The sequence below is a fragment of the Camelus bactrianus genome, chromosome 3, assembly GCF_048773025.1.
Source record: "Camelus bactrianus isolate YW-2024 breed Bactrian camel chromosome 3, ASM4877302v1, whole genome shotgun sequence".
Taxonomy (NCBI): Eukaryota; Metazoa; Chordata; class Mammalia; order Artiodactyla; family Camelidae; genus Camelus; species Camelus bactrianus.
In genome coordinates this window covers 17068976-18222408 of record NC_133541.1, presented here as the reverse complement: position 1 = coordinate 18222408, position 1153433 = coordinate 17068976, and the positions used below count along the sequence as shown (strand labels likewise).

Here is a 1153433-nt window from a genome sequence, read left to right as displayed (position 1 = left end):
AACCAAGCACTCTCAGATAATAAATATTTAGAATTTGGTTTTAAACTCAAATTTTAATGATTGTAAAACACTATGTTCATATGAAACAACCCCATGCTTTTCTGAAGAAAAGATATTCACTAGACACTTTAACATATACCAAAATTTATTACAATTAGTTGAAAAGTACTGCAAAAGTCAAAATAAAAATCAATAAATACAAAAATATAATGGTGTAATTAACCTACTATTTATGCAAATAGAATATAGTGATTTAATGCAGTTTCCTAAAACTATTTAAAAACTGGAAAGATGTTTGCATATAACATTCAGTACCATGATAAACATGGCTAACTACTTCATGACTATGCTTGACCACATCTATTTTGTTTTTGAGTATTAATTCTGACTCAAGAAAATTAATTTGTATCATTCAAAGGAACTTAGATCTTATTCGGTAGCTCAGTGTTTCTCAAAGATTGGTTAGAAAACCACTGAGGCACCACCATGCTCATAGTATCAGCACTTTTGGGAGTTTGAACTAAGAATCTGCTCCTGTAACAATATCCCCAGTGATTTTAAAACAGACGGAATGTCAACTTCTGCTCAAGGTGAGATGGAGCCGTTGACTGAAAAATTAGAATTTTTGGCAGATGACTTTAGTAATGACTAGAGAAAAGAATTTAGGGAGAACAAATTGGAAAGTAGGTAGACAAATGAAGAGGTCATTTATTCATTCATACCACAAACAGAATCTGCTAGGAGATGGGTATACACAGCAGGAAAAAAGCAGGTAAACTCTTTGACCCCTTGGTGTATCTATACTTCCAAAAAATCAGATAGGTATCAAATAATTCCCTGTGTATTTTTAAAAACAGTTCCAGACACTCTAAGGGCAAATGTACACTGACCTAACTGAGACTGGTAAACCAGGGAAGGCTTGGAGGAAATGATCTTTGTACTTAGACCAAACAAGTAGAAGTCATGTGGGTGAAGCTGGAGAACAGAACAGAGCAGAGTTCAAGGTAGAGGAGCCATAATCATCACCAGCCCTGCAGCACAAAGAACACAGTCCTTTGGAGTAGTTCAGCATTTTCTTACTTTTGGTTGGAAGATTTCTTTACAATATCGTCATCTAAATCTTCTTAAGAATTTAAGAATTCTTGTCATTTTTATGAGGTACATTATAAATTATAGGGAAATTTTTTTAATTAAAGTTTGTATTGTAAATGGGTTTTAATAAAACCTTTTACAGCAATATGAGCACAATGTATTTATACATATTTTAGGTAGGCAATGTTGAGCCTTTGAGCTATTTAACTACAATAAAAACCTACAGTTTACTTTAACTTATTATCTAAGAAAAATATAAGGACAATATGGTAATAAACAATATATATGTATGGATTATTTCCAGGGGAAAGGTGTGGGAATGGGTAAACAAGAAAATTAGATTGGAATATAATTATACTGCATGGTATCTAATATAATATAGATCAGATGCTTTCATAAACTGTTGTTTGGATTTCTTGCTCCTGCTTAGCTAAAATAAATGAATGTTTCATCTTAATAAAATTTATATTTTGTTTCTAAAATGAGATAGAATGTTAGATTTAATTTACACCTCATGGGTGCATCATTTTACTCCCAAGAAATGTTTTTTAAAAATATAAATATAATAATCATTTTTTTCTTTTTAGTCACTGGTTTTGAATGTTGAGACATCTTGATGTGATGTACCTAATTTAAATAATATGAATGTAACATACAGATATAATGAAAGTCATCTTGTCTATTTGAAGAATTATTATAAACTTACTGTAATTCAGCATCATCATTGCTTGTTTTCTATCTTCAATCAAGAGTTAGATGTGAAAATATATTAAACACATTAAAAAAGAAAGCAATACAATGACCAAAATGGTAAAAAATGACACAGATTCAAGTTCAAATGAATCATTGACTGTGCCACTATCAAGTTTATCAGAAGTCAGCAAACCCTTATATAAGTTTACTCAATACTCAGTCAGATTCCATAGCACTGTATTTTAATGTGAAAATATATATTTAATTATTGAAAAAAATGCCATTGAAGTAATTGTAATTATCACCATTAGAAACATGGACCCAATGAAACATGTTTGCAAATATACGAGTGTTGGGGAGAATCAAAGATTCAGAAACTCTAGAACGTGGGGAAATGGAATGCAATGCAGTGAAGTACAGGAGACGGGGAGAGAGAGAGAGTTTTAAGAGCTATGAAGCGGGAGATGTTTAATGCGTCCAGTAGAAATTTTTAAGAATTCTAGTCTTTTCTTTTGTAAACATCATGAAAGAAAATAAGGCTATTAAACTGAAACTCACAGGATCTAATTAGCATTTTCATTAAGACAATTTAAATGAAGATTCAGGAGGAGAGGGTATAGCTCAAGTGGTAGAGCACATGCTTAGCATGCATGAGGTCCTGGGTTCAATCCCCAGTACATCCCCCAAGAATAAACAAATAAACCTAATTACCTCCCCCCCACCAAAAATATAATAATAATAATAATAGTAATAATAATAGTAATAATAATAATAATTGAAGATTCAAAATCAAATCTGGTAACTAAGAGTGAATAGAAGATGCTATTGCAAAAGGTCAGGTAAAACTTGACAGAAGATGGACTTTATGTTGGTTTGGGGATGAAGAGCATCAAATAGATTCTAGAAAGTTTAGATTAAAGAATATTTATAGTTGTTCACGTGTAAGAGAGAAAAGCCTTTCAGATTTCTGGAGTGATCAACAAACTTGATGTTAATGATTTTTTTAATTGAAATATAGTCAGTTTACAATGTTTTAATTTCTAGTGTACAGCATAATTCTTCAGTTATACATATACATATATATATATATATATATATTCTTTTTCATATTCTTTTTCACCATAGGCTATTACAAGATATTGAGTATCATTCCCTGAGCTATACAGTAGGACCTTGCTGTTTAGATGTTAGTGATATATTTTAAGAAAAACAATGTTGAATGAAAATGAGAAAAATGAGAATGATTGCTATTGTGTTAGTGTTCATGGTTGTCATTATTTTTTATAATGTGATAGATGAAAATATTTAAACGCTGATGGGAAGGGATGGGTACAGAGAGGGACACTGAAGTGATAAGGAAAGGAAATCAGTGTTACTATAAAACAGAAATTGGTTTTATATAAGAATCTAACATTGAAGTACTTCATCTACAATATTAGTAAAATGGAAAAAATAGGATGGGGACATATCAGAAAAACTATATGGAGCTGATAATTTCCTGGAGATAGTGACACATTGATACTCTTTCCAAATAGCTTCTATTTTCATGTGGACAGGAGCATAGAAGAATGTGTTGGAGATTTGAGAAGTGTGGAGAGCAGTTTTCAAAAGTCTTGGTGGTGAATGTGAGATAAGAATTGCATTGTTGAAGGCCCAGTTTAGTTGCGTGACCAAGAATTTATTTTTGTACCAAACTGCCTAATTGTGTGATTTTCTCCAGTCATGGAAAAGGTAGGAAACTTGAATGCCAACTGGAGACATTTTGTTAAAATGGTTTAACCACAGAACAAAGAGGCAAGATACTGGCACAAGTGACTCAAATGGGGAAAAAATGAAAAGGCAATGATCATTGAAAGAAATGATGAAGGTCTGTAGATTCTGCTATATGGATTAGATTTGAGAATTATCCTAAAATTGACAAAACCTGAAGCCTGAGTGGATGAGTATGTATGTGTGTGTTTCTGCACACACCTCACAGCTACATGTTACGAGAGAGTATAGCTTAAATGAGAGGGAGCGACTGAAATTAAATTCTACCCAAAGCTTCTTTCTTGAATGACTGGTAATAAAAGAAATAGGGGAGAAACTCCAACTTTCTTGGGGTTAGGTTATGTTTAATTTTAAATTAGTGAAGAAGATTTACTTGTCTGTGTATATATCACTCTGGGTCCTACTGGAAAACAGATTTCACACACACTTTGAACAGGAAAAGTGTAATATAAATGAGTACCTATACCAGAGGGTTGAAGTTTACAGGGGATTTGCTGATAAGAAGAGAGAGAACCCTGAAGGATATAGGAGTAAGAATTGTGAGGCACAATCATTAAGTCATTACACACAGGCTGAGATAGTGCACTCCTGGACGAGTCCTTCACATGCCATCCCCCAGAGCTGAGATCCAGGTCTTAGTGGAAAGGGCACGGCTGTGGCTCATTGAATGCTTGAGAAAACTAGGGCGTTGTTCGGGCAAAACTTACTAGACATGGCCCCTGAGGTTCCGGGGCAAGCAGTCCACACAGAGGGGCCGTATCTTCAGAGAGGGGCCATACCTGCAGGCAGTTTTGCTGATCAAAGCTGCTGGCTGCCCTGGCACTGCACGAACCAGGGGCTACAAAAGCCATTTATTGAAGGAGCTGAATGCTTGAGAAACTGGACCGCAGGAACCTGCCGAGAGGAACCCTGCAGGTTGAATGCCTATTTTCCTTTCACTGCTCCTCTAGTACCCTTTACTGACAAAGTTTAAAATTGTGCCAGCCAACAAAGGACAAATACTTAAAGGGCCCACCTCTATTTTCAGAGAAGGAAACAAAGGGTAAGTTTGGAGCTGGGAGGTACTAAGTTGATAAATGCCACTAGGGGATATTCATTTGAAGTAATTTATGGAAAAAAATTCATAGCTGGAAAAAAAGTTAAGAAAGGAAAAAAAGAGGTTTGGAAGTTATCAAAGTACGAGTATTCTCCAGTTATTTCCTCAAGTGACCACACAATTTGGCACATAAATACACATTTAAAGGTAAATCAATGATTTGACAGCTTGCCAAAGGAAAAAGAAAATCTGTCTTGCCATGGATGAAAGTCTACATTCCTTGTACTCTTCTGGCTCTAGTGCCAACAAATATTTTTTGATAAAAAGCCTAGATAATAAATATTTTATGTTCTGCTGGTCATGTAGTCTCTGTTACAACTTCTCATTTCTGTCACTGTAGTAGAGAAATACCCACAGGCGATATATATGCAAATGAGCAAGGCTCTGTTTCAAAAAACACTATTTATAAAAATAAGAGGTGGCCCAGATTTTGTCTACAGGCTGTAGTGTCTGATATCTGGTCTATGATATTATAATTGTCTAATTACAAAGAGGATATATGAACAGAGTATTCTAAACATAGAGTGATCAATCATCTTTTACTTTAAGTTCTTTTCCTGTGTTTCATGTGTACATTCATTGTATATATTTAATTACAATAAGAATTCCTCTATGCTCTGAAAGATTTTTTCTAATTCTACAAATTCTGCATAAATTTTATTAAATGTGTAACAATATTATGAAAGCATGATTGATTTCATGAAATCATAAAAGGCACATAAATCTATATTTGATGCACTAGAAAGAATATTCAACATACAGTAAACATATCATTAAGTAAAAATAAAGTCATGAAATTCTATTTACCTGCTTCAGATTTTTAAATAACAGCATGATGTTCAACTTAACTTAACTTAGAATTAGGCACGATTCTTGGGAGAGTAGCGGGTATCTATTACTACAGTATGCATTCATTCCTACATCAATATTCAGAAATCTGGCCATAGAGTTAAATATTGGTATTCAGATTTTATAAAAAAGAAAGATTAGAAATGTTGATTTTTATAAATTAATTTATAAGTACATTACATATATTTAGATGTTTTATAGATTCTTATCATTAAAAATAGATTGTATAATTCATTTAGAGAAACTTTCATTGAACAAAATTTACTGAAATCTTTCAAAATCTTTGTGGCACACACCATCACACAAAAAATACTGGGTTATGAAGGATATTTAGAAGTTTGTTCGGCTGAAAAGAATGAGTGATCACTCTCATCTCTGGAAGTGGTATAAATAAATCACAAAATGAGTAAGAAAGATAAGTGTGTCCTGTGCAAAAGCAGTGGGTGAATCAGTGTGTCAAGAGTAGAGGTTTTACAAGACAGTGACAGAAAATAAAGTGAGAATGAATTGGTTAGGTGGTAATGCAGTAGACTTAGAGTTGAGTTTCCCAACGAAGATGGTGGCAGAAAGAATAGTGTCAATGAAAAGTTATCAATAAATAATGATAGTTTTGATGTGATTAATTGGCTATGAGTGGTGATTAGAGAAAGAACAAATTAAATTTGCCTGCTTAGTTAATTTTATCCAATGAGTCTTTATTTCAACTTTTTAAAATTTCTTGATGGTTCTAATGTGTTTTTGATCAGAGTTGTGTGCTGTTGTAACCCTTCTAACATACATATAGTGTAACAATCAAATATCTGAAATAACAAACTGACAAGTTCTAATCTTGAGCACAGAATAGTTTTATCTCAACAGTAAAAAAACAAAACCACTGAGTTTATCTTGGAAAATTTAAATTCAGCCCATTATTTCACAATTTGGAAATCTGACTAACCCATCTTTAATCCATGTGACATGCTTTGGAGATTTTCATTTGAGGAAAACATAAAGTTTGAGAAGGGTGCATTGTCAAACTTAAGGGCTGGTTTGAGAGAGAAACACAAAAGAAACAGAACTGAGACGTGGAAGAAACAGAAGAGAAACAGGAAAATTTGGTGACTTGAAATTCAAGGGAATTTCAAAACGAGGGTGTGGTCAGTAGCACTGTATACTGAGAAATCCAGAAGAATGAGGATTGAGGATTATGGAAAATACATTTCAGTTAGAAGAAACTCTATTAGTGGACATAATGAGAAACAGCTCTGTTTTACATAAGACGCCTGGGGTTTGTCCTAAGTGAACTAACTCATGTTCACATCCCCACTCTACCATTTATCAAAGGCGTGTCTTTGAGAGGGTTTAAAAAAAAAATCTTCCTGAGCTCCAGTTTTCATCAGAGAATATAAACGTTAATAACAGCTACCTTGAAATACCCCACTAGGGTTGAATCTATTTGAAGCTCTCATTTTGCGACAATTAGTATCATTGGTCATGGTACTGAAGACTAAGAGCGGGAGTTAGAATGCTACATGGAAAGTGAGCAAATGGAGCCCATAAATGTAGAAGCATATTTCAGGAAGTTTGACATTTATAGGAAGGAAAAAAATCTATTTAAGTTAAGTGGGGCAGGTTGGAGGTTGGGGTTTCAGTAGTTCCAAGTTACTGTGCAAGGCAAGTATTTAAAGCAGTAGGAGACTTCTTTGCATAAATCTCCGAGACCAAGAAGTACTGTGTGCCATTTACATTCGTTAATCAGCAAATACTCAGAGTTTAAGCCGCCATACATAATACAGCATGCAAAATAGTTAACATACCCCTACCTAACTCCACTACTCTGAGCTTAATCATGCTATTTAATTGCCAAGCTTAATTTGAAAATAATTGTTCACAGCAATTAAGTAAATGCCCCAATTTCATTAAGAGACATTCTAATTAGAACCTACAACATAAAAGTGCTAATGTTGCTTCATTAGGTTTGATTTACTGTTTCTAATACTACCTTTTATATATTTCTTTTCTTCAAATCTGTAACTGTGTTTTAGGGTTAATTATGTTTGGTTCTTGCAAATACCAAGGGATAATTATTCCTGGATTAAAGTATAGCGATACCTTATATCAAAATTTCATTTCAACTTTTCACATTAAACACGTTTTGGGACAAATTTTAAAGCCTCCTTGTTGTAGAATAGTTTAAAGCAATTAGTGAGAATTGCATTTGGCTTGAATTGTAAGCAAACAGGTTTTTCAAAACTGAATATGCTCCTTCACATATGGTATCTGATTGTAAAAGAGAAGAGTTAAAAAAAAAAAAAAAACAGAAAAGAAAAGAAAAAAAAAGGTTTAATGGTTACATAAGCCCACTATTGCAAATTTCTTAAACTGGTAGTTGAAGGGATGGAAAGGTGACTTAGGTTATTAATAGTATTATAATCTAAGATAGTGCCATTAAAAATCTTCAAATGTAGTAACTGTTGTTTGCTAATGAAAAGACTAGGGCATTGGCCTTTTTCCCCTTCTTGTTTCTGTCTTTGCCAAATTACAAGAACTTGCTGATGTTTTCAAGCAATTATTGCTATATCTCTACCCATTAACAGAATAATTACAGCAAAGCATGAAAAATATACTGATTTCTTAACTTGGCACTAAGAGGAGGCTCTGATAATAGGGGAATCATGGACACTCTATAGTCCAACTCCATTGCTTAGGTATTTATGTATGTACACATGTATACACGTGTGTGTGTGTGTGTGTGTGTGTGTGTGTGATACGTCAGACACTAGGCTGAATTCTGAGGATGCTTCCACAAGTTGTCCCGCCCTTTTGTAGACAGACAGGAAATGAGCAACTATAGTAACTGACATTCTACGAAGAGAAGTGACAACTAATATAAAAGATATAGAATCATCTAGCTTGTTTTTTGCTTACTATTATTTCCACTCCACCTACAAGCTCTAAGCAAAACATCAAAAGGAAAACAAAAGGAAATATAACATCAAAACAAAATACTATGCTCCTTTTCTTTATTTGTGATAACAGGTAACTTGAACAAAAATACATTTTACCCCAATACATTTCATAAATATACCACAGCCCAAACATTTAATATATAGCTGAGTGAAACACATAAGGAGAACAGAGTCTACAGCTAAATATTCTTTATGTAAATTCACATACACACACACACACCCCAAAACACCATTTTCATGGAAACATATATATCTGTGAACATACTACAATGCTGCTTAAGGAGGTGGTTCAGTGGAGACTGGGATAAAGAAGGACAATATATAGTATTTCCACTGAGGAAGCTAATTCATTCTATTTTTTTTTATATACCAGGAATTGAAATGAAAAAAAAAGATTAAGTTAAAATATTACTACTAATATTTTTAATTAGTAAACTTTATTTCTTACAGTAATTTTAGAGTCACAGGAAAATTGAGTAGAACTATCCATGAACATGAACTGTTTCTTCATTTTTTAGTTCTTCCTGGTATCTTTCATCAGAGTTCTGTAGTTTTACTCATATATTTTGTACATATTTTATTTGATTTATGTCTAAGTATTTGTAATGCCTTTGGTTTCAGTTTAGGGTAATGCTAGTCTTAGAGAATAAGTTAGGAAGTATTGCCTTCGGCTCTATCTTCTGAAGAAGTCTTTGAGAACTGTTAATTTTTTTCCTTAAATGTCTCTTAGAATTCACCAGTGAACCCATCTAAGTCTGGTGCTTTCTGTATTAGAAGGTTGCTTTTTATTGATTTCAGTTTCTTTAATAAATACAGCCTCGTTCAGATTTTCTGTTTCTTCTCGTGCAAGTTTTACAACCTGTGTCTTTCAAGACCTTCTTTCATTTTCTGTAGTTTAGCAAGTCTGTGGATATAGTGTTCATAATATTCCTTTATTCTCCCTGTCATGTCCATTGGATCTCTCTCATGATGGAAACAGCCTTCTTCTGCCAGCTATATACTTCACTTATGAGGATCCTGAGAGCTTTATTTTTTTATTTTTAAAATTATTACTTATTTATAAACGACTTACAGATAAATTGATTAACCTTTGGAACCTAACACACTTAGCTATGACAGAGCTCGCTTTGCTTCATAACACCAAAATACGCAAATGCAGCACTAGAAGTGACTTGTGTGATATTCCCATGCGTCTCTTTGGTGAAGCAGTTAATCGTAATCCTTTTTTTTTTTTAGCTAGGTGGCTACCCATGGCAAAGTGTGATCTTGAAGTCAGAGTATATTACAGCAAAGCGACATTATAGTTACTAAAGCAATTATTTCATGTTTTAATGAATTGATTTTTATTAAATGAGAAGCAGTGACGTAAACTTGATTCTGAAGATAACATTCACAATACTTGATTCCATTTATATAAAAAATCTACTTCTTACCATACTCGTAATTTTCTGTAATTCTCATCTCATTCCATTTGGTTCCAGTTAGGTCTAAATTGGGAAAGAATTCAAGTGACACATTGAAAATTATCATCCTTAAAGACACACAAGCAAAATTCTTGGGGGAAGTTATAGCACAGCTCAATTGATTTCTGCTTTGAAGGGAACCCTTTCTCTTATTTCTGTTCCACTGTAGGAAGTGAGGGGTCTGTTGTGTCTTTTCCTTTCAATATGGTGGCACATGTTGCTGTTGATGATACACCCTAAGTCGTCTTGCAGGGCTGTCCTCTCCTGCATTGTAGGGTTCTGAGACCTGTGTCCAGCCCCAGAGCTGGAGCATATGGCTCCCTCCAGTTATGCAGTGCACTTCACTCTGTGTACACACACACACACACACACACACACACACACACACACACACGAGTAGTGGTTGGTTCAGGGGATCAATGTTTGAGCTAAATTTGTCCAATCAGAGGAAAGCCTGGGACTATTATTTATAACACAAAGTTTCTTTCTTTGCATGCTGGCTTTGAACACAGGAAACTATGAGCATTGAAATGTTACGCCAGCATAGAGTGAGAGAAAAGAATACACTATACGAGTTGGCGCTTAGACAATCATACACACTGTGCTCCGATGATAAAGTTTGAGCCCTAAATATAAGGGTGTCTGAAGCTAGGACTAAATATAGATATTTTCCATTTTTGAAGGGAAGTACAAAGAAGGAGTAGGTCACAGAGGCAAAGTTCTCCGACTCTCAGTGCCTCTCTCTGAAGTTTGTTCCTTTCTGAGGCTGTATTTCAGGCTAAGACCTACATTCTCCATTGAGATGGGAGTTCTTTCAGCGAACAGTGGCCCACAACTCCCCTACCTGTGGTTTCATGGCAACAGCAGCCGCTCCCTAAATGAGTGTGGATAACATCAGATGGCCTTTCTATGGACTTTAGCATGTGGTGCTGTCTTGAGCTGCCAATGGTGAGTCAGAGTACCCCAGCGTATTTATTTTAGAATTAAATAAGTCCAGAGGAGTTTCCCTCATTAAAAACTGGATTTAAGGCAGCCTTATAAAATTAGAAGGAAAGAATTAGAAGGAAATCAAACAAAAAAATTTTAGAATATTTTCAGAAATCATATATTCACTTTGCACTCATAAGACACACCTTACATGGTTTAAATTTTAAGAAATGAAAAATGCCTATTTCACATTTCAGAAATTATAGTGCATCCTGACACATAAATGACCTATATGATTTGCCTAACCACTTTGCTTTGAGTAAAACAAAAACAAAACACACAAACACAAATGTGGTTTTAGTTAGTCCTAGTGAAGTAAAAAATGTTCAACATTTAGACTTACTTTTTCCAGTTAAGAATTACCATCACCAGGATAATCTATTTCAGAGGAAGGAAACCAAGATCTATTGAGTGTCAAACTTTGTGGCAAGTGACTTACATATATTATTTCATTTAATTCTCATAATAACTCATTGCTGATCTGTATTATAAGAGATGGAATGATTGCTCTGGGCATGCAAATGAAGATATTTTTTATCTAAAATTTTAAAAGTTTATTAAAAGAAAATTTTCTTATATTAGTGTAACTTCAGTTCTGCTACATGTAATTAATTCTAGTATTCATATTTCAAATTGGACATGAATAACCATAGCAAATGTGTTCAATAGCTACATGGCTTATCCAAAATTCTTGTTCTTATTCAGTTAACAATGCAATCTATATATAAATACATTTAATAAACAGACATTTGGGACTTAAGGAAGAGATGTCAGTGTAAGACCCAGCCATATGCATGTAATATATATTATGCATTATGTACTGTATTATGGATTTAATAAAAAAACCCTGCATATAAGTGAGCCCAAGTAGCTCAGACCCGTGTTGTTCAAGGATCAACAGGATCAACTCTATAATAAAGTTATGTTTTTCAAATCACTAGGTCTGTGCATAGTGTATGATACCATTAAACGAGGTAGATTCCATCAACAGTAGAAAGAATGAATTTATAAAGAAAGCATTTAAAACAGAAATTGTAAATCAAGAAGACAGCTATGACACTGTAAGTACTATTTCTATGATTTGAGTTAAATTAACCATCAGCAGGAATCACCTATATAATGACAGAGCATAATAAATTTAATATTCTGAAATCATAAACTGATTTTATAGGAAAAAGGAAAGTTTAATTAAAACCAGTGAGAAGAAATGCTTTCTTTCTTCTTTAAATATGGGCAATTTTGTTTAAGGGTGAAATTTATTTCCTTAATTTGGGAGGATATATAGGTTCATATTAAGTATAGCATCTACTTGGGAAATGATTTTTAGAGGGAAATACACGATAAACTATTCTGTTTATGTGTATTTAACAGAAATAGTATAAACTACTAATAGAGTATAAAGCATATATGTATAAGAGAGAATGTATATAAATACAGCATAGACCATCCTATTTGTAATGTATATGACATAGACAATTTGTAATGTTTATTAAATAAACATTAAAATGCATCAAGTCGGTAATTTTCAATAAATCTTGTGCCAGTCAGAAAGCTGCTGATGGAAGCAAAGACCAGAAAAGGCTGAAGTGACCTGGCATTCTTGCTGTCTCACAAATGAGGTGAGCCCAAACTGAGCTGGATTCCAACCAACTGGGACACAAGCTAGTGACATCCCCTCTGGATACTGATCCCCTGAGTATTGCCCTGTAGTGGGGGTAGGCTGGCCTGTGGTCTGGTTAGATCTAAGTCAAGGCCAAGTTCGAGGGAGAAGTTTGTAAGGAATGTTTGGACTCCACACAGAGGAACAACTGGAAGGACTTGGGCTGTGAGTGAAAAGGAAAGGATCCTGTGTAGACAGATCCTGCTTAGCTTGCTGCCATGGTCCTAACCAGAAGAGGGAACTGGGTGTTAGGGAATATCCCTTCCCTGACTTAGCACTGCAGGCATCACCAGCTGGAAGGATGTCTTCACTGGGCAAAGAAGTCTTTCTCTTGGGGTGTTTATAAAGTGCCTTTGGGATGTAGACCTTCCCAGACTGGACCTTCCTCCTTACTATGGTTGCTAATAGGGTTCCTGAGTTTGTCTCCAAAATCAGAGGTCAGCATACACCAAAAAGCTCGTGCTGTATTTTTAAGATCTATTGGGGGCTGCCCTTATGAGTTGATTTGTTGTGAATGACAAGTGAAGTAAAAAACCTGAAGATGCAGGTGCTGACAGAAGTGAGGAGGGTGCAGATCTCAGTGTCAGGCAGATGGTGGGACAGGACACACACCAAACTTGATTGGTTGAATTCAGAGATGATCAGAGTGTGTGAGCATGTGGGGAAAAGATCAGTTTTATTTTCTTATGCATCTCTGTCCCTTTTAACTGGAAGTAACAAATGTGTATTAATTTTAGAGTTTAAAAATTCAAAGTAAAAGAGAGAGAATGACAGTTTTCATAAACAATAGAATTAAAATAAAATTAAAACTCATTAAACATGAAAAATTGGGTTATCTTTATCCTTTTTTGGCAGGATGTATACTAACTCTGGTAGACTATGCATTCAACTAATGATAAGGCATGGTTTAATATCATATATAAATTGTGTTGATTTGTGCCTGAGCAGCAAGGTGTAACCAGAGATTTTATAATTTTTAGTTCCCTTGCTGAGGTATATCTTTGCTCTAATAACATGTGAATCTTTTGTCTGTCTTTCCTATATTCAATTTATGCACAGATTTTTGGGAAAGGTATGTAAAAACTAACGGACAGCTTATAACCAGTTATATGTTCTCCATGTTGACAGCCAGAAAATCAGCAAATTATCAAGTATGTTCATATCTTTCCTTTTATACTTTTGCCTTGGAGTAAGTTTCACAAAAAGATTTATTTGTCTCCCCTGTAATAAGTATAAAGCTACTGTAGATCACTCTATAATATTCCTTATCCAATTCTTTGCTCATTATCTCTAAACATTAAGGAGTTTTATTTCATTTATGTATCTATTTTTAGCTGGAAAGACTTGCTGCCTCACTGAACAATGATCTGACAGGTTAGAGCACCACTTCCATGTTATATTATGCAAAATTTAAAAAAGAGAAAAATCTTAAATAATTCTATGATTAAATAAAAATCAGACTTTCCCATTCATGGTGGTTTTAAACTTCAAAGTGGTTCACACTATCACAGCCACATCCTTGATGTTTTTCTGTTCTTCGTTGTAAGATGTTTCATGAAGTTTTTTTTTCTTTTTTAATGCAAAGAGAAATGACAAGGCATGACAAGTTAGAATTCAACCTGTACTGTGAAAAGCTATCAACGTTGTCTCTCTCAGAGAGATACTATTTTTTTATTTTTTAATACTTCTAACCAAGATGTATTTTCATCTGTACTCATTCTCAGCCCATTTCTCTGCTTTTATATTTTTCTCCTTCACTTTGTTCAGAGGCTGGATTCTATTCATGAGTCATAGTCAGGGGTCATTAACAGGGAGGAAACATGTTGACTTTCTATGTCACAAGAACAGAAGGGACCCCTCAGTTAATTGACAGTGGTGCCTGCCTCTGTCCTGACTAAAATTACAGTTATTTGCTTTCCTACTTTATACAAGGCTTTATGCCAAACACGTCGCACGTTACATGATTGAATTTTACCAGTAGCCTGATGAGGTAGTTTGTCATCCTCATTTTATCAATAAAAAGTTGAAGCTTGTAGACTTAAATAAACGTGATGAAGTTTATAGTGAGATGTAAATCCCCAACGTGATGCTCGAAGCAGGTCTGGTCTGAAATAGTGAAAAAAAGAGTAGCGGGATACGGGGAAGCACTAGCCGACACACGTGTCCTTTGAGTGAGCCCCTCGTTCAGCCACCTTCTGCAGCGAGTGAAGGTAGGGGGTTCCGTCACAGTCCCGCATGGATCTTGTACAGGCCCAGGTCTGCGTTTTCAACACACATTTTGTTGTGTTCAATTATTAAAATATGGATGCTAAACATGATATGCTGCTAACTTACTGTCTTTCTTCTTCCTTAATTCTGCTTCACAGCTGAATGTGAGAGAAATCATAACCAAATCAAGAGTAAGGGTATAGTAGAGACCACAAAATCAATCAGAGAAATATATTTATGAACTACAGATACAATTTTTAATAATCTTACTGTTAATCTATTCATCATAATGGCTAATTCTTCCCAAACATACTTCGGTTGTCATGAAAACATAAAAATGATAGTAAAAATAGTTTGGGATGTGAATAGATGTCCTTTTTTTTTTTATAATAGTTGTTGTCTTGATAATAATTTTGATTTATGGTCAACTTTCAGAACATGTATTGTAATATGTTGTAATTAGCTTAAACTCATTTCAGGTAATTTCTCAAATTCATAATATCTTATTAGTTTTCTATAAAAATCTCTTTTGATTTTTAGAAAGTACTTTCTACAATTTACTCGACCTGCTCATATCCAACTGGTAAGGTCTCCAACCAGAAGCTATTAATTGGTATATGTAACAATATTAAAGCAATCTGGATATAAATTGAACAGAGCTTTGACACAGCTTTTGTGAATATTAATATTTAAATGTTTGGTATAAGTCTTTCTTATCATACATTTTGTCATCTAAATTTTATGTGGGAGGTATTATAAGGTGACAAAATTGAGGTAAAGAACCTAAAATTTACTCACAGCTTCATTGATGGTGAGCAAGAGATCCATTATTTAAATCCAGAGAACGAAATTAGTATCATGGAAACTATTTATAAACAACCACCACACACACACACACAAAAAAAAAAACCCATTAAGGCAACAGGATACTGCCATTGTGATGTTCCGGCACCTCCTCCAACTTGAACTAAGCTGAATTCTATGTAAACCCCTTTATTCACGCAGAAGTCAAGCCTGGGTGACCTATAATAAAACTCCACTGGACAGGCTACCTTTGGCCCATTCAGGAAGCCATATATCTTGGGGTGACAGGGGTCGTAGAGTCAAAGAAAGGTAGGAGAAGGTGGGAATCTCCCACCTCAGAATGCTCATTATGCCCTCATTACAACAAAATGAGCCTTGCAGACAGGAAGTACCCATCATGCACTGACGCCATGGCACTTCTGATCCACTAAATAAGGGCAAAAATCCCTCCTCCCTTTAGAAGGGTGGAGCTGGGATGAAAATCTGGAAATATGACCCCAAACCCCTCCCTCCTCAGTGAATATTCCGCCCATTCATTTTCACATCCCAACTTGCCAAAAAAACGCAGGGCAGCTTCTCACCTGGGTCTGCCCACTCACCACTTGAAGGCATACTATCACTGAATCAATCCTTGTTTTTCTTTCTGGACCTCTGTCTCGTCTCTGAATTCCTTCTGCAACAAGACAAGAACCTAATCTCTGGTAACAGGAAGATCAAACAAGCTAGAAAGCAAACACACAAGTGCCTTTACTTCATACGCTTATCTCTTTCATCTCATCCCCATGAGCACAGCCCTGTGAAAGGAGTGAGCACGGTTGGAAGAAGATCAGGAAGAATTACTGCTTCCTCCCAACAAAAAAATATGAAAGGAGCTATCCCGAACTTCAAATTCAACTTTAACTTCCTAATGAGAAGACTCAAGAACAGTGAAACAGCTTGCTGACTTAGGCAAGAGTGATGTTTAATGGCAAGCATACTGAGGGAGAGATAAAAAACAGACCTGAGAAAAGAAATAAAGACTTGAAATGAAAAAGCACTCACACTGTCACCAGGGAGGGAAATGAATGGCTTGGTATGAAGAAGCCAGGAAGCTGGAAGTTGAAAGGCTGCTTTCCAACTGGTGGTCAGTTAAGTAAGACCCAGCCTATTACTGCAGCAGCTCCTGGAACCGCCACAGGGGGGCAGCACACAATAGCCATTATGCAGAGGGTCTCTGGGGGGAATGTCTGATGGGGTTCAAATCCTGGCCCTGCGATTTATTAGCTCTGCATCCTTCATACTTTGACTTCATTCCTCTCTATCTCAACTTCCTTATATTAGAAATGAAAACATAAATTTTAAGGAGGAGGCTTGTGGATGTTAAATGAGGTAGAAGAGTGCCTGTCACATAAGTGTCCAATAAATATTAGCTATTACTAATATATTACTAATCTTGCCTGCGCTAAATTCTTCCTCTTTATAAGAGCAATCTATCTAAATCACACCCAAACCTCTCTCTCCTCTGCTCCCTCTACACTCTTACATGACAAGAATGATTAAAAGCCCAGCTCCCCTGAAGTGATATATTACCTATTCTTTGCCTGCTTCCTCATTTTCCACCTGAAACTTTCTTAAACACCTGATCCTGCAGCATAAACCAGTTCCAGTTCCCTCCAAGAATATCACTGCTTCTTATCTTCTTGCCTTGTTCACTATACTCTACATAGAGCGTTAGTCTTCAGTGCACAGTTACTATCATCCATCAATTCTACCCTTTATTCAGCATCTCAGTCAATACTGGTATTTGATAAAAAATCTGTTTTCGTTACCTATTGATGCGTAACAAGCTGCACCCAATTTAGTAACTTAAAAATGCACACACACATTAATATCTCACAGTTTCTGAGGGCCGAGCTTAGGTTCAGGATCTCTTCCAAGACTGTAATCAAGATGTCAGCCAGGGCTGCACTCACCTTAAAGCTCAACTAGGAAAAGATCAGTTTTCCGGTTCACACGGTTGTTGGCAGAATGGAGTTCCTTGGGGGTGTTGGACTGAAAGCCTCAGTTTCCAGCTGGCTGATGGCCCGAGCTCACCCTTACCTCCTTGTTACTAGCCGTCCTCCACATTGCACCCTGCTTCTTTAACTCCAAGAGTGAGTCTACCAGCAAGACAAAGGTTACAATCTTCTTGTATATCCTCTTTCAGGAAGGCCCTCTGCTTGTCCAAAACAGACCAAAGAATTGGAATTATCACATTATTTTATAGCTATTTGATTTTCTTTTTTAACCCCACGGCGGGCATGACATCTGAGTCTGTGTCTTTATTTTTTGTTTGCAACACAGTGGTGACCACAACAGAATTACTGACCTATGTGTTTAGTCAGTCCAGGGCTGAAATCTATAGATGTATAGCCGCTCAAGTTTTGATGGGTGAGAATTTTTTTTTCCTCTCGTATAAAATAAATTCCCTTCAGCACATAGAAAAAAGTAGTTTCACTGTTGTGCGGGCAGCAGACAGATACAAAATAGGACAGTCATGGCTCTCGTGACAAAAAGGGCTTTGAACTTACAGTAGAGAAACCTTGAAGTGTAATTTCAAGGGCATCTAAATAAATGTGTTGTGGTAGAAAAGATAGTATCAACAGAGAGACACCGTCACTCAGGAATTCACGACAGTGTAGTGTCTACCCAGGACCCCTCGCAGTTGGGCTCTTGGTATTAACAAGAACTGCGAGGGCACACATGCTTATTAAATTCTTTAAAAAACATATTGTGAAATATTGCTATTCAATGGATATTGGGAACAGGAACTCAACGTGGAAAACCACACTGTGGGCGTATCTTGAGAAGTAAGAATGTGACTTTTTCCCTCGGCACCGTATTTCTGAGTAAGTGCCAATTACTATAAATTGTCTTGTAATGGAATTACTAAGTTAAACCACTTCATATAATTTGTCATTGAATCCCTTCAGTGCAATTAGCAGCTCCTGTAGGAAGAAAAGAGTAGCAGTCACAATGTGTTAAGATTTAACGATGAGTATTTATAACAAAACTTCAGAGTTCAAGCTGAGTGTCACAAAGTTCAAAATTATTCCTATCTGAATAAGGTATGAGTTTTGTACTGTACAAAGAAATACAATGATCAAGTTGGTTCAAAGATAGTTATGAATTCTTACATAATTCAATATGAGGCTATATTTTCCTGAACTATCCTGACTTTCCATGTGCTCATAACATCTTTTCCCTGGCCCCCCATGTGGAAAACTCCTCTTGGCCCTGAGTTAAACCTGAGTGACTGGGAGGTAACATCTAGTACCTTTCCCAAGTCAGAGTGTAGGTGTCCTATTTTCTGATGCACCATGTGTGTTCCCTTTGAAAACGCACGTGCCAGTCTTCTTGAAAATTCACTGGAGTTTCCCTTCTCAGATTTTCTGCTGTTGCTCCTCAGAGAAGCTCCACGCACTTGAAGTCTTAGAAATACCCCTCCTTGCTTATTCTCATTGAAGCAGTTTCTTCAGAAGCTGCCTTCCTGTTGCATTTCAAACAAAAAGAGAAGCATTTTATTTCTTCTACACTCATTTATTATCTTAAGAAATAATTCCATTTATTTTATCTTGGATTAAAATGTAGAATTTAAGGGGTTTTTTTCCATATAAGAAAATAACTATTTACCTTCTTTTTGAGAGGTTAGTTTTAAAGTGTAAAGTAGTAAAAAGCCAAAAAAATCACATTTTATTACTAATCTGTTTATGAATCGGTTTCATCATACCATGCAATTAGAAAATGTGAATTATTTTCAAATGTGTTTGCAAAGTCTAAATTTTCCAGGGACATTTCCATAAGAGCATATTTTCCAGTGTTATGCAGAATTGTGTTTTTATTTATTTTTGGTCATGTGCTAAAAAAATGAAATCAGTTCTTTCTCATTATGCACCTGGTTTTATATAGTGAGTAACACAACCGTCATTGGTAGAGTGAAATATAATAATGCAGTTTATAGTTTCTCTAGAAATACCATGCTAGTCAATCAAACACAAGAAATGTGAAATTCTTCTTCGCTAAATAAATCACTTACAGCCAAAAGTTTCAATAATCTCTTAGGGATTAAATAAACTTTATAGATATCATCAGCATGCTAAATACTATTGCTTATTGTTCAGTTGTGCAAACTGGGTAAACATCAAGACATCACTTTGGCTAAATAATTATTTGACCTAGGTTTTAGAATTTTAACAGGATTTTTTTTTTTTAAAGAAGTAAGACTTTATATGTTGGCTTGCTGGAGGGAGAAAGAAGAGTAGCAATAAAATTTGTTTTCATTAATCAGATAAATAGAAATTCAAAAATTCAAACAATAGGTAAAAATCTGTTTTTAACTCAATTTGGATATAGAGATGTTGAGTTAAACAGTAAAATGGATTCAAAGTATATTTAGGGGGATCAATTTTATATTGTATTTAGATCTAAGAAAAAATTATAATTAATTTTCAGTAACCTAATAAACAGAAATTATTACTAAATATAGTAAGAGAGCTTATTTATTCCTTATTATATTCATTGGAGTATTTATCACATTTTGATCTATTCTAACCTTCTGGGTCTTCTCTCTCTCTCTTTTTCTCTCTTTCTCCTTCTCTCCTCAGTCACAATCTCACACACACACACATACACACACAGTCAAGCACTCATATAATCTAATCAAAGAAGTTTTCATTGTATCTGTTTAATAGATTCTTGCCCTGTTTTCTTTAGTGACTCTTTTCACTTAGATAGTACTGACTTCACAGAAAGTTTTTATAGAGTATTCTAAACAGTTTGGATGTTAATCACATGGTTTTATTAATTGTACTGTCTTCCCAAAAGAGCTGCTACCTTATATTCTAATGTATTTTGCCCTTCTTAAAGTATTTACACTTATTTTAAAAATACATCCTGTTATTCAGTTTACTTTATTGCTAATTTATCAACTTTGAAAAGCATTGCAACATAGAAGAGAACATTCTAAAACACTCAGACATACGGCTTTTTATTCCATGTGACTATTTTTTATCATCTGACTCAAATTCAAAGTTTAATAATCAAAAAATTAACAAAGTTCTTAGAAAATACAAACTATTTCATAGTATTTTAAAATATGGAGGTATGAAAAAGGGTCAGAATGCAGTAAATGTTATAGTTCTTGTTTCAGTTGCCTTATTTTTAAACTCTGGTGTTTGAAAGATATTTTGTGATTAACATTTTCATGATGTGTGTTATTTTTCAGCTGCCTGGTTTCAATTTCCACCTGAAATATGATACTGCTCAACAATGTCACTTTAAAGAAGATTAAGTATCCTGGTGTGTGACAAAGTGATCTCAATTCTTAAATTATGCACATCAAAATAATGAAAACAAAATAAAATGGAAACACTATTTGTCGGGGACTTGCTATCCAGTATGTAAATCATTTGCAGCACATGCCTAAATTTTCTCACGGCTCATTTTTCTGCACTCCCTTGAGTATTTTACTCCATTTAGCTACTTCTTAATTTCTTCGTTTAGACGTCTAGTGAAGAGGCAGAGCACAACGACATACAAAGAAAATTGTAACTCAATTGTATTCATTTACCTACCTGGTTGACTTGTCCCAGCTACAAGCTGGGAAAACAATGAGATGTCAGGAGGCAAAACTGCCAAAATTTATTTAGGTCTTTGATGCTTTATTTGAATCCATTTTGTGGCCCTTAAGTCAGATGTCATCTCCCTGAGAATGTTCTACAAGAAAGAATTGTTTTGTTGCTGCCGGTGGTGGTTGAGAGCTACACTTCACTACTAACACACTGAAAGCAATTCCTGAATATATGCTAATAATTGAGTGCTGATGCTTATGCCTCTGCCTGGGATGTTTCCCTTTCATCCTGGGTATCCTAGTGCTACCTTCACTCTTAAAAGTGTTCTGGGCTGTGTGATCAATTTTACTCACACCTTATAGTAAAACTAAAAACGAAGTCTCATATTTGTATAATCATTCAATATTTACAAAGGCCTTTTTATTTTATCATTTTATTTTATTATCTTCTTAAGAACCGACAATGCAGTGTCTCAGAAGAGGGGAAATTAACAAAGATATGACAAGGTTTTGAGGTCAGAGCTTAAGTGGTTGAAGGTATGTGTAACAAAATGGCAAATAAGCTTAGACAAGGCAAAGTTCATGACTTTTTTTTTTTTTTAGGATTAGTGGGCATAATGAGGTGAGCATCTTCAAGTGGATCTTGATAAATAAATGATCGTCTGATTAATATGATGCCTGCTCAGAAGAATAGACTGTTATCTAAGATAATTTTATCTCCAAGATTTTTTCCTGAGGCAAACAGTGAAGTTACTAATTGCCTTTCCTGACAAGTGTTCCATGGACTAAGAATTGTTGATGCAAGTGCTTACAGTTTTCAGTTCCTCTTTGTGGTCGTCCATCAGCCCAAGCTAAAGGATACACCATCACCATCTGGGAATTTACTATACTAACTTTACACTCTTTGAAGACTCATAATTGCGTATCATGTTTCTGATGGTGGTAATTTCAATCACTATATAAGCCAATTTCTTTTTCTTGTTGTTGGACAGTCCTTCATGGGATTGTTTTAATGAGAGAACAACTGTGCAACAGCATTCCAAACTACAAAAAATGACGCATTTCAACACTACAAGAAATACAGATATCAAGAAAAGGTTTTGTTTAGAGTTTGTAGTCCACTTCTCAACCAGGAGCCAAAGATCGCTTCAAAAGAACAGATCCCATTTCTTGTTTGAAGATCTAACAGAATGAGATTAGGGTATTAATCAAATTCCAAATTTAGCACTTTCTTTATTTGTTTTCCATATTGTCTTACTAATACTAAAAATCTCAAGAACTTCTGTACAAGTTTAAACATATTCTTCCCATAATATAGTACATGCACTTTCTTTAGAGACCATTTTATGTTTAGAGTTGCTCTAGTTAGAACGAATGTACATTTTTTTGAGCTACTCAAATTTCTCAGGTGAGGAGCTGAATGATCTTATCCTAATATTTAGCTCAAATCTGATTTAACTATAAATCATAAAAAGTAAGATTTTTTTTATCCTTTCTTGTTGTAAATAATAAATATTCCAGGATTAAAGATATTTATTCAGGATTCTCCTCACGTGGGTAAGCTTTCGTATCCCAAATCATGGCTCAGTTGTCCTCCTTATTTAATTAAGCTATGTAGCAATAATTCTTTCCAAGCTTCAGAAATAATGAACCAAAATGGATCCAAAGTGTTACTAAGGACTCCAGTAAAGAGAGCTGTCTGTTTACTATGAGTAAGAGTTCCTCTCCTGTTGGCTGATAGTAGCCTATAGTCTTTTATACCACAAAGTCAGGGGGTCAAAGAAAATTATGGAGACATTAAATGATACTGAACCATTTGGTACTATTAAGATGTAGTCACGTGAAAAAAATTAAAGTGAATACATCATTCATTAGAAAGAATACATGGGGAATCAGAAGACTCACCTACTTATTATTAGGGCCTATAATCATGAGACAGAAATTGAAAACCTACATCTCCTTCATGTTTCCTTTCTAAGCTTTATCTTTTCAAAAGTTTGCTTACGAAATTTTGCTCCTACAAATTGTCCTTAGCTGTTGTTTCAGTTAAAGCACAAACTTCTTTACTAAGTGGAGGGTGATAGGTGATTGCGGATTGGTTAATGGCATGTTAGTCCACCTGCCAGATAAAGTGTCTATCAGTGTTTGACACCGTTACTGATTAAACCAAATGCTTTATCATAAGGTATCTGTTCTACAAGAAACTGGCTGGCACACAGAAGAAGATGTATGCAAAGATAGTAGTTGGTTATATGTTTTAGCCAAACTATGAATAAATGCAGTTAGGTATTGGCCTCATCAAGAAGTAACTAAGGTTGCAGAAAGTAATATTAAGAACAAGTACCTTGTACATACCATGGTGGAGAAATAAAGATTTTTTAAAAATTCCGAATTATAAAGCATCAGAGAAGATATAAAATAGCTAGAAAGATTAAATATATATATATGTATGTATATATATATTTATATATATATATATATATATATAAAAACATGCAGTGCAGACTGTAGCATACCAATCTGGGGCTATCGTCATGTAGATCTCATTACAGTTTTAAGTGAAAACCACGTATGTTGTTCAATTTCTTCCTTGCTCCAAAAGTCTTTTGTGGAAACCTATTTCAAGGCTGGTCTGCTTCAGAAGTACTGCAATTAATCTTTAGTTGTAAATCTTCCCCTAGAAGGACAGTTGAAGTGTAAGAGGTTGAAACTTTGTGTCTTTTAGTAGGAAGACATGAACCCAGGAATCTACATCCTGAAGCTCAATTGTGTACCAGTAGTCAAACCTACTTGATAAGGTACTTTCTCCATCTGGATCCAAGGTATTCTTCCCTTTGAAGTCTATTTCATAAGTCAAAGTCTCCATGTCAAAGCTTTTGTGGAACCTGTTAAAGAAACAAGCAAACTTGTACTCTTGGTGATCTGCAGGACACATCACATGGCCCCTTTTCAGTAGTTTCCCATCTCTGCCTCAAGTGAGATAGAATCCAAATTAGTGGGGGAAATATATATATATGGTAACACAAACGTAGTGTCATAAAGGAGAAAAGAACGTGACTCAGCTAAAAGTCCAAATCTAACAGTTACAGACTATGGTTGGAAAAGTGTCTCTGGACTAATAGACACTGTCTAGTCTGAAGGAGAGGTTGTGCAGAGGTGGCAAGGTTTTGTTTGATATTGCAGCTCCTGTAGCAATACAAAAATTGAAAGTGTGTACATAAATATTTGGAGAAATAGTTCCCTGTAATTTGAAAATACAATAGAAAAATATAAACGAAAGTCACCCTGACAGCACCTTTAATAATCAATCATTTATACGTCTTTAAGTCCTAAGCTAGCACAAATCTGTTTTTTCCATCATGTCCTTTCTGTGTATTGCATCTGAGAGGCATCTTAATCAAGAGGCTTATTCCTCTGGGACTTAATGACTAGAAAAGAATCTGGTTATTTTATCTGTAAGATCATCAGTTTGTTCTAGGTTCTTGAGAAATGTTCTGTGATATTTGGTGGGGCCATTTCCTAATCTACTTTTTGCTTGCATGCTGAATCTCCTATTGCTGGACTAAGTCTTTTCACAAAAACTGAAGAGTGTGCTGGAGTCACATCTGCTTTAGGGTTTACTAATGAACGTGGTCTAAAGATGTTCAGCAGACTACCCCTCAGCTCTCCAGTGGGCTAGCAGGACTCGATCAGGGACTAGGATATTTTTACAAGATGTTAGAAATAGACTCCAAAAGAGTTTGTCCAAGATCTACATGTTTTCTAAATCACAGTTGCTTTCTATTCAGTATTGACTCCTTAAGTCATCCTTGAGGTCTTCTCACTCTTCCTTTTCCTTCTAACTCTTCTGTTTGAGGTTCCCACTAACAAAGAAATTGAGTGCACTAGAATCAGAAATAACAGATTATATATTCCAAGAAGTATTCTAATTCCCTCTGTTAGTTGTTTTGTCTGTCTATCTTGTTTAGGTTTTGGGAAGTCTTTGATGATGGTTCTCAGCTCAGAAGAAAACCAAGTCAAAACATCAACATTAAGCTGCTCGCCTTATTCTGAAAGGGATTTAATAAGAGGCAAATCAGCTGTGTAAGTGCTTAAACAGCCATAAAAAAGGGAATTAAGCCAGAAAGAGATATAGGGGCTAAAGGTACTGTTAAAGCATACACTGGGGTAAGAGAACAGTCATGTATTGTCCATTGGACTCAAGTTGTTCTTAAAGGATCTAAGATAAAGATGGTTGTAAGTTTTTTACATTTATTATTTGCCTCGATCAAAGAAACAATATTGGAATCTGAATTTCTGTTTGAAGCCCTTTCATAATTCCATTCCCCTAAATACAGACCATTAAATATTTGAATTTTTTCCTTTCATTTCTTATCTTCTCTCACACGAACAATTCTGTTCATAACAAAAGGACTTCAAAGTGACTACTGTCATTCTAATTCATCCTTGGTGAAACTATAAAGCTTAGAAAGATATATTCACAAATTAGAATTACAGAGTAAAAACATGAAAGTAGTAGGTGTCTGGCCCAGAATTAGATTGATATCAACACAGTATCATTAGAACTGCACAGATCAGTAAGAGCAGTGCTTGTCCAACATCATGTCTCTGGAATCTAATCAATTAACTAGACATCACCTGACAAAACCCTGACAAAACTCTTCACTCTTGACAGACATAACTGTGGAAAGCAGTTCTCAGGGACACAAAGGTAAGACAGATGAAAGTGTGTCCCAGTGGTGTATGATTAGACCTTCTTAACTAATAAATGGACAGGCAAGCTTCTTGGCCTTTTGCTTATCGTCTTCATAAGGACTGTCTCTTGTAGACTTAGAACACAGAGTAACAAGGAAACATGGGATTGAGACATGTTTTCACTAAAGATGAGGGTTCTCAAACTTGATCAAAGACCCACAAAATCAGTAGAAGCAATCCTATTTCCCAGGAGACAAAATTTGTTTAACTTTTAGAATCTTGATGAAAATAATGCAGAACTCAGATTCAGTGTGACACTTATCCCACCATCATCGTCAAAGAATTCCATGAATTGGTGGTCAAGGGGCATCAGTTGAGCCCACAGTTTCAAAACTGATGATTTTCAGCTGTGAATACAAGTAATTTTGTATTTGAATTTTGGTAAAACCTACATATTGCTGAACTTCCCAAAATATCACAAGACAATCTGTTAATGAGGCAAAACTAAATTTAACTAAACACATTCTACTGAATGAGAGAGAACATCGCTATAGTCTTAGTCATAGACTCAAGTCTTAGGAGTGGATATTTATAGATTTTGAGGAAACTGGGTTCAAATAGTTTGAGGAAAGTGTTTCAACTTAAAGAGCTGATTGGAAATGGGCAAAGCTCAAGGCATCATAACTTAGGCTGTCTGTGTATATTCAGAAAAGGGTCTTCAAGTGGAACTCAGGAAGTACACTATTGCTGGTTGTATCAGTCTGCTAGGACTGCCATTACAAAGTACCCCAGATGAATGGCTTAAACAGAAGTTTATTTTCTCAAGATTCTGAAAGCTAGAAGTCAAATATCAAGGTGTCGGCAAGGTTGTTTCTTCTAAGGTCTCTCTCCTTGGCTTGCAAATGTCTGTCTTCCCACTGTGCCTTCATGCGGTCTTGCCTCTAGGTGTGTCTGCATCCGTCTTGTCTTATACCAGCCAACCAGACGAAATGGCTCATCCTCATAACTTCATTTATCCTTAATTAATTAATTTGCTTATCCGTAACAATTGAGTCCTCCTTAAGGACCCGATATCCAAATACAGTCACATTCTAAGATCCTGGGCATCGGGATTTCAACATATGAATCGTGGGGGACACAGTTCAGGCTACAACATGGATAAATTAGCTGTTAACACAGGTGAGCAGATTGCTGTTTTAGATAAGTTAATTTGCTGAAGTTTTCTGAAGCATTTACTTCCACTTTACAGTCTTATCTTTCCTGTGAGATGTGTTCCTGTGACACAGGTAGTCACCTTTCTAATCATCTTTTTAACGTTTTTATGGTGATGTATTGGCTTTGGTGCTGCTAGTCCGGGCCTTTCACACAGTGTGAGTTTGGAGGAGTGATTTAACCCTTACAAAGCTCCTCTTTGAAGATATTAGCAATATCTACTTCGTAGAATTCTTGTGAGATACAAATAAGACAGTAATTGTAAAGCTCTCAGCAGAGTGCCCCACAGGAAATGTGCTGATGTTGGGATGATGCTAATGCTGCTACTATTGCAAGGGCTGCACAGAATTGTATATTTGAGGGTTAAGTTTGAAAGAGAAAATAACACTGGGAGTCTTAAGATTAGGGCTTCCTTTTTTTTGGTGAGAGTAATGGATAACAAATTGAGGCTTCCCTGCTTGCAGTTTGATACTGTGAAATCTGATATAGTTTAGGAACTACTAAACAAGCAATTATTAGCAAATGGAAACTTTTCTTATTTTATTTAATTTTTGAATAAGTACATAAAATCGATCGTTTCTGTTTTAACTATGAGAACAAGGAAGCTCAGAGATGCTATTTAATTTGCTCAAGCTAATTCAGGGAGAGACGAAAGAGTCTGAATTAAACCCATATGTGTCTGATTCAGAAGCCCATGTTCTGAGTTAGTATTTTGTTTAACCATCCACCCATCTAACAAAGACTAGAAGACAAGGTAGTAATAAACTCTTTTTATCCCTTGAATTTATATTTGCGTTTTCATTTAAAAATGATTTTAACTAGGTAAGTAGCCACAGGAGAATCACCCAGATAACAGTTAGACGGCCTGGTTACGCAGGTCTGTAATAGGCCAGAGCCCTGGGGATTTGGTCACCATTGCAAAGATGTGACCTGACATGGCGGAGTAGCTGAGGGAATAAAAATCCTAACACTATGGAATAAACACATTTTTTTTTTTAGGTGCCTGGGGGAGATGCATCCATAATTGATTACTCAAGTTCCAGCTGTTCTCAGAACTGTGTCCTTGAAGTCATGAATTATTTGTTGAGTCTAATATGTGGATAACAGTTACATCTGCACAGTGAGTTTATTTATGTTGCATAATCTCTTTTATAAACATGCTCTTCCAAGCAGAAGATACATATTCATTAGAGAAATTAGTCTCGAATTATTGAAAAAATACAGATAGCACAAAATAAATATGCCTACACACACACAGAGGGTGGCACTGTGGGATGGATGCTGGGACAGCTTCACAAAATTTTCAGAGACATTTGTTTGGAAGATACTTGTAAACACCTCTCATGACTCTGAAACGGGTTCACTGATTTCCTTAGCTGTCATTATCCTGAATCCATCTCCTTGAATTACAAATTAACTCTGAAAAAGTGAGGCTTTGTAGCCCAACTGACTGCAGCGGCTTTTGTCCACTTTCCTGTTGAGAAGTCCCAGAAGCCTTCCTTATACACCCTCTTTTAGAACAATCCCTCTCACCTTTAATAAGCATATGAATCACCTGACGATCTGGTTAAAATTCAGTAGGTTTGGGGTCAAGGCTGAGATTCTGCAGTTCTCTCAAGCTCCCAGCTGATGCTCCTACTGTTGGTCCAAGAACCATTCTTTAAATAACAGGGTGTGGCACTGCACCATCCAGTAATGGAGCCACTCTTCATACATGGCTGTTGAGCCCTTGAAATGTAATTAGTCAGAGTAGAGATGTGCTATAACTGTGAAACAGATGGGAGATCTTGGAAGCTTGGTATGAGGGACAAGAATCCAAATTGTATCAATAAAAATGTTTCCTATAGTGATCATATGTTGAGTACACAATGCTTTGGATATATGGGGTTAAATAAAATATGGTATTAAAATTAACATGTTTTACTTGCTTATGTGGTTCCTGTTTTTAAAGGAATGTTTGCCTTGCATTATGTTTCATTTGCCCAACACTAGAATCCGATTTAGTGGGACTAAGATGGGAGCTTGGTATTGTCACACTTCTACTCATACATGTTAGTGATACCTATGTAGCAATCTTTCCCATAGGACTGTGACTTTCCTGAATGCAGGGACTCTTCACTCTTATATCACAAGCAATTAATAGTATGACTGGCAAAGAAGAGGTTGAAATGTTGGCTAAATATTTATGACACACAGTTGTGAAACTGAAGTGGGAGGAAAGGGGACAGGGCACAACCACTGGAGGAATGACACAGCAACTGAGGACAGGACAAACTGGTTAGAACCAAGATGGTGGAAGATTTGAGTAGACCTTGAGCTTCATGGCACACCCACAGGTGCCAAGACAGTTCCTAGGCTGACCATAAAAGGTCCAAAAGTGGGCAGGGGGGGTGTATTTCCTTGAAATCCTTGCCCCTTCCCCAAAGTAGTTGGAATAATCCTCCTCCTCATTAGCATATGAAATTACCGAGCCCATAAAACCTGACAGCTCCGCACCTCGTGGTCACTCTCCGTCTTGCCTTCTGAGATGGCCTGCACTCTGTCTGTGGAGTGTGTCTCTTAAGCCGTGTTCCCTTCTGAGTGAGACAGACTGCACTCTGTCAGTGGAGCATGTATCTTTCTTAATAAAAGTGCTTTTACTTTACCATGCTTTGCTCTTCTTTCCTGCGTGAGGGAAGAACCTATTCTCCCGCAACAAAACTACATTACATTACATTAATGATTACAATAAGGGGTACAATGGAGGAAAATATGATTTCTGGAACACTAGATTTTCTAAGTTTGTTATCAGATGAGCTTAAAAGAACTTTGTAAAAACTCATAATGCTTTTTTTATTCCAGCGGTATTATGGGGGATGTGTGAAGTCACGTCACAACCATTTCTCAAATATATGATTATCTTACCTGAAACCCAAGGAATGATAAAATGTCCTGCGTAGGAGTTTCTTACAGGGAATATTGAGATGATAAAATATCTTGTAATTCTCAGTTATGAATGACTGCACTGAAATGGAAAAGTTTACTTTCAACAAAGTAATACTCAAACACATGGGAACTTTTTTTGCTACCGTAATCTGTCACAGAATAGACTGTACTATCAGGATCTATGTAGCAGCCTGCAGTGGAGTGCGTAAGTGGGGCATGTGTTTATATAAGCATTAAGTGTGTAATACATTTTAGACTGCCCTGAAATAGTATGTATTGCTCCATTATTGGATAGTAAGGGTATTTAAAACTTAATTTACAACTGTTAGAAATGTGGTTCTGTGGTTTTTCCTTTTGTGAAGCTATAGAATTTAGTGATTAAGTTCAAGGTCCCTGCATCCAAAATGCCCTGTGCAATTTATCATCATCTCTGTTTATCAGTTTTTTCCATCTCTAAAATAAGGCTGATAATAGTATTTATCACATATGGTTGTTGTGGGAATCAAATGAGTTAAAATCTCTAGACTATGTAGGACAGTTTGGCACCTAATTACATCCTGAACTAGTAACTAACACAAAAGTTTTAATGGCCAGTCACAAAATCTGCATCATAGGTGTATAAGAAATGTGCATGATTTAGTTTTTGTTATATTTCTACTGATGAGAAAACCTGAGGGTAACTGATAATATTCTACTGTCTTTAAGCAAATAGCATCACAATGTTTCCAAAATTCATTTGCACACTTTTTTTTTGAGTGAGAAAAATTTTCAGTGTTTCTCACAGTTCAAGGTAAAACAGAATATTATTTTTTCTGATAAAATTAAAGAAAAAATTATTTGGAGTGTAACAACTATTTTATCTAAATTTAGAAATACACTGCTTTGAAATTTTGAAAGTATATTATATTCTTTCTCAGTTTTAGTCTCAATATTGTTCAATGTATAGGATTTCCAATGCAATCTTGAAGATGTGAGTTATGCATTATTTATGTGCCCTGCAGTATTAGCACTTTAATAACCCATTTTCCACCTGTGTAACATGGTTATTCTGTTTCAGTATTTTAGCAGTCCCAGTATTTATTGCATTCTCTTATACTCTATACTTAAAAATTACAAAAATACGTTTTGGAAGGTGACATGATAACTAAATGTAACGTGATATTTTGGGTGGGATACAGGGACAGTAAAAGGAAATTAACAAAAAACTAAGAAAATCTTACTGAATTATGGACTTTAATTAATAATATTGAATCAATATTGGTTTATTAATTGTGACAATTATGTCATACAAATATAATGTGTTAATAATACGTAAAAACTGGGGCATGGTATACTGTTAATGTTATTAACACATTTCTGTCAATTTAAAAGTAATCTGATTATACTTCAATTTAAAAAAATCATTGCCAAGACCAAAAATAATTTTTTAAATAAAAGTAATCTGAAAGAAGTTTGTTAACATTCAAAAATACATTTGAAATTTTATGAAATTATAATAGTAAAATTCTTCTGTTTTCAGTCTCCTGCTCCTCACCCTCCCACTTCTCTTACTATTTAATTCAGTATTTTTTCTAAGAAATTAAGTCTTAATAGAAGCCTATACTGCATGTCTATTTTACTTATGAGTTAAGTCTAAAGTTTTAAAATATAAGAATTATATTTATCAATAAATATATAAGCCATCTTTTAATTAAAAATTAAATCTGCTTATTTACACTATTCTCAAATATGGATGAAACTTGCAATGTTATGAAAATGAAATTTGGTAGTCTCTCTCTGCACACGTCTACAAGTATTTCTAAATCTATGTAAATGACTGATGAATAATGAAGCTCTTCACTGGAATGGAAAACTAACATCTAGTCACCATTCTCTCCCACTTCTCTGCCTTTCTAGGACTAATATTTGTTTAAGTGAAAAATATCAATAAAGAATTTTTACCAGGAGTCTCATAAAATCTACTTCATAAAATTTGTGATTACTTTTACTTTATCTCATAAACTTAGCCAATTTTACAGTTTTTTCCTCTTTTAAAAACTTCTTTATTAAACCATATTAACTTCAGATTTGATATTACTTTGTGGGCTTTTGATACATGAACAAATTTTGGCTCAGAATGAGGTAAAAAAAATACATCTTTGCAAATGTTTTGTTAAAAAGACCTTTAGTATCTCTTGCCTTACTCCAGTATTCTAGTGCTCTAATCATTTCCAAAGTGACTCTGAGAGGAGGGGAGAGGAAGGTGCAGATTCGTGTACTTTGAGGACATTTCTGCTCCAGAAATCCTCGGGCTGCTTAGCTTCTGATCTCTCATGTTTCCACAGGATCAGCATTACCTACGTTAGAGATGCTGTATTTTATTCCCCTTGTATGGAGTTCTCACCCCTGTTGCCTGATTTCCAGGATTTTTTATTCTATTTCCCTCCCTAGACACAATGGTAACCTAATTCCATTTATCAGTTGCCCTGATTACTATGTGACAACTTGAGACTTAATGCTTCATTTTCCTGAACCTAAAGAAAATTAGGTAACAATAGAATATAGAAATTGCAGCACATCTGAATGCCTCTGTCTGAGTTCTATAATGAAATTTATTTACTTACTTTTGCATTAAAAAAAAAACAACACTCAACCCATGTTGAAGATTCCAGCATGTACTGATATTTAATAGCAAAACACTATTTCAGTTTAGAGCCCCAAAATAATTATATATTATACTTTATATATCTATAATGAAATATATATGTAGTATGTAACATATAATGAAAAATATAAAAATATATTTGTATATGTATAAAATATATATACGTATGTACTTTAAAGTTATAGAAAACTTTTATGTTGGCTAATTTTCATGCTTCATTATGAAGTTGCAATGATATATATCTTTAAAAACTGTGATTTAAAAACAATATTTATCATTGTACACTACAAAATAGTTTCTAATGGAATCAGAAAATGTTAGCCAAGTTTAGAACTGGGAGAAAAACAGATGGACTGCAGATCTAAATCAAGGAAGTTAGCAGTTACTTGTTGAAGTCAAAATTAGACCCTACAAGGGAGGGATCAGATGATTTGCAAAAGGGGAAGTGATTGACAGGAAGGACCAAGCAGGTCAGGACTTGTAGCTACGAGTAAAAGCATGAAAGATGTTACAGAAGAGACCCTGTATTTAGAGCTATCTCTGGCTTGTCTGAGAATAATTACACATATTAGCCTTCAAGCTCCAATTAAGATTGTTATCATGAAATCAAATTACTGCATCAGATCCTATTCAGAGTTCCAGTTGCTCTGCATTGATTCTGCCTCATTTTTCCATTGCTTTATTTTTAAAGAAATCTTGCTCTTTTCCTTTCAGAACTTCTGTAGGAAGGTGACCTCAGTGGTCACTCCCATCCTCAGAAAGCCAGGAAGGGTTCCTGCCATTGGAAAATCCATCCTTATTTTAAAAGCAGAGGCATAGAGCACACCTCAGGCCAAAGCTCTGAAATGAGACCATTAATACAAATGGTTATCATATTTTTAAATGGGGGAAAACAGAGCCCTTCCCTGTGGTCTCAGACAAGGAAGTTCTCCTAAGCCTGTGTTGGGCATCCAAGGACTCTTTTTGGACTCATATCATTTTCCTGCTACTTTCTCTCTGTATCCTCTGCTGTAATAAATCTTAGCAGTGAATATTACCTTCTAGCCAAAAAAAAAAAAAAAAAAAAAATCACAACTGAAATGGAAACTTTTCAATTCTTTTCAAAAAGAATTGAGACCAAAAATGAGTATCTTTCTTTCATTAATCTCCTTGCTATACTTTGAGGTAAATATGCTATAATTTAAAAGAGAGAGAATTAATTATCTCTAAAGAACTTATCTCTACTTTCTCCCCCATAAATTTAACTGGAGTTATTGACACCTGACAGTTTAACCACAGTATATATGATGCATAATTATATTGCACTAGAGCATAAAGAAAAGCAAAAGTTGTAATGCCATGCAGGTACAAACCCTAAATATATCCTCAGATCATTGATATGAGATTTTAGAGACACTCCTGGATAAAATTAACCCAACTCAAACCTGATATTTTTCATGTTCTCACTCAGAGAGAAAGCACAAAACAGGCATTTAAAGACAATCCAGGAACATGACTGTGTTTGAGAACATACCTATAGGCTTACCTCTGAGACATGCACAGATTTTAACTCTTTTAAGACATGGTACTAAATGTTAAAATAATCAGCACACTATACAGTTTGTGCTAGAAGCATTTAGACAACCAGGGAATCAGTTTATTTGCCCATGATTATCTGGAGTATAATCACAGATGAAGAAGCTAGAGTGAAGTGCAACAACGTATAAGACAAGGAGCTTCCTCACAGGCCTGTTCAGTTTCCCAGAGTGTGGACTATTGACTTTCCACAAAGACTAACAGAACAATCTGTTAATCAAAGCAAAGCTTAGCTAATCAAACCTACTGACCTAAGAAAGCATATCAATTGGACATTTTCTCAAAAGAAGGAAATTGGAAAAGGGAATGATTGGCTTTGGAGGTCTGGACTCCAGTTGTTTGAGGTGGCGCATTCATAGAGAGGGAGTAGCTGGGATTGGGCAAAGTTCATGAAATTTATGATACAAAAAGTAGCTATCAGTTGGCTAATGATCGTCTCTTTCTGAATGGTGGTTTTCTGGAGCAAACAGTTAAGTCTTGTTGTTATAGAATGTTTAAGTTCTCAATAGAGAGATATAATTAAAATAGTAAAAATTACATCTTCCGGTAGAAAGTACTGGGAGACTTCAACTCACATTGAATCATCCACAGATACTCATCATCCAGTTTATGGTATGTGCTGTGTTAGGTGCTGTCTCCTGTGTGTGGATATTAAAGAGATAGTCCCTCACTTCACACACCATATGGTCTGATATATGATGCAGGCAAAGGAAAAGGCAATTCGGTGTCGGGTGATGAGGGTTTGGTAGCATTGAGTACAGTGGTACAACAGCCGCACACAGAAGGAAGACAATCCAAATTTAGAGGGTTCTCAAAAAGCTTCTTGGGCAATGTAATGGCTTGAATGAAATTTTGTAACAGAAGCTAAGAGACTTGATGTAAGGAATGAAAAAAAAAAAAAAAATACCAGGACAGAATTTTGGAAAAGAGCATCTTTTTGAATAACAGGACTTAACCATACCTAGAACATTGCTCTGAAATCTAAGAAAAGCTAAAGCTTCCTTACCCAGAAAATGTACATAATTAAATGTACATGTTAAATTAGAAATTTACTTCTGGTGTTTCCAGATGTTACTATTTTTTCAATTTCCACTAAGGAGCACTAACTATGTCAGCTATAGAAAGATATCTGTATAGTGCACAGAAACATAAATTTAATTCTTCTTAGATTTAATTTTGAAATGAAGGCTAGTGTTGTTCAACCTTAATTTGATGTTGACATTTCAGAGAGGTCATTGGCGTGCCAATGCATATATTATCTTTTGAACCAATTAATTTATCTTTTATAGTTTGAGAATGCTAAAAATATGTAACAGTCAAGAGATTCCCCTGTAATCCAGTGGACCAGATTTAAATGAAAAAAATCTCAGGATTCTCTAAGACAGTTTGAATTAAATTGAAGTTATGTCTTTTTTTGCTTGCTTTGTTCATTCAAGTTGTGTTTAGGATGGGCTGCATTTTTTATGCTATTTGTATCAGCAAGGAAATTATTAAGAATATGCTTCCTTACTGTTAATTTTTTTCTAAGAACTCTCAGAAGGTTTTTAAAAAATTTTTTTCTGGTGATTACAGATTTATTTTTGTGGAAAACAGACAAAACTTTATTATTCTCAACCCAAATATACAGGGATGCTTCCTGTATGTTCATTCATATTTGGTTTTTTCTTGTAGTTCAGTAGCAAACTCTTATTTTTAGACAATATTCTGTATTAGTGAGCTCAGGGCCCTTAAACAAAATAATACCTTATTCAAATGTCCAAAGTATATAGACTTCTCTCCAGTCAGCCCAAAAGTAAACTTTTTTGTCTAATTATACTGAATTTGAGTTTAAATTTTCCCTAGCTCAAAGAAACTTAACTCCAAAATTAATGATGAATAATTTTACCTCAAGTCAATCAAACACTGAAAGATTTATTATTTCTAAAGTCATATTTCTGTTGTATAGAGTATGAAGTCTAACCCATTATTCAAAAAAATCTTTTTAAATTTTTTTTTTCTATTATAGATAATGATTTTCATAACAGAAGATGGGACTTCTTTGGGGACCATTGATGATTTCTTAGATGTGGGATGAATGAATTATGTTTGGAGCGTCTTTCTTCAGCAAAGGAACAAAACTAGCATCAAGAGTGTTCCATCTGTGCAGAGAATACCAAGATTTTCTTTCTTATTTTTAACCCAATTTTTTTCCCCTTGCAGAGAAATGTGCCGCCATATCAAGAGACATCTATGGTCTTTCAAGCACTTAAAAGGAACTTAAAATTGAAATGTTTCTTTGATGCTGTCAGCATGCTCACAGTGGATGACAAGCAACTGACTTCCCTGAGAAATATCTAAACTTCCACCCAAACGCATGCTGACTAGTAATGGCTGAGGTGATGATTGCTAATTCTTTCAAAATATTAGTAGAAACATGAAAGTTTCTGGAGTGGAACATGTCATCTGATGGTGGACATTGTTTTGTTTTTATTTTATGCTCCTTCTCTAGACCAAAACAACCAAGGCAATAATTTAATCACATTCCCTCACATTATGGTTATCTATTTATTTTTCAGTAATGTTAGGTAATTGTGAGTTGCTTTATGAAGAATATTTTAGCTGGGCTTACAATAAAACTTATTTTCCTAGTAAATTTATGTATTGCATAATACAGGGTAAAACGGATAGAACCTGAAGTCAAAGATGTAGGGAAAAAACTCCATCAGACCATGGTCTTAAGAAAAGGTAAAAGAAGTCTTTCCAACAGGTACTGGGCTGTCCATGAAGAGACCCCACTGGGTTGATCTGCAGGGTGAGTATTTAAGATCTTAGAATCAACCTCTGTCATCTGAAGAGGGTTAAGTGAAAGTGCCCAGGATTGAGTGTGTGTGTGAAAAACAGCAGTCATGGAAATGAGAAAATCTCCAGGAAGCTCCAGGGAGATAAAAAGAAGCTTTTTTTGATGGAGAAAACAAGGTGATAAAAAGTTTCACATTTAAGGTAAGAGAGAGTTGAACATGTTTATTACAGGAAAGATGCCAATTAAGAGGGAGATTACTAGAGAGAGAAAGTATTAGAGATTTAAGATCTCTTTGATGAGGTTGTACATTTGTTAAGTGGACATGGTTTGAAATAGCTAATTGAGAATGAGAGAGGGGAAAAAAAAAGTCTGGTAATATAAATATATAAAGATGGCCATAAAGTGTTGAAGATTCCATTGAGAGGGAAAAACAACCCCTATATCCATCATGGCACCAATTTTTGAGGCCATGTGGTTCTCTAATGATTTTTTTAAAATTTACATCCAACGGCATGGATATTGGTAAAGAATGTATAGTTATTTACCAATAGGTATATTTGAAATCTAAGGATATCCAAAGCATTATAAGGAGTAGAAAAAACAAGAAAAAAAAAGTTTCTTGCCTTAGAAGACCTAAGAAAACATTTCTCCAGTGAAAGCATACAAATGGCCAACAGGCACATGAAAAGGTGCTCAGTATCACTAATTATCAGAGAAATGCAAATCAAAACAACAATGAGGTATCACCTCACACCACTTAGAATGATCATCATTCAAAAGTCCACAACTGATAAATGCTGGAGAGGGAGGGGAGAAAAGGGAACCCTCCTACATTGTTGGTGGGAATGTAATTTGGTGTAGGCACCATGGAAAACAGTATGGAAATTCTTTAAAAAACTAAAAATAGACTTACCATATGATCCAGCAATCATACTCCTGGGCATATATCCAGAGAAAACTCCAATTGTAAAAGATACACGTACCCCAATGTTCATAGCAGCACTATATGCAATATCCAAAACATGGAAGCAATCTAAATGTCCATCAATAGATGACTGGATAAAGAAGTTGTGATGTATTTATAAAATGGAATACTACTCAGCCATAAAAAAGAATTAAATAATGTCATTTGCAGGAACATGGATGGACCTGGAAATCATTCTAAATGAAGTAAGCCAGAAAGAGAAGGGCAAATATCACATGATATCACTTATATGTGGAATCTAAAAAAGAAATGAGACAAATGAACTTATTCACAAAACAGAAACAGACTCACAAACACAAAAAACAAACTTATCATTCCCAACGGGGAAAGGGGAGGTGGAATAAATTAGGAATTTGAGATACAAACTACTACATGTGAAATAGATAAACAATAGGGTCCTATGGTATAGCACAGGGAACTATATTCAATATCTTGTAATAACCTATAATGAAAAAGAATACATGTATATTTGTATGTATGACTGAATCTCTATGCTATACATACCAAACCAACTATATATCTCAATAAAAAAGTTCTTACTTTCAACAGAATTCTAGTTAAGTTGATACAATAGCCAAGACATAGAAACAACCTAAATGTCCATCAAAAGATGACTGGACAAATAAGCTGTGGTATACATACACAATGGAATACTACTCAGCCATAGAAAAGAATAAAATAATGTCATTTGCAGCAACATAGATGGACCTGGATAATATCATTCTAAGTGAAGTAAGCCAGAAAGAAAAAGAAAAATACCATATGATAGCACTTTATATGTGAAATATATAAAAAAAAAAAGACAAAAATTTTGTCTACAAAACAGAAACAGACTCAATTAGGAAACAAACTTATGGTTACCAGGGAGCAAGGGGGTGGGAAAGGATAAATTGGGAATTTGAGATTTGCAGATATTAACTACTATATATAAAATAGGTAAATAAGTTTATACTGTATAGTACAGGGAACTATATTCAATACTTTGTAGTAACTTATGGTGAAAAAGAATATGAAAATGAATATAGGTATGTTCATGTATGGCTGAAGCATTATTCTGTACACCAGAAACTGATACAACATTGTAAACTGACTATTCAGCAATAAAAAAATATATAGAGTGAGCTTTCCATTGCTCACAGTGACAAAAACAACATGATAGTATGTGTGACGTACAGAATGACATTTAAAATTATTCAAAAATCTTAGAGCAAAATTCAATACGTTGTCGACAGGACTGCCCTACACTGAATAGGCTGCACAAAGAATTGAACACTAGTATAAATCTCTTCATTCTACATTTTGTCTTTCAATTGTATTCTATCTTGAAAAAAAAAAGAAAAAAGAATAGTTGAATATAATTAGGTAAAATTATTTTAAAAATAAGCAGTTCAAAACAACAATGAATAATAGGTATCCATATTCCATATCTGGATACAAAATGATTTAGTTTAGTTTTTTGATAACCTCCTCTCTGCCCATTAACTTTTCATAGATAATCACCCATCTTCAATAATACTTTCAAGTAAGAAAGCAATCATATCTACTTAAACACATTTCAAAAAATGCATTCTTCATGTGTATGCAACATTATTTACTGAAAAATTATTTTGCCAGGGGGGTTATCTACTTTAATTAATTGTTTATCAGTGCCTCCTTTCTGGCTGACAGCTGTGTACAACCAGGAAGAAATCTTCATAGCAAAGACTCTGAAGTGTAATTCTAGGATATAACCATAAGACAGGGGTGTTACGAAGCACAGGGCATTTAACCCCTCAAATGAAATTTAACCTGACTTAACCAAACTGATTTTTGAAAATAACTCATAAAATAATTAAGATAGGATCTATATGAAATTTATAGCAAGTTAGCCATCACCTTAAAGTATTTTTTTAAGTTTGAATTGCTAGTAGTTTTTTTTAAAGGAGCAATTAAAGTCCAGATTCTCTTATGCCTCTGCTTCTTTTCTGCTGTTCCTCTTGGTGACAATTATGGATTGGTTTAATCTGGCACCATTAGCCTGAATTCTGTCATCACCACTTGCTGTATTAGAGTTGGTCTATATCCCTAGTTGTTCTTGCCAATTCGAGATTTGCCTAAAGCCAATAAAGTGTCAATGTCTTTCTGCTAACCCAATGCCCTACTTAAACTATTTTTCCTAAATAATGATCAGACTCTGTCTATGTGACAAGAAGAACTTGTCTTTTCTAGAGCTCCAGTGAGCTAACAGACAATGGAATCTGTTAAGCACTGCTTTTGTAAAAGCAGCCAGGTAATATTCCTGACAGTTGAACCCAAATGCTTCTCACAAAAGGAGCATTTTTAAAGGCATATGCCTTTACAATTTAATAAAAACCTGTGTAATCTTATTATAATGATTTAATAAGTTATTTATATTAATAACATATTTTTATTAAATATCAGCATTCTAACGCACATATTATGCATGCATGTACTAGGTAAGCAAATACAAATATATTTTAAAAGTTGCTGTCTTATTATGTAATAATAATAGTGAGCACTTATTATATGTTTGACAATATGACAGGTTTAATTCTTTAACTGAATGTATTTGATCATTTAATATTCACAGTAAATGGATTGGAGTTGGTTTTATAAGTCCCATTTTAGAGATGATAAAATGAATGATGAGCATGATTTTGAGGATCATACAGCCAAGAATGGCCTTTGCTGTGTTTCAAACCAAGGTTAGTTTGTATAGAATGTATCGAACAATAAGCTTCTAAACATGTTTCTGTCCTAAGAAAATACAGCATTCTCATTCTCCATGCCTTCTTTTCCTTAGTGGAGATGGCAAAGCTAAATATCATTTCAACCATCATTGATTCCACCTTGTTGTCACACAACTGCAGATCTCCTTATTATAATCTCTCACTCAGCATACACTTTGTGGTCAATGTGAAAGCAATTGCTCACTGGACCACTCACTCCAAAACCTTCACACTTTGAAAACTAATTTTAAATATAATTCAAGTTTCTATATTTCAGCGGATTGATATAGCTAGAGAACATGCCTTGATATGCTTGAAAGCCATTTTGTTTGATTTTAGGTTTCAGTCTTCAAAAGAACAGACTATAATTTATGGGTATCATTTCTTATATTGAAAAATACAATAATGTTGGTGTAATAATGCCTATTAATCCTGTAGATTAATGTCGTTAAGGGGGGTATAGTTTTATTAAAATGTGCTTTGGTTTTCACTGTTTGTATGCAGTTCTTATATATTAGCTGAAAATACATTTCACAAAACTTACTGAACAAATAGTGTTATTATACATTTTTTATTGAGGTTTAATTGGCATAACATATTTTTCAGATGTATAAGTAATATTTTAATATTTATATATAAGTTTTATAGCTGAAATTTTGTACATTTTTGTTGACCTCCTTCATCCATTTCATCCACCTACACCTGCCAAAAAATATTTTATTGACTTTAACAGTTTCTGTTAATTGTCACTTATAAATATAAATGTAGACAATTGGTTTATAGGTCTATTCAGCTTTAACTCATTATTCTAAGCAGATCTCAGTTGAGTACTTAGAGTACTTTCCAAGGTTAGTATGTTGATAATATGTGTAATGTAATAAATGGAATGTGTTTATATCTGATTCTTGAGAAAAAGGTTTCCTGATGAAAGTCTAATTAAGAAAGGACTCATTGTTTAGGCCCATAAGGATACCAAAATTAAGCAATACAAATTGTGTCTCGGGAGGAGGCTTCCACAGACTTAGATTCTTGGACATTCCAGCACATCCAAAGAAATTAGGAAAACGTTTTAACCAAGGGTTGCATATTACGCTGATTACTATAAAGTTACATGAAGCCTTAGTTTAGCAGTACCTATGCTAACAGTCTAGATAAACTCTTGAGAAGCCCTTCACTTCTGATTCGAAGGACAAAGTCGTGTTCAATTTGGGCATTTTGCAGGGACAAATGTACTTCTGGATTAGGCATAATTTTTAATAGTGTCTCACAGATGAACAGCATGGCTTCACTTTAGAAATAAATTTATACAAAGAAAATTTATTGATAACATCACGGTTTTTTCTTAGTTACAAATAACACATGCTCTAATATCTAGCTAAGAGATAGATACATAGATGATAGATAGAATGATTGATAGACACATAGACATTGTTGATGTGGATAAAGATTTCTGTCTCTGGCTCCAGGTCTAGCTATAATCAGATTACTTGGTTCCCCTGTGTTTCTTTTTCCTTTAAAGAAGCACTGCTTTTGAGATCCCAGGCATCACCTCCATATTCAGAGGCTTATACCTGGATTTCACTTTTAATCCCAGTGTCTGAGTTTAATACCCATTTACATTTATTTTCTACTGGAAGTTTATATTTTCCTTTTTAATTTCAAACTGAAAGTGCTAAAAGACGTTTTTCTCTCAAGACTCCATCTTATGTTTTCTGTTTCTTTCGTTTTTTTTCTGCCAATCACTTTAGTGAGAAAGTTATTAGCTGTTTCTAACTCAACCTATTCTTTCATTATTGTATAAAGTTTCCTATTGATGGTATGTAAACTGAAACAACTTAGAGACTAAACACAACATTAATTTACTTTCTTACAAAGGTCAGAAACCCAAAATGGGTCCCTCTGGGCTAAAAGTGTAGGCAGGGCTGACTGAGCTCCTTTCCAGAGGATCTAGAGAAGAGTCTGTTCCATTGCCTTTTCCCAACGATTCTAGAGACTGGGTTGGGTCCTTGTCATGCTGGCATCTTTCTGATTCTCCTTCTTTTGCCTCTTTCTTCTATTTTAAGGACCCCTGTCATGTCACAGAGCCCACTCAGATAATCCAAGATAATCACCCTACTTTAAAGTGAACTATTTAACAGTCTTAATTCTACCTGCAATTGTAATTCTCCCTTTGCTGTGTAACATAACATATTAAGGGGTTCTTCCAAGGATTAGGACGTGGACATTTTTTTTTTTTTGAGGTGAGGAGTGTGTTATTTTGTCTACCACAATCCCAATCTGTAGGTGACAGAGAAACTTTTTTGTGTTTCACACGATTTTGTGATCCATCCTCAGGTCTCCCACCCACTACATTTTACACATTTTATGTTCAGCTTCCAAATCACCTAATCTCATTTTTTCAAATAGCAATTAAGAGGCATGTTTCCAGTAGTCCTGCACCACTAATTAACTCCATGTCTTATAAAGGTAACATAAGTTTATTGGATTTCTTACAGGTAAATCAGCATTATTGGATTGGGTGATTTATAGGACACCATCTATTTTTAAAACCAATAGTATTTTAAATAATAGTAAAACGTAATATACTGTGATATAAACAATATAATTATAACTGAATTTGATTATCAATTCTAAATGCCATATTAAAAGTCAAGTTTGAAAGCATGGTGCATATAATTAAAATGATTTAAATTCTTCTCTTCAGTCATATAAGAAATTGAATTTCTTTCCATGAGTGTTTCTTTTAAGATAAAATGATGAGGTAAGATGATGTTATTTTCACTGTGTTAAAAAACAGTCCTTGATCTTCTGCTCATAGGAGAGGAGAGATTATTTAGAATCACTTTCCCAATGTTTTGTATGATATTCTGTATTAAACTACTACTATTACATTTGGCAATATTAGCTAATACAAGAAGCCTGGATTATTACATATAGTGTTTCTTTGTAGGTTATGTTTTAAATGATAATCTGTTTTCTACAGTTAAAAATATTCAGTTATGTAAAAATGTTGCGACTGCTTGGAGACAGTACTATGACAGAAATTTAAAACTTCATTCAGCAAATTTTTGACATAATTTATATTTTTAATACCACAAACAGAATCCCCTCTGAAATAATCTCTGGAGTCTGCAATAAAACTTTTTATGGATTTATGAATATACAATACCATGCACCCACATTAATTATCATTTGTCCTTTAAATGTCTTTCACATTGAGTAATTTTGAATCAAAGAAGATAATATCAGTTGACATTTTAAAAGAAAAATGACTCCTCGATTTTAATTTTTACTTAGCAGTTACTGTTGCTGATGCTTGTTGTGTTCCCTCAAAGCAGAAAACTTTAGGATTATCTTTGTTTTCATTGTGTTGTAATATAAACATCATAAAATGTATGGAAGGATATCATTTTCTTGTTATCACTTGTGGTAGGAAAATTACCATTTGTGTTTGAGATCTCTCTCTTCAAACTGGAAACAAAATTTTACATTCTTTAAATTTGCAGGTAATGAAAGATAATTGGATGAACTTTAGTGATGAAAAGCCATGCTTTTTTGTTCTGTTTTGTTTTGCTTTTAGAATTATTCACAATCTTGCTCAAAAAGAGTAAAGCCAAAATATTTTTCAGGGTAGATTACATATATCCTTTGGTTACCAGTATTCTTTTTTTTATTCCTACCAACAAAAGTGCTGATTTTTCTCTTTTCCTCTCAACAGTTTGCCAAGGTTATCAATATTTCACTGATCTTTGTTAATTGCTTCTAATTTAACAGTATGTCTGCAGCATAAATTCTGAGTCAACTAGACTTAATTGATTGAAGTTTCTCAATGGAGATATAAATTTATGTCCTTGAGCATAAATTAGTTATTGAGGACTTGAGATAATTACTACTGTAATTGTGATATTTGGTGAGTCAAATAGGGAAACAAACATACCAACAAGCATGTAGCCCTGTGAGTCGCAGTGGAATTCCTCATTTTTACTACCTCCATACAGGATGGCCATGTTCACTGTTCATAGAGGCTCAGAAGAGCTTTGGAAAAATGTACTTCGACTGTTTATCTTCAGATGATGCCTTGCTGGGCACTAATTCATTATTTATTATTCTTTGTTAAGCAAAGCAAAAAGACAACCTACAGTATGGGAGAAAATATTTGCAAAACATGAGACTGACAAGGGCTTAATTTCCAGAATATATAAACAGCTCATACAACGTAGTAAGAAAAAAACAAACAACCCAATCCAAACATGGCAGAAGACCTAAACAAGTAATTCTTCAATGAAAACAGACAATGGCCAGTAGGCACATGAAAAATTGCTCAATATCACTAATTATCAGAGAAATACAAATCAACACTACAATGAGGTATCACCTCACACCAGTCAGAATGGCCATCATTCAAAAGCCCACAATTGATAAATGCTGGAGATGGTGTGGAGAAAAGGGAACCTTCCTACACTACTGGTGGGAAGTGAAGTTTGGTGCAGCCATTATGGAAAACAGTATGGAGATTCCTCAAAATACTAAAAAAAGACTTACCATATGATCCAGTAACCCCATTTCTGGGTATATACCCAGAGGGGACCTTAATTTGAAAAAATACATGCATCCTAATGTTCATAGCAACACTATTTACAATAACCAAGACATGGAAACAACCTAAATGTCCATGACAGATGACTGGATAAAGAAGCTGTGCTATACACTGCCCAAGGCAATCTACAGATTTGATGTAATCCCTATCAAATTACTCAGGACATATTTCACAGAACTAGAACAAATCATAATAAAATTTATATGGAACTATCAAAGACCTAGAATTGCCAAAGCATTACTGAAGAGAAAGAAAGAGGCTGGAGGAATAACTCTCCCAGACTTCAGACAATACTATAGAGCTACAGTCATCAAGACAGCATGGTATTGGTACCAAAACAGACATATAGACCAATGCAACAGAATAGAGAGCCCAGAAATGAACCCACAAACTTTTGGTCAATTAATCTTTGACAAAGGAGGCAAGAATATACAATGGAATAAAGACAGTCTCTTCAGCGAATGTGTTGGGAAAACTGGACAGCAGCATGTAAAGCAATGAAGCTAGAACACTCCCTTACACCATACACAAAAATCAACTCAAGATGGATCAAAGATTTAAACATAAGACAAGATACAATAAACCTCCTAAAAGAAAATATAGGCAAAACATTATCTGACATACATCTCAAAAATGTTCTCCTAGAAGAAATAAAAGCAAGAATAAACAAATGGGACCTAATGAAATTTACAAGCTTCTGCACAGCAAAGGAAACCATAAGTAAAACAAAAAGACAACCTACGGAATGGGAAAAAATCTTTGCAAATGAAACTGACAAAGGCTTGATCTCCAGAATATATAAACAGCTCATACAACTCAATAAGAAGGAAATAAACAACCCAATCCAAAAATGGACAGAAGACCTAAACAAGCAATTCTCCAAGGAAGACATACAAGTGATCAATAGACAGATGAAAAAATGCTCAATATCACTAATTATCAGAGAAATGCAAATCAAAACTACAATGAGGTATCACCTCATACCAGTCAGAATGTCCATCATTCAAAAATCCACAAATGACAAATGCTGTAGAGACTGTGCAGAAAAGGGAACCCTCCTTCACTGCTGGTGGGAATGCAGTTTGGTGCAGCCACTGTGGAAAGCAGTATGGAGATTCCTCAAAAGACTAGGAATACACTTACCATATGACCCAGGAATCCCGCTCCTGGGCTTATATCCAGAAGGAACCCTACTTCAGGATGACACCTGCACCCCAATGTTCATAGCAGCATTATTTACAATAGCCAAGACATGGAAACAGCCTAAATGTCCATCAACAGATGACTGGATAAAGAAGAAGTGGTATATTTATACAATGGAATACTACTCAGCCATAAAAACCGACAACATAACGCCATTTGCAGCAACATAGATGGACCTGGAGAATGTCATTCTAAGTGAAGTAAGCCAGAAAGAGAAAGAAAAATACCATATGGGATCACTCATATGTGGAATCTTAAAACAAACAAACAAACAAAGCATAAATACAAAACAGAAATAGACTCATAGACATAGAATACAAACTTGTGGTTGTCAAGGGGGTGGGGAGGTGGGAAGAGATGATAGACTGGGATTTCAAAATTGTAGATCAGATAAACAAGATTATACTGTATAGCACAGGGCAATATACACAAGATCTTATGGTAGCTCACAGTGAAGAAAAAAATGTGACAATGAATATATATATGTTCATGTATGACTGAAAAATTGGGCGCTACACTGGAATTTGACACAACATTGTAAAATGATTATAAGTCAATAAAAAATAAAAAAAAATTAAAAAAAGAAGCTGTGCTATATTTATACAATGGGATAATACTCAGGCATAAAAAAGAATAATGTCATTTGCAGCAATGTGGATGGACCTGGGGATCATTCTAAGTGATGTATGCCAGAAAAGAAAGGAAAATACTGTATATCACTTATATGTGGAAACTAAAAAAAGAAGACAAATGAACTTATTTACAAAACAGAAACAGACTTACAGACATAGAAAACAAACTTAGAGTTACCAGGTGAGGAAGTGGGTAGAAAGGAATAAATTGGGAGTTTGAGATTTGCAGATACTAAATACTATATATAAAATAGATAACAAATTTCTTCTGTATAGCACAGGGAACTACATTGTTACTTATAAATGAAAAAGAATATGATAACAAATATATGTATGTACATGTATGACTGAACTATTATGCTGTACACCAGAAATTGACACAATATTGTAAACTGACTATACTTCAATTAAAAAAAAATAGTAATTTGTTGCTAATTCTCATCTATCAAGATGGAGAATATCAAATAGTATCCCACAAATCTTTTAAGACGATATTTAGGTCACATCTTAATTTTCTTTGAGTTGATTTGTAATATTCATTTTATTTGTAAGATGTATAATGCTGGAACCTATATTCAGAAGTACAGTAAAAAATGATATGCATATGTTTGAGCAGTCACAACTGTGATATTATCCCCAACTAATTAGCATGCATATATAAAACAATTATGTTGCCTTACTTAATGTGAATTTATTCACTTCTAAATAGAAATACTGCACATTTGCCATGTTCAAATATTTTTTAATAAAAACCTCTCAAGTTGCCACACAAATATTACATGGTGGCCAAATGTCTCAGAAAAAGGAAGAAAAAGGAATTGTGGAATATGTGATTGGAATCAAAACTGTGCTAATCCATTCATCTGTCATTATTAGACATCTAAATACTCTTCTGCTTATTGTTGGTTATGGATTAATGAGAACAGAATTGTGGTTTTTCAAAAACTGAAGAGTAGACGTCTTAGGACACAGACATGAAGAGGGATGTGTTTTAATGGTGTCCCAGAGACTGTTCATGTCCTTGAATTAAAAATAACATATAAAGTCAATGAAGATGCAAACACTAAGTGGATGACATCTTTTAAGGCATAAAAATGAGAGCACTGACCTGGGGAAGAAATCAAGCAGTAGCAGCACATAATATAGGATGGGGAACACAGCAATAAACAGGAAGAAAACCAAGTAAAAAGTGAACAGCGAAATTACAGTTCTCAGAAAATAGAGATGCTGTGTAAAATGCATGTGAACTGTAATTATGATCTGACCAAAGTAGAAATATTCCCAAAATATAAAAATGAGAGACATTTATGTCACAGTTTGTCACATCATATCAATACCTCAAAAAAAAAACAAAACAATATTTTAAAACTATTTTTGGCAATTTCTCGTTGGTAAATATAATTTGGTACATTTTTAAAAAGTGTTTTGAAGCCAGCAGAGCATGCATATATAAAAAACAATTATGTTGCCTTACTTAATGTGAATTTATTCACTTCTAAATAGTTATACTGCACATTTGCCATGTTCAAATATTTTTTAATAAAAACCTCCCAAGATGCCACACAAATATTAAATATTGAAAAAATGAGTCACATTCAAAATGATTTGTAATGAAATAATACCACACCCACTGTGGAAGAAATGTGTTGCTATTTTAGAGGCCTCAGGCAGGAGTGTTGCTATTTTAGACTCCCTAAAAGGCAGAAAGGGAGGTCACAGCACAGAAAGAATTAAAGGACAAAGTGTGTGATACCTGCATTTTCATGGCGATGCAGTGGCAAGGTAGATGGCCTGCAGCTATGGCAGTGGAACTAACCAAACATGTACATCAGATTAATTTCGATTTGTTAGAGGGCACTGGACCTCCTGAAGGCAGAAGTCATGCATTCCACAATGAGACCCAGAATGGAACAAATATACCCACAGCCCTGAGAATCTTTGCTCTGAAAAATGCTTTCCTTATAGAAAAGTTATCAATTCTATCACTTTCTGGTATTTGTTTAAAATCACAGATTTGATAGACTCCACTCCATAAAGAATCTCTCTCGTAAGTTAAAAAACAGAAGGAAATTCTATCATCAAAAGTGGGACACTGATTGAAAAACGAATATATTACTTGCCCACTATATTTTACAAAAAAATAAAAAAAGATCATTATTGTATTGTCACTTCCTTTCTAGGATGATGTTAGCACTTGATGAATTGTCTGTTTAGAAATTCCTAGTCAAGTAGCAGTATTCTCCATCTATTCCCTTTTCTAATTTTAGTTACTGAGAAAAAACATTCAAATTAATCATTATGAGAATTGCTACTCTATATAAAAAGAGCATGTAATTGATAAAATCTCAGTATACTTTCCATACATAAATACAGTCCTGTACTAAATACAGAACAGAAATTTACTTGTTTAGTATAGAAATATATTTAATATATATTCTTTAATAAACAGTGACCTCAACTGAAGATAGCTGATTTTCCATTTTCCCAATCATGTAATTTTTTAAAGTTTTGAGACATGTTGATAATTTAAACTATTAGGAAAATAGATTAATAGGACAGCTGTCTATGGTAATTTTTAAAAATTAAATCTATCAATATCAATTCTGTATGTAAAACCATTTATATATACATTTAGTGGTATTATTTTTACCTATTCTTACATTTCATATAAATATTTTACATAGACACTACACGAATCTTTGGTATTGACTTCTCTTTCTCAAGTTAACTTTTACATCTTGAAATACCTTTTCAAAGAATATAATGTTACTCTCATCTTAGTTTTTAAGAAACTATATATGGCATCTCTGAAAATTTTATACATAATATTATTTGTAGGTGATTAAGACAATATTATTTTAAAATTTTACCTTGAGGTACGTATTCATGAGTGCTAAAACTTAATCACATGCAATTGTGAGGTCTTACCTCAGATATAACGTTAACTTTGGCTGAATGTCTTTACTTTCTTTGTCTGTTTGGTTTTTATTGATTCTGCTAAAGTCATCTAAATCTTTATTATCTTCAAGCAATTCAACTTATTGAAAATAAGACACTGAGAGAGTCTCATGTAAAATGAGAGATTTAATAAAATTAGAGTACAAGATGGCCTTGGTTCTGTGAGGAAATTTGTGGGAGAGGGGCAATCCACCTTTTCTAAGGATATATGGCTCAGGGAGGAGACAGTACAATCTCTAACATAGAAGAAAGAGTTTTAGGTGGTCAAATTAGTTTTTGTATTAATTTTTTTAAACTTTTACTCTTTTAAATTTTTAAATTTTTCAAACTTTTACAATAAGTATTTTATTTACCATATCCATGGCATAGATTAAATAGGATACTTTTTCTAAAAATCTGTGATTGGAATCCAGGTCTTCTTGGAAAAAAAAATTGAGATAAATTTTCCCTGAGGAGTGTTTGAATCAGTATCTGTCGAGTGAAAACTATAAAGCATTATAGAGATTAATTTTAAAAGCGTAAATAGATGGAGAGATATCCCATGCTCACAGATCAGAAGACCCAATAATGAAGACTTTCAGGTCTTCTCATATTGAACTACAGATTGAACACAACCCCATTTATACTCTTAGCTGGCTGATTTAAATAAATTAAAAAGATAGTTTTAAAATTTATATAGAAATGCAAAGTAATTAGAATAACCAAAACAATATTGAAAAGCAACAACAATGTTGGAGGGCTCATTTTATCAGATTTCATACTTACTTTACAGTTACAATAATCAAGGCGGTGTAGTATTGACGACAGATGAATAAACAGATAAATGAAACAGAATAAAAACTCCAGAAATGAACTCACACATATAGGTTCAACTGGTTTTCACTGTATGTGCCAAGGACTTCAATAAAGAAACCAAAGTGATTTCAGAGGTGGTAATGCAACAATTCGGTAACTATATACAAAAAAAAAAGCCAAACTTGAACCACTTCTGTGTATCATATACAAACATAAATTGAAAATAGTAACTGACAAAACACAAGAGCTAAAACTATGAAACCTTTTGAAGAAGAAATGAAACAGGAAAAAGAAAACCTTTCAGTACTCGAGATAAGGAAAGGTTTCTTAAACTAAACATAAAAACTAAGAGCAATAAAAGAAAAATGGTGTTACATTTAAATGTATCCAAATCATTTTTTTGCTGTTTCAATCACTGTTAAAAATACAGCAGTAATACAGAAGGAAAGACATTTATATATATTTTGCCTTAATATAAAGTATTTATATTCAGAATACAGAAATAAACATTACAATTCAATAATAATAGGACAAATAATTTTAGAGTAGGGCAATACATTTGGACGGTTAATCCAAGATGATACAGCAATGTAAATAGGTACCCAAGAAACTCATAAATCACTTGGGAAAATGCTGCATAAACAACAAAAATACATCACCATGTACCCACTAGAACAGTTCATTTAGAAAACCTGATAATACAAAGTACTGGCATTTTGGGGCACCTAAAATTCTCATTCTTTTCTTATGATTGTGCAGAAATAATACAGACACACTATTAAACACTTGAACAGTTTCTAATAAGGTTTAACCTATATTTATGCCACAGAAAATTTTACTTTTAGATGTTTATCAGAGAGAAATTAAAATATATGTCTCCATTGTGCATTTGTTTGGAAAATATGATAGTACCTAAATTATGCCTTAATAAATCTTACTTTATAAAAATCAAGAGAAACAATAAGGAATAAAAACATACCTGAGAGTGAATTAAAAAATTAATAAAATGTAAAGCATGGATCTTAAAACAGCAATACTACATATGTTGAATGAATAAAATACTAGAGATTTTTGACAAAAACTAGAAATTATGAGAAGTGACAGCAGAGAGATTTTAGTACAGAAATACACAAAAACTGATATTAAGAATTCAGTGGATGAGTTCAAAGATAGATAAGAAACAGCTGAAGAGAATTAGAAAATGAAAACATATATTAGTAGAAAAGAGTAAATAAAAAGCATGATGAAAGAACATGATGTATAATGTGTAGAAATTGAGTAGAGGCTATATTTAAAGAGCTAATTGCTAAGAATTTTCCATAACTAATGAAAAAAATCAATTTATAATTTTAAAAAATCTTATAAATCCCCATGCTATCTATGTACCTATTATCTATGTAAAAGTCTCATCATAGTACAATTTCTGAAAGCCATAAATGCCATGTAAAAAATAAATTCTTTAAAGCAGAGAAAAATAATTTTCTTTAGCTGACAGCTGATCCCTTAACGGGAACACTGGAATGAGGGACAAGAGAAGAATGTCTAAAATATTGTGAGAAAGTAACTACTGGTGTGTAATTTTATGCTCTGTGCAAGTATCCCTCAAGAATGAATGGGATATTCAAGGATTTTGGAAAAAGAAAACCTTTTTTTCTTAACATTAGACTTGCTGGTGTAACTCTATATGAAAGAAAATGACTTCAGATAAGAGCTCATCAATTTATAATATTTTGTAGTAAATCAAAAGTACAAGTGTGTAGAATCTAAGGCATTCACTAAAAGACTAGTTTTGAAAAGCAAAAATTACCAAACTAATAGAACCACAAAATAATAAAATATAATCTAAAAGAAAGGCAACAAGGAGACTATAAAAACATCATAGTAAAAGAAAACAATTAGAAAACATATGATAAGTTATTTTCAAAGAAAATTGTATCGTTAACTTTATTAAACAGAATAGGCTAACTGTTCCAAACCTAGGGGAAAAAAGTTTGTCAGATTGGATTTAAAACACGAACCTATTAGTATGTTCATTATAGTTGAAACTTATAAAATATTACAGTAAGTTTGAAAGTAAAAGTATGGAAGATATACACCATGCTAACATCAATTAAATGCAACTGATGTAGCCAGTAGATTAAAACTGATGTAGATTAAAAGATTGATATTTCTCTGAGAAAAGATCATGTTATGTTACAATAACAAACAACTCTAAACCTCAGTAGTTTGCCAAAACTTTATTTCTTGGCTCTCTACTTGAAACTCACAGGTCCATGGCAAAATACAGCTCTGGTACATCTTATATGGGCAATTTAATGGCTCAGCTCAGAAGTGATATTTTGACTTGAGACTCACTGACCAGAATTATCCCAACTACATGGATACTGGGGAGGAGGGTATCCCAAATAGCTGGGTCACTAATAAGTAATACATGGACACAAAGAATACATACTGTATAATTCCATTTATGAAAAGTCCAAAAACAGACAAAATAAAATATATAGTTAGAAAGTCAGTATGGTGGGTACATTTTGAAGAAGAAAGTGTTATTTGCGTGTTCACATTGTGATAAGTTATTGAGCTGTACTTTGATGTTTTGTTGCTTTTATGTGTGTTACATTTCAATAGAACTATTACAAAAGTAAAATAAAAGGAAACAAAGAAAAATACCAATGGATCAGATTCACTGGGAAGATAGAATGAAAAAGGAGTTTTAGCAAAAGTAAAAGATTTGGTTTTGAAGAGTAGATATTTTTCATCTCTACCACTTAATAAAATTTTCTTTGGAATGTAAATAATATTTTTAGCAGGAATCTTTTTAGTTCCGTATAACAGAAATGCCATCGCAACTAGCTGAATCACAATGTGAATTTTTTGGCTCACCGACTGAAATCTAGAGATTGTTATGCACTTCGTTTCTGCTAGATGTCAGGTGCTCCAACTGCACTGTTAACAATTTGTTGTTCATTTCTAGCTCTCAGCCCTCATTGTGCATGTGTTTCCTTTAAATCTGCAGTCTCTCCTCATATGGTGGGAAAGATGAATTTGGAAGATTTGGAGATACATGGTTCTTATAGTACTTAAGTTCAAAGAAGAAAGTTAACCTATGCCAGACCCTATGGGATTCTCTAAAATAGTAGCTATGTGACCAATGTATGTAAACCACGTGTCTTAGAGAAAAATATGCTCCCTAATTGAAGGGAGAGAGGTAGACAAATACATCCCATTACAATTCCCTTATAGCTACCATTTTAACCTGATTCTTATTTGATAGACCAAGCTTCTTTTTTAAAAACATTTTAATGTTTTTATTGACGTACAGTCAGTTTGCAATGTTGTGTTAATTTCTGGTGTACAGCATAGTGATTCAGTTATATGTATGGATATTCTTTTTATATCTGCAATTACTTGTCACTTGGCATTAATTGACATAATTCCAATCTGTTCTTAAAGTCTAGGTCTGGTGTGTTCTTCAGAATCAAGGTTAGCAAAGAACCTCTGTAGCATTTTGGTATACCCCTAACGTAACACATACCACTTTTTTGTAATTATCTTTTTGTCTCTCTCCTGGTTGCACAAAAATAACTTTAACCTAGGGTCTTTAAATGTCTGTGCCAAGACCCTGGAGAAAAGTAGGTACTCAGTAGCTATAGCAAGATGGGAAGGTGGGAAATTAAGACTGTGCTTTTGCTTGACAGACCCAATTTCATTCCTGAAATAAGAAGCTCAGTGATCCATAGGTAGAAAAGTCTACAACGCTGGGATAGTGTTTGATAAGGGTTAGGACTTTTGAAATGCTGATAAAGAACAAAATCTATTCCTAATTGATGAACTTGGCTCCTCTAAAGCTTCTAACTCCCAGGTCCTAATAAATCTCACACTGCTAAAGCATCCTTCACTGATGCTCACTACTCCAAATACAGAGAACCAGGCAGCAAGCTGGGTTGAGGAGAGAAAAAGTGCTGAGTAGAGGGTAGGGTAAGATATCAATGTAGTGAGGATGTTCCCAAGAGAGTCATTCCAATGTAGCATTTAGAGTTGGCTTGCTTAAAGGGAAAAAATGAAGCTTTAAAAGACAAGGTAAAGGAAGGTAAAGACTAGAGATAATAAAGTCAAAGATCTTGTGTAACAGACATAAGGGAGGAAGGACACTGGGTTTTTCCCTTCCATTTACCATTACATTTTTTGAAAAAAAAATATACTTGCTTCATTATTTACCATTTTCAACCTATGTTTATAACTAATACTGAATTTTCCATGTGCCACTATACTGAGTGTGTTTGCTGAAGGTTATCTACCATTGCAGGTTGAAAAATCCACATGTCCTTCAAAATTATTCATCATTCTTGCTACAGCAAATGTCAGTATTACTTATTCCTTTCTCTATCTGTTCTTCCATGCTTGGTTTCCTTACCAGAATTGGTTCCATTCATGTTTCAGAGAAGGATCACATGATCACTACTAGCCAATCAGCATAATTCTATCTTCTCAGCTATAGAAGTTACTCGAGGGAAGAGAATTTGTATCAAGTTCATGGAAGCATATGAAGCATAGGCATTGCTCAGGAGTTATGTAAAAGAATTCTTCTTTCAAGTGTTTCTGGGATAGATAAGAATTACACTAGCCTTGAGCTACACTGGTAGGGGTAACAAATTATAAACCAAAAATAAGCCAACTTTATTAAAAATATGGCAGAAGGTTGGGTTAGAAACATCATAATGATGCTATTTGAGCCCTAGTACTAAAAGCTGCTTGAATTTAGCAACAGTCATGGAGCACATAGTTATGTGAGCCAACAAATCTCATTTGTAATCGAAGAAAGTTTATGTGAGTCTTTTGTTACTAGCAGCAGAGAGTAGTAAAGAGATCGAAATTTTAATTGTAACATTAATTTGCAAAAATCTTCATTATGTTCCAGTTTTTTTACAGAATGAACAATATATTTTAGTATAGAAACTAAACTGAGTTCACCTATTTTATTTTAATTACTTAATTAATTAACTTACTTACTTATTTGTCCATTCAAATTTTCATCTTATTCTCTACAATAACCCTGCAGGATTTCTAAACAGAATGTGCTCCCTGCTTTCCTATTACAGTACTCTCTGCCTTTGTGTTAGTGCTATATCCTGGAATATAAATGTTTTTCTCTAGTTGGTGCCATCTCCTCAGTCACTTTTTCGGAATACATTTAATTCCTTTTAAGACTACCATATTTGTGTTCCATCAAAATTCTACCCAGTCCTTAAATCATCATCAAATATTTTTTCATATCAGTTTTCTAAAAATTAAAATATGAGTAATTTTGATGTTAACTGAAAACTCACTAGACTTTGTTCATTTGTTTTGAAAATTTTATCATAATATTGGATTTTTTTCTGTTTTATCTTCCCAGAATATCAATACTTCTTGAGTGCATTATTCTTTTTTTAAATTCTCTTGTTTAGTGTTCTTTATAGTTTACAAAACATTGAATAGTAAGGTGAGTCCTTAAGAGTTAAAGTGAGCTTTTAAAAACTTTTATTTGGATGAATTTATGTAATGATTTTAATTAGGACGGTTTTATCAGAACACTTTTCCTTTCCCTTATAAACATTATAGCACAGTATATTGATACTAAGTATTGGTTTATAGGCATATTTTCATTTTTAAAGAGCTTTTTGGAATGGTATTTAAATCATCAACTTTATAGGTAAAACACACATGGAATTAGGAACAAATTATTAGAAAAAGATGCAACCTAACTTGTACAATTAAGATCGCATGTTTTTATTGGTATATATTTACAAAATTACTTTTATTTTCATAAATTTAGAGAGTAATATTTTAACTTTTAAATTGTTAAGTGCACATAAGTTCTATATTACTATTTTTAAAATTTTAACATTGTATTTCATTATGAGATTTTAACAGTGGTGATCTGATAAAAGTTTATGTGAATTATAAGAAACTATTTCCTTTATTCTTGATGATAATAATTATGAGAAATAAAGAAATCGTGTTTTATTACTGTTTGTGTCTATAAAACTATTAAAACTGTAAATTTTGTTTAAATATTTAAAAATATTGATTTTCTTAAATTTTTACGCAATTTATGTCTCATTTCATTTGTCTATTAAATAAATATTCAAAAATAAATGAGAAAAAAAGCTTACTGGAATGAAAGAATTCATAGTCTATTTTCCTGAGACAGCCAAATACATAGGTAGCTCCTCAATATAGCATTTTTTTTTCCATGGAAATTCTGGAAACTTTGTTTGGTTTCTCAAATGTATAATTAGTATAGGGCCTGTTTGACAATATTAAAATATATCACAATTTAGAGAATTATTATATAGTATTTATCAAGAGGATTCAAAAATTGTCTGGAATTACTATTTATTTTACTTTCATGACCATAGTTAAATTTTTGCAATTAGTTCTTACTTTCACTGTCTATAAAACTAATGATTAGGACACTCAATTTATCCTTTTAGGAGGCCATATAATTCCTGTCTAAGAATAATTTAAGCCTAGGGTTTTAAATATATTTTCATCTCAATCAATCTATCTTAATTAGCTCGATACAACGAAAAGAAAACCACTTGTTCTCAGTCTTAACCTTAAATGAAATTGAAGCAAACAGATAAAATCAGTGAAATTGCATGTTAGAAACATCTTATTATATTTAATCAGATGTTCAAGGACCTGTTAATATTTTTTCTGTTATCAAAGAAATGAGTGCATGGTTTTACATAAAATTTTCAGAGAGAACTCTCAGAAATATAAAACATTTTTCTATGGAGTTACTAACCTTAGTTGGGGGAAAATTGGCTTAATTATCTCAGTAATTTCTCAAATTACTTACAATTTTATCTCTAAGCTGTTAGGAACCAATTTAATGAGAGAGATTTTTACTTTTCTGTAATAAGCCTGCTGTGCCTTTTTTAAAAAAAAAAAATTTAAGTGAATTTTTGGAAGATTTGTGATTTCAAACTCTTTTTAAAAGGCAAGTATGTGTTTCCCACACTTAAATAGTTGTTGGTTGGAAATAGTAAAGAAATGTATCACTTAGGTTGTCTTAGATTCCAACGATCACAAAATTACTTACCAGATGATGCCATTAGAAAAACAGTATTATCTTACTTAAAAAGAATTCTGTTTCTTTTCATTTTCCTAGTCTTTCATACCATTTGTTGTCTTATTTTCTGGACTGTTTACCCTACAATTTCAAGATGGCTTCCATTCTCCCTACCACACATAGACAAAGTAGCATTCAGTGAAAGAAACTGTCCTTTCTGGAATATCTCTGTAAAATTCTAATGTTTCAATAGTATTCTAAAATTTAGAAGACTCAATATTTAACAAAAGATACAACCTAAGTAGGTAAACTTCTGAACTTACATTGCACAGGTTTTCAACTTATTACTTTCAAAGCATATATTTAAGAATTCTCCTCATAGTCAGGAAAAAATAAATGTGTTTAAGTAATTTTGTGATGTTTCAAATAGTGAACAAAGATGGGGAAAGTAATCATCCTTGAGTGTGAGAGTTTTGAGAATTCTCTCAGTTCTCTGACTCTTTAAGCAAATGGTAAATCAGACCTTATGGGTCTAGGGTCATTGAATAGAAGGGAAGAAGTGGGGGAATCAGACCATGGAGCCTATTTCTCTGCCAGTAGAGAAAACTAGTTCTAATAGGCCCTTTAGTGTAATGTCTACTCTGCCGTTATTTGCCTCGTGGGAGGAAGTTTCTTCTGTTTCTATAAGGAATCCAGACGCTCACCCAGTAGTTCTCACCAACAAAGTGTTGGCCTTAACTGCACTCTCCTAAACTTCTTCCCATTATGCCTAATTGCGCTTCCTTGATGAACACTCAGCAACTACTTGCTGTCTTCAGAGTTTTTCTTATAAAGTTTCTCATTCTTTTATTTGAGCACTAAATACAATTACATAATACTTTACACTTATTCTGTTTTAAAATAATAATATTTTATTTGAATTCACTTGATTTAGACTTCAGCCTTTAACTTGCAAATTTATTCTAGCTTTATCAGGTACGTAGAAAAACACACTCTTTTGTAAATGTATAATGTCACTTCTTTCACTTGCATTTCTTTTAAATGATGTTTCTATTCTATAATCCTATTTCTCTTCCACTTTTTTTTCCAGTTTCATCATTCTAGAAACATTTGAAAGTGTGCGATTTAAGGCAAGAGACCTATGTAGTTGTTTTTCTCCCATTTCTTATACATTAGGATTCTTTCTTCCCATCACCCGTACAATAGCCTCTGGTCTAATACAATTTAGAAATTGCATTATAAATCTATAATTTTTCTACTTGCAGATTATTATAAAATGTCAAAAAAATTTAGAATATTATTCTGACCCTGTTGCTCAAGCTATAAAAGTCATTTCTTATATAAATATGTATATAAACTTGGAAATTACAATATCCAAGTAAACTTGGTTTAAGAATTTATTCTCAGTTTTACTTGGATTAATCTCAGTGTCTAACTAGTAAGTTAGTTTTTTCAAAGTGCACATATACATATTTATTGGATTATGTTCATGGATAAATTTCAATTCAGCCTTTTAAATATGTGGTATTGAGGGTGGGGTACGGGTAGTGTAGCCCAGCAAGTCTATGAATTTCTGGATGCAATTCCTTGAAATTGAATCCCAGCCACTCTCCCATTTACTTCTGTCTCATATATGTAGAAATCCCCCCACTCTCCATGCTGCAACTCCCTATACTGTGTTTTTAGGACTTCTTTAAAAATTGCAACTATTTGTATGTGTTTGGTTGTATTATTTACAAATTTCCTTTGAGGATAGTAAATTTGTCATTAGAATTTTTATATTACCAAAAAAGAACACTGGATCTATAATGCTGATATAACATATAACAACCATAAGACCTGATCACCGAATACAGCGTTCCAAATTTGAACAGAGTTCAGAGCTTTAAATATGTAACTGTCTACTACTATCGATCAGAACCGTGCTGTCTCTTTACCTTTAGTATATCTACCCTAATATTTTTACCTTGGAGGCTGGTTAAACTTAAGCTCAAATATTTTATTTTACCTCTGTTTCAAATGCATATTTCCAGAAGAATAGTCCTGACCAAGACTAGCACTACTTAAAGTTTTAATTTACTCAGATTTTAGCTATAGAATAAATGTCATAGTGTGCCAAAAATTTCCCTTTACAATCTGCTCTCAATTTCTCTTTCCAGATGCCTGACTACTTCCCACGCCCACCCCATATTTGGATGACACTGGATTAGTTGACAGTCTTCAAATAGTAAGCAGTTTCCAACTCCACAATGCTGCTCTGCTTCTTTCCCTTGCAACGTATTTTGCTGTTTTCTTCAACTGGAGAAAAACACTTTTTTAGACAGTATTTAATGTGTTTGGCTTACATATGAAAATGCATGTCCCTCTGTGATTTGGAATACATAATCACATGGAAAATGTTCCCCAAAATGTGGATATTTGGAGTTACTCACAAAAATATGTATATTAGAAGACCTTAAAAACTGCTCTCTTATTTGAACTTTCTAGATTCTCAGGGGTTATTATTTACTAAGAATAATTTTAAAGTGAGGAATTTGTTTAATGAGATTAAAAACTATTTTTGAATCTATTATAGGTACAGAATAATAAACTGTTGAAAATTCAGGGAAGTCAGAGTGTAGGAGGGACAATATTAAGGGAGGTAACAGGACAGTGTGTTGGAGAGGCAGGTGCATGCTTTATTCCCATCTGCCATAATGATCTCTGTGGCTTTATACGGGCCATTTTGTCCCATGACAATATGCCTTTCCTCACATGCCTGATTGCTTTCTTCAACTCTCATTCCAGAAATAAAAAGTATATGTTCTGCAAAGTTCAACTTAATGTCACCTCTTCTGGGGAAGATTTGCTGGATCATTTTCCTTGGCCGACTTAAATGTTGCTCTTTTCTGTACCTTGTTGCATCTCTTTTATAAGTTAAAAAGTATTTATTGTCTTTTCCATCCTACATTTTGAACTTCATAAGGGAAATACTTTCAATTCACTTCCACATTAATAACTTAATGTTTGGTTGGGGCTCCATGAGAGCATCAATTCTCCAAAAGCTCAAATTCTGCTGGGATGTGAACTTCACAAGTGCAGGCTCTGCATGTGCTTTGACAACTGTATTTCCCAAACAAAAAACACATCGTCCGGAACTTACTAACTGCTGTGGTTGGATACTATTTGAAAGATAGATCAATGTGATTTTGTTCACAACATCTCTCATTGCTATACAGCTATTCTCCCTTTCGCTCATGGAGGCGTCGTGCAGGTAGAATATCCTCAAGTAGGACATTGCACAGAAAAGCAATTTCAGAAAGAAAAATGTACGAACTTATTCTTAAGTGTTGTATTTCAATAGCATCAACCTCAGGAGAAGCCAAATACGTCAGGTACCAAGAAAATTGTTGTGGAAACACATGCGAAATTTAAGAAAGTGCCATATCTTTAGGCCACATCACTAAGACAAGAAACGATTCCAGAGGTCAGAGAAGAGAAATAATACAGAACATAGATGAGGTCTTTAATTTGGTAGATCTTGGGAAGAAGTTACAGGTCTTGGAGGAAACATGTGATGAACCTCTGCTTCTACTTCAGCACTGCTAAGCAAAGAGCATAGCCAAGATCTAGGAGCCCTTGGGTCACCAGGGTAGCAGCCACAGACATTCCATTTGAATATTTTAGTGGGCCTGCATTGAGGAGTTGTCCTATCAGCATATTATATAATTGACACCCACTTGTTCCCTGAAACATTAATATGCTCTCCTCCTAATTGCACATGGACAAATTCCTTTTCAACATTGGAGGAGGTACATCTCCCACATCAGGGCTATAGAACTGATTTTTTAGAAGAATGGCTATGTTATGAAAAGGAGATCTTCAAATCACAAATTTATTTTGGAGGAAATGAATGCAACCAGCCCCACATGTCCTCCAGAACTAGACTAGAGAAATAGTAAAACATATACAACCACATGGTCTACTGTGGAAGAGACAAGTCAATAAACATTTGCTTATGTGGTGTTCAGTGCTATGAAAGAGATGAAAAGTATGGAAGAAGCTGATCAAAAGGGCAAAGAAAACAGGAATAAAAAAAAGGAAGGGTCAAGCAATCAGACTTAATCTTAAATTAAAATGTACATTAATTTAGGACACAATCTAAAATGAACAGAACAGTAGGTAGTAAGTTAATCTCACACTCAAAAATATGTGTTACAGGTGGAGATAGTAATATATTATATTCAAGTATCCCAAAAGTAATACATGCAAAAATACTTGGGGTTTGCTGCCCAGAAAAGATGACCACAGCCCAAAATATTCTCCTGACAACTTAGGAGTATGATTAAAACAGATTAGCTTAATGAAGGTGGATAAATCCATAAAAAACTCCCAGAGTTCATTTTTATGTGGGTTTCTTTTGAAACAAGTTATAAATTACAGCACACAATGTAATAAGTGATATCAATTAGACTAAATATTTAAGGGGTTAAAGAAAACATGTATATAATAGCGAATTATAAGCGTTTATGTAAACATTTGGCAATAAAGACCTGTTTAGAATATTAAAAGCCAAAATACTAAGACTTGACTTCCTAAAAAAATTGGAATTTTGTATCTTAAACTCACCATAAAAATTATAATTTTACCACAATCAGAAATTATTTGCCACATATACACAAAAGGTATTCATTATCAATTCATTAAAAAAATTTATAAATCAGTGAGAAAATAAGAATTCTAATGGAAAAAAAGTCAGAAAGATCATGAAAACTCAGTTCATTTAAAGAAGAGTTTGGAAGTAGTAATATACAAACAAAACAAAACAGACAAAAACCACATTTACTGTACTAGTAGCCAAATAATTATAATTAAGAGATAGTCTGGTAACATTATTGCTTACCAAACTGTCAAGAAATCAAAATGTAACAATTAAGTTATTGATGCTTCTAAGAAACACATATTAAAAATCATAAAATCATGTGTTGAATCAGCAATGGTCAATTTCAAAATCTATTTAAAATATTTAAGCATGGTTATAAAGCAGAAAGTAATAATCTTCAGAAGATCCTCGAAGTGTTGTTAATAGTGATAAAATGTAGAAACATAAATGCAACATCAGGGTAGTAGTTAAATATATTAAAGTTTATGATATTGTATAATGAATTATGTCACTTAGTTATTCATTATCAACTTATTTGCTCAGAAATTACATATCACTGCTTATTATAAGCCAAACCCAGTAATAGGCATTGGAGACACATCATTGAACAAGACAGTCCCTGCTCGCAGCCAACTGAGGGAGCATTAGTAAACAAATAAAAAATGAATAAAGTAATCAGATGTTGATTAGTGATGTGAATTAAAGCACTTAAGTGCTGTGCTGAAGGATTAAGGAAGGATATAAATAAACATTTTCTACAAGGACAAGAGGGAGATGGCCTCTTAGACCTTAGACCATCAAAGGGGAATAATCTTGGGAGCTTTTAAACCTGCTAGAATCTTTCTGTGACCTTGTTCACATTTGAAATGAGAAATTCACAAGAGATTTGGCACACATCCAGCAGATGAACTATTACTCTCTACGTAGTCATTAAAATGATGATAAAGAAAGTTCACGAAAGATTGATGTATTTAAAATTTAATACAAACCATAATGTAAGGAAAGTTCTATTCTAGAATTGAAGCCTCCATTTAGTTTGTGTGACATTATCTGAAGTGAGGTACATAATCTCTATGCTAGCTTGAAAAATATGTGCCCAAAACTGATTTTTTTAATCTCTATCTAACAATCCAATTTCAGTTTGTTATTGAGTTTGGAGAGACCGATAAAAGAATGGGAAATTACAGGATTCTATGAGTGGGAGTGTTAAGGAAAAAGGATCTACAATTAGACAACAAAACATATTTCTCTGGGAGATTGAGGAGCGTGGACAGTACCTGATTCACAGGTGAGGAATCCAAAGGTGATACGGGTAGCTTTGATGTCACACCATCAGAGAGGTGCCTGGATTGAGGGGGACGAGGACACATGAGAATTTTTGCATGAGAAATTGGGTTAGGGGTTCCCAATGATCAAGTATGGACCATAATCAGGAGAGCAAACTGGTTTTGGGTTGTTCCAGCTTCTATTCAAGAAACCCACCTGCATGGGCAAAATGATGCCAATAGAAAGAACCCGGAAGGGTACATCAGATGGCTAAGGTTGGAGAAAGAAGATGTGTGTGTACATTTAAGAAGATATCACCCCCCCTCAAAAAGTTCACTGAGAGGTCGCCAACAATGGGGACAGATTCCAAAAGAGAAAACAAAACAAATAAAACAGTGAAAAAGCTTCATAAGTATGCCAGCCTTCTCCTTTCCAATAGTGCCCCAAAACTGCGGGAACATGTTGAGTGTGCAATTCCGTTAGTTCTCAGAAGTCCTTCCTTCTTTGGCTTGTCTTGAAGTAGAGGTTATACATCTTCCTCTAAGGAGGAGAGGGCAGTGCCCTGTAATTCTTACTGCACTTACAACCTTATGTAAGCAGAGCTTTAGTACTTGTGTTTTTTTTTTTTTTTGATCAATAAAATGCTCATTTTCCTTTATATAATCCTTAGGACAAATGGTGACCTAGGCTTTAAAAAATTATCTCTTAGCTTTCTTGCTGGATACTTAGTAATTACCATTCTCAGCTAATAAAGCTTATGTTAAAAATTTGACACAGGAAAACTGATTATATGTGTACACACACACACTTACTAAATTGTAAGTCTCAAGAGACATGGAATTTTGGTTTCTTTTCCTGTATCATCGGTGGCCAGCATATGGCATACTCAATAAATGTTTGTTGAATGAAATTAATCAAGGTTTGCCCTGAAAACACCCGCAATTAAATTAAGGATAATACACGAATACCTACAGCTTTTTTCAGCATTATTACTAATATTGTTTTGAAATTACCACAAATGTAATCGAACAAGAGAAAGGCAGAACACATCTCTATTTCTAGCTTTCTATTCTCCTTTTTTAAGATGAAGAGGCACAAATATTAAATTTTGCCCATTGTATGCTAATATACTTAGAAAATTCAAGAGAATCAACTAAAAGGTAATAGAACCAATAAGAAAATTTATCAAGGCAATAGATAAAAAATCATAGATAATTTATCTAAAAAAATTATGTCAGAAACTGTATTGACAGGATAAAATTAACTAAATAGTCCACTTAATAATAAACAGTGCAAAAAACATGTATAAAGCAACTATAGAAATAGCATTTGAAAGTCTAAGATCCTGTTCTTTTCCACTTCACCTCACGCCAATTTCTTAATTTTCCTCCAGCTTCTAAAATTAGTGAATTAATCCCCAGGATCTTTGCAGATGCATTTCCTCCTGCTGTAAATGTCTTTTATTTTGCCATCGCCCATTCTCCCACATTTCGTCTAGTTAGTGTGTTGCTTAACCATCACAATTCAAGGAGCAGGTCTTTCCAGATTTTCTTAGGATAAATAAGATGAAACTGTATGATGGTTTCTTCTCAACATAGGGATTCCTTTCATAGTAGATGGGTCTTTATATTCACTATAAATTTGCATTTGCGTGATTATTTGAAACATGTTTATCTCCACAGCTGGAGGTAAACCACAGGACAGGGACAACCTATAAGTAAACAAATGAGACTCCAGGGCTGAGCAGTGTACCGGCTGCACAGTGCAGATTTAATAAATACTTAGAGAATGAATGAACAAATGGAGCAATAGAAATAAGTAAGTGGAGCGAATGAATGAATGAATGGCAAACTGTAGTAGATAGAAGACCAGGACCACAAGTCCATGGAGACCATCAGGAACATTGACTGATGCAGACATGGGACGTTAGTGTTCACATCGTAAGATCATAAATTATGAACGTGTGGCATAGACAGTCTGAATGCTCTCCAAGGGTCAGTGACCTTTAAAATGTTAAAAATTTAAGTCATTTTTCATGTGAAATATTTGCACTGATATGAAACGAAAATTATACAAATGGTTTACAGTGAAAAGCAAAACAAAAGGAAAACAAATATAATACTTGGGTGTTTGGATATCTGCACTGCAAAAGAACTGAGTATTTTTGGCTTTCCTGGTAAGTTTATCATTCAGGTATTCCATTGCATACTATTTTGTGGTTGGATTATTTGGAATCAAATTAAAAGGTTCATGCTCTATGTCCAAATTACATATAATTTGGATGTTACAAAATATGTCATTTAATGATGACATTAAATGCAACTTTCATGAGATTTATAAGAATGATATAATTTAGAAATTGCTAAAAGAAGTAAGATTTCTTCAACTGCTTTTTTATAAGATCTTCTTTTTTTAACTTTCACAATCTTTTTCTAAGCAATTTTGAAGTTGTTTTATTTACTCCACAGGAAGCCTGAACATTTGTCAGAATGAAAGTTGACCAGTATTAATTATTAGGGATCATTCAATCACTTTAATAATTCACATTGTGCTTTACTAGAAATTTCTCAACTTAAATAATTTATTGTTCAGAGTTCCTGGGGAGCTGACATTTTCTTCATTTTAATTTATTATGGCACATCGCTTGTACTGATTGTCTTTTTATACAGATTACAGGTGAAACATAAAATAGAATTATATTTTACTTAATTTTGAATGAAGAAAAAGCATGGTTTTGTGATTAGAAAATCACTATTTTGTTAGAATTAACAGGAAAAAAATCAGTCTGTCCTTTTTCATCTTCTTACAGCAAGCAGACTCAGATAAATTGACTAAAAGTACAAAAGAATGAATAATGTGCAGCTGGAATAAGCCTATATAAGATGAATGAAAGCTGACAACTTCAATTACAATTTGAACTGTCTCTTTGTGTATGAATGTGATTTAATGGAAATCTGATATTCAATAAACCTGACTTTCTTTATGATTTATAATACTAGCCTTAGGTTACCCAGATGTATTTTATAGTGTAAAATGGCACAAGGCCCTCTTCCAGTGATATGCAAAATTTTCCATCAACCAAGAATCAAAGGATACTTTTTCTGATCAAAAAGAAGCACATGTGTGACCCTAATGAATAGGAATTTTACCTCATACTCTGACCCCCACTCCAAAACCCTCTCTTTTATTTCTTGAGGCAAGCAACACAAATATTCTGCTGACATTACATCTGATTAGTATTCCACATTCCATTTAATTTCTTCCACCTCAATTGTGTAGAAGGCAGAGTGAAGAGAAAGTTATCCCCAGAGACATTTTCCTGAGGCCTGATATCTGTGTGTATGACCCGACTTGAAGTCATAAGTATTTTTTTTAATCTTATTTTAGGAAGCTTATTACAGATCAAGTCTTCTTCAAGCACATAATTAGAACGTAATCCAGGTTAATGATTTATTTGAAGTATAGCTCTAAATGTATTCATATGCATATTTTCCTCTGGGGGGAAAAAAAGCCTATTAGAAAAGATCACAACATGTAATGACTTTATCGAGCTCCACGATTACTACCATATTCTGATCTTATATCCAAAATGCATCCTCAGATGATTTTAGAAAATAAAATAGCAGATAAATGATGAGTGTTCCAGGAGTAATATTTAGTAATTATCATGACTTGTCTCATTGACTTTTAACAGCAACAATATTAGGATTTATTATTACCATTTTAAAAATAAGAATTTTGAAATTTACAGAGGGCAAGTGGCTCCCCAGTTCACACGTTTGGTGAGTGGTAGAACCAGGAGGCAAAGTAACATCGCCATACTATAAGATGGTTACATACACATCAGAATTTGTGAAGATCTATCTGTTTGTATAAGACCCTGATTAATTGACCCTGATTACTGTGTATTTGCTACTTGAATATCCAGATGTCTATTTTTATATCTGTCTATCTATGATTATTGGAGGTTTGGGTCCCTGGAAGCTGACTCTGAGGTGTAGATTGGCATGCAAAATGATAATTAGGGTGGGCTTTTAGGACCAAAACACATGAAAGAAAAGGAAGGAAGGAGGACTGGTCAGAGGGAGAAGTTTAGAGAGGATTCAATCCCAGTGGAGGTCTAGCTAGCCTTACAGGGCTTCAGTGGTCTTCCTTATGTGCCCCAGGTTGGGCCAGGAGAAGCAGACCCTTACTGTCCTTCATCATCAGTCACTGGATGCAGGCTTCCCAGAGGGGATGTGACCTTTCTTTAACCAACATAACACAGGACAGTGTGACAGCTGAGGGCTCTCTGTCAGCAATATTCCTACCAGTCAACTGAAATACACCTTCAGAAGAAGGATCTGAGTTGTGCATCATTTAGCATCCATACTCATGTGCATAGAGATAACTCTATACATGTACGCATACATAGAGCTATACATACATAACAAAATTTATATTTTAGATGTAGATACATTAGCGACTAGCTTAGACCACATGTTATTATTAAACAAATAAGCCCAAAGCTTTACATTTTACTTAGGTCTTCCAATATAGACTATGCATTTTGTTAAGAAAATAAAAGCACAGGAAAATGAAACACAAATGCATCTCATATCTTAAAATGCAATGAAATGTGGCTTCATTAATATCTTTAAAGCAGTGGTGAGGAATTTAGACTTGTCCCTAAGTCTATCCACTAAGACCTAGCAATTTCTGTGAAGCAGATAGAAACAGTTCGGTTGAAGTTCTCCACTTAGCTTATAAAATGACACATTCAACCTGCACAAAACACCTGTAGATGTGACTTTCTTGTATGTTTTTCTCAAATGAGGGAGGCTCAGGAATAGGAGATATAAGGAGGTCACTCTCAAATTCCCAGAAAGAGGTAGTTAAAATGTAAGAGTTCATTTCAAAGATTAGAAAACTGATCATGGCAAGAAAACCTAAAGAGTTGGACTGAGATGTGTGAGACAGTACCCTGATGTATAGGAGCTGGAGTGCTATATCCTGGGAGTGAATGAGGAGAAAAGAACTCGACAGTGGTGACCAAGGCAGAGAAATTAGTGCTGCTTTGGCGCTGCCTGTCTCTAGTCACCATTAGTTTGAACCTTGTGGCAATGACAAGCCTACTCTCATATCACTGGTCATGATTGAGCACACCTTATGGAAGGGTTAAAAGTCAGAAATAGCAGAGAAGTGGCTTGGATTCTATATAAGGAAGAAAAAACATACACAAACAACTTACACAGTAACTGTACTGAATAGGCAAGAACACCAAGAAAGTAAAAAGTCCTATAAACACACACAGGCGGTCTAAAATGCACTTTTAGGTAGATAACGGTGCCTCCGTGCCTCCTCTTCCCCAGCCCTCCCCGCAAAAAAAAAAAAAAAAAAAAAAAAAAGCCATAGAGAAAGAAATCCTGGGTGAGTCTAACCTTTCTTGCCCGTTATCCCCATTTGCCTCTATTCGAGTCATCACCATCACTTCTAGTTCAGTGGTGTAATTTTTTCTTCCATTAACTTTAATAGGCTTTATACCAATGTTAAGCAATGGGATCATTTTACAGTGACTGCGTTGATGAGAAATACCTCCACTCAATTAGTTTCTCAATACTGGAATATTTTGAAATGAAGAAAAAAGAGGCAATCTGAAAACTTTAAGCTAAAATGAGGTAAAAGTTTCTTTTTTCTTATACTCCATGCCATTTGAAAAACCTGACAGTATCTCTATGGTAATAGTGGGAACATGTATTCAGCAAAGCCGTGAAGTACCGGAGACCATGTATGATCCTTCACGAATGGAGTATTTGTAAACATATACAAGTAGTTTTTAAAATGTCTCACTTTGCCTGGGGTAAAGTTTCATATATAGGGGATGGTTGTAACTCCTCATAATAATTTCCCTTATAATTTCAGGGAAAATATTTTATCCAATATAAGATTATGATCAGAATATTATTAGATATATTGGTTTACAGGAATCGTGCTCATTCTCAACAAAATGTATCTGAACCTCAAGTATTTCTCATCTGTAATAAATTAAAATATTGTTTGTTTGAACATCAGATTGCATTTTAATGTTTCTGAGGATTTGACTACACTAAAAAGAAGTGAATGGAAAAAAAAACCCTATTTTCTAGCCATATTAGTTCAAAGCTATATATTAATATAGCTTCTTAAGGAGGTAGAAGATTGTAAATTTGCAAGAAATAAGAATACCCAATAAACTTTACTGAAGAGACAAAACTACTTATTTCATATAAAGCATATTAATTTTCATCTCATTGATTAAAAACACAAATCTGACTATTTATGTACACTGCAAATGAATCTACATCATGTTCACAAACACACATATACTCACAATTGCAATTACAATTGTGGATGTATTCAGTAAATTTGCCCAAGTTTGAGTGAATAACTCTGACCGAATATCTGTATGCTCCCCTGATAGAGCATTAAGCTACTTGTTCAAGAAAATCAAAATGCCAAAGAATTCTTCTTGATTTCCAGGGAAAATGAAAGATCATTCCCTTTTACGTTTACTCCCCTGTAAAGAAGGTTAGAGTGTAATCACCTACATAGATCTTCTATAGGTTATAAAAGTGGCTTTTTTTTAAATTTCTGTTTTCCATCCTTCTGTGTATAATAAACAAATGGTGGGAAAACAGAGTAGAAAATATTAATCTTTTATCTTGGTTGTTCAAAAATGATGCAATATATTTTTATTCTTGTACCTTACCTCACACAGGTTAAGAGAAACGATACCAAACTCACAGGGTAATGGATATAACAGCTGGAGGGAGACTTCATATCAACTAATTAAAAAAGAAGAAGAAACCCTGAAAATAAAGGAAAACAACAACAAAAATTTAGGAAAAGCAATTTCAAAAGGGAATGGTGAGTTTCCAAACAAGGGAACAGTTAGATGCTGTTGTCTTGAACTACAGACAGACCACATAACCTCACAGTCCCTCACTCTCTCATTTACCACAAAAAGTTCTCCTTAGTCATTTTCAGTATCTGGTACCCTATAATCTGTCACAGCATTTGAATTGTTTCTAAAACTATATTTTTCTGCATGAGGTAAAAGGTACTGGTTGAATAAAACTTACCACTCTTCTTTGTCAAATGGTTCAGGGTGAAGTCAGAGGAGACCTGACATATTGAATTTCCTGTAGAAGTCCAGCCCTTCTCTGTTGTGCCAGAGACAGCGTGGGAGAGGCCAGTCCATAATGATCGTTTGTGATCACAAGACAACACCCACTGGAGGCACTGATCCGTAACTCTACCATGTCAGCCGGTGCTTGAAAAATTTAAAGATCACAGTTTAATTCTGAAGACACCTCCCCAGGCCTGTAACACATACACATCTTTTTCAAATAGTAGGTTCATGCACAATGAGAGGGAATAAAGCAGGAAGCAGTAATAGAGTGAAGGCGATGCAGGACACTATATCTGCTGTCTCTGCCCTGTGCACCATGGTAGCAACTTCTCCCCAAATATATGGATGTCTCTTATCCTAGAAGAATTTTAAATGGAACTAGAAATTTCTCTGAAATAAAGGAATCTCTTTACTGGTAAGTCCATACTATGAAAAAGGAAACTTCCGGTAGGGAGACCTGATTTTCACTCCGCAGGAAAGCGATGGTCAAAGCACAGATCCTTCACAGTGGATTAGCTCTCAGAGTCAGAATTTTCTAGATTTGGACAGCAATTGTTACTCGAAAGCCAAACTGAATAAATATTTTTATGTATGCTATGATTATCAAATTTATGGCTCACATTGTATAGCCTGTTAGGAGTGAAATCTAGTTGTTAGAAATAGGTATGCTATTAAAAATAATGAAACAGAAGAGGGAAAAACTAGAGGAGGCATTGTTTAAATAGTGCAAGTATAATAGCAATATGAAAAATTGTAGCAAAAAAAGTTTCTAAAATTAAATATATCCCAACAGATACAAAAATATACTATGTTCAGTTTTTCAAAAATACATTTAATAACATCAAATGCTTTTTAATTATCCCTAAATCACAAACCTAATTAAAATATAAAACTTCAAGATTATGTGTATTCACCTTTTCCTGGTGGGGAGGAATGCAGTTCCAGATTAAATTATGTAGGAAGTGTGTTTTATTGAACAAGATGCAGAGAAATGGGGCTCTAATTCACTGCTAAGGTGAATGTAATTTAATATAAACTTTCTGTGGAGTGATTTGGAAAATATATTGCAAAAGTTAGAAAAAAGTCTAAATCTAATGATTCCAATTCTAAGATTTACTCTAAGGATAAGAAGCAATTTAATTTACTATTTTTAGTGAAGTTTTATTCATAAGGGCTAAAACTGAAAAACTTATAATAGCTAAAACTGCAAAAGCCTTAAATATCCTGCCAGATATAACCAAATCATTGCATCCACTAAAACCCAAGTATTTGAATAATATTTAACATTATGGAACAGTATTCACAAAATATTAAGCTAAATGAAAATCAATAGAAATGATATGCAAAGCACATAAACACATATGTATACAGTTAAATGTTTATCCTGTTTACATTTGTATACACTTGCATGTCTGTAAGTTTATTTATAACAAATATAATTGAAAGAGAATTTATATTAAAAATACAAATTAAAATTAAGCTGCATGTCACATGATCTCTAGCTTCTTTTCACTTACCCAGCTGCAGCAAGAATCCTTTGGTTCTTTTAACTGCATCTCATGACTGTCCTTCTGCAGATAAAGCTTTTGTGTCAAATGGCAGTGGGTCTGGATGGATTTCACAATGGCTTCTTCTCCAACCAGCGCTGCCGAGGGAAGTCTCTCTGGATCTCCCTGCTCCTTCCTGTGAAACCCTGGTGGTGTTTCTAGGGGAAAGAATATGCAAATACTCCATTACTGCAGCCCCCAGGAGCTACACACCTTCAGACAAACTCACATTCAGCCTCCAACAGTTCATCACATTTTCTAGTTCCCACCGATTTTTGTGGTATCTGGCAGCTTCTGCCCAAGATAAGCAAATGTTCATTTGTCCTTTGACCTTTGTCCTTTTATGGGTTCTTGAAAAGTCAGTAACTTTCTGCCTGAACAATATTTCTCTCATTAGGATTGTTGCTTTCTCTTTTCAGTACTTTAGATGTCCAAGATGAATCCGGAAGTGGCTAATATGCTAAGGCATAAGCAAAGCATGCAGCGGTAAGTGGCTTGATCTTATTCTAGAGAAAGTCGTCTTTCATGTAATCAAATTAATCTGAGAAAATTGAAAGTACTGATTTCCAACGCTAAAAATGATAATGAAACTATTCTTAACTAATAATTACTTACATCATTTAAATACATGTGTGCACAGCTTCTAGTTAATTGACTTGATTTTATCTCTCTTATCCATTTGACCCCATGGAATAATTAAACTAAGAGAATTAAGCACATGCAAAGGAAAAAATGTAATCTAAAGCTGGAATATATTGTTCCAAATATGAGTGCTCTTTTTGAAATAAAAACTAGTAACAAGATCAACTGGAAATGGAGGTGTTTTTTTTTCCTCAGAAAAAGTGACTGATTTGCCTGTTGTAGAAAATTCCTTGCATAAGTTTATTGATTAAATCTGGCTAAAGTATAAAGTTGGAAATGAAGATAACAATGTGGAAAATGTTGAAGATGGTGATTGTGGTAATAATAATAATAGTAGCAATGATGATGACTTAGGTTTCAGATCTCTGAGAAGAAAAAATTCCATAAAGTTTACTTACTATAATATTTATTTCTCTTCACAATTTCTCAAATAAAAATCATTATCATCATCATAGAGGTTTACTGTACCATTTTACTAGGAAACTTACATGCATTCACTTATACAACATTCTCCAAATGCTGCCAGAACTCCATAATTATTCCCAATTTGGAGATAGTGAACAAGGATTTCTAAGGAGCAGGTCAAATTTTGGCCTGAAAACTACAAAATGTTGTTATTTCACCCGGTCTCCTCCAGAAAGAGTTACCACAATGGAAATAATATTTTATACTTAATATGTGCCAGACACTATTTGAAGCCTTGAAAATATTTAGTCCACATCAAATAAATTTGAATTGGATATTCCTATTATCATCTCCACTACATAAATGAGAAAACAGAACAAAAGTAGTCAGATAACTCATGAAAGATGGTACAGCTGATATGGGAGACTTTGAACATAGGGTGTCTGGCTTCAGAGGATACAGCACCTTAGAAGTGAACATCTGGCTGAGGGCTACATCTAGACTTAGATCTAGGTCTGTACCTAGATATCTATCACCTATCAGTCTGTCTATCCATCTATCTATCTATGTGTCTGTCGTCTACACAGAAGATATTAGGTATTTGCAAAATCTTAAATTTTCATGAAGGATGAGATAAAACACATTTCAATATTCCCAAATCTTATGTTTTACCATTTAAAAGCAAACATAGTTAATATTTTATGGTATTTTCTCCTTAGCATATATCATATGTTTTATATTACTAGCGTTATACTCCAAGAGTTGTCTTCTATTATCTTTTATGTTTATTATTTTTTATCATTTAATATTTTTAATTTTTTGTTTATTATTTTCTAACTCATAAATGGTATAGAGCATGCTCTTCAATTTTATTGCTTACTATTGTTTTTTTCCCTAAAAAAAGAAAGCACAAGAACAATTAAAAGTATATTCTTAAACAAAGTTTGGTGTAAATCCACTGCAGTCTATGTGGTGTGGCCGAAACGAAGTGGACATGCAGTTGCATGATCCAGATACCCCTTCAAGAAAGGCCTTGGAAAAACGGGATTAGCTGGAAATTTTGAGCAGTTAACTCCTTCAGGTCTGCCTCATCTTTTAGCCAGGATCATGCGCTTTGTGTCATGGTCCCATACAATGACCAGGAGGAGTTCAAGGGCCAAGCCATTTTTCTCCATATAGGACATTTGCTCCATAACTCCCTATTGACTGATAGAATCTTTGCCATTCCTTCCTCATGTATTGACTGCTTCCATGCTTAATCCAGATTTCTCCATTTTCATTTTCCAGGTTTTAATCCACACAATAGTTTTTACTTCTGACTTCATCACAGAGACTGTTTCACAAAGGAGCAGATTGACATAATGGTAACAGAGTGATGTCTGAATGAGCAGGTGGTAAGAAGAGGTTTTGGAATTGCTTCACTCACTGGCCAGCAGACACTGGAAACCCCATCCCAGGGCACAAATAGTTCCCTGACACAAGATGGGTGCTCCACTGCCAATGTCTTCACTAGTGTTGACTTGGGAAAACATTCTGGTAGGGGGAGCACTGTAACCAGTGTGATAATTCAGACATCTGAAAAGTGCAGGAAACAAAAAATGCAGGGAAATGATCTTGGCAGGTTTTTATCAAGTTGCATTACCACCATTTTCAGGGATAATGAACATCTATGGGCCTAGAAGACTAAGTGAGGAAGTCAGATGGGCTCTTTGTTAGCTCATCTCCTATACAAGGTGTTCTATGGCTCCATGGCAATTCTTGCCAGGCTAAAGCTGAGGGTAGGAAAGGCCATAGAACTTGGCTAACTTAGCAAAGGGGAGAATTTTTTTTTTAAGATACAGCAGTTGCCCCAAAGAGATGCAATTTCTATAATGACCGGCCAGATCAGAGTGACAGCTAAGAGGAGCTTAAGCTGCAGGGTGTAATAAAAACTGGATAATGAAACAAGGCATCTCCAAGAGCAAAAAAGATGGGTAGCCAACAAGGATACTTTGTAATGCCATCCTAATATAATGTATGATTAAATAAAGCAATAATGAGAGAACAGGAGGCTAACAGAAGTAACCCAGTACTAGTGATAATACAGTTACCATAGATTTCATCCCTGGAACATAAGACTGAAGAGATCTCCATGTCCATAGGAAGATGGCCCTGGCAACATCAGAGCAAATATATGCTTCAATAATTGTACCAGTTCTTTTCTAAGTAACTTATACCTATTTGCTTGGATGATAGTACAATGCTCATAGAAAATTACATGACATTTCAAGAACTATTAACAGATTATCCGAGTTGACACTGATTCTCAGATACATGATGTGTTTTGCCCCTCCCTCCCCATAATTCTGGTTCCGGTAAAAAATGGAAACCTTGTCAAAGTCCAACATGTATTAGGTCCACTGGATTAGAGAATCTACCTGGTGGTCATTTCATTAGTCTCTGAATCTATAACGGGGATTAGCACACTGTGTAGATAATCTTCTGATTAAGACTTTGGTCCGTGGCCCAAGAGTTATTACAGAAGGGGAGGACAAGTAGAAGTTTCTAAAGCTCCCCCTAGCCAAGAGAGTAAGTAAAAATGAAATTGCATGGGGCAGCAGGACGGTAGAGATTAGCACAATAGTAAAGGTGTAAAGAATATGGAAAAGAGAGTCTCTAAAATACCTCCATTTGATTCACCTGCAGAACCATGTGGATTTTACAGACTAATACACGGTCACAAGGAGTGGCTCTCATAGCATATGCTGCTTCAGACATGGAATCTCGCGTGTGTAGAATGTCACATTGATCCAACATATTGATGTTATCATGATGAATGGACAGAGAGATCAAAAGGTGGCTAACATCATGGAGACTCCAACAATGTATATGAATTCCAGATTGTGGGAAATAAACCCTGTAGTTAACAAAGAACCTGTCATTTCGGTAAAGTCTTCAGGGATCCGGACGGTTAGGATACCCCCTCCCAAATGAAAGGCAAATTGCTGCATCTTGTGTTTCCTACCAGGAAGCATGCATGACACCTAGCAGGCATCTTGTGGTTCTGCAGGCAACACATTCCACTCTTAAGAATGCTTCTCTGGACTATATACCAGGTGCTGTGGAAGGCGAGTTGCCTTGAGTGAGACCTTGAGCAAGGAAGGGCTCTGCAGTAAGTCGACGCAGCAGACAGGCAGCCCTTCCAGGAATCTCTAAGGTGATAGAAGGATCAGCTGTAGCAAAGATGCACTGCCAAGGTCACGGCAAGCCCTATTACAGAATCACAGCAGAAGCACAAGGGATTCTAGACCAAGGCCATGCCCTTTGAAACAGAAGGTTACATGTCTTTTAAAAACAGCTGTGGTATGTATCTGTTCCTTGATAAGTCAAATACGTTACAATGGGACACAAGTGAGCTCGCGTCTTGGACTGCTCATCAAGAGGTGAGTCCTTGTCCACTCCTGCTTGAGAAGGATATTATTATGCGGGGATCTGACCCATAAAATGGAGATTTGTATTATAGCGCTAGGCCAGTCAGAAGACCAGCAGAGGTGACAGCTGAGGGTAAGTGGAATTTGGAGTGGACAGCGCAGGAGGGATACCATGAACTGCAGTTCCAAAACCAACTGGTCTCATTAACCTCTCGCTTCTAAATTTATAAGTAAGAAGGGACAACCTCTGGACCGCTGGAGGAGCTGCAGCTTGAACATGAGTGGAGAAGGCGAACCACGTGGGGCAAAGAGTGAACTATGCAGCACCAGAGCCTCCTGTAAGAAGGCACATGCTGCACATGTGAGGACCTGACAGCTCATGGCTTTAATTCTGCAGCATTTGAACTGAGGTCATATTTCTCAAGATGGCCCCAGGCAATGGCCAAGGAGGATAGCACGACACAGGAGCTTGCCATTTCCACCCAACACACGACTCCTCTACTGGGCAGTCTTGCTGGGAGCACTTGGGTTTAGCTGGCTGAGACTCTGTCAGATCTGCACCACACCCTGTTGGCTCCTCCTGCACATTCCAACTACCTCCCTTTTTCTTTCACAGGTGCTGCTCTCCGATAAATATTTACTTCTTACTTAGTCTCAGCATGTTTTCTGGAAGACGTAACTGATGCATGTGTATTACATGTATTCTATGATGGCAGCTCAAATGGGAGCTATTGTAAATGACTAGGGGTTTCTCTCCCGGGATGAAAGATTATCCAGCTCTCAAACAATGTGAACTATCAAACAAAGTAAGGAATGCAGTTATCAAACGGTCTTCACTTGACACACTTTGGGAATCTGCAAGTGTTCCTATTGAAGCCACACCTTACAAGGGCTGCATTCAGCATCGCCTTGTCTTCCCAACACAGCTCCTCTAATGGTTCTTCTAACAGACTCCCCTGGGGCTCTCCCTCAGCAGGGGTAAGGTTTTCTGCAACCTACACTGCAATGGGAGGCTTTGCCTACTCAGTTCTCCTTCTTCACCCCTCTCTTCACGGAATCAGACCTGCATCATGGTTTGATGGCTCCTCTTCCCTACTCTTAGTCTTCACTCCCCATTATCTTTCATAAGCATTTTTCCCATTAAATCTCTTACATTCTAATTACAACTTTGTGTCTGCTTTCCAAAAGCCCAAACTAACACAGAGCCCATTCCATTACCATATTGAATACTTAAAAATTTCTATATTTATGTGGAACTGCTAGTCATATTTTCTATATATGCATCCATTTTTCCTCTGGAATTGTGGTTTATATATATGTATAATGTTTGTCATTCTAGAGTAAAGCATTCTGAATTCTTGTAAAAACTTCCTTTTCCTTATTTTATTTATTTATTCATATATTTATGATAGTAAAGCACTCTTCTGAACAGTTCATTTTCTTCTGAATTAATTCTATTTTGGATGATACTTCTTTCAAAATCTAGCATGCAAACTGTTTTTTGTTTTTTGGGGTTTTTTGCCCTAAATGCATTTTTAGTCTGAGGTTACAATGGGATCATCAAATTCCCCACTCTCTATTCTGTATTTATGTTAATAGAGTCTAAGATCAAATCTGCATTTTTCACACCATGCAACAGAATCGTATAAAAGCTGCAGTCACCTAGAACTCATATATCTTTTTCACATAGGCTGGTGCAAAAACTTATGTTCTTCATTCCATGTACTTGCAATTGTTTCTTTGAAACTAAACATAATATTTTACATTTATTCTCATTACATTTCATTTAATTCACTTTGGTCCATCTAACACATCCACACTCCTTCACATCCTGACTCTGTCGTCTAATATACTTACTAACATATTCTAAATTAGTTTTACCTTGGGATCCACTTTTTGTGCCATTTCTGTTTCAGGAACTGACACAAGTGTTGAACAGGACAGGCTCTGTTAGCATGTGTTTAAACATCTTCCTGCAGATTTGATTTCAACCTATTTATCAGCAGTTTGGGTTTTCATCATTCAACTGAGTATAGATTCACATAAATGAACATTTATTATCATTAAATCCACAGTTCACCATACTTTCTACAAGATTTTTATTAGATATTCTATTAAATGTAACTATTTCTTACTATATTAAATATGTGTTAGGTCAAGATGCATCAGAACCATTTATTTATCTGACAACTGCTGGGGAAAGTAATACATTTTAAGACATGAGGTGTTGTAAAATGATGCTAACTATATTTGAATTTGGTTATTAGCTAGATTCCTATTGCTTCAAAAGCCCCTGCCGGAAATATAAGCACAATGAATAACAGAATATACAACCAATAGTGGCTTCAGTTCTGGAAAAAAAGCGGGTCTTTTCCCCAAAACCATCAGTCAACTAGATCAAGACATCCCCTTTCCTGGACTAGAAGTAAGCCTAGAGGTAGAACAAAACCCGTATAATGTAATTCATCTGTGCCCTTTCTTGCTTGGTTTCATTCATTTCCCAATTTTCCACAATGTTTTCGATTTAGGAAAAACATGTTTTTATAAGTAAGTACAAGAATTTTCTCCCAATGGCTAGGGCAGAGTATGTTTTGATTCTCAACCCTACATTGTTCTTCCTTTAATAAGCACTGACATGCTTTAACTCATAACAGTCACTAAGATGCTTTTCTCTTTCACGGCTTCTATGGACAGCTGATTATGATTTTGTCACATTTTGAAGATTCAGTATTTGTTCTAGTAGTTAGAGAGTCCTTTTGGGGCGTATATAATGGAATAACCAGCTCACCATTTCTTAAGAAAAAGACAATACAATGCAATCACTCAGTTTTTTATTCTCTTCCTTGAGAAAAAACATATGAATTCTGATTTTAATTAGTTCAGGAAACTGCTATTTACCTAAACTTATGATTATATTTGAGATCAGTGACTATTGATCGATGCTGATCTTAAAATTTCTGTTCACATAGCTTTGCATAACAACATCAGCTAGGCACTTTTACAGGATTAACAGACAGGACATTTTTTGGAATTTATTTTTTCCCCAAAGGTCCTCAAATGAAAATATGGAAATTAACTAGAGTCTGTTTAAAGAGTTTATATGAACAGAATACATTCCTACATATTTATCAACATTTAGCTATATCTAAGAAAAAAATGCATGCTTTTCTAGAATTGACTTAGTGATTTAAACTTTTCTGTTTCATAAAAAATAATTGGGAGTATGTTATTTCTCTGTTATCAAAAAAGAAAAAAATATTAATATCTGCTAAGAAAAAGTTCATCACAATAATGTCTAAAACTAACTTAGTGTCAGAAGAACTTAGTGATATAGTGTCAGATGAAATGTGGTTACATTAACATGATTTGTAAATACGACCTTTGTTCTAAGGGAAAGAACAAAGAAGGAATCAGTTCAGGAGAAAGAAATTGATTAAAAATATGAAGAATTAGTCAAATTGAAATACAAGCATCCTGGAGCTTAAAAGGAAAGCAACTGTCACAACTCAGTGGCAATTTTCCTAGTTACTTTCAAACTAAGCCAATATCTCTATTTTCATGTGTTTTACAACTTACCAACAATCTGTTTTACTTATGGGCCCTAGGTAATACCCAATAAACTCCTGCATATCCTGTTATATCTACTGTTCTAATGGGATGATTTATTGTTTTACTTTGTTTTTAATTTTAATACTTGGCTTACTTGACTATACATACATTAGTCTGAATGTAGCATTTATCACACAAACTGAGCATTAATAATGCATTTCAATACTACTTCAAGAATGGAAAAAATACACTAGAAAATAAAACCTGAATTTTAAGCAGATAGGAATAAAAAAAAAAGTTAAATTATACAAAACAATATTTATTCTAGTGATTTTTTTAAATTAATGAGGCCTTTGAGCTTCACAAGATAATCCTGCATATTAGCTTTAAGTCAAATTGGAATTTGGTGTGGAAATGACATTTCTTGATATCATTATCAGAATGAACTCAACACTGTGAAAGCAATAGGTTTAAAAGATAAAAAACAAAAACGAAATTCAAACTATCTTATCAATGGCAACAACACTATCAAGATTTGTTTACTAGTTCTAATCAAGTTGGCATTTTCAATTAAATTTTTATTACTTTAATATGAGAATATCTAAAACAGATGCTCTCAACTTCAGCAAAGTTGCTGTCTTGGACTGGAATATTTTTCTGTGTAGAGGGGCTGTCCTGCGCATCGTAGGATGCTTGTAACATCCCTGGCATCTACCTGATAGATTCTAGCAGTACTCACTCTTATCATGGCAATTTAAAACGGCTCCATATGTCTTTTGGCAAGTGTGTGCATGCACATGTGCATGGGTAGTTGCTCTGTGTTAAGAACCACTTATCTAAGTTATTAAATTATAACACTATAAAGTATACAAGCAATTGGTTTTATAATTGTCATAGGTCATATTTCCAAATATTTAGCAAATGTATACATTACATATTCAACATCTGTAAATTAATCTACATGTGTAATTGAACCAATTTTGCTATATTTTATGAGGGGAACAGTAGCTTGTAGTGAGTGTAATGTGTAGTAAGGATCTAGTTTTAGAACAGGCAAGTAGCAGGAACAATTAAAATCTGGGAAGAGAAAATTGCAGTATTCTCTCAAACGTAGTAGAAAGAAAAAGCAATAAATGGATAGTATCTATAAAGCTATTTTTTCATAGATGCCTTCCATCATTTACTTGGAGAGCTGACAGATAAAAAAACAAATATAAAAGCTATTGTTTTTATGTCAGCATGATTACAGGAGATACAATATAAGTTACAAACAATAGATATCAATACCAAAACACCATTTTCCAAAACAGATACAAATTTTCTTCTAAAGAGATAAAAGGTCACATATAAGTGAAGACACGACAACTATCCCTTATAACATGGCTAAACAGCCACAATTATAATTAATCACTTCAAATTCAAAATTCAAAATTTTCTTGTCATTTGTTTCCCTGTTCAGTCATCAACCTGCCTAAGAAAGACATATGGCAGAATCTTTTCAAAAAAAAAGGTCAACAGAGTGGGTGGAGAACAGTTTTCCATAACAACAGACATGTTTAATTCCTGATACCACCTGGTATACACTAAAATTTTCTTTTTTAAAATTATATTTCTATCCAAAAAGAAAAAACTAGGAAGGACTGCTCTTATCAACATAATTGGTATATAGATTACTTATCAAGTCTTCAGTTTTGATCTCCCTTTCTTACTGTCTGCACATAGAAAAGTGTCAGTAATCATTCATTAATCCACATCCTCTCTTCTACCCAACAAATAGTTACCAACACCTCCATCATTTGTTTATTTGTATCTCCATTTACTGCTTTGGGATTCTAAATAGTAGCATGCATTTGTTTATTCATTTGTTAATAAATGAACTAATTAATTAATCATTTCTATTCCTTCTAAATTCTGTGTCTACATTTCAAGTTATTTCCACCACTGATGTCAGGATGCTGGCCTCATGGGTCAATCACTCTGATGGCTACGGTAAATGCATATGGTGCTCTGTACAGCCCACTTCCAGGTTTGTACATCAATCCCTCAACTTCTTGGAAGAGCTGTTGCTAATGGCTCACACTTGCAGTCCTCACAGGTAATTGCTTTTTTCCAAAGTGACACCTTCTCCCAGAGGGTGACCCATATTCATTGACAGGTCCTATGGCTATTCAAAGGTCCATCCTTTTGACTCAGTTTGGGCAGTTTCTGAGTGACCACCCCAGCTCTGGAGCTCTTTGCATTGGCTGAAGCCTCAGTTGCAATTGCATTGCAGATAAGCTTCTTTCTCTGCCCAATCCCACCTTTCAGGTCCATCGCTCAAGAAAACCCCTCATAAATCTCCTATATATGTCTCTCTGTTGGGTAGATGGGGTAGAAAAATAGGTTTATGACTTAATCAAAAGAGAAAAAAAAAATTCAAAGAACAAAGAACTCTTAGCCAAGTAGAATTCCTATGCCAATCTCAGGGCTCTATTAAGAAGTGAGGCCATGAAACTTGAGAAGGAAATATCTGGATAGGTGCAGAAAATAAATCAAACTCATCATTCTCTAAACTAAGGTTTCCTAGCCTTGACACTATTGGCATTTTGGACCAAATGATACTTAGATGTGGAGGCCTGTCCTGTGCACTGTAGGATATTTAGCAACATCCCTGGCCTACCTGGGGGTTGGCAAATTGCCTCTGGTTGAGAGCCACTGTTTTCTACCCTCTGGCTATAAATATGACCCACCTGCCCTTGGTAAATCTGGAAGGCCCTACAGAAGTCTGAAAAGAGGCAACTGCTTCACAAAACATTGCTTGTCATCAGGATCTATACCAGTTTCTTCTCTGACCAATACACTTTGACTGGGGAGTTGCTGAGTCTCTAGAAAGAGAGAAAAGATTATATGTAAAGAAGCTAAAGGACTTTGCATTAAATAACAGAGGTATTATGGGATGATTTATTGAGGGTGCTCTATAAGGCATGGGGGGAATTTAAAGTCAGGCAAGTGGGAGACAAATATTACAAATATTCAGGGACCTGCCATGTCAGTGAAGTTTTTTAGGGTCAAGTGGCCTGAGATATAAATGTGCATTCCCTCCCACAAGTCAGAATGAAGTACAACACTTGGTAGAAATTTTCAGGCTCAGGGAGCAACATGTTTCACACTTGAGATTATGGGATGACACAGAAGGCTACATCTCTGCACGTGTACAGAGAAGGTAAGGACATTGCAGGTTGCCCAGTCTCCACTGCCCTGCACCTTGGGCCATCTGGTCCAGCAGACCCCCGGGTACAAGAAATATCTTTGGGTTTAATGTGGAGTTAATATCAACCCCCAGTAAGAGAATAACAATGTAATTAGTACCTTGGGCTATGAGAGCAAAGTCATGCATGCAGACTGAAGAAAAAACTATACACATTAAGAAACTATACACCTTGGAAAGTTGGCAGACTGAATATCAATTAGTTCATGGCAAGCTACTGAGGTGGAGCTTCTAATCATGGAAACTAAGTGACCATGCAGCTAGAGCTGGGTTATATCTGTTCTATCAAAATAGGACGTGAACCAGTCCAATAGCAATCCATGGTGAGATAAAAGTTGTGCATCCAGGATTGAGCATTAGGAGGGTCAAACTGTACAATGATCCAAAAGTAGACTGGTGTCACACTGTAGTTCCCCTCTGAGGAGGCCTTCAGGAGACCAGGAAGAGAAGTTGCCAGCCTGATGGAATAGAGGACTCACTTCTTAAAGATGAAGTCGAGGCATGTAAAAGAAAATGATCTCCTGGATGGTGGGGTACCATCCTCCATGCTGTGGTATACACCCTAAAATGTATCGCTTCTACATCAAAGTAACAGAAACTCTAGTTATCATTACTCATGTGAGTTATTTGCACTTTCTATCCTTAAATTTTGGGCTCTGTCAGACAAGAAGTCTTGGTTCTTAGAAGGCTAATGCTTCAACCAGGCTATACACCAGGAGTTCCAAAGGGTCTTAAGTTATAGTTGCTGCCCTGTCACTTCAGGATCCTCATCCCAAGAGATTATCAGACAAATAAAAAGATGCTTTACTAAAGTGGGTAATTTGCCCTGGTCATAAGAAGAAGGTAACTTTGCTATTGTATAACAGGAGCAAAAAATAATAGGTTTGGGGGTAAGGTGATCTACCAATGAATCTCTTGGTGATCCTGTACTCTATTTTAAAGGGAAATGAATGTTTTAGGAAACACTTGTTCGAGAGAGGCATAATAGCAAGCAATTTGGGACCTTTAGGGAAGAATTTCTGGGTGATTTCCACCAAATAAACCCTAGACAGGAAAATGTGCTAGCAGAATTTTAGGGGCTTTGAGAAAAGGACTGAGGATCAGTTGATGAATCTCAGTTATGCCCTTGAGTTCACATGCAGCAACAGAGGTTATGGTTCCATCCCACTGAGCTGTCTCTTGTCAGTGCTCCAGGAAACAAGATTAACCAGAATTCTGGGGATGCTCTTCCCAGATGGGCCACAACTGATAGAAAAAGCACGTGGAGCTAAGTGGCACAGGCACTCACAACATTGTATACAATGATTTTCCATCTGGATCCCCTATTTGAGTTTTACATACTCATCTCCCATGCACCTGGAAGTATCAGCTGCAAATGGTACAAAGCTGCCTCTCCACTGGGAATTGTCCTCTGCCACAGGGGATTGCCTTGTGCAAATTTAAGCTCTCTCTTGTGGGGTTTTGGTGGTCCTCAGGGCCACCCCCAGGTTTGATAGTTCACTGAGAAGACTCATAGGACTCAACGTGCAGTCATGCTCATGCCTACGATTTATTACAACAAAAAGATACAAAGCAAAATCAGCAAAAGGAGTAGGCACATGTGGCAAAATCCACAGGAAAAAAAGGCACAAACACCTGAAAGTCCTCCCTCAGTGATCGCAAAGAAAGTACTTGTTTCTTCCAGCAATGAATTGCAACAACATATGTGAAATGTTGTCTACCAGGGAAGTTCATTAGAAATTAAAGGCCCAGGGTGTTTACTGGGGACTGATCACATAGGTACCCTCTGCTTGGCATGTACCCAAATTCCACGCTCTTAGAAGAAAATCAGGTGTTCAGCATAAATCATATTGTTTGCACTAATTGCATAGGCCCAGTGGACCACTCTTATGAGCTATGACGGTGGTGCTGGTCATCCTGAAATCGAGATGTCCGACAAAGACCAATCTTGTAAATATGCCCTTCATAGGAAAGCAGTCAGTCCTGCTGTGTTAACACTTTTCTGCACACGTGGGCAGCCTCTGCCAATGACTAGCCAATGCTGGTATAGGAAAGGTTGGCCTCCTTGCCTCATTTGGAGATATCTTGGAAAGGCTCTCTCAGCACCAGATGTCCCTTGTGCCTTCTCAAGTGAGCTTGTTGCTCTCCTGCCCTCACGTCACACCTTCCCCACTTCTTCGCAGGGCTACCCAGAGCTCCTCCTAATAGACCTCTGCACAGAAGCTTCCCGATCCAGGCAACCTCATCTAAGACAACAGCTTAGGAACGATGACTAAAGACAGACTGAAAGTAGGTGTGGACTAGTGGATCTCAAATGTTAAGGTATTAAAAATATACTGAGTTATTACCTTTGAAAATGCCTTGAGAGTCTGATGAAAATTAAACAGGTACAAAATTGCAATTATCATGGTACTTACAATATAGAAAATTATGGCTTTTGCTGGTGAAAAGAGCTCCAATTTGGAGCCCAAACCTTATGATTAAAATGTAAAATGAAGATAGCTGCAATCTCAATAGAGTACTGAAAGCAAATAAGAAACTTAATTTGTTCTAGACTTAGGAGTCAAAAGGAGAGAAGTAGAGAAAGACTTGGCAGACTGCAGGGAACACAAGCACCAGCACACACACACACACACACACACAATCACACACATACCAACGCACACACTCACATACCCACATAATTGTTTTGCTCCATATACTGACCTTGATTTTAAATGAATTAAATGGACATTCAAAGCACTGTTCTTTTGCACTCTGGGGCATCATAGTAGCTCTCTAAATGCTAGTTGATCCCGATTCCAAATGACTGTCTCTACTTTACGCAAAGCACTAATACTGTGTATACATAAAGATGATTTAAACTATCTTACTAGTTAGGGTCAGGGAAAAGATTGGAGACCTTCAGTTTCTGATAAAATCTTCTAAATGTTTCCTCATTTTCTAATCCTGAGAATGTCTCTTACTGAATGCAAATTGAGCTCGGGACTATGCTTGCAAGTCCTGCTGGTACAAATCAGACAGTTCATTATGGAGCAGAATATAATGAAACTAAGTTTTATTTGGCAAAAATCAGCCTCATTCTCTGCATACTGTTTGAAATCGTACTTGGTGGTAATTACCTATGACTACTTGCTTGCTTGCTCGCCTGGCACGCTCTGCACACTTTTACCTTGTCATCCATTAGGCTGCTTTTTGTAACACTTGTTTTACTTCCCCATCTCTACTACCTATCTGGAGCTTCTGAAGTCAGTGTACCCTAATGTTTGTGATATGTCCTGCAATTACCGCAGGTTTTACTCAGAACTCATGAAATAACTAATTACATTGGAAACAGATTTGACTTATCAGCATCGTTAGACAGTTTCTTAAACGCCAATTAAATATGCGATTCACCTAAATCTGGGAAAATCTAAAGTTGCATTTCATTGCTTTGGAAATATTAGAGAAGAGGTTTTTTATATCTCAACTTCTGCAAACACAGAAGTTTCTTCTCATAGAAGGATGGTAAATGACCTTTCTCAGCTCTGCATTTTCAACATTCATCCCTGCATCTTAGCAGAGAAGCCTGGATATGAATTTGAATAAGTGCCTGACTCACAGGGTTCTAGTTTTGGTTCTCCTAATGAGAGATACTCATGCAAGATTTGGAAGTTAGAAGGCGATCCTAAGCAATTATTCACCAGTGGAAGCTGTGAACAGGCCCGCGGAGGTTGTCAGCAGCCAACTTTGGGCTTTACCGAAAGTTCCCTGCTGTCCGCAGCGAAATCACCCGTTTCAATGAGTCAAGTAACTAAAATCTTCGAGAAGAGCTTGCCTGCACCTCCTGTACTTCTGTACTTCCTCAGAACCTCCTTGACATTTACTACTTCAGGCCTTCCAATGGTTGTATAAGCCACGAAACACCTGCATTCAATGCCTTAAAGCCTGAAATACCTGGAGCGGTTTATGTTTCTCTGACTAAATCCGCCTCACATAGGAGACAATGTGGGAAGGTGTGCACATTCATGATGAGAGGCTTTGCACTTTGGAGAGTTACTTTTAAATCTCAACTGTAAAAAATGCAATTATTTGACTAAGTCTTAACTCACTTGTTGAGACAAGATGAGGAGAAATTTGTCAAGTAAAGGAGCAAAGCATTCTGGGGAAATAGTTTTCAATTCTCTGAATTATTGTCAACTGGTCAGAGGCTCTGACAGCTCTTTCTTCTCAGTTTTTCTAGGCAGCATTTACACTTTGCATTTAAAAAAAAAAGCTTTGTGTAAGATTTCTGAAAAATGAGAAAGGAGCTACTCATTATGATTATTGTTTGTGAAAACCATATTTTGTTATGTAGAAATACATTTACTTTTAGAGAAATTAGATATATTGAAATTTCTAAAGTGAAATTCAAATATATGTGTTGTATTTTACAGGTTGAAAATACAAAGATTATACTGTAGAAGAAAGTCAAACAAGAAGGATCAAGAGGATTTATTTTTAAAACTTAGAATGTTAGATCAGACATAAAAAGTTATCAAGTTATATACTGAATATATATTACATATATATATATACACCAATTTAAGTCTAAAAACTGGCAATTTGTAATTCTTATTTCATCAATAATAACCAAAGATTCAGAAAACTTTGAAATGACATACACTGATTTTTATTTTAAAATGTTATACGTGTCTTGGCAGTAATTCACTTTGAAGTAGAAACCATCTGCAGAAAGAATGAGTCATGTTGTACATTTTGCTTGAAATTTTTGAATTGCTTTTTTCTAAAATTAATATTTATATGTGAAATCTAAATTGTAAGGTGTTGTGTTATTTCTGATTATGTCTGCATAATCACTGCTTTCACAGTGGTGAAATAATATTTCCAAAAAGAGACATGTCTGCTTCCAGCTATTTCATCATTATAATGGCAGAACTAGCTAGAATTGCTTGTCAAAACTATTAAAGCTTAAACTGTGAGTGACCACTATTAACATTTTTAAATCTTTCTCTCCTCTCCTTGACTCACAAAAAAGGTCAAGTAGGTCAATAAGATTTTATATTTATTCATATTTCAAACTATCAGGTCAAGTTTTAGAGATGGATAGTAGTGATGGTTGCACAACAATGTGAAAGTACTTAATACAGAAACATATACTTAAAATGATAAAAATGGTAAATTTTATGTGTATTTTCTTACAATAAAAATATGGAAAATTATTCTATCATTTTCTGTAAATTAGAATTCAGCTTCATCTTTCTTTTGGATCAAATTTCTTTGATCAGATTATAACAGACTTTAGGTAGGCAGGGTTGAGACATAACAATAAATGTTTTTTTTTAGTGAGTAAGACTCTAAACATTGCAGAGAGAAATTATACAATATTTTATGTAGGAAAAAAGTTAACTGATTCATGATAGGCCACTTTATATTTACATCTAGGTAATGAATGAATTTAGACATAATGTATAAGAAAAAATGGATTGATCTAATCATTTAAATAGGAAGAAAGGGAATTACAGGAATTTATATCTAATTAACATGGGGTCAGTGCTGTCCAGATGAGTAGAAGGAGAAAACAGAGCACTTAGTAGTGACAATCCTATTTTGTTCTACTGCCAGAGAAAATCTTCTCTTGGTTTCATAGTTGTGAGGTGTCCAAACCTGATTTGTCTCTTGCCAGCCTGTGTTGTTTAAGGGAATGTATTTTTATACCATCACCTCTCAGTTTTCAGAGGTTACAGTCAGTGGCCCAACAGAGCTAAGGGAAGACCTCTGAAGCCTCTGACACACCCAGGTGCAGGGAAACCCCATGGCAGTTCCCCGCAGTCCACCCAGTCCATTAATGCACTCAGTCAGCATTTGAAGAGGGCCCAAAACACAAAATGTTAAGAGTATGTCAACTTCTTTAAAAGGGAGGTTGGTGTGAAAAAGAGTGGAAGCTTTTCTTCCTGTTTCTGTTTGGAAACATTTAAATTACACCAGAAATATTTATATCTTGAAAATCTGATAGAACCACTTGTGAAAAATCAGTCTTGTTTTATTTTAGAGAGGAGCTGTTTGACAGCTTTCTCAAGTCCTACCCCATGATAATTGGTTTGTTTATATTTTATGTTCTCCTGGTAGTTTATATTTTCTGAGAATTTGAAGTCAATTTTCAAATTTATTTGAATAGAGTTGAGTAAAATATTGTCCTGTAATTAGTTTCCTCAATATGGTTGTGTGATTATTCCCTTATTTGATTAGATTAGCTAGTGGTTTATCTATTTAATTGGTTTCTTTCAAAGTACCGACTATTGAATTTATTTATTAATGCTAGTGTTTGCATATTCTAATTGTTAATATACATTTATACTTATTAATTATGTCTTTTTGTTTCCCATAGGCTTATTTTGCTCTTTTCCCAAATTCTTTATTCTTTAAGTTACATGAGTACTTGAGAATGAAAACTTTGAATTTTCAACCTTAACTGTTTCTTTAGGTTTAAAAAAATTTTTTTAAACAACTTCATTGACCAATAATTTATGTACAATAAGCTGCAAACATTTAAGATACTATTGAGTGAATGACACCAAAATGTAAGCTGTGAAACTAATGTTACAAATAATGTGCTGACCATTTTGTTCACCCAGAAACATTTCATCTATCTCTTTTCAGTGTATCATTCTTTTGTCCCAAGCCCCAGTCATCCAATAATCTGCCTTCTGGCATTATAATTTAATTCACTCCTCCCCAAATGTTATATAAATTAAATCATGGACTTTACATTCTTTTTCACTGACACCTCTCACTTGACATAATGATTCTGAGTTCGATCCATGTTGCTGAATGTATCAGTGTTTTTTTAATGCTGAATATTATGCCATTATATTTGTATTCATTCACCTGTTTATGAATATTAAGGTTGTTTCCAATTTGAGCTTTTACAAATAAGGCTACTATGACTTACCTGCACATGTCTTTTCTGAATATACGCTTTTATTTTTCTTAGGTGGATGCTGAGAAGTGAAACGGCTGGGTATTATGATAGCTATGTTAAACTTTTTAAGAAGGTGCTAATTGCTTTTCAAAGTGGTGTATTTTTTTTTACATTCCTGCTAGTTTGTGTGATATCCAGTTTAGTGAGATATTCTCACCAAATTCGGTATTCTAAGTTCAAAAGTTATCTACTTTTATGGATACATAGAACTGTCTCATTATGGTTTTAATTTATATTTCCTTAATAACTACATCAAATTTTTTCCATGTGATTATTTGCCATCTGAATATCTTTTATGGTAAAGTATCTTTTCAATTTTGTGTCCTTTTTCTTATGTGGGTTAATTTTATCTTGTTGAGCTATAAGAGTTCTTTACACATTCTAAAACAAAAGTTCTTTGTCAAATGCAACATTATAACTATTTTTCTGTATTATATTCTAATTTTACTCATATACCCCTTGAAGAACAAAGTTTTAATTTTGATGAAATTTAGTTCATCTTTTTAAATGATCCATGTTTTTTATATCCTGTCTTTGAAATGTTCACTTACATCAAGACCCAAATATTCTCTCATATGCTTCCTACCAGAAATTTTATGATTTTAGTATTTATACTTAAGCCTATGAATCAATTTGAGTTAATTTTTGTCTATTATGTGAGGGACTTTTTTTTCCATACAGATATTCAGTTGATCCTTCCCAATTTCATAAGAAAAACTTTTCTTTCTCACTGAATTGCCTTGGCATTTTTGTTGTAAATCAACTTACCATAAATATAGAGTAATTCTGTACTTTCAATTCTGTTCCTTTGAACCGTGTGTCTCTCCTTATTCTTACTTTTCATTCATCTGAGTATATCTTCATTTGCTTTTCATGCTTAAATTATATTTTTGCTCTGTATAGAATTCTAAGTTCATTATTTTTTCTTTCAGCTATTAAAATTTTTGATTCATTGTCTTCTTTCCTTTCAAAATTCTGATGAGAAATCTGTGGTCATTCAAACTGTTACTTATCTCTATATTTTTTCCTACATACTCTCAGTTTCTCTTTATCTTTGTTTTTCAGCTATTTGATTCTGATATGCTCATATATTTCCCTAAATTTGAGATTTCAGCCATTCTATTTTTTCATTTATTGCCTCTTTCTCTTTCTTCTTCTGAAATTCTAATTCTCTGTATGTTAGACTTATCTTAGACAGTATTGCCCCACATGTGTCTGAAGGTTTGGATTTTTTTCTCCCAAGTTATCACTTTCTTCTTCAGATTGCATAATCTGTCTTCAACTTCACTGACTCATTCCTCTTCTACCCTCATTTTTCCTTTACACTACCCAGAATTTTTGTTATTAAGACAGTATTTTTCCAACAACTTTAGAATTGTTTCTTTTCTATATTTTCTGCTTTTCTACTGGAGAAATTTTTTTTTCTTTTATCATAAATATGTGTTCCTCATTGGGCACAATTATAATGGCTTCTTTAAAATCCTTGTTTCAGAATTCTAGCATCTGAGTCATTGTGGAGCGAGTACTCATCTGCTGAGTGTCTGTTCCATTGAGAATGAGTTACACTGCCCTAGCTTTTCTTATTTTTAAGAAACTGGATTGCATTTTGGACATTGTTATTATGTATGGAAACAGTAGATTCTGTCATATCTCTTTGAAGAGCACTGATGTTTTTGTATAACTTCCTTATACTTATATTTCAAACTATGGCACAACTGTGTTGGGCCAAAGCTTAGATCTCAGCTCATACAGCTTTCAGTCTACTTTGCCACTATGCGGTTAATGGGTCAGCCCATCTTAGGCATGGTTTTCAGGCAGTCTTTGGGTTCTCTTTCCCTGTGTCTCTCCTGTTTGATTTACCCTCATTCTTCAGTGGTTTTTGAAATCACCTCCTTAACTTTCTTCAGCAGAAAAGTTGGAGGCTTTCTATCAGAGTTTTAGAAACATTACACCACCACATATGTGGTTTCCCTTAAAATATATGTGCAAAAAAACAGGAAACTAACTTTGTGCTGGTCACCTTCCTCAAAATTTCAAAACCTGTTCAAAAATCTGCCTGCATTTCTTCACTTTCTACAGCTCTCAGGCAGTTGTTTCTTGTCATCGGAGCTTTTAGTTGATATGTGTGATGCAGTTAGTCTGCTGGGAGCCTGCTCCTTTATACAAGTAGTGGAATTTCTGTATAGGCAAAATGTTGACTATTTTTTCAAGATTGTTTACTGCATAGATTGTAATTTTTGTTTTGATTTTCTTTTTGGTACTGGGGGAGAAAGCACCAAGTATCAGGTTATGTAATGGGAATCACAAATATTAGAGATCTGACCCAGTATTAAGTTTTACTAATAATTTTAAGGTACCACCAAAGCAGGAAGAGACCAGAACCATCAGTACATTTCCCCAGGCTCTTTCTTACCCAGATTAACATATGAGGTTTCTAAAGGATGAATGAGTTCACATCACTTATAACGAAGATGCCATCTCAATCATGAAACAGTCCTATCATATAACCAGTCAGTTATGTACTGTATGGGACACCTTCCGAGGAGTCCCGGCACCAAGTTTATTTACTATAAGCAATCCTAGACTAGATATATTGCTGAAAACAATACATAAATACTCTTCAAGATATTTTTACTTGGTCCCCTAGGATTTATTCCATTAGCATGCTTTTTCTAAAAATAAGATTTAAAGATTCTTTTGATGGTAAGACACAACACATTGATACTAATAGTGTCAGCTTACAGCTCCAAGGAGAGAAGGTTGTCAAATGTGGCCATGTTTGTATCCAGTAAAAGGGTAACAACCAGCTGGAGCTGTAGGAGGCAGCTTATCTCTGGCAAGTGGAGTGGATTTAGCTAAGGGCTTCTGATGGCTTGGCTAATTTAAATAATTTCATGAGATCAAGGATATAGGGGTTGTCAGATTGTCTAGCAACCGGCCCCAAGGCAATTGGGAATTGCAAGCTGCTGTATAAAGATTAAATTTCCACAAGGCATTAAAAATGGTTGAAGGGAATTCCAAAGGCAGACAGGGGGTCCAATTCACCAGCACATTCATCATATTTGGAGGGTGCCACCTTCTGGCTGTCGTGTACCAGTCTGATGCCGCTATGGCAGGTGGCAGTAACTCTTCGCTGGAGAAAGTAAGCGAAAAATCACTCTCCGTGATTCCATCCCTTTTGCCTACCCCTGGCGTGGAGGAGACCTGGAATACTTTCCGTGAACCACTACACGTGAAATTCAGAGAGCTGAACACAGTTCGGACATCTCTGATGTTACAGGGTTGTATTTTAGAGCAACAAACACGATCAAAAGAAAATTCTACATCATGTTAAAATACGAAAAATGCTTCAGTGAAAAACGAAAGGGGTAATGTAAAAGAAAAGATAAATTTCTAAGCAGACTTGTATATTTACTTTCAGGACATTTTAAGTACAACGCTGGTTATTGAAAAAGAAATTATAGCTGCTTTGCCTAATAGAGAAAAATATTTACAAATATGGCCACTTATTTGTGCATGAATTGTATTTCCTTTAGCTCAATTACTGTTATATATCTCTAAGTGTCTGACTTGATGTGCAGAGATAAAATTATAAATATTTAGTTAAATTTAAATTAAGAAATCTAGTTACTACATATTAAATTGGATTCTTTATTATATAATTTTCAAGGCAGTGTGATGTAGTAGAAGATAGGGACAAATATAATTATCACAGCATAGAATTTTGCTCTAACTAAAATATTTTGCACCCAAAATAAAAATATGTGTATCTCCACATTAAAAAAAAAACTACCTAAAACTAAGTATTTTCTTTGTTCCTCTTCTTATACTAGGATGCAAATAAAACCAGGCCACAGAATACAAAAAATAAAATGAATGGTTCTACATGTACACGTCCATGCATTTTAAGTACTCTGTAATCTTAAAAACAATATTAAGGGAAGGTAGCATTTGGTGTCTGAAAATGTACGTACCATTCATCTGTGTACTGTTTGACAGGATGCTATTCCACTGTTCTCAGAAATCATTTCTATAAAAAGCCAGTGTCTTAGTCACCTTGGGCTGCTGCTATAGCCAAATACCAAAGACTGGGTTGCTTAAAAACGGTTGTTTAGTTCTCACAGTTCTGGAGGCGGGTAAGTCCCAGATCAAGGTGTGGGCCCGTTTCCTGTCTTGTAGACAGCCTCTGTCTCACTGTGTGCTCACGTGATCATCGTTCCACACATGTGTATGGAAAAAGAGAGAGGTCTCCTGTCTCTTCCTTCCAGGGCCACTAATCCCATCAGGAAAACTCCATCCTCATGACCTCGTTTAACCCAAATTACTTTCCAAAGGCCCATCTCCATATGCCATCACACTGAAGCTCAGGTTTCAATATATGAATTTGGGGGGGACACAATCAGTCTGTAATGGTCTGTTATCATTTTAAATATGACACGTTTCTTCTTCCTAAAGTTTACACTTCTATCTATGGATAACATTAAATTAGCAATCCTGGGCCTCACTTACCTTAGCATTTCTGGACCTGCTAGGAAGTGTTGGAACTTTTTTTTTTTTTTTTTTTTTTTTTCCCCATGAGACATTTTGCCTTTGGTTCATTCACAGTAAAGTCAAATATTTGCCTGTAACAAATAAAAATAAATAGGTAAAACCTCTCACTGAATACTAAATGTGATATTTCATTTATTTTATGTAGTCAGAATAGTGGTAGCTTAAGGAACTAAAAATGCAAATAAATAAATTACACATCAGTTTTCATTCTACAAGTAGTCTAATAATTTTCTTAAACATAAAAAAGGAAGTAAAATTGCAATTATTCTGTATGCCTGTGTGTCACAGATTTTCACTGACAGAAGAGAAATCTAAAACTTTAGGGACGTTAAGTTCTAGCCTAAAGGCACATAGCAAATGTCTATTTGTAGGGTAACAAATAGAACCAAATTTCTCAGTGGCTTAACATAGCAAATTTAATGTCACTTATGCAAAGTCTGCTGCAGATCTGGAAGAAACCCTTTGACAGTTCTCCATCTAGCATTTGTTCATCTTATCCTTGCTCCTCCTCCACCATCTTGGCACCAGAGAGAGACAGGAGACTCAGGAGCTACTGAGTGGTTTATTCTCAAGTGACATGCATTCTTTTCCTAGCTCATTCTCACATGGCCCTGCTCAACAGCAAGTCAACTGGGAATTTGAGCTCGCCATGCACTTAAAAGAAAGAAGTATCAAAAAGAATATGAGCAAGCACTGGCTTATACACATCAGAGTATATAAAGTTCTACTTAAATACACGAGTAGGGTGAGCTAAAACCTAATTTGAATCCAACTCTGCTAACTCTAGAGCTTACTAAATTAAAATGCCATGCCTCAGAGTATAAAAGAAGTTTTAGAAGCCAAAATTCTCATTCACACTCAACTCAATTTGTCAAAATAGATCACAGACTCAACTCTAAAGCACAAGTGTATTTATATTGAAGACTAGCCTTGGAACTTTTAATTATTTACAAATTATTTCTAATTAATTCTGACAAAGAAGTCTGTTAAACTGAATTATCATCCATCTCTGCTATTCTCTTCTTTCCTATCCAGGTTATCACTCTTGATGTGTTCCTGACATTTAATGAACATCTTCCAAAAGAATGTTCCATATTTTGTTTTCTTAGAAGAATTTAAGTTTAGTTGAGAATATGTCAATTGCATATTCATATTATAATGTTGCATTTAATTTTTCCCTAAGACTGTAGATAGCAAGTTGAAATAGTATCTTCTCATGACATATTATTTCAAGAGAAAAGCAGTCATCATTGTAGGAAAAGTTTTTATTATAGCACTTATCCTCCTGAAAACAGCAACAGTGATGCCAAATGACAGTAACAGTAATCTGCGTACCTAGGGAACAAACAGTCCTCGTGTTGTGTGTGAGAGTTGAAATCCTAACTAAACTGATAAAATGCAAATTATGTCGTGTTTTATTATTTAGATTTTCCTACAAAAATAGAAACTCAATATATTAACTTGGAAGTTAATTTTTCAATTCGTGTATTATCACATTTATTTTATCATCACACATTTATTCCTACACATGTCAGATCATTTTTAATGAAGATTTTAAATGCAGAAAAGAAAGTATAACCAACTCAATGACTGAAGGTTTAAAAATAATACACTTCCCTTTTTAAATTCTGTCAAAATCAAACATCCAATTCATTTATTTTTCAAGTGAAGAATTAAATATTTAATCTCGTTGTAAACCGACACCATTCACTTTTGCCTTACATCTGAAACTGATAGTTTTAAACGACTACACAGTTACACTTTAGCTTTCATTGCCAAAAGCCATCAGTAATGTGGTGCTTAAATGCATTCTAGTTGAATGTTTTTCATTGTCTGAATTCTCTTACTCTCCACTACCAGATCTTTTCCTTCATGAATTACTGTGTCTGTTGCTATCACTGTTAGATATTTACTTGAAAGGACATCTGAGAGGCTCAGTGAAAAGGAGAATATAATTCCTTTGTCAGCAGCCAGTTCTGTTCCAGGGGCTTCGAATCAAACTGGCTGCCACCTCATTATTTGGAAGACATGGTATTTCACAGACTAAAGTCAGAGGGGCTGGACTGAAATAAATTATATGGCTGTTTTTGTTCTCCAAAAGTTAAAGAATCAATAAAATTATGGCATGATTTATTTTAAGTCCTAGTTTATCTAACTTGATCCATCTATCGATCGATCTATCTATCTATCATCTATCTCAGATTCTCTCACTACCTACTTCCCAACATTTTTCTTTATTTAAAAATCCATTTTATTGTATCATAAAACTCTATTTTTCTTCTGTCTAGACTAACTGAAAAAGGCCAACCTCAAAAAAAAAAAAAATTCTGGCAAAGACTGACAAGACTCTTTAATTCTCACCACTTATCTTTATTAATTCTTTGCCACCAGAGGGGACCACGATCCATTGGTCTTATGGCATCTTTACTGTGCCTCTCTCCCTACCCCTACTCACTTCTCTCCATTCTAAACTTAACCTCCATGGTCGACAATCATAATCTCCCCTTTCTCTCAACTTTTTTGCTCTTATCTTGCTTCCCTGTTGTTGTTGTTTCCTAATCTTTGCCCTGACTATATCCAACTCTCCACCTACTAAAAGCCTGCCCTACACAGATACACCTGGCCTGCGCATGACCTTTGCATCACACTGATGATCCTCTCTTATCACTCATTGCGAGAAAGCCCTTACACTGGTCCACAATGGTGTGATAACTGCTTAATCTGGTCAATGTACCTTTTCATTCTCTTACACCAACAGCTCATACATTATCCTTTGTCCTCAAGCCTCCTCATTTTCAGATTTGATCTTGCCCCTTATTTCCTTAAAAAAAAAAAAAAAATGAAACAGCCAGATTTTTCACAAACTTTATCCACCATATGAAACTTGTTAATTAGGATTCCTGCATCTGTGTCTGTATATGTTTCCTCTTCTCTGATTATTTTGAATGAATCAGTCATATTTAAATTTAAAAAGTCCCTTGAAATACATGTGAACATAATAGTTAAATACAATTATATATGGAGTGGTTTGAATAATACTACTAAATATGTACATATCTAAATATACACTTGCTCCCATATCTTTCTGCTGCAGAGATTCTCCGCAGCTCTCCTCATCATGGTACCCTCTCTACTTGAACTTTTCCTTTGGAATATTATTTTTTTAATCTAAACAAAATAAAACAAAACAAAAAAGCCACTCTCCTAACACCTCTTTTTCACCTTTCTGTTATCACTTTCAACACTATTTTTCACTTTATAGCTTTGCTTAATGAAGGCATTACAGTCATTTCAATAACATTGCTAAGATGCATAAAATTTTCAATCTGTTAACAGTAGATTCACTTACTTTAATTCAACATCACCCAGCAAATACAATTTTTGGTAGATACTTTTTATAATACAATTTTAATATTTTAACCAATACATTCAATATAATAAATATTACATTCTTCAAATATGTGTAATTTTAAGTCATTCTATATGTGGAGTGTGTCCACTCAGTATTTTTATGAAGTAAGAAAATTAAACCTTATAACATTTTTCAAGTTGGGTAATGCAGCACTCAAAATACCTTACCTGATTTTATTTTATTTAGACTTATTGATTAAAAACATTGATTAAATGTAATTTACCTAAAATGATTTTATTTAAAATAATGACTGTGTTGGCCTTAGAGCTGAGAAAGAAACTAATGCACAGGAATCCAATTAAGTCCTGTGCACCATGGCAGTAATTTTTCTACATTCTACAAATATGCCTTTGTGGTATATCTGAACAGTAGCTGTGGCTATGCATTGTTCTTAGAGTCCTGAGATCTGCATCCATATTCAGTATATGTTTCATTGTAGGGAGAACAGTGAAGGACAGTAGGTGGCCATGAGTACTCAATAGGAAGTACTGAGAAACACATGTTGCCGACCAACTTCTACACAAAAAAGCTTGTGAAACATACCCCAACAGAAAGCCAATAAAAGAATAAAATTTTTGTCTGTGTGGTTTTGCTTTACTTTTAAAGATTTGAATATATTTCTTTAAAAGTTAACACAGTTTGTGAAAACATTAAAATAGCAGGTATTTTTGAATATTTCCCTACTATTTTAATTAATAATACATGGAACATAGGGCATATTTTAAACTTACCAATTAGTTTAGAACTATGAGACATATTATTACTGGGAAATATTTTTTGGTTTCATTAAATTAAAAAGGCTTACTTTAATATACCATATGGTCTAACAAAGAAAATTGCCAAAAGACATATCCTTTTGAGAAGTTATTCTTTTACTATATACTAAAAATATCCTGAAAATAAATAGCAACTCCCTAAATATCTATAGAATGATTTGCAAACTACGTATTTTTCTCAATCATTACACTACAAAGAGTTGCATAGAAAGTGATTTGTCTTGTGGTTTAGGACTTCACTTTATCAGTCATGTTAAAGTAATCTATGTCTAAAGTTAGTCAAACAGTATACTTATGTTAAAAAAAAATCCAAAGTAGTGAGATGTTAAAAATGCTTTATTATGCTTCATGATTTAAAATAGTATTTATGCTTACTATATCAAAGCATTAATTTCCAAGATACAGGCTAGAAAGTTTATTCAAATATATTGGCTTCTCAATAGGACTGATTAATCCTGGGTTCTAAACCCATATTTGATGTCCATTAGATTGGCAACATTTAGCAAATTTTAAAAGTTATATTGCTAGTTGTGGAATAACAATCTCACTTTCTTCATATATTAAATAAATATATTAGACAAGATCAGGGCTTTATAAACAACAGCCTATGGGGCAAATCCAGCCACCTCTAGTTTTGAGAAAAAAAGTTTTATTGGAACCAGCCTCATTCATTCTTTAACATATTGTTTATGGGTGTGTTCACATTACAACTGCAGAGTTGGATGCTTGTGATAGAAATCACTAGGCTCACAAAAATTTAAATATTTAGCATCTTGATCTTTACAGAAAAAGTTTGCCGATATCTTGACTAACTGATCTTTTAAGTCTCTCCCAGCTATAAATGCCATATAATGATAAATGCTATATAACCTGATCAGATACACAAGTTGGAAAAGAAAACATGTTACATTTCCTAATAATTCATTCATTAATTCTGTTCATCACACAGATCATAGAAACATATTTTTCCAAATACTTAAAACCACTACTTAAAATATTGTAATTGTGTTTGTGAATGCACATAGTATTTTCCAATTTTATTTAATAACAAAAAGATAAGTAACCAAATAAATTCAAAATAATTATAGAGGGTGATTCATAAGACGGCTGCCATAATTAGAGACTTAGAGGGAAGAAAGTACATTTTCTTGGAGAGCATCAATGTAGTTTAATAAGATTGTGCATAGTATTTCTATTTGTATTTATCTGGATCTAACTCAAGATTGGGTGTTCACATATTAAACTATATATAAGCAGCAGACTTTTCCATGATAATACTGCATATTAGCCAATGAAATCTATTTACAAGTTTAACATTGTTTATACCAATACAAAAGATGCATTATTGGGCAGTTATAAAAGTGAGATGTGCTCTATAAATAATTTGCTGTAGAAAAATAGTAATTGTAAAAAATTGAAGTTATGGACAATAGTAAGTCTATAATTAGAATTTCAGTTTTTAAAAACAATAGGATAGTATTAAAAAACAAGATAGTAATACCATAAGACCAAAATGGAGAACAGACATAATCTTATACATATACCTGACAGCAAAATTTTTACTACTGTCTTTAGCTAACTTAGCAAACAGTAGTAAAATATCTAACATGTGTCAGGTGTTTGTACATTCAAGTTAGTCTTTCAGTTCTAACTTGCTTTAATCAATCGTATTATTTTTCAGCAAATAATCACTCTGCCAACCACCACACCTGCCCCACTGATGTTGGGCTTGATCAAGTGTCAGGCTTGCTTTGGCTAACAGACTATGAACAGATGTGATGTATCTTCTGTTTGAACAGAGGCTTTACATGTGTGAATGTTTGACTTAACCTCTTACATTTCTCTCCTTTCAACAATAGAAGAATGATGATGTCTTACACCCTCTGCTTACTTACCTGTGCTCCAGGAATGAAAGATGTATGGAGCACAAGTGAATCTAACCTTCAGGCTAGAGTGAAGTCACCAAAGATAGCGCTCAGATTTGTAGACAAAAATATAAGTTGCTGTAAGTCACTGAGATTTAGGAATTGCTTGTTACACAGTATATTAATTCAAAAGCTGACTAATAGAACAGCCATAGAAAAACTCTGACTCTATTCCTATTTCTACAGGAAAAGTTCCAGTAACATCTACAGTGTTTGGAAGGTTTCACAGTATGTAGAAATGGTAAAGTAATCATTATATTATAAAGCAACATTTTATTATATTCCTGGAGGTTTAAACTGTTTCATTGATTCATACAGTGAGTAATAATTCAAGGTATGAAAATGCATCATTCAGTTTTTATACTACAAGCTAAAATTTTTAATTCCATGCTTGGATATCCATTCATTTTCAAAATAAATGTGTAGGTACCAACTTCAGTTCTAGTTCAGACTATAAGTTTTACAACACTCTTATGCTCTAGAAATCTATTTATCTATTTTTATATGCTTACCATGTTTTCAAAGGCAATATTCTAAAACCAAAATAATAATATCTTTCTTCAACTTGATAATGCCTTATCACTATTCATATAATTATTACTTTCAAAGTAACTACTTGGAATATATATTAATAATATATTTTCTTATACAATATGCTATGCAACTTACTTGGTTATAAAATATTTTTATATTATTATGTTATTCTTCATACCCACTAAGAGTGCTTAGTCCTATGTGACTGAATGAATAACAACATAAGACCTAATTATTGCTGCCTATAAGAGATTCACTCCAGCTTTAAGGGTACACATAGGCTCAAAGTGAATGGATCAAAAAATATTCTACACAAATAGACTTCAAAAGGGAGCAAGGGTAGCTGTACTTATATCAGACAAAATAGATTTTAAGCTAGAAAATGTAACAAGACACAAAGAAGGTCATTATACAATGATAAGTGTGTTAATTCATCAAGAGGAAATAACAATTGTAAGTAAATATACATCCAACATTGGAGAACAAAATATATTAAGCTAATACTAAAAGATCTGAAGAGAGAAATAGACAACAATACAATAATAGTAAGGTGCATAAATACTTCACTTTTAATGAGATAGATTATCTAGACAGAAATTAATTTTTAAAATTGGTCTTGAACAGTACTTTAGACCAAACGGACCTAACAGATATATGCAGAAAACGCCATCAGATAGCAGCAAAATACATATTCTTATCAAATGCACATGGAACATTCTGTAAGATAGGTTGTATGTTAGATCACAAAACAAGTCTTAGCAAATTTTAAAAATAAAGAAATCATACAAGGTATCTTTTCTGACCACAGGATATGAAACTAGAAATCAATAACAGGAGGAAAACTAGAAAACTCACAAATACATGGAAATTAAGCAACACACTCCTGAACAACCAATGGGTCAAAGAAAAAAAAAGGAATATCAAAAAAGATCTTGAACCAAATGAAAATGGAAACACAACATACAAAAATTAATGGGAAGCAGCAAAAGCAGTTATAAGAGGAAAGTTTATAGCAATAAATGCCTACATTAAGAAGATAGAAAAATCACAAATAAACTACCTAACTTTATATATCAAGTTACTAGAAAAAAAGAACAAAGTCTGAGGTTAGCAGAACAAAGGAAATAATAAAGTTCAGAGTGGAAAAAAATGAAATAGAAGCTAAAAAGACAATAGAAAAAAATTAGTAAAACCAAAAACTGTGTTTTTTTGAAAAGATAAATAAAATAGATAAGCCTTTAGCTAGACTTACCAAGAAAAAAAAAAGACTTAAATAATAACAAGAAATTATGATTGAAAGAGGATACATTCCAACTGTTATCACAGAAAAACAAAGAATGAAGAGACTACTATGAATAATTATACACCAAAAAACTGGACAACCTAGAAGAAATGGACAAATTACCAGAAATCATACAACCAATCAAGACTGAATCATGAAGAAATAGAAAAATCTGAACTGACCAATTACTAGTTAGGAGATTGAATCAATAATCAAAAACTTCCCAACACATAAAACCCCAGGACCAGACAACTTTATGGGTGAATTCTACCAAACATTTAAGAAGAATTAATGTGAATCTTTTTCAAACTCTTCCAAAAATTTGAAAAGAAGGAAACACTCCCAAATTGAGACCAGCATTACCCTCATAACATAAGCCAGAAAAGGACACTACAAGAAAAGAAAATTACAGCCCCAAATCCCTGATGAATACAGATGTAAAAATTCTCTACAAAATACCAGCAAACTATATTTAACAGCACATTAAAAGGATCATAGATCGTAATCAAGTAGGCTTTATCCCTGGGTTAAAAGGAAATTTCACCATCAGTAATCAATAAATGTGACACCACTTTAACACAATGAAGCACAAAAACCATGTGACCATCTCAATAGATGTTTAAAAATCGTTTGATAAAATTCAACATCCTCAAATAATAAAAACTCACAACAAAGTGGGTATAGAAGGAATGTACCTAAACATAAGAAAGGCCATTTAAGACAAATCCATAGCTAACATCAGACTCAATTGGTGAAAGCCTGAAAGATTTTCCTCTAAGACCCAGGATAAGACAAGGGTACTTTTGATCATCAGTTCTTTTCAACATAGTACTGTAGGTACCTGTAGGAGTAATTAGGCAAGGAAAATAAATGAAGGATATCCAAATCAGAAAGGAACAAGTGAAACTGTCTCTGCAGATGACATGATCTTACATGTATAGAAAAGCCTAACGATTCCACCAACAAAGCCTGTTAGAACTAATAAATGAATTTAGTAAAGTTTCAGGATACAAAATCAACGTGCAAAAATCTGCTGTATTTCTATATGCTAACAATGAAGTATTTGGAAAACAAATAAAAAAAGCAAATCCCATTTACAATAACACCAAAAACAATAAACTTCTTAGCAATAAAATTAATGAAGGAAGTGAAAGATCTCTACACTGAAAACTATTAATACACTCATAAAAGAAATAGGACAAGAGGCAAATAAATGGAAAGATATTCCATGTTGGTAGAGCAGAAGAGTTAACTTGTTACAGTATTCACACCACCCAAAGTCTTGTATAGATTCAATGCCAACCCTATCAAAATTCCAATGGTATTTTTATTTTTCATGGAAAAAAATCTTAAAGTTCATATGAAATCACAAAAGAGCCTGAATAACCAAAGCAATCTTGAGAAAGAACAAAGATGGAGGCATAATACTTCTGATTTCAAACTATATTACTAATCTGTTACAATAAAACAGTATGGATTGGCATAAAAACAGACACATAGATCAATGGAACAGAATAGAGAACCCAGAAATGAACCCATACACATATGGTCAACTAATATCTTACAAAGGAGCCAAGAATACTCAAAAGGGAAAGTAAATGGTGTTGGGAAAACTGTATTTCACATGCAAAAGAATGAATTTAGACCCCTATCTTACACACTCACAAAAGTTGACTCAAAATGGATTAAGGACTTAATTGTAAGGCCTGAAACTGTAAAACTCCTAGAAGAAAACATAGGGAAAAAGATCCTAGACATTTGTCTTGGCAATGATTTTCTGAATATGACATCAATGCCCAGGCAACAAAAGCAAAAATCAACAAGTGAGACAACATCAAACTGATAAATTTCTACACAACAACAAAAATCAACAAACTGAAGAAGCAATCTATGAAATGAGATAAAATATTAGCAAACCATATTATCTGATAAGAGGTTAGCAGATATGAGTCTCATACAACTAAAGTCAGATTTTTAAAAAGGGCACAGGGCTTGAATAGACACTTTTCCAAAGAAGACATGCAAATGGCCATAAAAAAGTGCTCAACATCACCATTATCAGGGAAATGCAAATCAAACCACAATGAGGTTATCACCTCACACCTGTTAAATTGGCAGTTATCTAAAAGGCTAGAGCTAACAACTGCTAGTGAGGATGTGGAGGAAAGGGACCTTTGCACCTTGTGGGAATGTGAATTGGTAGAACCATTATGAAAACAATGTGGGGGTTTCTCAAAAATTAAAAATAGAGCTACCATATGATCCAGCAATCCCACTTCTTCACATATATCCAAAGGAAATGAAATCATTATCTAGAAGAGACATCTGAATGCTCATGTTCATTGCAGCATTTTTCAAACAGTTAAAACATGGAAACAACTGAAGTGCCAATGAATAGATGAGTGCATGAGGAAAATGTGGTATATACATATGATGGAATATTATTCAGCCTTAAAAAGGAAGGGAGTTCTGCAATATGTTGCACTCTGGATGAACCTTGAAGAAATAATGCCAAGTGAAATAAGTCAATTACAAAAGGACAAATACTGTATGATTCAACTTACTGAAGAACTAAGACTAGTCAAAATCATGAAATAAGAAAGTGGTGTGGTGGTTGCCAGAGGAGTTATTGTTTAGAGTTTCAGCTTACAAAATGAAAAGAATTATGGAGATGGATGATAGTGATGATTGCACAACAATGTGAATGTATTTAGTACCATGAAAATGTATGTTTAAAAATGGCTAAAATGGTCAATTTTATGTTATGTGTATTTTACTACAGTAAAAAGAAACATAAGGCAAATTAATTTCTCTATAACTTTTAAGACCGTGAAAATGGAAACACAATAAAAAAAACTATGCTCATATTGAAGAGCTGATATGAGAATGAAAAAAATTATATTTGTAAAGTAAAGCAAAGGCCTGATGCATAAGGAATAAAACATAATTACCATCATGTTTATTGACAATTAGATTTGAGTCTGTTCACCCTATGATAACAGGAAAAATTCTGCTTTGCACAACGCTGAAGAAATGATAAACTATATGCTGACATTCTTTTACTAAATGTCTGGAACTGTATTATATCTCACATTTATAAATTAGTTCCTGAAAAGAGTTCACATTTATTTTCTGACTGATTCTCATTAGTAGTTTAAGGCACAGAAAGAACAGTATTACTTAAATTTCAGGAACATAAACTCAAACATCAAGAGATTAAAAAAAAGGGAGAAAGTATAACATTCACTTTTGGATTCCCAGTTTCATTCCATTACTTTATGAAGTTCTAATGATTATAGTATATAAATTATCAATCTTTCCTATTACATTAAATTTTCCCATCTAATGTGTATAGCCATCAATACCAAATTTTAGCCAGGAGGAAAATCATAGAAATGTAAGCCAAATGCTATGAGTATTTTCTTTTCAATTATATATTTAGAGAAATGTAAAAGTGATGGTATTTAACGCCTGAAATAAAAGCTGTCAGGAAATATGTCAAGGTTTTACTTTTGTTTTTTTATTTTACTTTGTGTATTCCAGATTTTTAAATCATAAATTTGAATTTGTCAAAACAAATACACACTGGTAAGACTTCTAACTATAAGATAATTTCAAACCAAAATGTAGTCTGTGTTTTATGGGTTGAAAATATAGTTTCATTTGCTATTTCTAAATCTTAAAGATCACTCATCTAAAGCTATTTTCTAAGCTGCCATGATACCTGTGTATGTGAATTGATCATGATTACTAAATAGATAGTTATAAATATGAGATATGGCATTGGGTTCTGGCTTTAATGAAGTGAAGACTGAAGACATACAGCTTCATAACTTATTAATAAGGATATATCAGGAAATATAAATTCAGGGAGCTGGTCATAATTTTAAATTAACTTAACTCATAAGACTTTTCTAACAAATGTAGGCTATATCAAAAGACTAAGAACAGATAATACACACACACACACACATACACACAAAGACACACACAAACATTTTTAACAATTTTGACTAAAGTCCTGGGAATAAACGTTTGCAAAAAGGTTACTGTATTTTGTAAGTACACATTATTTTCTCCTTTTTATTTACATAGGTTAATAATAGATTAGACAGATAGACAGATGATAGAAGTTCTGTATAAACTGAATGCCAAAAACTTCACAAAATTAAATGTCCAAAGCATCTCAGTAATAATTATGGTCAAAGTTGGAATGACATGTATGTTATGTAAACAAATAAAAAAGATTTTGGAAAAACACAGATCATGTTTTGCTCATTCTACCCTAAATGTACAACTTATAATATTAAAAATGTTAAAAACTAAGGCTAAAAATATATTAATGAAATATGTATTACAGTACTTAGAAAAATATCTAAAATTCCTTATTTAATTAAGGACATACAACCTACTCGGTCAAAATATATCTGATATTCTTAGAAACATTGTAAAAACAAAAGCAGTTGATTATATTTTATCATATTGCAGGTTATTTAAATGAAGTCTATTTTCATTGTCAATGACAAGAGTCTACCATTACCTTTGAGGTAATGCATATATGTTAATGTATTATAAATATGAAAATAAATATTGCTAATGGTAGATATTTTTTGTTGAGTTTTTTTCATATTCCTACTTGTACATGTTTAGAAATTGTATTTCTATTATTCTCTGAAGATTAAATTTTAAAAATATACATTATTTTAACTTGATAAATTCTTATATAGCACTTAGAATCATATAGTAATTGGATTCATATTTTAGCTGTTTATAAAAATAATTCTTTGATTTTCTACATTTATATGTGTTTGTAAGATACAGTCATGAAAATAAATGCTGTAAGTATACTCTCACTGGCTCATAATAGAATATAAAATATTTTTGCTTTACATTATATTATACAAACATTTTTAAGAGTCTCTAACTGTAATTTCTCTTCTTGTAACATATGCAGAACACATCATTAAAATTTTGGATTTAATTGGAGGTAAACAAACTGGATTCAACCCCCACGCCCATATAATATCTTATCTAATTGTGAATGTTTTATGATGTGATGTGATGCAGTCTTCCCTTCATCAAACTGAACAATAATTGTGGTTTTTATCAGATAAGTCAACATATCTATTGGTTTTCGTAATTGCACCATAAATATATTTTAGCTGGGTAGGCAGAAAAGGATTTATTAATAGGTACAGAGAATGCCTAGGGTCTGAGTTTCCAGGAAAAAACTCCCCAAATGTTAAGGTGGTAATGGGCTGCCAAGGGAAGGAGCGCCCTGTGCCCCAGCTGTTGCAAGGATGCATCAGTTCTGAGAGAGAAGGCTAGGATGCTGCAGATTGAAGTTGCCCATATCGTGTCTGTAAAGTACTGGACTCATGCTTGGTACATAGTAAGCCCACAGTAAATGCTAGTTCTTAATTCTTTTATGATCAAATAATTATATCCTTATGTGCTTCACTTGTCAATTTTGGCAGCTTACATATTTCAGAAGTGGACTCTAAAATCTCTTCTTTCTTTATTTTTTTTTATTGAAGTATAGTCATTAATCTCTTCTTTTTCTTCACATTCCCCTTGTTCAACCTGAGCTCCTGAGTCCCGTGTTTTCCTCTTTTATAATACATGCTTGGATTGATATTTTTAAATTTTATTGAGGAATAAGTAAAATAAACTACAAATATTTCAATTGTACAATTTGATCAGTTTTGACATATTGGTACATCTCTGAACCTGTCACCATAAACAAGATAAAAAAACATTTCTATCAAAAAAAAAAAAAAAAAAAAGAAAAAATAAGAACATTTCCATCGCCCACAAAACAGATTCCTCCTTATTCTTACAAATTCTCATTTCCTACCTGCTCCCTTACAATCACTGAGTTGAATTTGTCAATGTGATTCATTTGCATGATTTAGATTTGTATTTAAAAGGAATTATATAGAATCAACTATTTGCCTGACTCCTTTCACTCAAGATAATGATTTTTCAAGTAACCTACAAAGTCTATGATTTTGCAAGTAATCTGTTGTACATATCAACAGTTTGCTTCTTTTTATTGTTGTAAAGCCCCCTATTTCATGAATACATCATAATTTGCTTTTTCATTTAACTGTTGATAGACACTTGGGTTCTTTATCATTTTTAGCTATTACAGATAATGTTAATATGAACATTCCTGTACAATTCTTTTTTGTGAATTATGTTTTCATTTCTTTTCGATAACTAAGAGTGCACTGACTTGATTGTGGGGCTAAGTCTATTGTTTTAAAAGACTGCCAAACTGATTTCAAAACTGGTTATGCCATTTTGCATTCTCACCAGCAGTAAATGTAAATTCTAGCTTATCTACATCCTTTACAATACTTGATATGATCAGACTTTCCAACTTTAGCTAACCTATTGGGTGTATAGAAGTATATTCTAATGATATTAATTTTCTTTTCCCTGATGACTAATGAAGTTTAGCATTTTTTCCATGTGTTGTTTGTTGTCTGTTTGCATATGATTTTTGAGTGATGTCTTTAAAATTTTCTGCCCATATATCATTTATTTATTTGTCTTTATTCCTGAGTTCTAATAGGTCATTATTTTTCTCGGACACAGGTGATTTGTCCAAGATGTCTTGGACAGAAAATCTTTCCCTAGCCTATCATCTGCATTTTGGATTTCTTAACAATGTCTTTGGAATGGAAAATACTCAATGAATTCTAATTTATTAAAAGGTTGATGAATTCTAACTTACTAGTGAATTCTAATTTTTGATGCATTTATCATTTTCTATGCTGCAAGCTGTTGGAATCTTTCAAAGAAAAACTTTTTGTCCTCAGTTGGCAAATATTTTCTCATACATTTTACTGCAGTTTTATTTCTTTTCATTTAACACTTCCATCCATCATACACTTTGAGTCAATTTTATGCACAGTGTGAATATTTCTTTTTTGCCTGTAATTATTGGTTTTCTCTATCTGTTGTTCATTTTGACTGTTTCCTTTTGTGTAGCTAATGATATTCAAGTGTTTTCTACTTACATATAAAAGAATAAATAGAATGGTTAACTTTAGTAACTGGTAAGGCTTTTCTCTGTAGTTTGAAAATTCTTTAAACAAAGAAACCCCCCTCTCCAGAATGTGTAGCTTTGCAGAGTAAACTGGTTAAGTTGTCAGCATATTTAGACTGGCATGATTTGCTTTTGTGTTAGTTGGTATAGTATAAGGCAGGCAATTGGTCTCAAACCAGATGTCGATATAAGACATTTGCATTGTGTGTGAAGTATTTGCTTCCTAGAAATATTTATATTTTCTTAATTCTATTTTAGAGTTATACACCCAGCATGAATGTTTAGATCTTCTCCCTCTCCACTCTCCTCTCTCGGATTCCAATGGATCAGGAATCTCCTTTCTTTTCAGATTGGCCAAACAATTTATTTGTAGAGAAGATTGATAACTTTATTCTGACATAAATCTTCCCATAGGGAAGATGGTTCTGAACAAATTTGGGTCTAATCATCAATTTCCATCAGAAAGGAAATGGTGGGGCATTTCAGGTAGGGGATATATTGATGCGAAGACCTATTTCTCTCTCTCTCTTTGTCCCTGACTGTCACCACTGCTGTTTATTTGGGTGATAGTACAGAAGACCCTTTGTGTAAGGTGACCAGACAGACATTTACAACAGGAGCAGAGCATACTTATCTAGGTGTAACTCTTTATTTACCCCAGGTTTCCTACCGGACGTGAGGCTATGATGCCAGTAGATGTAACTGATGCCCAGGTTCTTGTCCTGTCCCAGAAAGAGTTCAGAGACAAGATGCAGAAGCTAAGAAAGTAAAGTGAGGATTTATTAAGAGATGGATAGTACACTTTCAAGAGGAGAGCCAGCAGACTCAGGTGAGCTGCCCTGAGTTTCTTTGGCAAGTTGGTTACATAGGGTGTAAAAATGAATGGGCGGAATATTCATTGAGGAGGGAAGGGTTTGGGGTCGTATGCCCTGATTTTCATCCCTACTCCACCTTCCCAAAGGGAGGAGGGATTTCTGTCCTTATTTAGTCTGGTTGAGAAGTGTCATGGCGTCGGTGCATGATGGGTACTTCTAATCTGCAAGGCTAATAGTATTGAAATGAGGGCATAATGAGCAAAAGGTTACCTTCAGACACTGGAAATTCCTGCCTTTTCCCACCTTACTTTGTTGGCCTGGGCTGCTCATCACCCCAAAATGTGTGACCACTTATTGGCCCAGAGGTTCCTGCTTTTCCTTCTCTGCCGAGGGACCCCTGGTGTTTACATGATGTATGGTTTTCTGCCTTTGGCCTGTGCCCCTCCTTTCTGCCCAGTTCCCACCATTTGGCCTGTGAGCCCCTTTCTCTGCTCATTTCTAGCTACCTGCCTGCTCTAACAGCTGCACGTTTTAGTCCACACACCTCTGGTCCTGCCAAATTTGAGAGAGGAGACCCATTCTTGATAATTCAGTGTTATTCTATCCAAGAGGCTTCTATCTGTCCTGAGGAAGAACGTCTACTAATAATCTTTGTGTTTCTAAACAGGAAAAACATTTCAAACCATGGGCATGACAGGCCCTTGAACTAAAATCAGCTTGGTAAAGTCACATGGCCCTCAGCTTCCCATCTTGTTTTGGAATGTCCTCGCCTTTCAGCACTCAGAGTTCAGACACTGCCTGTACCCTCTCTCTTCCTGCAGCCTCCCAGTGCCCCTGACAGCAGCTCTCTTCCAGGGGGGAGTTAAATTTGGATATTAAGATCTCTAAATAATATTTAACTGACTAAAATTAATTTTTATTTGGGAAAGAGAAACTCGAACCAATGGGAAAAAGCTAGATTTAGCATCAGTCTGTCACATAAACCAAGTCACATACCTAAGATATCTGTGCAGTTAAGCCATCATTTTTACTTGTGCTGATGTGACTTGATGCAGGTGTACAGAGCTACTGTAAACAGTTTGCCTTTATATTTTCTTTTTTAATTAAAAGCAAACATGAAAGCAATTATATCTATGTTTTAAATATTTACTTGAACATCTTGTCATGTTTGCAATACACATCCAACTTCTTAATTTACTTCTTCATTAAATTCATTTGTTCTCTCAGTGAATAGAAAGTCTACCATCAAAGATTTATGCACCCAACATGTATAAAAGTCATTTAAAAATTCTTACCTTCTAATTTTTCCCCAAAGATCTATGTCTGTTGTTAGTTCCTGGATTGTATACCGTTATGCATGAAAAACACTCCCATCAGGGCACATCAGATTCCAATTTACTGATAGAAAATGCTGTGGTTTACTTGCACTCAACTTACCTCCTTTAATATCAAGTAGCTATAACTTTGGGACAATCTTCAATGAATAGAGGTAATATTTATCAAGGAATACTTGAGAAAACGTAATAATATAATTCATCAGACTTCACAACTTTGGCTAGCATGCTTTTAATTTTCTGGGGTGACGATAACTTTTCCACACACAGGACGCATGGATTTCTGTGCACACGGAGAAGCAGGCAGCAAGTTACTCCATCAAACGCGCCTTGTAATTGAGCAATGAGGACACAGTGTACCTCATGTTGACACAGTTAGTCATTTTGCTTTTCATGTGGCACCTGGATCTTCATCTGTTTTGTTCCATTTTTATTTTAGGGAACAAACTATAACCATGTGTACATTTTCAGTACGAGCTGCCACACAGTTGCAGAATTTTAAGGCTGGAAGAAAGCTCAGAGATTAACGCATTTAGCACATGAGGAATTTCTAGCTGAGATTTTTTGGCAGGCATAAAGCAGCTCCACGGAAGAATAATATGCGAGATACAAAGACTTGTGTTTTTCCCGAAAGTGTGTTAGAACAGAACTTATATCCCTAAAATGTGTACTCCTACCGAGAACACCGATGGTCCCCGAGGCAGCCCTTTGATTCCCGAGGTTCAGCGATCACTCGTAATAGATTCACATCCATTACCATCACGGCTATTCCTGAGCTCCCCCACGACTCTTCTGGTAACAATTCACTGAAACTGAATGTTGGGTCCCTTCCTGCGCGAGCATAAATTTGGAGCTAATACCATGTTGCCACAGAGGCGCTCTCCGCATCAGCAGCGGTAACCGCAGCTCATACTCCGAAAATGGCAGCTCCGGTGCTCGATTTAGGTGGATATTTGCAGAGAAGTAATTTGGAATAATACATTTTTCAATGCTTTCGTTCTCAGAAATGATATCAATCAAACCATTGCAGCTGTGCCTCCACAGTGCTGAGTAGACATTAAGATTTAACAGTTAGTTATAAGAAGAGTTAATGGGGTAGATCACAGAAGCCGTTTTATAAGGGGTCTGGAAAGAGTAGAGTCATTTTCCTTTTCACTTATTTAATCTGCACTTGACAGCTGAGGGCAGCTTCTTTGCATCGAGCCAATTGAATTTAACAGCTATTTTTTTTTCCCCCAAAAGCATATGATTTTCTCTCATTCAAAAATTAGAGCCTAGATGACATTTTTTGGAGGGACAGATCATCGCCAGTCTGGAATGGGGTATTTCCCAATATTTAAGGGTAATAATCAAGGACTAAAATTAAGAACTGGAAATCAATTATATACTGTTTGCTAAATATAAATTATATACTGTATGCTAATTGCAAGTGAGGATCTGAAGTGTTATCAGACAACAAGGGGTAAGTGGATCATAGGTGCTGATTGGGTTTAGTGATTTTCAAAGACAGAGTAAGAGGGAGCGAATGAGAAAGAGGAGGGATTGGCAATGGGCGTTTGACCCTAGAGTGTGATGCTTAAAGCAGATTGTAGGGGGAAACCGCAGTTTTGGGGGTTCAAGGTGAGCATATAGGAATAAATAGCTGAGGTAGTACAGCAAAGGGCATCGGAGGAGAAAAAATTAAAGAATTAAGAAAATGAGCTGCGGGAAGCTGATTTCTACAAATAACAAAATCAAACAGAGCTGAGACAGGAGGAGGACAGAAAGAATGGTGATGGATCAGGGCTAAAATCTACAAGAACTGAGGGGTTGACCAGCAACATGGAAAAATCCAATACAGCACAGACTGATGACAGGAGATTCAGAAATGCAGGCTTTTAAGTATGAGGGAGACGTGGCATTGACGAAGAGATAGGCATCTGCATTATAAGTATAAATTTGTGATCATGGGTGCCAAGATGTACAGGACACTCTTAAAATCCAGGAAGCAAATGGTGTTTAGCAGAATGTAAGAGTGCTTGCTTTTCCTAAATTTCTTTTTCTAATCTTTTCGTCTCTTAGACCTCATTCCACCTGCGGTGTGAAAATGACTGGGACTAGTGTAAGCTCTGCCACTGCATTCGTGATAGCTTGACCTTGGCCTCAGGCTACTTGGTGAACTGCCTGTGTTGTTTCTCCGTCAGCCTGCTACCCCCCGTGCAGAAGTTAAAGGCACATTTGATCGGTCTCAACATGTATGTCTTTTGTGCAGCTTCATGGTGGGAAAGTCCATTGCTCTTAATAGTTTTACTTCCCAGGGTAGTTCTACTTTTTCTCCTTCAAATACATTGCTCCCTAATCTCTTGAGCAGAGAGAGCAAAAAGATAATATACCAGCTATAAATACATTCAGACAAACCAGGCTGCTATCTTCAGGCTGAGCATGCTGTTCTATTCCTACTACCTCCTATTAGAAAAAAAAAAAAAAAAAAAGTGATGTGGGTCACTCTTCATTCACAACTAAATTGGAAGGATTAGATAGTTTTCAAAGTAAACCTTAGGGGGGTTGTTGCACAAGTCCAAACTCAAAACTCTTCTAATGAATTTGGGATCTTTTCCATGTTTGAGCTTGCTTATTAAAAAGAAACCGAGTGATACGATTAATCTCAGGTTTGATCCTCTGAGGAATATACTTAATTTGGTTAAGATGCATATGTTATAACAGCTATGGTGTAGGTGATTTAGAATGGGAGGAAATAAAACATTAGATTCCAGGGAAAAACCTTAACTATTCTATACAATTCAGTGTTCCATTTCCAAGGAATTCAGCTTCTGTAATTCAACTGGCTACTGCACTGTTGCTGACCCTCTTAGCATCCCCTGTCCCAGCTTCAGAGTAACCACCTTCTCATGTGCTCTGCCCAGCCTCCTCTGTACTGACTAGATTTGCACTAGCAGAAAGCAACAGCCCCTTGTCTCAGGCTCACACCACACTCGCGTTGCTCTGTTGCTGCTCAATTGTGCTTCAACATCCTCAGTTCCTCCAGATACTCATATCCTGTGTTGCAGGGTATGGGGTTCTCCCAACCAGAACCCACACAAGTCCAGCCCAAAAGTGTAGGGTGTTGACACCCACAGAGAGAATCTGTCTATTAGATGGGAGTTTGCAAATTATTTCCCTTCTTCTTTCTACTAGACAGCCCCATCCTGAGATGTAATACTTTATATGGCTCGTAGAAGACAGGCCATGGAAATATGCCACTCAACTCTCCTGCTGTAGGAAGCATGATTGACATGGCCCCAGCTGCTATGCGGGGATTCCACCACCACATTCATGCGCAGGCCACACTTTCCACAGAAACTTTTCAGGCAAAAGCAGAAAACAGCAAGGATACTAAAGCAGGCTTGAGGTGGGACTCCTCTGGTAGGTGACATCGGCTGGAGGATCACTCATCTGCCTGGACAAATGTTCCTTTGAAATGGGTTGTAATCTGACACTCTGCCTATCCTCCTTTGGCTCATTCAGGACCAGCATCCTACTCTGAAGGCCCCACCACCCCACTCAGGTCCCTCCCCTTTTTCTCCCACAGTCCTTTCCCCCAGTAAATCTCTTGTACATCTTGGTGCCTGCCTAACAGAGAACCAGAACTAACCCAAGCAGTACTAGGAAGAGTCCAAGGATACAGACAGAAAGAGAACTCAGGACTGGCTTACTCCTCACCTAGAGGGCTGCGACAACACTACCCTGAATAGTACCGGGACACAGGTGATCCCTGGCACAAGGCGGTGACCCGATTGCTAAAGGTTTCGCTACTGATGACCTACTGAAATGCCCACCTGGAGAGAACTATCTCAGGTGCAATGATCCAGGTATTTGAAATATACAGAAAGAATCATGCCTCTGGAAACACAGGAGTTAGCTGGTTACTAAAGAATAGTTTTGACACCTTGCAGAGAGATAATGAGAGAATAAAGTGGTTAAAAACCTGCTCATGGCTAAGCATGAGAGCCAGAAGGCCTCTGGTAGCTGACAAAGAGGCTTTCATCTCCTACAGTGGAAATGTCTTCTCATAGCTGAAAAGAGGCTGGGAATTGCTATTTAGAGGCACAGATCAGTAAACCATTTACTCAGGTGATGCTACACAGGCTCTAAGTTGGTGTTGATATCTGGAGACCTAAAACGTCACCATGGCCCCGTTTTCATGAGAAAGAGAGAAAGAGTTTTCATGGATTGGGTAATAAATAGAGTCCTGGCTAATGTCCAGATCACGGTTCACCCAGTGGGTGAGAAAGAGAACCCAGAGGTCATTTCCCATGTCCCTGAAAGTAGACTGGAATTGCTATCCTTGGCAGTTGGGAAAAACACGTACATTGGGTCCTTGTCCTTGGTGCTGGCGTAGTGAACAAAGCCAAATGCAAACCTCTAAAACTGCCCCTCTCCCCATTCTGGCCAAGATAATAAACCAAAGACAATCCCAGAGAAATGGCAGAGATGAACACTGCCGTTAAAGACCTGCATTCAGCCCTCGTGCTGGCTCCTAGCATGTCTCCTTTTGGTTCACAAGACTGGCCACACAGAAACCAGATCAGCTGTGGAGAAGGACTGTCGTTTACTGCAGACTTAACAAGTAGCATGCCTGATTACAGCCGTTGTGCCTAAGGTGGTCCTTACTGCAGAAGCGTGTTAGCAAACCTGTTACACAGCATGCAGCATTGATGTAGTGACTGCATCACTTTCTATTCTCAACAGAAAATTGGATTGGAAACAGATCACATTCACAGAAATATTCACTTACAGTTGTCTTAAGGGTAGGCAATATCTCCTGCCATCTGTCACAATATAATCCAAATATGTCTGGACTGCTTGCATATCTCCCAGAATATCACCCTGTTCCATGGTCAGTGAACTAAAGGTTGGTCATGAACTAGTTCACTGGTGTGAACTAAAGACTGCAAGCATATTGAAGGGCCTGGCAACACAGCCGGGCTTCAGAGGATGGGAGATAAACCCTCTGGAAATTCAGCAAACTACCTCTTTGGTGAAATTTCTAAGGACCAAGCGCATGCTGGAAATCTGTTGGAAGACTTATTTCCACAGATCTCTCAGATTTCTACATTTCCTGCATGCAGAAGCAATGACAGCCCTCGTTCTAAACGAGTTTTTAAGTATGTTTGTAAAGGAAATAGCCTTGGAATACGGAAACAAAAGTGCGTCCTTCCAGAGAAAAGGGCAGTTTTGTTTACTGCCCACTATAAGAAAGAGAACGCCTCCACTTGGGACTAAGTTCAGTTCTATTATAAAATATTTGGGTTCCTAAGCTCATGATTCCTCAGCTGTGGTGAAAACGCTACATGTACAGCACCCACCTGGGTTTTCCTGAATTGTCCCTGGGGCACTTGGACTGTTCTCTGTGCCAAAGAAACAATATCCTATATATATGACCCAGGAATCTCACGTCTTCTGCCAACATCCATGCAGTAGTGGCAGGCTAGTTTTTAGCTTGCAAGTAGGATAAAATCTCAAACCCTTCACAGATTCTCAATAGTTTTTTGGTGGGGTGAATGCAGTGATGTCAGGAACAGATCTGGAAGAGAAAGGATGAGGACCTTGTAGATCAAGATATGAAATCTGATGTCGTGGGATATAGGAAGATTCCCCGAATCTGGTCACACATGCTTTCATCCAAGTGGTGGGTAAGGGAGAGAAGCTAGTGTCTCCCACTACTCTGATAGGTAGTGCATGTCTGCAGGCTAAGTGGCTACAAGAGGGGTTAAAAACAAACAAGCAAGCAAACAAAAATGCCCTCCTAGTGAATCTCCTTTAGACGAGAAGAAGGAGTGTTATCTCATGGCAATGGGACAGGAAATTCTATAGCTCCAGTCAACAGTCATGGGGCTGAAGCTGATGAAATCAATGGTATCAGCAATGAAAACAGAGTCACCCTTTTTTTTCTATACTATTGTAGCTTCAAGAAATTTTTGTAGGAATGCCCCCCTTAATTGGTTACTCTGATTATTCTGGCTAATGGGCGGGGAACAAATGCATCCAAGTTGTCACATAACACATGCAATTAAGGCTACTATCACCTGGACTTCAAGAAGTAGGACAATGTCAGTCTTCAGTATTGACTTCCTCCACCCTCCCTGTGGTTCCTAGACTCAACCAACTAAGCAACCTTTAAACCATTAAGATCTACCTAAGAATGCCAAGTGACTTTCTACTCAAGTATCTGTATTGATTTTCCATTTGACTCAAGGTGTTAATTCAGGTTCAGAAGGATATGCTAGTGATTACAGACATCTCACTGACCTGCAAAAAAGCAGGCACTGGCCAATTTTGTCACTCATAACAAACCTGGACAATGAGTTGAGACTGGACTGACAAACTTCCATAACCAAGATTGTGTCACTGATAACTTTTAGTTGAAATAAAGAACAGTAATCATATCACTTTTTCTACTGAAATGATTCCCAGTGTAGAGAAAACTGGTCAGGGGGTGAGCAGAAACTACAAGTTTTTTATTCCTTCAGGAACCTTTGCCTAGTTGCTAAGTGTAGCATCATTTGGAAAAGACCTCTACAGCCCACTAATTCCACATGCAAAATATACTTACCCTAATCCCAAATCTCCCCAAATCTTGATCCATTCCAACATTAGCTCTCGGTTCAAAATCTCATGTATCATCAACTCAAAACATTGCAAATTTCATCATCCAAAGCCTGTAAATCAGGTATGGGTGAGACTCTGGTTCTAATCCATCCAGAAGCAAATTCCTCCCTGTCTGTCAGCCCCAAAACTAGAAAAGATGTTATCTGCTTTTCAAACACAATGGTGAGGCAGGCATAAGATAGGTATGTCCATTCTAATAGGGATAAAATGGAATGAATAAAGGGGTTACTGGTCCCAAATCCAGTGGAACAAATTTTATTAGGTTTCAAGGCCTGAAAGTAACATGTGACTTGATGTTCTACCCTCTGAGCTCCTGAAAGCAGCCCCAAACTCTGGCTTGTGGGTGCAGCTCATGGTGCCGGTGATAACCCACCAGCCTCTTAGCCAACTTTGGAGGCACACTTCCTACTCTCACAGGATAACGCGTTCGCAGCTGAGTACCACTCTCAGCTCATTTCCTATCTGTCGAGTTTTGGCAAAAATACTTTAAAATAGGTACTGTGTATTCCATTAATAGACACACAAGCATCCAGGTGTCTCTCTTTGACATTAGCAGCCTGGGGTGCTCACTATCTAAATCTATTAATTAACTAGTAATTTCAAAATGGTGCCTGACTCTGTCATTTTTTAAATTTATTGACTACGATACTTGCCCTCGTCAACTATTTTTGTAGTCACACCTGTTTAAAAAAATAATGGAATAACTAACTTCCCTGAGAATGGATTTACACATTCTTGGCTTTAATTACACATGAGTAGGTCTCTTGTTTGTTTGGGTTTTAAATAGCTGCTAAGCAATGACAACGAATTCATCGCAACAGACTGTCTCTGTCCGTATAATTGGAAATGGTCCTACCACAATGTCAGAGGCACAGCTCAGGAAGCCTTAGAAATAGAGAACTGCAGATACTCAGTGGCAGAAAGTGGGAAATAAGACTTCAAATAAATTGCTTGGGTCATTCATTCATTGTGGAATTATCCTACCACATTTTTTTTTAAATTAAAGTATACTCTTTTTTACCCTTTAGACAAAAATGCTAAATACCTTCATTGTGAAATGTCTTCTCCTTATTTAATATTTTTAATTTATGTTCTACAGTATGTTCTGTTTTTATTCATGATAAAAGTGCTGAGAAAATTGATACAAAATATATACAATTAGGGAAAGCACGTAGACTTTATAAGTAAAGGAAATAATGAAAGCTAATACAAAACAAGGAAGCAGGCTGCTCTCAGTTTGACCAGAGCTTTTCACGTAACAGTGTAACATTACTACTATTAAATAGTCAGTGGGCTACATGGTGTAGAGAACAGAAAAAAGTTTCTATGAACGACATAAAAGCTACTTTTGTGTTATATGTATCTGAGATGCTTATAAAAACAACAATAGAGTAGACTATGTTTTCTTTTCCATCTAAAATAGCAGGGTAAAGAGATAAATGTGAGAAACATTTTATGGATGGTATTTACTTCAGATTACCTTCAAAGAGAAAAGAATAAAATTTATTACTCTGTGTCCTGCCCCATGTGGGGAGTGAGATAGACACATCATCCTGTAAACTGGAATAGTTTGATGGTGAAGAAGACAATGAGAACACGTCTGGAGAAGAAAGGAAGTAGTTCAGCTGCATATAAATGGTATCGTCACATCCACATTTCTACTCAATGGGGGACTTTTCCCCCTGCTAAGACATTTGGGGAACAGATTTGGGGGGATATACTGTCCCAGGCCAAAAAAAGCAGAGGGACAACGGAATTATTAACATGATGCAGCGGAGGACAGGAGAGCTGTACAGAAAAAAGAAATAAACAAAGAATGAGCAGATTGAGTGAAACTGCTGTGGGGCCTGAGAGAAACACAAGTAAGAATTGGCCGATTCCAGTGTGAAGAGAAATAGAGCAACAGGCATCTTCCCCAGGAACACGTGGCTTCTGAAACAGATCGATGAGCATGGTTTTAAACATGATTTGTGAGTAAACTTAATACCAGCGATGAAGCTAGAGAAAGAGAAATCTCTGAGCAGACTGGCACCAGTCCAAACAGTGTGAGTCACACAGAAAAGGAGAAATCTAGATCAGATGACAAGAGAGCCTATCTTTATGACATTCACAGTTATTTTCAGTATTTCCTTATGAGACTTAATTGTGAAAGAGTTGAAGTCCTCTGAACTAGTTCCTCGCATAATTTGTGATTTATTGTTACCCATATGTGGATTTTATTATAAAAGCTTCATTTCTCTGTGTATACTTGTACCCAAATTGTTTTAATATGTTGTTCATAAGGGAAGTGAGTTACAGGGACCCTCCAGGTACCATGTGTCTTGTTTTAAGTTGATTTGCTTTCCTGGACTGAATGAATCTCAATCAGTGAAATGCAGTCAAGATCCTGGAAACCAGAACTGGTAAAACCAGGGAAGCTACACTCTTTAAAGACTATTGCCTCAACCATGCTGGTTTCATTTATAATAGTAAAAAACCAGATATTTAAATCACATTCACAGATACTGTGTTAAAACCATAACGTTTATAAAGAAAAAAGCAATAGTTAATGTTTGTTGAGTGTCATTTCAAGTATTTTATCTTATTTAATCACAAAGATAGTCTTATAAGAGAAATACTGTAATAGTCCATTTTAATGATGGGTAAATTGAGGCACAGTGAGTTTGAGGGAATTGGCCAATGTCATTAACCTAAGAGGAAGAGTTGGATTTAAAATTTAGTAAATCCGGTTCTAATGCTGTGCTTTCTATACTGCATTATAATAAGTATTAACAGTAGAATAGCTAACAACAGCAGAATATTTTTGAGAAAAAAACATAATTTCTTATTTTACCTTTAAAAATAAGTAAGAATCTTAAATGGAACATATTCTGTCTATAATTAGGTATATGTATATGCATGCATGTATTTGTTTTTACTTATACCAATCCTGGGAGTCAAGTATTATCTTTTATTGATAACTAAACTGAAAGTTGGATACCTTATACAAGGTCACAGCACTGGGAAATTCTGACTATAGAACGCTGTTATCAAAATTTTGGCTTTCTGTGCCTGTCCCTAAAAAGAAGGCTATTAAAAAAGAAGTTCAATTCAAATAAGACACAATCAGCAAACATAATAGAAAATGTTATTCTTTCTCTCTCTCTGCTTGTTTTATTGTAAGAAATTTGCATCTGTTTAGAAATCTTGAATATATATGTAAATACAAATACCTGGAGTTTTAAACTAGAAAAATGAACATAAAATAGCATTTATTCATTCATCTATCCTTTATTGACACCCTCCTTTTATTAATAACAAAACTTTATTAAGTGATAGGAATTCTTAAATGAGAAAGAATTCTCTGGCCTAATGAAAGAAATGGGGAAGAATGCAGTTGGACTTAGTAAATATGCATTGTGTGAGGCAGCTTGCCATAAACTGACAGAAAGGACAGCTGACTCTGGGTGTGCTACGAGAATCTGATGGAGACTGCATTTTTAGAAATAATTTAATGAGGTGAAATTCACAAAGCATAAAATTAACCATGCCAAAGTAAACAATTCAGTGGCATTTAGTACATTCCCAATGTTGCGCAACCAACACCTCTGCTTAGTTTCAAAGTTTTTGCATCACTCCAAAAGCAAAATGCCTCAGCCATGAAGCAGTTTCTCCTCGCACCTTCCTCCTTACTATCCCCTGGAAACCAGCAATCAGTATTCTGCCTTTCGGTAATGATACTGCATTTTGACTCTACAGATGTGTTACAGTCTTTGTGTTTCCTGAGACGATTTGATTAGGTCCATTTTAACACATCTATTAGAGCATCAGAATTGTCTACTTTGTGGGCCAATGAGTAGATTGCTTAAGTTAAAACTGAATTTTTTAAACTTTATAAAAGATTATAAATTGGATACTTAATATATGGGAGGGGTTGATCAATTGTTTTCATTGCATATGTTATTTTATGAAATAGTCTTCAAATTATTGAGTGATCTGCAATTTGAAATTAAATCTGAAGTTTATATTAGACACTGCTGAGCTTCTAACACTACCTTTATGTGCCTGAAAAATAAATTGCTAAACTATCGCTACGTATTGCTACTCTGGGAGTGCTGAAATTTCTAGCGTATATGTTGTGTTTTCTCTTGTATCTAATGAGTATCAGACAATTTCCATCATACTCATTAGTCAAAGGATTCTAGCCTAAACTGGCAAACCCAGGTACTCAACACAGAGTAGCTTTTTTGACATTTAATAATCATCTACCTTGTAGCATAATTGACGATAAAGCTTTGTGTTTACTAATTATCCAAATGTCCTTAAACCCTATTAAGAATGAAATAAGTTTAGCTGTACTATGCATGTGCTATTTCTTTTATTTGTTATTATGTGAGTGTGCAAGAGTGATGTTTTCCCTTAAAATAATTTATAAAATACCTTCTGTGTGAGTGGAACATAGCATCCTTCAAATTTTATTTTTAGGTTTGTGAATCCTTGATATTTTAGTCCTTATAATCATTAAAAAAAACATTTTTATGTGCCACTTGTCAAAATTATGCAACAAATTAATCACAGATATCAGTGTCCAATCTTTTTGATAAATAATATAACGCATAAATGAAGTCACATAAAGAGGAAAGATATACTCACCAGAAACGTAATAATTTCATAAGATAATTGTATAATAATTTAATTACAGACACAAAGGACAAACTACAGTTTAAATCCCGGAAAGTTATTTTCCCAAGATTCTTCTATACAGTTTCTTCATATTGAACAAGTAGTTTGAATGTATATTGCATCTGTCAAAGCTTTATACTTCTGCTTTATAACTTCTTGGAATTGAGAGCCTGTTTCAGAATTGGAGACCAACTTCATTTAATTCTAGGTTTTACTTGATAAAAGCTCTCACTATAGACCATTGTTCTTCTCTAGGCACAAACAATTACAGAAAACATCCTACCATAGAAGACATTTAATTAACCTACCAACATGAAGAAACTGTAAACTCTGGAATGCACAAGGATGGATGATTACATCCACAGTATCAGAAACGTGTCTCCTAGACCTGGTACTAGGATATGACATATACGACTGCCCTAGGTCAATTCCTTTTGGAAAGTATCAGTGAATTCTTGAGATTTTTAGGCAGATTTTTAGGTTTATTGGAAATAATTTATTTATGACCCATTTTAATATGGGCATTTTATTTAGTGGACAAAAAAATCCAACACCTAAGAAAGACACAGCAAGATGAGTGTCACTGGAAAGTCTAACTCAAACAGGCAAGGGTTAGTAAAGGGTCACGCTTTGAGGCTAACAAGAATCCACATGCCTCAATTAGCTGTCCCCTGGAAACCTCTCAGGAGGTAAAACCCTTAAATGTAATTTGGGATGGAGTTACTGATAAGATCAAGGTCTTCTTTCTTCACACAGCATCCATACTACAAGATTAAATAAGCCCTAAACTTGATCACTGTACCATGTTATGAATGTGCTGAATGAGGAAGCATGATAATTAAACAGCAAGGAAAAATAGAAGGTGATAGTTATTGTGGAAACTAGAAAAGAGAGCTGAGTGACATGCTGCCCTTGTGCCTCCCGTCGGCTTGTTAAAGGAAACAAGATACTGTACTTGGGTGGATAGGATCATTCTAGCTGCTAGAGAAAATGGCTAATCTATAATGGAAAAAAAAGAGCTATTTAGATAGAATTAACAAAGTAGTATTTAGACTTTCCAAATATATTTCTCTCTCTCTTCTGTTTACTAAATTTCCCTGCAACTTCAATGATATTAAAAAATGGGGGGGGGGTATTCCTAATATATTGGAATAATTGTGTACCTATAAAAATCTTTAAGGATTTTTATCTCTGGGTATGAGTGCTATAAAAGTATTGCCTATGCATTTATATTATACATGAAAATAGTAAGAAAGAATGTCATTTGCCATAATACAAATATTGCATATAACATTAGACAGTTATATGTACATAAAATTATATTTTAATATCTATGTCTATTCATTGTTTTATAACAATTGCTCAAGATGATAACAGAGGCAATAAAGGTGAAGCAAAACCAATACTGAAACATGGCCAAGAGTTAAAAAATGTATTTGGAGCATAACATCTCCTGCGCAGACAAGAAAAAGATGGGTGAGAAGACGTCTAAACTGACAGGAGAAATCTCTTTAAGTTGAGGTAAGTTCTAATAGTTGCCAAGAATGGATCCAGGTTTTATGGGACTTATAATTTTTTATATCCATTTTAAGAAAAAGATCACAAAATTGAAAGTACAAAATTCAGATACAAAGGTAAACATTTATCCAGAGTAAAGAAAATAAATCTTTATAAACTGTGTGTTTTAAAAGCTGGCAAATACCAAAATTATCATACAATCCAAAATAATGACATGATGTTTTCTATTTAGCAACTATTTAATACAACTTTGTATTATAATTGCCCTGTATTTTGGCTGCATTATTCTCACGTCTTCAAATAAAAATGTTTTGCAAAATAACGTGCTATAAAGAAAATGAAGATACTTTAATTTTTACTTTAGAATTATTAATTATTTGATCATACAAAAATTTATTGCAGCTTCCTAACTAGTTATTGGTAATGTTGTGTTAAGGTGTAATCAATATCATAGCATGCTTAATACCTTCAACTCACACGTAGATACGCTTGCTGCTTAGAAGATTGCTTACAATTTTGTGCCCTACAAACACAAGGATTCTGGCCAATCTATTTTTCATGGCTCTCATTGGAAAAATAAAAGAGAAAAATGTATGGTGCATTTATAATTACAAAAATTGCATAATTGAGAGTATTTAAAGAGAGAGAGAGATTCTTTTTTTAGTGGCATGCATGAGAATATAATTCTACGTTTACAACTCTATACAGCTAGTGATTGGAAGAATTTTCTACAGACTAGTTGCCGGTGTAGAACATTTAAAACCTTATTTCTTCTCTATTACCCAGATACTTTCAATATGTTTATATTACAGTCAATTTTCTTGGTTTCTCGTCTTCACGACATGAAGTCAGGTGAGTTGGCACTGTGTGGCCAGAAGTATTCCTAGGTTGAAATGGCTAACAATAATTTAAGTACACCTGAAAATGACTGTGAGCCACATAACCATAGCCAACAAAACCCAAACCAAATTAAAAACAATGTTCTAAATGTAACTTTTTTAACTGAATCCCCAAAAGCAGTGTGGCCATTCTGACATCAATCAAACTGAGGACTCATGAGACAGAAGAGAAGCCAGGTGGAAAGGGACATTGTAGACAGAAAGTGTTACATTAACAGATGTTATTTTTAAAATGTGATCATGTAAATACATAACAAGGCCCATTCCAGGGCCTTGGAGACTCATAGAATGCTACGTGGAACACTTCTGCCCCCCAGTTCCATGAACAACTCCACTCTCCTTTTGCTTATCCATCCATGAGCTCAGGTTTGTCATGATATGTACAGACATCACAGCACTTTGAGATAAGAACCATGGCAAACACTCAGACTGCTTTCCTTTCTCCATATTCTCATCCATCTCTCTCTCTCTCTTTCCTTCTCTCTCCCTCTCTTTCCTTCTCTCTCCCTCTCCTTCTCCCTTTCTTTCTTCCTCTCCTTCCCTGAACAGAAGCAGAGACGGGGTGATTAACAAAAACATTTTTAATGGAGAATCCTATCTTTTCAAATTATTTCCTAAATTACACCAATTTATTACATGGAAGAAGGGAACCCTTTATAGATGATCTGGTTACACAATTAAAAGGAATCATACATAGGACCTACACACTCTTCTGTTTCTTAAATAAAGAGAAGCTCCTGAGTGTGACAGTGGGAATTTTCTAAAACCAGGTAAGAATGGGTAAAAAATGCTGGGTAACATACGTACAAAGTTCATACTAATGTAATTACAGCATCAGATTTAGGAAATGATTCAGGGTAATATTGGAAAACTCTAATCCAACATTGGTATAAGAACACATTTGAATGGAAGCATTTTTGCAAATAAATATGACTATGCTAAACAGACTGCTTAAGATCCTTCTACGGGCTATTGTTCCAAAAAGTACAGTTGGATGGTTCATTTCGTATTGTAGCAAGAATACAAGAGAATGGGAATGCATCCTTCTGTCTAAATTTTCACAAGGTTTAAAAAAGAAAAGTTAAATTTGTACTTTCCCAAGAACCAGCCTTCCAACTCCGTTGATTAGTAGGGTGATAGATCTACCTTCTAGCCTACAAAATAAATAAAATAAGAAATGCTCTCTGACTATTGCAGTGATTCAGCTCCCATCTCCTGTTTTATGTGCACCGAGCAGATGACAGTTCTACCTACAATTGTAGGCACATGTGGAATGAGTATGTGTGTGTAACTGTTGATACACATACTATTTGCTGTATCTAATGATATAAGCATACTGACAGTCTAAAAATGTCTACATTGATTAATAGGGCCTTATATGTGAAGTTACATTCACTTATTTTCAAGTCAAAGATTCAACAAGAAATTTGCCTCTCTTCCACTGAAAAGGCCAGTGATGGCATATCATTCTCTAAAGTGTAAATCTTCTTAGTTTTCAAAAATGAAACAGGAAATAAAATATATTTTGATAAATCAGATAATTTAATGGATTTAATGTAAACATAAATCACTGCAGTAGTCACTGTGATTTGATTTTCTGTAATTATTAAGTTAAAGTCTGATATAATAGATAAATACATTTTATAATGTCATTTGTCATATAAATGGCAGAACTGATGTCCAGAGTCAGATATAAGCTGTTTAATTTATATGCTACCACATAATGATCCCTCCATGGACCTTATGCTTACATGTGAGTCTTGGGAAGCCCTTCCCTTTGGAAGAATAAATATATCAGTAATGCTGATTGGCATCAGGCTTACATTGTGATTTGTTTTGGCCAATTTAATGTGGGCAAAGTAACTCGTACCAATTCCCAATAGAAGTTTTGGGAATCAGCTTTAGATCATCTGGGTATCTTCTTTCTCTCTGCTAGAAGACTATGTTCTGGATAGGGCCACTTTTCAGTCTGTGTCCTTGAGTAAAGTTGACATGTAGCAAAGCCACAGCTGACCCACCACGGACAGATAATTAATAGAAAAAAGAACCTCCATTATTTTAAGCCCATTTTTTTTTTGCATTGTCTGTTGATGTACCATATCTTGGCATAAACTTACATGATATGGGATTTTTAAACTATTAGAATACATTATCATAATTTTAGGAATAATTTAAGTAGAAAAGAATGGATGGAATTGATAATATGTTTCTTTACTCTCATGGGATTTAAAACTCAAACTCCTCTTTGATTTAACTGTGCAACTACCTTATAAATTGTCTAAAAAAGTGTGCATGTTCACCATAATAAATTCTGCATGCTTTTCAAAGACTGAGACTCAAATAATCACTGTTTCATAGCCTAAGATGCCCTTGCCATATGGTAAGTGCAAATGTTTCCAAAGCAGCAAATGTTCTGTCAGGGAGTCTCACTGATGTTTTGATTGGATTGCTCTATTATCTGAACACGTCTGCCAAAAGAATGCACCTGCACAATAAAGAGGAGCTTTAGGAGGAGCTGCCAGGCTGCAACAGCGGAAGAGAAGTAAAGCGTGTGCTGACAAGTTAGCTGTCATCCTCAAATCTACCGACGTGGTTATGATAGACGCCTCTGTGTACTCGATGTCTCACGGTAACTTCTGTACACCAGGAAGAACCTTATGTCTTGGGAATCCATTAGAAAATTGGACTCCAGATAGAGAACAAAGAGAACATTTGGGGTTTCTGCTACAAAGTCTCTTTTTAAGAGTTGTTAAAACATAACTGGCAAAAAAGCAATGTATGTTCTTTCTTTCACTGTTTCTCTTTAAGCTTCCAAGATTCCTCAGATGCATTAAAGGATTTTAGTGTAATTTATTTTAAGAAAATAAGTGGTTTTATGTTTTTCTACATGCAACAAAAATATGAAGTTGAATTTGGAGAAAAACATTCCTCAAGATCTACGTGATCAGTATCATCTGGCCTTCTTAAATTAGCAAGTGTTTTTTGTTTATTTTCATATTCTTTTTCATTAAAGGTTATTACAAGATATTGAATATATTTGCCTGTGCTACACAGAAGAAATTTGTATTTTTATCTATTTTCATATATAGTAGTTAACATTTACAAATCTCAAACTCCCAAATTTATCCCTTCCCACCCCCTTGTTTCTGAACAGAACTATAGAAAGTACAAATGCTACGACAAATCATGAGTAAAATGATTGTCAGTATGCAGTCATCTTATTCGTACTATTCCAGTTGTTCCCTGTCAAGAATGAAAGTGAAAGTAGGCACCCTTTAAACACCCCCCCAAACACAATCTCTGTATTTGATTAATACATTTGCTGCAAGTAGTTAATTTTTTAATTTAATTTTTTGTTCTCCATCTTTACACAGCAGAAGCTGGAGAACAGATTGAAGGTGTACTTCTATTTTTTCATGAAAAATGCAAGTCGCTTTACTATTTAATATATAAATATAATAAGAAATTTAAATTCTACCATAACATCAACTAAAACTTTGTCCAATGCCAGACAAGCTGTTTGCCTCAGAAACATCACAGTAGCAGCTTTATAATTTACCATCTTTACATTGTCTCAGAATTAAGCCAAAGAGAACATTTTTTTAAATTATATGCTTTATGTTGATTTAAGTGAATAGCCTATGTATTATAAAAATAATTCCACAAATAGTCCAGTACTTTTTACTAGGTGACTATAAAATAACAGGGGAAAGATGGTCCCTCTGACTCTCTAATTCAATTATGTCATAAAACTCATTGTGTACTTCAAAAATAAATTAACTCAAGATGTTACTCAACACCCCATCTGCTATATTGCCTTAAATGCATTCCATGGAACCTGGATAACTTTAAGTGGTTTTCCATCAAAAGCCAAGGGCTGTTTTTTAATGTTCAACTTTGTTTCGGAAACGACCTCATAAACTTTTTGATGATTTTCTTTTCTTTTCCTTCTCTCTTTCTCTTCCTGTATGAAGGAAAAATACACTGCAAAATGTTCTTACCTGCTGTCTTTTATGTAAATTACTTTCGATTGCAGTTTGAAACTTTTAAAGAAAAATAAAGCTCACACCACATTCTTGCAATGCAAGAAGGCATTTTTAGAAGAAAGAGTGGAAATACCCCCAAATTGATTCCCTCTTTTATTTCTTGTTCTTTCTAGTATTCATTGCTTTATGGTAAAAAGTATTGTTCAAAACAATTTAAATGTAATTTTTGAAATGCTATCCTTTAAATAAAGAATAAGAGAACAATTATGGCAACTTTCTTACCTGAGATTATTTGTTCACTGAATTCAACTTTATTCCTAGAAGAATTTGTCTCTCTATCATTGTAGATAAAGCCGTGTAAAACCATCCCTCCAGTTACTCAGTTGAAGTCACTACTTGAATGGCCATGTGACTGTTAAAGTGGAATATGGGTTTTCTTCTCTACCAGAAGTACAATGCATGGGTGCAGTACAGGCACAATATAAACTGATGAAGAGAATGTGGGAAGGAAGGAAGAAGGAAGGGAGGAAAGGAAAGGAAGGAAGGAAGAAAGATCACAAGATGGAAAGTTAATAAAAGAAAAAAAACAATGACTCTAGCAACAATTGGAAAAGAAATGCTTGAAATTATGTTTTAAAAATATCAAAACCTAGGGGGATGGGTATAGATCAATAGTAGAGCACATGCTTAGCATGCACGAGGTCCTCAGTTCAATCTACAATACACCCATAACATTTTTTAAAAACATAAAATACTTAGAAATAAATCTGACAAGAGACAGTGAAGATTTGTTCAATGAAAACTGCCTAACTCTGATAAACAAAATTTACAAAGACTTAAATAAATGGAGAGATATCCCTTGTTGTTGAATTGAAAGATTCAATTCCATTAAGCTATCAATTATTAACAAATTGTCTAAAGATTACACAAAAATTCTAATCAAAATTCTTGGTCTTCTTTTTTTCCTGAAAATTGACTAGATTAGTTGAAATAATTTTTAAAACCAAGAATAAATTGGAGGACTGACAGTCCTTGATTTTAATATTTATTATGAAACTGCACAAATCAAGCCAGTGTTTTACTGGTGGAAGAATGAACATATAATCAATGGGAGAAAATAAGAGTTCAGAAATAGACCCTCAACTGTATGGCCCACTGATTTTTTAGCAGAGGTACCAAGAGACTATGATGATGCAAGAAAAGCCATTTCAGCATATAGTGCCAAAACATTGATATGCCTATGAAGGAAAACAAACATTGATCTTTACTTCACACCATACCTCCAAATTAAACAGGATAATAGACCTAAATTTAAATATTAAACACATAACACTCATGGAAAGGAAATGGGAGAAAAGCTTTGCAAACTTATTATGATAAATTAAAAAAATGCTTTTTGTAGCAAATACGTACATTAAGCACAATGCCTTTGCTCTGAAAGAGAGGACTGCTGGGACACACGGACTGTAGCAGGGGCTGTGTTCTAACAGCACCCAAAATTAATGCTACTTTCTATAGTTCCCACGTTCCTTTCTCTTTTGTGCAACATGACTTCATTGATGTCAATTCCAGGCCATGACAAATTGCTGTATGATGTTAATAGTTAAATTATGTAAAATACATAAATCTCAGTCTTCCTCAGTAGACCGTGTCTTCTTACAAACAGACTGAAGAGTCAAATGCTTCTTGAAATTATACGTGTAAACCAGTTAGAACAGAATCCCAAGGAGAATAATCTCATACGTAGGATTTGGAAAACGCAGGTGTTTTCAAAAATTAGTCTCACTTTGCCTGATAGTAAATACTACACCACATTCTTGAAGGATACAAGGACTGAGTTAAATTTCTAAGCTTAAATGATTATGGATAAGAGAACAAACTTGCTCAAATTCATGTGGTACCCAGATTCACATCACCGATGAGTAGAATATTCAGTTCATATCCAAGCTAAATAACTCATATCTAAGCTAAAACAGGAAGGTAACTTGGCTCCCTAAGAGAGATTTAGCCAGGCTTCAAGGCCTCTCTTTTTCATCCAACCTGGGAAATCTTGAAGCAAGAAACTAGAGACCACAAATAATATAATAGTAATAAATAATAATAATAATGGAATGAAATCATGCTTTTCAGCACTCAAACTGAGACTCAGTTACCCTCAAGTGAGACGAGCCAACAACAGTTATGAAAACCCATCCCTGATGCTTGAAGGAAAAATAGGGGTTGATGAGGAAAAAATGTTTCTACACTTCATTTCAAGAATTGAAATGACTGACTATTCATTACTCATAGTAACAACTAACCACTAGATCTGGCAATAAACCCATCCTGATCAGTCAGTGAGCGCTCTCCACACACACCTCTGAAAGCCAGCTGATAAATGACAGACACACACTCCAGAAAAATCACACACTCCATCAGCAAGAGCCTCACTCCAGCAAACATCCTTTCGCTAAGGTCAGCCAGCCCAAACTCTGCTTCTGAAAGGTTACTTGTTGCTACACTCAGCATTTCTAAAAATTCTATGTGGAAACAGAGTTTTGCTTTGTTTAGGGAGATTGGCTCATGTGCACAGGTCCTTCTTGTTTATTAGAAATTATTTCAGGGTATTTTTTTTCCAGATCCTGATTGATGATCTCTTCCTTCCATAGCCTTTACTTGCCATTAAGTATGTATGAAGTCTGCCATCTGCCTCTGTTACTTTCCAAGTAGCTTTCTACCGTCTTCAAAGAAAATACTCTTGGTGACAAAGTGACTGTAAAGGCCAAATGCAATCACAAACTGGCAATTCTGGGTCGGTGCACTTTCTCATTCCAGAGCATGTTAATTTCAGGTAATTATTAAAATATAAATATGTGCATTCCAAAGTCATATCGAAAAGTTATAAACTCTAGATTATATGCCTGGATCTTCAGGGTTCTGCAGTCCTCAGACATTAACACTGTGGACAAATACCTAAATCTTGTAGTCTTACAGCTAGAAAATACACGTCTCCATCTTCAGCTGGTCCTCTGACCTTTGAGCCAATGGAAAGAGCGGTTGAACCAACAGCTGGGCTGAGATAGTGTTTTCTGCGAGTCAATCAGGTTAGGAACACTGCTTTGTTCAGGCAGGACTAAGAAAATCGGAGGGACCGACCCTCCAGGCTACAAATGGAAGTTTAAGGCAGGCATGTACTGTTTTGTCAATTTCTTCATTCAATACATATTCATCAAATCCTTATCTTGAGATTCTGTGATAGGTGCTTATACAGATCACGTAACACTCAGCACACTGGATTTAGGGATGGTTTTCACAAAAGCGTGTGAGAGATCAGAGACTGGATGATCAAGTTTACTCTAAATGTGATGGAACAACTCTCCAGAACTAAACACAGGGCCACTGGACAAACGGACTAAGGTACTTGAGGTGAAATTCTTCTGGACAACTTTACATGAGCATTCACTGAATATTTTTAAGTCTCTACTTAAGTGCTGCCACAGTGATAAGATTATAAAAAAAACATGGATGCCAGTGTCTCCTCGAAGGAATCTCAGTTTACTAGGAAATGCAGATATAAAAAATGTACTTGCACTGAAACTTAGAGATGCCATCAAAGGGAATTACAGGTGGCTCTGAGAGCACATGGAAGGAGGACCTTGCAAGTCAAAGAAGTGATCCCAAAGAGGTGAAATCTTGGTTGAGACTGACAAGGGGAGAAGCAATTCTTGAAAGGGTGGGAGAAAGTTGCTTCCCATATAATGGGTCCAAGTAGAAAGTCCCAGTTGTCCCTCCTGAAACCTGTTTTTCACCTGACTGGCAGCACAGCACACAATTTTGGACACTGTCTTTGATTCCTCTTACTGTACATCTTTGACAGCAAAAAACTTAACGTCTTATTTTTATTTCCTAAAATAGCATTGCTGTTTTTTCATTCTTTGACTCCTTTTCCACTGCTACTGAAGTTTAGAGAGAAATCTGCGCCATTCTTGTATTTGAAAAAGTATCAACAGTATGTTTGAGGTGTGGCATCTAGGAGTGAGTACCATATCAGATTCATTTTTGTGCCTCAATATCTAACACAGTGCCTGGCATACACAGGTGCTCAATGAAAGTCTGGCAAATAAATATACAACTTTTGATTGTATTAGTCAGGCTTATTAGTCAAGCCCAGTGATGAAAATGGTAGGAACAAGGTTTTTGTGAAAAGAGGCCGAGCCTTTCATATCATACTCCGAATGCTTTATGCTCGCGGATCCAGTAGGTGAATCTCCAATGAAGACGTTGGGAAAAGTTAAGGTATGTTAAGGGAACAAGCTTTTCTGATTTATAGATCTGGGGACTATAGGCTATTTTATCCCAGGTTCCCCCCAAAACAGACCCTGAGATGAGGAATCAGCTACGATGCTAAATCAGTAAAGAATAACCCCAGCACAGTAGAAGTAAGGGAGAAGAACATAAGACAGGCTGGACTGGCAGGAGACCACACGGTGATGTGTTCCTGCTCCAGCCACTGCTTCGCGCTGAATCTTGAAGAGACACAGATGATTGGTTGGTACTTTCACCTGCTTGGCCCCAGAATATCACAAGCCAGACTGTATGGAGAAATGACACCTGAAATAGCCCTGTGTGGGGAGGGAAAAAGGGAGCTGTCATTTGCCTGTTTTGTCTGATCGCCAATGCCTCAGTATTCAAATTGTCCCATGAGAGAATTAACACTGCATTCACCAGCACATTGGGCAGCAGCCAGGAAGCCAAATCCTATGCCCTGCTACATACCCTTTCAGTTACATCTGGAGGGGGCTAGAGGATTTGGGTTCTTTAAGAGAAGTTTGCAGGACACGGACTGGAGAAAGAGGCTGAGGTCATAAAGTTAGGCGAAGCTGAAAGAATCTGGGGAACTCTGTGAAAGATTTTCAATACATATGCTGAGAAGGATCTCTAGCAAGGAAATGACAACTTCACATTCCAATTTGCCTGAAATATAGAATTTAATGGAAACATTATTTTCATAGGACTAGCGGATGAGCAATAATTTCCATGTGACTAGTCAGCAATTTCTTCATTTTTCTAATCTCCAACCTTCAACAAGAAGAAAACAATGACAACATGTATTTGAATGAATGATTCCCCAACATATAATTTTGTCTTCTGATATGTAAATCAGTACAGCGGTGGCACTATGTTCATATTTTACCTGCCTCTGCATTACTTCTTATAAATACATCCCTCTTCGTAGGTATTGATAACTTGTACCTTATTTTCTATTCTTAATTATAACAATATTGATGTAGATTTATGTTTCTTATATTAGCAGAAATTTTATTGGTGTATTATTTATTAGTTTAATTAATGGATTTCTTTTTACAGAATATGAAGTGGTTAAAAATGAGAACAGTTGAAATTCTTTGCTAAAGAAATAAGTGTATGTTAAAAGTGTGAGCTCGTTACCAAAAAGGAATGATGTAAAACACTTTCCTTAAAGTTTAGTTTTAGTTGTAGATGCGTTGTATGACTCAGGGTTCTCCAGAAAAACAGAAGCAATAGGATAGATAGATAAATAGATGACAGATAGACGCATTATGAGGAATGGGTTTATGTGATTATGGAAGCTGAGAAGCCCCACAACCTGCCATCTGCAAGCTGGAGACCCAGGAAACCCTGTGGCATAATTCAGTTTGAGTCCGAAGATCGGGAACTAAAAGAGTCGATGGTGTAAACCCCAGTCCAAGGGCAGGAGAAGACTGGATGAAACATCTAATCACAAACAGTAAGGCAGGGAAAAAAGAGAGAATTCCTCCTTCTTCTGCTTTTGGTCTAATCAATGGATTTGGTCTATTCAATCCCTCAATGGATTGAATGATGTCCACCCACATTGGGGAAGACTAACTACTTTACTGAGTCTACTGATTCCAGTGCTAATCTCATCCAGCAACACCCTCACAGACACATTCAGAAATAATGTTTAATCTGGGCGCCCACGGCAGGTCAAGTTGACACGTAAAATTGACAATCACATATATTAAAGGAATTCAGTACTTGAAAGAGTCGGTTCTGTATTTTATCACACATATAAAGCCTTTAGTGCAAGTTATTAATAATTACATAAACCATTTTGACAATGATTTATTATAAAATACTGGAATTAATTGGGTTTTAATTGTGAATGAGCTTGATCTTAAAATAGGATTTTTGAGATTTCTTGTTAGGATAGGGTAGAAGAGCTAGAAATAGAATACGTTTTGTTTTGTTTTGTTTTCCAGTGGGAGAGAGTTAGACGTTCTTGTCTATATCAAGTGAACTAGAGGGAATAATTTACCATTTTATGCTTTAGTTGCCCAACTGATAAAGAAAAAAATATTGCTTCCTCCCGACCTACATGGTGTATATCACCTGGAGGTCTGTCCATAAAATAAACCCAGGCCAAACTCACCTTTTTAATAACATTTCTGACACTGTCTTGCATCCTATTATTTAAATTTTGAATCATAGCTAAAATGCACAGATGTCTTTCATATTCTTTAGCTTCAGATAATCAGTCAAAACTTTCATTCTGCATCCAGTGAGTCAAAAGAAAAGGTTGGTTTTCTGGTCTCTTTATTTCTAAGTAGTTAAATAGAAAATTGGCATCTTGCAAACAAGTACCTATCAAGGCTCCACTGGCTAATACTGAATGTAAAGTTGACTATTATCTTGGCAAGATAAAATAAGTCAGATTCCTATGATGCTGGGTTTTCTTTTTTCAGGATATGTTTTCTAGGATCTCTGATGAAACGGGGAATTAGGAACTCCTGTTGTACTGGTCACAGTGGCTGAACATGTGATGGGAGTGAAAACAAAGAAGTTTTTGTTTTATTTCTTGCTCTCTCAGGTTATTTAATTAGGTTCTTTTTCAACACACATTTTAGCATTTTATTAAAAAACCTATTTCAGCTTCTGGTTTTGTTTTTAAAATATGATAATCAAGTGTAGTCATGTGCTAAATAATGTTCTGAATATGGTATGTTTTATGTAAAGGTGCCATTAGAGAGATGATTCAAAGCAACGAGGAACTTGCCAAAATGTACAAAATTTATACTTACACTCCTGGATAACTTGGGTAACTGCAAATGAATAGAATCATTACTAGAGGCATTTTCAGTGTTTTATCTCTGGTCTCTCTGTTATGGGCTAAATGCCTTGGTCTAAATTAAGTGTACTGAACGCAATTTGAAAATGTGCCTTTCTAACTCAGAAATGTCCTATCTTTCTTCCCTATATTTTTCATTAAATTTCAGACACTAGTAGTTTGTAGCAATGCTGTGCATGTATTAACATTAAGTTCTTTACTTCACACTGTTTTGGGTGTTTGCTTTTCCTACATTTCATAAATTTGATGCTACCCAAACATAGTTTACTTTCTTATCAATCAATTTTATACATTTTCCTTTTGGCATTTCCAACCTGACATCTAAGATGTAGAAATGTATGACTTGGTAAAGTGACCAAGCAAAATGTAAAAGATAAAAAAGTAAATAAGTCTTTTATGTAGCTACAAAAATGAACACCTGTCAAAGGTCTTATTCAACTCATTTATTAATGAGAGAATAAATAAGATGCTGTAACAAATTCAAGGAGCTTTTGAAAAACTCTACTCTTTCCTTTGAAGAGGACGTTTTCTGTGAAGAGACAAACCGTATTTACCATCATTCTGACTAAAATGGCCAAAGTGCAGATGAATGGAAATAATCTGTACAAATTCTTACGTTAAGTATCCGATATGTGGAATGATTCTTCAAAACACTTTGTTTACATGTGCCTTACTTATTTTTACATCATCTTCTCCTGACATATGTAAAGACTCTGAGGGGACAGGGTGATTGAATTCAAAAATGCTATTTCTCAAAATAACATTTCATTATTGTCTATGACGTGTCAGGTACTTTGCAATCAAGAAAGAGCAGCCAGCAAGACTGAACAGTGTCTATTTCAGGAACTTAAGCTCATATTTACGTCCTGATATCATAACAAATAGCATGCCATTTAATAAAAATAACTCCTTTAATAGAATATCTATCTATCTATGCAGAAAAATGAGTTCAGATTCCAAGCACTTACTACAATTTAAAATTAGATTCTAGTCTTTATAATCAAGCAAACCAAGATCAAAATATCTCAACCCCAGAAATATTCTGTTTTCATAGTGATAAAACTTTAAAAATGCTTTTGGGCATTCAGAGAGTTTAACAAAATTGTGCTTATTTGGAAATAGTGAAATAAAGTTTTGCCACATAGGATGGGTTACACAAGCAAGCCAAGATTGAAACGTGGGCCTGGGAACTGTTATATTGCAAACACTTGATATAAAACTCATGGCATTTCACTAGTACATGCATTTTTATTTCTATCTTGATTTAATGAAAAAATGTCTTTTATATAATTTGAGAAAAGTATTCTATCTTTTTGATGAGGACATTTCCCCTGCCACATCATACGACATACAAATATTAATGTTTCAAAATCCCGAAGTGTAGAATCCTGTGCAATGTATGTTTGAAACTTCTTACACATATACACATACACAAACACATGCACAAACATACAAAGTCAAATTTTGAGATCAAACTAAACCAATGTGGATATATTAACTAATTTGAAAGGATTTTTTCCTTCAGGAAGAATTCATATATCCTCTCTTTATAAAAATCTTTAAGGAGTCTGAATTTAGAGCCAGTTTTCTGACATTCCCACAAAAAATGTGACTAATACTTTATATCTCTTGACTGACTTCCAATTTATTCATTTAATTTAATATAGAGGACATGGATGAGTTAGTGTTCATGGTATAGGAATTTAATCCAGAATTTTGGATGCCTGGTGAAATATGTAGAACCGGGCCCTTGAAAGAGTTATCATCATGCCTTTGGTAAATAAACTTTTAAAATATTCTTTAGCTTCAAAACTATAATTTTTTTGTAGCATTATTAATGCTAGGCTATCAATAGATATTGAAACTAATTAACACAAAGTTTGGAGCTCATCAGTGACAATCACTCACTTCTGCTGGGTGATACAGTAAAGTAGGCCAAGAGTTGCAGTAGACTGTGATAATAAAATGGTACAAACAGAAAGCTATGAGCATCTATAAATACTCTAAGCAAAGGATCACATTTTTTCAGAAAATTATTTGTGAACCTTCAAATTTATGTAGCTCTTTTCTACCAAAATTGTATATAATTATAGATAATGCACCTATGGAAGTCTTAAATTTTGATTCAACCATTCACTTTTTTTTTTAATTGAAGTATAGTCAGTTACAAAGTGTCAGTTTCTGGTGTACAGCATAATGGCCTAGTCGTGCATGTACATACATATATTCATTTTCATATTCATTTTCATTAAAGGCTATTATAAAATATTGAATATAATTCCCTGTGCTATACAGAAGAAATTTTCTAAATCAATTTTTATATAAAAGTATCTAATATTTGCAAATCTCAAACTCCCAAATTTGTCCCTTCCTACTCCCTTCCCCTGGTCATGTATTCAATTTATGTTATATTCTGATTCATTAAAGTTGTTGTAGATTCATACGAATTTGAAGACTTCCTATAGTTTTACTCTGCATTTCAACCTCTGAAAAATAAAATAATTAAAAAATATATATATAGCATGCAAAATGTTATCTTCTGAGAAAGTAAGCTGACCATTAGCTATAGTTTGAAATACTGGGCTCATGTTTTCCAAAGGATTCCTACTTATAACCAAAGAAAATATATTATGCATTTAAAATTTAACAAGTATATTTGCAAGGAGGCAAGAAAAAGGGCCTAAAAGCTTGCCTTTATCACTAAAAATTGTATTTTAAGAAAAACATTCATATTTACTTTAATTAATACACATTTTCTTCTTTAAATTTGATAGACATATTTATAATGGTATTATCAGGTGGTTAAGTAACATTAAAGAATACTTAAAAGCAGTGATATAGTATTTTATTATGACATTTATAAAGTGGTTAGCATAGCTATAAAAGTAAAATTATTACAACTATCCAAAGAAATAATACATATAAAAAAGTCCCTAATTCTTAATAGATTTTGTGCTCAATTAATTCCAAAATTTACCAATAAAATTTCTCTTTGTGAAATTGGCTACAAATATGGGAAAATAAATCAGATTGTATTTACTAGACCAGTAAGACTTAAGGAAATGATAATTGTGATCTTAAAATTAAGATCTATGCTATAGACATAACATTAATTACAAATTTGCTAAAGAAATTTAAAAAATAAAAACACAAATCATCAGGCTGGACAGAGGTTTCTAATTTCTTTCTCCAAGTTGTTCTATAAAATGTGATGTGAAAACTTGAATAGCCATGAATTATCACCATTTGTTTGCATCTTGGCTGAGAAACACCTTTGAATGCTTGATCATTTTGTGTGAGCTCTCTGTTTATTAATAAGAGAGCCAGCTCCCTTGGAAATTCCCCAACCCTCTTAATTATTTGGCCCAATTTATAAAAATGGCGTGCTGTGATAGTATCAAAGGCATTGAAGACATTCAACTTCAGAAGAATCTAGTAGGAATAGTAAATATATAAACACCAAAGTCCTGTAATTTTATTAAATATATATAGATAGATAAAATATGTTACGTGAAACTTAAATATCTGAATGACATACGCATTCAAGATTCCCTAGGAAAGGTAAAATCATTGTCATTTCCTCAAACTCAATTCTTTATGAATGACCATTGTTATTTATAAAAGAGACATCTGAAATGTTGCTAGGAAGAATTAAATTATCCTAACTGCCTAGCCAATATTCATTCTCTTCATCCTCCTTATAAAACGAAATCTAATTTACTTGTGTTGGTTACAGGCTTATTTATTAGTAATTATGTTTGCAAGCTCTCTTACAGGAGAGGGGAGAATGGCATGAGATTCAATTGTTCAAATAAGGTGAAGTTACCAGTCTATGACATTTGCTCTCTTCCACATTCTGTCTGCACTGCTGACACAGTGCGCAGAAGTGGACCTGTTCTCATGAGTTTAAAAGGACAAAAGCCCAAGCCAAGGTTGATGGAATAGGGAGCTAAAAAAATATGTGGGATTCTAATGAGTCATCAGCAGAATAATGCAAATAAACAAATGTAATGTTATGCCGCCCAGTTCTATCCTATCCCAAGTAGCTGAGGTGCTTCTTCCCCTAGCTACTGGAAGCAATGGCCTGGAGAACTCTTAGTTGAATCTCACCCTAGGCTTTCCCTCAGCTGAAGTGAGCTGCATTGTCCAAAAGTTTTCAGAGCAGTTGAGTTCCAGCAACCAAATGGAGACCTGGTAAAAAGCCCCATCCCCTTACTCCAGGTTGAAAGAAAATTTACCTGCCCTCCTCGCTCTGCTGCTCCCATAGAATGGACTGTGGCCTTGGATGCAACTGCATCATACTACAATTTTAACTTCTTTCTGATCCTCGTCCCTTCATACCACCTCCAAGTGTTGATCATGAGAGCATTCTGAAACAACTTTCCTGTCTGCAAATCTCTTGCAAGTCTCAAAGTCTGAAACTACTTAAGGTTTAGGAATATGATTGTGATGGTGAAAGGAAAACACACATTTAATAAGCATCTGCTATGCTTCCGTTTTTCTAGCTAAACAAAACAAGCTTTTACAGTGTAAGTTTTCTAACCTACGGCAAAGTCACTGCTATGCATAAATATTTTGATTAGTGTTCTTAAAGGGATGGTTTAATTGCAATTATTTAAAGATTATAACTCATAGGATGTATTGTCATGTTTTGAAAATGAATTATATAGTACAAAGAATAATAAATGCAAAATAATTTTGGCAATTCTAAATATCTTTAAAGTGATATTAATGTTGCTACTAGTTTATATTAGGAACATTTTAGTGTAACGAAGTAAGTCTTGTTCAAGCTATTATATGTTGCCTAAAAATTCTCACGAGTTCTCCCAAATTCCTGAAAGTCATGTTTTTAATGTAAAAAATTAAAGATATCTCTAAAATTTTTTAAAAATATATTTTATAAAGCAATCTACACATATATAGTTAAAGAGAGCATGCACCAAAGGGCAGAAGAGTGGGAGGTAAATAAAATTAGAAAAGAAAAACTATTTGAACATTAACATAAAATGTGTATGGATTCAGCCAAAATTAAAGAAGGCTAGGAGGTTAATTGGAAACACGTACAGTGCTTCTAAGCTTTCTTTGAAAGTAAGCAAAACTCCCTTCTAATATAAAGTCATCCTTTATTTTGTAGACAAACATCTATTCTGGATAGTATTTATATTAACCCTATATAATTACAGAGTTCAAATAGATTTTATAATTTTTTTGTTTTTGACTAAGAAAATTTTAATCCTTAACAATATGCTTTTCTATTAATGCTATCAGAATGAATACATCACTTGATATGTATTTCTTAAAAACAAACAAAAGAAAAAAAACAAAACAAACAATAAACTTTGACAAACAGACACTTTTCCCCCCACCACACAAGCTCTAACAAAAGCATTAAGGGCTTCTGCAAATGATAGTGAGCCTTCTCATTTCAATGCAATAAAAATCTAAATTCAAATAAAAAGTTAGGAAGAACTATTTCTTTTATCATATTTCTAGAAAACTGATTAGTAGCAGTGGTCTCTTTTGTTTTTTGTTCACCTCAGAAAGATGACCGAGCATTTACTGACAATGAAAATAAATGGGTGATAAAGCAGACAATCACAGTTTCTAAGAAGCTGATGAATAGAAAAGTGCATTGTTAAGAGGAAAAATAACCTCTTTTCTTACCAAAAGATTATGTGGAAGGGCATTGAAGCAAATGCTGTCTTCATTGCAATAAAAGAGGACAGCAATAATGGTCAAGTAAATATTTGTATTGGAATTTATTGTACCAATGGCTATTTATTAAATGATACCAAGGGATAATTTATCTCACAGTCAATTTTAATTAAAACATCTGTTCGCACTCCAAAGTAGGCTGTGAGTGATTAACTTGCTTGCATGGCTTTTGTTTCTGTGTATTTTTCTTTCAAAGAAAATCAAAGAAATTCATTAGGTATGAGGGCATTTAACTTGTTCAAATTAATCGATCTTAATCAAATAATCAAAAGAACAGCTAAATAGGAGCAATAATGTATAAAGAACAAATAACCTTGGAATCCTGAAAAAACACCTTTGTAAGGATAATCAGAAAAGCCAGCTCATCACATAAGCATCGACTGCAGGAAACAGGCCTATGCATCCTTGTTTATTTCTCGTGAGGGAGTGTGGTGGTTTTATTCCAGCAGGAAAAGAGTCAACACAAGATTAAAACGTTCTGAAATGTTGTTTGGGAGATGTAAATATATGGCTAAGTGCATGTACAAGGGTATTTTTATTTCAACTACTCTTAATTATTTCAACTTTTTACATAGTTAAATTAGAATTTTCTTTGCAACTGGGTTATATCGGCTTGAAGACTCCTAACCTATTCTAAAAATAATGTACTTTGACTTGTACTGACAACGAATAATAACGATTACACACACACACACACACACACACGTATATATATATATATATATGCTCTAACTTAGGAAAATAAACTGAAAATAATCAAGGAATTTGGTGATCGATGATTCAAGTATGTTATTAATTATTATATTTGATATGTTTTCTGATGTATCAATGAATCAGGCTCATTGAAATAAATACATATTTTGAAATAAATCAAATAATAAAATAACATTTATTCTGTGAACTAAAACGTGTGCCTAGACTTACACAGAAAACGAACAATAATGAGATTATAAATTTTAACAAAGGCCTACACGTAAACCATACTATGCAATTTGAAACATTTGCCTGTAATGAAGTCCAATAATTTTTCCAAGTTGCTCTAACCATTTCTTTATTTACCGAAATTTCTCTCCTTACTTTTGAACGTCAGTACTTAATATTTGTTCCTTGGAGTAGACATTGTACTTCAAAATTCGTGTGATCAGTTAAGTAGAAAATAAAACCTCAACTACCAGATGTAATTATTTTACTTCTAAACTATTTGAACCACTTAAATAATCACCTGGGTCTGACAAAACAAGTTGTATCAAAATGCTAGTGTAAATCAATTATTTTATTATATTTGGTAATACTGGTTCACATGTGCACAGCTATAGATAATTCTAGCAACACTCATGATGATTTCAATGCCAGTTTTGAAGTAATGACTTTCTCCCCCCACACTTGCTAAATGTATGTGGTTTTATTTTTTTCCACACCACAGGATTTTTCCCCTATTACCATTTATAATTAGGGTTGTAAGCAGCAGCCTGAATAAAAAAGGCAATGATCTTCATTAAGTGCTCGCCTGAATCTGTGAACCTGACTACATTAAATGAGAGCCCACAAAATCAGAATGAGTACATTAAGTATTTTGAACTTTGAATTAATATTAGTATTAAAAAGTAATTGGCATATATTTCTCATTTTCTAGGCATAGTTTTCAAATGGAGGCTGGATATAAGCTCGTGCCCCTCTGCATAGTAAAAAGGGAACTCTGCCATCAGTTTGCGACCTAATTAGTTCATCTATATACTTATTATGTGGGAGACAGTTTGCCTGACAGTAGAGAAGTCAAAAGGTAAAAACAGTTTGCAGAGTCACTGTCATTTCCTGTCCTTTATCTGCTCCAGGCAACATGGAGCTGGGAGGTGAGAAGAAAAGTGCAAACTGACCCCCAGGAGGAAAGAAAATCACCTTAGACATCTGATGGAATCCACAGTGTTCATCTGCATTAACTGACTTCATTTTATTCTATAGTGGTTCAACAGAACCTGAGTTTATATTTCTTTATTCTCTATATTTCTGAGTTGTTTTCATTACTCTTCTATTATTTAAATTACCAGGTGATATTCCGAATTAAAAATCCTCCTGGACAGAACAGCTTTTACAAAAACAGGGAGATTTCAAGGGAAACAATAAAAATCTAACCCTAACTACTCATGAAACAAGGGGGTCATCTCCAGGTTGGGATCTATCTAAAGGAGACTTAAGAATGTGCTAATGTTGCTGGATTATCTTTGCTAAACTTCAAGCAACTTTTACAGCCTGAAGCAGATGGCCATGTTATTTAAGTATATGGCTATAGCCCAGATACAGAATTAGTCCTAGGACTCAGCTTTGTTTTTATTGTGGGATTTGTAAGTTATGTGAGCAAAAAGGGCTTCACTGCAGGAAGTTTTAATTTATTACACGAGGCATTCCACTTCATTGCATTTTTTTTGAAAAAATGGGATATTTCAATTCAATTAAATGAATGTTAGAAGTCTTAGTAGCATAAAGAGCTCGAAGTTACAAAGCTAGGTTGGGGAAACACCAAGCTGAATTGTTTTGTTGTGGTGTTTCCTTTCTTTTGGTAACTCATCGCCATGCGTTCTGATGATTTGGGTCAGGGTTGGAGAGTTCCTGTTTCCCCAAATACTCATTCCCATGTAATCTAGTGGGTCTTCCTCTCTGAATTCAGCCATGATTATTGAACATTTATTTTTAAAATAAGCACTTAAATATACTTTGAAGAGTTATCTGATGACTACTTGAGCCTTAAGATGCAGAGGTTAAATCCCTACTTAAAAAAATAAAATAAAATTCAGGCCATGAAAAAAAAAAAAGGACTCTATGACAGTTTGTGGTTGCTTGCAGGAATTAAAGACAAAATTAGGTCATTTGGAACTTTCTCCACCTAGGAAGAAGAATTAGAGGGCATTTAAGGTAGATTTTGTAACATTGAACATTGTTGAGATTTAACTTTTCCTCTTTATATTTCAGAAGCATTATTAGTGTGTCAACATTAACACTCCAGGTATTTCTTCCTGGACCAGATATTGTGCCATTATCAAGTTTGGGGCATTCCACAAGTGCCTCTCCACAGCATGACTGAAATAAAATATCAGCTCTGACAAAGATTCAACTCATTTATTCATGTGTTTCATTATTAGACATATAGTTTTGATTCTGAGAATGTAATCTATATAGCACTCAAACATATATATAGTAAACTGGTCTCAGATATGAGGGTTTTCATATTATATTCATTCTGGCCAAAATAAATGACAGTTTTCAGCAGTGAGTAAACAATATAATTCCAAATCTAGAAGTGCTATCTCATTTCTATTGCACGTGTGTGTGTGTGTATGTGTTCTATTGAAACTGTTTCTGTAAAGGATCCCAGTAGCTGGATAGCATAGAGAAGAAATGAAGTAAAAACTGTAGAACTTCTTATAAATCTGCTGTAGATTGAATACAAATCTCTAGCACATTCTAGCATTACGTTCTACAGTGTCCATTAAGATACATAATTTTAACACAGATTGCTTCAGCCCATGGCTTTGGAAAATAAATGACAGCTGTGGTTTAGAGCATTCAGATTTTCATATACCAAATATTTTGGAGAAAATGTTATTTTTCATTTTTAAGACATTGTCTCCCACGCTTCAAAGAAATAAGCTCAAGTTTTGCCTCAGTACATGAATCTAACATAAAGAGTTTCTGCGAGTGAGTTTGTTCATCTCAGCAAAATTCATATAGTGCAATAATAAGTATCTGAGAAAGTGCAGCAGGTCATTTAACACGACTCAATGTCTCGGACTAGCTTGAAATGGAAGATGCAAAACCTTTTATTGCTAGATCAGTATCCCCGTTAGGGTTTAAGGTCAATAAAATACGGATACACATCATGACATACATCCTTACTATTAAATTTGTATTTAAAACATTTCAAATAAAGACATTTAAAAATAAAATAACCAAACACATGCTGCTAAATATATATATATTTATATACAGCGAAATATATATATATATTTATATATATGGTTTTAACTTCAGTGAAGACTGAAATAGTATCAGAAATGATACTAGAGTTTAAGATACTGCTTTAAAATATGATAATGCTGATTAGTTAATCCAGTAATGATGGGATCTGCACCATAGCTGTTTCTGATCTTTAGTTTTTAATGTTTACATGAAAGAGGAATCCAACATACTGTGTCCTACTTCTAAAATCATCATTGAGTTTCCACTCATAATATGTGGCCTGGGATTGAAAAAACAGGACAATAGCTACAGATTCAGAAAGAAAAAACATACATTATTGTCAGCATCAGAAATCAAATGGCAATTCTAAGATTTTCATTGTAGTATCTTTTGCTTTTCATCATTTTATAACCTTGTCTTTATGAAAAAAAATTAATTAATTAAACTTCTTTAATATACTTGAGTCTCATTTGCACACTTTCATTTTCACGAGCAGAAAATCTTACCAATCTTACTTTAAAACCTATCTTAAAAGCCAAATTTTACCAATATTTTGAAAGGCAAATATTACTAAGTACTTACTAATTCATATTAATCTAATTAACTGAAGCACTCTCTATATTATGAAGACTAAGTTTAATGACATCATCAAATATAATCTACCTACTTAGTAACAATTTTTATAAATGAAAACCACAAGTCCAAATCCTCTAAGTTGGAGGCTCTATATTGCTCTTTGACTTAACACAAAAATACTACTACTGTGCATTTAATGAATCTCAAAATGTTTATACATACTAACTTGTTAAACGTTAATGACATCTATCAAATAAGGGAAAAAGTCATATTATACCAAGCAATTTGGGGTTATCTTTGTAAGACAGCCAAGTTTAGTTTTATTAAAGAATTTCTGAAAAAATTCTCAGACATCTAATAATTTGCAGTGAGATGGAGACATAGAATTGCAGATGTCCTAGAGTGATCTCAACATAGAGCACCACGCGGATGCCCTTCCATAGGCTTGTGTAAAAATACGACTTGAGACACCTTATTCTTACAGTTAGGCAATGCACATATTCTAGGGGACGTTCTTTTTTGGAAATGTATGAAAATGCTTACTAAAATACATAAAACATATTTAAAGGCATTGTTGAGCAAATGAAAGGAATGAAGGCAGATCATTCTCAGAGGCCAATATGAAGTGTGTCTCCAGAGATACAAGCTATTACCTAAGCCAAGACTGCCCTAGGGAGGATGAAGATTTCTGCTAATTTAGAGAATTATTTTGAATAGATTCATGGAGCCAACAGCTAGAGTCTGGTGCCTGCACAAGGGGAGGAAGCTGACTGGAAGCCCCTCACTAATCTCTATTACTACAGGGCTATGAAATTGTGAAGCTGAAAAAGGGGGAAATAACTCTCAGGACACAGAGACAGAAAGAAAGAAGCCTGTTTCAACCCCGCTCAGGATGGTGGGGGAAGTGGTCCTTTTAATATTTATAATACAAGTTTGAGTACTATGTAGATTTAAAAGCTGAATTCACCCCACATCTCTAGTGTCTTTGACAGGGATAGAGAGAGAGAGAGAGAGAGGAGGGAACAGCAAGCAACTCTCAAAACTAATTTTACTTGCTTTTGAATGATTGACAGTTGTAATATTCTCTAGATCCTGACAAAAGCAACATGTACAAATTTGTTAAAGAAGAAAATATGCAACCAAGGATTTTAAGGATTCTGACAAATAGAATTTACAAAGCTATTATCTTGAAGTTTACTCAACGTTTCATTTACGTGCTTTGAATCAATAATATCAAATGAATATAAGATTTGAGTTGTATGTATTTTGTATGTTCTTATGATAAAATAATACCCCTTGGGTGGGATTATTCAACTCATGTAGATGAAGGCATACAGGCTTCATTTGAGCATTAAGATGCATCTGAAAAAGTCATTACTTACTGATGCTCTTTCTCCCTAGGAGAACTTATAAGACAAAATACAGATCTTGTTAAAAAAAAAATGTATATATATATGCCTAGGGCTAAAATGGTTGAAAAAAAGACTGACCTTTCCTAAAAACGACAGAAGAACAGAAAAGAAAAACGACAGAAGAACAGAAAAGAAAAATGACAAAATAAAGATAAAGCAGATGGGAACATTACTCAAGCCTAATGCCCTCATAAGCAATGCAGAGGTATGGTTTGTAGATGAAGCAAAGAGCAGAATTATTGGTTGTCAATAGGCTCCTAGGATGTGAAGCTGCATAATATTCAGAGAATCATCAAATCAGGAAATGTGCTGCCTTGTCCAGAGTCTCAGTTCCTTTAAACACTATTTAGTCCACCGTTTGATTCATTTTGTATATCTCAAGCTTCCCAGGTCACACTCCAAAGTGTTGAAATTTTAGAAGAACAACCTGACAGTCTTCCTTCTTCACCCAGTTCAAAAATATTGAAGCTTTAGACGTTATTTTAAAAATCAAGACCAAATTATCAGTTTTTATTATGATAAAAGCTCACTGGCAAACATTTCATATCTGGAGGAATTAGTGATCCCTCACTAGTAGCTTAAACAGATTCTTCCACACAGTTACAGGTATAGTTGGAAAACCAGGCTTCTCCTGACTTGTCAGGCCCATTTTACCACTTTCTAGGGATCAGGCCCAAAAAGCTGGCTTCTGTATGAGGCATATTCCAAAAAGAGAAAAGAGAGCTAAAAAGTCCAGGTTAAGCATGGAACTATTCTTTTAAATACTATGAACAAATAATTCATTCCTTTTCCCAGGGAAAGAATTGAGCCAGGATATTACAAAAATAAACTACATCATTATCTTTCTTTCCACTGAGCCACTCAGGGAAAAAAATCTTCTATGCCAGTCTCTGGTACTAGTGCAGAAAACATACCATAAACAAACAAACAAACAATAAAAAACAAACAAGAACTTACTGATGGACATTGATTTCATAAAGTATGAGTATCTGTTGGGAAATCATTGCTCTGATAATATGAATGAATCAGTCGTGGACCAAGGAACATAAAGGACAAATCCATATGCCTGCAGAGGAAGCAGATTAGCAGGAATTAGCAGCAATAGAGCTGGAGTAATGTACATTAGAAGGACAACCATGGTCTTGGTCAGAGGGAGGACTGAAGGATCAAAGTTCAACTCTCATTAGTATCAAAATTATTTGAAGAATTACAATAATAAAGATGACATGAAGTAGCTGGAAATATGGCTAGTCAGGTATAACCCAGCACTTTTGGAGTTATGGGATTGATTGCTGAGGAACAGACCATTGTATTTTCCCTAGAAATTAAGGCAAGTAGGACTTCTATTCTCATAAGGGCTACTCCATAAGTCAGAGTAAACCTCCCACTGAGGGAACGGCGATAGCTTTGCAATATTTTTCACCCATTGGAAGTTATGAAAGCGAAGCAGCAAAGAATTATGGAGCTAAAAGAAAGAAGACAAAAACTAAGGGACAGAAATCTTGAATTTGGACTTCTTTTCCCATAAATGCCTCTGCCTAATGGGGATAACAGTGGAAAAGCTAGTCCAAGGCCACGAACAAAGGGCCTGGTAAATAAATACCCCTTGCTTTCAGTTGGGATCACAAATAGTTATTTTTTAAGAGTAACAGATGACTGGGAGCCATCTGGCTTTCAAAGTGACTGATGAGTAGGTTTAAATTTCAGTCCCTCAAATATAAGTAGGAGGGTACTGGTACCCTAGCAGCCTTCTAGAAAGAAATCTTCCATGAATTAATACAATATTATTGTAAACTTCAGATTATTTAAAAATTTTTTCATTTACAAAGGTTTGACTTCAATCAAAATTACGCAGGCACATGAAGAAAAAACAGGACATGAGTGCAACCCAAATGAAACAATGTGAAATCAAAAGCAGCTATCAGAAACCGACTTTCAACTGCTTTCTCTTAATATATAAGATTGAGAATCTGAGCAGAGAATAGGAGACTGTAAAAAATGTTTAAATATACATGTAATCATAGAAGAAAAGCTTCCGGTTTTTCACCATTGAGTATTATGTTAGCTATGGTTTTTCATACAGGGCCGTTATTATGTTGAGGTACTTTACTTTTATTCCTAATTTGTTGAGGATTTTTATCATGAGTATCCACTCTCTCCACTTCTTTTCAACATAGTAATGAACTCCAGCCAGAGCAATTTGGCAAGAAAAATAAATAAGAGCTATCCAAGTGGGACAGAAAGAGGTAAAATTGTCATCGTTTGCAGACAACATGGTTTTATATATAGAAAATTTGACCCTATTGAAAAACCTGAATAAAAACAAATTTACTAAAGTTGCAGGATACAAAATCAACATATGAAAATTAGACATGTTTCTGTATATTAGCAGTGAACTCTCTGAAAAGAAAATTAGGAAAACCATCCCATTAAAAAAAAAGTACCAAAAAGAATAAAATACCTGGGAATAAACATATCTAAGGATTGAAAGACTAATATATTGAAAACTACTAACCACTGATGAAAGAAATCACGGCACAAACAAATGGAAAGGCATTCTGTATTTGCAGCTTAGAAGACTTAATATTGTTAAAATGCCCATACAACCCAAAGCAACCTACATATTCTGTGCAATCTCTTTCAAAATCCCAGTGGTGTTTTCATAGATTTTTTTTTAATTCTAAGATTTATATGGGAACACAAACAACCACAAATAGTCAAATTAATCTTTAGAAAAAAAAAACACTACCTGATTTCAACATATATTAAACAATACAGTAATAAAAATAGTATAATACTGGCATAAAGACAGATACAAAGACCAGAAGAATAGAACAGGTGTCCAGAAAGAAATCCATGCATATACAGTCAACTGATCTTCAACAAAGGAACCTAGAACACACGGTGAGGAAAGGATAGTCTCCTCAACAGTCAGTGAAGGGAAAATTGAATCTCCACTTCCAAAAGAATGAAACTAGATCCTTTTATTAGACCATACACAAAAATCAACTCAAAATGAATTAAACAGTTAAACATAATACCTGAAACTGTATGATTTCTAGAAGAACACATAGGGGAAATGCTTCATTGTACTGGTTTTGGAAATAATTCCTTGGATATGACACCAAAGGCACATGCAACAAAAACAACAACAACAAAAAATGATCAAGTGAGAATATTTTAAACAAGAAATATTCTGCACAGAAAAGGAAACAATTAATTGGGTGAAGAGTCAACCTACAGAATGAGAGAAAATATTTGCAAACCTTATATCTGAAAAGGAATTAAACTCAAAGTATATATAAGGAACTCCGACAACTCAATAGCAGAAAGAATATACTACTACTAAAAACCTGATTAAAAGAGTAGGTGAAGGGCTTAAATAGACATCTCTACAAAGAAAACATACAAATGGCCAACAACTATATACAAAAAAAAAATTCAACATCACTAATCATCAAAGGAATGCAAATTAAAACCACAAAAAACTATCACCTCCCTCCTGTTAGCATATCTATAAATCAAAAAGACGAGATATAAATGAAAAATGGTGCAGCATCTATGTAAAACAGTATGGAAATTCCATGAAAAATTAAAGGTAGAATTACTATGTGATCTAGCAATCTTACTTCTGAGTTTTTATCCAAAAGAATTGAAATCAGGATCTTGAGACAATATTAGCTCCTCCATGTTCACTGCAGCATTAATCACAATGCCCATGATGTGGAAACAACCTAAATGTCCATTGACTGATGAATGTATAAAGAAATAACGGCATATACGTATTATCCAGCCTTAAAAAGGAAGGGTATTTTGCAATAGGTGACAACATGGATGACCTTTGAGGACATTGTGCTAAAGGGACTAAGTCCATTTAGTCCACAGAAAGAAAAATACTGTGTGATTCCAATTACGTGAGCTATCAAAAATAGCCTAATTCACAAAAACAGAGTAGCATGGTGGTTGTCTGAGGTTGAGACAGGGAAATGAGACATTACTAACCAATAGGTATAAAATTTTAAGTAATTCAAGTAGGTAAGTCCTGAAGATCTGTTGTACGACATCATACCTATAGACGACAATACTGTATTGTACACTTAATAATCTGTTAAAAGGGTGGCTCTCATGTTATGTGCCCTTACTGTAATAAGTAAATTTTTAAAAAGCAAAAACTAAGAAAAATAGAATGAAAGGCATTTGTGAATGGAAGTGTTCAGAATTTAATATGTAGTCCCTATCTGAGGAATCTAAAGGGCAAAAGAGCAAAACAGTGGGCTGTAGCTTAGAGAGAGAGATCCCGTTGTGTCAGAGGGTTGTGATGCATGCATCATCGGTCTTAAAATTGGGTATGGAAATATTCTAATAGTAGCATAGACACAAATATTTTTAAAGGAATCAATATTCACACCTTGTCATTCACATATACACTTTTTTTTGCATTCTTTTTTATTATAGTAGTAGAAGTGTAGTCAGTTAACAATGTTATGTCAGTTTCTGGTGTATAGCATAATGTTTCAGTCATACATATGCATACATATATTCGTTTTCATATTCTTTTTCATTATAGATTGCTACATGATATTGAATATAGTTCTCTGTGCTATGCAGAATAAACTTATTGTTTATCTATTTTATATATAGTAGTTTATAGTAGTTAGTATCTGCAAATCTTGAACTCCCAATTTATCCCTTCCCACTCCCTTTGGCCCCTGGTAGCCGTAAGTTTGTTCTCTATGTCTGGGAGTCTGTAAATAAGTGCATTTGTGTCCTTTTTTTTAGATTCCACATATAAATGATATCATATGGCATTTTTCTTTCTCTTTCTGGCTTACTTTACTTAGACTGATGATCTCCAAGACATCCAGATGGCCAACAGGCACATGAAAAGATGCTGAATATTGCTAATTATTAGAGAAATGCAAATCAAAACTACAATGAGGTTTCACCTCACACCAGTCAGAAAGGCCATCATTAAGAGGCCATAGTGGTTGCCCTCCATAGTGGCTGCACCAACTTACATTTCCACCAACAGTGTAGGACGGTTCTTTTTCTCCACACCTCTCCAGCATTCATTATTTGTAGACTTTTTAATAAGTTTTTACCTTACTTGAATCATGCTTACCCAGAACATGCAACTCCTAAATATAGTAAGATAAGGTATCATGGTCTTATTGTTTTAATATAAAAGTTATCTACTGGGGTAATGGATAATTCAAGCAACATTCATTCTATTGGGAAAATAACTGGGAAGTGACAAAGAAGGAACATGTCTGGAATCATACAGGGAAAAATCAAGCATGAATACGGTGGCTGTTTGCAGCTCAGTTGTTCTGTCTATATTGATGAGACTGAAATTTCATCTCTTATGGATTCAACTGTGTCACCAAATTCATAAATTGAAACTCGAACCCCTGCTTAATGTGATTGACTGTATTTGGAGATAGGGCCTTTAAAGAGGTAATTCAAGTTAACTAAGTGATGTAATAGGGTAGGACCCTAATCCCATAATACCGGTTTCCTTATAAGAGGAGGAAGAGACACTAGAGATCTTTCTGTCTCTAGGATCACAGATGGAGGTCACATCAGGACACAGAGAGAGCAGACATCTTTCTCAGAAAGAGTGGTCTCACCAGAACTTAACCTCAACTACACCTTTATCTTGGACTAGCTTCCAAAATTGTGAGAAAATAAATTTCTGCTGTTTAAGCCACCCAATCTGTGGTATTTTGTTATGGCAATTGTGATACTGTGACATAATTAAAAACATATATGTATATATATATATATATTTGGTCTTTGTCCCCAGTACCAGACACAGAGCTCCTAAAACCCTTGCAGTAAGGGTAATAGGAGCATCTTTTATTATAATATTTGTGTGTGTTTATTTATTTATTTTTTGCCATTTCCTGACACAGGGTTTCTAAAATTTTTGGAATTTCTTCAATGATAGAGGTGATAGGAGTGTCTTTTGTTTTTCTTAACAAGCCCCTTTAATCACACCCAAATTTATGCTAATTAGATGCCGGACGTGAAGGCAGGTGAGGCCCTGAGATAATCTAGATGTATTACATTTAAGTTTTTAAAACTGTGTCCTTATTTAGAATGTCCATGCATTTCTTACATGTATATTGTCTACTTTCTTGCATAGTGAATATGTCACTTGACAAACTTAAAATTTGCATATGAATCACATTGATTTAACATTTTAGATGTGACCTTGATATTTACTAACTCATTGCCATTCTTTTTATCTGATTTTGCTTTGTGACAACCAGTATCCCAAATTCCTTAGGTCATTTATAGTCCAACAGTACCAACATCAGAATTCTCAGGGTTGTATCTTAAAACAAATTCCAACTTCTGGTTCTCCTTCTTCCTCAGATCTACTGAATCAAATCTTTTGGGGAGATAGTACAATTTACTATATTTTAAATAACAAACTTTATTCAACAAACTTTGAGAACCACTGATATGAACATTTGCTTGGTGCAACAGGAACAATTTACTTAATTGAACAAGTGTCTTATTCCATTCAAGCTACCATAACAACAGAAAGTTATTCCTCACAGTTCTGGAAGCTGGAAATACAAGATTGATGTGCCGACATGGTTGCATTCTGGTGAAGGTCCTCCTCCTAGTCCATAGTGGCACCTTCTGTCTGTGTCCTCACATGGTGGAAGGGGGAGGGGAGCTTCTTTTATAAAGGCACTAATTCCATTCCTGAAGTCTTTGCTCTCATGACCTAATCATATTCCCAAGACCCTCATCTCCCAATACATCAACTTTGAGGGTTAGGCCTTCAACATATGAACTTAAGGAGAAAAAAAACACTTAGACCATACCACAGAGTAACCTTTTCAAAATAGTTTTGGATTCATAATTTTTTGTACTACTTATTGCTTTTCTGGAAATTTTAAAACTGGGTAATCACTAGTACTAAGGTTACCATTAATGACATATTTTTAGACTTTTTTAAATTTGAGAGATGTCAAATTCAATGGGTTTGATTAAGGAAAATGTTAAATTGCAAATAAATGTAGCTTTATTTTATATATAATACTCACATATTGAGCATGTTGAATTCTCCCCCCAGATTTCAATGAGCATCAAATATCTCAGCATTTTTAATCAAGGTTCAATTGTGCTTGGGAAATGCATACCACTGAGATTGTATTGTTTTACCCAAAGAAGATTTAATACTTTAAACTAAAGAGTATTATGAGAATTAAAGTCATGGGCAGGAAACCCAGAGGCTAAGCAGAAACTAGAAGCTTAAACAGTATTTATCACAGCTCTGTGGCACTGGGGAAGCAAATACATGGTCCAATTCTACCAAAGAGAAGGGACCCTGACAAACTAAATAGAGTTTGAAATAAATGATACTTGCATGATTATACATTCTGATGGAAAACAACAAATAAATAATTAATAACTAAATTTTGGTCTGTTCTTAAAGCAAATAAACAAAAAATCCAGGCAGGTTTTAGGCCTAAATGCAAAAGCTAAAGCAGTAAATCCTTCAGAACACAGCATACACTATCTTTGTAAACTGAGGTGGGGGGAGGTTTATTTTTAAAAGGGCACAAAAACATAAATAAAAGATAAAGGAACATTTGGACAAATTATACTTTCTTATATCCAGAATGTATAAAGATCTCCTACAAATATATAAGAAAAAGACAGATGATAAAATTAGGCATAAGACAGAAAAACTGAGCACACCCTTTACCATATAAAAAAATCCAAATGGTCAATTAGAAAATGAAAGGTGCTCAAAATAATTAGGCACCAGGGAAAGGCAAACACAAATGCAAGTGAAATATGATGGCACAATCACCAGAATGACAAAAATTGAAAAAAAAAAAAAAACTAACAAATAAGAAATCTGAACTCTCATACACTCCTGGCCAAAGTAAATACTGGTACCACCATTTTGTAAAATATGTTCACAGTGTTTTGTTCACTTCTTAATATAAGTTTCATGTCTTGATAATAAATAATATATTTTGAGAAAAGGAAGAAATAACATTTCCAAACTTACAGAGCAATCTTGCCACAAGCAACCACTTCTTAAATCACTGAGGACTTTCATTTTCCTCTTAATGATACCTGTTCCAGATTTTTGAGGTTGAAATGAACAATGTTTTTCAGCCTTCAATTCTGCTTGACCTTTTTGAGACTTTTTTTTGTTGCTGTTATTTCTGATTCTTATCTCAGATATCTACTAAGTATGCTCCTCTGGCTGAACAAAATTGGACTCTACACATCATTAATCTTTCAGTTCTATCTTGTTAATTTACATTATGCATCATGTATTATGCTCTGGACTTTTCTACATTGTCTACATCCAAAGCTTGTGGCCAGTCAAAGACAATCTTCTTTCTTTTGTCATGGTGAGGAGACTCTGGGGTCTTCTATTAAAAATTCCCCAAAGTGATAACATGGTATATTGGATGGACTATCAACAGATTGGGATATAAGGGTATAAAGTTACTGTGACACAAACGACAGGATACAGTTCCAAAGTCAAATGTAACTGGTCTAATCAAATGATCAGGCAAAAACATTTCCTGCCTGTAAACAAACTGTAATGTGTGTTAATCCAAAGATGTCTGAAATAGCCTACATAATTGTATACAATATGAGAGAAGCTGACTGCAATTATAATTCAAGAAATTTGAGATTTGCAGATACTAACTAATATATAAAAAGAGATCAATAACAAATTTAACCTGTATAGCACAGGGAACTATGTTCAGTATCTTGTAGTAACTTATGGTAAAAAAGAATGTGAAAACTAATATATGTATGTTCCTATATGACAAGCATTGTGCTGTACACCAGAAATTGATACAACATTGTAAAATGACTATACTTCAATAAAAATATTTACATATATATAAAAAAAACTTAAGAGGGGGAGGATATAGCTCAGTGGTAGAGCACATGCCTAGCATGCACAAGGTCCTGGGTTCAATCCCCAGCACCTCCTCTAAAAATAAATAAACAAATGAACCTAATTACTCCCCTTCCAAAAAAAAAAAAAAAAAAAGCTTAGAAGCTACGTTTAAAAAAACACAATGGGGATCATACCAATTATATACCTTTATACCTGCTTCTTCTAATAACAATGTATTATGAACATTTACTTGTGTTATTAAAAATTCTTTACAAATTAAAAAAAAAGTCAACTCCATAAAAAAAGAGAAATTAATCAGTATTAGCTGTCCTTAACATCAAATACTCTACTACTGCTGCTAATGATAAAAATGACAGGGGTGATCAGCAGGTTGAAGTGTGTGTGTTAACACTCAATGCTTCAGAGACAGTCATCTTAATCTATTTTTCACTCAAGTGGAAAGAAATTTTCCAAGGGAAAATAACTTACTATTTCTCTCTGCCTTGAGTATGTTCATATTCATGGAGAGCAGACTGTCTTTCAATGTCATTATTATCCTAATAATTAGTTTAGTATTTGTAGGTAAGTTTTTTCTATTAGAGAGAGAGAGAAGCCATTGTGTCATGGTGGAAATGAAGGGCCTTTATCATAAAGGATGGAAATTTTATGAAGAGTAACTTGGCTTAGGTTTAGGGAAGTTCTTCTAAATAAAATCCAGAATCTCACAATGGTTTCATTCGTCCCTTCCAGATCATTCTGATCTCAGTATGTTGATCTCTAACCTGAAGAATGGTTTAGAATCTTCACCTTAAAATTTAAAAATTTGGGGGAAATTCTAATGTTGTGAAACAATTTTTGTTGTAGCCTCAGATTCATATATAGCCCTGCTTATGTATTTATCATTGTAACACACTTGACCGAGTCTGAAATCTTCCTGTGTAAAATGAAGTGCTTTCCAAAATGTTACTTAAAGCTTTAGAAGTAAATTGAGAGGTAGTAAAACAAGCCGACAGAATACTCAAGAATTGTTCAGAGGTAAATGATACACAAAAAAGCAGCCTAACCCTCACACTTCTCTTAGGCAGGCCTGAGTATTGACCAGACTGGCCTAACAATGCTTCTGAATTTGGCTAATGAACAGAATTTCCAAAAGCAAAATCAACAGGAAATAAGCTAAGGTGTTCAAGGGGATGAATGACTATTGAACAAACAAACAAACAAAAAAACCTTATCAAGATGAATCAAGGTAAAAAAGGAATCTATGTTTGCTCAGTCTAGTAAATAAACCTGGGGCAGCCAGATTGACCAAACCAAACCAAACCATTCAAAATAAGAACAAAAGTATTTATCTATGATGAAACAAAATAAGTAAGTAGAGGTAGGTAAAGTTCCTTGATCTCAGAACATACTCTTCCACCTCTAGCCAGCAGGACATGGTGCACATTCTGGAACAGTGACTAGTTTATGATGCTTCCCCTTTCCTTCTTTTCCAAATGAGAAATGCAATCACCATTTCTGCATCACGACAAGGCCAGTATGCCTTCCCCAGTGTCTCTTCTCTTTCTGTAGCAGCAATGGTAGATTTATTTAGCTAGTCTTATTTTCAGCTTCCAAGAATTATTTTTCAGTCTCTTATTGCTCCTTTTAATAGAGGGTTTTTCCTTTTCTTGGATGGATGCAATATGGTCTTGAATCTCTCTGTAGCTACAAGTAGAATTCTTTAAAATTCTCTTCTGTTTCTTGAATTATCTTTGCATCATGTACTTGTCCTCTCCTATGAATTATTAACATTATTTTCTTACAAGTCCGTTTACTTTCACTTCCATGCTATAGTGTGTTGCTCATAAAGCAACTGCAGTGAACTTTGAAAGCACACCGTATACATGACGATGCTTTCTAGTCCAAGCTCTGTAATAATTCCTTCCTTATATACCAAATGAAATGCAAATCCTTGATCTTGGCCTACAAATCCCTCCCTGAAGTTACTCCTGGCCACAGCACCGGCAACATCACTACTGCTCTCTGTCTATTTTGAACCCTCTGTCTCCCTTCCTTTTTTTTTCCTAACATCTAAGCTCATCCTTCCCCTAGTTTTCACACTTACGGCTTCTTCCATGTGGAATACTATGGTCCTCATATCTTCATCCATCTCACTTCAACCAAACCTCCACTCAAATCTCCCCTCATCATAGAGGGTTTTAATTAGGATTCCACAGGAAATGCTTGCCACACATTTGCCCCATCTCATTCCATGTTTTATTTTGCTTCATCAAACTGAATTGTGTTCCCCTCAGACTCTTATGTTGAAGCCCTAACCCCTAAATGTGACTATATTTGAAGGGAGAGTCTTTAAGAGGTAATTAAGGTTAAATAAGATTGTAAGGGGGGGGGGCCTAATCCAATAGAACTAATACCCTTACGAGCAGAGGAAGACACACGAGGAGTCTGCACTCAGAGGAGAGGCCATATGAGGACACAAGGAGAAGACGGCCACCTACAAGTCAGGAGGAGAGCCCTCACCAGACAGCAAGAGTGCCAGCACCTGGATCTGGATCTTGATATTCCAGCCTCCAGAACTGTGAGATAAGATATTCCTGTTGTTTAAGCCCAATGGTATTCTGTTATGACAGTCTTAGCAGACTAATATAAGGATGTACATTTTTGTTCACATGCGTTTTCCTGCTTTCAAAATAGAGCATAATCTTCAATATGCAGTGGCTTTTCCTCTTTTATCCACCATGTACGGTCAGTGTATGCCACTCATTAATGATAGATGAACAAATGAATGAATAAGTGACATATACAAATGCTTAGAATATTTTCTGTAATTCTGAAAATTTTCCAGGCTTCTTCAAGGTACACTATTTTGTTTTCCTTTGTATGTATTTGTCTGATCTATTCTGCTAGGCATTAGGTGAGCTCTTATACCTTGAGGTCGAGCCATCTGTCTTACCTTTGGGAAATTTTCTTTTATTGTTTTGTTGATAAATGTCTCCTTTCTTTTCCTCCTATTCTCCCTTTCTGTAACTCCTTTTAGATAAATGTTAAACCTTCTATTAATGGTTCATGTTTCTCAGTGTTTCCTTCTTACTACTGATCTTTCTTTCTTTTTTTTTTTGTTCTACATTTGGGAGATATCTTTGATTTTTTTTCCTTCTAGCCTTTCTACTACATATTTTATTTAAGCAATCACACTTTCAGTATCTAAGGACTTGTTCATAGTTTCTCATTTCTCCATTTTATAACAACATATTCCATTTTTATGTATCCAGTATCTTGAATCTTTCTGAAGCTACTAATTTGAATTCCTTTATTTTTCTATTTCCTGATTTTTTTCTGTGCATCATGAGAATTATTCTGTATATGTCATTTGAGTTGTTTTCTTTAAATTTGTGCTTTTATTTCCCTTAATTATCTGGTAATTCTTGTTCATCCATTCACATCTATCAATCAAAACTTCACAGGTTTAACATGGGGAGTGATGTTAATTTCTTCAGCAGTTGTATTGATATATTTATGTAGCAGGTCTCTGCCCACCCTGGGAGTTGGACAAAGGTTTCTATTGTTTGCAAACATGCTGTGGTGATTGGTAGGTTTTATTTGTGATACAGGCACAGGGCAAAAAGGCTGACCATATCAGCTCAAATATTTTATTTTCCTATTATTTCTGTATGTTTTACAAACATCTCTTATGAATATTCTGGGCTCCGGCTTCTTTGACTGTCTCTGCTTTAAACATCAGTCAATCACTTCCACTCTTCACCTTCTCAACATGAGTCAAAATATCTGGCCTGATCTCACCATCATGTACTGAAATGATTGGAAATAGACATACTTAATGAAATTTGGGTGAGTAGGGGAGCTATGCTCCATTTGCTCCTATATGTTAAATGCCCCATTTTTGAACAATTAACTTCATGAAAGATGTCTGAACATTTTGAAACTAACAGTACATTCTTTGGTGAGAGAAAAACTAGTCTTCACCCTGCTCTCCTACATATGGGTAAATCTAATCAGATAAATGTTATTGTCCTCTTGTGATATTGAGAAATAATAACATCATCTAGTTCAAAAAACTGACGTGAGGATTAAATGAATGCTTGTTTGAAAGTGCTTTACCCAGTGACTAGGACAAATAAATAATGAATAAATATTATCTATCACTTTTGCATGTCATTAGAAATAAGACTGTGCTAGAAACAGAGCAGTTATTTCATGAATGTCTATTGAATGGGGAAAACAAAACCAACACCCGACTGTTACATTCTTTGTATCTAATTAGGCAGTGGCTCAAAATCACTGATGAGTGAAGGAAAGAAATGTAATGCCATGTTAAATTGATAGCAATGCCAATATGGCAGCCGTACTGAACAATTAAACCGTTAAGCAGTAACAAGCTCAGTATCTCACTGAGGGCTGAGGGATCGCATTGACTTACAATTCTATACAGCCAACACACATAATGTTTTTATTTTCTCTTCCTTCTGAACTTCTATTTAAGTTAAAAAATAGCAGGACTAATATCATAAGGATGAAAGAATATGAGGGTAGACAAAAGATAAAAACACATCTGAAAGGTAGCTTGGGGGTGGAAAGTTGCCTACCATGGAGGCAGAGTAAATGAACTCAGAATCCAGAAAAAAAAAAAAAAAGAGACCAAGAGGAGGAAACTGATTTGTCAAACAGAACCATAGGGAAAATGTGAGCATAATGTGAGTTAGTGTGAAGACAAGAAGTAAAAGGGAGACTAGAAATAGGGGGTTGCTAAATCACTATCTATGCAACAACTAAACAAACTCTATCCCTAGCTTGATTTTATAACTGGAAACGATACCTGAGCATAATTCTCATAAGAATGAGGTATGGATTATGGTAGCCCTAGGTAAACTCTATCCACAGGTTTCTTTCTTCTGCCCATAAACCCTGTAGTGCAATGTGCTAAATGCAGTATCAATATCCAACAAAGAGATTCTAATTATTTTATTTTCTTACTTGAGGATGACAACTAGTGGGAAAATAGATACATATTTAAAATAGCAAAAAACCCAAAAAACCCCCAAAAAACAAGAAAACAAATCATCTGCTCAGGAAAATTTAAGCAAGTCTTTTATCTAAAAAATTCATGGGCAATTAAGGATCACATATGTTGGGGAACTAAAAGATAATTTCGTGTAAAATATCAAGAAATATTTAACAGAAAAATTCAGAGAGTAGAACATAATAGTGTCTTTAAAATACACTGTAGTGTCCTCAAATTTAGTAGTATTTTACCTACAAAGCAGAACAGGATCCTAAGAAAAATGAACAATTGGAAAGAAACAACAGAAAGAGGTATTAATAATTAGAAAAATACAGCAGTTCAGCAGTTGGAAAAAAGAAATATCAGCAATACTGTCTGGGATAGGATAAAAAGACAAATAATTTAAAATATTGAGAGAACATGCTATAGAGGCCAAAACTGAGGAGGTGAAATATTGGATGAAGAGGGGGAATTGTAGAATAATATTATTATTTTGAAAAGAAAAATATCAAGAATATCAATGTGGATGCTGAAACAAATGAATGGACTAGTTTTTTGTTTGTTTGTTTTTTTGTGCTTTTTTTAAAGACAAGATTTTCTTAACTGAAACCTGTATTTAATGCATCTTGGAGATATTTGAAAATTCCAAGTTTCAGAAAATGACCTAAAATTTTTAAGAGTGAAAAATCATTTCATCTACACAGGGAAAAGAACAATGATGTCATTACACTTATCAGGAACTTGCAAATTGAAAGAAAATGGAAAAATCACTTTGAATTCTAAGGAAAAATTATTTACAAAGTAAAATCGTATATAAATCTAAGTTATCAAATAAGGATGAAAATAAAATGAAGCTGCACTCATAATTTTAAGACTACTCTGGGTTTCATCTAAAAAGTGACACTGAAAAGCAAGACAGATGGATAGGCAAGATACAGAACATACTGAGATCAGGCCATGATTTCATTCATGACAACACACCTAAAAAGTAATGAGTCCAAATTACATGAAATATTGGTGGACTTGGAAGCTAGTGTTATCAAGAAGAACGTAGTGGATGAGTGATAGATTGCAATCATGACAACAATTCTTCATCCCTTCTGGCATTCATTTGTTTTTGCAGTACAACATTGGTGTGTCCCTTTTCCACAGAAAAACTATCCTGCCCACAATTTGACTCTGGGCTCAGCCATGAAAATTGTTTTGGCCAAAGGGATATAGGTAGATGGTATAAAAGCAGAGACTGTGAGAAAATCCACATAGGGTTTATTCTGTCCAAAAACTGAAGATAAATTTCAAAACCTATTATGTATGTGTAATTGGTGTTCCATGAGGAAAAAAAAAAGTAGAGAGGCAATATAGCAGAAAAAAATCAGAAGAAATATTTGAAGTAGTAATGTCCCAAAACTTCCCCACATTAATGATATTCACTAGACTACAGACTAAGAAAATTCAGATGAAGCCCAAACAAATAACAACACAAAACAGAAACAAAAACACTTAAGCATATCTGCAGAAAACCAAAAAACTGAAAGCCTTTAATAGAAAAAATAAATGTCTTACTATAAAGGCGCAGGATGAGAACTGCAGGGGAATTCTCATCAGAAACCACACAAATAAGAAGATAGTAAAATATTTAAAGTGTTGGAAAAAACCTAGAATTCTATATCCAGCAAAACTGTCCCTCAAAAGAGGAGGAGAAATAATGACTCCTCAGAGACTCTAAAACAGAGAATTTGTTGCCCTCAGATTTGTCCTGCAAGAAATGCTAAAAGAACTTCTTCAGGTGAAGAAAAATAACAAAGATGAAAACCTCAGATTTATATGAAGAAAGGTAGACCACTGAAGAAGGAATAAATGAAGGTAAAACAAAATATTTTCTTTGTCTCGTTTTTAAGTGATCTAAAAGGTAACTTGCTTAAAGTAATAATAACAATACACTAAGTGATTATGTCATATGAATAAATGAAAAGAATGACAATGTTATAAGAGATGGGAGGTAGGAAATATTGAGAGTTCAGTTTAAGAAAGGAACATAGTTTTAATAACAAGACCCCATAAGGGTCTTATGTCCATGAGGGCCACTGAAGGGAATGTTTCATTAGTGAGTTAAGTCATTCCTATTTTAAAATTCTTGAAGTCCAGGATATTATACCTGAAAATGGAAATTTAATGAGAGAATTGGACTCGACTTGAAAAATTAACACCAAATTGTGAATGTCTTTCTATCATCTATGTACAAAGTTAAATTCATGTGTACAGGCTAAATTTAGTCAGTTGGCAATGTTCCATATTTGAACCATGTCATTTGAGTTGCCAGACTTTTCTCAAGAGTCTTCCATTTGTTCAGTATCTACTAAGTTTCCCATTTTCAAAATTTAGTAGAGAATTTTTTTTATTTTAATCAGAAAATCATGATCCTTGAAATGTCTTAAATGAACACTTTTACACATACATTCAATAAATGGATTTTTTAAAAGTTAATTGATGTACACTAGGAAAAATGCAATTATGAAGCCATTTATTATTATAGTGCAATTTTAGTAATCAAGTCATAGTATTGTTAAGAATTAACTAATTTAGATAAACAAGATTATACTGTATAGCACAGGGAAATATATACAAGATCTTGTGGTAGCTCACAGTGAAAAAGAATGCGACAATGAATATATGCATGTTCATGTATAACTGAAAAACTGTGCTCTACGCTGGAAATTGACACAACATTGCAAACTGACTATAACACACTAAAAAAAAAATTAACTAATTTCATATCACTTTGTAAAACATATTGGGATGCTCTGAGCTTTGTTTTGTATAGGGAAAGCAAGTAGATAGGGGAGATAGTAAGAAATAATACGTACTTTCACCTAGTTACATTATACGTTTTAAAGGCAAATTAGTATTTGTTATTTTAACATTGAAGTAAATTTATTACTATTTTATCAAACATCAATTCCTACGAACTACGATAAACCATTTCTACTTTTGTACTAGTAAATAGCTTTCTCATCCTCTCTCAAGTTACTAGAAAATTGTAATTGCTTTATGTTAGTAAATATAATATAAATGCATTTCCATTGACAGTACATCAGAATATTTTCTCTAAAAATGTGATTCATTTTGGCATAATAATGCATGCTAAAGAATTTCTTGATTACTGATTTTTCAGTAAGTGAATTGTGGTTTTTTTTTTGATGAGTAGATTTTAAAAATAGTATACCATTATATTAGTGAAAATCTAACAGACTAGCATCCTTTCAACAAGGACCAAGAAATAAATGTTAAAATTCTTTTTATAAACCCGAGACCTAATTAGACAGAAATAGAATCAGTTTTCTTTTTAAAATCATGGAAAAACACTAACAATCTGACACTATGTTCACAGTTCAGTTAAAGAAATAGATTGTTTTCTGAATTTTAACATTCCAAAAAGCAAGTGAATCAAAAGTATACTTTTGAACACATAATACATAAAAAAATATTGAAATTGCAGTTTTACATGATAGTTAGATGATCTTTTTCAATTGTTGGTGTATATCCCTTACTCTAAATCTTTCATTTCAAGTCAACTGTCTTCTGACTTTAAGCAACAATACATGCACTCATTGTTATCACCTAACTGTAAGTATAGAAGATTTTGATTTTCCAATTTGCACTGTGAAGAACCTACTTTAGGTGAAAGGAAATACTTTAAACAATTTGTAAAAGAAAGTCATGTTTCTCCAGAAATAGTTGTCAAATGTTTGTGTGATGACTTTTAATCAGAGAACTAAAATGATTTTTTAAAAAAACTTATCCTGAAGCAACTTTATACTAGTAATTGGAAATTTTAGTTTAAAATTTAAATTTCTATCCTGACATAGAATGAGGACAAATTTAGCAACCGTGGTTCATTCTCATTTTCCAAACAAAATCCCATACGGAATCATAATTTGTTCATTACTTCATTGATTTGATCTGTCATTGTCATTCTACTCCTATTCATTGGGTGCCTTACTGTATATTGACATTGGAGATACAAAGAAGAAACTCTTCATGGGGATTGCAGTGGGGAGAAACAGAAATGTGATGTCAGAGAAAGACAAATGCTGTGCACCTATATGCAGAATCGAAAAAACAAAACAAAACAAAGCAAATAAATTCATTGAAACAGCGTTCAGATTTGTGGTTGCCAGACGTGGCAGACAGGGGATGGGTGAATAAGATGAGGGTGGTCAAAAGATACGAACTTCCAATTATAAGATAAGTAAGTCTGAGGTCGTGATATTCAACATGATAAGTAGTTAATGACAGTGTATGATTGTGTATTTGAAAGTTGCTAGAGAACAGATCTTAAAAGTTATCATCACAAAGAAAAAAATTGTAACTGTAAGGGGATGAATGTTAACTAATGTTATTGTGCTAATCATTTTGCAATATATTCATATATCAACTCATTATGTTGTACACCTTATGTGTATATAATGTTATATGTCAATTATGTCTCAAAAACTGGGGAAAAAACTAAAAAAAATCCAACTGTACTATGTTCTATGAAGTAGGAAACAATCAGGTTTCAGTCAGGAAAGCAGAAGCATCTTGATTATTATGAGGTATATCAATTCTCTGTGGCCGTGTAACAAATTACCATAGAATCACCAGCTTATACCAACACAGATTCCTTATCTCACAGTTTCTCTGAGTCAAGAATCCAGGTAGAGCTTAGCTGGTTTCTCTGTTCCAGGTCTCACACTGCTGTTGTCTAGGTGTCCGGCCAGGCTGTCTTTCTTTCTGGAGCTTGTGTTTTCTTCCAGGCTCCTGTGGTTGTTGGCAGAATTCAACCTGTGGCAGCTGTATAAAGGAGGTCCTCAGCTCCTAGAGGCTGTCCACAGTTTCCTTCCAAGTTGTTCCCTCCTTAGACAGTTCATGCCATAACATCTTGCCTCAAGACAAGCGAGAGTGGATCTCTCTGCAGTCTGCTAAGATACAGTCTTATATAAGGTAACATAACCAAGGGAGCAATACCACATTGACTTCATCACAGTCTTTCAATTAGAAGGAAATCAATGTTTCCACCCACAGTCAGCGGCAGTGAATTGCACTCAGGCATAAAGATCAGGAGGCAAGTTATTGGGAATCAACTGAGGATCTGTCTGCCACCCGGGCTAAAGGTATTTTTAGAGGAGTTACAACTTCTGTAGTTTCAGAAGAACCGTGGGAAGTGAAGGTCTCAAAAGAGGCATAGAAAGTGCAGAGAAAGCATTCCTAATAAATTCTTCTGAAGCCCTGGAGCAGAGGGAGAAGTCGGGGCATGCGGGAAAATCTGAAAAAAACTAAGTATGTCCGCTGTTGTACTAGACATTTCTCTATTGACCAACTCTATTTCTCATACTTTTAGGGAATACATTTTGAAAACGATAATACCCAGCTTAACCAAGATGACAGCAGCACATTTTGGCATCCATAGCACATCCTGTAACTATATTCATTTGCAAGTAAAGAAAATAGCAATTATCTGCTTCCTTACAACATGAGACAACCATGCCTTACATAACTGAAAATTCGCTAACCCTCATTCTAAAAGAAGACACATAAAGACTCTTTCTCCATAATTTGGGTAAGGTTTATTCATTTCCTAGCTAAGTGCCATTACTTTTTCAATAGTCCGTAAATTAAATACTAAGATGAAAGGTTGACTATGGTTATATCTTATATGAAATACTAGGAATATGACAGTGGGAAAGAGAAATAATTCCTTCTTAAATATAAGAGTATAGTCATGCTAAAGCAAGGAAGATATGTCCCTAATTAGTAAAGTCTCCATTCTACCACAGGCCACATGGCCGTAAGTGGTATTTATAACTTTCTTCAATTTCCAATTCCATAGTCCCTTTGACCTTGGAAAACATCTCAGTTAGCCATGGTTTCTCGCTTAGTGGAGTGATCCAAATCCTCATTCTTACAGCATCTGAGCAATCAGCAGTCATACCTGTATTGGGTTGTTAAAGTTTTCCTTTTGCTTTTATTTTAGGACATAAGATTTCAAAGAGGTTGCCCTGGAGGATCTCCTGAATTCCAGACATTTCTCTGCACGTTTTCTGTTGTAAACCCACATCCCTCCTGAAAGTCAGAATAAGCCATTCCAACCAGTATGCTAACCTCTGCCTGTTAGTTACCTAGCCTGAGCATCCCATTACGGCCAAGTGATAGTCTCAACTGCCAGTTTAAGGAAAACTTTATTTTTCCATTAATCTTTCCTCCATTGGGAAATAATATCTCTAAAACACAGCCAACATTGCAAAATAGGAAACAAACCTTTTGTTAATGGATTGCTAGGGGTAATAGTAAGAGGGTTCACTCCCATGTCCCCCCTTGGTTCTCACATGCATGAACATGGGCTATGGAAGAAAGAGCATCATATACTGGTCACTGACTCAAAGTATTTACTGCATCCTAGAGGACATTACCCCAACCCCATGAGGTATTTTCTAGTACCTTCCACTGTTTCTTCAGGCTAGTGATAGTTAAAACCAAGTGGTTAAGACAAGAGATTAAGAACGGGAAATTTCATGCGCATGAGCCCATTTATGTCTTTCCTCTACTATAAGTTCCTTAGTCAGTAGCAATGCTGTCGAGAACACCATGGTTTTGAGCAAGCATAGTGTACATCCAGAGATGATGGATCTGACAGATTTGCTAGAGAATTCGGAGAAAGGTGAGTGTTTAGAAAAATCATGAGCAAAATTTTCTTAAAGGGAAGTGTCCATGCTTCTAGACTATGAGCAAACCAACTCATAGCAGGCTTGCTTACTTACACAACATGATCCATAAGGAGCTGGTATACACACTAAGCAAATTGCAGTGCTTGCCAGTTTACAATGAAAGAAACTAACCAGATAAAATTATGTGTCCCTCTGTTGTCCATAATTATCTGAATTTAGTCAGAGATAAAGAACCATGATGAGTATTATGAAAGTCCTGGACATTACTAAGAGTTAGGTCTTACATAATTGAGATGCTGAGAAGTAAGATCGGTTGAATGAGCAGACACAAAGAGAGACTAGCAACCCTTCATGAAGCATAACACAGATGGGCAAACTGCAGCTTTTGCAGCGGAAGCTGAGAATCCAAGCATGTCCCTGCCTGTTCTGGAGAAGTCTACAGAGTCTTTTGCAAAAATCAAACTTCTGAGGCCACAATTACTCATGCAAGGTTAACAGTCAAGATGCAAAGTCCTGGGCTAAGCTGAGATGAGTAAGATTCAGCGGAAGCCTAATAGACAGCTCTCTGTCCATTATCATATCTGACCTCAAACACCTACAGAGTAATAGCAGCCACTTCATTTCCATCATTTAAGTTAAATGCAGTTTCCTCTTTGGCCAACTCTGTACACAGTGAGAAAGACTCTGGAAAACACAATTTCAAGCTTAACCAAATTAGCAATGGTTAAGGGTGCTGGATTTAGTAAATAAAAGTATAGGACATCTAGTTAAATTTGAATTCTTGATAAGCAATTCTTTTTTTTTTTTAATTTAGTATAACTATTGGATGGGACTGATACCTTACTCCATTCTACTCCACTGCCACTATTCTACCGCAATTACTATTTTTAGTATTGATAGTTTACTAAGTCTTATTGAACTATGCAATATTTGACACAAACTAATACTAAAAGGAGTATTCATTCTTTATTTGAAATTCAGATATAACTGAATTTCCGGCATTTGATCTGACCACTCTGGCAACAGCACATTTAGAACAAATTACCTACAGACAATGGTAGCTGTAGCTGCAGGGATGGATAGGTTGAGGTCAGATTATAAAGAGTCTCAAAAGTCATGTTGTTGCCAGTCTTCAAGATTTTTCCATTTATGGGCTCTCATTTGACCTTCACAAGAGCCTCACAACTTTTTGATCAAGTAATTAGAAGATATTTAGAGATAATGAAATAGATGATAAAGAATTTAGTTGTTTACATTAAGTCCCTATGACAAATTATTTCCTTTACATTAGATTGGTTATGGAATACTTAATACCACTTACAACAAGCATTCACAGGAATCCTTCAACATTTTGATATAAACCATGTATCTACCACAGAAACAAAATTTCAAAAATTAGTGCTAGCATTTACATTGAGGAGTTATAGACAATAAGGATTTGTACAAAATAAGTAGGTAACATTTTTATTTAATTAGCTCGTAACTGGATATATATTTACTATAAACATACTGTAAAAAACATAATGATGAAAATTTTAAAAATCCATCGTTCCAAAGGAAACCACAACTAAGAGTTGGTAATATTTTCCTTCATACTTGATAATGCATTGAATAATCTATCTTAATGCCACATTTTTATTTTTAGATTATAAGTATATTATAACAGGTCTGACACTTCAAATAATTTTTCAACTCCTGAAAGTGTACCGATTATTCTTATTGTCTCCATTTTGCATATCTAATATTTGCGTCAAAAGAACATGATGTATCACACTATTTGTAAGAATTTAATAGGTTTAGAATATCTGTTCTTTCTACTGTGTAGATGTATTAGTTCAAGATATATAGATTTTTATGTAATTATGGATCATAGTTAAGCTGTGTTTTACATGAAAAATTATGAAATAGCATAGAATAAAGCATTCATATACTTTTTATTTTTATGGCAAATCTTACTAAAAAAATATAGACTATGTGCAAGTAAATTTATTCTTTAAAACAACAGATTTTGTAATCTGTCTGTCTGTAGTTCTACTATACTCGCGTATATAATTCCAAACAATCAAATTTGCACACTAGAACCAATTGCGTCAGTCTCTTAATCTGTGTGGCTGGTGTCTTACAATTTAGTCATAGTCAGCAAGAACTTTCTTCAACCTTCTAACTGCTGAAAGCAGTCCACTGACATCTTTTTGCTCTGTTGAAACTGGATGGGCAATGCACGCATTATTTGAAACTGATAGCTCAAACCTGCCATCACAGAAGAAGTTGTAGATGCCCTCTGAATATTTGGCCCTAGATGTCCATCACAGTAGGCAATTAATTTAGTTGCATTGTTACTCTATTCAATTCTTGGTCTTTCTGCAGAGACTGCCAGACAAGGATTCTAATTAATGCCAGTCAAAATGGTGATTGTGTGGTACGAACATTTTGAGGACTAAAATATTTTTAATTACAAATTTATACAACATCAGTTTCAAATATATCTAGCAGATGGCAATTTGAATTGAATATCCATTTGACCCAGACTTGGGCCTCATGCCAAAGATTTAAAATTTTTCATAATTTGTGAACAGTTTAGACATATTCATTCCTTTTTATGTTTAAGATTTTTTTTATCATGCTGTATGATTCCAGGTTATATTGATGTTACATTGAAGGAATTTGCCCTGCAAACTTGTTATCTTTCTTTTTATAAATAGTATCAGTTTATTGAGATTTTGTTTCTACATAAGGATCATTGAGACTAACTGGGGCACTTGAAATATTGATGCTACATCCAGTGGAGTTTAACTGAACAGTGTATCTGAACTTATGTCAGTTTGCATACCTAGAAGCATGGGAGTACTGAGCATTTATTTTAATACCTGTTGTTTATTCTCATTTCTATAATGTTCATAATAATAGTCTGTAGGTCTCCTATATTATATGACTTTATTTTTAATTTCATAGAGGGAGGTGACCTCATGGGCTAAATCAATTTGGAACATATTAAGCACAGCCTGGAGGTAACGGTGCACCATATGAATGTTGATGTTAACTGCTACGTATAAATTCAGGGCACTTTTTATCAAGAATCATCTTAGGCAGAGAGACTAAAGTCCAAACTGAAACCACATTTGTAGAGTTTTAGTAGAAACAGTGTCATACTCAAAGGAAAATGTGATCCACATCAGAAAATGCTTGCAAAGCTGATGTTTTGAACAGGGAGAGAAGGGATGGAGAAGAAGAGAAAGAGAGAGAGAGAACATTTTAAATAAATTTAAAAGGTGCTTAAAGAAATGGCCCAGGATGAAGGGAACCTATGTCATAATCCAATTTCTTTGACCTATGAACTTGGGACCTGTGGTAGACACAATAATGGCCTCCCTTAAGATGTTCATAAATCCCAGAGAAAGACTCAATCGTCCATGGCTAGCTTTGAAGATGGAAAGGGGTCTGTACTTCCAGTTTCTGGCCTTGCATGTAAAAATCATGGGAGTTCTCATCCCCTCCTCAAAACAAAGAAAAAGCTGAAGAAACTGAAAATCGACAACATTTCTTAGATCTGTAAGAAAAATGAGATCAAGGATAAAGTACAGCCCTGAATACTGGAGAGAGAGAGGTGGATACCAGAAATCACAATGTTCCAACACCACAACCAGGAGCAAAAACCCAGTGGTAGAGTCACGACCTACCAGGACACTTAAACTGTTACTGACAAATTGCTGAAGGCTCCATGTAGACGAGCTTGAGGTAAAAACACCAGGGCTCAAGTTTTGGAGAGCAGAGCTTACACTTAGGAGTTTTATCTCCAGAAACCCTACCAGCTTCTCAAAGTGCAAATCAGAGAAAGATCCCTCATACTTCTTGCAGAAGGGGAGGGAAAACTACCATTTTGAAATACTCTGGAACATTCTGTTCTCTTTATATTCTCAAAAGAAACTTTTACCAGAGGCTTCCAACTTAGGGAAAGGGAAATTACACCCTTCTAGCCTTCCTGTTTCACCTACAGGGGAAAAAAAAAAATAACATTGAGATGCACTTGTGAAGTCAGTCTCAGAGCGCAGACTCATTACAAAACAGATGTAGTCACAGGATTATAGGATGCTCCCCCAGCCCCTACATCTTACTACCGCACAGAGCAGGCTCCTGGATCAGAATGGATTAGCACTAAGAGGACTGCAAGGCTCAGACTCTATTTAATAAGACAGGGAGGAGACAAAATCAAAGGCTCTCGAGTAAATATTAGCCTCTAATACAAACAGCTATAGCAAACATTAAACACAGTTTAACCTCTTGCTGCATAAACATAAAACCTCCCATTAAAGGCCTGTTTACTTCAGTACCTTTTACCCAAGACTTTATGTTTGCTTTCAACAAAATATTATAAGCCATGCTAAAAGGCAAAAACAACAACAACAACAACAACAACAACAAACAACAACAACCAAACAGATGAAAAACAAAAACAAAAAAACAGGAAAAAAAAAAAACAGTTGAACAGACAAAGCAAGCATCAGAGCCGAGACTCAGATATTTCAGAGATTTGGGGATTATCAGACTGAGAATTTAAAATAACTATGATTAGTATGCTAAGGGCCCTCATGGAAAAGTGGAAAACATGCAAGAACTGCTGGTTTAATGTAAGCAGAGAAATGGAAACACTAAGAAAAAAATTTTAAATGCTAGAAATCAAAAACATAACAGAAATGAAGAATGCCCTATGGACTCATTAATAGACTGGAAATTACTGAGTAAAGAGTCAGGGAGCTAACAGATACATCAAAAGAAACTCCCCAAACTAAAAAGAGAAAAAAAGCATGAAGAAAATCAGACAGTGTATCCAAGAACTGTGGCACAATTATAAACAGTGTGATATATGTATAATGGGAATACCAGAAGAAGAGAGAGGGAATGGAAAGAATATCTGAATGATGAATGGCTGAAGACTTTCCAAAGTTAATGAGATACAAGAAACTACAGATGCAGGAAGCGCAGAGAGCACCAAGAGAATAAATAACAACAAATCTATACCAAGGTATGTCATAGTCAAACTGAAAAAAAAAAAACCACAAAAAAATAAAGCTAAGACAAAGAGAAAGCTTTGAAAGGGCTCAGAAGAGAAAAATACACATCTTATCTACAAATGAACAAGGATAAGAATTACATTAGACCTTTGTTCAGAAACCATGCAAGCAAGATATTTAAAATGTTGAAAGAAAAATAAAAACCACCAGTCTAAATTTCTGTGTGCAATGAAATTATCCTGTAAATTCAAGAAGAAATAAAGACTTTTTCTGTGAAAAAATTGAGGGAAAATGTTGCCAGTAGACCCACGTTGCAAAAAACATTAAAAAAAAATTGTTAGGAGAGAAAAAATAGTAGGTTAAAACTTGAATCTACATTTAAAAAAGGAAAAGTGGTGAAGAAAGAATTCATAAAGCATTTGAGTTTTCTTATGTTACTTGATCTAACATAAAAATTTGTTCAAATAATAATAGCAACAATGTATTTGGAAATCATAGGTTATAGATGAGTAAAATGAATGACAGCAGTGATATAAGAAACCAGTGGAAGAAATTGGGGCTGCTCTGTTACAGAGTACACGTACAACCTGTGAAGTGGTGTGGTGTGATTAGAAAGTGGACTTAAATTTGTTATAAATGTATGATGCAGACTCCAGGGCAACCACCAAATTAAAACCAAACAAACAAAAAAAGATGAGGAGAGCCTTAGTCTACAACCTGTAGAGGCTAGAAAAGTCAAAGAAATAGATTCTCCTATAAGACACAAAAAAGAACTGCCAGAAGCTTCATTTTAGCCCATTTGGGCCCATGTTGGACTTCTGACCTAAAGAACTCTAAGGTAATAAATTTGTGTTGTTTTAAGCCACTAAGAATGAGGTGATTTGTTGCAGCAGTAACAGGAAACCAATACTTGGCCTTTGGCAAAATACTTAGCATCTTTGATACAATTTTCCTCTGTTGCATGAGTGGGTTAGTTTCTTTAATATGTAAATCCCTATAATATCTGTAGATGATTGTTAAATCCAAAAGAGTTTTTCTTTAAAAAATTCTCATTTCTTTCTTATTTCCTTCTTTTTGTCTTTCTTTTACTTTCCTGTTCTCCTTCATGCATTTCCTTCAAGACTAAGTTAGCATTCCTAATTAAGGCCCTGTGCTTGAGATCTAAAATCAAATAAACCTGAGAATATTACCATATAATGAGTTAGACAAAAGGAACGATAGCTAGCATTATAACTACATTATAAAAATACGGTAAAAAATACAGTAGGAACAAAATAAAAAACAAATTTAAATCAGCCCTCCAAAATTATATCATACTCCAAAAGTGGCATTTTTGAATATTTAAAAAAAAACCTTAGCATATCTTCAGGGTTATAATATCAGAGACTGGAAGGACTAGACCATATTTCCAATCTGTTCTTTGCTTTCACTGAACAGAATTGAGAACAAAGATTTCTTTATTTTGCAACCCATAACGGCAAATGAAAAAAGTTAGTAGAGAAAGAGATTTCATAATTATTAGACAACTCAGAAGATGAATATAAAGAGACAACAACACTGTATAAGTCTTGCCCAATAGGACTTTCTGCAGTGATGGAAATATTTTATACTTGTGCTGTTGAAGATGGTATCTACCAGTCATGCGGCTACAGAGGCCTTGAAATGTGGCTTGTATAACTGAGGAACTAAATTCTTAATTATAGTTACTTTACTTAAAAATTTAAATCTCTCTACACAGTGAGTGGCAACTGGAGTAAACAGTCGAACTCAAAAATAGTAACGATGATTAACTAGATCATGAAACTGAAATCTCAAACTCAGACTCTTTAAATGATTATATCCCAGACGAATTTCCTCAGAAAGAAATACTGAGTTAAGTTGTATATTTCTAAGAAAAAAAAAAAAAAAAAAGAAATGCGGTGTTCTTAGTTAGTCATTCAACAGGGACGTTTTATCAGGCATCATAATTTGAAAACGATCAGGAACACTCAGTGCTGCCAAAGGGCCACCGTGAGCACTCTTCCATCTCTTGCGGTGTTTGAATGCCAGGATTTACGTGGTACAAAGAAGTGTCCCCTATTTTCCTATGAAAAAATCTTAACTGTTTTTTATTCCCCTTTACATTCACTTTTAAAAATGTATTCATAATGTAACTTAGATATAAAACAAGTTATAAGGGTTCCCTAGATCAAGAAAGAAGACGGTAATGGCTATTTTTCTTGGCACATTAACACTCTCTTTACTCAGGTATTTTCTTTGTATTCAATGATGAGGTAGCAGTTCACACTTCTGTTGTAGTATTTATTTTCATATAAGGCTTAACCACTAAAATATATAGTGATATATTTTCTCTATAATAAATATTTTAAATTCATCATATTGCTTTCATAAGTATGCTTTCTCACGTAGTATCAGTTTCTCTCATTACAACATGGAAAGAATATTACTTGGGATACTGGCTGTAAATACCTAATTAGAAATGATGATGTAAATTTATGCTAAAGGCAGAAAAAAGTCAGATTTCCCCACAATTCTATTAATTTATGATTGTCAATCAAACAAGTGAAAGTAATTTCAAATGATCAGCTGAAAACCCAGCTGAGCGATGGAAAAATGGAATCCATTATTGAGAGCCTGTGCTAGATTTTTAGAGGCCTGATGCAATTATAACAAAGGAGAATAGATTTAACCTAGCAATTCCCAAACTTTTTGACCTTGAAGTTTATTCTACAGATAAAGTAAAATTAGTATTTAATGAACTAAATTTAAGGAAGTGTGGTTCTAGCTTCTCTTTGTTTACAAGAACCAATACTTAAAGCAGCACTCAGGATATGTCTGCTCCATGCCAAAACAACTGGCCTAGTCACACTGAGGTGACGGAGTAAGAAGATTTTTACAATTATCAATTTTTTGATTTACATGCTTATTTCTTGTGCAAACCCAGTATGTGTGAGAAATTAGTAGTGGTACACAGATAAAGCTGGGAGAGTGAGTGATCTTGACACACGTTGAGCATTGAAGACAATTTTCTTTTTGTAAAATTAACTTGGCATAACATAATTATGAGATAAATTAAAAATTATTCTTTGGACTTCTCTTGAAATGCTTCAGTATCATGTGCCTAGCATTCTGCACAAATGCTGCAATCATATGCAGATTTACCATATATGGAAAGATAATCATTTTCCTTCTCTTTAAAACATGACGTAGGCAGATGAATATGTTTCTGCCAATCTGGCTTTCTGTGCACTTTCTAGGTATGGCTCACTAAACTCCCTGGGTAGAATATTTTGGCTAACAGTAATGGTATGAAAGTTGGTGTACAGGCAATCTATGGGCAAATTCCTTGTGACAGTCATCATTGTGCATGCTACTAAATTCACAAATTCTTTAGCTTTTTCTTTGAAAAGAGTGCTAAAATAGAGAAAAAATAAAAATAAATAAATAGAAATGGAGATGAACTTTCTTCAATTAAATTAGCAGAAGCTACACCTCCATAACATTAGCAGTCTTCAAAACGCATTAGCATGTCAGAGAGCAAAGGATCAGGGATGTGATGATCCACAAGAGTAGAAAGAATAGTTCCCAGTATCCAAGGTCCAGAGCACAGAGAAGCACTAGGAGCTGAGGAGCAGGAGAGAAAAGGAGAAGCATAAGGATGCATCTTTATTGTCTATAATCCTAAAAGCACTATAGATAGATAGATAGATAGATAAGATAAGATAAGATATAGGTATAGGTATAGATATAGATATAGATATAGATATAGATATAGATGATATAGATATAGATATATCTTCCCTTGGGACTAATCTCCAGGACAGGACAAAGAGGGCAGAGAAGAAAGAAGTAGCATGCATTTCAGCAGGTGCACACAGAGGCAACTCAGGAGAGACAAATATATACTAAATCACCGTAACAAATTTGAGAGAATAGGGCATTACTGCAAGCTAGTCTGACCTCCTGCTCACCTTACATGGACAAAAGAGGAAAGCTAAGAAGGAATGTGCACCCAAGGCAAGAACTTCACACGTGTAGGGAGAACTTCATTCATAGTTATTGTATTACTATTTAGTCAATTCACAGTTACTGAGAGAACAAGTATATATTATTGCACCTTTTCAGCATGCCTTGAGAATTTTAAATTATATTTTATTTCTTGATTGAGAGTCACAGTTTTCTTATTTCCCACTGTGTACACATACAGATATATATTTTTATCTTATAAGTTGGAAGTCTTAAAGCAGTTTTTAAAATATTATCATAACTAAATATCCCATACATATGCATATCCTATAAATATATTCTCAATCTACCAGTTTTGTTATATATAATCCTATAAAATCTTGACCTTTCAATTTTGGAAAGTTATCAAAGATAAATTTAGAGCAATAAATAAATAAAAGTTGGAAGTTCAGTGATAAACAATGGCAAAGTAGGCAAACTTGAAGATAATAAGGTACTTTTGAAATGAATAGCTAATAAACTTAACCAGAGGTTGAAAGCATTAAATGATGCAAAGAAATTACATTATAATGCTGAAAAGAAAATGATCTGCAGTTCACCATTACACCATCAGTAAAATTTTGCCAAACTACATAAAGCAAAGTCTCACAAAATATAATGCATTGAAATAAACACAATACAGTAGTAGACATAAATGTACATATCTTAACCCTTGAAAGATTTAGTATAAAAAAGAAAGTATAGGATAATGACACAAGCTCGATGCACACACATACACACATTCACATACATACTCACACAGTCATGCTCTCTCATACACACACACACAATAATCAGGTGTTATCTTCAAATGGAAAAATCTCACTAAATCCCCAAATTAGGAATAGTACAAACTAAATTCCTAGAACACTAAGCAATAAAATAAGGAATATTAAAATTGTCTTACAGTCTAAAAGAAAGAAGAAATAATGAAATAAAGAACAAATGAAAGAAAAAGTGAAACAAAGAATGAACAAAAGTATAGGAAAGGAAGGAGAGAAAGGGAGACAGAAGAAGGAAGAAAGGAAAACTGAATGATGTTATCATTGAAGCAATTATAAAAAAACAGAATAAAATAAAAAAGCATTTAATAGATAAAATTTTGTAATTAAAATAAACAATAACACAAAATCTTTATTTTCTGTTAAAAAGGAACACTAATGAATAGATATGAGCTGATTCTTTGAAAAAAATTAGAATCCAATATATTCACAAAAGTAAAGCAAGATAAAAAACACAAATATAAAAAATCATAGATGAAAAAGCACCCAATGTTTAGAGAAAATGTAAATAATTGTAAATTGTTTTACTGCATCACAAGCAATATTTTTGAGGCTATTTAAACAATGGGTAAATGCTCCCTACACAAGTGAAAATGACTCCACATTGTTGGTGACGTCTCTCTTACTAATTTACACGAGAGATTCTATGAACCACAACCACCAAGCCAACACTAAGATACTCGGAATTTCTCCCCAACTTCCTGTGATTATGTTACAAATTCTAAAATACGGAAAACAAAATTATTATTTCTTCAGGATGACAAAAACTAAAAGGTATCCATTGTTACTCTGATTTTACAGAAATAAAGTGACTTAGGCTATTAATTTGCCCAAGTCTGACGGCTGAAAATAGGCAGAGTCAGGATTCAAACCTTGGTTACTTTTATGATGATGTAACAGAGAACAAACCTGACTCCACCTTGACCTATTCTTTTAGCTCTAACCTTTGTCCTCTGTTGTCTGTGCTTAGTCATGAAGCTCTGCATCTTTGTAAAAGAATGTTGCCTACATCCGGAATTACCCATGACAGCCCATTCTCAAGTCTCTGGACTTTAAAGGTATATTTTTCTATTCATACATAGACAAAAAGTTGCAGAACAGAGAATAACCTTTGCCTTTTTGGAGGTTTTCGGGGTCATTGTGACTAGACCAACATGGACAGCTACACAAACAAAGGATTCCGGCACCAATAAGTTTGTGACAATCAGCCACAACCCTCCCCGCCTTTTAGTATAAAAGAAGCCTGAATTCTAGGAAGATGGTTCTTTGGTCCACCATCTTCTTGGCCTTCTTGGTCTGTTGGCTTTTCGAACAAAGTCACTATCCCTTGACCCAGCACTTTGTCTCTCGATTGATTTACTGGCCTGTCTTGGGGAAAGCAATATGAGCTTGAACTTGGTAACAATGATGGGAGTCTATGATTACAGATATCAAATGGCACATGGTCTAATATTTTTAAAAAATATGAAATTGGAGGAAGATATTTTTCATTTAACCTTCAATATAAGTGATTATAACATCAGCAATTTCATAACAATTACAATTTTTCCCTTTACTTTGTGCTGAAACTTCTAAAAGAAATGGAATACACTCCCAATATTTTTACATTAGAAAAATCTAAAAAGTGTTAGAATTTTGCTTGTCCGTGGTTTTCCCCTATTTACTCCTTGTCCTCTTTATGTCCCACTTATTGACTGTGGAATATGAAAGCTTTTTCCACCAAAATTATTACTATTAGTCCCGGGGATATGTTGTTTCTTTCCTCCACTGAGACACACAGTTCAATCTAGACACTCCAATAATTATTGTGCTTTAACTTCATATTTACTGAATTGTTCAAGGCTTTTTTTTTTTTCATGCTCTGTTTGTGTTTATAGAGAGTTTGTTCCAAAAGTGAAGGCATTCCTCATATTTTCAATTTGCTGCATTCCATGAAGCAGTATCATTTAAATGCCATTTCCTTTTGTTGTTGATGATATTTCCTTTTAAATGACTTTTCTATGATGAGGTTCACATACTAAAGTGATTTTGTTCTGTCTTGTTGATAATTTGCATGAAAAAACCTATGAAATATTGATGTTAATTGGGTAACTCTAGTGACTATCGCCAGCTCACTCTCATCCCTGTAGTTTTATTATACTGCAAGTACTACATCCTTTTATGGAGATGCATGGCAATATTTGTCTTAAAATGAAAAATGCAAACCTATAAACAGGTTTATACAGTCATGTGATCACATTTGAATCAATGTTATCTATACGTGATGCTTCTAATTTCATAGAATGTTCCGAAATATCTCACATGGACAACGAACCCAGCCAGAGCTGATAACATGCATTTGGCAATGAAAAATGAGTTACTCTTTGGGTGCTTCTAAAACTGCTGAGTTTATAATTTTTTAACTTCATGACTTAGTTTATGTACATCATTACATTTTAACCTCAGTCCATGCAGTCAAATTTTTTTCTTTTGGTAACTGTTACTATCTCAGTCTGCCCAATTGTTTCCACATTGGAATTAATGTGTTTAGATCAGAGTTGCTACATTTGTTAACTGTGTGCATTAGTCAGCTTGGATTAAAATCCATTTAAGGAAATTGTTTTACTATAGAGTGGACCTTGTAAGGACTCAGATCTGGATAGATATGTATGGAACATTTCAGGTCCTTCAATTGAGTCTATGAAATTTGTCGTGTAAATTTTGTGGTTTCAATTTACTTTAAATAAAATTTTCTGCCAAATGTCCTATGTTTTAGATTTCTAACATCAGCATATTAATTCTACTTACTGCTGCCCCTGAAATATAAAATGTAAGAACTAAAAAAAAAAAAAAAAAAGGCAAAAATTTTGAAAGAATGTTCCTTGAAGGCTCACAAGAAATTGCTAACAGTAACCTTCTAAAGACTTTTCTGGGGGAAATATGATAGCAATCTGTCACAGATTTATACTCAAAATGTTTCCTAATTAAGTTTAATCAATAATCTCTTAGTCTTCCTGGAACAAAATGCAGTGTTAAACAATCATTGATTCCAGAAAGTCTATTATTTTTATATTACAGTCTTGCATGGCTGAATAATGTTACTTTACTTCAAATTCATGACTTGTTTCCTGACCATGTGTGATTATTGTTGGTCATAGTGTTATACATTGATAAGAGGATGGTGATTGGAGTCAGATCAATCTAGGATAAAATTCTAGCTCCACTAATGTCTAGTTGAGTAAACCTCAATCAAGTTCTGTAATCTTTGACTAACTTAATATGCATGGATTATTTCAAGGATTTAATAATAAAGTTTCTAAGGTCCATAAAACCAGTCTGGTAGATATTTGGAACTCAATAAATGTTTCTTTATCTCATCTCTTTATTCTCCTCTAACTGGTATTACTCCACTTCCTCTAAAATTATTTTATATTGTCCAGTTCTTGAATTATATTCTTTCCAATGTCCACTTTTTCTCAGACCTTGCTGCCCTTCCTGTCACTGCATAGATCAGTCTTTATAATTGAGTTACCAAGTGATTATCATAAGCAACTTGGCCTAAAATGGCTCAGTACGAACAGTAAAGATTTTATGAAGTCCTCGGGGAGGCGAGGGGAAGGGAGCATTAAAATAAACAGATACATTCCATAGAGGATATGAGATGGAATGATGCTTTAAGAAATCTCAAGTATAGTTCTCTCTCCGGAGACTAGTTTTATGTTCCACAAAATAGCAGCCATACATTTCCATTGTCACTTCAACAATCATTGTCTCACTTGACCATCATCCCTATGTCCGCAATTCTGATTCCTGAGGGGAGGGGCTGGGTGTTGTTTTCTCTTAAGAGACTCCTTTTCCAATAATGTCAAAAAGCTTGAACTAACTTTAAGGCTCAAGGTGGACTCACAATTTGTCTACCCATCCAAAAGTTAGCTCTTCTTTGCATCTGTGAACAGCCTCTCTACAGGTATTTTCAACATAAGTTCATATCCCACAAAAGAAGCTGTGGATATCTTTAATATTAACTATTAATATAGTTCAACTCTTGATGTTCTGTAGCAAAACAGAAAGTGTACACTAACTCTCTGAAGACATCTGAGATATCAAGACACAAATATGTATAATAAAAAGCCAAAATTAGACTTCCTGGATGCCCAGTTTTCTAGTTATACTGCAATGGCATGTGATGATAATTTGAGATATGAAAATCTGAACTTGTGTGGTATGAGACTATAAATCAAGTGTCAAAATATAAGGGAAATATAAAATAACTGAAACCTCAAATTAGAAAGGCAATCAGTAATTGCACAATTTCAAAGCAAGGGATTAAAAATTGTAAAATATGTTTATAACAACATTGTTGAATAAGTAAATCAAAATCTTGCCTCCATCCCTTAGACTAGTCTAGAACTGTGGGAATGCTCAATTTTATAAATTTGTTGGAAATTTACTTCGTAACAATCTTGTGAACTACACTGGGTGGAAATCAGGCTCTAAAAACTGCCATTTTTTTTTTTTTTTCCTGTGAATCCAAATTAGTTTCAGAGCAGGTGATGAACAGACATAAAGAAGAAAGTCCTTCTCCATCAGCAAACGTCTCTAGACAGTCAAACATAATGAGAAATCATGTAAGAACAGCAATTAAGCCAAGTGAATGGTTTTAATGCTTAATGACTGGTTTTATTTCTAATCGAAACCAAGGCAGAGTTATTGCCGTAGTATATGCTCTTGGATGACTTTTGACAGAAAGATTGTACTGTACACTTTTTCTGACAAAATCTGTAGAACATATATAATATTTGTTAGATACAAAGACAAGAGACACATTTTGCTGGCATTTTATATAAGGTAAAGAATTTACTTTCCATGACAGTTTCCATGAAATCATCATCATCATCATCATTCCACTATTCCATTAAGAAATTTTAATCCAGAAAGTCACATAGCTACTTGGGATCTTTTTTTTTTAAGGAATTTGCCTAATATATTTTCAATTTAAATTTTACCAAAGCCTGATTTACATCCAATTATATTCCCATAAAACTAAGTCTAATCAATTCCATATTTAACAATTAAAAAACAAAATTAATCAAATCTGAAATGCAATCATGTAAAAGAGATTCATATATTAAATCATAAAAAGTAGAACAGATGATTAAACAGGGCGTCATGTGCCCAGCCGTCTCCTTATCTGGCAACATAGTTCATGTGTCATGTGGTCTTCAGTCTATTTCTTCTAACAAAATCCTTTACACAAACTCAAAATGACACAAAGTTGCTAAAATTTATGTCCCCATTTCCCCTGATTAATTTATAGTGGGGTCAAATATTTTAATTTTCCTTTCATTATGACAAATCCTCATCTCTGTCTTTCTTTCTTTGTGTGTTTAAGGGAAAGTTCATGTTACTTCACTGAAAGTGGCAAAGGGGCCTAAAATTAGAGCTTCAGTCTTTGTGCTGTCCTTAGAGTTCTCCCCGGCTTCCTTGATGTCCTCTATTTGTCCCAAAGCCACAGCTCATGTTGTCTATTTTATGATTTCTGTTAAAGGATCACTCTGATCCTTACATTAGAAGCCATTTGGTGATCTCCAGCAACTCTCAACATTCAGCTGCCATCTACATTTGCTCTCTGAGAACACTGGGGAATATCTTGAATTTTACTACACCACATAGTTGCTGTGTGTGATCTATTATCTCCAGATCACTTTTTTTTTTCTCTAATATAGGCTATTCAACTCCTCCACAAGTACAAAAGGCCTTCTACATGCTAGGTAATTGTTATAGACATTTGTCCAATACAAATGAACACTATGCTATAATTAATTTCTTTCTTACAAGCACATGACCCATGTTTGCCTGGGATGGCACTGATGTTGAGGTTACTCCAAAAAATGCATCTGTCATTCTACAAATATTTTTGTGGTTCTTTGGTGCTGGTGATACTGCATTAAAATAATAAAGACAGACATGATTTTTGTGGACATAGGGTTAACATTTCAGTTTTTTTTTTAATGGAGGGTCATGGCAGACAATTAAAAAATAAACATATAGTAAAAAAGATAATTTAAGCTAATTGTAAATAACATGTTGAAGATCAACAAGGGGGTAGATGATTAGTAAAATAGAGAATAACTTTGTAAGACAAAATAATTGGCAGGGCAGTTTATTAAGGCCTTACTCCGGAAGAAATCCTCAAACAAATACTTCATTCATGAGAAAGAATTGTTCAGAAAAATGCCTTGGGTGAAGTATTAGAGCCAAGGAATAGCCTGAAGGATGGTGTGGCTTGAGCATTATGAACAGGAGAAAATGCTACGTACATTTTAAAAAACTACAACACATTTTTAAAAGATCCCTTTGCCCATGGCATGAAGAATGGATTAAGAAGCCAAGAGTGAGAGCAGTAAGGTCAGTCAAGAGGATCCTCCACTGCTCTGGGAAATAGGGTTGTTACTGAGACAAGTGTAATAGGAGTGGGAACAGAGTAGAGAAGAGATTATGATGGTTTCAGAGGTGAAATTAGGACCTGTTGGTAGACTGAAAAGTATATAAGGTATTGGAGAAGGACTAAGTTAAGACAGTTTCTTTGATTTTTTTAGCTTGAGAAACCATATGTGTGTGTGCATGTGTGTGTGATGGTGGTGGTAGCTTCCTGAAATGGGGAATATCAGTAATAAAACATTTTAGGAATAAAATCAGTGGGTCAGTTCTGAACATCTTTATTCTGAGGTTCCTCTCAGACTTCTGTGAGAAGATAGTATGTAGATATAAATGGTGTTTGTCTTTCAAGAAGGAATAGTACAGTGAAAATTTAAATTTCACAGCATCCACACATAGATAGTCACTGTGCGCCTAGAAGAGATGACGTCAAGAGACAGTTTAGATGAGAAAAGGAACGAAAGAAGTGTCTTCTTGAAAACTCCTTGAGAAATCCCAAAGTGAGGTGTTAAATAAAGGAGATGCCTACCTATGATCTTCAAATGGCTTCTTCATGAACTACACGGTGAATTTCAAGGATGTAAGTATAAAATACAATCTCCATGGCAATAAGACACAGTCTTTCTAGGTTTTCACACCATTTTCTACCAAATGCAATGATGTCTTAATTATGGAATTCTCTCTTACTCTGGTACATCTTCTATTCATGATACCGTTACTACTTGAAATTCCTTCCTCAAAAACGTCCACTTGGAACTGCCTTCTTATTTTTTAAGATCCAGCTCAAATACAGTCTTTCCATGAAATGCTCATGATCATCACCAGTTATACATTTTTATGTTTTCCTTTTAATAAATATAATAGAGATGTTATAAAATGTGCTTGTACTTATTTGTATCTCTAAAATCTTGAGACCCTAAAATGAAATTATTTATCTTCTTCGACTTCGATTCAAAGCCTCTGATTAGAATTGGTGCAGCACCTTTGAGTTAAAGGCAGTGCAAACCCCTTAATAATCTAACATGTGGCTCCTCTTTGTCTGGACATTGTGAAAGAGATTATTAAATACACAGCAGTAACATTTTAAATGATTCATAATCTTTATGTTTAATCTTTAATATTGAATATATGTTTTTATTATACAGCAAAAATTTGTATTATATGTCAAAACTTACTGTAAAGCTTTTCTTATGATGTGGTTTCATTTTTTCATTCTAATATATTGTATCTCATATATAATACAATTCAATTAAAATTATTAAGCCTTGATGATCTAAAGTTATGGTTCAGCTTCTTGCAGACAATTCCTCTTATTAGACAGCATTAAATTTAAATATAACTTAGATTGATAATGTGTTTTAAAGCAATGAGGATAAAAATGAAGGTCACTATATGCTGAGCAGGTGAAATACAGTATTCCTAGGAAAGAATGACTTGAGTTAATAAATATTTCAAGTTATATAATACTTCATAGCCGATAATTTTATTATCTTCCAGTATATAAAACTGTTCATTGATCTCAACTACTTATGTATTTGATGAGTAGATGAAAATTATCAGACTGACTGTTTTTTATAAAAATGTGGGCTCTCAATGTGCTTTAGTGTTTTGAAAAAGTACTCTGCCTATTTCTGTACTTTTAAAAATACTTTTTATAGAAATCATTTGCTATTATTTATCATTATAGTAAGTTTAAATTAAGGAAAAAAATAAATATAGAGAAGTTAACCAAGTCATTACAAAATCTGTGCAATGCAAATTCTGATTAATGTTATTCAACTAAATAGCACCATAAGTGACTGCAAAGGGACATCTTTTACAACTGTCTTATATTCTTATTTTGTATTCTAATGTGTCAAATAAATATATCAATCACTGAAATCTCTACCTATTCTGAGGAATTAAAGTTTTTCTATAGTCATCTGGGAAACACAGAAATAAACACCAAATGATTATGATGACAATGATAATGATGATGATAATGGTCATGGCAATGAAGTGGATGGCAACCATGAAGATAAGAAACAACTCTCTATGGGACTCCACCAGAACCTGGGACAAGTGCTGGATACAGGTAGATCATTTGAGAAAAAAAAGACTATGGAAGTGGAGATGGGGTGAAAGGAGAGGAGATGAGACAAGGGAAAAGAAAAGACAATGCAGGTGTATTACTGAACTGTGGGAAACTGGGACTTAATCCCACCGTGGGCCCCGTAAGGAACCATGAAGACCATGTCACAGAATTGCACCTCCAAATTAGGGGAGGTGGAGTTGCATCAGGGGCTAATCTCTACCCCTAAGCCCACCCCATCCCCACTCCTCGGGTCTTCCCTGGGAATAGCACATCCGAGCAAGCTCCTTTTTAAAGGAAAAGCACAGAGACAGAGAAGATGAGAGTTTCAACAGACCCATAAGGTAAGGCACCAGTAGAAAGCCTGGGAACTCTCTACCACAAATAGAGCTGAAATATGTGATGGATCAAAGACCTGTGGTTCAGGGCACAAATACTGTTTGTCACACCAGTCTGTTAGGGATGCTGCTGCTGCTGCTGCTGCTGCTGCTGCTGCTGCTGCTGCTGCTGGGATAGAAGAGCTGTGGAATTTCATAAATTGAATTTATGAAAGTCTGATAATTTGCTTAAGGTTACAAGCTGGAAAATAGTGGAACAGGGCTTCAAACTACGGTCTAAATTTCCAAAGCCAGTATTTCTATTACCATGTTTGTTGTTTTGTGTTGTTTTAATGTTTAATGAGGAAAAAGAAAGATAAAAATGGCATGGCTGAGTTAGACAGCACTAACTTCTACAGTCTTAAGACTGTAATTAATCACTCTACATTAAATGAGATACATGCCAATTATTATCAGCAATGCTCTTGGCTGTGAATTTTTTGGATCCCAGTATTTCCTATAACTATGGATAATTAGGTCTGATCACCATCATTGCCCCCAGAAATCCCGCCTGCTCTGAGGTTATTTGCTGTCCTAAACTAAAGCACAAGCCATACTGAAACAATTGATAAGACAGACTTTACATAGCAGCTTATGATAACTTCTCCATTGCAATTCAGGTCTCCAGTATGTGGGCTAATGAGCCATTCAGAGGTTAAGTATGTCTTGTTTAACTTGATCAAACTTTTTCACATTAATATGCCTTGATGATGCACCATTAAATGCTGAACTTCCAGTCCTTCCTGTGTTAGATTTTGTCTTTATATAAAGATTTTGTGTTTATATGTCAAGAAAATACGATTTCAATAAAAGTACAAATCACTATAAAAGTTAAAATCAGATATGTAATTCTATCCCAATAGTGAAAAAGAGATATTTTAAGAAACTTTATTACAACTAAGCTGATTCATTTAAACCCTGAAATTTGGATTTACCTAGAAGGAAGCATGAAATTCCTACTTTGCACCTTTGAGTCAAAGGCAGTGCAAACCCCTTAACAATCTTCTAACACTTGACTCTTCTCTTCCTCTGGAGGCAAAAACTGACTCTAAGGTTGTATATATTTTCATTCCTGAACATGTATACAGGACAGGAAGAGAGTAGTGAGGAGTCTGACATTAAAAAGTAAATAAATAAAATAAATAAATAAATAAATAAATAAATAAATAAATAAATAAATAAATAAATAAAATTAGATATACTCTTCACCATCATCAAAATGCCAACTGGTTAAAACAAAAACAAATAGTTCATTCAGCTACAAACCTGTAAATTTGGATAATTTGTATTCTCTTTCCTTGTGTCACAGGCTCACAATTGCTAAACCGAGAGGATGAAGAGGAAAGGGGATGTCTGTTCCCACTTTTATTTCTGGGTAAACTCTAATATCGTGTCCTCCTAATTATGTTTCACTTTCTCTGAGTTTACAGTAGTCATCACTAAACTTAACAGATTTATTTAATAAGTTGGTTAGTTCTGTATCTTTCTCTATTATTACTACCTTATCCAGACTAAAATTGTTCATATGAATGAGTAAAAGCTGAACTTTTATGCCAAGACAGACAAATTGAATAAGTCGCCTCAGGATTTGTGATTTAGGTGGCAGCTAAAGTACATTAAACAGGATGCTATTTACCTTTTTAAAAATTTAAAAAGTGAGTTAAATTTAAACACTCTGACACATGGAAAGAATAATGTTGTGTCTAAGACACTCACACACTCAAATATCAACTTTGCCATCTAATTTTTGTTTGTTTTTTGTGTTAGACCAGCATGAAGAATGGATGACTGAGTAGAGGGAAGTATTTATTTGATCTGACTCATTAAAGGTAGTCTGTGGAGCTTCATCTAATGCAAGAAAGAGAATCCCTCAGAGTGGGTAGCATTAACCAAGGGGAACCAAGTGAATCTTTTCTTGACCTTGTGATGTCCAAAGAGGGAAGACAGTGTGTTTAAGACATAGTGAGTGCTCAGTATCTACTGGTTTTTAATTTATTTGAATTGTACCTGATTATACGATACTCATTCACTGATTATTTGTTCCATCCTTTGACATTTCAGTTTGTATGTATTTCAACAAAAAAGTCAAGAGTTTAGTAATATTCCATTACCATCAAATGGCGTGGACAGGCTAAGAATTTTCTTCTGATAATTAATTCAAAAATTGTTACCATACATTTAGATCATATTAAAAGACAAATGCAAAAACAAATTGTCTGGTAAATAACATCATGAGATATTCATCAGAAAGTGTTCTATATATATGTACATAAAGATAATTTCTATATATAGCTTATTTCCAAAAGATTTTTCCTGGGTTTTGGACAGAGTTTTCTGTTATCTTATTCATTTTCTATATGCCAGTCACAACTACAGACACAAATGATAAGATAGTTCCTAATCCAATGAGCAGTGAATCTCTTTGGGAGACAGGCACACTGTTGTGCCACAAACTTATGCAACAAACAGAACAGTATGAGGACAAAGGGGTGGGGATTATGTTATTTTCCCTCTGGCTGTTGTCACAAGAATTTCTTCAGTTTCTCAGTAAATATCTACTGAAAATCCGCAGTACTTTTCAGGCATTTTACTAGATGTCCTGAGCAAAGAAACTTGGTATGAAATCCTCTCCTTACAGAAATGTACATAACTAGTTAGGTAAACGAGCAAGCTACAGTGGTCAGTTCTATAATGCAGTGAGCTATATAAGGTTTTGCTGGCAAAAGATAGATTAATTTTATATCTGGGTAAGGTCTCAGAGAATACTGTTGAAGTCAAAAGTTGAGAGATAAATGGTAATAAATAGAGGAAGAAAAAAGTGCCTGAAATAGTAGCCAAAACCGACAAATACAGAAGCAGATACTGGTAATGGGGGTGCTGTTGTAACAAACACCTAACAATGTAAAAGCAGCTTTAGGACAGGATAATGAGCAGAGACTGAAAGAGTTTTGAATAATTTTTGAATTATTTGAATAGTTTTTCTTTGTGCATGCATGTGCATATACATGTACAATAATGGCTTTTTTTAAAATAAGCATTTTTTCAAAGACCAGAGATAATGGGTGTGTACCACACGTGTTTGAACATGAATTTCTGATATATATATGGTAGGGAAAAAATAGAACTGTGGCCTGAGAGAAAACAGCTTCAAGCCAATACTTGTTTCCAGCTGAGAAACCCTTTCCACCTCCCAAAATGGCATATTCTTGAGATTGTGTATGTGGTGGCTCTTCCTACTTATTACATTTCACTTAGAATATGCTTAAGACACTGGGCATTTTTATACATATTCATCAGGGACATGATGTGTAATCTTCCTTCTCATTGCACTTGACATTCTATTCACCTATTCCTAATGTGGGACCAAAAAATGAGATGAATGCTCCATTCCCCATTTTGGCGGATTTCTATGGTGTTCAAAGGAGAATAAAGCAGATAGCAATTGGGATAGAGTACATTAGATTCTAAAAAGGTAAAACCTTTTATTTACTTTCTAACTTTCTTAGCTTTTATGTTTTTGGAACACACCCCTGTGACTTCCTTGCCTAACTGAAATTCCTGATATACACACAGTGAGCTTGATTGAATGGTGTCGTTTACATAAGCACGCCTTTCTTACACTCTCTCTAGTAATTGATTTGAGTTTCTTAGATCTTTATATGTATCACTAGTCCTTAAAAGGGCATGAGAAATAGTGGGCCTTGTAGACCCATCTCTCTTATTAGATGTCTAATTACATTATTTGAAAAGAATTTTAATAGTCAAAATATATAACAAAATTAAGTCAAGGAGTTGGTATAAAAAGATTCTGAAATGTCATATGATACAGAAATCACATTCTTTCTAACACATTTCACCTGACTCCTGACATCCAAAATGACAAGGACACTCTTTCTTGAGTTCTCCTTTGACGACATTTAAATACTCTGCAAATTGTTTTTATAGATTTCTTACTTTGTCGCTCATAATCCTGAAGCCTGTCTCTCACTCATGGCTCAACGTGTACAATTTTATGCTTATATAAAGATATTAAACATGACCAGCTAGATTTCTCTGCATAAATGTGGTAGTTTACTGCTACCCTCATCCCAGCAATTTTAGGCTGAATTGTCTCCCCCCAAAATTCACGTGTTGAAGCCCTAACTCCAGTACCTCAGAAGGTGACCACAACTGGAGATAAAGACTTTAAAGAGTTGATTGAGTTAAAACGAGGCAAGTTGGGCCCCTATTGAAGGAGTCAAAATGGCTTCCCTGTCGCTAAGGCAGTTCAAAGAATATACTAGGATTGATTAGCTTGTTTTCTTCAAATTCCTTCTACCTGACTATCCTGTTTTCCCTCTGCTACTACTATTTGTTTGATTTGCCTGATTGACTATGTGCTTAGCAACCCCAACCCTGTGATTTATGCTTCACCCTAAATAATTTGCACCTCAAACCAGAAGCTATGTTCCAGGAAGAAGGTCACATGGTGATAACCTTAGGAAAATGACCAGATCTTCCAGAAGCCCCCAGATGCCAAATGGATTAGATTAGGATAGGAGAGGTCGAGGGCAGATGACCCTTGGGTGGACCACCTGAAGTTCTCGTGACACCTGATGAACTCTTGTAAAAGAACAATGCTGACTGATAATCACTGCTGCATCCCGTCCTGTTTGCCCATATGATCACCAAGCCCCAACCCCAAGATGGATTCGCAGTTTCTACGGAGTAGCCTTTTGCCAGGCAAAGCAATAAAGACGCTCTTTTCTTTGCTCCCAAACTCTGCCTCCGAGTTTGAATTTGCCTTTTGGGTGCAGAGGCCGATTTTTCAGTAACACTAATCCAAACTGACAGGTGTTCTTATAAGGAGAAGAATTTAATACATGAAGAGACACTAGTGAGGCTGGTGCACAGAAGAAAGAACACCTGAGGACCCAGTGAAAAGCCAGACACCTGCAGGCAAGGAAAGAGGCGTCAAGTGAAACCAAACTCGCGAATCCCTTGATGTCTGACTTCTAGTCTCCACAACTGTCAGAAAACAAAGTTCCTTTGTTTAAGCCACCCAGTCTGTGGTACTGTGTTTTGGCAGCCCTAGCAAACTAGTACATTCACCACTGAGACATTCACTGGTTTTGATTCCCTCAGGGTCCTGTGAATAAATACGTCCAGGCCAACCTGGGCAGCTCAGAGTTGCCTGGCTACCAGAGATAGTCCTAAAATAATGAGAGGGTACTTGGAAAGGAAAGGATGCCAAAAACAATCTTCCTCATTTGTCTAAGAAACAGGTGTTTCTTAAGAAAACAGAAAATGAGCTTAGTTACTTATTGTACCTTTACCTTAGTTTCTGGAATAGAAGGTTTCACTTGCATTTTTTGTAGTGGCTCTAAGTAAAGTCCCACATCTCATCAGGAGTTCATTTAGAACGTTGCAAAATGATCAAATTTTTATTTTAAGCTACATTTCACATGATTTATTTTTCTTTCCCTAGTACAGCTTTTTGCTTCAATCACAATGTAAGCTGGGTTTGTTTTTAATTTTGAACTTAAAAAAATGAAGCAATGGAAAAAAAAAAGACAATATTCATGATCACTGAGATATTTTCTTTTGCTAAAAATGTACCTTGAGGCTCCAGCCAAATCAGTTGTCCTGCAAGTGTTGAGGACTGAACAAAATTCTATTATGATGGTAACTGAATCCTATGGAAAAGCTTCCTGCATTCAGCAACAGCTCTGCAGGAGGTACAGCTAAATTATTTGACAGTTTATGAGAGCAGAAAAGAAAACTTACTACTAATAATCGGCAGGTTCTAGCACACATACACACACGTTGTAAAGAGGAGAATGCAGCCAAACATAAATTAACAAAGAATAAGTGAAAAGCACTGTTCTGCTTTCATATATTTGTTCTGCATTTCCTTGGATCCACTGTTGGCTTGTTTCTGAGCTAAAAATCACTCTTTTCCTGATAATTTTTTTGAAATGTCTCCCACTGTTTTTGAGAGTAAATTATTCCCTGTAGCCTACAGCTATTTTCAGTACCTGAAGAATTAATAATGGTGTTGGCATAGGTCAGCCTGAGTTTTACTAGTGGTGAGGCACAAAGTACCTTTGCTTTTCAAGTGTTTAGTGCTTGTACGTCTGATTCTATTTTCTTATTTTTTGCTAATAATATTGATATAAAGAATTATGTCTGTTAAAGAGACAATACAGATTATGTATCAATTTAGTTCAATTAAAAGGACATTTATTGAGTACCAATTAAATGCCTGGAATTTTACTAGGAGCTAAAATTACAAAAATAAGTAGAGATATGCTCTTGCATCTAAAGACTCAGCTAAAAAGGATACCTAAAATATATTAATGCAGTACTTAACTTTTCAGAAAAGTTTTTGAGAAGGGCAGAACTCATTTTTTCTTTGCTTACTATATATTTCTTCAGAAAGTTATAAATCCCATGTAAATCAATTTGAGCATATGAATTTTAAAATATGTAAAGATAAATCACTATTTTCAAGTTTCAAATTAGCTGCAAATATCTTTATATGTAACCTACTAATCAAAAGCATGAAAATAATCCTTTACAGTCTACTCTACACTCCCTGTATCTCTTAGAACATAGAATTCAATAAACATTTAGTTTAATTAGCTCCCTGTGGCCATTTTCAGGAAATGTATTAGCCTTCTTTGAGTCACTAAGAGTACTCAGAATAAATAGAAACAAATCTCAAAGTCCATTAGTTTAAACTCCCATTCACCATGAATCTCTTCTAAATTTTCCACCAAATTGTCATCTAGCCTACGCTTGAGAATATCTCACATCAGGAACTTTTCACTTTATGAAGCAGATAATTAAATTAATGAACAACTTTAACATTGGAAAAATTCTCCTTAATGGAGCTGAACACTGCCTCCATTTCTGACTCCTGTTCCCAGTGCTGCCTTGAAGAAAGCAATTTTTTCTTACAAATACCAGGCCTTTCGTATTTAGATCTATTTCTCCCTATTTTGCCTCCTCTAATTCAGGTTAGACATTCCATTTGTCTTTTTTTTTTTCTTTTTAATCACTCCATACTCCTTCCTTGTCCGGATGCAGTCTAGTTTGTCCATGCCTGGCACGCAGAAGGTGTGATTATATACCAGTAGCAATAAGGTTTACTGAGAATATTTTAGAAGCAGAGAAACATTAGAGAGGCCACAGTCACTCAGCTTTCAGTGACCCACGAAAAGGAGAGCTTGGGTCAAACACAATATGGACCTGGAGATGGTCATACTAAGTGAAGTAAGCCAGGAAGAGAAAGAAAAATATCATATGCTATCACTTATACATAAAATCTAAAAAAAAAAAAACCAAAACATTATTTACAAAACAGAGAAAGACAGACATAGAAAACAAACTTATGGTTTCCAGGGGAGGGATAAATTGGGAGTTTGGGATTTGTAGATACCTACTACTATATATAAGACAGATAAACAACAAGGTCCTACTGTACAGCACAGGGAACTATACTCAGTATCTTGTAGTGGCCTATAATGAAAAAGAATATGAAAAGGAATATATATATGTATAAAGGAATACTGTACACCAGAAACCAACACAACATTGTAAATTGACTATACTTCAATTAAAAAAAAAACATAATGGAAAGTACTTTAGCACAGAACATTTTTATGTGGTAATTGAGATGAGTTCAGAGAATCACCAGTCAACTCTGCCAAAAAATGGATGTCTTCTAATCAAAAGGATTCCTTTTTCAATTGGAGGCTTGGCTAAGGAGCTTAAAGTTCCAGTATTGCTGGAATCAGCTGAGAGACTCTGCCACCTTCTATGGGGCTGGCTCAGTCTTACAAACAGTCTTCCAACAAATGGCATCCAGCCTCGGGGCCATGTAAGAGGCCAGTGGCTAGCTGCCCTTGGTTCCCTAGACTTGAACAAGTGTTACAGACTGAATCCAAGTAAGGGGCTCTGTTTCCCCTGGTCTGGAGATCATTTTTGCCACTGATCTTATGTTGACTAATTTTTAGCCTCTCTGTCCTTCTGCATTCTCAAATTGAACTTTTGACCACAAAAAGAACTCTTAACTTTATAGCCCTTTCACTTCACATAAATAATTTCAGCATAATTATGATTATTTAAAGTTAAAATGTTTTGTAAGCATTTCAGAAATTCACCAATGTATCTTAGTGTCTTCCTGCTTAGTACAAATTTTGTGGAGTTTTACTCTTTCTCTATTTCCTTCTACCAGATTTTATTGGGAACCTACTATTTCCCTGGCATTGAAAGATATTGTAGCCCTTGACCTACAGAAGAGCTTACACGTGTACCTATTGTTATGAACTAAATTATGTGCCCTCCCCGATTCACATGCTGAAGACTTAACCTCCAATGTGACTACGTTTGGAGGTAGGTCCTTCTAGGAGATGACTACCATTGAATGAGGTTGTAAGGGTGGGGCCCTAATCCAATAAGACTGGTGTCCTTATAAGAAGAGACGACACATCAGAGATCCCTCTCCCTGCCTCCCCTCCACTCGCCAAGGGTGCACAGAAAAGGCCATGTGAAGACACAGTGAAAAAGAGACCATTTGTAAGCCAGGAAGAGATGGACTCCCAGCCTTCATGACTGTGACAAAATAAGTATCACTTAAGCCACCCAGTCAGGAGTATTCTGTTATATCAGCCTGAACAGACTAACGTATCTACCAACACACAAGTAGTATTTATTATGGATATTCTTGAAGAGGTTACCTTATAAGGTGCTAAAAAATCCAGATGAGGAATAAAAATTTAGGGTTAATATTGCATGCCTCTAAAACTAAGCACATTTTCCTAAGTACAAAAAAAAGAATGCATCAAGCTTAGCAAACCAATCACATTTCACTGACACTTCAAGTACACATATCAGAAAGACCTCAGAACTAGATAATACTCCTTGTGTTGCTCAGATACTACATTTGCTTCACTGAAAAGAGGATTATAGGATTTAAATAAAGCCCAGAATTAGCAATACCAGAATGATGGGCATTATTCAAAGTTGAAAATACACTTAAACAATTTCTTTTGGTATAGACAGCTGAGATATTAAATGTGAAACGCTCTCTGTCTCACCACATTCAGCTAGAGTCACTGAAGTTTCTCCTTGCAGTAAGCTTAGTCACCCAGTTCCTCCACAGGTACTGGCCTGGACTTACATCATACTTAAAGCCTTAGATTATATTAACTCCTTTAAACCAAAGATCCAGGCTTCAGTGTGCCTGAGGCCATGAAGCCTGGATGTAGTTCACCATGAACCTTTGCCCCAGGAATGAAAAAGAGAGACAGAGAGAGGTTCCCTCAAGCTTATCAGCTCCTACTTGATCTTTTTCTTTCTGAACCTGAAGCGTAGGTCTTATTCTCCAGTTCCTCAAACCCTACTACACACTTACCTCCCTCCGCCTGAGGAATAGGAACATGTCCATATGTTCTCAGGGTGTTAACTAAGAGCTTTAAGGTAACTGGCTTGATTTCCTGGAAACGTAAATACGTTGATTAGCTAACAAGTATTTAATGAACTGTCATTTTGTACTGTGCATTTGGCCCATTCTTTATTTAAAAAAGAAAACTTCTGGTTTTGATCTTATTGCTTCATATACAATGGCCCAATAGTCTTCTCAAGCATCATGGAAAATGCTCCGGTATAGGTAATAAAACAAGCCTCAGTAAAGCCATACAAAGCAAATTCTCTGACCACAATGGAATGAGTAGTCTTTTCAGTCAGTGGTCCTGGCACATCTGGATATCTACTTGTAAAAGAATACTGACAAACTCCAATCTAACACCGTACAAAAATTAAGTCAAAATGGACAAAGACCTCAAAATGAATCACAAAATTATAAAACACTTGGAAGAAAACATAGGAATAACTTTTTATGACTTGGCATTAGGCAAAGACTTATTAGCTGTGACAGCAAAATTACTTGCAAAATAAGAAAAAAAGAAAGATAAATCCTGTCAAAAATTAAAAGTTTTGTACTTAAAATAACACCATCAAGAAAGTCAAAGGACAACTCACAGAATGGGAAGAACATTTCTACAAAGTTTATATACAAACAGCCAATAAGCACGTGGAAAATTGCTCAACATCACTAACCATCAAGAAAACACAAACCAAACCCCCATGCAGTATCATTTCATACCCACTAAGATAGCTATAATCAAGAAGAAAGATAACCAGTGAGGGTGAGTGTAGAGAAATTGTAACCTTCATATACCACTAGTGGGAATGTAAAATTATGTAGCTGCTTTGTAACACAGTGTGGCAGTTCCTCAGAATATTCTTAATAAAAGTTACCTTATGACCCAGAAATACTCAAGGGAAATGAAAACATATGTCAACACAAAATTATGTACGCAAGTGTTCATAGTAGCATTCTTCATACTAATCAAAAAGTGAAAATAATTGGAATTTCCATCAACCGATGAATGGATAATTAAAATGTAGTACATTCTTACGATGGAATATTATTAAGCATTACAAGGGAAAGAAGTACTTATACATGACTGCACCTCAAAAACATTATGCCAAGTGATAGAAGCTGGTTACAGAAGGCACCATATTACATGATTCTGTTTACGTGATATGTCCAGAATAGGCAAATCTACAAAGACAAAAAAGTAGATTGGCGGTTGCTGGTTGCCAAGGTGATGAGAGGCTCAGTAAAAAGTGGGTAATGACTACTAACTGACGTGGGGATATTTTAGGGATGATGAAAATATTCCAGAATTGATTGTGGTGATGGTTGCAGAGCTCTGCAAATATATTTAAAAACATTGAATTGTACAGTTTAAACGGGTCAATTGTATATATGTAATGTGTATATATCTCAATAAAAATATTTTAAAAAATAACAGAGGTAAGTTTGGTTTATTATATAATAAATAATATTTATGCTTTTTATTGACGCAATAAAATACATGGTTCAAACACAAGTAAGAAAGTATTAATAAGCAGAGTTACCAAAAGTAATGGGCCTATTAATAATTCAATCTTCAAACTGATAGAAGCAAGTAATGACAATCATTATCAGAAGAGTAGCAGGGGAGTCATTTTGATTTCCAGCATCTGAAGATAGCTATTTACATGGTTTTGAAAATAATGACTTTGTAGGTTTTGAAAATAAAGCGTAAAACTTTCATTATATATTTTTACATGTTTGATTTTTGATATATTGCTGTAATAATGATTGACTATGTGGCACTGATAGAAGTAATTCAATTCCTAATGTTCAAAAAATACATGACTTACTGCACATATGGGTATGATATTGGCGTTATTTTAAAACCAGTAATGCTTTAGAATAGATTTCCTGAAATATTTATTTGACTACCACTACAGAGAAGATTTCCACTACAGAGAAGATTTAACATAGCTGGTGTGACTGCTTTTTTATTGATGGACTTGCTTTCAAAGTTGATCCTTGGCTGGCTTCTGGGGACTTGGATTTCTGAGGGTTCTCACCATTCCCAGAACAGATAAGAGTGGTTCACTACTGCTGAAGTATTTATACCAACATTGTGGATTATACTGAACATCCGTTTTCCTTCTGGGAATCTGGAATATCGGTACATGCTAAACAGAGGGTGCCTATGTCACCAACACCCAATCAAAACCCTAGGCCCTGAACCTTAATGCACATTCTTCATATACAACATTTTATAAGTGGTGTCACTACTCCTTGCTGAGCAAATGAAGTGTGTCCAGTGTGACTCCACTGGGAGATGATCTTTGGAAGCTTATGACCGATTTCTTTTGCACGTCTCCCCGTGGACCCTTCCCCTTTGCTCGTTTTACTTTTTATCCTTTCACTGAAATAAATCAGGGCCATGAACACAATCTGCTGAGCACTGTGAGTCCTCTTAACTAGTCATCAAACCTCCAGGTGGTCTTCCTGACCCCTCAGCACAACTATATAGCAACTATGCCACGTTGTAGGAATTCATTTAAATTTATTGTATTTGGTCCTTCTATTTGTTCCGAGTTTTAATGATATTTTTGCTTAGTCTGAATATACTGCATAGAAATACCATAAAAATCTTTTTATTGGGGACTATTTTTGAATTACCAATATTTACTGATGCACAATTTTTATATTTTCTCATACCACAAATATGGTTAGGGCTTATTTACTAGTACATAAGTCATATTTGTTGCTAGTTATATATACAGGCCATTTACTGATCTGATATTTACTTTTAGGGTTGAACTGTATATTTTTGCAGGGGTAGTAGATTATGGCTGTATATTAAGGACTTATCATTGCAGACTAGAGCCTGGCTTATGATGCATTATATTCACCTTAAAAAGTTTCCCCTAGGAAAAAAAAAACACTGAATTGTATTAATTTCTCCCCAAAATATCCTTGAAAAATAGAGAAACACCATAGTGCATTTGTTTATATTATGTACAAGATAACAGGGCACACTATTTCATTCTTCTTTTTCTTCCTTTGTATTTGCATAGTTTCTAGCACTTTAGTTTATTACATTAGTTAATTAAAACTTGGAAGAAAGGGGATATTGATGGTGTCTTCTCTGTACTCTTTCATCTCAGGTCACAACTTTTTTTCTGTTTTTTTGTTTTTTTTAATCTCACTACTTAGTATGACCAAAAGGAAAACGACTTAGCCAGACCCAAACTGAGTTAACAGATGCTGCTTCTCGTAGCAGAAGGTATGGGTGAAAATTCACCCAGGAAACATTATCAGGATTGCCTGTTAGTGATAATAAGCTCAAAAACTAGCCTAGGTATTTTGGTCTCCCAGAAAGTTTTCTCTTTATTATTAGGAAATGCTCTGTGAATAAGCACTAGAAAAAAAAAATAACTAGGGCTAAGTGTTACAATACAAATTAGATGTGGACAGTGCCTAGAGCGTTAGACTCCCCAAGGCGGTCCTCTGCTTCGACATTCTCCTCTATCCATCACTTAGTGGAAACTGAAGAGGATAGAGTTAACATTTGATTTATTAATATCTTGAGGTTCCTTGAAATTATATGATAATATTCTAATATTGGTTACCTATTTCTGATTGCCTTCTATTGTTTACCCATTTCTCTATCTGTGGAGCTTATATTTTTAAGAAAAAGAATCTTGGCACTGGAATGATTTAGAGACCAGGCATGATTACATGGGATGAAAAGATGGTATAAACATGAACTTTGTGTTCAACCCTTATCTCCAATTGATGAATCATTTAGTCATAAGTCTTCTTGTATATATGTCCACAATCACATGTTCAGTGCAACAGACCCTACATTATTCTCTAGCATAAATTAAGGAAAATTAGTTATAGCATTCTGGAACGTTCCTTGGTCAATTTGGATTGCTTTTGTTGAAAGTGAATTGTGAAAATAAAATTCATGCCAATGAATAAATGAATTTCAGTAAATAAAATTAATTTGTAAAATGCACAAAATGTACATTGACTATAAAATTAACAGCTTTATTGTATATAATAAGCACTAAAAGTTACCAACTTTAAATCCAATCTTACCTCATTTTAATTTCCTATAGTAATTATATTACTGATGCACTGTTATAATATTTTTTAAACAGAAATTATACTTTTGCATATTATGAGTAAACATTTTGACAGAGGCAACTACTAGCTAAATATTGCTTATTCTCTATTTATATAGACAGTATTGTAATTTGGAAGAAATATATATACATATTTGATCATCCAGAGAAAAGAAATATGGGAAATATATATTTCTCATTTATATTTTACCTTCTTCCATGGTTCCTGGCTTACAGTTCCTGAATTTCCTGAGTATTGAGAGGGATAAGGTATCTTTTGTTATATTAATGAGGTGATCTTTGGAAAGCACCTAAGGTTGGAGGCCGGTTGCCAGGGCAGCCAACTCTGTGATCATAGGGTTGAAACCTTCAGTCCTACACCTTGAATTCTGGAGAGGGGAGCAGAGTTTGAATCAATCACCAACAAGCAATGATTTAATCAATCATGCCTATGTAATGAAGCCTCCATAAAACCTCAAAAGGACAGAGTTTAAAGAGCTTCCAGGTTGGTGAACACGTGGAGGTTTGGGGAGAGTGGATGCCTGGCAGCTCTGCTCTTTCCCCGTACCTTGCCCTTTACTAATAATTCTTGTTTATATTATGCTTTTTTTCTCTTTTTAAAAATTCATATTTTTCCAGGTGACTAAGAACTGAGGTAACTCTTATTCCCCTCCTCTTGGTAACATTGGGAACTTCTGACTTACAGCCAGGTGGTCAGAAGCACAGGTGACAATCTGGGTTTGTGACTGGTGGCTGAAATCACGTAGGATTAAATTCTTAATCTGTGAAATCTGATGCTATTTCCAGGTAGACAATGTCAGAATTGAGTGGAATTCTGGCACACACTGCTGATGTCCAATAATTGCTTAGTGTCCAATAATTGGAAATCTACCCCCCACCCCCGCCATACACACACATTGGGATTGGATCCCAGAACCTAAAAGAATATGATATAAAATTGTCACAGTCTCACTAAAGATCACTATTGTTTTTAATCCTCAGATAACCATGTTTATATAAAGCTAATTTTGTGTCAGTGTGTAACAAAGGTCTGTAAGAGTTAGGAATGCTTAAAACAGCAAGGAAATTTTTAAAATCCATTTAACGAGTTTAAATTATTAGGGCATTATTTTTGTCACTTTTAAAAAACCTAGAGATCGTGGTTGCTGTCAATAGTGTGGCTGTTAGCAGTGTCATCAGGGCACAAAGACATTTTTTCTGTCTATTCACTATTCACTCTAGTGTTATGTTTTGAGCTAATGCATGTGACCTCATGGTGCAAACAAAAGCCCTGCAGCTCCAGGCTTCACATTCAGGTTCAAGGCAGAAAGAAGAGAAGAAGGACTGTCACCAACTGTCATCTGTCCTTTTTGACTAGAAAACGGGAAAATTTTTTTTTCTAGGATCTACCAAACAGAATTCCCCTGACATCTCATGGACCATATCTGGGTCACCCTCCACACCAAGCTACAAAGAAGTTGGGTAAATTAAAGAACTGATGAATGACAGGACTGTCATTATTGATATAGACACAACATGACAATCGCATTACACGTGGCTTGGACACAGTCAGCCCAGACAAAATGAGGAGACCGCAAGAAAGAACAACAGGAGAATAATCATCCAGTGTATGCTTTCCAAAATTATAATTAAATTAAGTTGCAACTCACACTTTAACAAATGTCAAGGTAGACATTGAACAGTAAGTAAGATGAGGCTGAATCAGTGTCTCTCCTTCCTTTATATGCCTGATAATTCATCCAACCCAATTTTTAAACAGTTTTGAAAATTTTCTGAGAAAAATTAATGATAAAAACACAATTGTTTGAGGCTATCCATCATCATAGGAAAGAGATGAGTGTTCAGGAAAGAAACATTACTCAACTTTCTTAAAATGTAAATTCTTTCCCAGGGCTCTTGGAATAAGACAAAATCTCTTGTTTTGAAACACAGTGAGAGTATAACATTAATATAACCAATTAGAAATCGGTGGTGGTTTAAACAACTTTGTAAGTGCACAGTGTTTTTTCTTTCAAACATAATAATCACTCTGGACAATTTCTGCCATGAGGTATTAAGCAAATCATCTAGTTATAACAAAAACCTGTTCATTTTAAGATCCACATTTTAATATTCCCTAACGCAATGCTTATGTTTCACTGGGAGAAAAACTGGTATCACGGATTCTTATAGATGTTTTTAAAAATCAGGACTGGGAGAGGATAGAATTGTTGCCACCAGAGCCTTGGAAAATGTATTTGATTTTAATTTATAAATGTAAGTAGAACTTTGATCATTCTTCAAGGGCAAAGATGTATCTTGGAGGCAATATTTCATTTACATCTTTGATGCCTGCTAAAATCCCAAGGTATTTAAGTTGAAAGATGTGATGGTCCACAGAAAAAAGAGAATACTGTTGCTGCCATCCATGATGAAATTTGGTATATGCATTTCAGTTACCTTGAGCAATCAGTGCACACAGAACCTAGTGCTTCTCCATGCTCTTGGCAATATTTATACGGATTTAGGGGAAAAACACATATTTTATCTGTGCTACATTCTGTCCTTATCTTCTCCACCTCCCCTCAAATATTTTATGCTGCTCCTCCACAATTGATCATATGGAATGAGACACTTCAGATGAATAGTACAACTTAATCATTTTTGAGTGATATGTGACATTCTTAATCTTCTCTTTAAGGCACAGTCAACGTCAGCAGTAGGATATTTAGAAGTGTGTACGGCTCCCCATCAATCTTTAATGCATACTTCTTATAAATACATCTCCCCTTGCCTCTGCTGGAGCTGATCATTTGTTTTATTTGACTCAGGGATTTACTTGATTTAGAAGTTGGAAATATACATCTGTACTATTGACAAAAGCCTATTCATAAAATGTGGAGATTCTGCCACACATTCCAGAGGAAAAGCAATGTGGCAAAGTGAAGTGCAAAATTATTTCTGTCATGGTGTTATTTTTGAGTAATATATCTCTGCCTTTTTATGAAGTGTAGGCACATTTGGAAGAATTATGTTGGAGTCATAAATCCCACTTTGCCTGGGACATGACTAATAGGTGTCTTTAAGATGATATTACTGTCTTATCTTGCAAAAATTTTTTAAACTCTCAATCACAAATAGGGCGGGTCAGATTTAAATGACAAACATTAATGCTTTCCTTGTCAAGAAACAAGTTACCACTGCCTTTTCTAGACTACTTTGTGCAAATGCACCACATGCACATGTAATTTTATTATTTTGTTATTTAGTAAGCAAAACTACCCTGCTTGATCTTGATACAGAGATATTTTCAGAAGGATATGCAAGAAGTAAACTTAGAAAATGAGTCAAAAGACGAAAACAGTCGGCTGATCTCTATGTCAAATGTGGAGAACTATACATTCTGTTTAATTGAATGATGGTGCAGAATAGCTCCATTTCACCACAAATTTTCAGTGATATGAAATAGTCTCTAAAATTCTTCCCTTCTCCCTGCTGGTTTTTATGGATCAGGTTATAACTAATAGTGCAGGGTTCCCACAATATACACAAAAAATCTGAAAATATACAAGAGGTGTGAGATCATAGGAGAAGGCCTATGTTAATGAGTGAAACAGACAACAGCTTAACAGCTAGTCTTTTGAGTATAAAATACAATCATCTAGTTACAGACTTGAGACTGCGATTATAAGGTCCATCAGAACCTCAAATTCCACTCATGAGAAAGTGTTTGGAATCAGAGGATGAATTCATATAATACTCTGAGTGGAGTATCTTTGACTAGAGAACATTAAAGGAAAGTAAGACTGGGAGCCGTTTAAAAAAATAATAAACTACAGAGACTTCTCTGGCTAGGTGAAAATCTGCTGAAATTGGGCACAAAAGGAGAGAAAATTTGAGACTTATTGTGGGATCTCATGCATGAGGAACAGAATTTGGACCTTTACCTTTAAATATTATTTTTTCTACCAAAAGAAGTCACCAGGTAGTTTTTGTTTTTGTTTTGTTTGTTTATTTGTTTTATTTGCTTGGAGTCAATAAAAATACATTTTCAAAGTGTGTTTCGTAAGAGCTATCTTTGAGTTTTGGGCTCTGTGAAGGAAAGAAGGCTTCGATCTTGAAGTCACTGACAGAACATCTACGGGACTGTCAGAGGGAAGAACAAATCTGACTCCATATCAGATCTGTTTCTTTTACTCTAACCTTGGTTTTCTGTTGCTTTTGCTAAGAGTTAGTCACTAAAGGGATGTTGCCTATAGCTTAAAGTGTCCATAGTGGCCAATCTCCAGGAACTCTGTCCTCCATACCTGAGCATTGAGCTAAATACCTTTGTTTAGCTCATAGGAAGTAAACTGACCAGGCTTACGTGTGAACTGCTGCAGGAAAGAAGAAATTAATATATCCCTTCCTGAGTCTGGTCAGAACCAGGAAATGTTAGTGACAATTTCTCTCTTTTTACTTTACTACCTCACCTCCCTCTCTTTGTTCTATAAAAGAAACTAGCATCCAAACCCCAGGGAAGATGGTTCTTTGGGACACTGGTCCACCATTTTCACCATCTGCTAGCTTTCTGCATAAAGTCACTATTCCTTGCCCAACAACTTGTCTCTCAATTTATCGTCCTGTTGTGTAGTGAGCAGTATAAGCTTGGACTAGGTAACAGAACAAAACTGAAGTGACAGACCTAATCTCTAGACTTTGCTACTAGAATCTGAAAAATATCTTATTCTAAGAACCATTGTTTTTAGAATTTTCTTTCAGTTTCTCCAATTAGCCCCAAACAGACACACAAACACACACACACACACACCACCACGTCTTTTAAAAACCACAATATTCATTGGAATATTTCTTGAATAAATATCACTCAAATATGTTACAAATCTGGGGTGCTGGAAAAGAAAAAACATTTTTTTTGGTCATGGAAAGAATTAGGTAATTTCTTTAGATAATTGAAACCCAAAGAACTCAGACAATAATTTTAGAAAAATCAGTAAACCATAAGCAAAGTGCTTTCTTGTGAAATAATGACAGTTAGTAAAGATCAATTTTGACATAATCCAACCAACTCTCCCTCACATGTCTCACTGTCAATTGTCCCAAATTGTTCACACAGTCCTCAGTCATTTCTGTCATTTGAAATATCTTTAGGAACTTTTCAATTCTTTCATTTGCCAATTTGGACACGAAGCCCTACTAAATCTACTCAGAATCTCCTCCATAGGAAAGAAATGGTAAAATTGCACTTATTTTGCATTTCTTGGCTTTATTTCTCATGACCTACGCAATTACAGTAATTTTTACTGGCCATGTCACATGTTAACCCTGCATTATCAATATGGATGTCACTTTTCTTCACCTTTGCCATGAAAATAGCTGTAAATGTATTACCATTGTTTCCAACTGAATATATGCAAATGAGAAATAAACAAAATGTGACTCTAAACTCCACTGAATTGATTTAAACCTGGAACATCTCTTTGGAGATTCAATAGTAATCAGTCTTTAACCTCTCATGGAAGAGTTGATTTTTGAAATTGGACAAATTCATTCTAGCCAATTTTATATAACGAGATGTGCCATTAAGCTGAGTAATAGTGTTTTCTGCCCAAAATGCAGCTTTACTACAAAGTAATGAAATGGATTTTCTCGAGTGGTTCAAAAACTGATCCTGTTTCAATTAGTAATTAGGAGTCTCAAATTTCTTCTGAGCTTTGGCTGTTGTGAAAATTGACATATATACATACAGATGTATCCTATTCAAATGACTAATGTCAAGAACACAAAAGATTTCTAAATGTTAACTGCATTTGATACCGTTATTATTTTATACCCTTGCCTTACATAGTAATGCAAATCCTTTAATACAGGGGATTGATTAATTTAATTCATTCTTCAATGCAAACCGCAATACATTATTCAGCCATCTGTTTTTGAAAATAAAGTTTTATTGGAACACAGTCATTCCCTTTCATTTACATATTGTTTACGACTGCTTTTATACTTCAACAGAGGAGCTGAGTATTTGAGACAGAGGTAGGCTGTCCTACAAAGCCTAAAATATTTACTACATAGCCCTTTATAGAAAAAAAAGTTTGCTGACCCCTGCTTTAGAAAATACTATATTGGTAATAATGTATTTTAGAATGATAAATCAAATGGCATCTTGTTGTACAGTAATAGTACCCTATACTGACAAAGGATTAAGATTCATATATATGCTAAGGCTAAACAAACAAAAGGCCCCCTCTGAGGGCCTCTCACTCTTGATTATTTATTATTTATTGTGGGCAAATTGGTAATCTGATTAAAAGGAAATACACTCATTAGTCTCTCTCATTCAAGCCAGGGACTCTTGTTTGGTGTTGATCAGCACTAGACCACAGATTTACCTTCAACTGAAACTCATTGGAATCTTTCACATGTACTTATTTGACTTATGCCTAACAACAGTGAAAAGAGTTATTCTCAATACAGTAAAAAATTTGGAGGGGAGAGGCAGTCAAAATATAGATTTTAAAAACTTGAAAAGTATGACTTACAAATGTTATACTAATCAATGGTCATTTGTATCAACTGCCTCATTTCAAGGAGCATTAAAGAAAGCTTTTATAAAAACAAAAAATTGGGGGAAAACCAAGTTAATGTAAGGATAATAACAGAAGAGTTAGACAAGTCATATGGTGAAATTAGCACACAGAAATGTATAAGTAAAGGCTCCATCCAGCACAATTGTAAGAACCAAGCGACAGATTTGGAAATGAGCTTTATCACTATCAATGCAAAGAAAAGCAGTGATTATTTATATGATTCACCTTGCCTTGACTGTGGGATGCCCTGCCCCATATTGCCTTAGTGATTAGAAACAATGTTTTGGAATTTGATATTACACTACCCAGACGGGCAAAACAAGTTGTGCGACACAATGGAAAATGAAAATTCAGAGTTCCTTGATCAAAATTATTAAATTCCAGGCAGTGACAGCAAAGCATTGTACCAGCAATGGCCCTTCTCCACGTGTGGCTCCGCGTAACTCAACACGCTGCACATCCATGAAGCAGACCCTGATGCCTACAGCCCACTCGGTGGGGAGTCACTCAGACTTGTCATATTCATTCTAAAAACATCAACATCACCATCATCATCCTCATCATCGTGGCAGATGTTCATTAAGTGCTCCCTTTGTGCAGTTACTACTTGAAAACGTGAAACTATTATTCTCCCTCCAAGCCAATAGTTAAACAGTATTGCTAGTTCAACATTAGGAGGAAAATATTCTCTAGGAAATAATTTCAAGGGAAATACTTTAGACAGTTACAGATGTTCTAGAGCTCGGGCTCAAACATGGTCTTCCCCAAACTGAAGTCCATGATCTTATCCACGGATCATCTACGATGTTCTGGCAACTATTTTCTAAGCACTATATTCTAGATACTAAATAGTGGCCAGATAGTGACCAGGAAAACAGCTCCCTGGACTTTAGAGTCTAAAGGAGGCTGGGGTAAGTGGAGCAGAAACAAAAAAATAAACAACCAAGTTACAACTGTGGTCACTGCTTTGAAGAAAATGAATAGAATGTTGTGATTGTGGTTCGTCTCAGACATGTAGACACAATAGTCAGGTGACGCATCCCTGAAGAACTGCTTTTTAAACGGAGTTCCAAAGGATGGGAAGAAGCCAATATTCATAACTTCTAGGACATGAGGTTTACAGGCTGAGGAAGGGGTGGTACAGATGCCCTGAAGTGTATAAGCTTGAAGTGTTCCAGACACTGAAAGAATCCCAATGTGGCTGGACTGATCTGACCAACCGCCTGGGAGAGAATGAGGTTAGAATTGTGTGCAGGGAGAAATCCTGTAGGATCGTACCGGTTATGTTATGAGTTTTGTCTCATTTTAAATGCAAAAACAAACCACTGAAATATTTTATTTACTAGGCTTCCATAATGAGATTTATAATTACTACATATGGTTTCAGCTACTATATCCTGCTAAGTTGAGGTGGAGGGGAAAATACAGAATTGGGTGGCTATTTCAGTCCATCAGGCAAGAGAAGACACTGGCACAGGGAGATGGAGAAAAGTGGACTGGTTTGGGGGAAGTTCATGATGTAAGTTGTGGACTTTGTGATCAGTGGATTCTGGGGGATGGAGGAGACGAAAGGAAGCCAATGTTTTCCTCTGAGGAGAGACGAGCCAAAGGATTATGGGTTTGGAATGGGAAAGGGAAGAAACTGACTCAAGGATCAATTTTTTTTTTTTTCTGGCAACATATTCATTTAGGTATTCAAATGGTACTTCCAAGCATAGATGTCAAGAAACCAGTTGGATATATGTGTCTCATGATCAGAGAAAAGATTTACCCCAGAGATGTAAACTGGCTTCTTCATAGTATCCAAGGCTTTTAAAACCATTCAGGAGGTGAACGGGCTCTCCAGAGAACGGAATCTAGACTGAAAAGAGAATCTAGCCCTTGATCTAATCCAAAAAATCTTCACTTTTTAGAGCCTGATAGGGTGGAATATTCTAGCCAACTAGATGGACCGGAGATGCGAGGGTATACCAGCAAACTAGATTAAGAACAAATGATCGATAAAGTGGGAAGAAAATTTAGGAGGGTATGAAGACACAGAATCCGACAAGAAACACAAACACTTAACTGTGTCGAGTGCTGCTGACAGGATGAGGTCTACGGCAACCAGAAAAGCTTTCTGAGGAAGGCAGCGTGTTGCATTCATTTCCAAATATTTAGGAAGAGAGATACGCTCTCGCTATCATATTTAATAGAGGCTTATGTTAGTATGCACAGAAAAGTCAGAAAGGTAGGAAATGATTCCAACAGTCAAATCATAATGCAATGTCATAATGCAATATCAAGCACCGAATTGTCCAGGGAAAAACAAATCTCTGTTTTCGGGCAGCCTGGCTGTTTGTTGCCAAATCTAGTGTTCCATTGTCACGGTGACTCAGCTGCACTCTGACCTGCCCTTCACGCAATGAGTAAGCTTTCTCCTAATCTGCTTCAGATGATCTCATGATTTATTATTTACTTATCCATTACTTCCTTAAGAACTTGACTAATTCTCCTATTTTTGTGTGCCTTTCTGTCCCCGTAATGACACTTAACCCTGACTTTCTCTGTGGATATTTCAGGTCAAATTATTTGAGTCATGTCATGTGACACTTACAGTTTGTAATGTTTGGTATAACGTAATCTCTGTTTTTCAGATTTCTCCTACCAAGCCACCTCACTTGAAATCAGAATGGTGGGATTCTAAGGTGCAAAGCTTTTTGATGTAAAAGGAAGTATTAAAAAAAAAAAAAAACAAAACTCTTTCAAAAATGCTTTAGAAAATGTAAAGCCTTGATGTGAATTATGGCTTCAGTGGGGTGATATTTGGACATGGGGAGGTAACAGGAGTGACGAGGAAGATTATTCTGAATGGAATAATAATATGAATTAGGGAACAAAACAAGAAATTTTGAGGTGTTTGTGTTGGTGGTCTTATTGAGGAGAGCCTTGACTAAGAGGAAATTGAATTTCATTTTATCAATGAGATTATTAGTATTGATGTAGTGGAAAGTACTGGGTTTCATACGACAATTTGAAGGTGTGTGTAGTTGGTTCTTTTGGTTTCTACAGTATTAAAATCTTTTTCTAAGATGCCTTCATCCGATTCAGTTCTAAATATCAGCGCCCTCTGGTGTTCATTTTCAGTATCGTTATAAAATTTGCACATTTTAAAATTGGGTCTTGGCATCCTTCGTGTATTAACTAATCCGAATACAGAGTATGAATTTATGTGTTAAATGCATATTGCTTTTGATTTTGATTTAAATTCAAGCTGAGTTGGATTTTAACAGAAAAATAATTTCAATTTTTCAGCTGAATTAAAAATGACAACAAAAATTTTAGTATTTTAGTATTACTTAGGAAACAGTCCAAATGGCCATTGATTAATTTACATGCACTTGTTCATTTTATTCAATCTCTTTAAGGTACAGAATGGCAAATATCCACTCTTTCATACACGTACATTAATGTAACAAGTATAGAAATCACCACTGTTTTCATAAAACCTTAAAATTTGAAAGCCTCTCTCTTTGGCACTAGCTTAGTTCCAAGGGTTTAGAAGAACTATCTAAGTGGAAGATTGATATAATATTTTTTGCCAAAAATATAATAAATAGTGAACTGGATTAGTCTAGTAGGGTAATCTAATTAAATCAATATTTATAGTTTATATTAGCCTATTAGATATTCATTGTGGAGACACTAGATTTCTAGATTTGGAGAGTTCTCCCAACCATGTTCTTTGACCATATATGCAAAAATGGCTCGAGTACTCCAGACAAAGAGAAGATGCAGAGAAAGACAAGAGACTTTATGCTGATAAGGCACCAACTCTACGCTAGTATCTCCCTAATTTATTTCGTCCTCACAAAAGTCCAGAGAAAAATCTTATTATCTTCATTATATTTTTAAATTGCAGAGAGTGATCAAATAGCCTGTCATAGCACATTACTAGTAAGTAAAAGAGTTGGGATTCAGTCTCCCCTCTGGCTGACTACTACACTGAAATTACAGAACAAAATACCAATTACCTGGAACCAGGTAAGAGTTAGCATTGAAGAATGCCTTTTTTTTTATAAAGACAGTAGTATACAATAAACACAATGTGCAGTATTAATGTTCTAGATGAAGGATTTACTTGAAATAATTATTTTCAGATAAAAGCACAGAGCCTAAACAAGAGAAGAGTAGGACAAACAAAAATTATCCACAGCCTAACTTGAAAAATTTTGAGATAGAAACCACAACTGTTCATCAAAGAGGGCTTTCTACGTTCTCTTATTTCCATCACCTTCCTCTCCCATATACAAGATTAAGTGTATTTGGGAGGAGTCTTAGAGATGGCTGTGAAAGAACAGGTGAGATTATTCATTGCATGGATCATATGACAATTTAGAGGGTTGAGACACTTAACATACGAGAAACTTGAAACTAGGTATCTGAAACATGGCGATTCTATTCCAGCTTCACAGAGAAATAGAAAAGGGAGTAGATTTCAATACGTATGTCTCTGGGAGATTAGTGCAGCCTGCTGAGGTGCTCAATACCATGTTTCACTATTCTACCCTTACAGTACCCCCATAGATACTGTGATTCCTCTAGGGCAAAGCATGGGTGGATTTTGAAAGATGTTTAGCATTTTTAGGAAGCATTTTAGATGAATAGATGTTAGAGCTGTTTTAAATTGTATTTTTTAAATAAACACACATTTCATTTTCTCTGTTAATGAAATGAAGCTTGATATGCACAGTGTTTTTGCAAGTGTCTCAGCAAAACAGAACAACATGCATTGTTTTTATCATTTAAAATGTTCCCCTGATTTAGGAGCCCAAGAGACATCAAAGGATGTTTTAGAAAATGAGCTTTAGGTGTATAGTTTATGGTTCACATAAAAATTCTAGTGATCTTGTTTCCTTAAACTGTTTCAAAATCATCTTCATTTTAAAGAAGAGATTATCAGCACAGTGGCTGAATAATCCTCCTGAAGAAACTTTTTTTTCATAAACATAGGAAAACTAAAATTAAACAAACAAGTAGGGCTTCTGGGTGTAAAGGCAATACTCAATAGAGAAAGAAAAATAAAAAATGATTATCTGACATTTCAGTAATTCCTTTGATGATTATATTTTTTTTTTACCAGTGGCTGGTATTACTCACTTCATAAGGAGCACTGCTGTATGACTCCTTCTGTAAATCGTAGTCTATTCCAACCATTTATTTTAGGATATTTTAGATCATGAGTTTTTTTAACATTAGAGCCAAGGAACACGGAGCTCGAGTCTCCCTCTCATTCGGAGGGACACATGTTCTGTGGGTGGAATGGAGAATTGCCTCTGATTCCACAGTGTTTCCTTAACACAGAAATGAAAAACAGTGCAATTCTCTAAAGAATCCATGCCCTGTCAGCATGCCTCCCAGTATGTTTTTTTCCCAGTGTCTAAAAAATCAGGATCCAGAATCTACAAATCGATCTGTCGGTCCTCCAGGGTGTACGCTGCTCTTATCCACCCCTTCCTGATTTTCTGCATCTCTGTTGAGTGCGCAGGATAAATGTCCTGCCACCCCTAGAGTCCTCACACACCAGCAGGACAGGCATCTCCTGGGACCATTTGAGATATTCAGCATCTCAGGCCTCAACCCATACCCAGAGAATCAGAATCTGCATTTTAACATGATCCCCAGGTAATTCATGTTTATATTAAAATTTGAGAAGCACTAGTAATGGACGCATGGAACAAGTACATATAAATGTGAACTTTAATGACAACAAGCCTGTTGGAAGAATTTCTTCATGCCCCTTCATACCCTGATCCTCTGTGCAACCTCTGATCTACATCCTCTATACACTTCCTCAAAGTAGCTCTATTTCCTTCTTCAAATTGTTTTTTTGATATATTGTTCCTTTTGGAAGATTTATCCCTTGAGCTCGGTCCATCTGTTGGATCTTAAAATTCAACTTACTGATTCTTGAGTTAATCCCGCTTTTAAATCCTGTCTTGCTGGACGCATCTTCGGTCCTTGACCCTCACCTCGAGACTTTTTTTTTGTATGTGATAATCTTTTTTCCCCAGTGAATATAATTTGTGTTATTATTCTTTTTCCCAATAATGATCCTATACAGGAATGACTCACACTAGGGACAAAACTGTCAAACTCCTGTCCTGCCAATGTTCAGCATATCATCAGCCATGTAAAGCTGACTTTCATTCGGAGTTTGACACCTGAAGGCAGCCACTGCCAACAGTAAGGCCAGAGGGATAAAGGATGCTTGATTTCGATGGACTACATCCATTATTGTGATAACAGCCTTTAACAATCCCTCTCTCAGAGTAACAGGGAAAATAATTAAGAATAAACAGTGTTTGAAAACTATGTTTAATAAGCTTGAATCAGTATGTAAGAATTTAAACATCAAACAAGGTATGGAACATTAACTTACAGACCCACCAAAAACATTCACGTAATTTGATTATGCACTAGACTGACATTAAGTCTTTAAAAAAATTCAAACAAGCATTCCCAGTCTGCATTGGCTGATCAAACTAATGAAGTAAAATATCAAGAAAAAAGTTTTATTTTGAACTATCTAGGTGTCAGGGAAAATCTACTAAAATAAATTGTCTTAAAAAAGGGGGGGGGGGATATCAAAGTAGAATCTATTTAGGATGAAAACATAATGAGTTTCTTCCTGTCACAATCCAAAGGAAAAAAACTTAAGATAATACTCGAGAAAGCATACTTCCCAATACATTAAGTGACAAGCAAGGACAAGCTGTACTAATAAACTAAGCACTCAGTTTAAGTAGGAAAAGATCAACAATAAATTTAAAAACAGAAGCAGCAAGGAATGAATTAAAAGATAAGACAGAAATGCAATAAATCAATGCAATAAACCAGCAAGGAAAGAGCATTAGAATTGTTGATTAGTGCAATCAATTTTAGCTCTTTGAAATATTAACGAATGACAAAATATTAAAGAATAAACATTCAAAAGTGTGAGAAAGGGGAAAATAAACATATTAACAATATTAGCAATGATAATAGTAATGCAGACAACAGAGTGTGGCCTAGAAATGATGCTGACAGGTTTGGAAAATAAAATTTAGTGTGACTTATAATTTGATGTCAGTACATATCCAACTAAGCAAGGAGAATAATAACTCAAAATTGCAAAGTTAAATAGGAGCAAATGTCCCAGGTTCCCAAAAGGCAGAGGTCACCAGAATTATGGGGAAATTCTTTGTAAGACTGAAAGATAATTCTGATCTGTATTGGTCAGTTCGAGCTGTCACAATGCAGTGCAACAGACTGGGTGACGTAAGCAACAGAAATTTATTTTCTCACAGTCCTGGAGGCTGAAAGTCTGATATCGGGGTATATATGTGTTGGTCAGTTTCTGGTTAGCGCTGCCTTCCTCACTTGCAGATGGACGCCTTATTACTGTGTCTTACGTGGCCTTTCTTAGGCATATGTACGCGGAGAGAAAGCAAGCAAGCAAGCTCTCTGGCGTCTCATCTTATAAAGCCACCCTGAGACCTCATTTAACCTTCATTACCTCCTTCTAGGCCCTAGCTCCAAATACAGTCTTATGTTAGGTCTTGAACATATGAATCTTGAGGACACAATCCAATTCACAGCATTCCATCCCTGTCCACCCCTCCCCAATTCACACCCTCCTCACATGCAAAACACATTCATTCCATCCCAACAGCTCCAGAAGTCTCAACTCATTCCATTGTCAACGCTAACGTCTAAAAGTCAAAGACTCATCTGAGTGTTTTCTAAATCAGATATGGGTGAGACCCTAAGGTGAAGGTCTCTCCTGAGATCTTGTGTAAACAGGCATGTGCTTCCAAAATGCAATGGAGGACAGGCATAGCATAGCCAGTCCCTTTCCACAAGGGAGAAACTGGAAGGAAGAAAGGTTTGATGGACCCAAATAAGTCCAAAACCTACCCACGCAATTTCCATTAGCCTTTAAGGCTGGAGGATAATCCTCTTGGGCTTGATGCTCTGCTTTCCAGGCACAACGAGGTGGCTCTGTGGGGCCTCTTTCCCCGTTGTCTCTGCAGGATGCTCTCTGCAAGGCACCGAGCTTGCAGAAATAGAGGAGGGGGCAGTCCAGCCCCCAGGCCTGAGGTGGGAGCGGAAGCCCTAACAATGTCTGAATTGCCTTTGTGGTCATTTTTCCCCTTTTTCGAAGGATAAACACGCTTGTGGTAAAATATGTCTGTTGGCCCATTTTGTTCCCTTTGGTCCAAACTGGCAGAGTGTCTGCTGCTAAGGTCCAAACGGGCAAGGTTTCCGCTGGTACAAACCCATCTCAATTCCTGCTTCTGCCCAAGTGGCTGATTAGATCTTTAGCTCGATTTCACACTAATGTCCTTATCAAATGAGGGTTCAGCCACATCCTTAGTACTCTCTTCAGAACAAGTTCCTCCCTTTTTTTTCTCCCCAATATGGACTGACCGAGAACTTTCCAAATCTTTAAGTTCTGGTTACTTTTGCTAAACAATTCCTTTCCAAGTCATCTCTCTCCTCTCCTATTTTACTGGAAGCAGTCAGGGCACAGGAGGGCTCTTTCAATATTTTCCTTAGAAATCTCCTCAGCTAAATACCCAATTTCGTTGTTCACAAATTCTATCTTCCTCAAAACACTAGAACACAACTAAGCCAAGTTCTTTGCTGTTTTGTAACAGAAATCACCTTTTCTCCATTTCCTATAATCTGTCCTTGTTTCTGTCTGAAACCTCACCAGAATGGCCCTTAAGGTCCATATTTCTACCAACTTTCTGTTCATGGTTACTAATATATTCACTGAGAAAAGGGAGGCTGTCTCAACAGCACTTTGTCTCTCTTGTTTCTGTATTTTTACCAAAATATAGACTCTAACATCTATATTTCTACCTACAATCTCTTCATGGTGGTCTATGCAGGTACACCAAAGCATCTCCAGCCACTACCCATTACCCAGTTCCAAGGTCACTTCCACATTTTTAAATATTTGTTACAGCAGCGCTCCAGGCCTAGGTACCAAACTGCAGCAGTCTGGGCTGCTGTAACGCAGAACCACAGACAGTGTGGTTTAAACAATGGAAATTTATTTTCTCGCAGTTCTGGAGGCTGGGAGTCTGAGATCAGAATGCCAGCTGCTGCTGAGAGCTCTCTTTCTGGCTCATAGACGGCAGCCTTCCTACTCTGTTCTACATGAGCGCTCACGCACACACACACACACACACACACACACACACACACAATCACAGAGAGAGACGGACATGGGGGAAGAGAGAAAGAGAGCTCACTCTCTGGTGTCTCTTCTTATAAAGACTAACCCTGGTGTATCAGAACCCATTCTTATGACCACATTTAACTTTAAGTAATTACAGGCCTTATCTCTAATAGTCACATTAGGGGTTAGGACTTCAACATGTGAATAGTGAGAAGACAAACTCCATCTATAGCACAATTTTACACAAACGTGTTTAGCGTATAGGAAAAAAAGAATGATCACCCACATCATCTTATAAGGATAAAATATAGTGACAAAACTGGAGAAGATGGGTAGAGATATATATTTTTTAAAAGATGACAGAATGTTGATAATTTTGACACCAAGTAATGGACACATAATGGCTCTTTAGTTTACTTTGTATGTTTCAAATTTTATGCAATAAAGCTATTGAATGTGCAGAAGAGGAAGCTAGAGCTGAACAGCAAAGGAAGATAAATGTAGATCAGTATTATGGTTGTTGATTGAATTCTTCGGGAAGCTGACTCTGAAATGGACTTTGGCAAAGAGAAGGTTTATTAGCAAATGATCTTGGGATCCGTATCAATGGGGGGAGAAGGGAAGGAATTTTGCAGAGAGAGTGAGGATACTCTATGAGGAACCCCTGAACTACAAACTTGGTGAATTGATGGGGGGCTCTGGAGCTAAACCTTCTATCTCTGCTCTCTTGTATTGGACTGAAATGCCCTGGTCTCTACTCTATATGCCTGCCTCTACCAGTCATTGCACTTGGGCTGCCTGGAAAAGGCACGACCTCGGGTAAGGTGGTTCTGCAGTGGAAATAATCCCTGAGGGGCTGACAGACAGAGGCTCTCTGCTGGCATCACCGCCAGCATTTGGGAGACATGCTTTCCTGGAGGGAGGATTGGGTGGCACATTTTCATTCCCATCACAGCCTCCCCTTGTGACCTTAAAACCCACTTTTCAAAGTACTTTGGAGGAGCAGCTCCTACTAATTCAAGTGAGCCTCCCTTTTTGGAGTAAAAGTAGCCAATGAAAGACACTCACACTGTTAAAGATGACCTTGGCATTGCAACTGATATGTATCATCTCCTCCCTCCACTACCTAATGTAGAAGCCTCTCCCTCTTCGAGAACACCGCTTCTTACCTTATGGCCTGATCCAGACCTTCAGTCCTGAGGGATTGAGATCTGAGTACCACGTCCTTCTCAGAGCAAAGTTGCTACACACGTTGTTTAGCATCACAACAGGATGTAAATGTACTAAAAGGACTTCATGTGAATGAAGTAGGTTTCAAACATACTATCCCTGCCACACTTTTTTAACAACAGGATATTATCTTCATGATAATCAGGATCAATTCCACATGTGAAGATAACATTTTCTTCTTCCCTATTTATCCTTGCACATAAGGTGTCCAAAGCACCCTTCTGGCAGTTATAAGGTTAAATGAGTCTCTTGTTATGTCTACTGATGAAAGTGTCCCCACTTTGTAGCACACAACCTCTAAACTTGTAGAGACCAGAACTGTGGGTCAGAGAGCACAGACTCTGCACGTGAACCAAGGGGAATGATCTTAAGCAGAGGCATGCCTGTTTCCATCCCTGGGTCTAGGAAACTGTGTGTTCTTCCTGTGGAAAACACCATTCTTTATAAAAGTTTTGTATTCATTATGTATTCTGAATTCTGGAAGATGGCTCCCCATTGTTGTCAAGCATCACCTCTGAGCTAGTGTCTCAAATGTGCTTTCAGTAAGTTCTTCCAACCCACTATTAGACTGGTAGCTTCTTGGCAGTTGATGTGAGATACAGCTAATGGATCTCAAGGTGTTGGGCCTTATTCTACTCTTCCTTTTCTGAAAAACTATGTCCCCTGGTGCTATGTAATGTGAGATCTCGCGCCAGTGAAATGAACACTTTGCAAACCCTCAAATAATGGTGCCAACCAGGACCCTGCAGGCAGCAAAGACAAATCCATATTTGGAAAAGTTGTCAATTCCTATAAGAATAAACCACTGGTCCTTCCAAAGTGGAAGGGGCTTGCAATACAGTCAACTCGCCAAACTATGGTCAACTACTTTTCTTAAGGTATTTTGGCATTTCAGGGCTCAATATTTGTCTCTGTTGCTGAAAATTAAGACTTTTCATGGTGTCAACTTTGATACAGACACCCCATATATCAGAGGCCCATTCTCACCCAACAGGATGCTGGCTTTGGCATAACCACTTGCTAGCCTTGGCCTGCAGTTTAAATTGAAAATATATGTGAACCTAATCCTCAATTTCTCTGCCTTCTCACTGTCGAAGGGTAGGAGATTAGAGACCACTTGTGCTAAGGAGACATTTTGACTTTCATACTTGGTGTAAAATTGTAATTGCTTCAGCCTTCCATGATATTGTTTTTGTTTTTTGTTTTTTTCCTTTCTAACGTCTGTTCACTGAATCCATGTCCACCCAATGCCATCATATTTATAGTTAATATAAAGACATACCATTTGTATTTCTGGTACATCACTCCAATTAATGTGTTTCATCCCAAGCTATATCATCCAATTACCCACTGGTAGAAGTCCACCACCATCTGTTCTCCACTTACCAGCAGGGATGGGGTTCCCAATTCCACTCTAATATTGTGGGACCCAGGTCCCAAACATTATCTCATCAACTATTTCTCAAACAACTTCTGACACTAACTCTCACAGGTTGGATTTTCTGGGAAGTAGATCCTGAGTTGGAGATTACTGTGTAGAGTGTTTACAACACCCTTGGAAGGAAGGAGATAGAAGTGAAATTTACAAAGGGAAAGGCTCAGCTGTGAAGAATGCCTGAATAACAGGCTCAGATGAACCCAACGGGGCACTTTGGAGCTAAAATGGCTTGACTGAGCCATCCGATATTGGTCCAAAATGGTCTGTCCTTCATACTCATGCCACTAGCAGTCACTGGATAATCAGCAACCTTCATGCCTAGAACGATTCTGTCCTTAACTAGCTGAGCTGATCCATGAAGGGGCTGGCAGCTGAAGACTGCTCTCACCACTCCCAGCATCAGATTAAGGAGAAGGAACTTTGAATGCTAAATATCCATAGTCATCAAAATTGAAATCAGAAATTTGATATTTCAAATGATAAATAGTGAAAAGATAAGACAGAAGTCCTGCAAAGCAATATTTCATACTAGGTTGCACCGAGGAAGTCAAGATAGTCCCATTTGACATGCTTTATCCTAACAAGCAATCAAACAAATGACTACTTAAAAAACAAACAAACAAAAAAAGCATTTTCATCAAAATTGGTAAACTGTTCATGAGAAAACTATAACACACATAGTATCTATTCATAAAATATTACAAGACTTTCAGTTAAATTTTCAACAATATTAAAATTTCAACTTGTAGTCAATGGAATAAGAATAAAAAGAATAAGTTAGAGGTAAATTATAATGCCAAAATGTTAATATTGGCAGACTATACAGTCATCTTAAAAATTTCAAGATAATTGACTGAAAAATTTTATAAACTAATACGAATTAATCTACAGGAACCGAAGTTATTCTTATATACATCACAGTAACCAATTAGAAAAGTAAATAGAAAAATTCATTTTGTTCACAATAGATAATATACTAAGTACTTAGATGAAGAACTGAAAGAAATATTTAAATCTTTAGAGATAAAATGTTACTGAAGGGCTTAAGAAATCCAAAAAGAAGGTATCATTAATAGATCTAAAAATACTCAAAAATAAATATATTAATTACCCTCTAATATTCTACCAATTCAATGCAAACCCAATAAACAGGTTGTTTTATGAAATGACTCTAAAATATATATGATATATAATAAGTGTAGAATGATTGCTATAAAATTATGTAAAATAAGCATAAATAAAAAACAGAAATAGACTCACAGACATAGAATACAAACTTGTGGTTGCCAAGAGGGCAGGGGGTGGGAAGGGACAGACTGGGATTTCAAAATTGTAGAATAGATAAACAAGATTATACTGTATAGCACAGGGAAATATATACCAGATCTTATGGTAGCTCACAGAGAAAAAAATGTGACAATGAATATACATATGTTCATGCATAACTGAAAAATTGTGCTCTACAATGGAATTTGACACAACATTGTAAAATGACTATAAATCAATAAAAATGTTAAAAAAATTAGATTGTGTAAGAATATATTTCTCTTTTGGATACTAACACATAAGAAAACAATACCGCTTTGTTACATCCATATACTTATGTGTCTGTGAAGGTCAGAAACTTTTTCAAATATGTTTAGACATCAAGGAAATGATCAAACACACCTTTACACACATCTGTATTTAAGTAGTTGTGGTCCGTATGAATAAAATCATTAAATAAATAGATGAATAAGTTTGAAAACTGCAGAAAATTTTTTAAACCCCACAAAATTCACAAAGTAATAAAGCTAGGAGAAAATAAATGCATTCTGTAAAGTAGTGTAAGATTGAGTATCTAGAATTTTTCAAAATATTTTTAAGTAAAAGAAAAATATATATACATAAATCAGTAAGAAATATAGGATAAGGACATGAGCAAGCAAATCACAAAGAAGAAATTTAAAAAAAATAAAAAAAGGAAAAGTTCTCAGGCTCTGAAAAATAGGGAAAGGAAAGCTAAAATGATACAAATGGCATTGTTCAAACATCAGATGAGAACAACTATAATGCCTGATCACATCAAACACGGAGACTGTGGTGGGAAAGTGGGAGTTCTCAAAAAGAACTTGACGCAGTGTACATTCATAACCTATTTATTTATACATAAAATGCACTTGATTAAAAGACCACTTCCTAGTTTATACCTTAGAGAAATATTTACACAGATATTCTACTCATACTGCCAAGTTAGGACTCCAAAATATAGTGCAAGGCAGAATAATACGTACATTATGACACCATTTAAGGAAAACTAATGAAGGCAGAACTGTATTTTTGTAAGACCATATTGAAAAAAAAATCCATAATAAAATTATCAGAAAAGTGATGGTACCTGATTAATGGAGTGAATGGGATTTGGAAGTTAGAACCAACAGAATTGCTTGTAAGTCTTACAGGCTATGAATTCATGTTTTATTTATATAATTAAAAAGACCATGTCCATAACAAGAAAGAAAGAGAGCAAGGAAACAGACCTCCTAGGATATGAAAGAGTGGTAAATTATAGGTTAATAATGGGAGCAATACAATCTAGAGTAAGAAATCATTCCTTAAAAAGAGTAAGATCTGCCAAAGGGATTTAGAACTTCAAGAGAGGGGTGAAGGATTATTAATAAACTACTCGAAGGCACAGGATCGGGAAAGAATGTTTGACTGTCAAGTGTTCTCATTTGGGAGTATCTCCCAAAATATACCAATAAAAATATTAATGTGGACTACCTTTAGTCTTATTGATACCACCTAATTAACATGCAGATGAAAACAATTTTGATCTAGGTGTTAAAGTCTCCTGCACACATCTGAAGCACTGAGCATGTCAGTATCTGCACTGTGTTTAAAAGTGACCTGTTCATTATTTGTAGTCTGAACCTCACACTGTGGATGAGGGATGTGATTTCTTCTAAACATTTAAGATAATTGAAAGTTTAGTTCTAAACTTCTGACATCTGGGAGAAAATACTTGGATGATGTAGTAAGATTAGAAGTGAACACTGAAACTGCATATTTAAGGAAATTTTAGCTATTAAATAAACATACAAAAATTACGGACAGAAAGTTATTTCCTCACATCTATTTTTTGGTGAACATGTATCTGTATCCTAAATTAATTTCCGAATATAGATTTTGTGCTAAGTCCTGACAGGAAAAATAGGAGCATCCTTTCCATCATATGTACTACAAGTAATGATATATTCTAAATGTTCGTCCCAATCAATGGCTTTTCAGCCTCCTTAATATCTCTTATGTTGTGAGAACAAGAACCACCATAGGAAAATGGTTCACAATTAATGATACAACACATCATAGAAAAGATTTAGATCTATTGAGCAGTATGCTATCCTAACAAGTTTTTAGAATGTAAGAATTGAATTTACTTTCCTTTTGGTCTGAGACTGCAAGAGGCAGAATTCTCAACAAAAGACATTTCATGAAACAGAAATACCAATAGTGCAGTTTGACTGTGATGTATTAAATGTCCAGGTATGATACCAACCCCAAGTGAATGTAGAGAAACATGCTTGCCAGCCAAGGGAGCACTGTTCAACCAGTAGTCATTCTTATTTTATCTTTCTAAAATGAATGCAGAGAACTTTTATAACTATGATTGCTCTTTTATTCTAGCCTACATGTATCCTTCCCTCCTTAGTATACAACAGATATATAGTCTGTTCCATTCCACACAACTGAACACGTATTTATTATCCTGTGTACAGATTTTTGTTTTTCCCAACCATACTGTAACTTTTTAGGGTCAGAGATTATATATAATTGCATCCATGTAGAAAATACTAAGAATCATGGTTTAATTGACCTGAAAAGGATTATGAACTAATACCTCCCTTTTCTTCCCAGTTCGAAGCCCGAGACCAGAAAGGTTTAAGATATTTACTCACGATTAGTTAGCTTGTAACCTGATTGATTATATCTTTATCAAAATAAAATTCAAATAAATTGTACCTTTCACTTAAGACAATTCGAAAGAAACATTTTTCATTGAATATCCACCCAACAGCATCAAAAGACCTTTATCTCATGAAATATCTATTGAAAAATCCAACATTTTTGAGAATTCAAGATTTGAGGCAAAAATCTCCTGGTGGTTCTCATTAAACATACATTCTTTAGAAACATTATTTATTTTTCTCATCCATCTATATCTCAATGGAACTGTAATGAGTATTCCTTGTCACATCATCTCATAGGGAAATTCCCACTATGATTTCTTTTTGAATTCCATTGTGATTAAGAAGCAAAATTTTTTCTTCCATATTCTTATCAATATATCAGAAGTCCATGTTTGTAAGCCACCATTGGGCAACAATCCCCCTAAAACTCAGTAGATTATAAGAAATGTTTTGTTTTCTCTTTCACACTCAGAGATCTGTGGGCAAGTTGGGGCACCTCAGCTTCAGGGTGAGGTCTGCAAGGCAACAGGGAGCTAGAGTTCTGTGGTCTGGGTGGGCTGGCTCTGCTCTATGTTCTACCTGTCATCAGTGGGCTACTGTGAAACAAAAATCACATCAGACTATTTAAACAGGCAAGGAAGACTTTCTTCAAGACCACTTCCCTAGGGGAGAGAGATTGAACTCAACTCTGAATACACAGAGACAACTGGTGATTTACAGCCAACAGCCAGAGTGAGAAGTCAATGGATGAATAGCTACTAAGAGAAACTTGGTTAAGTATAAAGGGTGAGGGAGGAGAGAAACTATTAGACATCAAGAGTGGGTGAAGAAGAGCTTGACTGGCTATCAATGGTGATGGGATTCTTGATCAGTTGCCTTAGGCTGATTCTTTAATAAAACTGGGCACAGAAGGAAAAGAAGAGGAGAGGCCAAGGCCAAGAAGGTGGACTATTGAAAGGAGGGCTTAGAGAAGGCTGAGTAAATTTGGGTCAAGGATAGAGTCCTTGTCAGAGTTTAGATTAAGTCCTTGTCACTACCAGAGTGTGTTCTTCTGAAGCCAGTGGTAGAAACACAAGAAGACAAGTTCCATTGCTCAAGCACAATGCAAGCCTCTGCCTACATCAGGTTTATTAACACTCAACTGGCCAGAGTCAGGCAAATGGCCAAGGCATCAGTGGAGTGTGGAAATAAAATACACAACCAGGGTAAAGGGGAATGGATATTTGCTAAATTACAGTTCTCACTATCACTGGGTAGAATCCCTTACTTTGTCCAGAGAAACTTCCAAGTCTAGAGTTATTTGATGGTAGGAAGAGTGGGGCACTCGCATTTTAAGAAAAACTTCATTGATCTTTTCTTTTTTCTCATATTTTCTTCTCTCTCATAGAATCCCCTCCTTCCAGACCTTGCTCTCTAGCCTGGAAATTTTCTCACTCACACCAAGTATGGAGAATAGAAAAGCTCACCCTTCTAACTGCTTCTTCATCAGTCCGTTTGGCTTTAAATCATTTCTTTTTATTTTTGAGAGCAAAGCAGAATAAGAAATAGAAAATGATATACCCACAGATTAATACAGATATAGATATTTTGGGGAAATACATTTAAACAACTAGGGGGCTGTATAAGGAAAATAATATAAAATTATGAACATAAAACTAGGAAGGAAAATTGAATGTTTATGTAGAATAAGGAAAGAAATCACGCCAAATTGAAAGTCTCAAAAAGATTACAAAACAACAGATTATCTGCCTGTCACACCCCTCTGCAATAAGATATTTTTCTAAATGTTTGTCTGCATGATTTCTGATCATCTCTTCCCAGAGCAATATTATAATTAGCCATAAAAATAATAGACATACTTGTCTGTATTTCCTCTTGGAAGCTTTATGGTTTAGAAAATTCCCTTTCAGCTTTGCAACTCATGATGCCTTTATGTAAAACTTCAGAATTTGTGTCAAAAGTGGGTTTTAGCAAATATATTTTATATATGAACTATAAGATTTGAGGGTTTTATTTAGTAATTTTCTAACAGGAGAGAGTTTCCATTTTTCATTAGGGATCTGTGAGAACTAAACCTTCCTGTAATAATTTTTTGTGACTCTTAACTGGGCAAATGTTCTGTAGACTAGTTTGGTTCTGAACATATGACCTCTGGCTCTGCTGTTTTTGTCATGGCACTGGTTGAATTAGCACAGCAATTTTCTAGAATATTCCTAAAATACATTCATATACTAGATGCGTAGCAATAACTTTAACGTACAAGATGCCAAAGAAGAAAATGTGCTCCCCATCACAAACCTCTTTCCACAAAACCTAGAAATGGAATACCTCATCGGAATTTATAAATCCTGAATTTGGATGCAGGATCATAATTCTGGGGAAGAAGAGAGTAAGACTGGAGTTGAGAAAGCACCTCACAAAATTGACTCAACTGCCTTTCAACCTATGAATGTTGGTCATACACTGGTTCTTCCACTGGGCATGCAGAGTAGCTGGACAAGGGCAAGAGTATTGGGTTGGACTAGTCTACCCATGTAAGTTAATAATGCATGAAGGGAGATATAAGTCACTGGTCCTTAGGAAACACATGGAGATTTTTTCACACAGAACAACAAGTCCAGGCTTAAGTATAAGAGATACTGAATTAATGCACAGATACATTTAGAAATTTTCTCTAGTGAGCACTGGAGCCACACCCTCCCTGAGTCAAGGTCACCAAGGGCACTGGCATGCACATGGTCAGCCCTCGAGTGTCCTATCACATCTCCAAGTGTATGTTCTTGTCTCATCCTCTGATTCCTCCTTTAGATGAGAGCCTTAGTCTAGTTAGATCAGTGAGTTTTAATTTCACCTGTGATAGTGGGCACTCCAATTTCTGATTTCTCTACAATTTTTATAGACCTCTGCCCAGTTCTCTATCTTCCTTACACATTATTATTACTTTTAAAAATTTCTGATTGTTTATTTTCTTTGTGAATAAACTCTGCCCAAAATGTCTACTCCATAAACAATTTTTTAAGTATATAGTCCAGTCACAAAAGACAAATACTGTATTATTCCACTTATATGAGGATTCTAGAGTAGTCAAATTCATTTAAGCAGAAAATAGAATGGGCGTTACCAGGGAACTGAGGATGGGAGAAATAGGAATTTGTTGTTTAATGTTATAAGCCTCAGTTCTGCAAGAAGAAAAAGTTCTGGAGATTGGCTGAATACTTAACACTACTGAACTGTACATTTTAGGAATGGTTACGATAGTAAATTTTATTTTATGTGTTTTTACCACAAAAGGGAAAAGAAAGTATATTTTGCTTCTCTGAACTCTTGAGAGCACTATTTGAAATGGTCACCTTCTTTTTAGTCTTATGATGAGATCAAGTCTCTTCTACCTTCGTAACAAATCTGCTGGATCCCTCAGCCATCCCACAATGGCAGATCAAAGCCTGTGCCCTTTTAGTCCATACATTTAAAAATCCCCACAGGAAAGTAATTCCAAGCTTCCTGAGGCTTTCTTGTACTCTTCAACAAAGACTACAGAAATGGTAATTATATCATTCAGTAGAAATGGTAATTATAATTGTAAATTGCCTGGAATTTTAAGATTGCATATTTGATTTACTGGTAAATCAAAAGAAGAGAGACAGTAATGCTTCAAGGTCCGAGTCCTTTTTTTTTTTTAAAAAAAAAAACAAAAAAAAACCTGGCTTGAAGTTATCCCTTGATAAGTGTTCATTTTGCCAGAAATCTTTGAAATGTATTAGCACATGGCTTTCCAGCAGTATGAGAACAGACAGTAAAAATGCATGGGTCATCACCATTTGATCCTGTTCCATTTTGAAATCTTTGTGTTTACTGCTTAAGGTAGTTAAACTACTAAGGTATGTTAAAACATTCATTTAAAATTCAGTGTCATCAGATAGTGTTGTGTGTTTTAGATAGGAGTTGGCCACCAAGCTCTGTTCTCTCCTTTCTCTTGGACACAGACTCAGCCTTCTTTGCAATTAAATAGGCATGCCCATGTAACTCAGTTTTACCCAATGATTTTAGCACAGGTTATCTAGTCCCAGTGCAGACCTGGTGCCTAGAAAATTCCTAGCACTTTCTGCCATGCTCTTTCATTCTTCTGACTGATTGGCAGGGCGATTGATGCCTGTAGGGTCGCTGGAAGCCACATGTTGATGACCGCAAAGAAGTAACCTTCTTTTGCACTTGAGGCATTACACGTTTGGGTTTCTTTTTCACAGTATGTTAATTTATCAAAATCCTAGTTGTCATGGATCATTAAAAAGAGGCCCATAAACTGTAGTACAAGCCCCGGCAGAATGTCTGGTGTGAGCCATTGTAAAAGGCCACAAGGTCATACTAACTGATAGGGGTTAGAAACGATATCATACAAACATCAACCTCTTCCACCTGCTCAAATCTGTCAAATCTGAGAATTACAACAGCATATCCCCCTCCCCTCATATATAAATGTACCTGCCTGAAGTTTACTGGAGAGCGATTTTAAGTTCAAAATCTCCTAAGGAGTAAAAGGTAGGACTGGGCAGAAGGAGAAGTTGATTTGCAAGCAACTTTTGCCAAAGGTCTGAGCTGAGCGTATGAAGAACTCTGGAGCTAACCCTGTTCTTCAGAAATAAACCAATGGATGCACATCAGGCTTTTCCACCCCTCTGTAACCACCGGATGTGGGTTGCCCACTGCGCTAGACAGCTCACTTCTGTTGAGGGTCTCCTAGAGAAAGAGCTCAGCTGATACCTGTTGACTGACAATACTTCCAGTCACTGGAGGAAAAAGTGCTTCTGAGCATCTCGGGGACACGTGCGGACATGAGGATCCCAGTGGTGCCCCACAGCATCCATTACCGAGAGGGTCATGGACACAGCTGAGAAACGTGTCTGAGGGTCTAACTGCTAATAACCAATGTACGTACGTTTATTCCTGCCAAATATATGCCATAACCCTTATAAGTAGCTGTACTATTTAATTGTTGTTTCAGTATTTAATGCAGAAAGGGCTTCAGCCACAAGGAAGAGAAATCATATTCACAAGCTGCACTGATAGGCTGTTGAACTATTTCCTGAGACAGAATGCAAGCAGCAAGCACAAGCCCAAGGGAGAAATGGTTGTGAGTCTGAGAATGTCCTGCAAGACAGCACCTAACACAGGTCAACTAATATCCTAGAATAGATATGCAGCACGTTCAATATGTATTTATTGACTGGAATAGAAACCAGTTTAGACTATGTGAAGGAACTGTGTTCACCTCTGTATCCCCAGGGCTTATCACAATTTCTGCCCACAGAGTGGGCAGTGAAAATAAGGTGAAGTAAATTTCATGCTTTTGGTTTGTTTATACTGAACAGTGTTATATTTACCAAAAAACCTAATTGATACATATTGACCCATAAAATCAATATCACTTAAAATATGCAAAAGAAATTTTCTAGAATTCACATCTCTGTTTTTTTTTTTTTTGACTGCTTTTCATCAGTCAGCTTTTGTTATATTTTATTGTGCTAACAAGCAGTCCCAACATTTCAGTGGCTTATATTGAGGTTTTATTGTAGCCTCTGCATTGGTTATAACTCTGTTCTCTACCTACAAACCAGAAACTAGACTGAACAAACAGTCCCTGTATGAATCTTACGGGGAGATGCGATTCTCCCGAGGAGATGGGGAGATCAAGGGCAAAACATACGATGGTCCTTAAAGCTCCAACTTGGATGCAGTACACATAATTTCTACTCATATCCCATTGGTCAAAAAGGGTCACGTGTCCAAGACTGGTATCAATGGTATGGCAAGACAGACTGCTCCCATAGGAAGCACTGCGTATCATATGGTAGTGGGTAGGGTTATATAATCATCTAAGAATGATTTCAAACAATTTGCTTACAAATAATTAAAAAGCAGACTTTCATGAATCTCCATAGAAGTCAAGTGAAAATGGCCTCACTGTAAGATATAATTTATGGAATACTTTATTTTCGATGTTCTTCAAAATCAAAAGAAACTCTTCAAGGTAATTCGTATGAAACAAAGGCCTTATGATTGACTTCATGGGAAAGCTTATTTTGAAAGCCTCTAGGTTTCCTTTAGTTCTTGAGGTCAAAAATTGAATGACCTGAGAGATATAGATTCCTTGTAGGGCTCTGGAACACTTGCAATATGGATTTTATAAACATCGAAGATGTTAGAGAAGTTCATTTTTTCACTTTTCTATTAGATCAAAAACATAGAACTCCTATGATTTTTATTCCATCAAAATCCTACTGAAAAAAACATGTTTGACTTCTATGGCACCAAAAACTATCCTTTGGATTAGATAAGCAGAAAATCTGATCTATAAGAACTCAGACATCTCTATAAAACTAATATCAAAGATAGTGACACTGGTTGCCATTTGGGAGAGAATCCTGAATATTAGGATTAAGAATTGGAAGAGAATGTCCTTTCCCTGCATACAATTTTGTGCATTTTCAATAATGCACTATACACTTATATTAGCTATTTGAAACACACAAGCAAACAAAAACAAATGAATACGTGTGCTGAATTACACACTTCCAGAAACTTTCTTCTTCATACTCCCCATCTTTCTGCTCATTTTATCTGTATTGTTTGATAGCAAAAAATGGATGTTTAGTAATCAGTTGCATTTCTTATTAAAATGCTACCAAAATAAATGCATTTTTATTTTCAGTCTCTGTTCTTTTCCTGTTCTCTTTCTCTATGTATCTTTTTCTATATTTCCCTAAAATTATTCTATTTCACAAGTATTTTCAGATAGCTAATAGCTGATTAGGACCACCTATCCTAAAATTCAAGAGATTGGAAATGATTTTCAAGGAGGTACTCCTGAGTGAATGTAAATACTGTGGGAAAATGAAAGTAAAAGGTGCATTCTAAGAAGGTGATTTATTGCCAAAGTACAAATGTAAACTGAACGTGATCAGACTTGAGAAAAATACAGCTGCTATTTCATAATGCACAAAGAGATGATTTGTTTTGATGCCATTCTGCACCTCTAAAATAACTGGTGTACCAAATGCATATTGTCATGCTTCACCGCTCCCTCTAACTTTGTAAATATACAGTTTTCCCACTCCATGTAATTCTACTAAGTGGCTGGGAGATTTATGTAATAATTTCCTCTTCCAATATGTGTATTAGTATATCATTAAAAAATGATAATGATGTATTTTCAGGATGAATATGATTAAATTGATAGTTGGAAAAAAAAACAAAAACAAAAGGAACAATGTAGTATGTAGTTACCACCATTATTGCTTTTGATCATGTATTTAAAACCTGCCAATGGGAATTTTTCTTCAAGCCAACTTTGCTTCTGCATGATATCTTATGGTTGCTTGGTTATTATTATGAAATGATCATTGGTTCTTTGTATTCAGGGGCTGAAAATGTTCTAAAATAAAAGTGCTATCTTTTGCTGTTAGCATATTGTCACTACACAATCAAGATTAAAATAACCAATCAAGTTATCAACCACATAGATAAGATTAAAAATGAGAATATCACTTATATGCAGAATCTAAAGAAAAGCCAAACAAACTTATTTACAAAACAGACTCACAGACATAGAAAACAAACTTATGGTTACAGCGGGGGAAGTGGGTGGGAAAGGATAAATTGAGAGTTCCAGATTTGCAGATACTAATATACATAAAAAAGATAAACAGCAGGTTTCTACCATATAGCACAGGGAACTATATTCAATATCTTATAGTAACCTGTAGTGAAAAAGAATCTGAAAACTATATGTCTGTATATGTATGACTGAACTACTACATTATACACCAGAAGTTGACACAATATTGTAAACTGCTTATACTTCAATAAAAATGATAATTTCTCAAAATAAAAGTTACTGAACATCTACTTTAATAATGCCTACAATATCCTATTTATCACAAATTATAAGCTCATGTTAGCATTTGCTACATAACAAATCTCTGTGGTTTAATTATTAAAGTGGCTTAAAGCAACAACTATTTATCTAGGTCATGATTCTGCTGGTAAAAACTTTGTTCTGGTGTAAGTTAGGGGTTCTTGGTTCTTCTAGCCTGGGCTGGACTCAGCTGATTGTGGTCAGGGTTGCTTGTAAGTCTGTGGTCTGCTGTGGATGGCTGGTCAAAGATGACCTAGCTGAGATGGCATGTGTCTTCCCCATGTGGTCTCTATTCATCAAAAATTATATATTTATATAATTTCACAATAAAGAATTGGCAGTGCCCCTTACCCTCCAAGAGCAGCAGGTGGGCAAGCTCCAATGTTCAAGTACTTTTTAAGCAATTACTTGTGTCATATTTGCTACTGACCATTGGCCATACCTTGTCACATGTCCAAGGCAAGAATCAGAGTGGATGGAGACCACTGACCAAGTCGCTACGGAAAGATGTGAACAATATGGAAGCCATGACTACGGCAATCTACCACAGGCTTAAAATTCATATCACTGCCAAATACTGTACACGTCTGCCTGCCTGCCTGCCTTCCTTCCTTCCTTTCTTCTTTCTGTAATTTCATTTTCTGGTTTCCATAGCTTTAACTTGGCTTCTTTACTGATTTAATCCTAGCATTCAAATTTTTATTTCCCTTGTGCTTAGAATGCTAAGGTCTCAGCCATGAATCTTATTTTTTACCTTCTCCTTTAGTTGACTTTATGTATCACATTCAATTTACTTTCTGTATCCGTGAATGGCTTATTCTGAGTAAGTTCTTTATACATGACATGGATGTAAGCATGACTTTTCCAAAATCAGCATGTAAGAAATAAATCCTGTAACTATCTCCCACTGGGAACCATTAAGCTGCTGTAACAGTAGTTCAGAGTCAGCTTTCTTGCCTGTAATATTAAAGATCACCTTCCATTCCCTAAGGAATATCTTAAGTTGGGTACTATCTCTCACTTGGTAACCATAAGCAGCAGCTCTTAGCAAAAATATTTTACAAAGCACTCTCCAATAGACCCTGTCCTCTTATTACCATATGGACTACAGCTCTTACCACACACTGGGTCAACACATAATTAACCTACTAAATGGCAAGTACAGGGATGATACGTGGTGAAATATAGTCAGAACTCAGACATTTTAATAAAAGTATGCTGTATTTCTAAACACTGAAGTAGCAAAAGAAAATGAAACAGGAGAAACTTTGAAATTTTTTCACAAGAGACATTAAAAAATCAAGACTTGTTGAAAAATTCTTTTTCAAATAATTTTCTCTGTTCTCATCACCAAACAATATCAAGTAACTGAACACTAAATTTTGATTAGGCAGGCTTTTATATTAATCCTATGAAATTCTGCCATTAGAAGAACTGTGGATATGGGAGAGAAAATATTGCTGACTCATTCATTTTTTTTCATTTGTTTCCCAGAACATATGGCTTATATGTAGTGGAAAAAATGATTCTAAGATGTTTATACTGCGTAGAATTTGTCATCTCCTTTAACTGATTTTCCATGAAGGCAAAGTCAATTTAATGAGAAAAGGATAGCTTTTTTTCAACAAATGATACTAGGAAAATTTGATATGTTTATGCAAAACAGATGAATTTAGCAATTACCTCACATCATACAAATGTTTTAATTCAAAATGGATCATATTTCAAAGTGTAATATCTAAAACAGTAAGATTTTTAGGTGAAGGGTATAGCTAGTGGTACAGTGCATGCTTAGCATTCATGTGGTACTGGGTTTAATCCCCAGTACCTCCATTAAAATAAATAAATAAATAAACCTAGTTCCTTCCTCTCCCCAACAAAGCAATAAAACCTGTAGAAGAAAATACAGGAGAAAATCTTTGTGACTTCAGCAAAAAGTTCTGAGATACAGTACCAAAAACACAACCATACTTAAAATAATAGCAACTTGGAATTCTTCAAAATTAAAAAAGCAACACATCTTTTGCACTTCAAAAGAGACAAGAAAATTAAAATTTGAGAGAAAATATTTGCAAATCATATTTTACTTAATTTTAAGAATATGTAGAGAAATTTAAGAATGATCAGAAGACAAATCTCAATTAAAAATGCGAAAAACTTTGAATACATTTCACCAAAGAAGATCTGTGAATGGTTAACAGTCACAGGAAAAGATGACAATGCTCAAAATTATTATCCACTAGAGAAATCATAATTTAAACACAGTAAGATACCACTTCTCTACACTAGAAATTGCTATAATGAAAAAAGAATATATCTCTGTGTGTGTGTGTGTGTGTATGTGTGTGTATAACCAAATCACTCTGCTGTACACCAGCTAGATAGACAATTCAAACAGTTGACAAGTATATGGGAAATTGGAACCCTCTTACATTACTGGTGGGAATGTAACCTGGCATGGTCACTTTGAAAATCAGTATGGCAGTTTATTTTTTTTAATTTATAATAAGTGTAACATCTGAAAAAATGATTCCATTCTTAGGAATGTTTTCAAAAGAAGATTCGTCCACACAAAGACTTGTACTTGACTCAGCAGCATTATTTGTAACAGCAGAAAGTGGAAAATACCCAAATGTCTATCAACTGGTAAATGGACAAACAAAATATACTATATAGAAACAATGGAATATTAGTCGACAATAAAAATAAAATGAACTGCCAATGCTACAATATGGATAAGATTTAAGAATATTATGCTCATTTAAAGATCCCCAAAACAAAAGACCATACATTGTATGACTCAGTTCTACAAAGACAGATGAGTGGTTTCTTGGGGTTGGTCTAAGACTGAGGGTTGACTGACTCCAAATTGGCACCAGGCATCGTAATGGGTGATTAGAATATTTTTAAATTGGGCTTGGTGATGGTTGCACAACTGTATAAATTTATTACAGCTCATTGAATTGTATGGATTTTATGGTCCATAAGTTATAATTCAATAAAGGTGCTAAAAGTAAAGGATATTAGGAATTGCATTTTTTTCAAAATGGAGCTGTCAAGGAAATGAGAACTGGCATTGGCATATAGGTTACTGAACCATGGGTTATACCACATATAACAGCAATAGGAGAGAATAAGATCATTATTTTTCTTTCATAATGTCAATTCTAACCTTCCCTGTCATTCTACCATCCTGCAAATATGAAATTGTTCAGCTTCATCTATCCATCGATCGATCAATAGATACAAATAGGTTGGGCCTTTCTAGCTAGGATCAGAGAATTTTTTGTATTTTCATGCAGATGACTTTATCTTTCCACTATTCCAGATGTTGGAAGATAGATTTTAAGCTATAACTCTGCCACTGAGTATCATTTTGCCCTTTGAAACCAAGTAGATCAAGTTAGATGCTTATTCCACATGAAAAGAGGTAAATTAACAGTGCTTACTGTCTCAATTGAGTTTTCTCCAAGTTCTCCATTATATTCCTGGAAATTGCTGAACAAGTATTATTTCTTTTTGCTTGGACTATATTTCTAGTCATGTCACTTAAGATTGCCTTTGCTTTTTTGGCAGTCATATATTACTTTAATCATATAGAGCTTATATGAAATAAAATTCTTGTTTATCTTCATTCATGATGCTATTTAGACAGGAGTTTATCATCCAGCACTTGTAGATTTGAGTTAAACAATAGTAAAGAATTTCGGCATCCTAGAATCTGTCATTTTGTAATGTAATAATTTCCAGTATCCCTTAAAAGATTCCTCTAATCATCTTTTTATTGCAAATGGAATAAAATTTGTTGGGCCATTTATCAGAAACCATGCCTCTCCTTGGGTGCCCTTGATAAATACGCTGACTCTGAGTGGGCTATTTATCACGTAAAGCCCCCAGGACAACTCAAAAGGAGAGCAAGTCTGTGTATCGCCTCGTTCAACTAAAAAGCCAGTATGTCCACTCTAGGACTGACTCAAATGATGGTACAACAGATGCCTTTGTATTGTGCTGATTTATTTTTATGGCTTTATTTTGTTGTTTTATGATGAAGCACACATCCAACTCTCCCTACCTCAAAATTTTATTATTTTCAAAAGTAGTTTGGGAACTTTGGTTTAGCCCTCCTGTTTCAATGCTGAGTGGAAAGGTTTACCAAAAAAGGGGAAATGACCTTTCCTTGCCCACTGCCTTCATAATCTTACGGGGTTTTGTTTGTTTTCTTGCTATTGTCTTAAATCTCAGGGCCGGCGCGAAACGGCGCGGCTGCGTGGGGGCGTCCACAGCGGCGACGGCCGATGGGAGAGGCGGCCAGCCTGCTCGCCACCCCTTAATGTTCTGTTTTATTTATGACTTTAACTGTATCCAAGATTAGCTGTGTTGGGTCGCAGCCGTGGGAGTTTCCTGAGTGACATCTGAAACCAGCCCCGCGCACGGAAGGCGGGGGGGAGACCGGAGAGGCGCAGCTCCCGGGAACCCGCAGGCGGCAGGCGGCAGGTCTCCCCGCCAGCCCCGGAACCCTGGAAGGCTATATAGACGCCGTACCTGGGCTGAGTCACCACCGCTGTCCAGATGGTGTCACCTCCACGTCGCTCTCTTGAGGCTGTGTCCTTGGCGCTGCTCCCGCCGTGGGAAAGCGGGCAGGATTCGCCTCCCTGGATGAAGGAGGAGGCGAGGAGCCTCGCGCTGCGGAATCCAGCCCGAGGGTCAACCGGAGGTCACATCCTCGTGGTGGCCTCCTCCGACCGCGGTTTGTGGGCTTCTTTAGACTGGAGCCACTTTAAAACTGTTGAATTCTATCATTCAGAGTCAGTCTGAGTTGCAGGAACAAAAAAGGGGTATGCCTGGCCAAAGACCAAATTGATGCAAGTTTCTCAGTGTGTATGTATATGACCTCGTACACCGATGGTTAAGAAGATAAATCTGTGGGTAAGCGATGGTTTTGGAAATACCACAACCTTTTCTTTTCTTTTCTTTTTTTTTTTTTTTTTTTTTTTTTTTTGCTTTTTTCCCCTCTGATCTATATACAGGTATGTAAAAACACAGGTTCCCCCTTTCTGATTGTCTATTTCAGTGGCAGACATTTGACTATAAAACTTAACATTCATTACAAGGGCTAAAATACATTATTTTTATTTAGATATCTTCATACAGAGGGAAATAATAAAAACAAATAGTAATATTACCAACCCAATTAAAAATAAAGGGACTGTGAAAATACATATAGAAAGATTAAAACTGTTAAAATGGAAAACAGGATATTGATATAAAATACAATGTTGGTATTTCCTATTCATATCTCCAGTTTTGATTATTTATACTTCTAGAGGATATGACATCAAAGATACATAATAAAAACTACTAATCAGGCAATAAGCAGATTTTGTTTTAAAATTAATATAATATTAATCTACGAGGAAACTTTTATTCTCAAGCTAAACAATTGTACAGAACCACAGACATATTTACTAAATGAAACTTTAGTGCTATATACATTTTATAGAAAAAAGTATAAAGTATATTTGAATTTAAAAATATCATTTCCTACATCAAATGTTTATACAAGATTTGGTTACAAAGTTTAAATCTTTTAAATTTATGATAGGTGTAACTTATAGGCAAGCAAATATAAAGTTGTCAAATAGAAAAAAAATCAGGTTTTTGGATTTATGATGTACTCCTAAGCTGTTAACATATGCTTGAATTTCTAGAGTGCATATTCTCTGACAGCAGTGAAATTTAATTTATTTCATGTACCTATTTTATAATTATTTTACACCATTCATGTGTTGTTGTTGTTAATGTTATTCTCACCATGGAGTTAACACTTAGGTATATAATTTTATCATGGGTTGCCAAACTATTTTCTCATTTAAATTTTCTTTGTAAAAATGAATATTGAATTAGATCCATGTTCTCCTCACAGATAACGCTAACTCCAGACTTCCCAGCATCAGTTAATTAGAGCAGTATTCCTTTAGTTATTTAAACTTGAAAATTCTGATTAACATCTAATATCATCCTGTGCATTATGACCTCTATCCAGGAACTCGTGATGTCTTATCATTTCTTATTTCAAAATTACTTCAAAATTACATTGTTATTTGTTCCTCATTTATTTTAATTTATGCCCTAGCCATCCCAGAATAATGATACTTGCTTCATAATGGTGTTCTTCCTTGATTCCCAGTAGATTAAAAAATAAACAACTCAGTTTTATAGTTCATATAATGTATGTTGACTTAGTATATTTATCAGTTTGCCACAACACTAGCCCTAGGTCCCAACTGGGCTAGTTTACATAAGCTTCAACCTGAATATATGAATTTTTCTACCTATTCAAACTGTAATCTTCTTCTAGCTCCCAGTTTAAACCCAGCTGTATTTTGTGGTCTTCTCAGAGAACCCCAGCACTTATCAGTATTGCTCATATTTCTTGCATTCCTCATTTTCATGTATTCAGCATTCCCCAGGGCTATCCCCAAAATATACCTAACCGGAGTTTTTCCTTTTGTGGGGAGTAGCAGGTGGTTGGGAAGGTGAGAGTTGGGATTCCAATGATTGACGGCAGCGCACAGGCTCAAGATAAAGTGTTATTATCAGGTGGCGCTAAGTCACATAACTCAGTTTTGGGGCAGGTATGATTTTGTGAAAATAGAAAAAGACATTAGAATGAGATCCACTGTGTATGAACCATGATCCTGATCCTGACACTGTTAGTGTGACCTTGAACAAAGGACACTTCTTATCTGAAACTTAGTTATATCATCTATAAAATGACAATAAAAAATCTTCTTACCTTATTGTAACATTTACATGAGATAATATTTATGTCAACACACAGATAGTCTTTAAAAATCAGTTACTTCCATATAAGACTGAGTCTCATGTACATTTCTAATCAAGACAGTGAGAAAATTATTGAAGTAGGTCTGATCTCTACCTGTTTGCAACTCAGCTGAGTCTGAAGTTCACTGTTTTGTGACAAAGACTTTTGCTAATTCCACCTTTTTCTTTATAAATATTGCATTTACTTCTGTTCCAAATGGAGATGCATGTATAATCTTGGGACAAAATGGCATTTTAAGAATACTTAGTTTGTATATAGTTGTTGTTGGTATATATAGTTGCTGTAAATTTTTGAGGGCCAAAAACTTTTTCAATGATCTCCAGATGTCATAGTGTTTACTATTTTGCTTTCAGCATTCACCCTTGACCCAAAACAATGTTCACTGTAGAATTCAACAATTATTTTTTTGATGGATCATGAAAATATTAGTCAATTCATAAGGGAAAAAATGCTGTTTCTTAATAATCAAGATTTGTTCCACCATTGAAATAAAATCTACAAAGCCGCTATATTCAGATTTTGTATTCATAGGACAATAAAGCAATATTAGAAAGGCAAGCATTAGAGTTTAGTGATTATGAAAATCACTCTGAGATCTGGAGTTCAGCTGTCATGATTCAAATTGTGACTCCACTGATTACTACATTTATGACCATTATATGTTATTTAACTTCTCTATGACTTTGTTTTCTCATTTGTAAACTGGAGAAAATAATATTACCACCTGTGATGAAAAATATAAGTGAATATTTATCCCTACACCAGACATCTAGTAAGTGCTCAGTAAACATTAACCCATTTATTATTAATGATATTTGTTGTAGTGTTTTATTGTTTCTGGATGACTAGCCAAATTTCTTATTTCCTGCTATGCTCTTTGGCAGTTATTCTGAATAATCAGCTCACCCAAGAGAATCCGGCTATCCTGCCTTAATATGATTCCTTAAACCTTTGATGTCACAGTTCTGCAGATTTACCTTCTCCTTCCACCCCTTGTTACCAATATAACTGTTATCCTAGGATAGCATAGGACCCTCTGATTTCATTTGCACCTAAAAGGGACAGATGCATGTGGTTGTGACTCATTTTCTTGTTCACGGTGACTCCCTCAAGTGAGAGGATGCTTAGTCTTTGCTTACTGCCCTCAGGTTCCTTTTACACTGAAAAAAAAAAAAAAAAAAAAAAAAAAAAAGAATGGAAGTTACCATGCCTACATGTGTATAGATCTCAGAAGAGGGGCAGTGTAGATCAGTTGGATAAGGGAGATTCTAGCCTTCTGACTGGCAATTCTTGGAGGTATTCTGTATACTAGTCCAAAATCCTAGTGGAATCAAGCCATGTTACAGTGGCCACTTCAGACTGGGCCCCTTTATACTGATTCTGGAGATCACCTGCTAAATAAACGATGTGCACACGGGACTTTGATTCATCCTCTGTTTTAAGCAGAACCCAAGCAAAGACGCACAATCTCCAAGATGTAAAACACTGAACTCTCCAACATTTTTTTCTTTTCTTTACTGTCTATATCCAAAGTTTAATAAAAACCTCTCAATTATTCTTATTCAATTCCTTATATTCTTTTTCTGTTTAAAATTTTTATTTGACCATAAGTACTACATATGAAATGGCAAAACAAAGATAAAGGAAATATGATCTTTACTCTAGAGAGGCAAACCACCTGGTAGGCAGCCTCAGCTTTTTGTTGTTTGGGGATCAAAGAGAGAATGTGGCAGACTGCATTGCTCTTCATAATAATCGCTGGCCCTTCCCATGCTTCTCTTCCTCGAGGAAGGTGATGCATGTCTGTCATATTGACATCATGTCACCTTGACACCACCCTTGGCAATGTGTCTGAGACTTTCTTCGGCCAAGGAAATATAAACAGAAGTGATGTTTGTCACTTCTGAGCAAAAGTTATGGTTGCTTTCGTTGTTTGAATGACAATCCCCTGGTTTCTATGTCTCCTTTCCTTTTCTGTGATATTGGAATTCTGTCGTTAGCCTGCGTGGTCCTGTATTAAAGAAGTGGTGAAACAAAGCTATAGTTGACCAGCAATAGACATGTCAAAGAGACAGAGATGCTAATTACGAGATGGCAGCAAACATCCAGGGAGGAACTCCAAAGTCTGAATCAAAACAATGATAATTGTGGATAAAATGATAAAATGATGCTTTAAGCGGTATTTAGGAAGTCTAGTTGATGGAACTCATTGATGCATTGAGTGCAAGTCTAAGGGTGACAGTGCTTGAGTTTTGGCCCATATTACATCATGTTTTAATTTTTCACAGCCTTGTGATTAATTTTCTTTGTTACTGACTTTCTATCTCTCCCTTGCCAACAGAGTAATCTTCTTATAACATAATTTTGATGATATCATTCCTTTTCTAAATGGCCTTCCATGGCTCCCTATTGCTAAAGAATTAAGTTCTATCTCCCTAGCCTTAATTATCTGTCACAATTTTTTAATATTTATTTTCTACTTTTCAGAGCATTTCTTCCTTAAAGAAACTCTACTCATATTATTGTTCCATGCCCAAAATAAATTTTGAGTTTCGAGTTAAATGCCTTGTCCCAGTCATCATTTGCTTTTGCACTTGTTTTCTTACCTCTAATAACCTTAATCCTGCTTATTTGTTTTAGTCAAGTTAAATTAGGTTCATGTTTCTCAGCATACCACCCCAAATCTCACTGGCTTACAAGTAAAATCTTTATTACTCTCTCAAGTCATGTGCTCATCTTGGGACAGTTAAGACCCCAATGTTCTTTTCATTCAACAATCCAGCCTGATAGAAAACCTTTCTATGAAGTGGGGCAAACTTATGTTTGTTCTTCAGTGTGCTGCTGAAAAGCAGTAATGTTCTCTATCAGTCATGTTTCAAAGCAAGTCATTTTTAATCTTTTCCAAATCCCATTGATTTCATTAATCTGATCTTGTCCACCCCATACTCAAATGTTACTTCCTTCTCAGTTCTTACCATCCATACTAATTATATAGCGTATCTTGTGATGCCCTAGCAAGGGCCAGCAGATTTTTTTTTTTTAAAGGGATAGATAGTAAACCTTTTAGGTTTCAAATCACAGATCCCTGTGGCAACTACTTAACTCTGACATTGTGGTGAAAAAGCAGTTATAGGAAATACGGAAATAATGGGTGTGGCTGTGCTCCAATCAAACTTTATTTTCCCAAGTAAGTGCTGGTCTTCTGCAGAAGTTTGCAGGACTCTTTCTCAGACTGGTGATTCTCAAACTTGAGAGTGCATTGGAAACATCTGAAGGGACATTAAAGCATAGATTTGGATACTACTTTTAGGGTTTCTGACTGGATAGGAATGGGGAAGTCCTTGAGAATTTGCCTTTCCAAATAAGTTCCCAGGTGATGCCTTTGCTGCTGGCCTGGGGACCACACATGGAAAACATCTGACCTGCAGAACAAGGCTGTATTCAGTGATTTGCTCTTTGTCATCAGCAAATGAATTTAAATAAATGAATGAAATTTTATTATAAAATTCAGAAATAAGCAATGTTTATGATTTTCATTCATTAGCATATTCCTTTCTTCACAAAAACCAGTGACTACACTTAGCCAGAGAATGCCCTGAATACATTTTTATTGGCTACGTGAGTGAGTTACAATAAAGTTAGCATTCGCCTTTTTATAGTGACACAGCATACAGTACTGAGGATACTAGACTTCTCCCTGCCTCCTTCACATGATGGACAGGTAACAAAATTGTTTTGTTTGTAAAGTCTCCCTGAGCTATTTCACCTTGTCATGACACACAGAGCTTGGCTACACCAAATGCATCAACCCATTTGTATTACTTCAGTGGAACAAGAAGAGTTCAGAAAGACACATTAATTGTATTCTTATTCAACAGTGACATTGAAAAGACATTCTTATTGGAGCGGTTGTTTTAGCTACCAGTCCTGTTTGTATTTATACATATTTTTAAAACTCCATAGACATTCTATCCTCTTGAGATTTTGGCATACTTAGATTAAAACATTGCTGCATTCTTGATATGGAAAATGATAATATGACTTAGATTCTCAGAAAATGATTCCCCATAAACTTGTTTAAACATATTTCTCTTCAGTAGTTAGCACTTCAATAGTGACATTGTTGGAAAAGGTCATCAAAAGGACGTGACTGCGGGTCAACACACAAGCCAATCATTTCTTGTCTTTCAGCCTCCTGAGACAAGCCCCATGTGTAAGTTTCCTTGTTATTAAAACTGGCACCTACCAATGTGGAGTGCCCGGAACTCTGTCTTCAGTCTCTCCTTGCCCTCTGTTCACGGGCCTGGTTTTGAATTTCACCCCTGGGGAATTCCCAAGGTTGTGAACCAACCGAAATATAAAAAAAAGGTCAGGCTGGATAAAGCATGAAATTTTGGGGGGGTTTTGCAAGAAGTAGTATTATTGTTTCAATAGTGCTACTCTTCAGTGTAAGATTTTCTAATCATTATAATATTAAATAAAGTTGCAATTTATCACTTAAAAAATTCCCTCAGTTAGAGAAATTAATGTTAATTTAAAAAATTACAATATTTAAATACACCAAAATTAAAGTAGACTAACTTACAGTCTAAAGACTTTTTAGTACCTTACAGAATCTGGACCAATTTCTACCAGCATCATAACAGGTAAATACATTAGTAGGAATTGCTTGAATAAGGTTGCTTTATCATCAATTGCAGCTGTTTCTTGTTCAGATAACGTTTAGAGAATGAGACAACTTCCAGGTAAAATGGACTTTATTTTCTGGTTCCACAAAAATAAAAGAATCAAGCTAGTTAGGGGAGTGAGGACTAGAACACAAGCCTTTTGCCTCGCAGCTGATAGTTCTCTGCTTTTTAACAGTCCTCCAGCAGTTAAACGCCAAAGCTTCCGCGCTAATTGACCCAGGTGCTCTCACTTTCCCAACGCCCAAGCTTCACCCTCTACTAACCTCATTTAATGAGTGTTCTGAGAGCTTGGATTCCTTCAAAGCATTATACAATGAACGCTAGGGGGGAAAAAGAACAACCAAGATAAATTTCAAATACAGGATTCAATTACTTTTCACAACTCGATGATGTGTCAAAGGCACGCTGTGTTTTGTTTTGAGGGCGGGGAGATGACTGGGAGGGAATCCTGGGCCCCCATTGGCTGCCGCTCGGCGCTGCAGCTGAGCTCCGGCCGCTCGGCGAGCATCATTGATCTGAAGGGTAAACGTGGAGGGAGCCACAGAGAGGGGTCCCAGCGTTTCTCGGAAGAGAGGCAGCCGCTTCCAGGAAGAAAGTGGTGCCTGCGGGCTGCCCGGCTTGGAGGACCTTTTGTGACTGAAAGGGGACACGATGCAAGGCAGTTTGCTGCCACAGTGAGTTAGGAGTATAAAAGAACAAGCGAGGGGGAGAGAGAGAGAAATCTCACCTTCGTAGGAAAGCCAGGCTTGTTGCATCCTGCTGCTGCTCTTTCAGGCTGCTGCTCCTGCCTCCGCCGCTTCTGCCATCAGGTAAGGCGTCCTTTTCTGATGGGGACTGCGTCGTGTGTGATTGCTTCAGGGTACACGCGCAGAAATTCATACATGATTAATAAAGTGTTGCCTAGCGCAATCAGAAGCTGAAGGAGGGAGGCTGCTCACTGGTCTGTCATCTGAATTAGGAGCTGGTGCGTGGTTTTGCTTTGGGAAACTTCGGTAAGTTCTAAACAAGTCTCTCGTCTTCGGAGCGAGAGGTTAAATTAAAAAGAGAAGGAACGAAATATTTTAGCCACTAATGTACTTCAGTTGTAATGTACTTCACTTGCCTTGGCTAAATTTTTGAATGAAAATAGTGCTAGGTGTTCCATTGGTTTTATTATAAATAGCTTTTATGTTATAAATGGTTGGTATTTTCTTTACACAAAGTAGTCAATGCTTTATTTTCAAAGGGCGTCTGTAAATACTGGTCTCAGCTGATTTTTATTAAAATACAATGATACCCCTACCCCCTTCTATACTGCTTTTTATTAAGACATATATGTTTTTAAACTTGCTTCTTCATTAAAAATAAAACAACTGTAAAGCAATTTAAATGTTTCAATGGCTAGTCTCTCAGTGTACAGCCATCTGAGTTTCCTACCACAGAACTAATTTGGGACGAGCTACAGATTACTAGGTCTGCTGTGGGTTATATAATAGCATTTCAAAATTATCTTAATGGTATTTGGTGGTCCATTTAAAAAGTAAGAAATATGTATAATACAGGCCATGCTGGTAAATCAGTTTTAAAGAGACCTTCAGCATTTTATAAATATTTTCTTCTTTTTAAGCATCATTATTTGTTTCTCCAACTGAATTACAGAACCTTTGTAGTTGACAGTGTCTCTTGTAGACATATTTCTCTGTACTCTCTGGAGAGGGAACTGACATACTTTTGGCTGCTTCTGTGACCATGGGATGGTTTTTTTTCAGTTTCTCATCAGGTATTTTGAAGCTCATTCACAAACTGCTCAGCTAGAAAATTACCGTATATCCTGAGTGGGAAAAAAGAATTAAGCAGAGCAGGTTCTGACCATGTGTTTACAGTTTTAAATTACACTATGCATGACCAAAACATGAAAATGCAACCATGCCAAGCAGGTGTTTGTTTGCTTGAGCTTTTCAGCACACCTGATCGGTTTCAAGATAATAAAATAGGATCGAGACACACAGCTGCCCAGAAATATCGAAGCTCATCATTCAGTAGCGTCACTTACTCATTAAATTATCCTAAGCAAGTTGACAATCATTTTAACTTCTGTGTCTTCATTATTATTTCTAAAATGGAATTTAAATGAATAAATTTTTTTTCTCATAAATACTTCCATGATTCCAGGAGAAGGTCTCTTCGGAATTGAAAGGCAGATGGTTACTCTTCCCAAGCCATAGCAGCTGATTGATGAATTGTTTTAGAATGCTCAGGAGCATAACCACACACAAAGTAGGAAGGAGCTGCCACTTAACTCATCTAACGAACCGGCACATCAGCTGGTTCAGTGACAAGATCTAGGGACCAATCCTCCACCTGCAGTAGAAACTACCAGAGTAAAATGTTAAAAAAAAAAAACTACCAGAGTAAAAAGATGTTTCATATTAATTTGAAAATCCAATTCCAGAATATATTTCCCCTTTATTAACAGCTCTTACTTTGAAGACTGTCTTCCAAGTATAACCCTACCCTTGTTAAGCCCCTTTCCCATTAAAAAAAAAAAAAATCCCATCTCCTTTTCTGTTGTGTTCAGCAAATCTCTGGTTGCTGGATTCTTAACTTCTGCTGCTGTGTACCATTTTCAAGCAGTAGGGGGAAGTTTTCAAGCCAAAAATGCTTTTTTTTTGCTACTGGACCTCCTTCCTTCCACTGATCTGCTTAGTGATGGGATCATTTTAGATAATTCCCACACAAAGAGCTGAATTATTATGGGAAGGAGGATGCTATTTGTTCTACATATGGGATGATGCACATTAAGTTCTTATCACAGCAAAAACAGTGCTTAGTTTATGGTAGAAATCCCTATTAATGTTTCACGTGACATACTTATACCTCAGTATAACTGCATGCTTTAGAGATGGAGCAAAACTGATCTCCTTAGACTGAGCATTTTTTGCACCTGCTATTTTGGCAGAATGTATTTTACATAATAGTTTATGATATTGTTTGAAATCAATCATTTATCATTTTGTGTTGGTTAGAATATCTCATTCCTGCCTCTTAAAATGTACTGAGATAAATGTCAAATCACTCTTACTGATGAAATAGAACTGTGAACAGTCTGCCTAAACTGTTCTTACATGAAATGTGAAACATTACTGTGTTTTCCCACCTATGTCATTTAGATGTCATGTCTACACCTAACAATTGTGATAGGAAGATGCATAGAGTGATGATTCTCCTCAGAAGTGAGCCATGTTTTCATATAAAAATAGCAAATCTAAGAACTTGTGTAATGAAATCATATACTAGTAGACACTGTTATAAACGTCTTTATACTTCCAAAAGAAGTGTGATTACAGATGTCTCATTTAAGGTAAGATTCTATTATTATAGTCTTTTGACAAATTATAGCTGTTTTTTTGAACTAATTAAGTCCTGTATTACCTTGCAGTGTCACCACATCAATAGACATTTTGCTATAATACGGTGCCAGTTCTTGATTTTCCTTACATTAAATCATAGGTGGAAATTATTTTACCCTTCCTGTTAAACAAATGCAGAGTGTCAGTTTTATGAATAGGCTCAACTTACGTGGAAAATAATAAAATAAACTTAATCATTAAATAAGGAATGAAAATGTTTGATTTTTAATGGGAATGTTCTTTTTACTTTGCTAACGTATGATAGTTGAGTGGTTTACAATCTTACAGCTTTTAAAAGCATTTTAACTTTTGGTTTTAAGGTAATTGCATTTATTTCTGGGTTAATATGCTAAAAATGTGATGTATCATCACCAAAGTTTAAAAGATATGCTTGTGTGTGTGCGCGTTTGTGTGCGCACACGTGTGAGAATGTGAATAATGCTGCCTGTGCATATCAATAGTGGTTACTCAACGTTATTTTTAAGCATCACATGATAAGATGACTAATAATAGGGAGTAACATTTTTAGAAAAGACTAAGAGAAAGTTATGACTCCTGAAAAAAATCAAATAACAGTTGAACTTTTCACAATGTTATTCTGCCTTTTGTGAGATCCCTGATAAATGTTCTAAGCCTTAATTTATTCAATGACTAATTATCATTTAATTTAACAAGCACCTGTTTATTGAAAGCAGGGTCTGAGTTTACTATTTTTATTAGTTTAGCTTCATTAAGGTTTGTATCTCTCTCCATCATACTGTAGCTTATGGTATTAAGGGATAAATTAAATTTTCAATATGTTTCAGTTATTTTTTTTTAACTGAAAAGATTATAGTTTTCTTTCATAATCCTTACTCTGTAAGTATCTAAGTAATGACTCTGTAAATGCATTTTATTATCTTGAGTATTAGGGATGTTTCATTTAAACAATGTAAACTTTTTCTTAAAATATGTACATCTCCTGCATGTGTGTGAAGATTCTAGCAAGAGCAGGTAAGACCCTAATCTGTGCAGAGATACTCATGAGAGAAATACAGGACTTAACATATCAGCTGCTAAATTTAAGTGTTCGAATGGCTGAATGATGCATACTTAGTTGCAAGTACCAAAGAAGTAGTTAGACATTGGGGCATAGGTTGTGATTATAGACTTATCCACAAAGTAGGATGCTGGTTGCAGGGGTAATTGATTGCACCTTAAGTGTGCTCTATAATCAATGGGTTCTATAACTCCTATTTGCTGGAAAATTATTATAGCATGTAAAAATGGGCTTTTTTTCATGTAAAGATGAGTCATGATTTATTGTCTGTGGAAATAAGATCCACATAGATATTTCTACTGTAGAAAGATAAAAACTTGAGAGTCAGACAATGGTTTGAATGCAAATTTTGAGAACTCTTCTATTGGCATTTAAGGGCAAATTACCTAACTTTCTGATCTGTGATTTCTTCTCTTGATTTAGTGTATTTCTTCTATAAATAACACTCACTAATGGTCAGGCCTTTCTCCTTTTAAACTTTCATGACTATAGCAAGCTAGATTTGTGGAGATTAAGTACAGCCAGAGCTGGCCTGCTGGGTTAGATGAAAATATGTGGTGGCCAGGATTTGTTATCTGCTGGAATTTACTTGTCATGTTGAGATAGAAGTGGTTTTCAGGTCATTTATCTAAAAAGAAAAAAATTATTTTTGGCAAGAATGCTTTCAATAGACAGACATGGAAGTTTCTGGTAGCTTAAAGAACCAGGGTAATTTAGATTGTGATGAAACTTTCACCATCATATTTCAAAAGGAATAGAAGTCAAGCAAAGAGGAGACTAGGAGGTAGCTAGAGAGAAAGTACAAAGTCACAGGGAGTTTGTCAGACTGTTTTTTTCTTTTTCATAGGTACTTGAGCATGTGAATAGGTGGAGAGCTTTAGAAAGAGAAAGGGAAATTAATGGATCAAGGTTTTAGAGAATTGGAGGAGTCATAAAGAGGATGCGATTGTAGGTTGACCCCTGAGCAATTGGAGGCCCCTCACTTCCTCCCCTGGAACATGGTTCCATCCTCCACTCCCATGTTAGGAGGTCTTTCAGGATGCAGCCTTGAGAGAGTAAGGTGTTGTTGAGACCATCTGGACTGAATACATGAGCAACCCCCTTAAGGCCTCTATGTAAAGTTTTACGATTCTGGCAGGTGGGTACAGAGATCTACTCTTGCTGCTACTCAAGACAAGCCTCGTGTGTATGGTCCCTTGCTTACTAATCCCGCCACCTACCAGTCTGAAGTGATCTGCCTTTTTCTTCACCCTCTCCTTGGCCTCTGCAGGGGTCCAGTTTTAGATTTCACCTGGGAAGCTCCCGAGCTGTGAACCAACATAGAGAAGATGAAAATCTGTAATATGCAGGGCATAGGTGGAAGATACAATTAGATGTCCTTAATTTTAATAATGCAAGTGAAATAGTATTCAGTAATAATGCTAGCGAAATAATTATCAAATAATTTTAGCTGACATTTCAACATTTATTAGAATACTATCTTGAATGTCAAAAAGGATTATTGGGAAATAATCAAGCAAAATGTGATGCTAATTAATTTATCCAAAGTAATATTTTAAAGTGTAATTGAAAGAGATCCAAATGCTTGGTAAATGTTGAGAACTGGAGGAAATTAATGTTAATAGGCTCCATTCTGCCCATGAAAAAAAAATGTTGGGGTGCTATCATAACCACTAAATGGTGTAAAGCATTTAAAACTATTTCTCAGGAAAGAGTATAGGAAAGCTTGAAGTAACAAGCAAATGATAATATATCCAAAATGAAGTGTCCTTCTACAACTCTGAGTCAATATTTACTTCCTTGCAGGGGAGCCATGACTCCAAGGGATGTGATTTCCAGCAGATTTAAAAGCAAGATTTTACTGAAACTCTACTTTTCTCTAATTACCAGCAAAAGGATAGTGAATGAAAGTGAAAAATAAACTCTTGGTAAGATTTTATGTTACCTGTTTACCAAGACAAGAATGGAAAGCCCAGAATAATTTTCTGAAATAGATGAGTGTCTCACAGTGAAACATCTAGTTATCTTAATCAGTACCTAGTATTTGTGCTAAACTGCCTGCTAGAAGTGCACTGCTATAAGATCCTGGCATAGAAAGAAATTCAGTAGTAGAATTTTAACTGTTGGAATCAGAATTAAGAGTTATGTCAAGCAACCTAGCACATACAGAGAATTTCTGTATATCCTAAACATAAATAAACATTTTAACAGCAGTATCAAAGATATTTATTCTATAGTACATTCAAATCTCAATATTTCACATGTTTATTTAAGGAGGAATAGTGTATGTCTATGATTATACAACACCAGTATAAGAAATAAAGGTATAAAAGAAAATTTCTGGTATGTGATCTGCCCCAGCCCAGAAGTTTACACACACACCTTCAGACAGTGATATTGTCAAACCGGTGTTACTTTTGCAAAACAAAAATTAAAATCTGGCATGTTCAAAATATACCACACCACAAAAGAACAGGCCCATCTCATTTAGTTTGAGATGGACTGTAAAATGTGAAATCTTTGTGGAGGGAAATTTGACAGTATCCATCAAAATTTAAAACCCAGCAGTTCCAATACTCAGATCATATTCGGCAGAAATATTTTCACGTGCTTTTCACTGCCTTCTGATTTGATTATTCTCTCCTTGGCTGCTGCTGCTTCTCATTCTCCTTTACTGGGTTCTCTGTCTGCAGACCTATGCATCTGACCCTTGGACAACACAGGTGGTAGTGGTACTGACCCTCCATGAAATTGAAAATGTGCCCATATTTCATAGTCAGCCCTCCATGTGTGCTGTTCTTCTGCATCTGTGGATCTAACCAACTGCAGATCTTACAGTATTTGCTGTTGAAAAAATTCTCCATAGAAATGGACTCTGGCAGTTCAAAGCCATGTTGTTCAAGGGTCAACTTCAGCAGAAATGATCAGAGGATCCTGGGCCCAGTCCACAGCCCTACTCACCTCTCTGTCTAGGAACTCACTGAAGAGGTAATCCCGTCCTATAGCACAGGTTTAAATGCCATCTGAATGCCTCTTTCCAAATTGGTATCTTTGTCTCCTATGCCTGTGCCAAGCATCAAATTCCAATCTCAAAATTCCTACTCAGGATTTCCATGTGCAGGTCTGCATTAGTCCGCTTGGGCAGCCAGAACAACATACCATACACCTAGTGGCTTAAACCACAGAAACTTATTTTCTCACAATTCCAGAGGGTAAGAAGCCCAAGATTAAAGTGCTGGCTGGTTGGATTCCTGGTGAGAGCTTTCTTAGCTTGTGGATGAATGTCTTCTTGCTGTGTATCGCGTGACTTCTTCTTGGTACTGATACCAAGAGGGTGAGTCAGCTCCCTGGTGTCTCCTCTTGTGAGGGCACTAATCCCATCATGAGGACTCCATCCTTAAGACCTCATCTAACCCTAATTACCCACCAAAGGCCCTATCTCCAAATACCCTTATGTTGGGGGTTCATATTTCAACATATGTGATCCTTGAATTTTGGGGATCACACTTCTAGTCCATAGCAACATCTAATCATTTTAAGCACAACTTGTTCCAAAAAAACAAACTCTTGATTTCTGCCCATTCTTACCACAACCTAAATAATTATATTAATTTTTAAAATCTTCATCTTAGTAAACTGTGTAATTATTCATTTAATTTTTAAGCACTTAGGGTCAACTCTGAAGCCTTGTTTCCCCGCCCCCCCCCAATCAGTGCCACTGCTGAGTCCACTGGCTTCAAAGCTTTAGTGTCTACATATAACTTTAATTCAGTCACTTTTCACTTCTACCATCCTTACCTTTGAGTCAGCCACTATTATCTTAGTCTCCAAACTGGTCTTTAAAAGACTGCTTCTACTTTTATTTCCCTCCCCCAACAATTTATTGCACAATGGCCGGATGCAAACCCTCCAATGTCACTGTCAAAGTGCTTTCCATGGCTTAAAGCCAATGTCTGGCCTTGCCCCTCCATTCTTCTTTCTCATTATTCCCAGTTCACCCCAAGTCATAGGGACTTGGCATTTACCCAGCTTCCCCTTGTACTTTATGGAGATCTTGGTTTAAATATCCTTACTTCAGAGCTACATTCTCTAACTACTCTGTGAATAGCTTTTCCCTCTCCAGGAGAATTATCTTCATCCTTTGTTCATTTAATTTTATTTAAATCAGAACTGCTTCAACATACATGATATTGTATTGTATTGTTTGTCTTCCAAAATAAAATGCAATCCCCATGAGGGAGGCCCTACAAAAGCACCTGGCACCTAGGAGCCCTCAGTAAATATTTGTTTGGTGAGTGAATAAATGAAGGGAAGAAAGAATGTATATGGGCACATAAATTCACCCAAACTAACACATGTGTATAAAGGAGTTAAAACAATTTACATGAGGATATGCTAAGAGTGATATTTAGGGAGGAAAGTGAGGTATATCTGTGATTTATTTTAGAGTAATTTATTCATGCATATAACTTGGCTCATAAATGTAATAATCATTAGCTTGTTATGCCATTTGTATTAGGATTCGGTACTGAAATAGTGTTCTCCCACTGAAATGATTAAGGGAATTAAAAAAAACACAATTTGAGTGTCAAGCTACCAAAAAATGGCTTTAAAGTTAAGACAATAATTTGGACAATACTAGTTATCTTTTCACCCCAAGATGCAATACTATCTCACTGTGGATAGTGTCCCTGATTCCCCATAGGCTCTACAATTAAAATGAACCTCCCAGGATACACTAAAAAGGGGGAGTGAAGGCTTGTAAAGATTTGTCTTAATTGGCTCTGAGATTCAGTTTTGTTATCTGAAGAGAACAGAGAAGAATCGGTGTGAACACCTGGACTCGTGTCTGTGCAGGGTCCTGAGCTCCGAACGGAACAATTAAATGGCTTAATCTTAAAACCCTCTAAGGTGTAATTCAGTAGCTCTCTTTAGAAGACCATTGCTAATTCTTCCTGAATTGCTGCTGCTGCTAACTGCACTGCCTTAATTTGAACAGTATTCAAAATTCCATTCTCTCTAATGGAGTTAATTGCATTATGAAAGTCGGCTTAGAGTGGAAACTTATTTCCTCTTGTGGAGTATCTCTCTAGAGTCCTTTTTTCCCTCCCTTTCAACTTGACACCTGTGCACATTTATACAGAATAATGTTCACAGATGCACAGTGTGCCCTATTTAAACTAAATTTTAAAGAATATTCTTTAAAATATTTATAAATACACCAAGCCAGGTTAGCTCTCCAAAGTACCTACAGTTTTGTACATGCTCAGGCCGTCTGATCTAATAGACTCTAAGTCCTTGGAACATTAACAAATCTCTGAGCTTTTAAATAGGCTGTGACCTATTCATTTAGAGGGCTACTTCAATAAAGCGAAGGCTCACTTAGGTTAATGATGGATCATGGAGCTATTTGATTTGCAGTGAGCAAAGTTGCCCATTATCCCCTAACATTCCTGTGGGTCACGTTATCACAACCAAATAATGAGTCAAGCCCCTTACCTGGTTCCTGTAGATTTCCAAGTCATTACAAGAAATCTTAGTGTGTAAGTCCATGAAGCTTTATGCCTGATAACTGCGGATGAATTATTATTTTTGCTGAGAATATGAAATTTCAGCAAAGGGTTCATTTCTCATGAGAACATCAGCAGCTTATTCAGAGTTCATGAGTATTTTGAACAGTAAGGCAGACATTCTCTCCATCCCCTCTCACCCCCTCAATTAAGCATCCTTCAAAGCATATTCTCATTTACCATCTACTCTTGCTCCCTGATGCATATTTACACAGAGATGCCCACAGACTCAGACAGGTAGACACTGAACCAATTAGTGATTTTTAAAAAGTTACCTTGATTATAAATGTCATATCAAGGAAACAAAATCTGTTTTATGATACCGACATGGTGACTGCTTCCTTTACATGTCAGTTTTCTGTTAATATGGAGACAGTCATTTTAGAGGCACATGTTCATGCTAAGAAATCTTTAAAATTAAGGAAAAGTCACTGGAAATCTATTTTAAGTGTATTTGAAGTATTTCTGGGATGTCCTCACATTCCATGCTTACCATTCCTGGTGTGTCCATGTGTGCACACACATACAAATGTTAAAAGCAACTTCTTCAGTAAGATCTCTAAAGCTAGCTGTTTCTGATGCAAGACAATAAACCCTTTTGGCATTAATCGTTCCTAAAAATGAAATACTTCCACACTATAGAGAAAGCTATATAAAACATGAATGGCAGGAAGAAAACAACTTCATTTATTCTTGCTTTGCGATTTATGGTGTGGAGATGTCAACCATTGGGGATGTGAAGAATGGCGAATTCTTCTGTGTTTGATGCTAATTTTACAGCACTGCACAAAAATAGAACATTGTGCCATACTCCGGATCGCTAAGTGAGTTTGTTTAAAGATGGTCTATTAGTTCATGTCACCATGGAGAGCTAGTACGTTATGAATGTCTTTACAAACAGACTTGGGGAAAATTCCCCACTATTGTGGATTCACAGAGGATGATGCTGAAAAATTATTAGATTTTTCTTCCCATTTACAAAGCTATGATTAATAACTTTAACACAGAGCCAAGATATTTTCATTAATGGTTACTTAACCAATGTTTCAAAATATATTTATTCTTCCATTTTTTAATGCCAAGGAAGCTTTCGAACTCCATGAGAGAAGAAGGTAATTAGGCTGAAAAGGTAGAGCCAACATTCTCTTATCAAGAACAAACAAAAAGTGTACCTATCATTCTGTGACAGAAATTAGAGTAAATACATTACAAAGTATATGAAGGCATTTCCTAACTTTCTCTTTGGCTTATTACACATTGTTTAAAATGTGTTTAACTATATCAGGATATTTTTACCACGACAGAAATCAGTTTGAATATTTTTGATGGCCAATTACAAAAATATCAAGACCTCTCATAGTCTCTATTCCCCATCCTTTCTTTGTTTCTCAGAATATTTCCAACTTCATCTGTGGCCCCATGTTAAGAAATCCAGGTGGTTTAGCATTTCTAATTTTATTATAGAATTTCATCTTTATTTCTGGGGTGATCCCTAACCTTGTAACTTACCATTCTAGAGCTGTCTTGCCTTTTCCTTGACTTACTGTGTACCCTTGACCTGTAAAGTCAATGGATCATTAGTGAACACTTGATTCCAGATAGTTTACTTGACCTTAGTCTGGTCCCTGTCTATTCTCAGCCTCCATGACGGTGAGTGGCATGTCGGCACTCCCTGTGGAAGACTTGTGGGCCCTGTCTTTCATGGACAGCCTGATGTTGGATTACACAGCCCTCCTCTTGGGCTCTACAACCTGTCTCCATCCATGTTAACAGATTCACAGAATGTTCATTTTCCCCCTTACGTTGCCTACAGCGTGTTTTTAGCTATCTACATTTAATAATTGTAGCCATCTGCCATTTAAAATACTTTTGAGATTAGTTATTTAACATTATTCATTTCAGGTGACATGTTTATATTTCAAAAGAAGCCATCTGGAGATAACGTTTAATCCAAGTCATGACTAACAGAGTTTGGGATTCCATTACTGTTCCATGGATGCTATTTTGAGGATTTTTTTTTCTTTACAAATATAACTTGTTTGATGTTTTCATCAGTTGTCATCTGATGTATTTTGTCACTTAGATGTTAATTGCTACTTTTCTTGTTTAAGTATATTTCATAATTTATTATAAATGTAGTACATACTCATGGCGAAGAAAATCAGTTATTACAGAATGTGTTAAACTGAAATCATCTCCCTTCTTACTCACTTTTATCCCACTTCCCAGACATAACTGCTCACACAAGCAGTTTCCTATGTATTCTTCCAGAAACTTTCTACCAACATACAAATGCATGAATATAAAGAACACTGTTGTCTGTCTTCAATTTACCTGATGATTGACTCAGCTAATTTCTCTTATTAACACAGTATTTTTTTTTTTTTACTTGAATTCTCAGGTAACTACAACGTTGGTCTCCCCTTTTTACCTCACTGGCAATCCCTTCTCAGTTTTATTTGCTGATTTCTTCTTTTTCCCCTTAATATTGAATCAGCTTTGGTTTTCTCCTGTCTACACCCACACATCCAAGTGATCTCATCCAAGTTCATAGTTTTAAACACCATATGTTGACAGCTCCCAAATATATATCTCCAGCTCAGATCTCCCAAAATCTTATCTCCTATACCCAACTGCTTTTTTGGCAAATAATACACTTGTGTACCTAATCAACATCTCAAATTCACGTGTCCAAAATGAACTTTGAGTCGTCAGTTACAAATATATTCTTTTTTCAGATTTTACCATGTCTGTTGATAAACTCCATCCTGTTAGTTATTCAAGCTAAAATTTCTCAACTCTCTTACACCCTCTATTTCTCTCTAATTGTATATCTAATCTGCTAGGAAATCCTGTTGGCTATACTTCCAAAATGTATGTAGAATCTTTCCAATTTTCAGCAGTTTCCCTGATCTCACCATGATGCTAGTAGTAGTAATTGCCCACATGAATGACTGCATCAGCCTCCTCACTTGATTCTTGCTAGCCCTCCAAAGATTAGCCTCAACAGCAAGGGTCATCCTTTGAAAAAAATGTCAGCTCATGTCCTCCCTCTGTTTAGAAGCCAGCTGATATCTCCCTATTTACCTCGGAGGAAATGCCAAGGGTCTGTATAATCTGTGCCCCCTCATCTTATTTCTGGTCTCTTCTCCTACATTCTTCCCCTTACTCATTCTGCTTGCACAACTCCCCTTGCTTTTCTTGGAACTTACAAGTCTTATTCCCATCTTTGCTGGTCATTCCCTCTGCTGGAATTCTGTGGACCAGATGCCTACTTGCCTAGCTGCCTGCAGGCATCTTTGTGCAAGTCCCCCCTTCTCTATGAGATCTGTTCTTAACCACTCTATTTCCTAGTGCAAATTGCACAAAACCCTTAGGCAATACAACCACCTTTATCCTGTTCTACATTTTTCTTTTTCCACATCGTGTTTGTAATTTATTTACACCTCTCCTTTCTGGAATATAGATGCTTGGAGAACAGGGATCTTTACATTTTGTGCACTGATCTATCTCAGGAAATTTAATGGCCAAATTGCTCCAGATTTCTCATATGACTTTAGTGTTTTAGAAGCATACAGGAATCTATATTAGCCTGAGCGCACATAGTCTTTTTTTAAAGGAAAAAGAAACATAAATCACTTTATATTTTCATTTATAAGCAGAGCAATGTGGCTAAAGTTTAAGACTGTGAAACAAAACGTCTGCACTCAGTTTGTTTGGATTTGTTTGTGTGTGACTGTAATTTTGTGGTTTCAATTGCATTTGGTAAATTGAAATCAGAATTTGAACTTGATTGTTTCTAAGATCCCTTCTCTGTGATGGTGGAGGATGAGCAAGGTAAAGATTCTCTCTGTCTGATGCACTTTTTACATTTAATATTCACGTACTTTACCCTTATACTCTTAGGTGTTTGGCTATTTACAGTGTGGATGTGCATGTATATGAGCACATGTATGCAAACACAGGTCTACCTATGTTTCTAAGTGTTTGCTACTATGTTGACTTACAGCAAATGAGAGTATGTAAGTTCCCAGAGGCATAAGTCATTTCAAGTGTAAATCATGCATGGAAATATGTACACATAGACAGCGATGGGGAGAGAGGGAGAAGGAGAGATGGCAAATTTAGATGATTTTTCTGAAGGATAAGAATTGTACCCATTTATCTGAATTATAAATATTTTCCACTTACAAATATTTAATACAATATTTAATCATTTATTTTTTGTTGTTGTTGTCACACAGAGAATCTGTGGTACACCAAGAAAAGAGAAAGAGTAAAGGAACTATCAAATTTATTTCACAAGCAGCATTATGTTAATGTAAAACAATATTGAAAGTAAACTTTAAGCTTAGATGGCAAACTTGCATAAAAGGCTAAAATATACATATTCTGAAATATCTATCATCTTAGGTAAATTCCCTTTTATCTGACTGTCCTAGTCCTTGGGCTACTGTAAAAAATAGCACAGACTGGGTGTTTATTTCTCACAGTTCTACAGGCTAGAAAGTTCAAGATCAGGGCAGTGGCTGATTCTGTCCATGCAAGGCTGTGCTCCTGGTTCACAGACCTCCCTCTTCTCGCCGTCCTCACCTGGTGGAAGGGGTGAACGAGCTCTCTGGGGTCTCATATGGGGGCACTAATCCCATTCATAAGGGTTCCACTCTCATGACCTAATCACCTCCTGATACCATCACACGAGAGGGCCAGGATTTCAACGTGTGCATTTTGCAAGACACAATAGCTCTGCCTTTAATGGAAGGTTTTGGTTCTGCAGTTTCAATATTGATGGAATTAACTGTTGAATCACTGTATGATTCAGGCTTCAGTCACGGAAGCAGAGCCCACTCTAAAGTTCATGAGAACAAGGGATTAATTTTCAGAATGAATTTACACAAGCGAGGGTGATCTGGTGAAGTGGAAGTCTGGGAGGAGGAGACTGAGGTCAGAGAGAAGCTGCTGACGGTTCTGCCCGAGGCTCTCGTGGAGGCGGGGGTGGGGGGTCAAAGCCGGCATGGAGATCTGGGCACGCAGGGCCACCGAGGCGGGCGGGTCCTGACAAGATCCTTAAGCAGAGGTGGGCCAGAAGCTGTTGGCTCGGCTGAGCAACTGTGTCTGTGGGTCTGCATTCAGGTGAATAAGGCTGAGTGGGTCCGAGCTGCTGTGGATCAGTGCAGCCAGCCTTCAGGAGTGAGAGCTAACAGAGGAACACAGCAGGGGCGGGACCAGCTGGACCCGCTTGTCCGCCTCTGGGTCTGTCCATCCAGTATTTGCCCATGGTGGTCTTTGGGCATAATGGTTATTCCTTTGCTTCTGTCTTTCAAACTGTGTTTCTGGTCAGTGCTCATCAACAACCATCTGGAAACATATTCCATACTTCATATTTACGAAACATATTCACAGCTTCGTCAAGCTGATGTAGGGCAGGGCAGTAGGTCTGCTCCTCATCACCCTGGCATCCAAACACGCCTCCTTAAACCATGTTTGACTTCCACATAAAGGAAATAGCAAAATCAGATTTCCACCTAACACGGTAATTCTATGATTCAACATCTAAGTGCAGTTTCTAGGTAAATTATATTTAACGTTTAATAGCTTATATTTAATCTGCCTGTTTTTCCACTCTGGTCTAGGATGGATTAAGCAATAATGAAAAGCAAGGTGCAGTAAACGTTCAGCACTACAATTTGTCCAGAATGTAAATAAAAATACATGATGTGATCTTTCACTTTTCTCTTCATAATAATGAACATATTTTTACAGGACTAAAATTCAACAACCTGTTGGTATCCTCACTTATATTCATGTATAATACAAAATGTTTATCCGATAAATGGCAGCCTTCTGGAGGGCTTTTGAAATTTCACCCCCATGTGTTTGGGGTTATTTTATATTGAATCTGATGTCCCAAGATTGTGGTTTTTTATTTCATTGTTTTATTTAGTAAATATTTGTTTAGCAATCTACTGTATGCCAGAGCCTATTTTAAGTACTGTGTATATAGCCATGAAAACTACAAAATCCTTGACTATATGGGACTTCAAATATGATTCTTTAGCTTCTAATCCATATATCCCATTAAATAACTCCATTGGAGCTAAAGACGTTCAGATAAGGAATTTAAGAAAATTAACTAGTGTGTTAGTTCTCAATTAGTCACAATCTTGTAGTTACTACAGAGTGGGAAAAGTCACAGTGTCCACGGTGGGGGTAAATAGTTACACATTTACCCTTAATTTCTAGAACATCCTACATTAGAATTGTGGCAGTTTTGTAGCAAAGAACCAAGTTTCTTTACTATGTCTGAATAGTCTTCTAAACCCCAAAATAAATGCCCATAATTGTTTTTTTTAAGTTCATATAGCTTTCTTTAAAAAAATAGATATAATTGACATATAACATTGTATTAATTTTATATGTACAACATAATTTGATATATGTATGCATATATTGTGAAATGATTGCTACACGTTTAGCTAACATCTATCACCATAAATAGTTACAGCTTTTTTTTTCTTGAGATGAGAATTGTTCAGATCTATTCTCTTAGCAATTTTCAAACATACAATACAGTGCTGTTAACTATAGTCACCAAGATGTAAATTACATCCCATGACCTAATTATTTCATAACTGGCGGTTTGTACCTTTTGACAACCTTCTGCTCTTCCCCTACCCCTCACCTCCTACCCTCTGCCTCTGGCAACTACCAATCTATTCTGTTTCTATGAGCTTTTAAATTTTTTTGGATTCCACATATGGTGAGATCATACAGTATTTGTCTCTCTCTGACTTGTTTCACTTCGCATAATGCCTTCAAGATCTATCCATGTTATTGTACATGGCAGGATTTTCTTTTTGATGGCTGAATAATATTCTATTAAATATATATCATATTTTCTTTCTTCATTCATCTGTTGCTGAGCACTTAGGTTGTTTCCATGTCTTTGCTATGGTAAATAATGCTGCAATGAACACGGGGCTACAGGTATCTTTTTTTGATAGTGATTTTGTTTCCTTTGTATACATACTCAGAAGTAGAATTTGGGGTCACATGTTCTGTTTTCAAGTTTTTGAGGAATCTCATACTGTCTTCCATAGTGGCTACACCAATTTATGTTTCCACAAACAGTACACAAGTTTCCCTTTTCTCCACATCCTTGGCAACATTTGTTTTCTTGGCTTTCCAATGACACTCATTCTAACATGTATGAAGTGATATCTCATTGTGATTTGACTTGCATTTTCCTGATGATTGCTAATGTTGAGTACCTCTTCATGAACCTCTTGTTCATCTGTATGGTCCAAGTGCAGTGGTGTTTATAATTCATTGATTACAGTCAGTCACATAGCATTCTGATACGCAAAATATTCATTTGAATCAAATTGTCTCTGTTCTATAGGGAGGGATCAGATGTTTCTGCCTAGCTCATATAGTGATGTCTCTTTAGGGTGGGCCTATTTTCCTGATCTGATTCTTATTGCTACATTTGAAGTTTTCTGTTACACAGAGCACCCTTTCTACAACTTCTTTTGAAGGAAAGAATTACATACTTCCTATACAGACATCATTACGGTTGACCAACAGCTCACTCTCTCTTTCTGGGAAAACAGGAAGCTTGTAGTTTCAACACTACTGACATCAGCTGGCCTCTGACTTAGTTTACCGAGTGGAATTCGCGCCACAGGGATAATCATTTACCTGCAGGAGGAGCTGAGCGCTGGGTCTTTCCTCCCTGAGCCTTCTACCAGCCACATCAGCTAACAGCTGTGGAATGATGAGCAGATTTGGAAATGAATGGATGAGCATCACGCTGAGACAGTTGCCCTGAAGAGCTGCTCAGATCCACAGTTAGGTTTATATGAGTGAAAAATGAATAAATCTATAGTTAAGGAAGACGGGGTCAATGGTTTGTTTGTGGAAGATGCTATAGTGAGTGCAGATGCAATCCCCTTGCCAGAAACAGGTTACTAATGAAATAAAACCATTGAAAATCATTAGATTCACAGAGAGATAATGACAGCTAATGAATGATCACTGAATAATACAACTCCTTATATTAATAAGATTATTTTCCTTGATCTAGCTCTGATTCAAAAAATAAATTAATGTGTAGTTATATTTTTACTCCTAACACCAGAATAATACTCAAATAGTATTTAACTCCCCATGTGAATGATATGATACTTTGAAATATTAACATAGTTTATAAGGCTGTATACCATCTATAATTTTTATTTTAGGATATTCCAGTTTTTAATAATTTATAATTCTTTTAATTACTAGATTGTTTTATATTTCAAGTATATTTTTTCCCATTCAAGAATTAGAAGATACAATAGGCATACAAATTTCAGTGTTGAGAAAGCAAAAAATAAGTGGTATTTGTGAATAGACTATGAACAGGAACATAGGAATGGTAAGAATATGATAATTAGACTCACATTGAGTTTTTCTCAAAGAGTTGTACATTTTTACAGAGGACTAACCAATTCTTAGAGCAGAAATCTTCAGAATCCTTTCTCATTACAGTATTTTGCTAAATAGAAATGCAAATTTTATTACAATATTGTGCAGTTCTTTATTTTATGAGCATGTTCAATGCTTTTTCATTTGCTGAAGTACCAAGCTTATGTTCCATAGTGATTTTATTTCTTCCCTCTCTTTCTCTTCCTCCCTCCATTCTTTCTTTCTTCTAGATTTTTCTGTAAAGTATAGTATCCTAGGGGCTCCATAACTGGGATTCATTTTTCAAATATATTTTCTTACTTTCTTAACACTGTCATCCCAGTTAAACTTGGTTCCTTAAGACACCTCTCTACACAGTGTACATTAATATCTTTCAAGAAGTGTGATACCTTAATCACTTATGTAAATGCCCATCTAATTTTAAAATTTTCCATGAAAGCCTTTGACCCCATGTATCCCCATTATTTCAACATACTTCTTATTCTTACTCATAGATATACTGTAGGGTTTGCCAACGTAATACACTGCTTTAATTTTTTTCTTATGTAGCCAGTAATTATTTATTGAGCACCTACTATTTTCCAGTCACTCATTCTACACTGAATAAAATGATGAACAGGATGGACGTATTCCATCTGCCATTATTCCCCTCCCTTTCTTAATATATGCTGAATGTCTCATTCTTTGTAAAAGAACTACATAAAATGTGGTCTTTTAGAATTCTCACTAGTAAAATCTGATAATATATAGTTGAAAATGATTGCAATTTTTTAAAATATCCCTAAAATGTCAGTAATAAAATAATTGGCTTCCAGGATATTTGATCTACTAAGTGTGTGATATCTATGAAATGAGTATAACCTCTTTTATTCAGGGCCATGCTGAACCTTTTCTTGGCTTTGTATTGAAAGGGAATAAGATTGGAAAAGGGAGTTTTTAAACTACACCTGTTTTTAAATCCTGGCGAAAGAGTGCACTGTTTTTACAGTAAATGTGCTCAATGCAATTAACATACTTAATTACTTCATGCCTAAGAGAGGCCTACTTGAAAACATTTTTGTTAGTGTTGAGGTCAAATTAATTAAGTACTTGAATTTTCTCTGTAAATATGTTGTCATTTTTTGTTGTCTTCTCTATAATTGTTATAAATCATTCAGTTATTTTATGTTCCCACTGTGCTCTGAAAATCGCCATGCTGGCTTTCAAAGGTGGAGGACCAGAAAAAGCCATTTATTTCTTTTTCCCTCTTCCCTAACTTGCACAGTAGAAATGGTACTAATGTTGCCCATGCATCTGTTCCAAAATATAAGGAAGTTTAACAAATGAATGAATTTTACAATGAAAAGTGCAGTGGAAACAACAAAAATATTTTGTGTTCAGTGACTGAAGGTCCCAGATTACTCACTAAAACATCTGATGGCCATGCCATCTAGCACATCTCATGGGGAAATAGTCAGGGCAGAGCTAATGGAGGGTCACGTCCTTTGGTTCAGAATAAAACTAAGAGGACAATCACATGTCTTGTATGGAGTAGTTGTGTTCAGTGAAATTTTACTTTGTGATGGCTTCACCTGATATATAAAAGTAACCATGACTTACAGCATTGACTACTTGGTCAATGTAAAAGTGATTTTGCAAATGTGACAATGGAATTTTGGAGTATCATAACGCATCTTGATTTAATCAAGTGCCAATTGAAACATTATATGTTATGACTATGAAAAAATACGTGGCAATTATATATCCAGGAAGGAATAAATTATTCCCACAGAGTATTTCAAATAAAATTTTGAATACATTAAATCAGGGTCACTGTAATCTACTGTTCCTGAGTTTTCTGAAATAATATTTCCATTTATGTACCAACTCTGACTTTGCAAGTCTCAATAATTAATAATTTGTTATGCAATTGTAATGAGGTGTTTGATGCTCAGTTGTTTAACAACAAGAGGGTGTGTCACTGTTAATTGTAGTATGACTTCCGCATTACTTATTTTGCATAGTTTGCATTTTAAACCTATTCTATGATTTCACAAAATATGTGGTGTACAGGGTATTTTTACTGAGTCTCAACTATGTGGCATGGACCATGCTCTGGTCTGAAGAGATTATGATGAATGCAGTTTTATCTTTGCTTTCTCTTCACTGCCCTCCAGTCAGTGTGCTGCCAGCCCAGTGCAATGTGACACTGTCAGGGACACAGGAAATAGTCTGGGTCTTGTTACATTGATTATATCCACTACACCCCTTAGTTTTGTGAGGCATTACATTTAGATTCTAACTAAAGTTAAAAACGCAATCCAAACCACCAGATATCTAGTTGGGAATCATTAAAAAAAATAGTTCACCCAGACTAGGAAAAAAAAACAAAACAGAGTCATGAAAAATCTAAATGAATTACCAGATGTAGAGAGAATGCATGGGAGAAGATATATTTTCAAAAGTAAACTTTGAATTTTGAAAATAAATTATGTACTGTTTTAAAGAAGTTAATGATCTTGAAAATTGAAAAAAACAAAAACAAAGACAGGGTGCTACTAAAGATGCTTATCAAATGTGAAAAGGTAATTATCATAGATTTAATTAGGGCATTATTGGCCTCTGTCGGCTCAGATCAAAAATAATATTTGTATCAAAAAATGTTTGTTGGTAGTTGAGATGTTTGCGTTTCTCATGCTCAACAATTTTCCCTGGATCTATTGCAAAACCACATACTTGTTAAGTGTTGAAATGAATGACACTAAAGGACTGAAAACGTTTTATTATTTTTAATTATCTTATAACAAATATGTGTATACTATTCTGTTATTATTATATTTTACACTACTATTTTTTTTTTTTACTATTCCTCATCCTTATGTTTGTGTTTGCATATTCCTTTGTGCGTGTTTCCCATTGAGACTCTGATAACACCTTTGATTCCCACATCTCTTTGCCTGTCTCACCCAGTATACTCTTTCTTAGAAAAATCACCAGTATAATAGTTTTAATGAACAGGTGTATGCTAAATAGTCCCAGATGGACATCTAAAGCCATGGCCACTTCCTTGAACTTCAGACTTTGCCAAGACTTAAGAAGGAACAAGTGATACTTACACTCCTGTCTTTACTCCCAACACTTATGAAAATATTGGCTAATGTTTTAAGTGTTGACATAATGTCAGGTATATTTTACATATGTTATCACAGTAAATGCTCCAGTAACCCGCTAGGCTATTGCATTTTTCATTTGCCATATGAAGACACCAAGTTTCTCAGAGAGATAAATTTAATGGCAAGGTCACAAAACTATCAGGTGGACTAGCTGAGGCTGGAAGCTAATTGCGTCTGATGCCAAACCCTATCCTTGTAAGTACGATTTATGCCTCCTCCATTTTTCCCCACAGTTGGCAATAGTATCTTCCACTCAGTTATGCAAATCTGTAACCTGGGAGTCTCCTTGACACTTGCTTCTCCTCCAGTCTCTTACCTATTCAGTTATCAAGACTAGCTAAGTTAAATTCTGAATATCTTCCAAACATATTCCCATTTACCATTGTTTTTATGTGGGCTTTAATTATTTTTCCTAGAAAGTTAGACTTACTTGCCTTTTTCTTTTCAAAACTTACCTTTGAAGACAGCTGATACAACCTCTCCAGGAGGAATTGACCATACCCCTTTTACATGAGCCCCTCAGTTTGCTTTCTATCAGCTGTAGAGTTTGAGGACCTGAACATGGTACCTAATGTGTTCTGTCCCTCATTTCTCCAGGCTTATTCAAAACACACACATACACACCCACACATGCTCATACATGTATGCACATATCTATATTCTTGTGACTATTCTATTCCATTTCTCAAAGTGGCTCCCATTTTTCCTCAGCTAACACACATTCATATTTGTATACATAACTTAATCATTTCTAAGAAAGCCTTCCTTGAGTTCAACTCACCTTCAAAAAGAGGGAAGATGTCTTCTCTTTCTTTAATGGAAATCTATGGTAGCTGTCTCCTTTCCCTTACAGCATACTATTTGATTTACTGATTTGTCTATTTCTCAACTTAAATTATAAGCACTTGGAGGAATCAGTATGTACTGACTCATCTTTGAGTCATGGAATATAGCATGTGATAGGCATTCAGTTGTGCCTGAGCTGAACTAAAATGTGCTACACAAAATATATAAAATTATTGATATAAGGAAAATTCTTTGGCTGTAGTTAATTAGTGAAATGGAACTTATGTTGATATTATTTTTGCTTTTAATATGTTTATATTCATTATTAGTTTTTTATGTATATGTATTTATTGAAATATAGTCAGTTTACAATGTTGTGTCAATTTCTGGTGCAAAACACAATATAGGAACATACATATATTCATTTTCATGTCCTTTTCCACCATAAGTTACTGCAAAATATTGAATACAGTTCCCTGTGCTATACAATATGAACTTGTTTATTTATTTTATATATAGTAGTTCATATCTGCAAATCACGAACTCCCAATTTATCCCTTCCCACCCCTTTCCCCCTCCGGTAACAATAAGTTTGTTTTCTATATCTGCATATGGTATTTTTCTTTCTCTTTCTGGCTGACTTCACTTAGAATGATGATCTCCAGGTCCATCCATGTTGCTGCAAATGGCATTATTTTATAATTTTTTATGGCTGAGTAGTATTCCATTGTACATACATACCACAACTTCTTTATCCAGTCATCTGTTGAAGGACATTTAGGTTGTTTCCATGTATAGACTATTGTAAATAGTGCTGTTATGAACACTGGGGTGCCTGTATCTTTTTGAATTAAGGTTTCATATGCCCAGGAATGGGAATGCTGATCATATGGTAAGTCTATTTTCAGTCTGTTGAGGAATCTCCATACTGTTTTCCATAATATCTACACCAAACTACATTCCCACCAATAGTGTAGGATGTAGGAGGGTTCCTTTTCCTCCACAGCCTCTTCAGCATTTATCATTTGTGGACTTTTGAATGATGGCCATTCTGACTGGTATGAGGTGATACCTCATAGTTTTGATTTGCATTTCTTTGATAATTAGTGATATTGAGCATTTTTTCCTGTGCCTATTAGCCATTTTTATGTGTTCATTAGAGAATTGCTTATTTAGGTCTTCTGCCCATTTTTGGATTGGATTTTTGTTTTTTTTCTTACTCAGTTGTATGAGTTGTTTATTTATTCTGGAAATTAAGCCCTTGTCAGTCTCATCTTTTGCAAATATTTTCTCCTATTCTGTAGATTGTCTTATTGTTCTGCTTACAGTTTCCTTTGCTATGCAAAAGCTTATAAGTTTAATTAGGTTCCATTTGTTTATTTCAAGACTATTAATATTTAACATTAATTATATACATTATGTAGCAGTATTCAGTAAAACATAGCACACACAAATTTTAGAAAGGAATGCAGAATATATAAGGGTTTTTAAAAATTCTCTCTCTAATAGAATCCATTAATACTAAATTAAGGTAAATAATTGCATTTGGATTTTAAAATAAAATTTAAATATGCTTCACATTAAATTCAATTCTAAGGACAATTTGGAAAATCACTCAATCTTTTTATTGGAATTATAGAAAATAATTAGATGAACTATATATAGAGCAGAAGTACATGAGAAGGAAGAGAGTTTAGTAGATTTTAACATGAAAGAGAACACTGAAAACAGAAACTGCCTCTTTATTCTTTGTAATTGGATATTTTGCAGTTATAGTAGGGAATTAGAAATAATCATCATATTTAAAAACATATACATCAATAACTCAAGTCAAAGTTCTAGTTAGGGTTCATTTTTACTATGGGATAACATTCATGTGCTAGGATATAACAAGTTATTGTATGTATATATGGTATATAGAACTTTAGAGTTTTTAAACTACATGAATATTAATTTTTCTATTTTCATACACCTACTTGATAGAAATACATTAAAACTTCCCTCATAGAAATTATCTAATACAATATTCAGAACAGATGAAAATTTGCTTTTTAGATTCACATGACAGCAATTTGTATTTTATATTCTTTACCATGAAATAATGGTTAAAATAAATAGCTCATGCTTATTAAGACTTTCAGGGATTAAATGAGAAGGAAATTAATTTAATTTGCAAAATAAAGCTTTGATTTAATATTAAAAGATACAGTCAGCCTCTAGTAGTGATGTAATAACTATTATACATTCTAATAATTGACCCATATATTCTATGCCAATTTAAATACAAAAAAATACCCCACTCTAATGTTATAGAATCCTTGGCTTCTCAGATTCATCCATATCAGTCATCTATTATAATATTACTAAATAAGAGACCATCCACAGCAAGTGTTCTCATGCTCATGTGTCTACCAATTGTGATTTGGCTGATCAAGTCTGGGCTTGGCTGGACAACTCTGTTTCATGTTCTCGTTAGCTAAGTCTCGGTCATTGTAAATGTATTCATCCTGGGGACCTGTAAGTGACAATGGCTACTTGGGCAGAATCTTCACATTATGAAAACATAAACTGAGGAGGGCAAGTTAAACCAAACAAGAACATTTAGCATTTCTGCTCTCTTCAATATTCCCATCGGCAGAGCAAGACACATGCGCAGCCCTAAGTCAAGGTGTGGAGAAGAGCATTCCTACTACTAGGATGCCAAAACAAGGATGTGGTTGTATAACTTACCACAAGGAAGTAAATAACTGGGACCAGTAATTCAATCTATCAAATCATTTTGTAATGATTTAGAACTCTTTACAGATAGTTTTGTGTAGGGAATTTAAGGGACAGCCACCTCAGATTTCTCATCTGTAAAATGTTACATGATTGAAGGTGATGCAAAAACTTGTGAGATATTGTGAATTATCTGGGAGAGTTTTTATAACATGTCGAACAGTTCTCAGCTTACCTAACCCTGAAAATGTTAGCTTAAGACTGCAGATAGTTAACTAACTTCCCCCAAAGTCTTTCAGCTAATAAAAAACAGAAACAGAATTTAAACCTACTTATGTCTGAATAAAACATCTGCGCTTTCCCTCACTATAGTGTGCCTCCTTTTCCAATAACTCGTCTATTATTAGAATTCCTTTTACAGCAAATGCATTATGAAATTGACCAAACTTCCTTTGATTCCTTCAGTAATGAGAACCAAATTCTTCTTGAGACTGCTGCTTTGACCTTCAGAAAAGTTGAAAATGATTTTCATCTGGCTTCTATTTGATAATCCTTACTTGAGCTCTAGGAAAATATAGAAAATTTATTTCCACAAGAATATGTAGGTAATCAATTAAAATATTTATTGAATGAATGAAAACACATATACACAACTACCAAATTCACCATTCCCACCTTTTTAAGGAATGCCTCAAATAACATATTTTTCACTTGCATCATTCTCATGTCACATTGGTCTGTCTAAATTTACCTATATTTCACCATACCTGGAAAAACCTATGATTTTTCTAGGAGAGAATATAGTGAGAATCAGGACTTTCATCCATTCAAGATATTATAATGCAAATGATTTGTCCTCAGATCATATTAGTTTATCTGGTAACCATAAACATTTATTTCTTCACCTAATGTTCTTACTGGTTTTTAAAATCTTTGTCTTTTTCACCACACCCTGTGACTGGACTTAGTCATTAAGATTAGTTATTCAATTTATTTCAGATTATTGACCACCCCTTACTACCTCATGTTAATCAGAAATGTATATATAACCTTTTATAACCCTTAACTTGGATGTATAGGTTAGCACTTTACAGGCTGATGATGGGTCCCAGTTACATTCTAAAGAAATGCCTATCAGATTTCTCTTTACTCAAAAATCAGCATTATTTTGATAAAGCCATTTATTCAGTTGGTGACTATCTAATTTTTGAAATTTGTTCACCCAGTATTTTTAAATTTTGTCCACTGATATGTAACCTAATGTATAAAGATAATATTTATAGACAATTCTTTCTTTTCAGATCCCCTGATCCACAAGCCTCAAAATATTTTTAGAACATAGGTTTACACTGACTCCCATTGTCATGAAATTGTTCTATGTTTTCTAATCAAATTATTTGCCCTTTCATATGCTACAATTTCTTTTTTGTATCTGACTCCAACAATTGAACCATATAATCCAGGACCACAATGTATGGTTTACTGGGATTTATGAATGTGGAATTTCAGAACTCATACCCATGCTATTTTATGTTTACAATGTTTTTTATTAAGTATTGAGTAGATTCAAATGACTATTTGTAAACTATATGTTAAACACAATAACTGAGGACCTGAAGAATACCAGTGCAAAGAATAAAATTAGTATTATGAACTTTGAATTACCCTGGGTACCCTGTGCAATTTTCTTTCCTCATTCTTTTTTAAAGGCAGTTACAGTCCAGAATGGTGAGCTCATCATTCCCTTGCTTTTTTTAATAGGCTTAACAAATGCCTGTTACCTTAAGCAATTAGTCTCAACTTTTGTCTAAAAACCTTTTAAAAATTTACATTAGTGATTGATGCTGCGTGTACTCTTCTGAAGAGTGTGGGTAGAGCTCAGAAAGGCAGAATGCTGTAAAGAACTTAGACTCAGTAGGAAGACTGCCTAGGTTTGAATTCTAGCTCCTTTCTTAATAGCAAGTTACTTAAAATTGTTGTGTCTCAATATCCTAATTTATAAAATATGGAGAATTAATGAACCAACTAATATTTTTGAGAGGATTTAATAAGTTATAATATTTAACAGGTATAGAATAATGGCTGGCACATTGTAAATACTATGTAAGAGATTTCCACTAGTTTCTTTTGATATTAGTTCTATGTTCTTGAGTTTCATCATTTATATATATGTGTGTGTGTGTGTGTGTGTGTATGGGATAGCATGAATCTTGATATAAATCTCAACTTTGTGCTACATCTTTTAGAGGTCTAATAGCCATTCTTCATACTTTACTATTTGTAAATTTTAGTCTCAGCTTGTCAAATTCCAAACCAAAAACAAAAAAACAGCAAAACAGAAACAAAAAGACTCAAGTCTGTTGATGTATAGATCCAATTAAGAAACACTGAAAATTTTTGTCTCAATTAAAAATAATTTGTATTTCTTTATTTATTTCCTTAATTTATTACAATAAAGTGTATTATTTGTTCTTGTACATATTCTATTAAATTTATTATTAGATATTTTACTTTTAAAAAATTGTAAATGCCATCCAAGTTTTAAACATATTTACTAATTATTACTGGTGTATAGAAACACAATTATTGAATATGAATTTAGTACCCAGTAAACTTGCAAAATTCTACTATGTCCATAATATATCTAAAATTGTAACATTTCCTAAAAGTGAATTATAGTATCTGTGAATAATGAGTTTTTTTTCTTTCCAATGCTTATTCATTTAACTTGCTGTCTAAGTTGACGAGGATCTTCAGTATAGAGGCCAACAGAAATGGTGGTCATTGGCTTCTTTGCCTCTTGCCAGAACTTACATGCTCACTGGTTATTATTCTGCCTAAATTATCTTTCAGTGGTGAGACGTGTCCTACAATGTATATACAGACTGACCAGTCATTAGCTACTACTGATCAAGTCACCACCATTCTTTTTCTTGACTTTAGCAGTGTTTTGCCACCTTCTGTTCTTTTCTTAACTACAGCCTATCTTCAACACAGCTGCTAGATTGATTCTTCTAGTTAGAGTTAGGTCATGTCACTATACTAGTCTTTTCAGAACTCTCCAGGTTTGTATCTCTTAATCTCCTTCTCCTATTTCATCCCTCCCTCACTCTCCTCTCCTCTGGCAGCCACCAATTTGTTCTCCAGATTGATGAGTCTGTTCTGTTTTGTTCATTTGCTTTTTAGATTCCACATATAAATGACATCATATGGTATTTATTTTTCTCACTCTGACTTATTTCACACAGCAGGATACTCTCTAGGTCTAGGTCCATTCGTGTTGTTGCAAATGGCAAAATACCACTCTTTTATATGACTGAGTAATATTCTATCATATATATCTACCATATCTTTATCCATTCATCTATTGATGTACACGTAGGTTGTTTCCATATGTTGGTTATTGTAAATAATGCAGCATGAATATGAGGTTTCATGTATCTTTTCAAATTAGTATTTTCTTTTCTTTTTCAGATAAATACCCAGAAGTGGAATTGTTGGATTGTATGAAAGTTCTATGTTTAATTTTTTGAGGAACTTCCATACTGATTTCCATAGTGGCTGTACCAATTTACATTCCCATCAACAATGTATAAGGGCCCCCTTTTCACCACATCCTTACCAACACTTGTTACCTGTGTTCTTTTTGATAATAGCCATTTTAACAGGTGTGAGGTGATATTTCATTGTAATTTTGATTTGCATTTCCCTGATGATTAATGATGTTGAGCATCTTCTCATGTGTCTTTTGGTTATCTTCATGTCTTCTTTGGAAAAATGTCCCCTTAGTTTTTCTGTTCATTTTGTAATTGGATTGTTTTTTCAATACTGAGTTGTATGAGTTCTTTATGTAGTTGGGATCTTAGCCCCTTATCAGACATATCATTTGCAAATATCTCCTCTCATTCAGGAGATTTCCTTCTAATTTTGTTGAGTGTTTCCTTTGCTGTGCAAAAGCTTTTTAGTTTGATGTGGTCTCATTTGTTCAGTTTTGCTTTTGTTTTCCTTGCCTGAGGAGACATATCCAAAAAAATATTGCTAAGACCAATGTCAAAGAGCATACTGTCTGCTTTCTTCTAAGAGTTTTATGATTTCAGGTCTTTCATTTATGTCTTTTAATCTGTTTTGAATTTATTTTTTATATGGTGTAAGAAAGTGGTCTAGTTTCTTTCCTTTACATGTAGCTGTCCAATTTTCCAACAGGATCTAATGAAGAGATTGTCTTTTCTCCATTTTATATTCTTGCCTCCTTTGTCATAAATTAATTGATATATGTGGGGGTTTATTTCTGTGCTCTCTATTCTATTCCATTGTTCTCCGTGTCCTTTTTTTTTTTTTTTGCCAGTATCATACTATTTTGATCACTATAGCTTTGTAATATAGTTTGAAATCAGGGAGCATGCTATCTCCAGCTTTGTCCTTCTTTCTCAAGAGTGCTTTGGCTGTTTGGGATCTTCTGTGATTCCCTATAAATTTTGGTATTATTTGTTTTAGTTCTGTGAAAAATGCCATGGGTATTTTGATAGGGATTGCATTGACTCTGTAGATTGCTTTAAGTAGTATGGACATTTTAACAAAATTATTTCTTCCATTCCATGAGCATGAAATATCTATTTATTTATGTCTTCTTCAATTTCTTTTATGGGTGCTGTTATATGTCTTTAATCTCCTTGATTGCATTTATTCCTAAGAATTTTATTCTTTTTGATTCATTTGTAAGCGTAATTTTTAAAAAATTTTCTCTTTCTGATAATTTGTAATTAGTGTATAGAAATGCAACAGATTTCTGTATATTGATTTTACATCCTGCAACATTATTGGATTAATTTATTAGTTTTAATAGTTTTTCAGTAGATTCTTTAGGGTTTTCTATATATAGAAGATCTATTGAGTTCTTTAACCTTACTGGAATTTATTATTGTTATTGTGCTATACAGTCAAATTTTGTTTCAATAACCCCTTTATTTGCAAATTTCTTTGCTCATCATTCTTTCTTGTACATTCCACCTAGATAATCTTCCTTTTTTTCCCCCTTATATATATCTTTGAGAATTATGCTTGAGGGAGTGTGAAAGTTTCACACTCAGTTCCTGTTTGCTTGAAAATGTCTTTATTTTAACATCATTATTGAAAAAATAATTTTTGCTGCATATACTGTCATGAATTGACAATTTTTGCTTAAACTTTGAAGATAGTATAGCAGTACCTTCTAGTTCTTATTAGTGCTATGATTAGTCAGTTCTAATTATAATCCCTTTGAAAAGGATTACTTTTTCCTCCTGGAGTTTTTATAATTATCTCTATCTTTTGTGTTCTGAGGTTACATCATTATCTGAATTTGTTTGCATTGATTATAATTCATTTCACTTGGATTGGATTTGGATTAAGATATTTGGATTGGTATCTTTTATCATTTCTGAAGTAATTAAGTGGCTACCTTTTAAGTATTGCTTCTGTCTATGTTTTCTCTTCAATATTTTTGAAACTTCATCTTGTTCACATTAACCACATTTTCCCATTTTTTATTTCTTGGTTTCAATATGTATCATTGCCTACAATCTATTTGGGTATTTTTTGTTTACTAAATTTCAATTTAATTATATCTGGACTGCTATTAAAGATACCTATTTTCTGTTAAATTTCATATATGTTTAATATATGTATATCTTAGACTTCCTCTGTTCTTTCTGTCTTTCATCATTTATTCTTATTTTCTTCTTTCTTTTTATATTTTTAAAACATTGGACATATATTTTGTATTGTATTTGATAATTCTCCAATTTTTATGTCTCTGATTCACTTGTTTTTGCTGGCTTATAGTCATGGTGATTTGTTTCCTATAGAGTGTATGTGTGTAGGTGTGTATGTTGTATTTTATCTGTGATATCATATATCTTCTAATATTAAGTGTAGGCATTTTCTGAGTCCTGCATGGAGTTAGCTTTCCTCCAGAGGTAATTTGCATTTCTTTCTTTTAGGTGACTAATGGATCTCTCAACCAAGACTATTTAAAAAAAAATTCTCAGTTGTAGATTTTTTGAACCACTCAGTTTATAATGGGTGCAAACATATATAAAGGGGGCCTTTGGGTACATATTTTAAAAAGAGGTTTCCTCCTTCCTTCCTTTCTTCCTTCTTCCATATCTATCTATTCCATTCAGCATCGTCCATTCAGCATCGTCTCAAGACAGGATTCCTTGCTAAGCCTGAACTGTTGGGTTGATTTCCAGTTCATTTTTATATGAAAGGTAACATTCTATTAGACTTACCATCTTAGGAAGGACCACTTTGTCACCTGTTTCTTTAGACCTATGACCATGAAAATCAGGCTCAAGTTCACCTGATGAAAACACCACCAGTGTGTGTGCCTGATTCAATTTTCTCCTTGTATACCACTTCTTCACATTTATTTTTAAATTTTTTTTTCCAAACTTACTCATTTTTGAAAGATTTTTTTAACCAAAGCTTTCCATACTTGAGCCAGTCATGATTTCTAGACTACCATACTGCTAGAAACAGATGATAAATAATTACCTTGAAACCAGTCTCTTCTCTCAGTAAACATGTATTATTTCTCTCCAGTTGACAAAATATACAAATATGGCTACTGAAATCAAATTACCAGCAATATGTTAGGTCTTTAAAGCAACGAATGAATTTTATTTTCTAGGCGTACTTCAGCAACTATGTCAAGATGAACAAGATACTTTAGCTATTGTCTATAATCAAGACTCCGATGGCAAAAGTCAATTATACTTACTTGGTTAGACCTGTGTGAGCTCTCCCTAAACATTAAAGTCATTGAAATGATTAATTTTTAAGTTAAAGTATACCATATTAGACAATAATCCTTGTTGTAAATTTATACGTATCTAAGCATCCTTTATTTCAAAAGATGTTATTTCTTGCCCATCTTCGTGCCACCATCCTAAGGAATAAACAGGCTGCTAACATGTTAGGCCCTCTTTCCCTGCAACTTCAGCACCCTCTCCATCCACCACACACACATATATTCACACATGTGTACTGGCAGACATACACATGTGCATGTACACACACACACACATATACACAGAGTTGTCAGAGACCTAGGGAAATTAAGCAGCACTGTTTCAACAAAGAATATTTCTTGGAGGTGAAAGAAAGGGATAGAAGATGAGAATGAATGGAGGGCAGGATGGTGGGTTGGAGGGAAGCTGTGATGTATTCACATCGTGTGTAATACACACTATGAAGAAATAGAACCATTTGTTAGAAAAACTAGGATAGAACAAAGTCTTCCAGTAGAATAGAGCTGAGCAGGACTGTGAGAGGAGAGAGAGATGCCAGGACTGGACTCTGCAGTGGGTGTGAATGGCTGCCTTTACAGTGTATTCTTGCAGCCTCACCAGGACAGCACGTCTAGTCTAATTGAAAATATAACTTTAATGGGAACAAACTGCTATTTGCCGAAGGTCTTTGATTCTGGTCTATTTCCTGATATTCAAAAGGCATTATTGAACGTCTCCTACTCTTTGCTGCAGTTTGAGTTTTATGTTCTATTTTTAAGCACAACCCACATACTACACAATTCTTCCATTTTTCATTCTTCAATACCTTTCACTTTCTACGGTCCACAAAATCTATTTCAGGGTTTACTTGGAACATAACTAGCTGCATGCCTGCCATGAATTTGAGATGAACAGTTCTAAAATTTAAGAATGCCAAATGTGTGCTTTCTGATTTCTTTTATACATGAATTATGATATAGGCAATACAATTTTGCATATTTTAGAATACATGGCTGATAAACTATACTTAGAAGGAAGTTGTTAAGCATAATATATGGTAGTATCGTCTCAGGAGATTGTAAGTTTATTAAGAGCATATTACTTAAAGGTATATATAAAACATTGCACAAGGACTTCCGGTTAATGTTATTAGAATTAAAATAAATTTTTACTACTTAACAGAATGCTGGAACATAAAGAATTTTCTAAAACAATGTATAAATAGTAATGTTAAAATGAATATTTTATTGGCTATTTGAAACTCATTAGATTAATTCTCAGCATTATTGGATTTTTAATATATTTTTTAGGAATAAACATATAGGCATTCCTCTAATATCAAGAAATCCTTAAAATTAAGGATTAATACATAACACAAGTTACTATGCATGTATTTGTTTAAATTCAACTACATAATTTATTAAAAGTTATGTTCATTTAGAATAGGGTTGTGATTTTTGTATTTATGTTTCTGTGTATTATATACTATGGTGTATTATTTTTATAATTACAAAACATCATAATTATGTTAAAGAAGAAGGATGTTTGCTACTTAAAAATAAAGTTTTTCAGGTTATTAGCAGGCATCACAGAACTGACAGAAGTATTTGATGAAATTTTGACCAATTCATATCTTTTATTATTCTTATTCCCTTTAGGGTTGGTGAATGTTAGCCCAGTCCTTGAAAGGTTTCTGCCAATGAATGGCTTCAACAGACTTCAATAGTTCACATGAAATTGGTGGTGCTATCCATGTCCTGTAACACAGTGGTCATGGTAACGCTTAATAAAACTATGTATCATATAGTCATACCGACACTGTAAGTAGGTCCTGAATTAATATCATCAAATGTGTGCATGAGTAAATTAACTGAAAACATTTGAAGAAAAATGAAAGGTTTGATCTAAATTCCAAGCTATTTGTTTGCTGTCTAATATGTTATTTTGCAATTTTTACAAATTAACCTTTTGATTATTATGACTTACGGATGTTACCTCACTGTAATAATGGCTTGGACTTCTTAACGACCTCAAACACTTTATGTTTTGCAGTCCCTATAGATGAGTCAAATGATTATTGGCACGATCAGAACTAAGGATTGATGTTGAAATTATGACACACAGGTTTTATACTCTTCCCAGTGAAGGATACTGAAAGTCAAGACTGAATTTAGATTTCTGACTAGAGTGAAAATAGACTAGCTAAATAATCAAATCAGTGTATCTCATTATAGAAATTCAATGATACATATAAAACTATAGTTAAAATGTCAACTGGCAAATATTTGCAATCTGTATTTTTATAATTAACAAATGTCTTAATCAATTTTTCATGTAACTGCAATATTTTGTGAGTCAAATCATTGAAATGTTTATTTTGAGAATATAGGTGAGATCATTTGAAGGAAATATTTGGTCAAACTTAGTTACACCATTTTATTTTCAAAGGTTGTAAGTAGAAAATAAGTGGCTTATTATGTCTAACAATGGTAGGTTTCTAATGTGAATAAAATACATTTGGAAACCTGAGCAGAAATCCCGTAACCAGTGGTAGCATTGTCTTTGTATAGAGCCACCACAGGGAGAGGCTATTGAGAAGTAAGGGAAGGTCAATTTAGATGTGATAGAGTTAGACAAGTTTAGTTTGAAAAGAGAATTCATCTTCTGGGTCAGAATATTGAGCAGGCAGAAGGAAATAAATTATTAAAATCTGTTTTGCAAAGTTTCTTTTCAGAGGAATCATTAATCATATCTGTTTCTTACCTATTTATGAGCAAATACTTAGAGACATACTTGACTTTTATATTAGTTTGCAGTTGCAAAAGAAAACCCTCCACCAAGATATCCATGGATTGACAGGATAGAAACTTACCGTTGACTCCAACTGTGGGTCGGGTGGCGCTGAATGAGTCTACTCAGGGACTCAGGCTGAAGAAGGCTCTGCTGTAGCTGTATTAGCTAAAACTGTGTCAGGTTATTGTCTTGAGCCACATCTAATCAATGCTTAAAATGTCTGAAAAATGAGTATGTTAATTTACCTGTTTTGCTTGGAAGCAGGGAGACGGTCTTACACCATAGTAGCTATATTGACTTAATCGTCCAAGAAACGTAGATGCTTTGCTCCTGGTTCATGTCAAAACTGACAAATTGATCTTTCTTGGACTATTTGTTAAATATTCCCATCTGCCTTTTCAGCCTCACTGACGAGGCGAGCTCTCTGCACCTAAGAAATCTAGCTGTAATAAAGATTTCAGAAAGGAATTCTGCAGTCCAGGCAGAGGTAAACCTATGAGCTGTCTGGACAAGCCCTTAGTTTGAATCCTGTCAGGATGACTTCCTCATGGTGGGCTGGTGAACCTCCCTAAGGCTTCATTTCTTCTTCTATTAATTAGAGATGGTAACACACCCACCCATCACAAAGCAGTAACATTCAATTTCATTCAAGTTTCCCAACTTGAAGGAAATTTTAATATAAGGCAGTAGCTTTCAAGTAATGTTAGCAAGGAATTAAAATTGAAATTTACCTGTGGAAGTGTGGTGCTGAAGATGAAGATGATTTTATTCCATAAGGAAGATTTCTGGTAAGATAGGTTAAAACCATTGAATTCATACTTACAGCATTGGCCTTCTTCCTACTGTATGCTCTGGCCATACAGGACTGTTCTCAAGTGCTATAACCCCTTCTGTAATCTGCATATCTTCCCCCACCCTCCCAAACCTGGAATATAGTTTGCTTCTTCCCTAACATTATAACCCAGCTAATTTCCTTTTGCTCTTTGATGGCACAGGTTATTCAGGTTCTCTCTCCAGCAGGACGTCTCCATGTATTCTGTCTCATAGATCTCCTTTTTTTCCGTCTTCTAATCTTCATCATTCTTAATTGTGATGCTTGTTGAAATTTTTATCTCCTCTCTCTATTACAATTTACAGAAAGGGAAAGACTCCATCAGTCAAATTCATTGTTGCATCGCTAGTTTCTACGCTGAAAACTCTTACATAATTGACACTCGGGTATAGGAGACTGGTGAAAGGAAGAACAATCTATTTAACTTCTGCATTACTAATTCTTCTCAAACTTCGCCACTGATTAAGAAGATGAGACTGTGCAGCCAGCTTACCTTGCGAAGAGTTCTGTGTTGGTCTCTCCGGGCTAAAGTGAAGCTGAATGTGATTCTCACCCACTTATTTCAGGATCTGATGCCAACCTTTCTCTGCTTGGTTTTCACGTTCTCCTCCCTAAGCAAAAGTCAGGCCCTCTCCTCTATGCCAAAAGTGTTAGGTGTGCAGTTAATATTTTCTGGTATGTTTGACACTTCTAATATTTTATTTCTATAATACTTTTTTTTTCTCTCCTAAAATTGTCTGGCAGAAAATCATGTATAATTTGTAGGAGATTTTTATATTATCTTTAGACTAAACTGCCATTATATCAATACCTCTTTTTATACATAAAATTTATTATATTCATGTATTTAAATGATCTGCTAATTGTTGTGAGCAGTGTGTTTTTAAATAAGACAAAACAAACACTACATCTCTGTAGGTACACCAGGTGAAAAAAAAATCTGGGGAGAGCCTCAGGCTCTAAATCACAGCAATAACCACAATAAACCAAATATTTGCTGAAAAGATTTTGCTTAGCTATGAATAAAACTAAATGAACTTTAGATTTTTTCTTTTTTGCAGCTTGTATTTTCCTGATGTTGTTATTCCTTAAGACTAGCTTGATTTTATATCTATTGAGTTAAGCAATTATTTGTTTAATAAAGTCTCAATTAATAAATGCACCTGAATTTTTCCTGTAAATGTCAAAGCAGAGATACTGATAATCCTATGAATCTTTCTGTAATTTTCTTATCTTTATCTTATTCTAAATGATTGGAATAGCAAGCACTGAATTCTTAGTAATGGTTTATCTGTTTAATATGTACTTATTATGAAAATTCAATTTAGATTTAAATTGTCTTGGTGAGATAGGCAAAACATTTCAATGTGTTGCTAAAACATATGTTTATTTTTGGCATTCCAGCTTGACTGATGGGGTGATCTCTGGGTAGATCTCCATCTGGTACTTTCTGTGGGCCAAACATTTATAATATTTAATGTACTTAGATTATATAAGGAATAAAATGTTTTCATTCCAAGGCATAACTTTATTTTTAATGGCCAAATAACAAATACTCAAGCAATACTTCAGGCCTCTGCAGACAGTTTTTTAAATGTGGAAAAAGGGCTTTTGTCGAACATATGTATAATGTGGGAGTGTGGGATTCTGACACTGAATTTATGGTCTTTTGCTCCTTAACAGTATCACCACCAGTTTAGAAGCTTAAAATAACACACATGTGTTGTCTCACAGTCTCTGTGGTTCAGGAGTTAGGGCAAGGCTTGGAGGGGTCCTCTGTTCCAGGGTCTAATAAAACTTCAATTTGGTTACTGGTTGGGGCTTCAGTCTCATCTGAGGCTCAGCTGGGGAAGGATCCAATTCTAAGCTCACGTGGTTGTTAGCAGCATTCAATTTCTAGAGGGAACTTTGTGTTTGGGCCTCAGTGTCTTGTAGTTGAGAAGTTGGCCAGAGTTTGCTCTCAGTACCTTGCCACGTGGGCCATCCCAACATGCCTTTTTGTTTCCTAAAGAGCAACAAGGGAAAGCGAATCTCCTTAGAAAGATGGGTTGCAATCTTATGTAACATTTTCAGAGAAATGAGATCCCATTGCCTTGGTTGTATTCTGTTGGTTAAAAGGAAGTCAGCTTCTTCAGAGAAGAGATCACCAAAGATGTGAACACCAGGAGGCAGAGACCGTGGTGACCACCTTAGTGTTTCTCCACCATGGAGATAGAGAGGTACATTTCCAAGGTGGTAAACATAGGAAGAAAGAGCAACTCTTTATAGTATAGGTTCTAAAAGGTAGGTGTCAGCTGTTTCAAGACAGAACAGTTACTGTTAAACTCCAGTAATTATGCAGCTCTCTCACAATACTTGCACTTCACCTTCTGGCCGTAGTGAAAAACTGGAATCTATCCATGTTACAACACTGCTAGTTGTCCTTTGTCATGAAGACCAATAACTGTCCCGGATCTCCCAGGCTGTGGAACCAACAGCTTCTTTTCCTCATATCCTACCAGCTCTGTTTACTCATTTACAATTTACAAAATTATTTTTCACTAAGATACGAGCTCTTTCTCTTGATCTTAATATTCTTGCTGGGTTTTCTTCTGACTTTATAAGAAACATTTGGCTCCTGAATCACTATCTTCCTCAGGGCACCTAAACACATTCCCAGCTCGGTGAGGTCAGGAGCCTGGTGGTAACTCCTCGCCCTGCTCCTCTGTCTCAAGTTCCCTCTCCTCACGTTTCCCTCACAGTCCCCTTTCTCGGTCTCTTCTGCCACACACGTCTATGGACTGCCAGTTGTTATCTTCGCTCTGTTTTGTTCAACTCCCTCTAGTCACAAATTATTTCTGACTTCACTTATGGCTACATTCTCTTTGAAACAGTGACATCTGAATTCTACTATTTGACCATAAATTTTAACTATTTAACTGTTCCAGTTTTTTTTCCTCCCCAAATCTCTAATCCCTCTGCGTCTGTTTCTCAACTTTAGGCAGACTTCTAGTTCTTTGACTTCTCTTTCCTGTACTTTTCTCACACTCCCAAACATGAGGTTTTACTAGGATTACAGAAACTCACTGTGGACCTCACTACTTTCCTTGCCCAAAGCAGACACTAGCACCTACTGGCTGGGCAAGCTTTAGAGTGTACAACTGGTGTGGTTACATAGGGCTGCCCTTCAAAGGCCCTGCACTTGGTTTAATGCTCTGCTGTCTCATTTCAAAATTCTTAATAATCTTGTCTTTGAATCTGATCTTTATCAGTAGTACCCAGTGGAACAGTGGCATGTGCATTCACAGAGGAGATGTGTTTGGTGTTACTGCCTGTGCATGTGGATTCAGGCTCAGTGACCAAATGTTAGGCCTTTCCTGTCACGAAAAATGAGGGTTCCATCTAAACCCTATGCTACTATCTAACAGCATCTAACAATGTACAATTTACAAAGATGTCATAGTTTTATGCCTTCATAAATATATATACCCTATTCCATAGAAAATTATCTTTTATCCTGGTGAAACCTGAGTTCACCTGAGACACTTATTTCTTAAAATTCCAGCCCAACAAAAATGGTAGCTTGAGATGGATACTCTCTGTTTGCCTCTTGAGAGCCACTTTCTACTTTTCTTTGTCTTCCTTTTCTATTCCAGAAGGCTGAGCTCTATGGATCCCTTCAACTATCTTCTCTGGCCTCTTATCTTTTCACTGAGTATGACCAGGGAGAGCCCTGACAATAGATCAGAGTTTTCCTTTCTGTGGAAGTCACTGGTCTTATCCAAGTGGCTGCTACATAATTCCCCTTGTCTGGGTTTTCTTAACTTCTCTCTCTTCTAATCGCCTCCAACTTGTGACAGTCTTACTTCTACTAACCCCAGGATCCTGTACTACCTAATGTGATAGCTCAGTACCCACACCTGGGTGAAGCAGTTCCCTTTAAAGTACACATTCCTCAATTTACATAAAAACAGTGAAAGCATTTCCCCCCTTTTCAGGCCAGGCCTGACATCCTTCATCCCCGTCAGGTAAGAGTGATCACTTCCACCTTTGTTCCAATGGAGTTCTTCACACATGCCTCTGCTTTATTACCAAGCAAATGATTGTAATATGCCATGGTAACAATAGTGGTGTAGTCAGCAATCCCCCAGCTCAAAATGAAACTCCTCTGCTGATTCTGATCTCATCTAGTCAGAATCCTGTGTTTTCCCTTTCTGCTCTCAATACCCATACTGGGTACCTTTGACCCAGGATGTAGGTTTATGGGGATTTACAAAGTGTCCAAGAACATTGGATGGCAAATTGATTGCTGTGAAATCTCAGGACCATTCCTTTCTGCTTTTCTATCCTCTGTATCTAAAGAATCTCTTCCTTCTCCTAATTTTTGTACTTTATCACCCTCCAAATTTATCTGCCACTTCTGTTTTTAATTGCTCTCGTCTTCTTTGTCCCCGTCTCTAGGTTCTAGAAGGTAAAATGCTGCTGCATAAGAATGACTCTATCTCTCAACTAGGTTGAAGGGGTCTTTGAGTTTTTGTTTCTGCTTTAGTGTTCACTGTGAGAATGTCCCTTGGAATGTGAGATAGAAAAAAAAGATTGGAGAAATACACAATGCAGAGTCATATTAATAATTGCCAATGACACTGAGAAATTTCCACATTTGTTTTTCACCTTAGCCCTAAAGTTGCTTGATGTCTAGGATTGTGTATTATTTAACTATGCATACTCAGGAATTAGTAATGTGTTAACTTTTGGGTGTGCTTAAATATTTACTCAGAAAAAGATACTAAAATGATTATCAGAAATATTTCTCATCACTAAAGTTCAGAGCTTGTCCAGAGCTTTTATATTTCCCTTTGGGTTTCAGCATTTTGTTGGCCTCCTGCTGTCACTGAGTAAATGAAAGCTCATGATTTAGGAAATACAAACCTCACTGATTCATCAGTTAAAGATACAGGAGCATGATCTATATAGTGTTTTGAAATATCCACTATAAGCAATATGGATATTCATTCGTTTTTTTTCAATGTGAGTTTTATACCAAAACAACATATAACAGTATAAAGTTTAAAGTAAGAGAATTATTCGTTGTGCTCTCAAACTGGCATGTTTACCTTGATAAATTTTTCTCAGATCATTTTAACATCTAACATCTTTATGAGTAGATATGTCATTGGTAATTTTATAGAAATATTTTTGGTCACTATTCTGTTAAAAGATGCTAAGTAATTAAAATCTCTGAAAGCATATTTTCAGCTGTTAAAAAAAAAAAAAAACTTGTATTTTCTCAAATGTCAGAATCAATCTCTCTCAAAGAACAGGGTTTACCTTCTGCAGTTTTTAAGCAAGTAATTCCCTGTAGCATTTTCTTTTGATCAGAGTAGAGCCATGGATTCTAAACTTTGGTTTGCTGAATAAATCATTTTTTTTTTTTTTTTAGTTTTTTCTTTTAAATATTAGTATTTTTATCCACATCAGTCTTCCTGTATCCAACTTTGCTTAATGTTTTATGTAGGTTTAGCACAGAATTCATGAATATGTATTTTTCTAAAATATGTATCTATATACACACATTTATTTAAATTATTTTATTCAAGGGATGTGAATATTACTCATTACATATATTTCTTTCTAGAATGTGTCCTTTGTAAGATCCCGTTATTGTACATTTTTACGTTGGAGGACATGGTTAGGCTTGACAGAGAATAAACACAGAATTATTCCATACTCAGAAGTCAAAATATCCTTGTGTCTGGGGTCACATAACTGACTCCTGTAACAGAAAAAGGTAAACTTGTAGCAGCCTCCTCAAAAAAAGTAACTGACAACTTATATGCCTTCAGGTATAAAATGTTCAAATTTCCTAAATATATTTAAATAGCTGTACTTCAAATTAAGGTTAATTCAGTCTCAAAAACTAAATGACACCACTGTATGTTCCTCAGATTTTTTTTTTTTAAAACACAGTTTTGTTGCCATCAGATGGATTGGAAGAAATTATCCTACATTATTGTTCAGACATTTTTGGTCTTTTATTTCTTAGTGCAACTACTTGCTTCAAGCAAATTGGCAAAGCTAATGCATTCCTTATTTGTCTCAACCAGGAGTTGAATATTTGTGAAGATCTGCATGTTAGTATATCTACAGAAGTTTATGATATTTATAACAAAGTAACTAAATTACAGGCTGTTCTCTTTATTCCTAGTTCCGTTACATGTAATAATAAAATATATATATTCTAACACAAGCCTCTTGCTTTTAAAGTAAGTCCATTAAAACCTCACTTAACTCTATTTTTTAATGTTCAACAAAGTGAGCCTTTTAAAACCTCTGTAGAAGAATCATAAGGATATCATTCACCTTTCTTACTCATCAAGCATGATTTGAATCCATTATAGCATGTAATAAGGTAGTTTGTAAAGCAGACAGTTTAATCTCTAAAGTATCGTTTACCTCGGCTTTAAATGGCTGTATTGTGTTTACTAAGACTGTTCAGTATTGAACAGGGAAACGCATAGAGTAGATAGCATGAACGTAATTAATTCTTATATAAGTGAACTCTTCATGTAGATAATGTGAAGCACTCCAAACAATTGTATGGAGTCTTTTATCTAATTCAGTTATTTGAAATCGTATTATGGATACACAGTGAAACAGAATTTTTCACCTATTATGATTTAAATATTTGCATCAAGGAAGAAAATTCCTCCATTATTATTTCTTACATTGGAGATTTATTTAATTGGATGTGTTATAACATAACTGCCAAAAGGATGTAATAATCTATAGTGCATATAAAATGCTCACAAATTAACCAACCATATGTGAAAAAGACATGTTAAAGATAGAAATTCAACAAAACTATTTAAACTTTTGTCATGCCATTTCTCATTGCATTCTAGCTTCTCTCCTGTAGATGTAGTTAATATTTGGATTTTTAAATAATCTCCTTTGGTGTTTATTTCATTGTTAAGTTACATTATGTAACCTTCAATACATTTTTGTGTAAATGGAATCATTCTGCAAATAATATAATTATGAGGGCAACTGCATTGGTGCATAAAGCTATAGTACATTCAATTTCATATGGTGTAGTACATTATTATATAAATATTATTTCATTTACCTGCTGTTCCATCAATTTATATTTGATATATTTCCTTTTGTTCTATTAATGTAATGCTATGGAACAGTGCAAAGATTGTCTAGGAATGGACATTGTTACTTCATGGGTTTGTACATTTTAAAATGTGTCAGATAATCTGAAATTGTATTTCCAAGTTGTTACAGCATTTTTCATCCCCCTCAGCAGTGTACAGCATACTGCTTCATATTCCTGCCCATACTTGATAGTTCTAACTGCTTCTAGGTGACCTTTTTATGTCTGTATTGTAAAAAAAAGAACAAGATAGAAAGAAACCACACTTACTTTGCCACAAGTTAAATTTCAGTGGTTTATACAATAGTCTATATGCAATTTCACGATTATGATAGTGTTTAATTTTATTATATCTGTGAGTTTCATGTGTCAACTTGGTTAGGCTATAATACCCAATTGTTTAATCAATCATAAATCTTATTTTTTCTGTGAAGGCATTTTGTGAATGTAGTTAACATCTGTAATCAGTTGATTTAAGTTAAGAAGATTACCCTTGATAATGTGTGTGGCCCTTATCCAGTTGAGTTGAAAGTCTTTAGAAAAATAGGTTTCACGAAGAAGAAATTCTATCTCAAGACTGTAACATCAAATCTAACCTAAGGTTTCAGTCTGCTATCCTGCCCTATAAATTGGATTTCTCTCTGCTTTTTTCTCTGTTCTTCTCTTCTCTCTCTTTCCTTTCTCTCTTTCTCCCTCTCTCATACACACACAGCTTTGTCTTCTATTCTACAAAAGAAAACTAGGTTTGGGGAACAAACTTTGGAGCATTATTAATATATGTGTAGAGAAAAAATATTGCACAGAGGAAAATATGTGTCCAAATTCAAATGTAGAATTTATAAAATATTTCTCAGTCTTTACTATAGTTACTTTGTTTCCCGATTACTGTCATCTGAATATCCAAAACAAAAAACTAAATCTTTCTGAAGTAGGATGAATTTAAATCAAGTCATATAAACCTCAAAATTTAGAGATACACACTTTTACTTTTCTATGCTTGAATACATTTCTTAATTGTTCAGAATATGCAAGCAATTCTTTCATTTCTATTTAAATAAAAACTTAAAAGATTGCTCGGTTATTTTTTCTGTAAACAGAAAACATAAGGACTGATAATAACTTGAATAACTCTCAAAAAATCATAAGATTTATGTCTTATCAAAAGCATTTGCCAAATAAATACTCTGCTATTGGGTAGTAACCCTACAGTAGCTATAGACTTCCACCCAAAATTTGATTTGGATGGTTAAGACCAATGACACCACACACTCACACACACCACAAGGGGGTTGGAGATTTATCACTCACATTAAAAGACTTTCTGGGGAGAGCTGGGAGACTCCCAAGCATCTCCAACCTGGTATGAGAGAGCAGAGGAATGAGACAGGCATGGATCTTTTATGGTGGTCAAGAACTGTGGCCGGAGTGTGGTTTATCTTGTGTGCTTTGAATTTCCATCTAATGCTAAGGGAGCATCTGAGCTTTCTTATCAGCTTTTCCAGGTGTGGGGCAGACAGGGATGAGGCTTAGAAGCTCTCAACAATCAAACATTAAAATTCAAATTGAAAAATTCGTACTCTTTATTACATATGTGGTGTAGGACGTAAGTATAGGGTGAAGCCAATGTCATTGATTTCAAAGGGGTCTTCATTATCAATAATGCGTTTAGTCTTAGTTACTCTGGAATAATTGCATTAGTAAAAAAGAGAAGAAAGTCCTTATCAAGTTTTTAGAAACATTACTGAACTTAAGATGCACATTTCTATCATCAGTGGGCCATTCACATTCTCAAGCCAGGTGTAAAAGAGTAAAATTTTACAAATTGATTCTTCTTTTTTTTTTCCCATTTACATATCATCTGTGCATGCTTTCTCTTTTATTTTCTTTACTGAAGTGCACTCAGTTACAGTGTGTCAGTCTCCGGAGTACAGCACACTGTCCCAGTCATGCATATACATACATATATTCGTTTTTCATGAAAGGTTATTACAAGAAGGGTCAAAAAAGAGTACTCACATTGATTCTTTAGATAAAATGGTAACTTCTGTTACTGGAAATGTAGACTAATAACTTGGCATGATGCCTGATCGAAGCATCTATAAATGCAGTCATTTAATGCAAAATGCAGAGAGGAACTTGAGAGAGGGAAAACACTTCCCCTGTTGATAGAAGCCATTTAGGGTGATGAGGGGGCAAGTTGATGATAAACTTTTCTGTAGCCCGGAGTTGGAAAGAATTGCTGATCTTTGGAACCTAGAGGCTTTGGATTTAATACCCGCTTAAGGCCAAGAGCTGGGATCTTTTTGGTAAGTCTCCATTTCAAGTTATTCATAAATTTGTAGCCTAGAAGCAGTTGACTAGTTAAATGAAACCATAGGCTAGAAATCGATTTTTAGAAGTACCCATATGAAGTTCCAAACTCTTTGCTCTCCATAGACTCTGCTTAGAGGGGGAAAAAAAAAAAGTCTGAGAACTCAGACCACAGATTTTGGTCTATCATGTGTTTGAAATCCTAATTAATTTACACTAATTACCTGGTCTGGTAACCACCAAGATGAGACGTTAACACAACACTTATCTGGAATTGATTAATGTTTCTGCAGTGCCTGGTATAAGCCAATGGAATGGCACTCTGAAAACACAAGCCTTGCCCTGTTATCTACGGATGCCTCTGGAATAAATCTGTCTAAATACTGCCTCACAATTCAAGATGACAAACACAAGAGGATAGGAGAAAATATATTATGGTGACTGAGGGTCCATGACCCAATAAACATAAATAATCTAATAACTTATGATCATAATCATAAACAATTACAAATACTTTGAAATTAGAATTTAATATTCAGTTTGACTAGTGCACATAGACATAGTTGAAGGCTATCAGTGAATTAGAAAAAAATAATTCTAGAAAATGACAGGCCACACAGTCTAGCAAGATTAAGACCTGGGAAATAAAAGGAATATTAAGGATAGATTAAATGGTATATGTATATTTACCAGAAATTTCAGAATGAAAATTTCCAAGGAAATGAGAGAAAGGTAGAACAGATAGAATAAATGAATGAAAATTTCTTCAAAATTGATTTTTAAAATGGCCAAGCAGAATGAATTAAAGTAAATCCACGTCTAAACTTTATAATGAGACTGCAGAAGAACAAAGAAGTTCCCAAAAAAGCAAGTAATAAACAATAAACAATATACCGAGAATGACCATGAGAATGACAGCAATCTTCTCAACAGCAGCAATTGTGGCAGAAATCAATGTAAACTATTTTCAGAATCTGAAAAGTACTTGTCAAAGATATTTGCATTCATAGATAAATAATTATTAAAAATAGAGAGTGAAATAATTTTCAAAAATCAAGTTCTGAGAGAAATCTTGATTGATATCCAGTTAAAAAAAAAAAAGTGTAAAAGTATGCTTCAGCATTATAAAAAATAAATTCTGAAGAAAGGATAAAAGATTCAAGATGTTTTAGTGAGCAAAGCTGCTAAACACACTGTAAATCTAAACAGATGATGGAAATTTAAAACAACAATAGAATTAAAAGTTAATGTTTCTACATCAAAGAGAACTAGAAAGCAGTCTAAAATGAGCATCAAATATTCACCAACTTAAAAAAATCTTCTTAAAAGTTGATGACTTGAATAGCTCATACAAAATCTCTTCAAAGGTTTCTCAAGCCTAACAGGTTGCTCAGAAGACTGCACTGTTAAATAATAATTTTGGGCCAAGGAGCTCCTTGTGGGACCCAGTCCTCTGATGGACTGAAGTATTGCAACTAAAAGTTTATCGAGATCAAAACCAAGAGAAACCTGACCTTGACCAGTCTAGAGACAGTAAGAAATAAAACAGATTCCTCTAATCAAAGAATCTCAAATTAGTTTTCCCAATAATACATTTGTTGTTACTGTTGGTGCTGTGATAATTTTCCCGTATCAGTAACAGCAGAAAAAACACATACATGTGAAAACTGAAATTGTGTTTACAATAGTATTTATAACAGATGACTCACAAGGAACACACACAGCTTCTCCAGCAGACTCTGAATCCTTGTGTTCTTCCAGTTGCATTAGCTACCAACTCCTCAGTGAGTACCAAACCCCCTCCCCACACCTCTCTCCTAACACGTTATTGTATAATTACCAGTGTATGTTCTGTACCCGACAATAAAATCCACTCAAATATGATCATTAATCAAAACTCAATTCTATTAAAATTTCCTAACAATAAATATTTATGTATTGTGAAGTAATCTTTTGATTCATACAATTTTTATTTGACTTCCAGGAATAAAACTTTGAGAGCAGAATTGTGCTCATTAGTATATACATGTTCTGTATTTTGTAAACATCTATAAACTCTAGTACTTCTAAATGTGTATATGTGTGTGTGTATATATCTATTTTTATATAGTGTGTGTGTATATGTGTATATAATACATATATATGCATATATCTCCTAGCCAAAAATATGTGCTCAAAGTGTTCAATAAATATTAGTTAAATGTACAGGAGTACTTTATGATTAATGTATATAATTTCCTGTTAGAGATTTCAATGAGATAGTTGTTTGCAATTTCAAAAAGTCAATTAAGGAGGAGAGGTATTTAAAAAACACGTTTCACAAAAATTTTTCTCATTGTAATAGCTCATCGTCCATAGTCGAAGATAAAAGTTGAATAGCTATTCCTGTCTGCCCACTTTGTATATTAGTTTCCAATCCATTAACTCTAACAAGTTAATATAAACACATTTATATATTAAAACAAAATATTAAAAGTGCTATATATTATGAAGAAGGAAATTACAAACTATAATACATTTACGTCAGCATCCTGTGAACTAGCCTATTCATTTTAGGGCAGAACATATTTTATTACTGTATGATTTGTAATATTGTGATAATCATTTTGTTTTAATGATATATATTATAGATGCTTTAACAAATGCTAAGAACTGTTCTCATTACAAATTCATTTTCTACAAAGAGGAGAATGCTTAAGCCACTGAATCAGTGAACTGTACATATTTAGATGGTTTATTTTAATGATCACCATATCAATTCTAGCTAAAAGGTAAAAAGAAACATTTATAAAACATACTATACATAATTTATATAATTTGAGAGTTTCCATTATTAAAAGAAAAATATTTACATAAATATTTGAAACTACCAACTTGTGAAACAATATAAAATAACTTTTTTAAACAAAATAACTTTTAAATCTTTTGTTGGACTATCTTGTGAGTAAATTTGAGAGTATTTTGCTAGTTTGGGGCTAGTATTAAGTTTTTATTTGACATTATTATTCAAATCTATTTTATTTGTTTTCCCTATTATTCAAAAATATGCTTTATGATACAAATCCAATTCAAAGTGTGTGTATATATATATATATATATACATCTGTAATAATATGTGGATATGTGTATATATATACATATATAAAAATAAATAAAAGTTTGGATTTTAGACAGTCCATCAATAAATGAGTGCCTTAAAGCTATTATAGTTTTAGGTAGCACATATTTACCAGTGATATTCTCATCAAATTCATTATCAGATCATAGACCTCAGAGGAGATGGAAGTTGTGGTAACTAGATTTAGATCAAAATTGAAGAGTAGGAAGACTGGATATAGGGGAATTATTGGATGAAGACAAGACTGGATAAAACATTATAAAGTGAAACTGAGAATAACCTGTGGGGTTTTTTTTCAGGGAGAGGATATGAATAATATGTATGTGTAGAGTTAGAACCAAAATAGATGAGAATAGGGAGATAGAAAATGTCTATTTTTCTGTTATAGGTTTGCCTAAGGCCTCCTGAAGAAGACAAAGCTGGTGAGAAAATGTTCACTATTCAACAAGAAATAACACTGAAATTACAATGTGCCTAGCACGGAACTGAGAGAATGCAGTATGTTGTTTATTCCTCAAAAGTGACCCCCGAAAAGAGGACTATGATTACCATTTTATACATGAGAGAGGAGAGACCTGCATTTAAAAATCACACAAGTAGTAAGGAACTCAAAAGTTCAGATGAGACAGGATCATGCCTAATTAGAAATGATATTCTAAAGCTTAAAAATTAAAAATTAAACAAGATAAAACAATAAAATCCTCTAAGATTTAAGGCACAAAGGGAATTTTCTTGTTTATAAGTATTGCTGAGAATCTTTTATTTCTATACAGGTGATAAATTCCTTCTCAAAATTTTCTCCATTGACTCTTATAAGTCTATTTTTCTTACTCTCACTTCTTGTTCTACTTCTAGGAGTATATTCCAAGTATAATATATCTAATTTCTTAATTTCATCTGTGCATCCTTTTGTTATTAGACCCAGAAGCCAATTAGTTGAGAACAAAGGTTTCTTGCCTGGTGACAAGTACATACCTCCTCCAACATATCACCTAGTAATAGTCTTCTGTGTCCCCAGAAGGCCTCTCCTATTCTCTGTGTCTGATGTGGACCATTCTTTATTCACTCTTTGCAATATGCTGTGTGATTAGACACAGGTCAGTTTTAAACAAATAGTACCATTTTCTAAAGCTTCTTTTTTCTTCCAAGATATGTCTCCTCACTGACTATGTACATTTTACCACATAAGAACTGAGGCAATCTAATTTAAAATAAAGAATAAAAATAAATAAATACAAGTAAGAAGTATATCCATGGAAATCTGTGAAGTGAGTTTCAGGTACAGAAAAATATATTTCCTCAGAATTAGACCCAAATTTCATGTTGGTAGGTTCAAATCCAAATTTCAAGATTGCATGCAATTCTTTTTGTATATATATATTTTTTATTGTAATAAAGTCAGTTTACAATGTTGTCAGTTTCTGGTGTACAGCACAATGCTTCAGTCATACAGGAACATACATATACTCGTTTTCATATTCTTTTTCACCATAAGTTACTATAAGATACTGAATATAGTTCCCTGTGCTATACAGTGTAAACTTGTTTATCTGTTTTATATATATTAGTTAGTATCTGTAAATCTCGAACTTCCAGTTTATCCCTTCTCACCCCTTCCCCTCCTGGTAACCATAAGTTTGTTTTCTATGTCTGTGAGTCTGTTTCTGTTTTGTAAATCAGTTCGCCTTTTTTTTTTTTTCACATATAAATGATATCATGTGGTATTTATCTTTCTCTTTTTGGCTTACTTCACTTAGAATTAAATTCTCCAGGTCCATCCATGATGCTGCAAATGGCATTATTTTATTTTTTATGGCTGAGTAGTATTCCATTGTATAAACCAACCACAGCTTCTCTGTCTAGTCATCTGCTGATGGACATTTAGGTTCTTTCCATGTCTTGGCTCTTGTAAATAGTGCTGCTATGAATGTTGGAGTGCATGTATCTTTTTGAATTAAGGCTTCCTCTGGATATATGCCGAGGAGTGAGATTGCTGGATCATATGGTAAGACTATTTTTAGTCTTTTGAGGAACCTCCATGCTGTTTTCCATAATGGCTGCACCAAACTACATTCCCACCAACAGTGTAGGAGGGTTCCCTTTAATCGACACCTTCTCCAGCATTTATCGTTTGTAGAGTTTTGAATGATGGCCATTCGGACTGCTCTGAGTAAGTAAGTTGCATCTCATTGCAATAAGATTGCATGCAATTGTTAATATGTATTTGACAAAAATCCTTGCAGAGATGCCATAATGTAAATGTATCTTCAATCTTTCAGTCAGTTAATTTTTGAGATTATGTTGGCATTGAAATTGATGAATATGACTTAAGTCTTAATACAGACTTCAAATAAAAGCCTTTGTATTAGTTTCTTCCTGCTGCTGTAACAAATTACCACAAATTCAGTGGCTTAAACAACACACATTTATGATTAATATTCTGAACGTCAGAAGTCCTAAGACCAAGATACCATTAGTCTGACAAGTCAGAGTTGTAAAATCAAAGTTCATTGCTTCTGTAGGTCTAGTAGAGAATTTGTTTCCTTGCCTTTGTCAGCTTCTACAAGCCATCAGCAACCCTTTGCTTGTGGCCCTTTCTGTCCTCAATGTTCATGAGTCCCCTCTCTCCAGTCCTCACATCTTCTCTCTTGCTTTGACTCTCTGGCCTCTCTTTTATAAAAACTCTGTGCTGACATGAGACCCAGCAGGGTAATCTCCCCATCTGGAGGTCCTTACCTTAATCACATCTGCACATGTAAGTAACATATTCACAAGCTCCAGGCATTAGGACGTGAACATATTTGCGTGTGTGTGTGTGTGTGTGTGTGGTGGTGGGGGTTGGGGTGGATCATTCTGTTTATACACCCTTAATCTGTGTGTTTTTCTGTATCTGTTGTCTTATATTCTCTGTAAATCTGTGTTCCTTTCTGTGAATCTTGCATTTAAAATCGAATTTAAAATAATAGTTTTTCTTTTTTAAGTAGATGGTGACTGGTCCTGTTCTCATTATTGAGCAGATTTCCCACACTAAGTCTCCCCATAGGTAGCAGATTATCTTACTGATGGCCTGTTTGACTCGGGACTCAGGCCCTGGTCCAGTTAAATCGTGGTCAGGACAACAGGTCCCATGATTCAAAGCATGTTAACCTGTGGGCAGAATGATGTTAACTACTTAATTCTGATGGAGCTGTGGCTATGGTAGATATTCAGGGTGCAGGGGATGCTTTCCTAATACTCCAATTTTTCTTTGTTCTTAACAGAACTGGCCATTTACCTCTATCTGCCCCTTTGCTTCTGGGTCAGATGAGAACTGATTAGAAATGAGCTTGCAGGCAGAAGGGACCACATGCAGGATAACAAGGGTGCATGAGTAGTCTGGAGCTTTCTCGAACATATGAACTGTCTGCTACAGTTGTCATTTTGAAGTGGAGGTGATTATGGAAAGCCAGATGCGGGGAGTTTGAGAGGCAGAGCGAACTTAGGCCTAGACAGACTGGGTGTTTAGTGTATTCTCTCCAGCGACACTCTGAAGGTAGTATTTAATGACCATAAGAAGCATCAAGACCAGTGAGAAAATCTGTGGTGGTACTTATAACAAATGCAAATTGCCAAAATTAGTGCATTAATAGGAATGGGAAAGAGGTTTTAGGAAGGCGGTAACACGCTGTTAAAAAGAGGTTTTGCCAGTCTACAGTGCCTGAGGAGGAAGGGAGGAATTTCTGTAATCTTTATGCTTCTTGATGGTTCCACAGTGGGAGTTGAAAAGATATAAGAAAAGCAGTTAGAGGGTGACTGCACACACCGAGTTCAGGTTTTGTTACGGTTAGGCTTCAGCAAGCATTTTTAAGACCATATCGCAGTTTACCTTCTTTTTAAACATTAGAGGAATGGATCAAAGAAATGTGGTAGATTGATTTCGATCAAAGCGTTACTCATAGGATCCTGGTGACTGACATGTAAAAGTGAACTTGATGATAAAAGGTATGGATTAATAACTAGGTGAAGGTCAGTATTCAGTGATGTCAACATAAAGAGAGGATTCTAGCATGTCCCTCAGGATCTATATTCAGTTCTGTTTATTTCAGTAGTCGTAACCTGTTCACATTGTAACTTGACAACTATAAAGTAGTTCTAACCGCCAGATTTGTGTATGACAAAACTCAGGGAGCTGTGGTACATATTTTATCTTACAGAATAAAGAATCCACAGTATTTGGACAGCGAAGAGTAAAGGACCAAAACTAATAAGCATTTTAAAGTGATAAACGTTAAGGTCCTGTCTTACGATCCAAAAAGCCAACCATACAAAGGATAGGATCACTTAGCAATAGCATGTGTAAAAGAGATTGCAGGCTTTACTTGACAGGAAGATCAATACCAGTCAATAGTGTGATGTAGCTGCAGCAGAGCTAATGGGATCTTATATTTTGTGAACAAAAATATAGTAACAGGATTGAAGGAGTGATAGGCGATGCAGAGTCTTGGCAGTTCTGGGTACACCATATTTTGAGGTGCTTCATGAAATTAGAATCAACTCAGGGAAGGACAATCAGAGAAACTATATAATTGTTGTTGAAGGCCTCTTAAGTACCTAACACTTCATAACTGCTTTGCTAAAGTTACTTCCTTTACTCAAAGGGAGAGAAAAAAAAAAAAAGAAAAGTGTGAGGCAGGTAATGATGATGAAATGTGTATGGGTGACATCAGGATAAGTTATCTTTTTGCCACCTAAAAGACCTCTGGTACAACATACATTGATGGTCTGATGTTCTGAATGCACGATGGGCCAGAGACTGGATTTGATCAGCACAACTTAAATCGATACATCTCTCAGAACTAACTCAAGTTCACTAAGCTCATAAAACCAGGTTTTACCCAATTTGGCAGTTTAATAGTTCTCAGGGGGAAAAACACTCAAACAACAACAGAAACTAAGGGCCCAGGCATTTCTGTTTTTTCTGGCCAAGATATTTTGTCATTGTCAACACGATGCAGCAATTGTAAGCAGAAGGCAGCCTGATCTATTTATTACCTTAATTCGGTGTAAAACCACATGAAAACCCCAATTCCAGACATCTTCACCTCTGAAAGTTGCTTATATAAGCACCAATATTGTTGATATTATTTAAATTTTAAAAATATTCCTAATTAACTCTGACATATGATTGACTTTGTAACTGAGCAGGACTCCATGGGGCCTTCCCAGAACAGACTCCCCACTCCATGTCCTCCACCTGCCTATTATCCATCAAAAAACTTTAGTCTCCTAGGCTTCCCCAAGTTCCAAAGAGTATATTTAATCAGAGAAGTGAGAAAATACAGAAAGAAAGGAAAACAGTCAAGCAAGACAAAATAACAGTGTAGCCATTAATCATTAAAAGTCAAGGACCTTTAATTCCTCCTCATGGGCTCTAGACAATATTCTGAGCCATATCCTTTGAGCTGTTTTGCAGATACTGAAACCCCCATCAGATGGAAAAAGTTAACTGTGTTCTGCCCACACGCATAGATCCCAGATGGTTGGAACCAGAGGTTGATGAGGTTGACTTCCAATTACCTGACCACCAACCAATCAGAAGAATATTCATCAGCTGATCACACACCCCAGCACCCCCCTCCCTCTTCAAAGACCTTTCCCTGAAAGCCTTTGGGGAATTTGGGTCTTTTAAGGACTAGCTGCCCTGGACCCCTCTCTTGGCGTCCTGCAATGAATGGTGCACTTTCCTTCACCACAACCTGGTGTCAGTAGATTGGCTTTACTGCACGCAGGCAAGTGGACCCAAGTTTGGTTTGGTAACAATTAGAAGATGCATCTCAATTGTAGTAATGGTACAAAGTGAACTGAATGGTGTGTCCTAGAATGAATGAAATATGATACACATAGTCCTTCCAGCCTGAGAAATGTTTGGTCATATTAAAGGGAATTTGCATAAATCTGCTCAAAAGCATTAAATGTAGAGTGTACTCAGGCCATAGTGTTCTTTGCCTTGTTATCCTTTTATTGGTGGTAGCTGGCTCATGGTTGTGCCACAAATAGTGCCTAATAGTGTCACTCTTTCTGTCTTACACCTGAAAAACTGAGACGCTGGTAAAACATCTTTGCCTAGATAATAGGCTTACAATCTCTTTTTCCCCTGGTGCTCGATCTTCTGCTCTTTACCGTGACGTATTGCTCTGTAAACTGGCAGGCAAGGAGGGGAGTCCGATGCGGCTTAGACTTAAGTCTTAGATTCAGCTGGTTTTAAGGAGAATGTAATTGTCATGTCATTGATGTATATTGTTTCCAAATCAAGTGTGCAAGGTAATTCACATTTCTTTAGTTTCCTTGACTAAAATTAACTTAGATATATAGCCATGATCCTGGAAGACTGAAGGGAAATTAATCTTGGGCATAGTTGGGGCTCTCTCCTTCATGGGGTCATGTAAGAATCTGGAATACTTAACATGATGCTTATTGAAGAGCGGGGTCCCTTACATTTAGTTCATTATGGTTGTCATAGCCGTCCTCTCAGGAGATGCTGGCATGATCCCTAAGTTAAGGGACTGTTTTTCCCATGCTTAGCAGGACACGCTGGGTCTGTGATTCACTTCTTGCCTGTTGCCAAAAATGCTTGTTTTGAGACAGTGGGAAATGATTTCTGACACCTCACATAATGGCTCAATTAATTTAGTTGTTCATGGAAGACAAGAGAAAATACGTTCAGGTAAATTTGCTTTGGCCTTGCAAACTTCTTTATACACAAATATCTGACTAATATTGTAAAACAATAATTTGGGTGAAGTAGGTCAGAGATACAGTGCAGAGAAACCATAAATTAATATCTCTTCAGTATTTCCTTGAGATAGCTTTCTTCAATATTTGAGATATTGCTAGAAAGAAGAGGTTTTCATTTTAATGCCACATATCTCCAAGGAGTAATACGAAACTAATGGATAGATTTTTCTTTAAAGACCAATCTTAGTTTAATTTAATAGTTTAAAATTCTCAGTGATGGGGTGATCTGACACAGGGATAAGTACTACCTTTGGATGTAATGAGAAGATTTCTTAAGACCAATTCTATAAAGAGAATTTAAGTATCAGATTCCTTCATTCAACAAATGCTTCACTGTGTATTGGCACTGTGTTAGGTATGGTAATTACAGCCCTGAAAAAGCTTTGATAGGACGGAAGCTACATGAATCATTTTGCTAGGTTATCATTCTAACTTGTAAGTACTTTTGTTGTTTGTTTTGTTCGGTTTTTATGAGTAGCCATGGGACTAATCCATTTATAGTGTGGCAAGTAGGATATACTTGGAAAACTGTAAGAATCATTGACTTGTATTGGCTTCCTGCTCAGATGATAAAAATATCTAATTCATCTTTAACCCATCACTGATTTTGTCTGTTTTGTTCACTACTTATCACTCCTCACTCCCAACCTAACTAGGCTTTTCTTCTCCCATCTTTTTTTTTTCTAATGAGAAACCTATTCTCTCCTTCATGTTACCTGCCTGACAAAACACATTTTGTCTCTCTTTTGCAATGAACTGACCAATCACTTTACAACAGTTTTAGCATCATTTGTAATATTAATTCTTTGGGAAGGTGTACCTCTCATGAGCCATGTCATTACTTGACTTCAAAACAGGCTTTTGTCTCTGGATGTTATATGTTTGGTATAAGTCCAGAAACTGCTATTGTATCCATCAACAAATATTTATGTTATGTCATTTTGTATCTACATCTGCTAGGAAAGGGTAAGGATTCCTAAATTCTTGATTACTTTGCTGCCTGAGGTTTTACTGTATTTCAAATAAATCCACTGAGGAGGAGCAAAAAAGTAAAATTGGAAAATTATTTAATATTTTATTTATATTTACTCATAATTAAATTAAAAACTATTATAGTTACTTCATCATTGGTAAAATGAACTCACTTAAAGGTTCATATACGTATTGAATCAACTAAATTTCCCTGTTATATTTAAAAAAGAAATCTATCAGTTTTAAAATTTCTGCAATTTGAGAGTTTATCATCCAGCAAAAGTAGCCTGCTGTAAATCAGAGACATAAAATCACAAAGCCTATGAAAAGTTGTGTCAAGCATGAAATTAATACTTCTGAGACGCTTTTATGAGAAATATATTAAATCCAATAAGTTGCTTTGTTCCAGAACCCTGCAGACTTTCCTGAAATAACTATAAATTTGTCTCTTTTAACTAAAAAGAAATACTCATAAAACATTTGTATGCTGATAGTAAGTTTCATTACACATTACTGTTACATTTTAAAACTCCAAATGTTGTTAATTTGGTTTACAAATCTTGTTTCCTGGTATATGTACAATTATGGCATATCTTATGTTACAAACTTTTTGTTTCTTATGATATCACTTTAATTCTTAAATTTCAAAGTGTCTTATTGTGCTGAGCTTTAACTATATACACTATGTGACATACAACTGCTGTAATATTCCATCTTGGTTCCTTAACTATAAAATCAAATTAAAGCTAAAATTCCCTAAATTTTTGTTTTTCCTCTCCCCTTTCCTTAGTCTGTTTTTCTTTCATTCCTCCCTCTCTATCTTCCTCTTATTTTGTAATGTTTTCCTTTTGTATTTTCCCCTTTTCTCACTCTCATATGCATAGCAAGGGCTTTAATTTATGATCTTTTTTAAAATTTCAGGTCCATTCCAGAAAAGTTAAACTATGATATTCATTTGTTTACCTGAAAATATTTATTGGTTACCTGTCATGTGTACTGAAGACATAGTCCATCATGTTTACTTTTTTTAATGTTTATTAGTTAAGTTTTAATATGTATGTTTGAGTCTAACTTTGGATCCATGTGAGGGGGGCATTATGGAGTTAGAAATGTAGGCTTCATAACCAGACTCTCTGGGTTGAAATTCTAGTTCTAACAGATTGAACTTATCCATCTTCAGTTTCTTTATCTGTAGCATAGGAATAATAATATTAGCTTCCTGAAAAAAATAATGTATATATGTGTATGGATACACACACCCATATTGTTTGATATGGTTTTTGCTCCATCAGGTTTATTTTCTTTCTTTGTATTGTGGTAGACAGACTCTAAGTTGGCTCTTAGAACCCTTGCCTCCATCTGTTCATGCCCTTCTGTGATTCCCGTTCCTTGGGTTTGGCCAAATTTTCTGACTTTGCCTCTAATGAATACAATATGGAAGAACTCTTGGTATGTCCTTGTCTAGATTACAAAAAGATTTTGCAGTCTGTCTTTCTTGCCCCCTTTTGCTTTCTTGCTTGTCCTGAGGGAAGCCAGCTGCCATGTTGTGAGGTGGCCTATGGAGATGTCCAGTGGTGAGCACTGACCACTCTGGACAGTAGCAAGCCAGGATCAGCCAATGGTGTGAGTGAACTTGGAAGCAGATTCCCCAGTGAGACCTTGAAATGTCTGTAGCCACAGATAATACTTCAGGTGCAGCCTAGTGAGGGACCCAGAGCACAAGGCGCCCATAGAAACTATGAAATAATACAACTTTGTTGTGTTAAGCCAGTAAGTTTTGGGACAACTTGTTGTGCAGCAATGGATTACACATATTCTATGGCTGTGAGTCTTTTTTTTTGTTTTTTTACGCTGATTAGAACTCAGATCTTTAAAGAGGGAAGATTCTATGTGCTTTTTGCAGTTGATCATGAACGTTGTAAGGTAGATAGGTTAGGATGACAGCTCAGTAGGTTACCAAGAACAGTGTCACATTAGGGCTTCAGGAAATCATACAGTAGGATACAAATGGCTTTTAATTTAAATGTAATAGAATTGCATTGCACTGAAATTAAATTCGTTAATTTAATTAAATAAATTTAATTTAATAAATTTGATTAAATAAACTTCTTTCCATAAAAGGAAATGGAAGAAAGTAAAGTAGGAGCGAACAGGATGGAAAATACCTACTTGTTTTGGAAGTAATCAGAATAAGATCATCTGTGTGTATGCGTGTGCCTATGGGAGAGGTCCTAAGAACATGTACACATTCAGTGATTTGCTGGAAGGACTATCAGTTCTCAGAAGCAGTTGAGCTCACGGCTATATTTTATTATCACAAGCAACAGGGGAACAGATGGGTTAGGCTGAGTCTGGAGGAATTCAGGCACAGATTTCCTATGTTCCCCTCCACCCCCACTCCCACTACCTGCACAGAGAGGGGCCCGACAGAATGCACTCCTTAATCCCACAGGAAAATGCAAACTCATGTGTGCAGCCCAGGAAAGCCTGCTTGACACTCAGAACCCAAGGTTTTTACTGGGGGTCAAGCAGGAGCAACATCCAGCCCCACATACTGAAATGCCAGATCACAAAGAGGAAAGCAGGCGTTCAGAGGACCAAATGGAGTAAAACTGCCAGGTTCCCAGCTGCCAGGCATGGGCCAACCCCACAGACAGGCTCTATTGAAGGTAGTGACTTCCTGCTGTGTTAACTCTTTCCTGCCCAGTGTGTGTATGAATTTGCATATTTGAAAATGGCAGCCTTCCTGGTCCTATCAAGTCTGAAATGAAATGACCCTTAATAATGATTCAGTCTTTAAGGACCATTCCATGTTTTATTTCTGAATTTTTTTCTTAATTTCTTCTGAACTGCATGATATTACTTATACCTGATAAGGGAATGCATTTGATCCTTGCGGCTATTATAATTAGGGATGTTCATTCTTACCTGCCCTGCTAACTTGGTGCTCTGTGGCAATAGGCATTAGCCTCATAGCTGCCCAACACTGTTAGAACAGTCATAGAGTTCCCTTTGAGCAGAGGTTTGCAAACTGTGGCTTGTGGCTAAATTTGGACTACTGACTGCTCTTGTAAATAAAGTTTTAATGGAACACAACCACACCACTTGCTTATGTATTGTCAATGGCTGTTTTTGCAATATAACCAGAGTGGAGTCTTTGCAAATAGTGACTTCAATGGCCGGCAAAGGCAAAAGCATTTGCTACCTAGCGCTTTACAGAAAAAGTTTGCCAAGCTCTGCATTAAGAAAGCAGAGTGGCTGCACAAATGTTGAATAAATTCTTCAACATCCTTCGAAAATAAAGAGAGTGATAAAGGAAATCTTAATGACAATGATAATAAAATTTTATTCCAGTGTTATTACTGTTTTCTTATGGATGATGCTTGTCAAGCAATTGTGATATAATAAGACTACTCATTCTCTCAAAGCTTTTCCAAAAAATATTAATGCCTGTCTTGTATAGTTTTAACTTAAGATTCCTCTAAGCTTAAAGTCCTGCTATTAGCAACCTTTACACACTTGTCATGAGAAATAGACATTAAGAGATAGTAATTATCTGCTAAGAACTGTTGTCTCAGAAATTCTGTTAATCCAAATGTCAGGAAAATATTTGGCAGACAATACCAGAAGTAGTAGAAAATAACAGATTTCATGGAATGAAATTTTAACAGAACTAGTCTAGCTTAGAATCAAGAATGTGCTCAACTTGTGAGTGTAAACTTCATATCCCTTACTATACGTAGAAGGTGTAACCTAAATGTATACACTGAAACAATACATAGCAGTTTTAATGAGGTGATGTTGCCTGCCAGTGCCTCTGGGACTGAAAACCTGTTTTTTAAGACAGCAGAACAATACACTAATAGAGGTTATCTGGAACTGAATCATACTGGGTCCAGTAAGGAGAGTAGACTGGTTTGAAGTAGGATGCAAGGGTAGATGGTGAGTTTTACATCCAGGTAAGATGTGATGATAATCTTTATTAGAACTGTTTTAGTAGGAATCTGAGGGATATTTAGGAAGGAAAAATTAGCAGCATTTAAGTGGTGATTGATTTAATGTGGGTGGGTTGGTGAGCAAAAGAGGAAAGTAGCTGCGTAGAGAGGACCCTGGGTCCTTGTCCAGGGAAGGGAACATACAAGGTGGAGAATATTAAGAGGAAAGAGAAAGTATAAATAAATATGAATTTAAAATGACAACATATAGTAAGAAACTGGAAATACAAGTCTTGGAGTCAGGACAGATCCTTGTTGAATCAAGAAAATCACTAGACTATATTCAGATACAGGTAAGATATAGTTAAATCATAGCCATAAATCTGCTGGTAATGTAACACTACTTGTACAGGAAGATGAATAAAGAGAACTATGTTGGTCTTTAAATGAGAAATTTCTACAAACATTAGATGATGTACCTTGTAGAAAAAAGTGGTAGCCAGACTAAATACCAATTAATATGTTGGCCATCTATGAATAAGAATTACAAACTATAAACATTGAATTCTTAATAAAACTATAGGAAAAAAATAATTGAGTGGTTACCCCCCCAACCACACATAAATCAGGAGAAAATCTTGCAGTGAATGTCCTATAAATATATATTTGTGATTTTAAAAACCTTTGGAGTGATTTACCCATAGAGAACTTCCCTTATTCTGATGAACAAAAGCAGGAGGGGTAATACTCTAAAATAATACGATGGCATGGCTGTCATCGTGGGCACACATTTTGCTTATTCAGACGAGACTTTGAGACCCAACCCGTCAAACCAAGGTCCTGAAAAAATCCTTTGCTCCACATTATCTCACAGGCACATTTATTATTTGAAAGTGTCTTATTTGGACCAGGGCTCATCACCGTGGCCGCTGCTTTCTTTCCCTTTGTTCTTTGAGCAAATTGGGCCTATCTGTGTAAATTTCTAATATTAAACTAATAATATTAGCTACAGAAACAATAATGTGTGTTATTTTCATATTATACTTTGTCTTCCCAAGTAATTTCCAGAACCAAATCATCTGCCTTTATTCTCTAGTTGTGAGTTGGCAATTCTTTAACTATAGAACACTTTTATTAATATTATGGTTTTAAATTCCTCTATCTGGGAAAACCTATTTTCAGCGAATCATCTGATTTTAACAAGGCCTGTCCTAACCCAGTTTTCTACATGGGTTAATAAAGCCAAGAGTGAGTCATGGAACACAGCAAAGGTCTGAGGGAACCGAGCTGAACTCGTTTCTATTAATCTCTAGTTATTTACAGCTTGGCCTTTACTTAAGGACAGAATTCACCATGATAGTGTCTCTCATATATTTATACAAAGAGATGAATTTTCCATGCTATGTTATGAACATTACTCATGATATAACATTTAAAGTGTCAGATGTGTATTTATGAATATGTTTCAATGCTTAAAAGTTCTAAACTGTAGGTTTGATTTTGAACTTTGGTCCCCAAAGTAAAATCTAGTCGTTTTCATATGGCATTAAAATTCTCAAATTTAATGTTTGCATTGTATGGTACAATAGCCAAATGCTTTTCATTACTTTTTAAAGCATAGAAAAATGGCATCTTAATCCACCTTCATCTGATTTTATATCATACTTAGCAAATGAAAAGATTCAGATACACAGTACATTTTTAATGTAAGTGGATATTTTCGGAGGTAGGTACACAGAAGAAGTAACTGGAAGTTCCTTTATGTGAATTCACACTCTGTGATCAAGCTTTGTTTGTTTCATTGCAAAAATTTAAAGTGTGCCCTCTAACACATGATCCATACGTGTTTCTCAACCAAATCCAATCCAAAATTCCCACATAAGTTTTCCAATAAAGAACATATAAGAAATAAGCACACAAAGATTCCAGAATTTTATGTTTTGTAAGAAGATGTCAAATATCAAGTTTTGAACTGCCAATGAATATGTAACCTAGATCATACGTAAGAATCTCTAATTTCAAAGGAACCCATTTCTGTTTGGACATACTCTATCCAAAACGTTATCTTCATCATTTTCTCCAATCCCGTGCCTACCATTTAAGAGTGTTCCTAGAAGGCTGAATCACTCTTATCTCACCATTCTCTCCCTGGAAGTGCATTCTGGCCCAAGAAGCAGGGGAAATTTTAGGCTCAATTACTCTGGACTAAAGAGTACAGAGTAAATCAGGAGACGATTGCATGCACTTATTTCCAAAGGAAAGCTGCACATTGCTGCTAAGAATAACAGCTGACAAAGCTTTTTAATCATAAGTTGGAGCTAAAGTGAAGGAAAATAGGTTGGTAGAAGGGAAGAAATGAAAAATGAAGAAGCCTTTGGTGGGAGGAGATTGAGGAATGTCAGCTTAGTAACTGCACAGCCAAAGAAAAGAAATAGACCAGAAGGAGGAAGAAAAGAAGAAATTGGCAAAAGGCTCATTATATAAATTACACTTACCCTGTGCCCCAAGCACTTTTCAGTTTCAATTCCTGTTGCTGCACCAAAAGATTTGTATTGATTTTGGGCCATGCAAAAATATTTAGTCTTTGGAATGATTAATGAGATTGAATATGACCAATCTTCTTGCCAGTTTTGAGCAGTAAAGCTTTGCTTAGAAAAGTCAAACTTCATTTTTTTCCCTTTCTGAGTATAGCATTTTGCATAACCTCATACAAAATTGGAACCCACACTTTATATTTATGGAGGATTCAAAATATATTTTAAAATGTAACAACTTGAGTATTTGGAATAATCAGCTGAGTGATCTTTATCATGCACAGTTCATCCAAATATTCACTCTTTTCATCAATGTGTCACACTTAGAGTGAAGAGAGAGGATTTATAGGAATGAATAAGATTACATAGTGTTTGCTTTGCCCCCAAATCTTATTTTGTCAGTAGTGATTGTGTTTAAGCTGGCAGTGAGCTGTCCCTATTGTTGCTAAATTTACTGTTTACAATCTCTGAAAGCAAGTATTTCTACCAAAATTATATGGAGAACCACTTTTATAAAAATTACACCTCCATATTTATCCATAGATCATACATTTTAAAAACCAAAAGCCAACATTATAATTTGTCTATAAGCAAATTTTACTTTGTTACAGAGAAGATACATTTTGGCTATATAAATACAAAAATGTAAAATGTACTAGGATCCAAATTGTGTGTGAGGTACTGAGGATATAAAGATGGAAAAGTAGTATGTGTCTTCAATGATAGGGTTAATTATTGTCTTAGTTTTGGTAATGTTTTTAATGTAATCAAGTTCTCTGATCAAATGAGTGATTCAGAATTAAAAAGTAATTAAATTTTTCTTTTAGTCTATATAACTAGGTACATGACCTAAATCTTCAACTTTTTGTCATGCATAGAGTATGTCCCTTGTGCAATGTATGTGTTTACAGTGAAAATATTTTTTCCCATATGTCCAAAATATTTTTAAATATAAATAATTTGGAGACAGCCATTTCTGTGCCTTTTGCTCACTGCTTCTCAGCTAGGAGGCTTTGATAAACATCAAGGTGCTGCTGCTAAAAAAACAGAAGCATTTAGATCCCAAGGTAGACAGTAATTTAATTTTATAAACTTCTTTCAGGAATAAGTGCATGCAAGTTATTGAAAACTGAAAATACAAGACAAAGCCCCAAAATGCAAAATAGTTCTTTTATAAACCATGATAAGTGTGCTATATTAATTTAATGAAGAGAAATTCTAGACTAGCATCCTGTCTTTGGATTGGAGATATATATATTATATATATAATATGTATATATTATATACATATTGTATATATGTATATATTATATATATATAATATGTATATATTATATATATATTTGTTGTTATTGATGTTATTCTAAGTGTAAAATTGGAGTTTAGTGGCCACTCAACAGTTGAAACACATACTGTTAAGTAAGAAAATTATAAGAAAAAAAAAAGATTTAGGTAGGTACTGTTAAGTACTTTAGTTGTTGAATTTTTGTTCACTTTGGGAAACATGACATTGCAACCACTTCAGTAAGATCTGTTAAAATGTAAGATCTCTCAAAAATTATTTATAATTTCAATCTGTGAAATTGATTTAGAAGTAGACATTGATTTTACATGCTGATTAAAAATAGCCTATCATTTTGATAAACTCAAAATGGATTAAAGACTTGAATGTTAAAACCAAATACTATAAAACTCCTAGAGGAAAACATAGGCAGAACACTCTTGGACATACATCACAGCAATATATCTTTTGAAGTAGCTCCTGGAGTAATGAAAATAAAAGCAAAAATAAACAAACAGGATCTAATTAAACTTAAAAGCTTTTGCACAGCTAAGGATACCATCAACAAAACAAAAAGACAATCTGCAGAATGGGAGAAAATGTTTGCAAATGATGTAAATGACAGGGACTAATTTCCAAAATATATGAACAGTTCATACACCTTAATATCAAAAATAAAAAGGCAACCCAATCAAAAAATGGGCAGAAGACCTAAACAGACTTCTCTCCAAAGAAGATATACAGATGGCCAACAAGCACATGAAAAGATGCTCAGCATCACTCAATTGTTAGAGAAATGCAAATCAAAACTACAATGAGGGATCACCTCATACCAGTCAGAATGGCCATCATTAAAAAGTCCACAAACGATAAATGCTGGAGAAGGTGTGGAGAAAAAGGAACGCTCCTACACTGTTGGTGGGAATGTAAATTGGTACAGCCACTATGAAGGACATTATAGAGGCTCCTTAAAATCTAAAAATAGACTAAACATATGATCCAGCAATCCCACTCCTGGGCATATATCTGGAGAAAAATATAATTAAAAAAGACACATGTACCACAATGTTCACAGCAGCAATAGCCAAGACATGGAAGCAACCTAAGTGTCCATCGACAGATGACTGGGTGAAGAAGATGTGGTATATATGTACAATGGAATACTACTTAACCATAAAAAACAATAAAATAATGCCACTTGCAGCAACCTGGATGGACCTGGAGATCGTCATTCTGGGTGAAGTAAGCCAAAAAGAGAAAGAAAATTGCTATGTGATATCACTTACATGTGGAATTGAAAAAAATGACACAAACGAACTTATCTACAGATTAGAAGCAGACTCACAGACCTGGTGAACAAACTTGTGGTTACTGAGGGGTTGGGAGAGGTGGGAGGAGATAGATAAACTGGTAATTTGAAGATTGCCCCTCTTGGGGAGTGATGGAAATGTTGGCTGTCTCAATTGTGGTAGTGGTTTCATTGGTGTATACATCTATCAAAATTGATCAAGTTATACATTTGAAAGATGTGTAGTTTACTATACAGGAATCATACCATAATAAATGTATTAACAATAGCCTATCATTTTGAATAAAAATAGAAATTAGAGAAATTTAAAAGTGATGAATATTTTTACTTTGAAAGATATTACATTTGATTAATGCCAAGCACACTATGTTTATATAATTCAATCCCCTTCCTATTTTCATTAGCTTTTATTATACATTAGTTTGTTGGGGGAGGAGTGCTGAGCCCCCTCCCGGAGGAAGAGGACTTCTCTAAGACAACGACCCTGGCCTCTTGCCCACCCTCTCTTCTCAACAAAGAAGGAGTAATTCATGGGTGGACTAGAATGACTCAAAAGGTGGAAGAAGGATGGATGATTCTGTCTCAGCCATTTCCTCACCTTCTTATAGAAATTTGTCTGCTTATATCAAATGTAAATTCTTTCTTCCTCTCTCTCTCTTTCTCTTCTATCTTGCTGTGAAGAACAGGTACCCATGACAGGGCCTCCAGTCTGTGAACTCTACCAGCGACTTTTCCTGTCTAAGTTGACTAGTGGGAGCACTGAGACAGCAGCAGGGCCGCAAGGCGGAAAGACCTCAATGACATGAATCTCTACAGCAGCAGCAAACGAGTGAAAACATACATAAATGTTTTCACAATTTTGGAGTTGTAAAATTTTTTCTAAACATATAGTTATACTCATAAAGGAATATACTTAATTTCTTGTTCAAAATAAACAAATATATTTAAAGGAAATATAACCAGTTGAGAAAAATAAATTTGCAACTTCTATAGAATGAATGATTTTTCCTTATACCCGAGAATTTCTTTCAAAATGTGAAAAAAATATGAAAAAAAGGCCCTGAACCTCTACTACCAGGGTAAATTACATAAAGACATATTCATAGAAAAAGCACCCGTAGTCAATAAGCAAGTGAAAGATGTTTATTCTTAGCTGCTGGAAATTTAATGTGATGATTCAAATAATTTAGATAAAGTAATGCTTTATAGTGTACATGCCTATCCTTTAATAATAATGTCACTCCATAAAAGTCTCACTCTAAACAAGAAACAATTACATAAAGGAACATTTCAGTAATTCTAATGAGAAATATTATCTGTCTTTTCTAACCAAATCACCAGAACAATCTTTATAGAAAAATATATACATTGAGCGAAAAAAAAAAAAAAGAAGTTTATATAGTACTGGACACCCATTTACGAATAAATAAATATGGATGATGCATTAAATGTAATGCATCAATTGTTTATATCACTCACTATAGGAATAAGAGAAGATTAGATTGGTAGTAACTTGAAGAAGAAGGAGGTGAGAATCATTCTTTACAAATGTTTTCCTCTTTCGGCATTCTTTCTTCATCAGTTTCCTTTTTCTGGACTGTGGGGTAGCTCAAGGATGTCTAGCACTTAAACTACACCTAAGCACAAAGTTATCACACCAGACACCTTTAAGACAACACAAAAGCTAAAGGCTAGAATCCTCGGAATAATGGAGATCATGCATGTACACAAGAGACTAAGTTTTGCATGGAAAATACCAGCTCTGAAAACGTCACTTGTTGTATGTATGTTAAGTCAAACTTTAAGAGTATCCGAACAGGGTGGTGTCTCATTCACATGTGTACCATGTGATGTTTCTAACCAGGAACTCTTATCCTAATTGGTGGTTGTGTCTTTGCCTGAAACTATAATGTCAAAATATCACATCTTTTAGCTTATCAATTTAGGGTGTTTTAGATGAAAATGCTGATCATTAAAAAAGGCCTATTTTGGCAAGAAGTTGTAAACTGGATAGTAAATTTGTAATACATATACCAAATTTTACACACCAGTCACACATTATTTTTCTGATTTTAAATGCCTTTCTTTTTCACAACTCTGAAATTTTCTCACAACCCTTGTATCATGCTTATTTTTTTTTTTCCTGGAAAAATCCTGTTCCTCTAACTAAATTTACAATATTCTCTCTGAAAATGCTTCCCCATCTCAGAATGTGGTTAGAAATGTGTCCTCGGGTGCTTTGGAGCTCCGTGTAAGCTCCGTGTAAGCGATCATCATAAGCAATAGCACATTGTGCTGTAAGTGCCCAGCCCCAGCCTCCCCCAACTCCACACACATGAGCACACACGCACTTGTGCAAGGGCTGTGAGCTCCTTGCAGAATAGACATGGATCCCTTATTCCTGTGTCCCCAGTGTTTCTTCAGTAAGCACTGATCACTGATTTTGTGGAATTAACTATTAAACAATAAAAATGATCAAATGATATAAACTGTGAAGTGGTGGAATACCCAGCACTTTATTATCATCATATTTAGTTATTTGTAGTGGTTTTGTTGGCTTGCTGTTTATTTGATTTTAACTAGTCCGAGAGCTGGATAAATATTCTAGCCGTTCTACTTCTTGGCTGAATGTCCATGAGCTTCCTTAGCTTACCTAGAGATAATAAATACTCAGGGTAATTATGAAGACAGGATAGGACTATATAATAAACAGGTATATGTGCACCTTAGAGCACATGAAGAATATGCTACTTATATTTCATCTTGTCTTCTCTTTCTTTCCAACCTTTGCACACATCTCATGAAGCCAACTTATTCAGTGTGTACCAATCTCAACGAAAGGAAGAAAATGCACTATTTACCTCCAGTGTTGTTATTACTCACTGTTCTGTGTTGCCCAATATATTGGTTTTAGTCCAAAATTACTCTTTGAATTATTTCAGTATTCTAATTCTCTGAATTCAGTGAAAATGAACAGAATGAATGTGTGAGATGGGTTGAAATATAATTTTCAGTCAGGCTTAACAGCAGGGCGGACTCAAGCATCCTCCCTACTCCTGAAAAGAGATTTTTGTGAACCACCATGACCCCAAGGTAATGCTATGGACTGTGATTTTGTGTCAGTGGTATATTGATTTCAGAAATGACACAGATCTAGTTTTGATTGTGGGATCCTTTAACCTGTAACTTCTATGTAACAATGATAAATCTTAAGGTTATAATATACCTCCTGCTGTCAAGTCTGATCCATCCAAGGACAACCAAATAAGGATTTCAGTTTACCTTGAGAATAACCTATGCTTTTTCAGTTTAATTCATTGAAGTAATAATTACCCATGAGGGGGAAATATATAGAGATATATACTTATATTATCTATAGTATGTTTACATATGTGATATACAATTAATGGGCAATGTAATTAGTTTTAATTAGTATTTAATATTTTTATTACATACAGATTTTTGAACCTGAATTTCCCTTTTGAATCCAGAACATTATTAAAAACAAGCATCATTAAATGTCATTAAGCTTTTCTCCAGGTACTAATGTTTTTTCAGTCATCAAACAGCATTCTCAGTGCTACTGAAGTCCTTTAGACTGAGGTATAAAAAATGTCAGGACTTAAACTTTGTACATGTATAGAGGGCTGTGGATCCTACACATTAATCAGGCATGATTCGGCCCACCTTATATGGCATTTTGCTCTCACATATGTGTCTCCCTCTTGGCTAAGTTTAAATTCAGGTTGTCATAGAAATATGTATAACTGATTTACTAAAAGACCTAAGATTTGAGAGATACAAGCAGAAATCAACTTCATTTTTCCTTTTCAGTAGGACTTCTCCTTCTACTCATTCCTAGAGTTGATTCTTTTACTCTTGCATGAAATCAGAGTCCACGGCTTTTGTTATGCATCACATCGCTTCCCTGATTTGGTTGTTTTCAAGTGAATCCAAGCCTTGACTCTGGCTTCTGACAGTGCACTCTGCTTTTCAGAACACTTGTTCTTTTGGGTGGATTTTTCCTAATGGGGTAAATTTTAGAGATCCCAGCACTAGCTTCTTGCCCAGCACCGTGGAGCTAGAGCTAATTTCTAATTCAACCTTCTCCATGCACTGTTGCCAGAGGCCACTATACTTGCTTGATGGAATATACTATTAATAGCTCCCTATGCAGCTTTCGTCTCTGAATTTATTCCCTCTTGTCTTTATACACCTCCTGTCTTATCAAATCACTGTGGCCTTCTTGCTGTTGCTCAAGTGCACACATGTCTCAGGGACTTTGTGCTTGAAGTTCCCTACACCAGAACTGATCCCTCAAAACTTCCCATGGTTAAGTCCATTTTTTATTTCAGGTCTCTAGTGAAATATCACTTCTTTTTTAAATTGACTTTCTCTAGTCATCCTTTCTGAAGCAGCACCCCTACATATTATATCACACATCACTGCTTTACACCTGCTTTCCTTCTTACAATTCCATCCATCACTGCTTGTAATTGTGTTAGATAGTGATGCGGTTACCTGTTTGTTTTATGTGGCTCTAGAATTAATTGTATCCCCTGTATTAGTCAGAGTTCTTTAGAGAAACAGAACCAGTGTGTGTGTGTGTGTGTGTGTGTGTGTGTATACACGGGAGGGGAGTATTTATTCTAAGGACTTAGATCATGTGATTGTGGAGCTGACAACTCCAAATCTGTAGGGTAGCCAGCAAGTGGGATACTCAGAGGGGAGTTGATGCTGCATTTCAAATCCAAAGGCAGCCCAAAGACCATACAAAAACTAGTTAGAGTTAGCTAATCTCGGATAAGAATGGAGGTATAGAGTGTAATAGCCTCTTCTGTTCTGGAAGTGAGAAATGAGAGTAATTAAAAGTTAAAATATTTTAGATGAATTTAGATTAATTTTACTCTAACGAAACTATAGTTCCTTCAATTACAAATTGGTGATAGTTTTGATATTTGTATTGTGGCAATAGCATTTTGTGTTATAATAAATAGAAATTAAAAGAATAGGAGACAATATTTATCACTTAAATTTTAAGGGGAATCAAAACTGGACTTTGACCACTTCATTTATCCTTCCCCTTCGTCAGTTGCCTCATCTGTAAATTGAAAGGATGGACTAGGTTAGTGTTGCTCCTTAAAGAGCTGACATAATAGGCTTTTATATAAACACCATGTCTTCTTTCAGATTTGCTGTCTTTTTACTGTGCAATGTGGATATTAGTCATTGTCAGTGCTCCTCAGGCAAAGACCTTCAGGAATGAATGAAGAAAAGAAAGAGAGAGAGAGAGAAAGGAAGGAAGGAAGGGAAAGAAAGGAAAGGAAAGAAAAAGAAAGAAAGAAAGAAAGAAAGAAAGAAAGAAAGAAAGAAAGAAAGAAAGAAAGAAAGAAAGAAAGAAAGAAAGAAAGGAAGGAAGGAAGGAAGGAAGGAAGGAAGGAAGGAAGGAAGGAAGGAAGGAAAGAAAGAAAGAAAGAAAGAAAGAAAGAAAGAAAGAAAGAAAGAAAGAAAGAAAGAAAGAAAAAAGAAAAGAAAAGAAAAGAAAAGAAAGAAAGAAAGTTGAGTTTATTACTTGCTGCATCAAGCAAGACTACATATTTGAAAAACATTGTATTTTTCAAAAAAAAGAGATGGATAGCGTAGAGCATTTTTTGACTGGGGACATGGAATGAATCATAGAATTATCTTGCCAAGGATTTAACAGAAAAAGCATTATGTTTTTTGGAACAGTGAGTCCTGTTATCATTATATTGAATGAGTTCATTTGGATTTACTTTTAGATATATTTTCTAATATCTTAAACCGTATGTTCTAAGTTAACTTGTGTTATCCTATTGTGTGTTGAGTTTGAGCTCAGTTAGTCTGGGACGGACATTATAGGTTAGCCTGGCACAGTTGATCTGTTTTGCATCTGTAGTACACGCCAGTTGGAAAAGCCCCTCCTTACAGACTAACTACCAGCAGAGAAGTTTTAGAATGTATTGTTATAATGCTCTAGAGTTGTGGGAAATATTTAAATATAAAATATGAGCAAAGCACTTAACCTGTAGTAGGTATACAAGAAATATCTGTAAAAAGTTTAGCCATTACTCACCAATTATGAAAAATAATATCATGTTAAACGAATAAAATAGGATTGCACAGTTAAACTGGATAATAAAATTGTGAAGTAGAATGGAGAATATATTCTAAAGCAAACAACCAACTGCTATCATGTTATTAATTGTAAGTCATATGTATGTTTTGAAGTCCTTTATTCTCATTCAATGACACTGTGACTAAAGAAAGCAAACAAATCATCTTTAACATTCTTATTTAATCTAAGGATATGCTAGCATTACAATGATGATCAATACTATATACCATATGGAAATATTAGTCTGCTTTATTTGTCTTTTGTGGTTGGAATGGACAAAAAAACCCAAAAAACACCCAATTCTAGACAAGCGAAGCCTAAAATAAAAGTGTAGATTCTCAAACACAAGAAATCTGTAGGAGTTGCTGACACAGTCAAAACCTGATAAAAAACAGGATGCCTTCATTCTCTGCATGCCAACTCCATTTTTGCTTTTCTTTACCTATTGTCCTGTTGTGGACTTCCTGCACATGTGGCTATGAGAAACAGAGACTCGAGGCATTCTTTCTCCCAAGACAGTTTATCAATACCAGGGAAGGGCTCTTTTGAGATCAGTTTTTAGACTTTACACAGTTGTAAGGAGGATGGGATACTTTAAAAGTCCACGCCTGGGGACATGCAAACATGGGAAATCTTGGAGGAGACACTTGTATCGATTGCATGATTAAGACATGAAAAAATAATAGTGCAACCCAGTAAATGTAGCATATTTTATAAAAAGGTGGGGTGTAGGTATGCCTGTCTGTCTGTTCCTATTTAAGCAAAGATCTCAGAGACACTGGCTTTCAGTTGCCTGAAATGTAAGTCAAAGTAAAACGAACCAGTGAATATACAAATCACAAAGTGTTCTTTCTACATCAAAAATTGTCGCGTCCTATCTTGAATTTTCCATAAAATACAAAAAAAAAAAAAATTAGAATTGTTTTGATTACTCATCATGTCTGTTCCCGAATCTACTATTTGACAAGGATGGATCTAAGGAATTTGTTCATAACATTGCCTAGTTAGCTCTTCATTTTCCTCCACTAAAGAAATATTTAAAATGAATAGGGAGGAGAGAATAGCTCAGTGGTAGACTGACTGCTTAGCGTGCACGATGTTCTGGGTTCAATCCCCAGTACCTCCACTAAGAAATAAATAAATAAATAAATAAATAAACCTAATTACCTCTCCTCTCCTCCCCCTCAAAAATCCAAAGAATAGCTTCCTGCCATGAGGATTAGTCAGAGATAATTAAGAAAAAAATGTATTATTTTTTTAGAAAAAATGCTTTTAAGTTTTGGGGGTTCTTTTGAGAGAGCCGTTGCTTCGAGAGATCACAGTGAGGGCTGATGCCAAAAAAGCCTACGCAAAGCGAGGATATAATTCTCTAACAAAGTTACATTTCAAATATCTTAGTTTTATTTTTTGACCTTTTTTAGTTCACTACAAAATAATGATATTGGAAAAGGAATGTCTAATTAGCTGTTTAGTTATTTGTTTCATCTTACTTGGGGTTAATTTTTCTCATAATTGTAGCATGCAGGTTATCTAGTCTCTCTTCTTCACTTTATATTTTGATGATTTTTTTTTTTTTGGCAAGGCCTAAAGAACGTAAGGGATTGTTTGTGACTAGACAGGAAGTCAGTGGCAGAAACTGGGGTCAAGCCCGTGTTCTGACTCCCAGGGTTGGGCTCATCCCACCTATATTCTTAATATGCCCCCTCTTTTCTCTAAATGAGAAGTTAAAGAACTGATTGTAGCTCCTCTCAGTCTCACATTACTGAAATGTTGATGTTCTGAGTTCCAATCACCTTTAATTCTCAGAAAACAAAACTTTATTTACTCTACAACTATGCTAATAAAAAATCCCTACCATATGGAAAAAAATCACACTCTGTACTTCAAACCTATTTAGATTAAAAATGCTTTAGGGCTGTTTCCATATCCTTTCAAAATTGTGTCCCTGTGTCTTGGCTCAGTTCCTGGAACATCACAAACACTCAGTAACTGAATGTTTTTGAATGGAGTGTTTCAACTGAAATGTCGCTCGGTTCAATTTCCTTTAGAATGCATATGATACATATTTGGTTTCCTGGTGATAGACTTACCAATCAGCTTTTTGCTTAGAATTGAATTAAAATATTTCCTTTCCTGATGTGGTCTTGATTAAAATGTATGGGAGAAAATAGATTATATAAATACTATAGCTTATGAGAAACATAGCTTGAGATTAAGCAGTTACAATATGTTGAAAATTGATTTGAGTTCAGTTTTTCTTCTATCTCCTAACAGTAAGCACAGTTAGATAACAATTCCAAATACCAAGATCAGACTTTTCTGAATTTTTTCGCTGAATTTGTAGCTGCAATACTTGATAATCATGTTGAATTATACATCAGCCTATTAAAAAATACTTTCCTTTCTTTAATCAGAGACCATCGTTTAAATGACTGTGCTCTATACTGAAAATGTGAGGTCAAAGAGAAATACCGCCTTTAAAAATGGCACTATTCCAAAGTCCCAGGTATAATTTATTATATTTATATACAGCTTTGACCTAAGGGGAAAATAATACTTTGTTTAACTGTAGTAGGTTGTCATTTGCTAGCCTCCAAACAATATATTTTTAAGAAATTGTAGGTATAATTTTGTTAAATACTACTCATTGTGGATGGCTAGGTATAATTAACATTATTAATGTTGGTTGACAACTCCTTGCAATAAGCAGAATAGGTACATTAAAAATCCATAAATAAATATTCCACAGTGACTGTAAGCTTCATATATTTAGGTGATTATTATATTATAAAATTTCCTCCTGTTTTTTTTTAATAAACTCTGATTTGAATGGGTTTGGTTGGGTTTAACCTGCTTTACCACTCAATAAACCTAATATTCTCTTGAGATAGCTGCATTTTGATTGATTTAATTTACTTTCACAGGTTTAGTTGAAAATGCAAACAGAATAGTTCTATGAGTTCAAAAAATAATTTTTTTGTGTTGAAATGCCAGTGTAAATGAGTCAGTATAATATGACTATTGATTAATAATTTAATGCTTACATCCAATTAGGTGACATTCAAAATCCAAACTAATTTTAAACTGCCACACATTCAGAGACCTCAGGAAAGTCATTTTGCCTTTTTACCATCTAATGGCTTATTCAAAATGTCCTAGGACTTGTAAAATTGTATTAAAAATAAAATCAGTTCCTAGGCAAAATGGATTTTTCTAAAATCCATAAACATTAAATTTCATATAGTTTATTTGCCAACATTCTAAGTATGGTCAAATATAGATAATTATAAAAGTGTATTTTTTGAAATATGAATTATTGAATATGAAATTCTAATGCATATAAAATGATATAAAGATATTTAATGAATAATGTGTACCCACCACCTATCTTAAGAAGTAAAATCATACTTACTAAGTTGAAGTCTTTCAAGCTGGTATTCCATTTTGTCTTTCTCTCCCATCCCATCAGAGTGTATTTCTAAAGTACTCTTTTAAATATATTAAAGCATGTAGAATGGACTTAAAATCAGTCTATCCTTCTGCAATCTAACTTTATCATTCAATACAATATGATAGTAATTCATTCATATTAGCAAATGTAGTAGTTCATCCACATTAACAAGTGTGTAGTTCATTTTTACACACTTTGACTGCTGTGCAGTCCTGTTATATGTAAACTGGTATTTATTTATCCATCCCTTGTTGATTTAATTTTTCCATCTGCAGATGAAGCTATTATAAATGTTCTTGTGTATGACTTTCTGCCCCTGCACCAGCAAGTTTCTAGGATATCTACAAGTAGAATTTTGTGTATATGGAATGCACATTTCTAGATGCATGTATATTGAAATAGAATTTAAAGAAACTGCTCCCATTGCTTTATATTCTTGCTAATACTTAGAAATCAGGTGGTTGTTTTGCCAGGATAATAGTTAAATGCATTCTTTTATAATTATTCACTTTCAATTCCTTGATTAAAATGAGATTTGGCATGTTCTCAGAAGTTTCTTGGCCATTCTGGTTTCTTTTTCTTAAATCACCTTCTTATATGATTTGTCCATTTTTAAAAACTTTATTGTGAATCATTTCATTTTAAATTTGTAGGAATCCTTTATATATTTGGTTTAACAATCATTTAATGTTTAAACGTCAATATAGTTGACTTTATGAGAGACGTTTTATGCTTGTTGATGCATCTTGTTTAAAGAATTATGCATACTCTAAGGACATAAATAAAGTATATCATCTTCTAAAAGTTTTGCAATTTTATTTTATATAGATAGGTTTTTTAATCCAGAAATTTAACAGGTACATAATTGCAAAATAGATTTTACAAACCTATTACAGGTGAAATTGTCTCATACTTAAAAAAAAAAATTCAAGTCAGTGACGTGTGATGTGTGCACATCCCAGTGCATACATCACCAGATATTAAAATTATGAAAAATATCAGTAAAACATTTAATTATTTTAAACTCTAGTACCTGTAATAAACTAGATAGGTGTTCCCATGTTATGATTGGTGAGGATATATCTATTTTGAGTGCACTGTATGAAATTACACCTCCTCTAAAATTTATGTGTCAGAAAACTCAAACTTCAAAACCAGTCCTATTCTGACCTGTAGATTTTACCTGGTCTGATTACGTATAAAGGAAGTTATACATTCACACACACTGAAGATGAAAACCAAGTTGTTCTTGAAACTCTAGGTATTTTGAGTGGCAACTAAAAAAAATAGTCTATCTGACAAGTTTCCTATTCCTTAGTAAAAGTGATCTACCCTAGAAAGTACTGGTGAAATTCACTAACTGTCATTGGAGACTTCAGTTCTCTCACAGTCTCCTGTACATCTGTGAATTACGCAGGCCCAGAGAGCTTTCATGTTCACCAGGCGATGGACTCTCTCCAACAGAGATGTATCGATAAAGACTTTCTTACATAATTAATTACTGTGGTAGATGAGACGTATCATTCTCCTTTGCAACAGTTATACCCACTGGGAATCATATTCATATTCTGTTTTTAGTAGACATTTTAAAATTGACGACTTAATGCATCATTTGTGTCATTTAGCTGCTAAAGGTGTACGCTTTTGGTGTGAGATTTCTTTAACAGTGAGGAACAGGAAGCAGTCTTAGACTCAGTGATTAGGTGAACAGAGACAGGCCTCATTTCATAGCATCTTCTGATACTTGTCCATTGTCCTTAATCATGGGAATAAAGAAAGAATAAAGCAGTTATTGTTAAGTCAAGTTTGATTGTCATGGATCTTGTAATATTTTCATGATGGTGCTTTTTTTCATTTGGTTTAAGGAAAAAGACAAGCAGAATTACCATATCATTTTTTTAAAAATTATATCCAAAATGTATGCTAATCCCTCGTTGCAGGATTCAGTGTGTACCATTGTCATATGTCTTTCATATCCTTTAATCTGTAACTATTTCTCAGTCTTTCTTTGACTCTCATGATTTTGGTATCATAAAGATTGAATAGTACAGGCAAGTTATTTGGTAGAATTACCCACAATTTGAGTTTTCCAGATACTTCATGACTAGTTTCAAATCAGGCATTTAAGCAAGAGTACCATGGAAGTGATGTCATACCCACTCAGGGCATCTTTTTATCAGAAGGAATGTGGTAATGATGGGTCCCATTAGTGGTAAGGTTCGCTTTAATCCTTCATTAAGGTGATTAAGGTGATCCCTGATTAATTTTTTCTAGTGTAGAGTCAGCATTTCCTTTTATTTGTAAAAAGTAACTTGTGTGTTTGTGGGAGAATATATGAGATTATGTAATACCATGTTCTTCATTACACTTTTACCCTCTAATTTTATCGTCCATTTTGATGATTCATTCTACATTTGTTAGTTAGAATTCTACTGTAAATAAAAACTGTGCCTCCTTCTTTTTCCTTCCTTTCTCCCTCCCTCTCTTCCTTTCTTCTTTCCTTCCTTTAATTATGTATTTATATGACCACGCCAGCACAGAAGGGAAAAAAATATAAAGGACACAAGTTGAATATGACTGCAGATTGAGTGTGGTAATTATTGGTAAAAAAATTATTCCTCTGGTATAATTGTAGAGTGTTTTTAGGTGAGACATGAAACTAAAGAATTTAAGAGTACAAGCACAGAAAGATCTACAGTTTGTGCATTTTATTAAAACATACAGTGGGTATTGAAAGAGCACAAGTGATAAAGTTAAGTGAGGCAAAATTTTAACAATTTAAGAATCTAGGTAAAGAATGTACGGAATTTGTTGAGGATTTTCTTTCAATTAATTTCAATCAAAATTAGATGTGAAAAACTATATGTGTGTCTATGTACATACTAAACTTTCATTGGATTTCTTTTATAAATTTGTAAAGCTCATACTATCTCAACCCTTTATAAAATATGAAAATACATTGCACAATTTGGGTAACCATGGAGAGGAGGGCCCCAAGGAAAGAAAATCTGAAATTTAATTAGTCAATCATTGCATAGGGAAATTGATTGACTTTTTGTATCTTAATGATTGTCCTCTCCCAATACTGTATGTTCTTTGTGGTTCTAAGATACGGCATCAGGTAAGTAGAGTTTATTTCACTTGGTGAATAAACAGCAAAAATTTAGAAATGAAATGATCAGTCAGGGATCAGAAAGACAACAATCGAATTTTATCTAAATTTGAAACATCTCTAGCCAGTGGCTTACCATTCTTATGACACAATGGAGGAAAGGGCATGTGGGTCCATCTTTGAAGCTTTCTACTCTTGTGCTTATAGATTATAAACCAAAAGACTGGACAAGTTGCTATTTAAAGGAGAGAATGAATTGACCGAACAGACTTGCAGAGCTTCATGTAGAAAAGCTTGTGAAACTCATGTGCAAGGACCATTGGTATATTTTATTTTTCATGTGTTTGGAGGGATTCATATTCAGACATTTGACATTTTAATGTAATTGACCATATTTAATTATTTAAGTCTACTCAGTTATGTTTACAATTCAGTTACGAGTAGATAATAACCATTTTCTTTCACATTATTTCACAAATCAATATCATAATCCAAATAAAAGGGTAAAAGTAAATTGTGCTTCCCATTACATTTTAATATTTATAGCTTCTTATCATCTATGTTACTTGAACTAAAGGAAAATACAACACGTAATAATATGCTTTCCCACTGAGTTACATAGAATACAAGGCAACTTTTTGTCATTTTATAGATGAAGAAAGGTAAAATCTAGAAAAGTGATTCTCAGATCTTTGTTCTTTATTTAGAGACACACGTAAGGTATAAGAATGTTTAATTATTCAACATATTTCCAAAGACATTCTTCAGTTATTAGATTACAACACATAAAAAGCCAGGGTTGTCAACTCTAGACTCTCTAAAAGGCCATACACACACACAAACACACACACACACACAAACAAGTAAAGCACAGTTTATTAGACGTATGACAGTAAAGCAGAATACCAACATGAAAGTTCTTATTAGTTCCTTTGAAGTATAGACATAAACATAGCATTTTTATAGTGTTTTGTGTTTTTAGTGTTTGGGGATCTGGGCTCAGGTGGTTTAAGGAGAATATTTATATGCAGGGAAGTGGTTGGGATTGAGCAATGTTGTAACATCATAGCTTGAATTGCTGTGCAGGAAATGATGTGAGTCTCAAAGCAAGTTATGATAACTAAACCATGGTTTGAAAATAAAATTGTTTGCTCAGGTAAGGTAACTAATATCCTGATAAAGCCTTGTTTGCCCAGATAAGTAAACTCTTTGTCTAGATAAATTTATTTATAAGAATTTCCTGAAGCAAACAATAAAATTATTAGTTTACACCCTTATCTTCCTAGAAAAGGATGTCCTGGACAAGACAAATATCAATGCGACACAAATGATCTCAGTTCTCAGTTCCGATCATTAAGCAATATGGATTCATGTGGTCTCAGCTCAAGTTTCAAGGTTATGAATGGTTTCTTTGATAAAAAAGGTGGTGATATAGCTTTCTGCTCCACTCAGGAAATGATATTGGAATGTAAATCACTGAGAGTAGTGAATAAGTCTAACTTTTAAACATAAAGTGAATTATTTACCAGTGTTATTTTTAATGAATAATGCTATTCTATCAAATTATTTATTAAAAAAAACTCTTAAAGCACAATGATGTAATACTGTTTTTTAAAAACCACTGCCTGAGAAGCAAATGTAAATGCCAAAAATTTGTATAATAAAATTGATTTTCCAAGATCTATTAGTAAGAATCAATTCTTGTAATTATTCTTACTTCTTCTCTGTAAGAACCATCCACTTAAAAAGACTGATTTCCTTTATGTACATATATCAAAAAATTAGGTTAAACAATACAGATTCTTGTGTAGGTGTGAACACACACATATGACAGGTATTAAAGTGTAGGCTGGGTTTTGGAGTAAGATATAATTGACTTTGATTACCCATTTAACTCCAATTAGTTGTGTGCCTTGAAACAATTTTATAAGGCTAGATTGTGTGTGTGTATATGTGTGTGTATGTTTGAAAAATTGTAAATTCTGAAATTCTATAGATTAAGGTATAATTATCTTTAAGATATGGTAAGTTATAAGTTATTGTCTGTATTTTAACAGCTTTGTGAAAAACCCTACTTTTGTGATTTATTATAAATTTTCTTTAGCATGAACTATGAAATCAAGAGAAATAATTTGAAGACTTTTTTAATGACCAATTAAAACATCAATTTTGCTGACAGAAGAGTTGCTTTCCCAGATAAGCTGGATGAACTGCTTTAAGGAATTTCCTGAGTCAAAAAGCAAAATATGTATTAGTTTGCACACATGTATAATGTTGGACACAAATCGTAAAGCCTGGTCTGACCAATGAATTCATAGAACATTTGGCAGATGAGGCACAGAGAAGATAATTATTGTACATGTCGGTATCAGGAGCCTCTAGAACACTTCTTAATGTTCGAATTAGAAAAAGGATGAACCCAGAAGAATATTATTTTCTTTTGTAGTCAAAACCATAGAAGTTTTCAGCACAGTGAGTTTTTTAAAGTGTTTCTCCAAAAGTTCAGTTCAGTTTGACAAACATGTACATTGCACTTAATATTGTAGATATTCATTCATTTGTAATTATGGAGTCCAAGATTGCATGCCCCATGGTGCGTGTCCTTCATAAAACTAGGTAAAGATAGCCCTTCTCCAGGCAGTTTCTCTTCTTAACTGAAATACAAAAAAAAAAAAAAAAAAAAGTTACTTTTAACAGGTTTTTGTAAAGATTTAAGGGATAACATAAGTAAAAAATCTTTTAAATATGAAATGCTATGAGTATAAAACTCAAGGTATAAATCAAGAGGCAGAGTATTTCTTGAATCCACATGAACAAGAGAACATCAATTTGATGCCTATTTATCTTTTTTACCTGGAGCTTTTTGAGATGGAGACCTGTAAATATGAGTGATAAATCTGGAATCTGTAAAGTGTCATTTATTAAGGAATGAGAGTTGAAGTATTAAGGTGAAGTAGGACAAAAAGACAATTATATCTAAGGGATGACAAAATGTTTGAGCTCTGTTTATGTGTGTGTGTATATATATGTATGCACACACACACATACATATACATTAATATAGGAATATAAAACATCACCAAAGCAACTAATATTTGCATGAAAAATAAGTTTTAAAAATTTTATATCCCATGTGGTACAAAATTATTTTCAATCATTATAAAAGTATTGAATGCTTTTTATGTGTGTTGAGGATCTGAATATTTATGTTACACACATATAAGGTTATGCTTAATTATATGTCTTGTACCTGTTGAATTTCAATTACTGAAATGCAAGAGAGTTTCCACAGTACACATGTTGGGATAATGAGGTCATTTTGAAAATGTAATCTCTTTCTCTGCAAAGAATATACCATAATATCTGACTTATTAGTTTATTCTTTCATTCATCTATTTTTTTAAGTATCTATTGAGTACTTGCTACTTGTTAGCCGTTGTTTTAGGCACTGAGAATATTGCAATTAACAAAACAAAAAACAATTCCTTTCCTTCAAGAATCTTATCTTCTGTGTAGATTCTAGAGTTAACCAAGAAACTGGATTGTCTTATGAGTTATAATACTTCCACACAGGCCTGATGCTTGTAAACAGTGTGTAGGCTGTCAATTTCTCAGACAGACCACTAGAAAAATTGTCAATCAGGCCAAATAAGTTTCTTTAATTTACTGCTATAAGGGATGTGATGTTAAACATATGTGTCCATTTGGCTAGGCCATAGTACCCAGGTGTGTGTTAAAATAATCCTGGATGTTGCTGTAAAGGTATTTTTTAAACAATTTTATTGAAGTGTAGTTGATTTACAATGTTAGTTTCAGGTGTACAACAAAGTGATTCATTTATGTGTGTGTGTGTGTGTGTGTGTGTGTGTGTGTGTGTGTGTATATGTATATGTATATATATTCTTTTCAGATTCTTTTCCATTATATGCTATTACAAGAAATTGAATGTAGTTCCCTGCGCTATACAGTAGGTCTTTGTTGTTTGTCTGTTTTATATATAGCAATGTGTGTCTGTTAATCCCCCACCCCTAGTTTATCCCTCCTCATCTTTTCCCCTTTGGTAACCATAGTTTGTTTTCTATATCTGAGTCTATTTTGGGTTTGTAAATTGAATTTTATCATTTTTTAAGATTCCGCATAGTGATATCATATGATATTTGTCTTTCTCCTTACTTCATTCACTCTGATAATTTCTAGGTCCATCCATGTTGCTGCAAATGGCATTATTGCATTCTTTTTATTGCTGAGTAATATTCCATTGTATATATATACCACATCTTCTTTATCCAGTCATCTGTTGATGGTCATTTAGGTGGTTCCACGTCTTGACTATTGTAAATAGTGCTACTATGAACATTGGGATGCATGTATCTTTTTGAATTATAGTTTTCCCTGGATATATGCCCAGGAGTGTGATTGCTGGATCATATGGTAAGTCTATTTTTTAGTCTTTTAAGGAACCTCCATACTGTCCTCCATAGTGGCTGCACCAATTTACACTCCCACCAACAGTGTAGGAGAGTTCCTTTTTCTCCACACCCTCTCATTTATTATTTGTAGACTTTTTAATGATGGTCATTCTGACTGGTGTGAGATGATACCTCATTGTAGTTTTGATTTGCATTTCTCTAATAATTAGCAATATTGAGCATCTTTTCATGTGCCTCTTGGACATCTAGATGTTTTCTTTGCTCCATAATGTGGGTGGGCCTCACCCAATCAGTTAAGGCCTTAAGGAAAAGACTGATCTACTCCAAGGAGGGGAAATTCTACCAGCATAAGGCCCCTGGGCTTGAACTGCAACCTCATTTCTTCCCTGGGTTTCTAGCCTATCAGTCCATCCTGCAGATTTTAGACTTGCCAGTCTCCACAGTAATATGAGCCAATTTCTTAAAATAAACCTCTCTCCCTATATAAATACACAAGCTGTTCTACTTCTCTGGAGAACCTTCACTAATACAGATGATACCATCATCTTGACAAAGTCTTAAGGATATCTTAGAAGGGACAAACCAGGGACATAGAGTTTCATTAAAAATAAGTTCTTAACTTGGATAATCTTGGATAATTTTAAGTCAAGTCTTGCAATTCAAGGAGCTAGTCTGGACTGGACAGAATTCATGGCATAATAGCTCTTTATTAATGCAGGAAAAGAGGAAGGGACACTGAGGCAAGTCATGACAGGCAAGCCTTTAGTCCTGAGAAGTATGCTATTTCAAATCCTTCCAAGCCTTCAAGAAGCAAACATTTCCTAGGGCAAGCAGCAAAGTTATTTTGCCTAATCCTAGCATTTTTGTTTTTGTTTTGCACAGAAACAGGGTAAAATGTTTTCCCAGAATTGTTTCTCAAAACCAGGACAGGAAAGTCTGTCATTTCAGTTCTAAGGTGTATCTGTATATGCCAGAGTTTGAAGAAAATAAACTAGAAAGAGTAAAATAAGGTTTTGGAAAAAAGAATCCACTTCTGGTGGCCTCTTTGAAATCAACCTGAGTAGATTTTTTTTCTGACATTGCAAAGCAGTCTTGTTAGTGAAATATATGTTGGATCACAAGGTAAAAACCCAGGCTGCCAGTTCCAGTCCCACCTCTCACTAACTCCATGACTCAGTTAAGTGTTTTGACTTCTCTTGAGTCTGAGTTTACTCACCTTCCCAGCGGCATAATGATCCAGATCTCATTCAGTTTTAAAATCCTGTTATTTCCTTAATAGATAATGAAACATAGAATACATACTTTAAATAGAAGACTCCTCAAAGGATATCTGATGGAACATGATGGAAATGAAAATTTGGGACAAACTAGAGAATGACAGTTTTCTTAATAAATAATGACTCTTGGAAGCGTGTTGAAGATAGACATGGTTACTTTTAAACCATGCTATCTTTCTCATTGTAGGTTAGTGTAAAATGCTGTGGCCCTTCCAATGACCACTATAACTGAATAAGTAAATAAGTAAACAGTAGGCTGCCATAACTATGCAGATTGTTATTGAATGAATGAGCAAATCTTTGCAGTGGCAATTGAATTAATGAGCAAATCAAATTCTAGTCGTGTTAAAGCAAATAAAGTTTACTCGACTTGCTTACTACTACTTAATTCTACCTAATATAAGAAAATCCCAATGTTTATAAGAAAAAGGAAAGAGAACAGTTTTTGACAAAATAAAACAAAAAAAAACCTTTTATGATAAATGGATATTAGAGAACTTAATATAATGTTTAACCTTTATTTTTGTAATTCACAACTTTCTATGTTTGTCATTTATGGTATAATTTTTGTTTATTTGACTTATTTTCCACCGGATGGGAAACGGGGCGGCCTACACGCTGTGGCTGGTACTGTTGGAAATGGTGGGCGGTCGTATGTGGAGATGCTTTGCCAGGATGGTCTAAGATGGTTGACAGCATGGTTTTCAGAAGCAGGTTCCTTTATTTCTGTTACACACTGGATAAATAAAACCCTAGCACGTGTGCTGTAAACGTTGCACCGATTTAGTAAAATTAATGTTGCACCGCAGTCCCCGTCCTTTACCCTCACGGTTCTGTGGCACTTGGATGACAGGGAGTCCCTGTCATGGGTATTACTGCTCCCTGTGCTATCAGTCTGCAGCAGGGCTCTTGTTAATTATCTTGCCATGGTGTCTGAGGCAGATAGCGATCTTTCCTAAAGAGCAGACAGATTTAAAGAGGCAGAATTAATTAAAATTGATTCACACATCCTGTCATGTAGAGGTCTGTGGGGAGCCTTTCTTTCCTACCCACCTCTCCACTTTGCAGTGTTGTACAACATGTGCAGGTGGGAATCCCTACCTTGGAATACTAATTATGGAGCTTGAATGGGATTAGCCACAGTGATTGGCAGTGGAATGCATGAAAGGATTGTGAAATTTATTTCATTTAAGGGATTTCTTGAGGGACCAATTCTTTCATCTAACTTTTATAAGAGGTTATTGAGAGGTTGACAAAGCTGAAAATCCAAGGTCACTAAGGATGATTAGAAAACTTACATGAATCACAGATTTTAATAGTTAGTTGTTCAACATTATAGACTTTAAAAAGGCATATGAAGCATCAGAAAGAAAGATAACAGAAGTAGAAGTGTAAGGAAGTGTGTTAACAATTTTTAGTTTTTCAAGTGACAGTCTAAATTATATAATTTATACCTGAACTTGGAAAAATAGCTAGTAAGAAATTAACTTGGCCATCACATGAACTTTTTATACTATATGTAACTATTACTAATTTGTATCAAAAAGTGAAACAATATTGTCTTTAATCAAAATAAAGATTATTTAATTGTGAACAACAGGGGTTATGCCACCAAGGTTGATGTCAATTCTAAGCTGCTGTAACAAAGAAACATCAAACATTTAATTAAGATAAATATTATCTTTCATGCAGCTGATCCAAAGATTTAAACAGCATAAACATCTCTGATTTAACAGTCCATAGAAGGGTGTTCCAGGACTGACAGTGTGTCAGCTTCATCTTTAACACAACTTCTGTCTACGAGCTCAGGTCCTAATATCACATATGCAGGAAGAAGAAAAGTTACATGTGGGGTAGTGGGGATATCACCTCCAGGAAGGAAGAAGACTTCCTTACTTTATAAAACAGGACCCTACACTTGTAAATATCACCTCTCATTTATGTATCATTAACCAATCATCAGCCGAGTGCAGCTGTCCAGCTAAATGCACATTACCATGGAGGAGGCAGAGGATGGGTACAGGAGGACAGCTGGCTCCAATAGGAGATGCAGAAACAAAAGACACAATTAAAATCAGCAAGTTGGAAGACTTAATAATGGCCTGAGTTTTCGTTATAATTCTCATGATTTCACATTTCTATATTAAGAAATTATTTTCAGAGTTAGACATTTATTTATTTATCCATTTTTTTCAGAGGTAGAAACATAGTATGGAAGATAAATCATGGTTTGGATAACAATATAAGTCATGTGAAATATTCTTTCTTTTTTACATAATAACAGATGTTAAGAAATAAGACTTTAGACAGAAATGTAAATTAAGTTTAGGGAGAAGTAAGGAATGGGATAGAAAGTTAATTTATCCATTACATGTATTTGTTCCAAATATTCTTTATGTCTTAAGTTGACTGAAATGTATCATTCTTTATACCTAAATGAAGGTTTCTAAAGAGAATTTATAGCCCCCATTGAAAGTTACAAATATAATATTTACCAGTGTTGCTACTATCACAGAGTAGTGTTTTAATCAGTATTTGATACCTTAATGTGTTTACTCTTTCAACAAACACATATGGCCCACTGACATTTGTGAAAATACTGTTACGGATTTTGAGCAATACACAGCAAAATGAAACAGGTAGGACCCATTACTTCAAGGCACACACAAAACCTGTCAGTTTTAAAGAAGGAATTTTGGGAGGAAGATTTATAACATCAAGTTTTCTTAAGGAAGTTTTAGTGAAATTTTCCATGTCAAGAATTAAAATGATAATAAAAGCAAAGACTGTCATATTACTTTACATTGCATTCTTTTTTCACAATTTTAACTTGCTTATCCGAAAAGTGTAGAATAATGACTTAAAACAAATTAGAATAAATAGTTTAATCTTTGATGTCGTTTGCAGGCTATACATGAACAAGTATGTACCAAGGGAGATGAAAGTAACAAAAGTCTTGAAATTCTGGAAATATATTCTTATCGAATTTCCTACATATACAGTTGAGTAAAAAAAGTTTAAAAATGCAAACCTTGGGAGTATCCTCTGCTTAGCGCACAGATGGGAATGGCATCAGCACTGTTCTGAATTAAAAACCTTTGTTTCTAACAAAACATTTATTGCCTGAATTAACATATATTGGTTTCATCTTTTTTTAATTTTGCTTTACCTGGCTCTTTATGTACTATATTTGGAATAAAGAGGATTTTACTATATCAATATATCTCACAATCTTCATGGCTCCGAGAATGGTAAAAATTGTATCTATAATTTCATGGAAGTTGGAGACTGTACTGAAGAACAGATGTGAAGTACGTCCATGTTTGTTAGCTTCTCTTTGAAGTACTGTTATTTGGGGCAATGTATATACCCACATGTACCCTCGAGTTTATCTCTGAAGCAAAGAAGATTGATGGCTCTCTTAAAATAACCTTACTGCAGAGACTAGGTGATGACAGATGAGTTATTCCTCCATACAGTGCTTGTGAGGTGCAAATACAGAGTTTGAGATGGAAAGAACCAGTTGTAGCTATGTGAATATATGATTTGTAGCTGTATGAATATATGAAGGCTGTTTTTTTTAAATTCACATATTTCTACTGATACCATTTTAAATTAATTATAGAAAAGCATACTCCTTGACTGTAACTAGTTACTAAACTGAAATCACTTAGTGGCAACAGTAGTTTGAATTTCATAAGTTTTACTTTCCATAGCACATATTCAGCATATCAAATAATATCTTTGGTTTAATAAAGTTATATATTAATTTTGAGAAGAGGAGGGCAATGTCTTTGTGATTTTGGATTAAGGGGCAGGGGGGTAGGTCGAGGCAGTGTTTGGCAGCACTTGGGAATTAATTTTACTTTCTACCTTCCCTGCTCGCCACACCCAGCCTCCATACCTTGAGAATGTGCCTTCCCTGATGCAAACTGGATCAACAAAAGAATGCTGAACATCTCTAATATTCACTAAGTTGGGAGGACACTATTTATACAGAAAGCTTCTTTAAGGGGGTACTACACCCCATAATACCTAAAAAACATACCTGGTATCCAAATAAAAATGTTACTCTGATTGACTCTGTTTAATATAGTTTTTTTATTCCTCTATGCTATTTTACTTTTTTTTATCATGAGAAGTCATATGTTTAAATTTTCCACTTTAAAATTAAACATTCTTATGCAACATTTGTAAATTATTCTGATAGAACCGTAATATTACTTTCGTTTTAGATCCTTTACCATGTGAGCATATTACTGAGGAAAAAAATTGTGATTTGGTTAACTGAGAAAAAATATTTTAGGTATTTTGTGAAAGTACTTGGTTCTTTATACAGTTATTTTCTTTAAAAATTATAAGGAAAAATATAATTTATTTTTGTTAATGCTGAATGATGCCTTAAATGCCACGATTTCAGGAAAGTACTCTTTTTCTTTTTAATTCTTATGTTAATTTCTATCTGCTGCTGTAACAAATTACCATAAGTCTAGTGGCTTACACCAGCACGCATGACTTACCCTCCAGCTCTGTAGGTCAGAAACCTGACATGGGTATCACTGGGTGAAACTGAAATGTTGGCAGGGCGGCTTTTTTTCTGGAGGCTCTAGGGATGAATCTGTTTGCCTCTTCATTTTATAGAGATTTTCCACATTCCTGATCTCATGATCATTTTCCTCCATCTTCAAAGCCAGCAACACTGTATCCCTCTGTCCCAGTTCCATCATTATATCTCTCTCTTGGACTCTCTTCTGCCTTAGTATTCCCCTCTTAAGGACCCTTGTACTAGACTGACTTGACCAGATAATACCCCATTTTTAAGTCCTTAACTTGATCACATGTGCAGAATTCCTTTTGCCATTGAGGGTAACATGTTCACAGGTTCCAAGCATTAGAATGTGGGCATCTTTGAGGGAGGTGGGGAGTATTGGTCTGCCTATCTCAATGTTCAATGTTCATTGATTTTTCTTTTTAAACTGGGATACCTTAGAAATTGTATAAGATGTAAGGAACAAATATTAGGAAAAAATAATAGCTTGAATCCACAGCAATTTCATTTTTATATTCAGATTATTTATCTCTTCTTTTGCTCTATATTACTTTTGAATTATTATTTGTTATCCTCTCCTTGTTTTTATTGAAACAACACATAATTTAAAAATTTGAAATACTTTACACCCGAAAAGCTTTTATACTTTCAGAAGGCAAACATTACTTAAGACTATTATTCTTCCCATCGTTTTATAAAAATTAGATTTGGGATATATTTTAATTTATTTACTAAATATATGTAATAAATCCATTCTCCTAAATATAATAAAATACTTTAAAATGGTATAATGTTATTTCAATAGAAATTCATTAATATACATAAATCAAGAATGCTTAAAAATTATATCAAAGTGCCAGAAAAAGTACATTCAATGCACGCCTTCAATTTATTAATCAAAATAGAATTTGGAAATTATTTTTTAAACTTCAAGCAATAACATGATTAAAAAATCATGGATGTTATGTTCAAAGCCAGTATTTTTTACAAACTGTTTAGTAGCAAAAGAAAAGTAATTTCTATTCATAATAAGATACATTTTATATGTTGGAATTATAATGGAATAAAACATTTACTGACCTCTACTTCAAAAGATAAATTTCCTTCAACACCTTTAATTCATCAAAACAACAGGACTAAGTTGGTACCATAATTTTTCCAAATTACAAATGGAGAAGCTGAGGTTGAGAGTGGTCAGCCTACTTATCCACATTAACAATGGCTAATTAAGAACTAGGTCTATATTGGCAAATCAGATGCTTTTGGTAATATTTCAAATACATAAAATGTTTTAGTTCTTCATACACTTCTCTGTCTTCAAGACTTTGCCTGAGTACGTATCATTTCTCTCATTGTTTTAAAATAGTGAAATGACTAGAAAAATACCATGCTAATACCAAAACTTGAACTGCAGCACTTAGGATGTTACTGAGAAACTCAGAATTTACTATATCTTTATGTATCAGCATCATAAAGTTCAACAATTTACAGCTAACAAGTTCTGTGGGACCTGCCAGTTATCTAGGGACCTACTATGATATAAAATCACCAAATAAACCTTAACAAACATAATGCTTTGCATAAAAGCTAGTAAATATAACAATGGGATAAATAAGTATCTGTAATGAGTAATATGAGAAAACTGTTTTAGGAAACTTTGATTTTAGATTTGCCATACATTAAATATTTTGTGAATGAAACTAGTAACCATAAAATTGGAATGGATAAAATTAACTGACTTAATATGCAATACAAGACATATTAGAAAACAGTACTAGTTACCTTATCTTAGATTCAAATTTGCTTGTTCATCTGGAAAGGTCTAATTTTAAACCCAGTGTTCTCTAGTAGAGATTATCCTCTGTAACTGAAATAGGAGAAAAAAGTGAGAGAATAAGGGGCATTTATATTCAGAATGCCTCCTGATCTCCTCATACCTTCTCCATTTAAGAGAGGGTCTCAGTTAAGATAACAACATTGTAAGATTCAGGTGGACATGTAATTTATGGCTACAAATCTTAACCAGTTGCTTTGACGTCACTCTTTTCCCCTCCAGGCCATTGTCCACGCTGCTGGCCGGCTTGTGCGGCCGCTGTTCCTGGTCTGCATTCTACTTCCGCAGTCTCCTTCCCTGTCTTCTCTTTATCTTGATGACCCCCCTCCTCCTTTGGCAGGTGAGAATCCTACCACTGAGCCACCAGTGCAACCCTACTCCTCCTTTAGATCTCATCTTAGACTCACCACTCAGTAGAGCCACCCTATTTCCAGAGTTTTCCATAATCTCTCTTCTTCCTACTTTCTGGAATACTCTGCACTATTTTGCTTTGCTTTTTCACTTGTCCAAATCCCCTTCTGGTCTATAATCTCTTCAAATCCAGAGACACTGTTTTGAGTTGTTCCCCTACTTAACCAGAACAAGCTATTACAAATATTTATTTAGCGAACACATGTATATTTCCTCTTGTCAAATGGTACACATTGTAATGGCTTTATTAGTCAAATTTCTAAAAATTTTCACGTTGTCTGCTGGTATTTTTTACTGATTCAATTGCTTCCATAAAATGGCTTCCATTCTTTTGGTTTGATAATGGATGATTGCCAGGTTATTTTTGTCATTAAAATTACTAAGCCATGTTCAAGGGCTTTTGGCTTCAAATAGTCAATCTGGATGCTTCACTTCAATTAGGCATCACAAGCTTAAGGATTGCTTAATAATAGATTTGAAGTTTATGAAAAGAATGTATGGATGATGGTAAACAGCTGTTTCCCTTTTCATTAAGAGGAAAAAAATGTCAAAATAGGCATAATAATTGTAACAGAAGGGATTCAAGTTAGATAATCGTTAGAGAGTTTGATTCCTCCCGGCTTTTGTTACAAAAAAAAAGAAATATTGCTGGTAATTTATAAAGACTAAGAGAATAGTCATATTTCTCAAGGTTAAAATTTAGGGGAGTGAAGTAGAATTAATCTAAGGGACTTATCTTCAACTGATCTACAAAAAGTATATTTCAACTATTTCTTTCTCTTCCCATGCCTTCAATTTCAACTTACTCCAAGACCCTGCAAGACGTTTCTAATAGCAATTTTGGCTTCTATACTATCTCTCCCATTTGTTGAACACATAATGTTAAAATATATTTATTTTTATAGAGTATTACATTATCTCCCTGCTGCAAATGTTCTAATGTCTTTTTTACATTTAGAATAAAATCAAACTCCTCACAAAAGCCCACAAGGTCCCATGCCATTTGCCCTTTACCTGTCTCGCCAACTCATCACTCCCTCACTCAGTATATTCAACCCATCAAATTTCTTCCTCTTACCTGAATCCATCAAGCTTGTTCATAGCTTACTATTTATAACTGATATCTGTTTTGCCTGAATGTGCATTCCACTGATCTTAACATGCTTGACGCTTTCTGATGTCTGCCAAAACATCACCTGTTCATGAGCTATGTGTTAGCCAATCCAATCTAGCAAAGGCTGCCTTCCTCATTATCCCTATTACCTTCTTTGCTTGTTTCCTCTATGCAAATTAACACTGAAAAATCATCATGTACTTAGGTGTTTTGGTGTGTATTGTTTTCCTTGCCTGTCTTCTTCATGAGAATGTGAACTCTAGGAGAGAGGTCTTGTCTATTTGCTTCACAACAGCATCCCCAGAACTTAAAACAAAGAGCAGACATAGCCTGATAGAATACATGTGGAAAGTCTCATGTTTAAAGCACCACTAGACCCAAGAAACAGGAGCAGAAGGAGAAGGTGTGATGCTTCATGAAAATCATTGTTAACACAACTTTCATATGTTTTGGTTTTTTTGAAAGCCTAATTACTGAAATCACTCCACTGTTAATTTATTTAGTAAGTGGTCATTAAGGTTTTTGTCCCTATAATGTTCTATATTAACAAATACTAAAAGAATATCTGTGACTATCTGAGCACAAACATTTTCTCTAGGGGGAGTACCTACGGAGAAAATTTTATAAACATATGCCTAAAACGGTGTTAACTGTACCTATCATGAAACAACAAATAGTAGCCACTGCTGTAATATAGCTAGTTTGGTGGCTAGTACTAGATTTGCTGCTTTTTCTTTTGAACATCTCTACATGGAAATGATAGCCATTAACTTAAACATTACAGCATCTATGAGCCGACTTTGTTTACTCTTGTAGCTAATCATTTTTCCAAAAAAAATTGAGTATAGCATCTGCTGGCTAACTGTGTGGAGAATACCATCCAAATCTATTTTTATGTACCAGTAGCCTTCAGAGAGTGGTTATGTAATGTTTGTGTACACTTAATGTCACTTTATTACTCCACAAATAACAAATGTGCTCGGGAGCATCTTATAAGTGTTTCAAATAAACTATGATCAAAATATTACTGTAAACTGTGGTAAGATTATGGGATGGGTTTTGCTGGCTGGCAGCATACCCAAAACCAAATAACTTCAGAATTACCAGTGAACACATGACACTGATATATGTGAATGATCAACTGAAACTGTTTGCAGCTTCCTTCCAAATAGGTACGGGAAAGATTAATGTTCTATATAATTTTTCTCTTCTTTTAAAAAATTATGATAAATCTTCCAGAGGCTAACAGCTAACTTTATCTCTAAAATCACAATTCATATCACATCTAGAGAGGTGATGTTAGTTAACTTAATATGTGAAAATACTCATGGACATAAAAGACTTTTAGCAGTATGTTGGCGTGACCAAAAGGATCAGCTGAGATTGTGTATAATGGGGAAGACAAAACCTTTGAAGACATTGTATATCTTAATCATGATGGAATGTTTTTATCTTTGTGAATTTCTGTGTTACTCAAATACTCTCAAAAAGGGACCAATGAGCTCTCATGATCTTGCTCACAAACATTATTAGACGAGTGCTATCTTAAAGAAGTATTTCCTTCTATCTTACCCCCTCTTTAAACTATGAACCGGATCTTCCCTTTCCTGAAAATAAACCACTTATTTCTCTCTCCCTTCCCTTTTTAATACTTCTGACTATTCTTAGCACCTCAGTAAAGTCATTTGTTATCCCAACTTTCTGGAACTCAAAGGTTGATTTTAAATTCTTGATATTTATCCCAGAGTTACAAACCCGGTCTTCATGTTTTCTCTAACTACTCTTTTGAGTGTATTTTTCCCTACCATTCTACCATTAAATATCAACTAAACGTTAACTGCCACAAACCTACATACTCCATGAGATCTTTTTTCTGAGCTGCAGAGTCACATATCCAGGTGTCCAATGGCTTTACTATTTACTAGGTACTTCACTTTTATTTTAATGAAAACCTAAATTTTTTTCTTTTATCTTACTTCCTTGCTTCCCCAATCTAATTCTAAACCTAAATTCTCTACTTAATCTGTATCATCAGTATCCCAAAGTAGGCTATCTATTACATTTTACATCATTCCAGTTCTTACACGACCCTCTGTAGATCAGTCACTAACTTCTTTTCATTTTGACTTAGAAATATATCTTTGGATCTTGGCTCTTACCCCATTACCACATCTTGTGGCCTATGATTTTTTTATCTTTTAGTTTTATTCCATTACTGTTACCTTAATTAGGTTATCATATCCTTTTATTGGAACTACTGCATGATTTCCTAATTGGATTCTCTGTCCATTGTTCTTACCTATCCAATCCAATTACTTTCATGATACAGAAAGTAGATCAAGTTTATCCATGGTTTAAAGACTTCAAACGGCTTGGCATTACCTACAGTAGAAAGCCCAATTTCCTTCCTATGGTAATGAGATCGTCCACACTTTAAATAGTTTTCCATCTCAGTGCCACTTGCCGTGGTTGTCCATGTTCAAGTCCCAATTTAAAGGATACTCCTTTATCGTGGCTTTCCTGATCTCTCTACAAAATAAGCCCCCAAATCCATGCCCTTCCACTTTGCCTCCACACCTGAAATAAAATGCATCTGTTATAATAGTTAAATACACAATTATAATAAAACGTACATTTTTCTCTGCAGGAAAAATATGTGCACTAGAAATGTTAAAAATAACATTTCATCAGAGGGATATGTCCAAGACATAAAATGGTTAAAGAGTACTTGGTGAATGAAAGAGTAGAAAGTTGGTAATTCTTATGAATCGCGAAATTGCATGTGTGTATAAGTGAGGATGTGTGTGTTTATGCAACTCCGAAAAATATAACTATATTTTATAACTATATAACTATATACTATAACTTAATAGCTAAGTAGTATCTATTCATAGAAGGCTGGGTAGAGGCAATGTGATGGAAGGATGCATTTCTGAACACGTGTTGGAGTGAAGAAGGCTGCTTCTCGGTAATCAATTTCATATTCTTCCAGACTTCAGTTTTGCCTTTTATATTATGAAGGATTCACCTTAAGTGTTTGGAGAAAAATAGTGATACACAGAGTAGTTTTTTAAAAAAAAAACAAACCTCTTCCCTTCCTCATATGGACTTCTTGGAGTACAGAATTCAACTGTATTCTACTCTTGCCAGTAAAAAAAAAAAATGGATTTAATTAAAAAAAGTGTAAATCAACTTCTCTCTATCTGGTTAATCTATAACATTTCTTCCTTAGTTTCATTATCCAGTCTTTTAGCATTTAGCCCTGCAAGACCATTAAAATCATTCACTCTAGACTAAAGGGAACTTGGGGAAACGTCTCGTATCCCAATTATGTTATTTTACACTTCATCAAAATATGAAGTGCTGCACCAGCTTTGCAGAGCGTTCGTTAGGTGTTCTGTGAATCAGAGAAGTTCAAGGCAATTTAACATCATGATCCTATGTGGTTTCCAGACTCATTTCTCATCTGATCTTTAGACACGTCTCTTACCAAACCCAGTATCTGAAAGCACCAGGCCCTCTTGCCTCTGGGCTCTGGGCTATGCCATTGCTTCACTTTATACTTCCAGCTTCTGCTGGCCAGTTGCAGGTCACATGCCAATGAATCAGTTATTTGCTACAGAACACCCATCAGAGCCTAATACTACACAATTAACCACTCCTTGCAGGTATCTTAAAAACATTTTGTCTAAAACCCAAGTCAGTATCTTGCCTTGCCCTCCCACGTCAAGTACGCCTTCATCATAGTCATTCTGTGCTGGACCTTTTTATGTTTGTCTCCCTAACCAGTGGATTTCAAGGGCAGATTTTATAGCTTGAGCTTATGGGCCTGGAATGAAGGCAGTCAATAATTAATGAACTGAACTTAAAGAGCCCCTAATAACTATATTTTTGAAAGATATTATTTTTGTTTTCTTATATTTTTCCCATTAAAACACAATGCAACAGCATTCTGTTTGGGGGGAAGCACTTACAACAGTGGATTTAATATTAAGATCTCTTCCCATCATTATAATGTCTGCAGTCTCTACTAATATTTCTCTAGGATTTCATTTCAGTAGATACAGTGCTTGAAATTCTGTCTTTGGTATACTCTAAAAAGGAGGTTGCTTTATATCTTGAAAGTGTACTTTTCTCCCTTTGAATTATCAGAGAGAGCCCAAGTCCTTCATTAAGCTTCATATAATAGGGTTCAAAAGAAAACAAAATGCGTCTGTATTTTCATTCACACGATATTCTATAATGAGCAGGTCAAGGTTTTGAGACTCTGCTTTTATCTTTGTCTTTCTTCCCCCTCCTTTCGGCTCCCACAAATGTTTTCCTTGGGTTCTCATTTTCTGTGCTGCCAGTGTTATCTGTATTTTGGGGGCATTTTGCTGCATCCAATCTATCCATTTATGTCTCTTGTATTCCATCACCTTCTTTTATACAGAACCACTTCCAGTACTGGAGTGTTTGAGCATTATTGCCTATATTTCACTTAAAACAGCATGATGCTGGAAATCAATTGATTTGATTGTGTACAGAAAATAGAACTATGCTCATCAACACATTTGTTCCATTTGGGGAAAAAAAATGTGTCTTGTGGTTTAACTTTACACACATTTTATTTGAAGACATATTTCAAATGTTTATTCCCTGAAAATGTTTTAAACACATATTTTCTCCAAAGCCATCACAATGGCTAATGTCTTCACTTTGGCATTTTATCAGTTTTATCAGTTTTGCTCTCAGTGATGATAACAAACATTTCAAACATTTGCTTTTTGTGGGAAATGATTCTTTTCTGCTCTAATTTATTTAAATGGGGACAAATGTTTCTTGAATTACAAGAATACAAGAATTTGGAAAATAAAAAACATATACTACTGCCACAGCTATTTACAATTTTATTACTGAACTGATACTGAAAAATAAAATGTCCTAATTAATAAGAAATTATTGATTCTATTTTTATAAAAGTTAGAAAAACTAGGAATTATAAGGCATTAATTGAGAGTTATCTATTTTGTAATGCTCTTACTGGAGAAAATTTGAGCCATAAGAATTCAATATGCAAATTAATTTATAATTAAATTGCTTATAAAAGAGGACAAACTCACGAGTACAATATGAGTTTATTTGGACATTTGCTTTGAATGTTTGAATATCACCCGAGTTCTAAAAATCACAAATTATTAATTATGAATAAAGCCTCTCTATATAAGAAACTTGTAATAACAAGCATTTTAATCATTTTTCATATGTACTATTTATGTCTCCTAACAGTTTGAGTTTTAGCTTATTCTTGCCCCATATCTAAGTTGTTAAATTACACATTGCTTTAAACATTTGGAAGCATTAAGGGAGATGAGCTCAGACATCAGAATGAAGGCAAATGTCAGGAGACGAAGGTGATATTAAAGTAGCTTAGTGTCCCCTACATACGCAGTTCTCAGGTTTTAAGGTTTCTGTCAATGATTCTGTGCACAGCTGCATTTGGGAGGCTGTTCTTTCTGTGTTCATCATGTAACGAATAGATGCTTTTGTCTTTCTAAAGTCAAAGTTGAAGGTGTAAAAATTCTAATGTAAACAACAGGCTAAATCTTATTTTAGTGCACCATAGAGTTTTACAAATGTACTTTGCTCAGAACTAGATAGCATACTGATTTGATATATTCCTCTATGATGCTTAGTTAACAGATGTATAACCGATAACAGTTTAATACATTGCAGTGACAGGTACTGAAAATTAAATGAAGAAGAGCAGACAAACAAAATGCTTAGGCTTATTAAATTTCAAAACAGTAGCATGTGGCTTTAAATATATTGCAGTTCTCTGCAGTGAAGTGGTATAAATAAACAGATATGTGCATACCTGTAATGTTTAACTGTTTTTGTTCGTAGTGTTCCAAATGCCAACAACTACAGTAAAATCCCTGCTTGGGTAAAATTCGCACAGTAACCACAGTTGCACCATTTTGAGGCAATCTCTATTAATCAGCTACAAACATAATAAAACTATGCTATTGCTCTGTCTTTCTTGTGTCACTCGTTTAGTACTACTCAGTAGCAGGAAGGGAAGGTGACCTTATTGTGTTTAAATGGTTGCCATTGTAGGTTTTGGGAGAGTGATAATTGGCTATCTCCAAATGGCCTCCAAAGACCAATTAACAAAAGGAAGACGTGCAGTGTGACTGTGTTTCAATTAAACGTCTACTTTAAGTGGTACTCAGTAGAGATACAACTTCCATATATACAAACTGTGTTCATGCTATACTCAGACAGAGATTATACTTTGGAGAAATTAATTACTAAATGCTAAAATGTTTCTTTCAGTTGAAAGATGAACCAGTTATTATATTTCACACACTGTAAATAGATTTGACCTTTTAAATTGCTCTGTCATTATAAGAATACAGCTTTGTTGCTAAAATGACAAATTAAACACCATATTTTAAGTTACACAGTTCTGCTGTTCCTAGGCAAAAGATGTAATTTTGAAAACATGTCAAATCTTCACAAATTGATCTTAACCTTTAAAACAATTATGATTTTAAAAATCCCAGTGAGATACTTGTTTGTTTGTTTGCTTAACTCTTCACTTGAGAACTTGAGATAATGATGCTAATTTTCATTTATGGAAGAAGAACAATACAGAAATATTTGAATCAGAATGGCGTGGCATTTCTGACCTTATGATTTAGTGAATACATCATAAAGCAAAAATAAAGTTTGGTTCCAGTGTAGTACAGACAGATCAAAGAGTGCTCAGTAATTCCAGAAGACCTAATATTTAGAAATACTTCCTATTTATAATATGTAGGTATATTTAGCTAGCCCACAGTTATTGAGCGCTAACTATGTACCAGGTTCTTTTCAAGCTTTCTTCATACATAAAATTTTTCTCATACCAACCCTATTGGGTATGTACTATTATAATCCCCACTGACAGATGAGGACACAGACCAGGGGTGTCTGAGCTTTTTCAGGATCACACAGATGGTAAGGGACAGAACACCGTGCTTCCTAACACTACATACATAAATATTATGATAAAGGGAACAAGTCCGTAGGTTTTTTTTTAACAACCAAATTAAAGAGTATTTTTTAGTTGATTGCAGATTATTTGGAAAAACAAAGGTTAAATGCTTACCTGATGGCATGTACAAAGATAGATGCTTGTTTAAGATTTAAATACAAAGAAGAAAAACAAAACATAGATGTCTGCCTTTAGATTTCAGAGAGAAGGATGCCTTTTAAGGTTACACACCATTAATATCTTTAAATTATAAAGAACTCTTACATGTCAATAAGGAAAAAAATGATTTCTCAGCAGAACAATTGGCTAAAGAGTACAAAAAGGTGAAATTTTAATTACCTATTAGAGCTAATAATTAACCAAATTCAAATTAATGAGTATTTTTAATGATAAAAATGGTTTTGAAGACAAGGAGCCTGTTCTATAATACTGGTGTGATATACGACAGTACATATTCTGGTAAGGCAATTGTCATTCTGTGTCAAAAACGTTAAGAAATATACATCCTCTTTGAACCATAAATTCTACCTCTAAGGAAGTATTACAAATGCATTTTAAATAACAAAATGTCCCACAGTAGAAATCGGACTTAATAAACTACTGTACACGGCAGACCACATAAAAACTATTTCAGAGAGTAAGTAAGAGGCTGTTGGACAGGAAGTTTGCTGCAGTGAGAATGAAATAATGTAGCCACTGAAGACTTTGACTCTTCTAATGCAGACTTTGTATTTTTTTCATTAGTTAGAGATAAAAATTGTTATGTCAGAGAAAGGTTTTCAACAAAGCCTTGCTGTCTTTAATACATTAATATATATTTAATATATAAAATATAATAGCATTAATATTTCAAAATGTGTAACTCCAGTGAGCCATAAGTAAAATAATCAGTATAATGCTTCATGTATAATTGCCTTTGATAATTTATCTTCCCCAAGATATTAACTTGAACTCCCAGCTTAGAGGTAAGAATGCTAAAAATCTAGATAAGTGTAACCTGAGAAGACTAGACTTGTGTGTTGATTCATTAGCACTCATGGAAGACAAACTCATCTGATCATTTTTGTTTCACTATTTTTCTCACAACTATGTCAGTACTCCTTCCATCACCCAAGAGTTTTCTCTCATAAGATTTTATGCCTAATAGCATGTATTAGTTGAAGTTCTTGGGAACCTCAGCTTCCCAGGGAAGCAGAACCAATAGGATGTATTGAGAGAGAGAGAGAAAGAGATTAATTATAAGGAATTGGCTACGTGATTTTGGAGGCTGAGGAGTCCCAAGATCTGCAGGCTGAGTCCTCTAGCTGGAGACCAGGGTCCAAGGTGTGCTTCTAGATTGAGTCTGAAGCCCTGAAACTCGGGGAACTGATGGTGTGGTTCCAGGCAGAAGACCTGCAAGCTCGAGACCCATGAAGAGCCTGGTATCAGTTCAGAAGCAGTCGGGCAGGAGGAATTCTCCTACTCAGGGGAGGGCCAGCCTCTTCGCTCTACTCAGGCCTTCAAACTGATTGAATGGTGCCCACACCCACTCAGGAGAACCATCCGCTCTGCTCGGTCTACACGTTAAAACGTTAATCTCATCCCAAAACACACAGAATTACCCAGAACATTGTTTCACCAAAAATCTAGGCACCCATGGCCCAGTCAAAGTGACACATGAAATTAACCATCTCATAAAAGAATGTGAGTGTGTGTGTGTGTATATACATATATATGTAAATATATATATGAAATGATATCTAATATATATAAATGTCCTTTTAAATTAGGCAGTAAATCCTAAATATGTCCATCAGTATACTTGTGTTAATTAATCTGAGCTCCTACTCTGTTGGTTTGATAATTCCTTCATCTGAATGTCAACCGTAGAAAATAGACACTGAGTTGAGACGTTTCTTCAAGTTATCTGCTTTGGATATTCTCTAGAGAAAAATAGCAGAGTAACCCATTTCTCATCTGCACTTCCCTAAAGGCATTCCCATGGGCCTTCTGAAGATCAGGCCCACTCTGATTCTTGATCACCTTTCTTTATTAGAGCAAGCCTTGTGGATCCATTTTGCTGCTTTTTTCTCGTTATTATTTTACTTCGGTTTCCTTGTTCCTTAAGATAGAAGGTAGGGCACACTCAGGACCTTGATTACACTGAGGATAAACGCCTTGTTTTTGCTGCTGTTATTGTTATTGTTGTTAAGATTCCTAAAGTGTTTTACTCAAAATAAGGACATCAGTATAGCGGCCTACATGATTGACATCCCAATATCCATTTCAACCCAAATCATGGTAAACCTATGCATCCGCTAGAGATTCGTGTGTCACTGAATGTTGGACCCAATGCTGGCCAGTGTAGTGTAGAAGGAAGACAGCTGAGAGAGCTTCTGGGGGAGGGCCACTGCTCCTATCAAGGAGGTACATAATCATGTTGCTCCATTCTTCCTCTGAACATCACCGTACCTGGGTGTTACTCTGACATCTGCTGGAACCATATTTACAACACTGATGGAAGCCAGCTAAAAGCAAAATCTTTTACACATTGAGCATAAGACATTACAGGCTAAAAGGAAGCCTGTGAAGTTATTAACCTGCTGCATCACCCAATTCTGGAGTCCACTGTATCTCTAGCCATGCTTGGGAATACAAACAAAAATTCTTATTGTTTAAGCCAGTTTGTTGGAAACTTTCAGATATTTGTCACTCCTAAATGATATAATGCTAATAATAAAAACAGCACATATGGAAAATAAGCTACTTGTTTCGTGAAAGGTGTACCTTATATCTCTAGAAGCAGGCATGTTTAAATTAATAATATAAAATCGAATTCTCTATGATAGTCGCTACAAATTTGCAAAGTGTAGCCAATCCTTGGTCATAATCTTGGTCATGTTCCACGAAAACTGCTTTTCTTTGTTGAAAGTCATATAGAAATTTTCCTTCAAGTGGGCTTACTTTTTTACAGAATGATACAATACAAAGAAAACAACGGATGATTCCTACCTTCAAGTAAAAAATGCACTTTTCTTAGAACCTTTTGGACTAAGTATCACTTGAGTTACGCTAGATGTTAGTTGCAAACATTTTCTAAAAATCTTTTCTTCTTGTAACTAGGATATCATATTGTGAAAGATTTTCAGATTAGAGTGGAAAAGACACTTGAGTTGCATTCTTCTTTCTAAAGAATACCATTTTTATATTTTCTTTTACAAATAGAGATGTTTAACAATGTAGCAATGTTTATTTAACACATTATTTTTCAAGATAGAATATCTTTTTTACAATAGCTCTCAGATATTTCATTTAAGAGACCAAACCTCTATAGATAATATAATCTTAGCATACGGAAATTCCGTAACATACAGGTGTTTTTTGAATCACAGTACTGTTTAGCTAAACCCAACTATCTTCTCCCCAACTCTAGGGAAGCCAAGTATTAAAACATCTGCAGAAGAAATCAGTAATGAAATCCATAAAATACTTAATTCTGTTTGTCATATCGTTGCCCCAGAGCCCAAATATATCAGCTCTAAAACTACGTATAATAATTTATCTGGAGAAGCCATTTTACTGAATCCATTCATACTATATATTATGTTTATATATTTACATATTGGCCAAAAATAATCAGTCATATTAATGGAAAATATTTCTATTCATATAATACTATTTTACTCTCATTTTGAAAATTTCAATTATATCCAAGGCCTAATGTGATTTTTTTTCAGATCTGGTTTAGATATCATTCTTTGCATCTTTAAGTTTCAAGGAAGCCTACTAGTTAGCACACTGCAAACATCAAATAAATATTTAACAATGACTTCGAGTCACCTCTACCATAAACAGAATGGGAATCACAAGCAGTAGCTTCTTGAATGACTCACCCCAAGACATGACGGGACTTGACTTGAGTGTTTCTTGTACTCAATGAATATGTAAGTAGAGAGCGCTGAAATATTCACCATAACTACATGATTGTACGTAAAAGGACAACATTCTGATTATGTTGTAAACGAGGTTAACGCTAAACAAATTAGGGAAGTAATTCAAGCAAAGGGGATCCTCTATAAGAATAGCTGAATGAGGTCCATTGTATATAAATAAATGGTATAAAATGAAGGAAACAGGAGCTTCTTTCCTGAGCAATACTGTGTTAGTTCAGTTTCCAAATACATAAGGTTACAGTGCAATGTAGAGAATGTGCATATAGAGAAGGGCATTTTGTTTCTTATTAGAGATTGGGAAGAATATAATGATAAATGAACCTATTTCTGTTTTTCTACTAGCAAAAACAAATATTCTAATTGAAAAATCACAAATTGCACTCAAATTTGATATCTTAAAATACATTAATCCATGATAAAGACATCCAGTTTAATACCATTTATCCCTCTCTACATCAAGCAAGGTCTAGTGGCATAATGTACTCCAATTTTATATATTTGGAAGCTAAGGTCTAAGAAACTTGGCCTCAGGTCTCAGAGCAACATAAGTTTCAGAATCAGGTTTGGAACTTAAGTGTACATGATTCCATTTTATGAGTTCACACTAATATTAAATACTTACTAAATGAGGCAAAAAAAAGTTTCTGTTTTTTTGAACTTAAACCAATAAATGCAATTAAATTATCATTTGTACAACATGGCTTATACCCCTTGAAATAGAATAACTTTGACTGAATAATAACAGTGTTTCATCCTAAAATATTTATTCCATATAAAAATGGAAAAAATAAATCAGGTTTATAAGAATTTATACCCTAAGCTATTGTGGAGCTTCAATTTTCAAGGGTCTGACTCAGCATATACTTAGCTACTCTCTCCCACAAAACACTGTCGAAGCAACCAAAAGGAAAAGATTTCAAAATAAAACAAATTTGGAAAAAAAAAACTGAGAATGACAATTGAGAAGAGCAATTAATATCATTGATGCATTCATTAGATGGAGTTCACCAAGGCAGAATTTGGTGAAAACCACACTGATGGACATGGTACAGTATGTCTTCATTTTCAGTTTTTTCAAATTATTTTTTAAAAAATTTCCCTTACTGTATCTTTATTGACCTATTGGTTATTTAGCATAGTTTTTAGTAATTTCAATATATTTGTGAATTCCTCAAATTTCTTCGTATTACTGATTTCTAATTGCATTCTGTTGTGGTCAGAAAAGAGTGTAATATTTCAGTCTTTTAACAAGTTGAAACATAGTTTATGAGCTATCCTGGAGAATATTTCCTGTGCAGATGAGAAGAATATATATTCTGCTGTCATGGAGTGGAGTGTTTTCTGCATATCTGTAGGTTTAGTTAGTTTTTACCATTGACTGAATTTTCTGTTTCCTTGTTTATCTACTGTATGATTGCTCTGCATTTTGAATGTGGGTTTTGAATTCTTGCTAGATATATAAATATTTGTAATCAGTATCGATTATTGATATTTTGATTATTTTTTATTACAAAAAATCCTTTTTATCTCTAGCAACAAGTCTTTGTTTTAAAGCCTAAATTGTCTGAATCGAGTATTGCCCTACAACTTTCTTACAGTTGCTCTTTTCATGAAATGTGTTTTTTCATCCTTCTACTTTCAACCTGTGTGTATACTGAATCTTAACTGTATCTTCTGCAGAGAGCATACAGTTTTTTAATCCAGTCAATTCTGACTTTTAATTGTATTGTTTAATCCATTTACATTTAACATTATTATTGATATATTTGGATTTAATCTGCCATTTCATTTTTTCTTTATATCTCAAGTCCTTTTGTTCATCTGTTTCTCCTTAATGCTTTCTTTTTTTAACTTAGTGAAGATTTTCTAGTTTATCATTTAATTCGTCCAGTGATTTTTCACTACTGTATTTTTGAGTCACTTAACTTAGTGCTCACTGCAGAGCTTACCATATACATCCCAACTGATCAGAATTTACTTCAGATTAATTTCTGTGAAAATAGAAACTTTACTCCTCTGTATTTTTATTCCATCCTTCCATTTTTTGTGTTAGTAGTGTTACGGAAATTGTACCTATACATCTTGAAGCTCAGCAATACGTTAGAATTGTTGCTGTGTATACTTTTATATCTTTTGTGAAAGCCAAGAAAAAGAAAGGAGAGCAATGAATTAGTTACAGGGTTTATTATATAAACTTCTTATTTACCACTTCTGGTTCTCTTCATTAGTTCCTGTGAATCTAAGTTACCATCTGGCGTTATTTCCTTACTTCAATACAGCTTTGCTTTCACCTGCCTACGTTGTGCTGTTACTGTCAAAGATAGTACATGTCTATATATTGTAGCCCCAACAGTGTGTTTATATATACATTGTTTTATATAATTACTTTTTGAATCGGTTAAGACAAGGAAGAAGAAGTAAGCATGCACACTGTCTTTTCTGATTGCAGAATCTCCTGTTCTGATTGCTTCCTCACTTGTCCAGTCTTTGTGCCTCTGCTCCAGAGATGGGTGTGGGCATAGTGGCCTGCTTTTTTGGGAGTGCTCACCCTACTGTATGAGCAGGAAGCTGGGTGGGGCAGGAGCCTCTGGTCTCTTTTTCTTACCTCTCCCAGAGTGTAAACTTCATTCTAGGTGAGTTGGAACAAGGGCCTCCAGGACCCCAGTATTCTTGGGCTGTTGCCTTCAGGGCAGAGCTGTCACCTTACAAACTGCAGCTGGATGGAAGACGAGGTCCCAGACCGCTCTTGGGATAGACTCTCCTTGGGGTGATAAGAAACAGTAGGGTCCTGCCCCTTCCGGGGAAGTTCTGGAGCCCTGGGCTGAAAGCCAGGGGAGGAGGCAGCCTGGGTTTTTAGCTTCACAAACCCCCAGTGGAACTTGCTTTATGCTAAATGGGGGTAGCCAGGGAGGAAGGGAGTAGGTCTTGTCTCAGATGCATTGACTGGCTGTTTTTATGCAGATTTAGTTGATTTTCTTGAATACTTTTTTCCCTTAATTTTAATATTTTATAGTATTTTTCACCAGTTACCGTTGTTTTGCTGGAGTGAGGGTCCACAGACCTCCTCACAGGACTGTTCTGCCAATCTACACTGTACTTCTGTAATTGGATTGGCATATAAAAGTTTTACACTTGTTTCATTGTATGTTTCTGTTTTCACTATTCAGAAATACTTTTTTTGTTTTCTCCTAAAATACGTGTTTATAAAATGATAATTATATTCTTAAATGTAACATTTGTTCAGAAAAAAAAATGAGAAATGGCTATGGACACAGATTATAAGTGGTATTATGGGTCTCAGAGTTTATTCTTGAATGTAAGAGAAAATAAATTTCTTAAGTTCAAAATACAGTAAATATATTTCATTGTTGTCAAAAATAGGTAGGTCCCAAGGTAATTCAGTTTTTTCATTTTTAAACATTAAATCTACAATCTTTTTTAGTGAAAGTGATTGTAAAATAAATTTACACACAAAAATTCTCTTAAACCAAACCTTCGTAACTATGTTTTTCCCTTATTGACATTTGAGCTTTTGTTTTAATTTTGATTTCTACCTTAAAAAATATATGTACACATATATGGTATAATGAATACTAATATGTAATTTTCTTTATTTAAGATAAAGGCACACTAGAACAGTTGAATGTGAAAACTTTTATTCTTCTTCTTGTAGATTTGAGAAAATCTATTAGAACTAGGAACGAGTGAAGCTATTACTGTACTAAAACTAAAAACGTAGTACTCTGACATAGAGCATAATGCGAATTTGTAACTTACTACTTTCGTGTTATGCCCTCAAAGTAATACACCTTTTAGTATTGTTGTGGAAGTTCATGGTTTTATTCCATTTGAATTTATATTTTTTAATATGTTAGCACATTTACGGTAAAATAATGCATAGCTTTTAAATAAGTGATGAAACTTTTAAATAACGTCTCCTTATAGTTGGACATTTTTGCCTATTTGTCATGATTTACGAGATTACCATTCTCTAAAACCTCTGCACGCTGTAGGTGCTATGTCTTTCACAATAGCAAAATTTCTCTTATATGTATCTACTTTATCAACTTTATCAACATTCAGGGAAGAGTGGCAGAGGGAAGTGTTGCTCTTTATCTTCACTGGTTCAGTTATTTAGAGGTAACAGTATCAAAGTAGCTGGATCAAGTCTGAGAAATAGCCATCTTGCTCATGGCTGAACCAGACATTGTCAATATGGCTGCACTTAAAGTGTAAGAAAATATTTTTCCCCTGAAGTTTCCTAAGGCAGGTGTCTGTAACCACAGGACACAACAATAAATCAAACTGGAGCAAAGCAAGTGACAGGCAAAGTAGACTGTTACCACTGATCTTGTTTAGTGTAATGTCTGCTCTTCTGAAAATTCCTTAGGGTCATAACCACAGGATCTACTGATAGACCTTGAACTGGGACCTTGCTGTGTCCGTCGTCTGTAGCTCTTTCCTAATTTGAGCAGTTTTCAGTTACTCAGGGTTTTACATCCTAACTTCTCACTGAGTCTTCCTGTGGTTTTGCTCAATGTTTTATGTCCTTACCTCCAATCTCCAGACTCTCCAGAAACTGCTTTTCTTCCCAGATGATCACAACCAGTGTCCATTGTACAATTTAACTCACTCCCCTAATCATGTCATTTTATCTAGAACTGAAAAATGCTTTCTAATAACTTTAAGCTGAATGTGGAAGGAGAAAATTAACATGAAAAATAGTAAGATACATTAAATTACATTGTTATTTGGCATTTGTATAATACTGAAATGGCTAAATGAATGCATGGATTCTGCATTATTTGGTTAAAAATTTATTAAAAACATATAATCGAATCATCTGTATTATACCAGAAGTTCTAGGAGAGATTAGTTTTTTAAATAGTTATTATTTTTAAACATAAAGTATCATATTTTAAAATGCCTGTGCTTAAGGTAAAATAAGTTTATTGCTAATTTTTCCCTAGATATTTTAAGTAGAGATATATCTCTTTTTACATAATTCAAGCTCATTCTCTTTGTATTATATTTCTAATTAAAATATTTTACTTTTCTTCTTTGTTAACTATGTCCTATTACCTGTTTTTTTCTTACTCAATAATTATTTATCACACTAATTTGGGAATTAATTATACTAATATTTTAATCAGTTAAATCAGTAGGTAAAAAAAAATTGAAGAACAAATATTTCTATAATGAAACTAAATTGATCTTTTGAGTTTTATAATTATGTTCTGTGATGTAAAGGTTTTTGTTTGATGTTGTTTTATTATTTATTTTCTAGCAAAAGATTAGGTAGATAGAGATCAAAGCATAGAATTGATTTGTACATGACATCATTAATTTCCTGATATATCTTAAAGTGAACACAAGGACAACAAAAGATTAGAAGAAATTTGTCTGTACCTAGAATTAAACATGCAAGATAAAACATGCAGTGTTTGCTGGTAAAAGAAGATGTACAATACCTGCTGCTTTATTATGAAAAAGAATCAGTGAAAAGCTACTGGGAAACAAAAGAAAATAGATTTAGTAAAACCTTGGGATGATTCTAAAATATTACTATAAGATGCTTTTGTCTTAACGTCTCCTGAAAAGAAGCAAAAGTGTAGTCTTAACTATATCTTATTCCACAGAGGTTGTATTACTAGAAGTCTCCCTAAATGATTATACTTTCTGAATTGAATTTCAAATAAAGCATTGGTTCTACTGAATATGGGCTGTATTAACATTACCTTAAAGTTCTATATTAAATGCACACGGCCCACATTCCCATATTAGTTGGAACAACTCTACAGAGCTTTGAAAATTCTTGTGAGTAAAAGTATAATATGAACATAGCAAGATTATGTTGCTATGACAACTATGACTTCTCTATTTCTAGTCTTTCTTGCACTTAAACTTTCAGCCTTCAGGTTGTATTGCCATTTTTCCTGCTAATCTACCTGATACATATGTGAAAATGCTGACTAAAGTATATGAAGGAAAATATTCATATAGTTTTTGAAATATTATCTCACAATGAAAAGAAACTTTAAAGTAAAAAAATGCTGACTCCAACAAAGTACTTTATTTCTAATAATGTCACAGTATATATATATATATATATATATATATATATAAAATGGACATTAGTGAGTATGCTCTTTTGTTAAAAAATTGAGTCAGAAAAAAGCAAAAGCAACAGCAAAATTAAATATAATGATCTCTCTGTAAATACATTTTGCCAAATAATATAATAAGGATTTTGTTGGATTCAGTCAATGGATCATCACATCTCACTTATAATATTAATATATATGCACATTCATCTATATCTACATATTATATAATTGACCTAAATATCTCTTTCTGGAATAAATGCCATATATATATATAAATTATGTTACTATTTCTTTGATAAAATATTATATCTAATCTTTACAACCATGCTTTTAAGCAAAATTGTTCTAATTTCTAGACAAGGCATTCCATGTTCAGCAAGATTACATAATTTATATAATTTAAGTGAAATGATTAAAGGATAGTTAGGTAATGGAAAATCAGAATTTGAATCCATATATATTTTATAATTACCCTAAACTAATATTTGAACCAGAAACTTGGTCTAGTAGTCTGATATTAATCTTTTAGAAATTACCTGATAACTTTTGGTATAGATGTTTCTTTAGATTGATTTTCAGTCTCTAAAAGAACAAAAATCTACACTGAATCCCACACTCACACATGAATAATACATTCATTATCTCAAGTAAATTAAATAAAATTTTCATCCATGGATTTTTTTAAATTCACTGATATTTAATTCATTGACTTCTTACAGGTATAGATTAATTTCAATTTCTTTAGAAGTCCTAAAAAGATTAGTTCTTTAGCATAACTTGTAAAGAGAAAATTTCTCTTCTCTAAAAAGTACATGTGTGTGTTGTGTATTTATCTGTATAGAAGACTACTCCAAAAATATACATTCTATTTCTGGGAAATTTTAGAACTAAAACTGCAATTCAAAAACTAATCAAATGTGGGTCCATGATCCTACTTTAAGCAGCAGAGTTTTTCTATATAAATTCATATTTTATATATGTTTTTCCTTCCCATGCTTCTTAAATGTGACACATAAATATATTTCATGAAAATCTTATATATTTTTTTAACTAAAGCATTCTAACAGGTCACCTAGTATCAGTAAAATGCTAGTCTCTCATGAAATCTTACATCATGCATCTTTAATCAGGAAGGAAGAATGAGTCAAAAAAGTTAATCTACTACCATTATTATGGTTACACATTTATTGTGTGGCTACCACATGTCACACAGGACGACATTATGTTGAGTTAGCTGTGATAGGTGTCAGTATCACCTTTGACAGGTGAAGATTCTGGAATTCAAAAAAGGTAACTAATTTCTCCAAAGGCACACAGTATGTAAACTGCAAATCTAGCAATTTAGACACTGATATAACTGAGCCAAAGTCAATTTTTTTCTATTAAGTTGAAGTGAATTTGTAAATGAGGCAGGAATAATCAGCAGTGTAAGAATTAATGAACAGAAACCTTATTTAAAATGGAGTCAAGAGGAAGAGAGGCAAAGCTGTCACACCCAAGAGTAACTTATCTAAAATCATAAAGAAATCCAGAGTCAGAGCTCACACGTAAGAAGTCAGAATAATGTTCCTTTGCCAGATGAGGCCCGGTATAATCATAAGTGTCCTTTAAAAAGTCAGAGAAGGAAATGTGAGGACAAAAATCACAGTGTTAGAGTAAGAAAGCTAATTAAAGGTGCTAAATTTCTGGCTTTAAAGATGAGAGGAGGGTCCATAAGCCAAGGAATGCAGGCTGCTTCTAGAAAGAATCAAGCATAAAAGGCAACCAAAAAGATTTTCCCCTAGAGCTTCCAGAAAGAACACAGCCCGACCAATATCTTTTCACTGAAAATTGAATTATAGTCAATTTACAATGTGTTAATTTCTGGTGTATAGCATAGTGATTGCTTTATACATATATATATGTTCCTTTTCATATTCTTTTTCATTAGAGGCCATTACAAGATATTGAGTATAGTTCCCTGTGCTGTGCGGTAGGACCTTATTGTCTATCTATTTTATATATAGGAGTGTGTATCTGCAAATCCCAAACTTATCACATCTAAATTAAATAAAAAACAACAACAAAACTTGTTCAAGGAGTTTGTAGTGTCATTGTCATTTAAATTTGAGGAAACTGAGAAACAGTGTACTTAAGAAACTTGTCTAAAATCACACAGCTAGTCAATCAAGAGTTAAGAATCACACTCAGTCAGTTTGTCTCCAGAGGGTTAACTTTTTATCTGTTCATTCTTTGGCTGGAGATTGGAAGCCCATCGAGGTGTTGTCAAATGACCATTCCAACACTCTCCCAGTCTTGAAGCCTGGGCAAAGCCCTCTATTTCATCATAGGAGAGCAACTTGAATACACCTTTTCTGCAGCCTGGCCAATTCCAAAACAAGTGAAAAAGAGGCTGAAATAAGTGTTCCTTGGTTGTTTCTACCAATCTCACTGATCAAATAAAGTCACCCCTGTTCAGGAAGGAACCAGTGAAGCCAGATGTGTTTCTCCACTAGAAAATACGAGAAGTTTGGAATGAATACTCCCTTAATTAGTAACACGAACACTTTATAACTTATTATTTGTGTTTCATGTTTGTGATTTTGATCCTGCTACACCACGTATTGTACATTTTCTAGACTTGGACTTATGAGGGAAAAAGAGAGGCTGATTCTACATAGAAAGGATGTGTAGTTCATCAACTTAAAGTTTTATATTGGCAAAAATATGACATCATGGATGCATATAAATGAACCAACATGGTGTTCATAGACGTTAAAAGAGGAAAAAGTGGTGGGAGAAATGAATCACAACGTGACACACAGGATGAACTAAAAAAAAAAAAAGATTCACAAAGAAAATGGCAATTTAGTTTCAATGAAAGATCACATTTCATATAAATGTTTATTTTTGAATTGTACTGGTTTTGTACATGTTTCTTTTTGAAATATGCTTAGGATTATAAATATAGAAAAGCTAAAAATGAAGTTCATACCACATTTTATTTCTGAAAATATAACATTGTCATAAAACTAAGCAAATGGTGGTGACAAATGATTTTTCTTTTCATTCATTCAGGAAAACTCTGTGAATCACTCAGCTAGGGGTAAGGTAACTTTAACCATAATTTGAAAGTTCTTTTAAGGCCAGCTCATGTTTAAAATTGTGTGAATTATCTAATATTGTTTCTTGAGAAGGACAGCATCAGTTATTTCTCAATGACTTTTGTTTTGCTGTAATACAACTGATGCACAAATTATTTCAGATAATTTTTTCATGATTGGTTAACTATTACAAAACTATTTTATAAGTATTATAAGTGTATTAAAGTATAAGTATTATAAGTATTATAAAGTTATTTCATGCTATACATGATGCACAACTTATTTCAAATTTTTTTTTTATGATTTGCTTAAGTGTTTGTTTTATAAAATTGAAACAAGTTTTGATTTATTTTCATCGGTGTTGAAAGACTACTTAAAAACCATTGGTTTCCTGGGGCTGCTGTACCAAAGTACCACAAAGTAGATGGCATAGAACCACAGCAATTTATTGTCTCACAGTTCTGTTGGCTAGAAGTCTGTGCTCAGGGTGAAGGCTGGCTTGCTTCCTTCTGAGGGCTGTGATGGAGAATCTGTCCCATGACCCTCTACCAGCTTCTGGTGGTTTGATGCCAATCTTTGGCATTTCTTGGCTTGTAGAGCATTACCCTGATCTCTGTATTCATCTTCATTTAGCATCCTCAGAGTGTGAATGTCTGTGTTTAAATTTCTCCTTCATACTAAATTAGGAACCAACCCTACTCCAGTATGATCTCATATTAAGCAATTGCATCTGCAATAATCCTATTTTCAAATAAGGTCATATGCCAAGGCACTGACTTCTGTCGTCACTAACACTGATGAAGTTAGAACTTCGTCATGGGCTGAATTGTATCTCTCTCCAAATGCACATGTTGAAATTGTAACACACAGTACCTCAGAACTGAACTGTAATGGGAGACAGGGACTTTAGAGTCAAATTAGCTGAAATGAGGTTATTATGGTAAGTCCTAAACCAGTATGATTTGTGTCCTTAAAAGGAGATTAGAACACAGACAAGTACAGAGGGAAGCTCATGTGAAGACACAAGGAGAAGATGGCCCTCTACAAGCCAAGAGAGTGGCCTCCAAAGAAACCAACCCTGGAAAATGCCTGGATTCCTTTCTTCTAGCCTCCAGAATCATGAGAAAAATGTCTTTCTGTTCCTTAAGCCACCAGGTCTGTGGTGCTATCACAGCCCTAGTGAACTAATACAGACTTCAGCATATGATTTTTGGAGAATACAATTTGATCCGTAACAGAAGTTTACCTTTTCTCAGTTTTTTTTTCCATTCAATATTGTTACTTTATATTTAGTTGATTGTTTTTGATGTGCCTTTAATTATGGTTAATACTACTTCCATGTTTAAAGCAATTCACCTATGGCATTTTAATTACGAGGAATATATTTTAGCAATGTTATAATTGTGTGTGAAAAACTGAAAGATATTTAAATTAGAGAACAATTATTTTATTGCAAATTGGTCCAGAAGGAAAAAATAGAATGAATAATTACAATTCAGAAGTACATTTTAATTCAATATAAAAAAAGACCTTTCAAGAATTAAACAGTCATCACAACATTGCCTATCACTTCCAGAAGTAAACTTGAAATGTTCAGAGATATTGATTATTTGTTAATAAAGGATTTTGAAGAATACAGTTGAGGGTTTGCAGAAAGTTACAGTGGATTGCCTCCATTTATTCTCCAACTCAAAGATTTCAGACTTTTGTCTTAAAATAAATGAAAAAAATTGTATTTTAATTTTATATTTGATTTTCCAGTGGGACATTGAATTTTATATTTGACTTCCCATACATAATGAAAAAGAGGTATTTAAGTTAGATAAACTTTTACAAAAATCTTAATATTTTAATAACAATAATACACTTACTAACTATAATCTGTAACATCCAAATTTATTTTTTGGCTTTATTCCTATGTTTTAAATAGATACCTTTCAAATAGCACCTACATCTAGCCTGTGATAGCTCACAGAGCATTAATTCTCACTTGGTTTCATAATAAGATCACCTAGGGAGTTAATAAAAAAATGGTTCCTGGGTCTTATCTCCAAAGACTCTGATTAATTAATCAGATGAAGCCAGAGGTAGGGTTTTTGAAAAATACCTCCTAAGCATATTAAAGTGTGAGAAAGGTTAAGAACCACAGTCTTGAAGGATGCTTTTGATGAAAATGAGGCAATAGAAGAAGAAAACTAAACAAATCTAGGTGAAGAAAGTAATTAAGGACACAGTTCAGGAGAAAGCAACTTCCCAATCCTTGGCAACAACATCTTTCTAATATTTTAATTGGGTAATGGCTAATAAAACTGATAAATTTGACTACAGATATACCAACAAGTTTTAATGTCTTGCTCTTCCTTCTGTGTTTCAATTTTGTCTGTGTCTGTGTTAGTGTATTTTTCCCCATAGGAAATTATTTTTATGTGCATAAGGAAGCATTTATTTCAATTTTAATGGAAAACTTTTAAGTAACCAAAATAATACGTCGCCGTTTCTATATTTGCTATTTTCCTGATGTTATTTTCCACTCTTCTAAACACCAATTGCTTAAACTTTAGAATTCCTAACTTTAAGACGAGCGAAGTATTTTGAACAGCTACATCTGTTCAAATCTCACAGATGGCCTTTTGTGCTTTTTTCCTGAGTTCTTTATAATTATGTGTGACACTGTTCTTCTTTGAGAGTTGGTGTGAATGTACTGAAACATTGTATTTCAACTTGAATTTAAACATGTTCAACAAGGTTTGCAGTAAGAGCTGTAATCTTTTCCTCTGTATACGTAGCTCCAGGGCTAAGATTAATTTTTCTTACATTGTCTGCTACTTACTGCTAAAGCATTTTTCTAAAAGCATTGTCACAGATTGGCAGAAACAAATGTAGCTCACCAAAAACTCATCCCAGGGCAAGATAATTTGCCTCATTTATGATAATAATTTTCTAAATATCTACTCCAGAGTTTTAAGAATTATCAAGGCTAAAGAAGGATAGAAAGTTTTGTTGTTCTTCTTCTTTCTTTGCTTTTTATTAAAATATCTAGTTATAACTGATGTTCATGATAAATATAGAGATCATATGATAAAGTCCACTATTTCTAAAAATAAATTTTCCTTAAGGATTGAACATAGATGAATAAGCTGCTTTCCAGTTTATTTTTAAATATAAATACATCCTTCTAAAGTTTGAATTAATTAAAGAAACAACATTCTAAAAATTGACATTTACTATACAAGTTTTAGTGCTCTAAGTGACTTTGTATATCTTCATTCAATTCTCACAATAATTTAATATTTTAGGTGATATGATTATAAGTTAATAGATAAGAACACTGAGTCATAGAGAAATGATGAACTTTGCAGAAAGTTGTAGAGGAGCAAGAGAAACCTGGGATTTGAAACCAGTTAGCATATTCCACAAGCTGACATTCTGACCATGTCTGCTGGCCAAGTGAATAAAATTGGACGGCAGACTTTTAAACACTGAATGAAAATATGACCAAGAGGATCTCTGCTTTTAGTAATAGCAGAGTAGGTATGTAACCCAATGCTTCAGCTGAGGACAACCAGTACAGCTTGAGAAATACTTAAAAAACAAACAAACAAAAAAAACCTTCCTGAAGGCATTGATGAGTGTGGTAAAATAATAACCCCCAAGATGGGAGCTCTGATGCCTGAGTCAGTCAGTAAGATGCAATATCACACCTGTGCATTTCTTCAGGCCAAAGGAATTTTGCAGATATAATTAAGGTCACTAAAAAGTTGACCTTAAAGTAGGGGAGATTATCTTGAATTATCCAGGTAGGACAATGTAATCATATGAGCCCTTAAAAGCAGAAGCAGAACACACAGATACTTTCAACACAAAGAGAATTCACCTTGCCTTTGCTGGCTTGAAGTTGCAGGGAGCCATGTGGAAGGTATAATGGGGAAATGGCTCCTAAAAACAAACAGTAAGTTTGGAAAGAACCTTGAGGTTGAGGTGAGAACCACAGCCCTGTCAACACCTTGATTTGGGGTTTATGAGACCATAGGGGAAAAAATCTTGCCATGCTGTGCCCCAACTTGTGACTCACAGAAATTGGGAGAAAAATAAGTCTGTATTTTTAATACACTAACTGTGTGAGAAATTGTTGTGACAGGAAGATGACATTAATACAGAGAGCTAACTCTACTGAGGAAATACTTGTCTAAAATTTAGAGAACCCAGCATTTGGGAATGCTGTTACCTTGGGGGCATTTCCTAATTCAGCAGAAAATACTGGGAGAGCAAACAATGCAACACTGCCGTATATCCTAAGGAAAGCAAAAGTAGAACCTGGATCCCACCATATTTGAGATGGTGGTAAAAATCTAAACTTCAGATGGGACTCGGAAGGACTATACCTCAGATTTAAGACTGAAATAAGTAAAGCAGTCATCATGTACATTCTAGCGTGACTTCAGTCAGTTTGGGAGTACCAATGGATTTCAGTCTCTGAAACTAAGTTAAGCCAGTGAATCTTAACTGGTAGTGATTTTTCCTTCAAGGAACATTTGGTAGTGACGAGATATTTATGGTTGTCACAACCAGGGGAAGGCAGATGTTATTGGCTTCTAATGAGCAGAGACCAGGAAGGTTGCACAAGCCCCTACAATACATAGAACAGGGTCCCTCAATAAATATTTATCTGTCCCCAAATGCCAATAACCTTACAGTTCATAAATTCTGTGTTAAGTTGATCCCAAATGGCTATTACCAACAGATGCCTAGGAGAAGCAAACTGATCTTTTCTTTTCTGGGATAATTTAGTATTGTGCCCAGTCCTCAGGATATTACTACAAACAGTTTTATGACTAAACTATCTAGTATAAAGTAAAAATTAAGAAAGTAGTTGAGAATATGACAGCATAAATTAGAACAAAAAGAAACATGGCAATTGAGATAGATTCAGAGAACTTCTGAATGAGTAGTCATCATTGATTTTAAATAACCATCCGTGCTACCTGACAAGATGAAAAATTTTGGCAGAGAACAAGAAAATATAAACATTCACATAGCAGAATCGCCAAGTAGAAAAATAAAGGTGCCAAATAAAATTACTAGAATTGAAAAAAGTGCAATAATTGAAATCAAGAACCCGAACAGTGAGTTTAAAAGTAGAGTAGATAAGATAAAGGGAAAATTAATGAGGGAAAGGATCTGGATCAAAGAAGCATAGAGAGAAAAAAAAATTAGAACTTATAAAATATAAGCTATATTGAAAGTAGAATTAGAAGAATTTACAAATTTATGTAGAATCTCATAAGGAAATAAGAAAATAAATGAGGCAGTAGTTATATTTGAAAAGATCATGGCACAGAAAGGTCATGTAAGTTTCTTGGCATCACATAGGTAGCAACTACTGTAAAATGGAGAAAATTGTAGCGTGTATTGATCAAGCTGTTGTGAAAACTGAGGAGAGGTTATAAAGAACTTAGAAGTGTTTCCAGAACGTATTGCGTTTATCTATTGTTATCACCCCATGAACTGAGTATGGTTGTTCTGTTTCTTTTCTGTCAGATTTCACTTTCAGAAACTGTATTTCTAGAAGCCAGGGAAAACTACCCCTAAAATCACATACCAGTTCTAAACCTCTTTCCTTTTTCCCACTTGTAATGCTCCCCCTGTGGTTTTTTTTTTTTTTTTTTTTTAATAGGGAGAAAAAAATAAACTACCTTTCCTTAAGTTATCATCTCAAAGTTTAGACTCAACACTGAAGGTTATAAAGGTTCTGGGTTTCAAAAACGATGACCATGCCAGGAGGTCCTGAAGCTTTAGATCTGTGTCAGGTGTGAGGGCCGTTTGTTTATGTTATCTGTCTATGGGGCCTTCACAACCAACTTAGCTCTTAGCCTCTGAACTACGGCTTTAATTTTATTCTTATAGATTTGTTCTTTGTCCACTCTTAGGCCCCAATTCAGGATTAGCATATGCAAATCCTCTGTCTTCTGTTAATCTTGGGCAGTTTACAGAATCTCACATAGCTCTCTAATCTAATAAATGCTCTTTCTACTTCCTAGTTTCCTTACAAAATAATACGTATAATGCATTTTGTACAAAACTGATGTGACTCTGGGGATGTGACTGAGGGCTGTGGAAGGCATGGGAGTTTATTTTTTTTTAACTCCAACCTCTTTCTACCTTTTGTACGTTTGTGAAATTTGGAATGTTCTCCTATGAACACGCCTTGCATTTATAATAATAAAAAAGGCTAAAAGAGGAAAGCCTTATAAACCATTTAGAGGAGAGAATTAGCAATTATCGTCTTTACAGTAGCTTTATATTTTCTGATCTTCCTCAGAGTTATTACAGAGACATGTTGAATTATATTGCCCCTCAAATACAAAGTGCTTTTCAGTGTTTACAAGCTATACTTAAAGGGTGCCCCTGGTGAAATGCAGCTTCATTTAGGGTGATATTTTACAATAACTCTGTGCCAGAACGATGCAACAGGAATAGAAACACCAGAATTATACACTTTGCTCATATGTGACTCAAGGTGCATAAACACATATGGGCAGAAACACAAATCTACAATCAATTTTAGAGTTTTCCCTTGGAGAGCAGTTATTTTCATCTGTACACTCATCCTTCTTTTATCCTTGATATGCAAGTTCACACTATTTCCTGAGTGAATATGGATATACATCTGCTCCGAGGGGACATATGTACGAAGTAGCTGAAGACTGCAGCTATGTGTACTCATATTTGGCAAGACATCTGGGTGGATTTATTTTACCTAATTTAACTGCAAAATGTATGTTAGTTTGAGTTTGTGAATATTTAAATCGATTGTACACTCTTGATTCTGCCCTGACTTAGGATTTATGACATTACACACCATTTATCATAGTTACAGTTCAAAATATAAGGGCGAGTCGTTGTGTATTTTAACTGTATGCATTGAAGACAGAATCGCTTATGTATTGTTAAAGACCACGGGATTTGAAATAAAGAATGGTTTCAAACTAACGGTGCCATAACATGGCTTCATTATATGACTCTGCAAGGGACAGAATTCTATCCAGCTTGAAGGTGACCAAGATACTGGAACACACTCCCTGTCTCCACGTTTCTAGTTATTTACTAGGGCACAGTCATGCTAACCACATGCCAGGCAATGCGACTGTTGCTGGGGGTACAGTGATCTGTGAGATGTATCAGTGATTTCTAGGAGCTCACAGGGCAGGAGGGAAACAGATAAATAAGTACAACTCAACTTGGTAGGTTCTATAATACATGTTACAGTATTATAAAAAATGAGAGAGGACACGCTCAAGGATATAATCATAAGGCAAAGGGGGATGGACATATGTCTCTAAAAATCTGTCCATGGAAGAGTCACTTATTATTCCATTCCATTCCATTCCATCTCATTCTCTGTAAATTCTAGTACTAAGGCAACAGCATGTAGGAAAAGGCACACACGTATTGTCCTAATGTCTAAAGTGTTGTTGAAAGTGAGGCTGAGAAGCTGCTGTGTTTGAGCCAACACAGTCCCTGGGAAGATTAAATGAAGTCACTATCTCTAAGATGAAGCTCTACACCCAGGGAGTCCATTGTGGGAAACACATATGCAACATACAGATTATTGGCATAAAAAGCAAAAAAGCTAGAGTCGAAAGTATGCAGAGAGGGTTGGGAGAAGCACAAAGAATGGGGTTACTACCCTCACTGAAGGGATTTGTCCAGCTATGACTTAAGTATATAATATGTCTTGGTTTTAGATACATTAATATAAAAAATGTTACTTTAGAATTGAAGAAGTCTTGAAATTAAAAGTGTTCCTAAAGAATGTAAAAAATCTTACCAGATGTAGAGGAAAGTTTTTCTATGTTAGGGTAAAGTTGTGAAATCAAAGAAAGAATGTAGATCATTCTAAGAAAAATAATTCTTTTGTGAATGCATTGGGGATATGAACGTGTATTTTAAATGGTACATGGGCATATCTGTAAATATATTTTCATTATGAGGTCAAGGATTTTTAAATATATTAGTATATTTTCTCAGAAGAAGGGGATTTAATCATTTTATATATTACATGCATCCCTATTTATGAAACATCTGTGAGATTTTTAAATGTTTCAAATATTTAAATTTAATCCCAATATGTAAATTTTCTTAATTAATATTGCATACAACATCCCTAAGTATGTTTTCATTGTTTATTTAAATTTTGGGGGAGATATTTTCGGTTTTAGTGAGCTATAATTGACATACAGCACTGTATAAGTTTAAGTTGTACAGCATAATGACTTGACTTACATATATTATGAAATGTTAGCCACAATAAATTTAGTTAACATCCACAATCTCATATAGATACCAAAAAAGGGTTTTTCTTTGTGATAAGAACTTTTAAGATTTTTTTAGCAGCTTTCAAATATACCATGAAGCAGTGTTAACTATTGTTACCATATTGTATATCACCTCCCAGTATTCATCTTTTTTTAAACATTTTTTAATTGAGTTATAGTCAGTTTACAATGTTGTGTCAATTTCCAGTGTAGAGCACAATTTTTCGTTATACATGAACACACATATATTCATTGTCACATTCTTTTTCACTGTAAGCTACCACAAGATCTTGTGTGTATTTCCCTGTGCTATACAGTATAATCTTATCTATTCTACATAGCCTGTCAGTGTCTACAAATTTTGAACTTCCATTCTGTCCCTTCCCACCCCTCCCACCCTCTTGGCAACCACAAGTTTTTATTCTATGTCTAAGAGTCTGTTTCTGTTTTGTATTTATGTTCTTTTTATTTATTAATTTATTTTAGATTCCACATATGAGCGATTTCATATGGTATTTTTCTTTCTCTTGCTGGCTTACTTCACTTAGAATGACATTCTCCAGGGACATCCATGTCACTGCAAATGCATTATGTTGTCAGTTTTTATGGCTGAATAATAGTCTATTGTATAAATATACCACATCTTCTTTATCCAATCATCTGTTGATGGACATTTAGGCTGTTTTCATGTCTTGGCTATTGTAAATAGTGCTGCTATGAACATTGGGGTACAGGTGTCTTTTTGAAGTAGGGTTCCTTCTGGATATATGCCCAGGAGTGGGATTTCTGGGTCATATGGTAAGTCTATTCCTAGTCTTTTGAGGAATCTCCATACTGTTTTCCACAGTGGCTGCACCAAACTGCATTCCTACCAGCAGTGTAGGAGGGTTCCCTTTTCTCTACAGCCTCTCCAGCATTTGTCATTTGTGGACTTTTGAATGATGGCCATTCTGACTGGTATGAGGTGATACCTCATTGTAGTTTTGATTTGCATTTCTCTGACAATTAGTGATATTGAACATTTTTTTCATGTGCCTATTGATTATTTGTATTTCTTCCTTAGAAAATTGCTTGCTTAGGTCTTCTGCCCATTTTTATCTTATGACTGTAAGTTTGTTATTTTTGACCACCTTCATCCAATTCCCCCAACACCCACCTCCACCCCCTACCTTTGGTAATCACAAATCTGATCTCTTTTTCTGTGAGTTTATTTTTGGGGTTTTGTTGTTGTTTTTAGATTCCACATACAACTGAGATCATATAGTGTTTGTCTGTTTAACATAATTCACTTAGCATAATGCTCTCAAAGTCCATCCACTTTTTACAAAGAGCAGGATTTCCTTCTTTTTTATGGCTGAATAATATTCAATGGAATATGTTATCATATATATATGTATATATGTATGATGTATATCACAACTTCTTTATTCATTCATTCATTCATCAGTAGACCCTTAGGTTGTTTCCATATCTTGGCTGTTGTAAATAACACTGCAATGAACGTGAATGTGCAGATATTTTTTCAATATTCATTTTATATTTTAACAGGGAAAACATTCACTGTAAGTACCAGTTGAAGGAATATTTGGGGTAAGAACTATTGATTTAGACTCTTTTCTCCCTATTATTCCATGATCTGAGTCTCTAGAGGAAGTTTGCAATCTGAAGCCATTTCTTCCCATCCCAGAGTGAGGAAAGAAGGAAGGACACAATAAGGTGTCATTTCAGAGTGGGATACCAGATCTTACAGTTAACAGAACTGATAAAAGTGATTATGTTGGTAGGCATTATGTCATTTAATACCCACACACGTTATCTGAAATAGATGTTGATACTGCATTCATGTGGACATGAATATATAGAAACCAAGTCTAAGACAGACAAAGTATCAAGTCCAAAGTCATATAGCTCATGAATAGGGGAGGAAGGATGCTGAGATCTTACTGTAAACCATGTAGAGTCTGTTAAGCCTTTAAAGTGGAATAGTGAACAGTATTTTAGGAACTATAAATTATTCCTTTCCCTTGTCCTGTATACCTCTCCCTCAAGAAAGGTGTCTAAATGCCTTGCCTCCTCCGGCACTGGGCATAGTGAGTTCAGAAATTATTGTCCACAGGGAGGAATGTTTCATGAAACCAGGCTGAGGGAACAGTCTCCACAAGACTGCCCTCATTTCAGATGCCCACCTCAAGTTTAGGGGGGGTCCCAGGATCACTCTCACTTCAGATCAGCTGGCTGCCAATTTTAGTCCCCACGACCACCCTAAGGCTTGATAATTCGCTGGCACAACTCACAGGACTGACTCAATTGAAACAGAATATTTACATTTACAGTGTATTATAGGGAAAGAGTACAAATTACATTCAGCCAAGGGAGGAGGAGACTTCTTGGGCAAGACTGGGAGGGGTCCAAATGCAGAGCTTCCAGTCATCTCCAAGGAGTCATGGAATGTTTTCCCTCTTTCCAACCATGACGTGTGACAATATGCAGAGAGTATTGCCAACCAAAGACGACCACCAAATATTTTAGTTTTAATTGGAGCTTGACACATGCTGCCTACTTGGATGGCCTCCAGCCTCTAGCCTCTCCCAGAAATTTGGGCTAATACCTGTAGTCTCTAAAGTCCCTCATCATGATTGACATTGTTAGACTGTCTGGTGGCCAAAGTCCTGGCTCAACAAAGACACTCCTGTCAAGCAGGATATTCCAGGAGTCGAGAGATCCACTCCCAGGAACTGAAGGGCTACATTCTTCGCTACACAATGTCCCATAAATTTAACTTAAGAAGCCAATATTTCTAATGCCTTTTAAAAATTAACCTTAATGCCTTGAACAAAAATCCAGTGAAGTGTAAACTACAACAACAATAAAATTTCTCTTCCATTCCTAGTACAGCAGCACTAGAATGTGTCAGGTATTTTATTTTACGTGTGTGTAAGCACTTACCATCCATAAAGTGCTAGAGCTCTCACTCTGTTGGGAGAGGTGAGGGTCACGGTGGATAGAAAGAGTGGTATGATTTTTCAACCTAGTGTTTGCTATTATATTTTTTCAGGACAAAGCACAATATAGCTTCCTGTAATCTGCTTTGTATAACTGAGTATTTACATCATTTTCTAAAGACCTAAACTGATGTTCTTTTCAGGAAATGGAAATTGAGTACTTGCTGAATTTGAGTAATTTTCACAATAAATGTGTATTGAATAAACATGTATTAGCTAAAATAGCCATTGTTAAAATGCAAGATGCAGTCAGAATGTGAACGTGTTAGTTGCCTCTAGAGGTCTGCTTGTGAATGAAACACACACACTTTATGAGAAGCCCAAATGATAGAAAACTCCCTCAATTTAAACAGAATTTCATCTGTGGTGTATGCTTGTTTTTCCCTCATGGATGTGGAGACTATTCTTTTGGGCAATACTAGGAACGATGTTAATGTTTAGACAAAAAGGTCTGGATTAAAAGAATACTGGAGTGCCGATTGCATCTGGGCAGGAAGTAGTTCCCTGATTCCAAACCTCAGGCAGCAACAGGAAGCACTGTAGTAAGCAAGTTTCTTAGAACCAGTAGAAGTCTACCTCCAGTCCCTCTTTACACACCTTAGTAAATAATACAAATATTTATTCCAGAGAAGGCAACTCTCCAAGAAATGAATTCTGGAAAATAGATTGTATCCATATTCTATATCTACCCAGTGTCTGTAAACTTGCCACGCACTTTGGGTCCTGTGTGCATAGTCTTCCTTCTTTAGGGCGTATCTTCCAGGTGCCTACAGCCTCGACCTGCTCTTCATTAGCCTAACAGTGAAGGCTCAGCTCCTGTCTTCGCTCTGATTCTGACAGTATTTTGGTTTTCAATTCTAGTCTTCTGTTAACTCACTGAGTTATACCTATTTTAGTAAATCAGTTTCTGGGCTCTACTTTGAATTCTGAGAGACAGGTACTCTCTCATATCCCTTTCCATTGGCTCCTCCATCAATCACAGTGCTTGGTACAGAGTCACGATACAATCGGTGGTTGATGAATCAATGAGTAAGTGAAATGATTAATACTTTCACATAGTTTTTTTTCCAGGGATGTGGATACATTCTTCAGATGGAATTGACTTGTATTGTTCTTCAATAAACTGCATAAATAATATCAAACAATAATTCATGAAAGTATGCTTAGGCAGCTGAGGTAATAGAATCAAATTATGTTTCTCAGAGAAACTAAAGAGATGGATAATTGACAATGTTCTTAGAGTAACTGATTAATATCAGGCGTCTCAAGTAATACTGTGATTTTAAGGTTTAATTTTTGACAAGCGCTTGAGTGCCTGTGCTGCTGATTAAAAAGGAATTTAGATGCTCTGGATAGCAGATGTCCAGGATGGCGAAGTTAATGTTATATTAACTGAAAGTTTGGAAATATGGCTCGTACTTTGCCAAACAGAAATCCAATTCTCTTACACACGGGACAGACTTTCCAAGGGCTGGTGGTTAGAGCTGGCATTTCTGCTAAAAATGAGATTTGAATTTGTTTAAGCACTCAGAAATTTCCGGGTTTAATCCAAGAGTTTGATTCTAAATAGCATGGAAAATACTGCTTTGGCCTGAGTACTTTTTTGGAGCAGGTTTCTTGAAATAAATGGATCTCAACATGATTACTGGAGAACATCTGATTTCAAATATTATTGTAACTTTAGGTGGGCTCACTGGGATAAAATAGCTGTTGCATGTAGGGTGTGTGATGAGTTCTTCAGTGGGACAGTCATTTAAATGTTTATGAATTATCCCAGTTTTAAGATAGCATTAAACTTTTTCTATCCTCCTCCTCCTTTTTTCCTATCCATATCTACCCAAAAGTTCTAACTGCTTCCTAAATGGGCTCCTCATGAACTGTCATCAGATAACAGTTGTTTTATGATTAGTTTGCTCAAAAATATGTCAGTACTATACCTGAATGCCAGTCATATATGGAAGAGACGGAAGGTCAAATGAGAAGAGCTATTCCTGCCCTAAGAAAGCAGATATTCTGTTCCTATGACACACCCACTCATGCCAGCCAGTGAAAAGCTTTCCCATGGTGCTGGGGCTGCTCTGTTCAGGAAGTGTCCTAATAAATATTTTGGGTCAAAATCTTAGGCTTTGAGGACATGAGTCAACTGATGGCTTAATTAGAATCGGGTGCTTGGAGTACAATATATTCAAAAAGGAAAAAGATCTAGGGGAAATAGGCGGAAAATAAAAAGAGAACCCACCATCGTTCAGGTGAGGAATCTCCAGCTGAAAGAATGGATCAGGACTTTTTAGAATAGCCATGTACAATAAAAAAGGATAACTTGCTGGTGAAGAAACGGGAGTGGAAACGAAAGAGAAGGATTGACTTTTATTTCAAAAATGACATAATGTGACATAGAGCAACAATAAGGAGGTTGTAAGTTACATAGTTGAATTTAATAGAAATTTTTAAAGGAGCTTATATGGAGTTCCAAATGTTCATTTAGAACTGTTTAGGTTGTACAATGTCTATTTTTGCCAAGGGTCTTGGTGCTGGAGAGGTAGTATGTTACTTATTCACTGGAAAAACGATTTCTGGGGAGTCAGTTTTTTTACTCTTCTTTTTTTAGTACAAATCCAGGCTCCATGTCTTATTAGCCTGTGACATTAAAAGCATAGCAACCTTCATTATGACTTAGTGTCCTCCTCTATAACAAGGGCCCTTTAATGTGTACTTCATAAGGTATTGTAAAGAATAAAATGATATGCATACATTTTTAGAACAGTGACACAGAGGAGGCCATTAAAACATTAATTATTTTTACACCATAGTTATTTTAAATGGGGAGAAATATAAATAGGAGAGCCGAGAATAAAAGCATGGACATTTTTACCAGATTATCCCCTGAAATGATCCAGGGGCCCCAAAACTGGTTGCCAGAAGACCTTTTGCTGATTAAAGCAAATGCCAAAAAAAAAAAAAAAAAAAAAAGAGGGATTTTTGATGCTGAGAAACTTGTAAAATGTGTTTTATATTTTTGATGAATTTAAAAGGATAAAAGACATGCGACTCTAATAGTCAAACCCATTTTTTATCAGCACTGGTCAATCTATGAATTTTCAGGCATAAGTGTTTGAAATTAAATTTATATGTCAAATCAATTAAAAGTAATTGTACTGACCATTTTATTATATTTAATCCATCCAAATATCATGAAAAAGGAAGAAGCATAATTGTCACCATATTAGCAATACCGAGCATCTTGCACTGAGCAGGTACTGTGTGTCTGGCACTGTTTGAAGTGATGTAGGTTAGGACATAGACATAGGCATATCTATGTATAATATTTATGAAATGTTATTTAATTTAGGCTCAAAAAAGTCTTGCATACTAGTGGAGTGAATATTTGAAAATGTGGACCTTAAATATTGGCTTTCAATTCAAAAATTGTAAGTTAACCTAAGCCTTATAGATTTGGTTTTGCGACAAATGCCGTCAAGTATTCCTTTCAGAGGGTGCAAAATTATTACTTCTGTACCATCATCACATTTATTTCAAGTGTTTTAAAAAGTCAGTTCTTAATTTATCCTTTGTTATTTCACAAACATGTTTTAGTTTGACAAACTAAAGTAAGTTGACAGATTATTTAGGCAAATCAGTTTAAAAATTTTCCCTACGACTATGTATGTGGCAAGTTGTATCCTCCATTTGGTACAGATTCATTGACTAGGAATTCTTAATTCTAATCAGTGTCAGATTTACATATTATTTTAATGATTTAAGACAAGATCTACTTGTTAGTGAACTTACAGGAATATTTAAATTTAAAAAACAAGTAAAACTATTTTTTTCTATAAATTATAACTGTAAATTTTGTTTCTTGAAGAACAAAATTCTTTTTGAAGTCTGTGTTTTGTTTGTGGGGTGCTGAACCTTTAAAAATATTGTCAGACTACATATGGACTGGCAAATACTCTACAGGACTATTTCCACACCCTGTAATTTCATATTAACTTATTACTGTTTTGTTTAACCGTTTAATTTTCCACTGTGATTTGGTATCTAGAATCCATTACAGAGTAATGTGAATGCCCAAGTCCTGATATATTCCAATTACTTTATTTTGACTTTTTATTTCAGATGACACTATAACATATATTAATAAAAACACCTTTTTTATTATAAATATTTATTATATATGTATTTTATTGTTATCTCCTTTATTGTAAGTTTTGTTCTTTATCATTCACTTTTCTTTCTGGATCTTCCCAATTTTACAATTGGTTGTTTGGTCATTTTTAACCCTCATAAAAATTCTGTAAAGTTATCATTCATCTTTTTTTATTAAGTGGCCATAAGCTGATAATTTCACGTGGCAGAATCCAGATACGCACAGCTTTTCCCCAAGTACCATGTCTTCTCCATGGAGAAAGTCAACTAGAAGAGGCAAAAAAGACCAACCAGTTGTGAGGAAGCCTTTAATTCTTGATTTTGTGATGGGAGGAGGTGAACAGTTGCCTGCTTTAATTCTGGTTGTGATTCCTCCTTTGCGAATTTGTAAAATTCAATTGCATCTGAAGCCAGAATAAGCCATTCTTGTAGCGTGGATATTAGGCAAAAATCCTTACCCCTAAAAGGCTGAGATAAATAGTGTCAAGAAGTAGTTTTTCAGAAATCGACTCATTGGTCCTAAGTAGAAACCTTATTCTGAAAATCATGATGTAGCTCAGTTGTCAACAGCAATGACCATCTTAGCACCTCTGGCTGACAGTGTCCTTTTTCCTGTGTTAGAATCTGAACAGCACATGTGTGGAAGGACAATTTCAAATGTAATGAGTAAAAAATTGTTTTGAAAGCCTACCTTTACTTTAAATAAACCTAAATATATTTTATATCTCTTGACTCACATGCAGACCAGATTTAGATGCAAAAACTAAGTATGAAACATAACATTAAGTTCTCAAAGTTAAAACTCAGATATCTCTGTCTTCTACTTTGACTTTAAGAACTTGATGTGTTATGTTTTCATTTTGTATGTTGTAAATCAGTTTGGAGTTCTGTACTGATTAGGAAACAGACTTGTCTGTGAAGTAGAAGCAAAAAAATAATAAATGATAACAAATAGAAGATTGTTTCTCTTTTATATAACAGCCTGGGTTTAAGCAATCCAGTAAGGCTAGTATTTTAGTGTGGAATTGTCAGGAACCTGAGATGCTTCTATCTGGTTACATTATCTTCCCTCGGGTATGAGCTGTGGCCTCATGATCTGTGGTAACTCACCAATGCCATGCTCCCACTGGCCAGAAATCCTAGGTACATTCACACCTGATTGCAAGGGAACTAGAAAATATGGACTTTATCCCAGTATGGCTATCTACTAGTGAAAAGAAAAAGGATCTATGTTTATATGATTAGCATGGAAATGCAAGTCTTTCTCTCTGCCAGGGCTCAATAATCTGAGCTCTCAACAAACAGTATTTTGCTCAGAACAAACAGTATTTTAAATTTTATAAACATTTTACTCTGACGGTAATCTATTATTAAATAAGCTTCTACTTTTTGATGGGTAATTCATTTTTAAGTTACATCTCTTCTAGAAGAAGGTGGTCTGTGCATTCAGTCCTTGAACTTTGTTTAGTTGTTTTATGAGCTAAGATAAGATTAATTTTCGTGAATAGTTCATGTAGGCAAGAGAAGAATACATATTCTCTAACGATTTGGTATAGAAATGCTTATAGATCAAGATTGTTAAATGTGCCATTTAACTGGCTCAAATTTAAATATTTTTTCTACTTGATTGCATAATTCATGAAAAATATATTTTTAAATCTTCTGTTAAAATCAAGGATGACTCAATTTCTCCCTGTAATTCCATCAAATCTTTTTTGTATATTTTTTCAGGTTATTTGTTGAGTGCGTATGTAGTTAAAATTTCTGTGTATTTCTGCCTACTGTTATGCACTTCCTTGTGCCAAATATAGCTTTTGACATTAAAGACTATTTGTCTTCTTCTGGTTATTATTTGCTTGGGTTATCATTTTCCATCTTTTTCTATCCCCGTATCTCATGAGGACTGGCCGGCATTCAGGAGTTCTCAGCTTTTGTGCCGCTCCCGTTCCTCCTATCATCACATGAGACCTGGAAGAGGTCGACCAGCTTTCTTGATTTCTCCTCTGTTGGTGGGAACATTTTTTTTCTCCTCCATCCACCTGTTTGTATTTGAGTAGCCTTCTTTGCTTGCTGGTAATGAAGACCTATTCTTTCTCCCTTAGGGGCCACCAGTCTAAGCTCCTGTTTCTGAACACAGGCAAGTGATCACAGAGAGACAGCAATTAAGGGCAGATTGCACCTTAATACTCAGCTCCCTCTTGCTTCATCGCCTTTTAAGCACTTTCCTGAATTTCTTGCAAATCAGTTTTATAAACAGATTTATCCAGTGTTTCTAGGTATTTTTATTTTCATCTCCAGGATAACTGATTATTTTTAATGTCATAAACTGATTATTTAGTGCCTTTGTTACTCTTTGATAATTGCAAACTGGGGTCTACAGTTAGGATACCTACATCTGTATTTATACAATACACGTTTTATTTTTTCACACTAGATATCTTCTGTGTCTTTACTAAGTTCTAAAAATAAACCTAGCATAGGTTTTGGTATAGGATGACCTCCTCAAATCTAAAACCTAAAATTACTCTGACTCCACACCCATGACCTCCGTCACATATGGGGCCATATTCTCTCCATGCTCCAGCCACACCTGAAAATTGCCATGCTTCCTTCTACCACAGTGTCTTTGCACATACCATCTAGCTGGTCCCTCTGCCTAGGGATGCTTCTCCTCCCCTTTTAGACAACCCTCCAACTTCCTTGTGGTCAGTACTTTTTCAAAAGAAACTTCTTTGACCTCCCTTACCTTATCAAATCAATTATAATTTCTCAGCAGAATTGCCGAGATCTTAGAGTAGTCATTAATTCACACTCATGTGGGCTTGGAAGAATGTGTTTTTCTGTGTGCATGTGTTTAACAGGATGTGAAGGTATGGGTCCTGGGTGCCAGAGCTAACTTTATACCTTCCATACTCACCCCAGTGCCTAGTACAGAGTGAACTGTAAATATACATCTGTTTCATAAATGAATAATCTACTTGAATGACGGAGGGAGGAAATTGGTCTTGATCGTGTATTTACATTTGAATAAACAGCATTGTCCGAGATAGTGATGTATTTATTTACAAAAGCCTAGTTTTTACCGTATTTAACCTTGCAACCTCAGCATAATCTTAGGCCAGCCTCCAAGTCATTTTATTGGCTTTATTATCTTAATGTTACAGAGTCAATTGTAAATTGAAGAAAGACTAGATTATTTTCCCGATAACTACAGTTTCTCTGAACTAGCATGTGTTTGGGGGAGATAGTTTTAGTGTCTGCCCTACTCTTATGATTCAAAGATCCCCTCAAATAAGCCTATTACTAATTTTAAATTAGAAGAAATCATGCTGTAACATCAAATATGTGACAGCAGAGAATGTAAAATTCAAGCCAACCTTCTGATTTTTAATTTTAAGAGGGGTGGATGTAAGAGGTTTCAGATTGGAGCCTAGAGGAAATGAATAAAATACTTCAATTGTCATAATGGAGAAACCAACTGCTTTTACGAAAATTATCAAAAAGAGTAATTTCGCCAAAACAATGTATTTTTGGAAGAGCCACTCAGTGTGATGATTCTGTTGCTGATGTTTGTTTGATTGTTCCTGTTACTGTGAAGAACACAGATGAAGGTTATGAAGACATAAATGCACCATTTCTTCCTTCAGTGACCTTAATGTCTGGAATGTAGATGGCAGATGATACAAATAATTAAAAATAACATTGGAGAGCACAGTAAATGTTGAAATAAGGGTGCAGTCCTACTTAAAGTTAACTATCATTTTGATAGAGAAGATGTTTCTTTCCTATTAATGTTGAACAATGAAAATTTCAGGAAAAAATGCAAAGAATTTAATTTGCACGAATAATTGTATTAGCACAGTTAAGGGACATTAACAATTAGTCGGTGTGTTTAACATGAAAATTATTCTGCAGAGTTTTAATTGAAGGGATTTATGCATATTTAGTAGGCTTAATGTTGTGTCTTCTTAAATCACTCTGCTGTGTAATGTGGGCAGGTTGTGATTAGGATGTAATAAGGCCAATTCACAGGGGTGCATCCAAAATGAGCATCCAGATGTGTGATGAGTGTGAATGGGACACTACTAAAGAAAAATGGTGCAGCAGCAGAAAAGATACTCCACACTTAGAGATTTAGATATAGGAGATATTCTTAAAATAAGCTTGTCTTGTTCTTGCAAAAATCCATCTTATTATGCAAAGCGTAATGGGATATTAAAATGGGATTTTCTTCCCCTTTCAGATTAGTGGTGAAAAACAAAGGGATATAATGTGATCACATATTATACAGAAATTAAAACCTCGGTTTCTCTGGCTTTGATGACTATGAACAGCATTTCAAATCCCAATAACTTTTGACTCAATAATTCTAATAGTGGAACTTTAATATAGTAAAATGTTATCTACAGAGATGTGCATTGTAGCAATATTTATACAATAGTAATATATTCAAAACACATATTTGTCCATGAATGAAGGACCAACTAAATTATTATGTATTAAAATAATTGAGATAATAGATAATATATACATATTATATAGCTCTAGTTGAGATATATAGTACTTTCTAATGCATAAGAGAACTCACTCAAAGTGAAAAGACAAAATGTAAAATTGAATTTGGAATACAAAAGCAAAGGAAATAAATGAATCATTGAACAAATGAACAACATACAAAGAATTTATATCATTTACAAAAACAGGTTTTGTTATATGTGATTTGTTTCCCTTCATGGAGATTTTTAATTTGTGTATATGTTCCATATGCCTTCATTACTAGTATAATATAGATTTAAATTATAACTTATTAAATAAAACCAGAATAGATTTTTGAATACTAAAATTGAAAAATATAAACATACATGTTATATTTATTAAAGTTAACCAAGAGAATAATTATAAGTGAAATCATTTGGTTATTAATAGGAAACGTTTTGAATGTATTGTATATACTTATTTTAGAAGATGCAAACTATTTAGAAATTAAATGAGATGAGTGTCTGTACCTACCAGCAAAAACCTATTAATTTAGTTAATGCTTTAGAACTAAGCAGTCAGAGCCAACTACACTTTAACTCAAAAGTGGTTTCTCTTACCCAAAGCTCATTTAATGCTTTGAGGTACCAATTCTGTAACAGACATTTCCCAGCTATCTGAAGCCTCTCCAAAATGAAATGATGAAAATAACACTTCGTATCAGGTTTTATGTCAAGGAAAAATGCAAGTAAACCATAATGTATAGAAATACCTCTCCATTTACCTTATTATAGCATTTTGATAAAGTATAGCATTAGGAGAGAAAAAATTGGAGAAGTTTTCATCATTTTTAGTCCTATTAACAGAAACATAAAAGTAATGGTGAAATACTAAACAATGTGATAATGTGGTTTTAAAATTTTATTATAACTCTTTATCCCTCTGAGTATATTAAAAGGAAAAAAGTCATTATCATCTTTCTTGGTGGCAGATATAGACTTATTTTGCAATTGTGCCATTTATTGAATTTGAGTTGTGCTCTCTATTTTTTTCCTCCCCAAAATAACATTGAAAGTATTTTAATAATTCCCATTTTGTGTTGCATAAGTTGGGAATTGCATGAGTGTGTCTGTGTATTTGTGTGTGTATGAGTTTTTTTCCTTAATTCAATCCAGTTTTCTGGTTTTTTTTTTCCCCAAAAAGATTGCTTTGAATTCGGGTTGTGAGATAGAAGCTAGAGAGTTTCTACTGCTACTGCTTTCCCTTGGAATCTGAAGCTGAGAGCCTGGTGACACGACTTTGAATTTGTGATAGAAAAGCAGTGAATGTGTTTCACTGACCTTGTTAATATCCTTGCTGCTCAAACATTCATTAGCTTTGTCGCCCTGAGCAAGTATATTTAAACTCTCTGCATCTCAATTCCTTCTTCTGTATTTTGGAGAAATATAAATTACTACCTCAAAGAACTGAAAGAACTGATACACACACACAAACACACACACACACATCAGATCGTATACGATACAAAGAAGATTAATAGTTTATTCAATCAATTAGATTTTTGGTATAAACCAAGAAGACCAACCTTCATTTCTAAGATTATGTTGTTTATACAAGGTGTAACGAAAGTGACATTTTATGAATCCAAACTATAATTTGTGAGGTAAATGGAAACTAATTTATATTGGCTGCAATAGAAAATTCAGCTCTCCAAAAAGTGAAAGCCACATCGTACACCACTCATCTGATAATGTAGATTCAACATCTCCCTAAAAAATGTCTTAGATGCATAGTTCTCTAAAGAACAGAAAGGCTGTGGATGACCTTATCAATAATGGTAAAATATTATTTATAACTTTTCGTAGAATATTAAGTATGTTATGGTCTCCCCCATTAGTTTAGGTAGTCTGCATTTCCTATTATTATTATTAATTATTATTATATGTTATAAATATTCTAACACATTTTTGTAAGCTGCCATATGTAATAATATTTAGTGGCACAAAGTCAAAACTTAAAGTAAAGTTTGCTCTTCAGTTTCTTGCTTGTGAATTTCTTGTTGGACCTTTGGGACTTAGTGACATAAGCCTAACATTTTATGTAATTTCCCTTGAGAGTATTTTAAAATAGTTTGAACTTAGCTGAAACACATTTGATTGCAAATAACGGAAAGTAACTTGAACCCGATTAAGCAATTGGATTTTCCTACAAATGCGCAGGGCTATTTGAAGATCTCCGAGCCAGGAGCACCTGTTAGCTGCACAGCGCTCTCCCTCGGTCTCTGCACACCACTCTGAGCATTATCTCTTAGCAGCTTCTCTTTCTACTGCTTTCACACAGGGGAGAAGACCACAGAAAGTTTCCCAGTTTAGGATTCTTGAGTTATATAATAACTTTGGGAATCTAATGGTCTCTAAAAAATATTGTCAAATTTTTGGTGGCGAGAACTTTAATTTCATAAATTTAAACCCAAGTCAGTGATATGGAGAGCGTGTGGTGCAAAATTTAAAAAAAAAGTTAAAACCCAGTTCGATGGCCATTTTGGTGAGAGGAGAGCTCTCAAAGAAGAGAGGTGGTTTTACTGAGCAGCCTCTCCAGGTTGTTTCTGCTATATTAACCCTATTTGTCTGTGAGTCTTAAAAAACAAAACAAAACAGCATACATACTTTATTGACATTATTTTCTTTGTGGAGAACCATGAGTAAGGGAAGAGGACATTTGGGATGGAAAACCAGTCCCAACATTTCTTATTAAGAGTATATTTTATTTAAAGTGTCGTTGTCTTTTCTATGATCCTCACTTCTGTCATTTCTCTGTCATACATTTGTTTGTTTTGATTCACGGACACATTGCAAGACCTCCAAATTAACCCCATTGAGGGGAAAAAGTGTAAAGGTAAGGTGCGAAGAATACTGAGGACACTTACAAATTTTTGCCACATTTTCCTCAAATTCTGGACTATCATGTTGGGGTTAGCACTTCTTTGGCATCTTGCTTCACGGTTACATGGTTAAACTTTTCACTTGGACACTCACTCTGTCAATAATTAATTTTGAATATCTACTCTTGTCTGCTAAGGATTGTAAAATATCTTTTAAAATAGTTTTCTACTAACAAGGAATCAACAAACTCAGGTGAAGGACAGTTATCGTGGAATAATGGCAGTACAATCACATTTAGAGAAAGGTGATTTGCAAGGCTATACTGCTCAGAAAGGAAGAGATGACATTTCAGCTTGGAGTTTAGCTAGAAAAGGGCAGCGTGGTATCCAAGTCGGGAGAAAGTTTATCTGAAGACACAGGGAAAAGGTAACACAGTGTCTGTGGGTGTGTAGCAGAAAATCCCTTTGACTGTAACAAGGGTGCTATTACACAAACTGAGGAGGAAAATGTTGGAAATGTTAGGAAGGATGAGAGTGTGCATGGATATATATCCATATATATAAAGCCACATATATATATATATATATATATAGCTTTAAATGGTGAAGATGTGGGAAGTCGTCCTGTACACAAATTGAAAACTACTGAAAACTTGTGAGCAGGGCAGTGTAATACAGAGAAGCGAGACAATATAATCCATCTTTGTTCTTTAGCAAGTTGGGTTGAATCAGGGAAGGGGAAAGGAAAGAAAAAGGATTGGTTACTGCAAAGCAATTACTTATTTAACAAAGTTGTCTATTATGACTGAAAAAGGAGGTAATAAAGGTTTGGGGGAAAGGTGGTGAAGTTTGGACTGCTACTGGATAATATTATATTGATAAATTACAAGTCTTTCAACCCAAATAGATTCAAAGTGCTGCAAAGACTTCTATAAGAAAGATACGCAGTTCAAAAGTCAGCAAGGCAAAGTGAAGTTCGCTTTTTAATTTTTTTTATTATAATATAGTCCATTTACAATGTTGTGTCAATTTCTGGTGGACAGCATAGTGTTTCAGTCGTACATATGCATACGTTATTTTGTTTTCATATTCTTCTTCATCGTAAGTTACTGTAAGATACTGAATATAGTTCCTTGTGCTATACAGAAAGAATTTGTTGTTTATCTATTTTGCATATGATAGTTAGTATATGCAAATCTATAAAGTTTGCTTTTTATAGTCATCAAACTGGTGGTGGGATACACAGGGTAAAGAGGTTTGATAAGTTGTGTTGGGAGATGTAACCAAGCCAGAGGAAAAAGAAACACATTTTCTTTCTTAAATATAAGAAAGTGTCACATTCTCTCCAGCTACATGAGAAGCTGAAAGAGACTGGGGGGGGGGGGGGCGGGGGAGAAAGAGAGTGAGCGAGAGAAATTTCTTAAGCCATCATCCCACTCAGTTCTCCAGGGTGTAAGGAAACAAGAAAACACCAGAGATGAGGTGCAGGTGGCGGACAGTAGAAGAATCTGACCACAGCAAAGGCAGGGCTCCATCTGGTGAAAAATCATTAGAATTCACCTTGCATCAGTTATTCCTATCAGTACACGAGTAGGGGAGGCTGAAGTTCCTAAATGCCTCCCTTGGTGATTGCCGCTGGGTGCGGGCCTCCTCTTAACTAGGAAAAGGACCTGAGAGTCTTTCCACTTAGGCCAGATAAAATGAAAGACCTATAAAATAGTATTCAGCATATGTTGAGCAGTTAGCGTGTGCTAAGGACTGGCCGAATGCTAACTCGTGCAATCCTTACGGTAATCCTATGGTAGACAATGTTATTATTATCATTAATTATATGGGAAAATTGAGGAAAATAACAGTTAAGTAATTTTCCTTACATCACAGAGTTAGTGGAAGAGGCAGGATTCAAGGACAGGCCTTGGAGCCACAGAATGTGCACTCATAATATTTTACAACATTGCCAAGGAAGAATTGGGGGAAAAAAAGTCTAAAACAAACTGCAACATGTAAGAAATGTTGATACCAAACACAAGTCTCCATTGTCAAATCACTATCAGAGACGTTAATCATTCATAGATCTTCTTATCTGCCAAGAAATTGTCTTTGAATTAAAGATACTACAGTGATTTAGGAAAGACAATTTCTTATTCTCAAAGAGTTTATATTCTACAAAGAAGTCTAAAATTAAATGTTAATAAAGTTATTTCAGTAAGTATTAAATATGATGAATAAAACAATAATTTTATTAATTTATTTAACCCTTTTTATTGATCACCTGCTGTGTTCTAGACACCCTCAGACAGTGGTGATACAAACCAACAGCACAAGACAGCCCTCAAGTAACTTGAAGGTTTGTGTGAGAAGGTCTGCACTGAACAAGTTAGGAATGTTGTGTCAGATATCAGGAAGTCAAATGGAGAATAGTGAAATGAGATTTTAGGAAAGATGGGAACGCAGTGAGTTATTATTTTAAACAGCATTGCACATCAAGTCTCTGCTAAAAACATAGTATTTGCCTGGTGACCTCTAATGTTTGAACATTTTACAAATCTGTATGGGTGATGTTATAGGGAGAACTGGGAAGGCAAATAGTTTCAGATTGAAGAGTGAGGGAAAACCTTTTCAGAAGTTATTGTTTGAACTGAGACGGTAAAGAAAAAGCCTGGCAGGTAAGATCGGGGAGCAAAAGGTTCTTCCATATTGATATAGAACTAGTAAGAAAAGGCAAAGCTTTAGGACATGAAAGATATTAAAGATCTAGAACAAATCCAGAGTAGCTTGATTTTTACTTAGGGAAGATCAGTGTAGTTTTAGTTGAGGTCGGAGAGATGGTCGAAACCATCTTATGCAGTATTTTCCATGATACTGTAAGAAGTTCAATTTTATTTTCAGGGCAGTGAGAAGTCATTGAAAGTTTTAAGGTGGGGAGTAGCAATCTGATTATGTTTTTTAAAACCCTATTGCTCTGGAATAGGGATAAAATGATGGTGCTTAAGGCAAAGATGGAAGCTTTTCAAGGCTGTGGAATTAGAGAGCATGAGGATAGTTCAGGTTATATTTACAGTCAGTGATATTCATGGATTACAAATCAAGAGGGTGTCACTTATCAATAAGGGATGCACTGGGGGAATTTGCGAAGTAAGGGTTGGTATGTTGCACAGATCACTTTGAAATAACTCAAATGCGGCCCCACAAATGGGATGTCAGCTGGGCAGCTGATTATGCGAATCAGGAGCCTCTAGAGAGGCCGGATGGAATAAATCAGTTTGGAAGCTTTAAGCATGTAGATAGAATTAAAGTCATGGTATCTGATCAGATAACCCTATAAGAAGTTGGACAGGAAAAGGAAATAGGTTAATGACTGAACCCTGAAGAAAAACTGATCAACAGAAAGAAATAAAGAGTATTCAGCAGAAAAGGAAGAAATCCAGGCTAGATTTCTCTTCTCTAAGTGGAAACAAGGAAGAAAATGTGAAGAGGGATGTCCTGACAATATCTTACAACTTTCTATTTAAAAAGTGTTTTCAGCTGCAGTATAAATACAATTTTTAAATGGGCTTCTAGTTAAGGGCTAGTTTAAGTCTTATTTGTCTGAATATTCAGACGCAGAGAGGTCACTGGGATGACTGAATTCAATAGCTGAATGAAATCAACAATCTAGATTATTTTCATCTGTTTGTTGACACCAATATTGGTTCTATCTTTTGAGTGGCTGAAAAATGGCTTGTAAGACAACAGCGTTAGCAGCTCTACTTTTGATACCAAGATTCAAAACCACTCAGAGGGAAAAGAATGCCTTCTCTTCCTGTGCTTTCTACTTTGGAAACAAGAAACCTTACCAAAAGTCACTCAGCCTATTCTACTGTGTGTTTCATAAGCCAGGGTTAAATCATACAGACATGTTTGAACCAATAACTGGCAATAGGTAAAGAGATTCACCAAGAGAAAACCAGGTCCATTGTGAGTTGGGACTATAGTCACATTCCTGTGTGGTACAGGAGAAGATTCCTAAAATCAAACAAACAAACAAACAAACAAATCAGAGTTCTGAAAGAAAATAAGAATGTGGGAAAAGATGCTAGGTAACCTGTAGCATTCGATGCAAATCATTTGTCCCCTGATGTTTGCAGGGGAAGAGAAAGAGAAACGTGTTAATAAGGGAAGAGCCTGGAGGACATTTCTCAGTTACAATTTGTCAGCTTGTTATTGGTATTCCCAATAAAAAGCACATACCAACAGGTACGTTCTTCTTGTTCATGTGGATGCATAAGATCAGCTTAATGTAATGACAGTAGACATTAATGTGATTCACCCAATTCTCTCTACTTTACTTGCATTTAAGCTCACTAGGCATTTTCTGACTGTAATACGGCTTTTCAGTTGAGTACAGTAGTCCCTTGGTATCCATGGGAGATTGGTTCCAGGAACCTCCAGATACCAAAATTCAAAAATGCCAAAATGGAGATCTGAGGATGTTCAAGTCCTTTATTGAAAATGGCATGCTATTTGCATATAACCTACGCATATTCTCCCATAGACTTTAAATCGTCTGTAGATTACTTAGAATACCTAATACAATGTGAACACTGTGTAAAACGGTTTGAATACAACACAAATGCTATGTAAATGGTTGCTGGAGCACAGCAAATTCAAATTTTGCTTTTTGAAACTCTCTGGAATTTTTTTTCAAATATTTTTGATCCACAGTTGGTTGAATCCATGGATGCAGAACCCATGGATATGAAGGGCTGACTGTGGATCTATAGGAAGAAAACATTCTCTCTAAAAGTGTCTGTATCTCTTATAATACCTTCTGACTTATATCTACATTGATACTTCTGAGTTGGAGAAACATCTGTTAATTCTCATGTGATGGATCGTATTTGTATATTTTGGCAAAATGGCTGTGGTACCCTTGTCGGACCAGATCTTAAGCACGGAGCCATGTGCTGCTTCCACACAGCCCTGTTCCATACTCAACAAATCTTCCTCAGGGCCACTGTCCTCCTTTTTGGCTGGGATTTTTTTGTTGTTGTTGTTGTTGTTTTTAAAATGCTAGAATTCACATGCACTTTAGAGGTTTTGTATGTAAGGCTTTTTAAAAATATTTTAATACATCAGTAAATCTTAGGTAGGACCCATGGAGAGCCCTTTCACACTAAATTTCACTTTCTAGTGAATTGCGTTAATGCATGTTTATTGGTATCATTTCTAGATATTTGTTCTAAACTGAACCCTATATGATAGAGATAAAAACAATTTTAATGATATATTTTCAATTATTAAATCACTAATGAGTCATAGGATCTGGAAGACAAATAAAAATGAGTCATCTTAGAATTCTTTTGTGTTGAAGGAAAAAAAAAAAACACCAGATGTATAAATAAGCCTGAATTATCTCCTTTTATTGCTCTTTTAGCTTTTGAAACACGTGAGAAGAAATGTGTAAGTGCTCGCAGGGTTTTATTTCTTTCTTATTCGCTTCACTGCTTTAGATCAGCACCGTCTCACATGTTTGGTTCACAGAAAACACGACTTACTACTGTCTTAACAAGACGTGCACATTAAACACAAAGAAATACAGGGCCCACGGCTACAACTCTCTGGAAATCATAGGTCATTATTCCTTTTCTCTCATGCACCTTATATCTCTACTTTTTATTCTCAAGATAGGGAGGAGCTGCATGTAACTATAAATTAATAAAACACATTTCCCTTCTCACACCATAAAGCATGTGTACAAGAATTATTTAGACTTCATCTTTGAATTACCAGATTTCTAATAATTATCTAATTCTCTTTCACACACACTCCACATTGGTTTATCTGGGGATGGCATGCAGCCAGAGGAAATGCTTTTTTCTATTTCATACTTAGTAGGTGAGACTAGCATCACTTAAAAGTTCTGTGACTGACACATTTGGGAAAATTCATCCTTCCAGTCATCCATGAAAAAGGCGTGCTTGCAATTTTTTTATATAAATATCACAACATATATTTTCAGACTCTGGTGAGGTGCTATGACTAAGAGACTGTAGGATTATCTAAGTCAACAAAGCTGTGTTTCCCTAGTAAAATGCTTTTTTTTTATGTGGCCATTGAGAGAGTGTGATCTATGTGATAGTTTCTAAGATATAAAGTGAGCCCAGTTGTACTCCTGTGTTCTCACTGCTGTAACAAAACACCCAAAGAACTGTGTGACTTGAACACAGTTCATTTTCTCGCAGGTCTGGAGACCGGAAGCCCCAGATCAGGGTGGCATCAGGATGCGTTTCCGGTGAGGCCTCTCTTCCTGTCTTGAGAAGGTTGCCTCTTCCTCTTCGTATAAGGATACCAGTCGTGTTGAATTAGTGCCCAACCCTTGTAACCAGATTACCTCCTTAAAGACCATATGTCTGATTATAGTCACCCTGAGAGCTAGTGCTTCTGCATGTGAATTTGGGCAGAGGCGGCATGATTCAGGCTTTCATACTGTTTTGATAAAACAATTGGGACCTACTTTAAAATGAATAGTTGAGTAGATGAAAACATGTACTCCTCAGGGTCTGCTGATCTTCATCTTATGTAAGGCAGGGTCTAGCTTTGAGCTTAGCTGGCAACATCTTTGTATCAAGTCCTTTACACTGTCACTGAAATCACCCCTTCTCTATAATTTAGTATAATTTGTTTTACTGTTCCCTGTTTAAAAAAAAAAAAAAAAAGACTAGAGTAGCATGATGTGTCATCAAATTAAGGTTTTTATAGCAGTGCACTGAAAAAATTCCCCTGGGGAACTGCCATATGGATCTAATTTGGGGCTCAGGATCAGTAGCCCTGGTCCGGTGGGAAGTTCTTCTTAAATATTTCAATCTGTGTTACGAAACAGAAATTATTTTTAAGATGTTATTTTTCTTAGAAAGATGTACACTTGGTGTAGGTGCCAGAAAGACCAGGGTTCTGTAAAGGCTTCCAGTTAGTTTAACTGTTTCAATAGCTATGGAATTCTTGGCATTTCAAACTTGCAGTAGTATGGGGAATATTACATAAGACACTGTAGGCGTAACTATTTTAAAAACACTAAGACAAGATATTGACTGTTGAAATGTGAAGCGAAATATTTATTGGTGTGGTAGGAGGGGCAACAGAAGAAGTCATTTGATCTGATAGAAAGGCTATATCTTTAAAACAAGTTTATTTTCTTATTAAGAAACATGTTATTATTAAATAACCCATGGTTGTACAAATAGATATGTACGCTGATGAATGTAAAAGTAAAAATGAAGATTTTTGAAAAAAAATATTAACCTATAAAAATGACTGAATAGAAAAAATACGTTTTATACAAAATAATTGCTAAAGATATTTGACAGAAATTGATACATATCCTGACAAGATTAGAGAATTTCTATTTTTACAATAAAGTCAATGTGCTTTTTATATTGATGCAAAGGTGGAAAAAAAGTAAAATTAAGAAGAAGAATTTATTTTTTAAAGATGTAACACTAAAGTCAATTTTTGTGGGGATAACAGACAAATATTATTTGTAGATAAATTTATATAATTTAAAAACCAAAAACCACATATAGAAGTGTGGCCAATATGACAGATTAGGAAGAACTTGAACTCACGTTCTCCTGAGCCCCGGTGCAGGGACAATAATTTGAATTTAGCTTGGGACAGACCCACTTAATTATTTTGGAGAGCCTCTCAGAGAGGCACTTCCCCTGGGAATACAGATGCTGGTGGCAGCCATTTAGGGGATCTCGTTCTACCAGTGAGGGTACTTGTAATGACAAACACCATGTTGGAATCCTCTCTCTAGCCTCTTCTCTCTGTATGCGTACCCCCCAACCACGGGGGAGACATTAGCCCCAGGACCCCCTGGGCCGCACAACCAGCCATGCAGGGACCAGGCCCTGCTGACTAGTAGGCCTGCAGCCACTGATCAGGACAGGGAGTGGCAGCCACCTGCACCTGGGGCCAGCCCTGCTCCAAGCACACTCACAATAGTCAGACCCACCACAACAGACAGGCCCAGGGAGCCATTATGTGGGACCCCCAAAGCATATAGCCCCAGTGACCAGAGGGGAGTGAGCTGCTATACCCCACAGTATAAAACCAGTTCCAAAGAAATGTATTTGAAAATGTACTATAATTCTTCAATAACCTAAGTGAACAAGTGCTGAAATAGAAATGCTCTTGTGGCAAAAAAATTAATAAGAAACAAATTCTAGAATGCAGGAGAAATAATTACCTAATAAATATATCATCTAAATCAATAGGGAAACAGAGTATTTGATAATTGTATTAGGCAATTAATTACTTGCAATTAATTGGAGAAATAGTCTCACTCTGTTAACAAAATTAACTTTTCTTATTTAAAAATTCTAGGATAGAAATGAGACCATATACAGAGAATACTCAGTTGTATGTACACTTTTATTAGGTTCTGGAATGTAGAAGGATTTTCTAAAGAGAAAATCATTGATGGAGATAGAAAGAAAATGCAACTATTCTCAAAAGCAATTTGTCATTTTATACCAAAGCCTTAACAGTTTTTCTTCTTAATTATCCAGAATTATTTTAATTTGGCCATTTATCCTAAGGTAAAAATATCCACCATGTAGTTATTTCATATTGGTGAAGTAACTAAGCATTTTAAAATAGTGAGATAGAAAGGTAAGTCATGAAACAGGAGACTAGTATGCTACCAACAAATGAGTAGTCTAAAAATGTATTTCATAACAAAGTACATACACAAAATTTGTCTACATATACATGCATATGTACTGCATAACCTCAATAAATATATTCTGACTGGTCAATTTTATAGTATAAAGCTTGTGCTTTACTTTGTATGACATCTTATTAGGTAAAGCACATGTTATTTGTATAATTTTTACACATATAAATTTATATACATATTATGTGTGTTATATGTAGTCGTATAGTATATATGAGCTCTCTTCTTCACTTTCTGAGTGTCTGCCAGATTCACTTTTAGAATCTCTTTATGGCAATCTTAGCTTTTTTTCTAGCATGTACCTCACAACTTTTCCAACCTCTACCCATTACTCAGGTGCAGAGCTGCTTCCACATTTTTAGGTGTTTGTCCTGGTACCAAAATGTGTATAGTCAGAGTTATCCAGAGAAACAGACCTATAAGTCTGTATATATCCATTTCTGACTATACAGTTCTATCTGTCTGTCTGTCTATCTAGCTAGCTACCTAGCTATCTAGTTAGAGAGAGAGAGAGAGATTTTGAGGAATTGACTCACATGTTTATGGAGCTGAGAAGTCCCACCATCTGCCATTTGTAGGCTGGGGACCCACAAAAGCTGGTAGGTGTATTTCCAGTCTGAGTTCAAAGGCCTGAGAAACAGGAGCACCAGTGGTACAAGTGCCATTCTGAGGACAGCAGGAGACTGATGTCCCAGCTCAAGCCATCGGATGGAGAGAGGTAACACTCCCTTCCTCTGTTTGTTTGTTCTGTTCAAGCTTTCAGTGGATTGGATACAAATCAGAGAAGCAGTCTGCTTTACTCAGTCTATCCATTCAAATGCTAATCTCTTCTGGAAACACTCTCACAGATATACCCAGAAATAATGTTTAACCAGATACCTGGGTATCCCACCACCAAGTGCAGCTGGCATATAAAAGTAACCAGCACATAAGAGAATTTAATAAAATCCATTGCATTACATTTATTCATAATAAATTTTTCCCATAGTCTGCATGATTTTTAAGGAATCAAGAACATGTTGTATTTCAACCTTAATGCAAATCCCCAGACCTTGTCACTTCCAGTTTAGCTCCTAATCCATGGAGAATTTGTTTAATTATTATTAAATGTTATTTGAATAGAACTGAATATTCGGAATCTAAGTAGGATGATTGGCAAGTGCCTGTCCAGTTTGAACCTCATGTATCATCCCAATCAATTCAGTCTTGTTTTGATTGTAAAATCCTTGCAATTTACAAGAATAAACTCTTTTCAAGCCAAAAATATGGGTAGACTTCTCAGTTATATATTTCCACCTAACGTGGGAAAAGTATTTTCCAATTTTAATCAGTTTTATTTTGATACTTGTAACTATTTCATTGTAATGTTAGAAAAGGACCTCAAAGATGTGCTCTCAATACTGTGTGCCTATTCTACATATGCCATCTTTATAAGGAAGGATTCTAAGAACAACAATTTTCTTGGTACATCAATTATAATGTGGCATGCATGCACATTTCTACTGTTAGCTGAGGACCAAAAATACTATGATGGCCATGTAGATACTGCATAAACCCAGCACCTCCCATAACACCATTTCTTATTCAAGTATTCTCTTTCCACTTTATGTGCTGTATCTCTGTAATTCTAAAAGTTGAAACCAGGACGTTTTGTAAATTCTTTTAGAATATTGCTGAATATTCTGAAAGAAAGACATGTATTACTAATACATACTACAATATTAAAGTTTACCCATCATGTTAATATAATTATGTAGAGAGTTGGGTTTTTTGCTTGTTTACTTGTATCTAGACAACCCATTCCTATTTTTAACTGCTTTTTGTTTAGGCTGTGAATATTTTTCACAGCTCTAGTTACAAAGCAAACTTTATTATTGCACTTTGAAATCAATCATTTAACACCTGTTTCAAAAGTAAATAAGTGTTAATTGACAGTTTTATTATCCTTCTAAACACCTTCTTCCTAATTAATTCAGGGTGAGATTCTCAGTCATCATCTAGTTCCAACCCAAGTGTCAAGAGATGTAAAAATATGAGATTTCAGTAATTAATAGAGTGTGATGCCTCCATTGATAATGTTTATTTATATTTATGTGTTATGGTTTTATATAAAGTTATACAACATCCTAACATATTTAGTATTCTTTTTTCATCCAGTGCAACAAGAAAATGTTTCCTCCATTTGCCTTTCTTGAGAAATTCCTTTTCAGTGGGATAATTACACACTCATCTGGTTTCCAATGATGAGAAAAACACTAATGTTGGCAGATGGTATCACTGGTTATTGAGAAAGGAATATCACAGAAATGTTCCATTTTTGCAGGATCCATTAATAGTTGGCCAGTAGATCCAAAAATCTGTCCAAAATGAATTTAAAGTGGGGAAAAAAAAAAGTTCCTAGTTCATATAGTTCACCATTATTTTTTATTTGAAAGCTGTGATAATAATTTGAATATACATGCATGCAGTTATACAGTTTACCTTATTTTGTATTATTATACCCATAGAACTTATTAGAATTTTTTAGACCTTTTGAAAAATAACTATTATTTTTACATTTCCAGATAATTTAAGTCTAGATTGTTGTTCTCAAGTTGAAATTAACTTGTAAGTAAATAACATTTGCCTAGAGCTTTATATCTTGACAGCATTTTAACATACACTAACTCATTTAATTCTCATGAAATTACTGAAAGCTATTGTAACTCTCATGGAACAAAATGGACAAGGGTAAACATTCTCTCAAGGTCACATAACTGGTAACTTGCAAAGGTTACCTGTACCTTTGATTGAGTCACCCATGCTTCTGATTGAACAGCTATAAATCAGAGTTTCCCAGAACCCCCTCCTTAAGTTTGATAACTTACTAATATTAAGAAAGGGCTTTACTTACTGTTACCAATTTATTTCAAAGGATACAAGTCAGGGATGGCCAAATGGAAAAGTGCATAGGGCAGGGGTGGGGAAGGGGTGCAGAGCTTCCGTGCCCTCCAGGTGCACCACTCTCCCAGCACCTCCACGTGAGGCTCTCTGAACCCACTCTTCATACTGAAGCCATCTCCTCATACTAGCCCACAAGAGTTGCCTCATTAAAACAAAAGATGCTCCTACTACCCTTATCACTCAGGAACTTTCAAAGATTTTAGGAGCTGTGCTAACAACAAGGATGAAGATCATGTATCTTTCATATTGTACCACAACAGGGGACACATGTCTTTAGAAGACTTTAACACACAAATGAATGATGACAATAAATGTTAGGGTACTTATCCATATCTACATGAAAGCAGTATAATTCCTTTAAACAATAGCAAATTTTTAATCATTCTGTATTTTTAAGTGTGAATTATCTCATCAGGTAATTCTCAAGTAGAGGCCAAGAGAGTCATGTGGAGACAACTTTCTTTCTCCCTCCCTTCTCCCCCCACCCCTTTTTTTTTCTTTCACATGGGGATAAAGAAAAGAGAGCATGTTAAGAATATAATTCTTTCCAAAACAGTAGGTAATATAGTGAGAAGATCTAATGCAGAGGGAACAAATAGGTAAAGACACACTGTGGAGATCTATTAAGAGCTAAAATGCAAGTACTTTGTATTAAATATTATATTATAAATTTTATATGTATTACTGAATTTAATTCTGAAGCTAACTGAGTGAATTAGGCACTTTTATCAATCATCTCATCCTACTAATGAAGACGCTAGGTTTAAAATAGGCAAGTATCTTATTCAATATTAAGCAGTAACTAATTAGACTCTTCAGCAAATGATACTGGGGTGACTGGATATCCACATGCAATATATAAAGTTGGACCCTTCCCTGAAACACTCAAAAATTCACTCAAAACTGAATCATAGCCCACAATGTAAGAGCTAAATATAATAAAGATCTTAGAAGAACACATAAGAGTAAATCTTAATGACTTTGGGTTAGGTAAAGATTTCCTAGGCATGATACCAAAAGAAGAAGCAGAAAAGAAAAATAAATTGAATGACTTAAGAATTAAGAAATATTTGTGGATCAAGGGAAATTATCAAGAAAATAAAACACGACTCGCAGTATGGGAAAAATATTGTCAAAGCAAATATATGAAAAGCATATGCAAAATATAAAATAATGCCTACAAATCAATAATAAAAAGATAATTTACAAATGAACAGAGGGTCCAAAGAAGACATATGAATGCTCTATAAACACATGAAAAATATTCAGAATCATTAGTCACTATGGAAATTCAAATCAGAGCCATAAGGAGATACCACTTCTCACCCACTAGGATGGCTATAATAACAAGTGTCATGAGGTTCTGAAAAAATTGGAGTCCTTCTATATTGATAACAGGAATGCAAAATAGTGCAGTTGCTTTGGAAATAGATTCATAGTTCCTCAAAATGTTAAATGAAGTGTCACATGACCCAGCGATTCTATTCCTACATAGACTTAAGAGGAATGAAACATGTCCACACACAAACCAGTTCACAATTGTTCATAACAGCATTATTCCTAATATTGAAAGAGTGGAAACAACCCAAATGCCCACCAACTGATAAATGGAACAAGAAATGTACTGTATCCACACAGTGGAATATTACTCTGTACTGTCAAGGAATGAGATACTGATGCACGCTAACAGGATGAAACTTGAAAATACACTAAATGAAATAAACCTGTCACAACAGACCATGTACTGTTTGATTCCATTTATATGGCTTATCCAGAAGAAGTGCATTTACAGAAACAGAAATGAATTAACAGTTGCCTAGTAACTGAGGATGGAGGGTAGAGAAAGGGAGTCACTGTTACGGAGTAGGGGATTCATTTTGGGTGACGAAGATGTTCTAAAATAGTATTATGGTGATGACATCACAACTCTGTGAATATATTAAATCTGTAGAATTATACATTTTAAGTAGGTAAATTGTATGGTATGTGAATTATATTTAATAAATCTATTTAAAAAATAACAAACAGGATATGAAACCAAGAAGTCTGACTGCAAATAACCAGATAAAATATGTGTGTAGAGGATCCACCAAACACCTGTATTTATTAGCAAGGGCAGAAACTTATGCTTTGGCAAAATTAATTCTGCACTTGATTTTTTTTGATCCTATCGAGGGAAAAAAAAAACCTCATGTGTCATGTCTAGTATTATTAACTGAGAAACACTGTTTGGTATTGATTTGATTGAAGGTTAAGATGTAGTTTGGTATTGATTCTGATTGAAGGTTAAAAGCCATTGATTCAAGGGCTATGTGTACTTAGGCACACAGATGTGTGTGTGTGTGTGTGTGAGCTGTGTAGTGTGTGTAGAAGTCAAGATTGAATAGCAGCTCAGACATAGTTCTTAAAAGCCTGATACCAATTATTTTCACATATATATATATATATTTCTCCAGTAACAGAACAAAGGGAAAAATTTCATATTACACATGCAGTGATGTTTCTTTACAATATTTGGTACGTCCAGATTCCAGGTTCTTGAAAACCTAGTAAACAAGTTGTGGTCCATATTTTGTGTTTTACCTGGAATTATACTATAGAGCTAAGTAAAGGTATCTGCAGATTTCACTCTTACTTCTTGAATCACTGTGATGTCAGTGCTCACAATGAGTGTATGTCTAGACTCTCAGCTTTAACTCAGTATCATTTCTTCTTTCCCTGAGTTATTTACACTCATTTCTTATTAATTAATTTTGCTAGTCAAAAGCCAGGGACCCTGGGCAAACAACATTTATCAGAATGCTTGTAAATGTCTCTTGCTTTCTGTCTAGAACATTGGAACAATGGTAAGTAGGACTATTAGTGAAATACATGTTGGAGGATGCACATTAAGGTCCCTAACATTGTTGGTTACTTCAGCTCTGTCACTGCCTTTTTGCTGATATTGGCTTCCTGTTAACAGAGAAGGATTACACTGAGTGAGTAGAGAGTACTAATTCCATACAGTCCTCATGTAGGCCTTCGGGCAAAGGGATCTCAAGATTACTTCCTGTGGCTGGATGCTCTGCATCCTTTCCGATGAGGATGGAATCCTGACAGCTTGGGTAGCATGTATAATGTTGGAGCTCTATATGCTCTTAAGGTACTATCCTAAATGCAACCTTTTTCCTTACTTTAAATCTGTCTTGCACGAGTTTCGATCCAAGTTATTTGTCCAATTTCTTCTCCAGCGAGGAAGGTGATATAAACTAAAGAATGGAGGGCACATGCTGATTTATTTTAGGCACTTAGCTCAATTTGCTTTTACTTGTTTGGAAAATTGCTTTTTCAATGCAGAAAAATGTGTTGCTGTGAAGCCATTCCATGGGTTTGATGACACTACAGTGTGTTACTTCCCCGTACCGGTTCTAAGTGTGAATGAAATGCACAGACAGCAGGATTACCATTATTTACTTCCCTTTATTTCTTCTCTCTCATACCTACTAGATTACATGTGTGTTAACTGCAGTTACTGTTTGCACTTATTTAACAGTATTGACTGAAATAACCCTGAATCTCCTCCAGTGAGGACTGATTTAGCTACAAATCACTGTTCCAGCTCTGAAATCATTAATCAGCCTTAGGCAAGATCCATTATGTGGGATTTCAGCGTAGAAGAAATATTAACAGCTCCCTGGAAGAAACGTTACCTTCACATTGGCTGTGACTCCCTGCTGGAGCAGCAAATTACCCTCAAGTAATAATTATAATACATTAGTAGAGGTTTAATTTCCAATAAGTGCTGTCTGTTTAAGAAATGGCAATCTCGCCGTGGCTCAGAGAACAATAGATCATGTTATCAGCCAGAATAAACCTACATGGAATTAAATGAAAGATAATAAAAAATTCATTACAGTTTGAAAACGGTGGAAAAAGAGAAGCCAGTGTGAGTTTCTCACTTGCATGTTTGTAGATCATGTTTATAGATCGTCTCACTGGATGCTATTAGGTATGCTTGTGAATTTTTCTCCTTTAGTTGATAGCAAAATTGTGAATTCACTAGCTAACATCTAGTGGGATAAGTTAATGATAGCTTTTTTTTTTTTTTTTCTGAGAGATGGAAGTTACTAAACACTAACAGAACTCTAGGGGAAATTTATTCTGTAACTAACCATACACAGTGACCCACTGTTAGTATCCGAATTAATATTCCGGCAACAACTTTCAAAAATAAAACAATTAGAATTTCAGAGGAGAAATTCTCACTAATTCTACTTTAAACAGACAATGAGATGTTTCTATGAAGTTAGACCTGTAAATGGTTCAGAAAGGTTTTTATGGGGTTTTAGAATAATATACTTTCTGAGAAGTCTTCACTTTACATTTTGAATAGAACCTCTTTTGTGCACAAGGTACCACATATTAAGGACTTTTATAGTGTATGTTGTGTTCTGTCTGCCTTTTAGTGTGAAGTGTAAAACAAGCAAGCATATATTAATAATATTTGCTTAATTTTAAGTGCACTGAATTTTATTTAGAATGCTTTGTAAGTTTTACCAAACTTCATTTCTTCCAAAAGTATTAAGTGCCTCAGGAAGGTCCACAAATAATTGATGTAGGAACAGGGATATTCTGAAATTTTAATGTTTGGAAGTGCCTTGTACTTAAGGGGTCTGTACTGTAAAGGCATTTTTATTTAACAGCTGGACTCAGCTCTCTTATTGAACAAGTACACTGCGTAAACCAGATTATGTATGTGCTAGTGCTAGAAAGCTGTTCCTCAAATTCAGTGAGCTATTGAAATGAGAAATTCAAGGTGTTTCCATTACTGTATAAAGAGATTCCTATTTCCTTAATACTGTAGAGTTTAGAGTTTGTAGTTCGATCGATCGATCTATCTATCTATCTATCTATCTATTTTTCTTTTGTTTTACTGTTGATGGGTTTCAAGACATATTGTCAGATACAGAAATCAAAATAAAAGCAAACGGTCATAAGGAAGCTTTGCCCCTGCTCTACACTGAATGATACATTAAGAATCAATTTGTAGGGGAGGGTACAGCTCAAGTGGTAGAGAACGTGCCTGATAAGCATGAGGTCCTGGGTTCAATCCCAGTACCTCCTCTAAAAATAAATACACCTAATCACTTCTCCCTACCAAGATAAAATAAAATGATACAATAGTAAATAAATAAATAAAATATTAAGATTAAGAATCAATTTGTATAAAATTTATAAAAACAATAAAAAAAAAAACCCTCTCCTAAATCTGTCTATAAACTAGATTGGAAACCTAGTGTAAGAAGTTATCATAATTCTCAAATTCTGAAACTGATCCAATGTTTAAAAGCTTATTATATTTAGCAACATTTTTGGAAAATATCCCGAATGCCTTACTTATGGTATCTTTGGAAAGCGGAAATGTACAGAATCACTTAGATAATTTAAAAAATTGAAGTCAGTCTTTAGCTCTAAAGCACAAATTGCCCCTTGAATAGCTAAATATGTAACATGCCTCTAAAAGGACTTCCTGAGTTTATGAAAACTAAAGTGATATGACAGAACACGATTTTGCAGCCCTCTTTTCACCCAGCATCCAATGATCTCCACTAATTATCTGAGAAAATATGAGTCAGGCATGCAACTTATCAAAATGCTTTTACACGATCAGATTTTTTTCTTAGGTTAAAAGGAGATGAAACACAATTAAAAATGAACTTTACAGCTTCATGCTCATTGTTAAAATGTGACATTCAGTAATAGGAAAGAAACTCTACAGGGCATTACATATATATGCAATATCTATTATATAATATATGTTATGTAATCTTATTTTACATAAGTAGGTAACTAATGGCTTCATCATTTCTGCTTAACAGCTCTTGCTGTTGTAACACAAAGTAGTATACAGATGTGTAATTTCATAGCATTCCTGTATTAAAGTATAATTTTATAGGATGTCTATTTAGAAATAATTCAAGTGGTTTAATCATGCAGTGATTAATTAAAATTTGTGGATTTCTCAGACACCTTCTACTTGAGTGCACAGTCCATAAGCATGTATTTGCAACTGTGTAACAAAATATCAACCTCAGAATTATAAAAATACATTTAAAAAAATTTACTGAATGCAGTCATGCTCCTCATAAATGAGTATTAAAATACTTGTGAATCAGAGAGGGTATATGATACTTGGTGTATAATAAATGCATAGTGATATGATCGCAAGATAAAACTTTTCAGGGGTACAGAGAGTGAGGGTCAGTGAAGGGTCCATTCCACAGATAGATGAGGAAGAGAGAGATCTGAATAAGAATGTAGGTGAAGAGTAAGCAGTACATTTTATTTAACTCCAAAAGGTTCTAAGTGATTGTCCAGGAGTAACTGAATCAGCCAATGTGATAATTCACATATCCTAAAAAAAGGTCATCAGGGAATCGTGCTGTCACACAATTCAGTTAAACATAGGGTTAACATAGGGTTAAACAACTGTATTTCTTTCTAGAAGCTGCCATCTTCCAGCTTCAGTTCTTCAAAAAAGCCATCAAAGTCTGCAAGCTTGTTTCTTCACCTTTTGTGTGGAGTAATAATATTTGCCCTGATTGCTACCTGTTAGGTTTGTAAAAATCAAAACAGAAGACACTGAATATTATTATTATTATTTGTTAAAAAAATAGCAATGTCAAAGGTAATGATGAAGAGTAATTACAGCAACAATAGTAACAGCACCAAGTCCTCCTGAGCACTCATGGAGTCGGTTTGCTACGTGCTACGCGTGTACTTTGTTTGTTACGTGACCATACCCATGTGAGATAGTTAATGGTACGGTCTGCACTTTATAGTGAAGAAAACAAAGATAAAATTATTTACCGAGGCCACACAGTTAGTGAATGAGGAGGAACATTTAGGTCTGTCCAACACCAGGATCTAAGCCTGTAGCTGCGGAACACTTTCTTGCCTCACCACCCCCTATAGATGGGCTGTTGTTTACACGCTTCTAAGAAAGACCTTATCATAGGATAATGTTTTACGTGTTTACTGTCTGCTTTTCAAGAGATCTGCCTTCTAGTTTGTGTTCAATAAAAAACAAGTGGCGTAAACAAGGCAGTGACTGCTCAGCACCTATCAGACATGTGATCTGACATTGTGTCAGATCTTTACAAGGTAAATTCAGGGGGAAAAAAATTTTGTTTGAAATATCAGCAGTTTAATTAACAAAAATAGTTCCTCACACTTTAAATTTTATATGTTAAGTGGATGGGGCATCATAATTTTACCTGTAGTAACACCTTTATGCTACCAGATGGTAGCAACTAGAAAATAGATTCTCATCTGGCATATTTCAGGAGTAAAGGGGACAAATGATTATATTCATATACCTCCATGACTTTGTTGTTATAATTATCAATTAAACTAAAATGGTAGTTAAATGATACTTTCTATGGTCATTTTTTTAAACCATCCAAATAATTTGCCCCGGAGAAGTGCCCTATGCCAAAAACAACACAATCACTATGAATAGAAAGAGACAATTAATATATTGTAGAAATTTAGAGTGGTAGATAATTTACATAAACACTGACTCCTGGTCACACGTGTTTTTTTTTTGTCAGATTGAGAATCTGGGATAAGACAAATCCAAAGTTTAAGTGATTTGTATTGTTAAAACTGTGCAGTGAGAGAAAAAGCATTAATTTTTTTTCCAAAATACATTCCCTTTTAGAGGAAGAGACGAAGAAAGAGATATTTTCATTGTACATAAAAATTTTAATTATTTTGTCTTGAAGTCATGAATGTGAGATTTCATCCTGGTAGGAATGTACATACATGATAATTCTGATTCACCAATTTTCCAATTTTATTTACCCATAACCATATTTTTCTTCTAATTTCCCAACATTATACCTGGCAGTTTTTGGTTGTAAGAATGATGACATCATTGTATTCATTTAGGAAATGAATTATTGTCAAATGCTTTTAGCATTCCTAGAGGCATATATTTTAAAACACCGTAGTTATGGATTTTCATTGCAACACAGAGCTGGTGCTTACTGTGAATATGCCTTGTCTGATTGCCCTATGGATAACCTCAAGAACACTTCCATAAACTTGGAAGTTTAATGGAGACATATTGATTTCTCAATTTAATGGAAAATGTCTGTGTAATATAAAATAATGGATTCATTTAATGTAGTTACATCCAGGAATACAGATCTCTAAAACTCACACCTTACATGTACTTAAAGTGATGATGAATCAAATATGAGGTAAAGAGCCCGTCTTCCCAGTTGATGCTACATGGTCAGACTGAAAAAACTCCCTCTTAACATTTGGAATCCCTAACTACTGAAAATATGCAAGTACTTTTTTTTTTTTACATTTTCTATTGTCCTTTCATTCTTTGTTTGAAAATATCTAGTTCTCAATAAGTTCAGATATTAAAAAATATTTTTGGTGTTTACTCATATTACCTCCTTTTATTATGAAATGATAAAGCAAGGTTTTAAGGTGACTGCAAAGTAAATTTTCTGGCTTAATTTTAGTCCTTTCTTTCAATACCACCTAGAATGGACATGCTTTGAATAATCCCATAGGATAGAACCAAGGTCCTTGTGCATTCAGTTTGTCCCTTACAAATCATTCATTCATGATCTACAAAGGTGGCAGTAAGGAGGATAAAGTTGTTTTAATCTTTAAAAAAAAAAAAACACTTTTAATTTTGGAAACCTTTATCCTTTTATTAGTTTTATGGTATCATTAAGGTTATTATTTTTGTGGTTTTTGATGGGAGCACTAACTGTGTCATTAAGCTATTTGGTAACATTTCACTGCTAAAAACACTCACAAGAAAATGTCTGTGCATACAAGTTGCGTCTATACCAGCCAAGAGTTCAGCACTTAAGAAACACACTCAATACTTTTTTTAATGTGTGTAGTAAATGTTGCTTATTGAGAATTTGTCTAAGCTGGGTGCATCCTTAAGATTGGTTGAAGATTAAATTATAATACTAAGTGACTGTGGCTAAGGGAAGAAGCAATGCGGAGGTGTTTGCAGGAAGAAAGGAGGAGTTTTATGGGGAGCCTGATGGGAGAGACAGGTGACGGATCAGTAGGTGCCCTCTATACCGCTCTCACTTCTGGTCCGTGCGTCTCCACTGATGTTTTTCCAGGCTCTGATTAGCCTAGTTTGAGACAGGCGTCTGAACTTTTGACTCAGCCATCTGTAGTTAAGGGACAGAGTCAGGAGCATCAATAAAATCTGTTCATAAATCAGTATCTGTCACCCAGTTTAATTTGTGTTTGCATCAACCAGCAGCATTCAACTGCCATTTAGGCACATTTTTAGTTAGAATTTTTATTTTTAATCAGTGTCCCAAGCCACTTCAGAATTATTAAGGTGGGAGAAATGACCAGGTATCTAACCTCTAATCTATATCAAGATATCTGATGGCTTATATAGATGCACATACTATTGATGAGTCTAGTCTCTCAATGAGAGAATTATTAGTCTTATTTCTGATTAAAAAGAAGTAAAATATACATTTAATTAGTAGTAGAATTTAGTTATTTTTTCCCCTGAAAGCTTGTGTTTTTCCCCCAGAAAATATTAAATCTAGCAAAGTACCTTCATGACATACACATTGCCATTAGGGAAATTAATCACACTGTGGATGTTTATGTGGCTTGCTTACTATTTAGAATCTAGAACATGGTGCAAATTTTAAGAGAGTCTTCAATTTCTTCTTTGTATTTCTGACTCTTAGCGGAGTGGTTGACAGTCCAGCAGAACCCCATCCCCTTGCTGGAAGCTGGGTGGCCAGAACTGTCATTGAATAGGATGTTCCTTATTCAGGAAGCATATCTGAGTGATCAGTCTGTATAAGGACCTGTGCTCAGGATACAGTGATATGCAAATGGATATGACCCACACTCTTAAGTCTAGTTGGGGACGTGGACAATCATGAGGGCCTACATGTAAGTGGAAAATTGTAGTGTTGGACATCCTCCGAAGAAAAGTTACACCATGCCATGAATGCCCTCAAGAGGGCCTTCACAGTCTTATCTAATGATTTCCTGGCAAATGTAATCATATTGCTTATAGCAATTGAATTTTTCTGATGACTTTTACCTAAGATTTACCTACAATTTTAGATTACTTTATTTATCCCTTGTTATAAAAATTGCCTGCCAGATGTTACAGCAACCAAAAAACAACATAATTACCAATTAAAAATTTGGTGCAAAAAATTTATTGAAATAATACTATCTCTAAATATTTTTTATTCAGTGGTTATGGTAGCATGTATTGCTTTGCTGCTTTCCATGTTTTTTGGTGAATCTGGAGACCCTGCTTTCATAATAAAGTTGTAAAATGTAAAATTCAGTACAATTATAAAAACTGAGTCTCGATGCCCCAAATCATATAAATTTATTTGCTTAAATTTTAGCATTAATATTGTTTGATTACAAGGAAATGAGCCTTTAATAGTATATAAGTATTTGCCTCTTTATATATATGGGATCACGTAGAATTGTTCTGTCATTTTGCTAGTGTCTCCACAGAGAGAAAACTCAAAACAATTCTCTACTACATAGACCTATTCTCACAGACCTGGTATTATTGAATAAGGAGATTCTGGCCTAAAGGATCTTACATTTTTCTGTATTTTATATAAATTTGCATATTCAGTTATATGCATTACAGTATTTGACCATTTTGTTATCAGTTTCAGAGTGTGAGTATGCAATAACTGTTTTTCCTTAATACCATGAATCTTCAAAGTAATCTTGATAAGCAAGTGCTCAAGTTCATTGATAGAGAGGTGACACAAGAACTCTGGAGACTGAGTTCACATAAATTTGCATGAGTAATTTCTAAAGGCACTATTAATAAGTACACTTAATTATCTATGGTTTGGGGGCATCTGTTGAACTTCAGTAAATTAGTTACCCAGGTAATCTATGCATCTCATTTTTCCTTATAGTTAGAAATAAGCTTCCTAGCAAAAACTGCAAGGCCTGTTTTTTTTTGCAGTAAAATCAATTTCACTAAAAATATATTAATATGAAATCTATGTTAAAGTTGCTCCTGGATACAAAATTTACCATTACTCAATGAAGAAGTAAAAAGATACAAAGTAATTATTAATCAAGCAGGCAATAGCATAGGATGCATATTAACCAAGGGCAGCCCTTTCAAGAATACAGCCTTTTACAAACCTACAACAAAAGGATTAAATGCAAATGACTTATATTCCAGGAAGAACCTTTATTTTGCCAAAAGTTACTGTACTTAAAATTATGATAGGCATGTATGAATAGTAGGATTGTATTTGTTTAAAAAGAAAGAATCGTTTATTTTTTGTGAAAACACTATAAAATGTTCTTAAAAAGGAATGATCCAATTGACAAAATAAAATTAAGTTGTGCACATGTGGCATAATTTACATTCTTAGTGTACTTACAGTTTCAAATGAGCTGGAGGTAGCACAGTAAGCTGGAGTATTGATAGCTGACTTCTTGTGTAAGGGGTTTATGGAAAATGAAAGCTTGGTTTACACTGAAGATTATGTCAATCTTAAACAGGAAAATGAAACAATGTTCAGAGTCAGAAAGGTGAAGATTGCAGCTATCCTGGGGAGAAATTAGGGGTAAGAGTGGGCTCTAGGCAGGGCTCAGAAATTCCATAGGTATGGAATATGATGCAATATTTTGGTATACCGTGAGAATTTGAATTTAGATCTTATTTATATAATTAAAATTGTATTTTTGTAAGTAGTAGAGTAATATGGCAAAATTCAGACCCCATCAAATTTAAGCTGGACATTCAGCCTAGTCATTTGCAATCTTCCAACACATGATTGGGAAAATTTTTCCATCTTCATTGACTAAAAGCTATCCTTGGTTATGATAATATGCACCACATGGCTGATGACTGATAGCATGATTTTAAAAAATCAATAATAATTGTCTATCTTCATTTGTTGGAAAAGAAAGAGGTGGATTTTCCATCTACGTGTATAAAACTGCTTCAGTGAAGGTGGTAAAATACAGAGGAAGCACACTAGGAGGAACCAATGAAGAGTGTAGAGGCAGTGATTATGGCAAAAGAGATACAAAGCAGAGAATTTTTTTTTGTAAGGAATGCCAACATGCTCCTAAAAAAGAAAAAAAAAATGGGGAAATAGTGTAACTGTGTAATTGTCACAGAGACTTCTAGTTATTGACCAAACAATTTTCCTTGGTTTTCTTGACTCAGTTAGCTTACCTTTCTCAGCTTTTCCATGGATGCAGCATCATGGCTGAATTTCAGCAGCCTTGACCCACAAACATCTTCCTCTATTCTAGTTCTTCTCAACTCAGGGATATTTTTCCCCCTAGGGGACATTTGACAATATCTGGGAACATTTTAAATTAAATCAAATTTAATTTAATTTAATTTAATTTTAGCTTTTATAATTTTGTTTACTCATATAGTTTATTTTATTTATTTTATTTTATTTTTATTGAAATATAGTCAGTTTACAATGTTGTATCAATTTCTGGTGTACAGCATGTTTCAATCATACATATACATACGTATATTTGTTTTCATATTCTTTTTCATTGTAGGTTACTACAAGATATTGAATGTAGTTGTTGTTTATCTATTTTATATATAGTAGTTAGTATCTGCAAATCTTGAACTTCCAATTTATCCTTTTCCACTCCCTTTCCCCCTTGCTAACCATAAGTTTGTTTTCTATGTCTGTGAGTCTGTTTCTGTTTTGTAAATAAGTTCATTTCTACCTTTTTTTTTTTTTTTTAGATTCCACGTATGAGTGATATCAAATGGTCTTTTTCTTTCTCTTTCTGGCTTACTTCACTTAGTATAATGAGTTCCAGTTCCACCCATGTTGCTGCAAATGGCATTATTGGTGACATTTTTCATTGTTACTCTGGGACGTGAGCTACTTGTCTAGACAGTAAAGGTCAGAGATTTTGCAAAACATTCTACAATATCAGAACAGTTCTCATAACAAAAAAAATATGATCCAAAATAATAGTAGTAGTGAAGCTGAACAAGCCTGCTCTCTTCTATCTTCTCAATTACTTCCAATATATTTGATATCTAGAACAAACTTGGAAGCCAGGTGTTAAGAAATGTATAAGATAAAAGTAAATATCAATTGTGTTTCTGTCATTACACATTTTAAAAATATTTTAAGTCTAATAGTAATCCTAACTTAATCAGTGGAGAACTAGATTAACGTATTGATATTCACAGGAGTATCTAAGCTGCTTCTTCCAGTGGAAGGTAGCTGAAGTAAGAACTTAAAAAAAAAAAAAATGAATTATAAACCTACTACAACACTACAACACAAAGTAAAGATTCTACTTGATTCACAATTTTGATTTTTAACTTTGAATGATTCTTAGAGTATTGCAATGAGAAGTGGAAGGAAATAAGCCCCCACAGTACCAAGGATAGTGCAAATTAAAATTGAAAGTCTGCAGTTTACTTTAAAAATATTTCAAAACCTTTAAAAGATGTGTAGTCTAGTTGGAATTTATATGAAGGAAAGATGTATGAACTTAGTAGTATTTATCATAGAGAATGCCTTATAAAATACCACAATTTCTGAAAATAAGATAGTTTGATAACCCCAATGGTATATATCAATATGATGAAATATATTCAATAATTAAATATTTTAAAACAACCTATCATACTGTATAGAAATATATATAAATAAGCTAGAAAGGATTTATAATCCAAGGAGAGAGCAGTGGTTATTTCTAGATGGTGAAACAGTGAAGTTTTCAATTTTTAAAGCTATTATTCTTACATTCTTATCTCTATTTCCTGAATGTTATTTTGGTAATCGTAAAATCTTATTGCAGAAAAATCGCTTTTAAAAATATCTACATCCTGCTCTAAGTATGGGAGCTCAGAAAAGTTCTGCAGGACTTCCCTTACAGTGCTACCCACTAGTGTTCATTTCACTTTGGAAATTTTTCTTTCATTTTTCCCTTGTGCTTAACTCCTGACACAAATATGATGGTTGGTTGTCATATTAAAAGGTGGAGAAATAGCTTAATTAATAGTGAAAACCAATACTTGGAAGAATTGGAGAGGTGATATCATCAAACATAATAATGTACAGTCTCCTACACTACTTCCTAATTCTGACCTCTTTCTTCACCATGACAGACTTCCTTTATGTCAGGAATAGGTTCAACCGCTCCTAACACAAGTCCCAAATCACAGTGGCTCACAAAACAGAGAATGTGTTTTTATCACATAAGAAGAAATCTTGTTCATCCATGTTGTCACAAATGGCAGGATGCCCTTCTTTTAAGGCTGAATAATAGTCTATTATGTGTGTATATATACACACACACCATTTTTGTTATACATTCATCTATTGATGGACACTTGTGTTGTTTCCATATCTTGGCTATTGTGAATAATGCTGCAATTAACATGAAAGTACAGATAATCTCTTTGTGATCCTAATTTTAATTCTTTTGGATAGATACCCAGAAATGAGACTCCTGGATCACATGGTAGTTACATTTTTAATTTTTACAAACTTTCATACAGCTTTCCATAGATGCTGCAACATTTCACATACTACCAACAGTGTACAAGGGTTCCCATGTCTCTACATCCTCTTGAACACTTATGCTAAGTGAAAAAAGCCAGTCACAGAAGGACAAATACTACATAATTCCACTTACATAAGGTATCTAAAATAGTCAAACTCAAAAATGATGAGAATGCAACAGTGGCTGCCAGGGGCCGGTGGGTGAAGGAATTGGAGACTTGTTCAGTTGGTGTAAACTTTCAGTTATTCTAGTTGATAAAGTCCTAGAGATCTGCTAAAAAACATGGTGTTTAGAGTTAGCAGTACTGCATTGTGTAATTCAATTTTTATTAAGAGGGTAAATCTTAATGTTAAATGTTCTTACCACACACACATGCACACATACACACACACACAAATCAACAACAACCAAGAAAAAAACAGAAAAAAAGAGACACAAGAAAACTTTGTGAATTGTTGAATATGTTTATTACCTTGATTGTAGCGATGATATCACTTGTGTTTGCATATATCCAAACTCATCAGTTTGTGTACCTTAACTATGTGCCGTTCTTTGTCTATAAATTATACGTCAATAAACTGTTAAGGGAAGAAAGAGGAGGAGAGAAAGGGGAGGAGGAGGAGTAAGAAGAAGGAAAAGAAAGAGACAGAGGATCAATCTGGAAGGATATGGTGATCTAGTTTTGGTTCTGGGCTACACGTTGAAATGAAGAGCCGGCAACAGCCATCGCGTTTTTGCCCTTAAGATTGATTTCATGATATCAGCTCTTACATAGCAGTCAATCTGCAAGTGATAAAGAGGAAGGCAAAAGGCAAAAGAATGAGTTTGTGTCATTTAGAAAAATTCTCAGTGGGAAACAGCAAGTCCCAGTGACTTCTGTTTACATTTTATTGATTGGATGTGGATCACATGGCCACCTTTAGTTGTAAAAACAAGCGGGAAATGTAGCTTTTTGGCTGCAGATGTTGCTACCTTAAACTTGCTTAGTAAGGAGGAAGGGAAGAATATATATTGGGTGGGTGACTGGCTGTATCTGCCACAAATACGTATATTCTGAATCTGTAAGAGCTTTACTTTTCTCTGCTGTCTTGCTCCCGTCCAGCTCTACCTTAACAATGCTTTCATTTGAATTTGGATATGTTTGTAACTATGTAAAACTATTAGTGTTTGCCGCAGTTTTGGAAGAGGGAGAAAGCCAACATTTGTTAGTTCATTTAGCACTGGATCCCAGGTTGAAGTTTTATCCTACAGGCTACAAAAATAACTGTTTTGACCAATCCACAGATCTGTTTAAGGAGAAACCATATTAGTATGCTGTGTTTGAAAATGGATTCTTAATGAAACATGGCTAAAGGGGGAAATGTCATTTTATTTTCATCAGTCAGAGGAAAAGAGCGAGTGTTATGATGACACATTTGCAAACCCATAGCTATAATGAATCCTGGTGCCTCGACATGAACTGAAGCCTGGCATTATTGAAAGATGCTGAGGGACCTAAAACATAAATACAAAATCAAACTTCGAGAGAGAGATCGAGGAAAAAAGGAGAGAATAGGAGAAGAGAGGGGAGAGTGGAGATACAGCAGAGAGGACAGAGAGGGACAGAAAAGTGAGCAGAGGCTCCAAAACGGAGACAAAGGAGAAAACTGAGAGAAATAATGTCATCAAAGAGCATAAAGGAAACCACCTCTAATTATAGAAGTAAAGTTACAAAGATGAGATTCAAAGCTGATAATAAAATAAGTTAGAAAGATTAAACAGTGAAATTTAAATGATGAATAAAAGGGAAAATGTTCAATTTTTATTGAAAAAAATAGTGTTTCATATTTGCTGAACAGTTATGGGTCTTTAAAACCATGAATGATTTGAGGAATTAAAGTAGTTTCTTAAATGTTCTCGCTCTTATGATACAGAGAATGAAATAATCGCTTTGATATTAAGTGCATTTCTGTCTCATTTCCTGATACAACCTCCAGGTACATTTGAATAGGAAAAGATGCAAAATCGAATGAAGTGAGTTCCTGGCAGTGGTAATTGTCAATATGCACATCAGGCACAGGAGATGTTTACTCATCCTTAGAGTATGCTTCAAAACTTCTGAGCAAATAAGTAAACAGGTTCTTAAACTTTTATGAAGCTTTTAATCATTATGTTGGAGGCCGTGGTAAAAACAAAACAAAACAAAACAGTTCATTCTGGGCACCCTGGCACTTGTCCAACTAAGAAGGTAACAGTTCATAATCACCCAGTTATGAAGTACCACTTAGACCCTTTAAGTAGAAGCCACTGTGATGTAGATCAGAATGGATAGTTCCTAGCACACACAGATGCAGGTTTCAGGAGGTGGACCAAAAGAGCCCAGGGCCCAATGGGCCTGCAGCATGTCACTGTCAGGCTGCTTAGTCCTAACTCTAGGTGGTGAAAACTTGCCAAAAAAAGCATCTCCCACTAATCTCATTGCTTAAGACAAATGACAACTTGAAATATAGCTCCAATGTATCTTCTTATTAATATTTACTTTCAACTCACACATATCCACAAAGACCAGACTGTAGAAATTGAAGAGGAAGAGGGAGGTGATAATTCATTGAGAAATCACCAGAGAGTCTGAATTAACACAGCTAAAACCCTTAACTAGAGGGAGTTCATTCCTAAGTAAAATGCCAAAATACGTAAGTATGATTCTTTTCTTCACAGAGGCACGAAATCCTCTTTGAAGTGCCCTCCAAAAAAGAAAAAGTGCATATTATTTAACTCTGAAGTATCCATTGCATATTCCATGTAGAAGGACACACGCGTGCAAGCATCCTATTATAGCAGGAGAGGAGAGGGCATGGCATGGCCAGTGCACAGAATGGATGACCAGCTGAAGTGAGTCAGAGAAAATAACAGAATATGCAGAGTCTTGTGGGCCAAATTAAACAGTTTGTTGTTTAAGAGCCAGAGGAAATCACTCATTTTTATAATTTTTATACAAAATGATTTATTTAGTGTGTATGTGTACATAGCTATGATGCACACATTAATTATTAACTTATTTGCCATTGATGAGTTTTAGATCATTTGTATGGCCAAATTTTTGTTAGAAAAATGTCACAATGGATGATGTTTGCTGAACACACAGAAGATGAGTGGGAATCAGTTAAGAATGGCCTACTTAGGACATTCTGGCAGTGGCCTAGATAAGAAATGGTTGAGGCCAGCCAAGGGTGAGACCAGAAAGAGAGAACGCATACAAAGCCGCTAGGATTATACATAAAATTGACGGAACTCGAATATAGGTTAAGCATGAGTGGTGACTGAGAGGAGGGTGTTCAGAATTTGTCCCAAATGCATGACCTGTAAAATTTTATTTGTATTAGTTCTGTTTTCTAAGAAATATTAAAGGAATATCAGATTTGAGAGATTTGATCTGAGTTTAGTCCTTGAGATGTGTTTTGAGGTACCTTAAAGGCATCTGTGTAGAGATGTGGATGGTGAGCTGTGGAAGGATGAGTCAGAAGACATCTGGGCAGGAGGTTTAAAACTGAGTCAGTTAGTGATGATGAGGTCGCCTAAATAGAGTGTGTATGACAGAAGAGAAATAGCTCAAAGATTAAGCCGAGCAACTTCAGCGTTAAGTAACTGGCTGAAAGAAGAAAGAGCAAAGACTGAGAAAGGACTTCCTAAGAGTTGCAAGGAAAAATAGAAGTATTGGGTTAAAGAGAAATAGTCTGGGGGAAAAAAAAAAGGAGACGGTTCAGGTAACTGACAATCACCAGAGAGAACAGGAAGATAAATGAGGGGAAAAAAAGCAAACCAGGTTTATGGAATTTAGCAGCATGAGGTATCTGGTTGCCTTGGTGTGAAGACATCGTTCTATAGTGGGAGTAGCCATTTGTCCAACTGATAAAACCCTGTAGGTGCAGACATCCCCTAAGTGAGGTTTTTCTTTAGGCAGGAGGAGAGAGACATGTATCTGAAAAGGGGATATTTGTTTAAGGAGCTTTTCCCTAAGATGAGGAAGACTCATCCATTAAAAACAGTGATAGAAATTATCTTGTAAGAGGAAGAAGTGGAAAATATATGAGAAAAAGGTAATAATCCAATGCATAATGTTGCTGAGAAGACAGAATTAGGTGGGAACCAGAGCTCCAAAAGTAAGAGAGATACATCCTTCTAGACACCATTGCCTGGGTAAACAGAACATTTCAAATTAAAAATCAAATGAAACCTAAAAGTAACAGTATCCACATGATATATTATGAATATTTTCAGACTGTCTCAACCTCAAGAACTAGCATGTAACTGAAATTTCTGTAATATGTTCATTTTTTGTTATTGTCATTAATTATATCTTTAAATAAAGCATATACAAATCTGCCATATGCCATGAGCTGTGACTTCTAATTTGTCCAAATATTCTAAGTTTCCAACTTTCATGTATATAATTTAGCATAATATTTATAATAGCTAAACATATTTAAGATGTATAAGTTTTTGAAGATAACCTTGGGATATTGAGTGACTCATTCAAATAGTGTAGAAATCAAGTTAATCAGTTTTAAACAATTATTTATTTTGAATTATGCTGAAAAACCTACTTCTCATTTCTAAAATTTGTGATCTATATTGTGCTAAGTTACTTTTTTACTTTTTAAGTAATGTAAAATGAGCATCTAAAAACATTTCCCTTAATTCCTTTAGGCAACATTTCATCAAAATCCAGGTTGAATTTCTCTGAATTCAGTACGTAATCCAGATACTAGCATGGCTCAGAGCATCGGTGATCCCTGTCTCTTAATTTGAATATAATTCAACCCTTAATATTCATCAAATACAAGTCCACTCACATCAAAAGCAGGGCCAACTGTTGTTGATTTATCTTTTGACAATTTTATGAGGAGAAAGAGGAGACAATGTATATTGCATGCTGTACACAAACAACAAAGCCCGTTGGACATTTCTCTCTGTGCGAAATCACTACTTTGGCTCGCATTCTCTGATGGGTGTACCATCTGTCTGGCTCTATCTCTTACACGCCTGTTATCCAGTGTTTTTGCTCCAACTGCTTCTCTTACATCCTTCTCCCGCAGAGTTTGGGAAATAAAATTTTCAGCTCCTCAAATTGCTTTCCCTATGGGAAGCATGACTAAAACAGTATATACAATCAATATATTGAGAAGAACACAGAAAGACATCCTTTTGCTGTGCGAATTGTGTGGCCAGGAGCTGTGGCTGACTGGGTGAATGGATGAAAGTGACGGGAAGCCAGCCATGGTTTAGTTCCAGCCATCCTGTATCAGTGCCCATAGTTTCATTGAAAGGTTGTGAGTTCCAAGAAACTCTTCTGTGAGTAATGTTGCGTATCATATGGACATTTAGCTACATTGAAATTAATTCCATTTAAACAAAGTCTAAGATATTCTTGTTAAATCTGTGGCGAAGTGGTTAGAACACTTATTTGAACTACCTAGAATTGCAACCCACTTATATAACCTTAGAGAAACTGTTAAAGCTGTCCATTGCTTACTTTTCTCACAAAATGAATGAGACAGGAACATTACACAGCTGGTGGCAGTTAAAGAGAAAATTTATGTGAAGAATGCAGTAAATACCCAATTATTGTTATTATCACTATTGTTGAGAAAAATACAGTATCTCCATAGATAAAAGGTAATTATTAATAACATATCAATGTTTATAAGCAAATGCTGGGATCATGTGGTGTATATTAGACATATATTTAGATGAATTCAAAACTCAAAAGGTATTGCTGAAGTATTAAAATCTGTTAAATACTTATATTTTAATGCCTTTTAACATTATGTTAACATATGTTGATCGGTGTACTGAAAAGAACTTTATGTACTACAGTTCTACCTTCTTACTTTAAAAATGAAGACACCAAAGACCAGGTCATTTACATAACTTGTCCAAGTTCACAGAGCTATATGAAAAAATGTCCTTAGGAAATAAAATATATAGCAAGTTATAAAATGGTGAAATATGACCAAAATGAGTAATTGCTCAATTAGTTTGTAGGTCTATATGTAATTGTGTTATTCGCAAAATACTAAGTAGCCAGAAACCTACTTAAAAAAATTGAATGTGATAGATTTAACATTTTTATCCTGGAAATTTGCTATAATAATTCTTAAAAGTCAAAAACTTTAACTAATAACAAATTGTTACCCCAAAGTGGGAAAGGAAAAGACCCCAGTTCTTGTCTTACCTTGAAAAATAGAATTCAGACAGGAGATCAAAGCATTGTGTAGCAAAAGATTTTAAAGGTTTTATTAGCAAAAGGAAGGCAAATCTCTAAGAATGGGAGGCGGGCTGATCCAAGGGAGGGAAAGCAGCGGTTCTTGTCTCCCCTTTCTCTTGCAGCCTCGGTTAGAGGTGGTGTCTTGACTGATTGGTGGCTCTTGCCCCTGGAGTGCTTAGTCATGTTTGGTCCCTGTGTGCATATCCTTACCCATGGTGTACAGAGGAAAACCCATGGGGGTGCCTAAACCTCAATGCTAATTATATTATAATGAATATTGGATAACGTCCAGTTAGGTCCTTGTCGCTACCACGCAGTTGCGGCTGTTGGGTTCTACCTGGGTGCTTGCTGGCACTCATTTAGAGGAAGTAAAGCACCTTTATGTGGAAGGTGGGCACACTGCCATCTTCTGGACCATCCTCCCTCTCCTCCGCCTATCTGCCCAGTGCCCTCACTTACCTAACTACCTAACAAGATAACAATTATCTTTTAATAACACTTTATGTGCCTGACCCTGTGTATACTTGACATGCATTATTTCTAATTCTCCTGTCATCACTGTTGAGGTTGAATTGAGTCTCTCTCTTGATGTCTTTCTCTCCCTCCACCCCAGCCCTAAGTTTTACAAAATTGTCCATATCTTTTTTTTTTTTTTTGTCTTCTTTCAGCGAGACTTCCACAAACAATACCCAAAATATGTGGGCATGTATGATTATAATTTATTTAACATTATGATTTTAAATTCCATACTGCAATTCCAAAAGCAATTATTCATAACTCATTAGGTACGACCCAAAAATCTGTGTAGATAAAATTAGAACTTTCCACAGAATTTTGCACTCTAGTTAAAAGAAGCCTGTGGAGAATTTATTACATTAAAGCAGGTGATGAACTGTCATTTTACTGAATGTTCTCAATCAGCAAATGTTATTTTTAAAATGAAACAAAGCATTACTACAAGGAGCACTCATATGAGGCAACTAAACTTATTCTCAAAATAATACTTTTTCTTGTAAAGAGTCATTTGCTTTACAGAACGTGGATTATTTACAAGTCTTCATAATAGCCTATGACAACATAAAGAATATTTGAATTTCTGATAAAACCATCATTCAGTGATATAGAAAAATAAACTAAAAATAATAAATTCTGTGGTATGTGGTTTGTATGTAAGTGTTGTGGCATCACTGCTGGTTACATAACTCTGTCTTCAGTCACCAGGAGAACTAGCTGTCTCATTTGTAAAATGTAAAAACTAACGCTCAGGTAGTCCTTGGGAGTAGTCCGTGGGATTTTAGAGCACAAGAAGGAATAATTGCCTGAAAGTTATCAGGTATATATGTATGATCCTCTGGGAAATGCTAGTTTTTTTTTTTCTTTTCTAACTTTTTGCTTTTAACTGTTTCTCAGAGTTTAGTTTAAATATGCTATAATTTATAACTTTTATAGATCATATCCAGTTTTATATTACTGTAAAGTTGAAAATTTTTTTTTCATATTTAGAATTTCTCTGGCTTGTTTCACAGAGTAAGAACCTGAGTCCGGGTGTGTAAATATTTTTTTCGATTGTTAATATGATTGTAAATTCCATGTTGTTTCTTTAATGGGAAATGAGATTATAACTGGTGAAATTCAGAGCAAAAACCAAGTTGTTTTTTTGTTGGTGGTGTTTTCCCTTTCTTCCAAAGAGTTTTAAAATCTGAGTGTCCCCACTTTGGGGGAAGAATGGCTGACTATCTACTTATAATTATACAAATATTGGCAGCAATTAGGATTGTTTTTCCTTTTTTTTTTTTTTTGCCCAGCAATTCAATTGCAACGTATTAATGAACATTTCCCAGTGAAAAGATATGGAATCCTGTGCCAGAATGGCATCTTTGGGGGAATAGCTAATAACAAATGTCATCAAAACTTTTTTTTAAGTCTTTCTACTAATTGGCAACATTAAAATAACCTATTTATATACTGGCTTTATGCCATTGCTATACAAATGAAGTGTTAGTGTAGATGACTGATGTTATTTATCTCCTCTGACAGTTGGATTTATTTTTTAACAACGTATTGGCCAAAATTTGTCCTTGTTTCTTTGATAGGACTCATGCAGAAGTGCTAATCTCTGCCTTCCATTTTATTTCATCTGTCTCCTTGGTATGTCTTCCATTCCTGCAAAGACGCATTCTATTCCCCAGTTCCCCTCTATCTGTGTTTCTCTCACTTGAAATTGTCCCCACACCGCCTTCTCTCCCTGAATTTATCATTCCATAAATTAAACCTCAGTATCAAATTCCTTAATTTCCCAAGGCTCTGGTCTTCCCTGAGCCCAAATGAATTTCCCTTCTAGATGATGATGGTAAGACATGGTTTAGTACCCCTTAAACATCTATTTTAAACTTTTACAGATAATTTCTCATCTCTTAAACCAAAGGAGTGAGTAATATGGACAATTGATTCCTTGTTGCTTTTTAGCTTTTTTTTTGTGAAAATCCATACTTAGGGTCAGGCCAAAGAAATATGTGAAAAGAAAAAAAAATAGTATTATAGTTTATTCTCTCTTTAATGTGAATTAATACTTCTTGTTAATTATAATTTTCTTTTAAATATTCATTTCTTATATAAATTGAAGCAATTTACTAATACTAGTAATTTACGTTTAGGGAAAACGTTGGGGATAGTCAACACACTGTTTTGGAAATGTCTCTCCTGGGACTCCAGGGATCTAAACTTCCGGCCACTATTTTTATACTAATGGTAGAGTGGCCCAATTTTATATTTTGGTTCCTTTATCTATAAATTGATGAATAGCCTTGCATGATTTCTAAAATTATTTTAAGATTTTTAATCTATGGCTAGGGCATATTCAAAAGCAAATCTGTCTTAACTAATATTCAAGGTAAATAATTTACTATTGCATAGTTGGCGATGAAATGCAGTATTTCCTACACAAGTATATAAGGTGCACTCAGAAAGCATGTTCCTTTGGGAATTTTATAATAATTCTACACTGGGGAAGCTAAACAGAATAATCCCTGGTGAAAACTTTAGGGAAAAGTCGGTGCTTTTTAATGAGGGATGGGCTCTGATAATGAAGTCCTAACATGCAACCCAGATCATGAAAAGACAAACAGGAGAGATGCTGACTCTGTGCCAAATACTCACTGGGCTTTGGCTAATTCTTTGCTGGGAATTAGATTAAGTGGTGGAGCTGTAGCACTGAAATGGTTCCTGTTCACGTTGATTGTACCATCTCATTAGCTTTCTGTTTGTATAAACAAGGTTTCTTCGCTTCTCCTAATTGTGCATTAGGAGTACTGGGCTCTACTGGGAAGCAGAAATCCAAAGTCTAATCTAAGGACTGCAGAGATGTAATTGCAGAGAATTTAGAAAATTGCCCTGTTCAGACTGCTCAGTTTCTTAATGTAAAGTAATGAAAACTTGGAGTTTATTGTTTTTTGTTTATATGTTTGTTTTTCCTCTTGGAAAAACAATTAAACCAATGCGTTTTAAAAGTTTATTACTGCATCAAAAATCATATTTAATTTTAAAGGGCTACTGCAAACCAGGGGTATTATCTAAAACCCCTTGCTTTAAAAATATTTAAATGGAAACATTGCATTTAAACCCATGAGTAGATGAGGTACAAAATATCTTTAAAAAATTAAGGCAATGAATGAAATAGCAAATTAATGCCGAAAGTAATACTGGAGCCCAAAGAAGAAAAATTCCCTCTCAGTACTTTTTTGAGTTATCAAACAAATTGGCTATATTTTCGTTGGATTTTTTTTTTTCTGGTTTGTAGTATTATTTTCTAATGCAAATATTATCTTAGAACATCTTGTATCTTGGTAACATGGTGCTAGGGAAAAAATATCAGTCAATACCTGTTTTAGCTAATATGTCTAATTTCTAACATATATTAGAGAATTAAAATTAGATGTTAGAGAATTAAAAGTGATAATTACTGCTAGTCATGTTATCCCAGAAGGGGAAGGGAAAAAGCCTCGGTTCCTGTTCCCAGGGAGGATAGCAGTGGTCTTTGACCTTTTTCTCACACCCTTGCTTAGAGGTGGTCTCTTGATTGAGACAGTTCTTGCCCCTGGAATGCTTAGTCATGCTCAGCCCATTTTGCTCATGTCCTTATTCATGATGCACACAGAAAAACCCACGAGGGGTGGGAGAGCTAAATGACCATGCTAATTATATTACAGTGGGTCATGTCTGGTTAGGTCGTTGTCACAACCACGCAGTCCTGGCTGTTGGGTTCTGTCAGTTTCTTGCTGGCAGTCATTTGGAGGAAGTAAAGCCCATTATGCTGCAGGTGGCCCTGTCACCATCTTCTGGACCATCCTCCCTCTCCTCTACCTTATCTGCACAGTGTCTCCACTTACCTAACTGCCTAACAGTTAGCAACCTCCAAGTAAGAATCCAGGTTGAAGTTTTAATGTAGTGAGGAGTGAGAATTCTTGTCCTGTTGTGCATTCAGCTCTATCATTTAACTGCCAATGCATAGCAATAAATGGTTGGCCAAAACCAAGCTTTGCAGTTAGAGGAACCCTGGAATACAGCAACTTTCCTGAATACACTTTGCATGTTTTTTTGTTTGTAGTGTATGTGTCTTTGCACATAAATATGTGCTTGCTTTGTTGATCCAGTTCTGATGTCAGAGATTGTAAATTGTGTTCCAAAGATCTCCATTTTTCTATGCTTTTATGATATATATCTAATATAATCAATTATCTTTTTGTTGAAAGCATGGAAAAAAATATGAACCCATTTATCTCTGGGTTTTTTTTTCCACATTTACACTGGTTTAGATTCTGCTCAGCAATAAATTGTTTTAAGGACCATTATTGGAACACTTGATAAAATTGCAAGATTAATTGTGACTTAGATAATAGTGTGATATCATGTTAAATTTCCTAATTTTTACAATTATAAAATTGTGGTTATATAAGGTAATATTTTGATCTTTAGGAAATCAGTGAAGCATTTAGGAACAAGTGTGAATGATGTCTGCAACTTAAATTTTAGTAGCTCTTAAAAAACAATATGTATGTATACATGTACAGTATCTATGTGTTATATAGAGAGAGAGAGAGAGAAAGAGAGAAGGGAGAGGGACTACTGCAAAAATTAACAACTGGTGAAAACACACAGTGATAAAGTATACACAGGCATTATTTGTTCCATTATTTGTTCCATTATTTGCAATGGAACATTTCGATACAATTAAAATGTCACTGAGGTGTGTTCCATTCAACATATGGAAAAAATCTATTACATAATAAGCATAGAAAATTACACATATTTATATCTTTCTTTAAATCCATCATCCCATTTTTATTCTCATTGATGTTTTAATTCCAGGACCTAAGGTGAAAATTGCCCCTTTGAGTACTAAAGAAGCCTAGATAAATTGACCTATTACCCCAACTGATGAATCTATTAAGAGAGATACCTGAACTGTTGAATTCCAAATGAAAAACATGAAATGATCACCCCTCACAAGCCTTTGCTTCAGAGGAAGTAATAGTATCATGCAGACAGTTTCCTCCAGTGAAATGTGCCTAATTTATGGAAAAAAGCAGTTCTCACTTTTGCTACATTGCAAGATTCTTTTGGTTTATCTGTGACTCTGACTCATTCAGCAGATCTTGACAGAGCAACGAAGGAGTTTTATTAAGGGGCTGGGCAATAAAGATTCAATAGAACTCTTGAGACATGATGATTTTTTTTCTTATGTTGGAGGAAGCCTTCTTTCTTAGAGACTGTGAGCAGCTGGGATCATCCTATTTGCTGCCTTTGCATTACCTTCAAGACAGGCATAAACTAAAATGAAAGTTCGGTGAGGATTGCTTTATTCCTTCCAGAATAAGAATACTTGTTTTATTATAGCTCATTTCTTATCATGTTCACTTTTAGTAAGAATTGTAAATTCCACTGAATTTAAATAGATATCTGTAATACATCAACTTCCTATGCACATGAAGAGAGTATGCAAAATTTTATATTAAAATCGTAGGCGAAAATTACATATGCAAAATGAGTATATAGATAAGATACGTTTACTCTGTCTCAGTGATTCAGAACACCTGATTCGGGGCATAAATCAAAGGGCAGTGTCAATAATATATATTATATATATATATGTATAATATATATTTTTTTTTTCAGCAGGGGCTACCTTACTCTTCATTAACCCATAGAAAAGCAGGCAATTATGAACTAGGACCATGCTCCCTTAGAGGGTCTCCTACACTAAAGGAATTCTAGAATATCACTTACTGCTATTCTTATGTAGTTTATGTGTCTATATTTAATATTTTTTAAACTTAATTTAGGCCTGAAGAGTAGTAAGGAGACTTGAGTTATCAGACCTCAAAATTCATTATGGAGGCAAAGAATATAGTTTTGTTGTTTTATTATTTTTTTTTAGAAGAAAAAGAAAATTATATTTAGTATAGGAAAAAACACTCTTGGAAAGCAAACTGGTAAAGGTTTTCTCATCTAAACAGGAAGCTCTGGAAACTTCCAGAGTGTTTCAAATTCCTATTGATTGTTGTAAAATTGTATCTCCTAAGCGCTAATACAAAAGATTTTCACTCACATGACCTCCAAATGTGATTAAGATCTTAAGAGATAAAGCCTGAATCTTTTACTCATGAAGTACAACAGTGCAGACTATAAAATTTTGATATTACCTTTAGAAACAACATTTATACAAATGCTTTACTGTTAGCCAGTAGTGAGAATCCTAAATTAGGAGGCCCACCAAAGCTTGGGCCCTTGCCTGCCGGATGGAAAGAATTCACAGCTGAGGTAGAGGGACAGAGCAAAAACTGCTTTTATTTGTCAAAAGAGGAAAAGGAAGAAAAGTGCTTGACCAGGGAGAGGGAAAGAAAAATGCTTGAGTGGGGAGCTGTCAGCCGAGCTGTCATCCAAGCTGGCTGGTAGAGAGCTCCCGCCCAGGTCAGCCATGTGGACTTTTATGGGAGGCTTCTGCTGTCATGTCTGATGTCCTCGTGTGATGGAGCCAATCAATCCTCGTATAGGCTTTTCCAGTCGTTGTCATGGCAACCGTCAACTGTCCTGGCACTGGTGGGTGTGTCACTTAGCATGCTAATACATTACAATGAGCGCATAACAAGGCTCAAGGTCCACTGGATGTCAAATCCTAAGCCATCTTGGACTCTGTGAGTTCTAACCAGTTCTTGTTTCTTCTCTGGAGCTGCCTCCTGAGGCTCAGATAAGAATAACTGGTTTCTAGTTGAGGGAGGGAGGGGCAGGGGTATGATCCTGGGGGCAACAGCCTTGGTAAAAAGAAGGAAAGTTGCTATTAAACTGAATAGCTGCAGTCTGGTGGATTCAACATCCCTCCAAAAAATCATCTCCAAAGATTTTGTTCAGCCATGAAAGTTTTAAAGGGAAATGAAGGAATAATCTGTTAATCGTGGAGATAGGTGGTTAGAGTCGTCACCATCCCCCAGTGCTTGCAGGCTTGTCCTAATCAACTGCTTAAGCCTGCTTTTCTATGACTCAGGGAGGCCTGGAGGCCTGAGCTTTACCATAAACAAGAGGCAGAAGTTGGTGGGGGAGGGGGAGGTTAGGGCACAGGGTCCTGCTCCCTTTCATTACCATCAACGATGTTCTCACAGATCTACAATGTAGGTAAAGCAATTTGTATTGTTCTATTTTTTAAATGAGGAAAAAACAACAACAAAACACTCAGGTTCAGGGATATATTTTCAGTGATTCAGGGTTTTTTTATTTATTTGTTTATTTGAAAACACAACAGGCAGCCTGCTGGGACAGATAACAAGGTAGATTAAGAGGTGATTCCTTTCCTTAAGGCATAAAATTCAGACCAGGGACTGGAGTTGAGATTATCCCTCCTCATCTAGTATTCTCTTTTTCCCAGAGTCACAGCTCCCTGTTCTGAGTGGAAATTTTCACTAAGTGATCTCTATTGTGCTTCTCAACTCAGAATGTTTTATTCTTTGAAGTTTTATTAACATTGGACTTAAGGGAATACAGCATGTACTAATTCTATTGCTTTTGAGTCTAAAATGGTTTCTCCACTGCTTCCATCCGTATCTCACCTATTGTTGTATTAACCCAGGTGCATGTTGCTCTTTCTTTACCTCCTTCTGAAGCCCTCATTCTTTTAAAGTATGGAACCACATTGAATGGAGTATGTCGTTGCTTGTCTGCTGGATAATTGTAATTCTGATTATGGCAGCGGAAGGTAAATTTAGCTCTTTTGGCAGCCACATCAAATTCTAAGCATATATTAGTCCTACTATGTACTAAAATATCCAGTATGTATAAATGCATAGAGATACATAAACCATGTGTCTTTATGTCTTATGCAATTTTAAAAATTTCAGCTTGCATGTAACTCTGCCCAGCAATAATCAAATATTTCCATGTAGTCTTCTCCTCTCCAGACAAATGCTTCACATCTTTATTATTCTGAAATCTCCAGTTCTTTCTTCCCCATTTTCATTTTCAGCCAATTACCTTGTTGACAGTTTTATTATAGAAATTAAATCTATCAGGATAGATTAACATTCAATGTTTGTTGTTTTCTGACCAGGAGATTTGAATTTATTTAAAGAAGTTGTGTTCTTTCAATTCCTGAGACTTCATGAACTTTCACTGTTTATTTTCCTAATTTGTAAGTGATAAGTGATCTTCAGAATTATGTTTAATCAATATCCTTTCTTTTCAATTCCAACATCATTATACTTGAGGGAAAAGTTAAGAGGAAAAATTGGGCATAATGTTTCTTGCTTTTTTAACAAGTATCATTACTGTCTAGGCTCAATTTATTATTTTATTTCTTCCTCATTTTTAATTTCCTTTATTTTGAATGAATTTGCGCTTATACTTTGGGAAATTCTGTTATAAAGTGTAATGAAATATGTTTAGAAATATAATTCATTTGTTGGTGATAATTGTCACCATAGAAATGTTTCCATATCAAATTAGTTTAAAAATGTGGGCTAGCTAAATCATAATACTTTGAATTAAATAGAGTAATAGAAATTCATGTGACTATGGTAGCTAACTGAGTGCCCCAGAGGGCTTTAGTAGTAAGTAATGTGTGTGACGCAAGAAGAACCAATGATACCAATGATTTCTGTGGCGTAAAAGAGGTTGTTTTTTGTGTGTTTACTATTATCAAGTTGTCCCTTAATACAATAAAGCATTACAAATCCTAAGTAAACTTTTAGTAATTGCTACATAGGTATAAACTCATATAATCAGCCTCCAGATTTTGGAATAGAGCTACAACAACTTTGAAACACCCTACGTGGACATTTCCAGTCAAACTTCGCACACACCCCTCACTTGATATAATCATTATTCTATGGAATCTTAAAAAAAAAAAAAAGACAAATGAACTTAAATTTAAAACAGAAACAGACTCACAGACATAGAATACAAACTTGTGTTTGCCAAGGGTGAGGGGGTGGGAAGAGACAGACTGGGAGCTTGAGATTTGTAGATACTGACAGGTATATATAGAATAGATAAACAAGTTTACACTGTGTAGCACAGGGAAATATATACAAGATCTTGCAGTAGCTCATGGTGAGAAAGAATATGAAAATGAATATATGTATATTCATGTATGATTGAAAAATTGTGCTGCACACCAGAAATTGACACAACATTGTAAACTGACTATAACTCAATAAAAAAAAAGGAGAATATAAAACTGTATATATTAAGGCTACTGTTAATGGACATTTTTGGTTATTTTTAGTTTTGTCAATTGTAAGAAAAAATTCTATGATCATTTTTATATATGCCTTGTTTGGGCACATCTGCACTGAATTCACCTAGGTTTCTACTAGGAATAGAATTGCTAGGTAATAGGATAGGCTTATGGTTAGCTTTTTTTTTTTAACGTAATTTCTTCTATCACTTTACACTCCTGTTAGCAATGTGTGTGGGTTCCAGTTGCTCATGTAGTTCCTAACATTTGGTATTGACAATCTTTTTCTTTAATTTTAGTATCAGCTACTCTTGTAGTTATATGATGGTATCTCTTTGTGTGTTTAATTTACTTTTTTCTAATGGGTGATTCAATGAAATTAGATATATTTTGATATGCTTATTGGCCATTTGGAAATTTTCTTTTGTGAATTGCCCATTCATATCTTTTGCACATTTTCAAGCAGGTATCTTGGAGGCACGTTTAAAATGAAATATCCAGTTTGAATTCAGCTTTTTTTCCTCCAGTTATCAAAAGGTTATAGAAAGATCCAATTTTTAGTTCAAAATTACACAGTGAATCTATAGAACGTAGCAATTGTATTATTATAATAAAAAAAAACTCTTTAAATACAAATGCTTTATACAAAAAGGCATTTACTTCAAATGAGCCATGGTTTAAGAGAAAAAAATCACATTATATGCATACACATACATATTTATATCAGCAGCAGGTTTAACACTAAGCTCCAATGTATACAACAAAAATAAAGTTGACTTGCTTTGGTTGAAATCTGATGGTGGTACAGATCAGAATTTGCTTGACTTGTCTTCCACCGAAGACACTTGAGAAATTTCCAAAGCTGTGTTCTGTGTCTTGGTGATTCATATATTCATCATCACTATGATATGTTCTTAATTAAGTGGAATTAAGCCATACACAAGAGACACACCTATATTAGACTTAGTTAAGATTCTGGTTTCCGTATGCAGAGCATCATCAAGGGTTTCTGTGTTGCTGAAGGAAGGAAACCGTGGGGTGAGAGATGACACTGAGCATAAGTAAAGGCAAATGACAGATCACATAGATCACATAATTCATGGTATGAACTTTCACTATAATTCCTCAGCCAAAATGCAACAATAATTTCATATTTGTTAAGAAATTGAATAGTATAATCTGGAGCTCAAAAGAGAGGCATCAGATGGAAATAAAAGTCTAGAAATAATACATTGGTGGTATTTCAAATCATGAGAATGAATGAAAGTATCCAAGAGAGATTTTATGCATATATATATGTATATGCAGGTATGTATGGATGTATTTAATGCATAATGTGTGTGGTGAAAAGAATCCAGCATGTTGAAGAAAAAGCAAGATCAGAATGCAGTACAGGGAGGAAAGTAAGCCAAAACCTTGAATAGGTAAGAGGCTACCTCATCACATATTTATCTGTGGACTGTGGTTACCTCATCATGTAGTTACCTGTGGACTGTGGTATGGATTTTGAATTTTATTGAGAAGATACTATGGAAAGTTACTGGAGGATTAGGAGCAGGATTCTGACAGGGTCTGATTTGCATTTTAAACAGTTATTTTGGCGTTGGCTGCTTTGGGGAGCATTGGTGGCAGTGGGCTGCATTAAGGGATGTTAGGAAAGTATTGCTCTTTCCTACATGAGGGATGACCGTGGATGACAAAGAGGTTAGGGGTGGAAATGATATGCAATTCAGGATATGTTATAAAGGTCAAGCTAATAGGACTTGCTGATAGACCTGTTCTGGCACTTGTGAGAAAAATAGAAATCAACAGCAAATTCTGGGGCTTTTCCTTTTCATTCAGAGTTAGGACATAAACGATGCTTGCATTTGGGGGCTTTAAGAAAATCTGGGTTGTTTGGAAGGTGGTATAATTAAGAATTTAATTGTTAAATTCCTATTTTTTTCTACCAAAATAAAGATGTTAAAAAGCTGGTGAATAAATTCAAATCTGGAACTGAATGAAGAGCTCAAGGCTGGTGATATTAATTAGAGGCTACATTTGGAAGTTATTTAAAGCCATGGGTTTGGACAAGGTGACCTGGGTAATATGCTTAGAGATGAGAAGAGGCATGCATAGTTCTGGTGAAGAGAATGATGATTATGCCCAGGGTATTTATTATTTATAGGATATGGAAAAATTCTACCAATCTGACTAAAATACATCACTTTTTTTAATATCCACAATTAGTGCCTATTTTCTGAGTATTTGTGGGTTTACAGGAAGTGAGTACATTGCAACGAGTTTAGTGTTCCCTATAAAATTTCCATCTTCTCTTTGGTTCTACTCTTATTTTCTTTTGGACATTCGGCCATTCAGCCCCTCCCCCTGGCCTCCTCTATCATGAAATAATCAGTCTCAGGGGTCTCACAAACAGAAATGTGTAGGTAGTTTTCAGGAAGATTTAAATTTCTTACTTGTTATTTTGCAGATGATCGTCTTTTACTATCTGAACCTCTTGGAATCTCTTTCCCCCCTCCGAAGCAATTTATCTTTATCATTCCTTGCAAAAGTAGACCTTTTGGAGGAATGTTTTGCATATATTCAAACAAATATTTTGACTAAATAAAAACCTGATTTTTGTTCTGAGTTGAACTTTTGAAATCCTGTATTTGATATCCTGTAGTTTGACATAGAAAACTTAAAACTTGAATCCAATGAAATGTAATGTTTAGTGCATTGCTTAACGAATTTTAAGAATTACTACAAGATGAAATTATAGAAAATGGTGAGGGAAGAAGAAGTGGAAAAGGCAAGGCAGGTTATATGGAATCATTTGAAGTTGTTTATTTTGATTTGAAATGTAGCTACTCAAAATACTATCCCATGATCCAAGAATTGGTTCTAAAGTATATTATCCAGTTTGACCGGTGGTTCTTGTAATGTGTTTCACTTACTCTTTGATAACAGTGAGCTAAAGAATATCAAGAAGAAAGTTCATTTTTTGATATATCATGTATGATTTTAACTCTGGAAAACACTAGCGTTAATTACTATTGGGCCATATTGTTGTAAGTTATTATTATTATCATCTCTTAAGTGTCGTGCAGGAGATCATTAACATAATTAATTTACCCACGTACTCACTCTAAATCCTCAGTATATTGTTACATTATTACCATCTTAACTCTGAATATCTGTTACATCCTGTCTTCATTATCCTGCCCATACTTCACATTTTAATCTCTCTTCATTTCATGATTTTTATGTACTTGAATTTCATCCTAGGAGTATCCAGCAGTCATTTGGAGCCTAGATTTTAATCATCTACAATATTTGAACTGTATTTTATCTTCACTCTTTTATCTCTACTTATTTATTAGTTTTTAGACTCTGATTGCATTGGACTGAATTTTTGTGTCCCCTTCCCCAAAATTCAGTGTGTGAAGCCCAAATCCCTATTGCGGCAGCATTTGGAGAGATGGAACCTGTGAGAGGTAATTAAATTGTGAGTCTGGAGACCTCATGAGGGTATCAGTGCCCTTATTAAGAAAAGACACTGAAGGGCTTGCTACCATTCTTTCCTCCTTGTGAGCATCCAAGGAGAACCCAGGAGGGATGACCTCCACCAGTCACTGGATCTGCTGGTGTTTTGATCTTGGACTTCCCAGGCTCCAGAACTATGAGAAGTAATTGTTTGTTGTTTAAGCCACCCAGTCTGTTTTTTGTTTTGTTTTGTTTTGTTTTTGCTATAGCGTCCCAAACTAAGGTGTTAATGCTTCAGTGTTAGAGAACTCCCGTGATCCTCAGAACTTGGAACTTAGATCTTAGAGAGATTTTCTCCTTCATAATATTTTTTGAAATAGTTTTATTAAGATATAATGGACATACCATATAGTTTACTTAAAAGTGTACATTTAAACGTGTCCAAGTATCATTTAAAAGCATATAATTCAGTGGACTTTAGTATATTCACAAAATTGTGCATCCATAGCCACAGTCAATTTTAGAACAGTTCCTTTAGCCCAAAAAGGAACCTTGTACCACATAGCCATCTGATATTTTAAATGGAAAAATTTAAAAACAGAAAAGGGATATAAAACTGAGGGGTTTATGTGGGGAGAGGCAGCTGGCAATCATAGAGTTGTCAGGGAAGGCTGAGAAAGATAACACTTAAGACCTGAAAGAGGTGAGCTAGTCTTTGACTTAGAGCAAGATGGACTTTCAAAGCAATTCTTTATCATCTTTTGAAAATATTTAGGGTATGGAAGCATTTGATGATATAAACAAGCTAGTCCTCTCTCCCCGCACTTTGAGGATGTTGTCTTATAATTGGAATTTTCTTCTCTAGAAGTACTTTTCTAATATTAAATATGGAAACCCATTAAACACAAATATTACTGGCAGTAATAACAATAAAAACATATAACATGGATATTTGCAGTTATCTATCCTCATCTGTTTCCACGAAATTCACCACACAGTGGAAAGACTGCCATTCAAATAGGTTAACATTACAGCACTAGTTCTGCTCATAACCCACTTGTAGCGGCTGATAAGAAACTGGTATTTCCTTTCTCAGTAGCCTCCGATATCCATGTTGTAAAGTAGCTCTGTGATGGGTGGCATGCCGAGTGATGCTTCATTACCCCACACTTGTTATCTCTCTCTCATAAATGGAGGGCACAAAATGAAAGAGGTTAACAGGCATAAACCTCCCTGGTAAACATAGTGCAGTGCTTAATGAGCAGACTATTCCTTTTCCTCCAGCATCTAAATGTCTGTGGCAATTATGTTATATTTCTAATCGTTCTCTTGCAAATGTACACATATGATCTTGTGGGCAAGGAACACTTCTAAAAGAGTAAGGGGTTGGGGAGCAGATGCCCCTATAAAGGGGCCTGGGACTACTCTCTAAGTATTTAGCCTAACTGTCTCTAATATTTCCAAGCATCACTTTATTGTTTGCTTTTATAAGGCTATCGCAAAAGATGCATTCAAAGACTGGAAATGTTATATGCAGCTTAAAAAACAATAAAAGGAACAGGCACATACCCAGTATCAAGCTTAGGAAATAAAACAAATCCTTCCTTTGAAGATTGCTGTGTGCATACCTCACAAAAGCTGCTTTCTTGTCCCCTCCCAGTGGTAACCACTAATCCTGAATGTTCTATTAATTATTCTTAGCAAGTCTTTATAATTGTATCAGACAGCTGGGAGTATCAATAAGCAATACACTGTTTACTTTTTGTTTTTCTGGTTTTGACCTTAATATAACTGAAGTCATACTAAAAGTATTTTTACTACTTAATTTCATATATGTTTTCTTGACATTCATCTATGCAATACAGATACACACATATACATATATATGCACTAAAATAAACTAAATGACTGTATAACATGACTTATGTGGGTTGTATATAAATACAAATGTATGCACTTACTTATACATTTATTTATACATTGATACAGACTGCTGTAAATAGTCTTGTGTATGTCCCTGGTGAGAACTGAGGTTGTCTAGGGGTAGCTGTCTGGATTTTATCCTATGATTCCTCTTCAGTTTCACTAGGTCATGCCAAAAAAATGTTTCCTAAATGCTTGTAGAAAACTTGTACCATCATCTATTCATGAGACATATACTCTTTATACTTTGGCATTGTTGTACTGTTTTCAAATAAACCTAGGTTTTTAAAAAATTGTTTGTTTCATGAAGATAATAACACATTATGCAGTCAAGTGTCAAGCTACCTAAATGCCATATGGGATTTCTTTATATTTGAGATCGTCATTTTTCATGATGCTAAATGATGTCTGTCAGGATAAAGCTCAGTTCTGTTTTCCAGCTGTTCCCTGTCCCTTCTTCCCTGCTGTACCATTTGGGTTATCATGGGAAGAAATATGAATCTGTCTACTCTCACATGTGTAGCGCCATAATGCATGGAAGGAGAATGGGCACTGGCAATGGGAAACATCCATCTGAGTGAGAGCGCTGCCTCGCCTTGGGCCATCACCTAACCTTTCACTTGCTCGGACAGTTCATCTGTAAAGGGAAAGTAACACAGCCTCTTCATAATAATGGCTGTTGTAAACACAGGAAATATTGGATTCACAGCCTGGCAGAATGCCTGGTACATTTCAGGAAGTTAATAAAAGGTAGTTAATATTTTTATTATGGGCACTTTATATCCAAGACCCTCATCCTCATTTCACCTCTTAAGCTTTTTTGATAATCTCTCATCTCCTTGTCCTTCATTGCCTTGTATTGTTTTATTCTTTTACAGATAGCTCTGTTATTAGGTGCATTTTTCACTTTAGAGATTAAAAGGTCATATTTGCAGAATTGGCATTCCTTTGAAATATATTTGTGGTGTCTAAATCTCGATATTTTCACTTTTGCCTTTCTCTGACTCAGATTTTTTTTGTTAAGATAAGTAATTGACAGGAAAAAATGTCTCAGTTTAAAATGAGAAAAATATCATGGATATGTTACTTAATTTTGTGAAGGATGAAAGAAAATTGTCAGGATTTACCCTTTATTGTTGTATAAATAGTAGGCACTCCATTGAAATGGTGGCTAAAATAAGCCCCTCAAGAAAAACTCCTAGTTATAACCTTGACCTCTGAACACCTCAACCCTTGTGTTTGGTCCAAATTATATACCCTACACCCATGTCTACATGAAATGAAATCGACTTGCCAGGTTTCAGTTGTACCCAAGCACGTGTGAAAAACTAGTAAGAAGGGTTTTTCAAAGGCACTGGTAGGGACCCAAGGGATCTCCTAGAAGATAATCTGGCTAAATTTTCCTAATCTCAAAACAATGAGCCCAAAAGGGCATCAAACCTTAGTCTTTGGGGCAGAGTGAAGTTGCTGGTAGTACACTGTGTCTGGTGCCTGGCCCCTCTGATGCTTGTTTTAGGTTGTAATGTAACAGAGCTTGCCAAGAAACATAAGAATTTTCCCACTCAATCTGTAAATCACTGTAGTAGATATTGTTATGTGTTCTTGAGAATGTCAAAGCTCTACTTCATGAAACAGTAAGACAGAGAATGGTGATGAAAAAGCAGTTGAAGAGGTCACTGGATGAGAAATTGTGATATTTAAGTTAGATGTGTCTGACTTGCTAAAGCCCACGGATACTTGGGGGAGGGTGTGCTTCTAGGGAGACCAGAAGTTCCGAGCAGCAAGTGGAAGCAATGAGCTAATTAAATTCCCATTTTTAAATGGAAATTTATATACATAATGAAATCTAGAAAAATCTGGATTGAACTAAAGGTTAGCTGTTACACCACTATTTCCATCATGTAATTCCAGATTTTAGGTGAACAGTTACACTGAAACCAAAATTATCAACTTGCATCAGCGCTTGTCAAAATGTATCCTCTGTTTCTACGTTACAGTGGCAGGTAAAATAAGCTTCTTAAGAACCACTAAAAATTATAATAAAGTGAATTACTGGCAATTCACAAATGTTTAGTTAAGAATTCAGAGTTAGAAATGAGCCTTCAAAAATGTTGGTTAATCAGAGATTGTGATGTACTTAAACCAAAGTATATTTAAAAAAACAATTGGCTCACTTTCAATTTAGAAGAAAGGAGGCATGTAAAAGACAATAGTAAATGAGACCTTCTATAGACAGTTGAGTTCAGCGATTGCCTAGTACAGATTTTTGATAGTATATTAGTTCAAAAGGAGTTGACAAATAAATATTATAACCATAATAGAAAATAATATCAACAATGGAAAGTGTAGTAGGAATTTGATATGAACTGAATTATGCCTCTCCCAAATTCATATGTTGGAACCCTAACCCTCAATGTGACTCTTTAAAGATGGGAAGTGATTCAGGTTAAATGAGGTCATAAGGGTGGGCTCTCATCCAACAGAACTGGTGTCCTTATAAGAGGAGTAAACCCCAGGTCACTAGATCTCTTCCCCTACCATGTAAAGGTGTGGCAAGAAGGCAGAAGCAGTAAGTCAGAAAGAGCACTTTCCATTGAACCCTGTACCAATACCTAGATCTTAGATTTTCCAGCCCCTGTAGCTCTGAGAAGTAAATTTCTGTTATTTAAGCCACCTAGTCTATGATACTTGTTATGGTAACCCAAGCATACTAAAACAGAACTGAATTATTATAAAGAATAAAATAAAAAGGTTTTCATACTAGAAAATGTTATGGGATTTAGATATTCACAATATAAACCATTATTTAATTTTAATCATGCACTAGTCACTATGGCTACATAGAGTAACATTATTATTTCCCCCATTTTACTGATAGGGAACCGGTGATACAGAGAAGATAATTAAATTGCCCACAATCACACTGGACTGTGGGAGAGCTGAGGTTCTAAGTTAGGTGGTTTGGCCCAGGAATCCATATTCTCTATACTTATAAGTGAATAATGATCTTTACATTATTCACATGATGAAGTTATACCCTGGTAATGCTTCCGTTACGTGAAATAATGGTTTTTAGAATCATCTCTTGGGTTAATTGAAAAGAAGAAATCTTCAGAGCAGTTTATGAGTTATGAGTTTCAAGAAATAGGTTTCACTACTCCTTTTAAATGATCAATTATTTGTAATACTAAATGGAATGTGTGACGGCTAGTTTTTAAAGTATTATGTATTTTTGTTAAGAATATAAACTATCCTAGGGCAGGGATATTATGGTAATTCATAAGCAGTGTACTCGAAACGCATCTGGCAAAGAAATGCCATTTCTTGAATTGCAGTGTGGTGCCAAGCTATGTAACCAGAAATTACGAGACGCGTCCTGCATTCATCTAACTAGTCTTGTGACCTGAGCTTTAAATATTTCAGGTTTTTAAAAAACCTATAATGTTGCACTAATATTTGCTTTGACTATAGCTAGTGTGTTAAGAATCCAAGAGAGGAGCAATTATCCCATACATCGAGCATTCTGTTGCTGGAAGATACTTTTTAAATCAAACAAGATGAGCTCCAGCTGGCTGAGTAAAGGGTTAATTTAATTACATAGCTCGTCACTGTAAGAGAATGGCTATAACTCAGAACTTTTTATTACCCCTGTGGTTCTTCTTTAGGAATAGAAACCATACCCAGTTTATGCCTGAGTACTAACCTACCACTTAATTCTTAGGACATATGTAAGAACTAATAGAATGATCGATTGATTAGTTGATTGGTTGGTTGATTTTTCAGTAGCTGTCTTCCTACTTACTGCATTCACCCACCTGAGAGAAAAGACAAGAAAGCATAGTCTTATTTTATATGGATTTTTTTTCTGCTTTTGTAATTCCCCATCTTTTGTTATAATCAGTGGGTACATAAAGGCATATGTGTCTCATTTCCTTGACTTTGTCTACTATAAAATACACTTCTTTGGGTAGGGCAGCCTATTGCTTCCTTTAAACCCAGAAGCTTTTTTGATTTATCTTGTTGTCTGATCTGTTCTCTGTCACAAGCTTGCAGAAGGTATTTCAATTCTTAGAATGCATGATGTGCTCAACTTTAACTCTTGCAAGGACTGAGGATTAACTTGTTTGTCTACAGTGTCATCAAGACTGTGCTGATTAAGTTTTGGCATGATATTGTCCCAAATTCCTTGCCAAACAGAATCTAGATTTCTTGTATAATGACATATGAGAATCCAAAAAAAAAATGTGTTTTTGAAAAAGGCTAGAAGAGATCCAGAGCAATTCTCTTTTCCCTTCATATGAATTATTTTACTGATTCATTGAAATACAATGTTTGCAGCAAAAGGAAACTCTTTTGAATCAGTGATTGGCAGATTGCACAAGATTCAGGTGCTCATTTGGGACCTTAAAAAAGTAAATCATGATAGTAAGTAGACATTAATGTGAAGTCAGATGACTTCCCAGAATGAACAATCAACATTATTACAATATAGACTTAAGGGCTGAGAAAACGATTGGGAGTTGCCATTAAATGCTACATCTAGTTCATTGTCTTAATATTATTAAATATTTGCAGTCCCTTTCAATCTCCCTTGCACTTTTTTCTTAATGCTAGGAGAGTCGAGTATCTCTGTGACCTTACTTTGATTTAAACATCAATGCAAAAGCTTCATAGGCACATTGGGAAGAAAAGTGATTTATTTTTCCATTATTACCTCTGGGAATTATGGGGCATCTTGGACATAAATTCCAGTGAGAGTCCCATCCACTTACACAGTAACAATAAGAAAATATTCGAGAGACAAAATTTTGAAGAGTAAGGTAAGGATGAAATTAGATTGTGTATGACCACTAAATTATCCCTTTCAATGTAAAATTTTTGTCTATATTTATTTTTACATACTTGTTTCACTTTAACTTTAAAAAGTTTAGTAACTAGACGTTTTCCCTAAAGAGCAATATTTGATAATGTGAATCTTAGCAAGTGACATTCATTACAAAAATTATTGTTAATAAAATATAAAAAATGATTATTTTCAACCAGGTCTTTTGACTAATTCCCTTGTTGCTACAACTTACATTTCTGACATTCACATTTTCATAGCTATCATGCCCATAAACAAAATTAACCTGGTACCATAAATATCATGAACTTTATTCTCTTACGAACCATCTACCTTTCTTTAATGTGAAGATCATGGATCTTGTATTAAATTCATCTGACTTTCTTTTTAAAGAAATGTTATCCCAAGGTCATGGGGAGGAGAAAATGTATGAATCACAGAAAATCAGAGCAAACGAAGCAGAAAGACTTAGAGAGCATTCTTCCTAAAAAAGCTACCCCAAATTCTCTGTCCTCATACCAATTAACAAATTGTGTTATTTTAGTTGCCTAAGGACATGAAATATTTATATATCGTGTAGCTCAAGAGTAAGCCATGGTTGTTAAATAACTTATTTTTTCATATAACCATTCTTTTATGAATGGGGTAACGATGAACTACAAACTCTCATTTCTGTAGAACCGTATTTGAAGTTATTTGCATTATTTTGCTCTGTGACAAATGTAATACTGCTAAAGGGCACACTGTCCTTTTCTCTTGTAAACAGTAAGTTTACAGGGATATATATCTAACAAATGTTTGAGGTCTTACTGCATCCCAGATTTCTGTGCATAGATCTGGGCTACAGAAATGGAGGCTACATTTTTTTCCTCTCCTTGCTGGAGAAATTACTGTATAAGTAAATAAGTAAGACCCATCCTTTCACCAAAAACATATATTGAGTTCATTCCACATCAGGCATTACTCAAGGCACTGCAGATGCAACAATGAACAATGCTGAGAACAGCCCTATCTCCTGGATTTATATTTTAGCATGAGGACACAGGTAAACCAATAAAAACAAAATTTAAAATTGCAGAAACTAGATCTTGTGGTTTTGGAAGGCTTCTTTGTGGACACAATGCTTTGGCTGATACCTGAATGACAGAAGAAGCTAACAGAAGCCTTAGTTTGTACAAAGGGCCAATGGCAAGAATGAACCCAATGTCTTCAAGGAGGCATATAAGTCTAGTGTCACTGAGGCAGGATAGATGATGGTGAAATAAAATGAGGTAGGGAAGGGGCATATCAGACAGGCTTTAGAATGAAAGATTTTAGCCCAGTTTCAAATGGAGGCTAGTAAAGGCCTTTAAAACTGGGAGTGAAATGACTGGTTTATCTTCTACAGAGATGATTTGACAGCTGGTAGAGGATGTATGAATGATCGAAGAAGCAGGGAGACTATTACAGTTGTCCGAGCAAGACACAACAGGGCTTGGATAATGGTAACGATAAAAGGTCAATGGGTTTTGTATGTTTTACTCATTGATAAGATATAGGTGTGTGAGGCGAAGCAAAATTTTTTAAAATGCTATTTTTTACAATGTTGGCATAATAAGGAATGATCAATTAATGCAGTGTGAGGAAACTGAAAACACATTTCCCGGAGAAAATGACAAATGGACTACTAAAAATTAAATAGCAGCAAAAAATGGGCTGTTAAGTTATAGATACAGGAGTGGGCCAAGGATGAAGATGTCCTGCTCGGATAACTCTGGGTATTCCAGTGTGATTAGAACAAAGGTGTAGAGAAATGAGGCAAACAATATAGTCAGAACCAGACTGTGATGGTGCTAAGTAGTTTGGGCATAAGATACAGGGAGTGAAGATATAGAAAATACATGCTTTAAGATTATTAAAATAACACACTGTAGAATAATGCTGGGCTTTCTGTAATTGTATGTAGTTTTCAAAGGTTTCTTATGTATACACATACATTGGACAATACTGTGGAGCTAGAGAAAAAAGGAAAAAAGGAAATGGTATCTTCTCTCCCACAGGACGCCACAGAAAGAGGAACTGCCTTGGAGGCTGACAAAACAATGAAGAATTTCAGGGCAAATGTCATGGAGAAGATTCATATTAAAAAGATCAAATTGAGATGTTTTTACTCTCTGATCACAAAACAGCATAATATTTAGGAATACTTTCTTACACTCCATTTATTGTTTATTTTCTGCCCCTGCTTCCCCTTTTCACTAGAATATAAACTAAAGACGGTGAGGGATTTTGTACATCAAAGATGTATTCCATGTACCAAGAACATTACCAGACGTGTGGTTGGTACTCAATATATTTGTTAAATTGTTTAGTGTCTTTTTCTGGAAGGAAAAAGAGAAGGGAAATATTGATTTTATTTGCAGAAATTAAGTGAAAGATTGCCCTCCACTAAGTCTTCCAGATTAATGGGTTTACCAAATATGAAACATTGGAGTCCCTAAAACAATATTTATGAGGGGGCTAACCCTTGGAACTCTTGTATTATGGCAAATCAGATTTAAACGGTTCACATTCTATTAGTTGAGGGAGGTGATCCTGGGCACCAGAGAGCTAACCACAGTGGAGCTAGTAGGTGAAGACAGAAACAGAAAGCTGAATTTTTCCAAGTAAAAATGAGATGATCTGTTCACTTGCAAGGACTTTAGCCCTCAGAACCTGGAAAGCAAAAAAAAATGTTACTTCTCAATGTTATAAACTAGGATGTGCAGAACACTTGGTAGTGTGATGAGAGTCTGGGTCGCTGTTGGTCGTAATTCAGTAGACGGCATCTGCGGGCTGGCTAAGATTGTTGTGGGAAATGGCAAAATGGCTGCTTTCGGACCATGATTTGCAGTTCAGTCAATGGGAATTTGAAGGCAAAGTTAGATGTCGTCTTAGAATGATTAAAAAATTTGCCCAGCAGCATTAGTAATTATTAGGAATTTGGGGACCAAGATTCAGATGATGCCACTGTACATATCTCAGAATATGAATTGACACAACTTGTACTGCCTGCCCTGTTCTCCGCTTCAGGTTGCAAGGCTGGGTTGCTTGAAATTTCTCTCTACACACATCACTCGACTGCTCAGCCTTCCACTTTGGTTTGTGCTATTTTCACTTAATGAAATGCCCTTTCCAGTAATCTTCGCCTCCTTTAAAGCTAACTACCCCTCATTCATGGGCTGTTTGACTGGAATGTCACCCTCCCTAGGCATCCTTACCTGACAACCATCACCCCTGATAGGGAGGTGCCCAGCACTTCTCGTGCAACTTTCTGAGCTAACCTCCAGCATCAAGATATGATATTTGTTTATGTATTAAACTCTCCTGCTAGGCTCTCAGTAGTTTGATGACTGTGGTACTGGCCATTCTTAATCCAGAACTTAATACAGTTCCTGATACACAGAAACTGAGCGATGATTTATTTTTTATTATAATTTGTGCGTGTGTGTGTGTGTGTGTGTGTGTCCCTTGGTTCTTCCATCAGGTCTTATTTCTTAAAATAGATAATAGTCTGCCAGAGGTATTTTCAGGAAAGATAATAATGACAACAACAATAGCATAATAATAATAGTAACAACAACTTGAAGTTGAAAAAATGGTGCTAAATATAATCTCCATGTGGTTTATAAAATTGATGTTGCCAACTCTTGGATTTCTTCTCCCTGAATACTGTAGTAATTGACCTGAGAAGAAGAAGAAATTTTCATTAATACACTCTGATGATTAAGACTTTTAACCAATTACAATTAAGAAGATAAACAACTCATGTCAACTAAAAAGAAGTTAAACATACAAGTTGATTCTTTTACAAGAGGCTTTAATGAGACAGTGCTCCTGAATCGTCTGCGGATCCTGAGAAGGAGGCAGAGTCTGTGCCATCTTGATGTTCTGGTGGCAATTCACGGTGCTTTGTCCCTGCCTGTGAAACTGAATCCTTTTGTCCTGTGCTTATGCTGCATTCTGTAGCCTCTGGTGCTTGTCATGGTAGATGTTTTGGATTCCCATTCTCCTTTCTTTGGAGGTATCACAAGTGTAATGAAGGATTTTTCAGAGTTAATGTGTAGCTGGTAACACGTAGTTAACATCCACCTCAAGGGTGGTGGAGCGTTGGTAGTGCCTGGAGATGAGATCAGCACAAAGATTTTTCCGAGCATGTTTGGCATAAAGTCACTTAGCAAAAAATTTGACTTACTATCAGTAATATCAACATTTGTAAACGTTCTTCTGAAATAGTTGTAGCCTTACGTTGTGTTACTGTCAGTAATGGTAGTATATTTCTCAGTAGCTTTTTTTTTTAAATTGGGATATAATTGCCATATAACATTATTGGTTTCAGGTGTACAACATTATGGTTTGATATTTGTATATATTTTGAAATGCTTATCACATTTCGAGTTAACATCCATCACCACACATAGTTACAATATTTTTATAAGAAATTTGAAGACCTACCTTCTTAGTAATTTTCAGATATACAATATAGAATTATTAACTATAATCACCATGCTGTACATTACATCCCCAGAACTTACTTATTTTATAACTAAGTTTGTAGGAGTTTGTACCTTTGACAATCTTCTACCTTCACCAATTTTGACCACCCCCAACCCCTTGCCTCTCTTCTCTGTATCTATGAGTTCAGCTTTTTTTTTTTAAGATTCCACATATAAATAAGATCATATGGTATTTGTCTTTCTCTGTCTTATTTTACTCAGCATAATGCCCTTAAGATCCATCCATGTTGTTGCAAGTGGTAAGATTTCCTTCTTTTATGGATGAATAATATTTTATTGTATATGTTCAGTAAGTATCTTCTGATAGAACAAAAATTACTTTTTTGACTCAAAGAAACACTCTATGTTGATATTTTGTAAGGAAAATAGAAACAATGTGCTATTATAAATATTGCTAAACATCTTATTTTGTGCTCACAAGCTGGAATTGTATATATAAATATAATAATTAAAGGGTTAACTAATATTTTTTATTAATAGGTATATGACTGCTGTCTGTCAGCATAGCATTAAAAAAATAGCAGTGCTATCTGTATTATCTTAGTAAACTTCACCCCCATAGCCAATTAATCAGCTGAATATTTTAGCTTTTATACTTAGCCTTTGTTTAGCATCATCATTCTAAGAAAACCGATGTCAATTTACCTAAATATTCATCCAACTACTCCTCTGTATTCAATTTGTCCTCTTCCAGGGCTCCACAAAATGCCAGTGGATTTATTTATTTATTTTAAAAACATTTTTGTTGAGATACGATTTACATACTATAAAATTCAACCACTTAAATTGTACAATTTAAAGGTATCTGCATATTCACTCAGTTGTACAGCTATCACCACTATTTAACATACGACTATTTAAATTTCATCCTCACACAAAAAGAGGCACCAATTAGCAGTCATTCCCCATCCAAGCCTCTCTCTAGTCCTTAGCATTCACTAATTTTATTTCTGTCCTTATAGATTTGCCTATTGTGGACATGTCATTTAAATGTTTCCTTACAATGTATGACTTTTTATGACTTCTTCCACTTAGCAGAGTGTTTTTAAGGTTCATCTGCACATGTAGCATGTGTTATCACTTCATTTATATTGTTGAATAATGTTACCTTGTATGAATATAAAACACTATTTACACATTCAGTAGATTTGGGGACATTTGGGTAGTTTCTATATCTGAGCTATTATGAATATAATTAATATAAGCACTCATATTTAAGTTTTTTATGTGGACATATGTTTGCATTTCTCTCATGTGCTTATTGAGGAGTGGAACTGCTAGGTCATATGATAACTCTATGCTGAACATTTTAAGGAGCTTCCAAAATGTGTTCTAAAGCAGCCCCATTTTACATTCCAATTAGAAATGTACAGGGGTATCAGTTTCTTCATATCCTCACCAACACTTTTCACAACCTGTCTTTTTGATCATAGACACTTAATGAATGTGAAGTAGTTTTGATTTGTGTTATCTAAATACATGTTTTGTATGCTTATTGACCATTTATATATTTTCTTTGGAAAAATGTCTGTTCAAATCCTTAGTTACTTATTTCTTTGATTAGGTTATTTTGCTTTTATTATTGAGATGGAAAATTATTTTATATTTATTTAAAATAAAATCCCTTATCAGATAGATAATTTGCAAACATTTTCTCCCATTCTGTGAGTTGAATTTTCACTTTCTTTACAATGTCATTTAAGCACAAAGGTTTTAATGTTGGTGTAATCCAATTATCTATTTTTGTTATTATTTGTGTTGCTTGTGTTTTGGTATCCTATTTACGAAATCATTGCCTAATAGAGTTCACGAAGATTAACTCCTGCATTTTCTTCTATTAGGCTTATAATTTTAGTTCTTCACTTATGTCTATGGTACAGTTTTGAGTAAATTTTTGAGTATGGTTTTAAAAAGTCTAACCTCATTCCTTTGAATGTGGATATCCAGTTGTCCCAATATCATTTACTGAAAAAACTTCTGTCCCCATTGAATTGTCTGAGCATCTTCATCAAAATCAGTTAAACATAAATGTAAGAATTTATTTCTAGATTCTCAATTTTATTCCATTGGTCTATACGTTTATTCTTATGACAGTACCATGCAGTTTTGCTTACTGCGCTGAGTAGTAACTTGTGAAGTTGGGAAGTGTGAGTCCTCCAATTTTCGTCCCTGTTCTCAAGACTGTTTTGTCTATTCAGAATCCTTGGGTTGTGCGTTCATCTCAAAAATTTCTGCAAAAAAAAAAAAGAAGCCACCTGTGATTTTGGTGGGGATTTTGTTACGTATGTAGATCAATTTAGAAAATATTTTAATTTTGACAATATTAAATCTTCTTATCTATGACAAAGAGATGTCTTTCAATCTACCTAGGTCTTCTGTAGTAAAGTATTCTGTTCAATAATACTTTATAGTTTTAAGAGTAAAATTTTGTATTTCTTTTGATAAAGTTATTCTAGTGGAATTAATTTTTTATGTTATTATAAATGAAATTTTCTTAATTACATTTTCAGATTTTTCATTCTTGGTGTGTAGAAATACAGCTGATTTTTGTACATGGATCTTGTATCCTATAAGCCTGCCAAACTTGTTTATTAGTTAAAATAGATTTGTGTGTGTGCGCTTATGTGCATTACTTAGGATTTTCTATGTAAAAATTTATGCCATTTGTGAATAAAGATAGCTTTAAATCTTCTTTCTAATCTGAATGTCTTATATTTATCTTTCTGGTCTAATTGTCTTAGCTGGAACCTCCAGTACAATATTTCATAAAAGTGAGCATCTTCACCTTATTCCTGATTTTACGGGAAAGCATTTAGGCTTTTACTATATAAACATAATGCTAACTGTGCATTTTTCATAGATGTCCTTTATCAGATTGAGAGAGTTCCTTTCTCTTCCTAATTTGTTGAGTGTTTTTACAATGAAAGGGTGTTGGATTTTGTCAAATGTTTCTCTGCATCTGTGAGAGAATCATGATTTGCTTTTTGTCCCTTTATTATAATTAATAATGTGTATTATGTTGACTAATTTTCAGATGTTAAATCAAAGTTATATTCCTTGGATAAAAGCCATATAGTCATGTTATATAACCTTTTTATATGTTGCTAGATTTATTGTGTATTTCATTGATAATGTCTGCATCTATATTCAGATGCATAAAACAACTGTATTTTCTGTAATATTATTTTCTTATGCTGGCTTTGTCTGGTTTTGATGTCAGTATTAGACTCATAGAAAGAGTTAGGAAATATACTTTCCTTTTGACATTGGACATTTCAGTAATATTATTTCTTTAAATGTTTGTTAGAATTTAATAATGAAATGATCTAAAATTGGACTTGTTGAAACTATTAAAATTACTAATTCAATGTTTTTACTTGTTATAAATAAATTCCTATTTTCTCTTTCATATTGTTAGTCTTGGTAGTTTGTGAAGATCTAGAAATTTTTACATTTATCTAGGTTATCTAATTTGTTGGTATGCAGTTGTTCATAGTATTCTTTTATAATCCTTTTTATTTCAGTGAGATCAGTGGCAATGTCCCATATATTCTTTTTGATTTTGGAATTTGAGTCTTACATATTATTTTCCTTTGACAGTCTAGCTCAGTTTGTCAACTTTATTGATCTTTCCAAAGAACATACTTTTGCTTTTATTGATTTGTCTCTTTTCTAAAAATATTCCATTTTATTTATCCCTTCTCTAATCTTCAATATGTCTAAACTTTAATATCTTCTTTAGCTCTTGAACATATTTATAGTAGCTAATTTAAAATATTTGTCTAACAAACCCAAAGTTTCATTATTTCCCAACCATTGTTAAAGGTTTTCTTGACATTTTTCCAACTTTAACAATTTTCTCACTGAATTTTAGTCATCCTTCCAACCTCTATATATAAATATATAGTCTTGCATAAATTTGGTCCTGGAGTTAAACTTCACTTGGCCATGATGTCTTATTTTTAGTATTCCCAGGTTTGGCTTGAAACTAGATACAAAAATTTTAACAAATATATTCCTGAGTGAGATTGGCCTGCAATTTTTCTTTCTTCCTTTCCATGTTTACAGTTTACAATGTTGTGTCAATTTCTGTTATATAGCATGATAGTTCAGTCATATATATACATACATATATTTGTTTTCATATTCTTTTTCATTATAGGTTACTACAAGATACTGAATATAGTTCCCTGGGCTACACAGCATAAAATTGTTTTTTATCTATTTTATTTATAATAATTAGTATCTGCAAATCTTGAACTCCCAATTTATCCCTTCCCACTCCCTTCCCTCCTGTAACCATAAGTTTCTTTTCTACATCTGTGAGTCTGTTTCTGTTTTGTAAATAAATTCGTTTTTGTCACTATTTTAGATTCCACATATAAGTGATATCATATGATGTTTTTCTTTCTCACTTCACTTAGAATGACAATCTCCAGGTCCATCCCTGTTGCTGCAAATGTCATTATTTTATTCCTTTTTTTTAATGGCTGACTAGTGTTCCATTGTATAAATATACCACAACTTCTTTATCCAGTCATCTGTTGATGGACATTTAGGTTGTTTCCATGTCTCGGCTATTGTAAACATTGGAGTGCATGTGTCTTTTTAAGTTATAATTTTACCTAGGTATATGTCCAGGAGTGGGATTGCTGGGTCATATGGTAAGCCTATTTTTAATCTTTTGAGAAATCTCCATACTGTTTTCCATAATGGCTGTACCAAACTCCATTCCCACCAACAGTGTTGGAGGGTTCCTTTTTCTCCACACCCTCTCTAGCTTTTATCATTTGTAGACTTTTGAATGATGACCATTCTGACTGATGTGAGGTGATACCTCATTGTAGTTTTGATTTGCATTTCTTTGATAATCAGCAATATTGAGCATTTTTTCATGTGCCTATTGGCCATTTGTATGTCTTCTCTGGAGAATTGCGTGCTTAGGTTTGTTTACTTAAAATTATGGGGCTATGTTTTCTTGAAGCTAACAACCAATAACTAGAAGATAAATGGCTCTATTTCTTTTCTATAGAAGTGCTGTATAGACTGAAATTATTTAACTCTTAATTCTGTGATAAAGGTCAATTGAAATGACTGAATCAGCATCTGGGTGTGTTTGTGTGTGTGTGGGAGTTGGGGAGGGGCTTTACTATTGTTTGCTTATTGTTTATTTACTGTCTATTGGGCAACTAATACTTCATAATGATCTTGAGTTAATTTTAATAAGCTATATTTTTGAGTAATACACATATTGCTTCTAAATTTTCAAGTTTAGTGTAGTAAGGTTGTTCTTTGGCATAAGCTGCAGCAATCGTAGTGCACCCCTTTTTAAAAATTTTCTATTTTTTGATTAGTCTTTCCAGAGGACTATTTTATTAATTTGTTCAGATAAATATTTGCTTTTTCTGAGCTTTATTGGCTGGCTTTCTATGTTACAACCTTTCTTTCATATTTTTTAACTAGTATTGTACCCTTTTAAATTTTTTAGGCTTGTTCTAGAAACATTCTGATAAAGGTCTGCGATAGCCTGAGACTGTAACTATTCTTAACTTGTAGCTGTAACAGAAAAAAGATAAAATGCTGCATAATATAATGGATTCATCTATGTATTGGAAATCATATTGCAATCAGTATTCTAATGGTGAATGATATGTTATACTTAGTTCTGCAAATAAAATATTTTCTTAACGAGAATCTGATGTGTAAAAAAAAAAAAGTGCATTAGTTTTGGAGGCAGAATGAGCTGAAATGAAAAACCAAGCTCAGATATCTTTTAGCAAATTGACCTTGGGCATGTTGGTTGACTTCTGATTCTCCGTTTCTGCATCTGTGAAGTGGGCATAATTAATCTCATACATTCAGCTTATCATCAGTAAAAAACTGAGTATTTATGAATGGTTTTGGCTAATGTAATTACCCGTAGATTCTACTTTTGGCAATTTATGGGGAACAGTGAGAGCACTTTCCTGTGGGTGTAAAACCATAGTATTAGGGAAGCCTGTACTTTAGGAACACAGATTACAGCAGAGTCTGCAAGTTTTCCTGTAATTGGGTTGGCATAAGCTACTTCTCTCTGATGTTTTCCGTGTATGAAATGAATTAGTTTCTATATTCAGACAGAAGCAAACAAGGGTGGAGTCCATTTCCTGGGCATTCATGAAGAATCTGGGCACCGGTCAAGATTAGGTTAAGAAATTGAAACTGAAAGTTCTGAAAATATCATCTGATGCTGAAAAGTTGCAACAGGTTTAGGCAGAATCAGACCATAAGCACAAAGCAGAAATGTGGCAATGGGCAGACCTCAAAATGCTTAATTAAAACTCTGGATGATAGAATTATGAAAAAATTTACATGTTATAAAGCAATGAGAAGTTTTCCTTAAACACATGATCTTCTCTTTTTTCCTTTCCTTCTTTTCATCATATCTATGAGGTAGTTAATTGTTATAGATATTCCTTGAAGATTTCTTTATTTTTTTGAAAAACCTCAAACATACAGAAAAGAGAAAATATGAAGAAAACATTCAAAATAATATTTCATAATATTATTATTAAATATTAGTTAGATATGCTTAATTGATTTTTTCCTAAAGAATTTTAAATACGGTCACAGACATCTTGATATTTCATCCTCAAATACTTCAGTATACACATCTCTAAAAATTGAGGAAGGCCTCATGCATTTCACAGTGACATTTTAACACCGATTTCCTAGCACTATCTAACTCACAGTCCATATTTGAATACCCGCTTAATTTTCTGAAGTATCTTTTGTACATTCTTCTGTTTAAAACAAGACACAACAAAGAATTATAGATTACATTTTGTTGCCATGACTCTCAATTCTCCATTTTTCTCTAACATTGACTTGTTGAAAAGAGCAGTCCAGTTGACAAGCAGATTTTGACACAATAAAGTTTAAATATCTTTGACACTCATACTTCACAGGTGATGCTGTGTACTGCATATTATTTCAAATCAAAAGGCATCCAAATGGCTGATCAACCCACCAATAATGTTGCCAGGACTAATCATCTGTTCAAGGCAGAGACAACCAGATCCCTGTAAAACTTGCCTACCAGAACACATAACCTGTGAGCTGAGAGACAGATAGCGTGTTAGATCCATCTGGTTCTCCACTAATCCTTTATCCACGGATTTCACTACGTGTTGATGACCCACTTCTCCAGGGGCTAAAAATGAACTTCCAATTCTACCATTCATCATTCATTCATGATCTGTTGTTCCTATATAAAGAAGACCTTTTCCTCATCAGTGAAGCTATTTGATTAATTTGAAATGTAGTTTGTACAAGCAAGGCAGGATAAATAACTATTTCATTTCATGTGCACATTTTTAGAGTAAGAAAATAAATATGGTCATCTCTAATCGCAGCTTTTTTCCCCTCTTTTGTTAGTTTGTGTTATATTTTTGCTTTTCTTTCATTTATTTTGTTGTTTAACTCTTTCTCCTTAATTCTTCAAAGAATACAAGTTTTGTTTGGCAAAAAGTAGCATGAGCATTCATTCATGAAATTCCTCATAGTACCTAAAATTTCCCAAGAACTGGAAACCTTTCTTTTTCTAGTATTTTGAAATATAAAGGAGAAAGATTTTTCATAATTTTTATACATAATGAATGGGTGTTTCCTTTAGGTAGACATAGACACCATTTAGCACCGCAGAGAAGCATTACACCTGAGCCTCAAACAAATAGTGGAGCAAAAAATAATATTGTTTTCTGTAATCCTTATGGTTAAAAAAATAAGAAAATAAAAACAAAAACAAAACTGTGATTAGCTAATGTGGGGCATATCGAAGACTTTAATATAGGGCCTAATCAGATGAAGGCTCTGAGGGAGTTATAAGAAAGTCTTGCTATTGCACATGAGTAGCCTTGATTTCACATCTTATCTAAATAAACTTCTGTAATGGGTTAGCCAGAAAAGGAGGTGCAAACACCAAAACACCCACAGTCCTGTCTCCTACTGCACGACCTTGTCTTTCCCTACATTTCTGACAACTCCTTTACCTAACAGTCTCCCCGCACTTAAAACATGCTGACTTGGTTTAGATTTCCCTATGGTAAGTAGCCTTTTTCTAATTGGATTTCCATAAATGATCTCTTTCCAACTTCAGAGCCTTTGCAATGCTGTTTTCCCTCCTTCAGATGCTTCCACCATCCCTTTTCCCACTGTCTTCTTTACCCAGTTGATCTGCTCACCCATGAAGGCCCAGCTCAAAATAACTTCAAATAGGGAAATCTTTCCTGATCCTCAGGGAAGGTCAGATTCTCAGCTTTATTAATAGCCTGCAATTCTCCTGAAAGGCATCCACTCAGATCTGCAATTATGTAGTCGTTAGTACATTTTAATAATGTGTATTTACCTCTCCCAGTTCTCAGAGGCAGAGCATGTGTTGATTTTTCTCCACCACTGTTTTGCAAGAAGGCTAAAAGAGAGCCCGGTGTACCATAGACATGTAATAAATGTGTGTTGAATACATCAGTGTAACTGATCTTCCATCTCCACTAATAGCATCTGTATTGATTCTTGCCTTACATTTTATACTTTATAAGATGAGGCATCTGTACACAGCAAAATATGTGGAGAGTGAGACAGGAGAGAAGACAGGCTCTCAATTCCTATAAGTCTGCTTTAGACTTGTTAAAATCAAGAAATATATTCTTTTTTGTAATTAAAATGTTAAATAAATCTAATAAAAGACGTTGAACTAAACACTTACATAGCTAGATGCTAACATTCTGGGAATCTATTTCCACATCCAATTCCCAGTGAATTAGAAGAAGATATTTAACCAAAATATCCCTCTACCTTTAATCAAAGCAGTCTGTATCACTCAGCATTGCATTCACATTCATCCTTGCCAAGTTATATTTTATTTTGTTGAGTATGTATTTCGATCACATTTAATCCTTTCTGGAACCAGTCAAGACATGCATAAATACATACATCACACTTTGGAAACAGTGTATAAAGATGTTTTGGCAACTGCAGATCTATACTGAATATTTTCAAATACATAGGCTAAAGCACTGGTTTATTTACTATGTACTGAAAGAGATCTGTGTCTCATAAATCATCACAACCTTGCCAGGGCCCTTGAGCATTTTGACTTTCATCGTAGCTAAGAAAAGCCGGCAGATGATGCCCACTGTGTGGTTGCCCAGGGTTACAATGATCTTGACATAATATTTACATATATTTCTATATACATCCTAGAATTCAATAAGATGCATTACAGTCAATATCAATATTTACATTCATGGCATTTAAAAATATTATCATCCCTTTATCTAATGATTCACTTTGGAACATAACCAAAACTTATTTTTGTTGGAAGTCGGCACATTTTAATCTGCCAGGGTCAAGAGTGATAGATGTTTCAGGCTTTCTTGTTCTGTCTCCTGTTTACAGAGGTTCATAATTCAAATGGAAAATTAGCTCTTGGATAACTTGTGACATGTAGATTTTACGGATGCCATCACATTAAGATGCTTATCACTCGCTTCCCTTTTCTACCTCACCTAAACCTGCAAGAATATGAATGACACAGAAGAGGCCACAGATAAAGTGAATAAGGAAACCATCATAACCTGCTGTCCTCAATCTTCATTATCTGTAGCTTTTTCTAAGTTCATTTCTTCCAAGTTATTTCTCTGTTTTATTTTGGTCATCTAACCTTTAAATAAAATCTTTAGGGACTATGTCAAGTTTGAGGAGTAAATTTTATGCCTTGATTGCTTCCAGAAATGTCCATGGATGTTATTGAGTTGCTCTGGGAAAATCTTACACATAAACAGGGGAGAAGGGCAAGAAAGGACAGAAATCTAGTTAGATAATATGGCATAGAGGAGAACACATTAAACAGGCAGAGATACTCGGTTATACTCTTGATTCAAATATCAAAATATGCATCGCATTGAACGTGTCATTTAAATTCACAGCACCTTAACTTTTTAATACAAAGTGAGAAGGCACAACCAGTTGAAATTTATGTTTGCATCCACCACTGTTATAAGATGATTCCATAAGAAAAGGAAAATAACAAAGATAGACAGATATGTTTGTAAATGAAAACAAACATATTTAGAAAGATATAGGATCATCAATAGTTGCCACAATGTCTTTCTTTTCTTAGTTCATCTAACCATCATATTTCTAAACATAGGTATGGAATAGAAGGTATATCACAATAATAGGCAATATTCCCAAGTTCAAGGAGTGCAAAGTATAGATTTCACAGATGTGCCTATGCTACACTTCAGTAAGACAAGTGCTAACCTGTGTAAAGATTTAGAAATGGGAGTGATGTGCATTGATTTTTGATGAAAACTAAAGGAAGTTCCACAGAGGAATGGATTTTGAGCAAAGTATGGAAGGAAGGAAGAAAGGGAGGGGGGAAGAAGGGAAGGAGAGAGGAAGGGAGGGAAGGAGCTCACCAGAAACTGACTTCAGCAGAGTGTTGAAGAGGGTTTATAATAGCATAGCTGTTTACATAGCGTGGTTTTAGACCATAGAGTGACAGGTATAACAAATAAATAGGGGCCAGATTTTAGAGACTTTTTTATACATTACTAAATATTTTTCTAGTTATCTCTGAAGATGCAGGGATTCCACAAAATTTAATGCCATGGAGAATAAAAATCAGATACCCCACTTTGAAAGAGTACTTTGGTTTAAACCAGAATGTGAAAGTAGGGGCTAGGGCAGAAGTTAGGAAAAGAGAGGGGAGAACTCAGAGGCACATCTCCCATTTGCCCTCCAGCTCCACTGTGTCCTGCTCTTTCCCGTAGAAGGCTGAGCTAAGTGGATTGCACTCTGTTGCCCTCTAAGGCTCAATTAGATTCTGGGTTCAGCTAAAGGCAGGGGATTGGACAATAGGCACAAGCCAGCAGAATATCATTATTGATCTGGCTGAATCCCTTCTGGGTCATTTCTTTTCCAAAGGCCTCATGTCCTGTCAAGCCACCCTCTCCATATTAAAAGATTCTCTGATTTCTGGTAACTACTCTTTCCGTCCCCTTTCAAGCTGAGTAGTAGTAAGGGAAACTCCAATATGAATAGTCCAGGGGCACTACATCATCTCTGCTGGTTTCCCTAAACCCTGTCCCCTGTCCGACAAATAGTGCTTTTACTCAGCATTCCAAATGAAGCAGACTTATGAGCCACCTGTTTCCCACTGGCACCCTGACTCACATGGAGATCTAGATGAAAGGGTGACACCAGGAAGACTTTAAGAGCCAGGACTTACCATTTATTGAGATAGGTAGATGGGTTGAGGGTGATTTTCAAGTTTTTCACTTAATTGACAAGGTGAATGGTTTTGTAACTGACTCAAGCTGAAATGCACAGGGAGTGGAAAATTTGTGTATAAAATGAATTCACTTTGGGGGTAAGGTTGCGATGCCACGGGAGCTTCCATATATCAATATTTAGAAGACAGAAATATGGATCTTGAAAGACATGAGATGTCTAAAATAAAATATGGGTTTTCATGTCATCAGACAATCATATGTATGGTTAGGAGAACAATAACAAATTTCAAGAACAGTAAGAAAAATATAGTAGTTGAAGATACTGAAAAGACTGATAGATACTGGAGCTTAAATAAAGAGCTTGGGTGTGGGGTCAGAGAGTTATGTTTGAATTTAGTGTCATGTTGGACAAATTAGTCATCGGTTCCTATATAACCTCATCTCTCAAAAGGAGTTACATGTGGAATCTTAATAATCTTAATAATATGATATAATTTATATGGAATTAATTGGCATGGTATCTGAATCATAGTAATTAAAAATTATGTTTCTTCTCTTTATAGGAAAGGAGAATTGGGTCTAATTGTTGATAAAGTTTATTGAGTGCATATTCGATATATTAGCATAGCAAAATAAATTAGAAAACTACAGTGAAGGATAAAATAAGACATCAAAGTTGAAGATGGAGAAATCTAATGTTTCACTGAGCTGATTGCTATTCTAAAGATGATGAAGACTTTAATTTCTACACTGACAATAGTAAATAAGAGACTTTATTCTCTTTACATAAATGAACATGAATCAAATTTCTTGAGGTTCCAGATAATACAAAATGTGATCACTTGGGAACTATTGACATGACTAGAGTGTAGAGTCCTCTAAAAACTGCATCCTCCTATATTCATAGGACCTAATGCATTTTTACAGGTTAATTTCATTTTTAATTGACTGTATTCTTTATATGCATTAATACCCAAATCTTGCATATCTGCTAACCTCCCTAAAGAGTCTTAATGTGTAATGACCCAGATAAAATAAAAATTTGTTTCTTGCTCACTGAAATCTAAGCTGAGTGTTCCATACAGTGGGAGACTGTCCCCCCAGATATGATGCAAGAACCCAGTTTCCTCCCATCTTTCAGTGACAGGGTTCCTCACATGTTCTTCAAGAGTGCTGCGCGTGTCTGCATCAAGCCAGCAGCAAAAGCAAATGGCAAATAGGGCCTCCACGAGGAGCTGACATTGAACAAATGAGGCCCGGAAGTTCACATAATTTTGGACGGTACTTAATCACATGAAAAACTTATACGAGGTGTGTTTGGAGACTTGCAGTTTAGCAACTGCCCATGAAGAAGAGGAAATCAGATTGGTGAACAGCAAGGCTATGTTTCCTGCAGGTGTAATTGGAGAAGTTCACAGCTTTTTTCATCCTTGTATCCAAGTTTCTTTAACCAATGTTCTAGTTAAGTTTATAGACCATGTGATTCTCTGATACATACTTTTCCTCTTCTGACCCCATATAGAATTTAGCTACTTTATTTGACTTCTGCAGAAACACAATAGAACAAAGCACAATCAAACAAAAGCTCTAGCAACCAGCTTTGAGTCAATGACACACTTCACTGAAGATTTTGGGAATTTCTTGCACATTTCTTAAAGAGAACTGATTAACTGTATTTTTTATTTCCTTTTTTCTTTTCTCCTTCCAATACTCAGCATCACATTTTGCATTCAAAAACTGCTTATCAAAGAATTTTATTAAATAAAGGCAGTTCTCTTCTTGAAAGGAGTTCTGATTTCAGTTGCCTAGACTTTAGCATTCATCCCCACCGTATCTGTGTGACCCCATGTACATACGTATTTGCACATGTAGAATTTTGCAGGCATTTTTAAACTTTTGTATTCTGACCAGTGAGCTAACAACTGGAGATATAAAGATGTGTGATATATAATAGCTCTTCTCAATGTCTAGCAAAGAAAGCAAACGCCCAGGCCAGAAACTTCAGTACATATTGTAAGTGCTACAACAGAAGTGTGTTATGAGCGCCATACGAACACAAAGAGAGAATCTTTATATTAGTGCTGATTCCCTGGGATGCCCAGAGGAAGAAGAGATGTGATGTGAGTAAAGCACTGAAACACTTCATGTACTTAAGTATAAGCAGGTGGTTGAGAGGGCCTGTGTTACCTTGGGGCACATGGCTGACATGAGACTCCAAAGACTGTCATTAAAAAGAGAGGATAGTGACGCTTTGCAGACTGTAAGGGCTGGTGCGTCATCAAAGCTGAGAGCTGTGCTTCCTCCACTCCCATCTGGGTGGTTCTCTAGGATTTGGCCGGGCCAGATATCCATCTTGACATTGTGGCATTACCTTTCCTGCATCCCTTGGGTTCCCAACTTTGTGGAGGCGTGCTGTGGCTGGGAGAGAGCTAGAGCTCACTCAGATGAGGTAGGGGTGTCGGTCCTACATGTACACTGAGCTCCTGGCACCTCCCAGCACTTCAAATGGTAGCCCCAACAAGCTCATGATCACCTAGGTCTAACCAGAAGGACCAGGTCTTGTTCCTGGATCCTGGGGGAACTGGTGTTCCTGATTGGCTGACAAAGGATGGCCATCTTCAACACCTGCTGAGGAACCCTATGGGGCAGGGGAAGATGATGCTCACCTGGCTGTTGGTGGCCTAGAACCAGTGCTGAGAGTCCTTTCTGCATTTTCAAACCACCCAGATGCTCTCCTGCCTCTGGACCACTGTGAAGGAAGGCATCCAGCTGCTGTGCACCCTGGGCATCCTCAGTTGGATCTACCACACCCTCCTAGGCCCCTCTCAGAGGATGTGTCCTTCATTCATGACCTGTAGCAGCACCTGTCAACAGCTGCCCCCTCAGAGTCATAGCTACGCTGGTCAGCCTGATCAAATGCATGGCCATGATGGAGTGGAGCTGCAAACCACCTCTGATGTCAGTGTGCTCAGCACCAGAACAAGCCTGGCCTTGCCAAGCTCATGCAGGGACCCAACCTGATGCACATGGACCTCATGGGCTGGCCCCTTGGCCATAGAGTGAAGATGAATTAAGAACCCACTGAGGTCCTCTTGGAGCTGTACAGCAAAGAGGCAAGTGTAGAAGTGGTCACCAGGACTTCTGGCTTGAGGAAGAGTGTACCTGAGGCCAATGTGCCTCCTGCTAGACCTTCACCTTGGCCTTCACACTTCCCCTCCAGTGTGGGAGATTAGAGGGGAAGTAATTATATTTCAGGGAGCACATTTCCACTTTGCATTTAGGAGAGAGGACACAGGGAATGTTGTTGGGTGGCCCTCAAGAACATTGTAGTAAACACTGGGCCATGGCTTCCCAGTGTAACCTCAGGACACTGAGACAGAAGGTCCTTGAGCTGCCTGTGAGGAAATCCACACCCTGACCAGGTGTTCCAGGAGCCCAGAAGCGAGAGGGGTGTCCTCATCCCCAGCCACGCTGGTGGGTATTACCAGCCAAAGACGATGATGGAGGAGCGTGAACCCAGGTCCGTGGCCACACCAGGCACACTGGTGCCCTTGGAGTGCGCAAGAGCCCTCAGGAGCAGGGCGAGCGTCCTGTGCAGCAATGTGGGCAGGCACAGCCAGGGACCCTCTGCCACAGGCCCCCCCAGAGCACTACTGGCCAAGCTGAGAGACTCTTGGCCCACAGCATGAGAACATCTTGATGGTTTTACCCATTTTAAGGTTTTTTGTTTTTGTTTAATATAGTATTTTTATTCAATACTTTAAGCATATAGGGCACTTGGTTTTTAATGGTGGTGATTTTACTTTTCATGATTTTTTTTCTCTTATTTTTTTTTCACTGTGGACCATGCTTTTCCCTTTTTAAGTTTACTATTACCAGTTGCTCATTTGGGAAAAGTGGCAGCAGTCACATCTGATGGGTTGGGATTGTGCATAGCTTCATGTGTGGCTTGGGACAGTTTGCTCTGTATGGGTTGTGGGTTAAGAACTGTGTAGGGTTAAGAATGACAGCATTTAGAAAATAGAGCCCTGGAAGTTCTGGTCCTTGTAGCCATGAGTGCAGGGAGCAGGGGCACCCATTAAATAGTATGTGCATAAACATAGCTGATTTGTACCACCTGTAAACATTTACCAGCTATCAGTAACTTTATATTGATTATCTGCGGTCCTCGCAGTAACCTGGCTAGATGCATACTATGTGTCCAATCCACATACTCTGCCCGCATAGTCTTCCTTCCGTCTCATGGCTGTAATGAATTGCCTGTGTTCCCGAGTGAGGCTCTGAGGCTTCACCTGCGAACTAGTTTCTCTTGCATCTCGCTCGAGGACCTGCCTTTAGCATCCTCGCTCTCTCCTGCCTCCTCAATGTCACCCCTCTGTGGGTCATTCCTATTAGCATAAAACCCCTCTTCTCATCATTCCGCATTTGACCAACCAGTTCACTTCTTGTTTCCCTTTGTAGGAAAGCTCCTTCAAAGTGTTGGTTGTCTCTAATTTCTATCATTGTTCGTCTTCCATTCTCTTTTGAGCTCTAGAAAATGCTACCTTCATACCTATCAATTCACCAAATGTGGTTTTATTAACATCGCGTTGTGAAACCGTAAAGCTGGTTCTGTGATCACTTTACTTGACTTCCTTCAGCATTTTAAATAGTACATTCCTCGCTTCTCCTTGGAGCATTTCTTCCCTCGGCTTCTGAGTCAACACAGTCACCTGGATTTTCATTTGACCTCACTTGCCAGTGTTTGTTGCTGGAACATCTGATTTCCATGACATTCATTCTTACGATGCCCTCCACCTTTAGGCTTCCTCCGTTTTGTGGTTGTGTGTGTGGTGTGTGTGTTTATTTCCACTGTCCACCTCAACACCCAGTAACAGATTCTTTTATCTTTTATTCTTTTATCTTCTGCCACTAGGCACTTTTACTTGAATGTATCATTGACGTCTCAAACTTAATGTTTCCAAGACTGAACATATCCTTTGTACCAACCTTTTTTGTAGCGATTGTTTTAATGCAATGAAATGCTTAGTTGTTTGAGTTTGCTGTTTTTTAAATAGATATTTTTTTTCCCTTGGCCATCCATCCCCACTCTGTTTTTCCATGAGAGATGACTGCCTCGATGTATTCCTTATGCCCTGCTTCTGTGTAAGCTTCTTATTTGAAGACTTTTTTTCTTTCTTTCGGTTTTTTTTTTTTTTTTTTGCTTCTAAGGTGGACTAGATGATCTAATAATCCTTTGATTCACAGGCAGACAGAATTTTCACTCAAGTCAATAGGAGCTGTGCTTGGGTAAAAAGAAAGTGATCAGCCTCTTATGTCTAACCTTTGTTTTCCAAGTTGAGCATATGTTTCTTCCAGAGGTGGTATTATGTCAATGAAAGACTCAAAGTCAATTAACTTCAAACAAGATCCTTTCTCCAATCAATAAAGAACATCTTCCCATTTCGATTGGCAGACATGAGTTAAATGTTGGCACAGTGTTCAAATACTTATCACTCTGTTAATGAGGGTATTATTTTTTTTGTAATCCCAAAGAAACTGGCATCTCAAAATGCTGGATACAATGTAGTAGATCACGAGTGACAAGTGCTTTTAGCTAGCATGCGTTGTAACGTGCAGTTATTGATATGAGAATGTATTACCTGTCATCTCATAAGGAACAATATATTTTGAAAAAATATAATATTCTGGTTAACTCCTATTTGATCATTTAATTCACAGTATTCTTTCACTTAGTACTCTTCTTGAATCTTCTGCATGATTTTATATAGTTTTATTCCATGCAAAATGTGCTTATTACACTGGTAAGACAATGAATAGGTGACAAGTTGACCTTGAATCTGAAGCAAGTGATGAAACAAGAGGCAGGATTCATTTTGCTTTCCTTCTGTTCAGTTTTCATTTTAGTTATTTATAAGGTAATGATACTTTTCCTTAATTGTTGAATTATTCTGTCATGCCAGGCTTATTTTGTTTCACATGGTTAATTTCAGAAGAATAGCAAGATTAAGCAGAACACTGAGTCCATCATCCTGGTCGTTATAAGAGACATAAATGCTTGGTTGAATGGAACTGTCTGGCATTTATTGTATCAACATAATCAAAGCAGTTCATAGGTGAGGGAAGTTTTACCCTTTTACAGAATAATACAAGGTTTTTTTTTTGTTTTTGTTTTTTTTCCTTTCTGGCAGCTAATTATTTTGACATGAATCAGTAAACCTATGAATTCTTTAATAGTTGGAAATAATTAGGAGTTATTTTAAAATGCCCATCTTGTTTAAATGCTAATATTAAGAAGGAAATACATGCCTTGAAACCCTACTTAATGGTTGATTTGCATAAATTGTTATTTCCCTTTGAATGTCTTAGAGGTCTTGCATACTGATTGTCCATTGTATGGTTGCCATATATGTGTATGTATTTGCCATCTAGGTATATATGTTTTGTGTAATTTGATTTCTTGAGAACTCTTCTAATAATAGAGAATAGAGAAGGCACAGTGCTTCAGGGTAGTAAATCCAGTTTTCTCCTTTCAAAGGTAAAAAAACTACTTTGGAGTGAAGTCAACCTGCATTTTAATCCCATCTCTGTCCCTCAATGGTTACTTATTCACAATGTAAAACTGCAGTTTCTATCCTCATTTGTCTTTTTACAGCCATTGAATGTAATAACTCCATCTCTGGGAGATTAAATGAGACCTCACATATAAGGAAATTGTCTAGCAGAGTGGCTTATGAATAGTTGGTTAAGAAAAAGTAATAATTTTGTTTTAAAATGAGAGAAAAGCTCCCCCAAAATGAGTTAAAATTTTCGGTTAGTGAAGCCATCATGATGCTTGGTGAGTTCAATCACTTCCATGCCAGCTACCTAATATTTCATATTTTATTAAATTTTTACTTTGTATTCCTTCTTTGTTTACTACTTTTGATTAAGTGTCTACACGCTCATTTCAGAACCTCCAAACAGAGTAAGTCTTCCTTCTCTTGAATTTATGTTTTATTTATTTTTTTCTTAGTGTTGGTCTGAATGTGTTCAGTGTTTCAATAGAAATATAACCCTTAACAATATCTGCCCAGAAAAATTCTTGTATGTTCACAGTGAAAATTTTTTGGTCACTGTATCTACCCTGAGAATAGCGTCACTTTTAAATCTTAAATATAAATAACGATTTTGTGTTCTGTGTGTTAACAGTCCTACATGTTTCATATTAGTAAAGAGAAGACTTTATGAACCTATTAGATATATTAGTATCTTTATGAAATCTACTAGAATTGAAATATTTGAAAGTCCAAATGTTTGAAGATATAAACCCTACATATTATAGGTTGTGTTTTCCAAATATACCAAGCAGAAATGGACCTCCAGCTTAGTCCACAAAAATACACAGTTATGTAAAGGATGTAATACAAAGGTAAAAAACAATTACCCCGCTCTAAAAATTACCAAAAGAAAGCTAGCATTGTTGATAATTATTTTAAAAATAGCAATAAAACCAAGCATATATTCATAAGAGAATGGAAGATGAATTTATAATAGTGACACGTGCTGTAACATAGATATAAAAATGAATAAACTACACTTTCTACCAACAGTAGAGAGAATCTTAGAAACAATATTATTGAATGGCAAGAAAAATGCAATAATGCACCATTTTTTAAGAACTAAAAAAGTAGAAAATGTATATGCTTTAACTAGAGATACACACATATCTGCAAAGAGTATAAAAATAAAGATAAATTAAAAACAGATGTATGACAGTAGTCACTCTTCCGGGTGGAATGCAAGCAGGTGGATGAGACAGGAGACTAGAAGATAAGGTTATGCAACAGCAAAGTCAATGCTAAGAGCAGATGTTTAATAGCACTGTGTGCCAGACACCGTTCCCAGTGCTTCACAAAGAGTAACTCAGTTAACACTCATAATCACCTTCTACAACGGGTGCCGCTGTCGCTCCCATCAAGCAGATGACACAAGTGAAAGATTCTGCCCAATGTTATGCGGCTATTTCTAGGGAGCCCAGATTTAACCCGGACTTTCTGGATCCAGAGATTGTGTTCTTCATTATTGAGACAAACTGTGAAGTCCACATGATATTCAAGTTACTTTTATTTTTATATTAGTTTTCAAAAAATGGGTAAGTCAGGACCAAGAACATAATATGTTTTGGAAGCTACCAAAATCCTTAAAAATAGCCATGGTCATTGTTCAAAGTGTCCTTCGTTGAGAAAAGAATGTATAACATATAAATCTGTTGAGATCTCTTTGTTTACTGGTTAAAAGGCAAAAGACAGTGTGCACTATAAACTTCATGATGATAATACAATAATATACAGATTTCATTTAATATTTATGTAAGTATATTTATTAATGTTCCAGTGAACTAATGTTCATCTTGACCAAATTTTAAACTTTCTTCTTAGGTACTTCTGTCAAATATTTCATAGAATCCCAGTGGTGTTTGATTCTAAGCTGGTGTGTTTTCATAACATTTTAATAATCCAGAAGAAATTTTATTTTATAGCCTGTTAGAAATGAAAATGCCTTCTATAGTCAAGGACAGAAAATTCCAATGATAAGGTATGTAAGCAAATTTCAAAAAAGGGAGATATATTTTTACTGTGCTTTACTAAAATGCACCAAGAAAATTCACTGGGGAATAACCAGAGAGCATCATTTCTAGGTTAGAAATCAAATATTAAATATTTGATCAAATAATTTTTTATATTTTGATTGCTTCATGATATGTTTTTATTTTGTGAAGTTACTCTTATAAAAGAGATAATTCCTGGTGTATTACAAAAAATGCCTAATTTTGTGCCTAGTGATACTAAAATCACCCAGACTAGAATTTCTCAAAGATAATAGTTGTAAATTAGGAACAGTGGGATAGTTCCTTCCTTTTGTTTTATTTTTCACTTCTAGGAGAATGTGCTTTGCTAGTGTCTACTAACAACTTTGCACATTACCAAATCTTAACAGTATTCTTTTGTCCACTCTAGATTGATTAGATGGTATAAAGGATAACTATCAAGTTTTCAGCTCAGGCAACTTAAATAATGAATGATGTCATTTTCTGTGTCAGGGGATATGCTTGAAGAATTGGTTTAGGAATGATATGTTCAGAAATGTTGAACAATAGGTAGCTGTAAAATATCCAACTGACAATCCAGTACGTTTTTGGATATATGGGTGTGAATCTTGTAAGAGAATTCTGAAACATCAGACTCTGAATTTTTGCATCCAATTTTAAGAACAAATAGAGCAGATAAGGCATAACTGGGCTGCAGACAGATTCAGCACAAAGGAAGAACATAGCATTGGTATTAGCAGTTAGAATATTGACTTAGTCAAAAAAGGTCAATGACTGCCAGCTGTGTACACTTTAGTGAATCACTTAAGTTCTCTAAACATCAGTTATCTTCCTGTGGGGGATGCTAAGGTGGGGAGGGGAACTGGAAGGATGATACCCTCTCTGATTATGCACAGGGCTATGTATACATGTGTATGGTTGTGATGGTCAATTAAGATAATGCAGGTGAAAGTACCTTGTAAATTATTAACTAAAGTGTAAATTATAACTAAAATGTCACACAAACAAGAGGTATTACCATAATTGTCATGAAATATAGATTATTGTCAAGCATTATTTGCTTCAAAAAGTACTTGGGAGTTTATGAACTCACTAGCATGAGTACATGCTTATCTTTGTGTTCGCTGGGGAATGCTAAAGTTATTTTCTTCCTAAATTCCACTTCATTCATGGAACCTCAAAGTTGAAGTGGAACTTCAGGATTACATTATCCAACCCCTTCACTTTTAATACACAGAAAATACAAATTTAATTTTGAGTATTGATACAATGAGAATTCAAGTCTCCTAACTGCAGTTTAGCACTCATATTTACACAGTGTGAAATCAGTCAATTGATTGACAGGAGAGCCAGCTCTTCAGAACTTTCTCCATTCCTTATCAGTTTGTTTGATTAGCTCATCAAGTAGTTTCTAGTTCTTGGATCCTTGTATTATACTTTTATTTTGTAGAATTACTCTCATAAAAGAGATAATGTCCTATGTGTGACAGAAAATGCCTCCTAGAAAGAGTCTACATGAAAATATTTCTGTGATATTATGGAAATCCACATTATTTATTGAAAGATGAATTAATGAATTTTTCATTTATTTATTTTGTCAGTCATTTATTTTCTTATTTGTTCATTTATTTAACAAATATGTATTGACTTTCTGTTATACACAGGACCCTATTTTAGGTGTTTAGGAACAAACACTCTAGAGATAAGAGATTGGTAAAACATAAACTGAAAAAAATCCGTGAGGAAACTTCATAGTGTAAAAAGTGTTCTGAAGGTAGTCAGTCTCTTGAGCTAAGGCAAGAAGGATGAGTCAGCCATGGAATGATCTGGTGGAGGAGGAACAGGGACCAGAGGTGCAAAGATTCAGATGCTACTGCGTGCAGTGGATTTGGGAGGCCAGTTCATCTACTGCCTGGGAGAAAGAAATGAGATACTTAATTTCACTCTTCTTACCTCTGCACACAATTTGTAGAGCCTGGTTACTTTGAAAAGTAGAGCTTATTTTGCCCATAAATTGTGTGTTTTATTAAGCTTAAATTTAGCTAATTTAAACTGGATTTCTTTAAAAAATGGGTGTATTTTGCTTTTTTCTTAAATACATGCTATTTAAACTATGTTAATATAAAATGCAATATAAGGAGGGAGAAAATATGAAATTATTGTACAGGATTGTTCAGCACTAAAGAGTGAGTTTGATTTATAGATCATGTAAATTTTTAGGACAAGGAATTTATAGAGGATTCTTTTTTTTTGTTAAATTTAATTTTAATGGAATAACTAATTCAACAATTATCCAACTTTGGTGTAGATCAGAATCACTCAGAAAAACTGGCAGAAGTAGACTTGGATTTTATTTCACTACACCACGTTTGGGTCCTTGGATTGTTTTATTCATTTTTAAGGTGATTTTAATTGTACCAAAAGTTTGACACCCAAAGATGGCTTTATCGTCAGATGAAGGAGTAGTAACAATTATTGTAGAAGGTATCAATTGTAGGTTACTCGTCTGATCTCCAGTTTAGGAAGGAGAAGACACACTAACGAAAAAGCATTTTTAAGATGTGAGTGACTGTTGAAAACATTAACCTGTTAGTTAGTAAATTTCACATGCTGCTAATCCTGAACCCCAGGTTCACAATAGGTAATATCATGTGTTATGATATCAAATAAGAAGAATTCATCTTCATTGAGGCAATGGATCACACTTCCTTGGTCTTTTCAATATCAGCCATTAGTGCTAATATTATTAATCATTTCTGAGTCATTTATTGAAATAGGATTGTCTCTTTCCTGTGTCTACCACATTCTGCTCATCCACATCATGACTTTCAATTTTAACATGTTCTCTATGGAGACAGCGGTTTTTTTAGTAAAATATTTTTGTTATTGCTAAAAATGAATCAGCTTGTAGGATGGGGGATTCACAGCGAAAGTGCACCATGGAGATTCCTCCTGAAATACAATCAGTCAACTTCTTTTACATATTAGGCGTTGGGTCAAGTGTGCAGGATGTGTGGATGAGAAATGTTCCTTCCCTTAAAGAGCTTATTTTCTAGTAGAAATTTACAGGGAGTATGAAATAAGCTTGCTTGTACAACTCCTGCTTCACCCTCATCTTTATCTAGATGTTTCCTGAATGAGTGAAGGAATGATCTAAAAGTGACTGTGAAGATTAAATTGTTCTTAGGTGCATCAGGACCTAGCATATCAACTTTGCAACAGAATATCTATTGCAATTCCAGACATTTTTCCTTGAGATCATTTGCCAAAATGTCTTTGTGTCTGCATTTGACTTAGCTATAACCTGTGGATATGTGTCAGAAATGCTCTTAGTGCTTTCTGAGATCATAAGTGAAGTCCTGATTCTATGTCCTACATTCATCAAACCAGAGAAATGAATTTCCCACATTAGAGAGAAACAATACGATGTAAAATATAGGTTTCTAAAAGAAGAATAATTGTGTTTAACTATACTTATGAAGAAGATTACTGTGTCTTGTGACAGTTTTTAAGGTCACTTTTGTATGGGCTTTTGTTAAAAATCTAATGGCTTCTTTTGTTTGTTTAAGTCTCAGTTAAAATTGGGGGTAACACAGTTACCTGTGCAAAATATGCTGGAGAGGATTATTTAGTTTTGGGAGAAATTAGTGTGTTCTGAATAGCTGAAAACTGTGTCCATGTATTACAATGAGAAGTAACTTCAAGGTAGCTATATATGGCTCATTAATGGAGTGATGGACGATGGAAAAGTACATTTTGCTCTAAATTTCAAAAGCATTTGGAGAGAACAGAGAAGAGCCAGTTCTTATTTTTTATTTTGTTCACAATGTATCTCTGAAATGAATTTCAAATATGAAGATGCAATAAACAATTCATTTTTGGCCCTACAAAGATTAGGTTAATATGAAAACATGGTTACTTTTTTCTCCCCATTTGCATCAATAAATTAAAATGCTCTCTTCAGTTACTTCCTGCACAGGTTCAGCTGCTTACTGAGACTTCAGTTAACAAATATTTACTAAGCTCATAGTGTATGCCAGGCATTCCTCCAGGCGCACTCTTCTCAGCATCATTCCCAGTGCTGGAAACTTAAAAGTGATTAATTCATGGTCCATATTTCAAGGATCCAAGGATCCCCATGTGACTGAGATTGTGCTGTTGGAAGTTAGGAAGTGCTGGGAGGTCAGTTGGGCAGTGTATGGAGGGCTTTGAATGACATACTCATGGCTTTGGGCTGTACTTGTCAAGTAACAGATTTGTGTGGTTGAAAATGTAATAGGTATCTGCTTCTTAGCTTGCTGAGCATTTTCCTTTTTGGATGTCAGACCCTCTTTATTCCTAGCCCTTTTAGATTGAATAGATATTAACACTCCTCCTTAGAAAACAGACGTGGGTCTGAGATTTGGCCAGTTCAAGCACACTTTCCTCTGGTTTTTCTAATAAGACGTAATAAAACAGTCAAGTTTTGCTAATATGTATTGACTATGGATCACCAATTATTTGGAACTAAAAGGTAATAAATATTTCATATTGACCACATTACTAAATTGATTGAATGCATCTAAGAGGGTCGCTGTGAGAACAAATAGAAAGAGCTTGAGCTGTAAGCCAATGAAGAGGTAAGTGAAACTGAGGCATGGAAACAGACAAATGACTGGTAATGTTATCTGTGTACTTGGATGTGGTCACACCTGAGGCTGAAATTTCTTCTGAATTTAGTCACTTGGGTCAATAAATTCCTTTTCTTGTTTGTTTGAAACAATTGGAGTTAGATTTTGCCATTTTCAACTCAAATAAGTGTAACTAATTAAAATCGTCTTACAAAGAGAGATAATTAAAATAGAGTAGTGCAATTTTTTTAAACTAGATATGAGATGGGAGGACTTAAAGAATGGAGAACAAATAAAAGAAGGGAGTGTGGATATAAATTTGGGCGGGTATGGTGATTAAATGTGATGGTAAGAGAGAGAGAAAAGCAATTATTATTCTAAAGGCATTAGCTAAAGCAAGGGAATCAAAAGAAAGATGGGAAGACTCCTGGGTAGCTAACAGGTGATTTTATTTTGGTAACTTTAAGGTTTGATTACCATTTGAAATGAATGTTGGATTTCAGAAAGTATTAGAAAAGCAGATCTGATACTCGGGAGAACTTCTAGGCACAAATATGCAGACTTAGGATTTGTTGACATAGTTGAGCAAGATGATGTTTGGAGGTAAGACAAATATACAAGTGCCTCAGATATCAAGGGAGGTGGGTGCCCTATACAAAGGGGTTGAGATCTCTGTAAAATCCAAAATAGGGTTGAAGCAAAGTGAGGGTCAGTAAAAGATTGCTAGATCTTGCATATAAAATGTCATTACTATTATTTTCAAGAATAGTAAAATAGTGAGAGCTATCATCAAATTGCAGTGAATTTTGAAAAAAAAAAAGTTAAAAAGTGAAGCCGGTAAGGGCACAGCATATATTTAAAATAAATCTGGCAATGGAAGGAAGGCAAGATATATGGTGATACCTACAGGAAGGCATGTCACAAAAAGGTTTAAGAAATATTAAAAAAACTTTAAAAAAATTTTTTATGAGTTTATAGGAGTAGTAGGAGGAAGATGTGGAGGAGGAGAGATAATAAAAGATTAAAGCCACAGGAGAGAGGTAAACTGACTTATATATGATTCTGGAGGCGGCAGAAGATTGCAACCTTGGAAAGAGTAAGAGACAGTTTCACCTGAGCTTGGAGGAAAGACAAAGTGAAGATGAAATCAGTTTTGAGATAGAAGAGAGAAAAGAAGAAAACATGACTGTTTTTACTTTGGTGAAGAGGCATCTAGGTGATGTGCTGAGACCAAGACCAGTGGGATTGGAGCCTTGAGGTTCAAAACAATGATGGTGGAAAACAGAAAAGGCCTAGATGAGTTGATCACAGATAAATTTCTGTAAAAAGTCTGACAGTAACTGAGTTTCCAGAGAAAACTAGAAATTGTCTATTTGTAATAAAACCTTTCTGGGAATATTCCTCTCAATAATGGTGAGGTACCTGATGCAGGACCTGAGAAATGAAATGATTGGGATATTGAAGGCTTGTTTTGGCCACATGACTATTGTAGAAAGTGAGCTGCAAATTCTAATAAATTAAGGCTGATGGTGGCAGGTGGGGTGGGGTGGTAGATATACTGGGCACAAGGAAAAAGCTAAATATCTTGTGAAATGAAATCTCAAGGGGGCGATGCATTGGGAAAACAACTTCATCAAAGGACGGGGTGAGCCATAAGGATAATCATAGGGATATGAAGTCATCATAATACGACGTCCAGTTCTTAAAAACGGTATACTCTAGCTGATCATAAAGCCCAAGATGTACCTATAGATAAATAATACTATACAATATCTATAATGAGATGCATGCTATAGAAAACTCAAGTGGAACAGAGCTGAAATTCATCGTCACGGCAGGGAGTTGTGTTCTGAAAACTGGGGCGTAGAGTGAGTTAAAAACATGGATATTTTGAAGCATTATGGAAGTTGGAAAATAAAAGTTGAAAATTGTGTGAAATCAAAAACAGGAACTTTTCACAGACTGGCTACATTCAAGAGGATATGTATCAAAAAGAGTTTTACTGCAGCTTTACGGTAATAAATAGAATTACAGGCGAGTTTATAGTCTCATCTGTATAATGAGAAGCGTGCCATTTTTTAATATCGTCTAGGACATAACTTCTGTGATATTAATTCCTACAGGCCTTTGTTTCATTGATAAATCTAAGCAAGTTATTTTTACAGCTAAGCTTATTTTAGTTCAAAATTACTTTTCCTCAGTTGACTATGCTTAAATATTGTATTTTATACAGTGGCAGAATGTCACCTAAAAAAGAAGTAATCATATTTCATCTTTCAAAAAGAGTAGTTGGCCTTATATTACTTGGTGGCATAGAATTTAATAAATGACTTACATACAAAGCATTTGGGAGAGACTGGATGTAGGTAAGGAGAAGCTTAGCGATTACAAACCAGACTGCATTAGCGCTAGGCTGGAACTGCTTAGAGACAGAAAAAAGCAATAGATCAAGCTTAAATGGGCAACATTAATGAGAGTTATGGGTGCACATCTCAAAACGAATATACCCCAAAGAATTTATAGAATACCTCTCATAATTGGAAAAAGACAGATTTTACAATTATCCTCAGGACAAGCCGCCATAGAATAAAATACACACTTTTAGTGTCAAGAGAAATGCACGAGGCCAAAAGGAGCCTTCTTTGAAACTGGAAGAAAGAAAAGAGGAGGAAACATACAGACAATGCAACAGAACAGAGCTGCAAGCAGGCCCTCACCGGAGTGGAATTCATTGGAAACATGTGGGCGCTGGATTAAATTAAAATCATGTTTGCTTGCTATTAAAAATCTAAAAATATTGTTTCTAATAATTTTTCTTTTTGTTCATAAAAAAAACTTTATCAAGGAATACTTTCCATATTATATAATACTCCCATTTCAAGTGTACAATTTAATGATATCTAGTAAACCTGTTTTAGAACATTTTCATCTCACCAATTAGATCTCATATGCCCATTTACTCTTTTTTCTTTTATCGAAGTATAGTCGGTTTACAGCGTTAAGTTCTGGTGTACAGCATAGTGATTCAGTTATATATATATATATATATATATATATATATATGTATATATATATGTATATGTGTGTGCATATATATATATATATGCACACACACATTCTTTTTCATATTCTTTTATTATAAGCTATTACAAGGTACTGAATTTAATTCCCTGTGCTATACAAGAGGACCTTGTTTATCTATTTTATGTAGAGTAGGTAGTATCTACAAATCCCAAACTCCCAGTTTATCCCTCATTTAGTCTTTTTCTTTTTAAACACCTTTATTATGGTATCATTCCTGTACAATAAACTACACATATTTCAGATGTACAATTTGACAAATTTTGATAGGTGTATACATCAGTGAAACTTCCACCACCACAATCAAGGTAGTTAACATTTCCATCACTCCCCAAAGAGGTGCAAATTTTAAATTCCATAATTTAATAAGCATTCTTGTTATATAAGTAAATGTGTTAGGTCTTTGGGAGTCTCATTATTCTGAATACGTTTTGAAAATTAGTCTTTATCTTTGCTTATTTTGAATTTGTTAAAAAGTCACTAAAAATATTTGCTGAGGGAAATATTCTATGTAAAACAATGCTTAGCAGTTTCAACTTTGTAACTTCATGCACCGTTGTATGATGCATACCTACTTAGATATGTCAGATGTATGGAGGTTTTTCATTTTCTTCCTTTTTTTTGCTTTTATTTTTTGACATTCATGATCTTCAGGTTTAGTCATTTAAAAGAGAAAACGGGTACATATTTAGGGAGATGCTTTGCTCTGCTGCCTTAGAACTAATGTAACTGCATTGACTGCCCGTATTAAATCAAATAACTTTTAAATGTCTCAACAAAGAGGAATCTCATTTTCTTAAATAACCTTTTTATCTTATAATAGTCTAAGAGTTACAGGAACCTGTAAAGACAGTACAGAGGGTTTTCACATACACCAACCTCAGTGTCCCATAAATTAATATCTTACATGAATATGATGCATGTGCCTTAATTAGTGAATGACGTGATCAGTTTGAGATGCCTATTAAAATCCCAGCTGAAGTTGGCTAATTGTTGGAGTTAGAACCAAAAAGAGAGGTGTGAGTTAAACATCTAAATTATGTAGTCATTATCAAAAAGATGATAGGTAACGTGGGACAAGAAAAAATAATCTAAGATGTTAGTTACATAGAAAAAGAGACATTGGGTAGAAGGAAAGAACTGAGAACCAAATTTTGAGATACTTCAAAGTCAAGGTGCCTCTTTTTCTTCGTCTAATCTCTTTCCATATCTCATGACTACTCTGATGCCACTCTTTGTTCTGGCTGACCTTTGTTTTACATTATTTCTCAAAAGCTGTGGCACCCTCAAGGCAAATACCTCCTAAATGTGATATAAAAGAACAATAGAACTAAATTGACTTAGACAGTTTCTTCCATTAAAGGAATCTGTTATTATTTCATTATTTTGTTTTAGCAATTTGCCATAGTTTTGACTCACCTAGGCATGTGGTCATTTAAAACACATCAATTTCTCCTACACCAGTTCTCCTTTCTGTGATTATATACATGAATTTTAAAATATCAATTAAAATTTAAACTTGTTTTCTTGATTTCTGTCAATCGTGGCTGCTGAGAGCATTTGGTGACTCAATTTGACCAAGTTTAATCTATGCTGTTTTTCCCCGTTTCAAGTTATCTTCATATTTGATATATATGGTTTCAGTGTCTTCACTGATGTGATTGAGCAAAATGTTGTGTACAGCTGCGTAAAGAATGGTCCACAGAGGGAGCTTCAGAGAAACCATTCTCAGTTGAGAACTTTGGCTTGAAACCCTTTTCTGTTCACCAACTTGCCCTGAATCTGCGACAGAGGATATTCTTGGTGCTCTGCTCAAGTGTCCTGGAATTCCTGTTACTATTTCTCTGTGTACCTTTCTACTCACTTCAACATGTATTTCCGTCTGATGGTCCAGTTGTTATCTTCTATGGGGTAGAGCTGCTCACTGATGGAAGAGAGAGTTGGAAACACCTGGGAGTATATACACTTCAACTCCCATCATGCAGCCCACAGGCAACAACTGGATTTAAAAGTACAAAACCCAGCTTTCATGCCTCCAGTTTGAAAAATTTAGATGACATTTTGTCCATCCTGTCTTTCAAGATAACAGAAGAGAATTGCAGAGGCTTTTTTTGAACTCAGGATGCACAAATCTACTCAATTTCTTTAGGCCAACACATTATATACTAGTAATTTATCAAGAAATGATACTGATAACTAAGGAAATGCAAATTACAACCACAATGTGGTTTAACAGTATCATCTCCCCCTAACAGATAGGATGTATTTTAGAAGTTTCTTTATAACAAATGTTACTAATGATGTGGGGAATGGAAATTCTCATACACTTCTATAGGAACAACTTGGGATTTTCTGGTAAAGTTGAAAATGTAGGTTTTATGCTATTCAGCACCTCCAGCCTTGTGTGTATAGACATGTAAAGTGCTCATACATTCATCAGGAGACATGTACAAGAAAGTCCAAAGCATTACTTTTAGTGGGGAAAGAAGGTAGAAACTACCCAAATGACCATTAACCTAAGAATAGATACATGTTTTTTGTCATGTTCATGGATGAACTCCTTGCTGCATGTGTCACTGTGGATGCCTTTCCATAATGGAATATGCTGTTTGTGAGAAGAAAGTTATACTAGAATAGATAAAATATGGTGCCATTTATATTAAGGAGAAAACATAGCTTTGGTTAATAAATTTAGAAATACATACATACATGTAACTTTAAAATTGAGCTAAAGGTGGAGGGGGCAGGTGTAAGTAGAAGCAATGAAAGAAGAGTACACTGGGGGCTTCCAGGGTCTTGGGAGTGTTCTGTTGGGGGCCAGATGGTAGACACATGATTTTTTTTTCCAATCTTCAAGCTATATATAACATATTACCTATATAACTATAAATTATACATTTTTTAAAGGAAATAAAATTCATTTAGGCATGAGAATAGCTTCCTCTAGTTATCACTGCCTTATAAATGGTATGCATCTCTTATAATGCATTGTGTAATGTTAACCCAGAATAAAAGTCAAGCTTAACTGATATGTGAAACACACCCTGTTCTTTTCTTTAAATATTTGGGCTATTTTCCCATTCCTAGTCATTGCTGGGTAGACACCAGACAGGCTTGTTCTCATAAAATTTACTCATGATCCAATGCTCTCAGAATATTTTCAAGATGTAGGAGAGTTCAGGAGAAACTTGCTAAAAGTCTTCCCCCTCCTTTATTTTCTAATATGAATGTGGCAGACAATACTCTTTTTTTTTTTTTTTTTCATGACGAGTTGGACAGAAAACTTTAAAATGTAATCAGAATATTTTAAATTTAATATTTAGACCATGTTTCCCAGATCATGAGTTTTCATAGAACAGCAAAATGCATAAAAAAGGCGTGAACTTGGTACACATGTAAATAATAAATAATAAGAAAAACATAAACAAATTTTATTGTCTTTATATCCAATATAATACATGTCAGTGAGATAGCTGCTCAGTATTATCACCATAATTTAATAAAATAAATAATCTTTTAAGACTGAAAAGGAGAAATGACCTTAAATCAGAATGAAAAGAACCCCTTTCCAAGAAAAATCAGTTCTTAACCTCATAATGTTGAACATGCATGAATAGATTTATTTTCATCATTTTTTTTCATTTATCATTGAGCTAGAGACAATGTCACCCTAGGAGGCATATACACCAGCATAAGGGAATGACTATTCATCGCTCCCTGCTTTAAATTAGATGGGCATCATAGCTGTACATTGTGTACAGAGTTAGAACACTCTGTATGGAGATTCGGTTTGGCGGGGGTAGTTAATACCGAAGTTAAGCAGTAATAGTTTGTAGTAAGGATAGAAGTCCTAGGCCTTTGTTACGTCTCTAACTGTCCAAACTGGAGAGAAACAGAATGCATGCTGAGAGAAATGTGATTACTCACAAAGCAGTTTCTTGGTTAAATCGTCTTATTTAAAAGGCACTCACTACAGGAGAGCAACGCTATCATTTCGCTAACTGAACTCTGAACCTAAAATGCAACAACGCAAGGGAAGGAACAATTCCAGACAGAAATGATCAAATCAAATTAAGGAGCAGTTTAATTTCTTTTCTGGAAAAATGTGTATTCAAGCATGATTTCTACAAAAAAAAAAAAAAAAGAAAGAAAAAAAAAGGAGTCGAGGAAGAACAAGTAACAGCTAATGTGGTCTAGCCTGCTTCTGAATGCACATGAGTCCAGGGACATACAAAAAAGAAAAAAAGAGAGAGACATTTAAATTTTCTGGAAAAGCAGTGGAAACTGGTTTGTTTATTTATTTCTTCTAAATTTATCGTCAGGTACCGTTTGCTGAGCCTTTGGGCATATTTATAGTCTGAAAGCATATTCTATAAAAGAGTGAGACTTGTTTTATGAGCACTCACACACATTCTAAATTGCACAACATAAAAGCAGACCACTGACTCCATTACTAGCTTGTACTAATACCCTGAGAACATCCCACCCACCCAGTTTCATTAGAGAAAAACATTAATAGATCATAGCAGGACTTTAGAAAAAGGTAATACAGATGTGAAGGGTGCAATTTTCATAACCCTTCTGGGACGTGAGCAATTTTAAGATAAAGATGCATGAAAAATAATCTTGAGGGAAAGCATTGGTACTATGGCTATGGAAGATTTTCCTCATTAATACTTAAAATTTTTTGCATGGTTTTCCTTTATTAGAGGTAAAAAAGAAACGGACAGAAAGCATCTATTTAAAGAGAAACATGTAAAGAAACTGAAGAATAAGAGCGATGAGAAAATGCGATATACTTTTCAGCTTTAACTACCAGGCCAAACAATACACACTTCCATCCACTAGCTGGGTTGTTATAAATGCTAATACATTTAAATGAGTTTACAGTGACGTCCCTTGTGATTCTGGAGCACACTAAAGTATTTACAGAGGTTAATTTGGGACTACATAGGGAAGCAGTTTTCCAGCTGTAATTTAGGTTGGTGGTTCCTTTTAAGCCATGAGGCAATCAGATTTTCTCTGCAGTAAAAGAAATTTTAGTTATTGTCACAAATTATTATACTGCAGCTAGCTACTTACCCTTAAGATTATTGTATAGTTGATTGTGAAAGAAAGAAAAAAACCCTGAATAATATACATATTTCAATGTTATCTATTACCCGGACATAGTTGCTAACTAATTTGTTTAAATTAGCTGTGGTGTCCTCTTAAGTTGAAGATACAATCTTATTCTTACCATTGCATTAACTGCCTATACTCTTTGGAATTGTTTACACTTAATCTAGTTTCCTTCTGGGCTGCCTCTCCACATCAGCCTACACTTCCCAGAACTGCTTCGAGCTTCTTACTATGATGCAGGAAGTTATTAAAATATGTTAATTTACTTGACCGAGATGACTTTACATTAAGCCCTTATAACTTCCTGCCTTCTGGGCTGGCCACACTTTGTAATACCTGAAACAAGATGTTATTTTGTGATCACATAGTTATTCAGGGAAAAAAAAATGTTATGGCTTTCTCTTGTGTTTGCGACTATTTCCATTGAATCAGTTCTATAATTTAAGGAAAATCAGACCAACGTGCAGAATGCTTGCTCTGGGTCAGCCAGTCTCCTACACATTTTGCATGTCCTGTGATTATCATGATTTGTGGATGAGGGCTGAGTGGTTGAATAACAACTTTTACTTCATAGAACTAATCAGGGCCACAGCCCCCACTCCTCCCCAGTCGGCCTGGCTCCAGGGTCAGTGTTCTATACATGGCCTTTTAAATGTTACGATATGTAGAAAGAAGAATAATCCTTCAACATTAAAATATATGTGTGTGTATATATATATATGTATATGTGCACATACATATTTATATACATACATACCTATATTAATATGTATATATCAGTACCATTTTGTAAATATAATTCTAATGAACTACAGATGAATGCTTGGATTTTTTTCCTTTGGGAAATGAGGAGTGACTGAAACAATTTGTAGGAAGTTAGGGGACTTTGTCCGATTCCAGTTTCAGAAAGCCAGCTCTGCTGGGGTATGGAGAAAAAGACTGGGAAACACCTTTCCCTTGCACACGTGATCTTTACAATTTCTATACCCCCAATTCTCACTTCCACCCCATCCTCTCTGTCTAATTTCAGTGCTCGCTACATTGAACTGTTTTGTTCCCCCCAAATGCAGGACCAGGTCCCCTGAGCCTCCACGCAGGATGCCCTCTCTGTCTGCTCCACACCCAACCTTGGCTCGCCTCCTTCAGGACTTTCCTTAATAGGCATTTCCTCTGATAATTGCTTCTTTAACTGCCAAGACTGGGTTAAGGATTCTGCCTACTATGCAAAACCCTATTGAACAGAACAGTGCAGCAACTGCATTTTAACATGTGTGTCTCTCTGCTCACGTAAGGGCATTAGATTATCTCTTATTCCTCCTACTTCCTAATGTGTTATTTGAAATGTCTACCATCTGTTTAGGACAGGCATTCGGGAAACTGACACCAGCATGAAGGTTGCTTTCTCTTCCCTCCATGGTTCTAAGCCTTGCAGGACAGGGTGAGGTTTGGGAGTGTGCATGGCTTGGCTCTGAAGTACAGCGAAAGAGCCGTGATGATGCCCTGAAGGCAGCTGGTGGGAAATTTTAATGAGTGACTGGACATGGCTGTCATGCAATCAGAAATTCTCCTGACTTCAGCACTGACACAGGGTCCTAGACACCCTTGCTGTAACAGGCATTACATTTTAAATTTACGTATTATGGGGATGTGGGAAAGTCCCAGGAGAACAGACAGTGGAATGGGAACTTTGGGGAGTCTCTGAGCAGTGATCATTTACTAAAATGAAGGAAGTCATATTCCAAGCAACACAGATGCCTGCCAGATGAGCATCAGTTCTGCTTATGTCCTCAATTCAGAGGGCACAAAAGGCAATCTGCTCACATGTCTGGAAGGATAGAAAAAAGGAAGAGAATGAGGGAGAACGAAAGGGAGGGATCTAGGGAAATATTTTACCACATTTCAAGAAATAAAGGAAAAAAAGGCTGCATGATATATCCAAGCTCGAGGTCCACACTTGCACTAGCGAACCACCAGCAGGGCTGGAGAGCTCTCTGTTGCTGCATCCCTGCATTAATGTGAAATCTGGCTTGTTGTCAATGGCATCAAATCCAATTTCCTTTCTACTCTCTGCCCCAATAGAGATGGACAGTATTTTACTATGAATGGACATATGTACTTTTTCAGAATTTTATAAACACAGAAATTAATGTGTAATTTTATAAAGAAGCAACATGTATAAAATAAAGCCTGCACTGAGTACTCATCTCTGTGGTTGCAAACACACATACATATTGGGGCGGTTGTGGAATCGTTGGGTGTTGGAACATTAATCTCAGAGACTGCAATCAATAGAGCAAGTACACTAAGACAGGAAGTGCAGACCCCGTGTAGACGAGGTAGGCTGGGAGTGTCCTTGGAGAGGACCAGTGTTCTTAGGGAAGACAGCCAGCAAGGGGAGAAATGAAAACATGAATTAAAAAAAGGAATCCCATCACATGGCATCTGGAGGCCATTGTAATATGTTTAGCTCGGTTTTATCCTAAGCCTAGCAGGTTGAATTGTTTATTATAAGCAAACCATGTGTGTGTCCAAGTGTATTTGACATAAATCATCCAAATGTCCAAAAACTTGTACCTGTGATCATCTCTGTAGAGATAGATAAGAAATGATTTGCGTTTTCCTGCCATGGAAAATTATAAACAGGTTTATACTGAGTAACATATCAGTAAATCCTCAAGTTAAATGCAGTTCAGTTCGTAAAATGGCAAAAGATGGAACATATTGAAGAAGTAACGTTTCAAATGTTGTTTAAATTTCCATGTAGTCCACTCAAAAATAAATGCATAGTAAATATCCCCCTCAAAAATATTTAAGAAAACAAAAATCCTCCAAATATCCTTAACCCACCACATGTGCTGTATTTTATAATAGCCCATACAGAAAGAGCTAATACCAATGATCGTAATTAGTGTTATCTCTTCTTCACTTTGTCTTGCCTCTGTGAGGGGGGACTGTTGGGGACATACTCAGTCTTCAAGCTTCTCCCAACTTCTAATTTTGGTGTAAGGAGGTAGGTAACCAGAGGGAAAATTAAAGGTAGAGCCTATAAGTCTTTTATCAAACATTATAAAAGAGACCCCAGTAAAAAAAGTCTTACGCATTTCAAGGGGAGTCAGTGGTGCTGAGTAGAATTCAGAGTGCTTCACTGGGAGCTAGTTTCTTCAGAATGGAAATTTGATTTCAGCAGCTTAGAGGGAGCATACTGTGTATCTTACAGCATGAATTGATCCACAGCCCAGCGTAGCAAGTTTATACTGTGGGTTTCTGGGAGGTGAGACATAATCCCCAGATTCAAGGAACTTATCTGACATTTTGTTCATCACAGATCTGAAGGAATAAACATGGACATTTGAAGAAAAAATAGATACCATAGTATATAGAGCATAGAGTGTTAAATACTCTATTCAAATACAATCAAACTATTTACCACTGAAATGGACCTGGATGATTGACACCAACAATTTAATGTTTGAAAGTGATGTCTTCTTTGCAGAAAGTCAGTTAGATCTGACATCACTTAGTCCAAACTCGTACTGCTCGCAGCAGGACAGACCAATGAATGGAGAGACCAGTTGTTGGAGTAAGGCATAATGGCTATATTCGGAAAGCCTGCAGACTGAGAAGATGGTAAAGCAGCATCCCAAAGAACCATCTTGCTTGAGTTCTAACTTCAGGCTTCTTTTATAGTCAAAGGAGAGGAAGTGTGGTTAGTTGTTGCAAACTTCGTGGTGCTGGAATCCTTTGTTCTTGCACCAGTCCACATAGGTCTGATCACAGTGTTCCTAAAAACCTCCAACAAGACAAAGGTTATTCTCTGTTCTGGAACTTCTCTCTATACGAATGGAAGAGTGTTATACCTTTAAGGGTCAGATCCTCGAGAATGGGGCATCATGTGCATTTCAGACTATAGTCAACATTCTTTTAGTTATTTATTTGTAGCAAAAGCAATAGAATACAAAGGTTAAAGTAAAAGAAACAGCCAGAATGAAGTCAGATTTGTTTTTCCTATTACATTCGTACATACCAGTCAAAAAATTATTCTGGTTGTTATTTTTTGTTTTTTTTTTTCCTTTCTTTCTCTCTTTCTATTTTAAATGTTTATTGCACCATTTTTTTTTTGACTCAAGCAGTGATCTACGTCTAAATGTCATCTGATAAACTTTAATGTAATTAATGTGTTCATTTGGAAGAAATCTCCTTGAAAACTGAACTTTTACCTTAAAACTCCCAGGAAGTCTTTGCGACCTGGAAACTCTTTTTAAAAAAATTAGAAATACATAAAATACATGTAAAATATAAAGATATATACATATCCATCTTTAGCTACATAAATGCTCTAATTAATGAAAGGAGAATATTACAAAAATTTCTCAAATAATATTCTGATACCAACTCCAGGTTTTGTATTAGAGGAGCAATAAAACAGTTTTTAGTAGCTCCTTTAGGACTCTACCTCTTGTTAGCACAAGTTCTACCAGTACTGTGAATTTAAAGAATTTCTTATATCAGCAAAATAAGACATTTCATGAATCTTGGAGAGGGACATTTTGCATTGAGCAGAATGAACATCACAATTTTGTATTCTCTATTTTCATTACTCAATTTTTAAAATACAAAGATTTCAGTTCTCAAAACTCCATGGAACCACTTGAGGGTGGAATAGAAGAGATTGATGCTGGCTGACAGTGCTGAGGATGTAAAACAGTTGTTTCACCTGCTGTTTCTCAAAAAGATGAATGAGGATAACATTTAGATCTGTTTCTGGATTTGTGTAAAGGTCCTTTTAATACAGCACCCAATAAAAATGTAATACTATTTCTTAAATTTACTTTATTCTTCCAGAACAAGTGAGGTGAAGAATTTACTTAGAAATCAGATGAGAAGAAGAAAATTCTGAGTTTTAAGCCTCATGTTCAATTTAAAAAAGTATATCTTTCTTTTTCTATATTAATCTATAAATGGAATTTATGTTAACCTGAGACTTCTACAAATCCAATATAACAAGCCTTGCTTTTTATGCCATTTTAAAATGAGTTTAGAGTAAGGATTGGAAAACCTTGTTACATCTGAAGAAAAAAAATTAATCCCTGGGGAAAAGGAATTAAAGAAAGAAGGAACCCTGCATGCAAAATTACATTCCACCAAATGCTTTTGTGAGAGGAATAAAATAAGTACGGGGTTTTCTTGTATTTAAGTAATTAGGAGGGACAGTCCCTTTGATTTAATTGCTTAATACTGGTATGTTTCTGTCAAATAAATTTTCAAGGAAGAAGTATTGTCCCACCAAAGTTGTTTTAGCATTAAATGTTAAGGAAGAAAAAGATATTTTATTTTATCATATGTACCAGTATCTTTCAGCAGCTTGATTTGTTCAGTAAGTTAGAATTGCAGGGCATGATCAGATATCATACGTAATTTCCCTGAATTAGTTCCTCTGAGAGATGAGTCATCTTGAAATTATTAGAGATCCAAGTATTTTAAGAATCGTATAACTTTTTTTTTAGTTGAGTTATAATCAGTTTACAATGTTGTGTCAATTTTATAACTCTTACAAGCACTTAGCTTGGGTCTCAAACTTAATAAGTTTTCAAAGAAAGTGAACAGTTCATAAAAGGAAAATTAAAATGAAAAGCATTTTTATTGTAATTTTTCAATCTTATGTTGACACTATGACAATAAACACTCATTAGCATGGGTGTGTAGGTGTCTTAAGTTCTAAAAGGATTTATGTAGGTTTCCAAGTACAACTAGAAACTACAGTCCAAGCCACTTATTTTTTTTCCCAATGCCTTATTGGTACATTAAAGCCTTATACATTGAAATGTTATCATAACATTATCTATAAAACTAGATAGAAATAAAGTGTCTTGCAAAATAATTTGTTGTAGACATTGAAGAGGTTAAGCAGTGATAGTTTATCTGTGCTGAGGAATAGGGGAATTATTGTTAATGTAAGGTTAACACAGGTACATAGTGGATTTGATGACAGGAAGAGAATCAAGAATTGTGCTTAAAATTACATACCGTATGCTGGTGCTACACCTGTATCTATTTGAAAATATTTACCAACTTAACAATCGCCAATTAACACTGAATCTACATTTTGGCAAATAGGATGGGCTCAATCAATATTTACCAATTCAAACTTTGTCACATTCTGTCTCTGCACTTAAAGAAAAAAAATAAAAGAGGGGAGGGAAGCTAGGCGTGAAAGAAATAAAAAAAAGCTTTGTCTTACACCAGTTTAGTTTGTCTTTGATTATTATAACCAAGGAGAATGAATTGTAGCAGAAAAATATCGTTTCTCCATAAAGTATCACTTGGTCAAGTAATTTTCTAGGCTTTGATAATTTTTTTGAGAATGCATTTAAAAATTGCCCTAAACTATATGTGGTTCTGAAAAGATACGAGAAAATGGAGAGTTACTGATTAAATGTAATGGGTCACCTTGTCCCCTGACATTGGGAAATGAGCCCTGATAAGAAACAGGTGACCATACCAATCTGCCTTCCTTAGAGCAAACAACATTGCTTTGAAAATCTAAGAGGGTATTTCCAGTTTTAGGATTTTCAAATTGGACCTTCAGGTTAATTGTGAGTTGCATAAAATGGTGCCTCTTTAGTGTATTTTCTGAAAAATGGTAAAGTGAATCTCAGATGGCATGGCCAACTCAAAACCCTGTGAAAATGATGCTAACTGAGGCATCTTTGAGTCATTATTTTGATACATAGCTGTTATAGTTAACTTGAAAATAATTATTCTTCAATATTATAGCCAGTATATTAAAATATCAGAAATTATATTTTAAAAATACAGTTAGGTCATAGACACCATATTCACGGTGTGGTTAGTGCCTTTACAGTCTCCTTAATTTGTTCCTTTGTCATCCTTATTTATCGTGACATAGTTTATTTGTGTGTCCAAAAATTGATGAGGGGGAAATGGGCAGAGTTAAAGGGAGTCTGTCCAGAAGCCTCTCTTACTCAGAAAACAACCTTAACAAAGTAGAGTACATAGTCAGATGTTCTGTACACACTGTTCTATCAAGTGTGTTATTAAAACACAAAAAATAGCAACAACAATGCAGAGTAGAAAGTCACAGAAACATATTATTCAGAAGTGTTTTTTAATTTTGTTTTGTTTTGGTAGCCTTGGGTCTAAACTCCTGAGTAATTTTTCCTAAATAATTTGACATGTGCAAATCTCTCATGTACTAAGTGAAACTTGGATTCTGGAAACTAACCTGTTCATTTTGCAGGTCAATAGATGACAAAAAGGGAGAAAAAAATTGATCCTGGGAAGCCTCATTTTTTTTTTAATAACAATCACAGCCACATTTTTGTTACAGACTAACTCGTTAAAAGACACAGAGCAACTTGCACAAATTCTTTGAGTTTTCTATTAATAGGTTTACCTGGTGATCTGGTCGTACAGTCTATTCTTTTGTGTTTTCTTTTTACATGCTGTCATTCCTCTGTTTTCCTCTTTGGGAGCTGGAACATAGTTCAAACATTAATCCAACTCACTCAGTTTAGAAATAGGAAAAATGAAACCATAGAGGCTAATGACTTGTATTAAAATAACAGAATTTTCAAAACAGTCATCTGTGGTAACCCAGATCCAAGACCTCACCCTTTTCTGGTGCATTTTGAATTTTTTGAGCTCCATTCATACTTAATCCTTCATAGATGATTGTTGTTGTTTTTGTGTCTTGATGAAAAATGAAATGTAAGTTAGAATGCATCTAAATTAACAAAGAATGTTAGTTTCTGGTCACCAAAGATATTGAAGCAGTGTACAGACTACAGATCACACCAACCTCTGTAGATCACAACCCTCTTCTAGCCTTGCCATGCCATGGCTATTGTCAATTCTGATGTAATGAATCAAGGTAATGTCATGTCTTGAGTGACACAGCATATGCAAATCCTTACAGGGTATCAGTCACACTTTGAGTAATAAAGCATGTGCAACTCCCTAGAAGAGGGTTTTGCACACAACAAGGCCACTTTTTATCTGAATTTTCTTTCTTCATTTTCTTTTCCAAAGCAAAGAAAAATTGCATGGTTTGGGCAACAAGTGAAAGCTTATCATTTACATTTTGGAGCTAACTCTTGAAGTATTTTTCTTATATATTAAGTCTTACAATTCATCATTAAAGTAAATGAGTTAATAAACAATACAATAAATATATAAAGAGTTCATTCTCATTTTCACAATTTTTAAACATCCACTAGTGATTACTTTTGTAACTTTTGAATATATGTATATATCTATATTTCCTTTTTAATGAATATCCAACAATATCAGTTAACCTTCTATATGAAAAAAATAAAGATTTAATTTCTTCTACCTATCTCTTGATTTATTCAACCCAGTTTTGGTATTTATATCAGTCCTATTGGTAATCTTTATAACTTTAAAAATGTATGTGTGTGAATATATTTTTGTTGTTTGGTGAACTTTTGATGATTTTTAAAAGTCTTTAGATTTGTAAGTTAAGGGCATTAACTCCCTGACCTTTTCCCCATTTTTTTCCTTTAAATTTTTGCCAATTATACTTTTATTTTTATAATGTCAATGGGAATAACTTTTAGAATCCAGGTAGCAACCCTAAAATTCTAATTTTACTTTGACCAAAAGTGTACTTTAAACAGTGAAAAACAATGCACATGGTCACAGAACTTTGATTCCTCGGGTTTTGAATAGTTCAGTTTTAGATGCAGGGAAGTGAAGGGATGCACTTCCTTCTCTAGCAGCCCACTCTCACAAACCCGTCCCCTAGACGCCTCTGTTCTTTGGCAGTGCCATCTAGGAGGATTCTTTGACTTTAGTTTTTCCTTTTATTGTTTTAAAAACTTGCATTTTAACATCTAAGAGGCCATTATTCCATTTATGAGATTTCTTCTCAAATATCTTTTAACACGATGGATTAAAGAAATACTCATCTTCTGTTTCCTCTGTTATCTCTTTTTCCTCTAGGATCAAGTTTTTGATTTGTATATCTTGGCATTTTTCTGGTGTTCTTTGTTCATTCATCAAAGAAGGGCTGCATAACTGGCTTATCTTCCTCTGTTGAGAAAGTAGAAATGGTTCCCTTTGATCTCTATATTCTGATTTGTTTTTCTCTGCCTATTACTTTCATGAAAAAAGAAATGTCAATCCCTCCCAGTTTCCAGCTGCCAGAAAGTTGTCAGCCTTCCACCTTCTTTGCTGATACAGGTTCCCCCCTTTTGAAAATCTGTGTATTTATTTCATTGGTTATTAGGAGAGACTGGCCATGTCAATTTCATTTTGTTTCTATTTTGTCACATTCACGTCAATAAATGGAGCTTTATTTTTTTATTCCTAAAAATTTAGTTTTTGCATTGTTATCTCTCATGTACATTTAGGTTGCAATGATAAGAATGTCTTTTTTACACTGTGTAGTCTATCTTATGATTTGAATTTTAGAACACTGTTTTTCCTTATTTCTCTGTAATAGGAAGATTATTCTATTCATGTTTTCATTTATCCAAAGGTGTTTCTATTTAATATATATTTAATATGTGTCATTCATGATAGTATATAGTAGGATTAAAGTGAATCACGGACAGTTCTTACTGTAGAAAACTCACACAGATGTGATTCTAACGCAACACTTGTTAGACAGCCAACTTGAAAGTCTGCACTCTCTATGTAATTTAGAGATTCTGCGTTGCAGATTCTATTTAGCTCCCTCTTGACTTTGGTTCCCTTTGGCAAAAATTGCCACTCTTCTCTTTCTATATAACTCACTTAACTCAAAGTTGAAAGTGAATTTTTGCCTGTATGTATTAGATAGCCTTCATATTGTTGAAACCCTCACTTATAATGTGATATCCCCACCAGGATAACAAATAGGATAAAGAAATATTTCCAACTCCCTGAAGTTAAAAAAAATCACAGATTAATTGTCTTTTTAGAGATATAGCTTTGTCTTTAATCAGAATTAGTTTTAAATATACATAATTTACATATACATAAATATGTATAATTTAATTCAAATTAAATTGTAACTGCAATTGCTTATTAGGTTAGAATATTCCCCACTTACGTGATGAGGGGGAAATGGGATATTTGAATAATAGGAATTGTGCCTGTGTGTGTAAGGAGAACACGTTTTCTTGGCAGAATGGTTGTTTTTTAAGATACCTATAACTGTTATGCAACTTAACCCAATTATAATACATTTCCATTCTATGTGAACGTTGAATGTCTCCAAATATGACAGCTTTGACCAAAGTCACTTTGAAGTTCAGAAGGTTATAAAAATATTGACAAATGGCATTGTTCAAAACCTTTGTTTTTTAACCAAAACTGCCTAAAAATTGAAAGTAAACAACTTTTTCTCAATTTGATGTTTTCTTCACTTTTAAATGCAAAGGAATGACTTGAGATGTGACAAACAGTAAAAATATAGTGTTACAATCTTTTATGTCTCTTCCCTCAGCAGAATAGGAAGTAGCCTCTCCGTCTGGGTACCAGGTAGAAGACTATGAGTTATTCACAAAACAGCATTCTGCTCTAGGAAGCATGCAATTCACTTCACTGTTTAAGACTAAAGAAAGCAATTTTCTGACTCTTAGAAAATCCAGAATGTTATACAAGACATAGAAATCAACAGTTTCTGAAAACACTCTAATGTAAAATCTTTAGAAGGAAAATAACCCAAAACTTGACCTTTGCAGCATAACACATCCTTTTGTCAATCTCTTTATTTTTGGAGGAATTGATTTTTTTTCTGTTCCTCTCAGATAATTTTAAATTTGCAATATCATTTTTGCTGTTACTGTTTTTGTTTTCAACATTTCATTAATCACATGGTGGTCGGGTAGAAAACATGTTCCAATTAAGTCTATATAAATAGAGAAGACTGAGGTAATCTTAAAGATAACTTTGCCCATTTAAAGACATATTCAGCCATGTAAATGATCACAAAAAGTACAGCTTTCTGAGTTACATCTCATAGGATATATTTAATGCAAGTCTAAAGGGCATTACTTCAGAAAAGAAAGAAAACCAAAACAAATGTTTGTCTGATTGAGGCTTAAAAACGTATGAATTGAGTCATATATGATACAATATATAAAAATACGAAAGCTATTTTAACTCATAACCTAGAGATGTTATGTAACTGAAGGTCAATAACATTTGACAACACCACTGCCAAATCAAGTAACAAGATACCAGGGGCAAATATTGGTCTAGCTTGTCTTAAACGTTTCCTTGTGATTGCAGGCACAGCTGTCTCAACTTCCATACTGTTAAAATGTGCAGAAGTACTGAGAGGAAAACATGGAAATGTATCCATATTGAATATTACAAACAATTAAACACAGATAAAACCCGGCATCACCAAATGCCTCTCTTTATGGGTGTTTGTTTCTTATTTTATTTTATTTTTTTTGGACTAAAATAAAAGGATTTGCAGCACTATTCCAAAATGGTTTATATAATTTTGAATTGAAAATATACGTAGTTTGGCCTTTTTCTGATATATGTTCTTGAAATAAAATACAATGGAATCAACTAATTTTACTCTGCTGTTGTGTTCTCTTTTGTTACTCCATTACCATTTTATTGGAATCCTTATACAGGCTAGCCAGTGGTTCCTATGACCTTTGAATTGTTTTATGGGATAAAGTTACTTATCTGCCAGTTTCACTATCAGGCCTAGAAGAATAACCTATTTATTTTTATTTGAACAACAAATCTATAGCCAGTTTCCTAGTACTCAGAACTTTAGGACTTTCAAGGGTGTGAAAAGGGAGTGGTAAGAAGCAGAGGAAAAGAAGGAAGGGGGTTAAAGGCAGCACTTAAGCTGTCAGAGACAAACAAGCAAGCAAGGAGTGACCTCTCTTTTGTCTTTTTCTGTTAGTAAATACCATTTCCTTAAAGAATATTTCTATCACTTTCCGTGTTGTCCATTAATTTCCTATGATAGGGAGGAAGGTTTAACTAAGTTACACCTCTCCCTTCCTTCTCTCATGGAAAAAAAAAAAAAGGTTTCCAGTCACCATTTTCTGAAATAACAAAATAAGCATCCCCATGCTTTCCATTCCTTTCTTCTTTTCAAGATGTTGACATCTTAATTACACGATCTTGTTTTAATGACTTTTCTAAGTAATTTAAAATAAGAGATTTTAAATTTCTCTTCAGTTTCCTAAGTTTTTATCTTTTGGGTATTAGATTTTTTAATCTTTGTTTTTGTGTTTTTATTTCATATTGCAGATTTTCTCAAGTCTCTGTTCATTTTTTGTTGTCTCTTCACATTTAAGCATCAAGCCACACAAAGACTAATCCTTAGCAGGTGAGAGTTGTCTCCTGCCAACTTCATTGTGTTGTTGGATCAGAAATTCTTCATATCCTTGGGAGTCTTTCCAAATGCCAGAAAATGGCTTAACACACAGTAGCTACCTTTTGTCTTGACATGCATTTCTTTTAATATATTTTGTGACGCCCCCGTCCCATCTCTTCTCAACCACCTAACCATCTTTTTATTCCTTTGAAGTCAGTGTTAGGCTCCTGGATATTTGAGGTGAGAGGAAAGGAGGTTGCAGTCATTCACTTTCAATTAATTCCTTTCTTAGAAGGACCATTTCCATCCACCTTTCCTTATAGCTGGTACCTCTGATTCAAGAACTTTTCTGTTTTGTCTGTTTACCAGCTTTATTGATGTATGACTGACCAGTAAAAGAGTACAGCTTTAGGTTTTACAGTGTGCAGCGTAACTATTTAATACACTCACACACTGGAAACGGTTACTACATCAAATTAATTAGCACTTCCACGACCTCACCTCACGTAGTACCTTTTTGGTTGTGTGTGTTGATAACACTGAAGGATCTACTACTCTCTTAGAAAATCTCAAGTATACAGTACAAAGTTTTTAACTATGATCACCATGCTGTATATTTGATCTGATGAACTTAATCATCTTGTAACTAAAAGTTTATACCCTTTGACCAACATCTCCCCATTTACCCCAGCTTCCAACTTCTGATAGCCGTCCTTCTACTCTTGGGTTCTGGAATTTTGACTTTTCTAGTTTCCACATAGAATCATGCAGTATTTGTCTTTCTGTGTCTAGGAACCTTTCTGTTTTGCAGAAACTTCCTCTGCTGTAACCCTTTGCATATTCTCTAGGTCCTGACTTCCCTAATCATTCCATCTCTTCAATGAATATATTGAAATCCCTGCCTCTCCTGCTTCCTCTTCATTCTCCTCATTATTATGTTTTTTTAAATCAATTTTTCCCTTTATTGTAGTTATAATTAAGCCTGAGGAGTGAGAGGAAATAAGCTCTGTTGACCAATATAAACTGAAAGCATTGTTATTTTTTTAGGACATGATTTGGACAAAAATATTTACTTTACACATTGAATAATAAAAATAATTCACACTTAGGAGTTACTATTAATTCTGTTTCCTAAAAAAGGATTGAGAATAATTATTTAATTTGAGCACAGTCAGCTAATCTATGTAATGTAAGCTTCTTACTTGTTATTTTATTGATTTTTTTTGTAATTTAAAAAAACAATTAACATTTATTTTGTCAATAATTATGCACTTAACTATGGTCCAAACTAGATCCAAAGAAGATAATCCTGACTTGTGTTCTCTATACATTTAAGAAGAGATTGCCCCACTAAAACTGACCTTTATGTATTCTGTTCTATTCATACTCTTTCTTCTTTTTTCTTAGTCATTCTCCTACACCTTCTTTGTCTCGGTTTATAAGATCACCTCCAATGCATATTTTCTTGACAGAAAAGCTGAAAATGCTTTTCTCCAGTTTGACCATCTGTACAAATTACATCCATTTTTAAATTTTCCATTCAGGCAAGACCTCCTATGGCAATACCATCATGGCCTCTCAGAGCAGAGTAAGAGATACTTCCCACTGCTCTCCTGACCTGCTATGAAAATTAAATTGTTATATTTTCATATTTCTCTCAATTTGTTTATAAATTTTATAGTCAGGAAATGTGCTTTGGAATCACGAATTTCTGTTTTTTTTTTTTAACTTAGTCCTTTTCCCTTAGGATATATGAAAATATATTTATTTAAATGAGTTAATTATGTGCATATGTGTTGCATGTATCTTGTCCAAGAAAAATTGCACTAGACTAATTAAACAGGCAAGGAAGGATTTATTCAAGACTATTGCAAAAGGGAATAGAGATTAAACTCAACTCTCCAGAAATAAAAAGCAGGGGACTTTTAAACACTGGAGTGAGTGAGCTATTGAAAGAGTCCTGGAGCTGTTGGGGGGAGGTTGGTCATTGTGATTGGCCCATCTGTGTTTGCTCATTGGCTCTTATGAAGGCAGGTGCCTATCTTCCCACAGAGACCAGGAAATAGGGGCTCTATCTTTCTAGACTATTACATTTCAAGGGGATGGCCTCCTGGGCATCGAGAAAGGCAATCTTAGGTAATAACATTGGCAAGAGACCAGGGGATAATTTACATCTCAAAGAAGAATTTACAATGACAAGTTTTCTAGTGTAAATGCTCTAAGAAAAGGGAATTCAAGATCCTACAATCAGGTAGAAACCTGTGTAAAATGCAGTCAAGCTGAGGAGAAGTTAAAGCTGTCTCTGTCAATATTCTCTAATAAAGCAACCGTCTTACATACTAAACAGGGTTCCTGGACCCAGTTCCACCGAACGTGTGTGTGTGTGTGTGTGTGTGTATGTGTGTGTGTGTGTAGGCTTCCCCACATCACCAAGCAATTTCTGGACACTAGCAGGTATCAGAGAATTCAACTCAATTTGGACACTATCTGCCTGAAGGGAGGTAGATTTAGATTCCACACGTAAAGGGCTCAGTCCCAAAAGGCCACCCACCATTGCAGACACCAGTCGGAAGCCTAGCTGTGCTTCTGACCAACCTGCTACTAACTGGGAGTTCCGAGAACTCCTTCCAACTGGAGACAATTGCAAGTCAAAGTTACAACTATAACCTGTAAAACCATAAACTATAAACTCAGAGGTTCCCATGACTACACTTCAAATTTGATTAACTTGAAAGAAGGACTCACAGAACCTAGAAAAACCCACTTACTCCATAGATTACTCATTTATTATAAAATGATATTGAAGGATGCAAATCAGCAAAAAGATGAAGAGATAACATAGGCTGAGGTCCCCAACAAAGGAGCTATCCTTGTGGAGGGTGGGGCCCTGCTCCGTGGCACTTTGAAGTGTTCTGCTTCCCCAGTGTGGAAGCATTCACTCTGAAAAGGGGCTGAAAAAATACAATTTGACCTGTAACAATTGTACATCCCATATATATGTCTCTTTTTAAACATTTTCTCGATTTTTAATTGTAATACATATCTTTCTTGATCTTTATTTTTGTTTATATTTTACTATAATATTACAGCTGCTTTTATTAAACTGCCTAAAATTCTTTCTGATATAATGTAGAGTATAAATATAAATAATATTAAATATGCAAATGCTTAAATAACTAGATGCTTAGGGAAATACTTAAGGAAATAAATAAATACTTAAGAAAATGCTAAATTGAGATGTCAGTTTAAATACACATCTATTATAACGTCTATAAAAATCAATGGTTGAAGATGACCATACCTTGAAATCGAATTTTGAAATACTGAGGAAAAAAAATCCCAGAATCTTTGGCTTAATTATTTTACGTTTTAAATGTATGATTCTAAAAAGGATTTCAAAGAAGAAGATATTGTATTTTTTATTTCTGTATTTTTGCAATGTTTTGTCCTTCTGGAAGAACAAAAGTTTGGATATTCTTCCCGCGCACCAGTCATTTTAAGGATATTTTAAAAGATACGGCATTTTGTTTTCCATACACTGCTTTCATTATCTGGTTGGTTTATTGCAAAGACAAGATGTAAAGGAAAGATTTGATCTGAATCTATCAGGTTTATTCATCTCTGTTTTCCTGTGAGAATATCCATGGCCTTACTTAGCTTTTAGTTATATTTTGTAATATATAAAAGAACATATGAAATTATTTATTATATCACTTTAAAGATGTAGAGTTAGCCCAAGCCCTCCCTCTCTCGCTTTCCTTTGTCTTCTTTCTCTCCCTCTCCCTCTGAGAGAAGAAAGGAGACAAGAAAACAAATGTAAGATTAAACTGGGTGGGAAGAAAGATAGTAGGAAGAGTTCAGCAGACTGGCAGTGGGACTTCTTAATGAATCTGCTTAATCCAGCAGTATTCTGTGCCAGATTAAGTTATATAACACACACATGCGATTTTTTTTCAAGGTAAATATGAATAAAATATACTCTTGGGTAAGCAGCGTTTTGTTTGAATTTTAATTACAGTACCCTATCGATAAGAGTAAGAGTTCTTGAGAGGGTAATAGATCACTACAATTCACTTATTTTAAGTAGATTTTAAAAGCTCTTGTTTGTTTCTGTTTTGATTTCTTCTCTGTAGTAAATGACTCATGCCATAGCACAAACATGTAAAATAAACAAGGTAATACTATCTACATACAATTAAATGAAGTCAGTAGGACTAATAACTTACTCTACACTGGTAGACATCATTACATAATTAAACAACCTATTGTAGTGAGCATTAGTTTCTGACACAAAGATATCCTGGGTAAATATTCTGTTGCATTTAATGAGATGTTCACTATATGGTAGTTTTAGACATTGAATTAACCTTCATTCCATAACCATCTCTGTGTCAACAATTAACTCATTAAACAAATACTCCCAGTGTACTCTTTTTGTGATATGTAAATGTACTTATTTTTTAGGGCAGTCTTAGTTTTACAGAAAAATTGAGTGGAGGTACAGAGATTTCCCATATATCCCCTACTGCCATATGTGTAGAGCCTTCCCCATTGCCAGCAACCCCCACCAGAATGGTACCCTTGTTAAAATTGGTGAGCCTACATTGACACATCATAATTACACAAAGTCCATAGTTTACATGACAGTTCACTTTTGGTGTTGTACTTTCTATGTTTTTGACAGATATATATTATGACATGTATCTACCACTATAGTGTCATAGAAGATAGTTTAACTGCCCTAAACATCTTCTGTGCTTGGCCTATCAGTCCTTCCTTCACCCCTAACATTTGGCAACTGCTGATTTTTTTTTTTTACTGTGTCCATAGTTTTGCCTTTTCCAGAATGTCATATAGTTGGAATCATACATTATGTAGCTTTTTCATATTGGCTTCTTTCACTTAGTAATATGCATGTGAGTTTCCTTCGTGTCTATTTGTAAATTAAGAGCTGATTCTTTTTCAGTCCTGAATAATATTCCATTGGCTGGTTGTTGCATAGTTTGTTCATCCATTTACCTACTGAAGGACATCTTGTTTGCTTCCAAGTTATGGCAATTATGAATAAAATGCTAATATAATCTATATTCAGGTGTTGGGGTGTGCATAAGTATTCAACTCCTTTTGGTAAATATCAAGGAGAATAATTGCTGGATAGTGTGATAAGAGTATGTACAGTTTTGTAAGAAGCCATCAAACAATATTCCAAAGTGGCTATGCCATTTTCAATTTTCACCGGTAATGAATGAGAGTTCCTGTTGCTCCACATCTTCCCCACCATTTGATGTTGTTAATGTTCCAGATTTTGGTCAATATAATAGGTATAGAGTGGTATCTCACTGTTGTTTTAATTTGTATTTCCCTTATGACATGATATGGAGCATAATTTCATACGCTTATTTGTCATTTATGTACGTTCTTTGGTAAGGGGTCTTTGGCCCAGTTTCTAATTGCCTGATGTGCAATAGTTTCCCTCCTCCTAGGCTGGGCTGGCGTCTGTCTCAGTATGCTCAAACTGCCATAGTGGAATAACACTGTCTGGGTGGCTTAAACAACAGACATTCTTCTTCTCACATTCTGAAGATTGAAAGTCCAAGATCAAAGTGTCCAACAGGGTTGTTTTCTAATGAAGCCTCTTTCACTGGCTTGCAGATGGCTATCTTCTTGCTGTGTCCCCACACAGCGTTTTCTCTGTGTGCACAGAAAGAGGAATTTCTGGTATTTCTTAGTTTCCTTATAAGGACACCAGTCCTATTGAATTAGGACACCCCACTTATGACCTAATTTCATCTTAATTACCTCCTCAAAGGCACTATCTTCAAATACCATCACACTGGGGATTAGAGCTTAGATACATAAATTTGGGAGAAGGAAATAATTCAATTCATAGAAGTTTTCAATGCAGACAAATTTTATACCTTCTGAATCTATTGATACTGGATGTGACCTATTGTAGTTTTGGGAAACTGGACACTTGGCTGAGCCTAAGAAAGATCCTCTGGGTTGTAGCAGTAATGTATAGCAGATTTAAATTTATACCATGTAATAGTGATTAAAACCTAATCATACTTGTTTTGTTGGTTGTCAGGACAATTAGCATCTCAACTAAATGAGATGTTTACTCTATGTGGGAACTGTGCTAAAATATTTATTGGGTTTTCCAATTTAATCCTGACAACAATACAAGGAGATTATCCTATTATTATCAGTAATATTCAGATGAGGAAGCCAAGCCTCTAAACTGTCATGGTCCTTTCCCAAAACTACATGCCAGGGTGTTGCACAATCAACATATTTTTTTTCAAGTTGTTTGTATCAATAATTTGTTCCTTTTCTTTTTTTATTGAAGTATAATTAGTTTACACTACTGTGTCAATTTTTCAGGTACAGCATAATGAGTCAGTCATACATATATATACATATATTGGTCTTCATATTCTTTTTCATTATAGGTTACAAGATATTGAATATAGTTCCCTGTGCTATACGGAATAAACTTGTTGTATATCTATTTTATATATGATAGTTAGTATCTGCAAATCTCGAACTCCTAATTTATCCCTTCCCACCCATTTTCCCTCCTGGGTAAGTTAATGATCTCCAGGTCCATCCATGTTGTTGCAAATGGCATTATTTTATTAATTTTTCTGGCTGAGTAGTGTATATATATATATGTGTGTATATATATATATATATATATATATATATATATATATATATATATCTCACAACTTTTTATCTGGTCATCTGCTGATGGACATTTAGGTTGTTTCTATGTTTGGCTATTATAAATAATGCTGCTATGAACATTGGGGTGCATGCATCTTTTTAATTAAAGTTCCCTATGGATATATGCCCAAGAGTGGGATTGCTGGGTCATATAGTAAGTCTATTTTTGTTTACTGAAGAATCTCCATACTGTTTTCCATAATGGCTGCACCATACTATGAAAGAAAATATTCTAAAGGCAGCAAGAGAAAAACAAAGAGTTACAAGGGAACCCTTCATTAGGCTTTTAGCTGATTTCTCTACACAAACACTGCTAACCAGAAGGGAGGGCAAAATATATTTAAAGTCCTGAATGAGAAAAAAAAGGTGCAATCTAGGACACTCTATCCAGCAAGACTTTCCTTTGGAATAGAAGGAGAGATAAAGAATTTCACAGACAAACAAAAGCTAAAAGAATTCAGCAATATTAAACCTTTCCTAAAAGAGATATTGAAAGGTCTTTTCTAAATAGAAAAGAAGCAGAAAGCTCTAGAAAAGAGAAAACCATAATTGGAAATGTGATAACTACAATGAGCTGCAAGAGAATAAACATGAAAATGTAAAAGTGGACATCAAAATCATTAAAGGTGGGAGAGGGGAGCAAGAAAATGTAGATTTTCTTTTCATTCTTCTTAGGATGTGTTTGAGCCTACATGACTACCAGCCTGAGGCAAACAGATATAGTAATGGGTTAACATGAAAAACAGGGTAACCACAAACCAAAAGCATACAGTAGAGTCACAATAACCAAAAAGAAATCAAGCTAATATAAAAGAAAATTATCAAACCACCAAAAGAAAAAAGAAAGGAATAAGGAATTCAACTGGAAAACAAAGTTTAAAATGATAATAAACACACATCTATCAATAATTACCATAAATGTCAATGGACTAACAACCAACATTTTATTAAAATAACTGACTTTATACTTCATTCCAATAATCAGCTAAACAATTTAGAACATCTATTATATCTAATCTTTAGCTACATGTCTCAGAGATAAACTTAAATTTGTTATATCTTTGCCTTTGTTACATGACATGTTGATGATTTCCAGAATTTGAATCACTGGGTCAGTATTACTGACTTACTAAAGTATCAAATAATGATGCCATCATTTAGTAAGTGCTTACTGTATTATAGATGTTTACATATATCAGCACAATTCTCACAGTAACTATTCAAGATAGTGGAGATTACTGCTATTATATAGAATAGGAAACTACGGTTTTGAGAGATCAAGCATGTCATATAAAAATGAGTCAAAGACATGGATTATTCAGTTTCTTCCATTTATTTATCAAATACATGTTGAGTGTATACAGTATCTAGATTTTTTTCCCCCTGGAAGTTGGGGACAGAAGAAAAGCCTTACCTGGCTGAAGCACAGCGAAGGCAGAGGAGGGAGAAAGGTGCAGGTAGAAAGGAGGCAGAGCCCAATGCGGGGTTTTCCATGGGATTGTGAAGAATTTGGATGCTATTTTAATTGCAAAGGAAAATTCATAAATAACTTAAGCGGGGAAATGTTATAATCAGATTTAAGCAGTTAAAAAATTATGCTGCGAATTGGCTGGGGGCAGTAACAGTATCAAGGAAACCATTAAATTTGCAATGTATGAACACAAATAATGGTCATTTGGACTGTAGTGGTAAATATCTTAAGTAGTCAATTCTGGAGATACTTTGGAATTAGAATCAACTGGGTGCTCTGAAGATATCAATGTGAAGTGTATGAAAGAGGAATTAAGAGCAACACCTTGGGTATATCCTGAGCACTTAGGGGAATTAAGTGCCATTTAATGAGAAGAAGCCTAAGATAAGGACAGGCTTTTAATGGGGAAATAGGATTTGAGTCTGACATGTAAATTTAAGCTTATTAGGCAGTTAGATTTGTTAAACTGGCAATTGTGAATGCCGGTCACTAGTTCCTAAATGAGATCAAAACTCAAGACACAAGTGATATTTAAAATTATGTCACTAGATGGAGTCACCCAGGGAGTGAATGAAGAGCTGATGAGGACAAGAGCCAAGCCCAAGAACATTTCACTAAACAGTGTTGACCTGAGGAGGAGAAACCAGCCGAAGAAAAAAATTTCTAATGAGATATGACCAGAACAGGGAGAGAGGGAGTGATGGATTCCAAGGGACAGGAAGGTTTCAAGAAGTGATGATACTGTAAAGTATTGCTGAGAAAGCTGAAGGAAAGAAAGATCAAGAAGTGACGGTTGCATCTGGTGGGGTACAGGTGTGGGCGAGTCACTCTGAAGGCAATTTCAGTGAAGTGGTTGGGTTTAAGTCCAAGTTGTACGGGAATGGAGTAAGACAGCAGAGTAGAGGCAGCAAATACAATGACAGCTATCCAGATTGTGTGTGTGTGTGTGTGTGTGTGTGTGTGTATAAGAAACCTGCATTTGAGAGCCACAACTGAGAATATTTTGAAAATGTTTCCCTTTGAATTTAAATTCTATTTGCTTTCTCGTTAAAGATTGTCAATCAATATCTGATATCAATTAATAATTAAATGTTCAGTTATCTCACAATGGGTATCTGGTTGGAAGATTAGTCATCACACCAATAAGAATAGTGTAAATCTATGGAATATTTCTATATATTACAAAGTTCCATATTTTTTTAATTACTTAGCCGCTACTAGACTAATTGCAGCTACTGTATTATCTCGGTACTGCCTTCTTCATTGACAGACAGCTTATGCACAGAATAGATAACCGTATAACGTTGATTTGTTAGTTAACTCTAGAACAAATTAACTATCTCAAAGAATAAAAAATAGTTGATGAAAGAACACTGTGTCTTGGCTATGCTGTTCATGAATTGGAATTTGAGACCCAATGCATAGCAAATAGCAATGTTGGGAGAGACAATGATGGTGAAGTAAATGTATTTAGTCCTTCATCTCCTCCTGCACCTCCCAGAAAATACATCTAGGTTTGGGTTTCTCAAAAGCTGATCTTGAGACATGGCTTTGGGGTCAAATAATTTTGAAGGGAGGCAATTCCAGGAAGCACTGTGAGATAGTGGAAAGTGAGACAGGGAAGGGGGATGGCAAAAATGGTGCACAAATTACTACTCTGAGGAAGGTAGTTCAGTCCCGCTGGTAACCTTCAGAGATAAATTGTGGAACTTGCCTCAGAATTTTCTCACTGAAGGGCAAGGAATCTGGAATATTTATTAACTGTCTCCTGCCTCTCCGTGGTAGTCCAGACCTGCAGCGGGTCGGATATGATATAGTGATATACGCAAGAAGCATCGATTCTCCAGGCAACTGCATGCACCTTGGAGATGAGGTTAGGGGACAGAGAGAGACACCAAAGCGTGGCTCTCACCAGCTAGCACATCAACCTCTTCTTATGATCCTTCACATTATAGGGTGGATTTTTAAGGGGAAAAAGCCAAACATTAATTTTTCTGGTTTATAGGTGTTTTAAAAGTAGAAAGCATTGAGTATATTGGTATTATGGTATATCTAGATACATAGAAATACACTGGGAAGATTTAGACTATAAAGCTAGGCAAGATATGGGAACGTTGCAGGAGTATCAGAACAGCCCGGTTCAAATGATGTTCTCCACACACTCCACTTTCATTTATTACTTCTATCATGGGAACAAAAGTGGGAACAATAAAAGTGCATAAATAAACTCAGCCATTTTATGGAGACCATCCATGCCAGCACAATTTTCATTAATTGATACATTCTGTGTGTACTTTTTAAAGTTATTAAAGGAGTATAGAGAATGGCCATTTAAAATGGAAATAATACATGGATCCATCAAGTAGAGTATTTTTTTTAAGTCATAGAATCAGGAAGTGTCATGACATTTAAATAGGCTTAAAGAAAGTTCAAAGTTAAGATCAAATTAATTATGCAAATTGATTGACAGTATAATCAAAATAAATTATTTCAATCCTTTGGATCCAATGCAGATATTTGCTGTAAAACCACCCACGTAAGGTTAATAACAGAGCTGTGAAGGGAAGGTTTCTGGGGGGAAATGTGCTCAAGAGACTCATTTCCAATCGCTGTACAAGTCAATATTGTGATCCTCCACACAATGTGTTTAATTTATTGAATATTTGCTTCTATAAATTCCCTTAATGTATTCAGATCAGTTACCTCTTCAAACACTGAGTAAACTATAATTGATATTAATTAATTCACTATCAAACATATTGAGCAAAATACGATGTATTAATTGATATGTTATCTATAAAAATAAATTTTTATCTTTTTATCCCAGATAGGCTATATTATCAGCTCTGGCACATGTCACATATTTTCTTATCCCAAATTAAGAATACAATATAAATAGAAAAGGGAGGTGCTGTTTATGAAGCCTATCTAATCAGAAAAAATGGTATAGTTTAGATAATATAAGAATAGTGTATTATCTGACAATATTATTTTAAAAACAAATCTGCTCTTCATTGAGGAGAAAAGTGGGCTGACAGCTAATGAATACATTTGTACTTCCATAGTTCTGAAATCACGTATAGCTTCTCAAGATAGGGGCATCCCTGGGTCAATTCTGACTGTGTGCATGCAGCTATGTAACAAATCTCTTGCTCTATAGAGAGTGATACGGTAAATAATGGACTGGACAGTCACAAGATAACCTTTAAAAATAACTTTCACACTAACTCTCTCTGTTCAGTTTTGTTACATGACTGTTTTCTTTCAACTTTTTCATTGCAAGAATTCCAAGGCGAACTTTCTTTAGAACACTGTCTTCTGCTGATGCTGTATAAAACAGCTCCCCAAATGGACATGCATCATTCAAAATGAGTCAGGATGATTTCAAATGAAGAGTTGTCTCCTTATGCATGACCAGCTGAAGCGTTTTACAGTTCTATTTTTGAAAGGGATATGTATCTCCTATCTATAGATATATCTGTTATGTCTGTCTACCTATCTACCCATCTATTATTTATATATATTACATCTATTTATCTAATCTCAGATGAAATGCTGAATATATTAGCTTATTTGTTTTGCATTTGCTTGAGATCAGAGTAAGATAAATAGGCTTGCCTTCTGTAATATCGTGAAATATGTAAACATTAAGATTATAAGTAGAGCCTGAAAAAATAAATTTACCTTGACACACCATACAAAATGCTTTCAACTTATTAAATATGTGTGTGCATATGGATTGTAGACCTCCTGTCTTTCCTAACACAGCACATTGCACTCTCTTCTTTCTTGACTATGTGGAAGTGACACTTTACTAAATTGAGATGTTGGGCTGTAACACAACGTTGCCTAATGTAATGTGCTCTGTGATTTATGGTGGGTTATGGTGGAGTTCGGCATGGATTTATGGTGGAGTTCAGCATAACACTAACTGAAAATTTAAAGAACAGTCTTTTCTCCAGGTATGCAATCAACGTCTCACAATATTTTACAGACAGGATATTACTTAACATTATCTAAATTAAACTGACAGTATGTATGGAAGTTCAGTGATTCCTTTGTTTACACATAGAAATGTATGAAATAAAATGATCTGAAAATAACAAAGCTTTCACAAATTTTTCATTTTTATTTAAATTTTACTCACCACTATTGCTTTTATAATTTAAAATCATTAATATGCATCTTTTTCATTTACTATACTATTAATAACATGAATATATTGAACCAAATAGTGAATTGTAGTTTTCTGACAACAAATCTAGATGATGTTTTTCTGCCATCACTTTGTAACTCCCATATGTATGTAATGAAACATATATTTCATATTTTTTTGCTAATAAACAGTTTTCTCAGTTGCTCTGATAATTTTATCTTGTACTTTAGCAATTATATATAAGTTCAAAGATGTCAAGTAACTCTGAAAAATAGAATTAGTATAATTATAATTTACATATTATTTATATCATTTAAAATATGTAGAAGGAAATATTTATGGATTAAACATAATTATTGATGCTTATACATGTGCTATGTGTAAGAAGCATCTTTTCTGAGTGCTTACCAAATGGTCTAAAATATAAGGTCTGAGACTACAAATTATATGTCCTTATCCCCTTACTTCAGTCTTAGTAGAGTTTGTTATGACCCTGCTATTCTTGTTTCCCAAGCATTTACAAAGTCATCTAGGGATCTATATTATAGCAGATTTATCCATCTTTACCTTGCCCTACATGTCTGTTAGTATGTTAATTCCTGCCACACAATTTCAAACAATTTCATGGCTCGAAGTGGCAAAAGTATGACCTGCCATTGCTGAAGCTAAAGATAGTTCTAGCTGATTTAAACACTATTGCAGTGGCTTTCTGTCTGCATAAGCAGGATAACCCAAGAACGTTCTTTAGAGGCAGAAGGATCCTAGCGTTGATGCATATTGAGCCAGCAAGGGTGATGGCCTCTTTAGGGCCTTTGAACTACATTGCTCTAAGTGTCTCAGCACAATGACCTAATCAATTTAAGGTTAGGACTCTGTCTTCCCTCTTTGCACACATACTCACCTCAAAGTTAGGCAGAAGCACCTTGTAAAATCCAATCATAAAATCACATGTTACACAGGGAGATGAATAAATGAAAACTCGTGTTTTGTGCATGTGTGTGTGTGTGTAGACTGGGTGGGTAGAGTATTTTTGCCACTTCTCACTAGGTTGTAGTTAACCCTTAGCTTCCTTTAATTTAAAAAATAAAGATTGCCTGTAACTTCTTCTTTCAGCATGGAGCATATCTGATCATACAGTCACTGTGTGGGAGGAAAAAAGTGGCATTTTATGATGTGTTAAACTACACGGTGTCTGTAATGTATTCGCTACTCAGGAATGGATGATCTGAGATTACAATATTGTGGCTACTCTTTTAATCTTTGTACAGAATATGACAGTTCTTGATCTTATAGGAAAAGATCTGATCTTGTTATAGATTGAGAGAGTCTTTAACTCTTCTGTGGAAGTAGCTACTGTTGCCAAATAATTATATTTCATCATATGCAGAACTGATCTATCCCCATCAATTATCCTCTTGTCATTCTTTTGGCAGTTTAATTTTTCATCAGATTTTAAACAACAGGAATCTCCCTTTGTGAACACTGTCTAACTTCATCCTGTCATGCGTCAGTGGAAGGCAACTGTGATTACTAGGAGACAACCTAGAAGAAAGAGAAAATTGATCCATTTTTTGCCTCATTATTGTCTTTTTTTTACTACTTCTATACGTCTTTCTTTTTAATTCTCTACTATTTGAGTGAATGGAAGAGAGAAGTCTTGATTGTTTTCCAGCTTTATTGAAATATAATTGACACATAACCTTGTGTGTAAGTTTAAGGTGTACAATGAAGTCATTTGATATATGTATATATTGCAAAATGATTGCCACAGTGAGGTTAGTTAATATAACCAGCACCTCAGATAGTTACTGTTGTGTGTGTGTGTGGTGAGAACCTCTAAAATCTATTTGTTTAGCAACTTTCAAACATAGAATTTAGTACTGTTTACTATAGTTGTTATGCTCTATTTTACAACCCCAGGACTTATGTATTTTATAACTGGTAGTTTGTACCTTTCGACCACCTTCATCTATTTCTCCCACTCTCCACCCTCTCCCCTTGGCAGACACCAATCTGTTCTCTATTGCTTTGAATTTTCTTTTTTTAGATTCTACATATAGATGAGATTATGCAGTATTTTATATATTAATATAGGAATATTCTATATTACATCTGTAATTACATATATATATAATGTATATATATATATGTATATACATTGTATATATATACATTGTAAGGATTTTTCCTTGCATAAGTGTAAAATCACGTTTTCTTTAACTATTCATCCATCAGTGGACACTTACGTTGTTTTTATATCTTAGCTATTGTAAATGATACTGCAATGAACAGGGAGGTGCAAATATCTTTTTGAGACAGTGATTTGATTTCCTTTGTATATACACCCAGAAGTAGAATTACTTGATCATATGGTAGTTCTATTTTTAATTTTTGAAGAAAACTTCAGAGTGTTTTTCATAGTGGCTTTACCAATTTACATTCCCATCAACAGTGTACAAGTGTTGAGAGAAAAGTCTTTAGATTATTGACCTGTCCTGGGGCACTAAAATCTCATAGGAATGCCAGGAGCTGCTTGTTAAAAAAAAAATATTTGATGTATTTTAGTTTTCAAAAGACTGGGCATGTGGTTTGAAATATGTTTGCAGGTATTGACATTGATGTATAGGGAAAGTATCTTAGGACCAAAGATTTGTACTATCAAAAGGCTATAACTAAACTTGGAAATTGTGAAATTCAGCTTCATCATTTTAGATATGACTTCTGAGGTCCAGTCCATTAAATTTGCTTAACACACCAGAGCTAGTTTGTAGTAAAATTGGGACTAGAGCCTAGACTGTCTGTGCTTCTTTTATTAATTTTCTTTCTACATGATAGTTTCCTAGAAATGAAGAAAGTCACAGCATTTCTTCTTGGGTACAGTTTTAATATTAACGTTTATTTTTCTTTTGGCAGTTCAGTATTAGGAATACTGACTCCAGTGTCCATAGTCAGTGAATATTAATCTAAGAGATCATAATTTAACTATTAACAACTTTGTTATTAGTGTACATGACTGTTTTGAAATAGTCACCAAATATTTCTAGTCAGTCATTAACTGGTGAATACTGACTGGAAGATTCTAAACTCTCACTGTCTAAATTTTATCAATTTGCCAGATTTTCTGATGGGCTTTTTATATTCAGTCATAAACAGAAAACAAAATACATTACAGCATTCAATAAAATTTTAAAAATCTAAAAATAATGTGTGTATGTGAAATCAGAAGAATACACCCACTATATTAGTGGAACAATCTACCCAGATTTTGCTATTGTCAAAGGTGTATAATTTATTTTCCCTTTATGAGAATAGCATTAAGATGTTGGTTGGTAATGTACATGTTTTGTGTGTATTACCTTACTTGATCCTCCGAAGATGTAGGCATTTTTAATCCATTTGGCACTTAAGTGGGAAGGGATAAATTGGGAGTTTGAGATTTGAAGATACTAACTAATGTACATAAAATAAACAACAAGTTCATACTGTATAGCACAGGGAACTGTATTCAATATCTTGTAGTAATCTATGGTGAAAAAGAATATGAAAATGAATATATGTTCATGTATGACTGAAGCATTATGCTGTACACCAGAAATTGACACATTGTAATCTAACTACACTACAATAAAAAAAATGTATACAAAAATAGATAAAATTAAAAAAAAGAAACAATGGCTAAAAGATAATGTATGTGCCTTTAGTTTCACAGTAAACTAGATACAGAGGTTGAGAATGAGCATCATTCCCCTGGCATGATTTTATGGCTCTTTTCCTTTAACTGAAGAATTGTAGGAACTTAGTGTTAGAGTTTTCTTTGACCTCATTAAATATATCACTAGTAAAATTTTTCTATTCGAGAAGACACACATAGGAAAATGCCTTGTGATCAAATCATTTTTATTGCTATTTGCCTGTTTAGAGGCTACTGTCAAAAGTCATCAATACTGATAAACATAAAACTGAAGTCAAGCATCTCTGAATTCCACACACAGTTTTGCAGAGTGTTGTAATCTGTATCATAGGCATCATTAACTTAAGCAATTAAGTTCAATGTCCTAGTTTCTGTTGAAAAGTGTTACTATTTTTAGGAGTTTCTTCATGTCTTAACATTGCTTCGCTACTCTTGCACCTCATGAGGAAAAAGAATCACATTTATGTTAATTCTTTTTAAAATTTCTCACTGCAGCCAAAGGGTGATAAACATGAACTGTCTCAGTAATGAAGTCAAAGTATTACTCTTAAGGAAGTCCAGCTTAGAAAAATCCATGGCTGCAGGTGGTTACTTTAAATACAAACCAATCATTAATTTCAGCGCCGCTTCTGGGGACTCTCTTGGTGATTATAAATCACTGAAATTGGTTTACGACGGCACTAATATACTTTAAAACAACTTGGTAGAAATCATGGTTGAACAGCCATTGGGCAATCTGAACACTTTCTTTTCTTTACACACTTATTTTCTGCCAGTTATTCTACAGAAAGTTATTGGTTGGATTTCAGTGGCAACATGTATAATTATTTACTAAAATAGAAAATAGCTTTGCTTTTGTAAACAAGATAGAGTTTATGTGGTATGAAGTTGTATGTCAGCAGGAACATCAGAGTCTGTATTGAGAGATACGAATATTATCTTTTCTCATTCTAACCTGCAGTTAAAAACTATTTTGCAGCTGTTAACATTGATTAAACATTATAAATTAAAAGTCTAGTCAAAAAGCTGCCATCTCTTAAAAGTAATGTGGTCTTTCTTCTAAGGCGTGCACTTCTTTCAAAACTTAGCAAAGGGTTCTATAAATGTAACAGAAGGGCAATAAAGCTCATCTTTAGTTGCTTTGCAGTTTAACTGAGCAAATAAAAGCAAATGACTGGCAATCAATTCTGATCAATTCAAAAGAAATATATCTGTGACTTATAGGGTGTTGACATGAGATTCAAGTCCTTGAAGAGTCAGAAAAATCCTAATTCTAGTCATAGTTTTGCCCAGTGTGTGTCCTTGGAAGAGTCCCAAAGCTTAGATCCTAATTTCACCCACTTGTTGACTGAGAGGTCAGGATTCCATCTCTAAGACCTAGGTCTTCAGTCTCTCATTTGTATCTCTGGAGGCATGTGGGTTTTTAAAATCCAGACCTTGGAGGATTTTAAGATGATAATGAGGCACAGACAATGTGTGTTACCTAAAGTCACCTCTGGACTCTGGGACCATCCTACCCTGTCATCAGGCATGTCATAATTTCTACAGAGAACCATGAACAATCTCACTAAGGAGACACCGTCTATCTGATCAGGTTTTGCTACCAAGTGAGTTCTTGCCAAACTTGAACCAATATCTTCATCCTCAGTACATTTGGGATATTGAAATTTTAGGAAAAATATGGTGTCTCACACCACACAGCTTGCCAATTCAAAAATCACATCTACTTTAGATGCCAGGGCTTTACATCATTTCGCCCAAGATTCAGCACTTTATCTCACACTTCACGTGCAAGTCAAGAGGAAAAGCATGACATGAAGAGTGCCTGGCCAACTGCCAAAGCCCTGCAGCAGCTGCGTGTCCAGGTGGGACCTCATGGGGCTTTGACAGGGGAAGTGTCACTCACGTGTCTGACACCATTGTCTTCCCCCAGCAGGAGGTGGGCCACTTGATGGCTTAGTGGGCAGGAGAGCTACAATTAATCCTCCTGGCAGAAGTGGCTTTTGCACAGGACTTATTAGTCACTTCTAAAAATACAAACCTAAATGCCAGGAAACAAATGACTTCCCTTGGAGACCGAGAACATCTCTCTTACCGAGATTATCCAACCAGTAAGAGTGAGATCATTTTTACATCTCGACTGAGAAGTATTTAAAATATAGAGACTGCAGATCATGAGGTACAGGTGTGGGTAATTAATTAAAGCATTGAAAATAATTGCTATGGATGTATATATATAAATGCATGTGCATATATGCATACATAACTCATATGCCACTCATCCTATGATAATTTTGCTTAACAGAATTAACATGTCTTTCTTTTTTTATTTTTGGGTCTTTCTATTAAGTTAGCTTTCTTGAAACTTGCAGTGAACAGATGCCAGGGTTGTACAAGTGAACCTGGCTTTTTACGCAATAAATGTATTCTTTCAGTTTGAATGTAGGTGGATTCATATTTTAATTTCACAGGGTAACGGGATACTAAAAGTAATCCTGGATGAATCACTGTGTTCCTCACACATATAATCACCTTGAAAGTACCACAGGCTTGGAATTTTACAAATGGATTTCTATTTTTAAAACTGTATAGTAATTTGTGTGTAAAAAAAATAGACCAGAAGAAGTTCTTTATACCAAGCGACGACTAAACGTGAAGACAGCTGCTTTCAAAATGTGGGAGTTAGAGTCCTTTGCTGGCTTCTGTGCTAAAGATTTAATAATGCTGATGGAAATTTTTAAATTGCCAAAAATAAAAAACTCTGTTAAAATGGAGAATTTGGAGTTAAGTACAAATCATAATTTCTACATTTTGGAGCAATTTTCTACAAATTGGAGTAATTTTCTCCTTAAATATAATGTTTAATTAATAAAGTGACATAGAATTTCCCCTCCTCTCTCTCCAGTCATAATATATACATAACATATGCATATATATTTTATGTAGTGTGTGTGTGTGTGTGTATACACAAAATACACATACTTGTATATAGGGATATACTCATCCTAAGGCTATACTGTGTGATATTTTGGTAATTAAAGATATAAAATTGCTCTATGCTAAAAAAAAAATAAACATTTTATCTCTGTCAATCAGTATGCACATGTTTTGTTGTTCACTTGGAGTATTGGCTTAAAAACAAGAAATCACAGTAGAACATCTCATTGACATTCAAGAGAAAAATAGTGCTGACAGAATGTTACAAGAACTGGAGTGGATCCCGGCCAAGAGTGTAAATTAAAAACAGTCTGATAGCTGTCTTAACATTTTACAAGGCAAGCAATATGATCAAGTTGTTGAGCTGACATCATAGAATCATTTGAAACCAAGATTCGGTTCTGTTTCAGAGATACAATTTTTATAGCCTTGCTACTTTGATTAAATGGTGCAACTCTGAAGCTTTGGAAAGTGGAGCATCTATGCAGATTGTATATGCACAGCACACTCATTCACTCATACATACTTTTATGTACACCCTGAAGGACAAAATAGCAAACATTTCCTGGAATTGAATGTTGGTGTCTCCTCATTTATTTGGCCTCTTATCTGTATCTTGGTTTATAAACATCGCATATTTACATCAATTTCTGACACATATTTTCATACAATACATCGTCTTTTTTTCTTTTAATAGACTTTATTATTTTCGAGCAGTTTCAGGTTCACAACAGAATTGAGCAGAAAATACAGAGAGTTTGCACATAGCCCTCCCCACCCACACATATATACTTCCCTACCCTCAACATCCCTCATCAGTGTGGCATATTTGGTACAATCGATGAACCAACATGGACACATTATTATCAACCAAAGTCCATAGTTTACGTTAGGGTTCACTCAATGTTGTACATTCTATGGGTTTTGACAAATGAATAATGACAAGTAACCACCACTATAGTATCATACAGAGTAATTTCATTGCCCTAAAAATCCCGTGCTCCACCCATTCATTCCTGCCTCCTTCCCTCTCCCCAAACTCCTGGAAACCACAATCTTTTTATTGTTTCTGTAGCTGTGCCTTTTCCAGAAGGTCATTTGGTTGGAATCATACGGCTTGTAGCCTTTTCAGACTGGCTTCTTTCATTTAGTAATATGGCTTTTAAGCTTCTATGCGTCATCTTGATGCTGTAAATCTTGTGCACAAGCAAAGTAGACGGTTTGCTATGCTCCCTGACCCAGGAAGGTTTTTCACTACCTTTTCAGGAAAGTCTCCTACCTATCAGTCCTTTACTCGCTCACTCACTTATTTATATACTAACTGGCAAATGAGACACTCATTAACTTGGTACAGATTTATTGAGCAGTTACTGTGTTCTCAGCATCATTCTTGGTGATGTGCAGGTATGGCCCCTGCCCTGATATAGCCCCACTTTCATTGAAGTCCCCTACTTTCATAGATTTAAGGAGGAAAGCTTCTAAGTGACTTTTCTTCTACCCATTCATTCAAGAAATAAGTGTGTGGATATGTAGAGGGCACTGCTCTGGTGTTACACTGATCAGCAATGTGCACGTGCATTGCTGGCCCTTCCAAAGAACTCACTCCCTGACACCTTGTCTGTGCAAGCTCTGCTTGGATCTGTGTACGGACCTCTACTTGTGTGTTGTAATATTATTAAAGTTGCCACATACATTATCGTATAATGGATTAATGCAGCTCCTGACTAGAGATCTGTGGTGCTCTATTGTAATGGGGTAACTTTCCCAGAGCTACTCCTCAAACATTTTGGCATCTGAAAGAACTAGACATAAATCAAGCATCAGTGTTGCATACGTGTTTTTACAAAATTATCAGTCTCAAATAGGAATGAAAAAAAAAAAACTGGTCTTTCAACAAAGATAGTTTAAGAAGTGCTGATCTGGACCATTGTTTCTCAGATGGGTGTGATTTTGCACCCTTCTTCTCCCTCAAGAATAGGTGGCACGGTCTAGAGGCATGTTTGGTTGTCACAACTAGGAGATTGGTGGTGTCACTGGACTCTAACACCCCACAATGTGCATGAGAGCCTCACACATGAAGAGTTTTCCAGCCCAGTGTGTCCGTAGTACTGATATGGAGAAACCCTGCATTAAAGATAATCAGTAAAGTTTGGAATTCATTGTGTAGAGACTACATGAGTGAATTTCCCTGAGAAAAATTTGAAGAGTTGCTAATGAAGTGATATGAGACTGAAAAGAGTAGAATGCCTGAGAGTGCTGCAGTAATTCAAGGCTGAAGGGAGGCAGGGTTTTAGATGCAGGTAGAGATAGAACCGGATAAGAGAGAGGAAAACGAATATGAGCTGTATGTGGTGGAGGGCGGGGGAAGAAAGGAGGAGTTCCGTGCCTCTTGACGTGGCCACGGGGACATGCTGCTGAGAGTACTGGCAGCAACTTGAAGACATGGGAGTGAGAAAGATGAGCCAGGTATTGGGTGTCTGATTTACTGAATACTGCTCAGCATCCTACAATATACAGGCAGTCCACAAGAAAGGATCATCCAGGCCATGACAGTGTCATGGTTAGAAAGCCCTGGTGTTATGGACTGAATACTGTGTCCCCATAGATTCATGTGTTGAAGCCCTTTCTCCAATGTAATGATATTTGGAGACCTGGCTCTATGGTGGGTAGTTTGGGTTAGATAAGTTCATAAGGGTGGGGCCCTGGTCTGATGGCATTAGTGCCCTTGTCAGAAGAGACATCAGAGAGCATCTTCTTTCTCTGTCTCTGTCTCTGTCTCTGTCTCTGTCTCTTTCTCTCTCCCTCCCTCTCTCTCTCCTCCATGGGAGAACACAGCAAGAGGGTGAGCATTGGCAAGCTGGGGAGAGAGCTCTCACCAGAAGCCAACCCTGCTGGTACTCTGATCTGAAGATCCCAGAATCCAGATCTGTGAGAAATAGCTGTCTGTTATTTAAACCATCCAGTTTATGGTACTTTTCTGTGGGAGCCTGAGAAGACTAACACACCTGGTCTAAACAATTGCCGACTACTACACACCCAACCTTTCTCAGCCTTTTCTCAAAATTCCAAGGAGTAATACCGCTACATTAAACCCCTTTGAGATTTCATACACATACAGTTTTTATCTGGTGTTTCTCCTATACTAATTGGAATGGATTTGTTTCTTTTTCTCATTCAAGCAGTACTCTTCAAGTCCTCTTTAGGGGTTGCTTTATTAACATTACAATTTAGCAGCAACGTTCTCACTCAGCTGATAATTAGATATAAAGAACATTTCTTTCCCAATATTTAATCCCATTACCTTTAAAGTTTTGCTTGATGTGCATATTACCCAAAGTTTCAGCCTGCCCTAATGCTCTTTTTCTATTAACAGCACAGTAAGAAAATGTCTGTGTCTCAAGGTCATAATAAAAGGTGTTTTTTGGTCCACAGGATTTTGAAGCAAAAGCTCTCAGTATCAGTACTGATGGGGTCAAAGCCCAAAGGTTAGGGCTTTAATCTTTCTAATGAATTTTGAATATTCTTTTTAAAATGCAGTGTTATTTCTATAGGTCACACAAGAGGCCGTTTACAGCAGGAAAACCATACAAAAGAAAGCAAAAGAGAGGTCTTCCTGCCGTGAAATGGATTCAAAGCCGAGCTAAGCATTGGAATGGGTAGCTTCAAGTTCATACAATTAACCTGCAATGTAAATAAACAACAAACTAGTTCATAGTCCTCAAATAAATTGAGTTTTTGGTTGCTAGGTTAGTGGTTTTAGCCCTACGTTTTTAGCTATGCATGTTTTCAAAATTCAAATGTTATTTTATATACCGCACAGAATTTCTAAGGAAGGAGGTTTTAGGTAAGATAATCAGTTCAGCCATAATTTATCAAAGTCAAATGTGTGACCCTGGCTAACATAACACATTAGCACAATTCTCAACAAATAAGTAACTACATTAGGACATTTATAAACACATTTCCAGTATCTAGCAACTAGAAATGGCTAAGATAGATAATCACAACAAAAATGGGATTTCAAAATTTGTAGATACTGACAAGCATATGTAGAATAGGTAAACAAGATTATCCTGTATAGCACAGGGAAATATATACAAGATCTTGTGGTAGCTCACAGCAAAAAAGAATGTGATAATGAATATATACTCATGTGTAACTGAACAATTGTGCTCTACACTGGAATTTGACACAACATTGTAAAATGACTATAACTCAATTAAAAATGTAAAAAAAAAATAAAAAGTAAAATAGAAAAAAAACAACAAAAACTGATTTCTAACATCCATGGAGCACATGCAATGCAGTCATGACTCTTTTAATCTCTTTACATTTACCGTGTTAACATCCTCATGGCAGCCATATAAACTAGATAGAGACATTCTGATCACTTTTTTAGTAGGCAAAGAAACTAAGACAAAAAACAATGAGACCTCTTATTCCCACGACCAGAGGTAGGATCTAGGCACCCAGGGTTGTGAAGGGGTAAAGGGCAAAGTGAGCACAAAGCAAAAATCTGTCGCTTGAGAACAAAGGATGTATGTTACCTACACTTTCAGAGTCTCTTCCCACAGTTAATGATGCCGCTCTAGTGCCTGTAGGCAATTTAGAAGAAAAGGTTGTTTGGTCAAATAAATTTTGGGAACGCCTTGGTTTATATTTGTCTCTTGGAGAATCACAGCATATTAACATACTAAAACTTACCTCTCCAATTCATCATTTAAAAGCCTTTTAATTTCACATTAGAATACCACAGCTAAGGCTTTCAATTCATAGTTTTCAAAGCTCTTTTATCACACATGCAAAGTAATGATATGAAGAAAACTTCATGTTTTGAATCTACAGGTAACACGCTGAAATACATTGAGTTAATAAATGTCAGTCTAAAAATATCAAGTTTATAACAGATAAAAATGCAATAGGTGTGTTAAAGTGGTCTAGTTGAGTCATAAATGTGCAAACGTGAAGTTATTAAAGGTAATTAGATTATACAACAGCTTTTTAATAAAAACTGTTCACTATCCTTCGATTATATAAGCATTAATTACCATTTTTTAGTTACCTAATGCCCTTTAACAAACCATCCCAAAACTTAGGGGCTTAAGAAAACAGCAATGTCTTATTATGTCTTAATGGGCAGATGTATTAGCTACGGTCATCTGAAGAAAGAGAATATATATATATATATATATATATATATATATATATATATATATATTTATATATATTTGTGTGTGTGTATGTGTGTGTGTTTATATATAAAGAGATTTATTATGAGGAGTTGGTTTAAGTGATTTTGGAGACTAAGTCCCACAATCTGCCATCTACAGGCTAGAGACTCAGGAAGGCCATTGGTGTCCTAGTTTGAAGTGCTAAGAAAAGGGGAACCAGTAGTATAAGTCTCTGCCTGAGGTCAGGAGATGACAGATGTCCCAGCTCACCCAGTCAGGCGGAAAAAGGAGTGAAATCTTTCTTCCATTGTCTTTTGCTCCATTTTGACCCTCAATGGATTGGATGATACCCATCAACATTAAGAAAGGCAGTATGCTTTACTGAATCCACTGATTCAGGGCCTGGGGAAGAGGAGAATACAGGTAATAGCAGGTCAAAAGTTACAAATTTTCAGTTATAAGAATAATAACCTTTAAGACTCTAATGTACAGCATGGTGACTATAGTTAATAATACAATATTATATGCAGGTGTTGCCTACTTTTCAAAAGTTCTCTTTATACCACTTCACTTTTAGGAAACCTCTATATCAGTACTTGTTCTTGCTAATCAAAAGAAATCTGAAGAGGATTTTTGCTTTGAGGAAAAAAGTTGAAAAGTGAAAACAGTGAGCACCCAAAGCTGCAAAAATGGCCCCGCCGAACTCCTTCCCTGGGAACCACACTCAGCATCTCAACGTCAAGCTGCCCTAGCTTTGAGCTGCATCTATGAGCACCTGTGCTTTAATCTTGATTTATTTATTTTGGTCTGTTAACAGGATGTATCCTAAGATAGGTGCTTCTTCACTTTATACTATTTTGGCTTATGAACAGTTTCATAGGAATGCTCTCCTTTTAAAATTGCTGAGAGTAAATCTTAATCATTCTCACCACACACACAAAAAAAGAAAAGGAAAGTTAACTATGTGATGTTATGGATATGTTAATTATCTTCACCTTGGTAATTATTCCACAATGTATAGGTCTATCAAATCACACTGTACACTTACATAATTAAATTTCTCAATTATTCCTCAGTAAAGTTTAATTTTTTTTTAAATGATGACTTTGGCATACCAAGAAAAACAACTGCGAATCTCATCCAGAAATCCTCACTTACACTCAGAAATAATGTTTAGTCAAATATCTGGGCTTAATCTAGCCAAGTTGACATATAAAGTTATAAATATTTTCCTTTACAGCAGGGGGCAGTTGTGTGCATTTTCTGTTTCCTGGGGTCCTGTCTTCACTCACAAGCCTGAAATTCTTTCCTCCTCCACATGGTGTCCATTTGTCTGTCTTTGTTTCTCTGTCCTTCCCCATTCCTTCCATGTGGTGTGTCCTTCTTTATTCAGTGGTCTAGCTTGGACCTCCTCATAGCATGGTGGCCGGTCTTCAAGAGGAGGAGGCAGAGGCTGCCTCTTTTCTTAAGATGCTGTTCAGAGGTCCCAAAACATCACTTCCACTGCAATTGATCTATCCAGTTGAGTCTCCTAGACAACTAGATCCTGTTCCTTACTGTGAGAGCGTATGCATATGCCACCTACTCAACGTTTTGTAGCAAATCTTAGAATCAACAATAAATAATGTTTGAATGGTTTTAGACATGTTTAAAGCATAAAGGGAATCAGACAATCAAGGGCTTTTATTGCACATTTTATGTAATACTACTTATTCTAAAAAACTTTCACAAAAGCAAGGATTAGAACTTCTAAAACTTTAAATATGAAATATGTATATTATTATACATGTATATATTTTTGAGATTCATATATACACATTCAAATATATATTAATCTAACAAACAAGCACCTAAAATTCTTTATATTTAACTCATAGATTTTATTGCATTTTTATTCTTCCTCAAAATTATTGAAATATCCTAATAGCCCAGAAGTTTTCAACTGTACTCAAAAAACCCTTGGAGTTACTACAGGGGCTACTATATTTGGGATTTTAAACCAAACCTACATTTCAACATGGTAGGGGGGCATGCTATAAGCTTTGATCCATTTTATTTATTAGGTTTTTTAAATGAGGTTTATTTAGTGAATTAATTACTTACATCAAAAGCATGGATAAAAAAATCTAATCACACAACTTACACTTGGAGAAACAAAATTCATGATAGATTTACTGATTTACTCAAGGTCAAGTAGCAGGTCTATAAGAAATATACAGAGAAAAGTTCTTGTGACTTTGAATTTTTGCTCTTCAAAACCACATTGTTTCCTTTATTATAACAGGTATATTTTGACCATATGGCATTATACAGAGAGAGAGGACTGCTACGAAAAATGAGAAGACATAGAACAAGCTTTCTTAACCTTAGAACGATTGATATTTTTCCGCAGTTAACAATTTTTTGTGGTGAGCTCTCTCGTGAATTCTAAGATATTTAGCAGCCCTCCTGGCTTCTATATATTTGATGTCAGCAATATCCCTCCCCCATGTTGTGAGGACCAAAATGTCTTCATCATCGTCAAATGCCCCCTGTGTGGCAACCCCCACCCCTGCCAATTGGAATCACTGGTATAGAAAGAAAAAGTTTTGAAGATAGTTGATGGTTTGTGAAACACATGAAAGAGAGACAGAGTATAAAGCCTGCGAATATCCATTTTCCTTGATAATTCAGTGAGGGAATTTTCAGGATATGTTTCTTTAGAGTATCAAATAGCATAGGGATTTGCCCTATATATTTTTGTACTATGATGACAATAGTTTCCTTTAATGTCTTTTTGCCTTATGTCTTTTTTATTATTGAATGAAATAATGGCTTTATATAATGCATATGATATGGTTAGTATTTGATGTTATAAAATTTTGATTCTACACTTGTTATAAATAGGTCACAATCAGTATAACCATGCTGCAAGAGCTTTTTAAGCTCTACTATTATGATTTCCATCAATTTGAACACTTTTGGGGATCAGTTCCAGGTTTTAGTTACACCATTTTAATGTCAATTCACATCCGAGACTTTGGAAACCAGAAGTCATCAAAAAAGTTAAGTGCAAGAAGGACTCAGCGTACTAGAGATTTAAAAGTCAAAGTTAGATCTGTGCTTCCCCGTGGTAAAATTAAATCAAGTCTTAATTCAGCAGAAATTTAAATTAGCAGAATTAGAGCTTGAATACGTTATTTTTGAGCTCTAGGAGAGCAGTCTCTTTTTTTTTTTTTTTTCCTCCCAAGCTGGTATATCCTATATTGGCTGAAAACAAATTTTTCGTAAATCACAGCATTTTTCTTATTAGGAACTCTGAAACTATCGGATGAGGACACAGTATGAAATTTCTATCATTTGACCGTCAGAATTATCTATTCCAAAGCAAGTCAGAGAAATCAGACTGTAGTTTCCTTCCTACCGTGTGTCAGTCCTATGGGTAAAATCTTAGGATGAGGACGTTTTGAGAAGGTACAGGAAGTGTGGGCCAGTTACAGCAAGGCAACATGTGATTGTGCCCAAGTGGGAGTCAGAAAGCCTTTCCAGGTTTATTTGAGCATCACAGTTAATGTTTTCTCTCCATTTTCTACCTTCTCTTATTTTCTGTTTCTTATGTGGACCTATTGTGCAGCTCCAGGTAGTTTGTCCCTCATAACCCCTGAGAGGCTGATTCGTTTCCACACTTTACGGTACCTGAGAGAGTTTCCTGACTAACTGCACTCTCAGGCTGGTATCCTGAACCTCAGGCCTGCCTGCCAGCCAGGAGTCCAGGGGCCCTCTGTGGCCAAGTCCCCAGGTATGACCTCACACCGTCAGTCATGGTGAGGGAGGAGCCGTGTCCTGGCTGCACAGGCGACCACGGCAGAATTTGGGGTCTAGCTGCTTCTCATACAGACATTCAGCCAGTCTGTCTATTTTTACACACACACTCACCACACACACACACACATACACACACACATATATATATTTACATTCAAAGGTACCACTTGCCTTCATTTCCGAGTCTTTTTGGGATTCTTTGGTGTGAACTGGACTTCCTGTTGGCATCTGAACCTGCAAACTCAGTATAATTTTTCCATGTTCCAAGTTCTTGATCAGGGCCCCATGTACTTGCTAGTGTGCCTTGTCTTGTTACTGTTTTCTGTCCTTTATAACTTTGGGGCTGTATGTTTTTGTTTGACAATAATCTTACTCGTTTTTCAGAAAACAGTAGAGATAAACATGTGTTCATACCACTATAGGTAGCTCTCGTATCTAAATTTCTAAGGATTTCTTTAGGGTACAAAATTCAGAAGAAAATTGAAAAGTCGATTAAAGGTTAAGATGACTTGTAACTTTGATAGACTTTTACACCTCCATGGACTTTTTAATTTGACTTTAGAAAACTAAGAATTTAAAAAAATTTTTAATTTTAAAATATTGAGCAGATGGCCATGTACTGTGTTGGTGGCTGGACTGAGCACTCTCTGTGTTGGTTTATATGAGCTGTTACTCTTATTTTTATTTGTGTTTTAGAGTGTTACTGTTAGAAACTCAGGATAACAGATATAATTATTTTAATAAATATGCTACTATAACCGATAATTCCTTACACATTTTTCACTAAATATGTTACACATTAGAATGCATGCATATTCTAAATACAAAGTGATATTCACCCACCACCTCCCCAAGCATATCCCATGCATTAAATTGAGCATTAAATTGCAGATATTCAGCAGATCATGATAATGAATGTGTTGGATACAACAGACTTTCAAATTCAAAATATTTAAAAATTGACAGTGCAGTTCATTTTCCCTACACTTATAGTTCCTACACTATTTCTAGTGCATCATTTGATTACAGAAAGGTGAGATAAAACACAGTGAAAAGAATTAAAAAGAAATAAACACTAAGATGGCATAATTGCGTCTGTGAAAACTCTCATCCATTGTCCACCAACTAAAAAGCCTGGATTTCCAAAAATGATTGACTAGAGCATTTTGTGATTAGATAGGAAAATGAAATTGAATTGCACTATGTGTCTTTAGCACATTATGTTCATCTTTTCTAAGGTGGGAGGTGGGCAGCAAAAGAAATATTTAAGTATTTGTGGATAAAGTTTCCAAAACACACACATACATAAAATATTCATGAGATGAACATGTAGATAAAGTCAAAAGATGCCAGAAGAAACACTGAAGTTCTGTAATAAGTTCTGTATAATTTTCAAAAAAAGTTGAAATTGTTAGCACCTGTTCAAAAATAAAAAATATGTACATTAAATTGCTTTGATAATTTAATATAAATATACCTATTGATTATTAGAGAGAAATTACATGTTGAAAGGAGCTGTTTACTTTTTATTTGCATAAATACAGATTTTATTAAAAAGATAGTTATCCCAAAGTTATTTGTTACTTGTCAATAAAACTGAATTTTAAACTGTATTAGTATTTTTCAGGAGTGTTAGTTTTAGGATGGTTTAAGAAATCCATTCTGTCATTTTTGGAAAAGTTCAGTTTAAACCATTAAATAGCTACATATTTTTTTCACTTGAAAAGGAATTGCACTTTAAAGTTCAAACTTAGCAAACTGAGCATTTTAATGAGGCAGGTATTTCTACTGGGTCAAGTTCCTTCAAAGAAAGAGTACGTCTATGCTTTTAGAAAAATGTTAGACATCTTTAAACCCTGCCCTTCTAAAAACATCTGAATCCAATCTATTTTAATGGACTTTAAAGATAATTTCTTGTCTTCTCTTTCAAATGAGTCCATATAAAATTTATCTAGGTTAATGTGAAAGTTAAATATATAAAAAAGCAGAATTAGGACAAAATGAAAAGTATCTACGCTCTTATAATTATTGTCTTAATGTCACCTGTTCCCACAATTCCATTTCCTGGAATAAAGATGAGTTATTTTCAAAGTGTAGTTTCATTAAAGATCCCATTTCTGCAAGACTCATTTTTCAGAAGGAACTTACTGATTGTTTGGTGGTTTGAATTTTACTTAAAACTGACATCTCAAACTTAATGAGAGCTAACCATTTGAAGCAGGAATGACAAAAGTCTAAATCAAAATAGTCAGTTATTATAGTAGATGGAGAACTTGAATCCTAACAGCTTAATTTCAATCTTTTGGTGTTTTGTTTTACCTTTGAGGTGTCCCTGTGTGCTGTTGCCCTGAACTCTCTTCAGAGAACAGGTTTGGAGTCAGCAGTCTATGGGTCTGCAGAGAGTTCTTTCATGCTGATCTTTGTTTTCAGATCCTGGAATAGAATGATCTTTTTGCAGTAAAGTAGAGGGTAAACTTTTTCTCCCTGTTGTCAGTGCCCGCTGGCACTGGGTTAAAGGTGACCACTGTTTCTACTGTCTTGACCTGGCCTAAGGGGACTGAGATGATTAAGGGAGTTTCTGGATGAAATTAACACTTGAATCTGTAGAGAATGAATGAATGAATGAATGGAATAAACAGTTAGACAAGACAACTCTGAAATTTGAGCATAGATGATAAAGATTGGTTTCCTTCAAAGATGTGCATGGAGTGGGTTTGTTTCAGGCTATACTACATTGTAATGGTTAGCAGGAGATCTATTCCTGGAGAGAGATTACACAGTCTGTTGAAAATGGAAGGAAGAGAATCTGGAGCCTAGAAAGCAAGTACAGATGCAGACTCTGTGTGGGACAGCATGTCCATGCGTTACAGGAGGTGAAATTCCTGCGGAGAAGAGTATGGAGAAAGGACGATGTGCTGTCAATTCAGCAGGGCCCTTTCTTCAAGGAAAGCAGAAATTTAGAAGAGGCGGTCACTGGAGGAATCCAGAGAAAGAACAAAGTAAAAGACAGTTCAAGAAACAGTTTTCAAAGTCAGGAGGGAGATTCACAACACGAATTGACACTGGAAGAGCCCGATAACTAGCACTAAGGCCGATCAGGAGGGATCTTCCCCAGAACGGCAGGAAACCCTCCACAAGTCAATTGCAGCCGAGTGAGGCTGGTTAAAGTGCCCAGCGATAAGGCGTACGAGTGGGTGGCAGAGTTGCTAAGGACATAGACTTTTTTTTTCAAAGTTTTGCCATGAAATAAACGGAGAGCAATGGAAAAGACTTGAGGAATTGGAGGGTTAAGAGCAGGCTAGAAGAGGCCCAGGCATTTTGTAGGCTGAGGATTAGAAACCAGAAGACCGGAAGGAACAAAACCATACCTGAAGCATGATTCTGGTGGGAAGTGATAGACTCAAGAAGGTTGGTTAGGCTAGTTTAGGGAAGTAGATGGGATATTATTTTAGCGAAAAGAACAAGACAAGGTAAAGAAAAATAAGACTTCAAAGCTGTATAGAGTAAGAAGTACTGAAGTTTTAGGATCTCCTATAAAATCATCTTGCTGTTCAATAAATAGAAGGCAGCTTCACTGCTGAGTCTTTAAAGGGGATGGAGAAAATCTGAATTTGGAGGACAGGGGAAATGAAATATAACGAAAGCTGACCAGCGATGAGGACTCAGTGAGGTTTGCAGCTGCTGCAAATAGCAAGTAATTTTCCCAAGTCAATCTTAAATAGACTAGAGCTGTAATAGACAGCATACACAGTTGAGCAGTAGGTAAAAATACAGCATGGGCTTTTGACTTGGACAGATTTGAAATTGATATTTGGTGTTTCAGTTTAATTTACTACCAGTGTGACCTTGGTCAGTTTATACATTCATGCTGAGTTTCAAGTTCTTAATCTGTAACCTGGGGATAGTACTTCTACTCTTGTGTGGTTGTTTTATTACCATGTAGTAGTGTGCATAAAGGACCTACCAACTACAGTGCTTATCGAATACTTATTCATCTTCAAATGGTAATCGTGTCTTATCATAACTCTAAAGCAATGGCTCTCACATCGTGAAAGCTCTCTTGTCAAAGACAGTTGATAGCAGGAGTAATCTGAGAGATGTAATACTTTCCTGATGCACTTAGGGGCACACCACATTAATTATTGCTAATTGTGACTAACAGGCAATATTGGACTATAAATGTTAAGTCCTTCTTGCTAATTTGGTTGTGTCTTATTGGCTTAGACATCGATTAATGCATCATGCAAATGAGTCTCATATTTGGCAGGAAACATATTTCTAGAGGCATCAGCTTCCTTTTAGCTTGGAAGTCAGTAATGTACGGTCTGCAGATCAAACTGGCCAGCCACCTCTTCTTACAAAGTTTCCTTGGCATTCAGTTACATTCATTCATTTAAGTACTGTCTCTGGTTGCTTTTACACTGTAATGGCCAAATGGAGCAGTTGTGACAGAGAGCCTAGAGCTTGCAGATCTTAAAATATGTAATATCTGGCTCTTTATAGAGAAGTTGGTTGACCTCTGCTCTAGGTAATAAACTAATATTGCTAGTAACATAGTGTCTGAATGTCATAGGTCACCATTGCTACAGTTAGCATTTGTATTTATTCATGAAGAATCTCTCTCACTTAGGACTGTCATATAAAATAAATTAGGTTCCTCATTCATCTGGAAGTTGATTGAGGATAAATAGTACGTGTCCTTTCTACACTGTTTGTCAAAGACCTGACCATACATTCGGGCTCCAAAATTTTATTATTGCTCCTATTTACTTTTTACTTATCACATTCAAAGAACCAAATGTTAAACATTATATATGCAAACTTCAGAACTTCCAACGGGCTAACAAAAACAGATGAGTTTAAAAATGCAATTAATACATATTACTAAGATAAAATATCATTAAATATTAATATAATAAAATATTAATGTCTATCAACAAATCTGCTTCCCCAATTCAATTGCGCATTAAACTGCAAACACAGATAACGTTCAAACTGCTAATTGATAAAAGTAGAAACAAAACATGTTCCTTTAGGGAGTTTTCTTTTTAATGAGCTCTGTGTTACCAGAAGCATATTAGAAATGTGAAACATGCAATCTCCTCTCCTCTTCCCACCTCCTCCCAAGAAAAAGAGAGGTTAAAAATAATATGATCCGGTGAGAAAGAGGAGGCATAAGAAAGCAAGCTTGATTGCCTGTCCCACAACACAAAGAGCATCTGAAAAGTAGACAGCAGAACTGCACAATAAATAGTTAACCCAAACCAAGTGCTGTATATTTATGTGAACCTATAATAAAACAGCGATGCTCCTTTTCATCCAGTTCATGTCTAGCTGCTGGAGATTTCATTACATTATACACCTTAGTCACACATGTAGTTATCTACAAATAATTACATTTTCTTTCTAAAACGTCAACTAAGAAGCCCTTTTTGCTACATTTTAGGATCACTGAAGGGCTTCAGTTTACTTACACTTCAGTTGACATTATTAATTAAAACCCTAAAGTACATGCTTTGCACAAAGTCTCTTTCTATCTCATGCTCCAATAAATATGACTCCATATTTCTTTCTGTGCTTTAAACCAGTTTGCATAAGGGACACCACAAAACTGCATTATTCATACAAGTAGTCATGCAATGCAACGTAAATTGGTTTTAATGGTCCCTCCGTAATTGTTTTCGGAGTAAAACTTAAGTCTACCTTATGTCATGGATTCTTTAAAATGGATGTCCTCATGTACAATGAATAATTATAAAGAGCAAAACATGTTTCATTGCAAAATACCATGTGTATATTTATCTATACCTGTTCATCCATGGAATTATAATGTCCCAATTCCTGCCTTACGGAAATGTCAAGTTTCCATTATACTAATGCAACTAGTCAGATTTATATAGATAAATACAGATAATTTGTTATGTAATTAAGTGAAGTAAAAATAGCTTCATCTCTATTCATGTTGTGTGTTTTACTTTTTGTTGAGTCCATGCTGGCTAGGAGGGTCAGGGTTTCCTTCCTCATTCAGGAATTGCTCATGTGGTTTTTCTTTAATCTTTGAACAGAACTGCATCTCAGCCCTTAAATTTCATAGCTAAAATACAGCTGAATTTCCTTTGTTTGTATTTTTTTTTTCATTATAGAAGGTAAACTTTAACAAAACAAAAATTTTAAATATCTTAAATCAGAAAAGAAAAAAAAGTGCATGCATATTATTGTATAAGGACAAATATACTACCTTCTATATTCCAGGCTATACTTCACAAATATTATTATATTACATTTAAGCCTCACCACAACTTAATGAACTACATAATATATTCATTTCAAAGATAAGGAAAATGGTGTTTGAGCTACACAGAAAAATGGTAATTCTATGTAATGTTAGACATTATGCTTTAAGACACAATATCATACTGACCTCAAAGTGCACGATTACCATAGCTTGATGGAAGTAATTAAAGATGAGTATGCATGCAGAGAAGTCTCTAAGTTGGAGCTGAATGTCTGTAAGTTGAGTCTGAGAGAATTCTACTTTATATCTTCATTGTTCAAACTAAAGTAGAAATTTATATAATCTATAGAGAATAAAAATGGTGATGATGAAGATACAGATACTTAAAGTAAAACACAAAAAGGTTTAATTGAGGGTTACAGCCCTTACTTTGGACCAAGTGGGCCCCTGATCTTATCCCTATGTCTCATGGAACTCTCCTCCAATGCCTGAGACCAGCCAAGGGTGACAGTATGTAAGGATAGGACACACCAGATCTTGTCCCATCTCTGTTCCAGTCACCAACGTGTCTCCTTCAGATTTTTCTGCCTCCCTCTGGTGACATAGAGTAGCTGGCATGAGCAAGGCCAACTTGGAGGAATGTGCTGCTGGACACTAGCACCCAAGAAGGGCACCCGTGTAGGCAAGGTCCAGGCCTCATGCTAGGCAGTCCTCCAGGGTTGACTAAGCCTGTCTCCCTGTGGGCTCCCTAAGACCGTTGCTCAGTAATAACAACTAGCCCTCCTGACTATTGTGCTTTCCCTCCTGTTTTCGATCCATGTGATGACACCTGCAACCTGGGTTAGTCTTACGTTGTGTTGAACAAAGGACAGGCATTTCTCACGCCATTGAGACTGCTCTTTTGCTCTGCCATGTTCCTTGTACATCCTGTCATTTAGTGGCAGGTAGTAAGTCAATGATCAGGCCAACACTGTAAAAGGTCACGTGCCAGGAACTCGAGTATTATGGGATAAGTAGGGCAAGAAAAGCCATGGTTAGAATTTGTATTGTATACATTTCCAAACAACAAACTTAATATGTCTCAGGAAAAAAATGATCTTTCCCATTTTCCTACCTAATCAAAGAAAGAATTGCATGCGTTGTTATTATCAAAACCCAGACACAAGCTTTGAGAGAGTTATGGCCGATGCAATGGATGAGTAGTGATATAAACTTCATTAGGAAGTGGCATTATGGAAATACAGAGGTGAAAAGATCCACATTATTTTAATATAAATGGACTCCAACAAGCCATTGTGAATAATTATAGTGCTGCTACCTTTTTCTTGTAGGGAGACACATAAAATTAGCCAGTAATAATGCATTTGATGGTAAAGGACACCAGGATGGTTCCTGAACCTGAAAAGGTACAGAATGTACTTGAACACTTAGAAGAATGTTAACATGCACTGTTTGGTCAATAAACAAATATATTAATACCTCACTTGTACTCTTATTCTTAATCTTCATTAATAAATCACCATACCTCAGATGAGCTTACAGATTTTGTAGAACATATATTGTAAAAAATTGTTTATATAGACAGGAGCCCTCCCTGGGCCCTGAACACCCTGGGGTAGCCCTCAGAGGGTTACTGTGGAGAATGAGCATGAAAGTTGATAAAAAAAAAATATCATATAAAGGAGACCTAGATGCCTGGAGGGCCCAGTTCAGGTTGGAGGCCAGAAATCTGCACTGACATGAATCTATAAAATTATGAGATATTTTCTCCCTCAGTACCCAGATGCTTGGTTGATGGGACAGGAAACAATCATCTTGGCTTAGGTTCTGGCAAAATGTAAATAGAGAATAAAAGGCAGGGAAGGAGTGAGTAGATACAGGGGGTAATGAACTCCTGTCCTGCAGTACCATGGCTGGATCAGGGGTAAAAATAGACTTATGAAAAATTCAGTGGTCTGGCGTCCTTTGCAATTTGTGACAGCAGTTGCAGACGTCTTATTTTGACTTGACTTCGATGGCTGGCCACTGTGTTTTATAATATTTCAACAAGTTGCTCTATTTTGAAGCCATTCCCAAAGATGCACTGATCCCCAGATCCCAGGGCCCTCTCCACTTGTGACCACATGATTTTTTCTTCTGAAACCCCTCTTGTTTTGCTCTCCTCGGAACATTGCTATTTATCTTCCAAGATCTATTTCAAATGTTTAAACATTTGTGAAAAACCTAATTTTCTTTGCTGTGTCATTTAATTTCTTCAGCTTTGTCCATCTATGGATTTTCCATTATATGACTTCCAGTACTGTATTTCAAACATCTGCTTGTGCATCAGTTTTCTTTGATTTTGTACATTTCCTCAGGACAAAAAAATTGTATCTAATTCATTTTCCGATTTTGTATTTATTCTGTACTCAGTAGTTTGCTGAATGAATAATATAATAAATAGTGAAAATAAAGCATGGAGAATAAAACAAAACCAAACCAAAACAAAACAAATTAACCTGTTCTCTCTCTCTTTTTTGGCCTTTTTCTCTTTTCTTAAATCACAGCTTAAAACTAGAGGGACCCTGCTGTACCTTCCAATACCATCAGTATTAATATTTTTTTGAATAAATGCTCTTTTGATGCCAACATAACTTCCACAAATACCTATGAGCAAAACACAAGAAACATATGAACTTGAGATAAAAGTACAAATTACCAATTTAAATAAACACATTGACATTGACATTGACATTCAGAAGCTTAAGATTTTGAGAGACACAAGTAGTTAAAATATGAACTATAGATCTTTTTCTTCTTTAAAAGTAATATCAGAATGACTTTGCCCTGGATTTTTAATCTGTTATTAATGTATTGTTAGAAAAAAACAACAAAAACTAGCTTTAACAAGTTCCCTGATATGCAAGCCTTAAAATAAGTTAGGTGTCAGTAATTCAACAGGGTTCAAGCTTGTTAGTCCTGTGGCTAATTTTCCAGTGTTAAAGAGGGTGAGTTCCTTTCACATATGGAGGCTCTAAATTGTTTGCTTTAACAAAGTTTTGCTGTAGTTCCCTAGTTGATAATGTTAACTTTGTTTTGGAAATAATACTTTAAATTCCTGAGGAACATAAAGATTTTCAAGTGAATTAAATGTGACTTTGTAATCAGACTGATAAATCTAAAAGTGTAGACTTTATTGTTGACCTAAAACAAATAGACTGCCAGATATTTCTTCAGCAAAGTTTAGCAGAGAATTGAACTTCAGAGTGTGCAACCATGGTGAGCCATGTGCAAGTACCTGCACAGAAAGGGAAGAAAAATGTTCTAGTAGAGAGGAAAAGGAAGTTGGCAGAGTGATAATAAACAGAGTCTATGATTTTTTTATTGGCTGATTTCTTGCCATGAAAGAAGAGTCTTCTTACTGCTCTGCTATTGTCACAGGGAATGAGAGCTTCCCCTCTGGTCTCCAAACTCTATTCAGTTGAGGTTGCTGTTTATTAATTTTTCACATTTTCCCCTTTTGTCCATGATCTTTCTCTGTAAGCATCACTGATCAAGTCAGATTTGCTAGTTTCAGAGGCTTTTTTTTTGCAATGCCAGTTAAGATCTTTCCTGAGTATAGTGTCTCATGTCAGAGGGAAAGTGGAGATTGGAACCTGTATCAAGTAACAAAGAGGGGTAGGAAGAACTCTCAGACATTTTTTTATCTAAAGTCCAGGTGTTATTATGATCATAGACATTAGAGATCATCTTAAGTGTTATGTCATCATCAAATGCGTGGAGATAAACTTCCTATAGGCCTGTTATTTGGTTATCTTGGGAAAACTGTCTCATTTCACATCACCTGTTTTGGTTCCAGGAGATCTTTACTTTCAGGTAACCAGATGATATGCAGGGCAAGTCAGAGTTGGATGCTTTCTTTAGGTGTAATATGGAGTTTCATGGCAAAAGGTTTGTTGAGCAATACCTCAGAGGGGCCTCTCCTGTGAAGTTGAAGAGAGGTCTTCTGGAGATGCCATCTCCAATAGAGGAAATCTCAAGGTTGCAAGGTGTGATGCTTAAAGTCTTTGTCTCCTGAGAGACAAATTGTGAAAAGATTGCTCTACCAAAACATGATAATTGTTAATATAAGCAATTAGGCCTTAGCAATACTGGAGTTTCTCTCTTTTAATCAGTTGTGGGTCAAGAAGCAGGAGCCAAGTTCATTGGGTATTCTTTGACTATCTCAAAGGGGGAGTTTATGAGTTCCAAAAGGGGTGGATCTGAGATTTAGAAAGACCAGTGGCAATGCTTTTGGCCAGGGGATTTGGAGGGACTCTCCAAATTTTGCCAATTGAGTCTTAATACTGCCTTTAGTGCATTTGACTAAATCAGAGGACTGAAGTTGGTAAGCACAGTGAAACTGTTGTAAAACCAGCCTAACAGTGCAGATTTGCCAAAGTATCCAGCCAATAAAATGACTTCCTTGATCACCATGAAGTTCAAGAGGAGTTACCCAAGTAGGGATAATCCAGTGGACTTTAGCTATAGAAGAGCCAATAGTCTGCCTGCAAAGGAAGGTTCTGGTCTAGTGTAAAAACATACAGACTATCACTAAAACACATTGATATCCATTATGTGGAGGGAAGTGTATGAAATCTGTTTGACAGAACTTGAATGGTCCATTAGGCAGTTTAGAATGTCCAAGAGCAGCATGAACAGGCTTCCCTGGGTTGTATTTTGTAGAAAAAGTGAGGTGGGCACCTTTTGTGGCCTTGCTAATGTTTCCTCACCAATACTGATTCATGAAGACTATCGTTTGGTCAGTCAACCAGTGGTTTCATGCACAGATAGTGGTGAGGAATGGGAATTTTAGAGTCTCCAGTAGGAAGGTTTGTTATTTGGTCCAAACCAGAGCTTTTTCTTTTTATCAAACCAACAATTGTTGAATTTACCACCTTGTTCTTCCTTTTCTGAGGCCAATTTTTGGGCTTCTCTAGCCAGTTTTTCTAAATTATCATTTGGGGAAATATCCCTTTAAACCACGACAGACGTCTGGCTGCTGTTGGCTTCTTTAAGGAAAGCATTCCTTGAGGAAATATCATCAAGGTGACTTCTCTTAGCTTCCAGAGAGCCAAGTTTAAAATGCCCAGAATCTTAGAAATAGCTAAAGTGGCAGGTAAAAGTATTACATCCAGTAGTTCCCAAATAAATTGATCATTTTTAATGTAATTTCTACTGAAAGTAAGAAAGCCCTGTTGCTTCTACAACATTCCAGAATCATGAGCTACTCTGAAAGCATAAATGCTGGCAATTTTGTACTTGGCTAAAGAACAAGCTCACATAAGAATGAATAATTCAGCCTGTTGGGCTGAAGTAGCCGTATGTAAAGATGCTGCCTGAACAGCATTAAAAGGAGTTGTAGTAACATACCCAGCATAACACTTGCCATTGTCATCTTTTATATAAGGACCATCAACTGAATCATGAGAGGGTAACGTCACTCAAAGGAATTTCCTGGAGATCATCACGAGGAGTCAGGAGTCAGACCATCTGTGTTGAGCACTCATTAGGGACTTGGTTGGTGATGAAGGGAGAAGAGTAGCAGGCTTAAGGTTACTACAACATGAAAGAGATATGTGAAAAACAGTTAACAAAAAGACTTCACGGGAGGTAAGGTGGCTTCCTGGAAAATGATGAGCATATTGAGAATATAGGAGAGCTTCTACTGCATGAGGTAGAAAAACGGTTAAAGGGGATCCCACAACACTTATCAGTGATCTTAAATGAATGGCAGTGACTGTAATGGCTTTGAGACGAGGAGGTTATCTCTTGACACAGGGTCCAGTTACTGACTATAATACCCTATGGGTTGATGGCAGTCCCTGTGTTTTGGGATGAGTACCCCAAGGGCACTCTCTTTCTTTTCATACACAAACAGGAAAAAGGAAATCTTACCACTGGAATGTCTAAGAGCAGGTGGATTCATCAGACTCTCCTTTGAGATCTTGAAGGTTATGTTGTCTGGTTCTTTCCACAATATTGGGTTGGGACTGTTGTTTAATAAAACACATAGAAATTTGACCATAAGAGAGAGATCTGGAATCTGGTTTCAGCAATAACCAGCTAGTCCACGAAAATATTGCAGTTGGTGCTCGGTTTTAGGTTTGGGGAAACTCAGAATATCATGAAGTCTACCTGGATCCTGGTATGGTCCTTGTTCTGGTATCAGATGCCCTAAATGTCAAACTTGGTTTTGAGCAAGCTGCTATTTTTCCTTGGCAAACTTATGTTCCTTTAAGGTTAAAAGCTTTAGCAAAAAGTAAATGCTGTCTTCCTATGAGGAGGCTTGAGAAGGAGCACAAAGAAGCAAATGATCCATACACTGCAATAAAGTAGAACCTCTAGGGAACTTTATATCATCCAGATGAGACTTCAGGATTTGTGAGAAATAAGAAGGCCTCTCAGAAAAACCCTGAGGCATTACTGTCCAGGTGAATTGTTTTTCTTCCCAAGTGAATGCAAAAAGCCATTGGCTAGCTGCATCAACTGAAACACTAAAGAATGTCCTGCGTAAATCAATTTACCTCTGGTGAGAAGGAATGTTTATAATGTGTGAGAGTTAGGAACAATAGGGTGTCAAAGGTTAACAATGTTGCTCATTGCTTGAGGATCCTGGATAAACCTCCACCCTCAGCCCTTAGGTCTTCCACTGGTAAAATGGGAGTATTAAAAGGGCTAGTATAAGGAATAATAAGGCCTTGAGCCTTGTAATCTTCTATTATGGGCTTTATGCCTTGAAGGGCTTCTTTACTTATAGAGTATTGATTAATTCTGGGAAGAGGTTTTGAGAGGTCTATTTGAATCTTGTTGGGAGGTGCATTGTAAATTTTGCCACTGTCAGGTAAAGATTTTTTCCCATAATGAAGGTGGTAGCTGATTCAATAGAGACAAATCATCAGTGTTTCCAGAATCAACTCCAGTACCATCAGAGACAGAATATATAAAATAAAAAAAAAAAAAAAATCAAAGAGTCACTTCATTCACCTGGCTGGTTACTTTAATGACTACTGCCAAATTCTAGAATTATTTCCCCCTTTGGGAGAAAGAAATTCTGACATGATACTTTCTGAGAAGTCTTTGCCTAATAAATGGATGGGGTTGAGAAACTAAAGTGAACAGGTTTGTATTTCTCAAATGGCCTAGACAAAAAGGAGTAAGTTTAGAGACAAGAACTTCTTGAGGTTCATTGGAGAGTCCCACCATTTGAACTGTTTCAGCGCTCTGAGGCGGGGGCTGCTTCAGAGCAGTGGTGCTGAGCACCAAGAGCATGTCTCTGGGGTTCATTAGGACTGGAAAAGATTCATCCTCAATCTGGAGAAATGTTTTCTCAAGCCAACTGAGAGGAACGATTGAAAAGACTCCCTGTAGTTCCCCGGATCCCCATTACTGAGAATTGCGGGGACACTGGGAAGGCTGGTTAGAGGGCTGAAGCTGCCTAAACAGCTTACCTTTTTAACAGTCTCTTTTCCAGTGTTTGGACTCTTTGCAATAATGGCAGAAACTAGAGGGTTTGGTTTTGTTTAGGAGCTCTCATTTGTTAGAGTTGAATATTAATTCTGGAGGTCTTCCTTTGAGGTTACGCATCTAGAGAGAGCTTGTCTGACAGATTAACTAAATCTGGAGTGGACATGGTTTGAATTTAGGAAGCTGGTGACTGGTATCCCCTGCCATGCTTATCAGTCAATAGATGCTGGGAGATAACAAGGGCCTGGAGAGCGCATGTAGGGGAAAACCTCTCAGTACATTTTCTTCGCCGTATCAGTAGCCAAATATCCACACTGGGTTTTTGATTTGGTTGGGCCTTCCTCCCCAGTAATGCACCCAACTGTAAGAGGAGAGAACTTGGCTGCCTGCAGATATTCCATTCAGTTTGGTTGTGGTTTGTTGGCAGACCTCATGGTGTGGCTGCTTTTGAAAGTTCTAGAAACAAAGTCTTTAAAGGGATTCTAAGTGCTCAACAGATGCCCCTCAGATGAAAACTGATTATTGAAATTTTTAATATAATCTATACTCTGAACTTTGTCCCATGAATTGCAAATGCCTTCTCACTGTCACTCAGATACATTTTTGGGGTGTGTTTATGAAGTTTAATTTTGAATACATGATTTTAATTTTAATTCAAATGTGTCATTATTTTCATTTGAATTTTTAACGTTTCATTCAAAGAAAGCTTTTTATTCATATTTCATAAAAATAGTCTACATTTTATTTTACATGTATAAGTTTTTATTTCTCTACATATCCAGAAATTCTTTTTGTACATGGTATGATGTAAGAAATCTACTTTGACTTTGTGCATCTGCATAGCAAATTGTTCCAGCACCACTATGTAACATTTGTCCTTTTCTCATTGATGTTGATGGCATCTCCTCTATATATCAAGTTTCCATATAGGTATGGACTTATTTGTCAGTTTTTTTCTTATACTGAATAGATCATTTGGACTCTGTGCCAGTAGCAATACAATAATTTCTTCTTCTTTTATGATAATTTTTGATATCTGATAGGGAGAACTTTCTTATTTTTATATTCCTAACATAGTTGGTGAACCTCTTGGGTTTTGCTCTCCCAAATGATTATCAGGATTAGCTATGCATGGGAATTTATATATATTTCTGTAGAATTTTTTTGCTTCTATTTGTTTATTATATTTTTGCCATACTCTTACATTATATTTTTCTTCTTTTCTTTAACTCTTAACTTTTAAATATATTTATGTCTCTTACAGATTACTCTATTATTTCTAGAGCTTAAGAAATAAATTTTTCATTTAATTGCTTCTGCTGACTTCCATTCATGGTGTTTGGCTATTCTCTCTCTCTTTTCCCTCTACTGTGAGAGTCTAGAGTCTTAAATGGTGAAAGAACCTCTTCAAGACATTTTTGCATTTGCTCAGCTGAGATTCTACTGGTTTCACCAGTGCCATAGCAGGTTTCATTTTCATACTTTGGGTTGGAGTCCCTATACCATATATGTGCATGAATCTGAACCTCATACACATGAAGTTCACGCTTGTGATCTGCTTTCTCAAGGATGACATCTTTTATGTCTATCATCCCTAGTGAGCTTCTCAGAACTAGTGGGCAGAAGGGTTTTCAAATACTTTCTATTCCATAGATGGAGTGTCAACTTCTACAAACCCATCACATATAAATATCTAGTGCCTAGTTCCTTTAGGTCACATACCCTGAAGTCTGGATTCTCTTAACAATGCTGGGAATTTAAACCCCACTAAACCATTCCTGCCTTTATCTGTCTCTGATAATTTCCTGAATTATCAGCCCCCTCTCTTCTTACTTTATTGCTCTAATGCTTATTTCATTGCTAGTCCCTTCCTTATTGTCAAGGTCCTTTGAAAATTGATCAGATAGGAAAGATACATTACACCAATAATAATTTACAAACTACAAAGGTAGTATGCTTCAGAATTCATAATGTGATTCCTTTAATTTTTTTAAAGGTTTGCTTAATGAAGATTTTTATAAGGAGTATTCAGCCATAATTCTGAAGCATCAGTTTTCTGGTTTTATTCAGCTTATCACAGCATAATTATAGGTTATCAATGGTCCTAGTCTACAAGGAAGAGGAATTGTCACCTATTTATGGTACATTGTTAAGTAATATCCATCTATCTCTCCAAGCAAGTTAAAATTATGCTTGTCCTTTATCATCTTAAATAGTATTTTGAAACACTCTTTCACTGTGTTTGATTATATTTCTAATGCTACCAGAACGATACACATTATCTTATGTGAAACAGACTCATGAGGAAGTTGTTTTATTCTAATACATTTTTCTCTTCTACAGAAGGGGATAGGAGGGGAATTTCTAAGATAATCTGTAGTAGACTGAAAAATAGCCTCACAAAATGTAGTTTATCCTAAATCATGAAACCTGTGACTCTTACCTTATATAGCAAGAGAAGGTCTTAGCAAGTGTGATTAAATTAAAGATATTTAAATGGGGAGTTTATCCTGGATTATCTGAGTAGGTTAAGAATATAATCATGCATATATGTAATCATATATATATATATGTAAAAGATGTGTAGGGAGATTCGAAACATACAGAGAGAAAAGCATGAGAAGGAAGCGTGAGAAATTTGAAGATGCCAGCCTTTAACATTGGAATGATGTGGCCACAAGCAAAGCATGATGGTAGTCACTAGAAGGTTAAGATGGTCAAGGAATGTGTCTTTCCCTAGACACTGATGGGAGAAGAGCCCTGCTAACATCTTGAGTTCAGCCCAGTCATACTGGGTTTAGACTTCTGACCTTCAGAACTCTGAAAGGGTACATTTCTATTGCTTTAATCCCCTACATTTGTGGCAATTTCTTGCCTCAGTCAAAGGAAACTGATACAGATTTAGGTACATTTTAATCAAAATTTCTAATACTATTTAAAAGTATGTAACGTCTTAGAATTCTTTTGAATTCATTTCTTACTTGAATGGTTTTTAATCTTAAATATTTGTTGACAGGTAAACTTATTAGTCTTTGGACATCTTAATTTGCCTGCACTGATGTAACAAATTACTAGAAACTGTGTGGCTTAAACAATAAGCATTTATTTCTTACAATCACGGAGGTCCAAGATCAAGGTGTCAGCTGATTTTGTTCATGATGATTGTCCTCTTCTTGGTTTGCAGATGGCTGTCTTTTTCTTGTATCCTTACAAGGCACAGAGCAGAGAGAAGCAAGCTCTCTCGTGTCTCTTCTTATAAGGGCACTAATCCCACTGGGAGGGCTCCACCCTTATAACTGAATTACTTCCCAAAGACCTCACTTCCATATACCATTATAAGAGGGTTAGTTAGAGTTTTAACATATGGATTTGAGGGTGGGGTGGGGTATAAACATACAGAATAAAAATGATAAAATGAGTTAGTCATTTTACTTCCAGAAAGCAATAGGGATTCCATGTGGATTATCAGTCAAATCCATTGTTATCGATATTTTCTACTCATTTTTTTTGTGATTTAAAGTGATAATAAGCACTTCTAAGCGTTCTGATGGCCATTTTGTGAGAATGGCTATATGTATATGCTCATTTTCTTTATTGCATAAATTCATTAAAAATAAAATTTCTTTGATAGTTAAACTTGATGTCTTAGACTTTTCATCCTTTAAAGAAAATCTAATCATATAAAACATAGATAGTAATATGATGTATCAAGAGAAGAAAATATATTAGTTAAAAAGTAATCTATGTTTTCTCATGCTCTTTTTATTTTATTTTTTTCAGTGTATGACATGACAAAAAACAATTAGGCAGCTGTGGTTGTGTGCACACATTAAAAGTTATTGTCCTTTTCCAAGCATGAGGAACTTTAGTAGGAATCAATGACAATAAAAGTCCATGAACTTTCTCAAAAATTCTTCAGAATCAGACACTAGACATGTATTCTCTCACTTGTGTGGGCTTCCTTTTTGATTCACCCATGTACTACTCAAATAGGAACATTTCAGACAGAAATGTAAGATGTATTTTTAATAATATATTGTATTAAAAGCAAGATGCTCTTAATTTGAAATATATTATGGGATTAAAGTTAGAGATATGCCATAAAATAATGTTGAGAAACATCAGAAATAGTTATGGGTGTGGATGTATACAAGTTAGTATAAATACATATATTTCCTGGCTCAATCCCTAGAGAAGGTTAAGACACAATGATGTTCCATGTTCCAGTAACAAGGAAAAGAGCTAATGCCCAAACCTTGCTTCCTAGTACCATTTTCCAATAAAAGGAACCAGCATCCTTGAAAGTATTGCTTCATCTAGGGCTGAGAGAGGGAGTATGTAATAGCTTGGACTCTTGTAGTGTCAGAATGTAAGGAAGAGATCTAGAAACGTAGCCTCCGACTGATGTGGTGTGTGTAAAGGATGCAAAGCCAAGTGAAAGAGCCCACCAAGGCCAAAGCTAGAATAACTTGGGCCATGGAATAGTGTAGTATTAAATTGTAACAGAAAACATAAAATAAATGTCCATAGATTCGTACTGATATACATAAATTACTGAATGAATGAATGAATGAATGGATACACAAACAAGATGGGACGAGTAGACAAATCATTCCTGAAGGAGAACTTCAAATGACTTTTGTGGATAATTCTCCCTCTGACTTCCTACCCCTGAGAATGGGCTGCATTTAGTGACTTGCTTCTAAAGGGCACAGTATGGAAAGGGAGAAGAAAAGTCACTTTACAGTATGGAATTGAGACAAACACCATCTTAGTCAGCAGATCAAGATTAGTATCAGCAGTAATAAGCTATGCTGGTGACATGCACCCTTGATATGGAGTGAGAATGACTTTACCTCTGTGGTCTTCCTCCAGAAACCAGACTAATGGAAAAAAATTAGATCATTCATGCCTCTTCGTCTAATCATGAGACAAACGTCAGGAAAATCCCTACTGAAGACATTGTATAAATGTCTGATCAGTACTTTTCAAGATGCAAGGGGTCATCAAAAAGAAGGAAAATCTGGGAAAGTATCACTGTCCAGACAAGGCTTAGGAGACATAAAGACTAAATTCAATATATCTGGAACAGAAAAAGAACATTAACAGAAAAAACTAATGACATCAGAATAATGTATCTATATTGGTTTATTTGAGTCCATGTATCACAATGTATCAAAAGTTGTGAATAATGAACTGTTATAATGTAAAATGCTAACAATAAGAGACATTAGATAAGGAGGTATAAAAGAATTCTGAACTGTCTTTGAAGCTTTAAGTAAATGTAAAATATTCTAAAGTAACTATGTATTTATATATACACTTGACATGATGACGCTATGTATATTTGTCTTTCCAGCTCTATTTGACTCCACTTGGGACTATCATCCATTTGGAACTCAATAGCACTTTGGAGTTTTAAAGGATGCCAGCCTTCTTAAAGGTAAGTGACATTGAAATATCATCAAGATATATGCTTTCAACCTCTTAATAAATACATTCAAATTCTTTTTTAAAACTTTCCTTATTGCTTAAAATATTTATTTTATTAGAAATCAGAATATTCCAATGTTTATATACTTACAGGTGGTTGACATAAAATGACAGAACCATAAAACTTAAGTAACCATTTCTTTTAGCAAGAATTCTATAATTTATAGCTACTTTATTATATGCCTCACACTGTTTCAATCTCCATGTAGATTTGAGAAGACCTAGTGGCTATATACTTCCTAAAGAACAGAAATTGATTTCTTCCTTTTATATTCTTTTTTTGACACTTTGCCTACTCCCTCATAATTAGTGGATATTACTTTTGTAAATTGGATATGTCTCATTTCAAAGGCAAACCTCAGATGAAGCTCTGACACAGGAAACGAAGAGATATTTCACACGTTTTCTTGTCTTTATTAATATTAATGTGGTAGAGTCTAGTTCAGTTGTTTCTTGGGAAGGCAATTGCAGGCTGATTTTCCTTTGCTGATAGCAGAAATCTAAACCTTGAGATTTAGACACTTTACAGTTAACCTTCTAGAGACAATAATTAAAGGACTGCCCTGACACTCCTTGCTTGGCTGCCGTCAAAACAAGTTTCATATTCTCAGTTCTCAATCAGTGATCAATTAAGATTAACCATGATATAATAGCTCAGAAAGAAAAGGTTAAAGAGATAAGGCAACTGTGTAATTAAGCTAATGTGGCTTTACGGATCTTGCTGTGGTATTTGTTCAAACTCTCTCTGCATACTCATATTTAACAAGTAGAAAAATGATACCTTTTCTGTTTTTAACTTTTCTTTTATGAGGTACACTTATTTAAAAATATTATGCTTTAATCTAGTTTTGGAACATCAATTAATTTCAGGTGTTAGACGTGAGTAAAAACTATACAAATTTTAGATAAAAATTTTCAAAATAAAAACTTTGAAATAAAATAATTAACCATTTTATATGTCAAACACTACTGATTCCTAATCCTTGTTGTCGTCCATTTTATCCTTCAACTTTTTTCTCATCAATATTTAGATCTACCATATAGAAAATATCTTACTTTTACTTTGTAAGATCTTTATATTTTATAGAAAATTGAATAATTTTTAAATCTCTGATTTTAAATAATTTTGGAGCAGGGATTTCATTCCAGAATTTATACGGGGATTGATAGGGTGAGAGAAGTTAACACTTCAAATTTTATTTCTGTAACAGGCAACTTGTCCTTCTTACAAAATTGTGATTTCATCAATCTAAACATTATTTATGATGCAAGTATGAGTAATAAAAATTAATACCACGCCATTCTAATTATTAATGCAAGACTTTGTATATTTTAATTTAAAACTTAATGAAACATTAAAACATCTAAAGATCTAAATAGAGAAGCATGCTTTCTTTAAATGTTCTTTGGTTCTCTCTGTGATATAACCGAAGATTAAAAAATAAATATTTGAGTTTGATAATCATTTTACATAAGAATAGTTTAGAGATAATAGCTTGAGAATGAATAAATTAAAAGAAATTAGAATGTTCACATTTTTCAATTAGGAGAGCACTCAAATTAATGCAGAAGACATTTGAAGAGAATGGCTTGAAATTGTTTTCCTTTTAATGTTGAGTTTTCATAAATTTCACATGTGAAAATAGACCTGAATGTAATCTCAGTGGAATGATGTAATAAAATAGAGCAATATCCAAGAACATTGAAGATATAGGTGTCAAGGCAAACAAATTTAGCATTAAAATATTTGCCTATTATTAATTTAATTTTGAATATATTAGTGCCCTGGGGCCTGTTTACCATCCTAGCACCTCCTTTGGTAAACTCTTTTTTAAAACAATCAAAAATAGAGCAATCTATCTCTTCTTTAACTTTTTACAAAATGTACTGTTTGTTCTACTCACATCCGACTTATATCCATGATTGCCTAATAAGTAATTAGATTTTCTTAATAAACTATGTGAAAATGAAAAAAAGAAATAAATATTTTTATATGTTCAGACAGCAAGCACTCTTTGACTATTTATAGAATACCTTTTTGTTTCAATATAAAAAATGCTATGGTTGCAGAGAAGCTGGGATAGGATTCCTTCTGCCTGTGATGATTGAAAAGGAAGGGAAAACACAGAAGATGGGTTTTGAGCTGATTTTAAGAAATGAATACAAATATGTAAATAGGAGGATATTGAGGCATAAAAGGCATGAAGATATGTAATAATATTTCATATGTAGTGGATTTGATGACATTTGGGACATTAGAGAATACAGTGCATATCAAATATGAGGATAGTTGGCAGATCACTCTAGAAGAGTAGGCCCAGATGATGAAGACATTGGAATGAAATTTATAGATGTATCTGTGCTGTGGGGTTTATGTTTTATGTCATGTGGAGCCATGTTTGTTCTTGCTGTTTATTTTTGATTGTAGAGAAATAACCTGATTAGTGGTATGTCTGTGTGTTTATGTGTTCAAGAAAATGACTGCTGGTAATGTATTGGGGGATTTTGTATATCTATTTATATATATGTATACAAATATATATATATTTGTCTAATTTTTTGGCAGCACCATTTTCATTTTATTTGCACCTATTCCCCATATTATCTTAGGCAAATACTCTATATAATCAATATTCAAAAGACATTAATTTGGAAATGTATTTAAATAGTTTAGAGTTTTAAATAAATCTAGTTTTTAGGGATTCCTTTAATAATTCACTTCAACAGGATGAAGAGATGAAGTGTAGTTGCAAAAAGAAAGTTTTAGAAATGAACACAGAGGCTGACACAGAGGCAGACAAATCTAAGGTCTATCTTTACAAATAAGTATTTAGGCATTGGTATGACTATCAGGTCCTGACACTAAGGGAACATCGCCTCTCAGCAGTGATGAGGTGAAACAGAAACTGATGGAAACACAGAGGGAGCAACAGATCTGCTCAGCCCGGGCTGGATTTGAGCATATCTGCTTTTAGTGCTCACAACATCCTGCTGAGTTGACAATAGGGTTCAAAAATGAACTGCAGAACCATCTGTTTAAGAAAGAAATATACTTTGTAAGGCATTACTAGAAATCATCTTGTAAAAAATTTTGTTAGTTAATTTCCCATGATGGGTTATCATTTGTGTTGTAATTAGTACATCTAAAGAAAATAAATGCTGGAACATTTCTCATTTTTGGTCGTTGTCAAAGGTTAGTCATTTGAAACACGCCTGTTAGGATTTCACAATGGACTTGTCATTGGGAATTATGATTCATCGTCTACACAGAATAATAAGCACAGAAAAGAAAGGAAAATACAGAGCAAGTTGACTATTCTGACTTAGACTCTGCTCAGCTCTTTATTCAAAAGAAAGAATTTTTTCAATTACTCGTGATCGCTGCACACTTCTAGGATATTAGAACAGGTTTACTACAAGTGATATCAGTACAGGGAAAACAAAATTGAAAAAAGATGCCCCCATCTTCCATGGATTTTCCTTCATGTAATTTTCTCTTTCTTTGCTCAATATTTAGTTTTAAAAATCCACAAGATGCTCTTAAAATCTTGCATGCTTAAGAGACTCAGGTCACTTACACGTGTCTTTATTCCACGACTCATATTTTTAGTTAATTTTAAAGGTCACTTTCCTTCTGAGAACCTAAGGTGTTATTCCCTGTATAAAGAAGAAATATATAAATAAATGAGAGGTTGTTTTTTTTCCTTGCTTTAAAGTAATCCTGTTTATATGTCATGCTGCTTTGATGTTATGTGACAGGTCATAATTCAGGTCATTGTACTATCATTCAGGTTAGCTTAAAATTTCTTCAGTATACAAGCAAGTAAAAATACACATGGTCTTTGTTCTTAAAAAAAAAAAAAAAAAAAAAAAACCCTGCAGGAGAGATGAAGAGAATGCTTGGTTATGGTCTATGGGACAGCAATCCATAATTTACTTTGCAGATGTCTGTGTAATTTAAGCAGCAGGCAGAACAACCACACAGTTGTAGCTGCTCTGGGGAAAGGATACCAAGAGGCTCATAAATCATGGTGAGGATTAGAAGCAATGAGCATTCATCTTCTTAACCTCGTAAAGGCAATATTGGAAAGCCAAGGATTAGAGCATCGAGAGCACGGAATCTTTGTGCAGGGATAAAACGTGTCAGAGTTTTTCAGGCTTCTCTCAATTAGCATTGACCTGCCATTTGCAAATCAGCAGAACATAATTTTAAAGATGATTAAAAAAAGGCCCCTTCCCCATCAAAATAAATTGAGTGAGTGATGAGATATATTTCTAGGGTATATTAAAAGTGGAGTCCAATTATGTGGGAAAGCTCATCATTTTCTTAGATTGAAATATGTTTCTTCTTGGACAGTATATGGAAAATAATCTTAAAATAGCCAATCCCGAAAGATCCTCATGGTTAGTTAAACATGTTTAAAAGCGAAATGTCATGAGAAAGTTTTAACTTCAGAATAGTCAAATGAAGCAGATAAAGACAGCTGGGTCACTTCTATAACACTTAGTAAACAAATGGCCTGTTACTAATTGTTTATATTTGAAAAATAATTCTAAGCAAATGTCTTTGGATGCAAATGAGTAAATTGTACAAAGTGAGAGGTTTCACTTTTTGGTTGAAGGTAGAAACTTTAATCAATTTTTAAAGCTCTTGAAAAATACTAATTTGTTAATTTTCTCAATATTCTTTTAAATCAGGTTTATAAAACTGAACTTGGCGATTTTATAAAAACACCAAGGTAGAGCAGAGAATAATAAAATCACTTTTCAAGGATAATTACGAACCTATTAAGGAGACACAAGTAGATTCCAGTTTCTGATTCCCTGGTTTAATATCATATATCACTTGTCAATGATTCTTTTCATATAGCCAATACTTACTGATCTATTTTAGTTAAGGGGACCTATAGTGATACTAATCCAGATAATTAGAGTGGCTGATAATTAAAAATATGTATTTATACTTAGCATTGAAATGTATTTTATGTTCATCTTTGAACATGATTTTATCTGACATTTCAGAAAGCCACAACTAACCTGTCTTTGAAAACAACCAGAGTAACACAGCAGATCTGTTCATTTGGGCTGCTTCTGCTCTGAGTGTACCTTATTCTTCCACACCCTATGCTTGGGAAAATAACCTTTCAGCAGTCACTTCTATTCTACTCTAAGTTAGTTCAAGTATCTTTTTAATACAAGTTTTCCTTCCTCTGGAATGGTGATTAAATATCATATGCTTTGATACAAACTTGTGTAATAATTTTTAGAGTAAAACAGCTTCCCTGTATTGAATATCATTGCATTTAGTTATTCCTTTATTTGTTTTCTAAAAATGCTGTGCTGACCTTCCCAGGACCAGTTCAAGGCAAGGAGAATTTTGAAACCCAGCTAGGCTTCTTTACCACATAAACTAAAACTGGTATAATGATAAAGAAATGGGGGGAAACTTGTAAATTTTTGTGCTAAAATAGGCTAAATCAATTCTGACTTCATAATAATACCTGCTATTTAATTACAAATTATGGGCCACAGAGTCTGCTAAAAACAATAAATATTTGCACCTATGTTTACATATCTGAATTATTTTTAAAATTAGTATTAAAGAGGGAGAATGGATTACAGAGAAGTGATAATATATGTCAAATGTATTTTAATATTATTTAATTTTTTATATTTCAAATAGCTCTGTAAAGTGGGTGACATACAACTAAAATTAATTCACTTTTCCTTTTTATTTTTTCCCTAATAATTTTCCCTAGTTTACATAGAGCATCCAGTGTTTGGTAGGGAGGGGGAGGGGGATTGTAGATTTATGGATTAATTTACTCAAAAATATTATTGAAAACAGTCTATACATTACTTTGTGCCAAGAGCTCTCTCTAGGTAGTGGATAAGCTTGTGAAAATTATCGTTAAAAATTACTAACCATGTTGGCGCTTATATTCAAGTGAAAAGAAAAAAAGAAAATTATATAATATGTAAATTAGATTAAAATTATACATAAATCATTTTATAGAATGTGAGAAATGCTGTGCTGAAAATAAGCTGAGAAGAGTGAGAGGAAGTTTCTGCGTTGTAGAGGAGAGGGGAAATAGTATTTGCAAAATTTAAAAATATTAACAGAAGATCTTCCCAATAAAATCACATTTGAAAAGACTTGAGGGAAATGTGGGAGCAACCATGAAAATGTCTGAAGACCGTCATTCCAGAGTAAACTACACGTTTCAGGTTGACAAGGTGGGAGCTATTTGATGTGCTTGATCAAAATCCAGCAAGACCAGTGTGGCAGAAACAGGCAGAGAGAGTGAGGAAGAACAGTAGGAGATGAGACCAGATAGACAATGGGCCTTGTGGGGCAAGGCAAGGACTTTGATTTTTCCTTTGAGTGAGACCAGAAGGCATCAGGTAGACCTGAACAAAGCAGTGCCATGATGCATTTTATCTTTTAAGGGAACTTCTCTGGCTGAAGTGTTGAGGATTAGGGAATACTTCTTAAGGCAATTTACAGTAACACAGGTGTGCAGTGACTGTAGCTGGGAATAGGGCTACGGAAGATCAAATAGTAAGAAGTAGGAAGACTGAGACTAGATGATTTATGGCATATTACATGCACAGTGTGAAAAAATGAGAGAGGACCAGCTTGACTCCATGATGTCTGTTCTGGGAAACTGGAGGATGGTTTTTACTGAGCATGTGAAGTCTAAGAGATTTTTAGATGACCTGAAAGAAATATTGAGTAGGAAGTTGGGTATATTCATATGAAATTCAGGAATGAGTTATCTCATTCTGGTATATAAATCCTCTGACATTTGACCTACATACATTTTTACAAAAATATAATATTCTCTATATAGCGGGTGCCTTTTGAAGATTGTTGTATATATTAGCTCATTTAATTTAATCCTCATAACAACTTTAAGAGACAGTACTATTAATATTATCCTCATTTTACAGATGAGGAAACTGAGACTAAGAGGGTAATGTTTTCCAAGATTGCACAACTGGTAAGTGGAACTGGGAATTCAACCCAGTCTGTCCAGCCCTAGAGACCATGCTCTTAGCCACGACTCTATTCTCACAATAAAATAAATTTTAACAGCTTGATGCAGGATTAGATCACTAGTGGAACAAGTTTAGAGAAGAATAGAGATCCGAGATCTAGACTTGGGGACATAATAGTGAAAAGAAGTCAGGGGGATGAAGAAGAACTGAAAAAAAGGGGCCAGTGCAAGAGTAGGAACAAAGAGTGGTGTCCTGACGCCACACATCATATGGAGGAAGTGTTTCAACTGGGTCGAGTGCTGCTGATGAATCAAAAACGATGAGGGCTGAGAACAGACAATTGGAAATCCCAAAGTAGGTTCTATTGTTTACATTGTCAAGAGCAGTATTGTTGGATTGGTGAGAAAAATTTTGATGAGAGAATTAGATAAATGAAACAAAGACAGAGTTAATTTTCAACATCAAGGCGGTAGCTTGAAAGGAATGGTTGAGAGAAAAAAAACAGATTTTCTAAATACCTTTAGCTCCCATTTAGTATTAAGGGATGGGTGTGATGAATGAAATCATGAAGTTTCTCTTGTATTTCTGTGATGATGAAAGCTTGGCCTGGGAAGATGGCAGCACAAATGACACTTTCTACCACAGCTAAGCCATAAAGCTTATTACCCTATGGTCGATTGATGATGCCATAAGGGAAGTGAACTAAATTTCATTCCCTTATTGCTGTCTGGTTTTAAGGGGAAATATGTTCAGATGGAGATGAGAGAGCATAAGGATCAATTCGTCTCTGAATATGAAAGGTGATTCAGTAAAGGGTGGTTCTAAACACAGGGAGGGCAAAGGGATCTTTGCTCGGTGCTTTTGGGTATTTGAGAAGACACATGTACAAGGTGGCCACCTTCAACGTCTGCAGCCTAAGGGGAGTAATGAGGTTGGAGCAGTGTGGTTAGCAGAAGAACCTGACTGAGCTGAGAAGAACAGATGGCATGTTCATTAGCTGAAAGTATCAACAATACGTAACAAGTAAACTCTAGGAAGCGACTAGGCTCAACATACCTGAGCAAATGTCAGTCACCCCACAAGGCAGCGTCACCACTGTTCCAGGAAGCCTTTTTCTTCCCAGCTCTACAGGCCACACGGGTCCCTTTCATCTTATATACAAGCCCAGAGAAGGATGTGAAAGACTGAGCAATACCCTAATATACTTCTTCACAAACCACTTAAATTTTTAGACCTAACAGAATTTTAAACTGGAGGAGGGGTTGCTCATGAGAAAAGTCATATCAGTTCTGAAAAAAGGGCGTAAAATTTTCATTCGTATCTGAGTCATATTGCAAATATAATCTGTGACTTTGCAATTCATGCCACTATGAAAAGAACACTTAAGACACGTGTCTTCTTTTTGTTGAGGGCACTTCTATACCTAATCTTGAATAATATATAATATTTGAATTTTAATTTTAATGTCCATTCTGATAATATAGGTAGAAAAAGTTTAAAAGATTTATATCTAATAGTATAGGTAGGTAGATGCATTTACAAGGGCTTCTCAAACTTGTTTACTATCACTACTAATATCTTATATTATTACTACTAATATCCTGTTAATGGAACTACCTTGTGAGATGCCTCAAAGTAGATTTATATCTGATCTTTGGATATCACAGAGACAGAGTTCTTGGAAAGTCAGAGCAAGGTAAGAACATAGGAAATACTGTAATTTGTATGTATAATAAATCTTGGGGAACTGCCTGGTTGGTTTATAATCAGGACACAGAATAACTTCTAACCTTATAAAAATCTCAGTAGCAAAACATCTGAAATTCTTGGCTAATTTCCACTGTGTCACACTCTGGCTTCTGTAGAGACTTTAAAGTACCTGAGTCATGAAGTTTGGATCCAAACACTTTAGGCAATTCTAGAAGCCTGGCAGTGATTGAAGGTGTTCCAAATTCTGTGGTCAGAAACGCTCCATCATCATTTCTTGATGATAATCCTGGGATCTTTATGTGCAGACTCTTTGGCAACACTGAGTTTCACTGACTTTTATTACAATTGTGAGTTTCTTTATGACTTGAGATCTTATTCCAATTCCACTCTCAGGATTTCTGCGTCTTCTGATCCTACAGCCTTACGTGGTGCAGATTCAATGGTGTGCCCTCTCTCCTCACTTCCTTATAAGAGTACCCTTAGCAGGTACAGCTTTCTCCATGATCTTACTCCTTACAACTGACCGTGAAGCTAAAATATTGGGGGAGATGCAGATTATTTAGGTGTCATATAAGTTTGTCTTTAAGCCATTTGGGATTCTTGTGCCATTTTAAAGCAAACAGAGATATACCTATGGTTCATGGTTAAAAAAAAAAACTGTCAAACACATTTCAAATTACCAAGAAAAGATGATAACAGTGTGGCAAAGGTCAAAATAAATCTACATTATGTTTCAACACTTTTCCCAGAGCATTCAATTTAGAGTCAAAGACTACATTTTTATGTCATCAAACTTAGAATGAAATACACTATTCACTATATGATTGTCAAAGTAGTGTCTACTCTGTTGAGCCTTTTAGGGCTGCCTGGATAAGTTGGGTTCCAGTAGTTTGATGTCTTAGATGGGGCACCAAATTATAGAAGGTAAAAATACAGACTTGCTGCTGGATTCTCTGTATTTGAATCCAGCATAGCCATTTATTATCAGTATGAACTTGGAAAAGTTATCTTACCTCTCCATGCTTCATTTGTTTTTTCTATACTGTAGAATATTGTAGATCTAAGAAGAGTGTAGCATCTCATAGAGTTTTTACAAAGATTATGTGAATTAATATTTGTATATGCATTTTGTAAATACTTAGAGCAGTGTCTACCCTGTAAAAATCAATTTAAGTGATTTTTTGCATTTTATGTTGAAATATAGTTGGTTTATGATGTTGGGTTAATTTCTGGCGTACAGCATAGTGATTCATTTATGCATATGTATGTTCCTTTTCATATTCTTTCTCATTATATGCTATTATAAGATATTCAATATAATTCCCTGTACTATACAGTAGGACTTGCTGTTTATCTATTTTATATAGAGTAGTTACTATCTATATGTCCCAAACTCCCAATATATCCCTCCCCACCCCTTTCCCCCCCAGTAACCATAAGTTTGTTTTCTACGTCTGTGAATCTATTTCTGTTTTGTAAGTACGTTCATTTGTGCCCTTTAAAAAAAATTCCACATGTAAGTGATATCATTTGGCATTTTTCTTTTTCTTTCTGGCTTACTTCACTTAGTATGACAATCTCTAGATCCATCCATGTTGCTGCAAATGGCATTATTTTATTCTTTTTTATGGCTGAGCAGTATTCCATTGTGTATATATACCACAAATTCTTTATCCGGTCATCTGTTGATGGACATTTAGGTTACTTCCATGTCTTGGCTATTGTAAATAGTGCTGCTAATAGATAAGCCTAGGAATGAGATGGCTGGATCACAGGGTAAGTCTATTGAGGTATCACCTCCCACCAATCAGAATAGCCATCATTAAAAAGTCCACAAACTATCAATGCTGGAGACAGTGTGGAGAAAAGGGAACCCTCCTACACTGTTGGTGGGAATGTAGTTTGGTGCAGCCATCATGGAAAACAATATGGAGGTTCCTTAAAAAACTAAAAATATTAGTGATTTTTAATGAATAGGGTATGTTTTTATTTGTTTTCCTCTGGAATTTGGAGGGCTTGGAATACTCTCTTCTATATTCCTCTGATGGCAGAAATCATGGATCCTCTTTCATACCAAGCTGGCTAACCCTCATTGCAGACATTTAAGAAATTCATACTCAGTTTATATTTTTTTCTCATAAATTCCATTGTATTCTTAGTGGTTGTTTCTCCTAAACTTTGTATTTCTTTTATTTCCAAATGTCTTATATTGTTCTGCTCATTAATTCATCATTCATTTAGTAAAATCTCTTAAAATAAACATCTATTTTTGATATGGAGATACACACATATGTATAAATATATACATACGCATGTCTATGTATGTGTGTGTACACATAGGTGTATGTATCTGTGTGTGTGTGTACTCTCAATTTGTCAGACTTTTTTCATATCATAGCAAGACATCACTGTCATATGGAATCTGATATTTAAACTGGGCAGACGTGAGTTCCTGGGAAGTAGTAAATTATTTGCACATAACACACATAGCCTTGTAGCCCTGTTAATTTAGTTAATTTAATTAATATCTACCAAAATAAAACCTCCTTTTCCAGCTTTGAATAATTATTTTTCCACACATGAATAGCCTATTAACATAGGCAATGTTCAGGGTCTCAATGAGCATTTTAAAGAAATGTTTTCATGAAGAGCAGTAGGCTCCTCGAAAGTTTTCATTGCATATGACAAGACAGATGGAGAGATTCATTTTTGTAAGCCTGGTATTTATTCCATCTTGCTGTATTGTTTGAAATCCATCCTCCCTCTTGCCCCTAAGGGCTGCCTGTCTTCTAAGCACATCTCTGAAACTAGATAGAAAGCATATGTCCTGTGTATCCCTTGGATCTGACAGAGGAGGTGAAATATAGGAAAACTGCTCCGTTGATTGTGCAAAAGGGAGTTTCCTTTCTGCAACTGTGTTCCGTCCACAGCGCAGGATGCTGTGTTGTGGCCTCCTGATGGTTTAATTATCATCACATTTCATTTCATAACAAGCTGGGCCTTCTTAAAGCTAGGGAATACTGGAACTTGACATAAATGTCTCTGGGGTATACTTATGCCCTAAATCAAATTCTTCAGACTTATCACAGAGTACTCCTTGTGTTTCCAGAGCAGCAATAGGCAATTCTAGAGATAAATTGATCCTGACCTTATATATCTTACAAGGCTCCTCCTCGTCTGTTTTTTTTTTGTTGTGTAGCTTTGTTTGAAGCTGCTCTCCGCCCTGAACTCAGTGCTAAGCCATATACACTACAAAACTTTCTGTTTCTCAGCCACGACTCTACTCACTTACAGGGCTGTCACATGCTCACACTCTGCCCAGAAGTCTCCTCCTCACCTGCCCACCTTCACACCTCCGCCTCTCACTGGACCAGCTCACTGCTCACAACATGGATGTCTGTCACTCTGTGCTTTATGCTTTTTTGATCCCTGGAATCTGTGTCAGGTTCCTTTGCTTTGAATTGCAGGTTTCAAGGTCTCCTGGCCTCATCGCAGGTCCTGTCTCCACTCTGCACAAATGGCCCATTCTCTGTACAGTCTATTCCTGCCACACTGGCCTTCTTTCAGTTACTCAGCCTTTCCTCCCACCTCTGGGGATCTTTGTACTTTTCCATCTCTAGAGGAATAATTTTATCCCCTTCCATCCATAATTACCTCTTGAAATTTTACTCAACTTCTAGATCACCTCAGTGGATATTTATTCAGGGAACAACATTTTTTTAAAGGATTCATCTAGTGATTTAGATAGAGTGAGCATAAATCATAAGTAATACTTACATTGCATTAAATGTTCAGCTTATAATTTGAGTTTAGAGGTGTGACCATCATCAGTGATTTTGGACCCCAGAAGACTGAGTATGATTCAGAAGTATAGGAAACATGCCATAGCACTGTGAGTGGGTTCAAAAATTCAGTCATATAAAGTTAGCCATTACATTACTGCAAGGCAATGAAATGAAAAGAAACATTGGTTATTGATTATGTTACTAGACTGTTGGATAAGGATATTAGACCACTGGATAAGGACAATATTTACAAGTTTTGAGTTTGTATTCTGAACATGTATAAACTATTGTCCATAAAAAAGAATATTCACAATCATCAAATGTTATTGTGTTTTGATTTCCTCCTTTTCACCTTGTTGGTGAAGGAGGCTTCTCCACCCTAGGGTTAGAGTGATGGCTGAACATACATCAGACACTGGGCAGATGATACTGACAGCCGAGGCAGGAGAACACTGAGTCACACAGGCCACATGGGGACTGCACTTAGGGAGATGAACAGGTAAGGGCTGTGGTAGGCAGGCTTCATAAAACAAGGGGGTGAGTTGATCTCTGGTTCCTGCAGGAGGATGTGATTGGCTTGTGTAAGTAACCCTGCAGACTGTCCAGGAACTAACATTTGCTCCTCAGGGGAGACCATGTGGTGGGTCTGGTCCTCGTGACTAGTAGGGCTATTTGACCAAGGACCTCATTCAGGGAACACAGTAGGGAGGAAAACTTTCCATTAAGACATTTGAGGCTCTCCAGGTTTTCCCCAGATGTCAAGGCACACATATTATCAGGACTTAATTTTAGGCCTTGTACCACATTTGGCAGTATGTTGGCAAATTAGGTAATATGAACATAATGGAATAGTGTATTTTTAATAGGAAGGAAATTTACCATTATCAATGAAGTAATTTTCATTTTTTTCTTATAAGAAATATTTTACACTGTTCCAAGTTTTAAATTTAAACTGAAATTAACTAACAGTAAATGAAATTAAAAAATTCAGTTCCTCTTTTGCACTAGCCACATTTCATGTGCTCAGTACCACATACGTGTGGTTAATACTGCTGTGTAGACTACCATTTTAAAAAAGATGAAAATATGGACACTTAAAAAGTTAAGTTCTTAGCCTACAGAAATCAGAGATTACAACTTGGTTCCAATCTTGCTGAAACTATCAGATTTTTATTTCTTCTTTTAAATCATATGGCTAGCCGAACTTGAGATGTGGAAATACATACCTCCCTAAGGAGAAGATGTTGGAGGAGACACATATTTGGAGGTCCAAATTAAAATTATGAAAAAAATAATTTAAATTAATGGAGAAACTGGATCTTCTCTACCTAACTTCAAAATTTTATTCTAGTTTCAGTGGTAATGGCATTTTGGTAATAACGTGTGTTCCTTTAACCTTAAACCTGTTCTCAGTGCTAAGAATAGTGTCTAGCATATATTCATGTATGCATGAATTAAATTTATCATGTGCATTCATCCACTGATTCATTCATTTATTCCACAAATTTCCCTCATGTATTCCAAGCACCAATTTGATTGCCTTGGTATAATGTTGAACAAACCTGATATTTTTCTGCTCTTCTGGAGTTTAGAGAATGACTGAGAGTGACAGAAAGTCAACAAATGAATTATTAATTTATAAGAAATACTTAGAGTTGAGTAAAGTACAATCAAGTCAAACAAGCAAGTTGATGTATTAAGAAGACACTGGGAGTTCACTTCTGATTGGTGATTGGAGAAGCTATCTCTGAGGTGAAATAATTTAAGCCAAGATATGAATGACCAAGAAGAGTTTGTGATGTGACTACCTGTAGGGAGAGTTTAGGCAGAAACAAGGGCTAGTGGAAAGGACCCAGGAAGAACAAGCTTGGCATACGTGAGGGACAAATGTGAATGCCAGAGTGGCTGATTGAGTAAACAGTGTGAGTGAGAGGATAAAGTCCAAGAGATTGTCAGGAGCTAAGTATTGCAGGTTTTGTTGGCCACGATGAGGAGTTTGGATCTTCTGCGCATGATCAGTGGCAATAAAAGTATATTAAGCAAAGAAATGGCAGGATGACAAAACACAGTTATTGGTGACTTCTGAGGAGAGCAGCGAAGGAAAAGCTTGTTTTCATTGCTGGGGTACAGGAATGATGACCTGACATCCTGGAAGAGCGAGGCATTGAGACGTACCTTGAAGAATGAGCAGGATTTTTGACAAATACACTTAAGACAGAACTGCATAATGGTAGAGGAGTGAAAAGGTGAATGAAGTTGTATAAAATAGAAAGTCATCTGGAATAGGTGAGTTGCATGCCTTTACAGTGTGATGTCTGTCTAGAAATAAGTCTGGGAAGGTAAATTGGGTGTCCTCTTGTCATCTTCACTGGATGTCTCTTTAACAGAGTACTTGCCCTGGTCCTTCTCTTTTGCATGCCCCACACACTGAGTTCTGCAGGTAAGAGGAAAATGTTCTCCATGGACCTGTTATCTCTGCTTCTGCAAGACAATTTCTTGGTCACAGCTTCCAATAATCAGGAATGCCATATGTTACGGGCTAAATTTTTGTCCCCTGCCTCAAATTCATATTCTGAAGTCCTAACTCCTATTACTTCAGAGTATGACTGGAGATAAAGTCCTTAAATAGGTAATTAAATCAGTGAGGTCACTAGAATAGATCCTAATTCAATATGACTTGTGAAGAGAACCTTATGAGAAGAGAAACTTTGGACACAGATTGGCAAAGAAAGGTGGTATAAAGACACAAGAATAAGACAGCCATCAGTAAGCCAATGAGAGAGACCTAGAACAGATCCTTCTCCCATGGTCCTAGAAGGAACCAACCTTGCTGACAATCTGGGACTTCTCGTCTTCAGAACTATGAGACAATGAATTTCTTTTATTTAAGCCACCCAGTCTGTGATGCTTTGTTATAGCAGCTGTAGCAAACTAATACACTATCCCCACCAAATTCCCCAAGTCATGACAATGGTTTGTCTATTTCCATAGAATCCAGGCAGTTTTTTTTGCAAGGAAGGAAAGCAGAACTGAAGACAGTGAAGCTCCCACCTCCTTGGCCCACAGGGCCCAGCCTTAACAATGAGTTTGCTGTTTCTATATAAAACCTGTAAGGCTGTATAATCGAAGACACTAATGCTATGCCCTTCCTATGTTTTTACTATAAAAAATCTCTTTACTTAAAGAGGAGACAATATTAATAGTAGTTAGTCATTGTGGGAAGTTTATTAAAAAGTTTATATTTAGTAGGAAAAAAAAAGCTGACAAGTCAGGATCATCCCCACATTTTAAAAAGATTGCTGATAAAGGAAATTCCAAAGCTGAGAAATCGGGAAGAGGACTGTGTTTTCCTCCTTTCCCTCTATGGACTTTCTGTCTTTGTGGAATGAGCAGTAGGTATCCATTCGCACTTCTTCCTTGGGACTCCTGTTCTCTGACCCATATCCTCGTACGAGATGTCTTGTTAGGCAGGAATTTCTTGGCTTGATTAACTCATTACAATTCAGTAAAATAAGGGGAAAGCAGTGTTGTATGGGATCTAGACAAAATGACTTGCTTTGAATCTGAGGCAGCACGATTGGGATTATCTGGGAAGGAGTTTAAAGCAATGATGTGAGAGAATAAACATTAACTTTATGTAATAGACATCTTCCAACATCACAGCACCCAAGTTTGACTTGAAATTAGTAATGTTAAGTTTTTCTTGTGAGTGTTGAGCATAGCATCCCTACACTGTAAGAGTATCAGTTCTTCATGGTTGAAGCTAGTTTTTCTAGGTATAATTTAAAGGAAAAGTAAAACCAATGTATTTGTCATTATTGTTCCAGCTTTAAACATTTTAATAATTGTATTAAGTCATAATTTAAAATCATACCTTTTATATCTCAGTAGGCAAACTCAAATGTATCAGAACAGTATGAATACAGCATGTGACGTGCATTTTGGCGAAGGTGTTGCACTGCACACAAGGCATCATAAGAGGTCTGAAAGTGAAGTCTTTACATGTGTAACTAGTGGCTTTGATAAAATAATGTCCAATTACAATTTAAACTCCTGAAAATCATTTTTTGTGATCATATCTTCAATATCCAAATTGTGACCAAACTTATGTCAGTAGTAGAAAGATATTTTAATTCTAATGTCATTATATGGTTAAAAACAAAAAACAAAAAACAAACAAAAAAAACCAACTTTGATAACCCTGTTATCAAATAGTCTTTCTTTTAAACATTTAGTAGAAAAGACTGCTGTTTTAATAGTACCTGGGGTTTGTTTTAATCAGGTATAATAAGATATGCAGACATGAAAATGACTGTCATGAAGGAAGAAGTTTTTATTCACAGTTCCCTGGAAACAGAGGAATAGGTACCAGACAAGGTCATACAGGAAGCACCAGGATTGCTCCGTTGTGGAAGGGATGATGGAGATATGTAGGGGAAGAGAATATTCATGGAAACATTCATGGTTTCTGTGGAAAGGAATGAGTGAGGCAGGCCAAGCCAGTGTAGGGTTGGCTAGTTTGGATAATTTCAGTGGGCTTTGAGACCTAAGTGTTGTCCTTAGTTGTCTGGTGGCTGACCCCAGGTAGATAATGGCCCAGGATGTGAGATCCCTGGAAAGATGGTGGTTAGGAGTATGGGATCTAGATTGGTTGGCTTTTATATGAAAGATGTACTTTTAGTGAGTTATTTGCTATTTTTAGGAATTAAGTGACTCTGTGAGGGGCAGCCCCTACAGGGGCAACAAGAGACCTAGATAGCTAAATCATCCAAATATAGAAAATAAAAGGCATAGTTCATACAACTGCATTCATTTGATTTCCTTTACAAAAAAATGTGATTTTTAAATTTATATTTTTATATAGTTACTGTACTGAAAAAGTAAAAACACTGAAATAATGGTAAGGTAAATTGGCTCAAATGGAATGAATGTTTCTTTTATTTTTTGCTATATTAGCCATTAAAGGTCTTCTATTTATGATTTAAATGATTAAGTCACTTTTGCTGCATATTTTAAAAGTAGTGAAGGAAAAGCAGACAAAGACCATTGTCAGATTTTATTTGAAGACTTACTTAGCTGTCAGTTTCAGTACTCCTCTATATCAGGTGTGTCAAATCATGTTAAATCTGAACACTACATTGGTACATTTCTTTATTACAAAGTACTTTCCTCTGAGTTGCCTCCTTCCTAATTCTAGAATATATTACTTGATTTTTGCTTTTGCCATTAATACTTTACCGTGATGGATGTTGTATCAAAATAAGTTATTGAAACCAATTGACATTTATGTTACCAGACATGTCTGTTATATGAAATAAATATGATGAATTGATGAACCAGTCAAGCATATAATTTTGTTATAAACTAAACTTTGGTATCCAAGATTTCATGCCAAAATTATGTGTTGCTCTCAGATGCTCACATACAGTCCTATGTTAGTGTGAAGTGTTTGTATGTATGTACACAGTTACATGTATGCACCTGTTTGGTTTTGCTAGACTTGAGGAAAGCAGTTTTTACCTTTTTAATATTGTACCTCATTTTTAGCCATTAACCAAAGAAGAAGGGACATTTTTGTCGACTTTTTTCATCTCTAACATTTATCACTGACATTTCTTCAACTCCAAGATTCAAGATTAAGACTGTTTGGCTTAGCTTTATGGCTTGATCATTTTGTTGTTTTTGTTGACCATTTAATGTATTTCCTTGTGTTTGTTGCTTTGTGTGTCCTCAAGTTTCATTTTCTTTCATCTGCCAGCAGAATTAGAGTGATTTTCTTTATTCAATTCAGGATATCTTTGCTTTTTTCTCCTATCTTTCATAGTCAGTCTTTGTGATTTATATTTCACTCCTATGTTCACCTTATCATCCACATTATACTCTATTTTAACAGTCAGTATTATTTCTTATTTTGATTGTCTGATCAAAGATCTATGCACTTTTCTTTACATGCTTTTAATCTAAATAGTCTCATTCATGGTCTGTCCACAAACTGGTGTCCACACTAGTTAGGTCAGAAAATCCAAACAAACACCTAATCTTTCCAAACATCATGGTATGGGTGTAGAAAATGGAGCTAATGACCCCCTCACTGTACAACTCATGATTGTATATACATTATAATTATCATGGTCACTATGTAAGGTGTTAAGTAAGGCTTTTCAAAGCTGTATCATAAAAGTATAGACATTCAGCTGTAAGATGAATAAGGTCTGAGGATCTAATGCAAAACATGGTGACCACAATCTATAACACTGTATCACGTAATTGAAATACGCTAAGAGAGAAGGACCTAAATGTTCTTACAAAAAAAAAAGTAAATGTGTGAGTTGATGGATGGTTTCATTTACCAGTTGAGGAGGATCCTTTCACAACATATAACTTTATCAAATTACCACGATGTACACTTTAAATATCTTACTTGACTTTAAATGTCAATTATACCTCAATAAAGCTAAAAAAAAAATTCTTGACAGAAATTTTTAAAAGTTAATGGTCAAAATTATTAGTTACTCCTTCCATACTTTTATGTCACCTGCAATTCAAGACGTATTTCTACTTGTATTGATTTAGATTATTGCAAAATGAGGGTTCTTTTTTTGTTTGTTTGTTTAAACTCAATCTGGAAAGCAAATAAGGTGATAATCGTGATCAGTGAGTGAAGATTTTTATGTACAGGGACATGGCGTCCTAAAGGAACCAGTGTTGGGGAGGAAAGGAGACGGTTTCAGGGGTTATAACGAAAGGTATGTTGACATGAAGCAACAAGGAAGAAGTGTGCGATCATAGGGTGAAGCAGAAAGGCTGGCCTGGCGGGGTGGCCTATAGAACAGGGCAGATGCGGGGAGGATGGATGAGGGGAGGCATGGGTAGCAGCTGTGGGAGCTGGTAGTGGATGGTGTTCTACCTCCTGCACTGGCACTTCTGTCCTGTGAACGTTCCCCAGCCCAGAGCGGGAGACCTGCCAGCATTGGACAACAAGTGCCTGAACCTTATTGCCACTCTTGGGCTATATATCTTTGTTGCCTTGGTATCTCCTTGGGGAACTTCTTGACAAAAATTCTACAAATGTATGAGTAAATTTTTTTTTAAATGGAAAGATGGGTATTAGCTTCATTATATTGCTATGATTAATTTCCCCATTGTAACAAAGATGTCTCCCTTTGTTTCTTGGAAAACTAAAAATAATTCCTTATGTGCTCTAAATGTTTCCTGAGTCCATGTGAATATATAAGTTGAGCTGAAATCTCACTTAGAGCTGTATTTTAAACTTAAAGTCACCATGAAAGAAAATTAAAGCTAAAACTACAAATATAGTAGTCTAAATTTAATTTAATCAAAAGTTCTCAAAAAAAAAATCTGGAGGATTTAACTCCATGATGTAAACGAGAAAATGCATAAGAATAGAGGAAGGAAGTAAGATATGTTTTAAAAAGGGTTTACAGAGTGTACAAAAATATTTCATAAATAATAGAATATAAATAACAGTCTGCAAATAATCTTGTAAAAATAAAAAACTGATCAATTTTTGTGCAGCTAAGCAATATTCATGTTGAGTATCTTCACTGAAATATCAGCTAGGAGAAATACACCAAACTTAATTTCTTCACAAAAAGTAAACTTGCAGTGTACATTTCCTATAATAGGTACAGTTTTATTACCCCTAATATTCGTTAGATATTTTAAGTTGTGAATCCAAAGACCTGTGAAGAATGTAATATCATATTATTATAGAAATCAAAAATTGGAGAAATATACCATGTGAATTTGAATAAACAGATCTGTTATTTGTGAAATAAGAACAGCTGCTAGATTTGTATTTTTTTCGAAGTTCTCATGTGCCAGGAGTAGCCTCCATGCCAGGACATTTCTGTTTTTCACCCTCTGTGATTGTGCAGTTCTTTGCATTTTGGTTTTCCTGGCCTCTTGTTGATTAAGGTTCTATATTATTGGAGACCATGTTTACCTTTACTCCCTGAAAGCCTTCACAGGTTTGAACAACTAGAGTACACGTTAGCGCTGACCAGTCCAGGTTCATGGTGAATCATCTCCTTCCAAATTCAGCGTTTATTGTTTACACTAGTCATTGTACAATTCCCACTGTGCTTTCAAGTTCATTAGATGTCTCAAACAGAATGACCATAAAGGAGGTAGTGCTGGGGGAGAGATTTCAAATCTAAATAAAGCCAGAGCTGGGCCTACTTTACTTAGCACCCCAGTTTACTTTGCCACAAAATTATCTTTTAAATTAGTCTCATGTGGTAAATTGTCTTTTAAGACCTACTCGTGGAATCTCTTCCTTTAAAGAAAGCAACTGTTAGTAAGATATCAGGTATTAAATGTTATTTTAGCTTAAATATACTTTGCGATACAGCTGACCCTTGAACAATGCAGGGGTTGGGGTGCTGATCCCCTGTGCAGTCAAAAATCCACATACAGTTTTACAGCGGCTCACTGTGTCTGCGTGTCCATATCTGTGGATTCAACCAACCATGGGTCATGTAGTAGTGTAGTACAGATTTAGTGAAAAACAGACACATGTAAGTGGACCTATGTAAATCAAACCCGTGTTGTTCAAGAGTCAACCGTAATTTTACTTAATCTAAAATTATAGATATTAATTTTTAGAAAAGTGAAAAAATTGCTAGAGGACCAAAATAAGAAAATAGGTATCACTGATAACCCTCCCTTAAAGATAACACAGTATTTCAATCTGTAATTTTCTCGAATTTTTTATGTATCCCTCCTAATTTTTAAGTTTAGCAACATCACACAGCCTTTGATTAACCGTGAATTATGTGAACATTCGTCATTGTTGAACGAAATTCGTTTCTAAATTTGAAGTTTCCCAGACCTCTGCTGCTGTCACTCAACTCATTCTCACTTTCTGTACTCAAGCTTTACTCGATCCTGAGCAGGCCAAGCTCAGTTCTGCCTAAGGGTTGCACGTACATTGCTGTTTCCTCTACAGGTACATTTTCCGGCGGATATTCACAAAGGTATGTTTCCAGCAGATATTCACAAAGCTCGTTCCCTCACTGTGTCTAGATCTCTGCTCAGATGTCTTCTCATTAGAAAGCTCTTTCATCCCCATGCAGTTTTAGAATATCAAGCCCAGCAACCATCTATTCCCTCACGTCCCTTTGCTTATTTGCTTTGTGTCATTTGTCTTGCACTGTTAGAAAGAAATCTGCGTGAGAGCAGAGATCGTGTCCACTGCTGTATTCCCAATACCTAAAACAGCTCCTGGCACAAAGTGAGTGTTCAACAAATAGCTACTGAGGTGTAAATGAATCTGTTTGTATGTACTTTTTTCCTTTCTTTGTTTATATAAACTTTTTTTCTCCAACTGGATTAAAAGAATCTTGAGGTAGTGAGAGTGTCTTATATTCTTTGTATCTCTCCTCCTACACTTAGAAGAATGACTTGATAAAGCAAAATTTTTGGCACAGAATAGTCTCAATCAATACTTAATTTTTTCCAAAGACTCTTCTTTACAAAGCCTGGATTTCCTTTTCTACCTATAATAATTTATTTTTTAAAAGTATACCTTTGAAAAAAGAAAGAGAAGAGAAAGAATGGTAGTTGGAAATGAGAGACGTGTAGGAGTGTCTTCTTATAAACCTTCTGAAAGTCACTAGATAATTTTTTAAGAAAGTTGAATGAAGTACCAGCTAAGCAAATGAAGCATTACATTGTCATAGAGTGTCTATCACTGAAGGAACACTCTGGCCATATGGAAGAATTGATTGCATTAGGTTGGACATTTTATGATGGACATACATCAATTCATCATCTTCCAAGGTGAATGGTATTTGTTAGAAAAATCTCTGACACAATCATATTTATTCCCTTGGTAGAAACTTGATGATGATCTATAAGCTTAACATATGATAGGGAGGGAAAGAAAGAATATTCAGAGGAATGTATTTTAATACCTTGATAAGGAACACATATGATTCTCTCATGCTGACAAAATTAAACCATAAAAATAATATGCTAAAAATTTGCCTAAACTGTGCTTCACTAAAAAAATCTTAAGAAATGTGGAAAACTATTCTTTGTTACAGATGATTTTATATAAAGGAGTGAGTTTCATAAGGAATATATATGAAACAACTGGCTTGCTTTTAAGAATTTTTTCCTCTGGTTTTAGGTAGTTTTACTCCACATGAAGACACATAGAGAAGCATACTGCTTCTTGGGTTAAATTGGAGACTTTTTTGACCATAAATCTAGACAATAAGGAGCAAAACCCAATCAAAAAGTGAGCAGAAGACCTGAACAGACATTTCTCCAATAATATATACAGATGTCCAATAGGCACATGAAAAGATGGTCAATATCGCTAATTATCAGAGAAGTGCAAATCAAAACTACAATGAGGTATCACCTCACACCAGTCAGAATGGCCATCATTCAAAAGTCAACAACTGATAAATGCTGGAGAGATTGTGGAAAAAGGGGAACCCTCCTATACTGTTGGTGGGAATATAATTTGGTGCAGCCCCTATGGAAAACAGCATGAAGATTCCTTAAAAAACCAAAAATAGGTTTGCAGTATGATTAGGCAATCCCATTCCTGGGCATATATCCTGAGAAAACTCCAATTCAAAAAGATACACGCACCCCAATGTTCATAGCAGCACTATTTACAATAGCCGAGACATGGAAGCAGCCTAAATGTCCATCGACAGATGACTGGGTAAAGTTGTGGTATATAAAGACAAGGGGGAGCTAGGAGAGCAAATGACCAGCTGACATGTCAATCATGCTATGAGGTACTGTACAGACAAGGATTTTGTGGAGAACATCTCTCTTCATGACATACATGAGGAAGTTCTCTGGAGTAGGAATCAGGGATCCGCATTCTTTCAGAACTTGCTTTTCTCATCTGTAATATAAAAGCCTAGCAAGTAATCTGCAAGGTTTGTATTCTTAGTTAGTAGTCTATCTTTTTACCTTTCATGCAAACTCTTCTGAAGTAGCACTGTCCCAATAAACGTAGAGGTATTATAGGTAATCACTGTTAATGAAATTTGCATAGGAGGCATTGATTTTCACTTACTTTATTATTTCAATTATGGTAATTAGTGAATTTAAATAGGCTGAAAACAATATACCATAAGAGATACCAGGTGATGGTACCTCCACTGCCATTATAAAATAACTTTCACTTTTATAATAATGAATAACCACCAAAAATTAACTAACATACTTCATTTTTTTAATCAATAAAAAATAAAAGTGAAGGAAATATGCTATAAGTGATCTCTGGCTGGAAAAAAGAGTTGCATTTCTTTTTAATTTTAATGACATTGCACGTCAGAACTTGCGCCTATTTTGCCAATACTGAGAATCTATTTTGCAATGAAAATAAAAAGAACGTCAAGTATGTTCCATTACCTTCAGGGCTCATCTCTGCACCCATCTGGTCTAACAAATGGACATTCACAATGGAACACTCTACAGCAGTCCAATAACCTTTGGAAACTATGATTTCAAAAAAAATTTATGCACTTCTGCTAGATTTAGGCTTATGAAGCTTGGGCAGTATCTCATATAATTAAATCAAACATGCATTTAAAATATACTTTGTGAATATACTTAGTGAATTTAAAGTTACCTAGTGAAAGTGTCTATTGGAAAAGTACAACCTTTTTTTCCCCAAAAATATCTGATGTCATAAAAATAACTTAGCAGCAAGATCATTTTGAAATATATGTTTTTTCTTAAATCTAGTTTGTGCATGTGATCTACCAGTGCGAACAAAAATATTAAAAAAAATATGGTTGGCACAAAATTTGCTCAGGATTCAAAGTCCTGATATTAAAAAAAAAAAGGAAAAACAAAAAAAACTTACCTAAAGTGTTCAAATTAATGAGCTACTTCTTTTTTTTTTCAAGTTAAGGCTAGAAATTTTATTTTCAACTATTTGAAAGGAAGTCATAAAGGGTTTAGAAATTTTTCTCAGTGTATTCAAGGAAAGTCACAGTATACTGAGAGTTTAATGGGCTTGTCTTTGGTTTTGTTTGGATTTTGCATGATGGGAACATTTTAGTTCTCTTTTAATTATGTGGATGCTTGTAAATGCTATAACAAACCACAAAAATAAAAAATTCAAAGCAAGCAAATGCACACTCTCCTTTCAAGTATCAGTCTAAGACCTATTTTAATGAATTATTACAATATTTACTGAAATGTGACTTTCAGTTTCTTATGTGAGACATGTCACTATCCATTTTCCAAAAATAGATAGCTACTTAGATGTTGTTTTAAGGGTTTAAAATTAGCCCTGTAGACCTTTAGGTAAAACCAGGAAGTCTCTACTCAGAGTATCAGTTCAGTCTCAAATTGGTGGACTGTCTTACCCTGCTTAAGATAAATGTCCTTTCCTGCGAGGCCATTTCTACCAAGACTTCACTGTGAACATTCTTTCTCGATGCACTGGGTCCCTCTATGCATTGGGCTGACTTGTATGTTACACATTTTCTGTCTTCCTTTCTTTAATGTCTGCCCTTTCCACTGAACTCTTAGCTCCATTTGCTCAGAGACCATATGCCTTTTGTTTACTATTTTATTTGAAATGATTAGCATAGTGTGGGGCATTTAGTGGCAAATTAGTAAATTTGTGTGTTTGGATTAAAGCATGTTGAATAAACATTTCTATAGTCTTCAGGGACTGTTCCAGAAATTAAGAATACCTAGTTTAAAGAAAACATATTTCTTTTTGTTGTATAATAGAAGATATATGTATACAGGAAAACTGAGGCAAAGAAAGCTTACATTTTGAAAAGTGTTAAATAAAGTCATTTCTCTACTAAAAATTGGCAGAGGTGGTGAAGAAAGATGGCAAATCAGTCGTTAAAACATTAGGGCGAAATAAATCATAAGGCAGGTTATGAAGATTATGTTTAAAACTTATTTTATTATCTTCAGAAGTTGCACCCAAACAAGAAAAAATTTCACTGTAAACCTCCTCTTTGGGAATACCAGGGCACACACACTTCTGTAGCCTCTGATGTTTGATATATGAATCTTCTGTGTCAAGTTGTTTTCCTTTCCCACGTATACATTTAATGGCCTCTAAATCACTCAATGGATAATAAGAACCTAAAACATAAACATGCTAGAACACTTTGAAATATTAATATAGTTAATTGAATTTATAGGATCGTTCTCTGTGATAAAGAACTAACAGAAAGCCTTTTCCTCCATTTCCAGTCTTCAATTACACTGGGGAAAGATCTTTCAAAATTATCTAAATGATTGTATCTGTCCCTTAGCATTTTTAGGAAACAGAAAAGAAAGATAACACTCTGGTGAGAATTTATGATATACAGGATTTAATTATGTTGGTAAATGGATGCACTTTGTGAATTTAAATTCATAATGAACAACAAATGGGGCTTCCTTTTCCCCATAAATTCAGTTCTGCTAGTAATTAGACATTTAAGGCAGAACAAGTCTTTTAGGCTCACAGGGTATAAGTCAATGCACCATTATAATATACTTGCTCTTGATATTACTTATTTGAATACTTTGTAGCTAAACTTGACCTTCTACATTTGGACATGCACCTCTCTTTTTAGATATTGTTAATATATTTAGCTGCTAATGATTGTTTACTAGATTGTTTTAGACTGCTTGGCAAAATCGACTGATTGGAAACTATTTCTCAACTTGAATAAAATTCAGATACCAAAGAGCATTTTATTTTCAAATGGCAATTTTCAAATAAAATTTGATTTCACACTGTATTCCTCCCTCATCAGGAACATATTAAAAAGACATAGTGAATCTCTTATGGTCTCATGGAGCAGAATAAGTCAAATCCACAACTTGGATTGAAAGTTTCTTTTCAAGTTTAAAGTGATGTGGTCTTATTTAGAAAATGCCAGGAGACACAACTGATAATGGAAAGGTAAATGTTTTTACCATCCTGGGAAAGCAACAATTTCTCACTGGAGTGGGTTTGTGGGTATGACTTAGGATGTGAAACTTGTTTATTGTCTTTGTAGCACCGTTTATTGTAACCAGTACACATGAGAGTGAAGCCCTAAGACTCTCATTGCTCATAAAGTTTTGGTTGTGTGTTGTTTTGTTGTTGTCATTTTGCTTTTTTAGCCATGAGGGTGGTCCAGTAGTGTTATAACTGCCTAGGAGTGGTGTGTTTGTGTATGTGTGTGGTGTGTATATGCATGCGTTTGTGTGTGTGTGTGTGTGTGTGTGTGTGTGTAAAAGAGTTGAGATTGGCTCATAAAACTTAATGATTCTCCAGGTGCAAGAAGGGAGACTTTATCCCGGGCATCAGGACAGATTTTTGATAAACCACCTCAGTCAGTTTAGACATGGTGACTTCTCTACCGTGTAGCTACCACCTTCCCAAATTATAAAAATAGATGAACAATGTTTGATTGGGACTCTTTAGCTTGGAAAACACTTGAAGTCAGAGATGAAATCATACACTATAAAATTCCCTATAAACAGTGCACCTTATATAAAGTATTAGATACACACTGTATACAGTTTTAATACACAAATTTGAAGATATACCTATAAATTAAATTTGGAAAATACTTCACCATATTAATGACATTTTTTGTGGTATCTTATACAATTAAATATATTGCATATACACATGGGGACTGAAATATTGTCTGTGCTCAATTTAATGTCATCATTTGCAGTAACACTAACTGTGGTTAGGACATGGGAAAGGCAGCAGGAGGAGCGGAGAAGGTGGACAGGACTGAGAGAAATGTCACAGGTACCACTGATGGTGTTACTTATTACATTGGGATGCAGAAGTGGAGATTGAGTACAAAGTGTGTGACGCACATAAGTTTCATAAGACATTAATTTTATATTCAATTTAGATTAATCATTTCTTGAAATCAATTTAATTGCACTATGAAATGCAATATTTACTGAATAGTAAACCATCCTGCTAACTTAATTCTTAACTCAAATTGTCTTAAAGACACTAAAATCAGGTAGTTTGTTTAATACAAATTCACTGTAAAATTCTGATATGCATATGTTATTAATCCATTTATTTAAGTAGAGCATTATATGGAAATTCTCATAATGAAAAATAATCAGACTTTTCAAATAAGCTAAGTAGACAGCTGATAGACCACTAAATGCATAGTGAATCTGCCTCATTTAACCTCAAATATTTACAAAGATAGATAAATAGAATAGTTATATTAAGAGAGGCATAATTATAAAAAAATATAAGTGAAAGCTTAAATTTTTTCATAAAATGTTTAGCTAAGGATTTAACATTTGGATGGAAAAAATATTTTCAGTACTACTTTTTATTAGTATATTGATGGCTCAGAGGAAAAAATAATCTCTAGGAAATTCTGTGATTTATGAAATGTTATTTTTACAAGACCAAATAAATTATATAACTTCTAGTATTTAAAAGTGATCTGAAATTTACATTTAGAATATCTTATTGCTTGGCAAATATTTCAGTTCCTGGATATTTTTTCCGACTACAGTATATGTCTTTAAAGATTAAAATGCAATTTCTTAGTTTTGAAATAAAGGGATTTGGAAAAAGCTGAATGAAAAAGTTTAGGAAAAAGATCACTAGAGTTTTTTCCATTTTACAATATTTATGGTTTTCTTTGTGAAACAAAATGGATTTAACTTTGCCTACATTTCAGTTTGAATCATAGTGAGTCTAATATCAAATAGAAACTGCATTTTCATTGCTAAATGCAATATTATTGTGTATTCTCTCTACTGGAAATATATTTATATTAATGTAGTCAGTATTTTTTTATTTCCACTCATCCTGTTGAATACTGTTATAATATTATGTTACACTTTCACTTAAAAGTGGAAATCATAGATTTGCATAGATTGTATTAAACAGTTTCCTAATGGCTTAGTTATTTTTTCCTGTACTTGTTACAGAAATGGCAGGCAAGCCAAGAAACAAATGCCACTCGGAGGGTTGGAGTACTCAGGTTTATTATGCCGGCAGGCTCAGAGGGGCTATCGCTCCTGAGCTCTGAGCGCCTCCAGGAAGTGTAAATGCGGTTTTATAGGGTCGCTTACAAGTTCGGGGTCCATCAACCAACAGGGTGAGTACAGCTAGGCAGTAACATAAAAGCAGAAGCAAAAGGTCACTTGCAGTAACCCGAAACTGGTCTAGCAGGGTGAGACTTAAAATTCATGAGTTAGCCCAGCCCAGTCTTGGCCCAGCCCAACCTTTTTCTTCTCATACTGGATGGTAAAAATTAAAATGTATGCTGCTCCATTTGTACAGTAAATTTAAAACAATTTTCTGAAGAAAATTCAAATAACAGAATAAGGATGAAAGTTTTAAGTCATGCTAAATCATACTGTCCAGTTGATATGCTGATGAACATTTCAGGGGTATCCATCTGGACAATATGACTTAGATTCAGGCAGAAGGGTCACCTGCCCTATTCTGGATGTTTGCTGGCTTCACCTTTCACCAAGAGGAGTTAAGTTCCAGCATTCAAGTTAAAGTCCCTAATAGGTACCCAAACTTAACCTGTGACCAACCAATCAGAGACGGTTTCCAGAGCCTACTGATGGTAGAGATGGGACTCCATCTACCTAACCTGGACTTCCAGACTGTGATAAAAGTTTATTTTCGAGGTAGGAGAATAGAACAGATTAAGTAATTTCTTAGCTTGATTCATTGGCATTCACTATTGAGACATATGCTGTGTGGTTCTCCATTTATATTCTTGCCTGAACTCTGCAAACATCAGAGTTGATCCTGCTTTGGAGGCATTTTTCCATGCTAGTTTGTATATAAACACAAAAGTCAAAAATACTTTCTCTATGTTATATATTCACATACAGATCTATATATTATATATAACCACTAATAAACTGAGTTTTTACACATGATCTTAGTTTTATTACACCATGTAAGCTTTCTTGTCAATTCAGCCATGTTTCTCCACTTATTTACATGGCCACAGTGGAAGTAATCAATGTGCATCACTGTGACTCTACCAAATGAATTGTCTTCCCAACATCCTCCTTTGCTATCAGTTTACTATCATGTTTACAATCCCCTATGACATTTCTCATGGTTTATTTTCTAACATCACCCATATGATCACTCGGTTGTGAATCTTCTACAAAACTCATTAGGATTTACCTTTTTATTCTTTTTATTTTTGATTTTTTAAAAACTTTTATTGAAGTATAGTCAATTACAATGTGTCAATTTCTGGTACACAGCATAATGGCCCAGTGATGCACATATATACATATATTCATAGCTTTTTATTCTTTATCATGCCTTCCTGATGAGAATTATTTGCCTCAGTCTAATTTCTGCAAAATTCTTGGTTGATTCTCTTGACATCACGCCTCTCCTTCACCAGTGTATCTGGCCTGGTTTTATGCCACAGTGAGTTAAAAATAGAGCTCTCACCTCTTCCCTTGGGATCTTGCTGCAGTCAGTGTTCTCCCTCTCTCACTACACTGCAGCCCCTCTACCCTTCAACCAGGCCAGGTCATCAGTACTAACACCTCCTCCTCCATTTTTCAGGAACCATACATGAACGAAACAATCTTCTTCAACATCATGCTATAGTTGTGACTACTCATTATTAAGTCTTTCAACAACCCAACTATGTGGCTATATTTTATATTATCTAAGAAGCTCTGAATTATATAATTCTACTGTTTCACTATTTAGTAACTGTGCTACTTTGGATCAGTTATTCAAGTTCACTGTGTCTCAAGGCATGATTTTTCCTTTTCTTCAAATCTGTAGACTTTTGTCATGTACTCTGATTAAATACAGATTTCCTGAGATAGTACAGGGCTATTAAAAAAAGGAGATAGACACAGGCTGATAATGAGATAAGAGAAACCTGAGTTCCAATTTACACAACATTTACACGAATTTACATTGCAGTAGCCTTATCATTCATAACTTTAGAAATTGACAAAAATAAAGTCCACACATGTATACTAAGTCAGGGAGGTCTGTGGTATATATAATCACATAAGTTGGGGCATTAATTCCTTTCTAAAGCTAAGGGAATTCTTACTAGAATCAATACTTTCATTCCGTTTTTTTTTGCAATTGATATGAGGTAGAACTTTTTACACCCTTCTCTGCCCAACTTTAATAATATTACTTCTGTATCATCACTCATAAAGGTTTCTATCCATGTGCTTCCAAATGGATACTTTCCAAAATGAAAAAAAAGATTGAATTTGGATGAACACACTGTACATTTTTATTCACTCAATAAATATGTATTTAGTGCTTACCATAAAAAGTTTAAAATGTCGGGAGACAGCAGTGAAAAAGAAAGTCAAGATCCTTTTATAAATTAACTTACATTGTAGTAGGAAGCAGCAGGCACATGACATGCAATAAATGTATGTTAATAGATACTAAGTGCTACGACGAGTAGAAGTCAGAACAAGAACATAAAGAGTGATGGATCAGGATATAGATCTATTTATACAAAGATCTGGGAAGGCTTCTTGAATAATTTGATATGTGAGCAGAGATGTGATTTAAATGAGGAAATGAGTCATATCCAAAATTAAGGGACAGTATTTGGAAGAGGGACTATCCAGTGCAAAGGCACAGATGTGGGAGAGCACTTGCAGGGTTCAGAGCTCCTCAGTCATTCCAGCTGGAGGACGGTCAGAAAAGGAGGAAAGATGCAGGAGTAGTTGTGGAGAGAGGAGAGTCCCAATGACAGATCAGGTAAGGCCTCCAAGTTCGTGGTGAGGAACTTGGGTTTCATTAAAAGATCCATCTGAAATGTGATGTCATTGAGAGCACTGAACAAGGGAGGAATGTTCATGTCACTTGCACTTGAAAAGGATCGTGCCTGTTTCTGAATGAAGAATACAACATAAGAAGGCAAGTGTGAAACAGGGAGACTTGATAAGAGGACAGTGTACTAGGGCTGAAGGTATTATAAGCATAGGTCATATTGCTGAGTGTGGTAAAATCTTGGATCTGTTTTTTTTTTTTCAAGGTCAGATTATTTTTGATTAAAGGCTAAAAAGGGTAAGTATGAGGCTTCTTTTAAAAACCTATAAGTATACTTGGATCTGTTTTGAAGATAAAATCACAATGGCTTGATAGAATGGATGTTGGAATAAAACAAAGTGTCAAGGATAGCTCACAATTTAATGTAATTTATTGAGATGGGAAACGTGGAAGGCAGAAATGATAGCTGGGGGAGCAAACCAAGGATTAAGCTTTGGAAATCCTAAGATGTAAGTTTTTTTTTTCATACTTTAGCTTCTTTATTAGATTTTTTTTAAATTTCTGCATAGATGTCTTTTTTTAAATTCTAATATGCTGATAATTTTGATATACATTATAAATGGCATAACTCTAATATATTTTCTAGATGTTTATTTTGACATAATTTCTTTTATTTTTATAGAAAGATCTTACATTCAAATATAAACTCTCTTCTTATAAACGTCTCTCTTTCTCTAAACTGCCAAACTCTCTTCTTTTTAAGTTTTTAAATTTTTCATATAGTTTTAAAGCTTACTTTCCATTTACAGTTATTATAAAATATTGAGTATATTTGCCATGTTGTACAAAACATCCATGAACCAACTAACACTCAATAGTAAGTACCACTTCTCCCCCACTCCTATAATATTGCCTCTTCCTTCTTCCCTAGTGGTAACCACTAGATTATTATCTACAGTAAGCTGTAAATTTATTTAGTAATCCAAGTGGACATGTCTAGTAGCCAGTTGGATATTTATGTCTGAATTTAGGGAAACTATTCAGGTTAGAAACTGAAAAGTGAAAAGTAAAACAATATGGATAGTGTTGAAATTCACAGTATTGGATTAAATCACCTAGGAGGTAAATATTAATATTGAGATGAGAAAGGGCCTGAAGACAAAGTTCAGGGCATTTTAAAATTCAGAACTTGGTAAAAGTGGATTTGACAAATACCCTGCCCTTGACCAAATTTTAGTACGGCTCCTGTCCTGTCTTTCTTGTCTTTGTTCTGTCCAGCCCAGTCTTAGCAAGAATCCTGCTAAGTCAATTTAGTGGGAATAAACCATCCCTGATATCTGATCACTCTTGGTACCTAATCAAGTTTTCATCGCCTCACCTTTCTATGTATAAGTTTTTGACCTCCCTTCAGCAAGAGTCCTGTTAAATCAGTTTTTCAAGAGTCACTCTAACCTTGAAGTCTCCTCTTAGTAATTTCCCACCCACTGATGCCCTCACTCAACTCTTTGGCTCCAAGTCGCCAGCTGTCTTTGCTGTATTCAAAGTTAAGCACCATCTCTTGCTTCTATTGCAATAACTCTATTGAAATAGGCATCTATAAAATTTTCCTACCATTTTAACAAGGGTCAGAATAAGTTTTTCTTTAACAGATTCAGCAAGACAACCTAAGATGAAACAATCCACAAAGTTAAAGAAAAACTCGGAGAGAGTGAGGCTCTGGAGAGTGATATTCTAGAAACAATAGAAATAAAACACTTCAGAAAATAAGATGTGATTGATTTATGCCCTATGATGCTACTAGAGCAAGGTGATGGCTGAGACCTATTGGGACGTGAAGTCATTGGTGACCTGAAGGAATGAGGATAAAATCTTATTTGGAAGTTGTTCCAGAGAAAATGACAAAAGATGAATTGGAGACAGAAGATATAGATTTGTTTTTTCATAGGAGTTGTATCAAATATTGGAGTGGATATAGCCTTGTATATGGAGAGTAATTGGGGATAAAAAAAAGTATTTTGGTGGCTTTGAGATAGTATATAGTGTTACAGAATACTTTTATATCTCTGATAGTAATTCAGTAGGAACATGATAAAATAATGATGACAGAAATATGGAGGATTGTTGTAAGGGTAGAATGTTTGAGTAGGAGAGAGGTTATGAAATTCGTGCACAAGGGACAGGTAGGCGTTGAACTTAGAGAAGAGCAAGTTCTCCCATTTTAATGAAAACAAGACAGAGCAGTGCATATACATATATTCATGCAGGGAGTTTGTAGACTGGGTGTTGGGAGAACGGGTGCAATTTTTCTTCCGAATGCTTTCTATTTTCCAGAAAAGGTCATCAGCTGAGAAGAACAGATTAGAATTTTGACAGGTGTAAAGGTGTAGACTTATCTCCTTTGTGAGAGAGAGAAGGAATTGATTAGGGAAACCTAGTTGGATTCCAGGTACCACTAATGGTCTACTTCTGTGAGATGCTTATGAATTTAAAATCAGAACAGTTACCATGATTATGTCTCTTTCTCCAATCAAATTTAGTGTTTCAGACATAGATGCAGGGATGTTGGATAAAACAAGAATTAGGGTTGTGCCAGTAAAATGTGATGAGGGAACAGAAAGTCAGGGGCTCAGAAACACCCTGTACTTAACAGTTTAAATATGGAGATATCTGTGTGTGTGTGTGTTTATATATATATATATATAAACAGTTAATTTGGGAACCATTATCTATCTTAAAAATGGAAAAGAATAATTGCATCAACTATTCATTAAATGGAAAAGTGAAGGGAGGTAAGAGTAAATATTTTAAAGTCTCAACACTAGAAGAGCAATCGGATTAGAAAATTGATAGCTTCTTTTAACCTTCATAATCCAGGCTTCTTTTAAGTCAATTACATAAAATAAAAAACTTCAAAACCTAATACAAGATCTTCACGGCATTTGCTTGTAAACTAGGACTCCTTTTACAACTTGAGATTCAGAGGCCCGTAGCCCGGTACCAGGGCTGGATGCTCTGAAGCAGCAGATTGTGCTCCCCAGTGCTCGTTAATTATTCATGGTGACAAAAGACCCATCCCAGAGGCTACACCTCGTCTTTGACCTTTTCACCTCTGCCGTGGTTAACCCAGTACTTTTCTTTCCCTTGTCTTAAGGGTTCCTGTTTTCCTTTCAAAAAAAGACATGCAGACGTAGGTGTTTATGTCAAATGGGAAAGGGGAGTTGCTGCAGGGCTTTGAGAAATTACCCCAACGCTGAAGTTTTGGCAGAAACGAATTAGAAGTTTCTCTGTGATACTGCACACTAAGGACTTGTTGTGCTTCCTTCCAAGAAAGTGTCTGGACATATTCACCTTGATCACAAAGTCATCAAGTTTCACAAAAGTTCTCACATATGTGATTCTCTTATAATGGTACAGGGAAGAAAGTTTAGAAAGAAAATGAACAGAGAATATATGCCTGCTAATAATTAGCAAATTTAAATATAGATGGATAACTGGAAATTAGGTATTTTCCTCTTAACCTGTTAATCATTTGAATTGTGCCCCTTCCTCCAAATTCCTGTGTTGAGATTCTAACGCTGCCCCCTCCCCCCGCCCCGGTACCTCAGAATGGGACCTTAATTGGAGACAGGCCCTTAAAAGAGATAATCGACTTAAAATGAGGTCATTGGGATGAGCCCCAACCCAGTATGGCTTGTGTACTTGTAGGAAGAGGGCATTTGGATACAGACACGCATAGAGGGGTGCTTTAAAGTGAGTTAGGGTGAAGACACCTGCATACAGGTCAAGGAGAGAGAGAGAGATTGGCCCTTACCTCACAGCTCTCAGAAGGAGCAAACTTGGCTGACACCTTGATTACGGACTTCTGGCCTCCACAAGTCTGAGACAACAGATGTCTGTTGTCTAAAAACTCCCAGTTTATAGTAGTTTTGTTATGGCAGCCCGAGCAAACTAACACATGAGCCATTTAGTCTTCAGTTGAGACATACTTATTTGCTTTCCGCTCTATGCTGGGTATAATTCAAAGTGCTCTGTAGAGTCACATGGCATTTAGGAGTAGTGGGTTTATGTACCTGTTTGATGCTGACAATTGTGCCAGCCCCTCACCCTCATAAGATTTTGACTCCATTGGTCTGAGTTAGGGTCCAAGAATGGGAACTTTTATTAAGTACTCCAGGTAACCCTAATCCTCAGGCAAGTTAGGGAAATTGTAATTTACTGGTTGTTAAGTCAGTAATGTAAAACAGTTACAAAATTTTCAGATATGTGAAAACAGAAAAAAGTGGTGTGCTACATGAGAAAATTTGAATTATTTCCAGTATGTTAAACATTGTAAATATTTCACTATTTGGGAGAGAATATAAAAGCATGTATGTTTGTATCTATATCTAAAACCATATCATACAAATGCATTACATATATATATATATCTCTCCATGTTCCTATACCTGTATCTATTTGTATGAGATGGCAAACAGATACAATGTTCTATTATAAATTTTGCATAAAAGAAGAGGAATTAAGATAAAAAGATTTTATAGTTTTTAAACTATACGCTTAGTACTAAAGACGTCATAGGTGTCTTAAACAAAACTTATTGTGAACTGCAGGATACAAATGCTTTTATAAACTTCTCAATAAAAGTGAAAGAAGTTCTATTTTCAGGTGGCACTAACTAGTTCTGTGGTGGCACTAACTAGTTCTGTGGTGGCACTAACTAGTTCTGTGAGCCTGGCGTATACTTCCCAGCTATTCAAAAGGACCAGACTTCTCTCTGTGGGATCCCGTAGTTACTGAAAGTAGAATTTCCACTGTTGGGATGTTGAGTCTTGATTTATAGATGAAGCTAAGTCATTTGAACTTGAATTATCTTAAAGACGAATGTTAACATTAGGGAATTCTCACCTACATTTTAGAGGCACAGAACTTTAGACTCAGGATTGTGCTTTTTTTCCCCCCTCAAAGCACTACAAACCAGGTTAAAGAAGAAAGAAAGAAAAAAAAAAAGAAGCAAAAAACAAACAAAATGAAAACAAAATAAAATTTCTGAGATTGTTCAGGGGAAAAATAGTCATAATCGCATTAATGATTTATAAAAGTGAACCTGGTTGTCTTTGATAGAATAAATTGTAGGGGCGGAGGAAGTGAATTACAAATATGAATTCTGTTTAGTTGTTAGACATCATTCAGACATTCTATTAGGTATCATATTTAGACATTATATCCACGGTTTCCTTTTATTCAACCAGTATTAGCTGAGCAGCTACTATGTGCCTGCCATTGTTCTAAACACCGACAATATGGTGCCAAAAGGGAGACTAAGTCTCTCCTCTCACTGAGCCTACTTTTCTAGTGCAGGACGGAGAAAATGAATTCCTCAGCCAAAAAATTAAAATATAATGTCAGGTAGGCATAACTAAAAATAAATAGAAAGCAGCCTGAAACAGGAAGTGGGATGAGAATTTAGGTGGTTTCATCAAGAAAGGTGATCAGAAGAAGCAGCATGTGAGTGGAGATGTGCGTGAGCCATGGGGGACCACGCCCCGGGCAGTGTTTCACAGGGAGCCCCTCACGGGGGCAGCTGACCCAAGAGTATACACCATCTCTCTCAGTATGTGACATGTGAACACAAGCTGGCCTGACAAGGCACCCTCTTCCCCACCATGGATCTGTTCTCACCTCGGATCAGAGCGAGCCTGAGGCCAGCCGCCTCTGCAGGCAACAAGTAGCAACAGATCTTGAACCCGGGAGAGGACGGTCCTGTCGGGCACCCCAGGGAGCTTCTCAGTGTCTCGTTTTTCCCACTCAGGATGCCTAAGGAGTTCTAAGTGTCTCTCAGATTAGCAGAGGGGAGGAAACAAGAGTTGCTATACACTCACTTTGGGGATTTGGGGGAGCCACACTGACACCAAAGCCCCCTCTTTTTCCGTGTTACAAGTTCAGAGGCCAATGGTTTTCTCCTCTCTGCCCTCCCTCCTACACACACATACACCCCCCACCACACACAAACGCACAGCCTCATATAGTGTATCACACTTACTCATTCAAGCTCTGCCCTGCACCCTCACACACTCACACAAATACACACACACACTCTTACTTGCTCTTATACTCATGGACACACAACCACAAAACTCTCACACAGTGTCACTCACTCTCAGTCACGAAGATTCACTCATATCCCCCCAAAACACACACCCTCAATCACTCACCTTCTCTCCAGCACCCCCGGGGACACACCCCAACACAAACTGCCGCATTCGCAGTCAGACCTTGTCAGACATGCTCTCGCACTTAACACAAACCCTCACACGATCAGAAGTACTCTCATTCAGTTACCTCCTTTGGCCTTTCTGTCCAGTTCAGCCTTGGGGTGACCATCTTCCCATCATTCCCATGTCCTCCTTGGGTTACTGGATTTCAAAAAAACATTTTTTAAAAACCCAATATCGTTCAAAAAGGAGAAGAAGAAACACTTTGTGTCTCAGTTATCGGTGATCTGCAGGGTCTTCTAAAACACAGGGTTAGGGAGAGGGGTTACCAACCTCTGATTGAGGTCTATAGATAGCGAGGCTCCCAGGCCCTACTGCAATGAAAGCTTTGGCAGATCCAAGAAAAAATAAGATAACCAGTTGCATGAATCTGATTTAGTCAAGATAAGAATAAAAACTGGGATCTAAGTAATGACTAGAAGGCAGATCACGTGAGGTTCTGTGAACGGTGATAAGGAGTCTGAACACATTTTACTAAAAGGGAGAGATGCTAAGTAAAGAAGAGAGTAAAGAAGGGTTTTTCCATACGGCACTTGCTGTAAGAGGTGAGGAAGGACAAGGGCCAATGAGACAAAAAAAGACAACGAAATAAAAAGACAATACAATTTTTGAATTTTAATGTAACATAATTTTATTACATGACATTCAGTCATGTCTACGGACTGAATGTTTGTGCTCCTAAAATCCTTTGTGGACTCCTTCACTCCTGATGTGACAGTATTTGGAGGTGGAGTCTGTGAGAGGTAACTAGGTTTAAATTAGAGCATGGACGTGAAGCCCTAGAGATGGGATTCATCCCCTTATAAGAAGAGGAAGAGACAGGAGAGCTCACTGTCCCCAAGGAAAGGCCACTCGGGGACACACAGCAGGAGGGCAGCTGTCTCCTTCCAGCCTCCAGAACTGTGAGAAGTAAAGGCCGTTTTTAAGCCACCCAGTATGTGATATTCTGTTATGACAGCCCAAGCTGACTAAGACCACCATGGGACAGTGTTACAGACTGAAATAGAAATTTAACATTTAGGAGAAATTAGTGAATATATCTTTTTTTCCTAAAGGGTGTGTATTCTGAATTGGGTTTTAAAAAAATTATCTGTCCCTTTTACTATTGCTATAAAATGATACTTACTTTGACATCATTAAACAGTAGAAAGAATAAATAACACTAAATGTATCTAGTAAATTAATTTATTCATGATTAATAAATAATTTGATTACATGATTATATAATTCAGTGGCTCCACTTTTAAGAACTTTATGTAAATATTCTCAAAACTTCACTTACAGTTTGCATGAGGATGTTTTAGCTTTCCTATATTTCCCACCTAACATTATATATAATATATATATTATATATATATGCTTTTATTTTGATTGATTTAAATCCTCTTTTATCTGTTCATTATTCAACAAACATTTTTGAACAGTTACACACTAGGCATTTGGCTACCACTAAATGTTCTTATGTATTTTCTGTAAAATTAACTTTTAGATCTGGGCAGAAATCCATTGGGCATATATACTTTTATTTAAATAACCCCATATTGCAAGACTTTTTGGTACATAGTGCTATTACATATTTGAACTAACAGAATAGTGTACATTTAGTATAATTTTCACTAAGATCTTAAAAAGGCATTGAGAAATCGATCATTGATTATTTAAGTTTCTATATAAAAACTGCCAATATCCTACTCAAAAGCATTGTGCTGTTTACACACACACACACACACACACACACACACACACAATTCTGAGAGTGATCCTTTACAGCTTATTGTTGCCAGCCTTGGTTAATATATTTTGCTAATTAGATCTGTGAAAAATATATCATTCATTATTTTGTCTCTTATTTTCTTTACTTGTCTCTTGTTTGACCATTTTTCTTGATTTATTCCTAATTGTATGTTTGTAAATTATATGTTTGTGGTCTGCCTGTTAATTTACTAGAATCACAGTTGTTTCCTTCTTACATTGTTTCTTCACTTAATGATATATTCTCTTGGCATCTTTACTGAAACAAATTTTCCATAAAAGATTTGGGTCAGGATTTATAAACTTACAAATTGCTCAATTAACTAAATTAACAATATTTATATGGAGAGAGGTTGGGCTCTTTTCTGCTTTGGTGGACACTCTTCTAGTGATTTTTCATGTGTTTTCTTGCATGGTGTGAGTTTATCTTCAGGGTGTGTCATCCTCTCTGAGAGTTTTGCAGGTGTCCTGTGTTCATAAATATTCCTTTGGGCAGATTTTTGTTTAATTCTGCTGGGATACACTGGATTGTATTGGTTCTAGTTTGATTTTCATGGTAACGTCTCCTGACACTCAAGTTCTCACAAGGATGGGTAACACCTGATTTTCCTTTCAGTGGTTGTTTTGCCACCATGTAGGCAGCCAGCCTCCATGCCATGTCCCCAGGCCAGGGGTATTTTTCTAGTTCCAATTTAAAAGACTGAAAGTCCCTTCTTAACTCAGGATTATGTAGGAAGCCCACTTCCAACCACCTAGTTGCTGAGTGCAGCCTCACACCCCAGTGTTCCACAGACATTCAGTACCAGCTCTTATGATGTGTTTTTAATCCCTCTCCTTCCTCCCTCTTTGTTTCTGGCAACTGGTTTCTGATCTTTGCTTTTCACTCGACTACATACTTTTAATTTTTGATATAGTATTTCTCAGACTTATTAATGGACAATTTTGTTTTAATATCCTTAACAAATTCTTTATTCTATAATGCATATTTTTGAGAGTTATTTTTGTCATTTCTGTTAGCCCTCAAAGATTCATAAGCTATCATTCTTTCAGTGTTTGATAAACATTCCTTATAATATATTTCAGTTTGTTTTCGGTGACATTTTGGTTTATCTGGAATGGATGAATGTATTGCATGAGGTAATTTGTACAATGAGGTAAGGCTTTGAGTTGTTATTTTCCAGTTGTTAAAAAATTTCAGCAGTATTTATTGAATACCCTTCCCTCACTCTTCCCTGTGTTATTAGTATGTTTATATAATGTTTAATACATTTCTATAAAAATTGAGAAGTATAATGATAAAAACTAAAAAGACCACTAAGATTATCTCCTGGTTAACCACAATTGAAATAATCAATCAATCAATCAATCAATAATATGCAAATAAAGAAGCAAAAGAAATGAAGTGAGATAGGAAATCTTCCATCACCCTCCACCCACTGCCTTCCCAAAGGTTTGTATTTGTTATTTATATTGAACTACAACTATTTTCACAGAGGTAAGCATTCATAGTACACACATTTTTCTGTAGATAGCTATTTATTTAAAGTATTTTTTAGCCCTTAGAGATCTACCTCCTTCTTTCATGAATACACAGGTTTTTTTGGCTTATTTGTTTTAGCCTATGAATTACCTATAGTCTTATTTAACAGGGTGGCCTCTCTTGAATATATTTCTGCTTTTCCTAACAGTAACAAAATGACTATTCTGTACTCACTTCTTTTGATCATTGAGTCAAAAATAAAGCATGTTTAAATATTGCTAGATATTGCCAACTGCTCCCTAGAAGAGTCACATCCATCAATTTAAATTGTCACCAAAAGATTGTGAACATTTTCATTTCTTATGCCTTTGATATTGCTGGATATTATGAAACTTCTTAAATTGTCATAAGTGGAAAGTTAAAGTTCTATTTCTGCTTTGATTTGCATGGCCACATTATGAGTAATTTTTGAGCCATTCTTTAAAATTCTGACTAATGAGATTCAAAATTAAACCAAATAATATTATACCACAATTTTTGTTTTTATTCATATTTTTCCTTTCCAAAGAAACAGAAAAATTCTCTAGGTTTTCTAGTGTCTTTCCTAGCACTATAATGTTTTAAACTTGATATTCACTATTGCCTTTAGTTTCTACTTTTGCCTATTTGCTGAACTTGCTTTATCTGATATTCCATGTATTTATTTGAGAAGTCATTTATTTATTAATTCACAATTATTTCTTTGCCTCATTTTATGTATTAATTATTTTCTTCTTTTAAAGTCATTATTTTCCTTAGTATTTTTCTAATATGCTCCCTAAGAATAGGTTTTTCTCTTCCACATGCTGCAATTTTCTAGCAAAATAATTTTCTATATTTATATTCTTATCACAGTCAATGCATCTCATTCACTCATTCAAAACTCATTCAAAAACCATCTCAACTAACAGAGATCCTTGGTCTTTATGCTTCTTGGCTCACATCATTGTTGAATTATTTGGATGATATATTCTTGAGCTTTTTATTTAATTAAGTATATCAATTTGAAATGCACTAATTTTTTTACTGATTGTGTAAGATTATATAAGACACAGAATAACTGCAATCTTAATTTTGGCATTAAACTAAGAATCAAATATTATATGGTTCATAATTATTTTCATTTGAAAATATTCTATAAACTTCATTATACATCAAACAAAACAAAGAAATACAAGATAGGTAAATCAGAAAATTTGTTTCATGACCTGATATGATGAAGTGTCTTTTTAAGATGAAAAACTAAAGCATGAGTAGTAGATAATTAATTTTTTTAATAACAGAAGAGTTCACATTGTCCTGTGAAAATTCTTAGAGAGACACCTGAAACAGCTGGACACTAATTCTCTTGCTGAGGGTACGGTTTAGCCTCATACCATGATAATAGCAATAAAGTTAATTATCTCATTACAGCCATGCCAACATTTTTATAGTGCTCTTAAATGGAAATACTTATTCAAGGTGCATGAAAGGGAGCAGATTTTAATAGATTTTTTAAAATGATGTTTCTGTCATTCAGGTTTTTTTTTAAGTTGAAATGAACAGGAAACATGATTAACTATAATGGAAATAGATAAAAAAGAAACAGTAGAACAGAAACACTTTTGAGCCTCACATTAAATATGAAATAATTTTAATTTGAGTGTGTAAAGTGAGTGTTATAGAAATAAAAGTATAAGCCAGCATGAGTCATTAAAATATCTAAAATGATGCGTTATTTATTAAATTTGGAAAGAATACTATCAACTCTGGGATGTTAACATTTTCAAAACTCAGACCTATTAATTATGTAACAGTAACTGTGTAATAATTAAATCCTCAACATTTGGTCAGTCAGCTAAAATCTATGATACATTCCAGAGTGTTTACTCCTCTTCTGGAGACAGAAGGGGGGGGGTCATACTTAGTAAGGTGCTGTTATAAGTCGAATTGTAGCTGAAAAAAGGGTACATGGAAGCCTTAATCCAGAATACTTATGAATGTTACCTTAATAGGAGTAGAGTTTTTGCACACATAATTGAATTAAGATTAGGTCATTAGGGTGGGTCTCAATCGAACAGGACTGGTGTCTTTATAAGAGAAGATAGAGACACACAAGGGAAAGATGACCATGTGACAGTAGAAACAGAAATTGGAGTGATGTATTTGCAAGCCAAGGAACTCCAAGAGTTGCTAGCAAACCACCATAAACTAGTAAGAGGAGAGTAAGGATTCTCTCTTAAAGATTTCAGAGAGAGCATGGCCCTGCTGACACCATAATTTCAGAGCTGTGAGGTAATACATTTCTGTTGTTTTCAGGCACCCAGATTGTGGCATTTTGTCCTGGCATCCCTAGGGAACGAATACAGGCGTGGAGCATTTGGAGTATATCCCCTGGCAATTACACGCGCATTTGTTTGGCAAAGAAAAATGACTTGGCTTTGGATGAATTCCAGTCATGCTCAAAGTTTCAGAATCTAGGACAATGTCTGGGGTCTCTTACAGCTTTCATGTCAGGGAAGGGGCTCAGAATTTTCAGGATATAAATTTACCTTGGTTTCTTCTACTTTAGAAAAAAATCACTTCCATGGCACTGAAAAAAATCCTTGAATAGTTCAGTTCAAATTAATCAGGCTGAAGAACCAAGCTTACACAAAACTGTTGTCCAACCTCTCGATCTACTTTGCTATGATTACCATACTCGTCTTTGTACCTTGAAGCTCAGTAAAAGTCATCCATGCATAGATTCTGTACTTCGAGGTGATATATATCTTAAACTGGAGAAAACATGTCAGGATTTTGCATAAATTATTTCACAACTGTAACTTGTATGAGCTAATTCATTTATATCATGAATATAATTTAAATGAGATTTAACCTTCATAAGTTTCAAAGTCTTCTACAGAAATGCTTTTTCCATTGAAAGACTTTTAGAACTAAAAGGAGCAGGTCAGAGTTTTACTAACACATCAATAATTTTTCAGGTAACTGGTGTTTTGTCCAGCTCCATGCTATTTAATTTAAGAACACACAGTGCACAATACAACATGATTCCCACTCTTGAACACCTCAAATTTAGTTGACAATTTAAAGCTAACAAATATATGTTAAATATACTGAGAGTATCAATATAAGAGGTTCACATGACCTGGAATAACTTCACTTTATGTCTTAGACCTTTAAGTTCAGGTGAGGAGTGGGTTCATGAGAGCTGACCAGTAAATTCTCAGGAATTTTGCAGAGTGAATGTTAAACTCCTTTGTTTATAATTGTTTATAATTTACTCCTTTGTTTATAATTTATTTTGCTATTTATTATCTATGTTTTGGATTTTTTTTTATCCATTGCATTTTGTGACAGCAATACTATATAATGGGGTGCTATTAAACGTCTCTTGCCAACTCTGACCGTGCTGCTGGGAGTTACAGAGCAGAAACTGGCAAAAGTTGCTAATCTTTTTTTTTTTCTTTCTTTTTTTGGAGAGCCAGTTGTTAAACATAAACTAGCATCCCACTTTGTAAAGCATGCAGAACTCCTCAGCTTCCATGGACATTGTGTGTTACATCCTCTTTTTAAAATCTCTTCCTTCACTTAGCTTATTTTTTCCAATTATTTATACTCTGATCACAAATGACCTTTATTAAAGAATGCATATTCTTGTAATTCAAAACCAAATATTTAAAAGAATGTTATACCTAATCAAAATTGACATGAAAGTGTATGATTTAAAATTGTAATAAAAAGCAAATAGGCATTTAGAAGACATTTGTCTCATTTTAGAAAATATAGGCTTTAAGGATTTAAAAGTAACTTTCCAAGCTCATTGCCAGATTAAAACCACCTCACGTCCTCTGCTTTCCTGTCTCCCTGGGGGCCCAATACCAAAAACTCGAAACGTCCGCCTCAGTCCTGGCACTTCTCTCTCATTCCCACTCAGTGCAGGGAATTTCAACCATTCCCATGGTGTTAAATGCCACTTATGTGCTGATCACTTCCAGATTTCTGCTTCTGCCTCAAACTTCTGCTCTGAAATCCATAAAATCATATATATAGATAGATATCTATAATTGACCTTTTCTCTTGTATCTTTCATAGCATGGTTCTCAAACGTCAGCTTTTGTTAACACCATCTAGGGTGTTTGTTAAAATTCAGATATTGGGCCTTGACCTGCAGAATTTCGGAATCAGTATTTCTGGGTGTGGGCCTGAGTATTAACGTCTAACGACTTCCCAGGTAATGCTTATGAGCCAAGGACTTGCTTACAGGTATTTAAACCCATCATTTCTAAAATGACCTATTGATTTATTCAGTTAGCCAGCTGCTCTGTTTTTACCCATCTCAGTGCATGTTAATAAACTTCTATTTTTCCCACCCCATTAGCTGGTATCACGCTGGTGCAAACTTCCATGAACTTTCACCTGGACACCTACAATGGCTACAGGATGTGTTGCTTCTAACCTCCCCTCTTAAAGCACTTCACACCACAGCCAACATAAATTTTTTTTTAAACCTATATTTCACTTTTATTTAATATTCCCAAGGTTTCTCATTATATTTTAAACAAAATCTACAAAGATCTCCATATTGTCCCCTTGCTGACCTCTCAGGTCACATTTTCTTCTTCTCCTCCATTCCTTCACTTGATTTCCGGAAAGCTCTGTGAACATGCCAAGCATCTTTCTCCTTTCAGGCTCTTTTCACAGACTCTTTCTTCTCTTTTATAGGGGTCTGATTAGTATTGCTCAACTTTCAAAGACAATTTAAAATTAAATGTGGAATGTTCATATATCAGAAGAGCTTAAGTGATATTTTACGATGATATATGAAAAACTTACTCTTCTCTTAATGCAGAAATCATGTTTCATCCTAAAATCCAAATTGAACTATAAACTTAATGAAACTTGTTCATTTCTAATGAGGAAAATGAAGGCAAATTCAGATTTCTCTTCTGCACCACCCCCACAGACTACAAGTTTTAATGAGACAGCAAGATAATTCAAGGAATGCATTATGTATTAATAACTGAATTTTGTCTACGTTGAATACACACTTAAGGATTTTTTTAAAGTAGTATTTTCCATTTTCAACTTTTGCTTCATATTTTACTTCTATAAATGACATCTCATATTCAAAATGTTAAATGTCTTTCACATTTTGGGTTGTATAATAATTTTAAATATCAAATATTCATGGATTAATGAAAACTGCAATAGAGATATCAAATACTATACTTTCTTTCAAAATGGTCACACTTTAAGTCCACAGTGGCAAGCAGATCTTCCAAGATAGGTAAATCAGAACTTTTAGCCAGGACAGGATTGATTTTATTTGAAATAAGATGGAAACCATTGGTGGATCTGAAGCAGAGAAATTATGTCGTATAAAGAATTATTTGATCAACCAGGTAATATGGGGCAAGAATGGGGGCAAGATAAGAAATTATTGCAATAGCCCAAGATTATCTAATACTAAGAAAGGAGGAAAATATGCACAGAGAGAGAATATGACCTTAAAGTCGGAAAAAATACACTGAAATACATTGATATGAAGGATAAGGAAAGATGAATAAATGTACTCTCTATATTTTTGGCTGGAGCAACTAGATAAAGTGGGGTGTTCTTTGTCACAGAGGATGTTCATTGAGCAGACTTCAGAAGGAACTTAAATCCATATTTCTGGTTTGGCTATAGTCATTTTCAGCTTTTACATGCTCATTCTTGTGAAGATATTAAATATAAATCTTGTACCTGATGGTGAGAACATGCTACATATTTTGTGGCCACTAACTTGGGAGGTCTCTTGGCTTAGAAGAGATGACAAATGATGCAGGGAATTTTGGGGAAGTTATTATTCATTGCTTTCAAAGAGCTCTGAAAGAGGTTATTACAATTTCCAAGAGATGTCATAGAAATGATCCTTGTGAAATATCTCCGACCACTTTCTGTAATTAAAGAGGAAGTTGCTAAGGATGTTTGGTTCCTTCTAATTTCAAGGAGTTAGCATTATAATTTTATTGTTTGGTTATCAGTGAGTTTTGTAGGCGTTTAAAAGATAGGTACATGAAGTCACTGAAGTTAAAACAAGGAAGGACTATCAACAAAATAAAACTGCAACACTGTTCATGTCAGTGAACAGAAAGGAATATGTTAGGGTGCCGGTGTAGCATTAATTCCTCTCTGGTTGACTCTGCCAATATTTTTAATTTGCAGAAATAATTTATATTCCATATTGCTTATTGCTCATTAAAAGAAGTAGGTCCTTATAACTCACGTTAAAAAGTGCTCTTTCTGTAAAGCCATTCTCATATTTTCCTTCATTAATGAGAATAAAATATTGTAAAGTGCAAAGTTAATTAGGATCAGTTTCAAGATTATCTCATTTGAATATGACAAATCGCTTCATTTTCAAAGTTCATTTCTAATTTTATTTCTTTTATTTCATTCAAAAGTAGGGTTGTTCAGAGACACTGTAAGATTTTAAGAGTTTGTAGACACACATCATTTTTGAAAGATACTTGTTAATCCAAGTGAAATTAATAGCCACTCCCACTCTTACAGTTCAGCACATCTGAAATGTTCAAAGAAAAGACTTTGAACTCTTCCAAGCTCTGCAGCATCTTTTGTCAAGGGGGTTAATGGGGTGAGAAATGAAAGGGGGATATTTGTGGTGTGCTTCCTACAAAGAGGCATTCGCATTACAGGCAAAACAAGGAGTTTTGGATTTCCTTTATTTGTATATGAAAGAGGTGCTTACTTTAGCTCAGGGGTTATTGAAAACTGTTGTTTATTCTGTCAGCATTATTTTTTTCTTGTTCAGCGTTGTATTGGATTTTAGTATGAGACAGGCAGTGACAGTGGAATGTTCATCTTATGACAACCGAACCAAAAATTAATAAACAGTGAGTTCAAAGCATTATATACATGATTAACTGGAAATCTTTGTTCTTTCTCTCATTTTCTGTGCTTTTGAAATTTGCTTTTTGTGTTGTGCTTTTTGTGAGTTTCTTGTTTTTGCTGTATGAACGCATTTGACATGAATATGAATTTTTGTGACCCTAACACAATTGTACTTAGTACTCAGTTGACACTTATTGAAAGAATTATCATCGTAAGACATTTATATATACATCATTATTTCAGTTGCTACTGCCCAGTAGCAAAAGAGATCCCAGATTCTTATATAATATTATTGATATCAGAAGAAATATCTTGAAAAAAATGTAGTGTATGTATATATATATACACACACACACACTTTATCTAAGATCAGCCTGTTTTCCTTTACCTTTATAAAAATATAAAAATATTAATTTTGAAAACCTTGTCCCATAAATGCTTTTAGAATTTTAAGCTTAGTGACCCCTTAGTCTACCATACCTGGAACCATAGAGTGATATGGAGATTTAAAGCTATTGTAATTATTCAGGGTTTTAGGCAAACAGATGACTAAATCCCCTGGTTATTGCTCTGAATTACTTAAATTTCTTAAGTATATCAACATAATTTACCAGATTATGGCATTTTGATCTGTGCCTATGCATAACTTCATGTCTGTCAAATGCCTTTTTAAGAAACTGAATCTTCTTATGGTTATCTGATTTGGAATGTACCTATTTTATCTATTCATTTTGGGGGGAGATGGGGAAGGGATGAAGGAAATTACACTCCTACATTGACATAATTTTTATGTATTGAGGAATGTTAAAATTTGAAATAATATTAATTTTTCTAATAATGTTATTATGGAACATTATTCTATAATGTAATAATATAATATTAATAATTTAGGAAACTCACAGGATAAATATAGTGATCGAATTCTTTATTTGTATTCAAATGTTTATTACTTATTCTTTTTTTTATAATGTTTGTCCATATCTTTTAGTATCATTGTTTTAAGTAAAGTATCTTTATTTTAGATAAGTTTAACCAGTGCTAAACTTGTTCCCCACGTATGTTGTTGTTTTTGTTTTTGTTTGCTTTGTTTTATTGGTTTAGTTGTTTTCAAAAGTTGGGAAATATGAGGACAATTGAGAAACTGGCAAAAGTTTTCATTTGGTAGCCTATCATAAATAGTTATCTTGAAAGACCTGAAACCCAATTAGAAAAATAATTTAATAAAAGAACAATTGCATGTCTGCAGCTGCTAACTCGTAAATTTAGAATTGGCCCAGACACATGTGGTTTCATCCAAGTATTTATTTTTTAATGCAGAAATAGTTTCCTTCCTGTGTCAATATCTCCACTAAGTGAATATATCAGAGTTTTTTATATTAATCCAAAATTTGTAAGTGACATGACACTAGCCATGCGTGAGGCTTGTGAATATGTTTATCTGCAATTTAGTAAGCCTTGGTGTTACTGAATGAGTGAACAGGTTACTCTTCATGATTATTCTTTAGATTTTTCTGTCATTGTCTCTACTGACAAAATAACCATTATACTATAATGTACTGTAATAACTTGCCCAAAATAATTAACAAAGAATTATGTCAAGTATATTTGGGGCAAAATGAGTACAAAAGAGTAGTCTATGGATAGAAAACAAATGCCAACACATAAGAAACTTAGGCTAACCTCTACAACCAGGATCCTTATACAAGAAGAATGTATCATTCTTTCTCACAGTTATGGTATATAGTAATATAAGGGAATAAGCTTTCCTCTACATGCAAAAGAGTACATGTTGGAAAGTATATTTAGTATGCTAATACATAGACGGCATCTTCTGTATATAAGTTTGTGATTAGTATCACTAATAGAGAACACACTTATCATTAGGGAGGACAGAATATCATCTCAGTGATAGCTGTAAGAAATAGATATTGGCTATTTCAATTCATTGATTATTTATATTTCAATCTGGATAGTCCTAAGAAGTTACATTATTAAATCCACATATTTTATGATTAAAAGTCAAAATACTTTTGGATTTTAAATATGCATGTATAATGAATGTATTGTAGATGGTCATGATTTGAGTACACAGTTTTGAAAACTATACGATTTGATAGAATAAATCAATTCATTGAACAATTATGACTGTATTCAGTAAACCTAAAAAAGTTTGCTTTTTGATGTGCTTACCTACATTCCATGTGCGATGTTTGATTCTTTCTAAGTTCTTTCTTGATTATACAATCTGATGTATCAGGGAAGAGCTTGAGCATATCCATCTCTTCATTTTTCATTTGCTTGTGAACATTCCATCCAAGCTATATGCAAATAACCTAGTGCAAAGGAGTGGAACAAGTGTTAAAGTGGAGACTTTGCAGTCCCATCTTTGGTTAAAGATAACGTGAACCAAATCTCTCCATATTCTTAAATAGGACCACCCAGACGGTGCTAGCAAATGTGTTAGTAAGAGACTAGTTTTGAAACTTGATACCTTCCTCACAGGAAGTTATAAATATCTCAGAGTTGAAGTAGTCAGAGAGTTGGAGATTCAGAAAGAAAATTTTATAAGTGCTTCAGTTTACTGTGGGTCCACAAATCTAGGGAGAGCAGCTTTCATGCTTTGAGAACCGGCATGTGTCTCCCAGGCTTCAAGGACACAATAGATGTGTTGGACTCAAATGTAAGTCATTCAGAGGCTGAGAGTTCAGGGCTGGTACTTGTTCCACGTGTCAACTGAAATAAATGCAAAGCCTAAAAGTTGGGAGTTGTTTTATTTGGCAGACATTTCTGAGGACCCGAACCCCTTAGAGCCCGAGGTGACAGCCTCTCAGATCGCTCTGAGGGACCGCTCTAAAGAGGTAGGGGAGGAGCTAGGATATATAGGAGCTTTACAACAAAGACCAGGTAGTTGGAACAATAAAAGATTGCTTGTTATCTAAAAAAAAACCAGGCATCTTAAGTTAAAGAATTTAGTGCTTTTCTATGTATGGGAGGAAGCAAACATTTGGGCTCATTGAATTCATTCCTTTGACAAGCACCTAGCTATCTAGGGCCAGTGTCCTGTCCTTTCTTATTCTGAGTCCCCGCAGGATGCACCATTGTGAGTGGCTGCAGAGGCTGGGCTGCAGGCTTCTTTACTGGGGGGAGGCGGCAGCCGCTGATGACTCGATGGCGTCAGCATTTTTTGTTTACTGATATGGTTTGCCGTATTTTTCCATTCACATACATACAGAGTACGTAGAGGTTGCTTGAGTGGGGATTGCCTGCTTGTCCAACATCTCTCAGAACAAAGAATGAGTGAATGTTTTACAAGGAACCTTGAGAAAGAGACATCATAGATTCTTTGAGGAAGTCTAGGAGAAGTCAGTAGAAAGAAGCTAGAAGTGTACCCTGAGATGCTAAGAGGCTTAAAAATGATTTATAGATTGGTCTACGGAAAGACATGTGTGTCTGTGTTGAGGAATCTGCAGGTAAGATATGCAGGTGATTTTAGAGTGGAGGAAGACACTGAAGAAACGACACAGTGCCAGCTGATTTAAAAAGCAAGTTTCAAAGAGCAGTCACGCCCACAGGGTACCAGTTCTGAACCACCAGGACAGGGCCAAAGTAGAGTTTCCGCCCTTCACCTATTGTCTCCTTTCCAACTTTCAGCCTTTTTCCATCTTTGGAGGTGGTTAGGGAATTTGGATGAAGAAAGGAAGAAGTTTAAGTTAAAATTGTTTTTATGATTTTCATTTTGTTTTACACAGAACTGGATATATTAATTATAAAAATAGACAGAACTAAACAAATTTCTCATGACTAAAGTAAGCAGAAATTTTCATTAATAATCCTTGACCAATAATCCTTGGACACACCTTAGATTTCATCCAAGGGGAAGGAGGGAGTGAATCCACAGAAGAGGCTTACTTGGACAATGTGCAGGGAGGGTTGGGGGAGAAGAAAGCTGGATTCTGGTTGTATTCTTTCTGTTTACCTTGTTCATCCCATTGATTAAGCCCAGATTCAATCTCACTTTTAGTCCTTATTCATTTATTTGGGAATGTTAGTGTTTCATAGGGTTCATATCTACTCATTTACTGAACATTCTCGAGAGAATTCTCAGACAGTTTTTGTGTTTGCCATCAGTTGGTTGCATTTTATACTATATCTAAAGAAATTTCACAGAATATCTGCAGCATGTATATGAAATTCTTTACTCGTTTCTAAAACTATTTTATTTTTTTAAACTTAAAAAACTTTATTAATCCAGTTGTCTTCTTAGAGACAGAAGAAGCATCTCTGACTTACACATTTTTATTTCATTGTTTTAGATAATATAACTTCTAAATATTAATTTTGAAGAAAAAGTAGTCAAGCCTTGTTGAGACTACAGTCTACATATTATAGTAATTAGTAAAATACTTAAAATGTAACTTTTTCCTTTTAAAAATTATTTCTATTTGTCATTTTACAAAAGAAAAAAAACATTTGCGATGTATTGAGAACTAGGAAAGCGTCAACAACATGAGCTACTTTTAAAAATAGAAGGAAATAAGACTTTCATTTCTTGCATTCTTACAGAAATGTTATTGCAGTATCTACTCTTCAGATAATATATTTTATTTCTGCTTATAACAGATGATGCCCAAATAGTACAGGGCACATTTCTAAGTTGTCTTTTTCTTCCCTTAAAATTCCTTTCATATGGAAGAAAATCGTTGATAATATTAAGAATAGTTTATTTAATTTATAGTTACTTAAATCATTACCTGAAATACTCAAGTGGAATTAGTTTTCAGTAATGTATTTCTGTTTGAAAATCTTGAAATAAACTGCTGAGTTAAGCAACTAAAGTAAATGGGTCTTTGGAGAATTAGAGTTTATTCCCATTTTACCCAAATCGGTTTCTCGACTTGAAGATTAAAAGCTGTTCTCAAACCAGGTAAACATATTTTCTAAAATCTCACTGGAAAAAATTGTTAAAAACTGCATGACAGCATCAGCAATTTTGATAGATCTTTGCATCTTTTGGAGCAAAGCAAAATGACATGTTGCCTTATTTCATACCATTTAGTCCTTTAGAGGAGAATATAGTTTTAATGGCAAAAATACATATTTAGCATGAGTAATATAAACTTAATTATACAACTACAAACCAGAGCAAAACATGTCCCGGAAATATTTTTTCCTGTGAAAATTAATGTTCTCATACATGGAGACAGCAAAGGAGATATAAAGTATACGGCAAGGATATTCTAAAGAGTGTGTGTGTGTGTGTGTGTGTGTGTGTGTGTGTGTGTATTCACAGCAAATAACTACCCAGAAATCATATTTGTATATCAGTGACATTCAAAAATGAACTAAATTTAAGATAAAGTAACTAATCCATGTTATTTTTCATTTTAGGAGTTGTATGATTTTAAATGGTTATTTTAATGAAAAAATCCCCATTGCCAATCACCAGTTTAGTCTCTTATAGATCCTAATTTGCTTTGAAAGTGATAACAATTCAATTCCATCATTGTTCTTCTAAATTTTCTTGATATTATTGAGACCTTACATCCTCTTTTTATGTGTCAGAATCCTGGTTTGCATTTAAAACACAAACATATACAAGCATACACATATACATGTGTATGAATAAACATATGTGTATACATGTCTATATATACACACATCTGTGTGTGTGTGTGTGTGTGTGTGTGTGTGTACTGTAAGAAAAAGATTGTTATTTCAGAAAACTTAAAACCTTTAGGACCAAAAACAGACTTGGAATGTAATCATTTTAAACCCCTCAGTTTATAGTTAATATCAACTTAATTTGTGTTTGTGGGTCAAGGTCACATTTTTTTTTTTTTTGGAGCCATTGATTGATGCATACAACCTAAGAGGGAGGAATACAATTTTGCTTTACTCCAATGTATTCATATCATCAATTGTGACAACTGGAGAATACATTTTAAATCAAATGCATGCATGAAATCAAAATTACTTTACATTTTCTGGTCTGTGTTATGGAAATTGAATGGATTAATAAAACCCCCAAGGCTACTTTAAAAGCTTACATTCAGAATATGCCATTTATTTGACAGTTGTCATCTGAGACTTCTTAAGCATCAACTCTCACTCAAGATTGGTATGCTGCTTTTTGTTTGCATGATGGTTTTAGAATTTAACAAGTCATTCTGCTCATTTTGCATATGACATCCTAGTACTTAGACTTAAACAATTAGTTATAAACTGCCGAAGTTGCTTTCAAGTTCTCTGCAAGGTGATTCATAAATGTATGGCCGAGTGAAATTTTTGTGTTGGAATAGAAGGTCAATGAGTAGGAAACAAATCAGAAGAAAATCATTTGAAATTGAAAGATCATTCTTAGTTAAACTTCTGTTTCAAATTAGAAGGTTGATCCTGTAGGTACGCGTAGATGTTATCTGTCATTGAACTTTTCTACTAAATGGTTAGATTTGTTTCAGTTATGTCATAAATACCCAAGTTTGGAACCAGGAGGACTCCTTGAACTTTGTGTGGAATGCTCTTTCTCTTCAGTTCCCCTCACCCAATTCCAGTCAGTCAAGGATAATCTCTGATAAATCCTTGGGGGCTCCGCGTCCATTGTCAAGATTCCTGATGTACTGGTTTACTGTGCATTACCCTCACAACCTGCCCTCCCAGCGCACAGCCACAGATGGAGTCTTATACTGAGTCACCTCAGCCTTAGCACAGCAGTATTAACAAAGCAAAAAGCAGGGAGATTCCACAAAGTATCTAGGGTCATATTAACACATAAATACAGGACACTCAGACTCAGATCGGTGCCTCGTGCTATTAATAGTGCCTATTAATATGCAAAAACATAAAAGGAAAAGACAGCAAAAAGTGAAGAGGGTCAGAGTGGAAACGTGTGAGAAGAAGGAAAAGTCAGCAAAACCGGTGCTAAAAGGTAGTAACATTATAGATTATTGTTGTCCCTTTCTGTCATATACCCGAGCTATTTTCTCTACTCGGTCTTATATAATTTAATGAATGAAGATAATATAATCATGAATAGCACACTATGAGAAGAACCAAGTGGCATTTTAAATACAGCCATTTAGTCTGTCACTAAGTATCACTGAACAACTACTGTTATTTTTTGACCTCCTGAGAGAGAAGAGCTCTTACATTTCCTTCTTCTGCAGTCATAAACTAAATATTTAAACTTTTATCACCAACTGACAACTGTAAATAAAAATATTTCTGTGTTAAATATCACAGTCATTCTCAAACTCATGCTGACTAAAACTTCAGACCCTACTTTTTATAGTAGTTCCATTCTTAAAAAAATGTGCACAGTGAAATGCTGGTAGTACTAAATTGCTGAAAGCAATAATTCATCATTCCTTTTTTTTTTTTGGTGTTTGAATTGCTTTTTTTTTTTTTTTTTTTTACTATATAATCATTTTGCTATAAAATATTTAGTAAGGAGATATTTTAAAACCAAAATTATACTTGAAACCATGGAAAGCACAACATAATTACTTGAGTTTGAAATCATAGTTAGTAAACCAGAAGAAAATTGTCCTAGTCCTCTCTGGAAAGACGTTCACAGGAAAAATGAAAAGATGACAGTTACGTTACTGATTTTTGAAGGACTGTAATTTTTTTTTTCAACAAGCCTGGATTTGCTGACTATAATTAACAGTGTTAACTTTGAGCAAATTACTCAAAATGAAAAAGATCAATTTTCACAATGGTAATTATTATAGGAAGTGTTTTTTCACAATTAAGTTTTGCAAGAATATAAAATGGTTAAGCTTTTTTGTGAGTGTGGTTTTGATTATGGGTTCATGAGTGAAAACACAGCTATAGTGAATCATCCTTTATCATAGCAGCTGTGATTTCATTCACTATGGGAGACAAATTGATTTTCTTAGAATGTTAAATTAGGTGGTAGGCATCATCACTTGAACTAAGCTGCTGATAGTATTCTGAGGTATCAAATAGTGAATTGAAATATTTAAAAAAACACAAATATTTGAAACCATTTCTTTTTATTAAAGCAGTGGTAGACATCAACGTTTTCATCTTGACATCTGGATATTGTTTCTATGCCTCTGAATTCTTCTTTCTTTCTCATTATGGGTTATATTAGTATAAAAATGATGAAACATAAATAATATACCTGTATTTATGATTTTACTAACAATTTTGTATGTGCTTATAATAAATGGAGGAAAGTAAAAAATGTGTTAATCCAATGAATGTTCAGTTGGAATGATTAAATAAGGGGGACATATCACAAATTAAAGCAGTTGAACAGGTTTAGGTTAATGCGACCAAAATTCAGCATTAAATTATTAGAATAATGTAAAAATATTTTTAAGTAACTTCATAGATTTTCAAGCACCTGACATCCCATGTATCAGCACACACCTCTCATTCTGCCACTTGCACATCTGGTGTACATAAAATGCTATCAATACACAAGTTAATTTCTCGAACTTATATACAAATGTATCAGCCTACTAGCTTTAAAACGAGCTTTCCAGCAAGGGAGTTGCTATCAGTTACCTTTCAACAGAGCATGAAAAAGCAAAAGCAGAATAAGTAAATATACATGTACATATTCACAAGTATTTACAGGTATGTTTTGGAGCAGATAACAGATATTATCAAATCGTGTATGGTGAATAGTAGACCCACCATACATGGTTGTGATCTTTCTGTCCTGCAAAAAAGCATGCAACCAAGGGAGTGAATTACCAGCTGAAATCCAGCCTGTGCTCTGCTTATCAGGGCTTGCATACTAATAGTTGTACCCATCAAAATTAAAACTATTTTTCTAAGGTACCTTTTTAAGTAGGCTTAATAGTGCTCTCCTCCAAATGTCCATGTCCTAATCCCCATAACCTGTGAATATTTTACCTTCCATGGCAAAAGGGACTTTGCAGATGTGATTAATTTAAGGACCTTGAGTTGGGGAGATTATCCTGAAGTGTCTGAGTTGACCCAGTATAATCATAAATGTTCTAATAAGAGAGAGGTAAAGAGTTAAAGTCAGAGAAGGTTGTGTGAAGATAGAAACAAAAGTTAGAGTGAAGCAGGGACACAAATCAAGGAATGGGGTCAGTCTTTGTAGAAATCGGAAAAATTCAAGCAAGAGAATTTGCTCCTAGAGCCTCCAGAAGGAACACAGTTCTGCTGACACGTTGATTGTCATCAGTGAAACTAATTTTGAAATTCTGACATCCGGAACTGTAAGATAAAAAATTTGTGTTGTTTTGCACACACTGTTGGTGGTAGTTTGTTATAGCAGCAATGGGAAGCTAATACAACCTTATAGGCTAGAGTTGACTGGGATGGTGGAAGAGGTTCAAAAGGATAACAAGGCCTAATTTTAAAGAAACTGTGGCTTTTGTAATTAATATTGAACAATATCTATTCAAGAATCTTGCATTAACAGCCAGTAAATCTGTATCAGACAAGCACCATCTTGCACATTAATTCATACTTTGAGTTTCTCATTTACTATAGTTCAAGGAACAATTTAGTTCCTACCTCTATGTGAGGCTTTTTTTTTTTCAAACTGAACAATCTGAAAAAATCCACATGAACAAACTTTTAAACTTTCTTTCTGAGCCATGCCACACATACTTTGATGGCACACCCTTCTATATATCCTCTACCACTTTCCTATATACTAATTTATTTTTAAGAGCCCACTTTTATGCTCATAAAGGTGAATATCAGATTAAAATTCCTCTTCTATCTGATACAGGTTTTACTTCTGAGCAGAGTTGGTGCTCACTGATACTATAATGGTGACAACAGTATTAATAATTATTATTTTACTGGTGTCTCAATGGTGACAGTTATAAGTATAAATGTATATAAGATAAGAATGCAAGAAATTAGTTGTCTTCAGAGAGCTCCCTATCACATCAGCACATGTTCATTAATAAACAGAATTCAGAATTTTCAAACTCCCTAAACACCCAAGATTATACTCCCTAATTCAGATTATATTTAGGAACGAACAAATTCTTTTGAAAACCTAACTTTTGACTTTTTCATTTGGGATTTTAATATCCTGCTCACCACCTCTAATACTTTTGGAGAATACCTGTCTTCCTGCATGCTTATTTGATGTGCAAATGGTAATCACCCAAGATTTTCCGAGTGTTTATTTTCTGAGCAGGAGATTCCAAGGCCAATTCCCAAGTACAGCACACTCTAAACACGATCAGGATTAGGTGTCCCTGAGATATATTTTTGTAAGGATGCCCTAGTATTTCAAAAGATAAAATGTCTATATCGCATCCATTGAGCTCAGCAGTTTTCAGTTTTGAAATGTTAAAAAATATTCTTAATTTGGTAACGTAGAAATTGATGCAATTGATCGTTCATTGTTTTTTTACCCTGAATTAATTCTTAAATAAAATTAACCCATTTCTACCCATTAAATCATTTTATATTAATTATTTTAAAATGTTGTGTAATGATTTAGAATTTCATAAACATTTTCTTAAAGCAGAATAAGTATATTTTCTTAAAATGTAGAAGGTAACATTTTCCTGTTATTTATGTGTTTTGGGTTTTTTTTGCCAAAGTAATGGGTCAGTTTTTATTTCTGTATAATATACCTTGTCACTTATATTGTATATACAAAAAGTATGTGTTACCAATAATGCAGGTGAAGGAAATGTTATGCACACGTTTCTTTCAGAGAAGGTAACATGTTTTTAAGACTTGATGAGCTAGTCAAATGTTGAAGAAACTTACAATCAACATTTTTAACATTTGTCCTAACATCTTTGGCTTTAACTCTACCAATTTTAATAATTGCTTGTATTAACCAGATAGTGGAGTTAATTTATGTATCCCAGATTAATATTAAGATCATAATGCATTTTTTTTTATCCTTTCCCTTTATTTGGTTTATCCAGGATGATCAAATTAACCTGATCCTCAATTTACACTGTGCTTTGTAGACATAAGCAATGTCAAATTATATGTCTTAATTAAATTTCTCCTGTTAAAATGAACCTAATTTCTTATTCTCTGTCATCAGCATAGATAAGTCAGAGGCTCATTGGTTATTTTTGCATTGCTATGTTTCTATTATTTTAAGCTGCATATTAGTACTATTAAATTTAATTTACTTCTCAAGTTGAATTTTGGATTTTTTTGTGGATTTAAAAAAATAATAACTCTTTAAGAATAAGGAATTCCAAGCTAGGTATAGTATTGCAGTAGATATAATTAGTATTTAAGTTTTCTCAGAAAACTAATCACACTTTTTTGATAGGGTCACGTAAGAGCAATGCTGTCCATCAGAACTTTCTGCAAAGATGGAAAAATTCTTCTGCACTCTCCAGTATGTTATCCATTGGTCACTTAAGACATTGAGTATTCAAAATGGGTCAAGTTTAAGTCCCTAAATTTTTAATTATATTTAATTTGATTTAAATTCAAATTAAAATAGGCAAAAGTGCTTGTGGCCACCATATTGAAAAATGTTAAGTCCAGAAGAAAGAATTGTGAGCTGTGTTTTAGATCTGGGCTCTTGCTTATACTTGTCCCTCTTTAACTTGTTCTTTTGGAGATAGTCGCATCACTTCTCCAGGCATCAGTGTCTTCTTTCAATCAGTAACAGTTTCTTATTAAGCATCTGTCAAACGCTGTGGACTGTACTAGGTTCTATGGATACAGTGATTATTAAGCCAGAATTAGTACCTCTTCTCATTCTGCAGGGAAAGATGATGCTAATGATACCATAATTAATTGTCTAGTTAAAATTGTGAGAGGGGCTTTAGAAATAAAGTAAAAAGTTTAGTGAAAGCATGTGAGACAGGAAACTTGACCAGGTCCTGATGGTCTTGAAAATCTTCCTGGAGGAAGTGATCTGTGAATTTAGCTTAAAATAAATGTTAAGAGATTTCTAGGTGAAGAAAAGTACAGCTAATTTGCCATGCATTCTGCTAGTTACTAAAGATTCAAAGAGATCTTACTACTCTTAAAAAATTTATGGGATAACAAACAAATGATCTAGGGATTAAGCTATAATCAGTCCCAAACAAGTGGTCCATTGAATAATCTTTATGACAAAAAATATGATTTTTATGTTCCAACGTGTTTGGAAAAGATAGATTTGACAAAGATAAATTCCTGTGTGCTAAAACTAATTGGAATCTTGGGTATATTTAAGGTAAAACATATTGGCACCTTGGTTATATTGAACTCTGGGGTATTACAAATCTTGGAAAACATCTTAACTAAAAATTATTTTCCTAAACTTTGTAACCATAGAACATTTATTATTTTTCTTTCCTTCTTTCTTCTTTTGCCTTTTCGTTCTTCTTCCTACACTTCCACCCCCATCCCTTTCTCCTTCTCCTTCTTTTTCTTCAGTGGGGGTTCTTAGCAACATGACTTCTATCATAGAATTCTCCAAAATAATTTAGAAATTTCAATTATATTTATATTTCAGGCCCCTCCATTATAAAATTCTACAAGAACATGCTTTTAATTTAGTGTGATATTTTTATTTGATTTCCTGTTTTTAAATTAATGACTGAGCTATAGTCTACTTTGAATCTTTCTGTTTGGATATGCAGTCAAATAAATGGCAGGGGGCATCTCGTCAGACAGTGCTCCTGTTAAATTTGCTGGAAGTTTTTGATTCCTAACAGTTTGCTCTTCTTCTGTAATATTTTCAACATTTTGCCAAAGCCAGATTTTCCAATCTACCATTGGTCATTTAATCCATTCTCCCTGGTCCAAGGGTGCAGGAGGAGAACTTTGCCATGTTTTGATGTTTCTTACCTTGGCTCCTTCTTCCTGTGCAGCACTCTTGTAATAGCCAGTGTAACTGTCAGATAGGGGAGCTACAATGCTGTGATTGTTTAATTTAAAAATGCCTTTCCTCTATGCTTTGTTTGTGTTAAAAATGTCTATTTTGGGAGTATTACTAGTTATATTTATTAACCATTTATTGTGCACCAGGCCCTGTGCTGAGTGCTTTCAGCATTATCTCATTTAATTTTCGCAATAACCTTCCAAGTAGGCACCACTATGCTCCTTTGAGGAAACTGGCGTTTAGAGAATTGAAGACAACCCTAGATAGTGTTTTCTCTACAACACACACACACACACACACACAAACAATTTGGGAAATCCCCATGTGACTTATCTGTGACCTTTTTTTTTTTTTGTAAATTGAGTTATAATTGATGTATAATATTACATTAGTTCCAGATATACAACATAATAATTCAATATATGTATATATTGTGAAATAATCACAATAAGTCTAGCTAACATCCATCTAGTTTTGTTATAATATATTCTGATTTGGGGGAATAACACTTGAAATGTGGCTGCTCAGTCAGACCAGACTTTGTGTCTCAACTGAAAAATTATTTTACATTGAATAACATTATAATCAAAGATAACTTTAAAATAATAGAGAAAATCCATTTTATTCATGAATTTCTGGTATTTGTTTATAGATTGACTTGAGTAAATCAATTATCATATTACCTTTGTTGTGCTAAATCTAACTAGATGAAACTTATTTCAAACTTTTGGAAAGTTGATGTATTTAATTTAGGTAGAAATGATTTCAAATAGGTTTTGTATATGATTCATTAGATTAACAATTCATTGTAACACTTGGAGAGAAAAGGATTTATGTTTCAAATGTTTCCTAAGTAGAAAGTATTCCATTTCTGGAGATTTAATAGTGAAAATTGTTTTCTTACGATGACTAACTGATGGAATTAAGATTCAAGGTCTCTAGCCTGTCATTGTTGGTTTTCTCTTAAATAAGAAAAAATAAAATTATTTGTTAAGGAAATTATAATTAAAAGATATAACTGATGTTAATATTTACATTGAATTAAAAATGAACTTTCCTATATTTTCACAGGTTTAGAAAGTATAATATGTACTTGTACATACTTGTATTTATACGTGTAGTTGTACATGCAAATGGGTGTGCTTAAGAGGACTCCATACCATTTTAGTTCTAATTATAGGAATAATCATTGCCCACCCTTGGGCTAAGATGTGATGCCTTCTCTCTGCATTAGAACACAAGCCGTATATAATTTAATATAAAGCAATTACAAAGCTGAATTATTTTTCTAAAACAATGACAATGTTGCCACATTTTTCCCTCAAAAAATTACTAACTGCTCTAGCATCTGAAAATTTTGGTAGAGAGGAAGAAAAGAAGCTGGGGTTAAGAGACAAATATTAATATACTTTAAACAATAAAAATCACAAAAAATAAATATCTTAGTTGTGAAGTATGTAATTTTAAGTTGGGTGATGGAGTTGGGGATGTGAATAAGATTTGATGAAAGATCCTGTGTTAAATGACATGTGCAATCTATGATACTGTGTGACTCACATAATGACAGGTTGCAGGGAACATGAGTGGAAAGCATTCAGCTAGGTTCCGTTGATGAATTTCCTATTTAACTGAGAAGAATATATATAAAAGATCATTTCAGGAGTAAGATGATGATTTTTTTTTGACATAGTTTTATTTAATATTCCTGGGATACACCCAAAGGGGAAATACCGAGTAAGTCAATGAATATTGAAGTCAATTAAAGGCTAGAGAGAAAACTGAAATGGGAGGAGGAAATCTGTGGGTTTGGGGTCACATATTAGATGTAGATAAAAGTGTGTACGTAGAGAAAAGTCGAAGAAATGTGTGAAGAAAAGTTTCTTGTGAACATGAGACTCCGAGACACCCAGCCTATAATGGTTTGAGGGAAAAACTGTCCTCTGATTTGACTTTGCCTTTTCTTTTTCCTTTCTAACCACTTTCCCAAATTCTATGTACAGTGTCTGTGTTTCAACAAGTTTTAACATTCCATATAGATTATATATTCTGAATAGCTCTATAAATATTTGTGGAGTTGTTTCTGGTGCATCTCTAATTCTGTGGTCCTTTTGATAAGCGCTTATTGAAAATTTGTCATCTAAAAGGTGATATACTGGGACTAGACCTATTTATATACATGAGAAACAATTTGTGACCAGAAAGACTCAGAACTTACAGAATGCTTAGTCTAGTCAAGAAAGCAGTTTCCTTTACAAGAGAGCAAAAATGCATATTATTTAAGTTCCTCTTTGGATTTAAAAGACTATACTCTGAATTTTAACCCTCATGCTCCAACTCTGTAGGGGAAGAAAACTTTTTTTTTTCTTCCCATTTTAAGGTTTTTTGGCTGGCCTAATAATTAAATTGACATAAACCAGAAAAAAAGAAAAAAAAAGCAAGTTTAGTTTTGTACGTAGGAGAGCCCACATAGACATGAGTGGCTATCAGACAGTCAAGCAATTGAGGTTTACACACCATCCTGAGATAAGGAGAAGGGGGTAAGGGTCTGAGACTTCAAAGACTAGGAAGACAATTCACAGGAAGATGGGAAAAGCAAATGTTTTGTAAACAAGTATTTGCCATGCTATACAGAGAAGTCTTATGTTAAAAAAGTCATCTTTGGTAGTAACTCTATTCCTGGTAGGAACTCCCTCTCTAAATGCTCTTAGGCCATAAGAGGAGATTAAAAGTTCTTCTTGAGCCTGTTGTACCTTAATCATCTTCAGCTCAAAATGACCCACTTGCCAGAGTGGCACATTCTAAGGCAAACTGCCATGAGCTCCATCAATTTGTTACCGTTTTGAATTTCGAAAACCACTTCAAAATGGTAAAATGTGTATAAAATAGTTACTTGAAGGACACTTGCACTGTGTCTGAGTTTGAATTACTACCCAGTTAGTAAGAATTAGATTTCCTTGGGAAAGTGCTTAATTTTCTTAACTGTTTGCTTGCAAAGTAAAGGCTTCCATAACATATTTTATAGCTTTGTAATGAAGCTCAAACTATATTTATTAAGTACTCTGTGCAGATCTTGTCATGTCGTGTGGGATCGATAAATGTTAGCTATTATTTATTTTTTTTATCATTTTATTATGCTACGTATTATATTGTAATTATTCATATCCATCCATATCTGTTGAATCTATCAGATTGTGAATTCCTTAAACAAATAATGCATTTCTATGAGCTTTAATATTTCCCATAGAACCATTGTATCAAGGACTAACTGGGCATTGGATGAATGTGTGCTGAATTAAGAAATGATTACACGAACATGCAGCAGAATAGTAATGAACACAATTTGAATGTTTAGTTATGGAAACATTTTTATTGAAAAAAAAAGGAAAATGTGAGCTTATTCAAGGTCTAGGTCTCTATTCAAAAGAAAGTTAAGAAGGATATAGAGAGAAATGAGTGGGAGAAGAAATTTAAGCATAGGAATAGGGAAAAATATAATGGATATCAAAAACAAAAGGAATATTTTTATCTATATTAGAAAATATGAAATTATTTGGTAAGTAAGTTATTTGGTAAGCATCTCATAATTATCTAGTAAAATATTTTTGACTATTCATCAATTAAAACAGCAATGAATCTGGAACACTGACAACAGCAAATGCTGGTGAGGATGTGGAGAAATATGAACTGGCATTCACGGCTGGTGGGAAGCAAATGGTACAGCCACTTTGGAAGATAGCTTGGTAGTTTCTCAGAAAACTAAACAGACTCCCATTGTATGATCCAGCCGTTACGCTCCTTGGTATTTACACGAACTGAAAACTTATGTCCACATAAAAACCTGCACACAGGTGTTTATAGCAGCTTTATTCATAATTGCCAAAACTTGGAAACAATCAAGATGTCCTTCTGTAGGTGAATGAATAAATAAATTGTGGTATTGTATAGACAATGGAATATTATTCAGTGCTAGAAAGAAATGAGCCATGAAGTCATAAAAAACCTGGAAGAAAACTAGATGCATATTACAAAGTGAAAGAAGCCAGTCTGAAAGGCTACACCTAGTATATGATTCCAGCTACATGACATTCTGGGAAAGGCAAAACTATGGAGACTACATTAACTATGATTATAAGACCACTGCAAGCATATAAGCATAAGAACCTTTCTTAATTTAATGTTATTTGTTAATATAAATATATTGTGATATTTCTGGTAAATGTATATATTTCACTCTCTTTTACTTAAAATAAAATCCACGTACTACAAAGAAACCTCTAAAGAATTGTTAACCTACAGGAGCTACTTGCCAAGAAAAAAACAAATTCTAAATTTAGCTTCATGGTAAGCAAGAAGCACAAAACCAAATATTTGCTGGCTGTCCCAATACATACAGTGGTAAACAATTCCATTTGCCAATATTTCTACTGTGTGATAACCTCTTATTCCAGGATAGTTTCTCAATTGCTTGGCAACAATCTGTTACAGTGTACAGTGTACACTCAGAGTTAACATATGCTATAAAAGATAGGAGGAGAGACAGATATAGTCTTGCAGATGATTTTCAATACCTGTAGGACTCAGTGAGGAAGGAAAAAAATAAGAAATGAAAAATGCTAGGTAAATAAAACTAGACTTTAAAAAATTTCCCATGAATTTGCTATCTCAATTTGCTAACCACTCGAATGAATCTTAATTCTTGTTCATTTTCCAAATGGCTTTTGAAATGCAATATTTATTTTCTTTTTACTTTTTACTTTTACACAAGGTAGCCACCAGTATCGTATTTCACTTTACCTGTTTTCAAAGCTGTATCACTGAAAATACTTTTCTTTCTCTGCCTGATCTATGAGGTGCAAGTGATCCTCAAGAGATCTGAGTGACCCCCATTATTACTGGGCGCACTATTAATTTGAACACTGAAACAGAGCATGCTTTCTGGGGCATGCAAAGAGAACACTGGCAGTCAGTGAGAGATTACTTCTAATGAGTTAATTTAGCGGAAAATCACTCCCCTACTAGGACTGCAAGTATTTAAGGTATTTCCTTAAGTAGTAAAAGGGTCTTGGGTATATATAAAAGACAAACGGAAAAACAGTCAGTCTTGATCATGATAAATGGTAGGTACTGTAATTGATATCTTACCCTGCGATAATTGTTGATGTATATTTGCATTGAGTTTTTTATTAGTCTTTTTCAGCCTTTATTATCCTATTATATTTGGCTATCAGTATTAATTGGGTACTCTTCATCTCCCATTCCAAGATGCTGTGACTTTGAACAGGTCAGTTAACTATACCAATTGATTGTTCTTATGTCATAAATGCAACCCGGTAACTTGCACATTTTTCATAAGAGCTTTGTATAGATGTTTCAGAGACCACAAAATTCAATAGATCTCTATATAGATAGCTTAACAGGGAACATATATACTTCAAAAAAGAGAAAATCTATGGAAAATATTTTTGTTACATTGATCCAGTAAATTCATATTTGGTTTACAGTAGGTTTACTGAGTCAGAATACACTAGATAGACATGGTGCCACAATGAAGTAATAGAATGGTGCTGATGGGAGTAACAGAAAAGAAAAATAAGAAAATAAAATAATAAGCATCACAGAAAGATGTGCAAAACTAGTGATAGCTAAGAATTTTTTTTTGAAAAAAGTTTTCCTTTGGGCATGGGTTTAAATAATTTTAAAAAGGTAGGATGTTGATTAACAGAAAGAAGATTTGGGGCTAAACAAGAGGTAAATCAATAGTTTCCAAGATGATACTAAAGATATTTTACATGAGGATTGCCGAGAGGTTGGTCTGTTCTTAAAGTAGTTGCAGTTAAGATGCCATATGACAAAATGGTATAAAGTTGAAGAGAGCTTTTTGAAGTCTTGAAGAACTTGTGATTTTGTTTTGAGGTATTGGGATCAACAACATATTCCTAAACAGGGGTTATTCTCTCAGCTTTGTAAGGGATTTAATTAAGCCTGGTGAGTGGATATGCTGAAGGAGAAAAGAAAACTGATTTAAAATCCAGGCTACCTGAGAATATTATAGAATATCTCCTTTTAGAATTGAACTAGAAGAAAACTATAATACATTGAACTTAATCTACAATATTATTCCTAAACTCATTCACAGGTTATAAAATAAATAATAATTGGTACAATTAATAAATACTGTACTAGAATCTCCCAGAAGCCCCTCAGTGTCTGATCTCACTTTCTCTTACAGTAATATAATCCTCAAATTTTAGCTCTGCATTTAGTTTCTCAGAATAACAAAACGCATTTCTTGTTTTTGTGAAGCTGGGTGTGGCCATGTAACTAGTTTTAGACAATGGAAATAAAGCAGAAATGAGGTGAATAGCTTTGGAGCCTTTGTTAAAGTAGAGATGATACATTCTTTGTTCCTTTTCTTCTTTTCCTTCCTCCATCCTGCTTCTTGCAATGTTGGTGTAATGGATTAACATCTAGTTGTTATCTTGGACCATGAAGACAAGAATCACATCCTAGGGATGACAGACCATAAACTGGAAAAATGTTTTCATCTGTGAAGGCATTTTGCTGCACCTTCCTGGATAACCTGTATTTATCTACATGATTACATGACAGATCACTTTTGTCTTTTAGTCACTTTTGAGGGTGACTGTTTCTCAGATTGAATATGATCTTGAACACTACAAGTACATTACGAATGCTGTCTACTATTTCCTATGTGTTTTATACATCTGATTGTGCATGTTTATACTATAATGTGTAAGGTATATTTCAGTCTTGTAAAGCTGGCATCACATCTTCAGTTTATACAAAAGAATACTGAATTTTTGCTCTGTAACAATTGGAGGCATTCATAGAAAGAATCAGTGTCTTAGTCTTTTAAATTCAGTTTTTTTAATTTTATTTTTTATTGAAGTGTAGTTGATTTGCAATGTTAGTTTTAGGTGTATAGCAAAGTGATTCAGTTATATATATGCATACATATATATGTACATATATTTTCAGATTCTTTTCCACTATAGACTATTATAAGAAATTGAATATAATTCCCTGTCTTATACAGTAGGTCCTTGCTGTTTATCTATTTTACATATAATAGTGTGTATCTGTTAATTTAAAACTTCTAATTTATCCCTTTGGTAACCATAGTTTGTTTTCTATAACCATGAGTCTATTTCTGGTTTGTAAATAAAATTTGTATCTCTTTTTAGATTCACACAAGTGATATCATATGACATTTGTCTTTGTCTGACTTACTTCACTTAAAATGATAATCTCTAGGTCCATTCATGTTGCTACAAATGACATTATTTCATTCACTTTTATGGCTGAGTAATATTCCACTGCATAGAGAGAATATTCTGTCTTCTCTATCCATTCATCTGTCAGTAGGCATTTAGGTTGTTTCTGCATGTTGGCTATTGTAAATAGTGGTGCTATGAACATTGGGTTGTCTGTGTCTTTATGAATTAAATGTTTCCTCCAGATATATGCCCAAGAGTGAGATTTCTGGATCATACAGTAAGTCTATTTTTAGTTTTTAAGGAACCTCCATTCTGTCCTTCATAATGGCTGCACCAATTTACATTCCCACCAACTGTGTAGGAGGGTTCCTTTTTCTCCACACCCTCTCCAGCATTTATTATTAGTAGACATTTTAATGATGGCCATTCTGACTTGTGTGAGGTGATACCTCATTGTAGTTTTGATTTGCATTTCTCTAATAATTAGCAATATTGAGCATGTGTTCATGTTCCTGTTGAACATCTGGATGTTTCCTTTGGAAAAATGTCTGTTTAGATCCTCAGGCAGTCCTATTTCTAACTGGGGAACCTAGAACATTTGTCTTTCAACCTTTAGCAAGCCAGCTTGAGCTTTGATGGAATTGGCAAGAATCCCAAAACATCAAGGAAGAACAAATCACACTGTGTAAGTTATTTTCAAGTCTTTGTTGCTGTCATTTTTTTAACATCTCATTGAACAAAGCAAATCATATGAGTGGAACCAGACTCACATTGACACAGGGAACTATAGTCAATATCTTATAATAACCTATAATGGACAAGAATCTGAGAAAGAATAGATTTATGTATTACTGTTCACTTGAAACTAACACAACATTGTAAATCAACTGTACTTCAATCAAAACTATTTAAAAAAGAGAAAGTTAAAGTTTTACAGAAAAGGATATGGATACAGGAAGGGAAAGAATCTGTGGCCATCATTGCAACCAACCAAAAAGTGATACTGATTTTGAAAGCATTTCTACCATTATTCCCTAACACTGTGGGCAGCTTGTTCTTTCTAAAACTGTGACTGGAATCACTTCCCATAGTGTGTTAATTTTCAGAATCAAAAAAGAAGTGTCAACTTCTTATTTTCTGTTATTTTTATGTACTTAAGTAAAAATACATAAGAATATAATTTATTATTTAATATAACTTCAAATATAACTTGTTTTATACATTTTAAGAATACTACATGAACTATTTAGAGAATGAGTAAGAACTCTAATCATTTTTACATTTTTGCTATTTTTTATATTATTTTCATAGAAACTTGTATAGTCCAAAAGAGAAAATATTTTTCAGTGGATGTTTTTACCTATCCTTGAAGGTGAGCTAAAAGATATTTTAGTAATAGAAATGGCTCATCTGAGATTTGTTTGCTAATGCTAAAAAAAATTTTAGTTACTAAACAAGCAGGCTGCATTTTGATTATATCCCTCTAAGTGATGTTCATTTTATTGAATAAACATTTCAGTTAACTTAGAGAATATTTTTCAATGATTTCCTAAACTTTTTTTTTCACTTTTCTATACCTATACAAATTTTTGTTGGTTGAAAAGATAAATTCAGATAAACTGCATTCCACTTAACCTCTAAAACTTCATAATTGAAATTTAATAATGATTGGAACTCTGTCAGAATTATTAATATGCAATGTGCTTTTTGTTTCTTTATTCAATCAGTGATCCAATGAAAAGGCCATATGTATTGATTATTTAGATTTATGTCTACAGACTTTAAATATATTTTAATTCTGTAAAATCTTGCTATTGATTGACTTAAATATTCTTAGTTTGAAACAAAGGATATAATTATAAATGTGAAGTATGTTCATGTAGGTACACATATAAATTATAGACATACGTTATCTGAACATAAATTATCTTGTTTGAATTTTGGAACTAAATATAGTTAATCACAAGGCTTAGGAAATTTTCATTAAAAAGTATTCAAAACTTAAAAAGCATGAAATACTAGTGATATTTAAAGAGAAAGAAAATGCATTCAAAATTAGCTATCAAAAATAGAAAGCTTAGATTCAGCTGGCATTATTTTTCCAAAATAGTCATCCAAAATAACCATCAGCATATCAAAAAATTCTGAAGAAAATAAACAAACTAAAAAATAAAGAAGGGAAAGTTAAGTAAAATACTGGAAAGCTGATGAGATGGTGTGAAGATATATTATGTGTATGCATATCTATATGCTATGCTAATATGATGTTATTATTTTAAAACACAACTTCATCTTAAGCTCACATGCCATAATTATTATTCTGTAACTTTTCATCACAGACAAATTTTTTGAAGTAGAAATTGGAAAATATTGTCTGCATCCACTCTTCCCATTATTCACCTTTTAAAGCAATATAATATTCTTTCTAACCCTACCCTGCCATGGAAGCCTCTGTCAACAAGTTCACTGTGATCTTTTTATTGTACAGTTAGTCTTACCCTATGTGTGCCATTTTAGACGTTTGATCACTCTTTGGTAACTCTGATCTCTCAGTATTCTTTCAAGCACTCTATCCTAGTTTTCTTGAAACTTTTTTAGCCAGCCATGCTTATTCAATTTCCTGCCTTTGTTCTTAAGCCCTAGTATACTTTGATTTCAATATCTTCTCCCCTGAATTTTCATGCCATACATAATCCCTGGGAGATATTTTTCTCTCAGGTAGTTCCAAAAATATTTAAATTATGATAATTCCCGAATATGTATCTCTAGCCTCAAAATTTTCTCAATGTGGAACTACTAACAAAGTAGGAGTAGTGGACAGAGTTAAGCCAATACAATATTGAATGAGATATTAAAACACAGCAAGAATGATGAAGTAATTATCTTTCTAGAAGAATTGCTATTAATGTAAGACAGAAACTAGAATGATGGCTGATGTCTATAGGGATGTAGGCTTGAATGAGGATTACTTCGATGAAAAAAGAATAACAAATATTTTAATATTTTGGTGAAAACAGCTAGAGGGAGGGAAATATTGAAAATACAATAGACTGTAGATTACAAATGGAGCAAAATCCCTACAAAGGAAAGGAAAAAAATAGAAGCAAAAATCCCAGCTGGAGAAACTGGCCTTGGGCACATAAAAGCACATTTTCCCAAAGACAGAAAGGATTAAAAAAAGAATGATTGTTTATATAAAGCCTTTTTTATAGACCAAGAGTAGGCACAGCTTTCTCAGCCTCAACAGTAGGCATCTTTTTATAATGTAATTTTTCTCATTAACTATGTCTAACTTTCTGTCCCAATAATGAATATAATAAATGCACACAATCATCTTTCAATGATTGTTTAGTTTCTATAAAAAAGGAAAACTTTCAAATAAAAATAAATAGATTTATAAACAATGTAAGCCTTAATTAAGTGACTAGTTTGGTAAATAAAATGTAAGTTTTAGCCTATATATATATATTTTAATGGAGGTACTGGAGATTGAACCTAGGACCTCATGCATACTAAGCATGCTCCCTACCACTGAGCTATTTCCCACCCCCCTTTAGCTTATATTTTTGAGGTAGCTTTGTAATTCAACTCATTGCTTTTACATGCTATAATCCTATTCAGAATAAATTTCTATGCAGACAAAATAGCAAAATACAGATCAACATCAATGTAATAAGTATTAAATTTATTAAATACATACTTATTTGTAAAATATGACTCAAAATTGTTTTGGCATTACATACTTTTGGTAATAGTTAACTCTAACAGCTAAATGTCAGTGGTCCTGTAAAAGAAACTGAAAAACATGCACACATTTCTGAATTGCAGTAGAACTCTGAATTCTAATTTAATTAGACCTTCTTATTGATACAGTATACCATATGGACATAACTAGATTGGGTTATGTGCATGTTTATGTGCATGTTGTATGCATATATATTGAGTTATGTTCATGTTATGTGCAGACAGTAATATATGAATATGGTCACCAATATTTCATTTTAGAACACAGCAGTGTGTTTTATCCCTATTAGAATTGAAATGATGGAAGCTAGCTGATTCTTATACATAGTAAAGATTGAATAACACTGATCAAGGGAATACTTTTCTTGGAAAGTCAATGGAAATTTCGCAGTGTTGATGTGTGTCTACCATGAAGGAAGACATTTTGAATTAAAAACAATTATGATTTAGAAATACACAGTACATTAATCTGTGTATTATACTGTCACTTGTCAACTGAGTAAGTCAAATGCCTGTAGAGAAGAAAAGCAAAACATTTCAATTAAGAAAACATTGGAATATGGAATTAAATCATAATCCAATTAATCTAACCCAGTTGTTGCCTCAACAGATAGATTGATGAGTCGTTTCCCTGAAATCTTCACGAACATTCACATAAACCTATCCTCTAAAGTCATGATTTTCCCAGGAAGCTATATAAGAACCAGGGATATTTTATTAGAGATAACATAAATTGAAGCTGTTTTGTCTGATTTCTAAAATATATCAACAAAAATCTTAAATCAAAATGCATAAGTTAAAAAATAAGCTCACCCTTCAATAATATAAGTGAATGAATTACATTGATTTGGACACTACAACTAATGTACTTTTTAATTGTCCTCTAGGGGGAAATAATGTTTAAAAGTAGTGACATAGATGAATCTTTTGAGCTCAAATTGTGTTGACCAGTGTATCCTTAGGAAGGCTTTTGCTTTAAAAATCAACTGATGAAGTCTACCTAGATGATCTGCAGATCTCATGGACTATCAGAAAAATGAGGGCAAGAAGCCTGTCTCTAATCATTTGCTAATTATATGAGTTGAGCAAATGACATAAGTAACCCTCAGCTTATCATCTATACAATTGAGATTATAATTCCTACCTTGTTGATGCATTATGATAATTATCAGTAATAGTCACTGGGATATGGATTGTCAATTGTTAAAATAAACCTATTAATAGAAAAAAGTTTATACTATAAAACATGTTTCATTTATTTTTAATTATTGCAAGTGTACTTTTATAAAAGAAATTCAGTATTTTATTTTCTCCTGTTTTATTTTCTTTTCTATTGTGTGTCATACTTTTACTTTTCTGACCAATTTATTTCCAGATAATTCTTCAAAATCAGAAGCATCAACATTCCCTTTATACAGAGTGCCTTTTTTCCCAAGATGATATTTTTGCTCTGTAGATTCCATATTTCCCATGCTCAACCCACTTTTCTTTCTGTTTCTTATCTATTCTATTTTTATTATAACCTTGGAAAGGCAAGTTGGGGTGGCATATTCAGAGTCTAGCACCTGTTATGCTACTTCCTCCCTCATCCTTCTTTTGGGCAGGTTCTGTCTCTCCTCTTAGAATTTTATGGCATGAAACCCAACATACACAATCTCTCTTGTGTCCCAAATGTATTTTTTAAAATCAGCATCTTCAAATCTAGCATTAAATTTTTTCATTGGAAAGATATACACTCTTTCATATTCTGCCATTTTTACTAGTCATAATTCGAATAAAATGTCAGTTTTAGTTCAACTATTGAGCAACATTTTAATAATAGCCATGATAATTATATTATCATCATTTTCATAAATTAATAATCACAGTGTACACCTTTATCATACTTACTGTGTACCAGCCACTAATCTAAGCATTTAACTTTCAGTTGTGAGAAAACTTTGATTGACTCAGACATCCTTCCTCAGAACTACATTTCCCAGAACTACCACATTTCAGCCTCAAAACTGTTAATAAAATTATGCTCTAGGTGTCTTCCACCAATGGCCCAGCAATAGTATTCAGGCTTTGGTCTACCTGCTCCTTCAAAAAAATTTTTTTTAAGCCTGTTTGCTGTATTTCAATGACTCATCACACCATAGAGCTTTTATTAATTTTGTGTTATTAACCTTGAGTAGAAATAGTAGATTTATCTTCAATTATAGAAAAAAGGAAATACAAACCAAGATTAAAGCAGAAGAGGTTGGTATTTGGCAATTAACATGGATTTTGTCACAAGAGGGAAAAAAGAGACATGACTCTCGTTATTGTGATTTATTTTTTCAAATCAATATGCTATGATATTCTAAATCAAACCATAAGTCTCGTCCTTAGCTTTGTAAAATAGATTCGTTTTTGATCAATTTTCTATTGGGGAAATAGGAGACATAAATAAATAAAACACAGAGTATTGTCCTCTTTTTATTTCATTTTTAATTTACAGACACTCTTTGTTTATCTACCTAGAGCCTAGGAGCATGCTATGCTGTTACAATTGTGTGCCTCAAAGAAGAAAACTAACAAAAAAATGAAACCACATGTAAGAGGTTTTTCTCAGAGGAGGAGAAAAACACAATTTTCTGAAACTCAAAGAGGCTTAGCTGCTATGGAAGTCTTTAACACAGAGAACAGAGTTCCAAGACTGTGCTTTCTTATTCTTTGAGAACTTATATACATATGAAACTTTTGCCCCCTTGTTTTTTCTTGCACAAAGGATACCTGCAAATATTTGTAGGTAATCCCTTGAGATGTATTTTGGGTACACTGTGTGTCAGTAGTTTTTTGGAACTTTATATTGGTCCATTAGTATAAATATCCTAGCCTACAGTATGTGGTTTAATATTTTTGGTGGTAGGTAAGTCAATATTGCCTGTTATGGAATACTGATAATAGACATTCAGATAAATTATTAATTATCTACTGAAAAAAAAACTTTACTACATTCTTTAGTGGAAACAAGATCTATTACCATTATTGTGGGAAAATAAGGTAAAGATAGAAGAATAATTTTACTACTGGAATTGGCTTTTTAGAATGTGGTAGAATCAGCTTCTTTTAGATATTTTGATTTAAATAATATTGGGTTTAATTTAATGTGGGCTACAAATATGTGCACATTAATTTATATGCAGATAATGTATAGATAATATCAGCATGTTATATATATATGTATATGTAATATACAATATGCAATTATAAACAATCCATATTGTATGTAATATATAGGATTTGTGTATGTGTGTGTGTGTGTATATATATGCAATTTGAATTTGAATGCAATTTGAAACTTGCAGTGCAGTGGTCATTGGCAGTGAGTTGAAATTTCCAAGTAGTTCTGTTAATTCAGGTCATAAGGTTGACAGATATTTAGAAGAATGTCTTAAAAATGATTTTGACAGCTAGAAACTTGCTCATTGGATAGTTGGCCTGATCTGAGATCAGTCATTTTGAATAGTAAGCACAGGGGATGAGACCATTTATCAAGGATCCTTCTATTCTAGATTAACCCTGATAGTAGTGGTAGAGAAATTGATTTCAATAACAAATGTCACCCCTAAAAGAAATTATTTCTGAAACTCTAAGTAAATCTCTGGTTTCTTATCTGTAAGGATTTAGCTTATTTAATCCTCAACATGTATAGACAGATATAAAAGTGGAAATCACACCATTCTGCTATGGATTTTTCTTAACCTGTGCTCACTTATTAAAGACAGTGTTCTACTCAGTCCACATGACAGTCAATACCAATAAGTAATTGTTACCAAGTCCAAGCTCATACTGTTCTCCAGGCCAATAAATTGAGATGAGTTTTTGAAGTATGGAATAGCAACTTTATCTGGAAAGCCAGCTGTCTGAGAAGATGTTTCCCAAAGAACCATCTTACCCTAGCTAGAATTCAGGCTTCTTTTATATTAAAAGGGGAGGGGGTGTGGTTGGTTGTTGCAAACTTCTTGGTGTCAGAATCCTTTGTTATTGCAGATGTCCACATAGGTCAGGTCATGATGGTCCTATAAACCTCTAACAAGGCAAATGTTATTTTCTGTTTGGCAACTTTTTATCTCTATATGAATGGAAAAGTGTTATATCTTTAAAGGTCAGAGCCTCAAGGACTGTCCTGTATGTTTCAGCCTATAGGCAACATTTTAAACTTGTAGCAAAAGGAATAGAATACAAAGGTTAAAGTAAAAGAGAAAGATCCAACATGGAGTCAGACTTGTTCTTCCCTATGACATAATGAGGCTTTTTTAAAAAGTTACAAAAACACAAAATAAACTTATGGAAATAGGCAGATTTTGAGGATGTGATGGAGCACAAAAATTATGATGTGCCATCATCCCCAAACTCACAATCTGGTGGAGAGACAGGGAAGGACATAGACAACTTTCATACAGTGTGGTAAGTGGCAGGATGTAGGAAGCTTGTCCTACGTGACAATGCAGTTGGACATGCAGTCTAATTTTGACAGAGAAAAAGTTTGCCAAAGGAAGGACAAGTCGTTGTTTTGGTCTGTTAAGTGCAGAAGAAGAGAAAGGATGAGAAAGAAGAAACAATAGGAACAAAGGTTTTGTAGAGCAAAGCAAACCAGTGGATTTGGTACTGTTACAGTCTGGTGTGCAGATAGTTTGAGAGCAGGTGTAGGTGACAGGTAAAGGATAATGCAGACAGGTAAGCATAGAAAAGACAGGCTCAGGCAGAGGGCCAGAAGGAAAGATTAAAAACAATTTTTAATAGCTCATTCTTACTGTAGAGTGCAGAAATAATTAGAAAAAATAGAAAGCTTAATGTTGGGGGATATTTTAGTAATACACACAGGATATGTTAATAATATTAACTGAGGTAATGGTTGTTTGATGGACAAAAGAAAGTGGATTCTAAGCGGTGCCTCTCACTAAGAGGAGATGTTCTGAAGATGTAAGACAGATAATTAGTTCAAATTGTAATTTTTGAGTTTGAGATGCCAAGGGCTCATTCAAGGGAATGTATATGTATATATGGCAAGAGGCTGTTGAACATATGTGCATTTATGTGAAAATCTGCTGAGAGATCAAGGCTGGATTTTTTTTTCCCAGAAGTTCCTAAAACAAGAGTAGAATTGAAGCTAACATTTCTAATTTGCTTATTACTTAAGATTAGGCAAATGACCATAGTCAGGCATGAATAAAATAATTACATTTAATCCAATTTATATATTCTCATGTTTGCTGCTTTCCTTCCCAATATGAGTTTGTATGACTTTGTTGCTGTATTTTCTCAAGGCTCTGCTCACATGCTTGTTATAAATTCATTATAGGAATAGATTCTTTCAACTCTATTGCATATTTCACCCTTTAAATGTACTTTTCAGAAAGCTATTTGTTGAGTGATTAACACTCAGTAAACGGTATGGCTTTTCATAGTATTACCACACAGTGTCTACTATCAGTCTGTCTAATCTTTTTCTGAGTATCTCCTAAATATGCTTGATGGTCACTTTTTGCATAAAGATGGCTTTTTTACTTTTATTACATTTTAATGGAAATAATAATATATTTGGGGGGGCTTCAGCTTTAAACAAATCCCTGAATTCAGAAATCACAAACATTATAAGAACTTTCAATATATGCTGTGTAAACGGTAGCTCAGGAAATTACAGTTAATCAATTTACCTTTAATATCACATAGGCAGCACTTTTATTTTGGTAACTGAAAATTATGATAGTGGAAGAATTAAGGAACTGAGGGAACCTCCTGTTGAATGGTGGCTCTCACTTACAGTGATACTTTAGCTGGCCATTAATTGGACAACATTACCTACTAAAGGTTTATCTTCTCATCTAAATAATAGAAAAGCAACTCTTGACATTCCAACCTAGTAAGGTGGTTGTAAAGAGTAAAATTAAACTTAAAAGAGATAATCTTTATGAAAGCATTTGTAATCTGTAACTATAATTAAATGTAAAAAAAGTGTTATTACAATGTTGGTTTTGCTTTTATCTTTGAGAATTTATAATTCATTGGTTTGTTTAACTCAGTTGAATGAACGCCTTCTGCACTATTAAATTACACTGACTGATTGTAAATAAATTTATCTTAAAAGCATTTTATTTCCCATTCTGACTACCATTTTCTCTGTCTCAGTAACCCGGATTAGGATTTGAGTTATTTCTGTCCTCTGAGTTTTTATCATTGGTCTGTCAGAATTTTGGTTGGACACCAGTTCTTTGATTCTGCACTGTAATATGTGAGAGATTTTGAGGTTTCAGAAAGATGTGTCAACAAAATATTTTCAGAAGGCTGAACTGATGTTATAAAGATTCTGGAAAGTTTTGCTTATTTTTAAAAGCACTTCTTTAAATATACATTTTTAAAATATTGTTTTCCAATGCCATAGAATCGAGTTACTGAGGAAGTAAAACAGTGAAACTAGTAAGATATATATATGTAACTTTAAAAAACAAATTGCTACTAGCTTGTAAGCAAAACAATTGTTTTATTTTGACACATAAATATAAAATGATGCAAGGTATTTAACTTTAAAATATTCTTTATAGATAAACATTCATTGTCACATTTAATGGTTTATAATATCTTATAATTGTTAAAATGTCATACTGGTTATTGAAAACGCACAGGGCAAACAGAAATATCAGCATGCTTCTAATTGCAAAGTTGTTTTCTCAAACACACACTTTCTTCGTAATTATTCTTCCTGTGCTCATTTCTACAGGTATTGTACTGTACAATACATTATGTTAAAGGTCTAGTCATTACCTTGATGCATGAGATTCATTTTACTGGTTAGAAAGGCATGGCTGTTATAGCAATTTTAATCAAATACATAATTTAGGCAAGCATGTAAGAACATTTTTTTCTACACATTAGCGTCCTTTTACTATGCTGCTTCTATGTATTTTAACTAATAAAACAACCAAAGATGAACAAAAATGGCAGGCTGCCTGATTAGAAAGATAAAATTTATTGTGAAGTACAGTGAAGTTTATATATTTTATATCACTAAAACGACTATGCAGCATGTAACATATAAAAGGTATAGAAATTGTAGAGTGTATAGAAGTTGTAGAATATATAGAAAGCAGAACTGAAAAGGATATCAAAGACTTATCCTCGTCCAAATGCTACCCTAGTCTTTGTATGCCACCTATCTGAATTTCCTCCATTCAAAATGAAGAAATTAGATACTCAGATTTCAAAAGCCATTTAATTTAAAAATTGTTATATATAGACATATATGTATATACACATATATACAGTATATTTGAATATATATTTTATATGTTTCATATAAAATACATAAAATTATAAAATGTATGTGATTTCTAAGGCTAATGATGTACATAGGTACCCCTCTAATCACTGACATCAGTAAGACTAGGAATAATGGTAGATATCTAGTCCTGATCATAATATCTTAACACTGCAAGATATTTTTGAGTTTCTTTACTTATTCTGTACTAGCAATGAAAATCTAGTGATGCTGATTATGGCAAACTCATAGAATGTACTAAGCTTTTGGCATAAATGGTGAATTACCATCCTGTCTCTTGGTCTTTACTTAGTTGTGTGCACATTAATTCTATTAAGGTAGTTGAAGTTGCTCTGCAATCTTTCATGGGTGATATCTGGGTTCTAGTCACATATATTATGGTTATGGTTTATACCTTGGTCACATGCATGCTGTAGCTCTTATAGGGATTGTGGTTGCCTAAAAGAATCTGGAATGACTAGAAACTGTATAAATTGCTTTATTATCTGTTCAGTTCTTCATTACATATTGAGCTGCTCAAAAATGTAAAGTGTCTCTCTCTACGGATTGCGTTGAATAATTAATTCCCTGGAGAAGAACTCTGGAGTACAAAAGTTTACTTCATTACCTAATAGTTGTGTGACCACGGTGATGTCAAAAACTCCTCAAGGCTTCGTGTGCCCACATGTAAAGTGACTAGTGTCTTCTACTCTTCTGTCTCTGAAAAGAACACTCTCAGTGGATTTAGGGCCTATCCTAATTCAGGATAATCTCAGTTTAAGATCCTTATTTTAATTAGATCTGCCAAGACACTTTTTCCAAATAAGGTCACCCTTACATCTTCTGGAAGATAAGACTTGGACATAATTTTTAGGAATTCAACCCACCACACACTATTATTAATTACTTGTGTAATAGTATGAAAATTGAATGAGATATTATAGTATTTGGCACATAAGTTACCTTAAGAAAGATGCCTATAATTAGCTGGTTTAATTTAGTGCTATCATAGCCCTATCATAGCTGTCAAAAACATAATAAAAACATTATGAAACTACTATAAAATATAATTCACTTCTGTTCTACAGTAACAAAATGCAAGCTATAAAACATAAATGCTCAATTCAGAGAAGAAAGACATCAGTGATAGATCACTTTTTTATGGTGAGTGAAGATGCTTGTAGAAATAAAAAGTGGGTTTCATGAGTTTTGGTGAATTGGGGAGAAGTGTGATTGTGTTGGGGAGCTCTGAGTTTTAGATCTTAGATGGCAAGTATAGATATGATTATAAATTTCAAATTATGGCCATTCTATTGAATGAACTTCATGCACAGGGGAAAAGTTCCCGTGGTGTTCAGAAAAATGAGAAAAGGTTAAAACAGTTGTCCAACATTTTGCCTACTTAATAGCTTAGTTTGCCTAATCTCTTAGTTGTGATGAAGCTTGATTAGAAATAACAAGGATTACAGATAACAATAGCTTTAGAAAATCAAACTAAAGCTATTCAGATGTCTAGAAGTTGAGTGAGGTATGGTGCTTTGGTTTACAAAGTGCAAAATGCACTGCTTTTATTTGTCCCACTTTATAAAGCCTCTAATCCCAAGGTCAACTCACCTCCATGTTGGCCGACTCACCACAGCCATCTCATTTGCATTCCGGTCATCAGGAAGAGGCAGGTCAAAGAAGACAAGACAAATGTGACATGCTAATTATCATCGAAAGGATGTTCCTGGAAGCTGCATGTACATCTCCTTACTTCCCATTGGTATAGCATAGCTATACCAATGAGGTTGACAAAATACTGCAGGGACAGTAAAATATCTGACAGTCTAATGACATCAAAGAAATGAAGGAAATATATTGTTTTTGCCAAAAGTGGTCTTAACTACACAATTATGCCATTCATTTTTCTGTTGCACATATCCAACCTCTTTCCTAGAGAAAAGAAAATCCTAAAATCTCAACTGGTTACTTCATTCAGGTCTCTAAGATTCTATGTGATGAAGTTTCCTCTGTCCATTCCGGAAAAAGCCCTTTGGTGTACGGTGACCTCTGTAAACAATGACCTCCAGTAATCTTTAAAAAATGCCCAATAAAAAACAATAGCATTAAACTGAATTTAACCTGCCAGGCAAGGAGACACCCCAGTGAAAATAAGTCACTAAATGGGTAAATTAGAAGTGTCTAACTGCTAGAAGGTGTGCAAAGTATGTTCTGTTATTTCTTCTTAATTTTGCTAATGAGACTGGAAAGTCATTCTCTGGTTAGGAAGGAATAATTCTAGGAGTCTGCATACAAATAATCAAAGCAAGAGCTGTTGTTCGCTGGTCAGTCCAGTGAGGTTCTGGCATAGAGGGGTCAATCAAAGATCATTGTATTTTTAATAGCTTTTGCAGGTTAGAATGGTTGTGACAAACCACAGCAGTCAGTTCTAACATTTCCTATTTAAGTGTTGCTTGAAGTAGAAAAGTTTACCCTACACCTGTAAATTAAAATTCAAGATATATGTCCCTAACACATTCAGCATGCAATTGTACTGAGGTAATGAGTAACCCATTTCACAACCCGCATTCAGAAAAAGGAAGAATGGGAAACACAAGGCAGTCATTAGTCAGGGAAGGGACTGAGGCTCCTTGCACTGGCAGTGTCGTTAATTCCTGTTAGACCATCTGTTAGTGGCTGGATCTGTTCTCTGGCGTGAGTTACCTTTTTCATTTTTCTCTATGGCCTCTGGATTCTTCTTTCTGGAAGGTTTATTTTTGTCCATTATACTCTCCGTCCACATGTGAAGCTGGCAGTGAAACAGATGTCCTTTTCAGAGGCTGAATGGCTTTAAAATGACAATTATATTGATGTAGGTTTTTTGGCCTAGAAATGGTTTTGAAGAGTTGCAGGCTAGGTTTGCAATACTTTTTACTTGTTTGTTTTTTGCCTTGTTTTATTTTTTGCAATACCATTTTCAATGACAACAACACAACTTAGAACACTTCTTGCATGCTTGCTCTTTGTGGTATCTGTTTGACCATATATATATGCATGTTAAGTCTGAGGCTGTGAAGAGTTTGAGATGTTACCCCATTTGCACCATTAGATAGATAGATACATAAATAGAAAGATATAGATATATATGGATACACAGATTGGAAGATGGGTGGAGATTGATTGATAAATACATACACATACACACGCACACATGCACACACACATGAGGAACAACAGATACTGATCAGAGACTAAAGGAAAAAAAAAACCTCTCTTTTGTACTCACAGAATACCTAGTTCTGTTGCTGTGCCCCTCGTGGGGCTATGAAATCAGAGGCAAATGTTCTGTAAACATCCAGAGTGGTCTGCACCGCAGGAGAAGGTGTCTAAAATTATGAATCTTGAGGCTTATATAGGTGCAGACACCTCTCCTCCTCCCCTCTGGAGTTAAGAGAAAGCTTATCTTTTATCCACAAATGTAAACACATCTCCTCTTGGGGGAAAAGGAGACATTCTACAACCAGGAATATAAACCTTGGCTCCTGGAGAGATAAGAAAGGCTTTATTATTAGCCTTTGAACAGGAACAGGTGTCTCTGGTGAGAGGAGTACAGCGGCTCCGTATATCACCACCTTTAGAATGCAAAGAGCAGATGGTACGGGGGAGACAAAAGGAAACACTGTCTATCATTAAAGCACACACAGTTCTGTTACTTGGGAGGCTCCACCAACTGAAGCACCAACAGTCCAGAGAGGATTGCCTTACAACACCAGTCACCTTCTTAGATGAAATTTTTAAGTGTGAAAACTTACATAATCTGGGTTCCGTTCACAACCCCATCGCCCCTAACTTTGCGATTGATAACTGGACATAATTTGGTTTAGACTGAAACAGCAATCCCAACAGATACTTCACCTGGGCTGATTTCCATTGTTTGGTTAAGAATCAATGTCAGGCACCGGAAAAAGACCTGAGTCATGGTCTTGTCTTTTGCTAAGGCTTCACCTTGAGAGCCAGTGCTTAGAGCTGCTTCACTGTCAAATAAAGCAGGAGCCTACTTTTCAACCCAGCAACCAGCGTGCCACGTTACTGGACCACTGTGAATAAATGAGTGTACGCTGCCTTCAGAGAAGGCCTTGCTTAACGTAACTCTTTTCCTCTTCATCCCTCTCATCTCTCTTAGCAAGCGTTTCTCTATGTGCTAAGTTACTCTCTGTCCTATCAGACTTTCCTAAGAGTGGCAAGAATAGTTCATACACAATAATTTTTAATTGAAGTATAGTCAATTTACAATGTTGTGTTAATCTCTGAGGTACAGCATAGTGATTCAGTCATACACACGTTTATATTTTTTCATATTCTTTTTCATTATCGGTTACTACAAGATATTGAATATTCCCTGTACCACACAGTAGGACCTTGTTGTTTATCTACTTTAATTCACAATGCGTTTTGATGATCTCTGTATTTGTTTGCTAGGGCTGCCATAAAAGAGTACCACTGGGTGGCTTGAACAACAGAAATGTGTTTTCTCACAATTCTAGACACTGTAAGTCCAAGATCAAAGTGTCAGCAGACTGGTTTCTTCTAAGGCCTTCCTCTGTCACTGAGAGATGGCCATCTTCTCTGTCTTCACATGGCCATCCCTCTGTTTGTGTCTGTCTCCTAATCTGTTATAAGGATACAAGTCATAATAAATGACACTCTATCCTAATGACCTCGTTTTAAATTAATTACACATTTAAGTGTTTCATCTCCAAATGCATTTACATTTTGGGTTACTGGTGTTAGCACTTCAACATATGGCTTTTGGGGAAACATTTCAGCCCAAAGCAATTTCTTATAACTTCGTATGCAACCCCACCTGTACCTGATCTGTCTTATGAGGGAAGCAGGGAACTTTTTACCATATTTAGCTTCTGCATTATAAGTCCATAATGTGACTCCTTGCCATCTGCTGCTGGACAGTTTTTATTAAGTCAGTGACATATGTTTTGTCACTTCCAGCAACCCAGTTCCAAATTAAAAAAAAAAAAAATCTGTATCAGCTTGGATTAGTTTTATGTGTGAATGGCAAAGTCCCCCATTTGAAAGTGGTGTACATAAGCTACACAGTTCTCACTTAAAGATTCTTAAGTAGGTGGCACAGGCTTGTAAACTGATCCAGCTCCATGTTTCCCAAGGGACACATGTCCTTTTTATCTTGTTGCTGCTCTACTGGTGGCTCTCCTTCTAAGGTTGACATTCTGTCTGCATTTCAACCATTGGGAAAGGATGTCTACTTGTGTTCTACGGTCAGTATCTTAGTAACAAAGCCACATCTGCCTCCAAGGGAAGCAGGGGAATGGTGCCTTTCTTCTCTGTGACTAAATGCCTAACTGAAGAAGAGCATGAATATTGAGTTTTGGGAAGCAACCAGCAGACTCTAAGATACACCAATGTTTACATACATCTGGAAGAAGAATGAAAAACTGTGGTTATTTATTTTATTGCCACTTTGACCCAGAGAGAATTTCAGGCAATTAAGAGAGAGAATATGAAGTCATCTAAGAAGACAAAAGCTAGTGGAGCTATTTTAGCATGTGTGGCAGAAAGTAAGAGTGACTGCATAAACTCTTAATTCAACCAGATTTCCAGAGTCCTCATTGCCTTCTGACGCTGATCTCTACAGCACATCTCTATGTCCTCATTTTCCCTTTGGACACCAGAAAAAATGAACAAAACAATATTATTTTTCCCCTAACAATATTGATATAGTTCTTTTGGTTCCAGTGATATTTCAACACAGATCCTTTGTGAAATATTTCAAAAGCATTTTTTCTAAAGAAACAACAGAAAAAATATTTTAGTTTCAGGAAATTCTACAAATTGTATAAGCAAATCAGCATCAAGACAAACTGGTCTCCACTTCTGTTGAGGAAGAGACAGAGGGGATGGAGAAGAGAAATGAAGCAAGGGTAGGCTAGGAGGTTGGGGATGAGGTGAAAGACGAGAAGGGAGTGAGGCACTAGTCAAACCACAAACACTAGACAAACCACACGTTCTCACTGCCTCTTCCTTCTCACTCTCTTCCACTCTGATAGTATTTTCCTCTGATAGTGTCTACAATGCTGAAGTAATCCAGGACTTAACTCTCTCATCTCATTTATTTACACACTTTTAACAGGATAGCTCAAACAGTTCACATCTTTAAATACCATCAATGTAACAATGTCTCCTATATTTATTTCTCCAGGATTGGCCACTCCACTGATCTTTAGTCCCATGTGTCAAACTGTCTACATGACATTCCCACTTAAATATGTTAGAAACACCTTATATTTAATATGTCCAAAAATAAAATTATTCATTCTCAGCTCTAGATAGCAAAATATTCTATCTTAGTTGTGTTAATCCATGCCCATGAAGAAGCAGAACCCAATATGAAATTAAATGTGCAAGGATTTTATGAGAGAGTATGAGTTTTCCATGGCTGCCATAACACATTACCACAAATTTGGTGCTTTAAAACAAGACCAATTTATTCTCTAACAATTTTGGAGGACAGAAGTCCAAAATTAATGTGTTGGCAAGGTCTTACTGCCGCCAGACACTGCAGGTAAAATTCTGTTCCTTGTTTCTTCCAATTTCTGATGCCCACTGATCTCCCTTGTCTTCCTCAGAATATGGTCACATCACTCCAGTCTCTGCCTCAGTGGTCACATTGCCTCCTCTTCTTTTCTATATCTTTTTGTCTTTGTCTGGCTCAGAGATTCTTCTGCCTTTCCCTTACAATGGCATTTCCTTTGGGTTTAGGTCTACGCAGCTAACCCAGAATTATAGCTTCATCTCAAAATCCTTAATTTAATTACAGGTACAAAGACCATCTTCCAAATAAGTTAATATTTATAGTTCCCAGGGTTTAAGATGTGGAATTATCTTTATGGGAACCACCATTTAACTCAGTACAGTCTACCTTCTGGGCCTTCAAAATCCATGTGCAACTCGTGTGCAAAATACATTCAGTGTATCCCTGAATTCACAAAAGTCTCAATCTATTACAACATAAACTCTATGTCCATAACAACATCTACATATTGTAAGCTTAAGAGTCAAAATATTACTGTTTAACTCTTAAATCAAATATGGCTTAGATTCTTGGAATGACTCACTGTGATTCTCCATTTGTGGAACTGTCAAACTGGAAAATAAGTTATCTGCTTCCAAAATACAATGGCAAGACTAGCATAGGATAGACATTCTCATTCCAAAACAGAGAACTTGTAAGAAATAAAAAGGTCACCAACCCCAAGCAAATTCAAAATCTAGGAAGACAGATTCTATTAGGTTTCAAGGCCTAAGCATAATTATTTCTTACTCAGAGCTCCACTGCCTGAACATGTATCTCCCGCTATTTGGGCCTGAGGCTTCACTTGTCACTACATCAGAATTATTCTTCTTTTTCCTTGAATGATCACACATGTTTGCAGCTGAGTAGCCAAATATTCCTGTTGCTTGCTTACAGAAGTTTGGAAGTTCAGCAGTTTTCTATGGTATCCTAATCTGCTGCTTCCAGTGCAAGCTGGCCTTATTCCTGCTGACCTAACATTCTCAATAACCTCATAGGTCTTCTGTGCATGTTGCAGTAATCCAGATCATTAGACAAGAAGGTCCTCCACTCATCTTTCTTGGGTAACTCCATCTCAATTCCCAGCTTTTGTTAAAGTCTTTGAATTGATCCATAATTCATAAACTTTCAGTAAAGGTTATCCAGCCACAGTCTTGGGCTTGTCTCCAGAGCACACTTTCCCATCAGTGAACGTTCTTTGCAATTTGGACAGGCTGGGAACTTCTCACATCACCAATTGCTGATTGCTTTTCTCTTCTAAGTTCCTTCCTCAATTAATCTTTTTCTTCTTGCCTTTTTACTATGAGAAGGAAAAAACAACAACAACAACAAAAAAACACAAGTCAGGATGCACCATGAACACTTTTATTTGGAAATCTCTTCAGCTAAATCTGCAAACTCATCACTTAAAAACTCTGCTTTTCATGTAACAAGACAACGCAATCCAGCCAAGTTTCTAGGCGCTACCTAACAAGGATTGTCTTTCCTTAAGTTACATGTTTCTCATTTCTTTCTGTGCCACCACCAGCAGCGCATTTAACACTCATAGTTCCACCAACAGTCTACTTATAACAATACATTTATTCTCTAAGGAATTAGACACTTCCTCTCTCATGCTGCTTATTTCCATCTGAGCCTTCACCAGAATTGACGTCAGCACCAACAATCTCTTCAAAAATGATCCAGACATTTTCTATCATGCTTCTCCAAATTCTTCCAGCCTTTCACCATTACCCAAGTCCAAAAGCACATGCACATTTTTAGGTATTTGTTACAGCAGTACCCCACTTGCTGGTGCCAAAATCTGTTTCAGTTTCCAGTGGCTGTTAGAAAAAACTACCATAACAAATTGGTGGTTTAAAACAAGAGAAAATCCTTTTCTTACAGATTGGGAGGGCACAGGTCTTAAAACAACGTGTCAGCAGGGCCTTATTCTCTCTAGAAGACTTTGCCTCTTCCAGCATTTGTTTGCTATGAGGACTTCCTGGCTTCTCTGACTTAAGGCCACATCACTCCGATCGCTGCCTTTTGGTAACATTGCTTCTTCCTCTTCTCTGTCTTCTGTCTGTCAAAGGTGGAGATTGCCCTCCACCTTTTTGTTGTAAGGACACATCATTGGATTCTGGACTCACTTATATGATCTAGGATAATCTCCTTACCTCAAGATTCTTAGCTTTGTTAAATCTGCAAAGCTCCCCCCACCTTTTTTTTTCCTAATAAGGTAATATTCACAGGTTTCAGATATTGGGACCTGGAGATATCATTTTGGGGGCATTATTCACCCCGCTACCTATAGGTAATGTCTGTGTAAGAGAAAATTGAGAGCCTGCTTGCAGGTGATCATGAAAGTAATTTGAGCACAGTGAAAATTTCTTTCTAATGATGGACAGTGGTTGAGAAGTTTGTGCGGAGTGTTATAAGGAGTGGAATGGTATAAAAAAGGTTTTCCAAAGCAATCTCTCTGCCACACTCAGTCTATCTCTGTACAGTTGGTGTTTGAGATTGTGTCGGCCTCACGTCTCATCTAGACTACTGCCTCTAGCTCTTCTTCCAGCCTTTTTGTTGTGCTTTTAATAAATTCCAGTTTTTTTTTCCTTTGCTCAAGAAAGACCTGAATGAGATAACTCTAGATACCATTCTGATCTCAATGACGGAGCTATAAAGAGACAAATAAATAATATTTATTTAACAACACTTAAAATACTGCTCACTTATGCTAAATACGGATAATCACTTTAAAATATTAGCAATGTTAATTTAATCTTCAAAAACATTATCTTCATTTTACAGACGAATAAACTGAGACAGAGTGAGTTTTAGTGTCTTGTCCATTACAAAGCCAGTCATGGTGTAAAAGCAGCTGAGAGAGATCCAGGGGTTGAGCAGAGGGGATCAAATTTCAGCCTTATTAATTAGTAATAGAAAGTTGGAGGATGGAGTGTAAGTGTAATATGTAATTTCCAAATATTCACATGAGAGTAGACAAGAAGGCACCCTCCGATCAGGCAGGTTGGTTAGGAGAGAACAGAACCCAAAGACTTAGTCATTCATATTCATATTCTCCCCAAAATACTATTCAGTGAGTCTTACTTTCCTGGACCAGACTAAATGAAGGAGTGGGACATGAGGCCTGAAATGTTACCCAAATAAATGTCTCTTCACCTAGAAATATGAGGAGAGAACAAGGGTTTCCATATGACACTCCCCAAGCTTGTCCAGTTCAGTCTCTTACCTCCGTGGGCCTTTAATTATTGCCCTTTGCCGCATTCTCAAGCTCCAGGATTACATTTTTAAAGTGTAAGTCACCACTGAATTTATTTAAAAAGAAAAAAAAAAAAAGAGCTTGCTGATTAAGAAAAAGTGATTCTGTTTTCAGTTTTAGAACAATGCTTATATTATGGACACATCTGCTTTCTTAGGGTTCCTGCTATGGTTAGTCTTATTTGGTTAGTTTATGTTGACAATAATATTTATGAAGTAAATGTTTGAGCCCTTATATGATTTCTTATTTTCAGCTCTGAATTGCAAAGTGCAAAAGGAAACCTGAGACCTTTTTTTTTTCAATTTTATCAGTAATAAATAAACATCTTTATTGATTATTTAGGAGGGACAATGAATCTGTACAATTTAATCTTTTTTCTCATGATGAGAACTCCTGGGACCTCGTCTCTTAACAACTTTCATATATAACATACAGCGGTGTTATTATACTTAGCATGTGGTACATTACATCCCCAGCACTAACTTGTCTTATAACTGGAAGTTTGTACCTTTTGACTACTTTCATCCAATTCCTTCCCCACCCCCTACATCTGGTAACCACAAAACTCACCTATTTTTCCATGAGTTTGTTTGTTTTTCATGTATGATTGGCCTACAACACTGTTAGTTTCTGGTGCATAACAGTGATTCAATATTTCTATACATTTCAAAATGATCAGCATAAGTCGAGTTACTATCACTGTATAAAGATACTACATTATTATTGATTCTGTTCCCCACACTAAACATTTAATACTCATGACATTTATTTTGTAAGTAGAGGTTTGTACCTCTGACTCCCTATTTCTCTCATTCCCCCACCCTCGCCCATTCTGGAAACTACCCATTTGTTTTCTGTATCTATGATTGAGTCATGTTTTAAGGTCAAGCTATTAAGGCTGCTATATTTAAGTTCCCACACTCTTTGGGCATAAGATGAATATAAATTAAAAACTACTATGCTGGAATGATCTTTATACAGCTTCGTGTGATCCTTTTTATGCAAGTGAGTTTTGCCCTTGTATTCTTGGCCATGATTCTGTCTTTCCCGCTGTTAACATAGCAATTGTCAAAATAACTGTTGTCCTAAAGGTGAAGAATGACATTTTTTAACAAGTTAAAAATTATGTGTATGTGTGTGTGTGTATATATATATAAATATATATACACATAAATATATACATATATTTCAAGGCTTTGGGGATTTTCAAGGTGATATTCTATTACAAAGATTCGCTTTGGATGTAAAATGCCTACAGCAAAAATATTTTAAGAATTATAGTTATAGGTAGATATAGATTAACTTTACTTTAGTCCTTTAAAATTTCTCTGAAAATAGATTTTGATACGCTTTTATAGAAAAAAATTATGATCATTTGAAGTAAACTGAATTGCTAACATAGACCTAGTTTTATAGTTACTTGCTACTGAAATAAAAAGGGTTAGGTAGCACAGGCTTTAATTTGGCAAACGTTATTACTGCAAATTCAAAAGTTCTAAGCCACAGTTCATCTGCTAAGAAACACTGTTTTAAGAATAAAGAACCATAAATCCAATTTGACAAGGTTTCTTTTTAGATATCTATTTTTGATCCCTAATAAAAATATTTACTTTAAGTGTTAACAGGTCTTAACAAATGTATCCTATTTCTTCTAATCATAAGAGTTTTCCATAACTTTTTCAGTGGCTTTTAGGCAAGCATATTTACAGGTATGTTCAGAAAAAGACTAAATGGTGTATGGCTCCAGGGATGCTAGTATATTTAAGGTTCTCCATTAACACCTGTGTCTGTGTTTTTGCACATATGATCTTAAATATTTAATTTTTATCTCAAAAGTGTTTCTGATTACATTACTTACCAAATACTATAAATCATGGAATTATGTAGTATTTTTCTACATAAACTTTCTTTTTGTAAAGGAATAGAATGTAAGTCAGTCTTTTCACTCATGTTTTATTTGCATATCAAAAAGTGCCTTCATATTCTTGCCTCTATTGATATTTCAGGTAAAACTCACTTCTACTTGAATAAAAATATTGTTTATCTTTTTACTTAAATAAAATGATGAAGACTAGGTACTCTTCAAACTGGAATCAAAATCTCAGTATGACCATATATGGATTTCTGCTTCCTAAAGGTTGTATGTGTATATACAATGTACATATACATAAATTTTGGCAATACACAGTCTGTTTTGCGGTACATAATCTATTGAAGCTTGTTCTTATCTGTTAAGGTCTTTTTCTTACCTGGAAAGTGAAATGAAGAAAAGGTAGTATTAGTAAGGTCATATTAATCTATAATAAATTAGCTTTAATGTGTCAAATAGTAAGTCCACCCCAAAAGCTCATCGCTTTTCCTTTTATGTATTCAGGTAAATGAGTCTGGGAGACTGATAGCCACCTAGGAGGACATCACTCTCAAAAGCCCAAATGTAGCATAAAGGAAATGGACATTAGCTAGAGCTTACAGTAATCTCAGAGGATCTTTAGAGGTATCAGCTTAGTCATAAATTGACAAAGAACCTTGTATGCCCTCAGCTGTCAAGAATCATAAGAAAAGGTGTTTAAAATACTTTGAGAAATTTTAATGGATGGCCATTTGTTTAAACTCTACCTGTGGTACTTTGCTTGTATTATTTCTTTTTGGGGGGAAGCATAATAAAAAGTAAATATAAACCATCCAGCTATAGATTTTCATAGCTAGTCAAAGCTTCTCCTGTAAATCCCAAATATTGATCAAATTGCATTTAAGAGTTTTCAGAAGAGTTATATTTAAGTTAACATTTAGATTCTCTTCCCAAAAGCATTTCACATTTAAGTGGTGATATTCTGTGTAGAATTAAAGCTGCCATAATTTTAAGCATTTTTAAAATTGACTCTATTTTGTAATCAAGACTGTTATACATAGTGTGTCATAAAATTGTATTTCATTGAGATGTCTCAAATTGAGATTTATAAATATGATTTGGCATCAAAAAATAATGAATGAATATTTCAAAATATCCCTTTTGCCTTGTCTTGGAATTTGTAAGCTTGATTAGTGTCCTTATCAGGTCTTAATGTGAAATATATTGTAATCTTTAAAATCTCAGGAAATGGTGTTATGTGTTGATCTTTACTTTTTATTCTCAAAGGAATTGTCATTCTATTTAAACTAGCTATTTAAACATCTCTTAAATTATATGCCTTTATTTTTTAATAAAATGCTTTATTACAAATTAATATAATTTAATTTTTTTATCTCTACCTATATTTCCTTTACACGCAAAGGAGTACTTTTCTGTTGTATATATTTGGATACTATAATATATAAGTAAATGGATGGAGAACTCACTCTAGAAAACAATTCAGACTCTCTATGCATTCTGGAAATCTCTTCTCACAGTCATGTCAACTTCCTAAAATCTCAGCAGAAGTGACTCTCTTTAGATGCATGTAGCTCTTAGAAGAGTCCTACTGTTATCAATCGTAGTTAAATTTACTACAGCAAGGAAGAATATCATTTTAAACAGCCAGTCTTACTTATTTCTTCGAATAGATGAATTTGGGAAGGGTATTTAGAGGATTGGTTTTAGAGCCTGGATTGTGTGATTTTAATACACATTTCAGCACCAGTAATGTGTTGCACTAGGCAGAGGTTATCACACAATGGCTTTGGATTTCTAGGCAAGGGGCGAAGTTATGTTTTTGAAGTGAATGTTTTCAAACTGTTATTAGTCTTTTAAGTTGTGTAATTACTTCACAGCCTATATTATAGGAACTAGTGGTTCTTCAAGCATATTACTTTTGTTTTTATTTTTGTTTGTTTGTTTTGCTTTTTGGATTTTTGGGTCTCGGGATTGTTTAACACAGAGATTAAAGAATTACATTGGTGTCAATTTTGTGCCCTTCCCTCAGAACATTTATTATTCTTTAGCTTAAACTTTAAGATATAACATTGTAATGAGACATGATCAGTGTAGGTCTCCGCCACTGTTTAATGCATGTGTAATGTATGCAGTGGTCACGTGATACATTTTTGAAGGTAGTTGTCCCAACATCTGTGTCAGGGTTTTCTATTTTCTTTGCTGAAAGATCATTTGTTGCATCATTTGATCAGCTAACAATTGCACAGAAACACTGAATTCTCTTAGAGTCACTCATTTGAACGTTGCAACACTGCACATTCCAAGAGAAGGATTATGATCAGTATTGCAATTCACGTCTAAGGAACTTCTAAGGAAGGAGTCAAGAGAGTTTCAATTAAAGTTCAAGAACATATCCTATCCGCCAGTCAAAAAAGTCCACAAAAGTCAATTCAAGGATGTTAGCCAAATTATAGAGTTTCATAATTTTTCTTTCCTAATTGCTTAGTAATATTCAGTATAACATATAAGGCTATGGGAATACATAGTCTTACCCTAAGGCAGTATAGTGAACTATGCCTCAAATGGGCATTACTGTTTTTACAGTTGCCCTATTTGAAACACTGTCTATTCAGTTTCATGAATGTCTTTCATAAAATAAATATCTTATGGTCTTAATGACAGTACCTAGTTCTGCTATTCTCTGAACTATAGCATGCTGTAGTGTGCTTACTTCCATGACTTTTATAAAACATGAAACAAAAAGGAGCTTTGGGGATATAAATTACCATTGCAAAATTTCACTTTAGTAGTTCAATTTGTGAACTCAAACAGAGATTGTTTTCCTCCTTTAAAAGATAAATTATCTAAAATCTCTTTTTCTCATTTCTGAGAAAGAGGAGACAAAATTAATCTGAGTTTTATCTGGGATAATCCCGAAGCAGGCATTGCTCTACTGGTGTGACAAACTCACATCCAGTTTGCAGATGGCAGCCAGGAAGCCCTAATGCCACAAAGTCAGCACCAGTTGTTAGAGCCACCAAGTGGTCTGTTTTCAGTTAAAGCCATTCCAGCAAACCCAAAGATAGTTTAGGTTTAAAGGACAATTGGCATGAATTTTTCTAAAAGGAAATCAAGAAGGGGGTTCGGAAAAAACAAGCCATGCAACCAAAGGGAACACATAGTTACAGATAATACACACAAAACACACTATGATTTTTTAATGTAACTTTTTAAGGTAACTTTTGTCAAAATAATTTAGTAATTGTCAAAAGTTCAAAGAATTCATTGATATTTTGATGATAAAATGGAACCTCTATTACCTAGGCACAGCATAATTTGTCCAGTTTACAAAAAGAAAACCTAAATTCTAATTTTAATTTCTATAAAACATCCAACAAATATTTTTAGTTCAGCCTTAATAATCATTACTTTACCAATGATATTGATTATATTACATAGACCTTGCCAATACAACTTAATATAATTCATTGTTAAATTAATAATTGTGCATATTATATTTTTAAGCAAAAAGACAACATTTTTAAACTTTTTACAATCACTGCATGTCATCAAGCTTGTCTTTTATTATATCTTAGTTATAAATGATATTTTTAATTAACTTCAGAATTCAAATATGTCTATAGAGTTAAGCATACAAAAGTCAATAAATATGCAAATAGGTAGTATAATTAAAATTTTTAATTTTAGCTTTAAAATATTAAGCTAGTCACCATATTAAATGATACAATGTATATTCTATATTATAGAAATAAATAACAGACAAAATATTTACCTTTTTATATATATAGTATGATTTTTCTGTGAAGATATGTATTAATTATCACATTCAAACAAATTAATGTAATTTTTTTCCAGATACAAAAGCAAATTAGAGTGCAAGAAAACAAGAATTGTTCAGATAACTCTGTTAAATGAACACATATTTTATATTACTGTATTTTTAAGATGTCAAAGCATAATTGCGCTGGATAGATTTACACGGGCAAAGAATGCTGTATTCATTACTTGAAATTGAAGTCCAGACTGTTGCAATAGAGGAGAGTGATTGAACTCAATCTGCTGAAACAAAAGACTGGAGAGTTTCTAGGAACTGGGGCCAGCTTGTAGAAAAGTACTGAAGGACGTTAACTGGGGGGGTTGGTCAATATGGTTAAGCTGTCTGTTTATGGACCTTAGGCTCCTGCCCCCTCGCAGAAACTGGCAGAAAGGGGCTCAAGCCCTCTTGATGATTACATTTTAAAGGAATGACTCCTAGGTCCCTGAAAAAGACTTTCCTGAGTTGTTAAATCTGCAAGAGGATGGGAGAAGATTACTTCACCAGGAGGCAGAGAAATACTATTCAATTCAAACTTTTCTGAAGTAGGTAATCCTAGAAAAAGGGGGTCAGGATCCTAGAATCAGAAATAAATCTGTTTAAAGCTTAACCCAGCTGAAAGGAATATTAAAGCTATCTTGGTCAAAGGTAGCAAAATAAAGAAAATTATCTATATCTATATATCTATATACACACATATATATACATACACACACACATACACACATCTGACATATGTTTATAAATAAATATATAATTAATTCTATATGTATGTATATATAGTATACAATATACAGTTGATCCTTGAACAAAGAGAGGATTAGAGGCACCAACTTCCATGCACAGTTAAAAATCTGTACATAACTTTACAGTCAACCTCTGGCCCTCCATACCTGTAGTTCCCCATCTATGGGTTCAATTAACCTGGTGTAATACTGTAGTACGTATTTATTGAAAAATATCCATGAATAAGTGGACCCACACAGTTTAAACTCATGTTGTTCAGGAAATAACTGTATATATTATTATATAATTATTTATTACTATATATTTTATATAATACATTATATAAGTATATGTTACCACATATTATTACTATATATAATATAGTATAGGTAAATATACATAAAAATATGTATGTATGAAGAGGTCTGCATCTTCACAGTCTATTAATCTTTAGCTACCCTGAATATAAAAATAGGGACAAAGAGCAATTTAAAACTTTATTTTGTGGCCAATATATGTGTATTTTTGTTACTTTGAAATTGTCCTCATATCCAAAGAATTATAATTTAATATCAGTTTAAGGCCTCAAATTTTATAGAAGAGCTGGAAATAACAATTTAACCCAACTTGTTAAGTCCTTCGCTTTGTATCATTGTAGGAATCTGTAAAATTTCAGCCTTCCAAAAGATATCCATCAAAAAAGACATACATTATTACAATTGTATTTAGTTTAACACTTTTTTGTTTTAAAATAAATCTGATTTATTGCTAAATTTATCCAATTCATAGAAAAAAATGATAGCATATAGAACTTATAAAGCTGATGCAGGAAATTTAATACATTAAATAATTAGAAATTAAGTTCAAGTCTTATAACCTAACACATATTCTAGTAACATTATCTTAACATTGTACTACCATAACAGAGAAGGAATAGAGTTGCCTTAAATCCAAAATTCAGTCACTCTAATTTGCTCAAAAAGTTGTATATTAATTAGGGCTATTGTACAAACTGTGTTTAATGTAATAAACCTCTGTATGCATATGTCAACATTTTTGAAGACTTGTGAATTCATGTCAAGAGCTCTAACAGTCCTGCTGTTCCTATTCAGGTACTTGGGCCATTACCAAACTCACATTTAAACTCTCTCTTCTGAGTTTCAATTTTGAAAATGGATAAAACTACCAAACAGAGTTTCTTTTGAAAATTCTGTAATATTTATCTGGACTACGTATCCCTACAGTGTGCATATAGTAACAGAACAAAGTTTCCTAAGAAAGAAAAAGCAGCAGAGTAGAAGAATTGAGAGAAAGCTGTCTTTAGACATATGTGAAATAATTACCATAAATATCTAATTTCCTTTGTGCTTCAAGTTGGAAGAATGAACACAGATGAAAGACAGTAGAGGGGCAGTTTCCAAATTAGAAGAAATTTTTTTTTTTGGTTATAATTAGTCTATTAGATGAACAACCATGTTCATGTTAAGAGTTTCCCAAAGCAATCAGAGAATGGAATTTCATATTTTTCTTGGTTGACTTATGCCAGTTATTTTGGGCTGGAAAGTTTAATTGTTTAAGAAAAACTAATGAGAAGGAACTGTAATGCCCAATAAGAAAGGAGCAGAACTTGAAATTCTACCAGCAATATTTTTCCTACTACCCAACTGTATTATATATTTTAACCAAATGAAACTCTTTAGTGATGTCAAACACACCAATGCTCTCTTGCCATGAGTTTGCTTATGTTTTCTCAAAATGACATCCTCAGGCATGACCTTCTCTATCTCTACTATTAACTACAATGACCGTCCTAACATTCTCGTAATTCGTATTAATTGATACTTCTTTCTTATGTTGTTTTGAATTATTCTAAATGTGTATCTTATTTTATATAACCCATTGGATTGGTGTTGGCACATTTCTCATGGTATTTTCCTCACTCTTCCTAACTTCTTAGTTACCTTGTAGTAGTTATTAAGTCTCTCCAATTATAGTGCTAGACCTCTGAGCGCATGAACTCATTCATTTTCCTATCCTCATACTTTTTACAATTACATTTATTCAATTGTGAAATTTTAATACTGAATTTAGCTCATGAATGAATCAGTCTCAGCTGTTGAAAGTAATATTTTTATATTTTTTAAATGTAACACTAACACTGAATTCTGATTTGACTATGTTTATAAAATAAAGGAAGCCTTCTGGTTAATGATGGCAGGTGTATAGACATACTAGCCCTCACTGCCTCCTAAGAAATCCATTAACATGTCTTATTAGTGCTATAAACCAAGTAGCAAAGAATTTTGAGAGGACACATTATCAAAAAATATTTTGAAGTGAAATACACATATGCTAAAACTTACTCTGTGGATCTGAGAAATCTAAGTCCTGAAGTGGCAGAGAACAAAGCCAAGAAGCCTCATAATGCAATACCAATTATACAACCCCGTGGGACCTTTTGACCACTCAGTGACTGATGTCACTGAGCGATCCTGGAAGAGAAGTGACAGTGGGCTTAAAACAAAAAGATTATTTGAAAGTTGATATATATAAGCTCTATTAGATGCCTCAATTCTCTTCTTGACTTAATACTGCCATATGAAAGTCTCTCCCTGGTCTGGGCAAAGGACTGAAGATTTATTCTTTGGAGAAATTTCCTTGATGTGTGACTTAAGAGAAAAAACAGGTAGCTTTGAGGATAGATATGCAATGTGAAAACAAAGGAATAAATCAGATATTTATACACTGAAAGTTGAATCCCCAAAATTCATTCCCTATTCAGAACCAAGAACTATGATAGAGAGTTTTATAATCTCAATGGGAAGAATTTTTTATTAAGATTTCAATCAATTCTTGCCCAGGAAAAAATGGGACAATTGACTAGGATGCCCAATGTCTGAGTAATAACCAATCCAATAAAGAAAAATAGAGAAAGTGTACAGAAATAAAACACTTAAGAAAAATAAATCAATAAAATGTCCCAGAATCACATAAGTTTGTATTTTGGAAGATGTCACTGAATGGCCAACCCAAAGGTTGAAACAGCTCTTTTCATTAACAAATGTTATCTATTTGCATGATTTTAAAAAGATTTTCTGAATATAGTAATTTCAACCTTTTTGAGGTAGTGAAATTTTTACTTTTTAGTTTAGTTTTTATTTAGTTAGTTTTTAAACTTTCTAGCGTATAGACCAAGGGCATAAATTTTAATTGACTACTGCTTGGCATTTGGGCATGTGCATAATAGTTTCACATATTCTGAGGGAGGACAGTCAATAAGTACACATTTATTCTAATTCAATTTTGATGAACATATATAAGAATGACATTTTCCCCAAGGGAAAGATAGAGTGGATTGCACTTGTGATCAACTATGCCAATTTTTATTCCCTTATGCTACGATCAATTACCTTTTTTCTGTTCACATGAACATTGTCATAATTTATCTTCTTTATTATCATATAGGAAACAAGGGGCAACTCAGTATCATATCCTCCAGCATTTCTCATATAATACCTCCTAGAATCTCATTTACATGCTTTATGAATATATTTATTGTACGGAAAGCCGAGTACCTAATGTTTTCTAAGTTGTTCAAGGCAGTAAGCCAGGATTTTTCTAACTTATAAGTATACTGATTATGACAGTTAAGAGAATTTGAGATTTCTGTATAAATTACTCTGTTTATATAAAAATGAGCTTTATGTCATTTGTGCATCTTTATTATGCACATTTTCAAAATTATGGGACAATTACATGAGTTGCTAAAACAGTGAGAGATGCCTGATTTAATTTAACAAGATACAACTATATCATTATTCATATATCATAAAAATAGACTTAGAAATTATAAGCTGTTTTAAGAATGTATGTGATTCTTAATATGTATGCCTACCTGAAAATAAATATATTATAAAGTATATGATAGTATATATTTTATTCTATTCATATTGTATCATATTATTAATTAAAATAACAAAATAAGTACAAACTACTGTGACAAAATGAAAACTATTAGACAAAATGGTATAACAAGATATGTTATAAAAGCCATTTTGAGTTGATTTCATTCTTTTCAGCCATTTCAGAGACAGATATGAAAAGAGCCTTTGAGAATAAATAATGTAAAAGAGCCAAAGAAATGTGGCTATGTTAAGGCTTTCTGAAGAAATAATTAGTATGATATACACTAAAAAATCCCCAATGGGGATTAATCAATTTTATTTTAATGTTGCTTGAGGAGTAATGATTTTGCCACTTTCTAAGTTTATAAAAGATCTTTTCATATCTCAGCTCCTCAATGAGTCTATTCTTCTTTTTCTTTGCCCAGCTATATGTCTGAACTACAACGTAATATTGCATTAGTGTTAAAGTTAGCATTTCTGAAGTTTGAATGAGGCTTCACAATTTACTACATGTATCAAATACATCTTTCACAAGAGCCTTACAATAATCCTTTGAAAAGTGTGTTTGTACTCCCAATATATTAGTAAGGACATAAATGAGGACCAGAGGCTTAAGATTGTGCAGTAGATAAATGGAAGACATATACTTTAAGCACAAATCTGTTAACACTGATTTTAGTAAAAATTGTATTATTTTACAGGTGTCACTATTTTATATTACCTGGATAAATGAGTCATTTAATCATGTCAGTGATCTGTTTTTTGTCCAATGGATGATCCAAACTTATATCATGACTTGGATGATCCAGAATAACTTGAACCCTTGAGACATAGAAATTTTGGAAACATTATTTGTCTCTCTAGAAAGAATAGCTAAGGTGTTAGTTCCATATCTAATGGCCATATCTTCCCTCCACCCTTCCCAAATAGAGTAACTGAACGTTAACGTTACTCAAAACAAAAACAATTCGTTCCAGAGTATGATGTCTTTTCATAAGCCCTATTTTGTCACAATTTGGCTTTTTGTTTTTTTTCCAGGCAGGAAAATAGTTTTTATGTTTTCCCAGGACTGCATTGGGTTTTCTACTACAATTCTGTAACCCTCCATGACTTACTTTTTTCTAGATTCTGGACAATCATGTTTCTCAGACTCTCTGGTGTTTACTATTACGATGCTAAGTGTTTTTGTTTGTTTGGTAAAAAGCAATCAGCATTCATTCCATTGTATTTAACTGGCTTTACAAGTTGCTTCAAATAAAATTACTCATTAAGCAAGAAATGTAAGCATATATGAATCATTAAACTTTGTGACCTAGGAAAATAAATATTATTTCTAAAGACAATTTTCTTAGCTCTAGGTATTAGCTCAACACTAGGTGAATTTGGAATAAATTTTACAGGATTCTCCAAAACTATAATGTAACTTTTAAAATTTTGTTGCTATTGATTTTATTCTTAAGTTTACAAAAGATTAGTGACTCAAAAGCAAATGCTACTCAAGAGGCATTTAACAGAAAAATATATACAAGAAAAGTTTTTTTAATGTAAGTGCATATAAAATAACCTTCCCTTTGTTTTCAGAAATTTGATTAGTGGTCATTTTAGGTGATTTAAATCCTAAGTCATAATTCTTTACTTATTTCCATCTGAACCAAAAGTTTATTTCTCTCCAACTCTATAAACCATATGATTTTACTTATCAAAACTATTTTTACTTTATATGTCTACTGTAGTTGAGTTATGAGACTACTTCTTCAGTTAATGGTAGCATTCCAAGCCATTCATCATTAACCAAACCAAAAAATACAGCATAAATATTTGCAATGGAATAGTTTTTGGGCAGGCCATAGTAATATTTGTGATCTATATTTATCCGAGGAAAAATATGAATTTTACAAATGAGGAAAAAGTCCTTCATCTGATTCCCTTCCAGTACATTAATGCATTTTATCTTGAATTTCAGTAGCTTCTGAAGAGCAAATGATTCTGTATATGCACACAGTGGTTTTACCTGTTACATTTTATGACAACTTTATTCTGGATGAAAATGTTCAGGACCAATACTAAAGATTTTAAAATGTAAACCTAAAGCAAATTTTTGCACTACAAGTCATGTGGGAAAATCAAGTGTTATTAATTATAAAATTAATTTTCTAAACCTTAACAATGTTAAAACTGTTTTCTATTTTAAAACTACTTTAAAACAATTTTTCACAATTAGTGGAAGAAAGTTGTTTATTAGTTAATCTTCACAAAATTTCCAGCAAATTTTAGTAGATTAGCAATGCAGCATCATAAGACTTTCCAAATGCAACTAATCACCTTTGTTGTTAATCATGCCACTAAATTAAATGAAACATTTATGAGCTCTTAGTGTTAGGAATTTAGGGTGCCATTCACCCCTCCTCCCTTACATTTTAAGGAGCCATGATGTGTGTCACTAGTCAAATGAGAAGTGAAATACGACCTTAGTAAAGTGTTACTGAACACTGAAAGCATAATATTGAAAATTTGACAAGGAACTGTGGTGTGAAAAGGAATAAACTCTCAGAAATAAGATGCGCGGGGTGGGGGGAGTGAGAGATCCTTGCTATGCTGTTGTGAAACATTTACTTCAACTAGTTCAGTATAAGAGTAAGTCACATGACAACTTTCTGTTGCCGTCCCTGCTCTCTCTCTCAAGCTGGGTAAAAGTGAGGAAGCATTTGCCCTCACTACACTGAAAGCCATCCTTTTCTGCCAGGAAAACTTTCATTGATTGATTGATTGATTGATTGATTGATTGATTTTTAAAACAACAGAAATTTATTCCCCCAAAGGTTTGAGACTAAAACTCTGAGATCAGTCTGTAGGCAGGGCCATGCTAGCTCCCCTAGCTTCCGGTGTTTGCCAGTGATTGTTGGCATTTACTGATTTGCAGGGACATGATTCTAATCTCTGCCCCAGTCATCTCATGGCCATCTTCTCTCTGTGTGTCTATGTCATCACTGGGCAGTATTCTCTGTGTGTTCATGTCCTTGTGTCTGTTCTCCTCCTTTTTTTTTTTTTTTCTTTCAAATTGAGGTATATTTGATTTGCGATATTGTATTGGTTTCAAGTGTACAGCATAGTGGTTCAGTAAATTTTGCAGATTATATTCCATTATTGGTTATTAGAATATGCTGGGTATAATTCCCTGTGTTATACAGCATATCCTTGTTGCTTATCTATTTTGTATATAGTAGTTTGTGTCTGTTAATCCCATACCCCTAATTTGTCTCTGTGCTCTTCCCTCTCCCCTTTCATAACCACAAGTTTGTTTTCTCTATCTGTGATTCCATTTCTGTTTTGTATATACATTAATTTGTATTATTTTTTTAGATTCCACATATATGTGATATCATATAGGGTTTATCTTTCTCAGTCTGACTTACTTCACTGAGAAAAATCTTCTCTAGGTCCATTCACATTGCTGCAATATCCACTGGTAGGTATAGAGTTTATAAAAATTTGTCAAATTCAGTATTTCAACAAGGTTGCCAATGACACAGTTTCTCTAAGTACAATGGCATTTGCAGTGTTATTTTTAATCTAAAATGAGTTTTCTTAATCTCATTGTTTTACATGTGGCTGTCCAGTTTTTCCAGTACCACTTGTTGAATAGTCTATCTTGTCTCTGTTCTTGCCTCCTTTGTTGTAGATTAATTGACCGTAGGTGTGTGGGTTTATTTCTGGGCTCTTTCTTCTGTTTCATTGATCTATGTATCTGTTTTTGTGCTAATACCAAGCTGTTTTGATTACTGTAGCTTTGTAGTAAAGTCTGAAGCCTGGGAGGGTTATACCTTAAGCTTTCTTCTTTTTTTCTCAGAATTGCTTTGGCAATTCTAGGTCTTTTCTAATTGCACATAAATTTTAAGATTATTTGTTCTAGTTCTGTGAAAAATGTCCTGGGTAATTTGATAGGAATTGCATTTAATCTGTAGATTGCTTTAGGTAATGTGGGCATTTTAATAATTTAATTTTTCTAATCTAAGAGCATAGGATTTCTTTCTATTTCTTGTAATCATCATCAATTTCCTTCATCAATGTTTCATAGTTTTTTGAGTATAAATCTTTCACTTCTTTGTTTAAGTTTATTCCTAGGTATTTTTATGTGATTTTAAATGGGATTTTAAAAAATGTTCTCTTTCTGATATTTCATTATCAGCATATAAAAACGTAACAGATTTCTGTATATTAATCTTGTTTCCTGCAACCTGGCTGGATTCATTTATTAGTTCTAATAGTTTTTGAATGGAGACTTTAGGGTTCTCAATATAGAGTCATGTCATCTGCAAGTAATGACAGTTTTACCTCTTCACTTTCAGTTTGGATACTTCTTATTTCTTTTTCTTTTCTGATTGCTGTGGCTAGGAGTTCCAATACTATGTTAAATAGAAAGTGAGACTGGACATCTTTGTCTTTTTCCCAAATTTAGCAGGAAGGTTTTCAGCTTTTCACTATTGAGGATTATGTTGGCTCTGAGTTTATTGTAAATGGCCTCTCTTCTGTTAAGACATGTCACCACTGTACACACTTTGATGCGAGTTTTTATCATGAGTAGATGTTGAGTTTTGTCAAATGCTTTTTCTGTGTCTATCAAGTTGATAATGTGATTTTTTGCCTTTCCTTTTGTTAATATGCTGTATCACATTGATTGATCTGCATATGTTGAACCATCCTTATGGCCTTGAAATAAATTCAGTCTGATCAGGGTGTAGGGTCTTTTTATGTATAGTTGGATTAAGTTTGCTAATATTTTGTTGAGGACTTTTGCATCCATATTCATCAAAGATATTGGCCTGTAACTTTCTCTTTTTGTGGTATCTTTGTCTGGTTTTGGTATCAGGGTAAACAATTAGATTAGAACATTCCCTCATACAGTATATGAAATAAACTCAATATAGTTTTAAAGACCTAAATGTGAGGCCTGAAACCATAAAGCTCCTGGAAGAGAACATAGGTGGAACACTCTGTGACACAAATTGTACTAATACTGTTTTGAATCAGTGTCCTAAGGCAAAAGAAATAAGAGCAAAAATAAACAAATGAGATCCAATTAAACTACTTTCTTGAACCAATAAATACCCTTTAATATGTAATTTTTCCTACATAAGGAAAGTCAATTTGTAATGCATTAACATTCTTGGACAGAAAAAATGAATCAAAGAAAATTGATCTGTCCTTGATACCAAAATGTTGCATGAGCCAAAACCCACATATTCACTCTGGGAGCACCCTGTATACTTACTTAGGAAACAGCATTAAAGAGACTGGTAGGGAGGATTTAGGAAGTTGTACCTGACCTAAGCTAGTGTCTTCTCTGGGCCAGTTGCTTGTAATAATCTCTTCTCATTACTAATTCCAAATTTGTCCTACAATTCATTCCTCATGCTGAACCCAAAGTCTGTGTTAGGAATACAAATCTCATTATATCTTCATTAGCTTAAAATCCCCCAAATGTTTTCCAAATATCTAAGGGTAAAGGACAAAAACCTTAGCATCTCCAACAAGTTCCTTTAATCGGCTGCCTCCTATCTAGATCCTCAAACTCATTTTTCTCTATTCTTTCACCATTTGCTGTGCTCTAGTCAACACCTTCTTTTTTCAATTCCTTGAGGATAACTTGATCCCTCTTGGTGCTTGTCCCATGATATTCTATATGCCTGCAATAAATATATTACTTTTAAAAGTCAACTAATTCCTCTATTAGTTAGTTAGAGACACTCATAAAAAGATTAATGTTCATAGAGACTCATTACCATATTAATAAAGTCTCTATTCAAATCCTTAGTCAAAATAACTGTATTTAAGACAAGCTGAAAATAAAAATTAATTTGATGTGGAAGGCCCAGTGCAAACTCAGGTTTTCATTTGAAAGTAACATCTCAAACTATATTGTTCTACTGAAAAAGAAGTAAAATTATATTATTTTACAACTTGGAAACAAAATTCTTTGTCTCTCTGCTAATTACAGTTATGAAGTATTACATTATATTATTTACAGACACGTTCTGTTAAAATCAATATAACTTTGCTTTGCTTTAGCTTTTAATACTTATATGTGCAAACATGCATAAAGCTTCTGCCTTTAAGACATTTTCTACTTTAAATCGCAGCTATTTTCATGGCATTTCTATGAGTTCAATAGATCATCAAATATTTTAATTATGTTATTAAGTTATCCCCTAGAATAAATTACACTTACTAAATTATCCAGCAATTAAAAACAAAATTCTTGGAGAAAATTTTAACCTGCAAGGAATGTTCTTCCTTATTAATAACAGTCTGACCTATATTATCATGCTTTACTTTGAATTATTTGCTAATTGAAATATTACTTACTATTATCCCTTTTATACTTCTCTCCAAGGTCTTTAATATATTTTCTGAAAAGGTATCTAATTTTTCTCTGTGTGTTTACACCTAAAATTCCCAGCTGGAACAACTCTTTGTTAATCTTGAGGGCCTTATCAATTACATTGATTATTACATTGATTATTACATTGATTATTACATTATTACATCTTATAGAACTTTTCCAATTGTTTGCCTTTCAAATGTTTTTCTTATTCATGGCAGAGAAGATCAGATTTTCTAATTCTTGGTCAACTAATTCCTGTTCATATGTCCAAGCACATTTATAGTTGCTTTGAATTTAATGTTTCCTCAAGTACACTAAAGTTTCCTATTGAACTTAGCCATATTATATCTATAAAAAGCCTATAATATTAATCTTGATTAACACAAGTCTAGGCACGTAAAAGATGGCAAGATTTTGTGGGTTCTTTTTTTTTTAAATTTTTTAAAATGAAGTATTTTTTTTTTAAGAAAATACTCAAAGTTGTTACCCAAAGACTTTGAGGAAAAAAATTCAAGATTCCATAAAATATTAACTTTTCTAAAAGAAGCCTGTGTATTATAAATTCTGACCAAAGAAAATATAAGTGGTTTTAAACATCGATTTACATAAAAATGATTCACACATTTATTTATATGACAGACTCTATTGATTGTGTATTCAGTAGCCATTGCTACATTGCGCTCATCTCTTCTTTTCTCACAGTCATCAAGCAGTTCAAGAAATCCAAGACCTATTTTCTCTTGATGGTGATTGGCCAATAAATGAGCCTTTAGTACAGGAGACACACTTCTCCACAATAGTAAGTAAATGAGATCTTCTGGGGCAGAAAGTGTTTAGAAATAATTGCTTTCTCTTGAATAGGGTCATAAGATAGTACTTCCTTTGGAAATATTTCCACTTGGTTGTGATGCAGCATTTTGGTCCATGAAAGTGGCCAAAGACAGGACATTGAGGTCTGAGGAGTCGAAGGAAAATAGGCTCTGGGGATGACAGAATCACTGGAACGATGGACCGGAGGAAATGTTTCAAGTATATTAAAAATCCACATGGCTTGAGTTATTTTGTTTGGGTTCTTTCTGTTATTGTATCTGAGGCATCTTTCCTGTGTATTAAGGAAAATGTGATTGATTACAAAATTTAGTTAGTAGTTGGTTATTAGTAACTAGTAAAGAGTAATAGTTAATTTATTTTCTAACTTTCACATATTCTGACAGTCACTGTGATTAATTTTGAATTTTTGAAAACAGTAAAATAGGACAGATTTAATTTTTAACCATCAAATTCAGCAAACTGACTGCTTGATATTTTATATGTTGAAGATCTTAAAAGGACACCATTAGCACTCAGATTATAGTAAGATGACGGCATCTGTTCAGCCCTTTAAAGGCAGTGATGCTCTCATTTTGTGTGGCAAAATGGATTATATTAACATTAAGTTACTTTTGAGAAATCAAATAAAGCTTCTTCCTTAAAATCTGAAATTTTAAGGGCATGTGTTGATTAATTTTTGTTTGCATTCTTTTAAAGAACCCTGTTATGCAGGGTATTAAATATGATATGCTCTCTGGAGTGACATTTTAATGATAGTTTTCTAGAAAAAAAAATGGTGGGAAAATGTGTTTTGAGTGTATTTTTAAATAAAGACTAAATTTTCTTCTGAGTTATCATAATTTTCATCAAATTCTCTTTACATATTAGAAAATAACAGCATAGTAATTTCTAAAAGAAAGTTAAGTTAAAAGGTTTTCTTCTTGTCAGCATTACCCTATGAAGCAGAAGACATTGCTTTGCCCTTAGATATTTTTTCACATGAATTTAAGGAACATGAAATTTCAAAAAAAAAAGATAAATAAATAAAAATAGCTCAAGGAACTATTTCAGAACTTCCATTTTGTAAATCATATTAATATGTGACAAAAATATAAAATTTAAATATATATAATATAGTTTAAGATCAAATATTTATATAAATTACTGGTGAATAATGATGAACAATATTTAGTTTTAATTTTAAAAATATAAACCAATTTGTCTTAACCTGATTATGTAGAAATAGAAGGCTGAAGGAGTTATAGTCACTTTTTTCCTTATTGTATCAATATAATTGTTATTTATTTATAATTATTATAATTAATTTCATATTTCTGGTGACAATGCATGGAGAAATAAGAGGCTGACCTTATTATACATATATAGTTCATGTATTTGTGAGGGAAATAATGTGTTAATCTGTCTCATTCATAGAAATGTTATATTTACAGATATAGTATGTTATTTGAAAATAGTCATAAATAAAAATCCATAACAAACCCACAATATTTAACATGATTTTAAATTGGTGAATCCATGTAGAGAAGTCATAATACTAATTTTGCAAGTATATATGAACTTTCCAGTATGTGAAAAAAATAGACACATCTTAGAATAATATAAACACCGTGGTATAATCTCTACTCTCAGGGAGAAGTAGATTCCTGTGTTTGCCCAATATGAACATTAAATGAGACATAAACGCACAGCATAAGCCAAGCAGAAGTAGGAGGAGAAGAAAACCTCTAATTGTACACCACGCGTAGGAAAACCTGCAACCGAAAATGTGCCTGAGGGTCCCTGGGCATCCTCAGCTGTCACCAAGCACATCTGCCTTGAGGTCAGATTCAGCAGTATGTTTTCTTTCAAGTAATACAAATCCAATTCTGAGACTATAACGTTAATGAATGTTTTATTAAATATTGGTAGGAATACGGAATGAGATACTATATAGTACTCTGGCTGGCAAACTATCAAATACCCCGTGCAGATACTGCTGATCCCAGCTTCTCTTCTTGGTCCCCTGTTACTGAGTCTCTTTTCCCAACAGCATCTCACCCCTCCAGCACTTCCGCCGGCCCATCCCAAATTGCTGAGAGAAAGGACATAGTTATAATTAGATGAATTAGATCACTAGGTGCCTGCAGTAAAGTTAATACAAAAAGGAGGACAAGCTGTTGGAAGGACAAAATCAGATTTCACTGTGTGAAGGTTAAAAACAAAATCAAATGGACATACAAACAAAAAAAATGTGCTTGATATTTCCCTTTATATTATTTTCTAGTAGCTGTTCGCTCAGAACTATTTTCTAGGTAGATGGACTGAGTATTATGAACTATTTTTCCAGTTTTTTCAATAAAAAAAAAATCAGAGTGATTGTTGAAATAAAAAAATTTCATCGTTCCCACTCTTTCTCCCCCCACTGATAAGTATAGTAGCTAGACTAATTTTTTTGTTAATTTCTCCACTTGGATCTGACAAACTGAAATTAAAAGGCAGGATGATGATGTCAAAACATTTTCCTTGGTGAGCAAAGAGTTAAAAATAATAGATACAAGGGAATTGTTGAATTTGTAGATCAATTAATTTTTAAATCAAAGTTATTCTGGATTTCATTAAGAAGATAGCTTTTCTCCATGGAGATTTAATTAATCTGCCCAGTTAACTTTTTCTACTTTCTTACATCCATAGAACTTCTTTCCTTTTTCTCATATTGTGACATTATTAGTAATTATTTATCATATGATTATTTACATTTATTATTGAACTCCTTGAGGGGTACAAACTCTTTGAAAATGACATAAATATCTGATTCACCATGTGTAATCCAAGAGCTGGGCATTAGAAGTTATTTAGTAGTAGCATTGAATGACGGTCTCTCCAGGACAGAATTACTTTCTAAACATTACAAACAAAATATGTCGCTGAAAAACTAGAGGTCAGATGAATTTAATAGAATAGTAAGTAGCATTTATCAAGTTGACCAAATTACTGCATGCTTTGAAGAGATTAGATCCTGAGCATCACTTTTTTTTTCAAGTTATCATGCATCAGTAAGGAAAAACAAGTTTTCCACCCTCAGAATTGTGTATGCTTATGTCCTTAGAAAATTAGTCACTGGCCATACCTACCACTGGAGAGAGAAATATATCAAATATGATTAAAAATGAAACGTTCAGTTATTGTTAAATAAACACAAATATTTATGTTTGGATTTGATTAAAGTTAGTCATAGGGAGGAAAGGGAATCAGTTCCACTGTTAGTCTACACCTTAGAATGTTGCTTGATGTGTTTGTATTTAGTGAGTAAATTGGGTTTTTCGGCTGTTGCTTTTTCTCTTTGTTGAGTATTTACATTGATGTCAGTGTAGACAAAATATTTAAATCCTTGAATTTTATTGTTGACCCGATTTCTTCTATTTTAAGCACTCCATTAGCCCCAGATACAGTCATGTTCAAATTCTGCCCCATCTTCACATTCACAATATAGCTGTCTGACCACAGACTAAATTGATAAAAGTATTATGTGGAGATGACATGATAATAAGGTAGCATTAATGAATTATTCTTTCATAAAATTCTTTAAGCTGTTTATTCATTGATTCATTCATTGATTCATCCAATCAATTACTGAGTAATGGCTATGTTACTAGCTCTCTTCTAGGTACCAGGATGGCATAGTCACGTCTTCCCATCTCATGTTCACGTTACAACAATACCTTGGTTTGATCCACCCATTCTTCTACACTTATTTTTCTCACCTATAGCTTTTTTTCTGCCAACCCAAGCCTCCTTATTTCCTGCTATAAATTACCACATAGAAAAACTCCCATGGGAACCCCAACTGCTGAAGTTTCATTACAAATCTATCATGAACTAGGTAAAGAATTTCCCAGGAGATACACAAAATTGGATTGTATATCAGATCTTCATGTATTATATGCGATTCACCTAGAAAACTTTCTGGTTAAGATTTTAACCCCTTTAACGCCACTATTTATGAAAGCATAGTCTTTCCTTCCTTTCACTCTTATTAAGGGCATGTGGGCTTCCCTTTTGCCTCCCTCTTTTCCTTTACTCCCCCAGCCTCTCTAACCCATAATGGATAATATACTCAAAACGAAACAAAACAAAAAAGCTATATGATTTTGTTTCTTCTGGGTCATGAAGTATCCTTTTGGCACAAAGCTATATACTCATCTTTTAAACCTGAACTTTACTAAATTGAAAACTATAAATACTTTTCTTGATGTCACTTTCAAAACCTGCTTTACTGCTAACCACAGACCCTATGGCAGCCTACGGCAGTGGGGTAGGAGGGAAAAGAGAAGAGGTGCATGAGGGCAATGCCTTTCTGAAGCCGTAGGAGAAGGCACTGCTCATGACAAGTATCTAATAGAGACAGATTTATTGTTGGCAGAATATGAGAAAACTAATAAAGAATATCTAATTCACTCTTTGTTATCTAATGATACATGATCAGGTTTGGCTTGGTTTGATTAAAGATGACGCAGGCATTAGCCCTACTTCTACTCAATACATTTTGTCTAAATCAACATAATGTCTTCTGTTCCCAAAAGATGCATTTTTTTAAAGCTTTAGATCTGTGAGGTTCTCGTTTCACTGAAGAATTATTCAAACAACAAATGTATATATGAAATGTGGTAATTTTGGACTCATTTGAAACATTTGGGTGGTAATTAGGATTGAATAAGTTCATGCAGGTGAGACCCTCACAATGAGATTAGTTTCCTTGAAAGAAAAGGAAGAGATGAGAGCTCTCTCCTGCCATGTAAAGATACAGTGAAAAAATTACTGTCCTGAAGCCAGAAACAGGATCCTCTCTAAGAACTGACTCTGCCTGCACCTTGATCTTGGACTTTTTAGCCTCCAGACCCTGTGAACTGTCTATTCAGAGCCACCTAGTCTATGGTGTTTGGTTGCAGCAGCCCGAGTAAGAGAGCAACCAAGTTTTTCTGCCATTATATACTTTCACTTCCCATGGACATGGATATCTGGGGGGAGAAAAAGCCAAAAAAGGAGTTTATATTTTTGAAGATAATTTAACTTGGAGACAGGCCTTTTAGAGGAGAAGTGTCTTCTTCATGTACCTAATAGACATGACACAAATATTTTCTGTACTCTGCCTCTATAACAGGCCCAGTTGGCATATAATTTAATGACTGCTTTCATTCCCCAACTTCAATGTTTCTCAAATGAACTGCCATTTAAAGATCAAAATATTTAATAAAAATTCAAATACACTTGGAAGAACATATGCTGATAAAGGCCATCTGTATTTCTCCATTAACTTTACATATTGAGAAATTTAAGAAACTTGTAAGGATGCTTCCATTTTCATTTACAGACTCTGTGTTGCATTTTACGTATTTTACTGTAGTTATCAATTTTCTCTTTACAGTCACTAAAATTTTTATTTGAAAATACCTGTCTATCAGAGTTTCATCTAGTTCTACTTTATAATCTTTAAAAGTCTGTATTCTAGGCAAAAACTTAAATACATGGAAATTTTTTTCAGAATATATATTTGTTCTCTACATAAACAGTTACTATGCTAATTTAGAATTCTGTAAACCATCATCAGTGTAAGTAGAATTCAGTGAATCAGTTTATATGGACTACCATCAGTTTATTTATTGGCACGGCAAAGTCGCATATGAGAATCTTGCTTTATCAGTCTTATTGTTCCCATAGGCTAGATAAATAATATATTTGGTTATGTTGTAAATGAATTTTCTCTGTAAACACTTTTTCCTTTTTACAAATTCTGATGAATTCACTCCTTTTGTACCAATCAGATCCAGACCACATAATATTTTATTTGAGGGAAAAAAATAGGACAGTGATTACTTTTTTATCAATTTTTGTTTTGACTCACTTATGCATATTCTGTTGGTGAATTATCCAGACTCATGACACTCCAGATTGTCGGTGAAGTGTTCAACATTGGCTCAAGGTGGAGTCTGCTCTTCTGCTTTTAAGAATGTCTACCTTAAATGGGCATATACCCAGATTGAGAAAACAGTTAATGTATCAGAGCAGAAAAGCAATGTTGTTTAGATTTTTCAATGCACTTTAACAGTACGAAAAGAGCTATAGTTAATAATATTGATCATAGGTTCACAGCCCATATTTAATGAAATATGCATTAAAATAAACAGAAGTGTTCCTGAATTTGTATAAAGTTAGAATATTTTTACAAGAAAATATACATCTTAAACAGGAACTTTCATTAGGAAAAAGCCTGCTATTATAACAATATTTTGTCTTCTGCTCATTTTGTCTATCTTATCTTCTGAATATGTCTCACTGAAATGTAAGTAATATGAGTTTTGTATTTGTTCTGCAACTGAAGGAGAACTTGATCAATGTTTACCTGTTAATAATAAACATAAATTTATTAATTGCTTACTGACTTATATATGCCCATTGAGATTGGGGCACTTTTTTGGATCAATCCAAGGCTTTTTACTTGAATTAGTATGACACTAACCTTTTTTTTTTTCCCATTGTAAAATACAAAAATAGAATAATGGGTTATAAATTGACAATATTGATAATAATTTTCCCATTCCCTCATTAAAAAAAGGGCATTTTTACATTAATTGGAATCTCTCTTTTTTACAGTCATGATGGTAATTATCATTTTATAGATTATGTTATCTTTTATTTGAAGTATTGAGTTCATACTTAATAAGAAAGTTCTGTGAGCAGACAACTTCAAAATCTATGCTATTTCTTTGGTATGTCAGTTTTAAACTAGTTGTCAACTGTCCACCTAGGTAGAAACACAGGTATAAGTAAACACCAGAAATCAGAAATAATTGACAGTGGCTACAAGAATAAATAGTGCACTCCTCTCATGGGAATACCCAACCTAGGCAGTTTTGTAATTCTGCTGATTTTTTCTGTTTCTGCTATTCTCACTCTTAGATTATCAGAAATAACTGTATTATCAGCTTGTCTTATTTTAAATGGCAGAAGAAATACAAAAAATATCTATAACTATCTATGTATTAATCTCTATCTATAGGTAGGTACATATTTAAAAAGGGCCTGTTCAGCAAACTGTCTCAATGTTTAGAAATTAATTTTAAATTATCTCCACTGAAGTTATTTTTTAATTATTTTAGTTACTACTGATATTTTTCTCCACTAGAGGCAATCTTTTTTTTTCCTCATGCCATCAATTGACATATTTGCAATCTTATTTTTCAGTTATTTGTGTATACAGTTCATGTTACCAAACCAATCATTTGGTCCTTGAGGTCTGAGGTTCCATCCCTTATTTAAAACAATACTAAAGTTGTTTAAAGTATAAAATATATACCAGGACATATGTTTGGAAAGTTTGGGGCTTATCGTGGTTGGACACAATTTACAATATACCTGAAACAACAAACTAATATACATAAATTAAATTTAAGACTCAGTCATATATATATATGAGTCTTAAATATATATATTGACACACACACACACACACACACACACACACACACACGGAATATATATATATGTATATTCACACACACACACACACACAAAACGGTATATATATATATATATATATATATATATATATATATATATATATATATATATTACACACACACACACACACGGAGTAATCCCCTAGAATTGCTATGAGGATTAAAAAAATGAAAAGAATGTGGGTACAGTCAAAAATAATAATTATATTTAAGTAGTCATTATTAATTTTCTTATTTTATTTTCTTAAATAGTATTATCTCTTCATATAAATATTTAATAACTGTTAATAAATAAATTGTGTATATATTTGCCAATATAGATGATACTTTATAATAAATAAATACCATGTGCTTACAGCAAGGAAAAATGGATGACTTTAACATTTGGGACCAATTTTTCAAGAAATCATATGGCTTAATTTTAAGTGAGCCATTTAATAATAGCAGATGATGACCTGAAGGCATAGTTCGGCTGAAGACTGCAAAACAAGGAGATGGGAAATGGATTGCAGAATATGTGAGGAGAGCTGGAGTTATATAGTGAGAGACTGGTTCATAAAAATAAGAATAAAGACAGATGGCCAATGATAAAATGGTCAAAAGAATTTTAACCACTAGCAAATCTAGTATTTAATTTTGACTTGTTTGTTTTCTCATATATAACTTCATCACGTACTACATGGCAAACAAGAATGTTTTTCATCTGTTTGCTTGGAAGTTCTGGCTCAGTGGAGTTGAATGGATAAAAATCATGCGTCAGTGATAAGACAGAAATGAAAGTGAGGTTGGGAGCTCAGCAGTTGCTGTGATTCAGAAACATGAGTGACCATGAACACCGATCAGTCCGAGGATTTATAAACATGTTGTAGAGGCCCTCCTGAGCTACTCCAGAAAATGAGATAAGAGCTTCAAGACAGTTCCATTTACATCCCAAGGACAGTGTGAATTTGGTCCACATTCAGGTTATATACCATTGTAAAGGAAATCATAAACGTATTTTAAAATGACAACTTGTTGACTTTGAATTCAGGTAAGCGGTATAATGAAACATGTGTTCATCAAAATGTTATCTGAGTTGTCTTTTTCTGACTTACAGTGTCATGAAGTTTTCAAACCTGTGTGGTTTCATCAGCCTTTACTATGGGCTTTCATATTTAGGCAATATTACTACTCTCCCTCATATTAACATAAACAACATAAATAGATTGTCTTGATTTTACTAGGCTTAAAACAAATATATTCTTGAATATGGCTTTTGTTTATTCAGTTAACCCTTGAATGAGGAGGGGGTTATGAAGTGCCTAATCTCCCCAAAGTCTAAAATTCACCTACAACTTTACAGTCAGCCCTCTGTTTCTGAGGGTCTGCATCAGGAGAGTCAAACAACCTCGTATTACATAAAACTGCGATACTCATTTAGTGAAAGAAATCTGTATGTAAGTGGATAGACAAACCTATGTTGTTCAAGGGTCACCTGAATACATTCATTCTTAGGCTTTGGCCGGTAATGTTTTCCCACTTGACCATGCTGAAAAAGTACGTTGAACCATTCTGGTTCCTTTTATTTTATATTTGGTTAATTTAATATTAAAAGAATGATCAATGGTTTGCTTACTTAACAGGATATTCTTAGTACTCTAGTAGTGTGATATGTGGACTGATCATCTATTTAATAGGGTAACCCTCTCTGGAGATTATTCCTGTATCCTTACATAAAGATATTCATCATTTTCTCATTTAGTCGTAGGGGATTGTGGTTCCTTTTAAACCCTGATTTTGTGCACATGTGTGTGTGTGTGTGTGTGTGTGTGTGTGTGTGTGTGTGTATACCAAACAAGAGACACAATCCTGTACTAATGCATATATATATATATATATATATACACACAAGGTTAGTGTCTCTTGTTTGGTTCACACCTATACCTGCAGACGCCACCCTGAAGAATTCAATGAGGTGTCAAGAATGTCAAGATTGTGGAAGACTGGGCACTGGATGATGTTCTGGATAACACCAGGAACCAGGATTCTCTTTCTTACCACAGCTTTTTCCAAACATTTACATAGGAGAGCCAGTTCATTTAAAAAGATACCACTACATTTTCATTTTAAAAGATACCAAATATAGTTTAAAAAAAGATAATGTCTTTTTAAATAAAAATCTTGGGTGGATATAAATATTTAATCTGTAAAGTTTACATAAAAAGCAATCAACAACTTAACCAACATTTATTATCCTTTAATTGCTTTTCATAGGACTTCAGAATGTTAGAACTGTTTCTAGGTGACAATTTCAGTTCACAAAAAAAAGCTATATTCTGATTTCCAGCCAGAGCACACTTAAGAGCATTATTAGTGTATAATGAGAGGATCCTCCACTGGCAATTAATTACGCATAATAAGGAAAATATTACCATGTTATTTCTATTTCAAAATGCAGATGTGTTTAGTAATGAAAGCCATTATGATGTCCGAATGGAGTGGATATCTAACATCATTTACATCAATGAAATTCATCGTACTCAGAATGAATGCATGGCTATAAATCATTGCTCTCTTTACAGGGTTACATGGTTATGGAAGACAGCATGGTTCATGGATTGAGTCAGGGCAATTAGACTGAGACTTCTATGGTGTGAGTTCCAGCTCTGTTAGAATTTGGAAGGCCTCAGTCAATTCAGTTAAATTTCCATGGCTTCGGCCTCTCCATTGTAAAATGGTGATATTATTATTAACCTTGGTGATTAAAAAAAAAAATCAAAGAAATAATGCAAGTGAAAACTGTTTGAAAATTATGAAACACTCCATAGATGATACTTGTTTTATTTAGGACTGTGAAACAGTGTGTGCAGGTTAAGGCGTTTCCCAAGGTAATTCATCTGACAGTGCTGCCTTGGGAGCTGGCTGTAACCAGTGCTATGAAATGTGGGTACTATTCAACTCTTTCACTACTCCTTTCGTGGTAAAACTAGACTATGTCCTGGATATCCCTGTCTGATTAGATGTTGACATCCAGGCATCTTCAGATAATTTTGTTTATTTCCAGGACTAAGAGCTGGAACAGAAAAGCTGTTCTGCTGTCAGGAGTTTTCTCCTAAATTTATATGTGCTTTCTGAAAGAGTTTGTTATATTCTATTTGGGTGCTCAAATATTTAGATGTAGCAGATAGCAATTTTCCCAAATTACTGACTCCAAACTTTCTTTTCTGGCCAGCAGTGCTAGTGATGGTGGTGGTGTTGCTAAGGTGTGGAGAGGCGGTGTAAGGGGAGGACAGGGACAATTTATCCCCTTCAGTCTTTTGACCACACCTAGCTGTCTGGGTCTCTGGTGCTTATATACTGAAAAATTGTTTTCCTGCCTTATTTGCCAAACCCATTGCCATTTTTTTTCCTCTCTAAAAGAGATTCCTACAAATGTCCCAATTTTGCCTTTGATAATCTGATAGCAACTATTCTATTTTTTTATACATATTTTATTGAAGCAAAGTTGATTTACAATGTTAGTTTCAGGTGTACAGCAAAGTGATTCAGTTATACATATACATACATTTTTTTTTCTTTTCAAGTTATTTTCCATTATATATTATTATAAGAAATTGAATATGGTTCCCATGTTATAGAATAGGTCCTATTGTTTATCATTTTTATATATAGTAATGTGTGTCTATTAATTTCCGACCACTTATTTATCCCTCCCCACCCTTTTCCCCTTTGGTAATCATAGTTTGTTTTCTAATGCCATTTGCAGCAACATGGATGGACCTAGAGATTATCATATTGAGTGAAGTTAAGTCTGACAGAGAAAGACAAATGTCATGTGATATCAATGCAGGAAAAATAGATGTGGGGTGTGGAGGGCTGTGTCCCAGGCTTCGGTTGAGCCCTTGGGACATGCCCCCACTAAGTGTGGGTCCTTGATTTCACGCAGGAAAGAACTCAAGAGCGAGCCACAGTTGAGTAGAGGTAGATTTATTCAGAGAGATACATTGAAAGGCAAGAGAAAGGCCATGAGGTGTGGGGGTTGGGTGTTCAGATTAAAAGTAGGTGCACACTCCATAGACAGAGTGCAGGCCATCTTCAAAGATGGGGAGAGAGAGGGCAGCTGCCGCCAGGAGACACCGTGTTGCCAGTTTTCACAGGCTTAGCGGCTTCATATGCTAGTAAGTGGAAGGACCAGTCTAACTAGCCTGGGGAAGGGCTGGAATTCCCAGGAAGTTGGCCATTTCCCACTTTTTGACCTTTTGTGGCTAGCCTTGGGACTATTATGGTGCCTGTGGGTGTGTTATTCACCATGTTAATATATTACAGTGGGGTATAATGAAGCTCAAGGTTTACTAGAAGTTAAATCTCCCACCATCTGGAGCCTCAAGGCCTACTAGGGGTTGAATCTTTCACCGTTTTAATGTTAATTGCTGTAGCATTCCTTGAATGGCTGTGCCCTCCTTCCTTCCTGTCTCATTATTACTTATATGTGGAATCTAAAAAATAACAAAAAAGATACAAATCCTATTTGCAAACCAAGAACAGACTCACAGACATGGAAAACAAACTATGATGAGAATTATTCTACACTCTTGAATCCAGGAACATGGTTCTCTCTCACATAAAGTTCCCTTCAGAGGACATGGCTTTCCAGGACTTAAATGTGAATTTTATCACTTCCCAAAGGAACTTGCTTATTACTTTCTCCTTTGTGTTGGTGGCAGCGCATGAAAGAAAGGTTTCAGCACCTGTAACGTTTTCACCATTCACAGTTGCATTTCTTCTTAAATTAGTTCTGTCCTAGTCAAGCAGTCCATTTAAAATCTACACACCCAGGATTGTAGACATGTGATGCATTATCCTTCTCAGAAATATCTGTAGTTTAAATGTGTCACTCATATAGGTTGATTTTCCATAAGTAAAACTTTCCCTAAACATTTGGTGTAGAAAAATTGGAGGAATGAAATAAGCAAAATTGGTAGACTAACTACAGAAAATACTGATCAAGTTCTTGGAGTCTGTTCTTCAGAGACTTTCAGTTTGCATATATGAATGTGTTTTCTTAAAATAATAATGAGTTCTAATAGTATCCACAATTTTGAACTTTATGGTTAGTAATGTATAACATGTATGGATTTAAAATATTTATTAAATAAAAAATGTTCATTTTGAAAGTGGAATAAATCCCACTGTTCAGATACATCATAATATTTTTAACTAATTCCGTAATTTGGGACATTTAGGGACTATCTAGCTATTTTGCTCTTATAAGATCATGTCCTTGTTTCCATAAGTTAAATTGTTACAGAAAACCATTAGAGTAAGTATGTCCTAAGAGTAGTTAAATTAGGGTCTTTGGGCAGATTTCAGAGGGTCCATTCACTCCCCATAATTACATGGAAAATGTTTGTGTCTACGCATAGGTAATTTATTCCTAGACAGAAATTCCATATTTTATCAAATTTTCAAAGATTTTTAAAATGAATTATGTGGTTTTATTTTTCTTGACAGGGCATCTAATTGGTACAATATGTATATAAATGCTGTCGGGAACACCAAGAGTGTGTAAAGCTTTTGATGACTATAACAACATTTATTTTACAACTGTGTCATGGTACTTCAGAATCATCCCACAAACTTCATCCCTCGAAAAAGCATAAATGCGAAGCTGTTTGATACCCAACTTTGGCAATACTACTACATAATGTGTGTTCTGTGGTTTGCAGGACTTTATGTTGAGTTATTATAATCACTATTTTCCCTGATTTAGTCCTGATCTTCATTTTAATCCTCAGTAAACTAACTGTCTTACTAGCTTTTAAACTAAAAAGTCTAACTTAACAGTTTTCAAATGTCTATCTCCAAACAGTTCCAGTTGCATTTAGTATAATACCCAGATGTCAGAGAGGATAAGAGGTCCGCATTGTTCTCCTACAGATCACGTAACTATTTCACAAAGAGCTCCACCTCTAGTGTTTCTATTAATCTTGAACAGAGAAGCAGATGGCAAACCGATTCTCTTCTGTGACATACCAACCATTTATAGTATCCAGAACTTGATTTTATTTCCCAGCTCTCAGTGAAGAAGTCTGTGGGTAAGATTTATAACATTGTCTTCTATCTTCTATTTTCTCTCTCATTGGTATTCTTTACAGGGTTCATAAACTCAGCAAGTCAGCAGGATAATCCTGTCAGATTTCAACTTTTTTTCTCTGTAATTCTATTGATGCCAGAAAGCAACTTCTACAGTATAGGGTCTTTTTTTCTTTCTTTCTTTCTTTCCTTTCCTCTTATTTTGTTTTACAATTTTCAGCATCACTGTGTCTCTAACACCAGGCAGCATATAAGAAGAAAAAAGGGTCAGAAATATGAAAGGAAAAAATGATAAGCAACTATTAACACAAACTATTGAGTAACAAAAGAAAAGACTAGTAGATAAGAATGGATTTAATTTTTATTAAACTTAGAGGGAGAGCTAGATAATGAAGGAAAAAAATCTTCTAGGTTTCCAAATACAAGGACATGGCTAAAAGTATGATCCCAAACATCTTACAGGGCTTTAAATAGCAAATATTTTCATGAACTTGATTTTTAAAATATGTTTTTAGTTGTAAAATTGGAAAGTAAAAAACTGACATCTAAAATAAAATTTGATATGGTGGTAGGATAAAACATAGTCTATTTCATTCAAAGAATTAATTACCTTTACCTCCCAAATGAAATGTTTGTTATTTTTCTCTGCAATTAGTACTATCTAGGACACTGAATCTGGTAGGAAGGAAAGATACAATTTGTCAAAACAATCTAGAACCTTTCATTTCTACCATGACTATGTATAAATGGCAAAACTCTAAATTGAACATATTCTTTAAAGTAATTTATACATGTTAAATTCAATAGGGGAAATATTTTAAAATAATAAGTATTAAGAAGTTATTGATATTTTAGCTTTCCCAGTTTATGCTAGAACTGTTGTTGAACCCAAGTTCACGTTCTGGATGCACAGTGAAGTCAAGCAAACCAAAGCGAAGGAGAACTCGTGGCTTATGCTCAAAAGACAGGAACTCCAGGATGGGTTTTCAGGGAAGAGTTTCTAAAGGCAAATATGAGAGGAGGGCTGCAGGGTATATGACCTTCTTCAGATTGGTTGGTGGTGAAGTAACAGAGTGGTATTCCAAAAACCTCAGTCATCACCCTTTGATTTTATTTCTGCTAAGCCAACTTGCTGTTTGAGAAAACTGCATGCTTAGCTAATTCGGTTGAGTTCATTGACTGGGCAAGACCACCATTTTTGGTTCACTTCTGAATCACTGCTCAAAGCACAACTTCAGACTATCCCCATTTCTTCTTTTTCCTTTGTTTCCATTGTCTATCAATCTTACATATCTAAAGACCTGTCCTTATTTATTTCTCTCTTTGTTGTTTTCTGTTTTTCTTCATTCAAACAAATCACAATATAATCTTGAGAAGTTCCAATATGATAGGACACAGTAATATTTCTGGGAAGTTTTATTGCCACTGAGATTTTATAACTACTTGGACATAATATACCTTTATGTTAGCAGATGAAAATGATTTAAGCTGAAAACATTATTCTATAAAGCCAGACTCTTTGCCTAAACTCTGTTGTCTTGAACTTGGTACTAAAAATCTGTTTAGCATCTAATTTAGGCAAACCTTCTTTTGTGACTATAGGTAATAGCCTTCAGAAGCTATGATACTACCCTATAAAACCCAGTCCTCTTCTGTCTAGATTTTCTCACCATTGCCTATAAACATAAAACTTAAAGTAACTTAAGTGAATGATTAAATAATAATAAATTGGATTAAAATTACATTTTAAAATTAATCCACAGTATTTTGACTATCTTGACTGCATGACTAGCCACTTGTCTGACTGCATTTTGATAGTTGAAGTATTACAACTGTGAATGCTTATCAATAAATGTATAAAGAAAGATGGGAGAATATTTACCAAGCAGTACTTTACAAATAAAAATGAATATTATTTTTTCCAAGTTTCCTTAGTAAATAAGGTCCCATTATGTAATATTCAGTTGGACACTGGATAAACCTTGTAAAGATGCATGGCTTCTGAATAAAAATGTGCAACTAAACTATCTTATGATATTAAGATTAAAAAGAAAAAATGAAAAAGAAAAGTAACCCCTTCCTTCTTTCCTTCAATACTTTCTACTGCTCATGAGTTTAATTCCTAGTACATTTTCAAATTCTGTTCTGTGTAGTTCCAGTCTGACATACCTTTCAATAAAAGTAATGAGATTATTTCTGTGCATAAATATAATAGGTCAAAATCTTTTTAAAACTGTTCTAACTTCAATCTTTAAGAATAATATTGATCAATAACTATCTTTGTCAATCTATAAATTTAAGTCTCTTATTGTGATACTTGTGATTTACAAAATTTATTGAATAGAAACACCAACTTCCTAGTAAATCAAGTGTCTAGAATCATAGAGTTTGCTATTTTCTGTGCATTTTTCAGCCACTGTTGAAATTATAAATTTAAACTGAGTTGGCTAAGTAGCTCTATTTATTTGAACTAAGTTAACTGAGAGCTTATAAAGTATAAATTATATAAATGGTAAATATACTCATATGTTTAAAAAATAATAGTAAGAGAGCCCTTGCTCTTAAGAGCCTCACAGTATAGAACTGTGCACACACTTATTTGTTCATTTAGTCGATCTTCTAGTGAGCTCCTGGTTTACAAATTCTTTAAAGATTAGCTGGACAAGGTCTATAGTGAGAAGAGATTCTAAAATAATTACATGCAAGTGAAAATACAAAGCTAAGCAACAAGATCCTACTGTTTAGTACAGGGAACTATACTCAATATCTTATAATAACCTATAATGAAGAGTATATGGAATAGAATATATGTGTACGTGTGTGTGTGTGTGTATATAAATATATATATATATAAATGTGTGTGTGTGTATATAACTGAATCGCAATGTTGTACACCAGAAACTAACACACCATTGTAAACTGACTGTTCTTCAATTAAAAAAAAAATAATGATCTTAAAAGAATGGACTATTCATACAGTGGAATACTGCTCAGCAATACAAAGGAACAATCTACTGATAAACACAATAATGTGGATTAGTCTTCAACATACTACACTGAGGTGAAAGAAGCCAGGGAAGTCTGTACAAAGAGTACCTACTGCATGATCCCATTTATATGAAGTTCTAGAATAAGCAAATCCATGTTGAAATAGATCAGAACAACAGTGAGAAATTGACTGGAAAGTGGCAGAGGGACATCTTTTGAGGTGATGATTTTGTTCTCCATCTTGACAGGGATGTTGGGTTCCATCAAAATAAGCATTCGCCAAATCTCCTGGAATTAAGATCAGTGCCATTCATGTATATGCCTTAATATTAAAGGTAATAAAATAAAAAAAAATGCAGTGTTAAGAAAAAAGAAAAAAAGAAAATGCAAAGGTTTAGGAAAACAATGAGCATATTTGGGGATGAGTAAACCATTAATCTTGTCTGAGACAATAGGAACAGAGTGACAGGTAGAGAGAACCACAGTTGAGAAGTCCCTTGAAAGCCAGGCTAAGAAGTCATGTTGACGTCATCTTGATCTGGGAGAGCAGGAAATTCAAACTATGTGCAAGAATCATATTCACTGAATAAAGTGTAATTTTAAAAATGTAACCAAAGGAATAAACACAATAAACAAAACTGAAATGTGAATAAGGCAAAATAGAGAAAAAGAAACTGTAATTTCAGATTGATAGAGATTCAAGTATAAAGCTTTACCCCATTAATAAAAGATTATGTTTCTTTGAATCTAGTAGTGCCTTTACACAGTGGTCCAGTCCAGAGGAGAGAAACTAACATTTATTGACTGCCTGCTGATTGCCTGGCCCTATGCCAATCATACTCCGTGCATTGCCATCACTGAGACATAAGGTCCAGGGCACATGCGGGTGTTGCTGAATTCTGTGTCACTGATGAGTGCCTAGCCTAATGGAAATCCCATGTGTACCTTCTAAGTAAGTGAATTAATTTATCCATATAGTGTCCTGCTAGTGTGATACTGTTAGTACATTTTTCAGATGAGAAAACTGAAGCTGACCACTCAGGGTAATACAGCGAGCAAATCACAGAGTAATGATTTGATTCCAAACATCCTTGCTTTCAAGTATAAAATGCTGTTTCTCGATGGTTTTATATGCATAAAATATATGTATATATTAAATGTATACATATATGAAAATCACTTCATGTTTTCAGCCTATTTCCTCACTATATAGTTCCTTGAAAAAAAAACAACACATTTTTGAGTTAAACTTTAAATGTGAACAGAACGTAATTTAAAAAAAAATAAAGCCCTTTCATTCTAATCAAATTAGTGTTGTACTACCTTGGTTCAGCAGACAAAACAACTGCCCACACCAGAAATAGATGAAACAGGATACATAATTTCAGGAAAATGACAATAATCTTTACGCCATCCCTAAGGTTTTAGTGTGGGGACATCACTCTCCTCTGCTTTAGAAGCTCTCAGGCTTAAAGGAAGTCACAACAGTTATTTCAGCAAAATAACAGGAGCCGGTGCAGGGGGCGGCCCGATGAGATTATCCAGATCCTGACTCTCTCAGGCCTGTGGTAGTTTCTGGTGCCCATTATCTCGGTGCCAGAGTAAACTGCATTGCACAAACAGCCTTCTCCATGAGAGCAACTTTCAGATTTTGCCCCTCATGTGGAGTTTTTCTGGGCATGAGCTTCAGTGTTGGTTATCGAAAGGTGAAGCTTCCTAAAGAGAGCCAGAAAGCCCTACAGGCAGAATGCTTAACCCAAGTCCACGATCCCCACTGCAGGAAAACTTCCTGTAAGGCGCTGAAATCCACAAGAGGCACTAATTCTGATTTCACTGTGGACCGCATCATACTGGAAGTTTTAAAGCATTTATGATGTAGTATTAGTACTATTAGTACTAAAACTAATACTAATGGTAAAACTAATGGCAGTCTACTAAGACTACAAATAATAATGATGATAATCACCATCCTATGTCTCAAATAATTTGTGGGTTGTAAATAAGCAAAAATAGTATTAAATATTTATCCACTACTAAACATGGCCTTAACAGAAGCCAACATTTTTATCCTTTGAGGAAAAATATATATTTACATATATATGTATGTGTGTTTGTGTATATATATGTGTGTGTATGTGTGTGTGTATATATAAGGTTATATATATATATATATATATAAAACCTTAAATATTAATCTTACTTTGTAAATCAGGAAATTCCATTTGAAACTGGTTTTCTGTATTATTCAAAGTAAGATAACTGGTAAATGGAAACGGGGAATTCAAATCCAGCTTGCTTCACTTCAATTTATTTTTCTCTGTCTATCTGTCTATCATCCATCCATCTATCCACCTAGGTTCCTTCCCTGTTACCTATAGATGATCTGAAGTATTCACACTTCTTTCTGTAGTAAGTAACATTTCAAGGAATCATTAAGATATTAAACTCCCCAGCTTTAAGAGTTTTGCCTTTTCTGTTGACCTTTTCCAGCAGGTTGTCCTATACATGAATAGATCCCTTTAAAAAGAGCTCATAGTGGGCAATCAACCCCTGAGTGACTTTCAACTATCCAGCAATGTCAAGGGCCCCTGTAGTGAGTACTGTTTCATTTTCAACTTTCATGCAATGCACCAATTCCCAGGTTGAATTCTCTAGCACAAGTTATTTTCAATACATTTTGAATTATTTTTGTATTACTAAAATCTAGAAGCTATTACCTGGGGATTGCATTCATATCTTCTGTGTGAAAAGTGACACATCCGTGATATTTTTAATAGTCATTTAGTTTATATTCTCTCTCAAAGCTATAATAGGAAATGTTTGTTTTCAGTTTGGACCACAGTGAACCAATAACTGAAGTATTTGAGGGTAATTGGGGAGAAAATAAGCTTGACATTTTAGGAATTCTTTAAGAAATTATGTAAACAAGCCTAAAGATGAAAAATTATATCCTTTTCAAAAGTGGAAATAAAAAGGATTCTGTAAACTAGGGAAAGTGAAGATTGATGCTAATTCAAGGCAAATTTCTAGAATGGCATTTTTTTTAAGTACATGTAAGTATTTAAGACAATGCATTTTTCTTTAAATTTTTATTTATTTTATATTTTTTTATTTTACTTTTTAAAATTTTATTGAAGTTGGTTTATATGTGTTAATTTCTGGTGTACAGCAGTGATTCAGGTATTTATATATATATTCCTTTACATACTCTTTTCCATTGTAGGCTTTTACAAGATACTGAATATAGTTCCCTATGCCATATAGTAGGATCTTGCTGTTAAGCTATCTTATATATAGTTAGTATCTGCAAATCCTGAAACTTAGAAGGTTACTTTCCATTTACAGTTATTATAAAATATTAGCTATATTTCCCATGTTGTACAATATATCCTTGAGCCTAGCTTACACCCAGTAATTTGTACCTTCCAGTTCCCTACTCCTTCAACAAACTAGTAACAACAGTAACCACTGGTTTGTTCCCTACATCTATGAGTCTGCTTCTTTTTTTCTTATGTTCACTAGTTTGTTGTTTTTCAGATTCCACATATAAGTGGTATCATACAGTATTTCTCTTTCTCTGCCTGACTTATTTCACTTGGCATAATGCTCTCCAAGTCCATCTGTGTTGCTGCAAATGGCAACATTCTTTTATGGCTGAATAGTATTCTGTTGTATATATATACCACTCCTCTTTCCATTCATCTGTTGATGAACACTTAGGTTGCCTCCAAATCTTGGCAATTGTAAATAATGCCACTGTGAACATTAGGGTGCAAATTAATGTTTTTGTTTCTTTCATATATATACTCAGAAGTGGAATTGCTGGATCATATGGTAGTTCTATTTTTAGTGTTTTGAGAAACCTCCATACCATTTTCCACAGTGGCTGCACCAATTTACATTCCTACCAACAATGTACAAGGCTTCCCTTTTCTCCACATCATTGCCAACATTTGATATTTGTGTTCTTTTTGATAGTCATTCTGACAAGTGTGAGGTGATATCTCATTGTAGTTTTGATTTGCATTTTCCTGATAGTTAAGGAGGTTCACCATTTTTGATGTGCATTTTGGCCATCTGCATTTCCTCTTTGGAAAAATGTCCATTTAGTTCTTCTACTTAATTTTTAATTGGATTTTTTTATGTTGAGTTGTATGAGGTATTTATATATGGTGGATATTAATCCCTTATTTATTATATCATTTGCAAATTTTCTTTTCCCATTCAATAGGTTATCTTTTTGTTTTGTCAGTGGTTTCCTTTGCTGTGCAAAAGCTTTTAAGTTTAATTGGGTCCCCTTTGTTTATTTTTGCTTTTATTTCCTTAACTTTAGGAGGTGAAACTAAAAAGAATATTGCTGTAATTTATGTCTGAGTGTTCTGCCTGTGTTTTCCTGTGTTGCCTGTTACTGAAACAAATTCTTTTAAAATCAGAGAGAGATGCTTAATTTTATTTTCTGGAATTTTTTCCTGGACACAAGTTTGTAGAAACAACTCTTAATATGTAAAAGATAAAATCAAAATTGAGGGGTGGGGCTGGTGTAGCATGAAGGAAATCCTGTCAGAGGCAAAAAAAAAAGGTGATATTAACATAGAAATATAGAAAAGGGCTATTAAAGGAGTCTCTTCATCAAAATTTACTTGACAACAAGGAATGGGGTTTCCCCCTTTTCCTTCTTCTATTGCACATCTTTAAGTCTACTTGTGTCAATTTGGAAGTAAGAAAAAAATTGTAACTAGGAAGATATGAAATGCAAGCAAAAGACCTTTTGAAGTAATGAGTACAGCTGTCCTGTAAGTTTGTAAATAAGGGATAGGCAGTTTTAGGTTTTCTTTAGTTGAAGGAAAACCATGGTTTCCTTAAGGTCCAGAGTCAGAAATGTTATTAGATGTAAACCAAGTAGGGCAGATTATATGCTTGTACCACATGTGCAGCGATCACAGACGTGGGGTGCAAGAGAAGTCTTTTGTAACGGGTGCCATTCACGTAGCTTTGACAAGGATCTAAAGGTGAACAGCAGCAATTACAGGGAGTCGCCACCTCTTTTCATCAATAAAGCCAATGATCAGTTAAAACTTTCCTGAAAATCACTCGGTTTTACCAAAAGATCATACTGAGAGCTAGGTGAATGAGAACTGTCAAATACCCAAAGGACAAGAAAATGGCAGGATAAAATCAATTTTAGTAATATTGTTGCTTTCTTACTAAAAATGCCTCTTTAACCAAAATGTATAGGAGGCAGTTTTTCTCCTTGTATGTGTGTATGATTTATATGTAAGAAACATGTTGTGACATTATTTAAACTAATTTACTGGTTATTATTCAATAGTCACTGCTAATTTTAACTCTTTGTTGTACCAATAAGCTAAATTAAAGGGTGATTATAATCTTAAAAAAAAAAAAAACACAATACATTGGTCAATAAAGCCAATCAGAAGAACATAACAAGTAGTTCCATTTTACCTTTTTATGTAGTTAGTAGACTACACAACGTTAAAATTGCTGTGGTTATAAGTCATATCTCAATTTCAGTAAACCTTTGAAAAAATTTCTTTTAATATTCTCTTCAAAAAACAGAGAAATGTGAACTTCTAATACTGCAATTAGTTGGTTTTAATTGGTTGGGCAAGCATACTGAAAAAGAACCAATTAATGAAATTATAGTGATAAATCTAAGGTTAATAAATAAACTGTATTTAATAGGTTCACATTTATTAATGTTAAATAATACATTTAACATTTGTACTAGCAACTTACTTCAAGATGGCAGGACAAGTTCAAGAATGTGTATCTGACATAAGTCTCATCAGGAATCTAATTCCTTGGATTTCAGAATTGTAATGCAGAAAATAACAGGGCATAAGAGAACTGTCCATATTAAGTCTCAAAAGGACCAATTTGACAACTACAGGGTAGGGAAAGGACTAGTTTAACAGCATTTTCTGTGAAAAAGTGCTACAGGAATTGAGCCATAATTGCAAGCTTAGTGTAAGCTAACAGCATGGTATGAATGACAAATTGAAAAAAAAAAAAAAAAGAGAGACAGTCATTTGAGCAGCATTAATAAAAGAATAATTTAATTGTCAGACTAAGAATGTCATGGACATTTTAACACTGTCGTCATCACAGCAGTGCTGGAGTATGCTGTTAAATTCAACATCCTGTTTTATTTTGAAATTTGTAAATTTCAGAATCGAAATTAGTAAGGACACTGGCAATTTTAAAATTATGTCAATAAGATAAATGAATTATCTTGGGAAAGTTCATATTAAAAGTCTTGATAACTTATCCAAGTGACTCTCAGACTATTTTAGTGAGGAAAAGATGAAACAAATTTGAATTGGGGTGATGCACACACACACACATATGTATATATTATCTATTCAGGGATGACATAGCACATTCCCTTGCAAGCTGTTTGTCCCTGAAGATATCTACAAAGGTCACTAATGTTAATGATACATCTTTACATTTATATGGTATTTTATTCCAGAGTCAAAATAAACCCAGGAAATACATGTTGCTTTTCATGCGCCTTTTTAAAGCTTATTGAGATGTAATTAACAAATGAAACTGTTATATATTTAAAATGTACAATGTGATGATGATATATGTAAACATTGTGAAATGATTCTCACTCACCTCACATGTTTACCTTTATTGGAGGGCAGGAACACTTCTACTCTCTTATAAAATTTTGATTATACAGTGCAGTATTATCAGATACAGTCACCAAGTTACACATTAGAACTTCAGATCTTATTCATCCTGTAACCAAAAGTTTGTATCTTTTTACCAATCTCTTCCTATTTCCCCCAGGCCCCCATCCCCTGGCAACCACCAATTTACTCTATGTTCCTATAAGTTCAACTTTTTTTTTTCAGATGCCACATATAAGTGGTACCATGCAGTATTTGTAATTCTCTGTATAGCTTATTTAATTTAGCATTATGTCCACCAGGTTCACCATGTTCTTAAAAATGGAAATTTTCTTTCATTTTTTAGGCTAAATGATATTTCATTCACATATGTCTATGTATATGTGATATATATGTATATCACATATATGTGTGATATATATGTGTATATCACATGTGTGATATATGTGTGTATATATGTATATGTATATCACATTTTCCTTATTCATTCATCCATTAATGGATACTTAGGCTGTTTCCATTCATTGGCTATTATAAATAACACTGCCATGAAGATGGAAGTATAGATAATCCTTCAAGATAATGATTTTATTATATACACCCAGAAGTAAAATAGATGGATCATATGGTAGTTCTATTTTTAATTTCTTGAGGAATCTCCATACTGTTTTCCATAGTGTCTGTAGCTTTTTACATTCCCACCAACAGTGTACAAGGATTCCCTTTTGTCCGTATCTTCAATATTTGTTGTTCCTTGTCTTTCTGATACATTTTCTAACAGGTGTGAGGTGATATCTCATTGTAGTTTTGATTGTATTTTCCTAATAATTAGTGATGTTGAGCACCTTTTCATGTACCTGTTGGATATCTTCTTTGGAAAATGTCTATTCAGGTCCTTTGCCCATTTTTTAATTGGGTTATTTGTTTTTGCTGTTGGCATGTGTAAGTTTTTTGTATATTTTGGATAATAACCCCTTATCAAATAGGCAGTTGGCAGATATTTTCTTTCAGTCTATAGGTTCCCTTTTTTTGTTGTTGATGGCTTCCTTTGTAGTACAGAAGCTTTTTAGTTTTGAAGTGGTCTCACTTGTTTATTGTTGCTTTTGTTGACTTTCCTTTTTGTGTCAAATCCAAAAAAAATATTGCCAAGACCATTGTCAAGGAGATTATAACCTATATTTTCTTTTGGGAGTTTTACTATTTCAGGTCTTATGTTTAAGTTTTTATTCTCTTTTGTGTTCATTTTGTATATGTATATCCCATTTCATTCTTTGCATGTGGATATTCAAATTTTTCAACATCTTTTGTTTAACAGAGTGCCCTTTCCCCACTGTACATCCTTGGTGCCTTTGTCACAAGTCAATTGACTTTATATGCATCAGTTTATTTCTGGGCTCTCTCTTCCACTTCATTGATGATGCTTCTGTTGTTATGCCAATACCAAACTGTTTTGCTTATGAGAGCTTGTAATATAGAGTAAAAGCAGGAAATATGATGCCTCCAGCTTTTCTCCTCACTCTCTAAAGACCTCTAACAGGTCTTTTGTGGTTCCATAGGAATTTAAATTTTTTTTTATTTCTTGTGAAAAATGCCATTAAAATTTAGATAGGGATTCCATTGAATCTGTAGATTGCTTTAGATAGTACAGACAACTTAAAATATCAATTCTTCCAATCCATGAGTACAGAATATCTTTCCATTTGTTTGTTTCCTTCAATTTCCTTCATTAATGTTTTATAGATTTCAGTGTACAAATCTTTTACCTCCTTGGGAAATCATGTAGTCAGACTTTGCCAGGGAAATACTGTGAGATGGGCATTTTACTGAGCCTTGCTGGGGTAGGAGTTGTGAATGCTTCTGTGCCCATTTGTAACTTCCTTGTTTCTTATAGTACTGTGGGACTGATAAATGTATGTCTCATTGGCTATCAGAGTGAAGTGATTTGGTGGCCCATTCCTTGGGTGGCAGCCTTAAAAGTTGCTGTGTCATATGTGTGGCCCAATCCCTTCACTCTTCAGAGAGGAGCTGGAAATTGATTTGTTGTTGTTTGTTTGTCTCTGATTGCATGGCATTTTGCCGGGGGTGGGGATTAAGGGTAGAGTTATGTCTCAGTCTTCCTACCTGTTTTGATATGCATATTTTCTCAGTCACTCAATGTGCAGGAATCACCCAAGTACTTTCTGCATTTGTCTCAAAGGAAATTGTTCCATGTCTAACTGTATATCTTATGTCCTTGTTGGCGAGTGGATTCAGGAGCCTTCTATATGATCATCTCGGTCCAGAATCTGAATGTAATTTCATGCTTATTTTTAAATGAAGTCTTTGGGTGTGAAAATTTAAGCCATTTTCCCATGGTGACATATCTAGTAAGCAGCTGATTTTTGCCTTCCTTATCTATCACTCTCCCTTGCTAGTACACGGCTATCATAGCTGCATAACTGTCAGCTCTGTGTGATTGTTGCTATAGGTTGAATCTGAGTCTCACACTACCTTAGAATCTAACAGTGAATTAAAATATTTTTACTTTTATTATAGATTAAGTGGCCAAATTAATTTCATTATTGATTTTCAGATTAATCATTACATTATTATGTTCCTTCCTTTATTATTGATCCACATACAAATTAGTCATGATATATGGTATTTTCATTATTGGAGTAAAAACCAATAATTTGTTTTCAATTTTTTTTCTAAAGTGGTCAAAATAAGGTCATAGTATAGAGATTGATAATGATTGTTACATATAATACAACAAGAAAGCAAACATTAATTCCTTGGGGCTTATAAAAATAATTGAAAATGTATATGGTAATTGTATATTTGTGAATCAGCTGTCTTGATGTCAAGGACCTGAAGCCCAAGTTTTGCTTATGACAAGGCAATTAGTTTTGGATGTCTTCCTCTAGACACTTGTCACCACCATAATATATTAGAACTTTATTTCCTTCAAGTGGATGACCATAATCCATTTTTCAAGCCCTTCAAGTTGTTCCTCAGGTGACTTCTTATATATGGTTTATCCCAAAGTAAACTTGCTTTGGATATTTACTGAGCATGTAGAGTTTCAGCTTGTTATCTTCTTAAATGAAATAAAGATGCAGAATATTTAGGAGAAAATTACCCTACAACATATGGCATGGTAAATTGAGCAATTAACCCTAGATTTTGATGTTGAGAGATTACTGTTGACGGATATTCCTAAAAAATTGGGAGTGATTGTCAAGTATGTCTAAGATATGCTTTAAAAAGACTGGAAACTTTTATATATATGTGTGTGTGTATATATATATACACATATATACATATATACATACACATATACATATATATATATATATATATATATATATATGTATATGTGTGTGTATTTAGGCTTTCAACTGACCTGTAGCAAGTCTCACCCAGAAAGAGAGAGGTGTGCAGCTTCTTTCTCCTCTCATTGCCTTATATTCTTTGGTGTGTATGTGTATTATAGTTTCACTTTAAGCTAGTTTCTGAGATTTATTTTTGTCTGACTGAAACTTCTTAAAATAATTCTGGTAGATGGAAGAGTGAAAGCATATAGTAAACTTCCCATTATTAATCTATACCCTACCTTGAAAATACTGGGAGATGTACAAGTTAGATAAAACTCTGATGCAGCAAGGTTGCTTCCTGAAGTCTTGAGAACAAACAATAACAAATTTTACTGAACGCTGTGGAATTTTTTAAGTCCTAGCTTCCTACAGGATTTAAAAAGAGACAATGTATTAATCACATCACTCAGATCTCTGATAAGTATTGTAGGGTTTCCTAGTGTTATATAGCAGTTATATAGCAGATCTATTTATGATACAGTAGTAAGAAGAAGAAGAACAATTCTATTCTTCCCTCTCCCCAACTCCAGCTCCCAAACTCAACAACAGTTCCTCTGTCTCTGTAGACTGAAAAGATCCAAAGAAGAAAATGCTAAGGTTACACGAAGTGTCCTAGGTTTTGATTCTTGATTCTGCAAAGAGGTATGATTGCCTTACAGTGAAAATACCTTATCAATAAGTTTGTTACGTGAATAATGGTAAAAGCTGTGTAACAAACAACTTTTATCTAAAATTTTGCCTCGCCAATGTTGTTCAGGATATTCATTGCCTCGACTTAGTAACACACCTCACTGCTGCTTACTGAAGTAGCCACAGGGAGACAAATCATTGGTAACTGTTATAACAACAAGCTGACACCTACTCTTAGAAATGTTTATCATCATGATGTTCTATCCTGGGTTCACAATGAAAATCATGTGTTTTTGGTGTTATCACATCTTAATATGTTCAGCACCATCTTCTCTACTAGAAGCCCAAAAGGCATTTCTTATATTTTAGTTTTGCTAGTTCTAAAGCATACTTCTTTATCTTTTCAGTAACTACTCAAATATAACATAGCCTATAAGTCTGGTCATTCTCTATGTTGAAGAACCATCTGTTTGTTTTCATGGACAGAGATGGAGATACTATAAATTCTGATTATTAAGAAATTAAGCAATTCTTTAAAAAAGAACAATTTATATTTGCTGAAGCTCAAAAAGTATATAGGCTATAGTAAGACTTATCCACACAGATTAATAGAATGTTTTTAGATCAGCAAACCAGATGACAAGCTGCATGGAAATCTAGACTCAAAACTTAACCACAGATAAAAAACATTTATATCACAATTATAAGGAAACCAAGGAACTGACTATAAGACCACAACAGATTCTGAATAATGGTTTTCTTGGAAAATTGTAGGTATTTTTCTTCAGTATCCTGTCATTCTGCAGAGTAAATGAAACAGACACTTAGCCTTCAGAAAATTGAGATGGAAAAGCTTTCAGAGATATTTACTGTTAGCTTCTACAATAGTTTGAAATATTTTAGAATACTTTACAGGACTAAGTATGATAACAAAATAGAATTATTGTCTATAGAATATTTGACTGAGTTTCTCAAAACAGCCTTGTAAGCATTCAGTAAATATTTGGGAATAAATGAGTAAAAAAGTAAACAGGTGAGTAACTACAAATAAATAAAGATCCTTGGAAGAGAATTTTCTAGTTATAAAATTCACTAGAGTTTGAAAACGAGTATTTTCAGAAAATATTGTTGAAGATACCATTCCATGGAGCTAAAAACAAAAACAAAAACATCTAGGTTTGATAACTTAGGAAAGGCTTAGGGAAAAAGCACATTTCTTTAAAATGTCTAATGCTTAATAAACATGTAATGCTCAAATAACCCCAAATAATTTACTTAAAAGACACTCTGTAAAAATATTAAAATTCTCTAGAGTAAATTCATTTTAACATCTTTCTTTATTGTGTTTAAAAGAGGATATTTGAACAGATTCTTTAAATACACACACAAATAACCAAGACATAGAAACAACCTAAATGTCCATCAACAGATGAATGGATAAAGAAGATGTGGTCTATATACACAATGGAATACTACTCAGACATAAAAAATAATGAAATAATACAATTTGCAGCAACATGGACGGACCTATAGATTATCGTACTAAGTGAAGTAAGTCAGAAAGAGAAAGACAAATACTATATGATAGCACTCATATGTGGAATCTAAAATATGATGCATGTGAACTTATTTATGAAGTAGAAATGGATGCATAGACATAGAAAACAAACTTATGGTTACCGGGGGGAAGAGGGGTAGGGGAGGGATAAATTAAGAGTTTGGGATTAGTAGATACAAATTATTATGTATAAAATAAACAACAAGGTCCTACTTTATAGCACACGGAACTATATTCAATAATCTATAATAAACCACAATGGAAAAGAATATAAAAATATATATAATTGAATCACTTTGCTATACACCAGAAACTAACACAACATGGAAAATCAATTGTACTTCAGCAAGAGAATAAAAATAAATTCATACACATACATACTCATGCACATATTCATATATGTGGAGAATATAAATGATAAATAATTATGACAGAAATTAAAATCTTAAGAAATTCTAAAACATTGTTAAGAAAAATGTATGTGTATATGTTAAAAATATATATATATAATGTCTATCTGTCAATCTTCTGCTCTCTATTTTAAATGAAAAATTAATATTGGGTAATATTCTGATACTGGCCATTTGCTTTCTTTTATCTGTTTTTTGAGGACCTTACAGAGGCTTGTGAATTTTATTCACTGAAATCATTTAATTATATTTTCACTTTTCAAATGAAGAAAAGCCAGATGATGTTTTTTATAGTCTTACTTTTATTTACCTTATTCATTACTTTGCATGTTCTCTGGATCCAATTTCTTTAAGGATTGTGCTTTTTAACAGTCTCTTTTTCCTGAATCATTGGCTTCATCTCTCCCTTTGCCTCACTCTATAAATTAGCTCAATTATTTTTAAAAGTAAAACAAACAAAACCCACCAAAAATCAAACATTTATAAGCATAAGTAATAGTTATTTGAGTACTCACTATGCGTCAAGCATTTAACCTGAATTAAACCCCTTGACCTTCACAGCAATCCTATGAAATAAGTATGATATTACCCTCCTTGACCAATAAAGTCATTGAAATACAGAGAACTTAATTAAGGCTTACAAAACTAAAAATTCTCAGAGCTAGGATTTAAATCTAGGCTCAGGTGCATTTTCTGCTTATTGAGTCCCTTAGTTGCACTGTCCTCAGTGCACAGAAACAAACAAAACAAAAAAAGTATACAAGATTCCTTTCCAGACTGTGTTATTTTTATACTGCAGTATAAAATTTTACCACAAACTTAGAGATTTAAAATAAAAAAACATTATTACATCATAGTTTCCATGGGTCAGAAGTCTAGACCCAGCTTTGTTGGTTTCTCTGCACAGGAATCAGTAGGCTGCAATGAAAGTGTCACAGGACTGTTCTTTTATCAAATGCTATATCCTCTTCCAAGTTTATATGGTTGTTGGAAGATTTTAGTTCCTTGCAGTTGTAGGGCTGAGGCCAGCACTTTCTTGCCGGCTGTCAGCTGAGGGTTGCCCTCTGCTCCTGAAGGCCTTATTACTCCATTACTTCTCTTACACATGGTCCTCCACAAGCCTTTCTCACAATATGGCAGCTCATTCCTTCTAACCTTCCTTATCCCCCAAAGCTTTGTGCTTTCTTGTTTCCTTCTTAGCCCAGCCTCTTAAAGGAAGAGCCACTATTTGCAGCCTTGAACTTCTTCAACCTCCTGTGAGTTTCATCCTATTTAAATCTAAGCCCTACTCTCAGTTTGGTAGCATGTTCTATTTTGCTTTTAACCTACATTCTATTTAACCTCTGCTAGTATTAATTCTGTGATAGCATTTGACCATGCTATAGAATTGAGTATCAAGGTCAAATTTATCCTAAATGGAAAGTTAATTTTCATTGAGCCTGGAATACATGAAGTACTAAGTCTTACTGAAAATCCTTCTTTCTCTAAATTCTCACTCCTCTCATCCTGGTTTATCTACCCTTCTGTTACTCCTTCTCCATTTTCATCACTAGCATCCTAGTGTGCCATTTAAATGTCAGTGGTCTCAAGTTTTCTTCCCAAGTCTACAAGGCTTCTCAATCTCTCTGCTTCCTTGGGACATTCCATCTGCAGGGATTCCCAAAATGCCAGCCCCATGACAGGTTCCATCCCGATTCCAGCATCTTCTCTATTGTCCTCCTTACAACCTACTCCTCTTCTGTAATATTCTTTGACTGGCTTCTGTTTCCAGATGTAGATATTCAAAGCCTTCCTTATTTTTTCTATTTTTCTCCTACTTAACATTTATATGGACATCAAATCCAATAGTTTTTCACACAAGTGGCTATCCAATCTGCTCCCACATCCTTCAGGTATTTCTCTCTTTCTCATCAACTTTCACCTAATATATATAAGCATGACCTCAAAAAATGTTAGAAGTTTGTTTTTTTCCCCCACATGTAAATATTTGGTTTTATATTTAAAACATGAACACAGATAAAAGTCTTTTCCAACCATTAATGATGTATCTCTCTAGGACTACATATTGCTATGATATTACATGAGTTACTTTTAATGTGTTGAACACATAAACAGATTCCTACATAAGCTCCTCATCTGTATATCTCATACGTCTTGTAGAAATAACCCTTAAAATCATAAATTGTAAAATTTAAATGAAGTCCTTCGACAATAACTAGTAACCATGTATGAACAGTAGTAGAGCTGAAAACTCTTAATTACATGCTAAAAAAAAATGATTTGGTAAGGTAGAATCAACCACTTATGTTTCAAATTTCAAATGTCAAAGAGAAGGTTGGAAAGTATAGCATCTGTGGGCCTCTACGTTGTTGTGATACAAGATAATCTGTGGAAAGCAATGCTTGTTAAGCCTGTATTCTTTTCCCCGTCTACACCCAGTATCACCACTTCCACCTCCAAATACCACAAATTAAGCCATAGTGACTATATTCTTAGATTAGACACTCATGCTTTTTCATTAGAGTACATAAATCTGTTTTCAAATGTACATAGAGCTAGCTAACATATTAAACCATTATAATCAATTTACATTTATTACAGAAACTTTTTTTGGAATCTATTGATCAGATTAGAAGTAGCAAAACCTCTCAAGGGCAGATCACAGAACAAGGTCATTTTGCTTAAGTAAATGCTTCTAAAGACTCAGTCTGATGTGTGGTCTGGGGAGAAGGGAGTGATCCAAGATATTTTAGCAGGAGATGACTCACATTAGAATAGTCAGACAGAGAAGAGATATAGGCTTTCAAATCTTAAGAGGTCATAGAGTAATAAAAGTTAAAAGGGGAAATATCTGCTTCTTCATTTTTGCCTAGGATCAGCCCTCTATGACCCTCCAAAGGAATAATTTATTCCACATGGATAAATCTTACAGACATACGGAAAGTGTCAGTCTATTTTATGTATGTATGTCCTCTCCAAAATGCAATTGTAATTTTTAATAGAAAACACTTCTATTTACACACACACATAAACATACATAGACACACATAGTGTATCTCCCAATTAGTGATCATGTCTGTCTACTGTCAATTTAATACAAAATAGTAAAATACTGACCAATGCATGAAAAACATTACTGTTTTAATGAATGCCACTTTTTTTGCTTATTTTATATTAAAAATATGACTTCTGTGTGTCTTATAGGAAACCATGCAACTCTTTGTTGGTAGGTTTGGAGATATTGCATGTTGACCTTTCATTTCACAGTTGTTCCTGAGCGGGGGACAAAGCCATCTAACTTTGTGTGACACCAATTAGACATTTCTATTTTATTAATGTCTCATGTCAAATAGAAAATATATTTTTTCTCTACTGTTTTGTGCCCTTTAAAAGGATGATGTTCTTCCTACCAAAATGAGAAATAAGCACTATGAAATGAAATGGTCACAATAAAAATGTTTTGTTTTCCCTCACTGATGTACTTTTTTTTTTCTTTTTACTGATCAGAAAGAACAAGATTCCAAATATCTTAGACAATATAATTTGCCTTAGCTCTTTTACTACTTTGTGTATTTGAAAATTATTTCCACAATCAGCCTTTGAGACAATGAAGACATAGCTGGAATAAGTGAAATTCAGCATAGATGACAGTGTCTGTTGAATATTTTTGAAGTATTAAACCTTGTCCATTCATACAAACAGTATCGGTGGTAGAGCTAGAAAAAAATGACTAGATGTGCAGTACATTTTCACTGTCAAATATAGACACGGAATTTGACAGGGTTTTACACATACAATTTTTCACAACTGAAAAGGAAGCATTTCTTCCTTATGTCTGTTTCTTGTTCTACAATCCAGCCTGTCTAGGACACTTTTGAGCATATATTTGATGCAATGTATTGTTAAATGCCTAGAATGTTAATGTGGTTATTCTTTGTAGTTTCATGAGATGTAAAGCCAACTGGGAAATTAGAATCCAGCAGAAATAGATAAAGCCTTGATTAAGAGCATGAATTTTGTTTTGCTTTGTTTCCAAATGCTGACATTAACAGGGAAAGGGGAAAATATTTTTCCTGAATGCATTTACTTTCTTGAAAAACGTAGTACTTCACAGTGATATTAACCACTGCAATTGAATTTATTAATGCCTATTCCCTTATAGGATCATATTCACTATCAATTTCCCACTCATTAATTCAATTTGTTTATTTTGATGTGCTCGAATGCTTGTGATTACCTCTGTTTTAGGGTTAGTTATACAAGTGAATTGCTTCGCTCAGATTGGAGGGAACAGTTCTAACTTTCTAGGTCAAATTCTATAAATTTACGTCTTTCAGTTTGCTTTGTGTAGTTATGTCATATGGTAGAAATATAAATTTAGATGCCTTTCCAGATAAAACGTTTTTTTCAGGATAGTGTTATATGAGATTAACAGGGTGAAGCCCTCATCATTTATGTGTCTAGGTATTATTGGATTAGACCTTGTTTTGTTTTTTAATATTATGATTTTTATTATGTCAGAACATTGAATGAATACAGGCTTTAACGTAATCAAAAGAGGCCTTTTTTTTTTTTTGCTATGATTTATATTTTAACATTATTGGTATATAAAAAACAATTTTTGAATTTTGCCAAATTCTGAGTTATATATTTTTAGGTCCTCAGCAGATGGAATTCTCCCACCCAGAAACACAACACTACAATTTCCTGAAGGGTTAATTTCTGCTGCTGAAGCATGTGCCCTGGTTTTCACTGACATTGCATTATCACCTATGGCTATAAATCTTGAGTCAATTTCCTATGAATGGCATTTTACAGGCACAGGGTATATTAAGCCTGCCTCCCACTTAGATAGTGGTCTTCCCACCATGCGTTATTAAGTTAGCCAGTTTTGGTTTATGCTGTTTAATGTAAACTGACCTCTAATTTTCTTATAAACTGTTATATTGGATTACAAGTTAGAGTGATGGAAACCTGATCTTCAGATTTGGTATAAAAAGGCTTGCTGTGTTCTGTTATTAAAGACCATACCAGACAAAAGAGGACATTGAATTAATTGTAATTGGGTATGAGTTCTTTTACTTATTTTCAAAGCCTCATTCAGCTGAAAATTATAAATATATATATTTCTGGTGTCTAAAACTGAGTGATCAGATAAAATACTTAAATATATTTCATGAAATAATAACATTTGATTATTTGTCAAAATACAAACTTTTAATGATTTTTCATTTCTGTATCTTCTTTTTTTGTAAGATTAGAACTTGAGATCTACTCTTAGTGAAAGTAATCTAGGACCTTGATAATTTAGCAACTTTTCAAAATTTAATTTGCACAGTTCTGTGTTGTACATTCCAATTGTTAAGGATCACCCCATAAATGAGTTAGTATGAACTAAAGCTATTTTAAAATATTGCATATGCATGCATGAACCTAAGTTATCTTTTCCTCATAAATTATAAATGGTCTTACCTTACACAAAAATATATGTTCGATTATAGCTATATGTGTGTGTATGGATTAACCACTAATATAAAATTTTCAAAATCTTAAACAAAGTGGTGGAATTCACTGAAATACTACCTGTCTTCCTATTTACTAACAATTTGCATCCTTGATTCTTTATAACCTATAATTTGGAAAACATTTCTTTATTATGATTAAGATCATTATTGCAAAACTTGTCATCACTGATATTACCTGCCCACTATTCCAAATTTTGTGCTTTGTATTGAGGAAATAAATGCATTTTATGCCTGTGTAAAACTAGCAAAGTGATTAAAAAATCACTTAATTTGACTATTGAATGAAACGTTACAACAATACCATATTTCATTTGAACTAAATGATTAGGAACTTTCTTTTACATTTCTTAATTTGATGAGCCTCAATACTCTGAGGTAATTAAACTATTATTTATGTAGATTTACAGATGAAAAAATGAAAGAGGCAAAAGAACAAGAAATTTGGCCAAACTTAGAGCAATGCCTTGAGATCTAGACTCTAGACTGTGAGGTGCAGTATGTTTAGTCTCCCTTTTCTCTCCTTTAAAGAAAAGCAAACACAAAGCTCCAGAACATACTGACACTAGCTCTTGTATTTATTGTGATGCAACTCTGTGTCTTCTCGTTTTAATTCCATTCCTCCCTTCCTTCGTTTTCTGCCTCTCCTGGACTTTGTATTTACAGACTACCAACCTTTTGGGGTGTCTCTTGAATCTTCAGATGGAAACCCATTTCAGATTTGAGCCTTTACACCATCATTTTCCATGCTTCATGTTACATAACTGATGCCAATAAATATAAAATTTATAATCTTCTTTTTGGATTTCTGATAACAAATGAGCATTTTATAGTCAAATAAAGGCCAATGGATAAAATTTACATGTTTTTTCCCATTAACAAAAAAGTTAGTGTCCATGAATCTAAACTACTCTAGAAAATGTTTTAATGAGAGAAAAAAAAATTAGTATAAACGAGTAACCCTTCTTTGATAGAGCTCAAAGTGACATTTTTCCACATCATGGTCATGAGTGATTTGAAAATACATCATAAGAGTAACAACACATGCATAAATAGACATCTAATGTAATTTTAATTGGAATACTGTATAAATTATGTGATGATTGGAAGTAGATCTAGTTTAATTTCCATATTTTTAAGAGGTAAAACCATGAAACATACCTTAGGGAGCATAGAACTGTGCTAACTCTGAAATGCTTTCAAATTTGAGACTGTATACTCCAGCAGTGTAAGTTAAACTTTCTGAGGTGGCACATTTGATGTCTCATAAATGATAAATCATCATGCCATTGCTGATCAATTACAAATGTGACTGTACTGAAGCAAGCAATTGTCTCTTGCCTAAAACTGATTATTCTTACTACCTGACAAGTCACTTCACAATTTTAAATGAGAACTGAGGACCAACTATACAGATTGGTTGCACTCTTAGGGTGATTGATAAGGATTTAATTATAAATCATATTTTAATTCAGTTACTCTGTTCAACCAAGTGTAACTTATGAAATTTAATGTATAAAATATTAATTCATGCTATAACTGAGTCTGTAGTTTTACAAGGACTCATTGCCCCAGAATGCAGTGGGTGACTTCAAAAAAGATAGCTCACTAACCTGCCCGGTGAATAAGCTTGATAAATAAATCCTGCATCATCAGTATAAAAGGTCTGTGTCTGCAGTTTCTTCATTTCTCATCCGAATAAAGCAGAGACAAAAGCAAAATAAATCTGATTTCAAGTTCTTTAGAAAGACAAATTCAAAGTTAAAATGCATATGGGCTTAATAACTGATTTTTCAACCTGTGTGGGTCTCAGAGAAGTTATCATCATCATCATCCATTTATATTTATTGAGTTCCCCCTGGGTATTTGGCACTGGAGTAGACTGAGCAGAGAAAATAATGATCTAAACTATTTCCAGAGTCCTAACCTTCACAAGAGTATTATTGCATGCATTCATAAATAACATTATTTCAAAGCAGATTATCATTTATTTTTGAACTAAAATATATTTATGAAACTTCCAGTATTTTTTAAAGGATCTTTTTTTTCTTCTGCTGCTTCTGATAATATTTTTGCCTTTTAAAAAGGGGCCTTAACTCCATGCGAGGAACCCTAAGCCAATGCCTTTTGAGAATCTTTTGAAGGCATATTGCTATGCTTCTCTTTCAACAAACCTAAATGGCCTTTTTACTTTGCATTGTCTGCTATGGTTTTTAAGTGCTTTTTAAGTTTCCCTGACTCTCATCCTACACAGGAAGCTTCAGTGAATACGGAAAGTGTGGTTGCAGTCAGGAAAGTCACATATTAAAATGATATTCTGAGGTTCCCATTTATTTGCTATTTATGAAATGCGTATCGAATTTGCTTATTGTGTAAAAGTCAAAGACTGATTGTTCTGTCAGGACTGGAGACACAGCTTTTGATCTAAAATTTAGCTCTCTACACTCTCTGTCTCTCCTAATCATCAAAATAAGGATTTTCTAATTCTGAAATTAACCTATGGTTGCTTTAATGATAGTTTGCTGCTTGCTATTCTGAACCAGGAGGGCATGTGAATAAAAGATCTGCACTGAGCTACTGAAAAAATAAATTAAAGGGAAAATTTTAACTCAGTCTTAGACCACCAAAATGCTATTGAAATACAAAAATGCAAATAATGTAGTGATGCCTTGAGTATTGAACTTATTGTTTTGAAAGATAATACATTTCTGCTTGTCCTCTATCAGTTATGTGGACCCTTTACTAAACTAAAAGTTTCATAGAATGAGAATTACTTTATTATGAACCTTTAGTCAAAAATATCTATTTACTATTCATTTTCTGCAAGCTAATATGGAACAGCACAGAAGTATTCAGAACAATTCCCTTGCTCTCTGAGAACATATGATACAGATAGACTGTCATGCATATATTACTATTATTCAAAATATGATCTGGCCCTCCCTTTAATAATTACAGACTAACAGCGTCTTGGATGGGGTCTCTTGCATGGAGTCCCCTGGAATACAGAGTGAAGAGAGCGACCGATGATAAACAGGTGCCGTAAGCAGAAAATAAACCTTGTTTGCTAAAAGCCCCAGTGATCATACAGCTTAGCCTAAGCTAGTTAATACTGGGAGAAAAGTAAAAGATCTTACACAACATTTTTAACCTTAAGTCTCTTTCTCATATAGAGTTAAAAACTAAGTATATGCATAGTCAGTAAGTAAATAACATGGATTTGATTCCTGGGGTTTCACTTGTTTGCTTGCATTCCACCTCGGTATGGTCTGCTTTAAGAATACTCAGTATGTGATCATTGTAATTTATAAATAAAACACTCGGGACCATTGTTTTATAGTATGCTTTACTGAAGTTATTTTAAAAAGAAAGAAGCCAAGCAACTTTTAAAATAATGACCTTATATATTTAAAAAGTATTACTGCATAAACTGGGCAATGCCTTCACAATTTTCCCACCCAGGGTAATTAAAGAGAGTGACTTTGATGTATAACATCTCTTAATTATTTCAATAATGTATATTAATTTTTAAATCTCCCGTATGTGAAACATAATGTCAATTATATATACATATGTTTTCCACTTTTAACATTTTATGGCTTCTGGTTTCTTCTCAGGCATTTGTTGGTTCTATTTGTTGAACTTTCTATTTTTCTCACTTTTCCACTTTTTCAGGTCACATGTCAGAAACTGATCATGGGGAACAAATCTCAAGCTCTCCTCCTGGGTCAGAATAAGAGTGGACCCAAGTGAGTCTAGTTCTGAAGAGCTGATTTAGTTTAAGGCTGAAGGCTTGAGACTATGGTTCCCCAGATATATTCCTAATGCTCAGTAAATGTAAGTCTCAGTTCCTCTCAAATTTCCTTTCCTCCTCCTCCTCTTAACTCCTATCTCTAAAGGAACCCTAAAATGATCTCAAAAAAAGTGATATTTTATTAGTCTAGTAGTCATATGCCCTTTATTTCAATATGAAATTTAAATTAAACTGAAGGATTCATAAATATGGTTTGTACATATGTTGAGGAACATTTTATTAGCCTAATCACAATATAAGTTTCCGTTAATGTTCATTTCCATAATTAAACTCATGATTTTATTTAGTTCTTCTGATCTCCAATCACACTGCATAGCAACACTGAGCAGTGAAACCCTGTGTAGCCAACTACAGTCTTATAAATTAAGAAGTTGAACATCTCAGATACAGGAAAATAAATTTCCACAGAGTACTGCTAATATCTGTGTCAAGTCTTTTGCCTTTTATCCCTTCCTTTCCCATGTAGGACTTTGGTCTTGAGGTATTTTGTGAATCCTGTTGTTCCCTTTCTAAAAAGGAGGAAGAGAGGTTGACATCTTCGCTTTCTAATGAAACTTTTGCTTCTTCTGTATTCCACGCACTGTACTCTCCTCTTTCTAGAGTATCACCAATGATTCTATTTCTGTTCTAATTCGTGCAGCTGGAGCATCCATCTACATTCCTCATCCATCCTTTAACGTACAGTGTTGAATTAGCATCTTTGAGATAACTCCCTGATTTATTTTAAATCTAAGTAGCTCTAATATTTTCATGCCTTTGCAACATAACACAGACTGCCTTTGAGGTGAAATGTCCATTTTCTTTTGAGCACTGAGGTTATGGGAAATCATGCTACATAAAATTGTCATAAATGGTCATACATTTTTTCTAGGACCTCAAAAATTCAAGAAAATTTTCCCTATGCAGAGACATCTAAGTATATAATCAATATGTAGAGCCATCAGCAACTCTTTTCCTACTGGACATACATATTTTAATGATTGACTTACACAGGCCAGAGGATTTTCATGTATGAGTAATTAAAATAGTTTCAACATTTGAGAAATATGCCAGTACATATACAGATGTACTTATACAGGCATATATGTGTGGACAGACTGGAAAAACTGAAAGGGATTCCTTCTAGAAGTAAATTGCAAGGGTGGCCTTGCAGGTCTCCTGGAGGAAACTCTACCCTGAGTAAAAATCAAATCTGATATGAGCAGCCATGGCTTGAGGGCAGAGGGGACAATATCTTCAGGTACAGTATGACACCTATTACTTGGATTGCCTCAATCTAGATGCATTAAACTTTTGTAAGCATTTATTGGAGAACAAAATTATAATACTTTGGAGGCCATGCAATCTTCAAATGGAAATTTGATAAATAGTACTCATAGAGGACTATGAGATCCTCCCCCTACACTTTTCACTTGGGGGTAATGAGGTTGGATTCTGAGTTGACAGTTTGATTGCCGCCGGGCAGACACCTTCCTGAATGTTAGGTCAGCAAATCAGTGTGCTAATCCTTGCAGGAGGCAGGCAGTCAGGAGCTGGTGATATCAGAGGCAGCCTGAAAAAGGCAGATTGGCCAGGTTTATTAGCGCCATGTGATTTCTCTGCAACAAAAGTAGTTGTACATACATATTAACAAGACTTTCTTTGTTTGCACTGGCTAATGAGATCTAAACACACACAGACTGCTTTTTAAAGTGATTTAATTTGACAATCCGCTTGGCACATGGAAGTTACTCTACTGATTGTTTTCAAAATGAAGGCTATTTCTGTTCTCTAATTTCCTCAAAGTAACTGAAGTGACTCTTCCCCATTAAAGTGTGCTGGGCAGTGTAAATTAAGATGAAAGAAAGAAGAACTTGTAAGGACAGGTTCTAAAAATGCAACATTCTTCTTAGTTTCTTGGATGATTATGGGACTTATTATGTAAAGGCTCAAGTACAGTTCTGACCAAACACACTGACTGAAAGTGAATTTTGTGAATGTCAACATACTGGTGCCAGTTCACAGCTGTCTTAAGTGCCCTCTGCTTTGTGTACAAAAACCAAATCTAAGTGTATTCCTTCGCATGGACATATTATAACATCATTAATTTTATTGTGTTTCTATTATTAGTGTCATCAATAGCAGAACAAGGATTATTTATTGCCCAACACTTACTACACTTTTAGTTTTTAAGTTAAAGTGACTAGCATTATAGGGAATACCCATCCAGATTACAATCAGTTCAAAGTACAAAGGTATGACATTCTATGACTTTCTCTTTCTTGCTATTTGTGTATTACTATTTTTTAAAATATATGTGTTTATATATTATGTATGTGTAAATATACATCCATCATGTATATATATGCACGTATATGCACATGAATAAACACACATCTGTGGATCAGTTTGTTTCAATTAAAAGGTGCACATAATATTTATAATAAAATATTGTTTAGGCTCTCTATTACTACTTGGTCTATATCTTGAAATTTCCACTAAAGTCTTAAAGATGTTACAGTTCTCTTTTAGAGGAGTAGCAATATGCTTCCTGGCATCTGGATGTATAGAATGTTCCAACAACATAGACTTTAAGTAAAACAAAGAACAAAATTAAATATCCTAAGGCATAGGGAATAATTATAAATCATGTAACTCACCCATAGTTTCTGGCACATAGTATTTGTTTAATTTCTGTCTGTTTCCCTACTTAAACACAATTATGTATCAGGATCATAGAAGATAACCTAATTACAGACTTTGTACAGAGCTATATAATGGTACATATCATTTCTTTGTCCTTCTTGTGTTAGTATTATGTTTAAAAATTAACACTGTTAGAGTTAGTTCCATAGAGTATGACAGATACAGATTTAATTTTTGAAATCTGAAAACATGAGGTATATTTATAGAGTAAGTGTGCTGGTGTCAAAAACAAATAATGAAAATCAGTTACATTACATACTAGGTTGCTGTTTAGGAATCAATCTTTTCATTTGATAGTAAAATTCTCTTTACTTCAGAGAAAGCACCATTTAAGTCTAAGGGAACAAACTGAAATGATATTGGAGATACACTGAGCTAAGAAATTATTTTAGAGCTAGTAAGACAAATGAAATTAATTAATACAAAGAGGTATTTTTATAAATTTTCAATATAAAGAATACCTTTTTCAGATTATCTGTTTTTAAATGTAATCTATGATGTTTATATTGTGTTTTGATGTGTGTGTGTGCACGCGTGTGTATTCAGGCTCATTTGGAAATGGATTATTTTGTATATGAACCTTATACTAATGAGTTTATGAGTTATCCAGTACAATATACTAACAGTGAAATGAGAAAAATTTTTAGCATTCTCTTAAAATCTTTAATATTATATGAGTATGCACTAGAGATGGTTTAATAGTTTTGGTGTCTTCAACTCATGTCATTCATTTCTGGCTGATGCAGTTACCAATATTTACCTACCAATCTGAAGCACCCCAAATGAATAAGAATAAAATCTGAAGTTGTCACACCGTGTTCTTCTGTCACGACATTGTCATTTTTTCACTCCTAGCTAGAAAAAATGCTACGGACTGTAATCTTCAGCTGAGTGGTGCTGTACTCAGTTAACCCCTAGTTCTGTGGAAAGAGAAAGGTATTAGCAGTCTGCACCAGGATTTGAAACAATGGAATGTTTAATTTATGTTTCAAACCTTGTTCATGGTGTTGCAAAAGGTGCTTGGCAGTGCAGTCACCCAGTTCCTTAAGCACAAAGCCTGAATGACATCCTTGATTACTTCACCTCCTGTTCCCCTGCCAACTTGTGCTCTTTCCAAAATATATTCCCAAGTTGTTCCTGAAAAGTCTAAAAATCATTGCCCCAAACATTCCCCCAAACTCCAGAAATACAATTATTTCTTCTATTCTATTCTAGAATAGAATCCACAGTCCATGTTTCTAACTGCTCACTTTCAAACATGTACTCTTTCCAAACCATGATCTTTCACGTTAAATTTTACGACTAAATATCTCACATGCACATGTAGGATTTCCCCACTGGCTATGTTGCTGATAGATGCAACCACTGTTCCAGGTTCTTGTCTCGTCCCAGAAAGAATTCAGACAAGACTTAGAGGTTAAAAAAGGTAAAGTGAGGATTTACTAAAGGATGGATAGTACACTCTCAGGGGAGAGCGGGCAGGCTCAGGTGAGCGGCTGCCCTGAGTTTCTTTGGCAAGTTAGCTATATAGGGTGTAAAAGTGAATGGGCGGAATATTCATTGGGGAGGGAAGCGTTTGGGGTCTTATTCCCTGATTATCATCCCAACTCCACCTTCCCAAAGGGAGGAGGGAGTTCTGTCCTTATTTTGTCTGGATCAGAAGTGTCATGGCATCGGTGCATGATGGGTACGTCTGATCTGCAAGGCTAATTTTATTAAAATGAGGGCATAATGAGCAAAAGGTTACATTCGGACACTAGAAATTCCTGCCTTTTCTCACCTTTCTTTGTTCTTCTCCAGGCCACTTATCACCCCAGAAAGCATGATCCCTTATCAGCCCCAAGGTTCCTGCTTTTCTTTCTCTGCCCAAGGATCCCTGCTGCTTACATGGTGTGTGGTTTCCTGCATTTGGCCTGTGCCCCTCCTTTCTGCCCAATCCCTGCCATTTGGTCTGTGTCCCCCTTTCTCTGCTCATATCTAGCTATCTGCCTGCTCTAACAGCTACATATTCTTGATAAATCCACTTTTTCACTCAGAGATGATATCACATCTCCTCACTTCTAATCTTGTTAAACTTCATTCACGTTCTTTCATTTCTTACTGCTTAAGTAAAAAGAAGCCTTTATATAAAAACAGCCTCATCATCCTGATGCAAAACCTAAGTTCTCTTCATGTACCCTGTGTTTCCCACCCTGATGAAAGGGTAAATGATCTTTTGTCCTATATGAAAGAATAGCCCAGGGATGTCTGCTTTCATCTACCCAGGGATTCAAATATATCATATGAAAACATACTGTAAAATTAGTATTTTGCTTCTTAAATTAAAAAAAAAACTTGTTTAATTCCAAAGAGTTCAGTGATCTCTTATGTTTATGATCTTTCTTCACTTTTTTTTTTTTTTTTTTTGGTGTCTATATTCTCTAGGTTTATATTTCATCTCATCCATTATAACTTTTCCATCCTGATCCTCTTAGACAAACTTTTGCCTGTATTCCCACCCTATACGTTTTGGAGGGTCCTTTTCTCATCCTCAAATGGCTGCAAACTCTCCGTAGATGAAATTCCATCAGATGCCACGCGTATTAGTTTTCTAGGGCTGCTGCAACGAAATGCCACAGCCAGGTGTCTTAAACAACAGAAATTCGTTTTCTCACAGTTTGGAGGCTGGAAGTCCAAGAGCAAAGTTTGTCAGGGTTCTCTCGAGGCCTCTCTCCTTGACTTGCAAATGGCCACTTTCTCACTGTGTCCTCTCATGGCCTTTCCCATGTGCATGTGTGCCCTTGGCCTCTCTTCCTCTTCTTATAAGGTTACCAGTCATGTTGGATTAGGATCCCACAGTAAAGGTCTCATTTAACTGAATGACCTCTTTAAAGGGCTTATCTCCAAATGTGTTTATATTTTGAGGTACTAGGGGTTGATGCTTCAACATATGAATTCTGGAGGCGGGGGGTGGGGGTGGTGGTGAACAATTCAGCCCGTAACACCATCATTTAAAAAAAAAAAAGATTATGCCCAAATTTGTGTTCCAATTCTTTAGCTCCAGATATACGCAGTGTCTGGTGACATTGCAAGTTTGATGTGTAAAACTCGGCTCACTTAGTGGGTAGAGATTGTATCTTCAGCATCAGAATGTTCAGTGCTTGGAACAGCAAATGAACAGAAAAGGTGCTCAGCCAATACCTGCAGAATATATGAATGGAGACAGAAAGGATGTGTTGGTGTTTTGTAGAAATCAGAAAATAACTGGTTTACAAAGAAGGTATAGACTTTTCACCTCTAACTTGACATGATACTGTATAGAAGTTTATCATTACTATTATCAGATTCTTGCAGCGTTCCAAACGGACAATAAAGCACAGTGAATGAAAGAATCCAAGTGAATAGTTTCACAAAATTCCCTTTTCAATCCACACACGTGTAAATAGAGTGAAAAAAAAAAAAAAAGCCAGAGAACGCATGAATGAATGAATAATAGAGAATGTATTCATGAATAAATGGGAAATTAAAATAAGAAAACCAAAAAGTAAAGGTACATTTATTTGTTAATTCTTCTTTCCTGGAGTCATCTTTTAAAGTAATGTTTTTATTTTAAGATAATTGTAGATTCACATTCAGGTGTAAGAAATAATGCTGTTTCCACAGATCCTTTACCCACTTTACCTGAACATCAAAACCCCACAAAACATGACATTCAACATACTTTGCTACAGACAAGATGCAGAACATTTCTGTCACCTCAAGGATCCTCTGTGTTACGCTTTTATAGCCACATTCACTTCCCACCTGCCCTCACCTCCTCACTCAACCCCTAGCAACCGCTAATCTGTTCTCCGTTTCAACAATTTTATCATTTTAAGGTTGAAGGTCATTATCTAAATTGAATTTGAAATACATAAATCTTGGAAATGGCTGTTTTATTTCCCCACTCAGCATAATTGTCTGAAGGTCCACCTAAATTCATCAGTAGTCTGTTCCTTTGTATTTCCTGTGTAATATTACATGTAATACATACAATGTACAGTACTGTGTTTAGTGACTTATCTATTGCAGAATATTTAGATTTTCTTTCTTTCTTTCTTTCTTTTTTTTTTTTTTTTTTACAATTTTTGGCTATTACACGTAGAGATGCTGCAAATGTTTATTTATAGGTTTTTGTGTGAACCTATGTTTTCCTTTCTCTGGCATAAATGCCCAGGGGTGCAATTTCCAGGTCATATAATAGTTGCATGATTACTTTAGTTTTGTTTTTGAAGAACTTCCAAACTGTTTTCCAGACTGTTTGTACTATTTCACATTTACACCAGCAATGTTTGAGTGACTCTGTTTCTTAGGAGCCTTGCCCAGATTTGGTGTTGTCAATATATTTTATTTCACCTTGTATAATTTTATTTTTAGTGTTATTAAGGTATATAAAAATTGCACATATTTAGGGTATACACTTTGATGAGTTTGGACATGTATGGATATCATCACCAGAATCAATGTAATAAACATAGTCATCTCCTTCAAAAGATTTACTGTGTACCCTTGACTTCGTACGTGTGTCAAGAACAGTTAACATAAGACTCTCTTAATAAGTTTTTAAAAGAACAACACTCTACTGTTAACTGCAGGCACTATTTTACACAACAAATCTGCAGGTCTTCTTCATCTTGTATCACTGTAACTTTATACCTCTTAAGCAACAGCTCATTCTTCTGATAAATTCTATAGTGATAACTTGTGATTTCAGTTTTAATTTCCTAATGAGATTGTGAATTAGGGCTACTTTTAAACATTTGCTATATTACTCCACTGAAACTGTCTGATCCTGGAGATATCTTTTTGAAAGTTTTGAAAGTACATTCAATTTCCTTAGAAATGTAGAAGGCTTACTCAAATGATCTGTCTCGTATCGGATGAGTTGCGGTAGATGTGTTTCCCAAGGAATTGTCGATCGCATCTAAATTTTTGATTGTATGTATTTAGAATTGTTTATAGCATTTCCTTATTTTGAAGTCTGCAAGTTTCATTGTAATATCCCATGGTTCATTCATGAAATTAGTATTTTGTGTTCTGTCTCTTTTTTGTCAGTTTTGCTAGTTTGTCAATCATATTTGTCAATCAACTTTTCAAAGAATCAGCTCTTTGCTACATTTATTTCTATATTTTTTTCTGTTTTCAGTTTTGTTGATTTCTGCTCTTACTTACATCATATCCTTCTGTTTGCTTTGGGTTTATTTCACTCTTTCTAGTTTTTTTGAGAAGAGTGCTTGGGTGATCGATTTGAGACTTTTCATCTTTAATTTATTCATTTAGTGCTACAAACTTCCCTCCCAGCAATGCTTTAGCTATTTCTAACAAGCTTTGATATGTTGTGTTTTTATTTCAATTCAGTTCAAAGTATTTTGTTATTTCCTTTCAAATTTCCTCTTTAGCCTATAGATTATTTAGTAGTGTGCTGTTTAGCTTCCACATGTTTGGAGATTTTTCTGTTATTATTCTATTACTGATTTCTAGCTTGATTTCACTGTGTTCAGAAGACACACCCTGTATGATTTTAAGTATTTTAAACTCGTGAGGTCCATTTTATGGCTCAGAATATTGTCTATTATCATTATTGCCTGCCGTGCTATACATATCAACTAGATCCTGTTGGTTGATGGGGTTCTTGAGTTCTATATCATCATTGAATTTCTGTTCCGATGTTCTAGCAATTGTTTAGAAAGGCATGTTGAATTATCTAACATTAACTATGGATAATTGTGGATTTACCAATTTTTCCTTTTGGTTCTATCAGATTTTGCTTCACATATTTTGCAGCTCTGTTTTTTGTTGCACACCAGTTCAGGGTAATTATGTGTTCTTGTGGGATTAACCCTTTAGTCATCATGTAATGTCTCTCCATCATTTGTAAATTTCTTTGCTCTAAAATCTTCCTATTATATGATATTAATATAGCAATTACTAGTTTCTGATTAACATTTATGTGATAAATCTTTTTCTATCCTTTCAATTTCAAATGATGTAAATCATTATATATGAAGTTTCTTGTAGCACATATGTCATGTTTTAAATCCCCTCTGCTGATTTCTGTATTTTAATCAATGTACTTAATTTATATTTAGCTAATTAGTGGTATTATTGGCACATAATGGCTGCCATTTTATTTTTGTTGCCTGCTTGTTCTCAGTTTTTTCTTTTCTTTCCCCCCCCCCCACCTTTCTATGGGTTATTTGAACATATTTTAAAACTCCATTTTGATATATCTATAATGTTTTTAGTATGTCACTTTGTGTAGCTTTTTATTGGTTTCTCCAGATATTATACTGTCTATTCATAATTTATCACAGTCTACTGTTGTGATATTTTGCCAGCTCAAATGAAGTGTAGAAACTTCCTTTATATGTATTTAGTTTCCTCCATTCATAGCTGTCTTAAATATTTACTCTACATGTAATTAAAGCCACACTAGACAATGTTATAATTTTGGTTTCAATATTTAAAAGATGCTTTAGAAACTAAAGAGGAAAAGGTAAATGTAATCTCTTCATGCACTTTTATCCATTATTTGTTATTCCTCCCTGATCTTTGAAGATTTCCTTCTTCTATCATTTACTTCCTAGTTTGAGACCTTTCTTTAACCACTCTTTTAGGATAAGTTATTGGTGATAAATTCTCTTAGTTTGCATTCATCCAAAAATGTTTTGATTTCTCTCTAGTTCCTGGGATATATTTTACTAGATACTAAAATTCTGAGTTGGCAGTTCTTTTCTTTCAGTATTTGAAAAATATTATATCACTCCATAGTTTCTGATGAGAGATCCATTGTTAATCATCTTGCTTTTCTTTTGTAGGTAAGGTATCATTTCTCTTTTGCTGCTTTTGACATTTTTTTTTCTTTGCTTTCAGTTTTCAGAAGCATGACTATGATGCATTTTCAGGTGGATTTAGTTGGGTTTATCTTGTATCTTGTTATCTTGTATCATCTTAATGAGTCTATATGTTTATATCATTTGCCAAATTTAGGAAGCTCTTAGTCATTATTTTTGAGTACTTTTTCTTTGCCTTTATTCTTTCTGGGATTCCAGTGACATGAATACTAGATATTGTGTTATAGTCCACTGGACCTTGAGGCTCTGTTCACTTTTTTTTAATCTATTTTCTCTTTGCATTTCAGATGGAATAATTACAACTGTTCTGTGTTCTAGTTCACTGACTCTTTGTTCTGTTCTCTCCATTCTGCTGTTCAACCCATTCATTAAGTATTTTATTGTATTTTTTACTCCTAAAATAGCAGAGGTTTCCACTGAGACTGTGGGTGGAGTAAAGATTGCTTCTTTTACCATCCAAGAGGATGAAATCTGAGCTCTCTACTTGACCTTCTCTGACGTAACTATTCCAGAATGGTTGGGGCATTCTGTTGTTATAACCTGACAAATACAGATGTCCTGAGTCCTCACTCAGCCTTTGCTGAGATGGGTGAGATGAGACAGTAGTTTTGCTTTTATTTTTCCCCCTGTGGTGTTTTGTTGAAATGCAGCAGTTTTTATCTAAAATTTTCTGTCTTGCTTAGCTCACCCTTTCCTGGTACTGCAGATGCAAAATGCAGCCTTTTGCTGAGGAATTTTCTGTGCACCCATTGTCATTTCTGGGACACCAGATCCTTTAGCTCCAGTCCACAATACAGGAGGCAAAAAGAAAAACTAGGAGCATATCATTGTAGCATTTTGTGAGTTCTGAGGCCCCTTGTTTTTCTTTCTTTTTCTCTTCCTCCTTCAGAGTCTTCTATGTTCATTTTATATATAAATGCTCAGGATTTTTAGTTGTACTCAGCAGAAGGAATGGAGGCACACGTGGACTCCGTCTTTCTGGAATCAGAGGTCTGATCAAGTCATTTAATTTTCAAACTTGATATAATTTTAAAATTTCAAATTTCAAAAGATCATTTTACACTTTAGAAAACCCAAGCAGTAAAGTGAATTATCTTGTCCATGTCTCAGGGGGACTTGCTAACAGAAAAGATCATAACACTGGTGAAGAATTTTTTTCTATATCATCCTGTTTCTTTAAAATTTAAAATAAGGATAATTAAAGATGATTGTGCAGCTTTATTACAGTCACTTATCATTGCACAGATTCAGATATGCCATCTTGGTCTTGTTCTCTTTTTTTTTCCTTCTGAGCCCTCTTCATCATCCCCTAGTGTAGTTATGTACTGCAAACACCTGATTACTAAAACCTGTTAGAAAGTTGTTAGTCCTGTAATCCTGGGTCCTGATACCAGAGAACATAAAGCTAAGCCTCTAGTGTTTTCTTAATCTGTAGGAAATAAGCAGTATCATACAAAGGCATTTACATTTACTAGGTCAGCATGACTCAACTGGTTTACCCGCTTCAGAGCCTGGAAGCAGAGGATAGAAGGAAATGCCATCAGACTTAGACTTAGTTCTCATTCTGACTGAGGTTTAAACAAGGCTATTCTGCAGACTATGAACTCCTCTTCCTCCATAAGTTTCCAGTAACAACTGTCTTCAGAAATAGTAAAATGATTAAATGAAATGGTATATGTTAAGCCCATGCAACAAATTATAGACTTAAAAAATGGCAGATATCCAACATCAAAGTCATTTTAGAGGACTTTTCAATTTGGAAAGTAAGATGACACATAATATGAGAGGCTTCTGTTTGGTTGGAAGATATTTATGACATTTTTAAAGAATACATTTGGTTGAATCTATATGTGCTTTTTCTATGAGAAGATTTAAACATGTTCTGGATTTATTAATTGGCAGAGGTTAATGGTATGGAGTCACCTTGAAAAAACATTTTTTTCTAAGCATTGGCATTTTAAGACTTATCACAAGGGTAAAATGTGGTGATGTGATAGATCACCACAGAGCAAGTTACAGTTCCTGACACTGACCAGCTATGCAGCTTGTCATTATAAAGAAATCACCTTACAAATTGGAAATTTGCCCTACCCATCCTGCTGCATAATCTAGTCAACATATCTGTAAACAGCATCCAATTTCATCACATATCCACTCAAAGTAATCTATTCTATCTCATAATTTCTAAACATTTTTATTAACTACACCATATAATATTTTACAAATAATATATTTCTTAATGAGTTCTCCTCCACCTTTTTTAGATGCATTTGTGTGCATCTAATTCTAAATCCAGTGTAGTTTGGGAGCCATTCTTAAAATGTTTCAAAAATAACAAGTCTGGTTATTTATGTATTTGCTCTTTTTCACATATATCTTCCAAGCTGGCCCTTTGTGAATGTAGAAGTTTTAGGCACACATCACATTTGGATGTATAGACACCACTTATAAGCCCTGTGAAATGAATACAAAACAGGAATGTATTTTAAAATGTGTGTTGCCCACTGCCTCCTTCCAAAAAGAATTTCAGGCAAATTTAGTATGTTTTAAAGTGTGACAAAATAACATAAACTGGGGAAATAATATTTGAAGAAAGTTAAAAAAAAAAAAAGACCTGGCAATGAAATAGAGGGCTTTTCAGCTATAAAACATGCAAATAATCTAAGAATTACATTCACATAATTAACCAGAATACCATTTGAGTTGCCAAGGAAAATAATTTTCATTTTCATTACTGGGTGGAAAGAAACATCTGAGACTTCAGATGGTGAGTAAGGGTGACTTTGCCCTAATTCATGAAAATCAGGACAGCACATTTCAATATGATCAAATTAAAAGGAGCCCAGGGAGCATCCATGATGATAAAGGATGACTTCGATTAAAACTTGTGTTATTTAGACATTGTTATCGACATCATAAGCATTACCATGTGCTCTGCAAGCTGTGATGTGCCCTCAAGGTGGTCATATGGGTAACAAGATCAATTTTTTTCTCTATCAGAAGCACGCTATGGGATAGGCTTGCTTGAAACAAAAGGAAATTTCAACATGCCAAAAAGGACAATGTCAAATTGGTGTATTATCAGATCAGATGTAAAACTTTTAGTGAAATGAGACACTATACCATGATTTATTATATTTTGGTCTTTGTTGTTTTGTTCTGTTGTTTTTTAAGTCTTGAGATATATATATATATTTGTCTGTTTGTTTGTGAATAGAAGGATTTGGGAGCCAGGTGATTTATGATAGCTTTTTCATTTGGATCAGTCTCTCCAAATGAAAAATCTTGTTGAAGTGGCTTGTTTTGGAAGAATATTGACTGGCAGAAACTATCTAACAAGGCGCTTCTTGGTCCTTGGGAAAAACATGTGGAATGAGAATTCCCTGAAGACCTACTCTAACCTTAAAGCGTTGTAAATTCAAAGACAACAGTTTAAGTCTCGTTGGTTATATCTGACAGCTTGCTTATGTTTGTGTTTTAAATATTCCAAAATTTACATACTTTTATGCACTATTTCCTGTATTTAGCTCACTTATCTGTAATTCTTAAGCATATATGTTTTTGATTTTGTTTTATTAATTCTCTAAATTCTTGGGGTGTTTAGAAACATGCATACTCTTCTAATTTTTACTAAACTGTTAGGCTTACACAACAACTTTAGAGATTAGGGATTATTTTTGACTACTTTCTTTGTTACTGGAAGTATAATTTAATGCCAGCCTCAGTATATAAACTGAACTGGCCTTGTATTTCCATGTGAGTGATGATAAGTTACTATAAACCTGGTTTGTTACGTGACTCACATCTCTCCCATTATTGAATATGTTCTATCATATTGTGTAATTGATTACATTGTCTATATCTGCTTTTCTCTCACTTAGAAGAGATTTTTTTCGTGAGTGTGTGAATATCTGCATTCAGGGCATTGTGATAGGCTAAAAATTGCCACCCCTGAAATGTCCATATCCTAATTCCTGGCACCTGCATATGCTACCTTTTTGGAAAAAGAGAACTTGCAGATGTTTTCAAGTTAAGGATCCTGAGATATGGAGACTATCCTGAGTTATCTGGAAAATTAAAAAGCTGAGTCAGTGCTGGAAGAGAAGGTGATGTGATGAGGGAAGCAGAGGGGGTGAGGTACTCTGAAGACACAGGAAGTCAAGGAATAATAGTGGCCACTAGACGCTGAAAAGACAAAGAAAGGGATGCTCTTCTCAGAATCTCCAGAAGGAATCATCCTTGTTGACACACTGACATGAGCCTGGCAACACTGCCTTCAGACTCCTGACCTCCAGACAGAAAAGAGCAAAGCTCTGTTGCTTCAAGGTTCTAGGTTTGTGGTAATATGTTATGGTAGCAACAGGAATTGAATGCAAGCATATTAAAAAAAAAGAAAGGAAGAAAGAAAGAAGGAAAGAAAGAAAGAAGGAAAGAAAAGAAAGAAAGAAAGAAAGAAAGAAAGAAAGAAAGAAAGAAAGAAAGAAAGAAAGAAAGAAAGAAAGAAAGAAAGAAAGAAAGAAGGAAAGAAAGAAAGAAAGAAGGAAAGAAAGAAAGAAAGAAAGAAAGAAAGAAAGAAAGAAAGAAAGAAAAGGCTTTATTGAAATTTAAATAAATATTACATTTAAGTACAGTATATTTACAGATTGTGCAGCCATTACCATAATCTAAATTTAGAACACCTATTCTTAAGATTACGTGTTTTTTTAAATTAAAAATAACGCAACTGCTGCTTGATGTAGGCCATGGCACCCCAGTAATATTTGATCAAAATAATTCAGCTTGTGTTAGGAGTGCAGGAGGGAAGGGAATAGAGGTGAAGGTAAATAAAAACCTGTGGGGAAATACCTGTAGTCCTGGGCCATTTACAATAACGCTCCTTCAGCTAAAACACCCACTAATAATTATAAATCCAGTTTAATGTTAGAAGAGAAAATAAGGTTAGGCAACATCTATTTCTTTCTATACATCTTGCTTATTTCAAAAAGAATCTCAGATGACTCTGAAAGAATCTAAAATAGAAGCAGAAAAAAAATATAGAAATTAAAATTTTACTACAAAGTGTGGCAAGGAGTCAAACTAAAACTTCACACCACAGTGACCAGTCTTTGTTACCTGAGTTGGAAGAGAAGCTTGTCCCCAAACTTTTGAAAATTAATGTGAAAGGGAACTCTTTTTCCTTATAATCTTAAATGGCCTTGATGTAAAGATAAATTGTCCAAGGAAAACATGATACTTTCTGATATCATAATTTGAAAAGGATTTATACTGAATGGTCTCCTGATGAAGGCCCTTAATAAAGTGGAATCTTTCAACTACAAATATCTATTCAGCTTAGTATATGTCAGACATGGATACTGGGTGCTTGGGATGCAGCAGAGAAGAGACAGATAAAATCCCCTGCGCTCAAGGTGCCCACGTCCTTTCAGTCAGCCCCTCTAACGTCCTTTAGAGAGATTTGGCAAAGAGTTACCCAAGGCTGGCGACACCACCCTACAATCACAACTCAGTAAAGCCAATTATAAAGACAGGCTGGAGTGCGTCCTTGGAAATCATTTAGCATCACAATTCTTTTAGAAGATTTTGGCTGACGTTGATTTGAGGTTTAACTCTCTGGCAAATGCCAGAAATAGAGCTCTTTTATATAGCTGTGGGAATTCAGAGCCATGTTCCTTAGAAATAGTCAAGGTGGGGTTAGGGTTATAATCCTTTCACGGAGGCTTAAAATCTCAGTAAAGCCACGTTGGGTGAGCCGTGCACATGTCCACCTTCAGGGCTCAAATTCTCTTTGGAAAATTGTTTTGAAGCAGCTTCACCCATAGAGCTGTGGTGAGCAAGGATTCCAGATCTAGTCTTAAAGCAACTTTGTTTTACTCAGAAATAGTATTTGCATTAGTGCACGGAATATGCTTGATGAAAACAGCATCTTAATAAAACACCCATTAAATTTTACATTGAAGAGTGATCATTTTCTGTATTAAAAATAGTCAAATGAAAAAAAAGTGGCTAAGATTTTAAAAATGCAAGATTTTTAGCACAAGTACATTTAAAGTTTTTTTTCTCACCATTTTATCCCTCATATTTACCACATTGTCTTATGGAGCAGTGAGGTGCTTGACTTTAGACAAATCTTTGAAATAACTTATTAAAAACAAGTAGGTAAAACAGAAATTTGATTTATCTGACCCTGCAAACCAAAGCTGCAATAATTGTCATTTATTGAGCACAAATTCTGTGCTGGAAACTGTAAGTAACTTGAATCCCTATTTAATTCCTAGTATCAGCAACATTTTACATATTTGGTAAATAAAACTCAGAGAGGTAAAGTAACTTTGTTGATGTTACACAGATGGTTATTTGGCAAACAGATTATTTAACATTTTTCTGTGACTTAGACCGCCTCATTTTTAACCAGTTGATTGTTTACATATCCATTTCCAACCTCTTCTCCCTCTCTCTCTCTCTCTCTCTCATTTACGCTAAGCCTCAAGATAAAATATATTGTCAGTGCTCACGTACACCAGGCACTTCACCAGCCATTGTTTACAGAGATGTTTCACTAATATTCCTAAATAGACAAGTTAACGTGCTGAAGTTTTTGCTTGATATGGAGCTTGTTCAAAGCTGAAAATTGTAAACTGTTGCTGGTGGGCAGTGATGTTCTTACAAGAGAGTGAACCTTAACCAGGCTGACGTGAAGAGGGCATGAGAAAAACATTAGTATCAGAAAAAGAGCCTGAACAAAAAAACGATGAAGACCATCTAAAAGGCAGAGGGTGGGCGTTGTCATGTAAGTTAAGCAATGTGTGCAAGAAAACCTTTCAGGCATAAATGGGGGCAAAGAAATGGGCACAGCTACCAAGAAGAAGTAAAAAGGTACCCATGATTAAGACAGTAGCAGCGAAGCTACAGAAGATACAGCAGAAAGAATTTGAAGCCTCAACATTTATTAGACCGAGTGAGTGAGTGCTTAGATATGGGAGTGTGGTGTAAATGCAGTAGGCATGGTGATGCTCCGCAGATTCCCTTCAAGGAAGGACTTGCTGTCCAGCTGCGCTCAGTAGACTGCCTGGAGCTAGGAGTTCCTTAAGGCTCCCCAGCTGCAAAGAAGACATCTCTCCAGAGATCACACCCTTCCCACGGTCACTTCCAGTGACCAGTCAAAGAGGGGACTGAAAGGTCCAGCCGTGTGAAGCTGGCTGAGGACCATCCAGAGCTTTGCCCGAAGCTTCATCCACCAGCATGGCACTCTATGCTGCTTCTCCCTCTGCCCAATGCTGCTTCATTCCCTTCTTTCCATCCTTAAAAAAATCTCTCACACCACAAACACCATCGCAGTGTCTGCTGTCAGAGAACCCAGCGCATAAAGATGTCCAGTTATCTGAACTGAAACTTCCTTATTAAAATAGGAACTATCAAACGGGAAAATGCTGAAAAGTGTTACATTCAGTTTTAGAATATCGCTATTTAGAATAGTGTTGGAAGGAATGGTGGATAAACTAGGCAAAGACCTTTTGTGGGTAGAACGATTTTCAGGGCTGCAGCTCAGGAGTTAAGGGTGAGTAGAAATTTGTATATGCAGAATTGTTTTTTTTTTTAAACAAATCCAAAATATCTTTCATGTTTTTCGTACATTGTAGATATAGTTCAGGGCCTGTTTTCCCCAAGATTCTAATTTTAAACCAAGAAAAATATTTTGTTGATAATATGAGCAGATTTTAGCAGTCTTTTTTATTGTTTGGTTCCTTGAATATGTATAAATCAGTTCTGTCATTGGACTTGGCGTCTTCTCGTGTTGTTGAAGACTCAACAGCCGGCAAGTCCAAATTGAAGTCAAGCTTGCATTCCCTTAGCAGCTTTCCTAGGGTGTGGCGTCCCTTATGTCAAGCTATTTTCTTTATTGCCCAATTTATTCATAACGGACAAGGTGTCCCAATTGACTGGTTATGATATCCTTGCTGCTTCTTTAATGGGAAAGTGATTATGTTTTAAGGGGCTTTCTGCACACACATTTGTCAGCTTTTAGCTGTTGCTTATATCCTCAGTGTGGTTATAATTGATGCCCAAGGGTAACCTGTACATTTAAATGGGAATAGTTAGCGATTATTCACATCATATCATCTATAAACACAGGAAGAGATACAGGAAAGATTGTTTCTTCACCTTCATATCTCCTACATCTGTATTTGAATGCTGAATGCAATCATCCGGCTTTTTTACTTCCAATCTAGCCCTTTTCATGCTTTTTTGATTTCACATTTCATTAGTTAATAGTACTGGATTTATGCCAAGTAAATAATATATACGTGTATGACTTTGGAGTTAGATTTAAGAGTGCATAACAAAAGAGGCATTGGCTATAATCATCAAAAGAAAATGACTGTACACACACACCCACACACACACACACACACCCACACACACTACATCCATTCTCTCTTAAAAAGGGGATATGGAGAGATTGCTCCTGTAAACACTGGGTACTTAAATATTGGACAGAAAGAATTAATGTGAAGAATAATGTGTTCTCTTATGTCTAATAAAATAGGCAGACTCATTCAATTGAATGGGACCTGTAATTAAGGAGATGGAGACCGTATCCTAGGATACGGATAGTCCTGGTCCTCGCCTCTTGTTCCCACGCTGTCCTCTATAGCATTTCTTTAACTCTCCAGAATACACTGGCTTGCATCTTAAATCCTATGGTCCCTTTACCAAGAGTACTTTTTGATTCTTAAGTAGTTTAGCTTATCAATATGCTGGGTAGCACATGACCTATTATAAACCTTTTACTAAATAATTCTGCAGTACGAGCCAAATTGTTAATCCTAGAAGGAAATGGTGTTCTGAATACTTTGGGGATGGTTGTAAAATGTTTATTAGAATTAATTTCATAGGGAATTTATCATTTAAAAAGTAACATGGTCTTAAAATCCATCAGTTTATGAATACTGTTTCATCGACATGGTGTCCTTGCATGATCCCTGCTCCACGAGAGAGTCTTAACAATACTGGTTATTTACGGTGAGGTTTTGACGAGGCAGTGGACTTCAACTTCAGCGTTTTCTAAAAACATAGTTAAATAGGGTTGAAATACTGTTTTCTAAAGTATTGTCTAGGTCCAAAATGCTCTTTATAAGTTCATGACATAATTAGTTAAAAGCTGGATTTCAGCACACAAATCCCTTCAAAATATCCATGATTCAGTAAGAACTTGGATAATGAAGATACTGGTGATGATAAATTTCATGGCTTTTTTTGAACCTATTCTGGTTTTTGTTTTTGTTACTACTGACTTTATAATGTCGAAATCATGATACTGGTAATAAAAATTTTATTCTATAGTATATATTTATTCATATTTCTTCGATTAATTCTATAATCATCACTTCCCAGATAGAAATATACTCTATTTGCAGTCAATATGTATATTACAGTTTTCAAAATTTTAAGATAAACATTGCATGGACATTATAAACACTCCCAGCATACTATGATGTTAGCTTCATGCTGCCATGAAAATAATGTGAATGAAGGTAGTTGCTAATTTACACATAACCAATAAACTTAGGTAATAGATGTGTTCAGTGACTTGACTTTTTGTACTGAAATAATCATCGGTTTGTCATTTTGTAGACAGAGACTTTTTTTCTTTTTGTGCTTTATCTTCTTGAAATCACTCCAGGGCATCTGATCTTCTTAAAAAAAATATTTTCTTCATACATTTGAGGTGTTTTTTGTTTTCATTGAGTTGTCTTCCTAACAAAATGATTTGACACTTAAATCAAACTTACTATCTTCGTGTTTCTAATTTTAAATATTGTGCCTTAAAGTGTTTGTTTCCAATTTTTTCTTTAACCTCTACTTTTCCTTCTATCTCTTTTTCCCAACTGTAATAAATATTGGCAAAAGCAGCCTATATTTCTTGTCCCCCAAACCTCAACTCCCTCAGATACTAACATCTATGATTCAGATTAGCCTTCACCCCATGTTTATTATTCTTCAAAGTTTGCCAACAATCTCTTAACTCAGTGTGAAAGTGTGTGTGTGGCCATAGTGATTTGACATTCCTAAAGCATTTGACAGTGATGATGGTTTCTTTTCCTTAAAGTTTCTCCTCTTTTATATATAAGTATAAAGTGTCCATTTTATGCTCACTTCCAAAAATCACTATTTTTGGCTTCCTTTTTCTCTGGGTTTATATGTTATTGAGAAATCTTCTATGAACAATATTTTACCCTTTTATAAGCTATCTTTCTTTGAAGATTTCATGCATTCCAATAGTGTGAACTTCTACGTAGACAATTTCAAACTTTTTAGACCCTCCTAATATTAGAATTTCATTCCTGACTGCTTCCTTGACATTTCCATCTGGAGTCCCTGAAAATAACTTAAATTCAACACACCCAGAATTCAGTAAGTGCCTCCTTCTCCGAAAAATGTATCATGGGATGACCCCCCCTGAAGTATTGTTTGATGGCACATTCTTTCTCATACCCTGCATATACTTGGTTGCCAAGTTATATGTATATTTGAATTTTTCAGTGTATGGCTTACATATTTCTTTATTTCTAACTTCTCGACACATGGACTAATTTGCCTATACCTGTGTGTGTGTGTGTGTGTGTGTGTGTGTGTGTGTTTCCCCCTCTAGTTATACACTCTATAAAGCACTTTGTACCTTTTTTTTTACTTTCTTTTTACTCTTGTTTTACTCGTTTTTATTTTCTTGACTGCTTCAATTGAGTTCCTTTTTTTTTAACAAAATTAATCCCAATCTTTATGTATAAAAGCTAAAACTGACAAGATCATTTTTGTATTTTATGAGTTCAGTTATTTAAATTAAATAAATTACTTTAACATACACGCTTGCAAAAAGTGAGTGAAACATGTTTCAGAAGTTAGAAATCCATTATTATAAAATTAGAAGTGTCCTCCACATCTTTATGTCCCACTGGAGTTTTGCTTTGTCACTAGCTAAACTGTAGTTGGCTATTTTGTAGAAAGTGTTTTTTTTCATCATCTCTTAATAACCCTGTGTCTTCACCTGGCACTTTAATCGTTGTTTATACATCAAATACTACATATTTGATGACAACATGCTTCTTATTATCTTTGTCACCAAGAAGAACTAAATAAGTTCTGGGCATGGCATTGACACTGGCTTGGGTGCATAGGATGCCTTTGAAAACTATTTGTTGAATAAATAAATGGATTTGTTTTTCTTCATAGAAAGTCTCTTGGGGACAAGGACAATATTTTCACATACAACAGCCACTAAATTCCAGCACCTGCCTAACAGTTTCTCAATAAGCATGTGTAGAATTTAAATAGTCCTTGATAGAAAATCTTTTTCAATAAAAATATATTCCTGAACCTAGTGTCTGAAATAAAAGGCAAAATTTCTGAAATCTAAGCAAAAATTTTTTTAAGTTTTCTAACTGCTATTGTGAATCAAATGAGTTTCTATTATCATTTTGTGGCCGTGATTCATGATGCAAAATACTATTAATCCTATGTAAAATATTAACCAGTTTTTGTTATTAATTCACATGGAGAGTATTACATAAATGATATTTATTTGAGTATTTTTTTTTAAAACTTCAACTGTATACCTTCGAAAATAACTTTTGAGAAAAAATTGATAAAAGTCAAGAACGCTGTTAGTTTTCTATTTCAGTTCTATACATCAGGACAATAGTAAATCTATTTAAGAGATAAATGAGTTTTGTCCATGACTGTTATGGATTCTGTATGGAAACAACATTACATGTGTGAAATACAGAATCAGATTCTTAATGGCCCCATTCTTGCATCTGCGAACTGATTCATAACATTTCACAAAATTCTGATAAACTATGGAACAGTGAGAATTGAGCTTTATTGCAGAAAGTTAAAAATGTATGGCTTCAGAATTGTTGTGATTTATGTTTTTCAACAGAAAACTGGAGTAAAGTAGGCTGGCAATCAGTTCTCTGAAAGTGACAGCCATAATAACCTGGTAGGGAATTCTCAAAGTAGTTCATGATTTTGACCTTTGGAAGGTATAGATTTAAGGGGAATTTAACTCAGAAGCACAGATGGAAGAAACATCTACTTTCCTTGGCTAATATTAGACAGTCACTTAAAAAATCGAGAAGACCCAATGGTAAGTTTTGCACAGAGGAGAGGAACCAGTGTATACATATTGTGGGTTCTTAATAAATGTTGTTGTCATAGCTGTAGCTTTAGCATAGCCAAAGAGCGTACCACAGACCCAGTGGCACCCATGCTTTTACTTTGTGGCTTCTGGCTGTCCACATCTTTAATGCAAATGGATGTACATTTTAGACAATGCTATTTTTGTGTGGAGTAATTCCATTTTCATCCAAATGTCATTCCTTTCAGCTTTTATTCACTCCTGCTACTGTTTTAATTTATAAAAGGATGAATTCCCTCTATCTTAGCTTATAAATGAATATATATGGGTTTTAAAATGTGCGATTATAACCTCTCAATCTATTACCAACCTCGGTGCTTATGCACGTCAATGAAATTCAGCTATAAGATTTAGCTAACTTGCTTGGGATGTATTTTTCTGAAAAGTGTGTGAATTTGCAAAAATGTAGAAAGAAGAAATAAAATGACTCTAAAATTACTACTATACCATCTCCTATTACCAAACTAAAATTGTTTTCTAACCTAGAGTCAAAAATTTTTTAAAGAAAGGAAAGAAAAATGGCTTTCTCTCAAACAATGAAAGACGGTTTGACAAAGCAAGTAAAACACAACCACTGATGTATCTGCCTGACAACCTAAATGAGGCATAGGGCATTCAGAGTCATAGAAATTTAGATCTAGAAGAAATATTAGAAATCACACCTGGCCATCTGTCAGCCAACAGAAAGCTGAGACCAAAGAGACTTGGTGACTAATTCAGGTTCACAGAATTAATTAGTGTCAAACATGGCAATCCTATAGCAAATTTTTCTAAGCTCTTTTAAGGGAGTTCTTTGTATTACATTATGTTGCCTGTTACATAATTATTTGCATAAATAACATATTTAAATGTTTCCTTAGAAGCAGCATTTCATATTTTTTATGAATTTGCCTGTAAGTAGTCTGAGTCCTTCAAAAAAACTTCTGTCTGACCTTACCTCTTCTTTGCAATAAACCATTCATTTGTGCCCCATCTTATTCAGAGACAAAGCCAAGGTCTATCCAGTGCCTACAGGGTCTGAAGTGGACCATTCTAACCCTGCTCTCTTTTACCCCGTCTCCTGTTTCTCCCTCCCTCCCTCTCCCTCACTCTCCCTCCCAATAACAATTGGCTCCAACCACATTGTCTTCCTTAGTTCACTGCAAACAGCTCAGTCATGCTCCCACTCCTAGGGTCTGAACTTCCACTTTCTTTTCCTGGGATACTCTCCCCCCACATACAGGTGTGATTCAATCCCATGTGTTCTTTATGTCTGTTTAAATCTCACATTCTAAATGAGTCTTTTTTCTGACCTGTCTACTCAAAGTTTGTTTTATTTTTAATTCACTGTTGTATCCCTACCTTCAGAAATAATGACTCAATCATAAGAGGCCATCAAACTTTTTGTTGTTGCTGAATTCATACATGAAAGAATTTTAAAACACTATAAATTTTCTCCAAAGAATAAACTATAAATTATATAAAGCTACTAGGGACTGTGACTCAAATACTCCTTTGTTGATATCCAAAGATTACACACTGAATTATTATCAAAATACAAATGAAATCTTGGAATATTTAAAATCTTACCAGTTTCATTTTCCCTGTATCAACTGTTTCTTGTTTCATTCCATTTTATAGCTTTCTTGCTTCCTTTAGTCAATAATTGTGGCAGCTAAGAGCTATTCATATCTCTTTGTCCTCACTGGTGGAATCAGCTAGTGGTATGGAGGAGAACAGTGAATACTTAAATAAATTTTTATTCTTAAGAGGATGCTAGTTATATCTATTTTAAAAATTATATGTACTCTGTGGAATTTAGATTAATATTTGGAGATAAAAATAGCTTCAAAATTCATGTTTATCTTCCATCTACAGAATCCATCCCTGGAAGAAAAGTAAATAGACAAAAATGTGATAGCCACACTTTGTGGAGTGTTACACAGCAGTGTAGAGCAGCAGGTTAGATGCACAGATGCATGGGTAGAATATAAATCTTTTGAATTTGGTTACTTTAAATGTGTCTCCTGAAACTAGTCATTTGTGGAGGTAAAAACTAAATGGACTGGATTCTTAGAAAACTGGGGAACAGATGTAAAAAGATCCTGATTCCATTAAAGTTTGCCTATCCTATAAAACTCCTGTCTCTGGAATGGTAGATTTCTTCCATAAATTCTCTGGCCCAGTTCACTGTAAATCTAAAAGCCTTCCCATGAATCTATACGTACCATCAGAAGATTACTGTTAAAAAGGTTGTGGTGTGGTTCTGTGAGGAAATTCCAGATTATTTAAATTTATTGATAAATTCTAGCCACTAAAACTTATTTTGGGAGTAGATTCTAATTTTCAGTCTTATATTAAATAATGCTACAAAATATGAATTAATCAATATTTAATTAATTTTATGCCATTATTTTTCCAAAGACATAAAGCTGGGTAACCACATGTAATGGAAGTGTCACCATTATACACTGAACAGCAAATAACTAAGTTTTATCTTCTTTAGAGTCAACTACCAGGGGATAAGTTCCTTGTTCAAAATCAACATCTCTCAGCTATTTCTGGATAAAAGATTTATTTCAAAACTTAAAGATAAGAAACAAATTACACAGAGATTAAATGATTTAACTTAAAATCAACAGTCTGTTATCTCCACTTTAAAACTTTTTCCCATATTCAGCTTCATTCCAGCAATCAAAAGTGATATTTGAAAAGTATTTAATATACTTAATAACTGAAGGTAAATTATGAGGGCAAATACAATTTGAGTGTCGTAAATCAGGTTTAGAAGCAGCTACAAGACAGGGAGCACTTTTCACCATGTATGTTATTGATTAACTTAGATCAAATCTTGGAGTGTGGAAGGCATGAGTATGAAGTACTGAATTGTGATTGTACTCTGATTAGATATCAACATAAATACATTATCTTCTTTTAAAAGCTTCACACAATTTAAGTATACGGTGTCATTTAACTCACTTAGAAACACACACATGCACACATGCACATATACACCTCCCTTTACAATTAAAACAGAAATATGTCTGAAATCTTTTGCTTTTCAAAGGGGAGTATTGTCGTCTTGCATGCTTCCACAAAGCTCTGCGTACCTTCTTTAATACTGATGCACGTAGGAGTGAAGCTTAGCTGCATTGTCTTCAATATTTAATTGTTTATTGAACAAAGTGGCAAAACTTTATTGCTTAGAAAGGTTTACTGAGAAAGGTTTACTGAAATCATTTGGAAGCTCCTCAACCAGAACCCACTTCACTCTTCAGATTAGCACAATTTAATTTCCTCTATTAATAAAAACTCCATTTCTCTAAAATAAATAGCATGTATACTTGAAGCCATAGAAATCAAATTAATTAGGACAAGATACTGTCTATTCAATAGTTTTTTTTAAATAAACATTTCCTACTTAGTGGTTTTAATACTGTTTTCCTTCTTTGGAGCTTAATTAATTATAGAAGGTTGTAGTAAACTACAAAATAAAGTTTCTCTCTGGTTTGGTAAATATCACAAATTGAAAATCATTACATCTAAAAATATTTATTTTAATATTCATGATCTAAATTGAAAGTCGTATTTAATTTATCCTGGTGCTTAATAAATGCTTCACAAGTATTGAGGAAAGTTAATATAAAATGACCATTCCGTGATATCCTCACTGCTTTCTTAATGTAATATATATGTATAAATTGATCATTTAACTAATAGGTCAATTTCCAGGGATATATTTTGAAATTGGATTTTAGTTTCTGGGTTTCTTGGGTTAGACAGATTCTGTAACACAAGTTAGCAAATTAGTTCATATGCCCTGTAGTTTCCTAAGTTATTTGATATTTATGTACTGTTGTGATTAATAATTCATTTGCTAGTATGCTGTTATTAAATAACAAACATATAATTTTTCAGATACATTTTTATAAAGATATACCTGTGTTGTGGGGTTTTTTCCCCTCTTCAAACTCTGTTTTTCTCCTGTAGGTATCATAAACTTCGTTTCCATATTTTACCTAACAAAATTGGATTTCCATTAAAAATGTTTTGTGATGTTTTAAAATAATGAAATATGTGTTTGCTGTACCTATGGAAGTTATGCAGATTTTTTTAAAATATGCAATTATTTATTGTCCCATCTACTGTTTCCCTTCCCTCTCAATGCCTTAGGAAGCCAGTGATAACTTGCTGGTATCCATCCTCTACACATCTGTAGAAACACAGATATTCTAGGATAACTAGTAAATTTCATATAACATGCAGCAATTTATTTCTCTCAATATTTTTTCATCCCTCCAGATCAGTTTTTAATATTCATTTGTTATCAGTGTAACAAACATCTAGTTGTTATTTTTATTAGCATCAGACTATCCATTATGTAGATACAACACACACTTATGCAACCTATTAGCATTGAATGGAGCAATTAATTTACATGTTCTAGCCACTAAAATGACATTTTAATATATATATTTTTATATAGGCCTATAAGTATGGAGAATTTTATTTCTAGAGCCTAGTTATCACTAAATGTAATATTGCTGGGTGTAAATTTGTCATTCTGATATCTAGTGCAGATTTATTTTCAAAAATAGTGTAGCAGTTTAGACTACATTCAGTGACGCCCATTTCCCTACATGTTTATGCACCATGGTTAACACTTGAATCTTTAACCAATACAATGTTTTTGGAAGAAGAGATTTATTTTTAATTTCTATATTCTTAATTAGAAGTGATGTGAACTATAGTACCATTCTTCATGATTTAAGATTCTTCTCCTGAAATGTATTAACAGTTTTTTTTTAGATTTTATTTTATTAAGTTATAGTCAGTTTACAATGTTGCGTCAATTTCCAGTGTAGAGCACAATTTTTCAGTCATACATGAACATACGTATATTTTTAAGAAATAAAAAAAAATTGCACCAGTTGTAACAGATAAGAAAGACTTTACTAAAGATTATTATAATAGAAAAGAGAGACTGAATTCATCTTTGCTGAGACAAATGGCAGAGGAGTTTTAAGTGCAGGGGTGAGCTAATCGAAAAGTGTTGCAGGACTTGTCTAAAGACTGGGCCTCTGTGTTTACTAATTGCTGTTTGTTCAAGGTAATCTCCTGTCTCCCCATGGGACATGGGGGCCTCTATCCTTCTTGTTGACTACATTTCAAAGGAATGGCTCCCTGGTCTTTGAGAAACAAAAAATTGCTGGTTGTAAAACTGACAAGAAGCTGGAAGATGATTTACATCTCAAAGAGGTAGAGAAATAATTTACAATTGCACGTTTTCTAAAGTAAATGATCTGAGAAAAGGGAGGTCAGGGGGCCTAAGTCAGAAAGAAAGCTGTCTTAAGGTTTTCCAGGCTGAGGAGAAACTTAAGGCCATCTTGATCTCTACAGAAAAAGTAACTTGTGCCTGTGGTTACCTCCTCTGGAGACAGTTTATTTGCCTAATCCTTTCCCCTTAACTACCACCTGCATGAGAAATTTGTATCCTTTAATCCTTGCCCTATGTCTGCATTTTACTGAGATTATCTGTCTATTTATCCGTCTATATAATCACCCAAGTTATTCTCTCATGTGTTTTTAATTCTGGAATATTGTATATTTACTAAAAGTATAACTCCTCTAGCTCAACAACTTTTAAATAGTGCATACTATTGACTAAAATGTATGTTTATATTTCAAAATTCATCATTTGCCATATCTTCGTTTCATTTCCCATTAAAAACAAAACAAAACAAAACAGAACTGTGTTCTGATTCTATAACTATGAGTACTTTCTCTAGCATTGTCCAAAGCTGGATAGGTGGTGAAAGCAATGAAGTTTCATATGTTTGATATAATCTTGCTCCTTATGTTAAAAATGGAATTGTAACAATTGGCAGTATTTAGCATTCTTGAGTGACAGATACATTCTTTTCATCACTCATAGATTTTATTTCAATGCTTTTCAGTTTCTACTGTGCAGCTGAGAAGTCCCATGGTTAGCAGATTTTCTCTTCCTTTTAGGAAGACTTTTCCTTCTATTCCGAAGATTATAAGATTTTCTCTCTGTTGTTTTTTTTTTTTTTTTCTGAATTGAGAATTTGTATCAGGGTATTATGAATTGCATGTGATTTTTCATTAATCCTGCCTGGGACTTGACAAGTACTTTAAATCTCCAGGCTCAGAGAAAAATACATCTCTTACTTGGTTTTCCTTTTCTTCAATTCTCTTTTTCTTTCTAGAACTCTTTTTTCTGTTACCGGGAGGAAGGGAATAAGAGATACCTCGATTCTTAGTCACCTGAAAGAAATGAATTTTTAATGAGAGACAGAAAGTGTGATATAATTAAGATTTTATTAGTAAAGTAAAAAAGCAGTAAAACATAGCACACTCCCAAGAACTGGGAGCAGGCCAATCCAAAGAGTTAAAAATGGTGCTGCTCCTTTGTTCCTCCTCTTATATCCTGGCTCAGGGACATTTTTTGGTGATTGATTTATGGCTCAGTTCCTTGTGCTCAGGCACACCCATCCCTTTTGTGCTGGTTCTTGCCCATGATGCACACAGAAAAACCTATGGGAGGGGCTCAAACTGCAATGTTAGTTACATTATAATGAACATTGGGTCAGGTTAAGCTGGGTCGTTCTGTTTACAGTGCAGCTACAGATCCTAGCCAGCTTCTTTGCTGGCCCTCATTTAGAGAAAGTTAAAGTTTTTGGAGCCCCTTATCCTGAGCGTAGGTGTACTGTTATTTTCTGGGTTGCCCTGTCCCTTCCTCTCCCCTTGCCTGGTGCTCATTTCTATCTAACTGCCTAACACTTCCACTCCTTCTTGTGGAGTTGGCTGCCACTGTCTGGAGTCATAACCCCCCTCCCCTGGGCTCTCTGTGTGCCTGGAGCCTATTGACACCTTAGCCCCCACTCCCCACTAGCAGGACCCTCCGCATACCTGCATTTCTGCAGGATATAAAACATCTTCTCTTGATGTGTGTTAACCCTAACAAAACTTGTCGCCCCAGGAGATAGGCCATCTCACAATACCCCAGGCCTCACATCCTGCCCTTATCAAAGTCATAAAACCTGTTGTTCAGAGAAGTCCCTGACAGATCTTACAACCGACCAGGGACCTGTGCACAAATTGGTCAGGCAGCCCCTGCTCCTTGTGTGCACAGCCCCCTCCTCCCAATAAAAGTCCCTGCAGGCCCAGCCTCAGCACTCTGGTCTGTGTGGCCCACTGTTGCCTGTAGCAGCATCCCTGTTAAACTTCCCTTACCTCTTTTCAGTCTCTGGTAATTCTTTACCAACCTGTGTCACTGTGTTGTGTGCCAATAACACCTCTTAGGACATCTGTTTCATGGTACAAGTTTTTTAGCATTTTCCTGTTACATTCCATTTCTTTTTATATTTAATCAACATTAAGTGTGATTTCTTTCCTGAGTCTGCAGAACATCAATTTAGGTTTTAGTTATGATTATCCTATATTTTCATTCAAATGCATTTTAAATTCAGTTTATTAATAATAGGTATTACATTTACATACTTGGTCCATTTCCTCCAGGTAAAAATGTTACCTGTCTCCTAACCAGCAGGAATGTGGGCAATTTAGTTAAGCATCTTAGCTCCCAACCAGGTCTTTAGGGTCAGCAAAAGCAGACAAGTCTACCCAGAGTCCCTAAGGTAACCGATTGCCGTTCCACAGGTGGCAGTTTACACCCCAACTTGCCTTAGAAAGCGTGAAATTGTTCTTTATCCTTTCAGAAAAAATCCTCTCCTCTCCCTTTAATTTTCCATCCTTATCTGATTCCTGGGAGAACATCTGGATACATTTTCTTATATTCTGCCACTTTTCCTACCAATAGAAAAGAAGGGAGTCACCAACATCTCACGTCATCCTTTACTTTCTGGAAACCAGATTACCATTCTAATATTGGAAATGTTAACTGGAGTGAGATGTGGAAGGAATTTTCTTGACTAATAATATTTTCTTTTCAAAGCAAGGCAAATCGAGTGGTCAGCTTTTTGCAATAGTGGTTCTGTTAATACCATAAATGGATGTGTGGTTGTTTTCAAACTACTTAGCATAAATGCAACAGGAGTATTTCTAATACTTGAAGTTATATTAGGTATTTAGTTTAAACCATGGCAATTTCAAGCCAGGACATGACATTAAACAGCCAGGCTTTCTTTACCAGCCCCTCTCCTGTAAAGCTCAGCACCTTGCTCAAAAACACACGTACGTAAAACAGGCAGCTCACTCAGATCTGTCACTCACTTATTCTCCTTTTCTTTCCCCAAACAATCAGATCTGTCATTCTTAACTATAATAATATAAATAGAGTGAAAAAGAGAGACAAATGTAGACATGGATAGGAAGCCTTATTTTTCATCACACAACGTTTAGTGATACTGTTTTGAAGAGGCATCTGGTGAATTTCGGTTACAAAAAAACACATTCGGTATTAACATTAGAGCTGTCCATTTATACTCATACATAATTTTAAAAATTATCATACTTTTTCACTTCTCTTTTAATTAGTAGATTTTTTCCTAATCCTTCCCATCCTCAAGACAAGTAAGGTTCAGATAGGAGGTGTAAGGAGAGATGTTTGCATGTGTCATTAATCAGCCAAAGAATGGATTTTAGCCAACAATCAAACTTTTTATCCAACAATCAAACTTTTTAATTATGGAATCCAAGGAAATCATCTTACTGCACACAAAAATCTAAAATTACCCAGAGAGTCATAATTAAGTAGAACTTACACATAACCCTCTGTACCATCCAGGATTCATTTAGTTGAATATTGAGCATTGTACCCACTCAACTAAACATACAAACTAAACATTCAAACATGTGCTAAACTGCACATAGGGAATAATAGCTGGATTGTAGTAAATAAACTGAGCATGGTTCCCTAGAAAACCCACTCACCATTATCTTGATAGCAGTCTTTCTCAGAATTTAACATTATAAAGAAAAGCAAACCCAAATTAATTTATAAATAATGTATTTTATATTTTCATATTGTATTGTATACTTTATATAAAGTATTATTTTATATTATAAATCGCATTAATTTCATATTTATTTTTATTATACAAAATGTGTATTTGGAAACATACATTGGCATTCATATTATCAAATCTAAGCCTCTTTCTGAATTACCGTAAAAAAAAATAGTATCAGAACACCGAGTGGAATATTAATAAAACCTAATATTGTTTACCATCCTTTGAGCTGTAGGTAAAAGGCACCAAAACAACCAGACTTAAATGACAGAAGGAGAATGTTATCATAATGATGTAGGAATTTGTCATGGGACCCAATAGCAGGAATGTGGTTATGTGTCTAAAAGCTGGAACAAAGAGCTAGAGGCAGAAGCAGACTCTTTGTTTTGTGTATTCACTGCTGCCTGTACCTTTACTTCATATTCTCTCGTAGTGAATTGGCTTCATTTGTCCTCTGATCTACACAGTGAGTTAAAGATAACCTCTGGGACCAGTACGGGGCCTCTTCCGTCGTAATGCTTGTTCAACTTGCAGAGTCTCCTAGGAGGTCCAACCGGTTATCAAAACAAATTAGACTTTTTCCTTCAATGTCTACTGGGTCACCAAGGGACTTTCTAACTTAAAGGGACAGGAAAACAAAGCATCCAACACACACTGCATTATGTCACAAACATTCTCAGTATCACCAAATCCAAAATATATATAAACAGTGGTTTTGTTAGAATTGATGCAAATTATCTTTATTTTCAAACAACCAAATTCAGTCAAATATATACTCATATCAATTCAAGTATTGAAGTTAACCCTCACCGCAAATCAGTGACTTGCCGCTCCATGTAAGTGCAGAAAAAGAAAAAAAAGAGAAACAAATGTGATTTATTTGTTGAAAATGCTGTGTAGACAAACTTCTTCCTGTGAGAGGATTTCTGTTATATTCATCATTCTTGACATTTTGGTTCACGTTTCCCTTATATTTTACAAAACAAGGATATTACTTTTGTTCCTCACCTTGACCATTTAACATTATTGCAGAAGATGAAACCTGCCCGTGCTTTTCCTTAGCCTTGTGTGGCTAGAATTTCATTTTATACTTTTAGGTTTATGTAGCAGAAGTGCTACAAGGTAAAGAATGGGCCGTCTGCTTTAGGTGCCGGTCAAGATGGATGGCTTGTCTTTGATGATATATATTTTTTCAAGCCAATTGAGTGCCTGATTAATTGAAGAGGGAAAATTATTGCAAAAATTGCTAGCATGCCATTTATTCTCCTTCTGTTTTACATGACTTGCCTTTGTGAGAGTTATATATTTGATTTAATTTCTACCTGTATTGTTTTGGCCAGAATATTACATCTAAGACAGACATTTAGATTCTACAGAAATTGGGAGGCAAGGCATACAATAAAATGCAGGAAGAAATCACATAGGCTACTAGAAATAAGTAACTATTGATATATGTTACAAATCAAACTAAAAATATTTATATTGTCAATATGGTATAAAGCCACTTATTGCTGTTATATAACAGTTGATAAATATAATTATAAAGGTAAAGATAAACATATAAAGATAATTCCAAGTAGAATGTTATATGCATGTATCCCAGGCATGCCCACACAGGTACCCAATGTCATCTCCATGAGGACTGTCCATCTTCTTCTTTGCTTCGTCCTCAGAGCCTAGAATAAAGCCTCAGACATTAATCAATAGTTGACTTTGATACTAAAATTAAGATTTTTAAAAAATGAAATTTTCCCTCTAATTCAGTTTGATACGGGATTTATATAATTTCATATAATAATACTTTGTTCATCCAACAGCTACTCAGTGGGCATCATTTAAGTGTTCAGCAAAAGACAAGTACTTTTATTGTTAATTCTCATAGTACTCTGAAATCATTATTGATTTCCACTCTTTTATATGAGGGAACAAGTCTCAGCATATCTCTTCCAAAGCTTCAGTGAATTCATCAATTATTTGCAAAGAATTGTGTACTCAAATTATTGAGAAAATGCATCTTTAGACCCCCTACAATGTAGCCATTTATAGACATGAAATTCTGAGGTTGAGTTAGGAACGAAGAACAAATACACACCACTTACACATCTTTAATCATTTTGTAAGCTTTAGGAAAAGCTGTTACTCACGTAACCATGACCAAAGGTTTTTATACAGGAAAAGTGATTTGATTTTATTTTTTTAAAACAATGACAATGTTGAGTATAAAATACACATAATTTTCCTCCATTATTATTCAAATAGAGAAATGTTTATCCACTTAAAAAACACTCTCCTCTGCCTCTCCTTTCTCCCATTTTGAGGGAGGACTAATTGGCATTTTGATGGCTTTATTCCATGACTTTGTAAGATATTTCTCAGTGCATGCTGTTTCAGCCTCAGCAGCAGGCTTAAAATTTAATGATTCATTTTTTTTCTTTGCTTAGCTTTAATTGTATTTTTTTCATTGATTTTGTTTTCATTTCCCCTTTCTTTTTTTTTCTCTTTTGCCTTTATTCTTTTCATCTTATTTTTCTCTCCCCTATTCCTTCTCTTTCCTCTGGTTTTTAATTTTTTTTTCATCCATCCCTTGTTTATTTCTTATCTATTTTTTATTACTTAAGCAAATCTTTAAATTGAATGTGCTTAAATCGTGACAGGCAGACTCCAAGATGTCTCTTAATCAGTCACCCCTCCTGAAATTCACACCTTTTGTAGAATTCTCTCCCTGCAAATGTGGACTCGGTAAGGACTTGTTCCTAACCAATAAGCTATGGCAAACATTTTGAAATGTAATGTCCATGATTAGATCACAAAATAGTGTGACTTACACTTGCTAGCAGACCCTCTGTACTGCCTATTCGGTTTTCATACATTGATTAAGCAAGCTGCCATGCTGCAGGGGCCCACGTGGCAAGGAAAGGATGGTGGCCTTTAGCTAACAGCAGGTGGAAACTGGGCTCCTCAGTCCCATATCCCTGGAGAAGCTGGATTGTGCTATAAGGCTTGCCATGTAGATCCATACCCAGTTCAGTCTAAAAATGAGACTTCACTGTTTAATGATAGCGTATAAGAGGACCCAGATAATCTGTGCTTAGATTCCCCACCCAAAGAACTGTGAGCTAGTAAGTATCTATTGTTTTATCTCTAGTTTTGCAGCAATTTTTAGACAGCAACAAATAATAAATATATACAATTTTTCTGTGCTCCTTGCTTCACTTTTTCTCCTATCATTTTTTTAAAAGATAAACAGTCCTTCAAAGACACATTTAAAGTTTGTCTGATAGAGGCAGAGAGAGGATGTTCACGCTGTCATGTTGAAGGTTTAAAGTTTTAGTTTCGTTGTATTCACATCAGCTTGTGCGTCAACTTTGTGACCAAAAAACATGAAGTCAGTAATTCAGTTTATATATTCCATTTATAAAAGTAATAATCACTTTTATTTATTTTATTTAATTATTTTAGTTTATTTATAATGGCAGAATATCGTGGTTTATATAGAGCTGACAATGAATGATGTGTGCACCACAACCAATTCCAATTCCTTTCTTCATTCAGGAGGAACGTGGCTTTAGTCCCAACATTACAATCCACCTAAATTAAATGTGTATTATTGTTGTTGACACAAATGATTTTACCTCTCAGGTTGAATTTTTACAAATTGATTTTCCAGTAATACCAGATAGGTTTGCAGTGTCATTTTGGATTTTGAATTCTTCTCTTTGGTACCATGTTCTGAATGAAAATATTGAACTCTTATTGAAATTAGCAATTTTAAAAACAATTGAAGTATAAAACAACCAGGCCTGGGACTAATGTGAGGCAAATGAGATGTTTAGGGCACATCGAAGGAGACACCCTAAGGGCCACACACAATGTTGACTCTGCATTTGCACACTTAACTGGGATGATCTTTTTCCATCATAGAGTCAATAATTAACTACCATTGCTTAACTATTTGTATGTGTATCCGAAATTGTGAAATAAAAAAGAGTGCATTTAATTTAGAAGAAGTGTTTATTTGATAAAATATAGACTTTCTCACAAAGCAAGATATAAATACATCTTTTGTGGATGCACATTTTAAATGTAATCTTGGGGCATAATCTCCTTCAAAATAACCAGTAACTTTTAAGTAGGTGTTAATGCCTCTTCCACAAATGTTTGTCTTCCATTTCCATGTTATACTGTTATCAAACTCATGGCAGATATTGGACAAATATTTTGTGAAGTTTTGTACTCATCACCACCTTTTGTAATAAATAGAAATTGAATATTTAATTTTTCACTGAACATGCACATGCTTAACTTATTAGTGGAAAATGGTTTATTATAATTTTTAAAATGTGTAATCAAGCAATAAAACACATCATTTCACACTTTTCCGACTGACCACTCCAATGGGAAGCTTGGCTGTTTAATTTTTCTGGAAATTGCTGCATGGGTTGCAGGATCACCGTCTGCAGGACCATCAGACGCCTGCTTACCATCATTGGAGACAGAGAGAGTACCTATCCAGGTGTACTTTGTTTTATCAGCATGTATCCTCCGTGGTGTCCTTTAAAGCACAGGGCATTTAGGAGGGGTCAGGAAAAACATGTGGGTTAGCATTGGTCACCATTCACATTTAGCCATATGTTAAGGTGAGAACTGTTCTTGGTGTGTCTCAGAGGCCCCTAGACAAGCCCATGCAGAACCTAGAAGCACAAAGTTCACTTATTCAAAGAAAATGCGAACCATTCTAGACTGTTTAATTGTAATTATTAATGATCCTGTGTTTAAAAACTCAGTTCATGTTTGCTGAACCAGACAGGACACCATGACAAAAGGCAGACACAAAGATAGCCCAGTCACACAAAAGGTAGTTTATGATGTTCATGAAAATGAGTCTTAGTATGCCTGTTTTACAAATAAAGTATCTTAAAGAAGCCACACATCCATCAAGTAATCAGTTGTAGAGCTAAGAATTAAACATTGCTTTAAACATACCAGAATTTGACACATTATAACTGACAAATTATAACTTCAATTTAAAAATAAAAATTGAACTTAGGTATCTAGGTCCAGAACCCACATTATTTTTCTCATTATGCCATTTCATAATAAATTGAATACTATTTAGCAGATGAAAGTTTATTACTTACTAGCTTTCTTTAACTGTAACCTCCTTTTCTATAACATCATGTTTTCATAGTGTTTCATTGATATGCATTTAAAATGATCATATACAGTATATGTAATAAGATATAATGTATTCTGTGACTATTTGTTTCATGATGAAATGTATATTAATTAAAATGATGCCTTTTAGGAATTAGAAAAAAAATATTCTTTATCACCTCAATATAATGAAATAAATCGTAGTAATTCACTGTCCAAATTAAGTTGACTCTCATTGGTTCATATGAAGTTAATAAAAATTAATTTTAAAAAGCTAAAACTATTAAAGATAACCTTCTAAGTGAAATTTTATAGCATCAGAGATGACCATACCATTTCATCAAGGCATAATCTCTACTAACCTTGAACCTAAAGCCTGTTGAAAGTAATATGTGAAACCAGCATATCACATAGCAATCCTGGAGCCTAAACCATCCACTAAGCCCCAATTATACTCCTTCTCCAGTTTATATTACTTTTTAGGTGTTTCCAAGTTTGAGTTGGGATGCCAGAATTTCTACGGGTGGTGAAATGTATGACTTTTAAGTACAGATAAATATTTATACATATTTTAAATGCATAAATATTTGTCTGTAAGTATGGATATAATATATATCACATCCACACATGTGATTACTTTTTTTGCTAAACATTTTACATAACAAAGGTTTGGGAACTTGGAAGTGAAACTATTTGGATAAATTTTTCTGTAACTTGTGCTTTTTAGCATCAAAGACCTTGTAAACTCATCTACACAGACTTGAACAATATTTGTACATTTATGTTGCTGTATTGGCTTCCTCTGGTCTCTTTAAATAATGACTTCTACAGCTACCCTCTGCTCTTTGGAAAGCAAAATTATTTACTCTTCAAAAGTAGGACAGGAAAATATACACCTCGAGAGTGGGCTGTATGCTAAATAATCCATCCAGAATTATATATAATAAGATTAAAACTGCAAGGAATTTAGATATCATTGAGTTATAGTATGCATATTATATTTAAGAAAAAGGATATTCTACATAAGTGAAGTTTCAGATAACACGAATTTACCCTTTCAAGTGCCAAAATCTGATTAAAGAAAACATGGTTAGAACGATTCCTCAAATGCTCTACCCTACCCTACTTCTCTTTCAGCAGAGTCAGGTGATTTGTGTCTTGTCATTTGTGTAACTCAGCATTTCCCAAAGAGGGAGAGTTAGATACTCATTTGAACACTGTCTACATTGTCTCATTTGTTTGATTCGTTTCCCCATCCTTCTGGCTGACACAGGTCCAGTAGCTAGGCCAGGTGGTGGAGCCAACAAATCTTCAGCAGAATGTAAAGTTTTGGCAAAACCAACAAGGCTCCAATCTTAAATGTCATAGCAGTATTTTCATCACCCTTATTTGCTTTATTCAATTAATTGAGAAGGAACTTGGCTTGTGCATTACCAGTTTCTGTGATCTTTGATTTTATTTTTAGTTACAATACATAAACTATCCTCTGCTCTTAGTAAGGACTATTGTACTGTTCTATCATTTGCTACTTGGCAATTAATTTAATAAATAGTCTTGACTCATCTGTTTATAAGTGAATAACTCATTTTCCAGAGTTTAATCTTCAAATTCCCACATTCTAATCTTTAGAAGAAGTATACTCTCTATTTCTGCAAGGTTATTCTTGTAAGTTTTAATATCCAACTAAACTGGTGTGCTGCTCACTCATGTCTAGGATAAGGGAGGGGATTCCCATCGTGCATCAACCTTAGTTGGGTATTTTATCAGAGCATCTGTCTGTCATGAAAGTCACTGGCCAAGGCAGATTAATTCCAGGTGTCTTGGAGAACCTCTGGGCAGAATAGCCTGTCCTGTCCTAGCCACCCCACCTTCCCAGGATACGCTCAGTGTTGCAAGATTCTACCAAGCTAGCCAGGACTTCTCTAGTAGGACAGGTTGTAGAAAGTGCTGGGATCTGTCATCTGAGTGGTTGTGGTGAGACACAAGCTCAGCTGGAGTCAGTCTGCCTGCCACTGAGAGTGTTCTTGGGAGAGAAATACAGGTTATCATTACAGGGAAGCAGAACCATGTTTGGAAGAGCTGTCTGGCAACGTTCGATGGCTATGGTTGGGAAGCAGGTTTCAACGACTATGGTCCAAGTGGTAGTTATCGGAATCAGTCTGCTACTTCAGCAGGCAGGATAAGAATTAAGGTTAAGGGAGATAGAGACCTGAGTAAGGTTATAAACATTGACTTCTTGAGTTGAAATTGTGGCTATGTAAGTTAGCTGCCCAGTCTTGGGCAAGTGATTTTTATCTTTGCCTCCTTTTCCTCATCTATAAGTGGGCATAATATTTGTAGCCCAACTCATAGGATTATTGTGAGACAAATGAGTTATTGAAATAAAGTATTGCCACAGTGTTCAGACATAGCAATTTCTAAATAAATATAATTATCATTGTTATTATTTGCTCAGATGCAGCACTTGGAGTGTTGATATTCACTTGCAGAATAAATGATTATTTCTGCTCTAGTGAATGGTTCTTTCCGTTCACATCACCTACATGATGCATGTCTGATTATAAATCTTCCTTCAAGAGCACGCTTGTAACTAGTGGATGTGCTATTGCTTCTATTGATACCAACATTTGTTTATGCCAAATCAGATACCCCATTATGCATAATAATAGTTCAAGACATTTTGAGCTGATAAATATATCTCATGGCTTTTTTTTTTAACTATTTTTTTCTCCCACACTTTAAACCTTTATTCTTATTTAAATTTAAGATACATTATGAGATTTCTTTTATCAACTATCCTCAGAATTTTTCCTTTAATGCCCTATTGTCCAAAGATTCTACTTAAACTTCATAGGATGAAGGGAAACACTCAAATGGCTGTCAGAAAGCGCAATGTTGCCTTTTGGAAATAATTCAGTTTCAGAACACTGAAAGCTTAATACAACCTCAGCCTAAATGATTTCATGATTAAAAAGAAGGGATGCGGTCCAAACTTTACACGATTCCAAGAATAGTTATCACATTGAAGATCTGAAAAATAATATGCTCCTTTTACACTTCTCCATATTTCATTATGACACATGTTCATTTTGGGTACTGAATACATTTCCTATGCAGGATTCTTCTTTATCATGGCGCCAAGAACCAAGTGGGCAAAGAACCAGAGGTAGAGATTTCCCTTCATCTAAATTGACCTTTCCATGTCTTCAAAATAACTCCTATTAAATAGCACATCTTCTTTTTTTTTTAACCAGCCTCAGGAAATCTGATATATATAGTCTTTTCTATAACTTTAACAGAAACCACGCAGTGAAAGGGCTCTCAGCATGACTGTTCAGTTACTCAACAACATGAATGAGCTTAGGCTGAGTTTAAGTTTTCAAATTATTGAAATTATTGAAATAAAGGAATAAAAACAAATGATTTAAGCAGCTTACATTAGAAACATTTTTCAGACCCCGATTCCAAATCTTCTGACACATTTTAAATCTGTTAATGCAGACCCCGACATTCAAGTTCCACAATTAAAAACTAATTGTAAATACTGCTCTTCTCAAGGCTAAAGTATGTTTTGTAGTTTTTACATGTCTGTAACACAATTGGCTTACTAGAAAATAAAATATGAGTAAATTCTTAGTTTGTGTTTCTAAAATGTGGATGTATTCAAGGAAGAGGTTTATGATGAGATACTACAGCATATTAGGACTCAGAAGATGGTGCGGTTTTCATAATGTCTAATTTTATTCTTTTACTGAATTAAAATAAAAATGATTCTTAAGGGATCCCTTCATATTGGATCTCATGCAATGCACTGTAAAATCTAAGTCTGACCATTTGTTTTGATTAAATCTTATTTTCAATAACCACCTGAAATTTATCTCAAGAAATGAAAATCATAAATGCATATAACTTTAAAGTCTCACTACTGAGTTTTATTCTAATTTATCAGGTAAATTCACTTCTGGGTAGTGGGATGATAAAATTTACCTCCAGGCTAAAGGAGTATTAGAGTATTCCATGTAATAAATCTTACAGATCTATCTAAGATTTTGTGTGCATACTGCTTCTATAGTAGTACAGAATATGTAACATGAAACAAAGATGAATAAGGATGTTTGTGTGCCTGAGTTACTGAAAATGGTAATACAAAAATAGTAAAAATAATACACATAAACATACTTCTGATTAATATATTTTTTGTCATAAAATCTATCCATTTAAAAAAATTTTATTCCAAGTCCAAACTCTAACAAAACAGAATTGTGCCAAAATTTCAGTCAGTATTTGTTGTCCAATAAATCATATAATTAACTTAAGGGGTAGTTCTAAACAGTAAGAGATAAAGATAATATGTGGTAAATCCTTTTTTAATTGGATAAGAATTTCTATGAAATAGAATTATAAAATTATAATACTTATTTTGTTTTGGCTTGTATTGTTGAAATTACCATGGAAATATTCAAATAGATTTCCTTTTACTCTTTTCATGTAAAATCCCATGTACTTATCTTAAAATACGTACTTTAATAGAAAATACATGACATATACTTAGCACAATACTTGGCACATTGTAAAAACTAAATAACTGCTCACTGTCATTGTTAGGGACACGTGCCTAATGAAGAAACTGGCATAACAACTCCTCAATAAATATTAACTACTATTATCTTTTCCTTGTTAAGGCCCTGCATATTTATAACTATGGCTATGAAAAAAAAGTTTACATATAAATTAAAAGTCCCAAGTAAATTATTTTTGATGCATATTTCTTATTATTCCACTTTAGTGCTATGATTTTGTGCAGCTTAAATCAAGAAAAACAGAAGGCTTCACTGAAATAGATTCCTATTGCCTCACCTTTAAGTTCTGATTTTGAGTGGAAGGAAGATTTAAGAGTAGGTAAAGCAGGGATGAGGAAACAAGCTAATCAGTCTTCCCATGTTGCTCATAAAAACCAAAGTAAGGCAATGCATTTTGGAGACTTTCCTGGCACAACCTGAGAAGTGAAGGTATACGATTAATTCTATCCATGCAACTTCTTTTTGGGGCAGTAAATGCAGAGAAAAAGTGCTAGAAATCTCCATTGATCAAGTACAAATATACAAGCTGCATCGTAGTGATGCTAAAGCTTAGTTAGTGAGATTGTACATATACAGCTTCCAGAACTATAAGGGATATTATATGTATCATCCTACATAAGGAAGCAGATCACCACTGACTTCATTGACTGCTTGAGATGTTCACGTGACATGAGAAATGTAAAAATATTTTGTAGTCTATAAAAATTCAGGTAACATAGACTTGAACCACGTAGTCAATTGTTAAAAAATACGCATTTTCTTTGTAAAATTCAGAGTACTTTTTTCTAATTTTTGATAAGAAGAGTTTCAGTGAGGGTAAGGATGTTTTCAAGGCAGAAACTCAGAAGTTTACCCAGACTGTTCTTTACAGCTTTGCTATAGGGAGGAATTCTTAAAACAGCAGGAAGTTTAAACTCTAAGTGAAAAGGGAAAAAGAGAGATACATTTGGACACATTAAAAGAATGATGTAGAATGAAGATTTAAATTATAAATTCCTCAATGCAAGAGAACACCATAAACAAATTTAAAAGTCAAGTCATCTAGACATGGCTTCATTATGAATAATTTCTCCAGTTTCATTTAGATAATTATATTAGTTTGCTAGAGCTTCCATAACAAAAAAAAACACAGACTGGGCGGCTTAAACAAAATTTTTTCTCACTATTCTGGAGGCTAGAAGTCCAATGTCAAGGTGTGGGCAGGTTTTGTTTCTTCTGAGACCTCTCTCCTTGGCTTGCAGGTGGCTGCCATCTTGCTGTGCGTTCACATGGTATTTTCTCTGTATGTGCATTCCTGTATCTCTGTGCAAACCCGAATTTCCTCTTCATACAAAGACACCAATCACATTGAATTATGGCCCACCCCAAGGATCTCATTTTAAGTTAATTACCTCTTTCAGCACCCCATCTCCAAGTATGATCACATCCAGAGGTACTGGGGTTTAGGGCTTCAACATATGAATTTAGGGGAAGAGGGGCACAATTCAATCTAAAACAGTAATACAAAATGATTCAGAACATAAAAGTACGTTTTATTTCAAAGTTTAAGATAAACACATTGAAAAAAATATCAAACCCGTTAAGCGAGAGAATCATCTAAATAAGTTCTAAAACACTCAATCATAATTTCAGTTCACTTAAACCAAATAAAATTAATACAAATTCAGCATGTTGACCTTACAAAAACAAAAGAGCTAGGTATTTCCCCAGCAAAATTAGTTTACCTGGGAGGAGCAGAGAAATTGCAATTTGGGACATGCCAGCTGTAGTGAACTATAGGCAGGTCCGAGGAGACAAAGGGAAGGTCAGCCTTTATTAAGTTTTTGGAGGAAATCAGTATCACTGAGGTGATTCTTCATTGGCTGCAGGTGGCTGCAGGCTTTGGGCAGCTTGTTGATGGGTCAGAAGGAAATCTTTCTTTCTGCTGGGATCACTAAGTAGGGTGAGCGATGCATATGTGAGAGCTTGCCAACTCCATTTTGAATAAAGTTTCCTTTATTTTCACAAGCTCCACAGTACAACTACTGGGCGTTGGGAAGTAGGAGGAAATACTTCAAATACATCAGCTTGTTCCTGATGCTCAGTGAGCAAAACTTCAGACTGCTCCTCAGATCACACATAGGTGTGTGAACTGAACATCCCGTCCCTAGAGACTGGCGTCTGAAGTCACCCTGGGCTGAGTGTGATTTTTCTTCTTCTTTCTACTACCAGGGCACTTTTCTGTCTTCTGTATTTGGCTATGTCTACAATTGTCAATGTTATATTTTATCTAGCATGTTCCAAGTGTTTTTAGCAAGATTTAGACTATCTGTACCAGCTTTGTCTTCCTTGGTGCCTCAAGTCTGATTTCTCTTTCCTTTCTTTCTCCTGTCAGTTGTTTAATGTTGTTTTGTTTATTTTCTACAGTCAACTTGAATAGTATTGGGGCAAAAACAGATGTTTCATATCATAATTTGCTCCTTTAATTTTTCCAATACTTTTCATATGTTATCCAATATACTGATTGCCTTTGAATTAAAGAAGCTACTAGTAGAAGTCACAACAACACCTTCTAGTTAATTAAAAATATGAGTTTTTTTCTCAAACTGAAAACCTGATTTTGACTCTAAAAGTAATTTCCACTTATTAAGGAAAAATATGACAACAAATTTACATTCCCAGGATAAAGAATGTACCATTCATACAGCAGAGAAGAAATAAAGTTGAAATGAAATTAAATTATTTTTCAAGCTTATGTTATCAGACATGAAATATACTTGAAGCCAATCTATAACATTTCTTTAAATTTTAGTAACTGGAATGGGAAGATACATATTCAGTGGAAAGAGAACTTCTCATGCTATAGTTTTTATCCTGAAAATGTCAGGTTGTTAATAATTTTTATACTGAAAATGTCAGGTTGTTAATGAGTAAAGTGAGATGTAGGAAAAGACAGATAAGAAGACATTTAAACAATGAGCAGAATTCCAGATTTATGGCCTTTCCCACAGATGGCTTTAATTTAGAAGATACCTTTATGTAAATGATGTCAGATGACATAGAATTAAAGAAAAACTACTTTAAAAGATATGAATATGTATGCAATTATCCATACTGAAATAAGTAGGACCAATCACAGTTTTATAATTTGAAGTATCCTTCCAGGAAATGCTTGTGTCCTGATGATGGTGATTTGTTTTTTAAATGAAAATTAAAACTGGTCTCAGGCTTGTGCTAGACATTTATGTGGTACAAACTTCAGTGTTTTTAAACTATTTCCATTGAACATATTTGGCGCCTTTTTACTTTTGACTTAATATAAAAATATAAATTATTCATGCCATACAGAGATGTGTGATTCATCTCATAAGATTCTGTAAGCAGAGTGTCATTTCAGAGGAAGAGTGGAGACTTTGTCTGAAGTTTCAAATGTCATCAGCTAACTGACTGCCTTGCCCCAATCTAAAGCCAAGGTATTGAATTCCAATTTGTTCTTCATGGCTAGTTTTATATTAGCTTGAACATGAAGTATATTGCTCTAATATGGGTAATATGAGGAAAATACATTTTAACTGAAGGTAAATAGATACCTCATGTCTAGGGAGAAAACCTACTTAGGGTGCAAACAACCAGGTTAAATAGATGCAATAACACATGAATAAAATTACTTTAAAATGAGTGTAAGTAGCCTAAAAAAGTGGGGAGAGGGTAGATACAGATACTGATACAGATATCAGTGACGTATTCTATGTTAGGTATTTTGAAGAATGAAAGGAACTGAATTACACAAAGAAAATAGTTGTGTTTGTATTTTCCTAAAACAGTTTTATTTTTAACCAAGTAATAACAATACCAATTAAAACAAAAGCTAAAATAATAGTATTATTGAACACTTACTCTTTGCCAAGCAGTGTCAGCATGTTTTTAATCATCACATAGTGTCAGCCATCTTGCATGGGAGATGCTATTACTGCTCCCAATTCACAGATGAGAATGCTGAGACAAAGGCAGGTTAGCAAACTTGCCCGAGGTCACAAAGCAGGTAAGTGGGAGAGCCAGGATTGAGTCCAGGCAGGACTCTCCAGTGTCCATGCTCTCAACCATTCCAGTAACCAATCTGTCCAATACATGTATGTGTACACTCACTGGCCCCATCATAAAGCGATTATAAAAAAGATTACACCTAATATAATATGCAGTGTGATGCATGAGATACTCAGTAATCAAAAACACAGGATATTATATGAGATGCTCAATAATTAAAAGGTATCATTTTCCTGAAAAATAGTTATTTTTTTAAAAACCAGTTAATTCTACTTAACAAATAGTACCACCATATTTGTTCTGCAGATAATAAAAGATAATTTTAAAAATAAATGCAATACACAATGTACAGTTTGAATAATTGAAATCGGTTGTTGCTTCTAACTTAACATCTTATGATGAGTAATATTTTTTTTCCTGAAGTAAAATCAGGAGTAAATATCGAGTTTCATCCTCTTTAAGTTAGATGCAATAGGTCTTTTTATTTCCTTTGTAATTTGGACTAGAATTATAAAAAGCTTTCTAACTAAATGGGCAACCTTGCTGTACTCATCAGAGTTGGATTTTTTTTCTTTTTCCTTTGATTTACTAATCCAAATTAAAACTGCGATTTCTCTATTTCATGCAGTTCTAGCAAATAATATTGCAAAACTATCCCTCAGGTAATGCTTAGCCTCTAAACATTGTGTTCAAAAGGTTATGTGTAAATTCATATTCACATAATCAATATAGATACATGCATATATATATGCAAATGTGTGTGAGAAAGAGAAAGAAATAAAGAGATAGTGAGAGAGAGAGAGAAGTAGATAGAAAAAAGTTGCTTAGAAACCTTTATTCTAAGCAATAATTGGATTTATTCTGAATAACCATTGGCATGTTTAAGGCAGTGTTTATGCTACTAACAGACTTTCCCTCATGCCCCTCTCACACCCTTTACACACCCCCTACCTATCCCATACATGTTACTCATTCCCAGTGAGTGACTGAGGATTGATTAGTCCACTTTCTTAGATGGTCCTAGAAAGTGTTGAACTGATCTCATATAAGCATGAAGTTTATGTGTAATGGTTAGGAAGCCTAAAACTGCAAGAACCAAAATAAATGCTACTTGAAAGTAAAGAATTTTGCTTTTCTCACACACAAAAGACTACAGTAAGTCTACCTCTAGGCTCCAACTCTATTCTTGGTTTTCTGGCTTTTGTTTTCTTCCTTTTATCTTCTTCCATATTTTGATCTCTTCATCAAGGTGGACTTAGCAACACTTAGAGAATAAAAAGGCTTCTTTTTTTGTAGCCTTCTTTTAAAGAGCAAGGTAACCTTAGACAAAAATCTCCATCTGTCTGTTGGTCAGCCATTGGTTAGAGTTATAAATAGGGACCTCTTAAGATTGGTCAGTATCAATCAGAATTTCCCCTGGAGATTGACACAAGTACATTCTAGCTTGAATCACTTGATGGACCTTCCAGAAGTATGTATTTTTTTTAATATACCTGAGGTCCCTCAGGGAAAAAAAAAAAGAGGATAACTATTTGGCAGGCTGCGTAAAGAATCTGAAACAAGATATTAGTCAATGATATTAAAAGATTTGAAATAAGAATGTCTGTATTGGTCTGCAGCAAAGAAATCCCATTTCATAATTATGTAGATCAAATAGCCAATGTACAAATGTTTCAGTTTTCACCTAATCATGTTGAATTCCAGAAGTCATGGCCCATTGCCCAACACTCAAAATAGACTTCAGAGTGCTGAGGTATTCAAACAGATTGCTTATAATCAGTCAATCAGTAGAATGAAATTATTCAACTAATTTCTCCAAGAATAATAGATTTTCCTCCTTTATTGCTTTGTCAATCTCTCCTTTCTTTCTCACAAACACAAACATAATCATTATGCATTAGCAGTGATAAGACATACCACAGCACAAAGCAGCTTTAGAAACACTGGAGGAGATGATGGGCAATGAGTTAAACTGACTAAAATTTCCTAACTACAAGTATCTCATTTTCAGTGGAAAAATTGCAGAAATGTACATAACTGGTGAGTTTTTTAAAATTACATAATTTAGAAAGGAAAATGTGCAACAGCGATAGACATGGTTTACACTGCATGTATCCCAGGTAGTCTAAAATATGATTCACCGAAATCCAAAGTACATTTGACAAAAGGAAAAAATTGTAATGGCTCTTTCAGATAATGAAATCCTTTTTATTTTTCCCCCAGAGTAAATGGAAATGTAGTGAGTTGAAACAATTCAGTATGTAAAAGAAACTTTCACTTCTATCTAAGTTGCATACAAGTGTTTTCCTATTAGAAATATCCATTGATTAATAGAGAATATAAAAAATATGTTCTATGCACAGATTAAATAGTACTCCATAATTCAAATGTTCACTTGATTCCTAAAATAAAATGAATGTATACCTTAAATGTCCAGAGGAAAGGTGAACCACTAGGACTTCTACATACTTCTCCATTCTAAAAAGTGGTACATGTAGTTGTTAGTGGCATGCAGGAAAAGATAGTCTTGTTCATACTGAAGTGAATTTGATTCTGTAGTAGAATGTTTCCAATATGCTGTCATCTATAGTTGAGTCTATGAAAGCTTTCCAAAACAATACCCTCTTCAGACAAAAACAATAGGCCATTCAAATCATCGCTACCTCTATTGTCATTTATAACTGTTCCTCAAACATTGTGTTAGTTACTTTAACCTGTTTATTCCCACTGTAAGAAGATGAGCTCCTTGATAGCACAAACTGTATATTGTTTATCATTGTTTCCACAAAACTCATAGCACCATATTGGATGTACATGTTGTGTATGTGAAATAAATGTCTGTGCCAGACATGAAAGATGGGAGAAGAAAGGAATGATTCCAATTGCGAATGACTCATATTTTATAACTAACGTTACGTGACTTGTTAAGTGTAAAATAATCTTAGAAAGAAACAGTCTCATTCAAATATTTTTTCTTCAGTGGTTTTAAAGCCTAAAATGAATTTTAATTTACAAGAAAAGTAAGATTGGACCATATTTGGGAAATATTCATTCTTCACATATATTTAAGCCCAGTAATAGGAATATTTTGCAGATAAATAGCTGCTTACAATTACATTAATTTTAAAAATATGTATGTGGACTGTACTGAATTTTATAGTTAACAATATTTGCAGCTGGAAATCAATAAGTGATTCGATTTTTAGATAGTGACTATTCTTTCTTTGAAATGTTCAATGATGCCCCAAATGCTTGCAGACTTCATGGTTTGGCAATTTCACTGAACAACGCATTCCTCCACCAACGCAATGTGACATCCGTGAGGCTGTGTCCACTTGAGTTCCCTGCCCTGTGGTAACTCCATGGAATTTTGGAAATCTCAAAGTCTGGATTAAAGGCCGCAGCATGACCGCGCCAGCCCTTGGTGTCCTCAGCTGGTGCTAATGCGCTGGGTATGGCAGACACAGGTGCCCACAGCCTTGCGAGGGGCAACAAAATATTTCAGCTGTGGAAGAAGAACAAAATGAAACTGCAAATATGAGATTCTATGTTTAATTAAAAGGCGAGAAAGCACGGAGAGCATTATGCCAGTTAGGTAGCTCAGGCGTTATGTTTAACATGAGGTGTAATGATACATTAACACGGCTCATGATTCACTGACTTGGCCTCCACTGTTAACTCAGCGTGGTGACTAAGGGGACTTTTATGCGGCCCTGTTTTTAAGCTCTTCAATCTTTAGTTGCACCAATTGTGTTTGTGTGTATATTATTTTGCTTCATAAATGTTTATTTGGTTTTATACATAATTATGTCTTACCTCCCATACTATCTCAGAATTCCTTGAGGATAAGAAACCCTTCTTTTAAGTGAAGGCTGTTGTCCAGAGTAAGGATGATCCCAATTGAGTTAATTTCTATTTTAGTACATGTTTTGCCAACTTGTATTATACAAGTTGTTTTCATGTCACTCTTTTCCAATTGATTGGAGTTCCTAGAAAAGAGAAACCATGTCTTCTCATCTACAGCTAATATCCCTTAAAATGAATAGATTTCAGTGAATTAATTGATTATTGTCAAGATAGTCCAGCCAAAGAGGATAGTCTCACTACCAATTCTGTTTCTAAATAAGAAAACTAAAAATGAGAGAAAAGAACTTGGCACTTTAAAGAGAAAGTTGAATTGTAATTATAACAAGGCTAGTAGTTGAGGAAATTATAACTAGATTGTTAAAATGTGACAAAATTGCATCTTAACTAATTATTTGAGATTTTCAAAGGTCCTGATTTCTGTACTAATTGGTAAGAAAAGTGTTTGGGTTAGGATCAGTCATTATAATTTCCACTTACAAAGTAGCCCGTGTTTCTCCTATTTCTGATTTTCTTTTCTTCACACATTTCTCTGAGCATTTTAAACTTCTGCTGATTGATGTTCTACAGAATGGATTCCCCATTCATATGTAGCATTTTGTCAGAGGCCAATTCGCATACCTCTGCTGTCCTGACCAGAATTCTTGTCTGATTTAATTTGTTGTCCTTGAAGTTGGTGGCTGGCTTCTCAGGTTGCTAAGAAAACTTGAGGCTAACAGAAGCTATTCAGAGAAAAGTTATTGTGAAAAGATTGTTTTCAGTTCCCAAACTGAGGGTCATTTTCAGCAACATGACCTTGACAAATGTCCACAAATCACAGAATGTCTCAACATAAACAACGTGGGGTGACAGGCCTATAGCACACTGCAGACTCAGATTAGAGTCCCAGCAGGGCCTAGGCCAGCACATGCTTTTTGCCTCACACAAGCAATCCCAGAAACCCAGAAAAGGCACAGTTAAGGAAGAAGAAATTTCTTTGTGATATCAAGAAATCAAAATCTAGTATTGCAACCACAGAAGTGAAACTTGATCTCTTAGTCAAATTTCTATCAAAGTTTAAGTCAAAATCTGCCATCATATACCTCAGAGGGCATTCACTTGTACCCATGATATCCTAAGGGATAAGTTTCTGCATGTAAGTAATTTCTGGAAAAAAGAAAAGAAAAGAAAAGAAGAAAAAAAAAAAAGACACTAGTCCTTTTGGAGCTAGGCATGAAATAGGATTGGATGTAGTCTTTTGAAATTAATTAGGACTTCAAATGCCTAGTCTGACTTCACTGAACTGACTGGATACAGAATGAGAGAGAAGCTCTTGAGTCTTCTTTATGATGTGCCTTCTCTTCAATATCCGTCATCCAGACACTTCTATCCTGATCAGGCCCTCATTGTCCGAATTTCATTTGAATCGCATACTTCCTTAGGGGCTCTTAACCTTCAGGGGTGCTGATCCCTTTTCAAAAGAAGGTTTTCAAATTCATCAAATGAAATACTTAGGGTTTTTTTAAAAACCAAGTTCATCTGAAATGAATTTATCAATATTTGAAACGTGACATAGTAATAAATGCATGTCATTATTAATGTATTTTTTAAATGAATTCTAGTGGCAGGTCTATAATTACTACAAGTAAGTATAAATGATATTTTGAGATATTTGTGACCAATGTTGATGAAGTCAAAATAACTGAAATTGTTTCAGTGATAAAATCACAGATATTGACACTGTTGCTGAAGTTTGTGACCTAAATATTTAATTGAAAGAAGTAAATTTCAGTTGTAGATCAGTGAGAACAATGATGTAAGTGTTTTCCACCCAAGTTCATGAACTGCCAACTGTGGTCCATGGATCCATGGAGTCAGGGACAACTCCTTTCCATTCAGATTCTCACCTAGAATGAGTTCTCTTCTACAATGCAGCCAAATTCAGCATTCAAGAGCTGAACTGTTTGTGTCTCTAATAAGCTCAGTGAGTTTGTGATTTGTTATCAAACTATTCAAAAGTTTGAAACCACTGGCTTATGAAAATTCATGATCCAGCCTTCATGCTCATTTCCAGAATCTCCTAATGATGGCCTTTGACAAATACCCCCACGCCTTAGTTAATGAAGTTCGAGCCAAGTTAAATTTCTGACTTTTTCTTGTATGTGCTGAACATTTTTATACCTCTATACCTGATTTCTCTGTTGATGAATATAATTTTGCTGTCACTAAGTCTCATAAATTTTACTACAAGTGCAAGTTAATTTACTAAAGGTGGTATGAAATTGATCAGTGTGAAAAGAGGTTATAAGAAAAGTGAGGAAATATATGTATTTAAACATTCAAAAATGTTCAACTTCACAAATGATTACAAAGAAATGACGTTCCATTTCATAGCTATTCAAGTCGAAATGCATGTTTGCATGTGTGTGTGTGTGTGTACAGGGATATATTTATATTTAATATATATTGACAGGGATATATTTATAATTACATTCAGTAAACAGAAAACAATCAGAATATACATAAAATAAATTTCTATATTTTTGTTTCATTAAAAGCAGTATTGATCATCAGCTCCAAAGAAGTTAGTAGATATCCAGTAAACATATGTGTGAAGATGTTCAAAGCAATGTGGTTTCTTGAAAGAAATGACAGGAAACAACCATTCTTTCTAATAGCAAAGAAATAAGTTTAGGAAAAAAAACTAGCAAATGACATATTAAAATGAGAAATATCTAACATACAGCGAGGAACACATTATATAGTTATGTTGCCTGGCTTTGAATCCTCGGTTTACTATCATAATCATGAGAGCTTGAGCCAGTTACTTAAATTCACTAGCTCAAAGTTTTCTCTTGTGTATAAAGTAGAGTTAATAATAATACTTAACTTGAAAGTTGTGAAAATAAAATAATGCTACTTTAAGCATGTAATAAGAGCTATGGATGTTTTAACTACTGTAATGATTATGATTTTTATCATTATTATCGCTGAATAAACACTATGAAGTTTTAAAATAAGAATGGAATAAGATCAAAATAAAAATTGTATCATTACATCTCTGATAAAAACATGGATACGTATACTCCCAAAATGGAATGGAATTATAAGAAGTCCAGGATGTTATTAGGGTAATGAGATTTCATTTGACTTTTAGCATATGTTATGGTGCCTGACTTGTATTTAATCATAAATTTCTGAGCTTAAATTCTTTACAACAATTTTTTCTATATTAATGTCTTCTCCTGAATTTTCCAGAATGACAGTATTCCTGTTGCAATAGAATCCTTTTTCTTTTACTACTTTTAATTTTCTTTTCCTTTCTTCTCATTATTTTTATTTTTCTGATGTAGATTTACACAAAAACATTTATGTGGTTGGAAAACAGTTTCCTACAGACATTGTGAATAATTTTAGTAGGAAGTTTCTTGAGGTGGAACACCCGACCTTTTTGTTTCCCAAAGCCTTAGTTTCTGAATTCAGTCATGATATAAACTCACTTCTACTAGTCTCTGTTTTTACTTTTGGAAAAGTAGCTACAGAAACAGAATGAGAATTTTTTTTTTTTTTACTGAGTTACAGTCAGTTTACAACATTGTGTCTTCTGGTGTTCAGCACAATTTTTCAGTTATACATAAATATACATATATTCATTTCCGTATTCTTTTTCACTGTGAGCTACTGCAAGATCCTGTATATATTTCCTTGTGCTATAACAGTATAAACTTGTTTATCTATTCTTATGTATACCTGTCAGTATCTACAAATCTCGAATTCCCAGTCTGTATCTTCCCACCCCCCTCCCCCCGGCAACCACAAGTTTGTATTCTTTGTCTGTGAAGTCTGTTTCTGTTTTATATTTAAGTTCATTTGTCTTCTTCTTTTTTTTTTTTAAGATTCCACATATAGAATGAGAATTTTATTACCATTGATCTAAAATCCTGAGATAGTATTATATATGTTGTTACTTTTTGGTAATTTCAGTATTATATGAAATGAGATAAAAAACATTTGTGGAGTTTTTACAATATTTTTCAAGTGGTTTTGGAAGGTTATTGATATAACAGCTTCTTCCTCTAAATAGAGCCTTAACATATTTTACATAGTAGTATATGTAAAATACTGAGAGATTCTGTTGTTGTTTGAGGGTAAGCCACCTGCCATGAAGGCTATTTATTTTATGGCCACATATGTTAGTGTTAGTCGCTTGGAAGAAAGCCATAATTTTTTGCCTTCATTCTTTCCTGGAACTATTTTTTCAACACCTGTGTGGGACACATGCAAATTTAAAAACGACTAAATAACTTGAAAATAACTATCAGCCCGTGGTTATTATTACTTGGGGGGAGTACATTTCTTTAGTATTTGGTTTATGTTTGCATCAGTTAGGACATTGACTGCATTGAATTGCTTGAAAATTGGTAAAACAAATTTGCTTCTGGCTATGACCTTTTACGCCAAGATAAGCCCAGTGTGAATTTTTACGGTTGAGTTATAAACCTCTAAAGAGCAGTTTTTGTCATGAAAATGCTGACTACCTTAACCTTAGCAGTATGCATGATCTGGCTATAATTTTGTTAAAGGAATGAAACAGGTAAAGTAGTTATTAACAATCAAAACATCTTGAAAGTAAAATAACAGAGGGAGAAAGTGGAGAGGCTGAAAAAAAGAGAAATGATCAGAGAAAATTAATAATAAGAAAAATGAGATAATTTAGAGGTTAAATAGTCAGTCATTTAGATACATACTGTTAAGGCAAATTATACATATGAACTACACTCTTCAATTTAGGTGAAGAAGTTATAGGCACTATTTTGTGTGGGTTCTGTGGAAAGATGGAGAGGTTCTGTAGCATGTGACACATTAGATTGTTTCAAATTTGCGCAGAAGTGTTAAGGTTTTAGCATTTGTGCAGCAAATTAAAGTCTTTGTTATAATGTCCCGTCTTTATACATACACATTTTTACTTAAGTAGAGCATATGTGCACATATTTTCTTATAGGATATCAATTTAATTGTCTATGCACTCATGGTGATTTGCCTGGTCAAAATATACTCTCAGTTTTTGTTGTACTGTAATTACAAGAAAAGAAGTAAGCTAGCTATCTACTTTAGAATTAAATTCTACGGGTCAGGGTTGTTATACCTTCTGAAAATTTTCCCCACTTTATAAAGTTCAAACTTTACTAAGTGATATGGATTATATCACAATCCTAAGGCTTAAGTATTTTAAATTTTTCAATTCAGTATGCCTTTCTCATTATACATTTGTAACCCTATTCTCTAACAAGTAAAATAATAACTTATGTTATTGTTTATGTCATGATTTGTTGTTTTGATTTCTCTATTTCCTTTACGCCCTTAACTCTAGCATTTGCACATTTCTAGCAAAAGTGACTTTTTCTGTCTTCAGTTGCTTAATCATTAAATCTTATAATCCCTTATTTTCTTCCAATTTGTATACCATAGTTAATTGCTACAGATACCTAAATAAATGGATCTGAATAAGTACTAGGCAAATACATACACTTCAGTGTTTATATGACTATAACCCCTTGATATTATGCCCAAAGGATATATTTTTCATTATACTTGAAGTTGAAAGGATGTTTTTTTAATTAATCACAACTATTATTTATTGGATACCTATTATGTTCCAGGTAGGGTGCTCCCTGTTAAGGAAATTTATCTTGTTTAAATCTCACAATAACCTTGGATTTGAAAGTAAGAAACTGAAGTCTAGAGTAGCTACGTCATATACCCAAGACACACAACTATAGGTATTGCCTGGATTTTAATTAATATCTATTGTTGATTCATTCCTACACGGTAAGTTTTCTTAAATTCCATAAAATAATTTAGATGGTTTATTAAACATCCAATTCTTCAGTTGTTAAGAAAACTAAAGACATTTACCACATACAGTGAATCGTATTTTAAGTTTTCAAATATATTACAATTAACCTCAGGTGTTTAATATGAACATCTGGAAATAATTGTAAGAATACAATTATACATTTATGCCTATAGTGTGTTTATCTTAAAAGCACCTGAATTCCTTAATATAAACACAGAAATACTGTACTCTTTGACATAAAATAATCATTAAAAGGCAAAAACTAAATCCTATTTGAAGGATTAACTCATGATCTGATTGATCTTTTATTTCGTTTATGATGTTAAAATGTTTTCTTTGAGGGCAGTAATATCTGCCTCGTTTCAATTCTGTCTCCAGAAATTGAAAATTAATTCTGTGGTGATGAAAATCACATTTTACGTAGTTCTACCAACAATACTAAAACGAATGGGTAGCCTGATTTTTGTTCTGTTGTCGCGGTGGTTGTTTTTTCCCATGTGTCTCTTCCTAGAATAAACATGTCTGAAGATTTAGTTAAAATATGCATTGTAAAATTTTTATCCTAACCTGGAAAATTTGGTGTTAGTCATGTTCAGGGAAATTAATTCATTAGAAAAACAAGTACAATATCATCACACTTATATGTGGGATTTAAAATGAAAACAAAACCGAGATCATAGAAACAGAGAAGAGATTGATGGTTGCCAGAGGAGGGGGCTTGGGGGCACATGACGTGGGTAAAGTGGTCAAAAGCTCTAAACTTCAGTTTTAAATTAAATAAGTCATAGTGATGTAATGTACAGCATGGTGACTATAATTAATAATACTGTACTGTATAGATCCTCAAAGTTCTCATCATAAGGGAATAAAAGCTGTAACTATATGTGGTAAAGAATGTTAATGAGACAGATTGTGGTGACCATTTCACTTTATGTATATATATACCAAATCATTATGTTAAATGTTGTATATCTGAAAGTAAAACTAATATAATGTGATGTGTCAATTATACCTCAACAAAAAGAAAAAAGGACAGACTACATACTAACAAGGGAGAGGGGTGGAGCCACATTACTCAAAATGATCAGTTTCAAATAAACAAAGCAGTATTGGATAATCTTATTTGTGTAAACCACTATCATTTTTTGACAACTGAATTTTATTTTTTATTGAAGTCTAGTTGATTTAAAATGTATTAATTTCTAGTGTGCAGGATATTGATTCAGTTATATATTTTTTCATATGCCTTTTCATTACAGGTTATTATAAGACATTGAATACAGTTCCCTGTGCTGTACAGTAGTAGATCCTTGTTGTTTATCTGTTTTATATATAGTAGTTTGTATCTGCTAATCTCAAACTCCTAATTTATCCCTCCTCACCCTCTTTTCTTTTTGGTAACCGTAAATTTGTTTTCTATGCCTGTGAGTCTGTTTCTGTTTTGTCAGTAAGTTCATTTGTATCATTTTTTTAGTTTTCACGTGTAAGTGATATCATGCGATATTTGTCTTTCTCTTTCTGACTTAATTCACTTCATATGATAATCTCTAGGTCCATCCATGTTGCTGCAAATGGCATTATTTCATTCTTTTTTAATGGATGAGTAGTATTCCAGTGTATAAATATACTACAACTTCTTTATCCAGTCATCTGTCCATGGACATTTAGGTTGTTTCCATGTCTTGGCTAAATAGTGCTGCTATGAACACTGCAGTGCATGTATCTTTTCAGAAGTGGAGTTTTCTCTGGATCCATGCCCAGGAGTGGGATTGCTGGATCATATGGTGAGTCTATTTTTAGTTTGTTAAGGAATCTGCATACTGTTTTCCACAATGGCTGCACCAAACTACATTCCCACCAATAGTGTAGGAGGGTTCCCTTTTCTCCACACCCTCTCCAGTATTTATCATTTGTGGACTTTTTAATGATGGCCATTCTGACCAAAACCACTGTATTGATATTACATACACACACACACACACACACACACACAGATTCAAAAGATAAGGTGGATGTCATTTGCTCAAAATCCTCATGTATTTCAAACTTAGGAAAAATCTGCACTGCACAATAAACTACTATTTCCTGATTATTTTTTGAAAAATCTGTATGACATAATATAAAGGATTCTCCATTTTTACTTTCTTGTACAAACAGAGATGATGCTTGATGGTGTCATTTCTGAGTTTAAAAAAAAACACACATGATAACTTTTGGGGGAAATAATCCTACCTGTGTATTTTTAATGGTGCTACTGCCCTGTTTCTTCCAGCTGTTAAAGAACAGTTCTGCTCACCTTTATGGTTTTCTACTGCTAATCTTCGTGTATGTTTTATTAATTTGCCAGAATTTTGATCTCAGGATCCTCAGTTCGGTCAGCTTCAAAGATGGCTTCAGCAGAGGCAGAATTAATTACACTTGAATAGTTTGTTCTCCAAGGCAAATATCTTAAAAAATACATCAGTGCTAGTAAAAAAAATTTTTAAAAAGCCTTTTGCATATCTTAAATTACCTGCAGGTCAAGGGATAATATGAAAGAAAAACAGCAACAAAGCAAGTATTTTTGATACATTTATGAGAAGGCACAGGTTGTTTCATTATTCTTAATGTTAGCCCATAAAATTAGTATGATTTTGGGGGGTACTCAATATCTTAAAATCTAAAATTGGTAATGTTGATATATCCAATGTTCCTTTGTGATTGGATAAATTGTCCATAATTTAAATGATGGCTATTGACATTCTCCCTGTCTCCTTTTGAAATGTTTCTGAGCTGGGAAAGTATTTCTTTGACCTGAAATAAACAACTTATTTATTAAAATAAAGAAAGCTACTTCTTATAACTATGATGCATTAGATCAGACCCAGTCTTCAGACTAGAATATCAATGACCTACTAGGGCATGATAAGAACATTTTAAAACCAACAGTAATATATATATTTTCTCCATGAAAAATTTTTATTGTTGCAGATCCTAATAAAAATTATGTTGGTTATATAGAATATTCATATATCTAATTTCAAACACTCATGTACTGGGCATTTGAAGATCCAAATTAATTAGATGAGTACTTCTCAGATTATCTGGGTGAAGGATTTCTTGTTTTTGTTGTAATTTTCAATTAATCATAGCTAGTATTTGGGTCTATATGCTGTTCAACGAGACAAGTGCACTGATCACTGTAACTTCTGCTGTTTGCCTAAAACATCCAAGTGAGTACATTACAATTTTACATTTGTGTGTGGAGAAAAAAAGTCATATTGAACGAACCCATTGATACTGATCATATCTGAGATTTGATTTAGATTAATATGACATGTAATGTGATATGTTAACGTGAGATGATTAAATAATGTATGTAACATTTTTAAAATGAAATATGTTTAGAATATTAGATGATGTTTGAAGTACCGGATAATATAAAGAAAGGTGACTTTTCCCATCAACAATAGCATTATTCAGCTTTAGTTTATAGCTGATAAATAAATAAAACCGCATCTCATTATAAATACTTATAATATTCAATTTAAAATTAGAAAAATGTCAATAATGATGCCTGAAAATTATTTGAAGGAATTAAGGGACACAGCTACCAACTTAATTGAGATAATTACAATTTACTACAATTGTACTTGTCTAAAAAATCTGATAAATGGCACGTTTTAAGTAATTGACATGTTTTCCTGTGCCTTTTTTACCTTTTGCTCAAAGGCTTCTTTTTATATATATTCATGTAGTCCCTACAAACACACTGTATTTACATTGATTCACAAAATATTGACTCTAACTTCTTGCCTTTCTCAACATTCTTTTTCAATCTAGTTTCAAATTTCTGAGCTCAAAATAGTCCTTCCTCCTGCTTCTCCTCCTCCTTCTTCCTTTGAATTCTCAGGCTATTCTCTCTGATAGATGTGGGTGGAATGGTGGTTAGTAAACAATGAGGCATGCAAACAAGAACAGACTTGAAAAAAAAAAACAGTTTCAGAATCACTGAATAGAAGTAGCATCACTGAACACGTGTAGTATGCATTTACAGATGTCTCAGTGTCTTTCACAAACAGCTACAAATTAGGATCACAGGGAAAAATCAGGGGATGGAGATGATTGTTTTTGAAAGTAGTTTGAGCAGGAAAATGAGCAGCCTCACTCGCCTTTGCAATGAAATTAAGTCACTGTTTCTAGCCTTCCTCCAACTCTTTTCTTCTCTTGCTCTTTAATGGAACCTGACTGTGCTGAACCTTTTAGGCAAGATGCCTGAATAATTAGGTCTAGATAAACATGAAAGAAAACTACCATAATTCCAGGGACGGGACTAAATGAAAGTACAGAATAAAAAACTTTTTTGAATTCATCCTTTGAAATTGGGTAACTCAAGGTCACGAACAATTATTCTCTCAAGAAACAATTGAACTAAGATTACACAGATGCGAGAAAGTTATTTAGAATGAGAGAGGAAGGAAAGATACTCCACTGAGAGGGATTCCTGGACAAGAGGAATAATAGCTTAGATCAGGATTTGAAGCCTGCGTGGCTACAGCCAGGAGACTCAGCAGGTGTGTGGGGCTCCAGGAGGCTGGGGAAGGAGGCAGGCAGTGGCTCCAGCAGGGATACAATTTACCTTGGAAAATAAATAAATAAACCAATCCAAACAAATTAAGGAAGAGCAATGTGTCCAAATGGAACAGCAGGAGGCTGTTTCTATAGTCCAGGACAGGCTCTGTGGTTCTTCTGGAGATGAAGAAAAATGGTGGGCTTTGGGGCAGATCTATGAAGGGAAAGTTTTTAAAGCCTGTGATGATGGGGATACAGGCTGTGAGAGGGAGATTAGTATGAAAGATAAGCCCTACGCTTCAGGATTATTTGGATTTTTGACTCTGCCATTCAGTAAGAGAGGGATATTGAAATAACAATTTTGGAAGAGGCAAATAAAAACTAAAAATCTGAATAGAAATTTTATTCAGTAAAATAAAGTGTTGGAATCCATTTCTGATCTTTTCTTGAGTTTTTTTTGTTGTTGTTGTTGTTGTTTTTAACGTGCAGTCATAACATAACCACAATGAGGCTATAGAAAATTACACTCATTCACACATGGACAAAGTATATATGTGCTTATTCTATTTTAACATTGTTTTTTAAATTAGTATGCATCTAACACTAGATAATCAACATTATTATCACAGTAATTTTTCTCTTTTTCTGTTCTTTTGTTCCTGAAAAGATGTCCTTTTTGATGTCATATTTTAGAAAATATGGCAATTGAGAACTAAGAAAATTATTTACTTATCAAGTTATTTGAATAATGAGGGCTTGATCATAGAAATCACCAAACTTATTTCATGTACGTAGTGTGTTAAATAAGAAATTTAATAGTAATATGTCTGTATGTTAAAGAAAATGTGTTATTTTAAGCTAAGATTATATTTGGGAAGGCTTAAAAACTATTCGTATGTTCATTATTATATGATATGTTTGGGGTTGTTTTAAAGTATTTTAATCTCAAGAAAATACATCTATTTTTTCCTGCTGTTGGGACAATGTTCAGCTCATTTAAAAATTTGTTAAGTAATATTTTCCCCAAGGGACAGGATTAACACAGCTCTACTAAGATTATTCCGACGTAGAGGTGATGGCAACAATAGTCAATGCCTTCTTTTTCTGTGATCAGAGCACTTTTGATTTTATACAACTATTTGGTTTAATAAGATTGACCAATGTTTATATGGATGTACTATGTGTCAAGCACCAGCCTAAGTGTTTTCCTTAAACTGAGCCATTTAATAAACAGCAACCCCATTTTATAGATAAGAAAACTGAGGCAAAGAGAAGTTAAGAAATGAACCCATTTTCACACAGCTCCTAAGTAGCAGAAAAGTAAGAGATAAAGTTTGTGCACCTTATGTTTCAAGATATACGTTACTTTCAATGTTCACTCTTTTTTTTCCCCCACACTCAGTAATTTGCAATATTCTTGAGCAGATTCTCCATTTCAACAAATCATGCTCTTTTCTCACCTATACCTTCTCTGAACCTGTGCACAGAGTTAGCACCATCCATCATCCCAGTAGAAGACTGTTTAACAGCCGACCCTTCCTCTGGTGTTAGGATTCATAGGAGTCTACATTCTCCAGTCTTGTGCTTCCAATATACCTTCTGCCTCTTCCAGTGAAATCTCAACCTGACCCATTTTACAGCAAAGAATAGAGACAAAATAAATTAAATGAAGTATCAGCTTTTCATCTGTGTCCTCTGGCGACTTATTATCGAATCTTCTCTGGATCCCCTGAGTTGCTCACCTCTATATTTGTAGTTCTCAGGTTTCTAGTGTTTCAGTAGCCTTAGAAATTGTTTCAATCTGTCTTCCTCCTTCAATATTCAACACTCATATTAAGATTGTTTCCAAATTCCAGGACAAGTTCACTCTTTATTTTACTCTTCCTCTTTGTAGCATTTGTCTTTGTAGGTCCCTTTCTCTTTCCTGGAAGTGCATTGTCACCTGACTGTTTCCCCACATTCCCTGCTGTAATCCAAGGTGTCATTGCTACTTTCTGCAGTGACTTTTCAACAGGTCTCCCTTCCATTAAACACAAGACCTCTCATCTTTTCCAAGAAGCTGCCAAAAACTGCTATCAGAGCCACAGATCTGATGGTGTATCCTGTCCATTTGAAAGTCCTTGGAATGCATTTTCCCAGTTTTAGCTTGGAAACAAAGCAATAGTATCATGTTTTATTTTTCAGAGACAGTTATGGGAAAATATCCCATTTTACATGCTTTTATTATGTGTTTTAAACGTTTATACCTTGAGAGATGGGATCTAATTTTCCTTTTTTGTGAATAAAGACTGGATTTAGTGACGGACTTTCAGTAAATAACATGTGACCAAAGTTACAGTGCATGACTTCTAAGGCTGGGTGATAAAAGACAATGTCCCATCGTTGGAACCCAGTATCTAGCTGTAGGGATTCTGATCAGAGCCCCGACTGTGGTCTCAGCTGACTGCCAACAGCAACTGCCCAACACATGAGTGAGGAGCCTTCAGATGATTCTGACTGCTGATGCCAAGTGGGTCAGAGACAAGTTGTCCCTGCCTAGCCCTGTCCAAGTCACAGATTCATAAATACAAATGTTCTTGTTGTTTTAAGCTACTAAATGTTGTGCTTTTTCTTTTTTACACAGTAATAAACAAAACTAATATATTTTGTTCTTTTAAAAAAATATTTTAGCCTTATCCACCACTATCTAATGCATCCTTAGATAAAATTGTATTAAACTGTCTGAAATTCCCTACAGGTACCATTTTTTTTCAGATCCCAAGGCTTTTCCAAATTACATTCAATTATTCCTAGAGTACCTCCCACCCACCCCACATTTTTGGGTGGAGCTATCATTTAAGGCTCAATTCATGACACTGTGGTTTCTCATAACTCCCCGGTTGCATTAAAATCTATTCTTTCTTTTGCCTTGGCATCATAGATAATGTTACATAGATGTTGGATTAATATAAAAATAAATAAGATATAGGTATATTTCATCACAATTAAAATACATAGCATACCAAAATACAATAACAAATGATGCAGAAAAAGCTTCTCGGCTACCTTTCTAGTAAAAGTCAACCTCAGTAACTGATACTAATTTCAGAATCTTAAATATGAGCTGACAGTAGCAAATGGAGTCGTGTTAGATCTGCTGTGTTTGTGTTTCCTTCCCTTTAGGGAAATACAGTTGTGTAATGATTCTATCCATGAATTGTAATTGTATCATTTCAGACACCTAGGAAGTAGCGACAGTCCTGGCATTTTATTGTTGCTTTTGAATTGCATTAAAAAGTAAACCATCTCCTTGAGGCTCTTTGATGTGTAGAAATGCTCTTCTCCCAGATTTGAGTTATAGATACAGATCTTGCTTTGTAAACCTAATATCTGCACAGTCCGTCTCTTCTGTCAGCGCTTTCATCGCCTCTCATCCCACCTCCACTTCTCCTACCTTATCTCCTCTCCCCACGCGGCTGTCTGGATCACACTCTTTTGTGATACCTCCACTTTCTTTCTTCACTTTCCTAGGAGTCCATACCCTCTGGGTATACCTATGGCAAACTGTTATGCTTCCTTTAACCATGACAGATAATTCACAGGGGTCCAGGGAAGAGCTGTACAGCTCTAACGTTCACAGCTGTTCCATGAATTTAAAATTAATTGACACTATGGTTCAGTGCTACTTCTTGTCACATTTTTCCTCAGTAAAAGAGATATCAGTCATGTAATCTCAACTGCATGGCAATACAGTACGTTCTTTGGGTATTCATAGAAAAATTGTACAGAATTTATAGATTCATTACTGTATCTAAAGCCAAAGTGTTGAATGTTATGTTTACGGAGTGGAAAATCATAGGAAGATTTAAGGAAAAAAAGAATGTTGAGTAAAGTTGTGTATAATGAGAGGTTAGATTTCTGCATAATGCAACACTTTTATTGAGAACATTCTTATGTTTATTTGAAATATAATGTTTTTAAACAGCACAATATTTAATGAAAATGTTTGGTTACTTTTCTGATAAGGAATAGAGCATTTTCTGAGTATGGGGTGCATGATAATTTATAAATTCAGCCACAACTAATACACAGCTTTAAAACTTAGAGGATGCGGAAAAACCTTGAAATACTATTGGGTAGATTCCTCAGCAAACTAACATAAGTATGACCCCCGAAATAAGTATTCTGGTCCCCTGTCTTAAAGTTCTCTTGCTATTTCATTTTATGTTTCATTCATTGGGGTTAGCCGAAAGTGGGGTATCCAGAAGTGATCATGTCCACGCAATCAAGTGAAAACTAGACTTTTCAGCATGTATTTATGCACAAGTAGCCTTTGTGTAAAATAAAAAAAGGACCACAGAGGTTGCAGATGCATTATTTTCTCTCTGATTTGAAATACCCTCTGAAATTGTTCAAGAAGTCTGAACATACTCCTGAGAGTCTCTTGGCATTTAGGGTTTGAAATATTAATGATTAAAAATAAACCAAAATTGGAAAATGAGATATTCCTGATATTAAAATGACCTATCTTACAAAAGGTAGATTATCAAGTTTAAGCTCTTGGGGCTTCATGTAAAGATGTTGAAGTTTTCATGGACCATGCAAGATTTGTTCATTTAAGTTTCAAGCATACACCTGCCCACGCTCCCCCGTACATTCGTTTAGAACTGAAACTTACAGGTAACTTTTACAAGAGAAAAGAATTAGCTGTGTGTTTATTGGATATTTGCTAATGCTATTAGGATGTAGGTAATTTTCACCTGACTTTTGACTCTGTCATTAACCACTAAGTTTCCTCAAACAGGTCATATAAACTCTCTAGACCTACTGACATTGCCTGGGAGTGTTCTGAACAAATATTGAAAGTCTTTTTAGCATTAAAAGCATATGCTTCTTAGGTACTTAACTGTGGATAACCCTAGGCATATCTTAAAACTTAAGTTTAGTCCAGAAATTTATTTATATAGTTGAGATGATTAATATGATTAAGTCATAGAGCTTAATAACTCTGTTAAAGTCTTTGAAATATGAAAAGTTATCTTTTTATTTCTTTACTTGAATGCAATCTTTATTGAATATAATGTGACATTCTTTTGAAGAATACAAAAAAAGGATATACTTATGCAAATTAAATTTTATAAGTAAACAATATTTCTAATAAATAGATACATATAATTTCATTTTGAAATTACCTTCGGTTGAAAACCAGTCATACGTCATTACCAAAGCCAGACTCATAACTCCTCATTGAGAGAATGTATCGTAAAGGTACCCTACAGAGCACAGTTAATAATCACTTTCTAAGGAATTATGCATTTAGCTGAAATGCAGAACATGGTTTTAATAAAAATAAAATATTGACTCTGGAGCATTTCTCTCTTTTCAAAGATTCATCCAAAGCGACTTAAGCATTTTGTCTTTGAAATAATGCCTGTGGGACTGAAATTATACTGCATTTTCTATATTCTCTTCATTCCATATTTCATGATTTTCTTCAGAAGTATGAAACTTGAGTTTTTAAAGTGGAGCTAATATTTCAAATCATAACTTTTTTTTCTATTTTCAGTTTAATTATATTTTATTAATTTCTGTAATTTATTTATTATTCAGATTACCAGAGCTAGATGTTAGCTTCATATAGGAAAACTGAACAAATAATTCTAGGCTATAAAAATATTAAAGTTAGCAGTATGACTTACTGATAAATGTATTTTCTCCAGTGCCTTATACAGAGTATGTCATAAACAGCCTTTTTCACTTGAGCTAATTAACACTGGAGTATAATGAAAAATCTAGGCAACTGACTTCAAAAATATAATTCTCCTTTATTTTATTTTTTTAACATTTTTATTGATTTATGATCATTTTACAATGTTGTGTCAAATTCCAATGTAAAGCACAATTTTTCAGTTATACATGAACATATATATATTCATTGTCACATCTTTTTCTCTGTGAGCTACCATAAGATCTTGTGTATATTTCCCTGTGCTATATAGTATAATCTTGTTTATCTATTGTACAATTTTGAAATCCCATCTATCCCTTCCCACCCTCTGCCCCCTTGGCAACCACGACTTTGTATTCTATGTCTATGAGTCAATTTCTGTTTTGTATTTATGCTTTGGTTTTTTTGTTTGTTTGTTTGTTTTAGATTCCACATATGAGCGATCTCATATGGTATTTTTCTTTCTCTTTCTGGCTTACTTCACTTAGAATGACATTCTCCAGGAGCATCCATGTTGCTGCAAATGGCGTTATGTTGTTGGTTTTTATGGCTGAATAGTATTCCACTGTATAAATATACCACCTCTTCTTTATCCAGTCATCTGTTGATGGACATTTAGGCTGTTTCCATGTCTTGGCTATTGTAAATAGTGCTGCTATGAATATTGGGGTGCAGGTGTCATTTTGAAGTAGGGTTCCTTCTGGATATATGCCCAGGAGCAGGATTCCTGGGTCATATGGTAAGTGTATTCCTAGTCTTTTGAGGAATCTCCATACTGTTTTCCACAGTGGCTGCACTAAACTGCATTCTCCACAGCATTTTTCATTTGTGGATTTTTGAATGATGGCCATTATGACTGGTGTGAGGTGATACCTCATTGTAGTTTTGATTTGCATTTCTCTGATAATTAGTGATATTGGGCATTTTTTCATGTGCCTATTGATCATTTGTATGTCTTCCTTAGAGAATTGCTTGTTTAGGTCTTTTGCCCATTTTTGGATTGGGTTGTTTGGTTGTTTCTTATTGAGTTGTATGAACTGCTTATATATTCTGGAGATCAAGCCTTTGTTGGTTTCATTTGCAAAAATTTTCTCCCATTCTGTAGGTTGTCTTTTTGTTTTACTTATGGTTTCCTTTGCTGTGCAGAAGCTTGTAAGTTTCATTAGGTCCCATTTGTTTATTCTTGCTTTTATTTCTATTGCTTGAGTAGACTGTTCTAGGAGAACATTTTTGAGATGTATGTCAGATAATGTTTTGCCTATATTTTCTTCTAGGAGGTTTATTATATCTTGTCTTATGTTTATGTCTTTGATCCATTTTGAGTCGATTTTTGTCTATGGTGTAAGGGAGTGTTCTAGCTTCATTGCTTTACATGCTGCTCTCCAGTTTTCCCAACACCATTTGCTGAAGAGACTGTCTTTATTCCATTGTATATTCTTGCCTCCTTTGTCGAAGATTAGTTGACCAAAAGTGTGTGGGTTCATTTCTGGGCTCTCTATTCTGTTCCATTGGTCTATATGTCTGTTTTTGACCATGCTGTCTTGATGACTGTAGTCCTATAGTATTGTCTGAAGTCTGGGAGAGTTATTCCTCCAGCCTCTTTCTTTCTCTTCAGTAATGCTTTGGCAATTCTAGGTCTTTTGTGGTTCCATATAAATTTTATTATGATTGTTCTAGTTCTGTGAAATATGTCCTGGGTAATTGGATAGGGATTGCATTAAATCTGTAGATTGCCTTGGGCAGTGTGACCATTTTAACAATATTGATTATTCCAATCCAAGAGCATTTTTCCATTTCCATTTCCATTTTTTAAGTTCTTCTTTAATTTCTTTCATCAATGGTTTATAGTTTTCTGTGTATAATTCTTTCACCTCCTTGGTTAGATTTATTCCTAGGTATTTTATTACTTTGGGTGCTATTTTAAAGGGGATTGTTTCTTTACATTCTTTTTCTGTTGATTCATCGTTAGTGTAAAGAAATGCAACTGATTTTTGAACATTAATCTTGTAACCTGCTACCTTGCTGAATTCTTTGATCAGCTCTAGTAGTTTTTGTGTAGACCTTTTAGGGTTTTCTATATATAGTAACATGTCGTTGGCATATAGTGACACTTTTACCTCTTCTTTTCCAATTTGGATCCCTTTTATTTCTTTCTCTTGCCTGACTGCTGTGGCTAGGACTTCCAGGACTATGTTGAATAGGAGTGGTGATAGTGGGCATCCTTGTCTTGTCCCAGATTTTTGTGGGAAGCTTTTGAGTTTTTCACCGTTGAGTACTATGCTGGCTGTAGGTTTGTCATATATAGCTTTTATTATGTTGAGATATGTTCCCTCTATACCCACCTTGGCGAGAGTTTTTATCATAAATGGGTGTTGAATTTTATCAAATGCTTTTTCTGCATCGATTGAGATGATCATGTGGTTTTTGTCCTTTCTCTTGTTGATGTGATGTATTACACTGATTGATTTGCATATGTTGAACCACCCTTGTGTCCCTGGGATGAACCCCACTTAGTCATGATGTATAATCTTTTTTATGTGTTGTTGGATTCTATTTGCTAATATTTTGGTGAGCATTTTGGCATATATGTTCATCAGTGATATTGGCCTATAATTCTATTTTTTGGTAGTGTCTTTGCCTGGTTTTGGTATCAGGGTGATGGTGGCTTCATAGAATGAGTTTGGGAGTATTCCCTTCTTTTCAACCTTCTGGAAGAGTTTGAGAAGGACTGGTATGAATTCTTCTTTGTATGTTTGGTAGAATTCCCTGGTGAAGCTGTCCAGTCCTGGACTTTTTATTTGTAGGGAGGTTTTTTATTGCTATTTTGATTTCATTTCTAGTGATCAGTTTGTTCAAGTGATCAGTTTCTTCTTGGTTCAGTCTTGGTGGACTGTATGTTTCCAGAAACTTGTCCATTTCCTCTAGGTTATCCAGTTTGGTTCCATATAGTTTTTCATGATATTCTTGTATGATATTCTGTATTTCTATCTTATTTGTTGTAATTTCTCCATTTTCCTTTCTTATTTTGCTAATTTATGCTCTCTCTTTTTTCTTCTTTGTGGGTTTGGCCAGAGGTTTGTCGATTTTATTTACTTTTTCAAAAAAACAGCTTTTGGTTTGATTGATTTCTCCTTTTTTTTTTTTAAATCTCTTTTATTTCCTCCCTAATCTTTATAATTTCCTCCTTCTGCTGCCTTTTGGGGTATTTTGTTCTTCTTTTTCTAGTTCTTTTAGTTGGTGGGTTAAATTGTTTATTTGAGATTGTTCTTCTTTTTTGAGGAAGGCCTGTATCACTATAAACTTCCCTCTTAGCACTGCCTTTGCTGTGTCTCATAAATTTTATGTGGTTGTGCTTTCATTTTCATTTGTCTCAAGGTATTTTTTAATTTCAACTTTGATTTCCTCATTGACCCATTGGTTTTTTAATAGCATATTGTTTATTCTCCATGCTTTCCTTTTATTCTCCTTTGTTTCTCTGTTGTTGATTTCTAGTTTCATGGCATTGTGGTCAGTAAAGATGCTTGAGATAATTTCTATCTTCTTAAAATTGTTGAGGTTTCTTTTGTGCCCAAGTACTTGATCAATCCTAGAAAATGTTCCATGTGCACTTGAAAAGAATGTATATCCTATTTTTGGGGGGGGTGTAATGCTCTGAAAATATCCACGAAATCTAATGTTTCTATTGTATTATTTAGTTTCTCTGTTGCCTTATTTATTTTCTGTCTGGAAGATCTGTCTAGTGATGTTAATGCGATGTTAAAATCTCCAACTATGATTGTATTCCCATCAATATTCCCCTTTATCTCTGTTAGTAGTTGTTCTATGTACTTAGGTGCTCCTATATTGGGTGCATATATATTAATGAGTGTAATATCCTCATCTTGTATTACTCCTTTAATCATTATAAAATGTCCTTCTTTATCTTTCTTTATGGCCTTTGTTTTAAAGTCTATTTTGTCTGAAATAAGTACTGCTACACCTGCTTTTTTGGCTTTTCCATTTGTATGGAATATGCTTTTCCATCCTTTCACTCAGTCTATATGTGTCCTTCTCCCTAAGGTGGGTCTCTTGTATGCAGCATATTGAAGGTTCTTGCTTTATTATCCAATCTCCCACTCTACGTCTTTTGACTAGAGCATTTATTTCATTAATATTTACAGTAATTAATGATAAATGTGTGTTTATTGCCATTTTGAACTTATCTTTGCAGTTGATTTGGTATTTCCTCTTTGTTCCTTTCTTCTTCTTTTTGTGGTTTGGTAATTTTCCTTTGTATTATCATGGATTTTATTTAGTTTTTGTGACTCCCTTGTAAGTTTTTGGCTTGTGGTTACATTTCTCCTTTAAAACATAAAATATCCCATGTGATTGATGTCACCAAGATGGTAATGTAAAAGATTCCTGAACTTCCCTTCTTCCATGGGAATCACTGACTACACAGGTACACACTGATCAATCAATTCCATGTGAAAGAAATCCAGAAACTGGTTGAGTGATTCCAATATATCAGGTGACTGAAAAAAATACTTGCATTGATACAGGTAGGGAAAGTTGAGACAAGCTCTTGCCATAAAGCTCCACCTCCAGAATGGGGTTAGAACTGACATTTACAGACTGAATTGGTCAAAGCCATCCTCATCTTGTATTTGAAAAATGTTCTCCAAATGTTACTAAGCTTTCATTCAGGACCTTTTCTGGAGGGTAGCTAGATTATAAACCAGAATATGTATCCATCCTCTTTTCAAACACTTCAGTGGCCTTTCATCTCCCTAGGACTAAATCCCCAAATCCAAATTATAACCAACAAGATTCAACATACAATCATCCTGCTATTTTTCTCATGTCTTCTCTAGCACCTCCTCTCACTCACTGTGCTGTAGCCACAGTGACCTCACTACTGTTCCACCAACATACCGACCAGCTGCTGCCTCAGGGTCTTTGCACTTACTGTTCCTTCTACCTAAAATGCTCTTTTCCAGATATCTGCTTATTTTGCAACTTGTTGAGTAACTTCCCTTCAACAAACTTGATATTTTTCTTTTGAAATATTCATTAGTAGAAAAGCTCTAATATATTTCTGGTAAGAAGGATATTCCCTGAACCCACATTCCCATTAGACTGGTGCTGAATTTCTAGGGGTAAGTTAACTCTCTTAAAATGCACATATGGCTACGCATAGAATGAAGGGAAGCAATTTTTTAAAAAATTCTTTACATGGATATGTGCTACAATATTTTATATTAAGGAAGATAATATGTTGACTAGAAGAAGTAGTTTTGAGATGGGTGTTCTGATATTCCCCCACAAATGTAGAAGAAACCAGTTGCATCTTAACATGAATATCAACATGAATCCTAAGGTTTTAGTTAAACTAAAAAGGAAATGAAAAATGAGCAAAATGTGTTATTCTTCCTTGGTACTCTGTGTATCTAACACCTGTGAGCTACTCTCTCTCTAATATTGGATTGTTTTACTTCCTGATATGGTAAATTTATGTTGAAATTATAACCATGGTGGCAGTTCTGTCTATCATTCAATCTATCAATCTATCAATGTAGCTACAGATATAAATAGATATATAGATTTATGTTCTTAAGATGCAGTGAGTCCTTCCATAATAATTTTAATTGTAATGTATTTTAATATCTAAATCTTAGTATAGTGGATACCGGGAGGGCTTTCTTAACATTGATTCCTCCCTTCCTTCTTCCTTGCAGAATCTCAGTATTACTCAGTTTTCTCCTCTTCTACAGGGTCTGTGCCTTAGTGGATGCTTGTCAATGTGCATCTCTCCAATTCTCTTGTCTAACAGTAATCCTGTTTCCTGGAGAGTAACTGGTTCAAGAATGGGCCTATTGACCCAATTTTGGTCAGTTAGTGTTGTTAGGAAAACCCCTGGGTAGTTTTATGAGGAAATATCAATGCTCCAGAGAGAGAGAAAGAGATTAGTTTAGAGGAATACATCATCCTTCTTCTTTCTATAGCTATGGATGCCTCTCAGGGCTATAGAGTCATCCTCCCAAAGAATTATCAATTTTACTAATTTTTTGTAATTAACATGCATTTTTCTTATGAGAAGGCTAATCAGTACCAAACTATATTTATTGCTAGAAATGCTTCTATTGCATTTAGCATTTCACCAAATAATATTTTCTAAAGAAGTTCGAGAAATGTATTTGCTTCCCCAACATCTAGATCTAATATGTAGTTTTTGAGAATAAATATTTTCAGGATCTTTTCTAATGCTAAAGATTTTCACATGACTGGATACCTAAGACAGCTTGCTCAAGAGCCATGATCTCTCTTTCAAAATGGACAAGATGACTGTAAGTGTGCAATGAAGTGAAAATATATACAATAGGATCTTACTATGTTATTGTATTCTATGAATTTTGGACTCCATATGAAACATACACATTCTCCTGGCACATTTAGGCTTATTTTGGCCATTTTTGATTTAAAATGATCAAAATCCTTCTTTCACACGCATTGAATAAAAACATTTTTGATTACCTTTCTTACATTAGTGTTTTCAATGAAAAGCGTCTTCCCAATGCCTCTTCTTTCTTTTCCACAATCTCTGCTCTTTTTAAAGCAGTTCTCATAGTACAGCTTGACCTGATTTCAATTATGGTCTTCCATTTAGGGCTCAAAATTGCTCTTACAGATTTTGTTTGTGCTGAGAATTGTTGGAATAGCTTATACGACACATGAGGTTATTAATTATTGATTTGGATTCTCAAAATTATGGAGTTCTGAAAAAAACATGGATTGTTTGACTAGTACTCCAGCTGCTTTCTCTAAGGAAACTCAACGTGTTTCCCAGGCTTCACTGGGAAAAGCCATACAGGTGACACATGGCGATGTTTGTGAACGGTGAAGCACGTGTCAGCTCTCTGAGACGTCCTTCCCAGTAGCAACAGGTGTGTAGCTGTGTTGTGTCGCTTACAAACAGAATCTATTTTAAATGTTGCCTGGAGAGGATGGTCTGCTCTTGAAGCTCCTTCAGAAGTTGGTTATTCAGAACAGGGTCAGTCATGAAGGATTCTGGCTCCTTGCCTGAACCTCCTGTTATGTTTAGTTCAATTAGATTCAAATATACAAAACATGCCAGTGAGAAGAGAAGGTCAATCGTTCAGAAATTACATTAGCCATATCTTGGAGGTAATTTTTGCTGTGTCTAGTCTACCTGTATTACATATACAAGAATTAAAGAGAGCAATATAATTGACTGTTTGGCATCACATGGGAAAAAAATATATTAGAATCAAGTCGAAAATGTATATGTAATAATAAGGTATTCATGATGTTATGAAGTGTCTGCTTGGCATATTGCCTTCATCATTTTCTGTTTCAGAGCAAATTACCTTTCTAAACTATTGATGGATCTTGTCTGTATCATGTTTTGTAAACAATTTTACTGTTAAATTTTCACAACACTGAGGTGTAAATGGAAAACAGTTCAGGCAGCTCACCTGAAAAGTTTAATCATCAGCATTATTTTATTTTCTCCCGCTCACAGTGTACCACTGTCTTTTGTTTTCTTCTGTTATTCCTTTATTTCCTATTATCCCCATCTACTCTTTATACCTGCTATCATTTATTCTGATGTAGGATTTTAAAATTAGAAAAAAATTGCCAAAATAATGTTTACCAGAAGAGTTGATTTGAAGGAAGATTTATAAAATAATTTATTTTTCAACTGAAGATATTGATCTGTTTTTCTTTACTATAGATACTAATTATCACATGATGTGTCAAATTATAATGATGTACTTTGATTTATTGTATCTGCATATGTTCATTTCCCCCCAATGAATTGTGAGTTTTTAAATTTTAACAGACAGATTAAAACATCTATAAAAACACACACGTATACATAGATATGTAGATATCAATTCAAGGCAGTATGGATATAGCTTGCTCTGTATGTGTAATGTTTTCTTATATTGTTGTTACACATAATTAGGGTGATTAAATTAAATGCCCTACAGTGATACTTGAAGATGTTCTCTTTTTTTGCAGATAAACAAATGGGTTTTCAAATCTACAGTTTTAATTTTTAAAAGGAGAAAAATTGATAACAATTTTTTTACTTTCTTCATTTCAAACTTCATACCAGCTTATAAAATGTGGACATTGGTACACTTTCTTTTGTATAAACTAATTAAAACTGATCATATAAATTTAATAATGAATGGCGCCATTGGGGCTATAGATTAACAATTATTTTAACTGATGGAATTTTGTTACTTGAGTTGCATGTCAGTGTGCTTACGGGGATTATAGGACAGGAGAGTGTCAACCAATTTAATTCCAAGTAAACTTCGGTAAAATATGAGTCATATTTCTGTGTGTTGTCTTGAAATTTATAGGCCTTATCTAGTTTTCCTCGTCCCAGTTTATATCAGTCACTATCAAAAATACAGCCATGACACTGATAAAATGTCACTGTTCATGTTGTTCAGAAAGTCCTGTTCCTTAGGAGAGTCTCTATAAAACACCATTCTGACTCTGAAGAAATGGCATTTGGTGTTTGATCACTCACATTAATATTGTTTTATTTTTATATCAAACAGTAAAACAGCAGTAACATTGAATTACTGATGACATTTTTATTAGCAAACTGTGGACTTGAGATGATGCTTCTAGTTTACTGGACAGGGTAGCAAGCCAACAAGTTAGAGTGTTTGAAACATACAGGGGCCTGTACATGAGTAAAATGTCCTGTTAGCCGCATCCACAAGGTCCCTAAATACCATCTGAAGTGTCCACATACAGAAGGATATTTCTTATAGTATAGCCTCAGTAAATATATGTTGAAATAATGAAATTACTGGGAGTCCAAGAACGAAGGAGAAAGGCAGAGAGAGAGGTACAGGGGGAGGGAAGGAGAGAGGCTTGCTTCTCAACTATAAAGATAAAAATATTTCTTTTTTTGTTTTACAATGTATTAGAATCATCTAGAAATCAAAATAATCATTTCAAGCATAATATTCCAATACAAAAACAATTTCATTGGACACTAAGAATAACCAGTCATTAAAAATTTGTAATGTTATCTTACTAACCATCATTTTGGTGTTACTGGTGTTCTCCCAAAGGTAAATGCTGGATGCAATGGTTCTGTGTTCATTAGGCAGTTAATGGTAAAAAATAAAGGCATTTATATTTAATGCACTAAATACTTTTATCATTTATAGTTCTTTAAATTTTTATTTTGCCACTATTTCAAGGAAATGACTTATAGTTCTATGATTTTATAACTCAAAGTTACTTTCAGGTCTGTATAGAAAATATTTCCAAATAGCTTTTTAAAAAATATCATCATTATATACAGCTCTCTGGAAAATAATTAAACTTCACGTAAAAATTTTTCTAGTGCTTTGAAATTCCCAAAATACCTCAAAATAATTGGCATATGTTAAGACAAAATATCGATGAAACTAATTGAAAATAGTGATTTTTCCTTTTAGTTATTTAGTCTTATATAGGAAATACATTTTTTTTCTGGTTCTTCAGAAAATATATGACTAATCCTTACAGATTATGTGTGAAGGACTATTATGCCCTCAAAAGTACCTGTGTTAATAGTTCAGGGAATCTCTAAAATAGCTCCTGAAATAGCTGTTTATTTGTTTACACTCTTCCTTCCCCAAGAAATGTGCCTGTTTTTTTTTTCATATATGATACAAATTCTCACCTTTGTTTCATTCATTTTAATAATTAGTTTAGAGTGGTATATGAATAATACATTCATAATGGTGGTTGATTTTATCATTGCAATTCAAACACCTCAAGCAAAAGTTTTGTTTTTATTTCCATACATGGTAAAGCTTTATAATTTTTGCAAATTTTCTATTCTGTTTTTTAGCCACTACTTTTAATATCTCATAAACAGTATAATTTATGATTTAAAAAAAACACATGCTTTGTGTTTATACCTCTACAAGGAGAAAGGAATAAATATGTCTCATAGTGCAATAGTTTTCAACAGAAGGGCTACCTTCTGAAATATGGTTTTCATATATATCTCTTGGTACCTACGAAGTAAAGAGTTATTTTAGGACTAGCATTTTTTCTTATGTGCTACTTTAATGATACTATATATCTTTTTTATTTAATTTCATTAGTAGTTTTAAACATAAAATCCCCTAATGAACAGTTTGTTGAATACCCATTAAATTAAAAAGAAAGAAATAATCATTAAAGTAATTAAGAAAACGATAGCTGTTCTTCATAAATTCTCTGTAACCTGTGTTTAATAATATCCCAGCCCACAGGAACAAATTTTAGCCAATACGCGTTGTTCTGTTCAAAATTCTCGGTCTAATTTACAAGCTATAACACTACTGCAAAGTGAGAATTTGTCTTTTTACTGTTAATTTTCAGGTAATTCTGTTGTTTGCTGGTATAACATAAATAGATGTTAAAATGGAATATAAAGAGAGTCTATAGATTAAAATTTCATGATTTTCATGAAATAGGTTCTGTTTCTATAGATAGTTTCTCACTATTATCAAGATTTATCTTGAGGGTATTGAGTATATTGTCTTGTTTTCCCATGTTCTGTGCACATTGCAATTCAAGTCACAAAACATGGCATTGTTATGTGAAACTGTAAAAGAAGATGCTAAGCTGACAATTTCAGTGTGATTTACTAACTGTCATTACTCCATTTTATTTATTCATAAATCTAATAAAGATGATAAGTTAGCATTCCACCCATTTCTTACAACAGAGTAGAGAAAGTAAGGAAAGGTTCAAATCTTTTATGCAGTTTTCTCCCATGAATCATCCTGGCTATTAAAGAATTATGAACTCTCACTTTTGCCACAACAGTTTGTAAACAAAGCAGAAACTAGTTTGGCATGAATCTATTTTCTGGTGAATGGAGGTAGTGAGAATATGAACAGGGAAATCTGTCCAATCCAATGTAATATGAAGGATATTGGAAAAATAAAGATAACTTTATGATGCATTGTATCATAACAATAAGGTTGCCCAAATAAGTTTCCTTTACTAGCTACTCAGTAATTTTCCTTTTGTCCTTAAAAAGTACAGAATAAGAAGGAGCATTAACTCATCTCTTTCAAATTGTTTTGGAGGTATGTGTGTGGATTTTCTGCATATTCTGATTAAAAAATTGAGATTCTTATCCAAAACAGCCAAATAATTTTGAGCTCTGTGTTTTATGTTTTTGAACTTCTAAATTATGATTTCAAATTGATTTTCTAAATCACTGTATCTCTATAGCATCATAATCACACCCTTATTTATCAATGGACATTACTTTTTTCACTGATTTTGTATTACCCTTTGAAGTGTCACTTGGGAAGATTAAAAAGTAACAAAAGATAAATTAGTTATTTAAAATAAAATATAACATGGATATAAAATAGTGTAAAGTGTATATGTGGGTGGGAATCAGGAAGAGGCTAGCCTGCCTGGAAGTAAGACTTCGGCATTCTCGACTCCGCTGAAAGAATAAATACAAAGAACACCTGGAGTGGAGGTTAAAGTGAACATGAAGAAGAAGGAAATACCACTGCAAGGGCACACATTTGAGCTTGAAATGTAAGGTAAATTAAACAAGCTTTCTGAAAAATCAAAAAGTGATGATCTAGAATTACTGAAGAGAAAATATCTGAAAAAGTTTACAAATTAAGTGGAGTTACTCTGTTGAAACCATAAACATCATCACAAAACATAGTATTTTACCAAATACTTGAGTAATGGGCATTCTGAGACATTCATGTTATGTCCATTATATTAATTTACTTCTGTGCCCTTTTAACATCATGCAAAGAAAACTAAAATCTTATTTTAGATATCATGCCTAGAAATTTGTTTTTGACAAAAGCATAGAAAGTCAGTTAGTTTAAACTGCAAATATACTTGGTCCTAGAAGTGATAGCAAGATGATTAAAAAGAAAAATGGGTATAAGTATGCATTTTCATTCCAAAAAATGAGAATGGAACACACCATAATAAATACGATTCTGGGGGCAGTTGATATCATATTACTACAAAGAAGAAATGTCCTCAAAATGACTAAGAGAGAGAATTTGTGAAGTCGTTAGGAGGGGGTGATAATTACTGCTATGAATTTGATAGTGTAAAATTCCTCAAAATACTAGTGGCTTTGGTTGGAGATCTATTCAATTCAAGAATTAGAGTGCTCATAATTATGAATGGACAACTTAAATATTCCCCTCCAAGGAGCTGTAAAAACAACGTGATTAATATAACTATTAAACTAGGTTGATATACTGAGAAACAAAAGGTATTTCTTTGATGAATTCATATTATCTTTAATTATCTTACATTTATTATGGAAGCTATAATTCTAATTAGAAGAAATAGAGGAAAGAATAATATACTTTTTTTAGAATAGGATAAATTTAGCATGCAGAGGTGGTGACCAGCCTTCATCTCTCATATCTGATTAAGAGATTTATGCTTTTCTGGGGCAAATTCAGGCTAATTAAAATCATGCTTGTGTTTTCATTAATGGGAGCAGAACAGTAATTTCTCAGGCTCATGATAAAAACTAAATACTATGTAATATCAAGTTAGGCTCTAGTTTTGGTTATCAGAGGTCAGAAGAGTAAATGATTCACAATCCTTTATGAAAAATGAGTTTGTTTATTTATTTATTTTTACCAGAAAGGAAATTATGTTTATATACACATAATCTCAATTTTCCTTTGGAAATATGCTTTACCCACTAATAAATATTAAAATAGTAACATTAAAAGTCTGCAAAGCCCATTTTTAAAAAATTTAACAGAAGAGTATAACACCTATGTCCTCACCATGGTCTAAAAGGTGAACATATTATATGCTGTTTCAAAATTTGGTGTGGCCAATGTCCTTTTACATTTCTTTCTATTTTTTTCATTAAATTACTTGTTATTGGAATAATTTTAATAATACCAAGTAGCTACCAGTATTTAGAAATAAGTGTTACTCAGACTTTCCTGAAATTTTCCCTGAAATCTTTAGATCCTAAAGGTAGGTACTGTTATTATCCCCATTTTACAAATTTAAAGACTGAGGTTTTGAGGACTTAAATAATTTGTTCTAACTTTGGAGTTATTAAACAGTAAAGCTGAGACCAGAAAAACATAGCACTGTCCAAGTCTATACTATCTGCAAAAAGAGTGACAGAGGTGAAAATATTAGGAACTTGAATTCCATCCTGTTCTAAGACAATCCAGAAGGGGTCACACTACCTACAAAAAAAATAATCAAGGGTGACATGTCATTGCAAAGGACTTACTCTATTGCCAAATGAGGATGGAGTTCTCATTTTATAAGCAGCCTAATGGGATAGTTATGGCCCCTTAAGTGTTAAAGTTGGGAAGTGAACGGAGGCAACCAGGGAGCTAGAGAAACATAACCTTTCCACAGGTTTTGTTTTGATAGCTTTGAAGTTTCCCAGGGTTTTGAACAATGAAAGAGAATATGTTATAAATAATTGTATAAAACGTCTGTTGTACTGAGATCCCCAATGTTTTCTCGCACAAAGGAATGTTCTTAGAGGATCTAAATTATAGTAGTTAAGGTTTTAAGTGTCACTACTCTTCAAAGTTCTCACTCTGAGTAATTGGCCAATTAATCCACCTCAAGAAATACAAAATCAAAACTTTTCTTGGTCAAAGTGTTTCTGAACTGTCCAAAATTAAGTCACAACTAGCATGTTTCTCATTTTAAAAGGAAATCTATGTGGGACCTTACTCACCTACATAAACTAATTCACTTATTCTTTAACCTCTGGATCTCTGAGTATCCTCTCTTCCCTCCTACCCCCAGGTTATATGTATATATGGTTTACCTGCTCCTTATAGTAGAACACATCACATTGGTATTAGCACAAGTTAGGGAAGGTCCAGACTTCTGCACAACTCCACTCTAGATCCATCTATTTCCTTTATAATTCATGAAGGCAACTGGGAGGCCTTTCTATATTATCCCAATTTCCCTCATCCTGATTAACTTGGATATGTTAAATTATACAATATGTCACACAACAAAAATTAAAATGGGATATGAATACACATGGCCCGAGACATCATCTATGAACATTACCCTAAAAACTGGAAATACCCTGTCTTACTCCTTATTCTTAATATTAGATGTTATATTGAGCCAACACTTATCAAAGAATGGGGAAAAGGCCAGTCTAAGGAAGATCTTTAAAGATCAGGTTTTAAGGTCCCCTGTGGCAGCCCCTTCATTCATATAATTAACTGCTATGTATTAGACACACATTATGAGCTCAGCAATGAAAGGAGCACTTGTGATACAACAAGAATTAAAATGTGTTCTCACTACTAGAGAGACTCAAATATCTTGCAATGGGCAGTGTCAGTTTCCTTATTCTGTGTAACAAACTGCTACAAATTTTGTGGCATAAACAAACGCCCATTTATTATCACACATTTCTGTATCTCAAAGTCTGGGCAGGCTCAACTGGGCTCTTTGATTAGGGTATCACAAGGGAGAGGTAAAGGTTTCAGTTAAGAGGTGGCCTCTTAACTGGGGGATCTAAGAAGAGGCAGACTACAAACTCATTCAGGTTGATGGCAGAGTTAAATTCTCAAGGTTGTAGGATTGAGGTCCCATTTTCTCGTTGGCTGTCAGCTGAGAGTATCTCTCAAATAGCAGAGGCTGGTCTCAGGCCCTTCCCGCGGGGCCTCCATCCTCAAGCCAGCAACAGCTAGCTCCCTGTTTTTTCAAACCTTTGGCTTCCTCTTCTGCCCCTTGTCAGCCAAAATGCTGTGATTTTCAGTGGTGCCTTAAATGAGATTAGGCTCACTGGGTAATCTTTTTACCATCAGCTGTAACCTTAATTACATTACAAAACGTATTTTACTATTACAAAGAATGAGGGTCATTGGGATAATCTTGGAATTCTACCCACCAACACAGGTAGCGGTAGAAACCAGAGAACATCCTTTGTGGAGATACCTTTACACTTGCATTTGATGCTGCAGTACTTAGTAAATGCAAACATCTGAATGTAGAAAGAAATGCTAAAAAAGAAAAAAGAAGAAAAAAGGAAGATTGTGGAAAAGTAGCTAAAGGGATCACCAAGCTTCTCTCTTCCAAAATGAAGCTATTTAATAATCTGTGTCTGAACTCATTATTCCATTTTCTGTTTCATGTTCTACGCTTGATCCCTAGGTATTTAGTTTTTGTTGAAGCTGCTGTTTGTGTTGTTGTTATTGTGAGCCAACCACTATGTATTTGATGTTAACATTATAAAAGACTTTCCCCTGGGGAATTTTGCAGAAAGTTTCTTAATCTTTAATCAACAGAGTGTCTATGTGTATCAGTCAGGTTTACACCAGAGAAAAAGAACCAGTGGGCATAAATACAAAGAATTATATTGCCAAGAACTGGCTAATGAAAATGTAGGAGTTGGTTAGGCGAGTTTGGTATTTGCAGGATAGGCTATCAGAGAGCAGCCTGGAGCTTCAGGGCACAGGCTCAAGCTGCTGTCCACAGGTTGAATACCCTCCCCCTGCAACCCAAGTCTCAGCTATGCTCTTAAAGACTTTCAATTGACTGAATCAAGCCCACCCAAATTATCATATCTGTAAATACTTTCATAGCAACACCTAGATTGCTGTTTGATTACAGAGCTGGGTACTATAGCTTAGTCAAATTGACATAAAAAAACATCATCACTGGTTCTTGTGTTTGTCTCTAAAGAAACAAAGACATCTGCTTTCTTTCCAAGGTGTCATTACACCACACTCTTTTAAAATGAGCACTTGCTTTTTTACATTAATTTCCTCAAATGCATATTAGACTGTTAGAGACACCTATCCAGAATTGTCATGAGCAAGGGCTGGGTGGCCTTGTGCATGACTCAACCATCATGATGATTTCAAAATGATCATCCACTTACCTATTTTATTCTAATGTACAAAGTAGGTAGACATCAATAGCTCAAGTCACTTTCTCTTTACATATTTTAGAATGTCATTTTGATATTGCAGTATGTTCAAAGTCAATTCATCCTTCAAGTTCTAGAGCTGCTCATTGGTGTCAAGGTAGTAAAATGGTTTCAGGTCAAACATGAAGTGTCACATTCTTACATATTGTTTCTACTCAAGTCAGTATCTGCCCATATTCAGGAGAAAGACCTTGAATGTGCTACAATATAGAAAGGCAACCCATATTTTCAGCAAACTTTTGTGGTTAGCTTGGTTCTCTCAGCAAATCTGTTGTTTTTCATGTAGACATAAAAGCCAAGCCTTCCCTAAGATTACCTGAATTCATATATCATACTATGGAATGACAGATTGACACTTTCTCTTCCCTGGGTAATTTCTAAGTGCACAAATAAAAGGAGAAAGAAAAGGTCATTCATTTATCTATAAAAATGTTTAGTCAATAAACTTTTCTCCAAACTACAGTGGTTTTGTCTTGAAAGTTTAAAGATAAAAAAATATTAAAAGCTTACTGCATAAAAAATGTTAAAAAAAAAAAAGAAAGTTTATTGCAAGGCTATAATCCTTTTTTAGGTCTTTCTAAATGTCATTTCAGTTGTATTAACAATAATTGCGGTCACTTTCTTCACCATTTATTTCTAGAGGATATATATATATAGGCCTGGAAAACTGGGAAGACAAAATGACTAGTTTTAATTGTTATATGAAACAGCATATTGACTTTTTTTTTGCTTTCATATTTAAGAATTTATATTTGAGTAAAACATTTTTTTTCCCCCCAGAGCTTATATCCTCAGGTCAAGTTCTTTCTGAGAACTTGAGTCTCTTTGTGGTTCCATTGTCGGGGAAAACCTGACCCTGATCTTGCTCTGCAATTTGCACACGGAGTTTTTATCACCAGGATATTGCCTCTCGGGCCAGCTCTCATAAATGCATCAGTTTCTCATAGCTCCCTCCTATACTGACTTGAGCATCTGTCTTCTTCCTTACTCAACCTCTTCTTCACCATAGTCATAGAATACTGAGAAACCATTGCATACAGTGCTTGGGTGAGTCAAGTCCCAACACTAAACTATGAATAGATTAGGGCAGATTTTCTATTGTAAGACTCCTCCTTTTCCTGTGTCAATGCCATAAATCTCTCTCGCTTGCATGACAGCAATAATCTGGAGGCCTAATGTAAAACTGAAGAATGGCATCTTTCTAGTAAGTGTTTCCATGCTGTCAGATAACAAGACTCAACAGTAGAGAAGTGCCCCTAGGGTTGCTTCATCTGAGGACCGTATCAGCAAAAATCCCTCACAAAGTCAACCCCACTGTACTAAATCAAACACAAACATTTGTCTTAGACTGGTTTTCCTCAGTGCCTTTTGTAAGCTCAAAAGAGTATGTCAGCCCTCATCTTAGGGCAACTCAAGGGATGTCCCCAACTTCGGAGGGCTTCAGGGCTCATCTGTATCCCTAAGTCACTTATGCTTACTACCAATTTCAGACCTGCTAAGCATTCAGTATTTACCCCTAAAACATCAGACTGTTAACACATCAACCTTGAGCCGGCTTGTCTATTTCCCTAGTTCTTCCAAAGCAGACTGAATTTAGTAGATGACTCTAGGAGGGTTGTCTCAATAGAGATCATTAGCTATGATGATGCCCATTCAAGGATATATCAAAACTCAGTTCAGAAAAACCTGAGTTTTCCATCAAGTTGCTCACTTTGAAAGTGATCAGAGTTCACTAGAACAAGGATACCAGTTTTCCTATTATATATAAGTATTTGCATCATAATGATTCCAGAATAATTAAAATCACTTCAAGTTATTTATAAAAGGGTTACTCTGGTTGTTATTAGAATTTTTATGTATTTAAATTGTTGCTAAATTACCTTGCTTTAGAGTGAAATTTATAATTAGGTGAAATTTTTCCTTAATTAAAGCTAGTAGAAGCAGAGTATATCAAGTTAGTTTTACCACAATCCATCATTTTGCAACTAACTGCAAGTATGTGTGTCCCCTGTCATTAATATAATAAATTGTATGCTTTGACTAGAAATGAAGATGTAAATTGTGAACTATTAATTTTGTCAAGAAATATTTATTAATAATATATGATTCTCACATTTTCGTATCCATAGCACTGAGTTTAAAATTAGAAAAAAAAAACCTTAAAATGATAGTCTTATAAAATGAAAAATAACTCATTTTAAAGTGGAGAAGAGTACATATTCAATGAGACTTAAAAACATTCAATTACATTGTAAAGTTGGCTTGTCATTATAAACTATGACTTACCTAAAAAGACACCTTAAAATAACTAGTGTTTTCTCTGTTGGAAATGAAGAACCTAATTCTTGATCTTTAGATGAGAAAAATAACACTATGTGATAAAGGTAAATGGTCCTTGCTTTGTAGCCCCTTTGAGAGAACTGCCCTGAATGAAGTAGTTCTGGTGTGATGAATTGTGATAGCTTTTCATATTTCCAAGCAGGGCAGAAGCATCTGGAAATCGAATTCTCCAAAGATTTTGTCTGTGCTGCTTTTAAACAGAATAGTAAAATGATGGAGCAGGTAAACATCTGCCAGTTACAGAAAACCAATATTCTGTTCAATTGGGCATTATACTGTGTGTTCAACAAATACTTACTGAGTGTCTATTTTGCACCTAGACTTGCATTAAATATTGAGAAAGCTATCAAATAGTGGAGGTCCTTTTGTGTAAATACGTATGTTGGAGCCTGGGAAGAAATCAGACGAGCCCCTGGAATAAAAACCTAGAGACTGGGAAATTACATTCTGATAACAGTTAAAATAAAGAGACCAGCTTTCATCTTTGAAATGGTGGGAAATCACTTGATACACAGATCAAGGAGAATTTTTAATTATAAGGAAGAATTTGCACTTTATTCAATAAGCAATGGGGACTATTAAGATTTTCTTTGACCAAATGGGTGGCATGGTGATTATTAAGCTCTATAATAACTAATATGTCTTCAGATGCTGTTCTTAACCACTATCAATAGGACATGTTGGGAGACAGGGATAGTAACTTCTGGAATCAAGTTTAAGGTATTACTGGCCAGCTAATCTCTTTGTGAGGACTGCCATAAAATAATACCGACAGCCTGTGCTACTAGAGGGAAGGTATGCAGTCTAAATGCTGAAATCTAGTTGAGCTAGATTGTCAAGGTAGGCATGTTAGCATTAGTCACTTAGAGCCAAAGCAGAAGAAAACACTCTGTGATAACAATATTATGCCTATATTGTGACAAATAAAGGAGTCCTTACACAGCGCACACCTTTTACCCAGCACACTGAAATACTTACAGATGGAATAATACAGCTGTATGGGATTTGCTTCAAAAGTATCCAAGAGAAATTGAGAGAACAGAGTAAGAGGATATAGAGGAAACAGATTGGCTACAAATTGCTAAATGATGCAGCTGGGTGATGGGAACATGGTGCCTATCAAAACTGTTTCCTTTACTATTTATATTTATCTGAGATTTTTGTAGAAAGTTGGAAAAAATTTCAAACTAAAGAAAATAGGGTTTTTGTCTGTTTTCATTCCAATGCCCAACATGAGTCTCAGATTTCACCTCTCTAATACAAAGACCTTTCAGAGCTCCTTCAACGGTGAAAAGCAGATTACACAAAAGGGATTTTGCCCAATATCAGAATATTTATATTTTTTCTGGCTAAGGCTTCTCCCTAGAAGCCACACTTTTAACACAGTAGCTGATCTGTCTCTCTGTGGGGTTGGAATCAGTTTTCTTGATTTTCATCCATTCTTGATGGAAGAAAATGTAGTGAAAATGTGAGAACAGCTAACACCACTCATCAACCATAAGGAGTTGGTACTGATTTTTTTTTTTCTAGTTGATGCAACTGACAATGTCATTTCAAATTCATTTGTGGGAGAATCAACATCCAGTCTAAAAGAAATCATGTAACTATCTCTTTAATTTAAAATATTTAAAGCTGAATTTTATAAAAGTATCTAAATTGTAGCTTCCCCTTCCCTTTGTTTTATAGACATATATAAAAAGCAGAAAAGACTTGCAAGAGAAAAAGAGAAATAAAACAACTTAAAGATTATTCTTTTCCTCCACTTTCACTAGCGTACAGTTCTTACAAACAAGAAATGGTGAGTTAAGCTACCTAATTTCTAATGTCAATCCAGGAAACAAGTTTACTTCCTCAAGATTCATCAACTTCCTTTAAAAATCTATATAGAAATAGACTTAGATTGTATTATAATTTCCTTTTTTATTAAAAATCTTCATTATCACATTTTCATGTCTGTATCTAATCAATAATACTATACATCAGTGTTTACAGTTTTTCACTATTATAAACAATGATGTATGCACAATATTTTCACAATAAATATCTGTAGAGATTTTTTCAATCTCTGTACACACGCACACACACACACACACTGTTTAGTCCAAACATCAAATTTGCTCCCCTGAGATATAGTTGTAGTTTTTATGTTCATCAGCAATTCATTATTATGCTTTTCATTAGTATGCTTTGTAACATTCTTGCTAAACGTGGGATGGAATAATTTCATTTTACATGTTTAATGGGAAAATCGTTTTCAGAATTCACAATATAAACAACAACGTGACGTATATTTAGCCTATGTCCAATTAGACATAATCTTTGCAATTAAAAACAAAATTGCATTTGGGATTTACCTAGTGCATAGATTGTATGCTTAACTAATCATAGTGGCCAATTTTTATTGAGCCTCATTTTGTAACAGTTACCTTCTTTGTGCTGCATATCTACTAACTCATTTAATCTTATTTCTACATTCACACGAACTAATTTTATTATTTTATTCTTCTTTCTAATTGGAGGAGACTGAAGCAACTAGCCCATGGATTCAGCATTGCCATTTGCTATTGTTATGTTGCTGTGTTGTCTGAATCCCAGGAAGTGAGCCACCAAAGTGCCTGCTATTTTTCCACAATTTTTACCACAGCATCATTACTGCAAACACTTTAGTCTATACATGTGATGAACATAAAGTCGTAAAAGTGTTATTTCAGACTGTCCCCCAGCAGTCTAGGATATGTTAAAACTCTGTATGAATGTGGAGAGTTAAATTATTTTAATGAGCAAAACAGGGCAAGCAAGGCAGATGGAAATCACCTATTCTTTATGTTGTAGAAGTCGATGATTGACTTTTGCCTAGAGTGGAAAAAAGCCAGTTGACAGGAGAGGAAACTGGACATTACAGTCAGTGTAACTGAGGGCAGAATGAAACCCGGCATTCAGAAGTTAATGGAGTCACTATGAAACCTAAAGAAAAACTCCAATTTAGTAAATAACTAAGTAGCTGTAACAGGGAGATCCTTTTAGAGCCAGCCTGTAACATTATCAACTTTATGATGCTACAGGAAGTATTTCCGTCTTAAGGCCTGTCAAATGCAGTTAGGGGCTGAGAAAGCCCAATTACTTTTCTGTAACGTGGAGTCACCTGCTGTGGCATCACTGCTGATGTTATGCGAGGGTGAGGTTTCAATACACGTTAAAGAGAACTTAGAAACAGACGGACGCTGATATATGCGTATCAAGAAGTAATTAAGCCGTTCGCAGCAGTCATTGTCTCAAATGGAATGGCACTTTATCTCCCTGTATAAAATTTTACTGAACTATTATCTGGATAGGTATTAGGACATTAAGTTTAAAGTTGGCTTAAACTTTGATTAAATGGGAGATGCTCTCTACAATTTAAGAAACCATTAGAAATATAATGTAGGTGATTTTTATCCCATCTTCAATACGGTTCCTTTAGAAAATAGGAAATAAGATGAAAGATATGCAGACTGTGACATTATTAGAGGTATAATGTGGCAATGACCTTTTAGTTATGGTAATGTTTATGTATTTTTATAAATGTATTTAGGTATAACATGTAAATTAAGTTGCACATATTTAAAGTATTAATCAGATGAGTTTTTGACAAATGTATACATCTATGAAACCACCACCATAGCCAAGATACTGAACATTTTTATCATCCCTGAAGGCTTCTTGTACCCCTTCGCCATCCTTTATTTCACCCCCATACTTCATCACTACTTTTCTGCCATCTGTTACTATGGTTTTATTTACATATTTTTGAATTCTACATAAATGGGGTTATATATTAGTCACTTGTTTGTTTCCGACTTTTTTGTAGTCAGCATAATGACCGACCTTGGGGTTCAGTCTTGAGTGTACTATAGTCTGTTCTTTCTCACTGATGAGTTTGTTGTATAAGTGTACCATAGTTTATCCATTCACCCATTGATAGACATTTGGATTGTCTCCAGTGTTTTGCTTTTATGAATAAAGTCAATCATGGTGTACAAGTCTTTGAATGGACATAGGCTTTCTCTTCCTTGGGCTAAAATCCTTGGAGTTGCATCATACCATAGGCATATGTTTAACGTTGTAAGAAATTACCAAATTGTGTTTCAAAGTGGTTGCACCATTTTATATTTCCGTGAGCAGTACGTGAGAGTTACAGGCGTTCTGCAACTTTGCCGATACTTGGTATTGTTAGGGTGTTTCTCTTTTTAATCTTAACTCTGCTAATAGGTATATGGTGTGTATGGTGGTGGAAAGGACTTTAAACAATTAAATAAGCAGTTACATAGTTTCAAATGTATATGTCATCTAAGTTAAGATTTTTTTTAATTCTAGGAATTTTAGGTGAACAGCAAATTGATTCAGTACTGTTCATCACATCAGTGCTTCTCGATCTTCCTACATCCCACTAGCTTTGCATTTATTCTAGCTTTCCCCCTTTCTGACTCCCCAAAAAGGGTAACTATATCTACTCAATAAAGAAATAAAAAGCCCTTCTTTTTTTCTATTAAGCAATAATGTTCATTAGATAGTATTTTATGTATAATTATTTAGTAATTTATTTTTTAATCATGGCTAAAAATGTGTGTGGTTTGGATTTTTTATGCCTAATTCTAGTCATCACTAATATTCAATAGCTTTAAGTGAATTTAATATTCGTAAAGTTTTCTATATTATTTATTTAATTTGGTTGGCATTTAGTAATCATATCTAAAAGATGTAAAACAATAAATCGGAGCTAACAGCAAAGGGATAAAATACCTAGTAATTTTGTGTCCTAAAAGCCATTTATTTTCTTTGAATTATGCACTGTGCTTTTTTTTAATTTAAAATAACTGCTTCTTAGAGTGGATATGTGGCTTTAAAAATATAAAATGTTAATATTATATATCTATTTTAAAATTATTCTCCCTAACTTAAGTTAATTCTCAATCATTTTAACTAAATGACCTTTCATTTTTAACTGACCAGGACAATAAAGAAGGAGACTAAGGATCCATTCAGATGCAGTAGAACAGCTATGTCCTTTCAAAGGAATGCATTATAGTTTAAAAAAATTAAATAATATTCTTGACCTTAGCAAATGTTTTCATCTATCATGTGCAATTTCAAATCAATGACTCCTGGCTGATTCTTAAAATACTTGAGCTATGAAAACAAAACTTTTTTTTTCTATAATGTCATTTATAGAATAAAATAAAACTAACCATTAAAAGCATGATGGGATGGGAAAGGGACGAACATTGTACACAACCTTTTCTTCCTCACTGCCCAATTATTTCTGAATTAAGTAGGGAGACTATCACAAATTTTTAGTCAAATAGAAAACATAATTTTCTAGCTCACTGAAATATTAGAGATAATGTAGCTTAATTTCCTCATATTTTCCAATGAAATTATTAACTGGAAGCTTTTTAAATAGCTCACAGTTATAAAGCTAGTTAGTGCCAGAATTTGGACCAGAGTCCAAGCTTTCTGATATCCAGTTTAGCTTTCCTTATTTCCAGAAGTTCATAGCATCTTAAATTCATGAGTACATATGAGTAACGCTGGGCTCCAAAATGGGAAAACTTTACCTTAGATGTTGGTAAATTCGGCCTTAAAAGTCTCCATGACTTACACAAAAGCAGAAATATGTGTAATGTATGAGAACCTGTTAGCATTCAGAAAACTTTTCCTGTGTCAGTACTAGCTCAGTGCTGCTGCTGAGAGACCAATTTGTTATTACACTGTTATTAGCCTGCTAGTTCATTTTTTTTTCTAATATTTGAAACAATTAACACTGATGAATGGATAAAGAAGATGTGGTACATATACACAATGGAATACTACTCTGCCATAAAAATAATGAATATTTGCCATTTGCAACAACATAGATGGATCTGGAGGGTATTATGCTAAGTGAAATAAATAGAGAAAGACAAATACTGTATGATATCACTTATATGTGGAATCTAAAACATGCAACCAACTAGTGAATATAACAAAAAAGAAGCTGACACAGATATAGAGAATAAACTAGTGGTTACCAATGGGGAGGGGAAGCGGGGAGGAAGGGATGATAAAGGGGTAGGGACTTAGGGGTACAAACTATTATGTATGAAATAAGCTACAAGGATATATTGAACATCATTCTCTAATATTCCTTAAAATAGCCAATATTTTATAACTATTAATGGAGTATAACCTTTGAAATTTGTGAATCACTTTATTGTACACCCATAACTTTTATGATATTGTACATAACTATACTTCAATTAAAAAAAAACTAACATTTTAATATTTCTTCTCTGCCAATAATTAAATCATCACAAAAAGATGGAGAGGTAATATTTGAATCTGAAGTTCAAAGAGAAACAAGATGAGATTCATGTAAGAATCATAAGATCAACATCTCCACATTTGTCTTAATATAATTACAGTTAACATCAAGAGGAGTCTATGAGAAATCTGTGGAAAGATTCCTTTATGTATAAATCAAAAGCTTCCTACGAGGTCAGAGTAATTTTTCCTTCATTACATCACAGTCATAGTGCTGACTCTTCAGAGCAAACACAAATGAAGAGTGGCCTCCATTTACATATCCATTTAACTCTGTTTTGATTGCAACATGACTCTGACAAACATATTTCTCAGACATGGTGGAAAGCAGTAGCCTTGTCTGGAAAGGAAGACATTTGGTTTTCCACCAAGCATCAAAAACCAAAGGGACAGTCACTTGCTCTTTTTATTCCTAAGGTCCCATCATAAAGATACGAGTAAAATACTTATCATAATGTATATCACAAGATTCTTATAAGAATCAAATGAGATATTAGCTGGGAAATTCTTCGGCAGAGTTTAAGAGCTGAATTTGCATTCTTATGACTTCTTTTTAGATAGAATTTTTATGAGAAGTCTTGACAAAGCGTGGTCACAACACCTCTCTGTAAAATTGTGACTGCATCTGAGAATTTCAGCAGACCATGTGGAATAGTGAGAGTCGTGGAAGGTTTAGGAAACTTCTAGATAAAGCTTGAACAAACTAGAAATGAAATGTTCAGCTCCATAGTTATTTTAAACTTTAATATTACATTACTTCTCTCAGTGAATTGATGTATTAGAGATCATCTTAATCTTGGCCTAACACATTTTTATTAAATATTCTTGAGATAGCCATATTCTAGAGTAGGGTCATTATCCTGTTCTTAAAAAAAAAAAAAAAAAACCAGCCTTCCCCCCAAAAACCCCAATAGTTACTATTTTGAGGAAGACTAAAGGAGTTGCAAAAGAGAAAAAAATTTGAAATTGACCAATTTGAGTTAATGAAATTATATCATTAGGAAGTTCTAGATTTAGTTTTTTTTTTAGGCTGAAGTTTATTTTTGTTGAATTCCATTTTCTGTTCAAATATAGATAACTATTTATGGTGGCTAAGCTGTCACAATGTAATGTTTTATCAGTCACAGAACACATTTTTAAGGACAAAAAGTGTGTTTGCAAACCATAAAAACAAGACAATCTCCCTTTTCTTTTGGAAGCAAGTATTTTTGTTGGTTTTGAAATTTGGGAATTTCTAAGCATCAAGATTTTACAGTTAAATTGGCCTGAGTTTTAATTCTGGGTTTGCTCTGTACTGGCTGTGTGGCAGTGGTAAATTAACGTCTCAGAGCCTTAGTCTAATTGATAAATATTTTTAAAACGATAATAATGCTTGCTTAATATGATTATTCTAAGGATTTCACAGACAATAACTGCAGCTGAAGTGTATGCAAAGCTTCAGGCACATAGCAAGCATTGAATATATAATACCTGTAATTATCACTGCTGGATCCCCTCGCTAACTCCCTACAAAGTGGTATTATTCTGCTTTTGTACTCATGGCTGTACTTCCACATAAAATCAATTGTTTATTCAACATAGGTTTTCTATAGAAAATGTTTACAGTGAAAGAGCCCTGGATCCTCTGAGAGCAACAAGACTCGTTCTTCTGGAAGTGTCATCCATGCAGTGTCGTGCAGTCAGGGCTCTCCAGGTAGAACCTACCTACTGTGGCACAAAATTAGCCTAACTTAGAGTACCCCTGTTTTAGTCGGTGACAGTCCTTGCTAATGAACGGGGTTCAAGAAAATAAGCGCCGTCTTAAGCTTCTAAAAAGTTTTAAAAAGAGGTCCCTATTTAAGACGCTTAGAATGAAGCTTAGACAAATACAAGAGCAGAGTGCTGTCATGGCAAAAGCAACTGAACATCAGAACCATGGACTCCACCAGACTTTTCATTGGCAAGTGCTGGGTGAACAACGAGTCAGGATCCTTGCAGAAGAAATTAGCAGTTATATTTCTTGTTTACTATTCATTTCAATCTATTTATGTGCATTAACTTTGATGTAAGCAGTCTCATTTCTACTAGAACACTCGAATGCCTGTCTGTAATTGGATGGTGGGTTTCCTGCTTAATGGTGGGTTTCCGGCTTAAGATGGGCGGGGGGAAGTTACTCTCCCTCTCTGAATCCTTTGGACTGGATTTTTTTGCTTTCAGCTCTCACCCTCCACCAGCGGAGGGAGCAAGAGTGCTCCTCTGCGTGGGACACAGGCTCAGCTTTCCTGGGGCTTTCCTCCCTGGTGTATCTCTGTTTTAAATTCAAGTGTCTGCCCTGTTACAGCAACTCAGTTGCACTGAAGTTTTATTTTGTCCGAGAAGTTCCACCATCAGAAAGCTTGTAGTTTAATGAAATACCTTTTTTTCTTAATTTACTTGGGAATATATATGGCAAACAAATTTTCCATTATGTATGTTTTGTGCATCCCTTTATTGAAATTTGGGATTTTTCTAAAACACATGTAAATATCACAATGCAAATATAGTCTTTCTCTCTCTCTTTCTCTCTCTCTCTCTCTCACACACACACACGCACATCAAGGGAATGCCATATGGCCCAAGTGAGACCTACTTGGAAAATAAAAATGCTGAACACGTCACACAGTAGCATTGCGAGAGGACATTCGTCAGTCTTCTCCTTGGCAATCAGAATTTTCTCACTCTCAAGGCATGCAAATGGCTTTTTTCATCTGTTCTTTTTATGTTATTGGAATAATTTTCGCCTATAGAAGTGACAAGACAATTGTCAAAACTTAACCATTTGGGGCTTTGACATTTAGTTTACGTGACCTTTCTGAGAAAATTAGATCTCTCGGAGGCAGTGGTAACTTTTGATGTTGGAGATGTTGGAGAGCTTCTCAGGTGGTCAGTGGTTGTGTATCAGCAGTCATGTGACTACATTTAATATATATTTGTTTGACATTTAGATCCTCTCATACTTTTACTGTTTTTGTTTTAGAAAATCAGCATTTCAATACTACTAGAAGAGATGATTGAGTTAGGTAAAATGATGTATTTTCCTGTGCTCCTCAGGTTAATAGTATAATGCAAACATTTTTGCAAGTGTAATGCTAATTTAAAATGCTGTTTGAAAAACTACACAAACAAGGCTGTGTTCTCCACGTCTTGGATTGAGTGCTCGTGTCTGTAAGAAACTGCCAAATACTCTTATTTAGTATGACTACTTCCTTTTCTTTTTTAATAAATCAGAGTTGCCCTCTGGAGGGCTGTGATAAACCTTTGAAAACATTTTACTTAGACAAAGGTTGAAGTATGTACCGGGCTCGGGGCAAAGACAAGCACAGCCATCTCTTTCATCACATCACTTTGAACATTTTTCGGCTTCCGTCTCGTCTTACAAATCAGCTCTATCGGTCGATTAATTGTTTCACTGTACCTGATCCCGAGCACGAATGCACCTGGCAGAACAGCAGGAGAAAGCACGTTTGTCTAAGTCCCTTCGTGGCTTAAACACTGGTGTCTGATCTCCTTGCAAATTGCAGTCTAGTTGTAGTTCATCCGTTAGGCTGGAAAAGACACGATTCCCAAGTGGCCTCGGTGCCTTGCCCAGTCCCCAGGAGACCCCCCGACCCTCGGTGTGCGCTGCCTGCACGCGGGGAGTGTTCCCTGCTAATCAGGTCAATGATCGTCGCCGGCTCCGGGGACCCGCCGGGAGCCTATCACAGCCGTTAGGGACGCAGACGCAGCGCGCTCGCCGAGCATCTCCCGTTAGGAAACATCGCTGAGTCCTCATTTACTCAAGGGAACCTCTGAGGATTTCAGCTTCTCTTTTTTGTTCTCTTAGGCAGTGAGGGGCTCAACATAAACAGCAAAGAGCAGCCCAGCCTGCAGCTCCTGGGAGGGTGCTGATTGAAAACTTCGCTCTCCCCACCCCGTTCACGGTTGATCTGACTGATTTCTCACCTCCTTCGCAGTGAATATTTCAATTAAGGTAAGTGCCGCTCGAGCTGAGTGACTGCAATCGCGCTGCATTTCTGCATGGAAAGTTCGAACTGACTAAACTGACATTCTGCACTGCAGCAAGTGACTGTTGATGTCAGGGAAAGGCTCAGTTTATAACCAAGTGTCCTAGAATGAAAACCGGTGTTTGGGGATAACGGTACTACAGAGCGATTGCTTTTGAAATATAAGTATTCTGCCTCGCATCAAGAGACAATAAAGGAAACATGAAAAGAGAGTTAACTTCTCATTTTACCCGTCTTTAAATAATCTAGAGAGCTGTGGGGCGCTAAGGCAACATGATTTTGATTGAAGTGTTCTGCTGTTGTCACATGGTGAAATCTCCAAGTCTAAAAGCTTCAAAGTTAAATTAGATGGAAAGAAAATTTGCAAATGAGAGTCGAGATTTTGTGCAGCTTTTTACTTTAACAATGTTCCTGAGCTCCCTCTGGGTCAATGGATTTAGGACTAAATCCCTGAATATTTTAATAGTGTCCATTTAGCAATTATAATTTAAATAAAGTTTCTAATGTAGCTGTTAAGAAAAATGAACCCCGAAAGTTATACCACTGATATGATTTATAGTTTTTATATGAGAGATGAATTTTTTATGAGATAGATTAATATGAATAAAAGAAACATAACCTTCTTTCTAATATACTTATTTTTGAAAGGAGATTTCTTCAATAGACTCAATTTATATGTTTATTGAAATCTTGGCTTTTAGGTTTGTGAAGTTGCACTTTGTTATCAAACAAGAGTGAACTGAGGTTAAACTTGTATTTTTACATGGTTTAGAGCAAATATCTAGGTAATTTAAACAAATTAGTCCACATTATTTCTTCTAAACCCTTTTTCCTCATAAGTTTGTCAAAAATATCTAGAGGGAATAGAAGTAACTTTCCAAAGTCATTTAATTATCAGAACTTTTTTTTCCTGCTTTACTTTGCACATGTAAATACAGTGTGATGGTTTTACCCCAGATTATAGCAAATTTGCCTGCAATCAAAAATACAATGATTTTGTCACTGTAATTACTTATGCCCAATTGATTGATTAGCACTGTAACCACGTGAGTGAATAATAACCACTTACCTGGTTATGAAAATCAAAATGATTTTCTAATAATGAAGCCAACCTTATTTAAAATATAAAATATATTATTATGAGATAATACTTACACAAACTGAATTTCAATAACATCTGCTGTGCTAAAGCACAGAGAAAAAAATCTAGCTATTTTTGTGTAAAGATTTATAAGGGTATCTTAAATGTGGTTTTTAAAAGGAGCACTCATATTTCATGAGATGTTGATTCTGCCTTCCTCTTGTGGGTGTCCTGAGATGGGACAGTTTATAAAGGTATCAGAACACTCTTCATGTTAATTGGCCAGGCTTCTGAAATTCTTGGGGAGCTTTTGTCTATAATCATACATGAAGAGACTGATGTTTTTGCTTCCCGCATAGGAATAAAATATTTTTAGGACACCCACAGGCACTGATATGGACTAGCTTGTTGTCTGTATGCTTTTAGCCAAAGCCTGAAGACATTTTATTTACCTCTGTTGTACTGAGATGTCCATCTCTTCTCTCCAGGAGGATGGTTTTTCCACTGATTCAAAGATACTTCAGAGAAGTGTTTGATTAGTTACTGTTTGGGGTGTTTGGCGTCTTCATTTTTCACATTTTAAGTAACCTCTAAAACAGGAAGAGGCACCATTAACCGGACGGGGCCACATTTATTAGTAACAAACTTGTACATTGCTGAAAACTCTCGGTATTACAAACTATTCATTGGGCCAAGTTCAAAATTCGTGGTGGTGTCCTACCCAATGAACTTTTATTAGATGTACTTACTTGTATATGACCCTTGAAGGACGTGCTTAGTGTGTAATGAAATATTTATTTAAAAAGGCTGTTGTAGCTTTTATTCTTTTAAAAAAAGATATACTTGAAGATCTTAAAAGGATTTTATCACTGTCGTTGTCTTAATTTGCATTACACAGGCTGAAAAGAGAATGATGAGAATCGCAGGGAAAGTTGAGAATTGAATTAAGAGCTGTTTATTTTGGGTAGCATGTGCTGCCTCTGTCAGACTTTTTTCTCACATATTATCCCACCTTATGTCTATCTTCTATATTGAATCCCATTTTTCATTTCTTTGACAGTGATGTATTCCTTCTGTGAGATTGGAAAACAGAGGATAACCTCACTTAGAATAGTCAGTTTCAAAATTTAAACCAAAAACAAAAAATCCATTAAAACTTTATAAAACTGGTCTTATGATTTATAACCTGCTCCTAGGCAGGTGGTATTTTCAATAAAAGACAGTGGGGTGAGGCAGTGTCAATCATGACTTCTAAATGCCAAATAGCTGGGGTGTAAACTTTGTATTATATAATCATCAAATCAAAATGATAACATTGGAAGTTATTTACCTCAATTTGCCAGACAAGGAGATGCAGGCTGAGAGAGCACATGTAACTGGGCCAAGGGTGGTACCATAGTTAGTGGATCTATGGTTCAAGCTCAGATCTGGCAGTGTTTACAGCTCATAATCTTTGCTCTATACTTTTTATCACCTTATATATGGTGACTTTTTCCAACTTAATGTGATACTCATGAATATTTTAAGGTAATTTTAAGGTGGTGCAGCTTAATTACATTACCCCCAGAATAGTTCAGTTCTTGGCTTATTCAAAATAAATGATTTTGTAAATTCCATAGCCACCAATGTTTGAAAGAAACATATACCTTGTTCTTTCCGGTTTTGAAAGAGGTTAGTGCTCAAGTCTTTACATCAAGCTGATTCTGATTAGTACTGACAGAAAAAGCGCTCCACTCTGGGATAATCAGTACTGAAATTTAGTATCTGCAAAACATACGTCTTTTCAAGAGAGGTAGACATACTTTCAGGATAAAATCAAATAAAGATTAGAGATATAAATCCAGTGCTACTTGTATCGAGATGTCATTAGAAGGAAGTTAAGGAGAATCATGTTCATGGCAAAATACATTCACAATATTAGAAAATATAAAGAAATTAACAGTTGGAGTTGAATATTGGAAAGTGAACTAAAAAAAAACAAAGATTCAAATGTGAGGAGTCTGTTTGCTCGCCTGATTTTATATAAGCCTTTCCATGTGTACACAGAGATTTACTAGAGCTTATTATGTTGATATTGTGACAATATTATCCAAACCAAAATTTGGTCCAGTCTAGGACAAAAAGGGAGAGCTGTTGTAAAATTATGATTGACTGAAAAATGTAATCTGATTAACTGTCATATCCAAGGATGTGCTGAGGCAGTAGCTGGAAGTTAGCTAGGTTACATAGTCATAAAATATAATCCTTTGTTATGTTTCAACATGTTCTCAAACATGTAAAAAGATAACATTGAACCAGATACTGCAAATAATGGATTCAATAATGATTAGAAACATGATCAAGAAGTATATATGTATAATCTCCAGCCCCCAGCCAGCTTACTTTCCATTCTCTAGGTTTTATGGTAAATTACTGGCTTATCCTAGTTATGTATAAGAATAACAGAAAAACAAAGTGTATATAGATAATCTCCTTTATTACTATTCCAAAAGAATCAACATGATCTATAAAAAGCCATACTGCAGAGGAACTCATGTGCTGAGCGACCACCATAAATAGGTCTCCCCACCTAGAAATATGACTGTGTCTAGGCTCCACAAGCCACAGTAGACTTGACCAGAGATGAATGCACCCAGATCTAAGACAGCCATCTCTAGAGTAGCCAACGGCTACCATGTAGCCTATTAAAAAGAACACAACAATAAAAGATGTCCTGTGTTATATAGCACATAGCTGATTTAATGACCTTACATATAAATTCAAGATGGATAACCAGCAGTGGATGGGCAGGAGCAGAATTTGAGAAACACAGAGATGTTGGTCTGCAGAAATCATCAATGAGATGAAGTCATGAGGTTGGGAGGAAGGAAAGAAAAGAAGTGAATTCCTTCAGGTCAATTAGACAACAAACATGTTTTTCTCACTATACTGGCTAAGCACAAAAGGAAGGAGTGCTCTCTGTGTAGGAACATAAAGACTGTGTGATCCTGGGTGCTATTCCAGACACGCCACGCAGTGCGACTGTTTCCTGTTTTCTACATTTTTCTCTGTGGTTTCAGTTCCATTAACCAATTCAAGCTGAGCACATCTGTGTTTCTTACAAACTAAAAGATTATAATTGGCCCAACATCATACATATTCATAGTCTCAGGAGACAGTGGATAAGGCAGAAATGTGGAGTGGCCATCAGCACGGGTTCTAGATTCAAAGCCTCAGTTCAAATCCCACCGAGGGTACTTGCTAGCTCCAAGACCTTAGGCAAGTCAGTTAAAGTGCCTTCGCTTTATTTTTATCATCTTCAAAATGGAGCTAATGATAGTACTGATCCCAAACCAGTGTTGTATGAAATAAAAGAGATAATTAATATAACATACTTACAACTGCTTCCGTGCTCCAGAAATATCAGTGGTTATTATAAACCAGAAACCTTGTTATTAGCCAGAAACCTTGTTATTAGCCCCTTACCTTATCTATCAAGTAGAGAAAATTAGGAACATTCTTTCTCCTTAAGAACAATGTATATTTGGACCTTACCAGAAGCTGGAACCACCTCCCGACACTGTGTTCCTATCAGTACACTTGAATTTTAGGAAAATACATTTTTTTTTTCTATTGGATTTAGACAGATGAGTAGATGTTACTTTAAAGAAAGTAATTTGAGAGACAGTTTAGGGGAAACTTCCTATTTTTGTCAATGGCAGCTTATATGCTATAAAACCAGACTTGAATAGTTGAGCACAAAGAAATTGTAGTGTGTGCAAAGCTGAAGTTATTTGCTATTTTATCTTTTACAGAAAAAGTATGCTGGCTCCTTGTTTAGGAAAGAAACAAATTCATGAAACTAATTCATATATTGCATAATTTTTTATTATGAGCATAACATATTTTGTGAAATATTTATAAAATATTTTGAAGATAATGATCTGAAATATATTTTCAAATAGATCCAAGCCTATCATTTCCTCTTCTCTACAAACTCATCTATATTTTGCTATGGGATTTAAATCCTCTAATTATAAAGTTGAAAGGTTATCGAATAGCATTTATACACATGTACATACAGAAGAATTTCATATTTCGTAGATTGATTCAAGTAATCAGGATAAATGAAATTGTATTTTCTGCAACAGAATTCGTTGTTTTCCATTCTCCAAGCCACACATTCTTTTGCTTTGCTATATACAGGATTCAATGAGCATGTGTGTCTTAAAGCAGCAGATCCCTGGATCTCACACCTGGAGTAACGATTTAGTATGTCTGAGAAAGGACCTAGGAAACACAGTTTTGAGAGATATGCAGACTATTCTGATAGAATCAGAATATCTAGGGGTGTAACCCTATCACTGAGGTTTAAACAACTTCCCAGGCCATTCTCATATTCACACCAGGTTGAGGATTGCTGTTACAGAACAGCAAGTCCAGACTTGAGCGGGCGCACATTGACCTGGGCATCTTGTTGAGAGGTTCTGGAGCGAGGCCACATTCCGCGCGGGTACCAGCCCCCCCCCCCCCAGGGCCGCTGACGCTGCTGCTCTGATTCTAGCCCCACTCTGCTCTGGGGTTGCCCCAGGTGGGTAAGTGGTCAGGGACCTACCACAGGATGTGACTTACAGCCTAGCTTACCTGGTTAAAGGCCGGTAAAACTTCTCAAGAAGCTCTTTCCATTATAGAAGGATGATGGGAAGCTCTGAGCCAGGTAAAAATTGAGAAACATTTTTCTTAATCCACTGTTGATTCCTACTTGCTCTCTCTGGATACAGAAAAACTGAATGTTTTGGAAAACAATGTATTTCTACCACGTTGCCAACATGTTTAATTCTTTGCATTGTTCACACTTGCTAACAGTATTTATTTAACCATTGCTAACGTATTTCATTCTCTGCGGTTCAGAGGGAGCAGGCTTTTCCAACCCTACTTCTCAATGTGTAGAAATTCTTGGCTTTAGGGCTACGCAGGATAATTCCATACCAAGGTTCCAAACTCATCCCAGAGAGCTGACTTCTCAAACAGTATTTCACTTCTCTGCATTCTAGGAATGCAGTCATGAGGCTTCATTATTTGTCACTTCAACTTTTCTTCTATTCCCAAACTAAATGGCAAAGATACTGATTTCAACTCTCTCTCCTCTATGTAACCTTTTTTTTTCTTTCTATTCCCAAATGCAGTACATATTTCTTTGTTATTGCTCAACTCTACAAAACACAAAGGGAGATATATTTCATTAGTGTGGACACACATTTTGCATAACTTATATTAACATTTTGCTATTACTGTTCCATATTTTTTCCTTCCCGAATGCTTAACGTTTCCTTAACTGGAAACGTTATATTTTATATTTACTGATGCTTTTATATTTATTGGATTGTTATTTGTCTCCCTGTTCCTCAGTAGACATTAGAATGTAAGCTTCATGAAGACTGGGTTTTTTGTTTCTTTCTCTCATAGCTGCAGCCCTGGCCTGCAGTAGGGCCTGGCATAGAGTAGACTTTCAGAAAGTATCTATTGAACAAAGAATGAATGGATATTCCAAAGGAATCAGTTAGTTATATGGGCTATGTCTTAGGATTGAGGCAAACCTAAACAATGATAGTTTTGCTTTTGCTTAGGACTGGGTAAGAATCAAGCACATATCCACTTAATTTACTTAGTATTAACATGTGCCTCTTAAGTGTCAGGTACTTGCTAGACGCTGTGGACACATGCCGACAAGCCCTAATTCCTTTGAATAGTGTGTGCTTGTTGGTGGGGGTGCAAATAAGAGAAAGGCCAGTTACAGTACCCTCTGCTGTGTAATCATGAAAAATATGCACAGGGTGTTATCAAGGCACAGAGAGAGCTCCTGACTTAACTTGGAGGGCCAGGGAATGCTTCCTAGAAATTTCCTGTGCTGTCAATGAAGGGATAGCTTGAACTAAGACAGACAGAAGAGGACGGGGTATAAGCTGCTGCTAGAAGTAACACTACGTCCAAAGGCGCAGAGATGTGATAAGAGAACCCTCACCCCTCCAGAACCACACTGGTTCTGGCATAACATTACAATAAAATATTGCGTGTCTAAGAAGAGTGTGTGTGTAAAGCACAACTTCATATTTGTCTATGTAACAGGGATAATGGGAACTCATCAAAGAATTCTGAGAGTGGGAGAGATTTATTGGTGCTCTGGTCTGAATCTTGTGTTATATTTTTCAGTACTTTGAATTAAATATATATACATTAAAAATACCTATAAAAATTAAAACAAAAGTATATCCGGGGAGAAAATTAGTTTTGGGTGGAGCTGAATGGAGAGAGAATAAAATACTGTAAACCAAGGATTTATGAAAGCTTATATGCAGGACTTGAAGCTAAACAAGAGGTTGAATGAGCATGAAATTGGCCAAGGATGTATCCATTGGTGACTTTCAGGGGCTCCGTTTTGCAGGATTAGGTGAGCAACTTTATTTCACTTTCAGAGTTGAGGGAAAATGGCCATGCCTGCTAACACTGACGTGGAGAACAGCTCACATTGTCCCACCTCCTGACTAGAAAAACCCCCATTCTTGTCTGGGCCCTTGGAGGACAATCACATTCAAAGCGAGCTATTCAAATTTAATGGTATTGACATTCTCAGGAGGATAACATTTTCACCTTTCATTCCATAGGTCGAACACTATGGGTTACCCTGGCAGAAACTCTGCTTCTTCTGGACAGTTTTTTGTGTTGTTGTTATTGTTAACTGTAACTGAAATTAAATAGGAGATGTCATTTACCCACAGTTTTTCTCTTACCAGTGTACCCCCAACTCACCTTTTTGTTTCTTTCTCCTTACTCTCAGTCTGACATTCCCCACTTACTGCCTGATGATGGTTTCTCCGATGGGACCGTAACCTCCTTGAAGATAAGAATCTTGTTTTCCCTGCTTAAGCCTCAGCACGGAGATCAGCATCTATCACATGGCTGGTACCTCTATGTTAAAGAAAGGAGAGAAGGAGGGATGGAAGAGAGGAATGGAGGAAGGGAGAGATAGAGAGAGGGAAGGATGAAGGGGTCCATGCATCTACCAATCTTGCCCCCCACACTTGCTCCCTAGTCTCTCTTCAATGGCTCAGCAAATGGCAGCACAACCTACTCAGCAGGCCAAGTGAGAAATCCAGCTGTCGGCTTTGCCTTACCACGCTCCACACCTGACACATCTGGGCCTTTCAGTGCTGCCCTTTACATCCTTCTCACACAGGTTTTCACCCTCGCCTCCCCACAGTTCACATCACCATCATCTGTTACTTTCTTATGAGCTCCGTATTATACTCTTTTTCTCCGCGAAATAATGCTCCTGACTGCCAGGAGGCTGACCTCCCTCAGGCCAGTCTTGATCTCATCACTCCTGTGTTAAAGACTCCCCTTGTCGTGGCCCCTCTCCTAGGATATCGTTCCGACATTCCTGGGGCACCAATTTTTATGGACGTTCTCTAGTCTTGCCCAAACTCTAGGAGCCTATTTCTCCACAACTTTTAGTTCCTTATCCCTGAGATTTCATATTTGCCACCTGTCTTATTGTCTTCTCATCTGACTAGATCTCTTGACCCATAGAACGCAAGATGTCACTTTGTCCAAACAATTTTTGGCCCCTACCAGGCTAGTAAAATCTCTCTCCTATCAGTTTCCATAAAACACTTTATAACCCTGCAACTTCAGTCCCAGAACTCATTACATCATTTAATGATGCTGAATTCCTAACTCGCTGATGGCAGGCTCTATGCCTTTTTCATTCACTACTATATCTCCAGCGACAGGCACCAACAAATACAAATCCTTTGCAAAAAAAAAAAAAAAAGTCATGTAATGTACTTCTCTAAATTCAAGAACAATCATTTATTCATAAGCTTCTTCTTTCCTCTTGGATAGTTAAATGCCTGCCATTCTGAAGAGAATTTTGCTCTGCCATATGACCTTTATGAAATATCCCCAAACACAAAAATATAGTAACAATTAGACTAATTCAAAAATTTGCCATGCCTGTAACCACTGATAATGGCTTAATGCATTTCGTACCTCTTACAGACTGTGTAGATATCTTATCCTTTAATGAACAGTAAAAACTGTTCACGCACGTTTTGTAAAGGTCACCTGTTTTCAATCAGCATCTTTCTGTGTAATAACTCAGTGACATTTCTCACCCATTTGTGATCAATGAACACGCATATTTTAACTCAGAACTCCATTCTCTTTAAAAGTACCACCCTGATAGCTTCTTATTTCATAACTAGATGATGGTTGTGCAGGAAACGACTCTAATTCTTAGTCTTAGGCTTTTGGATCTTTAGAGGAACGTATCCGGTATAACAAACACTAGAAATCGGCCATACTTGAGAATCCGCTGTCAAAAAGCACGTCCTGAATAGATACTCTCTGATCTCACACGTTTAAGGAATGATTACACTGTTATATTTAATATTCCCATAATTAAACTGTACTTTATTGCTTATCCTTTATATGGGGTGAGGCGAAATGCTCTAAAAATCGATACAGAGTAAGCAACGGCATTAATTCAGGAAAGTATTTCTCTCACAGATATTTAGAAGCAATCTTCCCTGGAACCTTAATCCTCAAAAGGAAATTGCAGTCCTCACAGAAACACCATTTGGGCCATGTGGGTCCAGGTCTCTGGATTTTTCTAAAAGCCTTCACGAGGCACAAATGACATTTTAAATATCTTGTCAGGGAACGAAGTGATTTTTAATGCAGATCCACCAAATATAATGTTATCAGTGGGCCCGAAGGCAAACATCAGAAAGGCAGAGGGAAACATAACACCAAGATGAATGTTGTGACTAGAGTCTAAGGAGGAACATAATATTATGATAATAGAGAAATATTTCTTGTCAGAAAACAAAAAAAAAGAAGTAAACAGGTATAATATCCCACACTCTACTCAGAAGCATAATTAGACACCAGTATGTTTTTTTTTTCCTCTGCTGAATGTTATGCCATTTTGTTTTTCTGAGTTTTTAAGAAAAAAGAACAATTATGCTCTGGTCTGCAGGCATGGGAAGGGGGCTCCAACACAGAGTTAGGCAGCAGTGAGTGAACACAGTTAACACAAAAAACTAGACCAAGTCATCAAAGTGTCACAATGACTCCTTTAAAGAAGTAAAGCTTGTTGTGACATGATGGCCACGTTACTCTTGTTCTTGACCAAATATATCAGTTTATGAAGCTGCCAGCCCTTTCACATACCCACTCCTTTCTAGGTCTTTCTTAGTCCAGTTTTTGCAAACTCATGTGTTGTGTACCTCTCATGACTACGTAGCCACACACCTGTGACTTAAAGCCTCTTCCTTGTCTTTTGTGTGTCAGTTGTAGTAATATTCTGTTCAAGAAATTTCGTGATTCTGCTTTGAGTAGAAGCAGAATGTTTTGCTTCCCAAAGTAGTTCATTCCATCTTTGGAGGAGCCCAACTGGGAAGACGTGTGTGTATTTTAAGCAGAATTCTGTACTCATAGGTAAATTCTGCATGTGTATCTTAGAACTATGTAACTCAAACATTAAATTTTAGACTACATTCAGTTGGTTCTGAAAAGTGGGTACCAGTCAATAAGCAAGGTAAGATTCTCTTCCACATGAAACCCGTTTGCTTATCAACAGCACCCAGACCCCGCATCCTCGGTGCGTCAGCGCTCTCTGCACGACCACTGTCTAGGCTCGTGTACTTCTCCAGTGTCCTCTTTAGGACACCCTGCAGCATGTGGTCCTTGAGAGACCATTCACTCTCTTTCCTCTGATCCATACCAAATACGGAAGTCAGACTGTATTTTCCTGTATGCATGCTTTACCAAAAACAATAAAACTGGTCAGGGTTGGTAAGGAGGGTGACCCTGCTAGCGTTACACTCATTGAAATATTTCATAAGGCTTGGCGTTGCAAGAGGAAATTCTAGAGTTAAAAGCATTTTTGTCCACATGGAGCCATCACCCCTGAAAGTAAAAGACACCTTCAAAAGTCAGCCTTGAGTTTTGTGTGTAAACTGCTTGCTAGATAAAGTAAGGTTGTTGAAGTGAAGTGGTGACAAAAAGTAGGCTTTCCATAGGTCCTGGAGCCACTTAGCTCAGTCTGACAAGAGCGTAGCAACACATACAGATGGAACAAGCTTAGCATTTAGGTTGCTAGATAGAATTTAAATGGCAGAAATAGTTCGGTAGGCATTATGCTCTTTTGGCATTAGTTATGATTCTGACATAAAAATAAAAATATTTAAGAATGTCAGAAACGCCTGTTTTCAGCCTTTTCTACTAGGTCAATTGTCAGATAACACAACTGTCATCTCTTCATCATGTTCGTAAAAGATGATCACTTGGTGTGTAAGATGAATTTGAAGCCTACTTTCAACATTGTTAAGGACTATATAAAATGAAAGTACAATGAGAAGAATTAAAGTGTTCTAACATTATTCACTTAGCCAACATTATGAGTGTTTTTTTGGGGGGGAGATTGAGAAGGGGTAAATGTACATATATGCACATATATTCTCTCTTTCCATACACACACACACACGCACACACACTATTTCCACAGGACTTTTGTAACATAATATGCAAAGCAAGATGTAGCATGTTCTCATGTTTTTTTTAAAATTCCATCTAGAGTTACATCTTTTGATCAACATGATGTGTATTTCTTTTGTATTATTACTAACACATTAGCACACTTAGAAAATGTGATTGTGTGTGTGTGTGTGTGAGAGAGAGAGAGAGAGAGAGATCCTACAGGAAAAAGAGCCAGCATTGTATCCCCAGGCTTACTATATTCCCTCATGTTGAGCTAAATTCAGGAACAAGAAAGGAAAGAAACTGGCAAAACATGCTCTGTTGTGCAGAGCTTTATGGAAGGAGAGAAATCCTCCCAAGAAACAAATACGTTGACAGTAGAGTAAGAGTCAGAGGGCTCTTTGCTTCTTGATATTTAGAATGTATAGAATATACATTTTATCCTGCCTCATCGGTTGTTTTGATAATTCAGTGAGACAAAGTGTGACAAAGCACCCATCGTGGTGCACAAAGGAAAAATAATAACTGTTTTCCTTGCCTTTCCCAAGCTTGGTGGGTCACCAGGAAGCCCACTCAGGACTGCAAAGTCCATCTGAACGGGGTAGGGATGTCATAATGATTAAAAGAGGGGGGTTTTCATTTCAACAGATTGAAATTGTAATCTGACTCCATGACTTCCTACCTGTGTGATTTAGGGAATTTTCTTTACTTTTTAAGGGCCCCAGTTTCCTTCTCAAATAAAATACAGATAATATCCGTGACCTGGGAGGTTGCTGCATAGTGAGACGCCATAATACATGTGCTCAGCAAGGTGCCTGACTTACAGCCAGCACCCCGCCGCCGTGGGGGTCAGCATTATTACCCTGACAGGTGGCCCAGGTCCCTGCGGCTCACTGGCGTTCCCCACGCATGATTTCAGCCTTTCCAGGTTTTAGAGTCATCAGGGACCCAGCTACAACCTTGAGCCCTGGGGTCTCTAATAATTTCAAGATAAGAAAGCCATGTTTACCCAGAGGATGGAAAATTAACTTTTATTGAGACCTAAGGCAACACGAAAGTCTAAGCCTGGGATGCAAAAATAGGATATTATTTTCATCCGCTCCCACCTTTATGACGGCTCAGGACCCACTGCTTTGACTGCTGCACCTGAGCCACTCAGGGTCTCCCGGGCTGTTTGTGAATGCTCCCGGGGTGCTTGCCTTTCTCTGAGAAACAAGATTCTCCCGCTTCCCTCTCTGACCTCCTGCCTTCCGCCGGGGATCCCCTCCTGCTAATGTCTCTTGTGAGATCGCAGCTCCTCTGGGCAGCTCTGTCCTCTGTCTGGGTCTAGAAAACACCGTCCTTCCCTTCATCACTTTGTACTTAATAACTTGAGTTTGAGCTTTTCATTGAGGCCACACAGCACATGCAGACCAAGTGGCAAGGGTTTTTTTGTCCCTCCTACCCCCAAAGTAGAGAAACAATGGAAGGGAGCAGGATGCAGAAGATATAAACCAGGTGCCAAGCAAGGTGTCATCTCTGAAGCCCTCAGGCCTGGTGCCTGAATGTTTCGTCTCTGTGAAGCCTCACTTACCATCAGCCAGGGCTCAGCTATCTGCTCTCAGCCAGACTGCATGCCACTAGGTCCTCCCACACAGAGGCCAGGACTCAGTTCCAGGGAGGCCTCAGAGGCAGAACTCCAGACTCCATCCTAGTCTTTCATTCTGGAACCCGCATTTTCATTTCCAGATTGTAACTCTTGTGAAGATGTCCACTCATTTCAATTAAAAAAAAAATTCCTTCTTTACTTCCACCCACTGAGCTATTTTAAATAGAAAAGCTAGAAGAAAATAGTCCTACATTAATTCAATCTGTATCAGTCATTCTTAAATGACACCTTGTTCAGGCTGTTGAACCGGGCCAGTCCAGTTCTTACTCATTCTCTTCCGCAGTGAAAGTGTTCAGTGGTCTGCTGGTCCATTCAGCACTCTTCTTGGGTCTTTGCTCCTGGAAACCAGCTATACGAACAATCTTACAAACATGTATCTCCTCAAGAATGTGCCTAATAAAGTTGGCAGCTTAGATAAATCTGTGCACATACAAAAAAACCTTCAAAGAAGCAACGACCTGAAAAAAACTTAGCTCGAATCCCTAATGAAAACAGAACAATTAGCTTCTTATTCTACGATGTGCACATTCAAGAAACGGGTTGACACTCGGACAGAGTGGAACCCTATCTCCAAGGTCTCTCATGAATCCCCATGTAATCCTCAATGCCTAGCAAAGTGACCAGCACAAAGAAGAAATAAAAACATGTATGTTGCGGAAAGCATCGAGGAAATGGGAGTTTATCCATCATCTAACATTTACAGCTTCAAAAACACCACTTTGGAATCTAGTTTCAACCAAGTCACCCCATTACAATTTTTATGTCTTGGTTAGAATTCTGAATGTGTTTTCTCATAGAAACATTAAGCCCAAATTTGGGCAGTTATAAGACCTTTAGTTCACATCAGATTTAACGTGCATAAAAATTGGTAGGAACATTTGTTGTTCAAAACAAACAAAAGACTTATATTCAAGACTCTAATATAAGTCACATAAGAAAAAATATATTTGGTATACTTACCATTTTCCCCAGCATGCGTTTTTAAAACCTGAACATCCCCTAAACTGTGTGAATCCCCCCACCCCTCCTTCCTGTTCCATGGTTCTCAGTTTTACCTTAATTGTGTAACTGTATCTGCATATTTGCTGTATTTCTCTTGAATCCAGGCCCTCATTCTTGCCGAGACTCAGCCTCCTCTTCAGTATCCTGGCCTCCATTCTCTTTTCTTTCACGCCAGTCTCCCCAACTGTGATTAGTGTAAGTTAAAAAGGTAACCTTTCCACTCTCCTACCTTAAGTCTCCACTGGCTCTCTGTTATCCGCAAAATCAGCTTTAGTCTTTCAGACAAGGTTATGAGAACACACCCTCAACCTCTCTCAGCCCCCACCCCCTTATCTCTTACCAGTTCTTTAGCTGTGCATTAGCCTTGAGTCATCGTAAACAACTTGCAGTTACATGAATAAGCATACACACTCTTGCCCACGTGCGCACACACACACATCCCTAATGATATTTTGGTCCTTGTGCCGTTTGTCCTTGCGGTCCACAGTGCTTACAATGTGTCTGCACTTCTCCACCATGTCCATATACTCCTCCATAACTTTCTGGCTGATTCCTATTCTCTCTTCCAAACTCGAAACTGGCATTACTTTCACCAGAAGGTTCTCTTTGCTCTCCAGCTGTCAACCTGATAGATTATCCACAGGATACCACAGAGATAGTGTGGGTTTGGTCCTAGACCACTGCAACAAAGCAAATATCCCAATAAAGTGAGTCACATGACCTTTTTGGTTTCCCAGCCATGTAAAACTTATGTTCATACTATTCTGCAGTCTGTTAAGCGTGCAATAGCGTTACATCTAGAAAGAAATGTACATACCTTAATTTAAAACTACTTTATTGCTTAAAAAAAATGCTAACCATTATCTGAGCCTTCAGAGAATCCTAATCTTTTTACAATATTAGTATCAAAGATCACTGATAGCAAATCAACCTAACAGATATTATAATAATAATGACAAAGTTTGAAATACTGCAAGAATTACTGAAATGTGACACGAAGACACGAAGTGAGCAAATGTTGTTGGGAAAGTGGTGCTGATAGACTTGCTAGACACAAATCCTCAATTTGTAAAACAAAACAAAACAAAAAACCTCAATTGTCTGTGAAGCACAATAAAGGGAGGTATGCCTGTGTTTCACTACGTTTGTCACAGTGCTTCCTAATTTTCCCTTTACAGATTTGTGTTACCTAATAAGTGACAAACTCTCTGCAGCCCAGACTATATCTGAAGTTTGTTTATAACCTCAGTACCTATACTGTGTCTGTCATGTATTAATACTTGAGTACTAATTTTGTAATACGTAAGTCCATATATGAAAGAATATAAACTTTAAAGACTATTGACTTCTGAGACCTCTCTCATCCTTAGTTGCTAATCACACATTTTGGCCCTTTTTTTTTTATATATTACCATCTTATGATTCACTGATTTAATAATGGAGTGTTTCTTTTGTATGGGAATCTGGGCCAGATCCAGTGTAAATATAAGCTAAAATGATCATCAAGAAAACATACAGATACAAGTGTGGAAGGTGCCCTAAAAGAAATATTCATGGTGCTATTAGATTGTAGGAAGTGAGGCCTGGCTTGGTTTAGAGAGCTGAAATCTGCCTTCTTGGAAGAAATGATATTTGAACAGAGATACGAGGATGTGCAGTTGACTAGATGGAGAGGAAGGCGGACTGTGCCAGGCTAATGGAAGAGTTCATGCAGTGGCAGGTGGGATGCTGATGTACTCAGAGGATTCAGGGAAACCAGGATGGTCCAAACAGAGATGGAGGTGTGCAGCCCTATGAACGAAGGCTGGACAATTTTGGAGAATGAGGTTTGGAAATGGGGCAAAAAGGGGGAAGGCAAATTATTATTATTTAAGAAATACTATCAGGAGTTCCCTACATTGTGGTCGTGGAGAGAAATGGGTGGATTTAGGAAATATTTGGAAAGAAAAATCAATGTTATGTGATGATGGATTGGAATGTGATGCTTGTGGGAGGAAGAAGCGAGAGGAGAAAGAAGACTGATTTTCAGAGCTGGTGGGATCTTTCACTGAGATAGGGATGGATCAGGATGGACCAGCTTCCACGACAGATCAGCAGGAAGGAGAGATCTGATAGATCTGCTTTGGGCTGTTGACTTCACATGACTTTTAGCACCAGTGTCCGACCATGTGACATTCTGGAAATCACAGATATGGACCAACTGTGGAGAAAGAATTGTAACACTTGTAGATCTCTGCAGACAAGAGAGAAGGGTCATCCTCTATTTGTTTTTGTGTATCAGTTTTTATTATACAGTAAACTTTGTGAGAAAGGGAAAAAAAATTACTCTTTTTAAGTGTGCTCATTCAGCACCAAGACAATGCAGCAGCCAAAGTGGGATCCTTAAAAAAAATGTATGAATTGAATTGAAATAGGTACTCATCATCCAACAAATGACTGTAAAATCTACCTGAAAAATGAAAATTATGTATCTTTATATAGTGTCATCTTTTTTTAAAGAATGCATTCATTCTGAAAGAGAAGTGAGAGATATATTTAGTAATGCTTTGCTTTTAACATCAATGATCTCAGTTTGAATTAAGCATAGACCAGTGGTCATCACCCAGGACAGATCATGATGACTCACTATGAGGATTAATTACAAAAGTAATCATATCCGTTATCTAATTATTCAAATCTTAATTATGACTCCGCTGGCCCAATTAGTCAGAACACAAGGCTAATGTTAGAGACGGGTGGATACTCAGCATCTGTGCCTAAGTGAGAGGCATCTGTTGCCAAGAGGTGAAGTGATGGAAAGTGTCAACTCACCAGCTGCGAAGTAAATGAGTCTCTGAAAAGCACACAGGAGCCGGGGCAGTGATTCAGCCCAGGGGGCCAGGGGAGATTAGCAGAGGATGCAGGGGTGCTCTCAAGACATTTCTTATCCCCTGGATGGACCACGGATTGCAAAACATTGCTTAGCACACTACTGGGTGCTACCGTTAAAAACAGAACAACAACAACAACAACAACAACAACAACAACAACAACAACAACAACAACAAAATATATATATAAAGCTTATCTTTTGCAAGTTGTCTAGAGCCATGAAAAGAAATGAGCCAGCAACACATTTTACACATGTAAACATGTTTTTGTAAATTCATTAGAATCCTTCATGGCTTCTAACAGTTACTTGATCCATGCAATGTGTAATAAAAAAAATAGAATTCTATGAATGAAATATCTACGTATTATAAGTATAAATAATAAAATAACAGATTCCCTGATTGGTGCCATTGATTTTGATTAAATAACATCTAATATATTGTATCTCGGCATCTGATATATTTCTGTGCTATTATTGATTTTGATCCTATTATCTAGGAAGGAATCTATTAATAATGCTATTGATTTTATATATATTTATTATTAATATTTATCAACCTTTCATGTTGGTATAAAATCTTTATTGAACTATAATCAGTTGTTAGTGAAAGGGAAACAGTGTGTATAAAGGATGACACAGCTGATTAGAGCTTGAAATACATCAACTTTTGGCCTGGCTGTGGATTCGCTTCCACTGTCCTCAGTGTCATAGGCTCAAGTTTCTTTTAATTCGCATTTTGCAATGTGCGAATGAAAGAGTATTTGCACTTACTGAAGTCAGAAAATGTTAATTTACGTGAAATGTATATACATTTTGTTTCAACCTTTCACACTGGTTTCACAGAAGAAAATTACATTTCAACAAAATTAAAAGAGTTTGGGGAGCTTTTTCAGCCTTGCATCTCCATGCTCCCTTGTTATTGAATCACAATAAGAAATCCTGTTAGTTCTCTGCTACTGAGCAAATTGCTTTCCACAATTATGGTTTATGTTTTAATGGGGATAGCTTCACATTAGCAGAATTATTCCAAACCAGCATTGCCTCTTGATGCTGCACGGAACAGCACCCTGCCTATTTTACAAAATCCACGTCTCCCGTGTTGCCTCTAAGAAAAATATATAAATAAAGGCTTGCCAGTCTTGCTTCTGAGAGAGTTTTAATTGAGGATAATGAAACATCCCTGGCTCCAAAATGAGAGTATGATGGCCACCGAGCTCTTTAAAATGCTAATAGGCAAAAGACATTTACAGAAGTTTTGTGAGATCATGCAGCGTAGTAACGATGTAGGTAAGTGACAATTTGTCAAATTTAGCTGCAAGGATCAGAACTGCTTTCCCTCCTTATACTTCTGATGCCGACTTGAATGAACGATGTAGGATGATGTGAAGTGGGCACCTTCAACACTAAGCATCCTGCCCTTTCAGCCACGGGCCATCTGCCTGCTACGCATTAAAAGAGGGGAAATGACCAGGAAGAAGCAGAACGGTTAATTTCAGGGGCTTTCATGTTTCTAGGCCTCACTTCCTCTCCCCATTTCGTTGTATTTCCCCCCCAGAATACTTCTCCCACTTTAAATCACAGAGACAACGTGAACAGCACATGGATGCTTTAACTAAGCAACTTACCAATTCAAGTGGGTTGCCTGAGCTGTAAGACATGAACTCAGAAGTGATAAAGCACGGCTCTGTTTCAGTAAAATGGAATAAGAAATCACTTTGACAGAGCCTAGATTCTGGTCTGGGTTGCTAAATGTGTTTTTTTTTTCCGCCCCTCTTTTTTTTCCCCCTCTTTCAAGGTCGATGTTCTTTATTTTATGTGGAGTATATCTTATGTGACAGCACAGGAAGAAATGTAAGCAGCCCAGGTTAATGCATTTGGGGTCAAATGGGCTTCAAAGTGAAGGGAATCAGCCCTCTTGAGATACTCAGCTAACATTTACAAGTTTAAAGGAATCTTGACTAAATGGCCACTGTTTTGGTGAATGCCAAGAGCTAGGAGAGGCATGAAAGGAAAACGTTCAGTTGCTTATTAAATGTAGGGAACCTCTTCAGGTTCCTTTGCCTGGGATGCCGCACAAAGGCGTGGTTTAGAATGATTTCCTGTTGCAGACACTTTCACTTCAGGGACTTATAAGTGGGACATTTTCATTTCTGAGTGAAAGTGTTGGTCTCTGGGATTTGAGATGACAAGGGTCTTTCCCCACCTTCAACACCTGCCAGTAACTTAAGCACCATCTGCCAAGATGCCAGGAACTGATCCATTGCTCCTAGGGGACTTCACCTGTGTGTGTATGTGAGCATTTGTATAAGAGTTATCAGTCACAAACTACATGCACTTATTAGCAGCATCATTAATCTATGAAAAGAAGACCTAAAAAAAGAAATACTGAGTTAGCAACTGAAAACCAATATCAGATCCTAATGATTCATTTGTATAATTTCCTCTTTTTTATTATGAAATCCTTAATCTGAATATTTATTTTGTTTTATAAATGTATATTTAAAATAAATTAAATTATTCAGAAACACAAACTTGGAGTTTAACAGCATTCTTTTCTTCAAGAAAATAACCAGTTAGGTATTTTTCATTAATACTTCTTGTATTATTAAATACTTTTCCTAAGGTACTTTTATTTCTATCTTACTCCAAACTGAAGTATAGATATTCAAGTTTCTATCAACTGCATCATCAAACACTTTTTTGTAATTGACTTTTTAATTTAAGTATATTTGACTTACAATATTAGTTACACACATAGTGATTCAATAATTTTATACACTATACTTCATATACAGTTATTATAAAATATGGGTGATATTCCCTGTGCTATACATTACATTCTTGTAGCTAATTTATTTTAAACCTAATAGTTTGCATCTCTTAATCCCCTTCACCTATCTTACTCCTCTCTCCACCTTTCTCCCCACTGATAACCACTACGTTGTTCTTGTAGTTGTTTTAATTGAACTACAGTCAGTTACAATGTGTCAATTTCTGGTGTACAGCACAATGTCCCAGCCATGCATACACATACATATTTTTGTTTTCACATTCTTTTTGATTAAAAGTTATTACAAGATCTTGAACATATTTCCCTGTGCTATACAGAATGCATCATTCAACATTACTTTGTTATTTCCAAGTATCTCATGGAGGTTTATAAAAAGCTATAGATTGTGTCCACAGAATGAGTGCTGTACCCCTCACACGACTGTAAAAAATATATGAATAGATTTTCATTTTCTTTACCTACAAACATTTAGTGAGGTTTTGCTGTATGTTAAGAGATTGATTTTTCTCTATGGAATCAAATCAAAAGGAAGTGGACAAGTAACTTGACATTATTAAAATTCATATTAGGGTTTTTACTGAATGACAGTAGTTTTTGTCTTTAAAAAATTTCCCATATATGCGTGTTTTAAATTGACTTTGAAAGAGGCAGTATTACTTTTGCCTAAATTTTATGCTCCGTGTATAAGAAGGTAGGACAAAATTAAGATACCTAATAATGTTAGGTACTTAATTCTACCAGAGAGATCTCACTCAAGGGCACCTAAGGAGAGAAGATTCCCAGAAGGGGCTGCCGAGATGAACTTCTATCAGGTGCACTTAGAACAAAATGAAAGCCTCTAATGTGTTTCTCCAAAACGTCCTGGGATTGTGAATGTGTTCAGTTTCACTAGGATCTCCTATTCATTGCTATAAAGTCCCTCAATATTATTTTGTACTAGTCTTAGTGAAAGTCGCAGAGCATTTTCTTCCATTTGTGAGTCTTGGAATACACAAACAGTTGCATATATAGGAAAGTCTCTTTTGTGGAATAAATGTAAATGGAACTGATCCCTCAGCACCGCCTTCATTTCATGTTACAGTGACAGATTATCAGTAAAACTCCTATTGCAATATAAAATAATATGGCTTGCTACATTGTCATATATTTTTCCCCATACAGCATCTTCATTTACCTTATGAGAAATAAGCACCAGTTTTCTCTCCCTTGTATCCCTAAATATGCTTGAGACAAGGAATGGTAAATAACATCATCTACACTACTTGAAAAGAGACATACTGCAAATGTCAAGGTAAAGTTCCTTTTGATTCTCTAGTATACAGCTATTTATTCCAAACAATTTCGAATTCAGGTTGCATGCCAATAGCTCATGTGGGCCATTTCTGCAAGAAGCAGTTTGGTGAGAAGCCTTGATATATGCATCAAAGAGAAGGAGGATTCTGTTTTTGTTTTTATTCTTTTTTTTAAGATGAGCAAATGGAATAGCTTATTTGCAAGGAAGTGGAGGGAGGAAAAAGATCTATAAACATCTAGAGATAAACTGAATCCTGCCAGAATAACTAAACAATCGAAAAACATTTCTTGAATGCTATGTACTAGATACTGTTCTAATGAAACTAGGCTTTAAGGAAAAACTTGAATTGGCTTCGTTGTCCCCATGGAAAATGACAAACGGTGGGCTACTGATTGGGAGCATGACATTCACAGCAGAGTGATGAGCATGGCTAGCTCACGCCTTGACTTTGTCTGTCTCTGATCTGTGAAGCCAGGATGGGAGTTCCACGTGAGAAGGGGGCAGAGTGTTCAAGAAGGCTTTTTTTCCCTCTTTTCCAGTCAGTGTTCTCTTTTGGTTTAGAATTTGCTGCGTTCATTTTTGCATATTAAAAGCACTTGCTCTTTATTTGATTTGGGTCACTAGTTGTGCAATTACTAGGAATGGAAATTTTAGACCCAGAGAAAATGTCTTGCAAAGCTGTTGAGGAATGAATGAAGGAGGAGCTCCAGGCAAGGGGTATTTATGGCTCTGAAATCATATTCTGCCTTAACTGTGAGCCCAGTGGAAAGTGGACATTGTAACTTTTTTATTAGTGATAATTAAATGACATATATTTTTAGAAATGAAAAACTATGCTGAGTTTCAAAAAGAGAGGATCAGTTTTATCAATCCATCTCATCATTTCCTTTCAATTTAGGACTCTATCAAGAATAAGAATGATTTTATCAGCTCTTAGGAATGCATTACATACTAAACATTTTAGGGATGTTGTCTTATTTAATCCTCCCTGCAATCTTAAGAGTAGGCATTATTGCCCATTTTATAAAAGGGAAAAAACTTAAGTTAGGAGGCATTTAGAGACTTGCCTAAAATCCAACCCTTAGTGATTCACAGAACTAGAAAGTCAGGCTCAGGTCTCTCTAATTCTAAACTTCAGGGTTTTTAAATCACTAAGCTATTTCTACTTCCTTTTCAAACCAGCCATCCTTCCTGTATTAGACCAGAGCATAAAAATAAGCCATTAAGCACCCTCTGTTCTAGTGAACTGTCACGCAGTGTCCTCCTTAACTACTGATTCCCTAATTTTTTTTTTTTTGGGGGGGTGGCATGTTTCTGATTTTTCTACTGCTTTTTTGGTCCTTTCAGTTTAATGGCATTGGGGAATGCCTTTCGGCTTTCTGAATTTTTAATGTTCAACTTGAATTTCAGTCAGTTCTGTTTTGCTCAACTGACTTACGTTGTCCTGGGGGTTTGAGTAAGAGTCTCCCTGCTGACTCTCCACAGTGCTGACAGGGTAGCCGCTTCCCTCCCACTGCAGGGACAAGAAGGGACCTTGGTGGCGAGCATAATAAATGCAAAATACAATTAAAATATGTGTGTTTCATTGAATTTCACAAGAGGAAGACACTCACCTTCCCTGCTTTCCGATCTACCTGCCAACATAGTGCTCTTCTCTTTTCCAACCCAAAATGCTTAAAGAATAGTTTGTGGTCTAACTTCTGGTGCTTTCTGTCCCATTTACTTTTCAGCTCGACTAGCTTCATTGCTCTCTCTTTAACTGCAGTACGGATACACTGGATAATTGCGGAAGGCAATTCTAATCACCAAATGTCACGGACAGGGTTGTGTCTAGGCCACATCTTGATGTCACCACTTTCTTCTCAAATGCCGCACCTTGTTTGCTTGTCAGTGCCCGGCTCTCCTCTTGATTTCTTTCTACACCTGTAGTCATTTCTTACTCAATTCCTTGGGCTCAAAGCCCTCCTTTCTCCTAAAATGTATCCCCATGGCTCAATCTCTCTGTGTTCTCAGCACATCCACGGCTTTATCTGCTACCTGTCCCCGTGACTCCCAAATTGGTTTCACCAGCCGACTGCTCTCTTTGAGCAATATGTTTTTATCTCCATATCCTTCTTGCCTTCTCTCTGTCAAACAACTTAAGTTCAGCCTTTGTAAAATGTACCTAAGAATTCTGCTCCTTCTTCTCCACATCTGATTACAATTTATAAGGCCAATCATTTGCTCTGGTGGCTTGCCTTTTCTCTGGTCCAACTCAGCCAGTGAGAGAAAAGCTGTGCATTAATCTCATAAATATTCCTCAGTTTCACCTTCTCCTCTTTAATCAAATTGCTATTGCCTTAGTCAGTATCCTCCAGTTAGGCAAGAGCCTGGACTATTAAAATAACCTCCTAACAAATACTCCTGTTTTTAGAATACCCTCACTCCTTCAGTTTCTTTTATTTTCCTGCTGCGCATAATTTTGAAGAACAAAAAACTTAACCACATTCCTACCCTCCCCTGCATAATCTCCAATACCTTTCAGTACAATGGAGTAAATATTCATTCTTTCAGGTGGGGACTTCTGGAGACTGAAGTATCTACCAGGCTAGGACGGAAGAAACTGTGGTGACACTCAAGCTGCCCTTACAGGGTGACTGAGAGGAACCTTAAGCAAATAACCTGTCAAATAAATGTAAAATTACAGTCTAATTTGTGTTAAAAGCGTATAGTGAAGTGACCTGAGGAGTGTGGGAAGTCAGGCAAGGAGACTTTAAGTAGAAAACTGAAGAGTGATAAAAGCTAGGCTAGAAGAAGAAAAACATCAAACAGAAGAAATGAATTGAACAAAAATCCCTTAAATAGGGAGAAGCTCAGAATATTTAAAGAAATGAAAGGCCAGCACGTGAACGCAAAGGACAAATATATGATCGTAACTGATTATTCAGGGCTTGTAAAAATCGTAAGTCTGATCTTCATCCTAAGTTCAGAGGAAATCAATTGAAGGGTTCAAGGGTAGAGGGAAAGGTGATATGCTTAGAAAACAAATTGGAAGAGGCCAAGGTGGATGTGGGGAGACTGAATAGAAGGTATTGACAAGAGATAAAGATAATGTGGGATGTGAGGCTTACAAAGAGAAGCAGTGAAATTTAAGGGAGAGTTTAGAAGCAGATTTTTACTTTGTGCCTCAGCATTTTAAGGTACTTGTTAATGGACTGACTGGAGGAAGAGAAGAATGAGAGAGAGGGAGACACCAAGGAAGACTCCTGGCTGTCTGTCGTGCAGAAATGGATGAATGTAGATACCATTCTTTGAAAACAGGGACTAAGGGAAAAGGCAGATCTTGGAGGGAAAAACAAGGTCACGTGATAATATCTGCTTTTGTGTACGTTGGATTTAACACGCCTACACAACATAAAACATGATGATGCTAAAGAATATATGGGAACAGCTGAACTTATGGCATAAAACTGACAATTTTATACCATACATAAACGTGTAAATAAAACCTAGATTAAAATGTAAATTTTGGAGACATTGGCACACAAATGATCATTAGCACTCTAGGTGTAAATGTGATTCTATGGGGAAAGAATATCAAAGAGGAGAAAGCCAAAGATGAGTCGTCAAGAATTCCATCACTTAAGGTCTGTACAGAAGATGATAAGCCTAAGAAGACTGTAAAGGGAGGAGGGAGAAGGATGAAATAGGGAAAGACAGGAGTGTCCTGTGAAAAATGGGAGAGGAAGTTTCAAGGGGAAGGGAGAGATCAAGTATCTTTAGGGGTGTGAGTCCAAAAAAGCCAGCCAGTGTTTACTAGATTTGGAGCTGCATGGATGACCTTATCAACAACTTTTGTAAGTAATAGGAATCTGAAGTTGAATTAGGAAAAGTGAAGCATGTCAGTGAGATAGAAAGTAGATGGAGATTCAGACAGTGCATGATGCTTCTTGATAATTTTGCCTGCCAGGGAGAAGAGAGGATGATGTACTGTCCATCAGAAAGTCTGTTTGTTTATGTATTTGAATGTCTTGAATGGGTTTTCATCCCAGAGAAAAGATTTGGTTAAGAAATCAGGGTCAAATATGCAAAAGGGAGAAAATGTAGTTCAAGATGCCTCAAGTTATGTGCCATTATATGTCTAACAAAAAATTAAACCCCATATAGGCAAAACAACCAGCTCTAAAGCAGTAAAAGTTGTTGTAGATTCTGTGGGTAACTGAGGTGTATGTCCTAAAAGGCATTCCAATTCAAAAAATTAAATTTTCCATCAAGTATTAAAAACTTTAGTGAAAGAATTGTCTTATATAGGAGAATAGATGATTCACCTACCACAAAAGGAATTTTTTTTTTTAAAAAAAAAAGCTCTTTGTAGATTTAGATGAACTTGTATGTTTGGGGAAGAAAGGTGAGGTAGTTTCTAAAATATAGATCTAGATTTTTCTACCACGTAGATGAGAATGTCACCTCCTGGAAGTGTAGCTAAAAGAAGTATTCAGGAAAGTGAGTGACTGTAGGGTGGTTTAGGTAGAAAAAGTAGCAAGATTAAGCCATCAAATAATGGAGATTCTAGGTTATTTCTTATGTCATCCGTATTCATAATAGATGTTGTGGGAGAGAGAAAGTCTCTGAGCATCCAAGTTCCTTGAGAAATGATGGAAGTGAGATTCAATCTCTTTAACATAACCCATCCTCAGTTACCTTTCTGGTTTGGGCTCACTGTCTTCCAAGGCAGGCTTCCCACACAACAACCACAGTTGCTCTGTCTGTACCTTGAATTTCCCTCCTCAGTTTACACGTGTTAGTTTCTTCCTCTGCTTGATAATACCTGTCCACTCAGTTTGTTTGGGCAACTAATACTACTCATCCTTTAAGTTGCAGATGACAGAATTATCGCACTCTTAATACTTTCATGTCTCTAAAGTCTAGGACTTTGGAGGTATTCAGTTAATAGATGGAAGGGAAATTTCGATCAGTCATTTAATTTAGGTGTGAATTTATTTTGAATTTGTTTATGATGTCTGTGTTTGATTCTGCAGCACTCTTGATTTTTAGCCAGTGGGAATGATCAAATTTAAAAACATTTTTAAAACATTCTAATACATAGGACTTTTATACCATAACTTATCAAGTTTTTTTTAACTTTTAACTGAATAACAATCTTTTTAATGTACTGCATTTTAGAAAATTTTAATTCAAATTTTAGATTTGTATTAAAATAATTAACTTCTGAACCATTTAATTTGTCTTCTAACTTTAAGATAATGAGCAAAATATCATAGTCTATATTTAATTTCAATTAAATACTTTTAAGGCAAATTCCAAAAAGCTTTAAGTGTTTTCTATTTGTAGTACTAAATCTTTTCTTATTGGGAAAATGCAATTAATCTGCTTCAAAAACAGTGTATAAGATGTCATAAACCCATATTTGATAGCAACACAAATAATCACATTCAAATTAGTTTTGTTTCCTTACATTCATTATCCTCAGAGGAAAACAACATAAGGAATAGATGTCCAAGCACAGAGAGATGAATTCCACTTTGTAGTGATGAATGCACAGTCTGAATGCTACACTCATCATCAGTTTCCCTATTGCCATGATTTATTGACTGTCTAATATGTGCTGAGTACTTCTCTAGGTCCTCAACATTTATGAGATCATTTTTAACCCTAAGGAGGGTAGATATTATCACCCTTATATTCCAGATGATGAACTGTGTTTCAAGTGTATATGCTTGAATTTCAACTCAGGTCCATTTGAGTCTTCACCTCACAATCCTAACCATTGTGCAAGATTACCTTTTCAGAGTTAAACCATTAAAGAGGTTTTCAAATGGAAGTAATTTTACTGCATTTGTTGTTATCAAAATGTGTAATCTATTCATTAAATCAAATTTGAAGTAGATATGCATAAACTAGAGAAGGAAAGATCCTTTCATCCCCAAATCATAATATTAAGGCTTTCTTTTCTATTTTCCAGTCTCCTTTTGGTATGAAAGACCCACAAAACAACATAGATTGTTTCTCGGTATTGTGGAGTTAAACCAATTCGTAATACCCAGAGTTTGGAGTACTTGGGAGCAAAGGGCATCCCCATGGACTTATCAGTAAGAGTAGGAGTTGGTACAGACTTTCAGAATGGCAACCTGACAATGTGTGCTAAATACTAACAGCAAGTATCCAGCAATCTCAGCTTCTAAACATTTAATTATAGAAATAATCAGAAAAAGGTACAAAGTGTATGAATGAGATGTTCATTTCATTTCAGTATTGTTTTTAACAGGAAAAAAAGTGGTTTTAAATACCAGAAAAGTAGATATTAAAAATAAATTTCTTGCAAAAGTATTACTATTTTATATATATTTATAATTCTGGGGATAAATAATATCCTTTATAGCAATAATTATCACAGTAATCCAAGGAAGGCTTTAATGAGCATATGAATAAGTTAATGATATCCCAGGATATTCATGGTCTTTGAGTCGAGTCCACTGTCCTATGGATAATTTGGACTAGTGGGGTAAAGATAGCCATCTGGAGAAGTTTAACTTTGATATCTAGTTTGAAATATTAGTAGAAGTTAGCCAGAAAAAGGGAGAGGTGTTAAAATTCTGCTAGGCAGAGAGGCCTGACCAATTAAACCTATAGTAGTGAAGGAAAGCCTTAAGATTTATAATTATGTTTTGGTGTCTTGAATATTTTGGTGTCTGGAGCATGCTGGGGAGGCAAACCCAAGCAGAAAGATGTAGCTGGAAAAGTGTATAGGAGTCAAATTATTTTCTTTATTTCACTGTCAGTAGTGATACCAACATCTCCTTTTGCCTGCTTTAGCTTTATTTAAATGCAATAAAATGTTATGTTATTCTTGGAATTAAGAGTTGACAGAGCTATGTTTATTAATGCTAGCTGCTTTTTGTCAGTTCAAATGATCTCTCTGTTCTATGTAAAACCTTACAAAGAGTTGGGAAGGCTAAGAGAAAATTCTAGATACTGTTTTTAGAGAAAAGAACACGGGACACAACCTGTCTGTGGGTTGTGTGTCTGTGTAAGTGTCTGGCTACCTGGTAGGTGGTAGGTTCTCGTCAGCTTTTCATAGTCTCTCAGAGCAGGTTTGCTGTCAGGTAGTGGTCACGATGGCTGTAATTCAGCCCTGTGTGTGATTAATTTCTAAACACAGAAATCAATCTATATGTAGCTTTAATAACCTCCAAAGCTACATACAGATGCCACAGAAAAGTAACTCCATGTTAAAGTCTGTGCTTAAATATGGATTTTCTATAAATAGTTGGACTTCCAAAGAATTCATGGAATTTTCTAAGTTGATACTTTATCTACTTGTTGTGCTACATAATTTGAGCATGGATTCACACTCTCTTCTTCTGTGAGGCCACGCTTTTTAAGCAACAAGTTCTACTGGGTGATTCCCACATGCAAATTAGAAGATGCCCCTTGTTTTTTTCAGTATAGTCTCATTTCATTTAAAAAATAAATACAGTTAACAACAACAACAACACATCAACAACAACAACAAAAGCAAAGCCATTTCTGTTTGGAAAAGTAGACCCTACAGCAATTATACACAATTTGTTGATTCTGGTGAACTGTGACCTATGAAACATGACCATGTGACATATAAACAGATTAATGAATATTTCTTTGGAGCCTACAATCATTTAAGTACAGAGGGTGCACTCATAAACGAAAAAGTCAAACTTCCTGCAAACAACTAATCAGGTTATTATAAATTCTATAGAGTAAAAATAAAACAGTAAGAGGACAGTGTGAGAATGTGTGCCTGTGTGTGAGATTCAGTGGTGAGAGAAGGCTTCTCTGATTAGGTGGCATTTGAGTCGAGGCCTGAGAGAAGTAAAAGGACAAAGCATGAAGATGTCTAAGGGAGAAGGGCATTCCTGAGAAACAGGGCTGAAGGCTAGTGAGAGAAGCAGGGGGAGGGGAGTAGCTGGTGAAGTAAAAGAGGCAGAGAACAGTCAGATCCTATCAGGACTATGTTTGGATTTCACTCCTAGCAGAAGAACAGTGTTATTGTCTAATTAAATTGCTTCAGCTTCCCTGTAGAAGAGGTTTGGTTTGATGAGAGGTAAAGTGGAAGCAGGGAGGCCAAGAGGGATGCAGTCCAGGTTGAAAGTGATGATAAATTGGAGTAGGGTATTTATAATGGGAAGATGGAGTCAAATGGAAGCATCAAGAAGATATTTGAGATAGAAACAATTACACCTGTTGTTAGCATGGATAAAGAAGGAATAGAAGGTAGCATTTATCATTTGGTATGAAGAAACTGGGTTGCTGGTTATTCAGGTGAGGAAGGCAGGAAGAAAGCAAAATATGAGCTAATAGAACAGATGTCATGTAGAAAATATGACCATCTGAACATAGTTATTTCAAGAATAAGAATGGCTATTCACTAAAATACATTGATTAAGATACTCTATATTAATCAGTAAAATCTTAACTTGAAACATATTTCCAAAAGGGAAAAAAAAGGAAAGAAAACAGTGAAGGAATTCGTATGTCTTTGAATCTTCATTTAACATGAAATACTAATATTTTGATACTATATTTAGATATAAGAATATTGTCCTGTAATATAGGAACCATGAACAGACACAGAAATAGCACCATACAGTGCATGTATAAAATAGAATTATATATATGAATAATTATTTGGGGAAAATATGGAAGCTGAGAAGTAACACAACTAATATGATCCCCAGTCTCTCACTAATCCATAGCGACAGGCTAAGATCAGATACAACTGGACTGGAATCACTGCAGGAAAGGTGCAAATAGAAAGACTCAACCCCTGTAATGGTCTCTGGGTTTTTAGGGGGCGGGAGCAAAACATCTACGAATTCTGTTATGATTGGTGCTTCCTGGTTGAGGAAGTGGCCCAGTTAAAGGGAGAAAGCTCCTGAGCTCTGCCTCTGGTATATTTTTTTCTTAAGCTACTTAAGATGAGCTGAGCCAGTTAAAGTCACTGAAAGGGTGAAGGAAATAAGCCTCCAGGGGTATCCAGATTTGTCTCTCCTCAGCCTGATTAGACTTCTTTCTCCCATTGGCATTTTTACTTCCCATTGCAACTTGACCTACATAGATGTCGCCTCTACAAATTCCTTTTCAGTAGTGTCCCATTCAACCTAAAAATTCTTTGTTACATTTTTTTTTTTTAGTGACTCCATATCCTCTCTGATTTTAGCTATTAAAATTTACTTTTTTTCTGAGTAAGGAAAACTTTTTCTTACTGAGGAAAACTTAGACCTAGAAAATAGGGAAAGAAATACATACATATTTTGTTTGTTTCCTCAGGTTTTCCAAATAGTTTTGTATCAATTTTCCCTTTGATCTTGAACTTCTGTATGCTTCCAGCATTTAGCAGAATAACCTAATAGACAGAAGACACTACAATTTTTTTTGTATTATAAACGTATGTTTTTCCAAAATCTGACAGAGGATAAAAGATTCACTACTTGTGCAGAAAGAAAATTTGGTTGTACATTAAATTTCCCTATTTAATATTATCACATGTGGTAAGTATCAAAATATGGACAATCTATGAAACCAGGTATAATTCAGAGAATCTATTCAGCCTAAGAGAAAGAAATGAGTTTATTTTCTATATAATTCACAAAGCCAAGGATTTTTGTCTTTTATCTGAAATGTCTAATTGATTGAGAAATAAACATTAATCATTTAATACATATTTTAATTATTTAATATTTAGTTGAGATGTTCAGTGTAACTCCAGATAACTAGATATAGACCATTTATGATAATAATATTGTAGAAAGAAGGGAAAACTAATAAAGAAACTAAATAAAGTTATTAAGGCACTGAGATGCTTCCCAGTGTCTTATATCCATAAAATAGCACATTTATTTTATAGCTAATATAACTTATGATATTTGATTAAAGCTTCCAGAGTTGCAAAGTGGGTTGACACCAGGTGTATATGTAGTTAAGCATCTATATAAAATGTTTAATTTTTTATTATTAATGACAAGTGTGGGGGGGATTCTTGTTACTTACAAATCCATATTAATATAGCCTTTTAAAGTGTACTTTGGCTTAATCTTTACTTGTCCCCAAGACAAATGATATTGACTAATTCCTGTGGTTCACTTAATAGAACAGGTAGAACTCCATCAATATTCATTATGGTCTGAGTTAATCATCCTATTTCTTACCCAGAGCTATGTCAGAACAGATTTTACAATTCATGATTTACATCTGATTTCTCACTAAATTCTAGACTTGTACTTTTGATAGAAAAGTGGGCATAACTTAATCTCAGTTTTGACAAGCTTTTGGAAATGCCATAGGATCTTGAATAAAAATAATTTTGTTATATCAATATTTGCATAAAATGTTAGATACATAGTGATATTTATTGCTTACATATTTTTTGTTTTAATAATAATTTACTATTAAGTCAAATGAAATTTGAAGCAAGTTTATTTTAGTATTTGCATAGTCCCAGGTGCAGAACAAGGTGTTGTCCGTGGTGCTGAAGGACATAAAAAGAAAATGAAGATATATCCATGTGTTTAGAATAATGTAATGAAGAAACCACAGGATTTAGTTGAAGTTTAAACCTATTTAAGCTTCAAATCTGTGATGAAACCTATTTTTAACTTCAACTTCCTCAATAGTAGAATGAGGGTAATGTCAATTTTTGATATAACTACCTCAAATGTTTAGCCAAAGTCAGATGAAATACATTTTGAAAACATTTATAAATTACAGATTGTGACATTAGCACTTCCCTAGTGTATTTCATAGAACATTAACATTGCTATGGGCTCAACAGAAAAAAAAAGTGACTCCTGGTCAAATTCATTTGGGAAATGAGGTATACTATATTCATTTAACTTGGAGTTGCATATTGCATTTTAACTTTTACAGGCTCAACAATTTTGTTTAAAATAGTATTCTCCAGATTTATTTAACTGAAGTCCTTTATCATATGATACCTATTAGCACTGCAAAAAATTATTGTACCATGGAAAATACTGAGGAAATTATACATTATGTAAATGTTAGTTGTGCCTTTATTATTATAGTCTAGTAGGAGTTGCAATATAATTATATGAATAGCTACAGCACACAGCAGACTCTCAGTGCAATAAAATCAGTACAAACCATATCTTGCTATTGCATAGAAAGGAAATGTTAACCAATATTGTGAAAATCAAGTAATGCTTCAAAAAATTTGATATAAGTATGGTAGAGAGTTAGGCTTAGATTTCCCTTGAGTCCATTCCAGGACTAAGTAATATATATAGACGTGTGTTTATATGTATATATTTAGTCTAAATGTATACATACAATATATATGTATAACACTTCACCAAAATTATGCTGAATAAAAATTTTAAAACCAAAATGTACATAATATGTTAGAGAGAAAAGAACCTGGAAATGAACAAACAAGTTAGGTAAAATGTTTTACTTTTGTGTATATGTTGAAGTCTACATGTTGATAAGATGTCTAGAAGAATGTGCACATCAGACATAAATGTCATTGAGTCTGATTATTGAATCTTAAGTACTGTCTGCATTTGAGTTTGAAGAAAGATTGGTTGTGGATCACCCACAGAGTCACAGAATTAAGAGAAAATTCAGATCAATGTGGTGCCACAGAATCTAATGGACTAAACTTTTCTGCCATTTTGCTATGTAAAACTTGCATAAAGACATGTTTAAAATTAATAGCACTTAAGTACATTTATTCTCACATTAGGTATAGCAAGGATAGGGGAAAAAAAGGAAGTACATTCTGTAAAATGTAAGAATAGCAGACTCTATACAATTGTCTACCCAATAGACATCCCACTTCTACATTGTTAAGAGAATACTAACTGTGTTCAGGAAACCACATTTATTCATGAAGCCATGGGATTCAAAGAAAGGTAGTCCAGGCAGAATGTGAAGAATATAGAAGAGAAATGTGGAAAGAAATGTGGAAAGTGTCCATGTCCTTGATGATGATTTTGAGATGCTGCATTAAAAATTAAATTAAACCACCTTATATCTGGATTTCAAAACATAATTTATTTTATGGTCTTAAACACATTGCGTTGGGGTTTTATTTTACTTACAGCCCAAATTATCCTAATGGATAAAAGATTAGTGAAGAAAATATCTGTTCCCTTCCCTGATGCTATAAAATAACTTCACATAGCATCAATTTTTTTCTGCATTTAAAATATTTGGAATATCTAAATTTAAAATTACACCAAATTTAAAAAGACCACTCAAAGAATGGGAAATAAATGGCAGATAGAATATGGAAAAGAAAATGCAGGCTAAACATTTGTAATTCCCGCTCTTGCCTTCCTCATACCTCAGTCCTTCCTTAAGTTTTTAGTCCGCTCTTTCCGGTGGCTCTTTTTGGACTAATTTTGCATAATTTCTCTTCGATGAGATTGATAAGCAGATGATATAGAACCAAACCCTTCCACCTTCTTGAGCAAAGTGATAAGTAGAAATGTAAACGTGAACATAAGAGATGCACAGTACAATGATATGGTTAAGCACGGGTGGTCTGAAGTCAGAGTTCTAAGTGTTGTGCACTGACTCTACTACTTACTAGCTGGGTGACCCTGGGGCAACCATTTAAGTGTCAGCACCCCAGCTTCCCCATATAAAAACTTAGCAAATGACATTTACAGAATTATTGTTGGGATGAAGCACTTAAAAGAGTGCCTGGCAGATAACGAACACTATTATATATGCAACTTTAAAAAAAAAAAAAACAACTGTAGAATGCTGTTCTTTGCTTAGCTCATTCAGAAAGTCTAAATGTATTCCAAAGGATATATTTCTAGATCAATATGTAATGCACTCATATTATCAGAGGAAGTAATTTTTCTTATAATCATGGAGCAGTCACTGATATAACACTGAAGCAACATCTTATAATAACAACTCTTAATAGCCACATAGTACATTTATTCTAAGTAGCTAGAAGCACTTAACAGACATTATCCAATTAATCATTACAGATTCCTGTGTGGTAGGTCAGAGTTATTATCTCAGTGTTGGCGATAACGACACTGTTGTACAGAACCATTGAGCTACTTGCTAAAACTGGATGACTGGTTTAGCATGTAGCCAGGAATAGAAGCAAAGGCCTGATTCCCTGTCAAGGATGCTGTTAAATGGACCATGCTAGCTTTTGGACTGGATATGCTTAAATTGTTTCTGTCTAAATAATGTGCAAGCATATCTAATTTTAACTTTTAAAGCTAGCAAGAAAATGTGTGCATTTACCTCTGACAGCACCTATTTTTAAGTATATATCTACTAACATTTGATTTGAGATTTTTATGAATTCTAAGACCTTAGACTGCTGCTTAATTAAAATTTGGATTAACTGTAGCTACCCACAATAATTACAATAAGATAAATGTTGATTTTATGGTTCAATCAAATTGAAGGTTAGAAAAAAAATCTTACTTTTAAGGTTATCATTATGGCAAGGAATGTGTCACCAGTTCTCAGATTCAGTGAACTGGTGGTTCTATTGCCAGAAAATGAGTTGTACAATAAACTAGATATATTTCTTTAATGCAGAAAAGTCAGTTCAGGAGTGGATTGAAGAGAATAATGTTTTGGTGGAAAGCAAATATATATATTTGTATTCCTCATTTTACTTACCACCTCTTACTTATTTAAATTTGAACACATAACACAAACTCTCCTAGCTCAAATTTAGTCACTTATTTCATTAAGGTCAGTTATACCTACAACTTAGAATTGCTGTGAGACTTAAAAAATGTCAAAGAAGTACAACTGCCTAAAAGAATAAGATATTCAGCAAATGTCAGTAAAATGGAATGTGGAAAGTCAATTGAATCATTCAACATATTCTATTTCCCAAAACTGATATCCCTAGAAAACCAGAAAAACTTCAAATTTCTGACTCCTTTTTACTTTTGGATGTTAATGCCCTCAATGAAATATCTTTAAAAAAAGCAGGGGTCTATTATATCCTTCCAACCCCAACAAACAACACTTGTACTATTTTTTTTGTGACACTTAGGTTTCTGCCCTTATACATATCTTGTTCAGCCATGTATTTTACCCATTCAGAATTTACTATGTGTTAGCTTTTGAAAAAAGATACGAATAAATTAAGTAACCCAATGATTATAATGACGAATAAAAGCTTAGTGAGTTATTCCCATCAAGCCTATTTTTAGTAAGTAGTAAAGTTATACAACAACAAAAAAATAAAACCCTCATAGAAATACAAAAGCACTGAAGATGGGCTGATGGAAGAGATACATTAATGAGAAAAAACGTATGTTTTCAGTACCCGTGGCTCTGAAGTTGAATCCCAAACATACTACTTCCCAAATCTATGACAGCAATCAGTTTAATTTACTTTTTAGAACTCCAGTTTACTCATGTATAAACCAAAAATAACTTAGAGAGATTAACATGTGACAGAGAAAATGAAATGAGCTGTTAAATATAAAGCAGTTAACATTGTGCTTAGACAGTAATGTTCATTCAACAATCATTTCTTTCTCCTACTTTCCCCAACAACATATACTGTAGGCATAGATTCAGCCCTGAGAAAAATTTCCTATCATGGGTACAATTTAGACTTGGGAATGCTAGATGTAAATTATTTTTCTTTCAGGTGTTATCTTTTCAGAATCAGACTTTACTGTGAGGCTTGCCAAGGTCATTGTGTTAAACAATTCTGTATGCATTCTTGAAGTCAGAGGTCTAAACGGGCTGCATAACAGTTTGACTGAAAAGGTACTATGCAAATCTCGTGCACACGGTCATCATTATGGATAAGACTGTTCATTTTCAGACTCTTAGGAGGTTTGTCGACTGTAGGGAAGAACTTTGGCTCAGTAAGCGGGATAGCGTGACGGATATTTTACTACGCAAGAGAGCAGAACAGTAATGAGTTCAACCCATAAAGTGTAAATTATATATCTATATCGCTCCATATATAAATATGAGAAGATAAAGAGAAAATGCAGAAATGTGAAGGGATGTGTGTGTGCGTATGTGTGTGTATGCGTGTTTGTGTGTGTGTAGAGAGAGACACACATACAAACACAAAAATAGAGGCAAAGAGAAAAAGTCAGAGAAGTAGAGTGAGATCAGGAACCAAAGAGACCCACAGCAGAAAGAGCAGAGGGAGGGAGACAGAGACAGAGAAAGAAGACAGAGAGACATAAACATGAAGAAAGGAAAATAGCCTGTAAGTTAGACAAGAGAAACAGAGATTGGATGGGCAGATAGACAGTGGGACAGACAAAAAGAGAGCAACTAAAATGCATCCGAATAGCAGTTTCTTTCTTTTTGTCTGACGTGAGAAAGGATACTTATTCTTCCTTAGTGGAGTGTCGTTATTGTCAACGGGAGGTCACCAGGGAAGATGTGTGCCTCACAGCAAGGACTGCTGTCTCTTTGTGGTATTTATTTGTGCAGTGTATGCCCCATGCACACATTATTTACTTTGATTATTCTTTGAAGGAATGTATTAGACCCTTTCTTTTTATGTACGATGTATGTCAGACATTGCACCACATAAGTCAAAACAGCACTTGAATCAAGTGCAACACAAATAATACGTGTCCACATCTGGAAGCTGTAAGGAGAGTCAGGGTGGAAAGAAGCTGGAAAGTGAGAAAGCACACAAACAAAAGCCAAATTGTGCTCCTTGGCTTTTCATTTTTGTGGAATGAAAAGAAAATGGGAGAAAATAAGCATGAATATTATCATAAATCTGTGTCTATCTGTCTTTAATTGACTCTATAATGCATGCCAAATAAGTGGTTTTAAAATTAAACGATCCCTTCCTTCAATTAGCTAAAGATACCAAAGTCTGTTAAGGATTTCTGATGACATCAAAATATGTGAGCAATCACTACACAAGTAGAAGATATCATCTCATTAGTCAGAGCGTGGAGCTCTAATTATGAAACAGAATTCAAGGAAAAACTGGACAATCTCAGTGGGTTTAGAGGAGACCAGTAGTGTCATAATGAAAGATGGGGCACGAAGAAAAGAATTACATAACTTTACTTTTTTTTTTTTCCTATTTTTTATTTTAAATTAAAGTATAGTCAATTCCAGTGTGTCAATTTCTGGTGTACAGCACAATGCCTCAGTCATACATTTACAAACATATAATTGTTTTCATATTCTATTTCATTATAGGTTACCACAAGACACTGAAATTTGTTTTTTTTATCTATTTTATATATAGTAGTTACTATTTGCACATCTCCAACTCCCAGTTTATCCCTTCCCACCCCCGTTCCCCCCAGTAACCATAAATGAATCACAAAATTTTTAAATTGCCATCCACTCAAAATTAATACATACCTACAAGTACATGTATTATCTCCATGAATATACACTTACAGTGTTCTCATTACATAAAGTTAAGAGTCACACTTAACCAGAACAATGATGACATTGGTGCAGAACCCATAATGAATACTTCAAAAAAAAAGAAAACTTCCAACCTCCCCAATTTGTCCTCCGTTTCCCAAGTTAGAGACATGAGAATTCTCTTGTCCTTGTTCAGCTGCATTTTGTGGCAGTGATATGTAACTGGGAGGACAATGATGACCTTTAGAAACAATAGAAAAGTGTCCCCTTCAATGATAGTGTCATGAGGAGAGATTGAGGAACGTCAATGTGATTGAGAAAGTAAAGGGTGATGTTCTCCTTTGGGTCAGATATATCTTGGGTCAGATATATATTCTTGTGCCAGAGGAAAGCTATTAGAAATGGAATATGGATTTTTAAAGCTTAACTTTCATGTTGTTAATGAAACCAGACCCAGAGGAGCCATATATAGAATACTTTATAAAAAGAAATACCCAAACGTATATAAAATGAAAAATCTAGTTTTCATCATGATGTCATTACCTGTTTATAGCACTATAAATTTATAGTACTTATAGATTCCAAAGTAGAATTAAAGATTTAAATTATGTCCTCAAAGTATTGCCATGTTTTATTTTCTTATGGTTGATTCCAGACCTACAGAAGAAATGTGGGGCATGCCAAAGCCATTGAGTCCAAAGAGCAATATATTTGAAGACCTCGTCATGATAAACAAAAATCAAAGCTTTTAAAGTTATAACTCCCCAGAGTAGGAACAAGCCAAGGACACCAATACCATTACCACTGTCAAAATCTGTCCATGACATTAAACTTTTCAATCCGCTCTGGTCTGGCAGTGAAAGGTCATTCTAGTTCCCTGGGGTACCTTTCTTTCAGCAAGGCATTGGCTCCCCACGAGTAATTTACGTGATTGGCATTTATATATTCTGCTGCTTAAAATCATTCATGTGACCAGCAGCCCTTAGAATATAAATGGAGAGATTTTTAACACATTGTCCCACAAACCACATCCATTCCCATATTCATACTCTCCTGATGATTGAAATGGGTCTAAGCTAAACAAATTGAGGTCTCTTTTTTCTCATCCATATGTATGTCTCATGTCATTAAAGGTGTATGACTGCAAAGAGTGAATGATGATTGTTAGATTAGTTTATTATTCTCAGTTTAAAATCAACTTATTTTCTTACCAAAGGACTTCCATATAAAACATAAGGATTGAAGTTCAACAATTCAAGTTTCTTCTGAACCTCAAGACATTTAGACAGCATTACTCATCAATTAAGAGATTTCTTAGATTTGATTCAAGTTGACTTTTACAGTCATTTTTTTTATTTTTAAAAGTGTAAAACCTATCCGTTCTCTTCGAGTGCAGTCATTTGTAAAAATAAGAGATTTTTCAAATGTAGACATTGATTTAAAAATGTATCTGAAATGTAATACCTTTGAGCAGCAACAATTCTACAAAATGAAGCTCTTCTATATAATTATTTTACAGTAGTGTTTTATTATGTAGTTTTCTACCTGTCAAAACATTAAAAAATGTGTATGTATTTTGTGTAATTTAGCAAAATTGTGCAATATAAGGACTTGACAGTGCATAATGGTAAAAAATGGTTATTTCCAGTATTATAGATTGACCTAGTCTTTAAATATTTTGAGGAAAATACAAAAAAAATTCTAATTTGGTTATTTGCTTATTAAAAATTTAGAAAGAGAAAATGTTTTTGAAATGAAAAGTATTCCAGGAAAAGTTACGCTCTCAATGGACTATCAGGAAGTATGATACAAGCGTGAGGAAAAATGTTAGCTTCTGTTTAAGGGATGACCTGGTACCCACTAAAATGAGCAGCTACATCATTCCTGTTGCATCATGTATTCATTCAAAAATGTTTAGCATCTACTATATACCAGGTCCTCTTCTAGGTGTTTGGGATACATCAGTGAACAAAAGAGATAAAAATCCCTGCCCTTCTGGGACTTGCATTCTAGCAAATTAAGACAGGAAATAGTTATGAATAATAAAAAGTGAAGTGATAATTAATAAGGAAAAGTGTAAAATACAGTAAGGAGGTAGATCACAAATAGCTGACGTGTGTGTGTGTGTGTGTGTGTGTGTGTGACAAAGGTGGAAAGGGTAGGTAATTGTGGATTTTAAATAAAGAATCAAGGATCCACACGTTGAGAAAGTGAGAATGCAGCTAAGACTTAAAGGAAGCAAAGGAGTTGTCCTGTGTTTATCTATAAGAAAGGCAGCAGAAATACGCCTGACAAATCTGGACAACATCCAGGAGGCTAGGGAGGCTGCCGTGGAGACAGTAAATGGAAGACAGAGAGGAGGAGTTGAGAGAAGTAACAAGAACTGATCCTGTGGGGCCTGTGGGGCCATTGTCAGGAATCTGACTCTCCTGAGGGAAATGTCAAGTCAGTGTAGGGTGATGACAAGCAAAGGAATGACATGATCAGACCAACATTCTGACCAGTCCCTTGCTGTGTTAAGAATAGAATGTGGGTGGGAAGGGTGTAGTGAAAGCAGAGACGTTGTTAGGTTGAGACATAAATGTTTACGTGGCAAATCTGCAGTGAATTAATTCCCCTTACCTAGGCAATGCTCCTAGGAAAGAAACAAATTTCAATGAGGAGGCTGACCTCCTATTAAACATGACAATGACAGACCTCCTGGCAGTTAAATTAAATGGTTTGTGCTAGGGTATCGTTACTATGAGAAGTTTTGGAAGGATTTTTTACTTCTTGTACAATTGCTTTGGGTAAACAAACCTGCAATGTATGGACTTATGGGATATAGTGTCCCAGATAATATAATGTGAATTCTGTAATGATAGAGTATGAAATGGAGATGACCTATCATCTAAATGGCTCTTTCTGTGTAAGTGAGGTGACCAAATACTTCACTAGAAATCTCCTCTATTTCATAGAACAAACATACTTGATGAGACAAAAAAATAACATAAGGAGTCACACTAGGGGTCCTAGAACTCTCCCAGCTTCACCTGTATCTTTTCCTCACTTGTATCCTTGAAATTATTAACAAGGTCGACACTGAATCAGATCTATTCCCCATGGGGTATCTCATTTGACAATCCAGTCCTGAGTGTCGTTGCAGATGGCAATGATCCAGGTGAGAAGCAGTGGTGGCTCATATCAAGATTATAGCAACAAAGGGGTGAACATTTTCAAGGTCAGAATATTTAGGGTAGTATTCCACTAATGGAATGGATGTAGATTGTAAAATAAAGAGAAGATTCAAGAATGACTTCAGAATTTGGTCTGATATTTTTTTCATGGAGGATAGAGGAGCAAAGTTCAGTTTTGTATACAAGTTTGAGAAGTTTGAGATACATATTAGACATTCCCATGGTGAGCGTTGAGTAGGCAATTAATACTTGAGTCTCTGTACATCTACATAAAATGTACAGGACAAGAAGAATCTCTGGATGGAATTATATATTATATATTTGAGAGTTGTCGTCAAATTGAGAGCATTTAAAGCTCTGACACTAGATCAGAAATCCGATCAAATGCATGTAAACAGAATAAATAAGAAGGCCAAGGACATAGCCCTTAAACATAACATTAAAAGGTCAAGGTGAAAAGGAAGAACCAACAGAAGAGACTGTCAAGGAATAACTTATGGGGTAAGATGAAGAGAATGTGTATTGAAAGCCATGTAAGGGAGAAGGAAATACTCAGCCTTGCCAGATGTGGCTCAGAGTTGAGTGATGTGATTTTGACAAGAGCGGTTTCCTGGAAGGTGAATCCCCTATTCTATGATAATCATAAATGTTTTTGTTAATCAGACACACTAATCAAGCTACCATGCAAGATGTTCATTTAAAAGTATGCGTTTTTCTAGTATCTCAGCTTTCAGAAATCTCAAACATGAATTTAACTTCCAGCTACAGTTAACCAATACACTTGAAGTGCTTGGATTTCTTTCTTCAACCTGTTTTTAATTGTGCTTACAAAATACATGCTGTTTTTAAAGTATTTTACTATTTTAAGCTTCTAAAGTTGACCTATTTTTTCGTAAGGACTTTTGAATCATCTAAAACTCCCCCTCCTTAATTTTCAGAAGAGAGAACAGAAGGAGGTTAAGGGAACTCTGTAACTTACAGTGCTAACAAAAAAACTCATTGGGATTAAAGATAGTATTAGACATAAAAGGCAAATGAGAACAGAAAGTACGAATATAGTGAAGCGTTTGTATCAGCTCAACTCTCTGTGCCCCTCATTCTCTTTGTATCTTTTCCCTGAGCTCCCTGATATGGAAGACTAAACATCTGGGCAAGGTCACAGAGTGTGTGCATTCTGGGAGCCGTGTGTGTTACAGGGGACCAGAGAAGGAACTCCATGCATAGCCATGGATAATTTCCCCAAACACAGTTGTCAAGGATCCTCTAGCATTAATCTTTTCCTGCTTATGACATTTAATATTTCTATTCATTAATGAATCTCCGTACTGTTTTTTTTTTCCATAATGGCTGCACCAAACTGCATTCCCACCAGCAGTGTAGGAAGGTTCCCTTTTCTCCACACCGTCTCCAGAATTTATTGTTTTTGGACTTTTTAATAATGACCATACTGATTGGTATGAAGTAAGACCTTGTTATAATTTTGATTTGCCTTTCTCTGATAATTAACAATATTGAGCATCTTTTCATGTGCTTATCAGCCATTTGTATGTCTTCATTGGAGAATTGCATGTTTAGGTCTCCTGCTCAGTTTTGGATTGGGTTGTTTTTTTTTTTTTTTTTTTGTTATTAACTTGTGTGAGCTGTTTATATATTAAGCCTTTGTTAGTCTCATCATTTGCAAACATTTTCTCCCATTCCATAGGTTATCTTTTTGTTTTGTTTATGGTTTCCTTTGCTGTGCAAAAGCTTATTAGTTTAATTAGGCCCCATTTATGTTTGCTTTTAGTTTTATTGTCTGGATAGACTTGCCCTAGGATAACATTGCTAAGATTTTTGTCAGAAAATGTTTTGCCTTTATTTTCTTCTAGGAGGTTTATAGTGTCGTGTCTTATATTTAAATCTTTAAGCTATTTTGAATTTATTTTTATGGATGGTATGAGGGAGTATTCTAACTTCACTGATTCATATGCGGCCATCCAGCTTTCCCAACACGACTGGCTGAAGGGACTGTCTTTTCTTCATTGTATATTCTTGCCTCCTTTGTCGAAGATTAATTGACTGTGTGTGAGATTGGACCCATGCCAAATGATGGATACCCTACTGAAATGGAGATTCTTTGAGGAATTTGTAGAACTCTCTGGAACACATGCCTGATTAGATGTGCTGGGACAGAGGAGCAACAGATGGATGATGATTTTCGAATTTTACTTTGACTTGTACATATTTTATTCTTATACATCTGTTATTGTTTGTTGTATATATATACATTTGATGAAGGGACAATAAAATATATCCACAACCACACACACATGGATTTTGCTACTGTCTTTTGATTATGGCCATGTACCTTGACCTACCTTTTCCAGAAAGGAGTAGTCATTTTATTTTGTGGTAAAATTAATTCCAGTACCTTTTTACCTATCTGGTAGGTAGGCTTTAATGAGGCTTATGTGTTTGAAGTAAATAGATAAGTAACTGTCAACCAGATAAAAACCCAAGTGAGCGTCTGCCATAGTAGTTATTTAGTATTTAATATTCGCAATGCACGTAAAATGCATTAAGATGAAAATTTGTTATTTGGTGGGTAAAAAAATGATCAGTAGTTTTTATCAACAATGTTTATGTTAGACAGAGAGCTGCCAGAGAGAAAATTCATCTGGACTATGTGGGCCATAAATATAGATCAGAAAGGAAATAATATGGTTTTGATTAATATATCTAGAGAAAAAAATCTGTTATATTTTTTAAAAAGGTTTTCAAGAAAATTACACCTATGCACCATTTTTCTGATTAAAATAATGAAGTTTTCCTAGCACCACTGTGTATAATCTTAGGCATAGCCTCATTATCTTAATAAGTTTTACCATAGAATGTTAGTCATTTTCATCATGGAAGTAGTTGAGTAATAAATTACCATATTTATTGCTGAAAAGCAGTATTCTCTTTATCTTTTATTTTCTTCTTTGTGTATCACTGTCAACATACCCTATCTTGTCCCTTCTCTCCTCTGGCCTTGTGGAGTGGTGTGCAGAGATCGTTTCTTTCTCTTTTGGATGATTTGTTATTAGGTCTTTGTCTTGTACGTTGATTTTGGATGATTTGTTATTAGGTCTTTGTCTTTCTCTTTTGGATGATTTGTTATTAGGTCTTTGTCTTGTACGTACCCTCTATTTTCTCCCTTAAATTTTTGCTGCTACAAAATTTACTCTAGGGAACTTATGGACCTTTTAGGGAATCTGTATATTCAAAAGCCTAGGGAAACCAATGCCAGCAATTTAACTGTGAAGAAATTTTTGAATAATGCAATATCCTTCTATAGGCAAACTTTAAAATACTACAAGTAAAGCTATGACTGAGTCACACATTTTCAAAACTGAAGGGGGCACCATCATAAATCCTGTCTTTATTATGTTCATGTAGCAATAGTATAGTAGATAATAAAAATGATGACTAGTGCTAATTTGCCAATATATAGTGAATCAAGCAGTTGTTTAAGTGTATCAGAACATCTGTGAGTGATTTTGCTTGTGCTTATGCTTTTATTAACATGCATTGTGATCATGCAAAAAAATATATAAATAGCCTGTAATATTGATACTAAAATTGAGTGTACTAGAGCCAGCACTGGAAGACAATGGAAAGAAGAAACCACCACATGGTGTGCAGCAGACACTAGATTTGGAAATACTCAAAATAGAGCCAAATTATCACCATGATATTTCTAAAGAACATACCTATTCAGCTTTTTATTTGCACCTGTGGGAAAATTAAGCTTTGATTATGTGAGTACAAGGTCTTCATGAATGGATCTTGCAATAAAAGGCAGCTGTTACGTACCAACCTCAGAATGGTTTTCTGTAGACTAACCACAAATGTGTTGCATCACTTAACATGACATCTGACTTGTGGTAAGGTCTCAATGAATATTATCTATTTTAATAAATGCAAAAATAATGAGGGAATCATTCATGAAAGGAATGGATAAAACCATTTTTCCTCTCCAAATGCTGCCTATAACCAACACTCTGCCAGAGTACTTTTGCAAGATATAGTAGACTGCTTCCAGGAACCACATCTTAGGCCTGAGTTATTAGTATTCAAGTTCAGTGGTATTAAATAGACTTTTCTGGGTGAATGCAGGTGCTTAAATAGTGTAATCTTTTTTTAAAACAGGAGATGTATCCCAGATTATAAAGATGAAAACTGTGAAATGGATACACAGAACCCATTTTAAAGTAGTAGTCTCCCCCTCTTTTATACATCAGGCCCAAAATACTAGGTTTTAATATAATATATAATGAATTATAATAATATATTTCATCTACATCCAGACATTCATTTCTGTGAATACAAGATGAACATTAAAATATTTGAATCTCTTTATAATCTTTATACAGGAGAGAAAACATTGGAACAGAGTGGATTTTAGACTTCACATCAAAAATTTCCTTATGTTGGTGTCCAAATGGACTCATGTTTAACAGTAGGTGAGATTCAAATAGCTATACTAAAGCTTTAAATAAAATTAATGCTGTCACATTTATTTTGATTCAAAAATATTTCAGCATTTCCTGCTTGTTTTTTATTTATTTTTAAACTAAACTTACTGCAGAAACTAGTATATATATTCCAGATATTGTTATTATACCGTAAGACAAACATTTATTTGACATTTAGACCTTGTAAATTTCAAAGGGCAGAATAAATATAGGGGATTTTTGTCCGCAGATTTATGAGAGGCAACCTAAATATATTTTCCTCTTGTATATTTGTTGGCAAATGATCTGTATATCCATCTTGAGATTGTATTTCACCAATGAACTTGATGGGACACTTTAATTTTATTTGGTGAATATCAGGTCAAATGCATCAAATATGCCTCGGTGTCTGTTACTTTCATTTCCTGGTGTGTGAGGACCTATGAGAAAATATTATTACTGTATGAGACTCTTGCACTGTAGGAACACCTGCAGAATTACTCTTCTCAGCTGAGGCATAATGAATTCCCCTTTATGGCCAGGTTCAATCTTCCTTCCTCATAGAACAGGTAAAAGGAAAGAGAGAAATTGCTCAAGATGCAAATTGTGTGGACTCCCGTGACCCAAGTGAACTAGACCTTACAAACTGCCTGTCAGGGAGATGTAAATTTCTCAGAAGCAACTAGATCACTCGACTCAGAGGGAGCTATTGATTTTCCTGCAGTGTCTCCCATGCGGAAATGAAAGACTTACAAGTTTGTGAAGTACATGCTTTCTAGTCTTTCTTTTGTTAAACTATGTTTTTTCCACCTATGAATACTAGAGTTCATGTAGCATAGAGACGTATTTAAAAATACATGTTTTCTTTCTTTTATTTAAAAGTAAAAATAGTGGAGAGAGAGGGATTCAGTAGAGTGACAGTGGGGAAAATTCCAACATCCTGGCATCTCCATCTATACTTTAATCGATACACATTAACATAAGCTACATCATGCATATGTGACAAACACTTGCCATCTTAGTGAAAAATGGCACAGCAATTAAAATGTCAAAAAGGCTAAGACAATGTGAGATAAAGTGCAGTTATAATTTTACTTTAAAACTTCTCAATTCTCTAGTGTTCTTCAAAATGGGGTGTTTTTTTTTTTAATAATTTCAAATTTTAAAACAAAATCCAGCCAGCTACTTAGTATTTTATGTAAAAACTGTGTATTTTGCTGACATTTATTCTTTGGCTAAATAAAATAATGAATATGGTCTTTAAAATGTTACTCTCAATTATTTAGAGACAGAAAATACTCCATTATTTCTTTCCATTTTCTTCCTGGAGTATAGATAGATGTGGTTCCTTAAAATAAAATATTCCAACAAGGACTTCCTGACACATATTATTTCAAGTTGCCTAAGACTTCATAAGAAAATATCATTTAATAAGAAAAATTGTGTTAACTAAAGTGTATTTAAAAGTCTTTGTCAATTCTCTTTGCAATATTTTTTCTCATTAAAGTACCATTTAAATTTACGTTTGTTTTATTAGATGGTCCACTTATGCTAAGCTTGTTTGCTAGTGATCCCTGAGTAAGCGTAGGTGACATTATGACAGAGAGGGAGCCTGCTTGCCTACTGAATACAGTGAGAAAGTGACTTCTGATGAGACATGTCAGATGGAGAGCTTGTTCCTGCACAGTCCTTAGGCCATGCCACATAATCTCCACTTTCATCGTTCTTAGTGAATGCTTAACTGAAAACCAGAATAGAATATTTAATGTTATCTTCTCCCCTTTTTCGTCAGTAAGGAAAGATGCAAACCTGCACAGCTCCACCTCAGGGAACCCCAAGGGGGACATTTATGCCGGGACTTAACCATCCACATCGAGCACTGAGGAAGCAGGGTAATGAGACCCTGACATGCTACCGGCTGAAACATAGGTTTCACTAGATTAAAAGCTCTGAAATGCCCATAAGGCAGAATGAGTTGCTGCATATTCTCCAATTCTAGAAGGCAGAGAACTGTTCTAGTCCATAAAACAAGTATATGCAGCTCATGTCTGTAAATCTTTTTTTAATCAGTGTTGCCTTTGTTTCATCCCATTATTGGGAGTTTATTTCCTTACATACATTAATGATGCTTATGTAATACTTCTCATTGAATATCAACTGCTTTCCTTCTGTAAGAAATTTTCCTTTATTTTTAGATATTTTCAAGTGCTTTAAAACATCTTATGTTCAACGGTCTGTTCCAAAACCCCAAATATGCACAAAATATATCATTCCAAGGAAGTCATATTTCTCTCAAATGTATTCTCAACTGTTCTTTAATGCCATGATTAAATGGTACCTTGTTTAAAAGATCCTTCTATCTGCTTAAAACACTGAATGTCTAACTATGCATGTTTCCTAATGTTTTGAATCAAATTAAAATTTTTGTGTTTTTACTGGAGAAGAGTGTTCAGTTCTCCATTTATATCATGGCCCTCTTTATGCTTGTGGTAATCAATTATCTACCTTGGCCCCAAGATTTCCCTCCCACTGTGGTACACTCCTTGCATAATCATGGGGACCATGATTATGATAGATTTTACTCCCATGATTAGGTCATGATTTGGTCATGGCCCAGTTGATCATAAAATAGAGCATGATTTAATCACATAGGCCCTTTAAAGGCAGAGAGTTTTCTCTGGTTGGGAGCAGAAGGAGAATCAGAGATCTGATATGTGGTTGAGATTAAGTGTGAAGGAGGTTCTTTTACTGCTGAGCTGGAAGGACACAGGGCATCACCTGAAAGCGGCCTCTAGGAGCCAAGGTCAGTCTTAGTTGACAGCTAGCAAGACACTGGGGTCTTAAGCTCTGCAACCACAGGGGAGTGAATTCTGCCAAATCCTAAAGGGACATGGAAGAGAGCGTTTCCTAGTCAAGTCTCCAGGTGAGGACGTATTTGACCAACACCTGGATTTCAGGCTTACGAGACCCTGAGTAGAAGATCCAGCTAGAATGTACCAGAATCCTGAGCAATAGAAATAATAGCTCAATTATAAATTTGCGTTCAGTGGCTGCATCCATGGTGATGTTATGCCTACCAATATACAAATAATACAAAGCTGTATGAACTGAGGAATTTCAACGAAGGGCTCTATTTCTTGAAGTTTAGAAGCATTATTTTTAAGTTAAAGATATCAGTTCATATCCACTGAGCACTTACCAAGCCAGGTGTTGTGTTCCTGTTGACAGGGATTTTCTGATCTGGTCTTCACAGCTGCAGTGTGAGGTGGTCCTACCCTAGCTCCTACCTTACGGATCAAGAAACTGAAGCTTTGAGAGTTTAAGTGATTTCTTCAAGGTGAAGAGGGTCACTAAGTTTGAAATCTAGAACAGAAAACCAAGGAGTCTGATGGCAGAGCCCATACACTTACTGCTCCCTTCCCGGTTTCATAGAACCTTAAAGCCCAGGGTCCACTTAGGCGTTCTAACAGGGGAACAGTTGATGTGGCAGGACCTTAGCCACTCCAAGTGAAACTCGTGATGGAATAAGAACATCACCTGGGGGCTTGTTAGGAATGCAGAATTTCAGGCCCAAACCCAGACCTTCTGAATCAGCATCCACATTTTATCAAGAACTTTAGGTGACTCACCTGCACATTAAGTTTAAGGTAAATATAAATTACTTGTTTGACACTACAGCCTTAGGCAAGTCACTTCCTCCTGACCTCCATATCATTTTATGTTCCTGTAAAACAGAGATAAACTACCATATATCTTCTAAGAATTAAATTAGGCCTATGTTCAGCACATTGCCTGCTAGATAATAAGACATTAACAATTAATAGTTGGTTTTATTTATTTATTTGTTTATTTTCCAACGATGGATGTGAACAAGGGAGGAAGGGGCTGGAAATTTCTTAGTGCTTCTTTCCTCTCTGGAGCCAAGCAGTGACTTACTTTCCAGGGCAAAGTTCCTACATTGGGGATCCATTCTCCTAGGAGGATGGCAGACTGGACATAAATTCTAGAATGAGATAGGAAGATTTGGCAGCCCCACGCCCCTGGGTTGGCATTATGGAAAGACAACGTGGAGTTGGAATTGTCCATCTGCTTGCTTCTCTCTCCTCAGGACAGCCCTATCCCCTTAAAATGGAAGCATATGCTATTTTCCCAAATGTACAATAGTGGTTGTGTCGCACTAGCAAAACCTTGTATTGTAACTATCTGTCTTCAAAAGTTGAAACTATCAGATCAGATACTGTGCAAACTGGAAACATTATTTTTCATGTGGCTAAAATAGACACTAAAATCTTAGTGACTCAATATATTGACTTTTAACCATTTTTCAGTTACTCTCCTTTAAAAGCTGTTTTTCCTTTATTTACTTATTTATTCTTTAACTGAATCATAGTCTCTCTGCATATTTAGTCTTTACTCTTGGAATTGCTTCTGAGGGGAAAATTACTTTTAAAATAATTTTCTCTACAATTAGAAAAATGAAGACCTGCAGGCCTAACAAGCTCTTAACTTGGGAATTACTGCTTGGAGACCGAAATTATTCACAGTGGAAAAATTGTACTAATCAAAGAGCTAACCCCTTTTTTGGTTTAATCTTTGGAGAAAAGATTTTAACCTGATACTAAAACTGTTTTGATTTGTATCTAATACTCATGGAATGATTTCTCAGCTTTATGCCTTTTTGTAAAATAAGTCCTATGACAAACCTATGATGATCTAAGCTATTATCTCACAAAGTGAGTTTCTTGACTTAATCATGTCCCTTAATTATTGTTTATTTTCCCCTTTTTGGTAGTCCCAGATTCTTATATTTATTTTAATTCCTTTCATGGGTTTTGAGACAGTGTTCATGTACTTCATGAACATGATTTGGGTGTCTGGTTGCATATATTTGCAATGTCAAACTGCCATGTAAAGTCATTGGGAAAGTCATTTAACCTCTCTGTGCCTTGGTTTCCACACGAGTTAACTGGGTGTATTATAAATTTATACAGCGGGAATAAGTGCTAAATGGATTAATTTATAGAAGCTTCTGAAATATATTTATGCAAGATGTTAAAATCTCATTTATTTACTGAATGAATCTTAGTTTTATCTCTGAGCTAAAGCCAGGACCACCCTGGTATGGTTGTGCAGTATGTGCACTGCACAATGGCATATTATGGAGGGAGCCTTCAAAGGTAAAATTCCTTCTCTACTCCCATCACCAAGACACATGATCTTCAGACTGAGCCTACTCAGAGCTGGTCTGTTTTTTGGATTTGTCTAGCCAGAGGGGACACTTTTTTTTTTTCCCATAGTCAAGTAACTAGCAAAGGCACACCCTACTGGAAAATCTGATGAAGCACAGCTCTCTCTGCCCTAATTACGTCTGCCACATTTTTAGCTATTATTTAGTAACAAAAAAGACTAATTCAGTTTCTCTTGGCCACTTCAGCTTTAGAAGAAATTTTATTTATTTATTTTTAATTAAAAAAATCTATAGCCATCTCTGAAAACTAAGCATAGTTATACATAAATTCTTATGTATGTGAATTACATTTTCTATGCCTACCCACAGTTGTTGAGTACTGAATGCACAGTACAGTAGGCTGAACAACCACAATGACAATATGTTAGATACTTAACTTTGAAGGACTTGTGTATTCTTAGAAGGCAAGGATGTATGTGTGTGTGTGTGTATAAAATAGTAAAACAGATGAAGTTTTAAATATATAGTAAATATTATCTAACTTTGTGAATAATCAATGATAATTGTCAAGTTAAAAAGTGAGAGTAAGCAGACAGGCCAAGTATATCACAAAAAAAATGGTGAAAGCAGAAATAAAAATTTTTACAAACAGAAAATATTCATACCTCAGTGGATACAGATGTAAACATAAAGAGATAAACATATATCAAAGATTTTAAGTCCAGGGTCATTGAAACCATATACCAATGTATGCATGCATGTGTGTGTTTGTGTGTTTAAATAAAAGATTTACTGAATAAATCAATTTGCAAATGGACTATTTGAAAATGAGTCAAAAACTTTCTGTTCACTTAGTACTTACTTGACAGCTATTGAATTTGGAATTGTCAAGTCAGGTGTGTAGTAGGTAAAGAGTCCCTCCTGAAACTCAAATGAGAGTTTTCTAGAGTTCTGTAAGACAGAACAAACAGTAGGACTAAGTCAGGGAAAGCATTGCTTTATTTTGAGTTAGTTGTATGATTGTACAATATAAAATATTTTCTTCCAATTCTTGCTAAGGATGGCTTGAAATTGAGTCTTAAAAAAAATAGAAGACCAGGAAATTAAAATGGATACAGAGAAGCATTATGATGAAGACCATGGTAGACCTTTAAAAGGGAGACATGCAGAAAAGCAGTGTAACATAGTTTGGAGCACTATACTATATAGTTGAGCATGCAGCTCAAAATCAGACATTGTAATGAACTGAACTGTGTCCCCTCGAAAGATATGTTCATGTCCTGATCCCTGGTCCTGGGAAGGAAAATTTATTTGGAAATAAAATATTTGCAGATATAATCAAGTTGAGATGAGATCATACTGGATTAGGGTAGGCTCTAAATTTGATGATTAGTTGTCTTTAAAAGAGAAAAGAAAGAGAAAGTTGCACACAGACGCAAATAGAAGACACAGTAGGAAGAAACCATGTGATGATATAGTTGGATATGGGGGTGATGTTGTTCTAAACCAAGGAACACCAAGGATTGCTGGCAATTACCAGAAGCTAGAAGAAAAGCATGAAACAGATTTCCCTAAGAGACTACAGAGGCAACCAACCTTGCTAGTGCTTTGATTTTAGACTTCTTGTTTCCTAAACTGGGGAAAAAACACGTTTCTATTATTTTAAGCTACAAAATTTATGGTAATTTGTTATGGCAGACTTAGTAAACTAACACAGACATCCTCAAATGCATTTCTATCTCTTCTATGTGATATTGGCCAAGTTCCTTTTCAAAATCATGGTGCTATGGTGGTAGTCATTTTAAAATTTATAAGTATATCAAATCAATACACTTCACACCTTAAACTGACACAATGTTACACATCAGTTAAGCTCAATGAAGCTGGAAAATATTAAAATAAATAAAAATGAACAAAAATCCATGATAATTTCAGTGAAGGAATACGGATGGTGGCCACATAATCCACAGCTCAGAGGAGCATGAGTATTAGGTGAGACAATGTTAGATAAAGAACTTAGAATGATGTCTAAAATACAGCAAGGGCTTAATAAATGGTAACTTTTAGTTATGGAAGTCATAGTTGTGACAGATGCATGAGGCTCAAAGGTGTAGGCAGTTGACATAAGGAAATCCAAACAAGCATCATACTTTCAGTCACGGGAGAAGTCTTTAAATATTTGGAAGAAGTTGTATGTGGTGATGAAGAAAACAGGCACTGTTTAGGAACAAAGTCTCAAAGGAGCAGGTATATCAGTTAGGAAATCAGAGAGCAGAGAAAAATGTCATGGTTTGTGTGCTTGAGAGTAGACATCAAGGGTATGAGACGGTCAGGATGGAAAGGCACACATGATGTATCTCTAAGCTCGAACTGTGGGTGTCCTGAAGACTGCCAGACAGGAACAGTGCAGGATGCTGGCTAAAGAGAAAAGGTGCTCATTATAAAGAACCAATGTTTGTTCCCAGCGATTACTACTCGCTTCTTTTTGATAGGGCAAACCTTGGCGGTGACAGTTCCCTTTTGTGTTTGATTGGGCCAATGCCACTTCATTCATAGCTGACCTTGAATTTCAACGTTGAGTAGAGGGCAGGGAAAGAGAAGACAAACTTCATCAGAAAGGAACCAGAAAGTGCTGTAAACTGGGTGAAGAGTTGGAGACAGACACCTAGTCAGCTCCGTGAGGTGAAAGGAAAATGACAATTGTTCATCAACTGGCATTGGCTCACTAAGAAAATGGCCCTGGAATTTAATTTGGCTGAAAGATCTTTTATGGACTCAAAATAGAATACAGAATGGGAATAACAAATAAATAGTGAGTATAGGAATAGAGTATTACTGAACTTTTACAACAGACGAATTTCTGAGAAGCCAAGACTGGATGCACAAAGTTAAGTTTCCATCAGAACACATTTAAAGAAAAAAATATCATAAAGACCTATCTATATATACACATTTATTATACATTTCCATTTGCAGTAAGCATCACTTCTGGACCTCCCTGACAGTTACGGATAAGATAGCCCTATTTCACGTGGTTGGCTTGTTTATGCGAATGTGTAAATAGAAAATTCACAACTTTCCAGGAGGCTATTACTTTCACATGATACAAAGTAAAGGTGATATAATTGTTCAAGAAAGAAACCATCTCAGCATTATTTTGTTATAAGATCAAGACCACCTACTTTCCAGATTTGTATACGTAATTATTTTTCTTCATATGTATTAAGAAATATTAAAAGTAAGCATTAATTTGGGCACAATTTCAATGTTTTAAATTTTAGTTGAATAAAAACATATCTCCCTCTTAACTACAGATGACCTAATTCCTAGTTATTAATATGCAATGCTCTCCTTCCTTAATTTGGAAGTTAACAGTCTATAATTATTAGAAAATAGTATAAAATAATGGAATGGGGGGCCATAAAATGAAGTTATAAATGCATTTTTGTTACCAAATTATTGTTTTTCCTTTTTTTTAATTATACAAAATATTTATTTTATGTTAAACATTTTAAGTCTTTTATTCAATTTGTTGCTAAATTGTATGAAAAGTTGAAAAGATAATCCTGATTGATATAAGGGAAACTATTAACTATTAAAATACCCATAATGAGAATGTTTTCATGGCTCTCTCTAGCAGATTAACATTTTTTAAATTGAAATATAGTTGACTTAAAATACTGTGTTCATTTCAGGTGTATGGCATAGTGCTTTATTCTTTTTGAAGACTATATTCTGTTAAAAGTTATTACAAGATAATGGGTATAATTCCCTGAGCTATATAGTATATCCTTGTTGCTCATCTATTTTATAAATAGTAGTTTGTATCTCTTAATCTCATATCCATAATTTGTTCTTCTTCCCTCTTCTCTTTGATAATCACAAGTTTGCTTTCTATATCTATTAATGCATGTATTTATAAATACACACACACACACACACACACACACACACACACACATACATACCACATCTACTTAAGCCAGTCTTCTACTGATAGGCATTTGTCAGGTTGGAAAGGCAAACATGATGTATCTCTAAGGCTGAAATGTTTAAATGGTCTGAGGGTTTTTGTTTGTTTGTTTGTTTCTGGTGTGTGTGTATGATGGAAAGAGACAGGCAATTTCTATGTATCAATTACAGGGCCCTGAACTGGAATATATTCAAATTGAATTTCTGAGCTGCATAGTGCTTCAGAACTTTGTATACTCTCAATTTTAACTCTTAGATCTTCTCCTTTCCTACTCATCTGTGAGTTTAATTCATTCCTTCATCAATGTATTGCTTCAGTCTATCAAAAAATGTTTAATTCATACCTGCTATATCCCTACTGTGTGACTGCCTTGAAACTGTGTTGGCTCAATGAACGCTTTCTGCTACAGTTCACACAACTTTAAAAATGAAATGGTGTAAAATAAAATGAAATAAAATGTTGTGAGGTTGCTATATCAGACAATTGCATATCTCTGATGTCAGATAAATTTAATTCAATTGAAATAACACTCACAGGCATTTATTTACCTATGTTTACCATTAACTTTACCTGATCCCTGTTTCTGAATCTGTGTATTTAACTATGTAAATTTGGTTTGGGCTGATATGAGTCGTGTCTGGAATACACATGCATATCTGATGCAGGTACTGATGTCACTGAGCATTTGACAGACTGCCACTTTTACCTTATAACAAGTTTGGGAGCTGGGGAGAATTTTTTTTATGTAATTTTAATTAATTAACCTAAACAGAGCATTACAACTGGTTAAAATTGGATATATGGCAGATGCCTCTTTATAACAAATAAAACACAGTACAATCTTCAATTTCAATTTTCCGTTTCATCTTTAGTGCAAAAGTCGTCATTAAATTTTTGACCATGAGACATTGACCATGATGACAAAACTATTTGAAAGAGTTTATATCTGTGTCTTCATCGCACTTGTTTATAAAATTTTTAACCAATGCTGAAGCCGTTAGTAATACAATAGTTAAAATGGTATATACTGGCAGTAATGTAAATCAAAGATCACTTTGACATCCTAGTTGGATGAGATTAACATTAACCGAAATGTACTTATTTTCTGGAAATGTTTTGAAGTTTAACTAATACATAGGATTTTCAAGATTTACTGCTTTTTAGGTATTAGAAACTAATTATATGTCTGAACCACTTATTGGATGGAGAAAAAAAAGAACATTTTATGGCTCCAGAGAAAATAATTCCCTAATTGTACCCTGAGTAGCATGGATAAAAGGACTAACCTTTCATAGATCACACTCATAGATTTATGTATAAATAGAAGTGACCTGAGAACACTCTAGTGAAATTATATAGATGTTAAAGTGTAGCCTAATGGACAATCAATAAGACAATAAATATTCTGAGATCCTACAATATACCAGTTGACTGTCCTCTCTTTGACGAAGGTCTTTCTTTTCCCCATTGCTACTACTCAGCAACTCCTTCTCAGAGTCCTATGTGGGTCCGCCTTCCTCTACCCATCAGGGACTTTCTCTTCTTCTACTGTATAGTGTATCCTGGATGATCTCATTTCTCTCATTGCTTTAGTTACATCTATACTTTGAGTCCCAAAATGATATATCCTGCTCACATTCAACCTGAAAATGCCAGACCTATCGACCTGTCATCTCCACTTGCACATTTCAAGACACATCAAGTTCAGCATGTCCAAAATTCAAGTCTTACACTTTCACCCAGATTCACTCCCCCAACGTTCTCTGCTTCAGTTCAGGGTAACTACCATCCACTTGGTTTCTCGTTCCAAAAACCTGGAAGTAATTTTAAGTGACAGATTCTGGAGCCAGACCACCAGACTTTGAATACCAGCTCTACAAAATGGCTGTATGACTTTGGAAGATTTATTTCGTATTCTATACTTCACTCATCTATGATATTAGAGTAATAACAGTGCCGCTTTGTATGGTTATTGTGAGGATTAAATGAACTAATAAATATGAAACACTTAAAATAATGACTGGTAACAAGTGCTATTTGAGTGTTAGCTATTGTTTTTATTATTATTTTTATCTTTACCTTCCTTGAACCAGACCTTTCACATTCAATCAATCACTAAGTTCTCCCATTTCTAACTTCAAAATATTTTTCAGTTTTATTTCCTTTGTTTCCACAATGTTGTCCACATCCACCATCATCTATCATCTAGTTGTAGTTCTACTCATTTCATTGACCTGCTTATTCTGCCTAATGGCTTCCTTGTAGTCTTAGGGGAAAAGATCAAAATATTTAACTATATGAAAGTGTTGCTGACCAGCCTGGCATTAGTCTACCTTTCATCCTTAATATGTGTCCACCCTCTACTAAACCCTTTATTCCACACACCTTCCAGTTCCACTAAGGAGCTAAGGACCCTCTCCTCTCCTGATAAAGTCCTACTTGCTCTTTAAGTCTCAGCCTAGATGTGACTTCTTCCAGGGCACCTCCCTTAACACCCACCTCTCCCAGAAGACTACCTTGTTCCCTATATAGTATCCCTAGGATACTATACATGTGATTTTATATAGATATATAGATTTGCATAGTTACATAAATCTACAGATGTTGCCACCATTCTAATTAAGTGATTATTGAGGTAACTTTTTATTCATATCTATCTAAAAGGTAAGGTCTGTGAGAAAGAGAGATCCATGCCATTAAAATATACCACTTTATCATTAGCAACCAACACATTGCTTCACCATAGTAAATGTTCGATAAACATCCCTTCAACTAAGCAATAAATGTCTGGCATTATGCCCTGCACTCATGGAGATTACCATTTAGCAGGGGATGAGAGATTCAGCCAAGACAGTCTGAGAAATGTTATGAAGGAGATGTACAAAGTGTCATGGTGCGCACTAGAGGGACAGTCCTTAATTTCACCTGAATTGATAGAGAAGGTTTCCATAAGGAAACTTTGCTTCAAGCTGAGATTAAAGTGAGTAAGAGTTGCTGGATGAAGGCACTGGAGTGTTGGTTGGGCAGGCAGAGGGAACAGCAGCAGGAAACTCTCTGAAGCAGAACGATATATAGTCTGTTTAGGACAGGGATGCATGTGACCAGTTCATGGGATGATGGAAGTTTGCATGGTGTCCCATGTGATCTAAGGCTGGAGGCTTTCCCAAAACATTCTGCTCTAACTTAAGACTTTTGAGAGCTTTGACTCCTCTGAGATGAACAGGAGAATTTAGTTCACATAGTGGCATGTTGGGGACTCAAGGTCTGACTCAATTTTAATAAAAACAATAAGAGTAATAAACATATTGATTTTTGCTGTAAATTTATAGAACAAATTTCTTAGCTTATGTACACACACACGTGCACACGCAAATACACATAGACACATGCACACACATAGACAGGGAAAGGTCTGGAAAAATACATACCAAAATATAAGACTGGGCTTTTTGAAAGGGCTACAGCATTTTACTTTATTCATTTTTCTTTCATTTGAAACGATCTAGCCAGCATACCCTTTGGCATTACTTTTGTGATCAAAACTTTTAAAATATAAATAAATATTGAGCCAAAATATGTATTTGATTTAATATATACCATTTGGCAAGTACGCTAGAGTATGAAAAATGTATCTTTAGCTGAGAAATCATCACACTTATGTTTATCTTGGATAAAGGTGATATGGGACAAGAGTGTGATTCTAGAATTAAGAGCTAATATTTGTATAATTTTAATCACTACTATTTAAGACTTGATTTTCTCTGCTGCTGCCTATGTAGGATTTCTCTGCTTCCACTCATCTCAGTTAGCCATGCAAAGGGGCGGAAGTTCCAGGGATTTGTTTGGCAACACATTTCCGGAGGGCCATTTGGTACAGCTGCTCTTCATTTGTTTCATCAAGAGACTGAGCAAAACTAAAGTAGTTCTTCATGATGAACTGGCAGGAAAGTGCCAAGATAGTTTTATTGCTTAGCAACTTGGCAGTAGGAAATGTTAAAATATTACAATCTCTCATATCTATGAACTGAGACAGGCTTTCGACGGATGGCTCTCAAGCTCAGACATGATTAAGATGCAGCCACATGGCCTTGGCTTATATTTCGAGCTGGTAGGAGGAAGATAAAGAAATTGGATACTTTAAAATATATTAAGACTAATTTCTCAGGAAAACTTTTGCTGGTTTGAGCCAAATGCTAATCTAAGGAATTAAGCTGTCTCCATTTGGATGTTGATAAGCACCGCAGTCCCCACTGATCAGTGGGATTTCCTTTGCATTTGGGAAGAAGGGCTGCATCTATTGAGAAATTGTGTGCCAGGTAAAATCTCCAGATAAACGACTTCATGGAAGGGAAGCTGACAGTTTACCATACATTTCCAAAATTTAAAGAGTTGTTGTGGTTTGCTTTCTTTTTCTGCAAATTATGGAATGGATGAAGGTGACAGAGTGATGACACCAGGTAAACAGAAGCATAATGTAGTCAGTGATGGCAGATGCCTTGTTACACAGTTCTGCCAACATGCATGCGTCCTGCAAACCTCCCACAATTTAAACACACAGGCTCTTCTTAACTAATGATGCTAATTTTGCCCTTTGAGGAGTGTCTTTCTGCCATGAATACTCACCTACAAAGGAGTATATATTAACTGGTAAATAAAGGACTTTTGTTATTAATATGAAGACTACTTTGATGCCTATGTAAATCATAAGAATTGAATTAATAAATCCCAGTGTTGTTAACCTTCCAGAATTATTATTACTGTTTTTAATAGAGAAAAGTAATATTTGGGGAAATACTAAATGATTTCAAATTTTACCTAAACTTCAAGTTATTAGAAGAAACATTTTGAAGATCTGGTTACCTAAATATTTTTTCTATAGGATTTCAGTATATGATTGACATTATGGATGAACAGTATTTGTTAATTGATAGGATTTCAATTGGTATCTAGCCTCTTCGTATAATTAGATGTATCCTACTTATTTACAAGTTAATACCTGAAAATAAAAAGATGGGATTTATCACATCAAAAGTTGGAGAGGAATAAATTGACAGTGAAACAAAATATTAAAATACAGCTTTTGTCTGCATAATGTTAAAATTAAGATCTTGCAGAAATGGCTTAAAACCTGTTTGATTTTCCTCATATTCAATCGTGTTTGATGTGTTAAAATTAAACTTAATTTAATTTCCATTAAGCTTCCATTGAGTTCAAAGACAATAAAGTAAAGGACTTTTTTGCTAAATACAAAAAGAACACATTTATTTTCATTTTGTTTTGATTTTCCCAAGTTTAATTTCTTTAAAACATTAATATAGCCACTTTAGGAGCAAATTTTAAGAAGGAAGGGCAACTAAAATTTTCACTAATAAAAAAAAATCCACTTATTAGTTCAGAATTGGTTTGTAAGTTTGTTTTCAATCTTCCTGTATTTTGTATTATAAAATTAAATATAATAAAGCTTTCATAGTTTTCTTCATATTTTCAGAATGTTCACATTGCAGATGAAGTACAGAAGGCATTTTATAAGTGAGCAATCTTTAGAACCTTAATCTTTACAATTCCTGAGCCAAGCTAAAACACTGAATTATTTTGTTTAAATTGTGCATGGAAACAATAAAAGACCGCAAATGCTATTTTCAGTTTTAGAGGACAGGGAAGGTTAAGTTGAATTTAAATAGCAAATAAAAGTTGCCACAAAGGGAGCAAGCTTTTAAAATGTGAACTATGTCTAGTTCTACCATCAAATCTTGCTGCTACCTTATGAATATTCTTTCCACCAAGTCACGTTCATATGTTTTTTTTTTGTTTAAATGTGTAACTTAAGATATAACTCAACTACCATGTTTATTTTATTCTTTGTTTAAGCAAAGTGCTGGTATTTTTCAAAATTACCATTTTATGGAATGCACAGTAGTGCATAAAGAGAAATAAAAAAGGTTATTCAGAGAAATTGCTAATGCACCTCAAGCCTCACCTTGATGAGAGTTCATTTCCTGTCCATCGGGCCCAGTTTTGTTTAAGCAATTGTCAGACTGCCTTATTTATAGCACCCATGTGCCTGTTTTTGGCAATGGGTTCTCAGTAAATTGCAGAAATAAAATAACAGCACAAGAATAGACCTTACTTTAAAAATAGATGCTATGCCAATTACAGTGGGAGAAGAGTTAGGTGAAGATTTAAATTGTACCAATTACTTCTGGCAAATTGATGGAACGGATTGAGAGGAATGCACATCCATGAATGCATGTGGTTATTTTCCACAATTGAAATCACAAACGTTAAGGGAACTTATAATAAAGGGTAACAGTCATTGAATCTAATCGTCACTAATCACTGAGAAATACACAGTAATATATTTAGCAAATGTCCTAAAGTGGCACCCAAACTCCAGAGTTGGGAAAGAGACAGACAGACAGATAGAATATAAATGAATATCAGTTCAAGGAGACTCAAAAAACCTATATAAAGATTCAGGATGCTGTCAATTATATCAACAATTTACTTTCTGGTCTAATATAACTTGCATACATGGTTACATACACTGGACCATATAGAACTTATTACAACTTCAATGCAAATTAATGCACAAAAAATAAAAACAAAGCCTATAATTTATACAGTGTGTGTTTGCTGTTAAGACTGCTTCTTAGAAAAGTTATAAAGTAAGTTCTGAGTTGTAGGGGGATCTTAGAAGTAACAGGTGTGCTTCTCATACTAGAAATTCTGCTTAAAGAGAATTTCATTTAGTGAAATTCACAATTGAGCCTAAAAATGCTTAGATTTTAAAATGGTTCTTTAATTTGCCATTTTTTGTCTTTAGTGGTTTCAGCCTATATTTGGTTATTTGCCACTGATCTTTCCTTGTTCTCTTGCGTACAATTCCAGAATCATTTCTTTTTGCCTAGATGAGATTTTATCACCTCCATCACCATAGCAGATTTTCTCCAGGTTCTGTTTATCTTTTCAGCAATTCTATCACCAAAGTATTTTTTTTCTCTCCAACTTCATAGATACACTACCCAGGTGCCTGGGATTTAAAACTCTAAATAACTGATTAGTATGGTACCATGATGGCAGAAACAATTTTCTGTTAATATGAGTAAAGCAGAAGTTATATCATCAATGAGACTATTAGCTCTTTGTATAGTGTTATTGTGTACATACAATTGAAGGGTGAAGCGAGCAGGTGCACAAACAGACATACGTAAGTCTTTCTTTATCATTGTGTTTTGGTGCCAAATACAGAAAGGGCATTTAGAGGCTAGAATTATTGTCGGATGATATGATTAGTCTTTGATGAGCTCTGATCCATACTAGAAAGAGCCGTTTCATAGGAAGACACCACATGGCAAGCCACTCCTCTGCTCTCCTGGTTTGCAAGAGCTTCTACTGAGTAAAACTGGGAATAGTGCTTTCCCCAGCAAATCTGATCCTTTAAGGTGACCACTCCACCTGGAAAGCTCTTCCTTCTCCAAGTGTCCATATTGCCAACAACCTCACTTCCCAAATGGGGTTGCTCATATCTTATCTGCTGGTTAAGCCTGCATCCCCCTCCTCTCCTACATCCGCACCTGCCCACGTAGTCCCTTTTCACCTGCCTTGCTCTCCCTAGTTTTCCATTACTCATCCCTTTCAAATACACCATTTAAAGTACTATGTATTATGCGTATGGCTTTTTGCTATCTCCTTCAGTGGAAGATATTTTTCTATTTAGTTTATCCTTGCATTCCAAAGTGCTTAGGAAAAAAAAGCTGGACCACATAATAGCTACAAGTTAATATTTCTTGAATGAATGAGTGAAAAATATCAAAATTGATGAGCATTTTGTAAATCTCTCACTAGATGGGAGAGAAGATTCCTTCAGATGCTTAGATCTTTAACTGGATTTGCGTATTAACCTTGAAATACACTTTCATCTTACGTAGTCTGTTATTAAAATGTTAAGAAAAATACACTTTAAAAATTGACTTATTCATTTTTACTCCTCAGTACCAGATTATTTAAAAAACAAAACCAGAAAACACTTTAGGATGCTTTGTCTTGGTTTGGGTTGGTTTTAATTTTTTTTTTCCCTGTGTGTTCAGCCCCTTTACTGTGAATAACTGGTCTCAGTTAAACAATCTCACAGCTCCCACTTAGAGTTGCAGGGTTACCCTCTCATTCTTTGTAAAAATGAAAGCTCAGTTAAAGACCCAACTTCCTTTTATGGCGCAATTTGTTTGCTCTTAGCCTGAATCGCTCTCTTTGCCGTTTGATTTCCTCGACTGAGCAATTTATGACAGATTTTTAAGGCCTACTGTCCATTACAAATAGCAGGCTTTAAAAACTCCATCATCATCATGAGCTTAATGAGAAAATGGCTGAAAGCTCAGCAGCTTGGTGGGGGAAGTGTGTCGGGGTTTGACTCCCTGACAGCCAGCTTGCTGTTGCTGTAATTAATAATGAAATGTTACATCTCGTGCTTTTTATGTGGAGACGGGGAAAGTGACAGGGATTACGGCGGGAAATAAATTTACATCGTAGATTTATAAAGCATCCATAGCTTTAGGAGCTCAAGACATACAAAATTACTGTGAGATGACAGTTTCCCAAGAAAGTAGTTACACAAATATTTAAAGCTCTAGGCTGAAGAATCAGGACATTGTAAGAATAAAAAGGGAGGAAAGACACTTTCTTTTATCCTGTCCCTCCCTTCCTGCTGCTTAATTTTTTTTTTCCATCCAGCTGCTTATAAAAAGATCAAAGATACATCGAACTTGTCTCCCTGAGTGACTCTATTTCAGTCAATGTCACAGCCCACTCAGTGTCACAGCTCACTCACTTTCCAACAGAGACACAAGTTTCTATCACACTCCCCTTCTTAGCTCTTCTGATGGGTCCCCCGGCTGACACCCCCATCCTAGAAAATGTTTTATGACAAAAAGGAAGTGCTATAGAGTTCTCTGAATACGTCTGCCCAGTGAAGCTGATGCTATGGACTCTTCGTCATGTCTACAGCAAACTATTAGCCCACAGGTCAGCATTTTTAGCCTTGTTCTTCCTCCAAAGCAGTGCTTCTGGACACCTTGCTTTCTCACAGGTGATGTCTGGAATCCTCTCATCTTCCCATTCACAGAATCTGAAAGTGCCACCGGGGCAGAATGGTCACACCAGCTTTGTGAATTGGTGAAAAATAAGTGTAGACCCTCACAATGTGACAAAAGATTATCTAAAGTAAGGGATTTAGAGAATATTTATATAACAATTTTTATGTTTGATTGTTCTTTCTTGGTTTTCCCCTACGCAAACTGTTACATTGTTGGCATGACTACTCAGGGAGTGATTGTTCCTTATCTTCAACCATTCTTCCATTTCAAATCTATCTGAAAACCTTACCTGTGGATAAGAAGGGTCAAAAATGAAGTTAACTATCTAGTTAGAAAATTAACAGTATTTTTTAGTATTTTTTACTGAATTAAATACTATGTTTGATTAAGCAGACTGCAACCTTTATTTTACTTTTTATTATTGACAAGGGTATACATTTTAGTTATATTATGTGCATAAATATCCATGTATCAACCCTGCAATGGGCTGAATGTTATGTCTCTTTTAAGTTCATATGTTGAAATTCTACTCCCCAAGGTGATGGCATTTGGAGGTGTGGGAGGTGATTAGGTCATCGTGGTGGAGCCCTCATGAATGGTACTAGTGTCCTTATAAGAAGAGACATGAGAAATCTCCCCGGTTCCCTATGAGGATACTGACAGAAGACAATGGTCTACGAACCAGGAAGCAGCCCTCATCAGTTATTGAATCTGCTTGTGCCTTAATCTTGGGCTTCTCAACCTCCAGAACTATAGGAAATCAAGGTTTGTTGTTTAAGCCTTCCAGTCTCTGCGATTTTTGTTATGGCAGGCCAAACAGACTAATAAGACAAACCTATATAATATAAACAATTTAACTGTTTTGTTAATTCAAGTCAAACTGCTTATTTTTATACTCAGCATTCATTGTAAGTAAATTCATATACAAAATTTCCCTTGTTCTGATGATGAGATTTATACATCATTATTTTATTTAGAATTTACAGTCAGTTAAAAGTCCAAAATCTTGTTCAAAACTAGATTAAAATTTGTAACTAAAAATACTTAATTTGGATTGACTTACAAATAAGAGTCTATGTTTTATCTCTTCTGCCTCATAAGTTTCAGTTCATCTTAAATAGTTTCTAAAATGTTAGTGTGCTACAATTTTCCCATAAAATTCTGAACTGGATTTAGGGCAATGTGTGAGCTACAGCTTGAAACTGATGGATGGATTTAGGAATTCACTAATGATTCCTCTCTACTGTCTGACTGCAACATACTGTCAGAGGTAAACTTGCCCAAAAGTTAAATCATCAAAGATGCCCAGTGAAATTCTTTTGAAGACACTGATACCCTCTTCTAGTTACAAGATACTAGTTAAAATAAAAAAAGGAGTCCCTCAGAAATATTAAGTAGCAAAATTCATCATACTCATTTTTTATGAGTGTTCAAGACAAATTTATCTCATGTATTGTGAATCCGCAAATCTTCACGCTAAATTTCAATTTATGTGTTTGAGATGATTATCAAAGTATTCAAATGAATAAAATCATTTCAGAGTTTTATCAGTTTGTAAAATGGCATAACATAACCTGGGAAGAGTATTTGTTTTGAGAATGGAATTTACAATAATTGAAGATAAAGCCTGTGAGCAAAGCAGGGAACGTTGCCATGTGACAGCCTTGAAACTTACAGTTAGTTGCTGGAAGGAATTCTGGACCTGAGTTTCATAGCCAAGTTGGATGAAAACTATATATAATTTAAATACCTGCCATTCTCCTTCTTTCTCAGTGGTCTCCTTCTCTTAAAATACTTGAGGGGGAAAAAAGAAGTTTTGCCCAGATCAGGCCTGGCTTTTTATTTTACTTGCATCTTATTACCAAAGTCAACCACCCCACGGACTTTTCTTTTTGACCTGATAATAGCCTGAAACTTCTTCACCATCATCTGCCTTAAACAACTACTGTCTGCTGCCTCCCTCCTGTTGTCCTCGTGAGCTTGTTAGTTTTTTCCTTCCCTATTTATGCACAATACCCCTTGCACAAGGCTGCTATCTATCAGACACTGAAATCTGAGATTAACTAAACAAGTAAAAATAAAGATCCAAAACCAGCAAGAACTTAAAATTGTGGCTGCTTAATATAACTGTTCTAGGTGTCTGATGGAAAAGAAAAGTCATGTAAATTCAACAGGGAAGTGAACCAAACTGTCATATGTCTGGAGTGGAGACTTCAGCTCAACAATCCAGTAGGGATGTAACACTCAAATTCAAGACCTTCAGTATATGTCTGTCTGTCTATCTATCTATCTATCTATCTATCTATCTATCTATCTATCTAACTATCATTTGTCTAACTAATCTACTGTCTATCATTTAGGTAGACAGATTGATTAAAACAGTAGTGTAAGGAAAAGAGTTCTTGAAGGCAGTGTACCCTATACAGATTTTGCATGCCCTCCACAGAAACACACAGTTACATTTATGTATAGAACAGTTTAAATTCCTCTTTCCATAGTTTTCTGCTTCCTAATCACGTCTATCAATGCCTAAGAAAATGGAGGCAGCTCGCAGGGCCTTTCAAAGCAACCCAGGCTCCCCTCAGCTAGTAGAGACGCAGCAAAGGATCTGAAACGGCAGTACTCCTTTATATTGGACCAGGTCTAAATCTTAGGCAGGACTTCCCAACCAACAAATATTTCTGTAAGTCAAAAGGAATTGGTACGTGAATTTCTTCTTCCCTTGGATCTGGAATATTTGAGGGTGCTTCTTTGATTTACCTGAAAACAGATGGAAAAATACACCCACATGCCATCATGGAAATAGGTCCTTACAAATGAGATTTGGTGCTAAAAGTGTGTGTATGGATGAGGGAAAAGAGCCAGGCTCAGGATCTTACTCTCTCACCAAGGAAGCAGGTGACCTGGAAGATGAAGAGCAGAGCCATCCAATCACTCAGGAGAGACATTTAGCCACTCCAGTTCTGAAACTCTGTGATCATTTTGAGAAGGCACGCAGGAGGCAGACACCTGATACTAGCGGCTAAAACCAGTCCCTTTCTGTCCCATCAACCGTCGGCTCAGGATAGGTCAGGACGACAGTTAGGACCACACATGTAGGTGTCTGCCTAGCCTGTGTACATAGCACATTGGTGGAGAAACATTTTGTAAGTACGGTAGTGATGTCTAATAACCTGGAAAACCAATATGCCGTCTACACATAGTAGCTGATGCTGGACTCCAGATGCCTGCTTTTCCAGTTTTCTAAGAGATACTAATTTTTTGAACTTTTATATAAAAGCTCTCAAACAGATACCTACACAAAGATTTGTACAAGAATGTTCATTGTCATTTGACTGATATTATTCAAAAACTATAAGCCCACTGGGTATCTATCAACAATAGAGTAGATAAACTGGATTAAATGGCTAAAGTGAGTGGACATTATTTCTACAATGAAACACACTCAGCAGTAAAAAAGAGCAATGACTTACATACTCAATTAAATGGGTAAATTTCAAAAAACCTTATGCTGAGATAAAGAAACTGGAAACAAATTAATACACACTTATGATACTATTTACATGAAATTTAGAAAAGATCAGTCTTATCCATGGTGACAGAATCTAGGTCAGTGGTTGCCTGCGGTCAGGGGCTGGGAGGAGGAGGTCCAGAGCACTTGGGTGGTGGAAAAGTTCTATGTCTTTATTGTGGAGGCAGGCAGTTACCAAGGGAGAATGCAATTGTCAAAATTCATAAAACCATATCATTAAATATACATTTATTTTACATGACTTATACCTTGATACATTAATTTTTAAAAACTTATATACATTAAGTAAAAAATTTTAGAGCTAAACATGGTAGGTGTTTATCTTGTATTTATACATGATCTCCTGAGCCTCAGAGGTGTCTGATGGGATCTGGGACTGGAATTCAAATCTACTTAAGTTTTTCCTTCTATTTCTTTTTATAGTCGGATTCTTGAGTCTAAAACTTTGTTTATGAAAATAAAAGCTTTACTTAAGTTCTTATCCTTCTTTGCTTCTTTGCTTCTCCTGTGCAAATTTCTTTAAATGATAATTGGCATTTATCACTTTTGGTCCCATGATTCATCCCACCTCTTGTAGTCTTAAGGTCCATCCCTACTCTTTCAGTGAAACTTACTCAGAGAAGAAAAGTCACTACTGGGCCAAAAGCTCCAATGATTCTCAACTTTTTCAGTAATTGCCTTTTTAAAAAAAATCTGTTCAGAATTTTCTCTATTCTTGACTTAAGATTTCTGGTTCTGGCTTAAGATTTCTGGTCCTTCCTATGTCTGGGATTGCCTTTCCATTATCTTTTTGTTTGGCTGTTTTTAACTCCTCCCTGAATCCAGAATTCTACCAAAGATTTCTTTCTCATGCTCTCTTCAATTACTTCTGGGCTAATGTGTTCTAAATACTTAACTCTTGCCTTTTCTTAAGGTCATCCAACTGGTAAAATGTGGTATCTTGACATCATACCATGAAGTCATCATATCTCAAATTTAACATATGACATCTTCTTCTACCTAAGACACCTTGAACCTCAAATTTAAACTTCAGCATATAATTCAACTCCTTCCTCCCTGCACCTGTCATACAACTTGTATTAGTGAAATCTTGGGATTTGTCTTTGAATGCGTCTCTCATGTCCACCACATACCTGCAGTTGTTTTGGTAAAGCATTTTTATTTACAAGTCGCCTTATTATTTAGTGTTTATTTTTCTTTTTTCTAAGTCATCCCATGCATTGCTGCTAAGGAATGCTATCACTAGTGCACAGCTCAGTGTCCATCTTTTATCTGCTTGCCAGTTTTCAAAAGCTACCAGACGATTTCATTTGAATCCAACAAAAGCAATGAAACAAATATTTCTTGGAACTGGAAAAACCATGCTGTGCTAAAGGCCAGGCCTGGAACGATAAAAGAGCATGTTCAGTACACTCTTCCTGCCATTCAAAGATCTAATTTTCATTTCAACCAGCACTTTCTGGTCAATTTCTTTCCCACAGATGACTTTCCAGCACCCACTGAGATCATTTTGCCCAGAGCTTGCCCAAGTTTGTATTTTTGCTAGGATTTTTCTCACTTCCTGGAATGATGATCATATTAATAGTAAGCATAAAAATTATAAGTATCATTCACAGAGTGTCTAATGTAGGATAAGCATTCTGCCTAGCATTTTGCACACATGATTGCATTTCAACTTCATAGCAATTCCATCAAGTTGGGTTTGACCATTTCACAGATGAAGATCTGGAAGCTAGAGAATTTGCATAACTTGCTATGGTCACACAGGTAATAAAATCGAGCCAATCTGGCACATGGGAAACCCTTACCCTTCTCACTTCAATACACCGTCTTCTATCATGCCCTTTTTTCCAGCTTTGCATATTTGTATATATCTGATTCATCCTTCAAAACCTTTGTTTATGAAAATCTTTGTTTCCTCCAAGTTGAAAGCTAATATTTCTCATTGTCTCAAGTAAATTTTGCCATGAAACTTTTTTTGTCACTTGTCACTTAGCAACTTACATTTCAGTCACTAGTGTACAAGTTGCTGTCTCTAAAAGATGCTAACAATGGAAGGATAAAAATTATGCCTCGTAGCTTAAGATTCACTTTTACACAGAGAAGACAGCAAGTATTTATAAGATAAAAGGATGTGCAAAACTGCGTATATCTGGATTCCTAGAACAGAATTTACAAGAGTTACTTAAGAAAGTAGTTCTTTCAAAAAAATTTTTTTTGATTGACATGTAGTTGATTTACAATGTTAGTTTCAGGCATACAGCAAAGCAATTCAGATGTACATATACATATTTTTTTCAGATTCTTTTCCATTATATTACAAGAAATTGAATATAGTTCTCTGTACTATACAGTAGGTCCTTGTTGTTTATCTTGTTATGTATGGTAGTGTGTATCTGTTCATCCCAAACTCCTAATTAATCTCTTTCCCCTTTAGTAACCATAGTTTGTTTTCTATGTCTGTGAGTCTATTTTTTGGTTTGTAAACAGAATTTGTATCACAAGTGGTCCTTAAATGCTAATGCCTCCTGTAAATTTCAAAGACCGTGGTTCTCAGTGAGAGAAAAGAAGTGAAGAAAGCTTCTTAGTGAGAGACTATCTTGAAAGAACAAGTGTGATTTTAAAAAACACTACGCTGTTCCATGCCTGTTATTTATCTTGTCTCATAATATTAAATTTATGTTTACAGTGAAGGATACTTAAAAGAGGACGCATTTGTTTACCCTGAGGAATCATGTGTTCAAAATGATTGCATGACACCTTTATCTTTTTGTCAATTGTGAGAAATAGGAGAGGTATTTTTGAAATGTGTAAAATAATATCTGTATTTAACAAAAATAACTTTCTGTCCTTTAAGTAGTTATAAAAAAAGAGAATTAGTTGCACTGTTTCTCATAGGATTACATTTTGCTCAATTGACAATAACAAAAAAAGCCTCTTCACTGTGTAAATTTGTCAATTTAAGATTAGAGTGCATTATCTTATTGAGTTTTATCATGCACCCTCAGCATCTATTATTCTTGTTAACTCTAAGTTCAACCTCCACCTTGCCCTTTTCCTCTTCTAATTGGCATTGGGCAAATCATTTCTGGTCAAGATCAGGAGCTCATCTGTGCATCTAACCCTGAACATCAATCCAACAGAAGAGCGGATCCCATTAGCATCAGACTCGTGACTAATAAATGCAAAGGACCAGTGAAGAGCAACACTGTGCCTCGCTCCGCCATCAATCTCTGGCACCTCAGAGGCTAAGTGACGTGAACAGTAGGTCGCAGCCTCCAGCTTTCATAAAAGGTCCCAGTAGGGATAGTGTATTACACATACAAAATGGTAATGTCGGGCCATTGTAGCAGACATTTTCCGAGTCAGAAAGTGTCACTGCGTATCTAATTCCACTAGTAAACAAAGATCCAGACATACACTGGCTCTTTATATTGTACATTACATTTGTAATATCTCATTTAAAGCTATTTCCAGGGTTGCATACAGTATCACTGCCTTCTTTGCTACTGGAAGGTGATGGAATGCCCTACAAAGCCCATGACATCACTTCAAATAACATACCTTTCATCAGTTCCTAGATCCATTTGCATAATCATATATTCGAAAGTGTATGAATGAATCTGAAGTTTTAGGGTGGGAAATGTGAAAGACGTGGATATTGTTCAATTTTAAGTTCCTGGGGGAAAGAAAAATAAGATTTTGTTTAATGTTCTGTGGTTCAAGATGCATTCATGTCATCCTCTTGATTCTTGTAGTTAATACAATTTGTCCTGAAATGTTATTTTTCTGTTTAGATATTTCTTTTTCACCTGCTTTCCTCTTTCATTTATTTCTAACATCTTTCTCCCATCTTTGCAGTTTCCCCTTTCCATGTGCTTATTTGAAAAAGCACAACATAGTTGTTTTTAGACTTAGAAATAATTTCTATGGAGCCCTATGAATATGCAATACTCCTGCCCACATACACACATTTTGAGAATTTTTATCCTTTTCTGTAAAATTAGCCAGAAGTCCCTTTTTCAACACATTGTTCCTTTGTTCATTCTTTGTTTGACTGGATTTTGTTTTTCCCATGGTATATCTTTTAACACTGGAATGAATCAACGTGTGGGAAACATTAGGCAACCGGTTTAATAGCTTTTTTTATATGGCACTGGGGATAATAACGAAAAATGGTCATTTTCTTAAGATCTTGACAATTAGCAGTTTGGCGCTTGCAAAGTCTGTAACCAGTCTTTTGGGTGAAGTTTCCTCTTGTGCAAGTGACTGGGGTGGACATAGGGGTGAGGCTGAAGAAATGAGAAACTCTGCAACCGTGGTCACTAATAGAATAATTATCTACTTGAGGAATGAATAAACCTTGGACATGCATCAAATATATGTAAAAAATACTCATCAGCAAAGAACATGAAATTTGTGTAGTAAAACGAATGTTTGTTGATATTTATTGCTTTTTATATTTTCCTCAAAATTTATGCAAGCTATTTATATGAGAGTTAAACTGATGATTTCAGGACAATTTACAGCCCCTTGAGAAATGGACACTAATGCCTATCATGGGATGCATAGAAGTTCTGCCATTTTTTAAAATATCAAACCAAAGAAAGGTGCAATGCAGCCAGTGGCTTTTTCTTAGCACCTTGTAATACCTAGTGGTTGGAAGTGAGGTGCACAATAGAGCACATTAGTTTTGATGTCTTTGCCAGAATGGAAGAGTCACTCAGAGAGCTGGTGGCTCCAGTTTGCCTTTAATGTGATATAATGTTTCTGAAACTGAATGGCTAAATGCATTTCCCTAAGTGCTTCACTTAGCACCAAGGAGCAACTTGGAGTCTTTGGAGAATAAAATCTATTCTTTTAATGTAGATAAATAAATTTATAACTTTACGTACTCAGGTCTGTGCATACTCTAATTCTATACAGCTTTATCAAAAGCATTGATATGCTTTGCCTAAAAAGTTAATGTGAATCTTGGAAAAAATTGATTAACATGATAACAGTTGGCAGAATTTGTTTCCCCCAAAACCGGATGAAATGAACAACCTTTTAAAATTACAATGAAAGCTGAAATGAGAGTCTAACTTCAAATCCCCAAACTCATGAAGTGTCGTCTAGACTCAGTATAATTTTGGAATAAATTAAAAGAAGATTCAAGTGATCAACACAGGGCTTTTCCTTGCAGAGGACGTTGCGGTTTGGCAGAAAGTGAGAAAAACGTTTCATACACCTCACTGATGTTCTTGAGCTAAAGATGGCGGCAAGGTCTGCTGGCAACTCGGGGAAACACGGGGAGTGGTTCGCTTGGAATCACGTCAGTATAGATACACGGGAGCCTCAGGTCCAGGCCAGAAGAGCAGTGGAGCAATTTCTTCTCATAGAAATTGTTAGTAGAAATGGAGTAAAGTCTGAGATAAGCCACTCATGCAGCTGGACTGAGTAAAGGCAGCAAAGAGATGGCTGAGCACACAAAAAACAAAATAAACCAAAACCAAATAATATGACTATGTCAAAACTCAACTATTGAAAATACAAACAATTTTAAAAAGTTATCCATACATCTGGAAGCAAAGAGAGATATAAACTAGACATAGAAACAGACAAGACACCCTGTTAAATATACTCATTTTATTCCTTCATTTTTGATTTTTTTTTTTTTAAGTAGAGAGAAAGAATGCAGTAATAAAATTGCTAATAGTGGCATCATAGGGCCACATCTTGACCACCTTCTTAGCTGAAGATCAGAATAAATATCTTAGACACCTGTTCTGGGGGCAGTAGTCACACAGGACCTAGAGTGATAAGGAAGAAATTCAAAAAGAATAGCCCTACACATTCTGTGAACAAAGACTAAACCTGCATAGAGCTACACCCCAGTGAAGATCAGACCCAGGGGAAAGACAGAGTTTGTATCAAGAACACATTGCAGGAAACCAAAGATAATTCTATTGTGCTGATTTTTGCTTTCCATGATATTGAATAAAAATATGAAATCCATAAAGGAAGAAATCCGTGAGAGAGAAAGTGTAATGAGATGGCATAGACCTAAAGAAGCAAACTGATGATAAGTTAAAATTATTGCAGAAATTAGAAACTACTGAAGATAGAGGAAAACAATGTAGTTTATTGTTTACTTACTTCAGTTTGACATAAGAGAAAGCTTGGCTCAGACAGATGTTTTTCTGAGAAAGTTCTTTTTTTTCTTCACTTTTGAAAGAAAACTTCACAAGGTACACAGTTCTAGGTTGGTGACTTATTTTCACTCAACACTTTGAATATTTCTCTACTCTTCCTCATCTTGCTCACTGAGCTTTCTGGAGCTGTTGTTTGATGTCTGACATAAATTGGGGAAAATCTTTAGTCATATTATTACAAATATTTTCTCTGTTCCTTCTCTTTTTCGTCTCCTTCTGGTATTCCCATTATATGTGTGTTGTACCTTTTATAGTTCTTTTATAGTTGTCTCACAGTTCTTTACAGTCCTTGAACAGTCTCTTCTTCTTTCTTCTTCCTTTTTTTTTTTTTTTTTTTTTTTTTTTTTTTTGTCTTCTATACCCTTTGTTTCTCAGTTGGAAAATTCTATTGATACATCCTCTAGCTCAGAAATTCTTTCAGCCAAGCCCAGTCCTCTTATGAGCTCATCAAACATACCTTTCATTCCTGCTATGCTGTTTCTTATCTCTATCATTTCTTTTTGTTTGTTTCTTAGGATGTCCAACTCTCTGCTTATGCAGCCCTTCTGCTTTTGCATGCTACTTTATCCATTAGAGTCCTTAGCATATTATCATAGTTTCAAATTTGCAATATGATCATTTCAACATCCTTGCCACGTCTGATTCTAGTACTTGCTCTGTTTCTTCAAACTGTGTTGCTGTTGCCTTTTAGTATGACTTATAATTTTCTTTTCCCTCTCTCTCTTTTTTTTTATTTTTTGATAGTCAAACATACTATAGTGAGTAAAAGGAATATCTATAAATAGGCTTGTAGTAAAGTGGTGGTGAGATGTGAGGGGAGAGGAAAAGCATTCTATAGTCCTATGATTAGGTCTTAGTCTTTTAGTAAACCTATACCTCTAGGCTGTGAATTTCACAAGTGTTTCTCAGTGTTTTTGTTTTGTTTTGTTTTGTTTTGTTTTTCTCCTTTTAATTTGGCCAGGATGGCTAAAGTGGGCTGGAGTTGACTATTTCCCTTCTCCCAGGCAGAAGGCTAGAGCCAGCTGGAGTGGAATATTTACCTTTCCCAGGGCAGTTGGTCTCTGATAATATCCAGGTGGATTGGGCCCTGGTAACTGATTTCCCCTGAGGGAAGGCCTTATTAAAAAGAATAGCATGCACAGGATGGCCTATTTCAAAATTGTCCCTTTTCCCTTCCTGCTGCTGGAAGCCGAAGGGGATTTTTCTATGAGATATTATCTGTGGGAGCCTGGGGCAGCTCTTGGAGGTAAATGCCAGAAAACTGTGTACCCCTGGAGTTTTTAACTCTTAAACTTGTCCACACTGAGCCCCAGCAGTTCCTCAATTACAGTTCAGGTTTTCCAACCCTGGAGCTGTTTCCTGAGGAGGTTTCCACTCGTGAGCCCCTGTTCTGGTAAGCTGGGACTCCCTGCATTCACCTGTCTATCTCTGCAGTCTTGGGGGCAGCAGTTTATTCTATGTCCTCCCACATTTTATGGATCCAAGAAGAGTTGTAGATTTCTCAGTCTGTTCAATCTTTTAACTTGTTACTGGGGTAGGATAGTAACTTCCAAGCTCCTTGGTTGAGGAACCAGAAACCAGAAGTCCTTTCCAAAGTTTCTGAAATCAATCATTTGTATGCTTCATAAGCATTTTATACTTGAGATATCTCAATGAACTTCTGTTCCATCCATAAGTAAAAAAGTGAGGTGGGGGGAGATGCACAGAATATAGATATAATTATAAAGTCCGTATTCTAAGTTTGGGATTAAGTGAAATGCAAATGCAATATTTTGCCATAGTAATTTTATAATTTTGTGTTAAGTGCCTCCTCAAAGAATATAATTAAATGTAATGCTTTTCCTAGGCATTCACTTAATTACAAAATACTTTAAAGCAAGTTTTCTGTCACTAAATATTTTGTCTTCTATTATCTCTTTTGGGATTGTCCACAAAAAATTAACTTATGACTACAAAATCATTGAATTTGATAAAAATGTAACCTGTACGTTTGAATTACAGTGTGATATGTGTGATTAATTGAATAAAGGGAATGGCATTTAGAGAGCAGAGAAAATATACCTTTTTCCATTTTGATTCCAGCTCCTTTTATAAAGCCAAAATTGTTTTCATTAGACAATCAATCCAATGAAGGAAAAGAGAGAAAATGAAACAATACCCTGTAGGAAGCCATTACATCTGATTACCATTCATAAATTATTTCTTTTTTATACTAATTTCTTTACTTTTATGATTATTAATGAGCAAGTAAAATATTTTATTCATTGAAACAATAAATCATATCAAATTCATGCAAGTATTCTTTTGTATTTTTAATAAAAATAAATCAACATAGTTCTTTATTAGAGTATTTTTTTTCTTGCTTGTATTTATTTAATTTATTTGTCTGTGAACTTGAATAATCAGTTGTTTTAAGAACCTCAAATAGAATTTTCCTCATTTGCAAAATACTTCAACCATAATGTTGACCCTTTACTCTTGAGACATTTTGACATGTGTTCAGGTATTGAAGCTCGCAGGGCTAATTTAAGTTCCACTGAATTTGTATATTTGTTTTTCCTGTCATGATATTCCTTTTAGTTCTCAATCCTGCTGTCAAGGCAAATATTAACTTTGTGTTCGCAAAGTCCAACACAACTATGATACTCAATAAAAAGATGTTTTAACTTCTGAGAATTTGGATCCATAAGAAAACAGTATCACTGGGAGTTTCAGCTACCAGAAAAGAAAGTGATGATTTCAGTTCTGTACAAAGCCAAGGAAATAAAGTATCTGAGATTTTTCCCCTTGATTTCCTAGGGGTGCAAAATAATCAATAAAAGGCAGCAAGGCAGGTTTGTTATGTTCTAGCTTTGCTCTCAAAAAAGCAACCTTTATCTTTGTGAAATGGGGTTTCCTGTTCAAATCAGATTGGTCTCTTCTTTAATGGTATTGTGATTAGCTTCCTTTATTTTGAGAGTAATAGCAATGTTTACCATGATACTCTGACATCCAAGCAGCCGAGGGACTCTGATACATATTTGAAGATGCAGCCTTTTGAAAATCAGAATGTATATCACATTTCTGGTTTTTTCTCCATAAATGCTGGCTCTACTTTGTGTGAGGGAATAAAAAAGATAATCAAGGCATGGGTACCTTGTAGAGACTGGTAGTCCTTTTGCCTGTAAAGATGTAAAGTACTACAACAAGAACCTCTATTTATACACTTAAATTTAAGTCCTTCTCTCAATGCAACTTAAGAAATAGAAGACTGAGCAGTGTTTATTATGGCACTGGTTCTTTAACAATATTGGGTTCATTGAAGGCAAAAAATTTTTTTCAATGCTCAAAACTTCTTAACAGGAAGGGAGGGCATTTGAAATTGATCAAGATTTAGTATTTACCTCCTCCTGACAACCAGATTTGAATCTAATGTATGTACTTCTCACATTCTGTGTGTTTACAGTCTTCATTAGAAGCCAAGAGATGCACAAAAGAAGTGAAAAGGCTATCCTATTACTGTCTTCTTATTCTCAGACTGTTCCTCTCCTCACCATTTTACTGTCAATACTAAACTTTATGACTCCAGTTATAAAGAGAACAACTAGACGTGGCCCGCTAAACTACTTGACACCCAATTTCCCCCCTACCAAATAAACACCCTCTCCTTATTATGGTGGGAAAAGTAATTAGGGTGATTGGAGGATTCTATTACTTAAAGAAGCCACATATGACACGCTCTGAGATAATGATGCAAGAGATTGTAGACAAGAGAAGAGAATTAATGCAAAGTGGATGGAAGTTAGTGAATAAACGAGAGAAAGAAAGAGAGAATATTGTTTGAAAGTGTTATGGTGACCATTCTCCAACATTTTAGGTTCCTAGAGAATAAGAAAAGAAAGGAATTTTAATAAAATATTTTTGTACTCTCTTATTATTGAAAGCTATGTGAGTAAAAAAAGTAAATGGATAATCTGAGGCTTTGAAATCAGTCTTAATACTTTTAGTTTATAAATGTATTTGCAATCAGGAAGCCGCTGCAATGAGTTAATTAGGAAGTGGTGTGTTGTAATCTAGACCAGAGTCACAAGAGTTAACTGTGACTTGTAGTGAGACAGTGATTGTAGAGATCAAGTTAATGAATGGGTCTGAGATAGGCAGAGGCTAAATCAATGGATGGGGTGATGGATTGAAGTTGATTTTGTGGGAGAGAAAGTGGTAAAGAATGATTCGGTTAAGTTTAATTTAAGTGATTTCTCACTTGTTCAGCTACTTAGTTGGAGGTATCATCCACATGAATAAGAATCACTAAGGAGGACTGAGTTTTAGTGGAAAAATCATGAATTTGCTATTGAAATATTCGTGTTATTTCTGACTTCATATATTTGAGTACATATATTAAATAAATAGACTTGACCTACGTTTCTTAGAAAAAAAAATGAAGAAGATACAGGACAATGGCTGGATTCTGCATGGCTCTGAGGTGGGGTCCCTAGGTATAAATCGTGCTTCCACCATTTTCTAGATATATGACTATGGACCAATTATTTAGATGACAGGTACTGCTTTCTTGCTATCTGTGACCTCGAAATAGCGATAGTACTTAAACTTATTTAATTATTATAAGGTTTAAATGGTGTAATACATGTAAAGTTTAGTACCTAAAAAGTACTCAATTAAGTGAACTTGCTATTATTGGCATTAATATTATTATTACTATTACACTCATTACTGTACATAAGGGTCCACCTTCCATGCCATAATCTTATCAAGATCAGGGGTTTTGTCTCGTTTATCTTTGTTGTTCTTATGTTGTCCAGCATTTAAGTACTCATTAACATTTATGGACTTAAAGTGAATAACATTTAAACTCATTGTTTCGAAATCGGGTTAGGTCTAGCTTTTTAAATCAAGGGCCAATAACCCATAACACTAATTTACTCTCTCAGGGAATAGGATAGTCCTGGGATTCAGAAGCACACATTTCAGAACTCGATTTTGTGCTCTTTTTCATTAAGCATTTTTATGTATTTATTTAAGTCACTTCAGATGAATAAGCCACAGGGCTGGCTCTGTGTCATATTTCTTTTATGTTCTTCAAAGCTAGTAGAAAATAATTTAGTGTACTCAAGGAAGTCAATAAATATTTCATAGAATCATAGCACCTTAACACTGACATTAACATTAGGAGGCAACCTTTCATTGGGTCCTGGAGATGAAACAGTTGTCCTGAGAGGATGTCAGGCTTGCATGAGTTTATAAACAGAAGCAAAGAAGAGACAGGCCTAGAATCAGACATTATAACCCTTATCTCTCTCTCCACAATAATGCATTGCTTCTCTGTTCACTTATTTTTTGACAAAAGAAACAAACAAGCAAACAAACAACAATAAAACACACACAGCAGTTAAGTCCTGGAGAACAGCAATGACGGAAATATCCACTAGCATTAAAAATAAGTGTTGCAGATACTCCAGCACATTTGAGCGAAGATGGTGTCAGTCACTGTTTCAGTTAATAATGGCTGCTCTAACAACTTACCACAATGCCTGGGGTTACAAAACTCATTTATGATCTCACAGTTATGTGGAAGTCCACGATGGTGTGGCTAATACTCTGTTTAAGGCATCACTGAGCTGAAATCAAAGTATCGGCCAGGGCTACACTTCTCCTCTCAGGCTCGTATTCTTTTCCTAACCTTCGCTGGTTGTTGGCAGAATTCAGTCCTTTGCAGCTGTAGGACTGATGTCCCCATTTCCTTGACACCTCCCCCTACCTGCTTTCATTTACACAACAATGGTGTGTGGTATCCTGATTCTTCAAATCTCTCTGTCTTATTCCTGGGCCATACCTCTCAGATTTCCTCTTCTGCACTAAGAGGAAAGACAGATCTGCTTTTAAAGGGCTCGTGTGATTAGACTGGCTCTACCATATAATCCAAAGTAACCTTTCTATTTTAAAGGTAACTGATTAGCAACTTTAATTACATCTGCCATGTTCCTTTTGCCATGTATTGCAACATATTCCTGGCTGTGACACCAGGGGGCAAAAGTCATGGAGCTAAAATTCTGTTTATCTTAGTCACAACCTAGGTTTACAGTATCAATAGAAAGCAAATGATGTCAGCCCTGATATCAGATCAACTACATTTCCAGTGGGTCAATCAAAGGCAAACATGCATCAACTTAATACTACAGCCAACGTATAGAAACTGAACTGTCTATTTTAAAAACGAAAGATACAAATAGAAATGCAACCAATTAAAACAATGGTACCATGAAACAGTTGATGGCAATATAACAGCTTTTCAGCTACTCATTTTATAATGCAGATTCTAATCTAATTATCATATGTATTTTTGAAGCTGAGTAGAAATGTACTTTGCAGCTATGTGAATATTCTAAAAACATTAAGAATAAATGACAATCTGAAATGAAATTAAACCATCCAAGGAATAAAGCTGTATGCCATAAACATAACTGGAAACAGAAAATACGATCTTGTGGTTAAAATGCATAGCACTACGGAGTCTGTATAAAAGGCAGTCCTAGGAGGTAACTGAAAGTCACGTCAATATTTTCAAGAGCATTAGGCTTGATAAGTGTTTGAATGCTATCAAATACCATCTATGTAAATAAAAGGGTGTTTATCTGGGAGGTAAAAGAGAACGTGGATTACCCTGGGATTTGTAGACTGAAACCAAGACGTAAACTTTCAACCTCTTTGTTCCTGGATTGTTAGCCTCAAGCTTGTTCTCCAGAGATTTGCAGTTGCTGCAACAAATCTGTAAGGCTTCCAGATCTTCCATTCTTTGTTTTCAAGTCATCCACTGGGTTGTTTTCTCTGGGAGTCATTTTATTCCTTATTCTTAAATGAGACTTGATTTGCACACTTTAACTTGATTTCCTTCTTTGAGAGAGACGGTATGTGATTTATTACTTCTGTGGAAACCACAGCACTTCTCTTCCCCAACAACACGAAAAAGAAGAAACTGTTGCTAATTATATTTTTTAAAATAGCAGATATCAGAATGTGCAGCTGTTTTCATCGTTAACAGTTGCTCCTTTTTTTTTTCTCAATATAGTAAGCAAATTATTTGCCAATTTAAGAAATCACCTTTAGAATTCTTCAGAAATCTAATCCCTTGTGATTATTTTCTATAGTTAGACATGTTTTATAGGTTTAAACAATTATCTAGAGTGCTGAAGGCATCATCAAATGCAAGACAGTAGATGCCCTGAGTAAAGACTAAAGATGTTTGGGATGTGAGGGCGATCTGGCTGTGACATCTGTCACCCCATTGATCGCCAGGGTTGATTCTGCTGATCGGGCTGGCTAGGCAGGTATCCCCTTCCTCCCTCACCACTTTATGTGTGACCCTCCCTCCCGAAGCTGCTCTCTCAGTCAAAGAGGACGACCATCCCCAATAGAGGAGGACCGTCTTTCTCGGTCAAGGGTATACGAGCAGCTGCGCTCCCCTGCTAGAACCTCCAAACAAGCTCTCAAGACTAGAGATGTTTTTATGTCCCTAAGAAATGATCACATAGAAAACGATGAATTTTTATATCATGTAGGAATAACATTGAGAGGAGGATTTTATTACATACTCCATCATTTATACTCCAACCAGGAAAACAAAAAACATTCAGAGAATTTGAAACAGAAGGAATTCAATGAGGGAATTGATAAGAGTACAGAGAAAAGCCGAGAAATCCACTGGGTTTAGTAAGGAAGCCTAATGAGAAGTTACTGCTACTGTAGCCTGGATGGACAAGTGGGGATGTGTTAGTTCTAAAGTCCTGGGGCTGGGTCACCAGTCCCAGCTGCAGCCAAGCTGCCTCTCTTGTGAAAATGAGAGGCAGCAGCTAGAGATGCCACCTGACCTGTTGGAGGGGAAGAAATCTCCAAGCTTTTCCCTCTTGGGCTCAAGCTGAAGGTGCTTTTTCCCACACCTCTGATTGGCTGATGCCAGAAAGAGCAGTCCACTGATAAGGTCTTTGTAAATCAGCCTGCGGCACATCCCAGCCAAAGAGAAGAGAGAAAGAGTAGGCTGTGAATGGCCCCGAGGTTGTACGTTCACAAACAACCCAAAGAACCAATGTCTGATTATACCTTCTACCACACTGCCCGTAAGCCAACCGCTGACACATTTTTAACATTCCAGTGTAGCCTCTGTTTATTCCAAATTGTGTTCCAAAACAATATATTAGCTCTCTTTCTCACTTTCTTCCTCCCCCTCATCAAAGCTTAATCAGTGGAAAGAAAACCAAGATTCAGTGAATCTAGCATTTTTGTTCTGTTTTGTTTTGTTTTCTTCTTTTTTTCTCACAAGTTTCTCTATGTGTGGACTTGGATAGTATCTCTTACAATCTCTTGGTGACTCAGTTGACTCAGCGATAAAAAGAAATAGTATCATAAAGAGATCATCTCTTTAATTGTAAACATCTATAAAAATCCAGATTATAAGTTTTTATCAAATTCTACCTTATGTAAAAATACTTTCTCCTAAGAAATGGTACCCAAGTTAAACCAGGTTAAAATGCATCAGAAGTTACATTTAATAAAATGACAACATCTAAAAATCTAGAAATTTTACAAACTTTAAAATGTTAGCATTTGTTGACTGTGGATAGTAAGATTATGAGTGATTTATAGATGATTTATAGATTCTACTTTTTGCTATGTTTCTAAAATGTTTCAAATATATAATTTAATAGAAAAATAGCAACAAAAATAAAATAATTATATTAGACCTTAGTGTTTGCATGTTGATATATATGGTTCTTGGTTTTATTGAAGTTCTCTTAAGAGACCATATATAACACTTCATATAGTAAATATTAAACAAAGGGGAGATATTGCTGAAAGCTAGTGCTGAAAAGCAAATAGCAAGGCAATTAGTTGGGTATTTGTTCTTCTAGACCAGGATCTCCTCCTCTTCCCCGCAGGGAGAAAGCCCACAGGGAAGAAAAAAGCAGTGAATGATTTTTAAAATGGGAACCACCCACCTGGTCTCAGAAGAAATTCTAATAAAGAAAAGAGAAAAAAAGCAGAGAGGATGAAAAATTATTCTATTTTATGTTGATTTGGATAATTGCTTCTTTTGGACATAATTTAATTTTAATATTAAAATAACACTACTACCCTTTATCGGAAGCTCGCTGTGTGCCATGAGCTGTGCTAATCTCTTTCTGCATATTCTCTCACAGCAACACTAAGTGATGAAAATTTCTATTAAATTGTTCCTTTAACAGAAATGAATGTTTAGAGAGATTTACTGAGAAATCGTAAAGAACATATGTGAAGTTCTATATACACCCAGAAAGTTACAGAGAGGGTAATCAAGTACAGATTTTCACTAAAACTTTGCTAAACTATATGCTTCCCTAATACCATTGATTATTTTGATAAATATTTTGATCCAGATTTACTGAGTTTAGAGATTCTGTATGATCTTAGTACTTAAGTTTTTACACGCAATCTGGAGTTGAGGGGAAAAAAAAAAAAAAAGACCATGATAGACCATACAATTAATCTAGGTTACAAAATACTTACAGTAAATTTAAGATTAAGATTTAGGTAATTTTACTGGTTTATGTTTGAGTTGGCAATTCATGTAATCATCAAAATAGAAAACATAACTGAATCTATAGATTTTTGGGTGTTGTTAGAGTAGTCAAAACTGTTCAGTTTAATGGAGAAAAGTGTTTGAGGTGTGTGTGTGTGTGTGTGTAGACATACATAAATGCATTAAAAAGAACAAACCATTATATATATATATATATATTTTATTTCTGTTTGGAATAGAAAACTAGAACCTTGCCTGAGGGAAAAGCCTCCAGGCATATCAAAATTTCTCTTATCAGAGTATCTTTTAGGAAAAACCAGACGAAGCATTCAGTTTAGTTGAAGGTTATTTTTTTCTTTTTTAAAAACAACAACAACAAAAACTGATCTATTGTGTACATTTAGTTTTCTTTTCACATTCCCAGAAAAAAAGAAATAGTAGGGAGTCTTCATCTACCTAATAACTCTTGAATGATCTTTAAATACATTAGCACATTATTTTATAATTGTATAGGGAATGACCTAAAGAAATAAAAAATTAAACAATGTAAGTAATATTAAATTATTTTATACTCATTATAACTTTAAAGTGAAATCTAAAATTGAAACATACATAATCCATGCATTTACATGTATATTTGCATACCAAAGTCAGTTATTTCAAGCAGTTCCTTCGTAACAATTATAGTGCATGTATTTGTATTTGTATGTGTGTGTACATGTGTATGTCTGCATTTGAAGTTTCAAATATATTTGATGGCTGGTAGGAGCTTTCTGTTTTTTTCTGATAGGGGGATATAAAGCTTCCAAAGGCAGGCCATCTTTCAGTCAAGAAGAGCCTAAAGGGTCTTACTGACCATACATGAGCGAGACGCATATTAACAAAAATGACTTTTGTGGTGGCACAATTACCATGCAAAGTGTTGAAAAACATGAAGCATCTCTTGACCAAAATTGAGGACAGATGGTGAACAAGTATATTACATAAAAGTGCAAGTGCACAGGGAATATTCAAGTGAGCAGAATGTGATTATGCAAATGAAAAATTCACTTGTAACCAAGAGCACCAAATATGTAGTGGAACTCAGATTGAATGATTCAACAAAGTACAGAGTATGTTCCTGGATTTATGATTATAACCTAAAGGGTTAGTCTCTGGAAAAATGAGGAAGCAGCTACGCATGATCCACCTTCCTCTTACCCAGTCTTTTGTATTTCAGCTATTGTAGAATAAGGATAACTTTAAAAAGATATATCTCTCTTTTCTATAATTCCATTTATTCAGTATTTTTTTTTGTCAGATTACTAATGTCATCTTAGAAAATAATTTGACAAGCGGTTGCACACATTGTAACATAATGTTACCTCCACGGAGGTATTACTGAAAAGAGATCACAGGAAAAGGGCAATGAGTACTTATCATTACCTACCACTCAAGAAAATGGCAGAAATGTAATATTTAGGGAACATTCTAAAGTACTCAGATTATGTAACTATTTCAACTATCTGTGACAAATCTATGGCTGGACACCTTTGATTATCTGAGGAATCTCTTCTAATGTCTTCAGTAAATAAAAGATACTTGTTTGTGATATAGGCAAAGACTCAAAAATTCAGAGCTCAAAGTACATCCAATAGTCTCTTGATTACTGTTAAGAACTATGTGAGATTTTACACTGATTGCAAGCAGTGTCATGGATGCTGGTAGAATACATGGGACTCATGGGTCAGAGACAAAGTACTTCATTATTCACAGTGTTTGAGTTTTCTTGTGCCTGTTTCCTGGACCTTGAATCCCACTGGGTGATGTGAAGAAGACCAAGTAACACCTGCACACGCAGTGAGCTGGATTACAGGAGAAGACCCCTAAGCTTAGGGAACCTGCATCGTTTATAATGAGCAGTAAGCATACTTCACTGTTGCTCTGGTGGGCGGTGGGGATGGGGGGCGGGAAGGAGATATTAACTGTATCTCCCCAAACTGTAAGTAGATCTGTCCTTTCCTCAAGTGAAAGACCCATTCTCTGTCTTGCATCCTTGAAAAGATGACTCAAAACTCCAGGGCAGTCAGTACCTCATTTGCAGAAACATAAGAGATGCATTGAGGATTGTCTCCTTCAAATTTAAGTATCAAAAACAGTAGTATGGGGTATGAAAAATCAGCCCCTTGCAAAGGAGGCAGCATTTTTCCCACACATTTTAATGATGTTTTTGTCAAGTATTTGACTCAAAATATTCTGTTAATTGCTTGGTAAAATGTATAAACTTTGCTCAAATTACTCAATCTAAAACCTAAAAATAATTATTTCAAAGTCAGTGATGATGTGGTTATACTTTTAAAATGATTATAGTAACAGTGTATAAAACATTTTCTTAAAGGAGTTACTCAAAAAGCATTGCTCAATGCTCCAATCCTTTCCAAATTTATTATGAGCCTAATGTGACATAAGACATATTATTGGAGAAGGCTTCTAGAGTCTGTCATCTTTGGACATCTGTATTATCACTCAGGATGACATTTCTCTAGCAATAAAATCACTCCATCTCTAAGTCTTGGACTTTGGGCTTGTGTTACCCACATGATGAGTTCCTGGCTACTCTGTTCTCTCTATCAGACCCCAGGTGTACAAAATGGAGTTGATCATAAGCTTCAGGGCTCACTAGAATCATTGCTCAATGCAATACTTCTTATTCTTGATATAATTTCCCTCACCCTCTTCCATTCCTCCATATGAGTAGAAATTGTTATTCGAGAGTGTGTTATGTGTGTCCTTCCAATCCTCTTTTCATACTTTGCCTTAGATAATGTCATAATGATATTGGTGGCATGTTGATTATTCATGATTTTTATGTTGCAGACATTCCTTTTGTTACAAATATTTCTCTGCTCCATGCGTTTTCACTCAGCGTTGTGGTTTTGAGATCTACCCAACGTAGCTACATGTAAATCTAGTTCCTTACTTCTGATTGTTTTATAGTGTCTCATCTCAAGCCTGTACCACGCTTTATATCTCTGTTGCTTCAGTGGTGCACAGCTATGTGCCTACGTCCATTCGTTTGTTACCCACAGGCAACATAGTTACAAAAATCTTCATGTGTATTTGCTTATGGACCCACAGGAAAAACAGGTCCCAGTGTATAATAATTCACTAATTAAGGCCAGTACCCTTCACATTATCAACTTGTTCCTTTGCTTCATACCATCTTCTTGCTTATTATTATAAATTTCTTGTGCATGATTGTTATATATCAAGGTCTTTATAGTATAATTTCCTTCATTTTCCCAAAGCAGTTAGTTGTTCCATTTAGATGTCACGTAAGATTTTGGCTCTTTGTATTAAGGATAGCATAGTGCTATTGATTTACTCAAATTCTTAAGCCTCTGAAGTGATCTATTTCAAAAAGAGTAGAAATGTGGTCCTGCAGCATGACCTAGGGGTTAGCTTTGACATGCTTCCTGAATATGGGCGTGGCTTGCTGCAGGCTGGGACTCAGTAGAGCAGAAGCTGGGAGAAAACGGAGAAGTGGGGACAACACACAAGACCAAGTCCAGGGGAAATAAACAGAAGAAACCTTCCCTCCGCGCCGCCTCTCCTATCATCTAAGTGATGCCAGAAGGCTCACCAATGATATCTTTAGTCCTCTAATTTCAGAATTTTATTTCTATTCAGATACATATAACATCAATGGTAATGCCTCTTACACTATATGGAATTGATGTCACCCTGTGACAGACCTGGAAGAGTAGGAAAGAGATACAGAAACATAACAAAAAATTATCTACTGGGTACAGAATATTTTTTAGTGCACACTGTGGGAGGACATTCTTTTGGGGGGCATGAATAGCTCTTGGATTTTTTTCCAACTATGGCCAATGGAGGCATGGGCCCTTAGAATAGGAAGGCTAAACCTCACTGTGTCCCATGTTCTTATCTGTAAAATATGGATGGTAAGAAGGAGGGTTTTTTGTAAGCCGTAAGTGTTTAGTAATATAAAGTTTTCTGAAGAGTGCCCAGAACATAGTCAAATTCAATAAATATTAGCTTTTGTATCATACAGCATCATTACATATATTAGTTAATAAGAGATATTAGGACAATTGAAGTGTCTACTGGGTAAAATGTAGCTGAATGTCTCCCTCATTTTGTATACTAAAATACATTACAAGAGAGTCAAAGATTAAGAGGAAAAGAGAGTACTAAATGAAACATCAGAAAACAGACACAGCACCCAGGAATCTTAATGAAAAGAATAACAAATTTGACCACAAAAATTTGAAATTTCTACTGCTATCATTCTTCCTAAACTAATCAGAACACATGCGAGCCTGGAAATAATGTCCACAGCACATCTGGCCAACACTGTGTAGTACATAAAAGCTCTAAAATTTAAACAAAGAAAGATATGTTGTCCTGGGGTGGGTTGAATTGTGTCGCCCTTCAAAAAAGATATATTGAAGTCCTTTCGCACTTCAGAATGTGACCTTCTTTGGAAATAGTCTTCACATAAGCAATCAAGATAACATGCAGTCATTAGATGGGTCTTAATCCAACGTGGCTGGTGTCCTTACAGAAAAAAGAAAGAAAAGAAAAGAAAAGAAAAGAAAAAGCTGGGGGAAATGTGGACATAGAGACAGACACATACAGAGGAAAGAGGATCTGAAGCCACAGGGAGAAGTCATCTGTAAACCAAGGAGCTCCTGTGGTGACCAGAAGCTAAGAAAGAGGCATAGAATACATTCTCTCTCCTAACCCTTAGAAGCAATCAACACTGCTGACACCTTCATTTCAGATTTCTAAGCTCCAGAAATGTGAGACAGTAAATTTCTGTTGGTTAAGACACCAGGTTGTAGTAATTTGCCATTGCAAATGAACACATGTCCCTTTGAAAAATGGACAAAAACAGTAACAATTAATTATAAATAAAAACCAAATGCCTCATAATTAATGGAAGATATGAAACTTCTGTGCTAATTTATAAAATCAAATATAAACAAGTTTACATATTCATCACCTGTTAGTAGATCACTAGCCAAAAATTTGGGAAGTAGAGAAGATTTTAGAGGATAAAGAGCTACAGGTTCTCATATACTTTGGGGGCGCAGATCAACATGTTCACTCTGGAGGGTAATTTGGCGATGTCAGTCACTGTTCCAAATACACATATTTCTGGACCTGGTAGGATAAATGCTGGTCCTAAAGACTTCCAAGATACACTGTCCTTCCCTGATCATAATAAAGCTAACTTTCAAGTTTCTTTCCTTCCTTTCTTGCTCCCTCTCACCCTTTCTTCCTCCAAATGAAGCAGTATCCCTTTCCAAGCACACACTTTGCAAAGACTGGGTAACATATGGAATTGAACATTCTCTGGACTTAGATGGAAAATCATTTAAGATGCTGCTAATTTTTATAGGATCTAATTCAAACATCCAGAAAGAAACTGGCAATATTTAATAGCCACACTTTTAAGATGTGTTTTGCTAATATATCGACAAAGATAACAGATAAATGTCTATTTTGCCTGCTTTTCCCAGTATAATGCAGGTGCCATATCTGTTTGCTTGCAGGGTTTCTGGGGCTCATTGATTAGCTTCTCCGTCTATAGAGCTGGAGGTTTGCATTCAATTTTCTCATAGTATTCCATTGTGAGTTCACCTCAAGTTCGACCTCACCAGGGACTGTTTCTTTGCCTTGTTTCAATGAATGTTACCCTTACAAATGCATTATTGATTTTTCTTCCAAACCATAATGATGCAAAGTGCAGGAGCTTGACAAATTTATGTTTATTGCCCAAAACCTGACAAGCAAGTGTGACTTCCTTCACTTACATAGTGCCATTATTTCATATACTGATGTTGCATTTGGATAAACATTCAACCCGAAATAGTGTTATATGAAATACACGGAGAATATTACCTTATGATTAAAAGAGAAAAGGAAATAATATGTTATTACTACTGCCTTCTATGCATAACCTTCAACTCAGAATCAGTGACTTTGGAAATTTAGAATTACCCTGATTTTTTAACAGATGCATTAACCTGTAAAGAAATCTAGTTTCTGGAGTTTATTAATTGTTTAATAAACAATAAACAATTAACTGTACAAGAAGTGATAAGGACTCTGCTGGCAGTAAAGACAGAATGCAATGCAATTTATGAAATTAAAGAAGAGCTCAGTACTTGTCCAAGTCAATATTCGTCTCCGTGTTCACACCAGAAAAGAAAGGGCAATTTATTTGTCATTTGAGAAAATCTGGGCAGAAGAGCAGCTGCATAGGTGCTAAAAACCACACCCGACTCCCGCATCATTCAGATTGTTAGCTGTAAGAATGAAAGCTCCCTGTATCAGCTCCTAAAGTTCAGTGTTAACGTATTTTTCACCTGCTTTAAGAGCATGACAACTTTTAAGAGAATTAGACAGGGTGAAAGAAGAAAAAGAATGATATGAGAAAAAAAATAAGAGAAATATTGTTAGATCTGCTTCTTTGAGACCAGATACATCAAGATCCAAGATTAGAAGCTGTCATGGAATTATGGCTTTTGTTTTTTTCTTTCTCTGTCACCCATCTGCTGCCTCTAAGTGCTGAAAGTCAGAGCAGGCATCTGCTGAAATACTGTATTCATTAATCATGAGAGTAGGGATCAAGCATAAATCACACTGGGGGCATGACTTCAGAGCCTCTAATGATGTAGGTCAGTGTAGATTATTGTCTAGTCCTCATTCTGGGATGTGGTGTGTTTCCTGCTGCATGTTGACAAGCATCTAGTCTTTCCAAACAATCAAGGAGAATTATTTGAAAGCTTGTACCTCACTTACAAAGAATAAATGTTGCTTAAGGATGGAGGAAGCCCTCCGGGCATCATAACATCTTACTTAATACTTCTGGACAGGCCAAAGCTTTTTTTTTTTTTTTTTACCATTTCATGTATTTGAAAGTGAATTAAACAAACACAATGGTCTTGTTGACATGGAAAGTCTGACACATATCCAGTTATCAGTGACTTTAAAGATACCACTGTATGTCTTGAAAGGTGCTATTCAAAGTATTTTCAGATTTTAGGGATCAGCAAGTTGTGGACTTTTGGCCAAATACTGCTCAAGGCCTGATTTTGTAAATCAATGAAGTTAGAACACTCCCTCACACCACACACAAAAATAAACTCAAAATGGCTTAAAGACTTAAATTTAAGACAAGACACTGTAAACCTCTTAAAAGAAACCATAGGCAAAACATTATCTGACATAAATCTCAGCAATATTCTCCTAGGGCAGTCTACCCAAGCAATAGGAATAAAAGCAAAAATAAATGGGACCTAATTAAACTTATAAGCTTTTAAACAGCAAAAGAAACCATAAGCAAAACAAAAAGACAACCTACAGAATGGGAGAAAATATTTGCAAAAGATGAGACTGACAAGGGCTTAATCTCTAGAATATATAAATAGCTCATACAACTTAATGAGAAAAAACAAAAACCCCAATCCAAAAATGGGCAGAAGACTTAAGCAATTCTCCAAAGAAGACATACAAATGGCCAATAGGCACATGAAAACAATGCTCAATATTTCTAACTATCAGGGAAATGCAAATCAAAACTACAATGAGGTATCATCTCACACCAATCAAAATGGCTATCATTCAAAAGTCCATGAATGATAAATGCTGGAGAGGTGTGAAGAAAATGGAACCCTCCTACATTGTTGAAGGGAATGTAGTTTGGTAGAACCGTTATGGAAAACTGTATGGAGATTCCTGAAAAAACTAAAAACAGACTTACCATATGATCCAACAATCCCACTCCTGGACATATATCCAGAGGGAACCTTAATTCAAAAAGATACATGTACCCCAATGTTCATAGCAGCACTATTTACAATAGCCAAGACATGGAAAAAACCTAAATGTCCATTGACAGATGACTGGATAAAGAAGCTGTGGTATATTTACACAATGGAATACTACTCAGCCATAAAAAAATAATAAAATAATGCCATTTGCAGCAACATGGATGTCCCTGGAGAATGTCATTCTAAGTGAAGTAAGCCAGAAAGAGAAACATAAATGTCGTATGATATCACTTACATGAGGAATCTAAAAAAAAAGGTGAACAAACTTATTTATAAAACAGAAACTGATTCACACACGTAGAAAACAAACTTATGGTTACCAGGGGGGAAGGAGGTGTGAAAGGATAAATTGGGAGTTCTAGATTTGCAGATACTAATATACATAAAATAGATAAACAACAAGTTTATACTGTATAGCACAAGGAACTATATTCAATATCTTGTAGTAACCTATGGTGAAAAAGAATATGAAAATGAACATGTATATGTTCCTATATGACTGAAGTATTGTACTGTACACCAGAAATTGATACAACATTGTAAACTGACTATACTTCAATTAAAATATTTTAAAAAATATACATATAGTCCTGTTGGGCACACCCATCTGGTGACATGTCATTGATGACTTCTTTTGGGCTACAATGGCATTGTTGAGAACTTATGACTGAGACCTTAAGACCCATAAAGCCTAAAATAATTCTTATCTGGTCCTTTAAAGAAAATATCTGCCAGTCCCTAAATTATACCATTAATAGAAACCTGTCTGATACATGGACCCTAGTTTCCTCATCTATAATTTATAGAATTACATCGTTTGTATGGAATTTTTTGGAATTAATAGTTTACTACTTCCTTTGATTTATGAGATTAAAAAGAAGCTGCACAAGTGTTTTTTTCATATATGTGTTTCTTTCCAGGCCTCACTGGAATAAATATTTGTATGCTGAAGAAATGTGCAAAAAAATCCAGGTGTCAATATGAGTAATTTTTATTTTATTTTTATGCCATATTTTCAAACTGTTGTACAGAGGGCATATCTGATTTTCATAATTAAATACCAGTAATTTTTTATTGTAACACAGTGAATGATATAATTTGGAAATAATACTCTGTAATAAAACACTATTGCAAAAGAGATCAAGAATAAATTTCATATGACACAGCTGGTACCTGGGTAAATAATACTTATCTTTCAACTGGCTAAATAATTGAGTTATAAATAAAATATATTTCAATAAGTGAAATTATAAAGTAGGTCCCAGAAGAAGAAAAATCATTCATGACCTGTGGCATATGAAATTCAGGAGGGCCATGACATATAGGGATATTTTCATAAATCAACAGTGTAATAAAATTTTTTATAATTTAAATGTATACATGTATATTTAAAGTAGAGTGTGTTTTATAAATAAAAAATATAATAGTGTGGCATATAGTAGATAAAGAAGCCATAGCAACATGGATAAGACTTTGTAGAGAGTTATATAACAATTTTGAAGACTAGTATTTGAAGCTTTGTAACGAGATACATCAGGAGTTAGAGAAGGATTGGAGATAATTCTAAGGAGAAAAAAAAGTCTTGCAAGCCTTGTGTTGTATTCTCAGGATGGTCTGGAACTATGGAATAAGAGAAGGTTGCTGCTTACTGGTTTTCTTCTCCTCTTTTGTTCTTCTTCCTTTTCCTCCACACCCCCATTGTTTTTCTATTTGAAAAATTAAAATCCAATCTCGATTCATGGTCCTAAGCAACTTTCTCATTATCCCTCAAATAATTTATAAGAAAAAACTTCTCTAGTATTTCATTTAAGGTTTAGAAATCAGAAAATCATTTAAAAAACAAAACTGGTCAGTGAATACAAGTTTTGGTTTTTTTTTTAATTTAAGAAAGACAAAAACTTTCTTGAGTTTTAGAAATCCAACTGACAGCTTCGTAGCCTCAATTATTTGTGTCTTGAAATCCATGCTGATATGTAGCTGGACCATCCTGATGGCTTTTATGCCCATCAGCACCCTCCAAATTAAAACCATTCTCCAAAATCTCCTTCCCTCTTTTCCTCCCCTGCCCAAGCTCACCTACCCTTATAACCCTGATGTCCCCTCACTGTCAACAATGGTCTGGTAGTCATTACTTTCTTCCTTATGTCAATCCTCTCAGAAATATGGATTGTGCTAATCTCAGCCTCGTTTTCTTCCTAGATTGAGTCTCTCTGGGATTCTGGTAACACTCTTTACTCCATTAAGCATTGCTATTATTTAAATCTTTGTGGCTCTTCATAAAGAGTAGCGTGATATCTATTTTTGCAACTCAAAGGCTCTTTTGCTCACAGCGCATCAGATTCCTGTGGGGCACCTGGAAAAGTGCTTTTGAGGCTTAGTCTAGCAAAGTCAGGGCGTAGATTCAGACCCCTCTTTTACCCAAGTTCAATACCTCCAGTAGTATTTGAAAGAATATGCTGCCCTTGTGTGTTGAAAGGACATCATCCATTAACAGCATGCCTATTGATTCTCACTGAATCAAGATACACATAGATGAAGCACATGCAGGACTTTCTCCAGCACAGATGATTTCTGCAAAAATTTAAAAAGATGTACATGATGCCTGGATGGTCATGGTGAAACCCTTAGGCACTAGCCGTAGGAAATCAGTGGGCAGACCCTCAGACATGACCAGAGGTGAGTAGTGAGGTAGATCCTGACCATTATTGTATATTATCATATCATATAAAAATCGATTAGCACACATATTGGGACCCTACTTGATTCATTTTATTTCAAGAAACAAAGACAATTTCAGGTGCTCTAATTGCTGTCTGAAGTCTTGAGTGTGAGTCTACCATTTGGTCATCTTGAGGGGTGGGTAACAGCTTTATTGTGATACATACCACATAATCCACCCATTTTAACTATGCTCATCAGTGTTTTATTGGTATACTCAAATGGTTATGTAATCATCAGCACAATCTAATTTTAGCTTATTTTTGTCTTCCCTAGAAGAAATCCAGACCCATTAGCAATCATTCCTCACCCTCCACCCCAACCACCAGATTTCGGCAACCACTAGTCTACCCACGTCTTTACGTATTTCCCTAGTCTGGACATTTCATATAAGTGAAATCTGTACAATACATGGTCTTCTATGGCTAGCTTCTTTCTTTAAGCACGCTGTTTTCAATGTTCATCCATGTTGTAGCATGTATGAACACTTTATTCCTTTTCAGTCCAAATAGCATTCCGTGGTTGTTGTACAAAATAGCCAAAGATGGATCCTGTAAATTGGGTTCGAGGTCATGTCATTGCAGTCTGAGACCTGTTAGCTCAGGAGCCCATGTTTATAATAGCTGCTTTGAAGCCTTTGTCTTCTAAATCCACCATCTAGGCCCCTTCAAAGGCTAATTTCTCTGATTGCTTTTTTCTCAGCATATGGGCCTACTTTCCTGTTTCTCTGCATGTCTTGTAACTGTTGAAAACTGGGCTTTATAAATGAGATGTTGTAACAGAAGTGGTTATTGACCCTTCAGTCCCCTCCCGGGAGGTTGTTCCTGCTGTTGTTTGCTCTGTCGTTTATTTGTTTGGTGAATTGGGTGAACTTATTTGGAAATGGGAATTACTGCCACAATGTGCGGCCCCTGATGGCCCTGTTCATGTTTGTTTTCTCTTGTGGATCTTTTAACCCGTCTGCGTACGGCTTTGGTCGTGCACTGGTGAGTGGCTGTGCTTCTTCCCCTTAGCTGGCCGGATTTTTACCCTCTGCCATTGGGTACCTGTGTGATGTGACTTGTAGGCTGAGATTACTGAGTAGGGAATTTGCATTTTTTTGGCTCCATGTTTAGTCGGGAACTGGTACCTGAAAGGTTCCATCTCTAATTACCTCTGAGAAGGCACAGAACTGGGGATACACACATTCTCCAAGACTGCAAGGCATGAGTATAATGTTTAAGCCTGGCTTCCTAGGAGTTGTTCCTGGGTCAGAGTAGCTTATGGCTCAGTGGTGTTTGGCATGAAGCTGTGCTCAGGCTCCTGTGTCAGTGGAGCCCCGCCCTCCCCCGCCCGTGTTGATGGGTCTGGGTGCAGCCTGGGGAGGACTTTCACACCTGCTTCGTCATCTGCAGTCATCGCTAGTGAGTGAGTAGAGCTTAGCGTACGTGCACAATCCCCGGAGCTGGCTGATTCCAAAGGGTTCTTCTTGGTCGTCCTCTTCCTGGCCGCCCTACCATTTTGCTTGTACCATAGATTTACCAAATTCCTTAATGCTCTCCACCAAGATCGCCATTATTTTCAACAGCATTCTTGGACAAAGAGTTCATGTTCTATTTGAAATAAAGTACGTCCTCTCAGACAAAGCCGAGGAGCTCTTTGTCCTTTCGGCCTTCCTTTCCCCCTGGGAAGAACACGTGCTGCACTGCAACAGAGCCACGAGCTGGGACCCTCTTCTCCTGCAGCGCCTTCCTCGCGCTGTGAGCAGCCACCGGTGGCGGCGGTGTTGGTGGGAGGTAGCCGCCCCTGGTCTTCTCAGTTTGCCCCTACGAATGTGGAAACTTTGCCTTACAAGTGAGCTAGGGTGGGATAATTGGGCCCCCGTATTCTCAACCTGGTGTGTCTGGAGTAGAGCTTTCACTCTGTGAGAGGAAGCTGGTGAGAAAGGAAGTCTCATCCTCTCTGCCACACCTGCCAGAAATAACGTTTCTGAATCACAGGACTCGGTAGGAGGGATGTGAAACACCGCAGCTGACCTTTTCCTCCCAGGGTAAAACCCAAGCTTGAGACTAGGAGCTGGGTGAAGTGGGAGCCTCAACTTCCCGGCTGTGCCTGCCCAAAGCAGAGGGCATCGGTGACACAGAGCTGGGACACATGCATTTAAAAGCCCGTCGTGGCTCAGTGTCACCAACTCTTTCTGTTCTTACGAAGATTTAGTAGACTTCCTCGAAAGACTGTTTCTCCATTCGCCGTATATGTTTAAGACAACTTCCAGTAACTTCAAATGATTGCTTTTAAATAATTTTCTCACTAAAATGGCTATTTTGCTATGAAGAGTATATACTGAACTCCTCACTGTGTTATTCCAGAAGTATCACACCCTACTATTTAGTTTTGCTCTCAGAATGTACCCATTATAATTTATTTTTTCCCTTCAGTACTGATTAGCTTCATAAGATTGAGAGTTCAGGAAGACTACTCAGGGGTGTGATGAAGTTAAACATCATTCAGACAATCTTGGCGGTTTTGCTAGAACTGGGGTTTAATCCAGTCTTACTCTAAGCTGATTTTCTAAGCAGCTCTCCATCAGTCCCTAGTGGCTGTCTTCCTGTAAGTTTTTTCAACCTATCACAGCTAGACCATTTTCTCTTTTTTTGTTGACACAGAATTTGAATGCAATATAAAAATCCAAACTATTTTCCAGCATAAGATATCCTTCTTCCAGGAATTGTGAAAGTGGTAATCAAAATGGAGATTCTTTGATTTTCAGCCTTTGAATTATTCCTAATACTGAAGATTTCCGTCATTTACAAAGCAGTCTCTGAATAGAACTCTAAATAAGTAATTTTTCTCTCCATCTTGTCCCATCACTTCATGTAAATTTCTCCTGTGTCTGATAGGAAGTAGGTTGTACCATTTTTTAGCCATTAGCCAAGACTCTAGATAATGAGATCTCAGCCATGTTTATTAGAAAATATTTTTAAAAATCTCACTTATTTTAATTGTAATTTCTTTTATTAAATTTTTTATTGAAATGTAGTTAATTTACAATGTTAGCTTCAGGTACACAGCACATTGATTCAGTTATACATATACATGCATCTGTATGTTTTCTTTTCAGATTCTTTTCCATTGTTTGTTATTACAAGAAATTGAATATAGTTCCCTGTGATCACAATTTCTTAATTTATAAAATGGTTTCAGTATCTTAAAAATTGGTTTTCCACTCAAGCTTGTTAAACAAAAATTTCTAAGTAAATATTTGCGTCCAGGTGTTGTTTTATGTTGTAAATAGGTAAACTCATAATACCTCAAAAATTGTAGTCTTATCCTTGAATAGAATCATGTAATGATATGATTCAGTTTCATTTCTGGCTGGTAATTTTTGTGTTTGTTTTCAATGAATGAATAATTGCCTCTTTTTCTTATGTAATAATCATTATTTTATCAACACACTTTCCAGTGAAGTGTGAATTTCTTCTCTGTCATTTAAAAACATCATGTAATTCATTGGTTTTAATCCATAAATTTCTCCTCCTTGGTGTTACACCTCTTGGAATTCTTTCTGCTCCCCAATCTGGATGGTGCTCCCTGAACCTATATAGAGTTCTCGTCCTAAAATTCTTCTCTGCTATTTTGCTGGAAATTTCCTTTGCCTTTCTTCCTGTTAAATATCCTCATTACTGAATCCCATGCTGTCCTCTTCTTTTTTAAAAATAAACTTAATTGTTTGAACACATTTAAATTTACAGAAAAATTGAAACAACAGGGCAGAGAATTCAGACATATCCAATACCCACTTACCTCTAAGATTAGATCTTCATTACCATGATACATTTTTTTACAGTTAAATAATCAATATTGATACATTATTATTAATGGAAGTCCATACTTTGTTCAGATTTCCTTAGCTCTTACCTAAGTCCTTTTTCTTGGTCCAGAACCCCATCTATTACATTTAGCTGTCATGTTTCCTTAGGCATCTCTTGGCTATAACAACTTTTCAGATTTTGTCTTGTTTTTGATGACATTCGAAGTTTTGAGGAGTCCTAGTTAGGCATTTTATTGTATATCACTCAACTGGGATTTGTCTAACACTTTTCTCTTGATTAGGCTGTTATTACGGATTTTTCAGAGGAAGACCAAAGAGTTCTTCCTTTTTCAGAATGTCACATCAAGGGTGTTCAAACAATGATGTAGTTAAAATCACACCATTAAAGTAAATGTGTACTCAAATCTCTCTTATAGAGAGACAGAGATTGTGTCCCTTGTCATCCATACTGGAAAGATAAACCAAGTTGAGTTTTTTTTCCCGACAATACTTATTCTTAGCTTTTTGGAGATACCAGTATTATCTTATATAGAGAGTATATATACGTGTATATATATATATATATATATATATATATATATATATATATATATATAGACACCCACACATGTACATATACAGTAAAGAGTAAAGGGTCTGGATAAGTCAGAGAGCAAGGATCAATGAACTCCATAAATCAAGATCATAGAAGAGTAAATATCACCTTCAGTCTTGTTTGTTTCACTCCTAAGAAACAACAGATTTGACTTACCATCTCTACATCTCTCCTTCTCAGTGTCAAGTTTGTAAAAGAGAAGAGTTGGGGTTAAGGTTTCCCTGTACCAGAGAGAGAGAATAAAATTTCTTTCGAGCGTGGGCTTACTGGGACCAAGAGACATGTGGTAAGGCTGTCTGTTCATCCCCAAGGCATTCCAAAAACTACTAGTATATATAAGCTATATAAGAAGTACCCTCGAAAAATTACTTCAGAGGCCACAGGCATAGTCACTATTAAAGAGTTACCTAATATAAAGGTAGCCTTAGAATGTTACCCATAATAGAGAACTATTTTTAATTAACGTATCTGTCAACCTAATAAGAACTCTTCTAACAAGGACAGCCCCTTTCAGTGTAATTTATATGAAGCAGACGCCTATTAGGGACTATTCTTAAAAGCAAACACACCCAAAATTAAATAAAGGTAACTACAGAAACAACAGCCTTTGGGTGTCTCTCACCATTGAAGACACGCTTAACGGAAAAGCCGTCAGTGGGTATCTCACCTCTAAGTAACCCCTGCTTTGATATATGACCATTTTTAAAAATCTCCCTTCTGCTAAAAGCAACGTTTGGCTCCAGAGACTCATCATCACGTTTGGACAGCCTTTGGAGAGCCGCTTTGGCTCTACAGAAGTTTAGGAATAATAGACAAATATAAAATTTTAAACACTATGCCCAAACTCCAGTATATGGAAGAAAACAGGTCTCCAGTGATACCCTTTCTAACAAATACGTCTTCTTTAGAGCTCACGTGTTTCCATAGGGCGCTGACACCTCAGAGCAAGCCTGCTGTTCTCACCCTTATAACAGCACCATCGACGCTGGGGCAATGGTACCCAGGTTGATGGCTCTGCATAGTTTTTCCTTGTCATTTCAACTGTATTTCCTGCCTGGGGGAGTTGTTTCTCTTTCACTTAAGAACCAGAGTCCTTCAATCTCCTTGCATTTCTTCTGTTGTGATATAGCACTTTAAAAGCTCCCCGGCTGACAACTGTGGCCGGAGGCTGGGATCTGCTGGGAGTGGCATCCTGCACTGAAAGTAGTATCTGTTCCTCTGTTCCCTGAAGGACTGCAGTGTTACAGAGTTTGGGGATGGATTGTAGGATCTTAGAATAATAAAAGGGGTCAGAAATGCATGTGTACACATGTTCTAATTGAGTGATGAGATTAAAGTATATTTTATTTCATCATGTACATAGCTCCACTGACACTATATACATAAGAACACTGTTGAGTGTGTCCCCACAATTCTGGTGCTACTCAATGGATAGATACTAGCACAAAGCCCTGCTAGGACCTCATTAGAAATTATTCCTCAGACCTGTTTTGTTCCAAAGCCTACCTTTTCATTTTTTTTAATTTATTATGACTTTTTAAAAAAAATTTATTGAAGTGTAGATGATTTATGATGTTAGCTTTAGGTGTACAGCAAAGCGATTCAGTTATCCATATGCATACATATATACATTTTTTCCTTTTCAGATTCATTCCCATTGTATGTTATTATAAGAAGTTGAATATAGTTCCCTGTGCTATAGAGCAGGTCCTTGTTGTTTATCTATTTTAGTTAATCCCCAACTCCTAATTTATCCCTCTCCTCCCTTTTCCCTTTTGTAACTGTAATTTGTTTTCTATGTGCTTGAGTCTGTTTTGGGTTTGTAAGTAGAATTTGAATCTTTTTTTTTTAATTCCACATATAAGTGTTATCATATGATATTTGTCTTTTACTTCACTTAATATGACAATCTATAAGTCCATCCATGTTGCTGCAAATGGCATTTCATTCTTTTTTATGGCTGATAATATTCCATTGTGTATATATATATACACACACACCACATCTTCTTTATCTAGTCATCTGTTGATGGACATTTAGGTTGTGTCCATGTCCTGGCTATTGTGAATAGTGCTTCTATGAACACTGGAAGATGAAATTAAAATACATTTATTTCATCATGTCTGTAGCTCCACTGACAAAAGAGTCCACAATTCCAGTGCTACTCAATAGACAGATACTTAGCAGAAAACTCTGCTAGGACTTCATTAGAAATTATTCCTCAAATCTGTCTTGTTCCAAAGCCTATCTTTTCATTTCTTTATTTTATTATGATTTTTTTTAAACTGTACCAAGGCTGGAAGCAACTCCCAAATTCAGAGTCATCCCTTCAGTCCTGCAGGCTGTCCTCTCATCTGACTGACTGCAGCACGGCACCCCCGGTTCAGTCTAACTGGGAAGAGACTGCATGGCTGGAAGGCACCTGACCTTCCCTCTGCACCTGGGGTCACCTGGCCTGCCTAGCGCCTCGCTGGGTGGATCAGCAGGGCTGCTGTGCATGTGTGTGAGTTTCAGCCCCTGTCCAATTCTGTTAACACACTGTCATGTCGATTATAACTTTCTTTCTTTTTCCTTTTTTTTTTTTTCTGTCTCTGCCTAGAATTGTATGTTTCTTTTTGCATCCTGGTGGGCCAGGGCTCGGATTCCTAAACCTCCTGATTTCAAAGGAACTATTAGCCTGAGAGCTTCAAATCACCTAATTTTACAGAAGATATAAATGAGTCCAAGAAACTTTAAGCTGCCCTATATTGAAATACCTACCTCTCTTTGGGAAAAGAATTTGGAATTCAGATCTTTAAGCTCATATTCTTGGTCTTGCTGGGATTTGAGACCCTCAATGTTCTCAACTCTTTTTGCATTCATTCAGACAGGGACGACGTAGAACAGACTCCAAGGGGATGGGCTCCTGCATCAGACTGCCTCGGTTCAAACCTGCGTGCTAGGTACTCCTCTGTGGACCATGTTCAAGTCATTTAGCTTCTCTGTTCCTCCCTTTCATCTGTCAAATGGGTATAATTATAGCACCTCCTTCACAGAGCAGTCATCCAGGTACAGAACATACTACACTATGCGGAACATAGCATGTTTCAGTAAAAGTTAGCTACTATGATTCAGTGACAGAGTCATCCAAATCTGATAAATAGGCTTTTGGTACCTCCCTAATGCTATTGTAGATGCCAGGAAGAGAAGAGCGAATGAAGAGGCATCACTGCTACTCTCAGAGCTCCTCCTCACTGGGCTTAGAAAACAGGAACAAATAATTATACAAATCCATTCATTATTATATTTTTCAGTAAAGGGCTTGAAATCGAGAGAAGGGGAGAGTGGCAAGGATCTAGCGTGGTGCAGAGGTGGATCGTGGGACAACGTTCATAAATGTCATAGTAACAATCTTGGATTTTAAGGTCTCTTTTCACAACTTCCAAATATGCAATACAGCGTTGTTAACTGTCATCATCGTGCTATACGTCACATCCCCAGGTGCAGCGGAAGGCTTTACATTTTCAATTGCAGATGTTTCTGCTGCAGTGTGGCATGTGAGTTCTTGAAAAGCTTTACCTTCTGCAGAATTCCTATGAAAACAGCAGCTTTCACGGCAAAGAATGAGACTATGAGCATATCCCCCAAACCTGCGCAGTCACCCCGAGCAATCACTCCTATCTTAAAGAAAACATCAGCAAAAATGAACGACTGAGAAATATATATTCCTGTAAATAAAAAAAAGGCATTTTAGGAAAAAAGGAGAAAGGAATGTGATGGCAGGGATGTATGTCAGGATCCGGCGACTTAGAGGGAAATGCGGAGGCAGCAGCCTGAGTAGAACGTGTGTCCAGAGAGACAGAGAAAGGAAAGAACAAGAGGCGGGCACGAGGCGAGGGAAACCGGGCGCGGGTGCCACGCTGTACTCCTCTGTGGCTCCGCTTCACTTCAGCCTCCTCACAATATTTTGCATTTAGGGGCGTTTTGGGGCGATGTGAATCTTTATCGTGCTGGGGAATTAGCTTATAGAACAACATACTTTCTACGTTACATTCACATTCTTCTGCACTTAATCATTTATGGGCTAATCTCCTCACATAACAAACACACACTCTAGGGTGACAAAAGGGGATGGCACGGACCAATTCGAATTTCTGAAAGACTCTTCTAACAGGGGAACAAAACTCAGATATTAGAGAACCTCAACTTCAAAGGGGAAAGGGTAGCTGAACTTGTACTGATGATGGTGGTGATGATGGATAAGGCCAGCTGTCAAAAATCTCTAATAGATTTTTTAATCTCTAAAAAAGATGTTCATTTAAAGAAATAACTTTAGGTGTCAATGTGCCCTAAAATCTGAATGTTTATACTTCATAACCCCCCAAAAAGGAGAGGAGAAAAAAAATTTGTGAAATGGAAAGGCAAAAATACAACCTAATTATACATAATAGACCAGGTCTGGGAAGCCAGACTTCCTGCCGCCATCGTTTCTACTCATGTTTCTCTCCCCATCTATTCTGAGTATGCCTGGGGTGGGATTGACATGAGCAGGGGAAGAAACATGGACAAAGGGGAAAGTTCAAAAAATCAAAACACTTCAGTGGTTGATGTTAGTAATTTATAAAGTTGAAAACAGATGAGGAAAATAAATGCATTATGCTTACACAGGCTTATTGAATATAGTTGCAAATATCCTCTGACATCCTAAATATATTGTCACGTCAACATGATACAGTTCGTGCTAGGTATTTGATTTTGAATGTTAAGAATGCATTACTTAAGTGGCAATCACAGTTGTGATGTAAGCTCTATTGTTTAAACCAGTGCTGTTCAGTAGGAAACAATGCAAGCCACAGATGCAAGCTGCATCTATAATTTTAATTTTCTGGTAAACACATTTAAAAAGAAATAGGTGAAGTTAATTTAATATTTTATATTTATTTAACCTAATGTATCCAAAATATTATCATGTCTCCAAGTAATAAATATAGAAATTAATGAGATATTTTATTCTTACTTTTGTACCAATTTTTTTAAATGTTGTATGTAATTGACAAGTAGAGCACCTCTCAAACTCAAATTGTCAGATTTCCACTAAATAACCACATATGGCTAGGGATTACCGTATTGGACAATACAGGTCTAAGTTAGCTTTTATGAACATTATTTTGCCAGAATGAAAAGATGCAATAAAATATATACTGCTTATGTTTTTGTCAGTAGCTAACAGGTGCATCCCTTCAGGCAGGAAGAAAAAATATATATATCCTGTTTTATTTCTGTTTTTCGGAGTGTCCTTGTAGAATGCTCTTAGAGTGAAAGTTTTAGACCCTCCCCATCTCACGTGTTGTCTCAAGCATGGTGAATTGCTCCCATATTGAATGTTTAAATTTGAATATTTGTGAAGAATGCATTATACCTTTTATTATATCGTATCTAACTGAGTAATCATTAAACTGAATTGCAACTGACAGGTTTGACCAAATGTCCTGTTTTATAAATGCATGTTTAATGCATGCGATTAAGCATGTAGTCATTTTGATTTTAGTTCTCTTGTTTTGGAAGCATCATATATAATTTCTGGTCTCTGACATTTGAGGCCTTTGGAAACCTCATAGGCTGTGGGCAGTGGGCCCCTGGGGGCAAATGCACACAACTCTCCGGGCTGGGGCACTTCTGCTCAGGCTGCTTACACAGCGTAGAGATGCCCTTCCTTTTCTAGTTCTCACAACAGTCATCACTTGTGACAGGCTTTCTGCTAACTGAAGTTTTTGAAACAGGTTTTGCCACTAGGATATTCTCTTTGCATTTTGTTTTGTTTTGTTTTGTTTTTCTTAACATTGGGCAATTTACCCTCATTCATTTATTTGACTATTTGTATATTTATTTTCTGTTTCTGATGTAAGAGAGGCAAAGATCATGTCTGTTTTCATATCTACTATATAACAGGACCTAGTACGTCACAGACATCCAACCTTAGATAAATGAATGAAAATGAGTGTTTGTTGTGAGGGGATGTTCAAAGTTTATTTTTTCTAAACGCAGAATAGAGGTGGGTCCCCCTGACAGATATCCAAGATTGCCTTGAGCTGCACCTTCAAAATAATCCCCATGTATGCACGGTTTCTGGTATACCAAGGCTAGAGAAGCTTTTTTTTTTTTCCTTAACTTAAAACTTATAAAGCCTTATAAAACCAGCTGACATTTTCTCAATAACTTAAGGTTTTAGTAAGATCTTTTATGCCGAGTAATTTATGTTATTCTTTCTTACGTGGACTTGTTTTTCCAGTTCTGCAACTTCAGAGAATTTTTTTGCTTTTTAAAAACTGCTTTCTTTTTTCCTTATTCTCTAACTCTGCGGTTCTCAACATTGGTCTATTTTGGTGCTCCCAGGGGATATTTGGCAATGTCTGGAGACATTTTTGGTTGTCACAGCCGGCTGTGGGGGAGGATGTGTTCTCATCTATTGAGCAAAGGAAAGGGGGTTCTGCTGAAAAATCACAAAATGAGCCAGGGCAGCTCCCCAGCCACAAAGAATTATCCATCCCAAGGTGTCAGTCGTGCCAGGGTCGTGAAATCCTCCTCCTAGTTCACTTTAAAATAGAGCTGTTTTATTCTTAAAATGGTTATTATGATTTTAAAAAGTTATTGCTTCTGTTTTTGACATACCTTTCACTTCATTGGAACTAATACTTTTTCAAGTCTGTAAAAAAAAACTCTTAGATATTTTATCCAAGTTAACAGGTGAAATAACAGTGACCATTTACCAATGTAATTCTTTTAAAGACTTTCCTCTCTGTTTCTTTAAATGTTGGCAGATATAACGAGTTTAGTTGACCATCATCAAGTAATTCTGACAATTTAATGTATCTTTGTTAATCTGTTTTATAGGTCCCTTTAGATGGAATATAATATAGCAGAAGGCTTTTCATCAAAAGGATTAATGCCTGCATTATCATTTCTGCAATAAAACAGAAAGCTAAGTGGTAGAGGCCACAGACACCTCAAACCTGGATTCCACAATTCTACTTTAAGTGCTGGAGTCTGCATTACTCTGCTGTAGGAAAGGCTTTGCCAATGCTTACAAGGAACTGTTTATCCCTGCTTCTCTGGGTCCTGTTTGATGGAGGTCTCCTAACACCACTTCAGCCACAGCCACAACAGACTTTAGCCACAGAACCGAGAGAAAATGTTATCCACCTGCCAGGGCAGCGATCACATTTGCAACGAGTTAAACGTGGCTGGGTATGGAATCAATTTTTTGTGCTGGAGGAATACATGGGCTCCGAGCCTCAGTATGTGGGCAAGGTAATGGCGTGTTTCTTTTGACCACAACTTGATAGCAAGGGGGCTTATGCATTGTGTTTTGTGTGTGGATATTTTGCACAGGAGTTGAACAAACCAGTGAGTAGAACACTGGAATTGAAATCCAAGAGACCTGGTTTCTCTTCCTGACTCAATGGCCCGGGTAAGCTTTGGAATATCATTTAATCCCTCTTTCCTTCAATCTCTCTGGTTATCCAGTTATTTTAATGAAGTTACTATGTATTATGTTCCTATTTTTGACATTATTTGCTCAAGACGTGAAATTAAAAGGTGTTACTATAAAATTAAGTAAAATTGTGTAGAATTGTGTAATATTAAAGGCGTTACTATAGCACATTACTGATCATAGCCGTTCTGGAATTGTTTACCAATGAGAGACATCGGAAAACATCACTGAGTATAAATTTTCTAAATTGTTGTTGGTATCCCTGAATTACCAGGATGCCTCCCTTTCCCACCCCCTTAAAAATAAACATACTGTCTAGATTGTGGTCCTGGAGTACAGATGGTCCCCGACTTACAATGGTTTGACTTACGATTTTTCAGTTTTACAATGTTGGGAAAGCAGTATGCATTCTGTACCCACACAATCATTCTGTTTTTCACTTTTAGTACAGTAGCCAATATACTACATGAGAAAGTCAACACATTTTCATAAAACAGACTTTGTGCTAGATGATTTTTCCCAACTGTAGGCTAATGGCAGCACTCTGAGCATGTTTAAGTCTGTCTAGGCTAAAACTACGATGCTCAGTAAGGTAGGTGTATTAAGTACATTTCTGACTTACAGTATTTTCAGTTTACATTGGATTTATCAGAATGTAATCCCATTGAATGTCGAGGAAGATCTATAGTTGATTTAGCTTGCTTATGCTTTATAAATAGTTTCTTTATTACAGGTTTTACAAGCTATTGATGAAGCTCTTTATGGCCAAAGTAATAAATGTTGGAATCCAAATATGTACATGCCAATCTCAACACAATACAGAATATTTTAATCTTATTGTCATTTTAAAGAACTTTAATTTTTTTCACAAAATACTTGATGGCATTTGTGTTTGGCACAAATGTGCTTCAGAACATTTATACTTTACTGCTGTTTTTCTTACATAAAATTTTTGACTCATGTCTAGACTAGATTGGCATCAATGCCACCAGAGTTTTTTCCCAGAAAAATGAATGTTTAATTTTATTTTGATTTTGTTAATTTCATTTTTCAAATTTTCTAAAAGATTTTGCCATGGATTTCATTAATAATACATATATTATTTATTAAACTATAATAAATTATATAAATTAATATAATGTATATAATTAAAACAATATAAATTAATAATATATATAATTAATTATTATTATATATAAAATATATATATATTTGAAGAGAGTTTAAAATAAATCCAAAGACAAATAGAAAATCATAGTAGAAGGAATGTTAGGAAGCTGATCTGGAAGTTTATGTCTCTGGAATTTTAAAGTCCCAGTGGTTTCTGAAAACTGAAACTAATGAGAAACATGATGAATCTTATGATTTCAGCACTGGCTCAAAGGAAGCGAATCTATTCAAGATCTAAATTCTTTGCACTATATTTTTAGAATTTACCTTTTGGAAATTTGTTTAAAGAATATTGAATAATACAGTGGAGAAGGTCTTCAAATAGAATCTTTGTTGAGAATGATCACATAGCCAGGGTTGCCCGAGGATGTATAGGGCCCTGAGCAAATAGTTTCTGTGGGCTACCTAACTGTAGCTAAAATTTGAGTGAAACCGAGTCAGTCTTTGAGTATCATTCTAGCAGTCTAATTTCCAGTGATCTTGCAAAGAATATTCAGGGGCCGTTAAGCAGGATGAATCTCCTTGACAGGCTGTCTACTAGGAATCGGAGCCTGGTCTTGTGGCCCTGGGACAACTCCTTAGGTGCCAGCCCTGGAACTCCAGGGGGTACTTGGTGAGCCCTCAAACTGAGTGGAAAGTCAGAGAGAGCCTTAAAGAGGAGAAGTGTACACCGAGACCCAAGCAATTCCAGTCCAGCCCAGGGCACCCCACCCAGGTGGCGTTGCTGCCCACAAATAGCCCTGGGCACAAAAAGCGTTTTAGAAACATTTGAGGAAAGCACTTCAGAGCTTGGATGTCCCCTGTTGTTACTGTACATTTTTTTCTGCTTCTGTGATTTCTCTACGTGATCATGGAATATAAAAGTCACTAACACTTTTCTGTGGTGAGATAATTTCATGTTGTTCTGGTGCACTCGTTTCTTGTGAGTTAATTTAATATGAGGATGGAGCTTTGAAATTGAAGACAAATGGAGAGGTAGCATAGCTCTAAAACTCTGCCTCACGGGTGTCAGTTATCTTAACTCTGCTTGTGATGGAAGCTAGACATCACATCGAGGTCCCTGGCAAATGTCTGTTGAGAAGGCATTCTCTGGTTTTGATTAAAGCAGATCCATAGCCTTTAGTGTGGAGTTTGAGGTAAGAAAGTTGATATTTTGTTGAAAATTTAATGGAACTGATTTTTGGTGTGTCCTAGATAGAACAGAATTTCACCTCCCGATGGACATAAGTAAAAAGGATCTAGGAGCACTTTATGCAAGTTTTGTTTGATACTCTTGAACTCTATTTTTATAATTGCCACGATTGTATGGAGTTCAAATCATTTAAGAAGTGAATTAGTATTTATAGATAGATTAAAAAGGAGTAGGTCTAAGATCTAGCCTATTATGAAATTAAAACATTATTTTCATAGACATATGGCTCCCTGTTTATAAAGTGTAATGAAAACCCATGGTTCTCAGGCAGTGTGTGTTTCTAATGCAAATGAAACAACAGTTGCCAAGATTTCCTTTCCACATGGAAACTAATTAAAGTTTAATTAACTCTGTCTTAATGATTCTAGATGTGGGAATAGTAATATGATAACATTGGGACCAATTCAAGCCATTATATGTATGTGTGTAAACATATATAAATATATTTGTGCTCCTACTCTTTCTAGAAAGGCTTTGAGACAGTTTATAGTAAAGCAAAGCATTATAAATAATATAGAACTCGGTTAAGGAAAAAGGCAATTGCAAAATTGCCAAGAACTATTAAAATTGAGCTTCAAATTTAACATGTTTCTTTGCAGAAAGAACATGCATGGAAAACATTAATTTGTGTAGGTATCATTATTAGAAACTTCACTTGTTGAGAGAAAAAAAGTAATTTCCCTATCTTCAAATCTAAAATAATTTATTCTGGTAGAAATTAATGGAGGGTGGGAGAAGCTGAGTGGCTTAACGGATAGTAGCCTCAACAATTGTTGTATTTAATATTTTTAAAAAAGCCAGATGTTATCGCTGACATCATTTCAAGAAATACTAAACTGTGGTATGGCTTATAATAAATATTACTTTATATATAAATAAATCACAAGAGTGTGCAGAGGTAAAACCAATGTTTTTCTGAAATAGACATTTTGGATTTACTAGTACATCTGGATAAGTGTATGGTGCCATATTGCAGAGCGACACATAAATTAATTTGATAAGCAAACATTTTTAGTTCATATATCATCGATTGCTCAAAGTCACTTCACAGAAAGGTATTATCAGTGCATACACACACACACATGCCCAGAAAGTTGGATGCTTATACCAGAGACTATAACTGTGTGCCTTTGTCTGTATCATACTAAGTTATGTCATAGCCTCAAAGCTATATATCAAGAAAATGCTACCCATTTTATCTTCAAAGAATAATTTAGAAAATTGAGTTGTCATTTCAGATAATCTTTGTTAGCAGCAATTCTTAAATTGAAAGTGTTTAAAATGGCAGAAGATTGAAAATTGAAACATGGATAAACCCTAATTTGGGAACCATTTGTTTATGCAACATATTTTTCATTGAGAATGCATTACAATTTCAGAAAGTGTTAAGCCTTGTGGAGAGAAATTGAAGTATGAATGTCTTTAGATTGCAATTATAACAGGTACATTTTATTGAGTGCCTCCTAGGGCGCTGTTTTAATTGCTTAACATACATAAACTAAGTAATCTTCACAGCATCTCTATGAGGAAGATTATTAGTAGCCCCACTTTATGTATAAGAAAACTGAGGTACATAGAAGTTAAGTAACTTCTCGGAGCCCAACACCCAGTGAATCCTGAAACTAGGATTTTAAGCCAGATAGTTTGGCTCTGTTACACCAGAAAATATCACACTTTATCATCTTATACGCATCTTAAGAGCTAACAATAATTTTAACACTCTGTCAAAAGTACTATAACAAAGACCTTATTAAGGATTGTAGGGACAAAGGAAGGTCTGTGACTATGTCTAGAAGTTGGAGGAATTCAAGAAAGGCTTCACAGACGAGGAAGCACCTGAGATGAGTCTTGAAGGATGACTTTTTTTCAGACAAGATAGTCTGAGGGAAAGTTTTCATAAGCACTGAAGCTTGAAAGTTCAAGGTGAGCCTAGATAACCATATTTTAATATAGTCAGAGAATGTGAAACCACCTTTTTAGAGTAGGTAAATCCAGAAAGTGCAGAGGCTCAAGTCTGACACCAAGATCAGAAATACTTGTTATTTACAATTACTCTAAACTGAAGTATAATTGACACAGAATGTCAGTTTTAGGAGTACAACATGATTCAGTATTTGTAAACATTATGACATGATCACCCAAAACGTCATTAATATTTATCACCACATGGAGTTACAAGTTCTTTTTCTCTAGTGATGAGGACTTTTAAGACTCACTCTCTTAGTGACCTTCAGGTATGCCATTATTAACCATAGTCACCATGCTGTATTACAGTACTATTTGCTCTGAAAGGTGTCAGGATCCACAAATTGTCTTAGTTGAGGATTCACATGGACAGAACTACAGTTCTAAGATGGTACCTCAGAGAGCCATCTAAAGGATGGAAACCAGACATGGAGAGAGGGAGAATACATAGGAGAAGCTTACAGTAGGCTTGTCTAGGAAGTAATACAGGAAATGGGATTTTAGGGTTGGACATTTGAAAGGTAGATAGATAATAGAAGATTTCAAGATCCAGTGGTCAAGGGAACATAAAGGATGAAACAAAAAAATTAGTGGATCATTCCATGTAAAAAAGGAGAGGGAGAAGGAATGAAAAAGAATGAAGATGTCTGGCTTCTGTTGTACTAGCATCTTGTATAGGTTTGGTTCTAGAGTAAGGGAAAAAAAAAGGATCACTGCTAGACATTATATATATCCAGAGAGTTGTCTAGAAGTACCCAGGTGAAGTGTCTTCTAGTTATTCAGATACAGTAATCTGGAGTTCACTGAAGAGGCCTTTGGTAAAGATACACACTTAGGACTAATCAGCACACAGATGGTACTCAAAATCACAGAAGTGGGTAACACGCTAGGGAAAAATTCCAAAGACGGTATGAGAACCTTGACTTTCAATTGCAAGGCAGGTGAAGAAAAATTAGACAGATCTAATTAATAAGAGGTAAAAGACAAGCATTAAAGAGCATTACGGAAAATACACTGAAAGAGTGTTTTAAGAATAGAAATGACAAATAATGTCAAACTCTGCAGGTCAGATTAAACCATGACTGTAAATCCTGCACTGATTTTGTCAGTTTGTCAGCCACAGCCAGAGCCATTTAGTCAAAATGGTTTTATTTGTTTTCACTAGAATGTAAAGAAAGGAGAAAGGGATGGTACAGCCAGTAAATGACGTCTCAGAAGTATAGGTGCATATCTGTTAATCCCATACTCCCAATTTTTCCATCCCGCACCCTTTCCTCTTGGATAATCAGAAGTTTGTTTTCTATGAGTCTGTTTCTGTCTTGTTAATAAATTCATTTGTACTATTTTTTAGATTCCACATAAGTGATATCATATAACATTTGTCTTTCTCCGTCTCAGTTACTTCACTTAGCATGAAACAGACTCACAACATAGAAAACAGACTTACGGTTACCTAAGGGGAAATGAGAAGGGGAGGGGTAAATTGGGAGCTTGGGATTAACAGATGCACACTATCGTCTATCAACCTATCAGTCTATTAATCTATCATCTATCTATCCATCTGCTTTGTAAGTCACGTAGCTTTTTCAGAAGTCCATAATGTAGTTCTCATGGTTCAGTTTACTCCTGAAGTGTCAGCTTTCAATATCAGAGAAATTCCTGTTCATTTGAGATTTAAAGTTCATAATACCAGCTCAGTCTTCATGCAAAATTTAAAACCTTATACATCCTCTTGACTTCTATCTCACTTACGTATCAGAGAACCTTTGTAGTACATTCTAGTGCCCTAAACAAGGTCTTGTTTCTGATCCATCCTCCTGCCAAATGGACTGACCTTGCTGCTAATCAAAGGCTCTTTAGCTACCTGTTCTTTCTGTAGCAAAGCACCAGGAGGTATCATTAGGTAAGCCTGATATTGTATTGCACCTCTTGGTTCTTAAACATATCCCTGAATTTTATCGTTTCTCTCAGCACGTGAGGCTATCTTTGAAATATTCATTTTGGGGGATGATTAGACAGTAATATGTCTGAAAGGAAAATTTCTGCAATGGAATTTGAACAAATAAGTAACACAGTACAGGAAAGTTCTTGTCAAGTGGTCGGTGTCCGTAGCCGGCCAGTTCTTCTCTCTCCTTTACACTCTATTTCTTGCTTCTAGCATGCGGTTGTTTCATAATAACTGTGCCATAAAGGTTTAATGGGTTTATTTGAATTGAATTGGCAGGACCTTGAATGAAATGCAACTATCTTTAAATCAGCATATGAATCATTAAAAGAACATTTCAAAACTAACAAAGCATTCGGATTTGAGCACTTTTCAAACGTTTCTTTCCTCCTTCTCCTCTCCCCCTCCTCCTAGTGTTTTTCTACCCTACCTCTAATTATCTTTCCATCCATCCTTTTCTTCTAACCATTTCTCTGTATACTTAGGGCTTTGCCTGACTAGTTACTGAAAAGCTAAGAGTTAGAAGGCTTTGTTTCAGTGGAAGGTCTTCTAGTGATTATCCACATGAAAGTGCTTATCACATGTGTGTGAATCCACATGACTAAGAACATAATGTGAAATCGCATACCCAGATTATATTTTTACCAGAAATAACCCAAATGCATTTGTCACAAACTTCACAGTGCAATACACTCTGTGTGTGTGTGTTTGTGTGTGTGTGTGTTTCCAGAATCTCTTCAGTTAAACATCAGTTGGATTATTTGGGAAACAGTGCTCTCTGAGGACTAACACTAATGAACCCCAACAACCCTCTTGCATATTATACCAGGTGATAAGAGATGGGACCCAGTGGGATGCCTAGAGAAGGACCCTGGGAAAGGCTGCCCAGGTTAAAAAGTAACAGAAAAATAGCAAGTACAGAGTTACCTGAATAATCATGATTTCAAATTTAATGTTCTCATGTTCTAACAACATTGTATTTATGAACTATACCACAATATCGCCTCTCAAACCTACTCTTGTAGTAGAGATGGGTTCTTCTGGTATACTTTAAATACAGAACAGTTAAGTGAGAAACATTTCTCTTTCTTGACTCTGAAGACAGTGAAACCCCTGCCATCAGAGGTACTGATTATGTGGTTCATTGTTTGTGAGGAAAAAGATAATTTATGAAATTGCTCTTATGAAAGCATGCATTTTCTACTCCCGGAATTTCCTAGAGAGATGGCATAAAGGAGACTTCCTCCTATATAGCATGTATCACTGTAACCACTTTAGATTTTAATGCATACTCATGAAAGAATTACTGTTAAAGAATTACTGTTGGTTTTAGCATTAAAGAATACTGTTGGTTTTATGTTGTTTTATGTCAACGATCAGGAACTGTTAGGCTTCCATAGTTTCGTGAATGTTGGAAGAAAACGTGAGATGCCTGGGTCAGAGTAAAGGGACATTATCGCTCATAGCACAGCAAGCAATGTGAGCATCAGTGTAACTGAGTCAGCTCCCACTGCCTCATGGACCACTAGGGTGAAATGCATAGGCACAGATGGATGCCAGCACATGCAGTGGGTTGCAGTACAGGAGAGGAACCCCGATAATTGCTGTCCTTTGATTGGGAGGGAGACCATATCTTTATCTAACTACATAACAAGCATGCCTTCACTTTGCTTTGGAAGAAGACAGTAGATCTCTACTTTTCAAGGTTGTTTGCTATATAAAATTCTTAGAAGTGTAGTCTTGAGAAAAAGAAAAAACATTTAGTGCTTTCTGGCTAAGACCTGCAGGAACACAAGAGATGATGGAGAATTCTCTCTCAATGTGATGCAGTGTGTTGACTCGCTAAAGCAACACCGCATAATGTAGTGACTCTGTAAAGTTAGAAACAATTTAAATACCTTCTGCTGCCAGCTAACTTAATCACATTGTCAGTAGTCAAATGATAGTTTTCTCTCTCTCTTTTTAAGCAACATTAAAAAAAAAATCATGTTCTCCTCCATTCTGAATTTTGGATTTAGAATTTTAAATATAAAGGAGGAGTGAAATTGAATGTATGAAGAAATGTCCCAAGTTTACTTTTGGCCCTCAGTGAAGTTCGTCTCCACAAATTAGTCATCTTTTCAATATGTATAACCTTTTTAATACACATACTTATTTTTCTTATCTAATGATAGAAAATAACTTATCTTTCAGCCACTGGGTATAAATAAGTTTTTGGAATAGAATCTCCTCATAATTATACTGATAGTCTCACTCCTTGATTAAAATTACTTTTTCTGCCATAAACGATGACTTATTGTAGTAAAGAGTAAAGAGCTTATATAGAATTAGATTTATCTTTATTTTACATAGTATTCAGTGATATTGAATTTTAGAATAACCTGAGATAGTTTGGAAATATTTGTAGGATTTTATGATATTTTCAGGCCATCTATTGTAAAGGATATAAGACTGTAATTCAAAATGTTCTTAAAGTGATGGGCATTGAAGGAGGGCAGTGATATTTTCCCATGATATATAAAAAGCTCTAAATACAATCCTCTGTTAAGCAGACTGATAAACTAAACAATAAATTGGTAGCATTGACAAAAGGGAATCACAGTTGTGTTGGCCACATCAGCTACTGTTGCAAATACGTTTCAAGTAGTAACTTTTGAAGCCATTTGTGAAGAACCAGTGTTGCAGCTTTAAAAAACAAACAAAATAAAACACAAGGAGAAGTATACTTTGAACATAAAGCCAGATAACAAGAAACAGTTGAAAACACAATTTTCCAGTAGTTTTTCACTTCAATGAAAACATTTTAAGCATCAAATAGGTAAATATTTAAATTACTGTTATTATCCACTAAATGATCATGATCAGGAAATGCCTTTAAAATTCTTCCTTTACTTCATACTTGTCTACAAATTAGAAGACTGAATGCTTTCTCAGGCCTACAGTCGCATTCATGTAGTGCCAAAGGAGCACATGGCAACTAGCAATAGTTTAATAATTGTCAAACAATTGAAGATATATTGTTTCATTTAAACAGTCAGAACTTCTTAACCCATTTAAAACCTAGCTTTAAAATTACATTGAAAATAAAACTGAGACCAAAAAACATAAATATAATTACTTCTTTCTTTCTTTTACTTTTTTCCTCCCTCCTTTGCTCCCTCCCTCTCTTCTTTCTTTCTTTCTTTTTCTTTCTTCCTTTCTTTCTCTCTCTCTCTCTCTCTCTTCCTAGATTAGAAAGGTTTTAAGAGAAAAAAATAGAGGAAATTTAGGAGGAAAGTAGAAGCTATTCTAACATAAAGAGCAGTCAATATATGTATAAATATATGAACAAAGGTGGACTAGACTTCCTTTTATATAGTACCATTAAAGACTTCCAAAAATTCATACACATGTTTTCTAATATCAAAGAATTACTTCAAGGGACACACTTTATTGTGAATGTTTGCATATCCCTTGGTTCCCTAGAGGACACAGTGCAGTGACTGACGTATTTGACCTCCTCACTGCCCTTAAACAATTGGACATTCATCATCACTCCATGAAAGCTTGTGCAAACACTTTACATGTTTCCAGTTAAGAGAATGTTTGTAGATATGTGGCTCTTGTGATCAAGAAACAGCAAGTCTCCATCTGCGTGGTTTGGGGTTGGAGTAGTGGAAATGAGGAGAGGATGAAAGACAGTCATTTTACTGTCCAGTTATTCCTGAAGAAATCTGTCCCTGTTTCTCAGTGTCTGCACTGACAAGCTCCTCAAAATACACTCCCTTCTTTAATCCCATTGCTTTATGTTTTCCTGGAAGGAAAGAAGAGTTCTGATACTAAACTCTGTTAAAGAATCTTAATCACACATTTTTTTCCCCTAATAGTGACAAGTATCTAAGCACCTTTGAAAGTGATTCTCTGTTTAATGGCTGTCTCTGCTCATGCTGCCCTTTATTTCAAAGTCAAGGAGTTCTAGAGAAATACTTTGTGCAATCAAGTAAAACTTAAACATTAACAAGGACCTTTCAAATATGAGCTTTGATCAAGAATTGGCAAACTATGGCTTTCAGACCAGATCCAGCCTGCTGCCTGATTTTGTAAATAAACTTTTATTGGAACACAGTCATGCTCATTTGTCCACGTATTGTCTATAGCTGCTTTCACACATGATAGCAAGTTTGAGTATTTGGGACAGAAGCCATACAGCTCACAAAACCTTAAAAGAAAAAAAGAAAGTAGGGACTTGGGCTTCACAAAAAGATGTCTGGCTTCCTATCTGACTCTTTAAAGAAAAATTACTTAGACAATTACACCTGACACAACAAAAATTTTATACAGACGTACGTCTTTTATGTGGAGACACTCAGAACTGCTCACTCAGTCCTGTTACTGTCCTGAGGATTCAGGGTTCTCATTCACAGGCTGGTTCTCAGAGATGGGTCTCCTGGGAGAGAACCAGCAGGGGGCAGTGAAAGAATCCTGCCCGCTTTTGTGTCTTTGAGTAACCTCATCCATAGAGTGGGGATGATAAAGAAAAAAAATAGTAAGGCTGTTGCGTGGATGGCTTAATTTGCACGTGGGGCAGTGTATGCAGGTCCTCAGCCAAGTGTCATCAGTGTTACTGTGCTACCGTCACTCAACACTGTGTCTTTGCCCACTGTGGAAATCGTAATATTTCTGCATGGAAAGTGGGGACTGGTGCTTGACAGAAAGGTGTCTAGGTTAATCAGAATGCACTTTTCACCTTGGAACCAGAGAAACATATAGGAAGGATCTGTCATATTCTATGGAGTAGGGCATAGACACATTCCTGTTCCCACCATTACCCCTTAGTTCCCCAAGACTCTCCCAGCACCACAAGCCCGCCTGTGTCCCAGGCTCTTGTTCCCTTATCTACGTGTATCCTAATGGCCAGAACAACAGTATGAGATAATCTTGGACACATAGCCACAGTAAGTGGGGAAATTATTACCAGAATTCATTAAGCTTACATTGTTGGGAGTCCGAAGATTCCCATCACAAAGCACAGATGAAACGAGCTTATTCAGAGTTAACAATGTAAGGGGAAAGTCAAGTTAAAACAGAATATATTCATGTGAACAAATAAATAAAATCAAACCACAGAGATTTGCAGCGCACTAAAGATGATATCAACATTAATATCCATAGTGGAGAAGATAATTTAAAAAGTATTTAACAGGCTCTGTTTTCTCTTCTTTCCTTTTTTTTTTTTTTTTTTGGTTGGTTTAAACATTTCTTTGTTGTGTATAACATCTGCCTCCTTTGAATTAGCTATAGTTGTAGTTTTGAGTTTAGTATAGAATGCCATTGTTTAAATTCAACATTTAAAAGTGTTACTTGTGACATTTATTTTTATCCATATGTGCAAACATGTATCCATTAATTAATTTGCCAAACATATTTCTCATTTTTGCCTCCACTGGTTAGATTGTTCGGCAACATACATTCTTTGATTAAATATAAAACTTCAGTTTGGTGTTTGGTGTATGGAGCATTGAATATATTTAAGAAGCAATTATTTCATTTTTATATTCAGTCAGTTTTGAAGTATAGTCATATATTTCAAAGGTGATACCTTTATTAATACATATAAGTGAATGAATTTTTTTAGATCAAACAATGATCAACATTGGCTATTAAGTTACTAATTAAATAACTAAAAAGGAAATATTCCAGTTCAATTAAGTAAAATAATTACTTACACAGAAATAATTATGCTCTCCATACACTAAGCTTCCTGGGTGAGAGTTCAGAAGAACAAACAAGGTATAGATGAGGATATAAATGTAGGTAAGGACTGTGAGAATTTTAGAATGAGTAAAATGTGAATTTGGATAGAAAGGAAGAGTGAATGTTGGCAGGAATGAAAATATAAGTTTCAATATGCTTCCCTTAAGTTCTAGGCATCAATAACATAGATCTACACCACCAGATTATTCTCACTGTCTATTCTGAGATTATTAAAAACACAAGTGCCCATGTAGCAATTGATGGGGTGTCTAGTTCCATCCCAAGTGGCTTGCACCTGTCATGAATAAAGTTTCCCTTGCAGCTGCTTCTGCAAAGAGTGAGGGACAGACTGAAACAATGTCTTCATCCCAGGTCTACCTGGCCTTGCAGTGCAGGTCTCTGCTGAATTTAAGGCTAGAGTTGCTCTTTGTGGTGCAAAGAAATGAATATTTTCCTCTAAGAATCCAGTTGGGTATAGGGTTACACCTGATGTCAGGGTAAAATTGTTAATAGCACTCATTTTTACTTTCAAAAGTGTTTCTTTTGGATGACAAATTATATGGCTTCCTTGGTGTGTACATGATTTAGAAAGCTGTCTGGGCCTCAGAGGTTATGTCCACATTGTTATGGCTCTACTACATTACACACATGCATGCAGCAACTTTGCCCTGGGCATGCCCTTTGCAGTTGACTGGAAGAGCTTCCAGAATCAGCTGCATTCTAAACCTAAAATAATGCTACTTTCCCCTGGCCTATTCTTGGTTTTGACACAGAATTGTCCTGATCATTATGGTGACTTTTCCCTTGTTATTCTTCTGATCATATGACCCCAAATGGGGACTCTACATACATTGAACATACTTAATTACATTAACAGCTTTCATATTACTATCAGAAAATTATTCTGCTCTTTTATAAATTTTCAGATAAAATGGGTACATAGAAGAAAAGTTCAATCTTATTTTAACAATCAGTATTAGCTAAGATTTGGACAAACCCTTGCCAAACCAAAATGTCTTCTTAGAAAACTTCCCTCACACCAGTGGTGAGGTGCTGTACTTTATATTTACATAAATAAAGTATGTCATTCTGTTCATTTTTTCCAGAACTAAGAAAAAGTTTGGTCCAAGGGTACATTCTAATCTTCCTCTTAGAGGACAGAAACTTACTAGAAAGTATCTAATTGAAATTTTTCCAGGATCAAATATATACAAACCAAAACTCCACCAGATACCTACTAACATTATGGTGGGAGATAATTTAGCTATAAACTAATTGGTTCCTCCAGCTCTAGGAATTATTTTTAATTTTTTATAGAATTTGAGTAGGTTAAGAAGTTGGAAGAGGAGATAATGGGATGGAGATGGTGTTTCTAAGAACAATTACTTGAAAGAGTGGAATTTCTAGTGTTTAGCAAGAGACCTTTATTATACAGTACAGTTCAGAGGTAAAGTGCAAAAGAAGACAAAAACGTTTCCTTGGCCAGAAGGGATAGCAAAAACTACATTGTAATAAAAAACACAATCAAGTAAAGGACAAGAACTAACAAAAGGAAAAAAAATAAAAAGTCTAGGTCCTTCAGGTCCTAGCCCAATTTGATTATCCTGATATCTTGAAAACATCTTCTGCTTCTGAGATATGAGATATAATACAAGGTAAATTTCAATAACAGTGGAAGATTATTCTTACTGATTATAAAATAAAACCTTTGCTGTTAAAGAGATAAGCATTTAGGCATAAAAAACCATGGCTTGGGTACAAGGCTTAGGAATGATAAAAATGGGAGGCATTTGAAAACTCCTGAGAGATGGGATGATACAATAAATGTTAAGAGGTGAGAGAAAATATTAGCAATAATTATGCCCATCAAGGCATATTTTCTGATTTCTATGTGGGGAGAGAGTACTTAGAAATTATTTCATTAATTCTCTCAGCACGTCCAAAAGGGAAAGACTATTGATTTCTGCATTATTAAGGGTAAGAAAATAGAGTCATAGAGAAGTCCATTCAATTATCACAGGTAGCTCATAAAATCGGGGAGCTGGGGTCCAAAAATGTCTCCCTAACTGAGAAGCCAGGATAGTAGCAGGGGAGGAAGGAGTGCCTGCAGAGCCGGGAGAGCATCTGACAGTGTTTGACATGCTTTCTGGCATATGAAGCATGTTAACAGAGAGTAAAATAAGCTCCCAAATGAGGCCAGGCTGTTTGGAGGCAAGCTCTGGGAAGGCATGGAGCGTCACACATATTATTCATTCTCATGATGTCACTTTCAAGGAGATAAAGAGATGATGTTGAATGGGCTATAACTTAAGACATATGTTAATTCAGTCCCTGAAGAAGGACATTGCAATTACTCAATTATCGGGTAAAGAGCGTACAAGGGAGTTTATGTTTCAGTGGAAATGAGCTTTGGAGCACAGTAAGACTTACGAGGCGCCACTCCAAATATTTCTGGACAAATCAGAGTGATACTTCAGGCATTCTCCATCATTTATCAGGGATGATTTTTTTTTTAATAAGAGAGATTCTCAGATTTCTTAATGAAAAAAATACTAAAAAATATAATCATTAAATAAATAAATGCATTAGAGATAAGAATACCTTCAAGTGTCTATTTTAAAATATAAGTGCAAGACATTCTTGCTACATAAATTCTAAATGGCAAAATATGCAATGGCATATTCCTAAGAGGTTCTGAATTTTGCTCTGAATAATCCCTTGGTTGGAACATATGCTGTTTATTTGGTGTTATTTTTTGCCTGCTTTCGTGATAAAATATTTAAAAATGAATTCCCATGGTCTAACAAACTTTAAGATAAATTTAACAGATGTAACAAATGTTTATTTTAACTGAGGAAGAGACTTCATAAAGCTTGACAAGGAAAATTACGTGGAAAACAACAAATGTATATACCAGTTGTCAAAACAAATTTTCAATATAATTTATTGATTGTGAGGGAAAATCAAATCTTGCAAATCAAAACAAAATGAGTGAAATTTGTTATTTTCTTTATCTCATTAGATAGGAAAGGGGTGAGATGGACAAGCCAAACAAGACGCCTCAGTGTGTGTGCACAAAACTGTTGAAATTAAATTTCACGTCTGTGCTTCCATACAACTGGTTCTGTGGCTTCGTGAATAGGAGAGAGATTAGAGGGAGGCTGGCTGGGCTGTCATAGGTGAACGAGTCCCAAGAAAATATTTACAGACACTGGCTGAAAGAAGAAGATAATCACACATAGTTTTAATTTGCCAGTTATGCTCATTGAAGTGAAACCAATGAATTGTAAAATAAAACAGCAACAACTCTTATCCCTTTATTACGGTGAGGTTATGTGGGATCAATGTAGCAGAAATATACGTCAAACAAGGTTATAGGAGATGAAAAATATCAAAGAAAAATAAAATTTAATAGATTGCATTGTTGATTTTTTTTTTCTTTTACTTGCGCTTTGTGCAGGGCCAAGTGCTGAAGACTTTTCTCTCATCACTTCCTTTACTCCTCCCAAGACTGTTAACCAAGGGATTGTAAAATGTGTGAAGCTGGGACTCACATGTTTAAATCCCAGAGCAGAATTGCAGTGAAAAGAAAGCATTCTATGCTATAAGATAAATTTCAAAATATTTGAATCCTTTATTTTCAGTTCTTGGACATATGAATGGAACACATAATCCCCAAATAGTGGTTCTTTAAAGTCTTACTTGTTTCTCTCTCATAACATCTATGTGCTTCCTTTAAAGGGTTGCTTTTCAAACTACACTCTTCCCGATCTCTGGAAAGCGTTTTCCAGTTCTGGTTCTCTTCCCCATACTCTCTCACTTCTTTTTTTTTTTTCTTTTTTTTTTTTTTTTGGTCTGATCACAAATATCCAATAAATGGTTTTCTACTTAGAGGTAAATTTAAGGATTGAGGGAGGAATCTAAGCCAGAATCACTTTTATAGGGTAGTGGAAAGGCAAGATTAGAAGCTCTTTTATTTTAATCATTTATATCTTGTCATATGTGTATTTTTAATCACAGAGATGACAAAAACTACACTTAGAGAAGTGATGTCAGGGAACCAAGGTCACTGCTTTTGTAATTGGAGTAAATTAGCCAGGATGAAACTCCCTGTGTCTGATCCATATTGGTTTGGTCTATTTAACAGTCACAACCAAAAAGCTAACATAGAACCATCTATGTCTTCCCAATTGTACTCTTTATGTGCACTAAATATATATGTGTGTGCAGTAAATATATTTATATATATATATATATACTGATATTCTATAATTATTTATAGAATAAAAATATTGCATTTCATTAAAAATAGCAACTCAGGAACTTTTTTAAAAAAGATTACTTGGAATCTAGGTGAGTTTCTCTTAAAATTCACTATCGTAGTAAAGCAAAATAGTAATTGTGTCTCTTAATTATTAGTGCATCTTATGTAACAAGCTCAGTTAGTTCCAATAGTACCATGAGTCGGGCAGTGGGAGGGCCTGTCCCTAGGTGGGTCTGTATTCAGGGAAGGTCATCCATGTCTCTGTGACAGCTGTCAGGTTTTATTATACTTTCCCTAAAGCAGTGTTATTTAGGGTTTATCACAATTAATTGGACTAACTGTTATACAACCAAAGAAAAGAAGACTTTCAGATTCCTTCCTGACAGAGTATGAGTAGGTTTTGTGTAGGAGATGAGAACCTTCATTTTTTAACAGAAAATCCCCCTGCATTGCATTTAAATGTCCCAATGCTAACACTTTGAGAAACTGCCTTAGAGTTCAACAAGAATGGTCAAACCACCTCTTATATGTTAATTTTAAGACCAGTGTGCGTGGAACAGATGAAGTTCTCACAGTATTTGCTGTTTTCATGGTTGAACTCTTACTAGGGAATTTTAGTTTCCAAATCGTCAGCTTTTTCAGAAACTCTCCATGGAATACCAAGTATTGAGAACAGACTGTAATTTCCTCAATTGCTCGTAATGTACCACTGAAAAGAGTTTGCAATTGTCACAGTAATCCAAGACTAAATTAATTCCAGGTGTGTGCAGCTTAAAAGGATGATAATTGGTTAGCAGATGAACCAACATAGTGAGTAGAAAATACATGTAATGGTTGTTTAGAAGTGTTTAACTGCTGAGATGTATAATAAAAAGTTTAACTGGATCTTTCTATTAGAAAATTGCAATACCACTAGCCAATATCTTACAAGACTTGTTTAATTTAATTAAATAAGTCTTTGTGAACCTTTACCAAGTGTCAGGTTGTGTTTTAGACATTGGACATACCGTATGGAACTCATATTCAAACATATTTGAAGTGATATAAGCACAATACAAAATGTTGAAAGTGATTATGTAAAACCTAGGTTACAGATGTTCTGCAGAAATGAGTGGTTAATTCCAATACAGTAGTCAGGGTCTAAGGAGTTGGGAAGGTAGGTGGGGAAGCAGAGGTCGGACCAAAGCTGCAGAGATGTTTATGTAGTAGGTAATAGTGGACCTTGATTTTGGGTTATAGGAACTCAGCTTTTAAATCAACTTATAGGGAACAGGAAGTGGGCAGATACACTGCAAAAGAAAATAAGCTGCGTCTGCAAAGCATGGGTGCAGGCGTCCATATGGACCTTCAGTGAAACTCTAGGATGTTCAGAGCATCTGAAGAAGCACAAAAAAAGAGTTTAGAGAAAGAAAAGATGTGAAAGTGTTCCAAATGAGCTACCTCATGAGGACTAGTCAGTGACTGGTAAGAAGACATTTGGTTTGTGTTCTGTAGAAAAGACAGTACATTCTCTAGAGGGTTTAAAGCAAAAGAGGGAAATTAGCACATTTTCATTTTGATAGACCTCTCTGACGGCAACATAGAAGTGCGTTGAGGATACGCTGAACTTGAGGGAGGAAATCCACAGAGAGATTGGCACAGACATCAGGGCTTGAACTAAGGCAGCACAGTTAGCATGGAGAGGAAAGGACAAATTCAAGATACATTTTAGAATTAACAGCAGCTGAACTTGGACAAGGAAGAAGGGGAAGAATTCAGAATTACTAGTTGACGTGATTCGGTGTACCGCAGTGCAGCGACATAAAGATCAATCAATAGAAATAATTTAAGAAAATCATTTTGTAAGAGTTGCTGCATTCTGGGCACCAGACTTGTGTTGGTAATAGATACGGACCAGTAACTCCCAGCATATGTGTATATCAACTCCAGCATATGCATGTTTCAATACCAGCCAGCGGTCTTTAATTCATAAATGTCCTAAACCAACCTAAGAATTTGTTGACAATGATTGAATCCATATTCTGTAATGAGAATTATATGCAAATTACTGTAGAGTTAATTCAAGCATAAATGTAAGCAATAAACCATAAATTATATATGTCATGATGTATAACTCATCAATAATGGAAAAATTATTATAGTTTCTGTTTGTAATATTAATAGATTCATCTTGCTCCTGGATATGCACATCTTCATTGTTTCAGAGACTTTTATCACAGTTCTATCCTGGGTAACGCTTTTTTCATGGTTTTTACTATTATTTGCAGAACATCCTTATTAATCCTGCCTGAAAGTAGTTTTGAAACTTTTATCAGTACTTTCTATAAAGGCTTTTACTTGTTTGTTTTTTACCGTCTATAGAATTGAGGCTAGCTCTTTGCATGTTCACCTAAATGCTTCCGTGTGGTAATACATGCTCTCTCTCCTTTCTATTCTTCCATCTTCCTCCTCCTCTCCCTCTCTCTCTTCAATTCTTTTGTCTTTTCATGTCTTAGGCACTTAATATGTTTTTCCTTTGTCTGTATTGGCCTCTGTGATCAACATCCACTCCTTTACCAGGAAAAATCAATTATGACTAGATTTTAAACTAAAAACATATTCACCATTATAACCAGCCCCATTATAATTTTCATATACATTACAAATGAAGCACCTTTTGTTGTCAAGTATCAAAAACGTAACTCAAAATCCCAAACAAGCAAATGAAAAGGAAATCATTGTGCTCAAAACATTTCAAACATCATCAGAACTCTCGATCTCTTTTCAAGTGTTTCACCTTGGCTTTTTCTCCTTTTCTTAAAAAAAATATGACTTTATTTTGTTTGATCAAGTGTCTACAAGTGGAAAACAATAGCCACAGTGAGTTTGTTTGTTACCTATTCATTCTTACAGCCTTATGATAAAAGAAAAAGGACTTCTTCCTTTGCCGGATCTGGGTTATTGCCTATACCCAATGCATGAACAGTGTGTGTCCAGGGAGAATGGGGTGCAATAATTTACCTGGCCTGTGTGTATGATTTACCCTGAAAATAAGGGTATTTTAATTGGCAACCCTCTCCAGAATGATATTTATAGGAGAAGCAAATATGAAGTCTCTCAGAAGAAGAGGATGATATGGATGAAACCAAAACCAAATTATCCATTATGACCCACACCACTCTTCATGGTTGTAGCTCTGAGGCATTCCGTGTGACCATTTCACACACATTATCCTGCCTTCAGTAAAAACAGGAAATGCCAGAATAATATGGAGTTGTTAAAATGTGAATGAAATAATGAGAATAATTTTAGATATGTTGTGTTTGAGATGATGACCAGCTGGAAGTTCAGAGCGTGAACTAGCCTTCGGAATTGTGATTAGACTTAGAGATATGACTTTGGGAGTCAACAGTGCAAGAGGGGCAGTTAAAGCTGGAGGTAGGCACAAACAACAAGTACAGGAATTTGGCTTTGAATCTCTTTTTCCAGACCAAGTGCTTGGCACAAAGATGGACTGAATAACTGTTTGATGAATGGTGGTGGCAATGGGTGTGAGGAGTTTCCATTTTCAGCTTTCAGATTTTGATTGACACTTGCACATAATGTACAGGTATAAACTCTTGGACCTGGTTGCTCAAATGCTGGACGTTACTGAGCAGAAATATCTGGGGACTGTGCCTGAGTAGCACAAGTTTTCAGGATTTAGGTTTCAAGTTGTTGGGGAGATGCCAGAAAACAGTTAAGAAGAGGGTGCAGTGAGCAGCTGTTCCTAAAGAGACCCTCAGACCATTTCTTCATTGTTTAAGCATCTGAGCAGGTGGGTCTCCAACATTCAACCAAATGGATTTCTAGCACCTTCTTGAAAAAACGAGGCACATGACGAGATGTTCTTCAATTTTTGGAAAATATTTCCAGGTGAAAGACTTTTTCTACGTACAAAGGTTAAAGAGTAAATGAGGGAGAACCATAAAGAATCACTTTCTTTGAAAGCAGAAGATGTTGTGAATCAGATTTAGTGTAAAAATGTCTCACACTATGGTAGTGAACGTCTTCCAAACATGTGCTGCTGTACCATGCTACTTTTCACATATATGTTAGCTTTTTATTCTTCAGGGTAATAGTCCCACATTACACATTATTTTTAAAAAGACCTAAGATATTTGAATGACCTTTCCAAGTTTACAAAGTTATTAACTGTCAGGATGAGGATGGAAGTGTTTGGATTCAGGGTTCAGGGCTCTTTCTGCTCTATCAGAATTGCTGTACTGCAGGAGCTTTGAATTAACTACTGCTAAATTACCACAGGCTGTAAAATAAACACTTTTATTAAATAGATAATGTATTTAGTTGTCAAACTTGTCAAACCATTCAAATGACCATTTGTTTTTATAATGGTCCAGATTGTTGGCTTGATTATCAATTCAATCAGAAGCGCTACACTGTTTGAACAAGTAAATAGCCAATAATGTTCTCAACGTTGCTTATAATTTCATAATTCTATTTGGGCATGCTGTTATATTTACATTGGCAAGGCTACTTTCTAATACCAGTGAATTAGCTGGGTGTATTCATTTCCAATAGTTGCTGTAACAAATTACCACAAACTTAGTGGCTTAAAACAATGCAAATTTAATATCTTCTAGTTTTATAGGTCAGAAGTCGAACATGAGCATCAATCAAGGTGGTAGAAGGACTAAATTTTACCTGGGGGCTCCAAGGAGAATCTGTTTTCCAGCTTTTAGGGGCTGCCTGCATTCCTTGGTTTATGGTTGCAGCCATCCATCTTCAAAAGCATCAGTAGCCCGCTGAGCCTTTCTTAGGTGATATCATTCTGATTTGACACTTTCATAGTCAAATCTCCGTCTTTGACGTTCTCTCTCTCTCTCTTTTTTTTTTTTTTGCCTTTATTTTATGTAATAACTTATTTTCTTTTTCTCCCTTTTTTTAAATGAAGTATAGTCAGTTTACAATGAAGTGTCAATTTCAAGTGCACAGCACGTTTCAGCCTATGTATACATGCATATATTCCTTTTCATATTCTTTTTCATTATAGGTAACTACAACATACTGAATATAGTTTCCTGTGCTATACAGTATGAACTTGTTGTTTATCTATTTTATACACAGTTGTTAGTATCTGCAAATCTCAAACTTCCAATTTATCCCTTCTCCCCACCCTCCTTTCCTCCCGGTAACAACAAATTTGTTTTCTGTCTGTGAGTTTATGTTTTGCAAATAAGTTCATTTGTGTCTTTTTTTTTTTTTTTTTTTTTTTTTTTTAGATTCTACATATAACTGATATCATATGGTATTTTTCTTTATCTTTCTGGCTTACTTCACTTAGATTGACTAACTCCAGGTCCGTCCATGTTGCTACAAATGGCATTATTTTATTCTTTCTTATGGCTGAGTAGTATTCCATTGTATAAATATACCACAACTTCTTTATGCAGTCATCTGTCAATGGACATTTAGGTTGTTTTCATGTTCTTCTTTGACTCTCTTGAAGAAACTTGTGACTACTCTGAGTTTACTGTAATAATCTAGGATAATCTCCCCACCTCAAAATACTTAATTTAATCATATCTGCAAAATCCCTTTTGCTGTCTAAGGTAAAATATTTACAAATTCTAGGGATTAGGATGTGGGAATCCGTAAGAGAAGGGAGAGAACTTTATTTTGCCTACCACACTGGCTTTTGATTTTTAAGTTTTTGGTTTCCAGGCATTTTTATATTTTATATCTTTGTTAATATATACTTTATCTGTATCTTTGTTAATCTTCCCAAATTCAGTTCTTTTGTCTTAGTTCTCTCCATTCTCAATTTTAGAGTTCATTAACAAAAATTACAGATGAGGATTACAAATAAATATTCATTTCCCCCCAAATCAATATTAATTTCTCAAGTAATCAAAAAAGACAATTCTCTTAGCTTAGGAAAAATAACTGTATTAAATCGAAGCAGTGAGTTTTCTTAAAGCTGTCCCTTTGTGTCTTTGGCTGGGAGATACTAGTTTAGAAAAATCTTTTATTAAAAATGTTTTCATGTGAAATCTTGATTAAGGGAAATTTTATAGAGCCTTAAAACATCAGTTAAAGCTTGATTAAATTTTACAGCCCCTAAAGGCTAGTAACATTTTCTCTTTCCAGATGACAAAGAAATATGCCTTGTGTACATAAGGTTCATTAACAATGTCACAGCTCTAAAACTCTGCATGTAGTAATTACTCCAAAATAGCTATTGGCAAAAAGAAAATTTCTCAATTGAGCCCAACAACAGAAGTCCATCTTTCTGTCTTTCAATGAATGACTGTCTATTAGAGAAAATGTTTTCCGACTATGGCTTTCTGAAACGGACTCCATTTCCTGGGTTTGACAAGGTTCTTTTCTTGGATCAGCTCCTCATATTGTCATTATCATACCATATTGGGAAAGGATTCTGTTATTGTTTGTCCAGTAATTCTTCCTGTGGTCCCTGGATGTAACAGTATGTAATTCTCCACTGCTTTCATCTCCAGCATGCTATATGATCCTTAGCATTAATCATCATAAGCAATAGATGTAGTGTGGAGAAATAAGCCAATACTCAAAAAATTGATATTTTCCTCCTGCAAGAGCACATGCATCAATTGATAAACAGTAAGTCAGAGGAAGAAGCATTTCCATTATTAGTTCAGTGCACCAATCATATAATCTAAGGTACTTTTTTTTTCACAAATGCTTCATAGAAGCCAGTTAATGGTTTATATGTCAATGCCAGTTGCCCCTCCCCAACAGCAGGTAGCTGTGTTTGTAGTTTAACCTTAATTGATAAGAGTGTAGATACTCAGAATCGATCAATGCATTTCTGTGGATTCAAAGGGGATTCTCATATAATCCTAATGAATTCTGGCAGCTGGCATTTATATAGTTTAATGGCTGTCATAAATATAATGAAGAGTAGAAACTGTGGTCAAATTTCCTTTTAGGATTTTTGAAAGGTTTTAGTTTTTCATAATGTTAAATCACGGCTAGATTTTTAGAAACTTCTGGGTTTGTGTGTGTGTATGTGTGTGTGTGTGTGTGTGTGTGTGTGTGTGCGTGTAGTGTTTAATGTACAAGGAAACAAGGTCAATCTTTACAGAAATGAAACCCATTTTCCTTCATTGTGTTCAATTCTAAATTGAGGTCAAATCAAGAATACTCAATGACTGAGTTTCTCATTTTCTGATTTTCTGTTGCTAATTGAGTTTTACATACATTTTAGCCCTATTACCTTTGCTGTTCTCATTGTATTAAATAATAAAACAAAAATATTATGTAATTCCTTACAATTTTCACAGCATGTTAGCACACTTCATGGTCTTTACTGCTCTCTGTAAGATTGGATGTTGGTAGACTAGTTAATACTGTGTTATATAAAATGGCTAAGCCCAGAAAAAATTAACTTACCTACCCTAGGTTGATGCTTCTAATAATTTATATAAATTGGATTTTTCCCCTTGATCTGCTGATGACTAATAACATGGTCTTTCTACTTTGTTCTGCTACATGAGTAAATCTTTGTGTGCCAGAGGGAAAATACTGCAATTCCAAGTCATTCCAATTTTCCACAAGACCCAAAACACTCATAGAGAATGAAGCCTGACCTTTCTAGCCCTCAGAACCCAGTCTAACCAGGGACTGGAATACTAGTGAACAGTTATCCATGAGTAGATACGGGACATTTGTATGAACTATCTGGTTTCATTTGCTTATTGAGAACACCAAAATGTTTTAAATTATTAAGGTTACCTATATATAGAATGTTATTGTATTCTGAGAGGCAAGTAATTAGGTTTATTCATTGATTTCTGCTTGGAGGAGGGACCAGGACCTCGTGTGTGCTAAGCGTGCGCTCTAACAATTGAGCTATACCCTTCCCCCAAGAATGATATTCTAGGGAGGCAGATATAGCTCAGTGATAGAGCACATGCTTAGCATGCAGGAGGTCCTGGGTTCAAGCTCCAGTACCTCCATTAAAAAAATGTATAAGAAGAATGATATTGTAGACTCCAGTATAATTTTAATTATTTGTTTTCACTCTTCATAACACATTTTTCTTACTAACTTGGAAAATTGACAGATGTTTAACTTTTACTTTTCCCTGAGCAGTTCCTCAAAAGGAACAGTGAAATATTTTTCAACCAGGAAAGCCTGATTTTTCTATGAAGCTTACTTTATAGCCAGTCTGTGAATAATGTCCTGTCTATATAAAAGAGTGAGACTAGAAAAATATATCCTTAATGAATTAAGGTCTTTGGTGTAGCATGAAGACAGAGAGAGCAAGAATCTTCATATTGTCCTGGCGTCTCTACTGCGGGTCATGTGTCTGCACAGTTCCTAGTATGGTATTCTCTTTCCACAGGTACTTGGAAACATATCCTGTGTCACATGATTTCCCCTTTCAATATAGAAAAAAAAATGAGCCATTTTCACCACAGAGAAATAATCAAAATTCAATTACTTCTGAAATTACTTTCTAGTATTGCATTCAACAACTTTAATTTATGTTGAGGACTTACAATGTGCCAGGCAGGTAGAAAAATATTCATACTAGGAAGGGCGGTGATACTAATCCAGCCATCATGCATGGTTACAATTAGAAATTGTGGTGAGTACTACAAAGGGACCCTCCAGAATTCCATGAGAAGGAACAGCCCGGACTCAACTGCGCTGTTACACTGGGTGAGAAGTTGACAGTGGTTCTTGCCACCACATTAACATGTAAGGACTATTTTATCCAAATCCAAGTATTTTCCGAGTGTCTTCCCTCTGCCTTTAACATCAGATTTCAGTATCCACCCTTGTTATTTTTCCTATAGAAAAATAGCCATTCTTAATAATAATTATTATTAATAAACATAATAATAATTATTATTACTATTGAATTAGGATTTTTGAAGAGAGATTCTCTTTTTTGCAAATAACCATTAACATCATAGTAGATATTTCTATCCAGGGAAGAGCCAAGTGGCTGTTTGTAGAGAACCCATCTCTTCTAAAACTGCTGCAGAAATATGGGATTTTATGTAACTGACTCATCTGAAACATCAGTATCTGCTTCTCTATGAATAACACTGTTGTGCGGCATTTTGGAAGAAGATTTTGTCTTTGTCAATTCCGGAAAAAGTGAGATAAGAGAAAACTGTGGACTAGATAACTGCTGTGGAAGAATTCAAACATGTCTAAACGACATTTGGAACAAGAGACTTGATTTCCAATCTTGCTTATTTCAGCTTTGTAATGCTGAGACCACATCACAGGAGAACTTCCTGGAGCCTATAAACTACAGGTACATTTCCACTTGCAGGATTTAGGTATCCCAGTGCATTTGGCAAGAAAATAAATTTCTAAAATTTCTATGTTTGTACTCATTATGAAATCACATCTGTTATTGAAAAATGTCAAATAATAATTTATAAGTCCTGCTCAAAATTTTTTTTAGAAGCAAGATGTTTATATAATCCCTTGACATGAGGTAAGAACATTTATTTCAGCATTGGAAAAACTTTGGTGGAAACCGCTCCAACTTTCCTTCCTTACTGATAACTCTCCTCTGACCTACCATGGCAGGGCTATGCGTCCCTCCCTGGCTCCTTGAACTTCTGTGCTCAGCACTCTGCACTGGGAGTCCTTCCCCTTTATGTCCATTATCTCTCCCTTGAGATGCAAGGTCCTGACAGACGAGGATCTGGGCCAACTTTTTTTCTCAAAAGTGAATCCTCTGCTCTTACTATACAGTAGGGAGTCAACAGGTATTTGCTGCAGTAATGCCATCCTTTAATTTCCTTATGCTGTAGAAATTTACTTTATGTTCCATACTGATAATTCTAAAATTGTACTTATTGTTATATAGAAATATATGAGCTATATATGACATATTAATTAATTATAGAATTATATAATTTATCATTACAATAATACATTATACAAAATCATATATATGTCATATATTATATATTACTATATAAACATTATTATTATACTGTTTATATATAAACATTAAATAATGTAATGTTTATATGTATTGTATATAACATTTATACCTACAATGTATATCATTTATATTTATCTCTCTTCCTATCTATTAGATTTATTTATTAATAAGTACAAAAGTGAGGAAAGAAAATTCCTTGGGTTAAGAAATTTATGTTCTCTGTTAACCAAGATAAGTCAAGTGCTACTAATTCTGTAAATTGTAGACCCTGAGAATTCCAAATTCAAAGAAATGAAAACTTGTCAACTGGTGGTGATTATTTCTCTCCATCTCTACACATATGCACGATTAGTCAGGTCTGTTGTGTTGGTGTTTGTTTTCATTCTGTTTTATTCTCAGTCTTCAGAGCTAAGTCAGTGGGTTTTCTGTTGCTGTTGGTTTTAGATTGGGAATTAGATTCTTGAAAAATATTTACTCAGTACACACATGTTTCTTTCCATTTTTTAGTGAGATTTTTATAAGGAAAAAATAAAATACTTGATATAAATTTCTAATAAAAAGTTAAAAATAACATCTAAAATAATATAATAGGGCACAAGGTAGTGCTTGCATTTAGATTGTCTGTTGTGTACTAATTTAAATATACTTTTATAGACAACCTACAGGGGAGAAACTGTCTACAAACGAGGATTTAATTTCCAAAATATACAAACAGCACATACAGCTCAATATAAAAAAAAAGCCCAATTAAAAAAATAGGCAGAAGACCTAAATTGACATTTCCCCAAAGAAGACATACAGATGGTCAACAGGCACATGATGATGGCCATCATCAAAAATTCTACAGATAATAAATGCTAGAGAGGGTGTGGAGAAAAGGGAACCCTCCTATACTGTTGGTGGGAATGTAAATTGGTACAGCCACTATAGAGAACAGTATGGAGGTTCTCTTAAAAACTAGAGTTATCTTATGATCTAGCAATCCCACTCCTGGGCACATATCTGGAAAAGACCAAAAACTCAAAAATTCAAAAATATGTGTGCACCTCAATGTTCATAACAGCACTATTTACAGTAACTGAGACATGGAAGTAACCTAAGAGTCCATCGACCAATGATATCACTTATATGTGAAATCTAAATAAATAATCCAAATGAACTTATATACAAAACAGAAACAGACTCACAGACATGGAAAACAAACTTCTGGTCACTGAAGGGGAAATGGTGGGAAAAGGGATAAATTAGGAGTATGGGGTTAGTAGATACACACTACTATATATAAAATAGATAAACAACATTTATTGTACAGCACAGGGGACTATATTCAATATTTTGCAATAACCTATAATGGAAAATAATCTGAAAAAGAATATATATATATAACTGAATCACTGCTCTATACCTAAAGCTAACACAATATCATAAATCAACTATACTTCAATAATAAATAGATACATGCATGAATACATAAATATGCTTTTATGCATAATGATGTTTTAAAGTTATTTACAGTGTCGAAGGTGAGTAGTTTTATTTTCACTAGAATTTTAAAACCATTCAGTGTCCCTTTAACTAAGAAAATGCAAAAAATTTCTTACATTGAAGATTACTGTTTGCCATTTTTTTCGAAAGTGGAGCCAAAGAGGCATAAGCAGTTTTATATTTCAGGCCTAAAGGATTATTGTGATATGCTAGGTGAAACATTCTGGAAGAAAAGGGACAAAACATTTAATGTATTATACAAGGAAAGTGGGTAATTATCTCCTATATCTGTAGCCACTGCATAGTGTAGTTTTGAAGATTAGTAACATTATATTTTCAATTCACAAAAATCTCAACCACTACCAACCCTCCATTTGTGTAATAAATTTACCTCACCATAATACTCAAAAATCACCTCCCCAGGGCAGTTAGAACGTTTACAGATCATGGATGACCCATGTGCTCCCACCATTTTGCAGTTCTGTGAGTTGACATGACTAATTCTAGCCGACAAGCTGTGAGTGGAAGTGATATATTTAAGAGCAGCCCAGTGACTCTCCACATCTTGCTTCCTCTGCATCAGTAAACTGGAAGGTGTTTATTGAGAAGGCAGAGCCAAATTAGGTTCCATCTTGAATTACTGCATGAAACAATGCTCTCCTAGAATGCTCCAAACACATGGCCACCTTGGTGTGAATGTAACCTTTGTTGTATTAAACTTTTTATATTTATGAGTCAGTTTATTAGCACAGGCTACCCAGCCCTGTTTTAATATGGCCCTGAAAACATTTTTTTATCTCCATGGTACATTTAACATCTTCTCCACCTCTACTTCCATATCAGTCTGCTTTATGTGTGGTACGTGTTTAGTTTATTCCACCTAGCTTTGTAGAAAGCTGTTTATACATACTTTGGAGAATGGAATCTTCAAGAGGCTCAAGATCTTGTCCTAGTCACTGGACTATATACACCAAACTAGCTAACTGCTTATTTATTCAATACATGTTTTTGAGTACTTCTACGTGCTACTCATTAAGTAAATTGTAATATGTACAATTTAAAAAGAAATAACAGGGCATGGAAATGGATAATGCCCAAGGGGAGTGCATCCTTCAGAGTTCATTAGTATGAAGGAGAAGGTAGTTCTACAAAGTAGAAAAACATTCACAAGGGACCTGAGTCTGACAAGATCTTGATTTTGGTAGGATATGAATGCCCAGGGTGGCTGGTAAGCACGAGGGAGAATGGAACAAGATTGAGTCATAGAATTCAAGGGTAGATCATTCGTGGCCTTGCTGACCACAGGATTTGTATGCTATGCTATCTATAGTTGAAACCTGTTGAATTGATTGAATGAGGGGGCAATCTGACCTGATTGCTATTTTTTAAAGTTCTCACGGTTGCTGTCTCAAATTATTGTTGGAAGATTGGTTAGGATGGAAGGAAGAAGACCAGTTGAATTACTGTGTAGCACTTTGGCATAAGATAATGGTGTCTTTGTTTATGATGGGCATGGAACTAGATAAAGACAAGGAGATAAAGTCCCATGTATTATTTGGATGTAAGTCATTCTGTATGTACTGGTAGTAATTTATTCTTGGCTATCAAAAGAAGAGAAAACCAAAGGTGACTTCTAGAATTTGACTTTTAGATTAATGACTTTTAGATTAATTATGTAGTGTGACTAAGAAAGCTATGAGATAGAAGGTCTATAGGCTTTAATGTTTAGAGATTATTTAAAAGCACAAAATGACCAAATCCAATGTTTTGCTCTATCAATTTCCTTTCATGGTATAATAAACTGATACTACATTCATAATAGGATGTCTAAAGAGAATAGCCACATGCCTATTCTAACTACTTGCTGTAATGACAGAACCAACTTATCCAGCTGCACTTAGGTCTGACCAAGTCAACACCATCCATAGAATTTTTTCACTTATCTGAGACTATTGACTCAAATGTTCAGTTTGAAGGACATTTTTATTTTCTGTTCCCCAGTGTGTTGCTCTTTTTACTCACATTCATTCCTTGGCCTGGTGTGATTTGCCCTCTTGATAAAATGATATCCAGAGAAGGATCACTGAGAAGTCCTTAGTCGTCGCTTTTGGGCCATTAGTTGAGGAGCTTTATATAGTGGCTTCTGCTGCAGAGGGGCCTCTGAGGATAGCATCAGCCTTCCTAGGAAGGTTATAGGGAAAATGTGAGCATCTTTAGATAAAATATTTCAATTTCCTCTTCCTACTTCTGTACTGAATATGTGCCTGGCTCTTTTCCTACCTATATAACAAGAAAAGATTTTGCAAACTATTCCTGAAAGTTTCAAGTCCCGTTTTCAAAAATGTGTAGTAGGTAATATCAGTATGTACATTTCTTCTTTTTCAAGCAGTCTTTATTGGAGTCATCCTGCTTTGCTTCTACCTTGAACTGGTCATTTTATATATTCTCCTCCGACAAATCCCATTTCCTCCCTTTTTTCCTCAAGAATAATACCATCCCCTGGCTGAGTATAGTAAAACAGCAGTTAAAATAAGGATGAAACTTTAAGATTATTTAAATAAATACTTCCAATAAAGAATTTAGCAGAATCCCTGAGCTATAGACCGAATTGTGTGCTTCCAAAATTTGCATGTCAAAGCCCTAACCTCTAGTGTGATTGTATTTTGAGATCAGGCCTTTTGGAGGTCATTCAGGTTAAATGAGGTCATAAGGATGGGGCCTTCATCCCATAGAATTGGAGGCATATAATAAGAGGAATGCAGAGAGGTCTCTGGTTTTCTCCCCGCACACCCACACTGAGGAGAGACCATATAAGATTGCAGGAAGGAAACCATCACAAGCCAGGAAAACATTCCTTACTAGGAACCAAATCTGCTGCCACCTTGATTTGGGTTTCCCAGACTCCAGAACTGTGAGAAATTAATGTCTGCTGTATATGATGCCCCACCTGTGGTATTTTGTTATGGCAGCCTGAGCAGACTAGCACGCCCTTTCATATAGTAGTAATTCCATAGTGTTATCATTGCTAGTCTCATTACTCTTCTATCTCTAAATGTATCTAAAACACATTAACACAAACTATTTTGTGCTCCCAGAAAAGTGTTCCAGTCTTTCTAAATGCCTATGTGTATGCCTTTTTTTTTTCCTCTGAAATGTTATGCATCATTTTCTCTGATCAATAAATGGTACAGTTCTAGCGATCAAAGCCATGGGCCAAGTACACATACTTTGGCACTCAGCACAAACATTTCTTAATACACACTCTTTAAATTTCCTAAATATACTCTTTAGTATATATGTATTTGTTCACCTCTATATACCTCACCTAAATAGAAGGTACATGAAGGTCAAGATATCATCTTAGTCGAAAGTCTCTCTTCAACATACAGAACAGGACTGGTGGCAGGACAGGGTAGGCTATATGTATATCAGTGCTATACCAAATGATGTAATCAGGAAATTTCAAAACATTTCTTTTTTTAGTAGATCTTCGAAATAGTTCTGTACTTAACACTACCAATAGCCCTAATCTTCAGGAGATCATATTTTGATAAATATTACACTGATTCACTGATAGTCTAACACATGAAAGTACTAGCTGTGTGGAAGATGTTTTAAAACAATATCTCAATGACTTCCCTGTAACAATTATAAACAAAGCTCCTTGCCTTCTTATCCAGGGTCTAATAAGAAGCATAGTCTCACTTCAACTCAGCCTAATTTCTAGTCTTAAGATACTTGTGCATGTTCCTGTGTATCTGTTTATTCATTCATTTATTCAATAAATAATATTGAGCAATAACATGTGTGCAATTCACAGAGAACCAGATAAGGAATATCACTGCCATCATGGAACTCATACTGGTTTTTGAGTTATGTTTACCCAGTTAATCATCATCATTAGGACTGAGATGGCATAAACTTTCTTACAGATCATGTTAAGATTTTATAACAGGTTTGAAAGATAAAGCAATAAATGTGCATAATAATTTTGTGTGGGAGGGGTGAGCTCTCATAAGCCTTTTTTAGGGTAAGCACTCATTAATCTTTACCATAAAGAGGAAGAAGAGGAAATTTTTCTTTTCAAAATGTGCCTGTTAAGTTACTTTTGGTTTTAAAACTTGAAGCACTTCAAACCAGTTTAATCAAGTAAAACAAAGGTATTTATTGGAATAAAGCTATAATTTCTTTATATTCAAGAAAAGAAGATAACCAAGACTAAATGATGGAAAGAGCCAAAGCAGAGACCTTAGCTAAACAAATCAAACCAGCTCAGATGTCGCTTCATCTGCTCATTCTCAATCTGTCTCTCTCCCTAACCTTTTCCTTTATTTACTTCTCTAGGTCATGACATTCTTGGCCACAAAGTTTGCATTTTCTCCATTTAGTAAAGGGAAAAGTTCCTGAGATTAGTCTTTTTATGCCCTTGACCAAAACTCACAGAAAATAGAATTGTATTTTTAAAAGTTATTATTAGTCAAATAGAGATTAAAAGCTTAATTCAGCTGATGCACAGTGAGGAGAATCTGGAGACCAGCTAATCCCTCAGCAGCTGGATGGGAGGTTTCAGAGAGTAAGGAGAAGAGAGGGGTATGTGGTCTCACGGTCCAGCCCAAGTTCTGATTTCTTCATCTTTTTTTTTTTTACAGCTACTAAATTTGTGGTTGGAACAACTGGATTTTTCTAGTTTTAGATGTTTCTTGTTTGGAATTATTGGTGAAATCCTTTCCCAAACACCCTCAGGGCAGTTCTTTTTAGAGTTGTTAGCCTTCAGGGTTATCTGTTAGTCAAGCTTTTAACAAAAAAGGAGGGGTACAGGGCAAAAAGGAAAGAGGAAAACAATGAAAGGAGGCTAGTGTCATCAGAGAGCAACCTAGGTCTAAGTTAATATCATGGCACTATTGACCCAAGAGTCCACTCTTAATCCAATCAGGTTCAGTTGTGGTGGCGGGTCATCGAGTGGAAACAGGTGCTGGCTTCTTCTTTTAGGCTGGGCAGAGGCAGTTCTCATAGAAACAGAAGTCAGCTGGCACAGAAGGAGTCTGGCACAGAAAGTAAACAAATGTGGTCTCAATAACTCTAGTTACTGAAGGAAAATGCTGACTTTGGCTAAAACAGTATGCGAGTCAGAGTTGTCTGTAAGTAAAAAGATTCACTTCAAAGAAGAGTAAAAATCACTGAAGTGTAACTAGTTAGATGTAATTATTGCTGTGTAAGATATTCCCACAATGAGTGAGGATTGAGCTGGAGTACATTTAACATCTGATACAAATGATTCTATAAGGGGGTGTGGGATAAAATTGCAAAACACTTGGCTAGTAGGAACCTACATACACCTAACTGCAATCACTCAATTCAGATTAGCAAGTATCACACAAGTGTTCCATTTACATTTTTAAACAATGCATCTCCACTATTATTGACCACCAAAAAAGATCACATGCTACAATCTGAGGAAACTGTCATGGCTTCTTCCATTTTGTAACATATTCAGTGATCACAAAATTACTGTGTACAGCAATTTCAAAACAATGACATTCAAGGCAGCCACTATGGAAAACAGTACAGAAGTTTCTCAAAAAACTAAAAAATTGAACTACCATATTAACCAGAAATTCCATTCTTGGGTATCCAGAAAAAAAATGAAAATGCTAATTGGAAAATATGCATGCACCCCAATGTTCACAGCAGCACTATTTACAATAGTCAAGATATGGAAGTAACCCAAGTGCCCATCAACAGATGAATGGATAAAGAAAATATTTATACACACACACACAATGGAATACTACTTAGCTATAAAAAAGAATGAAATTTTGCCATTTGCAGCAACATGAATTGACCTAGAGCATATTATGCTTAGTGAAATATTAAAGACAAATACTGTATGGTATCACTTACACATGAAATTTAAAAAATAATACAAATGAATGCATATGTAAAGCAGAAACAGACTGACAGATATAGAAAACAAATTGGTGGTTACCAAAGGGGAGAGAGGAGGGAGAAGGGCAGATTAGTGGTAAGGGATTAAAAAGCTACTATGTATAAAATAGAAAAGCAACAAGGATCTATGGTACAGCACAGGGAATTATAGCCATTATCTTTTAATAACTTCTAATGGAGTATAATCTGTAAAAATACTGAATCACAATGCTATACACCTGAAACTAAAATAATATTGTAAAACTACATGTCAATAAATAAAAAACTTCCATGCAAACTTCCCAAAGCTTTCCACTTAACGCCCTCCTAATGACCAGAGAGACTCTAAGTGTAATTATTATTGCTTTAATAGCTTGAGAAAATTGTATTCCTTTAGTAAGAACTTCAGTAAAATCAAGGGTGATAATCAACATGTATCTACATAAATGCTAATGTAAATTAGCTTTGTGATTGTGCAGGCTTATTCCATTCTTAAAAACAACAGATAAAGCAACTGTAATTTAAAAAATGACATTCTTAATTATTCTGATTTAGTTAGTCTACCTATTACTGTGGTGATAGCTTAATAGCAAATTATCTTTATGTAATTCTAAATAGAATATTATATAACTGTGACACTACCCTACATAATGAGATAATAGATTTCTACCAAGTAGGGCAATATTATGCAAATTCCTCAGTCCACTTACCTTTAAAAAACTAATTACATTTATAGGCATATGGTAGGAAATGAAGTGTGTATTTCAACTAAGTTTGTCAGCTTTCCTTTTCTTGACCATCTATGAACATTCAATGTGACATTAGTAGCTAAATGAATTTATACCAATCACGTGCTTCAGAAACCTCTAGTGTAACATCTGTCACAGGACTTCACTGTGATGGAACAAAGTAAGTTGAAAAGAATATATGCATCGTTATACTGAGACTCTATAAAGCCATGGGCATTATATCATGATTATGTATCTAAGTAGCTGAAAGTCATTTGTAGCCTTAATATGCATGGGTGTTATAATAAAGGACATGATGAACATGGGCCTCAAACCATGTCTGAGCAGGAGATAATGGTGACATTTGTCTAAATGTTGCATATATTCCACACACTTTGACAGATTTTATTAATGCAAATGATTTTCAGAGAATCAGTGTTCAGTTTCAGAGATAAAAAATGTAAATTTGTATTTCTCTAGTTGAATTACATTTCCTTCATGCTATGTTTAGCACTAATTTTAGAAGGAATTGGTGCAATCCGTATATCTCTATTTTATGATAGCTATTGTATTTTGAAATTTAAAAGTATTACTTTCAGGGAGAAAATATACAACATAGAAACGTGTACTAAACACGGAATAAATTTTTAATAGGAAAGACACAATGTGCCAAAGATTTTAGCTTTTTCCTTTGCAGTAATGTTTAACTGAAAAGTTAGCTAATGTCATCTCCTAATTAAACAAAATCAACTGTGAGAAAGTTAACAGATTGAGCACAATTGATAGTTGAGCCAACACTCCTCCAGCTTTATCTGCTGATTTAGGTCTTCAGGAAATTTTCCATTATTTTTGCTTTTGAAACATATAGGGAAGTTTATCATGATATTCATGAATAAGCTTATATTTATAGCATTTATGCTTCAGCTACATCAACTGGGTCTTAGAGACGCATATTTAAATTTGATATATTCTACATACATATGATATTTTTTAAAATGTATGCCCCTTATACATATTTTTTTCCACTGAAAATTAAAACTATGAAATATTGAAATGCATTTGGGGGTGTATATAAGAATTTGAAACTGGTCATGATGTGCTCATTGTAATTTATTTTTAATTAAGTGGCTCCACAGCAGCCCAGAAAGGCCAGATAACTTGGGAAGCAAATGAATGATGTTATGAATCATTTAAACTTTTCTCACATAATGAATTCTTTTCTTTCTGTTCTTCCGTTACATAGTAGGATGACTATTACACACTGACATTTAGCATTGATTCATTAATAACCAGGGCAGGTGTGACCAGCTCTACCCTAAGTGAGCCCGTCACCCCTGACTTGTACCATCAAGAGAAAATTTTGTCTATCAACCTTCATTACGTATATTTTACAGGATAAATACACACACATGCTACATAAATTCTAGATATACAAAGTCATTTGGTGTATCAGATATATAATGTCTGTATGTGCATGTGTATATCATGAAAATCCACATATTTAAATGAACATGTACCCAGTGAACTTACCTTATTGATCAAACATTATAAATAATGTTATGGGATATTCTAAGCCAATATAAAATCAGAACTCTTCCCTTATTTTATTTTTATATGATTAAGGCAGTTCATCTCTCAATAAATAGAACCCTTTCTCTTTACTTTCCTTTTAATACCAATGCCAAAAAAAGAAGTACTTTAAAATAAGAAACACAAAAGTACAATTCACAAAAAGCATCTGGGCCACCAGCAAATAACTTTATTTCCTTAGTGTTAAAGTTAATTAGCCTTTGAAAAAAATCAATTGGAAGTTTTAAGCCTTCTCTTTCTGGATCTTACAACCAGGTTTGTTAGTTCATTTGTTTATTTTGGTGCCTTATCCAAAAAATTGCTAGGAAATGGGAACTTAACCTGCATTCTTTTGATGGATGCTATATGACAGCCAGTGTGAGCAGACTTCATCCTAGAGACTCTTAAGCACCTCACGTGTTGCGGAATATTGCATAGATTTTTATGGGGATTTACATCCCCACCACTGTCTGTGTGTTTATTTATAGTTTCAGCATTTAAGAGGAAGCATGAGTAATCCTCTAGATCTGATATGAGCTCATGAACATTTAGCACTTTTCACTCTACATTTTGACATAGTCATGTAATTTGGTCACCTCTCCCGACACCTTGGAACTTGGTGTAAATTGAGGCACAATTTCCACATGATTCATCTCCATCATATAAGGAAAACACTACATTTGCTAACCTACACTACATTTGATTTGAAGTGTGTTATGTTCATATAAGATCAAGTTTCACTGAACAGTTTTAAAATAACTTAATGCCAAGTTATATTTTCACATGCATTAATTTATTTTGGTCTCACAATAATCCACATGAAAGAAGAGTAGATATTGTTATTTTCAAACTAAGTGGAGAAAACTCAGTTTGAAAGTAATGAAATCAACTGCTGCAGATCACATACCCAGTATGTAGCAAAGGCTACACTGAAATCAAGGTTTTCAGGCTCCCAATTCTCTGTTTTTGAAAGTTATGTAACCCAACCAAGTAAATATATTAAAGGTACAGAAACGTCTTTTATAATTTAGTACTACTAAGGGCCATTACGATCCTCTGGGGAATTGCACGTAGACATTTTAGCAGGTTTGTGAATCATCAGGGTAAAAGCTTTTTGCTTATAACTACCTATCCACTGAAAGACAAACTAATTTAACTCTTAAAGATCTAACTTGTAAGTTGGAGAGACACTAATGCACTTTTTCATTTTGCTTAAAGAACTCAGTTGGAATTCTAAATGTATTGTTATCTTTTTTCTCTTTCATATCACAAATCGTTTATTCTCCTTGTCGCTATAGTAATGCACGTTTCCTAGTCTACCAACTTTTTCAGTTACTTGAAAACTGTATTACATAGAAATGTTAAAAACTTTTTGTTCTCTCTCTCTTTTTTGTTGATGTTTAAAAATAAAACGCGAACAATGGAAAAAATAATTTACATTTCATTATAGACCCAGCATGGCATTTGCTGGTATTCAGAAGCTCCAACAGCAAACATTTTTTTGATATCTCTAAATGTGTAGACTGATTTTTGGTAATTAAAATAACTTTTAAAAATCTAATGTGTATTTCATTAATAGAAATATATTTGTACATTTTGAAGGAAATTAATTTTTAAATCATTAATCTGTACTTTGATAAAAGAGAGTTTACTTTATTGAGATAAAAGCCAGCCAAGGTTATAAGCTCTAGCAATTCTTTAAAATAAACAAAACATATTGAAGAAATAGCTTTGCTTTCCAAATGATTTTCTTATTTGGTAAACAAGTGTATGCTATGCATATATAAAATGTCAAGTACTGCATGCGCTTTGATAATATGTGAAAAACGAGATTTAAATTGTTTAGAGAATATTAATCTTTTTTGCACATTTGCTTGTTTTTGCTTCTTTTCAAAAACAGTTTAATATGTCTTCTAATTATACATAATTTAACAGAATTAAATAAAAGTAATTGGGTGAGGACATCAGAAAGGAGGGAAAATTAAAGTAAGAAACATTCTATGAAACATGGGATTAAGTTAGTATACAAAGTCCATGCCAGGAAGAATTATTTTCTAGAAGTGGACTTTACATATGGCTCTTAGGTTTCTGTCTGCAGATAGAAAATATGACAGTTACATGATAGGACTTCCCGGAAGTTAAATGTGCACATGCACACACACACACACACACACACACACACACACACACACACACTTTTTTTCCTTAGCATGACAAACTTTTCCTTTTAGTCAGATAAGAAAATATCTCTTGTTAGTCTTTGTGAAGAGAGTACCAAGTAATAAAAACAATAGCCATCAACAGTATCCTCACAGTTTAAAAAAAATACAATATCCTTACAGTAAATAATCTAATAAATCTTAAAGAGTATTGTCTTCTAATGTCCCTTTTTTAGATCTTTGTAAAAACGTTTTGTAAAAGCGTTTCTGTAAGATCTCGATTTTATGCGGTAGAGGATTAATGATCTATGCTGGTCTGGTTTAATCTAAGGAAGATTTTCCAATATCCTGAGAAAACGCTGGGCCACTCTCTTTTCAGCAGTCCTTCCTCAATGTTGCTTGTCTTTACTACTCCATATGAACTGAATGGGGGCATGTACATGGTTATCCTATAAACCAGAATTCAGCGAGTCTTTATTGAGGGTTAATTGCAAGCCATATACTTAAAAGCTAATCCAAGGCCACATTTATAAAACAAAGGTCAATTCACCTGCTAAAAGGAAATTTTAAGAATTCCTCAATGGCAAACATCCTATCAGACTTCTAACACAATAAGGAATAGAAATTAGGCCCCGGAATTCTGAAGCAAAGAGACACGAAATATAAAGCCTATGGGGAAATTCAGACACAGACAAGTGAATAAGTGTTTATAATTTAAAAGACATGCGTATAACTGTAGACAGCATATTAAGAGAGAATTAGCTAAAGATCAGAGATGACTGACAGCATTGCTGACCTGGAGTAAGAGAATTCTTGTTATTGGACACAGTTGAGAATAGTGAATTTGTAGTAAGCTGGAGACAGACAATTCTGTATCCTTATCCATGAGTGGATAAACCAGCAAGCAGGCGCAAGGATGCATTAGCAATTTGCACATTTTTTTTCCAAAATGTTTCAAGGAAAATTAAAGGGGCAAGAGATTAGCTGAGATATAATTGGTTCTGGGAACAAAAGAAATAGAGTTCCATGAAGCAAAGAGCACTTGTGATTCGGGTGAAGTGGGGCACTCACCCAGAATAAACGCCTTGCTAAGTCAACCCTGGTTAAATCCAAGAGGCATGAAATACATGTAGTTAAAAGGATGGGGGTTAATGACCATAAATAACGACCAACCTTCTCATGGTCAGAGGAAAAAGGATAAACATGTCTTTCTGTTTATGTGAAAACTGTCATGGAAAAGGGAAGAGAAATTTTACAAACTATTAATTAATTTTATTCACTTAAGATAGAGTCCTTTTATACATCATCAGAATTCCAGTAAATGTTAGACCAATAATGACACACCCTCCAATATGATGGTAAAGGCGTGGCTTAACAAATGGAAAATGGAAATATTTAAGATAAAAAAGAACTCGGCATATACATCTCTCACTAATGCATTCAATATTTTTAGCCCAAGTGCCTCTTTTTTTAAACTGATGAGGAAAATACAGAGATGATCTTTATATTTCTGGCAATATGGGAGACTCAGACCTTCCTCCTAGAATGCCTAACATTAAAAATAAAATATTATGATTCTCATTATTATTATTGTTAACATTTTTACTGCACAGTTGTTGAGTTGATTTTAATGGAAGGTATATGCTTGGGAGAGAGAATCAACAAGTAATGTTGCTCCAGGTAATTATGTCCTAGAATAGTGTTGATCACTTGTGTCAGTTCTAATCACCAAATAGTGATTCCATGTGCAAGAGATTTGGGTGGGAAAAGCATGTGAAGTATCAGTCAGAAGGTGCCAGAGAAGACAGGGAGAGTCTTTGGATTGTGGTGCAGGTCCGACATCTGTGAAATCATGAAGGACACTAAGAAGACCTTCATATGACACAGGACAGTTCTGAAAAATGTCTCATTGGCCAGGCACGTGGGGAGTCCTCTAGCCAAAGTCACATGTGGCTGCATCCTGCAAGAATGAGCTGGCACTAGTAGTTCTGTCTAGCTTGGTTATTAGCTGTTGACAGCCTGGGGGAAGCATGGCCTTGGTGGCAGTGCATTCAAAGGACAACTGTAGGGTCAATCAGTCAATTGGCTGCCTGTATCAGGTTCTGTTGAAGAAGACCTGACTGGTGCACTTCCACAGCCATCATGTCCATTCAGCATGAGATCTCAGATTTAGGGTCCACACACACATAGCAGAAGACAAAGACTGTGGCCCTGTGGTTCCAGTAGAATCAGAGCTCAGATCGACATCCTTGAATAAGGGTAAGGCTTACAAAAAAAATTAAGCAAGTTCCACCCCACAGAAGATGAGAGATAAGCATACCTGCATAGAAGTGGCTGTGGGTGGAGATGGAGAAGAGAAGGCTCTCCAGAGAATTCTTCTCCAGGGCTTTCCTTCATGCTGGGTAGGGGTCCCAGAAAAACTTCAAGTCAAAAATGTGGTTTAAAAATGGTCTCAGGTTGGAGGTGATCCCAGAGGCCAGGGAGATGAGAGCTCACATCTCCTGTTGAGGAATGTTTCTTAAACTCGGACTTCAAAAATTTCTTCAGATAAAGTTCCAATAAAGTGAGTGCCTAACACCAACATCACCAGACTCACAAAAATAAAAGTCCTCATAAGCAAGTTTCCAGAAAAAGCAAAATATATAATCAAACCTGAAGTAGGTGTGAAACTTGAGACCTTTAATAATAAAAATACAGTTGAAAAAACTTGCATATTAAGTGCCAGGCCAAGTTCTAATTGCTTTTGCAAGTAACTCATGTCATCCTCATAAAAATCCCATAAGGTAGATATTATCACTTCCACCATATAGTCAACAGATGTACGTTGTGTGCCCATTAAGTAGGGATACAGCGGTGTTGGGAATACAGCCCTAAAGAAAACAGAGGAAGTCCACCGCCTTCATGTGGCTTGCTTCTTAGTGAATGCAAATTCCATTTTAACGCCTCTTGAATTTCTTTCTTCCTCTGTCTTTCTCTGTTCTGTCTCCTCACTCCTCCCCACCCTACTCCACTTATGTACACACACACACACATACACAATCAGTTCCTTGGCAACTGAAAATAAATAAACAGATGAACAATAACAGTGATGGAAATCTAGGAAAGTAACAAGAGAAAACAGTAAGTACAACAGGTGTTGAAAACATCGGCCAACACCTACCACGTAGCCTAGCTGCTCTGCGGTTGTGAATAAATGAAGGAAATCTAGGAAGACTTTCAGACTTTACCATTTTCTCCCAGCTGCCTGGTTCGTCCTTAGTATTCTCAATTTGTATCTCCATGAAGTGATTCTTTGAGGATTCTCAACTTAACAGTAACGGTAGAATGAAGCAAAGCCAGAAAATATTCAGAGTCAGACAAGATAATGTTCTCAGCTCTAGGTGTTGCATATTCATTAGTGTAAACAAAATTTTCAAAAATAGGGATAGTAGAGAGAACCATTATTGTTACTTTGTGGTCAGTGTTTCCATCTTCTTTTTATATTAGTGCATGAGGAGCCTGAATAAGATAATTTCCTTATCTACCTTTATTTTGTTAGATGTGTCCTAATTAATCTGAAAATAGAGATCTTCCTAAAATCAAAATCTGGTGGATTTGAATACAGCTAGTTGTTGAGGCTAATATTCTTAAAATGATTTCTTCAACTATTAAATAAAATGACATATTATTTCAAACAATTATAAAATGAGATAGGCAAGAGAATAACACAGATAATACTAATTTCAATAATAATAACAAAAACTCTTTACTGAAGGATTGAGGTAAGACTATTACTAAGTAAACATAAATTATGAGAGGAAGAGAGTGTAGATCAAGTGGTAGAGCACATGCTTAGCATATAAAATAAATAAGTAAACCTAATTACCTCCCTCACCCAAAAAAAAAATAATTAAAAGGTAAATTTTGAGGAATATTCATATTCAACAGTCTTGAAGTTAAAAGCAGAAGTTTAGATGAGAGGGTTATTTGAGAATACTAATAAGGATTAAAATGGTGAGTGAAAGTGAATGATGTTACATGAGAAAGGATTTTAAGAAGAGAAGGTGGCCTAAAACTGACATACAAGTGGAGAATCCAATATGTGGGGAAAGGATTATACGCCTGTAAGGAAAACTGATGAGAGGGTCAGATGGGTAGAAGGAAACTCAGGTCAGAGTAGTGCCTTAGAAGTTAAAGACTATTTCAAGGAGAAAATAGTCAACAGCATCAAAGGCTGGTAGAAGGAAGACTGAAAACTCTTCTGTTGGCTTAAGCCAATCTGAGCATATGAATAGAGGATTGGGGCTGGAGATTGTACGTGCAGTGCATAGTTGTGACATGACCATTGCAGACAGTAGGAGAACAAGTTGACTAGATGTGCAATTTCAGATAATTTAGGCAAAAAAATAAAAACACTTGTGATTATAAATTTGTTCATTAATTCAAAAAGTATTTTTTGAATAATCCCAACAAGCAAGGCACTGTTCTGGGTGGTTGGGGCACATTCAAGTATACAAACAGTCAATGTCCTTTGCACACTTAGAAATTAAGTCCTAACAGGGTGATAGAGAAACAACGAATGTCAGGTAGAACGTGTCACACAGTACATTTGAAGGTGACTGCTGTTACTTATAAACTAAGCAGACCAGAGTAAGGAAGATCAGGAATGTTCTAGGTGAGAGTGGGTTGCAATTTTACATAATTTTGGCAAATTTTCTTAATTTTGGTGATACTTGAGCATTGATATTAACCAGAGGAAGTAAGAATTAGCCATGTGGATATCTGGGATCAGCACTCTAGGCAAGGAGACAGCCAAAGCAAGTTCCACGAGGTGGCAGGCCAGTGTGCATGGAGTCCAGTGAGCCATGGGAGAGTAACAGGAGCTGATGTTAAGGAAGCAATGGGAATGGGCGGTGGGGGCCAGGAAACAGAGGGACTTACAAGCCACTGCAAGGATTGAGCTTTTAATGAGTGAAATAAGAGTCATTCATATTGCCAACAAAGTGCCTTATTTACTTATAAAACTAAGCAAAGAAAATAGACATTTATTTACCCATTATGTACAAAGAATTAAGATGAATAGTGGGAAATATTTTCTGTAAGAAGCTTTAAGAAGACATCTAGATGGCCAACAGACACATAAAAAGATGCTCAACATCGCTAATCATTAAGGAAATGCAAATCAAAATCACAGTGAGACATCAACTCACACCAATCAGAACAGTTATTAACAAAAAGACAACAAATAACAAGTACTGATGAGGATGTGGTGAAAAGGGAATCCTCATGCATTGCTGATGGGAATATAAACTGGTATAGCCACTATGGAGAACAGTATGGAGGTTCCTCAAAAAATTTAAAAATAGAAATACCATGCAATCTAGAGATTCCAGTTCTGGTTTTTTTCCTGAAGAATACAAAAATACTAATTTGAAAAGATACATGCACCCCTATGTTCATTGCAGAATTGTTTACAATAGGCAAGATACGGAAGTAACCTAAGAATACATAAATAGATGAATGGATAAAGAAGATGTGGTATATATATTATTACTCAGCCATAACAAAAGAATGAAATCTTATCATTAGTAATACCATGGATGGACTTAGAAGGTATTGTGCTAAGTGAAATAGGCAGAGGAAGACAAATACCGTATGATTTCGCTTATATGTGGAATCTGAGAAAATGAAAAATTTGAACAAAATAAGAAAAACAGAAACAGACTCATAGATACAGAGAACAGACAAGTGGTTGTCAGTGGGGAGCAGGGTGGAGAGGATGAGTGAAATAAATGAGGAAGCCTAGGAGGTACAAACTTCCAGTTACAAAGTAAATGAGTCACAGTGATGAAGTACACAGCATGAGAAACAGAGTCAAGAGTATCGTCATAACTTTGTATGGTGACAGATGGTAACTAGACTGACTGTGGTAATCATTTGTAGTGTATAGACATACCAAGTCACTATGTTGTGTAACAGGAACTAATATAGTATTACAAGTCAATGATATTTCAGTTTAAAAAAGAAATTTTTAAAAAAGAAGTTTCAAGAAGCTCAAATTCCAGTGATAAGAATGTCTTGCATAGGAATAGGGGAGCTTTAGTATGATTTGTCTTCAACAGAGAAAAACAAAACAAAGACGTGGGAGCACATTAGAGGAATTGGAAATAGCTTCTAAGTGGACACAGGATTAGATGATGATGGTTTACAAGGTAACATAAGATTGTTTGGAATATTTTGGTTAGGAAATCCATCTTTCGGGACCATACACCAAAGGCAAATCAATATGACAGCCAACTCATCATTCTCAACTTTGTCCTGAGTAAATATTAACCAAAATAGAGAAGCAAAAGCTATGATTATGCATTATTTATAGTATATTGTCTTGAAATACACAGACACAACATTTGTTCAAAATAAAATCAAACTGATCCACAAAATTTTATGGGGCAAACTTTTTAATTCAAAGTAAACTAAACTAAAATGCATTCTCATATACCTTTTGCAAGTAAGATCAATTTCTATTTCTTTGGGTGGTAGAAAAGAACTAAAGTTCCTGTATCCTAGACCTACTGCTTTACTTTTGAGCTGGTTGGAGAATAATTTTCTAGAATGTCAAGTACTGATTCTATAATTTACTCTTTAAATTATTTCCTCATTTATCACACCCACACTTATTTTCCACATTATAGTGAAGTGGTTTTCCTAATGTAAGTATATGTCAATTACCCACTTTTTGTGAGCCCTGCCAATGCAGCACTGAGATTATTGAATGAAATGATTCTTTCCCATCGTATTCAGAAGGACAACCCACTGTGAATGCAATTGAAGTTATTTCAAAACTTGATTCTCAATAGCAATGTTTATTGTGACATTTTCTCCTTGGCTTTCCTTATATAATAGACTCATGATTAAATGAAATTGTTAGCTTCTACATAACTGGACCTATAAATGGAAAATTTACTTCACGTGTTAATGGTTGGCTTTTAAGATTGTTTCAGTTACTTTGATAAAGAAATAGCAATGCAAGAATAATAATCATATTTTAATTAACAGTGAAATTGGACTGTATTTACTAAATCCAATTAAATAAACCCTGGATTATCTCCCCAACTCACACATTATTCATATGAGTACTTAGAGGAAATGTGAAGAGTACAATTCTTTTTATACATATTTAATATACATGCATTATCCTGAAAATGTTATATATTATATAAGGCAAGGATCATTCATAAATTTATAGACACAAATTCCATTCTCTGACTGCTGTAAGATCCCTGCACACATGTATATAGTTTCCACACAGGAATCATCAAAATGAAAAATAGTCACTTTTTAGGCATAAATACACTAAATCAAAAGCTGATTTTTGTTCAAATATTTTTTTTCAGTTATATTATATCATTTTTGAAAGCACAATTTATAATGTTCAAAACAAAGCCAATCAGATACCTGTCAGTTATAAACGCATTCCAAATGCTTTTTTAGACTACTCAATAAGCAAGTATTTCTATTTATATTCATTCTGAGGCAGTTTTCAGAGAATCACACTTTAATCAGAAATCTGAACTTTATAAAAATGTTCATAATATTGATTTTTTTCAGTATTGCTGGGCACACGGAATCTTGCCTCTGTAGGCTAATGAAACACGTTACTCCATGATGTGTCTCCAGGCTGATGGAGCTATGCGAACTGTTATGACTAAATTGTATAAAATATTTTGTATTAAAAGAATCGCCTGTGCATCCCTAAAAAAATTGCCATATTTGTGCTTTCCTTAAAAAATTATTTTTTCTCAAACATATTATTTACAGAAGTTCAAACAACTTAAAAATAGACAATTTGTAATTGTTCTGATTAGATTTTAATTACATTGCAGAAAGGATATGGAGAAGAAATCCAGTAAAAAACTGATTATTGTTTTAAAGCATATCTTTAATTTTATTAGAAAATACAGTTAAACAATGAAAATAGGATTATTAAAACACAAGCATCAAAACAAATTTATGCCAATTTGTATATAGGACTGTTATCTGATTTACAGCAGAGAGGGTAGTTTGTATTTGCAATAAACATAATTCCTCCTAAACTTTTTTGTCTTGAAAAATCTTTAAAAGATAGTTGTTTCATTAATTATTAGAGAGTTTATAATTTAGTTGTTTTTGCTTGAGGTATTTATTTAGGAATAAATGCAACATAAGATGGCTCAATCAAAAACGTTTTGGCTTTTTTCATGTTATATTTATCAATTGAATGTTTAAAGGAATTTAATATTCTCTCTTTTGCATGTGTTTTACATAGATGTGATTATTACTATAAATTGTAAACAACTTTTACAGACATAAATACCGATGCGTGAAGAAAAACATCTACTAAGTCAGAATTTGATTCAGCTGCTTGGAATAGAAAGTCAACTATAGGCTCTTCAACAAACTGAGATTTATTTTTCTTGTGAAAGAAAGCCAGATAGACATCCTGGATCTGGTACACAACTCCAAGATAATATTAAAAATGACCTTTCAATTTTCCAATCCATCATCTTAACCTTTCTGCTTTCTTCTCTATGCTCATAATGTGGCTTCTGGGTGTCTAGCCATTATGTCAGCAAGACATGGAAAAGATGAAGGAAAAAAATGGGAAATATGAAAGAAAAGCAGTAAAAAGTACATACCAGATGAACCTGTCCATTTAAAAAAGTTTTCCTAAAAACCCCAAAGGATTTCTTCCATGTTTACCTCATTAGCCAATGGAATCCCGTGTGTATCTTGTCCCCAAAGCATTTGGGTGGAGGGGGTGAGCGTTTTAATTAGGCATACTGCTAGCCAAGGTACAGTTCATTGATAATAGATTCTATTAATATGGACGGATCCTATTAGTAAGAAGAAAGAGGAAATGGATATTGGATAGGCTGCTAGCAGTGACTGCCATACTCACTGTGGACTTCACAATCAGTACCCAGAAGGCTAAGATAGTTTGCTAAAAACAGAAATTCACGTAATTCATTGCAATCTAAGACCGCAGTTCCTACTGTCTTTTACGATTTAATGTTCTGGAGTAGTTATTTACTGAAAGCTGCAACAATTAAAGGTGGGAAACGTGGAGTGTGGAGTCATTTACAGCTGCATGTTTACTCCCTCTCTTCTAGCTATGTAAGATTGGGCAGGTTATTCAGTATGTCTTGGCATTACTTTTTTAAAAATTTATACAATGGAAGAAATTTTCAAGTGAACATGCTATTTTGCATAGAGTAGATACACAATTATGATGACTTCCTTTTTTTTTCAAAATTCATGTTATCAGTAATGATTTCAGTGACTGAATAAAATCTTCAGAAAAAGGAAAACTGTCAATGAACTTTTCTCGATTACTTCTTTTTACTGATGCTGTAAGTAAAGAATTGAAAGCAAACAATCTATTGATTTTAGGAACTACTGCAGGCTTTGCTTTAAGCCGAATATATATTCAATGAATGTAAATATACTTTTATAACTGAAGAGTACAGTGAAATGAATTGCATATTGACTGTGTTTATATGCATGGCAGGTAAAACATTTTGTACTATTCTCACCATCACTTGAAGATTGACTATAATAATTGTTTCTTCTCCGTGGCAGAGCTGTGAGCATCCTTCTGGTTCTGCCGTATTACCAGGCAGTGACAGCCATCACATTATAACTGGAGAATGAATCCGCAATAATTATGTCACCTTACACCTAGGAACAGTCATAGTGACAGACTTGATTCTGAGTTGCTATAGCAAGAATCAAGAGGTTAAACCCAGACTCCTTGCTTTTTTGGATTAGGCTGACCCAGGTAAAATGCCTGCCAGTGTCTAGCTTTCCAGCTGTCTCTGGGACTTACGCAGACCCGAATAATATGATCTAGAGCAGATCCCAGTCTCAGTATTCCATGCATCATTTACAGTGTACACATAGAAGTTGGCTCAGCCTAGCAAACCTGAGAATAAAAGAAAGAAAGAACATTAAGCATAAGAAGAGACAGAAGGTCAGAATTTTACTGTGACTAAACCTTAGTAGTAACAGCGGAAGAGCAGAGTGGCTCCGACGACGATGGAGACAAGAATGGAGGCCGAAGGGGTGGAAAGGAAGTAACGGCTACTGCTTAGTAGTGCTTATTTTTTTTTTTACTGTAATAAACTCTTTACTTTTACTATATTATTTAATCATCACAACTGCCACCATTATTCCCATTTGATGCAAAAGAAATTAACCATTTTGTCCAAGGTCACAGGCCCAAATTCAGGCAGTTAAGTTCCAGAGTCTGTGCTTTTAAAGGATATTCTATGTTATATCTCCATTTAAAAAAAAAAGCAAATAAATGCAAAACTAAATTTAAAAGGAAGCCTGAAACTACTGCTGAGGTTACTGCTTTGAGAGAAACACTGATAAATTGACCTATCCACATTTATGACTGGAAAATTCCATGGCAGGTGGGCACCTGTAGGCTAGAATAGCAGTTCCAAAGAGATGCCTTTAACTGATCCTGTTCACTAATGGGGAGATTTATCACAGGCATTATGGACGACATTTAATGGCTACAGAACTCTTAGAAACGCGTTCTGGGAATATATGTTTCAGGCTGCTGAAGTTCTTCTCAGATCAAATCATATTTCTTGTGAAAATAGTGTAGTGTTAACTGATAGAGCATCAAACCTGAAGGGAGAGTTCAGTGGGTTTGTATTCTGAATTGAACAAAAAGGAGTCAATTTTTATTTGCTCTTAGACTCGTGTTTTGAATCAAATACTATTAGATGAGATAGGAATGTTAGAAGAGACTGCCTCGAGTTTGCCTTTTAAATGTCCATGCTTCATTTTTAAGACCAGGATAAAAGTATGTGACAAAAAAGCATATAGAGGTTATTGAACAATTTTCTCGTGGTGGAACAAGATGTCGACATTCATTGATATTTGAAGAACGGATGAATCAAGGCTAAGAACAGGTAATAAGTAAAAGTTAGTTTGTAAAATAATAAAAATAAAAAAGCAAGAGATCAATGACCACTGTTGCTCTAATTAAAGGATTCCTTGCAAGTATTCTGCTGCAAAGTGTAAATGGGAGAAGCACTTCAAATCTAAGTGCCATGAAGGGAATTGGAGGACACTTAAGACCCCTTTTAAGATTGCTTCGGTATTTAATTGGCTGTATGGGATGCTTTAAAACAATGTTTTAGATGTGTATTAAATGTAGTGAAAGTGAGATTCTTCTTTCCTTATACGTGCCCTATTTTAAAGGAAGAAAATTTTCAGATTCCCAGAGGAAGAAAAGGAGTAAGAAAAGGCAGAGCACACTGTGCTGGGTAACCCCCTAAAGGGTGGATTAACTTCTCAGGAGACCAGCTGTGGTTCACCAAGAATACTCATTCCAATGTCACAGGAGAATAGATTGTCCCTGTATGTTTAAATTTTCTTTTATGTGAGAAACTATTTACTACTGTTTTTGAAATGCTGGCCCTGGAAATGTTTTGTAAAGACTTAATGAAATTTCACTCAGAAAATAGCAAATAGTAACTCAGCTGATTTCTCTGATATTTTGGAGAAACACTTTAAAAAATACTTAATGAGTGACAATGTTACAGTTATTAATGACATAACTTTTTAGGTCTTATTTTAAACTGGAAACTGTGTCCTCTGTACTACAGAAAATCAATTTGAGATAAAATATGCAGGAGAAAATTAATGTTGGTGCTAATAGTAAATAGGAGAGACTAAAATGACATTATCATTGGGGTGTATGTATATTTATTTTTCATTTTGAAAGCTTAAACTTACTCTAGATTTAAAAAAGATACTTTCTAGTTTTGTTCTTTTTTTTTCCTTCATTGACTGCTGTTGCTGCTCTATGCCTAAATGTTTTGTTTTTGGTTTCACTGTGTATGTAGGTAGTACTTATTATAATTAAATGCATAGGGTCACTGAGTAGGAAAATTAACAGCTATATAGGGCAGTAAGAGGAAAGTAAGAAGAAGAGAGAATTTATACCCCAGTATTGAAAATTCTTTTTGTCTCCTTCACACATGATTCTTAGCCTTGTATTATAACCTTAACCTACAAGATTCAGAAGAGTTCAAAAACAAAAACGGTTTTTTTTAAACTTATCTTTTATAGCAGATTTTTCTCCTAAGGAAATAAATCCACAGCCCTCAAATCACTTTATATCATGTAATAACTTTTAACCCTCTTACCCCCAAATTGAAAACAATGTTGTGAGGTGTGAAATCACTGTAGATTTTATGAGTATTTTTGAATAATCAAGTCCATTATTTAATATATAATCCATTAGCTTTGGAATTTATAGATTTATTTGGTTTCCCTATTCACAGTGAGAAAAAAACAACTATTTAAAATACATGTATTATCTGACATTTTCATATCTGTCATGAAAAAGGAAGGGATTCTTGTCCCCATAAAAAAGGAAATAAAATTGAACTGATTGAACCAACAATGCACAACTAGTTATTGTGTGTAAAAGCAGAGAAAAAGAAGAGAGTGTCTTTCTGGTATTCACGTGCCATAATTCCGGTTATATCATTGCATTTCTAGCTATTTATCACATGGCTTTCCGTAGAGAAGTATTTTCAGTCTTATCTATCATTATTTACTTCCAAAGTGTATCATGTATAGTAGACTATTTATGGGTAAGATAAATTGTATTGTAGCTTTAATTTTTCAGGTTTATAACTCTCACTTGTGACATAGAAAATGAAGAGATTTAACATCCATTTCAAGCATGTAACTATAATTTCATAAAATTTTATGTTCCACAATATATAACATGTGATAAAAGATGTGAAGTGCAGAAAATACTCACTATTGCTACCTCTTCATGGCCACAAATTATTGGCCTTTTAAATAGGGTTAAATGTTGGGGAAAATATTTTTGGTGTTGTTGTTGTTGTTGAAAAACTTCCAAAATAGATTACAGTAAAATTAAAAATAAAATCAAAGAGCATGTTTCCAGCCTCTCAACTGTTGAGCTGCAATATATTGAACAAATATTTTAATATCCCAAGCCTCAGGCTCCTCATTCTCATCACAAAAGAGGAAAATATTATTAATGATGGCAAAGAACACAATATTTATAAAAATAGTTTGCACATTTATATAAATTATTCAAATAGAAAATATTAGCATAATTATTAATAATCAAAAGATCCCATTTCATTTGATTTATATTGTTCTTTACACACATACCCAAGTCTGATAATAAAGGTTATGGCTACTAATTTTACTCCATGTTATTTTTCCTGTGTTGCTAATGGAGCTTGAAATTGATGCGGGTTCTTTCCAATCTCAGCATCGATATGTTCTCAGTCTCTGATCAGTTTTGTTGGTACTGACTTTTTCTTCATATAAATTCACTAACACATTTACATATGAAATGATAGTGAAATACATTTAATGTAGTTTATCTTACCTGAAACCATCAGAAAACTAAGTTTCTTTTACTGGTAAATGTGTTAAATTTTATAGGCCCATAATATCTTGATTTATTAATTATTGTTAGGCTGCTTTAATGAGCCATCTAGCCCCCAAATAGTGGCAGGTAATTTCACTTGGTGTAATGGAAAGAACTCTGGGGAGAGAATTGGATAACCCAGATTCTATTCTGATTTCTGTAATTAACTAGGTCTATGATATTGAGGAAATCACTTAGCCTTTCTGATTCTCAATTTCCTCAACTGTGAAATGAAGTAATTGAAACAATGTTCTCCAAGGTATTTTCTAGTTCCAAAAGCCTGATTTTATGTTGTGACAGAGCCATGTGTCAAAATCATTTTTTTTCCTTTTCTTTTTAAAGCTATATCTCCTTCTTACCAATTTAAATTACACTAATAATATTTGTGGAATACCTGATCCCAAATATAATTTAATAGTTAACTATGATCAACATAATTGGGAGACAACCAGAAGGGTCAGTCTCTACAGTCAAGCAACTATACAGTGGTTTGGACTGTGAGTTTAAGTCATGATAGAAATAATTCTAGAATATGAAAGATACCTCTTAAACCTCAAGTAGAAAGCTTTTTTTTTTAATTTTGTGTGTGAACTGATTTATATCTGAGCTGTCTGCTCAAATGTTTTCTTATTCTCCTTCCTATGAACAGGGCCAATAAATTTCAAGCATCATTAGCAGCAAGTGTGTACTCAAATCCAACAAGTGATACACTGAGTTCTCAGAGAAAGCTTCAGGATATTAAATGGGTGGAAATTTTGTTATACCTGTAAGAATAGGAGGACCATGGAAGCAGAGGACTTAACATTTTATGAGGCAATCAGTGAAGCCTGTTTTAAACTAAAATACATCACGATTTGTATTTTTTACATGAACAGGATCAAACCTTGGGATTAAAGAAACATGTTCAACACAAAGTGTTTCCCACCCCATAATCATGAGGGATCGTTTGGGCAGCAGCTCAATTGTGGTATCTTAGAGATTCAAGCAGAGAATTTCAGAAGTGTTCTGTGCATTATTATGAGTTTTCCAGGGTATACCCATGATTCTGGATTGGGAAAGGGAACTAGGTACCCCAAACTGCTTCACTGGACGTGTATTCTGCGTAATGATGTAGCTGCTAAGCTTTCATTTTAAGAATTCCCATATTAAAAATAAATGTTTGGAAAAGCTGGTTTAGAGAATACTCATATGGAACATGATGAGATGAATGAATCTAAGCATTTGATTAAAGTTTAATTAGCAGTCATTATTTAAATGGGAGGAGCAGAGGCCTGTGCCACCATGTGAGCGTCTGTACATAATGAGACAGCACGTGTCATTTGACTTCACATGGCAGCTTACACCATGACTGCTCTGCCCTCAATCCTGAGCTCCCCACACACTAGATCAACCATCCAGATTTCCCTCATTGCACAGTTAAGATTGGTAGACATCTTACTTTAACCTAATACAAGAAACAATTGTTTTAAGTTGTGGAAAAGATGAAGAATTAGCAACAGTAAAATCTGCTGCACCTTTTTTTTTTTTTAACTGACTTTGATGTGAAACAACATCTCTATCTATGTTGATCTTTGGAGGCTTACTGATGGATTAGTCCTCAAATCTATGGCAATGGAATACAGTCAGTATTCAGTAAGTGCTTATTGGATGGGTGAAAAAAAGTGGGTGGTTCTGTTTTGAGGTGAGTTAGACAAGATTTTTTTGATGACTGGCAAAACCATTTTCAGAGTAGGAGATTTAAGGGTTCATTCTATGTGGAAGAGTCTGAATGACTCCTGGAACTGACGTGATGTTGTCAGAATGATTCCCCTCTCTCCTTTCTTTGTTTCTCTCATCTTAGTCTGCCATTGTGTGTAGACTTTTTCTATTTTCAAGGAGCCGCCATTATGTTGTCCAGAGTGCAGGGTGAGACGGGGACTCTCTTCATAGTCAAGCAGGGACTCTGCTGACTGGAAAAGCAGATACTTACTAATGGTGACCAGACCTGGGATCTCTGCCCCTAGTATGGCCAAAGGGACAAAATGCAGTCATTAACAACATCATTAGACTGACACAGTGGATCAGTCCAGGTTCACTTACACAAAAGAAGGAGCAGATGTGTTTACCAGAAATAGTAAAGATAACGGTGGGAAAAATTAAACAAGCAGACAAATTAAATACGTTAGAAAATTGGGGCACATAACCAAGAAATCAAAATTGCCTCTTTAATTGAAAGTCATGACTTATTTTTTAAAAATGAAATAAAGATATTCGATTTCTGTAATTACCTATCCGTCTGAGTTTTCTTTGCTGCATAACAAATCCCCACAAACTTAGCAGCCTCAGATAATACCTATTTATCAACTCCCGGTTCTGTAGGTAGAAATCCAGCATCGCATGACTGGGTTCTCTGCTCAGGGTCTCACAAGATTAAAACCTAGTTGTCAGCAGGGCTGTTACTTTTTCTCGAGAGTCTGTGGAAAAAATACTCTTTCAAGCTCATTCAGACTATTAGCAGAATTTATTTCCTTGCTCTGGTAGAACTGAGGTCCCCTTTATACTGCTCACAGTGATGTGGGGACTGCCCTCAGCTCCCTTTGTATTAGCAATTTTCAAGATGAGTGTTTGTTTTTCTCCAAGCCAGCTGAAGCGTGTGTCTCTGACTTCCTTTTTCTACACCGAGGACAAAACCCTTCCACTTTCCAAGATCACATGTAATTAGATCAGGCTCACCCAACATAAGTTAACCCTAAAGGTTAAATCCGTAATCTTCTCAGTCCTGAGGATTTCCCAGGGTATGTACACTAAGGGGAGAGGAATCTGGGACAACATGGTAGAATCCTGCCAGTCACACCATGTATGTTGGAGTTTAATCGTAATTGAGAATTAAGGCTTGATTTGGATTCAGTTCTGTATTAAGCATGCATAAGTTTTTATGATCTAAAATAATACAGTGAAGTATGATCAGACCCTGGTTAGTCTCAGAAATTCTGTCTATAACTTACCCTAATTACCAACCAATGATATATGAAGAGAAAAATATTGTAACATGCAGTGAAAGATCAGTAAAATATTTTTATAATCTTAGAAATAGTGTAACTATCCAGTCTATGATATTTCTATATCCATTTTAGAAAAATGTCCTACAAACACACATACACACACATGATTCCATGGATTCTACGAATTATTAGGTAATTTTAATAACAAAGAATTAATTGAAAAGCAATTGAGTTTTGAGAGATGTATTCATTACTTATTGGTCTCAATCAATGTCAAATTAAGCATCTGCCTTTACGATCCTAAACTCCTTGTTTTAAAAAAAAACCTTGACCATTAATAATGCAATAAGCTGAAATCAATGTATGGCACTCAGGAATCCAATACTGAGTATTTGCTAAAAGCAGTCAAAATTGAGATTCTAGAATCTGCGAAAGCTATATTCATTTTTCTCGTTTTAAATTCTTTCCTTTTTTCCTTTTAAAGTTGAAGTCAGAGTGGAACTATTATCTCTTTGGAGGTCTGGGGAATCTTATTAGCCCTAGTGGGAAATAAATGAACCCTGAGAATGATTCTTTCCTTAATATGTTTATAATGAGAGCTTATAAAAAAAATGACTAACCTGTACTTAGAAACGAGATGTAACTTACTACATTTCTCACACAGAATGGTAACTGTTTCTATTTCTCTTTTCATGTATTGAAATTCAGCATTAAGATTACTCATTTTTATACTTTTGGACAAAAAACATTTAATGGATAAATTATCCATGAAAATAAGATAATATTTATGATACTGTTAGAGGATATAAGACTGAGAGAGAAGAATTCTTAACAGTAAATTTGCCATAAAACAGTTTGACTCACAGTACAAAGAAAGCAGCCTGTTTAAGTACTTGGGTTTATTTTTTTTCCTGCATTTGTGATATTATACTTTCAAAATCCATTTAAAGTAGTTACAGTAAAGTGAAGAAAGGAAATGAAAGACTTCAATGAGGTGGCTTTGTGCTTTAACACATAAAGTAATCCCCACAGTAACACATGCTACAGAAAATGGGTCACCTTCAAACCACCCTTGAAAAGAAGCAGATAATGTAATTTTAGATTGTATTCTTAAAAGCATATTTTATAGTATGTGTATCTACTTGGCCCTTATTCATTTTCCAAAAATGTGCATGCACCTGAAAACATAAAAATACTTTCTCTTTTTTCTCTCGTGTACAACATGTACACAGACATCTAAACATCCTCTCACACATGCACACGTCTATAGGTGTGGTGATTTGTTCATTGTAACAAAGAAACTACACATGTTAATGGCTATGTCTCTAATTAAATAGAGTCACTCCATTCTGTCTTTAATATCATGAGATTATATATATTTCAAAGCAAATTATGGTATAAACATGTGCAGAACCTTAGGAAAAATAATTTTCATTGAAATGTTTTATTGATATTAAAATGAACTGTATTCTTTTCAACATAAATATTGTTTGCCTTTTCCTAGATGACTATTCATGGTTCCAAATCTATAATAGACACAGTGTGTTATTGAGATGATTCTTCTTAACTGTAAATGTAACACCACCCTGTGTTTTAATAAAACACAAATGACATGCTTTTTAATTACATAGTATATGCTTATCAAAACTTTCATAGAAAACAGTGATTTGAGCGGCACAAAACTATAAAAAGGAATAGGTTTGAATGAATATCTTGGTTGTTATGACCCATATTGTTCCCTACTGGACTCTGGACACCTGTGTCCTTCAGAGTAAATACTTTAAGTTATGTCTTCTATTCTAGTGCCTACTGCAATCACTAACGGGCAGTCCAAACCTTATTTGAGTGAATCCATTCTCATTAATGCATCCATAATAATACAATCAGGTTTTATTCCAGCTGAAATCACAAAACTATTACTTGGGTAGTTTGCATCTGGGGTAAGCCAATTATCTGACCAAAGATTCAATGTGTGTGTGTGTGGGTGGATGTGGGTGTGTGTTTCCTCTCCAGAGACCCAGTTTTGAAAGTTAAGAAAAATGACATTATATTCACCAAATTAAAAGAGCTGCTTTGGTTTAAGTGCTAGTCACATGAGGTTAGACTACCTGATTGAAGTGTCAGCTTTGTATCTTCCCTTGTGTGTGTCCTGAGCCAACTTAACCTCTCTGTGCCTCGATTTCTGTATTTGTGATAATAGTAGGATTGTACTCGTGGGGTTATTCTGAGTATTAAAGTGGCTTTAAGCATGTAAAGCCATTAGAAAATTATAGAAGCTTAATAGGGTTTTCTATCATTATTTGGGATCCAATTAGTTTTCTTGTACCTATAAATATAAATTGATATCAATGGAAACAAATATTGCTATCCTGGGCTCATATGGATGTCAGTAGAGATAAATGAAGGGAAGTGGATATTATGAAGTTAAATTCTCTACAATATCCTTCAAATTTTATGACATAAATATTAAAATCCACATTTTATATATGAGGACTCTGAAGTGTAAAGACATTGTTTAACTTATACAGTAACATCCAGTAAGAACTAATGGGTTTGAGATTCTAACCCCAATTGTTTGATGCTCATGATCATGGATTTTAGATCATTCCATGTTTTATATTAGAATTAAGATTTGGGTCTGTCTGCTTTATTAGAGTTATTAAATGCATTTATTAAGAAGTTAGGGTAGACCATACAGTTTTTGAAAATTAAATTTTAACTGTTGAACTATTAGAATTTAGTTTAAACTTTTTATCTATCAGACTTATAATATTAGCATATCATTGATTATTTTGAGAACTAAATAAAGCTTATTAAACATGTAACACAGTGCCTGATATTCAGTATGTGCTAATGATAAAAGTAATAACACAGAGACAGAATAGTAATAAATTAATAAATGATATCTAGCTATAATAATATATCACTATTAATAATTCATTAGATTGGCATTATTTTTGGTATTTATTTTGAATCTAGAATAAATCATACAAATCTCTCTAGTATTCTGAAAAATAACCACATTTGAAATCATATATAAAATTCACTTTTATTCCAAGTAGAGATTCTCTTGCTGACAATTTGATAAAAATAGTTTATTGTCTGGGAATGTTTTGTTACCTAAGACCTGGCTTTGTGAAGAATGTTTTACAGCTTTGGAAATGTAGGAAAGAAATTATTTTAACCTTCTCCTCCCATATTTTTCCTCCCAAATCCAGGCACCATGCCAATGACCTCTCAAACTTTTACCGAAGTACCTATTAATATACTATGACACTCTCAAATGATATAATGTAATCTGGATGAGCTACAGTTGTAAAATATGACAATCTGAGAAAATAGTTAGGATGCCCCTCACATGTAACCACATATGCCATATTCAAGGAGAAAAGAAAGATGAAAGAGAACGTTGGGTGAATAGTATATACTTTTTCTTTCAAGGGATGTGTAATATATCCAAGCACATCAGCTTTGTTGCTCCCAAGCATTGCAAATGGTCTTTGTTCTCTGCTCTTCCTTGGCATAACTCGGAGGAGGTGTGGGCCTTTTTGAAATGGATTTCTCCTCTCTTAAACAGAAGCTGAAATATTTCCAGATGATAAATAACGCTGGGTCTGTAACACAGGCAGGGGAGTTCTCAACTCAAATTGGGCTGTTAGAGGGAATTCCCAGCCTGGCAAAGTGGTATTCCTCTTGCTCAAATGACAACAATCAAGGTAGAAAGAACAAATGAGTCCCCTTAGGGAGGAGAATGGAATAGAATGTCAAATATCCTTGGGCATTCAGTGGCTTCCAAAAGAGAGAAATTTTGCATGATGACATTACTCAGGCAGAGTCACAGATAATCTCTGTGTCTGGTCTGCTTTTGACAATAAACAAAGCCTTGAACATAATCTAATCACTTTGTCGCCAATACAATGGCTGCTATGATGTTCCTGAGAATTAAGCAACTGCAAAAGAAGAAAGACTAAGTATTTTAAGTTCACCAGGGGGAATGTAGCAAATTTAGTTTGTTCTGTACATAGTGAAATTATCTCAGCCAAAGAAATTCACATAGAACCTTCTCATACTCATTTTGGCCAGTTTATCTGAATAAATCCTGTATATAAATAAAAGCTGTAGTTTTACTGCATTATCTCATTCACTAACTGCTGGATCATGGTATTAAACCATTCCACAGCCTTCGTAGTCATTGATTTGAAAACTGGAAATGAGTATTTCCACTTACATGCTGTCATTACCCCAAAATTTACTGAGGCCCATCCTGTACAAGGAACCTTTCCCTTACGTTGAATGTGTTTATAGAGTAAGTTGGCAGAAGATGTCTGTAATTTGTGTTACAAGGATCTCAGTATTAAGTAGGGCACACTGTCATGGTACCACGTTGGCTCATAGATACTTAAAAACTGAAGAAGAGATGTTCTAAGACAGAATATTAAAGACTTAAAATCACATCAGGAAGTTTCTTGTTCTAGCAGATACATGCATTGTTCTAGCAGATACATGCATTCAGAATGGGGGCCTAGTTCCCTGAAAATAAGATGATGACAAGCAGATAAGAAAATATTAACATGCATGATCCTTTTAAATGTAAAGAAAATAAATACACAAAATCCAAATACAATGATTCAACTTGCTTGGATCTATGTTCAAAAAAAAATAAAGAAAGAACTGAAAAAAAAAAAACATTTGGAGAAACAAGAGGAGAAATTTGAATCTGGCTGGTTGTTGGATCATGGTAGCTATAACCCTGATCGGGATGGCGTGGAGGGCTTCAGACAGTTTAGCCAATTTCTGCAAACTAGTAAGTGGGTTAAGGATTGGTGCCTGGTCAAACAAGTTCAGAAAAGCTACATGTGTTTATATTTAAAGGGCTCTAGCTAAGGAGGGACAACTCTGAAAAAGACTCAAAAATGCTGATTAAGAGAAAAGGAAAAAGACATGCAGGGTGAAACAGAGATCAACTGAGTCTGTGTAGGAATTTCTCCTACCTGCATGGTAATGCATGGAATCCAGGTGTAAATGAGCAGAATATAAACACTAAAAAAATTCTTTTTTAAATTTCTGTAAAGAATCTGAAAGAAATGAGGCGGCAGTAGAACTCGATTGTGGTTAGAATGTACTCAGTCAAATATCTGAAATTAAAAGGAATGATCGATTTTTCTTTCCATTCATCCTAGGACAAAACTGTAATCAATAAATTCAACCTGCAAGTTCAAAACTCCATCTTTAGATATGAACAGACTACTGAAGGTCATCAGATACTTGAGGAAGGCCAGCAATATAAAAGACAAAGACTCAAATTCCAAAAACAGGAAAGTAATCTTGAAGGAGCAGATCATTTAGGGAAACACACACACACACACACACACACACACACACACACACACACACACACACACTAGAGTCCTCAGAAAGATCCAAGAATTCCTAGTGTCTGCAAAATAAGAGCATGATTCCATTAAAAGGGAATATTAATAGAAAAGGAAAGAAATCTTGGAAATTAATATGTTGTGGTATATGTGTGTGCACACATGGATATATCTTTATTAGCTTTGAAAATGAAGAAAATAATCAATAATAATTGTAAGATAAATTTTAATTTTTTCACAAAATAGACCAAGTGATATAGAAATTAATAATTGTAGAAAAATTATATTATTTATAGAAGGTACATGAGGTCTAACATTAAATGTATGAATTCCAGATATATAACAACAACAACAAAAAACAGAGGATAGAACATAATCATTGAAATAATCATAGAAGGGAATTTCTCAGTGCTGAAGGAAACAGTTTTTGAATTGAAAGAGGTGACTACGTACCCAATGCAATAAAACACAACAGTACCAACTCACATTGGAGACAATGTTTAAAGGACAAGCACACACAAGTCCACACTTGGAGATGAGGCAGACAGTGTTCTAAATAATTAGAATACCAAAATAAAAATAAGATTGAAAACATTTTAGAGGAAAATAAAAAGGAAGAGAAAAAACAGTTTCTTTACCTGCAATGGAAATATTATCAGACAGACATAAGTTTTACCTTTGGTTTACAGAAGACAATGGATCAATCCCTTTAAATGTGTGAAGGGATAATATTTCCAATCTAGAACTGTACGCCCAGACAATAATTAAGTAACTATGAAGGTAAAAAAAAAAGGCATTTCTGACATGTGAAGACTTAAGTAACTTGCCTCTTACAGACACACTCTCAGGAAGTTATGGGAGATTGGTGGCAAAAAACAAATTAGTAAACTAACATGAAAGAAAATGTAAAATCCAGGAAATAGTGTTTCAAGCCAGGAGATTAATAAGGAAAAATGCCAGGTTGGAAATTATGCAAATGCCCTAGTTTGGAGTAGATAGAGGGCCCCCTGAAGGAGTTATGTTGTAAAAAGGAGATTTGGGATTGGTCCTGATAAATGGGGTAAGCGTAAAGGTATGAAAAAGATCTCAAGGAAACTCCATATGCAAAATGAAAATATAGTAATCATATAGGCATTGTAGGTTATCTGGCTATGGAACAAAAATATGAATACTATAATGATCAAAAGACTGTTAGTTTTTTGTTTGGCTTTATGCTTTGGCATTAACTGATAGACAAGCGTTTGAAGGTTTATGCATTTATCAGGGTTTTCCAGAGAAACAGCCAGTAGGATATATATATTGATTTATTATCAGAAATTGGCTTGAAAAATTATGGAGTCTAAGTCCCAACATTTGCAGCCAGCAGGCTGAAGACCTGGAGAGCATACGCTGTTGTTCCATTGCAAAAGCCACAGACTCAAGACTCAGAGCTGATGGTTCAGTTCAAGTCTGAAGGCAGGATAAAAACCAACATACCAGCTTTAAGACACCCAGGAAGGAGGCATCCCCTCTCACTCAAGGAAGGGTCAGCTTGTCTGTTCTTTTCAGGTCTTCAGTTGATTGCATGGGACCCACACATAAGGGACAACTATCTACTTTATATAGTCTATTTGATTCAAGCGGTATTCTCATCCAGGACCATTCTCACTGATCCAAGAATAGTCTTTGACCAAAGTTTGAGCATCCTATGAGCCAGTCTAGTTAAGACATAAAATTAACCACCATAGTTTACTTTTAAAAAGAGAACAAACTGACAAATCTTTGGGCCTAATTCTGTATAATACAGATAGCGGAATGTGTGGAACCTGAGGGTGAGATGGGGAAGGAGTTATAAGGGGATATAAATGTGTTAATGCTATAATATTAGAAAATGGAGAATCACAGTTATATTCTGTGGCTGAATTCAGAAACAGAGATACACATACACTATTTAGACCAGAGCTTCATTAATAACAAGTAGAAGAGATGATATAACAACTCTATCGGAAAAAGGTGGCCTGGGGTTTGAAAGTCAACAGGGATTATATAAATTGATAAATTGATAAAGAAATACTATTATAACACTTATTCATTTAACAAATATTCACTTTTGTGTTTTTTTAGTAAGAATGCAACAGAAACTGTTAAAAAGTGAATTGTCCTGGTGAACGAGACTGAAAAAAGGAGGGTAAAATTGAGTGTCACAAGCTTTTCCATACTCTGATTTTAGCCATTTCAATGTATTACTTTGATGGAAATACTTGTGATTAACTTGAGCAGATTCAATAAATTCATATGTATTCATACAGCAAATTGTTTATAATATAATCCATCTAAAAAGCAGATTATAAAACAATCTGTTGTGTACCATAATACCTATAGACACATGATTAGTAATTTGCAGGTAAATGCACCAAATCAAGTATTTGTTGAACACAGTTTTTGATTTTCCGGCAAAAACTTACCTTTTCGAAAATCAGACAGTTCACCTCCCAGCATACTCCATGCTTTCCTCATGCCTCGTAACCACCCCTTATTCTGGCAAATAGCGAATGGAAATAAAACCACTGCTGGATATAGAGATATAAAAAGCATTTTCCATTTTATGTGCACTTTTCAACCCAGAGAAAATAAGAACAAATTTCTTTTTTTGTGTGCAGCCGTTTCTAAAATATACTCAGAGAGATGCTAGTAAACACTTAACTTTAGATTAGCTTTCTCAAAACTTTTGGGCCCTGACATTCAGATTCACTTACACTCGGAAGCTCGTCCTCACTATCTTTTTTAAGCTTCTCTTGGCGTCTCATTTCCACGCTCCATCTGAGATGACTTGGAAAACATCACAAAATGACAACAGCCCTCCTACAAAACAACTGCCTGGACAGTGCACATTTCTATAGCCACCATTTATGGGACTCTGTTTCTGGGAGAAATTTTATTTTAAGTGTCAACACTGAAAGATGATATTATTGGAGCTGGCTGCTTCAGTCAGTAAATACAGTCAGCACCTACTCAGAAACAGCTTTTAAAAAAAAATAATAATTGGAATAAGAAACATTTCTTGCTGTTATTTTTAAAGTGCTATAAAGGAAAATAATTTTATCCTCGTGGAAGTATTCGTTTGCTGTCAGTGTGGCTGAAAGCCCCTGTGTTAAGTGGTGTTATCTGATTTCTGTAGTTAACACAACCCAAAGGTGAAGCTAAGCATGTCGATCCTTCTGTAATCCTCCCTCCTTCTTTATGCAAAAGGGACTAAATAGCTTCAGAACGTAAGCTGAGCCTGAGTTGCATTGCTGAAAGGTTTAAGAAACCGATTTTGTCAAGTTCTAAAATCATTCATGATTCAAAATTTCTTACTTAATAAAAATTACCATATTTTGGACTTGATAACTACCCTTTTCTTTTAAGGAATTAAGCAGGAGAACAAACACATTCATCACATCATTTATGAAAGGATAAATGAAACCCATTGAATCATTCAACTTCCTTGAATGAATAGAATGTAGATATTAGAAAATAATTCTGAAGAATCTCAAATTACACTGAAAAATGATTATGGCATATTGTTATTGAAAATGTGGACTCATTTCTTATTTTTATATCATGTGTATATGTAATTATGATCAAAGAATGTTATACATAAAGATAAAAGCATATACACATATATTTATGTATATACTCTTTCAGATATGTATATACCTACATATGAATATATGTGTGTATGTATATAATGGAAAGTATATAAAATGATAAAAGAAGTTATCTCTTGGTAAGGGAATGATGAGGATTTTCATGTTAGTTCGTAACACTCTCTATTCAAATTATTTCATATGTGATACAAAGAAAATTCTACAGTACCAAACATCTGGCCAACATCATTTATTTAATATTAGAATTGACGTTGGGAAAATACCTATACTTTTAGCTAGTCACCCGTGTGCTGGATTCATCAATACTGAATAAATAATTTTAAACATTGCCCGTCAATGCTGACTGTTGCCCGTGATCATCTTTAAGGTATTGCCGTGCAACAAAGTGCAGTAACAATTCTAATCCTCTCAAGAATTTTACATTCTTCAATTTCATTTTCAGCTCAAAAATTTAACGTGTTGTACATATTTTTTCTGAAGCTTTAATCTCTGCAAAACCCAGCTTTAAATGAGGAGGAAAAGGTGGAACTGTAAGGAGTAGCAAGAACTGAATTTAACTTGGATTTTGAATAGAGCCAAAAACACATTGGCTTTTTCATTCTTACGTTCATTTGAAAACAGAGCTGATTTTAGCTAAATGAAGATTTTTTTGGTAACTCGACTTGGATCCCATTGTGAAAACCTACTTAGAATTTTCTCTTGCTTCCCACAATGTCACCACTTGCTCTTTTGGAGCCGCTGGCAAAATGGAGCCAGTTTATGAAGTCATTGCTTTTGCATTGGGCTTGCCTGTCTTCTATCTTTAGATAAATTTGAAAGTAAAAGCAGTGCCCACTGTGCTGACTATGTTTAATAGTACGGATGAAATTTGTAATTTGAAATTCCTAAGTTCAAAGAACATTTATCGACAGCTTGATTTTCCGCTTGAATCTTCCTATGCTTCATAGCAGTTTATAAAAAATTAGGAGGAAAAACACTTCCTCCTGCCATTCATAGCAATTTGCCTTAGACTGGAGTAAAATACATAGACATTTGTAAAAAAAAAAAAATCAAAACCTGGTGCTCCCTTATGGTTTTCTCATTGTTTAAATTAGATCATTTACCCAGTTTAAATCCTTCGCTCACACTTTTATACAAACACACTTTCAGAGACATTTTGAAGTAAATACAAATTCACAAAATGAATAAGTTCATTTTGATGACATTAATATGAGGGATGATGTTATTTGACTGACCCTGAAGCAGAATGTTGAGTTTAAGAGCAAAGATGGAGCCACAGCTGAGCTTCTGTATTTGTATCGTGATATTAATACTAACACACAGAAAGCCTACTTGAAAAGGACATTTATATAATGTGAAATATTTTTAAAGCTTTGTGGTTGTGTTGAAACATAAAAAAAAATTTAAAAATTTAAAAGCTTAACATTTTCACTTTAGCCAATCTGTTAACTGGAATGAGCTTTTAAAAATAAAAACTTGGACATTGAAATCAGATGGCTGTATCTAAATGAGTGAGAATGGTTTAAAACATTTTAAAGCAGCATCTGGATGAAAAATGTATTATTTATAAGAACATTTACTCTCTATAATTTAAATAGAATACAAATTTATATTACATATAAGATATATATAGTAGTATACATGTTTCGGGATAACTATGTATAATGAGCTATTTATATCATATAATACTATGTATATATATATTTATTCTTGGATAATTTATAGATCTCCAAGACTATGTCTATCTTACATTAATTCTTGGACTCCAGTTTGAAAAACACTGAATTACAGTTTCACAATGATAACTTATTTTTTTTAATATTTAATTTTATTTTTTAATTGAAGTATAGTCAATTACAATGTGTCAGTCTCTGGTGTACAGCACAATGTCCCAGTCATGCATATACAGACATATATTCATTTTCATATGATAATTTCTTTTCTTTTTGGGCCTCTCTCTTATGATATTTCTGTGTATCTTATTCCATGCTGTATTACAGTGAATTATACATTTGTTGAATTTCAAAAGAAATAGCAGAAATTCAAAACTTTTCTATACATAATATATTTATAACCTATTTATATATATACACAGGTTTCAAATATATAGAATGAATTAGAACTAGCCATTTCTCTGTGACTGTGAAAGGATAATCAGTGATTCTACCCATCATTTAACTGAGTAATATTGAATAATTCATTGAGAGTCAGTTTGTTAAACTGAGATAGTTACCATACCTACCCGAAACCATCCTGGTATCCCAAAACTCTCCTCTCTTTTCAAGTGAAAAAGCTCAATGTTTTCTGAGTTGTTTTTTTTTTTTTTTACCTTAACTCTCACTGGATTCACATCATTGATTTTTATCTTCAGCATATTTGGAAGGAGTATGATTTAATATTTATGAACTAATTTATTTCTATTACAACAATTATTTAAAATGAAACAGTAAATAGTAAATATACTTGAGTTGTGCATTTCATTGTATGAAAATTTTATCCCCCAAAGTATATAAAAGAAGTAAGCACAAAGGGTCAAAATAATTGTATTTTTGCATTTTGATGTATTTGTGGGCTGCACTTCTGATCTCTGTAATGCATCGAGAAATAAGATGGATTGACAGAAAAATGAAAGAATAGGTATGTGATCTATCTATGCAATTCAAAGATAAATGGTGGAGTCTCTGAAATGTATAGGTAATTTATTGGTGTGCACCACACATTTTTTTCAACTTTTTTGTTTGTTTAAAATGTTTATAATCAAAAAGTTGATGAAAAAAAAAAAGAAAAAAGGAACCGTAAGTTTTTTCTTTAACTTCTCTGATAAAAAAAATATATTGCAGGTATGGCTTTTAAATGTGGGATCATCCCTGTAATGGTGTTTCTCTGTCTCTCTCTTTCTCTTTCTCTGTCTCTCTCCCTCCCTAAAGCTCCATTCTGACTTAGATAAGGGAGAGGGCACTGTGAAATATACCCTCTCGGGAGATGGCGCTGGCACTGTTTTTACCATTGACGAAACTACAGGGGACATTCATGCAATACGGAGCCTGGACAGAGAAGAAAAACCTTTCTATACACTCCGAGCTCAGGCTGTGGACATAGAAACTAGGAAGCCCCTCGAGCCTGAATCAGAATTCATCATCAAAGTGCAGGATATTAATGATAATGAGCCCAAGTTTTTGGATGGACCTTACATTGCCAGTGTCCCAGAAATGTCTCCTGTGGGTGAGTAGGCAAATCAAAATTCTGTCAATTGCTACGAGGTCTTTGCAACATTTATTTTCTGCAGGTTGACGTAAACATCATATTTATAACCCAGAAGATTATTCTTCCACTGTAGAGGATCCAGTTATTTTCATTTACTTTTCCAAGTTTTTCTTTTTTCTACTTAATATTTTTTTCCTTCCTGCTCCATTCTAAATGTATAAATAGATACATAAACAGCTAAGATATATAACATCCTTCACTATTTTACAATCTTTGCATTTCCCAGAGCTCATGGAATACCTTTGGACTTGAAGTACATAACTCACTTTGTACTGAAATTGATTGTCGTTACAAATTCTGACGCCTACACAGTGCTGGAGGTAACTACCACACACACACCAAATACCAGGTAGTAAGTCTTGGCTCCAAATACATTATCTAAAGCATTGCATTTGAATCTGGAAATAGTTCTGTAAGGGTTGTGCTGCATCCTTTGTAGCTATCCACAGAGGTTCCGAAAAAAAGCTATTGTACCCTTTGCATCTGTAAGTAATTCATAGTAGGTATTCCATCAAACTAAGAAGCAAATATCATTATAAAGTCTTTACTAGAATAAATTTACAATTAGTCTACAGTATTAACATCATTCTTCATAATTTAAATATAATATAAATTCACATTTCAATAGCCACCTACATTTACAAAATCCTATAATAAGTATTTTAAAGTCAATGAGTTAAGAATTCCAGCTTTAATGACAATTTTAAATTATAACTTTTATTCCTTAATCACCACTGCCAATCCCTCAATTGATTTTATGGTAACTTCTGGTTTCTAGCACATTGGTAAGATAAAGCTACTCATCACTTCAAGATTTCAACTTGTAATTCTCGCATGTGAGCCACTGTTAACATTTCCTAAGTCTGACATTTCTCAGAGGGCTTCTGCTGCCCCCACAATCATCCCAGGCATGCAAAGAAGATTGCACAGACTACCCCGAGGGCAGAAGCAGGTTCGTGGCTGCAGGAGTGTCACAGGGATTTACCATAAATGCACTTGAAATTGTGTCTGTGACCTTATCAGGCATTCAAAGACCATATTCTCTCCTTGACCTAAGAAATCAGCTCAGAGGAGTTCACTTCGATTTAAAATTCTTGTGTGCATACTCAGGGCTGCAAATCTTTTATTCAGTTTCTGCTACATTTTTTTTTTTTTTTTGAGCTGCCTCTTTTAAGCGGTGCTATGATTGCTAGAGATTTAGAAGTACAATTGGGAAGATGTCTATTAGAAGGTAGTCCCTTGAAAATGGGGAAGAACTGTTTTTAAAATTGTGCCTTGATTTTACAAGGGGAAAAAAATGAAGGTAGTATTTTAAGGAAAAGTATGACTTTTAAGAAGACAATGCAATTCTGTACATAAATGCTTTAAACCAGTACTTACTTCATGTAAATTGGAAATATTTACATAAATTTATGACCCTTAGTTACTCTTTATTACTGACACAGCATCCTTAAAGCAAATACACACATCCCTCTACAGCATTAGAAAATTCTATCTTATTAGATAACAATTAGGTCTTTTGTTGTGCCAATTAGGATAAAGGATAAGGCTTCAGGGCTGAGCCTTTGTATAAGGAGTTTGCAGCTAGTGCCTGAAGAGAGAAACAAATCTGGAAAATCAGGCGAAAGGTAGGTGAGTGAGAGAACAAAGAGGTCCCACCTTTCATGTGGTACTGGGCTGAGACATAATTTGCTGTGGGGCTGTGAGTTATCAAAAAGATCTATGGAAGAATAGGTTCTTTAAAATGTTTTGTCATGCACCATTACTGAAATTCCTCATTGATTATTCAAGAGACCTCAGTAAATACTGAAACTGATTTTCAATGTACCATCCCGTTTTAATTTTTTTTCCAATAACAGAATATTTCTTTTAAACATGAAACCATATCATATGCCAGGAGTTCACCCAGGTATTTTTTGGAACACATTTACATAATACGCCCTTCTCAAATAAATACTAAGAGGTTTAAACACGAATTAACAAGTTCAATATTAGAAATTAAATATCTATTGTACACTACTTTTGCCATTCTCCAGAATCCTGCCTATACACATACTACCAAAAAACATCCATTAACAGGGGACCCAGTTAGATTTATGGTGTTTGTTGTTTCTGCCTTTACCTGACCAACTTAGGGCTCACGAAACGTGCTCAGCCGCCAGGCATCCCATCCATGTTCCTGGAGCACTTGGACTCCATTTCCAAGCACACTCTTTTCACCATATGGACACGGTGTACTGCTCTAAGTCACTTTGTCCAATGACTATTCTCTTTTCTTTCTCCACATCCCACATAATCCATTCCTGCCTCTATATCATTTTCCTTGGAGTACTAAAATAATTTTTTGTCGAGACCAGATAGAACTCACCATGGTGTATTGGACAGTGTCGATATTGTTTCAGCAAATCCCACTGTCGATTTTGTATACCTAAGTTTGAGATATTCTCTAGGAAATAACTGTCCTTTCCCAATAAGTGAGAATCTGACTATTTCATTTTTAATGAAAGAGTCAACCAATTTAAAAATGTATATAGTAAAATAGCTTACTTTGTAACACAAAAGATCAAGAAATAGCCTATTAGGCAAATGTCAATTTAGCAATAATGGATTGTACATCTGAAACTATGATGAACAATTAAACCTGGAATAAAAATTAACTAACATGGAAAATTATAAAGAACATAACTCTTCAAAGAAGGGAAGATGGTGAGCAGGGTGGGTAGAGATCTCAGAGGAAAATCAATATTTAAGACTTACAAGACTGTGGAATATATTCAGTTCCTGAAAGCTGAAGACAATTCTAGTGAATCTGAATTGTTTGAGAGAAAGGTCACTTTGTTACTAACTTGTGCTACAGCCAATCTGCCATGGAAGTAATGTTCACAGATAAAGTGCTTTGACTCTGACCTAAGGAAATTACTTAATGATCCAGATATTCCCCAACTCAAAGTTTCTCCTTGGAGACAAATTTGGACGTTATGAATGTGGTCTTTATTCCTTAAGATCACTGGAGTAACAATGAATTACAGTAATGTGCCCTCTTTAATATCTGATGATTATGCATCAGTAAGGCATTCAGTTTAAGTTACTCTTTCTAGCGTGCTGACAGGTTTAACATCTTTAAATCCGCATGCATACTTGTCTTATCTTTCTCTGTTTGAGCTAAGCCATTTTGAGGCCCTGATTGGGTTATTCGTAACCAAGTCCCTATAACACATTTTATGGGTGTTAATTGTGAGTCGTAATTTTTGTAGTAAGACCTAGCATTTCTTGAGCAATAGTTAGGGGCAAGGTGACCTCATAGATACTGCATCCCCTGTTTTATTTAACCATTACAATAACTCCATGCAGGATTGTTTACAATTTGATCTTTCTATGAAAACTTAACTCCTGTGTATCAGAAAGTAGGCATGACCCTCAGGCTCTTTAGAACAGAGTTAATTGCAATCGGCTATGCATTTTTTCAGGCTTAGGGGCTTCTACAATTTCTTTAGGAGCTTTAGATTTAGTTTTTAATCTCAGATGATCTGGTTAAGACTTTGGAGTGCCTATTACTTTATCGTATTATATTATAATTTGAGGATTGGGGTCCTTGCTTAAAAGAAAATCTGAGGAATTCTGACTATACCTAACATTAATTTATGACACCATTATTATTTTTTAAACATATATAAATCTCCACGTTTCCTTGCTTTCACAGAAGTGTCATAAAAAGACAAACCCAGGAATGATAAAGCAAATATCTTAATCATACAGGCCAGCCATAGCCCCATAGAGCAGCTCAAATAGTGTTAAGTTGAACAAACTATCAGTGGCTTCTATCTGTGTCCCATAAGCATAGTCTTTGTCTGGAGGCTGGAGAAAGAATGTTGGCTGTTTTCTACAAATAAAGACATTTTCCCTGTACAACCAAAATATGATTATTAAAATCACGAAATCAACATTGATGCCTATTACAATCTAATCCTTTGACCCTATTCAAGCTTCAATCATCTCCATAGTGCCTTATATAACAAAATGTTCCAGGTCAAAATCGCATACCACATTTACATGCCAGGTCTCTTTAGTTTCCTTCAGTCTGGAACAGTTCCTTACCTTTTCTTGACTTTGATGACTCTAACAGGTTTGAAGATTTCTGGCCAGTTATTTTTCAAAATGTCCCTCATATTGGGTCTGTCTGATGTTTCATCATGTGAAAACTGAGTATGTTCATCTTTGTTAGGTGTATCTCAAAGGCGTTGCTGTATTCTTGTTGCATTCTATCAGGCAGAACATGGTTTTAATTTGCCTGTTACTAATAATGTTCATTTCTATTAGTTGATGAAGCTTGTGCATTAGTTATCTGTTACTTCATAATACATTAACTAAAAACATAGCAATGTAAAATAACAAGCACTTATTATCTCACAGAAGCATGGATATCCAGGAGCAGCTTAGCTGGGTACCTCTGACTCAAGGTCTCTCAAGAGGTTGCATCCAAACTGTTGGCTGGGGCTATGGTCTGATCTAAAGGCTTAATTGAGGGGAGGTAGGAATTGCTTCTGTGATTATCCATGTAGTTGTTGGCAGGCCTCAGTCCCTTACTACATGAACCTCTCTGTAGGGATACCTCACAATATGGCAGCTGTCTGGCCCCAGGGTGAGTTGGAAAGAGAGAACATCTCTGTTCAAAGCCACTGTCTATTATAACCTAGTCTTGAAAGTGATATCCCATCCTTTCTGCCATCTTATGATTGTTAGAAGTAAGTCCAGTCCACATTCAGAGAATGGAATTACACAAAAGCATGTATACAAGAAGTTGAAAACATTGAGGGCCCTCTCATAGTCTGCCTACCATGTTCACCCTCAGGCCCCCCAAAATTCATGTTAGTATGTCATACAATATATACCCAGACCCTTTCTAGGACCAGGAAAATCTTTTCCCCTTATTGCATAAGTTCAATGTCCAGAAACTCATCATAAATCAAGTCCAAGTCAAATGAGTTTCCTTGGATTTATTTCCTCCTGATCAGCAGACCTACGACGATAAAGGGACCAGTTACTTACTCCACATACACCCAGCATACAATGGTGAGATAGGCACGGATAGCATGTGTAGACATTTCTGTTAAAAAAGCAGTAAAATGCATGGAATAAAGCTCTTACTGGTTCATGATGTTTTTGAAATCTAGAAGGTAAGTGCTGAAAGCTCTTTGATTAGATTCCAAAGCCCGGGAATATTTGTTCATGTATCTCAGTTTGACTGTTTGGGCTCTTGGTTCTACCATCTGAGTTATCCTTCCTTTTTCATGACATGTAGCCTGTACTTGAAACTTAGCAGCTCTTGTTGGCTTCCTAATAACAGAATCCAATGGGTCCAAAGGCCTCTCCTCACTGTACCATTTCTGACTCTCCTTCTTCAGTCTATGCTTGTGATGTTTCTACATGTAGAACTCATTTTAAGAACATTGTGGTTCGTATGGCTATCCCATTAGTCTTCATGGAGTTCACTGAACTAGACAAAAAATCTCTTCAAGATAAATTCTTCTCTACCTTGGCCCTACTGAGATGTCTGAATGACAAAGCCCTTACATGAATTAGAATCCTTATAGTTTAATGGCAGGAATCTTTAAGATGTACATTCAGTTAATCTCTTAAGAGGGAATTTTGTCTGACTATACAGTAAACCAATGAACCATCCTTGATCTTACTAAGATCCTAAAAAGAGATTTATTTTTTAGACACTCCCATGGTTTTGTCTTTTGACCATGCTTTCTATGTCCTAGATTTAATCTTTGCTTAGAAGCCATTTCTTAATTTTAGCATTATTTGCTATCTGGAAAGACCAGGAATCTTTACAAGCAGCAAGACGTGGATCCCTTTTGTTTACAAGTCACCAGGTCTATTTTCCACTGTCAAAAAAAAAAAAAAAAAACCAATAGGCAACAGTTTTGCTGTATTTCTGTCACTGCATAACAATGATCTCTCTTCCTCTAGTTCTCAATAAGATGTTCTTACTTTCCTTCAAGCCCCCACCTAGAGCACCTTCCAAGTTCAACACTGAATAAACAGTGGGTTCAAGGTACTTTATACTGACATTCTCCTCAAAGCCTGCTGCCTGACTGCAAAACCACTCCCACATTTTAAGTATTTATTATGGCAGCACCTCGCTAACAGGTATGAAATTGTTGTTATCTATTGCTATGTAATAAATTACTCCACAATTTAGAGGTTCAAAACTACAAAAATATATTATCTCTTGGTTTGCTTGGGACATGAATTTGGGTTCAGCTTTGCTGTGTGTATCTGCTTCAAAGTCTTTCCTAGATTTATATTTAAGCTGGCAATCAGAAATACGGTCTCATCTGAAGATTCACCCATAGGGGAATACCACTCCTGTGGTTGTTACCTTGGAAATGATATCCTATCACGCCGGCCATATTATACCTATTGGTGAAGATCAATTTGATAAGCTTATCTACACTCCAGTAAAAGGGGTTAGACAAAGTTGTGAATACTGAAGGCAGGCATAACTGAGGGCCATCTTAAACACTGTCCACATTAGATGATGATTCCACTGTAAAGTTACTCTTTCTCTTTTCTATAATCATTATATTTTTTGTCAAGAGGTATTTTAACCCTGGAGAAATAACCTAGTCCTCATGACACTTTCAAATTATTTATCTATTAATTTATATCTGTATAGTCTCAAGCTTTCTTATTCTATTAAATTGATTCTGATCTATTGGTATCATTATTTTCACATTGAAATCATTTTAGATTTGGCCAATGAAAGCTTCTTTAAGCTGACTTTATGTCCTTTTAACATTCCCCTTCATTACTTGAATTCTCTCTTACTTTCTGGCTCAAAAATATGTTTTGGACTTGTCTTGCATGTTGGCTGCCTCAGCCTAGAAGAAAGCTATTTCTCCAAAGAGCTCTCTTTCCACCTTTATGGAGAATAATACTTAGAAGCCAAAATCTAGTGTGCTCTTTGTTATCAGAGAATCACTGCTCCCAGCCCCTCTCAGTGGGCACAGCCAAAGAATATATCTATGTACATGGACCTCCGTGATATTTATTTCTGTATCCTTCTACATATCTTGAAAGCCATGATTTTGCACTAATACATCCAACTCTAATCTAACACCACCATTTAGTCCAGATTTATTTTATTTTATTTTTTAAAATCCTTTTATGATTTATAACTCTTTTTGCCAAGAATGAGAAATCTGGCTTTTGTCCTTAATACACTTTCTTATTTGATCAAGTCCAATCTTTCATGGCCACTACCCCTCCAGACCCATTGCAGTTGCTCTGGTGACTCCATTCCAACTTTGAAAATCTGAACTGGCTTTTGCCAATATCTTCTCTCCTCCACTGTGAGGATGGAGGTTTTGCTCACCTCATGAGCGTCTGAATCCCCACGCAGGGCTGCATTTCCCACACATAGATGCCTTTCTCATGCTAACCGATCTCTGGTACCGCTTGCCAGACCTTCTGTGTGGACACCTTCCTCACTCTGCTCTGGCTCCAGCACCTTGATCTGGTCCACTGCAGCTCCTCCCCAACTTCTCCAATGTTATATCTCTGCCTGCACAAAAGTCTACCTTTTCCCACCCCATCTAGGCTTTAGGACTAAGTTATTCTAGAAGATAAGCAAAGAGCAAGTAGATATCTTTGATTCTTAAAGGGACATAGGGTGTTTATAAAAGTGCTCACCTCTAAGCTATATTTTCCACATGCATTAACAATGTTGAAATCAGGGATCCTTCATGCCTTTTGAATTTCCTTCTTAATTTGTTGAGCTGAGTCCAAATTTTTATATGAGGGACTATTTTGATATGACCTAGGAATTAGATAAAGCCAGAATCCAAAATCAAAATACTAGTTTTTTACCCTTTTTTTTTCCATGTTGGAACATATCTCTTCTATTCTTACAGTCAATGAAAAAAAATTTCTACAGACATAGAGGACAGAACTCTGTTGTCACATGTTCTAGTCATGCAGCATGTGGGCCTTGAACTTGTTAAGAGTCCAAATCCTGCTCTACGATGTTCTAGTTGTAAGTGTTTGCATAGATAATTTGACTTCATTGCGCTTTGTCTTCCTTACCTACAAATGAGGAGTAAAAATATCTTATTCCCGGCAGGGAGGGTATAGCTCAGTGGTAGAATTTGTGCTTAGCAAGCCCAAGGTTCTGGGTTCAATCCCCAAGACCACCATTAAAATAAGAAATTAAACCTAATTACCTCCCTGCCCAAAGCAAACAATAACAACAACAACAAAACAAAAGCACAAAACAACAAAAAACAAACAAAATTTAAAAATGAATTTTAAAAATTAAATAAGTTGAAAAAGGACTTCAAAAATAAAAAAGAAAGATCTCAAATAAATAACCTGACTTTAAAACAAATAAACAAACAAACAAAAGCCTTATTCCCAGAGGTATATTTCAAGTAGTAAAGGAGAAATGTATGTCTAGCATTTGCCACAATGCTTGGAAAAAATGCAATCAATAAATGGGGAAGGATCCTGTTAATGGTTTGATGATCCTTCTCAGAAAACTTGCAGGAGAATGCCTACCCTGTAGGGGTCCCATCTAATTATCTTTCTCTTTTCCGTATAGTCCCTCCCTGGGACACATGAGCTCAATATTTACTATTGTATTTTGTTCAAACTATATCAAGTCTATATAAAAACCTAATAAACTTTTCATCCCAATTTACATTTGCTTTGGTGTAGAATACTCTTTATCTTAACGTGTAGAGACAAGCTGTTGATTAGTAAGAAACACCAGTTATCAGATTAAACTTTTGCTTTGCAATCTGCTGAGTGGCTTTAACACATTTGATGACATTGAGCGAGGCCTGGGGATCCCTCTGGTGTCAGCAGCGAAGTGTCCACAGCACACAGCATGGCAGCACAATTCTCAGGGTTGTCGGATGTTATGGCTGTGTGTTCCGGGAGCATTTTATGCCTCTGTTTGGTTCCTATGTTTTTATTATTGGTGCCATTGCAAAGGTAATGCTATTGACAGGTTCTGTGTGGCCTTGAGAGAAGTGTATGAATTGTTTTAGTAGCAGCTCAGTGTGTCCCTAAACATAAACCATCCTGCACTGATAGTCGCTTTAGTAGCCACTGATCAGCAATAAATGTTAAAAATTAACAAGAAGTTCCTTTTTTTTTTCCCCTCTAACCACCAAATGACTCTAAGCATTAAATATATGTTAGCAGAAGTTGCTTCTTGGCCACTGAGTGGTTGAAAACATTAAACATATTTTCAAAGTATTACTCTTTTCCCAGCTTCCAAGTGGTTGTAAACATTAAATATGTTTTATAAAAACTGCTTTGCCAGCTACTGGCAGGATAGCTATGAACATTATTTTTCTTTAAAGTTGCCTTCCAGCTGTGGCACTGTTTTTCTTTTTCTTTCTTTCTTCTTTATTTTTTTTCCCCCTTATTTGCTCTATTCTATTTCTTTTTTGTACACAAAAGTAGGCACAAGGCTACCTTGGCCCAGTTGTCTTTTGCTTTATAATAAGTGATCATGAGAGTAGTTGCACCTGTAGAAAACCCTGCTGGCAACAAGAGTGCTCTGAGGTTCACTTGCTTGTTCTCCGTATCCCACATAGATGTCAGCCACATTTTGCAAAATAATTTTTGTTTCTGCTTTCCATTGTACAATGGGCTGAGGTATGAAGATGAGTATAAAGTAAGCTTAGTATTAAGGAAAAGAACGTCAAGCAGCCAGACACTGATGGATTATACTCATTGATTGAGGTGAAAATCTTCCATCAAAAGAACAGACTCCAAGACAGGCAAAATGGCAGGACTACTGAGTTAATGAGATCTTTAACCCAAACATGATGAAGGGCTTGAAATCTATGTCTGGAAATAACTCAATGTGACAACAGTATGCAATTCAAAGCAGTAAAGAGCATGTCACTATAAAAGTCTATCCAAGAATTAGCCCGGAAAATCTGTTTATTTTAATCAAATTCGCAATAAAATCAGGAGTGGCACTGATTCAACTAAAAAACTGAAACTGCTCTATTATCCCAGCAGAGTAACTCACCAGCAAGCCAAGTAATTACTCAGAGAAGCTCTGATTTGTACAGGATCCAAGTATTTTCCAAATCATACTATTTTATTTCACCAAATGTTTTATTCTATGTGTGTGTTCAACAGATGCAAATATTTATGGGATACCTTTATGTACACGCTTTCAGGAATTGTGGTTAGAATGATGCGAGAAACAGACAAAGCATCTCCCTTCAGAGAGCTTTCATTCCAAAGGTCTAGTGCAGGGGCAGCAGACTACCCTCTGTGGGCTGACTCCAGCACATTCCTGTTTTTGGTGGAATATAGTCACAGGTCACGCTTGTTCATTTATGTGCTCTCTGGGGCCGTTTTCACATGCTAATGGCAGGTGGGCAACAGAGACCGAATGACAGGCAAAGCCTAGAACATACACAATCTAACCCTTTACAGGACAAGTTTGTTGAGCCATACAATAGTGGATTGAGTATCAGAGAGGAGGTTAAGATAAGGTCAACATTTTTAAAGAGCTGTATGAAGAAAGGGAGTGTTTATTATAGAAAAACCCTCCTCAAAAAAAAAAAAAGAAATGACAGGACTAGAGGACAAATGACAAGCAGAAGCAAGCCCCACAGTAACACTGCACATGGCATGAGATCGTATGCTCTTATTTAATTGGTGCTGAAAGGAAGGTTTTGAATGTATTATAATCACTTAAGTACTGTCTTAAGTACTAAAAATTCATGATAAAGTGTTTTCTATTTTCCTGTAAGAATAATTCTTATCTTAATTATGTAACCATATTTTTTCATTAAAAAAAATGTAACCTGAGCTAAGATGGTTGAAAGAAGAGAACCCTAGATTTAGTTGAAACATTCTTCTCCTGTATGATTTCTCAATTTGTAAGTTCTTTGCCTCACTGAGATATAAGTGATGAAAGAAAACTTAAAAATTACTGAAACCGAATTTAAAGCAACAGCCAGTATTAACAATTACTACTTAATAAATGTTACGGGAACCTTCCTCAGAAAGTACGGTTGATGAGTTTACCCAGCCTGGCATGATTTTCGCATCTGACCAAGAAACTGAACTTTGAAAAGAAAAAAAAAAAAATCAGAGGCTACAATTTTATAAATAATTAACAAAAATGAATATCAAAATATGGTACAATTTGTTTAATTGGCAATGGCAATGGAAGAAAAAGAAACATGTCAATTAAACTGTCACCGTATGAATTTTGCTTCTTAGAAAAACATTGTAATGGGGTAATTTCGTGAAATGCTTTGATAGCAAGAAAGTGCCAAAATATGATTAGCTATTGCACAATTCAGATTAGACAAGAAAGCAATCGGTGGCAGCCTGAATATCGAAAGGTCTTGTTTCATGACTTTTTCTTCTCTTTTCCCCTTTATTTAATCAAGTATATGTTGTTTGACAGTGAAATGATTTACTCTGAAAACAGTTACCATGAGACTTTAGTAGAAACTTCACTGTAATAGAAAACATATCTCCACTTTAAAATCTTTAAAAAATATATAATTACCATTTCTGAAAAAAATTGTCATCTTCATAGAAGTAGTATTTTATAATTAATATTAAGTACTTATTTAGCTAAAAGCCTCAATTAGAAACAACTCACTCATGTAATTATGTTCATACTTCTATTGTCAAATATATTCATTTATTATTTAAACTGAATTCTCTTCCATTAATCTCATTTCTGCCCAGCTAGCGAGAACGGATATTCTAGAAATTAACACGTTTGTGTAAATTTTACTACTTATATTTTTTTTTTCTTTAGAAAAATAATCTGGTGTATAATTTAACAAAGAATTCCAAACATCAAAAATACAAATGGGATTATAAAGAATTCGTTTTCTAGTAGGTCTTAGCTTTGTACAAAAATTCACTTGAAAACAATGTAGAGAAATTCTATTTTGTGGGGGTTTTTTTGGGTGGAGGTAATTAGGTTTATTTATTCATTAATTAATTATTATTATTATTTTTAATGGAGATACCAGAGTTGAACCCAGGACCTTGCACATGCTAAGCACGGTGCTCTACCACTGAGCTATACCCTCCCCAGTATTTTGTATTTTTTAAACTATGATTTATATGTTACCTGAACAGTAATAGATCTCCATACCTAATTACCAAGAACACTGTCTTCATGTATTAATTCCTAATAGTCAGAAGCATGTCTAGAGCTTCTAAACCAGGGAGAGCTTTTAAAGTTAGTTTTGAGTGTTTTTCCTGTGACAATAAGATTATTATTTTGTAAATAGCAGAAAAAGGAAAAATTTACAAGATCATTTTTGGGTTTGCATATTTATTTCTCATGAAAGCTAGTGGAAAGTATCTTAAAAAGGACTGGAACAACTCACGAGAGCAAAATTTAAATAATGTTTACAGAAGACTGCTAAGAAAGGTTGTGATTCTAGAAAGGCAGCCTATTATAGGGAAAACAAAGTAGACCCTGGAGTAACAAAGATCTGAATTCAAATTTGATGAAGGGTGGGGGAATGTTTATAAAAGTGTTTCCTTTTACTAAAGCTTTGATTGTTAGTACTATTTACCACTAAAAAAATGTTATAAGGATCCAAAGAGATACCATTTGTGGAAAAGAAAAAAGAAACCCTAGAAGGGTTTTAATAAACACTAATATTTCTTCCTTCCTTCAGTGGCTTTTTCTCCTGTGGGGTTTTAGACTTGGAGAAGATAAGAGTCTTTAATTACTTTTTTTCTCCTATCTTCATACTTGTAATTGTACCAAGTCAATCACATAAGGAGGACATCTCTACAAACAGCTGCTTCTAAGAATACATATATTTTTAATGAAATATCATTCATCCAAAATATTTAGAGACATAGCACACCAGAAATGAGATGTGATAGGTATACAATACAATAAAATATGTGCAAAAATATGTCCAGTGGATATTAAAAGTAATGTCTTCAGGTTCAAATTCATGCAAATGGATTGAACAAACACATTTATTTCTTCTTTGTTTCAAAGTACCATTCCATTGAAATAACAGAATATAGTAGTTAGAAAATATAACTCTAGGAAGCTGGGAAGTATTCTACTAGCAGACCAAAGAATAAGGAATTTCTGAAGGATATAAATCATTTCAGAGGGATCCCTGATTTTGACAACAATGGAATTGTTGGTGTTAAGCTTGTCTTTTCATCATAAACAATGATAAAACTGGACAACGTATATGAGGCAATAGTTTTTTAATGCATGTGACACATAGTACAAGCTTGTCATCCTCGAGAGAAGGGAGGAGATGAATCAGGCGCCTCATTTAGCTGGACTCTTTGATTAGGGGCACTTTTGCTACCATGACACAAGGAATTGGACTCTCAGAATAATATCTAGAGATAGAGATTATAGCTTGGAGCTTCTGAAATGACTGTAATTTGAGAACTGGCAGAAGTGGCTGGAATTTATGTAGAAACATAAGGAGAGACATAGAGAAGCCCTGAAAAACTAAGAGTTTAGGGGGCACTTCCACCAAAGGCTGCTCTATGCACGAGCAGAATCAGCCTCTGTAAGCCTGCTGAAAGCAGGCTCCAGTGATAACGCAGAGCAGGGAGATGCTGAAGTTACGGACCAGCCACAGGGGAGGCACTTCACTGGACATCTCAGACATTAACGTGAGACACCAGGAAGGCTATGTGTTAGGAGTAAGGGCCATTTCCTTCACTAAAGTCTATGTCCTAGGTCTAAACACAAAACGGAAAGAGGCTTTCCTTAATAAAGAGCTAAATCAGGCCTGACAGATCAAAAGTATCTGCCGGTCACTTAACTGTCCTCAAAGAATTATCTTCAGGCCCTTTAGAAGAAGATGACATCCAGGTTTTCTACTATGTATTACTAAAATGTTCCGCATACAATAAAAACAAATACAAATTATACCAAGAAGCAGGAATATTTAAACCATAATCAGGGCAAAAAACAGTCAATAATCCCTGACATCATGATGACTTGAACTTTGAAATTAACAGACACACTTTATACACATGTTTTTGTTTATTGTTTTATTGTGTTCCCTGAGAATATTGTAAGGTTTAGGTTGAAGATATTGTTATAAAGTATTTGAATTTGCTTCTACCTGGTCTGCATAAGCAGGGCCACCTTACCCACGTTCATGTCTTGAGATTAGCTGGGTCGCATAGGCACATAAATCCAGGTCATAGATCCAAGGCAGGACAGGCTTACATCTGGTTCGTCTTACTCTGAGGGTGTACTTTGGTGATATTAACCTTTTGGAAAAGAACTCTTATTACACTTCTTAACATATGTTACACTTCGGCTTTTCCTTCTGTCTCCCTCACCTTGAGACTGTCAAATAAATCTCCATATTTGTAGGGATCAGAAATGTGCTGCTGGAAAGGTGATCTCCTTACCTCTCTGGAGCCCTCTTTTCTCCTGAAATTTGACCTGATAACTAATTAAAATCTTGTAAATTCTCAGTACTTCTAAAAAGGTGTTTAAAAATGTACCATAACTGGTATTTGGGGCCATTTTTCAGTGGAATAGTTCAAATAACTCATCTATGCATTGCTGCAAATTGAAATCTTTGCCTATTTATAGATGCGGTACATTTTCTATGTTGAATCATTTGTCTTTTCTGATGAATTTTATTTTACAGATAATTTTGGAACCTCTGTTTTATGTTAGAGAGATTGGCTTTAGATTAAGACAATACTAGCTTCACTCATTTCCTTCTGAATGACCATATGCGAGTGATTTGACACTAGCAAGAACCTATTTTCCCATTTTCTCATTGTAAACACATAACTGGGCTGTGTATGGTTTAAAGGAATTAATACATAAAAATCTAACATAATACCTGCAAATAATAGGGACTGAATAATTAGCTCTCTCAACTGTCCCATCTGCCACTGAAGTTCTTGGATGGGAATGTCACAAGGGGACACACTATATAAGCACTCAGTAATGTGAATTCCATTGTCACCTTCTGAGAGGCAAGTACTTCTATCAAACAAATCAAACCATGTCACTCACACAACTTTCCTCTGTCTCTCATGAAGTGCTGCTAATTCTCTTGTTTGCATTTAGTAGAGGTTAAACTCTTTGCTCACAATCATAATCAAATAGTTCCTAGAGAATAAAGCTACTGAGATGAGCCAAACAGCAATTCAATTAGTAACTAACTGATCTCTCCTTCTTTCAGATGTATCAGTTTTTCCTCCAGTAGTAAAATCTCTCTTCTTTTACAATAGTAAAGCAGACACTTGCTCTGATAGTTGTAAACAACACACAGCTTCAGAATTCAGTCTCACTTTTAAATTTTAGCTTGTGGGCATTTTTTTTAAAAAAGATCATGTAATTTACTAATAAAATTACACTAACTTGGTAACTGGGAAGCCATGGACATTTTGCTCCAATGTGGTCAGGTAGAATGAGTTATCAATTAGTTGTCCTCATTCTTGAATAATGATTAAGCGTTAATTTAGATAGAAAGAGCGTGCACACCCACACGCACACACACACACACTACACTGAAGGGATGAAGATGGGAAAATAAAACACGCATGCTCAGCCACACAGAAGAAATATGTAACATCTCATTTTTAACCTCAAAGACAGGATGGGGAGGAGTCCCAATAACCTAACAAAAAAGATCCTAAGTTTTTTTTTATTAACTACCCTGTGTAGTTAAGAGTGGATGTTGTTGCCAATCAATATGCCAGAACTAAAGTTACAGCAAAGAAAATCATTATCATTTCATTGCAAATGTATGAAAAATCATATTTATGTACTCAGTGGTCTTATCCACATATTCTGATTAAATGATATGCTGCCGAAAGGCGGACAGAGGTAAAGCTTATTTCACTTCTTAGAATTTTTTTCCGTCCATGTCAGCCTCGGCAATGGAAGTTATATCATTCCAATGATATTAATTTGTAACTGGTGTCTATTTGCTTAGACAGTTGCTTTTATTTATTTTTTTTTTCCTTTTCCCCATAGCCCTGGTCTGAGAGATGTTATAATGGTGATTTTTTTCAGTTCAACTTGAACAGGAATAAATGAGTCCACTCCCAAATGTTTTCTTTATTTGAGGTGGCGTAGGGTTGGTGTTGGACTTTCCCTGCTGAAGCAGTTGGTCCACTCCTGCTTGTGGACAGGCTCTTCCTCCTCCTCTGTGATGGAGCTTGAGAACTTCTATGTGCATAATTAAGATAGTGCAAGAAAGTACTTTCTTTTGTTATCAAGGATATCTGCTCCAGAGGGACTTTCTTTTAGCACCGAGGAACAGCTGGAATGCTTTTGTTTGTTTTTCTTTTGAATATGAGTATATTTTAATTCAGTTTCATCAAGTAAAGGAGAATTAGAAAGGGAAGTTATGAAGTCGTATCAGAAATAAAGAAGGTGGACAAAGTTTATAAATATTAACACTTTCAAAAAAAATCTGTGTCTATGTTTAAGTCTAATGGCATTTATTTTATCATGTTGAAAACAATGTTTAAATGAAAATATATTTTAAAATACTTAGAAACACAGTTTTAATTTTTAAACTTTTTTTTAAAGTATTACTGATTTTGTATCAACATAATCTTGTATGTATGTTTTCAGTCAGTATTTGCCTGATACATCTTTACCTGTCTTTTTATTTTCAACCTACAGATATTGTATTTGAAGTTAGTTTCATGTTGTGGACTTAGCTTATTTAGAACATTACATTTAGTTAACTATTGATCTGTTATGACGTGTCCATCATTTTTAATTTGTTTTCAGTTTGTTTACTAAGTACCCTTTCCTCTGTGTCTCTTTATTTGCTTTTCTTTGGGTTATATGAACACTTTAGGATTCCATCTTTATTTTAGGGTTTGGGGCCTACCATTTTGTTCAGTTTCCTCAGTTACTCCAGTTAAAACAACGTACATGCATAACTTATCACAGTCTGCTGTTACGGCTGTTTTACCATTTTGAGTAAAGTATTTCTGTACATTATGCCTTATTTCTGTGCAGATCCCATTTTAATCTTCCTACTTTGAAAATATAATTATATTAACTATTTCTTCAACATCCATTGAGCACCTTATTAGAGTGTAATAATTTTTGCTTCAACTATTAAATGTTAATAAATTCATGAAAAGTATGATACTATTATAGTAACCCTTATTTTTACCCATTTGGGTAGTTTTTGGGTTTTTTTTTTAACATTCTAAGCCTCCTTTTTTTCCTTTTTCATTTGGAGTACTTCCACCAGTCATCCTTTAAAGGTAAATTTACCAGAAACAGATACTCTTAGTTTTCCCTCATTTCACAATGTCTTTATTTTTCTTTAATCACTGAAGAGTATCATTGCTGAATATAGAATTCACAGTTCACGGTTTTTTCTTTCAGCACTTTGAAAATCTTATCCACTTTCTTCTGGCTTATATGGTTTCGGATGAGAAATCTACTATCATTTAATTATTATGCTATAAAATGTGTAATTTTTCTCTGTTTGCTTTCCAGATTTTTGTCATTCACTTTCAGAAGTTTAATTATGAAGGGTCTGGCATGGATTTCTTTGTGTTTAACCTATTTAGGATTTGCTCTGCTTCTTGAATATTTAGCTTTATATTTTCCACCAAATTTGAAAAGTTTTTAGGCATTATTTCCTGAATAATTTTTAGTCTCACGCTCTCTTTCCTCTTCTTCTTGGGATGCTGATGACAGTGAATATTATCTCTTTTATTATCATCCTTTAGGTCTCTGAGATTTGTTTTTTCCTCTCCAGTCAGTTTTATTTGTTGTCCAGACCAAATAAATTGCATTTGTATGTCTTTAAGTTCATCGATTCCATCCTCTGTCTTCACTTTCCTATTGTACCCATACAGTGAGTGTGTCATTTCCATTGTTGTATTATTCAGTCCTAAAATTTCCATTTGGTTACTTTTTATAACTTCTAAATCATTGTTAGAATTTTTTTTACTTTCATTTTTCAAGAGAATGCATAATTGCTTATTTAAATATCTGTGCAGTGGCTTCTTTAAAATTCTTGCCAGGTGATCAGCCTCTTGGATGGATTGGCAGGTGCCGGTCCTGCTTAGTATTGTTGGTATCTGTTGATTCGCCTTCATTCAAGTTGTGGTTTTCCTAGTTCTTGGCATGACAAGTGATTTTTGTACTGTATCCTGGATATTGTTGATATTATGAGATTCTGGAATTTTCTTTTTGTTTAACGGATGGTATTCTGTTGATTTGTAAGCAAGACAGTTGGGTGAGCATTCATGTTCAGCTTGCTGTTGGGCCCCGCTAATGGCTCTACCGGAAGTGGGTAACTGTGCCGTTGCAGACTGGTGAGGTGGCAGTTCAGCTCCGCCCTCCACCCATGGACGACTTCCTGATGGAAGTGGGGCACGGACTCACATATCTTCGTTGCCTCCACGTAGGGATATAAGCTCAGTTTCCTGATTGAGCTCACTGACATCCGAGAGGGGGAAGCAGATGCTGGTTCACACCCTTGTTGCTTCTAAAGAGTAGGGCTGAGGATAGGCTCTGAAAGAAGCTTTGCTAGTCACTGGTGATCCTACTACAAGTTCTTACTTTTATCATACTTATCCTTACAGCTCAAATACTGCATGCCAGCCGATCCCCGTGGAATACATAAGAGATATCACTGCGTATTTGTTCATGACGTGGACTCTGGGGTAGGGTTTGAATCCTAGTTTCATATTTAAGTATGAATATATTTATACATATGTAAAATCTTCCGATGCACAGCTCTCTGTGTCACCCATCTGTGTTTCAGTTTTCTCATCTTTAACATGGGAGTGCTGAGAGCTTGTATTGTGGTTCTGAGACAAAGAAGAACCGAATGCAAGAAAAGTACTTAGAATGATGCCTGTCAAAGTCTAAACATCAGCGATTCAGTTTCTTTCAATATTAGCTTTAGTTGCATGCGGAGGACATAAATCCAGTTCTGCTCAAGACAGTACCATTTTCATTGTTGTCTCAATGTAATTATTAATAGTGCCCTTGTTAACCCACAGAAGTGTCCCAGTTTAGGCAGTAAATTATATAATTCATCTATTTATATATTGTTGATTATGTAACAGTCATTTACTCAGTCCCTCAAAATTCTTGAACTCTATGGCATCTGCATTCTTTATTCTGCTGAACATAGTACGAAACGTTCTATTCAAGGGCTATTTCAAATAGTGAATTAGAGCAAAAATATGCAGTTCAATTTCCCAGGATATGGAGCAGGGAGGTCTTTTGACATGGAAGAAGGAGCACTAAACTGGCAGTTAAGAGAAGTTGCATCAATACGTTTAGAAGACTGTTAGTTTTATTTCTAATCTCAACCACTGATATAATTAAAATGCTCCATGGCTCAGTTTTTCTCCTTCTTAAGAAGACAAGGTTGGACTAGATAATCTATAAAGATCCCTCTAAAATTTGACTCTGAAATTATATAGCTATTAATGTAGATACATATATACACACATATAAGGATATGGTTATGGATAAAAAAAGGGATATGGGCGATAGCCTTAAACTTCTCTGTTTAATAACTAACTCATTTTAGGACTGGATTTATGGGCATGACCTGTGCATTTGCACAGAAGGATCCTGAGTCCCTGAATTTGGTTAAATTTTCTGCTGCCACCATTATGAAGTTTTCATTCATTTTGAACAAGGTGTCCCATATTTTAATCTTGCACTGGGCCTTCAAGTTTTGTAGCTGGTCCTGTTCATTTCTCGATGAAAGTCCTCTTTAGAAAACCACCAAATTAATCAAGCAATGATTAAGGAAAAGATTTCTGCAGTTAAATGTCAAATTCTAAGTCATTTTACATAGCAACATTAGCAATCTTGGCTCCCATTTCCTATTTCTTTGTGTCTGTTCTTTCCGAGTTGAAGAACAGTCCATTCTGGAGTTGCTACACGAGTGAGTGAAATGGCAAAAGGAAGCTCAGTGTTGTAATTATAAAGCAACGGCACAGCCCCAGAGGACTCTCTTGTGTCTTGGCATTGGCTAGGGTGTCTTGGTTAAGTCAAAACCTTAATTGATTAAAACTTAGGTTCATATTTTATTTTCTATACACAAATATTAGGGAGAAGTTCCTGACACAAAAAAATTACTGTCTGGAAAAAAATAAAGTCAACTTTGGAATTAAAACATATGTCAGCAATTGGTTACATGAAATTTAAGAATAAAATAAATATTATGCAAATATACCACCTACTTTAAATTTTTATGGTAAGTTTAAAAAAAAACTAACTTTAAATAGAACAAGATATATATTATATATATACATATATATATATATATATATATATATATATATATATATATATATATATATATATATCTGTGCCCTGCTCATATATTGCTCACACTAGTCAATGACAACCCGCTCCAGTGGCCTCTGTGGGTTTGACATTGTTTGGGGTTTAAATAGTGGGATTTTACATTCCACTACTCTTGTGTTTCCCTTAAGCTAGTGAAGCAAGTCATAAAAAGACCATACTTAATATTCCAAAGAAATGACACTATTAAACAAGTAGAAATTAGAGTTATTTTGCTAGTGTTATGATGCAAAATGTTTTAGAATTTTGAATATATATCTATATATGTATGTGTGTTTATATACATATACACATTATACATGATTATATATTTATATGGATACATATATTCTCAAAATCTCTTTTACTATAAAAATTAAAATATAAGACAAATTAATAGAACACTAGTTGATGTAATTAACAATATAAGAACCTAGGCAGAGAGTCAGAAAACCTGGATCTAGGCCTACTACTTTTCTAACTACATGTGCAACTGCATTAGTCTCTTACAGAGGCTGTAATGCATTGCTGCAAACTTAGTGCATTAAAACAACATGAATTTAGTAGCTCCTAGTACTGGAGGTGAAAAGTCCAAAATGGACCTATGGTCCAAAATCAAGAGCTGCACTGCGTCTGGAGGTTCTAGAGGAGAATCCATGTCTTGCCTTTTCTACCTTCTAGAGACCGGCTGCATTCCTTGTTTACAGTCTTTTTCCTCATTTTGGAACCACATCACTTCAGCCTCTCCACCAGGCCACTCATCTCTGTCGCTCTAACTCTCCTTCTTACTTGTGTAAGAACCCCCGTGACTCCAGTGGGTCCGCTCAGATGACCGAGGCTTATGGGCCCGTCTTGGGGTCCTTGGGTAGTTATCCTGCAGCGCCCTCGCTGCCGTGCTCAGCAGCACAGTAGCAGCTCCCAGGCATTAGGATGTGGGCGTTCTGGGAGCCAGTCTTCTGTCTACGACAATAGACACTCTCCACTTTCAGATCTGAAAATACGATACTCTTCCACATAACACTCTTTCCACTGTCTGCCTTGTCACTTAATGTCTCTCTTATTTTGAAGTCAAAGAACACCCACCATTTGCTAAACGTCTAGTCTCAAAGTTTTGGCACAAAGGGTGCCTAGAATTCAACTGCATCTAAGTATACAATCACTAATTTACAATTGACTTAGAGTAACAGACTCTGAATCCAGTTTCTTAATGGGAATGACCAGTCACACTTTTCAAGTTTAGTTTTAAGCATAAATTGACAAATTATTCATAATTTGAAATATCTGGGCTCAAAATTTTAAAAAATGTATATAATGAAAAATGAATGTATTAATTTAAGTATATATGCTATTTAAATGACTCATTATATTAATTTCTATATTTTAATAACCATTGAACATCCCCAGAAGCCATTACCTTGTTCCAAAAATTGTCAAGCAAGGTGCATTTCCTTTTGATGTTTAAATTGTTATTTTATTTCACATTTTCCTCTTAGGGATTATGTTGCTATCCTAAGGCTTGCCTTTGGCTGGCGTCAGCTGCATGCAAATTTTTACCTACAAATAGTCATAGAATGATATTGCAAATTGGTGTAGCTTCTGGTAACTAAAATAATCTGCAGCTAGCTTGCAGGCAGCAGTGAATATTAAAATAAATGTACTAAAGTTTATTTCAGAACTTCAGTCCATTTGGAAGTGAAGGAAAATCCATAACTGTGAAGTCTGTAACTCATTCACAAATGTGGTAGATTTCAAGCAGAAACACAGGCTTAAAGACAGTTTACAGACAATTCTGGAATTTATATTATAATCTCAGATGGATGATTTTTTTTCAAAATAAGTATAAAAGATAGAGGGAGACATAGAGGAGAGAGTGAGAGAAACAGAGACAGAGAAAGAGAGGGAGAGACATTGTCCCAAATACATATAGCCTTTTTTGTGATCATTACGTTTGGATTATCTAGTAATATGGTTAACTTTATACTACATGGTATAAATGTGCATAATCAGACTTACATAAATCATTTTCTAAAGAAAAACAGATTTAATTGGATACTAAACTAGTTTCCCATAGCTCACTTATTCTCAGGAGTATGTGTTGGAAGGGGGAAGATAGGGGACAATGGGGGATGGTCTTTATAACTCAACCATTTTTTGAAATAGTTATGAACTTCACAAATGAAATGAAGTAAACTTGTTAAGAGTATTTTGTATGTGGAAAAAATGTAATAATGTTCTCACATTTATGTCAGACATAAATTATAAAGGTTTTGTTTCTAACGCAAAAGAAATGAAAGTAAAATTAATACATTTTAAGCAAGAGCAGCTCACACTCCCTCCAGGATGATTGCCAAAGCCCTAAAGAAGTTGAGCCTGTTTTGACAATTTGAGACGTACTTTTAGTAAATCATAACTATTTATAAAGCTTTCTGTATTTTTATTTAGCATGAGTACACAATGAAATTAATTTTTTTCAATATCAGTTTCTCAGGTTTTTTTTTTAATTTTTAAAAAATGTTGCAGATATTTTTAATCACTAGGAAAAAGAAGCTGCAAACTTGTTAGGTAAGAACTGGTATAGCACATCCAAAGCAGAAACCAAGTTTCATAAGTTCTTAGAATTAATAGTTGACTAGATATTCAGATTTTCAGAATTCAAAGCCCTATGGCATATTTTAGTCTCTTTTTCCGCTTCATCTTAAATATGGCTGTCCATGCCCAGTGATTAGTATATAATTTTATACAACTTCCTTCTTTGAACATTTTAATAATTGAGATGCATTATTTATGATTATTCTGAAATAACTCCTAGTAATCTAAAAAAAATTCCTTTATGATGAATGCAAAATGCTTTATTTTTAATAAGAAAAAAATGAGAAGAAAATAAAGAATTTTATTGAATAAAAGTGGAAAAAAATCAGTGTCAAATTTGATTGTGACTCTGATGTATATAGAAACTTTATTGAAATCAATATTTTGTGAAAATTTCTATTATGCCCTAATCAAATATTTATATATATATCAACTTAATGACATTTTAAAAATACGATTATCATATGTGTTTGAAGTGATTCAAACATTCATAATATTTAAAACTCAGAGTGCAGCTAATTTGTCCTACTCTTCCAGTACTTTATGTTCAAAGCCTTATTTCTATGCTTTTATATTTGTATAAAGTATTTGTTAACTATGTGTGTATAAATATCATTTATTGCTTTAGTACAGTTTTTATTAAGGTATACTTAGTATTTACACAATGCTTTTTTCTTTGTCAGTGCATACGCAGGTAACTTATTTTTCAGAAGGCTGCATATTTTTCTATAGCGTGGACATATTGAAATGTATTTATCCGTGTCCTTATTAAGGGAGAAATAGTTTATATCCAGGTTTCATTATTATAAATAATGTTTCAGTGAACAGCTTCCAACATACATCTTTGTGCCCAAATAAGAACAAAAGCATTTCTGGAAGGTTGTTAGATTAGAATGTATGCACATTTTCAATTGGATAGATGTCACAAAAGAGCAATGGCCTTTTCTAAGAATTTTTACTCACTCAATTGCTCCCCATCCAAACCTGGTGGAAGAAGAGAAGAAAATAGAGAAAAGAAAGAAAAGAAGAATTCTATTTTCTGGAATCTTGAAAAGAAACTTGTGAGAAGAAATAAAAAGAGGGCCGGAGGGAAAAAGTAAAATTAGAGGAAAAATGTGATTAGCCATGAGTGAAGTTACAGACGTCAAATTTTGAACCTATATTTTTTCTGCTTAAAACATTTCCCAGTTTCAGAGTAAAATTTCCTTTCATATCATATAAGTCCTTTATGGCTTGTAAACTTGACAGTAGACTTGTAGACTTTTGGATGTTGACAATTCTGTTTCCCTATTATGCATTTTTGTCATTATACCTAAAATTCTCAGCACTTACGTGAGCTCTGGAAACTCCTGTACGGCCAACCGGTCAATGTCATTCTCCCGGGCTGTGTTAATCCTACATGGCTTTTAATTTTCTTTGCTAAAAGCATTCGTTCCATCCTTACACCAGTTGATTACCATAATTTCCTAAGTACTCTATTGAAGTTATCCTCTTAGCTAAGATTTTCCTGACGTCAACATAAAGCAGATTTTGTATATCTTACTTTCTCCTCTCTCACCCGTCTGCGCCTCTGTTGCAGGGCTTGTTAGACTTTGTAGACATTTTAGTTTAAATGACTGTATCCTTTATGCTTCCTGAAAGGCAGTCACTTTATACTTTATTGTTGTATGTTTATCACACAGCACATTGACTGAGGCAAAATAAATACTTTTATATATCTATTCAACAAATAAGTAAATCGATGAAAAAATTAGATGAATGAATGAATAAATTAGGGGACCTAGGAAGTGGAAAACAGATTTGTGACTATTTAAACATTTTCTCTCAATTTAGAAACGTGAGAAAAATGTCACAGGAGAAATATACTTTTGTTGACCTGAAATGCATTCGTTTGATCAAGAAGAATTTTTCCCTGCTCTACTCTTTCAGATTTGTGAAGCTTAAAAGTTTGCTAATGTCTGTGTAACCATGACTGAACCGAATAAGAATTTTTAATACTATGTCATATTTTATATATGGAACATTATAGAAAGTGAAAATAAACGTATAAAATTACCCCATGATCCTATCACTAGAAAACACTGTAACTTGTTTTGATTTAACACAATATATGCTAAACCATCCAGATGCAATTGAGAGAGGTAAAAGGGGAGGAAGGAAAGGGCAAGAATGAGGGAAGGAGAGGAAGGAGTGAATGGAGAAGAGAGAGAATGTGGCCAAAAAGGAGGAGGAGAAAGTTTTTCTCTCCAACCAGCACCTCTCCCCCACAATACTTCTCCCCCCAGAAACCATGCACATGTGCATCCTTACAGAGACACACATAGACACATATTGTGTGTCTCTTTGTGCATATATATGTATACCTGTGCAAGTATCCTCTTCTGATTTTTAACAGAAGTTCATTTCACATCTTCATTTATGCATCAATCTTGTGTCTTGGAAAGCTTTCCATATGAGCACATAATTTCTCTCTTTTTTTTAACCCCCCAGAAATTTGAGTAATCTGCTGTTTAGCTATATCGTGAGTTAGTTGAACAGTCCTCTGTGGATGGATGCTTTGGTCTCTTTTTTCTTTTAAGATCTTAAATACAGTACATTCACATTTTTAAATTAGTTTTAATTCATAGTCAAATAATTTTATTTGGAACTGCATGGTTTAAAAATAACTATTTTGTATATTATCTTATTCAATCTTCACATTAGTCCATTGTTATAAATAGAACATGTATAACCCTGGCACAGAAAAGATGCTTGAAGAAGATTTCTAAACAAATGGTTGAAGAACTGAATAGATGTCGACTTCCCAAAGGAGGTAATTGAGACTCAGCAAATTTTAGCAATTGTCATGTTCAAAGATGATATTGGTTGGTAAAAACAGGAATAGAATCTGTGTCTTTGGACTCCATTTGTTGACCATTCTTGCTGTCTAACTGAAAATTTATGAACTTAACCATGTAGGTTAGATGCATCTCAATTACCTCATGAAAGAAACTGATAATATGTTATATTTGACAAAAACATTTTCATTTCAATCAACCTAAGGCATGAACTCTGCCTAAATCTAGAACACACTCTGAGCAGCATTGTGCTTAAATATGAGGCAAATTTTCAAAAAGCAATCCACACTCAGGCAAACACTGTATTTCTATTGCAGTAGTAACCTATATTAAGGTGATACTGTGTATCATTATTTGGAATAATTTAATAAATAATTATCAAAATTTTCTCATATGGTAGAAATCATTTATTTTCCCCTAGCATGAACTCTGAAATTATTTTTATCCCTTATTCCTCCTCCAATAATCTTTATGAGACAGTAGTATCTTTTTATAATTATTAAATTGTTTCTGATGAAAGTAATCCTCCGTGACTGATATGACCAACTTTCTCTTATGAAATGTACCAGTTAAAATATCCTTTTGGTGAAGTGCATATGTGTTTGTGTGTGTGTTTGTGTGTGTGTGTGTGTCTCTCCAACATGGAACTGTAAGTCTGTAAGGACTAAACTCAAAAAAGTTGAAGTGGTAAACTATTTTCCAAAGAAAAACTCCACATGACACAATTTGCTGTTTTCAAGCAATTCTTTTGTCAAATAAATCTTATGGCTGTGCCTAGAACCCATAGATCGTAAAAAGATTTAGTGACGGCTTCATGCTTTCTGTTAGTTTTATCTTCTGTCTGATTACAAAAGTTTCACATGGTGGTACACTGCCACGTTTGAGTTCAATGAATAAACGTGCAATGAATTCTTCCTGCCTCACTGTTCCTCCTCCACCTACTTTTGTCCAACGATTGCTATATATAAACTTGTCTCCTGTGTGTCTGTGCTTGGGTCCCTTATCTCCTATTCTTACATCGGTATTTTCTGCCATTTAATTTATATGTCTACAGCCACCTTCCATTTTGCAGCTGAAAATCTCCTCCTCTACAGGTGCTAGTGGGCTGCTTGTTTCACTACGATCTCCCGTCAAAAGGGGATCCCCCAGGAGTATTATATGCTGTAGAATATATAGTTCATTTTCTAGCAAAAGATGTTTTTAAACCCCCTCCTCCCACTTTGCAGTGATTCTTGATGTGCCCTAATTAATCTTCCTTTAATTATTTACAAGTACTGTTTGTTATGGGCTTGATTTACTTGCTGTGCATTTTGGAATACTAAAAAATGTCACCCACGCTCTGCTCTGTTCCTTGTTAGAACGCTGTCCTTGAAGCCCAGTGCGGTTTTCATTTAGGTGATACATAAGGCTCATTAGACTGGACAGGTTAGTGGTCTCATATTTAATTCTGGCATATAAAAATAGAAATAACTGATGTTCAAAGGAGTAAAGGTAGTAATAGGATAAATAAGATGACATTCAAATAATAGTTATAAACTGGGGATGCACACCATGGTGCTTAATCTACTTCAGTTTTAAATTGTCTTGGTGATTGCGGTCTACATATTAAACTATTCTGTGTGTCAAGAGAATATTCTCCATTTGTTTACATATTAGGTACTCTACCTAATGAATATTGATGATGGTCTGCTAATGTTGAATACACATTTTTTATATTTTTCCATAAATTCAACAATAGCTCTGGCAATGTACTACGTATATTGAATGATAAAGAAATTACGAGTTTTGTTGTATGGGTATTTTTAACCCACATAACTACTCTGAGGTTCAAAAAGAAATAAGAATAGTGAAATGATAGGAGAGAGTGTTCATGTTTGATAAGCACTTGTGCATGACCTTGTCCAGTATTGCAACGTTTCATAGCGTTTCTTTTTTATCATTTCTTTGAAACAATATAGTTATATTTTGATAACAGATGGGGCAATGAAAACATACAACTAGAAACCACAATGTCTACATGTTTCAAACTTTATTATGTCACAGTTCCTTTCACAGAGAAAGCTGGATATTTCCTACCCAAAAATGTAGTGATAATTTAACTGCACAATTTCAATGTGGGTAACAGGATCTTACATTTGTATACTTATTTAATCACCCAAAGGTGTTTCTTTATCCACAGGTGGGATTATTATTTCTTTTTTAGGGGAGAAAGTGGAGATAGTGAAACATTAAGGTTTGTTGCTTATTTGGCTAATGATAAAAAAATGAACATTAAGACTAAAATATTCTGAGTTCTCTAGACTTCATTTTTATTATACATCTATATGAGTTCCTCTGTGCTAGGTAGTTTTGCTGATGCAAATTATATTTGACAACAATATATTTTTTAATTCTCAATACTTCAAATAAAAATGATTATCTTCTTATGATAAAAGCAAAATGATTGATTTTTGTGTTCTCCCTCTTGTGTCATTTATATATAGTATACTAGTGTTGTTTTGTGAAATTCAATCCAGTGATAGAGTATGGACATCAATACCACTAGTAAAAATGCAGTGATTACAGAATGGAATAGTTAAAATAACTTTTTTTCATCCATCCCAGGGTGTGCATTTCAAGTGTTGGTCACTGTGCTATCAACAGCATTATTTTGATTTGAAAATCTCTATGATACCCTCACATTTAAAATTAATCTGACTGATAAAAATTTTTTTTTTATTAATTGAGTTAAACAGGAAAAAAATACCATTTATTTCTACTTAAGTCCATTCTTAGTAGACAAAGAAAAATTTTAAGGAAAGAAATCTAGTCATAATTGGCCAAACTCTTTGGTAGACTAAAGAGTAATTTATTTGAAAGAATGCATCATTGTGTTTTTAAAAAATAGATTTAAAATCGGAAAACAATTTAAACCACAGCTTACAGTGGGCTTATGCAAGCGTCTCATATGCATAGCTTTTTTTTTCCTTATTTTATTTATTAACCTAAATGTCGGTCAGTATCTGGCAGATTTATTATGCATTGAAGAAACAAGTGGCGTTTTACTTTATTCAGGGATAATGTTGTTCAAGTACAGTGATCAGTGAGTATTTCTTTTGTTCATTGATCCATTGGTTCATGCAACCTTAACTCCCAGCCCTCTGGGATATGATCTGCTGCTGATGTTAAGTTTATTTTCAAATTACTTCTTTAAAAGCCTATTCTAGGTAGTTTCTAATTAGACACCCCCAGATGGTATGAATCAAGCAGCTGGAGCCCCAGCTGGGAGCAAGTGTGAAGGAAATGCTCATCCTTTTTTTTTTTTTTTCTTTTCTTAGCTTTTTTTTTTTTCTCTCTCACAACTTTCAATATTCTCACAATTTTCACAGGCTTTTGAATACTGTAAACCGTTGGATCATGTGCTCCAGAATACTAATAAGATATCCTGTTCTAGCAGGAAAGACGCAGGGTCTATGGATGTCGGGAGCCACTTGGATTTCTGAATGATCCAGCTGAAAGTCGTTTCATAGGAAATATGCCCATGAATAAAAATTAATACCAAGCACACTTTACACATTTAAAGCTCAAGATCTTTTGGAGCAAATCCGTTGTCCTCAGCTCCCCATGATCCTCCCAAAGCTTTAAAGAATCTGTTTTACGCCATTGCGTTGTGGGATGTGATTCAATAATCCACCAGTTTGAGTCTATCTTAATTAATATATAGTTTATTTGAGACATATTTTTCATAATAGAAAAAAGCTATTAAATACTAAACCCACAATTATCAATAACTTTATCTGTTCTTCTTACTGTTAATCTACGCAGTATTTCATTAAACCCTAGGAACTGTATGTTGTACTTTTCACTACACTATTTTTTCGGTCGACAAAGAAGAAACTGAGGTGGGGAGAAGTCCCAGCAGCCAACAACAAGGGAAGGGGTAGACCTGGGACTCAATTATTCTAATAATGATGACCACCATTTACTCAGTGTGTACAGAGTCAGATAGTGTGGTAGATGATCAATAAACAGGTTATATTCAGGTCAGCCTTATAACGGATCTTCCAAACTTGAATATTTTGATCTGGAACAAATGTCAACTAGATGAGGAGATAGGAAATGGCTGTAAACCAGGATTTTCCCTGACAAACCAGGGTGTAGGATCACAGTAACTCCACATTGTACAAAAACTTTCAGATAAATGTAGTCACTCTATATTTTAAATTTGGGAAGATGAGGCTTAAAAACTGTTCCTTGGCAAACATAACCGGCAAGCAGTATTGCCACCCATCCAGCATCAGAGTCAAACACTTCAATGTTGAACCATCATTCCCACCCAGAATTATTAATCAGTCCTTTTCAGGGCCCCTTTTCTTGCTCCAAACACAAGCACTCAGTGTCCCCACGATGCACCAAAGACTGTTCTTCTTTCCTACTGTCCACTCTTTAAATATTTGAGGTGCTATTTCAACTAAATCACAAATTTTTGCCTATATTTCTGTGTCACTAGCTAACTGGTAGAGTTTCTGATGTTATTAACGAATACCAAAATCTCAGTGACTTGTACTGAGTTTCCCTGAGGAAAACCATGTGATATTTGAAGTGAATGATTCTGACCAGCATTTCAGGACAGCATCTGGGGCTGTGGGAGTTTCCAGACCACTTGAGGGCAGTGTCTATCGTCAGCCATATTGGCTTATGAGGACACAAGCAGAAAACCAATCATAATGACCCGGAATTGTTCAGTTTCCCTGCCTCTCAAGTATAACTTGTATGTTTGAAAACTGAGAATTTATTCATATTATGAAAGTGATACATGCTTGGACTGGAATAGTCTCTATCTGCCTCCACAAGAAAAATTAAGCTAAACCCTTCACTGCCCTAGATAAGCCTGGGGGTGGGGAGTGGGGGGAAGGAAACAGTAGAGAAAAGGAGAGAATGACAGAAAGTAGGAATCAATGAAGGACATGATGAAAAGGGGGGAAAATTATAAAAGAAGAAAGAGAGGTAATGCCTTGGAATCCTTAGTGAACTGTAATCAATCTCTCTGCCCCACTCTCTCACCAACTCCCCTACCTTAAGTTCTCAGTAACTTGCTATCTGCTTCCTGGCTAGTTGGAGAATGAGATGTATGTTATGAAAAGATAATTATCACTATGTATTATTTTTTACCAATCATAGATTATGCACCTAACTACCATGTCATTACATCTTGAACTGGAAAATGTTTTATTTCCATGTATCTGAAAGGTCTTTGATGGCTAGAAGAGAGAGAGAGAAAAAAAAAGTATTAGAGTCAATTTTTACAAGTTAAAACCACCTTCTGTTTTGTTTTCCAAACAGAGAGAACCTTCTCCCATTTCATGACTGAGAGACAGCCACTTGGTTTCGTATGTTAGCTGTTGACTGGACAGTGACGCTATCTTTGTGGTTTCCCACTTCTCCTTCATTCTCTAGGAGAGCTCTCATGATCATAAATCTCCTTCTGTGTCCCATCTATCCTGAAAAATCTGTGCAGGGAGAGCCAATTCTGACTTGTCTAGCATGATCTATACTGTAATTAATGCATGAGTGAAGAATCAAGAAGTAAAATCAAGAATGATTAAAGAACCCATAAAATGCATCTGCTTTGAGAGAAGGAACATGAAAATTAGTGGAATGATTTATACAGCAAACGTTACAAATCACCCCAAATACAAGATGGAATGTAGATCTTGCCATTCTTTGGATTATTCCAAAGACTAGTAAAGTGACATTGAAAAGATAAAATATTCAATGACATTAATCATTTTATTAGCAATGAGTGAAGAGTTTCAAAAGTAAATATGCAACTGAGAATTAGTTTACATGACATAGAAAAAGCTCTTGATAAATTAACAAAAAACATGAGCACACACTTTAAAGATGAAAGACACAAATGGCCAATAAACTCTAATCCCCACATAGCACTGTATTGCCCCTCTCCCGCCTCTGTGTCCCAACCTTCTCCAATTCTTGACAAGCGTCCGGAGTGCTCTTTGGAGTATGCAGTCCATCATAAGCAACTTCCCATATCTCCTCAATCTCTTATTTCCTATTTCCTTCCCCTTCTTGCTCTAACCAACACTGAGGTTTCCCCTGAGAACATTTCTGCTCCAAAAATTCTTGTCAAATGATGGCTGATTTCCCCCACCCCCCACCACATTCTTTGTGCTGGGAACTCTGGGCGTGATAATGAGTGTTTAATTATCTTTGCTGTCATTTCTGGATCATTCTTCTTCTGTTCTCCCTAAAGCCTCTCAAAAACCACATAGCCCACTGTTAGTCTCTCTCCAGTACTACCCCTGGCATAATATTCTCAGTGACTTCAGTATTCAGAGATGATAGATGATCATTCTAAATCTCTGGCCCCATTTTCTTGTTTCCTTGAACTAACTCCCTCTCGGACATACACCTACAAAGCTACACAAAAACTACACATATACACATGATGGTTTTTGTCATGTAACTAGCCACTCACCTTTGTGGTCATAGTCAATTGTTTTTATCATCATCATTGTTATTTTCGGTAACTGTAATTTTCATAGCCTCAATTTAAAGCATCTTAATTTCTGATCATAATCTTTCCCATTCTTTCCCCTCTAATAACTCAACATTTCCCTCTAAAAACCCCCACTGGGAACTATTATTCATTCATTGTAATATATATTTTAATTTAATTTCTCCTATCCAGAACCACATCCTTTTTTACTCATCCTAAATGTTTTGGTGGATTAATATTAGCAGTCCTTTGTGTACAACTTGGAGTTCTTTGCCCTGATTCTGGCTAAATCCACCTCTGTGTTTACTCCATACCTACAATAATGGCAGTGTAATGTGGCCAGTGGAACTATATAATTCAGTCATGCTGACTTGCCTGCCATGACTATGAACTCCAAGTGGTCCCATATACTGATTGGCTGTCCCACAAATTTCCCCTTGTCCCTTCAGTCTGCTGCTAGCCTAGAAACTCTTCTTTGTATGTTATTCTGTTTTCTCAAACCTCTGATAACTTCTCCATACTATCTCTAAATTGATATCCAGTTCAGTTTTTATGGAGAAGTCAGTCAGAAGAGGATGTCTTCCCATCACTTCTACCACTGTCCCCATATCTGTGCACCTACACTTGGCCTTCTCTCTCACTATTCTGGGTGAAGGCCAAGCCCTCCACCCACACACTTATTTCCTTTCACCTTTGCTTGTTCAATGACATCATTCAAGCAAGTCCTGTCTTCCTTTCCCCTTTACCGTGGAACTAGGGATATCAAATCCTGTTTTAGAGCATGAAGAGGGTTGCTTAATTGTTGGGATTAATAAAATGCTTTTTGTTATTAGTCCTGTCTTCAAAAGTTCACTTGACCCATTTTTCAAGTCATAAGGCTGTCACATTCACAGGGACCAGTAAAGTTAGCGGCTAGAATGGTCTTGTCTAAAACATGTTGGAATTGAAGGAAAATCACCCAGAGAGAGAGAGACAGAGAGACAGTGCAGTTTGGCATTCTTTGGAAACTGAACTAAGATTTTCATTTCATTCTGGTCAACAAGCCAAGGTTCCTTCAAAAAATGTTCATCAAATGCTAGGAGATAAGGAAGTGTATCTTGTCTGTGCAAACCTCAATTGCAGCATTGAAGCCACATCAACAATTACGGCATTGAGTTGCCTAAGGCAGCCCAAAGTAGGACAGTCTGATTCCCAGGGCATCCGACATCACCCCAAGGTCAGTAGGTAGTGTGGAAAACTCAATTTGCATTTCTCAGTTATGGTCTGAGATTTTTAAGATTTCTGAGCAAAAATATGCACAACACATCAAAGCATCTGACATATGATCTTTTTTCAAAAAAAGGTTACAGATCAATCTGAACTTTCAAGCGAGATGAAAGACACTAACATCTAAAGAAAGATGACAAGATGTGTATTTTCATGACAAAATATAATTTAAAACCTCTTCAGATCCTCCCCCATAAGATGCCAGGAATCATTTCTTTTTTTTTTTTTTCCACCAAAAGCATATAACTGGAGTCATAATTCACGTCCAAGAAAAAGGAATAGAAAGTCGGTAGGATATAAAAGTCTACTGTCAAGTGTGCTGTGTGGGTTTCCTGGCCTGTTTTTGCTGCAGTCACAGGGCACGCTTTGTGTATACACTTAGTCTTATTCATTAAACACTAAATATTGAGAAACAATTTCCAGTGATACAGAAAATTATCTATTATTGCGTACAGGTGCTCAGATGGATGCTTATAGTTCTTGTATCTAAATTTAGCTGATGGGATGCAAAGATAGGCACAGAAAAGGCAAATCAAGGAAAAACCAAATTGGTTCCAATGAATAAATACGAGGAACTATTTCTTATGACTGACAGTGTCACTTTGCATGGCGACAGTTGCTTCTATTAAAATGTAACGTATCGCTTTTAGATTTGACCGTGGGTGGCACATTGTCAAAAGAAAACTCCATGGGTTTTGATGGGAAAATACTCATAGATGAAATTCAAGAGTCGCACTCAAAGGTATTTGTATCAATAGCTGCAGCACAAGTCATATCATACCAGAGAGTTATTGTCAAGTATAATTAGAGACTTATCTCATTTTCTGTTTTTCACTTAAATGATAAAGGCTCTGTTTAGTCAAATGTTTCAGCAGCACAATGTTTTAGAGAAGATTTGAGAGGCAGTTTCCTTCCGAGCCACTCTTGCATATATTCATGAATTTTCTTTCAATTGTCTCTTTTTTTTCCTCAAGGGAAAAAGGTGTAAAATGCATTGTGATTTGCAGGAAGACAAAACGTGTGCTAAAGCCATGTGAATGTGGCCTCGGGGAACATTCAGGATTTGATTCTCCAAATTTAGGGGGTGGTGGTCATGCAGTAACCTGGGTTTTTTTCTTTGCTTTTACATTTTTCTCTCTTGGGTTTGTTTGTTGTTTGTGTTTTATTTTCAGTTTCTCCATGCCAAGAAAAGGATAACCAGATTCTATATTAAGTTTAATACGTCATATTCAAGAAGATCTACAGTGACATGCACGACTGTCTATAATGGTTCTCACCATTTATCTCAGCCAGGAAAAAGCATTAGTTAAGTATGACAATGTAAGAATTTCTAAATAATATAGTTGTTTCTAGTATCAACTGAAAAACTCAGAGAAGGGACAACTTCAGTAAAATCTTTATAGAAAGTGGCTACATTTGAATAATTGCAGATAGTAAGTATTCAAAACAAAATTTTTATTGTTGCTGCAGAACTGGCCACTGTACCCTGAAAACCGGATTGAAACTCAGAGGCAGAATTTTGGGAAATTCAGAAAAAGACAGCTTTGTTGCTATGCCAGGCAAGGGGGAGTCAAAGGAAGCTGATGCCTTAGAGACCGTCTTGGGGTTGGAGTCTTGAGGTTTTATAGAAAAACTGGCTGGAACACTAAAGGTGATAGCAATCAGGGCATTTTACAGGGTGCTGCATTCCTCTTACCCTCGATGAATTTCCTGGTTGTCATGGAGGAACTCCGGAGGGTCTGTCTATTCTTCTGAGATTATTGGCCCATTACCTCCTTCCAGGGGCACAGCCTCTGGGTTAAATCTATTCTTGGTGAAGAATGTCTGGGGAGGGGAGAGCACACCGGCAGGGAAGCCAGTTTGTAAGTTTGCCTCTCACTCATTCAGCGTCAGCCTCAAACTTGTCACATTAAAGAAAGCTATGAAGTCCTGGCATTGTCCAATACTAACATGACTTAAAGGAGCTATCTTCCATCTTTGAGAAGTAAGCCATAAGAGAGAGAATACAGGGGAAGAACAGCAGTGGGCCAAGTTAAACACTGAAAGTCATTCCTACCATTGAAGGTTTGAGACGTACTGGTAGAAACTAGAAAGTGTCACAAGCAGCAACGGACAGCCAGCAACTGAACACGGCGTCCCGTTTTCATTGCTGTTTACAGCCTTACTGTTGTTCCCCCAGTTCACAGGAGAAAAGCACCTGGTGATGGTAGTGGTTTTAGTTTCCTATTTGAAAGCTTGAATGAGCAACACTGTTTGTGGAGTTCTTGCAGTCTGAGTGCTGACTGCTTTAAATAGGAAGAGTAAGTTAGCACAGAGAGGAAGGAGAGAGGGAGCTAACCGTCCTCTGGGGATGCAGAGTTCTCCTTGCTTCATTCTTATCTGAGTCTCTAATTCTGAGCCTTAACATGAAGAGTTTTCTTATTATTTGATCAGGATGGTACAGCCTGGGGTGCTTCCTGTCCTTTCCTTTTCTTTCTTCCACCCCACCCCCTTCTTTCTTTCTTTTATTGAAGAATAGTTGATTTACAATGTTTCAGGTGTACAGAAAAGTGATTCAGTTATACATATAAGTGTATTTATATAAACATATATTTTTATACTCTTTTTCATTATAGGTTATTATAAGATATTGAATATAGTTCCCTGTGCTGCACAGTAAATCTTTGCTGTTTATCTATTTTGTATATAGTAACCCCAAAGCTCTTAACTTTCTCCACTATGAACACAGCACACATCCACTAGCTCACAACTGTTGGCAGCATACCTGCATTTCCCACAATCAGCCACAAGTCTTTAATTCTGTGGAAGAGAGACGTTGACTCACCCATGTCAATGATGTTAAAAAAAAATACTGATCTAAAATCCTACCTAAGACTGTGATAAATGGTTTCATGGAAAATAAGAAACATTGTGATGGCTAAAAATATACCAAAATCCCCATGACTTCCAGGATCTCTCTTTGAAGCAGCATCCCTAACTTATGGAAACAAAGTAATAATAAAATTATCAAGTATTAAGAAGCAAAAGATTTATAGGTCTGGCTATTCTAGAGGGATTGCTACGTATTCCAAACAGGATCATTAAAGAAACTAGAAATAGTCCAGCTAATAGAGGACATGGGGAGCGTAAGGAAATGTTGAAGCCGTCTCCAGGTATTTGAAGAGCTGGAAGGAAGACTCTGACAGTTCAGTTCTGCTCTAGGAGACAAGCGAAGGCCTACTAGGAGGAAGCTGTTTCTAAGAGTAAAGAGAGGCTGAGATGGGGTGAGGGTGGGGTTGTAAGGTGGGGCCATGTCTCAGTTCAGTGTAATTAATAACTAACACTGAGAAGGGTTTAATAAAAGTGAATTACATACTGGTGATGTGTCTACATACATGTATATTTTTATCTATATCTGTCAGTCTATGGAGAGAGACAGAAGCTTGTTCATGTGTTCATGCATATGCTACAGACTTTTCCTCAAAAATCGTAAGCAAAGTATTCTTGGCTTGGACAGAAATTTGAGATGCTGTTTGAATTAGACTACTTGGAGTGTCTCTTCCAGATTCTCTCACTTGCTAATCAGGACATAACTTAGATGCAGCAGAGGGGAAGGGAGAATTTTGAATTAGGCAATATGTTAGAGGGGTACTTAATTAATAGATTTGAATTGGTAGAGAAGATATGCTATAAACGTGTTTTGATAGGAGGCTATAAACAATATTTCCCGTCCCTTTATGTTTTCTGGAAGTGGATTTAAAAGAAAAAGAAAGATGAAGGTAGAGTGGACAGGAAGTAGTTTTTCAGCATTTGAAGACAGGATATAGAAAAAGCATTTATACACTTTTTCTTCCCCCTCTGGTAAAGCAGTATCTCTATCCACCTATTTAAAGCTGAATGAGTCTTGCAGGTGATGGCATTCAATCTGAAATACGTTGCCTGATATCACCTTATCTTCTCCCTTTACCTGAAAAGTTTCTGCACAAGAGAATTGAAACTTGGACATTATTAAGAACTCTCTATTATAAGAAAGTTTAGAGATAAGTCCATTCATCTGTATTTTAATAGTCTTCTTGGTGAGCAAATATAGATTTGATGGCCCATAATTCAGCACTTCGGAAAAGAAATTGTACTCTGAGAGGCAAGGCTCACCTTTAGAAAATATTCTGAACAAGATTTCTCATTTTTCCTGTTCCATTTTCCTCTTCCAGTTTAGAAGCAGTTTGAGACTTTGCCAATGAGTTCGATAGTCTGAGGAAAGGCAGATAAGTGAGCATTTTAAAATTAGCAAATAGCAAGAAAATGGAAAGCCGGCAGTTTTGACACTGGGAAAATCTTTGGTCTTCCTTGTCTCTCCTTGATGCCCCCAAAGTATCTGAGATTGGATTTTGTTCATTTCGAAGTCAACCAAATGCACAAATAATAGGGCTAAGAGAAAAAGGAAGTGTCGTCCTGGAAGTATGAGAGAGCAGAAAGGATTGTCTTTTTTTTTTTTTTTTTTTTTTGTCTTTTTTTTTTTCCAATCAGGTGACTGGACTGACCACAGCAAACTCTGCTGTGACTCACAGAGGCTGCTTAAACTAATTCAAAGAGGAACATCACAGATGAGATGGTGATGATGGTCTCTAAGACTTGCTTCTGGCCCCATACAGTTTGGGTTGGAAAGAACAGAGTCCCTCAGTAGCAAATAAAGGAAGACAGAGAAGAAAATTGCTTTAAGGGCACTAAGTTAACTTCAAAAAGAGCACAACCACCTTCCTGTAGGAATAAAGTAAACAGATTAGTTTCGGAACTAGATGAAAGAGATACAGGATCATCCTGGCTAAACTTATCTTGACATTATGACAGTGCAGGTGCTCCCCAACGTACAACGGTTCACCTTACAGGGTTTTTTGTTGTGGTTGTTTGTTTGTTTTTACTTTCTGATGTAGCAAAAGTGATACTCATTCAGTAGAAACTGTCCTTTGAAGTTTGAGTTTTGATCTTTTCCTGGGCTGAAGACAGGTAGTAAGATACTTTGTCTTGTTGGCTGGACAGGGGCGGTTCCCAGTCAGCCCCGCGATCATGAGGTCAACAACCATACACCTACTCCAACCATACACCTACTCCAACCATACCCAGTCATTCTGCTTTTCACTTTCAGTGCAGTTCAACCATTTATATGAGATATTCAGCACTGTCTTTTTAAAACAAGCTTGTGCTAGGTGATTTTGCCCAACTGCAGGCTGATGTAAGTTCTCCGAGCACGTTTAAGATAGGCGAGGCTAAGCTATGATGTTCAGCAGGTTTGGTATGTTAAATGGAGTTTTGAGGACATAACCTCATTGTGAGTTGAGGAAGATCTGTATATGAATAATGCTCATCTTATATAAATTTATCTTTTTTTATGATTTTAGGATTTCTAAGAGAATTTGGGGTAGGAGCACTCAAAGCTATGTAATTCCGTACTTCCAAAACGTGGGGTATTGTGCCTTGTACCTCCTCACATTTCTTTTCTTATTCCTCACATTTCCCAAGAATAAAAAGTCCTCAACAATTCTGTTGATCAGCCTTATGTCCCTCAAGGACAGACATAGAAGAGAGATGACAATTCCAGTGCATTAGAGGAAAAGGTTTTTCTATATGTAACTGCATCCTAAAATGCGAGCAGCAGATGCGGAATTAGGGGAAATCTGTAATTTGCAAGCATCTGCTGCAGCGGAGGTTTTCCGTTGCTGAAGCAAATTGGACTACCTCAACGTTCATGATCCCCTTTCTTTGCCTCACTACTCTTGTTTTATCCAGCTCATTTCCTATGTGCTTTTGGATTATTGGAGGCTCACAGGAATGAAATAAACTTCCAGGAGTGAATATACTCCAAATACAACTCCAAACTCGTGTCTATATCATCTTAAAATGCCACACTGTTTCTCTGGGTGGCTTCTTGTGCTAAGTCACAAAAAGGCTACCTCGACTTGGAGGACTGTTGATACATAGTTCCAGAGTTTCTAAAAGTAACACATGTTCTTTCCAAACTTCAAAAATCTTCTGATGGAATTAAAATATCTGATTTCAGAGGCAAGCTGCTCTTTTTCAATCCAAATCTTTCTATTTGTTGTAATTAATGAGCATCTACATTCCACCAAAGCTGGGCTATTTGTCTGATTTTGCATTATTCATTTTACTCAAAACAACATTTGGACCAATGTCGGTCTCAGTAAATAATTGTTGAATGAATGGACGAATGAGTGAATGAATGAATGTCTTATACAACATTCCAAACTTTTTTACAATCAATGTATGTTATGTATATCTACAAATAAATGTTTTAAATAATATATCATGATATTACCAAAAGGGAAATGAAAATCAGCAAAATGAATAAACATGCTCAATATTTCCTCATTTACTTCTTACAAAATGGGTATGAAGATATTGGTCCTAATATTATCATTGGGAACATCAATATGTGGTCTATATAGAAATCTTTCTTTTCTTAAATATTTGAAGAGAAGTCACTCAGACGCCCTAATATTAAAACAATAACTCTGAAAATGAGAATGTTAGTCAATGCTTGATCCTCATGTGACTGGGTTATAATAATATTCAAATAGTAAGTATAGTATTAAGTAATTTTTTTATGCATCCAAATGATTCCTTACAGATAGTATTGACTTTTAGATTTAATACATGTATTTGTCGGTCTGTTTCTCCATGGCCATCTACAGTAGCTTTTGCGAAGAGTGTAGTGACATCTAGTGGTGAAAATGAATACTGCAAATGGCTAAGGTTGAGGGCGCGTGGAAATTTGAGGATCAGTTATACAAACCTGAGAATTTTGCTAACAGAAGCTAAGAAAAATTTGCATGAATGAAGAAGAGGGGAAACAGGCAGCCTATGAGAGAATGGCACATCTTAAATGGAATTGAAACATTCTTATCATGTTTGTTTCTGTGTGAAATAAAAGACATTAAAAAAAGTCAAACCTGCAAAATAAATAAAGAAAAAGCTTACGACCAAACTTTGAATTTGTGAGTTTGATAAGTAAAATTCCACTTGAATCTTTCTGTTTGGCAAGTAATATTTTGTAAACCAATACATTTTCTACGTAAATGTGATCAAACATTTCAGCATGTGCCACGGCAAGGGAAAACTGAATGTGGAAAAATAGCCCAGCTGTGTCAAACATTGCTATGTGAAAATGAAGCCCACTTAAAATAGAATCAGCCCTACATTTGAAAGAAGCTTTGACCCGGTGACAATATATATATATATATATATTTATTTGTAAATAGTTTGAATTTCATTTTTTCAATAGAATAAAACTTTGTAACTCAAAATTTGTTTTAATGCAGTTGTTACCAATCCATGTCTCTGTAGTAATTATCATATTGACTTAAAGGTATTTTATTGAGCTCTGAAATTTAAAAAGAGCAAACAAGTAATGCACTATCGCATAACTGGTAGGCTGACGTCAACAAATTTTATTTTTCAACCATCTAACTTAGATGTATCTCTGTCAATAGGACTTTGTAAAACTGAGAATTATGTAGGCTATATGATAACTGATGAGAAAATAACCAAAATTTAATTTATTAAAAATATCTAATTGGGGTAATCATATAATTCTCATCTAAATTAAAGTAAGTGATGATACGATGTTATAATTTATACAAAAATATTTTCAAATATTTTTTTAAAAAATGGATTTTTAGACACAAGCTATGCTTTGGAATAAAATAAACATCATAGTATTTGGATAGTATAATAAATTTATTATAGATAATATCTTAATAAGAAATTAAAATTACTTTAATCCTAACACACATTTAAATGCACATAGGAAACTGAAACAAAATAAAGTTTTTCAGTGTGTAGTGATTAATAGTGAAATAAGAGTTTTCTAAATAGTAATTTTACGTGTATTTTAAAGGATAATAAAACATTTGAAGATCTCCTTTAATGAACATTGTATATCTGTATATTTTTATACTGTACATGAAAATATACCTTAATGATATCAAAGGAAGATTTTTAATAAAAAACAAATTTATGACTTTCATGCAGAGCTAAAATGAACAAGTGTTAAAGATTGTATTTAGTCTCATTATTGAAGAGATAACCAGTAAGATGTTACAACTGATATGAAGGAGATATCAAAGAAGCAGAAATTTATATGAAGAAAAGTAATGTTGAATTTAAAAATCTGGTTTATCCATGAAGCAATAATCAATTGCATTCCAGCAGTCATAAGTAATTTGCATTTTTATGGACAAGAAATATTTGCATTAATGTCTGTTTTCTCTAAATTAACTTTTGTTTCTTCGGAGTTGTTAAATAGCCTAGTCAAAGACAATGTCTTCACCCCATAAGATCATATAACTATGAAGACTCCAGTAATTCATTGAAAGGTTATTCAGTAATCTATTTCACCTATTCCAAAGTCTAATCTTTACCTCGAAAAGTAGACTTCGTAGGTTCATTACATACAAAAGTGAAGATATTTAATCATTATTACTCAGTGTCTAGCACTGAAAGAAATTTCAACTTACAGGTATAAAAGTAACCATCGGTCAGAACTCTAGGAAGCTGTAAGAATTGAACAGACGCATCTTGAAATCAAAGAAAGATCAATTAAAAATTTTTACATGAAGTCCATTTCAGAGCTGGAGTAGCTTACAAATAACACGTTAGCCAAAGCACATTCTGTTGTGTATTTCCTTGCTTTAATAGTGAAAAAGGAAACAATCTACTTTTCTAATGAGAAGATCATTATGTGAAGATCACTGCACTGATTCATGTAACAATAATGAAAGTATCACTGTGATCAATGAGACTCTGCCACAGAATACATAGTAAAATTAAAAATCAAACAGAAATACTCATACAAGCTATCTCTTTCTCATTAAATGCTGAAATTTGAAATATGATTGTCTCTTTCTTTCTAAAACTAATCTCCAGACACAGCAATGCAGAACATTAACAAGCCCTTCCCTTTTTTCATTATGCTTGAAAAGTGAGTTGTTGTTACAATGGCTTTGAAAAGTTTTATTCATTATTTTTTGGTTTATTTGTTTCAGTCACTGAAGATTTAAAATATTGGGGTCACATCAAGAACTGTAATAAATCTTTCAGCATGTAACATACAGATAAAATATTATAGAATATGGATCATGTTTTTAAAGTACAATCACCATCTTTCTTAAGTCCCTCAAGCATTATATTTCAACAACAGCAACAAAGTCTAAAGACGTAAGTCTAGCTTTACATTCACCCACCTGTTTACTTTCCTTTTTCCTTCCTGTGATAAATATATTAAAAATAACTTAGAGGTAAGTTCAGAAAGTAACAATAAAAAAATACTGAGTGCAATTCTATTAAATATTGTTTTAATGTCCAATTTCTCTTTTTTAATCTTAATGATATTTTTAAGGCGTTCTAAAAACCATTATATACGTATTTCTTTAAGAAAAATCATATAAGTATTTCAAGAAGAACAAATGAGTTTTGCGTGTATAAATTACTTTTTGCAGAAGAAAAATTGAAACTGTATATAATCTATCTTTCTTTCTTTAGTAATTTGGAAAAACTAAGTGCAATCTCTTAGCAAAACCACTTTTAATAGCTTTATCTTTCTAACCAAGTTGGAATGAGCCTTAAGATTCTTTCCAAAAGTCTGAGATAATTTTCAAATAAATCAGAAACTTAATATTAAAATCAAGCTTAGATATTATCCTCTGTGTTTCAAGGGCATTCAAACTTCTATAGATTCTCCTGCTTATGTGATGACTAAGAAAAGAACCATAAAGTAAAGAGAAAATAAAAATATGAGATTTATGGAATATTGAAAATTGTATGAAAATAGAAATGAATACATACATGAAACCATTCTAGTTATCAAATGTAATCTTTTTGCAGGTAAACATTCATCTAATTTCTCCTTTGAATTTGTAGGGAATGTCAGAGGAATGATATATATAATTCTTCTAGGAAAGAGAACAGTGAGATGTTCACATAGTATGTGAAACTGAAAACTCTGCTTGGAGTCACCATTCACTACTTTTGCTTCAGTAAATTTTTCCAAAATTGTTCAGAATCAAACCATGCACTGAAAATCCCACTTCTCTTAAGATAGCCTATTTTAAAAATCAATTGAAATCTACTAACATTACTCACATTTATATATAAACTATTTTACACACAGTCACTAGGAGACACGTGACACTGTTTCCATACTTTGAAACTGTAGTTTCTTGGTATTTGGTAATTTGTCAGAATGGGAACAAGTTGTATGTCACACATAGTAAGTCTCAGTAGACACAAGGTCATTTTTCCTCCCAGTCTCAGTCTTGTGAAGTAGCATACACTATCAGTTCTTCTTGATAAACCGTCCACAGTGAAGGGGGCTTCTGATGTGAAGAAACTAACAAGAAATCACTAATACTTTGCTCTTCTTTTTGATGGAGTGTTTATTGTACAACTTCTAGATCAATATCCTATGAAAAGGTATCAAATAGTCCATCTCTAATAAAGTCTAAAACATGAGACTGACAAAATTCAGACAGGAATAATGAGTGATGGAATTGAGGGACAGGCAATATCGTACAGGAACACAGAAGGAGAGGCAATTATAGAAATACACCAATGGGATATATGTGCCCTGTGTTTCATTTACGTATGAGAACTTTTATCTATCGACCTATTGATCCATTTACTGAGAGACTTCTTTTACAGAATTGGCTCATGTGATTGTGGGGGTCAAGTTTGAAATCCATAGGGTAAGTCAGCAGGCAGAAGTTAATGTGGCAATTTTGAGACAGAATTTCTTCTTCACCAGTAGACCTCAATTTTTGTCTTATGGCCTTGAATTGATTGGATGAGGTGCACTCACACAATCGAGGAAGATCTCCTTTACTTAAAGGGAACTGATTGATGATATTAACCACATCTACAACATATCTTAATAGCCACACCTATGTTAGTGTTTGATTAAATAACCAGGTACCTCGCCAAGTTCAGATGGAAAATTAATCATCACATGGACTAATTCCAAGTCAGATGGGCAGATGAGAGTGGAGACTTGTTTAAAGAGTAAGAAATAGTTGAACTGTATGATCAGTGCTATAAAGGCTGAAAAATGCAGAGAACATATAAGCAAGAAGGCAGCACAGATTGTGCCTTGTTAAGCCTGGGTGGACCAGGGCAGAGAGGATGTGTGTAGGTGAACCAGGACCGAATCCTGGAAAGGCAGGTTAATTCAGCCTGGGAAGGCTCTGGAAAGACAATTTTCCTGAAAACAACCAGTAGTCACAAGAGGTTTTCAGCAAAGACAGTAACATAACTAGATGTCTCTTTTGGAAAAAGAAATTTGATTTTACTGTTTTAACACATAGAACAAAACAACTAGGAATCAGTAGGGATTGGGGTCAGGGGTTACCTTTACACTCTGAGTGAGAGATGTTTGACAGGATAGCAATTAATGGTTGTAGTGGTATACAGAGAAGAAGGTAAATATGGGGGCGGGGGAAGCAAATTCAGGAATTAAACTGCCAAGATCTGACCAATTGTGTGAGGAAGAAGGCAAAGATTATCATTGGGATTTTTGGAAAGGACACAATAAATAAGCCTTCTCCTGACCTGAGTTTTGAGAGAGTTGATAATGGTCACAGGAGGGAAGCATTTGGAGACCCAAAGACCACATCCATTTCTTACAAGATTGGTATTGGAGAGTGTATGTTGTAATCTACAGAGAGGGAGGTTTTTAAATATGAAACCCCAGGTTTAGACGGATTTAGTCATCAGCAGTGGTGGGCTGGGGCACAACCCAGCCCTCGTCCTTCCTCCCTGGAGCACGAGGCAGACCAGCTGGAGGAGCAGGAAATGCATTGCCCTTACTTGGGCTGGAGGACTGAGTTAGTGTGGAGTACGGAACCAGGATAATGCAAAAAGAAACATTAAGGGCAGGAAAGACAAGTACGTCCTACCCTCCCACCCCTTTTCTCAGTAAGAATTCTTTCAGGGGGGCCATAAATGAGTTTTTCAGTTCTTCTACATTTTAATTTTACTTCCATTTGTAACCGTTTGTGTGTGTATTTGTGTGTGTTTAAGGGTATAAAAAAGTGAGCAACATAGATTAAGAGAAAAACAAAAATAAGGGACTAGGATTGGGGGGTGAGGGGAGAAGAAAGCAAGACTTTGGTTTTTTAATTAGTAAAAATATATAAATTTAAACTATACAGTATATGCTTTACTACTTCATAATAAAAAAAAGTCTCCACAGTACCAATGACTATAACCCTAATTCATATTTGCATATTTCTTTATTCACCTATGTATTCGATAAATATTTTTGAACATCTATGAGTGCCAGGTATGGGTGATACTGGGTCGAAGGCAGATAATACTGTTATATCTAATATAATAATAACACATGAGTAATAACAGGGGTGATTATGGAAGTGTTCTGTCTCCTAGAAATTCAATGTTGTGTGCTCCACAAAGTGTACACCCACATACATGTAATTATCTTTGCCTCCCGTATACTTAGCACAGTGTCTGGTAATGAGGGACTTCGAATAAGTTACATGTTTATTGAATGAGCTGGACTCAGGAAGATCACAATTATAGAGCAGGTTTATTTTCTCTGCTCCACCATCTTCCGACAATCTCCACGGAAATATCCTTGCCTCTGGATTTAAACTTGAATCTCACATGGGTCCTGTTTATGGTTTTTCCAGATATTCCAGTTGTCAAACACCATTTTCATTGGATTCAGATCTTCCCTTTGCTCTCAGCTCAGACCTGATGGGAAGGCAGCTTTGGGGAAGAATGTCATTAGTTTCTTCCCTCTTCCTTGCCCCACTTAAGAGCCGTCTTCCTCCCTAGTAACTGAATGCGAGAGAAGCACTTGAGATGATAACTGGCCCCTCTGAAGCTGGGCTTGGATGAAGGGCTGAATTGAAGGAAAAAGGCAGAGCTTTACAGAAGAGCATAACTGTCCTCTTGACTGATGCCCTCTGGGTATGGCTGACTCAAAGTTCAAGGGACGCTTCTAATTTGTGAAGCACTTCTCTGCTTGCTGAGAGGTACCACCCTGGGGACAAAGACTCTGCTCTCTGGCCATTCTTCATTTTGCTAGCATTTGCTTTTACTGGTTTCACTGACACAGTCTCTCTCTTTGGGGTTCTCACTGTCTTTAGACATTGTTTTTAAATGAAATGCCTTTCGAAACCTCCCAAGAATAGCTCTATTTCAGAACACCTACCGCTGGCCCCTGCGACGCAGCCTCCTCCACTACAGTTCTCGGGGCTCTCATTCTCTCCCGCTCACACAAGGCTTCTTTTCTGGTCCTCCATCCTTTAACATTTTTCAGGTAGGAGTCAGGAGATCCCTCTGAACCCCGAGGTCCCCAGGACACTAGTGAAGACTTCCCAAGCTTTTCACGGCCCTCCCCTTGGTTTGAGCACCATGGGGAGAGGAGAAAAGCTGGAACCCCGAGAGGACTGTCTCCAGCCTGGATGCACACTGCAGTCACCTGGGAGCCTGAAGCTCTGCCGGTGCCTGTGTTCCATCCCCAGAGCCTGGAATGTGATGTTTCAGGTACGGCCTGAGAATCTTTAGTGGTTCTACTAAAGGCTGACAAAGCTGCACTTAAGATATACTTTCTACTGTCACCACCCCCCCAAATGCTTTGTCTTTAGATAACCTTGGGAGTGGCTGATGGTCCACTGGAGGCAGACTGGCAGACTAGAGGCACCGTCTGGGCCCACCATCCATGGACAGGCTGCAGATCTTACAAAAGTGAAGAAATTGACATCTTTTATTCTTAGCAATGGGACTTCTCTCAAAACTCTGAGAAAGCAGGAGTTCCATTTAGAGTCCTGGTGTGTAAATGTTTGTTGACCTGACCTGACTGAATGCAGAGCGATGGGCAGGATTAGGCATTATATAAATCCCTAGGGAAAAAATGAGGCTGCTTAACAAGTTTCCAATCCATTTCCTTTCTGTGTCTCATTTCGTTTTCACTCAAAAAGCACACCTTGTCCTTGGTTTTAAATATCACATTTACCTTGCCTACAATTTACCAGGATCAAAAAGTGTCAGAACTGACCATCTCAAAATGACATGGCTTGATTCTTAATTTTCTCTTGGAATATCCAACAGCTGATAGTTTTCTTTTTAATATAATTTTGGAAATAGTCTCTGTCCCTCTTGATGTCCTCTGGCTTTTATGATAAGAACTGTACAAAAACCGCCCAAACTAATTTCTTTTTGTAAGTCTCAGAGTTTTGTTAGGCAATGGATTTTGCGATCAGAATATTTAAAATAGTTCAACCCCCATAACATAATGATTATATTCTAAACAAATTTAATAGTCACAGAAGCTAGCAACTTTTCCAGATTAAAAATTGAAATGCAAAGATTTTTTTGAGGTTGACTTAAGCTTGAAAATAAAATAAAGCCTGAGTGTGCTGCACATTAGAATTAATATTTGAATAGTTACATAGCGTTTTATATAAAATAATTTTACTTCCATTTTTCTAACTGAGGAGTGATTATAATCAAAAGAACAAAGACTGACATGCTTTGTCTCAAGAAATACACATGTAGGTGAATGTTATCCATGTAGTTTGAATAAAATTTTATGCATCTTTGGTTTGTATTTTTAAATTATGTTTTATTACTTTTCTTAAGGAACCTCTTCAACAAGAGCACAAGCTCTGGATGGCTTCAATCATGTTTAACCCTTTTCTGTATCTTCTAACACACCTTATATAGCTTTTTAACAAATTTTAGCAATAATATTGTAGCGTCATTTCATCTAACAGTCCCTCTTCTAACAATCTAACCAAACCTTGGGCAAAAGTCAACTAGTGATCAATAATTACAGGAATTCTAGTAAGTATTTAAAAATAAACATTGAATATGATCTCTAATTAAAAGCCAGAGAATGGTTTTATTTTTAATAGGATTTACAGTGATTTGACATTTCTGTTTACTAGAATTTAAGTTCTGATTTTAATGAAGAGCTCAAGGTTTTTCTCAGAATCAGTGAAGCTATGATAAATGACGGCCTGGCCATCAGCGGAGAGGAGCAGCCACTGTGTCTATCCGGGGTCTTTTTAAGAGAATAAACTGCGTGTTTGCGTGGGAGGAGACAACACATATGATATTTTCATTGTTTGTGAAGAGGTTCCCCAAAAGGAAAAAGGAAAAGGCCCCAGTTCTCGTCTTACCCGAAAGTGTAAGATTACAGACGGGAGACAGAGAGCACTGTGTAGCAAAAGATTTTGAAGGATTTATTTAGAAGAGGAAAAGTACATCCGCAGGAGCGGAGGCGGGCCGAGCCGAGGGCGAACAGCAGCGCTCTCCGTCCGCCTTTCTCTTGGGCTCCCGCTTACAGGTGCTCTTTTGACTGATTGACGGCTCTTGCCCCTGGAATGCTTAGTCGTGTCTGTCCCCTTTGCGCATGTCCTTACCCGTGGTTACACAGAAAAAAACGGGGGGGGGGGGGGTGGAGGGCTAAACTGCAATGCTAGTTATATTACAGTGAGCACTGGGCCATGTCCAGTTAAGTCCTTCTTGCTACCAAGCAGTGGCGGCTGTCGGGTTCTAACCAGGCTCTTGCTGGCGCTCATTTAGCGGAAATTAAGTCCCTTTATGCAGGAGGCGAGCACAGCGCCATGTTCCAGAGCATCCTCCCTCTCCTCCGCCTAGCTGCCCGGTGCCCCCGTTTACCTAACTACCTAACAAATCAGCTTTGCAAAAATATATATTTTAAACAGTGTAAGACTTACTATCAGGCTGTTGCACCTAACAAGGCAAAAGCCTTCAAGAAATATCCCTCGGGTGCGTTTTGGTCCCAGAGACAGAAGTTGCTGATTGGGTTTGTGCTTCTGAGTCCGCTAGTTTCCCTTACCCTCTGGGGTCTGAGTTGCCGTGGGCCCTGGAGGGCCAGCACGCAGGGCCCCGGGTTGCCTCTCCCTCAGAGCAGAGGAGGCGGTGACGGTTGCAGGTCGACCTCCGTGGAGGGCTTTTGTGAGGAGCTTTCTCAGAGTGGTGGAAACTGCCCAATTTTTGTCCCACCAGCCTCCCAACATCTTCTTCTCCTCCTTGTGGTAAAAAATAAATAAATAAATAAAATAAAAATTTAAAAACTCTGCTCTTCCTGGAAACTATGTCCTCCTCACTTTCTTCTGCTTTTGGTGCTGTGGGGTCCAGCAGCATCAGCTCCGGAGATAAAACAGATTTGGTCAATCGGTTGCTAAGTCCAGGGATGCCACACAATCCATGCCAAACAAATCCCAGCCCCCGAGTTCCCACTCTGAGGCCTGTGTTAGAGCTCTCTTGTAAGAAATGGACAATTTTTTTTCTCCTGTTGTGGCTGAGGGAAAAACAAACAAACAAAAAAAACCAAAACAAACAACAACAACAACAAAAAACAGGCTAACCTGAAGTCCCAGGCAGGCTTTTTGTCATTGTGTCTGAGACATGAGACAGTGCAGACGAAATCAGAACTGGCGATGAAAGCACGAGTTCTGATGACATCCTTGGAACCTCTGGCCCTGCTGTGCTCGAAGCCAGAGCACTTCCGGGCTTCTAGGTGATGTGAGGCAATGAAGTCCATTTCCCCCTTAAGGCAGTTTGAGTTGACTTTCTGTCACTTGCATCCAGAAGAGTTCTGAATAATGCATCTAGGTTGCTGCGTCTGCAAGTCCGTACACATTTTCCACATGGTAACTCATTTAGGTAAGTGGTGGCCTGGGTATTAAACGGGAGAATAACTGCTCAACATACTCCCATAGACAGTAAAATAGCGGAGAATCATAGACTTGCTAAACTGGAACAATCTAGTTCTGTGTCAAAGAATAACTACTTTCTCTCTGTGACCAGAGGAGATTTCCCATTTGACCCCCAGAGCATTTGCAATTCCAGACCCATCAAGTATGTCTTGAAATGGGTGAAGGATAAGATATTTAAATTAATGACTCCTAGGCTCCAATCTACATTGACGTTATCACCAATGAGTGACAAAATTGGAAAGCTTCAGGACAAAGCCTTTATTTTTAACCCCGGTAGCTAAGTTATCTTTATTCTGAGATTATCTCTCTTTCTCTCTCTCTCTCTCTTTTTTTTTTTTTTGGCTTACAAATGAAATGAATATATAATTTGTAATCGATTTCTGTAGTGTTTATTTTGCTTTGATGACGTCCTTATTCACTAAAATAAAATATGGACAATCATAATACTGGCCCCATGTTTTATCAGTATTGTTATTGACAATGTTTGCATGAAGATGATGAAATGATACTGGTTTGAGATTTCTCATACCATAGGAATGCAAGTCAATATTCTTTTCTTGATTTTAGTTGCAATGTGTGACAACTCATTACCTTTCTCATGCTTGGAGGATGAAAAAGTGTGAGACAAACATAACATTTTCAAAATTCTCTTTTCTTATTTTCCTGGAGATAGTTCAGATTTGGCTGCATGTTCCTCAGCATTGGCTGATGTGTAGAGTTTTGGGGAGCCCCCAGCCCGGTGTATATCCTACGGGGCAGGAAATAAATGGGTTAAACACAAGCACACGTATGATACAATCACAGAGGTATAGATAAAGTTTTCAGTGTTGTGACTAATCATTACTGGAGTCATGACACATCCTAAAATCAACAGACAAAGAGAGGAATGGAAGATCCTGGAATAATGGGATAAAGGTTTTTTTAGAAATTTGAATAGTGGTAATGTTCAGACAAGTGAAGCCTAAAGTACTGAACAATAGAAGGAGAGATGTTCTTTATTGTTTTTATGGGGTCTGTTTGTTATAAAGAGAGAACACAGAACAGTAACAGGCACACGCAAAGGAAAAAAGTGAATTCTCCAACACTGAGCTCCCGAAAATTGTGAAATCGGAGAAATCCTAGTAAAATTCATACACATATGTTCCCTTTTTCCGCCACCCTCGTTTATCTCCTGCACCTAACTCGAGGAAGACCTCATAAGTGCTGCATGAGGTAAGTGAACAGTCAGCCTGCTCTCACAATCTGATTACAAAAGCATTGAAGAATAAAACTAGCCTTTTCTGGGGGTTTATTGATGATAAAGGAAGAGGTCAGGGTAACATTGTTTGGAAGATCAGCTTCCCTTCCTGCCTTCCTGTCCCTTGTTGTGGAATTTCATCTCTCCTCTTAGTCTAGGCGGAAGATGCTTCTCTACTCCTTTATTCGAGGCTTGTGATGTGACTTGCTTTGGTCTCTTTAGACATTAAGAGATGTGACACAAGCAGACACTTGACAGGTGCACGCACAGGTTTTTTTGCTTTTTGTTTTGCTTTGTTAATGTTCTGTAACTGCCATGAAGAGAGTGTCAGCCAGATACCTGTTTACTCGTTAAGTTGGATCCCAAAATAAAGAAGCACGGATAAGACCTCAAGCCAGCCCACATGAGGCTGCCAAGCACAGCTGGACCCACAGATCGAAACAGAGCCACTAAGAACAGTTCAGCTTATGCTAGAGTCTGTATTGACAATAAGGTCCATGAGTATGAGAATAGTTGCTTATTGCAGTTTGCAAAAGAGTTTTGGGATATTTGTTACACAGCGTTTTATTGTGACAATAGCTATGATTGTTATGACAGAACTTCATAAGAATTTCCTTTAAACGTTGTCTCTGGAAATTCTCAATTGCCTTGGCAGATGTAGTAATCTAGCTCCTACTTCCTTATTTCTCCATGCTGTGATCTTATTCTTCTATTCAAAGACATATTAATTAAGTAAAAAACCAAGAGCACATTCAGCTTTGCAGATCTGTATCACTGCTTTCCCTTGACACAAATACCCTGAGGGCCACCAATGAGAAACACAAAGAAATAATCCATCTGCTCAACAAGTCAAAGGAGGGGATAGGTAATACTTACTTTTTTTTTCCCCTTCATTGGAGAAGTTACAACACACAGGGCACACTTCTGAGCTCATAACATGTATAAACTCATTTGATCCAAACTCATGTGTATACCAATTTTATAACAGAGAAAACTGGGGCTTGGTGAAGAGGGGATATTATTCTGGGTACATAAAATATTTGGGTAGAATATGTCTGGGAAGATACCCTTCCATTTTCTAGAAGGCAGCAGACACTGGTATCTGCTACAGAAATGTGAAAATAAAATTTCAAGCTAGGAAGAGCAACACAAAGTTTATCCTGAATCCCCTTTGTAGCAATATCCTGCCCTAGAGGTCTGGGATTGTTCTTAGATTTTGGTAAGGAAGCACCCAAGCGGGTACTCTCTGATTACCACCTGGGAGAGAGCTGGGGTAGGAACCCCAGATACAAAGTAATCATATCTTACTTCCAACTTTAAATTGGCTGCAGCAATCATACGCTTTTCGCTTCTTGGAAGCCATTTCCATCAAGCTTACATTGCTTGATAGAGATTATCCCAGGGCCCACCTGCAGTCCCCTCCCTTTGGCAACATAGAAGCAAATTATATTTCATGTGCTTGCTTTGCAGTTTCGTATCCAGTCTCCACTTAAATCTCACCCAGTGCTCTCAAGATTAGTGAGAAAAACATGCCCCGATCCTTCCCCTCCCTCTGTATCTGGGTCATTGGTTTTGTGGGGCCATATTTTCTCTGCCTCCTTCTCCAAGCCCCACCCTCTGACACCCCAAACAAGCAAACACAACAGGGCTTTGGCAGAAAGGGTTTCAGTTGAATTTTTCCTTACAGTTTTTTTTTAACCCTTTATTTCCATTATCATCTTCTAACTGGCAGCGACATTGCAGATCTGTGGCACTTGAGATTTGCTAGCGCCTGGTGAGACACTGTTGGAGTTTATAGGATCCGCCTCCCCAGTAAATCACAGGACTGAAGCGGGTGATGGCTCCGTAAGACTGAGGCTGTCTTTCGTAATAGCCAGTTTATCACGCCCACTGCTGATATTCACAAGAGCCGGCTCCCTCTTGACAAAACCGTAATTTCTTACTTCATATTTGTGAGTAATGACGGGGGCAGCTGGAGAGGGTAGGGGCTTGGAGGAAATCTGATAGTAGCTAAAAATGTTGTACCGGGTGCCGAAGGAAAACGCAGGGCACACCCGTGCACTAAAACAGAGTCAGGTCTCAAAGTTCTTTTCAAGTTGCCTAAGCTCTGTGATTTAATAAACACAATAAAAATGAATATCTCCTTTTGGGAGACAGAGCAGAAAGCAAAGACCAGCAGAAGGTTTATCCTTGGTAAATCATGCAAGACAACAGTGTCAGAGAGTGACTCATTTGTGATTATTATTCAGCACCTCTCAACACCTCTCCTTCCCTGGAGAGTAAGGCGACGAGGAGACCTTCAGAGTCATCTGCTTCTCCCGTTTCAGCATCTATTATTCTGTAGCTAATAAGGCGTTGCTATCTTCCAAAGAATGTGTCGAAACCTCATTATGTTGGACATCCAGCATTACACATTTTAGCATTTGCTAAATATATAAAAACAAAACTCTGCTCAAATGTGGCAAGAACACTAAAAGGAATGGCCGGACTTATGTAAGACCCTGACCTGACTGCTTGGCGTAATTGTAGACACAAGTAGAAAATATTCTATTTCAAGACATTAATCTATTTTTGAACACTAATTCTATTTTCCACAACTGCCTAAAGTATTAGTCTTTGAAAAGGGTTTACACTTTCAATATTAGAAGTTAAAATGACTTTATAAATATAAATGTGCATATAGTACCATATTATCAGAGTTTAAGTTTTCATGTCTATTTGTTGTCTGATACCCACTTAAATGTACTTTTATTTCTCCCCTATTTATCTTTATGTCCCTAAAGACAGAAGTTTAGTGACAATCAAAGCATACATTGTTAGTGCTGTGCAAATGGGTATGCCCTTGATTTCCCTCAACCTAATACATTTGGGAACCGAATGGTCACTTTGGAGGTAAAGAATTCCTATGTATTTTTTTCCTATGTATGCGTTCTCAATCTCACCTTCCAGTGGTGTAAATCACATCTCAACACATTAGCTATTCCACTAATTTATAGTCTTGAAGAAGTCTTCCTTCGTCTTGTCCAACCCACTCCAATCAGGCAGGACTGCGCTCTAGAATTCCAGCACCCAGTGCCTGTGAGCTCCTCCTTAGTCATCCTGTTGCATTCCTTTTATCTCTCTCTCGTGTTCACCCCCTCTTTCTCAGAACTTCTCATTTTCTGCTGTAGTTGCTTCCTTGTTTTGGTGGAGCAAACACCCCCTCCCCAGTTGCTTCCTGCAACAGGATGCATGGTGGGTAAAAATTTTGAGATCTTGGGTCATAAAATAGGAAAGATGCCAAACAAAATGAGGGTTATCTTCAGGATTTAGGGCAGAAAAGCAGCAAGGCAGACAGACAAGTATACAGGAGTTCTAATTGTCTACCAGAGATGGAGACTGAAGTTGGACTAAGATGGAGGCTTCCCTGGAGCAACTACAGAGGTGGATCCCTGATGATTTGAAAGTTCGCCATCTTGAGTCTTGTTTTGGGTCTGTTTTTATCCATCATGCAGGGCTCTTAGAGAAACATTGTAATCTGGAAATTCGTGTCTTTACTTCTAGGAAATAAGCTGGAAAATACATTGTTGATTTTTCTGAGTCCCATTTTCATCTCCTTGCCTTCCAGTTTGGGATCCTACTTTCCATCCATTTGTCTTTTTGCTTTACTTTCTTGAAGATTTCCTCAACTTTCTCTTTTAACTTTTATTATTCACTTGTGCATTTTTTTAACATTTTTTATATTGAAATATAGTTGGTTTACAATGTTGTATTAATTTCTGATGTACAGCATAGTGATTCAGTTATACATATATGTATATTCCTTTTCATATTCTCTTTCCTTATAAGCCATTACAAGGTCTTGAATATAGTTCCCTGTGCTGTATAGTAGGACCTTATTGTTTATCTATTTTATATATAGTAATTAGTATCTGCAAATCTTGAACTCTCAATTTATCCCTTCCCAACCTCTTTCCTCCCTGTTAACCATAAATTTGTTTTTTTATGTCTGTGAATCTGTTTTATAAATAAGTTCCTTTGTGTCTTTTTTTTTAGATTCCACATATAAGTGATACCAGATGGTATTTTTCTTTTTCTTTCTCTTTCTGACTTACTTCACTTAGAATGACTTTCTCCAGTTCCATCCATGTTGCTGCAACTAGCATTATTTTATTCTTTCTTATGGCTGAGTAGTATTCCATTACACACACACACACACACACACACACACACACTTCTTTATTCAGTCATCTGTTGATAGAAATTTAGGTTGCTTCCCTGTCTTGGCTGTTGTAAATAGTGCTGCTATGAACACTGGGGTGCATGCATCTTTTTGACTTAGAGTTTCCTCCAGATATATTTGTTATCTTTTTTGGCTGATTGCTGATCTGAGAACCATGCTCTGAGTAACAAGATTCTAAAAAAGAGCCTCATTTAGGTTTAATAAGACACTACATTTGTTGATTACCTGCAAATCACCTTCATAACCAAAAGGGGGCAAACCGTGGGACAGACCGTACAAAAGGCAACAATATAGAGATAGAATTTTATAATATTACTTTGTATTGCAATAATTTTAATAGGTGCCAGTTATTCATACCTTTATGCATTCACTTATTTATTCAATAGATATTTCTTCAGTGCTCATTACATGGAAGATATTATTCTAAGTTCTGTACAAACCAAGAAAAATCTTTTTCATCAGAGTGTATCTGCTATACATTCCAGTAATAGTGATAACCGTGCAAGAAGTATGTAGAGAGAGCAAAAATTAAGAAAATAATTGAATGACTAAAGTTTGGAAAACCTCACCATGTATATAGAAGCCTGAAGGGCCAGGATATATATGAGAAGTCTAGATTAGGTGCAAACAGACTGAGGTAAGAAAAATGCCTGGTTTCTTGGAAACTCAGAGTTCCTGAAAAATCATATGGGGAGGTAGATGGTTGAAGTGAGACTGGAGACTTGATAAAGACAGTATCCAGAGAGACGCGATGGTGGTCATTTGCCAAAATTTGATGGGCAAAGCAGAAACTTTATTATGGTATGAAGTCAGGAAGCACTGGGATATAAATCAAATAAATTGAGATACCACTTTTAAATTCAGTTGGGAAAGCATGTTGTAGAACTAGAATAGTTCCAGAGTTTCTGACAAAAAAGGTTATTTGAAAATTTTGAATCAGAGGCCACTTAATTGGATTTAGAAAGGCTGAAGATTTGCCTGGGCTTCTATCATGTGAGACATAGATCCTACCAGGTAAAAATAAGCCACAATCAGACATGATTATAGAAAGGTACACTTTCTTCTGTTTTCTCTGCTTTGGGACCTGTAATCTTTACTAATTAATATGATTCCAAAGTCCTGGACGTCTTATAGACTGTATAGAAGCATTTTGTTCTTTAATATTGGATTTAAGGAGACCCGAATTATTTCTTGAAATGATTCAACTGACATTTTACAGTGAGAAATAGGCAACATGTGCTACAACGTGAACTACCTCACTAAAGACTAGGAGAAAATCGGGAAGAAGTGTGAGCAGTCTCTTCTCTGGCTGAGTCTGGACCAAACTTTTCAATTCACTTACATTATTCCACAAATATTTACTGAGCAGTTGCTCTGTGCCAAAGATGTTGCCTACAGAAATGCGGGTGAGAGAAGAGCTCAGCATGGCGCCTTTGTTTGCAAATGTGGCATGTGCTGTGGGGCTGTGAGGCTCACTTCTTCTCTCCAGGATTTCTCATCTTTTTTTAGGCACCGGCCTTAAAGAAGCCTCTGTGATGCTGCAGCCCTTTGGCTCTCTGAGTATTTCACATCAGTGTTGCTTTGTTCCACGGTGTTAACTCTGTAGACTCTTCGGGACTCTTCTGACTTGCGTTGTCTTAGTCGTGGGGATCAAGGGAGGTGGGACATGAATCCATCTTTTGGAATATTTATTTTCTGTTCAAAGTCCAAATCGAAGTGATTGCCCACAGGGAAGAAAAAGGAACATCATGACATCTCTCATGTAATTTCTAACATTTGGTTGTTACAGTGGCATAGCTCCCAGGTCACTACCAATTTTTAATGCATCTATGTGGTTTTATGGTAATAAATGATATATTATACTACTAAACCTAATATAGCACAATATAAATGACATGATATAGCCCTTTATAATTTAGTTATTTGGAATAGCTTTTTAGTAGATTAGATATCTGTCTTATGTAGATTGTATCATTAGTTACTGGTTAAATTTTGGTTGATTACTGTCAGAAATAATACCTAACATATCAAGTTTACTTGAATAATCACTAAATAGTGTTTTCTTTCTTTCCATCTTTCTTTCCTTTCTTCCCTCTTTCCTTTCTTCCCTCTTTCCTTTCTTCTTTTGTTTCTTCCTTTCTTCAATAGACACTGAGAAACATATGTTATGCCCTGGGATAGATACTGGCATGCATGAGCATATATTCTGAAATTCATGACCATGTAGTTTAGAGGGCTGGTGCCAAATAGAGCGATGATTGTAAGAAGATACATTAGAAATACCAATTTTGAAATTATGTCTTTAAAAGTAATCTCTAGGTATTTATATCTATAACTAATTACATACACATTTTGTTAACATACTTATACAAATAAAATATTATATAATCATTTGAGGATTACAAAATTTTAGACAAATTTTCTTATCTTAATTTTCTCATCTTTATAATGGGAATTATGATGAGTTATTGTGAGTACAGAAATGAGTACCATTACAAATATTAAATAATATAATAAGCATGTAGCAGTTAGTGTGGTTCTTGGCTCATAGTTGGTATTAAAATGTTATAATAATGATAATAATGTTAATAATTATAATAATTGTTAAATAGAGTCCTTTTAAATTAAACTTCCAAACAACTCTCTTATTTGTTACATTTTCATTCTATTTACGTTTCTTAGAAGGTGTCTTTCTGGACTATTGGAATGTCATTCCTTAAATGCCTCTGAAGACTGATGGCTTTGCCATTGGAAGTCCTCAAATATTTGAGGCCTTTTGAATTCTAAATGGGCTCAAACTTTGACACTGTTCTTTTTCTAAGGAGTAAGAGTGCCTGCCTTTGATTTTTCCAAACACAAAAAACTGGAAAGCTTGTAGCTTTAGCCTAGTTACTAGCAAGTTCTTTAATTAGCGTCTCGATTGACCACATCGAGGGACTGCTTGTATTGCATTGTACCAAGTATTTATTTTCGAAGGACACTATGCCAGGGTCTCTGGTTATTATGAGAGATGCCTTCAGAAGGCACTGGCCTTCAAAAGATCTACAAGCCAGGAATGAAGCTAACTGTGAACATAAAGATCTGTAGTGTGAGGTGGCATGCAATAAATACTTCAATAGAAGTAGAAAGTTTTATAAAAGCACAGAGGAGGAGAAAATTAATTCTAGCTGGAAAGGTTGTGGACAAATTCCTGGTGGTTACAATACTTAAATTTAGATTTTAAGAGTGGCTATATTTACAGCAAATATAAACATTGCAGATGGGAAGACCCCCAGGGGAAGAGTATGAATTAAATCATAGAGGTAGAAAGACTATATTTGGGAACTGAGAAGTGAAGTTTTCCTGGAAGAAAAGGCAAATAGTGAGAAATTGGCTGGAAAGAGAATTTGGACCATGAAGAAATGTCTTTTCCATCACAGGTTCTGTCTTCAATTTGTTTGGGTTCCCATGATAAAATTCAAGATATGTGGTCATCCTCCTCCCACCCCCATTCTTCATGATTACTTATCTCCATTCAGCTTGACACTGTTTACTTACCAAAAGTTTCTTTCTTAAAATTTAAATTCTCTCTTCAAAAATTTTATTTAAGGAATTTTAATCTACATTTCATGGCCACAATTATGGATACTTCCCATAATTTCTTCCTAAAATAAACTAACCTTTTGATTAATTCTGATGATGAAAGCAGTGTTGAATATTCAAGGTGGTGCTTTTCCTACATAAGGTCACACTTGTCATTAAGAGGGAACATTTTAATTTTATGATGACTTTAATAAAAATATCAAAACTGTTACAAACATTAAGTGGCATATAACTCACACAATTTTCTTTACATTTTTAATAAGGTTGTTTTCTACAATTTAATTATGGTATATAACTATTTAAAATCTCAGTCTTTTTTGGAAGTATTTGGTTGGTGTCATAAGAAAGAAAGAAATATTTTACCTTATAAATTATGTCAGGAATATTTGTAAATCTTCATATAAAACTATTTTGCTGCAAACATACATACATATAACTAGCATGTTGTATATTCATGTTTCTATGATTGTTTCTGAATTGGCTTAAATACAGTAAAAAAAAAACAAAAAGAAAAACTGACAGTTGTCTCTGTCAGTTTCATTTTGGGATAGCTCAGAAACTTGGAGGTATATAGGACAGGCTAATGGTAATTGTCTCTAGAAACTTCAGATCACCTTTGTCAGTAAATTTTCATCCAACATAACACATTCCATGCTTCATTTCTCTTCAGTAATATCAAGGGTTCACTTTGGAGATTTTTTGTTGCTGCTGTTAGCAAAATAGAAAAGAAATCGATGTCATATGTTCTGAGGATGCTGGAAGCTTTCCAGATGTCCAACGTCACATGCAGCCAATAATTGTGACCAATGAATTTCTACCCCTGGACTGACGTTAAAAATTTCTCTCAGCCAGATCTTTAAAGCAAATCTGTGACCATTAGTTGATGGGGCCACTGAAAATGACATTCCTGGCTGTGTGGCTCTATTTACAAATTTTCTTCCTTTCTAGCACCTTATTGAGCAATGTTTCAGTTGATCATAATTTCTAGCAATTCTTATTGAAATAAAAATTTTATATTGATTTTTTAAACAATGTTTTCAGATTTAGTCATAAGCAGCTATTTAATTTTTTGATTATTTTTATTTTCTAATGACTCTGCGAATATAGAGTAGAAAACTTAAAGTTTTACTTATTTTCTTTTGTATTTTTCTCCAGCAATATTCTGAGACCTTTTCCTTGTGCTATTAGAAGAATTCTATTGACCACAGTAAATAAATAAATCTAAAAAGTGATAAGCTACTATAGGTTAACCCCTCATGAATCTACAGTATCACTTTCTAAAGTGTCTGGGAAACCTGGAGTGTCAACTAGCTTCGCCATCTGTAAATCACGCCATAAACAGTTACTTCTGTCTCATACATGTTCGGTCATTTGTCAATCTTAGAGAGTTTATATTTTGTTGATTTCAAAATGACAGCTAAATGATGTTTGTTTACGCATTAGCTGGACTGTAGATGACCTTGCTTGGCACTCGGTGTCTCTACCAAGTGCAATCTTTGAAGGTTATTATGACAACGTGAAGTTTTACAGGAGAATGGAAGGGAAAGAGGTAGAGTTCCCATAATCTGCTGAGAACTGATGTAACTTGAATTGCATCATATTCATGCGACAGCTTCTGAAATTGTCTGTGTGCACGAGAAAGAATGTGCCATCTCTTAGATATCTGAGCTGAGAAAAAATATTTCTTGCCACTTTTTGATTGCTCAAGCTGTGAAGATAATAATCTACAATTTAATCTATTTGGAAAAGAGTTGGTATTAAACATATTCATTGTTTATAGGAAAAATTCATGTATTACAATTTTTCAAGATCATATATATATATACATATATATACATATATATACATATATATATGATCTTTTTTTTTTTTCTTGCAGTCCTTTGATGACTCTCAAACTTTATCCAATTAAGTATATATGGCTGACTGTCTATCATTCCAGCTGAAGGGGCTGATAGCATATCTCATTTAAGACCAGAATTCATTACTCAAACCTGACACTAAGTAGAGGCATGAAAGCCAATCTGCCTTCCCTAAATGTATCTGGTAGCTCCCATGGGAAAGGAGTTGTTTAGCTTGGTTCATTCTTCTCCTGGAGCTCGCGTTACAGCCAAGAGCCACACTGCTGAATGAAGTGAGATTTAAGGGGCTCCGTCCGGTGCTGGAGTGGGCATCCAGGCTCTGCTTGCTCTCAAACACGGAGTGGTCTTAATATCTTTACCATCATGCATAATCATTTGAAGGAAGCCGGCCCCACTATCTACCTGTACATTCAGTGATGGGCGCTTTACCCGCCCACTCTGGCCGGACTTGGGTCTCTCGGAGGGCGGGGTTGAGCTCCCTTTCCTCAGCGGCTGCAGGTGGGGAGCAGACGCCCCTCCGGGCACTGACACACTTCTGCGGGCAAGAGGTGGTTTGTTGTCAGCAGCTCAGCTGGTCCCCGAGGAAAGAAAGAAAGAGCAGCAATGTGGCTACCGGGGTGCTGCAGTTTCCCGCGGTGTCCTGTTTGTAGCTCAGAGAAAATCCCTGCCACTCTAATAGACTGAAGATTGCTTCTGGAACAGTAGGTTTTGTAACAGAAGGATGAGCCCTCTGTGATGTTCTCTGTCAAGGAAGTTCCGTGTGTTAATAGAACACATGGATGTGGAACCATGGTTTCTTCTCTCTACTCAGCACTAGGACAAGACTACTCATTTCTGTTTCCTTCCCTCACGGAACCATAATGTACCTCCTTGCTAGATTTTTGGTTTGGACCACAAATGTTAACCCCATTAGTATTCTCAGAGAAGGAATGTGTGAGGGGTAGGGTGAGGAAGGTGGCAGTATATTCCATTTCTCTCAGAAAGCCCTTAGAAGTTTCATACACATTTATCTCCTCTCATTAACTCTGTTCTCTTACCTACACCATCTTCTATCCTCCCTTTTAATAACCAATAAAGATAAATGGCTTAGAAAGTCAACTAATTAGTAATAGAACAGCAGGTTAATAAGTATTAGTTGTCTGAAAACAAGTCCTTTTTCAGTTTCTTTACTATATAGATTCATTTTATTTCAGTTTTAATTAATTTGAATAAACATTATCAATGACCTATGCTCTTATACATGGGAGCTATTGGAGGAATGAGAAACAGTCACAACTCATCCAGGAAGAGAGACTTACACAGGTAATGTTAGATTCCTTTATATGTTCTAAAGAGATACAGATAAAAAAGCAATCAACTCTATTTCAACTTCAGAGCTTGGTCAGAAAAACCTTTTGGAAGTTTTGAATACATTCCAAATTCAAAAAGGAATAATGCTCTTTATATGATTTGGCTAAAAATTATATACAGATTTCCAGGGTAAAAGAAAAATCAAGTTACTGTTCTTTCAAATTGCATGTTTATTTTGGTGTTTGTGTATGTATGTGTCTTAAATGTGTTTCTACACCTACTAAAACCTATTGCATTTTATTTTGGTGTGTGTGTGTTCTGTGTGTGTTATTAGACACCTATTTTACCTTATTTAAGAGCTATTTCCCTTAGTCATTTCCACATACCAGCACCTAACACAAAACCAGTCACAAGCATTAAATAAATATTTTTTTGAGTGAATACTTAATTACAGTATGAAACTTTTGAATCTCTCTTCCATGAAATAAGACATTTATTCCTTGACTATAGTTAATGACAAAGAAAAATCTTAAGTGCAGCTATTGGCTTAGGGAAATATTTCAGTTCATATGTTTCTCTTAAGAATTGATTGCTTTATAACTCTTCTAGGCTTCAACACAAGTAGTGGGGAAGGGTTATATAATTCATCATAAGTGTTACATTTGTTTTTGTTTTTATATCATAGTAAATATAAAAATATACAGTTCATTAAAACAATCAGTGTCAGGACATTGATACATTTTGCAGTAAATATCGATCAAAATTATAAAAAATATTTGGAATTTTATTCTTGAAAAATTGAATAGCTAAAAAAAAAAACCTAATTTTGTAGTACTGCATCAAAAATTCAAAGACATTGTTAGATGAAGCTGGTGACTCTTAGATATAGCTCATAAATGTAAGCAGCACTATTTAGCAAAAAAAGAAGCAGCCCAAATATTTCTCTAGGTGTGTCTATGCTCATAAAATGGTGTGTCTGAATTTTTGCCTTTTCTGATGTGCCCTTTTCCAGACTCTTTGTACATATCTGGACCCAATTTTGTTCTCTCTCCCAACTCTGTTGAATTTTCCTTTTATTGTGGCCATTTTTTTTTCTGATTCTATTAGTATAATTCCTGACTCCAACCTTCTGTCCTCAACCACAGCTTAGACTAAATAATTCCTACAAACACCCATTAGAATGAGCCATCTGTGCTTGAAATTTCACAATTAAGCTAAAAGGTAATGATCAAAACTGTCCTGAGTCATTTAAGGTGCAGTGCAAATGAGATATCTGCTAGTAGATATGATGTTCAAAAGATAGGGACAAAAGCAAGATGCAGAGGAATGTGGTGAAGTGACTGGTGAGTGGAGGAGAATGGGGAAGCAGCCATCAAAGGCAAACTTGATCTACTCAGTCCTTGTATCCAGAGCAAGACCAATTCTATGTGAAGCATTGCTGAGTGGTTACTTGTTCTGACTTTACTCTACATCATATTATTACATTGGCAGATGTAATTATTTTACTAAGTTGTTATTGAAGTCTATTTATTGGCTCAGTCTGGTTTTGTAAGGAAGAACACAGAGATGTGTCATCATGCTTTCGCTTTTCTTAAAACTGATGCAGGGAGTATCACAGTTTCTTTGAGGGTCAGAAGAGCCATAGATCAGATCCCTGAGAACCATTTTTCACTAGAGTTTCCAAAGATTTCTCATTGTAGACAAATTGGTACAAACATTTCTATAAACATATTTAGTAGCTCATATATCTAAATTGAAATAAACATTTTTAATATTTGACATGAGTGTCTGCCACAAGGAAGAATTTATGACTTTTAAAACTCTGATGAATAAAATTAGACTGAAAGAGGAAAGATTATTTCTTTCTCAGTACAAATGGATCTCTGGATCTAAGTGACAGTCTGCATATGACTGGGGAATGTGAGGAAAGTGACAGCAATGAAATAGGTTGCTTATTCCCGCTGCCATCCTAAAATCACCATCCACTCTACTGCCATAGGGTTCTCTAAGGGGATTGTGTTGCATTCCAGGAAAAGTCATATTAAATGAACAAGACAGCTCATCACCGTGATTGATAACCACATCACCCTGGGCCTTGCCAAATATCTGTATGAGTAAACCCAGAAGCTATTTATCAATCACTAGATTTTTATTATTATTATTATTAAACAAAAACAAATGGAATTACTAACACTCTCACAGGAGTCATTTCAAAACCTTGTGTATTTTTTATTTCCAAACTAGACTTCAGTTCTATAATCATTTTTATTTTTTGATGAAAATGGTATGAATTTAAATATGATTTTATTTACTTGAAATAATTTACCTGAAAGCAGTTATATGGATTTAAAACTGAATGTCTTAAATCAGTTTGGCATAATAGTCAAGGGTAGCTAGTTTTTCCAGCATAGAGTTGGAACAAGTTCAAAAAACTCAAATTAGTAGCCATCAATTAAGTGTAAATTTGGGGTTTTCCCTAATTTTCTCTCTCTTCTTTCCTTCCTTCCTTCCTTCCATCCTTTAAAGTTTTGATTTGATCTAGCCACACACTCTCACCTTGTTTCCAAATAATTAATAAGGTGCATTTAGCAAGGAGACTTAAGTAAGAATAGAAACCAACCATGGAGCATCGATTTGCTTGAAGAAAACTCTTACTGTCCCACACAGAGATAAACACAGCCACTTTGGCCGCATCCAAATATACACGACTTCATCCAAAGACTGACTTCTGACCCTTGTAGAGCCAGTGGCCTTGCAGAGAGTTATTTACTATGAAAAGTGGCCTCAGAAAAGTAGGTAAACATTCATTAATTTTGACTGTGTTTGTCTCACGAGCCACATCATTCACCTGCCCTCAGGGTTTGTCTAGGTAAGAAATGCTGATGGAATGAAGATTTTCTTTAATGTTGGGCAGAGGAAATAGCACTGCCCTGATAATGAAGGGTTTCAAGGCTTTCTGCCAGCTGTGACAGTACAGTAATAGACCACGTGACATGTAATTGGTTAACTATTTTCTGGCTCTTTTCCTCATTTTAAACAATGGTGGGTAAAAAGAGATTTTACCTTAAGTAACTTCTCGCTCAAAAATCCTGAGTCTTTGATGGATGCAATGTTAATATTCTTGCTGAGTTTTCCAAAATTAGGGCTGAGCCTGCAAATTCCATATTTGTAAGTTAATTCTGTTTTCAATATAAAAGGGATCAAATACCGAAGGATGCATTTTTGTTAACTTTTAATCTTCTCCTAATTCTTTATCTCACATGTTATACTGACCTAAAATGAATGAGATCTTATGCTTAATATAACACTGTACATTGCAGTTATGATATATGTAAGCAACTCAAGAGATGGCTGGTGGGTCTTTCTTTTGGAAAGGTGTTTTGGGTATACTGACATCAACTTTTGGACTTAATTTCACCACTGATTGGAATGCTGGTCTGCATTCCATGCAGACATAATGTTTATCTAGTTTAGATAATATGGGCAACAGCTATGCCAATTGTAAAGAGACAGATTTTTCTCTCTTTCAACTTACTTTTTAATTTTGATATTTTTCTTTAATATAAAACTATATTACATTTATTTTTTACTTTAAATTTTCTATTTTTTTAATTTTTTCTATATAGTGATAGTCATATTTATTTATCTTTATATTTTTGATACAGCCTTACAAAATAAGCTTTATTGAGCTAGTCTACTTTTCAAATATATAGGGATCACAGACAGTCTTGTAGTTTATGTATGTGCATCTCTGTTGCAAAAGCTACGTATGTCGGGTCACTCTACATGTATACTTGTGCTTTAATGGGTGTGGAACACATCCATATTTACCAATATGCAAATGAAAATAAACAAATATAAAACACATAATAATTGTTTATCCTTCTCCACTGAGTTTAAAATCCATTGTACCTTAGAATAGTGAAAACACATAAGAAATACAATAATTGAAATCCTACCTTAACCAAATAATTAATTGAAAGTAAGAATGCAGGTCTTTTTACTCTTTTTATTTGCCGTTAACTATTATGCAAAATAATTGACTTTACACATTGATCCAAGAGTTGCATTCATAAAAAAGTATTCAGCCATTTAAGTAACCATTAATTAAATATTTGTGGTGGATGCTGTGCTGGGTAGTGTGTTGCAATGGGAAGATTATTGAGGAAAATAAATCTTAACAATTAAAGGAAAGTAGTTATTTAGATTTTGAAATAGAAATACTCATGAGACACACACAAAGTATGAGTGCTTACCATAATTTTGCAAAGCAAAAAATAGAATGTTATGTCTGGAATTGGTTAATTTAAGAGTCAATCATTTAAACTCCCCTCCTGTATTTCCTGAAACATAGAATGAAGCTTTGAGATTTATATTTGTCTGGTCAAATATAGTTTGTATTATAAAAGGAAGTATCTTAGACGACACCTAATACTTTACTGCATTCCGTAGGCATTAAAGTCAATTCTTGCCGGTTATTGGTAAGTGATGTGCTAACAAAAGCAGCTCTGGGCTCTGATGCTAGAGGAAAAGGGTGTTAGGCAAAGGCACCTGTTCTTCATCATGTATATAGAGAAACAGTAGCATTACTTTTATGGATATGGGTTACTTCTTACAGGAGACAAAAAGGGGAAACAAAAAAACACATATACACGGTAATGTCCAGAATGCAAAAGAGCAGAAATATATGTCTTGCTGATTTTGTTCAGTATTCAGGACACTGATGACGTGTGTTATCAAGGCTGCACACATGTGAATATCCAGACTAGGAAGAGGCTTCTAAAATATTTTGTTTCACATTACTTCTGTGAGAGTAGCTTCAAGAGTCTAGCTTCCGAGCACATTACTGGTAATATTTTCCTTTCCAAAGATAAGCCCCAGAAAGGCGATGTTGGCCTGTCTGGTTACAGGTGCAGACAACTACAGCTTTACTAAAACTGGCCGTGACAGGGAGGGAAATGTGTTCACAGACTGGAGGGCTTCCTGATCGGAATTGCAATGTTCCTCTGCAGTGAGCCAGAAACCAGATCTCCCTGCTCCCATTTTGTTATGCTAAATTACGTTCATATTTAAAAGAAAAATATCCCTTACACATTTTTGGGTTCAGAAATGAAGACCGTAAGTACTTTCAATAATCCAATACTACTTTTTAGAAAATATGGTGTTATTTCTCTCTTTTTTATTAAAAAAAAAAAATTTTGAGATAAAATATAAAAGTTATTACATACAATGAGGCATATTGATCTTATATTTTTCTAATTAAAAATATATGGGTAGCACCCTAAATACATTTATTTTTCTATCAGATCAGATATAAATGAGATACATAGACATAGATACAATCAGATTTTTTTTTCTATTTTAAATCTTAGTACTTACTTTGAAATAAATGAATTATCTAACGTGCACCCATTTGCATATGCAAGGAGGTACAGTGTGCCCTTATTTATAATGGTGAAAACATGAAATAAATTAGATGACATTGATGATGGATTGCTTTTTTAAAAAACAGTGAGATAACTAATTTGATGAAATATTGTGTGTTTCTTAACAGCATGTCATCCAATTATATTTAAAAGCCGAATGGTTATCACTATATAGTATTATTTTCAAACATAGGTTACAATATATTATGAATAGTATGACCTCAATTTACTTAAATCTGTGTAGAAACAAGAAAACTTAAAAATATTATTGGAAATGGCTTCTAGATATTAAGGTAATGAGTGAATTTAATTTCTGTAATGATATATTACTCCTGTATTTATTTTTTATTTTTATATATTTGGGAGGGCTAATTAGGTTTATTTATTTATTTATTTATTTTTAGAGGAGGTCCTGGGAATTGAACTCAGGACCTTGTGTGTACTCAGAATGCACTATATTCCACTTGAGCTATATCCTCTGCCTACTTCTGTATTTCGATGAAACATTATACATTATTTTCTGGACTGAAGTGCTCCCCATCTCCTAGTGTTGTTAGTGAAGTATGTTATCAATGAACTAACACAAGAGGTGTGTGCAGTGAACTAGGAATTCCCTTCTTAAAGCTAGAAATCTAAGTCTCTATGTTTCATTTAAAGAAAAAAACATTTAATAATCTAAATTTTTATTAAACAAAATTATGGGAGGAAAAAGAAAGGAAAACATACGTCCTCCTTTTCTTTCTCAGATCCTCTACATGACTAGGTTGACATCAATTTAGAATTTAACCTTTGAGTATATCGTAACCAAATATTTGCTTGTAGAACCCTGCCCCAGACCTGGCTAACATAGCCCTCTTATCAGACTCTCCTTAATGTCTCTGTTTTTTTATCTTATACCCTCAGGCTTTTTGTTTAGACTGAGTGCTCAATTAATTGGCTCATTAATTGGTGCTAATAAAAAAAAAAGCTGAAAGATAACCTGGGGCTAAGAGAAGAAAGACTGGATTTGAGGCAATCCCCACTTACGCCGTCTACTCCTCAGCACTGGTCCGAGAGTAGTTTTATTCCTCGCTCTTGTGCCTCACAGTATAGTTAATTACCTAGTACAAGTTCTGATGAAATTAATATTAAAGGACAGCCTCCTACAACCTGGTACTGCTTTTTCTACAACTCAAGAATTCATTTCTGAGTACCAGGAGTGACATTTAGCAGTGCCGGAGGGACCAGGGAGAGCAGAACGAGAGGGACATGGTGAAAAATCATGTTACACAAGACATGGTTGAAGAGTATGGAGTGTTCAGTTGGAAGAAAAGAAGAAAGATAAGGAGGAACATGACAGCTAACTGCCAGTACTTAAAGGTCATCATGTAAGCTACAGATCCTCGGTATCTCCAGCGAGGAAAATGGGGACAACTTGGTGAAAATCACAGGAAGGCAGTTTTTAAGTGTTCAGGGACGATCTTTCCAGCCATCGCAAGTGCCTGGTCTTTCCACTGATGATCATGCAGAGAGAGGGGGTTGCTTTATCAGCCATTTATTAACATCAGCACATTGTCTGCCTGCCATCTTCTTATTAATCTGCCTGCCTGCTATCTTCAAGCTGGTGAGATAGAGCCAGTGAATTGGAGATTTAAAAAGTAGAGAGATAAAAGACTAGTTAATTTTGTTGTCATCATATGCTAAGATTTAGACAATTTCATTGTTGATAGCTAATGTTTTTTGTATTGTGACAGAAGAAATTCTTTTAACATTGTCTTCTCCAAATGTTGAAAGTTATTTTGTCTGTTGGTCAAAATAACATGAACAATTTGATTAAGGGTTGCAGCATGCTCTCAAGAAACTTGTTAAATGTGTAGCTTGAGGACTTTGGGGGAGATAAGAACCCACATTCTGACACCATTTATTTTTATTTTCATTTTTTTCTTCGTTAATACAACTCACAGTATTCCTGAGCAATTCCCAAAGCTGCTTTTTTAAAACCACGAGCCCATAAGTCGTAATTGTACCAGGAAAAATTGCCCTTCATCAAGTTCTCAATCTATCTTTTAAGTCAAATATGAGTCGAATTCATGCCGTAATATTCTGCATATTCTGGTGCTCCTGGACCACCATCTTCTGCTGTCTGCCCACTTTTCATTTGATCTCTCCTCTGTCTCCTCAGCTGGGTCATAAAAGAAATTCATGAGTAACCCCTTCTAGCTATAACTCACTCTCTCTTAGACTTTAATTCCTTTTTTATCTTTTAATCTGCACTATATTTTATGGCTGGCTTACAACTTGAAAGCTTTTTAAAAAATACTGTATGTGGGACACTCCATATAACAACATATTCACTGAAATAGTGAAAAGGAGTAATTTTAGTGTAATGGGAGAATCCTCATGGTAAATAATAGATTTATAAATGAATTAAAAGATACAGCTTTCATTTGGAAATAATGTCATAGTTAATTCTATTTTTGTAATCAAACATGTATTTTAAAGTAACATCAAATTTTTTCAACTTAAGTAATAGAAATGCTTCCAAGTTATAGACATATATTGTGCAGGTAGTGAGTTAAGCTCAATGCTCCGTAAAGCATGCATTAAAACTATAGTTTAGTGATATAAGGGTTTTTTATCTTTCATTTTATGTGTTACTCTGAAAAGTTCAAAGGGGTTAATAAACAGATCATTATCCTATACATTAATGATAATGCATATGTTATTTTTCTTTTTTGATAAGCTTTAAAACTCATGTCCAACTTTTAAAGTTTTTTTCTAAATGAAAACATACACCACCATACATCACCATGAGAAATATAACTATAACTTTTTCAAATTCAATCCTTAGGTTCCATTCTCAAGACAGAAACTTACATAAAGTGAAAATTTGATAGAAACTTAGGTGAAGTAAAGTTGATAAATCCATCAAAGTTTAACCTCATCGACTATGAATTCATTCAGGCTCTTTTGTCTAGAATTACAACATATGTTTGTATAGGGGAATCGAAAGGCATCTATTCCAAATCTCCCATTTTGTAGAAGAATAAAAACTGAGATCAAATTGTTTGCCTTATCCATTGTCATTTGTTCATCAATTGGGAGATGATTAGCAGGCAAATGAAATCTAGTAAAGTCTGAATTTTGTTTAGCTGCAGTACATTTCTTCCCTGATCAACTGGATGACAGTGGATCTAAAAGAACCAGCAGAACAACACAAGGAAGAGGGGCTCCTACCCTCTACACAGTTGGAAATCCAGGTTTAATTTATAGTTGGCTCTCAGAATCCACAGTTCCACCTTATCCACAGTTTCACATCCCTGAATTCAACCAATCTTGGATTGTGTAGAACTGCAGTATTAATTATTGAAAAAAATTTCCGTATAAGTGGACCTGCACAATTCAAAATCGTTGTTGAAGGGTCAACTGTGCTGTAGGTGTCCAAGTCTTTTATTTCTTTAACAATTACTAAAATTCAAGCTCAGCCTAAATGACTGCAACAATGAATCACAGCACAAAAGGAACAAAGTGTTTATATTAAATCACAGGGCTAATACACAAATAGCACATCTTTCTCCATCAGCTAAGATTATCTAAACAATAATGGTGACAATTGCTGCTGCTTTAGAGCTGAACATGCTCTCTATCAGTGTACATGGGGATCTGTGAGCACTTCTGCAAATATTGCAGTGACATGTCTTTGAGTTTGTGAAGTCATCAATAATCAAGATCACTTGATTCCAGGTAATGTGAACTGATGCAGCAAGTTCTCGACTGTATTGTAATGGATTTTCCAGAGACAGGACCTCAGTACAGTCCTTGCTTCTGCAAAAGGTTATTCTCTTCCTTGAACCTAAGAGTAGAATCATATAATCTTCTGTAGACTTCGCAGGGGTTGATGTGTTGGGATCACTCACAAGCTAGTAATTGGTTTCTTGTATTCCTTGGCCACTGTCATTAACAGCTCTCAAGTCACTTTTGATTTGAAGCTGCTCCTTTGATTTCTGTAACAGTGAGGCAGCGTCACTACCATAAATGTTGAGACGAAGGGACGTTGAATGTTTGGCCTGAGTCAAGGGTTATAATAAAGACTTCACTGGAAACTTCTAACATTGTCCAATCAAAAATGTTTTAAAGTCCAAACTCACTAATTTTTTAATTAACTTATTCAAAAGAAATGTGTTAAGTACCGATTATGTACCAAACTCCATAGCAGGTGCCAGAATTAAAAAAGAACCATAAGCTGTCTTCACTGTGTATGGTGCTTGCTGCCTAGTCAGAGACCTGACATGATTCTCTGTGAACATATGGAAATGAGTTTCTGCAAGAGGGGCTTATTGAGGCCATCTTGAATTTGGGCTGAAGTCCCCCTGGGCGAAAGGAGACATGTCTGATATCCACAACACATCTATAAAGAGCAGGATATGAAGTAGCACTATGTCTTAGGGAAGTAATATTGTATTGAGACAGCAGAAAATGTCACAGAGATAAACCTGGAGATGTAAATAGAGGCAGATTCACGAAAAGTGTTAGAGATGGTGCTGAGGACAAAATCAAATTTGCATTTTTGAAAGATGAATGTAGCTTTAAGGACACAATGGGAATGTAGTAGGTGTGATAATGGGCAAAGGGGAAATTATTAAATATTTTAACACTATCATCCAGGTGACAAGCAGTAACATTTTGAAGAAGCGTAGTGGCAGGATGAAGAGGACAAACATATTTTAGCAATGTTTAGCCAATAAAGGGGATTGGACTGGAGGCAGACAATGTTACCGTTTTTTGTTTTTTTTTTTTAATTTAGAATGTAACCAAGAAATTGGGTACATCTTGGTTAAGTTAACATGTAGTTTTGTTATTTAAGCAACTGGAAAATGTTAATGATGGTCCAGTCACTAGTACCTAGAGGCAAATATGAGTGACATTGTAGCGTTAGGCACATGGGGTGAGTGACAAACCTTGGGGTGCACGAACGATTAAAGGGCAAGGAGAAGAAAAGGGACCATAAAGAAGACTAAGAAATGGTGATCAAGGGAGAAAGCAGAGAGCCAAGAGTAAATGATGCTGATGAAACCAAACATAGTTGGAAGCAACCTGAAAAAAGAGATTTGCATCAACCAATTAAATTCCCTCAGAGAAGACAGGTAAACATGAGGAGCCCCTTTCAGGGGTGGTAGGGAAGGTCAGTCAATCAGAAGCAGTACGGGGAAGCTGAAGGCATGCCTAAAAGTGCTAGGAGGCTCAGGAGAAAGCAAGACTTCAATTAAGAAAAAGAGCTGATGAAAATTCCGTGCAAGTGTAACAATGAATGAGTTTGTCTGTAGTACTCCCAGCGGTAGACTGGATTATAAGAAGTGACTGGGAAGCAGGCAATAGTGGAAGAAACTAAAAGAAGGTGACTTACATATATATACTTTATATATACTTTGCAAACTCCTTATGGAATTCAGATACAGGTTTCCAGTTCTTGGATGAGAGGCTCAAAGTTATTACCCAAAAATGAATTGGCAGAGCTCTAATTTTTGTTGAACAGTGGATAAAACATTTCCTGGAGTGGAGGTTTGGAGAAATTGAAGAGTTAAGGTTTAGAATGAGAAAACGGATGGATATCAGATGATGAACAGTCTTGAAAGAACTCAGAGTGCGTGTAGTGATTCATAACATATCACTGAAGGATTTGGACAGAGCCATAATACGTTCAAAATCCTGTCGCCAAGACTGACCTGCAGTAAAGGAAAAGTTATTTAGGTAAGAGGTAAGGTTGGATTCTGTTTCAACTTGTAGAACACGTTACTGGAATTAAAAGGAAACAAGGAAATCTCAGCCCATAATAAGCTTTATAGTTAAAGTTGAAGAATTTAAATAACAGTTTTGATGTGAGTCCTCCATGTGCCGGTTATTACGCTAAGCAATTTACATGCATTAACTCATAAATAAGTTCCCTGAGTTGCCTATTTATACTCCCATTTTTTTATTTGAAGTAACAGAGACTTAGACTATTTAAGTGACTTGCCAAAATTTTGTTAATTTGGAAGTAACAGAAAACCCCAATCCAACTTAAAGTATAAAATCTCACACAAAACTGGACGTATGGTGTCAAATCATCAAGATGCTTCGAGGCTGAGCTGTAATCCTTTCAGAGCAAGACTCCTCATGACCTTTCCTGAGATTCCTGTGTGTGGCCTCTCATGTGCCACGGTCTCCCATCATGTTTCCCCCAAGCTGTTGAAATAATTAGAGCAGTTCCAGCCATGTGTACACCAGTGTCCAGAGAAAAAGAAAAAAGAGAGCATTTCCTAGAAAGTCTTATCAAAAATCTCCTCTGGTTTTATTGGCTTGAAATGGGTTATATTTACATTCCTTAACAAACCATTATTAACCAGGGGACAAAAAAAAAGACTCAAGTTGGTGAGTTTAGACTTGAACCAAATGTCTCCATGGGAGTCAAGCTCCTCCTAACACACCCAGCAGTGTGAGGGAGACAGTGAAATACGAGGATGTGTAGGAACAGTGCTGCCCATTAGGTGGGATTAAAATTTGGGGGGATATAATTACATATCCACTAAAATTACATTATTATCCTTACAAAATTTAAATAATTTGCAAAAGATCATATATCCATCTAATTACAGAACTGGTTCTAGGATTCAATACTTCTGACTTCTAGTTTATATACCCACCAATACACATACTGCCCGCCCCCCCCACATATATATACACATATATATGTAATTTGTAGTTTTCCTTTTACTAAAACTAGATTGATAGAGTTATAAATGGATATGTATATGTAGAGAGAGACAGAGACAGAGAGAGACAGAGAGAGTGGGCAGATAAATGGTTTGGATGGCTAGATAGGTAGATAAATCTTTGTTACTCTTAACATGGCAGAATCATCCGATCAAATAAAAACAAATCATTTTGGGTGTGTTGGGTGTTGTTTCAAATAAACTCTGATTAACTGGTCCTTAATACCTTGGCTAAATGCATCTGCATCAAAAGTGATTTCTTTATCCTTTGAAATATGATGCTACAAGCCGAAATACAAAGCTACTGAATTATAGCTGAGAGCCACTGAGTGAATGAATTCCAAACTCACATTTCATCATGATTTTTATGAAATTTCTTGACAACATCTGTGAAAATAATTTCTAAATTGCGTTAAGTATGAAAGAGGCACTCTTGTACCATCACTTGAAGTCAGGGTTCAGTATGTGTTACCGGGAGCAGGCATTAGCATTTGTATTGGTGTTCACAGTCTAAAATTCTTGGCACACAACAGAGAGATAAAGTGCTCATAAAAATGGATTCACTTATCCATCAAAGCACATTTGAATCACAAGGTGTAAATATATATAGTCTAAAATATTTAGGACATATCTAGGAGGAAAGTTTTATAACCTTAGAGTACTTTTGGATCATTGACTGAATAACAAATTATAAGTTGATGTCACAGCATTACGTGTGCCAGGGAAGATTGTGAGGCCAGGCTGAACAGAGTCAGCTTTGAGGGCAGAGAAAAACCAATTGCCTGTTCTGATCCTAGAAGTACAGTTCAAGAGGGAATAACTTCTACTCTGGACGACTTTTAATGGCATACATATTTTCTAATCCTTAAAAGTTTTAATTATTTCAGGCAGATTTGAAAAGTATATAACTCTTCTTTCTTGGGTGTCTCATAAAGTACTCCAATATCATCACAGTCTGCTTGTTTGCATTTTAATGTATTTTAAACACACATCTCAAAGTCACATTTCTCTAACACATAGGAGTTAAAATCCAGATCAGTATTTGAATATTAAGGTATGGGACTTGAAGATAGAAGTCATACTAGTGTTACACATTAAGAGTTTCTCACCCTAGGAGAATAAACAGTGAGTACGTATTATTTACTTTACACACACTCAAATAGCACATGCTATGTGGAAAACCTTATTCTATTTCTGTATTAATTTTAACTCATTTAATACTGATAGAAAATAGGTACTATTTTTTTTTCACTTCTTTTGAATATGAGGAAACTGAAACAGAGGTTAAGTAATTTGCTCAAAGTCACACAGTTAGCGAGTGGTCGATCTAGGATTCAAGCGTGGGCACCATGACTCCCAAGATGAAGATGGCGAACATGATGGCAAGCGACGTAGTCTCTCCTCACTGGAGAAATCTGCTAGAGAAGTTGTGCAGGACTGGGCTCCTCCACCAGGGCTGCTCATTGGAGCCACTTTCAGATAAAGCATTTCTGAAATCTGCCACACCTAAAAACAATTCAATCAGACTTTAGGACGGACCCCAGAAATCCATGTTCCTAATAATCCTTGTAAATATCTCTATATTCCCTCCTGGTTGCAGATACAGAGGACGGAGGAGCCATTTACAACTTTAAGCAGCAAACATAAGAGAATCCACAGACAGAAGCTAAGAGCCAAGTGTTCACAAGCAGTGCAGTGAAATGTAATGTAAAATTGATTAAAGACCCAGTTCCTTTAAAGACTGAGCGTACCTGCTGTGCATCTGTGCTAAATTTTACTTTGTAATTAAGCTCCCTTTTAGCAGAACTCATGTTTCAACGTCTTATAGTATCCTATGGCTTTATGGCACGTCATGCGTGTGCACACACACTCATTTACTCCCTCTACCCGACTTGATTCTGAAAATCAGTTTTACATTCTCTGCTGCTTAATGTCTTCTTTATGTTGTAAAATGTACATTTATTGTTCAATCCTGTTTGAACACAAATTTGAGTATACTTATAATTCTATAACTTCTAAACTCGAATTGTTATAATTTCTTGGTTATAATGCAGTGTATACATAAGGCAAAGACAAAGAGAAAATGATATGCTACATTAAATTTTTATTTCTCATCGTGTTATGAATCAGTCCTGACAAGGGTTAACATAATTCAGAGAATAAATTTATCTTGACTTCCCTTAGGTTTGTGCCCCATATTGTGACTAAATCTTGCTTATGTGATTTTTTTAAAAATGCATTACCATTCATTTTTGATTCTGCTTTCTTAAATGTGAACAGTGATGTACATTAGAACTTCCAGACAAGTTACACTCCCAATTTACTGTTTAAAAAAGACTCTAAAGGCCATAATGAGGTGTGAGGTTGCCCATTTAGAATATTGTGTGTTTAGTGTTTGTGTTTTTGTGTGTACATGTGAGTATTATAAGTATTCACCAATAAATATCTATTTGGGACTTACTTCTACAGATGTGAGATGTACAAAGAACGAATGTGGAAAGGCTGCTGATGTAAAACACTTTGTAGTCCATGAGAAGAACACATGATGTATAGAGTTTCAAAAAAATTAAAATGTGCTGAGGCTGGTGGGAGGACAGAGAAGTGGACAAATTATTTCTGCTTGGGAGCAGAAAAATAAGGATTCACAGAAGTGGCAGTGGAGCTGGGAAATCAGAAGTGGGTAGGGTTTCCCCACATGGTGGAAGCAAATGGCCTACAGGTAGCAGGCTCACCAGAGCGGGAGTGCAGAGGTGTGAAAGCCTCAAATAAACAATGAATGAGTATGTACCATCACTTCATGGGGTCTCGGCCACGCAGCTGGAAGTTAATCTGGGAAGGATAATGAAACTCATTCATGTCATGCTATTCATAGCACATCAGTGAATTTAGATACTGTTTCTTTCAACAGGAATAGAAACTCATTAGAAGTGCTTCTTTTTTCCTAATCCTAACTTTTTTTTTTAATGAATGAGAGTAACATGATGATCTTGTGTTATGGGACAACGACTCTGACAGTCCGTGTAAAAGATACTGGACAAGGAAGCAATAAGATGTTTTTGAACCTTGCACTTGAGAGTGAGGATCCAAACCAGTTGAGACAGCTGCAGGGGTAACGAAAAAGCAAAGAATATATTCAAAGAATATATTCAATGAATAGAATGTTCTTACACATCTGGGAAATATATATATATATGCCATAAATTCAATATAATCCACTTATATTTTCAATGTATTTTAGCAGATTTCCTTATTTAATACCTAAATGCAAAAAAAATACATAGAATAGAAGCCTGTCATGCTGGAAGTGGTGTTTGACAGAATAAATTATTATGTAGTGTATTGTTTTTTATTGTATGTTGAGAGCAGTACCTGGTGTTTAGTGGGGACCACTGAACATTTTTTGATTGAAAGAAGGAATGAATTGCCCACTTTAGCTGAAATCATGAGACAGTTGGGCTCAGTTCCACTCCTGCTTCTCTACTATTTCGTACGAGAATGCCTTTCAGTGTCAGTAAGAATGACTTTAATATCATTGGGCCTCAATTCTTCGATTGTGAAATGCAGACACTGTGAAATCTCAGACTATTTTTGAAATTTATCTCCATTGATAATATTCATTTTAATGAAATCAAATAAAGCATAAATAACTATTACACTTTGCACATGCAAGCAGAAGTACCCCTTGTGTGGTTGCGTTATGAAAGACAGCTGGCTTGCCAACTCTAGGCTCCAGAATCCACATGCTCATTGTGTAGAATTTAAGAAGAAGAGATAATTAAACCTCCTAATCTCATCAATGTAAAATACTATTTTTAAGGTAGGTATACACACATGCAGATATAGATAAACAAATACACATAAAGGAACACCACTTACAGTGACCACAAAATTAAAAACTAATCTTTAATAAGCTAAGTCAATGTAAGCTAGTGAAGATACTTCCAATAGATGGATACAAACTACAAAAGCAGAACAGGTTAAGAAGGCGAATATAGCTTACATACACTCCCCCATACACAAAATAAAAATGATAAATAAACACAGGGGGAGTTCACTCCTAATATGAAAAGATAAACATAGGAACGATGAAGACTGGTGAGAATGCTGGAAAATACGCTGGGCTGGTAAGAATGTAAACTGAGGCAGTGTTTTGGCCTCAATATCTATCAACATGTTGAATTCATACGTTTTAGACCCAGCGATCCCAATGGTAAGAATTCACCAACTGCAAAATTGTTTGTAATAGGAAAAAAAATCTCACAAAATTGTCTAAATGGAGTGCCCACCAAATGGAGAGTGTTTAAAAGTGAGGGTGATGTGCTTATTACTTTAATAATGGTTATATGCTTTTGTAACATGTCTGCCCAGTATGTTACTTACTGAGGAAAGTAAGGTTCAAGAACACGTGAGTAGTTTCATCTCCTTCATGTAAATAAAAATTGAAAAAATAGGTTAGTAGTTTAAGTAGATAGATAGTTATAATGAGATGAATAGTTGCTGGAAGGGTAGCTAAATTCTGGAATATTCCTGAAAGAGGTTCTAAAATGGTGTCTCCTCCATGACCTCTCTTTTTCATCATGTTTCAGTCTACAGTGAGGGGGCCCCTGAGGTCCCTCTCAACACTCAGCAAGCCCCCTGCCTCAGGACATCTTTGTACCTAGAACTGCCTTGGCACATGGCCTGAGTTTTCAAAAAAAAAAAAAGAAAGAAAAAGAAAAACTCACTTTATTTAGGTCTCCACATAAATGAGATTTCCTAAAGTTTGCTTTTCCTGATCGCCATATGAAACAGCCCCTCATCTTTCCCTCTCTACTTCCTTACACTGCTTCAGTGTATTTCTTAGCACTCACCATAATGAGATATCATAGCTCTCTACATTTATATCTACATCTGTATCTTTGTCTTTATAGCTATATAGCTCTCTACAACTACATCTATATATTTGTTTATTTTAAAATCTGCTTCTCTTACCATTCCCCTCTAGATAGAATTCTTGAGGACTTGGGTGGGTCCCTCAATTTTTTCTACTGTGTTTTCCTAGCACCCTGAGCAGTGTGCCTGGCATGTCATAGGAAACCAGTGAATATTTGTTAAAAGAATAACTAACTGAATGGATGAATACATGCTAGTAACTTTGAGAGAAGTCCCTAGAAACCGTCACACTACTCTGTGTGTTTGTGTATGGGTTATGCCTGATCAAAGTCGACATGTGTATGAATTCTCAAATCAGAAATACTAAATCAAATGCTATGCCTTTTATTGGTGTTTTCAAGAAAAATGGTTAAAGAATATTGACTAATTTAATTCATGTGGGCAATGTATTCTTAACAAGTTTTTTATTCAGAATTTTATGGTGGTATAAAGGTTTATTGGAGTTAGTTTTTCAAATATATTTTAGTATATACATTTGTGTATACTAAACTGATATCTAATTTGGTTCTTATCTGAACTCTAACTCACAGCTATCTAGGTGTTTTAATGAAAACCTTATTTAGTTTGTGGTTTATATCGCATGGGCTTCTCCTAATGCCTGTTCTTCATTCATGAGGATTATATAACTCTCAATGAGTGATCTACTTTTCTCTTCCTTGACCACTTAAAATTTAGAATTGAACTATTACTATCAAATAATTGTTTTAATATTAGCTTTAACTGTTACTTAAAATTACACTAATTAATTTACTGCTGATCAGAGCAGTGTTACGTGGAAAGTTGACGTGATCCAATTCTCTCAATTGCACATTCTGAATTTCATCTCCAGCTGATTGTAAAGGAATGGTTTCCTTGCGAGTTACAATCTCTCTGATCATCAGCATTTAGAGTGATTCCATTGTCACCTGGATTTGAGTGATAGGAGAACAAACTCCAGGATGACTGCTACACACAAGAACACCACTCCTGTTTTTGTGGATGTCACTGACTATGTTATTTCCTTGTTTCACACTAAACATGCTCCCAACCACAACCTCCTGCTCCTACCTCTTGGGTACTTCATGTTTAGTAGTGTCAGGAACTGGTGCGCTCTGCAAGCACTGAGGAAGGAGGTCTTTGGAGATGTATCTGCTTCAGGAAATCATTGAGTCTTCTTAATGAAGAGATTATGAAATCTCTTTTTTGCATTAGTTTGGTGAAAGCCATGGAACAGCCAGCAAAAAAGCTGATGTAATAATGTTTAACTGCATTTTTGTAAACACCTATAGAGGTAGCTCTAAGTACTCGTGGATAACTTACACTGGAATCTGCTTTTTCACTAAACCAGAGTTAATCTCTACTGTAGCTGAGCAGATGACCATTTTTGATACTATATATGATACTGCGGTTAAAACAAGTGCCATTATTTTGGTTACCCAGTTGAGTTGGATCATTTACAGTTGGACAAAGTGAAATTGAATTATGCATATTTGCTGCTTTTATAACTTATGGGAATACTTCTCAATTCACTCCTTTAATATTTGGGCTTAAAAGTGATTAACAAAAATTTAATGTACATTTGGAAGACAATATTTTTCTGCCTTCTTAATGAAGGTTCATATTAATATTAACAACAAAAATGTAAAAGAAAAGATACTATCTGATTCATCTTTCTATTTTGCATTGAGCCTATGGTGACAGATAAAAGTTTATGAAATTTGTTACTACATATTTTCTAGAAGATAAACATTTTCTTCAAAGATATCCCCAAAGTAAAACAATTTACAGATTTTTCAACTGCAATATTTGTGTCTAGAATTGGGCATTATTTAGTGTTTGTAGACTTTACATATGTGTGATGAAGTGATAACGAAGATTCAGGTGAGTGATTTTTCTGGGGGGAAAAATTGCTACTCAGAAGACGAAAGGAAAGAAGGGAATTTACTCTTGCAACTGTTCATGCCTACAGCATTAAGGAGGACATGGTTTTGAGGAATCTTTAATACATGTCCCTGATGCCTATCAGTGCCTATTTGTCAGTTACTAGTGATGATGCAAATATTTTGATGACAATAATGATGATGATGGATGATGATGGGTGCCTCAGTTATCAGTCTTGCCCTCTTAGAAATGTTTGCCTACTTTCCTTCTAGTAGTTTACTTTCCTGGGAAAGGCTGTTGTAATAAACCACATGTTTCATCTGTTGATACAGCTAGAATTCACCAGTGCATCCTAAGATAAAGCATTTGTCATCTGCCGAAAATTATGATTTTGTACTTTTTTCACCTTCTAACACTTCAGTTAACAAAAAAGTAGAGGTGGAGATGATTCATTTTCTTACCTTTTAGAGCAAACCTAATACTGAGCTTGTTCCCAGTTTGCACTGACTTAAGAGAAAAGCCTGAATGAGAAACTGAATGGAATGGAAACTCTGCTTTCTCAAAAGTAAGCAGTTATACTGAATGCCTCCCGGAGGTGAAGGGCGTTCTGGCCACTGTAGAAGCTTGGATGTACATATCACTCCCTTTATGATCAGCAGGCGTTTCCTTCCTTCATCAGCGACTTATTATTTTATTTATACTAAATTTGATACTTTTGACTTTGCTTTGTTCGCAACTCAGAATAGTAACATTGTATGGACATTAAGAAGAGATACCCAAAAAGTTCTTAGCAAAAACTTTAACTATGACTATGAATATATAAGACAAAAATACTGAAAAAAATCTCCCATCATATTCTCTTAGAACATAAGTAATATGGCCAAGTATCAAAAAATGAGAAAAGCTACAGATAATTTGGATTGCCTTTAAAGTTTTCCTATGTCAGTGAACACTTAGGTTAATTCAGTCTGGAGGCATAAAGATACTTCTCTTGCTAGAACTGCAATTATTTTCCGTTTCTCTTTTTCTCAACTATTCCATCCTAATTAAAGGCTTCCTAAGCTAGTATGTAATTGTTGATTTTTAAATTGCAATTGCAAATTACTTACACCCTTTAAAGTTCAGTAAGCCTTTAAACCTTTTAGCTTTTCTACTGATACTCAATCATGCAGTTAAAGCATCTGCAATAAGCAGATGAGCTAATGTAAGCAGTGTCAAGTTTTCTTTGGTGTCCAAATCAATAAAGCTATTGTGATGACTCTCAAGTCAATAATCTAGCTACTGGAAATGGACCCAGCTTTTTTTTTTTTTTTTTTTAATGTTTTTTTATTGGGGGGGTGGGTAATTAGGTTTATTTAGTTATTTAATAAAGGTACTGGGAAATAAACCCAGGAACTCATGCTATACCCTCCCCATGGACCCAGCTTTTAAAAAGATATTAAAATTATGCATCATTTGCATTAATAGCTAATATTGTTGCCCAACATTTTGGTTATAATCTTTAAGTTATTCTCAGTGACATCATATACCCACAGAATTAACTAATGCCAAATTCCAAAGGAAAATGGAGTCCAGAAGATAAAAGACATGACCTTGAGCTCTGTAAAACAGAGATGCTAGAGTCATATTGTCTTATTTTCCAGGTGCATATGTGCTCCAGGTCAAGGCCACGGATGCAGATGACCCAACATATGGAAACAGTGCCAGAGTCGTTTACAGCATTCTTCAGGGACAACCTTATTTCTCTATTGATCCCAAGACAGGTAACTTTTTTATTAGAGACAACATTATCACCTCCCCTTCAAATATTTAAATGTTAATTACATCTTGGCATGGGAAGTTGCCTATTCTAACACTGCAATAAAGATTCAGTGTGCTGCCGCCCACTGGAAGGAAGATGGGACCTTACCTTGCTGCTGCAGAACTAAGTCCTTTGGACTGAAATTGGTATAAATATAAATTTTTTCACCTGTATGTGCAAAGTCTGAATTTGTTATTTAGGAATTTTCTGTATGATTTACTTTAAATTTTCAGAAGTCCAGGCATATTAGTTTTTTGTTTCTTCTGGCTAAAATTGCTTTTTATTTGGGTTGTTCTTGGTCGGGTTCACTAATATTCAGTTTGGGGCCTTATCAACCCAATATTATGGAACTTCTTTTCTTATCTTCATCAAGGGTTCTGGATGGTGAGTTTGGATAAATACAGACTTATACTTCCAGTAGGGGAAAGAAGAGGGCTGACAAACTTTAAACACCAAGATCACTCATTCTTCTGGTCTGTGTTTTTGAAGCCAGACTCATTTTTAAGTCAAACCATTTAAATTCCAGTTTTCAAAGCCCAGTATATATGTCCCATATAGAATCTAAGGAAGGCAGGAGAACCCGCAGGAAGAGTTTGTATTCCCTTTAAAATGAAATAAAGCACCCCCTGTTTCTAAAGAATCTGTTTTTGAATGAGGAGAGTTTTTAAGGAGATCCAGTCAAGCTGACCAGTGATCAAAGCAGGTGTTCCATGTCACAGTAAAAGCAGAAACTCCGTGATGACAGTTGTTTTATCAACTCTTATATAACGCATTACAGTATATTGCATATTGAATTCAACTTTGTTTATTACATTAGTTTAAAGTAAACTAAGTTATTATTAAAATTTGCAAATAGATCTTTAAAGAACTACATCAATTTAAGAGGTATTTGCTTCCTACACTATACGTGCAAATGGGTTAAACATTTAAAAATTTATACTTCCTCCAAAGTGTGTGCTAAAATCTGGAATACCAATTAGATATAGGTTAATTAATAATTAACCATGGATTGATGTTGCCTGTAAACAAAAGGTCAATTAAGTGGAAATAAAGAACCTGCAAACTTTCTGTCAAGTGAATCTGCCATTCTTTCCTCACTTCTCACCCTCTTCATCAAGCCATCAAAATGTTAAGGGAATGAGGCTGGGAATTGCTTCCTTTTGTAAACCTAAAAAAGAGAAGGTTGTAGTAAGGACGTTCCCTTTAAGAAGAACGTCAGTGCTGAAGAAAGTCCAGAAAAGTTTAGGACAAAGAAGCTCTTTTGGTTTGGAAATAGGCTCAGAGACCAAAAGCCAGAGTGTCGAATGTTAAGAGTGTGTGATGGGGAAATTACACCTAAAATGTAAATTATTTTCAAGAAGTAGGCAGTGAAGATAAGAGAAGAGAATGTTTGGCAATACAAGTTTTAAGGAAGTTTTGTGGTGGTGGTGGTTTACCTTTGAAAAAATCATATATTTGTGGAAAAAGGGAAAAAATTGCTGATAAAAATTTGGGGAAGTTATTCAATTAAGTTTATGATCATACAAAGCTGCAGAGGGATTAAGAAGGTTTGGACAATAGACCAAATGTTTAAACAAATACTGAAGAGATTATCTACATCCTTTTATTAGATGGGGACATTATGGGTTATTTTTCTGGTACAATTCTATTTTCCAAATTGATGAAATAGTTCTCTTAGATCACTTCAGCCTCAGAGGAGCATTTCTCACAGGGAGGATGGGAGAAAAAGAAAGGAAGGTATGTACAGATGGGTGAGGAAAGAGGCTTGGTATTAGAATATACTTACTGAGTTGCAGTAATTAACTCTTTAGAGTAAATGAGTTTATACTCAGAATAAATGTGGCAGAAGAAAGATCAGATATTTATTATTGGCAAAATAACTACAGATGGAGACAATATCTAACTAAAAAAAAGCAAGATAAAGATCACATAAAGATGAATTTCAGCATAAAGCATGGGTGCAAAATACAATTGCTTTGGCCAAATGAATGCTGGACAGACAGCAGTTATAAGAATCAAACACTTGCTCTTCCCTTGACTAATTTGTTCATCACAAACTTTAGATGAATCCTAATGCCTTTAGAAAGTACCGTCTTCCAGAAAAGTGTGTATATTCATAATATGGCTTTTATAATTGTGCATTTATATTTTTTATATAATGTTTATTATTTAGAACTGAAGATGAAACAATTCTGGCATAAACTATGGAATGGATTTTTTGAAGCATTGATTTTCACTGGAGACAGAAGTCTTGATACTAACAACGCCCCAGACCGCTAGACAGGAAAAGAGTGGATGATGAGGGACTTCATTAATACAATGAGAACTAGTTCTTCATGCACAGAAACCATTAAGAAGATGTTTTGTCAAATTTATCACCTTGCGGTAGAGAAAAGTAAATCAAAAATCAAGGATAATTGCAATTTCTCAGAAATAGCCTCCATTTGTTCCAGCCATATAGCTTCCTTTCATGATTCCTTTTGCTATTATTAAATAAAATGCATGAAAAACTAATATTATCTGAAATTTTCCACATTTGAGTGTGAAATAGAGTTTAAAATAATTTCTAAAGGAAGAGTCTCATCAAAACTTCTGGTGTCTAAATATTTATGAAGAAATAAATATCATCATTTATTATTAATTTAGAATGAGATATTAAAATGTTATTATTGGTATTGCTGTTTGACAAGCAGTCTTAGCATCTCTATCCGAGGTATCAACACAGCAAGTTTATTTATAAGCGATATAAATTGATGAATTCTATGGCATAAGCCCTAAAATAATAGTTCTCTTTAAAGTTGGCTAATATGGCAATTATTTGGCTTAACTAAGAGATTAATTATTGTGAATTAAAATTTGCAATCATTCATGTATATGCTTCAAATAATTATTAAATGGTATTTTAAAAACCCAGAAATGTAGGTAGATTTATAAAACATTAAATAAAATTTATCCTTATTATACTGAATGTTTATAAAATATTAAAATGTCTAATTGGCATATTATTATATTATATATACTTTACACTTAATGTTTGTTATATATTAGGAAAGCATTTATAATCTATAAAATGTTAAATCATAGGCATTGTAATATTTTATTTGATACATGAAATTGAGGTGATTAAGTATTTCCATAGCATTGCTAATAGAATTATTCCATTTAGGAAAACAAACATTACTATATATGATTGATCTCATGACTTGATTTACATTTAAAATTCCTTTAAAGTATTTGAATTTTTCTCTAAATGATTCAAAATCCAGTCTGAGTTGGATAAGTAAAAAGTGCTATTTTGTGCATCATGTGGTGATAATATGTTGATTTTTTCTAAATAATCAGAGCTCTACCTGAGAAAGCATTATAATACTATTTTAGCTCAACATTTTAAAGAATCTACAAACGTTAAATTATTCTATCATGATAAAATATACATAACAGAAATGTTACTACTTTAACCATTTTAAAGTGTATTATTTGATGACATTATGTGTGTCTATATTGTGTAACCATCACCACCGTCCATCTCCAGAACTTTTGCATCCATGTCTTTTTATTTATATGCATTGTCAAAAATGCATATTTTTATTCTTCTGTATTTTCTGTTTTTCATCTTCTGTGTTTACCTGTGCATTTATAGAACTGATATGCAAACAACTGAGTGAGAATGAGTCGCATGCATGAGCTCCTTTCTTTTTTTCCCTTATATTCATTAGTCTGATATTTCATGTTCTATGATTCTGACCTAGCTTCTGTTTGGGAAATCCGATAAAAGTTACTGGAAGAACTGACACTTTCTCAAGCTTTCTGAACCTCACTGAATTCAGTTACACCTTTTATTTAAAGATTATAATCTTCAAGCTTATATCCTAAGTAAAACCCCCTCCACTATGATACTTACTCTTTTCAGCTTTAAAAAAATATGTTAGTGTTTTAAAACTCCAGAGTAAAATTAAAGCATGGGTCCATCTTTGTATTTTGAGCTAATTCTTTATATAAACTACTATGTAAATATGTTTTATGGCCTGAACACGCTTTTCATATTAATTCAGAGTAAAGTCTTCAGAGTAAAAGATTCAAGACACTTCAGTCAGTGCTGGTGAGAGAAAGACTGATACTCTTTTATGTTCAAGAGTGAAATAAGAGTACTTGCCTTCACAAAGTAATCACTCTTTTAATACTTTTTGCATTAAGAACAGGACTGATTGTGGATATAGCAAGGGCAGGAAAAGCAGTGGATGCTAGTAAATACAAGGAAGGAATGACAAATGAGTCTGGGAAACAATTAAGATTAAACAACACACGTTGTTCCCTACTTTGAAATATTTAACACATGTAGTAAAATTACGTGTCTAAACGTGTTCTGGAGACAATGGTTTCCTTGCACTCTGCCTTGTCACGGTTCATGAGAACTCTGTGTGAACTTCACCTGCCTTATTTTAGAAACCACAGAATGCAAACATCAGCAGAGAGAACTGAGAATATCTGGGCTCAAAAGGAAAATGCTCCAGGGGGACGTGGTACATGCCCTTAGGAAGCTGCAGAGCTGTCGTGTAGAAGACGAACTAGCCATGCTTTGTGCTACCTGAGAGGAAGAGGGCTATCAGTGGCTGATAGGAGTTACAGGAAGAAAGAATTTTGGTTTCATTCAAAACAAACAAACAAAAAAGATGTTAATGCTTGTCCATAAATGAGAAGGGCGCCTCCTGAGATTGTGAGCTTCACATTACTGGAAGTGTTACAGTAGACGATGAGCGATGAGCCCGTGGTGCTGGATTTGAGAATTAATTCCTTTGATGCATATTTATTTTTAACCAATGGCCTGACAGGTGCTGTGCTACCAGGATACTGAGATGAATCAAGTCCATCCTCAAATAGATCCTCTTCTATGTGGGGGAGGAGATCAGGTCCTCAGAAGATTACATTTGGGTTTTCTAGGATACAGTTCTGATACGTAGTGTGACCTCTGGGTGCTAGATGTAGACTGATGAGAGGGGAAACTTTCTGAGGAAAAAACTTTGGGGGAAGTGACTTCCAAATTCTAAAGAATAATTAAGGTGTGTTATAGGTGCAAAGTTGGACCATACGGTCTTTAAATTGTCTTCCTACTGCAGATAACCTGGTAATTCTTCTTGTCCTCAAAATGCATTATTGGCAACAATTTTTTTTAATTATACACCTTATCAGTGTAATCATGGGCACCATATTTTTGTTAATATTGTTTAAGTATGTACTAGCTTAAAAAAAATCCATTACAGAAGCAAGAGGAAACTAATTCAGTATGGAATTTCAGATAGAGTGACCGGTAGTCCTGAGAAGATGGCTTTGACAACAGATGTGAGGGAGGTGGAGTAGCTGTTCATGGTTACATCTCAGAAAGAACAATTCTGGCGGAGGGAAGAGAGGGTAAAAGGCTCTGGTGAACAAGGGAGGGAGTTGTGGAAGATCAGATGGCCACGTGGGAAGGTGGAGATTATGTGAGGTCTTTCATCTGAGTGGTCTGGACAGTCTCTGAGGATTTCAGACTAGAGGGACTCTGTCACCCGCTTCATGCTAAGACCTCACTGCTGTGGCTGCTCTTTTGAGAAACAAACAGGTCTCTTCTGGACTCTAATCTTCAGTGAATGAAGAATGTAGCCATTCATCCGTTGGTCATTTTCTTTCTATATCTATCTATCAATCTATCTTTCTATCTATCTATCCATCCATCTATCTGACTAGTCTCAAACTAATAGTTAGCATTTTACCAGCTTTATGGAGATATAATTGGCTTACAGCATTGTGTAAGTAAGGTATATAACACGTTGATTTGATACACTTATATATTGCAAAGTGATCACCACCACAGTGTTAGCTAACACCTCCATCATGTCTCATAATTACCATTTCCTTCCTGTGATAAGAACCTTTAAGAGCTACTCCCTTAGCACCTTTCCAGTATATAATAATACAGTGATATTAACTATAATCACCACGCTATACATTAGATCCCCAGAACTCATCCATCTTATCACTGTAAGTTTGTGCCTTTTGAGCAGCATGTCCCCATCTCCCCCACCCCACAGCGCCTGGTAACGACTATTCTACTCTGTTTCTGTAAGTTCAGCTGTTTCAGAATCCACATATGAATGATATTATACAGTATTTGTCTTTCTCTGTCTTACTTCATTTAGCATAATGTTCATCCATGTTGTTGCAAATGGAAAGAATTTTTTTTCATTTTCATGAATGAATTACTAAATTATATTCCATTATATCACATCTTCTTTATCCAATCATCCATTGATGGACACTTAGGTTGTTTCCATACCTTGGCTATTGTGAATAATGCTGCAATGAACACGGAAGTGCAGATATCTCTTCAAGATCTTGTTTTTACTTCCTCTGGATATGTACTCAGAAGTGAAATTGTTAAATCATATTTTTTTCTATTTTTACTTGCTTAAGGAACCTCCATACTATTTTCCATAGTGGTTATATCTGTCAATTTACATCCCTACCAACAGTGCACAAGTGTTCTCTTTTCTCCACATCCTGGCCAATATTTGTCATCTCTCACTCTTGACTTTTTGATAACAGCCATTCTAACAACCAAAAGGTGACAAACTGTGGTTTTGATGTATGTACACTTCCCTGGTAATTATTGAGGTCAAGCACCTTTTCATGTAACTGTTGGACATTTGTATGACTTCTTTGGAAAAATTTCTATTCAGTTCCTCTGCCCACTTTTAAATCTGATATTTTGTTGTTGAGTTTCATGAGTTCTTTTATGTTATGGATATGGATTCCTTATCAGATAGAAGATTTGCAAATATTTTATCCCATTCCATAGGCTGCTCTTCATTTTTGTGGATTATTCCTTTTGCTATGCAGAAGCCTTTCAGTTGGATGTAGTTCTACTTGTGGATTTTTCAAGATGCCTTCACAGAGGGTTTGCTTATCTTTGAAAACCACTATCTCACTTCTGTCACTCTCTGTGTTCTTATTTGATACATCCCTCCAGACAGTGGAGTGCTGCAGCCACATTAGCCTCCGAAGGCTCTTCTCGTATGCTTTGGACAAGCAGTGCCTTCCTTCTTTCCCTCCCCAAGATTCTCCACTCTTGTGTTCTTGCCACGTTGGCCTCTTCCACTTCTCTGAGGCTGCAGCTCCAAAGTCCTTCCTCAGAGAAGACATTTCTGATACTACCTTCAGAAGCACTTGATTTCATTTTCCTCATAACACTAATCACCACCTGAAATTAGCTTAATTATTTAAGTGCTTCTTTATGGCCTCCTCACCACTCCACATGAGCACATACCCGTTAAATGCGCATCCCATGAAAGAACCTTGTACAGAGACTCTTATCAATTATCATCCCACGTGGAAACAGGTGATACCCAGTCGGGCAATTTGAGATTAGTTTAATAAAAGGACTCTTTATTAAAATGTGTGCAGATTGTAGGGAAGCCAGAAGGGATAGGGCAGACTCTGGAGAAGAAATAAGAAATGGCTGCAGTTACCATGCTGGGATTGGAGGAAGGAGATGGGATAGAGACACAGGCAGAGAACATGGCAGGAGAGACTGTGGGATGTGGAGGATCCATGGAAAGAAAAACTCAACTTCATTATTCTTACACCATCCAATCTCCTGCCCATTGGCATAAGGCAACTGGAAGCCAGAGAGCAGAGAGAAGTCTAGAAAAGTATAGAAAGTGGACTTGGAGGGGCAGATGAAGTGTTTGCCATTATACCTTTAAACCTAAGAATAGTGCCTGAATGAAACATTTATTTAGTACAAGTGTTGACTGAATCTATCATCCCATGTTTCAACCCTGCAATTCAACACTCAATTCAAGAAATAACCCAAGTAAGGGGAGACTATAGCTGTCTGGTAGACTGAGTGCTCAGCATGCACCAAGTCCTGGGTTCAATCCCCGGTACCTCCAAGTAAATAAATAAACCTAATTACCTCCCTACAATGACAAAGAAAGAAAGAAAGAAGAAGAAAAAAGAAAAAAAAAAAAAAAACTCAGGTAAAACCAAATCCTTAAGTATCACATGTAATATTTTATGATTTTTTATGCATTACATTATTTTCATCTCAAAGTTATCCACCTATCTAATCCATTTTTTACAAAATAAGCTTAGATCCAACAAAATTGAGGGGCTTACATACAATGCAAACAACACAAGGGTGATTGCAAAGGGAGAATATATCCATCCCCTGGTACACTAGTATCCTTTGATATATTAATTTAAGGTTACACACCTCTCAATCATATATTTCCATTTATACTGGCAGAAATAAAATCTATTTTCTCATTCTTGTTTTTACTCAAATTATCTTGATTGTATATGTCGGAAAGTTCATCAGGTCGGGTACAAGACACTCAAATCATGCCAGAATTCAGCATATACTTGCCTACCTACTCCTTTTCTCCTGAAAAATAGGATTTATTTCAGAATTATTTCAAGTTCATTCAAGTTTGTGGTATTACTACTGTAGAGTATCTGTGGAGTATTTATAATGTTTCATAAAGTGCATTTTTTTTTCTTTTCAAGTTTAAATTATTATCCTCAAAGCTGTTGCTGTATCTTTGTACGCAAATACTGAAAAACAGAGATGGCCACTTGAACCTGAGTCTAAGGTCCGCAATAACAGAATGCAGCATTTCCTCTGCTGGTTACGCTCTGCTGCGGAAGCACTTTAGGCCAGGCCTTTGCAAGTCTCCTCCTCGCTCCATTTTTATTTGTTTGCTTTTAAGTGTTAGGCAGTTAAGACACAACCAGTGGCCATAAGAAGAGTAACTTTTTGAAACGGAGATTTTTCTCCCCAGACTTTTTCAGTGACCGCGGTATTTAAGGATTCACTACTCACAGTGAGCTTTGTAGTCTACCTGATTCCCTGGATTCAACTCTAAAAAAATTCCACAAATGCCTATTTTTTTTTCTCTGGGTTAGTGGTTCTTAATGGAAGTAGTGGAGGGAAGGGGAAGCACATTATGGTCGTTGGAGGAGACTTTCTTCGAAATTATATCTCCCACCCTTTCCTCTCTAAATTCTGACAGCCTCCCAACTGGGCAGCATTACACATAAAGGGGGGCTAGAAGCAGCCGGTAGATCACCTATCAGACACAAGACAGAGCAGGAGGGCAGAGTGCTTAGCGGTCTTAAAATTCTAACAATATCATCAGAAAAAATATAAATCTAATAATGCCTGCTTGCTCTCTTTTTCATAGAATTTTAATGTTTACAGATATAATCAAGTTTATATATATATGAAACTTTATAAATTTTCATATTAGAACTGAAGTGAGTAAAGTAAAAATTATTCATATATACTTATTGGAAATGAATTGAGTAAAGATAAATCTGGTCAACATCATACAGCATGAATACGAATTAAACCCAGGCGTTTATCTGGAAAACAGAAATATTACAAAGCAGGCTGAAGTCATATAGCTTGAGGCATGTAGGGCCAGACCACTGAGGTGCAGAGATGTAGCATCTTAGTTAGGAGACTTAGAAATGAGACATCAGGAATCCAAGCTGAAGAGAGAGCAAACAGATTGAAGTAAAAGGGTGTCAGCACCAGTGCAAGGATGAAACAGCAGTAGCAAAAAATGGAACATGCCTTTATGGCAGCCATTTCCTACCAAGGGCCAGAAGAAGTCTTAGGCTGTAGTTAAGTCTGAATTAGTAACAGAACATCATCTGGTAAGTTGATAGCAGAAAGAACAGATAAAATGAGCATGTATATTCAGTTTATGATTTGGATGTTACATTTTGTGTTGACAGTTGATATTAACTTTGTTGCTCATATATGCCACACTGTTTAAGAAATAATAATTTCAAAGACACATGGGTTTAAGACAAATGTTCGGCAGTCCCTCCCTAAAATCGCTGGATATAGATTGGAATTTTTTATAAATTTTATTCATAATTTGCTTGCCATAAATCCAGGAGGTTTTAGCTATTTCACTATAAATAAATATAAATATAAATAAATTAGTTTTATGCTTGGACACAAGGGCAGAAAATGAGTAGGGTATATAAATAAGCATATATATCACATGATTCATGATTATAAATTATTCATAGATTCCTTCATTCATTTAGCCAGTCATTGAACTAGTCAGATGGTCCACACATTCGTACTGAGTTTCTCTAAATGACCAGCTCTCCATTAGAGGCTGGGGTAACGTGATGACAAGGGAGGGAAAATCTCTGCAATGGCAAAGCAAAATGAGACCTAAGAAAAGAAGAATGTGTGGCTAAAATAAGTAAGATGAATCCTGAAAGTCAAAATAAAATACACAAAGAAGATATTTCAAGTGCTTAAAAAAGTGAAGTGATATGTATGTCCTAAAAAATAGATAAGAATGAAGAATTATTATTACTGAGTCCAAATAAGTTCTACTTACCACACGACAGGCCAATAAACTGGGAGATGAGGTGTTGGGGCAAGGAATAGTGACTTTATTCGGAAAGCCATCAGACCCAGAAGACAGCGGACTGATGTCTTGGAGAACTATCCTGCTACAGTCAGAGTATAGGCCCCTTTTATACTAAAAAACAAGGAAGGGGGTGTGGTGACTGTTGCTAACTTCTTGGTATAAGAATTCTTTGTTCCTGCAGCTGTCCACGTGGGCCAGGTCATGGAGCTTCCTCAAAACCTCCAACAAAACAAATGTTATTCTCTGTTTTGCAACTTGTTATCTTTACATGAGTGCAGATCTAGCAAGACTAAGCCTAGAAAACAGGACAGAGTTGTTAAAGCTAAAGGAACAGATCTAATGCAGAGTCAGATTTGTTCTTTTCTATTACAGAATATGGCATTTTTTGAAATATCATGCTCAGCATAAATACTCAATTTTTTACTATATATAAAATATATATTGTTTAACAATTTAATTCTTTTTGAAAGGTAGGATCATTCTGTATAAATGATGTGTAACTTGGTTGACTTAATAAATGATGACCATCTTTTAGCATTTCACTATATGGTTATTAACATACTATATTTAATAACCTATCATTTTGGGTGTTTCACTTTTAAAAATACACAGGACTTTTGTTAGCATGTCTTTGCTAATGAACCTAAATAGAATAACTTCCTTGTTGTGGACTATTTTATTTTGGAAAACACAACGTTTGTGATATTTGTCTTTTATTTTATTTTTTCCCCTTAAGGTGTTATTAGAACAGCTTTGCCAAACATGGACAGGGAAGTCAAAGAACAATACCAAGTCCTCATCCAAGCCAAGGACATGGGCGGACAACTGGGAGGGCTCGCTGGAACGACAGTAGTCAACATCACCCTCACTGATGTCAATGACAATCCACCTCGATTCCCCAAAAGTATGTTCTTTCCTGTTAAGTCTAAATCAGTGCAGCTTTTTAAAAAATGTTGTTTTTTCCATTAGAATCATGCATAGTGTCACTTGAATAGAAAATAAGATAGATGAGTCAATAATTGTACGACTCTGGTTATCAAGTCATATGAAAGTAAAATGCTCACAGTAGGTTGGAATCTTGTCTAATTTCTTATTAGTTGAAAAATAATATAAATATGAAAAGTACGATGCAATTTAAGACATATATTTCGGACATATATGCCACCATACTATTTGTTATAGCGTATATTTGCATCAAATTCTCTACCTTCACTCTAGCAATTATATATGTTGAATCATTTCCATATGCTTCCCTGGAAATATTAGATGACATTACAGTGATGCAATTTCATTACTTTAGTTCTATTTTGTTTCAGTCTGCAATAGGTGAAAATTGCTACAGTTTCTATGATAATAGAATGATTCACACCTGTATTTTCTTTGGGACTCTGTGTTTCTTACTGAAAATGAATACTTCTCACTTGTGTTACATCTAGTTTTCTTTTGCAGTATTACATTTAACACCAATAAGTACCTGTTCAATTTCTGGTACATTTTCAAGGTTGATAGTTTAGTGTTCTTAGGACTTAGAATACAGAAACTGAATGTTTTTATCATTGCTTATATAAGAAACTTGATGAAGTCAATAGATACTCATTTGTATGAATGGTTAAAAACACAAAACAAAATTTTTTTTTCTAATTTCAGGAGAATTAGAGTATTCGGTAAAGTATTTAATGCTGAGAATATGTAACTAAATGGGTATTTTATTCCTTTAGCTATATGGTTTTCCATAGTTTTCTACTTTGTCTTTCTTCTTAAAATGATCGACCTATATTTTCTTATAGAAATATCTTTACTGAGTAACCAGAAAGTAAGTTTGCTGGACAAATGTGATAGGAATGGCAATTAGAAATTATCATAATTTAAGCAGTGGAATGCATGTGACGAATGGCGAGTAAATAATATATTATGATTAATAACACAGAATCCTAGGGCAACACTTTCCCTTACTTTTCCAATCAGGGAAACAGAAAAAAATATAAATAAATATTTAAAAGGAGAAAGAAATAATGCATTTGATTCTCTAGCATATGGCATTAATAAAGAACATGTTCCCAACTCAAAAACACTGATTTTTAACATTTTTACTACTTATTTGTGGCAATCTATAGTAGCTAACTGAGGAAACTAGTTTGAAAGATTGTTCTACTTTTATATAAAAAGGTGGCATGGGGAGCTTAAGTCCTGCTTTGGATCTTGTGCTTATAAAATTTGTTCGGTCTAGGGTATAGGAAATAGCAGAGATACTCCCAGGTAGTGACAATATTTTTATTCACAAGGATGATAGTGAAGTTTTTCAAATGAGGAGTATAAAACTCGGCCAGCGGAAAGAAAACAACTTGTGGGTATGGATGAAAGGGAGTTTGTAAAAGTCTGATCCAGACAAACAGGCTGGGATGCAACAAGGAAATGAGAATGTCTCAATGGGAGAGAAATAGAATAAGGTTAGGGAAACAGGATGGCGTGCTCAGGTCCTGGGGAACAGGAAGATCCCTTCCAGATCTTAGCTAGTGAAAAGAGAATCTGGATAAAGCAGCAGGCTTGCTTGGAATGTATTCAAAATTGAATCTATAGGTCTAAGAATAACTAGATGATCCCCACTAGGGAAGATTGTGGGGGTGAGGGCATTTGAACCTTTAGAGCATTTACATGCTGTCAAGAATGTTATTTTCTTTCCTTCTCTCAAAAAAAACCCTCTAAAATCTTTATTTTCCATGTTACTATTAAGAAAACTGAGGCTCAGAGAGATTAACTAACCCAAGATCAACACAATTGGCAAAGTTTTTTTTTTAATCTAAAATTCAAATTTCTTCTAGTTTAACATAATGTAAAAAAATTATTTTTTGTATCTGCCACTTCTAAACCATATTTTTTAGACACATCTGCAAAAAAAAATCACAAGACCTATGTTAAATTGTCACCATAAACAGAAATGAGAGGTAGAAGTTATACCAAATAAATCGCTATGATCTAATGATTTTCTTCTTGTGTTCCATGCATATTTGAACTATAGCCTGAAAGTATAATCGCTGAGAGATATTTTTGAATCATAAAAAAGAAGACGGTTTTCACATTTTGCATAAATAAAAAATTAATCCCCTTGAAATTTTATATGCCTCTGTGTCAAGCCCTTTTTACTATACTGTCATTTTGAATTACATCCTTCAGAGGAAAAGACAATACATTTATAAACAGAAAAACCATCTCTTTAGAAGCAAATGCTCTTTTTGCAGGAATATTTCTCACATGGATCAATTAAATTGAAAATATGACAATTACAAACTGAAATGATAACCTTTTGAATGTAAAAGCCAAGAAAACATATTTCATACATAATATAACTTAAAAAGAGTATTCTCTACAACTAGCTGTATTCGTTCACTTCTTAAGCAATTATACTGAAAAAAAAAATCTTCCCTCAGACTAACTTCATGGAGCCACATTTTTTATCATGTAAAATGCACAAGATACTTTCTTAAAATTTACTAATTATAATTTATTTTGACTCTGTGTGTACATATATGTATATGACATTGTTAAGCACATATTTCCACTGATTTCTTTCTATAAATCTATTAGAAATAAAATAATATTAAATGGTATATCCATTTGAATGATGAAAGTTTAAATAGTTTCCTGTTTTATTGTTGCAAAATAGATGGTTCCTGAGGCATCATAATTTCCTGCCAATTCGATTTGATAATGGTGACAATGATATTGACCAAATTACCAAGTGATGTGTATTATGCAGAGTGATTTGCGTATATGTTCCCATTTAACTTTACAATGATTATATAGTGTTTTCTCAATTAAGAAATAAAATATCAAGATTATATTATTAATAAAGGCTAAATAACGTGTCAAAGATCACGCAGCCCTTAGGTGGGAGAACCAAGACCTAATCTTACGAAGGGACTTCAACTCTTAACTTTTTATCGCTCTTTCTCTTAAAAGACAATTTGCCTTTGATGCCTCTGTTTTGTGCAAAAAGTCCTACAAATAATGCAGAGAACTGTCCACAAACAAAAAAAGGAATGCTTTTTCAGAAATGGGAATAATACTAGACATGTTAAAAGAGCTCTACCTGCAGTCATATAAAGACAAACTATTTTCTTTATAAAATCCTTTCCATATAGTCATATAGCAGCCACCTACTCTCCATCTGTCAAAATAAGCTACAGGAAAATGCTGATGATTTCCATTACTTGAATTTTAAATGACAAAACCATCTAACAAGCTGACCTAAATCATACATTATGAGATCAAATCAATTAAGTGATGTGGTTAATTCACATTAGGCAAAATACTTCTCTCAGTTGCTGTCTTTCTTCTGTAAAATAGTTTTGTAATTAAAAAGAAAACAACTTAGGTAAAATAAAGCACTTCATATTTTAGATTAAAAGAGGTAATTTATAGGAAATGTAAAGTGCTGGCTTCTTTTCCCTTTCTTTTTCAACATACTAAGAGGGTAACAGAACTGTTTGTATGATAAATAAGTTCAACTGTAGAAAATAGGACATTTATAATTGTTCTAAGATAGTCGCTTAGTCATAAATAGAATACTATTTTAAAGTAAGTCTGTTTTAATCAAATACCTACCGAACATGTTTATATTGACAGTTTCTAGTTTTAGGAATGTTCGTTCAGTTATAAGTCAATAAAATATTACTTGCACAATAAAACATATCATTGTATCCATACTATATAGTTTGTTGATTTAACAAATAAGACATTTGTAAATATTAGACTTCATTCCAGGGAAAATGTTATTATCTTTAAATTAATATAAAAACAATCTAAATAAAATTAAAAGATGAAATGCATCAGCGAGAATGCCTACTGCACAAGTGAGCAATATCTGATCTATCAAACTATCAAGACTACTGATGTATGCATAAATATATATATATTCCCAACTATATATTATTTCTTAAATTGTACACTTATGATATAGAAAGATGACAGGATGCCCAGGTCAATGAATTAAGTAACTGTTGGTAACTATATATTTATTTATTGAAAAATATTGATGTATTTACTTTAAATGTCTCCTTATTTCATCCTGTCATTACTTTTATGGCATCCAGGTCAGGATTGGCTCTTTTAATATCTTAAAACTTGGAATTTATTCTTATTTATGTTTAAAGAAATATTAATTACAATATGTAATTTGTAAAGATTTTCATTAGAATCAACATGAGCCCAGTTATACCCAGATGGGGCCACAAAGTCTACTTCTCTTTGTTTACCATTTAGCATCTTTATACTTAGAAAATGGTAAGCTTTGAGACTGAAATCTACTTGTTAAAACCATGTAATAAGTCATTCTGAATAAAGAACTAGAGATTAATTGAATTTGGACAGTAGCCTTAGAAAATGTACCCTCACCTTCTGCCAGACACCCAATGTTTGTCAGAGGGATGACTGAGGTTGACCACTAAAGATACAAGCTCATGATTTAAGTTTATTTTTGTATATAATATTTGTATGTGCTTGTATATATTTTATATTTATTTATATATACATATATGTAATCTGAGAGTTTACAACCTTACATAGATTTATATATTTAATTAAATAATATTATAGGAGAAAACTTCCTGGATTTTGGGTCCCCAGGATATGCCTGAATATGTAAATATGTGTAGTTATGCTGAGAGTCACTTCAGTCCCTTTCACAATCTCCTTCTGTTACTGTAGGGAGTGAAAAACCTACAAATCTCACCTTCGAACTTACCTGGACGCTCTGGCCAAGGGCCTGCTTCCCACCTGCAGATCAAGTGCAAGTCACTGTTAACACCCCCAGCATGTGCCTAAAGGGTGCCTCTGAGTGTAAGGCAAAAGCTGAATTTCTGTTCTTACACTGTCTCCAACATGTTATCTTAGGTAGAAGAATGAGAGAGAGAAGATGATGGCAATTACTCTGAAAGAAATACCAGAAGAAGTGTGACTAAAATAATAGCTCTTACATGAAATCCACTTTTGTTTAAATGAGAATGACTACTTCAGCTTCATTCAAATATTTGAGGTTGGAAGGGTGGTGTAACCAATAGGTCTGCAAAGCTAACAGTGTAGATCAAATGCAAGTTAAGGCTCTCCTTAATTGGAAGCAGGTGGTAGTTTTAAATAGTAATAAAAAATTAATATAGTGAGGGTTTAATGACATAAACTCATATTTATTTATGTTTCTCAAATTTACTACTGGTGCCAATTTAGCATCAACATCAGTACACAGTTTAATTCCAACAATTAAAATTTAATTAATATTTAAGTAATTTCAAATATAGTACACATTTCTAGTATTCTCTGACAATTTTACCTAGTGCATGGCTTTTAGATCATTACCTCTCAAAGACATAAATAAGACAAAATTTAGATAAGCTGACCTTTGATATTATATGTATGCATGGTATATGGCAATTAGATATCCTCCTCATTTAGGAGGAGATGTTTAAAAACCATTAAAAATTATAAATCTTAGGTCTTAAAAAATTATACAAAGTTATCTTTGGGTATCTTCTGGTTTTCATGTAAAATGTAGGCATGAGTCGTTATATTTGATAACTCTATTTCTAGTCTTGAAAAATAAGCCAAGACACATTATAAAACTAGGTTTTTACTCAGTGGAATAAACACTTCTAGTTTAATTCCCAAATGTGTCTTTGTCTACTTCAATAAAAGTAAATAAGAAATAACTACTTCCTGAAGTTAAGGCATGCAAATAATAACCTGGGTCTTATTCACCAGTGGTTCTCCCAGTGGTTCTCAAACTGTGTTTGCCTTAGGACTCCTTTGGGACCCTATGCCTCGGTAATGAAAGTTCTGTTTCAATTGACATAACTTGGACCCGGAAATTTGAATTTTAAATAAGTGTTCCAGTTTATTTTAATATAAGTAATCTGCAGGGCACAATCTGAAAAACAGTGGTTTATTGTGGTGAAGCAGAACGTGTTGATTCTCTGAAAAGGCTTTTTTCATTATTCATTAACTAGAAGTAATGAGTTAATTATTTTGTATCTCATGAGAATTTTTTTTTATTCATGCAAAATTCTATTCCTACAAAATTCCACCTATCTAGGTGGAGACTGAATATTAAAATGAATTCATTTTAATCCAAGTGTTTTGAAGGCTTTGTGTTTTTTAACCAATGAAGTACTTATAGACAGCTCTACATCTTGCTTAGAAGTCTTCCAAAGAGTTATGGATATCAGCTACTGACGCTTTAAGGCTGAATTCAAACTAGATCAAACTGAATACAGTTTGAAGGCAAGATCAGTGAAAGACTCTGCTCTCCCAATTCTCCAATGAGAAAGGAACAGTGAGTTTCACTAGACTCTATGTAGGCAGATGTAAGCAAATGAAAAATAACAGTTTTAGAATCATTTCTCATTGTTAGTGTTGTCACTATTAATATCATACTGTGCTTTTCTAATGAGAGCATAAATCTGTTTAAAATGGTGCTGACACTTTGATGGTACACTTGGTCCTGTTCCCCATGTAACAAAGAACAAAAGACTGTAACCTGGTTGCTCTGTTGCCCCATCAGCAGACTCTCAGAACTGACTCAAGATCTACAGCATCAAGAGGTCTTTAAGATATCTCTTATTTTTCCGAACCATATTAAATAAAGTTTAAAACAGAACTGATAGTAAAGATATTGTCCCTAATCTTACCTATGTTATCAACAATAATAACAAAGTCTAAAGACCATGGGTCCAATAATATTTAATATATTTGGTTATGTGTATACTTTATGGCTCACATTAAGTGTCATCAAAAAAAATTACTATCTTGGAGAGGTGGCTTGAATATTTTGGTGTTGTAATCCACAGTTCAAATGTGAAACTTTATCTATGATCTAATAAAACTCATAAGTTCTCAAACAGACAAACCAGTTAACACATAAGGAAATCTGTTTAGGGTGGGTTGAAGTTCAGCACCAGAGGCTGATGATGGCTCAATCCTTATGGAGCTGGATGGCTAGTGACGTTTTTTAGCTGGAAATTTTAATGATAATACCATTTTAAACAATTTTACCCAGAGTAAAGAATATATGCTCTGGTTGTTAACATCATTTTCTCAGTTTCCTTAAAATGCTTAAGTTTATGTTATTATCATTGCAGTCTATGAAAATCACTTTAATAGTTAAAATTTTCTGTGACTTGTATGTAATCAAATATATGTATTTATTGATACTTGTTCTTGATTCTTAAAAGATATGAATTAAATAATACTATTTTTACTTTTCTTAGCCAACTGTGCACTCTGTAAGACAAATATCTATATGTATTAATATATTACAGCCAAAATAAAATTCCAAAATTTTGATCAGAATAATTATTGGCAAAAATAGGAGATGGCTATTAGACCTGAGATTATTAGGAAATATTTATGAAAGGTATAGCATTTGAGAAGAAATATATAATGAGAATTTAACAGAGAGGATGTTAGTTGCAGAGTGCCACAATCCTGAAATGTACACATATATTTATGCATGTATATGTGAGCTTTTGAGTGGAGGGGCAATATCATAAATCAATATGTTAGAAAATTAACTTTGTTAACTTGGTAAACACTGAAGTAGAGAGTAGATATGGCACAAAGCCAGGGCAGGTGTTTGGAATAGGTAAGCACAGGCAGAGCTGAGAGATACTCACCAGCAGAACGGAAAGGACTTTGTGATCTATTGGATTCAGAAACAAGTAAGAGAAAGAGCATGCAGAGGATGAGGGTGTAGCTCAGTGGTAGAGTGCATGCTTAGCATGCACAAGGCCCTGGGTTCAATCCCCAGTTTTAGCTCCATTAAAACTAACTAAATACATAAACCTAATTACCTCCTCTTCCAAAAAGAAAAGCATCAAAAAAAGAACATGTGAAGAAATTGTTTAAGTAAGAGATTTTTTTTTTCTGTCAATATGTGGACATTAGATTGGAGATTAGCAAAAGACTGAAAGGTAGGAAACCAATTATCAAAATGGCTTCCCTGACGCTAAAGCTGTTTGCTGATTCATTCTGACTTAAAATTCTTGCAACTTGTTTTTCTCTTCTCTCTGACCAACCCCCATCTCTGCGTCATTTATTCAACTGCTTTTGTGTTATACAGCCCCCAACCTTTCCATTATGCACTCCTCTCCCTGTACATTCTTCACCCAGAATAGCTTACCCTTTAACCCAGAAGCTGTATTTCAGAAAGCTGGTCATGGGCTGAGAGCCTCAGAAGAGTAAATAGACCCTCTGGAGTTTCTCCGTGACACCAGGTGGATTCATCAAGATTAAAAAGAATGCAGCATGGATTGGAAACCACTCTGATTTTTGTTGCCTTTCTGTTCCATCAGTTTTTCTATAAACCTCAGCACACCAAACTCAAGATGGATTCACAGTCTCTAAGGCACTAGCCTGCTGTAACTCCCCTTTGCCTGGCAAAGCACTAAAGCTGCCCTTTTATGACTCTCCCAATACTCTGCCTCCAAGTCTCAATTCGGCTATCACAGTTCAGAGGCTGGTGTTTCAGCAACAAGATGGCTGAAAACATAGGGAGCCTCAAAGAGATGTCAGAGTCAAAAAAACATTTCTGAGAGACATAAACATAGACATGATAACTGGATCCTGAGGCATGGATGAAATTAATCAGATTAAAAAAGACGTAAGTCTTTAATTTTTAATATAAGAAAATCCAGGAAGGGGAATAAGTAAAGGTACAAGGAGAGTTTTAAACCCACCACCTCAAAACTTTGGTACAGATTTCTGACAATGGTGTACATTTTTAATCATAGATGTAAAGGCATCCTAAATTCTTACTTATTTCACATGGTTTAAATTTCTCTATTTCATATTTGCCTTTTTATTGGTCTTAGCAATATCAGCAAATTTTATATATTGGCATAGAAATTGCACTTCTAAAGTATTTATGAAAGTTAAACAGAATATAAACAATACTAAAAACCATGGAAACAAAATGTTTTGTACATAAGAAATCTATTTTATTAACAAATAGGAGACACAATAATTTAGATCATTTAATGAATAATGTCTCATTGATTGTTAGTTTTATTGAAGATTAAATGCAAAGATGGCTATATCAATTTTTTGCACTGTATAAAGGGAATAAAAAAAAATGAATCTTTTCCTTCAATCAGCTCTGTGCATAATGGGGAGATTAAGTTAATGGACAATTTTACTACTTGAAGTAAAATAAATGGCAGTCTTATGCAGGCAGTGGTATACAAATATGTAAGAGGGGTACCCAAGCTATTATAGAGTACATCTGAGAGACTGTTGAAGGAAATAATATAAATATTGATTTTTGAAATCTCTAAGAGTTAGCCAGTGGAACAGCAAATGTGTGCCAAAATATTTTAGATCATTGCAAAAAAATGTATTATTTAAAGAATTGTTTTAAAAAAAAATGGTAGTGCAAAGACAAGAAAAAATTTCATGAAAAAGTACCTTGAAGATGTCCTTGAAAGTGTGAGGAATAGAATTTACGCAAAAGGAAATGAGGAGTAATGGGCAAGTGAAACATTTTATGCAAACATTTTGTTGCATAAACCACAAAATACAAAAGAGATATGGGATATTCAATTAATAAAATATAGGAAATTACAGAAAATTTAAACCATTGTGTAAATGTATAATGCATTAATATAGGATGAATATTCAGAAACAAAATGTGTAGATCAAAGAGTTGGGTGTTATCAAAAAATTTAGTTTTGATTAAAAGAAACTAAAATATTACATTGGAAGAGACTATCACCAAATTTCACTTTTATAGACTAGTCTCATGATGATTCAAAAAAATCTGTAAGAAATCAAGCCTTTGGTTAAATAAATATTCCCAGGCAGATTTGAATTTCAAACATTTTCAAGGTGTTAAATATATTTATGATTTTTAATAAAACCTCTGGCATGACCTATTTTTGTGAAATTGGGCAACATCGATGAGAATTATCCAACTACTGTATTTTGTTAGGTGGATCAGAAATTACACAGACAAGGGCAAAAGAAAGGTTTACATATTTAACGGGGGTTTTAAGGGAATATTAAATGTACTCCATAAAATGAATGTGCAATGGAAAGTTATTGATGCACTTGAAATGCTGTGCCCTCTTGCCAAGATTTCCATCATGTTTACTATTAGGTAATGGGAATAGTGGTTATATAAATTGCACATATTAAAAATACATACTTTTGAGAACTAGGAACACTTTTTATTCTGGCAACCATCAAGTAATATAAATGGGTTTTGTTTCATGGTTCATTTGGTTGAAATTTCTAATGCAGCTTCTTGAAAAAATAATGTTATAAAGAGTAATTAGTTTTTCATTGAAATACAGATACACATTTATTGAATCTACAAACTAGTAAAACTTTGTATTAAACTTAAAAAAAAATTGTACCTGAAAGCTGGGAGCTATGTAATAAGAAAGGGAGAATTGGAAGGACAGAAAGAGATGTAATAAATTTTCCTTCCTTTTTTGGGTGCAGAAGCAGAAGCCATTCTATCTTTAGAGCCACATCCCTTTCCTGGTACCCTCTTGTATCTCTTAATGCTCTTTTCTCTATATCTTCATTGATTTTTGCTCTATAAGCACTGAAAAAGAAACTTAGCCCAAAACTATCCAACTCACCAATTCCACCCTTAATTGGAATTTGCATTCATCGGTGTAGCTGAAATTAAGAAATTGAATTATTTGCATTTTGAAAGGGCTTATTTGATAACTCATTACTGTTCCCATCGGACTGATGCTAAGGCAGTAAAAACCAAGTGAAATAGGCAAACCAAATGAGGGACTGTAGTGAAGATCAGAGATGCCACTTGATTGGCTCATCTCATTGCCTGTAAGTGACTACGTGTATGCACCCCAGTTTTCTCACCTGTAGACCAGTAGAGTGATATGCTGGAGCTGGCTCTACCTCATAGCTCTTTATGCACATCTCCTCCCAACTCTGTGTTCAGTGATGTCATGTTGGCTTGACATCAACCATAGTGGGAGTACTTACACCACAGAAATTGACAAACATTAAAAAGTCAGGGCTTGTATCAGTTTTCCCTACTCTAATATGGTTGTTAAATATTTACTAGGACATCACTGACTGGGAATTATAATAATAGTATCTATCTCATAGATTTAATGTGATTTTAAATAACTTAATAATGGATAAATGCTAAGAAAAGTACCTGAAAAATGGAAAGCACTATATAAATGATTGCTATTAACATTTATTATTATTATTATTATTATTATTATTATTATTATTATTATTTTAAGTGTCTATTCTACTTAAAGTGTAATATATATTTTAAAAGTTCTTTCTTTCCTTCATACTGATGCTCATAGATTTTCTGAAAGTTCATACATTTCCTTCCAACAGTCTTCTCCATGATGAAAGGACTAGAATTTCTACCTGAGAGCAATCCGCAGGACTCCTTCTATCCTTGCAATGTAATACAAAAAAGAGATTGCAGGTAGGGCGAGGGGAGGGAGAGTAGGCATAGGAAAGCCAGTTAGACAAAGGGCAGTGATAGAAACAAAAAGTGTGAGCTATTTAATCTGGAATAGTGGTGCTAGGGGTTAAAAATGGCAATATGTGGATAGATTTGGGTGATTTTAGGAGGTAAAAATATCAGCAATGTTCATGAATTTGTTATGGACAAGAGGATCCTAGTCTGTGGAATTGGGGAGATGGTAATACTGCTTGCTGAGATAGTGACTTTTACGAGAGGTCTTCTGGGGGCTTGGCAAGTCTATGAATATGTCAAGGCTGAGATGCTTTGAAGACTGAAGTGAAATTTTGGAATCAGATAGTGATTTGCTACATATGGAACTCAAAATATATGTCTAGGCTGGAGTAAAAAACTAAAGGATGTTTAGCATAAAGATAGTAAGCAAAGTAAAAGGGACAAATGAAATTAGCCAGGAAGAGGAAAGCCTGGGTAAAAGACACGCGAGACAACGGTTCTCGGCCGTAGTCACAGAGCAGAACGGGAGGGAGTTTAATCAGTCCTGCTCTTCAGATCGAAGCGCAGAACAATTCGATCAGAATATCTTGAGCAGCCTATTTATTTATATATTTTTTTAATTTTGCAAACCATGCCAATTTGCAGCCAAATTTGAGAATCACTTATCTGGATTCTCTTTGAGGTGCACCAGCAAAGGAAGCTAAGAAGGAATAAGATGTGAGACGGGGGGAAAGCAGAAGTGTAGAGTGCCACAGATGTGAAGGAGGACTGTGCGTGAGGAGAGATGGCATAACCAAGAATGTGGAATGCTGCTGAGAAGTTATCGTTGGACTTAGGGACATGGATGTCATGGAAATCTCAGGGGAAACTCTTCCTCATAAATGGGTGGGTTCAGAAATCAAGTTAAAATTGCTTGCGAAGTGATAGTTAGAAATGGGTAATAGAAACTATCTTTGAGAAGTTCTTTTGGAAAGAAAAATGAAATTAGGTGGGTAGCTGCAATCAAATTCGAGAACAAGGGAAACTTTTGTAATGTAATCAAATTTGAGCCATTTGTGCCTTCTCGGGAATGTCTCAGTTGCAGAGAAGATAGACTCTGCACTCTGTTTACAAATTGCTGGAGTTTAATAAAAGAAAACAGAGAAGAGAGGCATCCCTATTGCAGATGAAGAGGAGAGAGAACAAGGTTCACAGACACAACAAAACGTTAATATTGACGTTTCCACTGGAAGCGAAGATGAAATGGATACAGCATAGTCAAGGATAAAATTCAGAATTTACAATTGAAATGACAGGATGCACTTAAGACCCTTGCAGCCCTCAGTCACAACTAAGCTCTTTATATCTTTTTAAAACACTTTGTGTAGAGTGGGGAGGGAAGGAACTTTTGTGTGGAAGATTTCTTTGGAAAAAGCCATGCTGAGTCATTATCTAATAAAAGTAAGAGGTGAGGGTGACTTTCCCTCTCTTCTCAGGTCTTATGAGGGGGGCCTTCCCTTCAACAAGGACCAATTGTAAAGTCCAATATATTTTCCCAGAAATGGGAGAAATTCGAGGACTGATGCCTGCCTCAATCTTAAGAATGTTAACCTGTCCTGGAAAAGCAAAGACTCTCAGAAGCAAGGCTTTGTTCAAAAAAGTAATTATGACAACAAAAGGAGTTTGAAACGTGTAAGCAAAAGGGCGAACCAGTCCAGAGTCATCTTATGTCCTGCCGGAGAGATTTTTTCCTCAAAGGTAGAATCTGAGCGTGGAATGGGTCATTTGGAGATCAGGAGGCTAAGGGGAATGTTGCATCAAAGACGAGGAAATGCCTTTGCCATGGGATCTGTAGTTAGGAGAATCTTCCAGGAACCTCCCCAAAGTGCCTCTGGAGACAGTCCATCCCAGAGGGGAAAGCGTTCCATACAAGTAATAAGAGCCCTCTCCCCTAGCTTTGCTGTTCCTGTATGGAGATGAAAATGCCCCAGGCAGGTGAGTGATGAGAAGAGGGTAAACCTGTCAAGCCATCTATGACCAAACTGAAGCCCCATATGTGCCCATCCAGTTTGGCTTATAGGTGGAGTGGCAGACAGGGGAGTCTTAATTTTGCATAAGGATCAAAACACTAATACGATATATTGGAAATTTCTGATTTCCAAATCTAGAGGTTGGTAATTAAAGTCGACAGAGGGCTATCTATTATTTAAAGGTGAGCAGATAAGGCAAAGCTTACTTTCAGTGAAGAGAGTCTAAAGGAACAATGGGACACAAAGAAAAAAAAAAACAGGTTTTAATTACATCTTGCATGTTGTGCTTTTTTAGACTAAAGGTGACACAAAGTGGGACTGTCTGAAGGTTCAGGAAGCTGAGCTTTCTCCTATGTGGTATGATTTTATTTTTCTGTGAAATATGAGGGAAGGTCACCCACTGAGAAAGGAAATGGTAAACAGAAAAGCACAGGTTTGTGGAGAGTAGACCAGTTTAAAATAAAAGTCACAGAGATTGGTCATAAGTTACTTTTGCTAATTTGTAGGCTTTGCAGTCAAGTTTGAAAGTGCATTTGAGGCGAGTGATCAAAATGTATTGTGATATCTAGCTGCCTCTCTGTAGTTTTCTCAGCCTACCACACCTCCTTTTTGAGATGGAGGATAATTACCATTATCAGGGGTTGAGTTTTGCCAGATTGTGGTACCAGAAGGACACGGGCAAGATGACATAGGTCAGAGGTTTAAATGATACTGAAATGATAAACCATTTGTTTCAGCTGGATGAGGAAAGAAGACAGGGGGAATGATAATGGATTGCTGGATGTACAAAGATCAAATACACTGATATTCCTTAATACTAAAGTAGTTTAAACTTGATAATAATGTTGATATTTACTTCATATATAAATACATATTTACATACATCAGTATCTGATATTAAAGTAGGGTAAGTCATAGTGGGAGTAATTGAACAAACACTATGAAAAGGCTTTTGATTACAATCATATCAACTTTGTCACGTGGTTACTTTTGTTCAGAATGTCTTCTAGCTGACCTCACAGGGTCAACATCACCTAGTTGATTCAGAAGTGAATAGAATTGTGTGACTCTCCTTTAGAACACTGATATTACTTTGTGATTTTACTTTGTGTGACTGTTTAATTAATGTCTACCTCCCTAATTTATGTTACTGGACCCAATTCCAGTGTGGAGGGGGTGAGGGAGGAGGCATTTCCTCACACCATCAAGCACTTCTCAGAACACCAGCAGAGTGTCCTACAATTCAACTCAACTCTGCCACCATCCACCTGGAGACGACAGCAGGTTGCACAGATCTGTGCTATTTCCTTCCTTCCGCTGCCTTTAAGTTTTGCTTGTTCTTCTCCTCCTAGTTCCTTTAGGTGTAACGTTAGATTGTTTATTTGAGATTTTTTCTTGTTTCTTGAGGTATGCCCATATTATCATAATCTTCCCACTTAGAACCGCTTTTTCTGTGTACATAGCTTTCTGAATGTTGTGTTTCCATTTTCAAGCTCTGTGGTTCTGAATTCCCTCCCGTTTGTCAGTCATCAACCTTGGGGTGTGGATCTCCTCCCTTCCTACCATTTCACTGTGTCTCCTTCTTTATGTCTTTTGTTGTGGAACATCTCTTCTGTAAGACCTTAGGTTGTTCTTAAAAATAGTTGCTCTGTAAGTGTTGTAATTCTTGTGTGTGCATGAGAGGAGGCGATCTCAAGTTCTTCCTACTTTGCTATCTTGAACCCTCTCTCTACTTTCTAAAGTTGAAATGTAAATGTGATATTTCAAATATGCATCTAATTAGGTGTCTCAAATATATGTTTTGAAGTTCTTAAAAATGTTTATCATTCCTATCAATTTGAAATAGTTTCTACTGAAGCTTCTAATATTTCTAGTACTCCAGCATTTTTAAATACTAATTACCTCCAAATTAGTTACTTGCTCTGTACAGATAAGTTTTATGTGCAGTTGGACACTTCTTATAAATTTTTTTTGAGTAACTTTAGATTAGTTATTACTATAAGCATAAAATAAAACGCATTTCAAAAGAGAATTCCATCTTTTTATTTTGCTATTCTTATTGCTGGATGTTGTTGCAGTATTATGTAATTCATTCATTCATTTAACATATTTATGTGGGTCCTATAATCTATATTTCTGATTAAATTGTAATATTCTAATTTGTATTTTGTTAAGTAAATATATCTCTTTTGTGTTTTCATCAACACTTGGAAATTTCTTCAAACAAAAAGGAAGGAAAGTATGTATCCTTTGTCCTTAGGTATTAACAAATGTGCATGCACACACTGTGTGAGTTCTAATAATCAAAGTATAATTTTTAAAATAGCATTAGTTACTGAAAGGATGACCACTTAGCCTATAACTGAGTAACAGATACTTTTACATTTGGAATTAACAGGAGACATTTTCTGCAAGCAATTACAGACTTTGATCACTATAATTCTACCTTAGTTCACTACACACGGTTTTCTCCTTTTTCGTGGGAACATGATTATTTTTATTAAGCATAGCATGCATATTTGATAAATATGTAAGTATATATTCTTAGTGACTCTGTGAACCACTTTTTGTCACCTGTTTTATAACTTAATCTGTGTTGTACAGGTAGTACCATTAAGATGTTTCACATGCATCAGAAGTAGGACACCCAGAAGATGCTGGCAGCGTAACTACATAGTTCATCATAAGCCATCCAGCTTTGGCACAGCTGAAGATTACTTCAGTTCTGAGTTAATCTGAATGACCCCAGCTTTATTGCTGTTTAGTTTCTAGAAATGATAAAATGTCAAGTCATTGGAAATAAAACGACAGAACCTAAACAATCTGACACGACTAATGCATCGTTTCTCTCACTTGTACCACATTCTGTAGACTTTATTACAATGTTTTATTGAGACATGCTTGTCTTCATGAATGTGAGTGCCTTCCACCTTACTAAAATGTACATCTGTTATGTAAAGAACAGAAAATTCAGTGCTCTGTATATGTTTGTTTTATGTACACTAACCCTCAGTGCCCAAAAAAGATGTAAGTGATGAATCACCGTTTTACTTCTATTACATCTTAATTTTGGTAGGGCCTGTTACTGGAATGCAGGTGAGCCCATCTTTTTTGGACAAGGCTAGTATTTCAGTTTGTCACAAGTCTTCCAATGCCATTAGATAATTACGAACTTTGTAGGCATGCTATATAGGATCACAAATTTTCAAAAAGCTGTTATTTAACTTATATTGATAGAGTGCTACATAGTATAGCTGCTTCACATGTATTGTTATTAGCCTCATAAATGTTCTTTTATAAAACATAAAATTCATATATCAGCATATTGCCTTGAAAAGGGGGACATGTTCATCTATACTCTCTATTATCAGATGTCCTTTAGATAACCTTTCACAGTTTAAAATGTTTTTCTCACGTTGAAGCATCTCAATTCTGGCTGAAGTCTTCCCCTTCACTAACCAGAATCCCTCAGTGATGATGCCAGACTGGGTTAGTTCCTTTGATCTTTGATTCTATTATTTCTGCTTTTAAGTGTTCAAATGAAAAGCAAACGCATAAATCTAATATGTAACCTAAAGTTTCTCCCCTTCAATAGATCAGATAGACTACGCAGAAATATTCCAAGCTTTTAAGTTAGATGTCTCTGTTTTCCTAAAAATTCCACTCAACCCTCCATGTGCCCCAATGTGTATAAGCATCTCCACCATGCACTGTTGGCCATGTTTCAACTTTGAGATGCACTACACTTGACAGCTCCTGGTCTCTCTCAGATCTCTGTCTGCCAAGCATGTCTTTGATAATTTTTAGTCATAAATTTCCCAACTAGATATCCTGTTAGAGGAGATTTATAGACCTCCATTGCTCTATTTTATTTGGAAAAATTCAAGACCTTTCCTAACACTTGGTGATGTACCACGAGATTAGACCTTGACAGATCACACTCTAGATTCAAGGCTTTTGGTGCTTCTTCGGCTTCGGTATCACAATCACACAACAAGACGCAAAGGATGTAGACACACTTCTGATCAATTATACTTATATTTAATAGGTATGAAGAGAGGGAGAAAAAAGACAATTAAAAAACACCTCATGTTCTATTCCTTTTCCTTTTTCATTGGAATTGGTCCCTGAGAAGTTTAGGACAACTTTACATAACGGTCGCATGCTTTCTTGACGCAGTAAACAGGAATTCAGGCATCTTTAAGTTTACTAATATCTTCTGGAGCACTTCAACAGGATCAGGTTTAAGTGTGGCTACTGTGGAACACGTATTCTCTATAGAAAGTAGCTTGCAAAAGTCATATCATGTTCTACGTAATCATGGCTATTTGAACTCAGACAAATTCCCCTTGGGTTTGTCTTTACCCTTCTTGTAGGCAATTGGTATACAATGTACCCTGTGATTGTATTCTTTTTCTTTGCTCTTAGGGCCTCAAATTCAAACCCTGCTTTAAGTCCACAAACATTGAGCAACTCTATATGACAGCCACTCTGTTAGGTGCTTAGGGAATAAAACCTAATGAAACATAACCATAGCCTATGGAAAGATGCTAGTTTGACAGATAAATACAAATTATTTAACCAAAATCAATTCATAATGTCTACATAACACTCCATTATTGCCACTTGAAGTATTTTTATTTGGTCTATGTTTGTTTGTTTGTTTGTTTTAATATTTGCATTTTCTCTTTGAGAGAGATTTCTCGTATCTTCTTTGAAGGCAGGTATACTTTTAGTCAATTATTAAATCAACTAATTAAGCAAGTATTTTATACCACTGTAAAGTGTGCTGTCTGGAAACAAATAATTCTAGGTAAATACTTAGCTGTCTCGAGACTACATATATTATACATCCCTTTGAGGTAATGTCCATTGGATGGATATGAATAAGGCTGATTTTAACATAATAAAAGCAAATAGTAGGTATCTTTTTCTTAAGGGGAGGTGGTAGAAAGGCAAATAGCAAGATTTAACTGCTACTGCGGCTAGTGAAATTAAAAAATTTTGAGTCTGTGAGAGAACTACAAGACCTCTAAAAATAATTGGGGATAAAAAAGAAACTATTTGGCAGAACCTCCATAACATCTGATTGGTTATTTTTCTCATATCTATTAAAGGAAATAATTGTAATATTGTAGTGTAGTTTGTTGAATGAGCTTCACCAACCAAAAAAAAAAAAAAAAAAAACAGATTAAAACTTCCCTAATTTAATTGCTACAAAGGTAACTAGAAGTTCAAATCAATTACCCTGGTTGCTTTAATCTTGGGAAAGTACAATCCAAAATCTCCAGAAATTTAAACTGGAGTCAATATTAATTTAAACTTTGTATTTTTGTGTTTAGTTTTGCTTTTGCTTTTTTTTCCTCCTGTTTTCTTTCCTTCCTTATCTTGATCTAAACAGAATGCTGTTTAATCTACTGATATTTACATTGATAATTAGTAAAATAGCCTGTATCTTTTTCTTCACATTATACTTTACAAAATTTTATAAATTATTTTAAACAATGTAAATATTTTAGTTTTTGTGAGATACCATATTTTTGTGATTCTGATATATTTTGTATAAAGATTTTTACAAGTTTTTCTGACAGTATCAAATTCACAGTAATGTCAGTTCTCCACCTGGTGGTTAAAAAAAAAATAAGCATTTTCTTTTTTTCTTTTTTTTAATGCTAAAAAATTGGCAGAAAGAACTTTATATCCTGATTTTAAAACTGTGTAAAATTACCTAGAAGGGAACGCAGTCAAAATTTACTAAATATAAGTTGAATATTAATCTAAAATACACAACACTTAAGTCTATTGTAGATTAAAATTTGGATTAACTATCTATATAATCATTTTCCAGGTCATTTTTAGTTCGATTTATACTTACTGAGTAAATAGTTCATCTGCTTTTATATTTATGTTATACATACATTTTACATTCATGTATGTTAAGACACATAACCTTATTTTTCTATAAATATCTACATAACTGTCTTCATCATCTATCTATCTGTCTATCTTTTTTATCTATGTCTTGTATCCTGGATTCTTTTGCATTGGTACCAGTTTATTTCATGGATAGTCCCACCTGCACATTTGATACTAGGTACACTTAGATGGTGTTAATATGTAAAATAATATTTTTTTCACAGGAATTTTAATTTAACACTTTCCACTGTTTATAATGCCCAGCTGAAATTCTACAACAGGATCTACTGAAGTGAAAAGTGAAAATATTACTCCTAATTGTAACCCTTCACTTGACAGCAAATTGCCTTTCAATTTTGCACTATTATGGTTTTAAATTTAATTTATTTTCTATAGACTATGTTTTTTAAGCCTGGTAATCTTACAATAAACCTTACTAATTCCACTGTCAACAAAAATTATATATGTATCATCAGGCATCTTCCATCTGAAAGTTCCTGAGTCTTCTCCTATTGGTTCAGCGATTGGAAGAATAAGAGCGGTGGATCCTGATTTTGGACAAAATGCAGAAATTGAATACAATATTGTTCCAGGAGATGGGGGGAATTTTTTTGACATCGTCACGGATGAGGATACACAAGAAGGAGTCATCAAATTGAAAAAGGTACGTAGACACTTTTTTGGACATTTACATCCAATACAAAGTAAAGAACAGAAAGACTAAAACCTGAAAATGATGGAAATTTTAATTTCCCTTCAATTAGCAATATTTTAAATTTAAAAAAGACCAGGTGATTGTGAAGTATTCACTCCCAGAAACCCTATTCTGTGATTCAACAGGTATAAATTTCATGTTGAAACAGTTCAGCCTATTAATTTGTTTATATCATTCAAAACAATTGCTACCAGAGTTTAAGTTTAATTTAATTTTTGTTGTTCTAAGCTTAGATGAAAAGATTAATTTAAAACTAAGATCTAGAAGTAAACTCTAAGAACACCAGGCTTGGTCTTGCCCCTCTTATTACTTTTCTGAGAATATGAATATCTAGTTCACACCTTGTTGGTGAGCCTGGACTTAGAACTCTGGATTGGGGGGGGGGGTTCTCTGCTACTGGAGAAATGGAAGAAATGAGAACAGGTATTGTTGGTCTAGAGGGCGCTTTGACAAGGTAAGTAAACAAAAATTAATGAGAGGGGGAAAAAAGGCTGAATGATAGGAAGTCATCTAGTAATGTTACATTGATTCATGTCAAAAAAAGGATTGCAGAAAAAGAGAATAAAAATCAAACTATTAGAAATAAGTCATTATTTCAGTGTATGTAGTTTATCTTTCATCAGGAAGGGTCATGAAGAAGGAGTATGTCAATGTGAGAAAGATTATATTTGGGATATGAAGATTGTTTCTGTAACAAAGAGGTAAATTATAGGAATTTTCAATAATGGAGTGCAGATAAAAAAAGTGAATCTCATTTAATATAGCACTGTTTTCCCCTCCTTGTCGTAACAAAGCGTACTCTATTCATCCCAAACTGCAGTAAATCATACACGTTTAAGACTTGCAATTATTTTAACCTACAGGAAGTATTTTTGCATTCCGTCTCATTAATCAGGCTGCTGTTTCCATGTTTGTTCAGGAACTCTGAATTTGAACCAAAGAAACAACACATGTGGTCATGAAACTAATCCTGAAAAGAAATATAGCTTTCATATAGATGATTTATCATTTTCATTGTGCATAAATTCTGCTTTGTCTAGAAATGAATTTAACCTCATGATCCCATTCAGCAAAATTATGCATTTATGTTGAATTTTCGAAGTACACTTAGAAAAAATATATTTGTCAAAATTTTATTCCATTATTTTTTGTTGTAGTTTTGCTTGTTTTTCTCTTTTTTTTTTTTTTTTATGTACCTATATTTATCTATTTTTCCTTCAATAGAGGCACTGGGACTTGAACCCAGGACCTCATACATGTAAGCGCGCACCCTACTGCTGAGCCATTTCTCTCCTCCCTGGTAATATTCTGATCCTCTGATAGATTACACAAGCATTTTGATAGATTTGTTTTCGGTGTTCTAATGTGCTTTGTGTTTCTAAATAAGGAATCACCAGAGGTAATCCCTACTTGCTAACTTCTTATTCTGTTGAAAAAGAAAATTGCAACCTACATACATTTATTAAATCTTGAAAAAAAATTCAGGAGAACATTTTTATAACAAAATTTTAAAAGTACTAACCTATCTGCCTATCTACCTACCTGTCTACATATCTGATGCATGTATTGTTTTGAGTGCATATGTGCTTGTACATGTAGATATATGACTTTAATATAGCAGTATGCTTTCTGAAAAACAAAATAATGAGGAAATATTCAGTTGAATAAAGCCCATGAAAAACTCTTTTTCTTTTTTTTTGGCTTTTTGATAACAGCCAGTCTAACATGTATGAGGTGATAGCTCATTGTGATTTTAATTCACATTTGCCTAATTACAAGTGATGGTCATCATCTTTTCATGTACTTGTTGGCCTGCAGTCCTTTAAGTTTACTTTTTTTTTTCTGAGTGAAGAGCATATTTTAGGACTGTTTATACGTATATTCAGAGAGTTCTCAGAACACTTTATCTTGAACTTCTTCAGAGTCCCAGAAGAAATCGACGTACGATAATAAATACGTATGTAAATATCAACCGCAGTGATCATTTCGGTTCCGTAATTTTCTTAAAATTACTTTTTGGAAACTTTTCCTTTCAATATCTCAGCATAGAATTACAATGAAAAGTCTTGACGTAAAACCAAATTCATATGGAAATTATGTTCTTAAGTGTATTACATGCATCTAGAAAATCTAAAAATGTATATCCTACATTTTATATGTAGCTGTTTTTAAATATCATGATGTCTTTGGTTTTTAGAGTTTTTCTTTTTTTAGTTCACTTAAAAATAAATTAAAATGCTTAAAATTCTCTGAAGCACATATTCTCATTATCCCCAAAATCTTTATTTACTTTGCCTTTACTATTTTCCCCCTCTCCTCTTTGTTTATGGACAAAGAGGGAGGGTCTAAGTGGATAAAAATGATGGTTGGGTTTATATGAGCTGAGAAGAATGAAAAAAGGCATTTTTTTTTTTTTAAACCTCAATTTGCATTCAGTTTATGAGCACTGTGACAGAATGCCATTTCACTGTGTCACGTTGAATTCAGAATAACATTATGCAACTTTATATATCTCTCCAAGGCACAGGATATTGGTTGGGAAAAAAAAAAAAGAAAAAAGAAACAAACTACTCTTACTTTATACTTATGTCCTACTGCACAGAGCAAAGTATGAATAAAAAACATTGCCCTATATGTTGTTAAGTATTATAACAACAGAAACAATAACAAAGCCGGGATAATAAAACTTTAAAAACTTGTGTCACGTCTAAATATTAAGGGATGGGCTACATTTAAAATGAGAGAATAAGGTGTTTTAAATTCAGCAATATCATTCTTAATGAAGTACATTTTAGTGGGTTTTTTTCCTACTGGATAACTGAGAGTAAGTATATACTTACTGGATATAAATATAAATATAAAATTACGTGACTTAAAAGCATTCAAGGACTGAAAATACATATGAATTGTTACTGTGATCGTGATTTTCTTACTACTGATTAAGAAATTTAGTCAGCAGTTAAGAAGTGTGATGGATACTTATATTATGCAAAAGGCTAATTTAATGTCTTGCATAATTTCTCAAACAGTTCCCTGCTATTTCTTCAAAACATCTACTGAGAACTAGTAAGTAATGGTAGCATCTGTCTAAAATAAAGAACGGTAAAGTGATTTCCTATTTATTTTAAAATAAGTAAAACTTCTTCAGAATTTTAAAAAATCCTATTTTGCTGTTACTTGGCAATGTCATTTCATTTCAAGTAACCGTAATTGTGATCACAGGGAATGTAAATTTCCTTAAATTCTTTTTCCTTAAATACATGAGAGAAAATACTTTATTCTTCACCAGGATTTTTAATAAATAGACCGAACTCTCAACTGGCCCCACTGGACATTTTACTTATGCCCTGTTAGTCACTAAAACTCACTTGCCTTTTGCCGTCCGTTTGAATGGCAGTGAATTCACATCAAGTGACTTGGTAGCATAACACCATCTTGTGGTTGATTTTTGAATAATTCAGAAAAAACTAAAAATAAAATTAGGAATGCTTTGTTTTATATATAGCCAAACGTACACCTCAATTTGTTAAGTTTAATATACTCCTATTTTTGTTAGTCTGCCATGAAAAATTTCAAAGAAAAATAAGTGGTGCTCTTTGTTTCTGTAAATATTATGTTTCTGTTTTTGTAAATATTTGGCTTCACCTTCTCTAAGCATCTCACCTAACTTCCCCAGTCTCATCAACTCTCAGTTAGGCTCCAAGGTGACAAAACCAGTGAAGACTCTGTGCCATATGGACAATGCCAACTTGTGTGTGCTGCAGCCTTTTCAAAGTCAGAAAGTCTAAAGCGGAATTCCTTCTTTTCTCCCAACAAAAGTGCACCTGCTTCTGTTTTCTCCCACCTGGAAAAGGCCCCACCTCCAGCCTAGTTCCTTTGGGCAGAAAGCTAGCTTTTTCTTACGCTGCTTCCATTACCACTGACCTCCCCTTGGCAAATAGGACGGGAAGCCAGGACACTGATTCATCGCGAACTTGGGTTAAGATTTCCCTCTTTCTCTCTGACTTACCGTCCTGGTTACTCCTTTCCACCACTGCGGTGGCTACGCACCTCATGTTCATCCACCTCATCCTTTCCTTCATGAGTGAATGTTTGAAACCTAAATCTGTTTATCTTACTCTCCCACTCAGTCCGTCTCTGGTTCCCATCACCAGTAGGATAGAGAGCGAACAGCATATTTTCTATTACTGTCTCTGAGCGCGCACATGCACACATGAACGCGCTACGTTCTAACCACACCAAATTCATTGCAATTTCTACCAAAGATGCTATGCTATTCTTCCTTCTGCATAGAAGGCCCTGCACTATATGAGCATCTCTATTAATTGTTTCCTGTTTCATAACGTAACTCTCACCCGTGGCTCTCACCCAAGACTTCCTTGAGTCCTTCCGGCAAAGTTGAGCCCTCCTTACTTTCTTCCCCAAATGTCAGCATTTCTGTCCAGGCACCTAGGAGACTTATGACGCTCATATTTGAAATGCGTCTGATTCTTTCTACTATAATGTAAGCCCTTAAAGACCCTTTGTCGTATTTATGTCTCTGTTGCCATGATAAAGGAAATGCTTGAAATGTATAGAGTGTTTAAAATTTTTGTTTAAAAAAGATCTCATGTTGGTTTTGTTGTTTGAACTTTGGATGCATTATTTTTCTTAGCCCTCACACACCATGCAAAGTTCAACATTTTTAAAAAAATATTTAGAAAAATAATGTTATACTGATTATACAATTGGGACATATCAAGCTCATTAAAGAAAAATAGATTTTTTTCAAGATTATGTCTCACAGTCAATTACAGTATACGTTTGAAAAGCATATACTTTCAACTACTGTGAGGAACAGTATATGTTAGAAGTAAAATGTGATAGTGGCCATTCTAGAAGCTAAAAAGATAATTGCCCCCAGATGGCCTGATTTATACTGCATGTGCCTATAAAAACATATATTTTGCTTAGGCGTTTATGATAGTTGATAAAATCTCTTTTTTAGGGAAAATATCACCAAAAGCTCTTAAATAAAAGCACTAGGAGTTCTTCCAATTCTCTTTTTTCTTTTGTTTTATCTTAGTTACTGAATTTGTTCCAAAAATTATTGTCACTAAAACATGGGCTCAGAAATAATGCCATGATTCTTAAGTTAATTCATTAAAGTTATCAAACATTAGCAATCCTGCACACACACACACACACACAAAATTGGAGTGTATAACTTGCCCACAGAAAATTAAATGCATTTGTAATAAATAGTTCTGTAACAGATTTTTAAAGATAAGATATATGAAATATACTTTTTTTTTCATTATAACATTTTTATTTACCAGACACTTTTTGTCTGGTAATTCCATTGTTCTTCTAAGGTTTTTTTTTTTTAAACTAAAATACTGTTTAAATTTGTCAAAATCTAGGTTTTAAACATGGCCACATATCACTATTTTGTCCTTTATTATAGGGATATTCTCATCTATAATGTGACAACTTTTATCCATTAAATAGCTATTTGACCATTTGTGTGTGTGAAATTCTGAGTTGAATTTCTCCCTTAATGATGGTGAAATATACCAGACTCTCCCATAACTCCCTCTCACATAGACACACACATTTGCTCCATCCACCCCCGACACACACAGTACACATCTGTCTTCCAAGTTTTGGATTTTTCTTAAGCACTTATTACCACTTAGAAGCTACATATTTTCCTTATTTATCTTATTGGTGTCCATCAAATCCCAGAAGACAGCAAAATCCATGAGGGATTTTATCTGCTTTGTCCAGTTTTAGCATCTATAATGATATCTAGGACACAGTAGGATATTTGAGAAATATTTGTTGAAAAAACAAAATGCTTTGGGAATTTTGCCCTTGATTCCCCCCCCCACCCGGCTCATTTCCCTCTGATTTCCCCGCACCTGGTTCTTCTCATCTCTGTTCCAGTTCTACATCCTCAGAGATACACATCCTATCGATTTTATGTAATGTCTCCCTCACTCTTTTTCTGTCCCATGACCCTATATTCCTCTTAAATCTTCTCTCTAACTGAAAAGTACTATTATTATTTGTTCTGACTCTCCCTCTCTATGAAAAAATGGACTTGATTTAACCCATGAACCAAGATAGCCTCCATTCCTACTGTGACACAATCAAAATCTAATCAAATATTTGATTTGTTTTATGTGGATTTAAATTAATTTGAACAAATCAATTAAAGAAGTAAGAACAGACATCAACTATGGATGATTTAATATGCGACTTGAGTAGTGGTAGAGTTTCTCATGGAATGGGAAAGTGCTGGCAACAAATAAAAGGACTATTATATTGATCAAGAAATTAAGTTGGGGGCACTTGAATTTCCTTTAAAGGGATCCTTGATCTGAAAGGCTTATCACTGTAGTTCAGCTTGCTATACTAAACCTGTACAAGAGCTTGTTCCTAGTGTCTTTTCATCCTTGTTCAGCCTGTTGTAAATCTGTTTTCTAGTTGCTTGTCTTGAAAAGCATTTTCTGTTTCAGATAAATGTAGAGCCTTCAGTTCTTTGGGTTCATAGACAATTTTCCTTTCCATTGACCATGAAACCCTCTGCTATGATTGAGAAAGTAGAGTCATTTCTAAAGGATACATTTTGTTAAGAGTGAGGACTTTACTGTGATGGTGAAAATGATACAAGTTCATCAGGAAAATTGAAGCAACCTAGGAACACAGAAAGTAACAAGGGATGAACGGACAAGCTATAGTGGGGCAGAGAATGGTATAAGTGGCCTTTCTGCTCATTGTCTCCCAGGCTGAAATCAAGGTGTAGACCGGCACTGCAGCTGATCTGAGGCTTAGAGGTTTCCCCTACCCCTACGATTACTGGTTGTGGCTTTATGACTGCGGTTCCTACTTTTTTGCTGTTTGTTGGCGAGGTCCAGTCTCAGTTTCTATAGGCCCCCCGGGCACTTGTCAGGTGGGCTCCTACATCACGAATTTACTTCTTCCAGGCCAGGAGGACATCACCTCTAGTGCCTCCTTCTTTTAGGGCTCACAGATTACATCCAACCCTTCAAGTCAAATCTCCCTTGTAATTAACTCAATGTTAAGTTTTAAGGAGCTTGGTTATATTTGCATTATTTATTTTTCTGTGAAACTTAACAAATTCATGGAGTGATATCCCATTCAACTCAAAGTCTCCTCACATACATGAGGGAAGCAAATTATATAAGAGATTATCTTGTTTTGAGGGGTGAGAATCTTGGGGACACCTCGGAATTCTGTCTACCAAAGCTACTTTTCAAGTGCCTCAGAATATAACTCTCACTATCCATTTTCACTCCACATTATTGGGAAGCATGATGAGAATTGGAAGAGCCCAGGGAGTTATTCCCTTGTATTTTATGCCAAAAATTGCTCATCCTTTTTTGAAGTGAGAAAATCACTTGGCCCTTAATATTTTATGTGCTTTTTCATGACCTGGACCTCAGCCAAGTAAAAGCAGAGAAAATGGCTAAAAGCAAAGAAGCAAAAAGACAATTCTAAAGAACAATTGAATATATCTTCTCCGCTTCTCCCCAGCTATGGTTTCTTACTGTAAAACTCCCTATAAGGTGAACTGTTTCCTGAAATTTCTGATTTCACTAACTTTCCTTTATTGGAACATCCTTAGAAGGAAGGAGCTACTCAGCTAAATTCTCCTTAATCAGTCATTTTCTTACTTTTCTAGAAAGGTTCATAAAATTGAATGCACCCCAAGCAGTACCACAAAGTTTTCTATTTATTGCATAAGAGCTAAAATAAATTAGCTCAACTTCATAATAATGGAATTCTGTTATAGAATATGATTCATTTCCTAACAATAGCAAAAAGTTCTGCTTTTCTATACATATTTCAAATAATGGACTTTTTGTTTGCAAAGTTGGATGAATTTCATTTCTTAACACTGCCACACCCCACCCTGCCTCTACAAAAACTGGAGGGTAGTCTGTCAGATAAATTGCATGAAATCAACTAGAGAGAGATCAGCATTGATTCCTTTTCCTTTTTCTGAGCTTTCTGGTTTTATAAAATGGCATTGCTAAAGGCCAGAGTTCTGAAGAGGCAAGTCTGTCTAGGAAATTACTGTGGCATTTCTCCTACAGTTTTCTTCAGTTCTTTGATCACTGCAGGATGTAAGTTTTCAGTCATAAAAAATATCCGTATGTACAGAGGGTTGCTTTCATCTCACTCTGTATCTCCCTGACCACTAAATATTTGTCTGCTGTGACAAGCCGGGAGTTCTTGAAAGGCACTGACTATGTCTGGTCTCCTAAAACAAGATGTAGAAATGGTTTTAGAATTCTCGCTTCATTTCTGGGCTTGAAATGGACTTTGAAGGAGGCAGTCAAGTCCATCAGACAACAATGGCATGTCAATGAAGAAAAATAAAATTGACATCTTGCCTAGAAAAGAATCTGCCTGATCCAACAGACAGTCAGCAGCATTCCCATGTCTAGAAGTAAAGCGGGAAAGAACAATCGATACTAATTCCTACATCCTAAGAGAAGTTAATTCTGGGCCAAAAAAGGAAGTAAGCATGAGCCAGGGCAGCTCAAGTAGCTGTGTAGGCAAAAGGACCCAAGATAAAGCCAAAACTGTCTTACACTAGAAGTTATGGATAAGTATGATTAAAAAAAAGTATATCATTTAGCATTCATCAAGCATTTTGAGTTTACAAAAACACAAAGGATATATTTATATGTTCTCTAACTGGAGCTACCCTGTGTAGCCTTATCAATTCTGCAGCACTGAGATATCTCTTATGACATCCAGTTTCTCTTGAATGTGTCAAATGATGGGAGACTTAGTACTTCTTCAAACATCTCATCCATTAAACAAGATGACATGTTTCTCACTCTTCTCTGGGTTAAATCTAGAGAGAATTCAAGCCTTGTTTATCTTTGCCCCTTTCCATCCTCCCAGCATGTATCCCAGGACCTACCACCGTGTAGGCAGACGATACTTTTAAACATTAATTTTAAAGCTTTCATTTGTTAGAGATTTCTTCCGTTTTTAGACTTACAGCAACCGTATTTAATAATCTAAATTATGAGTCCCCCACTGAGAGACGTTTGGAATAAGGCTAACTGATATGCAACATGATAGCCCTTTGATATTTTAAAAGGTTTGTCCTTTTTTCTCTTGATCTTCTTCTTTCCAGAATGAACACTCCCAGTAATAGTAGCAGTTATTTATTTTTGGTTTGAAGAATATTTTGCTCTCCTATTCTGGCAATGGGTCATCCTTTCTTGAGCCTGATTCCTTTAACAAAACACAGTAGTCAAGCTGTGGGCTGATCAAAACAAGAGCATCATTGGACCATCTTTTTTTCTGGATATTATTTCTACCATGTAACCAACGGCCGCAATATAAACCATGGCATATTATGCATAACTTTCCTTATATTGGCTTTAAGACAAATCAAAATTCCGAACAAGAAGGAAATGAAAACTGAAGAAAATCAATATAACACGTAAACAGGTCTGAGCTGAATAAATACAAATATTAAAAAAATAAAATAAAACTTTGAGTTCAAGGAAAATAAATACATGGATAATAAAATGGACAAACTAAGCAAAATAAAAGGAATGATGACAGGGGCAATAAAGATAGATCTCCCTGAGTGAAAATTACTGTGAAAGAGACTTAATGTCAAGCCCAAGAAGTGTTACTGTTTGCCGTAATAAACTTTATAGAATTGTGAGTTTTTGAGGATTTCACAGCAATTTTTTCTTTTCTTTTCCCTTCTTCATAGAAAATGTGTAAAACAGCAATCTTGTCTTTAAAAGAGAGAAATATACCTACTTTGTATCCCCCAGGTGCACAAAGGCAAAAAAAAAAGACGTGTTGACTCAGCAAGTAGGTAGTCACTGGAGTCATACTAGAGGGAATTCATGTAGAGAACAGACACTTTTAAAGATCCCAGGAAAATTACTGTGTTAATTAACTATGTTATTGTTAATTTCATGTTGTTTTAGTTTTTCACAGGTGATTGGGAGCCAGAGCCAATAATCTTAATGTTTTCGTTTAAATAAAGCACTGTAATAACATCATATTTCTACAATATAATATTTTCAGTTATTGGGAACATAAAACCACTATTAGGAAAAAGAGTAAATGTAAAAAAATGTAAAAGAATAAAGTAAAAATCAAGAATCAGTTACTCAAGGACAAATTATGTCTGAATACGTTTTTCACCTTCTTTTCAGATTATGTATGTTCAAAGCTTTAATTCTTCCTCATATAACCTGATGATGGTTTACAGTGTCTACTAATTATACTTGTAACTCTGAGGACACAAAGGACTGAAACTATTTTCATAATTACTACACTGCATGTTTTAAATCTGGATACAGTCCTTTTTAGTGAAAAGATCTAGACATTCAAAAGTATTTAATTGAAAAAAATATTATTGTAAAAGAATAAAAGTGGTCCAAGAAAAAACATATTTTGTTACATCAAATTTTCAGCTGGAATCCAAAAAGTATCTTCAATGATTGCAACTTTGTTGTTTTAAATTACTGCTTAATTCCACTGGATGGCAGTATTGGATAAGAGCAGAAAATGCTGCTCTTCATAGATACTTTATCTCTTGCTGTTTTAAATGCTCCTAAAAAGGAGTAAGTCTTACCTAGCACATATGTGTGCATATGTCATTTTAATGTATGCAGCTGATTATCTTTCCAAGTTACCCAGACACTTCTACAAGTAATTGATTCTCTTCTAAAATGTTTAACTTGTACTCCCCCTATCCACTAATGATGAAGGAAAATGAAATTTTGAAACCCATGCAATTGGTCTTAACTTGCAAATTGGTCTGCAGCGTGGTCACCATCCTTGCTACTTTCTGTGTGAATGTATGTGCTCACTTTCGATTTGTCCTGCTACAGCCATTAGATTTTGAGACAAAGAAGGCTTATACTTTTAAAGTAGAGGCCTCCAACCTTCACCTTGACCACCGGTTTCACTCGGCGGGCCCTTTTAAAGACACAGCCACAGTGAAGATCAGCGTCCTGGATGTGGACGAGCCGCCGGTTTTCAGCAAACCGCTGTACACCATGGAAGTTTACGAAGACACTCCAGTGGGGACCATCATCGGTGCCGTCACTGCCCAGGACCTCGATGTGGGCAGCAGTGCCGTTAGGTAAGAAAAATAGACGTTTTCTATTCTGTGTGTCAGAAAGAGAAAGAAAACAAAGGAGAACAATACAAAACTCTGACTGGGCTTGCGTGAAGGAGTTAGTTCATGCAATGAACATAATGCTTGCAAGTGTAATAACTTTACATGGTAAGTATAAGAATAGAGGAAAAATCATAGGATTTGAACCAAAATATGTGCTAGCAATCCCTGTAACAGTTGAACAGTGATGTGCTGTTGGACTTGTCACTCAAGCTAACCAACATCGATTTTTTACCCATAAAAGATATTTAATAATGCAATCTAAATGGATGATCCTCATGAATAAGTTTAGTAAGATACTTTCACCGTGCCTGAATTATCGTAGATATAGAAGGCATTATTACTCTAAAATCTGTGTCCCCTACCCAGAGTTACGGCTTTAAAAAAGATAGTTTTACCACTTTTAATTTGCAGTTCATTTTTTTCACTGTGATAGTTGTATCTGCTGATGGAAGCACAGTTTGAGTCACTCCTAAGGTGAGGTGAATCGTGGAGTCGCTCAAAGCCCAGACTTTGCAAGGAGTTCCTTACTGACATAAGGCTGCTGGGTAGTAAGTCAACAAAGCAATCAGTAGAGTAGAAAGTGTAAGAAAATACTGCCCCCCTAAAACCCACCCAAACCCATAAATGCCACTTGCACTACTTACTGCTGCAAGCGGCGGGGTTTCCCCTTTTCCTCACTTACGCATGCATCCTACAACATAGACTCAGACTTGTTTTGATTCAAATTTGCTTCTTCTGTATGCGTAATCCTTGCCACATGCCACATGCCTACAAGTACTGGAAAACAGATAAATAAAAAAACAAAAAAGAAGAAGAAAGAAAAGGGAGAGAAACATGTGATTTGTCCTGAATCTCCCCATTCTAAAGGGTTGAAGCTAAGTATAGAAAAACCAAACCAGAGAACATATTGTTGGCTTTTAAAGCAAAACACTGCTCTGTTGACAGAGGGAAAATACACAGACACATATCTCATAAGATTTTAAGCCGTGGTGTACTTACTGATTAAAAAACAAAGGATCGACCATTCAGCAGTGGCCTCAACACATTCCTAGCATAGAGGAAAATCTCAGGAAATGGCTTGGGAGCTCTGTTCATTGTATTTATCTGAATCCATCCCCCAAGGTGGCCTGAGGACTTTCTTTCTTGAAGCATGTCTGTGATCAAGAGAGAGCCCTGAGAGCACATTCATCTTGGGAAAGGGAAGAAAAATAGGTTGACTGTTGGATGGTTTCCTGTTGGGTTCAAGTTGTTCTACATGCACATATTACAACGTGATTCACTCTCACTTCAACTCCAGACAAGTGTATTGATCACCAGTGTTCACAGGGGCTTTCTCAACAATCTGTCCCATTAGTGGTTGTTATACGTTACCCTGCCATCAATCATCAGTCTTGTTCCTGAACACCCTGAATGTGCTGTTGGTAACTGTGAAAGTGGAAGGTGCCTGGTGTATAGATTTACAGGTAATTTCAAGAATATAAACAGAATGGAAGAAATATTGAAGGTTGTTAAGAAAGTGAGAAAAAGGTAAATAAATATGAATGGAAACTCTACAGTTCCAAGGATGAGAATCTGGGGACATAGTGGGACCGGATGCCTTAGAGACTATGCTAAGTTGTTTGATTTCCTCTATGTTCTATTCCTGAATACTGATAAAAGTATGATGAGGTCAAAATATTAATAAAATATTATTTTAATGAAATACTTAAAAACCAAAAAATCAGAGTCTATAAATTAAAAAAAAAAACCTAGTAAAGATAAGGTAAGAATTACAAACTTCTAAATGATTAGAATCAAGACCTTAGTGTGAGGGGGGAGCTCAGCGGTGGAATGAACTCTTAGCATGCACGAGGTCATAGGTTTGATCCCCAGTACCCCTGTTAAATAAAATAAGTAAACATAATTACCTGCCCTCCAAAATACAAAACAAAAATGGTAAAAAAAAAAAAAAAAAAAAAAAGGCCCCAGTGTGAAGAATAAAGGAAGGCTACAGATCACAGAAATTCTCCAGCTACAAGCCTAAGTTTTAATTTTTATTTATTTCTTAATGTCACGGAAGCTAGTGTCGGATAAGTGCTACCTCATGTGAAGTAAAGGAGCACCCCTAGTCTTACTTTAATGGCAGCAGCCGGACTCACTAAAGCTGCGGGCACAGATGGATCTAACTGATCCCCGTGAGGGGGTGTCAAAAGACGGGGGTGCTTTAGAATCAGCATGAAAGTTGTCTTACTTCCATGCCCTTGGAGTAAACAGTAAACTTGAATCATGTCAGTTGTGGAATCTGAGGTATGAATCATCTCTTCTTGGTCTGAAAACATGTTTGCTCACTTAAGAATGAGAGTAAAAATATGTTAGAAAAAACGAGCATCCAAATGATGAATTCCTTGGCGTGGGTAGGTATACTCTGTTTTGTTTTCCAGTGCTTTACCGTCTTTTCATAGGGTTACTGTGCAAGGTATTAATTTAAGACTAGGTTGTTCCATACAAGGAGGTATTTTATTAATATTATTACTTTATTATCACCGAGCATAGCAAACAGCCAGAAAGCAATGGCATTAACCAAGGACCAACACAGTTTAGAAGAAAGGTTTAGTTAAGTGTAATGTCCCCAGACATATTGTGTCCTGTCCCCTCCTTGCCCTGAGCTTAACTTCTAGTTATTGTTTCCTTTACTTATTCTAGCCTTTGCCTTTAGATACGCTGATTTCCTGACTCTAATATTCTGTATCCTTTGACACTCTTACTATATCGTTCATGGGAATGACTTCCAGTCGAGTCAAGTAAGAGTGTAATACATGTACTGACATTAGTGAGGTGGGGATTCTCACAGCAGCAGTCGCTTAAGAAACGAAATTTAAAACAGGTGACTCTTCAGTGACATTGGAAATTAACATTTGTTTTGGATATAAGTGATTTAAGTTACAGAGAGATTTTCATGGATAATTTTGCTCAGTATGTGCTACTTCTCTTTTGTTCCAAACATGTAAAAATCTTAGTTATCCTACGAATAAATTTCAAAATAAAATTTAATCAAATTATTTTTGTGTATAAAATAAGAAAATGGACAGTTCAGCTTTTTTTAAGTGTAGATTTATAATATTAGTTTCAGGTGTATAGCAAAGTGATTCAGTTATACATACACATATATATTTATGTTTTTTGCTTTCAGATTCTTTACCTTTATATGTTATTATAAGAAATCAAATACAGTTCCCTGTACTATACAGTAGGTCCTTGTTGTATCTATTTTACATAAAGTATAAATTTGAGTCTGTTAATCCAGGGGGCTGGAGGGGGATAAATTAAGGGTTGGGGATGGACAGTTTAGTTTTAAACTCACACCGTGTAAGAAGTGTTGGATGATAAGAGACTGATAATGTAAACTAAAATCTATTTTATGTATATAAACTTCCAGGTATAAATTTAAAATTGTAGTATTTAATAGAACAAATTGAATAGTTTATTTTTCATGTTACCTCCTTTTGTTTGATGATATGTCCAACTAAAACCCATCACTTAAGATCAAGTAGTGAAACTGATTAATAAGTAGAAAACCATTATCAATTACCATAAGTAGAAAGTAATAAATAAAATAATTGAAACTGTTAAAATATAAATGTCCATATGAATTGCACTTAAAATTATCTTATATCCCAAATCTGGTCTGTTCAATACACTTTTGGAATCATTTTTGTAGTCAATCAGAATTGATTTTTTTCATTGTGGATTAAGAAGCTATCAAAGTAGCTGGTTTTCATTTGAGGGCCCTTTCCAATCCACCAGAAATTGTGTCATGTGGACAAAAATCTAAACTCAACTACAAAACAAGCTTAGAGAGTGGGAAGGAAACAGAGGACCCACTTATCAAGTGGCATCCTAGAGCAACACATATAATTTTAAATATTAACTGAATTAAATAGTAAAAAATTTGTGAGGATTAAATGGAGTATTGGTATAAATGTTTTATATTTTACAAATTTTTATTGGTTTTATACTTTTCAAGCAGTTTAGGTTCACAGCAAACCTGAGAAAACATACACAGATTTCACACATACCCCCTGCCCCCCACACATGCAGAGCCTCCCCCATTATCAACATCTGCCACCGGAGTGGTTCATTTATTACAGTGATGAACCTACACTGACACATCATAATCATCCAGAGTCCATAGTTAACCTTAGAATTCACTCTTGGTGTTGTACAGCCAATAGATTTGAATAAGCTTCTTATGACATATATCCATGATTATAATATCATACAAAGTATTTTCACTGCCCTGAAAATCCTCTTTCTGTCAATTCATCCCTCCCCGCCACCAATCCCTGACCTTTTTGTTGTCTCCATAGTTCAGATTTTCCACAGTGTCTTATAGTTGGAGTCATACTGTATGTAGTCTTTTCAAATTGGCATCTTTCCGTTAAAATTATGCATAAAGCTTCCTCCATATCTTGTCATAGCTTGATGCTCATATTTTTAGTGCTGAATAATGGTCTGTCATCTGGGTATACCTCAGTTTATTTATCCACTCACCTACTGAACATCTTGATTGTTTTCAGGTCCTAGGAATTACTAATAAAGCTGTATAAGTATCCATGCACAAGTTTTTAATGTGGACATAAATTGTCCACTCCTTTGTGTCAATACCAAGGAGTGCAGTTGTGGGATCATAGGGTAAGAGTATGTTTAGATTTGTAAGAGGCCACCAAACTCTCTTCCAAAGTGGCTGTACCATTTTGCATTCCCACCAGCAATGAATGAGAGGATCTGTTGCTCCACATCCTTATCAGCATTTGGTGTTGTCAGTGTTCCGGATTTTGGCCATTCTAGTATGTATGTAGTGGTACCTCATTACTGTTTCAGTTCTCATTTCCTTGATGACATATAATGGGAGTATCTTTTCATGTGCTTATTTGCCGTCAGCATATTTTCTTTGATAAGATATTTGTTAAGGTCTTTGCCTCATTTTTAACTGGATTGTTTATTTTCATACTGTTTAGTTTTAAGAATGCTATTTTTTTTACAGTGCAAACAAAAATAAATAACAAAAGGTTTGCCTTTCTTTAATATTGTCAACTACAGTTAATATCTCGTTGTAAAAGGGAGATTATGTTGCATGAATTACTTGATAACAGCATGTCTGGTGCTTATATATATTGTCTCAGTGATTCTAACTTCTGCTGAGTTTCTGGGCAGTGGCTACCCAGGGAGAAGAGGGGAAATTACAGATAAGCAAACCTGATAAATTCCAAAACTCAGAACTAGCTTTGAGAAATCTAAAAATGAGGGTCATCAAAATTCAGCCTTTCTCTTTACTTTTGTTCACACGATCAAATTTTGCCCAGTTAATACAGTATCTCACTCTCTGTTTCATCCCCTTCATCCTAAACGTCTGTGATTTTAGGCAAACCCACGTGTATCCTCATTGCCTATTCTAACTCACTTCTCTTTCTTCCTCTCAGTATTGTCTTTCTCATGCCTTTCATACTCGCTAAAGACACCATATAACTAACAGTATCTGTCATTTTTGGCTTATTGCGTGAGTATGTATTCACTTTTATAACTACCGCCTGCAAAATGCAGAAAATGAACGACCACTTGAGAGTTAAAAATACTTCCTTCTTCTCTCAAATACTGTATGAAAATTAATTTAATTTTAAAATGTTCTTGATGTAATATATTTATCCTAATATAGAAAGCAATGAGCCAATGAAATGGAGAATATTTCTGTATGTGTATGTATGCATTTGTGTTTTTTAACTGATTATAGGCAGATACAGATTCAGTCCTAGGTATATAAGTACATTAGTTCTTTTTATTTTTTAAGAGTTTGTAGACCTGGGTGTTTGGATATAATCTTCCTAGGTCTTAATCTCTGCTATTTTAGCACAATGTAGTTAACAATATGCTTTTCTTTTTGTTCTTTTTTTTTTTTTTTTTTTTGTTTCTTTGTAAAACGGCTTCTTAGTTCTTTAGTTTCTATAAATGGAGTTAATGGAAACTAAATCCCATCAGTACATTTGCAAGTAGACACCATACAAAAATCGGCTTCAAAAAACAATTCTCTAGAGAGCCCTTTGAACGCTAAGTGTACAGCACAGCTGTGAAAAAGTCAAATAGGGCAAACTCTCCACATATTAACACATTTAGCTACCACAGCAGTGTCTAAATTCCACGTTCTTTTTTATTTATTTTTTTTCCTGGAGCTTCCTTGAAATCTTTTGCAATATTATGTTCTCTCTGCTTTTTCTTTCTATGTCTACCATTTGTACACAATCTCCCTATTTTTTTTTATTTAACATTTTTTGGATTCTTTGTACACTTATGTTCTCTGTATAGTTTCAAATAATCTAAAAAATTTACAGTATTTATTTTAGCAGTACTTAGTCCTGGCTATTAAATGCCAGCTGTAATCGCCACTTAGAATTAATTAAATAATTCATAAAAGATAGTTTCTGATAAAGAGACTAACACACTTGTTTTTTTAAGATGAGTTTGAAAATGTTGAGTCCTTATGTTGAGTCCAATTTCTTGTTTGATATAGCTCTAATCATTCATATTCTAGTTTTTAACTATTTAACAGAAAACAAAATATTTTATTTTTATGGACTGTTTTCTTAGAAAATATTGAAGATTCTGACAGCAATTGGGAGAAAGCTCTTTATCCATAATGTTATATAATACATGTATTAAGATAAAATAGTTAATCCTTTTTGAGCACTGCTTACCTTATCTCTTTCCTTTAACATTCACATTGTGAATTTTAATATATTTGCAAGAAATACAGGTGATAAAGGATTTTTCTACAAAATATACATTCTCAAAGTATTGGATGAAGGAGATGACATAGAGGGTGAGAAACTATTCTACTGGTGGGAATAGAATTGTGTGCACAAAGGTAAAGAGAAAAGTTGAGTTCGTGTCCACCTCATTTTCAGATTTTTGTAATGCTACTTCTGAGTTATTTATCAGTGACTTGGTCCGCATATCTATAATCTCCCCTTGATCCTCCTGCTTAGCCATTGCCGGGAAACTCAGCAAAATCCACCTCCATTGAAACAATCAAGTGCACATAAGCTTCAGACATGCTCTTATCATGTCATTCATCCATCAGAATCTCCTTCTTACAGTGAGATTGTCTTTGTAGTTGACAATATTGAAGAAAGGAAATACCTTTACTAGTATATGTTGTGGGGGCAAGGCAGGCTGGTACTGTGGGTGGTAAAATAATTTATCAGAAACAAAGCAAAGTGAAAGAAAAGCTTATTAGGTAGACTGCCACAGACAACAGCGGGCCACACAGACGGGAGGTGCCTGTGTGCGCACCAAGGGTCGGTTGCTGAGGTCTTTTATAAGGGAAGGTAACCTTTAACCCCTTGTGCTTACGTGACACCAGGCACAAAGGTAGTCACAGGGTGCATGATCCATTTGTGCATAGTTCGCTGATTGGTTGATGATGAGATGAGAAAGTTATGGGTCCATGAAGGGGCAGTGGGATTTATGACTTCAATAAGGAGGAGACATGAGTTGAAACAAACCAGCCTGAGCTATTGTGAAAGTAGCCATTTCCTAGGGCTATTAGTTCTGCTATGGCAAACACACATCTGAAAAGAATGTACTTTATCTTTAGAGGGGCTGCAGGCGGACATCTGGGGGCCCAGGGATGGGGGTCATCGGAATTTGAAGGGTTCCAGATGGCCTCACAGTCTACCCCGCTTATTTTGTTTGCACTGTGAAAAATAGCATTCTCTCTACATTTATGCTAACTGAATGATTAACTAAGAGTAACTCATTTCAGAAATTGTTGATGGAGAATTTAACTCACTATGCAGAATTAGAAATTCTTTTGTGAATAAACTTATTTTACTTTTCTCTTCAAATGACCAATTCACTGACAATCAATATAAAAGGAGTTGTTGCAAAGAACATGTACCAAGATGACCAAGTTTACCTTTGTTTGCTTCAGTGGCAATTAACTAATGACATATAGTGACATCATAGTAATTTCTTGGTGTATGTCTTAGGGCTGAGCTCCTTGTTCAGAGTTGCTTAATCACAGCTATTATTTTATAGAGGGAGAAACTGAGGCTCAGGAAGATCCAATTGTGCTTTCAGTAAGGATGGGAAAATGATTTGAACAGAAGCATCCAGATTCTAAAGGTCAAAGTTCTAATTCCTCTGCTGCTAAAAGTTAATTGAAATATTTATCTAGGTTTTTGAGTTGCTTTGTAATTCTAGAATTGTTGAAAATACAAATAAAATTTCATAGCTTTCAGTAGCTTATTGAACAAAATAGAAAGTCCAAACAAATCAGTAAAAAATGTACAATATTTGATTCTTTAAGATATGATAACTATGGGCCTTATTATATACCTGCAACTATTCTAAACACTTTGCACAGGTGACTGTGTGTATTTCTTTTTCTTTAGAGTTCTGTTTTACTCATATTATATGCCTCCAAATGGAATTTAAGGAGACAAAAGTTGTGCTTTTATTAATTTAGTAATTTGATCAAGTGCTGAATTTCTCATTAAACATTTAAAACAAACAAAGAAAGCTGTCTAAACTGAAATTTAACTTAATTCTGCTATGAGGAAAGTAAGGATGAGAAGGATGATTAGGAAAAAAGAAATTTAAAGAAACACCTAGGAAATTAGCAACTACTATTTAACAAAGTTAGAAACATATTGGGATTCCTGAGAAAACCTATTTAAATTGTGATGTTGATGAAGCAATTACAATCTAAGTGTTGTATGTGGCTTAAGTTCTCAGTAAAATGTTTATAGAAATAAATTGAATTGAGTTTACTTTCATTTAGCTACCTGCTACCAGACCAAATAAAAAGAAAAAAATTAAAAAAAAATCAAACATTAGTGAATAAGAGGTGAAGAGATTTTGATCTATTACTATTACCTGAACAAAATAATATTTCTTACCTCGACCTGAGTCATTATTCCTATGTTGTTATCACTTAAAGAATGAGATGTAATACTTTTAACGGAACTCTGTACCGTCAAGTACTTTTTGCAAAATGTGTTGGCAAATTGGAAGAGGGTCAAAGTTAGCTTTTCCATTAACTCTGAAAAAGTTATTAGGCAAATTAAAAGAAACAGTTTTAAAGGGAATGCTTACCTAATGAAGAGAATAAAACTTTTTAAGGCATTTCTGAAAACTCATTTATAGAAAAGTAATAAAATTGTTCTTTGTCAAGCATTAATTTTTGACTTCCATTCACTTGTTAAAACAGGTTTCTTAGCAACAGTCACTGTGCATATTTCTATGAACTATAGATTTGCAGCATTATATATAGATCATAAACATCTTTTTTTATTTGAATCTTATGTACTCACCAAATAAGTATAAGATGATTGAAATGCAATCTGTATCTAAAGGTTTTGCTCATTTAAACTGGTGAGATGGGCCAAATTAGACAGTTTATATTATACTGGTGTAATCAATTGCAGTGAAAATATTTATCTACCCTTAGAATGGATGTTGACTGCAGCAAACCCAGAGCAAACAAGTGATGGCTTACTCTGGGATGGTGTTTCTCCTGAAACTGATCTAGATGTTTTAGAACCTGGTTGTGTCTTCTCTGAAAATATCCAGGAAATGTAGGAGTGAGTTGATCGTCAGTTCACTGATGGTTATTTCTTACCAATGTCTCCTAGTCACTAGAGTGGGCAAAATATCACAACAGAAAATGGTGGCGGTCTCCTGTCTGTCACTCAGTCAGGCACAGGGGTCAGCCAGTCACACAAAGGGAGGACCTTAGGAAGATGCCAGGACCTAGCACTAAGCATCTGACCAGCATAAGATGGCAGTAAGCTTTATGAGATGATAACATTTGGAGAAAGGGAGTTCCAAATATCACAGGGTGATGGAGGTAAAAACTAGATGCCAGAAAATAGTGAATGAGAACCAAACACAATTGAGCCCGTATTTTGTACTTCAAGGGGCTATATTTCATGGTTTGTATGTCAGAGGGTTGTGGGGGCTTTGTAGTTCCAATATTTTAAAGTTGAAGCCTACATACGTCACAACTTGGTTCTAGAACAAAGCATACAGTTGTTAGGAAGAGTTTTTTTTTTAACAGAAAAGTAATACAAATAATCATATTGAAAGAGAGAGGGAGGAAAGGCTACACACACACATACATAAATGTACACACGCCAGATGCATGATTCTACATGTAGGTACACGTATCTCATCTCATTTCATCTGTTCAACACTTACTACACAGCTAGGCAGGTATTATTTTCCAAATTTTACAGAAGACAAGAAGAACAGGCATTAGAGAGAAAGATTCCTTAATCTAATTGCACAGAGTAAGTGAAAAAAACTGGTCTATCACCCTAGTTCTCTCTGTCCGAAAATTTAATGTTCTTCATGCTATATTTCTTTGCCTCTCACTGGTGGTTGATTTATGGAACACAAACTCTATGTCAGTGTTAGACTGAAATGACTAAATAAATGAAATTTGCTTACTCACCTTCCAAGATATTGGATTTTGACTGATAGATACATAGAAGGATAAAACAGAGCTAGGTACATTATTTTATGCATGCAATATGTAAGTTCTTGAGTTTTTAAACATAATACCAGAAAAAAACTTAAAATTACAATTAAAAATGACCCATGTGTATACAATGATTCATTGCATGTAGATTCTGTTCGAATCAACTTTATAAATTATAACATATGCTGCAAGTATTAACTAGAAGTGATCAACTGCCCCAGTTTTGTCTGGAACTGTGAAATCTTTTGGACCTCAAGACTTTCAGTACTAACACCGAGAAAGTCCTCAGCAAACCAGGAAGAGTTGGCTGTCCTAAATAAGACATTCTTAAAGCCCTACATACATTGCCTTAAAGTAAATATATTTAACTATTATATAGATAGATTAAGTCTGTGCATTGAATTCAATATAATATTTAAGTTGCAGATGCTAATTGCAATTAACATTCCAGGTCCTTGGCAACACAGAGATCAGTAAAGTTGGCTTCAAGAAATTTAAAGGGCCTTGGGTAAAAAAGACAATCACAGGCACAGAGAGTATGTAAGCTGTCTTACATTTGCCAAAATCTGCATAACATTTGAGTACTATGGGGCATCAGAAAGGATCTATTCACTGCTGAGATCTGCAACAATGTACATAAAGATGAGCTTTAAAAATTAGCCTGCAGTTTAATTGGAGTGAAGGAAACAGAAGAAGGGAATTCCAAAAACTGGGGGAGGTTCTACTGAAGCAACGGCAGCATGAGAAGCTCTGCGGACACACTCCCCAGTGAAGCAAGCATAAATGGCGATTATTATTATTATTTTTAAATTACAAACAACCATTTACTGTCTCTGGAAAATATCCTAAAAGTGTACAGCAAATGAAACATTCATTCAAGAAGATCTATTAAAACATGATAAGAACAGCAAGAGAGTTTGGCACTTGACCTGCTCCCCCCTTTCCACTCCCGTCTTCCAGCGTGTCTTTTAGAGAATCCTTTCTGGACGATATGGTTGAGAAAACATGGCTCCTCGCTCCTCAGCTCTCAATCATGGGATAAAGCATCTTACCAGGTGGGGCAGTGTTAACTGAAAATTCAGCCTCTGCACCCCGAAAAGCGAATTTAAACTCGGAGGAAGAGTTTTGGGAGCAAAGGATAGAGCAGCTTTATTGCTTTGTGGTCAAAGGGAGTCAGAGCAGGCTACTGCCTTAAAGACTGTGAGCACATCTTGGGGTTGGGGTCTTGAGGTTTTATAGAAAAACTGGATGGAACAGAAAAGGTGATAGCAATCAGGGCTTTTTACAGGGTGCTACATTCCTCTTAACCTCAATGAATCTTCAGGAGGAACTCCAGAGGGTCTGTCCATTCTTCTGAGATCATCAGCCCATTATCTCCTTCCTGGAGCATAGCCTCTGGGTTAAAGCTATTCTCAGTAAAGAATGAATCAACAGTTTCCCATCAGGGAAGCCCATTTGTTAGTTTGCTTTATATTCCTTCAGCAGGATGCCAGCATTTCTCATCCGACTCTGCATTTTCAGAAGCTAAATTCCTCGGGGGTGTGGTTGAGCTTACTTCCTCCATTCAACCCCACTCATAAGGCATAGGTTCTGGCCCTGCCAGGCTGAGAATTTGGGGCCATGAACACCCTGCCTCATATTGTTTGTTCCATTCCCCAAGAGTCAAAATGAGAAGACCATCCTGCCTTCACCCAATGCTTGGAGCAGTGACTCAGAGAATTTCCCAGCGTAAAAGAGTCTATAGGACTGGAGAATTTTGAAGCAAATAATTGCTTCCCTTTTTTTTTTAGCTTTAATAGACATAAAATTATAGAAAGTACTAATTATAACAATAGGTTTATCGGATTTTTTTTTACTGTCAACTGAAATAACTGCACAGCCTAAAATCTGAGACTTCTGTTTTATTTGGCAGTAGGACCCCAGCCGGGATGACAGCCTCTCAGATCACTCAGGGACTGCTCCGGAGAGGTAGGGGAGGAGCTAGGATATATAAGAGCTTTGTTGTAACAAAGACCAGGTAGTTGGAACAATAAAAGATTCCTTGTTATCTATAGAAAACCAGGCATCTCAAGTTAAAGAATTTAGTGCTTTTCTATGTTTGGGAGGAAGCAAACATTTGGGCTCACTGAATTTATTCCTTTGACAAGCACCTAGCTATCTAGGGCCAGTATCCTGTCCTTTCTTATTCTAAGTCCCCTCAGGGTAAGTGGCTGCAGAGGCTGGGCTGTAGGTTTGTCTTTACTGGGGGTGGCGGCAGCCACTGATGACTTGATAGTTTCAGCATTCTTTGCTTACTGATATTGTTTGCAGTATTTTTTGTTCACATTACTATATCAATGCAATATAGATAACAGTATATGTTAATATATACTTGTATTATATTTGTATGTGTATGTGTGAGTACGTGTGTATATCTATATCTATATATGTATATATATAAATATAATAACACCGAGCTACATAGGAGTAACATTTCTACATTTTATTAGAATTAAGTTAGTATGAATTTGAATCTAAGATGTATTTGGTAAAATCTAGTGCAAATAAGAAAATAACTCAAAATATAGTGTAGAATTATTAAAAGCATGAACACCCCACTAGAAAATATTCACTTAGTGCAAGAGAAAGCAGCAGAGGAGAAATACAGGAACCTCACGCCATCACAGTTTTATCCTCTATAAGTGAGATTTCCAGATAATTGGAGCTTACCCCAGTTAAGGAATTAAATGAAAGAAATCTGAACTAATAAGTTTAAAATGTCTTAAAAACATATCACCTTTTCCGCAACTCTTGAATATATGAAAATGAAATTGTTCAGTTTAAATTGGGGAATTGTATATAGTATGTGAATAAAGCTATTACTGAAATGAAGCTTGGGAAAAAAATTAAACATATGTTTGAAAAGTGAGACTCTATATTACAGTGCTGGGAATAGAGCAAGTTTGTTAAGGTCAGAACAGAGTGCTAATAGGAAACAGTAATTAGAAAGTATTACATTCCATGCAAAGTAAGAGAAACAAATTTCATTCTATATAGAAAATTGTAATAGAATCCTAATATTGCAAAGGAACTTCAGACTCTCCAATCACGCTTAAATGTGTTCTACCGTATCTGCACCAAATATTTTGACAGTCAATGTTTGATTATTCCTGATGCTTACCATTTTCTGAGGAAATCCATTATGATCTCATGCAACTCTGACATCAAAGTCTCTGTTATGTTTATCCTAAATCATAATATCTACAGATTCCATTCTCCTGTCCTATCTCCAGTTGACTGAAACTTAACAAGTAAATCTAACACTTACTCCACATGAGTGTTCTTATCAGATTAAAGCCTGCTCCGTGTCCCTCCGTGTCTTCTTTCCTTCAGCCTGCATAGCCCTGGTTACTTCAATCAATCAAACCCTTGAATCAAATCTCTTCCAACCCTGGTTACTCTCTTTGTCTCTTGGCAAGATTCTGGTCTACAGGAAATGTTTACAGTCTTGTCCCCTTCAAATACATCCACTGTATACTGTAAAAGTGATTAACTTTTTTAAAAATTGAAATACAGTTGATTTACAATGTTGTGTTATTTGCTAGTGTACAGCATAGTGATTCAGTTATATATATACATATTTTTTCATATTCTTTTCCATTATGGATTATTATAAGATATTGAATATAGTTCCCTGTTTTATACAGTAGGACTTTGCTGTTTTTCTATTTTATATATACTATTTAGTATCTGCAAATCCCAAACTCCTACCTAATTTATCCCTCCCCCCTTTTCCCCTTTGGTAATTATAAATTTGTTTTCTATGTGAGTCTGTTCCTATTTTGTAAATAAGTTCATTTGTGTCATTTTTTTAGATTCCACATACAAGTGATATCATGTAATATTTGTCTTTCTCTGTCTGGCTTACTTAGTATGACAATCTCCGGGTCCATCTATGTTGCTGCAAATGTCATATTGCGTTCTTTTTTATGGCTAAGTAGTATTTCATTGTATATATATATACCACATCTTCTTTATCCAGTCTTCTGTCAGTGGACATTTAGGTTAATTCCATGTCTTGGCTATTGTGATAGTGCTGCTATGAACATTGGGGTGCATGTATCTTTTCAAATTAGAGTTTTCTCCATGTATATGCCTGAGAGTGTGATCTCTGGATCATATGGTAACTCTATTTTTTTTTTTTTAAGGAAAAAAGTGATTACATTTGAACTCATACCTTAATTATACCCTTTGAAGCATTCATTCCACACAGGATCATGTCCAAGGACCTTAATATAATTTATGAGGCCCTCCTGGACCTAAATCACTTAGCCTTTTTCCATTGTGCCTGTCAGATACTTTCCCATAATTCTCAGCACCTTGTAATTCCCCACACACACTCCATGGTTTTGCTACTGCCGTGGCAGCTTCCTGAAATACCTTTCCCCCTCTCCTCACTCTGTCTGCCTCTCTTCTCATGAATAGTTCCTGCGTAGCCTTCTAGCATCAGCAGAACATCATGGGTGGGAAGGTTTACCTGAACCAGCAGGTTTTGAACCAGGTGCCTTTTCTTTGTACTTCTGTAGCATCTTTTCTGACCTTCTATCAGACACCCAAATCATCTATATGTGTTCTCCCAATTAGGCTCCTTATTGGTGGGCATTGTGCTTTACTGATTTGTATGTGTTTCAACCCTAGTGCAGTGTCTAGTGCATAGTGGACACTCAGTAAATAATATTTAGTAAATTATACAGTTAAACACCAACAGTTGTTAGTCTACACCAACAATTCTTCCAGAAATGCTGTAGTCACTAAGGAAATTTGGGCACATCCTCTTAAATTAGGCATGTCCTCTTAAATTAGGCATGTGCCCAAATTGAACAATCAAGGTGATAAAAAGTGGTATTGTGAGAAGATGCTTTTTTGTTCGGAAAAGGACATCATGCAATAGAGATGCAGTTCATTATACCCTGTGCTCCCTGGCTTTCAAATGTGCCTTACCTTCATTGATAATTTTTGAGAGCATTTCTCTGAGACAGGATGCTATGTTGAACTCATTCTCACAAATCAGCAATAGGATTATCAAAGGCAGATTTAAAGCTTGTTTCATACTCTGATCCTGTTAGTTACCAATAGATACTGGCAAGTTAAGTTATAAGTCTCATCTATAATGGCAAACTAGTTTTGATCTTGTGCTGAAATGATAGTCAAACTGCCTCAGTTTTAAATGAGCAGTTTGTTAAAATAATAAATTTCTGTTTTGGAATACACGCCTTAAACTGACTTTTCATGATGACCTGAGGATTTCGGTGGGCTGACTACGATGCTGTCATCTGCTTTCAGCCACTGTTGTCATGAGCTCCTCTTGATTCCCTGGCCAAAAATATGGTCATAGATATATTGTGCATTGAGTCTTTGATTACCGAGCCCTTTCACATAGAATGATCTGTTTAAAATTGGTAAGACTCTCTAATGATAATTATATGGAAAACATTGATGACCTGGTTCAAATATCAGCTCTAAAACTTTCTAACTTTGTGAACTTTGGCAGTTTCCCCAAATGCAAAATGGGGAGATTAAAAACACTTATTTTTAGGGTTGTGGGAATTTATGAAATTAATATATGTAAATATTTAGAATGATATCTGTCTGACACATGGTAAGATTTGAAAATATCTACTAATACAATGATTTAAAATACATGTTTAATAAATAATTTTACATGTCACTCTCTACGCACATTCTTACATAAAATTTATAGCAATGCAGTATGTTTTTTATTCATTTGCTTGGATTTCTTAGTTCAGCTGATTCACATAAAGTAGGCAACAGCAGTTATTATCAAGAAAGTTAACTAATAAAGAAGATAAAGGGTATTATTAGGCAAGGTCATTGCTTTGCTTTTTTTTTTTTTTGAAAGAGAGTTGCCTTGATATTTAGAGTAATAAACAACTAAGCAACCATGGCCTTTTTATAAGTGTCTGAGAGAAATCTACAATTATTGGATTTTCATTTCAAAATTTCCCCCTTAGTTTCCATAGTATGATATTTTCTGCCCACGGAAACAAAGATGCTACCTCTGTTCTGGCTTAACTTCTTCGTAGCTATTTCCAGATGTCTCCCCCACCCCCACCTCTTCCCACAGCCCCCATTAAGGGATTTTTACTGCCTGAAAAAGTTTTAATATTCAGCAGGTTAAGGAAACCCATGGTCAGCTTTAGAATTTGAGTCTCTGCTGAGCTTTCAAGGTGTCAAGACCCTAAAAGGATATGAACAGCACGGGTGCTAAATCTTTCATTATTTCCAGTTTCCCCTTGAGCATACTGACTTTGCAATAAAGAAGCTGTCATTTACACTCTTCTTTATTGCAAGGTGGGTAATAGCTACAGGGAGAAAAAAATACAGAACTGTGGCAAGTTAGCCTGCCTGCCATTATGATGAATGTGTAATCATTGCACATTTGCATCTGCTCTTTTTATATACAGGTACTTCATAGACTGGAAGAGTGATGGGGACAGCTACTTTACAATAGACGGAACTGAAGGCACCATCGCCACTAATGAGTTACTCGACAGAGAAAGCACTGCACAGTATAATTTCTCCATAATTGCGAGTAAAGTTAGTAAGTATGGCATGGCCGGAATCAATGTTATGCTGCCGTTCTTTGGATTTCACGCTCTTAAACGAGTCCCTGCTGAGGTGTTTTTCATTTTCGGACTGACAGCTGAGTGGTCTCCTGGGGAGACTCAGAAACCTGTGCCTTTTCCTCGTAGCATAAGTCCAGAAAAATTGTGACAGCTGCCAATGAGCCCTATTTGCAGGACTGCATGAATATCTAGTAGTGAGTTTCATTGTGTGACCTCATTCCCTTTCCATGCGGCAGCCTCAGACCCCCACCGGAGCTCCGCCTTCTCTTCCACGCTGCATCCCTGTCTGTGTTGCTGGGAGCTTCGCAGGCAGGGCAGGAGGAAGTTATCATCACATGAAATCCTCTATTCTGAAAAAGAACAGAGCATTTTTAAAGTCACTTCTCATCTGTCTCTCTCCTTTCATTAGAATGTGTGTTTTTATGATCATCATTGTGGAATAGACAGGAGTTTTAAGTGCAGTTCTTCAAAAAGGCACTCAGACTCCATAGGATTATTAGGAATGACTCCTTGTGCTGGTTCCTGCTTGGTCCAGGAGAGAAGCCTAACGATTGAGAGTAATTATAGGTCTTACTTGTTTGGCTGAAGAGTTGAGGATATTATCACAGCTTCCTGAGGTAACAGATGAGGGTGGGAGCGGTGACATTTGGCTGTCCGCAGAGTTGTTTGTAAGAAAAGTCCTTTGTACCGATCCTATTTAGAGTCTCTTGAAAGATTTGGAGAAATCCCTTCTGAGTATTTCTCATTTTGTTTTCTTCTTATTTCCTTTTGTGTGTCTGGTACAAAGACTTTGGCAGCTAATGTCATCTTCTCATGCGGGGAGGAGCTAACGGTGAACATTTCTGCTGAGGCGTTTTTGATCAGTTTCAACTCAGCGGGGTGTAAATATGAGAGAGTTGTGTTCATCTTCAACAACTGCTTCCAAACATGAGTCATCAGAGACTTATCCCCAGGCTTTAATGGTGTTTTTAGCTGATTGCATTACTTCTACGTTACTGATTATTAGAGGCAAATCTAGCTTAAAAGAACATGCAGCTTCTGTCTTGTTTGTTGGAATTCTTCTCTTTTGTGTAAGAAGACTGACTACTCTGAACCTGTCATGCTAGAGGCTGGTGGTCAGGTTGACAATCCCAGCCAGCTCAGCCTTTTAACCACACCCTCCAGAGTGCTGGATATATAAGTAAAACTGTCTTGGAGCCTCTAGCCAGATTGCTTGCTAGCTGAGTACCACACTGTAACCTCCACAAAATTATGAGAAATACTAAAATTGTAATTATTTCAAGCAACTATATGTTGGGGTCGTTTGTTGTTACCTGGCAGTAGATAACTGCAGAACTCAATAACACCATCAGTTGAAACTTTGACTCCTTGGTTGTGAGGGTGACTCTTGATTGTCCAATTTGTTAGACTGGAAAGGAGGGAGAGGAATGAAAAGTATGAATCTCTCTTCTCTGTCTCCACCGAGTGTTCCCTCCGCTGCTGCTGCTTCTAGGATTAAAATGGACTGGCCCAGTGGACTGCCACATACTGTCCCTCTTCAAGTAACTTTTGAGTTATTCGGCGGTGGGGGCTTTGGGCATCCCACCTGTGGTAGATCTTACGGCTTCTTAATTCCGGGTCCCGTTGTTCAGCAGGTGGCTTTCTTGGGTGAGTTAATAGCATGATTTCTCAACTTCCTTCTGTTATGTCCACTTGGCCTTGTGGCCATGACACATCCTTGTCAGGCTAAACAGGTCCATTACAGGCTACTCCTCTATTGTCTGCTTTCTCTCTCCTGCCATCTTCTTTCAGCTCTGTTCTCCTTGCTCAGTTAGGCTCTGAGAGCAGGTCATCCAGTCCACTGCCTGAGCCGACTGCTATCAGGAGAACTGAACTGAATGCCAGCCTTCCCCTTTTGGAGGACCCCATTCTCTTTCAGTTGTTTTCCTGAAGTCTCCTCTCATGCTAGGCATCCTTCCTTTCCTCCCATATCACATCCTATTACAGTTATGTATGTTATTCATCATTCTTTTTATGTTTTCAATTATTTCATTCATCCATAATATTGGGAACAGTGTAAGTATATTATGTTAGAAAATGAACTTTAGCTTTGGAAGATCTTCGACGAGTATAATGAACATAAATTGTCTAAGTATGGTATATAAGACCTCCAGGAACCACATTATATTCCCGCTAATAGCTTGGATGTAGCAAGTGACAACTGACCAGAGGTTGTCTCTTCAAATAGCTTCTATTTATCAAACGTATTGTTCTAATAAAATGTTATTCATTAGAAAACTATTAATGTAACCTAACTTTCCTATTAATGCACACGCAAACCTTGTGCCTCTTTTTTTTTCTTTTTTTTTTTGAAAAGGAGTGGTAGGTCCAGTACCTTAACTCAGGATGAAAGCCTGCAGATAGTTCTTCTGTCACCTGTTTTGTAGCTTTAAAGGTCTCTTTCTCTCCAGTGGCTACCAAAGCCGCCAAAACCATCATCACGGTGTGAGGGCACCTGGAGTAGCAGGTCTGGTCCCTCCAGTCAGAGCCTGGGATTCAGCCATTTGGAAAATGGAAGGGGAGTTTGCACACTTACAGAGCAAGTGGTGTCATCGTTCCTTAAAAGCTTAGCTTTGTCAAACTTAGAAAAATTTTCTGAAGGGTTTCTTATGCCTATGTGGCAAATAGTTAGCCATGAAATTATATTCTCAGACCAAATGAAAAGAAAGTATCTAGTTTTTCTAGAATAATAGTAATTGTAAACTAGTAAACCAAACTATTCTAATAGTTTTATATACATTCACTCAGGTTATTACTGTCCACACTGTAGGAGGGAGGAAATGGAGGCTGAGAGATATTTCGTTTGTCACACAGGCAATAATGACCAAGCTAGTATTGGAGCCCATCACTCACTCCAAAACACAATTTCACAGGGACACGGATTCACTTTCCTATGCTTCATTTTACTTAACTTTAAATAAGTTAACAGTAAAATTAATCAAGGTGAATTTCACATGCATGGATAGTTAAAGTAAATATAGTAAAAATATATATATATTTGCAGTGTATGTGTAATTGAACTGAAATTACTTTTAATCTTGGCATCTGTCTATTTAACCTATCTACCTATCTTTAAACTCGTTAGACTGCTTACCTATTAGAATTCAATAGTGAATTTGCATTTTAGAAATAAAATACAAAGACTCAAAAGATGAAAATTGGGAAATACATGTGCAATATCATGTGTGTGGCAGTGTTGTAGATAGGTAGATTTCTATCTGTGTCCAATAAGTGTTAATTACTGCATCAGTCTCAAGTTACAAGATGTCAATGTGAAGGATCCTTTTGGGTAATATCCCTGTATGTAGAAAAATGTTGTCTACCTACACGATGCTGCCTCTCACCTCATGGCTGCCATTGGTGGCAATACCCATCCCAGCACCAAGGATGTAAAGAAGATCCTGGACAGCATGGGCGTTGATGAGGCGGACAATGACCTGCTAACAAGGTCATCAGTGAGCTGACAGGAAAAAACACTGAAGGTGTCACTGCCCAGGGTATCCACAAGCTGGCTGGCGTGCCCGCCTCAAGAGGGCAAGTCTGCAGCTCCTGCTGCTGGTTCAGCCCGGGCCTCGGCTGAGAAGAAGGGCACGAGGAAGGAGGAGCCGAATCAGTCAGATGGCTCCATGGGATTTGTCTTGTTCAGTTAGTGTCCTGCTCCCCTGCAAAAGTGATGTGATGTCAATTCTGACCTTGGTGGTGTCATTTTTGCCCCATTCTATTGAGTAAAAGCAAGTCATTAGATCCAGCCCTCACTTAAGGGCAGAACATTACATGAAGGTAACTCATGTGGATGTCAGGAAGCTGTTTCAACAAGTTGCCTACCATATGTGGTTCTTGGCAGCTAGACAAGTCTCTCTCAAAGTGCAGAACATCAAGAGACCATGTGACTTGACCACAAGGCCTGGAAATTTTGTGTTGAATTCATTAAGTATACAACCAAAACACAAAGTGCTGTAGGAGAGAAAATAATTAAAATAATTATTTGCCAAAGCATAAACATAATATGTCATGTAAAAATTCTCATTTGAGCTAAATCTTTAAAAGATGAAAAAGATATTGAGAGAGAGGAAAGAAGGGCATTCTAGGTTAAAGAAACATCTTAAGCAAAGGCAGAGAGGTATCAGAGTTCATGGCCAGATGAGATTTTACAAGTGGGGTAGCTCAGCTGGTGTCCAGACTTTGTAAGCGGATTAGAGAAAATGCGTTCAGAAGGGAAGCCTGAGATCTACTCTATGAGGAACTTTCTAATATAAGGTTCAAGATTGTTAGCTGTTGTCACCATGCGGTACACTACATCCCTAAACGTGATCCAGTTTATAACTAGAAGTCTGCACATTTTGATCACATTCATCCTTTTCCACCCTCCTCACCCCCACTTCTATAGCCACTTCAAGATAGATACAAGTATTAAATCATTGTGTTATACACTTAAATTAATATAACATTAGCTGTCAATTATATCTCAATTTTAAAAAAACATTAAAGAAAGGAAACCTGAGGACTTATCAAAGACAGCCTTAAATGCCTCACTGAGAAACTGCAAAGTTTTTCAGGTGCATTTTTGAACCAATCCTCATTCCTGCTGTTTCTATGTGTTCCCAGTTTAATATATGTCCAAAGAAGCATATGTCACTTCCCCAGCTTTCCCCAGCTGGTGGGTCTGGAAGGTAGCTGCACAGGGACCTGCATTCCTATAAGCCAGCACTGACTGGGTTACACCGTATCCACCTGGGTGACCACGGTTAACCTCACCAGGATCAAGCAACAGGCCTGACTCCAGACTTTCTGCAGTGGTGAGCAGTAGACATTTCTTTCTAATTTGGCCAGTGTTTCTTCAAAAGAGCACTGTAAGCCATATGCACATTTATTGAGAATGGACATACAGGTTGGCCTTTCTTTTTTACTACTGTTCTTTAACTTCTCAACGGTTACCTGCATCAGAATCACCTGGGAACAGTATTCCTGGACCCCATTCAAGACATACTGGATCAGAATTTTCAGGATTATTGCCAAGAAATCTCTTTTTTAAACAGGATACCTAGGTTATTAATGGATATTGATGTTGGAACCAGTGTACCAAATTCTCCAGACTTTTAAAGATTGGCATGGATTTGGGGATGCTAAAGAGTGTAATGTTACTGTGAAGAGATGTATTTACTCAGAGAGTGCAGCTGGCTTTTGAGGACTAAATGTAACCATTGGTTTCCATTCTGGATTGAAGTCATTATTTTTTTCTTTTTATTTCTCAAATAATTGCCTTTCTCTTACTCTTCATGAATACCCTCCTTTACACGTATGAGTGTAGGTAGTTTATCTACCATTTACTAATTTCCTTTCTTTTCTCTAAGTGACTATATGGCACTATTTTGTATTCTCAAAGAAAGTTAAGTTTTATTTCTAATAGTATTGGCAACATTTTAATAGTACTTGTAAATGTAATACATACTGTGAAGAAAGTATAAATATTCAACTATTTCATGAAACCTTCAGTGTATAATATACATTAAAATAATAATCATTAACATCACCATAATCATCCACTTAATTTAGAAATGGTACTATTTTTCTTACTATTATATGATGTGTAAATATAATGGAATACAAATTTGTTGTGATTGTTTATATTTTATTTTAAACTTTCAGCTGCTTATGGGTACACTACCATAATCAAACTACTTAGGAGTCATTTAAATCGGTAAAACTGCTCTATCAAAATCACATCCAAAATAATAATGAAAGCCTTGTTGTTTTTTTCTTAATTAGTATCTGATTTTTCTCAGGAAATTAAAACCAAATGACAAACTTTCCACCTGAAGGTTGAAATTTGGATTAAAAAATTATGTTTAGATATGTACAGAAAATTCCTTTTAACATCACATACCAAAAATAGAATTCAAAAATAAAAAAAAAATTTTTACATTGAAAATATCATTGACTTCATGAACTATATTGTATTTCATTTATTTGTATAGTGAGCCTCTCAGCTGTGAAATTCTTATTATCAGGAACTTTATCTTATACATCTCTGATGCCTGTGATTTATCATACTCTCTGGAACATATGGATGTGTACATAATTAATGAATAAATGGTGAGCTTTATGGCTATTTGAAATATATGACATATTAAATCTTAAGGGACCATTATTATATCATAACTTTTATTAATTTTTCAAGAAATTTATGTTTATCATAAATATAAATGTAACAGCAAAATTTTACTACTTCATTTATTCATTTCTTGCTATATATTAAACACTGCTCTTTGTGTTCAGAGCAGAAGTTTACAATGAAAAAAAATCTTCCTCATATTGACTTATAATCTACTAGGCATCAAACATGATTAACTGCCAATAAGAATATCATGTTATAAATGTTAACATGGGAAATAGGAAAATAAGCAGGGTATTATGAGAGCACACAGAAAGATAAAGGGGATTCCTCCATGAAAACACAGCATCTAAACTGAAAAGTAGAAGATTAGGAGGGAAAGGAGGGCAGAAAGGTATTTTAGATGGTGGAAATAGCACATGCCGAGCTCTAGAAGTTGAAGAGTGCATAAGACAGTCAAAGGAATATAAAGTAATTTAGTACAGGAAAAAGTAAATAAATTGAGGGTGAGTAAAAGATAAAACTCCTCTGTCTCTCTTATTCTTTGTCTTTCTGTCCCTATCTCTCTGTACTTACCTCTTCTAAATAATCTTCTTCCACAAATGAAAAGAATCTAGATACAAAATATGAAGGTTATTTTTTCCAGCATATTATAATGTTGATTTCATTGTGAAGTAAAAAGTCAATACTGAAGAGGTATAGTCAAAAATAGAATTTGATATGACTGGCATTGTTGAAAATTTATACTGGAAGCAGAATGGCAAATCGGTTGGAGTAAAGCAGGGTTGGAAAATGGTAGAAAAAATGGAAAAATTTTGGGATAATCTAAGGCAGAAACTGATGACTTATAGAGTAATGGCAAGGACAATAAGAAAGAAATGGAGAGATTTCAAGGAAAGTTGAGAGGTGAAAATGGTAAGAATTGGTGTTGATTGGATATGGAAATGAGGTGAATGAGGAATCACCATTACTGTTCAGATTTTTAGATAGGCAGCAGGAGGGCTGGGGGTGCCATAAACTGAGGTAGAAAACATAGAATGAATGGTTTTGGGCAAAGATTATGAGCTCAGTTTTGAACAGGTTAAATTTTATATTCTTGCTGCTCATGCAGGTCGTCATGTATATATGTCATGTGTATAAGGATCAAGAAACCAGGAGAGAGACTTAGGTCTGATAAATAAATTTGAGATTAATCAACATATAGACTATAATGAATATGTGAGTACAAACCACGAGAAGTGGTTCTATGATGTGGACTTAGCCATTTAAGGGTTAGGCAAAGAAACAATAGAAAGACAGGGGAACAAAAAACTTGCTAATGGGTAGAAGGGAAGAGAAGTATTTAGGTCCTAGAAACAACATTTTGGTCAACTAATTTGGTGAGAAACATAGGAGAGAGGGGAGGTTAGAGGATAAAACACAGCTTTGAATTCTTTGCACTGTATTCTCATTGCTTCCATGATTTAATTGATTTTAACTAATGAGAAATAATACATAATCAAACTATTAACAGTTTATTATGTTTTTCCAAGTGACTGTTTCCCAAATTTGATTGTTTACTGACCTGTTAACTACCTGTATAAAAGCATCTCCTTTTAATTAAATTGATCAAAAATCAATAATGGGTTTTACATGCCTTCAAAATACCAATTTAAAATTCTGTTATTATATTAAAGAAAATCACTTGAGAAAAAAATGTTAAATTATAGATAGTTGAACATAAAGTAAAATGGCACCTAATGTTAACCATGGTCTTGCTGGCAATGGGTGAATTCAAGGAAAATATATTGACTGTCACGGTGTCAGTGGGTCATGTTCAGCACAGGATTCCTGTTACATTAGCTGTAATAATCAACTTTTGTTTCTCAGTTCAGTCTGTTTTTGAAAGTATATTTATTTATTGGTATGTTCAGTTTGTTAGCATCTATTAGGCACTCTAGTGTTAAACTCTGGAGGTTTAAAGATGAATATGAGGTGGTTTCTGCTCTCAAGAAACTCAGAATATCTAAGGCTTTGTGTTATTGAAAATATTTAAAATCAGTAATAAGTTTCTCTACTGTGTTCTTTGCAAAGAAATTGATTGGTGGTTTTTTAAAGACTTCTTATTCTTTGGAGATCAGTTTTTGTCATCAACAGCACCAAAGGTAATTTTTGACTTTAGCATAGGTTTATATGAATAATTTACATTCTCTTTATGGATGGCTCAGTCTAGCTACAGATCATACTATGGTAATTGAACAGAGCTATTATTAGATACTGTTTATCTTGTAATTTAAAAGTGAAGTGATTTAAAGAAAAAAGACAAATAGAGCCTGTGTTTTTTTATTCACTATATTTTGCTCAGTTTGCATTATAATTCAATTTTTGGTATAAAAAGCTAAGATTTCATTCTTGAAGTTATTGTAGTTGCAATTTTGTACATACTGACACAATTGAATTTTGAACTCCAATTGTTATTCAAAAGCAGGTGTCGTTTTTAAAATAAGGAAACCTAATAACTCCAGCATATTTTCACATAATAGGAGTATTGTGTTTGTTAGCACTTTGCGGTTTTTAAAACATTTTCAATTACACTTTTCATTTAGTTCTTGGAAACATTTCTATCATTTGCCCAGCATTTATTGAGTATCTACTATGTGATTAAAAACAACAAACAAAAATACCTCTTTGACGTTTGAGTATAAACTGGGCTTCCTCACAGCACGCTGGCTAGATTGCAGAATAAACATGACTCATTGAAAGTGAGTGAGCATCACGTACGTGGCAGACCTCACTCCGTGTTTTCTTACTCTCTGAGTTAATCGATATATATCATAAGGTGCAAAAAACATAGTAAGGGGATTTGGAATCCAGTCTTGGCTCTGACACAAAGCATAGGGCAAGATTACGCTTAAGTTTTCTCACCTGTAAATAACTATTTATAGATCTGTATTTTTCAAACTCTGTAGATCACCAGGACACTTTGTCAAATGAAATCGTATGTGGGATACTAATATAGCATATACAGAGAACTATGGATAAAGCCAATGACTTCTCTTTGTTTCCTGTAAAACTCCTTAGCACCAAAGAGGACGGCGTAAGAACCATAAATTTATATCAGTTTTTAGATTTAAATTTTAGAGGGCTTTTTGTTTGTTTTTGTTTTGTTTGTAGGATTTATCAAAAGTTACAGTGCTAGTAACTAGTAACCAGTGAACCCATTCCTAAGAGATTTCTGATTCCAGGTTCCAAAAAGGGCTGCATCTTTGTGTCTATCCCATCCCATATGTTCTTCTTGCAATGAGGCTGACATTTCTTTTACCTAGAAGTGAAGTCTACTCCTCCCGTGAATTTGGAAAGGAGCTGGTAACTGCCCTAACATAGTGGAGAAGTGTTCCTATGTGACCGCATTAGGTCATAAAAGCAATAGTTTCTGTCTGCATTTTTCTCATTCTTGAAATTCATGCCCTTGACCTCATGCCACCATGTTGTGAGGAAGTCAAGTTTACATAGAGAGACAATGCGTGAGTATTCGTGTGTACATTTCCAGCAAACTGCCGGCATCAAGCACCAGACAGGTGAATCAGTGAAATTTCAGATGATTCCAGCTAAAAAAGCACCAATTCAGGGAGCAATGCCATTCTTCATTCTTCTTCCCCCCACCCCTTATTTCTGATGGCTTAGGTTCATCTTGTTGGTTTTCCTTCAGTATCCTCCTACAAAAGAGCAAAGTTAAAAACCAAGATTCTGATAAGAGAGTGAGAACACCCTCTCTTTCCCGAGAGCACTCGCCCTCCTCCACGTCCCCCACTGTCTCACTGCTGCAGTCCACGGTGGGGGGCACGTGCTACTTTCCTCCCCAACCAAGCCCAACAGGAAATACACCGACTGCCTGCCACACCTGGGCTCCTCAGCCTTCCGCCCCACTCGTTGATCCTGGGTACTGGAGGCCGTGGTAAGAGCTGTTGGGATCATAGGAATTCTGAACCCGAGGCCATGACCAGGGCACAGTCCCCAAAGAACACCTTGGTCCTCTGGCTTGGCATCATCTAAGAACACTGCTGGGCTCAGCACCTCACTCCCAGAGGCCAGCTGCACACTCTTGGGTGAGGTAGGACCTTAGCTGGGAGCTGGTGCAGGTAAACACAGTCAGACTTGAAGGCACAGTGGCCATTCTCCCACATAAAGAACTGGCCTCCAATCTGGCTGATGTGAGCCTTGGAGTTCCTGCTAGGTTGCCCCTTGTCAGTCTCTGTGGTCACATAGAATACGTGGGGTACAACGTGGCTGGAATGGATCCGGCAGTGATAACAGGCTTAAGGAAGTCCAGAGAGGAGTCCTGCCCTCTCTTCAGCTACAATCACTGGCAGCGCAGACAGTGGGCGTGTGCAGCTGGGCAGGACGTGGAAGATCCGTTTGGCCTCTGGCTTGATCCACATCTCGTCTATGCAGATGCCAAATATAATGCCCTGAATGTCCTTCTCCCTCTCAAGGTCCAAGCTCTGAAGCGGGCCAGGAGCTCCTAGGAAAGGGGCTGACTTGTGCTGAGACTCCTGGGGGTGGCTGTAATCTCCATCAGCAGATGACTGCCACCAACCTCCCTGGCCTTGCTGGCCAATCCCTCCAGGCCAGGCTCTGTGTCCCCAGCAAGCCCCTTCCCAGTTCCAATCCACAGCCCACAGAGGGCAGGAACGTGGGCTCAGAGCCGCTGTGGGTCAGGGCAGGGCAACATTTGGCTCCAAATAGTGGTGGCCCCACTCCAGGTGGCTTGGAGACCACGGGAGCTGATAGCTGCATCAATCTCCACGGAAGCAGAAGACTTGCTGGAAGTGTCTGCAGACCTGGGACAAAATGAGAGCTCGAGCCCCAGCAACAGCCCCCTCGGGGCAAAGTCCCTACTCGGTGCCTGGAAATGAATGCTGCTTCCCCCACCGTGGCCAGTGGGCTCTGCAGGGAGCCCATCTCAGCTGCAGCCCCCAAGTCAGACTCCTCCTTTCCTTGTAATATATATTTTAATATGTCTTATCACCAGGATTCGTTTTCTATTGCTGCATAACACATTATCATGGAGCTTCTTTGGGTCAGGAATTCTAAGAGAGTTCATCTTAATATCTGCTCCAGGAATTCTGGAAGACTTGGCAGCTGGGCCTGGAGTCTCTGCAAAGCTCTTGTACTTCAGAAACCGAAAGGCACTGTAATGTTTTGCTTTCTGCAGTTAATTAAGCTCTGAGTAAGGAGTGATGTCAGTCCTCTTTTCTCATCAATGAAGAACACTAGATTTGAAGTTCATTCATGATGTAGCATATGTCACTATTTTCTTCCTTTTTATTGTTATAGAATTTTTAATTGTGTGGATATTCCATTGTTTATCCATTCACCGAAAGACAGACATTTGAATTGGTCCCAGTTTGGAACTACACACATAACGCTTCCGTAATATGCATCCAGGCTTTTTGTGGACATTCAGTTCATCCTCTTGGCTAGACACCTAGGAGTGGAATTGTTAGGTTATAAGTTCCTGTTTAATGTTTAAAGAAAGTTCTGACCTATTTTCCAAAGTGACTATACAGTTTTACATCTCCATCAGCAATCCATTTTATTTCTCTGAGCAATGATTTGTGAATTTCAGTTTGTAAGTCCTGCATTTATTTTGCTAAATTAATTCCTAAAGATTTTATTATCTTTGATTCTATTGTGAATTGAATGGTTTTGCTAATTTTATTTTCAATTTATTATTTGATAGTATATTAGGTATGCAATAGCCACCTTTTATATTGTTCTCTTAGCCTGTGGCCTTGATACACTCTATTATATCCGTTAGTTTCCTTGTGGATTCTTAGGATTTCCTACCTATAGGATCTTGTCATTTTTTAACAAAAACACTTTCCTGTTTCTTTCCAATCTGAATACTTTCATTTTCTTTTTATTTGATTGCAGGGGGTAAACCCTTAAGTGTAATGGAGAATGTGTAGTCAGAGCAGACATTCTTGCCGTGTGCTCAGTGTTAGAAAATATTTAGTTTCTCACCATTGAGTGTGATGTTAGCTATGGGTTTCTTATAGATTTACTATGTCAGGTTGAAGATATTGCCTTCTATTCATTATTTGTTGAGAGTTTTTTTAATCATATATGGATAAAATTTTGTCAAATACTAATTCTGACTGCTGAGATGGCTATGTGATTTTTTGTTCTTTCTTCTATTAAGATGGTATATCGCATTATTATTGGATTTTAAAGTAACTTTGCATCCCTAAGGTAAATGCTATTTAGTCATTATTCACTAGGTTTATAATATGCTTCTGGGATTGACTTGTTAATCTTTTGTTAATGAATTTCTGTACCTGTGTTTGTGAGTGATATTAGTCCATGCTTTGATTTTTTTCCTGATGCTTTTATTTGGCTTTAGTAATAAGACACAGAACGAGCTGGTATTTTCTAAAAGAGTTCATGAAGAATTGATACTGTATGGTCTCTAAATAGTTGTTGGAATTTCCCAGTGAAGCCATGTGGGCATGAATTTTTCTTGGTGGGTAAATTTTTAATTACAGCGTAATTTTCTCCACTTGTTTTAAGTCTATTAAGATTTTTTTTTTTAATTTTGAGATCAGTGATGATAATTTATATCTTTCTAGGAATCCATCCAGTTTATCTATGTTGACTAAATTTTTGGCATAAGTTTACTAGATTATTTTGTAAGATGTATCTCATTTATGATAAAAAGTGATAGCTCCTATTTTATTCCTGATTTTCATAATTTAGCCTTTTTTTCCATAGTTTAAGCCATACTTTAAAATACTAACAATAAGCTCATTCTAACTCAAATTGACTCAAAAGCTCTGGGAGCTGACTGAGATATCACCAGGAGGAAGAGAAAGAAGATCTAACAAAACATTCTTGACGACATGAGGAACAAAAATAGAATTAGCTACTGTTTTATCTGAACCTAAATCTATTAATAAGCTAGTTATTCAATATAAGCAGCATGAATCAATGATAATTACAGTTTAAATGGTTTGACTGCCAGGAACACAGTAATTAATTGTGTAATATTTTGGTTATTTAATATTTATTAAGTTCATATTTGAATTTGTTATCTAATTATTCAATGATAACTGGTTTCCAACATGGCAAAGACTTGGATAATAGTGCTCATGCTGAATCAAGTTTAAGCAAATTTTACCTTTGCCGTTTCAAAGATTAGATGAATCAGAAAGAACATGTCATTACTTTTTCACATCATTTGGTGAATTACATAGAATGACAAAATTCTACATTACTCTAATAAGCATATTCTCTATGAAAAGGTGAATTCTTAAGTATAGTGGTTCTTGAATAGAAATATTACCACTTACCCAGCCAGAGTTTAAAAAATAAGGTGACATTGTTAAACCTTTAACTATAAAAAGTTTTACAAATATACAATAGAAGAGAGAATAATATAGTGAAACCCATAAACTCATCACTCATTTTAGACAATATGAATATGTTGTCTCTGTTGTTATAATTTTTCCTTTATCCTTGTTGAGGCATTTATTTTGTAATTGCCACAGTGATGACTTAGTAACATTTAATATTCAGTAATTCTACAGATTCTACAGTACATAGGAAAATCTCACACAACGAAATGTTTTTATATTAATACCTAAAATACCAAAAGCACACCTTTGAGAAACACTTTTAATAATAAGATGCTACATTACTGATTATATTTTTGTGACCTATTACTCATTGGGACAGAAGTTAAAATCTACATTGAGAGAGGATAAATATTAAAATTACCAAAAGGAAATTTCTTATGGGTGAAAACAGCTTAAATTAGCAATATGTTTACACATTATAAACGTAAATTTGTACTATAAATATAATATGCGGGAAGTCAGGACTTTAGAAGCTATCTCATCCTGACACTAACCTCATAAAATAAAACTGTACCCTGGTTGGGGGGGACACTCTTTTCTTTTTATGTCCTTGTGATTTGTAAATTATGTACCAAATAAAATAAGAGGTGGTGATTGATTGTTACATGTTACAGAAGTTGAGTAGGTTAATGTTTAATAGCGTTTAAGGGCATGGACTTGAAACTAGGACACTTGGATTCAAAACCCACCTTACCACTTTTGTCTTGCGATTTTTGGAAGAGTTACAGTCTCCTTCTGTTTTTCAGAGTTCTGTATACAATTACGGGGATAATAATAGTTTCTATATTAAAGTTGCTGTAAAACCTAAATAAGTTCACCTAGGAAATGTGTTTTAGAACATGGGTACGTTATAAGTATTACAAAGTATTAGGAGCTGATTTTGTTGTACTGATTGATAATTTTTGGTTTATTTAGGAAAGTGAAATTAACTTAGCCAAATTGTTGGTTTTATCTGTATTTTATGATATATGAGTACTTAATACTAATAACAGAAGCCGAACTACATAGTCTCCACAAATTATAGTTGGTAATGAAAATAATGACAATTTACCAAGTGATCTCACATTCTGTAAATCACCATCTGATTTAATACAACAAATTAGAAAACTTATGAATTAGCACTTACTAATACCACAAGTTGAAGAAAGATTAAATAACTTGTGGAAACAGAACAAAGCCTTTTCTATCATAAAAGATAATGCCATGTGACCAATATTAATGTGTAAATAATAGACATTTTATGCATCCTCCTCCAAGATTACCAATACACTTTCTATGAACAAAACCTATTTTACAAAATATACCATTTATCCTTACTTTATGTTATCTGTGCCTGTACTGGTACACAGTAATGAATTTCACTGTGTTGTATATGAATATGTGAACATTTCTTAAGCTACTGCTGACAATGCTTTTTATTTCTTAAAATAAATTTTAGCACAGAAGACTATTGTAAGCTTATCAGAATCAGTCATGTGGTGAGATTTGTATGCATTCTTTAAAAGCATCCACATCGAAGTAGAAAAGAATACTAACATTATGAATCTTCGGTGGCACTGCAGAGATGAATTTACCACACCAATCAATAGAAAAGGTCTGGTGGAATGAACACAATATTTGGATTTCTATAGTCTTGGGATTGAATATTAACTCCTCATTCATCTAGATATACAACTTTGGACAAGATCTTTCAACAATTTGGGACACTTCAGCCAACCGAAAACCATTAGATAAAATTTTACAATAAATAAGTTAAAACATATGCATTATGCTATGCCTTATTAGTTTAACTATTTCTGGTCTTGTTTCAACAAATGACAGAGATGAAGACAATGTATCTGGGACTAAAACTTGTGATGGGATTTTGGCAGTGACTCTTTTCAAACTACCATTTTTTGATACTGTAGGAAGGAAAGGTTGTTTATTCTTTCCTTTCTCATCACCAGTGAGTGATTTCAGGGTGCCTCCTAGTTTTATGTGATCTATCTCTTACTGTTACTTTCTTAAATTTACCTTAATTTTCATTTAGGAAAAGCCATCTCTCATTCATTCTCTTTGTTATTTATCATTCTTTTTTAGGAGGAATCATTTTGAGAGTGTTATTTCAATATGCAGATGATGCTACTCAATAAAATTATAGCCACAACATAGAAAAAAATGTTTTATCCAGTGAAAAATACCACGATTGGTGAAGATTGGGTCTATGAACTAGCCCTAGTATGATGGCTAGACTGGTGATGAAATTCCAGCTAAATGGTTGAACCTAACTTTAGTGGTGATTTTCAGGGACAAACGCTGGAGCAGTGCACTGTGATGCTTTGACAGAGAAACATTGATACCACCTGTATTCATCGTTTTTTCATTTATATTTGGCTCAACTCCTCAGAGTTTGCCATTAAGGAAAGGTCATTTGGATTCCATATGAATGCTGATTTTTTTAAATGTTAATGCTATTTACTCTAAAAGCAATTATTGATCGGATTTTTAAATCAGCTGCTCTCTTTTTATGTTTTTATCAGGTAATCCATTATTAACCAGCAGAGTCAACATATTGATTAATGTCCTAGATGTCAATGAATTTCCTCCAGAAATCTCTGTGCCATATGAGACAGCAGTGTGTGAAAATGCCAAACCAGGACAGGTATCTTATCAACACTCTTGATTCAGATTGTATGAAGACCTGCTCTATGCACGCGTTTTAGGTTACAAGACCATGCCTTAATACACACACATGGATCCTATGTCTTCATAAAAGAAGCCAAAATATAGTCAATTTTTTTGAATTAATGGTCTATGTATGGGTGTGGAGGTAACACCACCGGGGATAAAATTATGATGGTCTGGTGAATAGTCTTTGTACAACTAAAAATTCTAGGATTGCAGATTCTGCTGTTTTCCATTCCTTTACTGTGAAATTTGAGAAGAACTTGTACCTATAAACGCAGTAAGTAAGCAACTTTAGAGTACGTTCTTCTATAGTATTTCTTGCTTTGCTCACATGCCTTCATGGAAGGTTACATAAAAGCTGTTAAACCCATGAAAAATGTAAAGCTTTCTCTGGTGGCCTTAAGTAGGGTTATTCAAAATATCTGAGTTACATTTTCTTACTAAGTATTGCTCTGGAGGGAGGTTCTAGTGGAGTGAGGGTATGATGGAGGACCACATAGTTAATGAAAGTTACTGTCAAAATCCTAGAGTTTATGAGAGTATGGTAGATAGCCAGATTTTTCCTGTACTATAAATGAGTGATGAATATATGATATGATATGATATGATATGATATGATATGATATGATATGATATGACATAGTATAATCTAATAGGAACTAGGCTTGAGCAAATGGTATGAATGTATTATGAAACAAGAATATAATTAATCCAATATTGTGTACCTAGTTTCCAAAGGAAAAATACACCAGAATGTGTTGGTTTGATGTATATTTTGATTACTTTTGAATAGCATAACTACTCATTTAAGAAAATGTGAAGTTTTAATTCTTATTTGAAAAAATATCTGAATATGTGGAACAGTATCTTTATTGAAAAAGGTCAGTCTTTAAGATTTAGTATTTGTTTCAGTTTGAATGTTTTCTGCTGCTTTGTAGAATATTTGTCCCATTATTTGAATCCTGTGAGGTTCACTAGCATTATGACTATTAAAATTAGATAAAGCTTAAAAATAAATGTTCTCATTCACATACACCCCATTTCAAGTGCTCAGTAGTTATAAGATTTGCCTCTTTAATTTTGAATAGACACTGAAATGCGTTTTTTAAAGTTTTAATGCTTTATCACTCTAAATGCACCCCAAATTTACATTGGATGAACCCAGTGCCTGCTTTAACGTCTGAAATAGTAAATGCTTCCTAAAGGTTTACACAAATAAATAACCTGATTTGATTATTATGAAGTTGTAAGAAGCTTGCCAAAATTCCACAACTTAGCTATTTTCAACTTTCTAGAGCCCTCCACTACTACTCCAAAAAGCCATTTATTTTTAAGTAATTAGAGATATTAATTATTTCATAACAATCAGAATCTTGTAGTGCATTAACTGAAAGCCTTTTGGAAATAGAAATATGTTTGTCTAGTAAATTGAAGAGTTTAAAAAGTTGGGAATAGTAGGCATAATTAGAGATAACTTGATTTTCTTATATCTAGACAAAGGGATAAGGAATCTTTGGGGTCTTTGGAAGCTCTTGTTTCTAATAATTATCTCTTGGACATTCTTTTTTCTGTTGGGCCACATTTACATAGAAAACATAATCCTGAAATGTCTGAAAGGTAGTGTTTTCTGCTTTTGACCTCAGCCATCCTCCCTCTTGCCTAGGAACTCTACATAGAAACTATCTATCTATCCTTGACTATAATTGAATATGCATTCATGGATGGATGGATGTATGCCTTATCTATCTATCTATTAATCAAAAGAAGTAAGATAAAAGAAAGATGATGCTATATAAACCAATGGTGATATTTGTAGTGAATCAATAACGTATGGGGGTTGTTTTCCTTAAGGCAATAACTCCCAAGGGCCAGTTCCAGATAGGTGCCAGTTTATACTGAAAAATCCATCACTGTATGCTCTTTTGAAGGGTGTTTCTACATTCTAAAATTATGTTCTTGATAAGTTTTGATGTTAAATACTTTTAATTTAGTAAATAATTGTGATAGTTGATAATAAAGGCAAGACAAAACAAAATTGACAAATTAACTCCCAAATAATTTAAAGAAATTTTATGAATGAGATATAGTGATCTGAGCACATGGTTTTATGTGAAGGAAAGTTGAAGTTTTACGTGATCTGTATGGTAATTATTTGACTAAATCAATACATTCCATGATTTGGCCTTCGGTGGTGAATTCATGACAATGCTAAAAGAGATCCTGTGTGACTGACTCATACTAAAATAGGGAACCGAAATTTTAATTTTATGATCAGTTGTCAAATTACAAATTACTAGTACTGTACGAGACACCTGAAGCCCCAGGATATACATCTTTGTGTTCGCGTGTGTTCGTGTGTGTTCCTGTGTGTGCCTAGGAGACCAAACAGCTACATGGGAAGGTAGATCATAGTCATTAGATTGAGTTTTGCTGTGGAATCAAAAGAAAAGTAGCAAATAACTCACATGTTTAATGACATCAGTCTCAGATCACATGGTGCAAGCTTTGCCCCTGGGGACCAGGATATTATATATCTAAGCTCTTCCTCTGGCAAATTCGAATTTAGTCTAAGAGTGTGATCACCTGAACAGCACATTGCCCTCCTCCCCTTCCACTCACAAGTCCTGAAATTCTTCCTGATGCAAACCCATTGAATATGTTAATAAATAAACACCTCAAAGCCATTTTGCTTTGCTTATCTATACAGTGAATAATCACTTTTATGGTTTGGCTTTCAGAAGTTAATCTCTAGATTCTCAAGGACATCTCATTGAAGTATCAGAATTTTAACTACTTAGATACACAACTTATGGGAGCAACTTAGGAAAAATTTGAAATTAGGTTGGTCTTGCTTACTTCTTAAAAAAAAAAACACCTCTATAAAAACACAATTTGTATTCTTACCCATTGGGGAAAAGAGACATAACTACAGAAACAGATTTACATCCTCTGTATCTCTCTTTCTCATCAGTTTACTTATTTATGAAAATAAACTCAATCTCACAAACAAAACTATACTAAAATTTTGCTTTGCAAGGACTTTTAAATAATCAGAGATTTTTATGATGTTAGAAAGCATTTATTTCACCTAATTTAAAATGCAAGCAAGTACATTTTAATTTTATTTTGCTTATTAGTGAAAAATTTCAGTGTTGTTAAGCTTTTTAGCTATATAGATATCGACTTGGAATTAGCCCATACCCTATAACTGTACCTGCCATTATTAACTATAAATTTTTAGCTATTTGTTTATAAAATGTATTTGTAAATAATTGGCCTACTGATATGAATTCTAAAAATGTTTCATTAAATAAACTTACTATGTAGAGTTCCCTTTGAAGCTGATGACTGATTGCAAGTTGCATCTCAACTTTGTTTCAGATAATTCAGACAGTCAGCGCTGCAGACCGCGACCTTTCACCAGCCGGGCAGCAGTTCTCCTTTAAATTATCACCTGAAGCTGCCATCAAACCAAATTTTACAGTTCGTGACTTCAGAAGTAAGTTTAACCACATACAAATTTACCGCTTATTATGCAGCTTTGTAAAAGGACACAAAGGTAGGAAACCAATGCTTTTCCTAAAAGCACTCAAGTCCATCAAATATACAAATCCATACATGAGAAAGGCAAAATTTCATGGCTAGCTGTAAACTAAATATTTAACCTATCTCGACTGTATCTAATGAGGAAAATTACTTCCGTTTATAATGTGGATATCCCCTTAATGAGTCAAGCAAACAAGAGGCTATTTGAGAAATTGAATACTTTCCGTGTTTTAAATACACCATTTGTTCCACACGCACTACTTGTACACACAAATTGGTACCTTCCTAGAAACCATTTTGTTTGAATAACACATGGTATGGCACAGGCACTGTAGTGAGATTGGCATAGGTTTTCATTCCCACTGTATTACTACCTCGATGGCAGACTCTCAATATGTTAAATTATACTAAATAATTTTAACCCTACGGTTAAAATAAATTAACCTCATAGTATTTATGTTAAATAAAATAAGGTATAAGAATTCTCTAACACAATGCCTAAAACTCATTACCTTCAAGAGAATTTTAGCCACCCCCTCTGCCATTGTATCTACACTTAGATTCTACCACACTGCTACTTCCATCACATTAGCACTGCCACTGATACTCATATTACCACAATATAAAGGACACTGGATTCGAAATAGTAAGGTTAAGTACTGGTCGGTTCTGACTTTATTTGTCCTGTGACTGGATATTTTATCTCTTCTAAGTCATACATAAAGTAGGGAATAAAAACACCTGAGTTCATAACATGGGGTAGTAAAAACTAATTTTTTTTTACTAAATTTTATACTTACAGAGCAAATGAACCAACTGTGAATGGACAGATAATGCAATGATGATGATGATTGTAGAAATCAAAGAGTGTTTTGAGAAGACTTAGTTTTCTTCAAATACTTGGGGGAAGAAAGTCAGAGTCACAGAAGGAAATTCAGTAAGATTTGCAGCATCTGATAATGTAACATGAGCACGTCTGGGAACGAACAGGGTCCCAGTTGTGAAGGGGCAAATAAGTAGGGATACCACATATGCTATCGTGAAAACTGGAGCACTTTTGAGAATAGAAGTGGACGATATAAGTCACTTTAATTAGAGCAGCGCAACTAAAATAGGGCAGTTATAAGAGAAACTAGACTGTATGATCACCCTGTCTATAAGCCATTTACAGACCTTGTAACTTAAATCTAATGACTTGAGAATTCTTTGAAAGATTTACAGGAGAGTGTAACACTTTCAGATTTGCATTTTAGCAGATCAGTTCAGATGCAGTGTGGAAAATACGACAGAGGATGTAAGATGACTTCTGATGCCACTCCAGAAACTGGCTGAGTCTTGGATTAGGATAATGGCCATGAGGATGGAAGTTAGCGGTTAGAGATAGAATCCATATAGCTGGACGCTAGATCTCCTGAATACTATATGTAAAGGTGATAAAGAAGAAGACTAATCCAGTTTCCAGACCATTGGCTTGGGCAACTCAACAGATGGTCGCATCATTGAGGAACAAAAGTAATGACTATTTTCCGTCATTGTATTTTTTTTTTTTTTTGCTGGAGAATCTATATCTGACTAATTGTGATAATATGAATCAGATCATCTTGCCTCATAGCATGTTTTCTCATGTATTTGCCACTTAAAAGTCTCAACATGTCTCAGCATGTATTTGCCACTTACCATAGTGCCAATTTTATCTTGTTATATTTTAAGTGTAATTGTAAGGTTTGTTTTTTTTAAGCAGATAGAAAATTTTTTTCACCTTTTTTTGTGAGAACATTTAAGTTCTACTCTCTTAGCAAATTTCAGTTATACAGTACAGTGTTATCAACCACAGTCACCGTGCTATATGTTAGGTCCTCAGACCTTCTCCCTATTATGACTGAGAGTTTGTATCCTTTCACCAACCTCTTCCTATTTCTCCCACCTCCAGCCCCTGGCAACCATTTTTATACTTTCTGTTTCTATGAGTTGCACTTTTTTTTTAAGATTCCTCATATAAGTGATACCACTGCAGTATTTGTCTTTTTTCCTGTCTGGCCTATTTCACCAGCATAATGCCCTCCAGGCTCATCCATGTTGTCACAAATGGCAAAATTTCCTTCTTTCTTACAGCTGAATAATATTCAGTTGTGTGTGTATATATACAGTATACATGTATGGCATTTTTTAATCTGTTCATCATTGGAAACCATTTTACAGATGAAAATGTCATTTAATATATCTTTTTTCTTCCCATCATGGACAGCATAATGAATTCTGAATCATCACATATCAATAATAACAATGGATTGAAAATAAACCTTTGAAAAGGGTAGACTGCCTTTTGACATATTCAAGAATATCGAAACCCTAGTTTCCTAAGTGCAAATACACGAGCTTCTCTGACTTTTTATTTCTAGTAATCATTTTTCACTCAGGTTTCATACTTTAATCCTTGAGTGTTCTTTTCCCCAGATTCAAGTTTTCAGTTATTAATTGCTGAAGATTTCAATATTAATTCAACTACTCCTCATTTTTCTATTCCTACTGTCAACACAAGTGCCTGGCATCGCTGACTCTTGTTGAGAATATTATAATAGGCATCTGGCAGCTTGATACTTTGTTTCTCAATTTAAAAATATCTTCTATGTCCCATTCCAAACTCTATCTTATCATGTAAAGTTGTCTCAACTTGGTGCTTCCCACTGAAATGGGTATGGAGAAGGTGCCTAATTTTTAGTTGTTGAAATTAGAATCGACAGAAAGATGAATGGAATATTATTGAGACAGTAGAATTTTTCTGACATACTTGTATTTTCCTCAGTAGCATATTTGTCTAAAATTGTGTTTCCTGATTCTAAAGTGGGTATCATGTATGCTATAATAAACTAAATAGTAATACATTTTAAAAAATAGCAAAGTGTTTCTAAGAGTGACTTTAGTAGACTTAAAAATGAAATAGTGTTATGAATACAATAAAATTTCCACTTCTATGTATAGAAATAAAAGAAGCAAAGAACAAATGCATGCAAAATTTTAATAGAAATATTAATTGTATTAATATAAAATTTAAACTCCTTATTGGCTTTGATTGTTTCAAGTAAGTATTTCATTGTTGATTGTATCCAAATTAAAATGAATTATTTATGTAATTAAAGTGACAATTATTATAATTCATGATGTGTAAAAATTGTAATGAATCTTGACATTTTTAACACATTTTATTTTCCTTTTCATGTTTCTTAAGTGAAAGTGAAAGTGTATAAATATACAAATATATGTAACATATAGATTTGGGAAAAATTAAAAAAATCAAGTTTTATCTGAATAGTCTATTGATATTTGTTATATTTTCAAAAATAGTTTCTTAGGTAAGATGTTATACAGATTCCTACATTGTAATCTTTGCTCTTCTGTCAAGTAAGAAAACACTCACTGGAGTATTTTTTCTCTGTGAGATTTTGATGTCAGAACAAAAAAGTGAGTCAGTGCAACATACTCCTGGTCTTATAAGCCATTTTCTCTTCTCTCTGAATAGAAAATTTAATTCTTACACCAGACAAGACTAATGTTTCTTCTTTTCCTAAGGTTTGTTTTGACTAGATTGGATTACATTTTGACAGCGTTCATAATGATAAAGGAAAGAATTAAAATCTGGGTGTAGTTTTACTGACTTAAGAAGAGCTTCCTACTGTTTAACAGATACCAACTTTGAGGTCTGAAGTGATGCTCATAGTAACCATCTTATCATACGTGTCATGTTTTGTAGACAACACAGCTGGAATTGAAACCCGAAGAAATGGATACAGCCGCAGGCAGCAAGAGTTGTATTTCCTCCCTGTTGTAATAGAAGACAGCAGTTATCCTGTCCAGAGCAGCACAAACACAATGACTATTCGAGTTTGTAGATGTGATGCTGATGGTACCATCCTGACTTGTAATGTGGAAGCAATTTTTCTACCTGTGGGACTCAGCACTGGGGCTTTGATTGCAATCCTGCTGTGCATTGTTATACTCTTAGGTTGGTTTCACTATTAATCACGTAGCCTCAATGTCTTTTTTTTTCTCTCTCCCTTCTTCATGTATCTCTCCTCATTTTACCATATAAATCAATTTTTAAATTTTCATTGAGATGCCACACCTGGATGGAAGGAAGACTGTCTATTGGACTGAACTATATTTTTATTAAAGTTAATTTTCTCTGTCTTGCCTCATGGAAATATACCAATAGAAATAAATAAATGACATCATAAAAAATATAAATGTATGTTCAAGCCCCTAGGGGATTTTCAAGTAATAACAGTCTGTGACCCTGACTGCAATGAAACTTTCTCTGACACATATCCTATTTGCAGCAATGATTTCTCAATTTATTTTTTACATCCTAGTAATTATTGCTGCCTAATAAGATATTGTATAATCTTTACAATTATATGAGGTGAACAATAGTTCTCAAATACTAGTTTGATCAAGAAAGGAAAAAACAAAAAAGAACAGAAAGAAATAGAAAGTAAAGGAACCTCCAGTTGTTTTTTTCCTGTCTACAGTGCCAGAAAGAGCAAGTTTTATTTCACTGTTCTCAGATCTCCTCACATCAAAACTCCAACCATTCCCACCAGAACAGAACAGAACACACTAGAATTTCTCAAAGCGCAGTGAAGGGAACGGATTGAAGTAAATGTATTCTGTAACATCTCTGTGAGAATGGAAACCTACAGTATGGACTTCCCTCTTCCATCACCTCTGTTCAGCTGACTCCACTTCACTTATTAATTCACAGCCAGACTCACAAAAGCAAAGAGAGATTTTCTGTTTTGCCAGTCATCCCTTTAAATTGAAATTGCAATGAAGGTACAGTCAGGCACTGTGGAGTCAGTTTATATATGCATGCTTATTAGTTAACAAAATAATCCAACAAATGTAGATACCTACCTTTATCTATAATATAGAAAATAAAATTAAAAAAAAACTTACTAGGTTGTAAAGCATGGAGTAAGACTATATAATAGTTTGTGAAGGACAATTCTCTGAGTCAGAAGCTCACTTTGGCTTGGGGGATAAAATTCTAGTCCAGTTTGCATGAAGTAGATATTAATTTCACCCAAGTAACCTTGGTGTGTAGAACAAAGTATTCTTTATATCCTTATAATTTGAATTATAAATTATATCTGGCATCTGTTTGGGCTGATGATATAAACTCCTTTAAAAGGGAAGATTCAAAATAATGCTCTCACATCTGAAATTGAGAATGATCAATTAGGTGTTTAACTTCAAATCTAACGTTTCTTTCTCATAGTCTTCTCTAGAAGCTGAGTCTGAGAGTATTTCCATATCAACCTAGCATGACAGTATTCTGGATGCTTGTCTTTGGCCACTTTGGCTTTCTTACAATATAACAATTCATGTTACCCAAAGTCAGCCTTGTCGTGTACTGTCATCCACCACTCGTTCACCCAAATACTTCCCCCACAGTGCCCCTGCACCACGCTAGCTTTGCGACTTGCTGGTATACAGCAGTGAATGTTGACACCCTGAGTCTTGCCATGGGGTCTGCTTACAAATCCATCTACTCTCCGATATCCTCAACCAATCTCAGACTCCTTTAGGTCTTCCAGCTTATTCTGTCCTTCGTAGAGTGAGGAGGAGCATGAGAATCTTGTGGTGCGTGGAAACTTTTCGTTAGCCCTCAAGCACATCTAATTAGTCTCTTTCTCAGTCATGGCAACTCATTTTATACCTATGCAAGTTTCCTCTATGAGGTCTGCGGTCTCTCACATACTCTCTGAGAGAACAAACAATAGTCTCTTTAGTTCTGGGATTGGCCTAAACCCTGGAAGGGGTGCAGGGTGCTAAACATCTCTCCAAGGTACATTGTACAGAAGCTCTGCCTGTATCTCCTCTTTCCTGCTCCTTCATTTTGGAAGAAGAGGGAATAGATGAGCTTCCATCATCATGCAGACTTCTCTACCTTTTAATCGCATGACAAGAGTCTTCCTTCCAGATTCTGCTGTGGTAGATCAAACATGTTTTGGCTTTCAACCTAACCCCACCACTATGGAGGAGATGATAGTGTTATGCCAAGCAAAGTTGAGCACTGACTTCATGGTGGGCATCTGTGCTTATTTGCTCCTAGAAAAAAAAGAAACACTCAATATAAAGATGGCTATAAATCAATGGGAAACAAAGAGATATTCAATAATAAGGTCTATACATTAACTATTTCAAAACATTATCATGTTTTAAGAAGGTAACCTGAATAAAAGACATCTGATTTGGAAAATATCTCAATTTGGCAGGACATAGAATTTACATAACTAGAGGTCTTAGTTGACATGATTTGGAAAACTAAGGTCCTTAGTTCTATATTCTTCTTTGTCTCTTTTTTTCCTTACTTATTGCTTTTAAAAGTATTGTTAAATGAAGATTTGTGTTTATTTCATAGGAGTACAGTAATGTTAACAACTGAGAAATCTAGATATGAATAATGTCTGTTACTTATGGGCTATAAAATTCAAGTCATTATGTCAATGCTTTATAGCTCTCTGTATGATTGGAACAACCATTCTTTTCTGTTTTTTAAATTTTGTAACACACACTTTTTACCTGACACTGAAATATTTACATACAGTATGTGTTAAATACAAGGCTACAATTGTTTGGTTTTGTGAATAATTTTGTTACGGTTTCATGTTAGTTACAATTTCAAAATTGAATTGAATTTTGACAATGAAGAAGAAGTCAACAGAGATATGATCCTTATTGATTACAATATGTTTACTTAGAAAATAATAGGATATCAGTAAAAAAAAAAATCAGCCAGCCCTGATCAATTTTATTTTTTATGGAGAGATGAACTGACATATTCTCAAATTGCAATTTCTGTCTTGTTCTAGCCATAGTTGTGCTGTATGTAGCTCTGAGAAGGCAGAAGAAGAAAGACACCCTGATGACCTCTAAAGAAGACATCAGAGACAATGTTATCCATTATGATGATGAAGGGGGTGGGGAGGAGGATACCCAGGCTTTCGACATCGGTGCTCTGAGAAACCCCAAAGTGATTGACGATAACAACATTCGCAGGGATATCAAACCAGACTCTCTCTGTTTACCTCGTCAGCGACCCCCAGTAGAAGATAACACAGATATAAGGGATTTCATTGATCAAAGGCTTCAGGAAAATGATCTGGACCCCACCGCCCCACCGTACGATTCATTGGCAACGTATGCCTATGAAGGAAATGGATCAGTAGCCGACTCCCTTAGCTCGATAGAGTCTCTCACCACAGAAGCTGACCAGGACTACAACTATCTGACAGACTGGGGACCCCGCTTTAAAGTCTTGGCAGACATGTTTGGTGAAGAAGAGAGTTATAACCCTGATAAAGTCACTTAAGAGAGAAGCAAAGGCTAAAACACAACCAACAGAAGGCATTTAAGGAAAAGGAACGCAAATAGAAATCACACACAGATACATACACACACACACACACACACACACACACACACACCCAGGCTTTACAGGACAAGATTCCTTTGATTATCTGGTTTCTAGCAAGTTACTCTATTTATCATATTGTTAGTTTCGGTTTATTCTGCCAACACAAGATAAATCCTATAATGTGTACTCTTGCTTGGTTTTGTTTTGTTGTTTTGGAAACACACTGAGACAAGCTCAGGCCTCTTAAATACAATTTATTGACATGGCAACCCAGAACGAAGATAGCTCTGTGGCATCACGGTGGAAGAGTGTTAGATTTTTCTTAATTCCACTAAAGTGCCTATTGAAACTCTTATCATTTAAAGTGGTGTATAGTACACTCTGCTGTGATGGCATTACAGGATTCAGATACAGAGGATATAAAACAAAGACCCTGTCTTTATGTCAAGGAGCAATAGCAACATGCTGACTTCTAACTCCTTTTAAGGAAAAAAGAAGAATACTTTCTGAACTCCATCTTCTTAGAATTAAAATGCATTTTTTTCTTTTTTAAACTGTATGCCAGAACCTATTTGTTTTTTCTACCCTTTCAGAAAATTGAAATAAATGCGATAATATCAAATTCAATATGTAAGTCCCGAATTTTAAAAGCAATGTTTAATCTTAATATTAGTTCCTATTAAAGGTGTTCATTAAAATGTTACTTTTTTCCAAAAAAAAATAAAATAAAATTTTTAAAAAGGAAATTTAAAAAAAAATTCTCTTTTTAAAGAGAGGCCTCAGGGCTGAAACTTCACATTAAAATAAATATTGGTTTTGTCTTAATACTGTGCTGGTGTGTGGAAGGTTGGTTTTAACAAATCACCAGATCATAGAAGATTTCAGTCATAGATAAAATTGAAGTTGTGTTTCTATGAAACATTTTGGGGAAAAAAAGTGCCATTGATTTAAACATGGGAAGAATAATTCATATATAGCTGCTCAGAGTTTCTTACAATCTAGTCATTTTTTGATGAACAAAGAGAAGAATATACATATCATATAATACAGAATGGATTTACAACATGTCTAAAAATATTTATTATACCTTATTGAACAAATAAAAAAATCAGGAGCTGCAGAAAATTCAAACCAATGACTAACTCTTAAAATGAACACAAATGCAAAATCAGGTAGTTGACTTGTCAATCTTATTAATACAGAATTCAACTTTGTGAACATTGTTATTATACTGGAGCTCAGTTGCTTTTTATGCTGTCATCTACAATAATTCTAATGTAAACAGTACCATAAACCACCTCTGTAAAAAACTTTCACTTTTTAATTTGATGAGTTTTCTAAGAAAGACTAGATTTTATAAGCATACAGGTAAACTGCACTCATATACAATACTTTTAAATGAATTGTACACTCTAGAAATGCACTTAACAAAACAGGTAACTAACTATGAAATAATAATATATTTTCTTAATATTGTAACTCTACAAGTGACTCCTGAAATTTTAGAACAATATATAGGAAAAATTAAAAGTTGCTTATAGATTCATTCCGAAGATGTCATCAATATCTAGCTGTATTTATGAAATATTTATAATTATATTTGTATTACAAAGTGTGAAAGAAGAAATTCACACTTGGGGAAATGGGTAGAAATATAAATAATGTAGGCAAATTATATTCAGTCCTATTCACTATTAAATGTTTACTTCAAAAACATATAACTGATAATTATGTTGTGGCCATTTGAATCTGCATTTCCCATCCCTCTTCTGGTGTCTCATAGTTGCAGTTACCCTTGCCCTTCCCAGGATAATTGTAGATGTCCTTTCTTACCTCTCACCATCTCAACTTTATCTTTGTCTCATTCCTGGGAACTGCATTAGAATCTTGATGTAGTGGGGTAATTTGCAGTCTAATATGCGAAACACTTATATAATATTTTAAAAGCTGGCAATGTCATAACCATCCTGGAGGAAAAGTTCATTCAATCAACTTCTGGGTTGGTCCCAGCAACGTGATTTGCTATGCCACGATGCAGGACCCTTTGAAGAAGGTTAATATGCAAATCGCTTCCAGCTGACAAAATGATTCTTGTCAAGAGTTACTGCATTTTGCATCTTGCTAGGAAATCTGACTGCCTCTGCATGGAATCATGTATCAGAAGCAATGATGGCACAAGGAAAACTTAGGAGGGGCAGGTCACTTCAAACTACATGACTGAGATGCTAAGCAAATATATAAAATTGGTAGGTCTTTCTTTCACTCAATTAAGAAAACTTTTTTAAGTACCTCTATCTTTTATTTTTGCTACACCACTGAATTACTTTGTTAGGGCTGCATAACAAAACACCACAGGTGGTTTAAACAACACAACTGTTAGCAGTTCTGGAAGCAAGAAGTCCAAGATCAAGGTATCCGCAGAGCTGATTTCCTCTAAGGGCCTCTATCCTTGGCTAGTCCATGGCTGTCTTCTTTCCATATCTTCACATGGTCTTTTTTCTGTGCTAATTCCTTTTCTAAGGACACTAGTCATACTGAGCCCACACACATGACCTTTTTTTGACCTTAATTAAAGGCCCCATCTTCAAATACAGTCATATTCTGAAGTACTGATGGTTAGGAGTCCAAAATATGAATTTTAGGAGAATGCAGTTCAGCCCACAACAACCGCACAGATGTTAATAGCAAATATTTCAAAAATTATTTGATTTACAACAAACAAGCAAATAAATTAATGAGAAAAATACAAAACAAAACAAAAACCATGAATGGAAATAATTTCATGCACCATGGGAAACGACAAAAGTGACTTGGTGAAAAGAGGTCTTTTGATGTTCATACATTGGAAGAATTCTGGTACAGCTTTTATGCTACTGAAGGTACTAGGCCTAGTATTTCAATACTCATAACTATCTTGGGATTTTTAAATTTATAATATCACAGCCACTGGCCTTCATTCAGGCACTAAGCATTGTAAAAATGCTTAGAATTTACATGGGGAATTTTGGCTATTAACAATAATCGTACATAACTTTTTAATTACATTGCATGCTTACCTTTACAGAAATATATGTGTACATAGTCTATGTAATATATGTATGTCACTTATATATTTAAAAAAAATGTAACCTTTGTGTTCAAAGAAGTATTAGATGGACACGTAAGAGTGAAACAGGTGTGCGATACACTAGAAATAATCTAAAATTGCTCTTGTACCAAATTCTATCTCTAACTGAGAACGTCATAAGGGGCAAGCACCTTAGCCTCCTTGTGATCTACTCTCTTTGGTAAAATGAATTTATTGCTTTTGGTGTTATCTATGTTTCCTCTGAAATTTCTTTTCTCTCAAGGTGCACTTACATGAAGTCCATTAAATCATTTACATATTGATTACATAACATGAGACTCATAGAGATCTTTAAAACATAATATAAATAACAAAATTCTTTGAGTTAGATTGATGGTACACTGACTCACTATGTCCCACATCAGGAGAGCCAGAAAAATACTTCTTACACAATAACTCAAAGTTCTTCAGCAAGATGGAATGGTAGAGATGTGTATAGAAACAGAGAGAAAAAGAAATGTTAAAATAGAGTCCTGCTCTTGAGGAAAAACAAGTGATATGAAGAAGAGATTAGAAGGGATGTGTTAGTCTTTGTCTGTAAGAGGAGGGTATTTTAGAGGTCCTTGGAAATGTTTCAGTAACTATTGTATTGAAATGGGAATTCCTAGAAGCTGATGTAAATACGCAGGCACTATATTTGAAGTGGGTCCCAAACTATGGCAAGGTCTGAAAAGAATTAATAAAATGTCAGTAAACCACATCAGTTTGCTTCCCAAGAAAAAAGGAGTGGGAGGGAGATAGTTTTGTAAATCTCTCCGTGTTTGAAAATGTCACTTGCTTTCTCACCAAATTTATAATTTGGCTAAGTGCACAACTATAGCTTGGAATTATTTTTCTTAAACATTTTGAAAGTTTTTTTTTTTTTTAAATTATATTCTAGCCTCCAACCCAGCTGATGAAATAGAAGGATGCATGTTTTTATGATGACATTCAGATCTTTTCTTATCCTTTGAGTTATGAAATTTTACACTAATATATCAAGATGAATCTTTTGTCATTTTCAGGACTAGACACACAGTAGTCCCTTGCAGTATGGAGCCTCAGAACTTTCGGTGTTAGGAGATTTCCTTGTCTTCATTCTCTGCTGGGTTCCTATCCTGTGTTTTCCTGTTAACTCTTTGTGGGATTTTAAACATTTGGTTTTCGGATGTTCTGGCTTTAAGAGTTAATTGAATTATCTTTTAACTATCACTTTCTATTTAAAATTTTATCCTGCTTTCATGATTATCTTTTCATCTTTGTCTCCCAGTTCTGCGAATTTACTTTCTAGTAATTTTTTTTTTCTAATGTCTGAAGTTTGTTATTGTCGTGGTGGGGATGGTATTTCTTTTTTCCGTCTCTTTCCTGTTATCCTGCTCTTGTTTTTAGATGATTTGTTTCTTCTCTCTCTGATGATGTTAATTGTAACTCTTAAAAAAATTCTGTAATGATTTTTCTCTGAATTATATGTTTCAAACACAGTGGGGGAAGAGAGATCTAGACATTCATTTAAATTTATTCTGTTTCTACTCTCGTCTCATACTAGTCTCTGCCGTATTTGGTATGTTCAGGTCCTGACATCTCATTCCAGGATTGTGGTGAGGATACCAGTCCTCTACTGTGCTGTGATACTGATTCTCTAGACTGCAAATTTTACGCCCAGTTTCATTCATATCTGCTCCATTAGCTTTCCAATAATTTAGCCAGAATGCTGGTCTGCGATGGACACTATGTTATTCTCTGTCTTCTCTGGGATACACACAAACCCACACACTAATACATACATGTATACATATGTATAATATAGAAATAATATACACAGATTGTTTAAAAATATGCATTCCTTTATCATTGTTAAATTATATTGCAACTCTGCCTCAGAATAAAAGGGACCTGCATATATAAATGCAGTCATATGACCCAAAAGCTGGAAAAGAAAACTGACCATTTCTTCTCTTATATGCATTGTCATAAAACAGTATACACACGTATGTACACATACATATGTAATTAAATGTGTGACAATTCCAATTTGCAATAATTTGTGGACTGCCACTTAATTCTTTTAGTTAAGCCTCTTATATTTCTTAGTGTAACGGGTTTTCATAACAATCAGACTCACTAAATTTCTCAAAAGGTCTTCAACTTTATGAAGAATTTAATTTTTTGTTGTTTGTATTACCCCACTTTAAGATGAGTAAATAGTAAGTCAGAGTGTCCAAGCAACTTGTGTAGAACCAAGATAAACTAATAGGTGGCAAAACCTTTCAATTGTGAAGAGTTTAAGGAAATTCATTCTCAACTTCCATTCTGGGGTTCTTCTTACTATTTTTTTCCAACTTCTACTGCGTTATATGTTGTATTGTAATGACAAGTGTAACAAACTACTTCTGGGAATTCTGGGTCATACTACAACATCATATTGTACTTCCTTAAAAAGAAGCAAAAACCCAAACACCATTCCTGATGTCAACATCTTACTCAAGATCCAGAATTTTAAGACAAAATAGTTTCCTACAACACAAGTAAAAACTCTATTATACAACTGAGACCATTGAGCTCTAAATTACCAAGAATCAACGTATTTAAAACTATACCAGTTTACACCTTCTTTTAAACATTTACGTTAATGACGTATGTATTATCCTGACCTTAACTTTCCTGAACTTTTCAATCCAACCATGCATATTTTCCCTTCTTTTCAGCTTCCCATGGGTACAACTATACTGTAGCCCTTATCATCACTTAAATCTCCAATTTCTAAATGCAATTTACTTTTGCCTCTCCCAATCCATTATCTACTGAATACAGTATTTGTCAATATCAAAAAAAAAAATTCCAATACGTTGTCACTGATAATTATCTGAAATAATCAGCAGTTCTCCCTTTCTCTTCTTCTGCTCTGTCAACACTTTTTACAATGTGTAATAAAAAAAAATTTACTTATCAATGTGCATATCCTTTGCAAAAATGTGCTGCATTTAATTCTCACGATGTTTTGATGAGTTATATTATTATTACCTTTATTTTACACATGAGTAAACTGGCTTAGACATGTAAAGTAAACAATTTACTTAGACCTAATGCAAGTGGCAGAACGAGGTCCCTAACATTGATGATGATGATGATGATGATGATGATGATGATGATGGTGGTGGTGGTGGTGGTGCTGCTGCTGCTGCTGCACACTCCAGCCCTTAACTCATGAGATACAGTATACTGCACTCCCCTTGCTCACTCATACCTGACCAGTCAACAACCTGACGTCTGGTCTCTATTCCTTCTGTGCCCCTTTGATGTTCACTAGTAGCTTTATAATTGAAAAACCCCAATGATCCTTTCACCTTTCTGAAATATCCATGGAGTTAAGCATATCTTCATATCTTATCTTCAATTTCTGCTTAAATCTCTTAGTTCACTCATTTTCCCTTTCTTCTTCTAATGCTTTGCATACCCTTTAGAGAGTCTAAGTAAATAATCCCACAGAGTTCTCCCATCTGTTCTCATTTCTTTTTTATACCATTGACATTTGGAGCTCTCTTGTTATAATAGTCAGTTTTATTTCTGCACAAATAATACTTAAAGAATCCTTAAATCTTTATTTGTACATTTTCTCTTTAAGCAAGACAAGGAAGTTTTACTTGCATATATTAGCTACTTTCTGAACACATGTATCTGGCCAGTCCACTGGCTTCACATTCACTAAATCCAAGCCCCTATCTTTCTCTTTCAGAGTTTAGTATTTGTGTTCTTATTGGGCTCGGAACTGCCCTGTGCCTTTTCTCACTCTCTCTCTGTCTCTGTCTGTCTCTGTCTATTTCCCTCTCTCTCTCTAAATTGTATTTCCACTGGGCTACTCATGATCTTCATATCCAGTACCATTACTCCATCCTGACAGACTCTCAAATTACATTGCTGTTTTGCTATTGAAATAAACACGATTAAAAAAAATAACTACGGCAGAATGAAAAGTTTTTATATTTTCCACACCCAGTCATACATTTATCATATTAGTTTGGCACATTTGTTACAATTAATGAACAAATATTTATACCTTTTAATTAACTGAAATCCACACTTTGTTCAGATTGTCTTTATTTTTACCTAATGTACTTTTTCTGTTGCAGAATTCCATACTTGAGAGCACGTTACATGTGGTCATCAGATCTTCTTCTTTTCATGGCTATGAGAGTTTCTCACTTTCCTTTGCTGGAAAAAAAAAATATATATATATACACACACACACATATATATATATATATATAGTTTTGAGAATTACTGGTTAAGCATTTTGTAGAATATTCCTTATTGGTATTTGTCTGATTTTTTTTGTCTTATGATTGGACTATATTGATTTTTAGAAAGAAGACCACAGACGTAGTGCTACTCTCACCACATCGTATCAAAGGAACATACTATCAAAGTGACTTACTGCTATTGGTGTTAACCTTGATCATCTGGCTGAGGTCATTTCCCAAGTTTCTTCACTGTAAATTATTTGTTTTTCCCCAAATCCATACTGTACTCCTTGGTCGAAGGTCCACCCTGCATAGCCCACAATTTAAAAGTGCAGAGTGTTGTTCCACCTCTTGAGGGCAAAATATCAACAAAGTATTTGAAGTTCTTCTACCTTGGGGATTTGTCTATTCTCCACTTCCTTATTCAATCATTTATTTATTTGAGTAGGAATCCATAGATATTAATTTGACATTGTGGCTCATAATCAAATACTGCTTTATTATAAAGCTATTCCAGGTGGTACGTGTGCTATTTACAAATCTTCATCGCTGTTTAGTTTTTGTTTTGGTTTCATGGTTGGTTGGTTTGCACGTCTTGAGCACTTTCTCATACTGTAAACCCCGTGCCCATCTTGTGTATTTCCTTGCCCCAGGTCTACAATCAGCATTTCCTTTTAAAAAAAAAAACCTTGCTTTCCTTTGCTGGAAAATTATATTACAAAGATCTGGATGTTAAGAGTGCTCCTTACTCCTGAGGTGTTTGTATTTCTAGATCCCATCAAATGACAGAACAAGGGAATATATGTGTATATACCAACTAGTGTACAAGCATACACACCCGTGCTCACATATAAATGCTTCTTTAGGTAGCCATTTTTACCTTTACAAACTAAAAGTGAGTTCACACTGATATCTCAGACTTTAACCCGTTACCACGTGGTTCATTATAGACAGCCTTCTCTCTCACTATGTAACCCCTCCCTCCAACACTGAAAAGCCTACTTCTCAACATTTGCTATTCATTTACTTAGTTATTCAATTACAGGGCGTATGTATAATATGTCAGAATTGTTAACTCACACTCTCATGCAAAACAACTTTATCAGAGTTGTATCAGTCTTACAGACTCCCCATTCACTTCCAAAGTGACTTAAGTCGCATCCTTTTCACCACCCCCTTCAGTGAGGTTGTGTCAACCATTCCTCAAACAATTAGATTATCTTCTCACATTCTTCATTCAATCCCTGGATCCTCTGATTTCTTAAAAATATATTAAAACAATTTTTTATACATTCAGATTTACCCTTTGTGCTGTAAAGTTTTGTTGATTTTGACAAAAGCATGCTGCTGTGTATTCACTATTACAGTCCATTTATAAAATTGTTTCACCGCTTTAAAAAAATCCTTTGTTTTTCAAATATTCCCTGATTCCTGGAAACCACTCATATCCATACTGTCTTTATGGTTTTGTCTTTTCCAGATTGTTATATAAACAAAATCATACAGCATGTAGGCTTTTCACACTGGCTTTTTCACTTAGCGATACATATTTAAGACACATGCATATCTTTCTGTGATACAATAGTCCATTTCTTTTTAACACTGAATATCATTCCACCGTGTGGATGTACCACAGTTTGTTTATCAATTCACATATTGGGTGATATTTTGGTTGCTTCAAGTTTTTTGCGATTACAAGGAAAGCTGCTAAAAATACTCATGCATGGGTTTTAATATGAACAGAGTTTTTTAATCATTTGGATAAATACCTGGGACCTGAGTTATTGGACTAACTAACTAAGTTTTATTTTGAAAGAAACTGCCAGAATGTCTTCCAAAGTGGCTGTGCTATTTTGCATTTCCATAGGCAATGTATGAGAGCTTCACTGCTATCCATCCTCACAAATTTTGGTTTTGGTATTGTCAGCTTAGGGTTTAGCCATTCTGATAGGTATGCAGTGATATCTCACTGTTTACTTTTTTTAAATTACTATTTCTTAGTGACAAATTATGTTTAGCATCTCTTTATATCCTTATATGCCATGTCATCTATATATCTTCTTTGTTAAGGTGTTGTTCAAGTATATGTCCTTTTTATAATTGCTTTTATCTATTTTCCTACTGTTTGGTTTTAAGAGATCTTTGTGTATTTTGGATACAAGTATTTCATGATACAGGCTTTGCAAATATTTTCTGCCAGTTTGCAGCTTGTCTTTTAATTCTCATGTGTATCTTACAAAGCAGACATCTTTAATTTTAATATAGTCCAATTAATTATTTATTTCATAGGTCAAGCTTTTGTGACTGTATCGCAAAGTCATCACCAAACCCAAGGTCACTTGGATTTTTCTCCCACATTCTCTTCAAGAGACTGCACTTTAATTTTGAATGCATAATCCATCTTGAGTGAATTTTTATAAAGGATATATTTTGTGTGCTGAGCACATTTTACTTTTGCATATGAACGTGGAATTTTTCCAGCATATTTTGTTTAAAGGATTGTCCATTCTCTATTAAATTGTCTCTGTTGTAAATTACATGAACATAAATGTTTGTGGACTCTATTCAGTTCCACTGATCTTTGTGTCTTGTCTTTTTTTTTTTACAAAATCAAACTATTTTGGTTACTGTCACTTTATGTAAGTCTTGAAATCTGGGAGTATGAGTATTTCAACTTTGTTTTTCAATGTTTTGCTGACTATTCTAGGTTTTTGTCTTTCATATGAGTTCAGAGCCAATTTGTTTATATCTACAAGGTCGCTTGTTAGGATTTTAACAGATATTGTATAAAACCTAAACATCAAATTGGAAGCATTAAATCTTAACAATATTGAGTCTTCTAATCCATAAACAGAGATTCAAAAATACAAAATCTCTCTTTTGATTTAGATGTTCTTTGATTTCTTTCATAATTTTTTGCATTTTTTTGACATATAGCTCTTGTACATAATTTATTAGATTTATACCTAAATTTTTTGGTGTATATTATAAATGGCATTTTAAAAAATTTCAGTTCTTGTCTTAATGCTGATACATAGGAAACCAGTTTACTTTTGTTTAAATTTCACTTGTATTTCTGCCGTCTTGCTATATTTGCTTATCACTTCAGGATATTTTTTGTAGATGATATGGATTTTATACATAGATATTCATGTCATATTTAAATTAAGAATTTTTTTCATCCAATCAATATGTTCCTTTTTATCTTATTTTTCTCGTATTGTACCAGCTAAGAATTTCACTATGATGTTGAATAGCAATGGTGATAGCAGACATTCTTGCCATGTTTCCAAACTTAAGGGAAGTGTAGAGTCTTTCATTATTGTGTGATATTTGATATATATATTTTTAGATTTTAATAATCAAATTGTGAATGTTTCTCTTTTTTTCTAGTTTGCTGAGATTTAAAAAATTGTAAATGGCTGTTAAATTTTGTCAATTTTTTTCTATGTAAAATGCTACAATCAAAGTATTTTTCTTTGTTAGCCTGTTGATATGGTGAATTATAGTGATTAATTTTTAAATGTTGAAACAGCCTTGAACTTTAAATAAATCATACTTGTTTGTGGTACACATACACCACTCTGATATCAAAATCAGAAATGTCATTGAAGTTAAGGAAAAATATGAAAATCCTCAACAAATTCTATTATATATAAAATGTAGCAGTCTTTATTTTCCCTTAATTTAAAGTCATTTCTGCTTTTTATGTTACTATGATACTGACTTCATTAAATAAATGAGGTATTATTACTTCTCACTGTATATTCTGGAAATATCATGTGCAATTTGTATTATTTATTCACTGCTTGGTAGAATTCCTTAGTGACATAATTTGGGCCTCAACTTTGTTGTTGTTGTTGGAAACATTAATCATGAATTTATTTAATAGAAACTGTTATCCAGATTATTTATTTCTCCTTGTGTGAGTTGTGTGAGTTCTGGTAGTCTGTTGTTTCATGTAATTGAGCCATTATATCTAAATTGTCAAATCTGTGGGCATAGATTTGCTCACAGTATTAGTCGTATTATCATTTTGATATCTATGGATCCATGGTGATGACCCTCTTTTTTTCATTTCTTATATTATTCATTTGTTATCTTCTCACTTTCTTTTTCCTGGTTAGTCTCATTGTAATTTTGTCAAATTTATTGATCTTTTCAAAGAACCAGGGTTTGTTTTTATTGAATTTTCTAATTCTTGTTTCATATTTTATTGATTTCCGTTCTAGTTTCAACTATTTTTTTTGAATCATTTTAAGCTTAAATTGCTCTTCTCTCCCTAGCTCTCCAAGATAGAGCCTGAGGTTACTTATTTTAGATCTTTCTTCTTTTCTAATGTATGCATTTAAGGCCACATATTTCCCTCTGTAGACTTTTGTCATTGCATCTCTGAAATTTTGAAAAGCTGTATTTTCATTTTGATTTAGTCCAAAATATATATTTAATTTATCTGGAAACATATTAAATGCATGTGTTATTTTAAAAAATGTTGCTTAATTTCCAAACACTTAGGGAAGTTTTTTCTTTTCAGTTATATTTCTGCTTTAATCTCAGTGTGAGTTGAGGAATTTTGTGTGATTTTGAAATATTTATTAAGGTGTGTTTTATAGCACAGAAGAAGGTCTATCATAGTGATTGTTCCATATCACCTTGAGAAGAATGTGTATTCTACTGTCTTTTGGTGGAGTAGCCTACAATGTTAATTAGATAATGTTGACTGATAGTGCCATTCAGAGAATGAATATTTTACTGATTTTTCTCCTCCTTTTCTCTCAGTTACTGACATAGAGATGCTGAAGTATCTTATAAAGAGTCTTTTTATAAGCTTTTTCTATCTCTCCTTTAATTTCTATCAATTTTTGCCGTATATATATATTTAAGATTATAGGTCTTCTTAGAGAGTTGATTCCTTCTTTATGCCTGGTAAATTCCCCTTTTTTTTCATCTCTAATGGTCTTCCTTCTGCTTTGTTCTGAAGTCTGCTTTGTCTGAAATGAATATAGCTGCTCCAGTTTTCTCTTGAGTGTTACTAGCACAGTGTACTGTTATCTCTCCCTTTACTTTTACCCTCACAGGGTCTTTATGATTTAATGTCATTCCCATGTATACGCAGAATATAACTGTGTGTGTTCTTAATCCTCTCTCATGATCTCTGACTTTTAATTGGTGTTTTAGAACATTATACTGGAGTCCTTTTGTGTGCAAAGATGTTGAAAAGGGGGAAAGTTCTATATAATCCTCTGATTAAATCTCAGTGTTTTAGTAAGACTGTGTCTCATGTCTGTGATCTTCAAAAGTATTTGTCCAATGTTATAGCTTTAAAAAAAAAATCACTCTAACTTTAGTCTCTTCAGTGTTTTCCAATCTATTTTTTTTTAATTTTAAAATGTGTTGCATGGGAAACTTCTTATTCCACGCTAATATATACATTCATATGTTATTGTTATATTTTTCACCATATAAAATATGTAGCTAATATAAAGAGCCAATTTTTCACTTAATTGAAATAAACTAGAATAAAATTTAATTGTAGAGTCTCTTAAAAAAAACAAATGAAATACAGTAAACATTCCATTCTAGTGTTCTTGCCACATGTGTTTTTAAATGTGATTGCTTGTGTGTGTGTGTGTGTGTGTATATACAAACATATATTTGGCTCAAAATATTATATATGATGATCTATCATTTCTTAAACCCAACAATGTTATCAAATGAAGGTAGAATTTGATATTTTGTAACTGTTGTACACACATTTGCTCAACTACAACAGTATAGCATACAAAGTTCCCATTTAGGATGGTAATGTGAGAAAAGTCCCTTTTCTTAACAAGTCATTAAACTGATGGACACAAAGAATGAGCAAAGCAAAATTCCAGCCTTTCCTCATTATAGTTTATAATGAGCATTTATTATAACATCCCTTAAATTCTTGAAACAGTGAAAAGGTCATATGCAACATAAAATTATAAAAATACTTCAGGTGCTGAGCCTATGAGTGTTTCTGCTGTGGACACAAAAATGAAATGTAAAATAATAACCCTTAAAATCCAGTTTTATTATTGCGTCTGTAAACTATCCAGGTAAAGTCACGTTCAGAAAGCCTATTACAGACATGCTTAAATCTTTTGTTCTTGCCAGGATGTTATCTTTTGGCTCAGAGAATTTGCTCTTCTAGGAGTAGAATCTTGCATGCATGTAAGTAATATGAATAATATACAAAGCTTAGGGTAACCTAATATAGAAACAATAGTATAGTTTATAAATTAAGAAAAAGTATATTTAGAGATTAGTCCTATTCTTATTTTCTGATATACAGGCATATAATTTTTTAATACTGGAAGAAGGTTTAAATAAACATTTAGTGGTAACATAATATGTTTCAATCGCAGCTATATGTTTTCGTATCTTTCATTTTCATCTGCACAACCCCTGTGAAATTATTACCCCTCATTTCACAAAGCAAATACAGATTCTCAACCTGCTCAAACAACACACTGGGAGTCACATCGCTCTTAAGTGACAGTTCTGAAGACAGAAGTAAAACCAAGTAAAAACAGCAGCAACAAAAACAATGATGGCTCTAAAACCTTCCAATTTTATACCTGGTAAAGAACTATTTCCACATAAACGGAAATAAATATACATGCTCTTATGTCTGCTCAGTTCAGTATTAAAGATGCTTGCCTCTTAAAGTGGACCTTTCTATCAAGAGAACTCTAATCTTAAAGAAAATCAGTATATTGGAAAAGTAAATCTTTTTTGTTATTGCAACACACACGTCACGTTTCACCTTGAAGTTCACTCAAAAGGAAAATGCATTTTCTTCAATTTCTTAGTAATAACATTTAAACCGTTAGTTTTTTTTCAAATGTGAAAATTGAGGCATTGAGAAGTTATATAATTTCCCATGGTCTCAAAGCTAATAATTTTCAGAAGCCTGATATGGACATTTGTTAGACTGACTTCAGTGGTTAAGCTCTTTCCATAGCATGTCTCTGTCTCCCCTTGACATCCCTAAGCCTGATAATCTTTTACTTATCTCTAGTCTATTTCATTTTCCATTCTGTATAGAAGTTGTTTTAAAATTATCTGCTAGGTTCATTTCCAATCACTGCCACACACCACTCTTCTTCTTACATATCTCAGCAGAAAATCACGCTTCCAACTTTATAGAGTAACTTTTTTTAATTGAAGTCCAGTTGATTTACAATATTATATTAGTTTCACACATACAACATAGTGATTCAGTATTTTTAAGAGATGACACTCCCTTTAAAGTTATTGCAAAATAATGGCTGTGTGTCACTGTGCTGTACAATATATCCTTGTTGCTTATTTATTTATAGATTTAACTCCTAGTTACATTTCACCCATTTTTCTTCCCTTTTCTCTTATCTTTTCGGGAGTATTTACACAATGTTCACTAAAGTAAGTTACGCAGTCCTCGCACCAGAGCAAAGTATTTGTGACCTAAATATGTTTTGGAATTTGAGGGATGATTCTTTCAAGAATCCTTTTTCTTTATACAAAGTGATTTATTTATCTTTTGTTTTCTTCTGCTTATTATAAAGTTTTTCAAGTCACTTTAAGTAAAAAACAAAAACAAAAACACGTAGTTACACTCTCTTGGGGGCCTTCATTCATTCATTCTTTTAAGGAATATTATTAATTGTGGATCTAATTCGTACCACTCAGGAGAATTGTATACCTATATTCTGTTTCCTTATGAGTTTATATAAATAATGACAGATAGATTATAAAGAATTTCAGGAAAAAATTTACTATAATTTTAGAAGTGTACTTACCCCTCCCCACAACACATCATAGTTAATATATATCCAATTGCTATTTCTTTAATTTACCACAAAGGGTGAAATGACATGCTTTAATGTAACCCTCTTTCTTTTCCAAGCTGGTAGGGTCTGGTCATGTGATTACTTAATAAATGTCACCAAGGCATTTAAAAATAATTTTGTTTTAGGATTCATAGTAAATTGTTACACTCTGCACCAGCAAATTGACTATTCTCCCAGTAGTTGTATAAAATAATGAGTTTGCTTATCTAACCAGATGCCAAGTTCATTTTGAAAATGATCTACAGCCATGTAATAAGGTTTCAATTTTATTACTTTTTATACTTTTTCAACGCTTTATTAAATTAGCTGACAACTTTATTGTTGTTATTATTCAAAATACATTTATTCAGATAGCAAATATTTATTATCTACTTTGTCTAGATATTATGCTATAAGGTGGAGAAATAAAGATTATCAAAACTTTCATATTCTCTGATTTCTAGACAATTAAGTCAAATATATACATATATAATCAAATGTATATTTAATCATACATATATAGACACACACAAATACATATGTATAAGTCAAATAAATATATAAAACTGGCATTCCTAAGTTTGGAGCCTTCAGAGAGGGAGATTGTCAATCTATGCTTTATTCTCATGATGAATTGGTCCATTACACGGTTTCCTCTGTGCATATTATATCTCTTTAGAATCTGTAAAAAGTAAATTGTTAGCATCATGCAACATAATCATTAATTATAAATTATACAGTTGTACAATGAATGGTCTTCTACTTTCAGTTAATTTTTAGCCCTGCACTTTTGTTTTTACTTATAACATATAGTTTTTGCAAGCCTTCCATTCAGAATATGGGATGAATAGTAGCCAAGTACACATTCATCTGCTCACTGCACAACAGGCCAGTAAATTGAGAGAGTAGATGTTGAAACATGGAATAGTGATTTTATTTGGAAAGCCAGCAGACTAAGAAGATGGTGAAGTAGTGTGCCAAGGAACCATCTTATCTAAGGTAGAATTCAGGCTTCTTTTATGTTAAAAGAGATGGACCAGACCCTGGAGAGGATGTGATAATCCTTTGTTCTTGCTGCTCTCCACACAGATCTGGTCATAATGTTCCTGTAAACTTTCAATGAGCAAATTTTATTTTCTGTGCTCTCTCTATCTCTATATTAAGAAAAAGTGCTATTTAAAGGTCAAACCTGAGAGACAGAGCCTTGAGAAAGGGCTATCATGCAGTTTCAAGCTATTTACTGATTGACAAAGGTGCAAACCCAGCATGACTTAGCACAGGCAACAGAGCACAAAGGTCAGAGCTAAAGGAAGAGATCCAATGTGGAGCCAGTCTTGTTCTTCTCTGTTTCAATCTCACTATTATATATATATATATATATATATATAAATAGAATAGAAATCAAATTTTAGAAGAACGAATGAAATGACCAGCTGACTGTTGTCTTTTCCTTGAATCAAAACTTCAGTAGGTTGGAAAAACATAAACAGAACAGTGAATTTTGAGCAGAATGTTCAGACAAGGAATTGCTTGGCTAGCCTGTGAAGGAAGCATGATATCTGGTTGCACTGCAACTCTTTAGTCTTGCGCACCTACGTTGTGCATTTCTTTACTTGTTTGTCAAGATTATCTGAGAAGCCCTTTTGTGGTGGAAATATTTTTATTGAAAACATTACTCTGTTCAGTGACATTTTTAATTTTAAGAAGGTGGATAAGAGCACCTGTTTAGCTTAAGGCAAAGTAATAAAGTTTTAGTTATGGGGTTGTGGACCCCAGTATACTGGATATTTTGAAGGACTTCAAGTCTTTTCTGTAATAACAAGAAATGATTCTGCTGGATCCCTGATACATGATATGAAATACTTATACTCACTCTGCAGAAGATTTTATAATAGATGAATTTGGAGAACTGTGGCAGTAAAGACACTCAGTGATGTCTGCATCCTAATTTTAATCCCTAGAAATTGACTGTGGGCCTCACCATGTGTCATGATTTCACCATTTGGGAATTGAAAAATAACATCTGCACAGCACTTTATACATACAGCTTCATAGTAATTGTCTTATTTCATCCCACAGCTTTCTAAATTCCCTTTGTACTATTGTGTTCATTTGTTTCCTGCCTAAGTAACTAAGTACAGTGTATGACAAAGATATAGAAAGAATTCAATGGTTCACTCAGTAGAACAAGAAATACATGTTAAGCTTCAATGAAATAAATACATTTCTCACTTTTGGCAATAATTTGAAAGTTGTAGAATAGTGTTTGAGTTAATTGCAGTAGTAAAAAAAAAAAAAATCTCCTGGATGTTATAATATACATAGCACATATATTTACAGATGTCAATATTAGTATGTTTGATAAATTACTTCTTAATTATTATGGTAAACTAAAAAAAAAAAAAAAAACAGTTTCCCCTAAAGATATTCATAGGTGAATCCATGGAACCTGTAAATGTCATCTTATTTGGAAAAAAAATTTTTGCAGAGAAGATAAAGTTGAGGATGGGGAGATGATCTTGGATTATCTGAGTGGGCCCTAAATGCAATGATGTTTATCTTTACCAAAGAAAGAAAGTTGGAGATCTGAAAAATACAGAGGAGGACACTATGTGAAGACAGAAGTGAGTAAGAGTGGAAGGTGCCAACCTGCAAGATTGGAAGGATACAGCCACAAGCAAAGAAATTCCAGAAACAGCCAGAATTCAGAAGAGGAAGGAAACAGATTCTCCGCTGGAGTCTCCGGAGGAAGTGACTGCACCTTAATTTTGGCCTGTGGAAACTAATTTTGGACTTGTGGCGGTAAGAACTCTGAAGTGTAAATTACTGTTAATTGAATTGGCCCAATTTGGTTGATTTCTTATAGCAGCTGTAGAAAACTAAAAAGAGTTATATGTTCTGTTAAAATAGAAATCAAATTTGAAAATATCTTTAATATTTACATTTTAAAAAATTTCCAAAGTGAATAAAACTAGTGAGTAATTGAGGTAAGTAAATAATAGCTTGTGAACACTAGAATGTTAATAACTTGGATTACGCACTATTGTTTTAGCATCTATAAAGAAAATGTACTTGATGTCGTAGGTTCCATTTTAATGCCTTATCAGCAATAAGCAATGAGCAGGGGATGCATTCAGACTGGTGAGCCCAGTGCCAAATCAGTTATAACCACTGTATTATGACTAAATTTTCAATGGTATTTTCAGTGTGATGGGAAGCAAAGATAAAATGAAAAGTTTTCATTGGGGAATTGACATTTGGAAACTTTACTCTGGCTGGCCTAAAGAAAATATAAAGAAAGTTTAGAATCAGGGCAAATAATTACAGATTGTTACTGTAGACCAAGTAAGGGAAGGATGTTACATTTAATAAATATTTGACAATTGGTATTCATTTCCAGTTGTTGAAAATTTGGGTGGTTTCTAGTTGAAGGGTATTAATAAAACTGTTATGAACATTATTTGAAAACCTATTTGTGTTCTTTTAATTTGTCTTGGGTTAGTAACTAGAAATGGAAATAGTGGGTTACAAGTTAAGTTCATGATTAATTGCAGGAGAAACTCCTAAAAAAATATCTGAAGTATTATTTTATACTGTTACTACTCTTCTTCCTTCATTGTCTGAGACTTCAGTTACAAATTTAATGAGCAAAATACTTTTGTCTCACAAGTCACAGAAGGTCTGTTCATTTTGCACTTTCAACTTTTTTCTTTCATTTTCAACTTCCCCCTTCTTTTGCAAACTTCACCATATCTATCATTTCTGGACCTGTGCCTATTGTCTGGTCTGTCTCTTGATTATGAGTCAGATTTTCTCACACTTTTACAACTTTAGTCATTTTACTTGTTCGCTAAATCTTGTGGATATTTTATTTTCTATGTTTAGATTTTGTCATCTTCCTTAATAGAACGTTGTGTTTTATTTGATTATATATTTAATTTACTTGCAGATAGATCAGATGTATTTGATGCTCATGTGTACATGCTGTTAGAGCAGGCATAGATCAGCCTTTACTCTAGGACTAAAACAGTATGATTCTTAACCCAGATAATTTCAGGGGTCTCTACTGAAAGCCTATGATGCTTCCAAGTGTTTCTTAATTTTGTCCTATTAGAACTCAAATATTTCTTAGCCTTATATGAGCTCTGCTGGCTCTACAGTTGAAAGTTACCCAATGGCAATTCCTTGACTGGCTCTATAAAGTCAATCTGTGCATGCAGTTTTGTATTCTGTCCCTCGTAGAATGGGATTCCTTTGCAGATTTCTGGAAATCACTTTCTCTCAACTACCTTTTATCTGGTACCCTGGATCACACAAATTTCACCTATTTCCATTCTCCGACCTCCGTGTTCCTCTTCACTGTGCCCTAGTCCTGAACGAGCTTCCAAGCAAAAATCCTGGGTGATGCAACAGCCAGCCTTTTTATTTTTCCTTCCAGCAGGGGAATCACATCATGTGCTGCTTTTTTCTCCTATAACCAAAAATAGCTATTTCACACATTTTGTCTTGTGTATAGTAGTTAAGGGGAGGAGAGCTAGTCTAGTACCACCCACTCTACCATGACTGAAATATCAAGTCTCTGGAGTAAAGCTTCTGAACAAGTAACAGAGAATCAATCCTGTGCATGGGTGAAGGAGTTGGCCTTAAATAGGATCCAGAAAGATTAATCCAGAAACATGGCACAATTACACAATTAAACATATTTTTTATGAGCCTTCTCTGCCTTCTCTTCTTTTTGAGGGTGGTTCGTATACCATCTCATACCCACAAGCATTATGACTTCACTTCATATCCAGTAACTTCCACTTCAAATCCAGTAACAAATTGTGTAGATATCTATGTTCTTAATATACCTGCCCCTTCCTCTGCTTTTTCCTGTAACTGTTTTGGCACAAGTTTTCATTACATCTTGGCTAAATTTTACGTAACAAACTCTTGCCTTCTCATTTGATTTAATATTATGCTAACAAAAATATTACTAGAACACAGTGGCATTAAAACTATGTATCAGTCTGCTCAGGATGGCGTAACAAAGTACCACAAACTGGGTGGCTTAACACAACAGAAATCTATTTTCTTATAGTTCTGGAGGATAGAATCCAGCCAATGCAGTTCGAGTTAGTTTTTGGTGAGGGCTGTCCTCCTGGCTTGTGCTTGTGGTTATGACTTCACACAGCCTTCCTACAGTGCCTGTGTGCAGATGTGCAGAGAGAGAGAGAGAATGAGAGAGAGGAGGGAGGCTCTCTGGTATGCTATCTTATAAAGATACTAATCCATCAGATCAGGGTTCCACTCCTAAGACCTCATTTAACCTTAATTACTTCATTGCAGCCCCATCTTCAACTTCAGCCACACTGGGGGTTAGAGCTTCAGTATAAGAATCTGGGGGGGGGGCAAACATCAGTCCATATTAGAGTACCACCAAAATTAAATTTGTAACACCATTAAATAATATCAGTTTAAAGGCAAATCTTAAATAGTGATTTTTCAATATTGGCTGTAGATATGAAAAGCAAAAAGCAAAGTTTCTTCCAGTATGCTCTGATATTTCTTTACTTCTTTCTTCTTTGGTGGCAGAGCAAATCATCTCTTCCTATGAATTTAGGATATAATGGCATAGATTTATTTTATTTTGCAAATCCACCTATTACACAGACACTTACACACAGATAATAAAGGCACATCATATAGAAATTGTGTATATATATGTATATATATTTGGTAGCAAATATGTAAAATCTGTCTCTAAATATCACTACCCAGCAAATAAACTGATTAGACTATAACTTTCAGATAACATTGAGAGAGGTAGAAATTAAATTATCTTCCCATTTTTACAAAGTAAAGCCTTATAATTTGACATTAATGATCAAAATTATTTCTGCATGTTTCTTGTTACCTGAGCTTTGTGATGGATTATTACTAACTGAATATGATGGACTCCATCTGAGTCACACACATAATTTATCATTGCCTAAAAATTCAAGGACATGGCAGAAGAAAAGAGAGGGAATATGGCAATTAGGCACGTGCTTATTTAGGTCTTAGTTCACAAAGGAAAATTTTTATAAAATAGAATTAAATATGTTATATAGCAATTTTTCAATAAATAGTTGCAAAATAGAGAAAGAAAAGCATCAAGGAACATAGAATAGTATCTTATGCATGTATTAAATTCTAACCATCAGTTTAAGAAGCTATGAAACTAGAAAAATGTACAGAGATAATAAATATATTGATTACTACTGCAAATTTTTATTAAATTTACATATGTTAATTTCCATATAATAAATTAGAATAATATAAGGTCAGCTGAGAAGTTAAGAAAACAATCACTGTTAATCAAAATAATTTATCCAGGAGGTAATCCATTTCACAGACAGTTTTGCACCTTTCAAATTTACATTTCCATTTAGATAATTGGAAATAATTTTAAAATCACATACTAGATAATGATGTTATTCATAAAATGATAATGTTATTTTGCAAACAGGAGTTTGAACCCCAAATACATGCATTACTTGAATTACGTATGTGTATACATATAGTGCAACTACTAATGAATGCAATTGAAGCTGATTAAAAGTGATCTTTGCACAAAATAATCTGATTACTTAACTTTCATTTATTCTGTTTAAAATATTCATGAATTATTTAGCTTAGAGAATTGTATAAAATGTAACAAAATTATAAATAAATATTATATTAATATAACATGTTTTTAATTTTGATTATTATTTTCAAAAGACAGATTGCATTTTTCTATTTACTCACAGTCAACATATTTAAAAGCAAGTCAGGAGTAAAATGTGTAATTGAAGACTGGAACATCTGGAGAAATGGCAGGATTGTGTCAGGTAATAATTAAGGACTTGGAGCTTTCGTTAAAATTCTAAATCTTGTTTAAACTCTTACATAACAAAATAGTCAAATTTAAATATCCACTATAATTTTCCAAATTAAAATGAAACTCAAAATGAGTAGATAAAATACAAAGGAAATGTATCATGTAGATATTTATTTGATAGGCCTCTTTTTATGATAGAAATGTTAAATTTTACAGCTTTTTGTTTTTACCCATTGACATCACATGGTTGTAAAGAATTATTTCTTTTCATACATACTTCTCTGTCCTCAAAATTGATTTAAACATAAATTTTAGTTTAAAAATGACAAAAAATTCATTTCTTAGTTTCTATTAAGCCAATGCTGAATATATTTCTTTGTATTATTTTAAATTTCACTTATATATAGATGCACACATGTACATCTGCTCTCCCTGGTAATTATAGATGGTAATCTCACATTCAGAATTACCTACGATTTAAACAGGAATGACTAGTTTCTTAATACTGTCATATAACATTACTTACATAATATTTTCAAAAAATGTTTAATGTTGAAGTGACTGTATGTTTGTTTTATTGCCTCAGATCCATTTCCTCTTCTCAAGAATTTGCTGGGCTTTGCTCATGACCTCCTCTTTCCATGCTCTTTGTTCACTGGTTCAGGTGTTGCTGACAATATCCCACTTTAGTGATGGCCATACCTTCCAGTCGTGACCAGCTGGGGAGAGCTCCTTCTCATGCAGATTGGTGTAACAGGAAGTGTGGGAACAAGACTAAACATATGAACAAATCTATTCTAAGACTTGTTAGAATTTTTGAAAAAAATTTTTACTCGAGTTTTATATAGTATATAAACTTGGATATAGTCATGTGGTCACAAGGAAGCATGAAATTGCCTACTCACTGAACCAACAAAGAGAGCCCAGCAGAGATAGAGAAGCACAGTTGAATCTTAGTGCCATTTTTTGAGTTTCTAGCTAGATTTATCAGAAGCCAGGAATACCTTTGGTTTACTTATTTTGTGACGACACTACAAATTTTCTGTTTTTCTAAAAAGAGCATGAATTGGGCTTTTAGGACTTCCTTATGGATAGAGAAATTTTAGATTAGACAAGGTAAATAATTTGTCCTTTGTCAGACAGTGAGAGGCAGAGATTCTAATCAAACTTTATGTGCCTCTTTAGAGCTTTCTCAGTTCATGATACTAAATATTGGCTTTAGCTGCATTAATAGATAAATATTACATTATATATGCGAGTGTTGAAAGCATTCTGTCAACTCCACAGTAAACTGTTGATACAATGAAAAAGTTGTTTTATGAAATTTAGTATTTTTTTCATTTTGTTTTGTTATTTTCCTAAAATACTGGTTAATTTAAAATACCATGTGATTAGGAAAAAAGGGACATGGAATCTAAATTTTATTTTATTATAGTTACTAATATAATACAAAATGAAAGCTTTTTTTTTTTAATCCTTTGAAATTGTTTAACATTTTAAAAAATTTAGAGAGGGAGAGAAAAAGCATTCTTGGTACTGATGACAACTGTGGTTTTCCAGTCATGCCACTTCGAGGTAAATCAGCTAAAATTTTTGGATTTCTGTATCAGTGTGTAAAATAAGAGAGACTGACCAGAATGCTTACAATAAAATTTGCAGTTTTTCTAAGTTTGGTATTAAAACCAGCATGTTATAAATGAAAGGTGTACTATTACAGGAAACTACTACTCTATATCAGCGCTCTCAAAAACGACATATTTTATTTGGTCTATGACATAAGGCTTTAATAAGTCTTTGCCAACACTTAACAATTTGGAGAATTCACACAGAATTTAAAATTTTGTACCATGTAACAGAAAAAATAAGATATAAAAATGCAGAAGATCTAGCTGTACTGGCCAGCATGACCATATGGGAAACATTAACTGAAGCTACAAAGCAGATGGACCATTTAGTTAGGGATTGCATTCTGAGTCACAGTTCTCACAAGGGGTATTTTTTGAACATACTGATTATTTATAGGGTGTGAATAGTGGTCTTTTTCTAGCATGAGTATTTTACTAATTTACTTTATTCCCCAGGCCCTTCAGAAATGCATTGATAAATATAGATAGTATTCTTTATGAATACGAAAGTCAGGGATCTGGTTGCAAAAGAATATCCCAGTGCTAGAGTTTGACCAACTTGCAACATTAAACTTGTGTGTTTAATAGTATACCTGGTGCCTGTAGGTTCTAATTATGTGGTAGAAATGAATAACTCTGATGCAAAGCTGTTTATAGTTTAGAAAATTAGACATATTTGATAATAAGTGATGTGGAGACAAAAATTCAAAGGGGAGATTGGGGCATTATATTATATTGACACAAACTGTGGAAAAATAATAGCAAAAAAAGAGACCTGCTGTAGTATAGAAAATGGAGATTAAGTAAACCCCAAATTATATGTACAATTTGATTACAACTGTGTTTAAAGTACTTATACTAAAACTGTAGCAAAAAACACAAAGATCAAAGGATTTGCTTTGTTTGGATGATTTTATTTCTTGTTTTAAATTTTATTTAATATTTTGTGTGCTGTTTTATAATAAAAGGAATTAAAATAAAAGAGTAAAGCAAGTAATTTATTTGAGAACAGCCGTCTTTATATTCTTGAAGTAAAATCACAATAAATTTTATTCAACATTTATTATGGATCTATGTCATACACTTAACTAATCATTCACATTTCGAAGATAAATACAACATATTTTCAAGGTTTTTTATATTCCAAAACAGTAATTTCCAAAGTTTATTTTTTCTTTTTACTATTAACTCATTAGATCTTTTTTTTTAATTGAAGTATAGTCAGTTAAAATGTGTCACTTTCTGGTGTACAGCATAATGTCCCATATTTTTTTTCATTAAAGGTGATTACAACATATTGCATATAATTCCCTGTGCTATACAGAAGAAATACATTTTTTATTTTTATATAAGTGGTTAAGTTTTTAAATCATGAATTATGTACTAAAATTGTATTTTTTAGTTTTTTAAATAAAATGAATAATATACATCAATTTATAAATTATAAACTTGTGCTGCAGTTAATTTATGTATGAAATATTAATAAAACTTAATCTTTTCTTTCCTTAAAAGTAAAACTACATATGAATAGAAGATCTAATAGTTTTTATATTCATCGGCAATTGTTCTGGAATCCAGAATTCCTACCATGGAAAGGCACGTACAAAGCTAAGATTACCGGTGGGAAAGGCAGGTATGCAACTGAGAAATTGTAAGAAAAATATCATGGAGTCCATGGTATAACATGAGGTAGAAATCATTTATGTGGTGGTATTTGATGACACTCATAATCATTTGAAAGACAGTTTCAGGAGAAAAGTTGTCATGCTTATTACTATTAAGTATTATCAGGGATATGAGATGAGCTTTGAAAGTTTTTTAGCAAGAATTCCAAAGAAGATTAAAAAAATGACTTTTATTAATAATCTGTACATCCAGGTTGACAAACAGGCTTGGACCTGGCTGTGTTGCCCTGGGGAGTCTGGGAGAGACAAATAGGTTCTGACTTCATACTTGGGAGTACTGCTAGTATTCTGCTCAACAATATTCATTTTTACATATAATGGAAAGGAAATACTTTTAATAATTGAAGTATTAACATTGAGATCCATTTTTTCTTAGGTTCCAATTTTGTCAAAAGCTTCAAACCTTTGATTCAATCTTCATATGCTAAGAAAGTTAACTGATTCTACCTTACATCACTGTTACTTGGTTACTTCACTTACAGGCAGGATTAGCTGAAAATTGTTTAAATTCAGACATAACCTAGGCATTTGAAGGACTGTGAAAGGTATTGCTACTTACTACAATAGATGTGAATTAATGACTGACTTTTTTGCATGTATTTAAGTCCAAGTGGTAGTAAGGAAATCATTTACCAATTTATTTCTGTTCCCTTTATAAATTCTGCATGAAGATAGTTTGGTATTTGCTTAAGTAACCATCCCAGAATCAAAAGCTTAAGTGAAAGAGAAATATGAATGAACTGACATTACTTTGATAGTAGAAATAATCTATGTTTGACCTTAGCAGTATTAAATAGGCCTTCAGGAGTTATGACTTAAAAAACATCAGCACATAGGAGTCCAAAGTTCAGTTAAGCACTAAGAATATTAAATCTGATTCCAGTTAAATTTTTCTGTTCATAGTTCACAGCTGAATCTCATGTTGAAGAATTTGTCATTAGTGAATTATATTGCAAAACACATTCAGAAAGCTATTCTTCAAAATAATTTTGGTACTGAAAATATAGACAAAATGATTACACAAATTGGAAAATATTCAAAGGCTATATATATCATACACACATTACATTTTAAATAAAATGAATAGCATGCATCCATTAGTGAATTATAAACTTGAATGACAGTTTATTTCAATACTAGACATTAGTAAAACTGAATCCTTTCTTGCCTTAAGATTAAAACTGCGTATGAATAGGAAATTTAATACTTTTGTGGGGAGGTTGTTTTGTTTTGCTTTTATTCGTAGACCATTGTTCTAAAATCAAGAGGACCTACCATGGGAAAAGCACATAAGAAGCTTAGAATCCAGCTGAGAAAGGCAGTTTATGGTTTCTTAATGAGTCACTGGAAGTCAGTAGAAGGAACTGCAGATGGTGGCAGCAGTTAGGACAGACTTGATAAGGAGATGAATGTTTTCCTGGATCAGCTCCTGGGTGTCTGTTCACCATTTATATCACCCTTTCATTATTTCTAATTCCCTCACTTCTGTAAAACTTTACTTCTCATAGGAATGGTTCATCTTTGGATGCCACCATCAACCTCCCTCTTTATTAGGCTCAGCTATTAATATATTTACATAACTCTTCTTAAAAAGATAACTCTTTGTTAAGCTCAATCAGAGTTGCCAAAGAAATCATGTTGTTTAAGCATTGATGCAATTAAAAGTTCACTCTTGTTTTGTATTAATTGGAAATAACATCACAGACACATATTTCATTACTGCTTGGCATCAACCTAATTTAGGGACTACGCCCTGTCTGCGTTTTATATTGGCCTTTGATCAAGTTCCTCAACTTTTTAAGGAAGGCCAACTATTCTATCAGAGATTGTTCCTGAACAAATTGTGGCATAACGATTCATCATTAATAGCAAATCTTTCCAAATAATTTCTTTGTAATTAATACCCTTAAAAATATCTCCTTATAAAATGTCATGACATGATACTGTTTTGGATTTTGAAAGTATTTGTTAAGATTTTTCATCATGAATCCTCATGTATTGTATTTTACTTTATTTTTTTACATTGTATTACATTAGTAAATTTTAGAATATAAATCAACCTTCCATTCATGGGGTTAAATCCTCTCAACTTTATTTAGTCCTTGGACATTCCTGGCATTTCCAATGTTCTTAACAAACATTCAACACATAAAATACATTTAAATACAATTTTCAACATCATGCACACCACAATTTCTTATACAGAGCTACAAATATAGAATCTATATTTCCCCAATCTCACTTTGCTACCATTCAGTGTTTCATGTAGAATATAACTCTTCCCCCCTGATATTCAAATGATTTCACTAAATGTACTTAGTGAGCTGAAGAGACACATAGCCTTTCTAGCTATTTTTCCTGAATGTGACACAAAAATAGTAAAAAGTTATAAAATTATTTCTGGACATAACCATCTCTTTTAAATTCATAGCAGTACTCTGAATCTATAAAATTTTTACATTGACGAATTCAGACAGAATTTTAGGAGGCAATGCACCAAAGTAACATATTCCTCATTTGAAATTAATTTCACAATAATTTGGAATAATTTATGGAAAAATAATAGAATAAGTGTTAAATATCCCAGTTTCACCCTTATATAGGATGCCTCCTGTTCTTTACTTAATCATAACTTAGATAATCATTTTGTCTGTTTTGAACACCATTATCATTTTTCATTTCAGGAAAAGTATGATATAAAATAAGGTATTATCTTTATAGCATAAAAAGAATGCAAAGCACTTTTTAGGCATTGAAAAATTATGTAATATGACAAGATAGCAAGATTATAAAATACAATATGGCACAAAATGTAAATATCAGGAGAAACAGAATCTGCAAGATTAATTAGTGGAATTTTGTACAATTCATTCTGCAAGGAAACTGAATTGATGCAGTTGCTGATCTGCTTGATTACCAATCTTATGGACTCGGGAAGTGTCAAAATGCTTGAAATCTAAGCATCATTGATTATTGAATTCATGATCAAGGAGCAGAGATTTCCTTTGAATGCTTTTAAGTTACATGAAAAATTGAGTTCTAAGGAATGAAAGGCAGAGAGTGGCTGAATTCTGAGAAGATGAACTTCTGGTTTAGAAGTCTACCTGAGTTGAGGAACATTTCCATTACTAGACTAATTAAGACAAGACTGAATTTGTAAGACACAAAGGAGGAACTAACGACTAATTTCTTCTTTAGTGAAAGAGAATGGATTGGAGTTTCCTGAGAAAGGAAATAGGTAAACTGGGAGAAAGAAAGGAGGTTTAAAGTACAACTCTGGGAAGGAAGCAAACTATAAGATATTGAAAAAATTGTGAAAGATGGAGTATAAGGAAGTACACAAATGAAAGACCCTCTGAAGGCGTAAATAGTGAGGCTGACATTTTTCTTTTATGGTTCAACAGGATTTGTTAATTAGATAGCATCTTAATGCCCAGTCCTCCTAGGTCATAATATTTGGAAAATTTAACCTTTCAATAATGATCTTTGTAAGCCTCCGTTAGATACATGACCAGCCTGTTTAGGACGTCATGGTGATACACTGGAAAGGTCCAGGGCTTACTTACTCATCAGGGGATTCCAGCCAAAGCAGGCCTGGGGAAGAACTGAGACTAGTCCCTCGTAAGATTGGAGCCAGAGAGAGTGGCAAAAAACTTTCTCAAAACAAGGACCAGACTTATCTACACACTTAATATTCTAAAAAGAATGTAATTCATGATACTATGATTCCTGAGAAGACGCCAGTGTTGCTGGGCTGGGGGACCCTGCACTGTCCCTTGAGGTATTCCTACAGTCAACCTGAGTAAGTAAGCAGGCAGTCCCTTTGAAAACATACCTGTCACATAATATTTAAATCATAATGTATCATCTGTTTCCCATTGGAATTTTGATATATTAAAAATGTCTGATTCTTTTATTTGTAATATTTTACTTGCAGTCTTGAATTAAAAATGAAGGAAGCATCACTTCCAATTTCATTGTAAGAATCTTGCTCAGATGAAAGTGTCAAGGAGAAGGGAAGTAATTAAATACATGGTACCTATAGGATCCCAACATTCGGAAGTCCAGAAATCTTGGGTTAAGAACTAGTCATAAGGACACACACAGTGGTTTCTGAGAGTAAGACTGAGGGAAGATGTCCTTACAGAACTAGATACAGCAGGACGATCTAGAAAAGCGAGGATGTGCATAAGCCCTTCCAGGAGAGCACAGTAAGAAACTGGAAAACAAAACATAAACATTAAAACCAATGATACGAAAAGAAGCTAAAAATTAAATTCACAGACAAGTGTAAGAATTAGGCAAAACTGTCTCAGTTTAGCCACAGTTGGAATTTGAATAAACACTGTCATATTTTCTGGGACTGACTTTATGCCTTATGTTTTATTAGTCATTCATGCATTCATTTATTAATTTACTCATCCAATCATTCATCAAATATTTATTCGTTGATATTATTAGTCGGGTAGTACACCTAAGTATGAGACTGCAGCAGTTAAGAAAATACTGTCATGGCTCTTAAATCCATTAGTGAAGAATAAGGAAGAAACCTCACGAGTTCACAGAGCAAAGGAGGATCAGGTAACTCAGTCTTCAGTAAATCAGAGTGCTAACTCAAAGACAAGGATTTATTTGAGAGGTGATTCCAATATACTGCATAATGCTAATTTACAGTGAAAATTGAAGGGGAAACGCTTTTGAGATGTGACTATATTTAAGGAAAGCGTTAACATAGCTGGTCTGTTTCAGTCAGCTCTTCATTTACTCTAAAGTCATCGACGACCCTTGGTATAACTCTAAGAACTAAACTACTGGAATGCTAACAAACTTACCTGGTAATGATGCTACCTGTGCTCCTAAGGTAGTGGGTTGAGATGAACCAGGTTGTCAGCTTGTTTACAGTCCGCATGAGTACTCACAATGCCTGGTGACTGATTTGGGGTCCACACGAAGGCTGGTCACATGGCATATGAGAAACAACCCTCTTTACAAGCTTTTGATGCCAAAACTCAAGTAGTCTGCCCTTGGCAGGATCTTTTCACAGATGTCCCAGCGATTTGGAGCTAAAAAGGAAGATACATCTTTGCAATTCCTGCAGAGTGAGGACAATAAAGCTTGCATTATGTATACACACGGCCTTAGCCTGGGTATATCTTTCTTCTTGCAGTTCCTATAGTGTGAACTTTGTGATGATAAACCTTGTCTACAACTTTATGTTGAGTTATATTACTCCTTCCAGCACATCATCGAACTGGTAGATGATCATGGAATCACCAGGAAAATGTATGCTAATTTAATCTTAAGACATTATTTAGACATTAATATTTAATTCACCCTGTAATTTGGAGGTCTTTCTAAAATTGCTAATAAAAATATCTGGACAGGTTTTAGCTATTTTTGAATTATAGGGATAGTTCTTAAAGATGCTAAATAGAAAATAAATGAAAATAGAAGAGTAGACTCTGTAAAATTCAGGCTTTGCCATTCCTACTCAAGCAGTGACAACAAAAAACAGGGAATATATTTTAAATATATGTTCAAGAGTAATTATGAGTTACCTTTTATATTGCATACAAGTATAGAAAACAGTTTACATAGTTATTCTGAATTAGGCTAGGAAATCAAATTCAAGGCGATTTTTATAACACAAATAAGCAGCTTTAGGGAAAATGAATATATCCAGCTAGAGCTGAGTCTATGAAAAGCTATGTCTGTCTCATCACTACAATAACTAAATAAATTAATTTGTTTTAAATAACAAAACAACAAACTGCAATAATCCAAGTGATTTATTTGCAAAACAATTCTAAATGACACTATGAAGCAAATTATTTAATTTGAAAAATAGCATGTTTCATAATCTTATGAATATCAGTGATATTATTCTTAAGAAGCATGGTCATATTGCTCCAAAGATTAAGAATTTTTAAATATACACAATTCTGATTATTTTGGGCTCACTTCTCAGTGATTTTTTTCACTGTCACACTTCTTTGGGACCTGGGAAAGTGCATGGTTAACCTTCAGAGCGGATTCCAACCAGGGACATATTAAAGCTTCAGATTAACTTTGAATATATAATAATATAGATATACACATGTGTATTCCATTTTATATTTCAGAGATGGTGAATTAACTAAATCCTACCCTCTACATATTCCTGCTTAACTTGGATGCAGAAATAGTTTATTTATTCCTCTCTTCTTATATGATGGACATGCACACACATATACACACAAATTCAAATATAACATTTCACAACAGGATGTGTAGCCTAAATTTTATTTTAAAAGCATTCATATGAATTCCTAGTGAGTGAAATGATCACACGCCTTCCTTGATGCTGCTCCATCACCATTTTCTAGTGGGATAATTTCCATACAACCAAGAATCTTGTTCTCAGCTTTTCTAGTGTTATAAGAGAATTTTCACCTTAACATTTATCTTTCTATTATTAGAAACAGATAGTTATGCACTCAACAAACAACACACAATAACATCATACCAGGCCCCTGACCAGACAGTAAAACCATGAACTGTTGCGTACCCAGACTGTGGAGAAAACAGTTGAGGATTCTCCTTAAGCTCCCTTAAATAACAACAACAACAACAAAAAATAAACAATATACCAAGTTATAAAATGCATCAGGATGCTTGTTGAGTTTATTTCAGAGAAGAGAAAGAAAACTTTATATGTGCAATTAAATTATTGTTCTACTTTTCCTGTAAATTATCAGATGTTCAGACATCCTCTAAAACTTTAATGATATACTGCAATATATCATTGTCTATAATTCATTGAATTGCACATTAAAACAAGTGAAAATGTTATGCAAAATGTATCTCAATAAAATTGTGACAAAAAAGCCCATCCCGTTGGCTCACTTAACAATATGCTGCATATCGAAAATGAACAGAAAGATCCTGTGAGGCTAAAACTGTTCCTTCCAACCTAGTTACCAATTTGGACTCATTATTGACCATCTAACTCAAATTCTAATAAAGTATGGAAAGTTGCTGGACAGTTACATGTAAATCAATGAAGTTAGAACACTCCCTCATACCATACACAAAAATAAACTCAAAATGGCTTAAAGGCTTTAACATAAGACACTATAAATCTCTTAGAAGAATACAGAGGCAAAACATTCTCTGACATAAATTTTAGAAATGTTTTCCTATGGCAGTCTACCCAGGCAAAGAAATAAGAGCAAAAATAAACAAATGGGACCTAATTAAACTTAAAATCATTTGCACAGCAAAGCAAATCATAAGCGAAACAAAAAGACAACCTACAAAATGGGAGAAAATATTTGCAAAAGATGAGGCTGACAAGGGCTTAATTTCCAGAACATATAAATAGCTCACACAACTTAATAATAAAAACAAACAACCCAATCCAAAAATGAGCAGAAGACCTAAAGAAACAATTCTCCAGTGAAGACATACAAATGGCCAATAGGCACATGAAAAAAAATGCTCAATATCACTAATTATCAGAGAAATGCAAATCAAAACTGCAATGAGGTATCATCTCACACCAGTTAAAATAGCCATTATTAAAAAGTCCACAAAAAATAAATGCTAAAAAGGGTGTGGAGGAAAGGGAACCCTCTTACATTGCTGGTGGGAATATAGTTTGGTGCAGCCATTATGGAAAACAGTATGGAGATCCCTCAAAAAACTAAAAATAGACTTCATATGAACCAGCAATCCCACTGCTGGGCATGTATCCAGAGGGATCTTTAATTTGAAAACATACATGCACCCCAATGTTCATAGCAGCACTATTTACAATAACCAAGACATGGAAAGAACCTAAATGTCCACTGGCAGACGAGCATATAAAGAAGGTGTGGTATATTCATACAATGGAATACTACTCAGCCATAAAAAATAAAACAATGCCATCTGCAGCAACATGGATGGACCTGGAGATTGTCATTCTAAGTGAAGTAAGCCAGAAAGAGAAAGAAAAATAAAATATGATATCACTTATATGTGGAATCTTAAAAAATGAATTTATTTACAAAACAGAAACAGACTCACAGACATAGAAAACAAATTATAATTACTGGCGAGAAGGGGGTTGGAAAGGATAAATAAGAGTTCAAGATGTGCATACTAACTACTATATATAAAATGGATAAACAACAAGGTCCTGCTGTATAGCAGAGGGAACTATACTCAATATCTTGTAGTAACCTATAATGAAAAAGAATATGAAATGAATATATGTATGTGTATGTATGACTGAACTATTATGCTGTACACTGGAAATTGACATAACATTGCAAACTGACTATACTTCAAAAAAAATATCCCCCACTCCCCAAAAAAGAAGATAACAAACTCAGCAACTGATGGATGTGAGTCATGGGGTTAGGAAGAGGAAGGTACCAGGAGGCTTGGGGATTAGAGTACTGAAGATGTAGGGTAACTCAGACTGAATCCCCAGCCTTGCTCCACACAAAGGAAAGATGTCTTCTCCATAACTAAAATACCAGTTTCTTAAATCTAACACTAAGTGTGTTGGCGTTCTACCTTTTCAAAATGCATCTTGATCTCAAGATCCACTAATTTATCCTGTTCATTAGTGGTCTTTTTATATAAAAAATGTTGATGCATATTTATATGGACTAATGTCATTCATTTAAAACTCATGAGTGCAGTGCCTTTAGTCAGTGATCTCCTTATGGGGAATCATAAACATTTCTCTAAATTATTAAGAATCCTGTCTTTCTATTAGATGCTATCCCCTTTCAAAACTCCGTATCTCATTCCTGGAGAGAGAAAAACCAGCTTCTTATTGGCTGCTTCTTCCCAACTGCATTTACCATTCATCTGAGCTGTCATCAAGGATTCCTAAATTCAAAGCTGACTATTTTAATTCATCTTCCCCACCTCCCTCATTCTCACATGGCAGAAGGAAATAGGAGCTTCTTACTGATACCTCTGGATTTATCAGCACAGAGCACGTATGGAGAACTTGATTCTGTTTCATTCCCTATGTAGTCTAGACAATAGTGGGCTAAGGTCTGGCAGAGGGTAAAGTTAGTGACAAACCGATTACCTATGTCATCAGTCCTATGATGTCTGGCTACTCCACTGTTACAAAGTTTAGCATCTTTTCGAAGGTCCACAGCCTTCCTTTGTACTTTTAGGACTATGACAGGGGGTGTGAGAGGTCTTGGTAAACTCAATACTCTGAGATCTCTGAGGTTAGATTCTTATAAATGCCACTGTCTTTACTGCTTTCCTCTGCCTTGTCCAGCTCTTCGGTCCACATACGTTTGCTAGTAATTATGAATTTCCTTCCCTCTTCCAATTCCCCTATAACTTACATAGTTTAATTTGTGTCTGGTTTTCTTTCCTCCATTATTCTCCACTTTTACAATTTTCTCTTCAAGCAAATACCACAAATCTTTCCGTAAGACTTGCTTTGCTCAGTTTCCTAGACAGACATTTGTGAAACATTCCCTAGCACTCAGTCCAAAATGTATTCACTCAGTTTTCTGAAATATGCTCCGTCGCCACCTCAAAAGTTGTGTCTGATACCTGGAAGTGGCTAGCCCCAGGCTACCTCCCTTGCCTCCCTTGCTGGTTCCAGGCTCTCCTTTTTGGGTTCCCTCAGTGTTTGAGCAGCCTGGGGCGAGCTGGAGACTGACCCTTCTGAAAACAATTCAGAGATCTTTAAATATTAATGTTGGGTAATTCAGTTATACATACTACCCTCCGTGGGATCCTTCCTACAATATATTGTACAAGAAATTTCCTGAAGGGATCAGTGTGATAAAATTACGTAAAAAAAAAAAAAAAAAAAAAAAAAAAAGGACAATCCCAGCTTTCTAGTTGGTTCAGTTCTTCCTGACATGTGTTTTCCCTTCTGACTGTAGTGCTGTGATTACAACTCTCTCAACACATCTGTCTTCTTGAGCGAGTAATAATCTAACCACCATTACTGCATTGGCTCTATTCACATCCTCAGCAGCCTTCTCTCTAGAGTCAGCTGACTTAGAGAGACCCCTCACTTTGTGCTACAGAGGGCTGTCATTTCTGTATATCTGGCTGCAGTGCCAAGGTCCAATATTCCCAGATATTAAGGCACTTCTCCCATAATTCCTTAATAAAGCCATCATGTGTAAGAAGATATTTAGCTATGGCAAGACAAGAAATTTTACTGTATATGAGATCAAGTATAAAAAAGTATCCAGAGATTACAATGGATGTCCTATTTCCATCACATCCTACAGGGTGCACTCAGATGGTTCTCTAACTACCTCCTCCTTCTTTGGTGCTTTTTCCAACTCTTTTCTCCCATGATGCCCCAGGTTCTTCCTGTCTTTGCTGCTCTCCTCCTGACCCCACCCACTCCATTCCTCTCTCCTATCTTCTTACTATGCCTCAGCCTTATCCTGGCTGTGGAAAGTAAGAATTTTCTATACAGTGGGTCCCTCAAGTCAACTTGTGTTCTTTTAGATTCTTAAGATAAAATAATTTATATGAAAGACAAAACTCTGTCTTGTTTCTATTGGCCACGTCTCAAATCTCCATCTAATTATCCAATATCACTTAAGTTCTCAAAGAAAGAAAAGGGCTGGGAAAAATAATGATAAAATATCATTCTGTCCTATAGTCATTTTTCACTCTGTTTTCTAACACTGAGGTAATATGATAACACTGTGGAAATACCTATATTCATAAAAAGTGTACGAATGCCTAAAAAATCTATAGTGTTTTTGAAAAAGAAATTATTTAAATTTAGTGAAATTGGCATGTATCATATTTAATTGTAAAAGCCAAACACAAACTTTTTAATCTTTTAAAAGTTAAATGTGAAATGTGTTTAGACTAAAATTCACAAGCAGTTATCACTTTAGAGAATGTCTTATGTAAAAATTGTAAGTTGTAATATGACAACCATTAATATGCTTTTTATTTAACAATCATTTATTGACCATTTAATATGTAGGGTATAGATAAGAGTGGTCCCTGAATATATGTTGCCTTAAAAAAAAATGAACTAAAATGTTTTAAATTAGGTGAATATTTTTAATTGACATATCTCTTGTATCAAACTTCTATTTATTTTAAATGTAATTTTTATGTTTATAGCTTTGTATTAAGAACATAAAAACATCATTTGATTGAAAACCTATTTTTAACAGTGAGGTACTGCAGGTGGCTTTGTTGGAGAATTAGTCAAAGAGCAGGAACTCTTCCAACAAAGATCAGGAAAAACAGAGAGATATATATTTTATTATAATTGTTTGGCTTAATGACATATTATGATATTTAGCTCCATCTTATTAGAAATATAAGCTTTGTTCTGTCAATTTATTTAGAAGGTGAGTTTTCTTCTTTTTATAATATTACAGGTTTCAGGTTAAGTTGCAGTTATGTGATGTGCTGTTAAATGGAAATTCAACTTACAGTAGGTTTAAAATAGAAAGCCACTGCCTGACTTTGGGCTATCAGCCTGGTAATTGCAGTAAGAACTTCATTAGGTCCGTGTAGAATGAATGAGCACAACTCTGTGAAATGCTGTGCAGACAATCCACCCAGCTGAGAAATGACTTTGAAGATGGTTGCCTTAGGAATTCTTAAGCACACAGGCTGAAGGAGTGACTCTAATTCAAAGAATGCAAACCTTCTTGATTTTTTTCTGAAGATAACTACTAGAACCACGGGGAAGTATCTATTTCACACAGGGCATAATTGGCATTTTAAAAACATTTTATCTGACTGAGTTAGCAAGGCAGGTTGAAATAGAAACCAATTTACTCTTGTTGGAGTTTTTAAACTCCATGCTATATTTAAAAATAAGAAATATAAGGACGCTGTCCTGAATTGAAAATTAAGTAATAAAATACACCAAAGGTAAAAGTGCACAGCCAACGTTAGCATGACTTTACATACTGCAAATTAGTCATTTTTTTTTCAGTTTTGGTAAATAAAATGGCAATAAAGGAGAAAGCTTAAATAGTAAAGACTGTAAGCCCACAGTTTTCGTAGAAACTCATAGTTATGTCTCCATCTCCAATTTTTTTACTTCCTTATAGAAACTTCAATTATTCTTGTGGCTAAGTGGCTGCATATTGAGGTGGGGGAAGCCCACATTTTTCACAGTCAATCATGTGGTTAAGTTCTGGTTAAGGAAATCTTAGTAGAAGTGGTGAGAAAAACTTGTTCTCAAAGGGAAGAGAAATGGCTTTCTTGGTCTTTTTCTCCTCCTGCCAGGGAAAATGTGGACTTAATAGCTGAAGCTCAAAAAAAGCTTTCCTGAAACTTCAAATGGAAGCTATATGTAGAATTGAGTGAAAAAAACAAGATGCCACACCCTACCATCTTTAGATCATCTACTTCCAGGTTGTTCTATGTGACAGAAAAATTTCTATCTTGTTTAAGTGGATGGTTTGATTATCACTCACGTGCAAACTTATTCTGCAGTAATGTAGGTTTGTATGAGATCATACCCTGCTCACTCATCACATTGACCAATGAATTTTGGGATAATTTTTTAAGTGGACATAACATTAAGTTGTCTCTTCTATCTTCTCTTGTTCTTATTTGTGGACTCAATCTCTGACCATTTGGATGAAGACCCTCTATGCTTTCCCTTTTCTGAATATTTTATTCAAGAAGAAGTCACTGAGATCCTCAACCAGAAAATCACAGGTTCAGTGCCTTAGGAAAAAGGTGCCAACACACGGCAAGGCTTAAAGGTTGAACAGAATTACACCTGCTACTTTGGTAGAGAAGAGTATTTCATAATGTGATGAACTATGAAGCTGAACCACCACATCCTAACTACTGGGGAACAGCTAATCTGAGAGAGAAGTTCTCATTCTTCTCTTGCCTTTGGAATTCTCAGTAGTCCACAACATGAATAAGAGACAGGAAGAAAAGTGAAACTAGGGAGCCAAAGGGAAAGTGAGCTTCCTGTGAGGCCATAAGTATTCTGCTGCTGGAATTTTTATTCAAATTATTAAAATCCAAAAATTAAGTGAGTTTGTCTTGTGGTTTGGTTGTGGCAAATTTTCTACACAGCCGTGGGTCTCAAGCTGGAGTATACAGCACTTAGAGGACTTCTAAAAACACTGATTGCTGGATTCCATCCCCAGAGTTTCTGATTTAGCAAGCCCTAGTGAGGCCTAGGAATTGGACTAGTTCCCAGGTGATCCAAGAAGCAGATCTAGGCACTGCATTTTTAGAAACTGCTCTAAAGTACTGAGGATTCATGTCCATTAGCCCAAATGAGGATTGATTACAGAATAAAAGGGAGTACAGTTATTAAATGTTTGCTTCTCACAAAGCTGAAATCCTAATTTCTCATGTGATGATATTAGGAGTTGAAGTCTTTGGTAGGTGATTAAGTCACAAGGGTAGAGCCCTTATGAATGGGATTAGTGCCCTAATAAAAGAGACCTCAGAGAGTTCCCTTGCCCCTTCTGCCATGTGAGGACAAAGTGAGAAGGTGGCGGTCTATAAATCAGGAAGTGGGCCCTCAGCACACAAAGAATCAGCTGTCAACTTGATCTTGAACTTTCCAGCCTACTGAACTGTGAAAAATAAATTTCCATTTTTAAGTCATCCAGTCTATGGTAATTTGTTACAGCAGGCCAAACAGACTGAGACTGTCATGTAGGAAGAAAAAGAGAAAAACGTTATCTGTTAATACTACCAAAATGTCATCCATCCTATCGTATTTTTAAAAATCTATATCAGCAGTGGCAAAAAATGGACTAAGTAGCCTCATTTGCATTCACAATGGAAGTCTGAGTTTAGGTCAGCATCAGACATGACAACATCAGATTAAAGAAATAAAGTATAAGGTAGGGCAGCTAAAACTTGAGAGAGAAGAGCCAAGGATGACCACCTGTTGCTGCCTTCTCTGACCAGCCAAATACTATGAATGAGACTGGGACTTGAGGTCTATGTTGGATGTAGAGTATTAAGACTGAGTTTTCTGTAGAAGAGTGGGTACCAAACTTATGGGTGAATGAGAATCACCTGGAGTGATTTGAAACCCTCACCCAAATTCACTGATGAAGCTTACAGATGTGATCTCAGTTCATTCAAAAATAAGAATTATAGGTGATGTTGATGCAAATGGCCTGTGGCCACTTTTTGGGACACAATACTACGGGAAAAACAGCTTTTAGAGAGAGCCCACTTTACCTGGCTCTCTGTCCTCTCCCAGCAATGAGATCAATCAGACTACTGCTTCCTTCAACACATCTTCTCCTCTCACTGACTTTCCTGCTTCTCTTTGATAAGGACCCCTGAGTTTATCTTTGCCCACCTAGATAATAAGAGGAAAACAAACCAAATAAAAGATGGGCAAAGATTGTGTGGACATTTTATCAAAGAAAACCTACAAATATCTATTCACATAAAAAGATGTTCAACATCATTAGTCAGTAGGAAAATGCTTATTAAAACCAAAATGAGACAGCATTGCCATTGAGAAGAAGGGCTATAAATCAAAATACAGTTAATACCGAGTATTGGTAAGTTGTGAAGAAACCAAAACTCCTATATGTTGCTGATAAAACACAAAATGTATGGTCCCTTTGGAAGATATTTTGACAGTTTCTTAAAAAAGTTAAACCTGTGCTTGTATATGATCCAGGTATCTACCCTAGCAAAATTAAAACATATGTCCACACAAAGTCTTGTAGCAAACATTCATAGGAAAAAACTGGAAACATCTAAATAGTCATCAACAGGTAAATGGATAAACAAAATACAGTATATCAGTACAATGGTATACTACTGAGCAATAAAAAGGAACAGACCACAGATAAATGTAGCAACATGGATAAATCTCAAAAATATTATGTTAAGAGAAAAACTCAAACTGAAATGGCTATGTATTATATTATTCCATTTAAATAAAATTTCTAGAAAGAAACAAAAAGTGTGTGTGCATACATAGCACATATATGTACATATATATGTAAAAATCAATAGTTATCTGGTTGCCTGGCACTGGACATGTGAGCTGGGACGGACTGCCAACAGAAACCTCAGAATATTTCAGGGACACAGATATTCCAAACTTGGTTTGTTATTACACTTGCACAATAGTATGCATCCAATAAGAGTCACTGAATTAAAGTTACAACTGATAAACTTTATGGCCTATATCTTTTTAATTTCTCAATAAAGAGACATGACAACTAAAAAAAAAAAAAAGTCCCACATACACACAAAACAAAGAACAATCACATACAGGGCAAGATACATTTTTTTTTTTATCAAATTAGTTACAAATACCTACTAAACATTAAATTTAGAGATATAATTAAAGTTTACCCTTTCTCCTCTTCCTCCATTTCTGGTTTATATATTTGTATGAATTTGTCAATTAAATTTGGTATAAGGAGGAGGTATCAAATATATCAAGATATTTTAAGTGATTATGTTTTATTTAAAGAGTTTTAAATGATTTTAAGGACAGATAATGAAATAAAAATCCATGGATACTCATTAGAAGGACCCAAAGGTTGTACACTCTAAAAAACAGTCCAAATATGTCCCCCTGCTTCCTTCTAAGAGAAGCTTTTTTTCAGGAATCACATTAAGAAGCTTAAGTTTCTAATCCTTCAAAACTGACTGGGTGCTTGAAATCTGAAAATGCCACAAACCAGTAAATTGAAACGAGCCCTGTATAGCATAAAACCCATGGAGAGGAGCCACAATTAAGAAAGCAAAAGATTTAGAAGCAAGGCTTAAGCCTTTTAACAAGTGCTATCAGGTTACAAAACTGGCAGACAATGCAAAGAGCAGAGCAAAAAGAAAAATGTCTTTAAGCTCTTGGGTTTCTTCACTTTCCTATTGTAAAAATACATATTAGAATTAATCATTTTTAATATAGACATACAATGCAGCTTAGTAAAAATAGTTTATGTTTTACTTCTTCTTAAATACCTTTGTTTATTTGCCAAAACCTGTGCTTTGATTTACCTTAGAACCTCATGCCTGGGATTAAATTCATATTCAGCGAAATGGACTCATCCCAAGCAAAAAAAAAAAAACAAAAAACAATAAGCCTCAATTTTCTCATCTTCTAAAGGGCCTAACAGCAATGACTTTGGCACGGTCTTTATTTAATTGTCTCCCAAAGAGTAAATGCTTAGGGTAGAATGTTCAGGCAGATTTTTAAAGATGAGCCCCACCTCCCAAGATTGCTGATGGTTGTTTATTGAGTAAAACGTGAAACTAAGAGCTGCTATAAGATGATTTTACAGGTGTAAATAAAGACTCAAGAGAGTTGACCTATAAATACTGAGATTATCCAAGTGGTCCTGACTCAATTAGGTAAACTCTTTTAAAAACAGAATTTGCTCTAGCTGATAGTAAAACAGAACGTCAGAGACGCGAAGTACAGAAGGGATTTAGTGCACTGTCACTGCCTGGAAGATGGAGGGGGCCACAGGACAAGGGATCAGGTGGACTCTGGAGGGAAAAGTGGTTCTCAGCCCACAGCCATCAGGGGAGTGGGGATCTCAGTCCTGAAATCACAGCTTAGCCAAACCGCAAACTTGGCTAACAGCCTGAATTCGCTTGGAAATGGATTTTTCTCCCCAAATCCTGTTTGCTTGACACTAAACCAAAGACCCAGTGGTGCCTATCCAGACTTCTGAACTATACAGAACTTTGATATAGTAAATGGATATTGTTTTAAACCACCAAATTTTTGATGATTTGTTATATAGAAAAAGAAAACAAATACAATATTTAACAAAACGTAGTTCCTTTCTTCCCTTTCATATAACCTAATAGAAACAAAGCTCATTAACTTTTTTTAAAAAAATAGCAGTCTACTGTGTGTGATGACTGCATACTGATAATAAGGTTTATCATAAATCATTACTAAAATTATTTAATAAAGCTCATTAAAATACTAAATAAATCTCTTTCAATCCCTTATAACTGCTGTATGAAAAATATTCACAAGTTTTCAGTATCTTATTGCAGAAATGAAGTTATTCTTAGAATCAGAGTACAGTTGGCCCTTGAACAACATGGTTTGAACTACACATGTCTATTCATACACAGGCTTTTTTCCATAATAAATACTATAGTGCTACACTGCGGCTGGTTGAATCCCAGGGTGGGGAAGTGTGTATGTGGAGGATAACTCTAAGTTATACACAGCTTTTCCACTGCATGGGGAAGTCAGCACCCATGACCATCGATATTGTTCAAGGTCAACTGTAGTTTAAATTATGAATTTCTTCTGGATCTTTATTTAGCTCTTTTCCCACTGGATGATGCAACCTTCACATTTTAGTAAATACAGTAAATTCCAGAGTGGAAGTGTATATTCATAAGCTACATACTTAGAATACGGTGATGCAAAAATCGTAATTTACCTGCAAGTTTTTTGAGCAGTTAGAACTAACTGTTGGTTAGATAATTTGCTAGTCTTATTTCAGGGTCATTGTAGAGATACATCAGGCCAGAATATGTCTCTAATCCATACCTATTGATTCATTCTTCCTCTTTGACACATTGTCCAAGTGGGAGTCAAAGAGACTTCATGGGTTTATGCAAAGATCTATCTAGGCAGCAAAGAATTTAATAACCCAGTGAACACTTTGTAGTTTTTCCATCAGCACAAATGTACATCTGAAATAACTGCAGCAATGTAGGTCCAGGCATAATTAATTCTCACCTTCTTACAAAGTGATTTTTACTGCCAATCCCCAGAGCCTGGACTGCCACTTCCTTGGATGTCCTTTTCTTGGCCCCATCACTGAAGCCACTATCTATGGTCACTGTTATCAAGTATCACCCCAACTCTTGTTGGAGAAGGTTTTGAGTTACTGAAACAGAGGTTTGACAAATTTGAGGTGGTTGATGATGAAGTAACCAATGGCTGGTAGAAGCCAATGGCTACGGCTCATTTCAAAGACAAGGAAGGAAGGCGAGCTAGAGACAGCAGCTGTCTTGGTATTTGCAAAAGGGTGAGGCCAGTTGAACAAGCTAAGGATGCTGATGATTCCAAACAGACCAATATGAATGTCAAGAGGAGGAGATTAGAGATGCAATGGCCAGAGGAAGATGAAGAATCAGAATATAGTGACCATTTGACTACAGGTGACAAAGAGAAAACTTAGAAATTTAGAAGATGTCTTTGGGGATAGCTTTCCCTCTGACTGATTTCAGGTTTTTAGTAAAGATTTTGGATTTGTAGTAAAGCAAATTACCTTTGTGGAGTAGAAGAAGATGGAGGGTACTGACCATGATCCCAGCATTCAGAACCTGCCCAGGCAGGGGTGTCCCAGCCAAGGTTACAAGTAAGGTTCAAGTACAATGCTACCAAAGAGAAGCCACATTCTAAGAGAAGAATATTCATCTGGAAAGAAAGCGTGTGACCTCAATCAACCTCTACTAAGAGGCAGGAACTTAACTACTACAGAAGATGCAGTTAACTGGCGCTGAAAAGGGAATTTATTTTTTAAATAGAAAAGAAGTTTGAGGAGGAAAATAAAAATGAAGACTTAAAGCCAGAGCTCTCAACTTTCTCTGCACATTAGGATTGCCCTGGGGGGCTTTTCTTCATTCCAGTAGATCAAACTTAGAGTTCCTTATCTTAAATTGAAGCTTATTCTGGAAGTAACCACCACCTTTTAAAAAGTTTATCTATCATTGATCTGCTAATAAGGACATGTGGTTTTTAGTCCAGAACAGCTCTTAATCAGCTGAGTAATATTAGGTAATTTATTTGTTAATCTTCATATCAATACTTTATTTATAAATTGAAATGTATAGTTTTTAGGTGACATGTCTAGTAACCATCTATATGTCTCCCTATAGAACAGGTTTTGGGATCAGATTCCCAGGGTTAAAAGTGGGAATTTACTTTTGTTGCTGTTGTTGTTGCAGGAACTTGGGCCAATTCTTTAGCTCCCTGTCTCTCATTTTCCTCCTCTGAAAAAGGGAGGTAAAGTTAGCTCTGACCTTATAGTATAGAAATAAATAAGAAAGTATATGTATAGTTAAACAATAATTAAAACATTCTAATCTTTTAAATATAGGCACACATATTGATATAAATTTTAAACTATAATAATAGTATATGTTCAATATTCTCTTCAATAATGATATATAGGCAAATTTATAGAACACAGTATAATACATAATAATCTATATAATTATTAATAATACATTATATACATTTTCAGATATAACCTAAAGCTGTATGTTGCTTATGTTAAGATTTGTTTACATGAAACCAGTTTCCAGACTGTGAATTAAAAATCCGCTATTTTAAATTTTTTTATGATTCATTGTTAGAAGTCATGTTGTAACCTCAAAATGACATTATGTTTATTTTTAAATAGTTTACTTTTTATAGTAAACAAATATGTTTATATTTAAAGTCAACTGAAAATCATTCTGAAAATTTGTCATAGGTAAGAATACTAAAAAAAAAAAAAGGAGAAAACTCAATATAAACTTCACTAATGCTTTTATGACCTATAATCTATTTGACACTGTTAACACAAAAAGTTTACAGCATCATTTCCTATGCATGTCAAACAAAATTTCTATTAGTTTTTTTTCAGAATTGAAAATGAATAGTTTATTCACAAACTACAAATATGTTTTAATTGGTTTGCTATTAGAGAATGTAATTGCTCTATTCTGTAATCAATTTGTAAAATAGTTACGAATATTAGCAGATTTGAACAAAGAAGGAAGTTTTCTCTAATTTCATGAGAAATTTTCTTATAACTAGAAAATAGATAATTGAATGAGATTTCTTATTAGTAGTAGTATAGCACAAAATGCTTAAAGCATCAGTCTTAATAATCAGAGTAAATATAGAGAGCCTACATCTGTTTTTCACAAAATTTTGAACATTTATTTAAAAACATGAAATCTGGATAGAATGACTGGATAACCAATATGTATATCTCTCAAAATATATTTTCACAATATGAGAATGGCTTATTAGAAAGTGTTAGAAAACTTGTAGTTGAAGACAATGGGAAAAAATATTATTTTTATTTATAAAAACACCAATGAGAATGTCAATGAAAAAAATCTTAAAGTAATTACCTTTGTTTTAAATTAAAGAAACATTTATTGCAATCTCTTCAGCTTAATCAAATGCATTAACTTATTACTAAATGTTTTTTTCTTGATTAAAAATATTTGCCTTATTTGGCTAGTTATCATAGAAGTGCTATGTTTATCACATTGTAAAAGGCTTGCTTAATGGAAATAACTGAAATAATAGAAAAACCTTCTTTTGGAAAGCTTAATGTAATTGTTTTGCAAAAATGAGCGATTATAAGCATAGCTTAATTGGTTTTAGTGAAGAGTGTTTCAGGAAAGGTGAATAAAAGGAAGTGACTGAAGTTCAAGATCTATTTAAAGAAGTATGAGAACATGAGGGTAGAAAGATCATTTTATTTGAATTTTATTAAGTGGACTAGGGGAGAAAGTAGAGTCTTGATCAGGTCAGTGGAACGTTTCCAGTAAGGATGGGAAAGGACAGCTACTGAGCATCTTGTTTTCTGAGGGATAAAGTTCACACAGTAATAAGTGGAAGGTCTGGCACGTGAGTGAAGAAAATGTTGACCCCAAAGCCTGCCTTCCATCTATTACACTGCATTGCAGAGCAGTGCGGAAGGAATGGGAGAGAACCGATGTTTAGAGTCCTAGAAATATCCAAGTGAACGAAAAGACCTCCTTCAGAAAATGAGGCCAGGAAAGAGAGAGAATAAATGTTTTTGAGTTTTAAATATTTGCACAAGGAAAATAATGGTGAAATGATATAGAAGTGGGGATAATGTCATGATCCACGGCTAGTCATTCTATTTCCGGTGTGTACTGGAGGTGGGTAAGGATGGGAGGTTATGGGGCATAGAGGAAACTGGCAGTAAACCTCCTGGAGACACAGACTGGGAAGGTATTAAAAGTAGAAGTTTGGCATTAAGACAGAATTAGTCCTAGGACAAACGTGTGCATTAAGATGCAATAAACCAAGACACATTGTTTTCAGTGACAAAGTTGAAAAGAATAATAAGAAAAACACTATTTTATTTGTAGCTTAGAAAGTCACTGTTGGCACTTAGACATGGAATCAGGTGTCAACAGAGGATCACTCAAAAGAAATGAAGAACTAGCTGAGTTTTGATAAAGCAAATTGCTAAAACTATACATTTTT

The 1153433-nt window shown here is 35.0% G+C and overlaps 1 protein-coding gene across 1 annotated transcript; it reads left to right on the top strand.

The window, feature by feature from the left end:
• The first annotated feature begins 243999 nt into the window (after positions 1 to 243999).
• Positions 244000 to 1108392, top strand: CDH12 (cadherin 12). Its single transcript, XM_010955574.3, has 15 exons — positions 244000 to 244412; positions 526776 to 526859; positions 632911 to 633007; positions 764472 to 764618; positions 869248 to 869664; positions 936289 to 936583; positions 1019697 to 1019816; positions 1031030 to 1031197; positions 1051158 to 1051345; positions 1062289 to 1062542; positions 1079562 to 1079698; positions 1095791 to 1095912; positions 1099320 to 1099437; positions 1103233 to 1103484; positions 1106357 to 1108392. Exons 5-15 carry the CDS (start codon positions 869434 to 869436, stop codon positions 1106854 to 1106856), a joined length of 2385 nt encoding a protein of 794 aa, XP_010953876.1. The 5' UTR covers positions 244000 to 244412; positions 526776 to 526859; positions 632911 to 633007; positions 764472 to 764618; positions 869248 to 869433; the 3' UTR covers positions 1106857 to 1108392.
• The last annotated feature ends 45041 nt before the right edge of the window (positions 1108393 to 1153433 follow it).

Coding starts and splice junctions, on each gene's coding strand:
- CDH12 (XM_010955574.3), top strand. CDS start 869,434: ATGCTTACAAGGAACTGTTTATCCCTGCTTCTCTGGGTCCTGTTTGAT. Junction 1,062,543..1,079,561: donor GTGGGCAGCAGTGCCGTTAG/GTAAGAAAAATA, acceptor TTTTATATACAG/GTACTTCATAGACTGGAAGA. Junction 1,095,913..1,099,319: donor AAAATGCCAAACCAGGACAG/GTATCTTATCAA, acceptor ACTTTGTTTCAG/ATAATTCAGACAGTCAGCGC.